This window comes from Urocampus carinirostris, chromosome 5 (genome assembly GCF_059441175.1).
Source record: "Urocampus carinirostris isolate Australia breed hairy pipefish chromosome 5, RoL_Ucar_1.0, whole genome shotgun sequence".
Classification (NCBI taxonomy): Eukaryota; Metazoa; Chordata; class Actinopteri; order Syngnathiformes; family Syngnathidae; genus Urocampus; species Urocampus carinirostris.
The window spans coordinates 28,623,806-29,673,612 of NC_142353.1; the positions used below are offsets into that span (position 1 = coordinate 28,623,806).

The following is a 1,049,807-nucleotide window of genomic DNA, read 5'->3' on the forward strand; positions in this document are numbered from 1 at the left end:
GGCATTAGAAAGCATTTAAGGACAGTTAGCTTAATGTTACAGGCAGTTCCAGTTTCCCATCATTCAAAGTAGTGACAGTCTATGCTAGCATCTTTAAAAATGAGCTTTAAGAGATAGTGTACACTATATATATATATATATATATATATATATACATATATATATATATATATATATATATATATATATATATATATATATATATATATATATATATATATATGCTAAAATGTTTAAATTGCTGTGTGATTGAGGATTAAATGACAATGTAGATAAGGGGTCTCCATCCTTTTGAAGCTGAGAGCTACTTATTGTTATTAATTAGCGCAAAGGGCCCCCAGTTTGATATGCATTTCTAAAAAAGGAACTTAGCTAGATGGCTAGCTAAGAAGGTAGCATAATAGTTAGCTAGAAAGGTAAACAGGTAAAAAACTAAAAGGGAGCTAGATAGCTAGCTAAAAGAGTCAGAAGTCAGAACTAAAGAGAAAGAAAGATAAACACTAAATAGCTAACTAGAAAGGAGGTCAAAGTTTAGCTTGATAACCAACAAAAAAGATAACACTTTAGCTAGATAGCATGCAAACAAATGTAAAAAATTAGTAATCTTGCTAACATTTATATAAATGTGTTCAATACACGAATCAATTATCATTCTACTCTCTTAATGATTGCTTAAAATAATTTTCGATACTTTAATATGTTTTTTGTTCACGAAGCCAATTAAATTGATTTTTTTATTCGAATTTCTAAAATAACAACTTATCATGTTATTGCTATGTTTTACTATGTTATTACAAGGTTAGTTATTAAAAATAGGGTTAAGTAGAATCATTCACCCCATCACAATGACCCAGCACTGGTGAGCTATTTTTAAAACACTTCTACTGTCTTTAGGGGGCACCCATGTCACCACGTTGGAGACCCTCGATTTAGTTGTTTGGAGGTTTACAGGTATTGGAGGGCATTGTGATTCATGTCTGCATTTAATGAGAAGCGGAATATCACAGTAATGCAGTATTGCACCAACAGTGACTGTGTTACAAAGGGGCAGTGGCTTAGAGAGGAACAACTTAATTGTGTGCTGATTTTTTTTTTTTTTCAATTTATTATGTCTGGAGAGAAAAGGAAAACGTTTTGGACACTGCCTAAAAAAGGAGATATTTTTGTGTGGTTTGAAGCGAGAGACAAAACGGATATGGAGAGTCTCGACTAAGGTTCTCAATATTTTACAAGCCAAGAAATTTGAAGGCTCCCCTGCTTCCACAGGTTGGTATACACATTTTTTCTTTTATTATTTGGCTCTCTTGGAGCAGTTTTCTATGCAAGTATGTACGCTAACCTGTAAATAGATGGTTTCTTTGAGTGTATAGCGCTACTTTCAGTTGTCGGCAATGTGGGAAGTAACGGAATTTCTTTTAGAATAAAGTAACTAGGCACTGTAATGCATTACTTTTTTTTTTCAGTAAGGCGCTCAACACTGCGCACTATTCAGTACAACGGTGGAGTTACTTAATTTTAATGATATGGAACGGGTTGCAAATGACATATCATTATCCATCCATTTTCTGCGCGGCTTGTCCTCAGTAGGATCACAGGAGTGCTGGAGCCTATGCAAGCTATCCTCGGGCAGTGGGCAGGGGAAACCCTGAACTGGTTGCCAGGGCGCACAGAGACATACAACTCACTCGCTCATTCACACATAGGGAAAATTTGGACCAGCCAATTAACCTGAAATGCATATTTTTGGAAAGTGGGATAAAACTGGAGTGCCCAGAGGAAACCCACACAAGCACGGGGAGAACATGCAAACTCCACAAAGGAAAGCTGGCAGCTGGATTTGAACCACTCGGCTGTGCTGCCTGACACATCACTAGTCAGTGATAATGACCTTCTCTTCAGAGACCATTCCATTAGCTCCTTGCAATCAATCTGACAGTGGCTACAAAGCTTCGATGCTAGGGGACAGACCACCGGTTACTCGGTGCTTCTTAAAATCCCTCATAAAGCTAGCTTCTCTTGGGTAAAAATCCACAAAGCCCTCTCATGGCCAACATCATACCTTTCCGGAGCCCTCCTAAGATCCGGATTTAGGCCAAGTCCAGAGATCATGCGGATTTCTTTCCTCAATTTCAATCACTGTCCAGACTCTCACACTCTTCATGCTTTAAAATCTTCTTGAAAGGCTTCTTGAAAGGGACGTGTATCCTCAGGGGTCCTCACCTTGTTAAGTGTCCCCAGGAAAGGTTAGTGGGCAGGTAATTGTCTGGATGGGGTTTGGTTTATCTTAATTAGGAGTGCTTCAGTGGAGGCCCCTATGAGGAAATGGATTCAGATTGAGAGATTGGGATGATAGGTGAGCGTTTACATGTGTATTTGAGCTGTAATCGAGTCTGAATGAGTTTTAGTTTAGTAGACACTCAAAATAAGAAGAGAAAACATGAATACATGTTGAACTTACAAAAAGAACAAGAGAGAACTGTATAAAAACCCTAAAGAGGCAAAAAGTCCAACATGTTTGTTGGAGACTACACTGCCATTAAAACTCTCCCCCTAACCTTTTCCAACCACCAACTTTTAAGAACACAAAAACTCGCAATCCGTCAGACAAACCCCCTTTCCTTTCCCTTGTTCTTAATTTGGTCTCCGCTGGGAGTATTACATAAACCACCCTGAACTGTACCACGGAGCTCACGGAAAAACACATCCTTACAGGAAGTGACCACTACCCCTCCAGCTGTTTAATAAAGTTTTGAGCCCCCAAAGTGTTCATTTGTAATCAAAAGATTAATTAAGTGCCTATTTATGTTGCCATGATTCATCCAGGAGATTGATCTTTTTATGTGTCTTAATCAAGTTTGACTATCAATCAATCAGTCAATTGGAGAACTTTATTTTGAAATGCAACGCAAGGAGTCTCCGACCTGTCGCAGGACACGCGTTTGGTGACATAAAACATCATCAGCATTTGAAAGAGTAGGCCCGAATGCCTGCTTTTTCTCTTTCTTCCGGGACAGCAGCCCAAAGAGGGTCCCTGCCTGGCCTTTGCCCACTTGGACAATGAGGACAAAGAAGGCTAAAACCAAGGGACTTGGACCCTCGGCGAGGAAGCCGGCCAAACTCCAACTATGAAGCTTGAATGGTCCGTGATTCTTTGACTCACTCTCAATGGGCTGAGAGCATCGGCCGCTGGAGTCACCATCAGAAAAAAATATTGTTTTTCTTAAAAGGTGGCCATGCGGCTTTCAAGCTTTCTAGACGAGCTATTCGATGCTTTGTGCAAGTCATGCTATTATATCTAAAGAAAATCAAAATATATACTAACAGGAACATGAATGCTTCACATTTTCCTAGTCAAGCTTTTTGTTACCTTGCGCACATTACGAAAAGGTGAAGAGGAGTCAGGACCGAGTCTTGTTACTATGTCTATGGAAAATCTAAATATATTCTAATGAGGATCCTAAATGCTTCGAATCTTTCTTGGCAAGCTCTCCGGGGCCTCGTGTATGTTATGGAGAGGTAAAGAGGAGACATGACTAAGCTGTGCTACAACGTCTATAAAAAGTCCAAATATATTTTAATGAGGAACATAAATGCTTTGAATCTTTCCGACATCAGCAATGTCGGCTGATGGAATACCATAGTACGGTGTCAAGTGATTGACATTTAGATCTTCCTTCCATGCGGCTGTTAATGCGACTTCATATTTGGCCCCTTCTAACAGATAACTAGTCCATCCCTGGTTATTTTGAACCCACCAATGTTCGGAGTGTATTGTGAGGGATTTCTAATTAAAACAGACTAGTGGTTCTGCTGGACAGGACCAAAAGGGCCATTTTCACTTGTGCAGGCTCGTCGGCAGGGGAGGTGTCGGTGGGGTTTTACGCGGTGTTATTTTCACAAGGAAAGGGTTGATTTGTCTTTGGCCATTACCGTCTATTACAGCTGCGAGTCTTGGAGGAAAAGGTGGGAAACGGCAGACGCTGGCATTCTGCCTAAAGAGAAATCAATGAAACAAATTAATCCTTCGCAGGCTGCGGTGACACAGTAATCCATCATTCAGGGGGCGCTTTAACGCACCCGGTCGGTGATGGGGGGATGCAGGCACTGAGGAACGGGGGTTGATGCCCTGCGGGACAGGGCAAGCATCCACGCTCCAAAACAGAGCAGTAACCGTGGGTGGTGGCGGAGAATCAAGGACCTTTTTTTTTTTTTTTTCAGCTGCCTAGACGAGGAGGAAAAAAATCCACTAATTGCATCATGGGTATGACTTACTCATTTGTATATATGTAGACCAGGCAAGGCAAACAGACGGCCCACGGGAAATTGGTAGCAATGTCAGAAAATCTTATTATCAGGATTATATTCTTTTTGATAAACAAGAAAAAAAAATATTCATTATAAAAAAAATGTCAAAATTAGTCATGTCAGAAATTTCAGACATGATTTAAGGACATAATTTGTTATTTTACTGCATTTGTCTCTCTTTTTTAAAATAACAACCATATTTTGTTGTACTGTGCTTTTCTTCTACTTATTTTTATTCTTTAGGACATATGCAAATTTAGCAAATTTGTCTCATGTAGCAAATGGCAGATTTGTTTTCCTTTTAAGTATTATTTTTCTTAACTTATTAAAAAAATATATTGTATTTTACCCCATCCAGATAAGAATTATATTTATAAATAAATAATACACGTGCAGTGTTAGTTACTATTATCTGTCTTATTTTACTAATTGGTAAAAGTAACAACATCATTAGATAATATGGGCAAATGTGTCTGCCAATGTGGTGCTTTTTTGCAGTGTAGACATGTCAAGACTATAATAAATTGCTATGTATTGTCCATCCATCCATCCATTGTCTGCACCGCTTATCCCCAGTAGGGTTGCGGGGGTGCCGGAGCCCATCCCAGCTATCTTCGGGCAGTGGGCAGGGGACACCATGAACTGGTTGCCAGCCAGTCGCAGGGCACACGGAGACAGACAAATCGCTCTTCACACCTAGGGACAATTCTGACCGGGCAATTAACCTGATATGCATGTTTTTTGAATGTGAGAAGAATCCAGAGTGCCTAGAGGAAACCCTTGCAAGCACGGGGAGAACATGCAAACTCCACACAGGAAGGTTTAATCTCACGACCTCAGAACTTTGCCGCACAAGCGCTAACCACTGCGCCCCCATGCTGCCCGCTATGAATTGTCTCCAAAATAACTTATATTAAATTAAATAATTCAAATAGTATTGTATCCCGGACTATGCTCTAAGATTATCCGACTTCTGTGCGGCAACGCTGCAAAATCCTGCTTCACCATCTCATCTCATCTCATCTCATTAGCTGCACCGCTTATCCTCAGTAGGGTCGCCCATCCCAGCAATTATCGGGCAGTGGGCAGGGGACACCCTGAACTGGTTGCCAGCCAATCGCAGGGCACACAGGGACAGACAACTCGCTCGCTCATTCACACCTAGGGACAATTTGGACTGGCCAATCCACCTAAAATTCATGTCTTTGGAATGTGGGAGGAAACTGGAGTGCCCGGAGGAAACCCACGCAAGCACGGGGAGAACATACAAACTCCGCACAGGAAGTCCGGTAGCTGGATTTGAACCCACACAGGAGGTTGCCGAGACCTTAGAACTGTGCCGCACACGCGCTAACCACTGCGCCGCCGTGCTGCTCTGCTTCACCATGTTTAACTCAATTTGCAGACATAAGTATGCAACTGTGATTTCAATTCAATCACATTTCTTTTCTATATATCCACATTTCAAAGTATTCATCGATTTCTTAACCAGCTGCTGAATTTTATATTATAAAAGACAGCCAGTCGAAAGTATTTAAAACTCAAGTAGTATATTTTGGAAAAGAAAACTAAAGATGGACTGGTACCCCAAACAAAAATATAGTCTTTTATGACTAAGTAAAAGTCACTTACTGCACTGTACTGCATTCTTGATTTATGGCAATATCCAGATGTTACTGGGATCTCACAATGGAGAAGGCCAAGAGAATAAAATCTATCATTTTCATTGAGATCCAACTAACCGTACGCTTCGCTACATTCAATTTCAGATCAATCGGCAACCTTTTGAGGAAAAATCCTGACCAGGCGTAACCTTCTCAGCAGAAAATACAAAAGCCTCACGTGGAAAAAGAACAAACGCACATCATGGGATTGAGGTTTTTATTTGGGAAACAGTGATGACATTGTTACAGAAGCAGGTTTTGTTTTACTCACATGCATCTATGGGATTTGTTTTTGTTTTTATAGCTGTTTGGAGCGGGGGAAGAGGGGCGACGTTTCGTAAGTCAGGGTCACATCATAAGGAACTTTCATGCAAAGACACAAGAACAGAAATGATGTGCCTTGTTGTCTCAATAGCGGCTCTGCCACTTAGCTTTATGAGCTTTCTAGTGCAGAGCATTTTTTGTTGTTGTTTATTTTTTTCTTTTCAGTCATGTTGCAACAAACATACCATCACAGAATGAACAAATTCCCTGAATAGAAAAAAGGATGACAGCCAAAGTCTTAGAAGAGACTGGTTCCCAAAATATCTTTGGACGCTTCTTCAATCAATCATATAAACAAATGATCATATCTATCATCATGATATCATTTGTTAATCTATTAATAGAATAACCACATTTTAGGATCACGATATAAACAGTACCTTACAGTTTCTAAATTTCTGAAAATTAATTCATAATAGTTAAGAAGAAAAATATGTTTTATTGAGTTACTATTAAGAAACTATTATTCCCCCAAAATAATTGTGGAGATATTTTTAACTTTTTAACTCAAAATAATGATACCTAATATATTGACATAATTAGAAAACAACTACTCTTTAATCTCTTAAAAAATATCGAAGGGATAATTTAGATATTGAACAAACCAAAATAAATTTTGAAGGTTTTTATTCACATGTCATGACGATATAATCCCATATAATATAAAAGTTTTTTTTTCAATTATTCGACAAACAAAGAATAAACCATTATATTATTTTGACAACGTTTTAGAGAGAAAGAGAGAGTTAAAGACAAAGAGAGGTAGAAAGAAGGAAGAGAGAGAAAAAGGAATAGATGCAGTGGAAGAGGCAAAGGGAAGAAAAGATAGATAAGATATATAGAGAGAGAAGATAGTAGGAGAAAGGGGAGAACAAAAAAAGAAAAGAGAAAGAGAGGGGGAGAGAGAGACAAAGAGCAGAAAGAGAGAAGTGAGGTAAAGAGAAAAGAGTGTAGAAAGAAACTTGAAGAAAAGAGGGACATCAAAAAAGGAGCAGGTAGATAAGAGTGAAGAGAAAAAAGAAAACAGAAAGGGAAGACAAAACGAAAACAGAAAGGGAGAGGAAAAGAGAAAGAAGTAGGAAGAAGAGGAGAAGAAAAGCGAAGAGAGAGGGGGGATAGAGGGAGAAAGAGAAAGAAAATAAAGAGATGGAGTGAGACAGAGAGAGATCGAGAGAGAGGAAAAAGAGAGAGATTCAGAGAGATAACTAGAGAGAGGGGGGAAAGAAGTGAGGTAAAGAGTGAAGCGTAAGAAAGAAGATAGGAGAAAGAAAATAGGAGAAAGAACATAGGAAAAGGAGGGAGAGAAAAGGGGCAAGGATACAGGAGAGTGGAGTGAAAAAATAAAAGGAGAAGAGAAGAAAACAAGAACGAAGTAAGGAGAAAAAGGCAGAAGTAAAGGGAAAAGAGAGAGAAGAATAGAGAAAGAAAAAGAAAAAAGGGAGGAGAATATAAAACAAAAATATAGGAAAAAGGAAAATAGAGAGTGGAGATGGAGGAAGAAAAAAGAGTCGATATGTGAGCAATGAGTTGAGTGAATGGGGTAAAAAGTAAAGGAACAGTTGACATTGGGTGAAGATGATGCAGCACACATGAGTGGTAAAAGGATGACTAGAGGAGGAAAGGGAGAGGGGGGTGTATTTGGTTTGATTTCTGGAGGATGTGAAAGGATGTGCGTGGGATATTGCAGCAGAGTGTCCGTCCGAGTGAGAAATGTTGCCGGAAATGCTTCGTGTAAAAAGGACACTGCAACATTTCTCATCCTTGACATCACTCACAAGCTTTTTCTCGCACACGCTCTCTCTCTCGTTATACCCCCCTCACTCCTCGTTTTTTTTGTTTTTGTTATTCTTCCGCTTATCCAAACACACGACATCTTTAAAGGAAATTAAACTCGAGCGCACGTTATCCTTCTTAATTCCAAATGGATGCCTTAAAACATTCCAACAGCACGCTTAATAAACTCTGTATGTTTAGCGTGATTGCTACCCGCGATTTTTTGGGGGAAAGGGGGGTGTATTGTAGAAAAGGGGGTGACACATCGCGGATACGAGCGTAGGAGGACGCGGGATTGTTGCGGAATGTTTGCGGTGTTGTTCGGAACCCAGCCGTCCCATTTGTCAAGGGCTTGACCCCCACTTTGGGGGCAAAGGTCACGAGGGATGTCTGAAATAAGCTGACGAAGCTGAGAAATACAACAGGGGGGTTCGAGTAAACTGGATACCGAGAGAAGGTTCCAAAATCGACCTAGCTTATTTGTAATAAGGTTAGTGGGTTCATTTCCTGTTTTATTCTAATCGTACTAATAAAAACTTTATTGGTGACCCTTCAGAGTCCTGTCATTTGATTCAGATTTTTTTGTTTTATCGTACTTTTTTTTTCTCCCATTGGTTCGAAGTAGAGACATTCTTAATACCAATAATGTCCCTTACCCTGCCCTAAACTGTAGAAACAGAAACAGAAACCCTAACACTTAAGCCTTACACAGGGGTCTCAACCTTGCAGCCTGAGGGCCATTTGCAGCCCCCCAGTATGTTAGTTTGAGGCCATGCTTTAATATGAAATTTTAGAGTAAGTGCAGCCCATTTTATTTGGTATCCTGTTTTAAATTCTCTTTTTAAAACTTGTTTCATCAACATTTTACAGAACGGTTGCAAAAAAAATTCAATAGCATTTTTACATTAAATACAGTAAAGAAAGGATTTATTTCCTAATCAATTGATTCATTGTCATTATAATCCTTATTTTTTTAAATTTTGGACCTTATTTTGTGTAGAAAATGTACTTCATTATTTATGTATTTATTACATACGTATTTATTTTGTTACTAATTCCAATACAGTTTACTTTATAGTAATAACTTCTTTGTGAAGAAATACAAAATTCAGTGATCCCTCGCTATAACGAGGCTTACTTATCACTGTTTCAATACTTCGCAGATTTAAATTGTCTATTGGTTTCAGCATTCTGATTGGATAAACGGTCCAGAAGATTATATTTAATAATCATAAATACATGTTTACAGTATACAGTACTTTTATTGGTTGAACGAATGCTGTGTTTTGTCCTTTGATTCCAATGCATTGTAGAGTGTTTAATTGCAATATGTGATAAAACATAGAGGTTTATTTTCACGGACTTTGCCTATCATATTCATTTTGAAAGCTATATATGATTAATCACTGTGTTTGAGAACAGTGGATTATTTTCATAAGAAATTTTCTTTTAGAAAACTTTAATTTTGCGCCCTTCTGACCAAGACCTTAGCTCTGGCACGCCCCAAGAAAATTGAGTTTGAGATCCCTGCCCTAACACTAAACAATAACCCACTGAATCCATCAGTCAAGACTGAACCACAAAAACCTGAAACTAGTAGTGCGGTCGCAGTCTCATTACACGGCCCACTCCGCCTTGCTGCTAGTTAACAGCTCGTAGCCGTCGGGTGAATCTCGCCCTGTGTCAGTCTTTGCACCACACTGACACATCCCGCCATGCTTCACAACGCCGGGCCGGGCGTTCATGTTGTGGACCGCCTGGGGGCAGACATAACACATAACCAAGGGCGGAGCTTAGCAGGTAGCGCGAAAAACACACACACCAAAGACATCAGGTCGTTTTAGGACTCACCATGCACGAGGCATCTCACATCAGCCTGTAAAATACACAAAAATATGATGAAATGTTAATTCTGACAGCAGCGTCCCACCTGGTGAAGTCCAGAAGAAAAATTGAAAAATTTGAAATTGTCATTCTTTGGCCACACACATCAAACAGGTGCTATGAATAATTTATCTTAAGAGTGGGGCGTTGATAAGGTCACAATCTGCCAGCTTTGGACACTGAAAAGGGCCGGCATTTGTCGTTAGCCCCCAGGGGGGGGCTTCATCATTTCGCCCCATGCAAGATGGCAGCCGGCCGAACCTTTTGCTACAGAGGCTAATCTTGCAGTTTTTGACGACGTCTTCGTCTTCATTATTATTAGTAGAACTCAAAGTATGCTTTCCTCCAAGGGTCTTTGTCGTCTTGCCACATGCAAGATGGCAGCCTGCCTTCTCTTTGCTACCAATGCTAATTTTGCAGGATTTAACGACGAGGATGAGTGAAGAGGTGTGCAACTAATTTTCACAGAGAGCCACATCAGCATAATAGCTGTCCTTCAAAGAACCTGATGTAAATTATAATATGACTTCATGTAATTGAACGGTATGTAGAATACATGCATCTACTGTTTAATACAAAAAAACTCATTGCATACTTTACGTTTGCATTGCGAGACATGTATAATCAAAATATATAAAAATGGCAAAATCTTGGACATTTTTGGGACATGTGTTGGCCCTGACCAAGCACTTTGCAAATATCGTACTCGACAGGCATTGTGGGGAATGTAGTCTTTGGTTAAAGCACTCTTGACTTTCATATTTTAGGCAATGAGACATTTTAGGCTCTTGTGCCCCACATAAAATTATGTGTCGGGCCATATGACATATAAAAATTAGTGGAACTCCACCTCCTTCTTTGTTCAAAATTCGCAGACCTCGGTCCCTTGGAGGCCTTGATTGTCTCGCCACATGCAAGATGGCGGCCGGATGTCGTTGTGCTAACAAGGCTAATATTGTTGGATCTGCGCTAAAGTAATCTTCATATTTGATTTGCAGAAATCACAATACCTTGAGACCTTCGTTTTCTCGCCACATCCAAGATGGCTGCTAGTTGTCATTTTGCTGCTGATGCTAATCTTGCGGGATTTGACGCAACCTTGGTCTCCGTTTGGGATTAGCAGAACTCGAACAGCATTTTCCCCCAGTAAGCCTTTGTTGTCCCGACACATGATTAATGGTGGGCAGTAGTCGCTTTGATACCAAGTCTAATTTCACAGAATGTGACGTTGTCTTTCAATAGGCTTAGAAAAATAGGACCATGTTTGCCCCCAGTAGGCCTTCATAGTCTAGCCACATGCAAGATGGCGGCCAACCACAACTTTGCTACCAAGCCAAATCTTGGGTATTCGACACTGCCGTTATCTTCATATATAATTAGCCACACTTGAACTAGGGTTGCCCCCAAGAAGCTTGCGAAGTCTCGCCACATGCAAGATGGCGGCCTGCCATCGATTTGCTATCAAGGTTAATATTGCAAAATTTGACTCTGCCTCTGTCTTCGTTTAATATTAGCAAAATTCAAACAACTTTTGCCCCCGTCTTCTCGCCTTATGCAAAATGGTGGCTTGATGTTGTTTTGCTACCAATGCTAATCTCACAAAGTTTGGTGCTACCGTTGTCTTTATTCAGGTTTGACATGATAATAACATGTTAATAACATTATAAAATGTTTTTTTTAGAAATTTATAATGAAAGTGGTTCCCCCTTCGCACTAATCAGTGATAAATTAACTCTCACCTTGAAAAAGGTTGGGCTGCATATTGCTCAAGAGCTTTAAAACATAGGATATGTGTCCTTTAAACATACCAATTCATTTCTACTAGGTCACTTCTAATTCAAAATACTCCAAAAAATGCAAAGCAGGTTTATGAAGGCCTCTTAAATTGTTCTGGATAGTAACCGAGGTTACACTCGCCTTTTATAAATCCTACTTCTGGTAATTACAACCCAGTTATATTTCGTAACTACTGGTTGTTGTAATAACTTGATAAATTGTTATTCCAGAGATGTATGTTAAGCTATATTCATAAAAGACTGATGTTTTAGTGACCCCCTATCTTAACCCTACTTATAGTGATTACAACCCGGTAATAACATTGTTATAATGTTGTAATGACATTGTAATAACATAGTAATAACAAACTAACATTGTAATAACATAGTAACAACCTTGTAACAACATAGTAATAACATATTTCAGAAATGCTCATCAAACTGGGAGTGACAGGGCTTCAAAACACAAGATATGTGTCCTCTAAACTTACTGATTAATTTATACGAGTAAACCTCTTTGTCAGAAAAATCCCAAGCAAGACTATAAATGCCTCTCGACTTGTTCTGATGTTAAACTCACTTATTTTAACCCAACAGCTAATTATTATAACATAGTAATAACATAGTAATAACATAGTAATAACATGATAAGTTCTGTTCTCTGATTATTTCTTTTTAATTAAGGGGTAGCTTTAACGCTAATCAGTAAAAAAAAAGTAGATCTCAGCTTCAAAAGGGCTAGTGGCCCCTTTGTTAGTGTTTTTAAACGATTCAGATTCTAAGGGCCAATTCAAAAAAAGATAACACAGGACACTAGCTATTCTGAATCGGGCAGAACATTCTAGGTTGTCACTCAAAAGTCAATGAAAGTGCTATGCAATTTTTTTCCTCTATATGCAACCGTTTTCTTTTTTTTTTAATTCTGTATTTCTACCCACGTCAGTTGGGATGAAAAATATAATCCGCGTGCAGAATTCCTAAAGCTCCTTTTATCCTCGTCGAATTTCTTAAGAATCCCACCTTTGCCCTCCCACTTCCCCTAAAATAAATGACACGGATCTTGTCGCCTTTACTCGCCGTGACCTTCGACCCCCGGGAGGTTCCCTCAAATGTTCATCATGGACACTTTATGTTTAATTTTCGCCTTTATGGAATGTTTGCAAGCTAAATTTTGAGTTTTTTAATCGAATTTGATTGAACAAAATCCATTTGTTTTCATTCATTTACAACGTAAGCATTTCATAAAGACAGTACAATTGAAACAAATGATAGAACTAGATTTATTTATTTATTCAGGTCAATTGAGGTGTCAACCGGACCTTCAAGCTAACGGCCACAGTCTTATTTAGCCAGTTACCGAGCGGTAAAACCCACTGTCCCAGGAACTTAAACGCAACATCACCCCTAATTGAGAAAGGCATTGTTATTATTGTCCAGCAATTATCCAACCCTCCCAAACCTGGTCCTCTATAGCAACCCTATGATGCCTCAAGGCAAACTTGATTTTTAAGAGATCAGTTTTAAAATGATATAACACAGTCATGATGATTTGATCTTTTTTTAACATAGCCTATTACATGGTAATAACACTTTAATAACTATATAATGACTCTGCTAATTGGTGATCCAATATGCGGTGTTCAATTTCCATGTTTCCTGACCAGTGGTCAGTTTGAATTATTTGTGTTGTTAAAATTGGTTGCTTAGAAGAAAGAAATGGGGGGTGAAAGGTCATTTTCAGGGGGCTTCCCCTATCCTCTTATCTTATTTCTTTCACATTTTCAGATTAAAATTGAAAAAAAAGCACTGAAACACACACACATACACTTACTGTTTAATTACTTGATTTAAAATGTGTATTTATTGCTATTTGTTTTTAATTTACATGAATTTAATTAAATTAGAGATCGTAATGGTTTAAAGTATAAATAAATATATGTATTTACACATATTTTTAACAATCACAGAACGAAAAATAATATCATCATCATCACATTAAGATGTAAATAATATCCAAGAATACACCATTAATTTAACCTGTCCTAATTGTAATCAGTAAAATCTGAATAATTGATTAATTAAATGATATTAACGCGAATTGTTTCCAAGAGAGTATATGAGTTGCTTAATTCCTAACCGCCTGACGTCACGGCATCCCCTGCAACAAGTGAGCACGTAGAGAATATTTCTTGATGTTCTAAATGACTTTTGAATATTCTTTCAACTATCTCAGATGTTATATAGGGAGAGGGCTTAGTTATCCACACATGGTGTGCAATAATGGCCCATGCATTCTCTAAAATCACATTACATGATAGAAAATAAAGAAAAATGTGCGTTTAAAGCTGTAAAAGGGGGAAATTGTGAAATGAGGGTGGGTTGTGACCTTATCATCTCTTCTATTGTTTATTTATTTGTTGTTTTCAGTTTTATCAAATCCATTACTGCCTGTGAGCATCAATTCATCATCTTAGACAACACACACGCATGTACACTTAATTCATTTTTCTTAATTTAAGATTAAATTAGTATTCATGCGTAATGTTTTTTATTATGTAGGAGTTATTCATTAAGGAGGTTTGGTAATCGTCTATATTCTCTCTAAAAGAAAATAACCAACGCGCACGTTAACCTGGCTTTAATTTGGGTGCATCATTATGCGTTAATCATTAATAATGCAAGATGAAAAAAAGTAAAACCGCGCCATCCGGTCCGCAAACATGAAAACGTGCAACTGCCCGCTGCGGAGCTGCAAATATGTTCTCCCTCTTTTGTAGGCTTTGACGCGAACCGAACGCGTTATCGATCCGGATTGTGATAAATCAGTCGCGTGCGTGTAGGTGATGCGAATCAATCCTGGATTCGGTTCTCAGACGCACTTGCGGTTAGAATAAATCGTGGAAAAGTGGAGGGAATAAATGACTTACCTTGTTTATTACTCTCACTGCGCTCACGGAGAGCTTCTGGTCCGCTTCTGATATCCACCGTCCACTTTCTCCCGTTTTTCTCCCCCCTCGTGCGCCCATTTTTTCCCTCGTACTCACCCATGTTTCGCAAAACCGAGTTAAATCTGGATTAATCTCATGCAAGAACGGAATGAATAAAAATACAATGTCCGGTTGATTGTGTTGTCATCTTTTGAAAGTGCTGCAGGCATGGCCGAGGAGTTTTCCCTTGGAGTTGTCCGAGAAGGGGAGAGAGAGCACTCTGAATTGTTTTTTTTTTTCGAGAAAGGGGGGAAACAAGACGTCCCCCCTTTAAGGGAGTCACTTGCGCATTTTGGGCTCACTTTATAAGCAACAACCGCGTGTAATATCTGTATTCTTATTCATAGAACAATCTTCCGAGTGCTATATTTTTCCCTATTGTCTCGTTTCACTCATTCACAATCCATACAATACATTTTAAAGCTTCTGTATTGTTTCCTTTGCTACAATACTGCCTGAAACGCAATAAACATAATATTCCCCTCGTATTAAAACGCAAATTAAACAAAATATGTTGTCATTGGCGCCAACGGAGGCTGCAGTTCCCCAACAACCGCTAGATGACAGTGCAATCCATTTTTTTCCCTCTCTTTTTCCAAGGGGGGAGAAATCCTGCAGAAATCCTCACACAAAAAGCCGGAATCCCCATGCAAATTCCCCAAATAAGTTCACATGATTGTCAATGGGCGTCATTATGAAGACATTATGTGACATTATGCGCAAGAAAGGACGCAGCTAATTGCTTTTTTTGCACGCTAATCGTGCATCTGCTTTTTTTGTAAATGCTGAAGTCTTGTAAGTGGGTTTTTTATTTGCACAAGGCGAGTTGGACGGTGCGTGCGTACCGCAATGCGCACGTCCGTGTGTCCCTTTCCGAGCGCAACTCTTGCATTTACGGATGAAAAAGAACCAAGCACCAATTCCACAGCTTGGGGGGGGTTATCTGTTGGTCATTATAGCTTTTGTCGCCGGTAAGCACCGCCTCGTTTGTGCACGATATTTCTATTCTAAATAAAAGCAATGGGGATCGAGAGGGAGATGCGCTAATAAGTTCCAAAAGAAAAGCGATCTGGACCTTTCAAATTATAGAAAATATAGAAAAGAAGACGAGAGCCCCCAGTGGTGAGATGAGGACGCTGGAAAAGGGGTGAAGATGCGCATGCATTGAATGGAGAACTGTAGAAGGAATCGTATGTGACATTAAAAAACGTGATACGTGTTTTGGGGGGAGAAAAAATCCTATAAAGTAAGTCCAATGGATCTGGTTCTATTGTAAATATACACACATATTGGGTGTTCCGTGTTTCCTTGTGGTGATAGCCACTTTTTACAGCACACGGCGCAGAAAGGGAAACTCCAACCAATCGCGCGCAAGAGAAGGAGTGGCTAAACTATCAGCCTCTCTCTCTTTCTCACCTCTATCCCCCACTTTTCTCCCCCCTCCTCTATGCGGAGCTCTGGCCAGTCAGTCGCCTTTGATTATCAGTCTCCAGCAGCCCCTCTCTTGGCTCCTTGACACGAGCACCATATAAGGCGCAGCGATCTCCATAGAAACGTGTCACTTTCAATAGTCGTGTCAAAGTTCACTATATACAGACATTCGCGCAGATCCCCCCGTTTCGGAAACATTGCTGCGCAGCTCCTCTTCCTTTAAAGCATTTTTTCAAGGGGGGAGGCTCGCTCTTGTGTTTTTTTTTTCTTGCATATTCTACTACTTGTGTTGATTTTTTCCTCCGTCTTCTCCTTCTCCTGCTGAAGCCGCAGCTGCCTTTTTCCCGTGATCTTTTTTTTCCGCGGGAGCTGGAAGTCGGCGTGTGGACTCTATTCGATGAAGATGTGCTTGATTTAAAAAGAAAAAAAACACACGCACGCGCGTCTGATCTGCAGTTTTGTGTTGCGTTTGTGCGCGCGCACGACGGACTAAAGAGGGGGAAAGGAGAAAGGAATTTCTTACAACGCGGCTGCACTTTGGATCCCAGCGTCTTTCCCCCGCGAAGGTTTATTTATTTATTTTGAGAGAAATCCTCGCTCATGTGAAGCGCTTCTGTGGTGGTTATTTTTTTGAACCCCCAACGACGCGTTTGGACTCGCCTTCGACCAAGATTGGGGGATTCCTGAATGGCTGAGTTACCTTGGAACTGGCCTCCCGATACGCGCGTATGGTGATCGGGTAAGGTCGTCCCCTGCAGCCGTATTGATCCCCAGAGAAAGAGGGGAAAACAGCTCCTCTTTTTTGGGTTTCTTTTTCTCGCATCACCGCTCCAGAATCAGCAGCGACCATTTCGCTCTATAGCACTTTCCGGGGCCGAGATATGGCAATGGTAGTTAGCGTGTGGCGAGATCCGCAGGAGGACGTGGCCGGAGGACCCCCGAACGGCCCCAACCCCGCAGTTGTGAGGGAGCAGCAGCAAGCGGCGTCGGCTGCACCGCACACCCCGCAGACCCCCAGCCAACCGGGACCTCCGTCCACGCCGGGCACGGCCGGGGCGGACAAAAGCAGCCAGAACTCTGGACAGAACCAACAGCACATTGAGTGCGTGGTTTGCGGGGACAAATCGAGCGGCAAGCACTACGGCCAGTTCACCTGCGAGGGCTGCAAAAGTTTCTTCAAGCGGAGTGTACGCAGGAACTTAACCTACTCATGTCGTGCAAATAGGAACTGTCCCATCGACCAGCACCATCGGAACCAGTGCCAGTACTGCCGCCTCAAGAAGTGCTTGAAAGTGGGCATGCGACGGGAAGGTGAATATTAATTTTGAAACGCTTTTTACGCGCAAAGGATCGAGTGTTTTTGTCTAATTCCGCGCTGCATGCTTTGAATTATAAAGAACCGGTGACCCGGTTCGGGTTTTTTTCTGCACACACTTTACTGGAGACCCTCACACACACTCACACACACGGAATTCCCTCCTATCCACGCGCGACTTGACCTCTCGTGTCGCGCTTCCGAGCAGCTTCTCAACTTCACAAACATGTCCAAGATATTTGTACGTTTAATTTATATTATCTTAACTTGAATTAACGCTCATTTCTGTGGAGGGCTGTCTACGCGCGTGCGTGAAATTAATATTCAAAAGCGACGGCGAGGATTGTTTTATTTACGCGCGAGGCTTTGATGTGCGTAAAATCTGACAAATACATAATTTAAAGCCTGAATTATCGGTTTTGGGGATAATATTTTGGAGGATTTAGGGGGTGTTGCTCTGGAGAAAGAGAAATACACGCATTGGATTGATTTATCACAAGTGCAAGGTTGGAAAGTTCGATCAAAAGAGCGGAATTTAAGCAAATAATGGGAAAGGTTTTGTCCAAAAGGTTACCTAGAACACAGGGTGGTGCTTTGATATATGGAAATCTGAAAAATACGTAATTTAGAGCTTGAATTCTCACTTATGGAGATAATTTTGGGGAGGGGATAGGTGGGTTTGCTATGGAGAAACAGAAATACAATTATAGTGAGCGATTATGGGCGGGTGGCTGGAAATTGGATACAAATTGCGGAATTTGTGGAAATATTTAGTTTTCGCCTAAAAAAAGTTGCCAAAGACAGATAGCGATGTCCTGAGGAGCATAAAGTCTAAAAAATGCGTAATTTACATCTTGAATTGCAAGTTTTAGAAATATTTTTAGATGATTTAGATGGTGTTTCTATGGAGCAAAATAAATATAAGTATTGGAATGATTAATTAAAGAAAAAGGTTAGAAAATTTGAACAATGTTATTACAAAGTGTTCACCCACAAAAAGTAAAAGAAATCTGCAGCAATGCTTCGGTGTGTGTGAAATTGGAAACAAATGGAAATTGGAGCCTGAATTATCACTTTAGGATAGATTTTGAGGGATGATAGAGTGTTGTTATGGAGACAAAGACATAAAAGTGTTGTAATCATTAATTATGTGGGTGAGATTGAAAACGTCGAATCAATTGACAGAATTTGTGATTATATACAGTTTCGAAAAACAAAAGTTGCCCAAAACCCACTGTGACGCTTTGATGTGCGTACCATCTGAAATTATGTCATTTGGAGAGAGAAAGAAAAATCAGTTTAGGGGACAGTTTTAGTGATTATTTCCTTGGCTTTATTTCCATGGGGGAAAAATAAGCATAAGTATTGAAAATTCCTGAGGGGCAAGGGTGTGATATTAGACAAAATGGTAAGATATATGGAAAATGTTTCCCCCCCAAATGTGACCCAAAACGCAAAGTTCTCTTGCACGCACACTTTGTCAGTCATGGATGCACATTTCCTCTTCTTCTCTTTCTTTTTGTCAGCGGTTCAGCGAGGACGAATGCCTCCAACCCAGCCCAACCCAGGCCAGTACGCGTTGACCAACGGTGACCCCCTCAACGGCCATTGCTATCTATCCGGATACATCTCCTTATTGCTGCGGGCTGAACCCTACCCAACGTCCCGGTACGGGAGCCAGTGCATGCAGCCCAACAATATCATGGGCATCGAGAACATCTGCGAACTGGCTGCTAGGTTGCTCTTCAGCGCCGTGGAGTGGGCCAGAAACATCCCTTTCTTTCCCGACCTGCAGATCACCGACCAGGTTTCGCTTCTTAGGCTGACGTGGAGCGAGTTGTTTGTGCTTAATGCCGCCCAGTGCTCCATGCCCCTTCACGTGGCCCCTCTTCTGGCCGCGGCGGGCCTGCACGCCTCGCCCATGTCCGCGGACCGCGTCGTGGCTTTCATGGACCACATCCGGATCTTCCAGGAGCAAGTGGAAAAGCTCAAGACCTTGCACGTGGACTCGGCGGAGTATAGTTGCCTCAAGGCCATCGTGCTTTTTACATCAGGTGCGTACAAAAACGTACATGTGTGCAAAAAACGGGGTCTTCATTGTCACTCTAACAAGGGAGACCCAATCTGTGGGGACTTGTCAATCAAAAAACACGGAGGGCGATGCTTTTTAGTGCGTAAAACCTGAAAAAAACGTCATTTGAAGATTGAATTATCAGTTTATTAGGTGGTTTTGTGGCTTTTTAGCGAGCTTTGCTATGGAAAAAGGGGAATATAAATATTGCAGTGATTAATTGATGGAGGGGAGGTTGAAAATTGAATAAAGATGACAGAATTTGTGATGATCTCCCAAAAAAGTTACCCAAATGCACAGTGATCCTTTGACGTAAGTGTAATCTGAAAAATGGGTCTTTAAATGTTGAATTATCAGTTTTGTGGATATTCTTGGTGTGATATAGGGGGCGTTGCTATGGAGAAAAATAAATATAAGTATTGGGGGGAGTCATTGACGAAGAAGAGGTTGAAAATTGGAGCGAAATGAATTTGTGAAAATAGAGACAATTTCGCAAAAAGATGTCCCCAAACACAAATTGATGCTTTGGTGTGCATAAAATCTGAAAATTGCGTCAATTGGAGCTTGAATTACCAGTTTTGGGGTTAAATTTTGTGATTGTTTTTTCGGGATTGTGCTATGAAGAAAAGGGAATATTAGAGAGATTAATTGAAAATAGATTTTGCAATAATAAAAACGGTTTTTGCCTTCAGAAGGTAGTAAAATGCACAGTGATCATATGATGTGTATAAATTCTGAAAAATACGTCATTTAAAGCTTGAATTATCAGTTTTTGGGAATATTAGGGGGGGGGTTAACTGAGAAGATAAACATAACTATTGGAGTGATTAATTGACGGTAAGGAGGTTGAATACTTGGATAAAAATGATAGAATTTTTGAAGTTTTGCAGAAAAGAAAATACCCAAACGCACAGTTATGCTTTAGTGTGCGTGAGTTCTGAAAATTACTCCAGTAAGAGGTTAAATTATTTTGGAGATCATTTTGGGGACGATTTAGGGGAAATTTTTATGGACAAAAACTGATGTAAGTATTTGAGTGGTTAATTTATTTGCGTGTAAGGTTAGGCAATTTGATAAAAATAACCGAATACCTGATCATATAGACATTTAGCCAAAGTTAGCCAAATTCTGCTTTGATGTGCGTAAAATCTGAAAATGACGTCATTTGGACCATGAATTGTTAATTTTGAAGATAGTTTGGGATAACTAGGGAAGGATGTTATGAAGAAAAATATGTAAGTATTCGGGTGATTAATTTGGGTACCAGAGTAATAATTTGAATAAAAATGACGGTATTTGTGGGACTATTGACAGTTTTCGCAGAAAAGTTTGCCCAAAACACTGGGCGATATTTGATGTGCGTAAAATTTGGGACATCCGTAATTAGGAGATTGAATCATCAGTTTTAGATGCACATTATAAGGGGGTTTGCTATGGAGAAAATGAAATATAGATATTCGAGTAAATAATTGACAGGGTTCAAGTTGAAAACGGAAAAATAAAATGACGGAATTTGACAGGAATATTGACAGTTTTCGCCCCCAAACTAAGTTTCCCAAAAGCCACTGCAATGTTTTTTACGTCAGGTGGGTAAAAAAACATCCAAAACGGCGTTTTCACTGTCACCAAAAGAGAGCAGGCCAATCTGTGGGAACTTGATGTCAACTGGGGTCACAAGGATGCAAAAACAACGTGGAAAGCTTTTATTTTACGTTTGTTTTCGGAAGATGGATGAGTGCTCGTAAATGTTCGGCACACATGTCAAACAAATGTGGCGAAAAGGTGAAAGAGTCCATCAGTGCGTGACAGCTGGCACGTTTGGAACCACGAACGCACCACGTAAAAAATCGCCCCATTAGAGGGGAGGGGAGAGTAACGTTGCACAAGGATGAGTTTACTTGATCCATTGAATGCGTCGTGTCAAATCGTGGAGAAAAGTGTTTTAATTTTCGAGACTGTATTATTTATATGAGAAACGAGTTCATGTTTGTGTCTCTATACCAAAACTTCTTCAATAAGACTACCCCCCACCCCTTCCTTTGCACAAGTGAAACTAACACAGGCCGCAAACTTTTTTCAACTCTGCCACAAGCTTACACACTTCTTTAGAACACACTTGGAAAAACTTCTGACGTGTTGAAGGAACTCTGTTTTTTTGTGTTTGTTTTATTCGTATTTTTTGTTATTTTCTTTTTTTTTTTAGAAATATTTAAACGTTGCATAAGAGATATGGCCACTACTTTAAGAAGTTATTTGATTTAATTTATTTTAATTCAATTCACCACACGTAATTGACATTTTAATTCTTTAAAAACAGGGACAATATATATATATTATTTTATTTTATTTTATTTGGAGTTTTTTAAATTGTCTGTTTTTAATTATCTTTTTTTTTATGTATTTTTTTTTCTGCTAAAATTACAATCATTTAGCATTTACTATCTATTTTATTTTCTCCATGAACTATATTTTTAACATAATTTTGCTTGTTTCAATGATGTTTTTCCATATATATATATATATATATATATATATATATTCTATACTTACTCTGCATGATATATTCTATTATGTTATCTTATATTCTATTGTATTAATCACTTGAGCTAACAGGAAGGATGGTGCCATTGTCCATTTTATAAATGGATGAATTTGAATTTTCTTTATTGGCATTGATAACAAAGTAGTGAACATTGTTTCGAACCAGATAAGAGGTAGCCCTCCAGGATAAACGTGTGGTAAAATACTAGAGGAAGAAACTAAGATAAAAAGAAGATTAGGATAAGCAATAATTTGAAAAAACGTGTAATCGTAGCACAGTCAATTGCTGCAGGTGTTACAGATCCGGCCAATCAAAATCAACCATTTGATTTATTTGATATCTTTCTTGGTACTTTGTTTTTGAAAGAAACACAAAAAGTTTATACTATAATATGATGCATGGAATAATCAGGTAACAGACAGGCAATAACAACAGGCGTGACAGATTCCGGCACTCAAAAATCACCGGAATCAACTTGCTTGGTGTTTTTTTTTTGGCTACTTTTTGAATTAAACCAGAAAATAAATGAATATGTTACTGATATGCGTATATAACATCATTAATGGAATTTTCATGTTATAACAACAGCAGTACAGGCGTGACTGATCCCGGCACTCAAAATTCAATGTGTTTCATGTTTTTTCGGCTATTTATTTTAAATAATACACAAAAAACAAATGCAATTTTAGCGTTTTGTATAGAATACAATATACTTAATGTAGTAACCACATAGTAATAGACAGTCATTCGCTGCAGGCGTGACAGATCCAGGCACTCAAGATCACACCATATTCAACTGTTTAATGTTTTTGGGGGGTTACTTTTTTCTATTCAACAAAAAATGAAGGTGAGGTATATAGGTTTTCGCGAAGAAGATGACTTGAAGATTTGAATAAAGCATAGTCGCATAAGGCAGTCAATAACTGGAGGAGTGATGGATGCCAGCACTCAAAATAACCACATTCAATTTGTTTTTTATTTTGTTTTTTACTTCCCTTTTCACTGTGAAAAAAAGGAAAAAAGTGTTCACGTTTCACACAGAATACAACATAATGAATGTAATTACCACACAGTCATCGCAGACAGTCAATAACTGCAGGTGTGACGGATCCCAGCACCCAAAAACACCACATTCATTTTTTCCTACGTCTTCTCGGTTACTTTCTTTCAATAAAACAAAAAAAGAAGGATAGTGTTCATGCTTCGTGCAAATAGAACATGATAAATGGAACAACAACGTTGTCGTGGCAGACTGTCAATCGCTGCAGGGGTGACGGATACCGGTACTCACAATCACTACATTCTACTCGTTTAATGCTTTTCTTTGCTACTTTTTCTCAAAGAAAACAAAAAAATGAAAGAAAGGTGATCATGTTTTTTTTCTTGATAGACTCCTACGCGTATCTTTGTGTGTCCGTAGGGGTTTGCAGGGGCGTTTTGCCAGGAACGTCGAGGATTATTTGCCTTAAATAAATAATCTTCCGCGCTGTCACTATTTGATGCATAAATAATGGTCTTCGTGTCGGTCCACTGACATCGGCTCTTTCCTGACACGTACGCGAGGCCTTGACTTGTGTGTGTCCACGCGTGGGTACGCTTGGGTTCGGGTGCATATTGACCTGTTTGAGAATGTTGCAGCAAGTGTCTACCTTTTCCACGCATTTTTTTAAATTCACTATTGTGTCTTTTTTTTTGAAGAAATCGCACCTGTTTAAAAGTATTAGGGTGATCAGGTGACAGGAGAGAGGTTGAAAAATGGGATAAAAATGAAAGAATTTATGAGAATGTAGAGAGTTTCCCAAAAAGAGTTACACAATGATGCATTGATGTGCGTAAAATATGATAACGACGTCATTTTGAGTAAAAATGATCAGTTTAGAGATAATTTTGGGGAACATTATAGGGCAGAGCGTAAAAGACTAATTAATTTTGAGTATTAGAGGGATTAATTTTGAGGCCAAGATGTAAAATGTAAAATAAATGACGGAATTTGTGGAATTATAGACGGTGCCGCTAAAAAAGTTATCCAACACACAGGGCGATGATTTGACATAAGTAAAATATCAAAAATACGTCAATCAAAGCTCGAATTGTCATGCATATCGACCTGATTGTGAATTTTGCAGCGTGTGCAGCCTTTCCACGCCTTTTTATAATCCACTATTGTGTCTTATTTCAAAGAAATCCCACCTGCGTTTTATTACAAAAGTGGACTATTACGATTGTGTGGAATTAAAACGTCTTGGCTTCTTTAAAGAGGGACACTCCGCCTTAATCCAAAAGGATTTGCATACATGCCTCCTTGAGCAACCAGGCAAAGGTCACACTAAATCACCGCGAGATCTCGGGGTCGACCCTTGGGTTCACGAGGTTATTGTGTCTGGTCGCATTGAGTTATAGCTGGCAAGTCACCAGTAGGATAGAAAAACGAACCTCCACCCCTCTTTTGAACCACCGGCAGCTTAAATCAGTGTTTCCCAAAAGTAGGAAGCGTTTGCCTTGGCAAAATAATGCCAACGGGGAAAAAAACAAGCAAAAAAACAAAGGAGCGTTAACACTTTTCACAGTTGATGGTAATATTACTCACTCACAACACCAAAACTTCATTACACTACCATCAGGGCGCAGATGCAGTGCAAAAATATTCAAGAAAGACCTTTTCGGGAAAAGCCTGATCCCCCCTGCCATCACCCTTTAAACCTGCTCCACTGACCCATCCAACCAGTCTACCCTCATTGCCCCTCTGTCATGTCTGATTTTTATTTATTTCTTTCGGTAATGTTTTCTCCTGGTACAGTTGGTGGAAGTGAAATTCCTTAAGTGGACCAATACATTAAATATAAAATAATATCCTGCAAATGTGGCTTTCCACACCATAGAAAAAGACTGGTAACATTTATGAACACATCTTGAGCATGACCAGAATTAGATACAGTGGTGGATATATGAAACATAGATTTTATTATTTTCAAGACAAGGCCACCAAAGTGAAACATTTTTCATTAAAAATGTATATAATTAAACATTAAATGGACAGTGTCTATTATTCGACCATTAGAAGTTGTGGTACTGTGTAGTGCAACCCAAAAAACAACTAAAGACCTCAAAGTGACTGTATCGCAAAATAGAAAGAGAGAGACAGAGATAGAGAGAGAGAGCGAGAGAGAAGAAAGAAATAAAGAAAGAAAGAAAGAAAGAAAGAAAGAAAGAAAGAAAGAAAGAAAGAAAGAAAGAAAGAAAGAAAGAAAGAAAGAAAGAAAGAAAGAAAGAAAGAAAGACTGCAAGTTAAGTTTGTCTCTTTCGTGTACCCGTAGCGGCAAGATGGCCGACCTTTATGGTGATATGTCCGATGCAAAATTCTCAACCCATGAGTATCTAATTAAAGAGGCTTTTTGAATCTACAACATGGTTTTTTACTTATCATTAAAATCAATTTTGTTTTCACACAAAGATTGAAGTTTTGGTTGTTTTTTTTATCATTGATATTTGATATTTGAATTAGATAATATACGTTACTGTTTTTCAATGTTTGACCGAAAACGAGTGGTAAGGAAGAATGCAAACTACGGAGACTCAAAGTGACTAAAACACAGCCTAGCTTTTTAATAGGAAGGAAAAAAAAAAAAAAAAAGACAAAATGAGAGAAAAGAGAGACGAAAAAGGAAAGAGATGACATGTGATAAAATAAACGAGGGGAAAAAAGGAAAGGGAAAAGGAGAGGAAAGGAAGAAAAAAGGAGAACCAAACGAAAAATGCCAAACATATAAAACTGAAAGAGGAAACAAGAGAGAGAAAAAGGAAAAGAGGAAAAAAGAGGACTAAAGAAAGAAAAATAGGTAGACATGAAGAAGAAAATAGGAAAAATAACAAAAATAATACTTAAAATGATCTTCGAGTGGAACTTGATTACCTATATTGTATTTTTTTTTCTTTTTTTTTGAGAAATAAGAAAATAAATAAAATTATTTGCAGAAAAGATGAAGAAAAAAACAAATACATGCTCATTTCTAGACCTCCAAATATAAAACATACATCTTTACATAATAGCTCATGTATTTGTTTTGCTCATTACATAAATAAATATTGTTTTAGTTTTGCCAAATAACATTTTTACCCATCCAGAGTCACTAAGTAACACACACTGTCCCTTTAATCCGGAATATTATTATTCGAAGTCGTTCTGGTTTGGCTGGTCATTACTTTCTCTCAAAGAATCCAGAATTGATTTAAAAAGTGGAAATTTATTTCTAAATTCAACTTGTAATCATAGTCGTATGGCAGGTCCTGAAGTCAAACCAGTTGAAAAAAAAAACAGGGCAGATGGGTCTATAGAGAAAAGAAACGAAATGATTTAACAGCTTACTGCAGAGTAATTAGGTCACATTACAAGCAGAGCAATTTCACATTTATCAGGGCCCCTTTTGGGTTTTCCCCTTAAAACTTAAAAAAAAAATCTCTAGAGTGCATGCATGGAAAGCACGCTGGCCTTTATTTGATTATTAATATTTCCCAAATGTTAACTCTCTCTGCAGCCTCAAACGCACCACCATTTAGATCCCGAAATGTAACTAAATAAATGATAATGCACTTTAAAGAGGATTTTCTTTTCCAAGGTGCTAGATTTTTTTAGATGTGATGCAGCACATTTGAGCGTCAAATCGAGAAGGGAATCACGTCGAATGATGACTTGACACAACACTAGAGTTATACATATTTTTTTTACCGTTTTTTCAGATGATATTTTCTCATTTACATTTTCGAAATGAAAGCTCAAAATGGTCGCCTTTCATGTCAGTATAGAATAAAATTAAAAAATATATATATATTTGTTCATTCAAAAGGCGGCCACATACATTTAAGCACACAAAAAGTAGATACAATACGTTTAAGAATAGATATAAAATAAATAGATAAATATATAAAAATAGATAAACAGTTATGGTAATATGTACATACATAGATAATTAAATACATTGATTAAAAGCTAAATAATAACTAAGAAAATGTATAAAAATAGGTATATAAGTAATAAATGAATAATTAGGAAGAAAAATAATGAAATAGGTGAACACATAAGTAGATGCATATATCAAAAAAACAGCTGATTCAATAAAATTAAGCTATACCCAAATTGTGACAAACATTTCATCCCGAGCAGCAGACGACAGTTTGGGGTAGAAATGGGTTGACCACTGCTTGTGTTTGTTTGTAAGAGAGGGAGAGACAGAGAGAGCGAGTGAGAGAGAGAGGGAGAGAGAGAGGGAGAGAGAGGGAGAGGGAGAGGGATAAGGAGAGAGAGAGAGAGAGAGAGAGAGAGAGAGAGAGAGAGAGAGAGAGAGAGGAGAGAGAGAGAGAGAGAAGAGAGAGAGAGAGAGAGGAGGAGAGAGAGAGAGAGAGAGAGAGAGAGAGAGAGAGAGAGAGAGAGAGAGAGAGAGAGAGAGAGAGAGAGAGAGAGCGAGAGCGAGAGAGAGAGAGAGAGAGAAAGGGAGAGTGGGGGGAAGAAAGTAGGGAAGTAAGTAAGAAAGAAAGAAAGAAAGAAAGAAAGGAAGACAGAAAGAAAAACAGAAGGAAAGACAGAAAGAAAGACAGAAAGACAAAAAGAAAGACAGAAGGAAAGGAAGAAAGAAAGAAAAACGAAAGAAAGAAAGAAACGAAGAAAGAAAGAAACAAACAAACAAACAAAGAAAGAAACAAACATCTGAACAAACTAACCCATATCCCTTAACATTGGCCAATTTTGCTCGATTTAGGTTTATTTTTAGGTAAATTATGAGAAACAGAAAAGCTTTTGGTACTTTTGTTCACTCTGCTGTGTATTGTGTTTTTTTTTTTTTTTGACTAATTCAATTGAACTATTTTGGTATTTTTAAAACCTTGATTTGCTTTATTTGAAATGTGTATTCCGTGGTGCGTTTAAGTCAATGATTAAGGTTAACCCGTCAAGTGATACTTACAAAAATGTACTCTTAAATTCATAGAGTTTTGACTCAATTACTTGAAGTTTTTTTGGCATTTTAATATCAAAACTTGGTTGTTAAAAAGTCCTTTTTTGCATCATTTGAAATATACTCAATAATAGACTCGTTAGTTTGTCACGTTTTCGACTTTGTTTTTTGTAATTATTTTGTTCTGAGAATTTTTGAAACCAAAAACTTTCTTTATTGGTTTATTTTAAATGCATGCTCCCCAGTGCGTTTGAGGTCATTTGTTCGTTCAAGTTATAGTTATTGAAACATTTTGATTAATTATTAGTTCATTAAGAGTTTTTTTGGGCATTTTTAAATTAAAATAATAAAAATGGGCTTAATTTATACCAACTAGTGCATCCAAGTTACCTTGGTCTGAAAAACCTTGTTTAAAATTGTCCTTTTTGTGTGTTTTCTCTAAAAAAGATTAATCATAAAATACTTTTTTTTCTGCTTTATTTAAAACGTGTATTAAGTAATGCATTTAGGGTATTTTTTTAAGTTTTGCTTTTTGATCATACTTTTAATTGGTTTAAATAAACTCGTAAGTCTGTCGAAGGTCTAAACTTTTTATTTTGGGCCTGAGTATTTTTTAAATAAAATGATATTTGGCTGTTTTATTTAATATGCATTTTAGGTATTTTTCAATGCTATTTTTTTCAAGTTATAAGCACAATAGTTATTTTAAATCGGCTCAATAAATTGGTCTAGTGTTGGATAAATGTATTTGAGTTGTTTTGACCCGAAAATCTTTGTTTAAAAATGTTTTCAATTTGTTTGAACTGTACAGGACAGTCACAGGAAACTATAATATTATAATAAAGTGCTTTATACTTCTGTAATGCGATTTAAAAGACAGAATTATCTTACATTCTGGATAATTACAAACAAACAGAAATAATATAAGCCTTCTATTATTTTGATATTTATTATTAAGTTTTAAATCATATTCGTATGTTATTTTTCTTGGTATTCTCGTATTTCGAGATGGGATATTTGAGTTTTTGCCATTTTTGCAATAATAAAATGATAAAAGACATGTAAAATTTTAGTTGATCTGTAGTGAATCCTTAATGAAAAGCATGTGAGAAGGAAAGAAAGAAAGAACGAAAGAAAGAAAGAAAGAAAGAAAGAAAGAAAGAAAGAAAGAAAGAAAGAAAGAAAGAAAGAAAGAAAGAAAACAAAATTAAAGACACAGACAGACAATGAAAGGAACAAAGAAAAAAGAAACAAAGACAGAAAGAGACAAAGGAAGAAAGAAGAGAGAGATTAGTCGGTCAAAGTTCTTTAATTATCAATTTGAGTTTTTCTTTTTCCTGATTCCTTTTTAAAACACACATTAAAACAGTATTTTGTTGCTTTATTTTAAATATGCATTCATCGATATGATGTTCGTCTTTTTATAGTCTTCTTTCCAGTATTTTTTTCAGTAAATTGGTTTTAATATATTTGTAAGTCTGTCATTTATTTAAGTTGTTGAATTTTAACTCATTAATTTGAGTGTTTTTTACCTTAAAAATATAGTTGGATTTTTTTTTAATAACTTTAATTAAAATGTACAGGACTGTCTCAAAAATATTATGATACAGTTCTTCATTTTCTGTAATATAATACAAAGCATACATGTCATATGTTCTGGATTCATTGCAAATCCACTGAAATATTGCAAGCCTTTATTATTTTAATATCGCAAGTTTACTGCCTACGAAAATACTTTTTTGTGTGTTATGTAAGATTTGGAAAGGGATACTTGAGTTTCCACCATAATCAATAATCCAAAAATATCAGAAGGCCTGCAACAAATAAGTTGTTTTTTATTTTTGAAATGTTTTATTCGCCTTTTAGAAAATAAAAATAGTTTATCAAGATATTCTAATTTTTTTAGACAGTCCTCTATATTATTGGTCCTTAGCTGATGTCTTGATGACTTTAGGACCCAACATTCCATCCTATCATTTTACGACCAATATCAAGAAAAGAAAATCAACTTATCACTTAAAGAAAGACAATCAAAACAAAACATAAACTTGCATACAAGCCAACATTGCGTATAAGCGCCCACCCCAAAACTGTATTAAAATAGCCACATACTTAATGAAATTTGTACCCAAAATATGCAAAAACATTTACATGTATATGCCTAGGTTGATGATAAAGATTAATATACTGGTAAAAAGCTACAAATACAACAGAAGTGGAAGGAAATAAAACCAACAAAATCACAAGAAAATTAAATGTAGTCCCTCTGAAAACATTGAGTGGACAGTAAGAAGAGATTGGGCAGGGCATTATAGCCTTCTACTGTAAATTAGTTTTTCTTCATTATGTTGCCAAGTCAAACCCTCAAAAATGGGTCTGTGACCCACCAGTTGATAAACTTTGCTCTGTATACACTGCGGTGCGTTCAATGTCATTTGTGTTTTTTAATGAAGTTGTGTTACGTAAATCGACTTGTATGCTTGTTTTGAATTCATTTATTTGAACGTTTTTGGCAGAAAAAAAACTTGCGTTATTCCAAAGAATGTTCCACGGTGCATTTAGGGTCATTAGATATTCCGGTCCTGTTCAAATAATCGCACTTTTCGGTTCTTCTGCATCTTTCGCTGATTATTGTCTATTTTCACACCCCCTTGCAGACGCCTGCGGCTTATCGGACGCCGCCCACATCGAAAGCCTGCAAGAAAAATCTCAATGCGCCCTGGAGGAATACGTGCGCAGCCAGTACCCTAACCAACCAAGCCGCTTCGGCAAACTCCTTTTGCGGCTTCCCTCCCTGCGCACAGTCTCCTCTTCGGTCATCGAGCAGCTCTTTTTCGTCCGTTTGGTAGGTAAAACCCCCATAGAAACGCTTATCAGAGATATGTTATTATCCGGAAGCAGCTTCAACTGGCCTTACATGTCCATCCAATGATCGTGACGCACACAAAAACGCAAAGAAAAAAAAATAAAAGAAGACACGGACTCCAAAATCCAAACAGAAGACGTTTTTCTTTCCCTTGGGAGAACTTTTGAAGGACTATCACTTAAATCCCCTCCTCTCCTTGCATTTTTCACCCCCTGCTTGGACTGTATGTACAGAAAAATATCGCAACACGTGTACAATATCTCGTCTTCAAGAACAATATTCCCTTTTTTGTAAAATACTAGTCTTTATTTTCTTTTTTTGTAAGAAAATGTCAAAAGAAAAAACATCATATGCGCAGTAAAAAAAACTTAGCGGGGAAACTGTTTCCTAAGCAATTATATGAAATTTGTCCTGTGTCAATGTATACTCTGTTTTGTATTTTTTCTGGTTGTAAACCGGACTTTCTGTGATTCTATACTAATGATTTTTTTGATATAACCCTTTTTTGCTTCTTATAATGAGTGTTGTCGAAGCTATGTTCTCCAAGAATTAAAATTGAAGAGAGAATTTGGGGGGGAAAAAAAGAAGAAAAAAAAGAATACATTTAGACGATAAGAAAAAAAAATCGCTATGACAATATCACCACTGATGATTGGATTCTTTTGCTCCAATACGATGGACCTGCAAAGACAAACGGAACCCCACCCCCTTCCCCTTCACTTTCCGAGGACATTTTTACTGAGAGGACATCCAGGGGGGGACCCAGCGACCCACCCCCCTCAAAGTATCCATTCTCTCCCCCAGTCAGCCACCAGTGCGATCATCAGTCAAAGAGAGACATGAAACATTAAAAAAAGCACTTTTAATATATCATTTGGAAACCGTTTTTCTTTGGGGGAGGGGGGCCACGGTTATTTCACGAATTTATGGGATGTTGCCTTCGATTTGCTTACTCCAAGATGCAGCTTTTTGTTTTTGTTTTTCCTCGGAAAGGCTGGATTGATGAAGTTGTGTGATGGTGACTGTATTATTAAAAGACAAATAGGCAACGATGTCTGTCCCCAAGCGCTTGAATTTGTTCAATTTGATGTGGTTTTCAATGGAAACGGTTAAGTTTGAACTTTAGTACAGTGATTCTCAACTTGTCTGACTTGAGGACCCATCATACCGCCCTAATGACGAGCTACGAGCCAAATATAGAACCAAATTCCATTTTCAAATGTATTGACTGAAAGGATTGTAGTTTAAAGGCCTATAGTAGTGTTCACTTTCTTCAAAAACCAATATACAGTGGAACCTCGGTTCTCGACCATAATCCGTTCCAGAACCCTGTTTGTTCGGTCACCAAAAATCGTTTTTCCCATTAAAAGTAATGTAAAATCGTTTTAATCCTTCCCAACATCCTGAATGCTTACTATGAACGTAAACGTGAAGCTAACCCAGGCTAATCGCACGTTCGCGTTAGCGTAATCTTCCTTATGAAAGATTACGCTAACATGAACGTGTACAACTAAAAAAAATCAGGTCGTTTACACATCATTTAGCACCCGGGTCTCCCCAAAAAGTGGTGAGCGGTTAAAGGATAAAGAAAAGAATTATGAATAGGATTTCTTACCTTTGTGAAGGTCTGCAGAAGCCATGCTCTATTCCCTCGAAAGAAGGGAAACTCGCACACCTTCTTAATATTTTGTTATTATTTCTTTCTTAAATGCAATAGTTGTACGCACTACCCTTCTTTTTTCACCTGTAGCAACTTTGCTGCTTGCACCGACCTTCTTCGGAAGCATAATTAGGGGCTAAAACACTCCGTTCACCGATATCTAAAGTGAAAGCAAAAAGAAGTGTGCGCGCACGTAATAAAATTTCTTTACGAGGGGTGGGGGCAATCTACACCCGTACGCCACTCAGCATCGCACCCTAGCGTACCGGCGTTCGAACTCCGATTTTTTGAACGAAAAGCGAAGCAAGAATTTCAAGAAATTTTTGGCCGAGAACCGATTTGTTCGAACTGAGAGGCGTTCAAAAACCGAGGTTCCACTGTACTAGCAAAACCAAAATGACTTCAGGTATATACCCACATCTGAGGCTACATCGCATATAAACAACCCCCCCAAAACTGTTTCAAATAAAGAAGTTTTCAACCAAAATAGTAAAAAACAGTGTCCCTAAACAACGATAGTGACTTAATTTTGTAGAAAATAGAGATTCATAAGCTGATATTTCTCAATGATTTCTTTCTTTGACTCGATCCTCATTGACACGGTTTTCCTCTTTCCCTTTGATACTTACTTTATGGGGACCTGTTATAATGGGCAGAAAAGAGAAATAAAACAAACAAAATCACAATAAAATGAAACACGATCCCTCTCAAACACAATTGGTTGACTGACCAGGAAGAGGAGATCAGAGAGGGCATTATCGCTATCTATTGTTTGATTTAACCCATATCTTTGTCTTCTTCTTAGTATTATTTTAACAGTGAGAAGGCCACTGAAAATATTTCCACAACCTGCCTGTTGGGAAACCTGCGCTAGAAGACACTCAAAATAAGGCGAAAAGACATAAATGGATTTTGAACTTGCACAGAGGTCCAAGAGAGGGGTCTCAGATAAGGAAAGTCCTTCCCTTCCCAAATCTCTCCTCAGAGCGCCTATTTTTCATAATATCTGCAAAGTTATGTAAACAGATCAGTTCAAAAGGGTGTAGGAATCAAAGAACAGATACCTAATTGGCCCAATTGGTGACAACGATGCAATAGTCGCAATAACAAACAACAATGAGTCCAAATAGGAGACTGGCAACCCATAAAATCTCTTTTGCACCAATCCAATAGTAACAAACTTATCAGAAGTCTCACAAGATGTTGACAATCAAAGATCGATTACATATGTAACATCCGAGCCATTGAATGTCCTCTGAACGCATCACAACGTACCTTAATTTTTTGCATGGCCCATAATAAGTGTCACCTTTGATACACAATCCTTACATTTATACACATTTCATAGTTTTCTTATTGGGCGCGACTCGTAGGGGGCGATGACGCTTTATAGAACAATGCCATACAAACTAATGCCATCTGCTGTTAATTATGCAATGAAACGCAATGGCAAAGCGAAGCCACTAGAGAGCAGTGTCGGTGTCATTTTTATGCAGCCTTGTCAGGAAACGTGGCAACAATCTCAAGTGTTCACAAACATTCCACCCAAAATTCAAGCACTTTTCAAGACTTGAAAACGCAACGTTAAAATTTAACCATTCTAAACATTTTCAAACACCTGTAGAAACCCTGAAATGGTCTTGTAAAATGTTGAAAAATCAAAGGTCTTCCACATGTGCAAAATCCAAGCCAAAAAACGTATCCTGAACGCAACACTAACGACTTCCTGCTCCTGTCATAGTGATGCGTTCATGTTTGATGTTTTAAGTAATTCTACATTACCATTTGGGCTTCAATTTGTTGTTCCCCAAATGTCGAAAAGTCATGGATTTTGAACTTGCAATGAGGACTGAGAGAGAAACCCCTAGTGAGAAAATTCCATCCCTTCCCATAGCAATCTTCCTAGCCCCTCTTTTTTTATCAAATCTTCAATGGTTTTACGCACATAGTGTGTAATAATCACCCTATCTCTAAGTGTTGTTTTATGTGTATGAGAGGCCGTTTGTGAAGTAAATGATACATGCTTCCACCTATTAAATCATACTCTCACACATGCACAACTATACTCACATACAGACACAGTCATACCCGCACTTAGATAACACAACTATACTCTCTTATACCAACTCCTTTACTTTCATACACACACTACTACATCCTCTCACACATTTCACTATACTCTCATAGACACCTTACTATACTCTCACAGTATTATTACCATGCTCTCATACACACACTACTACAAACTTTCACATATGCTACTATACTCTCATGCACACACAACTATGCTGTCACACACATACTATTATAATATAATTGTGTTAATGATGAGAGTATAATATACTAAGTTCCTCTCATACACAAACTACGATACACTCATTCATGTAGAGAATACAGTAGTATATGTGTGAAAACATAGTAGTGTTTGTATGAGAGTAAAGTAGTACGTGTGAGAGCACGAAAGTATGTGTATGAGAATAAAATAGTACGTGGTACAGGGTACGATGGTGTGTATAAAGGAGTATGAGAGTGTTTGTGCATGGTATGACTGTCTATATGAGAGTCTAGTTGTGCATTTGTGAGAGTATGATGTTATATGTGAGAGCAAGTATTATTGACTTCTCACATGGCCTCTCATAACTTCAAATATGTTTGGTAACTATGGCGATGAACACTGATCTGAGCGTATACTGTACAATTAAACGTCAAACTGGAGATGATGCCAATATATTAGTTTGTGTGAAAGAGCAAAGTAGTACCCATGAGAGATAATAGTAATATGTGTGTGGCAGCATGGGAATGTGTGTCTGAGATTATATTAAAACGTGCAAAAGAAAGTAAAGTGGTGTGTGTATGAGAGCATAGTAATATGAATAAGGGAGTAGAGTAGTCTGTGAATGAGAGTATAGTGGTATGTTTGAAAGAATATAGTAGTGTGTATGAGATTAAAGTGGTATGCATGGGAGGGTATAGTAATGTGTGAAAGTATAGTAATGGGTGTATGAGAGTGTATTGGTACGTGTGAGAGTATGGTAGTGTGTGTGAGAGTATGGTAGTGTGTGTGAGAGAACAGGAGTATGTATGAGAGAGTATAGTAGTATGTGTATGAGAGGATAGTTTTATGTGTGAGAGTATAGTAAAATGTATGAGAAAGTAAATCAATGTGCGTATGAGACTATAGTGTTTAAAGTGTGAATATAGTAGTGTGTGCGTGTGTGAGAGAGCGTATAGTAGTATGAATGAGAGAGCATTGTAGGGCTTATGAGATTATAGTGGTTTGCATGAGAGGGTAGAGTAATGTGCGTATGAAAGTATAGTCTTATGTATGAGAGAGTATCACTGTGTTTGTTTATGCATGGGTATGACTGTCTGCATGAGAGTATAGTAATTCAAGTGTGAGAGTATGATATTATGTGAGAGCAAGTATGATTTACTCCTCAAACTGCCCTTTATAGCTGTGCATGCGCCATCGTTGCTTGATTGACTTCTCTTTTCAGTGACTCTCAAAATGGGAAGAGTTCAAATTGTCCTCAGATGCTCCTTTGGCGACTTGAGAAAGGTGTGAAGCATCCAAGCGAGCGTTTCGCCACTTTATCGTCAGCGTGGGATTAACACAAAAGGCTTTCAAGTGTATTATTTTTGTATATAAGGGGTTTCAAACTCAGTTTAGCTCAGGGGCCACATAGTAGAAAAATTAGACGATCAATTTTTGTATTTTTTACAATGCCAAAATGCAACAATGACAAAACACAAATCCATCAAAATAAAACGACCAAAAAACAACAACAAAATACAATAACGACAGAATACAACTACCACAGAATACATCCATCCATCAATCCATTACCGGCACCGCTTATCCTCAGTAGGGTCGCGGGGGTGCTGGAGCCCATCCCAGCTGTCTTGGGCAGGGGACACCCTCAACTGGTTGCTAGCCAGTCGCAGGGCACACTGGGAGAGACAACTCACTCGCGCATTCACACCTAGGGACAATTTGGACCGGCCAATTAACCTGACATGCATGTTTTTGTGAATGTGGGAAGAAACCCATGCAGGCACGGGTGAACATGCAAAATCCACACAGGGAAGTTGTGGTAAATGGACATGAACACTGAACCTCTGCAATGCATTGCTGCGCGCTAAAAAAAACACAAGGACAAAATCCAATGAAGACGATGACAAAATACAACAATGACCAAATATGACAATGACCAAATACAACAACCACAAAATACAGCTACCACAGAATACAACAACGACTAAATAAAACAACCACAAAGTACAACGACCAAAAATATGATGACAATAAATAATGAAGACAAAGTACGACAACTACAAAATACAACCATGACAAAATACAAGAATGACAAAATCCGACAACAACAAAATACTACCACAATGAAACGATAGAATACGACAAAAAAAAAAAAAGTTAAAAATACAACGATGAAAAACAACAACAAAATACAACAACCACAAAATACAGCTACCACAGAATACAACGATGACAAAAGTACAACGACAAAAAAACATGGACAAAATCCAATTAAGACAATATACTACCATGATAAAATACAACAATGACAAAATACGACAATGACCAAATCCAACGACCACAAAATACAACAACGACAAAGTACAATGACAACAAAAAAAGGAAGACAAAAAATAATGAAGTCGAATGAAGTACAACAACGCCAAAATACAAGAATGAGAAAATCCGACGACAAAATACCACCACGGCGAAATACAATGACGACAAAATACAACAAGGATAGAATACAATGAAACAAAATACATTGACAAAAAATGACAAAGTACAACGATGAAAAAGACTGACAAAATACAACACAAACAAAATACTATGACGACAAAATACAACGACAAAAAATGCATCCATCCATCCATTATCTGCACCGTTTATCCTCAATAGGGTCACGGGTGTGCTGGAGCCCATCCCAGCTATTCTAAGGCAGAAGGCAGGGGACAACCTGAACTGGTTGCCATATCACACAGGGTTCATTCACATGTAGGGATAATATGGAGTCACCAATTCACCTGCCATGCATGTTATCCAGAATGTGTGAGGAAATCGGAGCGCCCAGAGAAAAGCCACACAGGCATGGGGAGAACATGCAAACTCTGCACTGAAAAGCTGAGCGCTGGATTAGAACCTGTGACCTCAGAACTGTGCCGCAGACGAGCGCAACCACTTTTAATTCACATTTACCAAATGTTTATTTCAGTAAAAAATGTCGATGAATGCAAGAAATCCCCAAAATTGGGTTGTAAACATTCCATACAGTCAAAGGAAAATGACAAAAATATATTTTTGACATGAAACTATCGTGTTATATTCCATGAATAAAAAAAAAAGACCTAAAATTAGGTTGTAAACATTCCATATAGTAAAAATTAAAAAAAATAAGATCCTTTTTGGGTATCTATGAGTTTGAAACGTGAAATGTGGCGGTACCTGTGGGGGTGCGATACTTTTGCAAGGCACTATATTTTTGTTTAGTTTTAAAAAATGAGCACGGGAAAAAAAATGCAAGGTAGGGCGACTCATCGCTTTGCCGGCTTATTAAATCGTGCGTACAGCTGCTTGTCTCCCCGCATAATGTATTCCGAATCCCTCCGGAGTAAAATTCATCTTTTATCCTCTCGCTGAGAGCATTTTGTTGTAGCATTGTTACTCTGCCGGCTATATAAATAGTGCGGCGGAGAAAATTGCCCGCGGCTCGCTAATTACGCCTGTTGCTGTATGACGTCATTGACATTTGCTCTCTTCGATAGAAGGTAAAATGATTCGGTCATAGCTAGAAATACGTGCATCTATCTATTATCTGCACCGCTTATCCTCAGTAGGGTCGCGGGGGTGCTGGAGCCCATTGCCACACAGAGACAGACAATTAACTCGCTTATTCACACCTAGGGACAATTTGGAGTCAGCAATTACCCTGACATGCATGTTTTTGTGAGAGGAAACCTGAGTGCCCGGAGGAAACCAACCTAAGCACGGGGAGAACATGCAAACTCCACACAGAGAGCCTGTGGTACCTGGACTTGAACCCATGACCTCAGAACTGTGCCGTGGACGAGCTAACCACTCAGTTGCCGTGCCACCCCAGTAGAAATACAGCAGACGCTGCCCTACTTACGAACAAGATCGTTCGTAAGTTGAATTTGTTCGTAAGTTGCTATATTTTGTATTTTTAAGGTTTATATAAGTATGTTTAAGGCTTGTTTAAGTAACCTGTATTGTTTTTTACTAAAAAATAAACATTTCATAAAATAATATGCTCTATAAAGATAAATAAAGTTGAGTTTAACTTACTTTTGGGAGATAAGCTTCAAGAGGTCCTCCTTCATATTAGAGAGTAGCCAAAAAAGTGATCCGACCATTTTCTCAACCGCGTCAAGCTTTCTTATTACACTTTCATTTCAAATTGAATGGCTCGCCTTTTCTTTTCACTTTACACCAACCATATCGAATGGTTGCACGAGGTATTAAACAATAAAAACGACAAAATTCTTAGGGCGCTGGAGATACAGTATTAAATGTATACACAAAAACCAGGAAGAGGAAGCGGATTTCTTCTTTGGGGTGGATTCTGGGTGACCTCTACAGCGCCACACGCCGGTAGTGGCGGAAAGAAGCACTGCAGTAATCTCCCGAACTCGGAAAAAGGTGCACACAATAAAAAATCCAACTTAGGATATTTATCCAGATCCCGAAATGTTTTTTCGTATCTATCGTTTTGCGTAAGTCGACTGTTCGTAAATAGCAGAGCGTCTTTACATGTAAAGCTAAATGAATATCAACAAATTTTATTTTTTCGTTGCATTGCCTTTGTATTTTGTACTAATTGTGACATTTGTAATTGTTGTATTGTTTCTTTGTTGTACTTTGTTGTTGTTGTATTTTGACCTCATTGATTTTCTTGTGTATTTTCTAGAAATCGTATTTTGTCGTTGTACATTGTCATCATTATATTCTGTTTTTGTATTTTGTCGTCGTCTTATTTTGTCTTTATTCTATTTTGTCGTCATTGTATTTAGTCACTGTATTTTGTACACATTATTTCGTCGTTGTTATATTTTGTAGAAATCTTATTTTGTTTTTGTACCTTTGTCGTCGTTGTATTTTTTCATTGATGTGTTTCGTCGTTGTTCTATTAAGTTGTTGTGTTTTTTTGCGTTTTTGTATTTTGTCATCGTTCTATTGTCGTCTTTTTCTGTCGTACTTTCTACAAATCTTATTTTGCTTTTGCATTCTGTCTTCGTTGTATTTTGTTGCCCTCGTATTTTGTTGCCCTCGTATTTTGTCATTGTTGTATTTTGTTCAAATCTCATTTTGTCAATGTATTTTGTTGTCGTTGCATTTTATCAACAGTGTATTTTGTTGTCGTTGCATTTTATCAACAGTGTATTTTGCCATTGTTGTATTTTGTCGTGCTATTTGGTCATTACAGTATTTTGTCGCTGTATTTCGTATACATCTTAGTTTGTCGTTGTATTTTGTTATGGTTGTATTCTGCCGTTATATGTTGTCCTTGTATTTTGGCGTTTTTGTATTTTGCTATTGAATTTTGTGGTGGTTCTATTTTGTCATTGTATTTTCTACAAATCTTTTTTAATGTTGTACTTTGTCGTCGTTGTATTTTGTTGTCGTTGTATTTCGTCCAAATCTTATTTTGTCGTTGTATCTTGTCGTCGTACGAATACGAAGACGACAAAGTCTTTGTATTTTGTCGTTGTTGTCTTTTGTTGTGTTTTGTCATCGTTCTATTTTGTTAGAATTGTATTTTGTCGTATTTTTTTAATGGTGTATTTTTTCACTGTTATATTTTGTCGTACTATTTGGTTGTCACTGTATTTTTTCGCTGTATTTTGTACACATCTTAGTTTGTCGTTTTGTTTTGTCATCGTTGTATTCTGTCGATATATGCTCTCGTTGTTTTTTGGCGTTTTTTATTTTTTTATCGTTCTGTTTTGGCGTCATTGTAATTTGTCGTTGAATTTTGTAGTACTGTAGTTCTTTTTTGTCGTCGTTTTATTTGGTCTTTGTATTTTCTACAGATCTTTTTTAATGTTGTACTTTGTCATAGTTGTATTTTGTTGTTGTTGTATTTGGTACAAGTTTTATTTTGTTGTTGTATCTTGTCGTCGTATTTTGTGGTCTTCGTATTTTGTTGTTGTCTTTTGTTGTGTTTTGTCATCGTTCTATTTTGTTAGCATTGTATTTTGTCGTATTTTTTTGACGTCGTATTTTGTTGTTGTTGTATTTCGTACAAATCATATTTTGTCATTGTATCTTGTCTTCGTATTTTGTCGTTGTCGTTTGTTGTTTTTTGTAATCGTTCTATTTGGTTAGCATTGTATTTTGTCGTATTTTTTTGACGTTGTATTTTGTTGTTGTCTTTTGTTGTATTTTGTCATCGTTCTATTTTTCTAGCATTGTATTTTGTCGTATTTTTTTGACGTTGTGTTTTGTTGTTGTTGTATTTCGTACAAATCTTATTTTGTTATTGTATCTTGTCTTCTTATTTTGTCGTTGTCTTTTGTTGTTTTTTGCAATTGTTCTATTTGGTTAGCATTGTATATTGTCGTATGTTTTTGACGTTTTATTTTGTTGTTGTCTTTTGTTGTGTTGTGTCATCGTTCTATTTTTTTAGCATTGTATTTTGTCGTATTTTTTTGACGTTGTATTTTGTCGTCTTCGTATTTTGTAATCTGTCATGTTGTCGTTGTATTTTGGCGTTTTTGTATTTTGCCATTGAATTTTGTAATGGTTCTATATTGTCATAGTATTTGCTACATATCTTTTGTAATGTTGTACTTTGTCGTAGTTGTATTTTGTTGTCGTTGTACTGGGTACAAGTTTTATTTTGTCAGTGTGTTCTTGTCGTTGTATTTTGTGGTCGTCGTATTTTGTCGTTGTCTTTTGTTGTGTTTTGACATCGTTCTATTTTGTTAGCATTGTATTTTGTCATATTTTTTTGACGTTGTATTTTGTTGTTGTTATATTTCGTACAAATCATATTTTGTCATTGTATCTTATCGTCGTATTTTGTCGTTGTTGTCTTTTGTTGTTTTTTGTAATCGTTCTATTTGGTTAGCATTGTATATTGTCGTATGTTTTTGACGTTTTATTTTGTTGTTGTCTTTTGTTGTGTTTTGTCATCGTTCTATTTTTTTAGCATTGTATTTTGTCGTATTTTTTGACGTTGTATTTTGTTGTTGTTGTATTTCGTACAAATCTTATTTTGTCATTGTATCTTGTCTTCGTATTTTGTCGTTGTCTTTTGTTGTTTTTTGTTATCCTTCTATTTGGTTAGCATTGTATTTTGTCTTATTTTTTTGACGTTGTATTTTGTTGTTGTCTTTTGTTGTGTTTTGTCATCGTTCGTTTTTTTTGCATTGTATTTTGTCATATTTTTTTGACGTTGTATTTTGTTGTTGTATTTCGTACAAATCTTATTTTGTCATTGTATCTTGTCTTCGTATTTTGTCGTTATCTTTTGTTGTTTTTTGTAATCGTTCTATTTGGTTAGCATTGTATTTTGTCTTATTTTTTTGACGTGTTTTGTTGTCGTTGTATTTTGGTGTTTTTGTATTTTGCCATTGAATTTTGTAATGGTTCTATATTGTCATTGTATTTTCTACATATCTTTTGTAATGTTGTACTTTGTCGTAGTTGTATTTTGTTGTCGATGTACTGGGTACAAGTTTTATTCTGTCGTTGTATCTTGTCGTCGTATTTTGTGGTCGTCGTATTTTGTCGTTGTCTTTTGTTGTGTTTGCTCATTGTTCTAGTTGGTTAGCATTGTATTTTGTCATTGCATTTTGTCACTGTTGCATTTTGTCGTTCTATTTGGTCATCACTGTATTTTATCGCTGTATTTTGTACACGTCTTAGTTCGTCGTTGTATTTTGTGGTCGTAGTATTTTGTCGTTGTTGGCTTTTGTTGTGTTTTGTCATCGTTCTATTTTATTAGCATTGTATTTTTTTGACTTTGTATTTTGTCACAGCAAAATTGTATTTAAAGGAGAGCGCGGGTTAAACTAGAAGTTTTTTTTTCTTTTGCATTCATGGAAAGGTTTTACCTTTTTTATAATATAATCTATATATTTTCAATTTCCCTAGTTAATTAAGCAGAAAGTAAAAAAAAAAAACTAAATATTGGGATCCATCTTTTCCCAGGTTCACGATTCAAGTATCCTTGAATCGCTAGGGTTGTGCGGGCACCATTTCCCGTGGTGTGTCTTGGGCGAGTACAGCCCGGCGGCACCCATGCCTCTCCGTTTTTCTAGGGGTAGGGATTTGCAACCCCCACTCAGCCACGATAATCTATTTGATGTCATAAATAAAAGTTAAACGAGAGGGTAAGGTTGAAAAACGAGCTTTTAGCATTGTCTGCTTTTCATTTGTCAAGTGCTGAGTTCAAGACACGAGCGACGATTAGTTAGCTTTTTTTACGAAAGCAGCTGGACGCCATTTCACGTTTGAGGTTTGAAAAAAAAGGAACATTTATTATACCGGACGTCAACAAGCGGGGCCAGCTTCTTTGTTCCGTATGGTGCTCAATTTGTAGTTTGCCTAAAGAGGGAAAATGGACAACGTGTGTCCAATCGGGTCTTGCGAGATATTCCTCGACATTCGTAAAGTCCGAGCTCTAGAATGTCCCCTGAACGCAACAAAACAGCTTTTTGCTTGCACTATGGCGATGCGTTGGCGTTTGATGTTTCAAATGATTTTTCACAGGTTCTGTTTGTAAAAAGAGCAATTTCATCTCAAAAGAAGCAGGGGGAGTATATTGCCGTTTAGGCCTCAATTTTTAGTCCACCCAAGGACAAAAAAAGGAAGATAGCAAGGAGGGACAGAGGGACTAAGTTAGGAAGAGAGGAGAGAGAGAGAAAGGTAGAAAGAGAAGAGAAAAGGAGAGAGGGGGAGAAAGAAATGAGAAAGCAAGAAAGCAAGAAAGCAAGCAAGAAAGCAAGCAAGCAAGCAAGCAAGAAAGAAAGAAAGAAAGAAAGAAAGAAAGAAAGAAAGAAAGAAAGAAAGAAAGAAAGAAAGAAAGAAAGAAAGAAAGCAAGAAAGAAAGAAAGAAAGAAAGAAAGAAAGAAAGAAAGAAAGAAAGAAAGAAAGAAAGCAAGCAAGCAAGCAAGCAAGCAAGAAAGAAAGAAAGAAAGAAAGAAAGAAAGAAAGAAAGAAAGAAAGAAAGAAAGAAAGAAAGAAAGAAAGAAAGAAAGAAAGAAAGAAAGAAAGAAAGAAAGAAAGAAAGAAAGAAAGAAAGAAAAGAAAGAAAGAAAGAAAGAAAGAAAGAAGAAAGAAAGCAAGCAAGCAAGCAAGCAAGCAAGCAAGCAAGCAAGAAAGAAAGAAAGAAAGAAAGAAAGAAAGAAAGAAAGAAAGCAATGAAGCAAGAAATAAAGCAAGAAATAAAAGAAAGAAAGAAAGAAAGAAAGAAAGAAAGAAAGAAAGAAAGAAAGAAAGAAAGAAAAGAAAGAAAGAAAGGCAGAGTGGTATTAAAGCAGAAAGGGGGAGCAAAAGGAAAGACGGAAAGAGATAAGGATAAGATAAGATATATGTTATTCTCTATTTAACCGATTTGAATACTGCTCAACCATTTCAAATTCTTTAACGTACAACTCTTTTTTAGTAACAGAAGTGGTTAGTTTCCATGGTAACTCGTTACTTTTACTTTTACTATCGAGCAATTCAGAAGTAGTGAATAACTGTAACAAAATATTCCGGTACTATGTGTTTATACAGCACTTTGAGGAGCAATTCTTTGTCTGAAAATGTATTTACAAAAACACTGTAGTCTCGCGAGATGTTCTCAACCAAAGGCCACGGTGTCACGAGAGTAAAAACGGAGCTGCGGACAGTCCCCTGAACGCAACACGGGCGACCACATCTGCTTGGGTCACAGCAAAAGGTTCACGTTTGCTTTTTCAAATGATTTTCTGCATGAAAATTCGCACGCATCCGCGTGCACGTGACGAGATTTGCTGCGTCAGCGCAATTCCCGTGTTGATTTTGGAAGACGCTTGGCTGTATATAACGTTCAGGGCTGATCATATCATTGCCCGGCCTGGATAAATAAAGCGGCGGTCAAAAGCATCGGGTCAGCTATCGATCCCCCTTCTCCTCCCGAGACAGGGAGAAGGAAAAAGAGAAAAGGGGAGAGAAAAGAGAGAAGGGGGGAGTCCTCTCATTAGCATTCCACAGCCACGGACTAAACGCTGACAAGTAACAGAGATATCCAGCTCCACACCGCTGCATGCACTCGCCTTTGTCCTCCTCCTCTTTTCTCCTGGCCCTTCACTTCGCTCTCTCATCACAGCCAACACTCCTTTTTCTTTTTCTCTCCTCCCTCCCTCATCAGCTCCCCCCTTCTTCTTCTTTTTTTTTGCACAAGAGCCAGAAACCACACTGGAAAGAAGGGAGGGGGGGCAAAGGGGCAAGGGAGGGGGCCGATGTTGTAAAAGCTGTGCAGAAGTGACAGCGCTAAGCGCGGCGGATTTAGTCCGGACAGATACAATTGTGTGTGACTTGACAAATAAGAAGAAGGGAGGGAGGGATTCTAGATGGCGTTGGGGGTCCTTTTAAAACAAAAATCACTCTCCCCTTGACAAAAGGGAGAGAAAGAAAGAGGGAAAGAGATAACGATAGAGAGAGGGGGAGAAACAGAGAGAGGGGGAGAAAGAGAGAGAGAGAGAGAAAGGAGGGCGAGAGATAGAGGTTGAGAGAGGCGGCAGAGAAAGCGAGAGGGATAGAGAGAGAGAGAGAGGGAGAGAGAGAGAGAGAGAGAGAGAGCAAGAGAGAAAGCGAGAAGGAGAGAGAGAGAGAGAGAGAGAGAGAGAGAGGGGAAAAAAGAAAGGAAAATCAAAAGGAAAAGAAAAGGAAAAAGAAAGAGAGAAAAAAAGACAGAAAGAAACAAAAGAAAAAAAAGATACTAACAAACAGCTGAACAAACTAACCCATAAAATTGGCCAGTTTTTCTCGATTTTCCCTATTTTTAGGTAAATTATGAGAAAAACAAAATCTGTTGAAAGAAAGACATGAAAAAATAAAATAAAAAGAATGAAAGAAACGGAAAAAAAGGATGAAAGGAAGAAACGAAAGAAATAACGCAAGAAAGCAAGCAAGCAAGCAAGAAACAAGAAAAGAAAGAAAGAAAGAAAGAAATTGAGAAAAAACAGAAAGAAAGTAAGAAAGAAAGTAAGAAAGAAAGAAATAGACAAAAAAAAAAGAACAATATTGAAAGAAATAGAGTAAACAGAAAAAAAGCAAGAAAGCAAGAAAGGAAGGAAGGAAGAAAGGAAGGAAGGAAGGAAGGAAGGAAGGAAGGAAGGAAGGAAGGAAGGAAGGAAGGAAGGAAGGAAGGAAGGAAGGAAGGAAGGAAGGAAGGAAGGAAGGAAGGAAGGAGTGAAGGAAGAAAGGAAGGAAGGAAGGAAGGAAGCAAGGAGGGAAGCAAGGAGGGAAGCAAGGAAGGAAGCAAGAAAGAAAGAGAGTCATGAAGGAAGGGAAGAATGAAGAAAGGAAGGAAGGAATGAAGGACGAAAGAAGGAAAGAAAGAAGGAAGCAAGGAAGGAAACAAGAAAGAAAGAAAGTCATGAAGGAAGGAAAGAAGGAAGGAAAGAAGGAAGGAAAGAAGGAAGGAAAGAAGGAAGGAAAGAAGGAAGGAAAGAAGGAAGGGAGGAGCAAAGCAAGGAAGGAAACAAGGAAGGAAGCAAGGTAGGAAGGAAGGAAGAAAGGGAAAAAGGAAGGAAGGAAGGAGGGAAGGAATAAAAGAAGGAAGGAAGGAAGGAAGGAAGGAAGGAAGGAAGGAAGGAAGGAAGGAAGGAAGGAAGGAAGGAAGCAAGGAAGGAAGGAAGGAAGGAAGCAAGGAGGGAAGCAAGGAAGGAAGCAAGAAAGAAAGAGAGTCATGAAGGAAAGAAGGAAAGAAGGAAGAAAGGAAGGACAGAAGGAAGGAAGGAAGGAAGGAAGGAAGGAAGGAAGGAAAGAAGGAAGGAAGGAAGGAAGGAAGGAAATGAAGGAAGGAAAGAAGAAAAGAAGGAAGCAAGGAAGGAAACAAGGAAGGAAGCAAGAAAGAAAGAGAGTCATGAAGGAAGGAAGGAAGGAAGGAAGGAAGGAAAGAAGGAAGGAAAGAAGGAAGGAAAGAGAGAAGCCAGGAAGGAAACAAGCAAGGTAGGAAGGAAGGAAGGAAGGAAGGAAGGAAAGAAGGAAGGAAGGAAGGAAGGAAGGAAGGAAGGAAGGAAGGAAGGAAGGAAGGAAGGAAGAAAGGAAGGAAGGAAGGAAGGAAGGAAGGAAGGAAGGAAGGAAGGAAAAAGAAGGAAAATATCTCACAAACACCGCTGCCATTCATTGCGGATGTCCCTACCCCCAAGAAAACTCAGCCTGGTGAGGGATGGGCACTGCCAGGCTATACTTGCCCAAGACACACCACAGAATATGGTACCCTGTCTACCCTGGCGGATAGAGGATCCTTGATACTAAAGAATAAAACGACTTTGTCTGAGTGTGTGTGTATGTGTGTGTGTGTGTGCGGGGGGGGGGGGGACTAAATACTGCATAAACTGTAAATCGAAGTGACTTTATCTGCTTTATCACACGACAACTCTATTTCAATGGAAGACCCCCCCCCTCCCACAGTGACATCTGTTCATGTGATGCAAGCTTCTTTCCTAAGTTTTCAACCATCTCTTGGAGCCCCCCCTCCTCAAACTCCCCTCCTGCAGTGTATGCACTGTGCATTGTTGTTTCTTAAAATATGCATGTCTCTCCGGAATGCCACAACTTTGTTTCCCAACCTCCCACATGATGAAATGACCCCCCACCCCCCTAAAACACACACCCCCTCCCTGCATTTTTTCAGAAAGAGAGCTCAAACAAAATGTCTCAATTTGTGCTCTTAGAGAAGTATCACTTGAGGATTTTCGACCAAACCAAACTGGATTAAAGGGACAGTGTGTATTATCAAGCGCCTCCTGGTGTTGAAAAGACTTCATTTAAAAACACAAAAACAATATTGATTTAAATAATAGGCAAAACTATATGAACTATTATGGAAAGATGCATGCTTTAAAATACTTGGCGGCGGGGTAATTGGCATTTTCTTAACATAAGAGTATTCTCACCGAGAGGAAGCTGTTGCGTTTTGATGTCAAAACCTGGGTTTTCTTTCTTCTTTTTAATTTTTTTTTGCACATGTTTTTTTTTCATCACAAAGATCATAAAAACTGTATAACATAGTAAAACAATAATTCTTCCACTCGAAGGATATTTTTGCTTTTTTTAGGTATTTTTTTCTATGTATCCTTGTTTTTCTTTTCTTTTTCAATTTTACTTCTTTTTCATTATTCTTTTTTTTCGGGGGCAGGTTGTATATGTGTGTGCATGTGCGTGTGTGTGTGTGTGTGTTGGGTGGGCATGACCGTGTGCAAGATTGTGATAGGCTGGTGTATGCAGGACGGGCGCACACAATAAATGTAGCCACCAAAACGATGAACAAAGCATGGGTACAGCTAGCTTTAAACGGCTAATTACATTGAAAATAAATTCATCAATTGAATTGAACTCTGAGGAAAGTCAAAAGAACGCAAAAAAATGGTGATCAACAGCGCCTGCTCTGTAAATTGCTATCAGGTCCGGTAATAGACCGAGTCGGCGTCGGGAGAGAATGCAATATTGGGGCTTCAGATCTGGCATACTAGATAAAAACTCTTATAAGTCACCCCTGCCAAGCTTGTATCTCATAAACGCAAATCCACTACTCATGAAACAGGATGACCTGGAGCTACAGCTTGTTGGAAACTGCTACATTCTTGGTGGTTGTATATTAAGTATGACGGAGACCTGGCCAACCCGAGGATACCTTATCCAACCATGCATCTAGCCAGACGCTCTCTAAATTGTTTTCTTACCCTTAAAGGAGAAGCAGTCCATTTCCGTTGTACTTTGTATAACGACACTCGAGACGCCAATCAAGTGCAATTATGTGTTTATATTTGTAGATCTCTAGTTGTTATTTTGTCTTATACTCTCAGCCGATAACCAAGGAATTGCTCTATATTGTTTCATAAATGAGATAAATGTAATAGGTGTCTATGATTAGCCCCTTGCCCAAATGTTCAACCCAATGCAGCCCACTACTCCAAAAGTTTGCTAACCCCTGATTTAAAGCAAGCAACCTTAAGTAATCTGAGCCTAGTGGTAAAAATTCCAGGAATAAGAAGAATCGTGAGAGTGGGGGTTTGGGGAGATTGGTTTTGATGGAAGGGATGAAGATGAAGAGGAGGGTAAAACGGAGTGGTCCCTCTCCCCCATTCTGAGTGACACGACCCCTCTCTTCTCTTCAAAGGCCACCAACACGTCTGCGCATGCGCATCTCATTTGAATGCCAGTTGCTCCCCCCCGAACGTCGCACACAACGAAATAAATGCAGCGATATTGGATTCAGGTGGGCATTCAATAGTCTCCATCATGGTGTAGGCATGGTTATATTTGGTTGCAGACCCCCCATCCTCGACAGCATACCCCCCACAAATACATTCACACACACACTTCCACCTCATCCCAATTCATTTGCATCCGCTGATTATATCAGTAATGAAAGGCTGGCATCATGTGATGCCCTTTGTGATGAGGGGGGCACCACAGTGGCCCCTCATCCGTTTTTCTTTTTTCTTTTCACGAGCACTAAGGGGTTTTTGTTGCTGCTAAATATTATTGCGCGTTACTATGAAAATATCTACCTTGTGACTTATTTTCGAGGTTTTGTTGCTGCTAATTGTTACAATGCGCTATTATCGCACTCTTATACTCAGACCAGTCTCCAAGTACTACATTGTAGATATTCTTTTCCTGCTTTTCATCCTGATTATTATAGTTTATCCTTTAAGTCTTTATTAGATGTTTACTCTGAAGTGCCATGTCTAATCTCGGTGCATATGTTTCACAGCTTTGATCAACAATTCAATTAAAAGCGTCAACTGTCTTATTATTCCAATACAAACATTCCTGCTTCATTATTTGTGAGTATTATGATGAATATTATTATTGCAATAAGCATATTTTTATTATTTGACTCTTGAACAGCATGTGTGTTTTTAATGCGATTTTAATGTTTAAAATATTCCTCTCTGTTTTTTTTTTCAACAATAGATTTCTTTGTGTGCGGAAAAAAATCTTGACCAGTGTTTACAAAAGACCTTGCCAGAATAAATAACTCACTGTAACTAGTTTGATCCAATTGTGGGTCTGTATATCGTATTTATTAGCATATACTGTTATTGGGGGGAATGCTTTACAACCAAATTTGTGTTAAGTCGTCCCAATTAAATCATTAATCAATAGAAAGAAATACGTTTTCTTTATGGGTCAGTATAGTGTATTGTATATCAGAATATATATCTGGTTTGGATAAGATATTTAGGATTACGTTTGTATAGGTTATGCGTTAAGTTGTCCTAAATAACTGTATCTTATAATGTTCCATAAACATTAGTTAGGGAAAAGTTTATCATTGCATTTGTGGATGTTATGTGTTTTAGGTCAACCCAATTAAGTCAATAAATTGTTTTTTTTTTCACTTTTTAGGGGGTCACTATAACATATATACATATATACTTTCGTCAGAGGAATCTCAATTGAACTATTTACGATTTATTTTGCGTGTGTGTATAACTAAGTCAATCATTTGAAAAAAAACATCAACTTTTGTCTCTCTTGCTCTCTCACTCTCTGTTTTGAAGTTTAATATATCGTAGACAATAAAGGAAAGAATCCTCAATTAATGATGTATAATAATATTTGTTACATGTCAATAATTAAATTAAACGTTTTCACTCTCTTGAGTGGTCAATATACTGTATATTGTGATCAATACAGTAGTTGGAATAATTTTAATTTAAGGATTTACAATTAAATTGGTGTACGTGTGTTTAATCGTTCTATAGGTCAGTAATAAGAAAAAAACTTTTTCTCATGTGGGTCAATGTATAATTGCTCGTAGAAATTAAGCCCGTTTTTGACAAAAAACGACTCGGGACATAGTTTTAGCAACTACCAAGCCGTTGTTGCAGACTGGAAGGTTTAAAAGGATTTTTTAAATTTATTTTTTTCTCCACCCTTTCCGCTTTTTTCCTTTTCTTTGATTTTTTTCTCCTTTTTTCCAGGAGTCCTCTCTTCTCTCATCGTTGCTACCTTTGTATGCTAGATGGCGCACTGCCTTAGAGGGACCCTGTGAAAATGGAGCTGCACCGATCGGCACCCCACTATTCGTTACAAAAATAATACTGATAGTAATGATAAATAAAATGCGCGAATAGACACTATCAAACAATTCCTGTGAGCGTTTTTGGGATATGCTGTTGCTCGGATATGATTGTAAAAAATAAGACTATCAATGCATTTGGATTTCATTGTTATAGCTTTAATTATAGTTGTTTTTTCTAAGGTTCTAAACCGATCGCTTATTATATAATATAAATTTATTGTTTAGGCAAATGAAATCAGTAACATACATCTGTTAAGCTTTCACTCGTTACAAAAAAGGAATAATTCTAAATCGAGTTTTTTTTTTCAGTAGAAAATGAGCAAATAGTGAACCCCTCTCCGTTTAAGTCACTTGTTCATAATTCTTGTTTTCTGCACAAAGGAAATCAAAGTCTAAAGCGGCGCAGGCGCACTTGAAGCTAATAGAAAGTTAAATGACGTTGATGGATGTGGCGGACGCACGGAGGGCCTTTAGGGTGGGGGGGATAAAATGTACAACAACAAAACAGCGACGTAAATGAGTCGCTGAGGAAGATAAAGAAGAACAGATGCAATCTAAATGTGTGGAAAGGTGTGTTTTCTTTTATTGAACACCGGCAGCGATTTAGAAGAGATAATACCAACGAAAATAATCCTCCTTTTTATGCATTTAGGTTTAATTCCAAATTATGGCACTGTGCAAAAAGAGAGTCAATTTTGGGGGGAGGATAAATATCCTTGATAAAGTGTCCCGAGTTGTACAACATGCACACGCGTGCACGTATGCATTCTCGTGGATTGTTGTCTTTTTTGACGAGTTTACCTGATTTTGTCCTGACTTTGCTAAACGGGGAAAAAGTTGCATGCAAGATGATTCCCACTTATGCATGACAAAAATTAAATTATCACCTAATTTTAGGATTTTTGTGCTCATTTTGGCGGTCGTTTTAGGTATTCTATGATTGTTTATCCGATTTCGCAAATCAAATATGAACATGACTTCATAAAAAGAAATAGTTGGTGGATAAAGTTGCTCATTCTTGGGATTAGTATTACCCAATACACTAAAGATGAGCATATTGCTGTACTAATTGGAATTTCTAATTATAAGAGAAAAATACTTAAAAACTTAAAATACTGTCCTTTCTGTAAAATAAACATTATTATGAGTAATGGATAATTGTGCCTATTTTTGGCCAAATTTTTATTTATAACTACATAACCAGAAAACTTACTATACATACTAATTAACATTGTTTGCGTTTTAGGTTTATCACTACAAAAACGTGGGAACTTATGCTAAAGTTGAGATGTTATTTTATTAAAAAAAACTATATTAAAGTAAAATAAATAAACATGTTGTATATCTATCACTACAAAAAATAGTAGAACAGTACTCCAAAGTTGAGGATATCATCCATCTCGTTTCTTGGGAAAAAAAGACTAAACATACTAAAAATATGCTATATTTCTTCTGCTACAGTAACAAATATTTATTTTCTTTTGGCATTGTGAGTCTATCACTATAGCAATTTAAGAATGAGACTGAAGTTGAGGATATTTTTGTTATCGTGTTACTTTGAAAGAAAATACTATAAAAAATGCCAGACAAATATATAGAGTAGCAGATATTTTTTTTATCTTCTTGCTTAAATTTTATAAATGAAAAATACTTAATTTGCAATGTGAGTCCACCAACTACAGAAAAAAATGGCAGATAATTATGACAAAATTGAATGCTAACTAATTTGTCCTATCGGGCAGTTTTAGGTACTTACTTTCTAGTATTAGTATAGCAAATATTACTTAAAATGGGCAATGCATATTGTCTAAACAAGTTTAAATATTTGGAAAAGATATGCAAGTTCGTCTTATGCAGTCTTTTTGGGTGTTTAACCCTAGTCTTCGTAAGAAATATTTCTTAAAATAAGCAATCTATGTTGTAAAAATATTCTGAATCTACTACAAAAACAAGTCACAATATATCGAAAGTAAAAATAAATAGTTAATCTACAAATTATGTAAGACACATATATTTGAAACGAATTTCATTTTATTTCATTTATATTTATTTATAATTTAATTAGACTTTGTAGCTTACACAAAATGTTATTATTTCATTCTAGAGACAACACCCCCACTTTTGCACTCCATGTGGTCCAGCAGGTTGTCTTGAATTTGAACCACCTGCAGACCCCCCAGAAGACCAAAAGAACGACCCAATCCCCCCCACACCTTCTCCTTTGAATCCAACTTACTTTTAAATATTTATATTTTTCAGACAATAAAAAAAGCGAAGCACCCACAACCCCCTCTTGCTTGCTATTTTTGTTGTTCCTCCTTAACAAGCCTTCAACCTGACACTCGCAAAAAATGCCCCCCAGGCAAAGGGCGAACTTTGGGTTCAATTAAGTCAGAATAAAACATGCTAAGTGGCCGCAGTTGCAGACCAGAGAAGAAGAAAAAAAAGAGGAAAAAAAAATCATTGTTTTTTTTAATGACGTGCTTTCAATGCCATCAATGTCAACCCACAGCTTATTAAACTATTTAACAACCATCGTCTTTTTAATTCAATCCATTTTTTCCTCCTGACATTCCTTTCTTTCTCTCTTCCTAATCGAATTTGCCAGATTTAAGCCGCCCGCCGCGTGGATTTGGGAGCTCATATAGAATAGGATCTAGATTCCCTCGCGGAGTGACAGCAAAGGCGGAGGTTTTCACGTCATTTTCTAAGTCCGAAAAACAAGATCGCTGACAGACGCTGCGTTAAAATATCATACTGCAGTAGTGTGATTAAATAAAAAGGTAGAGGAGATGCTGTAGGGGGGTTCGGTATCTGGGATTTTTTTTTCCTTGGGTGCTGTCTGTCAATGTGCTTAGCAGCGCACTGATATGGACGTTGGCTGCCCAACCTCATCTCTTGGGCTTTTAATTAACGGGCTGTCTCCAAGCTTCAACACAGCTCCATCAAATAGTGAACCACACACACACATACACACTTTAGAACCCCCTTTTAGACCCCCCCCCCTCTTTAGAAGATCCCCTATTGCACCCCCAAACAACATTTGAGTGAGGAAGAAACAAAATTCGACATATGAAGCGAGATGATGACAAAAATCATAAAAAAAACTTGTAGACAAATTCAAAATATTCAGAAAAAAATGTGCTTGATCAAATCAAATTATAGTATATGGTTTAAAGCGCTCGTCTTTGGTCTCAGTTTCGATTCCCGGCTCCCCCGTGTTATATGTCGAAGTGTCCTTGGGCAAGACACTGAATCCCTAATGCCCCCGATAGGCAAGTAGTGTCCTTGCATGGCTGACACTGCTATCCGTGTGTGAGTGAGTGTGAATGGGTAAGTGTGAAGCACATTGTGAAGCACTTTCAATGACTTGAAAAGCGCTATAAGAATGCAAAACATTTACATTTAAATGTACTTTATGGCAGTTTCCAGACCCAAAATGCAACTCAGTGCTTATAAAAGCGTGAAAAATAAAAACAGGAAAACCACCCGATATAACAAAACTTTTATACACACAAACACTTGCACAAAAAGGTTAAAAAATAAAAAATGAATAACATAAAAACATGACATCACACCTCCAAAACACTTCAATGGATAAACAGGAATATTTACCTTTTATTAATGATTTACTAACAAAACATGAATGAATCATAAATGCAGAAAAGTGCGATAAATAAATATGTTTGAAAAATAAAATCTAAAATAAGAAAGAACCCAACAAGGCAAAATAACAAATAAGAAATGTCCCTAGGTGTGAATGAGCGAGCGAGTTGTCTGTCCCTGTGTGCCCTGCGATTGGCTGGCAACCAGTTCAGGGTGTCCCCTGCCCACTGCCCGATGATTGCTGGGATGGGCTCCAGCACCCCCGCGACCCTACTGAGGATAAGCGGTGCAGCTAATGAGATGAGTTGGGATAATGCAAGTGCGTAGAAGGCGCACGTTGAATTGTAAGTAATTGACCTACAGCTAAGGCCCTCCCTCAAACGTAGACAGCCAATCACAGTGTGCATAGCAGACTCCATACACTCGGGAAAGCTTTGCTGTTTATGTCCGTGTATTTCGTTCGTTATTTGTGTTTTTTCTTACATTTTAAACTTAAATATGGTCAAATGGTGTAAATGGTGTACATGCAAATCGGCTACTATGTATCTTGAGAGTCTGGGGGGTATTTGAAGTGTCTGCTTTGGATAAAGGTTATGCGTTGACCACGGCACTAACTCAACGTAGATAAAGTTCATAATGATGTCTTTATCTGTTCTGAGGTAATTCAACATGGTATGCAAGGCAACATATTGTCACTTTGCTGGGGGTAAATAGAAAGTTCTTTATATCATCAACATGTCTAACGTTAGCTATTGGCTGTCTTATACATCGTGTTTGGTTACTGGGAGTTCAGTGGGCTGTTGTGTGCTAGTTTTTGTACGTTTGTACGTGATTGTTTGATGTTGTCCAAAGGGCCCTGACCAAAATCGGATTCCACCAAATATCAGAACTGAGCATTAAACTCTGCGGTGTGAACCTAGCTTATTTAACTTTTGGAGCCTAGCTTCTTTATACCTGTAAATAACTAAGATCAACATTATTGGCAATGTTCTACTGGATGATTCAAGTGAATACCGTAGCACCAAACTAACAGACAGCCACTCTTGGTATCTTAGAGATGGTAAACCGGATTGTCCTGGGAAAATATGCAGCTTACACTTAGACTCGTATGATGCGACAGGGGTAAACCAGTGAAAGCTGTCGGGCCTTGCTGTTGAACAAAAGAGTGTGTTGTGTCACCCTGACCCGAGTGACATGGCCACTTTCTGGTGTCCCATTTCATCTGGAGGGACAAAAGCATGACCAACTTAGGTGCCGAGGTGCCTAGCTTGTTTGGGTGTTTGGGCAATTGGGTTGGCGATGGGCCCAAAAATTTTGCGTGTGTTTCTTCCTTTTTTTTCCTTTTATTTTCTTTGTTATTGTATGTGTTTGTCTTGCTGTCGGTCATCCCTCTTGAGGGATATGACCAAGGTAGATATATAGACTTAGACTAGCTGAAGCTTTTCATCCACCTTCTCATTGATATAACACTCTTTGAGGCTCTTTGGTGTCATTGAGATGATGTGTGATTTTTTTGGCCCAAAAAGCTTCAATTGCCCCCCAAGAAATGTCTCCTGTGTTACACTTGCCATAGCGCCCATCACGGAATGTTGGGCGGGGCTTAGCGATAGGTCAATTCGGATTATGTACACGCACCTAAGCACTCGATTTAAAGTAAATTATTCAATGTGTTGCGTTAAAATCAGTGTTTGTGGACCACTCACAAAAAAAGAAAAGCAGTTTTCCCTCTCGTTCTCTCTCTCTCTCTCTCTCTCTCTCTCTCTCTTTCTCTCTCTCTCCCTCTCTCTCTCTCTCCCCACTCTCTGCGTGAGGAATATGATCTCAAGGTCAAAAGGGGGGAGGTGAGGGGGAGGGGAGGGGTGCTGTCCATGGTCCTGCGACCCAGACAACTCTGGACGCCCTGGTCACATTGGACAGGACAAGTTGGAGATCAATCCCACTAACAGAACTTGGTCCGGACAAGAGCACGCAGGTTCGGCAATTTCCGTTTGCGCGCACGCATGCACGGGAAGAAGGAAGTATATATTGCTTTTATTTCTCTATAGTTTCTGTTCTTTTTCTTCCTTGTGTAAACACAGCCAGAAACCTTGAAAAGTTCCTCGTCACAATTTAAGAGCAATTTGATCATGCACAGTTTATGTTTGTTTTATAAGATGCACTTCTTATATTTTGTCATTTTATATTCTAAATTGCAATAATGTTTTTTATGTTTGTTTTGAAAATAATCAAGATTAGTTAATAATTTAACAGGATCAAGTACATTATACTATCAGGGGTTTTTGCCCCTTAATGTGACTGAAATCTTGGGATTGTTGAAATAAATAAACAAAATTATGCATGTCAAATAATTTACTTATGTCTTTAAAATATATTTAAATATAACTGTGATACAAAGAAGTTTGACAAATTGAATCTCTCGTCGTGTACTTTGTAGAAGATTTTCATACTAAACTTTGACCAACACATTGGAAACAAAAATAAAAATATAATAAGATTAAAAAAATTGCACATCAGCAGAAAGCTTCACTTGTTTTAATTTTTAATTTCTAATTTAAAGATATTTTAAAATTTCTTATTTAGAATAAGCAACAAAAAAACTTTATCAAAAATGATCAAATACAGCCCTTCAAAAAGTTTTTAACATAGATTTTTCGAGTGAAATAAAGAGACAAAAATTAAAATATTCAAATTCAATCAAAAGAAAATCTAAGTAAAAAAATCTGTCAAAAGGTCTGGACTGTTTTTCAGACATTTCTGTGAATAAACATGACATTTAAACAGTTTTTTTGCAAGCAAATACAATAGCGCTTTTCTGAGATGATAGAATGTAGCAGATTAAGGTAAAACGGGGCAAGAATATGTTTTCTGACATTTATGTGAACAAAACGTTGGATTAAAATACTTTTTTCTTTAAAACTGTATAAAGCTTGTCGGTGAGCTACCTATAATGCACTGCGAACCCTAATAAGTTGACATAACTAAATACAATGGTGTAACTGATTACCCAATAACCTTTTAGTTGTGTTTTTAAAAGTTTTAAGTTTATATGAAATAAGAAAATATAAGTACAGTTGACTTAAAATATCATCTTAAAAAAATATAATATTTTTCAGTTAGTTTAAAAAAATTAAACACAGCTTTTTAAATGAAAAACATAAATAAAGAGGAAGAAATAACATTTGCTTTACGACTTTAAAACTTTAAAATGCCCAGTATGTGTTTTATTTTGGTGATCACTTACCAACATTCCACTTTGTATACACCATAAAAGATTTTGGTTTTTTTTTCCACATTTTTTACATAAAAAATGCCAATGCAAGTATTTGATCACTTTAAGAAAATAAACCACAACCCTTTTACTAGGCATTTCTTTACTTCACTTTTGTTTTATCTGGGACAAACTGTGTTTTTGTTTTGTTTTTGTCTTTTGTTGTTGTTTTAGTTTGGCAGTTGGACTGTATTTGAAACCGTCCTCTTCTTACTTTCACCATTTTCACGCTATACTAATGGAAAATTACGCACGCGAACTTGAAATCTCTTTTCCACTTTCAAATAGGTTGCAGGTCTTGAACAGCTCTCATAAAAGACGGATACAAGCCAATAGGTGCGGTGAACATTTGAATAAATACTCTTTGAACTCAGTTGTGGATTGTTACTACATACTGAAGAGAGACAATATTCAACTTTTAACTTTTTAAGGACACCTCAAACGATGCACACCACTTTTAACATTTTACCCTGATTGAGAAGACACAAAGGGACATATCAGACAATTATATGGCACCAAATCAACAATTTACTATTATCGGACTTATTATTATTATCATCATCATTATTAATATTATGTTTTACAATTTCATAATTGTTAGCATTATACTACTACAATTTTTACATTTTTTTATATTATAGAGGAACATGAGGGACATTGGGGCCAAGAGCGGCAACATATCAACACATTCTTAGTAGTAGGACTTGTTTTACCAATTTATTTATATTATATTATATTTCTAATATTTTTGATTACGGGCAGGATTCAAATGCCTGTGGCCTGCGGGGCACAGTTTACCTACTTCTGCTCCAAATCTCGGACTAAGGAGTTTTTATTTCTTTTTTATTTTCGGGTAGGGGCAGCAGGCTGCAGGGTCTTTAATATCCACGTATATTAACTCGCTTTACCACGGAGATTCCAAGTGAGGGGAAAAAATAAAAAGCGTAAAAAAAAAAAAAAAAAACGCATCTGGACACCTGGCCCCGCCCACACATGCGCGCGCACACCAAGAAAGCTGTCGGGGGACTGAATGGCAATAAGTTCATTTGGAGCTTCTTATGATGGAAGGGTGAAAAGGGGGTTGCATCCCCCCACTTTTTCTGCACCCCCCGCTTCCATTTCTCGCTGCAATAACAAGTTTTCTTTTTTGAGCCCACGCGCGGCGTGTTTATCCTCGAAGGGATGCGTGGACGTGATGAAAACGGCTCGGGTTTCATATTGCTTACAATTGTCTTTATTTATTTTCTTTTTCTGTTTTTGTTTCGCTTTATTCGTTATTAAATGAAAAGTTATTTGATTAAAAACAACCAATTGCTCTTTTTTATTTTTAAATGCGTCAACAATGGTCTAATGCATTGTTTTACTTACTTTTTACTTAGTTAAAATGTTTACTCATCAGTTATGATAAACATACTTATTATTATTAATATTGTTTTAATCGTTGATTGACGATAAATTTGCTGTGGTCAAAAATTGTTTAATTTTTATTATTATAACTAATTGGGTCCCAGATTAAACCAAATCCCAGAAAAAAATGGTTTCTGAAGTTATAGAAAAAAAGAAAGAGTTGTTTTTATTCACATTTCCATGTAAGCTGTATAAACACCTTCAAAAGTATTTCTTAAAATAAAGACATCGTGAGGGTTAAAATGAATTAAGAACACTTCCCTAACCGTTATTCGAAGATAACGAGCTACATAATCATAAGTTGTGTTTAAAATCATAATTTTCGTGTGAATAATTTTGCAAAGTGATTGATGGATACGACCAATAGGTTTTTTGGTTCTGGCGAGTTGTCAAAAACGAATTATTTAATATATAGATACATATATATATTACTATAAGAATAAATTGAATATTTTGAAATGATATCTAAAGGCCTCACCCAGGAAAATTATATAATTCTATATATTTATCTTGCAAATGTGTTTTTAAAACATATAAATGAGGGATAATTCACACAATTGAAGACAAATTATATCGTTTACATTAATCAACATTATAATTCAGTGGTTTATGTATCCTCGATACGCCAAAAATGAGTTCTAAAAGTTTAAATCGAAACGACACATTTATAAACAACAAGGCTCCCTTATTCTTATTATATTTACATTATATTTCATTTTATTGTTCCTCTTTTAAGTATCTTATTACAAGTTTTTTTGCTGGAGCGCCACGTCTTGTTGCAAACAAACTTCACTACTTTATTATCAAAATAAAAGTAATTCTAATTCATGTTATTTTACACATAAAACGGTGCAAATGTAATCAAATGTGATCATTAAAACGTGTTTATGTTTTAAAAAAATAACGTTTTGAGAGAAAATCAACAGGGAAGAAAAAAGACACACAATTTACAATAACAATGGAGATAATAATGATATCGATATATCTTCTAGTAATGATGCAAGGCAATATCATTAATAATAAAACCAAATAATAACAAAGTACTGCTCGTTTTCTTTAAAACCATTTTTTTTATAAATTAAAAGGCGTACTCATTCCTCTAAAAACTGCGACACACACGGTCTTTCTTTTTTTCATGTTTGGGGCCAAGATCATAATCAATGTGTTATTCATATAAATTTTTGTCTTACTAAACGTTCAAGAAATGTTATAAAATAATAAAAAATCGTTTCATAAAGCTTAAAAGTTCGACTCATTCCTCAGATGACCTTTTCTCAAACTATATTATTAATCTGAAGTTTATTCGAGCTAATCAAATAAATATGAATTATTGGCACTTGTCAAGTCATAAAAGTACAAAAAGAGTAAAAAAAAATTAAAAAACAACAGCACTCCCTTCTATATACACGATATTACACAATTTATTATTGATATGAACCTTTTTCAACTACTTGTGGAAAAACATTTTATTTCAATAATCCGAGAATAACAAAAAAAACTTACATTTTAAAAGTTGGGCTCATTCCTTAGCCCCCCTTTATTCTGTTCGGGTAGAATAATCTTGCTAGGAAAAACAATATTAAAATAAAACTATCTTAAACACTGTAGTTGAAGGGGCAGTAAAAAAAAACAGAACAAACGCACCCCACAATAAAAACACCTCCTTTGCGCATGCCCAGAATATAAACCAGCCGTTCCTATCAGATAAAACAGGCAATGAATACGTGATGAGTGAGGAATAAGATAAATAAACAAATCGGATAGGTTTCCCTATAAAGTTTTTCAACATTATATCGCCATGTGCCGCTTCTTCCAGAAGTGATCAATTCCCGTTTAGGGAAATATCGCGAGAAAAAAAATGCATGATATTTCCAGACTATAGGGCCTGATAAAACATTGATTGTTGCAGTGATTTGACCCGTGAAATTCTGACAGGGGGGTTGTTACTTTCTTCCTAGCCGAGCATATCATTATGCAAATAGTCACGTGACATTGTTCCGCATTCCAGTCTCCTTTTTTGGCGGGAGTTCATCATCGGGCACGCGCACGCGCTTTGCGCAGGCAAGCGTGACTGCACCTCTCTTCAGCAAACAATTGAAATATCAAACGATTCAAGAAAGAAGAAAAAAAGAAGAAAAAGGGAGGGATGACACTCTTAAAGGAGTCAAAAAGGGAGGGAGATGACACTCTTAAAGGAGTCACGAGGATTAAATGAGGCGTCGACTCAATGCGAGGATTAAGAGCTGACAATTTGACAGGGTAATAAAAAGTGTTCAGGTTTAGGATTTATAGGGAGGATGAAGGGTGTTTGCGTGTTTCGAAGGACGAGCTTACAGTAATTAATAAAAGTAGGGAGGGGGGTGAAAGGCCCTACACGCAAGAAAAGAAATGCTTGGACATGGCAGACAACAATGAGGGTAACTATAAAGCAGTAGTTTATACGCTAAATGATGTATTGTGTTTGAGAACCTCATAACTAACTATTTTTGCGCGGGTCAACGACATTTTGGGGGTAAATAACAAATGCTTGAGCCTGGCAGACACACATGAGGGTAAATATGAGGCAGTATTAAACACAGAACCAGAGACCCTTTTGTATGGGACCATTGTGACGTGTTTGGTGGGGGGGGCTTATCCTGGGCGCAAGCATACTTGCGCTGGTTAGAAGACAGTGGAAAAGAACACTGTAGTAGGTGCTAGTTGTCATAATGTTGTGTTTGGGATTGTAAATTAAAGCTTTACAGGATCTAGCAGACACAGAAAAAGAAAAGCGTGAAAACATTAGACAGAGGCACTTGTCAAGTTTATTTGTATAGCCTTTAGGAGTCTCAAAGGGCTGCACAGACCACAGACTATTGCAAACTACAGATTATTATTACACCATCCCCTGATCTATAACCCACATGAAGGCAAGGGAAAAACTCAAAAACCTCAACATGAGGAAAATTAAGAAACCTTGAGAAGGGACCGCTCGTCAAAAATGGTCGGGTTTGCAGCACACACTTAAAATCAAGTAAGAAAAACTCGACCTTTATAATATTGCTGTCAAGTGCATTCTTTAGAGCAGTGGTTAGCTCATTCGCCTAACATGCGAAAGGTCCCCAGTTTGAGACTGAGAGGAAACATACATATGCTTGGAGAAGAATGGGCACCACCAGGCTGTACTCGCCCAAGACACACCACAGGAAATGGTGCCCCTACGGCCAATGTGGTTAAGTGATAAGCCCACCATGGGCAAAATGTTATCGTCTGAGCTTCGGCTAACTGCTAGCATAAAAGCCAACAATAGCCTTGTAAATCCTGCTATCTTAGTAAGTTATAAGATACATGTTATTATTTGTGTATTTTTTTTTTATTTTATTTATGTTTTATGCCTTATTCCCAACGATTGTTTGCTATGCGTGCCTGTTTTTTTTTCCAACCCACTTTATAAGCAATTTATGCTACAGTTAGCTGAAGCTAAGAACAGAACAAGATACTTTTCCTATATATTTAATAATACAGTCTCCATCCATTATCTGCACCACTTATCCTCAGTAGGGTTGCGGGGGTGCTGGAGCCCATCCCAGTTGTCTTCGGGCAGTGGGCAGGGGACACCCTGAATTAGTTGCCAGCTAGTCACAGGGCACACCAAGACAGACAACTCACTCGCTCATTCACACCTAGGGACAATTTGGATCGGCCAATTAACCGGACATGCATGTTTTTGGAATGTGGGAGGAAACCGGAGTGCCTGGAGGAAACCCACACAAGCACGGGGAGAACATGCAAACTCCACACAGGAGGTTCGATCTCATGACCTCAGAACTGCGCCGCCGTGCTGCCCTAATACAGACTCAATAACGTTTCAACGATTTTCCCTCGTATGAAGTTTCCCCTGCAAACCCGACCATTTTTGATGAGTGCCTCCATCCAATATTTTTACTCTAATGCACAACTTTTTCTTTGATCAGGACTTTCCGCTGGGATCCTTTAAAACTTCAATTTACGATCACTCAGGTTTTTTTCTCCGATTCTGTCACAAAAAATACACGGCATGACGACAGCGAGCAGGTATGGCAGCTTTCTTTTCCTGTGTCTTCTAACCAACTCAAATATCATTTTTGCCTCCAGCTTGGACTGTGATGTCACATGTGATCTAAGCTAATAAAAAGTTCATTTAATGCGTTAAAGAACCTCACAACCTACGGAATTTGTAAGGGTTAAGATTACTTTTTGAGTTGACAACAAATCTTTGGGCCTAACAGACAACACTGAGGGTAAATTATAATACACGCTTAGCCAAAAGTATTTATTGCGTTAAAGAACCTCATAACTAACTAATTGTGCAATTGTCAACATCTTTGGGTCTAGATAAAAAAATCATTGGGTTACAATTAGGTTAGTTTGGGTTACAATTAGGTTAGGTTACAATGAGGGTACCAAAAGATCCATCCATCCACCCATCATGGTAAAATATAATTTTTTTTTAAACAAATAATGGAAAAAAAAATATTATTTAGTTTTAACAGACAAATGAAAAAGTGTCAAATTAATGATAATAATGAAAATTAAAAAAATATACCGAAAATAAGTAAAATTGGAAAAAAATGAGAAAAAAATCTGCCAACGGGACAGTTAACTTCTCTTTAATTCAATTGAAAAGCAAATAACTTAGAATAGAATAGAAAAGAATATACCTTTATTGTCATTGTTACAACATTGGATATATTGTGACAACAAAATTGGACGTGGCACTCCAGTTCCACATTTTACAGTGAGAATATAAGGAAAACAAAGAGATAAAGGAACAAAGAAGATGTTTGTACTGTCCTTGTTGTATAGGCTTTGTTTTTCTCCGGAGGGGGGTGTATGAGGGGGTAAGGGACAGACAGAGATGGGCGGATCCAACTAGATGTTTGATCTTAACTCCACACAGGGAGGTTGCAGTAGCTGGACTTGAACCCTGAACCTCTGCATCATGGGGCTGTGCGCGCCGCCATCTTGGATCATGTGCAGAAATAATCACTCCTCATTTTTTTGGAGCATTAAAAGAATAAATTTAAATAAAACACACAAAAAATGACAAGTTAATTCAATACAAACGTACAAACCTTTTTTGCATCCGAAAACGGTTTTGTTTTGAGTTAAAACATCGTTCAATGCGACTCACTCATGAATGACTCCAACTTTTTGTCAGAATAATTCAAATAATTATAAAAATGTAAACCCTTCACGTCTGAAGTTATATTATTAAACGCACACAAAAGAAGCCCGTGAAAAAAAGGAAACTCTCCAAGAGCCAAACAAACCGCCTATTATTCTGGTTTTGCTTTGGATTGCGGCTGCTCTTTCATCTTCAGTTCGATCTCACTTTGGCTTCTTATTAGAAGCGCTCAGCCTTGTTTGTTCCCTAAAGGCAACAATATACAATTATGAAAGGGGGGAGAATAGAGAGAAAAACACAAAGACGAGCAACACTATCTGCAAAGCGAAATCCTCAAATCAAATAAGCATTTCGTAATTTTCCCCTTTTTTTGACTGAAACCAGGAGAGATGGGAATCAAATTAAAAGGAAATTAAGCCTCGAAAGCGTCAGTTGTCTCATTACAGCGTGGAAATAATCCTCAAAAGCCGCACGGAAACAGGATTTCGCGGTTATAAATTTAAACAATACTCACGACGTGGATTGATAAGGAAAAGTACGTATTTAAGGAAAAGTGTCCGAGGTTTGGTGTTAAGCTTTGAGTGGTTTAAGGAACTTAAAATAAAACGTGTTCGTGTCGTTTATTTGGAGATTCTCTTCAACGTTGTCACATCTAAGAGAAAAGGGAGCAAAAATAGACGAGTTATACTTTTCGGGAACATCATTCAGGCTTAAGTTCATATTGAGAACTTGGATTCTCTGAAGGGTGTCACGACGCAAGTTGAGAGACGATTTAAGGCCCCCGTTTGAACGTTATATCCCTTAAATCTGTTTGACGCTCGACTTTTAAGTGTTTATTTTTTCTGAATTTGTTTTCAGTTATAAACAGATGAATGGACATTTTATCTTCTGTTAAAGCACAGAAGGCATTATTTATCAATCCAAAAGCAAGTGGTCCAGGTCCTGGAGAGACAAAACAACCCCATAAAGAACATTACATAATTAGTATGGTGTTTTCACTATGAATTTGTTAGTTCAAAAAATATTCTCTGAGGAACTAGATTTTTGGTTTTGTTTTAAGCCCTCCAGAATCGGGTCCTAGTAACGAACTGGTCAATGGGCATCTGTTAAAGCACAGAAGTAATAATTCATTAATCTCAAGGCCAGTGGTCCTATTCATGGAGACAAAGCAGTCCAGAAGAGTGTACACCACAATCTCAATGGTTTTTACAGTGTAAGCTGGATTTATTTGTGATTATGAACTCCTCCATCCCCAAAAAAGGCATCAGTGGTCGGCCTAAATGACGCCCTGTTGCACTTACGACTGTGGTCATGAAGTGCTACGAGAGGTTGATGTTCTGACATATCAAAGGTTCCTTAAGCCCACAATGGACCCTCATTAGTTTGCCTACGGGACAAACTGCTTCACTCAAGACATGATAAACACTGCTCATCAGGCTGCGCAGGGCCATTAATAAAAATGCAGGAGCTAAATCAGAATGCTCTTCCTGGACTTCAGCTATGCGTTCAACATCATCCTGGTGGAGAAACTCTTCCAACTGGGGGTTTCCTCCTCCATCTACAGCTAGAATATGGACTTCCTCTCCAACAGCCCGCAGGCTGTGAAACTTGGCCGCACGTCTCTTCCACCCTGACGCTGAGCACCAGATCCCCCAAGGATGTGTGCTGAACCCTCTTCTGTTCAATTGAACTGGTTACCAACCTCCCCACGAACAGGAGTGTGTAGTTCTCTGACGACACCACCTTGGTGGGACTTGTCTTTGATGGGATGAAAAGGCATACTGGAAGGAGGTGGAGACGCTGTGGTGTTCGAAAAAAGAACTGACACCACAAAATTCAAGTAAGTCACACTTGACTTCAGGAGGACTTGCATAAACCCAGCCCCACTCATCATAAATGGAGACTCTGTTGAGAGAGTCCACTCCTCCGAACCCCTGGGCATGCACATGTGCAAAGACCTCTTCTGGTCTGCCAACACCAGGGCCGTGGTAGGGAAGGCCCAGTAGCGACTCCATTTTCTGAGGGTCCAGAGGAGGAATGACCTGGAACAGAAGTTGCTGGTGTCCTTCTATGAAGCCACAGTGGAAAGAATTCTGGCATACGGCGAAAACGTGTGGTATGCTGGGAGCATGCCAGGAGACAGGAAAAACATACAAAATCAACACAACCCAAAAGATCATCTGTTGCTTTCTAACCAGTCTAGAAGACATTGCCAGCTTGTGATACTGTAGCAGAGCCATTAACATTATAAAAGACAATTCCCATTTGTTGATATAATGAACCATTTATTGTATTAAAGAACGTCTAAACCAATTGTTTCTTTTTAATCGCTAAATTTGTTTTAGACTTTTGTGGCCAATATAAACATATACTAAGTTCCTAGAAATATATATTTTTTGCATTAACTTGTCATGTTTATTTAACATTGTTAAAACATGTTAAATATCTGATTTTATATGTAAAATAGAAGGAAAAACCTATATCATCATATTTTTGAGCAGAAAGCTTTTCATAATTTTGACAATGCCAATACTGAATTTTTGTTGCCGTTTCAAGCCCTCCAAATTGGTTCTTGGTAAGGAACTGTTGAACTGACATCTGTTGGAGCACATAATTTATGATTTATCAATCTCAAGGCACGTGGTCCAGGGCCTGGAGAGACAAAGCAGCCCCATACACAACATTACGCTATTATTATAGTGTTAAACTGTTAAATTCGTGATGTTTAGAGTATAACCATGCGATACATTCTCTAAAATGTAATTTTGCATTATGTGTTGTTTATTTAAGCTCATCAAATAAATTATAAATATCTAATATCATATAGAAAGAAGGAAAAAAAAAAAGAATTTTTAAACTGAATTTGTAAAATTTAGAGGTTAACCATGTGATACGTTCTCCAAATGTATTTTTTACATGCTTTGTTATGTTTATTTAAGCTCATCAAATAAATTATAAATATCTTATATTATATTGGAAGGAAATAAAACCTAAATAAAAATAAGTTTGAAACAACGTATTTTGAGCATGAAGTTCTTGGGATTTTGATGATGCCAAAACCAGATTTCTTGTTGATGTTTCAAGCCCTTGAGAATTGGTTGTCGGTTATAAACGGAGTAATTGACAATTAATCGTCAGGATTTAGCAATCCCTAGGCAATGGTCCAGGGTGTGGAGAGACAAAGCAACCCAATAAAGAACATCACAGCAGTAGTATGTTTTCCTTTTTTCATTTGTGAAGAAATTAAATAACTCGATATTAAGATGATGTTTGAAGCCCTCCAGAATCGGTTCCTGGTTGTAAACTGATGAATTATATTTCTTCATTTAAAGCACAAAAGTTAAGGTTTATTAATTCAAGGGCAAGTGGTCCCAGTCCTGGAGAGTCAAAGGAGCCCCATAGACAACATCAAATCAGCAGTATAGAGTTAAGTGTTTTTCTAATGTAATCTCTGAATTTGTTTTGTTTGGATTTTTGTGGCAAATATAAACGTGCAGCATGTCCCCAATAAAATATATTCTATAGGAAAACAATTTGGCCAAAAATATATGTGCCAATATTCAAAATATGGACAGAAAAAAAGTGACCAGCTTGATTAACGACAGCACCAATAATTATTTTATTTTAATCGGGAAACAAGATAAAATATTTCAAAATAAGAACACTTCTAATTTAAATCAGCACAATCTTATACCAATAGGATAAGAATTGATTTCTTACCGTGTATTATATTTAAAAATTGGACATTGACAGATTATCGATGACTGGGAGATAAAAACTAATAATATTGGTAAAACGAAATAATGAAAGAATGATTTTGGTTTGTCTTATTTGTTACATCAACACTGACTGCAAAACAAGTGATGTGAGGTGTACCACAGGGTGCTCTACACATCCCACACAATCTTTGTCATATATTGCTCATGTTTAAAAGAAACGTGAAATACTTTTCTGATATGCACGAAGCTGTGAGCAAGCCGAAAAAACAACAACATATTACAAAATATTAAAATGAGGAAAAAAATACCACCTAAGAGGTCATTGAAGATTATTATAGCGAAACCTTGGTGTCCTTCATCTTTATAGTCCACATACACTTGATGAAGTCGTCAGGATTTTTATAAATCTTGTTTGCTTTTGAGGTAGCTGCTCCGCGTGGTAACAATCTTGAATATTTCGTCCGTCCCCTCGTCCTCCTGGATTTCACCGAAGAACTTGAAAACCGAGTCGAAACTCATCCAGGACGTCAACTCGTGTCGTTCTGTGCCTGCAAGAAAATAAAGTTTTATTTTTTACATTTTGTGCAAGATGTTTTTCAGTGTAATGGACTATTTGTTTAATGCACAAAACATTGTAAAAAAAAACATTCTTACCCCGTTGGCAGATTAAGGTCTCATTTTGCTTATTTCAAGAATAAAATACGAATGATCATCCTCAAAAGAAAAAAAGATAAAAATCATTAAACTCCAAAAAATTAATTCATACTCCATTGGCAGATATTCTTTTTTACCCATTTAATGTACACATTAGCTTGTTTTAAGATTTATTACGCTTATTTATTTATGACATAACAAAAAACATCTTTAAATTATTCAGTGCCAAGGACATGAAAAGACGTTTGCATTTCATCTGTCCTTGGTGCCATGAATGTGAGAAGACATTTTTATGTGTTTACATCCTGTGCCTTAAACAAACAAAATGATTCAATAGTAAGTGCATGATCTTATGTGATAAAAGGTAGATCATTTTGCTTAAAGACATATTTTCTACAAAAATAAGACAATAATTAAAACTGACAAAAATATGCACATCTTTATGAATACAATTTAAATTGAAAAGTATACATGTTCTTATTTTACTTGTAAAAACAAGATACATTCTATGAAAATGAGAATAACATGGTTAACATGAGCAAAACTGCTTATTTAAGGATGCAAGTTGTGGTATTGCTTGTAAAAACAGATACATTATTTCGAAACGAGACAAAATACTTAAAATTAGTAAATTATACTACTAATGGGGTAATATATGTATAAATGTAAACAATATATATAGTAAAAATGCTGAAGCAAAGCAATCCCAGAGCATGATGTTGCCATGTTTGGTAGTGGGGATGGTGTTTTCAGGGTGTTGTGTGCAGTGTTATTCTTACGCCAAAACTAACACTTTGCATTCATCCCGAAAAGTTATTTTTGGTCTCACTTGACCAGAGCACCTTGTTCCACATGTTATTTCTGTCTTCCATGCAAACGCCAAATGCGCAATTTCATGGTATTCTTTTGGAAAGAGCTTTCTGCCACTTCTCCATAAAGGGCATATTAATGCAGAGTATGACTAGAATGAGAAAGGCTAGTATGACTAAATCTCTTATGCACAGTTTGTCCTACCTCTGCTGTGTATGCTTACAGGTTACCCAATGTGATCTTGGACCCTTTGTTGCTTCTTTGGTTAGTTTTTTATGGTTGCTTCTCTGATTAGTTCTTATGTTTTATCCAGTTTGACATTATTGCTTGGGAGATGTGTAAATGTTGCTAAGTCTTCTTGTATCACGTTCCTGCTTTGAACATTTCCATAACTTTATCCCAGACTAGCCAGGTGTGTTATTTGGTGTTCATTAGACTGTCTGTTCTCCAGTGTCTGCTTTCACAGACCCCTGAAGCTTTACAGAGCAGGTGGATTTAAATTGAGACTTAATGCACTCTGATTATCACTGTCAGTCGTTTAGGTCTTCCTTGGATAATTCAGAAGTTATCAGTGAACAACTGGAGTCAGTTGGCTAAACTGAGAGAACAGGGGGCAAATTTCGTTGCACCTATTTTTCAGTTTTTTCATTGTAAATATTATAAAATTTGTTAAAATAATTTGGTTCCACTTCACGGTTGCGACACACAATTTTGGGGGGATTCTTGGAAAATGTTTTCAGTTTTTTTAGGTTCAAGTTTAAACTCTGAAATTTAGCAAAATGGAAAAAAAGGTCTTGGAGAGCCAATACTTTCACTATGCACTGCATTCTTACCCATGCTTTCATTTTGCGGCTTCTTAGTTTAGTTGCTCATAAATAAATCCACTTATCTCCGGATAAACATTATGGTCCTGCTGCCAAAACGTGTTTATGGGGTCACTTTGCTCTCGTACTGAATAGCTGGATGACATTCATTGATCTCCACATCTTTGAAAGATATTAATTTGATTTGCAGCTAGGCTGAGGTAATCGCTAACCCTACCTGCCGCCGTTCTTCTGCCTATAAATCAAGCCCTCGTTGCATCTCTGACAACATCCATTAGGTTCGACTCACTTTGCCAATTAACCGAAGCGCGTGCTTAGACTTTTCAAGAGCTATCTGTCCTGGAAAGAATGCTGGGCTTAAAGTGACAGTGTGTAATAATTCACTAGTAGAGGTCGTCGTAACTTAGAACGGAGCTGAAGCGTGTGCATTTAAAGAAGAAACAAGAAACACTACGAGGCCCGAAGGATACCACTTGGAAAAAGATCAGAGCGTACTTTCATAATTTCTTGCGAGTGCAAAGATTGAGGAAATTTAAACTGGTGTTCATCTCTGAGAGTGACAAAAAATGAAGAGCTGGATACACCTGGTTCAGGTGAAAAGAGCAAATAGCAGGAGTTGCTTAGAGCTGGCGTAAGCGGCTTACTTTAGCTGCTAGTGGGAGTAGCTGCTATAATGAAAAGTAAGGCATGCCAAAAGTTGAGTCAATGCCCTCTGAATGGAAATTGGACAAGCCGGCTGGAAATGAAATTAGACTTAGTTGACCAAGCTTAAATTGGTTGGAAGGAGATTTTATTATTAGCCATCATGCAGTCAGTCAAACAGACTCAGAAACGAGAAGGCGAACGTAGATGGTCTCTTGCTTCCCGGGAATAAATTGATAATACCAGCGCTCCCTGTGGGTGTAGGGAAGCTCTGCTCTAAGGAGCCATATCGGTAATGTCACAGCCACGTTCTCTTTGCCTCAAGTCTGGATTGAAATCTGTCATATATTTAATTTACCTTATTGATTTAAAATCTACCCCTAATTCCAAAAAGGCCAGTAATACAATGCAAGAGCAAATCACAATTTGTCAATAGCAGCTAGCAGGCGACCCATAGCTTACAGCCAAGTAGCTAACATGAGTGGCCAGAGAGGGAAGCTGTGGGGAAAAAACTTTGATATGCCTGAATCTAGGAAGTCGGCATCATTGCTTGCATGACCAGTTGTTGAAGGCGGATCACACAGAAGGTGCAGGAACAGTCAACAATAACAATAGTGGCTAGCCATAGGCTAACCTGTAGATAACATAAATGGTTGGAGAAATAAACAGTGGAAAAAGTGGAAGATGTCTGAATCATAGAACTATACGACATTTTCTTGCCTGATCAAGACAAAGCAGGAGGAGCTAACAATAACAATAGTGGCTAGCGACGAGCCATAACCAGTGACCAAGAGGCTAACGTGAGTGGCTGGCTGAAAAAGAGGAAAAAAAAGCAGTAGATGCTTTAATTGCTCGATTTAGTGACGTTTGCTTGCATTACTAGCTGTGAAAGGCAAAGGACTCCGGGGGGAAAAGCAGAAGCAACTAACAAGAACAATAGCAGCTATCTAAAAGCCTGAGCCTGCAGCCAAGTGGCTAACATGAGTGCTAGGAGAAGGAAACAGTAGAAAAAACGTTGAAGACGCCTGAATCACTAAACTCAGAGATGTTGGCTTTCATGTCCAGCTTCTGAAGGCGATTGAAAATGAAGGAGGAAGCAGGAGCAGTTAACAATTACAGTAGAGGCTGGCAGTGAGACATAGCCTGCAGCCATGTAGCTAACATGAGTGGCCAGATAAGGAAACGGTGGAATAAGAAGTCAAAAATGCCTGTGTCGCAGAACTCGGCAATATCCGCTTTCATGACTGGCTGTGGAAAGTGAGTGATACTAAATGACAAAGTAGGAACAGCTAACCATAACAATAGGGGCTAGTGGCAAGTCAAAGCCAACAGCCAAGTGTCTCTTAAATATTTTATTGTAAAGAATGCCAAGACAGTCAAGAAAATGGTACCAAAATAACTTTTTTCCTGTCAGTTCTTTAATTCTTTTTGATTTTTTTTTCAATTCATGCCTTTACTCCGGACTCAAATGAGCTTATCACACTTTATATAGATGTAAAAACTGGTTTCTATTTATATTAGCCTGCCCTTCTAATATAAAAGTGATTGTCAGCCATATGATAGAACCTTTTTTTGAAAACATACATTCTCACGTTTCCAGGAATATTCAGTTTCTGTTATAAAAACCTTGACCAAACTGCTTGCTCCAGAGCTTGTTTTACCTGTCGCAACCCGAAGAAAAACAAGTAATTCCTCTTTAGAGGATAGAGAAGGAAACAGTGGACAAAAAAGTCAAAAATGTCAAAATCATGAGACTGGGCAACCATCATAAGAAGGGCTCAGGTGGGAAAGGTAAACCACCTTTAAATATAAAAAAATAAATAAAAAATTAGAGAAACAGATATCCTTCGCAAAATTGGTCATCCGGGCTGACGTTTTAGTGAGATTTCAAAACGTTCAAAAGGATTGTTTTAATAAAATCGGAATTTTTGCTTACTATTTTAGTCAATAGTGTTTTACACCACTAGAGGCGAAACTGAAAAAAAAACTACAACCGGCTTAGAAAAAGTCTACAACTTTGAACAAATGTAAAGTTTACGCGTCAAAAAGACACGCACGACATTAAAATAGCCAAAGTCGATCTCATAAACACGGAGGTCAGTGAAGTGGTCATCGGAGGAGCCTTAAAGGCGCTCCCTAATTGTATCCCGCCGGCCTTCTATTCTATCTTTTTATAGGCAATCTCCCGTCGGCAAGAAAAAGACAAAGCGGCAAAGCAAGGTTCCACTTTTCTTTTTTTTAAGTCTTCCGATTTCAGATAGCGAGCTGATCCTTTTCTAATCCTCCGTAGAAAATTAGGAGAGCTTATTTCAATTTCCTTATCACGGAAAAAACAAATACAGGTACAGAGACGAAAAAAAGGAGGTATGCAGATTAAAAACAAAACAAAAAAGAGATTCATAACAAAACAAAAACGGATTACTTCCAGGGATGTTTTTTCGCTGTCTGTAAACACAAAAGTGGAAATATCTGCACGGGGGAAAATTTAATCTCCCACTGGGAGGTAAAGAAGAAAAAAAAAATAAAGAGACTTCTTAAGTTCAGTTACAGGTACTCGCTAAGCAGCTTCGCTTTCATGCCTCCGGGTTAATATTCGTGCATTATTTGCCTGTGTGGGAATTGTCATTGTAGTAGAAATAACCATTATTCCACGTAACAGTAAAATGTGTTTGACTCACACGGTCCTGATTATTTTATATATATACAAATATACATATATACATATATATGTATACATACACACTTTTTTGTGACAGTCCTGAATGTTCAATATACATAGGTAGATACTGTAGATAGATAGTGGATATCTAACTCATTTTACTTGGGGGCCACACGATAGAACAAACGTTCTCTCAGAGGAGAAAAAGGAGAGAAAGCAATAAGAGAAGGAGAGGGAGAGAAAACTAACAAGGGTAGGACAAAGAAAGTGAGAAAGGGAGACAGAGAGAGGGAAAAAAGAGGGAGCGAGAGAGCGTCTCAAACAAAAGAGATAAAACGAGTAATTGTGAGAAAGGGGTAAAGAAAAGGGGAAAGGAAGAAAGAGCAAAAGAAGGTAAAAAGACACAGACAGAAAAAGACAAAGAGGAATAAAGGAAGAGAAAAAGAGATAGAGAGAGAGAGAGAGAAACACAAGTACAGCATTTGTGAGAGGCACCTGGCTTTGGCAACATCAAGTGGACATAAATCAACCTGCAGCTCTTTTTTCTTTTGTGCTTCTCTGAGCGATGTCTCGCGGGTCAGATTCGATCCCTTAGCGGGCCTGATGTGGCCCTCGGGCCGCCTGTTTGACACCCCTGCTGTATATAGATAGATACTATAGAAACTGTAGAGAGAGATAAATAGATATATTTTTTATTTAAACTGTATACATTTTAACTGTATTTGTTTCCTCATTGCTGCAAGCGAGAGCTGGCAAAGTGATTTTTGTCGGGTCTGGCGGCTCTTTTCCACTAAAAAGGTGAGCTGCACCCGTGCGGCCGCAACCCTATATCCCCATTACCATACAGCTAAAAGCGGGGAATTGTAAAGCCCAATCTTGTCGGGCCTGGCAGCTTATTTTTCTTCATTACTGCATTTCTGCCTAAAGTGAACTGCACTCGCATCAGCGATCCATTATACCTGATCCTACAATGCAGCGAGTACGGCTGGCATAAGGCGGTTTCGTCAGGAGGCGTGCCGTTTTGGCTCACTTAAAATAAAATGCAGGGATTTATTATCCCAGGTCGATTGTTGCTGAGAGCGAGTCCTGGAAAACCTCAATCTGCAGTTTTGGCTGCGATCCATTGTATCTGGTTGACTATTGCTGAGAACAGGGGCCCGGAGAGCAATTTGTGTCGTGTGTATGGTTGCTTTTTTATCCCATTATTTTTGCCTAACATAAACAGCACCGGTCAGCTGCAATCCATTATCCCCGGTCGACTACTGCTACGACCTGGGGGCCAGCAGAATGCATGTTAAAAATGGGAGTAGGGGGTGATTTTATATTGTTGATTTTCACATATTGTAGGGCAGGGTTCTCCAAACGTTTTCCAGCTGAGGACTAATTATGTTACTAATTAGCGCCAAGTTTGATATGCATTTAAACAACTCATGTTGTATTACCTGGTTAATTATCGGAAAAAGGGTTAAATAGACTTAATCAACCACAAAAAAAATAATTTTGCTGGAAAATCACAATGACCCAGCACTGGTGAGCTATTTTAAGAATAGGTCGGGGGGGAACCCCAGCTGTCCTTATAGGGGCATCCTGGTGCATGCGGGCACCACGTCAGAGACCTCATCGTTGGGAATTCAGGCCCCACGATAAATAAAGGATTTTATACATATATATATATATATATATATATATATATATATATAAAAGGCGATCCAAATTATCCCTCGGTGTGAACGAGCGAGTGAGGTGTCTGTCTCTGTGTGCCCTGCGACTGGCTGGCAACCAGTTCAGGGTGTCCCCTGCCCACTACCGAAGATAGCTGGGATGGGTTCCAGCCCCCCCCCCTGCGACCCTACTGAGGATAAGCGGTACAGATAATGGGTGGATGGATAAATGACCAAATTAATATTTTTAATGACTGAAATATGTTTGTGCGTCATTGTTGGTGGAAAGGGAGAGAGATAATTCACTCTGGTAGCTCTGCACCCCCAAAGCTCTGAACCTAAAATTACCCCTATTGAGCACACCACAGGTTGTACAATTTGGAATTCCGCCACAAACAACTTTAGAGATGCAAATTCTAATTGAGTGCCGCCACAGGAGCTTTTTTTGTTGCAGCATCAATACATTGAAAAAGGCACTTTTCCAAAGCTGCTTTTATGATTTTCAAACAGCACTTGCTATTCTTTGGAGAGGATAAAGAATATGTGTGGAAATTATCAGGTTTAGTATCATGATCAGTGCTTTCTGTACTGCTGTGTTTTCACGATTTTTGGCACTCCCGTAAGAGACTTATTAACATGTTGATGTGGTTCATGTTTTGTTTTCTGGCATGTTTTGTTGATTAAAAGATAGATAGATAGATACTTTATTCATCCCCTAAGGGAAATTCACATTTCACATTTCCAGCAGCATCCCTGAGCTGAGAACAGTACAATAATAAGCCAAAAGAATACAATATACAAATACCCAGTGTGACTGTGTTCTCATTTTATATTTTATGGTCTAGCCATCATGGCACTTGCATTATTGTTCTGTTGCAGTTAGAGCTAGCTAGTGTTCCAAAATCCTGCATAGTCTGAGTTTCAGGTTTTGTTCAGTTCTACCTTGTTGGTGTGCCAGCATTAATTTCCTGGTCTTGTCATCATGTCTCGATGAAAATAGGTCCTGGGCCTTCTTTCAAGTTATATGGTAGAGGTAAGCTCTTAGGCCTGAAACTGGCTCAACATTTCTAAGCAGTTTCATGGGGTTGGCTTCAACGTAAGTATACAGACGCTACTTACGACCATTTGACTTACGAAAAATGGTAGATACGAGAAAAAAAATTCAGGAAGTCGAAAAATATCCGGACATTGCTTTAAGTTAGATTTGTATTGTGTGCACCTTTTTCCGAGTACAGGACATTACTGTAGTGCTTCTTTCCACCACTGTGTGGTGGCGCTGTGAGAGGTCACCCAGCGTCCACCCCGAAGAACAAATTCAGCTTCTACTTCCTAGTTCGTGTGTAAATAATCGACGTGTACTGTATATCTAGCGTGCTAAGGAATTTGACATTTTTATTGTTTAAGGTCTCATGCATCCATTCAATCTGGTTGGTGTTCTTTTGAAACGAAAGTGGAATAAGAAAGATTGATGCGGTTGAGAAAATGGTTGGATCTTTTTTTTCGCGTCTACTCTCTACCACGAAGGAGGACCTCCTGAAGCCCATCTTCCAAAAGTAAGTTAAACTCAACTTTATTTATCTTTATAGGGCATATAATTTTATGAAATGGTTATTTTTGGGTACAAAACAATACAGGTTACTTATACAAGCCTTAAACATACTTATATAAACCTTAAACATACAAAATATAGCACTGGAGCAACTTACGAACAAATTCAACTAAAGAACGATCATCCTGAACTCGTTTGTAAGCAGGGCAGCGTCTGTGTACGGAAATTTGTAACTCGAAAATTACTTTCAATGTAGCATGATACTTTCAGGCATCAGTAATCTGGGCGGTAACGCAATAACTTTTTAAATGAAGTAATTTGAACTGTAACTAAGTACATTCTTTTAGTTACGCGCCGAACACTGGCCGTATAAAATGGCGTGTATTTGATCCCTGAAATGCCGCCACAGACCTCTCAGGATAATTGAGTGAGTATTTGATCCCGCCTCTGCTGCCTGACAACCATTTTGCCACTCGGGCGCATCTCTGCACAAACACGGTTGTTATCGTTTGCGTGCAGCAGGAAAAAAGGGAACAACAGAGGAGGGGAGTTGTTAAAAAGACGGGGAAAAGCGCGCCATCGCTACGGGCCAGGCTTTCTTCCCCGGCTGCACGCTGTTACAAATGGTAATCTGCTCTGATTGTCACCAATTTCAAAACAAACGCTAGATGAGTGAAAAGCTAAAGCGACGCCCCGAGTCAAACTCCGACACCAGGCCCGAATCAAAGCGCGCCGGCTATAATTAGGTTCCATCTGGTCCACGTTATTTAAAGTTGCAACGGTTAATTGCTTGTGTACAAATGGCCCGTTTTATTTGAATGTTTTTTTTCTTTTTTTTGTAATTACATTGTCGCAAAAAGAGGCCTATCTCTAAATGGATATGGGAAATGTGATGATTGTTTCCCCCTACAAGGCGAATTGTGTTTTTAAGCAATTATTACACTCAAAACAAGTGGGGCCCTAAGAAGCCGATTTTGGGTCAAATATGGCAAATTATTAGCTCATTCGATTCAATAACGTACACATACGTTTTTGGGAAAGATGTCCCCGAGTACCAAAAGGTAAAAATACATTTTCTTATTTTGTTTATAAAAGTGTGTGTATGGCGAATAGGCATAGTGAAGCAATGTGGTGAGATGGATGACTAGTAAGATGCAGATAACTCAACAGAGCTTATTCCTTTAAAACAAAAAATTTACAAAGTCCGATCGTCATTGTCTGGTCAGAGAGGGATGATGTTTCGTTCATGTCCGCTGGAACGTGATTGGCATGGTGACCGAAATCATGTAATCATGTCACCAGAACATCCCGTGGTGAAACGTTTTCGCAAAGTTCATGCATCAGTTCAGTGTTCTTGCAGTAAAATGGTGTTTTGAAAGAAAAGTGCCCTTCTGTCTTCTAAAATCATTGATTATATATTGGAGGTATCACAAATGTAAAAAAAAAAAAAAAAGCACCGGAATGAAAGTTCTGCTTGAAATACATCCTTTCACAAAAAAACAAAAAAACATTCAAAACAGTTTTCTCGGAAACGAGTATTTACAAAAAACTGCAATGTTCAAATGTTGTTTACTAAACAATGGTAAAAGATAAAAACATACCTTTCTGATAAAAGATGAGGGTTCAAGCTTGTGTTAATGCTAATTTATCTCCAAAACTAAATTTTCTGTAGGCCTTCAAAAATGAGTCGACATGGAAAAAAAATGATAGGCTAGACACAACCAAATTTTTAACGTCTTTTGACAGATGCTCGAAAGACGGACTTTTTGGGGGATAAATTTGGACGTGGTAAAAAAAGCAATGACAATATTTGGATTACATTTAGTCCAGGTTAAAAGGGCCGAATATAAATTGTATGTCCATTCTGGGACTAATTCAAGTATAAAACAGACCATATTTAGGCCAAAATCAATCGTAAAAAAGATTTTTGGGTCAAAAAGTGAAAGTTCGATACTTTTTTAACATGTTTAATGTATTTGGGGTGTGTTCATGTCCAGAACAAACCGGATAGGATGTAGCACAATGTCCAAAATACATCTGTTTATGGTTGATAAGTGAAAGTTGAAAAAAGTCCTTTGACATGCTAGTTATTGGTCCATCTAAATGCTGGGACTTATTCTCAAAAACAGCTCTGAACATTGACAAATGTAATATCACCCAGAGTGACTCAGTCAAATATTTAGGTGTCATATTTGACCCTGATCTGTCCTTTCAAACATAAACATATTACTAGAACAGCTTTTTTCAATCTTCGCAACATTGCTAAAATTCGCCCTATGCTGTCTCAGTCGGATGCAGAGATTATAATTCACGCGTTTGTTACCTCCCGTCTCGATTTTGGGTCAAAAAGTGAAAGTTCGATACTTTTTTAACATGTTTAATGTATTTGGGGTGTGTTCATGTCCAGAACAAACCGGATAGGATGTAGCACAATGTCCAAAATACATCTGTTTATGGTTGATAAGTGAAAGTTGAAAAAAGTCCTTTGACATGCTAGTTATTGGTCCATCTAAATGCTGGGACTTATTCTCAAAAACAGCTCTGAACATTGACAAATGTAATATCACCCAGAGTGACTCAGTCAAATATTTAGGTGTCATATTTGACCCTGATCTGTCCTTTCAAACATAAACATATTACTAGAACAGCTTTTTTCAATCTTCGCAACATTGCTAAAATTCGCCCTATGCTGTCTCAGTCGGATGCAGAGATTATAATTCACGCGTTTGTTACCTCCCGTCTCGATTACTGTAATGCACTACTCTCCGGTCTGCCGAAGTCCAAAATCAAGAGCCTTCAGCTGGTACAAAATGCTGCAGCGAGGCTTTTAACTAAGACAATTAAGTGTGATCACATTACCCCGATTTTAGCTAATTTGCATTGGCCCCCTGTTAGCTTAAGATGTGATTTCAAGGTTCTGTTGGTAGTATACAAAATCATGTAAGGACTTGCTCCCTCATATCGTTCGGATTTAATTTCCCCCTATGTTCCGGTCATGAGCCTTCGCTCTGAAAACGCTGGTCTACTCGTGATCCCAAGAGCCAAGAAGAGATCCGCAGGTTGGAAAGCGTTCTCCATCCGGGCCCTGGTGCTGTGGAATGCTCTTCCCCCTGAGATTTGATCTGCAACCTCAGTAGAAATGTTTAAATCAAAGCTTAAAACACACGTCTATTCTATAGTATACGAATAACCTACATTTTATGTTGACAATATCTGTGTATTATTTGGCCTCATGTAGGTTTTAGATCAGGTGATGGTGTAATAATGGTCCGTGATTTACAATAATCTGTGGTCTGTGCATCTCTTTGAGACTCTTTGTGATTAAGGTCCATTCAAATAAACATGACTTGACTTTGCCTGACTTGACTTTTTGGGGGCTAAATTAGGGTAAAGTAAATGTGACAATGACAATTTTTGGACTAGATTTAGTCCGCGATAACATTTTAACAGTAAAAAAAAATACCCCAGAGAAGTTGCAAGGTATATGCTTTTACAGTTTTGTGCAATAACATTTAGCAGCAACAAAAAAAGGAAAAGAAAAAACACAAAATACGTCACAAGATATGTTTTCAGTTTTGAGTGGAGATGGCCATGGGAAAATAAGCTGTCTCATAACATAAGAGAGTATAATAAATACACATGTGCACAATATATGACAATGTTGTTGACCTTCGTATTTTTCAGAAACTTGCCCATTTTTTCAATAAATAAGTTTTTTTTTCTCCCCATCACTTCTCATTACTGAATCCATTTAAATATGAAAAAAAGTCAAGTGGTTGTCATGACTGCTCTTGCACAAGGACGCGGATGTTTTTTCTTCTTCAAAATTATAACACAAATTGTCTTTTTTATTCCCTCAGGGCAAAGTGAGACATTTGCAGCCCAAGGTCGGACATTAATATAGTTTCATGGAAATGAAAAAAAGTTGCGAAATATGAAATATTACCCGGACGACGATTTAGGCATTGCAGTATTGAACTGGTTATTAAAGGCGGTGTGTTGTTCTCAATCTCAAGGCTGTCTTTTCAGCAGGCATTGATGTGGTCTTTCTTACAGGTGCAAGGGGGCCCTCTTGCACCTCCTACTCCACCTCTTTTGTGGATCTACCACGTGTGTGTCTCAGAGTGCGTATTTGTGCAGGGGTCTGCGCGCTCCCCTGTGCCCGCTTTTGTCCTGGAGGTGCAAAGGCGGGCGTGTGTGCGTTGGTGCGACTGTGTGTTTCGGACCTTATTGTGTTGAAGTGGAGCCGAGGTTGTGCGATTGTCGAGCCCTGTCAAAGTGGGGAAGCGAGTGTGCAGTTTGATGGGATTTTATGCTGAGTTTTTGAATGCATGGAGAGAAATGATTGAAACTGGAGATGCAGAGTAGTTGTCGAATATGTCAAAATATGACATCACAGTTTTTGGCCCACGGGGGAAAAAAAAGCCCCGAAAATTACATATTAAATTAAATATTACTGTATTTTAGCTAACCTGGATTGGCTCCCTGTTAGTTTAAGATGTGATATTAAGGTTGTGTTGGTAGTATACAAAATCATGCATGGACTTGCTCCCTCATATCTTTCCGATCTAATTTTCCCCTATATTCCGGTCCGGAGCCTTCGCTCTGAAAATGTTAGTCTAGTAGTGATCCCAAGAGCCAAGAAGAGATCAGCAGGTTAGAGAGCATTCACCTTTTGAGCCTTGTGCTGTGGAATTCTCTGTCCCCTGAGATTCGATCTGCAACCTCAGTGGAACTGTTTAAATCTAGGCTTAAAACATATTATATTCACTAGCTTATGAATCACCTATATTTCATGTGGACAATATCTGTGTAAAATTTGTTATTGCAACATCCATTGCAGCCTGGTCATACTGGAAGGGGGATTACCTCATGTGCAGTCCCATCTAAAGGTTTCTTCATTTTCCACGTGTTGAGGTTTTTTAGTTTTTCCTTGCCCTCATGTAGGTTCTAGATCAGGGGATGGTGTAATAATAGTCTGTAGTTTGCAATAATCTGTGGTCTGTGCAGCCCTTTTAGACTCTTTGCGATTAAGGGCTATACAAATAAACATGACTTGACTATTTTCGGGACTCTGAAAGTTTGCAACCACCATTAAAAAGTGAGTTCGAAATAGATAAAAAAGGATATGTCAACATTTCAATACAATTTTACATCCTGATTGGAAACACATCGTAGAACATTTTTGATCATAAGACAAAATCATCGAATGAAAAAAAATATTTGGATTCGTGAAAAACATTTTGTTGTTTTCCGTGTTTCAATAAAGTTTAGTAAAAAAAGAAAGAAAAAAGAAGGCAATCATCATTGCTCGCTTCCGACAGAACACGCATGCCAGCGTAAACAACAGGACCAGCAATTATCTTGGCAATCCTTTGCAAGACATTGCTTGAAAAACCATATTCCTCTTTCTGGAGGAAAACCTTTGTTTTGGCTCCACCAGATGACCATGTGATTCACAAAGGACAAAAAAACCCAAACTAGACAATTTTTGGTCTGTTATATTTTCTTGATAGGACATTTCTCGATTCTTTGGACGACTGCAAATCTCTCGGCGGTCCGAGTGGCAAGCTACTCAGATCAAGAATCCAACAGGGATCTCCTCATCATAGAGCTCAACGTTAAAGTCCCAGTATCAGATGCATTTTTGTTTGAAGGTATGCCTTAATTATGAAAAATACAGAAATCACTTCATGCCATGTTATAATATTCAATTTTCCAACACTGCTAGTTAAAAATATTTGAATCACTTTCATTAAAGTATACTTAGCATTTCTATAGAAGTATTAGCACAACTTGGTCATGTCTCCGCTATAGCTATTCGTAGTGTATTTGAGGCACCAAAGAGCTAACCTAGAATAGAATAGAATATACCTTTATTGTCATTGTTACAAAATGGGTTAACATATTGTGACAACGAAATTGGGCATGACACTCCAGTTTTACACATTCACAGTGAGGTATGAGCCAAGAAGATCAAGGAACAGAGAAGATAAGGTTATAAAACAAGGGGGATAAGGCTGTAGTTATAATTTACATGGTATTTACACAAGAAATGTCGGCATGTGGGATGTTACATACAGTGTTATCGTGATACCGTTGGTATCGTAAGGCATATTGCAACCTAGAACAATTTTAAGCGTTTATGTTCCTCCTCAGAATATATTTGGATTTTCTATAGAAGAAGTAGCACAAGTTTGTCTTGTCTCCATAATGTCCAGTTCGATGGGATTTTTGTGATGTGTGTATTTTAACGTGCAAATAAAATATAGAAAATTAGGAATGCAGGATGATTATAAATGATTGAAATAATCAAATTTTGGATTTTACCTACTTCATGGAGTTGTTTACACTAAGTCATTCTACGGGGTAACTTGAAAAAGAAAAAAAAACAATTATTTCTTGACGGCCTCTCTGCAAATTGTTTTTAACCCAATGCAGCCCATTAGTCAAGTACTTTATCTACGCCTGCTCTAAATTTTGCAGTCCTTCCCAAAAAATAAGCTGTTTCACATGACAGTATTAATAATCTATTATTCTTGGTGTGTTGCTAGCCTTGCATCCTGTTTTAAAAACGTCTCGACGGCACTTCCTGCTCTGTTGTTGGCCCGTCATAAAACCGACATGAATACCTGTCGAAGTCATGACGTTAAACGTACGTAAATCCTGTATTGTCTGTCTGTCACACGATTTTACTTTGTCTTTCATATCCTTAGGCTGCATTCGATTATTTTTGTGTTGTAAACAGACAGTTCCCTGCAAGAACTTGTATATTTGTCCAATTTTAAGACTACTCAACTTCTTAGTTGGATGTTAAAGATAATGAAGCTGGGATTTAAGCTAAAACCTCAAAACTGCGACCCACTAAGAACTGCTCCGCGACACACTTTTGAGTTCCGAACAAACAGTTGAGAAATTCTGGTTTAGAGAAAACTCAAAATAAGAAGAGAAGATATCAATGAGTTTTGAACTTGCAAGGAGAACAGATAGGGACCCAAACCTCTAAATAATTCCAACCTGTTCTAAAAGCCTTGAGCCTTTTCTTTTTAAAACACCTTCTAGGTTACAAAAGCAAATCTACCCTAAAAGGCTAGTAATTCTACTGAAACAGCCCTGATTGAGGTAACCAACGATCTTCTCCTGGCAATAGACTCCGTCGCTTCGTCACTGTTGCTGATGCTGGATCTCAGTGCTGCCTTTGACACTGTGGACCATAATATCTGACTAGATCGGTTAGAGAATGCATTGGTCTCTCAGGAACTGTCCTCTTATGGTTCAGATCCTCCTTCTCAGATAGGACGCTTTGTGTAAGATATTGTGAAATTACCCTTTAGTGTTACCTGTGGCGTTCTACAGGGCTCTCAGCAGCCCTAGGAGGGCTATACAAATCAAATCACTTGACTACAGACACAGTCATACAAATGCAAAACACTACCTTACTCTCTCATTCACACTTCGACACTCTCTCACACATATTATACTCTTATACACACTAGTGTACACCCTCACACTTACTACTATACTCTCATACCTACACAACTTTGCTTTTACACACATTCTACTATCCTCCCACACAAACACTACTATAGACTCACACATACTATTATACTCTCTCACACACGCTACTATTCTTTCTCACACACCATTAAATTGATATTTCTTCAGGATTTTTTCACACCTAGTATCATGATCAACTCAGCTTGTAGTATTGTTTTACTCTGGATACTTTTGTTAACCATGGCAATGCACACTGATCAGTTGTGTATATGCTGTACAGTTCAACATCAAATTGGAGTTGCTACCAGTATAGTAGTATGTGTGAGAGTCTACTAGTGTGTGTATGGCAGTACAAGAAAATGTGTAAGTGAAAACATATTAGTTTATGTATGAGAGTATAGTGGTATGTGTGTGACAGCATAGTAGTGTGTTATGAAATTACAGCAATACGTGTAAGAGAAAGTATAGTGCTACAATGTGTGAGAGAGTATAGCAGTGTGGGTATGCGAACATAGTGGTGTGTGTGAGAGAGAACAATAGTGTGTCTATAACGAGTATAGTAGTATGGTTAAGAGAGCATAGTAGTGTTTGTGCATGGGTATGACTGTGTCTGTATGAGAGTATAGTTGTGCATGTGTGAGTATGATTTACTTCTCTGATGGCCTCTCATATTCAGTTATGTGTTTTTATAAACCTGTTCGAGCAGGTATTTATAGGTTTATTCTGTTTTTAATACTGGACACCTAAAAAGTAGATTGCATAGGCTGCCAGTTCGTTATTTCGACTATTATAGACACACACTTAAACACAAAGACACACAATAAATAGGAGTCGTGCGCTGATCTTGTCGAGTGTGTGTCAACTCCATTAGCACATTCCCCCGATAGGACCCGAGCCCTCTTATCTACGGCGAGCCATTAATTACACTTTGTTCCCTTAAGTGATCTATTTCAGACCCGGCCCGCCCTCGACACCCACTCCCCTCTATCTCCACCCTTGCCCTTCTCCTCCCCCGCCTGACCTCTCTCCTTTCCTCCCTACTTCATTGGCCTTCCTCTCTCTCGGATGGCAAAAGGATCGCAAGGTCGTGTGACAAGTAGCTAGAAATGCCAATAGCTGGTGAACGTGCGGGCGGACGCTTTAGACAAGAGACCACTCGAGGCTCACGAAGTTGCCGTGTTCGCTTCTCGATGCAATGCAAATTTTGATGTGAATGTATGAAATGAATCCACCAGCTCAATGGGATGAAAAGACATCGATCATGCGTCTTTATTTGGCTGAAAAGTAAAATAAAGCTAAATCCAATATTGGACGGGATAAAAACAAGAGACTATAATTGGACAATATAAACATCGGTTGCACCCTGGTCATCCTGGAAGGGGGATTACCTTATGTGCGGCCCCTTCTCAAGGTTTCTTCATTTTCCTCATATTGAGGTTTTTGAGTTTTTCCTTGCCCTCATGTAGGTTGTAGATCAGGGAACGGTCTAATAATAGTCTGTAGTTTGCAATAATCTGTGGTCTGTGTTGCCCTTTGAGACTCTTTGTGATAAAGGGCTATACAAATAAACATGACCTGACTTGACTATATTGCACAATCCAAATTTTAAAGCCAATGTATAGAGCGGATGCTCCCAGGTAAACAGGTTGAAAACATGTCTTAAAAGATGATTTTTTTTTGGTTAAAAGGTGAGATGAAAAAGATAAAAACAAAAATGATTATATTATAACTAAATATAGTCTACATTGAACATGCGTAATAATACAGTTTTAGGTGTCCATTTAAGTGTCTGAGACCAACCAGATCAGATTTTACCCAAATTTCAACGCAGAAAAAAACGTATTTTTCAGGTTAAAAAGTGAAATAAGAAATTAAATTCAACTTTCTTTGGACAAAATATGTTCTAACTGCACATGCTCAATACCATCCAATTTTAGGAATCCATTTTGAACCAAATCAAGTATAACCAAACAAAGCAGAATTATTCCAAATGTCAGTGTCCAGAAGACCACCAGTTTTTAGGAAGAGTTAATCAAAGTATTGTAAATTTATGACCCCAAATTGATCATTTTTGAAAGTCCGAAAAGTTGAAAAATAATAAATCCTAGCCGAAATATACTTAAAAAAATTACTATTACCCTATTATCAGAAAATAATGCTTAATTTAACTTTCCAGTATCAAGTTATTTTACCTTGTTTTTGTAGTAAAAAAGAAAAAATGCGTCTTTAAAATAAGCAAACCCATATAACACCTGGTAGATAATCATAAAATTAATTTTTACTCTAATCCTGGTAGAAAATATTTATTAAAAGAGTATACGGTAAAATCTACCATGTTGAATCAGAAAATCTTGCTTGTTTTAGGGATACAATTTATTTTTTCATGAAACAAGATCAAATAATTTAAAAAAAGAAATAAATCTACTGAAAATGAACAACATTTTCTGCCAAGGGAGTAAGAATATATATATTTTTTGCAGTGTAGAACCAAAAACAATAGAGTACCAGACCGGGCAAGAGCTATTAAAAGATGCAGAAGCAAACATTTTCTCATTTCCTTTCCAAGCACAAAGCATTTTCTTATCATTTTCCTAACGACAGTAACCTGAGCTTTTTGTTTTAACTCAGTGTGGGGCCGGTTGGCGCATTTCTTTTCCATAGCGGGCCCTGTAACGTTAGCCGAGCTGCTGTTTGTGGAAGCTATCTGTTTCTCGGATCAACGGCTAGGAATCGCTATCCGTATCCTCGTCGGATTTCCGCTCTCCAATATTAACTCATTAGATGCCAGAGGTTTTTCTCAAATTGGGAATCAGTGCAGCTATATAGGCGTAGGCACACATTGAAAGATAGTTTGAACCCTGAACTTTCATTAGAAAAGAAAGTAAAATTATGGCTGTAAACATTGTTTGGTAAAGAACAGTTGAACATTGCTAAGTTCCCAAGTAAACTCCTGAGGTAAACAAGCTTAGATGCATTTTGAGCAGAACTTTCCCTTTTTTGCATTTGTGATACCTGCCAGATTTGAACAATGCTTTCCATAAACACAGGGACACTTTACTAGCAAAACTAATATTTTGCAAAAACACTAGAATCACCCATGAACTATTCATGAATGATGCCTGAACTTTGCAAGAACTTTTCAGCGGTGGAGTGATCACATTATCTTGGTCACCATGACATTCGCATTCTCTCAGGCGACCACATTCCTGTTGACAGACACAAAAAGTCATCCCTCTCTGACTGGACAATGAAGATGGGACTTGGTATTTTTTTAAGGAATAAAGCTCTGTTGAAAAGTTAACTGTTTATTACTATTTGTCAATATCTCACGACTTTCACCACACTGCTTCAATACACTTGCTTGCATACGCACTCATATTCACCTGATATAGTAAGCAACACTTGGAAGTTGGACTTCCTTAATGTGTGGATGAAGAGCTGATCAAAGCCACTCCTGCTGTCTAATGGCCAAACCTTTTAAACCGGAGCGCCCGGTGGAAACCCATGCAGGCACTGGGAGAACATGCAAACTCCACACAGGGAGGTTGCGGTAGCTGGACTTGAACTCTGAGCCTCTGCATCATGGGGCTGCGCGCTAACCACCCAGCCGCCGTGCCACCCTAACAATCTTGATAAGAAACCAAGTTTGTTCGTAATTTTGTCTTGTGCTAAAAAAAACCAACTTACAAATAGAACCTCCTTTTGCTGCAATCACATCCACATGTTATTAGGGTAAGTCTTTGTACGTTTTGCACCTCTCGAAACATAAACATTGGCCAATTCTTCTTTAAAAAACAGCTCAAGGTCCTTCAAGTTTTATAGTGATCAATAAAAAAATTAGAAGAAGGCAAGAGGCAAAGATACATGGGAACGAGGGAGGGATAAGCAGAAATTGGTGGAGCCATATGCAAAGCTGCAAATTGTCCCACATCAGCTGTGTATGGTTGCAGGTCATCCGATATGGTCTTGGCACCTCTTGGTTGCTCCTCTGATTAGTTTTCTCCCTGTTTTGGCAGATGGTTTGTAGGACAGCCAGGTTCTGGTAGGTTTGGAGTGGTTTTATACTCTCACTATTTTGATCATATTGCTCGTACAGTGCTCTGGGATATGTGTTAATGTTTTAAAATCTTTATGTATCCCATTCCTGCTTTGAAATTTCCAACAACATTATCCCGGACCTGCGTAGTTGTTTCTTTGGTCTTTAAAATGCTTCATAATGCATTTAGGTCAACAATGAAGTATTCAGAAGTCATCAGTGAACGTCTTGAGTCAGTTGGCTGAACTGAGAGAAAAGATGGCCATTTTCTTTTTGCAACAACTACTGCTCAGATTTTTGGTTCTAAATTTCATAAAAAATGTTGAAATAATTTGGTCATGCCTCATAATTGTGTCTCACATGCTGTTAATGCTTAGATATTATTTTCAATTTATTGGCTTTATATTTGAAGCCTGCAATGTGGCAACATGTCAAAAAGTTTTTTCAGGGGCCAATACTTTCGCTAGGCACTGTAATTAAATCTGTCCCGCTGTGCAATTTCCACGAGTGACGTTCTCTTAATAAGGATTTGTTTATGGCATAACTTGTTATTAAAAACCAACACGGCGCAAAGTTTCCACACCTCCTCAATAACGAGGACGGCGTATTTTGAAGAAAAACAAGTTGATGGAAACTTGTTTCCGCTTCCTCTCGTGCGATAATCATTCTTAGCGTCAGTCTGTTACCCCCTTCGTACTACTTTTTAATTACTCGTCTTATTATTGTTTGCTGTTGTTGGACAAAAACAAGGCAGGGCTCATTAAACGCCTGGAGATGAGGAACCAGAATCGAAATTCAAAAACAGCCAAGGCAAAAGTAGTAACAGGAATCATAAGTGGTTTTAGATGGCAATTCCAGGAGAGAAAAAACACAAAAGAAAATAACTCCCTTGTAAACTATTCTAGTACTTAACTCATTCAATGCCAATGACAGTTGTAAATGTCAAAGGTTGATTTTAATTCTACTGCCATTGATGAGTATAAATGTCAACGGTTCATTTTTATTTCAGTGCCATTGACATGGATGGCAGATGTTGAATTAAATTTCAGTGCCATTGACGACTATAGAAAGCGAAGGTTGCTCTTATTTTCCATACCATTGACAACAATTGATGCCAAACGTTGATTTAAATTCCACTCCGATTGAGGACGAAAGACATCAATGGTTTATTGACCAGAGGTGGGTCGTAACGGAGTACATTTACTCTGTTACTTGAGTACGTTTTGGGAAATGTTGTACTTCCAGGATTATTTTAAAATCCCTATAGTTTTACTTTTGTAAATTTGTGAAGAAAAAAAATGTACTTTTACTCTGCTACATTAGGCAACATTGAAGTCAATACTTTCTCCACGTAAGAACACATCTCTCTGTCTCCGTTAAGGGGCTTTTATTTTGATGCAGTATTCTGCCAGGCTCTATCATGTTTAACCAATCAAATGTAGCAGCCTTGTCACGAGACCATATTTAACTTCAGCGGGGAGAAAGTTGTTTACGGATGAAACAGATTGAAAATGCCGCTTAGCAATACCGAATATATGAACACAGAAGAGGAGGAGTACCCCTGGCCTCACAGCAAAATCATGTTCCCCTTAAAAATTACGCAAAAAACAAGCTACAATATTCAATGTCTCTTTTGTTCGAGTTAATGGGCTAGCTTGTGTTCTGCTTGCAGAGCCTTTTAGGTATTGGGGCTTTAAATGTGCTACTTGGTGTTACATGTGCTTAATAAATTTATTTGATTTATACTACTTTTATTTTATTGTTTATTAAAGTACTTGAATTTACGTTGATTATTTTCATCTACTTTTAAATTAAATGTATTTTTTTGTGGATTAGATGGACTTTGATAATATGATGATCTGATTGGTTGTTTTAAGAAAATCAATAAATACCACGTTGCTACATTTTTACTCAGTACTTGAGTATTTTTTCTTACTTTTACTCAAGTAAGTATTTGGATGACTCCTTTTATTTCTATTTCAGTAAAAGTATTTTTGAAGTAACAGTCCTTATACTTGAGTAACATTTTTGGCTACTCTACCTACCTCTGGTGATGACTATGGATGGCAACACTTGATTTTCAGTGTTATTGACGACTACAGACGCAAAAGTTCATTATAATTACAGTTTCATTGAATACTTTAGACAGGAAAGATTGATTTTTATTTTGGTGCCATTGGCAACTATTGACAGCAAAGGTTGATTTTATTTGAACGCCATAGACTGCAATAGCTACTCACCCTTTATTGTAATTTTAATGCCATTAACGACAATAGACGGCAAATATTGATTTTAATTTCATTACCATTGATGTAACTGATACCAACAGTATATTTTATCTCAGTTCCATTGAGAACTCTGAACAGGCAGAAAATGCTTTTGAATTTAATGACATTGAAAACGATAGACATCAAAAGTATATTTGAATTTCCATTCCATTGACGACAATAGACAGCAACAATTGAACAAAATTTAAGTGTGATTGATCACTATAGAAGGCAAAATTACATCTTATTTTGATATAGACAGTAAAAGTTTATTTTAATTTCATTGTCATAGACAAGAACAGACAGGAAAAAGTTCATTCTAACTTCAGTTATGTTGTCAACCATATAAGTTGGGTGTTTGAAAGTTAACCACAGAGTGTTCTGTTGTTCTTTTTTTGTCCCAGCTCATCACCACCCATCTCTTCCTCCTTGCCATTGACCACCCAGACCCACCCTGACTGTTTTTTGAATCAGTTTCCTTGGCTGTCAGAAAATAACACCGTCTTTTGTACACTTGAAACGAAGATAACCCGGACCCAAGGACAGCGCCGGTTATTTGATAACAGAGTGGAACCCTGCCCTCTTCTCCGGGCCTCAAAACCAAAGCCCAAAGACGCTCCGGTTTCGAGACAATGGCTCGATCACTTGCTTTGTGATGAGATCAGACATTTTAAAGTCAAATAGAATACTTTTTGTCACGTTTCATGCTTTGTTGAGACTTCAGCACATCCCAGCTATCTTTGGGCAGTGGGCAGGGGACAGGTTGCCTGCCAGTCGCAAGGCACACAGAGACAGAAAATGCACTCGTTTATTCACACCTAGGGACAATTTGGACCGGCCAATTAATGTAAAACACGGTAATCTAAGTTCTTCATTGAAATCATTTCCATAGAGTGTAATTTTGCTTTCTGGAATCTGAGCTTACGTATTTGCAGTGCATCAAATGCAGGGTTCGTATGCAATTTTCATGGCCAATTTCAAGCACTTTTTAGCTCAAAAGGTAGAGCGCTCGTCTTGGGATAAAGAGATCGCAGGTTCGATTCCCGGCTCCTCCGTTTTATATGTCGAAGTGTCCTTGGGCAAGACACCGAATCCCTAATGCCCCCAATAAGCAGGTCGGCGCCTTGCATGGCTGCATGGCCGCTATTGGTGTGTGAGTGTTTGTGGGTAAGTGTGAAGCACATTGTAAAGCGCTTTGGGAAGTCTTCATTCACTTGAAAAGCGCTATATAAATGCAGACCATTGACCATTTTACTTTCAAAGTTAATATTTAAATTTCTGCAGTACCATTAAAAGAATAAATCTGGTATGAACCATATTTTACAGAGCCACATATATAGCTGCTATCTACATATGCGATTTTTAATCTTGCTAGAGTATTTATGAAGCCATATGATTTTTAGATCTTGAGTAAGTCACAAAAAAAATTTTCTCCCCATATATGAGAGTATAATGTAGCTTACATTTTCAGTTGCAGGAAGTTCTGCCCATTACAATTTAACACTGCGAAACGCTCCCCTTTATTTTTGGCATTGCCCATAATAAATGTCCATGATTGATACATAATCCTTGCATTAATAGACATTTCATAGTGCCCTGTTTAGGTGTAGCATGCACCTGTCCTCTTGGGCGTGACCCGTAGGGAGCTATGACTATACCATACAAACTAATGCCAGCTGCCATTAATCACAAGGAAAGACATACGATGGCAAAGCGAAGCCACTAGAGAGCAGTGTCTTTGTCATTTTAAGTAGACTTGTTGTGAACAAATTCAAGCATTCACAAGATTTTGACTTCAAATGTAAGCACGTTTAATCCTTGAAACCCTGCAAATGAAAATATAAGTAATGTTATGAGTGATGGAGAGGGGCCGCGGCGCCCTTGTCGGTCTTTGCTTGTTTACGGAGTGATGGAGTGGGAGGAAGCAACAAACTGGAGTGCGGGTCAGACCCGGAGTCTTCAAGAGAGAAGCAAATTGACACTAAACCTCCCCTCCAATTTCCTGTCTGTGTTTGTCCCTGCGTCAGGGGAGCCCGGCTGGAGCCAAGCAGCCGGACACATCCCAAATATATATATACTGTATTTTCCAGACTGTAAGTCGCACCCAAAAAAAACAAATTGGCCAGAAATTTGAACATCCACCTTATAATACGGACACATTTAGAAGTGCATAACCATGTTTGTGCAATTAGTTTACGATTGCGATCGAAACAGATAGCATTGGTACGAGTGGCAAATCCTAACCGCCAGGCCGATATGGACATGTATGAATGTTTACAATTGAAACACATTGGATGCAACAGGAATCGAACCTGGATCGCGGCAGGGAAAGCATCAGATCCTAGCCACTGGATCATTAGGGATACATACTACACGTAAAAAAGGCATTGGATCTTATCTCATCACTAGTTTGAGTCACGGTTCAATATATGTTTGACTAATGAGAAAACAGAAAGCGATTATGGATAAAATAACATTTTCTACCAATTTTTCTCAGCTCAAGCTAAGATTAAAGATTGTCTTCATTGTCATGAACATAAAATGCTTATGAAATGTTCTTTGCAAACCCGGTGTAAAGTGTTTATAAAATAAGTTAAAACAGGAAATGTGACTCAAAGTTCAGCAATTACCATCTGTTTTACAGTATGAGAGCCTTGACTAACGTTGCAAACATTAATGAGAGTAAAAACAATCATACGTACCAGACACACGGGAGCTTGTGCACGTGCCTCCATCTTAGTTCCCTAAATATTGTAAGTGTCAAACATTTTGACTACGTACGGCTATTTTTGTGCATTCACATGTTTCAGTACAACTGCATTGTGCAGGACAAAGACTAGGAACCTTCCCGTGGTGTCCTGCGAGGGGCTCTCTCCCGGGGGAGCCTTACGCATCCAATTCAATCCACTCAGACTCGCTCTCTCTTTCTTTCTTTCTTGGTCCTCTCTCTTTTTTTGTCTCTCCTTTTCTCTCTTCCCCCTTTACAATCTTGTCTCTCGTTTTCTCTATCCCTCTCTTTCCTACTCTCTCCCCACCTCTCTCACTCTCTTTTCCCCCCTTTTGCGTTTTACTCTGTCTGTCTTTCTCTCTTTCTATCTGTCCCTCCCTTTCTCTTTCTTCTACTCTCCTCTCTCGGTTCTTCTTAGGGCGGGCGACTTCGAGAGCAACCCTGGCCCCCAGTCCAAATGCCAGTGGTGCTTTCGAAGCATTCGCTGCGACCACACCCCAATCACCTGTACAACCTGCCCATGGGGCTTCCATAAATCCTGCACCGGCCTGTCTGAACGGACTAAGGACTTCAGAGGCTTCGTATGCTTGGTTTGCTTGGGTCACACCCCGTTAGGCCTAACGGCAAAGGACAGTCGCAGCCCCCTCTTCTTCGGAGAACTACGGAGCCTCCCATGAGCGAGTCTAGCGCTACTAAGGATTACCTTAGGCGCCTTGAGTGACTCAACGACGATGACGACGACAACTGCATTGCTTCCCACAATGCCTTTCTCTTTATTCAGTTCAGAAGGACCAAATTACTTACCACAATGCCTTTCTCTTCATTCAGTACAGAATCTCCCACTCTCCGTAAAGACTTTGAGCGTCAGCAATACAATACTGTGTACAATTCCTAGTGCCCCCAATGTTGATCAGTGATATATTCTGGCTGATCAATCAATATATAAATGCAGGGCTTTTTAATTTTTTGGTTCAACCCTAACCCTGTAGTATGAAATCCATTACCTGTACAGTATGGTGCGCCTTACATATAAAACATATATCACAAAAGACTGTTTTGGGGGTGAACCGCATAATCCTGTATATCTTATAGTGCAGGGAATACGGTATATAGGTGTGTGTGTGTGTGTGGCAGTAGTAGGTATTCCTCCAAAGTTTAGAACCAGGACAGGAAAGTCCGGGAAAAAGGTCCAGGGCACCCACGTGGCGGTGATGGACAAGGCAAGACACGGAGGATTTCCCTCGTTTGTCTCAAAGGAGGCAGAGTCAGACAAATGTGTTGCTCAAGTGTGTACACGTGCGTTTGTGTTGTGTTTCGTTCAGCGTCACAACAAACTCCCACCCTCCGGGAACAGTTCTTTGATCAAAATTAAAATCAACGTTTGCAGTCTGTAATCGTCAATGGTACTGAAATTCAAATAACGTTTTGTTGTCTAGCATCGTCCACTGCACCTAAATTCAACTTTAATAGTTGTCAATGGCCCACAGATTTAAATTACCTTTTGACGCAAGAGTTACCAATGGCAGCGGGATTAAAAACAACTTTAGGCGTCTATAGTGGTTAACCTTTGCCATCCAAACCCGTGAAAGGCACTGGAATTAAAATAACCTGACGTTGATAGCAATCAATGGCAGTAAAACTAACTTGACATTTTCCATATATATAGTCATCAAGGCGTTAATGGCAGTGAAATCAGATATACACGTTTCTGTCTGTAGTCGTCAATGACCCTGAAATTAAAAATCAACAATGGGCATTGAAATGGTCTGCATTTTTATCATGCTTTTCAAGTCAATGAAGACCTCCCAAAGCGCTTTACAATGTGCTTCACACATTTACTCACCAAAACCAGCCTCAGCCATGCAAGGCAACTACATGCTTATTGGGGGCATTAGGCATTCAGTGTCTTGCCCAAGGACACTTCGACATATATCACGGGGGAGCCGGAAATCAAACTTGCCACCTCTTGATCCCAAGATGAGCGCTTTACCTCCCGAAATTCAAAGACACTAAAACTAAAAATCAACTTTTGCTATCTATCGTCAATGGCACTGAGTTTAAAATAAACCTTTGCCAATCGGCAACAGCGCTAAAATTAAAATACATTTTTGATGTCCATGATCATCAATGCCCCTGAAATTGAAAACATCCTTTGCCATCTATTGTCAGCAATGGCGCAGAGTTTAAAAACACAAATTTTGCCATCAGTGGTTGTCTATAGAACTTAAATTAAAAATCAACTTCACTGTTTATGGCAATCAATGTAACAACACTTAAATTAATATATGACATATATTGTCGTCAATAGCACCTATATTAAAAACGAACTTTCGCATTCTGTGGTCGCCAATGGAACTGACATTAAAAATACACTTTTTCGGTCTAGTCATAAAAGGTACTGAAATAAAAATCCTCATTTGTTGTCCATAGTAGTCAATGGCCCTCAAATTAAAAAGAAACTTTTGATGTTTATAGTCAGTAATAGCACCGGAAATAACGATGACGGTCGTTTGGTGCTCAAGTATGCAGATGTGTGTTTGTGTTGCGTTCAGGGTCACAGCCCCCTCCAGGCAAAGTTCTTCAACCGGCTTTGGTCAGACAACCAAGGCTACCTTAAATGCAGAGATTGACTTAGTAATGGAGACCCCGTAGACTCGACGTCAAGTCTGTTTATACGAGACCATTTCAAAGCATGAATCATAAATCCGTCGTTGCAATTTGCAAAGGCAGAAAAAAAATGATGTGCGTTTATGTGTTCCCTGGGTACACTGTAAAATATATACATATATCTTTGCCACTATGCCTTGAAGGCCAGCATCTCTGTGTCGCATTTTCATAGTAGATGTTGACACTGATGTTTTGCGATAAGTTATCTAACCAAACTGCTGGTTGAGGACATCTACCTTGTCTAATCTTAAGCGACACACTATACTGTACCTGTCTAATTGCTTGGTTGTGCTCCCACCTTTCTTCTTAATCTGTAACCGCCCGTTTTTGTGGTGTTCTCTAAAGATAGTAGTACATACTGTTGTAGGAGAGCTTCAGTTTCTTGGCAATTTTTTTTTTTTTTTTTTTTTTTAGAAAAATAGATGGTCGAGTTCTCTTTATCTGGCCATTCTCAAAGTTAAATCAAACCCCCAAATATGATGCTTCAGATACTTGACTAGCTCAATGAAGGATCAGTTAGATTATCTAACCAGCTCAACTGATTGATAAGGCGGCAGTAGCTCAGGAGGTAGAGCGCTCGTCTCGGGATCAAGGGATCCCAGTTCGAATCCCGGCTCGTCCGTGTTACATGCCGGAGTGTCCTTGGGTAAGAAAACTTAACGCCTAATACCCCCAATAAGCAGGTTGGAGCCTTACATGGCTGCAAGGCCGCTATTGGGAAATGTGGAGCACATTGTAAAGCGCTTTGGGAAGTCATTGACTTGAAAAGCGCTATATAAATGCAGATCATTTCATTTCATTTAACTGTTTTCAGATGTACTAAAACATCATTGCAAGAGAGATATTATATTAAAAAAAAGCAAACATTTTTCAGCTAAAAATGTAATTTACTGCATTAACAATGGGGTTTACTTCTGATAAGTTTCATGTTATCTTCATTTAAAAAAATTAGCATGTTTCCTCCAAAAATAAGGATAGTTCTAAGCAACCCCAAACCTTTAAACAGTAGTCAGGGTTCATGTTATTTTTTTCATGGCCAAATTCAAGCACTTTTTAGGGACTTTCAAGCCAATTTTCCGATTTCTCCAGTACCATTCCAAGAACAGATAATACATTATTATATTGTTGATAACAATAATTATTGATACAATGTCATTATAATTGTCCCCACCAACACTAGCGATACATTTAAGGTGGGTGCAGGCTGAGGATAGTTAATTCCTTTTTTAAATGAACTGGAAGGAATTTGGAACTTTTTACTCTCTGCTGCCAACTCCTGGCTTAAAGCCATGATTGCAGCCACAGTCAGCTCATTCATGGTGTGCGTGCAAGTGTGTGCCTTTCTTAGATACGCTTGAACAAACTCTTCTTTTTTATCTTTCATGTTATATTTTTCTTCATTCAATGTGTGGTTTATCGAGCTAGACTGCAGAGAAACATGGCAACAAATTGAAGCATTTTCATCCAAAATTCATGCATGTTGAAAATACAACATTACACTTCAAGCACTTTAACCTTTTCTAACTTATACACGAGAATGCGATTGTACTACGCTTGGGTTGCGTCCTGAATGCTACACCGTACTCTTGTGTATGTCACGATAACTATGGCATGTGTAGTATAGCATCTGGGGGTTGGGTTTGTTAAACTTGGGGTTTGTGTGGGGGTTGGCTACCTATCTCCAAAGTGTCAAGACAAGGGGAGAAGAGCCTGAAAGACTCAAGTGACGGACAAGATGAGCGCTCCCGGCATATCTCAAATTTGTCCTTGGACTGTCTGCCGAGCGTCGGAGGAGTCGAGCGCCAACGAGAAAAAAAAAAATCGGAGAGTAAAAAAAAAAAAAGAAGAGGCGCCCCCTCAATGACATCCGACGAGATAACTCACTCTGGCTCTCCTTTTTTCTCTCACTATCACTTTCCCAGGCAGGACTGTTTTCCACATAAGGCCTCAAGGGTGACTGTTTTAACTCGGTGTATCGGCACGAATGGGCCACGGAGGTGCGACGGCGGTGGGTACACGGCGTGTGAAGGTGAAAAAGGTAAAAGATGTGTGTATGAAAACAAGTTTTACATGAAAAGAAAAGCAGGGTCATATTTAAAAAGGTGACTATCTTTGTTTTTGTGTTTGTACGAATTGGACAGTCTTAAAAAAAAAACAACATAATATAACTGCGTTCCTGAAGTTACATCAACCTATTTTATCCAACCCGTGAAACCAAAGTGGGAAAAACTTAATGTTTAATATCTATCCATTATCTGCACTGCTTATCCTCAGTAGGGTCGCAAGGGTGCTGGAGCCCATCCCAGCCATCTTTGGGCAGTGGGTAAGGGACACCCTCAACTGGTTGCCAGCCAGTCGCAGAGCACACATTCACACCTAGGCACTATTTGGACCGGCCAATTAACCTGACATGCATGTTTTTAGAATGTGGGAATAAACCGGAGTGCCTGGAGGAAACCCACGGAAGTAGGGGGAGTACATGCAAACTCTACACATAAAGGTTTGATCTCCTAACCTTAGAACTGTGCCGCGGATATGCTAACCACTCAGCCGATGTTTAATAAATGGAGTAAATATGTAATATGAATAGAAAGTAGTTGTTGTGATGCCACTCTTGTCTGCTGTGTCCTCTTTGGCCCCTCTGCCAAATATTTTACGCCAACAAGGGCTGTAACTCAAAAAGTTTGCCCACACCTGGGCTAGCGTAATGCAAACTGAACATGAAAGAATAAGCTAAAGATTTGGGACAGGATGTGGAAGGCAATTTGCGTTGCCGGCCCCTTTTGGTTAAAAAATTTGGCAGAGGGTCCAGACAAGGCGGAAATCCTTGTCGGTTGTCCAAATCTGATACTTTAGCAATAGAAGACAAAAAATATTTTCCACTTTTTTTCTGGTATTTATTAATGAATATCCTTTTTTGTGTATTTGTGCTTTTTTTCAGAAAGATGAGTTAATAGGGATCGTCTTAACGTATCACATTGGTACATCTGCCCTTTACCTATTCTGGTTTCCTGTCTACTTGAGTCTGCTAAGAGTGAAATGATCACGTATCAGAAATACTGAACTCCCATGGAAACAAAGGATGAATAAACTGGCAGACATTTACATATAAATTATCATATTTTCGTGTATACAAAAACTTTTCATCAAATTGGTTTTGAAACACTTAGAATTCATACAAAAGGATACCAGTATATTGTGTCTCTTTTTTATGGACTAAATTTGAGTTAAAAAAATCAAAATGCATAAGGGGGTAGTTCAAAAAAGTTTCAATATCTTGATAGATTGGGGGCGGCATTAGCTCCGGAGGTAGAATGCTCGTCTTGGATTCGATACCCAGCTCTTCCATGTCATATGTCGAAGTGTCCTTGGGCAAGACACTGAATCCCTAATGCCCCCGATAGCAGGTAGTTGCCTTGCATGGCAAACCCTGCTTTCGGTAAGTTAGTGTGTAAAAACGTAAAAGTGTGAAGCACATTGTAAAGCGCTTTGGGAAGTCTTCATTGACTTGAAAAGCGCTATATAAATGCAGAACATTTACATTTACATAAATACATTCAATTTATAATAGCAAGTAAAGAAAAATGAGATATATCTAAGAACAGAGATATGCAAAAAAATAATGATGATATACTGTACTGTATATCTAAGTAAATGATAGAAAACAAAAAACAAGTTGATCAAAATGTGGCCAGGGATTTGCATGTTGAGCGCAGTGCACAAGAAGGGAGTCTGGAGGCACTAGTACAACACAACAACAAATGTAGTACCGTAAATTCCGGACTATAGAGCGCACCTGATTATAAGCCGCACCCACCACATTTTAAGAGGATAACCGCTTTTGTACTTACACAAGCCGCATGCGCCCACATTAAAACATGTAACACAATCACAAAAGTAACCCCAACCCGACTTTAAGTCCCGCGATAGTAACTGATTATAAAGTACACAGTCCAAAAATCACAGCCGGCATAATGAAAGGAAAATGATATCGGTACTTAAGGTTTGATGCAGACCTGCAGAGTCCGGGTGCCCGTTCAAAGTAATCCAAAGAAAAAAGTGTATATTTCCACAGGTAAGGGTGGGAAAAATATATATCCACTATTGTCGGCCGCGTCCACAAACACGTCTCACCTTTACTCCACTTCCCGTCAGCCCGCGTTTGCCCTGCCCCTTCTTTCTCATTTGCTCGTGCAAAACATATCAGAAAGAATTTCTAAAATAAATACATTACAAAAATATACAGTAGTAAATACATATTATACATGGTTACACATATTTACAAAGAAAGACGGTACACCGAGAGAGTTTTTAAAGCTTTAAAAATAATAATATAACTTTCATCCCAAACCGTGACTGTGACAAGTTGCAACACGCTACTAGCAACACGCTCGCAAAGCAGTAAACGGGTCTGTTAAAAAAATATATTGTACTTGTAAAAATTACGGTCAACCATCCTCATCTTCCTCCTTGTAACTGACGTCATCCTCCTCAGTATCGGAAAGAAACTTTGTCATATAGACGTCGTCCCACGCTCCCTTATTCCAAAACACGCTAGCGGCCGTTAGAAAAATTACATAAATTGGCCGCATCACTAAATAAGCCGCAGGGTTGAACGTTTGGGAAAAAAGTAGCGGCTTATAGTCCGGAATTTACGGTATTTGTACTTTTTTTTAACCATATATTATCATTATATTTTTGTCATTTTGTTTGCAGGGACAGATTACAAGCCTGATGATAACCAAAGCCTCAATAAAGTTAGAAGGATTATTGACGGACAAAAAATTGAAAATCAACCTAATATTGAGGCTTGCTTCTTCGTGGCACGTTTTACCCCTCAAGGTCGCCGTAGCAACCAAGAAAAAAACATATCATCCACAACAACAACAGATACATGCCCTGCCCTGACCTTGCAGCGTGTTCGGATGAATGAAAATTCGCGCTGGGAACGAAGCATTTGAACCAGGCTGGAGTTGGAAAATTGAGGTACGCCTGGAGAGGGATGGAGGTCACTCTCAGTCGCCGAGTATCGACTGCGCCGTGCCGAGAGGTCGCGGCAAATACAATCAACTGATCAATACTCTCACACTTGTCAGGAAGGATGAAGGGGACGGACGAGGCCCGGTTAACGTATGCCGAGGGAGACCATTGATCAAAACGTCTTAGGCCCGGCGCTGACACGTTCTCTCTTTGAGATTGAATGGGAAGCGAGGAAGAGGTTCAGGCAAAGTGTGAAGGCACGAGTGGGGGGTGGGTAAAATGTGGCCTGCGGGCTTTTTCATTTGGCCCGCCCAACAAAAAGGTAAATAAAAAAGTACTAATTATAAAACATTTTTCCCCTGTATTTTTTTACAAAAAACATGTCAAGTAGAAACATCACCTTACCTAAACTGACTTAACCTAACATAACATAACACAATATATTTTCACAACTATAAGGTGCACACTAGCAGAAGTAAATGGAAGGAGACCAAAAGGAAGGCCGGATTGACGTGGATGGATGGTGTTATGAGTGCACAGCAGGAAAGAGGTCTAAATATAGTGGAAGCTAGAGCTATTGTTGGTGATAGGAATGAGAGGAGAGGTGTTGTAAAAGGATAGTGGGATGTGTGGACGCGTACTAAGAGATGGGCAGGGCACCCGTATAATGCAGCAGGGGTAAACCAGTGAAAGCTGTCGGGCCCTGCTGTTGAACAAAAGAGTGTGTTGTGTCACCCTGACCCGAGTGACATGGCCGCTTTCTTGTGTCCCGTTTCATTTGGAGGGACGAAAGCATGACCGACTTGGGTGCCGAGGTGCTTAACTTCAGATTCAGATTCAGATTCAGATCTACTTTATTGTCATTCTAGTACACGTGTATACAGAACGAAATGTCGATACATCTGACCCGCACAGTTTCCTTGAATGTACAGATATAAATAAAATGTTGTATTGAGTACTAATAATATACTAAATAATTATAGCTATGTATAGTATTTTACAGTAGCGCAAATAGTGCAAGAGGAGCAGCTAACCAGATGTGCAAAATGGGCAGTCAGGTAAACAAGTCAGGTAAACAGTAACAATAACACTGTAACAATAACGCTGTAAGTACAATAGTGCAGAGAAACAGATGTGCAAGGAGTGGCTAGCTATAAAGAACTTGTTTGGGCATTTTGGGTTGGCCATGGTCCAAAAATGTTTGTGTGTATTTATGCTATTTTTTTCCGTTTTTATTTTCTTTGTTATTATGTGTTTGTATTGCTGTCGGTCACCCATCTTGAGGGATATGACTAAGGTAAATAGATGGAAAATCACAAAATCCAAAGACATTTTCATGCTCGGTGTTGGGGTAAAAAATGCACGGATTCCTTCTTCCACCTCCCTTACGTCAGATGTCTTTTGCTCTTCTTGCCAATAGCTTTACAAAGTTTCTGATTTTTCACCAAATCTTTTACTATTTGGAGCTTGTGATCTTAAGAATTTGATCTTCTTTTTGGTGCAATTTTGTTCATTTTCACTTATGTTTGCTGCCGAGATGTACACTTTGGCGCCAAACCGTTCATTTAGGCTCCGCACTCGCAGTGAAGACTTGATTTGAGGGACTCTGCCCCAAGTAAACCCCAAGCTGCGTAATTCAGCTGAAACGCACATTTTGCGCTGAAGTATGCAGTGCCGGAATAAAGCTTTGTGTTTACTTTTGCGGCAAATTCAAGCTTCGGTTTATTTCGGGCTCCTTTCTCAAATCAAGTTAATCCGTCGGGTTGGGGCAAGTTCGGGTTTATATACCAGCAACTTGGGTCGGGCAAATTTTTTTAGGCCCGATCTTACCTCTAGTGTGATGTAAGTGACGGGGGTCGCTGAGGAAACGATACGGCTGTTGTTCACACTGCCGAGCTTAATGCTCAATTCTGATATTTGGGTGAAATCCGATTTTTTGTGAGATAGTTCACCTAACAACTAAATTCCACTTCTATGCGTCTCCTGTAACTTTTAAGTGTCTCTTGTTTGATTGCCATCATATCCCGCTTGCGCAGAAGAGGACGCGTGACGTCACTCGCAATGAATTGTTAGTAGAAGTACTCATGGATGCTTTCATGCAGGGGGGTTATCAAGGGGATTTTTTGTTGTAATTTTGAAAGATAACTAAAACATCTCAACAAAATACTCAAAATTAATATTTTCTGTCAAAATAAGTTTGACATTGAAAGAATATCATTTTCCCATTTTAATATATTTAAAAAAAAAAGTAAGTTCGACTTTTTGAAAATTTACACCCACAAAAACTACTTTTTTAAAAATTATTTGATATTTATTTTGTATTTTTTTATCATGGAAGTTTTAGGAGATTGTTATTAGTGGTATTTTAGAAGATAATCCCATTTTAATGCTTTTAGGAAACATTTATTTTGTAAAAGAAAATCGGAACAAAACAAATTAATACATTAAAAAAAACTGCAGCAAAGTATATGAATACCTTTTCGGGGGGAAATCTTCTTTACTACCTTTTATTTTTAAAGATCAATATCGTAATCAGGAAAAAGTATTTGCTAAAAAAATACTCGTAGACTATATATTTTTCAAATTAAATGTATAAAACAATCTTTAAAAAAGGTGCAATCAGAAAAAGTGAGAACTTAATACGATATAAATGATCCACTGATAAAACAAGAAAGTTCAACTTATATTATTATCGAATATTGTTGTTCTTCTTTTTGAATATTCTTTTCGTTTTTAAGTGCTGTGGTGTTTGTACTGGCACGTAATTCCTCACTGTGTCTCCTGGGGGGAACAGCACTTTTTCCAGCTTTTCTACCACCTCTTCTTTTTTTTCTCCCAGTTTTTTTCCCACATTTTTCTACCCTCATTTGTGTTCTTCAAGCCGCCACACTGGGGAATCCACACTAAGATGTTACGATCCACAGGATGCTCTACTGCTTTTTTTCCCCCTTTCAACATACTCGAGCTAGCGTGCTTTTTGTTGTTGTCCCTTGACGTTACTCCCTCATATTTTCTTAATAAAACCATCAAATTCTTTCCCTCTGTGACATTTGTCACCTCACATGACTTCATAATTCAACCTCTACATGAGACAGTTCTTGTAGTTTCTGGAACCACAAAAAAATGAGCAATGTTGTGAATTGTACAAAGTATATATAAGGGGCTTGGCAAGGGACACTTTTGAGGAAAAGAAAAAAACAAGGAGAACTTTACAGATTGTTGGCCGTGGCTAGCTGCTAGTAGTAGTAGGTTGGTTTCCATTTCCATTCATTATTTAGATTTTTAAGATTGTCAAGATAAACAGACTTGAGCTGACTTGTCCTTCCTTTGGCACTTATTATCTAAAAGCACTCTTGCACACATTATCCCGTTGGAACCAATAAAAAACATTGAGTCTCACATAGTCACATTGAAGAGGCCGTGTCGCACCCCGTAGGTGGCCAAGACAGTACAGACGCTGCCCAACTTGTGAATGACGGACGATAGTTCGTAATTTGAATTAGTTCATAAGTTGCTTTAGTGCTACATTTTGTATGGAATGCATGTTTAAGGTTTAGATAAGCATGTTTAAGGCTTGTATAATTAACCTGTATTGTTTTGAAACTGAAAAATAAACGTTAAATAAAATACTATGCTGTATACATTTACAAAGCAGGCTTAATGATAAAGCATAGTACTGAAAAACAAAGCTACACATTCTGCGTTGACATTTTGTGGTGTGTGAAGCCCTTTGAGACTCCTTGTGATTAAGGGTGATATACTGGACTGTCTCAGAAAATTAGAATATTGTGATAAAGTTCTTTATTTTCTGTAATGCAATTAAAAAAACAAAAATGTTATACATTCTGGATTCATTACACATCAACTGAACTATTTCAAGCCTTTTATGATTTGAATATTGCTGATTTTGGCTTACAGCTGAAAAAAACTCAATAATCCTATCTCAAAATATTAGAATACTTCCTCAGACCAAGTAAAAAAAATAATTTTATAACAGCAAAACTAAATCAAACATTTGAAAATGTCCATTGATGCACTCAGTACTTGGTTGGGAATCCTTTTGCACGGATTACTGCATCAATCCGGCGTGGCATGGAGGCAATCAGCCTGTGGCATTGCTGAGGTGTTATTGATGCCCAGGATGCTTCGATAGCGGCCTTCAGCTCATTTGCATTTGTAGGTCTGGTGTCTTTCATCTTCTTCTTAACTATACCCCACAAATTCTCGATGGGGTTCAGGTCAGGGGAATTAGCAGGCCAATCAAGGACAGTGATGCCATGGTCAGTGCACCAGTTACTGGTGGTTTTGGCACTGTGGGCAGGTGCCAGATCATGCTGGAAAATGAAATCCTCATCTCCATAGAGCTTTTCAGCAGATGGAAGCATGTAGTGCTCTAAAATCTCTTGGTACACAGTTGCATTTACTTTGGACTTGATAAAACACAGTGGACCAACACCAGCAGCTGACATGGCTCCCCAAACCATTGCTGACTGTGGGAACTTCACACTGGATTTCAAGCAACTTGGATTTTGCTCTTCTCCAGCCTTTCTCCAGACTCTGGCGCCTTGACTTCCAAATGAAATGCAAAACTTGCTTTCGTCTGAAAAGAGGACTTTGGACCACTCTGCAACTGTCCAGTGGTTCTTCTCCATAGCCCAAGTCAGACGCTTCTTCCGTTGTCTTGAGTTCAGAAGTGGCTTGACCATGGGAATACGGCTATTGTAGCCCATTTCCCGGACACGTCTGTGAACTGTGGCTTTTGATACCTGGACTCCAGCTTCAGCCCACTGTCTTTGAAGCTCCCTCAAATTCTGGAAGCGGCTCTTCTTCACAATTTTGTTAAGGCTGCGGTCATCTCTCTTGGTTGTGCAGCGTTTCCGGCCACATTTTTCCTTTCCAACAGACTTTTTGTGGATATGCTTTGAAACTGCACTCTGTGAACAGCCTGCTCTTTGAGAAATTTCTTTTTGTGTCTTACCCTCCTGATGGAGGGTATCAATGATGGTCCTCTGGACAGCAGTCAGATCAGCAGTCTTCCCCATACTTGTGATTTAGTTTACTGAACCGAGCTGAGTGTTTTTAAGGCTCAGGAAACCCTCGCAAGGTGTTTCGAGTTAATTAGATGATTCAGGTGATTAGTTGAATAGCCTACTTGTATACTTTTTCATGATATTCTAATATTTTGAGATAGGATTTTTGAGTTTTCTTAAGCTGTAAGCCAAATTCAGCAATATTAAAATAATAAAAGGCTTGAAATAGTTCAGTTGATGTGTAATGAATCCAGAATGTATGACATTTTTGTTTTTTTAATTGCATTACAGAAAATAAAGAACTTTATCACAATATTCTAATTTTCTGAGACAGTCCAGTATATATAAACATGACGTGACTATGAAGATAAATAAAGTTAAGTTTAATTTACTTTTGGAAGATGGGCTTCAAGAGTTAGGCTACATCCTCCTCCGTGGTAAAAAGTGGACGAAGAAAAAGCGTTCTGACCATTTTCTCAACGGTATCAAGCTTTCTTATTCCACTTTCATTTCACAAGAAACGGCTCACCTCTTCTTTAGACTTTACACCAACCATAATGAATGGATGCACGAGATATCAAACGATAAAAACGTCAAGGTTCTTAGCGCGCTAGCAATAAAGTACACATTGTTATGTTTACACACGAATTAGGAAGTAGAAGGGGGATTTCTTCTTCCGGGTGGATGCCGGGTGACCTTTTACAGCGCCACACAGTAATGTCCTCTAGTCGGAAAAAGGTGCACACGATACAAAATCTAACTTACAGCAATGTCTGAATATTTTTTGACATCCAGAAAAATATTATCCTATCTACCGTTTTGCGGTAGTCGAATGGTCGTAAGTAGGAGAGCGTCTGTATACTATTAGGCATTATCTTTGATAAGATAGACTTCTTCTGTGTCATGCTGAATAAGGCATCATAGTTGTGTATTCAATCTTTCTGGCATCCAGTAAATAGTTAAAAGAGAATATACAGTCAAATGATTCATATTTCTAGTATAGGGAGCATTTAAGACAAAACAACCCGACTGAGGTTCAGGCGAACCTTTCAACGATGTTCTGTGATCGGACTCAAAATCCAACGCCGGTGTGATCAAGAGTACAGTAGTCCCAAAGCAATAACAAAATGACAAGGTATCGTCGATAAAAGCAGAGCCTGGAACACAATCCCATGGCACTAATGTCCGAGTAGACATATAGTGACAAGCGCCTAGGTGAGCCCGTTGGCCGGGTTTGTTTGGGTGCAACCTGAACCTGTCTGTGCCCTAAAGACACATCGGAACAGGTGTAAAGATACATACACAATGACGGACATAAAGAGAGAACAACTGGATATATGAGATGGCCTTTGCGCCACTGACAGACTCACAGGGGTTGTCACACATCCCGGGATAAAAAGTGACCCTTGCGTTGAAGAGGGCACACACCTGTGCCATAGAGGACTATTTTTTTTTTTTTTGCAAAAATGAAATAATAATGCCTCTAAAAAGGGGACCCTCAACCTTTTTGAAGCTCAGAGCTACTTTTCTGTTACTGATTAGCACAAAGGCATACCGGTTTTTATATGTATTTAAAAAATAACAAGGTATAATGTCAATACTTTGCTTTCATTATGTTATTCTGTTATGTTATTATTATGTTATTGTGTACATTTTTGTATTTATAAGAAGTACAGATAAAACTGGCCCAGTCAACTACTAAAACATCATGCCAGGTAGAAATGAAATTTAAACAAAGACGCATCTCGGTAATAGTCGACGGGGGATAATTGATGTACTGACATAGTTCATTTAAGGCAGGATGGAAAAAAAAAGCCGCCACGCCTGACATAAATTTGCTCTCGAAGCCCCCGTTCTCAGTAATAGTCGAAAGGAGATAATAGATTGCAGCCACACCGGTGCAGTTCATTCAAAAAGAAGAGTTACTATACATTACATAAATTTGCTCTCCTGGACCCCACTCTCAGTAATGGTCATTTGGGGATAAAGGATCACAGCCACAAGGTTCAGCTTATTTTCAGCAGGAGGAATATGAAATAAGAGGTACCATGCATGGCATAAATTTGCTTTCTTAGCCTACACTATGAGAAATAGTCAACCAGGGGTAATGGATCACAGCCACAACCGTGCATTTTATTTTAAGAAGAAATATGTCTTTCTGTGCCCTACTCGTATCAATATAAGATAGAGATAAATGATTTGCGGCCACATGGGTGCAGTTCATTTTAGAGGGAAAGAATGAAAAAAATAAGATCCACTATACATGACACAAATTTGCTTACTTGGCTTAGCTCTCAGTAATAGATGGCCGGGAATAATGGATCACATCTCCACAAGTGCAGTTCATGCAATACAGGGGATGCCTGTTGGTGTTTTAATATTAAGTTGTATATCACGCTATTTAATTAACCTACTGGGCTTTACTAGCTATTTAGTGTGGTATTTATGGCGAATAAAAATAAGAGCCACCGCGCATGACAGAACCATGTATTTCGATCTGGGCGACAAAAGTGCCTTCTGCGGGTCCCTGCTCATGACAATATAGGATTGGGAATAAAGGATCACGACCGCACTAGTGCACATCTTCTTAGGTGGAAATAATAATATCGATCCAGGATAATGGTTTGCAAGATGTTTTCAAACCTGTAAAGGATTACAGTAATTCCAATCTTGTAATAACAAAATAATAATACCATTGTATTAACGTGATAATTTATGTTTTAGAAATGCATTAGAAAGTGGTGGCCTTTCGCGCTAATCAGTAACAAAAGTAGCATTTTCGAAAAAGTTGTTGACCCCTGCGCTAAATCGTGGCTATAAAGAGACGTTTTAGCGATATTTTAATGATTTACGAATCCAAATTTTGCTAAATTTACCCCAATTTAATATCGTTATATCACCCAGTCTTCAATTCTAATAGAAATTGGAATCATTAGATGTCAGACAATTTCTTGAAATTTGAATGCTAACTAAGGTTCCAACAGTACTACGACACTAACTTAGCTGACAAAATTTCTACAATCCCTTACAATAGTTGGACAGCATGGATAGTATCGGGCTACGGGCATGGGGGTCCTGTACCGCCCTCGACCTGTACATGTTGGCGCCCCGCCCCGCAGCTGGCTAAATAAAGAGCCCCGAGGTGGGCCGGACAGAGCGGCAGTAGAAACAGACACAGAGTCGGCATTACCCGCTTAATCTCATTAGGGAGGCAGCCCTGCCAAGCTAGCAGGGGTCGGCCAGAGTAGCACGTCACTCAACGCACCTTTGGCACTCCCGGTAACCCTTCAGGAAGGTTGGCCCTCAAGCTTAAACTGCGGCTAGGCAATGCTAGCTGCGCTAGGTTGCAGGTTTAGTTAGTGAGAGTGGTTGAAAAACAATTGCTGATATTTATTATGATACCAAATAGAGGGTTGAACTTAAGTTCTAAAATTTTAATTACCTGCGAGGAAAAAATTTAAATAGCTAATTAATTTTTAAAAGAGGCTGCATAACACTAGAAAATAAATATTGAGCAGTTAGTTTTTTTAGGTACCACACTACTTATAATTCCAATACAGTGAAAAACCAATCCTTTAAAGTAGGAAGATACAGATATAATATATAATCTCATGTTATCATTGATAATGGGTACGAGAACCCCCCAATAAGAAGCCCCCGCTTCCATTTTTAAGATGGGCTGTGCCTGCCCCCGCTTGTAGCAATATTCATGGCGGCACCAGTGCAGTTCACTTTTTGGTGCACAGAACAGCAAAAAAGAACTGCCGGGTCCAACAAAAATGGGTTCTGTCGGCCCCTATTTGCATGAATGTGGGAATGGAGATAGTAGATTGAGGCTGCATGGATGGTGTTCATTTTAGGCAGAAAGAAGAGTAATAAAATCTGCAAAGAATGACACAAATCTGCTCTCGGCTCCCGCTCACAGCAATTTTCAACTGAGGATAATGGATCATAGCCAAGACACCCCTCCTGACGAAAGTGCCTTGGGCCAGTACTTGCTCAAAGCAATTTTGAATTGGTGATAATGGTTCGTGTCTGTACGAGTGCAGTGTAGGCAGAAATATTATAACCGTAAATGAGGAGTTGCCAAGCCCTTCAAAAATGCACTTGCTGGTCCTTGCTCACAGAACTATCTGATTGGGGAAACTGGATCACAACTGCATGAGTGGAGTTCACCTTTTTGGTGGACAGAATGGCGAAAAAGAGCTGCCAGGTCTGACTAAAATGTGCTTATGCCTTCTGCCGCTCAGAGCTATATGGATAATGGATCGCAGCTGCTCTGGTGCAGATCATTTTAGGGCAGGAAGAAGTGTAAAACGAGTGTTCCAAACGACACAAACTTGCTTTTAATGGCACCTAATCTAAGAAAGAACTGACTAAGTATAGTGGAGCACAACTGGCATTTCAATTTAGGCGGGCCAGGACGGTACGCCTCCAGAGAGAGGCTTTCTGCCAGTGCCCGCTCACAGCAATATGGATTTGGGATAACAAATCGTGCCCACTACCATGGATTTTATTTTAAGTGGAAATACAGTAACAACAACAAATAACAACTGCTGGGTCCGACAAAAAAGTGTTAATGGCTTTTCCCACTCACAGCAATATGCAATCCGGGATAAAGGATGGCAGCTTTCCTTGTGTAGTTTATTTTAAGTGGATAAAACAGAAACAAAGAGTGTCTATGCGTGGGACAAATTTGCTCTCTTGGCCCTTACTCTCAGAAGTAGTTGACAAGGAATAATGGATCAACACTGTGCATTTCAATTTGGGCGGCCCAGAATGGTATGGAGGAGAAAAAGTGCCTTCTGCCGGTCCCTGCTGTCAGCCATATGGGATTTGGGATAAAAGATCACCCATACCCGTTCATTTCATTTTTCTGTGAAAATAAAGTCACAGAAATAAAAAGAACTGTCACCGCTATATACAAACAGGGATAACGCACCGCCCAAAATTCTTCAACCCGCGCTACAGTGAGGCCGCAAAAAGTATGAAGCGAGGGATAACAGTAAACAAGTTTTCTCTTTTTTGATTTGTTGAATTTGCTAGGCTTTACAAATGTAAAGCACTACACTCTGGTCTCCTGAAGTCTAAAATCAAGAGTCTTCAGCTAGTACAAAATGATGCAGCAAAGATTTAAACTAAGACAAGAAAGTTTGATCACATTAACCCGATTTTAGCTAACCTGCATTGGCTCCCTGTTAGCTTAAGATGTGATTTCAAGGTTCTGTTGGTAGTATACAAAATCATGCAAGGACTTGCTCCCTCATATCTTTCAGATTTAATTTCCCCCTGTGTTCTGGTCCGGAGCCTTCGTTCTGAAAGCGCTGGTCTACAGGTGATGCCAAGAGTCAAGAAGAGTTCCGCGGGTTCGAGAGCGTTCTCCATCCGGGCACCAGTGCTGTGGAATGCTTTGCCCCCTGAGATCCGATCTGCAACCTCAGTGGAAATGTTTAAATCTAATCTTAAAACACACGTCTACTCTATAGCATATGAATAACCTATATTTTTTTGTTGACAATATCTGTGTATTATTTGTAACTGCAACATCCATTGCAGCCTGGTCATCCTGCATCCTGTGCGGTCCTTTTCCCAAGGTCTCTTCATTTTCCTCATGTTGAGGTTTTTGAGTTTTTCCTTGCCCTCATGTTGGTTTCAAAACAGGGGATGGTGTAATAATAGTATGTAATAATAGTCTGCGCAATAACCTGTGCAGCCCTTTGAGACTCCTTGTGATTAAGGGCTATACAAATAACAATGACTTGACTTGACTTGACAAATGGGACAAATTAGAAAATCTGACTTTGCAGCAGTTTGTTAAACAATTTCCCATCTCCAAAGCGACTTTACCTAACTGACTACCCCCCCTGCCCCTCGTCTGATCCCATTTCACACCGCTAGCATCATGAGATGAGATTAGCCCCACCTCGGCCTTGGCCGGGGGCCCCGAGGCGGGGCGGAATCTGCCGCTAGCGCCCTTCCCTTTCCCCGGACTCCCCCGCTCGCCAAGAACGCAACCTTTACTCTTTCGATCTCCGTCTGTTTTCGGTGACTCGCTTTGATAAGCTCCGCAGGGATCTTATGGACGGTTTACAGAGAGCGTCGAATCTTGATCACGCCGTCCACTACCAGTTCCCCGGCGCCGGCAGCCGGCGGCGATTTGACCGGGCTGGAAAACCAGCGGCCGGCTGTCACTCACGCAACCCTCCGGGTGCTCACCTGAGCCATCGACTGGCCAATAATTCATAAAATGAGGAATGTTAACCCTGGGAAAGTGTGCCGGTTTTGCAAGTGTCAGGGGTAACTGCTCTCAAGCAAACATCTACCCGGGTTTACTCTCAGCAGGGTTTCTGCATCTTTTTCATGGCCAAATTCAAGCACTTTTTAAGGACTTTCAAAGCACATCTTCCATTTTTTCCAGTGCCATTAAAAGAAAAAATATCCAATGTTGATGTTTTTTGAGGAGCCACAAATATACAGACTCCTCGGCATCTAGCGCTTCAGTTTTTGCTAGTTCACTCCTTCGCGTTTATTTAAGGCTTTTATCAAGGTGCACCCAACAACAACAAAAACAGGGTCTGATTTAAAATACTGGGTTTCAACTTGATCTTGCTCTACCTTTTTTTTTCCATCTCACTTTTCTTTTTTCTCTCTCTATCTCTCTCTCACTCTGTATCTCAGTCAGTCAATAAGTTGGAAAGTCCCTTTGATAAGGCGCGTCCCCCCCAAAACATCAACTATTTTAAAATACGTATTGGGATTGAATTTGTTCTCGTTCTCTCTCTCTCTCTGCTTTTTTGCCACTAAAGACAACTAAAGGCAAAAAATCTAACTGTTACATTTGAAGGAGTTGTATTTATTTATTTGTTTTTACAGTAGCTAATGCGAATTAAACACCTTATTCCACAGCTGAGTGGGCAGGCACCTGCTACAAGCAACAGCTAGCTAATTTTGGGATTCAATTAGCATGCCTCGAAGCTTTTCGGAGCTAATGGTAAACGACTTCACAGTTACTTCTCTGATTAATGGCTGCCCATCTGTGAAGCGATGTACGCGTAAGTATTGCCGGGAACGTCTTGCTGATTCCAAATATTCCAACTCCTAGTGAAAGTATTGGCCCCCTCAAGAACTTTTTGACTTATTGCCTCATTTAGGGATCCAAACCTATGAACAACACAACATATTTTCTAAGAATAAACAACATGTGAGACACAATCATGGAAAGAAACCAAATTTAGTTAACATTTTATATTGTGCTAACAGATAAAAACATTGAAAAGGAGGGGCTGCTTGAGTTACTATTTTGTAAAATCTCCTTTTGCTGCGATCATAGCCACAAGTCTTTGTGGGTATTTCTCTTTAAGTTTGGAACATCTTGAAACAAAAAATATTTGCCCATTCATCCTTTACAAAACAGCTCAAATTAATGGGGACTTTGTTTTGTGCACAGCATTCTTCAGATCTTTCGACAAATGCTCTAAAGGATTGAGGTCTGATCTCTAGCTTAGCCATTCCAACACCTTTATATTGTTAGTATTAAACCATTCCATTGTAGGTTGTTGTGAACTCCTACAAATGTGCTGCCAGAATCGCGTTGCAAGACCCCAGTGCATGATGCTGTCAACACCATGTTTGACAAAGGAGGCAGGTGCTTTGAAGCATTGACAGGCTCGTTTAGGCTAAAGCGGACAAAACAAAGCCTGCAATTAGCCGAAAAAGATGTGAAACACACATTAGGTTGATCTACGGCCCTGAGAAAATCATTTCATAGCAATAAACCGACAGCTACCAAAAAGCAACGTCCATCGATGCAGTTGTGCTTTTCGGCAGATTTTTTAAATTTGTCAGCAGATTGACAAAGCCAGAAGAAGGCATCAAGAAATAGAATATTTCAAAGTTATGGACAGGGCCTTAAGGTATTTTTTGTAAATTAATTAATAATATCCAATTATTTAAGTCGCTGCAAAGGAAAATATATAAATAATGACCAGTAAGTAAAATTAAAACTGGCAAACTTAAAACTTAAATCCACATTAAAACATCCGTATGTAGTGCTTGCTTGTAATATACGCAAAACTAAAAATTTGAGGCCCGCCAGACATACCCGTTTGCAGTTATTTCAGCCAGGGCACGATATTCTACAACCTCCCTCTGTTCTCAAACTTGACCCTTATTGATAAATTTGAAACCAAGGTCGAAACATTGTTTGCGTAGCCTTTAGCCCCAATTACATCATTTCAAAATAGTTAAGTGAGCTGGACTGCACTGTTAGCAAGCAATGAGAAATGATTTAGCGCTAATAGTTTGTATCATTGTCATTGTTTAAAAAATGCATAATTGAAACTTAACTAAATCCAATTAGAGTATATGTTTGCATTTTTTTGGTCTTAAAACCAGCAAAAACAGGTTGCAAAGACGTAAACAAATGCTAAAAGACAAACATTTTTGGTTGAAAAGTGAAAGTTGAAAACATATTTTTCAAGAAGTTTAAAATAAGACAGTTAGGTGCAAAATTTGGACTTCAGCTAAAGACAAAAATGACTATTTTGGACTAAACTCAGCACCAGGCTGAACACAAAATAAATTTGGATGTCTATTATTGGACAAGATCACATTCCTGTGCGGAGTTTGTATGTTCTCCCCGTGCTTGCGTGAGTTTCCTCCGGGCACTCCGGTTTCCTCCCACGTTCCAAAAACATGCATTTCAGGTGAATTGGCCGGTCCAAATTGTCCCTAGGTGTGAATGAGCGAATGAGTTGTCTGTCCCTGTGTGCCCTGCGATTGGCTGGCAACCAGTTCAGGGTGTCCCCTGCCCACTGCCTGGAGATGGCTGGGATGGGCTCCAGCCCCCCCGCGACCCTAATGAGGATAAGCGGTACGGCTGATGAGATGAGATGAGATATTCATTGTATATGTTAACATATTTATATATTTATTTTATATATATATATATATATATATATATATATATATATATATATATATATATATATATATATATATATATATATTTGTAAGCATAAAACATTTTAGAGTTAATGTTTGTACAAATTAAAAATAATACAATAAATACATTTAAATATTAATTTAATATTTTAAATCCTTAAAATCACCAACATGATTTGCCAGAAGGACAATACAGACACTCCTTGCTACTCCGAGCTTCAGTTATCGCTGGTTCACTCCTTTGCGGGGAAAAACAAAATTAATAAAAAAGATTGAATACAAAAAACAAAACAACAACAACATAGGATGCTTCGCACAGCATTGAGGAATATTCTGGACAGCCAAAGTTAAAGCTGATTGGCCATTCAATTAAAAAACAAAAACAAAAAGAAAAACAATTTAAAAATAAAGAAAAAAAACAATGAATGCTTCCTACACCGCTCTCACAAAATCACACTAGGAGGTTGTGCGAGGGCGATTGCAGCGAGGTTTCATGCCGATTGGCCAGCAACTCTTGACTTGAGATCTTTGATGCCGATTGGCGAATTCATATCATAGCGTCTTTTACACTGTACTGTAGGTGGACACCTGCTCTGCGTTATTCTGCATCTCTATGATAAAAGTTGGTGTCCCGCTCCTTTGGTCATGCCACCTTAACGATGTGATCTATCAGTTGCTCTCTCTCACTCGGCAGGGCTTTGATTATGCCCACTCCCGCCCAAGATAATAAATAAACCAAATAATCAACTTATTCAAAACACGTACTGGGTTTCAATTTGTTCTTTATCCCCCCAACGCTCCCCCTCTCTCTCAGCAGGGCGTTGATCGGGCTGAACCCCCCCACCCGAAAAAAACCTCAACTAATTTAAAATACATACCTAGTTTCAGTTTGTTCTCCATACTATTCCAAATAATACTTGCCAGAAAGAATCCAATCTTGACAAGGGAAGCAAGAACTACTACGATACTGTGTCTGAAAGTTATGCAAATACATGATTGAAAGTTCTGCATACCGTACAGGAAAATGTCAGAGAAATGCCATGCAAATGTCACTAACAGCCATAATGCTTTCATTTTAATAACAAAAGGCATTATGGCGAGAGGAAATCAAAGTTGAGAGTTTCTCTTTCTTCATTTCGTTCAGAACATCGCGTACTTCGAAAAGTCTTTGCTAGTCGGGAATAAAGCACTGTATTTTTTGTGCTGTATTTATTAGCTATGGGTACAAAGATTACAGTGATGCTAAAGGGAGGAGCCAAAACATGATAATGGCTAGCTTTGTTTCCATGGTTATCAAAAAATACAAGAGCTACAAAATGCTACAATCACTACGTTGGATGGTTGTAACTAATCCGGACTATTATAGAAAAAAGTAAGAAGGCAATTAAGGCAAGAATCACAACATGAATAATAATTTAATAATCCGCATTTTGAGGAGCCTATCATTTGGTAATTATATTTTCCATTGCTGTCTAAATATCAGGTAAGTAAGGACTTTTATCCCTTTTTATTAAGAATCAATTTCCATTTCTACATTTTGCCTTCAAGTGGCTCACCTTTTTATCAAAACACAAATAAACCTCCAAAATAATCAAGGCCTCAAAAAAATAGAGCGTCAGGAAAAAAAAGAGAATAAAGAAAAGATCCTACAAGTACTTTTATTAACCTCAGAGGAAAATGCCGTAATTATGTGGAGCACAAAAGGGAAAAAAAAGGGAAAAAAAACAGGAGTGGGGCCATCGCTGTGACAGATCAATTCCGAAACGTCTCTGTTGTGGCTGTTATGAAGCCATTTGCCCCACACAAAGCGCGAGAGGGGCGGACGCAAAAGAAAAGAAGAAATTGAAAAAGGGGGTCTTTGAGGAGGGGGGTCTTGGAAAGAGTCGTGCGGGGGTCCTCGCTTGAGAGGTCACAATCAAGGCGAGTGCTGCCGTGCCGGCTGTGGGAGCTCGGCTGGAACTCAACGCCCAGAAACTGACTATTGGACTGTCTCCGCCAAAAAAACCTGCTGGGCTTTTTTTGGCGATTCAACAAAAAAGAAGAAGAAAAAAAAACCACTCCTCCACCCTCCCCAACCCTTCAGTCAATATCTTAAAGAGGTTAACATTATTATTAAGGCAAGGCCGCGGGAAAGATCACAGAAGAAGGACAGTGGGGTGAACTTTATACCAAGTACAGTGGTGCTTCAGCTAATGTACATAGAATGTATTGCCCGAAAAACCCAATGTCCAAAATTCAAACAGAGTGCACCAGTGCGTATTAAGTCGCAGTTTATATGCCCATGAACATACAGCATTGTGAAGCATTATAACAGCATTATGAAAACCAAAGAACACACCGAGCAGGTTTGGGATAAAGTGGTGGAAAAGTTCAAAGCGGGAATAGGATACAAAATTTTGCACAACACATCTTCCAGAGCATTGTGCAAGAAACAATTGAAAATGCAGAAAGCATAAAACCACTGCAAACCTACCAAGGCCTGGCTGTCCCTCTAAACTTTCGTCTGAAACAAGGAGAAAACTAATCAGAGAGGCAATCAACAGTTCTATTTTCACATTAGATGACCTGCAGGTTTACACAGCTGAGGTCAGGCATTCGGTGCATAAGACAAGACTACGTTATACTCAACAATAATCTGCCCTTCATGGAAGATTGGCAAGAAAAAAGCCCGTTCTGGAAGAATAACATGAAAAGGTTCGTTTGGGGTTTGCAATAAGCCACATGGGAGACACCAATGATATGTGGAACCCCGTGTTCTGGTCAGATGGGACCAAATTTAAACGTTTTGGGCTGAATGCAAAGTCGTACCTTGGCGAAAAAGCAACACTGCATATCATCCTGAAAACACCATTCTCACTGTTAAACAAGGTGCTGGCAGCATCATGCTGTGGGGTTGATTTTTTCCCAGCAGGGACTAAGAAGATTGCTAAAGATGATGGAAAGATGGATGGAGCCCAATACAGAGTGATTCTGGCAGAAAATCAGTTGGAGTCTAGAAGAAACCCAAGAATAGGGCTCATGTTCACCTTCCACGAGGACAACGGCCCTTAAAATAAAACAACATCTACAATGGCATGGTTACATCTAACAATATAAAGGTGTTAGAATAGCCAAGGTGTAGCCCACACCTCAATCCTATTGAGCATTTCTGGAAAGATCTTAAAAATGTGTGCACAAACTATCACCATCAAACCTTAACATGAGTTGTTTTGTAAGATAGAATGGCATTGTTCTCGTTTGCCCGCGTCCCTGCGTCCTAGACGCATCATTTTTGCTGGGGACGCATAGTCTCAAATCAACGTGCGTCCCGGGACGCAACTTTTTTGACACAAAATTGTCATGATTACCCGATTACATTTTTTTAAACAAAGATTTACCGCACTCCAAACTTTTCGTCGGGCAGATCCGGCAGATGTTGTTTTGGTCTCGCTGTTTGAGTTTTCGTCTGCACGCCGATCTCGACATGTGTGGTGAAAAGTCCGTCTCTTTTTAGAGAACCGGCTTTTTCGGCTCAACTCATTCAAGAGAGCCGGCTCTCAAAAGGCTCACTTGCTTTGATGCCTTATATTATGAATTATTATGTTGTATAAAGAAGTTACGAAAAAAAGGAAGTATAAAAGGAGAAATTGAGAAAAAGACAGGTTTGTGGTTATCCCTTTAATCGGTATATTACCAGCAATAATTTGATGCAGAAAATGAATTAATAATTTGATGATTAAAACTGAATGAATATCTCATCTCATCTCATCTCATCTCATCATCCGTACCGCTTATCCTCATTAGGGTCGCGGGGGGGCTGGAGCCCATCCCAGCCATCTCCGGGCAATGGGCAGGGGACACCCTGAACTGGTTGCCAGCCAATTGCAGGGCACACAGGGACAGACAACTCATTCGCTCATTCACACCTAGGGACAATTTGGACCGGCCAATCCACCTGAAATGCATGTTTTTGGAATGTGGGAGGAAACCGGAGTGCCCGGAGGAAACCCACGCAAGCACGGGGAGAACATACAAACTCCGCACAGGAAGTCTGGAGCTGGATTTGAACCCACGACAGGTTCCCATGACATGAACTGTGCCGCACAAGCGCTAACCACTGCGCCGCCGTGCTGCCCTGAATGAATATATAGATTTTTATTATATATATGTCACTGATTTACAATTTCAACCGCGATAACACTAAATTTTGGGGACCCATAGATCTCTGTTGGGACCCATAGATTTTTGAGCATGCGAGTCCCCGGGACTCATCACTTTTCAGAGGTAAAATGAACACTGGAATGGCCAAATATTTCTGTTTCAGGATGTGCATAACCTATAAAGACACACCCAAAAAATTCTGGCTGTGATTGCAGCAAACGAGGTTGTAAAACTCAAAGCGGGCCAATGTTGCTTCTTTTCACGACCGTGTTGTTGATTCTTAGAAAATATTTTGAGTATTTTATCTATATGTTTGTAGCCTGAAATATAGCAATATGTCAATAAGTTCTTGGGTGGGCAATACTTTTGCCAGGCACTGTATAAATAATGGCATCTTTTAGTTATGTGCATCTATGCGGAAGAACCCCTTCCGGATATGCTCACAAACCCACCACCATCTGTGAACGCCAACACATGACGGAGCAAATAGGATTACAGTATGGAGGAAGGCAATGAGGATGATCCAAACACCATCATATTATTTCTTAGGGGGTGCCGGTGGGGTTGAGGGGCGGGGCAGGGAAAAGGATGGGCAGGTGTGGGGTAAATGAGGGGTTTACCAGGAAACGGGGCGGGGCCAGACAAAGGCTTACTTGGTGAAAAGTTCAAACCTCGAGAGCAATGATCTAATGGGGCGCTCGTGCACGGGGCTTAGTTTCTACGTGGAAAAAAAGGTATAAACTAGGACGAAATTGAGCAAAAAAAAAAGAGAAAAATTGGAAGACCGATAAAATAGATTTAGGTTAACAGAGTTCAAAAAGAGAACGGCTTATTTGATTTTTCAAAATAAGGGAGCCCCCCTGAAAGCTATCCCGCTACAATATACTATACGATACTACACTACACTATAAATATACAGTGGTACGTCTTTTACTTAGTTTACATGTGGAAACTAGTATAAACTAGGACAGAGTAGAACAGATTAAATAAGAAAAAAATAGGTTTAGGTCGGCAGAATTCAAAGAGAGAATATAATATGAGCCCTGAAAGCTTTCCCGCAACAGTATACTATACTAAAAGATAGTACACCGCATACACTACAAACCATTACATACTACAGTGGTACTTCTTCATACAAGCAATGATCTAACGACGTGATTTGTGCAATGGCTTAGTTTAAATGTGGAAAAAAGAGAATTGAACGGATAAAATAAGAAAAATTGAGGTTTAGGTTGGCAGAATTCAAAGAGAAAACAGAATATTAGATTGTTTTAAAATAATGGAGCCCTGTAAGCATTCCCGCAACAGTTTACAACACTAAAATATACTACTCTACAAACACTACAAATCCCAACATACTACAGTGGTACTTCTTCATACAAGCAAGGATCTAATGGTGCACTTCTTTGTGCACGGGGCAAGTTCATACGAGGAAAAACAAGAGGATATAAACTTATAAACAAATTTTATTGGTCCGGAAATTATTTTGCACATTATATATATTGTTTAATTCATTATTTTAATAACTATGTTTTTGGTAAAAAAAATCTAAAAAAAAAAAAAGCAAATTGATAATATACTACTTCTTAGTTTACTGGATATTGAACTACCTTTTCTATTAAAAATAATTGTACATTTTGATAATATATTTCTAAAGTTTTTTACTTATTTTACTTGACAAACACAAAAGTAAAAAAAGAAAACATTCGGATAAAATATTTTTCTATTACGTTATTAATCATACAATTGATCCATTATGTTTAAGTGAATACTTACAAGATAAAAAGACTAAACATATAGAATAATTCACTATTCCAACTATATATTACCATATTTTATTCTATTTTTAAATAAAAAAGGGAATTTATCAAGTATTTATTTAAGTATATATTTTTGATTATATATTTTTTCTAATCTAAGATAAAGCAAACATATTTCACTATCTTTTTAAGACATCATTTAATTTAATTAGGTTTAAATTAATAACATTTATTATCCTTATATACAATGTTACATAATGTGATTAGAAAAAACTAGTAAAATTATTCATGATAAGATATTTATATATATATATATATATATATATATATATATATATATATATACAGTGGAACCTCGGTTTTCGAACGCCTCTCAGTTCGAACAAATCGAGAAATTCTTGCTTCGCTTTTCGTTCAAAAAATCGGAGTTCGAACGCCAGTACGCTAGGGGCGATGCTGAGCGGCGTACGGGTGTAGATTGCCCTCAACCCTCGTGAAGAACTGTTGTCACGTGAGCGCACACTTGTTTTTGCTTTTGTTTTTAATATCGGTGAACGGAGTGTTTTAGCCCCTAATTATGCCTCGGAAGAAGTTCGGTGCAAGCAGCAAAGTTGCTACAGGTGAAAAAAGAAGAGTAGTGCGTACAACTGTTGCATTTAAGAAAGAAATAATAGCAAAATATGAAGAAGGTGTGCGAGTTTCCGATCTTGCTATACATACAGCATGGCTTCTGCTGAGCACCACAAAGGTAAGAAATCCTATTCATAATTCTTTTCTTTATCCTTTAACTGCTCACCACTTGTTGTGGAGACCCGGGTGCTAAATGACGTGTAAACTACCTGATTTTTTAATTTTTACACGTTCATGTTAGCGTAATCTTTCGTACGGAAGATTACGCTAACGTGAACGTACGATTAGCCTGGGTTTGCTTCATGTTTACATGCAGGGTAAGCGTTCAGGGTGTTGGAACGGATTAAAATGATTTTACATTACTTTTAATGGGAAAAACGATTTTCCGTGATCGACCAAATCGGTTTTCGAACAGGGTTCTGGAACGGATTATGGTCGAGAACCGCGGTTCCACTGTATGTATATATATATAAATATATATATATATACACGTAACACACCGTTACATTCGCTAGCTGTCTTCAACATCTTTGAATATCCAGGAAAATGGTTTTGTAGCATCAAGAACAATGCATAGAATCCAACCGTGTAAACTATTGACTCCAAAACACACGATAATGGCGACAGATAAATACAAATCCACCTAAAACATTCCTGCCTTATTGGACGTTGCTTCTTGTCATGTTCTCGTTTGACCATATTATTTCTATTTGAAAACAAACAGACTTTTAAAATTATTCCCAATACGGTCGTGAGCGCTCCCCTGTCACTTTTTCCATGATGAGGGTCTGTTCATGCTAGTTTTATTCATGCACAAAACGCAAAGTTACATTAAACATCCGTCTTCCTCGACACATATATTGCACGTGTCTCACTCTTACCTTTACTGCCCGGGAGCCCCTAGCGGCTGTTAGAAAAAATGCATAAGTTAGCAGCATCATGGCATAAGCCGCAGGGCTGAAAGCTTATAGTCCGAATTTTACGGTATATATTGCTTAATATAATTACAATTTTAAATAAGAAAAAATAAGCTAAAATAAAACAAAAGACGTAAAAGCAATATTTAAAATCAGCAAAAAAAAAGAAAAAAAGAAATGCTTTTAATTTAACACCGCAGTCAAGTTACGATAAATATATTTGTTTATGTCTTCCTTCACAAACACACAAAATAGATCCAAATTATATAATCTCAGTGTTAAGCATTTCAACCGGAGCATGTTAGAGACACCACCTGTTTTGAATTCACAAATCTGGAATGAACACGTCAACAAATATGTAATTCAGGGTCGACAAAGACGTGAGTCCGATTGAAGAGGTCGACGTAATTTCCAAGGGTTACGGACATAAACCTTTGGCCACGGTCACCAAAACATGCACAGTGTCAAGTGTGATTAAATCCTTGGCGCTAGCCTGTCATCCGCAACAAACATTTTCATATCGTTTTATTATCGTGTGATTTGTGGACTAATATTGAATGTATTAAAAGAGATTACGCTAGCATTAGAGGATTAAAGGTCTTTTAAGGAACCGGGAACATAGCTCCCATATGCACTACGACATCGACGTATACGAAAAGGATTACGATGAAATGAGATTGCATGCATCACGTTCGATAAATAAACAAGTGATGTCTTTACATTTCGGCAATAGAAATGCTCTTGTCAAAAAATGACCAGTGGTGCATTTTCGTTTTTTTTCTGGTCTGTGCAAACAAAATGAACAAAGACATCAGGTTTTACCTCATCGCACTATTTTTAGTCACGGTACCAGACAGGTTAGCGTAAAGAGAATGTTGTTTTACCTTTTCTCAGCTCACTAAGCAATGTACATGGTAATTGGACTACATTTATACAGTGCTTTAACCAGTAAGAGACACATGGTTTGACTATGTGTGGCCACGTGTGTATCTATATCTTTCAAGACAACCGGATTACTTCCCACAATGCCGTTCTCTTCATGTGAAGGTGTCATGGGCAGGGTATGTCTTGTCCTGACCTGTGGAAGAGCCCTCAAGCCAGGCTCAGCTTCATGATCCGGAAACGTACAGTGCGTTACCCTGCCCCCAAAATCTCCACCTGTGGTTTGGCACTGAAGATATATGCCCCCTCTGTAGTAACATCAATGCTAGCCTTTAGTGCATCCTTTCGGGCAACAAGACGTTAGTGTCTCAAGGTTCCTACCGATGCCGGAATGTCTGTTCTGAAGAAGCTGGCAGAAGCAAACAGCCAGCCAGCTACACCACCAAGGTACACAATCAAGTTTTCAAGGGCTGACAAAAACTCCACTGTCCCCTGCCCATCAAACACGAGAAGGTTTCTATCACGCGGCAGATAGATGATAGTCAACCTCAAGAGGCAGTTGCAGTTTCCCAGGGAGATCACTGAAAATGCATTGTGGCTAAACATTGTGCTGTGGTCAGTAGCCAGCTAAGTGGTCCTCCTGGTGGAGCTAACTGTCCCTCGGGAGGAGGAAAAAGAGGCGGCATAGGTGAGAAAATGGGCAAATACGAAGAACTGGCAGCCGTGTGCAGGGAGGCGGGACTGAAGATTACTGTATGCCCAGTTGAGGTGGGGTGCGGAGGTTTTTGTGAACCTCTGGCCTGCTCAGAGACCCAGGTTGCTCAGGAGCTGGCCACAACGAAGGAGCTTGCGGAGGAGGCAGAAAAAGGCAGCTTCTGGTTGTGGCTGCGGAGGAAGGATAGGAGTTGGGGGCTGGCAAACAGCAATTAAGCCACCAGAGGAGTTGGCAAGGACAATTCCCTGCCATTGCTCCGTCACTGGGAGATGTCCTGGGGTTGAGGAAACAAAACATTAATGACCAGTGGTTCCCAGTTGATGACCCAGTTGGGCCCAAGTGTTCAGGGCACACACCATTCTAAGAGCGCTGGAGGAGCCACTTCAGGCAAAAATACCCGGCAGGAATACCACCAATCCTGTATTTCCAATTGTAATTAACTTCAATGTTTTGGCCTCCATTTTTCCGACCAAAATTTCACTTAAGTTTTTGACAAATCTTAGGGTGCATCCCTAAGGTAAACAGATACTAAGAGAGGAAACCCCACACAGGGAAAGAGGAAAACATACATTCAGAAAGCTTAAACAGGGCCGGAATCCCAAGCATGGGTTTAAGCTTCAATGTAACATTCACGTCAAAAGCCCTCAAAGCTTATAAAGCGAAATCTCCTAGTTGGGTCGGGCAGGAACTCCCTCCGAAAAGCTAACCCAACGCATTGAGAATGATCCACAGGAGCCGGCCCTGACATGTGACTGAGCGCGACACCTCTAGATCAAAGTTCAAAACAGATTTTAGCAAATCTGAGCATGCACGGCATGAGCTTACGTCTGAGCGAGGGGTCGAGGCGGGGCTTGCCCTCCGACCCTTAACCGTTAAGACCATTGAAGTTTTTTACCCTGACCTAGTCTTGACTCCTTCATCAGGAATGTTAGCTATACTAATTACAGACTGATAGGTGCCTGCTGCCAAACATGATTTTTTTCCGTCCGAGTGAGCGAGACTATGCTTCGACAGCTGGTGCCGATCTCACTCGGCGCCAGCCTTGCGTTAGCGATTTATACCTCGCTTCAATCCTGGAAATCTCATCTCGAAGATAGAGAGCAAATCATGCAATAACAAGGACCAACTGGAACAGTGCTGGAAATAAAGATACTGTAATTCCCATTCGTACTTTGCGGCTTGTGTGCGTATTTAAGAAATATTTCACAATCCATTATCCTGCATCGCATATCGATTCGAGTGGGGACTGGAAGCGCACACTGTTTTTCAGGAGCTGTGCAGTTCAGGCCCACCTAAAATGAAAAGCAGGGTTGTGACCGCGATCCATTATCACTGGTCAGTTATTGCTCAAGGCAGGGAACAGCAGAGTATAACTTTGTCAGGAAGCTAGCTCTTTTTGGCCTTTTTGTCCACCCAAAAAAAGAAAAACACGTGCCGCCAAGATCCATTATCCCTCATTGGTTATTGCTGTGAGTTGGAACTAGCACACTTTTGTCAGTTGTGGCAGCAATTCTCCCGCTTGTATTACCGCCTAAAAGGAACTGCACTCCTGCGGCCACAACCCCTAAACCCATACTGCCGTGAGCGGGGACCGGCAGAGAGCAATTTTGTCAGGTGTTGCATTCTGGCCCACATGCCTGAAAATCACAGTTGTGGCCGCGATCCATTACGTGGTTGACTTCTAATGAGCCTTGGCTGTTTACATTTGTTTCGGACACTGAAGCGTGCAATAGTGGTCCGTCTAAAATAAACTGCAGTGTTTTGGCGACAAACAGCTATGCTCTGTAGACTATTGCTGAGAGAAGGGGCCTATCTGGCAAATTCATTCAGAATTCCAATTCGTTCAGAATAAAATTAACACCACTAATGATCCATTATCCTGGTCGAATATTGCTGAGAGCAGGGCAGGCATACCAAATTTTATTTTTTCCAGTTTGGGGCACTTAGCTGTACAATTGTGGTTTGCCTAATATGAACTGCACTGGTTTGGCCAAAGTCCATTATCCCTAGTCGACTTTTTCTAATAGCGGAGGAAAAAGAGCAAATTTGTGTTATGTTTGGCAGCTCTTTTTTCTGTTTTTTCCACTTGAAATGAACAGCTGCCATGCGAGTGGAGGCTACTTTGCGGAACATCGCGCAGGTTCTGGTCACCATTATGGACAATAAATGAGGGCTAACAATACTTGAAAGACAAATGAAAAGTCAAGTCAAGTTAAGTCATGTTTATTTTTATAGCCCTTATTTACAGGAAGTCGCAAAGAGCTATCCAGACTACATACTATTAATACACCATCCCTGATCCAAAAAAGTGTAACAGGACAACTTTTAAGATCATTGACCGTTTCAAAAATGTCGGTCAGAAGAAAGACCAGAAAACGGCGTGAGTTTGATTAAAATGGAGCCCTGATCTTTCTGGAGCACTTACAAATAAATATGTTCATGACGTAACACTTGCGTAACAATTTCAAAATAAAGATAGATTCTTTTTAACAACACCAAATTTGGACAATTTGAGTATCCAGAACTTTCTGATAGACTACATTTTCCACAAACTGTGTGTGACAAGCAGCGTGTGAACGCCGCCATATCAGTGAGGGCGTACGTATCTGCAAGTGTGTCTCCATGTGGAGGGGCTGTCGCTGAGTATACCCATGCACATGTAGATATCTACGAGGACTTGTAGATATCTACGAGCACACGTAGTTTGTGTGGGAGAACACATTGACAAGCGAGCCCTCACCATCGGCAACGTGCTGGCCCAACGGGAGGAGGGCCGACAGGGTCAAACTCCGAGATCTCACAATTTGGGATCATGGCGTTCAAATTCAAGATTGCATAATTCTCTGGGGTGAGACTGGTAGAGCTCTTTTTTGTGTTGTTATTTTTACTTAGAATAAACTGCACTTGTGTGGCAGCGATCCCTTATCCCAAATCGAGGATCATGTGGTCGGGGAATGGCAGAGTGCATTTTTGTCAGACCTGACAAGTCTTTTTGGCCGTTATTTTACGCCTAAAACAAACTGCACTCATCCGGCCATGATCCTTTCTTCTAGATCGCATATTGATGTGAGCGAGACCAGCACAGCACACTTTTTGGGGGCCTGAAGGCTCTCTATCTAAATTTAACTACACTAATGCGGCCATAATTATTTATCCCAGGTTGTATTTTGCTGGGACTGGAGACCGGCATAGCTCTTGTTTGCAAGGCCACTCTTTCACCTCTTTTTGGCAACTCCTTTTTTGCCCTTATTTCCACCTAAAATTAAGTTATGTTAATGTTTATTTGTGACACCCTTAATCACAAGGACTCCCAAAGGGCTGCTCAGACCACAGATTATTGCAAACTACAGACTATTATTCAACCATCTCCTTATCTAAAACCTACATGCGTCCGCGATCAATTTTGCCCAATCCCATATCGCTGTGAGTGGGCACCGGCATAGGGCATTTTTGTCGGGAGGCATGACCTTCTGGCCCACCCAAAATGGAATGCACAGTAATGGCTGTGATCCGTTACTCCCAGTCAACTATTGTTGAGAATGGGGGCCAATAAAACAAATTTTTATGTAGGTTTTTCCACTAAGACGAGCCAGTTGGGACTGCCTATAATGTACTGCACTGTTTTGGTTACCATCAATTATCCCCACCAATGATTCAAATTTATTTTTGTCCTTCAACACTGCAACATTGTTTTTTTTTTCTTTTGAATAAGGCTGCTGATAGCCAATAATAACAGATTTATTGGAATTGCATTAGCAGCACGGCGGCACAGTGGTTAGCGCGTGTGCGGCACAGTTCTGAGGTCATGAGATCGAACCTACTGTGTGGAGTTTGCATGTTCTCCCCGTGCTTCCGTGGGTTTCCTCTAGGCACTCCGGTTTCCTCTCACATTCCAAAAACATGCATGTCAGGTTAATTGGCCAGTCCAAATTGTCCCTAGGGGGAATGAGCGAGCGAACTGTGTGCACTGCGACTGGCTGGCAACCAGTTCAGGGTGTCCCCTGCCTACTGCCCGAAGATAGCTGGGATGGGCTCCAGCGCCCCCGCGACCCTACTGAGGATAAGCGGTGCATATAATGGATAATGGATGGATAGAATTGTACTATGTTTTGCAAATTCGAATTATTAATCAAATAACACCGTATACATTTGTGTAAAAAACTTGTTTACGATATTTGTGAAATATTGTGCCCTGGTGCTGTGAAATGCTCTGCCTCTGGATGTGAGAAGTGCAACTTCAATGGAAGTTTTTATATGTAGATTTAAGACCCGCTTCTATTCAATAGCTTATGATTGATGCTCACCTCATACTTTTCTGTTTATGTCCTTTCCGACTGCCTGGCTGGTGGTGAAACGAGGGAGAAGGACGTATCGAGGTGAGTCAGCGGTCCAGCGCCCTGGACCTAAAGCATGTCAAAGCATCGACCAGCCGGCATAGATGGGAAGCTGTGGCGTTGCTGTCATGGACTATTCGGACAATTTTATAAGCTTGCTGACATGAAATTTATACCTTACCGATGTTTTTCTTATCAATGTTCACTATGTTTTGTGTATTGTTACACAATGCAAATTTTATTGCACCCTGGAAGGGGGATTACCACTTGTGAGGCCCCTAGTCAAAGTTTCTTATTTTCCTCATGTCGAGATTTTTGAGTCCGCCCTTGCTTGTATGTTGGTTTAAGATCAGGGGATAGTGTAATTGTAACCTGTGCTGTCCTTTGTGAGATTTTGTAATGAAGGGCTACACTAATGAATGTGAACTGACTTGGCTAGTATGAAAGAAACATATCAGTACTCAAGCGATCGAGTCTTCAAACACCGATCCCAAATGGATTATGGTATCGCTATTTATTGTCTGGGCCTACTTGAGTATAACCAGAGAATAACACTCCACAGTATGACATTTTTATATTCTGCACTTAGCGGTAAACTACCCATTAAGATCTGCCTCTTGGTGGACTATTTCCAGTAAACACAGGTCATAGGCCACCCAGGGCTGTCTACACCAGTGACAGGTAGATGACGGTCGGAGAGACTCTGGTGGATAAACACATCGTGGTATCGGATTATAAACCGTACGTAGATTTTCTTTTTTCCCCCCCCCCGCCATCCTCTCTCATTACTCACAGTCACAACAAGCGCTCCAAGCAACACAACTCTCCCAGCACTTTCTAATTGCCGCTTCCAAGACCGCAAACAAGCTACAATATTGCTTCCAGTCAGGGAGAAGAGGAGAAATCATTCCCTAATTGCAATTTTTTTTCTAATACCGCTCAGTTTTCTCTGGTTGTTTGTCTCCTGTCAGGGAGATGCTGTGTTAATAAAGTGTAAATCTGTCAATAAACGGCACTCGGGATAAAGCAAGGTCGCAGCTGTTGACTCAAAACACCCACTAAAACATACTTGAAGTTTTATAAACAAGAACAAAAAAATCTAAAGTAACTTGCAGGTAAAAGCTAACTCGGATTTATGGCACTTACTGAACGGATTAGCTTCTCTTTACGTAAATCTAATTGATCCCATTTACTTAATTTACCTTATGGTGAGAACCCTTTGCTCTGTCCAAAATAGGATTACGCTAATTTCACTAGTCACACCTGCTTGTGAGTCAAACGTACTGCGTTTTTTTGTTTTCTAATCATAATAATAACTGCGATTAATCATGAATTGAATTGTCTTCCTTGCCATTGATAACAGCACATTGAATATTGGATGCAACGAGATCAGACATGACACGCCTGGGTAAACAGCTCAAAAGGCAAAATATACCAGGTATATTCACAACGTAGTGCTTGAAGACTGGCCCAGGTTACAGAAACAACAACAGTGCGATAAAAATAACTGCAATAAGATTTAACAGCAACAAAATCCCCAAAACAAGTCACAAGGTATATACTTTTAGTTTTGTGCAGCAAAAAAAAAAGAAAAAATAAATCAAAAATAAATTGCAAGTTAGGTTTTTACACAGTCTTGAGCGCTTGTTTAGGGTTGTGGCGGCCCGGGTGAAGAAGCTGTCTCCTAGCCTGTCCTTGTTGAGGGACGTGTAACGCCTACTATTACACTGTAATCTTTTGATGCAGATCAATTCTTAATTTGCGGCGGTTATCCCCAATCGCAGAATGTTGCAAGTAGGCTCTAGCAGAGCTTGTTATTACACGGACATAAACATTGATTGGATTTTGGTAAATGGACTGCATTTAAATGTCGCTTTACCAGTCACTGAGGACTTAAAATACACTTCATACTTTACCCATTCACAACCGCACTCACACACCGATAGCAGAGACAGCCGTGCAAGGCGACGTTGGGTGTATTTTCATATGTTTTTCTAAATATAACCGTTATGGTTGATCCCTGCTGTAAGGCCAGTGTGAAATGTGTGGAAAGGCTTGTTTTCTCCAGCTAAGTGGTTTGCCGCATGTTTAGGTTCAAGGGGTAAAGGCTGGGCGGATTAGCGCCTATATCAACTCAATGAGAAGAGGCCATATGGGCAAATGAGATCCATGTCGGTGAAGCACTAATCTGGGGATGTCCTCTGTGTGACCACGGATGGACACTACCCACAGCAGCTAAGAGGCTTGGGGATTCGTGACCTGCTTTACTGTATCCCCGACCTGACCTCGGCAAAGACTGAAGAGCTTGGCCCCCAAGAAGTAAAATACAGCAAAACAATCAAGTCTTGCATAAACATAACAACAGTGAAAAATATAACATGATTCCTAGATTGATCCACTACGACCCTGGTCCCGACCAGTTGGATAATATTTTGACCGCCCGCCGAAGGTCACTACAAATATTATTGTATCTTTTCTAAAGTAATAACAGAAACAATCTTACTTGAATCCCTTGTTTATCACAGTTAATATGTTTTGACTCATTTTGTGCCTTAATAAATGAAATCAACATTTCAAAACTGCTTTTTGGGTTTCCTTGGGTTGTCTCCGTCCATCCATCCATTATCTGCACCTCTTATCATCAGTAGGGTCACAGGGGTCATCAGTAGGGTCAGAGGGGTGCTGGAGCCCATCCTAGCTGTCTTCGGGCAGTGGGTAGGGGAAACCCTGAACTGGTTGCCAGCCAGTCGCAGGGCACACATAGACAGACAACTCACTCGCTCATTCACACCTAGGGACAATTTGGACCAGAAAATTAACCGGACATGCATGTATTTGGATTGAGGGACAAAATTGGAGGGCCTGGAGGAAAACCACGCAAGCATTGGGAGAACATGCAAACTCCGCCCTGGAAGGCTGGCATCTGGATTTGATCCCATGGCCTCAAAACTGTGCCGCAGCGCCGCCCCGGTTTTCTCTGAGTGATATTAAAATTGGTTTGATGATCTGAAACTTTGTGAGTGATAAATATGCAAAGAACACAGAAATCAGGTAGGGGTCAAATCCTTTTTGATGACACTGTATTTAATAACAATAGAATAAAAATAATATTTAAATATTTTATATAGCTCAATAAATACATATGCAAATTCAGACATACTGTAGTTTCTGCAGTTACAGTGAATGGAACACGATCATCATTTTCCTCAGGTTGAGGCTTTTGAGTTTTTCCTGGCCCTCTTGTAGGTTTTAGATCAGGGGATGGTGTAATAATAGTCTGTGGTTTGCAATAATCTGTGGTCTGTGCAGCTCGTCATTAAGGTTGTCACAAATAAACATGACTTAACTTGACAAATAATCGCAAGGATTTAATACTTTTTTTTTAAGCTAAATAATAATAATAAAAACAAGGTACTGTAATTCATGCTGCTACATTGAATGCAACACATCCTTTTAACAAATCTAATTTAACAAAATCATAATAATGAAAGATATTTTTACACTAAAATAAAAAAATACATAAAAACTGTACTCCCTGAGGCTTCATTAAATACAACACACTCATTAACAAATAAATACATGAATAAATATTTGGAAATGATTGCAAGAATCCAATATATATAATTTAAGGGGAATTAAAATAAATAAACAGATGAATAAAATAACAAATGTACTGCCTACAGCTTTAATGAATGCAACACGTTCATCATAGAAAAAACAGATAAATAAAAGTAATCTGAATACTGAGTAATTACCCTTAAATGAATAAATAATTGCCTGTTTTTCCTGAAGCTACACTGACTGCAACACACTTTTCGATAAGGCAAAATCACAAAAGCAAAAAAAAAAAAACAAAAACAAATATTTTTTGCTATTTCACATAAACATAGTTGCAATATTTTGACTCTAAAAAAAATAAATGAATGCATGGTAAAGCGTCAGGAATTTAAAAAAGGAAAATATAAAAGATAAGAAAAAGTAAATGTGTAATTACTGCAGATAGCACACTAGCGATCGTCCGAGGGCCGCAAACCAGAAGGACAAACTGACAAATCTTTAAGAGCTAATAAAAGCGGAATACAGAACAGTCCTCATGGGCAAATCTGGCACTGAGATGATAATGAGATTATAAAAACTCCCCTATATTGCCGCAAATTGTTTAAGTGTTTCATTGAACCTTGTTGAACTTTCATTTCTGCACGCCGGGCTTTTTTTCTGCAGCTTTATTTTCCGCTAAACGATGTCTACGGTTAAACCGTATCCTGGATAACGGATGAAATGCAGAATTGATAAAGAGAGTTTTGCAGACGTCCTTGTGTTTAGCGTGATTGAGACAGACAATGCTGCTCTTATTTTGTTGTAATCCTTCTCACAGCAAAGTGCCACATAAACTGACTCATGAATACACAGTGAACCTTGTGATAGGGGGTATAGCGCTAATGAGATTATTTTTTGAGTACTTACATTGAGGTTAAAGCATAAATTACCTTGTAGAAAAATAATAATAATAATAATAATTTCCTTGTATTGTCATTCTGTGTAACAATGTACACAGAACGAAATGTCGATTGCATCTGACCCGATGCAGCCGCAGCCAAGAGAGGGCGCCGCCGACCACTTTTTAAGTCTTAGGAATGACTCGGCCGGGGCGCGAACCCGAACCTCCCAGTCTCAAAGCGGGCGCCTTACCATCTAGGCTACTGAGCTGGTAAAATGGCAAATGGACTACAAAATATACGAAGTGGTCTGAGAATAAGTGACAAAAATTCCCCAACAAAACAATTGTCTTAACAGGGCTGCAACGAGTGATTATTTTAAAAATATATTGTTGAATAATCAAGACTAATATACCATACAGTAGACCCCCAGGATATGGTAACCCCGCCTTACGACACTTACATTTCACGGTGTGGAATAAGATGCAGGGTTTGTAAAGCTTGTTTCATAACCAAATTCAAGCACTTTTTAAGGACTTCCAAAGACATTTTTCAAATTTCTCCAAGTCAAGTTAAGTCATGTTTATTTGTATAACCCTTAATCACAAGGAGTCTCAAACGGCTGCAGAGACCACAGACTCTATTAGTACACCATCCTCTGATCTAAAGCCTACATAAGGGCAAGGAAAAACTCAAAAACCACATCATTCAGATTCAGATCTACTTTATTGTCATTCTAGTACACGTGTATACAGAACGAAATGTCGATACATCTGACCCGCACAGTTTCCTTGAATGTACAGATATAAATAAAAGTTGTATTGTATTGTGGCTACGTATAGTATTTTACCATAGTGCCGATAGTGCAAGAGGAGTAGCTAACCAGATGTGCAAAATGGGCAGGCAGTCAGGTTAACAAGTCAGGTAAACAGTAACATTAACACTGTAACAATAACGTTGTAAGTACAATAGTGCAGAGAGCATGAGGAATATGAAGAAACCTTGCGATGGGACGGATCTCCAGTTTATTAAAAAGGAATATCCAGTGTGTAACATGTATTTTGCAGAGCCACGTATATATCTGTGTTTTACATATTATCTTGCATGAGCATTTATCAAGATATATGACTTTTAGATCTTAAGTAAATCTCCAATACGTTTGTTTTTGAGATATTCTCTCCCCGTATAGGTTCCGGGTAAAAAAAAAATGAAAGTAGTATTTAGCTTTTATTATCAGCTGCAGGAGGTTTTTCTCATTAAAATTTACCACAGGAAAATGCTACCCTAATTTTTTTGCATGTCCCCCAAAAAATGTCCATCATTGATACATAATCCTTGTACTGATACACATTTCATAGTGGCCTGTTTAGTGAAGCATGCACCTGTCCTTTTGGACACGATACGGAGGAGGGGTGACGTTTCATTAGACCACACCGTACAAACTAATGCCAGCTGCAGTCAATCACGAGGGAAGAAGAAATACAATGGAAAAGGGAAGCCGTCAAACACCAGTGTCAGCAAGCATTATTACTAAGCAGACTTGTTGAGAAACATGGCAACAACTTTAAGCATTTTCAAGCACTTCATCCAAAATTCAGGCACTTTTCAAGCCTTGAAAAGGCAACATCCAAATTCAAGCATTTTCAAAGATTTCAAGCACTTGTACGAACTTTGAATATACAATTTTGTCATTGGGCAGAAAATAAGTGACCTTGCCATCAAAATAATCATTTTAACAGGGCTTCAACCATTACTCTATTTATTATGAGGAGTCCGTGGTTGCTGGAATTGAACCCTGGACCTCCGCACCGAGGTTCTGTGTGCTAACCTCTTAGGCGGCATGTCAACCTGCTGCAGCCAGTTATAATTTTTTATTATTACTGGTACTAATTCAACATATTTTGTCAAATGATCAATACTAGTATCCCATACAGTAGACCCCCCAGTGATATAGCGACACCAACTTTATTTTTTTCTTTTTCTTTTTCTTTTTTCTTAGTAAAATAAAATATGTCTACGTTTTGGTCCTCAGGGAAAATGCTTTTGAAAATGTATTCATATGTTATGGCACAGAATGAGTGAAAATTGAACTGAAAACACAGCCTTAGGAGATCCAGGCAATAATCAACTTGACATATTGATCACCTTCATCCTCCTTTGTCCGCTAAGACAAATAAGATGGCAGCAGACTCGCCCTGGTCATGTAGCGAGGGCTTGTCTATTGAGCGAGGCTGCGTACGTATCTTTGATACTCCCGATGTAGGGGAAGATACGGCCATGCTGGCGAATCAAAGCGCTCCTCTTGATCAATAAACAGGGACAGTTGCTTGGACGTTATCAAAGAAGTCCGTCAAAGCGGTCAAGTGTTTGCTTCAAAGGAGATGTCGGCATGAGAAAAGCGAGCTTGCAGATGGATACGATTGGCTTGTCACTGAAAAAGGAGCGTGCGTCTCAGAAATGATGACGTCAGATGTTTTTGGGTTGTCCTTGCAGCCACTTTTTCAGGGCAATACGAAACTCAAAAGAAGGAATGGACATTTTCCAAATAGAGCCCTTTTGCTATTGCATGCTTCAGTTATCAATGGCTTACTTATTCCAAGATTTCGAAATAAATAGAATAGTATTTATTGTCATATATATCAATGTAGTGTGCATTGTGTTCTGATCAGATAGCACAAACCAAATGCTATCATGAGAGCAGGTTAGGGAATGGTCTGTGTGTTGGGTGGCCATGACAATGTGCAACTGCGATTAGGCTGGTGTATGCTGTCAGTCAAACAGCCGAGGTGTCAAAGTTAATGTGTCCAAACCTCAACCAAATAACTTGGAGATCAAGGTTAAAGCTGTGCTAGTATTTCAGTGGCTTGTATTATCAACAATAAATTCATCAATTAAAACAGACTCAGAGGAAAGTCAGAAGAGCGCAAATAAATACTCTGGATTATTATCGGGTCATGGAAGACACTGAGGCAGCGGCGGGAGAGAAAGCAATACTGAATCTGCAGGTCTCGCATAATGCTACAGCTAGACCAACAACTCTCTTAAGCCACCTTTGCCTAGCCTGTGTCTCACCTACGTCAGATCTATTACCCATGAAACGGATCACTGTGAAGACCTGGCTCAGTCCAAGGACACCCGATGCTAGCATGCATCAAGACAGCCACTTTCTAAATAGCTCTCAAAGCTACAACCACACTTTACAAACACCTTTACGCTCAAACTAATCAGAAAACTGCCTTTTGTCTCCTGGGCGCAAATTAGAGCAGTCCGAATGAATACTTTACATGACTAGTGACAAACAAATAACCCAGTATAGATACCATTTGCGAGTAATCTGATCACGGGGGGCAATAAAATGAACTATTTCTACATTTACATTAAACAGAAATTTTACCAAACACACATTTCACCAACTCAACAAACATGGCTATCAAGAAGAGACTTACACGACACATGGATGGATACAACTGTTGCATTGATAATGTATGGACTATAGCATTTTTGCAGTGGAGGTCTAAAAAAAAAAAAAAACCTCAAATGTCCCGGACAAATCAACCGTCAGAAAATGGAGGATGCCAACCGGCTTGTTTTTAGCGATGAGGGGACTCTCCCCATAAATGGCAAAGTTAACAAGCCCAACATGTTAAGGTCTGGTCAATCTGTTACTTTTGGGGGACCCATGTGGTGGAAGCAGGAACTGAGGCAGGGGTGCTTAAAAAGAGGGATCACATGTAATAACAATATTATCCAAACAAAACCAAACCTAACAAAGTCAAAATTAGAAAGAAAGACGGAAACTGGAATTGGAAGATGCAAGTAGCAAAGTAACAAAGAAACCAGTAAAAAACAAACCTGGTATTGTGGTGGAAATAAAAATGACCCGACGGTATGTGATGTCCAAAATATCCTTATAATATGTTCAGGATAAATGGGCCCAAGTGTGCCGCGATTGGAAACAACTGGGCCCAATCAAAACCCCCGTTACGGACCTTTGATGGTAGGAGGCGTACCAAACCCTAAAAAAAAACTTATATATTGGGTACTGAGAACCCACATCAGATTCATTCAGATTCAGATTCAGATCTACTTTATTGTCATTCTAGTACACGTGTATACAGAACGAAATGTCGATGCATCTGACCCCCACAGTTTCCTTGAATGTACAGATATAAATAATGTTGTATTGTATTTTGGCTACGTATAGTATTTTACCATAGTGCCGATAGTGCAAGAAGAGTAGCTAACCAGATGTGCAAAATGGGCAGTCAGGTTAACAAGTCAGGTACACAGTAACACAGCAGTAACATTAACACTGTAACAATAACGCTGTAATTACAATAGTGCAGAGAGCAATGTGCAAGGAGTGGCAAGCTATAAAAAAAAAAAAAAACTGCCAGTAGTGCAAAAAGTCAGATTAGCAGCCGTTTAGATTTAAGTTAACTATATGTTAGATTGACCATTTAACAGTCTAATGGCCAGGGGGACTAGACTATTGCGGAGCCTGGTGGTCCTGCACCGCACACTGCAGTACCTCTTCCCAGAGGCTAGCAGAGTGAACAGTCCATGATGGGGGTGAGAGGGGTCCCCGGTAATGTTTTTAGCATGGGATAGGCAGTGCTTCTGGCCAATGTCCTGAATGGAGGGAAGTGTAGTCCCGATTATTTTCTCTGCTGTCCTCGTTACCCTCCTCACACTACCCCAGTCGGTAGCGCTGCAGCCTCCACACCACACAGAGATACAGCTGGTCAGGATACTCTCTATGGTGCCCCTGTAGAATGTAATGAGGGAGGGTGGGGGCATGAACTTCTTGAGAATAAGCGAGAGTCCCCAAAAGTTAATGTCCTTTGGGCTATTTTGAAATAAGGTGTTTAAGGATTATATTTCTTTGGAAAAGCACCAGTTTGTTCTGAGATGTACCGTGACATGCTGGAAAACTGGTGAATGGATTAATTGAGTAAGAAGCATCTGGGGACTTGATTTTCCCAACAAAATGGGGTCGTTATGCTCCTAAAGCCTCAAAATGAGACCGTTTCTGAACACAACACTGCCAGACTGATGGATTTGACAGTCGGTCTCATGTCCTAGCCACCCAGATCTCCAGATCTTGAACCCTTCAATATGTTTTTGTGGGGATTTGTGAAAGGATTGTTTGCTTTATTCCAAGATACGTGAATGAGCTAAAGGCACAGATAACAAAAGTTCTTGCAACCATTGACATAAAATATTGGGACGCGTTTGGGAAAACTTAGGCTATCCGCTTGGTACGTGTCGCGTGTCACATATCTGGATTAAAAGCTTTCTGAAATGACCAGCAGTGCTTCATATCCTTAATAGTTTGCGAGATATTCTATGTCAAAATGTGCCCAAGACTTTTGGAACACCCTATAATTTCAAGGTTTTATTTTCGGCTTTGGCTCAAAATTTTTGTTTCCATCTTTAATATAATAGAAACCAATTAGTCTTCTTGTTCCTGGTACTGACGATACTGTCGTGACTCCAACCCGACCCCGAGACGGTACAAGTGCATCGGGGTCACCTGCCTGTTTCCTGCCGCATTTTCAGGAATGTGCCGCGGTGAGGCCACGAAAACACTGAAAATGCGTGATGGGCTAGCAAAGGCATCGAGTGGCACTTCCGCATGAGCAAGCTGAAAAAACACGCATGACCAAAGTTCGTTCAGTCAGACCGTTTCCTCTTGGACTTAAAATTCAGATTCTGTCCGTGCAGGGGAAAAGGTGCTTAAGTGATTTTGTTTCCTATGTCTAGTGCAGAGGTACACACACAGTTTCAGCATACGATTCACTTACAAAATGACCAAATCAAAATGATCCATCCAAAGAAATGATGATTCAATAGAAGTCTAGCATTAAAAAAAAACAAATTCTCGAATAGTGGAATTGAATGCTCACAATATTCCTCAATGCATGCCTAAATAAATCACATATGTTTCATGAAAATGAAAAATATATAGTGTATGTGACTCAATTTCATTTATGTTTTTTGTTTCCAATGTTTTTGTCAATGTTTTAAAAAATAGTAATAATATTGGATTGCTGGAGTGCAGATCGCTTAATTGGAAAATATTAAAACCCTGTACTCTAATACAAAACACACATTGTTGGTTAATAATTGAAATTCCAACATATACATACATATACTGTATATTAATTAACATATTTTTTTCTTTGTTGATTTGTAAGTCAAGTCATGTTTATTTGTATAGCCCTTAATCACAAGGCATTTGAATAAAGGCCATTTTCATACGTTATGCTAAAAATAAATTGAAATGTAAATGTTGCATTTCATTAAACTCTTCATTCAATCATTGAATATGTATTAAATCATAAGTTGAATAAATCAATACAATTTTAAAAAACATATATAATTTATAAATTAAATCTTTCATTGAAAACATTTGGTGTTATCCAATTTATTACTGCAGCAAGAGCAACGTTGGCATTCTCGCTCAGTGCTACAGTTGAACCGTTGAAAGGCATGGGGTTTGGTGTTATGCCACATTTGTGAATAAAAGGGACAGTCCAGGTTGCCTTGAGAACCCCCCAGGAGGTCGGCCAGAAAGGAGCATGTTTTTCCTGATAAAATTATTAAAAAGAAAAATAAATAAATAAAAAAAATTGTGGTTTTATAAAAGGGCGAGACAAGTTTAAAATAATTAACTCGTCGCTTAAATTTAATTGGTCAATCAATTATTTGTTCAAACAATGTATTTCAATTTAAATTCAAATTCGCTACAGTTGCTTGGTTTGTTCATTCTTATTGATAATGATAATGCAAGTGGTCAGTTGCTATGTGCCTAAATTGCTCTTTTCTAGTTTGTCTCTTTTTGTTAGTCACTATGCCCTGCAGAACAGTAATGTTTAACATAATAATAATAATAATAATAATAATAATAATAATAATAATAACAATAATAGTAATGTTTGACTTGTATTATCCACTCTTGGCTTGTCAACTCTTTTACATTCATTATGTTCTTTTTGATAAGTTTGTAGTTGGTCAGTTGCTATGTACATCATCATTCTCAGTTTGCCTCATCTTTTACTGTTACTAGTTCCAATTAAATGATGATGTCACGATGTTTAAATTGCTTTAGCCACTCTTAGTTTGTCTTATCTTATTACTATGTATTTTGTTAATCAATTTATATGTATCAATGTTGCTTACTTTTACTTGCCATATTCTTACACAGTTAGTATGGTCAGTCATTTACTGTTTTTTCTTTTGATCAGCTGCTTACATTATTCATTATTTTACAGTTACCAAGTTCATTGTGATAATTATGTATATGTATTGAAATATGACGTGCTCCTAATTTCTTGCTTGAGCAGTTACCACGCCCCATAAACTGATGATAGAATGTTAAGTTTGCACTTGCATATTTGATTTGCCTAGTGCAGGGGTGTCTAACTCATTTTAACTTGGGGGCCACAAGATAGAACAAACATTCTTTCGGGAGCCGGGCTAGTAGATTAGAGAGAAAGGAAAACAAAGAGAAAGAAATAAGAGAAAGAGAGGGGGCGAAAGGGTGGGGCAGAGAAAGGGAGAGAGAGAAAGAGAGAGAGAGAGAGCAAGAGAGAGGGATGAAAAGAGAAATAGTGAGAGAGGGGGAAGAAAGAGAGAAAGAACAAAATCCAAAGAGAAATAGAAATATAGAAAAGAGAAGGAAAGAAAGAGAGAAAGGGAGAAAGAGAGGAGAATGAGAAAAAGAGAGAAAAGAGAGAGCAGGAAAAAAAGAAAGAGACAAAGAGAAACAAAGAACGAGAGAGAGAGAGAGAGAGAGAGAGAGAGAGAGAGAGAGAGAGAGAGAGAGAGTGAGAATGAAAAAGAAAGAGTATGAGAAAAAACAAGTACAGCTTTTGTGAGAGGCACCTGGCTTTGTCAATATCAAGTGGACATATTTCTACCTGCAGCTCATTTCTCTCCTGCGCTTCTCTGATCCGGCCAGCGGGCCGCCTGTTTGACACCCCTGGTCTAGTATTATGTAGTTACTGTGCTTTTGATTAATCCATTTCTATTCGGCAATATGCTAACTTTTATTTTGTCAATTCTTATGTAATTACTATGTTCTGTATGATTATCATGTAGTTGGTCACTGGCGGGTTTTTATGAACCCATAATATTAATTCTCAGTCAGTCCCATATTACGAAGTTACTATGCCATATACAATTATGTTACTTGCATTTGCCACTCGTAGTCTGTTCTTAGTTACTCGGTTTTTGATTTCGGGGCGACAGTGGCTCAGGAGGTAGAGCGCTCGTTTTGGGATCAAGAGATCTCAGTTCGAATCCCGGCTCAGTGTTACATGTCGAAGAGTCCTTGGGTAAGACACTGAACCCCTAATACCCCCAATATGCAGGTTAGCGCCTTACATGGCTGCACGGCCGCTATTGGAAAATGTGAAGCACACTGTAAAGCGCTTTGGGAAGTCTTGACTTGAAAAAGCGCTATATAAAATGCAAATCATTTCATTTCATTTCTAAATATTTGGTGGTACAGATACAATGCTCTTTATGATGATACTATAGTCTGACGGTTGCTATGCTCATTTTAGTTTGTCTTTTATGCAGTTACTATGTTCTTTACGATAAGCATATGGTTGGTTGCTTGCTATGTGCCAAAATTCCTCATTTTATTGTACCTAGTCACCTTTATTTGTGTTAATATACTGTTATCGTGTCACTCATGTTGGGCATCTTGATCTGTTGACTGGTTCAACCTACGTAGGGCAAATATGAAATCTGAAAAAACACATTTCTGGGGTATTAAAAACCCACTTTAATCTATAAAATGATAAAGTGGTATGAAGTAAAAACAAACAAAACTGCTTACCAAGGCTCATTAGGTTTAATTACAGTACTGTGTTAGCTTGCTTGTAACAATTTGCTAATTAAAGTACAGGTAAGACATTAACTTACTTTTGTTAGCCATTAATCAGTGTTTACCTACAGAGCGCTAAGCCTGTGTAATTTATAATCGGCTTGGACAATGAGTAATCGCCAGGTAGTGTATGATTGGGCAGGTCCTATTTACAATTATTTTTTTCAAGCTAACCAACACTTGATATGACTGAAAAGCGGGTCGATATCAGCGGCGCAAACAAAACAGTGAGTTGGGACGTTTCCTTCTCTTTTTATGATTTATCTTGTCACACTCACATGTTTTTACTGTCTCGGAGTGGCAGTTTTGGATGAGCCCATTCCGTTTTCCAAAGCATTTTAATGTCAGCTTAGCAGTTATTCCACCTCATTTGCATAAAGCAAAATCTGCAAATATTTAGTATGTGTGAGCAGCTCTAGACAACTTAACGGGGAATAAATTTCTTTGCTTAAAATAATAACAAATAACCCACCAAATTTTGCATTAACATAAAAAATGGACACTGTAGTTTAAAACCGACTAGGACTGGAAGAACTCTCTGACACTGCCTGACAAAGGACCAGATAAAAACACAAGGATTTCCTCTGTCCGTTGTCCTTCCCCTTGAGAAAATACTGTATTTCTTTTGAGCCCTTACTAAAACAAAATTGGGGTATTTGTTTATTTAGAAAGTGGTTTCTCTACTTACAAATGTCTCTACATACTAAAATTTCAGGTTACGAAGTATGTGAACGAGAAAATATTGCCTCTTGTTACACAGGCGTTTCTGGATACGAAGTCCAAAATACAGCACAGTGCGCGCTGCCATTCACCGCTCCCACAATTTAACTGGAACATAAAAGACTGGCTATCACTTACAATCTGCCTGGCAACCCAGTTTGCATATGGGCTCCCAGCATGCTCTTCGTGTCACTGTCACAGTTCAGGGAGATGACGAGGAGATGGTGTTCCAGCAAGATAGCGGTAAGAAGGACACAGCCATCATTCGATCAGCCCAAATTAAAGACATTTTAGCAAAATTTCGTAAAGTCTCGGAATTTATCATTGTAAACTGTAGTTGTGACTATGCCCTTCAAGCCATATGTATTCATGAAAATAATCATATCTGGCGGACCATAAGTTCCTGACCCCTGACCTAGAACATTCCTAAAAATAAGGTATCAAAAAATATTGAAACCAATCCTGATATGTCATTGGGACCCTCGGACCCTTACTTCTAAAGTCAAATGTAGAGTTTTTGAACATAAATTGGCCACATAACAGCCATGGTATCGATTCCTTGAGATAGTGTATTTAAAATTTGAAATAATATAAAAAATGATACTGATATTTACTATAGACACTCTCCATGCTTATTTATGGAACAAAAAATGGCCACATCAATTATCGATATAGTACCGATTCTTTGAAGTAAGATCTCGAAAAGTCCAAATATTATTGTAACTGATACCAATATTTGGTATCAACATTCTCCCAGTTCTAATGTAAAATGTGTGGCGTTTGACCAAAGAGAGGCATGTATGACGCAAAGGTAGAGATTCCTTGAAATAAGGTACCAAATCAATACTGATCCCTGGTATCAATAGGTCTTTCAACATACTGTACATTTAGTATGGCAATTGCAAACCCCCCATTGAACAATCAAAGTATTCATTTTTATAAGGAAGAAACAGTCTTGCAAAATATTTTTCAAAAACTGTTAGCGCTATCTGGTGGATTAAGATTTAGCGCTGATAACCCCCGCAATCCCGTCTTGCATACCCTTCGCATAGCAACCCGGCGGGTTGACGGGCTTCCCTCAACCTCGTCACCTCTGCCGCCGGCGAACCTGCCGGGCTCCTCAGGACACAAAGCCGGCCAAGTCAACCTTTGACATCAGAAGCAGCTAGCAAAAGACAAGAGACAAGCTGACTTGGCAGCTTTGGGATCCTTTCAGCTCCGTCAATAGAACCTGAGTCAATAGCGTACACATACAGATAGACACCGTGTCAAACGCTTTAGTGCTCCGACTATGCTATTCATCTTTGAAAAAAGTAAGACGTGGACTCTAAAGGTTTTATTTCCAAGACACCCGGGAGCTTAAGAGCTGCACTAAGGCCATTGTACTGTGCCAACCACAGATTTTAGAAGTCGTGTAAGCGCTACGTAACCATGAAGACATGTTGTGTACAGTAAAACCCCTGGATACAGCAATTCACCTTACGCTGTGGAATGGAATATTTTTAGGCCTTTCTTCACTTTCACATAATACGGCCTCAACATCAAATTGTTTGACGTTCCCAAAAAATGTATACCCTTACAACTTTAAGGTGTTCATGCATATGACAAGTTAGGTCCTTAAGATACATGTTTGCTATTGGTTGACGTCAGGTAAGATGCCAGTCTGTTATTGGGTTGCATCATGGCATCAGGCAAAAGCCAATATTGTATCTCCCAATATGCCTTTCTCTTCATTCAGGAGTATGTTGATGTACTTTTATTTAAGGACAACCAAAAAACATTCTTTCAACTGCAATTCAGTGTTTTTATTTGTAGATCTATAGTTGTTATTTAGTCACAGTCGTATACTCTCAGTAGCTAAGGACATCATTTTGAGTTAAGTTTGACCCTTGGAGGCTACTCACTTGTTAACGGTGAATTTTACTCTTCGCAGGCTGTTCTGGGACCGTTAGCCGCGGTAACCGAGGGATTACTGTATTTTGGAGGCAACTGGGCTCAGGCACAGTATGGAACCAAACGACCACCCTACGTGACATTTGAAGATGAAAACACTTTCTAAAGAAAGCTAGCTGACATTTGAAGTTGCTGATTCATCGTTAGATGTGGAGACGTGCTGCCCACTCGGCGCTTTAGCGGCGGAGATGAGATAGCGCCGTAACATAACCGTTCGGTGACATGCGAGGCGTGTGAAAAATGACCTATACTTTTGGAAGCGTTCCACAGGAGATACAGAGAGAATAAGCTGGAATGTTCGAACGGGAGGACGAGGATGTCGAGCAAGGCACCTGTGCGGTTTGAACATCTACCTTATTGTAAATGCCATTTCTCGTGTAGCATCAAAATATTAGATCAAGATTATTTTTCTCCCAGCGGGATTTTAATATAAAACCTTTCGACTCGATGGAAAAAGAAAATAAATACAAATAAATACAAAAACTGCGATCAGGGTTTCATATCCGATTTTCCAGATCTCTCGTTTATCGTAGTTAATGGGGACATTTGTTCCTAATGATATGCCCTTCCATTTTTAACATTTGCTCTGCCGGCCTCCGCTAGCAGCAATACTCTATTGGGGATCAATGGATCGCGGCCTCATGGCTCTGTTCACTTTATGCGAACATGATGGGACAACACAGCCGTCACACATTTGCTCTCTGCTCCTCCTCTCAGCAATAGTAGACTTGGGATACTGACTTGTGGGCAAAACAGTGCAGTACATTTTAGCAGCTCGAACTGAAAAGAAATACATAAAAAAGCTCTGCCAGCTCCTACTCTTAGATATACAAAACAGGGGTCAATGGAACACAGCCACGCCCGTGCATTTCCTTGTAGGCAGGCCAAAATAGCACCCGTCCTAACTAAACTGCCCCCTGCCGGTCCCTGCTCACAGCAATAAGAGATTCGGACGCGAGAGTGCAGTTCATTTTTTCGTGAGATCTGGGAAAATGGGATATTTTTCAACATGCGATGCACTAAGGTTGTGAAGTATGTAGTGTGAAGTAGCAAGTGTTCACCAGATATTTCAAAAAATGGCAAAAATTTACGAAACATGTTTGGAGTTTCTTTGGGAAATAAAGTTAGCTGCTGAAAACTATAGGGTCATTTTCTCCACTGATAAGTAGCGACAAGCAAAACCTGTGGTCTCTTCTTCCATGCAAAAAAAGGTTTTTTTCTTCTACAAAAAAATAATTGGTGTTTCTTTGCTAAATCTATCTTATTTTAAGCCAAAACTATTTAGCTTTGTGATATTGTAGATTGAAACAAATTATATTTTTTAATGCTCCAGTTCGACTTATGAATTTTTTTATTGTTGTTTTACTTTCCAATTATGCATACATGACCAGTACTTCCACAACTGGAGTTATAACACCTGGCAGTGAATGTGTTTTTGACTTCCAATTTTGGGCTAAACATGGTCTGGTATGTTTTAGACATAATTTTGCCCTAAAATAGATCCAGGAAAATAGACATTGTTTCTGCTTTTATTTTTCGACAATGAATAAATAATGATTGTCCCAAAGAAACCATCCAACATGGAAGGTTTTTTTTGGGTGAGCAGGCCGGAGTTAACTGCATAGTTAAGCTAGAGTTTGCGCGTATCGTTCATCTAAGTTCTACAAGTCCCACAGTACCCTGTGGCATTAAATCATCCCAAAGGAGGGAAACTGCATATATGAGGTATTGTGCACAAATAAACCGATTTGTTGTGTTACTTCATAATATATATATATATATATATATATATATATATATATATATATATATATATATATATATATATATACATATATATTTATGTGTGTGTGTGTGTAAGTATTCGCATAAATTTCACTTAAAGCATGTGGTTGTTATTACGAAAATCGAGAGAATACCGTACTCGACTAGAGGTGTGCAGAGTTTTTAGAATTAAACCGCTCCCTGACAACTCAATGGGATGTTGCACACATTCTGGAAACGCGCAGCCCTCCGTCAACCCTCACAATCATCATGCCTTATCAACGGTCGTGTCAAAGATTATGAATGCTATAACTGCTATAACTTTTGATATTAAATAAGTTATATCATTCTCGTGACTCAACAAAAGCCATTAGGTACCGTCCTTGTTGCTCTAACTGCAACTGTGTGCTCCATTGCTGTGTCCTGTGTGTTTACAAGTTATGCTTGTATGAGTCTTGCCAGAAGTAAGGACTTACAATATGTATGGACGGATACAACTGAGGTATTTTCACCATGAGAGCGAAAAATAAAACATAAATGTCCGAGGCAAATCAACCAATTCAAATGAATCTCATTTTGACAAGTAAGCTGGAGTTAGTGTTTATAATCCGTCTCTGTACTACAAGTCCCACAATGCTTTGTGTCATAAAAATGACAAAAATGAATTTCACGTGGAAACGTGCACAAGTTAACTGATTCTTTCTGTTTCACTACAAGATATATTTGGTTCATATTTTGCGGAAATGTACTTAATGAGTGTGGTTGTGGAATGGATTAGCCAAGGAAATCGAGGGAATACTGTCCTCGGATAGGGTTGTGTAACCTTTTTTTGGAATTTGAACCGTTCCCTGAAATCCCAATCTCATTTTGCCGACATTCTAGGATGCTCGTTAGCCATTCGACAACCATCGCAATCTTCATCTCTTATCAACGGTCGTGTCAAGGATTACGATTCCTGTCGCTAATCCTACATTAAGGGTACGCTAAAGCTACGTTAAAGCTATGTTCTGGTGACATCAGCGAGGCCAGTCCGCCGCCGAAAGGCCACGGGGACAGGAAGGCAAACACTACGGGGGCCGATTAAGCCTTGTAGAGTGGATGATGAAAAAGAAAGAGGCGGGGAGGGTGCAAAAGCAAGATGTCGGAAATAGAAACAAAATCCTGAAGAAACGTCTGGGTACGGACAACGTGGATTTGTTTTCAGAGATAATTGGACACTACTTATGTTTCTATGGTAAAGATCGATCTCGTCGGCCTTTGATCAACCTCACGTGAATGTAAATATCCAATGCCTTGGCTGCAAAACAGATCCATTTAACACATTGAGTGCCATTGACGGAATTTCACGTCATATGAACCAAGACGGGTAGTTCAAAGCAACTTCACGCTTATTTTATTCTAAAAAAAATCCTTCAATCCATTGGATGAGACAGGAATAAAAAAATATTGTCAGTGCATAGTATTATATAACAGGCAAAAAATACATACATCAACTAAATAAATCAGTGAATATTAAACAAAAACAACCAACTAGCATGGACTTTTGTCTTAAAGTAGGTATAATTGTTCTTAGTTTATTATATATAACTTTATTTAATTTGACAGTACAACTTAAAAAAATACAAAATCAAATTAAATGAGAGATGGCGGAAAATATTTTAATTAATTACAATAGCTTTAATTTATTTGTTTTTTTTAGTAATTTTGTGTTTTTTTTTGGATAAGATTATCAAGATAATCTGAAATTGAATTAAATTTAATTGTATAGCACTTTTATACAAATTAATATTACCATAAAAGTATTTTTTCCCTCAGATATAATTTTTACCATTATACCAAAAAAACAATCAAATAAATTGCAAAATTTTACTTTTAAAAAAATCTTACTTTATTGGTTTATTGTTTTTCCTCGAATATTATTTTTCTTATTTTACTTTTAAACAAGTTGAAGTATTGTGAAATAAAAAGTAATATTTGAGAAAAAAAATCAAAAAACAAAAAAAAAGTAAGAAATGTACAAGTGAATCAAATAAAATATGTTTCTTATTTCACGAGAAAACAGGTTAAATATTTGGCAATACAAGGAAAACTATATTTGAAACATCTACCAATGATGGAAGGTCTTTTGATATTTTAGTAGTCGCCAATTTAACCTGGTACAAGCAATAATTACAAAAATCAAATAAAAAAAAAAACATTAAAAGAATGAGAGAAAAATATCTCCCAGTACAGGTAAGGATAGGTATTTTATATTTATTCTTGTTTTATTGTTCGCATTATCTGGTGTGCGATTCATTTCAATATGGTACCTGCAGAAACACGCTGGCAGTCTGGAAGCATGGAGTCCACTGGTGTGTTCAAAGGCTCGGGACTTGAGACCCAGTTGCAACAGTTCTACGTCATAAAAAAAAAAGAAAAAGAAAAAGATGTCAAACTGTACATTCGCTGGTTACCATACTTTTCTATGCCCCGCTATACGGCAACTTGACTTTGAATTCCCAAATCGGAAAGGATTCATGTCTACAGTACAAAGGGAATGGAAGGTGTACATTATTTAGTAGTAAAATTAAACTACATATGAAAAAAAAAAAACGATTGATTTAAAAAATAAGCAAAAATATGTGAATTATCCTGTAAACATGTTTTTTTTAAATACTTGGCAGTCAAAACAACTAGTATTTATTTGAGATACGTAATATCATTATCATTATTACTATTATTATTATAATAATGATCATTAGCTATAGGGAGTTGACATGATTGGCTGACATCTTGCTACTTGTGTTTTTCATTTTATTCTTTCTTTTGCATGTCATTTTAATAACTTCTTTTTTTTTTACAAAAACAGAATAATTAGAAAATGTAACAACAACATAAAACCAATGTAATACATTTTTTCCCATTGTATGTATTATTTTGGGGATTATTTTTTTTTCCTTTATCCTTCTTTTGTGTTTTCATTATTTTTTTTATTTTTCCTTTTCATCATTTTATATTTTCCTTTCCATTTTTCCTTTTTTCTTTTCTGTCCTTTTTTATTTTCCCTTAGTTTTTTCCTATTTCAAAATATTTTATTTTCTTCTTCCCTTATTTCCTTTCATTTGATCCCGTATTCTTTCTTTGTGAAAGGCTACGCAAAAAAGTGAGGGGAAATATTGTTGTGTTTTGGTCAGTTTGAGTCTCCATTGTTTGTATTCTTCCTTGTCCTTTTTAACGCTTGTTTTCGGTTGCACAACACCATACAGAGGCATCTAGTCATCAAATATTGCACACTCTACCTTAAATGTGGATTTTATCAGACTGTGCAAGCAAAGTAGAAACCCCACTTGGATGCAAATTGAGAGATGACAAAAAAGCAAGGAGAAAACAAAAAAAGCAAGTAAACAAAGAAAAGCCGTGAGGGAGGTGGGAGAATGTGACTGAAGGGGGGGAGGACGAGCGAGAAAAAGACAGGAATGAGCAATTAAAAGCTCGGTGACAAGTTGCCTGGACATCTCGCTGTTTGTTTGTGGTGGAAAGTTGAGCCGTCTTGGAACTGCGGGTGCGCTCTGGGAGGGAGTCTGCCCGGTTTACTGACCCATAACCCCCCAGCAAACACACGACCCCCTACCCCGAAGAAGTTGACAGCACAACTGTCGGAAAAAGGAGTGGATCTCTTTATCTACTTTAATTTGTTCATCTTATAAAGTATTTTTGAAATACCGTCAACAGAAGAAAAAAAAAAATCAGCAGAGTAACCCCTCGTTAAACGTGTTCCAAAAAAGAACTGCAAAGATGCTGTGTGAGTGTGTGTGAATGGGTAAGTGTGAAGCACATTGTAAAGCGCTTTGGGAGGTCTTCATTGACTTGAAAAGCTCTAGATGAATGCCGACCATTTACCCTTTAACTGGGATAGCCAAAACCCGCAAAGTAGAAACATTAATTTATTAAATATCAGTAAAGCAGACCTGGGTATTCCGGTCCTGAAGGGCCACATCTCCTGCCTGATTTGTCAGGTTTCTCTGCTCCAATAGAGGTGGTTCTGATCACCAGGAGCAGTAACGAGCTTCTGCCAGATAGCTTACCTCAAAAATCATGAAGGACATGCAGACCTCAAGGACCAGGTGACGCCACACACACATCTCACAGCCTCTTCAACCTCTTGCTGTCAGCGCATGGACTGCTGAGTCTCAGAGCCAGACCCAGATGTAAGGGTCTAAAAAATCCAGTCCAGCCCGACCCGACTCGCGGGTAAATAAACCAGAACCCGGCCAAACCCTACCGATTGACTTGATTCGAGGGACCGAGCCTTGAGGAAATAAGTAGCATTACTTCGGCACCAAGGTAAAGCTTCAGGTTTACCGAAGTGTGCGTTTTGGCAGAAGTACACACCTTTTGGTTTACTTTGGGCCGAGTTCCTCATATCAAGCATGCACTTCGAAATTCAGCACCGACATAAACACTTTGGCGCCGATGAGCACATTTCGTCAAAGTTTAGTGAAATGAAACCAAACTAAATGGCACCGAAAAGAAAATCATATTCTGCAGATTACAACATGCAAATGGAGAATGATGCAACCAAAAAGCAGAAAGAATATTTGCAAAACTTGTGAGCTATTAGGGAGAAGCCTCAATGACGTCTAACTTAAGTCACGTAGAGGTAGAAAGAAGTGGTGGCATATCATGTACCAAGGATGAAAATGTCTTTGGATTTAGTGATTTGGAGTTCAACTGATAGTTTGGTAAGCATGTTCTTTATGGTAGAGTAATCTGTATAATACTTTAAACTTTGGCGACAAAGTGCACAAACTGCAGCCCAAATGATAAGCCCGCGCTCTTCTGGACTGATGTTTTAGATGTTGTTCCTGGGATCTGTTTGAGCCACTCTTCCATTCTGGGAGTATCTGTTCCGGGTGACAGTCACTACCACAGGGACAACGCTGGCCTTGACCTGCTCTTTAGCCCTTGGTACTTCTCCAGTTTCTCATATTCTTTCTTCCTGATTGGCATCAGCTATGACCGCAACATATATTATTACCATTCTCTCCTGATTTTCGTCCACCACCACTATTTCCGAATAGCCAGGAGCTGCTTGTGACTCTAGAAGGGCCCTGTTGTTCTCAGCAACCTTCTGTGATATGCACCACCAGGATTTGGGTATATCTATGCCTATGCCATCCAGGTTGCAGATGTTACTGTATTCAACCCCAGCCACTTGGTTGTTCCTTTTCATGTATGCTGATCCAGCTAGCATCTTGCACCCTGCCACGATGTGCTGGACTGTTTCAGGAACATCTTTGCAGAGTTTGCATCATGGGTCTGATTTACTTTGGTAGACCCTGGCCTCTAAGGCTCTTGTGTGTATGGCCTGTACTTGCGCTGCCAGGATCAGAGCTTCTGTGTTGTCCATCAGTCCTGCACCTTTCAGAGAATGGTTAGATTTCTTGATAACAGACACCTCCTACATCTGACGGTGGTACATACCAGGTATGCATGTATGTATGTATGTATGTATGTATGTATGTATGAAAAATGGATGGAATACTGTTGATACATGTGTCAGTTCGGACCTTGTGAGTCAAGGTCGGCGAATGTAAAAATGCAAAGTAGCTTTGCCAAACCCCCCCACAGTGATCCTTTGGGTGACCTCGAGTCGCAGAGTTGTTGCACAACACTGTAATGGGCCGGGGTGAAAGTAAACAGCAGCAGATAAGCGGCCATTCAGAAGGACGCCAGCTGCACTGTCTAATCTCTTTACTGGTTCTCTTTCTTCTATTGAACTTTTATCTTATCAGGACGATGTCTTCTCCAAGCATTCTTCGCAGACAAGCAAAAACATACTTTGATACGTGGAAAACCAAACCTCCCAAGTATTTTGGAGAAGAGTCGTAAGACATGACATTTGTATCAACAATCGTTACTCCCTTTCCAAATAAATTGTATTTCAGACAGTTCTAATGAGGATGTTTGATCTCCCAATGTTCTGTTTTATCTTTGGCACACATTTTTGTCTGTTTGAATAAACTTTTTGGTGATTTTTGGTGGATTGACATCATGTTCTTAGGGCATGTTGTTGTTACGAAATGCTTTACAAAAATTAGATTATAAAAAAAGAAAACAAATCTGCATATTTTTCAAATGTCTGAATTTGCATGTGTTTATTATGTACTAATAATGGTAAAGAAAACCCAAACCAGCTCAATTCATCAAAAAAATATAGAAATAAATAGTAAGCAAAAATACATGAGCGATCATATATACATGTATTTGACTGACAATCTCACTTTTATTTATGGTAGACGAACAGGTTAGAGTAGCCAAGATGGCTGCTTATCTCACCCGGCTTTGTTTAGGAGTGTTCGGGTAAGTTATGGTTTCTTCGAAAACAGGCTCAACAAATAATCCTTTTTTTCTCGTTGTATACTGAGCAAAAAAACATAATTCATTATAAAAAAACAATAAGGTAATAAATAATAAGCTAAAATACATAAACAATCATATTTAACTTGCATTTGAGTGACAATCTCTCTTCAAATTATGCCAGCCAAATGGGAGAGAGTAGCCAAGATGGCCGCCTATTGTCTGTGTATCGGGTGTGTTGAGTTGGTCCGATTTTTCATTCGAATATCGAAGCAAAAATGACTCAAATACCAAATTGTTCAAATACAGAATCGTTCAGGTACTGAGGTAGTAGTAAATATACAGTTCATTATAGCATTACTCACATTTTTTGTTCACTTATGCAGTTTCCCTAGTCAGTGATATTGTGATGCTGCGAGGCACTGTGGGACACGTAGTAGAGAGACGAATGATACACAAAATCTCTGGCTTACTCGCCAAAAAATCCTAATGAATATTACTTGATTTCTCTAAAACATTTCCATTTTATGTTCTGCCCCCAAGACGAAAATGCCACAGTTGTATCCATCTATGATCAATGTGAGTCAATGCTTCTGACAAGCCACTTACAAGCACGACTTTACAGAGGAATTGCATCCAATACAGTTAAATCTTGGGGAAAAATAACACAGTATATCATAGATTTTGGTTGATGACATAGTAAATAAAAGCATCCTTTATATAATATAAACATGTAGAAACAATGTCTATTTGCGTAATGACGTTGCCCGAGATGCCGTAATTCGGTCAATAATGCATTTATCTGTGGACCCTATTAATAAAAAAAATCCGCAATGCTCCAAGATTGCAAAAAAAAGGAACCGCAAAACGGCGAAGGAATAATGTATTTTTGTGTTCATGTGTGTTTTTTTCCCAATAAAATCGAAGCAAAGTCACCTACTGTTGACGGGAGCACTGTTAAAACAAATATTTTTAGTCAACTCCTGTTTGAGGAGCTCAGCATTACTCTTTCCTCCCGCCAACAATATAAAGACAAAAATAGAAACTGGTGGCGGAGGTGATTACGATGAAACATCTGCCCCATGTACACAAATCCTTAGCAAATATCAACATGTAAAAATTCCACAGGGACATGTGTGCAGAAATGACTGTCATTAGGATAAAAGAAATAGGATGGGGTGAGATTTGCCGGGAAATAAACATGAATTGAGACTAAATATGGAGGGCAAATAGGTCGTTTTTATGATTCTTCAATTTAAAGTACAGATGTTCTTAATTTATGAAAATGTTCTGTTCTTACGCTGGAAAAATCAGATACAGTCCGAAGATGAGGTCAAAATTAAAGTCAAAATACTTCAGATAGTAAATAGGGAAGCAAAAAACAATCTTGTACGTCCTTTAAAGTTGAATTTTTCATCTTATGCTAAATTGCTGAAAAAAACACAATAATGGCATATAATACAGCTGCACAAATGTTCATTCAGTGTAGAGGACAGGGACGCTAGGTCTAAAGAGAAAGAAGGTAAGAAGGCAATGCTAATTTTATAAGCTAGTTTCCTGAGTGGAAAAAAATCGACATGAGCTTGCCGGTATAACAAAAGTGCAAGTTGGTATAAGATGCTAGTCTTTTTTAGCATAGATAATATGTTATGTGCACAAACAGCAACCTTTTTGAGAAGCACTGAGTAGCAGGACACACTTCAGGTTCTTTTGTGGTTAAAAAAAATGTGCGCTACAAATGGTATAAATAAAATATATTTTTTCTAAAACAATGACACTTTTATTTATTTCAGCGACACATGGCCTGGTACTACAGGGTTCCTCCGACTTAAGGAAAGTTAAGTCTTTTTAAGACCTTTTTAATGCCTCTTGAAAAAAATGTAAGACCATGTCGACAACAATTCTTAAATGTGTGTGTGTATGGTTCTCTCTCTCGGCGCAGTGGTTAGCACAATTTGCGGCACTGTTCTGAGGTGATGAGATCCTCCTGTGTGGAGTTTGCATGTTCTTCTCGTGCATATGTAAGTTCCTTAGGGCACTCCGGTTTCGTCCCACATTCCAAAAACATGCATGCCAGCTTAATTGGCCGGTCCAAATTGTCCCTAGGCGTGAATGGGCGAGTGAGTTGTCTGTGTGCCCCACAACTGGCTGGCAACCAGTTCAGGGTGTCCCATGCCCACTGCCCTAAGATAGCTGAGATGGGCTCCAGCACACCCGTGACCCTACTGAAGATAAGCGATGCAGATAATGGATGGATGGATATATATATATATATATATATATATATATATATATATATATATATATATATATATATATATATATATAAATTGGCCGGTCTAAATTGTCCCTAGGTGTGAATGAGCGAGTGAGTTGTCTGTCCCCGTGTGCCCTGCGATTGGCTGGCAACCAGTTCAGGGTGTCCCCTGCCCACTGCCCGATGATTGCTGGGATGAGCTCCAGCACCCCCGCGACCCTACTGAGGATAAGCGGTGTAGCTAATGAGATGAGATATATGTATATATATATATATATATATCATTTTGGTCCAGTTGAAAACTTTCCATCTGAAAAACATAGCACTCTCTAAAGTTTTAGACATGGAAAACGAGAAATAAACAGGATGTTTACAGTATATCATGGATCCTCAGACTTCAGGCAGATAACTACTATTTCCAAACAACTTCACTGCTACATTCATGAATCATTTTTATCATGATGCATGAAAAATGACTTCAATATTCATTTTATTTGTTAACATATTTAAGACTTTCGAAAATAGGATTTATGTGTTAATGCCAATTAAGGCATCATTTGTAGAATTGTGAATTCAATGCCTTTTTAGACTCCGCGGGAACCCTGTATCTGTACACGTCTCTGGGACCACCGGAATAGAGGACACGACTAAAGACATATTGGTCCAAGGAGTCGCAGATCTGAGACAAAAACTATAATTTGGTTTTGTTTCACATAAAACTACGGTTCGGTGAATGCGCATTTTAAACTTATGGGGTTCGGTAGCTTCAGCAGGGTCAAGAAATACTCTGCTAAAACAACAAGATAAAACCAACATTGAGTGACATTTTCTGCCAATGGGGTAAGAATCTATTTTTTGCTGTGTGTAGCCGGGACACCATGAATCTGCAATACTAAAAATTGTTATCAATTTTGAAAAATATTTCTTACAGTGTAAATAATTACACATTCATCCCTACAACACTTAAAAGTAGCATTGACTTTACAGGGCATGTGTGTAGCAAACAATGAAGTGCCTAAACAATGAAGACACGCAATTATCTCGCTAATGATTCACGTCTTAGCCCTGCGTGGTATCGATCCGTGCCTCGAGACAAACAAAAAGTGTCGCCCGTATACAAACGTGCACCTCGTTTATCGATTCTGTATCTCCCCCAGCCGGAGACTCTGCAGCGACTGTACAAAAGTCACCAGACAGCTGTCGACTCTCGACTCCACTCCTCACAAAGTTACTTTCCTTTCTCTCTTGTCCGTTATCGCCTCCGCTGCTCTCTCTCTCTCTATGGATTAGTATGCTTTATTCATGATTATACAGTAGTGTGTAGTGTAGTGTGTGTTTGTAGAAGCTCCAGGCAGGCCACTAGAGTGTGACAGCAGGCCGGCACGGTGACAGGAGACACCTTGGAGACTGTGACAAGCTGCCAGATGTACACAATCATTCACGTTTTCTCTCTCACATGCACACACAATTTAGTTTTTCTATCCTAGTTGAGACATGCTATTGATATACAGAGAACCCTCGATTCTCGCGAGTGTTACATTCCAAAAAGAACCTGTGATAGTTAAAATACAGAAGTTGAACCTGTTCATTATTATTTTAATTATTGTACAATTAATGGGATATCATGTATTAAAAATACAGGCTGAAAAGGTTGTTTTAACAAATAAAAGTACTCTAATCCTTTATATATTAAAGTTAATGGGGAATAGAACACACCGCGATATGCGGACATCTGCTCAATAGGTCCCCCATTTTCAACTTGCACGTTGCCCGGCTCAATGCAATTCTCGACCAAGGATATTAGATCATGACCAAAACAGTGCAGTTTATTTTAAGCAGGCAACAACCGAAAAAAGGCTGTTCCGGCCCCTGCTAGTAGCGATAGTTAACCGGGAATAATAGATCGCTGTCATGCAAGTTAATCTCAGGCAAAAATACAGTAATGGTTAAAAAAAAAAGTGTGTTTGCAGGAATATGCGATCAGAGATAATGGATTGCAGCCACACGAATGCAGTTAAGTTCAGCCGGGAATGCTATAACGGATAAAAAACAACCATTTGACAAAAGTATGCTTCGCAGCACTATTTGAAAGAATATAGTAACAACAAGTAAACTTAAGTGCATTATGCAAGTCCCCCATCTCAGCAAAGTGCGTTCTAGGCGTCACCACTTTTAGAAATGTAGTATTGGTGATAATGGGTCACGGCCATAAAGGTGCAGTTCATATTAGGCAGATATAAAGGAACAGCAACAAAAAAATCCAATTGCCCGAATACAAATGCACCCTACTGATCCCCATGCGCAGCAAAATAGGATGGAGGATAACTGATCTCAGCCGCACGAAAATAGGTTTTTGTTCAATGCCAAAATATAGCTTTGTTGTTTTCTAACTTGGTAAATAACATTTACTTCTCAGCAGGAAAAAAAGAAATCTATAAGCTGTGTCCTTCCAGGCCAGAAAATAGCTGTTTCTCTCGCATTAAAAATTATCTTTTAAAAAAAGTGTCAGTAATAATACAATCCAATATATGTTGTTTTCAAGAAAACTGAGCATTTTTGGGATAGACTGACAATGGTTCTAAAACTATCAAGCATTAAATAATACGAAATTGTGCCATGCATCCCAGTTTGTTTTGGGTGAACGCATTGACTTGTGTGCCCGCCCCTAGCCTATCACAGTCATGCACACAAGTCACGCCCAGCCAACACACAAAGTGCTTCCTAACAAGGCCCCGTGACAGCATTTCCCGAGTGCTGTCTGCTTATAACACAATGCACGATATGTTTATAAGCAGTAAACAAGCAACAGCCGAAGCGCAAAGTAAAATGGGTCTCTGTATTGCCATCTTCTGCAGTGTTCTTCACGTTGCGATCTGAGTGTCCAACATAGTCTCTAACTTATACTTTACCTGCTGCATCCAGTCCTGTGTGCTTTTACTGGTCTCCTGCAGCCAAACGTTGTGTGCAGAATCTGACATAGCCACGGCGATCACTTTGGCCCTCACTTCGTCTTCCCTCTGATTCATCTACAATAAAACACAAAAGCTACGTTAATGAACTGAATTGGATATGAAGGTGACATATGATACATCACTGTTATTTTAACAGATTGACGACTGGCACTTGCTAATATTTTAATCCCTTGTTTACGGCAGTTAATGTGGGACCAGAACCTCTCGCAATGTATTTTAGTATGCACTTTACCAGGCCCCGCACACAGCAATAGTTGGTCAGGGATAATAGAACACTACTGCACGGGTGCTCCTTACTTGAGGCGAAAATAACGGGCAAAAAGAGCCGCTATGAATGACACAAATATGTTTACCCGGACCCGTCTTAAGCAACAGTTGACTGGGGACAATGTATCGTGGCCAAAACAGTGCATTTCATTTAAGGCTGACAACAATGTCAATTGAGCCGCGTGAACTGAAAAACAAAAAGGTCTTTGCCATGTCGACAAGCGATAATGGACCACTGCCACAACTGCGCACGCCGCATCGGCACATCAGTTCCTTTTGTTGGTCGCCACTTGTAGACAAAAAAGGAAAAGAGACATTAGGCACAGGAAAATTGCGTCCTGCCAGCCCCTGTTCTCAGCAATAGTCAAACGGGAATAATGGATCATGGACACAACCAAGCATTTCATTTTATATGAGCCAAAATGACACACCTCGCGCCAAAGTTGCCTTCTACCAATTTATGATTGCAGCAATATAGGATTGGGAATAATTGATAATGGCAGGACAGAACGACAAAAAAGCAGTGCACTAAGTTGTCCCCTGCTAGCAACATTATGCGATCGGGGATAAAGGATCGCAAATGCAATAGTGCAGTTCACTTTTTGGTGGATGGAACGGCAAAAAAGAGCCCCAAGGCCTGACCACAATGTGCTATGCCGTCCTTCATCGGCAGCAAAATGTGATCGGGGATATAGACTCACAGAATATTTTTGCACCGAGGCCTCAAACTACAAAGCACCTAGTAGCGAAGAATTACAATACTATGAGTTCAATATGACGGACGGATCTGGTTTTATTTCCGCAAGGTGCTTCACTCAATGTAGGGTACGAATTCAACAAGATGTATAGCATTATAGTATAGCGAAATATAAAAGAGCTATTCCACTATGGCGTGTCCTTGTCACGTGCAAACGTCCTTCTCGCTGCACGTTGAAATACCTCGGCTCCCATTCTTAACACCGTTTCCCTTCACATGTCAGAGAAAGTGGCGTCTGCAGGACCATCTTTCTATTCCCCGCTGAATGTCAACGCCAAGGAAAATGTCACACAAAGGACTTGTTACCGTACCACAATAGACTACCCACACGGCTGGAGACACCCCAAGGAGTACTGGAGCCAGACCTTGAGAGTGAACCTTTGCAATGTGCTTCACATTAAGATAAAATAGTGAAGAAAAGAGAACAGGGCTTACAACAATAGGTTAACAATCTCTTGCTCTGTGCGTTTAGCGAGGCGCTGACAGGAAAGGTGCAGCAGTGAAATAGATTACACACTCTTCTTTCACTGATGCATAAATGCCAATAATCTTGTTTTCAGTTTTCGTCCTAATGCATTAAATACATTCTTTAGAATGGAGCTCAATTAGCAGATGAAGTAGCTACTCGACAGTACATATATAAAGATATACTCTCACATGTAATATCTATGCTTAAGTCTACTTTGACAAACTGTAGTGGTAAACAGCCTTTTCAAACGAAGGACGGATTGAATAAAGGAAAGAATAAAAGGAAGGAGAGAGGCAGAAGGAAGCAAGGAAGCAAGGAAGGAAGAAGGAAAGGAGGAAGGAAATAAGGAAGGAAATAAATAAGGAAGGAAGGAGGAAGGAAAGGAGGAAGGCAGGAGAGATATAAGGGGAGAAGAAACAAACCTATGAAGGAAAGAAGGGATTAAGAAAGGAGCGAATTAATAGAGAATAGAATAGAATATAATTTACTTTTATTGTCATTCTTTGTAACCATGCACACAGAACAAAATGCCGATACACCTGACTCGTACAGTTAAACTGTAGCGAGCCGATGCAGCCGCCATTTTAGACCCAACTTGCCATGTTGGGAGTCATTAGGTGACCAAACCTCCCAATTACAACCCTTAAGTGCCGAGCGCCAAGCAGGGAGGCAATGAGTAGGTATGACTCGGCCGGGGCTTGAACCAGCGACCTCCCAGTCTCGGAGCAGGCGCCCTACCATCAAGGCTACCGAGCTGGTACAATACATGAACGATTCAAGTAAGTAACTAGGGAAGTAATGATGGAATGAAAAAAGGAGGGAAGGAAGAACGAAGGTATCGAGAGAGAGAGAGAGATATGTAAGTCAAAAAACAATTAAGGAAAGAAGAAAGGCAGAAAGAAAGAAACGAAAGAAGGAAGGAAAGCATGAGATAAAATAAGGGGAGAAGAAACACATTTACAAAGGAAATAAGGAAATTAGAAAGGAGCGAATAAATACATGAAAAATGCAAGTTAGTAACTAGGGAAGTAATGATGGAATGAAAATAGGAGGGAATGTAGAACGAAGGTATCGAAAGAGAGACGTATGTAAGGCAAAAAAATAATGAAAGAAGGAAGGAAGAAAGGAAGGAAGAAAGGCAGGCAGGCAGGCAAGCGGGCAGGCAGGCAGCTAGGAAGGAAGGTAGGAAGGAAATGGGGAAGGAACAATGAACCGAAAAAGGGGGAAGGGGAAATGACAGAAGGGAAGTAAGGAAGGAAAAAAGGAAGGAACCAAGGAAGGAACAAATCAAGAAGAAAAAAAGGAAGGAGCCAAGAAAGAACAAATTAAGAAGGAAATATGGAAGAAAGGCAGGAAAGGCAGAAAAGATGAACAAAACAAAGAAAGGAAGGAACAAACAAACAGATGAAGGGGAGAAGGAACGAGGTAATGAAGGAAAATATGATCAAAAGAAGAATCAAATAAATAAAGGAAAGATGAAAGTAGGAGGGTGATAAATGACAGAAAAAAAGAAAGAACGAGGCTCAGAAATGTACTTATCTTATATTCTAGCATGCAATTTGATGGACATATATTCCTAAAGATAAATTCATAAATAATATACATACATGTTAAAAAAAATACAGAAAATAATTAAGATAACTATTTGAATTTTGGCCTTGATGATTCCTGAAAAATATATTTCTTATGGGGGATAAGAAATACACACTGGGGACCGAGGGGACAAGACTGGCACCAAAACAATAACACATGTGTCCTAGTAAGTCATTATTTACCACTACATACAGCATTTATGAACATTATACCATGAAACGTTGTCATTTGGCGGACCGGATTAACAAGTCCGACCGGTCATATGTGGCCCACGGGCCATAGTTTTCCTAGGCCTGCATCAGACTCAACTCATAGCTAACCCCGGACAGCCGACTGCCAAGCTGCAAAAAAAAAAAAAAGGACTTCCCGCGTAGCCCCGAAGCAGCGTCTGATGGGTGATTGATTAACTGTCCTGCCGCTGCAAGCGTACGAGCAAGAGCAAACAAACGACCGACAAACAAGACAACACACACTCAAACAAGAAGACAAACACGCGCACTTCGTGGAAAACACTAAAAAAGCAGCGACAAGGCAAAGATAAGTGGCACGGCCTGCAAAAATAAACAGAGTGATGCCAAGGAATTGTCACTGAGAATCAATACGGCATAATAGACTGATTCCTCGTTAAGGTGCAAAGTCTTCTGATGGGAATTCAACAGGATTTATTTTTATTTTTTTTAATGCTTTATATTGTTTGACAAAACTGGCAATGTCTAAAATTAAGCACACCACATCACATGACTTTAATTGGGCTGATATAAGTTACTGGGATCCATTTAAAAATGTGCCATGTAAATTACAAGATTGTAGTGTGTTGCTAATATAACCCGCACAAATGTGACCTGCTTTTATCAGTTTATAGGTTACATTTTAACAAAACATTTTTTATGCAAGCCCCCTGAGCCTCATTTGTTTTTCCAAAGCTATTAATAATATTATAGCTTAAACTACTACACACCTCGACAAAGAGGGAACCACTGCCACCTACTGTAATGGATTTGCATTTGCATTTTACTCTAGTACAAAAAACACCCACCGTCCCGACAAAAGGGTGTCAATAAAGTAATGAAATTGAAAGGGGCAGGGCAAGGGGATAAGGGAAAGAGAAAAGAAAATTAAAACAGAAGGGAACAGGAAAAGGGGAGAGAAAGGGGGGGTAATAGGAAAGGTACATGTGGAGAAGAACAAGTATGAAATAATGAAAAGAATGAAAGGGAGAATGTTTAGAGGAAGGAAAAAGAAAAAGGAAAAGAAAGACGAAAAGGGAAGAGCTAGGGAGAAGGTTGAGGGGAAGGTAAAAGAAAGGGAAACTAGAATGGTATGGAGCAGGAAGAAGGTTGAGGAAAAGGGAAAATAAAAATCTAGACAAAATGGGAAGGGGCAGGGAGAAGGTGGAGGGAAAAAAGGGAAATATAGAAGGGAATGGTAAGGGTGGGGAAGGGAAGAGAAAAGGAAAACATGAAAAGAAAAAGGGAAAAGGAAAAATTCAAAAAATAAAAGGAAAAGGAAGAAAGTGGACTGAATGCGAGGTCACAACAAAGTTGACCAATAGCATGTGTCTAGTAAAGGGGTACAATGCCCTTAATCAAGATCATCTTGAATACTCATAAAGTGGTCTACAATCCCCACAAGAATGTCTTGTTTTTCTTTAAGAATTTTACCTTATAGTACCCTACTTTTGTAAACATAGCACTGGATTAAAGGTGAGTTCGCATCAAGGTTGGCCGATAGCACTTTTTTCTTTAAAGGGCTACAGTGCCATAACGTATAAATACGTTTTTTGAAGTATTATCCCTGAGTGCCAAAACAAAAGAAGAAAATACATGTTATTGTTTGAAAAACTACTACAACGGGTTTGGCATTGCTCATAAGTAAGTAACTACCATCTGGGACCAATTTTAATCTGAAAAATCACAATTGGATGGCAGGAGTGATTTTTGATCAAATATTTGTCCACACACCGAGGAAGCCCCCACATCCTAGTTTTGCTTCCCGTATCCAGTAATTGAGTGTGTAGGGGGAAACTGGGTAGGCATAGTGAAGGAGTGTGTTGAGAAAAGTAAACATATGGATAAGGACTGAGAGCTAACTTTGTTTTCCTTCGAAAACAAAATATGAAAAATTCCTTTTGTCATTGTTGAAGCAGAGAAGAATGATGTTTCGTGCACGTCCAGAAGGAACACGATTGACCAAAATCATGTAAGCACATAACCAGAAACATCAGGCGCTGAAAAGTTCATCCATAGTTCGTGCATAATACATGCAGAGGTGCAGGGTTTTTGCAATAAAATGTTATTCTACAAGCAAAGTACCTTTGAGTTTGTCTAAAACATTGTTTTAGAGATCGGAGTTATCACAAAATGTAAAGAAAAAAAAAGGTAAGTAAAAGTTCTGCTTGTAATGCATCCTTTAACAAATCAATGTTCATCAGTTGTTTACTAAACAATGTTTTTTTTCCTAATGAAAGATTAGCGGTAAGAAGCATTTTTTGAATATGTGTTGTATAGCAACAGAACAAAATTTTGTTGTAGGCCTTACAAAAAACATTTTAAAAGGCAAAACTGGGCAGCACGGAGGGGCAGTGGTTAGTGCGTGTGCGGCACAGTTCTGAGGTCATGAGATTGAACCTCCTGTGTGGAGTTTGCATGTTCTCCCCGTGCTTGCGTGGGTTTCCTCCGGGAACTCCGGTTTCCTCTCACATTCCAAAAACATGCATATTAGATTCATTGACTGGTCTAAATTGTCCCTAGGTGTGAATGAGCAAGTGAGTTGTCTGTCTCTGTGTGCCCTGCGACTGGCTGGCAGCCGGTTCAGGGTGTCCCCTGCCCGAAGATATCTGGGATGGGCTCCAGCACCCCCGCGACCCTACTGAGGATAAGTGGTGAAGATAATGGATGGATGGAAAAGGCAGAACTTAGCTGGCACCGGCTCTTCCCCTTTTGAAAGAAACGTCTGACATTGAACGAGTTAATCAAAGTCAACTTGGAGATTAAAAAACAGGACTATGCACTCAAAAAATATCTTGTTTGTCTACAAGAAAAACAAATCAATGTTCATAGACTAAGCACCAAACTCAACTTGAAGTCACATCTAGGTTGCCATGGGCGTGTTCCCCTCAACCCCCAAAAGAAAAACACAAGCGCCTGTCTAAAACCCTCAAACCCCTCTTCTCATGAAAACAACCGCCACCCTCCACAGGAAGAGAGGACACCAGTACTTCCTGTGTCTTTGAAGCGAGGAGACCCGTTCCCCAGTCGATCCCCGGCATCCTTTGTCTTCACTTTACAGGAAGGAAGCGTCGTGCCTAGTAGCAGGGACCCTCGGGAGACGGCCCCGCCGTGGTTTGGTCTGTGTGCTTCCTAAGGTCACATGCATTTACTCTTGGAGTTGGCGTGAACTCTGGCGGAGGCCGTAAAAGGGAGGGAAAGTGCAACAACTTCCTTTTCGCTTTCCTTTCACCACTTATCGGCGCACGACAAAAGAGAGTGTTAGGTAGCAAGGCTGATTTTATAGCCTCTTCACTCTTTACTGGCAGACGCATCGCTGCCACCTACTGTAGTGAATGTGCGTTTACATTTTACTCTAGTTGAAAAAAATAAAACTCCCACTGACCCCAAAAAATTAACAGTAAAGTTAATCAGTCACCGAGGGGGAAAGGTAAAAGAAAAGGGGGAAGGAAAAGGGGAAATGAAACAAGGGAACAATCAACTAAAAGTGAAAGCCGTAGGGGAAATGAAAAGAGGAAAGGAAAAGGGAAAAAGTTGAGCAGAAGGACAACATAAAAAGGAAAAATAGAGACACGAGGGGAAGGGGTAGCAATGAGGTTGAGGGGAAGGGTAAAGAAAAAGGTAAAATGAAAAAGAAGGGAAAGGAAATTGTTGAGAAATAGGGAAAAGAAAAAAAATCAGTTTTAAATGAGAAGGGAAAGTAAAGTTGAGAGGCAGGGAGAATATTGACAGGAGGGGTAAAAACAAGGGAATGGAGATGTTAGAGGGACAGGGAAGATGAAAAGGAAATAAACTGGATGGAAGAAAGTTAAGGTGAAGGGTAAAGTAAAAGGTAAAATAAATGGAAAGGGGAAGGGAGAAGGACGAAGGGAAGAGGAGAGAAAAAAATAACAAACAGAAAAAAGAAGAGAAAAAGTTGAGGAGAAAGGGAGATAAAAAGAAAACAAATGCGAAAGGGAAGGGATAACATTCAGGGGAAGGGAAAACAAAAATGAAAACAAAGGGAAAATAAGGGGAAGAGATAGGTTTGAGGAAAAGGGGAAATAGAGGAAACATAAAGACGAAAGGGGACAAGGTAAGTAGAAGGTTAAGGAAAATGGAAAGAAAAATGGGAAAAAAAGCTGAAATAAAGAAAGGGTAAAGAAGAAAGGGGAATGGGTAAAGAGAAGGTTGACAGAAAGGGTAAAGAAAAATAAAATCAAAAAGGAAAAGGGAAGTCAGAAGGTTAAAGGGTGGGTGAGAGAAAAATTAAACAATAAAAGGGGAAAGGGGAAATAGAAGGAAGAATGTGGATGGGGATGGCGAGATAAAAGGGAAAAATAAAGACAAAATGGGAATAGGTCAGAAGAAGGTTGAAGGAAAGGGTAAACAACATTTGGCAATGTCTTCCTGAGCAGCCCATAATTTTCTGGGATGTGTTGATGACTCAGAGAATGAGGGAGTGAGGCTGATGTGGAGGGGATGAAGTGAGCGACGTTGTTCAAAGAAGTGTTAAAGACGAAAAAAACACTTAGTAGGAGGAAGGAAAAGGAAAAACAATAAATATTCACTGGGAAGTCAAGAATTGGCCATGCATTGCTGCAAACAAAAGGCAGAGGACAGAGAGCGGCGTGCCAGGAAACCTACCTGACCCTCCGGCGTCACGCCTAGCTTGCGTCCCTGAGGAAACGAGTGTAAGGGGGAACTATTGTGGGGGGAACTAGTGTAGGGGGAGTTAGGTGTAACGAGGGCTCATAAACAATAACAGCCCGGCGGAGAGCGATCGCAGCACACTCAAGAAAATGGATTTTTTTTCTTGATGATTAATTTGAGTGAGTGTTTTTATGTGAAAGGAGCACGGGGTCATGGATAATTTTCATTTTCCCTGTGTATTACGTCCACGTAGGTGTTGCTAAGTGATCCATCTACATAATCAGCGCTTACTTTCGACATATTGGAGAAGCTTTACCTTCTTATTTGTCGACTCGCTGGGGTTAACATCATCTAATGGGTGCAGGAGTTGTGTCTCTATAAAAAAAGGCTGGTGCATTTTTTTTTAAATGCACATTATATGACGATTCATGGGGATCAAAAGGTCGCAGGTTCGATTCCCGGCTCTTCCGTGTCATATGTTGAAGTGTCCTTGGGCAAGACACCGAATCCCTAATGCCCCCGATAGCAGGTAGATGCCTTGCATGGTTGATTCTGCTATCAGTTAGTTAATGTGTAATAGGGAGAAGTGTGAAGCACATTGTAAAGTCCTTTGGGAGGTATTCATTGACTCGAAAAGCGCTATATAAATGCAGACCATTAACATTTATCAGCATCGAAAATAGGGGCACCGCTTCCTGTGCCAGTACAGCCTGACAGCGCCCATCCCTCTCCAAGCCGATTTCTTGGGAAGGGGTTTGCTCCCCTACATGAAACAAATTGTACTGGTTTTCATGGTTACCAGTAGGAAATATTATAGTTTCCTTTTAAGGGGACAATAAGCCTGAAACAAATTATTTAATTGTAAGAGCCTCAACTCTAAACCTGGTACAATGATTATCCATCCATCCATCCATTATCTGCACCGCTTATCCTCAGTAGGGTCGTGGGGGTGCTGGAGCCGATCCCAGCTAACTTCGGGCAGTGGGCAGGGGACACCCTGAACTGGATGCCGGTCAGTCGCAGGGTACTCAGAGACAGACAATTCTCTCACTCATTCACACCTTTCGAACAGCCAAATAACCTGAAATGCATGTTTTTGGAATGTGGGAGGAAACCGGAGTGCCCGGAGGAAACCCACGCAAGCACGGGGAGAACATGCAAACTCCACACGGGAGGTTCAAAATATATTATTAGTATTATTATTGAAGACATTAACAACTAGTATTGTTCTTTGTTGTATACTAAAATGTTCTATAAAAGCTTAAGTTTGACAACACTTCTATGAGTAAGAAAATATAATTTACCATGAATGTATGTCCTGCTTTGTAATTAATTATTATTATTATTTAATTTTTACAATTTTAACACTGTAAGACAGTGGTGGGCAAACTAAATGTGGACAATTATTTTTAAAGTAATAGTGTGTATTATTTGGGTACTAAATATCGTTTTATTGTGTTGTGCAACCAAAAATAAGTGCTTAAAAGCACTAGAAAATTAAAAACTACAGACACTCAAAGTGACCGAAGGGCACATTTTTTGTTCATCTTTTTATTAAGCCTTTTTATTAAGCTTTTGGGGTTTTAGGGGTACTCTTATTAGCAAAATGGCAAACAATTGTTTAGCTCCCTCTAGGTAAGCCTCATGTAATCATGGTTCGTACTTATTTTTCATGGCCAAATTCAAGCCCTTTTTAAAGAACTTTCAAAGCCAATTTCCCAAATTTTACGGTACTATTAAGATAAAACAAATACATCCGACATTTACATATGCGATTTTTAGTCTTGCGTGTACATGTATCAAAACAAGTGATTTTTAATATTTTGAGACAAATCCCTTCCCCATAGAGGTGTTTGATAAAAATGACTTAAAAATGTAGCTTACTTTTTCAATTGCAGTAAGTTCTTATCATAATTCACCCCTAAGAAATGCTACATTTACTTTTTGCATGGTTTATAATTAATGCCTATAATTGATATGTAATTATTGCACTAAAACATACACATGTTATGGCGCCCTGTTTAGGTGTAGCATGCACCTTTAGGGTCAATGACGCTTCATAGGACAATGCCGTGCAAACTAATGCCAGATGGTGCTAATCACGAGGGAAAAAGAAATGCAATGACAATGTAAAGACCCCAGACGTGTCAGCATCATTTTTAAGCAGACTTGTTTTAATTTTACTTAATTCAATGTGCAAGTAAGACTGCCGGGAAACATGGCAACCATTTCAAGCATTCACACGCATTTTAACTAAAATTCAGACGTTGGAAAAACTACATTAAATATCAAGTATTCTCAAGGATTTGAAGCACTTGAAAAAACCCTGATACTTAATCCTCCGAGTAACTCTTTCGATTTAGCAACAGCCAAACGTCAGCCACAGTTCAGTAAGGCCTCCGTTCTCCTCTTTGTCTCATCACTTAAAATTACAGCACAGAGATCTCGGCCTCGTTCTCAAAAGGCCCCTTATTAGGCCCTACTCCGCCCCCCCTACGTTATCTTTCAACGTGGAACCCCCAGCCGCTTCGCCGGCAGAGTCGCCCATCCGAAACCACGTTCGAAAGGGGTCATCCCAGCTTGCACTCAGAGGCTGTCCCTTTAACCCACTCTCAAATACTTACGGCTATTATCGTGGCTTATAAATCATTAAGAAACTTTAATTATACAGAATTTTCACGGCGGAAGCTGACACATGGGAAGGGCGATTTAATGGGCCGGCGAGTCCCGGGAAAATATTGAGGTTAGCTTTTCTATTTTACAGCATCGCCGTAGGGTTGGGAGACAAAAGGGGGAAGAAGGGGGGGATTTCAAGGAGGGCGAGGCCGATCAAATTGTCCCGTTATAAGCGGTTAATACGGACTGTTGATTGGGGAACCGCTGTACACGCCATGGATATTTATCATATCAGATTAAATCCAATTAGCGCAGGATGCTAATTAATGGTAGCGTTCTCAATTAAAAAAAAACTAAAAATAAATGCTCATTTGGATATGTTTTTATATTCTTCGTGTGTAACACACTTACTCTTTTCACCTAAAAAAACAAGTTAAGTTTGTGGTGTAAAAGAGGATATTTGTGCATTGGGTGATCAGTCGAAAAATATTGCGGACCATAATCACAAAACATATGCAACAGGAATCGAACCCGGGTCCCGGTGGTGAGAGAAATACTAACCAATACACAACTGGTGATGTAGAAAACATATATAATCACATTGGATCATATCTCACTAGCACACTATTATTCACAGTACCAGCGATGAATGTTAGAGAATGGAGAAAATGATCCTGAAATATATGAATAAATGAAAAAAATACGACAAGGGAAACAATTCTTTGGTGTATCTGACAATACATTTGATTTTAAAGGCCATAAAATGAATATATTGTAAATGTTATGTTGATATTGTGGTCATAGTTTGCATTCTGTATTAATGATTTTAATCATGGCCGCACGTGTTTAGCATGTGTCACCTACAAAAACAAGTCAAAAATATTTTATAGCAATTTCTAATGAAGAACATTAGGAGTTTTAGTTCTACACAAATGAGTGTTATTCACAAATAAGGTATTTTGGCTCCAAAATACTGCGGTAGCTTTACTTAAGAATGTCTCTACATACAAAAGTTTCAGGTTAAAATGTAGCTGAATGGGAAAATATTGTCTCTAGTTACGAAGATTGCCTCTAGTTACGAAGTCAAAAATACAGTAAGGTACCCGCTGCTATTCGCCGCTCCCAGAGTTTCCCGGATAAAAGACAGTAAAAGCTCATCCCCTATCGACACTTTACACTAAATGACCTACAGCAACAAATTGGCTATCTCTTTAAATCTGTTTGATAACTAGTGCGCACACGTGCTCTTTGTGTCACCGTCACAGTTCACAGGTGAAGAAGAGGAAGGTTTCCGGGTAGACGCAGGCATCATTCAACCGACACGAATTAAATACATTTTAGCAAAATTCCATGAAGAATTTGTGGAAAGGTATCACCTGGAAAAAGTGTTGACAAGTCGGGCTATTGCTACGCCTGCCACGTGCCTTTCTGACAGATTGTCAAAAGATTGCAAAAGTAGACGTCATTGGATCAGTTTTTCAATAAACGAGAGGCAAAAAGGTAAAGTAATATACATTTATTATTCCCTTAATTATTATTATTATTATTATTATTATTACATTGTGCCTCTTATTTTATTTTTATTGTGTGGTTATCTAATTTTAGCATGTATTTGCTTCACTTTCTGATGCTCATTTATAATTTATTAAAAATTAATAATAATAATCACACTATAACTTGGCTGGGCTTGGAACAGATTACCTAATTTACATACAACATATGTCTCTACCTACAAAGTTTTCAGGTTTAAATAAAAAGAAACAAAAATGCATCACTACATAAAATATTTAAACATGCATGTTTAACAATAGTCATAGGTCAAAATATGCATTACATAACATGAGCCTCACTTAGAGGCAGCAGGTGTGTTTCTTGGCCATTTTGCTGGTAAGGGTAATCCTAAAACCAAAAAACTCCACTCTTCTTCTTTTTTCCATTGGTCATTTCTATAGTTATCATTTTTTAGCTTCTTTCTTCTCTTCGCTTTTTTTCTTTATGTTTCTACTTTTTTGCTCAGAGGTGAAGATGTTTGTATGCATTTTACATAACATGAGGCTCACCAAGAGGGAGCCTACACAATTGTCCGCCATACTACTGCTACATGTAGCCGAAAAGGCAAACATCTTATGGAAAGTCACTTTGAGTCTCCATAGTTTGGATTCTTCCATGTGCTTTGAAGCACTCATTTTTAATTGCACAACACAATACAGTATCATTTAGTGGTCAAATAATATGCACATGGCCCTTTAAAACACCAATTTAGGTTGTCTTTATCTTTGTGTAAGCTTAACAATCACTTAATAGTTCACAGTTTACTGTATCATGTGGGGGAGCAAACTCCTGCACAAAAATTGTAAAAGGGAATCAAAAAAAAAAGGATAAAATACAGGGAAAACGAATAAGCTAGCAGGAGTAGATTTCTTGTCACAACAGTTAGACAGCATGCAAATATGACATGAACACATGTAGGGAATACACAATACCAGTATTTCAGTATCACGTCGGTCACATCTAGTGGTCAAGTATTACACACTGTCTCTTTACGGCAAATGGTTTTCATAGCGCCAACACACATGCCCAGATGTTTACACTCAACTCTTTTTGGAACGGCACGCATGATATCATTGCCACTTAAGAAACCAGTGTGTCTTCACACAATGTTTGCTGCAGCCTGGCAAACACTTAACACACACAGACAAAAACTCACACATCCAACACTAATCCTAACTGTCCAGAGTTGGCAACAGTGGTGGTGCTAAGAGCAGTGAGAATAGTTGCAAAAGTATCCTTCATTTAAAAAGGACAAAAATAGGACAAGCAAACATATATGAACAATCACGTAACCATGCATTATCAAAACACTTATCGGTTGAGGAATTTGCATTTATTTGACGTAAAAGGATCCTGACCGAAAGGGAGCTGACATGATTGGCTGCCATATTGGTCCCAAGGCGACACTCAAAACCTGCTTTTCTTTTTCTTTCGCTCATAATTTTATGTTTTTATTTTTTCACAAAAAAAAAAAAGAAATCATTTAGAACATAGTGAAAACAAGGTTACATTGTAAGCTGTTTTTTGCTCATTTTAAGTATTTTATTTTTCTGTGTTTCTGTGTTCTTGTATACTTTAATTTAATTCATCCTTTATTCATCCCTTTTTGTCTTTTTTTCCGCTTTCTCTGGCTTTTCCCTCTTTTAATTCACATTTTTTTCACTTTGTCTTCCTCCTCTTTCCCTTTTTATCTTCAATTTTCTATTATTTTTTTATCTATATTTCTTTCTATTCTGGACTTTCCTTTGTTTTCTTTCTCTTTAACTCTACCCGGGGGAGTAAAAGCCCACATTTAACCCCACCCCCACATTTGCATATTACCCTATTTTTTTATTACAGTGTGTATTTTATGTAGCACTATTTAAATACTCTATATCAACACGTTATATTGGGTAGTTCTGTATTATATTTCTTTTATTTTATTATTATATTATTTTTCAACACAAGGATACTGCTGGAAGTGTGATTTTCCTTACGAGGATGAATAAAGTATTTATCTATCTATCTAACCATCTTCGAAAAGCTTAGCACCACAACATACACATACAGTGGTCAACTATTACACACTATACCTTTAGTTCGAAACCCTTGAAAAGAGAGACGTTTGAGGTAAGATCGGGCCTAAAAAAATCCAACCCGACCCGACCTGCAGGCATAAAAGCCCGAACCCGACAGATGAACTTGAGTTGAGGCTTAAGCAAAACTGAATCTGCATTTTGGCGCCGAAGTGCGACCTTCGGCTGAAGTACTCGCTGAGGGGGGGCTTCGGGTTTACTTTGGGGACGGCCTCTCAAATGAAGTGTGAACTTTTGCGCCGAAGTCCAGCGGCAAAGTGTATCACTCAAGTAAAAGTACTGTTACTTCAGGATAATCACTTAAGGAGAATTGAAATGAAATGAAATGAAATGATCTGCATTTCTATAGCGCTTTTCAAGTCAATGACTTCCCAAAGCGCTTTACATTGTGCTTCACATTTCCCAATAGCGGCTGTGATCTGTGCAGCCATGTAAGGCGCTAACCTGCTTATTGGGGGTAATTGGGGGTTCAGTGTCTTACCCAAGGACACTTCGACATGTAACACGGACAAGCCGGGATTTGAACTGGGATCCCTTAATCCTAAAACGATCGCTCTACCTCCTGAGCTACTGCCGCCCCGAGAATTAAGTTGTCCAAGTGGTTAATTTAGTAAAAGTAAGTGCAGACTGAGCAGATTCTCCACAAAGAAAAATAAAAAATAGATAAATTAAAAAAAAAAACTTTTGCCCGGCTTATTCATTGACATTATATGCTCGAACACAAGTTCGGGTCCAGGCCCAAAATCTTACCTCCAACACACATGCTCACAAAACAAACGTTAAAGAAAAAGGTAGGACTGTTTAACAACGGCAGCAACATCTCGGGCGGACACATTTTCACCTCAGCTGTGAACGAAGAGGAGAAGCGAACGAGAAAATCGAAAAATCTGGAGGCGCCGTCTGCTCTGCACGTTACTGGGAAAAAAAAAGAAAAAAAAGAAGAGTGTGTCGATTTTTTGTGTAGGTTCAGAAAAGTAGGAGTGTGAGTGGGTGTGTGTGTTATGTTTTTGTTAAGGTCATTAGAGTTGCATGAGGAGGATACTGGAAGGATTAATTTCTAAAAAAAAAAAAAAAAAAAGTGAAGAAAGTCATGCTAAAACACTTAAGGGAACAACTTTAATTTTGATGCTTTTTTATTATAATAGGCCCTAACATTTGCTCATCTTCTTCCCCACGGGGAGGTAAAAACTACATTAAAGAAACAGGTTGTGTCATCCACGTGGACTCAAGGGAAAATAAGAGAGGCCGAAATAAAGAAATTAATGAGAATATATTACAATCTGAAATGGCCACTGGCAATAATTTCCAACAAGCTTCTCAAAAGAAAGACAGATCACAAATTGGAAGAGTAAATACTTTGCAAGTTTCATGCTGGCAACTGTGTGAGGAACGGGATGAAGATGCCGTATTTCTACGTGCATAACACGCATTTTTATCAACCCAAAATATATCGCAAAGTTTCGGTGCGCATTACACATGAGGGTTTACGGTAATATAATCCTTTATTTGAAACGCAAAGAATGATCGATCAAACAATATCACTGACCACAATAGCATGAATTGGATGCAACAAAAATCGAACCCGGGTTGCGGCAGTGAGAGCACTGAATCCTAACCACTAGATGTAGATGACCTCAGAAAAGGCATTTTATTTTATCTCTTCATCACACTATTTTTAGTACCAGAAACAAGTTTTAGAGAATATAAAAATACAAGGTACTATTTGGTGTATGTATACATATTAGTTTGAGCTGAGAAGTGAGACTTCTTATACCGATTTTCAAAGTGCTGCACAGACCCTGATCTAAAACCTACACGAGGGCAAGGGAAAACTCAAAACTTCAGCAAGTGAAGAGCATTGTACATGGACAAATACGGTAATTTTATCTGCTTGCATTTTTATTACTCAAGATTGTCATTGTTTGTGGCTTTTTATTTAAAAAAAAACATCAACCAATAATTAACAAAAGGGAATTTAAGCAAAATGCACAAAAAGAACTGCACAAAACAATGATACGATGCATAAACATGTAGCCAAAGGGAGTAGGCTGAAGCAGAAGCTTTAAAGTGCCTACTACTATAAAGTGCCAACCCTTATTTATGTGACTACCTTTATTTTAAATTATTTAGCCAAAATAGACAACAATAAAATGTGTAATTAGTTAACTTTAAAACTGGTCGAGCTACAAAACGCCAGAACAACTAAAATGACAAATCAGAATTTCTTTGCATAAAAAAGTTAAATTAACAAAGCGTGAAATGAAAATAATATTATTTGCCATTAATATTTATGAAATTCATACACTAGAATTATTATTAGATATGTTTGAATTAGCTTTAACGTCATTGATTGTGTTGTATAGGAGAGTAGGAGTGGCACCCCAGGATAAATATTAATAAAATACTAAAATAAAAAAAATAATTAGAAAAATATTAAGATACATAGACAAACGTTTACAAGGTAGTGCTTGTAGACTGGCCTAAGTTGTAGGCACAATAGTGCAATGACATTAGCGGAACATATTACCAAAATAAGAGTACAGAATTCAAATATGGATACATACTTGTATATAGAAAATATATAGAGATATTTTCAGTCTTGTGCATTTGTTTAGTGTGCCAATGGCCCTGGGGAAGAAAGTGTGCATTATTATACATATTAGTATTGTTTTAGTACTAAATTAATTAGAAAAATATCCATTATTATGACGAAAATCATTAAGTTGGATTGATTTTTTTAGTCTCACTGATATCAACGCTGTAAAACAATATATGCAATGAGATTGGACACGACACTCGAGGGTAAACATGTGATGAAGACTTACAAAACAAAATAAAATATAAGACTATCAGGTTAAAAAGCGGAAACATTATTTATAATGTATGCAATGCTAATAGTTTAATGTATGTGAATGAAAATAAATTGTGCATCGTAACAATAGTACAATGAAAGTAATTGCAATTACATTATAATAAATACAAATTAATAATATATATGTATTTAAATATTATATTACATCATATTATAAATTATTATCATATAACATAAATATGTGAACATTATACACCTTTTGCAAACAATGCCATTAAAAAAACGCACCAAAAAAAGCAAACAGGGAAAACTTCGTACTGTATATTCTCACTGTTGACTTGAAAGTGCCTGAGGTTGAGAGACACTCATACATACTATGCACCGCCGTACACAATTCACCCTAAAGTATATTATTAATCTCATAAAAAAAAAGCAATTAAATCAAAGCGGTATGCAGCCCGAGGCTAGGACGACTGTCATTTCTCCTGGAAAATGCCACAGAAGATTACGGGGAGGTTTGTGGATTCCATCGCCCCCCACCTTTTTGATTAGGGACTCAATTATTTCTCATTACCGAAGATGCTATTTCGGAAGAGGACCTTGTCAGTCAATCACGGAGAAAGTCCTGGAAAAAGCGTGGAGAAACCATTTAAAAGGGGCCCGTCGAGGGGGGGTTAACTGACCCTTTTTCTCACCCAGACTTCAACTTCTAGTCAAATTACCTTTAGAAAGGCGGTGCTCATTACTTAGCTTGCGGTCTACTGGTGGATCACAGAATTAGAACTGGTAGATCACAGGGAAGTGTATTCAGTGCATTTTGTTTGTTGGGATACGCTGCCATCTAGTGGTCGAATGAGCATCAACATTGCTCATGCTGTAGTAACACATTGGAGAACTCCAAATTTGGTGGAAGAAAGGTGCCATTTATTCCAGTTATAAATGTTTTCAAAAAGTAATTGTTTTTTTACTTAAGATTTAACAAGTATTTCATAATTAGATCCAAATAAAATAAAAATAAAATACATTTATGTATAGAGCGCTCGTCTTGGGATCAAGAGGTCGCATGTTTGATTACCGGCTCCTCCGTGTTATATCTCGAAGTGTCTTGGGCAAGACACTGAATCCCTTATGCCCCCAATAAGCAGGTCGGCGCCTTGAATGGCTGACTCCCTATTGGTGTGTGAGTGTGTGTGTGTGAGTGAGTGTGAATGGGTAAGTGTGAAGCACATTGTAAAGCGCTTTGGGAAGTCTTCATTGACTTGAAAAGCGCTATATAAATGCAGACCATTCACCATTTATAAAATGTATGGCAATAGTTTATCAAATTGGGCAGCAGGGCGGCGCAGTGGTTAGCGCTTGTGCGGCACAGTTAATGTCTCGGGAACCTGTCATGGGTTCAAATCCAGCTCCAGACTTCCTGAGCGGAGTTTGTATGTTCTCCCCGTGCTTGCGTGGGTTTCCTCCGGGCACTCCGGTTTCCTCCCACATTCCAAAAACATGCATTTCAGGTGAATTGGCTGGTCTAAATTGTCCCTAGGTGTGAATGAGCGAATGAGCTGTTTGTCCCTGTGTGCCCTGCGACTGGCTGGCAACCAGTTCAGGGTGTCCCCTGCCCACTACCTGGAGATGGCTGGGATGGGCTTTTTCAAAAAATTCGATACATATTTGAATTAGTTAGACGTGTATTGAGAATGATTGTGAGCATTCAATTCCACTAATTGGGATGCTTTTTCAAATGCTAAACTGCTCTTGAATCTCCATTTTGTTTAGGTTAGTAGACAATTACACCTCTGGGTTTTCGTAGGGGTATGCTAACTGGAGCATATTTGAAAAAACAGACACTACATTTATTATTTGGCAGAATTCTACGATTGTTTGTGTGAGTAGTACATATGAAACATGATATAAATGCATATGTACAGCATAAGTACATTGATTATGTATAAATATGCTGATTATGTATATATATACATTAGCGTATACGCGTATGTGTGCGTTTGGGTAGGCGAGCCGATGACGGGCGCCGCGTTTCAGCCGTCGTCTTTGTTCCTTGTCGGGTTTGACACCTCAGAACAATAGCGACGCTTCAAGACGTCCGAGTCCGCCCGGACGGGAGCTGCCAATTAGCGCTATCAAAACTGCTCGCATCATCTGTCTGCTTACCCGAATCAACGGGCATGAAAAGAAATCACATTATGCCGGCGCCAGGCAACAAAAGTTGGGGGAATGATGTGCTAATGGAAACGGAGGGAGAAGTTTCAAATATGTTTAATGGATGGATAAAGGATAGCAACTTGAATTTGACTTAATATTTTCAAAACTTAGCAAGATACTTTGGAAGATGATTAAAGTTTATATACACAGTGCAGAGAAAACATATTTTCCTTCTTTTTTTTTTTTGCTTTTGTATCACATTTGTAAAACTGGTTGATCGAATCATGAATTATGGCGTTTTCCGGAAGATCCTGAAGGAGAATATCAGGCAATAAATGTGTGCCCTTAAACTGAAGTGCTCTCAAATTAACGCAGCAGGACAATGATCCCAAAACACACCAGCAAGTCCACCTCTGAATGGCTCCAGAAAACAAAACAAATGTTCTGGAGTGCTCAAGTCAAAGTCTGTAATTGAATCCAATTGAGATGCTGTAAGGTGACCTGACCTAAAATGGGCAGTTTGTGCTCTCCAATATGGCATATTTGAAACAATTTTGCAAAGAAGAGTGGGCCAAAAAATCCTCCACAGCGTTGTTAAAGACTCACTACCAATTATTCTAAATGTTTTATTGTTGTTATCCTTGCAAAGGTGGCCCAACTCGCTAGTAGGTTCAGACAATTACGATTATAATTAGATTTTTTTTTTGTATGCCTTAATAAACAAAATCAACATTTCAAAACTGCATTTTGTATTTCCTTGGGTTTTCTCTGTGTGTTATAACAATTGATTTAATCCTGAATCTGCCTTCCCTATCAGTTAGCTTCCCTCAGGTCCCTTTCTTGACACGGTTAGTCTGTGCTTTGTCCTCATCGTATTTTATTCTTAAAAGTTTTATTTTTGTTTAAATTGTATAATGAACATTGTGTATTACGTGTTGCAGGCTGTTAGGCGGGATAAAGGAGGATATTTTTATTGTCTTATTGTACAATAAATGTTTTTATACAACACTTTGATATTGCCTGAAAAGTGCCCCAAGGATGACAGTTTAAGGCCCCCACCTTAATATGAAAGTAAGTATATTATTTTCCCATATAGTATGGCTGTATTCTGCCGTGCCACCAAAAACGAGTGCTAAGAGCACAACAAAATAAGACAAAAAACAGAGACTCAACGTGACAAAAAAACACACCTATTACTTTACTAGAAAATAAAATAAATAAAAAAGGACTATTAAAAATAAAATAGAAAAGAAAGGACAAAAAGAGTAAAAAATGTAAAAAAAAATGAGTCAAAATCAAGCGAAAACAAAATGAAAGTAAAAAGAGAACATGTAATTTTAGTGTATTTTTTCTTGTTAATTCCTTTATTTTTCTTCTCATGTTTCAGTTTTGTATTTTTTTTCCCATTTTCTTTTTTATTCTCGTTTTACTTTTTTGCCCATTTTTTTCATGTCTTCTTTATTTTCTATACATTTAAAAGTAAATAAATTTGTATCTCTTCTTTTTGTCTTTATTCGAGAAAGGCTGGGTAAAAAATGGAAGAAAAAAGGTGCATTTTGCTCCTTAAGTCTCCATAGTTTGTAGTCTTCCCTAAGACTCATTTTTGTTTGGACCACACAACTCGTGGACAAATATAAAACACTGTATCTTTGAGAACAACGGAATGTTTTTAATCAGCACTGTTTTAGAGGAAAACCCCATTTGGCCCAACTTCGCCCGGATCCTAGCTTCGGTGTCCTCCCGCTGAGTTTGGGACCCCTTGTTCTAGAATATATTTAATTCATATTTACTAGATGTGGATGAACAATTAAAACAATGATGCACTCGAACAATGACATATATTTCCCCAAAAATTGTAACGTAGGAATAGAATTTTGAAAGCTGTCTTTAAAAAAAAAAAAAAAAAAAAAAATTAACATGCACTGGTATGGAATGAGACATATTTCCAAAATTTTAGAAACATAGTTAGGGACGTTAGTCGATTTTTCATGTATTTAAAACATAATAATAAAACACAAACTTGTAGGGAATGAATACATGTTTAGCATGCACACATGTATGCCATTTGGTTGGTATCTCTATAATATGTGAGATTTGACTAATGGTTTCCAAAAATGGAAAGGCATTTAGAAGATGTATAATGTATGGACTTTGATTTATATTTGAAAAAAAATTGAATCACAAAAAGGGATTTTTATCAATATGTAATGTAGAAATAAACAACTATAACATGAACTAGTGTACTAGAGTTTGACATATATTCAGAAAATGCAAAAGATAAGAGGTGATTTTGGATTTCACTTATATTTTTAAATTGATGAAAATGTAGAAAGGGATTGTTGGAATATAACAAATGTATAAGTAAACAATTGTGGAATTTGGCTTTTATTTCCAAAGATTTTAATGATTATGAATCTATAATTAAACATTTAAAAACACGTATGTTGTATGGAATTTGACTTATATGTATAGAATCCTCATAATAACCGTTCAAATATGTCAAACTCAAAATTGTGAATTGCAATAGGTGTGTAAAATATGTTTTGGGGAAATCTTTCATACAAGTTTCTTTGATTTGAAAATAAATGTACTCAATAATGAAGACATTCTGCACAACAGTAATATAACAGTTATTTAAAAGACCCTTTAAAGTTGTTTTTGACTTATTACAGTAAAAACATAAATAGGGCATGAGCTTTAGCACCAACTAATGTCAATCTGTGTTCTACCCTGCTTTAAAATGACCAACTCTGCATCCTCTTCTGTACAGTGACTCTTTTTAAGCTTTGTTTAACCCCCAAGGGACCAAGGTCCAACCTGGGCTGCAGGACAAGGGGGGGCTATTGTGGGAAGGGATTTCTCTGCTGTCATACACATAAGGTCTCTACGGGTTAGAGGTGAGCACACATGTCTGGAAGACGACTCATAAGACCCGTCGACTTGCCTGTTTTCAGAAAAGCTCCTTGTCAACCATTACAGACCAAGGGACTTTTATTTTGTTTTATGTTTTTACACTTCTCAACAAAAAGTAAGGAAACATGTAGCGGAGGACAGCCAGTGCCCCCTAGTGTTTATCAGAAAATTAACAAAATTAAAAAAAGGCAAATAAAAGACGCCAGGCTCGCTGAGGAGGTCCTAACACACTATTTTTTTGTCATTAACGTTGTGCGCCGTATGACAAGTGTGCAACTTCCCACGTTTACACAAAACGCTAATCGCACCATCGTTTTCTCATAAATTTGTCGGATTTCACTGAGTCTATTTTAAAGACATAGCAGTTGGGGATAATTTTAGAACCAAACACATAACAACATTACACATTGAAACACAAAACATGTTTTTCTTTATTATCCTGTCATTAGCTTGACGCTAACATTCAATAGTTTCATGAAGTAGTTTGGGAATATTCCGACAGACAAGCAATTGTCAAAGAGGAATGTTTAGTATCTTTTTTTCTTATTATTTTCTTTAATTATTATTGTTTTTGAACTAAGAAAAAAATATAAATAAATTGAACAATATTAATGAAATGGGTACACTGTAAGACAAGCTGAGTATGCAACATCCCACATTTTTAAAGCACCCTAAACGTACCATTGTTTTCTTATAATTTGCAGGACTTCACTAAACCACTTCATTTGGTGTTAGTTAGACAACTAAAGAAACAATAATATAGTACATTTAATTTCGAGCATATTTTTCTCTTATCTGATCAGTAGCTTGATGCTAGCAATCAATGGAATATCCCATTAAGTGGCTAGCATAAATAGCTTTAGACATAGTCAGGTAATTGTCAGGGAGAAATGTTCAATAATATATATATATATATATATATATATATATTATATACACATATATTTCACATTGATAACAGTATATTTGTTGGGACTGTATGATACATTTTTCAGCCCAAAATTTAACAAAGAATGACAACGGTATACCGTACGACAAGATCAGTATGCAACTTTCCACATGTAAGAAGCACCCTAAAGGCACCATCGTATGCTCATCTATTCTTCAGATTTCACTGAGCCAATTTCAATGACGCACATTTTGGGTCAGCATCAGGCATACAGACACATAAATGTCGTGGAAAAAATATATATATCATGAGGGGAAAAGTGTTGCGACTATACCATGTTTATTCATTTTCTTGTATTCCAAACTAGACAAAAAATTAACAAGGTAGATCAATTAACCATGAAAATGAAGCTTGGGTTCATCAAAATAATATGAAAGGACACAAATGAATACCCTCGCTAAGGAATATAGCCGTAACCTATTGATGATCAGGATTATGATTAAAAACAAGGACACAATAAAACCTAGGAACAATTCTAAGGGCATGAAAATCCTCGCAAGATGAAGTTCCAATTCAGTTTTAATTTTAACCTGCTGTCTCTTCTCCCATCTTGCATCCACCCGCAACTCAATTGTACCAGTTCATGTCACGTCACACCTAAGTTAAACACAATGTTTTTTTTTGTTTATTCATACGCATAATTATGTATGATATAATTCAATAATCTGAATGTATATTACACATAAACAGTATTTATTTTGTTATTGTAATGTTTATAACTGGTGAAACAGGGGTTCGGAAGGCATTAGCAATATTACAATACACTTGTTTTTCTGTGATGGAATAAACACACTGATATTACTACTATAACGCCATAGCATGTTTTCAGGAATTTGTAAACCAAAATAAATGTGACAATTTGATTTCGGAGTACAAATCAAAAGCTCTGTCGATTTTCTCTCTCGCGTGTTCAATCCTTCCTCCACTTTTCTTCCGGCTCTTTTACAACCCTCGCCGTATTTCACAGCACATAAAGCCCTAAAATGGTGCATAAAACAGTTCATCTCTTTTCAGTGTCAGCTTTCTGGGCTTAAGAAAAATTAAATGTTTCACCGAGAGTACATAACTAAAACACGTTCATGGGCACACACAAAAAAAGAGAGAGTGCCGTAAAAAAATCCAATGGCGGTTTGCCAAACCGAATGGAGGGAATCATAGAAAGTGGGGGCATTTAGTAAAGTCATATTTTTTTGTTTTAAGGCAGATAGTTGTCCCCTTTCAGAGTTCATATACTGAACCTTTTTCATGGCCAGATGTAAACACTTTTTAAAGACTCTTTCCACTGTCATTGAAATAATACATGTTTTTGTACTATTATTATTGTTATTATCATTATTATTCTTATTATTTCTTATTTTTTTGCAATTTAGGTCAGGGTGTGGATCAAACAAATAAAGAAAAAGAAATAGAATAGCATGTTTTGTTGAACTGCAAAAAGAGTAAAACTATCCATCCATTTATAAATATATCCACCCATAATTCTAGTCAAGTCAAGTCATATTTAATTGTATAGCCCTCAATCACAAAGAGTCTCAAAGGGCTGCACAGATCAAATACTATTGCAAACTACAGACTATTATGACACCACCCCCTGATCTAAAACCTACATGAGGGCAAATCATACACAGATATTGTCAACATAAAATAAAGGTTATTCATAATGCTCTAGAGTACAAGTGTGTTTTAAGCTTAGATTTAAACATTTCCACTGAGGTTGCAGATGGAATCTCAGGGGTAAGAGCATTCCAAAACACCGGGGCCCGGATGGAGAATACTCTCAAACATACGGTTCTCTTCTTGGCTCTTGGGATCACTAATAGACCAGCATTTTCAGAGCGAAGGCTCCGGACCGGAACATAGGGGGGAATTCAATATGAAAGATATGAGGGAGCCAGTCCATGCATGATTTTGTATAATACCAACAGAACCTTAAAATAGCATCTTAAGCTAACAGGAAGCCAATGCAGGTAAGCTAAAATCGGGGTAATATGATCAACTTTTCTTGTCTTGGTTAAAAGCCCCGCTGCAGCATTTTTTACCAGCTGAAGGCTCTTGATTTTGGACTTAGGGGGACCGGAGAGTATTCATCAGTTTTAAATCCGTATTCATAAATCCATCCATCTTTCCATCCATCTATTCATGTATCCAGCTATATATATCCATTTATATCCATAATCCATATATCCCTCCATATGTATATCAATCCATCTATATAACCATACATCCATCATTGTATATATTCATCAAACCATCTATCCATCCATCTGTATATCTATCATCCATATATCCATCTATATAACATTGCATCAATTGTTCTATATATCCATCCTACCCATCAATTCATCTATACGTCCATCGATTCATCTACAGTCGTATACAAAAGTTTGGGCAGCCCTGATCGTTTTCAAGATTTTCCTTTATAAATCATTGGTTGTTCAGATCAGCAATTTCAGTTCAATATATCATATGGCAGACACACACAGCGATAACTGAGAAGTGAAATGAACTTCATAGGATTTACAGAAAGTGTGCAATAATTACTTAAACAAAAGTTGGCAGGTGCATAAATGTGGGCACCCTTGTTGTTGTATTGATTTAAATACCTTTAGCACTAATTATTGGAACAAAAACTTAGTTCGGTAAGCTCATTGACCCTTGACCTACATACACAGGTGAAGCTAATCATGAGAAAGGGTATCTAAGGCAGCCAGTAGCAAGTATTTCTCCTCGTTGCACCTTCTCTGAAGAATCGCAACATGGGATTCTCAGAACAACTGTCAAATGACCTGAAAACAAAGTTTGTTCAACATCATGGTATAGGGGAAGGATACAAAAAGCTAGCTCAGAGATTTCAGCTGTCAGTTTCCACTGTGAGCAACATAGTGAGGAAATGGAAGGCACATGCACAGTTCTAGTCAGTGGCAGGCCCAAAAAAATATCAGATAAGCAGAGTCGAAGGATGGTGAGAACAGTCAAACTCAACCCACAAACCAACGCCAAAGACCTACAACATGATATTGCTGCAGATGGTGTCACCGCGCATAGTTCAACTTTTCAGCGCACTTTGCACAAGGAGATGCTGTATGGGAGAGTAATGCGACAGACATTTTCTGCGTGGCTTGAGGTATATTAAAACACATTTGGACAAGCCAGCCTCATTTTGAAATAAGGTGCTGTGGACTGATGAAACTAAAATTGAGTTATTTGGACATAACAAGGGGCGGTATGCATGGTGGAAGAAGAACACAGCATTCCGAGACAAACACATGCTACCCAAAGTAAAATTTGGTGATGGTTCCATCATGCTGTGGGGCTGTGTGGCCAGTGCAGGTACTGGCAATCGTGTTAAAGTTGAGGGTCGCATGGATTCCAGTCAGTATCAGCAGATTCTTGCGAACAGTGTTCTAGAATCAGTGACAAAGCTGAAGTTGCGCCGGGGCTGGATACAACAATACAACGAACCCAAACACTACTAAATATTGATGTGATTTTTTTGTTAGAGTGGCCAACTTTATGCACCTGCCTTCTTTCGTTTAAGCAATGATTGCACATTTTCTGTAAATTCTATGAACTTCATTTCACTTTTCAGATACCACTGTGTTTGTCTGCTATATGATATATTGAACTGGAATTGCTGATCCGAACAGCCAATGGTTTATAAAGGAACATCTTGAAAATGATAAGGGGTGCCCACATTTTTGCATACAACTGTATATATTATCCTTTCATCCATCAATATGTCCATACATAGATCTATATATCCCTCCAACCGTATATCCATCCATTCATCTATAGATCACCTATTCATCCATCCATTCATCTGTATATCATCTATTCATCCATCCATATGTCCATCCATTAATCTATGTATCCATTCTCCCATATTTCCATTCAGTGGTGTATCTCCATCCATATATCCATCCATCTTTATATCTGTTCACACATCCCTCCATCTATATATGTATCTATCTATTCATCTAAATACCCACTTAACCTCACAAATACATACCATTCCAATAATCTATATACACATCTATCTACCCATCAATTTATTAATCTGTAAATCCATCCATCCATCTTTTACAGTTTATTTATTGTTTTATTTTATATATATGACATATAATAAGGATTTGAAAATATCGAGGTCTTTTTTCTCGGGTGTCAATCACACAAATATTAAATAAAAGGAAAATGACTGATAGGTTTACTCAATACAAAGAAGGGCAAAGTCCAATGAGCGTTTCTGACAGCATTATAAGCGGAATAGCAAGAGAAGCTAAAGCCGGTTTCAACTTCAACCCTCGAGTCACCAAGTTCACTGACATTTGCACCGGGGTCCGCCTCGCCGCTTTTCAGGAAAAAAACCAAAAAAGAAAAAGATGTTCTCCAGTTCAGAACAGACACATTGAAGGCCGGCCTACGCGCAATTTGCAAACGCCGATCCCTCTTGTATATCGCGTGTGCTCTTAAGGAGAAATTAGCAAAGAAGTGTAGGGGAGGAGGGGATTTTTCTGACAAGTGACAAGCGATTCATTGGAGCTGTCAACATGTCATTTGCAGCACATTGAAAGAAGAGGAATTCCCTCGCCGCCGAAGGTGACCCGGGTCAGAACCGTCCGACTCGAACCCGGGCACAGCAGGTGAACGCTTGCCAACGCCACAATGCAAGAAAAGGGCACGCAAATGCAAATAATAGAAGAGAGAAAACAACGTCCACAATACTTTTTTCTTTTTCTTGAGGAGGAGGACAATATGTCATTTGCATTTCAGGAGCCGGATTCAAATCAGCTGTCGCGCGAGATGGAAACGTCCCGCTGAGATTTTAACACTGACAAGAGACAGAAGGGAGGAAAAAAGGCACTGGGTTCGGAGGATAACTTGGAAGGCGTAACATCGGGAAACTATAGAGGAAAATGTGCAAAAAGTAAAACGTTCTTGTCTCACAGGGAGATCATATTACACATCCATTTAAGTAAAATATAAGTGAAAATATTGCTTGTGATTGATAACTTTTTGGTTCTTGCATAGCAAAACTGAAAATATATACCATTGCACAAAACTGTGAAAGTATAATAATTGTGTTGGATGTTAGTGCACTTATTTTAATTGCACTTTTGTTAATATGCACTTTTTTAATTAATTCATATTGCAATAGTATAACGTGTCTCCAAGCACTGCGTTCTAAATATGTTTTTTTTTCCTACATTTTATTCTGAGTCTTTTCTCTTTTTTCAGTTTGAAATGTGGATTACATGTTTACCATGGAGTGTCATGTCCAATCTCCATACTTACAATATTCCACAACATAGATATCCATGACAATTAAGACAATTCAATTCAATTCAAGGTTTTGCCACTTTCCATATGAGATCATTTTTATGCTATAGTTTTACTTTGTTTTTATTAATTTCCTACTCCGTGTTTCCTGTAAAAATGATAAAACTATAACTAAACAAGACTCAATAATACTTAACAATAATTAATTTCTGCAGACCTGATTGTTATCATTTGTAACTGTTAGCATGATTTTCCTGTAACTACTTTATATTCTGTTTTAATTAAATTGACACATGATATTATTCTGTTGGCAACTTATATTGGTTATTATTAAGTGTTTTTTGTATTTGTTTGCAATTTAAGTTACTGCATTATTTCTTAAATATAGTAAAAAAAACGTATTTTATTTATGTACACTTATAGTGTTCCATTTTTTATACTTTGGAGGAAACACATTTTCCTGAGTTAGTTGGCAGATAATATTGGTGTTTTTAGGTATGTATTTGCCTTTTTGAATTTGTGTTCCCTTTTAAGTTCATTTGTATTTAGTGTCTTATTTTTAAAAATAATACCAAACAGTTTTGTCACTTATAATTTGTAATGACTTTTTTCTATGTTTGTAATTAATTTATTTTAAATTATAATCTAATTAAATTGTTTTGAATTGTTTTCATTTTTATTGATATGGAACGTGATTAAAATGATAATCTAGCATAAACAAGTAATAGACTTTTAGAAGAAAATAGTATAAATGACGGTCAGATAAATAGGCAGAATTAATTTCAAAGTAGTGCTTAGAGAGATGCCGAAGTTCTAATAACAGTGCGATGAAAGATTAGCTCATCGTAACAGTATAATTAGAAATTATATTTGAAGTCTCACTTTAAAATGACAATTTTACCATTTGTAACAGTTAGAATACAACATATAACAGTTCCATATCAAATACAAATAATAATAATCTGTACACAGATGAAAAAAAGCCCATTGTTTTGGCAGATGATAATGCTTGTTTCGAAGTATTATTTTGTTTTATTTCTTTAACTTTATTTTGGTATTTTGTTTCATTTGTATTCACTGGATTATTTTTAACATGCTGTAGAGTTAATACTTAAAAAAATAAAAGGTATTTCTTTATTGTTTTAAAAAACAGAAAGAATATGAGAAGAGAAATGCAAATATTTACAATTCATTATTTTAACGCAATTTACCCCCCGACAATTTTAAAATAAAACCTGGATAATGAGATAAAATGAATTAATATCCACACACAACAATGAACTGTTACCAGATGTTTTGACCAAGTCATGTTTATTTGTGACGCCCTTAATCACAATGAGTCTCAAAGGGCTGCAGCGACCACAGCTTATTGCAAACTACATATCATTATTACACCATCGCCTGATCTAACACCTACATGAGGGCAAGAAGAAACTTAAAAACCTCAAAATGAAGAAAATGGAGAAACCTTAAGAATGGACCGCATATGAGGTCATCCCCCTTTCAGGATGACCAAATTAAAATGGTAAAAATATGCAAATTGATAAAAAAAGTGTATAGATAATACAATAATTATAAATGATACATAATACACCATTTATATTACAGTTCAGGTTGGTCATAACTCTTGGTAAAAGATGTAACCAATATTTAAAAAATAAATAAATAGTAAAATAGTTATAATCATTTTATTAGGTTTACAGTTATTCTATTGCAGCACTCTGAAAAAGAAATCTAGATTCTGAAAGAGAAATAATTAATCTGAAAGAACATAACTAATTATGAGAGAGCAAAACGCTCAATTAAAGAGCTGAAAACAAAAACGTGATGAACTTGCAGAAAAGTACGACAGTCCCGAAAAGATGAGTATGAGCCAGAAGAACAGGACCTTCCCTCGGAAAATACGAGTTGAGCAGCACAATGGAACACAAAGCGGCATAGCAAGGAAGAACAAAGAGAAATAGTGCATTGTGGGAGTTTGAGTCTTACGCTGGAAACATTGTCCTTATGAGTAATGTTTCAGTCACACAATATGCGTGTAAAACTCCAATTATTATGGAAACATAAATACAAGCATAATGCAATTTTAAGGTTTGCCATGAATTAATATTCCTTTGTTTTCCTTTTTTAAAAATAAATAAAAGCAAATATCTACACTTTATTAAAAAACAATCAAACAAAACAAGTTCCCAGAATGGAAGACTGTTTCTCTTTTTATTTTATCACCAAAAAAAAATGTAAATATGAAAATAATCGCTATTTTTTTTAAAACAAAAACAAAAAACTAGCTAATGGTACCATACGCAATTCTTTAGATTTGCTAAATTGTCCCAATGGAGATTTTTTTTCTTTTTCAAAGTTCAGTTTAAATATTAGGAAAAAAACAGTAACATGTTCTTATAATGAAAAAAAAAAGTTTAACTACAATAATTATTTTTCACACAGATTAGCGTTTAGGCCATTGTGTTTTTATTAATCCAAAATGGTAAATGACGGCAACTTTTAAACCTTAACGATTTTTTTATTTCTAGTTTTACAAAAAAAGGGAAAATAAAAGAAAAATAATGTACCACTCTTTGGTAAATTTTACTTTTTATTGAATATGTTATGCTAAATACAGAGCTGTAAAAAAAGCACTTTCCCCCTTCCATTATTAAATTATGTGTTTCTTTTGCACATTTATCACGAATAATGGTTTTGGATCACCAAACCAATTTTAACATCACACAGAGACAACCCAAGGAAACACACGATGCAGTTTAGAAATGTTGATTCCATTCATTAAGGCACAAAAAAAATCAAAACACATCTGTTTCTATGTGAAAAAGTGATTGCTTTCTGAGCTTAATAGTGAATTGGGCCACCTTCAGCAGCGATAATAATTGGTAATGAGTCTATCACAACGCTAAGTAGACATTTTGGCCTACTCTTTCAAGCAAAATTGTTTCAAATCTGCCATATTGGAGGGTTTTCTATCAATAACTGCTTGTTTAAGGTACACCCCAGCATCTCAATTGAATTTAAATCTTCAGAATGTTCATTTTGGGTTTTTGTTGAGCCATTCAGAGGTGGACTTGCTTGTGTGTTATGGATTGTTGTCCTGCTGCAGGATCCAAGAGAGCTGGTGTCTGAGGGCACGAACTGATGGGCGGATGCTCTCATTCAGGATCACGAGAAGCTATCATTACATCAACCACAGCATGCTGTCCTTATCCCGAGGCAGCAAAGAAGCCCGAGACCACCTCCTTGCCACCACCATGCTTTACTGTTGGCATCATGTTATTTTGTCAAATGCTGTACCATTTCTACGCCAGATGTAACGGGCTCACACCTTCAAAAAAGTTCAATTTTTAACTCATCAGTCCACAGAATGTTTCTCAAAAAGTCTTGGGGATAATCAAGATGCTTTTTGGCAAATGTGAGACGACGATTTGTGTTATTTTGTGACAGCAGTCGTTTCCACCTGGGAACTCTCCCATGGATGCCATTTTTGGCCAGTGTCTTTCTTATAGCGAAGTCTTGAGCACTGAGCCAAACGGAAAAAAAACCCTGAAAAACACTAAAAACAACAACAACACAATGAGAGAGACGACTCTTTGGTGTATCTGATGAGGAATTGGACATCATATGACGTTTAATAAAATACATTAAGAATACAATAAATTATTTTTATGGTGGCATTGTGTTCATAGGTTACGTGATCAACAAATAGTTCTACTTATTCGACGCCAGATGTTTTTTTTTTCTCAAGTTGGGAGTCGGTGCCAGCTATTTTTTTGTCATGTGGGCGGCAGTAGCTCAGGAGGTAGAGCGATCGTTTTAGGATTAAGGGATCCCAGTTCGAATCCCGGCTTGTCCGTGTTACATGCCGAAGTGTCCTTGGGTAAGACACTGAACCCCCAATACCCCCAATAAGCAGGTTAGCAGCCTTACATGGCTGCACAGATCATGGCCGCTATTGGGAAATGTGAAGCACAATGTAAAGCGCTTTGGGAGGTCATTGACTTCAAAAGCGCTATATAAATGCAGATAATTTCATTTCATGTTGACTCATTTTTGAAGGCCTAAATATCATTTAGTTTTGTAGCAATATAGGCATATCAAAATTAAGCTTAAACCTTCATCTTTCATTAGAAAAAAACAATATTTATAGATTTTAGCATTATTTAGTAAACAACAGCTGAACATTGCAGTTTCTTGAGAATACTTCCTTTAAAGTAAATTTCAGAGAGAGAAAGCTGTTTCTGAAAACATGTATTTCAAACAGAACTTTTACTTTACAATAACACTGACAGTAGCACAGGAAGTAAAGCGCTCATCTTGGGATCAATCGTTTGCATGTTCAAATCCCAGCTCCTCCGTGTTATATGTCAAAGTGTTCTTGGGCAAGGCACTGAATCCCTAATGCCCCTGATAAGCATGTAGTTGCCTTGCATCGCTGACGCTGGTATCGGTATGTGCGTGTGGGTGAATGGGTAAGAGTGAAGCGCTTTGGGAGATATTCATTGACTTGAAAAGCGCTATATTAATGCAGACAATTTTACTATTTTGAACCAATGCATGAAGTATGAATGCAAAATGCATGAACTTGCAAGAATGGATCAGCTTTCAATGCTTTTTGTAAGTGCATCGCACAATTCTTGTCACCATGGCGATCATGTACCCTTGGGCAACCTCCTTACTATGGACGTGCACGAAAAATCATCCATCCGTCTCTGACCAGACGACAACAATGGGACTTTGTCATATTTTTTAAAAGGGATAAACTAAGTTGCAGAGTTGACTGCCCATTACGATTTGTTCATATCTCACGACTCTCACCACACTGGTCCACTTGCCATATATTGACCTACAAACACTCATTGGCCGGATATAGGAAGCAACACTACGTAGTTGGGGTTAATCAATGTGTGGACAGAGCCCTGATCAAAGCCACTCTCGCCATATAATGGTGATTTTATATTCACACTTATCCATAAGTCAAACCCTTTATAAGATTCAGACACAGATAGGCAGATAAACAGATGGATGAATAAATATTTTTTTTAATAAAAGAAAATGTTTTGGCTCATAGGGACAATGTTTCTGAAAGTGTATTCATACGTCATGGCATTGAATTGGTTAATAGCCACTTCTACACACAGAAAAAACAAACAAAATAACACTACGAGCCAGCACACTCCAAATAAACGTTCTAATATTCATGCTTCTCCCACGCAAGCAACTTGACATAAAACTATTTCATCAGTCCTTCTTTGGACTCCCGTCAGGTCTGCTACAGCAGATCTGCAACTGAACTCTGAGTAGCACCGTCTCCAGGAGGGGAAGAAAAAAACAAAGTGATCAATGTGAGAAGGCACAAGGCGCTCACGGACAGGCCAATCAATGGTGGAAAGAACCTTGCCCAGGGCCTTATGCAAATTGAAGCACGTCCCATAACCTCGGGAGTGAACATGCGCACTAGATCAATGGGGCCAGGGTAGGACCTTACAGCGAGATCGGCCGCGCCCAGTAAATATGTAATGATGAATCCCTTAAGTGTTTCTTGATTCAGTTGGGTTTTCAGTGAGTCGCGAACCTTTGCCTTGGCAAAATAATGCTAAGAAGATAGAACAAAATAAAAACTGAGGGCCGATTAAGCTTCTTAACAATAGTGGCGATACTTCAAGCACGTTTTATGAACTTTCAAAGCCTATTTTCAAAATTGTTCAGTACCATTAAAAAATGCAGTATGTGGTCATGTATTTTGCAAAGCCACAAATATATCGGTGGTTTACATATGCGATTTTTAATCTTACATGTGCATTTATCACATCTTCTAGATATAGAGTACATTGCGAAACTATATTTGGATCTGAACAATAAGTATGACATATTTGGCCATTATCGTGCTGCCAAGGTTACCCTCAAAACCTGCCTTTTTCTATTTTTCACACCATTTTATTATGTATTTTTTCATAGGAAAAAAAAAACTTTAAAAAAATAATGGAAAAAAAATGTCCCTCTCTAAGTTAACATTTATCCATGTTAAATATTAGTTTTGTTATTTATATTTGTTTCACTTTTTTAACTTATTTTCTTAATTTATTTTTCTTGTTCCTTTTTTTCTCCTATATTTATACTGTCTTTTATCCTCTTTTTTTGTTGTTTGTCTCTTTTACTATTCATTTTTAACATATTTGTTTCCTCTTTGCCCTTTTTTTCATACGTTTCTCCTCTTTTCTTTTTTTCTTTTTCTTTTTTGCCTTTATTTTCTTTCTTTACGAAAAAAAGTAGGTGGAAAAGTGAGGGAATATATTATTGTTTTGGACTTCAAGTCCCTATAGTTTGTATTATTTATATATATTTTTTTTAGTTTCACAACACCATATAGTGTACACCGTTCTTTTAAAGGTAAAGTAAAACATATTTTTACTGTTATATTTATCTTTATTTTCTACAACATTAATTCCTTAACGTTTCTGTAAATTATCCAACAATTTACAATTAAATACCTGCAGATAAGTGGAGTTTGGGCATCTTAGCTGTAAAACATAGTGAGACAATAGCTTGACGCCTTGCCTGGTACCTTGCCAAATTTGATCACAATCTGAAAAGCTAAATATTTTGTTTTACACATTTTTCTCAGGGTAGGTTTCCAAAGGTGGCTATTTGGAGACGACCAGTTTTCAACATTTAACCTTTGCAAATGTGTAATTTACTTCGGCAAATGTTTTAGACATTGTGAATACTTCCCTCCATTCAGGACATTGGCCAGAAGCGCTGCCTATCCCATGCTAAGAACATTACCGGGGACCCCTCTCACCCCCATCATGGACTGTTCACTCTGCTAGCCTCTGGGAAGAGGTTCTGCAGTGTGCGGTGCAGGACCACCAGGCTCCACAATAGTCTAGTCCCCCTGGCCATTAGACTGTTAAATGGTCAATCTAACATATAGTTAACTTAAATCTAAACGGCTGCTAAATCTGACTTTTTGCACTACTGGCAGTTTTTATAGCTTGCCACTCATTGCACATTGCTCTCTGCACTATGGTAATTACAGCGTTATTGTTACAGTGTTAATGTTACTGTGTACCTGACTTGTTAACCTGACTGCCCATTTTGCACATCTGGTTAGCTACTCTTCTTGCACTATCGGCACTATGGTAAAATACTATACGTAGCCAATTACAATACAACTTTATTTATATCTGTAAAATACTATACGTAGCCAATTACAATACAACTTTATTTATATCTGTACATTCAAGGAAACTGTGGGGGTCAGATGCATCGACATTTCGTTCTGTATACACGTGTACTAGAATGACAATAAAGTAGATCTGAATCTGAATCTGAAATAGTTGTAGATGTTTCAATAATCTCTACACATCTCTATCACTATTGTGCATACTTGCACGAAAAAATGGTGCGTACAAATAAATCACTAGTGGTGTTACGCACACTTATTTCAGGTTCAAATCTGAATACAATAGTGACATTTTCAAATATTTTTTTTTAGAACTTGCCAATCATCATGTAAATCAGTCACTATTGGTTAATTATTCAGAAGTAAAGAATGTGGGTCTTTTTTGGCAATACAGGCCCAAATAGACGAATGCGGGCTGTGGACCATAAAAAAAAAAAAAGTCTGCAATTATCCGAAAATTTCAGAGGCTAAAAGCCAATCGCAGGGCACACGGGGACAGACAACCCACTCGCCCATTCACACCTAGGGACAATTTGGACCGGCCAATTCACCTGAAATGCATGTCTTTGGAATGTGGGAGGAAACCGGAGTGCCCGGAGGAAACCCACGCAAGCACGGAGGGAACATACAAACTCCGCACAGGAAGTCCGGTAGCTGGATTTGAACCCACACACGTATTTACAGTTATTTTTTTCAATTTTGGGGGTATATTAGTTTGAGTATGTGGCTATTTTAAAGCAGCTTTAGGGGATCGGCTTTTGTTCGATGTAGGTCGATATGCGAGTAAATACAGTACTTAAAGTCATTCTGGATTTGCTGCTCGTTTTCAATATATTCTTCTCACTCTGCTTCAAACTGCAAATTCTTTTCATTTTGTAAATTCAAGAAGTGGATTTTTCTTCCTTTAACTGGGTCGCAGCTCATTAGGGTTGGATGGTAGGTCCAGGTCAGGCCAGTTGAGGACCACTGCCTTAAGAACCCTCTCGACTTGTATCAACAAGCCGGGTCTGGCACCAGAAAATGAATAAAGGATGGAAAATAATGGAGTCCAGATTGGGCTGGTCAAGAACAATCCTTTCGAAGAAGATTGATATTTCACTTCCTCTTATCGAGAGGGAAAATAAAAGAAAGAAGCTTATGAATGGTCCCCTCAATAAAACTTGTCAGGGATGAGTTTCTAAGACATCGCCATGGTAACGGCAGCGTATTTTGACAAACAAGCTCAGAGAAGAGTGCTTGACCAGACAGCCGGGATGCTCAGGCGCTTAGAATGTCCCTTTTCCTTAAAATGACAGTGTATAATAATCCACAGCGGGAGTTCACTGTAGTTTGGAATGGAGCTAAAGTGCGTGCATTTAAAGAAGACATACTAAGGAAGCCGGGAGATTATCACTTTGCAAAATTCAGAAGCCTACTTTCATGTCTTTTGTTAAGCAAGGTTGAATTTCAGCTAGAAACAGGACATGGACGCTGGTATTTATCCTCGCGAGCAAAGCTGAAAGAGCTGCCTGTACATGAAAACGTTGAAAAAAAGCAAAAAGCTGGAGTTGGTTAGAGCTAGTGTAAGCAGCTAACTTAAGTGGCGAGCAAAATAAGCTACTAAAAAGGCCAGGAAAAGCTTCAGGACCCAGAATCCTGGAACTTAGTAGCAATTGTGGCTAATGTAAACCGAGTAGAAAGGAAACTGGGGGAAAAAGTGGAAGGTGTCCGAATCATGGAACTAAGCGACATGTGTTGGCATGAGCAGCTTTGAAAGGCGAGAGACACTGAAAGCCAGCTTTATTTACACAGAGCAGCTATCAATAACAATTGACGTAGCCTGCACCCAGTGGACGGCATGAATGGCTAGAGAAGGAAATAGTGGGGAAAAACAAGCTGTAATTACATTGAGCAGCTAGTAATAAAAATAGCAGCTAGCCATAGTCTGAAACCAAGTGACTAACATGATTTCTAGAGAAGGGGGAACCAGAGCAGCTGAGTAGTCTTTTCAACCCGATTTCCAATATTTAACCTGATAATAACATAGTATCAACATGGTAAGAACATGATAAGGTGCTTTTTTAGAAATGCTAATGGGCTAATCAGTAAAACAGTAACTCTCCGCTTCAAACATGTTTGAGAACATTCAGTTGAAGGTAATGCAGAGGTTACCAATAATGAGCTAATGCCGATATTTGTTTAATCGCTAAGTATCGGCACAAAAATTTACCTGCTGACCCCGAACAGGCAAACATGAAACACTGACCATGTTTGTGCATGAATAAGCCATGTATGTATGGATATAACGGAGACATATCCCCCTAGTGGGAGGTGGCAAGAGTCAAGAACACACTCACATTCTTGACTCTCTCTGAAAGATTGATACAGAGGAGGGGATTCCCAGCCCCCTCACTCAACCCAAACAATGTTTCGCAACACATGTCCAGTGTTCATTTTACCTCTGAAAAGTGATGGGAAAAGTGATGGGAACTTGCATGCTCAAAAATGTATGTGTCCCAACACAGATCTATGGGTCCCCAAAATTTAGTGTTATCGAGGTTGAAATTGTAAATCGGCGACAAATATATAAATAAATATATAATCTATATATTCATTCAGTTTTAATCATCACACTTAATTGGTAATACAAAAGCAGTTATCACTTCAGATTTTTCAGTTCACAAAAATATTGTACATTATACAAAATAATATTGCTGAATTATTAGTCTATATATTCATGTAGTTTTAATCACTTCAGATTTTTCAGTTCCTATATTCTTCGTAGTTTGCTGTCCCGCCACAGTTGTAATGCCTTCCCAAGGTCCAATTGCAGGAACCGAATTTCCATAGCTAATTTGTGGTTTTCATTGTCGTTGTGCCGATCCAAAGTGCTCTTCTGAAAGTTGGTACAGCGAAATGATTTATGCAATGCAGTTTTTTTTGTCACGCTGGGTGCACGCATCACGGAACATGTAGCCTCCATTTTCATCCTCCTCATAGGGTAACCAGGAATATAATTGAGTCAATTTTGGCAGAAAAGTCCTTTTCTTGTTAGGAGTATTCTTTTGTTTATCTTTCGTCAAATCGTTTGCTTCAAAACACGTGTTTTCCTTGCCTTCGCGGTCTTCTGAAGAATTTCTCAGACGTTTTTTCGTGCCGGAATTATTGCCGTTGTTACCACTTTCTGTATTATGTTTCGACTTATTACCGACACTGAAGAATTTACATATTTTTTGTTGATTTGCACTTAATACCAACAGTTTTTACGGAGGCATACTTCTCTTTCACTCGACAACCACCACAGCAATGACGTCATCTTGAAGCAACAAGATCTCGTTTGCCGAGATCGGCGCGAGACCAAAACAGCAATGGCAGATCTGCCTGATGAAAAGTTTGGAGTGCAGTAAATCTTTGTTAAAAACAAAAGGAATCGGGTAATAATGACAATTTGGTGTCAAAAAAGTTGCGTCCTGAGGACGCACGTTGATTTGACACAATGCGTCCCCAGCAAAAATGATGCATCTAGGACGCAGGGACGCGGGCAAACGAGAACACTGCATGTCTTTGAGAGTCATAAGGTGACCAAGCCCACAATTCCAACCCCTAAGCAGAGAGGCAATGGGTACCAATGTCTTCGGCATGATTTGGCCGAGGCTCAAACAAGGGACCTGCCAGTCTTGGAGCGGGTGCCCTACGACCAAGGCCACCGAGCTGGTTCAAGTCGTAGGGATTAAAAAAAAACAAAAAACAAACAAAAAAACATTTGTAGTGGTACATCAGTACTCAGGTTGCTCTCGAGTAGAAGAAATTATTGTTTGGTAAAACAATTGAGTAGTTTTAGCAGTGGTACTTAAAGGAAAGTTCAAAACTGAAACAAACCCCAACACAGCCAAACGAGTGACTGAGTGAGATGAGCAGCCATCTTGGTTACTCAAGCCTGGTCTGTTAGCCTCATTTTGAGAGATTGTCCGTCCCAAAACACGTGTTGGTAATGTATTATAATTTGGAGTGTTTTATTGCCCTTTTTAACTTAAAAAATGGGTCCTAAGAAAGTTTCCATTAAGGAGCACATGGTGTGAGTCAACTCCTTGCAAAAAGCTAGCCATAGCCATGAAAAACATTGGGAATCATCCAAAACATATTTACGCAATTATACCACGGTAGTCAAACAACTGTATTCGAACAAAAAACGTGTATCAAAGCATAACCGTACACTAATTTTCTCTAAACAAGCATAGAAATAAAAAGACGTCTGGAAAAAAGCTCAATTATGAAAACACAAACCCTGCATGGCAATATTGAAAGCCCCAGCAAATGTGACAGAGGCCCTCCTCAACTCCCCCTAATTTAACTGTGTTTTCCCTTGTTGTTGGTATGTATTGGTGTGAGGGTACGTTTTATTTCTTTTCATATACATATCATTGTTTTTTGGTTGTATTTTTAATTGTTTGGGAACACATTTTATTCATTTTCCGGGTATTTATCGGAGTTCCATGTTTTCTTGATAATTTAGGTGATGGTCGTTTGGGTACATGCTATGTTAATTGTTTTGGTATTCACGGTGTTTAAGCTCATCCTTTATCCATATTTTGCATATTTAGGGTTGTGTGGGTGGACATTTTATCCATTTACTAGTATTGATAGTGTTTAGGTCAATGTTTTTTTCATATTATGGGTGTTTATGGTTTTTGGGTACACATTTTGTTAACTTTTTTGTAGTTATGGGTGCTTGAGTCCCTTTTTTATTCCTATTTTCGATATTTATGGTTGTTTGGGTACACATTTATTTTATTTGGGGTATTTCTGGCTGTTTTGCCTCTATGTTTTTGTATTTTCGGGTGGCTAAGACCATGTCTTAGGTATATTTTTGGTATTTATGGTTGTTGGGGTACACATTGTTTTCAATTTTTAGGTATTAAGGGGTGTGTAGGAACATGACTGATTCATATTTGGGGTATTTATGGTTGTTTGGGTACACATTTTCTTCATTCTTTTTGCATTTTGGTACAAGTTGTGAATGTTATGTCAACGTTGTATTCACATTTTGGGTGTTTATGGCTGTTTGGGTACACAATTTGTTCATTTTTGTGGATTATTGGGTGTTTAAATACGTGTATTATTTACATTTAGGGTATATATGGTTGTTTGGGTATACATTTTATTCATTGTTGGGGCATTTATAGGTCCTTAGGTCAAGGTTTTATTAATATTTATAGGAGTCTGGGTACATATTTTATTTTATTATTTTTTTGTATTTATGGGTGTTTTGGTCCAAGTTTTAGCCATACTTTGGATAATTCTAGTTGTTTGGAAACATCTCATCTCATCTCATTAACTGCACCGCTTATCCTCAGTAGGGTCGCGGCGGTGCTGGAGCCCATCTCAGCAATCATCGGGCAGAGGACACCCTGAACTGGTCGCCAGCCAATTGCAGGGCACACGGGGAAAGACAACTCGCTCGCTCATTCACACCTAGGGACAATTTGGACCGGCCAGTCCACCTGAAATGCATGTCTTTGGAATGTGGGAGGAAACCGGAATGCCCGGAGGAAACCCACGCAAGCACGGGGAGAACATACAAACTCCGCACAGGAAGTCCGGTAGCTGTATTTGAACCCACGCAGGAGGGTCCCAAGACCTTAGAACTGTGCCGCACACGCGTTAACCACTGCCCTGTTTGGAAACATATATTTGTATATTTATTTGTAATTTATGTTAGTTTAAGTGCATGTTTCATTCATATTTTGGGTATTATGGGTGTTTAGGGAACATGTTCTATGCATAGTTTAGGAATTTTACAATGCATAGGAACATATACAAATAAATACCATGACTTCCTATGTGCATGTTTCAGTATTCAAACAATTCATTTTAGATAATGATCGAGTACCAATACCTCACCGCGCGCTATTTTTTCACCCCAAACAAGCATGAAAATAAAAACACGGCATGAAATAGGCTCAATTAAAAAAACAGAAACCCAGCACGAGACTCGCAATTCACGACGATATTGAAAGGCTCGGCAAATGAGACGGGCGCCCCCCTCAGCTCCCTTTTACTACAAATGTAATCTAGAAAGCAAGGAAGCTCACCAAAACACGGCGAGAAACACCAACAAAGGTGAGCATAATGCCGGCGGTATTGAAGGGAATACTTCACAAAGCCCATTGTGAGCGTATCCTTTTCAGCCGGCAAACCCGCCCGTAATTTGCTCGCCGTCATCTGCCTCCAGTCACAATGCAGCACTACAGCTTTGAAATGGATGGCAAATGAAGGCCATTTGTACATAATCACAGCAGATAGAAGAATTCGCCGGGCTCCACAGGAAAAAAAAAAAAAAAAAAAAAAGACCTTGGGTATATAACCGAGGTTGCTGGCACTAAGGTTTCGTCTTTTTTTTTTTTTTTTTTTTTGGTTTTGTTTTTTCCTCCCGAAACAAGCAAATCAATTCAAATCAAATCAGCTTGCGAGTCGTGACATTTAAACAGTTCAATTTACATCCTTATGTTAAGAGGAGAGACACTCTCAGAAATGTATTCGGCGGGAAATTAGACGTCTAGATTACGCCGGTTTAATATACTGTACTGCGTATGACAGGAACAAAACAGGGAGTATATAAAGGCTTGGTATGATATTTTCATGCCTAAATTCAACCATTTTTTTAAAGACTTTCAAAAATAATTTTCCAGATTTCTCCAGTACCACTAAGGAAAAAATCTGGTGTGAATCATGTATTTTGCAAAATCACAAACAAATTTAACATATGTAATGTTCGATCTTGAGTGTGCAGACACATGATTTCTAGATCTTGGTTAAATATATTTATTTTTGAGACAAATCTCTCTCCATATAGGTGTGTCATATGTAGCTTAAATTTTCAGTTGCAGGAAGTTCTTCTCGTTACAATTTACCGCTGGTAAATGATACCTTGATTTTTTTTGCATGACCAATAACAAATGTCCATAATGGATACATAATCCTTGCACTACAACACATCTCATAGTGTTTTGTTTAGGTGTAGGTAGCATGTACCTGTCTTCCTGGGCGTGTCCCATAGGGGGCAATGACGCTTCATAGGGTAATATCGTCAAACTAAAGTCAGCTGTAGTTGATCAAGAGGTGCCTCTCACAAACGCTGTAACTTGTATTTCTCTTTCTCTGTCTCCCTCTCTGTCTCTCTCTCCTGTTTTTTCTTTCACTCTGCATCCCTCTCTCTCTGTTCCACTGTCTCTCTCTTTTTGTTCTTCTTTGTCTCTTTCCCTTTATTTGCCTTCTCTTTTCTCTCTCTCTCTATCTCTTTTCCTGGCTTTTTTTCTTTCACTCTATCGATCTCTCCCTTTCAGTCTCTCTTTTTCTCTTTTTTGTTCTTCTTCGTCTCTTTCTCTGTATTTTTACCTTATTTTGCTCTCTCTCTTTTATCTCTCTCTCATTTTCTCCTTCTCTATTTCTCTCCTTCTCTTTATTTTCTTTGTCTATTTCTCTTCAAATTTTGTTCTTCCTCTCTCTTTCTTTCCCCCTCTCACTATTTCTCTTTTAATCTCTTTTATTTCTCGGTCTCTCTCTCTATTTTCTCTCTATTTTTCTCTCTCTCTCTCTCTCACTTTCTCTTGTATTGTCCCACCCTCTATACTTTTTTACCCCCTTACTTTTGTTCTGTCTCTCTAATCTACTAGCCTCTTGAGAGAATATTTGTTCTTTAGTGTGGCCCCCGAGTTAAAATGAGTTTGAAACCCCTGCTTTAGATTGATTGATTATGTCTGTCATGTAGGAAGCAAAGTCCGTACTCCAAAATCAAGTACAAGTAAAAAAATCTAACTGGAGCTCTGTTTCTGCAACTCTAGTGACCTTAGCAATATCATGTGAGCAATAAATCAGACAAAAATGGAAAAAAAATTGAACATAAACATTATAAAATACAGTATGGTGTGATTAAATTAGCAAGTGCAGATTTGATGACACCCGATTTACCAATTATTTATCGAAATATTTATGTTTTTTTTTTCCAAAAGGTATTTCTTTGAGACTTCATATTTAGCCCTCTCAGGCTTACATTAAAAAAAAAAGCGACACAAACATTTTTCTTAATGCCCGTCGGCATCTGTCCTGAGGGCCGAGGTCCCGCTGCGAAGAGCCGCCGGGTCCTTTTGTCGCGGTGGTTCTTTTGTTTCACATCAAACAAAATGCCGCGGCTTTGCATATGGCTCTACTAATTTCTGCCTATGCCCCCCTCACCACCATGTTTCTTCACCTGTTGCCCACTTCTCATTTTTTTTACGGTCGGGCTTCACTGCCAAGTAAAAGAGAAGCAACCAAGAGGGCCATGATCACATGGGATGGCCTGCAAGTATACACAGATCAGGTGAGACAATTTATGCAGAAGACAACTATTAGAAAGCAATTTCTGACAGAATGCTATAGAAAGGCCCACATGGCATTCTAAAGAAGCAACATGAGAGACACAAATAAGGTATTTTAGTGAGATGAGACCAAACTTGAGCATTAGGGTTTGAATGCAAAGTGTTGTGTTTGGTGTGGGAGTAGTACTACACATCACCCTGAAAACATCATGCCCACTGTCAAACATGGGGGTGGCAGCATCGTGCTCTGAGGTTGCTTTTCTTCAGCAGGGACTTGGAAAATCATTAGCGATTATGGAATGATGGATAAAAATACAGGGCGATTCTTGATGAAGTTCTGTTGGAGTCAGCAAGATACCTGAGAATGGGGAGCAGGTTCACCTTCAAATAGGACATCCACCCCAAACATAAGTCTAAATGTACAATGGAATGGTTTAAAATTAACAATATAAAGGGGTAAGAATGGCCAAGTCAAAGTCCATACTTCCATCCTATTGAGCATGTGTGGAAAGATCTGAAAAATGCTGTGAACAAATGATCACCATCAAACCTTAACCCCTTACCATTTCTGTAAAATTCCCCTAAAATCGTAATCCAAGACGTACACAAAATAAATCGAATGCTGTTCTTGAACCATTCGGAGAATATAAAACTATTTCGGTCTCTTCTGAAAGGCAACACTTTGACATTTTGTCCCAAACTGAAATAGTTACTGCAAATGCTACTTATTATATTATTATATTGAGTAATCGGAGTTGGAACAGACATGAATAAAAGGTCTTTATTCTTGCCTGAATCTTTTTTTTGCAATTGAATGGCTGCAGTTGAGTGTAGTATGGACATCTTAGCTGGAAAACCTTACCTAGTACCTTGTCAAATTTGATCACAATCTGAAAAATTCAAGATTGTATTTCACATGTTTTTATAATGGTAGGCTAGGCCAGTTCACAGCCGTAAAAACTTTGAACTTGTGTATTTTACATTGGTCAATTTTTATAGATTGTGAAAGAGTAATAAATGTTTGACCTCTCTTTCCAGAAGTCAATCCTTGTGTTTACACACAAGTGGATAATAATCGCACGTAAAAATGGATCCTGGTTGCTTTTGCGCTCGATTGTATTTGGCTCTGAACTCAATACAGCTTGTAAAATTGCGGAAACTTATATTGGGAATGCCGTTGGCTAACCATGTGTCAATCTATATTTGAATCAGTACTATTGGCTCAAAAAGTCAGAGGCTAATGGCTATATCAGAAATCTCTGACGAAGCTGTTTATTTTTAAAAGGGAGTTATGGAACCAAAAAGACTAATTACAACAAAGATCGTCAAGCGATGCAGGAATACTTTTAGGCAGGTTTTTAATATTGTGTGCCTTATCGTGTGTTTGTGAGTAAGAATTTTACACCGTTGGATTCACTGGAATCTCCACAGACAATTTGCGAGGATTCAAGTCATGAATAGAATTTGCCCGCACTTTTGGGTGCGCTATCCCACCTTAGTAGTTTGTGGGTATCTCGTCTCAGACCGATCGTGATGTTTCTGTGATAAGTACATTTTGAAACATCATACCTTGAATTCAACACTGTATATAGCGTTCACCATGTCGGCAGACACGTTTGCGGGAAACGACACAATGCCGAACCTGCCGGCTGTTGAAAAACCTTGAGATTAAAAAAAAAATGGGGAAAAAACATCTCTTAGCCTCTCCTGAAGCAATAGACATGATAGCACTTTAGAGTTTGAAGAGTGGTCGAGATGTGCATGGAAACAATAAATGTGGAGAGGCTCTTCTCGCTTTTGCTTGTTTTCACAGCTATTGCATTTTTTCCAAGTTAGAGATATATATGAGGTTTGTTTTAGCTAAAGACTTGAACCCTTTGCTTTCTATGTAAGTAGACTGGGTGTGAATAGGTGAATGGAAAAAAGTACAATATTATTTAATAACATATTTTTTGAATTATAAGGTGCACCCAAAAAACAAAAAAAATCCAGAAAATCGAAAGTACGCCTTGTAATCTGGTGCGCCTACAGTGATCGATTTGGAAATACATCACGATGCAATGAAATGCTTCTACATACAGTAATTATTCATGAAGTAATCAAGTTCAAATAGCTTCATGACATCATTGTTCTATTGAAATGTTTTTATTTTCATTGCAACCCTCCCTCCAACTGTAATTTCAATGTAATGCGACTTATAGTATGGTGTGCCTTAAACAGCATAAGTATAGTTCACAGAGAAATATTTTAGGGGGAGGCCTTATGATAAGGTTTGCCTTAAAGTCCAGAAAGTATGATATTCATATTTATCATATTTAGCATGTTTTTTTTTTTTCATTTTATTACTATGATTTTTTTCCATTACTTTATTTTCTATTTTATCTAATTATTTATGTTACTAGATTCCCTAAACGTTTGCTTTTTCCACTTTTTTTAATGAAAAAATAAAATTAATATTTATTTATTTATTTTATTTAATATGTTCAGTGCCATTGAAAGCCTTCTATTTAAGTCAACTGGCAGTTAGTAAGTAAAGAATACAAATTATTATTATTTTTTTCCTAAACATTTTTTTAAAATTATGTATTTAGTTGTTTTATTTAATTAGACAATTAGAAATGTACGTTTAATGCATGTAATACATGTTTTTTCCTTAACTTTTGATTTCATGGAACTATTTCCTTATTGACATATTTACTTATTATTTTCAAAATGTTATTATTATGCCTTTGCCTCGTAAAGTATATTTCCTAAATGTTATTTTTGTTTGTGTTTTTTGTTTGTTTTTCATTTTTTTTATAATATTTCCTGAACTTTTTCTTTCATGTAGTTATTTTATTGTGTGATTTTTCCTTGTTTACTAGATTGTTTACATTTTTTATTGAATGAAATCACTTTGGAACTCGCAAGACTGCGTTTAAGTAGTCCGGCAGCAATCAGTCAACGCGTTTCCCGCTGGTGTCAGAGGGCGGGGACAATTGGGCGCCGTGGCAAACGTGACAGAACCTGGCACCCCACGGCGGGGACCAATTGTGCGCCATGGCAACCATGACTATGATGGTTTTTCCTCAACTTTTTGTTTTATTCATTTATTTGTTATAATTATTATTTGTTTTAGTTGTACTGTATACAAACAAAAAAAATATTATTTAAAGCGCCAAACAGATAAATTAGTTTAAAATATAGCAAAATAAGAACAAGCAATATTTATTTGTCAATTAATTTGTAAATAATCAGTTAATTAATGTGCAGTTATTTAGGTCAATGTTTTTTCTGACCCATTAACATTCAATTTGGGATATGTTTTGAGAAATAAACCTATTTAAAGTATGACCAGGATTTTACCTTGAATTGTATATATATATATATATATATATATATATATATATACATATATATATATATATATATATATATATATGTATATATACATATATACATATATGAATAAATGTTCTTGTCCACCCATGAAATAGCTGGCTTGGTGCAGGATGTAACTATGGGGGCAACAACACGGGAAAGACCAATCATGTTTTTTTCTTGATGCTTGTTTTCAACATTGAAAAGAAAAATCTTCTTGTAACATATTATATCCTGTGTATCGATAATGCCAAAAATCTTTGAAATAAGCAAAAATATCTTCTCTCCCAAACTATGGCTAGGTTCACACTACAGGGAAATCGGAGGGTTTTTTTTTTGCAAGGACCCAACCTGTATCTGAAATTTTGAAGTCCATTTGAGCGACATATATCCGCTTTTTCACACCAGACCTAGGCCACTTTCATTGGTGGTCCTAAAGCAAAGACACATCTGATATTTTGGAATGGTACTGCTGTGTGAAGGGTCAAAACGTGTTCATGCGACCGGAACGTCATTTAAAGGCAGGAAAAGTCACTAGTTCTTTCTCAATCAGGCGGAGAAATCAACAGCCATGCAGAGTGTTATTAAATCATACATTAATGGAAGATGAACACTTGTTTAGTTTGTAACTCACATTAGCAACATGTCGCTTGAATTCATTACTAAAGCAATAGTATCCTTGAGTGGTATTCAACAATGTTTACGTTAAAATCCCCCCACACAGACAGCATTCGATGGGGAATAGTGAGTCTTATATTTGGCAACACAACGCGCCACTGTCAACATCCATGAATACTTCTGCAAACATGAGTGCATTGCGTGTGACGTCACCTGTCCTCTTTTGCGCATGAGTCGCATACAAGTCAAATTTAGTTGGTAAATTGAACTATTTCAGAAAAATATCAGATTTCATAAACAAATCAGAATGGAGCATTAAGCTATGCAGAGTGACACAGCCAATGTTAGAATACAGTATCAATGGGTCCTAAGGCATGCAGTGATGATAATCATGGAAATAGACTTAGCAATTATCAAGGAATACAAAGGAGGATAGAAATAACTACTTTCACTTTGGAGGATGACCGTAATCTATCAAAGATCTGTAAGATTATTAAAAATAAGTAGGCAATTAAAGCAAGCAATACTTCTAAGGCTATGACAATCCTTGCAAGTGGAAGTTTCGAAATCAGCTCATTTTAAACCTTCAACACAGGTTACACCAAAGGTACGTTAAATGGTATTTCTCCTTAACACGTACATTTATTTATAATTGTATTTAATCAATGCATGTATATTACATATAAGTACTACTTAATATACACTATTTTGTTATGTAATGGTTTATATCCGAAGCTCCAGTGGTTCGGAAGGCGTTAGCTAACTACCATAGGTTTTAAGACGTGCAGTGAAGATAAAAGGAGAAGCGAACACTTGATACAAACTTTAAGATTTGCAGATAATAAAGAAAAACAAATAGGGCCCACGAACCACGACTCCTGCAACTAAGACTATCTGGGTTTTGGAAGGTGTTTGCGAACTTACATATGTTGTAAGACATACAGTGATGATTAAGGGAGAAGTGAAAACATGATGACCATTGAAATGAAGCTTGCTATCATTAGGAAATACAATGAAGGCCCACTAAACGCTACCGTTGCTAAGCAAGGCTGCTGGAAGTTCAGAAGGAATCCTCTAATTACCATAAGTTGCAAGACTTGCAGTGACGCTAAAGGGAGAAGTAAAGTATGAAAAATATGGAAATAGAGCTTGTGATTATCAAGAAATACAAAGAGGTTCCATTAATCACTACCTCTGTTAAGTAAGGCTGCTGGGAGTTCAGAAGGAATCCGCTAATTACAATATGTTCTATCCCCCGCAATACAGCAATTTGATTTTGCAATCCCCACCATAGAAATTAATGTCTCATCCAGGGGTCTACAGTACTAAACTCACTTTTATATCATCTTCTTTAGTCAAATCATGTTTATTTTGTACAGCCCTTAATCAGAGGAAGTCTCAAAGGGCTGCACAGACCGCAGATTATTGCAAACTACAGACCATTATTACACCATCCCCTGATCTAAAACCTACATGAGGGCAAGGGAAAACTAAAAAACATCAGGATGAGGAAAATGTTGTCTTTAGAAGAAAACAAAAGGTAGCAGTCGTGAACTGGATAAACCAGACGCATGCAAGGGTAAAAGAGTGAGAAAAAAAGACTGTGCGGCCCTTTCGCCCCGCAGCTTCACTTAACGTGCTGGCAGTCAACGGCGCTATGCTTGATGTATCTATAATTAACTGTGTTTTTAATGGGCAACCCACTTGCAATGAAGCGGTGTGGTAAGCCACACAGGGGTTAACATGCCCCTGTGCAAAATAATCAGTGAGCCCTTCTTTGATAGGCTTGATCATAAATGTATTTATTAACTGCAAAAGAGGAGCAGTAATTAACCCGCAGACAACTTGTTTCTGCGGGTCTTCTCATGTGTCCGAGGGTTCACCTCCCAAGGCCCACGTGCACACAAGTACACCACACTTGTGCGTGCAAGGTTAGATGTGCACACTCGTACGTGCACGCTCGTACGTGCACATTCGTATAAGCCAAATCGCCTCCCGCATCCCGATGGACCAATTTCTCCTCAATTAAGTCGACGGTGTACGCTTAGCTGTGCATGTGTGCGAGTCAGACACCCTCTGGTAGTTAGTAAATCCGTACCAGCACACAACTCCTTAAGAATATGCAAGTATTTGATCATCAATGAGCTTGTTTCCATTTTTTGGGAAACAAAATTTGAAGAAAAAAAAGAAACATGCTTTAAACAAAACAAAACTCTACTAGCTAATGTTTAGAAGCCCATATAATCACAACAGCTTATATACATCTTGAGCCGTGCGACTGATTATGGCCAGGCTCTCCAGTGCTTCACACACATAATGAAGTGGTAGAGAGGAGACATGACCAAGTTGTGGATCTACTTCTGCAGAACATTAAAATATATTCAAATGAAGTACATGCATGTTTAAAATCGTGAGCTAAGCGACTGATTATGGCCAAGTGCTCCAGTGCCTCACAATCATTGTGAGGTGGTAGCAAGGTGACACAACCAAGTTATGTCACTACTTCTGTAGAATACTAAAAACGTTTCAATTCATAATCATTTTGATTATCATTGTATTGCTACAACAAGATTAGGGTTGCACTCCAGTTGGCAAGATTATACAATAAAAAAACTTGTAAATAGAAACAATATAAAGTGTTTACCTCTAATATAAGGTGTTTAATGTATTTAATGAGAAATATGGATACTTACAATATTGAGCAATGCAATTGATAATGGCAAAGCTTTCCAATCGCGCCTCGCGAACATTATGAAGAGGTAAGAAGGAAACAATGACCAAATTGTGCTACTACCTTTTACCTTTACCTTTTTTTCCATATACTTTAGCGTTCAAATAGAAACAGTAAAAGAGTTTTAGTTTATCAGACACATGATTAGTCCCATATTAGTCAAATATTCTCCCACAACAACGAAAAGCCATTGTGATACCCGAAAAGCTATTCATTTATGGAAAGAGTTAGATGAAGACCTTAAAAATGTCCCCAGTTTAAAACAATCTAAAGTAATTGTACACTAAATGTATTTTACAAAATTACACAAAAGAAGTTTAATATATCTAGAGATTCTTTGGTTCTGATATGTTGTACATCACTTGCAAAACTATTATCTATTTGAAATGTAATTTTCTTTTTTTTCTTTATGGGGTAAGGTTCTGTTTTATTGTTCAAATTTTGAACTGGTTTTCCCTGCAAGGAAAAAACATAGAATAGTGGTGGGCACTTAAAGATTTTGGCGTTAAGCTACTCCCTTTGAGCACATGTTTACGTACTATATAATGTTATTTCAAAGCTGTTTTTTGTTTGCAATCAGTTTTTTGTGAAATAGATTTTTTAAGTAAAATGATCTCAATTAATGCCTCGAATAATAATTAAAACACATATAATGCATAAGCAGCATTCATCTCATCCACTTTCCTACTTTTCACTTTAAGGTCACGACTCGAGACGAAGCCTCTCCACCACGTGAACGACGGTATATTTTCACTTCTCATCCAAGCGACTCTCAAGGCTGAGGAATCTGCACGTCAGTAACAGTACTTATGGTCTTTCGCCTCGACCAAAATGTATTGGATGAAGTCAATTCTTTATCTAGTGGTTGAATGGAGCCCAAGGACAGGACTAAACAAATTGCTAATTGAACAAGTGCTCCACTTCGACACTCAGTTAACTGTTGGTCCCCGCTGCCGCTAATTAAGGTTCTAATAAATGAATACTGTCTCTATTGTATGTGATTTCTTTCTTGCGAATTATTTAAATGCTGCTACTTAACTGTAAGAAAATGTGAAAATAAAGACTGACCAGTTCAACAAAGGACAACCCTCCGTAGCTGTGGGCCATGACGAAGACCCGCTTGGCTGCAGACTTTGCCACAAAGTGATCCCAAACGTAGAGCACGTGTTCTTCAGAGGAGCCGTTTTCCTGCAAAAGATGTCTAAGTCAGACACAAACACTACAGAAGACGCCCGGGGTGCGGCTTCCCAGACTTACCATGTAGTATAAAATGTCCCCTTGTTATGGTGTTTTCTCCACTATGCAACATCAACAACTAATTATTTTGCATACCCCAAAAAAGTCTACTGTATATTACATGTGTAAGATACACCTGGAGTATAAATCTGATTTTGGGGGGACTTTGCTTGATAAAATCCAACACCAAAAACATAAATATTTCATGTTGACAATATATGTATATTATTTGCTATCGCAACATTCATTGCAGCCTGGTCATCCTGGAAGGGGGATTAAGTCCCTTCTCAAGGTTTCTTCATTTTCCTTATGTTGAGGTTTTTGAGTTTTCCCTTGCCTTCATATAGGTTTTACATCAGGGGATGGTGTAATAATAGTCTGTAGTTTGCAATAATCTGTGACTTGTGCAGCCCTATGAGACTCCTTGTGATTAAGGGCGTCACAAATAAAGATGACTTGACTTGACTCGAATCTTGAAAAGCATTTTTAAATAAATAATAAAATTGAGAACAGCAGACTGAATAAGTGCACGGTATACTAACGTTACATGATTGACATGCCTGGTAATGTCAGTAAAGATGCAACATATTAGGAGGTATTTAGATAACTCTAGCATAAAGAGCATGCTTACCAAACTATCAGTTTCACGCCAAATCACTAAATACAATGAAATATTCATTATGTGAGTCACTTTTACTGGTACAGAATTTTTCCATTCAAATTTAAAACTTTTTAAAACCTTTTCAAGACCACTTCCGATGAAATTTAAAACCAATCTCACACCTATTTTGGCATACCGACGCGGGAAGCGGGCGCCGAGTCGTGACACGTCCCGGCGCCTGGCGCCACCCGGCTGTGGCAACAGGGACTTTAAAGCCCTGCGCCAAAGGAGTGAGCAAGTATTCCGTAACCAGTGGCTGAGGTTTGCTTTGCAAGGGGCAGCCCAACCGCGCTAAAACTGAGGGGCGGACTGGCCCCCAACCCAGCCGCAACAGTTTGCTTGGTGTTGCAAGTTCTGTTTTTACTAAAGGGAAGCTGCAAAGGAGATTTCACAGGGTGAAATGGTTATTTTGACTATTATGAACTGTTTACATCTATGTTATTATTGCCCAATCATTTTGCTGTTATGATTTCCACAACCTTTAGAACAGGTTGGAATTTCTTATCTGAGAGTTTGGGCTTTTCTCTGTTCTATCCATTTCAAAAGCAATTGATGGATTACTTCCTTATTTTGAGTGTCTACTAAACTACAAATATTGCCAAAAAATTAGAGGAATCTATGTTAATTTTGTAGGAGGAATTTAATAACAGAATTGTACAGTTGTGACTTGTTGTGACTTGAGTTTCTAACGTGGATTGTTTTCTTCGTTTTGATGTCATCGTTGTTGGTTTTACTTGAGCAGAGTGCCAGTTGTGGGAAGAGAATTATATTTTTTATCATCTAAAGGGACAGTGTGGCACAAACAACACACTATCTGACTCTCCCCTGACAGTCATGGCTGAAGGATGCTGGCAACAGGTGTGCAGTTGGGACACTTCTTTGACAGGCCTGGCACGCACACATATTCCAACTTATGGATGTGCGTGCAAAACAAAAAAGAATCGTTGACAGGAGGCTGGTCTCACAGGGCGGTGCGCTCCACTGCAGCTAATTAACCCCGGGAAATAATTGCAATATGCAAATGTTGTTTAGATAATTCACTATACAGTCGCCATGCCAGGTAGTCGTCACTCAGGCTGTCGCCCAACGCCGTGGGTAAAGGCAGAAAATATGCGTTGCCTTTCGAACCAGATGCTATTGTGAAGCTCTCGTGTCGTTTATTTGTATAATGCCTTGACATATGGCCATATTTCAGGCTTCAAACTTATAGATAAAAACTCAAATATTTTCCAAGGATCGACAACATGGAGACACAATTGTGAAGTGGAAGCTAATTATTTTAACATTTTTGATTATATTTACAACAAAAAAAAACTAAAAAGCAGGTGTTGCAAAAATATTGCCGCCTTAATCCCTCAGCTCTGCCAACCGACCCCAGAAGTTCCTTGATGACTTGTGACTGATCCAATGTCGACCTAAATGGCTAACAATGACAAACAGATTGCTGCGCGGCATTAAGTCTCAGTTTAAATGCACCCGAACGGACAGCATTATGAAGACCAGAGAACACACCAGGCAGGTCAGGGATAACATTGTGGAAACATTTAAAACAGAAAGGGGATACAAGAAGATTTAACAACATTTAGATAGATAGATAGATAGATAGATAGATAGATAGATAGATAGATAGATAGATAGATAGATAGATAGATAGATAGATAGATAGATAGATAGATAGATAGATAGATAGATAGATAGATAGATAGATAGATAGATAGATAGATAGATAGATAGATAGATACTTTATTCATCCCCGAAGGGAAATTCACACATCTCACAAAGCACTGTGCGAGTGATATTATCAAAATGGAGAGAGCATAAAGCCACTGCAAACCTACCAAGACCTGGCCATCCCTCTAAACATTTGACCCAAACAAGGAGAAAATTAATCAGAGAAAAGGCCCATTATCACATTTAATGAACCTGCAGGCATACACAGTGGAGGTGTGACAATCTGTGCAGAAGACAACTGTTAGTTGTAGACTTCATAAATCTACCCTTATTTTGTGTTTGAAAGAAGAAATAACACGTGTAGCAAGGTGCTCTGGTCAGATGAGACAAAAAATGACCTTTTTGGGCTGAATGCCAAACTTTACGTTTGTCGCATGAGCAAAAATGCACATCACCCTGAAAACACTATCCCCAGTGTAAAACATGGTAGTGGCAGCATCGTGCTCTGTGGTTGATTTTCCATCAGTGACTGGGAAGATGGTTAAAGTTGATGGGAAGATAGATGGAGCCAAATACAGCGCGATTCATACAGAAAATATGTTGGAGTCTGCAAGAGACCTGAGAATAGGGCACTTGTATACCTTCCAACATGACAACAACCTTAAACATAAAGCGAAATCTACAATAGTTTAAAACTAACATTATAAGATGCTTATACGGCCAAAGTTATATCTTACAGAGCATTTGTAGAAAATAGCTATGCAAAAACTGTCATCAATTTTAAAGGACTTGAGTTGTTTTGTAAGGAATAATGGGCACATATTTCTGTTTAAAGATATGTAAAACTTAGAGACATACCCTAAAATACTTGTGGCTGTGATCCCAGCAACGCAAAGTTGTATAAAGTATTAAGACAAAGGGGGCTTTTCACAGTTGTTTTACATGTTATTGATTTTTGGAAATATTTTGCGTTCTCATAGATGAGTTTGAGGCGAGAAATATGGCGATTCGCTAAAAGCTTATTGAGAGGCTAACACTTTTACAAGGCACTGTATACAAACAGACGGCCAACGGTTGTCTTTGTCTCACATATTTCATATGCATGTCACATTGGCAACTCTGATGGCAAGAGGGCAGGTCGGAGCATTAGTTGCTTGCTCTTGCATCATGCAAGTGGAGGCGAGGGCTGACACGATAGCCCCTTTTCATGCTAATCTAGTGGCAAACATAAACAATGCTGACAGGTTCATTTATCTGAGGAAAAAAAAAACAAAATAAAAAAACATTGCAACCTTAAAACATCCGATACACATTTAAGAGAAGTCCTTTTTTACCGTTTTCCCTAGCTATCTAATACAGCTGAACCTTTTCTCACTAGCTTATCTTATTCCAGGATTGTACTCGTAGCTCAATTTGCTTATGTAATAAGTGAATTTTCCCGATCTGGAATAATTAAAAACAAATTGTTCCCGCCGGTCCTCCCAAAAGCATTCGAGTGAATCCAAAATAGCCATAAAACACATCTTCCTGATCACTAAACACATTAAAAACAAATTAAAAGATGAAAAAGTACAATGATAAGATAAATAAGATGGTATTAACATAATGAAATGTGAGTTTATCATAAACACTGTGACAAATGTGTTCTGCAAAGAAGGTGGGGGGTATGGGTTTCAAGGAAGCGTCACAGAGGTCGCATACCCGAAAAATGTATACGATTTCCCTGTATAGTATACGTTTTTTGATCATTTCAAAATGTGTACGCCGATTTTTAAACTGAAAAAAACACCTATCTCATTTTTTGCCTGTAGAACGAGCTGATGCTGGCAATAAACAGTCTCAAGCGGTGAGCTGTTTCTAGTGGTAGCCTCTACTACTGCTCGTGAACTATTTTTTTCTATGTGGAGCTAGCAAGGTTTGTTTCTATTGAAATCTGTATTTCAGAATTGATAAAGACAGGCTTAAGATCTGGATTTTTTTTTCCAAGAGTAATTTGCCAGATTGGCAGGAGACAAACGGGAACTCTGAGATTTGGTTATTTGCCTATATCAACCCAGCATGGAATGGAAATCAGCTCAGAAAAAAAACAGCACGGGGGCGCGGTGGTTAGCGCGTGGGCGGCACAGTTCTGAGGTCATGGGTTCAAATCCAGCTACCAACCTCCCTGTGCTGAGTTTGCATGTTCTCCCCGTGCTTGCGTGGGTTTCCTCCGGGCACTCCGGTTTCCTCCCACATTCCAAAAAACATGCATTTCAGGTTAATTGGCCGGTCAAAATTGTCCCTAGGTGTGAATGAGCGAGCGAGTTGCCTGTCCCTATGTGCCCTGCGATTGGCTGGCAACCAGTTCAGGGTGTCCCTTGCCCACTGCCCGGAGATGGCTGGGATGGGCTCCGGCACCCCCGCGACCCTACTGAGGATAAGCGGTGCAAATAATGGATAGATAATGGATGAAAAAACAAAATAAGTAATGGCCAACAATCCCCAAGCTATCACCACAAACATCACCATCAACCACAGCCGCAATTGCCAGACTTAAAGACATCTGGAGGGACAAGAACATAGCATTGAAATCAAAGATCCGACTAAAGCAAGCTCTGGTTACTTCCCTCTTCCTCTACGCTTGCGGGACATGGACTCTCACAGCCAAACCGGAAAAAACCACATCCAGGCTTTGGATATGCGATGCTACAGGAAACTTTTAGCCGTCGGCTACTTAGCCCATGTTACAAACTAAACGGTGTGCAACACCATTTGACTCTACGAAGAAGTTTGTCAACTTTGCATAGACGAAAACGTCAGTGCTACGGTCACATCACAAGATCATCAGGACTGACCAAGATCATTATCCAGGGCACAGTCCAAGGGGGCAAGAAGAGAGGAAGACTGAAAAAGAACTGGGCCGATATCATTAAGGAGTGGACTCGTGCCCACTTTGCAGAGACCCAAGAACAGACCAGAGACCATCTACAGCGGAGAAGGCTGTCCAGAGTTCCGTCGTCATTCGTGCCCCGACGACACATGTGATTAAGGTATCCGTGAACCGTGAACCGCGAAAAGACAAAAATAAACCAAAGATAAACAACACATATGAGGCCGTGATCCATTATTTGCGGTCGAGCGGGGGTCAGCAGAGGGCATGTTAAAAGTGGGAATCGGGGGGGCGGTAGCAATTAGCAGATCTTTTTATATTGCTGAGGTTCTTGACTTTTCTTTATTTTGTTTTGTTTTACTGTGTATTTGTTCATTTTGGTTTTCTGAAATCCGATGTTACTGTAATTCCAAACGTGACAATATATTTAGAATTGGTTGGAACCTCCCAAAATTATCCAATACATATTGGATTTTATAATTTGTATTGAGAAGTCAATGGCAGAATCTGGCTAATCTCTGAAGAGTGGGATGACACACTGATGTGGGGGAGCCTGGAGAGGCTATACTTGCCCAAGACAAACCACATGAAGTGGAACCCTATGACCAAGGTGGTTTAAGGATCCATGAATCGTGAACCATGAGACCACCCTAAATGTCGTTTTCCAAGTGTGTTGGAGTTATGAACCACAACAAATGAAAATGCCCCTTGCACTTTATCCACTGATATTCCTTCACATTATCTTTCACCCAACAATGATCCAATATCCAATAAATCCAGCTCATTGTTGTTATTTAGAGTCACATGTGTTGTGTGCGGGAATGTACTTTTATTACCAGGCAGACTCTTTTTGATAGGAAATCAAAGTCTCAAATCAATGTCAGAAGTTCATTAGTAGATGCTGCTTTCACTCATCCCTTGCACAATTTCTTGCTCATGAAACTGCGTCCAGTTGAAATGTGTACAGTCATTCCTAAATATTACACGTCCGATGATTACTATTTATTTTCCTCACATGTACTTAACATGTATGAGCCATACTTTGTTTTTCTGTTGACCTTCCCGCGTGGTCGCCACTGGCGTCTAGATAGTCCATTGATTGAGCAAGCGGTTACAAATTAAGATTTAAACGTTAGCTCTCTGAGCTTATTGAGTTTTACATTTAGGGCATTTGCAATATGCAAGACTTATCGATTGCCTAAACAGTGCCTCTTTATAGATATCTCCTCGGGCTAAACCAGCACCTTTCTGTTTCTCTTTTGTTTGGTTTTACTGTGTTCGAAGTTCAGGCTCAAAAGACCAAAGAAATGTTGGTCTTGTAGTTGTCACAATCTTTCAGTTAGTTGGAGTTTATATAATGGGCATTATCGCAGGCATGATAGCTTAAGGACGACACAGGATGTGCCAAGAAAGACGATGTTTCTTTGTAAATATATTCTTGAGTTACACCAGAACCTTTCCATTCCATTTTTGTTTGCTTTTACTATATTGTAATGGAACTTCTGGCTTGAAAGACCAAAAGATATTGCCCATGTGGTTGTCAAAGAATCTATCAGTTTGTTGGAGAGTTCTAAGTACAGTAGAAAAATTGGATAAAACATTCATCATCCACTTGAGGTGGTTCGGGTAGCACCTGCGATGTTCCGGGCATGTCTCAGATCCTGAGGACATCTCAGGATGACACATGAAAGACTGTTTCTCCTTATAGATACCTCCTTGGGCTGTACCAGCACCTTTCAGTTTGTTTACTGTTTCATTTGATTGTATTGTATTGGAAGGTCCAGCTTGAAGGGCCACACAAATTTGGGTCTTGTTGTCTGCACCAAATCTTCCAGTTTGCTTGAAGGTTCAAAGCATATTATATTAAGAATAGGGTATCTAGTTCGGATTCTGTGTGGTGAATTTATTATTAAAGGTTTGGATCCTCTCCTGTTCTCCTTGCAAGTTCCAAATCCATTGATGTCTTCTCTCCTCATTTGTCTCCTAAATTATAAATGCATCAATTATGTTTGCAGTCCAAAGCCAAAATAAAAAATATATAAAAGTAAAATAAAATCAACAACACGTTTTCTTGAAAGCATCCCTTACAAATTATCTGGCACTGGCTAGCTTGTTTCACTAAGGGTTTGTACACCTTTTTATGGCCAAAGGGGGCGATGACGTTTCATAGGACAATGCCGTACAAACTAATCCCAGCTGTCGTTAATTACTAGGAAAGAAAAAATACAATGACAAAGCGTAGAGCAGTGTCAGTGACATTTTAAGGCAGACTTGTTGAGACACATTACAACAATCTCAAGCATTCACAAGCACTCAGCCAAAATCCAAGTACTTTTCAATTCATGAAAACACAACATAACATGACAAGCATTTTCAAGGATTTCAAGCACTCGTACGAACCCTGTTTACTTCTTCTCAGTTCTTTGTTTACTCCTCCAACGCCAACGCAGTCTCAAAACTGCCCGATACTAGACGGGCGCACAAGAGAGGAAGAAAGCGAGATAAGAAGCAAATTAGTAGCAGGGATGTGAAAATGATGGTGGCATTGTAGGTAATTAACAGGTACGGATGCCGTAGCGAATTGGGAATATAATGATGTGTTGGGGAAAGAGGGGGATGTGCTAGACTAATAAGAAAGGAGAGAACTGTGTACGTGCGAGTGTATTGATGTGCTATTATTCTATACTCCACTCAGTTTATAAGAGTTAAAGGAAGAAGAGGACAGCGTGCTCAGACTATACAATAAACCAACGTGACCTTGACGAGGTCATCCGGCTCTGACAATATTTGCCGGGACATTGTTTCAAATCAATAACTCATTAACAAAGTACAAAGGAAGTTGCTGCCGGTTTTGTGAGATTCTTTATTAGAAGTCAAAGGGGGGGGGGATGCTGCGGGGCAGAAAGGTCATCGCCGTGACATCTCGCCGAGCCTTGCCAGGTTGTCGGGTGGAATTACCGCCAGCCGTTAATTGACATCAGGCAGAAAAAAAAGAGAGGGGAGAGGGCAAGCCGACACGGCCATGTTTGTTCTAGGATGACCCTGAGGTGTGCAACGTACAGTGCCGTGGAAAGTATTTGCGCCCTCTCTGAATCCTGTGATTTTTGCATATTTATCGCTCAAAAAGGTTTCAGATCATCAAAACAATTTTAATATCATACAGTGACAACCCAATGAAATACAAAATGCAGTTTTGAAATGTTGAATTTATGTGTTAAGGCAAACAAAAATTTCGGCCTATCTGTGAAAAAGTAAACATGTTTGATATTTCGGGTGCTGGGTCATCAAATTCTTCAACGCGACATGACGCATGCGCTCTCTCTACGAAACACGTTTCTGACGGGAGTTTACTTTTATCCTCGAGGAAGAGAATGGTCTGTTGAAGAGATGTGAATTCCGACTCTTTATTAAGAACCGTCTTTTTCAGCTCGTCTCACTAAAACGAGCTGCTCCAAAACAGCTCTTCCGGTGGTTTTTGTATTTTAATCAATTTATTACCCTGTGTTATGTATTATGAATGACCTAAAAGAGGAAAACTAAGAAAAAAATAACACTTAAACGGTAACAATGAAAAACACAGGAAACTAATTGAAACATTTGTAAATCTACAAAGAAAAGATATAATACAAAACAAATTTACTTTTTTTATACTCAACAAATTCAAAGTTAACATCACAGAGTGCCTGAAAAAATGCATTTTGACCATTGACTAGGGGAAAAATAGCATGGCTTTTGATTAATGGGTAGGCAGTCTAGGCCGTTCACTACCAAGAGTCGGCTCATAGAGCCTTTATGTTCGCGAAAAACCCTAGTCCGGTGTTGACAACAGTACTGTAAAATATAGGGCTCACATTATCTTCTAACCTCGCCCTCAGTTGTCTTACATACTGTATTCGCAATTTCTATCGGACTATATGTTAGTTTACTATTTTGTATGGTGTTATGATCCGAGAATACATGATGTAAAAAACTTGGAGGAGAGAGGTAAACTGCGCTAGTGATAACTGCTACAGGTTCGCGGGGAACGTCGCCGTTGGCATTCTGCAACCATTTGTGTCAATGCCAAATTCTCCACGTGGTTAGCGTCAGTGGTGGGTGGGGCTTTAGACAAACTGAAGTAGGCTACAATATCTTAGAACGCGTCCACACATCCCACTATGCTTTCAGAACACCTCTCCACTCATTCATATCACCAACAAATACAATACAATAGAGATACAGAGGTGTAACCTTAAAAGGGAAGGTCATGCTAGAAAACCCTCCAATATGGCAGATTTGAAACAGTTTTGTAAAGAAGAGTGGGACAAAAATCCTCCACAGCGCTGTGAAAGACTCATTACCAATTATCGTAAACGTGTGATTTCTGGTATCGCTGCCAAAAGTGGCCGAACTCACTATTAGGTTCAGGGGGCAATTACTTTTTCATATTTGGCCAGATAGTTTTGGATTTTTTTTGTGCCTCAAAAAATGCAATCGACATTTCAAAACTGCATTTTGTATTACGTTGGGTGGCATTTGCCTAATATTAAAATTGGTCTGATGATCTGACACCTTTATGAGTGATGAATATGCAAAAAACACAGATAGGGAAGGAGGCAAAACACGGTTTACGCCACTGTATGTGTGGGGGATTTTTTTATTCCAGGTCAGGCCACAACAAGGAGAGATCTCGGTGGGTGGTGCTGGTGGTGGTGGTGGTGCAGCAGGATGGATGTGTTTGATGGTTGACCTAACTAGAAGATTAGGAGCAGGGAAGTGAAACCGGCCGCACTGTTTCTGCCTTGAGCAAACACAAGCAAGCATGCGTACCATTGCACACACACACACACACTGATACTAACAAATACTTAAACCTTGTTTTCACCCAGCGTTTGTCTTGGCTCAGACAGAGTAACCGTTTTTCTGGCGAGAGGTTCTGAAGGGTACTGATAGCCCAAAGGGGGGAAAAAATGACGTGCTTTCTTTCATTTGTACCGTAAACCCTGGTTTATCAAGGTTAACAGGGATCAGAACCCTCAGCGATAAGCAAAAATCAAGTTAATAGCAGTTAACATGTGCTCTGCCGGCCCAGCTAGCAGCAAAAGTCGACCATGGATAAAGGATTGTGGTTTCATGGGTGCTGTCCATGCATGAATCTAATTTGCGCTCTCTAACCCTACTCTCAGCAATAGTCCACCCGAGATAACTGGTTGAAGCCAAAACAGTGCAGTTCATTTTTGACCTCCCACAATGGCACGCGTCAGCAGGCAGAACCCCCAAAAAAACGCACTCTTCCAGCCCCTGCTCTCAGCAAAAGGTGAAAGGGATAACAGATTGCGGATGCATGGGTGCTGTTTATTTCAGGTGAAAACAACGGAATATGACAAGAAAATAATCTATTGTCCCCTGCTCTCAACAATAGTTGACTAATAATTAACTAATAATGGATTGTGGTTAAAATTGTGCAGTACCTTTGAGGTGTGAAAATTTGCATGAATGAGCAGCCAGAACTGGAAAAGAAGAGCTCTGCCAGCCCCTGCTCTCAGTAATAGTCGAGTGGGAATAATAGATCACAACCACACAGGTGCTGTTCTTTTTTGGAGGATATTACAGAAAAATATAAAGCTTCTATACTTGTCACAAATGAACTATTCCAGCACTCACCCTCAGCAATAGTCGACCGGGGTTAATAGATCACAGCCACACGGCTGTTTTTGTTGTAGACGAAAACGACGGGTAAAAAGAGCCATCACACATGAAAACAATTTGATATCTTGGCCCACTCTCTTTAGCATAGTCGACTGCAAATAATGAATTGTGTCCGCTTGAGTGCACTTCATCTTAAGATGTAATACAGTTACATCAAAAAAAAAAGCCAACAGGACTAGCAATAGCAATCTACTGGTCCTTGCTCACAGCAAAAGGGATAATGGATCAGCACTTTTGGATGGAGAGAAAAGCAAAAGAGAGAGACCAGGATTAACAAAAATGTCCACTCCAGGCCCACGCTCATATGCGATCAGGGATAATGGACTGCAGATTATTTTTCAATCCGTGATTATTTTTAATTTAAATCCGCTGCTATGCTCCGTCAATGCATCCATCCACTAATTCCACTGTACCAAGTCATATCACATCAAAGTTAAATAAGATTTAATTTTCATTTACATGTGGATTTCCTTATTGACGTTCTTTCTGTTTATTGTCTTGTCATTTAAGCATATGCATGTATATAAGTCCATATAAGTAGTATCTATCTATCTACCTTGGCCATATCCCTCAAGAGGGGTGACCGACAGCAAGACAAACACATACAATAACAAAGAAAATAAGAGGGAAATAAATAGCAAAAAATAAATAAATAAATAAAAATAAAACCCACACAAAAATTTTTGGACCATGGCCAACCCAATTGCCCAAAGACCCAAACAAGTTGGGCAATCAAAAACTAAGGGTGCTCGTTCTACACAAGTGTGCTTTATACACAAATAAATTCAACTTCAATGGTAATTACCTGACTGGGCTACTCAGCCATGTATTTTGGGTTGTAGGTTTTTTTTAATACCAAAGCAAAAATTACTTGAAATTTCTGGAATACTGACATACTGCTTTGTTGGAATAAAGAGTAGTTCCAGGGATCACCAAACATGTTTTTGCTATGAAATTAAACTGAACTGAAGGCAACACCTTGTAGGAAAATAGTTATTTATTTGATTTAGGAAAACCAAAAAGAGCTTTGAGAGAGGATTATTTAAGTGTGGGTGGAAAAAAAGAAAACGTAGTTACAACACCGCCGCCGCCGCCACAAAGAGCCCTGCCGCTGACAAACAAAGGTCAAAGCCGCGACTCGATAATCACAGAAAAACACAGAGCGGCAACACGGATGGCACACCGCCAATTTGTTCCCTCTTTCCTGCCCCTGAGCCTCGGCCGTTCACCTTCTCCGTGACCGGTTACAGAGGTTAATCAAGTCCCTACCTGGCCTTGGCTGTGCTGAGTCTCACCCCTTAGCGAGAGCTGAGGCTGAAGGTCAGATAAATCGTTTCGGTGTAATGGCATTGGGCATCGGATTGGTGTCAGGTGACAAAACAGACCGGGATTAAAAGGATAGATTTAAAAAACTAATTTTCGGAGGCGGGGTCATAGTGTGTTAATGCATTTATATAGGAGTATCACACTGGTACATTTGCTTTTCATCTTTTCTGGTTTCCTGACTACTTGAGTCTGCCAGGAGTCAAAATGTGCAGGAATGGCCAACAGTGCCAGGAGAAAGAAACTGTCATTTTGCCACATTTCAGGCTCCAAACCTTAAGCTAAAAAACAACTTTTTTTTTTAAGAAGTGGAACCATTTTTTTTCAAAATTGTATCTGATATTTACAACAAAAATCTCAAAAGTAAGTGTTGCAAAAACATTGCCCCAAACTCTCATAGCTCAGCTAAATGACTCCAAAGTCTCCTGATGGCTGAATGATCCACTTTCACCTAAATGACTAACAATGACAAACAGTGTGCATTGAGTCGCAGTATAAATGCACCTGGGTTCAGAAGTCTGTGAAATAAGCGACTAGAAAAAATACAGCATTATGAAGACCAAAGAACAATATTTCAAAATATTAATGTTATCCAAATGGAGAGAGCACAAAACCACAGCAAACCTAGCTAGGTGCGTCCATCCCTCTAAATGTTCAGCCCAAACTAAGAAAAAACTAACCAGAGAAGAAACCAAGAGGTCTTGAGGTATGACAACATGTGCATGAGACATCTATTAGTCATACGTAGTCATACTCTGTCTGCATACAACTGTCATTTATGGAAGAGTGGCAAGAAGATTTGTAAGGATACATTGAAAAAGTATGTTTGGCCACATGGAAGACATAGATATTTTTGGGCCTTAATGCAAAGTGTGTGTATATATTATATACACATTTTTTTAACTTCAATGAATGTCTCACAATGCTAATAAACCTGAAGTGATTCATATGCTTCCTTACCCCTATTAAGAAGTTCTTTACCGCTTTAAAGGTTTCAACTCTTTACCCTCAGGTCCATAGTTTGCAACCCCTCAACCTTACCTAATCCCTCTTCTCTCCTCCTGCGTCAGATCACACACTAGTGGGCCATGTTTAAAAATGGGGGGTGGGTGTTGATGGGAAGATATAGAAAGCGGGATGCTGATGAGGAGATGGGGGGGCTTTCTTCGCACTATGCCATATAGGAGTTTGGGAGTTCACTTTACTCTGAATTTTTAAAGTAATCCAGTTAGCTATTTTCTGTCAGCCAAGCGGAGGAATGGCAGGAACAAAAGGCACATTCATTCAGCTTAAGAAGCTTCCAAAAGGGGTTCACCCAAGGCTGGTTGGCTGGGATTAGGCCAAAAGGGCCTGGAAAAGTAGAAAGGGAAGAAAGGAAAAAAAATAGTTTAGTCATTATTAAAGCTGAATTTACATCATCAATGTTTGTGGTTTAGCTTTTCCCTATATAGGTCTGTCTCAAAATTACAATATTGTCATGATATTCTTCATTTGCCATCCGGCAATTAAAATAACACAACTGTCATACATTTTGTATTTATTCCAAAATCTCTGATATACTGAAAGCCTTTTATTGGGATATCAAACGTTTCTCCCTAATTAGCAAATGTTGAAGCAGTAAGAAACTTGGGATATTGCAGTTCATTTGTAATGAATCTAGAACAGGGTTGGGCAATTTTATTTGTTGGGGGGCCTAATTGGGTTAAACATTTCGGCCAAATGGCCGGTCCTTGAGACCTATTGAATGTGTTTTTAATTATAAATAAATATACAGTACATGCAGACATGGTATATGTATTTTATATTTGCTGTTATTAGATTAGTTTCATCAAATTGGTTTTGAAACGCTGCCAAATAAGCAAAACAAAATGTGTCCATGTTTTAACCCTTTATTGACCAAGTATCATACAGGCCACTTGCAGTTTTTGGGGGGTTATTTTGTCCATGAAATATTCAGAACCCATTTAATGAGTGATTATGTATAGCCTGTTTTTTCATAACAACCGAAAATTTGAATAACTAGCAATATGTAACATAACTGTGTGTTAAGAAAATGTATTAACAGTTTAAAATGAAAAACAAAACAAATGACGGACTTAGAATTATCAGGATTATAATGAAGTAGTGACTGGAACTGAACATAAACACATTTTTATAACATGAACTGGAAATTTACTGTCATAAATATATATATGGAAATTTACTGTCATAAATATATATAAATAAAGTTTCTGAGTCTTGCTCTTTCAATTTAGACAAAGAAAGAGACATTGGGGACTAAGCTGGTACCAATTAAGATGGCCCACAGGCTGTAGTTTTGCCCTTCTCATGATATCTTATTTTACTTGTTCTGAGGTTTTGAGTTTTACCTTGCCCACATGTTGCTTTAAGATCAGTGAATGCAGTAATTGTAACATTTTGTGATTAAGGGCAATACAAAGATATGTGACTTGACTAAACTCGTGCTTAAACAGGGACCTAATTTATTTTTTCTTTAATTGTAAGAGTTTCAAAACCATTTAATAAATTAATTTATTTTAAAAAACATACAAAATATAACATCTACATTTACATATGTCTGCATATAAATTCATAAAAGCAATTGAGATACATTGAAAAGGTCTCCAGGTTTGGGACACCCAATGCTTTAAATCAGTGTTTAGCAACTGATGAGTCATGAGCCAAAAGTTTCACTAACACACATTTAATCATTTCATTTTGCTCTGTTTAGTTGCAGCATGTAGCAAACAGTTATCAAAAGAATATCATAGTTAAGCTAGTTAGCTCCCTGAATTACCTTTCATATGACTGGAGAGTGCTGATCTCCGTTTTTTGCATACTTTGCAGTGTGCTGTGCGTGGTTTTTGTTCAACATATTAGCGATTGTCAGAATTTTTGGTAGCCTCCTGAAATCTTGCATATCTTTGGCACGGCTTGTATAGGGCAATAATGCTTCCCATTACAACACCAAATACAAACTAATGCCAGCTGCTGTTAATTATGAGGGAAGAAGAAATTAAATGGCAAAATAAATCCACTACAGTAGACTTGTTGGTGTTGTTTTAAGTATACTTGACTTTATCATATTCAATGTGTGGTCAGACTGCCAAGAAACATGGTAACTATTTCAAGCATGCACAAAAACTTAACCCAAAATTCTAGCACTTTTCAAACATTAAAAACACAGTAATCAAATTCTAGCATTTTCAAGGATTCCAAAGAACCGTAAAAGCCACGAGAGAAAAAAAAATTGTGGGAATCACAACCAAGCAAGAGAACAAGTACATTACACTCTCAAATTTGAGAAATAGCCTTGCAGAACTTTAACAAGCAGCTTTGGTAATTAGTACCGGCGAAACACCACTGTCAACATATGTGGTGAGGAGGCAACTCAGAGATGATGGCTTTCAAAGCAGTGTGGCTGATGAGAAGCCAAATCTAATACTCGCCAACAAAAGGATGTGATTAATATGGGCAAAAGACGACAGAAATTGAATAACATATTTGATAAATGCAACTATATTTTATTTCCTGAAAAACACGTAATTGTCTGGGTGATACCAAACGTTTGAACGGTAGTATATATATATATATATATATATATATATATATATATATATATATATATCCGAGCTATTGAACGTGGGCGTGCAGGTGGTCCGTGGGCTCAGCGGGAGTTAAGAGTGTGAGGTGCAGAGAACAAAAAAAGGTTTGTGAGCGTGTGAATGCACGTGCCTCGGGTGGCTTCTGTGCAAAAAAAGATGAAAACAGGGCCCCGGACGGCTAAAGAGGTTTGATTTGATCCACCACCCACCCCGACTCACCGAGGTAAAGGAGGAGGCACAAGATCGCCGACAAAAGGGGGAGTGTTCTTTTTTTTCTTATTTTTTTTAATGTGTGTGTGTGACAGCTTACTCTGGGGCTAACCAAAACGAAGGGGGGGAGGGGGGGCGGTCCTGGGGGAGGTCAAACAAACTCGCGTCTCACTGACTTTTGGGTCAAGGATCAAAATTCAGGGGTCAGCAACCTGTTCCTGCAAATCCCGCATTTAAAGACAAGTACGTTGAGCTAGGGCGACCACGACTGCTGTGGATGTATTTTGAAATTATTGTTATTATTAGTTTCACGAGGAAAAACATGTCCTACATTAAACAATTAACTCATTTTGACATATGTCCAAAAATGTACAGTACTTGACGTGATGGAATGTCATCTCAAAAATCGGCAATTACAAATAAAAACATTTTGTTTCTAGGGTCAGAAACCTGTTCCTGCAAATCCCGCATTTAAGGACAAGTATGTTAAGATAGGATGACCATAACTACCGTGGATTTATTATTAAATTAAATCATTGTTAATATTTTGTTTTCACTCGGAAAAAACATGTCCTACCTTAAATAATTAACAGATTTTGACACGGTTTTAAAAAATTTACAGTACTTGGAAAAATCAGCTTACAAAAATTAGTGACAAGAAGAAAAAAAACATTTAACTTAAAAATCTAGAGCAAAATTATTCTATTATGTGTAATCTATGAACCTCCTTTTTTCAGTGTAGTCTTTACTATACATACATATATAATGTTTACTTCTTTTTATGTTTTTTTATTATTGTTTTATTAATTTATCTATTATTAGATTGTTATAAGGAGTTTGCAAACCAGTATCTGGTGCTTATTTTAAAAAAACTACTGCCATAAAAAAAAAAAAAAAATATATATATATATATATATATATATATATATATATATATATATATATATATATATATATATAATACAAATGCAACCCTCCATTCTTTTGCACAGGTTCCATGCAAAAAAAAAGATACTTAGCGTAAGTTTAAGAATATAAATAAGACTGCAAATATTGAGTAAATGATGCAATTAAATAATCTACTATTTCATGATTGGAATGTAAGTCATTTTTAAACGTTTTACAAATGAAGTACAACAAATAAACACATTTTGAAATATATAATAAATAGTAAATGTATTATAAATGCATTAAAATTGTAAAAGATGTAGACAACTATTAATTATTCCTCTTAAGAAAGATACATGTAAAACAGTGATAGTAATAATAATTACAATTATATTTATGGAATGTTTGCAATGTGAACATACCATGAATATGTTTAAAAAAGAAATACTAAAACTGAGACTAATTTTGAATATTTATACATACGGTGACCAATTGAAAAAGAATAAATGAACTAACAAATTTAAAAACAGACACACACCCACATATTATATATATATTGTAAATTAAATATTAAACTTTAAAATCACAAAATGTGGTAATATTTTGCTTTATTTGAATATTTGTAAATCCCCATACCAGATAATAAAATGATGCTTATGAAATATGTTAAACGTTATAATAATTTACTGCATTGTATACAACTAAATAAATATATAGTAGAAAACAAAATGAATCAATTCACTAACTTATCATTCACCCAAATAACAAAAAACAATGTGCAACACAACATAGGGTATTTACAATTATGCTTAAGAAATGTTGGCAAGTAAACATTCGATGGATGCAAAAAATAAACACAACACAAAAAAGAGATAATTTTTTTTCTTTAATCGTTTTTTGGTAACAGAGTGATCATGTAAGGCACCTTTAAATTCAATAAATTCAAATTATTGTTTTTTGTTTACTTTTTTCCCACTTGACACTAAATATACATATTACATTGGACAAAGATATTTTTTAGATTATAAAACAGGCTTTTTAGGAACATATTACAATACTTTTAATCTCATTGAAATAATACTTGATTTTGAATATTGTTTTTCCAAAAAATGAACTACAAAACAATCTTGATACTAAAACACTGTCACACAGTCGGGCGATTTTCTCCCCTAAAAATACTTTCGTTAAGTCCATGATTTATTGTGATAATAGATTCTGACACTATCCTCAATGTATTATATACACCCTGCCCCATCTACCAAAGACAGAGTTTTGATTATTATAGTGTTATTCATCACTAGTATTTTACAAATCATGGACTATAAGGTGCACCGTCAAAAAAGTCTACAGTGAAATATTGCCCACACATAAGCCACACCTGACTATAAGCTGCATATGAATATGCCTACTGTAATAGCAGCAAATTGGTACATTTTTCCAAGGATTGTGACTTTGTCCCTCAAATACAACTTCACAAAAGCCAGGAAATAATCATTTTTTGTCTGTGTTAAAAGAAAATGTGCTTCCAACAGTATTACTTTATGTCATGTCACTCTGTTGCTTAATCACATATGCTCAAAAACCTTTGTTTCATGATGTAAAATGAGATGTTGTCTGCCGTATTGGATACCATATTTTAGATTACCATATTTTCTGAACTTTAAGGTGCAGAAAATTGTAAAGTGAATCAAGAAAATCAGACTATTGTAATATTTTCCGTACATAAGGCACACCTTACTATAAGGCACACCTTACTATAGGGCCCAAGAAAAGAGAACTATTCTAAGAAATGTACATATTTCCATAATTGTGACCTTGTTATTTAATCACAACCCCACACATTCTTTTGTTGAATTTTGTAAAATGATCTGCTATCCGACACATTCGACCATTTTTATGTATTTACCATATTTATTGGACTATGAAGTACAACGGATTAGAAGGGGCTCCATCAAAACAAGTGTATTATAAAATGTTTTCCATGTATAAAGGCACCCCTGACTAAAAGCCGCATGAAAGTTAAAACTATTGTAAAAGCAGAGAATACGAAAATGTTTCCAAAAATTGTAACCTTGTTCCTCAATTACAACCGCCCCAAAAACAAGCCCAAAAGATAATGATAATTTCTGGTCCTTGCTAAAACAAAAAGCCATCTCCAACAATATTACTTCATTTCAAACCAATCTGGGCTCAATTATTCCTGACAATGGAAAAAACATTCATTCAAAAGACTAACTTCCTTTGTTTGACCACACAAAAACACGCACATCTGTTCATACGCAGTCCGTGTCACATGATAAGATTCTTTTTTTTTTTTTTTTTTTTTTTTTTTTTGCCGAGCGTGTGCCGGCAAGATAATAATCCCGGCGGTCAACAAAGACTGACCAGGCCGTGGTGAAGAGAGAGAAGGAGGGGAAGGGGAAAGGGTAGGGGGTCCGAAAAGGGAGGTGGCCATGTGGTTAACACTTGCTTGCTGAGAGGCGACTGGAGCTTGGCCAAGCTCTTCACACACAGGCTGACCACACAAGAGCTTCTCTTTTCCGTCCTCCTGCTTCTCCTTTCCTCTCTTGCCTTCTTCTTTGTCCCTTCCTCAGCATCCCCCCCTAACTCCCGCCAGGTTTTCCCACCTTCTCCCGCGACAACGGCTGGGAAGATTAGTCAACGTTGTCGATAAAAGTCGATAATAGCAATACAGTAATCCCTCGTGGCATCACCATTTACTTTTCGCTATTTCGCGGATTTTAATTGTGCATTGGGTTCTGCATTCTGATTAGCTGAACCAGGGATCTCCAACCTTTTTCAAGTTGACAGTCTTTGTTACTAATTAGCGCAAAGGGCACAAAGTTTGATGTGTATTTCCAAAACAAGAATGTTTCATGTTATTACTATGTTGTTACTATGTTATAACCTGGTTAATTATTGGAATGAGCATTAATACACTTAATCAACAACTAAAAAAATCATTTTACAAGAAAACCACAATGAACCGGAACTCGTGAGCTATTATTAGAACAGGTCCACGGGCACCTGAGTTGTCCTTAGGGAGCATCCTGGTGTCCATGGTCACCACGTTGGAGACCCCTGGACTAAACAGTCGAGCAGCAGCTCGTTTTTCTCTTGCACATCTCTCAGCGTTGTCTTGCGGGTCGGATTCGATCACTTGGCGGGCCCTGATCTGACCTGAGGGCCGCATGTTTGACACCCCTGACATAGCCGATAGTTGCAACCCTGTCTGTGACCCCGTCACCAGTCATGGCATTCACTTCCTGCCCCGCCTCTGACATAAAAATGACATACCCGTACGGGGATCCTCTCGGTCTTCTGGTACTTGTGGTCAAAATCTCTCCACCGTTTGCTGTCCTTGCGCTCCTTTTTTTCAGCGGGTTCATCCGAAGGTTGGGGCGGAGGCCGTTTTTCCACTTCCTGGTGGTTCTGGTTGGGGTTGAGGACCATCACACCGAAGCCCTCCTGGAGGAGACAATGAAGAAGCCGCGTCAGAGAAATCGGCAATTATGGTTTATTTATTTATTTGTTGATTAATTAATTAATTTCTCCTTCTTTTCATTTTGGACAATGACGTCTCCCTTTGAATAGTACTGTATCACTTAATACGTTCCGAAAATAAAAAATAACTTCAATGATGACTTTGATACATTTAAAGTTTAATTTAAATAAATGCCACCTAGATTGAAAGAATCAATTAAAGTTTGTTTTTGTATTATATATATATATATATATATATATATATATATATATATATATATATATATATATATATATATATATATATAAAATGAGAAGTGCACAAACATTGTATGCAATGAGATTAGACATGGCACTCCAGGGCAAATGTATAATCAAGATTTCAAAGAGAACAAAAGACAAAAAACACTATCAGGATAAAAGGCAGAAATGAATACAACGTAATGCTGAGAGACTGGCGTAAGTTGTAGTAATAGTGCAATATTTGTTAATGAGAAAGAATAGTGCATTGTGACATTAGTTCAATGAAAAGAAGACCAATAACATTTGGCAGCAACAATAAAAATAAAGTCACAAGGAACATAATTTCACATTTTTGTACAACTACAGTTTCATTTAGCAGCAGCAAAAAAAAAAAAAAAAAATCGCAAGATTTCTGTGCGCTCGTTTAGGATGGTGATGGCCGTGGGGAAGAAGCCGTCTCTGAGAGTGATTGTCCGTGTTTGAACAACCTGTAGCGCCTACTAAAGGGCAATAGGTGGCGATACGGTATCGCAAGCCGGCAATGTCTTTTAGAGTGGGTATAGAGCAGCCGATGATCTTTTGGCCGGTGTTGATTTATCTCATGACTTGACTAATTGTAATCATGACTGCTTATAAGCGCCACTTAGATTTGCGGAATCCATTAGTTATTGTGGATTTCACTGTTTATTAATATGTTTATTTTAAACCTATTATCAGAAATGGTCACAAAATAAATCTAACTTTAATAATGAGATTGCAGAATATAATGAATACATATAAGCAAAGCTTATATTGCAGGCAGTTATTGTTGAATGATGTACCTAATAGGAATTTTATTATTTACTTATTGATATTACATTAATTAAACTGTTTCTGTTTAAACATTTTGGACCCAATTTTTATGGACATTCTAATAAAATAAAAAAAAACATAGTACACATAAGATGTGAATAATTTAAAAATATAAATAAATACTTTATATTTCTCATATAAAATAACATGTTTAAAATCAGCACAATGCCCTGCCATCTGCTGGATAAATATGCTTCGTTGGTTCCTTTTAATTGCTATAAAAAATACAATATAACTTACAAAACAATGGCAATTACACAAAGTATTTGAATTGAATAAAATTGCAGTATATATATATATATATATATATATATATATATATATATATATATATATATATATAATGTTGTTTATAAACGTGTTTATACGCACACACACACACACACACACACACGTATTTAAGACGGATAGCAGATTGTAATGACTAGAAATTTCACACAAAAGATCGATTGACTTAAAAATACCTGAAGAAAAAATGTAATTTTGATTAAGTAGTAATAAATACAGATTGTTTGACACTTCATTAGAAAAAATAGAATTGACATAAGTATAGAACCAAAAAAATGCAGCACATATATAAACACAATCATTTAGTGAGATAAATGTTTATTTGAAAACAGTATTTATTTTGTATAAAACTTCACCAAAAAAGATGTGTTGCTCAATGTAATTGTATCGATATTTTATATAATTCATAATAACATAATTTATATCCAATGGCCATCACTTAGTGGCTCTATCGTGACACTTAATACACAGCTCAACCAATCACATCACACACCCACATCAACTTTTTGTTTACAAAATCAGAAGTAGAAAATTCAATGTGTAGAAAAATGATATTTGAATATATAAATATTAGCTTTTTTTTTGCCTCATTTTTAAATAATTGTGTTTATTGTCCCGAGCGCTCGGAGATGACGGAAGGTAATAGATCGTGTTGGCGCTTCACACAAAACCCCCACCGGACACTTAACTGCACACACACACTTTCCTTTACACCCTAGCTAGAATCACATTGCAATGAGTCTGAGAAGACACGTAAATACCTGAAATGTGAGAGGGAATTGAGAGACTTGGCATGGCGTCTCAAGCATCTCCTCGTCCTTAATAAGTGTTAACGCGATGTGTGTGTTGTGGTTGTGTGTCCGTCAAAGCTGCCACGCACCCTTTTCCCTTTAACACCTGCCGTCTGTTGGAGACGGTGCCCAAACACGTTCCCGTTTATGCAGATGATGAAATGACGCTGATTAAAAAAAGATGCTCTTTAACTGCAGTTATACATTTAATAAGACATCGTATTAATATTAGAATTGTCTTTGTTGTCAATGACAATGTAGTGAACATGTAGGGTACGTACTCCTCTTACATGGCCAAGTTCAAGGACTATAGAAGCCAATTTTCCAGTTCTTCCAGTACAATTAAAATGAGATTATTTCCACTGGGGAAGGCTAACCTATATTTTATTTTACATGGTTGTACTAAATGTCGATAATTTACAGGTAATCCTTGCACTAATACACATTTCATAGTTCCCTTTTTAGGGCAGCATGTGGCAAATGGTTAGCAAAAAAAGAAGGAAATTGTCATAGTTGAGCTAGACCTTCCCAGTTTTGACATTCTTAATGGCCGGAGAGAGCTGACTCTCCCATTGTGAACAGTCTTTTTTGCATTTTTTGCAGCATGCGTAGATTTGTCTCATTTTTTAGCTATTGTTTGTACTTTCCGTTTTCTAGCCATCGTTTTTTTTTAAATGTCAGCCTCCCGCACCTGTCCTCTTGGACGTTCTTATGCAGACTTGTTTTGTTTTCCTTCATTCGATGCGTGGTCTATCGTGTCAGACTACACTATTTAAGCACTTTTCAAACATTGAAAAAATAAAGCATTATAATGCAAGCTTTTTCAAGGATTTCAAGCACCCATACGAACTCTGATTGGACGTGGCACGTCAGGATAAACATGTAATAGAATACTTTTAAAAATCTACCTTGGGATACATAGGCAAATATTTACGAGGTAGTACTTGGATAATGGCCTATATTTTAAGTGGATCAGAAAATTAGTGCAGTGATAACAGCTGCAATATATTTTCAAAATAAGAGTGAAGAAATAAGACATGGGTATCCATGTCTAAATATACACACATACTGTAATCCCTTGTTCACCAAGGTTGATATTGACCAGAACCTCTTGTGACATGCAAAAAAACGCAAAGTAGCCCCCTACTATTTTTGGCGTGAACTCTAACTTTCTCCGCTCACATCAATAGTCGACTGGGAATAATGGTTCACAGCCAAAACAGTGCTGGTTAGTTAACGTGGAAGGAACGGGGGGCAAAAAGGGCCACAATGTCATGTTTCAGTGGGCAGAACTGACAAATAAATGTCCTATGCCAGATCTCGCTCTCAACAATAGTGGATCGGAATGGATCGCGGCCACAGCAGTGTGGTTCATGATAGGTGGGCTAGAACGTCTTGCCTCTTGACAAGAGTGACTTATGCTGGTCCATGGTCGAAGCAAGATTAAAATGGGGATAATGGAATGAGGCTGCATGAGAACAGTTTATTTTAAGGAAAAATACAGTAATGGGGAAAAAAGGAGCGCCAGGCCTGACAAAGGTGCGTTCTGACGTTCCCCTGCTTACAGCAGTATGGGATTACAGATAATGTACCACGTCCATATGAGTACAAGTTTAAAGTGAACATGGCTGTTTTTGTTTTTTTTAATAGAAAAATATTACATTTTATAGTTTTCTATAAAATAGTGTAGTAAACTATGGAATATTCTAAGTAACTCCTGTGGTCTTGCTTAGGGTGGTGATGGCCCTGTGGAAGAAAGTGAGCTTCGAAGTCCTTCTTTCATTCAATTTATTCCACATGAAACAAAATGTTTTGTTTTTTTTGTTTCTCAGGTATTTTCTCAACCAGATTTCCAAAATTGATATATTAAATGAGGATGCATTTTGTTACATTAAGGAGATAATTTTTCACAGACGAGGACAGACAGGATGCAAATTGTGATCCAGGCACGAGTAAGGGAAAGAGACACAGATGCGATTCACAGCAGCTCCGTGGCACTGCCCACTGGTGGCAGCAGCAGCACATAGCCAAGGGGAAAATTAGTATGTGGACAATAAAAAGGGGAGAAAATTACTGACAATTTACCATGATTGGTTCATTTCTATTATTGGAAGAAAAAAACATTTGCTCAGAGAATGCAAAGTAACTGATATGTTTTTATAAAATATTCAAACAGGACACAGCAACAGAAGAGGAGTTTGTGTGTTTGTTGAAATAATCCAAATGTATTGTGTTTTAGGACAAAAATCCAACGAATCATGTTTTCAAATAGATTATTGTGTTAATTTGGAGGACAATTTCCCACAATTAAAGAAAAATAAGATGTTATTTTAAATTACATTTTAAGAATATTTTCTGTTTAAAAATTAAGAAAATTATAGTGAAAATCAAGAAGACAAAATTATCTCGATCATTGTGATCATTCTGGATGTAAATGTGTGTTTTCTAAATAATAGAAAAACGCCTTCAATAAAATACTTAATTCATTTCACTCGCCCCAAAGGTTAAATAAAACTTAAAATAATCTGAATGTTTGCAACTATTGAGGATGATGGTGAGTTCAATGTTTTTAATTCACAAGAAATAAAATATAATTTTGAATTATTGAAATGCAAAACAAAGAATAATACCAATGTACTTTAAACATTCTAGACTAGATTAGGATTTAAATCATGTTTGATTAGAAAATACAAAAAAAATAAAAACATATAATATTTTTTCACAAAATAAAAATTTAAAAATATAGATTTTTTTAATAATATGGACACGTACGGTTAACTCAATAACTAAATTGTATTAGTAATAATAATAATAATAATAATAATAATATAGGAATAAATAATGTAAGAATAAAAAGCATAATCAATATTTTGAACTATTTTACACAAAACAATAGAACTAAACTAATAAACTTTCATTTTCATAAAGTTTGATAATGGAAATAATTGTTTAAAATGTTCAACGTTGCTAGTTACTGATAAGTGCTTAAGTAATCATTGCAAGCACCCAATCTACAATCCACCCTAACAAAATGTTTACCTGTGATTTTATAATTAGTTTGAATAATTAATTGATTTACCCCCATATTACAAATTGCAAAAAACACTGTTAGATTTCTATAAAGCAGTACTAATACCGCGAGCTTATTAAGTGAGCGCAAGGGAAAGGACAGAGATTAAAAACACACAACACACCGTCACGTCTCGCCTTGTGTATTTTGCTAATCCGAGCAGGGCAAAAGTTAATAGTCCGAGCACACGGCTCCACGTGTTAGCCGGCCAACCCCGAGTGGCTGAGTCACTCATCAATAACCTTTTCCTGCCCTCCATCATTCGGACGCTAACCTCGAGTGGGCCGCGGCCCTTGTAGCTTCCGCCTGATGCTTACTCTTTAGGTCGTGCAGTCACCCGGAAGGAAACCGGAGTGCTGCCGGCGCCCATCAGGGCTACAATGAACTGACACGGAGATGTTTAGCGAGCTAGCTGCTTCGCAACTTGCAAAGAAAACACACAAAAATAAACACACAGTCCCTCCCACAAGGCTAATAATTCAATCTTTGTGATTAGCGATAGTTAAATCCGCTTAAAAACGTTTAAGTGAGGTCATCTGGGCCTTTATGTCCGGTGCTAAATGCTAAGTCGAATCTTTTTGTTGTGACGTGCTTCCGGCGCTAACCTAAAGGTTTATTCAAGCTTTTGCTCAAAGCTAAAGCTTACTTTGTTAGTCGTGCAGTCATCCGGAAGGAAACTGGAGTGTTGCCAGTGCCCAGCGGAGCAACAAGGAACATACACAGAGACGTTTGGCTAAGAAGCCACTTAGCAACTCACTAACGCAATATTTCCCTCTTGGTTAACAGTATCATCTTTGTTTGAGTGACAGTTAAATCCACTGAAACGTTCATTAGGTGAGGTCATCCTACACCTTAGTGTCTGGTGCTAATTGCTAAGTCAAATATTTGTATTGTGAAGTACTGTCAACGTCTGAATTGCATACCACATTTTGGACCCGAAATTCTGGTGAGCTGAGTTGCTAGCACCTGTCAGGGCTAAAATGAACTGACACTGAGAAGTTTAGCTAGCTAGCTGCTTAGCAACTCACTAAGAAAACACAAAAAAACAAAACACACTATCCCGCCCACAAGGCTAATAGTTCAGTCTTTGTTTTTAGTGACAGTTAAATTGTCTGAAAATATTTTGAATGTCCAAGCTCTTTGTGTCTGACGCTAACTGCTGGGGTGAATATTTGTGCTATGACATGGTCTTAACGTCTGAAACCCAGCGCAAACTTCTGAAGCTATCCTCGAATGAGTCAAGGTGCTTGTAACTTTTGCTCGACACCGTTGCGATGCCTGGAGAGGCTCACGCTGAATATTTCAGTCGTGCAGTCACCCTGTGGGAGACACAAGTGCTGCCTGAACCCAGCAGGGCTAAAATCAAATTGGAAACATTTAGCTAGCTAGCCGCTTAGCAATCTGCGCAACACTAACTGTGCCTGGCTTAGCAAATACTTTTAGTCGTACAGTCACCCGGAAGGAAATTGAAGTGCTGCAATTACCCAACAAAGATATGTTTAGCTAGATAGCCACTTAGCAACTGGCTAACGCTGCAGTAAGAAACATGCAATCTCTCCCAAAAGGATAACAATTCAATATTTATTTCAAGCAACAGTTACATCCTCTAAAATGTGGTTATCCCAGCCCTTAGTGTTCAGTGCTACCTGGTAAGTTGAATATGTGTGTTGTGACTTACTCTCAACGTCGGAACACAAACTTCGTTTCAGCTAACGCTAACTCTTTAATACAAACAGTAACCCGGAAGGAGACAAAAGTGCTGTCGGCGCTAGACGGGCCTACAAAGTACTGACAATGAGTTATTTAGCTAGCTAACTGTTCAGCAATCTGTTTGATGTCACTACCGCCTGGTTTAGCTAGCCGTTTTTTTGGTGTGCAGTAACCCGGAAAAAAAACGGGGCTACATGAAGTTGTTTAGCTAGCTAGGTGCTTAGCAACTTACACAAAAACAAAACTCACAATCCCTCCCACAAGGCTGATAGTTCAACGTATGACATTTAAAACCCCTCAAAACGTTTTATAAGTGAGGTCATCCAAGCCCCGTTTGGCACTAACTGCTGTTGGATCACAAATCTATGTGACGTGTTGTCAACTTGTGAATATCCACAAAAAAACTTCTGACGCTAGCCCCGAGTGGGCCGAGCTGCTTAAAACCTGTGCTCGACGAAAACGGCAAGTCTCAGTCGTGCAGTCACCCGGAAGGATACTGGTGTGATGCCAGCACCCGTCGGGACTACAAAGAACTGACACGGAAACATTTAGCTAGGTAGCTGCTTAGCAATCCACTCCACACCAACCCGGGTTAGCTAACTCTTTTACCCGTGCAGTCACCCAGAAAGAAACCAGTGAGTTTCCGGCACCTGGCAGGGCCACAATGAGATGTTTAGCTAGTTAGCTGCTTAGCAACTGGCTAAAAAACACACACAAAAACAAACACACAGTCGCTCCCACAAGGCTAACAGTTCAATCCTCGTTTTAAGCAACAGTTAAATCCTTTAAAGTGAGGTCATTCGACCCCTTTGTGTCTGTCGCTAACTGCTAAGTCGAATCTTTGTGTCGTGACGTGCTGTCAACATCTGAATCTCAACGCAAACTTTCTTTCTTATTCGGCTAAATCTTTTTGTAGCGTTTGTCTTTTGTGAGGCGTTTCGGTTAGTGTTTTTTTTTCTGCGACGGTTAGCGAGCTGAGCCCCTTCCCATGCCCTGCCGGTGCCCCGGTGCCACCGCCACACTGAGTCCATGGCCCCCGGGGGCCAGCGGTCAAGAGGGTTACCCCGACCCTGGAATGGGAGGGAACCCCGACCTCCATCACCCAAAGTTGATGCTCCTCGGGCGTTCCTTTGTGGACCTGTCCTGCATCAGATAGCCAAACAAAGGATGCCGCTGCTACGGAAACCGGCCTAGATCGTCACCGGGGTGAGATATATCTTTTACATTATTTTAAATAATTAGTAAAGTAAAATTAGCGTCAGAGTCTTTAAAATGACAGAAAAAACATGTGCGGGCAAAAGAATACTAGATCTGATATCATATTACCTAACCTATAGTTAAATAATCCAATGAATGTTTAAAACATATATTACATATCATTATTACATATATTTTCAAGTTTTTATCCTTTTGCACTTGTTAACCATTGTAACTTGTTTTACTTGTACTCAAAGGAGAAACCCTCCAATTGCATTCATTTTGTATAATTACAATCAAGAACAGTCACTCTTTCGATCATTCATTCATCAATTTATTGATTTTTCTTACTGAAACACGAGTGATTCTTCAGTAATAGGCAAGTACTGATACCACAAATCGATATCGGTGCTGATAACAGCCTTTTAGAGTATCCGACTGTTAAACAAGTAATCCGTAATAAAATTACGAAAAGCATGTTTTAGTAATTGAGGTTCATGAAGTGTTCATGATATGTAATTAAAAACCACCAAAGTTGGTTGCTTATTATTTTTTAACTAGAATTGTTTTTGCCGGAGTGGGTGAGAAATGATACCAAGAATCGATATTGGTGCTTTTGAGGCTATCAATAAGGTGGAACAACAAATAATCGGTTAACAAATACTCAACAATTACTTTAGTAATTGATTATTTGTTTTCAATGCTGATTTGAAAACTGTCAAATTTGATTACTTTTTGTTTTCGAATCAGAATTATTTATAATGGAAAGAGTGTAGTACCATGAATCAATACCTGCGGGTGATATAAGCCCTTAATAAAAGAAAACAAGTAATCCTTATCTACTCAACAATTACTTTGGTATTAGATGAATTGTTGAATGATATTTAATGATTATATGTATTTGTGTATAATATGCACCTATATGTTTTTAATTATAAATGAGTATTAATATTTATTTTACTTTGTCTCAGCTCAAACTCAGAATTTTAGGTGATTGAAAATGTTGAAAATGTTGAACACGATACAATCATAATATTCACAATATGTTTTAATGCCCTTCAAATTCCGATCCAATATCAGATACACCAAAGAGATTTTTTTTTTTTTTTTTAATCTTTCAGGACAACGTTAGATTTTCTCAGTTCTTTAGCATTTGTTTTTGGTCCTGTGAGTTGAAATACACTGATATTAAAATAAATTATAATGCCTTTTCATATGTCATGCATGATGGTTTAGTGGTTAAGATCCGGTGCTTTCACTGCCGATTTCTGTTGCATCCAAATTTTGCGATCGTGATCAGCGATATTTTGCGACTGATCAATCATAGCACAAGTACAGTCAGGTACTCCTGTAAGACTTTTGGTTTGTTTGCCGTCGTAAAAAAGACTGAAGAGTCCTAGAGCCAGAACCAGCAGGCTCAAGGACGACAACCTTTATCAGGCTGTCAGGACTCTGAACTCTCTCCTAGCCCCAACACCTCCCACCCATCTGCCTTCTGCCAAATCAATTCAAAACTGATTTTTATAGATCATGGTTTTACTTTGCACATTTTTTTATTCTGACCTTATATATTTTTGTATTCATTGTCCTTCTATTTACCTTACTGTATTTGTATTCTGTTTTATCTATTGTCGTGTTTGCACGTGGGGAAGAGGAAGTAATTGCATCTGTGCTGTATGTTCTTCATATGGAAAATTTGACAATAAACTTGAAGTAAAATGATTATGCACAAATATTATACATACATATATACACACATATACACACATGAAAAGCCCCCCCCTCCCCATCGTCTCTGTAAGACAGCATCACCTGTTTTTGCTGAAAATGAAACACGTCTAATAAGCCATAGTGGCTAGCAAGCCGGCAAAAGTGCATTTCTTCCATGCGAGCAGAGCTTAGTAAAGCTTTGATCTAGGGATGGGGTCTTGGGGGACTCTTATTCGGTGAGTCAGGGGTCTTTGGGGTGCAAAGGACAGCACTTGACAGGTACAAAGCGCGGCTGATGCCTGTCACGGATGCCAATTTCAGACCACGTGAATGGACACGGGAGCCTCAGAAAAAACCTTTGAATCACTCTTATTCTGAAAGGGGGTGGAGGTTTTCTTGAGGAAAAGCGGCACTCCCCTTTTTATGGACTACTACCTTGTTCGGCATATGCACAGGACCTGATTGGTCACCGAGACATGACTGGAAATAGCCAATTGGATAAAGGGAGAGGAATGGAGATTGACATTAAGGGGGCGGATCCTGTCATATTGTATAACAGCTAAAAAAAAAAGCCTAAAAATGATAAATACCATATAAGTTTTGAGCCACCCTGCTTCGCATGCTGTCAAAGTTTTGGACCACCCTGATTTTCTGCCCCTCTCTCATTCAGACACTCTTTTCTCCTCGTCTTTTTGAAGCGACGTACCACACAGATTGCACACAACTGTCAACTTTAGTCACGGCGCCCTGCTACATCCAGGTTTTGTACACCATTTTCATGGCCAAATTCAAACACTTTTTGAGGACTTTCGAAGCTAATTTTTCTTTTATTTTTCCCTATAAATTTTAGTTTATGTTTCTTGTGTTTTTCAGGGATAATATGCTTCATGAATAGTTTGTTTTTGTCAAATGTAAAGTTGAATCTTGTCTTTCACACTTGATGTGTTGTTTTACTGAAGTGTACAATGTTTAATTGACAATTTGTTGTGTCGTGTGTTTTTTAGAGATTTTGAGTAGCTTGGCTTTAAAGTTGCTGAATATAAAAATGTCCAAATTTCATGCCATTTTAGTTTTTGTAGAATTAACTATGTTTTACCTATGAATCCATCTTGTGCATAATGTTGCATTAATATCGGTAATATACCAAAAGGAACCTCACATACCCGTTTTTTTTCCATTTTATTTTAAGATTTTTCTTCTACTTTCTAGTTTCTTTTTTTAATTTATTTTACTTTTACTTTTTTTCCTAGCTTTTAAAATATTTTTTTCATCCTTGTTTTTTTAATTACCTATATTCCTAAATAAACATGACTTGGCTCATTATTTTATGTTTCTCTTCATTTTGATTCTTTTTTAATAATTCTTTTTTTTCTGTTTAAGAGCCCAAAGATTTGGGTGACCCAAACTAAAAAACATGGTTTTCTAAAATGTTGTCCTACCCATCAGGATGTCCTACCAATGCCCAGTGCATAAGTACAATGCAGATAGCAATGTGTGCCTTCGAAAGCGGTGAGTACTTAGGATTTTTGTTTGTATTTACCATAATTTCACGACCATAGGGTGCACCATGATAAAAGGCGCAGTCTCTGTAGCTGGTTCTAATTCTGGATTTAACACATACCACGCACCTGTTTATTGGGCAGACCTCGGCTACTGCCGCCTTACAACAACACAGTCAAGCATGCAAGTGTGCGTATTTAAAAATACAATGCACCAGACTACTTTATTGCAGGGGGGTGCTGAAAAGACGATCAGATCTCAGGGGATGATGCCGGAGGATATGCGATAGGGACTGTCATGAGCCTGTCAGGACAAAATCCATCTTTCCCTTGATGAATATAAAAAAGCCTGGAGGGGTGCTGTCAAAGGGTGGCTAAACTCAACTTAATGTTATTATCTCAGAGTTTTACACCAAAAGGCAAAGCTAAAAAGCTGACAAGAGAAAGTGAAGGGAGATCATGTTAAGCTAGCGGTACAACAGCAGGAAAAAGAGCTTTCGGAATGTGTATAAGGTAGACACCCAGGATACAGCATCTTCATATTACGACGTTTTCAGTGGACGGTGTGGAAGGTGCATGTTGTAGAAGACAGTATAAGAGCGTTAAAGGGGGAAGTGTACTGTAATGCCGCAGTATTTAGCGAGTAGAAAAATAGTCCGCAATCCATTAGCCCCAAATTCATATTACTGCCTATAGGGGGTGGCAGAGAGCATTTCCGTAGGGCCTGGTGGCTCTCTCCCCAATTCTGTGCACCAAAAAATGAACTGCTCTTGTGCGGCCGTGACCGACTATCCCTCGTTGAATATTGCTTCAGAGTGCAATTTCTTTGGGCTTTGCAGCTTATTTATTGCCGTTCTATCTGGGAAGTGAACCACTCTCGTCCAGCAGCCAGCCATTATCCCTGATCGCATATTCATCCCAACGGGGAAAGGCAGAGCATTCTTTTGTTAGGCATTACAGCGCATTTTTGCAGTTACTATATTTCCGCTGAGAATGAACTGCAACCATGCGGCTGCAATCCATTATCCACAAATCCATAATGCTGCGCACAGGGACCGACAAAGGACACTTTTGTCAGGAGGCGAGTTCTGGCCCGCTTAAACTGAAATGAACAGTTGTGGCCACGATACATTATTACTGGTCGACTATAGCTGAGAGCTTGGGCCGACAGAGCGCATTTTCGTCAAACATGATGGTTCTTTTTTGCCGGTATGTGAACTTCGTGTGTGCGGCTAAAATCTTTCATCCCTGATTGCATATTGCTAGGAGTGGGGACTGCCAGAGCACTCAAGTTGGGCATGGCGGCTCTTTTTTTTGCAGTTATTCAGGCCTTAAATGATCTGTACTAGCACAGCCTAGATCATTTAGATCTCTTATCCCGTATTGCTGCAAGCAAGAACAAACAGTAGGTTCTTTTGTCAGGAGGGAGTCCAAAGCGGCGAAAATAAATTCACAGTTTTGGCCATAATCCATTATACCACTATTGCTGAGAACATCAGTTGACAGAGAACCATTTTTTACCTGGGGCTGCGCTCTTTTGGATAAAATCCATTATCCCCTGTTGACTTTTGATAAGAGTGGGAGTTGAGGGGGCAAATTTGTGTCAAGCATGGCGCCTCTTGTTAACATGATTTCCGCCTAAAATGAACAGTAACTGTTGTAGCCACGATCCATTGTCCCTGCAAAGTGCATGTTGCGAGAGGGCTTTGGTACCAATTAAACACAAAATACAAGGCATTATAGTAATACCTTTTTTGTTGTTTTCATGGAGGGTTAATGATTTTTATTTTTGCATTCCACAAGTAATAAAAAAAGAATCGTTATTATGGTCCCTTTGTTTGTTCTCCAATTCCGCACCTACTTCCAAGTCGAGTCCCGATTTAATTATCTCCAAACGCAAGTTCAAAGGGTACAATCATTGTTTTTCCTTCCATACGGAACTTAATGAGAAAGGGCTATAATGATGAACTTCCTCTTGATCTTAATGAGCGCAAAAAGTTGAGGTTAGAATTAGCGATAACCGCCGCAGCGCGTAAAGAGGCAAGGTTTTTAACCTTGGCACTGATGTCTTGGCTCATTTGGAAATTGTTTATATGTGGAGTTGAATATTTATAAATGAGTTCAAAGTGTAAGAGAATATCTTGTGATCCCCGATGCATCGGCTTCTTTTAATGCATGTATCAGGGTTCGTATACTTTTTTTAATGGCTAAATTCAAGTTATTTTTAAGGACTTTAAGAGCGATTTTTTTCGATTTCTCCAGTACCATTAAATGACATATTCCAATAGGAATGATGATTTTTTTTTCCAGATCCACAAAGGTATCTTTAAGTTACATCCCCCATTTGTAATCTTGCTGTGTATCTATCAAGACATGATTTTTATATCTTGAGTAATCGCCAATATATTTATTTGGGAGAAAAACTCTTCCTTAAAAAGGTTTGGGTAAAAATGAGAATAATAAGTAGCCTGAATTTTTCACTGGGAAACGCTACCACACTTTGTTACATGGCCTATGATAAATGTCCATAATTAATACACAATCCTTGCACTAATACACATTTTTAGCATTCACCTGTCATCTTGGATGCAACATGTAGGAGGCGAAGATGTTCTATTAGAAAATGCCATACAAACTTATGCCAGCTGCCATTAAACACGAGGGAAGAAGAAATGCAATGGCAAAGCGACACCACCACAGAGTAGTTTCGGCATTTTAAGCAGACTTCTTGTGAAATTCTGCAACAATGTCAAGCATTTACAAACACTTAGCCAAAGATTCAGGCATTTTTCCATTCTTGAGAACACAACATTAAAATTCAAACGTCTACCAAGATTTCAACCACCTGTATGAACCCGGTTGCATTCACAACCCCGTTTTTGCGTTTTCTGTCTGGCTCTGCCAGACCTTACTATTTCGGTGGAAGTAGAAACGACAAACGTATAACAAGTTTAGTATTTCACTTAGTACGAGTGCCGTTCCCCCTTTTCTCTGGGCTTCATCTGTTCTCAGGACCACGCGTTGGGGAGGCGCAAGCTAGCTGGGGGTGGACGTAGCATTAATCACCGTCCAGGTCCAAATTGTCACAGCTATCGATTGTGCAAGTAAATGTTACCAGAGTCATTTGTCAACCTTTTTTTTTTTCCTGGTGCTTCTCTTTAGCAAAGGTACAGCACAAAATGTAAACTCCTAACAGTGAAAGTTGGAGGTTTATATCAGGTATATTATGGACATTCCTTGACATACATATTTGTTTGTTTATCTGTACAATATATAACACTATTAAAAATGATTATAGGAAAGATTAATATTATTTTCTTATACTTACAACATATTTTTCTATGTAAATATAAAATATTGGATGTATTAGAATAGGTATAATGTATGTACTTTATTTTGGTCATCTTGTATTTTTCCCTTAAAATAAAATTGTAACCTATTAGCAAAATGTTTAGCTAATTTTAGGAAGGATTTATCTCATTTCAAGACATGTTATCTCTTCTTTCTTTTTTATATAAAATGATACAAATAGTAATAAAATAATAAAATAATGCAGTAATGCAGTAATGGAATAATAAAATATTCATACACATATATATATATATATATATATATATATATATATATATATATATAAATATATGAATATTTTACAGGAAAAGTTAAGAATATAGTAAGAAAATAATAGAAAAACTTAATATTAACAGTTTTATTTTATTTACATATAAATTAAAAAAACATACATGTCAATATGCGATCTGAAAAGAAATTGTTATGTATTCTATAATTGACATCTTGTTTTTCTGTATTGTTGTAGTATATATTTCGTGATATTTATCTTGCAGTATTTTCACATTATACTATCAGTGTAGTGGTATTTGTTTTTGTTTTCCAAAAACATGCATGTCAGGTTAATTGGCCGGTCCAAATTGTCCCTAGGTGTGAATGAGCGAGCAAATTGTCTGTCCCTGTGTGCCCTGCGACTGGCTGGCAACCAGTTCAAGGTGTCCCCTGCCCACTACCCAAAGATAGCTGGGATGGGCTCCAGCACCCCCGTGACCCTACTGAGGATAAGCGGTGCAGATAATAGATAGATGTAGTAGTATTTTGAAGTATTTCCATACTAGTATCTTTGTAGTATTTATTTACTATTACTGTCAGTATTTTTGTAGTATTTCTTTTGTAATACTTCTGCAAGAGTATTTATATTATAGTAATTAAGTAGTAGTATTTTTGTAGTATTTCCATAGTATTTTTCTTATCACAATGAAGACAACATAATATATTGGTTGCCTGTATAAAAGAACTAAATTTGATATTTATTTTTCTTGGAATTGTGTAGTAATTTTGTATTAAATGTGTGGTATTTTTGGCAACTGACTCTTTATGCACCTATCAACACCACACCCACCACATTCCATTTGAACAATCCTGCTTTGCCGCATATACAGAACAACGGCGACAAGATGAGGTGTCAAGTCAACTTATGTTTACTTGTATAGCCCTTAATTACCAAGAGTCTCAAAGGGCTGCACAGAAGTTGTTAGTTGGAAATAATAAAGGCTTTTGGCTGTTCATTGGTCATTGTGGAGGGGTAAGAAAATTCCTGAGACTTCTAGTAATAAGACAATACTGCAGCTAATCTACTGTATTTGTTAACTACAGCCTCTAAGACTTGCAGTGATGCTAAAGGGAGAGGCAAAAGCATGCAAAAGCATTAAAGCAAAGCTTGCAACTCTTAAGAAACATTAGCCTCACAAATTGTTACCCTAGTACTTCCTTTACACCATTTTGATACTAAAGTGTAATATGTTTATACTATTTTATCTTTTTACCTAAGCTACCAAGGGTTTGGCACAAATTAGCTAATTACCATAGTTTCTTTCGTCTGACATAAGATATTTTCAGTAGGTATTCCCATCACAGAGAAGAATAATGTCATATTCCGGGGGTTTACTCTACTAATATTACATAACAAACAATGCAAGACAGGTTTCTGTTGCAATTCTAAACCAAAATCCTAAATTATTGACACCATCCCCTCACTCGTTCAAACAGCATGGAAATGTTTAATAGTGAAATTGAAATCAGTCCGTACAGAAATTCCCGCGAACACATGTTTCTAAAGGTTTCATCGTTCAAGCAACGTTAGCAAAGCATCAAACTAGAGCGTTTCTTCAGGAAAATGATCACATGAATTATTGAATCCAAAGTTAGCGCATATTTCTGGAAGAGTTCAATAAAAGAGTATAAAACATGTGATTCAGCCACAACGCTGTAGGGAAATAAAGACAGGGAAGCTTATTCTGATGCCGTTAGCATTTTGATTTATAAATTCTATATTGTCTCCCCTAAGCATACACATGTATTTTTAATGAGGGCACAAAGACATATAGATCATGGAATGAAAGGTGTGTCCCTTCCCTCCTTCTTAACTATTTTATGTATAAAACAAAGGAAAAGCCAGGCAATGAAGCTACAAAAAAATGAACGGAAATAGAAAATAGTCAACTAAAGGCTACCTTTCTGATTAAACATGTATGAAGGAATATTGAACTCCAAAAAGTCGTCGGAAAGATTGACTGTAAAATTCGGAGTATAAGCCGCAACTTTTGTCACAAGCTTTCAACCCTGTGGCTTATGCAATGATACTGCTAATTAATGCATTTTTCTAACGGTCGCGAGGGGGCGCTAGATAAGTGAGCAAGTGGAATATATGTGTCGAGGAAGACGCAAGTTTAATGTAACTTTGCACTTTAAGCATGAATACAACTAGCATGAACAGACCCTCATCATTGAAAAGGTGTCAACTGAAAGGGGAGGTGTCAACATTTTGGGAATAATTTTACGAGTCTGTTTATTTGTAAACTGAAAAAAAGGTGGCAAAACGAATCAGAAATGTTTCAGGCGGATTTCTATTCATCGGTTTGAATGATCGTGTGTTTTGGAGTAAATAGTTGGATTTTATGGATTGTCCTTGATGTAACGAAGCCATTTTCGAGGAGATTCAAAGAAGTTGAAGACGGCCCAGGGATGTATTGGTGCGTTACGCCGGCTTCATAGTTTTTAGGTATCTTGTTTAAGACAGGCGACCCGCGGGCCAGATCAGGCCCGATAAGGGATTAAATCCGGCCCGCGAGACAACACTCAGAGAAGCGCAAGAGAAAAACAAGATGCAGGTTGAAATATGACAACTTGATGTTGCCAAAGCCTGGTGCCTCTCACAAAGACACTGTACTTGTATTTCTCTCTCTCTCTCTCTCTCTCTCTCTCTCTCTCTCTCTCTCTCTCTCTCTCGCTCTCTCTCTCTCTCTCTCTCTCTCTCTGTGTACCCCTTTTATCCCACTGTCTCTTTCACTCTCTGTGTCTCTCTTTTTCTCTTCCTTTTTGCTCTTTGTCTCTTTCTCTCTCTGTGTCTTTAAACCTCTTTTGCTCTAACTTCCTTTTTTCTTTTTCTTTCTTTTCTTTCTCTCTTTATACCATTCGTGCTTTCTTTTCTCTTTTCTCGCCCGTCTTTCTATTTCTTTGGATTTCTTTCTTCCTTTCCCATTCTTTTCCCCCTCTCTGACGACTTTTTATTTTTTGTTTCTCACGCTCTCCCCCTCTCTCTTTTTCTTGCTTTGTCCCGCCCCCTCTCCTTTTCCCTCCCTCTTTCTCTTATTTCTTTATCGCTCTTTTTCTTTCTCTTTAATCTACTAGTCAGGCCCCTGACAGAATGTTTGTTCTATCGTGTATGATTGTAAAAGCAAATGGTGTTACCTAGGGAGGCACATGGGGGAAAAAAAAAAAAAAAAAAAAAAAACATTTTTACGGGGACCAAACTAGTAAATTAGAAGTGTAAAAAGTGTGCCTTAGTTGGGGATAGGAGTATTTTGGGGTTTTCAAAATCAAATTATGATTAAAGAATTAAGATTTGAAAACAATTGTTTTTGCTTCTTTTTCCTTCTTTAAGATTTAGTTTCTTGTTGTGATGATCAATACTGAAGACTGAAAAGTGACAAAAATAGCACACAAACACCAATTGAAATTATTGATTTAATGAATTAGATATATTTTTGCTTTTTTAGTTTTTCATGAAAATGTTTAAACTTCTGCAAAAATACCTAGGTGCTATACTTTAATGCTGTATTTTTCTTATACCCTTAAAGTTGAGTGAATGTAGTTTTACACTTGAACCAACTCACCACGCTACAGAAACTTAATTTAACGACCTAGAGACTCCCTTTATTTATTCAACATACGCCCAAAAATTATGCTGAGCTGTATTAAATCATCCAACGGGCAAAATCCATCATACACAGTGTCACTCTAAAATGGCAAATAAACACGTGCTTAAATGAGCAAAATTTTCAGCCAAATGGTTTTGTTATTTTTATTTTTTGTGTTGGCAATCAATTTGATCGCAGTCAACGAGGCTTTCTATTTTTAGATAGAATAGAAAAGTTTGCATTGATATCATAGTGGTCAAACATTGTATGGAACAAGATGAGACATGACAATCCAGGGTATACATAAAATAAACTTTAAAGAGAAAAAAAATCTAAACCGATGATATGATAAGAAAAAGCTGAGAGTGAGTGTTAGAAAGCTAGAATAAGCAGTACGAACACACACGCACAACCACACAACTTAACACACACACAGACACATACACAATGTCCGTGAGAGAGTGACCTCTTTCTAAGTGGAGCCGCAGCACAGGTCTTCGAGGTTGCCGCAGCCAATCACGATCTGTGTTTGATGTGTGAAGGGTAAACAGCCGAGGTGCTCTATCCTGTCATTTACTCTGCTTATTTTCACAGGATGCGACCTACGAACAGCTCTCGTGCAGAATCTCAAAGTGCACAAGTGTAAGCATAAGGAGTAACGTGCTACAAATAATTACTTTTCTCTGTAACAAACACACTCAGTAACTAGATAGGTATATTGAGATTAACACACTACATTTTGGTTTTCATTAATCTAGGGCAACTAGTCTGACATACCACCTTAATGAGTAGCTGTGACCCATATGAAAAATATCATGTCCCCAAATGTATCCAATAAGAGGATTGTGCAGTTTAAAGCAGAGGTGGTAGAATTTATTCACTTTTTTTCTTAAAAAAACAAAAAACAAAATGACCAGCAAAACAACTTCAAGTACCGTATAACCTCGCATACAAGCCTGAGTTTCATCTGAGCAACCCCCTAAACTTACTTTCAATTAGCCAGATACGAAAATATATTCAACATATTAATAAAGTGTGTATCTAAACATGAATATCTAAATATGTAGTAAAAAAAGATGAAGGGGCTGATAAAAAGTACAAGTACATAAGATCTGGTCAATTGCCTGGACAAAGCATCAAGCCAGTATGGGATGGAAAATCAGCACCAACATGAGAAAAAACAAAAGTAATGACCAACAATCCTCAAAGTATCATCACAAAAATCACCATCAACCGCAGAGAGCTGGAACATGTCACCAAATTTAAATATCTTGGAGCTGTCATATCAAAAGAGGGGTCAGGACCCGAAATTATGGCCAAGACAGCTCAAACCAAAGCCGCACTTGCCAAACTTAAACCCATCTGGAGGGACTAGAGCATACCAGTGACATCAATAATCAGACTTATGAAAGCGCTGGTTACTTACATCTTCCTCTATGCTTGCAAGACATGGTCTCTCACAGCAAAACTGGAAAAGAAAATCCAGGCCTTGGCTATGTGATTCTACAGGAAACATCTAGGCACTCTAGGACTGACCACGACAATTCTCCAGAGCACAGTCCAAAGGGGCAGGAGGAGAGGAAGACCAAAAAAGAACTGGGCCGACAACATTAAGGAATGGACTGGTGCTAATTTTGCCATAACCCAAGAACAGGGAACGTCAAAGGTGGAGAAAGCTGTCCAGAGTTGCATCCCCATTGGCACCCTGACAACGCATGCGGTTAAGGGATCCGTGAACCGTGATAGAAATATAACATAAGTATATTAGTGTAACATTTTTATACAATTTACTGTACCTTCCAGCAGTATTTTAATGGCAGACACACATACACCATTTTCATATTTTGCATTAGTTTCCTTTTTTGACATGATCTTTACTGTTACAGTTTTGCACTTGTACTTGCCCTTATCACAAATCTTCTGGTGACCCATTATTAAGGGCAGAAAAAGGGAAATAAAACCAACAAAATTAAGATAAAATGAGATGTGGTCCCTCTTAAACATGCCAATTGACTGAACAGAAAAAAGAGATCCAGCGAAGCCATTATTGCCATCTAATGTTGAGGAGTGGAATTGAACCACCATTTTTCCTCTTCTTTTTTGCATTATTTTGCTAAGAAAAATGAAGGCGAGTTCTGGCCCGCCTAAACTGAAATGACCAGTTGTGGCCACGATTATCCCCGAAAAAAACGGGTCTGCAACCCACTATTGGGCTCCGACCCACGAGTTGAGAAACACTGAACAAGGGCAACACAATTCTTTTTTTAAATTAAAGTAAATAGAAACTGCAACTTGTTATAAAAGGATAGTGGGATATTTGGGCACGTTCTAAGGGATGAGCAGGGCACCTGTATGATGCGGCAGGGGTAAACCAGTGAAAGCTGTCGGGCCCTGCTGTTGAACAGAAGAGTGTGTTGTGTCACCCTGATCCGAGTGACATGGCCGCTTTCTTGTGTCCTGTTTCATCTGGAGGGACGAAAGCATGACCAACATAGACGCCGAGGTGCATTTGGGTTGGCCATGGTCCAAACATTTTTGTGTGTGTGTGTTTTTGCTATTTTTTCCCTTTTATTTTCTTTGTTATTGTATGTGTGTCTTGCTGTCGGTCACCCTTCTTGAGGGATATGACCATAGATAGATAGATAGACAACAACCCTTTTTAGTAAAGTTCCCAACACTGGGTTCGAAAACCACATGCCTGGATTTTACGCTCCACAGCACACACACGGAGCTATGCATGTACGCTGGAATCCCTTCATCCTTTTCCCGTAAGGCCCAATGGACAAATGCATGCTATAGTGAGTTTAAAAAAAAAAGAAAAAAAAGGTTGGACTGGTCGTCATTTTCCTCTGGCTTTGAAAACAGTTGAAAGCAATTAAGCATGAACAGCAGCTGTAAAACACATCGGCCACATTTTCACACAACCACGGTTCTTTCTTTCATTTTTTTTCCCTTTGTAACGACCACCTGTTGACTATTATTTTTACATACGGCGTTTCCCATAAATCATAACGCGAGGTAATTAATCAAGCTGTCAAAACAGGGACTGGAGGTCACCTGGAAGGGTCTAAGGGCCCGTTGGAGGTCAGGGTCGCGCCGCATTCCTCATTATCAAGTTGGGGAACCCGAACGAAAGCAGATTTGGAGGGGGGCACAAGACACACACATGCAGAGAAGAAGAAGAAATGCACAAAAGAAACGTGAAAGAAGCTGTCAAGATGCCGGCAAATGAAGAAACGGGGGGTGCAATCAATTCTGAGTAGTGAGATGTCACTATATGCAGGTGGTTAGGAAGGTGGTGGGGGGATGCGAGAAAAAATAGAACAAAATAAATCAAACTGTTTTTACTGTACGGGCCCAAAATTGGCAGCAGAGAGGAGAAAAGAAAGCAGCAGGACGGTCGGGGGAGAAAACGGGTAATCAGTTGTGGAAATAAGATTGTTGTCTCTGTGTGTTCATTTTAGGGTTCGTACAAGTTTTTCATGGCCCAATTAAGGCATATTTTAAGGACTTTCAATGACAATTTTCCCAAATTATCCAGGACCATAAAAGAAGAAATCTGGTGTGAGTCATATATTTGGCAGAGCCTCAAATATACCAAGATAGATGCCTAGATAGATGTCTAGATAGATAGATAGATGTTTAGATAGATAGATAGATGTCTAGATGTCTAGGCAGATAGATACTTTATTCATCCCGTAGGCAAATTCACAGCAGTATCCTTTTGTTGTTTATTAACAGATTAACAGGATGGCCTCAGGGTGCTGTGTTGTAGTGGATGATGTCACACGCTAGGCCAAAGGGTCGACGTCCCTGCAGCAGAAGGAAATCTTGCCCAGGGTTACACCACCTTGTGTTCACGTAGATAGCGAGTCCATCTCCTCTCTGCTTTCCGCAGGCTTTTGTGTCTCTGTCTGTCCTAACAGCGCTGAAGCCGGGTAGCTCCACGTTAGCGTCCAGGATGCTAGACATGAGCCACGTTTCCGTAAAACACAGCAAACTGCACTCCCTGTACGCTTTGATCTTTTTCACCAGCACAGCCAGTTTGTCGGTCTTATTTGGTAGATAGTTCACCTTTACCATGATTACGAATGGTACCGAAGGCTTATAACGCCGCTAGCCACTTAGCATTCCCCTTAGCTCCGGCTCTGCATCCACGATAGGGCCCCCTCATCACGTGGGCATGAAAATTCTTCAGGACTAGGAGTTGATTCCTCGAATAAAGGCATTTTTGTGCGTTAAAACCTATAACGATAGGATATCTACGATTTGCATGTGTGATTTGTAATCTTGAATGTTCATTTGTTAGGACAAATGATTTTTAAGTCTTGAGTAAATTGCCAATATATTTTTGGCAATTTGGTTTTTGAGACAAATCTCTCGCTATATTGTAGTTAGGTAAAAATGATAGTGATGTGTAGCTTACATTTTATGTTGCAGAAGTTCTTTCAATTACAATCTACCACTGGGAAACTCTACCTTCAGTTTTAGGGTAACCCTAACCCTAATGTTGATCTGTATTATTTGCACTTAATCATTTCATAGTGCACTGTTTGGGTGTAGCAAATTGCAACGAGTTAGCAAGTAAATCATAGCTAAGTTAGATAGGAATCTCCTTTCATACTGGAGAGAGCTGACTCTCCGATTGTAAAGAGTCGGATATTTGTCTTTCGAACACATTGCAGTACGCTGTACGTTTTAGCCATTGTTCATTAAAACAGCAGCTTCTCTGCATCCTGCATCTCGTGGGCACAAACCGTAGAGGGCAATGATGCCAGCTGCCGTTAATCAAAAGGGAGGAAGAAATTCAGTTGCAAAGTGGAGCCACCGAAGATGTGTTGCCCCCCTTTTAAATAAGCCTTGTTTTATTTTTCTCATTTTTAATGCATGGTCAGACTTCCAAGAAATGTGGAAACAATTTCAAGCATTTACAAACACCTTATTCAAAATTTAAGAACAATTCAAACAAATCAAAATTCCAGTTTTCTCAAGGATTTCAAACACCCGTAGAAACCATGTTGTTATCTCCACTATGTTTAGGCCGAGGACACAAACACATAAGCGTACAAGAAAAATGTAAAAATGACACCTGCTCAATGTAATTTGACAATGTGCTTATTATTTTGGTACATTTTTCCTTTTATTAAACCACTGTGCAGTAATCCCTCGTTGATTGCTTTTAGTGTGGACTAGAACCATTCCACAATATGCAAAAATAGACAAAGTAGCCCCCACACATGCACTCTGTCGGCACCCACTCACTGTAAGTCAACATGGGGATAATCGATTGTGTCCACATGTGTGCTGTCCATTTGGAGGAAATAACAGGACAAAAGAGCTGCCACATAAGACAACACTTTACTCTCTCAGCCCCTGCTCTCTGCAACAGTCAACTAGGGATGATGTGTCACTGCCACAAAGGTGCAGTTAATTTTACGTGAAAAGAATGGGTGAAAAAAAGGTCTGCTATGGGTGAAACAAATTTGCTCTATTGCCCTTTGCTCTCAGCAGTAGTGGACTGGGGATAATAGATCACAGATGGAAAACATTGCAGTTAATTTAAGCTGGTCCACAATGGCATGCTTTAGAGGCCGAACCAAAAAATAAACTTCACTTGGTCAGCCCCTGCTCTCAGCAATATTTGACAAAAGAAAGTGGATCGCGGCCAGATAGGAGCTGTTCATTTTAGGCACAAAGAATGGAAACATTAAACCGCCACGCCTGATACAAACAAATATTTCAGCCCCTCAGCAGTACGCTCTCAGCAGGAGGGGAGTGATCAGCCCACTTCATGAGAAAGGTGCCATCTGACGGTCCCTACTTGCAGCAATACGGGATTGGGCATAATAGATTGCAGCGAAAACACTGCATTTTCTTTCTCTTTTTTGTGGTGTTCCACAACTGCACCCTTCAGCAGTCTTGACGTGAAAAAAAAAAATACTCTATCGGCCTTTGCTCCCAATAATAGTCAACTAAAGATAATAGTGGCGAAAAAAACAGAACACAACGACATCATGACGTAAAGTTGCTCTCTCTGTCCCCGCTCTTATCATTAATAAACTGGGAATAATGGATGGCAGTTCATTTTAGGCGAGCCAAAATGACACGCTTCAGAAACCTGAACATAAAAGAAAACACACTCTGCTGGCTCCTGCTCTCAGCAATAGTCGACCGGGGGATATTCGATTACAGTTGCATGGGTGCTGCTCATAATAGGCAGAAGGGCTAAAAAAGAGACACGACTCATTACCCAAAATCTGCTCTCAGCACCCGCTCTCAGCAATAATCCACCACGGGTAGTGGAACTCAACCAAAATAGTGCAATCAGTCCATTTAAAGCAGGCCACAATAACACTCGTATGCAGCCCGAACCGAAAAATGCCCTCTGCCTGGCCCCTGCTCTCAGCAATGGTCGACTAGGAATAATGGTTTCCACCAACAACTGTGCATTTAATTTTAAGCAGGACAGAATGGGGGACATGCTGACAAAAGTACCTTCTGCCAGTCTCTTCTGGCAGCAATATGGGATCAGGATTCTGGCCGGACGAGTGCAGTTCAAAAAGAGCTTCAATGCCCAACTTATAGGCATTATGCAAATGGGTATAAATGGGTATATGGCTGCACAAGTGCAGTTCATCTTGGAATAAAGTAACAAAATAAGAAGAGCCAACAGGTCCAACAAAAATGCCAGCCCCCGCTTTTAGCAACATGCAATCAGGGATAATGGATTGCGGCTGCATGAGTGCATTTACCTTTTGGGTGGAGAAAAAGGCAAAAAAGTATGACCAGACCTGATAAAAATGTCCTTTGTCAGTTCCTGATCGCATAAATATGGCATCAGGGATAAGGGGGTGCAGTCCATATTTGGGTGGGCAGAAGGGCGAAAAAATAGCCGCCAAGCCCTACAAAATTGCCCTTTGCTAGCCCTTGATCGCATATTGCTGCAATAATGACTGTGAAATGTGTAACGGGTAATAAGAACATTTTAAAGAACAATTTTGGTCTGAACCCCCGCCCCATTGCCGCCCCATTAACTGTGAAAAGTTAGTTTTTATTTAGTTCTGAAGTTTTTCTTTATCACACAAGCTCACAAGAGGAAGCACCTTCATGTCCAAACGCACATTCCCACACACCAAACATTTTCAATTAAATCCCTCCCCTTTCAACTCCCCCAAGTAGCGCGTCTCAGTAACCAAGGAGCTGACATTGATGCATGTGCTGATAAATCGGCAAACACTGAAAACAAGATTAACAAAGATTTTGAGGAGCGGCTGACAGCTCATTTTGCGCAATGGTCGGCGCCGCCTCAGAGACTGATGTTTTTGATAGGAACAGCCATGCCTGAGAATTTTAGAGGGGGGATGGGGGTTATATGTGAAGGTAAGAAGGAGCCTAATTATCTGTCGCCTCCTAGTTTATTATTATTGGGGGCCGAATTAGGACAATAACACCCAATTTAACTAAAGTTGATTATGATAATGGAAAAACTTAACAGGATAAGAGTTTTTAAAGGCAACTTTTCAGCACAATAGATGAATAGGTACAATTAGAAATAAATACATATAAAAACACTATAACCTATTTTTTTTAATATGAATCATTTTTTTGTGTTTGTTTTAGGTTTTACTTTTTCATCATATGAAAAAAAAAATGCTCCATTGGCAGAAACTCTTGCTCCTTTTTGGTATTTTTTTTTTAAACTACTATTATTATATATCTGTAATGAGCCGCAGCCAAAACCGTGCATTTCATTGGCATACTAAAGCAGCAGCCAAAACTGGAAAAAAAGAAAAGCATGCAACTTCTGCTCTCAGTAATAGCCGACTGGGGATAATAGAACATGGCCACAACCATGCATATTATTTTAGGCCACCCAAAATGGCTTGCCACCAGACAAAAGTGCCTTCTTCCGCTTCCCGCTTGCAACGATGTGAGATAATGGATCTTGCAGCACGAGTGCAGTTCACTTTTTGGTTGATAAAATGGCAATAGAACTGCTAAGCCCGGCAAAAAATATTCCTGCCGGCCCCTTCTGGCAGCAAAAGTCAGACCGGAATGATGGATCATGGTTAAAACAGTGCAATTCATTCAAAAGTGTGACCCAATGGCATGTTCTAGTTGCTCGAACTAAAAATCATAGGTTCTCTGCCAGCCCCTGCTCTTAACAATAGTCAATTAGGGATAACGGATCACAGTCACAACTGTGCATTTCCTTTTAGGCCGGCCAGATCGGCACGCCTTTCAAAAAAAGTGCATACTTCCCGTCCCCACTTGCCGCAGTATGGGATCCTGGATAATGTATTGCAGCCACACAAGTGCAATTCAATTTAGATGGAAATAAAAGCAAAACAGAGACCTTCCAGGCCCGAGAACAATGCAATGGGCCCCCCCTTCTTGCAGTAATATTTGATCTAGGATAAGGAATCGTTGTTGCACCAATGCAGTTCACTTTTTGGTCCACAGAACAGGAACTGTATAAACATAGAAAGTTGAACTGCTCCTTTGCCTGTTTTTTTTGGGGGGGTGGGATTTTATTTTATTTTTGGATTGAAAAGTTGTGAAAGCTTGATAAAAAATGTGTCAGGTTTTTTTTGCGCTCTCTGCTGCACCCTTTTTGCAGCCATAAGCATTGGAGATAAAAGAACACAGCCGCATGAGTGCACTTCACTTTACGGTGGACATAACTTAAAAAAAAAAGAGCCAGCAGGCTAGACCAAAATGCACTTTGCTGGCTTTTCTTACAGTGGTATTCGATCAGGAATAATGGCACAAGTGCCGTTTACTTTTTCATATACAAAACGGACAAACCAATCACCAGGCCTGACCAAAATATGGAATGCCAGCCCTGCTCACAGATGCTTTTGGGGTATTAGCGCAGTAACAATTTTCAACCTGTGTTACACTGAAGCTGCAAAAGTAGCAAGGGATTACAGTAAAGTGATGCCCATCAGATTCTGCTGGTCCAGTTCCGTATTACCCCTCTTCATTAGCTGGAAAATGGACTCTTGGTAAACGCTTGTTAAAGCCCTTACCTACACTCTCTCGCTTAATGGGAGTGATCCATTTGAGTCCGTTTGTGCCTGACAAGACTTTACTGGAAGATTAATAGCGCGGTGTCAGGCGGCGGCCACCCTCCGTCCCGTTCTCATTTCCTTTCTTGTGGGACGCAATAATGGAGCTCTGTCTTTTGTTGTAACGCCATGATTAGCCCGGCAAGAAAAAGGTAGAGGGACGGGACAAAACAGGGACGAGGATGGGGCGGAGGGATAAGATGAATACGGCTTTTACCGATGTCGGGGGCTGTGAATTGCACTCACTTAACGTGGGCATATTGATATGGTTATTAATTAATCTCCCTGAAAGGTTAAGTAAGACATAATGAATCATTTATGAAGAATTCCCCGCGCTTAAACGCCGCTTTATCTGGGGGCTGTCCTGCCAGAGGTGAGCATGGAAATGGGACGGAGACAGGGCAGCAACGAGGAGGGGATAATGGAGATGGGAGGGGGGAAAAATAGATGAAAAGAGTCTGTAAAAGGGCCACCCAGGGTTTGGTCGGCTGTCAAGACTCCGCCTATCCTTTTTCCTTTTAGGGATGACACCGTCAAGTGTTCTGTGCTTTCACTGACTGGGCAGGATAATCACTCTTAATAATTATATGGACATTTCCCAGGAAATCCTGGAAGACAATCCTAGGTAGGCCAGGGTTCTTACAACCTTTCAATTGCCAAATTCAAGAACTTTTAAGGACTTTCAAAGCCAAGTTTTCATTTTTTTCCAGTACCAATCCGGCGTGAATCATGGATTCTACAAAGCCACAAATATATCTGTGATTTGCAAATGTGATTTTTTTTAATCACGCATGTGCATTTATCAAAACATAGTATTTTTAGATCCCGAGTAAATTGCAGGTATATTTGTTTTGGAGTCAATGGTTAAAAAATGTCATTATATGTAGCTTACATTTTCAGCTGGAGGGGGTTCTTTAATACTTGTAAATGCTGCCTTCATGTTTTGCATGACCCATAATAAATGTTCCATAATTAATATGTAATCATTGCACTAATACACATTCCATAGTGCCCAGTTTGGGTGTAGCATTCATCTGTCCTCTTGGGCGTCACCTGTGGGGGGGCGATGACACTTCATAAGGCAATGCCGTAAAAACTAATCCCAGGTGCCGTTAATCACGAGGGCAAAAGAAATGCAATGGCAAAGCGAAGCCACCAGAAATTCTTTCCGAAGGGGCTTTTTCCTTGCCACTCTTTCATAAAGGGTATATTTATGCAGAGTATGTTGTCTTATGCAGATTGTTCCACCTCAGCTGTGTATGCCTGCAGGTCAGGCCTGCGATCATGGGCCTCTTGGTGGATTATCAGATTAGTTTTCTCCTAGTTTGGGCCGAACGTTTAGACGGACAGGCAAATTTTGGTAGGTTTGCAGTGGTTTAATGCTCTCTTCGTTCTAAAATTAATGCTCTCACAGTGCGCAGGGAGATGAGTAAATATTGCAAAATCTGCTTGTATCCCTTACCTGCTTTAAACTTTACCACAACTTCATTCCGGACCTGACTGGTATATTCTTTGTTCTTCATAACTCTGTAGGTTCTCTTCTGAGCTCATAATAGAGCACGTTGATTTAAACTGAGACTTAATGACACACAGTTGCACTCCGTTTATCATGAATGGTCATTTTGGTTGGCATTGGATCATTAAGAAGTCATGCGGGAACTTCTGGAGTCAGTTGGCTAAACTGAGAGAACTGGGGCCAATATTTTTGCAACCTCTACTTTGGATTTTTTTTTTCTGTTGTGAATATAATAAAAAATGTTGAAATAATTTGGTTCTACTTCACGATTGTTCATTTTTAAAATAGAGTTTCCGTGTTTTAGCTTTAAGTTTTAAGCTTGAAAATGTTAGACAGCGTGTATCAACCACGAGTTACGAGTAACTATACTTATTTCTAAAGATTACTTATTTTTTTACGTTTTCTTTTCTATTTTTTTTTATCAGGAGAACATATTTTAAAATAAAATAATACATACCTAAAACGGGGTAAATAATACATTTTTTGCTAATGCCCTGTGGATTTATTGTTTTATACACTGACTGGTGATTACTTCTCCAATGGGTAAAGCAACAATCTGGTCAACACACGAAACCAGATACAGACAAGAACCCCCTCCCGCTGAGAACGTTGCAGTGCAGGGGATTGGGCCCTCTGGTGTCTCATTAAATTCTCGGGATTGTCTAATTGTCTTTTGTGGGCCTAAGAGAGACTAGTACATTATACTCATTGCAATTAAGTCGACAAAAGACGTGAACCGCCCAGGCACTGGGGACAAGGCCGGCGAGGCGGGCGGGCCAGTCCAGGACCGAAATCTTGATCCAAGATCTTGGGATTGGTCAGATGTCAGAGTTGGGTGGCTCGAGAAGAAAAAAAAAAGGAAAAAAAAGAGGAGAGGAGGGACCGTCGGTGCTCATTTAAGACGCACCTTTGTGCCAGACCTGTCTTGTTTACCGCACTACAGCTTAGCGGTGCGAGGGTCCCATTCAAGGTCTGGGGCCTTTCAGAAGCGACTGAAGGGGCCCTTAAGCCCACTTAACTACCATTTTCACACACTCCGCTAGCTCTCCTCTTTGTCCTCGCCTCCATTACATCAAACGCGGGAACAAAGGCGGCCAACAGAAACCCGGCTCGGCAGAATGGCGCCCATAACAAATATTAATTTGAAAAGGTGTTGGAGAGGAGAATCCACTTTTATGCACAAGGACAACTTGGGATTTTTCGAGGGAGGCGAAGGAGGGGGGCGCTTCTCCAGGGCCGCAATGAGCTTAGTTTTCAGGTTAAAGGGATGGCTGAGGACTAGTTGCACAATTATCTAAGAATCAGACCTTGATATTGTGCACAATGCTAAATACTGAGAACTCGAGATGCATGACAATTGTTGGGCAGATATGGCATCACATTTATCAGCCCAAGAGAAAAAAAGACCTGGAAATTATTAACTGGGAGCCACACTATAATATTTAATTAGTCAACACACATGCAGATTGAGAAGTGTTTGTGTTCCTTGTAAGAATATATTCTGATTTGTTAAAGAAGTGGGACCAGAACTTGGTCATGTCTCCTCTCTATATCTCTGTAATGTGGCTGAGGTATGATCCCCATTATAATATAGTTTAAGTTTCTAGAAAAGCAAAAGCTCACATTGGTCTTGTCCAATGTTCCCTCTAATTTTCGACGGGTCTGAGCGTTCACACAAAGTCGGTGAGCAACGCTTGAAACAACAGTGAGCCACCATAATCCCAAGTGTGGCAAGATAATTAATTATCAAACATGTCCAAAACTTGACATCAAGTGACATTTTACTGAGTTTCCGGCAATGAAAAATTATTTTTCTCTTTTGAATGAATTGACTAATGTATAATTGCAAAGGTTTTACGGCCTACAAACGTCGTTTGTTTTTACAATTCTTTCACAAGATATCCATTTCTTTTTATTTCCTGATATAGTTGTCGTATAATATTAGCATTTTTGGAGGCTTATTTAGTCGGTCGTAAAATACAGAACTGTACTTAATCACATTTTTTTAGTGGAAATACAACGTTGTCATCAAGATTCACTTGATATACAGTAATTGGAAATTATTTGAATGCAACACAAACTTTTTATTATTTTTTCAGTGTTTTTTTAATTCCTTTAAAAAAAATCTCATTGTTTTTATTTTTTCCGAGCTGTTACTTTTTTCTTTTTGTTCTCTATTTACTTTTTTCCTACATTACTTTCTTTTCTTTTTTTTCTTAATTTTTCCTTGTTTTTTTCTCTTCCTTTTGTTTCTTTTTTTCCTCAGTGTTTCACTACTTTTTTATTTTGGTATTTTTTTTCTTTTTTGTTCTATTCCCCCCTTCCTTTAAGTCAATTTGTGCATAATTTTACTTAATATTTGGTCATGTTGGGATTAAAGAAGCAAAAACAACCTGAAGAGCCGTTTAGAACCCGAAAGAGCCGGTTCCTTTTTAGTGAGCTGAGCCGAAGAAGCCGGTTCTCGACATACTCTACTAACTTTACTCAACTTTGTTCGACTTCAAAATACCGCATTTAGGACACAACGTCAGGGGAACCCGTGTATTTTTACCTTCATGCGCTGTAACTTTGACTTAAGTCGCTTCTTAACAAGTAATTTTGAGCCCTCATTTTTGTGCGCTGGCTAGATTTTCTTGTGTGCTGAGAATGTGCGAGCAGTGCGCAATTGAGCACGCGCGCAGTTTAGAGGCAACACTGGTCTTGTCGCCTATTTATCTCTCTGTAGTAGTCTAAGTATTTGTGTTCCTCATTTGAATATATTTTGATATTCTATAGAACTAGAACAACTTGATAGTTTTGCCTCTTTTGCTCTTGGTAATGTGGATGAGGCACCAGAGAGCTCGCCTTGAACAATACCAAACATTTATGTTCCTCATTTAAAAATAGATAGCATAGCAAAACTAGGCTGTGACACCTCTCGACCTCTCCAAAATGAGCGCAAGGGACCAAAGAGCTCATCAAGAAAGATTTGAAGAATGTATGTTCCTCATTAGAAAATATTTTGAAATTCCATTTAAGTGCTAGCACAAGTTGATTGTCTCTACCGCTCTGTAATGTGGACGAGGCACCAGGGAGTTTCCCTAGAAAGATTTACAGCATTTATGTTCCTCATTTGAATATATTTTGATTTTCTATTGAAGAAGTAGTACAACTTGGTTATGTCTCCTCCCTACCCTCTGTAAAAGAGGCATATATTTTGCACAACTTAGACAGACGAGAAACCAGAGAGTTGGCCTAGAAAAAAAGCCAAACATTTATGTTTCTCAAAAGAATAAACTTACATTTTTTTTATAGAAGTAGTAACACAACTTGGTCGCGCCTTCTCTCTACCTCTCCATAATGTGTATGAGGCACCAGAAAGCTTGCCTATAAAGATTCAAAGCACTCTTGATTCTCATTTGGTTATACTTTAATTTTATATAAAGGTAGTCACGCAACTTGGTTGTGAATCCACTCTCTCCTCTCTCTCCCTTTTTAATGGCACCAGAGAGCTCACATAAAACAATTCGAAACATTTATGTTTTGCCATTAGAAAGAAGTTTCATTGTATGTAGAAATAGTCACAGAACTTGGTTGTGTCTCCTCTTTATCTCTCTGTTATCACCAGAAGAAAAGACACAATAATTAGCATTTATTCGACTGGACCAGCTGGATTCACAAGGTAAATCTGATTTAATTTTACATATATATGAATTTATAAAGTTATTTAATAATATGCACATACAGTACATTGCACATCAGTGACAAATACTAAATACTTATTTGATATGTTTGTTTTAACTCAGGGAACTGGGGGCTTGGCATGCATTAATTAATGATCAAGTGTTTCTATCCGCCACTATATGGCAATTTCACTTCGTGATCCCCCTCAGAAAAGATTAATGTCATATCAAGGTGTCTATTTCTTTTTCCCAAGTCTCAATGCATCAAACTACTCAATAAATTGTTACTTTGAATAGTGTATCTTGAGAACCATCAGCATTTCATTTTAATATTAGATTTTAAGAAAAAAATACTGAAAGGGTTTTGCTAGATTAGGACAGAGTAGGCGATTAAAAAGAGTAAGAGTCACAATAAGGTATCTAAATTATGAAAGACATCGCAACAATTTGAGAAAAAAAAAAGTTTTTTAAAGTTAGCGTTTCCAGGCCACGTGACTCGAGTGTTATTTGCTGCCTAGTAAACGCTTTTGAAAGACTGACCTTGAAGTGACTGGTGGAAAGATAATTATCTGAACAAGATGTAATCCACAGCCCACCGCTTTTATGGCTATTAGCTTGGAAACGCTCACACAGTGCAGGTGAAAGGCGCATGCGTTTCCCGTGGAACTCCGTGTTAATCACATCACATGAGAAAGTGGGGTGAAAAGTTTATGCTGCAATTACCCACGAGGGGAAGAAAAAAAGTATTTTTTTTCCCCTCACACGTGTTTTTCGGCACACGCGTGATGCACACACACTTCCCGAGGTCAGGGATGTCACGGACAAGGTTGCAACACCTTGAAAATCCCCATCCTGTGTATGGAGACGCTAAGGCCACCCGTTAATCTGCAGGATACAAGCCCCACATCTACCGACACCTCGGGTCGTGTTGACGGTCCAGCCCGACCCGGCGCCGACCCGTTAGTCGCGATTTGGCAAAGCTACTCTGGCTGACCCCACCGGAATTCTCAGGTGGATGGAGATAGATGAAGCCAAATACTTTTTTTGTTTTTTTAAGTGATCGTCAGATATGTTTTCTTTTTGTTTGCGGTTCACTGATCCCTGATCTCCTTGGAAATGAGTAGTTACAATTGAATGATTCTACAAACAGTAAGTAGAGAAACAGAGTGATCTTCGAACGCCCTATAGTTAAGATTCTTTGTTGCCGAAAGGAAACAAAAGAGATGCGCTGAACTTGGACGGCAGCTGAAACGCCAAATTTTGAAAAAGATTCGAAAATCCTCTTCGGTTGATGCTTTGGACAAAAACTGTTCATAATTATGGTGGGTATTGTGATTACTTGAATGATGATTTATGTTTACGGTAACAAAAATAGTAATTGTACAAAATCATGTACTCTTGTTTCCATGTTTTTTAATGATACTAGACGTGGTAACTGTTCTGCCTTTGAGAAACAGATAAGAGTGGTCTTTGAATGCCCTCTTGTCAATTCTTTGTTCCTCAAATCAATTTTAGTGGTGAAACCAGATGCATTATAGGTAGTTTTTGTTCTATGAAATAAGTGTTTTTAATTAAAATGTTATTATTTCTGGGCAGCACGGCGGGGCAGTGCTTAGCGCGTGTGCGGGACAGTTCTGAGGTCATGAGATAGAACTTCCTGTGTGGAACTTGCATGTTCTCCCCGTGCTTGCATGGGTTTCCCCCAGGCACTTCGGTTTCCTCCCATATTGCAAAACATGCGTGTTAGGTTAATTGGCTGGTCCAAATTGTCCCTAGGTGTGAATGCGATACGAGTGAACTGTCTGTCCCTGTGTGCCCTGCGACAGGCTGGCAACTAGTTCAGGGTGTCCCCTGCCCACTGTCGGATAGCTGGAATGGGCTTCAGCACCCCCGCGACCCTACCGAGGATAAGCAGTGCAGATAATGGATGGATGGATGGTTATTATTTCTGCAACCCAAGGTCTTACCGTAGTCTTAATTGCATGAGCCTTTTCGTCCAGTGTGCTTTATATATGAGAAAGATAAGACTATTTTTGGGGGTGCGCCTTATACTCGATTGCGTCCTATGGTGTTCTTGTCTTGGTATCTTATCAAAATTTCTCCTGGAAATTTCTAACATCGTTGTAAACATTGGACATTACATCACTATCAATTACAATATTCCATATTACAGTATTGTAATTTACCATATTGTATATATATATATATATATATATATATATATATATATATATATATATACATACGCAAAGTTATTTTTGCTTAACATTCTGTATAAAGCGATGTTGGGTGTCCTAAAAGGCGGTTTAAAATATTAAAATAAAATGTTTTATTATTACTATTATTAATGTCATACAAACTAATGCTGTTAATCACTAAGGAAGAAGAAATGCAAAATCAAACTTGTTGAGAAGCATTGCAACAATTTCAAGCATTTACAAACACTTCGCCTAAAGTCCAAGCATTTTTCTATCCCTAGAAATGCTTGATTTTTAATGGTGTGTTGTTTTTTTTTTTAAGTATTTCAAGCACCCGTACAAACTCTGTCGCCAAAAGTGTGAACTCAGTTTCACTATATACGGTATTGTAAGACGTGACAAAAATGCCTCTTAAATTGACTTATACACTCTCTTAAATCACAAATTCAGCTTTAGCGCATAGTAGTGCCGCAGATTCACAATATGCTTTTAAGCTTGCGTGTGTGCGTTAACGCGCAAGATGCCAGTTAGCGAACACAAGGATGAAAGAAGATGAGAAGAAAAAAATGGCTCGGGGAGGATACCATCATAGCGGTGCATCTCTGGGGAAGAAAGGTGGGTGTTTCCATGACAAAGCCGTCTATTTCCATAGGCTCTCTGTGCCTGATCTCTTCGGGTCCCTCGGAATCACGGCCTTGATCTGGGCAAACATTGTGCATGCTGTGTGTGTGACTGTGAGTGTGTCTTTGTGTATGTGTGCATTTCTGCATTTATCTCCTCACATCATTTCAGAGTTGATGCTCCTGAGCCCCAGCTGCTATGCAGCGCAACAATTTCTTACTCGGTCGTTCTCGGGAAAAGAGAGACCACACGGGAGGGAGAAAGAATAACGCGGTGGATGTCTAATGATCGCTAACCATGCCGCGTTTTAGCATTTAAGTGGGCATGTGTTCCGAGGGAGACGGGCGGGGGAGGCGTGTTTAAAAATGGAGAGGAAGAATAATGACGGTCAGGATATAGCATGAGAATATTGACTGTTAAGTTTTGGGCATTGAATATAAGGAATTATTGAGAGAGGGAGGGAGACTGGGAAGAAGAATATTCGAAGAGCGATAAGAGATACAAGATGGAAAGACTAGAAAGAGAGATAGAGAAAGACGGACAGACAGACCCACAAAAAGAGAAAGATACATACGGAAAGACATATACATGCAGAGAGATATATAGAATAAAGAGATATGGACAGGAAAAGAGTTAGAGAAACGGGGCAATGGAGAGAGACAGAGATATACAAAAGATGAGATGGAGAGAGTAAGAGGCGTACTATAAATAAGGAAAGATAGATACAGAGAGGCAGATATCGAGAAAATAGGAAATATAGATGTGAGAAAGACAAAAAGGGATAATTGCAAGGGGAATAGAGAAAGATAATATGAAATATATAAAATAGCGATAGAGAAATTAATGGAGAGACTACACAGAAAGATACAGAGAGAAGAAGTGATAAATATTGAAAGAGAAGGAGAGGGCAATGGAGATTGAGATATATATTGATAGAAAGATGGTACAAATATTACAAAGAGACAAGGATAGACAGAGAGATGGAGAGAGCAGAAGGGAGATAAAAAATAGGGCAACATACAGGGACACAGATATATGTAAATATGGTGAGAGGGATAGAGATAGAAATAGAGAAATATAGGAGTACAGAGAGATGGAAAGACTAGAAGGAGTGATAGGACAGACATACAGATATAAAGAGAAAGAGCGAAAGACCTATATACATGGAGAGAGAGAAAAAAGGGGGACAAGAGCTAGAGAATTATAAAATAGAGCGAATGATAGAGAAAGAAAGGGATAAAGAGATAGAAAGAAGATAAGGAGAGATAGATGAAGAAATACACAGTTATAGAAAAAGTTAGAGGGATATAAATGAGTGGAAGAGAGATGGAACAAAAGAGATAGTGATAAGCAGGGTAACAGTTTACGAAAGATGACTAGAAATTGGGAGAGAGAGAGAAAGAGAGAGGGAGAGAGAACTAAACAGAGTGTGGAGAAGAAAATGCATCTACCCTGACTATATACTGCCCCCTGTCTCCTTATTTGTGGAACAGCAGTCACTGCTGCTCAAACATCTGTCCCAGAATCTGGTGCCCAAGTTCAGAGAAGCCCAGATCAGAGACGAAGGCAAAATGATGATAAAAGCCCCGGAGAGATTACATGAAGACAGTGACAGTTTTAGCCGGGCGGGGGTAAGGGCGGGGCAGGGGCAGGGATGAAAAGGTAGCATCTCAGCCTGGAGCAAACGGCTGCCAGTCCAGGCAAAGCCATTCTCTCTTTTTCCACATAAGCAAATGATTGCCAACATCAAACCAAACAATTTGGTAACATGTGCACGCATGAGCGAGATGCAAAAGTGTCGGCCCGCCCCCGACTTTTTCTTTCCGCATCAATCCGCTTTAGGAATTCCCCGACCAGGGGGAACCGGGACGGCTCCTGGGCCGGGCTAACACCAGCCGCGGTTCATACACCGGTTCCAGTTCATCTGCAGTTCACGCTTAACCTCATCTGTTTGAAGCCGCATCCCGTCAGCTCAAGATCATGATTATTCAGGACCGGCAAAGAGGAGAGCGCCGTGCCATCAATACAACATCTGCCTTCTCGTCTACACTTTTTTTTATACATGCAACTAAAACTCTGAAGTCAAAGCCTTGCGCTGAAATCGGGATTCTGAACCCCAATTGTGAATTCATCATACGCAAGCACACTTTTTCATATCGACAAAAAAGCAAACCGCCCCACATTTTAAACGATTAAATACAAACTTTGCAAAAACATCTCTCTCCATGCTTCCTGTAGCTAACTATCGACCGTGCTCTCGAGTGTTCACGCAGCAGTCGCATTCCAAAAGATCCGCTAAGTATCAGATTTAGGACCATGTATGAACGTGCCCTGGGTCTGGTGTAAAAAAAATGGATATGTCCCTTTCAGATGGACTGGATAGATTGGATACAGGTCGCCCCAGTGGAAAAATATCTGATTTCCCAGCAGTGTGAATCTAGCCATAGAAATCATATGTGTACGAGTGAAAGAGTGAGTGACTAGGTGGGTTGATGGGAAGACGGACAGACAGGCAGATAGACATGTGGAAGGGTCGGTGGGGCTTGGTTTTAAAATGGGATGGATATATGGGGGTAAGGAGAAAGAGAGAAAAAGAGAAAGAAATATAAAAAAGTGAAAGCATAAAATACAGAAAGATAAGAGACAGGGAACAGAAGAGAGAAACAGAAAAAACAAGGTAGAAATAGTCAAAGAATAAGAGAAAAGCAAGCACTACAGAGATAAAGGAGAAAAGGGCAACAAAAGGAGCAGTGAGAGCAAGAAAAAACGGGAAAATAAAAAAATCTGTAAAAGGGGGAGAAGGAGAAAAACTGCAAAAGAGAAAAAGAGCAAGAGAGAGAGGGTGAGAGAGAAAGATAGGAGAGAAAGAGCGATAGCGAGACAGATTGGAGGAAGGAATAGAGACAGAAAGGAGGGGAAAGATAGGAGGGAGAACAAAAAAGGACAGACAGACAGAGAGAGAGACAGAGAGAGAGAGAGAGAAAGAGAGAGAGAGAGAGAGAGAGAAAGAGAGAGAGAGAGAGAGAGAGAGAGAGAGAGAGAGATATGAAGGAGAGAAATGAGGAGATGTTATAAAGAGAAAAAGAGAGTAAAAGCGGGGAGAAAATATGGGGGGATGAAAAATGAGAAAGACAAAAAAAGAACAAAATAAACAGCAAAGGAGAGGGAGAGAGATACAGAGGCAGGAGGGGGAGAAAAAGAGCGCTCTCACTATAAGGGGAAGAAAAGAGGAGCGATAGAGCGATAAGGATTGAGCAAAAGAGAAATGCGAGAGAGAGAAACAACAAGTGAGACAAAAAAGAGAATTGATAAAGAGCCAGAAAGAGGACAGAAAGACACAGAGACAAAGAAGGAGAAATACAGAACAAGAGAGAGGACACAGAGAAAGGAGTGATAAAATAGATCAAAGAGTAATGGCTCGAAAGAGACCAAGAGAGAGAAAAAAAAGAGTTGTAAAGTAAATGGTGAGTGAAAGAGAGAAAAAACTGCAAGATAGAAATGAAAGAGGGGGGAAACGAGAAATAAGAAGGGAAGAAAAATAGCAAAAGAGAGAGAGCGAGGAAGAGACAGAAAAAGACAGACAAAAAGGAGAAGAAAGAGAGAGACAGAGAGAGAAGGAGAGAGATTTTAAAAAAATTGAAAAGGTAAACAGAAAAACATGTAGCAAAATAGGGTGACAAAAACACAGTAGAAGGAAGAAGAACAGACTGGAAGGATGAATTAATATATCGACAGAAGAATGGCTAATGGACTCTTATATTAAAAGCAACTTCTACCAAACACCTAATCCACTTTAAAAGTTGAATAAGGGACACATTGACCAAAGCATTTGAACTTGATTTGAATCATGTTTGACCATTCTTTGGGACTTGAGGAAAAAAAACATCTTATTTCCAATCCTTCCTACCGTTAAACAAAATCTTAAGTTTAATTCCATTCCCAGTTACAACACCCTAGAAGCTGCTTTTTTAAAACATATCGAAAGTAACTTGTGCATTTTTACATGTGACAACAAAGTAAGATTTAAAAAAAAAGAAAGAAAACATGTTCTCCAACCCAGCTGAACTGCTCGATAGAAACGTTAAACCTGTTAAAGCCTTCGACATCACTAAAAACACGAGAGACTTCCCGCAAAGCGAACAACTCATGCCTTTATGCATCTCTTATCAGACTTTCGAGGAAACATGGGATATTTTTACACAGGAAAAATACAATCTCCACCGGCCTCCTCCACTTGTCTTTATTTTAATCTGCAGCAGAGGAGTTCAGCAGGAAGTCAGCGGGGTATAGAAAAGTTGCGCCTGAGGCATCGTGTGCGCAAATCGACACGGGACGGGGAGTGGGAAGCTGCGGCGAGAAGGAGGATGTATCGTTCGAACGTAACCAAGAAAAGGAGACGTTTGACATGCTTGTGATGACAAAAAAAATTGAGCGCTAGTAGCGTTTACGGTAGACAAATGAGCAAAACTCATTCAATAACCTAAGGTATAATTGAGTTTTCAGGAGCCAGCGACCCTACTGAGGATAAGCGGTGCAGATAATGGATGAATGTAGTTTTCAGAAACATTGTCCCTGAGTGCCAAAACATAAAAATAAGTTGTTTCTTGTTTTATTTAAAAAAAACGTTTAAAAGCTTATGTTTTGCTTTTTAGCAAGTATCATGCCAGTGGGAATGATTTCAGTATGATAAATCGCCATAAGATGGAAGGAGTGACTTCAGTCCGATATTTGTTTACTCATCAAGAAAGCCCAAATTCTTAGAGTTGCTTTTTTTACCTGGCAAATGTCCCCATATGGCGAGTAGGCGCAGTGAGGGAGAGTGGTAAGAGTCGGGAGATATGGACAAATAGTAACAGGCAACTTTTCAACAGAGCGTATTCCTTTCAAAAACATCGTATGGTCAGAGGGATGACGTTTTGTGCATGACCGCAGAAACGCAGTCGCCCAATTTTGACTGAAATCCAACTTTATCTCCCGATAAAATTGGGCGCTGAGAAGTTCTCGCAAAGTTTGTGCATCAGTTCAGTGTTCTTGCAATTAACTTATTTTGCAAACAAAGTGCCCTTTTGTTTATGGAAAGCGTTGTTATAAGTACTGTAGTTCTACTTGAAATTCATCATTCTCAAAAGTTATCGTTGAAACGAGTTTTTTCAATAAACTTGGTAATGTTTAGCTGTTGTCCACGAAACAATGGCAAAAGCTAGAAACATGCCTATTTCTAATGAAAGTTGAGGGTTCAAGCTTTCTTTTGATATGCCCTGTGCCTATATAGCTACTCAACATCTTCTGTAGGCCTTTACAAATTGAGTCAAAATGGAGGAAATGGAGAAATTTGAAAAAATTGTCAGGCATTGAATGAGAAATGTTACGTTTAGTAGGGCAAAAAAGATGGAGGAAGAGGACAGTATGGAGTAAAAAAAAGGCTAAAGTTATTCTTGAGTCTCCATGACGATAGCATCTCTCTCATTTCTGGGCCAGCTCTTTGATCTGAGGGCAGCGCCGGGCTAGCTACGCGGGGTGGTCTCCCATCACGCTCGGCTGATCACAGACGCTGCGTCGCTATTGGCCGACCGGCGGGCCCGCCCATCAGCCCGGCTGCGACACGCCTCTGACGACTCTATCAACGCCGGCAGAGAGCTTCGGAGCTTGTGCAGAGCTCCGGCAGGCGGGCAGACAAAAGTTTTATTATTATTATGAATTGAAATAATATTCATCAATACATGATTGAACTAGGTTATATCTACCCATAACTGTGCATTTTAAATTGATCATTTAAAATGTATTTTTCATGTTTGCAATACAGTATACCCCTGGGACACAGGATCCCTGCTTAAGAACGTTTTAACTCAAGGTTGTGGAATGAGATGAAGTTTCGGACCCTCTTTATGGCATTTCTCCACTAGACAAGAAAGATACTAGTCTGCTATTGGTGTGTGTCACAGCTTCATGAACATATAGCTGAACTAACTCCCACAATTACTATTTCTTGCAGCATCAAGACTTAAAGTTTTTTTTAATTCACCAAAAATAAATTACATTTCAAAATTAAAGCAAAAACGTTACTTTGAATATAATACTTAGAATGAGTAGACTTGTTTTTAAAAATGTTGCCTATTTGAAGTATTTGTATGGCAGATTGAAATACTGTATATTAATTAGATCATTTTTCTCATTAAAACTATTTTTCTCATTACACTCAAAATAAATCTTGGAATAGAAGTGAAATATCTTATACACTATAACCCAAAACGAGCATGGTATCTGCTTGAAACACCCGTAGCAGCTGAAAACAGCAAATAGCTGGAGTTGGCTAGATCTGGTAGAAGTGGCTAATTTTAGCAGCTAGAGGAAGAAGCCACTGAAAAAAAAGTAAAGATTGCAAGAGCAAGCTCGATCATAGACTCTGAACCAGGAGGCATGTGACACTATATAGCAGGGGTGGTGATGCGGCTCTTGGCCAATAAGAATGCGGCTCTTTGCCTCATCATTTTTTTCTATATACTGTGGCTCTCCTCGTTTCATATTTGTTTTTTTTCCCCCTCTTAAAACACACTTTTGAATCCATCAGAGTTAATAACAAATAACCAATAATATTTTGAAATTAATTTGGCAGATTTGATGCTTTTATGCTGCGCCGGACACATAACTGACTGCCAATCATCAATGCCGGTCAGTGCGTGGTGTGGCTCTTTGACTCTCATAGTTACAAATTTCGGCTCTTTGTGTCGAACTTGTTCGCCACCCCAGCTATTTAGGAGTAGCAAACAATACAGGGTGTCTCAAAAAAATGTACTCACTCTTAGATTGACGAGAAAACCTTTATTTATGAACATAGAGTGAAGTGAAATAGCATCGAATACACGAGACAAATGTAATTGAAGAATCATGTTTGCAAATGGGGGCAGCACGGTGGCACAGTTCTAAGGTCTTGGGAACCTCCTGTGTGGGTTCAAATCCAGCTACCGGACTTCCTGTGCGGAGTTTGTATGTTCTCCCCGTGCTTGCGTGGGTTTCCTCCGGGCACTCCGGTTTCCTCCCACATTCCAAAGACATGCATTTCAGGTGGATTGGCCGGTCCAAATTGTCCCTAGGTGTGAATGAGCGAGCGAGTTGTCTGTCCCTGTGTGCCCTGCGATTGGCTGGCAACCAGTTCAAGGTAGAGGTAAGATTTATGGCCCGAGCCCGAACCCGAACCCGAACCCGAGGCAATTTCGGGCCGGGTCGGGCCCTGAAATGTCAGTCATACGGTCGGGTCGGGTCGGGTTCGGTCCTGCTTTTTTTTTTTTTTTTTTTTTTTTTTTTTTTTTTTTTTTTAATTAATTAATAATGTGTTAAATGTTCATTAAAAATATATACTTAAACTATGTATGGATACTAGACCAAGGAATACTTGTTATAAAATAAATAATTTGGATAAAACGGAGAAGGAGCTGTAATCGCTATTTTTCCGACTCCTATGGAAATTCCTCCCCCCCTCCGATTTTAAATGAAAAAAACAACAATTTGTTTACACCGCGGGATCCAATGCAACCAGGGTTTCATTCACAATAAAAAAGACATTACGTACGGATATTATAGTAAATCAAATGAATATTATTTGTGTACAATTAGTTGTGGTTGCGGAAATCATAGCGTACAGTGACGTTGGTGACTTTTCCATCCGCGTTAAAAAAATGCATTTTGTAAAATACGATCGCGCTTTATTGTTTAAATAAACGCGATCTCCCAATGATTATAATTAGCTCGCTTTATTTTGTTTTAAAGCGTATTATATAGAATACGATCGCTTTTGTCGGAAGCGTACATTGACGTTGGTGAGATTTTCATCCGCGTTAAAAAACGCAATCTGTAGAATACGATCGCGCTTTATTGTTTAAATAAACGCGTTATATAGACTAGGATCTCCCAATGATTATAATTAGCTCGCTTTATTGTTTTAATAAGCGTTTTATATAGAATACGATCAGGGGGGGGGGGGGGGATTTGCATAGGAGTCGGCACAACACGTCAACATCCCCTCTCAATGAAAGTGCTGCGCTAAAATCTTAAAGGCGTACTACTACTGCTGCTGTGGATTATGGCCCAATGATCAAGTCGTCAAAATGACGGACGCCTTTAAATGTTTTCGCTACCTCAAAAAAAAAACCGTCAATGACAGATTGCAGTGCAGACACAGAAATATAAAAGATGTAAATGTTTATACAGTTTTATTTAACTTAGGCCTAGATGTTGTAACAAAAGGCAGAGTTTAATTTGTTATCATAAATCACCCCTCCTTATAAATAAAATATGTAATTTCGGGCCCCCTCGGGCCGGGCCAGCAAATCCAGTTAATTAGTCGGGCCGGGTCCGGGTCGGGTTTAATACCCCCCGGGCCTGCGTCGGGTTCGGGTGCTTTTTTTGGGCCCGATCTTACCTCTAGTTCAAGGTGTCCCCTGCCCACTGCCCGATGATTGCTGGGATGGGCTCCAGCACCCCTGTGACCCTACAGAGGATAAGCGGTGCAGCTAATGAGATGAGATGTTCGAAAATGTTCAAAGTGATGACCATTATTGTCCAGACAACGCTGATAACGCGCAAACGTCGCGAAACACATAAAAAGAGTGAGTAAATTTTTTGGAGACACCCTGTAGTGACTAGCGGTGAGCCATAGTCTGCAGCAGGAGTGGCTAGTATAAGTGGCAAGAAAAGGAAAAAGTGGAACAAGTTGAAAAAGATGGGTGCCAGTTGCCTGAATCATGGAAGCTGACGATTTTCACTTGCATGATGAAATGTGAAAGGTGAGTGACACGAGGACCAGCTAACAATAATAATAGTGACTAGCGGCGAGCCCTATCCTGCAGCTAGACTTGCGTGAATAAAGAGGGAAACAGTGGAAAAAAAGTGGCCTGAATCAAAAAAATCAGCATGTGATGGCAGGGCTCAGATGACCGCTGCATGCTTATATCATCATTGGGACAAGCTAACTATCAAAAACAGTCATTAAGGTTTTCGGTAATTGTAAGATGGCGACCAAACATGTCATTTTCAAGTTGTGTATATCATTATAGTATTCTCAACTAATAGGTATTTAAAAAAATAGATAGATAGATAGATAGATAGATAGATAGATACTTTGTTCATCCCCGAAGGGAAATTCACATTTCCAGCAGCATCCCTGAGCTGAGAACAATCGAGAACAAAACAATCGAAAATAACACGGGAGCTGCTGGAGTGGCTGCCATTCGTGACGGCGCCGGAAGAAAAGATTCAATTTGAATCATGTACAAACAAACAAATAATTGAATCATGTACAAACAAACAAACAAACAAAATATTCATGTTTCAATAAGTGGAGTGTTAATAAAATGGGGGGAAATTACGTCCATGAGATAGTTCATGCGTTTTCAGTTCTATTGGTGTAAAGATTATTTTCTTAACAATAGGGGGCGCAAGAGGTAAGATCTTAAGGTCTAAAGTTGGGCTTTTTTCTCAGTGAGTTTTTAAAAATTAATAAAGATTTTTAAAAATATGTACTATAATGATGTGTGGCTACAAAACAAAAACAAAAAAATCATCTAAAAGGTTCTCTCTCTCTCTCTCTCTCTCTCTCTCTCTCTCTCTCTCTCTCTCTCTCTCTCTCTCTCTCTCTCGGATGTACGGCTGCTTTGGTTAATGGCACAATTTTCAACCTGTGAAAGTTGAAAAAAATCTGTCCATAATGGGAAATGTTGGGTTAATGTAACCTATGCAGACAAAAAAATATGAAAGACATAAATGTTAATACAGTCTTGTTTTACTTAGATTTTGTTACAAAAGACAGACTTTAATGTGCTATCATAAATTACCTATCCTCCACCCAAGACCTCACAAATAAAATGTGAAATTTCACATTTGCTTCGGGCTCGGTCCTGCAATTTAAGTTAATTGGCCAGGCTTGGGCTGAGGAGGGCTCCAATACCCACGGGCCTGTTGGGAGGAGCTGGATTTTTAAGGCCCAATCTTACCTTTAGGTCGCTATGTAACACACACCAAGCCTTTAAAAACTGGACCTGGCAGAATGTCAGTCATAACAATAGTTCCTGTGTTAAACCTTCTCCTTGGACCGATCCCTTTTTTCCAGTGCGCCAGCAAAGACGCATACTTGTAAAACGGATCTTTGGCGGAGAGTGTGGCAGGTAATCCCGATTCTTCGTGGTCTGAACGCACGGTAAGGTGGGTGAACTATTGAACTCCGTCCCTGCAGCTAAGACATGCTAGCGCAGAGCCCTAATTAGCCGCTTGCATGGATGAAAACGGGGGGTGCTTTGCTATATCTCTTCCTCCTCTGCTCCACTTGTATTTCTTTTCATCTCTCATTCATGAGCCCTTGGTGGTGCCCTTGGCATTGGGTATGTAAACTATCAATTCGTAGCATCGCACTGATTCGGGACTGGCGTTATAAAAGCGTAGCTGCCGTCTGCATAATGAGTGCGAGGTTTAAAGAAGTTATTTGAGAGGTGATGCTGTGTGGGAAAGATAATTATCATTATCTCAACAATGCTGAGGCGTCGTTTATTAAAAGAGAATTTGAAGGCGGCACGGCGCCAAAGGTATAACCTTCGAACACTATGGCATGCTGTACATGTTATTCCTTGACAAAATGACTTGATTTAAGAAAGACAGTTAAATACAATGGTACATCTTTACCAGCTCCTCTTAACACGAGAATATCGGTATGACAACAAAATTCTTGCCTGCTGTACGAAGAAAAATACAATTTAAAAGCAGTCACAGAGGCTATCGATAGAAACCGCACACGGTTCGTGACTGCTCACTTCCAGCATCAAAACGTCCAGTTTGCAAAAAATGGTGCTGTAAAAATACTTTATATGTACATTCATATAAAGTTACAGTAACTTTCAATTTAAGTGTACAGTAAGTGCTAATGTATCATCAACAGTCTGTCAATTTTCAGACCTCTCAACCTTCATCAATTATTAAGCGAGAATAAACCTTATAAACACAACGCAGCAACTATTTACTCAGAGTAAGATATATGATACCGCGACAATAAAAGCAATATACGATGAAGTTGTTGTCTGCTACTATCCAGATAGGAATCGAAATAGTTAAGATGAAATTAGACTTCTTTTCCTGTATAAAAATAATGCATTGACAATTTGAAAAGAGAAAAAAAAAACTATAAATGAAAGGGAACACGTATACGTTGACATAAATTCGATTTGTGTCACTCGTCCTTGATATTATATGTTATAAGCAAATACAGTACTTAAAATTAGCAAAATTATGTGCCAGTGGAACATTTTTCCAAAAATAAGTTTTGCCTATTTTCTTTTTGAATACAATACAAAAATAGTAGTTGTTTTTCATGCCTTAAATTTAAGTCAAGAAGGTGGATCATCTTAATCATCCGTCTGTGTTCTGGTTTCTTTAAATTCAAAGTAATTTAATATTTTGGGGGTTGAACACTGATTTGTCAGACTGTAGAGTACAATTGTATTGTGCGACCGGAAATGAGTACTACAAAGCAGAACGAAGAACCAACTATGGCAGGTCCATTGACAGTAGCCTTCTTTAATTTACCAGACGAGCCTCGTCAGCCTTGCCCTGTCGGAATGTTCGCAAACCCGTCCCATTGCACACGACTTCCAGTATTCCCCAGAGTATTGAAGTAAATTGATTTTATTTGTTACACATTCATTCAGTGCTTATTTATCACTAGAAAAAGTGAGTGATATACGTATTTTGAAGAAAAACACTATTGTTGTTAGCCACTACTCAAGAAAACTGTGTTTTTGGCTATTAATACAGTGCTGGATCCCTTAACCACTAGGGTCATAGGGGCACCATTTCCTGTGGTGTGTCTTGAGCAAGTACAGCCAGGTGGCGCCCATCCCCCAGGCCAACAAATTAGAAAGCCTTTACTCCGATGCAGATTTTCAAAATAGTTTTTTAGTGATCTCCAAATTAAGAAACCAAGTTTATAATGTTGTCAAATTTGTAAGCGAACTTAGGTTTGGTTAAATTCCAAAAACTTTACTTTTACAGTGTTTATATGATTTTTTTTTCGTTTGTTTTTCCCGTCGTTATCAGCTTAGGTTTGTTGGCTCAATCTTCTGACAATTACCTTTTGGCAGAATCACTGTGGAAACGAAATCGATTGAACACAAGACCAGCTGATCAGGGAACCGGTGAGTTGTTGCAAGCTGCTGTGTTGGAGAAATAAACACCCAGTTTCCAGTTAACCTGGAATCTAATTCTAAAGCAACTAGTAAATCTCATCTCATCAGCTGTACCACTTATCCTCAGTAGGGTCGCGGGGATGCTGGAGCACATCCCAGCAATCATCGGGTCGTGGGCAGGGGACACCCTGAACTGGTTGCCAGCCAATCGCAGGGCACACAGGGACAGACAACTCACTCGCTCAGTCACACCTAGGGACAATTTGGACGGGCCAATTCACCTGAAATGCATGTTTTTGGAATGTGGGAGGAAACCTGAGTGCCCGGAGGAAACCCACGCAAACAAGGGGAAAACATACAAACTCCGCACAGTAAGGCCGGGAGCTGGATTCAAACCCACTCAGGAGGTTCCCACGACCTCAGAACTGTGCCGCACACGCGCTAACCACTGCGCCGCCGTGCTGCCCCAACGAGTAAATATATAATAATAATAACAATACATTCTTTTTCAACACACCTTTTAAGACACCCAAGTTCGCTGTACATATGAGTAGGACACAACAATAAACGAAGAGTAAAACAAAAAAGTAATAAATAGCCAATAAAACACATTAGGGTTTAGAGGGGGCGGTATGTGAAGGAACCCTACCACCCCCCTCTTCCTCACTGCCCCCCCAGATCTTTCAAAAAATTAGTTGAATTATTTGGTTAAACAAATGAGTCATCGAAAAGTAAGGTCGTCGACTACCTAAGTAAAACTGTATTAGGTTTTGCGTGCTCTTAAGTTAAGTCAAGATCAGTGCTCATCCCATTCAGCCACATGTTCGTCTGTCTTTTGGTCTGTTCGAGTTTCGATTGTTGTAGTTCGAACGCCGCGGAAAAAATATACTCTCAATTTTAGGTCTAACACCAATTCGCTCCAATGTAGAGCTGTTTGACTATCAATATACCACTGTATTTGTTTTTCATGCCTCAAAGTTAAGTCAAGATTATTACAAAGTGTACTCAAACCACCTTTTATCATGAACTGCGAGTGAATCTCTTCTCGATTCCCAGCACAAGTAGCATACCAACAGGCCTACGGGTTTGCTCAAGAAAAAAAAAAAAAAGAGTCGAGGTAAAGCCAATTAAAATTGGATATTGGCCCAGTCAAAGTCAAAAAGTCCAAGTGGGCGCACACAAGCAAAGCTCAATTCCGAACTTGAAGAGGCTGTAATTGCGCTTCACCGCGGCTACACGTGTGTGTCGAGCCACAGGCGAACAAACTTAATTTAGCAGCTTTTTAACGCAAGGCCTGGAGCCAGTCGAAGAGTCCGAACTGGACCAAAGAGGCGGAAATTTACAGGCTCATTGGTCTCTACATCCCCTGAGATCTTCTTCCTTCCCCTGAAGGGCACAAGAACTCATTTAGTCATTGATGACCAGCACTGATCACATCCGTGTGGTCATATCTTTCCGTGGGCGCTTCATTACTGCAAAGCCTTATGGAGATAAAACTCTTTTTTTCCCCCTCTCAACTTTCAAGACCTTGACAGATGACAACACAAAAAAAAAAATACAGAGGGTACAGAGGAGTGTACAAAATTTTCAAAATTGAAAATATTTCTGTTGAAAATGACCAAAAATGTATTTTCAGTTTTAACCACAAGAGACAAAAAAAAAAAACTGAAAAAAGGGCTGACGAGTCAACGAGACAAATATGAAGTCACATCAAAAGTGAGGCGAACCGCTCGAAGCTGGCTTTTCACTTGTGGTCGTGTTAGTGCACGGCGCGGCTGCGTATTGTTTTTTTTTCGCATGAGAAGGGAGAAAATGGAGATCAAAGCGGGAGCTCAAAAGTGTTCTAAAATGTGTCTATTTACTCCAATGTTTTTACTTCCTTGTAGTCAAATTTTGGTTGATGGTTAAATGCTAACTCGACAAAGCTTTTAACAGTTCGGATCAGTTTTACATTTCTAAACACATACTATATCAAATTAAGTTTATCATTATATCAGTTTATTATTTGAAGTTGAAATTTTGTGTTTGTTTTTGAGACAAATTTCTCCCCATATAGGTTTTGGGTAAATATGACAGTGATGCATAGTTTACATTCTTAGTTAAAGAAAGTTATTCCCATTCAAATTTACCACTAGAAAATGCCACTTTAATTTTTTTGGCCCAAAAATGAATGCCCATAATACACATTACATAGTGCCTTGTTAAGGAGTAGCATGCATTTGTCCTTCCGGGCGTGACCTGTAAGGGGCGGTACGCTTCATTGGACAATGCAAAAATGCAAAATAATGCCAGCTGCCTTTAATCACGAGGGATGAAGCAATGGCAAAGCGAAGCCTCCTGATAGCAGTGCTGGTGTCACTTTCAAGGATTGCAACAATGTAAAGCATTTACAAGCACTTCATCCAACATTCTAGCACTTTTCAATCCTTGAAAATCCATTAAAATTCAAGCATTTTTAAGCATTCCCAACACCTAGAAGAACAAGTTTTCGTTTTTTGACACAATTGTTCCCAACTTGACTCGGTTATAGGAAGTGACAGCTACATTTTGAAATTTGCACCATTGTCGCTCCCCGTTTTTGTCGCCAGTAAAAAACAAAAACAAACTAACAGGATGTAAACAACAAAACCCATTTGGATGACACAAGGCGAGCAAGCAGCAAACTTCCGCCAGTCTTCTAACAATCTGTTTGGCTATGTAACCGATAAATATTGCATTAGTGACGAAAGTATCAATTATGAATGACGTGTGGCGTAAGTAGCCTCAAGCTAAAGATTGCACGTGACAATGAAAATGAACACAATGTGCTGCGCAGACACTTCCTACTGTCACTCTGAGTATCCGGTGTCATCATATACTGTGAGGTAATAAACTGAGGCTAAGCAAACTGTGGCCTGCGGGTAACATTGGGTAGATTAGGCTTGTTACCATATTTTTATATAAATTAATGATTTTTTTTTTTTACAGTTTTGCAGACGATGCAATTTATATTCTGGTGGAATTTGTATGTGAAATTTATTAAACAATAATATATTATAGTGCATCTTTCTCGAATGCACAGCTGAGGTACAACGTCTAGTGGTAAATTATTCCACGCTGTCCCTTTAACTCGTATATCCGATATAATATAAGCACTGTTTTGTTTTTCCTTCACAGACCCGCATGATATCAAACATGGAACACATGTCGGGGTTTTATGCCCTAACAAGGTATGCCCTCTCCAGGGGCACGTTGGCGACACCAGTAACTGAAATGGGTCATGCACGTGTGCAAGCAGTTAAGACTGCGGCATTGGCAAATGTGCTGAGGGCAAACGGGGGCTGGATGTGAAGCCATCGGGTTTTTCTAGGCCAGGTCTCCTGACAATACTCCACCGTCTCGTGTGGCGGGCTAAAGGATAAAGGCTGCGTTTTGGCCTGACATTACCGACGCCTGTTCCAGCTGAACACACACACACACACGAAATTGTATCAATGGCCAAGGCGGCTTAGGGCATATTCAAGACCCCAGAATTTAATTCATCTGTTCTTTTTTTCCATTGCTGCTCTAATAAAGCTGCAGATCTTCTCGGCAGCCTGTGCAGAGAGAGATAGATGGGTTTGTGGACTTCAAAGGGGTTGCAAGTAGGTCACCACAAGCCACTGCAGTCATCCAGAGAGCGGCGTCGGGTCTGAGACATTGCTCTTCACTCTTTCACCTCCCCCCCACCCTCTAACCCAAACTCTCTTCTTGTATGGCTGTAATCCGAATGTCTTGGTTTGAGGTGAAGACGACAGCTCCAAAACCAAAAAGCCAAAATTACTTACGGTATCAGTTTCAAACAAAGAGAGTGGTGATCGAGAATATATTTATTAATCATAATTAGGTATTAGGAAAAAATGATGCCACATACAGACGCTTCCCTACTTAAGACCATTCGACTTACATAAAACAGGAGACATGCAACGTTTTTTTGATATGTCGAGAAATATCCGGACATTGCTTTAAGTCAGATTTTGTATTGTGTGGACCTTTTTCTGAGTACAGGACATTAATGTAGAGCTTCTTTCCGCCGCTACCGGCATGTGGTGGAGCTGTGAGGTTAACCAACATCCACCCAGAATCAGAAATCTGGCTTCTACTTCCTAGTTTGTGTGTACATACAGTAATACGTGTACTGAATCTCCAGCACGCTCATAACTTTGATGTTTTTATTGTATAATATCTCGTGCAACCATTCAATATGGTTGGTGTAATGTGTAAAGAGGTGAGCCATTTCTTTTGAAATAAAAGTGGAAAAAGAAAGCTTGATGAGGTTGAGAGAATGGTCGGGACGCTTTTTTTCGGCCACAGACGCCGAACTTTTGAAGCTCATCTTCCAAAAGTCAGTAAACTTAACTTTATTTATCTCTATAGAGCACCAGTGAAAGCTGTTGGGCCCTGCAGTTAAACAGAAGAGTGAGTTGTGTCACCCTGACCCGAGTGACATGGCCGCTTTCTTGTGTCCCGTCTCATCTTGAGGGACGAAAGCATGACCAACTTGGGTGCCGAGGTGCTTAACTTGTGGGTGTTTGGGCATTTGGGGTTGGCCATGGTCCCCAAAAATTTTTGTGTGTTTTGCTTCTTTTACCCTTTTTATTTTCTTTGTTTTTGTATGTGTTTGTCTTGCTGTTGGTCACCCCTCTCGAGGGATATGACCAGGGTCGATAGATGGATAGAATCTCTATAGAGCATATTATTTTATGAAATGTTTATTTTCTAGTAGACAACAATGAAGGCAACTCATACAAGCCTCAAACATACGTGTATATAAACCTTAAACAAAGCAAATATAGCACTCCGTTCGTCAGTAGTTCAGCGTCTGTAATCTGATTAAAAACTAAAATGATCACAATGTAAAGCGAGAGAATTAAAGCCACCCCCCAAAAAAAAAAAAAATCTATCTGAATTTGTATATAAAATCCCAATTTGTGTGCATGAGTGTGTATTAAAGTTACTGCCAGCCACTGCATTTGTAAAACCGTGCCGCCTTGTTCTATACCTCACATTGCCCCAAAAGTTGAACCGCAAAACGGCAAGGCAATACTGTGATGTACTGTTGTGTAGTGTAAAGCAAACTAATAACGAACTTAAAGCCAAATAGGAACACTCCAGAATGCAGAGGGTTGCTGCTGAGCAAGGGCTAAAATAACTTTACCTTTAACAACACTGAGCAAAAACCAAATTTGATAGAGAAAATATAACAAAACATTAAAGTAATCTGATTTACCACATTCGTCAAAAAAATAAACTGGCACACCAGCGACTAGATCCTACTGTCTCACTTTTGTTTCCCGCTACGCTCTCGTTGAAAATTGGAGTCCAAAAATGTCGATGAGTATGTTTTGTGTTCGTGTCTCCCGTGTGTTCCGAGCCTCATATGACATTCGTTTGACTGGCATCGCTGGCGACAGCAATGCTGCGGCATATGGCAACTGCCTGCTAACCGCTAAAACTTGACATCAGCGCAAACAAGTCAGCCAAGCATGGCACGGTGTGCTCCTGAGAGGGTTAAGGAAAGAGGCTGACAATATGCTGCGGAAAAATTCCACCTATCGCCGGCGTTGGAGTACCCGCTATTGTGGGCCAAGTGCAAGGGTTGGCGCTCAATCAGGCAACGGTAAGATGATAAGGTTGCACGGCAAAGTTGCCGGTAACTCGCAATTTGTCAAACTTTACTGTAGTAGAGGTATATTTGTGACAACAGTCCCAATTTTTGCCATGACTTGGAAGCAAGATAGCAATTTTGAATGACACACCACCACTAAACTCATTTTGCTGAAAACAGCCCTTTGGTGGACCTTACCCAATTCAAACCAATTAAACTCACTCTAAAACTTTTGGGGTAGCTATAGCTTTGGAAATCACAGTTTAGCTTAAAGGAGCTGTACGTAATTCTCAACTTTCTTTAAATGCGGCCGCCATCTCCTTGCTTGTGTCATTATTGCAGCCTTGGTCAGCTCGTTCATGATGCCTGTGCAAGTACACTTCACGCATAATTCAGTTCGGTGTTTGGAAGAAGGCCTCTTATTACTCTCACCTTTTTTATACTACACTTACAATTAGATAGAAAAAGAAACGAAAAAAAAAAAAAACTGCGGTGACAAGCAAGACATCACTCCCTATCTCCTTCCTCCGACCTAATGTGTTCTGCCCCAAACTGCTTTACTGAAAGCAACATAAAAAAACATAATAGGCGCAATATAAAATAAAGCAACAGGGTTCTGTGAACTCATTTGAACATTGTTAACACATAATTGAGAAAATATGTAACCTTCAACTTTTTTCAGGACACCTCAAACGATTCATCTGAACTTTATTCCTAACCAACGACATGAAATAACAATAATAAATAACCATTGTGATCCAGGTTGACCATAAATTAAAAAGTATCGGAGTACATTTATAAACAAATGAATGAAAAAATAAAAACAGCACAGAAATAAAAAAAAGAATCAACCACGAATTAACAAAAGGAACAAGAAAATATTTGCACAAAACAAATAAAACACAGCGTAACAGTGAAATAATATTATACATGAATATAAGGAAGAAAGCTGAAGCCGAGGATTTTAAGTGCCTGTCTTTATTTTCCTTGCATAATAATAAATATTATCATAATCAAATCAAGAAAAAGAATGGTGCCGTTGGCGTATTTCTGCCTGAAATGAACTGCACTAGTGAAGCTGTGATCCATTCTCTAAAATCCTATGTTGCTGCGAGTGAGGACCAGCAGAAGGCACTTGTGTCAGGTGGCATGCCGTTCTGGCCCGCCGATAATGAAATGCATGGATGTGGGTGCGATCGATTTTCCCTGATCGACTATTGCTGAGATCAAGGGCCAGCAAAACACTATTTTGGGGTTCAGGCCTCTAAAGAATGACATTGTTGCCTACGTTAAATGACCTGCATTGCTTTGGCTGCAATTCGTTATACCCAGTCATTTACTGTATAACTAGGCCAAGAGAGCAAATCAGTGTCAAATGTGATCGCATTTTTTTCGGTTGTTTTCGCCTAAAATGAACAGCACCCATGTGGCCATGATCAAAAACCCCCGGTCGACATTTGCTGTAAGTGTGGTCCAGCAGAGTGCATGTTAAAAATAGGGGGGGGGGGGGGGGGGCTACCTCACCGATTTTGCATAACAGGTTGGGTAGGTTGGTCCCCAATAACAAAGATAAAAGAGGGATTACACTCCAAAAAGCTAAAAAAACAAGCTTTACAGTGTAGGTCTGATTTCCAGGAAAAACTTCTTCAGAGTGTTCATTTTAATTTCTAAGCAAAACGCTGACTTTAAACTATTTGAAATATTTCCAACAGATTTTTCTTTTTTCAATCAGGCAAAGAACTTAGTATAGTATTCCTCCCCAAAATTATGCAAATATGTTGCAAATATTCCACACCAAGTGTGGCTCAAGAAATGTTATATCAAAGTTCACGCATCTGGCTTGTTTGAGCTTGTTAGAGCTGTGATGTCATCTGAGGAACAAAACACTTTCAAAAGGGTGAATCCCGTTAACACAACAAATGAGGCAGCTCTGCAACACCAGCGATTGTTGTGAACAGCGATTGCATACTGCTTATGTTTGCTAATTCTCGGGCTGGTTTTGAGTCTATTGCTGTAGCTGTTCCTTTTTTTTCGTTGTTAATTACCAGTTAATCTGACTGTTCACCGCTTGTTTTTTGACCGACTAGCATGGCATTAGTGCCGGTTTTGCAAGGTTCCTCGGTTTATCTATTCCATGCCAGCTTTGCGTTTGTTGCCATTGCCTGCTTGCCTGGCTGCTCACTGCGTGTTTTTTGCCCGGCCAACCTAGTGTTTTCCACAGAGGGTGCTGCCGCCTTTCGTTGATCGGTCCCAGATAGCCCCTTTTGGCATATCTGTGTATTTTTACCATTACTGCATCCATCTGCACGCACAACACCTAGATGTTCCCCACAAAAACTACCAAAACTTGGCTTAAAACACCCGTAATCTCTTTGACTAATTAACATTTAAACCAATATGGTGAGTGGCTTACTTGGATGCTGTTGTTTTTCACAAGACATCACAGCTCAATAAGTCAAGAAGTGTCAGGCTGTCTTCAAAACACATTATCTAAAAAACAATTGGATTATATATATATATATATATATATATATATATATATATATATATATATATAAATTGTATGCAAAAACATATACTATTTCCTCAAATTTTGCATCTTTAAAATTGTGGATTACCTTTAAAGGCAAGATTCGTTGTGTTGTTTGCCTCTACCCCCCCTGGACCTCGCTAACCTCTATTTAGGTAGCGGACTTCCGCTCATCGATCAAAACGGTCCGAGAACATGCGTGTACGGCTAGGTTGAACTTTAACCCGTCTCGAGATGCTCGGTGGCTGATTGCGTAAGGTTTTGTGCCGGGTTGTGAATGCACAAGGGGGATAACCTATATGCCCGCCACCAGCTCCTCACAAAACTCAATTTCCCCTCCAGAACATCTACGGCCAAGCACTTTTAACCTCGGCAAACCGGCACCGTGATGGAGGGGACGTGTCGGCTTTACAAGGGGAAGCCGAACCTGACAAATTGTGGGAAAGATTGTGCAGGAATTTTAATGTGTGAGTGCTTGTCTTTTTTTTCTTCTCCCTTCCTTTTTCTTAGGGCCCAGACAACAACTTCACGCAAGGACCTTAGTTCAGAGACATTAGTTATATATGTTATTTAAAATGATTTATTCCAATATTATTTATAATTATTAGTAAATGTCATTTAAAATAATTTCTTTAAATATTATATATAATAAGCCATAGATGTTTTTAAAAATATTCATATTATGCACTTATATGTATCATTTAAAGACTAAGAAAAAATGTCAGTTTTTTTTTTTTTTTCAATGAAAAGTATATAATAAATATGGTATTAAACATCCATCCATTATCTGCACCGCTTATACTCAGTAGGGTCGCGGGGGTGCTGGAGCCCATCCCAGCTATCTTCGGGCAGTGGGCAGGGGACACCCTGAACTGGTTGCCAGCCAGTCGCAGGGCACACAGAGACAGACAACCATTCACTCGCTCATTCACACCTAGGGACCATTCGGACCGGCCAATTAACCTGACATGAATGTTTTTGGAATGAGGGAGGAACCCGGAGTGCCCAGAGGAAACCCACGCAAGCACGGGGAGAACATGCAAACTCCACATAGGGGGTTCGATCTCATGACCTCAGAACTGTGCATATTTTTTATCGTTTATATCTTTTATATAATTTAAAAAACACACTTTATACAAAACATATAAAAAAAAAGTATTATTAAACGCATTTTTAAAAAGTTCAAATAAATAATGTGTATACATTTGAAATAAATTAAAAAAATTAAACCTTTAAATATATTTAATAAAATTGTAATGATGATGGTAAAAGTAATAATAATAAAAAGAATGTGCATTTACTTAATCTAACATATTTAGGTTTAATTTAAATAAATGTGGGCAGCACGGCAGCACAGTGTGTGCGCGGCACAGCTGTGAGTTAATGAGATCGAATCTTCCTGTGTGGAGTTTGCATGTTCTCCCCGTACTTGCGTGGGTTTCCTCCCACATTCCAAAAACATGCATGTCAGGTTAATTTGCTGGTCCAAATCGTCCTTAGGCGCGAATGAGTGAGTGAGTTGTCTGTCTCTGTGTGCCCCACAACTGGCTGGCAACCAGTTCAGGTTGTCGGCAACCAGTTCAGGTTGTCGGCAACCAGTTCAGGGTGTCCCCTGCCCACCGCCCGAAGATAACTGGGATGGGCTCCAGCACCCCCGCAACCCTACTGAGGATAAGCGGTGCAGATAATGAATGAATGAATAAATTAAATACATGTTTAGTAAAAAACATTGAAAATAAAAAGTATTATTGTAATACGTAGCATTTTGCCCTCATGAGAGCACAACACTAAAAGGAACCGGCTCTTTCGGGTCCTCAACGGCTCTTCAGGTTGTTTTTGCTTCTTTAATCCCTAAGCGACCAAATATTATGTAAAATTGTGCACAAAATGACTTAAGAAGTCGACCAGAATTCCAAAATCAATGCCATTTTGAAGGAAATGTGTTCTGTATCCACGAATTTTTTCCTGGTGCCATTATCGCATTAGTTTGGTCTAGATCAGGGGATGGTGTCATAAGAGACGGCTCAGCTAAAAAGTCTCTGTAGTGCGAAGTGGAAGGAGAAGAGGACGACGAGGTGAGCGGAGAAGATGAGGTAAAATTTTGGACTATTTGATAAAGTTTCAGGAGCGAGCAGAGAGAGTGGGAAAGGTGAGATGGCACAACATTCATTTGGACAGGTAACTTAAAATTAGTTTTACCTGGTTATATCAGTATCAGAAATTATTTTCCCCCCATTTTATTAACACTCCACTTATTGAAACATAAATATTTTGTTTGTTTGTTGTACATGATTCAATTGTTTGTTTGTTTGTACATGATTCAGATTGAATCGTTTCTTGTACATGATTCAATTGTTTGTTTGTTTGTACATGATTCAAATTGAATCGTTTCTCCGGCGCCGTCACGAATGGCAGCCACTCCAGCAGCTCCCGTGTTATTTTCGATTGTTCTCAGTTATTTTCGATTGTTCTCAGCTTAGGGATGCTGCTGGAAAAGTGAATTTCCCTTCGGGGATGAATAAAGTATCTATCTATCTATCTATCTATCTACAGAAAAAAGAAAAAAAATCATTAATAATAAAAAATAAATATATTTCAATGAATTCCATAAATCAGATTTAAAAACAAATCTTAATACTACAATTGTTTTTTCTTTTTGTGGCAACTAGTGTCAAGTGAATCATGGAATGTTCAGAAAAAAAATCACCTGAATACCTACATAACTAATACTTATTGATAATAAATATGTCATATATTAGGCACTAATACAATTTAAATTATATTAAATAAAATAATAAAATAATATAGTCAAGTATATACCAGTAATATAACAACTATACATACAACACAAATACACCCCCAATAAGCAGGTTAGCGCCTTACATGGCTGCAAGGCCGCTATTGGGAAATGTGGAGCACATTGTAAAGCACTTTGGGAAGTCATTGACTTGAAAGCGCTATATAAATGCAGATCAAATGCAGATCAAATACCTTTTATGTTATGATTATTATTATTTGTACCCGGAAATGAACAGGCGAATGTGTTTCTACTATTGGATTTTGTCTATCATGGCTTCTTTTTGGGAAGTAACCCCCGAGATAGACGATGGTTCATGGTATTTGGAAAACGCGCCACCTACCGGTGACGAAAAGTGTCACTTTGTGAATTTCTATCCACTGTGCAAACCCCGTTAAGTGGATCCATTTAAAAGTTTGTAAAAAAAACATTAACATATTGACTATCCTTCACACGGAATACCGTGACTTTCCAAAAAAGGGGAATGGCCTGTCTAGTAACGTGAATTCCCATGAGTGAGTTTTACGCTTAAAGCTCCACAAACCTGACCCAGATGCTCTGATCGGCTCGATATTTCCCACAACTGCGGAGCATCCAAGCCTCAAGACTTTTCTTTTCTTTTTTTGTGTTAGCGCGTTGGCCATAGACAAGCGTTCCCAAGGAGAGAGCGAAGAGGCACATGAAGCCCGAGGCCCTCCGGAGGAGAAACTAAACAAGAACTTCCCATCGGGACGCACACGCACTGCCTGCAGCTGCTAATGACTTACTGGTACGCACCTCGCACACACAAAAACACGAGCTTCTGGATTTTAGTTTCATTTCAAGAGGGAAAAAAAGTATCATATGGGTTAATAAACATGTAGTCCCTTATTATGTTCCACAATTAGATCAAATTATCTTCTCTTTGAGTGGCGGCTAGCGGCGTCCTGCTCCCGTGGGCCACGTACTTGAGACCGTCAACCAAGCTTTTGTGTTTCCGCATGTTTCATTTATAAATGATCAGTCCGACTAATTGAACGATAGGACAGAAAAACATGTTTTATCTTATCAAATTTATTATTGTACTTCTTTTGAGTGGACTCAATAACTTACTTCATAACCCTCTCGGTTTCCCCAAAAGAAAATCTGAGCAGAAATGTTCCTTCATAGTAATGTTCCAGGAAATTTGATTTAAAAAATGATTGCCTTGATCGGTATTTTTAATGATTCCTCCAAAATTATTTTGAAAAATGAGCCCATAATCTATAAATGCATATCACTCAAGTGTCCTTATACTAGGCAGCTGTTTTAATGGTGGACTGAACCGATCTTAACCCTTCTACTAAAAATTAAATCTTGGTAATAACATATTGATAACATGGTAATTAAACACTAAAAATGGAGCGTCAAAATGGTTAGAGGTTACATTGGCAAGGCCAAGTATATAAAAGTTGTTTTATCCCAATAAAAATGTAACCACAGTGAAAAAAAGGGTAACCCAAAATGGAGTGAAATTAAATAGACCAATGAAACGACCCAATATGTTAAGATATGGTTCAGTTTTGGGGTTCTTTTTGATATCAAAAGAAATGAAAAACAAACTTTCAATACAATTGAATTTAAAAAAGAAGAGAAAATAATAGCATAGCATGAAAATCTGACGCATTTTACCATTCTTCAGGGGGCTGTGATAGGAAAGACCTATTTTTCATTAAAGTGACAATTTTGGGTGTGTTTTTTTTTTTTTTTTGGTTAAATAGAAAACCTATTATTTTTATTTTTAAAATAATTAGTAAATTTTTATTTTTTGTTTGTTTGTTTTTAAATACAACACAGCAGGTTGGGACAAATTAACGCAAATAATGAATTGGTCCACGCATACTACATTGAGGTTGTTTTTGACAGTTTTAGAATGAAGGAGCCTTCCAAATTTTGAAGACAGTGCTATTTACAGAATGGCTTTTGTTGTAATCAGCATAGGGTGCTAGTAGGGGGAAGCTAGTTGCTTATTAGCAACCTCCTTATTTTTTATAATGGTCTTTATAATTGATTCGTTATAGCCATGCAAGTTAACAAGGGTAGCCATTTCCATGCTCCCTTCATATTTCTTGATAATTGTAAGCTGTTTACATGGTTATCATGTTTTTGCTTCTCCCTTTAACTTCAATGCATGCCTTGGGCCCCATAGCAAAAAAGGTTCTGTACAAAAAATAGAGTATTTTATTGCAGACTCACTAAGACTTAACGGAACACACACAATTTTAAACTGAATGGAGAGAATGGCATTATGGGAGGTAGTTTGGCCGATAGCAGATCAGTATTTTTTATGACAGGGTGACATAAACCAATAGCAGAAGAGCATCTTGAGTGACCTCGACAAATGACAGACAGGCATCTTAGACACGCAACTCGTTCTAGTTTTTAGGCACGGAAAAAAATTGTCATTGCTGTCATATAATGGGGAAAATGTCATAAAGTGAAAATATTGTAAGGTGGGGTTGCCGTATCCCTGGGTTTTGCTGTATAAATAATACAGTTACAACACTCTTAATTAATCCATGTTGTGTGTAACATCAGCTTACTGGAGGAAGCCCCAGGATGTACAGATCTCCTTAATGTTGTCCTCTGACTGTCAAACAAAGGTTCCCTGCCAAGAAAAACCCGTGCAATCAATACACCGCTACGAGGTGTATATGAAAAACACGCACGCATAACAAAAAAAAAGGAAACAAAACTAAACATAATCAGCTGCTCATGCAGTCTTGCAAGTGCACGCACTGTCACAGCTGAAAAAAAACACTAAATATGCAAATATGTTTTTCTCACATCAGGGACGGCTTTGTATTCTATTCATTTGGACACGGAGAGAAGCCTGAAGATAAATAAATAGCTCTCTGGATATACCGCCCGCTTGATGAGATTTCACATCCATGAGCAGTGTCAGGACAAGAGAAAACCGGCGCAAAATAATGTTTTCTCTCCCGCTGATCAATTTTTAATTTGGCCCCCGTGCAGCCCAGCCTTGGGCCGGGCCCGGCCCCGGTAATTACGGCGGGTTATTGACAGCTGCTTTCCCGAGGGGGGCTATTTAAAAGAGGTTTTAACCCCAGAGCAAGTCCGGGCCCCCCGTCCGCCTTTGAAGGTGTCAAGTGCATTGATCTGTGCTGCGGGGATGTGCTGGGACCTCGATGTGGTTGTGAGGCAGATTACAAGGCCAGAGTGAGTCAGAACAGCTTTTGACCCCCCGCGAATTGTCCTCTAGCTAAAGCTAGCTAATCGGGGAGGATGATAGCTGCTGGCGTTTGTAACATGATGGTCAGAGATACACACTGTACATTCGATATCATTGCTACATCATACCAACATCCAGAAGGGAAAAGAAGTAGTGTAGACGCCGGGTAACAGCGTCCCCACATTACAATGTGGAAGGGAATGGATTGTTTTTTTTTTTTTGCTTTTCATTAACTCATTCAATAAATATGTTTTCAGAAGCATGGTCCCTGAGCGCAAAAACGTAAAAATATGGTTTTGGGTGTTTTTAAAAAAAACAATAATAAAGGGGTTTGCCGTGCCCATCAATGAGTATTGTGCCTCTTGGAATGATTTTAGTATGATGAATCATCATTAGATGGTAGGAGTGGCTACGATCAGATATTTGTCCACACATCAAGGATCCATCTCTCCTTGCCTTCTACATCCACCCACTAATGTGCCTTTACCAGCTCAAGTCACGTCACACCATAGACAACTCAAATGTCATTTTTCCTTTACATGTATTTTTATTTATGATGTAATTTAATCATATAAAGAGATGTTAAAAATAAGTAGTAATCACTATTTACTATTTTGTTATTTCAATAATTTAATCTGGGTTATTGGGGGGTTTGGAAGGCATTAGCTAATTACCATGAATTTTGATAGCCCGCCATCGGCAATTTCACTTTACGACCCCCACTTCAGAACAGGTTACTGTCATATTCCATTCTCATTGAGTGCGCTTTGAAATCTATTTTTTTTTTTTCATGTACAATTCCAGTCATCCAAGTGTTGCCTCGGACTTTTCGAACGAAAGGTAAGAGGAGCTCACTTCTCTGAGTTTGGGGAAAGAGGTGCGAGGCATCTGATATGGGTAAAAGGAAAGTCTCAGGCTTTATGATTGGTTTGAAGACAGCTGAGAAGAGGAAAAAGTAAGCCAACGGAAAGAAGGATTGAAGCGAGAAGAGCAAAATGAGAGGAGGGCGACTGCAAATGGGCTGGCACAGCTCTACGATAGACGCCTTGTATATATAGAGCGAGTGAGTAAGCAGAAGGCGAGCTCTTGACAGCTCCACTACTAGGAGAAGGGCTCTTAATGACAGCTTATTCCTTCATGATTTCAATTCTTGACAGTGGACAGGTTTGCTTGTTGCGCCGTGGCAGCTGTATCATTACCTTCCGGCCCTGCCAGCGCTCTGCATCCTCACACGGGGATGCTGAAGGGAAAGCATTGGAGTTTCAGAAGAGAAATCAATCCTAATAATTGAGGAAAAAGTTGGAAAAGGGATTACAGAGATCCCTTGGTTTTCACCTTTAATGCAGACCAGAACCATCCACGACAAGTAAAAATCCGCTAAATAGCATTGCATCTTCAGAAATAGATCTGTCATATTTTCTTAGGGGAGGGGGCGTAAGGTGACCATATTTGGCCATGCTCACTCTCAGCATTAGTTTTTTTTGTGTGTCATGTTTTGATTAATGTATCCAACAATACCTTCAATAAACATTCCATTTCATTTCTTCATTAAAGCCCCCAGAGTCAAATTTACCACAAGAGGACGTCATTATCAACTGAAAATTTACAACAGGCAGTGAGATGCTAGTAATAAGCCTAGCCGTAGCAGTATGCTGAACCGGCAGCCTATTGTCTACCGACGTCGCCTCAGTTGACTCAGCTTCACCAACCCGATAATAATCCACAGAGCACACGCTGGTGATCAGCTTTTCTTTGCGCTCTTCTGACTCACAGAGTCAAATTTATTTGATGAATTTCTCTTTAATGTGACGAGTTTTAAAAAGCTAGCGGTCGCGGTGCTTCACAGTTTGATTTGATTGACCCTGACAGCATACAAGCAGCCTATCACAGTTGTGCAAGCAGACAATTAGGTCCACCAAATAGATGCACACATAATCTGTGTGCTCTTTGTCTAAACACAATGCACAATACGGTGATATTAATGACAACAATGACAATTAAATTGAAAATTTGTAATGGAGTGAACCAGTGATAACCGAAGCTGAAAGTAGTCTTGGTATATGTAACAGATTTAGTTACAGATGATTTTGTTTCAGGCTTGTTTATTTTTAATTAAACACTAGTAACGAGACCCATATTTTGCTCTGTTAGGACCTGAGCTTATTTTTGCTACTCTAACACAAAATCTAATTTGTTTTATTTTGCTTAAGGAAACTAGCAAAATGAGCACAACACGAGTTGAAATACAAATGCAAATTTTACAACTCTAAAAAGAGATCTTACTTTACTTACCTTAGTTTAGTTTAGTTTGAGTAAGTTAAAATGTATTGCAGATGGAAAAATATTTTGAAAATATAAAATAAAACAAAAATGTTACAACTATAATTAAATGTTTCCTTTTTATTTTACTTGGAAAAAATGTGCAAAATATAGTAAAACAAGTATTACAAATAAAAAAGCACATTTCTTTCTCGTTGTAACTTGAAAAAAAAGATAAAAATTAAAAAAAAAAGTTGAAAATGTAGTAAAACTAAAAAAGATATAAAAATAATAAAAGTAAAATAAAAATGTTATATCCAAAAATGTTTGTATTTTACCAGAAATTTTTTTTTAAAGCGAATATAAACAATAGCAAAAGAGTTAAAATAATAAAAAATGAAAATATCATGCCAAAAACACAATTTTCTAATGAATGAGTTGAAAATAATACAAAAGAATTAGTATATTCAAACAAACAAATATTCATTCAGATTTTACTAAGAAAAAAACAAAAACAAAAACTTGAAATAAATGATCAAAATAAAATTAAAACGTTACAACAGAGATAATGTAAAATGTCCTCATGTTACTTGGGAAAAAAAAAGGTCAAAATGGAGAAAAACTAATATTTTGCATTAGTACAATTTTAGTTGAGGCATTATTTTGTCATTAGAATTATCAAAAATAGTACCCACGGTTCCTAGTGCGCCATAGCTGCCACGCATGAGTTATATTTGACAACGACAATTCCACCCCCAAACTTAGGCTACATTAAATCTTATATATAATTGAATCAGAGGATTTCTTTCGAGATTCTTTCAAAGTAAACGCATGCCTTCATGTTGATGGCAAATCAGCCTGTGCCTCAGTGCGATACCCAATCCGATAATCAGAGCTCAATAGCACAGTCCAGTCACTGGAGACCCCATTGGAAAGTAAAAGGGGGTGTGGTGTTTTCAGAAGGGTGTCAAAAGCCTTTGGATTTGTATCTGCTCTTTTTCAATGGGAGGCTGAATGGAGTCAGTGAGGCGGACCCGCTCAAACACTCACCCCCAAAAGATCCTCTTTTAGGTTCCGCCATGTGACCTCCCACCAACCGCTTGACATTTTTTTTATCCTGCAACCAAATGATGTCTTTTTCAGCACCTTTTGCTTAGGCCTTCACATCAACCACCAATTGTGCGAGTTTCCTCGCTTTAAAAGATTAAAGAAGCCAGTAATGATTCTCAGTTCTTCAAAAATCTGGGGCTCTATGCAAGGTATCACCCTGTGGGGTCAAAATAATCACAAGAACGGTGAGCAAAAATCCCATAACACAAGGGGGAGCTCATTAATGACCTGCAGAGAGCAGAGACTAAAGTAACAAGGGCTACTATAGGTAACACACTACGGATTTTTTGGAACTGGACTGGCAGTTTATCCTATGGTCAAATGAAATTAATAGATTGTTGCTAAAACCATCTATTAGTGCTAGTTTTCCTGCAAGGGAGCAGGACTTTAGAATAAGCTAAGGCAGTTTGAACAATGACAATAACTTAAAATAGTACTTATTGAGTACTACTTATGTGTAAGACACATGCATTATTTAAATAGTATTATAAGTGAATATACATGTAACGGAAAAATGTATTGTTATTTACTTTTGGTGTAACGTGACTTGAGCTGGTACAGTGGAGTTATTGGGTGGATGCAGAGCAGGGAGTAGATGACTAATCGCCAGTTTATACTTAATAATTGTCCCGATCGTAAATTAGTTGGGAATTTAAGTATGTCATCTTTGTATTTGTTGTCTCAAGCTTTTTTCCATGGTTATCATGTCGTTGCATCTCCCTTAAGCATCACTACAAGTTTTGGAAACCATAGCTAAAATTTCAGTTTGTGACATTAACTTCTGAACCGAATGAAAAAAAATAAAAGAAGCACTGTGGGAGAAAGTTAAGCCAATAGGTCTTCCGAGTGTTTTGACGCCAACCAATAGCAGACCATCACCTAAAATCATCATATGTCGTAACAAGGGGCGAAAAAAAAAAATCTTCCACATTGCAACGTTGAAAACATTGTAATACGGGGACACCATATCCCGGGGGGGCTACATCCATCCATCCATTAACTGCACCGCTTATCCTCAGTAGGGTCGCGGGGATGTTGGAGCACATTCCAGCTATCTTCGGGCAGTGGGCAGGGGACACCCTGAACTGGTTGCCAGCCAGTCGCAGGGCACACAGGGACAGACAATGCACTCGCTCATTCACACCGAGGAACAATTTGCACTGGCCAATTAACCTAACATGCATGTTTTTGGAATCTGGGAGGAAACCCACACAAGCCCGGGGAGAACATGCAAACTCCTGACAGGGAGGTTGCAGTAGCTAGACTTGAACCAGGAACCTCTGCACTGTGGGGCTGCGCGCTTCAGACTAATTAACATGTTTTTCTAAATCAATACCGGAACTGATTATTAATCATGATGGACAACTAAAAGACATAATTTAACTAAAATTATGGTATATATATATGTATCATGTTTATTCATTCCATTCATATTATATAGTTTAGTTTAGATTCAATCAATTTCATTTTCATCTTAGTTAGTTGATTAAAAAAAAAATCAAATTTTAATCAAAGTGACTCTTTAGGTGTTTATTTTTGTCATGAAGATGTGATGACAGAAAATATTTTGTTTGGTTGACAAATTTCCCGCTAGTACCTACAAAGCGTTTTGTGTCGAACTTAAAGAACGCTAAAAAATATATATAAGACATATTCAATTATGTAACTGTTACAGAAACTTCACTTTTGTTTAGGTTTTTTTGTACATCATTAAGTCAACCATTTTTTTGGGGAAATTCCGAAGTAACCCTACGTAGGTTTTGTGCATCCTCTTTTTAAATTTAGATGATGTTGGTTTTACAAACATCAGGCACCCGAAAAAGCATTGCCTCCGGTGCAGCTTTTGTGAAGTTACTTCTGGGAAGTTGATCGGGAATTCAAAGCCTGCAGCGAAGGGTCAATTTGAGTGCGCCGAATACTGTACGCCGGGGAATGCGTTTTGGCTTTACAAAATACACCCTCATGATTACTCGCTCAAACTCTGAATTAAGAGGCCTGATTTGTGTGTGCGGATCGATTTCTTAAAACTCGTTCTTCGAGAGAAGGAAAAAAAATACTTTCCTTCTCTCTCAAGCTCACGAACAGCCTGTCAGCATGCAAAAACACTGACACTGCAAGTTCATGATGCCTTTCCCACCACACATATGATAAGTAACAATTCAAAATGTCATTTGCATCTTATTATGAGCTGATATTGTGATGGAATTATGGACCTCCATGCTTTCTTCAGAAATGCCAAGTGTGCAAATTATTTCCTTACAATAAGTAAAAGAATAACATATGTATAACCAGTGTCTGAAATAACGTCTGCCCGGACGCCCAGTGCATCTTTTACGTTGGACGTACAAGTTACACAGCGTCTCTGACCAGGTGGCCGACAACTTTTTAAAGAAAAAAAAAAATCTTTCGTTGTTTTTTTTTTTTTTTTTTTTTTTAAAGAAATAAAACGTTTTATTGCGATTTCGAAATCTTCCTTCGTTTTGGAAATTTCAGAATTTCGGTTCATTTGGCAATTTGCATATTCGGCGGCCAATCAGAAGCATCGAATAACTTCAGGACTTTCCGGAGCGTTAAAAGGTCGTGCATTTGCAAATCATTTTCCAAAGTAGACGCACAGAGAACACAAGAATATGGATAAGTCGTTAGGAATTGTTAAGATTTGTCAATTTAATAGTGCTCTTACTCATGGTATTGCGGTAAGACGTTTTCCATTGTGTGACTACGCACACACCATTTTTCGTTTTGCTAATAGTTGATTGCCATGTTGTATTGAATGGAGCCGTGTTCTTGTTTGTTTGCTGTTGAGGAATAAATATGCTTAAAGGCTGAACTACACTGTCCTGCCTATCTTCTTACGCATGAGGAAACTGCACACTGTGAAATATCTTTACCAGGAATCAAGCCAAAACCTCAGCCCCAGAAGAAAGATTCAAAAGAAGCTAACAAGATGGATGACACTACAACACGTTATAACATTAAAAGCATCGTGGAAAGAGGAGTTCACGTGGCTTGTAGCAGATGACGCAACGCAAACATTGTATGAATGAAGATGAGTAAATACAGGTACATACTGATGGCGGATGGAAAACAGCAATGTCATATACACGCAATGAATGTTATAAGTAGATTTATAATAAACTTAATTTTAAAGTGTTGTTCATTATATATTCGGATTATCAATCCTTAATACTTTGCAACAATGTTTTTTTTTTGCGATTAGTCGTCTTATTGTGTTTCAAGTTGTGAAAAATGGGGCAGGCAATTTTATGGCTGGGCAGGCAACTTTTCAGAGTCGTCTGCCCTGGTGTCCGGTACCTTTTTTGTCATGAGTTTCAGACACTGGTATAAAAAAAAAAACTAAAATATATAACATATAATACATATTTTAAAATGTAATATAATTTAATCTATATAGGAACAAAATAAACAAATACATCACATCACAGAAGGTAAAGAGTAAAATACAGTAGCAGAGATGATTCAAATTTACTGTGTGCATTAATTTACCAATATAGGTTGCCGTAGCTTAGAATACAGCAGAATCATGTGTGCATTTAAAGACGACACGATGGAAACCAAAAGGATACAACTGGCCAGAAATCAGAACCCTATTTTCATACTTTTTTTGCATCAACAAGAAGTAAATACGTGGAGTTGGTCAGGGCTAGCGTAAGTGGCTAACTTTATTAGAATATGCCAAGCATCATGACCCTGAATCACAAACTCTGCAATTTTCACTTTCAAGACCCGCTATGGAAGTCAAGTGACACTGAAGGACGAAGCAGGAGCAGCTAACAACAACAGCTAGCATCAAACCTAACCTGGAGCCAAGTATCTAAAATTAGTGGCTTGAGAAGGAAATGGTGGGAAAAAAAATCATAGATGTCTGAATCACCCAACTATGTGACCTTGGCTTGCACGACAAGCTGTGGAAGGCAAGTGATACCGAAGGACAGAGCAGGCTTTATCGACACAGAGAAGTTAACAATAAAAGACAAAAGGGGCTAGAAATAAAAACCGTAGAAAAAAGTTAAAAATGTCAGGATCAAATGAATTAGACGATGTTTGCCTGCATGACAAGCTGTGGTAGGCGAGTGACACCAAAGTCAGACGGAAGTTTTATTTAAACCGATTAGCTAACAGCAACTGCTAGAGGTGAGCTTAAGCCCGCAGCCAAGTCGCTAAAATGAGTGGCTAGAAAAAGAAACGGTGGAGAATAAGTAAAAAAACAAAAAAGGTCTGAATCCTGAATCAGCAATGGCTGCTTGTATGAACAGCTGTGGAAGGTTCAAAGCTTAATTTATATGAACAATAAACAATAATGGCTAGCAGTGAGCCATAACCTCCAGCTAAGTGGCTAAAGAATGAAACAGTGGAATATCTATTTGACCACCACACACAGGGTACTGCTGTGGAAAGTAAGAAAATGTTAAGGATAAAAGCACCACTAGGATAAGGCAATCCAATTAAAATATTCATCCTCTGTGTCTTTCTCCAACTCGGAAGGTAGACAATTAACCGTTTCCTCCTTCCGCTTTAAAAATGTCCCCCACACAACAGGGCAAGGTAGACATTATTAACACAGGCCTAGAGCGCCTTCTTGTGATTTAGTGTGCAAATAACACGCAAAGTTATGTACTTTACCAGTAATAAAAATTGAAAACTCAATGATATTATATTGTGTTAATAATTTCACATATGAGCCAAAACGGTGACTTATATTTTTTGAATCAAGAGTGTTTTGTTTGGGGAAAGGTAAAAATAATTGGCCAAAATCCAACGACGCACCATTTCTTCTCTGCAGGGAAAGAGTAAAAAACACAGAGCTCAGGTCAACTGGTGACTTAGACCGTCTTAAGTGTGATTGGCTGTCACCATGTGTCAGCTTGTGACAGATTGGATAGCTGTCCCAATTATATCCTCCCCTCCGTGTCTCTCGCCTAATGTCAACAGGCATCAGTCTCAAGCCCGAGAAATAAAGAAGCGCAAAGGACAAACCCTCTCTGACTTACAGCTGTGAGTTCGGTCCGAGAGGAGGTCCACGTTTTTTACGCAAACGCTGTCATCGCTTCAAAAAGCCACAAAAATGTCATGCAATGACAGAACGAGCCACAAACACAAGTCCTAATAGATGCAGACGCCGGGAATTGACTACAAATGTGCGTGAGTGCCTACCCGTCAGTGTAGGAAAACGATTCCTTTTTCTTTAAGGCAATAGTCCGGAAACTTTCCTGTTTCACACATGGGTTAAATGCAAAAGTATAATATTGTAGACAGAACTGATTATATCATTGGTAAGTCTAAATTCATATTATAATTACTAGATCACGAAAGAGCTCGATGACATGCGAAAAAACATTCGATTTTATCTCATCATCGCACTATTTTTACTCTTTTATGCTACCACGATGTACAATGTCTTGGCTGAACTATTTCCCATAATGCTCTTTTACAATGTTGTACAACAGGGTAGTGTGAGTAAAATTTGAGTGATTAGAAAATAGAATCAAAAGTTTCCACCTTTGTCATCTACATTACTATGGCTTACTCAGCCTCACCTTGACGTACATATCCAACATATAACGTATATACATGGTTGGTTGGTTTGATCCCTTAACAACTAGGGTCGTAAGGGCACCATTTCCTGTGGTGTGTATTGGGCAGGTACAGCCTGGTGGCGCCCATCCTTCTCCAGGCTAACATATGCTCCCACCCGGTCTGGGTATGGATGGGCCGCATCAGGTATTTCGCATGAAGAGCGAAGATAAAAACATATTCCGATATTCCTAAATACCATATACAGCGGAACCTATTCAAACAAACCCAAATTGTTCCAGGATCATGCTCGGAGGTAGAACGGAAAAGAACAGAAAAGAACGGAACAGAACAGAACAGAAGAGAACAGAACAGAACAGAAGAAACCAGGTCTTCATGTCATTAAAATTAACATTATGAAACATTGTGAGCAACGAGATTAGACATGGCTCTCCAAAACAACTTTGATGAGAAAAAAAAAAGATAAGGGACTTAACGGATACAAAGGAAATGCTAATAAAAATCATAATAAAAAAAAAATAACCATAATTTTTATTACTACAATTCCAACATAATGCTTAGAAAACTGGCCTAAGTTCTAATAATAATGCAATGAAAAATAAGTGCATTGTAAATTACCGTAAATTACGGACTATAGAGCGCACCTGATTATAAGCCGCACCCACCACATTTCAAGATGAAAACCGATGTTCTTGCACAAGCCGCGCCTGTATATAAGCCGCATGCGCCCACATTAAAATATGTAACGTAATCATAAAATTAACCCAAACCCAACTTTGAGTCCCGCGATTTTAACTGAACACGAAGTTCACAGTTCAAAAACCACAGCCGGCAAAATAATTGAAAACGATACCGGTAGTTAACATTGGTTGCAGATCTGCAGAGTCCGGGTCCCGTTAAAAGTAATCCAAGGAAAAAAAGTGTATATTTCCAAAGGTAAGGGTGGGAAAAATATATATCCACTATTGTCTGCCGTGTCCACAAACACTCACCTTTACCGGTCCCCACTTCCTGTCATCCCCAGTGTCTGTTACGCCCCTTCTTTTTAATTGGTCAGTGCAAGACTTAAGTGTCTAAAATAAATACATTACAAAAATATACAGTTGCAAATACATATTATACATGGTTACACATATTTACAAAGAAAGACGGTACACAGAGAGTCTTCAAAGCTTTAATAATAAAATTATAACTTTCATCCCAAACCGTGCCTGTGAAGGGTAGCAAAACGCTACTAGCAACACGCTCGCAACACAGTGAATCGATCTGTTAAAAAAAAAAAACAATCCATTCTTGCAGAAACCACGGTAAAACGTTCTCATCTACCTCTTTATAATTGACGTCATCAAAGTTGTCTTCCCCAGTATGGGTAAGAGACGACGTTCCACGCTCCCTTAGTCAAAAACACACTAGCAACACGCTCGCAAGGTGAAGTTTGCGTGCAGTAGCTCTGTTTCCTTCTTTATCAGACTGCTCGAATGCGTTTAACTTGTGAGCTGTGTCATGTGCCTTGAATTCGAGCGCCGCTGGCGGCTGTTAGAAAAGTTACATAAATTGGCCGCATCACTGAATAAGCCACAGGGTTGAAAGTTTGGGAAAAAAGGAGCGGCTTATAGTCCGGAATTTACGGTAGTGCAATAACATTTAGCAGCAGCAATTTCAAAAAATCCAATCAAATTTACATGGTTTATATGTTCAGTTTCATGCAATACTATATATGTTTCACAGATGTATTTAGCAACATCAAAATAAAAAAAAAAGAAATATCAATATTAATATGTTTTCACAGATTGGTGCGTTTAGGGAAGAAACCGTCTCTGTGCCTGTTTGTCCGAGTTTTGAGGGATCTGTACGCCTACCTGCTGCTTGACTATTTAAACATTCATATTACGGGAGAGGCTTAAACAATTGTCCTGCAGGCCACAGTTAGCCCCCGGGTCGCCAGTTTGTCTGGCACTACCGCCTGTTTGACATCTTGACAGTCGGGGTCTTTCCTTTACAAAGACGCTCTCTAGATGGCTGAATCATCGGTCAGCGTACCTTGCTATGAAATACAAACGTATCCTGAAGGTGTTCATGGCGGGAACAGGGTTTTGCACAGCAGTCCGTGACTTTACGGTCACGTCGAAAGGGGGTGGGGGGAAGCTGGATCCCCCCCTAAGTCAATTTGAACAGCAGGCCGATGAAATTACACAGGTAGAGGTGGCCAAGCTTGACAAATGAGCTCAGAGGTGGAGATGCGAAGAATGAGAGGCACGGCCGCTTTCGGATTGCTTTTACACGTGTATATAAATGTGTGAAATGTTATGCTACAAAAGGAAAAACAAATACATTGATGCCTCAATACTCGAATGCAACGTGGTGCCGCATAAGGACAGTCGAGGTGCTGGCGAACCTGTTCTGAAAATAGCTCACCAGTGCTGGAGCATTGTGATTTTCTAGTAAAATGAGTTGTTTAATTGGTTGACTGAGTATATTTTACCCTATCTTTCATCAATAACCTTGTAACAACATAATAATAATAATAATAATTTCCTTTGTATTGTCATTCTTTGTAACAATGTACACAGAACGAAATGTCGATACACCTGACCCGTTGTAGCGAGCCGATGCAGCCGCAGCCAACAGAGGGCGCCGCCATTTTACCAATGTTATAAGTCTTAGGTATGACTCGGCCGAGGCGCGAACCAGCGACCTCCCAGTCTCAAAGCGGGCGCCCTACCATCTAGGCATAGTAACAATATAGAGATAACATGATAAATTGTTCTTTTAAGGTTAATTCCAGTTCAGGGGCTTCATGGACAAAAAAAAATATTCAAGTATTGATAATTGACTTTAGATTTGATTAGATTAGATTAAACTTTATTGTTATTGTGCACAAGTCACAAATACAAGGCAACAAAAAGCAGTTAGCATCCAACCAGAAGTGAATAGCAACGTGTAAATATTGAATATGTATGTATAAGAGTGCAGGAGTAAACTATATATATATATATATATATATATATATATACATATATATATATATATATATATATATATATATAAGGACATGGTAGTGCTATAAATATAAATAGATAGTATGGAACAGTTATGTACGGATTATAAGCAGATTATTGACTATAAAATGAAAAAAATACGAGCAATCAATTAAGTGAATAGAATGATAATTTATTCATGTATGAAGCAAATGTATTTAATAAACTTTTCATAGATTGTTTTTGATAGGACCTACAACAAACTGCATTTAAAGGTATGGGTTTTATAAACCGAATGGAATGAAAAGAAAAAAATGTGCAAGTTTATCTAGCTAGCTATCTGGCTACGTTTTTTACCTTTGTAGCTAGCTATGTTCCTTAGTTTTTAGCCATTTATAAAGAAATCTAGATAGCTTTTAACGTTTTGTGTACGTTATCCATGAAACAGTTTACCTGTTTTGGAATTATCAAGCTAAATTTTGGCCTACTCTCTAGCTAGCGATTTAGCTTTTGGTTCAGCTTTCTATATGGCTATTTATTTGGCTTTTTACTCTTTTAGCTAGCTATCTAGCTCCCATTTACTTTTTTACATGTTTACCTTTATAGCTAATTATCGAGCTACCTTTAGCGATTGAGCAAAGACATCTAGCTAAATTGCTACTTAAGATATATGTATCAAAGACAAAAAGGAAAACAGGGGATGAAGAAAAAGGAGAGAAAAATAAAGAGAAAGAAAAAAGGCGGGTGATGGGGAAAGTTAAAGAAAAGGGAGAAAGAAAAAATAGGAAACAACACTTACAAATTCCCTACTTTCCACTTCAGGATTTAACACCTTTTCCTATTAACAATTTGCAGCATAATAATCCCTACCTCCATGGCTCTGGTGATGAAGGGAATTTGCGATCCAGAGTCCAAGTCCTGGTTGATGATGACTCGTCGGGCCCATTGACCGGCCCGTACCACGCCGCTTCCCTGGATCAGCACCAGAAGCTTTTCTGGATTGGACAAAGCGTCTTTGCTTGTAAAGATAAAACTCGTCGGCTCATCATTGGCAGCGTCCACCTGATACGAGGACATGAAAACAATGTTAGCAACATTGCTGCTTCAATCACTGCCAAAAAAGCTCTTATGAAAAGAGACAGCTACACCTTCTTAATTGATGTTAGCACCTGGGTTACAGCGCCCACAGCGTACAAAATTTTCACCTTACAATGTGCGTTACGATGTTTTTTAGACCCCTTGTTACGGCATTTTCCCCTTTAGAAAGCCCCGCGCACACCTGACGCCAACAATTTAGGAAATTTGGTGTATTTGGCTGCAGAACGCCAATGGCATGTTTCATTATTTATTTACAATGTTATCAAATCATATACATGTATTTTCAAATATAAGTGATACTTTCTATGGAGAAATTTGATCAGTTGTCTATCTTTTCTCCCTCTCCTGCATCCATCCACTACTCCACTGTACCAAGACAAGTCCCACTACAGGTACAAAAAAATTGATATAATTGACATGTATTGTATTTAAAGCGTTATTTAATGATATATGTGTATATTACATATAGTAATTACTGTATAATATGTTGTACAGAATGTTAAATATGTATATACAATTTTATTTCTTTAACCTGGGAAATCAGGAGTCCCCCGCCATACGACTAGTACACCTTGCGATCGCCACCTCAGAACAGATTAGTGCTGTATCCCAGGGGTCTTCATGTTTAACTTTCATGAGCGGTACCAATGTTAGAAAAATAGCATTTCTCTCCACTGAACAAGGTCAAGTTGTGATTTTACATCAAGACCTCCAAAACATTCCCAAAAAGTCTCATCAACGACGGATTTCCCCCCGCATTAAAACGCTAACGTGCGTCACGGCGCTAATCGTGGCCCCTAAGTGATTAAAACTGAGACCGAAAGTGATACAGACAGAAAAAGGGGATAAGTGACTGTGTGCATGCACTCCCTAGGAGACAAGGAGACAAACAGCATCCATAAAAGCCACGGGTGGCAGCTGCGGGAACTTAATCCAAGCAGACAAAGACAACCGAGGGGGGAGAAGAAAATCTTGCCCTTTTATTCTCCGCTGCTCCCTCATTCCCTCTCACTATACTTGGCTTCGGTTAATCTTCTTAAAATCTGTGGTCACAAGTTCAATGCAACGCAGGTGGACAGACCCACCGCTAACATACAAATGCGTACCACGTAGCCGCTTGGGCGGGTGGCCTGCAAAAGAAAAGAAAAAGAAAAAGAAAAAGAAGGCTTTTTGCAAGGGAATAATGATATAAATAGAGGCAAGCAGATAAATCAGTAAATAGAGAAGGGTAATGAAAGGAGCTAGCTAGGGCTTGATTTATGGAGCCTGTTAGCCTGCCTGCTAACGCTGCTAGGACTAACATTGCTATAAACGCCGGCTGAAAAATGACTTTTATAGACAGAGAAAAGAAGGCGAAGAGGGCGAAAACATGCTTAAGACATCAAATGAAAGGGATAGGGGTGAGTGCGCTCAGCCCGGATGATCTGGTTGGAGAATACGGACACCACGGCATTAGAGTGGCTCTTTAGAGCGCACGGATGCGAAACAGATTAAGCAGCAACATGGGGGGGACATGAGCCTTTCAAATGACACTTAACAGTACTTTTCAATATTTTATTGTGAGACTTTTACACAAATGATTTTAGCAGCTAAAAGTATGAATGAGACATGAATTACAAGGTGTATATATGTAACAAAGCACAGAAATTGTTTGAAGATAGAGACTATGATGTGATCTGAGCTGGTATGATGGAGTCAGTGGGTGGATGCATGGGGGGAAATGGTGGATTCAAATTATAGCAAATTTTAAAACTTCCGCTAGCGATAATTCTTTATTATATCAAGATTTGTTTACATTGTTATCATGTTAGTGCTTCACTCTGAAATGCTGCAAGTCTTGGGACACAAGTTTTTTTTCCTTTATTTTTCACTTTTCCTCTTTTTCTTTTGTTTCTCCTTTTTTAATTTCCTATTCTCTTTTTTCCTGCTTTCTACTTCCTTTTTTTTGTTTTCAAACGTTTTTCTCTTTTTTTCAATCAGGAACAAAAGAGTCAAACGATTTACTCTCATTTGTCTTTTAAGAATTTTATTTTATCTCATTGCTGAAAAAATGAGGTAAAATTACAGTAATAGAGTGCACAATAAAACATAAGAAATAATACCGGAAAACGACCTAAAACAAGTGGAAAATAAATGTTTTTGCAGTATATATAATGCAGTGGATATAAAAAAAAAAAAAACTAATTACATTCTTGTTCTATTAAGTTGCTTTATCATTGTTATTGTTAATTATAGTATTATTATGTTTTATTTTATATAAAAAAATACAAAAAACTATATAAAACAGTAGATTGTTTTTTTAAATACATTTTCTTAATCGTAAAAAATATGTACCCTTTGCTGCATCAAGGAATTTTGTTTGAGAACTTTTTTTGTATGGTTTGAAAAATAGTTTCAAAATATAGTAAAATGGGACAAACTAAAATGAAAGAAAAAATACTGAAAAATAACGGAAAAATATCTGGGGGGGAAGGGATAATCATGTCTTGTATTCCATATTATTTCATTATTTCGTTTTTTTCTTTCATAAAATCAAGCATTAAAGCATCCAGCTATTAAAACAATTTTTAGGTGAACTGGCATCTACCGAACACTAATTTACAATCGTATTTACTTTAGCTTCACAATTTATTATTATTTTTGTTTTTAATCAATATACAAAAGCATTTTTTCACTTGAATGTACTTACTGGTATTATTGCTCTTGTCAAGTTGCACTTGTTCTCCAGGAGGTCATAAACATGTTGAGTGACTATCTGAAATAGAAAGAAAATGCACAAAAATATCTGATGTTAATAACAATTTGAGTGGCATCATTCTCGTATCGTGAAAAATATACATTCATTAAAATCCGGAGTAGTTCAGGTTTCTCAAACAAAAGTAATATTGTCAACTGATGTTTCCTCTTTAGTCTACATGCGAGAACATTGAGGGTGTAAGACCCGAGAGGAAATCTCCAGTAAGGATGAAGGCTGATGTAAGTTATGTTTTTCCCCGCAGCCACAGCACTAAACCTTGTATACGAGTCACTCCGACCCCAGGACAAGGCTTTTGTGCTTCGGTGATGTTAACAACTTTCTCTTTAATTTCTAGTCCGCGTTTGTGAGAGGCTAGCAACCGAGCCCAAAAACAAGGATCAGTCCAAGATTGATCAACCATCATGTTTGGATTTAATTTTGATACAAAAATGATGGTGATTATATGTGGCCAAGACAGAACTGCTGTAGCGGATCTCCTGTACATGCACAGAAGCACTGAAATGAAATGATAGCATGGATATTCTGACCAGAATGGAAGCAACAGAGCATTAAATTCAACCAGGAGTGAATTTATACACTTCATAAATACCAGGAAGGAATCCGCCTCTTCTATTGGATAGACCATACTGCGTCTAAACAATTTTCTATAGAATTTTAGAACATTTTTTTTTTTTTTAGCAAATCCTATAAATACATTTTTTGAGGGGATTGGTGAACCTAATTCTATGAAAGGACCTTTATAACGACGTTGAATAGCGAGGATAGCAATAACCACTTTGATTATTTGCAAAAGCGCCGCTCTCGTTCAAGCAGAAAATGGCTCAATGCTAACTTGATTTAGCACTTATGAAAAGCATGCACAAATAACATCCGCGGCAGACACATACTAGCCTCATGATAGCCAATCAAAGGCCAACCGTCGCACCAAATGAGACTATCGATCCATTATTTGACCCTGCGCTGAAAAACAGCTAGCAGTCTCCATCAGCTAATTCACTAAAATGTCAGCCGGACTGATGAAGACTTAAATGATTTCGGGCTTCGGTATGCTACTTTATAATAACATCAATAAGCATCGCGGGAAATTTCATCTGCGCCGCTATTGTACAATATGTTATTTGTTCGGTGCCTCAGGTGGCACGGTGAAGAAAGGGAACGAGGAAGAACATAGCAAACAAATGTATGCAAGATGTATAGCACAAGCAATAGAAAATGTAACAATAAATACAAGCTGTGTTCAATCATGGACTTTTAGTTTTGACATTTAATAAGCCGAAAATACATTAAGACTCAGAGTGAAAAAAAGTGATGAAAATCAATGAAAGAAAATAAATAATCATATCTGTAAATTATTTTAATCATGGTACAGCGGTGCTTCAGCGTTTAAACTTATTTTTTCCCAGGTTGGAAGTGAAACTGATTTGTTAAAAAACAGAATTTATCTTTCCTTTAAGAAATAATAGTAAACAGCATGTTTGGTTGTCTATGGCATAGAGAAAACATGTTTTAACATTCTGTATTTGTAAATATTTTACTCTCCTAGGTTTACTCCACTCACGGATATAAGAGGACCAAGGTTGCACATTATTATTGAACGCAACAACTTCGGTGAGCTACTCCGGCTATATGTTTTCCCAGTATCTTGTTTCAGAGTTATCTCGATGTTTCTGTGATGGGTCTTTTTTTAAAATAACTCAATTCCAAGTGTTTATTGTCATATGCACAGTAAAGTTGCGAGCGAAAAAGAAAATAGAAACTAAGGAAGGATTGGCATTTCTTGAATCCCAAGACTTTAACCTTCCGAATGATATTTGGAACGATGCATTTGAGTGACATCGTACGGACACCGCATGCGCGAAAATTCCACTTTTTTTTCAAATACGATGACTTGCAAATTAATAATTTAGGCCTAAACATGTAAGTTTATATGATACCGAAATAGAAATGTATTGAAAAATAATAATTATACCTTTATTGATTAGTTTATAGACCACTGGAGTGGCTTGAGATACCATATTTTACCTCCTGTGTAACGTACATATTAGCTGGGAAATGTCTAAAAAAAAAAAGACCAAGCTCATTGCACTAAAACTCAGGCTGAGGAACAAATTATGTATGCTTTCTATACAGGGCTTACTCCACGACTGTATTTTCACGACTATAAGGTGCAGCAGGTTATAAGGCGCACCCCCCAAACAAATTTTTGGTCATATATTTTCCATACATAAAGCGCTACAGTGGGAACGTCAACAAAAGAGTCAGATAGTTCATTGAGGGGTTTTTAAGGGTTATTGTTCTATCTTCGTTATTCATTATCCATTATCCGTTATCGGTCAGTTCATAATACGCTCCAAAGCCTAGGCGCCGGGACACTTACTCTCAGCCAAAAGGCCAAGCTAAGGTCCTAGCCCTAAAGCCTTGCTGCGATCATTGCGAATGCACCGTTCCCGGAGGTACTGCAATACCGGGCCGATGCGTGGAGTGGACAGAGCAAGCTCCTATTCCATCTCCGGATTGCAAAAATCAAAGATCATGGCAGGCCAAGCTAAGGTCCTAGCATTGAAACATATTAACCCCTTAACATTTCGACGGCTCACAAAGAAGAAAATACGTGTCTCAGACACGTACGGACACAGTGTCTGTGCGATGTCACCAATAACTCATATTTGTCATTCCACATATCATTAGGAAGGTTAAACTCTTGGGATTCAAGAAATGCCAACCATTTCTTAGTTTCTATTTTCTTTTTGCTGACAACTGTGTGGACAGCAAAATAAGAATTTCATTGTGTAGGGAAATGTGGTTCTTTACTGTGCATAAAATGTGGAACTGGAGTGCCACGTCCAATTTTGTTGTCACAATATATCCCATGTTGTAACAATGACAATCAAGGTATATTCTACTCTATTCTATATGTCTATCAATCAACATTTTCAATACCATAATGAACATTGGTTGAGTTTCTTTTTCCATTTTTATTAGAAAACGCATATTTCGTAATTTACGCTAAAACTATTGTTACTCGTACGCATAGATTCCCTAAACCAGGGTATTATTGATTTGGTAAAGTACTGTGGTACATGTAGTTTACACACAAATGATCCATCCAAACTCCGACTTACTCCCTAAAAAATGTTTTGGTTAATTTCTCCGGGACATTTCCTTTTTATTTTCTGCCCCAAGGGGCAACAATGGCACAGTTGTATCCATCCATATATAGTGGATGTCACAGTTGTATCTATCCATAGGGTCTTTGTTCCTGGGAAGCCACATGCGACAGCACCCTGTAAAATGATGGGATGCAGCAAAGGAGCAGAGTTTTGGAGCGGACAGCAAAACAAGCACTGTTGTTAGTTGATTTTAGTAAGTGACATGTATGAAATCACTCATTGATAAATGTATAAAGTTAGAAGAGAAAACAGCTTCTATTTTCATTATGCCCGTGTCTGCCCCCCTGATCAGAGTGTTCGCAAATGGCATGTTTGAAGGTTTATTCATTCTTTCATTAGTGTAGCGTTTTTATCTTGTGCTAAGAAGGAAATCGTTTTGGGATTTCTGCAATGCAATTGCAGTGACCTCAGATTATTAAAAGAGTCCACTCTATAGAATAACGGTCAGTCTCAAAGCTTTGCAAGAAATCAGATTTTGGTCATTCATCAGGGTTCGTAAACATTTTTCATTGCCAAATACAAGAACTTTTGAAGGACTTTCAAAGTCAGTTTTACAATTTCTCCAGTACCAATAAAAGAAGAAATCTAGTGTCTTTTTTTTTTGCAGATTATCCAATATTGAGTAAATTGTGAATATCTTTCACAATTACCTCAATATATAATATATAATTTTCCGGTGCAGGAAGTTCTTCCCAATAAAATTTACCACTGAGAAACTCTATTTTTCGCATGGCCATTATTCAACGTCCGTATTTGATACGTAATCGTTTCCATATATACATTTTAAAGTGCCCTGTTTAGGTTTAGCATTCACCTGTCCTCTTGGCTGTGACAATGCTGTACAAACTAATGCCAGCTGCAATTAAGGGTAAAAGAAAGCCACCAAAAGAGCAGGGCCGGGTTCATTTTTAAGCAGACTTGTTGAGAAACATGGTAACAATTTCAAGCATTTTCAAGCACTTTTATTCCTTGAAAACACAACATCATAATTCAAGCATTTTCAAAAATGTCATAGACCCGTACTAACCCTGATTTGTAGCAAGGGCATCACCCTAATATAGCCATGTAAATGACTCATGAGGATTGCGCCAATCAGTCAAATCATTAGTTAATGCATCACTAACATTTATATAAAGGAAACCATTTAGGTGCTGTATCGCTGTTTACACCCAGAAAAGCCTTTATACCTAAAAACAGGAAGAAAAAACCTGAAGAAGATGGGAGAAAAAAACTCTCCCCAAACAATGCAGACAACAACAAAGCATGATCTCGAAAAAAAAGACCGCAAGAATGAGAGCGTGCATTAGGCATCGGAAAACGCTTGTTTATCTTAACTCAGCCGAGTGCATCAACAAAAAAACTCTATTAAAATAGAGTTTAGTGTTGCGAATTTGTGATCTGTCAGTCTAGGCAGGCAAACAAAGAGAACAGGAGCGAGAAAATCCCGGGCATTATTCCCAGGAGCGCCGTCATTCTGTCTGAGGAGTCACCGAGCATCACCGGGGGGAGTCAAACTTCCTAGACTGACCAGACTGTTTGCACTTGGCGCTCGCTAGCAGATATTCCTTTTTCCTCGCTAGCGGTCCTCTTACGCGTGATCGTCTCATAATGACCTCCTCAGCTGTTATCAGGGAAGTCGGCGACGGGATAATTCAAAGAAAAGTAGCTGAGTAGTGACAAGTGACAGACAGCAGTAGAAAACATATTTTGAATAAGTACATCTTCCACAACGGCCCTCTTAAATCAGAATGATGTTTTATCGTAAAAATGACTGCTGCTGTCAAAGAAAGTTGTTGGGTGTGGCCAGCGCATCTTTTCTTGAGATTGATTGGTTATGTCTGACCAAAAGTCTATTGATTTAACTGATCATGATTGGATGTCAATGTTTTTGATTTAAGAATGTCATGCTTTCCAAGAATGTGTTTTAGTTTATTTTTTATTTTCATTTGAAAGTTTTTCAAAGAAAATAAAGGGTGTTTTTTTTTCAAAATGCCTTTTCCACAATGGCCTTTTAATTACAGAATTTTGTTTAACAGAACAGCTTCTGCAAATGAAAGTTGATAAAGATCACACAAAGGCCCAACTTAAGATCGATTGGTCATGTCTATCCTGCAGGACCAAAAATCTCATCTCATCAGCCGTACCGCTTATCCTCATTAGGGTCGCGGGGGGGCTGGAGCCCATCCCAGCCATCTCCGGGCAGTGGGCAGGGGACACCCTGAACTGGTTGCCAGCCAATCGCAGGGCACACAGGGACAGACAACGCATTCGCTCATTCACACCTAGGGACAATTTGGACCGCCCAATTCACCTGAAATGCATGTTTTTGGAACGTGGGAGGAAACCGGAGTGCCCGGAGGAAACCCACGCAAGCACGGGGAGAACATACAAACTCCGCACAGGAAGTCTGGAGCTGGATTTGAACCCACGACAGGTTCCCATGACATGAACTGTGCCGCACAAGCGCTAACCACTGCGCCGCCGTGCTGCCCAGGACCAAAAATATGTTACTTAAAAATATAATTTAATATCTTGTATATTCTAATGTAAGAACACCTTACTTTTTAAATAATGTATTTTATTTTTATTTTTATTGATTTGTCCAAAATAGTTTGTGAAAAAAAATAATAATAATAAAAAAACAATACATGTTCTTAAACATCACAATGATGAGATATTTCATTATGATAGTTATTTTTTAATATATTTAAAAATATCTATATAATGATCAAACTAGACACATTTTGGAGATCATTTTGTTGTTTTAGTAGGAACCTCATTTTAAGAATCATTTTTTCTTCTTTTTTTTGAAAGATATAATAGTTCTCATTTCATGTATTCTTTTCTTGTTTTAGTACATCCAAACTATCCATCCATCCATCCATCATCTGCACCGCTTATCCTCAGTAGGGTCGCGGGGGTGCTGGAGCCCATCCCATTTATCTTCTGGCAGTGGGCAGGGGACACTCTGAACTGGTTGCCAGCCAGTCGCAGGGCACACAGGAACAGACAATTCGCTCGCTCATTCACACCTAATTATAATTTGGAGCGGCCATTTAACCTGACATGTACATGTTTTTGGGATTTGGGAGAAAACCGGAGTGCCCAGAGGAAACCCACGCAAGCACGGAGAAAACATGCACACTCCACACAGGAGGTTCGATCTCAGGACCTAAGAACTGTGCCGCACACGCGCTAACCCCTGCGCCGCCGTGCTGCCCCATTTAAACTATTTTAAAATTTAAAAAGGTATATTTCAATTTTAACACTATTTTTCAGTTTTTCTACTAGAAATAGCAAAAAAATAATTGAAGAAATTAACATTTATTTTTTATTTTTTTTTAAATATGACCAACTTTACCCATGCATCATGATACACTACACATGCATTTTCTATATCTTATTCTATTTTTTTATATTTTTAGTACGTTCAGTAAATCAATCACATGCATCACTCTAATATGTTTGGAACCATCGGCGCATGAGTTTGAACCTACCATTTGTTTGGACAATAAGGTGCACCCAAAAATCACAAGTTGGCGAGAAATTTGAAAGCATGTGAGGATTTACTCTATACTACCGTATTTGTGCAATCATTGTTCAATCGAAAACCAACACTGACCAAAATCGAAAGACATTGTCCATCCATCCATTATCTGCACCACTTACCCCGAACTGGTTGCCAGCCAATCGCAGGGGCACAGAGAGACTGGTTCATTACCACCTAGGGACATATCGGACCAGCCAATCAACCTGACAATGCGCGTTTTCGAATTTTGGGAGGAAATCGGAGCACCCAGAGGAAACCACACTGAGAACATGCAAACTCCACACTGAGAGGTTGTGGTAGCTGGACTTGAACCTCTGCACTGTGGGGCTGCACCCTAACCACCCAGCCGCCGTGCCGCCCCCAATACATTGTATGTACGAGAATCAAGACCGGGCTGTGGCACTATGAGTTCCGAAACCTACCACTAGACCACCTGTGGTACAGACAACATATGAAAAGGCATTCAACTTTATCTAATCATCACTTTATGTTTACTCACAGTGCCACAAAAAATTTTGGATAATGGAGAAGGTGGAAAGTTACCCAGAAAGGTATAAGTAAGTCCAATTCATCATCAGATACACCAAAAAGTTGTTTCACTCGTCATCCTTTTTTACATTTATTCATAGCTTTTAAGATAACTTTCTGTTTTATTCATTCGCGAACATTTGTTTCAGGCGCTGTGAGTAAAAATAGTGTAAAGATGAAATCTAATGTCTTTTTGTACATCATCTGAAACACGATTGGTATAGTACCGTAAATTCAGGACTATAGATCGCACCTGATTATACGCCGCACCCACCACATTACGGGAGGAAAACAGATTTTGTACATATACAAGCCGCACCTGTATATTAGCCGCATTCGCACACATTGATAAAACGCAATACAAACACGAAATTAACCTGTACCCGATTAAGTCCAAAAAACACAGGCGGCAAAATGAAAGGAAAATGATACCGGTACTTAAGATTTAATGCAGACCTGCAGAGTACGGGTGCCCGTTGAACGTAATCCGAGGAAAAAAGTGTATATTTCCAAAGGTAAGGGTGGGAAAAATTTATATCCACTATTGTCGCCACAAACACGTCTCACCTTTACTCCACTTCCCGTCAGCCCGCGTTTGCCCCGCCCCTTCTTTCTCATTTGCTCGTGCAAAACATCAGAGTACGTTTTTTAAATAAATACACTACAAAAATATACAGTTGCAAATACATATTATACATGGTTACACATATTTACAAAGAAAGACGGTACACCGAGAGAGTTTTCAAAGCTTTAATAATAATATTATAACTTTCATCCCACACCGTGCCTGTGAAGGGTAGCAAAACGCTACTAGCAACACGCTCGCAACACAGTAAACAGCTCTGTTAAAAAAACATACCGTACTTGGAGTAAGTACGGCAAACCTTCTTCAACTTCCTCCATTTAACTGACGTCATCAAAGTCGTCTTCCTTCAGTATGGGAAAGAGACATTGTCATAAAGACGTCGTCCCACGCTCCCTTATTCAAAGACACACCAGCATCACGCTCGCAAAGTGCGTCATGTGCCTTTCTTTTTGCAATTTGAAGATGAGGATATGTCTACGCTTATTTAATTTGTGCACAAGCTAAAAAGTTGCAGTCTAAATCTTACCTTTTGTACTCGAGCGCCGCTGACGGCCATTAGAAAAATTACATAAATTGGCCGCATCACTGAATAAGCCGCAGGGTTGAAAGTTTGGGAAAAAAATAGCGGCTTATAATCCGGAATTAACGGTAAATAGGTTTCGGCACTCTCACCCCTGCAACCCGGGTTAAATTTCTGTTGCACACAATGTTTTGCGATGATAGTCCTGTGCCCTTATATATGGAAAATATATGACAATTATGGTGGGGGAATGCCTAATAAGACTATGCGCCCTATAATGTGGAAAATTTGGTACTTTTCAATCCATTCTGAACCTAGTTGTGAATCTGGTCTATCATGCCGTCCGTATATAATCAGACCTTGCCTGATTGAGATGTCCTGTGGCTAACCGTGTCGTTTCATACAGAGGTGTTAACTCGGCTCTACACTCCTGATTTCTCATTTGCCAAACGGGGCTGTGGCAGTGCACCACATGCACTTGTGTTATTGCTTCTCTTACTGTGCACCATAACGTTGGTCGGACGTCACAATGGGCTCGCTGTATATTTCCTGAAATATGCCAGTATCCACCATCAACTATCTCCTTGTTGTGTTTGTCCGGTGGCGAAAATAATCAACCCTTTCCCCCTGCTCCTCACTGTTTTGATGTCTTATTGGCCCGACTGTATTGTCAGACACATCACAGCAGCAGATGTCCAATTTGCACTTCAACCTCATCTGAATGGAGCAAGCCATCGCAAGACGCAAGAGTCTGGATAAGGAGGACACGTCCTCCGAATGAAAGAAAGCGGAACCTGTTTTGAAGACATGAGAACTACTATTGACATCTAGCACATGCTCTGGTATCGTTGAACTATATTCTATGCAGGAAAAGAAAATGCAAATTTTTGTAATTAAGTCTTTTTTAATCATGGCATTACATTATCTGCCATTGAAATATTTTCTGATCTTGAATCTTTGGCAAATGGCAGGGAGTTGAGTCAGAGCTTTTGTAGCCCCTACCGACTGACCAATGTACTTTCCTGCAAATTACTACTCTACCCACCTCTGCCATATACCTACCTACAGTATCTACAGTACCTGCATACAGTAGTTGCCTATAGGATAAACTGGCCTACATGACTTATCTATCTATATACCTACCTACCTACAGTAACTACCCTCAATAGCTACTTACCGAAATATAGTCCGCATCTAGCTACCTACAATACTTCTGTGCCTACTTACCTACCTATACTACCCATGTACCAACCTACAAAATTATGTACACTACCTGCCTTCAGAACCTAACTACAGTACTTACCTAACGTACCTACAGTACATAACTGCATATCTACAGTACTGATCTGCAGTAAATAACTTCATACCTACCTATAGGGACCAACCTACAGGTATATAGCTTCCCACCTACAGGACTTATTTACCTACCTACAGTAACTACCTACAGTATGTACCAAGAGTACCAACCAACCCATGATTGTTACTGGTTTAAGCAGGAGAAAATGTCTACCACTGCATATTGACCATGGGACATTCTCTTACTCCTCTTCTGATTTCTCCAACTGCCCTCTAGGAATCTTAATATGGGGTTTGGTTTAATCAGGTAGCTTTTCAACTCATTTTCTACCAAGGAAATATTAATCAAAATGCCATGTGTGTCTGAATCGGCCTTGCAGAGTGCGGCGGGGTCAGCGGCTCCCGTGTCGGCCTCAGTTGTAGTCTAATTCCCGCGATTCGGGGATGAATATCTCTGATGGAACACGAGCATAGGGCCTGGCCCAGATGGAGCTCTATTAAGCTGTTAATAAACGAGGATTCTTCTCTGCTCTGCCGGCATCTGTGACATGGAAGGCACTTACAAATTTGCAAAAACGCGCACACACATGCATACACGGGCAGCCAAAATATTCTAATGAAGTAAAGCAAGCCAGATGGCTGAATTAGAAAGCAGTCTCGTTTTCTCTTTATCTCTTCCTCGCTCGAGTTTTCTTTCCTCCACACTCTGCTACCTTCCTCTCTCTTTTTGTTGCATCTTTTATCGCCACACTTTGTATAATTTTTGTAATAGTCGTGACCACCGTACCTGGGTTGAACACTCTACAAAAGTGTAATTTTAGTCCCGGTAAAGTGGAGACAAATATGTCTTTTGAATTTTACAATTGACTTAAAAACACAGAAAAAATCCACTGAGCATCCGCTAGTGATGAGCATTGATTTCCGCTCTTCTGACTTTCCTCAGTGTCCAATTTATTTGATAAATTTATTTCCAAAGTAACGAGCCCCTTAAATACTAGCTGTTGCCGTGTTTCAAATCCTGTTTTGGGTGGACCAATTGATTTGTGCGCCCACCCTACTCTTTGACACACTGTATACACCAGCCAATCAGTAGCGCACACAGAAACTCACACCCACCCGTCCGCCTGCGTGATAGCATCTGCTGTGTGTTGTCAGCTGCAGAAGAAAATGCACGTTGTGCATCGCACAATGAAAATATGTGGAGCATCAAAACTGCAAAACGTAAACATTTTGCAATGTCAGAAAATGATTAAACAACGTCAAAACATAGGACTTAAATAATGTGTTTTAATTCAATTACATTGATAAACTTTTCTGCCAGATACTGGGAGAATGTGAATTGGTTGGGCGGCCGGACCGGAGCTGGGTCCCAGAACGCCTCACACCTTGCAATTCAGTTTAAAAAAGGCAGCGAGCTGAAAAGAGCAGATGACCAAATCCTGGCCCCGCACTGAACCAAATAAGGTTCTGACCCAGTCCCAGCTTAACAAGCAACGAGAGAAAAATTGCTGGCCAGTACCCAGGCCTGATCGAAACAGCTGCCATCTGGTTGGGATACAGCCAGAGACCTCACAGAAGCCTCCAACCACCCACAGCCAATGACGGCTTCACAACACTGCATTCCATGGGCCTAGTCCTGACCGGGTCTCCAGCCTTGAGGGTCCCTCACAGCTCGACCGCCGCAAACATCCAGACTGGGCCTTTACCTTCATCAAACCATACCCACAGTCCATATATTGTACTAGGTATTGGTGTGACTTTAAGGGAAATTCGATTAAGTTACAATAACAAAATAATTCATTAAGCCAACATTGTTTTCTATCTAAATTATGCCAATTTAAGATCCCAACTTCCATCTTTATTTGTTTCATTTTCTTACTCTTTTGTTTTGTGTTATATTCAAGTTTCTTCTGTATGATTTTATATATATATATATATATATATATATATATATATATATATACATAAATAAATTGCGTAAATCTCCAGACTATAGAGCGCACAAGATGATAAGCCGCACCCAGTACATATATAAAGGAAAAACTAATTTGTACATATATAAGCCGCCCCTGAATGTAAGCTGCATGTGCCCACAATCAAGCATGAGATATTTACAAAGAAAGAAGGTACACAGAAGGAGTTGTAATAATATACAGTAATTTAACCCCTTAACCTTCCGACAGCCCGCCGATGGTCCGCCAGGCTTTTGATAAACATTTACGTGTCAGTAAAATGTCACCATTCACTAAAATACGTCATGCCACATATCATTGAAAATTTTAAACATTTAGAATTCAAAAAATGATGAACATTGCAAAACATATTCATGAGGGAAACATCACGATCAAACTGAAATATACAGTGGGACCTCGCTATTTCGCGCTTCGACGTTCGCGGATTCAGAGCTTCGCAGGCCTAAATAATAATAATAATAAAATAAAATAATTAAGTGGTTCCATGTTCGCGGGTTCAGAGCTTCGCAGGTCGAAAAAAAATGTTTGAAGCATTTTTGAAGGGGTGTCGCTACTTCGCAGATTTTCACTTTTCGCGGGTGGTTTTGGTCCCCATTAACCGGGTCTAAAAAATAATAATAATGAAATTTAGAAAAAAATAAATAAATAAATAAAAAAAAATTGGAAGGTGCGCCGCTACTTCGCGGATTTTCACTTATCGCGGGTGGTTTTGGTCCCCCATTAGCTGCGATAACGGAGGTCCCACTGTAATACCGAAAACTTTAAAGCCGGTATAACTCACCATCACGTCCCGTGGCCTTCTATACTATAGCTAGTTTTACTCGTGCGCAAAGCGCGAAGTTACACTAAACATGCCCCTTCCTCGACACATGAATTCCCCCTGTTTCATTCTTACCTTTACTACTTGAGCACCCATAGCGGCCATTGGAAAAAATGCATTAATTAGCCGCATCATTGCATAAACCGCATGGTTAAAGGCTTGTGGCAAAAGTTGCGGCCTATAGTCCGTAATTATTTGTGTATTTGTATTTGTGTATGTATATCACTTGGACAATAAGGTGCACCCAAAAATCACAAGTTGGCCAGAAATTTGAAAGCGTGTGAGGATTTACGCTATACCACCGTATTTGTGCAATCATTGTTCAATCGAAAACCATCACTGAACAAAATCGAAAGACATTGTCCATCCATCCATTATCTGCACCGCTTACCCCAAACTGGAGAGATACATAGAAGTTTAGATATATAGATGCTCCCCTACTTAAGAACATTCGAGTTACGAAAAACGGCAGATACAAACATTTTTTTCAGGATGTTGAAAAATACTTGGACATTGCTGTAAGTTAGATTTTGAATTGTACACCTTTTTCCGAGCACAGGACAGTACTTAAGTGCTTCTTTCCGCCACTACCAGCATGTGGCGCTGTGAGAGCTCACCCAGCATACACCTTGAATAAGATATCCGGCTTCCTCTTCCTAGATCGTGTGTAAACATACTGTACTGTATCTCCAGCGCGCTAAGAACTTTGAAATTTTTATTGTTAAATATCTCGTGCATCCATTTAATATGGTTGGTGTAAAGTGTAAAGAGGCGAGCCGTTTCTTTTGAAAAGAAAGTGGAAAAAGAAAGCTTGATGCGGTTGAGAAAATGGTTGGATCGCTTTTTTTTTTGGCCACTTTCTACCATGGAGGAGGAAGTCGCGTAACTCTTGAGGCTCATCGTCCAAAAATAAGTTAAACTTAACTATATTGCCACTATAGAGAATATTATTTTATGAAATCTTTATTTTTTATTAAAAAACAACACAGGTTAATTATACAAGCCTTAAACATACTTATATAAACCTTAAACATACAAAATATAGCACTGAAGAACTTACAAACGATCATCCGGGACATATCTAGTTCGTAAGTAGTATATTATATATATATATATATGGATATATTACATTCAAATGTATTTGAAAGTCAAAAATGTACTCAAGTGTGGTCAGTTTGACGTATCCGAAATAAATGATCCATCTTATAATGCAATACAGAAGGCCACATCGAGCGAGATAACTTTTTTGAGGTGAACAGCCTTGATGGATCGTACTACTTATTCATGCAGGTGCCGTTCTAATATTTCCCTTCCCCTGCCGTGCAATGTATGTATTTCCTGTCATTGCAAGAGCGCATTTCACCGCTACCCCCCGTGATCCAGACAAAGCTTTCATCATCTGACAAATAAACATCTGCATACATAATGCTTGATAATTATTGTCGGCTTCCGAATGCTCGGCCACCCACCCAATGTTGCCATTTTCGGAGCCTACGTGTTTATTTGTCGACGCTGCTAGATAGCAAAAAAAGGAAAATCCACGACATAGGGTTGACTCTCAAAGGAACCTTTTTATTCTACCTGTGTGAGAACAAGCCAGTAATTCCGCCAACGCCTTCATCATTTTGCTTTGAACTTCAAAGAAGGCAGACAAAAACGTAAAAGGCAAATGATTACAACGGAATAGATGTCTTTTTATCTTAATGTAATATTTAATTAAAAGCCTTGTACTTTACTTGGGGTACTTTGGGCAGGCAAATCTGTCCCTAATGAAATAATGGTTGTAAAGTCTTAATGTTCTCCACAAAAATACCCACCGTTAATTTATGTACTTGCCTTGTGCTTTTTGAGTCAAATTAGCGTATTTGTTCAAGTCAGAATGCAAAATGTGTCGAAATGAAGACTTAAGAACAACTAAAAAAAATTAATCCAGATCCTTGGCAGAAGCGCTTGTTTTCACCACTTTAGCGTATAATTTTGACTAGATTTTGCAGTATGTCTCCAACTGAAACGATATGTGGATTTTTTTGTCATATCTAAAATATCTTTGCCACTACAATAGACAACTAGGTTATGGTGTCTCTGGCTTATGATATATGCACATTGTAATGTGGAATGAAATGGGTTTCTTGTATTAGCAAATCCCCCATTCCATACATCATCAATAACAAAAAGGTATGAAATCCAAAACGTGCGGTGTTCTTGCACATGTCTGTGTGAGTTTTGCCTATAAGTTACAACAAGTAACTTAACCTATTGGTTAACGATGAATAAGAGGCTAGTCTGCTTTTGGTTTGCCTCACGTCATCGCAAATATGCCAATATCCTATTCATTGTACTCCCCCCAACAATGCTTTTCTCGCTCTTCATTCAGTTTTGAATCTCACATAAAAAAACTAAATTGTTTAGCTATCTGCACAAAGGCTTGCAGTGATACAAAAACATGATAACCAAGGAAATAAAGCTTGCAATTATCAAGAATTGCAAAGAAGGCTCATGCATACTTACCCTCGCTAAGAAATACAACTGTAATAAATCGGCAATCATGACATTTATTGAGAGTGAGGAGGGTATTAAAGCTGCATCTTCTTCCCTATGCATCCACCCATTAACTCCGCGGTACCAGCTCAGGTCAAGTCACACCAAAGGTAGAGTAAAAGTAAAGTAAATTATTATTAATTTACAGGATTATCTTTTTTTTTTGTTATTCAACCGTTAACCATGTAATTTACATATGGTTAGTACCGTATTTTCCGCACTATAAGGCGCACCGAGTTATAGGGCGCACCCCCCAAAAATAATTTTTGGTCCTATATTTCCCATACATAAGGCGCACCGGATTACAATTCGCTACAATGGGAACGTCGACAAAACAGTCAGGATAGTTCAGTCAAACTTATTACCCCTTTAACATTCCGAAAGCTTGCAAAGAAGCAAATACGTGTCTCAGACATGTACGGAAACAGTGTCTGTAAGATGTCACCAATCACTCAAATGCATCGTTCCAAATATCATTCGGAAGGTTTAAGTCTTGATATTCAAGAAATGCCAAACATTTCTTAGTTTCCATTTTATTTTTTGCTGGCAACTGTGTGGACAGCAAAGTAAGAATTTTATTGTGAAGGGAAACGGGGTTATTTACAGTGCATATGACAATAAACAATTGAATTTAGTTTAAAAATAGACTCATCACAGAAACATCAAGATCGTTCTAAAACAAGATACCGGGAAAATATAAAGCCGCATAGCTCACCTGAGTTCTCTTGCAGCCATCACGTTCAATGATGATACGTAACCATGGTCTTCTTACAATCGTGAGTGTAGTAAATCCAGGAGAGTAAATTATTTACAAATACAGAATAGTAAAAAATGTTTTCTCTAGGCAGTAGTGCAACCCAAAGTGTTATTCACATTCATGTTTTTCGGCCAATTGCAGGCTTTGTTTCGCCCCTTTAGCCTATGCAAGCCTGTAAATGGTAAAAAGGATCAGCCCCCTTTTTCTCCGAATAACTTTAGCCAATAGTGACTGATTCAAATGATGATTGACACATTGGTTAGGAAATGAAACGCCGGTATATAAATCCCAGCATAAACCGCGGACTACTTCGCCTTCGGGGGAAAATCTAGTCGGAGGCTGCTTGCCTTAGTTGCAAGACTTTGCAACTTAATATTGATCCATATATAAGGCGCACTGTATTATAAGGCGCATGGTCAGCTTTTGAAAAAAATAAAGGCTTTTAGGTGCGCCTTATAGTGCGGAAAATACGGTACTTATTATATACTATTTTGTTACGTTAAGATTTTTGTTGGGGTACCCTGGCCCTGCCATACCATAATATGACTTCGGATCTCAGTCTGAGAACAGATTTATGTCATATATCGGGGTTCTCCTGTATTTCAAACATTCTTATTTTAGAGCCAATTGAGTGTTCAAAACATGTCATCGGATGTAATTTTCCCACAAAACCCTCCACCCAAAACAACAGCTTACCTCTCCGAGAGCCTCGTAACGTTTCTGGTTCCATTTGTGTAGGTCCTCTTTCACACTGAAGATAAATGGCTCGCCTGTTTTTACATGCCGGAGTTGCCCACCTGTGAGAGAGAAATGTATTCAAATTGTTTTGAAATATAATGTTTTAGAGTAGTCTAGGCCAAAATTATGTCACGCTATGTCTTTGAAAGTTGTATTCTACAGCAGATTCCTTGGATACGACGACCCTACCTGATATGACCATTTACTTTACCGTGTGGAATAAGTTTTGGCGCCTCTTTAGTCCTTACCCATCAAAGAGTAACTAAAATTGTATTGCAAAATGTCCAAGACAGTTGTCATAACAAGTATAGCCCCGGAATACAGCAAGCCCAACAAACATTAAGAGGCGCAAAACTTCATTCTCACCTTTATACCTGCAAAAGTTGGACGGGCACTAAAAAAGTAATCATATGTAAACCAAGCAGCCGAACGGCCGTCCTTTGTCAGGAAAAACAAATACATAAGCCATTTTGCGCAGGCTGCTAAATTGATGTTGTTTTCGCCGTGAAAAGCAGTGATTCTCCGGCGTTATGTTGGTCATTATACATAGACTAATCCTGATCACTATTCGTCATCGAACTCCATTAAAACCGACTTTTGAGGGAGACAGTTGCGAAGTGGGGATAAAGTACCTTGGAGAAAATCAATTATGCATTCACGGAGGAGAAAAGATCTAAAACATTGCCGCCTAAGAGAAGCAAGCCGAGCTATAATGAAAATTCTACAACGGAAAAGGTGTGTGTGCTTGAGGAAAATGGTAAGCTTGTGTGTGCTATGTGAGGGCATGCACCCTCCCCCCCCAAACGCCGCTCTCTGAGGAATAACGTTTCCTCAACTTTTCTCCTCTTTCCCCGTTATAATTAGCATTCTGTTCTTAATTTGGCCGCTTAATTAGGTGTACATAACCTTGGATTTCCAGTAATGGAAAAACCGGAGGGCTAGTGAAATGAAGCCATCATCTTCAGTGATTAAGACACCTGCAAACTATTGTACACAACCTCGTCGGCATCCGCGTCATTACACGCTCAAATTAACATTTTTGTTCCACCTGTCTCGGGCGCCGGGTCGTCCGGCTAGAACGGTGGACATGGGAGGACGGAGGAGACGGCTTGAAAAGTATAATGAAAACAGGTATAATATGCGCAACATGTTGATGAAAAAATAATTAATGATGGAATATCATTAGAAAAATGTTTTAGTTATTGGTTGTTGTAGTGGGTTTTTGCTGTGGTCGTCAATGTTGTTGTGGTTGTTGTGGGGGTGGTTGTTGTGGTGGTATATCTAGTGTTGTTCTGGTCATGATGAAAGTGGCTATAGGTTTTGTTGTTGTGGTGGTCAAGTCAAGTCAAAAAAAGTCACTTGACTTGACTTGGTGGCTGTTGTTGCAGTGGTTGCGGTGGTTGTTATCGGTTGTTGTAGTGGATTTTTGCTGTGGTAGTCAATGTTGTTTGGACACATGGAGAGGATGGATGAGGAGCAAATGTTGAAGAGGATCTACAGAGCAGAAGTAAATAGAAGGAGGCCAAAAGGAAGGCCGCGATTTACGTGGATGGATGGTGTTATGAGTGAACTGCAGGAAAGAGGTCGAAATATAGTGGAAGCTAGAGCTCTTGTTGGTGATAGGAATGAGTGGAGAGGTGTTATAAAAGGATAGTGGGATGTTTAGACGCATTCTAAGGGATGGGCAGGGCACTTGTATGATGCGGCAGGGGTAAACCAGTGAAAGCTGTTAGGCCCTGCTGTTGAACAGTCACAACAAACTGAGTGACATGGCCGCTTTCTTGTGTCCCTTTTCATCTGGAGGGACGAAAGCATGACCATTTTGGGTGCCGAGGTGCTTAACTTGTTTGGGTGTTTGGGCATTTGGGTTGTCCATGGCCCAAAAATGTGTGTGTGTGTTTTTTTTGCTACTTTTTCCCTTTTTTATTTTCTTTGTTTTTGTATGTGTTAGTCTTGCTGTCAGTCACCCCTCTCGAGGGATATGACCAGGGTACATAGATAGATAGTCGATGTTGTGGTGGTGGTATAGCAAATGTTGTTCTGGTCACGGTGGCGCTGGTTGTGGTTTTGGCTGTTGTTGCAGTGGCTGTGGTTGCTATTGTTGTAGTGGGTTTTTACTCTGGTAGTAGATGTGGTGGTGGTGATTGTGGGGTGATTGTTGTAGTGGCATAGCTAGTGTTGTTCTTGTCATGGTGGCAATGGTTGTGGTTTTTCTTGTTGTGGTGTTGGCTGTTGTTGCAGTGGCTGTGGTGGCTATTGTTGTGGTGGTTGTTGTAGTGGGTTTATGCTGTGGTAGTAGATGTTGTGGTGGTGATTGTGGGGTGGTTGTTGTAGTGGTATAACTAATGTTGTTCTGGTCATGGTGGCAATGGTTGTGTTTTTTGTTGTTGAGGTGGTGGTGGATGTTGTTGCAGTAGTTGTGGTGGTTGTCATTGGTTGTTATAGTGGATTTTTGCAGTGGTAGTTGTTGCGGTGGTGATTGTTGTGGTGGTATAGCATAAGTTGTTCTCGTCATGGTGGCAATCGTTGCTGTTGTTGCAGTGGCTGTGGTGGCTATTGTTGTCATGGTTGTTATTGGTTGTTGTAGATATTGTTGTGGAAGTGATTGTGGGGTGGTTATTGTAGTGGTATAGCTAGTGTTGTTCTGGTCATGGTGGCAATGGTTGTGGTTTTTGTTGTTGTGGTGGCGGCGGCTGTTGTTGCAGTAGTTGTGGTGGTTGTTATTTGTTTGTTTGTTATTTGTTATTTTGCTGTGGTAGACAGTGTTGTGGTGGTGCTATACCAAATGCTGTTCGCGTCATGATGGCAACAGTTGTGGTTTTTGTTCTTGTGGTGGTGGCTAATGTTGTGGTGGTTGTGATGGCTATTGTTGTGGGGGTTGTGGTGTTGATGCTGTGTCTTTTTTTGTTGTGGTGGAGGTGGCTGTTGTCGTGGTCATGAAGACTGCTGTTGTTGTTGTTGTTGTTGTGTATGTTGTTTTTGGGGTTGTCAGTGTCGTCTTTAACATTTTTCTGTGACCACTTCCTACGGTATCATCTCTGGCCTACTCAACTGGTAAATATTCAGCAATAATTGTCTACTAACACCTACTTGTCATTTTTTTTTATAGGAACTATTTAAATATCAGTTATTTTGTGAAACATTTTATAGAAACACAGCTTATTTGCATACGGTATGCATGTGCACTGACTGATGGGGCATATATGAGGAAGAAACGACAAAAAAATAAAGGGCAGTGAAGGAAGAAATGTAACGAAAAATGTGTTCATCTCTTCATGGGACACCAAGCTAGGAACCGAGAGAGGAGAACGACGCTGGCAGGAGTGTGCTGAAATAAGTGTGTTCCTCTCCATCTCTGCTCTTAGGCATTGTAGGATTATGCAAATGATCTTGAAAGCAGAGGCCAAGGCTGAGTAGGCTTCTGACGGGCCGGAGAGTACAGAACATGTCCCGCACTCAGCCAGCCAGACAGTCAACAGAGATACTGACAGAGAACAGAAGGTGGGAGGTGCGAGTTGGGAATGCTAAGAGCCACAAACTTTGATTGTTTTTTAAGAGCATTGTGAGTTTTTGTTTTTTTTGTTTTTTCATATACAACCAAAGATATGCTGATAATTAGAGCGCTGTGAGGTCATATCGGGATATTTATCATCCTGGCTCCTAGCAATGTGTTAGTCCACACAGACTTTTAGTACAGTAAATCCCAGGGGTACATAATTTATATTATGTATTGATTATCAAAAAAGCTTTGTTTTCATAGTTATCATGTTTTTGATTTGGTCTTTAGCATCAATGCAACAATTGAGACCCATGGCAAAGGAAAACAAGATATAAAAAACAGTATTGTATTGCTGAATTGCGAAGTTTTTACAAACAAAACCTGATGCTGAACCGAACAAAGCTCGAGAAAGGGAATATTGTGGAATGAATCTCAGCCAATGGCATATTAGCGTCTTCATGATGCTCTGATACAAATAAATGACAGTCCTGTATCTTTTAAGATACATATAAAAATCTAATGGGGATGTAACAAAGGAGGAAAATGCTAAAACAATTGGCTCTAAAATAACATAATACTCCAAATCATAAATGAAAACACCGTAAGGCGGGGATTCTGTATCTCAAAGGTCTATTGTATTCTTTTTGCCCACAGTTTTATATCCTTATGTCTTGTTGTATACTTACGGTCATTGAAATCATATTCAAACTCCTTTAGGGTCTTGGGGAAAGTGAGAGCTGGTTTATCCTTATTCATGAGTTCATCTAAATCAATTTTTGACAGCAGATCTACAAAAAAAAAACATAAAATCAAGGTCAGATAAGTTGTGTCACTACTAAGGTTATCCCAAATCAGCTGCTAGCAGAAAAAAAAATACATAATAACCCTGTATTTCCTTTACTTTTCTTTCTTCATGACTACCTATGACCATCAAATGATTCGGTTCTGGATTTCTGTTCTAAACATAAGTCATCCCTCACAGCAGAAATATGGCAACAACTTCAAAAATATGCCAAGGTTCTGTACAAGAGATATATTTTTAAAGTTGAATATTAAAAGTCGAATAAACAAATTAATTCAAAATGTTTCAAGTCGTTAAAAATAAATGTTTCTCTCTCCTCTTAATAAATAATAATAGACGCCTATCGGTCAATCCTTATTGAGTAGTACTTTATATACTCATTTGTTTTGGGGTTTTTTTGTACTCATCTGGGGTTCTAAACGGATTGGATGCTAACCATATGTTTCTATTCCCCAACATACGGCTATTTCACCTTACGATCACCTGAGAACAAATGACTGTTGTATCCTGGAGATCTACTTTATATAATAGTAGCAAGACATTGACTTTTACATGTGCAATTGTATCGTTGTATACTTCCAGTAATTGTCATGTTGAATATATGCATTTGGGGGTGGATTAAGGATAAATGCCCTTCTATGAAATCCAGGACAGCATTTATTTATTTTTATCTTGCACTTTATCATACCTTTAAGCGCTGTGGCTTTTTCTCCATCTTCTTGACCGGCCACCTGGGCCATGATGACGATACACAATGTGCACACAGCAGCGAAAAACATCCGATCAGGTCACACGAAACGCCGTTGTCCCCTTTGACAGATGAGATTAGAAATAAAAACAGTATTCACGAAAAAGATGATCGGGACTCACAGTTCGTTACAAGCACCTGTTAAACAGTCTTGCTAGCTGCTGTTTATGTACATTTTAACGTCACAAGCACCACACAAATAAAAAGTATAGTGATATTTGTTTAGAACAAAAAATTTAAAAAAAAGCTTCTCCAGGACCAGGATGAGAGTGTGTTCCCCTTTTATGTGGAGTTACATCGAGAAATGCAAGGGACAATTAAATTCGGGTCTTCACATGCTTGATAGTAACAAAATACATGTTTATACATTTTGAACCAAATAAATGAGAAGGGGCAAAAAGAAAAACATTGTATTTTGACTTACACGTGACGCTCGCTGTTGCTTCCTGGTCCATCAAACAGGAAGTGCTCTAAACAGATGCGCGTGGACCTGCCACGCTTCCGGGTTACCAGGGCAACGGACTCCAAGCTTTTGTTTCTTAAAGGTACAGCGACGCGTTTAATGTGTCTTGTAAAAAGAATATCGACGCTTGCATGTGAACAAAAATAAATCGTTGATGATTTAAATACACCATTATTCCCCCTGGAATGAATGTTTGAAACGTTGTTTGTTACATGAAAGCAGCCATAAATTCAATAATAACGGGGTTAGAATATTACCAAAGCTTCTGTTTCTTAAATGTACGACACAATTATTGCTGATTCAATTTCTCTAAGTAAGCAGAAGCCACCTTTTGAAAATGCTTTATTGAACAAAACACAAATATCACAGCAATGTTGTGTTATCACTCTATCCAAACTGTACAAACAATCCAAAATGCAAAAAAAAAAAAAAAAACCATGGCGGTTAAAAATACCAAAATGTTGACAGATATAATTAGTTTTAGTTTTAATGGCCTTCTGGTTGTGGGAAAGCCTTGAAATAGATTTGCCTACGTGTAAATCTGTACTTGTGAATGAAAATTTTAGCTATAACGATAATAAGATTGATAATATGTGTGTGAATGGGTAAGTTCGAAGCACATTGTAAAGTACTTTGGGAGGTCTTCATTGACTTGAAAAGCGCTATATGAATGCAGATCATTTAACATTTACCATAATTAAGGTTTCTTTTGGCTTTAATGTACATGTCTGAGTTATATATTCCAAATACAATATATTTTCTAAATGGTTTGAACTAGTGATATAATTTTAAGCCCAAGCCCAAACCGAGCCTAGCCCAAGTTTTGGGTCAAGTCAGGCCTTCAATGTCAATTATCACGCCCGGGTTTGGGCGGGGATTCTCTCTTACTGACTTTTTTTTTTAATCGTACACCGGTCATTGTTCTTGTCTTGCGGATCTGTCCAATGATTTCAGTCCCCCTCTCCCACAACGCACCCTACGTTGCCGAAGTGGTCTGTGAGGGAAAAGATCAACCTCGCTCTCAGAAATAAAACGTGAAAATTCCGATTTTTGGTCCTTTAAATGTAGTTGATTGCTCGGGATCAAGATTTATTTACCACTGGCCCGGATCGGGTCTGTTTTTCTATGTTTTGTTCATTTAGAACTAGGTAGTATTCTTGCATTGTTTCATGATTTCGTCTTGGATGTCTTGTTATTCTTCCATTCACATGAGTACATTTCTTCCATTGTCTCCCATTCATGTTATGTTTTGTTAGAGCAGTGGTTCTCAAATAATGGGGCGGGCTCTGTCAAGAGTGGCACCTCAGTGAACTTTCTTATTTTTTTTATTTTCCCAGAACAAAGTAAAATTGCACTTCCATGACACTAGGGCGCAGTGGCATTCTCAGTGGCAAAGTGTTTTGTTTACATTTAGCATCCACACAGTGCAATAGACAGTATAGGTGTTGAGGATGAAGTGTAGACACAAAGTGTAGCAGGCCTTCAAGTGACCCCAGGGAAAACCATTTAACACAGATGCGGAAACAGGTGAAGAGAAACAGGCGAAGAGAGACAAACATGAGTCTTCCTCTGTAGCACTTCTCTGTGACCTTGGAGAGAGCCGAGCAAAGATTGCTGTGCTTGATATGTTGGAAATGTTGGCACGAAGACCAATTAAATAAGCTGCTTGAGTTTTTCTTCAGCGAAAATGTGCCGAAAGGGCTAGATTTTGCATGGACCTAGGTGATGAGTTACCATCAAAATGAAGCAATCTTTGTTTTGTCCCCGCTAATGTGATGTGATCAGTTAGGAAAGAAAAAAGATCGCTCTTGGGGAGCGCAATTTCTTCTTCCGATGGGATGCGTGGTAGAAAATATTTTAAAAAGCACTGAGTTAGAGCAAGTTAGTGTTCCAACATTACATTTCATAGTCTCTCGCCATGGCACAGTTGTTGTTCTCAGGTTTATTTGTGGGAATACTTGTGTGGACTTACTTCCGTATTGCTGTTTTTTTTTCTGGGAACTTTATGTAGTTGTTCATTACACGCGTGATCGTGTTCCTTATGTCCCTTGTGTCCTTTTGATTTTGTGTTTTGTTCAGTTAGAATTACTTCATGTTCCATCATATCCTGTAGTGTCCTCCTTTTATGTTTTGTTCAGTTTAAGTTATTGTTCCAGCATTATATGTCAAGACCAGGACGGAGACAGGACCCACTTGCGTTACGTTTCCCTCAGTTTTATTGGAAGAAAGGAAAGTGTTGACCCCACGATCCGGTGATTGCTGGGCGCGGGAAGCAGGTTGCTCTGAACGCGGAAGTGGGACTTCCGTGGCGAGCGATGGCGGTGTCGGGAACAGGACAACGGGTCAGTAGGGCAAAAACGTGGTCGGGGGTCGAAAACGAGTCGTAAGCCAGGAGAGGAGAGTAGACGTGTTCTGGATCAAAAACAGGAGCAAAAAACAGGTGGGAGTCAGGGTCAAAAAGTCCTTGCCTAGTGTAGACTGAGGTTCGCAGACAACAGGTGACAGAAAGGAGTAGGTTTAAATAGGGACAGGGAGCCAATCAGAGTCCAAGGCAGTTGGCGCCAAAGGAGTGCTTCGCATCAGTAATCATGACATTACATGACATAGTCCTGTCGTCATGACATTCTAGTTGTTGTTCTGTCCACATATGGTCATGTTTCTTGCCTTTTTTCTCTTCCATGTTTTGTTCAGAACAAGTGGATATTACAACATATGTGGCGCCTTTCTTTTCATTTTTTGTTTATTTTGATATGTTCAGTGTGAAGCAGGGGTGTGTTTTAAAGCACTGTGTTGTTATGTTTATGTACACTATCCAATACAAATTCATTTTCTGTTAATATAAACATGTCTAAAATATTTGTTTGTGTCTACATTTCTGTGATAACTTCTTCAGCCACACTAGATCCGTGGCTTGTTAATATTAAAACAACAGTACGGAATACAAAGTGTGCTTTGTAATTATAACTACAGTACAAAAGTGTTTTATATAATTTGGACATTTTGGGTATAATAGCCTAAATGTATGATTTTAGCTTCCAACCTACCGTTTTGTTTTGTTTTTGGAAGGAAAATGTCTACACAAACATAAATGCGTACGAGCAGCAAGAATATGTGGCTGTTTATGCTAATAAGTCCGCACTGAATGCATTCTGAATCTAAATTGAAATGTTTACGTAGCCCTAATAATCCCCAGATGAGTCCTGTATAATAGAATTTTCAATACAGTCTTTGTGGAGAGAAGATTTGTTGGGATTTCTATTGTCGGCTTCGCTGACAGGTGTCAGCTGAACTTAGCACCTGTCTGCAATTCAAACAGAATGCAAGACATAAAATGGATTCATTCCGTAAAAGCTGATATGATAAATAAAGGAAATAATAAAGTGGGTATCTTGAAGCATTCAGCAACAAAACCTTTTTTGTTATGCCATTTTGTTGAAATTGACTTGCTGAACATTGTATTGATTCATTATCTGAGTGTGCTAAAAAAAGAAAAATATTTGCCATCAAATACATTTTAAACATGCAGCAATGACTGACAGATTAATTTGGGATATTAATCTTTGGCTGATATGAGAGTCAAGGAAGATGCAGGTTTGATATCAACAGGAGGCCTCCAGTAACCGCGGGGAGAAAAACGGACCCACTCCATTGAATGACTCCCTTTCTCTCACCGTGGCCCAGTGACCTGAATGTTTTTATTTGGAAGAAGTCAAGCAGTTGTAAAAACATACCAAGATGACTTTCCTGTATCCTTCAAAATAAAGACTGAAAGTGTGCATATATTTTAAACAGAAACATATAAAAGAGTAGAAAAATAGAGAATAAGTAATAAAAATAGTATGAACTCAAGTACATTCCATCAGAGCCATTTGTGACGTGAATAATAGAGATAATAGAGAAAATTACAAATAACTAGATTTAATATACCTTACATTTCCCCCCTGTTGTAAATTTCGAAGAACATCCGTGAAAACAATACCAGAGGTTTCAAGTTTACACATCATTAAGAAATCCAACAGGTAGGTAGCTTTGTGGAGGGGCGAAAAACCTTCGTAAAGGAAAAAATTCCCCTCCTCCCACCTCGTTTTTATGAGGTCGAGAGTGTTTCTTATAAAACATAGAAAACATAGTAGTAATAAGTGATGGTTAACTATAAGAATCATAGCTAAAACAAACAAAAACCAAAACACACAAAAAACAAAAAAAACGAAATCCTGCCTGCGCGTTGGTCCCCACAGGGCCTAACCCGAGCCTGTGTGACATCGTAGGTCGCCTGCCGACGACGGTGTAAGCAGGGGCCCGACCGGCCTTACCCACTCGGATCTTCGTGTGTCAGTGGTGTATACAGTGAGGGGGTTTTCCCTTTTAGTTGGTAGGGATAAGTCCATTAGACAACGCTGTCTGGGTCAGTATCATCATCATCAGAGTATTGTGGGACAGAAATGTACGATTTCAAAAGGGTAAGTCCCAGCTGGGGGTCTTCCCTCGTTTTGGCCTAATGTTACCTTGGACGTTGTGTCGGCAACAAACCAAACAAGATCTACAAACATTTTTAAAATAGGTCTGTAATCCTAACGGTACTATAAATGCTTGTCGTACCACGGAACACATCCCCGGTGTTGAGACGTGGCTTTTACCATGACTCAAAATAGCGACCGCGTGATACAGACTGCGGGGAATGACGGGTTTGTTGTCTTTTTGAAAAAGTCCTTCAAGAGTTCTTGTGACTCCCATGTCCATCCATTGTTGCTTTTCTTTGTCAGGTGCATTGTCTTGCATGTCTATTAAAATTTCTGTTGGAATATGAGACGAATTTTCTTGATTCGTTTGGGTGAAAGTATCTGATTGTCGAAGTGCAGCTTTTTTCGCAGCTGCATCAGCTTTTGCATTTCCAAGTGAAACAGGGTCTTTGTTTGTTGTATGTGCTTTGCATTTGCACACTGCTAATTTAGAGGGCAGTAGTACTGCTCTCAACAGTTCTGTTAGCAGTTTTGCATGTTGGACTGGTTTGCCGGATGAGGTCTTCATTCCTCGTCTTGCCCATATGGTAGCAAAGGTGTGGATGGTTGAAAAGGCATACTGGCTATCTGTATAGATAGTGACAGGTTTGTCTTTGAACAGTTTACAGGCTTCTGTCAGGGCAATTATCTCTGCAGCTTGAGCTGAGTAGTTGCTGGGCAGTGGTTCAGATTTTAAAGTCTTTGTCTGGCTGACCACTGCATAGCCTGGTTTGTTCTGTCCAAACTGGTCTTTGCCTGATGATCCATCCACAAAAATGGTGTCTCCTTCGTCGAGTGGTGAGTCTTTGAGATCTGGGCGAGGTTTGTAAACCTCTTCAGTCTTTTCTGTACAGTTATGCGGTTGTCCATCTTCTTCTGTAGGTAAGAGGGTTGCTGGGTTGAGGGTGTTACACCTTTTGATGGTTAGGTGAGGTTGGGATAATAAGACAGCCGTCATTGCTATGTGTCTTGCTGGGGACAAGAATGACATCTTTGTTTGCGTGAGTAGTATGTCCACCGAATGGCTAACCCATAAAGTTAGTGGATGAAATAGTACTACTTCTGCTGATAAACGTATAGCCATTGCTGCTGCACAAACTGATTGGACACAATGTGGCAAGGCTTGGGCTACTGTGTCCAATCTCTTTGAGTAGTAGGCTACCGGGCGGAGTTGTCCGCCATATTGCTGTAACAACACAGATGTCATGAATCCATTTTTGCAATCCACTGTTTGAGTAAAAGGTTTCTCATAATTAGGGAAACCGATGGCTGCTGATGAAGTTATCTTCTGTTTTGTTTGGATAAAAGCTTCTTCGGCTTCCTCTGTCCATTTTATAGGGGCATTTAGTGGTAGATCTTCGGTGTAGATTAAATCCAGAAGTGGTTGGGTGGTTTCCGCATAATCTATGATCCATTGTCTGCAGAAATTCACCAGGCCCAAAAATGCCATCATTTGTCTTTTGGTACATGGTTTTGGGGCTTGGAGGACAGCCATCTTCCTGTCAGACGTTAGTTTTCGGCCTTCAGCTGAGACCAGATGTCCCAAGAAAACTACTTCCTTTTGAACCCATTGAAGTTTCTCCAATGAAGCTTTGTTTCCAGTTCTTGCTAGGTGTTTGCATAATTCAATCGATTCTGAAGTGTTTTCTTCTTTTGTGGGACTGGCTATCAAAATGTCATCCACATAGATCAGAATTTGAGTGGACTCCTTGTGTTGGTGTTGACTGATACAATTGTTAATTTCTTGTGAAAAGATAGTTGGGCTTTCTGCATACCCCTGAGGTAATCTCGTATAGGTATATTTTTTGTTGTTAAAAGTGAAACCAAACCAATGCCTGGCTGAGGGATGCAGTGGTATTGAGAAAAATGCATTGCTTAAATCAATTACTGTGAAGAATTTGTGTGAATTTTGTAATTCGTTCAAAATTGAGTGCGGGTCGGGGACGCACGGCGATCTTTGTTTTACTGCTGAGTTAACCGCCCTGAGATCATGCACCATTCTCCACGATTTAGAATCTGCTTTCCTAACTGGAAAGATTGGTGTGTTGCAACTGGCAGCAGGTGCTTCAATTAGGATGCCTGCTGTTATCATGTCTTGAATAACTGGCCGTATGCCTTCTTTGGCGTCAGGTTTCAAAGGATACTGTCTAATTTGTGGGCGGTGATTTCCTTTTGGCTCAATGGTGACCTCGGTTGCTGTGGTCATCAGCCCCACATCAGTCTTTGAATTTGACCACAATGCTTCTGGAATGTCCGGGAAGTCACTAGATTGATAGTAGCCTTCCAAAACTTCTTGTAGTCATTCACTTAAATGGATGTCTGGAATGAAAATTGTTGTCCACCTAAGTGATGTATAAGAGACTGGTCCTAAATCAGGAATGTCACATGTAAATGAGCCGTCCGCTTGTGGTTGCCATGGTTCGTTTCTTAGGATGAGAATTCGGAGGATTATCCTTTTCAGCTGGTTCCATTCCATGTCATGTGGTTTTGCCAGCAGTATGTGAAGTAATTCTCCTGGAAAGTCGTGCTTTTTCAGAGGCTCAATGTTTCTTGGAGGTTGAACTGTGATAAACATCCACCCAGATTCGTCACTCCAATAGACTTTGTCTGTAGTCATCTTTTTTGGTTGAAGTTTGTTCCAACGTTCCAAGAAGTCTTGCTTTGGTGGCTCTATAGCACATTTGATTGTACAATGCAAAGGGTATTTTGTTTGGGGTTTCCACGATGTAGTTTTCTTAAACAGCTGTAGTGGAAGCGATCTTAAATCTGTTGTAATTGAAGATGGACCTGCAACTATCGGATTGAGGTTGTAGAATATTGTTGGGGCTCCACTTCCTTCCAGGATCAGCATCTGGAATTCGTCTTCTTTTTTTACCACCATGTGATCCCCTTTAACCGTTAGTGTCAAACCTAGCGTTTTTATCAAGTCTCTTCCCAACAGATTTTCTGGACATTCAGGAACATAGACGAAACGAATTTCTCTGTGTTCAGTTCCATCTTCATCAACAACTGTCGTTGGTTTAGTGAAATATCTCTTGGCGGGTCTTCCTCCTACCCCAATTACTAACACTGATGACTTGGCCAATAATACTCCTGGTGGAAGGTTTCTAACCACAGATGATTGGGCTCCCGAATCTACTATAAAATCAACTGGTTCTTCTCTTGGTCCTACCTGTACTTCTCTTTTAGGAGGATTGACCGATGAGATATTTCCAAATAATACACTGAGATCCAGAATGGGAGTTGGTAGCAGATCTTTAGTCTCACCAAAGTTCTCCTCATCTTCCTCCTTGTCTATCTCTCTGTCGGTTAGTCAATCTTCGGATGATTGAGGATTATTATTTTTATGATAATGCCTTGGTTTCAGCTTGGAATTGCACTCATCTGCGAAGTGTCCATATTTTCCACAATTGTAGCAGTTGTCGTTTTTCTTTGGACGTCTTTTCCACCTTCCGGTCAAACGGCCGTTCTCTCTTCCACGACCTCTTCTTCCTTCTTCATAATACATCGGCGCAGATTGGGTGTTTCCAGCGGCGGAAAGACCTTCAAGTAGTGTTGTTATGGTGAAAACAGCTGTCTGGCTTTGCTTCTTCCTCTTCAGATCTTCAGCGTGGATGGCGTGTGTCACTAGATCACTCATTGTGGCTGTTCTCCAGGTGATCAGATGTTTTCTTATATTATTGACGATGCTGTCTTCCAGACCATCTAGGAAAGCCGACCTTAGCATGATTTGGAAAGGTGTATCCGGGGCTTCAGCTTCTTGGACTCCACTGCAGTTTCTCATTTTCTCTGTCAGCCTTTCGACATATTGCCTGACTGATTCTCCTGCTTCCTGGCGGCATTGGGTGACAGCGCTAAAATCAGGTGGCTTGGTGAAAGCTTCTCTTGTTCGGTCCATAATTTGGGTGAAATCCGCAGTCAAATCATCTCCATATGGACGTGCGACTTGGTTGACATCGAGGGGGTTGAAGTTCCCCATAACCCGTCCTACCCTGTATCCTAAAAGGTATCTGAGGACCGTCACAATTTCTGGGCCATTTAACCTGTAACTGTTGACAAGCTCCCTAACTGCTTCAGTCCATCTTCCCACGTTCTGCTCTAAAGGAGGGATGGAGGCACAGGCTTCTTTCATCTCAGTTTGGGTCCAAGGGCGATAAACGTGAATTTGTCTTTCTTGGCCCAAAACTCCGAAAGCTGGATTTGCAACAGCTATCATTGGATACATAGGATTTGTTGGTATGGACGAATCAGGCAGTTGGGGGTACAAGTTGGCTGGTTTTGTGGTGGTTATGTTGATCCTCGCCGTTTGTTTTGGAGCGGATGTACTCATCTCTTCATTCTTTGCTTGAAAAGTCTTGCCTCTGGTGCGGCCTCCCATTGGAGAGTGGTGCTTTTCAATTTCTCTTTCTTCACCCCCAACTTTTCCTCCTTTTGCTCGCTCATCCCTCTTATGCCTGTCGCTGACAGCCGTACGTTGATACTCCTCTTCTCTAACCCTCGCTTCGTTCTGCTCCTGTTCTCTCCTCACTCTGTTCCTGACTATCTCTCCATTCACCCCAGTTTCTTCTTCTGCTTCAATCTTCATGCGTAACATTTTTCTCTCTTCCTTGCTAGCAATATCCATCCTTCTTTTCTTACTCTGATCAATCCACAGATGTAATATTCCTATCTGTGAGTCTATCTCACTTGTGTCTCTTCCCTTCCTAGCCCTTTCCTTTCTCCTGTGAATTAACTCAGTTTTCAATTCGAGCTTTGTCTCTATTTCCTTCAGTTTTTGATTAAAACCTTTCTTTAGCCATTTCTCCAAATATTTTGAACTATCAGGGTGTATTCTATTCATAAATTTCACATCTGGGTCCTCTGCTAGCATCTTTCTTTGGGCCTGGCCCATTTTTTCTTAAACAAATGTCACCCACAAAGAAAAGTATCTCTCAATAGCTTATTCCTGATCTTATTAAACTTTGACTTGCTAATTTTAAACTAAAAATGGCCTTTTTTTTTTTTTTTCTATTAATTTTATTTCCTGGTATTGCTTTTAATTTATCCGTGTAAAATTACCAAATTGTATTTTACCTAACTTCTTCTTTCTTAAATTATCAATTTTCAAGTGAAAAAGGAGAGGAGAGTGTAAAGGAATCCTTTGTTCTGCCTCTCTTTCTCCCCCCCTCCAAAACGCAGGAATAATTCCGTGGGCCGGCGAGCGCATGCGCAGTACACAACACATAAGACAAAGGACACCAGAGGAATGCGGGAGGGGTTAGGGACATGCAAAAAGTAACTAACAGCTCAGATACATAAATCACGTACACAGACAGACATAGGGCCCACAGACAGACTCCTACAATACTCCCCACTTTAATGAAGCCACGTATTTATTCTGGGTTATTTTATTTTGGCCTGCTCATTTTAAGACGATTTCAAACAGAGGACTCTGCCGACTGCAGAGATTATATATATTCTCAAAAGCGAACCACTTTATGCCTGTCTTCTCTCTCTGATTTACGAGGCAAATTCCTCTAGTAATATCATAAAAGTGCCGTCTAACTTTCCGTTAACAGCAACTGAAACGAGGCCTATTCCTCTAGTTTCATTCGATTGAGACTAGTAATCAATCGTACAGGCTCTACCGACTCCGTTAGCGATGAGGCGAACCCTCGAATCTGGTAATCGGCTCGTCAATATATGAATCACACACACACACATATATATATATATATGTATCATATATATATATGGACATACACAATCATATTTGACTCGGTGAGGCACAACCCTCGAACCAATTTAATAATTCGCTAATGAATCCCCAATTGTCAACCTCTTATTTCATTTTATGGCTTTCCTTAATTATTTTTAATCTTAATATCAAAAATGCATCCCACCTGATTGATCAGATCAGCCTCCCCTTGTTCGAAGAACGGTTTTCCCAGGTCGTTGACTGAAACTCGATGGGAGAGAGAAAAAGAAGAACCAGTCAGGTGGTCCTTTGTTTGAAAAAAAAAAACTGTTGAAAAGTTCTCCCTCCTCAGTCAGACGACTGCTGGGGCACGTTCCGGGTCGTATCGGCACCAAAATGACAGATTAATTTGGGATATTAATCTTTGGCTGATATGAGAGTCAAGGAAGATGCAGGTTTGATATCAACAGGAGGCCTCCAGTAACCGCGGGGAGAAAAACGGACCCACTCCATTGAATGACTCCCTTTCTCTCACCGTGGCCCAGTGACCTGAATGTTTTTATTTGGAAGAAGTCAAGCAGTTGTAAAAACATACCAAGATGACTTTCCTGTATCCTTCAAAATAAAGACTGAAAGTGTGCATATATTTTAAACAGAAACATATAAAAGAGTAGAAAAATAGAGAATAAGTAATAAAAATAGTATGAACTCAAGTACATTCCATCAGAGCCATTTGTGACGTGAATAATAGAGATAATAGAGAAAATTACAAATAACTAGATTTAATATACCTTACAATGACAAATACATGGCGGCAGAGAAAATTGAGCTTGTCAGTTAAGTCAGGTCCTTTTTTCTAGATTTCCCATTTTTCCCACAAATTAAAAATCTAAAGAAGTCCGACTCCCTGCTTACTTGAATGCAACTGTCATAGAATCAACGCAAACACATTCGTCGAAAGATATAAATTGCAGGAAAAGCCAAGCCGCTAGGCCCCTTTACTTGGGCCTAGTTCAGTCCAGAACAAAGAGACACTCGAACTTGATTACACTCTTTCTCTCTCTCTGATTTACTGCCCTCACAGGATTTTGTGACATCTTGTGACACCAGAAGGAAACTGAAAAGAAAGTCTTCAATGACCTAAGGAATGAGTAAATGTGTGATCTTCATGCGTGACGCATTCTGGATTTCTTTAAGCAGCATATACATAGCTTTCCAAATAGATTTGTAAGAAAAAGTAATTTAGGAATTTGACAAAAAACGACTAATTATATGAATAAAAACAATTTTAACATTTTCATTTTTATTTTATGGATATTTTATTCAAAGTCACCAGAGGTGGGTAGTAACTGAGTTCATTTACTCTGTTACATTTACATAATGTCAGAGACCAGAACGGACACAGGACTCAATTGCATGCGTTTCTCAGATTTTATTGAAAGAGTGAGAGTAAGGCTTGCTTGATTGCTTGATCCGAGGACTGGCGGAGAGCAGGAACGAACAAGGCGGGAGTGACAAGTCGTTTGACCAGGGCTGGAGATCAGAGGCGATGTCAAGTTCGTAATAGTGGTCGTAGGCAGGCGGCGGGCAAACAGGCGTGGTCAGGTTCAGAAACGGGTCGAAAAACGGGAATCAGGCAGGAAACAGGTTTTAACAGGGACAGAATAGACGGGAATGCTCACTGAGTGAAACACAACAGCTCGCAACGATCTGACAAAGTTTGAACTGAAGTCGGGGGCTTAAGAAGGATGGGGCCACCAATCAGCTTGTCCTGGCTGTTGGCGCCAATCAAGCTGCCACATGTGTTCCAAATAGGGCAAGTACGACACTTGAGTAAATTTTGGAGCATTTAACTCCGAGGTGTATTTTTAAATCCCAATAATTTACTTGAGAAAATTTTGAAAAAAAATAATTACTTTTACTCTGCTACATTAGGCAACTTTGAAGAAGTTATTTGGTTACTTAATACATGACCTCCACGTAAGTACGCATCTGTCTGTCTCAGCTAAGGCGCATTTATTTTGACACAGAACTCTGCCAGGCTCTACCATATTCAACCAATCAAACGTATCAGCTTCGTCACGTGACCATATCCAACTTCAGCGGGGGGGAAATCGTTCACAGATGGAAAATGCCGCTTAGCAATACCGACTACGTAAACACAGAAGATAAGCACCCATGGCTTCACATCAAAAGTATGTTCTCTTTAAAAAGGGTGCAAAACACCAGCTACAATACAGTATGCAACTTCTCCTTTGTTTATGTTCACGGACGAGCTTGTTGCTTCTGCTTAAATGTGCGACTTGGTGCCAAATTTATTTATTTGATATGTACTATTTGTATTTCATTGTTTATTAAAGCACTTGAATTTACATTGATTATTTTAATCTACTATTAAATTAAACCTATTTTTTGTTGATTGCATTGACTTTGATAATTTCATGACCAGATTGATTGCTACAGTTACTCAGTACTTGAGGAATATTGAGTAGTACTTTTCTACTTTTACTCAATTAAGTATTTGGATGACAATTTTTACTTTTACTTGAGTGATATTATTCTGAAGTAAGAGGTAGAGCTCTCGTCTTGGGATCAAGAGATCGAAGTTTGAATCCCGGCTCCTCTGTGTTACATGTCGAAGTGTCCTTGGGTAAGACACTGAATCCCTAATGCCCCCAATAAGCAGGTTAGCGCCTTACATGGCTGCACGGCCGCTATTGGGAAATGTGAAGCACACTGTAAAGCGCTTTGGGAAGTCTTGACTTGAAAAGCGCTACATAAATGCAGATCATTTCATTTCATTACTTTTACTTAAGTAAAATTTTTAGCTACTCTACCCACCTCTGAAAGTAACAATATATCAGGGGAAGTCAGTGATATATTGTTACTTTACTGGTAGTTAAAACGTTTTTTAAAGTCATATACTTAATTAGTATACATAATCTTAATAAATCGGTGTCATGTAAAAAAATGTGATTTGTAATCCAATGATCCTTATGAACCAGAAAAAATAAAATAAAATGCACAATTACAATGAAATGCTAGTACATGCGGAATTGCAGAAAGGCTCAAAAAAATAAATCAATTTATTTTGGTGTTGAAATGTTTACATTTGCTGACATTTTTTTTATCTCCCTATTAAATATCAAAAATGTTTCACTAAAATTGGGGGACATGTCTTGTTATTCAAAGTGCCTTACTGTCCAGAAAATACCATACCCTATTGTACAGTACATACAGTGCCTCACCAAAGTATTGGCCCCCAAAAAAAAGTTTTGTCATATTGCCACATTTCAGACTTAAAACTTAAAGCTAAAAAAGACTGAAAATGTTTTCTAAAAATCAACAACATGTGGGACAGAATCATGAAGTGGAACCAAATTATTTTACATTTTATATCACATTTACAACGAAAACCCTGAAAAGTAAGTGCTGCAAAGATATCCCCCACCTGTTCTCTCAGCTCAGCCAATTGGCTCCAGAAGCTCCCTGGTGACCTCCTAAAGAGTTTACCTGTGTGTCATTAATTCTCAGTTCAGCCGTCATGATGAAGCTTTATGACAGCATTATCAAGACCAAAAAACACATCAGGCCGGTCCGGGGTAAAGCAGGAATGGGATACAAGAGGATTCTACAACATTTACACATCTCCTGAAGCACCGTGCGAGCAGTAATATCGAAATGGAGAGAGCAAAAAAACGCCGCAAACGTACCAAGACGTGGCCGTACCTCTACACTTTTAGCCCAAACAAGAAGAAAAATAATCAGAGAAGCAACCAAGAGGTACATATCACTTTAGATGATCTGCAGGTATATACAGCTGAGGTGGAACAATCTGAAAATAAGGAAACTATTAGTCGTGGTCTGCATAGATCTACCTTGTATGGAAGAGTGGCCAGAAGAAAGCTCTTTCTAAAAGAATACCATTAAAAAGAAAATATGGCAAATACAAGAACCGACATAAGAGACACAAAAATATGTGAAACAAGGTGTTCTGGTCAGATGAGAAACAAAGTTGAACGTTTCGGGCTCAATGCAAAGCATTATGTTTGGCAAAAGAGTAACACTGTACATCACCCCTAAAACACCATGCCCACTGTCAAACATGGTGGTGGCAGCATCATGCTCTGGGTTTGCTTTTCTTCGGAAGAGACTAGGACAATAATTAGAGTGAATGGGAAGATAGATGGAGATGTGCACTAATGATCATCATCAAACTTTAAGGACATTGAGCTGTAGGAAAGAAAAATGGGCAAATATTTCTGTTTGAAAATGTGCAAAACTTAGAGAGACATACCCAAAAAGACTTGATCGCAAAAGGAACTAGTGCAAAGTTTTGACTCAAAGAGGGCCAATATTTTTGTAACACCTACTTTTCAATTTTTTCATTTTTTTAAGCAAAATATAAAATGTTGAATCAATTTGGTTTCTTTTCATGATTGTGTCTCACATTTTGTTGATATTTAGAAAATATTTTGATTTTTTTTAAATCGAGAGGTTTGAAGCCTTAAATATGACAATAAGAATGTCAAAAAGTAATTTTCTGAGGCACTGTACATAAATACATGTTTCCTCTTTGTTTCCACAGTACTGACAGCATCACAGATTGAGTTCGATTTCAGAACAGGCGGCAATCAAAACAAACATCTCTCTTCCCAACTGTAATTTTATGGTTTTTTTTAGAGCACAACCAAAAGTATGCTGACACCAGCATCATCACACACTAAAGAAGAAAAAAAAAATCTCCCATGATCACACACTGTGTCCCAGGCAAACAAATGTGCCTTCTCCGTTTCCCAGAACTGACGTCTGGAGATGTGCTCCAAAAAAGATGAAATGATGCATTGCGGAGAAAGAGAGTCGGAATCACACACTTTCTTGTCAGCACACAAACACAACACAACACAAACACACTGTAATACCTCGAGAGCCGGCGTGTCACAACTAAACATTTACAACATGATAAAAATTCCAACTGCTCGGACTGTTATTGGGCATGGCTTTTATGGGCTGGTTGCGGCCCCCCTTGGGTCCGCTCAGTGGTGGTTTCATCTGCTTGGTGAGACTCGTGCAGTCCCACGTCGCAGTCGCAAACAAAATAGGCTCGCTGGAGTTCCTCTACCATCTTTTTCTCCTCGTCTTCCAACTCGGCGTCTTCCTGCATCTCCCACCTGGAGAAGGAAAAATGGAAAAACTGGTTGGGGAAAATTTGAAAAACTTCAAAATAATAAGTTCTAAAGGGGAAAAATGATGGTCATGGGTAGTGATACACGAATATTATCAGGTTGATAGGTATCCAATCTCGATAAAGGCCAAATATGACATTGCATTTAGACAGAATAATTCATTCGACGCCACATTATGATGTCCAATCAACCAACAATACTCGTAAAAAGGATTCTAAGCATTCATGTTCCACGCTATAATATATATTTTTTATATCGATAAAAGTAGTAGCATAACTTAATCGTTTCTCCCCTCTATCTCTTCAGTATGTGCTAGGCATCAGAAAGCTCTTCTATAATCAGCCACATGGCTCACGATTCTAAGCATTCATGTTCTTCATTTGAGTAGTTTTTGATTTTGTTTAGAGGTAGTTGAAAAATTTGGTAATTTCTCCTCAGAACGTCTTCAAAATATGTGCAAGGCATCAGAGAGCTCAACCATAATCAGTAGCATGATTTAGGATTGTATGCATTCAAGTTCCTCATTTGAGTAGATTTTGTTTTTTTCTGTGAAGTAGTAGCACTTTGTTTCCCCTCTCTACCTCATAAGCACGTGAGGCATTGGAGAGTGAGGACATAATCAGTTGCGTGGCTATCCAGTTCCTCATTAGAATATTGTTTTAATCTTCCATAGAAGTAGTAGCAAAACTATATATCCATCCATTATCTATATTTCAGTAGGATCACAGAGGTGCTGGAGTCTATCCCAGCCATCTTTGGGCAAAGGGCCGGGCACTTAAAGACAAACAACTCACTCGATCAGTCACACGTAGAGACAATTTGGACCTGACATGCATGTTTTTGGAATGTAGCAGGAAACCGGAGAGACCAAAGTAGAGCCACGCAAGCATGGGGAGAACATGCAAACTCCACACAGGAAGGCTCGTAGCCTGAATTGATCCCATGACCTCAGAACTGTGCCGTGGACACGCTAACCACTCAGCCACAATGCCAGGATCCAAACTGAGCATATCGGCGATGTGCAGTTAAATGATAATCATATTCTGCAGATTACAAGATGCAATTAGTGAAACATTTGGCCAAAAAAGCAGAAAGAACGTTTGTAAAGCTTGTAAGCTATTGGCGAGAAGTGGAAATGATGGCTGCCGTAAAGGATGTAGAGGTGGAAAGAGTATGCGACACATCTTTTACCATGACACTATAAATAAAAAAGTATTTGGCGTTCCGGATTTGTAATAAAAAACGATAGTTTTGTAAGCATGTTCTTTTTGATAGAGTTTTCTGAATAATATAACTTTGCCGCCGAAGTGCGTATTTCGGCACAGCGGATGGGTGGTTAGCGCACAGCCCTGCAAGGCAGAAGTTCAGGGTTCAAGTCCAGCTACCGCAACCTCCCCATGTGGAATCTGCGTAGGTTTCGTCCTGGCACTCCAGTTTCCTTTTTTACATGAATTAACATATTACAATTTATTATGTAATTATAAGTAATTATTATTTATAATTGTAACATATTTAACTATCATTAATATTAATATGCAACTAGGGTAATAATAAAATAACAATTTAAATATTTACAATACATTATTACTAAATAATAATGAAAACAAGTACAATCATTTAGACAGTTAATAAACATTAATCCAACCCACAATGTTTAACTTTTTTTTATATAAATATTCAGTCATGTCTTCATTCATTCATTTTAATCGGAGTGAATGACACTTACTGCTTTGAGGTGGAATATAAAACGTACTACAATATCAATTTAGTTAAGAAAAAAATAAATAAATAAAACAATAAACACCAAAATAACCCAACGCAAATACCACAGTAATCACCAAAGGCCTGAAAGAAGCGGACGAGAAGCGTAAGGAAGACAAAAAGGTGCCTTGGCTTTTCCAATGTTTAATTTTCAAATAGGATTAAGCAGAATGACATTTAGCTGAAGGTTACAGGCTGCCCATTGTCTTAGCTGATATTGATATGCAGGAGGCGCCGCGCTTGTCACCGGGACAAACACTCTTGATGAATGAGAAGACGTTCCCCGGGAGGGACTTAAGTGCAAATCTGAAATCAGCCACAGGCGAAAGGTGGCAAGAAGGGAAGAAGCCGCACCGCCAATTACAGCTTGATAATCTTGTCCAAAAGTGGACATTGTTACCTAAAACTCTCTATTGCAAATAAGAAAAAATTGAATTGTCGTTATTGTCAATGATAAAAAATTATTTAATTTGAGATTGGACGTCACACTCCAGGATGAACATGTAATAAAGACTATGGAAGAATGTTAGCCGCCAGCCGGGCTCTGGCTAATGTTTACTTGCTAATCTGACAGAGATTACCATCAAAGTTCTGCAGTTTTATTCAGTATGTGCTAATATACTCCATGAGTGTGAATCATTAATTGCATTAGACTCCACCAACTACTGTTGTCACTATTCAATTTCCTATCTCTTAAAAGCTAAAATGAAATATGTACTTATATAAAAAAGGAACGATACTTTAGTGCAGAAGCTCTAAGCTATTTATTTTTTCTTCATAACGTTCTCGAGTTCAATGTTATTTATAAGCTATTGAGTGTAGGTGCGTTTTAAGCCAACATTTAAACACGTCCACTGAGGTTGCAGATCCAATATCTGAGGGCAGAGCATTCCAAAGCACCCAGGCCTGAGTAGAGAACATTTTTAAACCTGCGGATTTCTTCTTGGCTCTTGGGTCCATTAGTAGACCAGAGTTTTCTAAATAAAGGCTTCACAGTATTGAAAATTAAAAGCCAGTAATATGCCAGTCAGTTATTGGTCATTTTATATTGTTAGACTTAGAATCCTTATTGGAATAGTTTTTTTTTGCCATTTATTATGACGTAGTGACCTTTTTTTACCAGATAAGACACAGCACTCGCTTAACATCTAATTAAAGGCTAATGTTTACATGGTATCTAGAGCAGAGCTAAATATCAAGACTTCAGCAGTTTTCATCTCAAACGGGTATTTGTTGTGTATCTGTTGTCCCAAAAGTTGATTGTCTGACGCTAAACTATGTGCTCAAATAATACAAGTGAGAATTGTCTGTTGCATTGTACTGCAACTACACCACCACCATCATCTGTTCCCGGTTAAATATCTGCAACATGATAATTTAAGGGATTATAAAAACAACAACATACAGCCGGCCTTCGGACTAAATTATAAACATTTTCAATAGACGGTTCACCATCTAGATTCTTTAAATGAAAATAGTGTGCCTGGCTCAAACATGGTTGAGAAAGAATGCTTTATAATGATGAAGGCTGTGTGGCAGTATCGCAAGCCTGATATGGACCGGTTATAGAGCAGCCGATGATTTTCTGGGCTGTGCTGATGACTCTCTAAGATTTTTCTGTCTGGAGAAGCTATTAGAAAGGATCTTCAACCTAATATGCAAGGTTTCCCTCAGAATGTACATCTTAATAAGTGGACTCTCTCTCTTTCTAAATGGCTCTCCTCATTTGTCATGCATTAATACCAAAGCCGCTGACGGGGCGATTCTTGTGAATACAGAATAGGACACCCGTATTAGGACTCATATATTTTCAGGATTGATGTCACAGGAGATTGTCTTTGAGCATGAGAAATGGTCTGCCACACGTTCTGCAGTGTGACTGTCAATTTTGTGACTTAAAACAACCGCTTCCATCAGGACGCTTGGATTTCATGGAGATGCGTGGACTTGTTGCAGCCAAACTATGTTTGGTAGGGTGAGATTGGAGTTTTGCAACATTTTGCTTTTTCTGGGGCTCCATTTCACAAAGGAGGTCTAGTGAGAACCCTGAGTTTATTTAACTGAAGATGTACCAAAATGGAAATTTGGGGTTGAATATGAGAATCTGTAACTCTTGGCTATAGTATCACTGCAAAAAACACTGTAAAAATCGAATAAATACATATTATTGAGGTGTAAGAGCGTACGTACCACAGTTCTGAGGCCATGGTATCAAGCCTTTCTGTGTGGAGTTTACATGTTTGCACTCCGGTTTCCTCCCACATTCCAACAACATGAATCTCAGGTTAAAATTGTCCATAGGTGTGAATGAGGTTGTCAGTCCCTGTGTCCCCTGGGACTGGCTGGGAACTAGTTCAGAGTGTACCCTGCCTACTGCCTGAGGAGAACTGGGATGGGCTCTACTGTGGCTCAACTGTGGACAATGGATGGGTGTATTTTGCACTGTTTCTTCCCCAGTGCCATCACCACCCTAAAACAAGGACATGAGACAGGGAAACAAGGAAAGTGTACCTTGCCTATTTATATAGAAAATGTTGTTTTTTTTTTCATTGTTTTATCTAGTCTTCTTTTTAAAAAAATCAATATTTTTATTGCACTATTGTTCTAATGCACTTAACTTTGGCCAGTCTAGAAGCACTACCTTGTAAATATTTCCCAAATTTTCAGGATTATTTTTTTATCTTGATTTTCTATTTTATTACATGTTTAATGGGGACCAGAAAACACGCATGCGAAAACCTACAACGTAGCCTCCTAGTCATATCTAACATGCGTTCTGTCAGTTCCCGCTCATGGCATTAGTCGACCACGATGAAACTGGGTTCTGATAGGCCCCACTTGCAAAAACATAGACTTGGGGTTAATGGATTGTGGCCGCACGCGTGCAGTTAATTTTAGTCAGAAACAAGTGCCAAAAAAAAGTTGCCTGACCAACAAAAATGGGCTTTACAGGTCATCACCTGCAGAACTATGCAATATGGGATAATTAATCACCACCAGACAAGTGCAGTCCACTTTTTGGTGGACAGGATGACAAAAGAGCCATCAGGCCGACAAAATTGTGCTGTACTGGCCCTTGTCCACAGAATAATGGGTCACTCGGTACTAAGCACAACATAGTAAGGGATTACAGTAATTATATCTGTGTTTGTTTTTATTTCACCCACAAGTAATACAAATTGATATTAATTAATAACGTTATCATAATATTATATTAAAATATTCTGAATTTAATCCAACTATTCAGATAGCATAGCATACTGAATACTGGTATGGAAATATATTGCTTCACTATTGCGAGTATTTTTTATGTGCAATAGTTTAACAACAGAATAGAAATTGTCAAATGTTCTCCATTTCCAAGAGTGTGCGTTAGCCACGTTTGCGCCAAGCTGGTTGTTTGTTTAAAAGCCTTGCTTGTCAAACACGTAGCGCTAGCGACAGCCAGACAGCGGGCTAAACCACTTTGACAGCAGCCCTAATCAGAGGCTCGGCGCATTGCCTCCAGGCCAGGAGAATCCATCATAACCCAAGCCTAAATATTTAAAGTGCTAAACTTTCCAAAGGTCACACCGTATGTGAAGGCGGCATGACTAGGAGAGAGCGACAAAGTGAGGGAGAATATGATTAAATGTCCTTTGCTCAGCACTTGAATCCTTGTAAAACCCTTTTTTCGGACCGTTTCAGAAAATGAACGTTTTGCCTGTTGGTCACAGTGTTAAACGTCTCATTTACGGTTGCGGATTGGGACGAGCCTGACGGATTAATTTGACAAGTGTATCTATTTAAAAACCAGAACGACACTGCGAAGAGGACAAATCGAGGCTGGACAATTATAGCAATTAGTGGTAGAGTTCTCTTATCTTGTCAAGTCGGTCTCTTCAAAATGAGGTTGTATGGTTTGATGTTCTATGATGAACTTTATAGATCGCAGAGTAAGTCACGTAGCTGCTTGGCTAACAAGCCACACTTAGCCAAAACCAATCTTAGTTGAGGTTTTTGACCAAACACGTTGAGTCCAGATTCACACGTCTCACGTCTGTGGTAAGGTCTGTTTAGGGGCTACTGTGGAAGAGGGTCTGTCCAAAAATAAAATCTTGGATTGAGAGGGAGTAGTGTAGCAGGGCTGTGAAACAGTGGACCAGGTCTAAACCCTGTGCAGAGACTGAGAGGGTGCATTGGAGTTTGGCCATCCAGTCTACACAATTTCTGTGGACTTGGGGAAGGTATTCGAAAGTGGAAGGTGATTTGGGAGTAAAAGGTCCTGGACAGGCTTATCTCGGCTGTTCAGTCACTGTACGATTCCAGGGTTTGGTCCGCATTGCGGCAGTAAGTATAATTTGTTTCCATTGGATTTGGAGTTCTACAATGATACTCTTTGTCACCAATTCTGCTCATAACCTTTAAGGAAAGAATTTCCAGGCGCAGCCATGATGTAGTAAGGATTACGGTTTAGGGGTCTCAGCATTGCCTGTCTGATATTTGCAGATCATGCGTTTTTGGTTTCTTCAAGCCGTGATCATAAACTCTCAATGGAATTATTCTCAGATGGGATGAAGATAAGCACCACCGAATCTCATATGATGGATCTCAATTGGAAGAGGGTGGTATGCCCTTTCTGGGTGGAGGAATAGATACTGCCCTAAGTGGAGGAGTTCCAGATATTGGGGTCTTGTTCACAAGCCAGGGTAAGATGGAACAGGAGATCTACCAGCAAATCAGTGCAGCATCTGCTGTCATACTCTCTACTGGTCCATTGTGGTAAAGAAAGCCGTAAGTAGAAGATATTGATATACCATTCGATCTACGTTTCTACTCATACATATGGTCACAAACTCTAGGTCATGACGGAAAGAACATGATCAGAGATACATGCGGCTGAAATGAGTTTCTTCTCTAAGGTGGCTGTGCTCCTTGTTAGAGAAACTCTGTCATTTGGGAGTTATCCATTGAGATGAGCCAGTTAAAGTGCTCTGGCATCTGTTAAGTAAATCCTGTAAAGACTATACATCAGCTGAGGGATGCCTCGGTACCCTGTCGGATGAGTTAGACAAAGTGGCTAGAAATATTCCTGAGGATGCCGACCCCAGATAAGCAAAAGATGGATGCATAGAAGCTGAGTTCATTTGGCAATAATTTCACCATAAAAACAATAAAACTTACCTTCAGCATCTTACAAGTCTTAGCTCTAGTTCAGTTAGGCGACACTTAAACCACCATGAATGAGGGGCAGCTATTTTTTTGTGTGGAAAGTTCAGAGACTTGGTGTTACGTCTTGTGCTGTGCGTGCATCCTTTTCAGACTGAGCGTGACCGTGTTAAGTCCATACTATCTCATTTCACGCTCTTGCACTTGGCCTTTGGTGCAACACTTCCACAGGCGACGTTGAAGTGCAATCGTGGCCCGCTGTGCACTTTTGCACCCAGGTGTCCAAAAGTAGAGCGCATGGGAATAAATCACTGCCAACGGGGGATTTTTGGTTGCCAGATGTGAGAGTATCTTCCAAAGGTTTGGACAGTGGTAGTCTTTTACTTGCTTGGATGAGAAAATGATGTGTAATGTGGAGAAAAAAAGAGAATAATTTATTTGATAAGGCCAAAATAGCTTGCTTTTTCGATTGTTATTGGTTTATTTATTTTTGCATAGCCCAAATGTGAGATCTAAAGTTCACTAACTAGCTTAGATTATACAAAGAAAAAATTGCATCTTTCTTGATATATGTTGGGTTATTTAAGCTACAATGCCAGAACAAAGAGCAGCAGAAATTAGATACCTTAAAATCCGGATGATAGAACACACCTAATTACAAGACGCACCCAGTGCATTTTTAAAGGTAAAAAACATGTTGTACATGCCACATGTGCCCACATTAAAGATGAAATATTTACAAAGAAAGACTGTACACAGAAAGAGTTTTAATGATATATGGTACCCTAAACCATTACGTTCCACCGGCCGGTGTGCAGCCGGACTTTTGATAAACAATTAAGTGTCAGAACAATGTCACCAATCCCAGAGATAAGTCATGCCATGTAACATTGGAAAGCTTAAATCTTTGGGATTCAACATATGATGACCATTTCAAAATATACCCTTGAGAGATACATCACGATCAATCAGAAACAAGATACCCGGAAACTATGAAGCTGAGGTAACTCACCATTACGTCCCCTGGCCGTCTTCCAACAGATAAAAAGAAATCCGCCTTATTATTTTTGGTTTGTTGGACCTTGCTTATTGTAATCCGTTCGTTTCACCACAATATTTGCGTTTACAAATAAACAGTCACATAATATTATTCCCAAAAGTGTGGTTAGCCCGGCCCTTTTGATTGGCTCCTTTTCCATGATGAAGGTCTGTTTGTGCTAGTTTTATTCATGCACAAAGCGCCTTTGCATTATACTTGTGTCTTCCTCGACACATATATTCCACGTGTCTCACTCTTACCTTCACTGCCCAGGAGCCCCTGGCAGCCGTTAGAAAAAATACATAATTTAGCCGCATCATTGTATAAGCTGCAGGGTTGAAAGCTTGGGGAAAAAGTAATGACTTATACTCCAGATTTTACGGTATTTCAATATCACGTGCCATCAAGCCCCAAATTTAACACCTGACGCTGGGTGGGATGTGACTATGCAACGTAGCAGATGATTACAAGTACCATTGTAATGACTATTACCTGGCAAGCTAGTTGATACATACCACATAACACTGTGAAATATTTATGCCACCTAGAGGGTCTTAGATTAGAAATTTGCAGCAAAAAATATTTAGGTATGTGAAGACAGAAGAAGAAAATTATTGAGCATGAAATCTCTGGAGGGGGGTATACTTGGGGATGAAGGAGTTGTATTTTCATTCATTAATTTTTCTTATCCTCTCTAAAATAGCAGGGATCCCGGAGCCCATACCAGCAGACTTTGGGTAGGGGGAGGCCAATCACAGGGCACAGAAAATAATAAAAACAAAAACACTCACCCGAAACCCTCATTTCTAGAGATAATTTTGAATTGCCAGAAACTTGAGTGCCCGGAGTAAACACACTTGTGTGTAGGGAGAACATGAAAACTGGTAGGCTAATATCTTGAATTAAACCTAGACCATTTGAACTGTTGGGCAGAAATGGTAACCAGTCAGCCAGCTGTATTTTAGGCTTATATTTTCAATTATCAAAGTTTTGGCAAAAATGCTACGACTCTTCTTGTCTTTGTTGTGTAGCATTCAAAAAAACATTTATTTTTGCCTCACAGAAAATGATTTGGTGAGCATAGAATATATGCAGGCTTACATTAAACCATTCAAATACCTCAGAATTTTTGGGAAAATCGAATCTGACAGACGAAATGAAATGGAAAAAAAAAAAAAACGACAGATTGACTTTTGTTCCGAAGTCAGATTCTGTCGGTCAGATTCCAGTTGACTTAGGGGTTAACGACAAGTTCACAACGCAGGCCAGGCGAACACCTCATTGACTCTGTTTCTATAGGAAAGCAAACATCTAATTCAATTTAGACATGTGCCTGTGCCAGGACAGCGGGCGGAGGCAGATTGTAAGTGACAGCCATTGGACAAGCCGGCTGGATTTGAATATTGACGAGACAGAGACTTGACAGAAAGGATTATGCTCTATCTTCTGACTTGGTAGCCAGTGCGCCCATCCATTGTATTGTCAGATCAAGTCACTGTCAGGTCTACAGTACATCCATGCGCCGATGCCACTCAGTATTAGACCCCACCTGGGATCCTTCCCAATGCAAACTGATAGCTTCTCAAAAGCGACCAGACAACACCGACAACAGTCTGCCGCATCACTGGCAAATCTATTTCCAAGTTCTCAGTGGGGGTTCAGGAAAAAAGATATATTCTTTGGGTTTGAGTGAAGTCTGATCATCCTCTCAAGTTGTGTGGTATTTACTTGTCCAACATGATTAAGGAAAAAAACTAGATTGGGTGGATTCAGTAGATGTGAAGTACACTTAAAAGAAGGTTGCAGGTTTGTAAAAATATGAAATGTTTAATTACAGTGCCAGGGGGTGAGTTTTTGCACCCTTCTTCTTTGTTTGCATATTTATCACATACAAAGGTTTCACATTATCAAATAATGTTGTATTTCACACATAGATACAAAATGCAGTTTTGAAATGTTGATTCCATTTAATAAAAAATAAATTAAAAACCAAATCAAAACCTATCTGTCCCTGCGTGAAAAAGTAAGCTCCCCACTGTTAAATCACAAAGTAACTGCTTAACCAGTTTTGGGAAAGCTGGATTCAATTCGACAGGCCACATCCAAAATCGATTGCCACTACTAGAGTTTGAAGAAATCACTTCACTCGAATCTTTTAAACAAAGTGAAGAAGACTACAAAATCTCAAGAACAGAAAAGGCATGCAACAATCTATAAAGATTCCAGAAGAAATTAGAACAAAAGTGATTAAAATATTTTAGTCCGGAAAAGGTCACAATGTCATTTCCAAGGCTGAGGGGCTCCAGTGAACCCCTTTAAAAGCCATTATCCACAAATGGAGACATATGGTAATAGTGGCAGTAATAGTGAGTAATAGTGAGTAATCTAGTGAGTAATCTTAGTTGTCAACCACTCCTTCGAGACGAGTGAGAGCTGTGTATTGATAAGGTTTTAGCGATTCCGATTCCTTGTCGATCCCTAGTTATTGATCCAATTCCTTATTCTCTTATTGATTCTGCAGAAAAATAAGTACTATGTGTCTACAGATATAGTACAAAAGGTTTAATAAAAAAAAAAAAAAAAAAGTGAAAATGGGCTGCACTGTTGTACCTGCAATTGCACACAGGCTACCTGCATCCCAATTCTGACTGCCAATCAGGTCATCTAAATTACATGGATAAAACATGTACTCAGAAGTGAGAGCTGGATATAGTGGAGCTAAATCAACCTCATGTCACCACTAAAAACTTAGCTAACGTAGCTGGTTAACCATTACGTCGTTTACCTGCTGTGGCTACAGTGTCCTCCTGCCTTCGAAGTGCCTCAAACATGGTATATTATTTTGATTTTAAAGCCATGTTGTCCAGCCAAGTGTTTGTGCATATTGGTAGTGTTACCCCCTTTCGCTGAGGTTGCTTTTTTGCTAGAATAGCATATTCATGCATCGTCTTTTGAAGTGAAATACAGCCACAACTTTGACCGTTATTGCGAGCCCTCGACATCTCTGCAGCTCATAAGATTGGTTGAGCAGCGACATCAAATGGCACGTGGAACGATTTCACCTGACCCTGCAGTAGGGTGCGTTCGTTTGCTATGTTAGCACCGCAACCCGGGCGGGATCGATAGTGGAACCAAAATGGAGTTTTCCCACCGATTCCAAGGAATCGGGTAACGGCGAAACCGGTTACAAATTAGAACCGGTTATCGATGTGCAGCCCTTATGACGACAGCTCATCCATTCGAATATGACCGGATAGACCTCATTCTTTGTGTGTCTTAATAAATGAAATCAACAATTCAAAACTGGATTCTCCATTTCTTTGGGTTGCCTCTGTGTAATATTAAAATTGGTTTGATCACCTGAAACCCTTGTCAGTGATAAATATGCAAAAACCAAACAATTCAGGAAGGTGGCACTCTATGTTTGAGGGAGCTTAACCACAGAGTTTTTGACAACCCATTTTAGGAGGGTATCAAAGTGTGTCCATTGGACGAGGTCTCACAGTCACACAGAGGTGGACAAGCAACCTAATGATGTCTGAAACACCGGCACAAAGGCTACGACGGGGCGTGATAATTGCTAGCCTCCCGTCCGCAGCACAAACACATGTGGAATGGGTCTGCAAACACATTAATATGGAAATGTCTACATTAATTTGCAGCATGGTCTAAATTATTCAGTAATTAAGCCCCTGCAAATTTACACAAACTTCCCTCTGGATGACTGGAGAGAAGAGACAAGGAGCTTGCGAGCATGCCGACCGAGGGCTTTGAATTGTGTGCTCGTCATACACGTCGCACTAAATAATGGACTGGAATCTTGCATGAGAAATTTTGACCTGCCACGCACGTGCCGCAATTCAAATATGCGCTAATTTTCTGGAGAATTCGGAATTTGATACATTATTTATAATCGTTAGCTGCCTGCGCTGAAGCTACCGGCTCCGAAACGATCCTCCACATCACCGTTGGATACATTTATGGAATCGGATCGGTGGTAGATACTGGACACCCGGGATACGACATTACATGTCTAAGGTGGGGATTGTAAGGTGAAATTTCTGTATAGGGGATGGTAGGAAACAATGGTAATTAGCTCTGGACCCCCGTAACCTTAATAAAAATGTTAAAATAACAAATGTAGTATATAGTAGGTACTACTTGTTTTAATATGTAAATAAATAACATATGATGAAATAGTTATACTTGTAAAGGAAAATTAATTTCAATTACTTAATTGAAATTAATTTTCCTTTAGTGTGACATCACTCTAATAACACTTGAGCCAAACATGGGTCCAACCCAATACTTGGGTAAGTTTGAGACATTTTACCATGTTGTTTTACACAAAACAACCACATTTTTAGTAAATGACTGTTTAGTATAAATTAATCAAACTATGTTTTTAGTCAATATTTTTAACAAAAATAGTAAAAACACATATTTGTGTTTCCTTTCTTTAAAAACAACTTGGGACTTAGGTCATGCCAATCAAAGTATTTGGTTGGTTCATTTTTTACCCAAACAAGGACATTGGTGTACGTTCTTTCTATTTTTCTCTTCTAAGATTCCAAGAGCCAAGAAGTGTTCCGCTGGTTCGAGAGCGTTCTCCATCCGGGCACCGGTGTTGTGGAATACTTTTCCCCCCTGAGATCCGATCTGTGCATCCTTGCTTATTATCTTAATTGCTAATGATTTTCTTAATGAATATTTTTTGTAAAACTACACTATACCTCTTAAAACTCTTCTGTTTGTTTCTCTTGCTTTATTCTTAGCCTCAACATGACCAATCGAATCGAATGTTACAGTTTAGTGCAAATATACAACCTGTTGACAATTTCTTACTATACTAGGATGACCGATGTTCTTCGACATGAAATCAGGGATGCTCGTTATATATATTGTGATGTACCAGTACATCACAGTGGTAGTAATGGTGGATCACTGTGTGACATTGAATAATATAAGCCTATCATTTTCATCCCTTGATTGAAATACAAGGCAGCCTGTAAGAAGACAACTGGATATAAAATTCAAGCGCAACACACAACAATCTTTTGGTGTCAGCCAATCAGCAATTATATTATTTGATTGGCATACAGAGGAACCAAACAGAGGAAGATGGAATTTTGACCTTTAGATCACCATTCATGCCCAATCAACAACGCTAAGCACTAGGCTTAGCATAGGAGCCTGAACAAAAACAAAATTTTGCTTAAATTTTGAAACCTAACACATCCAGACTGAAACAAAATACAACTTTTGCCTTTTCAAAAGTGCCCATACATACAAATTAATTGCTTGTCAAAGCTCCGTAGTGAACTTTCTGCCCTTTTGCGATTTCATGTTACTTCACATTAAATTGCGCCAAAAAGGAAGTAAGTAAATGTTTACGTAAAAAAAAAAAAACGGGAGACAGATATTCAGTGGAAGATACTCATCAGAGTAAAGGTCTGTTATGGGAAAAATAGGGCTGTGGTTATTTAAGATTTGAATTTGTTGCATGGAGATTATTTTTACTTGGTCATTTTGTAACTAGCTTGCATGCTGGTTAAGTGAGAGTACCCGATTTCCCCAGCATACATGTAGAGTTCTTGATGCACTCCGTCTGGCTGTTGCATTATTGCCATTTATGTGAGAGGTTCCCTTTGACTTACTTGAGCGGGACAGCCAGAGAGCAGAACAAATCCAAATCATATAAAAAGCTCTTGATGCGCACCTTACGGATGTACTTTATGCTTCTTTTTTTCCCCACCACGCTCTCATCAATGGCGATGTCACGTCGCTCAAAGAGCGACACAATGCTCGTGCGTAGCGTTGCCCGAGGTTTTTTACGCTCGTGTTTTCCTGAGTTGACAAGGCAGCATCAAATCCTTACAAGGTGAAGCGCAACTTAAAATGTCTTTTCACCGCCCGGCTTATCGCTGTCACACTGCTGTCGGCGGCGAGAAAGCGAGGGAGCGTCACCACTTTGTTATTATAAGCAAAGATTGGCGAAAGTAGAGCATGTGATACGATCTGGAGATTAGGACGGAGCGGAACAATAAATTATGCAAAGTGTTTGAAAACACGTGCAGTTATAATTAAGTGGCATTTGATATTAAATAAGGTGGCGGCGAGGTTTTATTTATCTTCTTAACCCTCTACGACTGCCATTAGCATGGCAGAAAATTAACTGTTTGAAATATTATGAGAACGAGGACCGGATCTGATACACAGTGGAGCCTACACACACAAGATGAGATCAATGTCCGTGTGGACTAATCAGTACTGTGCAGGCCCACACAAAACCACAGGAGCCCGATGCTAATAATGTCATTATGAAAGGAGGGTAATACTGCCACGTATACAATACACGCTTCACTCAATTATCGCTTGAGCGTTTGACAACTTGGAGCTATTTCTAACCAACATACTCATGAGAACAACCTGGTTTGGAGGGCAACAATAGATTCAGGCAAATGAGCTCCAGGGGTGGCAGAATGCCTAACAAGATGTAAGGCTTTTCTTTTATATTCATCATTTGATGTTACCTGGACACATCATCAATGATTTTACCGAGGGTCATGGAGTGTTTTAGGTCTTTCAAATATCATTCACTCTTACCCAGGCAACACAGCTGAGGTTGATAAGGACCCAGCTTGTGTCCATGTAGAGGTACCTCACCAATGGTTCTCCTCTCATTAACTATGCCACCTTAAAGGCAACCTCTGCTGCCTCTGTGAATACCTTAAATGACCTTTGCTTACTGCCCTCTGTGATTTGCAAGATGTTGTAGACCCTTCAGAAAGACTGGCCACCTCTATAGGCTTATGACGTGCTTTCTAGTCGTTGCTCCAGCACTCCTCCACTATCTGAGCATGTTTTGTTCTATTTCTCTCATTAGCCTCCTCGATATGGTCCTCCCAGGGTACAGTGAGTTCCAGGAGAGCGATCTGCTTGGAGGCCTCAAAGATAAAAAGCAAGTTGCCTGACATATGTGGTGGTGACAAAAGACTGGGAATTTCAGTTGCTTCCTAGGTCAGCTTTCATATCCCCGTCTTATGCTGTTGCTAGCAAGCAAAATATAGTCGGTCTGGCAGCTGATGGTGGCTTCTCCTTATTCTGGACGAAGGCGATGGAGTTATTTACTGGGTGAAAATGCTGGCATTGGCCAATCCCACAGCTGAGGGCGTTTGCTCTGGCCTTCAAGACTTGGCCATTGCGCAAGTGGGAGGCGTCCCTCACCCAGGGTCTTCGCACGGCAGCTAAGGATATGCTCCAGGGTCCCCTTCTTTGAGCAGGGGTTGCAGGCTGGTGTCCACATTAAAATTCAGGCAAATGAGGTACCTGGGGTTGCAGGGTGCCTAACCAGATGCTAATTCCAAGATAGTGCACTGCAGGCCAGCCCAAATGTAGGCCAGGAGTGGCCGAAATTAGTGCAACCCAACCAGATTGGGTACTTCGCAACCCCTCCTTGAAATCGAGTGAGCAAAATTTCCAAAGTACTCTTGGAATGCCCCTTTTAGCTCTAAACCCCCTTGAGATGAAAGGGCTTCATTTATTTCCAGTGAGCAAAGTGTAAATACTCTTAACTTAGGGAATTTTCCTCTGGCATTGAAAATAAATGGCACTTCTGTTAAACATTTTGATCAACAGGGGTACTAATTTATTTACAGTGCTTCTCATTTTAGTGGTGGATGGAAACTTATTTTGTTCGCTCATTTTGGGTGACCCTACAAACAGTTGTTGTCAACTGTGCGCAGATCATCAGGACTGGCTTGTTCCCCAGTCCAAAGGGGCAAGAGTAATAGGCTTGTGAAAACTCTGCAACAACCCAAAAACAGGCCAGTAACCGTCAGAAGTCAAGAGAACTGCCAAAAGTTGCAACCTCAGTTGTGAGACAATGGCCCAGGCGGTTAAGACATCCGTGGACCATAGGAGCCAAATCACACGTGTTCTGTTTTTAGTGTGTAAAAGATACAACAATACTACCCTCAAGACAGCTAAATGCAGTGTATGGCACTAGAATTAATCGATTCATGTTGACACCCGCCCAGGCCTGAATAAATCCAGAAAGTTAAGTTCAACATCTTGGGGTATCCAATGTATTCATAGGGGCTATGAAAATCTGCGGCGAGCGTTGAGTAGAAGTTTTGCCGGATCAATGTTCGAGAGCGAGGCCTTTGTCTGAGAGCAAGTCGCACTTTCTCAACCCTCAACGCTCCTTAGTAGATTTGACAGTTTATATATGCACAAACAACAAAGGCAAGGAGCTGAATAAGTAATGCGCTATTTCCTGGTAGAACACTGGGGTGAAATCACACTGAACATTTTTTCTCCCCTCTGTACACGGTTCAGCTGGGAGATTGAACGAGCGCTTCTTCTTCACTGTTTGTGCTTATATAGTGCGCGCAGAGGGCAAAAATCTCAAAGTTACCGACTGTTTATCTGTATCATCTTTGTTCATTAATTCATGGCTGATATTTTATGCATTTGGTGACAAAGTTTAAAGGAGTAGACCCAAATGCAGACACGAGCGACACAGGGAGAGGCGGGATGTTAAAGAGAGCTCTAATTAGCAGTCTCCAAAATAGTTTGGGGACCTGCAGATCTTGCGTAAGCGCAAGATTGTTGGACTGGAAGATTGAAGGCACGTGTTGAGTGCGGGGAACAGCAACAACCACAAAAGTTTCCATTTGAAGAACTGTCGTAACAATGTGGATTTTCTTCACATGAATTTAATAACCGGGTTTTCTCTTGGTACGACAGCTTCTTCCTGTGTAGTGGTGCCCTCAGCTTTCAAACACCTCCAACTTGACCTTCCACCACAATTTTCAAGAAAAAAATTATGTTGATTCAAAAATACGTTTAGCGAGGGGAATATTTAAATTGATGAAAAGAGCTTATCTTTCAAAACCATGGCTGGTTTAGAAAGTTTAGACAGAGAACTGTTAACTGTAACAATAGAACTATAGTTCCACTATACATTGTGCCCAGAAGAGTTAGGAAGACTGAAACGCAAGGCTAGAGTGAAAAGTGAACACAAAGAACTGACGTAGCTGTCAATGAAGAGCCTAAAAGTAAACAAGATTATTGTAATCACCCCACAGAACAAAAGAGAGAAGAAGGATACAAGTCACCCTGTAGTACAAAAGAGAGTAGAATTAAACAAATAGGTGACCGATTTAGCCAAATACATAAAAGCTGAATAATTCGTTCCTCAGTAAGTCTTTAGTTGTGATGAGACTGGTCTTTTTTGCAAGAGAATCTCTGCCAAAAATAACGTAACTGTCGCTTCTAAATTCAGATTCAGATTCAGATTCAGATCTACTTTATTGTCATTCTAGTACACGTGTATACAGAACGAAATGTCGATACATCTGACCCGCACAGTTTCCTTGAATGTACAGATATAAATAAAATGTTGTATTGAGTTGTAGTAAATGTATGTAATTGTATAATAACCTGTTTATATTAGGGTATTTTTGAGTATTACATACATATACATGCTTAGGACTAGAATGCTGGTCAGACACATGTTTTATTGAAAAGTAGAGAGGATTTTCACATGGGCCAGAATTAATAAATGAGTTTATCAATGTTTCCTGAGGGAAAAATAAATTCAGACCTTGCCCAAATCAGGCTTTGAAATGAACAAGGGTAGAACAAAACAAGTTAAAAAGCTGAGACACCACTGTACTCTGAACTATGTATTTCTGGGTGCATTTTTAACATGTCGCTATTAGCCACTCCATGTAGTGAAATTCTTATATCGGTGTCATTAATTTATTAAGAGAAAGTTAAACATTTAAAATTTTGGATTAGCATGATTTCCCAAAAGAATATCAATAAGTCTTTTTTCAAAACTATTTTCATTGCTGTGTCAAGGGTCGAATTTATGAATCTTTCTGCCCTTGTGTAGTAAATTATGAACACCAAAATAAATAAATATTCTTCAACAGTGTCATGAACCGAAACAGGAGGAGAACCCAAATGCGTGACATTTCTCACACAAGCTTTTATTTTACAGGAAATGGGGCAGTCATGCACTTTAACCCAAACGACAGTGATTCGGCGATCGTTGGGCGGAAGACGTACAGCAGCAGTCTGGCGTTTAATGACAGGAAGCCAGAGGCCGACGAGATCGATACCAATTGCACGAGCAGATATCAGACAGATGGGGTCAATACCGGACAGGACGGGACTGACAGTATTGATATCAAAACTGTATATTGAAATTAAACAGGACAATCTAGACGGGAACAAAACTGTAGACCGATATTAAACAGGACAAAATAGGCGGGAACAATACCGGACAGGAAGCACCAACAGGAAACCGGACAGAGTCAAAATCCACTTCTTGTGGGTGCAGAGGTCCGTTGATTGACTGACAAAGGATGAGTGAGAGCTTAAATAGGAGGGAAGCAAATCTGTCAACGAGCCTCATCTGGCGCCAAACAGGCAGGGCCAATTGGGCGCTATGGCAACCGTGACAAACAGGTAGTAAACGATGTGTTTTACTGTTATGTCACAACTATTGCCACAAAAAAACACGTGTCCTTAGATTGTGTTGTGTTCAACACCAATGGTGTATTTAGCTTTAGTTGTCTTTGGAAATTGGAGAGAAAAATTAATATGTACAATATATGCTATAAACAATAATTTTTCTAGTTTTAAGAATTCTTATAAGATAAAACATGGCAAATTAAGGAAAACTGTACCTAAAATGAACACAATTATCAGCCAATGGGGTAAAAAGTAGTGCAATGTAGATTAATTTGTTTTATAAGGCTCGACAAAATAAAGCCAAATTCGACAATCAATCCCCTATGATGTTCAGTTAATATCAGACAAAGGCTCAGCTCTCGTCTCTACGTGTGGAAGTCGCCGTTCCTATCGCTTTACATTCAGACGGCATCACGCTCTGCACAGCTGCAGCTCCCAAGAGGGCTGATAACGTAATTGTCTGCCATTACGCCGTATCAGACGGCGGATCGGATGTAATTTCATATAATCTGTTGATTCGGACTCATTAACATTTAGATCAACCGGGGTACGAGTAACGAGCTCGTTTTTGGAGGGCAATCTGTTGCAGTTTTGAGAAATACAGTCAGTTTATCAGGAGCGTAGTTGTGTGTCGAGTACGAACGGACGTAGATTGACAATGAGAACGTTTACATGCAGGCAATAATCCTGTATTGCTAGTACAGTTATCCTTTGCTACTTTGCGCTTCGGTTATCGGTAGTTCACTGCTTCGATCATTTTTAAATTGAATTGTCTATTGAGATTGATATCAACGTATAGTGGATTGTATTCTGCAGCTCATATGGGTGTGTAATTTGGGTAGGCCTGACTTCTTGTGTGTGCTACTGTGATAGGATGGTGTATCCCGTCAGTCGGACAGCGGGACGGCAACCAAAACAAACTGGGGAGCAGGGTGACAGCTTGGTTTAAGAGGTTCGTTATATTGAAAAAAATAAAATGAATAAAATTATCAATTAAATTGGACTCCTGAGAAAGTCAGAAGAGCTGGTGATCATCAGCGAGTGCTCCGTGAAATATTATCGGTTTTGTGAAACGAATGAGGCGGTGTTGGGAAAGAAGACAATAGCGATGCTGCAGGTACGGCTTACTGCTCCAGTTAGGCTATGTGACAACTCTCACAAGCTAGCCTGTATCTCACCAACAACAGATATATCACCCATTAAATGGTTGACCTGGAGCTACAATTTGTGGGTAACCACTACATATGGAATGGTTGTATTTTCATAATCAAGGAGACCTGGCTCAACTAAAGGATATCCGGTGCTAGCTAGCCGGCTAAATAAATTGCTTTCTTACAATGAAAGGCATAGCCCTCTAATTTCGTTGTATTTTTATAATGACAATTTATACGACAGCAATTCTGTGTTCTGTGTTTTTATTTGTAAATCCATAGTTGTTATTTTGTTAAAGCTTTTTGTTAGTTTGTGTGTTCGTTTGTCTGCTTGTAATCAGGTATCTCGCCATATCTCAAACTCATCATGAAAAGAGAACATGCAGATGACCAAAAATGCTACTAAGAAGCGCTTGGCTACAGATTCACCCTGCTGCCGCAATAGAATGGTGGTTACACGAGCCGAAGGCCTGAGCTCTTGTCAACGACGTTATTCTCATCCCGTAAACGTAGGCGCAACGGGCGAACCTGCAGCTGACCTGGGGCATGAGGATTCACAATCTAAAACATTTTAAAGTATTTTATTACATGTGCCACATCTAGTATTGTTGTAAATAATGTTCTACAAGTTGTTATCTATGACAGTAAACATAATTATAATTATAATTATATTTCTAATATCATCAAATACTAAATAACCAATAGAAATATTACTAGCTGCTAATTATAAATACATATTAAGCACTTTTAGACTCTGGCTCCCATCCGTCCCGTCCTTTCCTGTATCCTACTCGTCTGCCCCTGACTTCCCGATCGTCTCCAGCTACCTGACTTGTGTCCTTCCGACGACCACCCTCCGATCTACCGTCCTGGCAGCCCGACTTGTTTCTGCCCACCGACCACCCTCCAATCTCCCGTCCCGGCTGCCCGACTTGTTTCTGCCCAACGACTACGCTCCGGTGTCCCGTCTCGACTGCTCGACTCTTTTCCGCCCTCCGACCACGCACCTATCTCCTGGGCTTCCTGCTTCCCCTGCCCAGCGATCGCCGAATCGCTGGCGTTTGTTTTCCCGCGCCTAACTTCTCCGCTTCCGCAATAAAGCTTGGTGTGAAACATTACGCGTTCAGGTCTACCGTCTGTTCTGGCTCTGACAGTAACGACTTCAATGTTGCATAATGTAGCGGCGTTGAATAACCGTTTTTTTCTTTACAAATGTACTCAATTAAAGTATAGGGATTTCAAAATACTCCTAGAAGTCCAACATTTCCCAAAACTTATTCAAGTAAATGTAACCGAGTAAATGTTACTACCCACCTCTGGTGAATAGTGACAATGGTATAAGCTGGAAACTGATGTTGAAGGTGAGGCAGTCTAATGGAACAAACCAATCAGATTCACATATTAGCACATAGCTTAACTCTGACGAACTGACTTAATGTCACAAAAAAATAAACAATCTTACTGAATGAAAACTGTCGACCTGCAGGTAGCTAGCCCGGTAGTGCTAGCACGTAAATATTAGCCAAAGTCCGGCTGGCAGCTAACATTATTTTTTATCTTGTTTTTTATGTTTATCCTCAAATGTCCCAACAAACCTCATTGTCAACAATATTCACTGCGTTACTATCAATGAAAATAGAATGGATAGTTGTACAAATTCTCATGACGTCAGTCCCTCTTTGGCTTAGAAATCGGAATACTCGAAAACGCTGTGTATGAGGGGATATTCATTCGTCTCAAGGCATGAAAACTATTCATTCATATTACTCCAGAAATCTAAAATTATCTTTCCAATGAGATTGTAAAATAGTAAAATTTTTTAAGAAAAAAAGACATCTATAACTTTCAATGGCATTGAATGAGAGTCTTTTTGTTGCGTGATTAGACGGTAAAGTTGTAGTTTTTGTTTTGTTTTTGTTTCTTTGTATTTTGCATGCACAGCGATGAAACATGTGCGTGTTTTTCTGTGATCAGAACAGACAGAGTTGTCACTTGAAGAAAGTAATAGATGGGAGGAACATGCACTCGTGCATCTTCTCTGCAGGCCTTCCATCCTGCGCCAGTCAATGCACTGGACAGGCTCAGGCTTAGGATATCACATAGATCTCACGGGCAACACATGCGTCGATAGGATTTGAATATTCACCCCAGAGTTTGGAGGCCCGACGCATATTAATTCACATGGGAAAATCATTCTTTAAACTCAATAAAGACTTGACGGATTAAAGATAAAGTTTGCATGTGGTCGTTGACTTTTATAAAATGGAATCTTACTACGAACAGTTCCTTATTTTCAGTAAAAGATGTGGTCATCATTTAGTTTTTAGGGTTTTTAAGAAAATTATCTTTAGGGGACGGTGTGTATTATATGTTTTTGATTCCAAATTTTGTTTATTTTAAGTAAATATTATCTTATTTTGCAAGAGAAACATAATTGTTTTTATCTTGGCAGCTGATTGGTTAGTGCACCTGTTGCACAGTTCTGAGGACATGGGTTCAAATCCAGCTACAAGCCATCCTATGTTGAGTTTGCATGTTCTCCCTGTGCTTGTGCCGGTTTCCTCCGGGCACTCCAGTTTCCTTCCACCTTCCCAAAACATGCTCATCAGGTTATTTGGACGGTCTAAATTGTCCTTAGGTGTGAATGTGCGAGTGTATTGTCTGTCTCTGTGTCAGGCAGTGGCTGAAGTCGTCTGGGATGGGCTCCAGCACCCCCGCGACCCTACTGAAGATAAGCGATGCAGATAATGGATGGATGGAGGTTACTTACTGGAAAAAACAAGATACGCTACTTTAAAATTAAGAACTTTGTCCTTAAAATTAACAAATCTTCCGACAAAGTAAATGGTCTGCATTTATTCAGCACTTTTTAAACCACTAAAGACCTCTCAAAGTGTCATGGCCAGCATGGTCGCCATGACAACCAGCTGGGTCCGCCCCTTGGCACCGGCTGTAACAGATTGTCTAAATTGCGTGTGTGCTTCTTAAGGGCGGGTTTTGGGGACTGCCGGTTGCTAGATCATTGAATTATTCTGTTCTGCATTGTCCTGTTTTGCTCTGTTCTGTTCTGTTTGATTCGAGGAAGACCTGTCATGCCCGTTTGTCTGAGTTAGTGCCTTTAAGCCTGTTTTGTGAGTATTACCTAGTCAGAGTTGCTGATTGCCGGTAAGCCTGTTTCTGTTTTGTTTTTGTCCCTGCGTGTTGGACAACTTTTATTTTCTAAATAAAAGTAACTGCGAATGAGTTCACACTTCCTGCCTCCCTGGTCCGGTTCCGTGACACAAAGCACTTTAAAATGTGCTTCACACTCACCCATTCACACACACACATACTCACAGCCTATCAGGGGCATTAGAGGTTCAGTGTCTTGCCCAAAAACTCTTTGAGATTAAACCTAAAGGAGCTGGGAATCAGACCTGCAACCTCTCGTTCCCAAGATAAGCGCTCTACCCATAAGCTGCTGCCGCCCAAAGGGAACCGATTCTATTTTTCAGTGTGCTTTCCACAGAATAATAAACAAAACGGTAGCTAAATCATATTTTGGTCTGGATCTGACTTCACAATCTCAAATGGGATTTGTTTTGCAATAAGATAAATTACAGCCAGCTTGTTCGTAATAAAGTGCAGCTTGTGACTGTAATATCACATGGTAAAGCCCATAATTACTCGAAAGCAGATTGCTTGGCCTCAGAAAACCATCAATCATAAAGCAGAGGCTCAATTTCAAACGTATCCCCCGTAGAGAAACATCACAATATTGCCATCGAGTGTTTGAAATGTCAGGGCAAAAGAAAGCGGTCCGTTACATAATGATCATTGCCAAACTTTACTGTAATATGCAGTGGATGGCCACGGGGGTTCATTAGTGAGAACAGGCTGCCGTTGAAAAGCTCCAGTTTCACCTCTGATCCCGACTAATGCGATTTGGGCCTGAGACGGGAGATGCCGCCTCACCTCCGGGTGGGAACCAGACGGGTGTACATACATCACTGTTGCTTGCTTTTAAAGTCATTGTCTTTTTTTTAACCAAAGCATCGGAAAAAAAAAACTTGATAAAAGAATGCAGTTGCCGGGTAATCGCTGCTGACATGATGTTTGCACGTCTGTCTTTTAGTAATACAGTAATACCTTATTACTCGAACGACTTTGTAACAGGGCTGCAATTAACTATTATTTTAATAGTCGACTAGAGCGATTAGTCGAATAATTGTATGAGTATAAGTATAAGCACCCCAAAGTTTTGGTTAACAATCAGTGTCAGATTTTGTTGTACTTTTTCTCAGCTCAAACTAAGTATTTTGTGTGTGTGTGTGTGTGTGTGTATGTGTGTGTGTGCGTGTGTGTGTAAAGTTACACAGTTGTACTTTAGGCCTCCGCAAGTGTCTTTTTGTGTCCCAACAAATAACAAAAACGATAAGCATCTGCTTTCGTGTAGTCTGCTTTTGTGGCATCTGGCGGCCAAATTGGGTACTGCAGCCCCCAAACATTGATCAGTCCAAGCAGCCGAATCCAATCTTAAACCGGCCTGGGCCATTTTGTTTGTATTTGTAAAAAAGGTTTATACTTCACAGATTTCAACTAGATCAGGTTCTTTTGGGAACTTAACCCCAACAATAAACAAGGGTTTACTCTAATCTTGTGTATACGCCCTGTAACAGCCTCCATACCAACCGACTCTCCTCTTCTTTCAACACCTCTTCCATAATGTCCCATTTTCCATCGCTTCCTTCACTGCTCTTTCCTCACTCTCATTAGAACATAGTTGCGGCGATCAGTCTGTTTGGTCGTGTTGATTAATAGGTAGATGGAGACCTTATATTCGGAGACCAAGAGCCAGGGGCCACCCCTGCCACCCAGGTGGCTCTATTGGGGCCAAATGAGCTGTGAAGGGGGCCCCGTCTATGCCCGCCTGCCCCACGCCGAGACGTCATGCATAAAATCCCACCCATAAACATAGAAACTCTGGCACACATACGGGTGTACTCACGCGTATGTTTCTAGTGCACGGCACTCAACGGTGGAGCCCTGGCGGCCATGCATCCCTGCGTTCCCACATGATTTGTCACAGTCCATCAATGGACAATGAGTTACTGCCACTCCAGCCTGTCAATGGGCCTTGTCTTTGGCGGACCTCCTCCGTGGTATCTCCTAACCCCCGGGGCGGCGGGAGGTTTGCTTTATGGAGAGAAAGTGAACATGTGGTGGTGTGTTGAAACAAGAGATGTTTAAAAAAGAGTGGTGATACGTTTCCTCTGCTTGCTTACAATAAAGAATGTGGCAGCGTTTGTAGCGTTACTGAAAAAAGGTAATTCGTTACTGTAACTAGTTACTTCATTTAAAGGTAATTCCATTAATTCCAGTAAGCCCAACAGTTAAATCTGCTTTGAAATAGTGGTGAACCATTCATATTTCTTGGATTGTGCAATTTTGAGAGCATGCAAACAAAAACTTAGAAACTACATATCAATTTCAAAATCACTCAATGATCTCCTTCTCCATTTCTGGGTACTGTTCAAAACTATTGTTTTACTCCAGGCATGGTGTATTGCAAAATTATTTTTGAAAATAAAAAGACCAGACCTTTACCGTAAATCCTCTGCTCACATTTGCCCCATTGATTTTGTTGTTCCTGTATAAGTTACACCCCCTCTCACCACGCTGCCCACCATTCACGTTTGGTGACACACAACCAAACATGAACATATCAACTGACCCCCAGTCATAATTACAGCTCAGATGCAAGAATAAACAGTAGGGTGAATATCGAAAAATTAGTAGGGAGAAATTCCGCAATCTCATACTCTGTGCTTAAGACGGCGCTACCATTACTTTATATAGTTTGTACTTGGCAGGCAACATTCCATCACTTACTTACCTGTGACTGACAGTGCTGGCTTAGATCATAAATGCAGCTTCCATGTTAAAATTGTGCAAATGTTGAGTACTCAACGAGAGAAAGCTCTGAATTGGTTGAGGTTTGGTCTCTGAAATTCATTCCTCTAACAAAGTTGAAATAGTGTTTTCTAAACCATGCTATTTGATCAAAAAATAACCTACCAGACCATTTTACTGATTTGCATCATGCATTGTATTCTTCTACCGCAACTGCCACAATAAACGAGGGTTAACTATACTGCCAACTTTGTCACATTTGAGTGAAACCAATGTAAATGTAAATGGTCTGCATTTGTAAAGCGCTTTTCAAGTCAATGAAGACCTCCCAAAGTGCTTCAAACTCACCCTTTCGCACAAAATCACATACCGATAGCAGCATCAGCCATGCAAGGCAACTACCTGCTTATAGGGGGCATTACTAATTCTTGCCCAATGACACTTTGACATATAACGGAGGAGCTGGGAATCGGACCTACGACCTCTTGATCCCAAGACGAGCTTTACCTCCTGAGCTACCAGCCGCCTCAGCTAACAACAATAGCAGCTGGCGGTGAGCCATAGCCAGCACTCATGTAGCTAACATGAGGGCTTAGAGAAGGAAACACTGGAAAAAAGCGGACAATGGCTGAATCAAAACTTGAAAATGATGCGGCAACCACCATGGTAGACAGTGGGGATGTTTATTTCAGGGCGATGTGCAGTGTTACTCTTATACCAAACATAACACTTTGCATTCAGCCTAAAACGCTTGAATTTGGTCCCATCTGACAAGAACACCTTGTTCCACATGCTATTTGTGTAACCCATGAGGTTTTTTAAAAACGGCAAACGGGCCTTTTTTATTATAATCTTTCTGAAAGGGCTTTCTTCTTTCCACTCCATAAAGGGCATATTTAATGCAGTGTACGACTAATAGTAGTTAAAAATATGATAACTAAGTCTCACACCGCATGCCTGCATTGTATTGAAGAAAAAAGCGTCAGTCCGAGTTATAGGGACAGGTTCATTCCAGGTTAGCATGGTAGCGCCAAACTGGTCAGGTTGTGGACTAAAACCAAAAACTGAGGCGAGTCGGACGACGAGACATGTCCATCCATCCTCATCACCAGGACTGTGTTTTTCTCCAATGATGATGACAACCACTTTATTTTCTTATTTCTGTTCTCTGTCAAAACCAATGGAAGTCGGGAAAGTCTGAACCTTGCCTTCTACCTCTGCAGGCTAAACTAACCCCTGGTCTGCCATTTATGGCAGGTGGTTGGCCCTCATCAACTGACTTTCTATTATCAACGTATTTTAGACAGATGGGCAGGACCCTCCAGGAAAATGATGGTATGAAGTGAAACCTTCAAAAGGCTCCTCAACAAATAGGTCAACAAATATGGCCCTACGCTATTAGATCATCTTTAATTTCCCTATGATTGGAAATCTGGAGTACTGGAAAAATAGTGTTACAGTTCACCAGAAAATGCTGTTTAATTGTACCGATGGCGATGCATAATAATTACGTTTGAAGTGGTTACAGTCATTATGAAGTCGTCATCGCAAAGAATCTCCAACACGGCGGGGTATGCGGCTCGAATAGACAGCTGTTACTGAAGATGTAAGTAACGGGCAGACCCCGTCACGTCGGCAATATGGACGGCCGTGAAATTAAGACTAAACGTATGGCAATTACAATGACAATGAGCTTTGTTCAACATGTCAAGTATCAATCCAACGCTTGCCAGGCGGCTTTCATATCGAAGCTAATAGGCAGTTGGCAGGGCCGGGGCCGTCGCCAGTTGCTGAAGCGAAGTATTCATGAGCCGGCCCCGGTCATTGTGATCGCCGCTTGACGGAACGGTAACACACACATCAGCTACATGTGTCTACATGCAAATGAGTGCATTAGAGCTGGCCTCGAAGACTGGAGCGTGGCCAATAAATCCAGCCGGGCTGAGATATGTAGCCTTTACCATGCGTGTCCGAGCCAATCTATATAACCTAATTACACATACCGCACCAGGTAATAAAAGTGTGAATACCATCCATTTTGACATCTCATCCAGGACACTGTTAAGCAGTGGTGGGAAAACTACGGCCCAATTGCAATATACCTGATAGTAAATAAAGTATAAAGTAGTACTAAGTACTAAATACTAAGAAAAAATGTTTTTGTTGTCAACTTTGTCCCCATTGTACCTTTGTCATATTCCACACGGTAAAGTTAGGGGCGCCATATCCCGAGGCTCTACTGTACAAATAACAACTCAGTTATAACACAACAGTAACATAGTAAGAACACAGTGTTGTTGATGTCATATACTGGGGAAACGGCTGTAAAGAGGGTGCCGAAAAACATACCTGAAATTAAAATTTTGTAAGGTGGTGATGCCGCGTCCTAGATGTCTGCTGGAAGGGGGATTACCTCACGTGCGGTCTCTTCTCAAGGTATCTTCATTTTCCTCATGCTGAGGTTTTCGAGTTTTTCCTTTACCTCATGTAGGTTTTAGATCAGGGGATGGTGTAATAATAGTCTGTAGTTTGCAATGGTCTGTGGTCTGTGCAGCCCTTTCAGACTCCTTGTGATTAAGGGTGCTACAAATGAATATGACATGACTTGACTTGTGTGTCTAAACCAAAAACACGACCACAGAAATACTTGCAAAATTACTACAAAACTAAACACAAGTTTAGTGCTTGTCAAGAGGGACCTAATATATTTGTTCGCCTTCATTGCGAAAACAAAAAACATACTATATAAATACTACAAAAAAACACTACTACTACAATAATACTATAATACAAAATACTTCTACAAAATACTAAAGTCATACTACAAAATACTACTACGGAAAAACCTTTAAAATACTTGTACAAAAATACAACAAAAAAAAAAACACTCCAATACAAAAATACTACTACAGAAATATTACAACAAAGATATTAGCAAAGCACTATTATAGAAATACAACAGAATTACAATTGCAAAAATACTACAAAAATAAAACTACAACAATGCGACAAAATATTACAGAATTACTCCAAAAATCCAGCTGCAGTAGTACTCAAAGAATACTGGCTAAAGACAAATACACTAACACTACAAAACTAAATATCAAATTGAGTGCTTAAAACAGGGACCTAATGTATTGTTCGGTTTTAATTCTGAGTGTTTAAAATACAATTTGATAAAACTAATCTTATTCAAAACAAATATAAAAATATATATACTATGTAGATGTCTGCATGTATATTTATTCATAAGTTAAAAAAGTCGGATAGCTCTACCTTTTTATGCCAATGTAGCCCCAACTCCAAATAGTTGCTATAGTTGGGAGGCCTACTAAGATATATAAATCCTCAGGGTAATGACTTGTGTTGACGGTAAGGCCTGCAAGAAGGCTTTTTGAAAGAAAACTTTCAAATCAAGAAAACCTCACTTGTCCATCCTTTAATCCAAGAACTTAATTAAATCCGCCGATGTATTCTGGCATTAGGGCGGCAGTAGCTCAGGAGGCAGAGCGATCGTTTTAGGATTAAGGGATCCCAGTTCGAATCCCGGCTTGTCCGTGTTACATGTCGAAGTGTCCTTGGGTAAGACACTGAACCCCCAATACCCCCAATAAGCAGGTTAGCGCCTTACATGGCTGCAGAGATCACGGCCGCTATTGGGAAATGTGAAGTACAATGTAAAGCGCTTTGGGAAGTCATTGACTTGAAAAGCGCTATAGAAATGCAGATCATTTCATTTCATTAGAAACCGAAGAAGAGTACAGTTCCATTTATTTATTTAAGGCTGCTAATTCACCTCAAAGTCAAGGGGGGATAAAGCTTATCCGAAATGACTTAGGGTGAGAAGTTTAAAACGCAGATATAAAAACACTGGTACAGTAGATACTCAAGATACAACATCCCCACCTTATAACATTTTCACTTTAGGATGGGGAATAAGACATTTTTTCAGTCCCTTGTTCTGGCATTTTCCTAACTATACGACATCAATTAGACACAATTAATTGTGTACGATAGGTTATGTCTCCAAGACGCCTGTTTGTTATTGGTTGACATCTAATAAAATGCTTGTTAGCCATTGGTTGAAGTTGTGGATATACAGATATGCTATTGGCTGAACACCCTCCAGCAATGTCTTTCTCTCGTTTTTGTCAATTCAGTATCCGGTGTAGTTTGTGAAGCCTGAGTCTGTGATACAATAGTTTTTTTGAACTCGATATATTTGCGGTCACAAAACATGGAGAGAGGCTAAAGGGAGAAGCAAAACCCATAATAATGATGGAAACAAAACTTGTGATTATGAATAAATAAAAAGAGGGTACAGGAATCGCTACCTTTGCAAAATTGTATGGCCAGAATGAATGAGCTATGATTAAAAGAAGGGAAAGATTTACATTTGCACAACAAATCCTCACAAGTGGAATGTTTAAAATTAAATATTTTTATTTTTAAATCTGCTGCTGCTGCTATCTCCTTTGCATCTAACATCTACTCCGCTTGACTAGCATAAGTCACGTAGCTCCAGAGGTAAATGCAATTTCACTTTTCTTTTTCATGCTTTTTGTATGTATTAAGAATGTTATATTGGCATATGCATGTACGTAGTACTTAATGTAAACTAGTTTGTTTGTTGTATGTTTTTTATCTCAGATAAATTGGCTATGGAAGGTATTAGCTGTCTACCATAGGTTTCTATTTCCCAATATAAAGCAAATTCACTTTGCAATCCGCACCTCAGAACAGATTAATGCCCTATCCTGGGGGTCGACTGTACCTTTTAATATGCATGTTTTTTAAACAAAACAGTTTTTTTTTTAATTGCTATGAAAAAAAAAACAACAACTGGGGATGTTTTGCATCACAATATCCATTCCCACCTGGTACAACTTACATCAAGTCATGTTTATTTGTGAAGCCTTTAATCACAAAAAGCCTCAAAGGACTGCACAGGTCAGGATTATACCATTCCTTGATCTGAAACCTACATATAGGCAAGGGGAACTCAAAAACCTCAATATGAGGAAATGAAGAAACATTGAGAAGGGGCTGCACATGAAGTAATTCCCCTCTCATGCGGACCAGGCTGCAAGAGAGTGAAGAGTTCTGAAAAGCCGCTTTAGAGATGAACCGATTCAAGGAGTTCAACTACCCCTATTTCCTTCCCCATCCTGATATCGGGTGTTTTTCCTAACCTGGTGTTTCATGACACTCGATGACAGGCCGAAGGTTGAAGCTGCAGGTACTTTTACTTTCAAAGACGTATTTCAAGCATACCCGAGCTCCAGACGATCCCAAAAAATTCCCTCCCTCTGACGTGGATCCATGTCTAGCATGTGAATTGGCAAATTCAAGCTATGCGCAAAAAAGAAAAGAAGAACGACAAGACAAGTTACAGGGGTCATTTTGGAGGGATGGATCAAATTTTGGGGAAGTTAAGGATCAATCACATTGGAGTGGCAGAAGTATCTGGTTGTACTCGATGGAGTGTACTAGCTTGTGCGGGCTATTAGTCGAGAAAGGACAGTTAGGTAGATGACAGATGACACTCAACTATATCGTCCAATGGAGGAATCTGCCACACTAAACTGTGGAAATTTGAAGGCCTGCTTCACTGAAATTAAAGAATGGATGTAACTAAAGTTCTTGCGCCTTCACTCTGAAAAGACCGAAATGTTAGTTATTGGTCCATCTAAATGTTGTGACTTGACCCAAACCATAAAACATCTTCGTATCCAGCAAAAGGTAGACATTTTTTCTTATTTTAAGAAATATTTTCAACCCATTAAAAAAAATAACATATTCTGCGCATGTCATTTACCATTTAAAAAAAAATGTTTTTAGGGGGGTAAAATAAGATACTTTGATTAAATATATTTAATCTTGATTTTGGGGTAAAATAAGAGTCATACTTAAAATGTATTTTCTGCGGATAGGGTAATATTTTATAAATAACAACAAATCAACTAAACAGAACATTTTCTAGGCTTCAATATTAAAATTATTTTGGAAAATGTTAAATATTTTAAATACATTTTTTACTTGAATCGTGATATGTTTTTTTTTTTCTAGTTTCTCTGCTAAAATAAGAAAAATGCATCTTAATAATAAAAAACATTTTCTCATCTACCAGAAGGTCGACAATATTTCTCATTTGAAAAACATTTTTGACCCACATTACCAAAAAAACACTTGTAATTATCAAATCAATCCATACAATACCATAAAAAACTAAATTTCTTGTTTTAGGTAAAAATGTTCTCATTTTATCGGTTAGGCAAAATCAAATTTCTTAAAACGAGAAAAATATATATTTATAATGACAATTATTTCTATTGATAGTGTATTTTTTTAACAACTGAAATGAAAATTGAAAATGTAGCTTAAGTTTCAATGTAAAAAAAAAGATTACATTTTTATTACATGTTCTCATTCTAAAAATAAATAAATGAGATTATACGCCTTAAAATAGGAAAAATATACGTAAACTTAAAAATAAGACAATATTTGTTTTCTTGCAGTGTAATAATGCCATGAATCAGGGCTTTATCCAAATCAGAACTTACAGAATTCACTGAAAATAGCAAAATATTTTTCTCAATGTGTTGAGTTTTTGCAGACACTCAACACAAATCTAAAGAGAGGTGCATTATTCATGGTGGTGCGGTGCTTTGTGAATATGATCTCATCTTGGTAGTCACATTTTAAGTGCACTCCAAAGCTTTGATGTCCCTCCAATATGACAGATTATATAAACACCTCACTCTTTACAATCCATTCCGAGAATGATTTTTCCTACACGTAACCATGTTATAAACACACCCTTTATAGTGAAGGGTATAGTTGAGAAAATGGAGTATAAATGTCTTAGCAGCATTACTGTATGTTATTTGTCAGTGAAAAGTCCTTAAAATTCCTTCAAATTGGGCTCCTGCTTTATCGGTTACAATAGTTCTGTTTACTCTCTTCTGCTATATAATAACATATAATAACTTCAATTTTTTGTTCCTTTAAATAGAAAATGCTTATTCCAATGGCAGAGGCACCTCTGTGAGCTGATATCTCATCGTGGTGGAGGTGTTTGTGTGTGTGGTCCTTCAGCATATGGAGAAGTTCAACGTTGCGGACAATAAAAAGCATCTTCCTTTCCTTTATGGTGCTAATGCTGGTACAGAGAATTTTGTTGACATGATTTCTTTTAGACAAACTCGATGATGAACAAGATTTGTGCGTACGACAAGGAGGTTCTTCACGCAGTTTATGTGCATGTACATGTACATGTTATTGAAACAGAGGCAAACATGGGCAAAAAAAGGGCGGTGCGACTGTGTAGCCAATCAGAATGCAGAACACAAGGCAAGATAAAAATCTGCAAAGTTTCACAACTGTGAGAAGTAAACCGCGATACAGTGAGGGATTACTGTAGTTGGGGAAATGCTGTATAGAGCAAGGGTGGCGAACAAGTTTGACACAATGAGCCTAAATTTTTAACTGTGAGAGTCAAAGAGCCACACCACGCAGACAGGCACACACAAAAACACACAATTAAAAACACTATTTCCCATAACACACTCCTTACAATACAACAAGTGTTGTTCTTGTGTTGATTTCAAGGAGTGTCCACCCTCAATACACACACAAAAAAAAAACTAAACATGAAACAAGGCAATGAGCACAGTATATAGAATATGATGAGGCAAAGAGCTGCACTCTTATTGGCCAAGAGCCGCGTGCGGCTCTAGAGCCACGTGTTCACCACCCCTGGTATAGAGGGACAAAAAAAACAACCATATTTTAGATCGCAATCTGGAGCATGTCGTAAGGCGAGGTCGCCATACTCCCAGTAGTATTGTAAAGACAGAAATTTTTGTGCAAGCGTCAACATCTTGAATAAACTTTGTTCCAAGTGTTAAGTCTCCACCTGTCTACAAAAATCAACACATTTTTCATAAAACTATTTCGCTTTCCTCCTAATTAACCTTAACATATGTAAACGGTCCCCGGACATTCACGCCTAATCAAACATCACCTGACACATTTTCCTTTGACATATCTCTTCACATATGGACACTTTTTTCCTATTTAACACCCCTTCTTGGTGCACACGCGTGCTTTGCGTGTTTGCAGGCTGCAGACAGTGGCCACTGGGAAATTAAAGAGCACTTTGTCATGCATCCTTAAATGTGTGACACCGAGTCTCAGGGGACGGCGCTTGATTGGTCTAGGAAGCATCCAAGAGTGACTGGTGAGTGATGGCCTCCAGGGGGGGAACATGGCGTTCGTGTTACAGTTTGTGTTAGCGTTCGTGTTAGCGTGAGTGGTAGCTTAAGTGTTAGCTTGTGTGTATTTTGACTGGTCGCGGTAAGACAGGACAGCGCTGTGACTTGTGTGGATGGCACCCTGTCACAGGCAGCTGGCAATGTCTGGTGATGTTGCCACCAGGGAGTCCTGTGCCACTCTGCTGTCCCCTTTTCAAGATGCACATCATATTAACCCATATGTCGATTCCCAGACTAAGAAAAAAGAAATACCCTATTTTTCGGAATATGAGGCGCAATTAAAACAACCCAGAAGCTTGAAAGTGCATTTTATAATCCCGGGACCATTATATATCGGAAAATACAGTGGATAGAATTGGAACTATATCATTACGATTAAATGATACTGCATACTGCAACTGTTCTGCCTTGAGAAACATGAAGAGTGTTTATTCGAGTGCCCTCTTGTGGTTAACTGATGTTAATTGTTGGTAAAAGGAAACAAAAGAGGAGGGCAGAACTTGTCACGGTTGCCATGGCGCCCAATTGGGCCGCCCGTGTGGCGCCAGCTGCGGCTCGTTGACAGATTGGCTTTCTTTCTATTTAGTTCAGTGTTCTCACTCTCAGTTTGTCAGTCCGTCAACGAACCTCTGGCCCGCAAGACGTGGGTTCTGACTCGGTCCTGTTGCCTGTTGGTATTTCCTGTCCGGTATTGTTCCTGTTTATTTTGTCCTGTTTATTATTCGCTCCAGTTTTCGTTCCCGTCTAGTTGGTCCTGTTTAATTTCGATATCCTGTTTCTATATCAATCCTGTCTGTCCTGTCCGGTATCGACCCCATCTGTCCGATATCTGCTCAGGCAATTAGTGTCGATCTCGTCGGTCTCTGGCTTCCTGTCTTTCCACGCCAGACCGCTGCCTACAGTGCATGGCTCCCCATTTCCCGTAAGATAAAAGCTTGTGTGAAAACGTCACGATTTTGGGTCCTGATCCTGTACCGGTTCATGACAGAACTTAGAGGGCAACTCAGACGCTCATTGCAAATCTTCTATTGTTGTTACTTCGGACAATGATTTTAGGTATGAAACGTGTTGTGATTACTTGAAAGAAGATTTCGGTTATAAGAAGATTCAATGCATAAGGGAAGAAATTTTCTAAATACCATGTAAATATTTCACATGTCAAAGGTCTGAAAATTATAGATGCGCGACATGGTGGTTGTCCGGGTATTTTTTTTCCCGATTTAGTGATCCGTCACTCGATAATCTTACACTCTGGTGAGTACGGCCAGACCGACTTGCCTGTTATACCTGCTTCTGGGTTTGCTGATTAGATATTTTGGACCTTCAGTTCTAAATATTATAAACATATCACTCTGCTCAGGTTTTGTTCCAGCGGCTTTTAAGTCCGCTGTTATTAAACCTACACTTAAACGACCCAACCTTGACCCAGAAAGCTTATGTAATTACAGACCTGTGTCAAACCTTCCGTTTCTTTCTAAAGTACTTGAAAAAGTTTCCATGGCTACGCAGATGACACCCAACTATATTTTTTGATTGAGTAATATACCCCACTAAACTGTGGAAATTTGAAAGCCTGTCTTACTGAGACAAAAAGATGAATGTCACTAAACTTCTTGCGCCTCAACCCTAAAAAAAAAAGACCGAATGTTGATAATTAGTCCACCGTTGGGACTCCCTGTGATAAAGGGCTATACAAATAAAGATGACTTGACTTGACTGGTTTATGAATACATTTTGTACAAAATTACCAGGGTTGGGTAGGGTTACTTTAACTGGATTACTTTCAATTACTTTTGGATTACTCCAATACCAAATATGCTAATAAAAGACAAAAGAAACTAAATATGAATACAATTATGACTCACAACACGTGGTAAGCTTTCTCTCCTGGCTTTGATCTCTTTGATCTCCGGCAAAACTAAGATAAAATGCGACAGAAACAAAATGAAAATAAATCCAAACAGCTTGCCAACATAATTTTTGCCGTTCCATGTATTCCGTTACTCCCCAAGCCTGCACAAAATTTAGTAATTTTATTCATATTTAGTTTCTTTTGTCTTTTATTAGTATATTTGGTATTGGAGTAATCCAAAAGTAATTGAAAGTAATCCAGTTAAAGTAACCCTACCCAACCCTGAAATTTACATACTCTTGTTTGAATTATTTTTAGCAAGTTTTAGCTTGGAATATATCTGTACAGTTAGCAAGCTACCAAGACTTTTTTTTGTACTTTGTTTCTAGTTTATGGCGACCTTATGATATTAGGATAATGGTTGAGGCCATTGTCTGAACGAACAAAACCAAATAAAAAAGGTCTGGTTATTTGGGACATGATTCACTCTCTGTTTAGCTGGTGAAAAAGGGGATACTTTAACTGTTATGAATTAATAAAAAAACAAAGGGCTTTGGGGAGGGTCTTTAGAATAGGTTGTAATTTCATATCTGCTGGTTAATTAGTGTTTCAATACTCCAACTCCAACTCAATACAACATTTTATTTATATTTGTACATTCAAGGAAACTGTACGGGTCAGATGTATCGACATTTCGTTCTGTATACATGTGTACAAAAATGAAAATGAACTATATCTGAATCTGAAGTTCCCTACTGTTCTCCTTGCAAGTTTAAAATCCGTTGTTGTCTTCTCTCCCTTTCAAACTATAAACTTTCAATTTCTTAAAACAAGAAATATTACACACAAATTAGCTAAATTATCTGCCAATGAGGTAAAAAGGTATTTTTTGCGGGACACCTTCATAAAAAATGTGGCTCATTGACGAAGAATAATCGTTACAAATGGGGAGAACGACCGCCCTAGCTGCATGCTCCTCCAAATAAACGACGCCGGAGGCGACAAAGATAAGGTAAAAATCCAAACCCCAACAGGGGGGCCGGCATAATTGCCAAGCATGTCCCTCATATTTACTCTTTTTAATAAGCTGCTGGCATCGAACGCACGGTAGGCTGACACGTTTATTTTCAGCTTATTCGAGCTCCGTTTCATCAGCGTACAAGGACTGTTTCGAAATGTTTGAGTCGTCCTGATAGATGCTAGCGCCACTTACCACCCGAGGGGCGACGGATGAGGATCGGGGGGCGCTGAAAAATGGAGGGATTTATGCTGGCCGTGCGTTTTTTTTATTTTTTTTTGGGGTCCAATTAATAGATTGCCAGCACATTGAGAATTTTGCATGACAAAGGAGTCTAACATTAAACTGCCATTTGTAATGAAAATGCACTTTGCAAATTTAAAAAAAAGGTCTAGAAAGACATTTTTTTCCCCCTCTCTAGGAAATAAACAGTCCTTAACCAATTAGGCGGTGTTGTAATAATTCCATGATTTATTGCAGGTTGTTTAACTTTCAAAAGTGGGCTAACCCATATTAAGGTCACAATCCATCATGTCTCGCTCGGGTTGCGGCCGAGTAATGGCTGTTGTATTAGCCGCTTTTGATGATAGTATGAAAGAAGTATTAGCGCTTGTCAACAAAAGTGCTTACAACATAACATTAGTATGCATGAGCTGCTCCGCCTATTCATTATCTTGGCAGGTCGGTGCACGTGTTTGCCGCCTCCCCTAAACCGTTTTGCCGGGCCGAGAACACACTCGCGCTGTTTGCTTTGCTTGATGGAGAGGTGACATGCGAGCTGAGTGGCACGACGTTCACGTAGCAATGCAAACAGGCAGAGACGGATCGTCCCTGTCACGTGAAAAAAACCTTTCTCTATTGATGGCAGCGGTCTCAAACTCAATTTATTTGGAGGGCACCGGAACTAGGGTCTGAGTGAGGTTGGGTCGTGTAGGGTGATGCCCTTTGCTACAAATACTGCCCCCTATCCGTTTCATCTGCAGACTCTGTCAAAAAGAAGAAACCCTGAAAGACTCACAATTTCCCCAAGACACCTTTTTCTCAGAATTTTGGACAAAGCCGCCTGATTAAATGTCTTATGCCCATAAAAGACAAAACCACACCCGTCTGCCTACGCCCGATGCATACCTGTCAACCTCTACGGCTCCATGCCCTTACAAACTGTCGTATTTTCCCTTACAAAATACAAAATAATCTTACACCATATTTTTTTTCAAACATGTTTATTTATGTAGTTTAACATGTTATATTGTACATGTGTTTCGTTATATCATATATAATGTTAATTAACATTTTGTTGTGAGATCCTGAGTTGCTCGACATGGATGAGGTTTATTATGAAAAAAAGTTCAAAAATTAAGTAGCTTGGACGTTCACTGTAGCAGGAAAAAATACATGCAAATATAATTCAGTAGAATAATACATTTTCTTATTCAAATTATGAATTCATTTTCTGCATTAAATTATTGTTGGTAATATACTGATTAACGGGATAACCACAAACCTATCTTTTTTCATTTTCTCCTTTTATACTTCCTTTTTTTCTTAACTTCTTAATACAACATAATAATTCGTAGTATATTGCATCGAAGCAAGTAAGCCGTTTGAGAGCCGGCTCTCTTTAATGAGTTGAGCCGAAAAAGCCGGTTCTCTAAAAAGAGACGGTCTTCCTTTCACTACATCAAACCGCTCACTTCGTTTGCAACGGAAAAAAAAAAAAAAGATAGAGGCTTCCTCAGCGAACTCGTTGGACTTGATTGATTTGGCGTTTCGTGATAGACGGTGTATACCGGATGGTACCCATAATTGAAAAATTTGCCTTTTTCCCTATAGATTTTCTCGTACATCGTACACGTCTTAAAATGCATTATAAATGTACTTTGTATGGCAAAACCGTACAGGTTGACATGTATGCTAATGATAGGCAGAACCACGCCCATGATGGACAGCTTCAAAAAGAGTACATCTGGTGTTTCAAGTGTGCTCTCGGACGACAATGATTCAGGTTCCAGGAGATGACATAGAGATTTACAATGAAGATTCAAACTGCCAAAGTGTTAGCTTGTAATCAAAAGTTTGTTGACTTGTCTTTGTGTGCTGATTGATTATGTATGCCTGACTGTTTTATGGCGTCTAGAGAACTTTGTCCAAACGAAGCCTTGACTACTGCAATTCCCTCCTCTACGTCTACCTCATAAGTCCCTCCATAAACGTCTGATGGTCCAAAACTTTGCTGCCCGCACGATCACCAAAACTGCCTCCCGCCATCCCATCATCCCTCTCCTCCAGCAACCCCACTGGCTCTCTTTCAACTATAGAATCATATACGAAATCCTTCTGTACACCTACAACGCCATCCTTAACCTTGCTTCTCTGTACCTCACTAACGTCCTTCACATTGCCACGCCATCCCACACCACCAAACATTCCTCCTCCCTCTATCTTACTGTACCCACGGCCTGTTTCAGCTCAATGGGGGGCAGAGCTTTCACCTGCTCTGCACGCCAGCTGTGGAGCTGTCCTCTAGAATTACGCCACCCTGTCCGCCTTCAAGACCGGACTAATAACCCACCTCCTCAGACTTGCCTATTCAGAATTATTGCCTAACATACCGCAACAAACCCCTTTTCTTTTAACTACTTTGTATTTAGTTGGTCTCTAATACTTGGTTGTTTTATCATTGTTTTATTGTTGTTTGATATTCTGTGTAAAGCAACCTTGGGTGTCCTGAAAGGCGCTTTGAAGTAAAATCAGTGTCTCAAACTCATGACAAAAAGTAACTGGACACCAGGGCAGACAACTCTGAAAAATTGCCTGCCCAGCCATAAAGTTGCTTGCCCCATTTTTCACAACTTGAAATGCAATAAAATGACTAATCGCAAAAAAAAAAACAAAAAAACGTTGCAAAGTATTTAGGATTGATAATCAGAATATATAACAGAACAACTCTTTGAATTGAAGTTTATTATAAATCTACCGTATTTTCCGCACTATAAGGCGCACCTAAAAGTCTTAATTTTTTTCAAAAGCTGACCATGCGCCTTATAACACAGTGCGCCTTATATATGGCTCAATATTAAATTCCCAAGGTTTCGCAACTTACTCAACGGCCGCCGACTTGATTTTACCCCGAACAAGGAGTAGTCCGCGGTGTGTGCTGGCATTTATATACCGGCGTTTCATTGGCTAACCAATGTGTCAATCATCATTTGAATCGATCACTATTGGCTAAAGTTATTTGGAGCCTCGTATTGGCTAGATGCCCAAAACAAACCCTTCAATCGGTCGAGTTTAGCAATGGCGTAGCAAGTCCGCGGTGTATGCTGGGATTTATATACCGGCGTTTCATTGGCTAACCAATGTGTCAATCATCATTTGAATCGATCACTGTTGGCTTAAGTTATTCGGAGCCTCGGATTGGCTAGATGCCCAAAACAAACCCTTCAATCGGACGAGTTTAGCAATGGCGTAGCAAGTCCGCGGTGTATGCTGGGATTTATATACCGGCGTTTCATTGGCTAACCAATGTGTCAATCATCATTTGAATCGATCACTGTTGGCTTAAGTTATTCGGAGCCTCGGATTGGCTAGATGCCCAAAACAAACCCTTCAATCGGACGAGTTTAGCAATGGCGTAGCAAGCTTGCTACAGTACGCCATAAAGAAACATGTTTCATTAGTCTGTATTTGTAAATATTCTACTCTCCTGGATTTACTTCACTCACGGTTGTAAGAAGACCATGATTGCGTATCATTATTGAACGTGAGAACTTGGGTGAGTTATGCGGCTTTATATTTTCCCAGTATCTTGTTTTAGAACTATCTTGATGTTGCTGTGATGAGTTGAGTGAATTAAACTCAATTCCAAGTGTTTATTGTCATATGCACAGTAAAGTTGTGAGCGAAAATAGAAACATAGAAATGTTTGGCATTTCTTGAATCCCAAGACTTCAACCTTCCGAATGATATTTGAAATGACGCATTTAAGTGACATCGTACGGACACCGCATCCGCACGTGTCTACGACACGTATTTGCTTCTTTGCAAGCTTTGGGAATGTTAAGGGGGTAATCAGTTTGACTGAATCATCTGACTGTTTTGTCGACGTTCCCATTGTAGCGCCTTATAATCCGGTGCGCCTTATCTATGGAAGATATAGGACCAAAAACTATTTTTTTGGGGGTGCGCCCTATAACACGGTGCGCCCTATAGTGCAGAAAATACGGTACTTATAACATTCATTCCATGTATATGACATCACTGTTTTCCATCTGCCATCAGTATATACCTGTATTTACTCATCTTCATTCATGCAATGTTTGCGTTGCGTCGTCTGCTACAAGCCAAGTGAACTCCTCTTTCCGCGATGCTTTTAATGTACGTTTATGTTTTGTAGCATCATACATTTTGTTAGCTTCTTTTGAATATTTCTTCTGGGGCTGAGGTTTTGGCTTGATTCCTAACCACATATCCATTTTTCTAATGTTCTCTGTGCGTCTATTTGGGAAAATGATATGCAAATGCACGACCTTATAATGCTCGGGAAAGTCCGGAATCACACGATGCAGGCTCCTGATTGGCTGCGGAGTATGCAAATTGCCAAACGAAACAAAATTTCCAAACCGAACAAAGATTTCTAAATCAGAATAAAGCAAAAGTTTGGTTTAAAAAAATAAAAAATAAATTAAAAAAAAAAAACTTTTTTTTTTTTTTTAAGTTGTGCGCCCGACGTAAAAGATGCATGCCCCGGGCGTCCGGGCAGACATTATTTCAGACACTGGTAAAATGCATCATTATTATTAATATTATTATATATATGAGCTTCCAAGACGGAGGAATTCACGTAGCAGGTCAGATCACAAACTTCCGGTTGTCAATAATGGCACGAAGCACCTTGATCTCTTTTCCGTGACTCAAAACCCTGAAGGTCTTGTTCATGCCATGTACTAAAAGCGTCTCAAAATTCTCCATGCCACGTGCCTCAAAACACAGCGAAAAGAAAAAAACACAGCTAGCTCGCCCATCGCCTCCCTCGGTCGACCAACCATGACAAAGCCAAACATGACAAAGTGAGAGAGTTCCAGCCTGCCCGAGCCAAAACGGGCCACCTCTCAAGGTACTTTTTAACAACAAAGAATATTTACACAGTTGCCTGCCTGGTCACTGCATGTTTGGCTTTTTCTGCTGAAGCTGCAGACTGCTTTCGTTAATCTGTCCCAGTTAGTTCCCCCCATTGGCGGATATCCGTGTGATTTGTGCCAGTTAGCCCCTTTCTGGCCGCTCGGCATTTGTTGTATTATTATTGCATCGACCAGCGACACAGAGCCTTGGCATTCTCCATAAAATACTACCAAAACTTTGCTTAAAACAGTCATAACCTCCTTGACTATTTAGCACTTAAAACAATATGGCGACTAAATTGCTAGAGTGCTGATGTTCCTCAGATTAAGTCACAGTTCAGGATGACAAACACAAGACATGGTGTCTTCAAAATGTATTATCATGGAAATTAATTGTATTATAATGATTATATATACAGTACATAAATATACACACACACACACACACACACACACACACACACACACACACACACACACACACACACACACACACACACACACACACACACACACACACACGCATCCTTCAAAACAAACAAAGAGGCTAGGCAATAGCTACATTGAAAATAAATTCCTCAGTTAAACCAGAGTCAGAGAAGAGTCAAAAGAGCGCAAAGAAATAATGATCACACGCAGGTGCTCCGTGGATTGTTATCGGGTCTGGAAAGGGACTGAGTCAGCGTCGGGAGAGAAGCTAATAGCGAGGCTGCAGGTCCGGCCTACTGATACGACTAATCTAAGCGGTAACTAACACTAGCTACCCCTGCTGAGCCTGTATCTCAACAACACCAGATTGATTATCCAAGAAATGGATTACCTGGAACTACAACTCGTGGGAAACTACTACATTCAGGATAGTTTTATTCAAATCATCAGTGAGACCTGCCTTATTTCGAGGAGACCCGATGTTAGCATGTAGCTAGACAGCAGCTCTCCAAATCGCTGTCTTACACTGAGAGGATAAGCCCTCCAATTTGTTTGTATTTTTGCGTAATGAAAAAATGAATATTCATTAAACTGCATTTTGTGTTCTGTGTTTTTATTTGGAGATGTATAGTTGTCATTTTCTTATAGTCGTATACTCTCAGTCAGTAAGCACATCATCTCAAGGTAAGTTTGACCTTTTGGGGATTCTATGAAAGAGTGACACTACTTCGCAGATTTTAACTTTTTGCAGAGGGTTCTGGACCCCGTTAACCGTGTTAACCGAGGGATTACTGTGAAAAGATTTCATGCAAAAACCACAAACTATTCCCTCACACTTGGCATGTTTAAAAATGTTAAAAAATGTGGGATTACCTTTAAGAAAACAGTCCTACAAGAGTAATAGTTGCAGTGATGCAAGGATCTGTGACTCATTGACATTTGACTCCACTATGGACTCGGCTCCAATGTCCCTCTCACTTACCCCTGCCCTTATGACTGTGAGCCAAGAATGCACTTAGGGACCACCGGAGCAAATGAATAGCCCTGTTTTGACTCCTACCATTAGGGCCTTATTTTGGTGAAAGCGGGCACCGGGTCATGAAACTCTTTGTGGGCTGCTTGTGTATCATGTATGTTTAATCGGCCCTGCTCTGTCATCTAATTAGCATGTTCGGGCGCGGATTCAGTAGCTGGCTTTGAATTCTGGGCCGTGTTGTTTTTCTCTCTCGTGGTTTTGGGTAGTTTGGGTCCTCGTCTGGTTTTACACAAACAATATTACAAACTAAAAAATATTGAGAGCTATTAAAACTACAAAAAACAACGAGTTGCATTCATTAATTCATGTATGGTTGTTAAAAATGTTGTTTTTTTCAGGTGTTTGAGTACTTTATTTTGTTTTTTTAGTGATTTTTTTTAAATTATAATCTTTATTATAAATAAACCTATACATGGTAAGCACGGCAGCGCAGTGGTTAGCTCATGTGCAGCACAGTTCTGAGGTCATGAGATCGACACTTCCTGTGTGGAGTTTGCATGTTCTCCCCGTGCTTGTGTGGGTTTCCTCCGGACAATCCGGTTTCCTTCCACAATCAGAAAAGATGCATGTCAGGTTAATCGTCCGGTCCAAATTGTCCCTAGGTGTGAATGAGCGAGTGAGTTGTCTGTCCCTGTGTGCCCTGCGATTGGCTGGCAACCAGTTCAGGGTGTCCCCTGCCAACTGCCTGATGAATGCTGGGATGGGCTCCAGCACCTCCTCTTATCCTTAGTAGGGTTGCGGGAGCGCTGTAGCCCCTCCCACCTATTTTTGGGCAGTGGGCGGGGGACACCCTGAACTGGTTTTCAGCCAGTTGCAGGGCACACAGAGACAGACAACTCATTCACTCATTCACACCTATTGACAATTTGGACCGGAAATGCAATATTTCACCTGAAATGCATGTTTTTGGAATGTGGGAGGTAATCCGAGTGCCCGGAGGAAACCCACGCAAGCATGGGGAAAACATACAAACTCCGCACAGGAAGTCTGGAGCTGGATTCGAACCCACGGAGGAGGTTCTCATGACATAAACTGTGCCGCACAAGCGCTAACCACTGCGCCGCCGTGCTGCCCTAATTTATTTATATGGCCCTTATTTATCTAGAGCTACACATACAACTATTACGATATCCAATGATCTGAAACCTACATGAGGACAAGGAAATACTCTAATTACTATAAATATCTATATTATTGTTTTAGAAATGTAAAAACCAATTTGAATATTTAGCCTATTTTTTAAACATTGTTTTTTAACGAACATAAGGTAAAGTAACACTTCTGAAATATTTTTGTTTGTAAAATAACACTAGAATTTAGCAAAAGTCCCCTAATTCTTACAGTCATATGTTATGGTTTACAAAATGACACAAACACCTGACCACCCCAACACACCTCTTTTAACCGTCAGTAACGGTAACGGCATAGAAAATAATTTGATTGAAAATATAACTCTGTTACTTAACGGCATTAGTCCCAACACTGGACACGGCCCCATGAAAATGGAGATACCAGGGGTTCTGAATTCAATAAATAAGCACCATCGGTTTCCCTCCCTTACGACAATTTCACCTTACGAGCCCCACATCAGACGGAAGAATGTCGTATACTGGATGTCTATTCTATTCTTGTTGAACATGAAATAAATCCATAGAGTCTAAAAAGCACACAATAACCTCACACATAAAACCTTTCTCATCGAGATTTGACCCCGTTCCAATTTCCATACTCCAGCAACAGTCATTTGCATCCATTTGCTGACACATAAATAGTCCCACGCCAGGAAATGCACAGTGAATCCACATGTCATATTGATAAGTGTCTGGCAGCCCGGTGCGCTATCTCTGATCACGGTGATCTCTAAAATCTCTCTTGTGCTGTGTCATTGCATCTCCCCCATGATTATTCATGTGCGTTTAACTCCCAAACAGCCCCTCATTAACTGTGGCACGCTAGGCTATACATTGGGCCAAATTACATCGCTCTGACATACGCAAACCAGCGGGGGGATTGCAAGGCGGTGGGATAAAAGGCCTGCCTCTCTGCTCCGTCCTCTGTAACCGGGGGTAATGGCTGCCAACGTGTCTGTATGCTCTTTGAAAGCAATCAGCGCTTACACTTTTACGGGAAGAAAGGAAAGTGGGGGTAGGGGAGGGGTATCCGGGCAAAGTGGCGAACCAAGAGACGAGATTGGACCGTCAAACTCATGGGAAAGGGAGGTGGTCCTCGGCAAAAACTGGGGGAAATCCAGACTGGGATTTTGTGAGTTGTCAGACAAATAGGATGCCAGACTGGATTAAGGATTAAATTGAATTTAATTGACTCGCATTAGCGGGAATGAGTCGGTTCTGTGGGTGGTGCATCGCCAGGCTAGGGGAGTAACGAAATACATGCAACGCCGTCACGTAATTAGTATACAAAACATGTATTTCGTTACATTTAAAGAAAAAAATACTTAATGAAATTGCAGGTATCACGGTTCACAGTTCACTTGACCCCTAGGATCGTCAGGGCACCACTTCCTTCTGGTGCAAGTACCGCCTGGCAGTGCCCATCCCTACCAGGGTAATGTTTGAGGTGTTTGAGGTAGGGGTTTCCTCTCCCACATAAAACAGACAGTACTGGTTTCTATGGTTACCAGTAGCAGGAGAAGCCTCCTGATATGATTCAGATACAGTACCTTCAACATCTGGTCGCCGTTGTTTTTTTACATAAAATGTCATCCTGCTTTACGTTGATGAGTCGGACCAGTGGCGTGTGACACTTACCCTAATCATTGGGGAGAAACTATTTTGTTCCGAAATTTTGAGTATCACATTGTACAATATTGAATCACTTTCATATCTTTGTTGAAAAAACAGATTTTGTGGCGATAATGCCCCATCCTTTGTGTTTTATGACAGATGACAAGGAAGGTTCGATCTCATGACCTTAGAACTGTGCCGCACACACGCTAACCACTGCGCCGCCGTGCTGCTCTGAACAATTACAATTTAGTTTGAAAGTAGAATTACATTATGACTGGAGACGTTTAAAATGAGTTCTGAATTTATCGCCATGGACGGATTTAAATGTCAATACTACACTTAATTAGGCTGGCTTAGAACAAACTGCATTAACTCAATGAGTTAAGCAAGGTAAAGTTTTGTTTGAAATTCATCAAATGTATTCAAAGTTAACTCCTTCGATACCATTGACCACTAAAGACATCAATCCTTAATTTTTAAATTTAGATCAAGAGTTTTTGGGTCGCCATCACATATATTTTTCATTATTAATAAAAAGGTAAAATGTAATGAACATTTTGGGGAAGCCCAACTTCCTAATGTTGCTTCCTGTATCGTGCGAACGAGTCTGTTTATTTATAAGTTGTTGTATGTAAATACACAGGAGATCTTGCTGTGAGACAGGATTATCAAGGAAGTCAAAGTGGTAGGACTTAATAAGCATATGCTTCTTCCTGTTCCTTTTTGGATATGTTACGTTCTAATTATTTTGGTATTTGACTTGTTTTGTTTTGTTTTTTGTTTTTGCCTTTTTCATGTTTGAAATATACTTTCATTCATTCATTCAAAAATAAGTCTAAATGGTCAAAGTTAGCTGGCAGGGGCTCTCCTAATTTGAGAAAAAAACTTTAGCATTGAATGAGTTAAGTGCAAGTTGTATAAATATTGTGAGTATTTTGCTGTATGAAACCTTAAAAAATAACTACCATAACGTTGTATAGGAAAACATGTTCCGGTACTCCAACAATTCGGTGGTCGACCACTGATCCTAAACAGTATATGGTCAAGTACGTATGCCTGACAAAATAAAATTAGCCCACCTAGCTCGGCAACATTTACACAAACACAAGATGAGTAACAAAACAATCATTCCCATTTTTCTCGAGTTATTTAAGGCCATTCATTATAAATGAGAATAGCGATATGAGCATTCACTCATTGTCTCTCCCCTGCACGTCGGTGAGCCAATCAAATGAAAACGTGTCTTAATTTGGCAGTTGTGACCTCGGCATAATGTGAATAAGTGCCCCATATTATTGAGACTAATTCTACGGAGCTTGTCGTTTCGCACTACATTTTTTCTTACCTCCGATTTTTTAGAGGGAGGATGTTTTTTTCCGCCATATGCTCGACATTTTACGGCTATATTGCTGCCTTTGTCTGAACAAGCGTGTTTGTGTTTGTGCATATTTTATGTGGCTATGAGTGCATGTCCAAACAGTCCCACTTGCAGGTAGGGTCCCTTGCAAAAGTATTAGCCCCCCAAAAACATTTTGACACATTGCCACATCTCAGGCTTCAAACTTCAAGTTAAATACGAAAAATAATCCAAGATTCAGCAACATGGAGACACAATGAAGAAATAAATTGATTCAACATTTGAGATTATATTTACAACAAAAGATAAACTGAAAAGTAGGTTTTGCAAAAAATGTTCCCCTTGTTATCTCAACTTAACTAACTGAAGTTCCTCGATGACTTCTGAATGATCCGATGTTGACCTTAATGGTTAAGGGCCCAGTCACACAGCCGTTTGCGTCTGTATCACGGGTAAAATTTTGCGGGTTTTTTTTGCCCGTGGTTGCCCGCGATGGAAAATGCGCAAAATTGGCCAACCCTCTGTTCATCGGTGGTATGCCCGCAAAACAGACGCCGGCGACTGTTCCGGGGTATATATATATATATATATATATATATATATATATATAAGTGATTTATATACGGTGTGCATTACCGTTCGATTACGTTCACAACAAAAACAAAGACGGAATGGTTTAAGTTGTATTACATTCCCAACAAATGCAAGACAAAGTGGATTTGGTTATATGTTCGCCATTTCATTCCCTAAAAGTGATATAAAAGTGAGATAAAACGAGGTAAAAGTGGTTGTAGTAGCGAGGGGATGCAAATCTCGGCAGGGATGCATTTCTCGGCATAACACCGGGCTGTAGAAATCATAACCGCTCAAGACACAGTCCCGTGAAGATCAAGATTTCAAGCTATGGCACCGAAGAAGCAAATATGTTATTATTGCAAAAGTTTTTCCTTTTTATTTTATTATCTTGTTATGAAATGAAAAGAAATGTCAAGAAATAAAAATGGATTAAGACGAGGTCACTACGGTGACGGGGATCCATGTTCACCCCTTGACGTTTCGAGCACAACTGACGTGTGCTCGGCAAATCGCAGAGAAAGGCGTTTGACCGTCACACGCGTAACACGCTAATTTCACGTAATAACACCGCGATACAGGCGCAGAACATGCTATGACCGTGCTCCACCCACGATTACCCGCTGAAATTTCCCATCCTACCCACGTGTAACCACTCCCTGGCCGCGGCCATAGCACGTCGTTCCGCATCATTTCCGCGTCATTACCTCGTGTGCCGCCCGCGGTTAACATGTGGTCTAAAGTTTTGAGCAGCGCAAAACTTTTTCGCGCGGCCAATCGCGTGTGAATTTCCGACCGCGAGTAAAGCATGGCTGTATCTCGTCTATATGGCGATCTCAAAGCGTCCAACAGTGTATGCTTCAAAATCATATTTATGACAACACAGGCCATTCATTCATTTATTCAAAAAAGGTCTCTGGGCACCCTCTGCTGGACTATAGTGATACTACAAGTTTATTGTTGGACCAGGAGGACGTAGCACAAGAGGTGGTCTCAAGTCGCCCTCTTCTGGATCGAGGTTTTGCTGGAAGCATTTCTCACACAACAAAAATCCAACGCACCGTTATTTGAATTTAATTAACATGTTGAGTGGCGGATAAATTGTGTGACACAACGCATCGATGATTACATTCATTGCTAATGCTTTTACTGGATTGTTGTTGCAATCCTATTTTTTTGTGGGAGCCATGACCGTGTCTCATTTCCTGTTCCACATAGTAGTATTTGACATTTATCTCCACTCCTTCTACATATGTTGAGTTTGTAGCATACATATTCATGCAACGCATGACAAGGCCAATGCTAACCAACACCAGAAGACTTTGACAAAAGAGCAAAGTCCTCACCCTTCTCCCTCAAGCTCCATTTCTCAAAGATCCTTTCCTCCCCCATTCTCCAGCTCATCTTCCCCAATAGGTAAAGGTGTCCTCCGGGTATAAAAGCAAGGCCTCGGGGGGGATTTGTCTTAGTGCAGAGTGCCACCTTGTTGTGGAGACGGCGACAGCATGCTTCTTTCAAAAGCGCCGATGACAGACGCCGGCGGTGGTGAGACGTCGCTCGCTGATGCATCCAGACATCAATGAGGAGCGTACAAAGATGGTGTCTTGGATACCATGAAAAAGGGAGGCGGAGTATAGGCCACGGGGCACGGAGATTATGACGCTGACTGTGTCATGCCTTTTTCGCCTGAATATGAGAGTGATGGGTTTTTATTTGGATTTACAGGACTGTCTGAAAGAAATGAGCGTATCAGGCAATGCAACAAATAACAAAAATGTCATACATTTTGGATTCATTACAAATCAACTGAAATATTGCAAGTCTTTTATTAAGTTAATGCTGCTGATTATGGCTTACAGTCTAAAGACATATTTTTTTCATGATATTTTAACATGTTGTGGTTTTGCCATAATCCACATAGTTTTGTTTGTTTAAAGGCTTTTTATTTGGGCACGGCACAAAAAAACAAGCACTTAAAAAAGGAAACAACGGAATATTTGTACAAAAAGAGTTGTACAATACAATATACATGAGCCCAATGGGAGAAGGCTGAAGTAGAAACTTTTAACTGCCTACCCTAATTATACCCACTCCCCGTCTCAGCTCCATGGTGAGCAGAGCTTTCAGCCGCTCTACCCCCCAGCTCTGGAACTCATTGCCGCCATACCTTCGGGACTTTGCCACCCTGTCCACCTACAAATCCGGACTCAAAACCCACATCTTCAGACTTGCCTTTTTATGAGCATCTGGTTCACATACCGCCCCTTCCCCTTTTGACTCTACTGTGTTTCTATTTGCAATTATTTTTTTTTTTTTTCTTGCTCTATTGTTGTTTGGTACTCTATATACAGCGACCTTGAGTGTCCTGAAACTAATTATTATTATTATTATTATAATAAATTATTATTGTTATCATTATTATTATTATTATTAATATTCCGTTTTTTTCTTGAAGAAATAACATGTTCAAATCAAAATGGGAAAACAGAACACACACAGAAGGGAAGAATTTGTTTTTTAAAGGACTTCGCAAATACCCAACTAAATTCTTGATATTATTATTTTTGGCATATTTATCAAAAATAGATTTAGAATAGAATGTTTTAATTTGGGGCAGCACAGCGGCTGAGTGGTTAGCGCGTCAGTGTGGCAGTTCTGAGATAATTGGATCAAATCCAGCTACCAGCCTTCCTGTTCGGAATTTGCATGTTCTCTGCCGTTTCCTCTGGGCATTCCGGTTTCTTCCCACATTCCAAAAACATGCATGTCAGGTTAATCGGCCGGTCCAAATTTTCCCTAGGTGTGTATGAGCGAGTGAGTTGTCTGTCTCTGTGTGCCCTGCGACTGACTGGCAACCAGTTAAGGTTGTCCCCTGCCCACTTCCTGGAGATGGCATGGGCTCCAGTACCCCCGCGACCCTACTGAGGATAAGCGGTGCAGATAATGGATGGATGGATAGTTGTTTTAGTTTAGGGACATCTACATGTAATTTTAAAACAATAAAATACTTATATGTCAGTTGATTTGTAATGAATATAAATTTCTATCACAATAATCCCATTTTCTGAGAGAGTCCCAAATAATTAAGGGAGCCCTCCATTGGTTAAAAAAAAATAAACAAATACAATAGTGTACTAGTACGAGCGTATGGGTCAATCAGGTCCGATTCTCTTTGTTTAACTAGATGGAGCAACTCAATTAAGTGAAGAAAACATGTGGACGGGTAAATAGGGTATGTCGGTAAAGACCACGGGGGCCTTTGTTTCTGTGTGCAACTTTCCTGGCAAAACGCAGCAAGATGAGAAGGAAATCGCTTGACCTTCCACTCAACAAACCCACAAGCCAGCTCTAAACCAGGTACAAGCGCGTACATATGCAAAAATCATTTGCATTTGCCAGCTGACGGCAGAAACACTGCCAAGGCAAGGAGAACAACATGGCCGGCGGCTGCATCCCTATCGCTGTCTCGCCTGCGGGCTGCAGCCCAGGCGACGCAAGTATCTCTTAAAAAAAAAAAAAATGAAAGAAACGGCACTGGTGTGGATGCCTGCCTGCATATGTGGCCCCATGCATAAACAATGTGCCCTGAGATAGAGCAGAGTTAGACAGTGGCCCTTAAAGCAACTCCCATGAGCCTCTGCCACATCCATTGCTGAATTCTGACACAAATGACCGGCCGTAACACACACATGTGAAAAGGAAAGAGTGGTTGGAAATGCATGCATAAAAAGGTAGCGTAATAATCACAGTCATTTCTTGCTGTGAGATTAATACGAAACATGGGACGGTCTGGTCGGTACACTGCAGGAACAAATCCTTAACCCATTGAGGATGCAATTCTACCCATTTTAAGCATATATTTTCTTACTTTAGGATATGTATCATGTATTTTATAAATGTGAAAAACTCAGTCAACGCCATAGTATATAAACATACTTAAATAAACCATAACCATACAAAATATTGCACTGAAGCAACTTAAGAACAAATTCAACTTACGAACGATCGTCCGGTACGTTTCTTGTTAGTAAGTAGGGCAGCTTCTATATATCATTAACTGCCCTCTAACGGTCAAAGGGAGTATTTGGTTTGCATTTATTAAAAAAAAGTACATCTTGACTTTTTTTTGACATACTCAAGAAATGTTTGCGAGCCATATGTAATCATTCCACGGGCCGTATGTTTACCAGCTCAGTAGCCTAGATGGTAAGGCGCCCGCTTTGAGACTGGGAGGTCGGTGGTTTGCGCCCCGGCCGAGTCATTCCTCAGACTTAAAAAGTGGTCGGCGGCGCCCTCTGTTGGCTGCGGCTGCATCGGCTCGCTACAACGGGTCAGGTGCAATCGACATTTCGTTCTGTGTACATTGTTACACAGAATGACAATACAAGGAAATTATTATTATTATTATTATTATTAACATGACAGGTTTACACCGCCCAAACTATCCTCAACCTGTTCCCTGCAGTCCTCCAAAGAAAAACTCCTCTTTTAAACGCACACTGGAACGTGTAAATAAGAGACGAGCGTGTGTCGTACGAAAAAACGGGAGCTAATTGAGATATCCCTGCAAAAATGGTGCAATCGAAGGAGGGAGAGCAACGAAGAAGACGTACTCTACGGGGAGGTGACAGCAGAAGATGCGGCTGTGCTCGGCGCTCTGACCTGATTGCAAATAAGCGAAGGCGCTGGGTTCGCGGCCCAGAAGCCCTTCGCTGTGCATACTAGTCTCGCCAACACACACACAAGCTCTCTCTTTAATAAGACTGCTTAATGGCGACTGTACACGGAGAATTGGAATGCGTGCAGGGAAGGGGAAGTGAGGCAGCAACGGTGAGGGAGGGCGGCCCGAGTTCGACGTAGGGTTTTTCGGAGGCGCATTTGCAATTTAAAACGCAGTTCGGTATAATGAAAATGTAAAGCAGTGGTTTTATTTTATTCAGTGTGGCAGGTTGAGATTCCCAGAGAAGCTCCACTTGAGCAATCAGTCCATTAATAATTGAATTTTTGCTGCGCGCACGTGGACGTGTAAGCGACGTAATGTGTCTTCTCTTTCCAGCCGATAACCCTAATACGAGGCGGACGGTTACAGATTTTAATTTCATTGGCGGGCGATATGCACACGTACATACAGTGCCTAGCGAAAGTATTAGCCCTCGCCCCATCTAGAACGTTTAGTCATATTTAAGTCTTGAAACTTAAAGCTAAAAAGGCAGAACGTTTTTGATAATAAACAATACGTGAGAAACAATTTTGAAGTGAAATCAAATTATTTCAACATTTTATATCAAATATTAACAACAGAAAGCCTGAAAATTAGGTGTTGCAAAAATATTAGCCCCAAGTTCTCTCAGCTCAGCCAAATGACCTCAGAAGTTCCCTGATGGCTTCTGAATAGATATGGCAAAATGAAGCCCCATAAAGCGCCGAAGCCCTGCAGGGAAATGCTCCTCACACACTCAGGAGCTTCTAGATGATTCATTACCTCAACTACGCCAGCGTGTGGATAGAGAAATATATAAAATGTTTGTGGAAAATATGCTCTGAATACAAAAAAATATATTTGAAGAGTTCCTTAAGAGAGTAACAGAGTATGAGTGTATCATGAATGGTTCTTTGTTACTTGTTGCCTATGCACCAAGTAAAAAAGGGAGTTTAAATAAAGTGCTTATTCATTTTTATTTTAAATTGGGCTTTTTCAAAGTTGTTGCTTTTTTATTTGCAAAGTGGAGAATACGTATCATTTATGGAAGCTCATAAAACAATTTAAGTGCACTGTTGAGACATCCATCCATCCATCTATTACCTGCACCACTTATCCTCAGTAGGGTCGGGGGGTGCTGGAGCCCATACCAGCTATCTTTGGGCAGTGGGCAGGGGACACCCTGAACTGGTTGCCAGCCAGACGCAGGGCACACTGGGACTGACAATTTGCTCGCTCATTCACACCTAGGGACAATCTGGACCGGCCAATTAACCTGATAATGCATGTTTTTGGAATGTGGGAGGAAACTGGTCTGTTGAGACATTTTTTTTAATAAAAACACACAGAAACACCATTCAGTCACACATAGCAATTTGATTGGGTGAGCGGTAGGGGTGGGCGGAGCCATGCACACAGAAAACTTCTCTCTGCCCAGCGCCATCTGCACCAAAGGTACAAGATGTGTCAGAAAGGTTCGGCCCAAACAAGAGAAAACCAATCAGAGGAGCAACCAAGAGGTAAATTATCACATTGGAAGAACTGAATACATACACAAATGTGGTGTGACAACAATAATACAACGATAAAACGTACTCGGTATACATCAGCCCTTAAGATAGATGGATAGATACTTTATTCATCCAAGGAAGGGAAATTTACACTTCCAGCAGTATCCTTGTGTTGAAAATAAAATAGTAGTAGTAGTAAGTAGAAAGAGTAAAATGGAACATCACCCAGATAATACCATTACCCACTGTCAAACATTGGAGTGGCAGGATCATGATTAAGCAAAAACTCGTCATGCTCTAACTCATACGGACAAGCCCCAAAAGACTTTTGGCTGGGATCGCAACAAAAGAGGTTGTAAAACATATTAACTCATTGGGGGGCCAATATTTTTGCAACACTTGTTAGCACAATATAAAACGTTGAATACATTTGGTTTCTTTTTGCAATTGTGACTCACATGTTGTTGATTCCTAAAAAGTTTTTTTTATCTATAGGTTTGAAGCCTGAAAAACGGCAATATGTCAAAAAGGTTTTGGGGGACGGGCAATTCTTTTGCAAGGCACTGTAGCCTTGATGCTAATTCCCGCTGAAAGCAGCACTATTTTAAACACAACAGACGAGAACTTTGCTTTTATTTATTTTATTTATATCCATCTTTGATATCGTCACCTAAAATAACAACACATGCTCAATTATTTTCATTTTTAGGTACGACGGATATGAAGATATTGACTCTGACGAGGTAGGTGCTGTTATATCATAATAATTTATTTTTGGTCATTTTATGAACCGTCACTTAATTAATTGGATAAAATCACATATACTTAATGGTGTGGCTTTCTCTTATACTTTCTCTGTCTCTTTCCCGTTTCTCATGCTTTTGTGATGATTACCGATTTGGATCACCTGTGCCCGCTCATTTGGCGCCAGCCGATGCGGGCTATCTGATTGGCTCCCTGTTCCATTTTAAACCCAGTCCTGTCACTCTCCGGTTGTCAGTCCGTCTGCGAACCTCTTGTAACAAGGCAAGCCTTTTTGATCCTGATACCTGCCTGTCCCGTTTTTGCACCCGTTTTTCCACCTGTCCGTTCCTGATCTCCCCATTTGTCTCCAATTACGAACCGTTTCTGATTCCGACCAGGTCCGCTCTCCCGTCCCGGCTTACGACCCGTTTTTGATCCCGACCACGTCTGCTCTCCGTACCGGCTTACGGCCTGTTTTTGATCCCGACCACGTTTTTGCTCTCCTGTCCCGGTTATCGACCTGTTTTTCTGTCCATGACACCGCCATCCCCGGCTACGGAAGATCCACTTCCGTATTCGGATCACGATCCGATTGCGAGAGCCCTTCCTCCTTCTATTCAATAAACTTATGGTTAACGCTACGCATCTGGGTCTTGATTCCGTTCTGGTCATGACAGCTTTATCTCTTATACTTTTTCCCGTTATTTCAGTTTTTATTTAAACAATTAGCTGCCGTGCCACCCATCCCTAAGTCATATTAAGTTATAAGTACTGCAGACGAAATAATAATATCACTTGGTACATGCATTTTGAGCCATAGTACCGACACTTGGACCTGACCTAAGGCATCATCTAAAACCTGCTGCACCGGGCAAGATTTTGGAACAGGAAGCTGTTACCTACATTAAATTTGATGTTGATGATTTCTGTGTATAAAAAGTTGATGCCCTTGCATCATCCATTGGAGCCTGGTCATCCTGGAAGGGGGATTATCTCATATGCAGTCCCTTCTCAAGGTTTTTTTTTTCATTTTCTTCATGCTGAGTTTCCGTGCCTTCATGTAGATTTTAGATCAGGGGATGGTGTGATACTAGTCTGTAATCCGTACAACCTTTGAGACTTCTTGTGATTAAGAGCTATACAGAAAACATGACTTGACTTTACCCTTTTTTCTCTATCCGTCACTTCCTCTCTTATTCTCTCGGTCTTTCTCATTCTCTACCTTATTCTCATTGTCTGTATTATTCTTTTTTCCAAAAAGTCTTTCTCCCTACTTCTGACTTCTCTTTTTTTCTCTTTTTCCCATTCCCTCCAATTCTCTCTCTCTCCCTCTCTCTCTCTCTCCCTCTCTCTCTCTCTCCTCCCCCCTCTCTCTTTCTCTGCCTGCCTCTATCCTACTCTCTCGCTTACTGTCAGAGTGCATAAGATCAGTGCTTAGATCCATGGCCCGGGCCAGGCTGCCCTCCTTCGTCTCAGTAGCTTCCCATCATGCATCATTTAAGATGACAAAACCAACAAGCCGACAGAATAAAAGGCTTGCAGCTTGCAGGAACATATTTTTTATTAAATTGCAAGGTCTAAAACAGGCCAGCCCTATAAGCAGGTGAATTTACAACAAATTCCAATTGTTTTTTTGTTGTTTTTTTTTTACACAGGAGGAGGTGAAAAAGAAATGACGCAAATCGCTATGCTATGCTTTGCAGGAAGCCAAAAAAGCATCATTTAAACAGCGGCGCTAACAAGAGAGCCGCCCCACCCCAACCACCCACCACCACGAAATTGGCCAAGAGCCGCCTTGTTCTAGATAGAGATATTCAGACTGTCAGTATAAACTGCTTCTGTTTTCGTTTTGCATTTATTTCAATGCTAGACTTGGGGCATAAATTTTTCATCACCTGCTAAGCTATGAATAAAAGATTAAAAAAGGAAGCGAGAGGGGAGGGCTAGGCGGGGGACATTGAGAAGAGGAAGGGGAGAGAGAGTGAAGTTGAAGGCGAGGTAGAAAGAAAAAAAATCAAACAGATGTGGTCCAGAAGGTCTCCATCACTTCTATCCACCAATAGCACGCGGACGATCGAGGGATTGCTTGGTCAAGAAGCTATAACGAGTGCAAACCAAAGGAGCAACTCACCTTCACTTTTTTATGGGATTACCTGAGAGGTGAACGCTGCTCAGTGAGAAGATTCATCATCGCATCATCCAAGACCCCCTCCCTCATTTCCTCTCGCTCCTTGCCCTCAGCACTCTTTGACAGACCGGCTGAGAGTCCAATGCTGCTGGAAAATTCAGCGCAACGCCGGGGCTGACAGGTTCACATGAGGGTTAAAGAGGCCAGAGAAATCAAGGGGTGGATGCTGAGCGGGCGAAGCTGGGATTGCTCTGTGCCTTTGCTGTCTTCACCATCAATTAAAAAACAATAGGAACTCAAATCATATGTGATATAGCAATTCACAGAAAGTACTAAACCAATTCGAACCCATTAAGTGACTGTTAGCATACACCAGTCAATGTGAGAAAATTATGTCAATCCCAACTAATATCCGTTTTTCTAGTAGGCTTTTTCGAAGCTTTTTTTCTCTCTTTCACAACATACAATTTCGAAGTTTCCATACCTGAACTTAAATTCAAGCTGCAGAATAAGAGCATGTTGGAAGAAATTTCCTTTTTCTATACTGTACTACAAACAGAAAGAAAGAAAAATAGAGAGAAAGAGAGAGAGAAGGGGGGATAGAGTATATAAAGATAATAAAGAGGGAGATAGATTAAGAAACAACAAGAATTAAAGAGAGAGAATGAGAGGATCAGAGGGAGACAGAGAGCGATAAAACGAGTGAGAGAAAGAGACTGAGAGGCAAGGAGGAAGTGAATGAGAGAGAAAGGAAATGTAGATAAAGAAAGTGATGTATTATGAAAAGGAAATATAATGTGAGTGAGAATGTGAGAATGTGATAGAAAATGAGAGAGCACTAGAGAGAATTAAAAAGAGAAAAAACAAGTGAGGAAGAGATGGAGAGAGAAGGGGAGAGAAAGGGAGGAAGTGAGAAAGAAAGAGGGAAGGTAGAGGAAGTAAAAGAAATAAAAAGGATAAAGAAAGAATGTGATAAGAGATTATGAGAAAGATAATTATAATGAGAATGATAAGGAACGACAAAAATTGAATAACAAATTGAGAAATGGAGAGCGAAAGCGAGAGAAAGAGAAAAAAGAGAATGAGACAGATAATTCCAGGGAGAGAAATAAAAACCGAGAGAAATAGATACTGAGAGAGGAAGAAAAGAAAAAGAGAGAGGGATTGGGAATAAAAAAGAGAGAGAAAAAAATGAGACGGATAGATAAAGAAAAAGAAAAGAGAGAGAAAGAGAAGGAGAGAGAAAGAGAGGGAGAGAAGACTGAGGTGGAGGAAATCGAGGGGGGGGGGCAGCTAGTGCAAACATAAGAGTCCGTCTTTATATTGAATTCATCATAAAGCAACAAACAGATGAAAGATCTACAATTTTACTATAATAAGAAGTTACAGATTTAGCAAGTGGAGGCTATATAAACGTATGAAAATGTGAGGGGGTTTCTTAGAAAGAGTGCCATCAATATGCCCAACGCATTACACCTCCCACACTTCCACTTCCTGCCACCCTCCTCACATCACCACCTACTCACCACCTTTCTCATTCTGCTCCTTTACCGCCAAAGACCCAGCACCTTCCCTTTACCAAACTCCATTTTCTATCCGTAGGGAGCAAGGGTGAAGGCTGTGCCAGCGGGTGTTGGCATGAACTTGTCTCCTTATGGCAGCCTGTCTAATCAAATAAGTCCCCTCAAATGCATTTCTCAATTAATTTAAATCCACCTGAATTCAGAAACGAAGCGCTCGTGTGAGTTTACGCCAGTGATTTTCAAAAAGTAGGGTGTGGGGAACCACCAATATCTGGACCTTTTTTTTACTACTCTGCAAGAATAAAATACATTTGCACCTCCGCTACATTAGGGGACAGTAGCTCTCATTGGCATAGTGTACGGTCGGTGGTGAAACATAGCACAAAGTGAAAAGTAGAAACAAAATGTTGAAGATCCTCAAGTGGCCCCATGAAAAAATATTAAACTGGTTTAGGGTACAGGCGGAAGAGTCTGAGATAGAGGAAATTAAGTCTCCTAAAAGCTAAGACTAGAATTTTTGACAAAGTCTATGCAATTGATGTCTTCACTGCGGTTACGGAGAGGGGGACGAGGAAAGACCAGCGTGCTTGCTCGGTTTAAAATGTTGGCAGCGGACAGCATGAAGCCAAATAAATTAGGCCGTCATCTAAAGTTCCTTTACGCTAGTGAGACATTGATTCTCAAAACAAAAATGGAAATAAAAAAGTGACCCCACGATAAAATATTTAAAGGGGATAGGGTACAGGGGGAATAGTCCGAGATAAAGAGGAAATTAAGTCTCCTAAAAGCTAAGATGAGAAATTTTGACAAAGTCTATGTAATGGATGGCTTCACTGCGGTTACGGAGAGGGAGATGAGGAAAGACCAGTGTGCTTGCTCGGTTTAAAATGATGTCAGCGGACAGCATGAAGCCAAATAAATTAGCCCGTCATCGAAAGTTCCTTCACGCTTGTGAGACATTGATTCTCAAAACAAAAATGAAAAGAAAAATCCAGGGCATAGAGATACAATGCCACCGGAAACTTCTAGGCATCAGCTACATAGCACATGTGTCAAACAACACCATCAGGGGGCACATTGGTCCCTACGAAGATCTGTTGTCAGCTGTGCGTTGAGAAAAACTGCAGGGTATCGTCATGTCACAAGATCACCAGGACTTGCCAAGATTATTCTCCCTGGCACAGTCCAATGGGGCAGGAAGTGAGGAAGGTAGAAAACGAACCGGGCCGACAACAATGAAGAACCGATGCCAACTTTGCCATCACCCAAAACCAGGCCTGGCCATCATAAAGTCAGTCAAAAATGTCTATGTTTAAAAACTATTGTTTAATTTTTCAATTTCAGATGTAACTTAAATCCTCTGTGTCCGGGGCTGGGAGTTTTTCTTCTTCTGAGGGGGTGCGTGACAGAAAACAATTTTGAAGTACTGGTTTATGTTGATGTCAGTGGCTGATGTTGGGCCTAAATCGAATTTCAAGTTCTTGCCCACGCGCCAAATGTCAACTGCATTCGGGCACATGGAGTGGCATCTGGTACCACATCGCTCGACGCTCACGGCTACAGAAAAAAAGGAAAAAAAAACTAGCGCCGAGTTGAGCTGGAGTGCCGCCAGAGCAGCCGCTCCTCGCTAGCTAAGTGCGCAGTGCCAGTCAAGTGCTGGTAGGGCCTGGCACGCTTAAACCCCGATGGCCCCGCCGCCATGACAGCCCGACAGAAGGGCCCCTCGCCTGATCTCACCCCTGCCCCCAGCGCCTGCTCGAACCTGAAAGTGTACTCTTGTTATATTCTGAAATATGGGGGGAAAAAATGCCGCCTGGAAATATGAAACGTAATAAGTAGATATTGCTAACAAAGGCTACATAACAAAGTATTGAGATTAACTTTTGGTATTGATTGAATACTTATTTCCCACCATGATTTGATGGTCTTTCTTGCAAGAACTAGAGAAGGCCGAGACTCCATGCGGCCACAAACTAGAACAGGCCGAGACGCCTTTTATCCTCAAAGGTAAACCGAAAAAAGATTTCACAACAAACTGTTTTTGGTGCAGGGGCAAATCATGTTTAATTTCTGAAAAGCTATGAAAGAATTCCCAGACCTCTAAATAAGTTGATTGTTTCAACAATGCGAATTCTTTATTCTTTTGTGTGCCTATACATTTTTCATGGAGGCAAAATCCACAATCTGCTATGTTTTAAAGTAATTAATTGCCTTATATATTAATGATGCGAGCCAAGATCCCAAATCCTATTGTTTAATTTTCTTATTCTTGTTTTGTTTTGTGTTCTGTTCAAGTTTCTTCTGTTGAAAACTAGTCAAGAGAAAAAAGAAAAACCCCTTAAAATTGCTATGTAGCAATGTATCTTTCAATTTATGAGTGTCAAGATTACTGATTTGACTCACCTGTGCCCACTCATTTGGCGCCAACTGCCTCGGACTCTGATTGGCTCCCTGTCCCTATTTAAACCCACTCCAGCTGTCCCCTGTGGTCAGTCCGTCTGCGAACCTCAGTGTATACTAGGTAAGCCTTGTTCAACCCTTAATCCCACCTGTCCCGTTTTTGATCCCGTCTGTCTCTGGCTACGACCCGTTTTGATCATGAACACGTCTGCTCTCCCGTCCCAACTTACGACCTGTTTTTGATCCCGATCACGTCTGCTCTCCCGTCCCGGCTTATGACCCGTTTCTCCGTCCTTGACACCGCCATCGCTCGCTACGGAAGATCCACTTCCGTGTTCGGATCACAAACCGAGTATGTGCTTCCTGCGCCTAGCGAACGCCGGATTGTGGGCGCAGCCCTCCCTCTTTCCTTTCATAAAACTTGTGAGAAACGTAACACAATTGGGTCCTGTTTCCGTTCTGGTCCTGACAATGAGACCGAAAAGGATTTTAATTCTATTTCCCTGATATAATTATCTTAAAAATAAATGTGGTGCTCCAAAAGGGCAAGAAGAGAAATAAACTCGGCTCTTTAATTCAAATGGTCAATAAAGTTTTGATTAAGATAATGTATTAACCACCCTATTTTGCTACATCTAACTGTAACCTCTTGTTAGTAACATAAAAATAGCAACATATTAACATGATAAGTTGGTATTTTAGATATGTCTATCAAACTGGTAGCCCTTTGTTCTAATCAGTAACACAAAAAAGTATCTCACATCTTAAAGAAAAGTTGTTGAACCCTAGTTTAAATGAACCGCCGTGTGTGGTCCTAGCCTCTAGGAGAACCCCGCTAAGCGTCCAAGCATCTTCTCAGTAATTCAAAGCGAACTTAAGCGAGCACCCATGCGCCAATTGCATATGGGCAAGCTGGGCTGAGGGGTAAGAAGGAGTTCATGAAGAGATTTCAAGGCACACCTGAACTTGCTTTGTCTCCCCGAAGCGTCAAAATGGGCTAATAAGGACGGGGAGCGAGGGAAATGGCAACAGCCATCATCAAGTCCCTCATTTTTATTTCTCACTTGAACAATTCTCCACTTTGAATGGCAAAGTGCTTTCATCTTAATCTGCAGCTTGTCCTGACATTTCATTATAAAAAAGAGGAAACTCTTAATGCACTCCAATGTCAAGGTGTAAGCGGGGCAATTTTGTGCCGAGAAAGAAAAAAATAAATGTTGCTTGTATTCAACTAGTTTGGTTTGCTTTTCAATGTTTTAAAGGGGGAGTGTGTATAAATTCACTTCTGGAGGTTGTCGTAGCTTAAAATGTAGCTGAAGCATGAGCATTTTAAGAAGACACCCTATGAGAACACTGAGGATTCTACTTGGCAAAATGTAGAAGTCTTCTTTTATATTTACCCGTGTGAGCAAAGAAGAATTTCATGACAAAAAAGCTGGTGTAAATCCCCACAGGCGACAAAATAACAACCGACAAAGCTTAATATATCCGAAGCGGCTGAAAAGAGTAAATAGCTGGACTTAGTCAGAGCTGGTGTAAGCTTCTATCTTCAGTGCATAGCAGTAGAAGTAACTAGTAAAAACAATAGCGGCTAGCGGGGAACCATAAATTGCTGCCAAGTGGGAGTAGCCAGAGAAGGAAACAGTGGAAAAAAAGTGGAAGATGACCGAACGACTGAACTCAGCAACATTCGCTTGCATGACAACTGTGAAAGTCGAGTGACAATGAAGGACAAAGAAAGCTTCTTTTTTACACAGAGCAACTAACAATAGCTTTAGTAGTTATCTGTCAGCCATAGCCTGCAGTCAAGTGCCTAATATAAGTAGCTAGAGAAGGAAACAGTGGAAAAAAGGTAGAAGATGACTGAATGTCTGAACTCGGCAACATTTGCTTGCATGAGCTGTTGTGGAAGGTGATTGACACTGAAGGGCAAAGAAGAAGCAAACAACAACAGCAAATGGCGGTGAGCCTTAGCCTGCAGCCAAATATCTAAAATAAGTGGCTAAAGAAGGAAACAGAGAGAAAAAAGTGGAAGATGATTAAATCACAAAACTAAACATTTGCCTGCATGACCATCTGTGTAAGGCGAGTGATACTGAAAGGACAAACCAGCAATGTAAATGGGATGTAAATGGTCAGAGTGCTTTTCAAGTCAATGAAGACCTCCCAAAGCGCTTTACAATGTGCTTCACCCTTACCCTTTCACACAATCACATACCAATAGCAGCGTCAGCCATGCAAGGCAACTGCCTGCTTATAGGGGGCATTATAAATTATTGCCCAAAGACAGTTCGACAGATAACGGAGGAGCCGGGTATCGGACCTGTGACCTCTTGATCCCAAGACGAGCTTTACCTCCTGAGCTACCAGCTGCCCCGGCTAACAATGACAATAGCAGCTGGCGGCAAGCCATAGCCTGCAGTCACTAACATGAGGGCCTAGAAAAGAAAACACTGGAAAAAAAGCGGACAATGGATGAATCAAAACTTGGAAATGATGCTGCAACCACCATGATAGACAGTGGAGATGTTTATTTCAGCAGTGTTACTCTTACACCAAACACAACACATTGAATTCAGTCTATCGATCTATCTATTTATCTATCTATCTACCTTGGTCATATCCGTCAAGAGGGGTGACCGACAGCAAGACAAACACATACAATAACAAAAAAAAAAGAAAAAACACACACAAAATTTTTTGGACCATGGGCAACCCAATTGCCCAAACACCCAAACAAGTTAGACACTTCGGCACCTAAGTTGGTCACGCTTTCATCCCTCCAGATGAAACGGGACACCAGAAAGCAACCATGTCACTCGGGTCAGGGTGACACAACACACTCTTTTGTTCAACAGCAGGGCCCGACAGCTTTCACTGGTTTACCCCTGCCGTATCATACTGGTGCCCAGCCCATCCTTGAGAACGCGTCCACAATCCCACTATCCTTTCACAACACCTCTCCACTCCTTCCTATCACCAACAAGATCTCTAGCTTCCATTATATTTAGACACTCATTACACCATCCATCCATGTCAATTGCGGCCTTCCTCTTGGTCGCCTTCCATTTACTTCTGCTCTGTAGATCCTCTTCAACATTCGCTCCTCATCCATCCTCTCCATGTGTCTAAACCAACCGAGTACTTGAATTAAATTCAGCCTAAAAAGATTAAATGTGGTCCCATTTAATCGAGTCACGTCGATAGCTTCGCGTGAGAAAATGTTTTCCGGTAGATATCACGTTGATGGTTGATACTGGCTGAATAATAATAAATAAATAAATTTAAAAAAAATAATATTCTTTCAGAAAGGGCTTTCTTCTTACCACTCCATAAAGGGCAGATTTATGCAGTGTACGACTAATAGTAGTTAAAAATATGATAACTAAGTCTCACACCGCATACCTGCGCCGTATTGAAGGTAAAAGCCGCAGTCGGAGCTATAGGGCCAGGTTCATTCCAGGTTAGCATGCTAGCGCCAAACTGGTCGAGTTTGTGGACTAAAACCAAAACATGAGACGAGTCGGACGACGAGACATGTCCATCCATCCTTATGACCCTGACTGTGTTTTTCTCCATTTCTTTGGCTCTCGCTTTCACATGCAGCAGGCAAATAGGTCAGTTGCCATGGTAACACGAGAGAGGCCAGGGTCTTCTGGTCTATCAAGAAAGTGAGGCATGTTGAACTGAGCAGTAGCAAAGGCTAAAAGACCGAGATGGACTGAAAATGCTCGAGTGGTGTCGCAGTGGAGAATATATATATATATATATATATATATATATATATATATATATATATATAATCTCATCTCATCTCATCAGCCGTACCGCTTATCCTCATTAGGGTCACGGGGGGGCTGGAGCCCATCCCAGCCATCTCCGGGCAGTGGGCAGGGGACACCCTGAACTGGTTGCCAGCCAATCGCAGGGCACACAGGGACAATTCATTCGCTCATTCACACCTAGGGACAATTTGGACCGACCAATTCACCTGAAATGCATGTTTTTGGAACGTGGGAGGAAACCGGAGTGCCCGGAGGAAACCCACGCAAGCACGGGGAGAACATACAAACTCCGCACAGGAAGTTTGGAGCTGGATTTGAACCCACGACAGGTTCCCATGACATGAACTGTGCCGCACAAGCGCTAACCACTGCTCCGCCGTGCTGCCTATATATATATATATATATATATATATATATATATATATATATATATATATATTTATACATACAGTGAAGAAAATAAGTATTTGGATACCCTGCTATTTACCCCACTAAGAAATCATGTAGGGGGTCCGAAATTTTCAGCGTAGGTGCATATCCACTGTGAGAGAGATAAACTAAAAAGAAAAATCCAGAAATCATAATGCATACTTTTTTAATAAAATGATGAGTTGGGTTTCTAAGATGAATGTCTGCTATTAGGTGATATTATACATGATGCTAATGTGCTATTGGTTTGTATTTGATAACCTCCCACGTTGCCTTTCACATCATTCTGTTTTGAATGCTGGAATCTCCTGTGTTTCGTAAAGACTTTGCAAGTCAGCGATACTATACTTTTTTTTTTAACTGAACTTTTTTGCAATTGTCACACATTTTTTGGTGATGTTTAATCATGATAACCATGGAAATAAAGCAAACCCTGATAAAAACAAAGCTCACACATCTTTACGCTCACTTGCATTCATCTGTGTAGTCTAAGGACAAATATATTATTGAAAAATAAAACTAAACATTTTGGAAATTGGGAAACCCAGTCAATGCATATTGTTTACATAAACAAATACTACTTGTCGTTCACAGGACCACCTGAACGGGCGTCGAAATCATGGTGCAATATAAACTGTTGAATGAACTTGGTTTCTTTTCACACTTGTATCTCAAATGTTGAAGATTCTTAGAAAACATTTCCTTATTTATTTAAGTTTGAAGCCTGAAATATTGGAATATTTCAATACATTTGCAAAGCATTGCAAATATATATATATATATATATATATATATATATATATATATATATATATATATATTACCAATGCAAAATCTTGAGGAAAATAATGATTGAATCTCAGTGCGGAGGGAAAGTAGAGATGCACGGTAGGGAGAGAACGAACCCTCCGGCTCTCATCCTGATGTTTATGTTACGCTCTATTAAATTAGCATGAGCCTAATATTAAAATAATAACATTTACCTCCACAATGAATGCATGGCTTTACCAAAATCAATACCACTCGCTTACAAAGTATTATCACAAATAATAAGAGCAAAGTTGTTGCATTATATTAGCTATTAGATTGTTTAAGTCAAGGGAAAAATGGCACGACACACCGATCATAGATTAAATAACTGTGTTTCAAATGTCACAAATTCCCATGAGGGTAAATAGCGTTGCATTGGTAATGTCTCTGTTTTATATATTAGATTGTCTGCGTTTTTTGTTTTGTTTTGTTTTTTGTGCCTTTGAAGGTTGGGTCAACAAAGCAATAATGATTGTGCGGAATAAAATGATTTGATTAGGTTTGTTTTGTGTATTGACTGATAAGTACACATGCATATTATGACTTACTGTTTTTTTTCATTGGTTGGCCTTTAATGCAATATATAATCCGAAGCCAATCTAATTATACATACTGGACTGTCTCAGAAAATTAGAATATTGTGATAAAGTTCTTTATTTTCTGTAATGCAATTAAAAAAACAAAAATGTCATACATTCTGGATTCATTACACATCAACTGAACTATTTCAAGCCTTTTATTATTTTAATATTGCTGAATTTGGCTTACAGCTTAAGAAAACTCAAAAATCCTATCTCAAAATATTAGAATATCATGAAAAAGTATACAAGTAGGCTATTCAACTAATCACCTGAATCATCTAATTAACTCGAAACACCTTGCGAGGGTTTCCTGAGCCTTAAAAACACTCAGCTTGGTTCAGTAAACTAAATCACTGCTGATCTGACTGCTGTCCAGAGGACCATCATTGATACCCTCCATCAGGAGGGTAAGACACAAAAAGAAATTTCTCAAAGAGCAGGCTGTTCACAGAGTGCAGTTTCAAAGCATATCCACAAAAAGTCTGTTGGAAGGGAAAAATGTGGCCGGAAACGCTGCACAACCAAGAGAGATGTCCGCAGCCTTAACAAAATTGTGAAGAAGAGCCGCTTCCAGAATTTGAGGGAGCTTCAAAGACAGTGGGCTGAAGCTGGAGTCCAGGTATCAAAAGCCACAGTTCACAGACGTGTCCGGGAAATGGGCTACAATAGCCGTATTCCCATGGTCAAGCCACTTCTGAACTCAAGACAACGGAAGAAGCGTCTGACTTGGGCTATGGAGAAGAAGCACTGGACAGTTGCAGAGTGGTCCAAAGTCCTCTTTTCAGACGAAAGCAAGTTTTGCATTTCATTTGGAAGTCAAGGCGCCAGAGTCTGGAGAAAGGCTGGAGAAGAGCAAAATCCGAGTTGCTTGAAATCCAGTTTGAAGTTCCCACAGTCAGCAATGGTTTGGGGAGCCATGTCAGCTGCTGGTGTTGGTCCACTGTGTTTCATCAAGTCCAGAGTAAATGCAACTGTGTACCAAGAAATTTTAGAGCACTACATGCTTTCATCTGCTGAAAAGCTCTATGGAGATGAGTATTTCATTTTCCAGCATGATCTGGCACCTGCCCAAAGTGCCAAAACCACCAGTAACTGGTGCACTGACCATGGCATCACTGTCCTTGATTGGCCTGCTAATTCCCCTGACCTGAACCCCATCGAGAATTTGTGGGGTATAGTTAAGAAGAAGATGAAAGACACCAGACCTACAAATGCAAATGAGCTGAAGGCCGCTATCGAAGCATCCTGGGCATCAATAACACCTCAGCAATGCCACAGGCTGATTGCCTCCATGCCACGCCGGATTGATGCAGTAATCCGTGCAAAAGGATTCCCAACCAAGTACTGAGTGCATCAATGGACATTTTCAAATGTTTGATTTAGTTTTGCTGTTATAAAATTATTTTTTTACTTGGTCTGAGGAAGTATTCTAATATTTTGAGATAGGATTTTTGAGTTTTTTTCAGCTGTAAGCCAAAATGAGCAATATTCAAATAATAAAAGGCTTGAAATAGTTCAGTTGATGTGTAATGAATCCAGAATGTATGACATTTTTGTTTTTTAAATTGCATTACAGAAAATAAAGAACTTTATCACAATATTCAAATTTTCTGAGACAGTCCAGTATATACAGTGATACCTCGGTCCAGGATCGGTACTCAAACACCAAGTTCTTCAGGTACGAAGCATATTTCCCGTACAGAGTAATGCTATTTATTTGTCGATGTCCCTACGCATTCCAAAATCCCCAAAACGTGTACCTAGACCAGGGGTTGGAAAAGTTTTTGACCCAAGAAACAATCATAGTGTCACGTGGATTACCAGAACAGAGCAGGGGACCCCAGAGCGTTCGTTACAAGTCTTTTATTTGTGGAAGCGTAAGGGTTAGCGGGAAACACGGTGACCGTCGAACGTCAGCAGCAACGTCGTGGCGTAGCGTGGGACGGAAGCAGGTCGAGTTTACCAGGAATGAAGAGAAGATCGTAGCGTCGGACGGAAGCAGGTAGGCAGGCAGACAGACAGACAGAATCAGGTAAACAAGGCACAGGTAATCGGGAGAGTCTTACGGGGTACAGAAGGAATCCTCCGACAAGGAGTTCTCCGCGTAACGCGTTTAAAAGGGGAGCCTTGACCAATCAGGAAGCACATTCCAGCGCGCCACATGATTACCCCAGGTGACTCCACTTGGGTAATCATGACAGAACCCCCCCCTCAATGAACGGCTTCAGAAGTTCCCCAGGAAAAAAATAATAATAATAAATTTAACCCAAGACACGTCACAGGGAAACACAGGCAGATCAGGACAGGCAGAATCAGACAGGACAGGCAGAATCAGAAGAGTCCAGACTCAGGGGGGTCGGATTCAGAAGAGTCCAGACTCAGGGGGGTCAGATTCAGAAGAGTCCAGACTCAGGGGGGTCAGAGTCAGAAGAGTCAGGACTCAGGGGGGTCAGAGTCAGAAGAGTCAGGACTCAGGGGGGTCAGATTCGGAAGAGTCCGACTCAGGGGGGTCAGATTCGGAAGAGTCAGGACTCAGGGGGGTCAGATTCGGAAGAGTCAGGACTCAGGGGGGTCAGATTCGGAAGAGTCAGGACTCAGGGGGGTTCAGTTTCGGAAGAGTCAGGACTCAGGGGGGTTCAGATTCGGAAGAGTCAGGACTCAGGGGGGTTCAGATTCGGAAGAGTCAGGACTCAGGGGGTTCCGATTCGGAAGAGTCAGGACTCAGGGTGTTCAGATTCGGAAGAGTCAGGACTCAGGGTGTTCAGATTCGGAAGAGTCAGGACTCAGGGGGAGCAGATTCAGAACAGACAAGACAGGACAGGAAAGACTGGAGAAAATCACTACAGGGAGACTCAAGGCAGGCATGGGAGTCAAACAGCCAGGCATGGGAGTCGAACAGCCAGGCTTGGGAGTCGAACAGCCAGGCTTGGGAGTCGAACAGCCAGGCTTGGGAGTCGAACAGCCAGGCTTGGGAGTCGAACAGCCAGGCTTGGGAGTCGAACAGGCAGGCTTGGGAGTCGAACAGGCAGGCTTGGGAGTCGAACAGGCAGGCATGGGAGTCGAGCAGGCAGGCATGGGAGTCGAGCAGGCAGGCATGGGAGTCGTTCAGGCAGGCATGGGAGTCGTTAGCAGTCATACGGCCGGAGGTGCCTTAGCCAATTTCGCCATGTCGGAAATGACTTGCCGAACTGCACAACAGGAATCGCGCTGCTGATTCAGACTTTTATAGCGGTCAGGGGGCAGATGTACGAACGCGGGGTCCATTCTGGTCGGAGGATTCTGTCACGAGGATTACCAGAACAGAGCAGGGGACCCCAGAGCGTTCGTTACAAGTCTTTTATTTGTGGAAGCGTAAGGGTTAGCGGGAAACACGGTGACCGTCGAACATCAGCAGCAACGTCGTGGCGTAGCGTGGGACGGAAGCAGGTCGAGTTTACCAGGAATGAAGAGAAGATCGTAGCGTCGGACGGAAGCAGGTAGGCAGGCAGACAGACAGACAGAATCAGGTAAACAAGGCACAGGTAATCGGGAGAGTCTTACGGGGTACAGAAGGAATCCTCCGACAAGGAGTTCTCCGCGTAACGCGTTTAAAAGGGGAGCCTTGACCAATCAGGAAACACATTCCAGCGCGCCACATGATTACCCCAGGTGACTCCACTTGGGTAATCATGACAGAACCCCCCCCCTCAAGGAACGGCTCCAGAAGTTCCCCAGGAAAAAAAAATAAAATAATAAATTTAACCCAAGACACGTCACAGGGAAACACAGGCAGATCAGGACAGGCAGAATCAGACAGGACAGGCAGAATCAGAAGAGTCCAGACTCAGGGGGGTCGGATTCAGAAGAGTCCAGACTCAGGGGGGTCAGATTCAGAAGAGTCCAGACTCAGGGGGGTCAGAGTCAGAAGAGTCAGGACTCAGGGGGGTCAGAGTCAGAAGAGTCAGGACTCAGGGGGGTCAGATTCGGAAGAGTCAGGACTCAGGGGGGTCAGATTCGGAAGAGTCAGGACTCAGGGGGGTCAGATTCGGAAGAGTCAGGACTCAGGGGGGTTCAGATTCGGAAGAGTCAGGACTCAGGGGGGTTCAGATTCGGAAGAGTCAGGACTCAGGGGGGTTCAGATTCGGAAGAGTCAGGACTCAGGGGGTTCAGATTCGGAAGAGTCAGGACTCAGGGGGTGCAGATTCGGAAGAGTCAGGACTCAGGGGGAGCAGATTCAGAACAGACAAGACAGGACAGGAAAGACTGGAGAAAATCACTACAGGGAGACTCAAGGCAGGCATGGGAGTCAAACAGCCAGGCATGGGAGTCGAACAGCCAGGCTTGGGAGTCGAACAGCCAGGCTTGGGAGTCGAACAGCCAGGCTTGGGAGTCGAACAGCCAGGCTTGGGAGTCGAACAGCCAGGCTTGGGAGTCGAACAGCCAGGCTTGGGAGTCGAACAGGCAGGCTTGGGAGTCGAACAGGCAGGCTTGGGAGTCGAACAGGCAGGCATGGGAGTCGAGCAGGCAGGCATGGGAGTCGAGCAGGCAGGCATGGGAGTCGAGCAGGCAGGCATGGGAGTCGTTCAGGCAGGCATGGGAGTCGTTAGCAGTCATACGGCCGGAGGTGCCTTAGCCAATTTCGCCATGTCGGAAATGACTTGCCGAACTGCACAACAGGAATCGCGCTGCTGATTCAGACTTTTATAGCGGTCAGGGGGCAGATGTACGAACGCGGGGTCCATTCTGGTCGGAGGATTCTGTCACGAGGATTACCAGAACAGAGCAGGGGACCCCAGAGCGTTCGTTACAAGTCTTTTATTTGTGGAAGCGTAAGGGTTAGCGGGAAACACGGTGACCGTCGAACGTCAGCAGCAACGTCGTGGCGTAGCGTGGGACGGAAGCAGGTCGAGTTTACCAGGAATGAAGAGAAGATCGTAGCGTCGGACGGAAGCAGGTAGGCAGGCAGACAGACAGACAGAATCAGGTAAACAAGGCACAGGTAATCGGGAGAGTCTTACGGGGTACAGAAGGAATCCTCCGACAAGGAGTTCTCCGCGTAACGCGTTTAAAAGGGGAGCCTTGACCAATCAGGAAGCACATTCCAGCGCGCTACATGATTACCCCAGGTGACTCCACTTGGGTAATCATGACACATAGCAAAATATTACAATTTTTGTTTTTGTTTTTGGGAGCCACATCATATATTTTAAGCAGTTTCCAGCAAAACGGCCAAACCTGCTCACTAGACAGAATCAAAATCATTAGGAACGCAGTCCATGTCACCACTTGTATCCCACTCTCTCTTTATGGTCGTTGTCCTGTTAGTTGGTTAACCTGTGTCCCATTTTCAGGTCTCTTACAGACTCCAACAGATTTGCTGCCAAAATCGCCCAGTATTTTACTCCATCCATCTTTTCATCAACTTGAATGATCTTCCCAGTCCTCGCTGAAGAAAAGCAACCCCAGAGCATGATGCTGCCACCACTGTGTTTGACAGTGGTGGTGGTGTTTTCAGGGTGTTTGCTTTCAGCCCAATTTTGGTCTCATTTGACCAGAGCACTTTGTTCTACATGCTATTTGTATGTCTCATGTTGATTCTTTCAATCGCGAGAAGGTCCTTTTTATGGTATTCTTTCAAACGGTTTCAGGTTTGAAGCCTGAAATGTGGTGAAAGTTATTTGAGGGGGCAATACTTTTGCCAGGTACTCTATGCTAGGATTTCAAATCAACACATCCTTTTAGGTACAAAAAACTCCTATGTGTTAGTATTTACAAAACAAGTGTTAAAGTGGGGGAAAAAAGGAAGAAATCCAACACTGCACATTCATTCTGTGAGAAAAATAAAATCAATAATTGAGTTACACAAACGAAGACATGAAACATGCAGTGATGATTGGATCGTCTTTCCATTGAGAGTGACGAATGGAGACATAAGAACAGCACCGCTGAATTCTCGTCCATGGCCATATTGGATCAACCGCGGCGTCTCCATTCAGCGGGCCAATCAATGGCTCCTGATTAGATTTTGGGGGGGTTACTATGCTCTTTTTGTTTGTTATGACATCTTGTCTCGCTTTGTAGTTACAAAAGCGCCACCTCCTTCGATTGAAGAAAAGCGAAATAGAGGAGAGAGGAAATAGGGTACTTGATATTGAAGGACCATACTGGCAGTGTGTTTTTGGTAGTTTTCTGTTGTATTACTTTGCATCCAATTATGTATTAGAGCGCAAAGGAGCAAATTCATTATTAATTTTCAAAAATAAAGTTATATTGTTTGATAAAACTGATGTGAATTTTATACATACACTACAGACGCTTCTCTACTCATGAACATTCGAGTTATGAACGACGTTACATACAAACTTTTTTTCCGGATGTCAAAGAATAACTTGATTTTGCTGTAAGATTTTGGACAGTGCACCTTTATCCGAGTACAGGACAGTACTGTAGTGCTTCTTTCCGCTGACACCGGCGTGTGGCGCTGTAAGGGCTCACCTAGCATCCAACCCGAAGAAGAAATCTGCTTCCTCTTCCTAGTTTGTGTATAAACATTCAATACTGTATCTCCAGCGCACTAAGAACTTTGACGTTTTTATTGTTTAATATCTCGTGCATCCATTCATTATGGTTGGTGTAAAGTGTAAAAAAGAGGCGAGCCGTTTCATTTGAAATGAAAGTGGAATAAGGAAGCTTGATGCGGTTGAGAAAATGGTTGGACCCCTTTTTTTTGTTCACTTTCTACCACGGAGGAGTAAGTCGCTTAAATATTGAAGCCCACCTTTTAAAAGTAAGTTAAACTTTACTTTTTTTTATCTTTATAGAGCATATTATTTCATTAAATGTTTATTTTTCAGTAAAAAATAATACAGGTTACTTATACGAGCCTTAAGCATACTTATAGAAACCTTAAGCATACTGATACAAATCTTAAACATAGATTCTATACAAAAGCACTGAAGCAACCTACAAACAAATTCAACTTACAAACGATCGTCCGGAAAGTATCACGTTCGTAAGGAGAATTTAACATCGGCTCGCGCTAAACTATAAGCTAGGGTGTATTTTGTCCCGTTTTGGGATTTAGGGTGTTTTTAGTGTGTTAATGACAGAGACTTAAAGCAAAAGCAAGTTATACAAAACTGAAATTCCACCTAGTTTGTTGAAACGTTGAGATTCAAAAAGGCTTCAAATGGTAATTTCGAAGTTTTTGCAAATGGTAAAAAGAGATTATTATCTTTGTTCATTATGCATTATAATTCATTTGAATGGTTGTTTCCAAGTTATTGTAAATGGTAAAAAGAGATTTATACTTTGTAGGTGAGAAAAATTCAAATCGTGGGCACATTTACTCTAAACGTAAAACTCGTTTTTTAAGAGTCTAAACTCCTTGTGTTATAAATGTATTGTCTTAAATAATAAGGAAATAGTTCCCGTGGTCAGTTATTTCCATGTTATTGCTATAGGATATATGTATGATAGGCAGTTGTGAAAAGTGCCCATTTTTGGCACATTGACTCAGATCCTGATCCTAAACCATTCTTTTAAATTCTAAATGTATTATCGTAATTATTGATGCAACAGTTCCTGTAAGTGGTCATTGCAGTTATTGCAAATGATAAATAGAGGTTTATACTATGTTGGTGTGAAATATACCACTTTTGGTCACATTGATTCTCATCATTTTTTTTTTTTTAGATTTTAAACTTCATGTATTATAAACTTATCAACTTGAATAATTATTCAATAGTTCATTTGAGCAGTCATTTCCAAGGTATTTCAAATGGTCAAGATATTTATACTATGCAGGTGTGAAAAATGCCCATTTTGGACACATTGATTTTTGCCATAACATCACCTTTGGCTTGTAAATGTATTATCATAAAAAAAAATATTCAATGGTTCCTTTGAGCAGTCATTTCCACGCTAATGCAAATGATAAAGATAGAGTTGTACTATAAAAGTTGGGTTAACTGAGCCTAATTGAACCATCTTTTAATAATTACAACCTGTAATAACATAAAAGTAGCATAGAAAACAACAGGTATATAATATATGACATGATAAGTCATTTTAAAATTGTGATTCAAACTGGTAGTCTTTAATCAGTGACAAAAATAGTCACTCTTATCTTTAAAAATGTTGGTCATAAAGGGTATTGAAAGCAAAATTTTGTGCTATCATAGTTAAAAAATGAACTGAAATTAACTTGACAAGAACATTATAAGGCTGTTTAAAATTAACTTGCCATTAGTAAGTTTAAAGGAGCCCCTAGTTGACACAAGTTAAAGCTTTGACAGCACATACAAGTCTATTGAAAATTTACTGACATACCAGGGTTGCTTAAATAGGTGCCAATCCCCCCCAAAATGTGTTGGAGTGTTGAGGAAGGAGACGCAATACGATTAAATGTCCTAAAGTGTTGTTGTTGGGGCACAAAGCAAATCTAAAGAGCAGCGTTTAACATCTCTTTAGAGCTTGCTTCACGCTCCTTCCTCCTTTATTTTCCCACCCGCGCTCCTTCTTCTTCTTCTGTCGGTATTTCAGTTGCAGGCGTCTTCTTAGATGTGCACCTTTTAATGCTGACTGCTGCAAATCTTTTGAGGCCGACTACAAAAGCAAGCTGGTGCTAAACTTCCCCCCTGGAGGAGGTAACGAAGAGCAAGGTTTGGGATTGCTACTCTCTGGGGGAATCTCCCCTCAACGACACTGCCTGATCTGAGGAAGACGACGAAATCTCCGCCTATTTATGTGCTCCATCACTTGCTCCATTGTCCCGGACCAGCCCAGGAGAATATCTGCAACTTTAATGGGTGACTGCCTATGAGTCGGAAATAATGCCGATGTTGACTGCATGTGAAAGATTTTCTGCAGGCAAACTTTGGATATTGTATAAAGGGTGCACCTTCACTCGTTGTCTGCAGAGTTAGAAATGTTCAACAGGAGACTATCGCAAATGAGACTGGAGAAAAGATAGACTTCCTTAGAAAGGTTCCTAGTGTTATTAAAATAAGAGTGATCCAAGATGAATTTGCCTCCTCGATGAATGGCAGATGTTTTTCTAATCATAGGATTCAAAGATAAATACGTACTTCACAGAATAACGGTGTCACTTCATGAGCTAGTACGCTCAAACCTTTCAGAGAACTGCCTCCTGTTTCCTGGATGCTGATTGAAGCAATGTGAATGAATTGTTTACATGACAAGAGACAATTAAATAACCCCTTATCCAAGCTTTTTGCAAGCCATCCAATTGACGGGAAGCTAGATGACGTCAAATACCGTATTTTCACAACTATAAGCCGCTCCGGGTTATAAGGCACACCCCCAGAAATAGTTTTTGTGTCCTATATTTTCCATTCATAAGGCGCACCGAACTATAAGACGATACAGTGGGAACGTCAACAAAACAGTCAGATAGTTCAGTCAAACTTATTAACCCCTTTATATTGCGACGGCTCGCAAAGAAGCAAATACAATGTCACCAATCACTCAAAGTTTAGAAGAAGGTTAAGACAACAATGATTATTCTTCCATCAAATGTAGCCAAATAACAAAGCAAAACATAACCTAATTCTACCTGTCTATTTTTAGACTACATCGAGTCTAAAACTGATCAGACCCAAAGCCAACGTCCAAAAGACTTGCCTAATGCGATTGATCTCAGATTAAAGATGATTGTAAAGAATTTTGATGGATCGCATCTTTGGTTTTTGCAGACGATGTGGAGCTGTTGGCTTCCTCTGGCCGTGATCTTCAGCGATTCGCAGCAGAGTGGGAAGCGGTCGGGATAACAATTAAGCACCTTTAAGTCCGAGACCTTTGTTCTCAGCAGGAAAGAGGTAGCACAGCTTCTCCGTGTTGAGGATGAGATCCTGCCCCAAATGGAAGAGTTCCTGTAGCTCAAGCTCTTGTTCATGAGCGAGGGTTCAGATGGAACGGGAGATCGACAGCGAATTGGTGCATCGCTGCAGTCATAAAGACCCTGTACCAGCCTGTCATAGTGAAAAAGTAGCTGAGCCAAAAGGCAAAACTCTTGATTTACTGGTCGATCTAAGTTCCTATCCTCACCTATGTTTGCTTGTGGGTCATGACCAAAACAACAAGATCTCCGATACAAGCGGCTGAAATGAGTTCCTTCGCAGGGTAGCTGGGGTCTTCCTTATTGATACAGTGAGAGGCTTGGTCATCCAGGAGGGGGTCAGTGTAGAGCCGTTTCTACTTCGGATTGAGAGGAGTCAGCTGAGGTGGCTCGGGACACTGATAAGGATGCCTTCTGGATGCCTTCATCGGGAGGTTTTCAGGGCATGTTACCACGGAAGGAGGCCCCGAGGTCGACCCAGGACACGCTGGAGTCTGGCCTGGGAACGCCTTAGTGTCCCGTCAGATAAGCTTTATAAAGTGGCTGAGGATAGGGAGGGCAGCAGCCTCAGCGGACTGACTCCGGATAAGCAGAAGATAATGGATGGATGGATGGATGGATACATCAGATCAAACTAGTTTGACTTGGCTGGGACTAAGCTGAGAGTCTATGTTTAACTGCCCTCTAGAGGCCAAATGGAGCTTCTGGGTTGTTTTAATTAGAAATGTCCTAGAGAATTGCTTAATTTTTTTACATACTCAAAGACTTATGGTTGGCTGGTTTAAGTCATCAAACGGATAAAGGTCTGGCTCACGGGCTCTATGTTTGACACGCCTGCCGTAAACTATGATGCATTTTTTTTAGCCGATTGTGTTCACCCGTCGAGGTTTCTCCGTATCCCGCGCGATCGTAATCATTTTATTGCGATGATGCTGCACCCTAACGTTTCCGCTTATCTCTCGGTTTTATCTCGGGCTCCTATCGCGGGTATGAACGCCGTTCCTTCCCATTGTTGACGACGGCTCAACATTGCTGAGGTGGCGGATTGTTCGCCGGCGCCTCTGTCAAGTACGCGGCTCATCCTCTCGCTCTGGCCGGCTTCTTATACATAAAATATCAAACATCTGAGGGACAATATGCTGACCTGCCGTGACCTCCACGCATGCGTCTGCACACTAGAGAGGCTGCAAAACAGAAACATACACAGATGTGTGCACCCGCACACACACAATCTGCTCACACCCCCTCCTTTTGTACGTGCCTTGACTTTTCCCCCCAACCGCACCGCATCCCTCAGATGATGTATTTGCGACATCTGGCGGCGCCTGTTATATTCATGGCAAGAAAAGGGGAACAAAACAAGACAGGGATGGATGGATGAGTTGGAAAAATAGAATAGAATAGCCGTTATTGCCATTGATATCAACGTGGTGAAACAGTGTATGCAACAAGACTAGACAAGTTGCATTTCTGGGGATATTGATTTCATAAAATCAAAAACAAGCATGTCCTCTTGAAACGCAATTACATCAAAGATACCAAGATCCGGCTCAATTCTGTAGAGGAAGATGATGCTTCACACCGAAAAACATTGACCAGACGATGAAGGTGCTGTATATGGGTCAGGTCAGGAGTTTTTTTTCCTGCTACCGGTAACCATTAAAAACAGTCATATCTATTTCATGCGGGGGAGTATACCCCTACCCCACAAAAAACGGCCTGGAGAGGAATGGCCACCGCCGGGCTGTACTTGTCCAAGACACACCACAAAAGTGGTGCTCCTACAACCCAGATTGTTAAAAGACCCGTGACCGCCTACCAGAGGGCAACAGGTCAAAGAGTAGGCAGCCGGGGTGAGAAGAGTCCCTTATATCATAAGCTGGCAATGTCCTAGAGACAGGGCAGTGAGCAGCCGATGATCTTCTGGGCCATGCTGATTACTCTCTGTATGATTTTCCTGTCCGCTGCCGTGTTACCAGCATACCACACTCTGGCGTTGTATGCTAGAATGCGCTCCAGTGTGGCTTTGAAAAAGAACAACTGTAGCATCCGTTCCCGGTTGTTTCTCCTGAAACGCCTCAATTGGCTGCTGGGCCTCCACCAAAGCCATGTTGCTGGCGGACCAGAAGATGTAGTCGGGAGATGTCCACATCCGGGAGATTGAAAGAGTGGACTCTCTCCACCAGTCTGCACTTACAATGAAAATGGGTGTAGGATGATGATGCCCTCACTACACAGGCATAAATTCGACTTTTAGTTTTCTCTTTCCAAGTGCTTACATGTATTACATCTTTCAAATGATACATGTTACAGTCATCGACGGGAGATATGTTAATTCTGAAAACTACAACCCGAAATGTCTTCTCATTTCAGCCCGTATGAGTATTAGTGTTCATTTGCCGGCCGACAATTGTTAGGGTACAATTAAAACTTCTGACTTTTTCAGTCATGAACAAATTCATATTGACCCCAAATAATCTATTCTGATACAATTTGAAATATAAATGAATAGAAAAATAACAAACAGTAAATATAAAGTTTCCATGTCTTACATAAAGTATTTACATCCAAGATAATTGCTTGTTGCACACAACCGGGATATTGCACTTAGAACTGGAGATTCGATCTGCAACCTCAGTGGAAATGTTTGAATCTAAGCTTAAAACACACTTCTATTCGATAGCATATGAATAACCTATATTTTGTTTTGACAATATCAGGGGATGTTGTCATAATAGTCTGTAATAATAGTTTGCAATAGTCTTTGATCTGTGCAGCCCTTTGAGACTCTTTGTGATTAAGGGCTATACAAATACACATGACTTGACTTGAATATTGCACTTCAAATTGTGTCCCAAAACTGTGGTTTAGCGTGTTCATGGCTCTGTGAAGAGCTGTTTGCTCGAGCCGTGTTGATTTAAGATCAGGTAATTGTGTCATTGTAATCCTGTGCAGTCCTTTGTGATATTTTTGTGATTGAGGGCTATATAAATAAATTTGACTTGACTTGACTTGAATCTGAACCGTCGACCTCATGGTAACAGTTCAAAAAGGCAGTTGCTGGGGTGTAATAGGTCTACCAGGATGTGTTTAGCTCTGCATTGGTAGTGAGAGCTGTCCTCCAGGCTGGGCAGAGGGTAGCTTGTGATTTTTTGAGCTGTGTTTATAATCCTCTCTAGGGCTTTCCTGTGCACTGCTTAGCATCCTGCATACCACGGCTATTTACATCACTAAGGTGAAAAACACACTACAATCGACTTATCGTTGGCCCCTACACTCTCTATCACTCTGCTAGGTGTATTCGTAGTAAGGTCATCTTCACCACAAGGTTCTTTGCTTGGTATCCTTAAGTTGAGTATGAATGAAAATGCACTAAAATGGTGAAAGCTTGTCTATTTCTACGTGTAATACAAAAAAGGCAACGGGTGCCCCCTAGCGGGCGCGTGGCAGTTGTCAGGTACCACAAAGATGCTGTGGTGGTGGGGTTTCTCTTTGGCACGACTATGAATGAGTCAGGGGTCAACCTTCTTGAGATGCAGTGACATCACTACAATGGGACGCTTCTGGAGCCGGCGAATCGCGAGCCGATCCATTCTGCCTGGGCTCGGGCAGCAGGCCCCTCTTTTCCCATACATTCACACCCTAACCCCCCTACCCTCTCCACCAGACCGGCAGAGAGGCGAGCGAGAGGGGTGAATGTGAAGACGTCACCCCCAGCACAGCCCCCAATTCCATCTCCCTCTCTTTTCTTTCACGTGCTAGATTAGAGAGATGGCTTAATTCTGTCTAATTATCTAGCCTTACCCTCCTTTCTGCTTCTCACCCTCCTTTTTTTCCTCTTGTTCCCGGATTCCCTTCCCCCATATCTCCATGTGTGGATACTAATTAGCCGATGTGAATTGTATCTACTATACAAATGGATTGGGCAATTATATGGAGCAACATGATAGTACCACCTTTTCAAACTGGACAATTTCAGATTGAAAGATCCTAGCGTTAAAAAACTGTCGTTATGCTAGACGTTAACAGGCTAGGGATAAACCACGCTACATAAAACAACTGCCCAGAGTCAGATTCTGAAAACAGAATAAAGAAAAAGCTATTATTATAAGTATTGATGAGCATCTTTGATAGGATTGTCATTCATTTTAATCTTGTGAAAACTAATCTAAGATATGAGCATTGTATGTTGGTAACAATTGGACATTAAAACACGAGTACGCTGTAAAAAAAAGCTAAAACATCAGGTTGATGAGCATTTGGCAAAAAAATGCAGTGAAATTATATTGGGAATTTCCCCCAAAAATAAAAATAGCTGCCAAAATGGACAGAAAAATTGTAGGTGTTTAAATGCTATTTTTTAACGAATTAAATCAATGGTTGCATGTCCGGTACACAGTTCAAAAAAAGCCTGAACTATGTCTTGGTTGCTCTTTGGAATCAGACGGTTTTGACCCTTTAAAAATTGCCCTCTTGATCATTCTTTAGAAACATTATAAAAAGTCACTTTGCTTGTGTTATAATTAGCAACTAGCTGGCAAAACATGAGCATATTTTAAAATGTTTAAGAACCCACTTTTACTTTATAATCAAACACACTTTTTTTGATTTCGCATTAGTCTGGAAAAATATATCATGGTAAAAAACAAAACAAAAAACAGAAACAAAAAATGGGGTTGTCTCAGTTTTGGCTTTTAAAGCGAAAACAACAAAAATGGTACACAAAATCTATATATTCATTTTTTTTTTTTTTACAACAGATCAAAAATGATTCATTAATGCTAAATGTTGTATTAAAGAAACTAAAGGACTTATCAGTACAGTTCCTCGGCTCTCCGGTTTTCTTTAAGTGGTAGTAACTCCCTCATATTTATCAGATTTATTTTACGCCTAAATTCCAGTCCGGAGCCTTCGCTTTGAAAATGCTGGTCTACTTGTGATCCCAAGAACCAAGAAGAGATCTGCAGGTTCGAGAGCATTCTCCATTCGGGGGGTGCTGTGGAATGCTCTGCCCCCTGAGATTCCATCTGCTGCCTCAATGCAAATTTTTAAATTAATGCTTAAAACACACTTATATTCTATAGCTTATGAATGACCTATATTTCATGTTGACAATATCTGTGTAATGTTTGTATTGCAACATCCGTTGCAGCCTGCCTGGTCATGCTGGAAAGGGGATTACCTCATGTGCGGTCCCTTCTCAAGTTTTCTTCATCTTCCTCATGTTGGGGTCTTTTGAGTTTTTCCTTGCCCTCATGTAGGGTTAAGATCAGGGGGTGGTGTAATAATAGTCTGTGGTTTGCTATAATTGGTGGTCTGTGCAGCCCTTTGAGATTTCTTGTGATCAAGGGCGATACAGATAAACATGATTTGACTTGACGAATGCACTTATGATAGTATAAGTCATCTATTAATTGTATACACGGCAATATTAGACTGCCAATTGGTGCCTAAATTTTCACAAACTGACTTGGAGTTGCAATGAAAAAACCCTGATCAGTGCAAAAGTGTTGAATTAGTAGGAGTTAAATTAAACAAAATATAGGGGGTATAAAACTATCATGAACAGACCTTCATCATGTAAAAGGTGTCAATCGAACGCAGAGGGCTGACTACCATATTGGAAATAATTTGAAAAGTCTGTTTACTTTCAAGGGAAGTTTTGGAGCAAAATAAACATAGCACAAATGTTTAAGGCGGATCTTTATTTATCTGTCGACATTATCGTGTGTTTTGGATGCAATATTTTACAAGGTTGAATGGATTGTCCTTTATGTAATGAAGTCAATTTTGCGGACATTTAAAGAAGTTGAAGATAGCCAGGGGACATGATGGTGAGTTACGCAGGCTTTAAAGTTTTCAGGTATCTGGTTATAGACTGATCGTGATGTTTCTTTGAATGGACATCATATCTTAAATCACAAAAACGTAATATTTCCAAATATATGTAGCATGACGTATTTCAGTGACTGGTGAGATCTTACAGACATATATTTGTTTATCAAAAGTCCTGTGGCCCGACTGGGGTGAAGCTACCGTATGCTATTAAAACTCTCTGTGTGTACCCTCTTTCATTGTAAATATCCCATGTTTCAATGTGGACACATGAGGCTTGTAGTCAGATACAGCTTATGTATAGAATGTTTTTTTTCTTTAAAAATTTAGTGGGTGCGCTCTATAGTCCACATTTTACGGTAATCAGTCTGGCTCCGGCTGGTTCAGGTTTTAATACCTGTGGGTCCGGTTGGGTTGGGCTGGAATGTTTAGGCCCTCTCTTACCTCTATTTGTATAAATGACAATATTAGACCACCTCCTGGTGGCTGAATTACGCAAAACTCAATATGTTGCAATGCTGTCATCGTGACTGATGCAAAACTATTGATATGTTCGGTATACAGTATATAACTGGTCAATGGCCTGGACAAAACATCAAGCCAGTATGCGATGGAAATCAGCACCAGCATCAGAATAAAAGATAAATAATGACCAACAATCCCCAATGTATTACCACAAACATCCCCATTAACCACAGAGAGCTAGAACCTGTCATCCAATTTAAATATCTTGGAGCTGGCATATGAGAAGAGGGGTCAGAACCCGAAATCATGGCCAAGATAGCTCAAACCACAGCCGCACTTGCCAGACTTAACTGGAGGCACAAGAACATAGCAGTGCAATCAGAGATCAGACTCATGCAAGCGCTAGTTACTTACATCTTCCTCGAGGCTTGCAAGGCATGGATTCTCACAGAAAAACATAAAGGCCATGGAGATGCCATCCTACAGGACCAATGAAATGGCGCACAACACCATCAGAGGCCACACATTGGACCCTACAAAGAACTGTTGTCTACTGTGCGCAGACTGACAATTCAGTGGTATGGTCACGTCACAAGATCATCAGGACCTACCAAGATAATTCTGCAGAGCACAATCAAAGGGGGCAGGAGGAGAAGTACACCGAAAAAGAACTGAACCAACAACCTTTAAGGAATGTACTGGTGCCAACTTTCCCACGACCTTAACAGGCCAGGGATCGTCAACAGCTGAGAAGGCTGTCCAGAGAGTAGCATCCTCATTGGTGTCTGGCCGACCCATGCGGTTAAGGGCTCTGTAAACAGTGAATCTTGAACGTTATATTAATAAAAAGGTGAAATTTAAAAGATGATAATGTGTACTGTAAGTCTTCCAAGCTTTGTACACACGACTATATTAGACTGACTTTTTGTGATTAAGGCTTATACAAATAAAAAAGATTTGACTTAAAATCATTTACATACATTATTCCACAAATATATATTATATTAGATCCATTACTATAATTACATGAGTGCTAAACAATACATTGTGACCCAGCAGTCTCATTCCGACACGTAATAACGCCACAAAGTATGGGCTGGTCTGTTTGCGGAGTTCCGCATTACATAAGCAGAAATCACATTACCGAGATGATACACTCGCTCTGAAAGAGCTAATTAGCCGCCGCGCCGAGGTTGAGGAAACCGGGCGAAGATTCCCTCCACTTCAACCATTGTTTCTTAATCCCCAATCCACACATTCATAATTCATTCCACGGCGGACTTCCATACAAGCAATCGCTCGTTTTGTCTCTTTGCCGAGAGGAATCTTTCCTTTTTTCTTACAAACCTCCTCCCCCTTGACATCTTTCCTTCTCGCCGTGAGGAAACGTTTCGCCTCGGGACGGCGGTTGTCGGGCCACTTTGACAGCTTCATTTGCCGTGATCTTTCCCCGATACCGAACGCCAAACAGCGCAGAAAAAAATCAAATAAACATGTTGGTAAAGCCGTGCTCGGTGTAGGCTGTTTGCTACATCTGCTCTGAACTTGTTCGCCTCCCCTTCTCCGCCGCACTGATGCGTCAACACCCCCGGGCCGGATCTCTTTGTAAAATGTTCCCTGACACACAACGCGCACAACACATACTCATAACCTGCAAACAGAAATAACAGCAACAAACGGTAACTATCTCTTTTTTTCTCTTTACAGACGATTCCCAAAGCGTTGCTGCGCACCAAGATATGAAACCCGGGGTGAAAATTATCCAACTCTCAGGCTAGGTTGTGACATAGAGGAAAATAGATACGGTGCCTTGCAAAAGTATTGCCCGCTAACAACTTTTCGACCTACTGCAATATAAGGGTTCAAACAAATTCATGTATATACAAAATATGTCCAAAGAATCAACAATATGTGAGACACAATCGTGAAGAGAGAAACCAAATGTATCCAACATATAAAAAAGCTGAAAAAGAAAAACTATTTGTCCCATTTAAGTTATTACTTTGTATAACCTTTTTAGCAGAAATCACAGCCACAAGTCTTTTGGGGTATTTCTATATAGGTTTTGCACAACTTTAAACAATAAGATTTGTTTATTTGTGCTTACAAACGAGCTCTAGTTCCTTCAAGTTTGATGGTGATTATTTGTGCAGGGCATTTTAAGAATTTTTAACAAATGCTCGGATCGGATATTGGTCTGGACTTTGGCTTGGTCATTCTAGCACCTTTGTATTTAAGCAATCCCATTGTAGCTTTTGCTTTATGTTTAGGGTAGTTTTCCTGTTGGAAGGTGAAGCTGCGTCCCGTTCTTAGGTCTCTTGTAGAATCCAGCAGATTTTCTGCCAGAATTGCCCTGTATTTAGCTACATCCATCTTCCCATCAACTTTGACAATCATCACAGTCCCTGCCAAGGAAAAGCAACCTCAACACATGAAGCTGCCACCACCATGTTTGACAGTGGGGATGGTGTGTTTAGGGTTACTCTTGTAACACTTTGCATTCATCTCCCAATTTTTCATTTTGGTCTCAATTGACCAGAGCACCTTGTTCCACACGTTATGTGTGTCTCCCATGTGTGTGGCTTCTTGCAAATGCCAAACAGGCATCTTTGATGGAATTCTTTCAGAAAGGGCTTTCTACTTACCACTCTTCCATAAAGGGCAGATTTATGCAGAGTACAACCAATTGTTGTCTAATGCACAAAGTTATTCAATGTGATCATGCTGGTTGGTTGCTTTTCTGATTAGTTTTTTTTCTTGTTGGGGCTGGAAGTTTAAAGAACCAGCCAGGTCTTGGTAGGTTTGCAGCGGTTTTATACTCTCCATATTATTGCTCGAAAAGTGCTGTCCCAGATGTGTAAATGTTGATTAATCTTCTTGTATCCCATTCCTGTTTTGAACTTTTCCACAACTTTATCCTGGACCTGTCTAGTGAGTTATTTGGTCTTCATTTAGCTGTCGTAATGTTTTATGACGCTGTCTGTTTAGGTGCATTAAAAATAAGTCTTAATGACATACAGGTGCACTCTGTCATCGTTAGTCATGTAGGTCGACATTGGATCATTCAGTAGTCATCATTGAACTTCTGGAGTCAGTTGGTTGAGATGAGAAAACAGGGGGCCAATATTTTTGCAACCCCTATTTTTCAGTTATTTTTCAGTTTTTTCATCGTAAATATAATATAAAATGTTGAAATAATTTGGTCCCACTTCACAATCGAGTCTCACATGATGTTGTTTCTTGGAAAACAGTTTGTTTTCTAGCTTATTTTTGAAGCCTGAAATGTGGCAATATGATAAAAAGTTATCGGGGGGCCAATTATTTTGCTAGGCACTGTCTCTGTGCACCAAAATATGAAATTCAGGGTGAAAATTCTCCAAGTCTCGGGTTAGGTTGCGACTAAGAGGAAAACAGATAGCGGGGAGGGAAAGCTGGAGGGAGGGTGATTATGATCGCTGCTGTCAGATGTGAATGCTGAGATGACAGCGATATCTGTGTTCCATGATGCAGATCCACACGGACAGATATCAGCCCACACCGGGCCCTATACGGAATATTTATAGACGCAGCCGTCACCAGACAGTGCGGAATGCAAAAACACACACACTGTTCGAGTTACATTTAACTCTTTTTGACGTTTGACAGAAATACAAAATACTCACTGCGTTAGGAGTGTCCGAACCGTCTCCTTGGAGGGCCATGTGCAGAAAAATCAACTTTTGTTTTCTCTACATAGTTGTACTTGCCCAAGACACACCACATATTTTTACTTTTTGGCACCTTCAGACAATGCTTCTGAAAAACTATTTATATGCAAATAACGTCTGCCCGGACGCCCAGGGCGTGCATCTTTTACGTCAGGTGTACAACTTAAAAAACGTCCGACAACTTTTTTAAGGAGAAAAAATAAATAAATACATCTTTCGGGTATTTTTTGTTTTGTTTTGGGGTTTTTAAAAATAAAAAAAAAGGTTTTATTCCAATTTCGAAATCTTCGTCCATTTTAGAAATTGTGAAATTTCGGTTCGTTTGGCAATTTGCATACTCGCCAGCCAATCAGAAGCCTGCATCGAATAACTTCGTGCTTCCGGACTTTCCCGAGCGTTATAAGGTCATGCATTTGCATACCATTTCGAAAGTAGACGCACAGAGAACACAAGAAAAATGGAGAAGTGGTTAGGAATTGTTAATTTGTCAATTTAATAGCGCTCTTACTCGTGGCAATGCGGTAAGACGTTTTCCATTGTGTGACGTCATTACGCATGCACTATATTTTGTTTTGCTAATTGTAGTTTGCCATGTTGTATTGAATGGAGCCGTGTTCTTGTTTGCTTCCTGTCGAGGAATAAATATAATTAAAGGCTGGACCACAATGTCCTGCTTATCTTGTCATACATGAGGAAAATGCACACTCTGACATATCCTTACCAGGAATCAAGCCAAAACCTCAGCCCCGGAAAACAGATTCAAAATAAGCTAACAAAATTTATGACGCTACAAAATGTAAAGTCCATTAAAAGCATCGGGGAAAGAGGAGTTCACATGGCTTGTAGCAGACAACGCAACGCAAACATTGCATGAATGAAGATGAGTAAATACAGGTACATACTAATGGCAGATGGAAAACAGCGATGTCATATACATACAATGAATGTTATAAGTAGATTTATGATAAACTTTTAAAGTGTTGTTCTGTTATATATTCTGATTACCAATCCTTAATACTTTGCAACAACGTTTTTTTTGCGATTTGTCGTCTTATAGTGTTTCAAGTTGTGAAAAATGGGACAGGCAACTTTATGGCTGGGCAGGCAACTTTTCAGAGTTGTCTGCCCTGGTGTCCGGTAACCTTTTGTCATGAGTTTCAGACACAGTTATATGTAATGGCATTGAATGAGTTAAAACGTAACAAATGTCGGCCTAGACAGAGAGCATCATAGCAACAATTGTTGCTAGTTCCATTTCCCTCCTCTTTTAAAGTGGACTTCAAAACACACACTCTCAAAGCTCTTACCATCAACATCACAGGTGAGACAGATAAGCGCCTTCCCTCTTTTGAAAGTGAGTAGGTGAGAGGCCTGACGGTCAACAAAGCAAAGCCTGTGATCAAAGAGCCGGCAAAATCACAACCGAAGCGCCGAGCGTGTGTCGCAGAGAGCCGCACACAAGTGGCCGGACAAGAGCTAGGTAATAATAAGAGGGAGGGATGTGAAAGAGACCAGTGCAAAGGCAAGGGCTGCAGAGACGAGGTAAGAGGAGAGTGCAAACACACACTTGTCATTTTGCTACATGCGGGTCGGCTTACTAGTCAGCACACTGACATTTGTGGTTACAAATACTTTGAAGCACTTAAGACTTAGGCACGTTTACAGGAAATATCTTGTTTTTCTTTGATCACGTGTTTATGTCAGGATCGTAACGGAAACAGGACCGACTAGCGTGACGTTTACCACAATTTTTATTGAAAGAGAGAGGAAGAGCTGCGCCCACGATCCAGTGTTCGCTGGGCGCGGGAAGCAAGTCGCTCTCGTACTCGGACTGTGATCCGAACACGGAAGTGGATCTTCCGTAGCGAGCGATGGCTTTGTCAGGGGAGGAACACTGGTAGAGCAAGACGTGATCGGGGTCGGAAACGAGTCGTAAGCCAGAACGGGAGAGTAGACGTGGTCAGGATCCAAACAGGTCGTAGCCGGAATCAAACGGGAGCAAAAACGGGACGGGCGAGAGTCAGGGTCAAAAAAGGCTAGCCTTGTATACATGGAGATTCGCAGACGGACTGACAACAGATGATTGACAGGACCCCGAGTGCCATGTTTAATCTCATTGTCAACAATGTTCACTAGTTTATTAGCAATGACAATAAAAACTTTCCTGTTCTTCGGCTAGGTTACTGTCCTGTTTGCAAGATCCTCTGGCAGATCTTTGTCAAGCTGTCTATAGTTAAATATGACCGATTCCAATTCATGAAGGGAATATGTGTGAGTTTTGGTTTGTTTTATTCAAAATTCAATTGCATCTACAAATATCTTTATGTGTTCCTAACATAAATTTGTTTAGTTGCTTTGCTCTAAAAACGCTGGTCTACTAGTGATCCCAAAAGCCAAAAAGAGATCCGCAGGTTAGAGAGCGTTCTCCATTCGGGCTTTGGTGCTATGGAATGCTCTTCCCCCTGAGATTTGATCTGCAACCTCAGTGGAAATGTTTGAATCTAAACTTAAAACACACTTCTATTCTATAGCATATGAATAACCTATATTTTATGTTGACAATATATGTATATTATTTGCCCTCGTGTAGGTTTTAGATCAGGGTATGGTGTCAAAATAGTCTGTGGTTTGCAATAATCTGTGGTCTGTGCAGCTCTTTGAGACTTTGTGATTAAGGGCTATTAAAATAAACATGACTTGACTTGACTTGTCTTGTACGAACTGATGTTTGAAATTAACCTCAAACTTGTTTGTAATCCCTCTGTCCATATTTAGCTTTAAATCAACACAAGAAAACACGCTAAGTGCTCTGCAGTGTTTTTTGTTTCAGTTTAAAAGCTGAATTTTTTTTTTTTAAGACAACTGCACCCTTGTGCCTACCTGTAATGGCACAAGGGGGGCAGAGCAATTTCACTCAGAGTAGCTTTCCAAGTGATTGCATGCGTGCTCGACGTGAGAATAAAGAAAGACGATAAAGCAAGGTGCAAGGGGAAAAAATTGAAAACAAGTGTAGTGGGAGCTGGTGAAACAAAAAGAAGTGTCTTCCAGTTTAAAGATGAGCACATTAGAATATGAATCCAGGACCTGGGGCACTTAAAGAGCCCCCTTAAGTCAAGTGTCAACTATTATGTGCCATCAGCGGCGACACCGGGTCACAGAGCAAGACAGCCGAGGTCACCCTCTGTCTCTGCATGCACCATTAAACAGTCCCACATGCTAGCAAAAAGGGACCTGCTGTCAATTGGAGACAAGAGCATGTACAAGGCTCTTTACTGATCGGGTGCTCGTGTCCACATTCTTCGGGCTTAGCAGGGGAATATCTTCAGAGTCAACTTTTACATGATATACAGTGATCCCTTGTTTATAGCAGGGTTTATGTTTCAAAAAGAACCAGATGAAATCTATGACAGTCCATACAGTCCAAAGCATTTGTTGTACAAATAAATGTACTGTTTAAGCGTTTTTCATTTTTTCTACGAATAACTAATGTACGGTCGCATCATGAAAAGCAGGGAGACTGTTTAGCCAATCAGAATGCACTATGTAAATCAGTGAAGTAGCGAAACAGTGAAAGAAAACCTCGTTATAGCGAAGGATTACTGAATAAGATGTGTTTCCAAGAATTTCCAAGCTCAACAAAAATATATCGATCTTCCACATTTACTGTGCAAAATGGAAACACTCACTGCAACGAGGCACTTTGAAACAGATAATGCTTGTTACAAGGAAGCAACTGGGACAGAAAAACTACTATACAGATACATATAGCATGTGTTGTATTCATTAGAGGCTTGTTTAAGGCTTTCTTTTTTTTTTTTGCGAAAAATTTTTGGGGGGTGTACCCAATAAGGCTCCCTCAACAATTTGGGTTGCCGACCCCTAGTTTAGCGTGTGTCGGGTCAGTAAAATGAAGGAAGGATCTGGAAGTTTGTGTTAGAGAGCAACTCGAGGCTGACATGTCAAGCCCAGAACACGTTGAGCGTTGTTTTTGTTTCTGCATGTGAAGGTCATGTCGACTTGTTTCAAAATGAAATACAAATTACGTACAACTTCCTGGATTGTCATCATCATGTTATGGTGGTAAAAGATCTTCTCACTAAAATTCTAAAGCCACAAAGATTATTCATTCATTCATTATCTGCATTGCTTATCCTCAACTGGGTGCTGTAGCCCATACCAGCTGTCTTCGGGCAGTGGGCAGGGGACACCCTAGACTGGTTGCCAGCCAGTCCCAAGGCACATAGAGACAGACAATTCACTCGCTCATTCACACCTAGGGATAATTGACCGAAAACATGCATGTTTTTGAAATGTGGGAGGAAACCGGAGTGCCTTGAGGAAACTCACGCAAGCACGGGGAGAAGATGCAAACTTCACACAGGAAGGTTCAATCTCATGACCTCAAAACTTTGCCGTACGCGCGCTAACCACTGTGCCGCCGTGCTGCACAGAGATTATTATGGCACCTAATTTATCTCCCAACCAGATGTACTTATAAAAAGAGCCACCACTGGTCTACAGTATTCCCTTCTTTACAGTTCTTTTTGCCTCATAGTCCAATTCCGTTGTTTTCGATTACACGCTGCCACCCTCCAAAATGGCTAAAGAAGATAGTTTCCAATCAGCCATTGCAAGCGATAGCACAAGCTTTCCTTTGGTGAGCACACAAACGTGTGTATGTGTGTGCACACGTCACCATTGGGCTGACAGCTGGCCTTGTTCAAGAGGCTTACCGAGCATTCTGCCTGTTTGGGAATCTAAAACCTGTGTCAACAGCATCCGACAAAGCATGTAAACAGCCACAGTCAACATGCTTTACTTTATATATGACTGCGGGGAGCTTGGATTGTATGACGTGGCTTTGGGGACAGTGGAATTTTCTAATCATAATAGCGCCGGTCTTAGGTCAAAGTAGTAAGAGTCGTATCCGCGGGGGTTCATAGCGTCTTCCTAGCATGTGTACCAGCGTGTGTAGACAAGCGTGTCAGTCCATCAGCATGTCGGCGTGGCAGCTCTTCACTAAGTCCCAGATTAACAGTGACAGGCAGATATTCCTCTAATTATCTCTTCCTGGACCGCATGCAAATAGGAAGGGGAATGGAACCGTGCGATTGGCCTGGTCGGTGCTGCAGACGCTTTGACGAGCATGACAGAAGGGGATGCAACTTTGTCGCGTACAACCAAATGGACCCCCGCCATTTGGCACATTCCTCAGCTCAGGGGTCACAAATGAAGCACCTGAGTAGCCTCTAGTTCTGAAAATAGCCCTCTAGTGATGGCTCATCGTGATTTTCTAGGAAATTTGATTGCTAACTAGCAGTAAAAATTAATGAAACGATCTGCAATCCTAAATACAGGATTAGTTCTTGCAGAATTTGTTTGAAAATTATCTTATAATTTATATATGTAAATCACTCAGTGCCTTTATTCATTGACAGATTCTATTTAAGCCCTACGTCTAATAACAACCTGGCAATAACATCATACAGACACCATTTCCTGCTTCGTGATTCCGTTATCGCAGGTTCACTGCTTCATGGATTTCGAATTGTATTGAATTATCTTTATTGTCAGTGATATCATTGTAGCGTGCATTGTGTTCTAAACTGGCAGCACACAGCAAATGCTGACACGGGGGCAGGTTAGGCTTTGTGAGTTGGGTGGTCCTGACTGTCTGAGTGCACGACTGTGATAGGCTCTTGTATGCAAACAGCGGGGTGGGCTTATGCGTCAATGCGTTCACCCAAAACAAACTGGGAAGCAAAGTGACAGCTAGTAGTTTTAGCAGCTTTTCAATGAAATTTGAAAAGGAAGTGATCAATTAAATCAAACACTGATGTTAGCGTGCGTGTTCATTTTAGGTCCGAAATATCTATTTTAACTCGTAAAATAGGCTTTAAAAAGAAAATAATAATTAAAATTAGCTGCCTGGCTATGGTTTTTACGGCAATGGATGTATTTCAAAATGTTTCCGACGTGCAGTGGTAAACACATTCGCCCATCGCTCTAAAGGTCCCTAGTTTGATACCCGGCTGGAAACATATGTGGGCCTGAAGAGGGATGGGCACCACCAGGCTGTAGTTTCGCAAGACACACCGCAGGAATTGATGCATCTACGGTCCTAGTGTTTAAGGGATCTGACCAACCAACCATGTACATCAAATCTGTCTCTGGATCTAAATAATTTTGTGCAACCGCTTAAGAAAATATAATTGTATACCGTATTTTTTGGACAATAAGTTACACTTTCAAAATACTGTAATTGACATATATTTTCATTTACATTAACATTTTCAAATATATTCATATTGTGGGAGCACTGGACTATAACACGCATGAAATTAAAACTACCGTAGGAGATACGGTTGCGTAAAAAAAGGCATAAAAACTATCAAAAAAATGTCATAGAATATAAACTAACACTGGTTTACAGGTAAAAATCGTTCAAAATTGTAGTCGTAGTGAATGTAGTAGCATGTTTTAATTTTCATTACTGATACTTTATCCTGTGGTCTATAGGGAGCACAGTATTATAATATGCACTTCCTAACTTCTGGCAAATTCAAGTTTTTCAGCTGCGCCTCATACTCCTAAAAATATGGTAAATAATATATTTTTTCATTGAGGGATTGTAGAAAAGTCCCCAAAAAGAACTTATTTTTATGGTTAAATCCACTAAATGAAGGTGTTGCCGAGAAATTTGCGATAAAAAATAGTAGCTGATCATTGCAAGCATCTAGCTAGCATCCTCGGATTTCCCAAAAAATAGTGTACAATAACATGACCACACTCATGACAAATGCTTCATGTCTCCATAATGGTCGGAACACGAGCACTCTCTCAGAAGACAGATTTGCTTCCGCCCGCCAGCTCATTTTTAGAGGGTCACCGCAAATATTTCAAAAAGTATCCTACTGGGGCCCAATGCCAGAGGTGAGACAGTCGTGAAATAAATCTAAGGAAGGGCCGGGGAGAAAGTGTGGCCTCCGCCTGCCTGTTCACTTGCTGGATGTGACTTTCACAGCCTGCCGACGGTTATAGCAGAAGACGTCGCATCTGCGACTGGCTGTGTGATGGATGAGCCTCTCAGATTGTCTGAGTCAGGCCGTGGCCTTATCCCGGGCGTCGGACGTTTCAAGCGAAGCTCCAAACACTAAGGGTGGGTGGATTGATCCAAATGTCGAGATTATGGATAAAAAGCAAGTACTTGGATGGGATCCTTATTAAAGAGACCCTTCGCTACTTTGCACTTTGGTTATTGCTGGTTCACCAGCCATCCCAGCCATCTCCGGGCAGTGGGCAGGGGACACCCTCAACTGGTTGCCAGCCAATCGCAGGGCACACAGGGACAGATAACTCATTCACTCATTCACACCTAAGGACAATTTGGACTGGCCAATTCACCTGAAATGCATGTTTTTGGATATATATATATATATATATATATATATATATATATATATATATATATATATATATATATATATATATATATATGTTTATATTTAAAAAGTATGTTTAAGACTTGTATTGTATTCAATACAGTAACCTGTATTGTTTTGTACTAAAAAAAAATATATTTAAAAAAAATGCTCTATAAAGATAAATACGATTAAGTTTAACTTACTTTTGGAAGATAAGCTTTAATAGTTAGGCAACTTCCTCCTCCGTGGTAAAAAGAGTCCGAAAAAAAGCGTTCCGACCCTTTTCTCAACCGCATCAAGCTTTCTTATTCCACTTTCGTTTCAAAAGAAATGGCTCGCCTCTTCTTTACACTTTACACCAAACACATTGAATGGATGCGCGAGATATTGAACAATAAAAATTTCAAAGTTCTTAGCGTGCTGGAGATAGTGTATAAAATGTTTACACACAAACTAGAAAGAAGCGGATTTCTCATTGGGTGGATGCTGGGTGCCCTTCTACAGCGCCACCACACGCCGGTAGTGGCAGAAAGAAGCACTGTAATGTCCTGAACTCGGAAAAAGGTGCACCAAATCCAACTTACAGCAATGCCCGGATATTTTTCGACATCCCCGAAAAAATGTTCGGATCCACCGTTTTTCGTAAGTCACATGGTCGTAAGTAGGGGAGCGTCTGTATATTGCTTTAAAATTGTATAAACATAAAACTTACAAAAAGTACTAATTACTGGTGATTAAATCAGCAGTGATTGGGGTGGGACACACAGAGAACCAGCAATGGATTGAACTCTAGTCTGCCATTTGTTTCCCACAACCTTGAAATCCACCATTGAAATTTAATTTGTGAAAATCAAGCCTAAATGCAAATGAGCTCATATTTGTTCTTCCTCACAAAAAGGAGACCCCCAAGACGCATTCTCTGAAGCGTTAAGAGAGCCCGTTAAAGCTGACACGCAGCGTCTCCCCAGCTTGATCAGCATCCGCCGAGGAAGACGAACACTTTGACATATTTGTTTTTATTTTTCTTCCCCAAGGAAAAGGCCGTGCCATATGGCGGCGCCCTGGAACAGATGGCGCTTGCCCGCATCCTCAAAGCGCCGGTGTCTACGGCGGCAATTTATGAAGCCGCTCGAGCGCGGGAACGCCAAAGACTGGCATTTATCCATAAAACAACGATGCCGGCTTGGCCTCGGTTACGTTCGGAGGGGATAAAATAACAATCGTGTCAACTTGTAAACAAAAACCTTCAATATACACTTGGGAATAGAAGTAAGCTCTTGGGCCCGGACCTGAAGCCGACCCGGCCAAAGACACACCACAGGAAATGGTGCCCCTACGAACCTGGTGGTTAAGGGATCCAGCCAATGAACCAACCCAACATGGATTTCGAAATGTATCCAGATCTAAATAATTGAATCTTGTGCAACCGCACTGCACTTTATTCGAGGTTCTCTGCCCAAAGTAAACCCCAAGCTGCGTAGTTCAGCGCTGAAGTACGGACGGCCGAAGTGAAGCTCCGTATTTCTTTGGCAGTGAATTAGAGCTTCATGTTTATTTCGGGCTCAGTTATCAAATCAAGTTAATCTGTCGGATTCAGGTTAACATACCCGCAACTCAGGTCGGGTCGGGCTGAACTTTTTAGACTCGATCGTACCTCTACTTGGAAATATAAACCACAATTACAGTGTTTCCTAGATTTTTGCTTTCAAACGGCTCCACCTATATTAAAAGAATTTCCACAGAGTAGGAAACTCATCTTGGATATTTTTATACCGCAAAGCATTGTGGGACTTGTAGTGCAAAGGCGGATGATGCACGCAAACTCAGGCTTACTTGCGAAATGGTATGTATTTTATGTGTATTGGTTGTAAGATGTGTCCTCTTCATCTTCTGCCCCAAAAATATCACAGTTGTATCCGCCCATGTATAGTGTAAATTATATTGACAAACCACGTACAAGCACAACTTATAAACAGATGGCACACAGCAATGGATCCCACTTTTGAAACAAGGTACATTGTTGAATTTGGTGAGTGAAGAGAATAAAATCATCCTTAGTCAAAAGGACGCTAGATGTTGCTTTAATGCATAGCAAAACCAAAAATCATTGCTGCAAAGCACAATAAAAGAAAACAAATTACAGAGGCTAAATGTGACTTAAACGCACTAATTTTCTTTTTCTTTTTTTTCGCCCAGCTTTTCACAAAATTCTTGGTGGTGCCCGTAGCAGCATGATCGCAGGAAATCATGCCAGCTCCCTCTAGGTGAGCCCCTTATTCTGTATAATAGATTCACATTTTTAGTCCTACAAGTTTAAAAAAAGCTTTTGGATGATTGTTCATGAATTTATGCCTATTTTTCAAACAAATATTGTTTGTTTTTATTGAATTAGGGATTTTCTACCACTAGGAGGTTCTAAACTATAAACAATGCCCCTTAATGTGAAAAGCTAAACGCAAAAATGACGTATATTTTCATAAAAATGTCGCTTGTGATTGCCCACCCAATCAGATTGCTCACAAATGCCAGAACGACATTGAATATCAACCACCACATTTTACAGGCAGTTAGGTAGGTTACCCCGGATGTGAAAGCTGCCCAAAAAAGCAGATTGAGCTTTTTTGGTTTTGCTGACTCAGCAGCTATGCTGATCACAATATTTTACATGCAATGAGGTAGGTCCCTCTAGAGGTGAGTGACCCTGCCAAAAAGGGAAATGCACCCAAAAATGGTTTCATGTCTCAACGCAGGTGATGCTCTTATTGCGCACAGCCATTCGATTTTCTCATCTATTTCCAGGGTATTGGACCGAGAAAAAAATACTAAAAATATTGTTTCCTCTTAGCCTGTCCCGTCTGTGAAATTGTTTAACCCAATGTTGCCCACCCCTAGTATAACCTATTCACAGGGGGGAGAAACAACACGATGCACCAAGAATTCAAGCTGTGATATGACAAGTTAACACTGTAATGCCACACTGGTCCAACCACGCATATCAGCGGAGGGATTTTGAGGAGGTGTAAGCATGAATGTCCTTGAACGATAAAAGGTGCTCATGATGGAGTGTAGGACCTGCCCTTTGACACAGGTAGCTTCATCTCTCACCGCCGGCTAATTCTGATCAAACACGACCTTAACCCTTTGGCGCACGCACACTTCAAATGCTTCAAGTCACCTTGGCATTTGAAAGCTTCTTGAACCCAGCCTTCTTGAATTCAAGACATTGCATGGCCTTATAAGCTCTTTGTGAGGGCGGTTTCAACTAAAACAATGCTTTTCTAATGTTACTTTGCTCTCGAGATCGAAATTAAACTGCAGAAACAAAGGAATGAAGTTAATTGCTGTTTTCCTTGAACAACGTTATATTTAATTTTTATATATTGACCTAGGGCCCTCAGTATAGAAGAATTATTTGTTGGAAGAAAAATAATAATTAAAAGGACTGAAATGTTTTGCCAATGGCCATCTTTCTAAAAAAAAAAAAAAAAGTATTACCTACCCAGAAATACTGTATGAGTAAAAAAATAAAAATAAATCCTTAAATAGAACAAAACTTTCTAGTAAATGGAAATATCTAATTTAGCACACAGGAAGGAAAGAATGGAAGGTCAAAGAAATAAAAGAGGGTGAAGGGGGGAGGGAAGTCGGAAGGGAGGGAGCTAGGGTGGGTAGAATTCAGAAGGTAGGAAGGTAGAAAGGAAGGAAGGAAGGAAGGAAGGAAGGAAGGAAAGTAGGAAAGTAGTCATGAAAGAGGCAAGAAAGGAAGGAAGGAAAGGAGTCATGAAGGGGGCAAGAAAGGAAGGAAGGAAGGAAGGAAGGAAGGAAGGAAGGAAGGAAGGAAGGAAGGAAGGAAGGAAGGAAGGGAGGAAGGAAGGAAGGAAGGAAGGAAGGAAGGAAGGAAGGAAGGAAGGAAGGAAGGAAGGAAGGAAGGAAGGAAGAAAGGAAGCAGGAAAGGAAGGAAGGAAAGGAGTCATGAGGGAGGCAAGAAGGGAAAGAAGGAAATGAGGCATGAAGGAGTCAAGAAAGGAAGGAAGGAGGGAAGGACAAAAAAGAAAGAAAGAAAGAAAGAAAGAAAGAAAGAAAGAAAGAAAGAAAGAAAGAAAGAGATGAGGTAAACTATGAGCTATTTGCGCTAGTAACAAAACAACTTCAAGAGGTTTAGGGACACCAATTATGATGCATAATGTTTACAGTGAAAGGGCTTAAAACAAAAGACTTGTGTCCTTTAAACATACCAATTTTATAGTTTATAATATATTACTTGAAATTGGGGACTCCTGCAAATACTTTTAAAAGGTTGGTGACCCCTGATGCAAAGGATTGATAGTTAGGTTAAAATGTCAATTAGAATGCAGAACTGTTTTTTGAAAAATATCTGTACTGTCCTTGTCCCTTGTTTCCAATCATTTCACCACAAACACAATCCCTCCAATCCACACAACTACGTTCCAACCATCAGCAACCCATTTCTTCTAGAAGCAAGCCGTCTCCTGAAAGTGAGTCCACCCACAATCCATTTATCTCCATGCTCCGGCACCGGTGTGGCAGAGAGCCGGGTCAGCCGGGCTACCCTGGGGTCCCGGGGTGGTATTAATCAGTCTGGTTTCTGCTGAAAAGCTCAATCTGCGAATGATGGATGAGCCGTCATGCTGAGGGAGCTGAAGTGACGGCTGACAAAGAAGGACACACACACCTGAATAAATCCAACCGCCATCCTGTCTAACCCCAATGCTACCGTCAAGGTAGCGAGGTGAAAACCGGCGTTCGTGCCCATGCGTGTCTATGTGCGAGGATAAGTGTCCCAGCATGTGTCCTGCTCCACTAATGAAGTCATCTGAACAGTGATTTAACGGCCGCGGTGTAAAAAGCCTTCCGCCCTTAACTGGTAGCCTTGCTCTATTAGAATGTGATATAAACCCTGGGCACAATAACTGTCCCGCCACTGTAACAATATATAGGAGGGCACCGGCCAATGGGCCGCACTGCTAACTTAAACAGTCTGGGGAGCAAATTATTAGCTCCCTGGAAGAAAGGAAAGTCGTTCAAGGTGAATACAACTTGTAAAAGCCACGATAGCGAGCGTAGTGAGGACGACTTTACTCACAGGGACTTCAAACTCAGTTTCTTTTTATTAAAGATCGCCAATTTAAAGCTGAATAGAATGTTTTGGGGTTTATAGGAACTTAATCAAATGTTCAGCTATTATTTTTTTTTATTCACTGGAGGGAATTAAATGAATTCAAAGTGTCACAAGCCAGAAACGGAGACAGGACCCAGTAGCGTCCGTTTACTCAGCTTCATTGATAAAGAAAGAGAGCAGTGCTTGCTTCCACGATCCGATGATCGACGGACACGGGTAGCAGGTGGCAGGAAAGCGGAAGTGGCACTTCCGTGTCGAGCGAGGATAATCGTAGGCAGCAGGGATACTGGTCGCTAGCCGGGACGGGAGAGCAAGGACGGTATCGAGTCCAGAAAAGAGGTCGGCAACAGGTATCAGGCAGGAAAAAGGGCAACACAGGCCAATGGTCGGGACGGAAGAGCAGGGCAGAAACGGGTCCAGAAACAGGTCGGCAACAGGTATCAGGCAGGAGAAAACAGGGCAAGAAAATGTCGGAAGGTATGGAGCTTGCCTAGCTGGGAGCATAGGCTCTTGTAAGCCGGGGGTTTAAAAAGAGTCTTTGAACCAATCGGCGCTCAGGGATGTTGGCGCCAATTGGGCAGTCACTGGTGCCCTGAATCAGCAATCATGACACAAAGCGTTTATTTAAATTCAAAAGAAAATGTGAAATCGGTGGTTAAATTTAGGAAGTGAGAGAAAGTGGGCTCAGGTCAACCAGAAAACCCCAAAAGACAAAATCAATCCATCATTGTGATTCCCTAGAAGTTTTGTAGAAGGGAGTAGAGTAAACACCCGGGATACGACAATAAATTGCGGGCATCGCAAAGTGAAAGTGACATAGAGTGATAGAAACCCATAGTAATTAGTGCAAAATTTCCAGTACTCCAGTTAATAACATTAACATAATAAAAACATATACCAACAACTGCATGTGTGTAATATCTATGACCTAAAAGGAGCTAGGACCACCGTTTCCAAGGTTACTGTAGGTAATGCACTAAGACGTCATGATTTGAAATCATGCATGGCATGAAAGGTTCCCCAGCTTAAACCGGTTTATGTGAAGGCCCGTCTTAAATTTGCATATGACCATTTGGATGATACAGAGGAGTTATGGGAGAAGGTTTTGTGCTCAGATGAGACCAAAATAGAACTTTTTGGTCATAATTCCACTAAGCGTGTTTGGAGAAAGAAGAATGAAAAGTATAATCCGAAGAACACCATCCCTACTGTGAAGCATGGGGGAACTCCCTGTGGTTGAGTTGTGACGGCAACCTTTGATGCGCGAATGCAGCCAACGCCCCCCCCCCCTTCCCATCCTCACACTCCAGCAGTATCAGTCTGATGACATACAGTATCTATGTGATTGACCTCAAACACAGGATTCACCTCACATGTTTTGACAATTTCTGGGATTGCAAAACGAGATTCTGATTAATCGTTGAATACTCTACAGCTCTTGCCGATATGGTGGACGGCGACAGTGAATTGAAAATGGAATTGATTTTAAAATGTGCACTTGCAACGCTTCTCATGCCCTTATATTTCCTTGCCTTAATGTGCCGTTATTTTCAAGAAAAGTCTCAATCGGCGATTGGTTACGGACATGCAACTTGGCAAGGATAGTGATTCATGTGACTTATTTGAGTTGCTTCATAATCACAGGCTTCATTTCCATAGTTGTCATGCTTTTGCTTCCCCATTTAGCATCTCAGCAAGCCTTGGAACGTATCGTAAATGACTACAGTACAAAATACATACTGCAGACTCCAGAAGTCTTTTCAAAGTAGAAGAGATTCTGATCTGAGCGCAGAGAGATAAAGGCATTGTGGGAGGTAATTCAGCCAGAATGCATGACAGAATCCCACAATAGACCAGCAATGTATATGATTCAAGTCAAGTCAAGTCACATTTGTTTGTATAGCCTTGTCTCACAGAACTGTACAGGCCACAATTACACCTTCCCCTGATGATGTTGACCACAGAGACAAAACTCTACATACACATAAACACTAAAAAGTTGGAATTTTATAATTTTTTTGTACATTTTTCTTGACATGACAGCCACAATGATCAAGTAAAGTTTTAAACATTTTGTCTAGACTAGATAAACGTGTATCATTACCCAAGTACAAAATATAACAGACAGATAATAGAGTATTTTACCCCTAAAAAGAAAATACATCTTATGAGATCAAAATGTAAGCACAAACCCAAATGCAAATGATCTTTTGAAGATTAGCATCACAAAAAACTCATGAATGACGTGAAAAAAAAACGTCTTTGGCACAGAACAAGCTAAAAAAGTCAACTGAACTGATCATTGCCTCTCCTGTTTTTCTAACGCTGAGCCAAGATTTGCCATTACCCATGACCTAACAAGGTGTGATTCTGATCTACAGTAACAAGCAGTGCATCTTCTGTCGCAACAGAAACCAGTGATCCGGAGAGCATTCCAGCCATGACCTAACTATGAAATTTGCTTCTGTAGCCTGACCAAAAGGGACTAACAAGGCCAATGACAGTGTCGCAGACACGTACAGTGAGATTCAGGTTAGTTACATAACATTTAACCACCTCCTACGCTGATGTGTCCTTAGTACCAATCCCTTTTAATGGAGTGGAGGTAAACAAACGGCATAACCGATTAATACACAGCCTGAAGAAGATACAGCTCACCACAACACAGCACCGAGCTGCACACTTCACCCTTATTAGACCCGTGTCCTTGGCAGATGCAGAGTGTGCCCTTTTGTTAGCCAGGTGTGTGCATGTGTGTGTATTTTACAATGGTGGATGATTTAGAATGGATTGAGCGTAGGCGCGGGGACAAGGTGCAGTAGCCCCGTGGCTCCGTGATCGCTGGCGGCGTGACAGCTGGGAATGGAGAGCGGGGAGCAGCCTGAAGAATTGCCGTCTAATACGTGTCACATACCCCATATAAATATTTATGCCCGTTTCAGAGCAAAAACCGAAGAGGACAAGGCGGGTGAGGTGGATGGGATGCCGTCACTGGACTTTGGGTGCAGTGGTAATATTGCCCGAGTGCCTAACGTCTTCTCAAAAAGTTGGGAAAATACTTTTCCAGCAACTTACTACAGTGGGGCAAATACGTGTTCCGTCAACCACCAATCGTGCCAGTTCTTCCACTTAAAAATATCACAGAGGAACATCTTCCTGATTCCTGGGCGCTGTTTGGAACATTTTGAATTAATCGTTTTTAAGACTAGAAACAAACATAACCCTGTGTACATGCCGTTTGTTTGTAACTGGGTTACAATGGCGAAGCGTGTACGTCGTCATGACAATAGACATTACGTTTTCTACATTAAATAAAGCAGTGTTTTTCAACCAGTGTTGCCAGGGCACATTAGTGTGCTGTGAGAAAAGGTGAGACCTTGTTGACTGTGCCACATTTTGCCCAATTTTACCTTTGCAAAAAAGAATGCCATTGTTCAAAATCTTTGCTTTCTTCCATTGACAAACCACTATAACTCTCATCCATTGTCACGAGACGTGGTGGCGTGGAAGATGACCGGACCGGAACGGAGGCAGGAAGCATGAAGGGAGAACTCAAATGCGTTGACGATCCATAAGTTTTATTTAATGAAAATAAAAGTCGCCCAATACTCCGGGGCAAAACAGAACAATACAGAGTTCCTCCGGCGCGAACTCAACAGGACAAGGCATAACAGACTAAAACAGGACAAGGCATAACAGACTAAAACAGGACAAGGCATAACAGACCGGGATTGTGAATAATAAGTAATGAACCCGCAACGGCAGAGCCCACAATGCAGCCTTAAATACAGACCCACAATTAGTGGAACTGCTTTCAGCTGTTGCCCAGAGGGCGGGGCAGACTGGTCACCAAGGCGACCGTGACATCCATATCAGTAGGTGGCAATCAGATTATTGTTTTTTTATATACCGTAAATTCCGGACTATAAGCCGCTACTTTTTTCCCTAACTTTCAACCCTGCGGCTTATTCAGTGATGCGGCCAGTTTATGTAATTTTTCTAACGACCGCTAGCGGCGCTCGAGTGTTAACTGCCCTGTCAAAGCTATATTATTATTATTAAAGCTTTGAAAACTCTCTCGGTGTACCGTCTTTCTTTGTAAATATGTGTAACCCATGTAAAATAAAATAATGTATTTGCAACTGTATATTTTTGTAATGTATTTATTTGTATTTATTTTAGACACTTATTCTGATATGTTTTGATCGGTTGAACGAAAAATGAGGGGCGGAACAAACGTGGGGTGCCGAGTTTAAGTGAGGACCGCTAAAGGTGAGGGACAGACAAGGAAAGAAGAGGGGTAAAAAGTTGGTTAAAGAAAAAGGAGTTGCGTGAGTAAATGTGTTCATCTGATATATTTTTCCCACCCTTACCTTTGGAAATATACACTTTTTTTTTCCTTGGATTACTTTTAACGGGACCCGGACTCTGCATTTCTGCATTAAACCTTAAGTACGGTATCATTTTCCGTTCATTTTGCCGGCTGTGATTTTTGACTGTGGACTTTGATGAAGGACATTTAGTTTCAATCGCGGGACTTGAAGTCGGGTTTGGGTTAATTTTGTGTTTGTGTTACATGTTTAAATGTGGGCACATGCGGCTTATATACAGGTGCGGCTTGTGTATGTACAAAATCGGTTTTCCTCTCAAAATGTGGTAGGTGCGGCTTATAATCAGGTGCGCTCTATAGTCCGGAATTTACGCTACATACTAATTATCTGCTAATGAGGTAATACATGGAAATACACAAAATAACTTTTTGTCTGATATATATGTTTAAGATTGCACTACAAAAACAATTGTAAAATGAATCTAATAAAGGAAAAATCTTGGAAATACTTAGAGAAGAAAAAGTTCCACTAGCAGATAGTCGTTGCTCATTTGAAGGATTATTTATGATGAAACATGGAAATATAGTTAGACTTGGATTACTGGTGAAAATTATAGTAAAGTGTCAGGACCAGAACGGAAACAGGACCCAATTGCATTATGTTTCTTGAATGTTTCTTTATTGAAGGGAAGAGGAACGGCTGCGCCACGATCCGGTGTTCGCTGGGCGCGGAAAGCAAGTCGCTCTTGTACTCGGATTGTGATCCGAATACGGAAGTGGATCTTCCATAGCGAGCGATGGCGGTGTCAGGGACGGAAAAACGGGTCAATAGCCGGCACAGGAGAGCAAAAACGTGGTCGGGATCAAAAACGAGTCGTAAGCAGAACGGGAGAGTAGGCGTAATCGGGGACAAAAAGAGGTCGTAAGCCAGGACGGTAGAGAAGACGTGGTCAGGATCAAAACGGGTTGAAGCCGGAGACAGAAAGGAGCAAAAACGGGACAGGTGGGAGTCAGGGTCGAAAAAATATATTGAGGTTCGCAGACTGACGAACAACCGGGGATTGACAGGACTGGATTTAAATAGTGACAGGGAGCCAATCAGAACCCGTGGCGGTTGCCGCCAAAAGAGCGGGCACAGGTGATTCACATCGGTATTCATGACAGTAAAGTCCCAAATTATAGCAACAATGAATAACCTGCATTACTGTATAGTGTCAAAATGATGACTCACAAAACATGAAACTGGTGTTGGAATTAAATCTTTAAATAGGTTTGATAGACAGTGTGCCTGCAGATTTTTTTGGGATAAAGAAATAGTGCCTTTGCTCAAGAAAGGTCAGGAAATATTGATCAAAAGGAGGATTTCATTTATGTCATCCACCAAAATCAACAAAGTACCGTCAATATTTCCTCCATAAGTGTGCTCCATTGCTCAGTAATGTCTGTCTACAAGTTGAGTCTGTAAGTGGCCTGTCAGAAGCAAGGACTTATACTTTATATCAGTGGTGGTGTCACGGTCGCCTTGGTGACCAGTCTGCCCCGCCCTCTGGGCAACAGCTGAAAGCAGTTCCACTAATTGTGGGTCTGTATTTAAGGCTGCATTGTGGGCTCTGCCGTTGCGGGTTCATTACTCATTATTCACAATCCCGGTCTGTTATGCCTTGTCCTGTTTTAGTCTGTTATGCCTTGTCCTGTTGAGTTCGTGCCGGAGGAACTCTGTATTGTTCTGTTTTGCCCCGGAGTATTGGGCGACTTTTATTTTATTAAATAAAACCTATGGATCGTCAACGCATTTGAGTTCTCCCTTCATGCCTCCTGCCTCCGTTCTGGTCCGGTCACCTTCCACGCCACCACGTCTCGTGACAGGTGGCGAACAAGTTTGACACAAAGAGACACATTTTTTTAACTGTGAGAGTCAAAGAGCCACACCACTCACTGACCATGACCACTGCCATGACAGACAGACACACACAAACACACACAATTAAAAACATATTATTTCCCATAACACACTCATCTCCTTACAATACAACAAGTATTGTTCTTGTGTTGATTTCAAGTGTCCACCCTCAATACACACACACAAAAAAGAACTGAACATGAAACAAGGCAGAGAGACACAGTATATAGAAAATATGATGAGGCAAAGAGCCGCATGCAGCTCTAGAGCCACGTGTTCGCCACCCGTGCTATATGGAATTGTTGCCATGGGGGCAGAACATAGACTACAAATGTCCAGCAGTAATTACCTAATGCACATGAGGCTTTTTTAGGCAGTAAACCGTAGATAATTTGTCTCTGTACTACAAGTCCCACAGTGCTTTGCAGCATCCAAATATCCTAATTAAGGGAAACAGCAATTCGCACTAGTAAATGGATTAATTGTGTTACCCTTGTATCGTACTGTTAAGTTCCATATGCTATTGTGTATATGCAGTAAATATTGATATATGTATGGTTCATATGTTAAGGAAATACACTTAATGAAACAGATTACCCGCAGAAATCGAGGGAATACAATACTGTCTATTGTTTAGGGTTATTTTTCAAATAAAGGAGGGTTTTTTTTTCCGTGTCCCCCTTCTTTTGATTTCACTTGTCTGTGGCGCCATTAAGTGTTTATTTTTTTAAGGATTTAAAAGTGAACGCCTCAGCCACATTTCGATCTCTGTGCTGGTTTCCTCCACACCAAGATCGACAACAGAACCCACAACTCAGACTTTTCAAGAGTGCAAGCAGCCGATGCAACACAACAGGATTACAAACTGTAGGTTCACATAAAAACTAATCGTCTTGGTGTTTGCCTGAAATGCTAAATTAGCCTCTTACCTGTTGGCTAGCAGCGTTGTGAAAGAAATTTTGCACATGTCCTTATAGGCTGGCAGCAACCTTGGCCAATCCCACGTCCACTCGGCTATTTCAACCTGTAGATGAATGAGCACAGTGGTATCGAATTCATGTAATATCGTCAATTCTGGAGCTGGGATCTTTGAACCCAAAATAAAGGGAGGGGGTCACAAACACCAGTGGATTTATCAGGTACAAGGTGTTTTTTTACTCCAATAAAGCAGGAGTTAAATTAGAAATCCATTTGAGTGGATGTTGTCATTATTGATACAGTAATATCTTGGTTTTTGTGGTTAATGGGGACCACACGCCCCACGAAGAGTGAACATCAACTAAGTAACGTCACAACTTCATAATATCCCCCAAGGGTTAAATCAACCTCAAGATGATGTCATTATTGACTGAGAGTATTTGACGAACAAAATAGCATCTATGAATCTACAAATAAAAACACTTGAATGAATGGTCTTTAATGTTATTATGCATAAGTACAACGAAATGAAAAGCTTCTTTTAGTGTAAAAAAGCAACTCAGAGAGCAGCTGGCTGGCTGCATGCTAGTATCAGGTACTCTCAAATGTCAAATGATAATTACAGTGCAACCATCCCAATTGTAGGGCTTTTCCACGAGTTGAAGCTGCAGGTCATCTGTTTCATGGGTAATGGATCTGGCATTGGTGAGATTCAGGCTCGGCAGGGGTGGCTTAGGAGAGTTTGTCAGCCTAGCCATAGCTGTCCGCCAGACCTGCAGCCTCATTGCTGCTTTTTCTTCCGACACCAAATTATTCGCCAACCGAAAGTTATAATAATCTTCGATGCACTGGCTGGTGATATTTTTGCACTCCTCTGACTTTCCTCAGAGTCTGATTAAATTTATGAATTTCTTTTCAATGTAACGAGCCGCTAATAGCTAGCTGTTGCCATGATTTGCTGTTTTTTTGAGAGGGTTTGCCCATATTGACTTGAGCGCTTGCCTCACCCTTTGACAGCATACACCAGCCTATCACAGTCATGCAGACACGCAGTCAAACCCACCCAACACACACACTCACACACATACAACCTGCTAGCATTTGCTGTTTGCTGTATGCTGCAAAACATAATGCATGATACAATGTCAATGACCACAAAGACAATTCAATTCAAAATTCACGAAGCAGTGAATTAGTTATAACTGAAGCGTGAAGAAGGGAGGGGTCTCTGTATCATCATTGCTGCAGGTGGGATCCATGAACTCAAAGCAAAGGGAGGGCCACCAAGACCAGTTGATTTATCAAGTGCAAGATTTATTTTTACTCCAATAAAACATGAATTAATTTATTAATCCATTTCAGGAGGTTTTGTCATTATTTATACTACGATAAGTCATTTTTGGGGAGGTTGTCATTAGTCTTGTTTTTCACCGCACTCCAAAAGCGCGCCGGCCATTTTTCTTTTTTTCCTCAACACGGCGTTAACACGCTTGACAACGGCACCGGATCGGGAGAGCAAATAAAAATCAAGAGTGTTTCTATTGCCAGAATGTCACTCCTAACTGCAGACTGAGCTTTATTGACAAAAGCAGGAGAACTCCATGCGATCATCCATCCTCTGAACATTCTTCGCGGGAGATTGATGGGTGTAACGTGCTCCCCTCCAACCCGCCCTCCCCTCATACCTCCACTCAATTTGACAAACTACACAGGCGCCTAAAGTGGAGAAGTCGTGTTAATCATTCTCTTAATAAGGTGTTTCTATGCAAAGCTATTCAGCCTCCTGTAATAGGCTGAAAACGTGGAGCAAAATATAAACAGCTGGGCAGAAATTGAAATCGTGAAAAATACTTGTGTGCACTGTCCCAGATACTGAGTGTGTACATAGCAGAAAGCATGTGCAAAACACACAGACGATTCAGGCCACGTTGTCGTAAGAATTAGTTGCCCAATATGTTGCGGGTTGGAAATATTTACTGAGAGTGGCCACTTGGCAAGAGTTTTTGGGTGCATTTAGGGAGTTATAAATAAACACCGGATAGTAAATATTACAAGACTTGGATAAATAAATGCTTTTTACTATCGTGAATATCAATTTGGGCATGCTCAGCACCTCTAATCTGTGAATTAAAATGAAAACAAAGTAGTTCACAATGTATAAGTTAAAAAACATTAAAAAAATAATCTTCATGTCTTCAAAAATCTATTATTTTGAATTTGACTCATGGAATATTTTGTTTAATGAATCATTTAATCAGATATAATCAAATGTGGGCACGGCAGCGCAGTGGTTTACCTGTCCGCGGCACAGATCTCAGGTTATTGGATCAAGTCCAGCTACGAGCCTTCATGTGCGGAGTTTGCATATTCTCCCAGTGCTTGCATGCATTTACTCCGGGCACTCCGGTTTCCTCCCACATTCCAAAAACATGCATGCAAGGTTAATTGGCTGGTCCAAATTGTCCCAAGGTGTGAATGAGCGAGTGAGTTGTCTCTCTCTGTATGCCCTGCGACTGGCTGGCAACCAGTTCAGGGTGTCCCCTGCCCACTGCCCGAAGATAGCTGGGATGGGCTCCAGCAGCCCCTCGACCCTATTGAGGATAAGCGGTGCAGATAATGGATCGATGGATATTAAAACGTTCTCACTTCAATTTTGTTATTGTAAAATGGAAAAGTTATTCAAATACTATTGCAAAAATTACAAATTAATAATAAATTTGCTTGGCCATAAATAAATAAAATGTATTTCTTTTTTTATTATTTTTTATTTTTTAATAAAAAAGTTCTACAAAAAACAATCTTGATCAGAATTAAAATACATGTATTTAACCATTAAGATAATACCTATAAAATTGAGATGAAAGGCTGCGCCCACGATCCGAGTGTTCGCTAGGCGCGGAAAGCAAGTTGCTCTCGTACTTGGATTATGATCCGAACAGGAAAGTGGATCTTCCGTAGCAAACGATGGTGATGTCAAGGACGGAAAACGTGGTCAGGTTCAGAAACGGGCCGTAAGTCGGGATGGGAGAGCAGATGTGGTCAAGATCAAAACGGGTCGTAGCCGGAGACAGACGGGATCAAAAACGGGACAGGTGGGAGTCAGGATCGAAAAAGGCTTGCCTAGCATACACTGAGGTTTGCAGACGGACTGACAAAAGCGGACAGATGGGAGTGGGTTTAAATAAGGTCAGGGAGCCAATCAGAGTCCGAGGCAGTTGGCGCCAAGGGAGTCGGCACAGGTGATTCACATCATGACAGTTATAAGGCGCACTTTAACATTTCTGGCCAATTTGTAATTTTGCACTGTGAAAATTTAACTAGGAAAAAGGTTATCAATAAATTTGTCAATATTTTATTTGCAGATTGGTCAGCTCCTTGGTAGACCTGTGGAAATAGAATAAAAAAACACTGTTTACTAACCTGATTCATCTTCTTTTTGCCAATGTGGTCAAACTCCTCAAGGGGGTTGAATTTGGTGGCGAGTAAACTGTCACTGATGTTGAAGCTCACCGCACATGGTGTTTTTCGTAACACATCTGTGTCACCGCTCAATTTGGACATCAGAAAATCCTGTCGATCAGAAAGGAATTAACACAAGATGAGAAAATAATTTAAGGTCACCAAACTGAAAGAGTATTGTCATCGTAATAGTCTGGTTGCTGTAGTGTTATATTGAAAACATGTGAAAGTCATATTGTGCGTTTGAGAGTACGCAGTGTCGCGAAAATCCTGTTGTGAATCCGGTACTCCCATTCGTCACTTTGACGGGACACGAGAAGCTCGTCTACTTCCAGCTCGCCACCAGCTCAGTGTGTCCCTGACCCTATTGCTCTTGTTTCAGCCTTGGTTATGTGGATCGCTTCCTAAAGTACATATGCTGCTTTGCTCCCCATTCACATTCTATCGCATTTCCATGCCGTTATTGCTGTTTATGGACTCCATCAACAGTATGCTGGGGCTATTTCAAGCCCCATCCTTATAAATGAGCTATTGTGAAAAATATGGCAACTGTAACTATGCGTCTGGCGGTCATTGAAGGCAGCTTACTTCGTAAAAATGTCCAAGGACTGAATTGCTATTTGTCTTTGTCATAAGTCACTTCGGTTGCGAGTTGACCTGTATAAAAAGTGGATAACAGTAGGGCCAAATTACTAGAGTGATACATGTTGTTGAGTTGTACAACTCATGGAAAGACACGATCATTTGATATTAAACTAGATGCCTGTGCGCCGTTGGAGCATCGCACATGTTCAGATGCGAACCATCTTTTGGGTGCCTTTTTGGCAGGGTCATTGGCACATGCGAATGTAAAACCCAAATAGTAAGACTGAGTCTAGACTTGTTCTGGTCTTGGAGGGCCAATTGTATTTTTGGGAAAGCTACTGAGTCAGCACCGTCCTCTCATGGTTCAGATCCTACCTCTCAGATAGGACGCATTGACTTAAATATGGTAAAATGATATCTGAGCCCTTAAGTGTTTGTTACCTGTGGCGTTCCGCAGAGTTCAGTACTTGGCCCTTTACATGCTTCTATTAGGAGATATTATTTGCAAGTACATTATCAGTTTTCGCTGCTATGCAGATGTCACTCATGTGTGGTCAATTTCAAGGTTTCTTTATTTTCCTCATGCTGAGGTTTTTGAGTTTTTCTTTGCTCTCATGTAGATCAGACAGGTAATAATAGTCTGTAGTTTGCAATAGTCATGATATTCAATGTTGCTCTAGCCTAAGTGACTGTAGTGCCTTTCTGGGGAAAAAAATAACCAGAATCAACAAAACCAAAATGGCTGAGTCAGCTTTTCTTGGCATTTCTCTCATCTAAGGTAAACTACCTGATTGCCTGTGAAAGATGGAGCTCATATCTAAGCTCCGTCCCACTTTTTTCAGGTGGACAAAGCCCCCAAAAAACAAACATACAGTATATACATACACAGATCCCAAACGGAAACATTATCAACACCCTCGCCTTGCTTGTGGGTAATAAATGACATCACCTAGGCTAGTCTACGTTATTATTAATATCAATGGGTACGATTACATGCAGGCATTAAAGTGATTAAAAACAGAATATCGCCAGTATTGTGATTATGTAAAACCATGTTAATACGCACTACAGTCCAATGAGTGTTTTAGTCCAACGGGGAGCATTGATCAGAATGCATTAAAATAAAAACAGCAATGACAAAGACGTTAACAACTTAAAGTGTTTTCAGACATTTAGGTAAAGTTGTTTCCAGACATATTTGCAATTATTCTATGGACATTAAAACAAAAAAATGAGGAAATCTAGTTCATTTTAACTACATTAACATCAACATGTTAACTTACAATAACTCACCAATCTATATTTTTTATCTCAAAATAATCAACTAAAAGAAGACGCTTACAGATTAAGACATTTTCAAATCAGATTTAGAAAATGCAGGAAGGTATTTTTACGTCTTTCCCGTATGTTAGACGTTTTTTTATCATTTTAAATGAACAACAATTAGTAACAATTTTTGCATGTGATAGAAAAATTCAAATTTCAGCTCTTATTTGGATTGTCTCGGTCACTGGCAACATGCTTGTATGCAGTAGAGCTGTGATGTCATTGAAGAAACACAACAATTGAACGCTACAAGTGAGGCCAGCTTCGAAAAAGACATTAATTGTAGTGAAGAGCTATTACATAATACTCATTTCTGCTTGGAGGAATTGGAACTTTGCTTACCGTATCACCTGTGACTATCATTCAGAAGTTGCATGCTTCAACCTCGAAAATATGTGTGAGGTACATTTACCTGCCGCTGTCACAGCGTGTGCTCCATCTTTGCCTTCGCCTCCTTTTAAGGATACAATTGTGGCTTTTCGTTTCTGTTTTTTGCTCCGTGTGTTGCAGGTGGTACAATATTGTCGGGCTATCTCCCCGTTAGCGTCTGGGCCTTCTGTTATGTTTGCTCACTGTTAGACCCTGTTAGCTGCACAGAGTGTTGTTGGGTTCACGTTTGTCACTGTAGCCGCTTTTTGTTGTTGATTCCCGGTTAGCTTGGGTGAGGCTGCAAGTTTTGGGTTGGCCAGCCTCCCGTTTTTCCCCTGAGCCTGCGGCTGTGTTTCAATGATCGGCCCCATTTAGCCTGTTAGGTATCCTATGTTATTTTTGCCAGGTAGCCCCTTTTTGGCTGCTTGCCCCTTTTTTGTACCATTACTGCCTCAACCTGCGAGACAAGGTCAAGGCATTCTTCACAAAAACTACCAAAACTTGGCTTAATAATCTCAGAACATCTTTGGACTGATTACCACGAAAACCAATTTGGTGACTGGCTTGCTTGGGTACCGGTGTTCTTCACATGACGCCAAACCTCAGGAGGTCAAAGACTAGACAGGATGTCTTTAAATTTCCTTATCTCGGAAAATAATTGGAATAAACTGATTTTATATATATATATATATATATATATATATATATATATATATATATATATATATATATATATATATATATATATATATATATATATATATAGATATCATGCAAAAACCATGTACTATTTTTTTCACATTTTGCATGTTTCAGAATTTGGCAATGCCTTTAATTGTGGCAAAATCTTTTATTTCCCCCACATGTGGTGAGTGTATTACATGCAGAATCACTGCAGGTCCAAACCCTTCAGGGTCACCTACACAACAGACAACTCGGCATGTACCCCTGAGAAGCAGCGACCTCTTTCTCCCCCTCAAATCTCCCCCAACAATTTCTCCGTGTCCCTTTGCCTCGGGCCAGCAGCTAGCTAACGTGCTGGGCAGAGGGAGTGCTTCCCTACCTCATTGCCTTGGATGATGTGATGGATGTGCCTCAGGTAGTGGCTGCCTCCCGCTTGGTGGCAGACCTCCAGCAGCATCAGGCCCATTTTCTGCTCGGTCGCGTTGGCTGAAACCTTTTCACTATCCTCACCTCTCTCCTGGACACTGCCACGTGGAAACAGACATGGCGTGGGAAAAGTCAAGCATGCGGGAAAACAAAAAATCATTGAAAATAAAGAAAGAAACCATTATCAGGTGGACGCTGCTGCGAGTCCTTGGAGAGAAAATCAACTTAATTGTTTTGTTAACAAACAGAACATTTTATATAAAATTCAATGGTGTATAAACAAAGTGACATTTGCTCTGGACTTGCTTATTTAGTACCTAAAGGCCCATCTCAGCTATCTGCGTCCAGTGGGCAGGGGACACCCCGAATTGGTTGCCAGCCAGTCACAGAGACAACAACTCACCCACTCGTTCACACCTAGGGACAATTTGGACCGGCCATTAACCTGACATGCATGTCTTTGGTATGTGGGAGGAAACCACGCAAAAACAGGAAGAACATGCAAACTCTGCACAGGAAGGCTGGTAGCTGAATTTGATCCCATGACCTCAGAGCTACTCAGTTGCCTTGCCGCCACCTTTGTCCCATATCAATATAAATATCCCACTAAAAATAGTCTCCCTCCCCCAGTTACCTAAGAGAGTGTAAGGCTCATTTTGACTGTCATGTTTGACCGAAATAATGGTTTCAAAACAAGGTGCAAGCAAAGTCATTTTTTAAAAATGTCACAAAATATTGAAAACGAGGAAACCAAGGTATTAACCTCGAGTGCTTTGCTTACGAGATGATCGTCTCCACATGTAAAAATACCGTAAATAATAGCGCATGTTCATTTTATCTCCGAGCTATATGTACTCATGTAAAAAGCTATATATGCCATAGTTTCTGGAGCCCTGCCCTATGAGTTGCTAACTAATACAAAATCTTGCAATCAAAAAGGAAGAAACAACAAAAATGATTTGCATTGTTTTCATAACTTTTTGACAAAAACCACTGCAGGAATTTTGACACAGGATGTCGACGCCGTAAAACTGATTTGTGGGCGTCTTCGGCATGTCCTGCCCGTGCGTGTCTGTGTGCATCCGTTTGTGTGTGTGCATTTGTGTCTGTGTGTAATAGTGTGTCAAGGTCCTCACGCATGTACAGTCCTCGGGCCCTGACAAATGCCCCCATCATTTTCCTAGCCTTCTCATCCAGATGGATGTCCCGCTACCGTCCATCAAACCTTCTCCTTCGCATCCACTTCCTGTCATTGTTCTCTCTCTGGCTTTGTAATTATAAGGAGGCAGGAATAGTGCAGGCTGTCAGCCAGTCATTGGCTACTTGACATTGAGGGTGGCAAAGCGAGCGGGGGTCCATCCCCGTCCACGGGGCCCCCCTATCGCCCCCCCCCTTTCGTTCTTTCGCCCGGCAACGCATCCGTGTCAGCACCTGCGCCGTGTATCCTTTCCTGTCCATCACTGTGCAGGTGAAGCAGATGATTGGATTCAGTCGGCGGGGGTGATTAATGAGGGCCCCTCTAGATTGGGGACAGCCTATCAATCATGTCATTAGGGCCAATGTGCCCTGAAAGAGGCAGACCTCCGCCAAGGAATAACTGCATTCATCTTCATCTGCGTATGCATCCCGTCAGCTCAGCCAGGGTCACCATGATGGAGAACAATAATCTTCTCTTCTACAAATTACTTTGCAAAAGACGAGGTGGGTGTCTAAGGGGACAGCGGGGTCAAACTCGGGGGGCATATGTACAACGGCGTGTGTGACTCTCTAAAGAGGTGTCGGTGACGGAAGTTATTTTATATATTTATTTCAAGTACGATCCACCGCGCACGAGTTATCTTCTACTCGGACATTGTCGGGAGTGTTTACAAGCCGGGCGTCACTTCTCTGTGAAGGTTAGTTTAATGAATAGTAATGATCTTATTGAATGCCTCAGACAGGTGATCTATAATCCCCGACCCCACGCACACTTATCAACACAGGCTCAAAAAACTCTCACAGGTAGGTTTGTTTTATTTCGTTTTTAAACGCGACTGAGTCCTAGGAAAGTAAGGAATGATAGGTCAGGGTGTAGTCCAATTGTCAAGTTAAACTAACAAAGTAAAATAACAAAAAAAAATCACTTGTAAAATAAACACAATTATTTTATTGAGCAAATGCTGGAAATTCAGCACATTTAAAGAAGTATTTTCTACCCGCATTAGCAGTGTCTGAAACAACGCCTGCCCGAACGCCCGGGGCGTGCATCTTTTACGTCGGGCGTACAACTTACAAAAAGTCTCTGCCCGGCTGGCTGACAACTTTTTCAAGAAAAAAAAATTTTTTTTTTTTTTTTTCAAATAAACGTTTGCTTTATTTTGATTTCAAAATCTTCGTTCGGTTTGGAAATTTTACAATTACAGTTCGTTTGGCAATTTGTCTACTCTGCAGCCATTCAAAAGTCTGCATCGAATAACTTAGTGCTTCCAGACTTTCACGCGCATTATAATGTCGCGCATTTACATATCATTTTCCAAAGTAGACACACAGAGAACACAAAAAAAATCAATAAGTGGTAAGGAATCAAGCTAAAACTTGAGCCCCAGAAGGAAGATTCAAAAGAAGCTAACAAAATGTATGACGCTACAAAACGTAAACGCACATTAAAAGCATCGTGGAAAGAGGAGTTCACGTGGCTTGTAGCAGACGACGCAACGCAAACATTCCATGAATGAAGATGAGTAAATACTGATACATACTGATGGCAGATGGAAAAAAGCGATGTCATATCCATGCAATGAATATTATAAGTAGATTTATAATAAATGTAATTTTAAAGTGTTGCTCTGTTATATATTCAGATTATCAATCCTAAATACTTTGCAACAATGTTTTTTGATTTTTTTTTTGCGATTAGTCATCCTATGTGTTTCAAAGTTGTGAAAAATGGGGCAGGCAATTTTATGGCGGGGCAGGCAACTTTTCAGAGTCGTCTTCCCTGGTTTCCAGTAACTTTTTGTTATAAGTTTCAGACAATGGCATTAGAAAATACTTCAATTCGAGATAAGAACTTTGCTTCATTTGAGTATAGATTTTCTTATTTTACTAAAATCATAGGATAAAATAGGATAAGTGGTACGGCTAATGAGATAAGATGAGATAGGATAAAATAGCTCAAAATAATAAAATGCATAATTAAATTGGGCAAAGTCTTCTGCTAATGGGGTAAGAGTTTATTTTTTTGAAATATTTTTTTAAATGCTTCCTTATTTTATAAATAAGAAAAAAGATTAACACTGTCCTAGCTGAGATTAATAATGATTTTTTTTTTCTCAAAAGCACCGCCCAAAATCCCAGTGATCTTAAATAACCCACCGAATTCCCTGAATGTCAAACGTGTCAATCGTCCCCCCCCCTTCTACTGACTACCACGCCTCAGCTACAATTTCACTTCTAATACATCAGCCTTATAAGGTCTCCTGAAAAAATAATTCCTCCAAGCAAATTATCTGAATAAAATGCCACCCGGCGTGAATATTCAACATTTCCGAGGTGGGTGATGGATGGCGCCGTCTGGCATGCATGAAAGCGCTCGCATTAAAGAACACGAGCGCCGTTTTGACATTGACCTCCGCTTAGATCCCCCCGGTTGACCCCTCACCTGTTTATGCAGAGTTTGCGGGCCTTTTGCAGTTGCATGCTCATCCACTTGGGTCTCTTTTCCTCCAGGGTCTGCAGAACCTTGTGCACGATGGGCTTGGGTACACCCTGACAGATGTGATAAAAAAACAAAATAAATAAAGTAGGTCCTTGAGACGCAGCGTCCCCACCTTATAATGTTTCAGTTCAAAACTATCTGGATATTTTCATTTAGAGGATGAGTATTATTTTTAATAGGTATTTACTTTTATTTTCATCACTTATTTTATTTCCGTATTTTCCAGACGAAGGGTCACAGTTCATATAGTTTGGCCAGGGGTGTGACCTTCCTAATTGTGATTTTTTTGGACTGATGCGACTTATGATCCAGAACACCTTATAGAGATAAGAGAACTTTGCTTCATTTAAGTATAGATTTTTTTATTTTACCAAAAACATAAGATAAAATAGCTTAAAATAATAAAATGTATATTTGAACTAGGCAGAGTTCTGCCAATGGGGTAAGTTTATTTTTTTTTGCAGTTTAAAAAAAAATGCTTCCCTGCTATATAAAAACCCAGAAAATAGTCCAGAAAATACAGTATTTAATTTGTATTGTATTTTGGTATATTAAAGCAAGAATCAATTTCAGTAGATGCTGCTGGTTACTGCAAAAATAGTAAAGTAAAATATAATAATTTTTAGCATTATTCTAATTTTATTTTTTGATATTTTTTTTGTAATATTATTGTCATCATGTCTTCTATTATTACTTTTTAAAGCAAGAATCAATTTCAGTGAATTACTAAATATAGAGGAAGAATTTTCTTTTTTATTATTATTATCATCATTATTTAGAAAAGTTATAATTGTTTTTTAAATTATTGATATTATTCATTCAATTATTTTTTATTTCATTTCAGCATTTTGAAAGCAAAAAGCAAAAAAAAATAGAGGATGAATATATTTTTTATTAACGTTATCAGCAGGTTCCTTGTATTTTGCTGTTTAAATGTTACTGTTAATATTTATTTTATTGTATATAATAGTTTAGTTTATAAAGCAGAAATCAATTTCTGCAAATGCTTTAGGCTACTGAAAAAAGGGAGGATGAATTTTTTTTACTGTTAGCAATATTTTTATTCTATTTTATTATTATTTCTAATTCTTGTTGTTATTGTAATCCTGTATTTTAAAGTGGGAAATGAATTAAGTATGTGCCGTTAAGAATGTGTTTAGAAAATGCATTTTTTTTATATCTATGATATTTTATATATTATTATTTTGTTTTATTCTTATATTATTTTTAGTTGTTTTAATTCATTCATTAAAGCAACGATCAATTTGAGTATGTGCTGCTGGCTACTAATTTTTCTATGATGAATATTTCTTAATATTATTAACATTATAATTATTTGAATTTTGAATCATTCTAATTTATTATTGTTATTATATATTACATTATATTATACTTGTTCTTTTTTTAAAAGAACTATCAAGTTCAGTTTATGCTGTGGGCAACTGGAAAAACAACTGATAGGGCCACAAATGGACAGTGGGCTTCAGTTTTGACAAAACGGTCATAATACATACACAGAGACTATTGCTTTTTCTCAAGAAGTCCAAAACAACATTAACTACCTGACTCGCAGTTTACCAAATATGAAAATTGACTTTTAGACGTCCCCTGCCGTCGTTGGCTCTAAACTTGTTGATATATTTAATGTTGACAACCGTTAGTGACACTGAATGATTTAAAACGTAAATTATTTTAAAAAATGTTCACTGTTCACTTAGTTTCACTAAGACTGATAATCTGTTATTGACTCGGTTACCTTCTGTTGAACTCCCACTGAAGCCTGCAGACACTCTGCCAACAAGGCCAGCCGGTCCTTGGCCTGACCGTTCAGGGTCAACTTGCTGATTTCTTGTAAGGAGGAAGTGTCTCCAAGATGGCGGACCAGACAGTTGAAAAGGGCCCACGGCAAAAGGCCGATGGGGCGCAGTTGGCGAGCGTGGTGAGAGAGGTGTTTCTCCGCCACTTGAAAAAGGTAGCGGATGGCGAGGGGCAAGGAAGCCACGGCCTGCGGGAGGTTACTGAAGATAAAGGACGTGGCTTGGATGGCCAGGGATGTCACGGCTGTGGGAAGGATTCCAAGATTATGTTTATTTTTATATATGTGTATAAATATATAGATGTATATATTAGCATGTAATGACCAAAAGTTTGTTTTAGGTCTCCACCAAAAGAAAACATTTCTACGAAGTTCGTACAAACCTCCGTTTGCACCATTTCTGTAGCCATTCAACAAACTTTGGCTATTATTTATATGCTAACATAACACACATACTTTGTGTGTGAAATTCATTCCATTCGTCCCCAAACCCGAATAGCTGAAACTAAGCCAGGGGTCTCCAACGTGGGGCACGCAGGCATCAGGGTTCCCCCCTAAGGACAGATGAGGGGCCCTCGGAGCTGTTCTGAATAGATGCCACCAGTGATGGGTCATTGAGATTTTCTCGTAAAAAGGTTTTTAGTGGTTGAGTTAATTCAACCCTACTTCCCATAATTAACCTGGTAATAAGAGAGTAATAACATGATGAGTTGTTATTTTTAGAAATACATATCAAACTGGGTGCCCTGAGCTCTAATTTCGTAACAAACGTAGTTCTCAGCTTGAAAAGGGTTAGAGACCCCTGCACTACGCTATGTGAGGCAATCGTTAGATTTGCTATTATTAGTTTTTACCTTGGTTAATATAAAAGTGTGACTTGTATGTTTATGTATTTCAGTTTTGTTGTTTCGCCCGAATGTTTTCGTACGAAAACGAACAAAAGTGCATTTTCGGTTTGGCTGAAAGAAAATACTCTAAAGTTCTTATGTCTCTCTGTTCCCATGATTTTTGTAGCTGCTAACCGGACTTTGGCTAATGTGTACATGCTTTAACTAAAGAGGTAGTTATTGTTAATAGCTACTACAGTTGAGCGGTTTTATTTGTAAACATGTTATTTGTTCCTGACAGTCATTCCATCGTCTCCGAGGTCGCAGCTAAGCTATGAGAAGCAAGAGTTTGATTTAATGATCCATATATATAAATAAAATATTTTTTGGTGTTTTGACCATAAATAAACATAATCCTTTTTCATATTTTCCTTACTCTTTGAAGCAGCATCTCCCTTCCCCAATTCCTGTCCTCGAGTTTGGGCAGGTTGGTAGTTCCAAGTTTTGGGCACCTTCGCCAAGACACTTTGTGGAACTGAAAAGTCTGTGCTCGGCTCATCCTCGGCCTGCCAGTCTGTCACCATGGTGACCAGGTGCTCCAAAAGGGCGTCGGTAGACTTGGTGACGAGGACCCTGATACAATCGACCACGGCCGGCATGTTTGAAGTTGTTTCTGGAAAAAGGAGAAAATATTATAGTTTCAGGTATTTCAGAATTATTTTTAATTCAATAGCTGCTTTTGTACAGTATCCCTTTCTCTCTTTATTTAGCTCCTCTGTCCTTGTCAGTTGCCACCCTCCTCCCTTCCTTCCTTCATTCTTTCTTCCTTGCTTCCATTCTCCCTTTCTCTGGTCCATCCATCTTTCTTTCCTTTGTTTCTTTGGTTGTTCATTCCTTCTTTCCTCCTTCCTATTTTGATTTGTACCTTCCTTCCTGCCTTCTTCCTATTTTCCTCTTTCATTTGAGCATACAGTTATTCCTTCATAGTTGTTTTCCTCGTTTCATTTGTTGGTTCCATTTTTCCTTCCTTCCTTCCTTCCTTTCTTCCTTCCTTCCTTCCTTGCTTCCTTCCTTCCTTCCTTCCTTCCTACCTCTCTTCCATCCTTCCTACCTTTAAAAGTTTGTTCCTTTATTTCTTCTCTACTCCCTTTCTTTGTTTCTTCCATCTGTCTTCCCTCCTTTAATTGTTTCTTTCTTACTGCCTTCATTTCTTCCTTTTCTTTGTTCTTTGTTAACCATAACTCATCCCTCTCTTCCTTCCTTCCTCCATTCCTTAATTAATACCATACTTCCTTTCTTCCCTTTCTTTCTGTTTTCATACCTTTCTTTGATCCTTCCATCATTCTTTCCTTTATTTCTTTGGTTGTTCCTTTCTTCTTTTATTGTTTCTTTATTACTATCTTCTTTCGTCTTCCTTCTCTGTTCCTAAACTCATCCCTTTCTTTCTTCCTTTCTTCATTCCTTAATATTCCTTCCTTCTTCCGTCCCTTCTTTCCTTCCTTCCTTCCTTACTTATTGTGTCCATCCTTGCTCACTTTCTTTCTTCTGGAGTTTTCAAGTTCTCCCCATGCTTGCATGGGTTTCCTCTGGGCACTCCGGTTTCCTCCCACATTCCAAAAACATGAAAGTTAGGTTAATTGGCCGGTCCAAATTGTCCCTAGGTGTGAATTAGTGAGATAGTTGTCTGTCTCTGTGTGCCCTGCGACTGGCTGCCAACCAGTTCAGGGTGTCCCCTGCCCACTGCCCGAAGATAGCTGGGATGGGCTCTACCACTCCGCGACCCTACTAAAGATAAGCGGTTCATAAAATGGATGGATAGATAATTTAAGGGAATTCTTCTGGGTTTTTAAAAACACAGTGGCAGATCATTTTGACCCGAGGACGCCAGAAGGGTTAACATTGAATAATTTTCTACAATGCAGCCTTCAAATCCAAGTCAATCGACCCAGAACAAAGGCAGTCGACACAAATTTTATTCGTGGCTTCTAAACATTTGCATTCCATCGACTGTCAGTAATGTTATACCAAAGACCAGAAACCCCAAGATCCTTTTCCCCGCATACGATGCAACTGGAGTAGCAATAAGGTCGAATCCTTGCTGTGGATTCTGAAAATTTACCACCACTACAACTATAACGACAGCCTCCCTTGAAATTTAGCACCCTCTAAAACGCGACGTCCCTTTGAACTTCTTCAGCACTGGCATTACCGCGAGTATTGTGAGTCCATGGGGACAGTCCGCTCCCTTATCATGTCACAACTTTACTTTTGACATAAATGTCAAACATCGGGATTAGATTACTGATATATTCATCCTAAAATGTCTGTAATAAAGCAAGTAATAACCCCTCACATTCAGACGTTCTCAATCAATTTCAGTGCTCGGACGGCGAAAGTCCAGGCAGGTTGTCAAGGTGCATAAGGTAACTTCTTCCACGACGTTGCCCTTTCATATCCGCCTTATTTTGATGGCGGCCAAACTACCGCGTGAAGTTGTACGGCAGCCATAAATTTCTCAGAGCAGCAAAGGCTATGGGACGGATAAAGTAAGGCGGCGGTATTGGAAGCGTTGTGAAATCTTATTGGACGTGGGAGAAATGCACGACCTCAGACCCCAAGAAAAAGAGCAGAGAATAATGTCGCGCTTTGAACGAGGTGAAGTGAGACTTGAACCAATTTTTCAAAGTCACTTTGTTTTCGCACTTTGCTGCTATTGGATCGACTCGGGTATTGATCGGGAGTCGCTTGCTACAAAGGAGTGTGATGTAAGTGGAGGAGTCAAGAAAGTAGGGTTTTTCCATGACTCTCTTCCCCAAAACGTCTGGTTCGATGAATCATTATTGCACAGTGTTACTAAAACCTTTTTTTTTTACTTATTATTTAATAAAAACTACTCCCCTTATACATTCTGTCCATTTGTAAGATACTCGTGCTCATTGCCTTTCTTAATTAACAAATTGTCATTTTCTTTTTTATTTTCTTTTTATATTGTCATATATCACTATATGATTAACTTAACTTTTTGGTAAAAGGAAAAGCAAATTTGAAGTTTTGTTTAAAAAAATCAATTTTTTCCCTATCTTTTTTTATCACATTTTATAATAATTATAAACCCTCTTAGATAAAATGAAAACACTTAATACTTTAAGTGCGTAAGAGCTTAATGTTTTTTTTTTAAAGTGTATATATAATTTTTCCAATATTTTTATTTGCATATTTTACACTTATTATAAGTACCATTGCTATTGATTTGTTATCTTTTTAACAAATGTTTTGCCATTTTTGTAAAAATAATTGTATTTTAATTTTTTAGATCATTAAATCTTTGGTAAATGAAAATCTAATTTAGTATTTATCTTTAATATATATTTTCTTACCAATATTTGTACTTTAATACTTTATACTTATTTCAAGTATTTTTTTTCTTTTGAATATTGTTTGTTTTAATATTTTATGATATTTATAATCTTAGATTTATGGTATAATGAAAAGTTGATTTTAAGCATGATTTCTCTTTATCGAAATAAAAGGGAATAAAAACTAATGTATACTTGTGTATGTATATATATATATATATATATATATATATAGAGAGAGAGAGAGAGAGAGAGAGAGAGAGAGAGAGAGAGAGAGAGAGAGAGAGAGAGAGAGAGAGAGAGAGAGAGAGAGAGAGAGAGAGAGAGAGAGAGAGAGAGAGAGAGAGAGAGAGAGAGAGAGAGAGAGAGAGAGAGAAGAGAGAGAGAGAGAGAGAGAGAGAGAGAGAGAGAGAGAGAGAGAGAGAGAGAGAGAGAGAGAGAGAATTGGAGGGAATGGGAAAAAGAGAAAAAAAGAGATAAGTCAGAAGGAGGGAGAAAGACTTTGGAAAAAAGAATAATACAGACAATGAGAATAAGGTAGAGAATGAGAAAGACAGAGAGAATAAGAGAGGAAGTGACAGATAGAGAAAAAAGGGTAAAGTCAAGTCATGTTTTCTGTATAGCTCTTAATCACAAGAAGTCTCAACGGTTTTACGGATTACAGACTAGTATCACACCATCCCCTGATCTAAAATCTACATGAGGGCACGGAAAAACTCGAGAGTATATTATATTTTACACTTATTTATGTATTATTTTGGTTTATTTGTTATAGGTTTAAAAATGTGTTTTAACTTGGGGTCTTCTGTAACTGGTTTCTGCATAACAATATTCAGTAATTTCCTCTCCTTCCAAGCACACTTTAAAAAAAAATCACAAAATATTCTACAAGTGTTTGCCATTTGAAACGATAAGCTCTTTCTTACACGCTATATAGTAAATCTCAGCTTTGAGGAGAGCACGCAACTACAGAATGACATATGGAAGCATTTGCACAGGCGATAATAAAGAAAGGACCTTATGGAGGAAAGTTATTCTTTTTTTTTCAATAGGTGCATGCTGCTTTACCTGCTAAAGTGTAAAAATGTTCCCAGACGTGCGCCATCTCTAGGTAGGGTTGAAGGACTTGCGTTAAGGCTTTCGGGATGTTGTTCAAGTGGGAGAAAACGTTGAAAATTGCGACCATAAAGGCGTCTCCCGCTTCGCGTTCATTCACGGGTATTTCCAGGTGGATTCCCTGGCAAAAATCTGCGGGGAAGAGATGACACTGAATCAACAAAATTCAGGAACACAAGAATGCATCAATATTAATGCAGTGAATCGTTAATTGGAATAAGATAAAACAAAAACCGCCATTGATAACAACATAGTCTACAATTATCACGGTTTAGGCATGACACTGTAGGATAAACATGACAACTCTGAAAAGTTGCCTGCCTCATTTTTCACAATTTGAAACACAATAAGACAACTAATTGAAAAAAAGCAATTATTGCAAAGTATTAAGGATTGATAATCAAAATATATAACAGAACAACACTTTAAAATTAAGTTTATTATAAATCTACTTATAACATTCATTCCATGTATATGACATCGCTGTTTTCCATCTGCCATCAGTATATACCTGTATTTACTCATCTTCATCCATGCAATGTTTGCGTTGCGACGTCTGCTACAAGCCACATGAACTCTTTTCACGATGCTTTTGATGTATGTTTATGTTTTGTCGTGACATCAATTTTCTGAGCTTCTTTTAAATATTTCTTCTGAGGCTGAGGTTTTGGCTTGATTCCTAACAACTTATCCATTTTTCTCGTGTTATTTTTGCATCTACTTTGGAAAATGATATGCACGACCTTATGAGGCTCCAGAAAGTCCGGAAGCAGGAAGTTATTCGATGCAGGCTTCTGTCGAGTATGCAAAGTTGTATGCCCGACATAAAAGATATACGCCCTGGGCGTCCAGGCAGACGTTATTTCAGACACTGATATTAGAATAAATAGGCAATAAGGCGACTATATTCTCCAGACTGGGTAGAGAGCAGCTGATGATTTCTTAGCCTGTTTTCAGGACTAAGCTTGCTGCGGTTTCATTTTTAAAATACATTTACAGGAACTTCAATTGGTAAAAAGACTACTTCAGAGAAGAATATGATTTATATCATTGTAGTATCTAAAACAGCATTTTGGGGTTAGCTTGAATGTGAACTTCATTTTTTCTATAGATTTTTTTTAGCCTCTCTTTTAATAAATGCGGTAATTTCAAGCAAATAATGGACTTTTTTATTTTAATATATTTTAGACTTTTTTTATAATTATCATGATATACCTAATGGTGATTTTCTTTCAAATAATTTCCCCCTAATTTAATATTTTATTTTTAGCATATCATTTCCCACATGTTTGTCATTTCCAGTGATATTTAAGTTGTACTTTTTTCTGATTTTATTTTATTTTTAACTGTAGAAGAATAATAAAACGTGCACTGGAAAAATGTATGTGTCATCTACCATTCTAAAAACATTATAAATAATTAATTATAAAAAAAAGAAAAGAAAAAAAGATTAATCTTTTTTTTTCAATTTGAAATGTCATTAAACATCATTTTTATTCATTATCAAATATTTAAAACATGTTTTATTTTATTATTTTCTCACACATTTTTCACAAAAAAAGGATGTTTAAATGGTGGATAAAACATTATTTTTTGTTTTCAGGATCATTGAGACCTTGTAAAAAACAATGAATAAAAAGATTTATTTTTTTTTTCATTAAAAAAAAAGAAAATGATAAAAGAAAACATCATTGTTGTAAAAATGGATGACATATCCGAGAAAAAAAAACCCTGAAGAATGTCAAGGCTTACCCTGACACGTGTTAACACAACCGATGAACAAAAGGCATTAGAAAAGGAAGAAAAATTCACATGTGTTCAAAAAAAATGAGAGAGGAGTTGATCTCAAAGCTCCCCATGTGTGGATGTACAGCACATGAGGAGGGGAAGAGAAATTGAAGAGGTTTTGACAGGATGTCCTTGTGGGGGTGGCTGTCTTAGCCCTGACAAAAAAGGGGGATGTGAAACACCTATAGGTTCCTATACATGCTCCAAGAATTGTGTACCAGGCAAACTTGACGGTCACGATTTGAGGGTGAATTGCGGCAGAGGTGGCAGACATCCAGCGGTCCGTCAGATATGACAACTATTTGAAAAGTGACTTCCTGTCGAGGTTCTTGTGAGATTTTGTGAAATTCATGTGAAAACGTTAAGTGATGTAAATAGTCAGGAACTGGAGAACTGTATTTTAACCGACCCTTGATTCAAAATACAGTGCCGTAAAAATGTTCTTGCCTACTTCCTGATTTCTGTGTTAATTGCATATTTATCACTCACCAGTTTCAGATTATCTGTCAAGAAACGGAACAGGATCAGGACCCAAATGCATGAGGTTTCTCATACAAGCCTTTTATTTCACGGGAAATGGGGAGTCATGCACGTTGGGCAGCAGTCTGGCGTGGAATGATAGGAAGCCAGAGGCTGACGAGATCGATACCAATTGCCCGAACAGATATCGGAGAGATGGGGTCGATACCAGACAGGACGGGACAGACAAGATTGATATCAAAACAGGATATCAAAATTAAACAGGACAAACAAGATGGGAACGAAACTGTAAATCGATATTAAACAGGACAAAATAAACGGGAAACATACCGGACAGGAAATACCAACAGGAAACTGGACCGAGTCAAAACCCACGTCTTGCGGGGCAGAGGTTCGTTGACGGACTAACAAAGGAGTGAGAGCACTGAGCTTGAATAGACGGAAAGCCAATCTGTCAACGAGCCGCAGCTGGCGCCACACGGGCGGGGCCAATTGGGTGCCATGGTAACCGTGACATTATCAGACCCATTTCAACAGAGACAATCAAAGTGAATACAAAATTCAGTCTAGAAATGTTGATTTTATTAATTAAGGTTCACAAATGGCCTGTTTGGCCACATTTAGCAGCGATTGGTAAGTCCTTCAAATTGTTGTGGAGGAATTTTGGGCCTCTCCTCTTAGCAAAATTGTTGCAAATCAGCCGTATTGGAGGGTTTCCTAGCATGAACTGCCAAATTAAGGTCACTCCACAGCATCTCAATTCTATTTAAATCCAGACTTTGACTTGGCCACTCTACAGCCTTCATATTTGTTTTGAGCTATTAAGAGCTGGCCTTGTTGGTCCATCCATCTATCCATTATCCGCACCGCTTATCCTCAGTAGGGCCACTGGATTGCCGGAGCCCATCTTAGTTATATTTGGGCAGTGGGCAGGGGACACCCTGAACTGGTTCCCAGCCAGTCACAGGGCAGGCCTTGCTAGTGTGTTTCTGAAAGTTTTCCTGATGCATGATCCAAGAGCGCTTTAGTTTGAGGTCACGAACTGATGGCCGGACGTTCTCCTCCAGGATCTTCTGGTAAACGCCAGAATTAATTATTCAGTCAACTACAGCAAGTTGTCCTAGTCCTGCATTATAAGAATTTGAATAGTCTTTATTGTCATTGATATCAACATTGTGAAACTTTGTATGCAACAAAACTAGACATGGAACTCCAGGGTAAAACATGTAACAGGATGAACAGGTAAAAAAAAAACAAAAAAGCGAAATAAACTCAAAATTATAAAGCTTGTCAAGAAAATTGTCAATTGGCAAGATATGTTTTTACAGTTTCGTGCGTTCGTTCAGGATAGTGATGGGCCTGGAGAAGAAGCTGTCCCTGAACTTGTTTGTGCTAGTTTTGAGGTGCACTGGGTTGTATAGCGCACCAACCAAAAATAGTCTTTTGTCATATATTTTTTCAAGTCAAGTCAAGTCATATTTATTTGTATAGCCCTTATCACAAAATGTCTCAAAGGACTGCACATGGACAATTACACAATTCCCTGATCGTAAACCAACTTGCGGGCAAGGAAACATTCAAAACCTTAGCACAAGGAAAATAAGAAACCTTGAAAAGGGGAATCTCAAGTGGTAATCCCCCTTCCAGGATGACCAGGGTGCAATAGATTTAGCATTGGGTAACAGTACATAAAAAACCTAGTGATCATCAATGGAAGAAAACATAGGTAATATGTTGAAATGTGTCCAGAAAGTCCATGATGGCAACAAAACCTTGAGACTATAAAATTGTTCAAAAAAGCACGAGGAGGGAAACAACTCCCTCTTGTCTCTGAAGATGAATTCAAGTTTACGTTTATTTATATACCGCGAATTCCATACTATAGAGTGCACCTGATTATAAGCCGCACCCACCACATTTCGGGAGGAAAACCGATTTTGTACATTCACAAGCCGCACCTGTATATTAAACGCATGCGCCCGCATTGAAAAAACGCATTTCAAACACGAAGTTAACCAATACTCGATTAAGTCCAAAAAACAACAGCCGGCAAATTAAACGGAAAATGATACCGGTAGTTAAAAATCCGGGTGCCCGTTGAAAGTAATCCAAGGAAAAAAGTGTATATTTCCAAAGGTAAGGGTGGGAAAAATATATATCCACTATTGTCGGCCGCGTCCACAAACACGTCTCACCTTTACTCCACTTTCCGTCAGCCCGCGTTTGCCCTGCCCATTCTTTCTCATTTGCTCGTACAAAACATATCAGAATAAGTTTCTAAAATAAATACATTACAAAAATATACAGTTGCAAATACATATTATACATGGTTACACATATTTACAAAGAAAGACGGTACACCGAGAGAGTTTTCAAAGCTTTAATAATAATTTTATAACTTTCAGCCCAAACCGTGCCTGTGAAGGGTAGCAAAACGCTACTAGCAACACGCTCTCAACACAGTAAACAACTCTGTTAAAAAAACCTACCATACTTGAAATAAGCACGGTAAACCGTCCTTATCTTCCTCCTTATGACCGACGTCATCAAAGTCGTCTTCCTTCAGAATGGGAAAGAGATTTTGTCATATAGGCGTCGACCCACGCTCCCTTATTAAAAAACACGCTTGCATCGCGCTCGCAAAGTAAAGGTTCCTTCTATATCGAACTGCTCGATCGCGCTTGACTTGAAAGTTGCGTCATGTGCCTTTTTTGTTGCAAATCGCATGATGAGGTTATGTCTACGCGTATTTAATTTGTGCAGAAGCTAAGAATTTGCAGTCTTATTACCTTTTGTACTCGAGCGCCGCTGGCGGCCGTTAGAAAAATTACATAGATTGGCCGCATCACTGCATAAGCCGCAGGGTTGAAAGTTTGGGAAAAAAGTAGCGGCTTATAGTCCGGAATTTACGGTCTATATATATATATATATATATATATATATATATATATATACAGGACTGTCTCAGAATATTAGAATATTTTGATAAAGTTCTTTATTTTCTGTAATGCAATTAAAAAAACAAAAATGTCATACATTCTGGATTCATTACACATCAACTGAACTATTTCAAGCCTTTTATTATTTGAATATTGCTGATTTTGGCTTAAAGCTGAAAAAAACTCAAAAATCCTATCTCAAAATATTAGAATACTTCCTCAGACCAAGTAAAAAAATAATTTTATAACAGCAAAACTAAATCAAACATTTGAAAATGTCCATTGATGCACTCAGTACTTGGTTGGGAATCCTTTTGCACGGATTACTGCATCAATCCGGCGTGGCATGGAGGCAATCAGCCTGTGGCATTGCTGAGGTGTTATTGATGCCCAGGATGCTTCGATAGCGGCCTTCAGCTCATTTGCATTTGTAGGTCTGGTGTCTTTCATCTTCTTCTTAACTATACCCCACAAATTCTCGATGGGGTTCAGGTCAGGGGAATTAGCAGGCCAATCAAGGACAGTGATGCCATGGTCAGTGCACCAGTTACTGGTGGTTTTGGCACTGTGGGCAGGTGCCAGATCATGCTGGAAAATGAAATCCTCATCTCCATAGAGCTTTTCAGCAGATGGAAGCATGTAGTGCTCTAAAATCTCTTGGTACACAGTTGCATTTACTCTGGACTTGATGAAACACAGTGGACCAACACCAGCAGCTGACATGGCTCCCCAAACCATTGCTGACTGTGGGAACTTCACACTGGATTTCAAGCAACTTGGATTTTGCTCCTCTCCAGCCTTTCTCCAGACTCTGGCGCCTTGACTTCCAAATGAAATGCAAAACTTGCTTTCGTCTGAAAAGAGGACTTTGGACCACTCTGCAACTGTCCAGTGCTTCTTCTCCATAGCCCAAGTCAGACGCTTCTTCCGTTGTCTTGAGTTCAGAAGTGGCTTGACCATGGGAATACGGCTATTGTAGCCCATTTCCCGGACACGTCTGTGAACTGTGGCTTTTGATACCTGGACTCCAGCTTCAGCCCACTGTTTTTGAAGCTCCCCCAAATTCTGGAAGCGGCTCTTCGTCACAATTTTGTTACGGCTGCGGTCATCTCTCTTGGTTGTGCAGCGTTTCCGGCCACATTTTTCCCTTCCAACAGACTTTTTGTGGATATGCTTTGAAACTGCACTCTGTGAACAGCCTGCTCTTTGAGACATTTCTTTTTGTGTCTTACCCTCCTGATGGAGGGTATCAATGATGGTCCTCTGGACAGCAGTCAGATCAGCAGTCTTCCCCATACTTGTGATTTAGTTTACTGAACCAAGCTGAGTGTTTTTAAGGCTCAGGAAACCCTCGCAAGGTGTTTCGAGTTAATTAGATGATTCAGGTGATTAGTTGAATAGCCTACTTGTATACTTTTTCATGATATTCTAATATTTCGAGATAGGATTTTTGAGTTTTCTTAAGCTGTAAGCCAAATTCAGCAATATTGAAATAATAAAAGGCTTGAAATAGTTCAGTTGATGTGTAATGAATCCAGAATGTATGACATTTTTGTTTTTTTAATTGCATTACAGAAAATAAAGAACTTTATCACAATATTCAAATTTTCTGAGACAGTCCTGTATATATATATATATATATATATATATATATATATATATATATATATATATATATATATATATATATATATATATATATAGAGAGAGAGAGAGAGAGAGAGAGAGAGAGAGAGAGAGAGAGAGAGAGAGAGAGAGATAGATAGATAGATAGATAGATAGATAGATAGATAGACAGATAGATAGATATTAGTTCAACTTACACGCCAATTTTAAGGATTTTTTCATATTTCAAGAGAGGAACAAGTAAAATATATCTTTCAGAAATCAAAAAAGAATAAGTTAAATAATCTGCAAATATGGCAAGACATTTTTCTTCTTTTATTATCAAGCCTGAGAAAAAAAAATACCAGGCTAATGTCTAAAAAGTCGACTTTATTCAAAGCAGCGGCAGCTGTGATCAAGGGCAAAACTTTAAATCATTGCAACTAAAAACTTCCAAATATTTGAGTGAATGGATTTAAAGGACAACGCAGAAGAAAAGCATAAGAAAAGAAGTGCTGTAATGGGAATTATATTAAAGAAATTATTATATTTTTTTCAAATCTTTTATCTTAAGCTAGATAAGAAGCAGCTTCAAGGTCCAAATAGGAAATGTCTTTGATATGATGTCAATCATTCACTTTCACAATCATACATCTAAGACACTCTTTAAGGGTTGACCTATAATCATTCTATTACGCCACTATCTTGTTCCCTGACTGTCTGGTAATTGGTCCTCAAGGAGAATCAGAATTGTAGCCGTGACCCCCGTGGAAACAGGAAGGGAAACAAGAGTTCTCCGATGGTGGCGCTAGAGATAACGAAAAGCGCTGGGAAACAGTAAAATCTGTCGTTTGTCTGTTGTCATTGTGTAATTGTTTCTAAAGTATTTTGTCATTTTTCATGGTTAACCCGTTTGACAACTACCCTTATTACGTGAATTTTCGTTAAGAATAAACCAGGTAAAGTGTTCTATAAAGAAACACTAGGGAAACATAGAGAGCAGGCGCACGGGTGCTGTTCATTTAAGAGGATAAGAATGAAAAAAAGCACACCACACATGACACAAATTGGCTCTCTCGGCCCCAGATTTCAGAAATAGTTAACTGGGCATAATGGATTAAGCCAAAAACAGTGCAGTTCATTTTGCTCTGCTGGCCCTTGCTTTTAGCGATTGTCAACCAGGGATAATGGATTATGGCCACAACTGTGCATTACATTTCGATGGACACTTGGACAGTCTTGTTCCCTGACTGTCTGGTAATTGGTCCTCAAGGAGAAAGAAAGAATTGTAGCTGTGACCCCTTGTGGAAACAGAAAGGAAAACAGAGCAGTTTCTCTGATGGTGGCGCTAGAGATAACAAAAAGCTCTGGGAAATGGTACAATCTGAATTTTGATTCAATTGTCGTTGTGTAGTTTTCTCTCATTTTTCATGGGTAACCCGTTCTACAACTACCCTTATTACGTGGATTTTTGTGAAGATTAGAGCAGATAAGTGTTCTATAATCCCACAATGTGGACCAGAAAGAAACACGTGGGTAAAAATATGGCAGCCGCACGGGTGCTGTTCATTTAAGAGGATAAGAAAGAAAAAAAGGACACCACACATGACACAAATTTGCTCTCTCGGTTCTAGATTTCAGAAATATTTGACTGGGCATAAGGGATCGCGGCAAAAACAGTGCAGTTTATTTTTCGCTGCTGGCCCCTGCTTTTAGCAATTGTCGACCAGGGATAATATATGAAGGGCGCAATTGTGTCTTTTCATTTAGACGGACAAAAAAAAAGAGCCTTCTGACAGTCTCTGGTCACAGCAATTTATGATTGGGGACAAGGGATTGCGGCTGTTCAAGCCCGATGGTGAGAATGCTCTACTCGATCTTTTTTTCCTGCCGATAAACGCGTTTGAAAGGGACTTCATTTTATAGAGAATTTGTTGGTTGTGTTTCCCTTTTCTGCCCATAATAATGGATCCCAAGAAAATTATAAATAAGTAAAAATAGAAAACAGTGACAACAACGATCGGTTGCAAAATACGAAAATTAAGTGTCTGTCAGTGAAGCGCTGCTGGAAATTACAGGAAATGCTTTAAAAATATTATATTTTTAGCTTTTTACCAGTATATTAATGTTTATTAGCAACATAGGGAATTATTGATGTTTAGGTTCATGCTTGTTAATATTTTTACTTTTTTAAGTATGTCACTATTTTAAGAAGTATTAGGCGCTGCTTATATGCGATGGAGGCTTGTATGCGAGCATATATGATACTTTGAATTATTTTTGGTTTTGATGGTGGTTTTGTTTTTTGAAAAAAAGATGTATATATTATAAAATCTATGTCATAACTTCATGTTACTTTAATTGGGTTACTGTCAAGACGGAATCAGGACCCAAATGTGTAGCGTTAACCACAAGTTTATTGATAGAAAGAGGAAGGGCGGCGCCCGCGATCTGGTGCTCACTGGACGCGGGAAGCAAGCCGCTCACACAATCGGATCGCGATCAAATACGTGAGTGGATCTTCCGGAGCGGGAAAGGGAGGTGTCAAGGACGGAAAAACAGGTCAATAGCCGGGACAGGAGAGCAAAAACGTAGACAGGATCGAAAAAGGGTCGTAAGCCTGGACGGGAGAGCAAACGTGGTCGGAATCAAAAACAGGTCAGAGCCGGAGACAAACTGAAAGATCCGGAACGGACGGGTGGAAAAAACGGGTGTAAAAACGGGACAGGTGGGGGTCAGGGTCAAAATGCTTGCCTTGTAACAACAGATGTTTGCTGACGGACTGACAACCAGAGAGTGAAAGGACTGGGCTTAAAAAGGGACAGGGAACCAATCAGGTAGTCCGCAGCGGCTGGCGCCAAATGAGCGGGCACAGGTGACGCTAATCAGTAATCATGACAGATACATTCGAGAAGTGTTTTTTTTTTTTCCTGTTTGGGTCGCAACTTGTATTAGGACTTAATGGGGGGTCCTAAAGTCAGACTAGTTGAGAATCACTACTCTAAAACCAAAAATGTATGTTTCATTTTCCTTTTATCGGTCCTCGATTTGGTAAGTAACACCACAGGTGCTCACGAGAACGTCCGTATTCAGTCAGGTCCAGGTCGCCCAACTCCTTACTTAACCAGCCCGCCACAGCGGTAACACGGTAGTCAGGGCCTCCGGGCTTGATGTACGACACTGAGGGGTCGCATCCCCGCGCCTCGGAGCTCCGATTCCCGGCTCGACCCCCGCCGAAAATGGCGGCCGGACCGGTTATTAATGAGGTCGCGTAATAGGAATTAATGTGCAGGAGCACAACAGTCTTTAAAGGTTAGAGTGGTGCCGGTAGAGGAGAGAAGGTGGAGGAATGCAAAATCTTTAAAGGTCAGCATATGTGCTCCGCTCGGGCTCTGACGAGTGTTTATTACTGCACTCTAGTGATTTAGTGGGGCTGGTGACCAAGGTGGAGATGATGACGATGATGGCGATAATGATGACCTAATAAAATGAGAAGGAGGTTGTTTCTTGTCTGTAAAAGTTAGAAGTTTAGCTCTCTGAGCAATGAAATATGAGGGTAAATATATCCTCCCCTATTTGTTTTCGATTTATAGAATTATATTTTGTATATTTAGATGTTGGCCAAGAGAGAAATGTCACCAGGATGTACTTGCCCAAGGCACACCATGGGAAATGGTGCCCCTACAACCCTAGTGGTTAAGGGATCCAATCAACCAACCAAGCATATTGTATACATATATTATATGTATGTATTATAATATATACAGACACTCCCCTACTTATGACCATTCGACTTACAATAAACGGTAGATACGAACATTTTTTAGGGATGACGATAAATATACCACTTCCTCTTCCTAGTTTGTGTATAAACATTCTATACTGTATCTCCAGCGCGCTAAGAACTTTGACATTTTTATTGTTTAATACCTCGCGCATCCATTCAATATTGTTTGTGTAAAGTGTAAAGAAAAGGCGAGCTGTTTCTTTTGAAATGAAAGTGGAATAAGAAAGCTTGATGCGGTTGAGAAAATGGTTGGATCACTTTTTTTCCGACCAATTTCTTCCCCGGAGAAGGAAGTCGCCTAACTCTTGAAGCTCATCTTCCAAAAGTAAGTTATTTGAAAAAAAGAGCTACAAATGCAAAAAAACAGCTATACAGTCATACTTCTATCTATCAATATGTATACGCAGTAGACCACCTAGGATACAGCCACCCCACCTTACGATGTTTTTACTTTACTGAGGAGTAATATGTATTTTCCGGCCCCTCTTTATGGCACTTTTTCTCACTTTACCACATAGTTATTTTGTGTGACAGAAAAGAAAGAAGAAAATGTGATTATTGCCGTTTCCATTGATATAAGGAGTTATGTCTCTAAATGTCAGTCAATGTCATATAAAATTAAAATTTGAATTATTTTTATCGTCATTGATATCAATGTTGTGAAACATAGTATGCAACGAGATTAGACATGGTACTCCACAGTAAAACATGTAACATAAAGACTTTAAAGGAGAAAAAAAAGGACTATCAGGATGAATAGGCAAAAAATTAGTGCTTAGAAAAACTGGCCCACGTTATTATAATAATAATAATAATAATAATAATATGAAGAAGAATAGTGCATCTTAACACTAGTACAGTGAAAATAAGTGCAATAACATTTAGCAGCAGCAATTTAATAAAATTATGTTCTGTTATTGGTTTGCATCACAAAAATGCCAATAACAGATTGGCTGCACTAGCTCCCACAATGCTATTCTCTCTGCGCATTCAAATTAAAATATTGTGTGGTTCCCAAAGATTTTCGAGTCAGTGATACGATACTGCATTTTTGTACTGTGCTCATTTCTATATGGTTCAAAACCTTGCAGTGATAATAACCATGCAAACGAAGCTTGTGATGATCAAGAAGTGTAAAAAAGGCACTCGAATCACTACCTTCGCTATGTTGCATGGCTGTAACTAATCAGTGAAAGTAAGGAAATCTTCTGATGGCATGACAGTCCCTGCAAATCTGTTTATTACTGAATCCACTGTCACTAACTCTTCCCTACTTTTGCATCCACCCATGACTCCACTTGACCAGATCACATCACACCGTAGATACCTAAATTATATTTGTTTTCCTGTATATGTCTATGTATCCATGTAATTCAATCATAAACACATATATTACACATAAATATTACTTTTCAAGTCAAGGCATATTTATCTGTATCACCCTTAATCACAAAATGTCTCAAAGGACTACACAGGTCTTAAACTTGCATAAGTAAAACTAAGAAACCTTGACAAAAGGCCAAACAATAGGTAATCCGCATTCCAGGATGACCAGGCTGCAATAGATGCTGCATTGGGCAACAATACACAATCAACAATAAACATAGTTACTTACTATACTGTATACTATTTTCTTATTTCAATATTTTTATCTGAGCTACATGGAGTTCGTAACCCACATATACATATATACACATATATACATCATACCTTATATTATACATACACACACATATTTATATTTATTTATATATATATATATATATATATATATATATATATATATATATATATATATATATATATATATATATATATATATATATATATATATATATATAAATATGTGTGTGTATGTATATATATATATATATATATATATATATATACATAAATATGTGTGTGTATGTATAATACTGTGTTGCGAGCGTGTTGCTAGTAGCGTTTTGCTACCCTTCACAGGCACGGTTTGGGATGAAAGTTATGAAGCTTTGAAAACTCTCTCGGTGTACCGTCTTTCTTTGTAAATATGTGTAACCATGTATAATATGTATTTACAACTGTATATTTTTGTAATGTATTTATTTTAGAGACTTATTCTGATATGTTTTCCACGGGCGAATCAAAAAGAAGGGGCGAAAACAACGGGGGCTGAAGGGAAGTGGAGTAAAGGTGAGACGTGTTTGTGGACGCAGCGGACAATAGTGGATTTATATTTTTCCCACCCTTACCTTTGGAAATATACATTTTTTTTTCCTTGGATTATTTTCAACGGGACCCGGACTCTGCAGGTCTGCATCAAACCTTAAGTACCGGTATCATGTTCCGTTAATTTTGCCAGCTGTGGTTTTTGGACTGTGTACTTTATATTCAGTTCACAATCGTGGGACTCAAAGTCTGGTTTGGGTTAAATTTGTGATTGTGTTACATGTTTTAATCTGGGCGCATGCGGCTTATATACAGGTGCGGGTGCGCTCTAAGGTCCATAATTTACAGTGTATGTATATATATATATATATATATAGATAGATAGATAGATAGATAGATAGATAGATAGATAGATAGATAGATAGATAGATAGATAGATAGATAGATAGATAGATAGATAGATAGATAGATAGATAGATAGATAGATAGATAGATATACACATATATTATTAAATAAAAAAAAAACTTACAAGAGTTTTCCAAGAGCATACGGGGCAGGTGGCAATCTCCGTGAAGCAAGGCTTGCAAGATCAACCTGGGATGGCTTCCTGGGTCAGAGGTCAGAAGCCGGAGCTGACATTCAGTAGCTTCCTGGCCCAAAAGACCGTCTCTAAAAAATGGACGAATGGAAAACAAGTTGACAGTTCTGCAGTGTCAGGTGAGGGACAACAATGGAGGGAATAGGCATCAATGTGGTGTATGAGACAGACCGAAATAAAACATCTTTTATTGGGAATTGTCTTGAAAAAGTACTTGAGTGTATCAAAAAAGGTGTATGCTAAATTATTCTAAAATTGGTATATTATAGTCTACTCTGCTGATACAAAATATTTTTCCCCCAGTATCAGTTATGTCACACGCCACTGCCCATCAGTGCCGAAGTCCGGCTTATACACAAAGATCAGAATGACGCTTGACACTGAAAAACAATGACCAAATGATGAAGGTGCTGCATCTGAGTCAGATCAGCAAGCTTATCCTGCTTCTGGTAACCATAGAAACCAGTAGTATCTGTTTCATGTAAGGGAGCAAAGTCCTATTTATAAAACAGCCCGGATCTTGGTTGGTCACAGCCAGGCTGTACTTGCCCAAGACAAAACACAGGAAGTAGTAGAAAGTGATTTTAGAAAAATATGCTCCATTTAACATTTATTTTCTACCTAAATTAAAAAAAAACTTGAAATTAAAAAATAATTATAGACAGGATTGTGAAATTGTTCAAAATAACTAAAAATACTTAGCTCGGTGCTGGCCAGGATACCCATTAAAAAAAATAAAAATACATTTTACCCCACTGGCAGAAATGTCTGCTCATCTTAGGTATAAATTTTGTTATTTTAAGATCATTCCTCTTGACTCCCCACTAACATTTCAAAAATGGACACAAATCATGGCCATAACATATGGACAGTCCCGAATATTATCAAAAAATGAGGAAGCAATTAAATAAAGAAATGAGAATGACAATCTAGTCACTACAAACCAACCCCCCCCCGCCCCCCTCCCCGCTCTGCATCCACCTGCTACTCCACAATACCAGATCAAGTCACATCACACCAAGGGTAAATACTGTAAAGTTTGTTTTGAATCACATTTTAATGTTTTTACATGGGTTCGGAACAAATAACATAGATTTCAACCTCCCACAATACGTTCATTTCACATTGCAGTCCACACCTCAGAACTGAATCATGTTAATTTAGAGTTAATCTTGTGTTTTTATTTTTTCAATATTTATAATATTATTTTATGTATACATGTATATACTTTCCTAGTTTCTATTTTTGCGCTGGCAACTGTGTGGACAGCAAAGTAAGAATTTAATTGTGCGGGGAAGCGGGGTCCTTTACCGTGCATGTGACAATAAACACTGAATGTTGTATCCAGGGGGTCTACCGTAGTTTCTAAATTCACATTATTTTCAGAGAAAAAAAATCAAACTTTGACAGCCAACCACCTTGACCCTTTTGGATGCCTTTGCACGTTTTATTTTATTGCAATATATGCAACAAGGTTAAGCTCCTTCAGCATCCTACTCAGCAAATGTCTTCACTCCGGCTCGTATTTATAATGTGCACCGGGAAGGAATTAGCTCTAATCGTAGCTGGCTAAAAGCAAATTAACATTTGGGAGGCTGCCAAATACATGAATATACAGCACTACCCCCTCCTACATCTTTTGTATAAGCGAGAGGCTGCAGCCAGCTGTGGGTAATGAGCCGTATCCTTGCTGTGTGCAAGCGCCAACCCGGGTACGCGTGTTAGCAAGAGGGCGCTACTTTATACATCTCAATAAAATTGAAAGCGAGGCGCAGAAAGCAAGCGTTGTGTTTGAGTTTGGATGCACCCCTGCTGCTTGACTGAGGCAAACTATGCCTTCTGTCTGACAGACTCATTTATGATGTCAGTGTGGCCGCAAATCCACAAGAAATCCTCTTTTAAACCGCTGTGGCGCCCGGTCGGTTTGCAAAAAGGGGAAAACTGAACCGGGACAGATGTTTGAAAACAAATTATGTAGCATGACAAGTAGACATACATGGGATAATACGTGTAAACAGATGTTTTTATCCTTAACATCTAATGTATTCAAATATTTCCCTGCCTAATAAAAAGTTTTTTTTTTCTTCTTCTTTGTTTGCTAGCAAAAAAGTGAACCCGGTCAAAGAAGAAAAATAGAGTACTATACTCTTATTTTACCATATATCTTTTTTTTTTAATCCAGAAAAATAAAGAATACTACCCGTTTTTGATGTGTCAAATGGTGGCACTTTTGTTGATGTATTTTTCTGTAATTTTCTTATTTTAATGTTATATTCTAATATATATATCTTGAGAAATTGGGTTATACGAATAGAGTACAGACGTTCCCCTACTTACAACCATTCGACTTACGAAAAACGGTAAATGTGAAAAAAAAAATTGGGGATGTCAAAAAATATCTGGACATAGCTGTAAGTAAGATTTTGTATTGTGTGCACCTTTTTCCGAGTACCGGACATTACTGTAGTGCTTCTTTCCGCCAGTACCGGCGTGTGGCGCTGTAGAGGTCACCCAGCATCCACCCCGAAGAAGAAATCCGCTTCCTCTTCCTGGTTCGTGTGTATACATTCTATACTGTATCTCCAGCGCACTAAGAACTTTGATATTTTTATTGATTAATATCTCGTGCATCCATTCAATATGGTTGGTGTAAAGCGTAAAGAAGAGGTGAGCTGTTTCATTTGATATGAAAGTGGAGTATTGAAGCTTGATGCTATTGAGAAAATGCTTTTTTTCTGGCACTTTTTACCACGGAGAAGGAAGTCGCGTAACTTTTGAAGGTTATCTTCCAAAAGTAGGTTAAACTTAACTATTTATCTTTTTAAAGCATATTATTTTATACATATATATTTTCATTTTTATTTTTATAATGTCATTTTTATTTTTCAGTTTTAAAACAATGCAGGTTACATATACAAGCCTTAAATAAACTTATATCAACCTTAAACATACAAAATATAGCACTGAAGCAACTTACGAACAAATTCAACTTACGAACGATCGTCCGGAATCTCGTTCGTAAGTAGAGCAGCATTTGTGTTTCCTATTGAGTATTGGTAACACATACTGTATTTGATATTGAGTATTGGTATTTTTCTAAAGAAAGACATTATAATAATGATTAACAAAAAGAGTGAAAAGTATGAAAAAAAACGTTATCATGGATCCCGATCCGAGATATTGAATCCAGCTAATTGGATATTGCACATCCAGTATTTGATATGAAGTATCAATATCAGTTTAAAGAAGGATGTTACAATAGTTGGTGAAAAAAACAGTATGAAGGATACGGAAAAACAGATATGAATCCCGAGCGAGTACTGATAGCAGATATTGAATCAGACTGATACTACTTCACGCGTTCTGGTCCACATCATAACTATCAATACTGGTATTGGACACCATGCTTATGGTTATACAAGAAGGAACTAAGGACATTTTTGGAAATTTTATTTTCTTAATTATCTATTGTAACAATTCTAGAAATGTAATGAAACTGTCATAATTTAAAGAAAATTGCTGTATCTAAATATGTTGTTTTTTGTTTTCTGAGACAGGGGCCACATGGTAGAAAAAACATTCTAACAGAGGGCTACACTAGTAAATAAATGACATAAAAAGTGTGCCTTAGCTGTAGGGTTGGGGTTTTTTTTGGAGGCTCGCATGACAATACAAGGAAATTATTATTATTATTATTTAAAATATGATTGAGGGATGTAAGATTTGATTATCCTAACCCTAACCCGTATTATAAAATTACCCTAACCCTAACCCTATTAAAGGTTTTTTTTCCAAATATTTTTTTCCTTCACTAAAATGTATATTCTTGTAGTGTTTCTCAACATTAGGAGGGGTTTCCTCAATGTCCTCTGGTTGATTAAAACAATACAATAATAGTTGTGCCTGGTTTTTGGCAACATCGAGTGGATACATTTAAAACTGCAAGCCATTGTTTGACGCGACAGATCTTTTTTCTCTTGTGCTTCTCGCAGCATTGTCTCTAGGGAGACATTAAATAATGTGTGCTACAAAGAGATATTTTGCACTGATTACGACATGGATTGTTAAAATTGTGACATTTTATTATTAGGGTTGTGGATATGCCCTCTGGGTCTGGCTTCGGGCCAGAACCAGTACTGCTAAGCGAAAAGGTAGGGGCAAAGGAATAAAGAGGTCATAAAAATAAACTAATACCCGCTCGCTCGTGCATGGGAGCAAGAGTGCGGGGGTCGGTTTGATTTGTGCGCCATCAGCACGCCGTGACATCACCTCTGGCTGTGAAGGAGATTACAGGGGAGGCGGGGGGAGTCAAGGGTGAGTGGGGGGAATGATTGACTGCACCTTAGAGGTCACACGGGTAACCTGATGCACGTGTTGGCACTGTCTCATGCACAGATACTTAATTACTACATTTATTCTATTATTTCTTTTAACATATTCTTGAATGTAGTATTTCTTTAAAACGTATTAAATAAAATGTGTAAAATTTTGGAAATTGCCCTGCAACCAACCCCCCCAAAAGACATGTTTTAAAAAAGGAATTTAATTATGAATTAAAACAGTTGAAGTTATAATAGTTTGTGTTATTTAAAATGTTATTTAAAGTATTGTTTTTCTTTTTCTTCTGTTTTCATTTTAATTATAAGCATTTTTTACTATCTTACTTTTTTTATGGTATTTTTTAATGTGGAAAGCTTGAAGATTCACCTTAAATTTCTTGTCCTTTAAAAAAACACTGAACTGTCTTATCTGTTTAATGTTTCAAAATCGGGAAAATTTGATTATGTGGGCATAGGATGGCGTGACCGACATTTGTTTTGAGAAATGTAGCTGAGTAACTAAATCTCTTAACTTTTGCCAATGTTAACCCCCAGTTAGTCATTAATTTTATAATGTTTTTGCTTCCACCTTCAGCATCCCTGCATTAAACTTGTTTATTCACAAAAATCAATTAATTATTTTTTTAATAAATTCACAGCTCACGGATCCCTTAACCTCCTTGGTCCTCAGGGTATCACCTCGTAACAGATCCTTCTCCAATACATATCCTAAATTACAGGGGGGGACTCTTATTTGACAATCACCATGGGAAAAAAATCTAGATTCCATTTTTGAAATTACGAATTGGCTTGTTTTGTTCAAATTGACATCGTATTAATAATCTCTTGTGCCTTTCATATTTCTGTTAAAAAAACAAACTTTGTAGTAATGACGTTACGTTTTTTGCTTCGTGGCATTTTAAAGGTTCTTTTTTGGATAGTAATGAATTGACCCCAAAATGTGTTGCAGGTGCAATCATAATAGTGCGTGCAATACCTACATCATGACTTGTTCGGTGAAGACTTTTGGTTCCAGGGCGTTTAGCCAATGGACCCCTGCAGTCCTTTCCAACTGCTGTGGCACTGAAGTATCGTTATCTACAAACGTTCTGTAAAAGACAGCATGAAATTTCAACATTTTTTAACATTGAGTCACCTGGTAACTAATGTTGGGACTAATGTGTTAAAAAGGAACTCATTTCTTAAACAAAATGATGTTTCTTAGTAACGAGTACTGAAATGTAGTAATTAAACTGTGCGGTACTGCTTTACTCAATAAATGCAGATAATGAATTGCAATTATCTTTTACTGTATAATCATCCTGCATTAGTCATGTTGTTACATATATCCCTCAATCCACAAATCACAATCTAAAAGGACGTGGGCGTTTTCATACCTGCCTACAAAGTACGACTGAATATAGTTACAGTGGGGCCATATTAAGCACACCATAGAACAACGCTGAATTTCTTCTCTTGGAGATATTCTCCCTACTGTATATATTTTCATCCAAGCAGTTTTTATAACTATGAAATAAAATATTGAAATTAAGGGTTTAGGTTTATCTGTGTATATTTTTTTGTACTCCACCAGTAGTGAATGGCCGGCAGCGTGTACCGATGAGGGCATGGCTAATACTGGAACAACAACAAAAACATGCATGTCAGGTTGATTGGCAAGTTCAAATTGCCCCTAGATGTGAGTAAATAGTTGTAGGTCTCCGTTTGCTCTTTGACTGGCTGGCAACCAGTTCAGGGTGTCCCCTTTCCTGGGTCCCTACAGCTTATGGCAAGTTCAATTCAATACTTTTTTAGACTTCTTTAAAGCCTTTCAAAATCAGACTTCAAACCTAGTCGACAAAAAACACACAAATGAAGCAAAAACCAAACAAAACAAAAAAAAACACAAATATTTCTTACACACAATTCATCGTTCCTCCTACATGTTACCAGGCACAGCTTCGAGACATGAAGAAAATCCTTTCGTCGGATAGCCACTTTTTATTAAAATTACACTTTTCTATTGTCCAAAGTAAACGTATCTGTCCGAAGTTGCTATGTGTATTGTGGGTAGACCTTAGACATGTGACTGCTCTAAAAGGTCCGACTGAAACCACATCACGATTTTGATAGTTCCGTTATTGTGGTCACGCTACGTTGCCACCAAACAATTAAAAAAGATAATTGATAAATGTTACTAAATATTCTAAGTTCAAACAGATATAAATCTTGTTAATGTTTTCACATTTATAAGACTTTCGAAAATTTGATTTAAGACATTTTAATGCCAATTGAGTCTTGTTTATAGAATATTGAATTCAATCGCTTTTAAGACTTTTCAATGATCCGTGGGAACCCTGCCTACCGACTGCTCAAAGACAGCTGGGATAGGCTCCAGCAACCCTGCAACACTAGTGAGGATCAGCGGTGCAGAAGATGGATGGGTGGTTGGGTGTATGGAGGCATGGATGGATGTAAATTATTTTTGCAATACACCATGCCTGGAGAAAAAAATAAAATGTCTCGGGCAGTACCTACAAATGGAGAACTTTGAGTAATTTGAAGCGACAAAATGGATATGGAGTGTCTCCGCTAAGTGTTACTTTGCAAGCTCTACATATTGCACAAGCCAAGTAATATGAAGGGTACACCGCGTCCAAAGGTTGTTGTAGACATTTTCTTGTATTTATTTAATTATGTGTCTATTTTAAAGCTGTTTTAGGGTGTCGGTTTCAATGTGAGCAGATATGCTAATTTGTAACTAGCAATACTTCTGGGTGACCGTAATCTGAGAGGGGAACTGAATTGCTTTTTAACTTTAACAACTAGTAAAAGGTAAATCAATACTGTTTTTCAGTAACCGCACAACACTGTCGGTATTGTTTTGTAACACACAAACCTATAAAGCAAAGCAAGGGGCGCCGTGCTGATCACGAGGACAGAAAGGAGTTGTTGGCACAAGCCGTGGATTTGGTAGGGCCAATCAGAAGATCCCATAATGATGACGATTTCCGAAGAAGGGTCGCGGCGGAGAAAAGCTTCAGGACTCTCGCATACGCTCCACATCAGGTGCTTTACAAACAGGAGCATGGCTGTGATGTCGCATCTTGTGGAGGGGAAAACAATGGGAAATGGATACAGTTACTCCGTGTTTTCTTACTTTACTAAATGAGTATAGAAATAAAAAAATGAAAAATACTACGGGCTGTACGGAATTTGGAACTTTACTCGCAACCTTCACCTCTAATTACAACAGGGAGACTGGATTGCGCAACCAAACGTGCATTTATCTGGTAAATTAACGAATTGTTGATCTGAGATTCGATCTGCAGCCTCAGTGGAAATGTTTAAATCTTAGCTTAAAACACACTTCTACTCCATAGCATATGAATAACCTATACTTTATGTTGATAATATGTGTATTATTTGCCCTCATGTAGGTTTTAGGTGAGGGGATGGTGTCATAATAGTCTGTAGTTTGCAATAGTCTTTGATCTGTGCAGCCCTTTGAGACTCTTTGTGATTAAGGGCTATACAAATAAACATGACTTGACTTGACTTGATCCAGCGCTAAATGTGGACACGTTACGGCAACAAGCAGGATTGATACTGAGTTACAAGGCCAATTGAAATTAAGCACAGCAATTAAAAGGTTTATCCTAATCATGTTATAAAATCACTTTGTTTTTTTCCACATCGTTGCTCAGCACAGTAGTTGCGTGCTCCAAAGATAATAATCCACATCTTACTGCAATGCTAGGAGACCTTTTTTAGGTAGTGCTTGCAACAATTAACCACCTGGGAAAACCGTTTATTTTTCTCTAAATGACTGTTTTTTTCTACTGTTTCTACAATCACTTGATGGTAGTGAGTAAACTGCTAAACTGTACACAACTGCAAATGTTACCTTGATAGCTAACAGCTTTGCGTTGTACTTTTTGGTATTTGTGTAGTGCAGTGATTTTCAACCACTGTGCCGCGACACACTAGTGTGCCGTGAGAAATCGTCAGGTGTGCTGTGAGAAATTATCCCATGTCACTTTTTAAAATGTAAAATTTTATAAAATATTTATGAATCATTTTCGGCAAATATTATGTCATTGTCAAAAGTCTGTGCTGTAAAAACTGGGGTTGTTATAAATTATATTGTAATTAAACATACTGTTCAGTGTCATTTTATAACATTTTTGGTTATTGGTGTGCTGCAAAATTTTTCCAAGGTAAAAAAACATGGCCTCGCTCAAAAAAGGTTGAAAAACACTGGTGTAGTGCATAATGTTTTAAAACACCTTACCGTTCAAGAAAATGTAGATCAAATGATGAATCATTCGTCATATACAAATAGAAACCTTTTAAGTTATTAAAATAGGTCATTGAGTACGTTGTCACCATAACATGAGTTTTCCAGCGATATTAAGTTTATTATTTAAGGATCACATTATTACTTTGATAATCACATTATTCATTTTAGTTTTTGTTAATGCACATAATTTTTTTCCACATATTTTAGTAAAGTATTTACTTGCTGAATGTATTCTTTCATATCAGTGTATTTCTCAGCAATGGTCTTATTACACAACCTTGAAGGTTCAGATGTGTGCTAATCTCTTGTACAGGGTCTTCTTTTTTTTGCTTTGTAATGTTAGTTCCGTGTGTTTCTTAGTGCTGCATGTTTGCAAATATTCCTCACTGTAAGAAAGGGGCTGAACCCTTGTTGCATGTCTTTTGGTGGGAGAACGTGTCTCCATCGATTAGTCCTGAGTGCACTCTGATTTTATCTCTAGTTGTATTTTTTCAAAGTCCGAATACTCGGTCTGGTCCTGGAAAAGAACACGCGGCGAGACACCGGAATGCCCTTCTTTTCACCTCTATCCCCATTCCCCCATTCCTCTACCTAATAGTTTCTGCCTCAAACAGCTTTGCTAAAAGTAAGATAAAAGCACATAGGTGCAGTGGAATAAAACGGCTCTTCGTACTTAGTTGGACATTGTTAACATGTACTTTATAAAGGAAATATTTAACTTTCAACTTTTTTAAGGACACCTCAAACAATGCATTCCATTGTTATGAGCTAAGTATTTCTTAAAATGAATGTAAAATGTGTTTGTAATGCGTTTAATTTTGGGGGAGTGAAAGAAGAAAAATTGGCTAGTAAAGTTTGTGGGGATTTTTAAAGAGTGTAATATTTCACCATTAAAGGTTGTTGTAGCTTAAAATGGAGCCAACGGCTGTACATTTGAAGAAAACAGGATATGGAAGCCTGAATTATACCAATGGGCATAATTCGTAAGCTTTTTTTCAATATTTATTTGCGTATGCAAAGATGAATTTCAGCCAGCAACAGGACATGAGGGCGGCTTTCATTACCCGCAAGCTGCAACAAAAGACCGAGCGAGTTAGATACAACCAGAGCAGCTGACAAGAGCGAATTGTTGAGTTGGTCAGAGCTGACTAACAACTGATTAGAGCAACTATCAAAAACAATAGTGGCTAGCGGTGACCCTTCCCATGCAGCCAAAAATAGTTGTTAGAGAAGGAAACATTGGGAAAAAAGTGAATGATGCCTGAATGACAGAACTCAGCATTCATCAAATACAGAGACGAGCTACTTTTGCAAAATGGTCATTCGGTATTCCTTAGTAGTAAGATGGTGGCCAAAAATGATGGGTTCTTCAAGTTGTGTAATTACCCATTTCCTAAAGGTCATTACTATGAGACAGTACATGTTTATTTGCTTATTATTTGAATCACTTGTCCTTTTTTTTAAATGATTGAAATATTTTCACACTGCATTATAATAAAACCTGGGACTTTAAACATGTTTGTAATTTGACTTTTTGTGGTGTATAATGACCTTATCTGCAAGTGCCTCTTAAAGGAAGGCTGGGCCCTGGCATATCTCCTCACTAGCACCTGCAATGTCTCGGATAGCACTTGACCCAGCAAGTCTTTGGCCAACCGCGGCGGTAGGACGGCCCAAAGATCACTACGGAGACCACACAGGAAGTAGAACCACATCTGCACAGAGAAGGAACATCGCTCACCCTGTAAAACAAAAAAAAAAGAGGTGAAAGAAGGTCTCGGTGACCAGGCCACCTGCACTCAGCACCTGGTTTCTTCTCCTGAACCGGAGAACACCCCACAAGCAAATTGAATGAAGACGAAAGTAACTTAAACCTTCTGGAAGAAAGAAAATGAGAGCTCCTCATCTCCACGGTCCAACAAAGAAGCTTTGTGGTTGAAATGGTGCGACCACACGGACATCCAGTCAAAATTGCTCCATTTCTTTCTTCCCACTTTACTTCATCGATCTCAGATATTGCTCAATCTCGTCCCTGGGGTGAGTCATTTAGGGATTTGTTTTAGGGGCGGCAGTAGCTCAGGAGGTAGAGCGCTCGTCTTGGGATCAATGGTTCCTAGTTCAAATCCCGTCTCGTCCGTGTTACATGTCAAAGTGTCCTTGGGTAAGACACTGAACCCCTAATACCCCCAATAAGCAGGTTAGCGCCTTACATGGCTGCAAGGCCGCTATTGGGAAATGTGGAGCACATTGTAAAGCGCTTTGGGAAGTCATTGACTTGAAAAGCGCTATATAAATGCAGATCATTTCATTTCATTTTGATGGGAGCAAGACCTGACGTCGTGATCAGGATGAGAAAATTGGCCTACCTCCGTTGACATCAGAAAATGAGTCCAACATAAATTCTGAGCTTTGGATGAAGATTTCAACTAGAAATCAATTGGGATCCCCCCTCCTTGATCAATTGATTATTTGCTTCTTTTTTTTTTCAATCAAGATTTTTATTTATTTATGTATTTATTTATTTCATTTACAATTTTAATAACACTGTTTACTTGACTTTTACTGTTGACAGATTTTAATAGTAAATTAAACCAGAAAAAATAGTCCTAACACATTTTTACTCAAATATTTCTCTAGTTAAAAAAAGAAGCAAAATAGTATGCTCAAATTTGCTTAATCAACAACAGCATCAAAATATATGTATATTAGTGTGGGCCTTATTTCAGAACTTCTGATTTTTTGTCAGCAAAACCCTGAATATGGTGTGAAACCTCTGACGCATACATTTCATTCGAATACTTGGCCCAAATAACATCTGAAACTGAGTTGAAACAAAATTATCAATAAACAAAATATAATACGAAACTACAGTTTACCACACAAATGTGAAACGCGTGTATCTATCTGAGTGTTTGGAACGCAAATTTTGAATCCACATAAAAAAAAACCAACAACAATCATTTTAGCTCTATTGCTTATATTCCTGGGGCAAATTGGCCTTGTGCACCTTAAATATGTCCGGTCTATCCAAAACGTCACAAGATGTTTGCCTCATGGTTTCTCTCCATATTCCTTTGCTTGTTGAAATATTTTTGGGGTAAATATTATCCATATATAATGACTAAACTAATTATGCATACATATTTCTTTAAAAATATAATAATTAAAAAAAACTGATAAACAAAGATATAATACACTTTAGTTATCCTATTGAGTTATTATTTTCAAACTGCTCGTTCATCCTCCTCAATAACCTTTTCTGGGACAAAAGCAAGAGCGTGAATGTGATTTGGAAAATAAAAATGCAAGGAGAGCGCCAAGGCACGAAGAGGGAAATTTGATTTATTCTTTTTCACACTTAAAAAAACAGAACCTGGAAGATGTGTCTCCCTGCACCCATGCCAGCATTCATCTGCAAAAGTGGCGTGCTCGAAAGAAGAAAAAAAAAAAAAAATCACACCTGCGCTCAGCAGGTAGGCCCGACACCGTTGACCCGGGAAGCGCCCCGAGGAAGGAACGAGGGGGGGTTTTCGACTGCATTAAGGGACACAGCGCTCTGGCCCTTTTGCTACGTTCCAGACAGGCCCACTGTAGACTTCAGACAGCTGAGCCCGAGGAGCAGAACCACCCCCAACCCTGGGGTAGCGTGAAAGCCACAGATGTTCTCAGGAAGTTCATAGTGGAAGGTTCGGCAAGAAAAAGAAGGTGGGAATGAACGGGAAAATGAAAAGAAGATGCGGGAGATCCCGTGGGGGTCCCAAAAAATGACAGATTTTCACTCACACCGCAATGTAGTGAAGACCTTTTTACATTGATATCAGTACTGTATTGTAGACATAATAAATATAATAAATATCTCAATAAAATCATCAACTTGTGTCTGAAAATAAATAAATAAATAAATAAATATATATATATATATATATATATATATATATATATATATATATATATATATATATATATATATATATATATATATATATATATATATATATATATATATATATATATATATATGAATATATTTATAATGTATATGAATAATCAGAAAATTGAGTTTTAGTTAATTATTTTTCAAAATAGGTCTTTATTTATTTATTTATAATTTATTTGGGTACTATTCTTTAGTATTATTTTGTTTTAAATAATTTGTAAAGAATTGGTAAACACTTTTTTAATCTCATTTGGGTTATATATTTTAATAAGATAACAATAATCTAAATAAGATGTTTCCTTCTTTTTGAGATTTTCTGTGTATAAAATGAGAAAATACCATATATATTTATCTCTAATAATTGAGCCCACTTTACCTCATAAAAAGCTTTGGGGTCAGCCCAGTGGTGGCTCTCGGCATCATGAAGCAGGCAGGTTGAACAAACCTGGATACAATAGCAGCTTAGTTGCTCTTTCAAGGTCTCCGCGGCTCGCCGGTACTTCTGCACGGGCAGTAGACTCAAGTGCCTGCACGGAAAACACCTGATTTATTGCAAAAGTTCAGCCTGACATATTGTCTCCTTTAAATCTGCCTGCCTTGATACTTTCCAGAAAGAGGGGAGATTTTAACAGGAGGGGGTGCAGGAAGCTGAGAATGACTGGCGAAGAGAGGAAAAGCTGTTTTACGAGCCAGAAGGAAAGAGTGTCGGCGGAGGGGGCAGAGGTGGAAAAACGAGAGCGTGGAGGGCGAGCCTGATGCATTCGATGGGGAAAGGTTAAAGCACTATTATAGGGCATAAAAACACCAGATGTAGACTCATTGTGGGTGTTATTAACACGTGTCTGTCATTTTCAGTTCCGTTTCAATCCTGCACACTAAAATCTAAGACAGGTTGGTCAAAAATTCAGCAAATTGGATTATTTAATCTGGCCTACCATGAATGTCTGAGTATGTCCAAAAAAGAAGTGATTATCGAGTTTATTTAGATAGATAGATAGATAGATAGATAGATAGATAGATAGATAGATAGATAGATAGATAGATAGATAGATAGATAGATAGATAGATAGATAGATAGATAGATAGATAGATAGATAGATAGATAGATAGATAGATAGATAGATAGATAGATAGATAGATAGATAGATAGATAGATAGATAGATAGATAGATAGATAGATAGATAGATAGATAGATAGATAGATAGATAGATACTTTGTTCATCCCCGAAGGGAAATTCACATTTCCAGCAGCATCCCTGAGCTGAGAACAATCGAGAACAATCGAAAATAACACGGGAGCTGCTGGAGTGGCTGCCATTCGTGACGGCGCCGGAAGAAACGATTCAATTTGAATCATGTACAAACAAACAAATAATTGAATCATGTACAAACAAACAAACAATATTTATGTTTCTATCAAAAGTTATGATCTTAATGCAAACCAAATGCTTTCTCTGTCAGGTAGAGTGAAATGTTGAGTTTGTATAGAGTGGTGAGTTGGTTCAGGTGTAAAACTGCATTCACTCAGCTGTTAAAATGAACCAGTTAACACAATACATGCCAAACATGAAAATATTTTCCGCATTGTTTGTGAATGAAAAATTCCTTGTCATTCATGATTTTAATATGTAGAGTACCTATAAGTTACTAAAGTAAAAACAAGACTAAAAATCTTTACAATTGTTTACGTATAACAGAAAGTCTAGTTTCAGCCCCAAGGCCAAATTGAATTTGCCAATACTGAACTAAGTTATACAATTAAAAAAGAGGAAAATGTTATCCCAATTGCAGAAAAAAAACTCAATTTATGTACATTTTCTTGTTTTTGAAATATTGAATCTATAATAATTAATAATATTTTTTAAATGATCAAAATACTCCACCACCACTCATCAGAAATGTTGACACAATTTAAGGATTAGTTTAATTTTTTAAAGATAAAAAAAATAATATTTTTTAAAATGAGCTAACTATTCTACCATCTAATTGATAAGAAAATGTAACTTCATTTATTTGCTTCCTTTTTTCTTTGTTTCCCTTTTTTTACACAAAACATAACATCTTAAAACAAGGAAAATATTTTCAAAAAAAGCCAATTATTTTGCAATTTATTTATTTTTTATTTCAAGAATTATTTTCTAGTGTCAATGCAGCTAGCAGTGTCGACATGGCTAGCAGCTAGCAACTTTATCCAAACAAACACAGACCTTATATAAAAAAGTTTCTAATGAATACATTGAACAAAAAGTCACTTTTAGTTAAAATTAGCCGGCTAAAAAAATTATCATGTGAAAATGTGTTTGTGTTTTCAATTATGTTGCAACAGACATCACATCATATAATCAACAGATTACCTGAAAAGAAAAAAGGGATAACAGGTTAAAGCCACCCATCCCCAAAATAGCTTTGGATGCTTCTTCTGTCAATCATCAAGAATTTATCGTATCCTAAATCATGACAACAATCATTTGTTAATCAATTTAAAAATGATCACATTTTTGAATCACGAAATATTCATTATTTTACAGTTGGAGATTTTTTTCTTTTTCCCATCCTTCTCCTACCTACCCTTGAAAGACAATAAAATGTGTAAAACCAGAGACAAATGGGCCTTTTTTGAGAACAATTTTAAATGTGGTTGGATCTGCACCAAAGGTGATCTGCAAAATGTACCCAATGACCTCTTGTTTATGTATTGTTTGTCACTTGTGCTAGGAGCTAAGGTGCTAACAATGTTTAACTGAACCTATCTTATCTCATACAAGTAAAATGGCCGGGTGTTGCCAAGCTGATAGAAGATTGGATTCGGCTGCTTTAAGTGGTCGGTGGTAGGGAGCTTCAGTACCCAGTTTAACCGCTAGTGGGCATTTGAGACACCACAAACGCAGACCACACAAGAGCAGATCTTTGGCGATTTTGTTGGTATCTATTGGTGGTGCCTTAACCTCAAACCTAGCTAAAGACACTCGCTGAGGCCTCAAGTGCACCAATGCATATTTTCAGGTAAACCGGTTTAGCCATTTTGGAGCCTATAAGTAACATACAGACACACACATATACACACATACACACACATCAGGGTTTATAAAGTAGTTTAGAAGATGGATATAAATATATACAGTGTCAAATTTAAGACATTAATTTGGTTCTACTTACACTATAGCTAAAGAAGAGGCTGAGTCATTCAGCCGAGCATGGTAGCCCTCCAGTCGTTGGAGTAAGTAGATGCACGTGGCCAACAGAGCCGACAGATTCCTGAGTGGCAGAGAAGATGGAACTTCTCGTGCTCTCTGTTCTAAACGGTCCAGGATAGCTATCGTTCCGCGGCCGCAAGCCTCCACAAAGCTCGATCGGACCTCCAGTAGCGAGCTGTCCCTGCAGGCAGCTGCCAGGACCAACAACCTGTCCAGCTCTTCAACCATCGGGATGCAAAACTAATAATAAACAAGAAAAATACATAATAAGCAAGAAGCTGTACATAATACAGTCTCGACTCAGGGTTTGGGGCAGGGGTGTAAAGCTCATTGTTACCAGCGTGGGCCCTATGAGCATAATGGCTGTTCTCAAGGGACCTGATGTAACTTGTAAAAGTAACCAAAATGTATTGGTATACAAAAGAAGTGAAAATACTTCTTTATGTAAAGTAACTCTGAATTTATTAATTACATAACTCACAATGCTACATATTAAATGCATTGATACCTCTACATACGTGTTATGAGAAATTCGAGATTCTGGATGTTTTTCGAATTTTTGTAAAAAAATAATTGCCTGACACATGAGAAAATCCAAGTTATGACAATTTACAGACCTAACCAAGTCAAGTCAAGTTTGATTGTGTATAGCCCTTAATCACATGGAGTCTCAAAGGGCTGCACAGACAACAGACTATTGCAGACTACAGCATGTCAGGTTTAACTGCAGGTCAAAATTGTCCCTAGATGTGAATAAGTGAGGAAGCTGAAAGTGGCGTACAAAACATTTTTCCCGCTAGCAAAAGGTGTGCTTTACTACTAGAGACTGGAGCTTTGAAGTAATTTTATTATCATCTTATGTATGTTTTTACTGTATAATTATGTCCACTTAATTTTTGTTTAATCAAATAAATAAACAAACATACAGACGGACGGACAGATGGACGAATGATCAAACAAACTACGTTTATTTGAACTCAGCAAAAAAAAGAAAAAAGCATCAACTACTTATTACCAAAAGTCAACAACAAAATATTCGCACAAAACAGAAATAACAGCTGACCAATAAATAATATAATACATAAACATGTTCCCAGAGGGAGTAGACTTAAGCCAATGCTTTCAATTTCCCACACTTATTACATTATTTTCTTTCTTTTTTTTCCTTGCAAAGAAGAATTTTTTGAAAGACCAAACAAGAAAACAGAACATTACCCCACATAGGAAAATTACATAACAAACTTATAATTGTGTCACTCAAGACTCGAATAGCACAGGATACCCAACATAAATCTTTTGGGGGAACAAAAAAGATGTAAAGCATTTCATGATGATAATAATATTAATAATATACAATGTAAATGTGTTTTATAGCCACATAACGTTTACTTAGATACTTTTTGGAGGCCAGTGATGTGTTAATCAGTTTTCAGTTATTCCATATCAGGAAAACTCGCTCGAGATACGAGCAATTCTAGATCAGAGCACAATCCAGAAACAAATTCTTATCGTATGTAGAGGTATCATCGTAGGACAAAATAACAAATTCTTCTTGGACATTTCTAAGAATCGTCTATGTCTAAACTCCACTCATTGGCATCAATTTGGACATACTGGTGTGTAAAGGTACTCAGTTGTCACTTCGCAGATATTGTTGTCACTACTGGAATGGTAGTTTTTTTTCCAAACGCTCTTTTCACCTTTTCGTATTTAGACACTCCGACATTTTAAAATCGTGGGCTACATAAAATGATATGGCGTGACACATGTAGTTTAGGGGCTCCCTGACCTGGTCAAGAACTCACAACTGGTAACATATTAGCACATTTTCTATGAATCAATCATTTATTTCATTTTAATCGAATACTATTGGTTTGAACCAGTTTCCTGTACGGCGAAATAAACTCCATACAGTATGAATCAATGCTAGCAGCCTTCTCTTTGTTTTAAGAATGCAAATGCATGCATGTAAAACAATGACCTACATGTATGCAAATAGGTTGTGCAGTTTCTGGGCACGAGGACGTTTTGACACTCGTATGGAATGGGAAACGCAAATGCTGTCTGCGCCCTACGGTTGTGAACAAATACAACAGTTAAGGAGTAGACAGAGAGAAGTACTCCATTTTAGATACATATTAAGTCTATTTTTATATATTTTTTAATATATATATTTTTATTCTGCTGATTTTTTTTATAGTCAAAAAATAAAAAGCTTCTATAGTTAGCCATACCTTTGCCACCATTTTAGGAGCATCTCTCTCAGAGTATGTTTCAAAGTTGTCATCGGCGCCATCATCCATTGTCCGTGAATTTTCCATCAAGACTGAGTAGTGTCCCAAAGAATGGAGGGCTTCCTCTTGCTGAAGATTCTTGATAAAAACATCGTCCAAAACCACTTTGACGCAGTGAGCCATGTGAGGAGCTAGCCCGCTAAAGGCTGACCTCCAATCAAACTCTAGGACCTGAAAGATCAGAAAACCATGTTTTTCTATCACTAAATGACATATCCGAAAAGGGTCTGCTGTACTTCTGATTATTTATAAGTACTATTTATAGAACGAAATTTCAAGAACTCACCTCTGATGTATGAAAAGTTTTTGTTGAAAATGTTTTGCTTAATTCTGTCTGGTCTGATTCCTCTTTACCTTTTTTGAGGATGCCTAAAAAAATATAAATCAATTATTTGTCATTGAGTCAAGAAGAAACGTCAGACATGAACAAAAATGTCTATGGTTCTTGATAGCTCTTGTGTAAAAAGGTTTTGGCAGAAAAAAATAGCTTACTTTTAGTATATTTTCACTTATTTTAAGATATTGTATTATCTAGCATTTGAACAAGCAAACTTATCTCGAAGAAATATCTTTATTGTATTTTTAGAAATATTTTCTTCCAAAATGAGAAGTTTTCGATACTTTATTTTTAAAAATACTTTTTCTTATTTTCAAAAACATTTTCTAACTCAATTCAATTGATATACTTTTATTTATTTAGTTTATGTATTTTTGTTGTTATTATTATTATGATTTCTTCCATTTTACTGGCCAAAATTATTAGAGTACTGTTCTCATTCCCTTTCGCTTAAAAAGTGTGCTCCGTTGTTGCAAAGTTTGCTCATACGCAGATAGCCAGAAGCATTGGCTTACATTATACATGGATGTATACAGCTGTAGCTTTTCTACCGAGTAATCCGGGGTTTGTCTCTGAACTACGAATTTCACGATGCTTTGCGGCATCAACATATCGCAGATGAGGGAAGTAATGATTCCTTGTATTATACTATAGTACACATATACAGTGATACGCCGTTACTTGACTATAGACCATCATCCATTCAGGATTTGTGTTCCAAAACCTAATTGCTTGATAACCGAAATTATTTTTTCCCAGACAAAGCAATGGTAAATATTTGTATATGTTCACTTTTCGAAATACCCTACATATAAATAAAGCATGTACGTTAACAACTCATAAAAACAAAGAAATACAAATTATTTAAATGTGTAGATAATAAAGATAAAACATGATAAAGCTAAAAACAATTTTAAACCATTTACAGTACCTTTGAGCACGAGACATTGTACACTGTTCTCAAATTCCACAAGTATTTCCTTCTTCAACTCTACTGTTGTTCTCTTTCCAAACAATGCTACCTGAGTAGAAATTCTAGCCCTCCTTTAAAAGCTTATTGAAAACCTCTAATTTGAAACCTTAGCCTTTCTTTGAAACCCTATTTTGAAACCCTATTGTTAAAAACTTACCTAACTATTTCCTCGCTTATAACCCGTCTTTGAAACTCTAACTTTTCTTTAAAACACCAACTTCACTTTGAAACCTTAATTTGAAACCCTAACCTTGCTTTTAAACCCTTCATCTGCTTTGAAACCCTAGCTTTGCTTTGGAAATTTAGTCTAAAGCCATTTCTTTGCTTTTAACCCTTTTTTGAATCCCTAACCTAAAACTCAAACCTTGCTTTGAAATCTTATTTTCAAACCATAGCTTTTCTTTTAAACCCTACTTCAAAATCCTAGCCTTGCTTTTAAATGCCAAATTGAAAACCCTAACCTTGCTTTTGAACCCCGGTTTTAAACCCTAGGCTTGCTTTAAATTCCTAGTCTTGCTTTGAAAACCTTACTTTTAAACCATAGCTTTGATTTCAAATCCTTTTTTGAAACTGTAACCTTTATGTGTTCGGGTGTGTTCTAGTTTGTTGTGAGTTAAGATTTTTCATTGGAATACTGACGCAAGAACTACTCAAATACCGATTTGTGTGAACACAGAGTCATTTGAGTACCTAAGTATTACAGTATATTGGTCCTTCAACTCAGAAATTAAAGTACTACGGATGGTTATGGAACGGATTACAGGGAAGATCGAGGAAGTACTGTATACCATAATTCTAGTCGCTCCAATGTTAACCTACTACATATACTCTAACCAGAGACAGTTAATAACTCGAAGGCAAAGGAGGGAGGCAAAAAACAGGTGGTAGAAGCTAACGGCGATGCCGTCACAAGTTTAATTTTCAGGATTTCAATCCAATTCTACCCAGATGGCATCGACTCCAGTCTGGAAGGGGTAATTCCAGGAGGGGTATTACGGGGGTGTGCGACATGTACAAGATGTTGGGCTGGGTTGCAATTAAAAAGGCATGCACATCAAGGCCGGGGTCTCCTAATCAGTAGGCGAAAAGTGAGACCCCAGGCGAGGCAATTTAGGCCAACACGAGTGCACGGAACGGAAGCAGCCAGCACATCACTTTTTGACCTTTAAGCTCGTTTAATGAATTTCTGGTAATTAAGCCGTTTGATTGCCTCGAATTAATGACTTGGATAACTGGCCTTTAAAGGCTGTTTACCTCTCAGTAAATTGAGCCTTTCTGCAAGTCGTGTTTTTATAAATGTAACCTTTATGGAAATTACGGTGGGCGCCGAAAAAGCTTTCCGTTATTTCTATGCACTGAGAGAAGAGATAATAAAGGAGAAACTCCCGGCTGGAATAAATTCATTCCAGACAGCTACAATGGCACTCGGTAGAGCCCGGACCTCTGCCAAGGCTGATGAATAAAGCAGATAGAGTCCCCTTCCTCCAACTTTAATGTCAATAATGGGGAGAGTCTTTTCAAATTTATTCGGCTATAACTCAAAAGAACAGCGTCTTCTTGTGGAATAGTCCTAAATCACAGCGGAAAATGTTCTTCTCCAGTCGGGAGATGTCTAAAGTCTTGGTATAGTGAAAGAAATGGGTGGAAAAAAAACGATACTTTAGCGAGCATGAGTTAAAAAGATTTTTGGATTTCCACTTCTACGACTGAGTTACCGGTATATACTGGGGGCGGTCTCTACATTAGGATACATACAATGATCTTTTTTGAATAGGCTACCGTTCGATTTATTTATCTAACTCGGGACTCTGATTAAATGATTTTATCGATACAATCAATCCATAATTTTCTTCCTGGCCCGGCCCCTCTGCCAAATTTTTTAACCCAACGTGACTCAAAAAGTTTGTCCACCCCTGCCCTACATCGTAGCATACCATCATATTTATGCATTTTCAATTTCATTTATTGTAGCTTTCAGTCTACAGTATACCAGATAATACACCAAATTATAAAGTGCACTTTATTTTAAATGCGTAATAAAATATTCAAACAAATCTTTGGATGCACTATTTTTAAATGAATACAATAATATTGCGGTTGTTTTTATTATGTTTACATGTTTCAATTAATAAATTAAAATAATTCCCAATGTATTATATATTTATATTATTTAACTTATAGATAATTTAATTAATCAAATTATAAATATAAATAAGTGAAATATTCTAAATAGTAAAGTTGAAATGAAACCCCAATAATTAGGTGAATTTTCAATTTATAAATGATATTTATGATTGAATAATCTAATTTATAACTTTATAAGTCATTATAAAAGATAATTAAAATATTATTGATAACAAAAGTGAAATATAATCTTTAAAATTAGCTTAATTTTGAAAGGATTTTGCTCTTTTTAAGAATAATTGTTTTAAGGTAAAATAAGTCAAGTCAAGTCAAGTCAAGTCATTTTTATTTGTATAGCCCTTAATCACAATTAGTCTCTAAGGGCTTCACAAGGTATTACATATACTAAGTTTAGGTTATTCGTATGCTATAGAGTAGAAGTGAGTTTTAAGCCTAGATTTAAACATTTCCACCGAGGTTGCAGATCGGATCTCAGGGGGAAGAGCATTCCAATAATACAAAGATAAAGTAATAAAAATAATGTATTATTATTATTAATCTTATCATCATTATCATTGTTATTAATATTATCATTATTATCATTATTATTGTTATCATTATTATAAATGTTCAGACATGTATTCCTACTACGTGATTTTTATTTTTTTTGCAGTGTACGGCTCCATTTTTGATGTGGGTTATAATGTTTTTTTATTATTATTATTATTATTAACATGATTACTTACTTACTTTATACAATTACCTTTAACATATTATTTTATCTTGTAAATGTTTCCCAGCATCAGGATGGCACCATTAAAATGGTGTATTTAACATATGTTACAAATACAATGATTCTATAATTTTCCTATAATTTTATTCTATTCTATAAGTTATATCCCTACAAGAAATATGATTTGATACATTTAGTGATACAATTCATAGTGAAATGGTTTTATTTGGTCCAATTTGATTCACCAGTAACTTTTAAACAAAAAGAACAGTTTTACGGTTTAAAACAGTTTTGGTTACACCGTAATTTTACCCTATGTTATCATCATAACTCATTTATCAGGCGTAACAATGAGGTAGCAAAGGCTAACTCTGATGGCATGACAAGTTTGCTGTTTTAAAAGAAGAAAAAATATAATTTAAGTCAGTGTTTCTCAATTGGTAGGTTGCAACCCAAAAGTGGGTCGCAGACTTGCTTTCAGTGGGTCGAGAGCCTTTGCCTTTCTGAGAAAAAAATAATTGCTGGTTAATGAGATTCCTTAACAATATATGGAAAAAAAATCATTCATCAAGTTGAAAAAAAAGAGAGAATATATTTTACTACCTCTGGTTTCAACTGCAGTCTTTTAATTCAATAACTTTGATAAGGGGACATTTTTTCATGATTTGGATTTGTGGGCCCTGAAGTCAGAGCAGGTGAGAACCACTGCGTTAAACTTTGGTTGTGAGATTATAAAATAAATAATCAAAGGGTGTGAATATCTACGTTAACCAATGGAACTGGGATATCCCCATTGAATGCAAGTTTACCTTTGATGAAAGGGGCCCCCCCTGTACAATCTGTGAAAGTCACGTTGGTGACCATCTCCTTGACTTTGTGCTCGTAGCTCAGCAAGGTGCAGGCCAGCTGGGTCAAGGCCTTCAGTTGGTGGGCGGTCAAACTGAAGCTTCGACTTTTAAAGGGAGCCTTCATAGGAGCTGCCAAGAAAAGAAAAAAGTCCTCTGTATCATGTTATAGTTTCATGTAAGTACCGTAGTGACTGGACTACAAAGTGTACTGGATTTTAAGGCGCACTCTGAGTCAACTCAAGTCATGTTTATTTGTATAGCCCTTAATCACAAAGAGTATCAAAGAGCTGCACAGAACACAGATTATTGCAAACCACAGACTATTGTTACGCCATCACCTGATCTAAAAAAAAAAAATACAAATAACGAAATTTCTAATATATAAGATGCATCGGACTACAAAGCACATTAAATAAAACCTACTTTGGAAAATGGTGTAATATTAAAACACAACATGTCACTTAATTCTGTAGCGCAACTAAAAATGAACCACAAGCAAGAATAAAAAAACGTGGAGACACAAAGTGATCAAACCACATGTTAAGTTAGACACTCAAAATAAGGAGAGAACACAACAATGAATTTTGAACTTTCAAGGATATAAGGGAAAAACCAAAACCTCAGATAAGAAATTCTAACCTGTTCTCAAAGCCTTTCCCTCAACCCTTTCTTTCTTATCAAATATCCTTGGTTACAAAGGCAGATCCATCTTAAAGGGTGTGGGATATCAAAGAACAGCAAAATGATTGGCCGGTAGTGATGTAAACAGTGCATATTGGTAAAAACAACGAACAAACATGAGAAAGGGCTGCACGTACCACAGACTAATGCAAACTACAGACTATTATTACACCACCCCCTGATCTAAAACCAACATTTTGTTTTCATATGTTTCCATATTTTGAGAAGGGAATTAACAAAAATATATTTGAAAACAGTGGAATAATTTCCAATGAACCTTTTTGTAGAAAACCAACCTCACCCAGACCCTAGCTTCAGCAGCCACAAGTTAAATTGACTTTGAAAACACTTTTTAATCGGGATGCAATTTGTTTTTTGTGGTTTTTAGGTGCACCTTACAGTCAGAAAACACCCGCAACCCAGAGCTGGCTGAGCACGACACTCCTTATAAATATCGACCTATTCATGTTTTCCCAAAGTGGCGCATAAACAAAGACACAGCGAAAATATGCAAAGCTACAAGTCACACATGCACGTGCGTCTCTCTGGGTGCAAAACTTTTTTTTTTTTAATTTCCCCCACACCCTAACCCGGCAATGACCCCTTTTGGCAAATATGGATTTCCCATTGTGGAGGCTGCCAAACACATCACCCGGGGGATGTTCCGCATTAGGCGGTAGAATGGGAGATGGGTTGCCATACAAGCACAAATACTTTGTGTTTGCCGAAATGAGCTCTTTTGCAAAAGCATCGGGGAATGGATGAGCTCGGCATTGAGCGTGGGGTTGGGGAGGTAGATTATTGTCAGATTGTACAAAAATAGATTCTTACCCAATTGCAAAGGTGTAGTTTTGGCATGGACGAAGAAAACGTCTCCCCACGATACTTAACAATTGTTGTTTTGTCCCCATCGATAATATTTGATTACTTTTAAAAAAGTGTTTTTCCTCACCAATGCCAATCCCAAACCTAGGCCCATTCCCATTTGACAGGAAATATAGCTGATTTTAAGTGGCATTTTTTTAGTTCCAAGATGTTTAAAACATCCAACCATCCATTATCTGCACAGCTTATCCTCAGTAGTGTGCTGGAACCCATCCCAGCTATCTTCGGGCAGTGGGCAGGGGGACACCCTGAACTGGTTGCCAGCCAGTTGCAGGGCACACAGGGACAGACAATTTGCTCGCCCATTCACACATAGGGACAATTCGGACCAGTTAATTAACCTGACATGCACGGGGAGAACATGCAAACTCCACACAGGAGGTTCGATCTCATGACCTCAGAACTGTGCCGCACACATGCTAACCACTGCACCGCTGTGCTGCCCATGTTTAAAACAATTTAAAGATACATAAACTGATCATTTTATCAATCAGGTACATAAAATTGGTATTTTTATTGAATATTTTCCACAATAATTTTAAGTATTTCATGTCAACATATCTATTCAAATGAGTAAATGTATTGACAATTTACAAGATAATTTCTGGACAGGACAGTTGTGTTTATTTTATACGAGAAACAAGAAGAAAGTTTATAAAATAGGAAAACAATGTACTTAAAGTCAGCAAAACATTGATTAAGTTATAAAATCCTAACCCATAAGCCTAATTTTGAATTGGGTTTTTGTAGATGTTTTAACTTTTTTTAAATAAACTTGACTGTTTAAGGAACTATTTCAAATATATATATAAAATAAGAGCAGACCTATCATCTGCAAGATAATAAAAAGATGTATTCATTTTAAGGAATATTTTTCTACATTAGTTCGAAAAAAAAAACCTCCTGCTTAGCCTGTAACTTACCAACGCTAGATTAATTACCCATGAAAAACAAAAAAGAAAACTGATTTACCATAGAGCGGGATAAGATAATTGTGCTGAATTTCAGTATTTTTATTTTATTTTACGGAACATCCAACAATAGGAAAAATATACTTAAGATGAGCAAAATATTCTGCCTATGCAACAATTGGGTAACATACCCTGCCCATGCATGTCAGGTTAATTGGCAGAATATTGATTTTAATTTGTTTTACTTGTTTGTTTTTTTAGTATAAAGAGAAAAGAAATGGAATGAATAAAAGCAGCAAAACTATCGAAACAACTGCTGGATAGGATCATAGGTTCTTTGAAGTGTGCCCACCTAAAGAAAACAGAACAACCCAATGGCAGAATGTTTACTCTATTTTTACGGTTATATTATCCAGCTTTGGGAAGTTTTACTTGATTTTTTAGTAAAACAAGAATGAGGATAGATGAATGAACAAAATGAGCAGAATTATATAAAAAGCTCCTTGATAAGATCGTGGATATTTTTGAAGTGTAGGTTACTCCCTCAAAATATACAAAAATATAACCCGTTGGAAGAATATTGATTTAATTTTGAATGTAATTATTTTTTGCCGTTTTCAAATATTTTAACTTGTTCTTTCTGGTAAAATAACAATGAGTATAAGTGAATGGATAAAATGAGAAGACATATCTAACAACTGCTGAACAAGATCAATATACTAAAATCAGGATACTTTTTTCTTATTGGGAAATATTTTTTCTACCACAACTCGAGAAAAACACATAAAATGAGCCATCTGATGCAAGATAATATATTTTTACCATTTTTAAGTAATTTATTTTCTTATTTTAGTCGCTCTGAAGGTAAAGCGCTCGACCTGGGATCAAAAAGTCCCAGGTTCGATTCCCGCCTCCTCTGTGTTATATGTCGAAGTGTCCTTGGGCAAGACACTGAATCCCTAACGCCCCCCGATAAGCAGGTAGTTGCATCGTTTGGCTGGCGCTTCTATCAGTGTGTGAGTGTGTGTGAATGGGTAAGTGTGAAGAACATTGTAAGGTGCTTTGGGAGGTCTTCATTGACTTGAAAAGTGTTATATGAATGCAGAGCATTTACAATTTACCATTTAGTAGAAAAACAAACATTATATATTACAACAAGAAAAATCAGACTTAAACTGAGCAAAATCTTCTGTCAAAAGGTTAAAAATGTATTTTTATCTTGTGTATCCAAGAAAATCTGACAAAATGACAACCTAAAATTCCCAAGTGAAGATTTCTTAATCACACTTGAAGTTTTGACCCACTGGTGATTATGAGATTATGTTTGTGGCCACGCTATGTTTACATGCGTGTAAAGCCGGTCGTTTTGAATAACTTCATTTGCAGAGGACGCTTCCCGCATGTCACTCTTGGATTATAATTGCCGCTCTGGAAGCAGACGGCTGGATATTGCCTGACCTCAAGTTTGCAATTGTAAGCATTTATTCATATGCGCGTGTGTGCAGACACATACAAAATGGCATGTGAATACCGGAGTGATTATTTGGAGTGAACGTGGAATTAAAGCGCAAGGGTCTGCTGTCTGGCTAGTAATGGGCTCCGGTGGGACCTTGTGGGCTTGTGTGCACGCGTGACCTAGCTTGACATGGACGTGCTTGTCTTTATTTCGACATCTCGCACGTTCATGCACGCAACACCATCCAGTTTATTTGTGGAGATGTCGACTCATCCATTTGCATCAACAGCTCATTTTTTGTTTCTTACCGTTTTTTCGTTTATTACTTTCTCTATTATATGCATACCTGGTCAACAGTGATAGAACTAACGTGTTGCAATTACTGTTCTCGGTAATGAGTACCGGTACACGTTATTAATAAGATTTAGTAACTCAATTGTACTTACTACGCAGAGTGTTACTGCATTACACATTCCTTGCAGATAATAAATTAGAATGTTTCTGACTACTGACAGATCATTGATATTGTCACATACAACCCTTATCAGAATATCACAATCACCTTCATCATTGTCTTGCTACAAAGAAATTATTGTTGCACCCCAGTTGGCAAAATATGCAGTAGAAAAATAAATTAACAATATATAGAAAAATAGTGATATAAGTACTCAACTTTAATATGAAGTATTAACTACACACAACCGAGATATTGCTCTTTAATGCGGGATATTGCAATTAAAACAAACTGTGTTCCAAAACTGTGGCAGTAGTGGCAATAGGTGGGCATGTTTATATTTACCTATTAAGTACAACTGAATACAGTTATTGTGATGCCTTCTTGAGCACAGTAAGAGGTCACTAAAATTCTCCTCATTTAGATATTCTCCCTATGTACTCGTATCCAAGCCAAATTTACAACTACAGAATAAAATACTCAAATCAGTGGGTCAGCTCATTAGCGAAAGATAGGTAGTGCGTGGGGAAAGGGGTGTGGCTTATACGGAAACAACAAACTAATTCAATCAATGGGGCAGCCGTAAGAATAGAATTAACAGTAAAAGTGTGTTGAATTTTGGTTGTTTTATATGTAAAAAAATGCTGCTGATTTCAACCTTAATTTTGAGCAAATTGTAAATATGTTTCAGGAAATTAAGAACAATCGTACTTAATCTAATCAAAATACTGTAATCCTAAATAGCATATGGTCAATTATTTTTCTTAGTGAGGCATTTTCTTCGATTTATAATAGAACATATTTCTTAAAATGAGCAAAATAATGTACTTGAGTACTAAGAATGTTCTACTTATTTTCGTGTTATTTCTTTTTTTGGGAAATAGACACAAAGTACTTTAAAATGACGAAAAGATAAAGCCAAATGAAATGAGGGGGAAAAATTCACACATAAGGGGTGGCAATTGATTTTTGGGGGACTTAATAAAATATGTAAATATATTCTTGGATGCATTATTATTTTTATTGTTTTTATTGAATTCATTTGAACTTTAATGAACCAATTAAATACTTTTAACACATTAATTATATGTATTGAATGAATTTAAATCAATATAATTTATTAATTTCTGAAAAATTAGAAAAAATGGGTAAAATATTCTAAATGGAGAAATAATCCTGAAAAGGGGCAAACGTTTGTGAAATGATTTGCCAGTTTTATTTGCTTTGTTTCCAACACCCCTTAGGGCTAATTTGTTGTTTTGTAACCATAATATATTTAAAAAAAGAAGACTCAGGGGGACAGACCAGAAAATGGAAATTCTCTCATCTGAAAGCTCTCCCCGTTTCTCCTTTTTAGTTCAACATCCATTGATGTATTTTCTCCTTATGGGAAGTGTCTGCTTAAGTTTAGACTTAACAACAATAATACAGAGTTATTCTTTTTTGTTGTCATCATTATTTTATATTTAGAGTATACATATATATATATATATTTAGAGTATATATATATATAAAATTTAGTTTTTTTGAGATCTTGTAAAAGTCTTTCATGATATAACATTGTCTTATTGCCCACCCTCACACGACTCCCTCACCTTGCCTGGAGAATCCTAGTTTGCTACTAAGTCACCTTGTCGTAGCAAGCTGAGCACCACCGCTTGGCCATGACCTTGATGTTTAACAGGATGCCCCCCCCCCTTCTTCTCCGTGCTACATGAGTATTTATGGTTGTCTTCTCCGCCAAATAGCTCTATAGCCATCGCTGTCTAGTACACTGCCATCTGAAGCTCATTATACCTTTGTCACAACAGTGAGGGCAAATGGAAGCTCTCAAAGCAGCTTGATGGAGGATCTGCGCTTAAAAGCACCCAGGTGTATCATACGGCATTGTCGCGGAGAGCGCTGTGACTCAGGACGAGGGGAGTTCAGCCAAAGGTCAGTGCCGTAACAATCGATGAAGGACGACTGTTGCTGAAAGCGACCAAAGAAATGCAATGAAATAAGAGATGTCTTGCGTACGGTGTGATGGTGTTCTTGGCAGGCAAAAATCAATGTGGGCCTATATTATTCTATAGATCAGTGTTTCTAGATTTCTTAGAGACAAGGCATACCTTTTTTTCTTTAAATAAATCTCAAGGCATATTACGATCTCTGCAGAATAATGTCAAATAAATACCATTTAATCAAATACAAAAGGGATAAATACAGTATATTAGCCTAGATGGTAGGGCGCCCGCTCCGAGACTGGGAGGTCGCTGGTTCAAGCCTTGGCCGAGTCATACCTAAGACTTACATTGGTACTCATTGCCTCCCTGCTTGGCGCTCGGCATTAAGGGTTGGAAATGGGGGGTTTGGTCACCTAATGACTCCCAACACAGCAGTTGGGTCTAAAATGGCGGCGCCCTGTTTGGCTGCGGCTGCATCGGCTCACTGCAGTTTAACTGTACGGGTCAGGTGTATCGACATTTCGTTCTGTGTGTATGGTTACAAAGAATGACAATAAACAAAGTAAAGTAAAGTAAAATATTCGTTTATAGGCAGCACGGCAGCTGGTTGGTTAGCGCAGAAGTCCAGGGTTCAATTACAGCTAATGCAAGCGAGTGAGTTGTATGTCTCTGTGTGCTCTGCAACTGGCTGGCAACAAGTTGAGGGTGTCCCTTGCCCACTGCCCGAAGATAGGTGGGATGAGCTCCAGAACCCCTGCGACCCCAATGTGTATAAGCGGAGCCCTGCAGATTATGGATGGACGAATATTACATATGTATTATATATCATTTCTAGATATGCTGGCAGTAGAATATTGTGAAAAAATATATTAAATTGATAAATAATAGGAAAAAAATATCCTTTATTTTTCTTATTATATTAATATATATGTACTTATATAAAAAAAGATAAGCTGCACATCAAAAATCTTAAAATAATCATAAGTAAATAAATACAATTATTTTTTATTTAGAATACAATAGAATAGAATAGAATATGCCTTTATTGTCATTGTTACAACATGGGATATGCTGTGACAACGAAATTTGTATGTTGTTTAATGTTTAATCTATTTTCAATAGTATTTTTTTTTTAATTTGGGGAATTATTTTTATTTTGATTTATTTGTATGAATATTAAGGCACACTACCCATGGAAGGTAAAACAAAAGTACAATTTTTAAAAAAAATATGAAAAACATTATTAGGTTTTAAATTATTAAGGTTCTTAATGTATGAATTGTCAAAAGCGACAAGTTGTAAAATTTGAATCTATTAAAAAAAAAAAAACTCCAATATGTTTTTGTAGTTTTCATAGGTACTATGTTTTGTTTTCTTCTTAACTTTTTGAGAACAATCTGAAAAATAATTCATGAACTGAAACAATGTTTTTTGTCAGCAATTTAATAAACTGCGATTGTTCTTATTTAGTTAACATAATTATTTACAAAAAGGAAAATAAGAAAATATTTGATATTTTTATTTGATTGATTTCCCTTATTTAACATTAAAAAATATTAGAAATGTATTCAAATAAGATTGTATTACTCACCTCAAACATTACAAATATATATTTAATTTTCAGGGGAACAAAAAAAAAGTTTTTTGACCAAAAAGTTAAATAATTCCAAGTATATTTCTTTTTGTTTTTTTTTTAGATACGTCGTCTGTTTCTTAAACAAATATAAGAAACATACTTAACATCAGCAAAGTTGTCTCATTTTGCAAATGGTGGATTATTTTGTTCACTTAAGAAATGCTTAAAGCCAGCTAAACAATCTAAATAAGGTTATTTTGCTTGTTTTAGGTGTTTGTGTTCTTATTTTACAAGGAAAAAAGGTTGAATCAGCTTAATACTTTGTGCCAAATGAGTATGATTTTATTATTTGCAGTGTCAATGTTGTTACAAAGCACACTGGTTATAAATCACATCGGCTGCTTTAGATCTGATGTTTATAGTTTTGAAAGCACCTAAAATAAGGAAGGAAAACAATAATGGATTTTGAACATGCCAGGAGCACAGGAGACAACCAAACCCTCAGATAAGAAATTCCAACCAGTTCTAAAAGTCCTGAGTCCTTTTTTCGTAATAAATCTCTTTAATTACAAAAGCAGATTCGCGCTGAAGAGAGTGGTAATCAAAGAGCAGAAACATTATTGGCTGATAGTGACAATAATGTAAACAGTGCATAATAGTCAAAACAACTCGATGTGGCCATCAAAACGAACCACAGAGAGTGGTAACAGCTAGCTTCTAGTGGCTCATTAGATTGGAAAATCAATTAATCAAACAAATCTGGCTCAGAGGAAAATCAGAAGAGCAGAAAGAATTACTGATCATCAGCATTTGCTCCATGGATTGTTGTCGGGTATGGGAAGGGACATCGGGAGCGAAGGCAATATTGGTGCTGCAAGCCCGGCCCACTGCTGTGGCTAAGGTACGTTAAAACCTCACAAGGTACTCCTGCCTAGCCTTTAACTTACCAATGTAATTACCCATGAAACAGATGACTTGGAGCTTCAACTCCTGGGAAACCGCTACATTTGGGATGTTTGTATTTTAATCATCAAGAAGACCTAGCTCAATCTAAGGATACCCAATCCTAGCGTGCAGCTAGCTAGCCACTCTCCAAATTACTTTTTTACACTGAAAGGAAAAGCCCCTCCAATTTTGTTGTACTCTTGTAAAATTCCAAGAAAGACCATTTGTTCAACTGCAATTATGTGTTCTGTATTTTTACCTGGAGTGCTTGTTGTTATTCTGTTACAGTTGTGTACTCTCAGTTATTAACTGTCCATCCATCCATCCATCCATTGTCTTCCGCTTATCCGAGGTCGGGTCGCGGGGGCAGCAGCGTTAAAAGGGAAGCCCAGACGTCCCTATCCCCAGCCACTTCCTCCAGCTCATCCGACGGGACCCCGAGGCGTTCCCAAGCCAGCCGAGAGACATAGTCTCTCCAACGTGTCCTGGGCCGCCCCCGGGGCCTCCTGCCGGTGGGACATGCCCGGAACACCTCCCGAGGGAGGCGTCCAGGAGGCATCCTTATTAGATGCCCGAGCCACCTCAACTGGCTCCTCTCAACGCGGAGGAGCAGTGGCTCTACTCAGAGTCCCTCCCGGATGACTGAGCTTCTCACCCTATCTCTAAGGGAGAACCCAGCCACCCTGCGGAGGAAACTCATTTCGGCCGCTTGTATCCGGGATCGAGTTCTTTCGGTCATGACCCAAAGTTCATGACCATAGGTGAGGGTAGGAACGTAGATCGACCGGTAGATCGAGAGCTTTGCCTTTCGGCTCAGCTCCCTCTTCACCACGACAGACCGGTACAGGGTCCGAATGACGGCAGACGCTGCACCGACCCGTCTGTCGATCTCCCGTTCCATCCTACCCTCACTCGTGAACAAGACCCCAAGATACTTGAACTCCTCCACTTGGGGCAAGACCTCCTCCCCGACCCGGAGGAAGCAGTGGCTCTACTCAGAGTCCCTCCCGGATGACTGAGCTTCTCACCCTATCTCTAAGGGAGAACTCAGCCACCCTGCGGAGGAAACTCATTTCGGCCGCTTGTATCCGGGATCGAGTTCTTTCGGTCATGACCCAAAGTTCATGACCATAGGTGAGGGTAGGAACGTAGATCGACCGGTAGATCGAGAGCTTTGCCTTTCGGCTCAGCTCCCTCTTCACCACGACAGACCGGTACAGGGTCCGAATGACGGCAGACGCTGCACCGACCCGTCTGTCGATCTCCCGTTCCATCCTACCCTCACTCGTGAACAAGACCCCAAGATACTTGAACTCCTCCACTTGGGGCAAGACCTCCTCCCCGACCCGGAGGGAACATACCACCCTTTTCCGACTGAGAACCATGGCCTCGGACTTGGAGGTGCTGATCCCCATCCCGGCCGCTTCACACTCGGTTGCGAATCGCCCCAGCGAGTGCTGAAGATCACGGGCTGAGGAAGCCAACAGCACCACGTCATCTGCAAAAAGCAGTGACGCAATGCTGAGGCCCCCAAACCGGACTCCATCCCCGCCAAGGCTGCGCCTAGAAATTCTGTCCATAAAAGTTATGAACAGAATCGGTGACAAAGGGCAGCCCTGGCGGAGCCCAACCCTCACCGGGAACGAATCCGACTTATTGCCGGCAATGCGGACCAGACTCTGGCACCGGGCATACAGGGACCGCACAGCCCGGATAAGACTGTGCGGTACCCCATACTCCCGAAGCACCCCCCACAGGGCCTCCCGAGGAACGCGGTCGAATGCCTTCTCCAAGTCCACAAAACACATGTAGACCGGACAGGCAAACTCCCATGCACCCTCAAAGACCCTGAAGAGTGTATAGAGCTGGTCCAGTGTTCCACGGCCAGGACGAAAACCACACTGTTCCTCCTGAATCCGAGATTCGACTTCCTGGCGGACCCTCCTCTCCAGTACCCCTGAATAGACCTTACCAGGGAGGCTGAGAAGTGTGATTCCCCTGTAGTTGGAACACACTCTCCGGTCCCCCTTCTTAAAGACGGGAACCACCACCCCAGTCTGCCAGTCCAGAGGCACTGTCCCCGATGTCCACGCGATGTTGCAGAGGCGCGTCAACCATGACACGCCCACAACATCCAGAGCCTAATGAAGTCTGGGCGGATCTCATCGACCCCCGGGGCCCTGCCACCGAGGAGTTTTTTGACAACCTCGGTGACTTCAACCCCAGTGATACGAGAGCCCAACCCAGAGTCCTCAGGCTCTGCTTCCCCAGAGGAAGACGTGCCGGTGGAATTGAGGAGGTCTTCGAAGTACTCCGCCCACCGATTCACAACGTCCCGGGTCGAGGTCAGCAGCGCCCCATCGGCACTATACACAGTGTCGATGGCACACCGCTTCCTCCCCCTAAGACGTCGGATGGTGGACCAGAATTTCCTCGAAGCCGTTCGGAAGTCGGCTTCCATGGCCTCGCCAAACTCCTCCCATGCCCGAGTTTTTGCCTCGGCAACCGCCAAAGCCGCATTCCGCTTGGCCAGCCGATACCTGCCAGCTGCTTCCAGAGTCCCACAGGCCAGGAAGGCCCGATAAGACTCCTTCTTCAGCTTGACGGCATCCCTCACCGCCGGTGACCACCAACGGGTCTGAGGGTTGCCACCGCGGCAGGCACCGACTACCTTGCGGCCACAGCTCCGATCAGCCGCCTCGACAATGGAGGCGCGGAACATGGTCCACTCGGACTCAATGTCCCCCGCCTCCCTCGGGACATGGGCGAAGTTCTGCCGGAGGTGTGAATTGAAACTTCTTCTGAGAGGAGATTCTGCCAGCCGTTCTCAACAGACCCTCACAACACGCTTGGGTCTGCCGGGTCGGGCCGGCATCTTCCCCCACCATCGAAGCCAACTCACCACCAGGTGGTGATCAGTTGACAGCTCCGCCCCTCTCTTCACCCGAGTGTCCAGAACATGCGGCCGCAGGTCCGACGAAACGATGACAAAGTCGATCATCGAACTACGGCCTAGGGTGTCCTGGTGCCAAGTGCACATATGGACACCCTTATGTCTGAAAATGGTGTTCATTATGGACAGACCATGACGAGCACAGAAGTCCAATAACGAAACACCACTCGGGTTCAGGTCAGGGGGGCCGTTCTTCCCAATCACGCCCCTCCAGGTCTCACTGTCATTGCCCACGTGAGCGTTGAAGTCTCCCAGCAGTACGAGGGAGTCCCCAGGGGGCGCGGTCTCAAGCACACCCTCTAAGGACCCCAAGAAGGGTGGGTACTCCGAACTGCTATTTGGTGCATAAGCACAAATAACAGTCATGACCCGTCCCCCCACCCGAAGGGGGAGGGAGGCTACCCTCTCGTCTACCGGGGTGAACCCCAACGTACAGGCGCCGAGCCGTGGAGCAATTAATATGCCCACACCGGCTCTGCGCCTCTCACCACGGGCAACTCCAGAGTGGAAGAGAGTCCAACCCCTCTCGAGAGGACTGGTACCAGAGCCCAAGCCGTGCGTAGAGGTGAGTCCGACTATATCTAGTCGGAATTTCTCAACCTCACGCACCAACTCGGGCTCCTTCCCTGCCAGAGAGGTAACGTTCCATGTCCCAAAAGCCAGTTTCTGTAGCCCGGGATCGTCGCGCCAAGGACCCCTCCCTTGGCTGCTACCCAGCTCTCTGCGCACCCGACCCCTTTGGCCCCTCCTACAGGTGGTGAGCCCATGGGAAGAGGGTCCCACGTCGTCCCTTCGGGCTGTGCCCGGCCGGCCCCCGTGGGTAAGGGTCCGGCCACCAGGCGCTCGCCAGCGGACCCCACCTCCAGGCCTGGCTCCAGAAGGGGGCCCCGGTAACCCGCGTCCGGGCGAGGGAAATCGAGGACCAAAGTTTTCTCTCATCATTAGGGGTCTTCTGATCTGCGTTTTGTCTGGCCACTCACCTAGGACCTGTTTGCCATGGGTGACCCTACCAGGGGCTTAAAGCCCCCGACAACATAGCTCCTAGGATCATTGGGACACACAAACTCCTCCACCACGATAAGGTAGCAGATCATCATTTCAAGGTAAGTTCGACCCGTTGTTAGCTTTTCCTTTTCACGAGGGGTACTGATCCCCATTAACTGCGATAAACGAGGGATTACTACATAGAAATATCTCTGAGTGCCCTGTCTTACTTTGTGGCTTTTATTGACAAAATGCAACAAAAGAGATAAGGTAGTTTTGGGCCGACCATCCATCTCCCTCTCCCGTGGCTTCCATCACATTTCCCACCACACAAACTGCTCTTGACTGACAGAAGGAGGCGAGCGGAGGAGGGAATCGGGAAGAAAAGGGAATTCCCTCAGCACTTGTTATTGATTCGCCTGTTTACGGGCGAATAGTTTAACGCCGTTTACAAAACAGAGCAGATGCAACCAGTGAACAAAAAGGTAAACAATTGCCGCGTGGCGGGCTGCCAAATCCCCAGATTGACGTATTAAACTCACGGTGAAGAGCATTTCCCCTTTGGCTGCACTTATCGCCACTTCATTTGCTCTCAGCTCAGAAAACACTCTCTCTTTTCTTGTTTTTTCCGAGACAGTACGCCTTTTGCCGTCTGGCTATTTTCTGTCCCCGTCCGACCCAAGAGGCCCGGTTGAGCCTAACACAGCCATTAGTAAGGGAATTGCATGTGTCTGACATGGCCGAAAAGCAATTATGAGACACTTTCTAGCAAATGATACCCAAGTCTTTGGGGAATGGGCAATCATGCAATAATTTGGCCACTGATTTAATTTCTCTCCAGCATAGCGGCTCAAACTCGCTTTGGCTCTTTCTACAATTCCTGCCTGTTGGATGTGGAAATGGGACCGCTGGGAGTTTTTTCAGACCCCCTCCAGCATATTAGCCGTGTGATGTATACACTGTTCATGTTTAGCCATATTGTGATCCAATCGTAAAAAAAACACTAATTTCAATCTATCATGCACAATAAAACATAAAGCTGGTCATCAACAAAGCCTAGAAAATCATCAGTTGCTCACTGCCCAGTGTGGAGGATATTGCCGCAGCAGAGCTGATAATAATAATAAGTACTGCAGTCCTTTGAGACATTTTTGTGATTAAGGGCTATATAAATAAATTTGACTTGACTTGACTTGACTTGACTTGACTTGACTACTTCTCTCAGCCCAGCCCAGCCATTACTTTGTTGAACTGCTGACCCAATTCTGTTCTATTCTACCCTAATTTATTATGTTCCATGCTGTTCTTTTGATTCTACTTTTTAAATATATAACACAGCTTATTGGCTGTGTGCAGCACCCACCCGAGATGTTTAGTTACATTGTAATCAATAATTTTAAAAATATATATTAAAATTACCTGCTATCAGACAGCACAGAAAATCATGGGCTGCTCTCTGCCCTGTCTAAAAGACATCGCAGCAACAAAGCTGACATTATTAAAGACTCCCCTCACAATGGCCACCACCTCTTTAACCTGCTGACCCATTCCTAGTCACGTCAATTTGTTATTTTATTGTTATTGTTTTTTTATAACCTAGAGTTGGTAAATTGGTAGTGTGATGTAAGCACCCTACATCATAGAATTTTTTTTTTATTTTATCCTAGTGTGCGCAATAAATATAAAGATGCCAGAGCGTCATTAACACAACCCCCCCCAAAAAAAAACGTAGGTGGCTCTCTGCTGACTCCTGTTTGCTTGGATTTGGGGGATTTATTTCTACCTTAACACATATTTGTTTTCTCTACTTATATAGTATTATTTTTATTGAAGTTTATTTCAAATTTATTTCTAGACCATTAATTTGTACTTGATTTTATTTGTGTTTATTTATGCTTTTATGTATTTGTTTAGAATTGTGGCAGTTTTGGTTTTCCATAGTAGTGGTCAAAAATGAATGTTAGATGGAATATGGGTTGGGAAAGATGTATCTTTTGGAATAGTAATTATTATTTATGTTTACATGTATTAATATTTGTCTTCTTTTTGCAAATATGTATTATTGTATTAATTTCTTTTTATTTGTATGTTATTTAAAAACAAACAAACAAAAAACAAAGGCACGCAAAAAAAAAAAATATATATATATATATATATATATATATATATATATTTTTTTTTTTTTCCTTTTTCATTATTTTTCTTTTTTTTCTGGTCCTCCATAATTCAGTACAGAAAATAGGAATTGGGAGACATATGTATCGTATTTAATAGTGTACAACCCACACTCGAGTATAACACGCACACCTAAATTTTGATTAATTTGTGATAATGTGGTAAAATTGAATGCCTTTTCGTATGTTAGCTACATCATTGCTTGTCTTGTGGTTAGGATTTGGCGCTTTTACTGCCGCAAATGGGCTCAATGTCCGTTGCATCCGATCCAAATGTGGTCAAGAATATTTTTGGATCGATAAATTATTGCACAAATACAGTAAAACCTGGTGCAGAACGCGTATCCCCCAAAAAAGGGTTTTTAGGTAAAATGATGCATGCCATACATATGGAATATAAACTTTTTTTTCCCCACAAAGTCTTATCTTTACTATACCATTATAGACAAATATCTACTAACCCAGAGCACAGCACAGACACGCTCAGGTATAGATAGAAATTGCTCAAACCGACCCCCCCCAACACCTTTTTCCTGGCCCATAATTACACGGTAGGATGTGGTGGCACGTCTCCCCCCGGCTGACAGTGTGTATAAACTCGGGCGGAGATATGATCTAGTGAGGAGCGGCTCTTATTAAATATTAACAAACGCCATTCCCAAGTAGCCTCAATCCCCACAAGAACCTCCACTGCCAGGCTCGTCGCTACACAACCTCTTTCCCCGCTGAATAGGCCGCCGAGAAAGAGTTCAAAGAGTGACGGAGGGCGAGGCGAAGGAGGGATAGTAGATGGGGTTGAGCGTACTCGTTGTACAAGTTCAAACTCAATTCATTTTAATCTATAGGGAGCTGCCGACGTTGGCGGACGGGGAAATTAGTAAAAGTGGAATTCAAATCCGCTCGATCAGAGCAGGGAGGTGAAAAGAGGACAGCATTTGAAAAGTTCGCCTTCAACCCAGGGAGATTACTGTTGGGGCATAAATCATGCCCATATATATAAAATGGCTTAGAACTAGTGAGGACCAGGGAATCCAACTGTTTAATTAAAACAAAGCATCGTAAGGGCACAATGTGTGTGATGACGCCATATGATTTCTGCCAGGTGCTTGGAATGTCAAAGTGAGGAAATGAAAAATGAAGCGTGGGTATAAGGCGGGAGTAATTATGACTCCTTTTGGTCAACAAATGCCTCATCACTTTTTGAGTGACGTGCATGAATAGATAAACTAAATTCCCACTGTTTCTTTCGAGAAAGATCGCGATCTTGGTAGAGCCAACTGGAGCAGAAAAGTAACCTATTGTGCCGCGATAAAGACACTTGTTTGCAAACTGTGTCTGCAGCTGGCAATCTCAATCACCTAGCGCAGCAGTCAATATTAATTATATCGGCATAGAGATATTGGCAGTAGACAAAAACATTCTCAAAAACAAAACTTAATGTATTGTACTGACTAAAATTTAGAAGCCAGTATTAAGATTTTAAATTATCCTATCCCTTGCACACATTATACAGTAATAGAGGGGGGACTAAGTCATTCTACATGCCAAAACTAGTTGCTAACTTAGAATGGGAAAACAATAATAATCAGGCTGACAGTTATTGGACTGATTACAGCCTAACATAAGTTCACAGATTTTGGTCCCGTAGAAAAGCATACCAGATAATAAGTTACCTGCTTAGCTGGGATGGGCTCCAGGGCCCCAGCAACCCGACTGCGGATAAGCATTGCAGATAATGGATGCATGAATTGATAGTTACCTGCTGCCACACTAAAATATTAAATCAGTGAACACTGCTTGTGGGAAAAATTCCAAGCATTTATGTTTCTGCCACACTCCTGCATGTATAATAATGCCAATTAGCTTAATATTGACTGCTGCGTTGGTTGATTAAGATTGGCAACTGTTGACACAATCTGCAAACGTGTGTCCTAATCGCTGCATAAAGTGTTACTTTTCTGTATAAGACGTTTCCCCGTGGATTTTTTTTAAAATTCAAGAAAGGGATGCGAATGATTTTATCTTCGAGGCTACTAAAGCCTGCGGCTTGTACAAGAGGAAAATTGAGTTACCTCCTAAAGTTTGAGCATGCGGCTTTACATCAGGTGTCATCTGTAGTCCTTAATTTACGTTACTTATTTTTTCTAATCTCAATGGAATTTTTTTTTTAATTAGCCAAATTATTCACTATTTGCTAGATAGGGATTTTTGAATGTGTTTTTTCATTTATTTCAAGAAATAAGAAAAAAAATGTGCTTTAAATTGTAAAAGTTTTTGCCAATGAGATTATTCCCCAGGGCCCAATCAAAGGGGGCAGGAGGAGAGGAAGAAAAAAAAAACTGGCCCAAAAACCTCAAAGAATGGACTGGTGCCAACTTTGTCACGACCCAAAAACAGGCCAGGTACCGTCAGCCGTGGAGAAAGCTTTCCAGAGTTGTGTTCACAGTAGAGCCTAAGGACCAATGTTCCCTCTAATTTTCCACGGGCCTGAGCGTTCACACAAAGTCGGTGAGCAACCTTGAAACAACAGTGAGCAACAGCAACCCCAAATGTGGCAACTAAATCATTATCAAACATGTCCAAAACTTGAAATCACGTTACATTTTGCTGAGTTTCCGGCAATGCAAAATTATTTTTCACTTTTGAATGAATTGACTAATGTATTATTACAAAGGTTGTACGGCCTACAAATGTCATTTGTTTTTACAACACTACTTTCACAAGATTTCCATTTCTTTTTTTTCCTGGTATCTTTTGTCGCATAATACTATCATTTTGGGGGGCTTATTTAGTCGGTATTTAATCAAATTTTTTAGTGGAAGTACAATGTTGGCAACACGATTGACTTGGTATAATTGGAAATTATTTGCATGCAACACAAACTTTTTCTTCTTTTTCCCTGTTTTTTTCTTTTTTTTAATTTCCTTTAAAAAATCTCATTGTGTTTATTTTTTCCTAGCTGTTAATTTTTTCTTTTTGATCTCTATTTACTTTTTTCTGGCTTTTTTCTGAAATTTTCCTTCTTTTTTCCCTTTTTGTTTCTTTTTTTCTCAGCTTTTCACTACTTTTTCATTTTGCTATTTTTTTTGTTCTATTTCCCCTCCTTCCTTTAAGTCATTTTGTGCACAATTTTACATAATATTTGATCGTGTAGGGATTAAAGAAGCAAAAACAACCTGAAGAGTCGTTTGAGACCAGAAAGAGCCGGTTCTTTTTAGTGAGCCGAGCCGAAGAAGCCGGTTCTCGAAAAACTCTACTGACTTTACTCAACTATGTTCTACTTCAACCTTGACTTCCAAATACCGCATTAAGACACAACGTCAGGGAAACCCGTGTATTTTTACCTTCATGCACTGTAACTTTGACTTAATTCGCTTCTTAATTAGCAATTTCGAGCCCTGATTTTTGTGAGCTGGCTAGATTTTCGCTGAGAATGTGCAGGCAGCGCGCGATTGCGAACGCGCGCAGCTTAGAGGGAACATTGCTAAGGACCCAGGCGGTCAAGGGATCTGTGAACTGTGAGTAATGGTAAAGTAACTCCTTCAACATAACCCTACAATACGTGGTAAACACCATTTGCTCCATTTACATTAAAATCAATCTATGTTCGCCACCAAAAACGCCGTGTCTCTTGCTGAGCCACAGACTGAGCAGCGACAGATAATCTGCCTTCACACTTTACAATCCATACTTTAAGTCCTACCCACAATTGTCAAAACAATTAGAAGCGTCTTGACACAAAGCGATTCTATTTTCATCAGCATCCGGTGACTCTTTAGATCGGGCTGTCCTCCCCCTGCTGCGTTATTGCAGCGGAGGTATATTTCGATAAGAGGAGGGACTCCCGAGGGATCGGCCTTGTCTGTAGCATCAGCTGCTTGTCAAAGCAGCCGAGAATTTAACAGCAGTCAACAGACAGATCTGCCGTCTCTTTTTAAACCGACTGCCTCAAAGGCTGGAGCTGCCAGTGACATTGTGCGTCCTCCACAGATGCCGAGTGTAACCCCGATAAAAAGACAGTTCTAAATAAATTAATAAAAGGATAGTTCGACATTTGAATGAAATATAGAAATTTGATAGAAAACACATTGTAGTCATCATAAAACTAAATTATCAAATGCAATTATTTTAACCAGAAAATAATGATTAATTGTTCCAATAAAGTTTTGAAGGAAAATACATTAAAGACAAAATAGCAAGAACCAATCGCGCGTCTTTAAACATCGTAGACGACGGACAGGACCTGAGATTATCAAGAGCAATTGTTGGCAAGACATTTTTTGGTAAACCAAATCTCTCCTTTTCTTCATTTTGCCTCCACCCAGTGACAGTGTGATTGAAAATCAACAAAAAACAAAACCTATGTAGACAAGTTTTGGCCAGGTTTTTTTTCCAGATACTTCCCTTAACGATTGAAAATCCGAGTGAGCTACCTCAGACCAATAAACCGTCAAGGATTTTTTTCACCATAGCGCTCTGCATCAAGGTTGCGGTAGGAATTGGATTATTCCTTTTATCTTGACTGTTGACTCATGAATTTTGTGAAACCAGCGATACCCATGGATTTGGGATACCTCAAATTAAAAAATATGGTAATTGTGTTTTCTTTGCTTATTTGACCAACCTTCTTGTCATTCATTTGAATTGTCTTTGAAATTTGAAGTTTATCAATATGTGACTTTAAATTCTGACATGAATCAGTTTTAAGTTGATTCTAAAACCTCATCAATGCATATAAATGGAAATTTTGCAACTAATAACGAGTTAATAACTGAAATTAGAGTACATGACTGGCCATTAAACAGAAAAAGAAATAAAACGGGGTTTGTAAGATTAACTAAATTTAGAATTCCTCACCCAACACGTTAACCAAATAAGCTTGTTCTTTTACTATGAATTATGCTAAATGTTGTCTATTGTCTTGTCTTCTGTTCATTTAGTTTCCGGCTTTTGTTCAAATTCATTTTGACTCTGGTGTTTCCTCTATTTATTTTACCACTCATCAAACCCGGACCTCGTCCTGTAGCTTTTCTTACTTCTGCCTAACAGCATGAAGTGCTAAATGAGGCTTTAACCATCTTGCTTTCCTGAGACTGTGTACGCTGCCAAAATCAAATCGGGTTGATATTTAGTAGTAAATAATTGTTTTTTGCACCGAAAACTTTTAACACTGTAAACTGAAAATAATATTTAATTTGGAAACAACATACAAATAAACATTCTCAACCGATTGACAGATATTTTGTCAGTTCAAATGTCATTGAATTAAAGTTGTATATCTTGCTTTTTGATTAAAATGAAAATAAAATATCCTTGAAATCAGCGGTTTTCTTACTTATCTACCAGATGGTAAATAGTCGTGCTAATTTTATAAAATGTTTTTGTCAGGTTCAAAATGATGACAAGATGAAAAAAGAGACTCTAGTTGACAAACTTTTTCTTTAAAAAGCTTCAGACAAGGCAAAAATACTCTTAGATTGCTATGAAATATTCCCACGGAGTGAAGTGTGAGCGTTTTTCTTATACTGTTTCGTCGATTCTGATTGGAGGATAGAATAAACCAGGTGCATGTAAAACATTTCTGATTGGTTCAGACAGGAATCACATATTTAAATGCAGTGTATACGGTTGATCGCTAGATAGCGTGGGAGTATAATAAATGAGCAATAGGGATAGTGAACTTTCTAAAAACAATGCATTTCTGTGAGGAGAAAAGCAAGCTCTCGGCTTGGAATTTGGGAGTCAATCTCTCCCTAAAATGAAACTTGATAAGATGAATGGAATTTGGGAGGAAAAGACAACTTTTGACCTTGGAGGTGCTTGTCTCTGAACACAAAGTGAAATCGTAAAACCCAACACTCATTGAGCACTACAGAAACACAAACGCACAACGATATAAAAGCATAAAGTATATACTGCGTGTAAAGTATAGAATATTGTATAAAAGGCACACCTAGACCATAATTTCCCCAACAGTTTTTAACCAAGATCAGTAAAAAATGCTTAGAATGAGAAAAACAGTCAAACGTGCTCAGTAAGATCATTTAGAAAATATTCATTGTTTTATTTAAATCAAAAAAGCAAGTAAAACTGTCTAAAATGATACAATTTTCCGTTTTGCCGATATTTTTTTCAGTGTAAACTTAAAATAAAAACATTCCTACTAAGAATGCTTATCTTAAGGGGAGTAAAAAATATTGTTTGCAGTAAAAACTGCAAAGATTTAATAATCATCCCATTGGTAGAACATTTTGCTCATTTTAAGGGTTTAAAAAAAATCTGAATAAACTGGCCCGAAAAAAAAAGTTTACTCATTTAAAAATTGTCACGACCAGAACGGAATCAAGACCCATATGCGAAACATTAACCACAAGTTTATTGAGAGAAAGAGAAAGGGAAGCGCCCGCGATCCGGTGCTTGCTGGAAGCGGGAAGCAAGCCGCTCACAGAATCAGATCGTGTTCCGAATGCGGGAGTGGATCTTACGGAGCAGGAGATGGTGGTGCCAAAGACGGAAAAAACAGGCCGATAGCCGGACAGGAGAGCAAAAACGTGGTCGGGATCAGAAACGGGTCGTAAGCCGGGACAGGAGAGCAAACGTGGTCGGAGTAAAAAAAACAGGTTGTAGCCGCAGACAAACGGGGAAATCAGGAACAGACGGGTGCAAAAACGGGTGCAAAAAGCGGGACCGACGGGAGTCAAAGAGTCAAAGTGCGTGCCATGTAGAAACAGGTTCGCTGACGGACTGACAACAGGCGAGTGGAAAGACTAAGCTTAAAAAGGATGGGGAGCCAATCAGGTAGCCCGCAGCGGCTGGCGCCAAACGAGCGGGCACTGGTGATACTAATCAGTCATCATGACAAAACTTTTGCTCATTTTATGTTTACATGCCCTTGATTTAAAGATATTTATCTTAATTCTTGAATAACATCCAAGAATAATTTTCAAACAATCAATTCAAAAAAATGTTTTCAGAGTAAACGGCAAACAAATATTTTACAGAATTGGCAGCGAACTTTGTCAATTTTAAGGAAAAAAAATATTTGTGCAGAAAATGCATCTAATTATTAGTTGAAATGTTTTTGCTTCAAGGTTTTTTTGGTTGTGATTTTTACTGGATTCCTCCATTGCTCGGTTAACCATGTAAGCAAAATGTGATTGTCAGATATGAAATGAAAATGAAAAGAAATGATCTGCATTTCCATAGCGCTTTTCAAGTCAAGACTTCCCAAAGCGCTTTACAGTGTGCTTCACATTTCCCAATAGCGGCCGTGCAGCCATGTAAGGCGCTAACCTGCTTATTGGGGGTGTTAGGGGTTCAGTGTCTTACCCAAGGACACTTCGACATGTAACATGGAGGAGCCGGGATTCGAACTGTGATCTCTTGATCCCAAGACGAGCGCTCTACCTCCTGAGCCACTTCCGCCCCAGTAATAGTGCTTCAAACTTTGCCAATAGGGAGAACAGCAAATCAGAGGCACAGTAAGCGTGAAGCTGCACCTCCCGCATATGTAAATCAAGCTTAAGTGTCTGTTGTCTTTGTTGTTCTGGAATGAACAAGGCCCAAGAAAAATAATCCTCAGCTTGCCTATCTAAGTTTCGACCCATGTTTGTCGGTCCTATGACAGCAGTGTACTATATCAAGAAACGTTCTACATTATATTTGCTACCTGAAATTTAATAACGTGTTACTTACCGGGGACACTAGCGATTACTAAAACTGCACATAGGCACAAAACACCTTAACGGAGCACAAAAAAACCCGAAACAACACAGGTCCTTTGCTCCCTCCGGAGTCGTGTTTTGCCTCCGGTGCTACATTTGACGGTTTGTTGAGCGGCACGGAGTTGTGTAGCCTCCGCCACGTTGCCTGATCAAACAGGCCGACTGACGCATGGCCAATTATCTGGGCTGCCTGTTCTCATCTCGCGTTTAAGCGAAGGAGAAGGCGAAAACCAAAGAGAGAGGGGTGGGGAGACGAGGCGAGGCTGCCGGCGTGTTTATCCAAGAATGGCAGATGTAAAGACGCTTTTCGCGCTGTTCCGGAGGGAAACTGACATGTGCACAAATTTTGGAAAAGTAAACAATGGTGCTTTACTTTTTGGGGAGGAGGGAGGGTGAAGCCTTACCGTCAGCAAGTCCTAAATAAGTCAGTATGAAACAAACAAAGGGAATATGCAGGGAATTAAGTATCAAAAGTACACTTTTCTCAAGTCTGAGGCTATGACTTCGGTGTCAATCACTGCCTTTGCATGCAGGGAATAGTCCGACTGGGATCAGAAGTTGGGTTTTTGGAGCGATCTGAATGAATCGTTTACATTCCCAGAGACAAATGAATAACCCCGTATAACGTGGCACTTGCGAGTACAGTGAACCCTTGCAATAAAGCAGTCTTGCTACTTTACTGATCTGCATCATGCATTTTGTTCTGCATTCTGATTGGCCACAGCGTCACTGTATTGTCTCTACCTGGCATGGTTGCCATGGCGCCCAATTGGCCGCGCCCGTGTGTGTCACAGTTGCCATGGTGCCCAATTGGCCCTGCCCCTGTGGCGCCAGTTGCAGCTCGTTGAGAGATTGGCTTTCTGTCTATATTAAGCTCAGCGCTCTCTTGCTTTTTTGTCAGCCCGTCAAACGAACTTCTGCCCCACAAGACGTGGGTTGTGACTCGGTCCTGCTTTCCTGTTGATATCTCCAATCTGGTATTTTTCCCGTTTATTTATGTCCTGTTTCAAGTTCCAGTTTTGTTTCCGTCTGTTTTTGTCCTGTTGTTATTTTCTCCAGTTCTTGTTCCCGTCTAATTTCTCCTGTTTATTTTCGATATCCTGATTCTATCTTGTCTGTCCCGTCCTGTCCGGTATCAACTCGGGCAATTGGAATCAATCTCGTCGGTCTCTGGCTTCCTGTCTTTCCACGCCAGACCGGCTGTCTAACGTGCATGACTCCCCATTTCCCGTAAAATAAAGACTTGTGTGAGAACGTCACGCGATCGGGTCCTGTTCTGGTTCTGACACTACCTGCAGGTCAATAACATTGTGGTTTAATATGTAAACGTGCATAAAACAGATTTCTAAATTTATGTTACATGGGTGCAAAATGTATTTCAGTTGGGAATAACGGTAAAACCCATAATGTCGAAAAACCATTCTGCAACTACACAAGTATTTGATAGTATAATAAAGTAAATGTAAAAACGATAAAAGCTTTCACAAATGACAGGTTTTTATTGAAACGTAGTCCTTAAATACATTTAGGTTAGAAATAACCCAAGTTTGAGTAAAAAATAGACCAATGCATGAGTCAATTTGACTCGTTTTCCTGAGTACTTTTACACAAAAGGATCGAATACTTTATGTTGAGCTACATAAAATGACTCTGATTTTTGAGTATAGTCGATTTTTTTGTAGAATTATTTTGTTTAAGAATACCTAAAATATTAGTCATTTTGTGTGTTTTTTTTTCTTTCTGTAAAACAACAAAGGTTGTTGGGTCAAATCAACCCATGTATTGGGTTTGTCCATTTTTGACACAAACTTCTTTCAACCCAAGTGTTTTTAGAGTGCATGTTCCACTAAAAACAAGGGTTCACTATATACTGATTACAGGGTCAAAGCAGAAGCTACTGGGGTTCAAATACCTCTTTTCATGACCAATTTCAAACATCTTTTAAAGCACTTTCATAGCCATTTTTCCGATTCATCCAGTACCTGGTATTTTGGTCTCTTCACCTCTCACGCAAGGCGTAGGGGGTGCATGCCGACGCTATACAAACGAATGCCATCTGCCGTTAGTCACGAGGGAAGAAAAAATGCAAAGGAAAAGCGAAGCGACCAGAGCATCTTGTTGGGGTCATTTTTAAGCAGACTTGATTTATTTTTCTTTATTTAATATGTGGTCTATTGAGTCAGACTGTCAGGGAACTTCGAGTGTTTACAAGCACTTCACCAAAATTCAAGAACTTTTCAAACACAACAATCAAAAGTAAGAATTTTTAAGGATTTCAAGCACCTTTAAAAACTGAGTGGCGCCATTATGCAAATAGAGATTGTTTTCCCACATTAAACTCTTGAGATTAAATACATAATATTTTTTTTTCATTCCACTCACAAAATTTAACATAAACTGTGCTTAGTTGCTCCAAATGTGACCTCCATTGCTATGTCCCGTGTGTTTGCAAAGATTGATCATACATGACTTGCCAAAAAAAGACTCCCACTATAAACGAATGGATGCAATAGAGGCATTTGTTATTGTAAATTGATACAACTGAAGCATTTTTACCATGGTGGCAGAGTCCCATTGTTTTGGGGCATATTTATATCCCAGTTGGAGAAATTGTGTGTACGCACAAGCAATCAGATTACCATAATCCGTATACCAAGGCCTTACCCAACCATTGCAATCCAATACTCACATTTGGAGAAATTAATCAGATTGGCGGCTCTTTTTTTCTGCTTGAAATCTAACAGCACCCGAGCAACTGCTATCCATTATCCCAGGTCAACTATTGCTGCAAGTGGATATTGTATGCATGTAAACATAACCATTGTTGTTCTGTCCCAATAATTAAGTGTGGGAAAAATACTTTCATGTTTCGTGCTGTTAGAACTAGTCTGTATTCCAACATCCTACAAGGTCTCACGTTCATGATTTGTTCAGTTAGAGCTAGTTAGTGTTATAACAGGCTGTCATTGAGAATTTTTTTAACACACCAAACTTTGCACTGAGAACTTTCGGAGCCCGGAACACTACTTGGAAGAGGAAGAATAGTTTAAGGTTAATTTCTCAATGACGAACTTTCTTCCGAGGTGTCATGTTTTCACCTTGGATATGCTTCGCAGACCTCACAATCATCTTCCCCGTTGAAGATTAAACTGAATTAAAAGTGTTTAGAAGTAGTTTTGAGTCGGAGGAGCCCTGACCTCGGAGGTGCTGCGCAAAATAGGGAGAAGGAAAGCAATTACAATGGAAATAGTTACCGACAATCACTTTCAAGGATGTTGGCTCGAGGCCATGCGTACGACAGCTGGAATTTAATAGAAAAAAGGAAGATGAAGAAAAAACATCTTTAAAGGTTAACAATGATTATAAAAGACGCATGACTAGTTTCAAACAAAAAAACTGAAAACAGTAGTCCCCTGGGATACGGAGACCATGCTTTACAATGTATTCACTATACAGATGCTTGTTTGGCCCCTCTTCACATCATTTTTACAACTATACGACATCAACAGCAAGTTATTTAACGTGCCCAAAATGTATAACTTTCAAACATTGTGTTGTTTGGGGATATGACGTATTACGTCTCTAAAATGCCAGTCTGCTATTAGTTGACGTCATTGGAAGATTTTTTGCATTACTATTTATAAAAAAAATAGTTGGCAGGTCCTGTCTTCCAGATAAAGCACATTATTCATAACTTTGAAAATACAGGCAATTTTTGCGCATTTTCCTCATTTTGCCAGTGACGATGGTTCAAGCAGAGAGGAGCTTTTCGAAGCGGAAGTTGATAAAATTGTACCTGAGGTCAACTATGTCTCAGGAAAAGCTCACAGCTCCTTGCTGTTATCAACATAACTCACAAAATAGGGGAGCAGATTGCTTATGATGAATTATCGATGATTTTGCATCAGGGAGAGCCAGAAAGGTCGGGTTTTAATTTGTGTGGATGCGGTCTTGCCCAGGGAGTAGTTCAGTGTAGAGTTACCACTGCAACAGTTACATTAATAACTCCTAATCCGTAACGTTTTTGGTGTCTGATTTTATCAAAAAGAATTCCCCCCAAAATGTGATTCCAGGTGTGACTTATATATGTTTTTTTCATTTGAATTATGCATTTCTTGGCTGGTGCGACTTATACTCCAGAGGGGCTTTTAGTCCAGAAAATACCGCAGTATTTTGTTGTTTTAACGGTTTTATCTGGGGTACGGGGAGTTGCATTAGCTACGCATTACCACAGGTTTCTATCTTTCACTATATGGCAATTTCACTTTGCTGACTTCACCTTAATACGGATTATAGTCCTATCTTGAGGGCTTACTATAGTCCCATAAAAAGGGAACTAACCCAACCATGTGAAGGTAATACTCACCAACTGTTGCTCGAGACTTGGATGAGTATCTTTTGATCTTGCTGCGTAGCATGGTGTTGTCCCAAAAGGCTGCTTCACTCTCTCTGTCCAACAAGGTGGACAATTCATTAGCGAGAGGACGGAGGTAGGATGCGTTTAGGAAGCCCAATATGTCCTGGGGTTCAAATAGTCTGGGAAGAACGTGAAGGTCTTCTTGGAGGGTCCGGGTTATATCTGGGACCACCAAACGGAACGCTGCTGTCACTCTGTCGAAGCCGGTTATGCCGGCTGGGCTGGAAGACATGGCGGTGTGCAGGAGAGCCTGTGTGGTTTGACTTCGCAGACCCTAGATGGAGAAAGCACAGTAAAAAACCTTAAAAACTCTAAGATACTAGAACTAAGATAATTTATGACCTTATTAGCACAATTGTTGCACATTTGAGTGTTGTTTTAATGTTTTACTTTATTTCTAAAATAAAATTATAAAAGTTTTACAAAGAATATAAAATTATTTTCCTTATTTTTAGAAAAAAAAGCTACCAAAATGGAAAAAAAGTTGTTAAACGTGGCAATAAGATTTTTGGCTTATTCTAGCTGCTTAATAATATAGTTCTAAGAATGAATGTATATCTTATTTTACTAGAAAAAAGAGTTTACATGTATTGAACCGAATAAAATTACACGTTGAATTAGCAAAATTTACATGCGAGAATATCTCTGCAATAAAGAAATGATTCAAAGTTGAGCCTCTTGCAGATATTTTTGCTCATTTCAAGTAATTAATTTTATTTTTTCATTACTCGCTTAACTTTCTATTTTGTGTCAAAGTAAGACAAAAAAATTGATTATATTTTTTCTCTTTTCATATTTTTTTAAACTTCAAAATTAAACTCCAAGAGAAATAATGTTCTTGTTTGGACAAAGACAATATCCTAAAATAGTTCAAAAATTTTATTTTGGATGGTTATTATTAGATTGTTTGAATACAAAATTGAATTTAATTGTTTAAACTTTTTTTCTAGTAAAAAAAAGATAAAACCTAAAGAGAGCAAAATGATCTGCCGGATTTTACAGTAAGTATTGATGTTCTTGTTTATTGAAAATCTATCTTAAATAATATAAACTTTTTAAAATTATTGTTATTTTTTTCATCTTAAATATTATACCATTATTATTTAATTTGAATATTAAATTAAATAATTCAGATTTTCTTTCCAAATTATTTTGGAAAGAGAATCTGAATTATTTTAACCAATAATAAAGATTATACAAATAAATTCAAAAGGGTTGCACTTACTGATTTTTTTTTTTTGTATTGTATTTAAAAAAAACTGGATCTAAAAACAAGCAATAAAACCCCTAAGTAAAATCTTTTTTTTATCATAATAAAAAAAGATAAAAACAAAATAAACAGTAAATATATATTTTTTAAAATGTTTTTGCTTAATTTACCTTTATTTTCACACGCTGTATATAGAATTCTTTTGTTTGGAGGGGAGGACACAGTCTGTTCACAATTTCTTCACATTACACAACGATATGTATCTGGTACGAGAAGCCTGTAGCTGGTCCTGTCATTTACTTCAACTATTTTACGGGTCTAGACAAGAGAAACAATAACTATATCCGATTTACAAACATGTTAGGCAGATGCTTTGAGAACCAAAACAAATGTGGTTACCTGGTAATGAGCGAGCACTTCACACTCAGGGTACAAGAAGCACAGCTGCTGCAGACAGCTGACTTGCTCATGAGTGGTCAAGGAGGGCCCTCCGCGATTTGCCGGGTATCCGTTGGACAGCCGATCCAACAGATAGCAGCGCAGCTGGAGACGGACATCTTCCCATGCTACTTGGAGCTTAAAAAAGTGCATAAAAATAAATGTTATGCCCTCGAAATTGCAATTCTGGCAACAAACACAATAAAGTAGACCTCCCGCATTACAGCTGTAACTATTGTTTAATTTAAGCGGTTAATGTCCCTGTAAAATGCGCTTAAAATCCCAATGCAAGACACACCCAAAGTAAATTGAATCCTGTTCTTGAACCGTTCTTGAAAGTGAACGGTTTTAGTCTCTTTTGAAAGGTAAGACTCTGAAGTTTTGTCCCAAACTGAAATAATCACTACAAGTGCTACTATCATTTAGTAATTAAAGTTGGAACACACAGAAACAGAAGGTTTTTATTCTCGCTTGATTTTATTTTTCTTTACAATCTAATGCCTGCAAACGAGTGTAGCGTGGGGATCTTATCTGGAAAACTGGTGAGACAATAGCTTGAAGCATTATCTAGGACCTTGCCAAATTTGATCACAATCTGAAAAACTAAACATCTTATATTACAGATTTTTCTAATGGTAGGTCTTGGCGTTCCCAAAAGTGGCCATTTGGACATGACAAGTTCACATCCCTTAAAACTTTGCATCTGTGTATTTCACTTTGGCCAATTTTTAGACATTGTGAAAGAGTTGTGAATGTTTGACATCTCTTTGCAGAAGTGAATCCATGATTGTGCACACTAGTGCGTAATAGTGGTGCGTAAAAATATATCACGATTGGCTTTGCACATGTTCACCTTCAGCTCAGATTTGAATGCACCCGGCGGCAGTAGCTCAGGAGGTAGAGCGATCGTTTTAGGATTAAGGGATCCCAGTTCGAATCCCGGCTTGTCCGTGTTACATGCCGAAGTGTCCTTGGGTAAGACACTGAACCCCCAATACCCCCAATAAGCAGGTTAGTGCCTTACATGGCTGCACAGATCACGGCCGCTATTGGGAAATGTGAAGCACAATGTAAAGCGCTTTGGGAAGTCATTGACTTGAAAAGCGCTATATAAATGCAGATCATTTCATTTCAAATGTGTACATATTTATTTTGGAAATGTATTGGTTAACCAATCAATCCACATTTAAATCAGTCACCATTGGCAAAAGATTTTGAAGCCAAATTTGTCGTGACGTTTTTTATCCGACTTTTATTTATTTTATTTTATTTTTTTTTAATTTATTTTCAAAACAGGCCGTGGTTGTCATGGGCGAAGGACTGCTAAGAAAACCTTGCAATTGGCCAAGAGTTGTGTAAATAAAAAGTTCAGAGAAATTATTAAGACATATTCCTGCGAAAGTCACCAACACTGGAAGCAACCTAATGTAGCCAAACGCTATATTTACCACCAGAACTCGTTGTACACACGTAGGCTTTATGTAACGTGCTATAGTAGCATTATTGAAATGCATGTTTATTGCACGTAGCACCATTGTGAATGAGACCCTAGTTTTATTGGATTTCCTTTTGTAAACAAATGTTTGAGTTTAAAATTCAACTCCCCTACCTACTGTTTATAAAGTACCTATTGTGTTGAGTGGCTTTGGGAGACTAGAGAGAAATTTCATACTTATTAGTCATGGGAGTTGAAATTGTAATGTAACAAATAGAGAGAAAGGCATTGTGGAGGAAGTTCAGGCAATAGCTTATGAGCATCTTCATGACGCCACGACACAAACCAATCACAGACCAGCATCTTATATGACCGTGACCAATAGCAGAAATGGATCTTAGAAATGAGGCACAACCATACACAGTAAAATTACCAGTGATTGATTTAACACTCGTACATAAGGACCTCATGATCACTGGGGTAGAACAAACTTTACTCTCTAAGTGTTAAAATAACACTATTACCGGGTGCCTTAAAATAAACAGTGTTTAATTAACACGAACATTTAAAAGTACCCCAGTGACCATATCGACCTCATCTATGAGTGATGAATCCATCCACCCATCCATCCAATATCTGCACCGCTTATCCTAAGTAGGGTCGCGGGGGTGCTGGAGCCCATCCCAGCTATCTTCGGGCAGTGGGTAGGGGACACCCTGAACTGGTTACCAGCCAGTCGCAGGGCAAGTGATGAATCAAAACTGGTAATTTTACTGTGTAGGGACAAACACCGTTTAAATTTTGATGTCACAAGGTAGGTAAAATGCCATAACAAGGGGCCCAACAAAACCTCTATTCCACATCGCATTGTAACAGTATCATGAACTAGGGATGCTGTAACATTGGGGTCTACTGTATATTAAAAAGAAGTGATTTACCTCAGCTGCAGATTCATCTTTGATGGCGTGAATCAAGGGAAAAGGAGCAGCAAGGGAAGATGAGGATGGGGTGCAAGGGAAGCAGATTCCTTTCTGGGATGAGAGGTTGAGTAAGAGCTGGAGTGTCGCATTCTCTCTTCCTTCCTCTTTCGACCTCAGGTAATCTTGCTGGAAAAATAATTCTTGTCATACAATGAAATAAATCAAATCTCACCCATTTGGCAGATTTTTCCTTATTTGAAGTGTTTTTGCTTCTTTGAGGCTATTCAAATTCCTAATGAAATAATACAATTTTTATTCAAAATTAGCGCATGGTAGATTGGTATTGTTTGATTTGAGCATTGTTGCCTCTTTATTGTAGAAAAATATTATGTAAAATAAGTACACTAATCTGCTATATAAGACACTTTTACTTATCTCATTATATTTTTAGATAAAAAAAATCTAATATCTTAAAGCAAGAAAAACTTTAAAGGTGGTGTGTAGCTTCAAAATATTTTTCTTGCTGATGCCATCATCTGTCTGAAATTATCATTGTGGCCTCGGTCAACCTTTTTGTTTTGTGCGTTCAAGTACATGACTATCTTTTACGCACTCTAATAAACTCTGTGTTGGCATTTGGACTGTAATTAAAACAGTACTTTTCTTACTTTCACCAATTTCATCCTAGGAGACGGGTGGCCAACCCAGGCTCCGAGAGCTGCATGTCCCGCATGAGATACTCCAATCTCTGCTTCAATATAGCTTATTCCAATCACCAGGACTGTTATCAAGCTCCCACACTGTTTAATAATGAGCAGATAATTTGCATTACCTAGTTGGACAAGAGAAACCTCCATAAGATGCAAGAAATGAGGCTATAGAGAACCGGGTTAACCACCCTTGTCACCTAGAATAAAAGAAAACCGCAAGCATGCGCTTGAAATTACTCTCCTGTCCATGCCTTTTTTCCTCCAGCCTAATGCGCTCGGTGGCTAGAACACCGATGATATAGGATAAAAAGGAGATTGATGCAGTTAAAAGTAATATATAAAGGCCCATTGAACTCAGTTAACACATACTTTATTGAGACAATATTACATTTTTGAAAAACTATGCACCCCTTATTTAAAAGGGCAAATGTTTTTTATGTGGTAAAAACATGTTTTTAGGGCAAGTATTTACAAGGATTTTCATTACAGCCCAAATATGTTGCATATAGAATGGGGCAGCACAGCGGCACAGAGGTTAGCGCATGTGCGGCACAGTTCTGAGGTCATGAGATCGAGCCTCCTGTGTGGAGTTTGCATGTTCTCCCCGTGCTTGCTTGGGTTTCCTCCGGGCACTCCGGTTTCCTCCCACATTCCAAAAACATGCATGTTAGGTTAATTGGCCGGTCCAAATTGTCCCTAGGTGTGAATGAGCGAGTGAGTTGTCTGTCCCTGTGTGCCCTGTGGCTGGCAACCAGTTCAGGGTGTCCCTTGCCCACTGCCCGAAGATAGCTGAGATGGGCTCCAGCACCCCCGTGACCCTACTGAGGATAAGCGGTGCAAATAATGGACGGATGGATAGGATTCCAATATATTTATTTCTGTGGTATTGCAAAAATAAGTAGTCAGTTTTTGCGGGGAATACTCAAAGCTGTTTTTACATTAAAAAAATAAAAAATACAAACTTCAATGACTGTGATTACCAGTACGAAAAAATAATTCTTAATCTCTCAGTAAAAATTTTGTTATTTTAATGTTATTTTAACTTTTTTCCCCCTCTTATATCAAGATATCTGTTCATCTTCCTTGAATAAAATAAGAAGTTGTCTTTAGAATAAACAAAATGTTCTTATCAAGCAAAAACTCTTTTTTATAAGAAATATTTCTGTCGAGTTTAGAAAAAAATAGAGGTTATTATATTTTCTACTTTTTAAAAAATGACCCATTAAAAAAAGCAGGATTGAACGGAATAAAATTTTGTTTTTTTGGGGGTAATCTTAAAGAAAAATCATTGGTAGATTTGTTTTCCCTTAATTTTAAGTTAAATCATTCATATTTTAAGAGGCTTTATTTTAAAATCATCTTTAAAATAAACCAAAATAACTCGTTTGGCTGATACATTATTATTTTTGATATTGTATGTATTTCAAAAATACATCCATAAAAACAGAGAAGAATGGGCATTTTCCCATGTAAGTGATAATTGGTATGGGATGTTATACAACTGAACGAGTGAGCCACGAGGCCCCAAGATTTGAAAATAAGAGACATTTCTTATTTCCACAAAAAAGAAATGTTAAGCTACATTGAAATTTAAAAAAAATCTACTGAAAATAGGCAACTTTTTCTTCATTGGGATAAGAATGTATTGCTTTCCATGTTTAATGGTCCTTATTAACTCATTCAATGCCAGATATTTATTTCTCTCAAATGGGAAGGGCAGGGGACAGCCAATTTTTGCCATTTTGACAATTTTTGAAGGCCTACAGAAAATTAAGCCCTGTATTTAACTAGGCATAGGAAACATCAAATGTAATCTTGAACTCCCATTTTTTATTCAAAAAAGTATGTATTTACCTTGAGTAAACGACAGTTGAACATTGTTAAGTTTCTTGAAATAATCGTTTCCAGGAAAACTTCTGAGAAAGACAGCTTTTTTTGTGAAAGAGTGCTTTCCACAAATACAAGCGCACTTTGTCCAAACAATAAAATTTTATTACAAGAACACTGAACTTATGCATGAACAATGCATGAACTTTGTTAGAACTTTTCATAGCTCGATGATTCGGGTAACGTGATCACATGAGTTCGGTCGCTGAGGGGCCGCACACACACACTCTCAATCGCTGGATAAAGGAAGCAAAAAGTTCCGTGATGTGTGGACAAAGATCTGATCAAAGCCGTTCCTGCCATCTAACGGTGTTATATCATACTGAAACGATTCCCAGAGGCTTGATACTTACTGATCAACAGCATCAAAGCCTTTAGAACAGTTTTTTATTTAATCAAATAAAAGCAAGACACGTATTTTTACATTTTGGCCCCTCTGGACATTGCTTTTGAAAACATATTTAAGCGTTATGGCACTAAATGAGTTAATGAGTGTCCATGATTACCAAGCACGTGAAGAAGCACATGAGCTCTTGGTGTCCTGTGCTAATGTTGTCGTGCATTTGGAGATCGAACCACTGGAGGCACTCGCTCGGGCTGGCCGGACGCTCGCCTGCATGCGAGTCTCCCATTTTGGCTTGCAGCTCCGCCAGATGCCGCTCGATACTGAAGGACAAAAAAACGTATTTTAAAAAACAGCCAAAACATATTCCGATGACCTCTCTTATTCTGCCAACATGAGAGCTGTGGTAAGGGAAGGCTAGGTGCACTGCAGCAGACAAAAAACCTCATGAAGAGTCATAAACACAGCCCGCAAAATCATTTGCTGCTCCATGCCCTGTGTGGAGGACGGCAACGGCATTTGCCAACACTGTAGAGCCAACATGATTGTTAAGGACCCTAAAGATCCCTGAAAACAAGGGCTCGTGTCAAACCCATCCATCACCAACAAAAACAAGCACACAAAACTGTGGTAAAAAAACACTGTTGCTGCTGATTTTATTGCACTATTTTCTGAACCACCGACAATGTAGGCCAGTCAACAACAACTGGTTGGTTAGTTGCTTGGTTGGATCCCTTAACCACTAAGGTCGCGGGGGCACAATTTCCTGTGTTGTTCCATGGGCAAGTACAGCTTGGTTGTGCCCATCCCTATCCATGCCAACATACCCTGTAAATATTACCTCTATATCAGGGGTGGGGAAACTTTTTGAGTCGCGGGACGCATTGGCTTAAACATTTTTTGAAAGGGCCAGGAGGAGAAAAAAACGTTGATTACATTGCAGTCTCGAATACAAACCTCAGCAATACCTGAGTGTAGCTCCTATGCTGTTAGACAGAGGAAAGAAAAGCTACTGGACTGGGACTAGGTTTGAGGAGTGGTAATATTTATTTTGTTAAATATGTTTCGGGAAGCACTATTTTCTGATGCATTTACAATTTTGACCAGTCGCACTACCTTGTAAATGTTAACTGTACTACTGTACATGCTAATGTTTTTTTTAATCTTATTTTTTTTTCTTTGTTTATCAAATGTTTATCCAGGAGAGCTACGTCTAATCTCAATGTTCATTACGTTGTTATCAATGACAATAAAAACAATTTAACTCTAAATCTAATACAGTTTTCATTATTTTAAACGCTTTAAATTTGTATTCATTTTACATAAAATGAGTCTCATCTAGAGGAAGCTGACATGATTGTACTTCATCGGACAAGGTTGGGAGCGTAAATACGAATGGTGCAGTTTAGTTACTTTAAGTTTCCATCTTCCTTGTGAGTTTTAACACTCGTTTTGGGTTGCAGTACACAAAAAAGGATATGTAGTGGTCAAATAATACACACTGTCCTTTTAAGTCTTTATTTACATGTTTATCCTGGAGTGCCACACCTAATCTCGTTGTAATCAATGACAAGAAAGACAATACTATATGAATATACTGCACACAGTAAACCCTGAACTTCCCCTCCATTCCACATAACCCGTTAAACTTCTTTGATAGTCAAGATATGCATTGCTTTAATACCGACAATAAATCAGTCAGACTCAACACGCCAAAAAGTGTGTTAAGATTTACGGTGACGTATACATAAAACAACCGCGAGAGTGTAAGCAATATGACCACTTGAAAGTAAGGCAAACACATGGACCCCATCTTAAAAGTGCAACATAAGGACCAACGCTCCGCCATTGTAGTGAGTCCTTGAATGCTGTGTATCGAGTTTAAGAAGAAAAAGGCAGATTCCTTGCACACAACGATATTTGCAAGCGTGTGTGTATTCAGCAGCTGGTGAGAAACGCTCTACAACTTCATTACCATCTCAAGTATTATCATTTTTCTTGGCAAACACACCTTTATTAAAGTCCAATAGTGCACTTCCACTCCAAAAAACTACATTTAAATGAAGGGAATAGTCTGAATAGTCTCGCTAAAAAGCTTAATGTGTATTGGTTGATTTTTTACGGGACAATTGGGTTTTATTTTCTGCACTCAAGGTGAAACTTTCACAGTTGTAACCATCCATATACAGTGTAACTCCATGTTTCTGGCAAGCCAAGTAAAAGCACAACAATCTAATTCACTTTTAGAGCAAACAGAAACAGACTTGGTTTATTTTGGTGAGTGAGATAAGTGAAATCATCCTTTTGTTTATTGTTAAAAGTTAAATGTGGAAACTTCTTCTATTTCCATAATGACATCGCTCAGACTTAATACAACACCCACCCCCCCACCGTCAGATTGCCAGATTTCTCGCAAACGGCAGGTATACAGGGTTACTAGTCTGCCACTAGGCATGTACAATAATTGTTCAAATTACTCGAAAAAAATCAGAATTCTTATCCCAGTTGGACTATTCCGTGCATGCAAACGTGGAATGACATTCAACCAAAATAAAGACAAAATCCATTGGTAGTAACATTATATTTGTTTTAAAACAATTATACAATTAAATACTGTACAAACAAACAAACAAACAATAGTTCCGTACACCAGGGGTCCACAACTTTCCTGACAGTATTTAAGTCTGACTATTATTTCAGGTCAGGGCCCAAGGTCAGGATGTTTGTACTTGTTCTATAAGAGCATCCATCCATCCATCCATTTTCTGCACCGCTTATCCTCAGTAGGGTCGCGGGGGTTCTGGAGCACATCCCAGCTATCTTCGGGCAATGGGCAGGGGACAACCTGAACTGGTCGCCAGCCAGTCGCAGGGCACACAGAGACAGACAACTCACTTGCTCATTCACACCTAGGGACAATTTGGACCAGCCAATTAACCTGAAACGCATGTTTTTGGAATGTGGGAGGAAACCCGAGTGCCCAGAGGAAACCCACGCAAGCACAGCAAGAACATGCAAACTCCACACAGGAAGGTTCGATCTCATGACCTCAGAACTGTGCCTCACATGAGCTAACCACTGCGCCGCCGTGCTGCCCTCTATAAGAGCAATATCATTAATATTAATAATGATAATTCGGGTTCCACGATATCTGAATTTTCCTACCCATACCAATGTGAATCTGTGTCCAAGAAGGAGGGGGCATGTGCCTGACTATGTCAGAGATATCGTATGCCTCATGCACGCTATGGAGAGGTAGAGCAGAGACAAGTAAGTTGTGCTGCTACTTATGTAGAAAATCAAAATATATTCTTATAAGGAACAAAAATGCTTAAAATATTTGCGACAAGCTTTATCAGCTGATTGAATATTTAAGCGATGAATTAAGTGACTGATAAACAGGATTATTTCTTTTTATTAAGATGATAACTGTGAAGGCATTATTGTCTTGTTATCGGTACTTCTAGGTTGACATGGATTCAAGGAAAAGAAAATACAAGTAAATCCCTTTCATTATTTAATTATCAAAATAATTGATTGATTAATAAATTATAAATAATAAATGTTTGTTGCAGCCCTGCACACAAGATTTGCTTCTCAGCAAAAAATAATAGAAAAATCTTAATTTATTTGCATATCACTTTTAAAAGATTTTGCATCTCAAAGTGCTGTATGAAAACATTAAATTAACAATAAGGAAATAAACAATCCCCCAAACCCTAACAACCCAGAACTAATAATACATGGACACACACAAATATTGATTTTTTTTAAATTATATAGTGTGAGTGTGTGAGAATGGGTACGTGTGAAGCACATTGTAAAGCACTTTGGGACGTCTTCAGTGACTTGAAAAGAGCTATATAAATGCAGACCATTTCAATTTACATTTAGATGCATTCAAAAACCTAAACAGAATGTATAATGTTTGTTATGCAATAATGTCATAAATAATTAATAACTATTTCCTTTACTGTGGAAAATTACTTTGAAATAATGTTCTTAGCTGAATTGAAATATGTTTTTTAATTAAGTGCATCCATTAATAAAGAAAATATTAAGTATTCAAATGTTAAAGCTATTAATATGAGGTTTAATTTTTAAATTGGATTTTCCCTGCACAAGAAATAGCCCATTAAGAACCGTTTCAGTCCATAAAGTTGAGTTTTACTTTTTCTCATGAGAATAATAAATGTCCAGTTGTGAATGGAAATATTTCCATGACAGTTAATACAAAAATTATGATGACAACAATCTGATTCTAAATGTAATTATTTCTCTGGATATTTTCAACCAGTGGGATGTATTTTTGCCAGTTTTCCTATCTTACGTGCAGAATAATTACCACTAAACATCTAATAAATAAGGACTACATGGTGATAATGTGATTTGCTGAAAACGTAAATTCCTTTTTATGTACCTATGTGAATTTCCTGTGTGTGTCACGGCGTCAGACCGCTCATCCCCCAACTGCAAGTCTATAAAGCGCCTCCTGCTTGCTCCCGAGCCATTAACACATCCAGATGTCTTACAATGGCAACACATTAAATAAGCTTTCAATCTGACACGCTTTCATTTCAGAGGAGGAAAATCGCAAGGGATAAAATGTTATGGACTGCTCCGAACGCCTGTGCTCTAGAATCAACACTGCCGATTTAACTTCCTCTCCCCCCCCACTTACATATCTTTAAAACAGGTCTGATTATGTGTCTAGCCTAAATAGCCGTTTGGAGCAACTTGGTGTTATTTTTTTTTTCCCTGATCGTACTTATTGGCGTATTTTGAGGAGTATTTTATTGAAAAGTGAGCAAGAAGACCTTCAGAGAGCTTGGCTATAAATCATCCATTATGTGCAACACTTATCCTCAGTAGGATCGCGGGGGTGCTGGAGCCCATCCCAGCTATCTTCGGGCAGTGGGCAGGGGACACCCTGAACTGGTTGCCAGCCAGTCACAGGGCACACAGGGACAACTCCCTTGCTCATTCACACCTAAGGACAATTTGGACCTTCCAATTAACCTGACATGCATGTTTTGGGGAATGTGTGAGATCGGAGTGCCAAGGCAGGCACGGGGAGAACATGCCAACTCCACACGGGAAGGCTGTGGTAGCTGGACTTAAACCTTGAGCCTATGCACCGTGGGAATACGCGCTAACCACCCATCCACCGTGCGGCCCCAGCTATAAATCAAAATAGTGTAATTTCATCTCATCAAATCATATTCAATCAAAATGTATCCCTATTGGACTTTTTCGACACACAAAAAATGGGTAATTAAAGAAAAATACATGATTTTCCCCCTAATGGAAAACAGTAAAATAAATGTACAGGAATAATTTGTTTTTTAAGAAGATCAAAATGAATAGACAGACAGACAGACAGATAGACACACAGACACACAGGCACACAGGCAGTTTTTATATGTATATTTAAGCTTGGTAAAAATGAAAGTAAAATAATTGGCGTGCACGTGGTCGCACTAGGGCTTTTTGGCCTTCAGGATTCATAGTTCAGCAGTTATCAGAGAAATCTGGGGTTTCGCTGTCTTCTTTTTTGTCTTTAGCCCTCATGAGGAAATTAAAAGTTTTATTCCATTATTGTGCGAAAATTAAGAGCTATGTTCCCGTCAGATGTCTTGTCCTATAAAGTCTTAAGAACAGAAGCCGATGTATGTTCGAGGTTCCGAGTTCTGGGCTCTGAACCAGGACTTCAAACAGACAGCAGGTTTAAAAATGAGCCTCCATCTGCACAGCACTTCTTTCAGTTGCTCGCTCCAGTTCATTAAGAGCACAACACGTAAATGAAGTACCATTCGGATACGGCTTTTTTACAACAGAACTGAGGTCAGATTTAACTGCCAGACGTCTAGCTTGTTAGTCTGGGATCCTGGAAGACGTTTATGTGATGCTTATGTGATATCCTATGAATAAAGGGTCTGTCATTGTGCAAATGATATCTCGAGTCTGGCAAAAAACTTAAGTCGTTGTTTTTTTTTTTTGTTTTTTTTAAAGAAGTCAATATAAATCTTTGGAAAATAGTTTTCATGGTTTAAAAAAAAAAACAAGGGAAGGAATGAATCAGGATGTAAAACGTCCTAGATGTCTATAATATATATATATATATATATATATATATATATATATATATATATATATGTATATATATATATATATATATATATATATATATATATATATGTATATATATATATATATATATATATATATATATATATATATATATATATATATATATATATATTACATGTTTTATTCATACTACACAAAAAACTATATTCGTTATACATAAAATGATATGACATTATATAAAACTGATCATAATTGAATTGAATTGTTTTTATTGTTATTGATAACAACGTAGTAAATGAGATTAGACATGGCCCTCCAGGGTAAACATGTAATAAAGACTAATTTCAGGTTAAACGGCAGAATAAAACATTTAGGACGTTGCCCAAGTTCTAATAATAGTGCAATGTTTGTGAATGAGAAAGAATTGTGCATCGTAACAATAGTGCAATGAAAAGAAATGCAGCAACAAGTTTTGTGTGCTCGTTTAGGAGGTAATGGCCCTCGGGAAGAAGAATGATATACACAATATAATATTCACAACCCAACATTTCTTTGTAATACATACGTTGATACGCCAACTATATTATTTAAACATAATTAAAATATTTTTGTGAGACATTTTTTTTTTAATTGCAAGGGATTTCCTCTTTTTAAATTCTTTACCGTAATTATTCCAGGTTAGGATAAGAAAATTGCTGTATTTTTTTGTCCGTTTTTTTTATCCAGAAAATTAAAGAAAATTACATTTAGAGCTTACAATATTATTTTTCTTTCCTTTAGTAAGGAAAATTAAATGATCTAGAACTACTACAAAAATACTACAAAAACAATATTATAATACAGAAATACCACTGCAGAAATATTACACCAGAAATATTACACAAAACAACTACGGTAATATTACAAAATACTAAAGACATACTACACATATACTGCTTTGAGAATATTTAAAAAATATTTTTTACGAGATACTAAAAAATTACCTCTAGAGTAATATTACAATACAAAAATACTCCTACCGAAATATAAAAATGGCAATACTGCAAAAATACAACTACAATAATACTAATAATACTAAATCTATACTAAAAAAAATCTACTATGGAGATACTACAAAAATAATACTGCACAAATATTACAAAATATTACTGCTCAAATCTGACAACAGAAATACTACAATGATACAACTGTAGTAATACTACACAATTAATTATATGCAATAAAGTACTTAAAACAGGGAACTATATGATTGTTCTTTCATTGTAAGTGTTCCAAAACCATAAATGAAAACTTTAGTTAGGTCCCCAGGATCAGACCCTTTTCTGAACCCCAATTTTTTTAACCCAATGTTGCCCCCAACTCCAAATAGTTACCCACCCCTGATCTAAAGGATAGAAATCCTGTAAAAATGTATACACAAAAAGACTCGGGTACAATATTTTCTCAACCGACTCTTTCCTCCTACAAAACTTTTATCCTCATTTCTTCTCTCCACTCACACCTTTCCATTACACCTACTTATGTGTTATCTAGTCAATACGGATGGTTTGCGTCAGGAAGTCTATCCAGCTCCCCACAATGTTGTGACCTTTTGGCTAGCTGGTGTGAAAGCTACCTTCAGCCCTAATCAACTTGGAAGGATTAGCTCCCGTTCTCGTAACTTCCTTCTGGAAGCGGCTCAGACAGACACCGGCTGCACATAAAAGGAACGTGGGAAAGAGGTAAGTAAGAAAACAAAAACAAAGTAGCAGCAGTAAAAACCATTCGGCTCTTCCGCTAACAATAAGATGTGATGGCAAAGAACGTAACAAAAGACCCCGCAAGCAAAGAAAAATCGATTTTCTTGGTTTCTTGACGAACACATCCGATATATCCTCAAGAGTGATGTACCATGTTTTCTGTTCTATAATGCACACCTGATTATAAGGGGCACCTTCAAATAATTAGTATTTTGTGATCTATTTGCATGTATTAGGCGCACCTGAGTATCAGGTGCATAGTATCAAAACTACAATTAGGGCTAGGGTTGCACTAAAAATAAATAAGTACCGGATTTGTGTATTGATTGATCAGTCGAAATATATTGCTGATCACAATTGCAAAAATTGAATGCAACAGGAATCAAATCAGGATAGTGGCGGGGATAGCGCTGGATCATGTCCACTAGACCAGGATTCTCTAACCTTTTTTAAACTGAGAGCTACTTATTGTAACGAATTAGCACAAAGGGTAGACTGTTTGATACTGTATTTCAAAAAAATAACTGTTAAAATAAATGCTATTACCAGGTTGAATAGATTCAACCCATAAAAATATAATTTTACTAGAAGACCACAATGGCCCAGCACTGGTGAGCTATATTCAGAACAGGTTCACGGGCATGTCAGCTGTCCATAGGGGGCACCATGGTGCCCGCGGACACCAAGTTGGAGACCCCTGCACTATACCACTAGTAATACAGACAGCCCACAAAAAGGCATTACCTTTAATGTTATCATCACACTAATTTTAGTCGAGGTAGCACGTTGTTGCTGTTATTATTGGGACAGGCTGTGAGAATATTGTCAGACATTAAATCGGTCTGTGATACAGAAAAGGTTTGGGGCCACTAAAATACAGTATTGTATCGCCGACTATAAAAATCTTTGCAAGGCGAATACGATTCTGAACTGAATGAATAGAAAGGTATTGTGGGAAGTAATCCGGTTATCATGAAATAAATAATATAGATAAATGCATGGCCGCATGTCTTCAAGATTTGTCACTTACAATGCTTACTTTGAGGTGAGAAAATGTGAAACCTAATGTGATTTTGATTCTGTTTTCTCATTTCCCTAACATTTGTACCTGGTACCGTGACTTAAATAGTGTGATGATGAGATAAGAATCATTGCCTTTTCCTACATCATCAATGTCCATTGTGGCCAAGTGGTAATGATTCTGCAGTGTTATCGTCAAGATCTGGATTCAATCCCAGTTGCTAAGATTGTCAAAAAATTATGGTCAGTGATAAATATCAATTGCACAAATATGATATTACACTGGTATGCATTTCTAGATTTTTTTTTTTGTACAAAATGAACACTGGATTATAAGGAGCACGTTGACTGTCTAGCTTGTCGAAAACATTTACCGTATATTCTGGAGCACGTTCAAATTTCTGGCCAATTTGGGGTTTTTGGGTGCGCCTCGTAGTCCAGAATATACGGTAATTGTTTTCGACAAGCTAGACAGTCAACCCCCATCGCCATTGCCACTTTCTTTTTACCCCAAATAACCCCCCCAATTTTCAGCGAGGAGGTCTTTTATTAGATATGATGGCACATTTCACAGCTCCCTGACTTACAGAAACCCAATCCCACGATTAGTCAGCGCTTTGACGTTATCTTAAGTTCCTTGTCAGAATTAATTTAGTGTGGGTGGGCTACAGTGGGGGTTGTCTTTTGTGCTTAGCCTACATGATGAAGGAGGAAGGGAAAGATCTTTTTTCAAATAAGCCCAAACTGTAGTCAATGCCAACAGATCTAAATATCACCTTGGTCAAAGAACCCCATTCTGTGACGGGAATCTGAGCAAACCAGGTTGATAAAGACCAGGTGAAAACGGATCCTAGCCGGACTTGGCCCCGGCCCACTTAGTGCCCTCACCTCTGGAGAAACGATAAGCCTGATTTGGTCGGGTGAACACAAAGCCTGACAAAAATCTTGCACACAATTGCAACATACCGATTATCACAAGCACCTGATACTTCCTAACACAGTTGCAATTTGAGAGCAGCGGTTTGGCCAGACGGGATTACTTATCTCGACCCGCTTGGCCTGAGCTAAAACTTCATTGCAAACGCAGGCCCAAACCTGCACAGCATCAGACAGAAAAAAACTTGCAACTTGAGAGGCATCAACACAGCCCAGAAAATCATCAGCTGGTCTCTACCTTGTCTGGAGTACATTGCCAACTCCCAGAAGAGAAATTGACATACTGTATCTATTCGTGTGTAATGCAGTTTTTTTTTTTACCTAAAATGTAAACTACATGGAAGATTTTGTGTTTTTTTTCTGCAAATGTCTAAAATTATGGTATACAGAAAAAAAGAAAGTTGTTTCATTTTCGAAATAATTTGAATTTCAGTTTGTGTAAGCAATGACTACGGAAGTTTATCGGTTCAAACAAATTTATTGTGCTGGTCCATTTTGCTAACTCAAGCTCAGGTGCCCTTAACCAAGGCTTATTTGCAATCCAGTGTTGCTAAAACAAAAATGGCCGACTTTCAGTTCCCTCAAGATTCTACTACTAGGGCTATTTAAGAACGTCTTAAGTTGATTTTCAAAGTAATCGAAGAAGACAGATTCCCAGCATTTGATGCCAAGAAAAAGTTCAATTTACTACTATTATTATTATTATTATTAGTTGGGAAAAGCTCCTATTAAGTGTGTAGGCTTTGCACACAGGTGTGGTTTTTGTGGTTTTGGTCTTAGGAATCGTTTCCAGGAAAATAACTTATCTAATATGAAGAGACATCCTCATACTATCAAACTACAGCTAGTATCATAGATGCCAATTTGAAGTTATGTGTCCCATCCTTAGTGGATTATAAGAACCTTTTCATATTGAGGGGATTATAGGAGCCAGGACCCTCAATATTCTGTCTTGAATTAATACATCAAAGAAACATTTATTTAACAACACAAATTCGGTGATTGTGTACTTGCTGGTGGTCGGCATTATAAGATGATCCCGTTTGTACAAAGCAAGATTTTTCATAGATCTGGTTTCTGGATCTTGTACGGTGATGCTCTTTGCTACGAATAAATACCCACCCCACTTTTCCAGCCAAAGACTCTTTCAAAAAGAAGGAACTTCGATAGACGCACCATTTTCCCCCAAGACACCCTCTTCTTGGATTATTAGAATACCTAAGCGACCTGAAAAACTGACCAACACCAGCGATAGACAGAACCAGACCCACCTATCGACACCGTCTCCATGTCAGTCTCCCCACGTCAGTTTCCCTACTCCAGTCTCCCCACTGCAGTCTCCTCACACCAATTTCCCCACACCCACGATGAACTGAACCACTGACATAGTCTGTACGCCCGTCTCTCCAAGTCAGTCTCCTTACGGCCACGTTAGACGGAACCACATCCACCTACCAACACTGTCTCCACGTCAGTCTCCCCACGTCAAACTCCCCACGTCAAACTCCCTATATCAAACTCCCCATTCCAGTCCCCCTGCTCCAGTCTCCCCATGCCCGCGTTGAATTGAACCACAGCCACTGTTTCTACACCCTATCTCTCCATGCCAGTCTCCGCATTGGTTCTCAACTGGTTTTATTTCAGAACCCAAATAAAAAAAAAAAACATGTTTACTTCTCAAATGTGTTTTAGGATTGTGCAGTTTAAAACAGGGATAGGATATATTCACCTCCATCCATCCATTATCTGCACCTCCAATCCTCAGTAGGGTCTCGGGGGTGGTGGAGCCATTTTCGGGCAGTGGGCAGGGGACACCCTTAACTGGTTGCCATTCCATCGCAGAGCACACAGAGACAGACAACTCACTCGCTCATTTACACCTAGGGGCAATTTAAACCGGCCAATTAACCTAACATGCATGGAATGTGGGAGGAAACCGGAGTGCCCGGAGGGAACCCACGCAAGCACGGGGAGAACATGCAAATTGCGCACAGGAAGATTCGATCCGATGACCTCAAAACTTACCACTCAGCCGTCGTGCCGTCCATATATTCATCTATTTTTTCTCAAAACCAAATGACCAGAAAAACAAAATCGGCTGCAAGTACCATGTATACTGGCACAAAAGCCTACATCTCAATTAAATAACCCACTAAAACTGTTTTAAAATGGCCCCAAACTAAAATAAATTCAAAACATCAATTAAGAGTGTAACTACAAATAGATAATAATTAAAATATGTTTTTTTTTATAAAGATCACTAAACTGGAAAAAAATAAAATGTAACATTTTTAAACCATTTACTTTACCATCCACAGTGCTTCAATTGCAGACACTTATACAGATTTTTTGTATTTCACAATCGTTTCCTTGTTTGACTCGATCACTGTTGTCACTGCTTTCCACTTTTCCTCCCTCCTATCACTGACTTTCTTTGGACCCATTATTATGGGCTGAAAAAGGAAATAAAACTAACAAAAACACAATAAAACGCTCAAATGCTACGATTGAAAAAAACAGAATGGCATTATTACCATTGATAGTTAAGTAATTGACCCTCGTTTTTTTCTTCACTTAGCATTATTTTGCTAAGGCAAAGACCTACAACCCACTGAAAATGGGTCAAGTCAAGTCAAGTTTGCATAGCCCTTAATCACAGCAAGTCTCAAAGGGCTGCATAGACCACAGATTATTGCAAACCACAGAGTATTATGACACCATCCCCTGATCTAAAACCTACATGAGGGCAAGGAAAAACTCAAAAATCTCAACATGAGGAAAATGGAGAGACAATGAGAAGGGACCGCACATAAAGTAATCCCCCTTGCAGGATGACCAGGCTGCAATGGATGTTACAATAACAAATAATAAATAGATATTGTCAACATTGAATATAGGTTTTTTATATGCTGAAGAATAGAAGTGTGTTTTAAGCTTAGATTTAAACATTTCCACTGAGGTTGCAGATCGAATCTCGGGGGAAGAGTATTCCACAGCACCGGGTCCAGATGGAGAACGCTCTCGAACCTGCGGATCTCTTCTTGGCTCTTGGGATCACAAGTAGACCAGCATTTTCAGAGCGAAGGCTCCGGACCGAAACGTAGGGGTCCACGAACGAATTTTGGGTCCCAGCCTACTAGTTGAAAAATACTGCTCTAGGGCACATTTCCAATATTTGAGAACTTGACAGTCACTGGTTATCAGTTGGGAGGACTTCACGCCAGTTCCTGATATCCTTTTCTCTCCTACAGTTTCGTAATGCATCCCAAAAACTACTGATAAGTCTGTTTCTAGATAAGTTTGTGTGTGGAGCCCACCCTCGTTGTTAGCCCAAAAATTGTTTTTATGTGGAAGGATCCAGGCGGGGCTACAGAGTTGCTGACCAGTGAACCCCCATAGCGGGCAAAGGATTGCCTTATTTTTAGCCCCATTCTCTATTATCTTGATGCTTTGTTCTCGTAATGGTTATCCCTCTCCCATCTGCAGGAACACAAAATAACCCTTTAATGCTTAGAAAGCAGAAAAATGGACTGGCCTTCAGTAATAAGCCTTGAATTACCTTCCCAAGGGTTTTCGTTTCAAGATGTGGAATCTTCAATTATTATGTTCCCATTTAGACGAAGGAAGGAAAAAAAAGAGAGGGAGGGTGAGAAAAAAAGGGAGAGAGTCCCAGACGTTAGGGGTGCCGGAGTGAGTCTTTGTTCGCGGGATACATTTAGCCCGACCTTCATCATCCGCCCTCGTCAAACGATAAAAAGGGCCGAAATATAGATTTCTCTTTTTCTCGGCCCGGAGCGTTGCACTTTATCAATCCATTTGCGCAATCACTGACAGACGTTTTTATCTTTTCAATCTGTAACATTTAATTCTGGCTTAAGTGTTTCATGCTGTTTTATGTTTACCCCTCCCTTGTATTTCAGTATGTCAGTTATTGAATGCATGATTTTGGTACTTACAGATTGAGAAATAGTCAAATGGGATAACAAAAATAAGGTGATACTGCCAGATTGTCATTGTAGCAATTTATTGTTGACATACAATATTAGAAGCAGCAAATATGAATTCAATTTGTGGAGTTTTACCACATTGTTGTGACCAATGAATTCCTTCGGTTTGTTTTTAGTACGAATATTTTAGTAAGGATAGTGCAGCCTACAAGTCTATTAAGACAAAGATCAGACATTTATGCAAATATTCCTTCTAATACGTATATGTATAAATACGTAAAATAGACAGCAAAGTTCAAAACAATAGTTACAGGCAACAATGCTTTGGGATACACATATTTGACATAATTTTTCAGGCCCAACAAATACATAGACTAATTGTAAATATAGTAACGTATGGCTGGCAAAAAATGAACTCTTATATGTCATGTTGATATTTTTATGTGACGCCATAAACCAGCATTTACCCACAGGCCATGTTATGCTAATGATAAGACAGCTAGCATTGCAGACACGGCTACAGGCTAGTGGTACCTTATACTCAATTGTATTCATACAGGATTTATATAGCAACATTATAGAGAAAAACGTCTAAGAATACCATACTAGTTGGCTAATCATTAAAACAAGCTAGCAAGTAAATAATAAGCATTTGAAAATGTACCTAGTAACAAAGTGACCTCTTGTTTATGTTTTATTTTTGCTAATGCTAGTAGCTAAGGTGCTAGTATTAGCGTTTTAGTTGTTAATGCTTGAAACTACAACTGTTCACCAAATATATATATATTGCAGAAAGCAGTACTGTATATCAACCGTCAACTTTTGGTTGTATCTAACAAAGTGTCAGGTTAAAATAATATACTGGATTAACCATTTTCCATTTCCTTGGTGATAAACAGCTGTTTTGCCGTCCCCTTATTGTAAAATTCGATATGATCGTGTCATGCCATCAGATATAACCATTTTGGTGTTAGATAGCTTGAGATTTAAATCCCAGAGAGATACTTGCTGCCTTGTGAGAATGAGATAATAATAAATCTCAAACCAAAAATGATGCACTCTTCTTGTTTACGGCTTTGTGGAACTTAAGTGAAGGAGGAAAAAAACAACACTGTCATATGGAGAATTACTTTTATTTACGCAAATGGCAGCAACTGTGGGTTGGGATGTTTTGATGCTTCTCTATCAAGTAGTATTTTTCAACCTAAAAGCAAAATTAGCTGTTACACCTGTTTTTCTCATAAACAGGATGTCAACACATAACAATGGGTACGTAACATGAAAATAAGCACATCGGGAAAGGGAGTTTGACATTAAATTAAGCCATTTTATTTAAATGGACACTGTTATAACTCAAATGATGTTGTATTTGAAAAACGTGGTCAATTTGGACGCACCTGTTGGCATTGAGTTTGAGTTTTTCTTCTGTGTCTTTGATGAGCTGCTCAAAGTCTAACTCGCTGGCGAAGGGCGGGACCACCAGCCCAACATAGGATTGATCATCGGGAAACTCTGCTGGCCACTCCATGTTGCTCTATGAAGACAAGGAAAATATTAGTAACTCATTGGCTCACATTGACAGCCACAGACGTCAAAAAAATATTCTAGCTATTGACTTAAAAAAATGTAATTCTAAATCAGTTGCAACTGACGGTTGTAGACCTCAAAGATCAATTTAGCTAGGCTGCCATAGACGTCTGTAGACTTCAAAGACTCATTCAAGTTTGGCTGCCATAGAAAGCTGTAGAGGTCAAGGATCAACTGGCTGGGCTACATGATCAAATACAGAATTGTACGAGTTTTTTTTTTTTTTTTTTGCAATTGTCCATTTTGCTTTCCGTCACATGAACCAAGCCACAGAAAAAACAAACAAAAAACAATAAGCCCAGTTTGGTCTAAAGCCTTGAATCCAATCTATGTAGTTGCTTTCAAAAAGTATTTTGGCGTCTTGATGAAACTTAAATTCCAGTAAACATCAAAGATATATTCTAACTAGGTTGTCACAAACAGCTATAGACTTGAAAGATCCATTCTAGTTAGGCAGCCATGGACTATTATTGACGTTAAAGATCAATTTAACCCGGCTGCCAAAGCGGCTCTCTATACCTGTAGACATCAAAGATTCATTATAGCTAGGCTGCGACTGACGGTCGTAGAGGTCAAAGATTCATTGTAGCTAGGCTGCCATGGAAGGCTACAGACATCAAAGATCTATTCTAGATAGTCTGCCATAGACTACTTTTGAAGTCAAAGATGTTTTCTTGTTAGGTCTGCCATAGACGGCTGTGGTCATCAAAGATCAATTACAGTTAGCCTGCAATAGACTGCTATAGTTGTCAAAGATGCATACTAACTAGGCATCATAAACATTTGAATATGTCAAAGAACCATTCTAACTAGGCTCCCATGGAAAACTAGAGACAATTACGGTCCATTTCAACTAGGTTGCCATAGACTGTCGCACACATCACAGATCCATTCTAGCTAGGCTGCTATAAAGTCAAGAAATGTCAAAGATAATTTGTGTTAGGCTGCCATAAGCTAATATGGATGTCAAAGTTCCATTGTAGCTAGACTGCCATTGACATTCATATATGTCAAAAGATACATTCTAGCTAAGCTTTCCTAGACAACTATATACATCAAAAATCCATTCTAGCTATGTATCTACAGAATGCTATAGATATCAAAAATCCATTCTAGCTAGTCTGCCATGGATGGCAATACACGTCAATATAATTTTTAGTCAGAGTACCATAGGCGGCTTTAAATTTGATGATCCATTATAGCTAGTCTGCCATAAACAGCTACAGACGTCACAGAACCATTTTAGCTAGTTATTGAGATAAAATCATAACCGTTTCACAAACAACAGTCATCACAGAAAGGTGCAGTCAGTATTAAATCAGCTTCGAAGATTGACGCGGCCTCCTGTCAAGGAGCACTCGAGCTGTTGGCAATCATACGACGCCTCCGCAGACAATTGTCTTGTTAGAGCTTGCAAAATCAATTGCACCTGAAACAAATGGAAGGTTATCACTGACAGTCTGCATCCTCTGCCCTCACAAGATCATCCGCAACCAAATGACCCTTGAAGAGAACGCATTCCCCTGAACCAATTCCCCTGGGGAAAAACACACCACCCAAAATAATGAGCCGCTCTTCAGTCCAACCTTTGAATAAACAACCCTTCTCCTTATTGCCGTGCCAGTGTCGAGGGGCATACAGCCCTCCCTCGTCTCCGCGGTGCTTAACGTCCCTGCAAAAAGCCGACTCCCTCCCACCTGTGTAGCGTCACCGGGTCTCACATCAACATTGTCATCAAGCAGAGTCAAGTGGAAGGTAATGGAGAGTGTCTATGTCAATTTGGCTTTCTCACACTCCGCATGCCGCCCGGGTCCGTCGTCATGTGCTCTGATTTTAATAATCCCCATCAAACGGAAAACTGCTCTGCCGTAGCGCACCGCCGCTACCCTCGCCGATGCACACACTCGATGCCACTCCGGCTGACAGGAAGCTCAACATTCATTTAGTCTGCACAAAGGGAGGCCTGTCCAAGTGGACAAATATTATTTTCCCCCACACTGACAGCCTCACCAGTTAAGCTTGTCCTTTTATTATTTTGCCTTCCTTTCTCTGTCATCATCATGAGGAGCTGTTGCTTGAGGGAAATCTTTTCACTCTATGGATTAGGAACGCCAAAACCGAGATGATTAAGCCTTAACTAGACAGTCCCTGGATGTGAGCTGCACTCATATGATATGACCACACCTGTTGTTATCAGTATTGGGAGTAAGGCGTTCCAAATAAATAATTTTTTTGGGGAGTACTTTAAAGAGTACTTTAACACGTTATTAATAAAAACCCTACTAGGTGAGATGGAGCCGTATGATGCAGGTGGGGTAAACCAGTTTATGCTGTAGGGCCTCTCTGTCGATTAAGTGTGCTGTGGGCTTAATGTTAGTCATTTTGATTGTAGGCTGATAAACTATAGATACATACAGTGTGTGTTGTTTTCATTATAAAACTTATTATATAAGGCTTTTAATCTTTTAAGTCTCCTGACAAATTCGTTTTTTTTGGGTCCGATATGGCTCTTTCAACATTTTAAGGTAACGACCCCTGGGCTAGCTTGTTGTTCTGCCGCCAGAGCCTGTTAAAAAAAGTATTGAGGCTTTAAATGTGCTACTTGTGCTTATTTTACGTCGTTAAATTATACTATTTCTATTGCATTGTTTAGTAAACAACTTGAATTCAAATTGATTATTTTAATTTATTCTTAAATTAATGTGATTTATGGTTGATCTGATGGACTTTGATGATCTGAATGAAAAGTTGTTTAAAATATATCGATAAATAAACAGTTACTATAGTGACTTCATACTTAAGTTTTCATTGAGTCCTTTTTTACTTTCACCCAAGTAATTATTTGGATGACTACTTTTTACTTCTACTTGAGTAATATTCATCTGAAGTAACAGTACTTTTACTTGAGTAAAATCTGTGCATATGGTCCTACAAAGTACAACTCAACACTGCTAGGGTAACACTGTCTGAAGCGCAACTCTGAGTGAGAATTTCTCCCTTGTTCACAGAATTTATGGTCAATGTGTTCTGAATTTTGGCCTTTTTATTTTGGGGCATGCATGAGGACATTTTTAAACTTAATTAATTTCTAAAAATAAATAGCAGTGGAAGTGTATAAACCATCTTGTTTTATATTTTTATAATAGATAATATAATAGACAATTCCATCAATTCAGTTTTGAAACATTTAAAATTAACTCCGAAATCCAATTTTGTAGGCACTAAATCTCATTATTCATATTGGATAACTTGTAAAAGGTTTTTTTGCCTGCCATTTGATTTGTGTAATGAAACTTTTTGCAGGTATAAAAATGGAAATAATACAGCCATTATATGTGCAATGTTGACATGAACACAGCACCCATTAAAACACAATACTGAGCACTATAAAACTAAGCTATTCATGAAAAATTAGGAAGATATTACACCTGTTTTATTCTATGGCTATGTAAGTCTTAAAATGCCCAATCATCTTCAGCAAATACAAATCACCTGAAAGTCATGTGATCATGTCGGCTTTCTGATCATGTGATATCAACATACCAATTGTAACCCATTTTTGAATGACCATCATATATGATGCATCTTTTAAGACATGTGCATGATTTGATCAGTTCCCCAGACAAATTTTATCATTCAACCAGTACACATTTTTTCCCAATGGATTGCAGTAAGTGGGACCAGCTCAGTAGCTTGGGCGCTCGCTCTGGAACTGGAACGTCACAGGTTCAAGCCTTGGCTGAGTCATACCTATGACTTAAAACACATTGCCTCCCTGCTTGGTGCTCAGCATTAGGGATTAGATTTGGGTGGGTTTGTTCACCTAATGACTAGTAAAATAATCCGGAAAAAGACACAAAAAAAGAAGAATGAATCATGTCAATTTGGGGGAGTGGCTGGAGAGCGCCTACTTGCTTTGCTGCGCATCAAGCCCAACTGCAATCATAAGCTACATACTGATGTACCATTTTTATAGAAACTTTTCAATTGTATATTTTACATGCATGTGCATCTAAAAAGTTCCAAGATCAGGAAGATAGCCACAGAACACATAGATGTTGGAGGTGCACAAGTATGCGTTAAAGCGGGGTAGCGGGAGTAAAGGAGCAGGCACTTGCCTACATGTCATATCAGTTTAACACACACACACACACACACACACACACACACACGCACACACAAGATCCTAACTCAGTGCCACGGCAAGTCTAAAGTAAAATTCCATTTGAGTTTCTACTAAAATATTTAGCAGGGATGCCCCAGGCCACCACTTTAAAGGCACTTAGAGCAAGTCAAACCAATGTCAACATTGTTTTAAAAGGTGGTGTAGTTAACCGAGCTGTAATGCAAAACCATGAACTAAACGGGTGCATGTTTGAACACAATGATACATTATAGGTGATTAATTCAATAGCTGTGCACTTTTTCACAGTTTCGGTCAAAATTTGTCACAGAACCTATATTTTTGAGAGTTTTGTCTTTAAATAAACGAACGACGTGTTGCTGTTAAAAATGCAAAATACATAATAAAATTTATTACAGTAAAAGCTTAGAAGGAAAACATATCAAATTGGCAGCACGGCGGTGCAGTCGTCTAAATAATACCTCTATATTATGATATTATTTTCATTTTACCAGTCTTTCATTAGGGCAGCACAGTGGCAGAGTGTTTAGCGCATGTGCGGCACAGTTCTGAGGTCATGAGATTGAACCTCCTGTGTGGAGTTTGCATGTTCTTCCCGTGCTTGCGTGGGTTTCCCCCGGGCACTGCGGTTTCCTCCCACATTCCAAAGACATGCATGTCAGGTTAATGGGCCGGTCCAAATTGTCCCTGGGTGTGAATGAGCAAGCGAATTGTCTGTCCCTGTGTGCCCCGCAACTGGCTGGCAACTAGTTCAGGTTGTCCCCTGCCAACTGCCAGAGGATGGCTGGGATGGGCTCCAGCACCCCCGCGACCCTACTGAGGATAAGCGGTGCAGATAATGGATGGACGAATCAAATTCAAAAGATGCATCAGATAAAAAAAAAAAACCTTAACTCATTTGATGACGGATGTTTGTCTAAAATAGAAAGTGCCGGTTATAGTAAATTTTTGCCATTTTTACTCATTTTTTAAGGCATACAGAAAATGTGGTTTCTGTAGGGTATATCAAAAGAAGGCTTCGACCCTCATCTTTAATTAGAAAAAAAAGTATATTTCTAGCTTTTACACACTGCTTAGTTTCTTGAAAATACTCGTTTCCAAGAAAACTTTTGAGACAAACGTATTTTTGTGTTAGGATGGATTTTGGCAGAACTCTCACTTCTGTTTTTTTTTTTTTTTTTTTTTTTTTTTTTTTTGCATTTGTAATACCTCCGATATCTAAACAATGCTTTCCACTTTGCTTGCAATGTAATATTTTATTATTTTATTGCAAGAACACTGAACTTATGCATGACCAATGCATGAACATTGCAATAACCTTTCAGCGCCCGATGTTTCTGATGACGTGATCACGCAATTTAGGTCACTCCAGGGACGCCCACACACTCTCAAATGCTGGAAATAGGAAGCACAGCAACACGAGGAAGTGAGAGCTCCTCGGTGTGAGGACAAAGATCTGATCAAAGCCACTCCTGCCATTTAGTGGTGATTTATCATGAAAAAAACCATCCCCATATCCTTGATACTTACTGATTAGTAGTGCTAAAAAGTAGTTTTGCATTCTAGTACTCAATGACTGTTCTTCTGATAACATATTTATGCGTTATGACGGATACATTTTGAAAAAAAGTGGGTCTTGAGCCTCCTCTTAAGAATATCAAGGGTCCCTGCAGAACTGATGTCGTCTAGCAGACCGGTTCATAGTTGAGGACCAAAGTGGCTGAATAATACCTGACCAGAAGTTTTGATACTTATCCTTTGGGAACCGTTAACAAACTGCTGCCATTGGTTCTTAAGGACCACGAGGACTGATACAATAAAAGCAAATCAGATAATAAAAATGACCAAAGACCATTGGGACATTTGAAAACTAGTCGGTGAACCGTGAAAAGTACCTTTCAATCAACCCTGAAAGTACAGGGAGCCAAAGTCATTTATATCAATAATTGCAATTAAGCAAGAAACAACATTTATTCTTTCTATATCATGGCAAGAAAATGTTTGGGCATGAATGGATACATCAAACTTCTACTGTAGCTAGGTTTGCACATCTCTGATGACCTTCCCATGAGCTCAGGAAAAACAACCGGAACGAGAAGCTGCTGGTGTCATTTTACATAAGTACAGTGGAGAGCATAATGACAATGGCATGTCGATGTGATATGAAAACCTTGTAGGCAGTAATCAACACATCCCAGAAAATCATTGTGCTACCGCAGCAGAGACAGCATCATTATTAGGGACCTATCTCACCCCGGCCACAATCTCTTTCACCTGCTACCTTGTGGCAGACAGTACAGGTCCCTTAAAACAAAGATTAAGAGGCTCAGAGACAATTTCTTCACCAAAGCCATAAGAGCCCAAAACAAGCGCACAAAACTGATAAAAAAAAAAATCCAGCTTATAAACAGAAACATGTTCATATCTTATTCTTTATTTGTATTTTTGCTGTTAATTTTTTTAATCCATTTTCTGATGTGTAAATAATTTAATCCAGTCTGCAACCACTACCCTCTAAATAATACCTCTATATTATGATATTATTTTCATTTTACCATTCTTTCATTAGGGCAGCACGGTGGAAGAGTGGTTAGCGCATGTGCGGCACAGTTCCGAGGGCATGAGATCAAACCTCCTGTGCAGAGTTTGCATGTTCTCCTGGTGCTTGCGTGGGTTTCCTCAGGGCACTCTGGTTTCCTCCCACATTCCAAAAACATGCATTTCAGATAAATTGGCCAGTCTCAATTGTCCCTAAGTGTGAATGAACGAGCGTATTATCCATCCCTGTGTGCCCTGCAATTGACTGGCAACCGGTTCAGGGTGTCCCCTGCACAATGCCCGAAGATACATGGGATGGGCTCCAGCACCCCCGCTACCCTACTGAGGATAAGCGGTGCAGATAATGGATGGATGAAGTCTTTCATTACAAGATTACCCTAAATTGCCACATCTAATCTCGTTGAGAACAATGTGCACGATATTCTTATCCATGGCAATTGAGAAAATTCTAATGGTAAATTGAAAACGCCAACACAGTCTATTTATGGAAATTGCTGTCATTTAGTGCCAAATAGTGAAAGTATTGAAGGCTCAATACAGAACCTTCAATTTGGCATGTATTGTAAACAGGCTCCTTACCTTCAAAAGATTATCTGCGTTAGGGTATCCTCTCGATGAAATAAGGACCGAAACAAGCAAACACTGTCATCTTCGGTCAATCAGTCCAAAATGACTATTTAAGACACACTGTTGCAGATAAATTTTAAATCTGAACCATGTTTACTTGAACAAGCGAAACACTGACCCCGTTGCGCTTTTGCGTTTTAGAGAATTATGCTTTTAAATTGCCGTTGACAACAACAGCTCCGTCTCATGGATCGAAAAATAAAAGCTGCCTCGGTGCATGATTTCTTTCCTGTAAATGACAATGTATTAATATATAACAAGATAAATAATTTTGGTTAATATTTTTTTTTCATAATATCCCGTCCCGTTGCTTTTTGTTATTGTTATTTCCGGCTTCTTCTGCGTCCGTGACAACAACCCGGAAGTACTTTTGGGATTACTTCTGCTTTGGGGAATAGCTCATTTTGAAAATAGACCGGAGAAACAACTTTACAGACAGGGGAAATACTGGTAATGAGATTTGAAATTTTGAATGTAAATATATTTATTTCAAACAGTTTTCATTATTCATAAAAACACTTTCAAAGTTAATTCCGTTACACAACAATAATAGATATTCATTTTACCGGAAGCGCCCTGTGTATCGGTGACAATGGAACATCCCAGCTCAGTACACAGAAGGAGGCAAACTCAAGACTTGCGATTAAAACAACACATTCCTCTAGTTTGATTTTAATCACGATGTCATTTCTTTATCTTTTGGGTAATACAGTATTAACTAATAAGTGAGAGGCTGGAGTACTCAGGTAAGATATCTGATTTAATGTCAAACAAACTCGACAAACTGAGTCGTCGGCGGGAAATGATTTCTTATTACTGACATCTATAATTAAAATTTCGTTAACCATTATAAGTATAATACATCAAAATCCATAGTTTCTAACCTTCGTTTATCAAATATTATTATTTATGTACATAAGTTAAAGCCGTAATATTTTCACAGTAGGCAATGGAGAGCCGAACTCCTGTCTTTCAAATCTCTGGGATCAAACATCGTGAAAAGAAGTTGGCTTTGCTGCAAGGAATCCATCAATTGAGAGGAAAATATGTTGGAGGTTCTGTAAGTATTATACAAACGGAAACCAGTGAAATGTCTCCAGACATGTAAAATATGCAAAATGCCATAAAAATACAGTCTTACATGGGCCACGTGACCTTTATAACAGCCGCCACGTTGGATTACCAACAGTAAAGTCATGTTTATTTGTGACGCCCTTAATCACAAGGAGTCTCAAAGGACTGCACACACCACAGACTTTTGCAAACTATAGACCATGATTACACCAATCTAAACCCTACACAAGGGCAAGGAAAAACTCAAAAGCCTCAGCATGAGGAAAATTAAGAAACTTTGAGAAGGGACCACACATGAGTTAATCCCCCTTCCTGGAGGACCAGGCTCCAATTGATATTGCATCAACAAACAATACAATTCAAAATAAATGCATAACAAAAAAAAAACCGAAATGATAAGGATTACCAGGTTGCAATTAAAGTAGTATAACAAACAACGCAGAGACATTGTCAACATGAAATATAGGTCATTCATAAACTATAGAATATAAATGTGTTTTAAGCCTAGATTTAAACCGTTCCACTGTTGTTGCAGACCGAAATTTTAGAGGGCAGAGCATTCCATGGCACCGTGGCTCGAATGAAGAACCCTCCTGAACTTTCAGGTCTCTTCTTGGCTCTTGGGATCACGAGTTGACCAGCATTTTCTAAGTAAAGGCTCTGGACAGGAACATAGGGGGAAATTAAATCTGAAAGATATGAGGGAGCAAGTCCATGCATGATTTTGTATAATACAAACAGAACCTTAAAATTACATTTTAAGTTGACAGAGAGCCATTGCATAGAAAGAGTTTGCATTTGATGTCATTGAAAACAATTGGTGATTTTTTTTTTTCAACAACAAGATTAAACGTGGCGTCCCTGGATAATCCTGTAATAGATGACTTACAAGATAAAATTAATGTTAAGGTTTTTTTAGGGCGAATAAGCAAATATTTACAAAGTAGTTCTTTTAAACTGGCGTAAGTTGTACGTCCAGTGTAATAATACTGCAATGAAAACAGCCCATGAACGTTAGCAATATTGTGCCGTAATAAAGAATATGATATGGACATGCATTTTTCTTTATACTTAGGGAAGCTATTTTTCACAATCACGTTTGGTTCTTTAGGGTGGTGATGGCCCCTAGGGAATAAACTGTCTCTGAGCTAGTTAGCCTTTGATCTGCCAGTAAGCACAAGTCCAAAGAAGTGGTGGCCGCGGTGAAAGAGGTCATCCTGGAAGGGGATTACCACTTGTGAGGCCTCTTCTCAAGGTTTCTTATTTTCCTAGTGAGGTTTTGAGTTTTTCTCTTTCCCGCATATTGGTTTAAGGTCAGGGGATGGTGTAATTGTAACCTGTGCAGTCCTTTGAGCCGTTTTGGGATAACGGCTATACAAATAAATTTGACTTGACTAATGTGATCAAACGAGAGATTACTGACAAACTACGATAAAAAATGGCTATCAAACATGTTTTAAGACTTCAAATAAAGCAACCTCTAGTTTACCTGTGTTTGTTTGGATCAATTAGTTTCAGGGATGTTCACAGTGATTAAAAATTACTGTAAGTCTACTATTATTGTTTTTGCTTTGCATGTATTGTAAAACTTAACTTACCAGTCCAGGAACTAAACGATTACTGTTTATCTCAATTGATTTTGCTTCTTTCACGCAGAAACTAAAAAACTAAGTCTCAAGAATTCTATAAGATAGAAGCTTGTTGAAGCTGTACAGGTTTGGTAATCTTATTGAGTATGGTGTCCGGGTATGAAATTGCAGATAAAACCCCGGGATCCAATGAAGACTTGTCTTTTTCATAAATAGTTGTTAATTACCCTCTGCTTTCCCTCATATCTAGTCCTCAAAACCTTGTCTAAACTTACACAATACGTTGGACGATTTATAGTTGCATCTTCTTAAATTTTCGCCTGTATTGTATTTCTATTTGGCGGTTACTTAAAAAATCACGTGACCCCCCAAGCCCTTATACTAACTGCAATTCTTAGCATTAGGGACCCATAGTTTTTGCTACACATGCACAATTTTTGAGTAGCCACTAACATTAGCTATGTTTAAATGCTAACACCATCAAACTTGCTTTTAGTTCAAAGGTTTTAATTGACTCTTATGTTTTGCAGCTTACTTCTGTGTAGTGAGATTTATATTGTCAACTAAATTGACAATCAACTTAATACTTGGGCTACATTTTTTTCGTATGTCAGTCTTGTCAATGTGGGACATCAAAATGTTCCTGCTTTTAATCATTATAAATAGATATCCTAAGTGTCCGTGTTGAGCAAGGGTCCCCAACCTTTTTCAAGCTGAGAGTTACTTTTTGCTACTAATTAGCTATGATACGAATTTCTAAAAAAGCAATTTAGCAGGATGACTTGCTAAATAGTTCTAAAGTTAGCTTGATAGTTATCTATAAAGGGAAACCGATAAAAGACTAAAAGAGGGCTAGATAGCTAGCTCAAAGAGTGAAGAGCCAACTAAATAGCCAAACAGAAGGTTAAAAATTAGCTAGATGGCTAGCTAGAAACAAGGCCAAAATTCAGCTTGATAACTAGCCAAAAATGTAAAATGTTAGCTAGATATCATGCAAACATGTAAAAAACTAGCTAGATAGCTTGCGAAGTAGGTAAAAGGGTAGGATGATAGCTAGCTAAAAGGTAGCCAGATACGTAGCTTAAAAACCTGCACATTGTTTGCTCATTGGCTTAATGAAACCCATAAATTTACTTTTTTTTCCATTGTATTTTTTTGTAAGATACATAAATAAAAGATAAATAAAAAAGTCTTTAATAAATACATTCTCATTCTATTCTCTTAATGAATTGCTAAAAAATAATTATCAATACTTCAACAGATTTTTTTTTTGTCCATGAAGCCCATAAACTGTATTTATTTGAATTTTTTAAAAATCAATTCATCATGTTATTTCGATGTTGTTACTATGTTTTTACCAGGTTAATTATCAAAAATTATGGTTATATCCACTCCGTCAACTAATAAAAAATCCTTTTACTAGAAGACCACTATGACCCAGCACTGGAGAGCTATTTTCAGCACAGGTCGGGGGCACCTCAACTGTTCTTAGGGGACCACGTTGGAGACCCCTGTTGTAGAGCATCTTTGACCTGAATGTATTTTTCCTCCTTAGGTTTATCACCACGCTTGTACCCATTTAATAATCCCTCAAGTTTTGTCCAGTGAGAAATGTTTGGCTTCTTGGGCTGCAGGTTGGTGATAATGATAGTGAATAAAATTTGTTAATCTATTTTTACATTGTTTCTGATTGTGAAAACAAATGCCACATTGTCTGGAATAAACAAAAGGCGCTGTCCATGCACTTTATTAAAATTTCCCATTACTATTTTTTTTATATTTGAGGCAATACATTATTGTGACTTATAAGTTTGGACGGGGGTCAGGAGCCGAATGCGACCCTTAAGCGCTAACAAGTCGCTCCCTGGCGTTTTTCCAAAAATGTTTACAAATTGAAAAAGATGGGGGAGGCAAATATATATATTAATATTTTTTTGGTTGAAGGGCCAACATGACAAAAACATTTTTAACTTTTTCCTATGCTATAAAAATGGGGGTGTAACTACCGTAATTGTTAATGAGACAGGTGAGTAGATCAGCCGGAACAAGTTTACAGGTGCGAAGCAACGGGGTTGACTGCAGCTCTCTAACTAGTATTGGGTTGTAGAAAAACACAGTATACAAACGCAGCAAAGTCATATTGTGACGTAAAGTTGTGCCTCTCAGGCTTGAACTCCTGCCTCAGAATTTAGCTCTAATTCAAAACTCTGGGGCTGCTCTCTTCCGCTTGTTTTCCTCTCCTGTCTCGTGTTGGAAGAGCTGTGCAAGCCCAAGCTCCGCCCCTTTAAAAAGTGAAGCCCGCAGCTGTAATTGGTCATGTACCCCAAAAGTAAAAATAGAAAAAAAAACTGCACAGAAATCAAACTTAAACGGTATTAATGTGATTTTATTCACGTTGCCTTTTTAAAGGTTTTATTGCACTCTTTGTTGCCCTGAGAAGGGCCACATATAAACGTTCCACTTTGGTTTTTTTAATCCTCAAATTACATTCAAGATGGGATTTCTTTATAGCAATTTTAAAAGTGTTTTCAAATCAATGAGTAATACTCTAATTCATTGATGTTATGATGTTAAACTTGAAGTGGAATCCTGAAAGCGTAGTCACGTGGCATCATTCTCCACTGAATGCGCTGCATCCAACATAGTCATTCTGATATTGGGCTAATATAGATACATACAGCATGTTTTGCATTCATTATACAAGGCTTCAAATTTTTTTGCGGCGCTTGGCAATGTTTTTCTTTAGTCCGATTTGGCTCTTTCAAAATTTTTAGTTGAGATAAAAGCATTTCTTATCTTCATGGCTCTCGGATAAGTTTAGAACGTTACTCACACACTTTTGTGGTACTTGGTATGAATATATATTTATGTATTGTGATTTTAATGCTTGTCTTTTACCAGGGAAGTGGGTTGTCACACCCAACTACATCCTGGACAGTGTTACAAATGGTTCTTGGCTTCCTGAAGAGCCTTATGAGGTGGCTTTCCCAGGAGATCCTACCTTCCATCCTGTTAGACACTGGAGAGAGAAAGTTACCAGTGGAGCAATAACAGGAGCCTTCCAAAACTGGAGGGTTCTTCTTGTTTTCCAAAATTCTTCCCGCTCACTCATGTTTAAACGGTTAGTTAGATAGCATCCTAATACATTTAGTATGCAGTACATTCATCAAGTTGCATTTTAAATGCTATGTCCTCAGGGTCCTGGAAGCTGGTAGTGCTACTGTATACAGCTATCCTCCTCCGTGTCACAAGTCTATCACTCACGTTTTAGCCAAGCCCTTCACACAGGATTCAAGTTCTTACAATGCACCTTGCTTCCCTGTAAACTACATTGTGCAGTACCTCTATGAGGTTAGTCAAATCAGCTTAATTGACGCAATACTTTCACCTTTATAGCTCATAACCTGTTATCTGGATTACTTGTAGTCTTAAAAATAATTCAGGAATCCATTGTTCTATTTGGGTTTAGGCTCCGAGCTTCAATATTTCTGGTTGTCAACATTTTAAAAATAAGTAAATTGGGAGTCGGCATTCCACTAGTACAGGGTTTTTTTTTTGTTTTGTTTTTGTTTGTTGTTTTTTATGATGGAGAGCGCGCTGCCCTATAATTTGAGGCAAAATTTGACAAAAATGCAAAGCCAGGTCACCAGACAAAAGCTAATTTTATTTCACTGTGTGATCTGATGATTTCATAAAATCTATGAGATAATAATAATGATAATAAGAGCCAGTGTCCCATATGAATATAAAAGTACCACTTCAACTATGTCGCAGTCATTTAAGAGTGTTGAGGCTCATTTTTGATCTAAATAATTGTTTTAAAACAGGGTACGAGCAAATTTATTTTGTAAAGATGTCACAAAATACTGCTAATGAGGATACCAACGTATTCTATCTTCAGTGCAGATGGCACTGGGTGAGTAGGACGAGTGCGTTCGCTGTGTGTATAGTTGCTCCCATTCTTACCAATCACCAAATCAAATTTCTCTAGGTACTTTGCTAGAGCTTCTGGGTATTTAAAGTTAGTTATGTGGCTTTTCATCATTGTCAACAATGAAAGAGCGATTTTCAGCCAAAACTGGTTCTGTTGGTTTGACACATTGACTGTAAATTGTAGCTAAAATTGTGTCTTGTATATACTGGACTAAATTCCTCTAAAAGTCTGTATGGTCACGGCTTCACACGTCCGTAAGTTACAATTCATTAAGTTAATGCGTAAATTCTATATCATCTCCAAGCCATATGTTACTCATGAATAGAGCCACATATGTCTCGCGAGCCATAGTTTCCTGACCCCTGCACTAGTGGCATCTTCCGACTCCATGTGCTTATTTTTGCTAGCCAACATTTGAAAGAGCTTTCACCTTTGATTCTTACATTAGTTGCCAGATAGTCCAATTATTTGAGCACACTCTTGTTATGGGAGTTATTAGAGAGACGGTGTTTCACTTTGCTCTACTCTTTTTGTCCCTTCCAGCCAGTCCCAAATATCCAAATCCACTATTTTTAATCTATGGATAAGGCGAACAGTAATGATCAGTGATCACACGTAGCTCGCATGGCCAAGTAGTTAAGAGCCTCGCCTGCCATCACTAGCTGTACTACAGGGGTTGACAACCTTTTTGAAACTTAAGAGCTACTTTTTTGTCACTAATAAGCTCAAGGAGCTGCAAATTTGAATTGCATTTCTAAAATAATATTTGTTTTTACAATGTTATGTCACTACCAGGTTATTATCATTAGAAGTAGGGTTAAAAGTGGCTTGGTCAACCCTTAAAATATATGCCTTGTATAAGGGCACTAGGTTATTTACATGTATAAATGATAATCTAATTTAAAAATAATTCTGGATGTTTTTATCTTGTATTTAAAGATACTGATCTTCTTAATGATTCCTCATGTCTGTTGAAGATCAAACTGCCTAGAAATCTCACTGATGAGCTACAGGTCCGTCACGCCATCGACCCACTGCAATTTGCTTACCAGGAGAAGGTGGGAGTGGAGGATGCTATATTATACATGTTACACCGATCCCTCTCTCACCTGGATAGGGCGAAGGGGGCTGTGAGGATTACATTTTTGGACTTCTCTAGTGCCTTCAATACCATACAGCCTCTGCTACTGAGTAGGAAATTGACAGAGATGGGAGTTAGCTCACACCTTGTAGAATGGATTACTGACTACCTGACAGGCAGACCGCAGTATGTGAAACAGGGGGGCTGTACATCGGACACCGTGGTTAGCAGCACAGGATCTCCGCAGGGGACCGTTCTCTCTCCGTTCCTATTCATTCAATATACATCGGACTTTAAGTACAACTCTGAGTCCTGCCATGTGCAAAAGTTTGCCGATGACACTGCGATCGTGGGATGTATCAGAAACGGGCAGGAGGAGGAGTACAGGAAATTGATTCAGGACTTTGTCCGATGGAGCGACGCAAACCACCTGCACCTAAACACCACCAAGACCAGAGAGATGGTGGTGGACTTCAGGAGAACCAGAACTCACCCGGTTCCTGTAACCATCAAGGGAGAATGTGTAGAATTTGTCCAGACCTACAAATACCTGGGTGTGCAGCTGGACAACAAACTGGACTGGACTGCCAACACAGAAGCTCTATGTAGGAAAGGGCAAAGCCGACTTTACTTCCTCAGAAGGCTGGCCTCCTTCAACATCTGCAAAAAGCTCCTGAAAATATTCTATGAGACAGTAGTGGCAAGCGCCCTCTTCTATGCGGCAGCGTGTTGGGGAGGCAGCGTCAAGAAGAAGGATGCCTCTCGTCTCAATAAACTGGCTAGGAAAGCGAGCTCTGTTGTGGGCAAAGAGCTGGACAGCCTAACAACAGTAGCTGAGAGACAGGCACTGAAAAAGCTGAGGTCAATCATGGACAATCCATCGCATCCGCTTCACAGCATTATCTCCGGACAGAAGAGCAGTTTCAGTGACAGACTGCTGTCACTGTCTTGTACTACGGACAGACTGAAGAGATCTTTTCTTCCTCATGCCATGAGGCTCTTTAACTCCACCCGGCAGAGTAAAGGCCCACATTAAACCACACCACCTACATTGGATATTACCGAATCTTACTGCATTATGTGTTCTGTGTAGCACTATTTAGTTACTCTATATAACATGCTAAAGTGGGCATTTGCACGTCACACTGGGTATTTGTATATTGTATTCTTTTGGCTTTATTATTGTATTGTTCTCAGCTCAGGGATGCTGCTGGAAATGTGAATTTCCCTTAGGGGATGAATAAAGTATCTATCTATCTATCTATCTATCTATCTTTTCACAACCGATTCGTAGGCTACCCTGGGGCTCTTTGGAGGATCCCTAGTGCCTGTGGGCACCACATTGGTGACCCCTACACATCGATGTTATTGAGCATGGTGCTGGTAACCTGAGTATAAAACAATTGTGATTATTTTATTTATTAATTAAGTACTAGTCGAAGGTCAGTTATTGTGCAAGCCATCGTATGTACGGTAACTGAGCGATTGTATTAAGTAATTAATTTACTCTTTCCTAAGCCACATGTTTAACATGTGTTTTTGTAACTCACCAGTAATTTATATCAAAAACATTTAAAAAGTGATTATTTGAAATATATATTTTTTTTTATTTACATTTTGACAGAGCAATTTGTCTGACAGGAAGTCAGACATAATAGACAATACCGAAGCTGAGGCAGCTATTGATGGGGATGTTGACTTTTCTAAACTGGAGTTAGATCTCAGGGACTACGCCATCGAACAGGAGGTGTGCAAGTTTTTTTTTGTTTCGTTTTGTTTTTGCAAAAAGTGTAATGAGATGTTTTATCTAATGATTCATTCTTTAGAGACGCCCAAGACTGCTCTTCTTTGAATTTCTTGACAAACACGATCCCCATCGTCTTGTGACACAGGTAGGAGTTTCCCCTTCTTTTGTTGGCAGTCTACAATGTTGTACAGCCCTAGGATAACCATCTGTTTCGTTAAGAAGATCAGGTCATTCAATTTCCTTTATGTCAGCCCTCATTTTATTGGAATGTGACATTGAGAACAGTGGCGCCTTTGCTTCAGGTCATCAGTTTAATCACCACTGTCAGCTGATCTTAGAGTTTTGATTGGCATACCTATTAACTTTACTGTCTTTGTCTGTATCTATCCCCGTAGATCAGATTGCATTTAGTAATTGTATATTTCTATTTTCTACCCTCAGAATCCATAAGATATTGAGTAAGACCTAATAGTTGGCGATGAACTTAGGATGGCCAATCACATTCAATTTCCATTACCCTTCGGGCTTTATCTTTACCTTTTTCTATTGCAGCCTTTTTATGTTTCCCTCTTTTCCTATTGTCAGACCTCTGAAACAGACTTCATCAACGTTGGCACTATGATAAAGTGTGGACTCTTCAGCGAAGCATTGGATGAAATCCAATGTAGAATGTTCCCAGGGGTTCTGCCACCAGCACCATATCTGGTGTCTCTGATTGAATACGCCCAACAGGTAAGGCTAAAGTCTGTTTCACTGTGTCGATGCCCATCTATAGAATTCAGCTTCAGGGTGCCAAATGTCACAGAAATGTCACCAATTAAAATTATGTTTGATAGTCACCCGAGATTTGGACATTAATCTCTTCTGAGGTGAAGTGAATTTTTTCGTATAGTGGGGATAGGAAGGGTAATTAGCTCCAAACCCCAGGTAACCCAGACAAAAACATTAAAGAAAACTAAACAGTATTAAGTAAGTACTACTTATGTGTAAAATACATGCATATTATTAAATAACATAAACAAATCTACATACTGTATACAGCTATCCTCCATGTCACAAGTCCATAACTCAAGTATAAGCCGAGCCCTTTACAAAGGATACAAGTTGTTTCAATGCACCTTGCGTCAACTACATTTTGCAGTACCTCTATCAGGTTGGTCAAATAGACTTAATTAAGCAATACTGACACCTTTATATCTATTAATCTATTATCTGCACTGCTTTGGTGTGATTTAAAATTTTGGGCATGAGAAAGAACTTACTGTTTATGTAGTATTGTGAAGAAAATACTGTTAAGAGCGGCTGAAAGACATATTATTCTACACAATATAGTAAAAACATCATAAGATGGTGACAGCGTATCCCGGGGTCTACTGTACTGGGTATTTTATGTTGTTTTGGTATCGTTTTTTTTTTGTCTCAGGGAAGGGCCAGTGCCGTCTTCTTGAGGAGTTTCCATCAAATACTGCATAGCTTGTTAATTAGCAACCCACCTTGGCTGGCTCCTGCCAATGTGAAGAAATATTACAGTCAGATCTTGCAGTGCCCACGCTGCAAGATGGGCCAGTGGCCTTTCCTCGAAACGGCCATCAGGTAATCTTAATTATCATTTACTGTTTGATGGCGATCGCCTGACTAGTCTTGGGCGTCTGCCTTTCACTATAAATTCAATTGTGATAGCCTTTAATTCCAAGATCAGCCTTAAACGGGATGTTTTTGGGGAGTTGAGAATGAAAGTTGAGACACTGTTCTATGCTTCCTCCCTCCCCCCTATTTATGTATATTCCTATAGGTACTGCCTGTCAAGTGAGACCACTTGTCACAAATTCTCTGGGCCAGCACATCCAACTCTCTTGCTCTTCCACAGTGACATGCTGGCCTTTTTTCTCAAACTCTTCCAAGGAGAACTCTTTTCAGTCAATGCAGGGTACAGACATGGCATCCTCTTTAAAATTTAGTCCATATGAAGATTATCTCTGTAAACTAAAAGTTGCATAATAGGTGCTTTAGATATTTCAAGGTGAACTCCCCCTTGTTTTTTTTAGGAATTTCAGGCAACTTCTGGAACCAGGAGTATATCAGGGATCAACATCAGGAGCTTTGTTATATGAAACCTTTTGGACAGTGTGGGAACGCTCAACTCTGCTGTCGCCTGCTGTAAAAAAGCTTGTACAACTCCTGGTCCAGGCAGCCTCTAGCGTAAATATATTCAATTGTGGGTGATAATTGCGGTAATCTGGCATGAACTTGTATGTCTCTCATTTTGTCGAAAGGACCAGACTGAAAGCAGCAGCATCCTTGTGACCGTGCTATCCATCCTGCTGGACCTTTTGTCAGTGTTGGTTGAGTTTTGGTGTACTCAGCACTTCAAACTAAACCAAAACCTTGTGGAGAAAGGACTTAAAGACTTAGCAGAATACTTTGCCTGCACAAGCCAACGTAAGGAGTCAATACAGATGCTGTATGAAATGTACACGGATGAATGATGTTGGTAACAGATCTGTTTTAATATTAATTGCAGGTGTGTTCATTCAGTTACCAAAACTGTTTATACTGTGTATGACCTTTCATTATTTATGTCCTGTAGATCTGTCTACAACAGTCCTTACTGAGATGGTTGCCAGAATTTCCACAACTAGGCTTAAACTAGCATTGGTTGATGCCATTTTCCGGAACATCTGCTGCGGCATTGGATTTACAGTGGGGGATGGACCTCTCTCCCTCAAAAAATTGGTATGTGTTTTAACCCCCAAAAAGTATTTGTAATTCTATTGAAAAACTCGCATGTTAGTTGTATTATGGTGAGTTAAAGGGATACCCAAATTATAAAACATACAAAATGTGAGAAAATAGTATGTTTTTATTTAGAAAAAAAGCCAACTATGCACTTTTATTACCTTTTGACTATCATCTACCAGGCAGTTGTAGTTTCCTCACAAATTATTTCTATCTAGCAGCTATACCCTTTTTATCTGAATTCACAGTCCAAAACAAAAAAAAGACAACATGTCTATGGTCTATATTAAATTATTGCATGCAACCACAGATGCTAAGAATAAACTTGCAGATTTTTTTTAAATTCATCGTAAGTATGAATGTGATTAATCTACTCCCTTTGCCTCTCACTTCGTTTCTGCGCTTGTATGACATTTTGACAGTTGCAATCATACCTGCCTGCACTGGAACGTTTAGCTCAGAGTGATCATTGGATGGGGCGCACCACCTGCAGTCTGGACAAAAACTGCATGTAAGTTACCGTTTACATTCCCTCTTCAATCTCATTGGAAACACTATTCTGAAAAACATGAGTCAGAAGAAGATGCCAATTATAATATGGTGTGATGCAGAGCTATCAAATCATTTTAAACAAATATACTGTTGACCCATGGATGCAGGGTCACCGCATTAGGACGTTTTCATTTTTTGTCGAAAAAGATTCTTTCAGGACCCACTTTATGGCATTTTCCCCACTATTCGACAACAAATTTACAACCATGGAAATGAAGCTTGAGATGATCAAGAAATATGAAGTTGGCCAATAAACCGTTATCCTTGCTAAGTTTCATGGCTGTAACTCATGGACAATTGGGACTATAATAGAAATTAGGGAACAAAATATTCTAAGGGCATGACTATTTTTGGAAGTAGAAATTTTAAAATCTGTTTAATTTATAATCCGTTGTTGCGGCTTCCCCCCATTACTCCACTTGAACATCTTAAGTAACGTCTCCGAAAGGTAAATCAAATTAGATTTTTCTCTTACATGTACATTTATTTCTAACATTAGGAGTGAATAATTTATAATCTTTTAATTTAATGTTTTTATCTTGGGCTCTGGTGATTCGGAATGCATTACCTAATTACCATGGGTTTCTATACCCTGCCATATGGCGATTTCACTTTGCGATCCCTACCTCAAAACAGATTAATGTTGTGTTCTGGGGGTCTACTGTACATCCTATATCAATTTTGTCTCTAAATATGGCTTGCCTTTCAAAAGGCATAATAGAGCAGCAAAAAACGTGAGTCTAACAGAACAAAAGAACACCTTGGAAGAGGTGTGTGTGTGCGTGTGCATGTGAAAGAGATGTGGAGCATGGAAACAGAGGTCAGTCAGAGCTTGAAGAGTTGGCATGTGATGGGTCATGCTGGGATCTTATCTGTGCACGCTGGTTGACTGAAGATATACCGAGAGATTTTGCGCACGCTCTTGCATACACACAAACTGTCCTCGGGGCTTCTAATGAATCCGCTGACTCAGCTTTCAGCCTCATCTCTACCTTTCATAATTCTCTCTCATATTAAATCGTTGTCATCGCCAATGGAATAACACACTCAGTCTCACCATCCTTCTATTGATACCCCATACTAGGCATCTGCTGTTCTATCAACGGGTAGTTGGCCTGGAGAGGGCCAAGAGTCACCAGGGAGTAGGTTCATAGAAAGGCTACTAGTTCATGCATTGGCCATATTCTATCTCTCGGTCTCTCTCTCCTAGTTATCCTACCTCATTGCACCACTCGCCTCCTCTCAGCTGCCAATTCAAAGCTTACGTTTCAGTCGTTCTTACACACGAAGGCGGCGCGAACGAGTAAAAGCAATGTGCGTGTTGGAGATAAAGAAGTGCCGAGGGCCACGCAGAAATCATTTGACCCTGAAAGAAAGAATGAAATTAAAATGACAAAGTGTATTATGAATCGAGAACAGAAACCCAAAGGAAATCTTGCTTCTTTCATTTCATGGATGAAGGCTGTTCAGGTGTATTTATTTAGGGATTCTTGACTGGCTCTCATAATCAATTAACACATCTTCAGTCTAGAAATCTTTTCAGACGAGTCAGTCTTGCTCTGTGTTATGACTGATTTCAAAAGCCCTTTATGTCAAATATCTTTGGTGTTTACTGTTGGATCCATTGGCATTGAGGGCAACATATAAATAGGGTGAATTGGACTGCAGCTTGTGAGAATATATTCTAGCAATTATTTCTATACTTAGAGTACAAGATGACATTTTGAAGAAAAATGTTGGATTCTTAAAAGGAGCTCAAACATGTGACCTTGTCAAACTTGATTGATATGAGAATTTAACTTGGTATCAAATGCATCACAGTTCTGAAATGCACGCTAGCTGTTGAAGCAAAACAAACTTTTGTAAATGGAAATAAATGTAATTTTATTATATATTACCATTTTTGCCACCTCTTCATTTCTATACAAACGACACAATGTTTTGCTTTTTTTGGACCAATTGATTTTATCCATGGACAAAAATGAAAAATATTCTTCAAAATCATTCAAAAATCTACTATTGTGTAGTTTTGAGTTCTCGTTAGTAGTATGAAGCCATAATACATACATGTGTTCAAGAGGTTGACCCATTATCAGGCGGGCCGATTATCGGCACTGATATTTGTGAATGTGACGGATATCGGTATATGCGTTTTTATTAATGTACTGGCTGATTATTAAGGCTCTTTAAAGCAGTACAGCTCTTTCCATTACTCTGACTTCTCCAGTCCCCTTCTCTTCTCCCCGATCCTGTGCCTTCTGATTGGATAAGCAACAGGGGCAGAGCCACTAAACCAGAAGCTTTTTCCAACTGCAAACAGCTTTGCCAACTCCCCGACATGACGGCATTGACAGCATTGTAATGCCCCTATATAAAGATGCACACAGTAGCTGATGTCTGATTGCAGATTTCATAAACAAATAACAAGACTGACTGACAGCTGAACATCTCCACCAGTCTCCTCCCTCCTCCTTGATGTCACGTCTCCCTTAAAGGGTCCATCGTAAACATAAACAAAAGCAACTAAAGTAACAGACATTACAATCTCGAGATTTTTCAAAGTTTGTGGTAGAAAGGGTTTTTGTGATTTAGAGATGGCGTAAAAAGTGCCGTTAACTTGTTTTAAGGTAGCAGGTTCAGGTGGAGACTAATTGATTAGCTCTTATGACATTAATCCGTCAATCTGGTTCTAAAACAGGAGTGCCCACATTTTTTAATTTGTGAGCTTCGTTTAATTTTCCATTACTTTTTGCACTTTTTGTTTTGAGTTATTTTAAGTCTTGTAGGTTGTATTGGCATTTTTATTTATTCATATATTGTAAAAAAAATAATCAGGAAGCTATTTATGTACGTTTATACATGTTGCTGCTAAGCCTTATTTTATTTCCTGCACTGTTTGTTTATGGTTTATGTGAAATATTAGTCATGTTAGTTTTGTTGTAATTCTAAGTTTTTTAATGGAAAGGGTTTCAGGGAGCTATAAAGTTTTATTTGAAATTATAACAAATAATCTCTGTTTCTTTTTCAAGGTTGCCGCGATTCTTTGAAAAGTCTTAAAAGGCATTGAATTTATTATTCTAAAAATAAGGCTTTAATGGGCATTAAACTTTCTTTAATCCGATTTCCGAAAGTCTTAAAAATGCGAACGCATTAATGAGATTTATATTTTTTTGAACTAAAAAGATTTAGTAACATTTATCAATTCACCGTTTTACTTTCGTAGCAACATCCCGTGACCACAAAAACGGATTTATCAAAATGTTCATGTGGTTTTAATCAGACATTTCAGAGCAGACGCATGTCCTAGGTCTACCCATTATACACATAGCAACTTCCGACAGAGATGTTCACTTTGGACCATGGGAAAGTGTAAAATTAATGGCAAGTGGCTGTCCAAATAATTTTTTTTTTGCCATATCGGTTGATCCCTAATGTGTACTAATAAATACGTTTTTGTACAACTTTTACACATTGGGAGTGAAATGTGACTATTGTTCCTTATTTGTGATGTATGTATTGGCCGGCATTTTCTTCTCAAAATGTTTTATTTAAAGCTCCGAACGCAATCAAATATTTCTTGATTAACATATTTTCCAGGCTTTATGTATTTGGCACACTAGATTATGTAATTATTAAATTGTGCTCTTTGTCGTACTCCAGAATGATTGCAATACACTTCTTGTTCACTTAAGCACTTCATTACTTCATTAACGGCCGTCAGTTCTCTGATCACTTCACAATCTAGCTTTGTGCCTTCGTCTTTTTCGGACACCAACAACGTGGATCAATACTTCTATTACCACGGATACCAGTTCTCTGCTTAAAATTTCCAAAATGACTGACCATTCAAAAAGCTAAAATTGGGTCGAAAGGGAAGGCAAATTTATCTCACATTTTGGTCGAGGGCGAAGTTGGTCAAGGGTGGAGGGGTTCAAAAGCTGAGCCATCTCAGTACAATATCCCCTCGCTATACCGATTGTGCTGGTTCATAGATTTTTATCATGCATTATGTTCTGCATTCTGATTAAGAGTAGGTATTGGTAAAACATAAATACATGTTTACAGGTACTGTATACATTAGGCCTACTTTGATTTGTCAAACAAATACCTGGGCCTGAAAATGGCTTTTTCTTAAGTTTCAATATTTGATTGTACACAAATTGTAAAGCATAAATAAAAGTTTCGCCGACATGAATTTTACCTTACATGGGTTATTTTTTGGAACAAAATCCCCGCAATAAATGAGGTTACACTGTATCCGCTTCTTGCTCAAGGCCACTTTGACATTGTTCCTTCTCAGGCTCCACTTCAAATCTATGTCTAAGACAACTTGAGCCAAGTCTCCTTGATATTGTCCAGGTTTTAGTGAATGATACACTTCTATCAAACACGCAAGTGTGTTTTAACATGTTGCTCTAGATGTAGAAAAAAAAACTTAAAGCCAGCCAAATTGTGTCACCACTCACCGTACACCTTATCAACCAGTCTTCATGGAAAGGTTTTCTGAATGTGTGACTCTTCCCAACCCTAGGACTCCATTTTTCAAACCTAAACTCGACCCACACACCGAGCGTATAGCTCGTGTCTCCTCAGCCTTGTCCCCGCTAATAACAAGCAACGTGACAGGACGTGTTTCTTCCTCACTGCTGGGAGCTTCTTCCTGCCTTCTGAAACAAGCCAATTACCAACGAACAAGCTGCCTTCCTGTAATACTGATAGCATTTCGCTTCAGCGCAATACACACGCGCACACCTGCCAGACACCGTGCAGGCGGATCCCACATACCCGCTCGCAGGACTAGTGACAGCCCACAGCTATTAGCACGCCACTACTTTGAAGAGGCTTCACTTTCTTTCACTAGTTATTCCCCTTAATGTGCTCACTCGCCTAGAAATCTCTGTGTCTGCATTTGAGGCGTTAAGTAGGAGGGAAAGTGCTTCGGAGGGGGAAAAAAGGCACGTGTTTAGGTGAATATGTGTGTCTCGAACAGGAGGGGTGTGGAAGATTGATATAATAGAGTGCCAAGAGAAATTCATTTGCTAATGGGGATTGATGGATGTACCCCAATGTCTCACGCCACCATGGTGAAATGGCCAGTCATTGAAACTTTAGACTTGTAAATGTGAATCATGAGTAATTTTTGAGTGAATTAGTACTTAGTGTATTCATCCTTATTTTCATAAAAACCCTTTGACTGTGTCCTTTGTGTCCTGTACAGGTCTCTGAGTCCATCGGAAAATGAATCGGTAAAGGAATACTCTCTGAGAGGTTTCGACAAAGTTAATGCAGCAGGTAGATTTCACACACGCATATACACGCACACACACACACACAAAACGCTTTGGCTGTCGATGTGGCTGCACATTTGCAAGAAGTGGGTTTTTAATGAACTGCTTCACTGCACTGCACCGCACCGAGTCATCAATAAAGAGAGCTATGACGGTGGTGTCGCCACTTTGCGCATAATGAAAATGTGTAATGCATGGAGATGTACATTACGTCAACTCTTAAGATGGCTGTACTTTACAGTTATGCTTTTTTTGCTGGATCTTGTGTAGTTATGAGTTCTCGTTAGTAGTATGAAACCATAGCACATGTGTACCCATATTGATGGAAAAATAAACTACAGTATAACCCGGGGATATGGACTCCTACTACAACGATTTCACTTTACGATGTGGATTAAGAGTTTTTTTTTTTTTTACTCCTCTTAACGGTATTATCCCCACTATACGACATCAACAAAAAGTTATTTTGCATGCCCAAAAATTGACAAAATTCAAACTTTGTTCGACGTCATATAAAATGCTGGTCTGCTTTTAGTTTGCCCCAAGGCAAATTCAGATATGCTTTTGGCTGCTCAACCCAGGCCTGCGGCTATTAAAGCCTGAATCAGCCAGAGCCCAACCAATTAACTTTATTTCAGGGACGGAGCCCGAAGAAAACACAAATGTTCACATTTTATTGAAGAGGAGTCGGGAGGAAGAAGGATGATTCTAGCCGACTGTTACTAGATAGATAGATAGATACTTTATTCATCCCCGCAGGGAAATTCACAATTCCAGCAGCATCCCTTCGCTGAGAACAATACAATTATAAAGCAAAAGGAATACAATATAAAAATACCCAATGTGACGTGCTAATACCCACTGTAGCGTGTTGTATAGAGTATTTAAATAGTGCTACATAAAATACACACTGCAATAAAAGTACGGTAATATGCAATGTAGGGGGTGTGGTTTAATGTGGGCCTTTACTGCGCCGGGTGGAGTTAAAGAGCCTCATGGCATGAGGAAGAAAAGATCTCTTCAGTCTGTCCGTTGTACAAGACAGTGACAGCAGTCTTGCTCTTCTGTCTGTGTAGTGGATTTGATGAATTGTCCATGATTGACCGCAGCTTTTTCAGTGCCCGTCGCTCGGCTACTGTTGTCACTATGTACTATATATACCATTTTATTGTTTTTTTCTGTAGCACTGGGGGTTTTGAACACATTAGCTAATTATCATTGGGTTATCTTCCCCGCCATACGGCAATTTCATTTTGCAATCCACACCTCAGAACGTATTATTGTACGGCGGGGGGTCGACTCTATTGCACAAACATCTTCACTTCAAACCCCAAAGCTGTACAAACTTTAAAGATTCCAATGTAAACGAAGAACAAATGAAAATACATTGGACACCAATATGTTTTTCGCACAAACAATATGCACGTTAGCGTTTACTATTTCCCCTCACACCTCTTTTATTGGGATATTAAATGCAGCAATTAGAGGAGCACGGCAGATATGCATCAGCTACACCGGCGGAACTTCCTACAATTAAAGCCGTGGCACTCGGTGTGAACTCTCTAAGGTGTCAAAGCTCATATCTCCCCTGCTTCACCTGATCAGAAAGGCCCCATGCTGGAGGGGAGGAGGTGAAGGAGAGCAGTAGGGGGTGAGAGCTGAGGGAGCACTGAGGCTTTTGGCGTGTGTTGTTTTTCCGCTACGTGACGTCTATACCAATGCGGTGGGTATTAATTTTTGATGAACCATTGGCACAGCGTTCTCCCCTCTCGCCCTCTCATCCCCGTTTGCTTCCTTCCCCCCTTTTGCTTCCTTTCTCTCGCAGCTTTCACCCACATGTATAAACGTATACGTATCTTCTGTGTCGCCTCAACGGAACCCCTGTGTCTTTGTCAAAGTAGCAGGCAAGGGTAGTGGGATTATTATTTTTTTCTCTGCCATGAAGTTCTCTGTTTGAATTCCATAGTTTGTGGATGCTCAGCAGAGATTTTGCCTGGAAAATGTGTCACTGAGCATGGAATAGTTTGTGTTAATCTTCTTGTTCTACCAGCAAAAAAGATTTAGTGTTAATAATTAATCTGCATTTTATATTGCAAAGTTTCTTATAAGCCATTAGTTTGTAAAAGCAAAATATAAAAAACCAGGGTGGCGTTTTATCAAGCTTCGCCGTGATGGTCATATCAAATCTGAGCATGGATTTTAACTATTTGTGAAAAGCTATCAACATTCAAGGTGCACTTGACGCTAGGCAACTCATGCTGTGCTGAGGCACGCTTGACACGGATAGTCCGGGTTGCTTGATGAGCGTGAGCACTGTGTTCCCGTATTCAGTTTCCAGGCATCCAAACGAAGGTTGATGTTCATTGAAGTAGATAGTGAGCGTGTTTCTAGAGCCTGTAGACCAGGTGTAGGCAAAGTACAGTCTGCGGGACACATACGGCTTATTCCTAATCCGGGCCACCGAATGGAAATACAATATTCCCTCGGCGTTCGAGTTTCTCTGTGCATTGCGAATTTTGTTTCTATTATAGGTTCCACTGATAGATTTGTATTTAGCTGAATCCCAGCATCACTTTACAAACTTCTTTACACTAAAAATATCAGTGAACTGCCTTATATTTCCTAGCCGCTGACCCGAGCATTCCAAATGATTAGTTTACATGTCTAGTGTAAAACGATTAACCCCATTTACATGCCTTTTGCAAGCAAACTAATAGAGGGCAAGCACGAGCAATATCATCATATGCCACGCATATGGTATGTGCATATGTGCATCACATCATCACGCAAATGGAAGTCTTATCTGCGTTTGAACTTTTGACATTGAATAACGAATGATTTCATTTCTGCAACTCGGTGCGTCTTATTTGTTTTCTGTCACGCCCCCCCCTCGGAAGAAGAAATCCTGTCGCACGCCACCGAGAGGGTCTACACCACTCGGTGTGTCTACACTATACACTGTGTGGAGTAAACAAAACACTGCCAATGAGAATGCCACTGCTCCCTAGTGAAATGGGGGTGCAATTGCACTTTATTATAGGAAAGTTAACAAAAAAATGCACCTGTGCCTCTCTTTCAAAGCCTCAGTATTTAGAACCACTGCTTTAGTAGTACAAACCTCTCTTCCTTGCTCTTGTTTTTCAAACGTGTGTTCCATTGCAGCATCCCATCTGTTTACAAGGTGTACTCTTACCTCGCTTGCCAGAAGCAGACTCACACTATATATAGATGGATAAAACTGTGTTTTTTCGCCTCAGGAGCAGAAAAATGAACCACTACACATAAGTGAGCTGGAGTTTGCACTGATCATTTGTCTCTGTACTAAAAGTTCAGAGTGCTTGTGGCGTAAAAATATCACGAATGGGAACATCAGGAATAAGCACAAGTAAACAGTTACCCTATTATGTATATGGTTCTTACTTCATGGAAATGTATTTAATTTGGGTGGTTATGTAACGGATTACCAGAAAAAAATACTGTAGAACAAATGTAATATATTTGAATCTTGAAATATGGGTATTTTTTATATAGTACTTGGCAAATAATGATTTTTTAACACATGCTTTAAAAACATTTGCTTACAGGCCAAGGCACACTTAACAGGAGTACAATATTTTTGGCTGCGGGATGTGAGCTCAACACTCACTTTGAACATTTCTATTAAAGTGTGAAACTGAGAATTTATAGAAAGGACAGGCGGATTTATCCTTTCTGTGCTTGTAAATGCTGAGTATGCAATTACCCCAATAATAGAAGCGTTGTGTCCAAATTGGAACCATTAAAGTGATTTAACAGAGCGTGGATTGGCCCTGGCATTTGCGGGAATGTGTACACATGGAGTGTAGTGGAATGGGTGTTTAATCACGGCGTTTTAGAGCGCCGTAATGGCACACAACTCTACATAGAACTCGCAGTGCTGCTTACTCATTAGAGGCTGCAGATTTGAGCCAAGCTTTTCAAACCGTCTGTTTGGGCGAGTGTGTGTTGTGGAAATGTTTTTCATTTTGATCATTGTTGGTACCGACGCGTGACAAACATTTGGATCTGTTTTTGTCATAGTTATGATAGTAATCAAAGTTTTAAAAAAATACCAAACAAATTAAATACCTCATGAGGATGAAGGTGTCGAATTTATATCTCCAGAAGTAAAATGCACCATTCATTCATATTCTCTCTTTATTCCTGTCTGTTTGAATTAGAATTTCTGTGTAAGTAAAAAAAGTAAGTGCAAAGTATTTTTTTTTATTATTAAAATGCTTAGAAATAATATATATTTTTCTTTTTATCCTGAATATTAAAAAACATGTCCAAGTTATTTTCACACTCAGATTACAAAGCTTTTAGTTCAGTATGTTTTTCTCAAATATAATTTCAGCAATCATCTTCACTCATTTGTTGTGCATGTATTTTGTATCAATGAAATGAAATGATCTGCATTTATATAGCACTTTTCAAGTCAATGAAGACTTCCCAAAGCGCTTCACATTTATCCAAGAGCGGCCGTGCAAGGCGCCAACCTGCTTATTGCGGGCATTAGGGGTTCAGTGTCTTACCCAAGGACACTTCGACGTGTAACACGGAGGAGCTAGGATTCAAACTGCGATCACTTGATCCCAAGACGAGTGCTTTACCTCCTGTGCTACTGCCACCCCTATGTAATGTGATAGGAATTTACAGACCCTTAAAAAACAGGTTCAACCTCCTAACTTGATACTGTTTTTGTGGTAATAATGATTTGAAACAAAAATTCTGCACTTTTTGGACTATAAGTCACAGTATTGAAAGGCCATCCCAAAAATGTGTTTCTTTTAAATATTACTCATACTGTATATAAAGCCGATTGGACTACAAGGCGCATGAAAGTAAAACTACTGGAAGAGCGAAGGTTGCAAAATAAACTTCTAGAAATAAAAAAAATATTTATCCTAGAATAACGTTGTGGAATCTGTAGGGTTTGTACGAGTGCTTGACACCGTTGAAAAAAAGAATTTTGAATTTTAATTTTAATCTGGCGAATTGAAGAAAAATAAATCAAGTCTGCTTAAAAATGATGCCAACACACCTGCTCTGGTGGCTTCCCTTTGCCATCGCATTTCTTCTTCCCTCGGCACTAACGGCAGCTGGCATAAGTTTATATGGCGTTGTAATGTGAAGCGTAATTACCCCCCATTGCACCCAAGAGGGCAGGTGAAAATACCATGATGCCGGTTACTGGAAAAATACGGAAAGTCCATAAAAAGTGCTTGAATTTATCCATTAGAGTTGTAAGAATTCTGAATCTGGTTTCACCATTAAAATGAACTGATTTATTTATAAATAGTTGCTGTCTATATTATGCATTTTCAATACTATTTACCATATCTTCTGGTCTATAAAGCTTGAAAGGCACACTTTCAAATTGCTGGCAAATTTCAAGTTTATAGGTAGTCTGGAAAATACGATGATTTTGCTCTTTCAACAGTCCAATAAAAGAAGCATTTTCTTTTAATGCACTTGTTTCCTCACTTGGTGCCTCTGACTACCACCCATTCAAAACATCCTCGTCTTTTTGCCTAAACCCACTGGAGTGAAGCTCTGTAGAGGCCCGATGTCCTGCAGAGAGCTACTAAAGCATTTACCCGAGCTTTTTTGTGCTGTGATAAACTGCCATGCACAGAACCACTCATGCTTGTCCTTTGAGGTCCGGTTATACACGCAAAGAGCTGACTACAGTCCAATATATATATGCCTGTTTTAAGGTTGCATTAGAAGAAATGAAGGATTGAGCAGAAAAGCAAAACAGTATTTAAAAATCTTCGATCCAATCCATCAGTTTACTGTAACCTGCTAATTAAACTCCTTTGGCAACAGTGTTGAGGCCCAGTGGGGCGTTTGAACCCAGGATGAGTGAGGAATCTTTTTGGCGGTTTTGTGAGGGGGCTGCCTACCAGAATCAGCTTTCAAACAGGAAAATGTGAAACAGGACTCAGGACTACTCATCTGCTCTCTATCAAACCTGTTATAACTTTTGGAGTGAAATTAACTCTAACTCTTAAAATCTTTCAACCCCATCTTTTTCCCTCTGACGTTTTTATCCTAAAGCGTTATCTCATTGGCAGCCTTCACTTTTGTAGGTCAGCCGTGTTTTTCGAGAGTCCGTTTTGCCATTTGGATGGAAGATAACTTTAGATATTCCTCTCTCTTGTCATCGAAGGTGAGACCCTCCTCCACAGAGCATGCAAAGGGAACCAAGTGGAAACGGTGCGATACATTCTAGCTTCCCCCGACATCGACGTCAATGTTAAAGGTAGGAATATTTCCCGTGGGTTTGGAGACACCACCAGAATGTATTAACACAGTAGGGTAGGCAAAAAATAAGGATAAATTAAATGTTTGAACACGTCATTGTTGGGTTTAACCTTTAGTTAAATGTAAAGGGCGTGTCTTTTAACAGCGAGCAGGACGGTTTTATAGACTATTTTTAGTGATGACTTTCTTTTGTCTGTTAGGTCAAACATAAATGCTCTTCATCCACGCTGCAGAGTTTTGAAAGGTTTCTGCAATTTTATGACCGTAGTTGAATGGCAAAAAATGAACCTGACGCGCTATGATTTAAGTTGGAAGCACACACTTATCTTAACTCAGCAGTATTGTAAAAGTACATGCAAAAACGATTTTTAAAAACAAAATTGAATTAGGTTTTTATCACAATTCTTTAAAGATGGCGTGTGTTTGAGGGTCCCTTAAAAAGTTGAAGGTCAAATATTTTGTATATCAAGTAAGTGATACTAATGCGCCACTGAGTTCAAAGAACCTTTATACTTTATTTTCGATTGCACCTATCTGTTTTTATCTTTTACCTAGCCTGTTCAGTCATGTTTATTTGTAAAGCCCTTAATCACAAGAAGTCTCAAAAGGGCTGTACAGACAACCAATATGCCATCTACAAAAATTCTATTGTAGGAAAGTCCGCAGGATGCCTTGTTCTACGCGTACAGTCTTTTATAAATGAGACCCCTGAAGTTTTTGTATTCATCGTCACAAGATGTAGCCGCTCAGACGACTTGTGTCTCGGACATTTTGCGACGCTATATTTTTATGGTCAACAATCAAATGTGAGAAGATGCTAGGAAAATTTTTGACGCGGTACAAACCCCCAGAGATAAAAAGTCAAAATGTTATTCGAGCGCATCCAAGAAACGCATGCAAATCATGCGTTACTCATGATTGCAGCCTTAAGTTTTCAAATCCGGCACCCGACCTTCAAGAATTTAATTGGCATTCTTTTCTTATATTACAAAATATTTTCTGGCCATTGTTTCGCTTAAATAGTGCTCATTTTTTTCTTTTTAAATCCGTATTTGCAACCGCTATGCAGAGACTCTAGCATTCGCTGCTAGCGGCCATGTTCACAATGCTAACAATTGTAGTTAAGGTCCGTGACATTAGCATTAGCTGCTAATGTGATGCTAACAGCTATTTGCTAATGCAGCTAGTGGTGCATGTTTTATTTTTAATGTTTATTTTAAAAAAATACTTTAATTCTGTATTAAAACCTACGGGTAAATGTCCAGGTCCATTGTGTCATGATTTAGGCATTGAATTTTCCTTTTAATCAATATTTGCACTCGTTAACATTAGCCATTAATTCATAAACTATTGAATTAAAGTCTAGCGCCTGTGTCCCCAATGGTAACATTAGTAGTTAAGGTCTGTAACATTGACATTATCTGCTAGCGGCTAAAGCAAAGCTAGCCATCATAGAGATGCTATTCACTAATTCAGCTAGTGGCAGTCTTCTTTTAAATTTGTAATTTAAATATTTACTTTAAATTACGACATTTGTGTTAAAACACATATGTAGAGGTCCAGGTCCACGGTGCCATGGTTTAGTTATTATTTATTATTATTTTCGGTCAATATTTGCATTGTTTGTCATTTGTCACAAATTCACAGGCATTTGCGGCCGTGTCCTCAACTCTAGCTTTAGTATTTAAGATCTGTGACTTGGACATTAGCTTCCAAACTGATGCAAGAGGCTAAAGCAAAGCTTGCCAAAGAGATAGTCTTCGCAAATGCAGCTAGCGGCAAAGTGATTTATTTTTTTATTCCAATATTGACTTTAAACAATGACTTCCCTACTGTGTTAGGACACACAGGTGAATGTCTGGGTACATGGTGCTAAGATTTAATTACTTGTTGCATTTTTCTTTTAAATCAATATTTGCATCTTTTAACATCAGGCATTACTGCATAGACACCAGCAATAGTGGCTACCCGCCATGTCCGCAATTTTAGCGTTGGAAGTGTATCTTTCTGACATTGACATTAGCTGCTAATTTGATGCTAGCTCCTCAAGCAAAGTTGGCCAACATAGTAATGGTATTAACTAATGCAACTAGCGGCAACGTTTTTTTTTTCATTCCTAATTTAAATATTTACTTTGAATAATGATTTGTATTTTACTGAACACGTAGACAAATGTTATAGGTGGTGCATGAATGTCCTTGGTGCAACACCCTTGAGATGTAACTCTGACCAAAAAAATGTAACTTTGAAATATAACTAACGTTGCGATGTTTTCTGTTAAGACCATGTTGGCTGGACACCGCTGCACGAAGCATGCAACAACGGCAGCACTGCCTGCGTGGACGCTTTGCTACGTCACAGGCCCATCCCTGTCCTAAATTGTTTGGTAGATGGGCTAAGCCCTCTGCATGATGCCTTACTCAACGGGCACATGGATATCGCTAAAATGCTTCTGGAGGCTGGAGGTGAGTCATCTTCTCGAAGGTCATTCAAACATGTGTTGCTGAGTTCTGTGATTAAGGGGCCTGCCACTTGACATATTCTGGTTTCCTTGCAATCATTTACTGGCATTTTGGTAGCTTCTACCACTAGCTGCTGAAGCGATTTACACCAGGAGTCACACTCCAAGTACTGGCTCTTTTCAGCCACTCCGGGGATGTCCAGCTTTCATTTTCCGTTTGTGACTGGAATATTGGTATCTTTCGGGCTTCCATAGTGTGTTTTCTTAAAATGCACACGTTTCAGCTCCGTTCCAGGCTACGACAATATCTATTGTTGAATAACAGCGTTTGTACGGGTGTTTGGATTCCTTGAAAATGCTTGAATCATGTTTTGTGTTTTTAAGTTGGGAAAAGTGCCTGAATCTTGGGTGAAGTGAATATAAATGCTTAAAGTTTTTGCCATGTTTTTCAACAAATCTGCTTAAAAATGACGCCGACACTGGATTCTGGAGGATTCACTGCATTGCATTATTTGTTCCTTCTTGATTAACGGCAGCTGACATTTGTTCTTATGGCATTTTCCTATAAAGCATCATCAGCCCCTATGGGTCCTGCCCAAGAAGAGGGTTACATGTTACACCTAGACAAAGCAATATGAAATGTTTATTAGTGCAAAGGTTAAATATCAGTTATGGACATTTCTTACGGGCCCTGCAAAAAAATAAGGTGGCATTTACCAGTGGTTAATTGTTATAGGAAGGATTTCCTGCAACTGAAAATTTAAGCTACATATTACTCTTATTTCTTGAATTTGGTCATGAAATAGGTGTATTAACCCTGAGATTATTACGCACCGTCACTTTATTTATTTTCATTAAATAATTCATCCTTAGTAAAAGGTTTTGATAAGAATAACTGAATTTAAATCGTTGTAGATGTAATGCTCATAAAATATATTTAGTCTGTAATGACTTGGCTCATTTTGCCTGGTTAATTGCAAATGTTTTTTAATTTGAAGCATATTTAAGTAATTCAAATTCATTTAATAAATTCCTACCAAAAATTTCACGATTTAGCATATTTAAACTGTGGACATAATAGAAATTACTTGTGTATGTTAGGTGTAATTTTGCATCCTTAATGTTCCATATTTCATCAAAAAACATCTCTCTTTTCTCTGATGAAATCATATAATGTCAAAATGATACACTCGTAAAGGGCGCTAGCTGCCAAGAGTATCAATCCTTTCCGATTGGCCATTAAGTGAATGATTTATCGCAGTGTCTGGTGTAACTAAAACCAACTTTTAAGTCATGTGGCCAAGCACCACAGCTGAGCTTATTGGCACAGGAGCGACTCTGTCTAAAAGTATAAGCAAAGCCAGCAATATCGTAAACGGTTCAATCACAGTCTCAAGCCAAACTCAATTGGTTGATTTTATTTTTGGAATGAAAGAGGCCAAACTGGTAAATCAACCAGGAGATAATTTCTTTATTATGTGCTTAAATAGTTTTTTTTGCCTTGTTTGTCCATATCAGCGGCTAAACTATAGCTTGGGTGTAAAAAGTGGGTGCCTTTTGTGGCCTTCCAACCGTTTTCGCGGCTCGCAGTCAATTGTATGTGTCTAATTTACCATATATTTTTGAAATTAGGGTCGTGTGTATACAGTATATACGACTGTTAAAAAGTTTTGAATCACCCAGACAATAGTGGCTTTAATGAAAAGTCGCACTTTTTTATTATTTATTAAATGAGTTTCAAAATAAAAAGAAAGTGAAGTCAAGTCATTTAGTATAATACTGTAAAAATTGATCCTACAAACTTTGCTTTTGTCAAGGAATGGACATTTTTAAGCAACTCCAAACTTTTTAATGGTAGTATACAGATGCTGCTCTACTAAGTTGAATTTGTTCATAAGTTGCTTCAGTGCTATATTTTGTATGTCTAAGGTTTATATAAGTATGTTTAAGGCTTGCATAAGTAACCTGTATTGTATTGTACTAAAAATAAAATAAATTTCATAAAATAGGTTCTATAAAGAAAAATAAAGTTAAGTTTAACTTACTTTGGGAAGATGGGCTTCAAGAGTTAGGTTACATCCTCCTCCGTGGTAAAAAGCGTTCTGACCATTTTCTCAACCGCATCAAGCTTTCTTAGTCCACTTTCATTTCAAATGAAACAGCTCGCCTCTTCTTTATACTTTACACCAACCATATTGAATGGATGCACGAGATATTAAACAATAAAAATGTCAAAGTTCTGAGCGCGCTGGGGATACAGTATAGAATGTTTATACACGAACTAGGAAGAGGAAGCAGATTTCTTCTTCGGGGTGGATTCTGGGTGACCTCTCACAGCGCCACCATTCGTCGTAAGCCGCGGAAAGAAGTACTACAGTAATGTCCTGTACTCGGAAAAAGGTGCACACAATACAAAATCTAACTTACAGCAATGCCTGGATATTTTTTGACATCCCGAAAAAAACGTTCATACATACCATTTTTCGTAAGTCGAATGGTCGTAAGTAGGGGAGTGTCTGTATATATATATATTACATATATAACTGCAAATTCGCCATTTATACTATGAAAAAATACTCCTATACATACAAATTATAGGTAAGATCTTGGGCCCAGGCCAAAATTTTGGGCCGCTTTTAAACATAAAATGTCAATCATTAAGTCAGGCCAGGCTTCTCTTTCACTATTATTTTTTCTTCTTTTGTGGACGATCTGCACAGCATGCACACTGTTTTGCACACTTACTTTTACTTTTATTCAACTATTTATTTGGATGACTACTTTTTACTTGAGTGATACTATTCTGAAATACTTTTACTTGATTAACAAACTTCTGTGCTGGACTTCGGCGCCAAAGTGCTCACTTAAATCAAGGGAAAGAGCCCAAAGTGAATCAGAATATGCACATTGTGGCTGTACTTTGAATGAAACGCGCACTTCGGCTCCGAAATGCAGCTTTGGGTTTACTTCAGGTCCGGTCCTTCAATGCATTTTATTTATTGGGGCTCAGGCTTTTATACCTGAGGGCCTGGTCGGGTCGGGCTGGATTTTTTTTTTTCTAGGCCAGATCTTGACTCCAATGCAAATGTTTGTATTTGAAATTTTGTATATTTTTCCCTATATATTTTCTAGAATTGTAGAAACATGTTTTTTTACTTTAAAACATGTTTTGTAAAATGTAAGGCAAAAAGTTAATTCACTATTATTGTGTATGACATAGTTATATTTCAATGTCAAAATTATACTTTTCCTCAAAAAAACAACAATAAAAGTCATTTTATATTCTTAAAGGCGTCCGTAACTTCTAAATATTCTACTTGCTGACGCCATCTTCAGCCCAAAATCATAATTGCAGCCTCTGTCAAGCTGCTAGTATGGCGTGTGCACGTTGTCACGCTTGAATAAACTCTTCTTTTTCCCCATCTTTTTTGTGGTTTGGTTTGGCATTTGGACTGTATTTGAAACAGTCCTTTTCTTCATTCTGCCATTTTCATCCTAGAATAAAAGCAAACCTCGAGCATGCTCGTGAAATCACTTAATAATTTACAAACCAAGATGGTGATTATAAAGGATTTACGTATTGGGTTGGAATATAAATGTTTTGACTAATCATACTGTTTTAAAAAACAAAAAAAATTGGATTATTTGGTCCCGCTGAGGAAACAAAGCCCTCTTTACTTCCTGAGAAACAAGGTGGTTGAGGGAATAAAAAGAGGTCAGAGGAAGAAGCAGTGTGTAAAATTAGAGTTAAAGATGTGTGTGTGTGTCTGCCCATCTGCGCTTGTGTGGGGAGCAGACGTCTGGGCTGCTGTAGGTAAGGTCTTCTCACTCAACAGCGCTGCTTTTACAAAATATGATCAGGAGAATACTTTCAATTGGAAACGAGCTGCAGGCTTCTCCATTCAAGTTGTCTTCTTCACACTTGATGGCCTTCTGGTGAAGCAGCTTTTGAGGAGGCGGCCCTCTTGACTCCAGGCTCTTACGTCTCTGGTGGGCTTCTTTTTTTTTTGTTTTGCTAAACTAAAGTTTTTGGCTCTGCTGTCTTTAACAGATCTACCGTATTTTCCGGACTATAAGGTGCACCTAAACACCCCATATTGGCCGGAAATTTGAAAATGTGCCCTATAGCTTGTTGCGTCTTACATACCACAAAATACAGTGGATGAGGCAGGAAATCTGTTCAGTATTTTATAAGTACACGAGGTTTTACACTATACTACCGCTTTGTGGGATGACAGATCAAACGAAAACCATTACTCATCATAATTGCACAGCATTCTGTGCAACAGTCATTGAAGCTGGGTCTCGTTGGTGAGGGTGTTGACACTTAACCACTAGACCAATATTGATAAAGGTGACATACGAAAAGATATTCGATTTTAGCTCATTATAACACTATTTGCACTGACAGTGCCAGAAATTAATATTAGAGAATGGAGAAAACTGAAAATTTCAAAATCAGTGGTTTCCAAAGTGGGCAGTACCACCCCCCCTGGGGGTGGTGGAAAGATCTGGGGGGACGGTCAGGAAGAAGGGAGCAGTAGGGGAACAGCAGTCCGGAGTAAGAAGTTTGAACGTAGTGCGATCGTGAAACCGCAAAGCACTGCGGTTTCTTTTCAAGGTTTTGTTCTGAGTGATGGTGTTTTGGCAACCACAATTGTTACTGTTCGAGTTTTAAAAGTGCTGACCAATCAGAGGCAAGTTTTAATAAAAGCACAAGCCAATAAACGCGATTCAAAGTTTGCAAGCTCCACACTATGCCACACCCACCGTGTGAGCTCATTGAGTGTCATTGCGGACTCCGTCAACATAGTCCCAGAGTCAACAAACGAGAAGGAAACGAAGCTTGCGCCAGCCTGCGAAAGTTTGGGAAAAATTGGACCTAAATTAATGCCAATTTGTATTTATCATCATACACACCAAAGAGCTGTTTCCCTCATCGTGCTTTTTTGTATTTTGTTCTTTCAGTACGAATTTCTTTTTTCTCCATTCTCTAACATTTCTAGCACTGTGAGTAGAAATAGTGTTATAATGAGAAAAAATCGAATGCCCTTTTATATGCCATCTGTATGTCTAGTGATCTAGTGGTTAGGTTTTGGCATACTCAATGCTGCAACCTTGGTTCGATTCCCGTTGTATTCAATCTTTAGTGATTTTGGCAATACATTTTATTTGATTGATGAATTATTGCACGATACAACGCACGTGTATAAAATGAGCAACAGTTATAAACTGATGTCGTTTTAATTCCACGCGCCTTATAGTCCAGTGCGCCTTATGTCTTGAAAATATATGACAATGGAATACTTTTGGGAGGTTGGTGGAGTATGCCTTTCATTCCGGTTCGGTTTATAGTGCGAAAATATTTTGAGTTTTGGCTTAAAGATTGCCCTGTTAACTGTAACCACCCTTTATGCATTTAACCCATACGAGACTCCTTTTTAAATACTTGCCTTGGTGATACTATTTTTCCTCCAGGAACGATCCGTTGTTGAGGTTCTTTTTTTTTTTTCGTTTTCGACATGCCGAGCCAAACTGGCAAGACTCGAGCTAGGCCAGAGAGGGCAAGACTGACACTGGCACACCAACAAAGACTTTTTGGGAGTGATCTCACCCCTTTGTAAGGCTGTCTGCTCAGAGGCCTTGGCCTATGTGTGTGTGATGGTGCTGAGTCCCTTCAGGCTTATGGAACTGGCAGGGAAAACATGCCACGGCTGAGGGCAAGGCTAACTCTCACACTTCCCTCCATTCATTTTGCCATTGCCTGAGGCCACCTCACACGACCCGCGTATGTGGTCCGTTTGCCATGTTTACACGTACTCTAGGATTTGCAGTAGGTAATAACGATGCTGGATATGAAGAAAAATAGTGAGATTGCTTCCAGACATTGGCCAATATGGTTCACTATAAACCAGGGGTGTCCAATTCGTTTCGGCAGCCACATGGTGGAAAAAACATTCTCGCGGGGGCTGGACTACTGAATTAATGGCATAAATAAGTGTGCCTTAGCTTGAGGGTTGGGGTCTTTTTGGAGGCTCACAGTTAATTATTCAGGGATTTAAGAATTGATTCTAAAACAATTATTGAAGGTTTTATTTTTCCTTAAGATTTCATTTGTGACAACAAAGCAACAATTGAATTCCTTTCCACTACAGTTTATTTAACTTAGGGTAACTTGTGCAGCCTGGAAGTTGACAAAAATAGCTCACAAAGACTAATTAAAATGCTTGATTTAAATATTCAAAAATGTTTCTGCTTTTTATTCATTTATTTAATGAAAATGTTTCGGCGAAATCGGTAGACATTTTTAAAATAGATAATCATAGTTTGAGCTAATTATCTCTGATGCTTATCTCAGCATTGTCTTTAGGGCCATTTAAAATGATGATGTGGTCCACATTTGGCCCAAGGACCATGAGTTTGACACTTACTCTATTATCTATGCATGGACTGTTCAATTATTATTTATATTTACTTCCTCTCTGGATTTTCTCTTTATCGCCTGAAATTTGTATTTTTATCTGTCAGGGAGTTCCATAAATATCTCACCATCTATGGGTCATTGTGATTTTCAAGGAAATTTGATTTCTTACTGGCATGAGAATCATTGATATGTGTCTTTAAATACATAATCAGTTCTTCCAAATTCATTTTCGTAAAGAGCCTATAATTGATAGACGTAAAACACTCAGCGCCCATATGAAAAACCGATTTTATCATGCTTGACTCAGCGTATTTAAACCCCAATTTTTATCGGTATTACCTGGTAATAATACAGACATCATAGTGACAACATGGCGTTATTTTAGAAATGCTCATCAAGTTGGAAGGCCTTTTTGATGTTGTTGGTTTAAAAAGGTTCAAGTTGTAAGTAATTTCATTGGTTTCTTGTGTTTTTCAAGGTTAATGTATTTTACATAACACATTTTGTTCTTGTATTTTATAGTTGATTTGTGTTGCACTAAAAAGTCAATAATTTTTCAGAGATACTGAGTTTCTTGACATCTAAGTGTCTAAAATGTTCAAAGTTTAAATGAGTTAAATGCTATTGTAATATTAATGGATTTTAGACCTTGCTACATTACCACTAACAAGCTGAAGCTTCCCGAGGCCTTCCAGAAGGCTCTTACTTTGCTGACGTGAAATCCTATTGGCTAAACCAACAGTGTTATCGACACGTATGTAATGCTACAGGAGGGCCTTCAGCATTGTTTGTGAAGGCTTCCGATTAGATTTCTTACCCTGGCAACAAATAATTGCTAAGATATGATTGGTTGAATGCTGATGAAAGTACACATCTGGAAGTGGCACAACCAGGGGGAGAGCAACGAAGGAAATCTGACAGACGATTTGGAATTTAAGAAGTATTCATAGATGAAATATAATTACATTACATGATTCAGATATGCTTTAAGCCAGCAGAAAAGGCTTTGCTGGCCCTGAGGACCCACCACTGTCCGAGTACTGTCTAGCAACGCTTTATCATCGGCCCTAACCAGCAAAGCTTAGAGCGTAGCGGCGATTCGCTCATCCCGCTTCCATTTACAGCCAGCGAGAGAAAACAAATCCGTGCAGCGTCTCCTCGGGCCAAAAACACAAAGAGGCGGCGCTGCATCTTCTCTGCCTGATTTTTACGCTTATTCTGCTGATCCCCTCCCCCCCTGCTGCTGCCACTTTTGTATTTCTTGTCTTCGCCTGCCCTCTAAAGGCCAAAGGGCTTTGCGCTCAAGTGCACCTCTGAGTCCGTGGCCCTTTGCAAAGTTTGCTCGCGGAATGGTGTAATTACCCCGTGCTCCAGTGTAATCCCCCAGGTGAGGTATTTATCCCAGTCACATCTGGTGCCAACCTGAATGCACTTCTCTTGTGTGCCTTATTTCTGCAAGGATTCGGAGGCTGCATTGAATGGCAAGTGTCATTGTTCTCATTTTAAAGGGACAGTTTGTATTACTGTATTTGACGACTGTATTTTAAAGGGCAATCAAAAACAAGTGCTGAAAAGCGCGAAGAGTAATGCAAACTACAGAGACTAATTGACCAAACTGCCATGCTTTTCTTATTTCTTGCCCAGTCTTTCGAAGTTTTTGGGTAACTCTAGCAGCAAGAAGATGATCCTTTTTGGTGTTAAGGTTTCCAGGCAACCGTTACTGTCATGATTACTGATGTGACTCAGTTGTGCCTGCTCATTTGGTGCCAAAGGCCGCGGGTTCTGATTGGCTCCCTGTCACTATTTGAACCCAGTCTTGTCTGTCCGCTGTTGTTAGTCTGCGAACCTCTGTGTATACAAGGGCAGCCTTTTTCGACCCTGACTCCTGTCCCGTTTTTGATCCCGTTTGTCTCTGGGTACGACCTGTTTTGATCCTGACCACGTCTGCTCTACCTTCCCGGCCTACAACCCATTTTGATCCCGACTATGTCTACTCTCCCGTCCTGGCTTATGACTCGTTTCCGACCCCGACCCCGCCTTGCTCTGCCAGTCCTAGCTACCGATCAGTTTTTCCATTCCTGACACCGCCATCGCTCCCTACGGAAGATCCACTTCCCTGTTCGGATCATAATCCGAGGGCGAGAGCGACTTGCTTCCCGCGTCCAGCGAATACCGGATCGTGGGCGCAGCCCTTCCTCTTTCTTTCAATAAAACTTGTGGTAAATGTTACGTCTTTGGGTCTACCCTTAGTGCTGGTCCTGACTGTTACAATGTTATAAAATATAATACCTGATATGTCTCAGGGCCGATAAAATCAGATTACAAAAGAAATATATGGTAAGGGGTGCATAAATTGTTTCTTGGGATGTTGTATTAACTATATTGAGTGAAACTTGCTTTTTGGTGGTCACGACTGAGTTAGACCACAGGTCTTAATTGGCCCGCTAACAATGAAAAAAGGCTTCTTTTTTTTTTTTACCACTAGGAGCCAAATAATAAACACTGTCCCTTTAAGCCACGACTGTGTAATATATTGTGAACCCTAATAGTGTCCTAATACTTACTTACATAATACATTTGTATCAATAAAACAATTTTGCAGAAATATATGTACTATCCCATGAACATGTTTTTTTCCAAATAGGAATAATGTTATGTAACAACATGTGGTGCCCTTTGAATAGGCTGAGATGTTTGGCCACTATCTTATTACTAAGAAAGCCTGGATAACCATTTTTGGAAGGTACCTACTGCACACAGCTTAGATCTGCATGTGAGGGTCTTCGAGTCTCTTGATCTGCCACTTTGTTTTCCATGGTTTCATTCTCTAGCCACTTCACTGGTTGGTCAGTTATTTTTAATTGTTACTGCTTTGTCCTTTCAGTGTCACTCACGGTTCACAACTGGTAACACAAGCGAATGTCGCTCATTTCTGTGATTCAGCCCCTGTCTCATCCTTCAGTGTCACTCGCCTATTAAAGCTCTTCATGGAAGTTATCGTTGCAGTCCTGTGAATCAGGCATCTTCCACTATCTTTCCCCACTGTTTCCTTCTCTAGCCATTTTTCTTAGCCACTTGACTATCTGCTTTTGTTATTTTCGGCCTCTCCTGCTTCATCCTCCTGTTTCACTCGCCTTCCACTCTTGGTCATACAAACGAACATTGCCAAGTACTATGTTTTATGCATCTGATGCATAATATTTTCAACTTTTTCCACTGTTTCATTCTCTAGTTACTCTTATTACCCAGTTGGCTAGCTGAAAATGTTAGTGTTAGCTGATCCAGCTTTGTCTTTCAGTGTCACTCGTTTTCCACAGCTTGTCATGCAAGCTCTGCTGAGCTCCGTAAACATGGTCCTGACGCCTGACAAATTCATTTTTTACTGGTTTGTTATTAGCTTCGCTTGCTAGCTGCTAAAGTTAGCCTGTTACACTAGCTCTGACCAACTCCAGCTTCTGGCTTTTTCAGCTGCTTGCTCCTTATTTGTCGACTTTCAGGAAATAACACCAGCTTTCATAACCATTCACTGGCTGTCATTAATCATTGGTCAAGCAAGAAAAATAGAAGTTGGCTCCCCAATTTACCAAGTGGTATCCTTCGGGCTTCTGTTGTGTGTTTTCTCCAAACGCACATGCTTCATATTTATTCTAAGCCACGACGACTTCTAGTGTTGAAGCAATACAAACTGTCACTTTAAGAGGTTTTGTTTTATTTCGTGTATGTGAAGAGCCCTTGGAGCAAGGATGTCAAACTCCATTTGGCTCAGGGGCCACATCCAGGGTTTCTGTTCTAAGGCAAGCCAGATCAGTAAAAGAAGCCCGACTCAAATTTTAGCTTTATTTTTCAGTATTATTTTTTAACATGCAGTCTACATGAGTAACCTATCCTACATATCATATTCACGGATGACAAGTGATTATATTAACTGGTTTAGTTTCGAGGTTGAGTGAATGCACCAACTCACCCTGCTATACAAACTCAACACAGCCCTCTTGCAGCTGGAGAGAGCATTCGGTTTGCATTATTAAACTTTGATAGAAATGACATAGAGACTCGCTTTTTTTTTTTTTTATATACATACATATTTTTTTACCTACACAATAAATGTGTTGGTAATAGGGATGAGTGGAGAGGTGTTGTAAAAACATAGTGGGATGTTTGGACGCGTTCTAAGGGATGGGCAAGGCACCTGTATGAAGCGGCAGGGGTAAACCAGTGAAAGCTGTTGGGCCCTGCTGTTGAACAAAAGAGTGTGTTGTGTCACACTGACCTGAGTGACATGGCCGCTTTCTTGTGTCCCGTTTTCATCTGGAGGGACGAAGGCATGGCTAACTTGGTTGCTGAGGTGCTTAACTTCTTTGGGTGTTTGGGCATTTGGGTTGGCCATGGTCCAAACATGTTTGTGTGTTCTTGCGATTTTTTTTTCTCCCTTTTTATTTTATTTGTTATTGTATGTGTTTGTCTTGCTGTCGGTCACCCCTCTTGAGGGATATGACGAAGGTAGATGGATACACAATAAATTTTAAATGACAAGTTTGCCGATTTTAGGTGTGTAAAAGCAATAACAAAACAGATAAAAATTAACGTAAAACGAGCATAATTGTCTGCAAATGGGGTAAGAATAAGTGTTTGCGGTGGGAAGGAAAACGGGAACGAGCGAGTTTTAAAACGAAAATGAAAAAGAGACGAGAGGCAAATAAAGACGTAAGAAGCTGGGAAGGTGTCGCTCCGAGGCCGACTCAGGCGTCATCAGAAGTCAGGATCTTTGGAGCCCTGAGCCATGCTGCGGGGAAACTGATCCACACCAGTGTCGCTGACTGACTGCTTGTCAGCTGCTCTTCGAACCCACAACTCACGAATGCAAAGTTGGAAGGGTGAGCAGGCAAGAAAATCTCTCACCTTTCGGAGAAATCGAAGTCAAAACCGGTGGCCCTCCGTAAATTGTGTAGATTCAAGGAGAAAACATTTTGAGGGGAAGGGGAGGAGGGGGGCGTTTGTGAGATTTTGCATAGAGTGAACCGGGCGTTTGAGGTGGTGCGTTTGAAATAAATTCAGTGTACAGCCGCTGCCCTACTTACGAACAAGATTCCGGACGATTGTCCGTAAGTTGAATTTGTTCGTAAGTTGCTATATTTTGTATAGAATGTATGTTTAAGGTTTATATAAGTAACCTGTATTGTTTTTTTTTTTTTTTTTTTACTAAACAAGTAAACATTTAAAAATAATATGCTCTATAAAGATAAATAAAGTTGAGTTTAACTTACTTTTGGAAGATGCACTTCAAGAGTTAGACGACTTCCTCCTCCGTGGTAGAAAGTGGCCGAAAAAAAGCGATCCATTTTCTCAACCGCATCAAGCTTTCTTATATAACTTTCATTTCAAAAGTAACGACTTTACATCAACCATATTTAATAGATGCACGAGATATTAAACAATAAAAACGTCAAAGTTCTTGGCGTTCTAGAGATACAGTACAACTAGGAAGTAGAAGCTGGATTTCTTCTTCGGGGTGGATGCATGTGGTGACCTCTCACAGTGCCACCACATGCCAGTAGCGGCGGAAAGAAACACTACAATAATGTCCTGTGAATGTTACTTACAGCAATGTCCGGATATTTTTCGACAACCTGAAAAAAATGTTCGTATCTACCGTTTTGCGCTAAGTTTGAATGGTCAAAAGTAGGGGAGCATCTGTATCCTATTGATGAAATGTCCATACTCATCTTGAACCTTTGTGATAGCCCTTGTTCCGTCCCGAGCTTGTAAAACATCTCGAATATGAATACGTGGCCCAATGTGGATCTTCCTCTCGGATCAAGCATGCCCCCTCACATCCTTGACTGCTGCCCTTAAATGTTTGACCGGTGCGTTTCAAAACGGGTCCACTTTCCGTACACATTGATGAATTACACTTTATATATATATTATATGTATGTATGTATATTTTCTATTATGCTGACCTTGGGGGGCCGCGTGCTATGACTTGCCAAAGTGTCACTTTCAAAGCAAGTGACTGTTCCAGCTTTGTGCATTTTGGGTCCACAACAAGACCCAAAATGGCTTTTGACGCCTCTTCACCTGTTTGGACATCAGCGGGGCCTAGCAGTCTAGTGGGTTGAAGAGCAGGCGACACTCGCAAACAAAAAGGTCCGCACTTGACAAAATGCTCAGCGTAGGAAGAGAGACGGACGCTAGCGCAAGAGGAGTGCTTAGCATGTCCAGTCGCTAGCTCTTATTTTACTGGTTACCAGGGTTTCCGCGGATCCTTGAAAAGGCATTGAATTCATGATTCTAAAAATAAGGCCCTAATTGGCTTTAAACTCCCTTAAATCATTCATGTGAACTCATTAATAAGATTTCTATTTTTCGAATTAAAAAGATTTAGTAACATTTATCAATTGTGTTTTTTAAGAATTAATTAAGTGGCAAAATGGCATGAATACAAAAAATGGAACTATCAAATCGGTGATGTGGTTTCAGTCAGACTTTTTAGAGCAAACACGTGTCTTGGGTCTACCCACAACACATAGCAACTTTGGACATGTACGTTTACTTTCGATCATGGGAAAATGTGCATTTAAGTAAAGTGTAGGAGGCAGGATGTATCGTGTGCAAGAAATATTTCTGGTTTTGTTTTTGTTTGTTTCAATTGTTATAATTTTTTCAAAAGTCATTAAAAAGTCTTTAATTTAACTTGCCTTTAGCTCTAGGAACCCTGGTTACAATCATTGGCATAAATTCCAATTAAAAAATCCCTTTTTATGTAGTTCATGTCGAGGAAGCACGATGGCCAAGAGAAATGTCAACTGTCTCTTTAAATTCTTTCAGTAAAAAAATAGGTAAACAACAATTTTTATATCTTTAGACGTCTAGAGAAAAATGAGTTAATGAATTTCATATACCTATAGCTACTGCTAATTTCACTGAAATTAATTCAAGCTTCACTGCCAGGTAAATTTGCTGATCATAAGACATTTTCTCAATTTTTTATCTTTACTTACACTTTTAGTATACTTTAACTTTTTATAATTAATGAAGCGGAATCAAAAGTCTGTTTTGCTGTGAGTAAATAGTTGCCTCGCTGTGTTTGTAAGGTTTATTCTTGCTTAATAAAGGAATTTGCAACCGTTTTTACAGGGAGCAATTGGATGAAGTTTGTAGGTATGGGATCAAGAAGGCTGTTAATAATAAATAAGCACTTCCTGTACACTTAAAATTAAAGTTACTGTAACTCTTTATGAACGTACGCACAAAACCTTTTTTTTTGTTGTTGTTGCCTGTTGTAGTTTGTATGCGCAAACTGGAACCAATTGATTCTGGCAGTGAGTGGTCTCTAGTGGTGGTCTCTGGGACTGCTCACTGCCTGGATATGCTTTCTCACGAGCAAGATTTTTGTTGCAATTAAGAAACATATTGAAATCCACGAGTTAAGAGGTGCTCGTATATAGAGGCCACTGTATGTATGAACATTTTTGAGTACTTGTTTCCAGGATACTCGGTTGTTCTTAAGGAGCTACCTGGTGCTCACGAGGTCTTTATTGGTGACCCCTGCTCTACTCTAACGTGACGTTTGCCCCCCTAGGATCCGATCTCCTGCAGCAGACGGACAAACACGGCCGCACGGCACTGGACCTGGTGCCGGACGCCACCCAGAGGGCCGAGCTTACCCGCACGGCACAGGCAGGCGACTCGGCAAAAACGTTAAACCACGCCCTCCTGGAGGCGGGCTCGGGCCTGCTGATTCACCTGATCACGTGCTACGAGAAGGAATGCGGGCCGCCCGCCGGCCATGTCGGTCGGTGGCTGGCCCGGGCCCTCCGTGTGCACTCCTTCCAGCAGGTGGCGACGCGCTGGACGGACAAGAGAGCGCTGAGGTTGGCGGCTGATGCAGACACCATGCTAGGGATGGCCAGAGGGGAACACTGGGGACAAGTTCGCCCAGAGGTGAAAGCGTGCAAAGGGGAACATACCGTGATGCTTTTGCAGTTGCTGGAGTGTTTGCAGAGCCAAGGGGAAATGATGCTGATGCAAAGCAAGTGACAATTACAAAACTCCTCAAGCTCCCTAAATGCATTTTGTAGCCTACTCTTGTTCTTGCTCTCAGTTTTCATTCTAACTTAACCGCACAAAGTCGGCGGTACTTTCTTGCACTTTTGTACTACAGAAACTCAAGTCGTTTTTTTCAAATTGAACAAAATAATTCCCCGTAATTTTTACGGTTGTGCACTGTTTGTAAATTAAAAAAAATATGTAATAAAGTATTTTCACAAAGTTAAACTGGTTTGTATAAGTTTTTGAACTCTTTAAAAATGCTTGAATTTTAACATCTTTCAAAGATTGAAGTGCATGAATTTTGGGTGGAGTTTCGCAACAAGTCTGCTTATAAATGATGTCGAAACTTGCTCACTGGTGGCTTGGCTTTGCCATTGCTTTTCTTATTCTCTCGTGATTAACAGCAGTTGGCGTTAGTTTTCACGGCATTGTTCTGTAGAGCGTCGTCGTGTTCAAGAAGGAAAGTGCATGCTACACCTAGGCCTGGGCGATTTAACGATAATTATTGTCAAATAATTTTTTCGCCTAATAATAAAAACATTCGATAAAAGTCGATAATTTTGACTTTAATTACACCACCCGAAAATAGAGGCGCTAATGCAATAAAAACGCAAGTTCCAGACCAGCATTGAGGAGACGGAGAAGGTGACGAGGACCAGCCAATCAGTGGACAGGGGACACCCTGAACTGGTTGCCATTAGTCGCAGGGCACACAGGGACAGAAAACGCACCCATTCACACCTTGGGACAGTTTGGACTAGCAAAATACCCTGACATCCATATTTTCGGAATGTGGAAGGAAACTGGAGTGCCAGGAGGAAACGGGGAGAACATGCAAACTCCGCACAGAAAGGCTGGTAGCTGGATTTAATCCCATGACCTCAAAACTGCCACAGACGAGCTAACCACTCTCCTGTCGTGTCACCTGAATATTTGTATATTTGATATAAAAACATACATATATAAGTTCTGATTCAAAAGAAGACATTTCCACAAAGATACAAAGACATTTATTTTCATATTTTTTCTTCATCAACATTCCCCAGAAGCATTCCATTCCCGCAGGACGAGGGGTGAGCCGGCCCACTTGAGCCCCCACGGGATTTTTTTTAGGATTTTTTTCCCGCGTTCACGTGACGTCACGGGAATCGAACACATGACTGTGACGTGGCAGGCAGGCACAAACGTTGCAGAAAAACCAGGCAAGCAAACTAGCATTCGCTATAAAATAACATCTGTTTTTAGCTATGTACATGTCTAGTTCAAAAATAAATAGTCTCAATTTAAGTGGGTGCAAATAAGGTTTTTTGTTTCTTCTTGAAGAGTAATGATACATTCGTTAACAGTAAGGGTCGTGCTAGCATTATCTTTCCAGGCCTGTATAAATGAATGTTGACATTAAAGTAAGAATAATGGATTGCGGCGAAAACAATGTTGTTTGTGTTAGGGAGACACTACTGTTGCACACTTTAGCGGCTCTAACCCAGAAAAAAATGTCATTGTCATATATGAGAATTCGTACAAATACTGTAATCCCTCGTTTATCGCAGTTAATGGGGACCTGAACCCCAGCGATATGTGAAAATCGGTGAAGTAACCCCTTATTTTTCACATGTGCTATGCTGCCCCCTTCGCTCAAAGCATTGGTCAATTGGGGATAATTGATCGCAGCCACATAGGTGCTGTTCATTGTAGGCAGAAAGAACAGGGGGAAAGCCACCACGTATGATACAAATTTGCTCTCTTGGCCCTTTCTCTCAGCAATAGTCAACTCGGAATAATAGATCGCAGCCATAGCAGTGCAGCTAATTTTATCCGGGCCACAGTGCTTCAGAAGCTGAAACTGGAAAACATGCGCTCTGACAGCCCCTGCTCTTAGCAATAATCCACCAGAGATAAGAGTGCACAGGCACAACTGCATTTTATCTTAGGCGGGCCAGAATAGGCATACATGCCAACAAAAATTATTTTGCCGGTCCCCGCTCACAACAATATGAGATTGGGGAAAATGGATCCTGGCTGCAGGAGTGCATTTCACCTTTAGGTGGACAGAAACCCCCAAAAAGAACAATCAGGACCGACAAAAATGTGGTCTGAGTAATGAACTGTAATTGACACAGTTCACTTAATATTTATGAGACCCCTGTTGTACACTTCAGCCCAAACTGAGGGTAAAAAAGTGCCCAGTTCTCAGCAAGATACGGTTTACAGACAAAATGGAGCATTTTATTTCAGGAGGTCCGGTTGCGTCCTGACAGAGCTGCCCTCTGCCAGTCTCCGCTTGCAGCAAGAGGTGATCAGGGATAGTGGATCGTAGCTGCACAAAAGCAGTCCACTGACATCAATATGTGATCTCAGGGATAATGGAGCGTGGCCGCACAAGTGCAGTTTACTCTTTGGTGGACAGAAAGCCAAATACAAAACCCACCACGCTTGAAAAAAAATGCCTTTGCTTGCAGCAAGATGTAATGGGGGATAAGAGATTGCAGAATGTTTTTCAGCTCATGATGCACGATGAGAACCAGAGGGATTACAGTATTATTGACCCCTGGGTTAAAACTTGGTCACCCCTTATTTGTAACATTGAAATGCACACTACATGGAACACTTTGGTTTGCTTGTACATGTCTAAAAATCAAATAAATAAAGTCCAATAAATAAGCTGCATTGAACTGCCTTTAAAAGAGGGACTGGCTATCATCGTTTTTCTGTTTTTGAAATAATCGCTATTTTAATCAGTTTAAACATGACTCCCGACACTTATCGCTTTAACGAATTTGTTGTAGCGATGCTCGTCTGTTATGCTAACTCCTGATCGGGTCCTTTTAAGCAAGGCTCATTTGCATTCAATATAAAACAAGGAAACAAGATGGCCGACTTTCAAACTCGTTTGCAGTCGTGACTTGCCAAAACAAAATGTCCGACTTTCAGTTCCAAGAGATTTTACTACTAGAGCTGTTAAAGAACTTCTCAAGTCGATTAAGGCGATTCTAAGACAGATTCTCAGCAGTTGACCAAGAAAAATAAAAAATATTAATATCATTTTTGTTATTATTATTGGAAGTTTCTATATTATGTGTGTAGGCTTTGAACATGCCATCAGTCCAGGTGTAGTTTTCTTGCTTTCGGTTTCAAGTCTCAATTTCTTCTTTTATATGAAGAGTCATCCATCAAACTAGCTACTATCATAAATGCCAATAGTTTGAACTCAAAAGCTATGTGTCCTTCAATTTGTAGATTTTAAGAACCAACTAATATTGCGAGGATATTGGGCGCCAGGGCTCTCAATTGTCTTTTTTAAATAAATCAAATACATCCCGAGAAAAACATTGATTAAAAAACACGGAAGACGACCCCAAGAGAGGAATACCAACCCGTTTATACAAAGTCGAGTTAAAATCCGAACCTGGGCGGGTCTAAAATGTCAATCATTAAGTTCGGGCGGGGTTTCTCTCGCGTGACTCTTTATTTTCCTGTGATGTGATTGTAAACCCCCACTAGATGTAGCTATTGCTTTATGAATGAGCATCTCTGCTTGTTTAAGGCAGTGACAAAATGTTATTGAAATCCAGTTGTTAGCGATGCCATGTTGGTTGTCCCGAGAGTTCTAAAATAAACAAGTGTTCTTCTTCGTCTTTGTCATAGTTCTGTGTCGCTCTTGCAGCATGGGTCCAAGCTTGGCCACAACACTCTGGGGGGCAGAGTCGGACAAAATCACCCTTCCCTCTCTGGATTCCTCACAAATAAAATATGAAAATTCATGTTTGCTTCAGGTTTGGTCCCTCGAATCAAGTTAATATGCCTGGCTTGGTCTTGGCCAGGCTTTAATACCCGCAGGTCGTGCAGGATTTTTTTAGGCCCGATCTCATCTCTAATTCAAAGCAGGATTTTTAACTGTCCTCATTCTCCAGTCTTTCCATTCTTTTGCTGCGTGAAACCAAGACCAGAACCAGACCGGGAAGACCCTAAATGAAGTTTCCCACTCGAAAAGGACAAGATAAAACTCCCACACCGGAAAATGAAATGTCAGTTTCGGAAGACGTCTCTACCCGGGGTTGTTTTTCTTCCTTTTATTGGGACTGGGATTGGGGTCCAGTTTCAGCTCTCGGTACTGCACCTGTTAAAACAGACGGTAACGTGGTCAGGTGGAGTGAGCGGCGGATGCTCAGAAAAAGCAACAGAATAGCTCCGGAGGCTCTCCGGCTCCAGCTGCGAGAAACCTCCGGGAAGGGATTACGCACTGATTACAACACACAGGAGTTTGGTTTTCGCAATATACATAAACACGTGCTTCCACAGATGTGAGACGGTGGCCTGAGGGAAGCCGTGGCACTATCAAATAGAGGACGGGGCAAAGGCTCATGGGAAAGCCGGAAAAAGACAACAGACTCATCAGAATGCTGCTGATCTCATGATGCAGTTATCAATTCTATATTTTTTAAATAAAAATGGATGCAACGATGTAAACGTTGCTTCCGGCATTCATTGAAAAGGAATACATTTAGTACTTGTATTTCTATTAATGTCAGACTGATGTTTTGTTCAGAAACAGGTTTTTCTGGGTTCAAACTAAAGGACTACACAGATGATTGCAAACTACAAACTATTTTTACACCATCCCCTGATCTAAAACCTACATGAGGGCAAGGAAAAACGTATATATTGGAAACATTTCAGCCATGGACAGGATATGAAAACCTCAGGGTTTGTACGCGTGCCGGAAATCCTTAAAATTTTGTATGTCGTACTGTTTATGTGTCTCTGTTTTTTCTTATTCTAGACAATAAGGGTTGAGAGTAACATGGTCTGTTAATTGACTATAAGGCTGACTTTGGCTTAAAATGCTTGAATATTAATGTTTTCAAGGATTGAAAAGTCTGAGTGAATCCCGAGTGAAGTGCTAGTACATGCTTAAAATTGTTGCTATGTCTCTCAACAAGTCTTTAAAAAGATGCCTACACTGCTTTCGTGTGGCTTGGCTTTGCCATTGTATTTCTTCTTTCGTGATTAACAGCAGCTGGCATTAGTATGAACGGCATTGTCTAGTTAAGCGTCATTGGCCCCTACGGGTTCTCCCCAAGAGGACGGGTGCATGCTACACCTAAATAGGGCACTATTAACTATGCATCAGGGCAATTATTTATCAAGTATGGACATCTATTATGGTCCATGCAAAAAAATAAAGGTAGTAATGGGAAGAACTTCCTGCAACTGAAAATGTTAGCTACATATGACTTGTCACCTATAAGTGGAGAGACTTATCTAAAATATAAATGTATTTGCAATTTTCTCAAGATCTCCAAAAAATATGTCCTGATAAATGCACACAATTAGAGTAACTAACGTCACAACCTTTTTTTCCCAAACCAAACCTCATAAATGTTTCACTTTGTCAATATTAGTGATGGTACCCCCGCCTTTGAGCAAAACTCTGTATTTATCCACTGCCACTTTTGACTTCCACCCAATCGTCATGCCTTTTACTTTGGCTCAGGCTCCACTTTTTCCTCGCCCCTGCCGCCTTTTCTCCCGTTTTGTACTTCAACTAGCGCTCGTTGTTGTGGGGGTTTGGATGGGTATCAGGCAGGCCTGTCACCTGTGAGGCGGGAATTCAACCTGAGACGCATGAGTTCTTTTCTCTCCCGGCTGGCTGGCAGCTCTTCACAGAAAGGGGAAAAAAACGATGTCTGATTGAGATATTGTTTATTCTCCCCCTTACCTTTTTTTAAAAACGACAAGGAAAGTTTTCTTTGTATGTGCATGCAAAGTTTTTGTGTTTGGACAGGAATGTCAGTGTGCAGATTTAAATTGCCGTTTCCTTTCCTTTTATTTATCTGTTCTCGCCGTTGTAGGCGTTTGGCCGTGTAATGGGCCCAACGAAACTCCAAAGCCTGCAACCTTGTACAAAAGCTGTCCTACTTTTTTTTTTCAACTCGGAATTTTATTTGGTTTGTATTGAATTTGATGTGTATGAGTTTTACAGGCAGTCCACTTTTCATTTTGTTGGGATTTTTTTTAGTATACGTAATGTCATGGTTGCCACGGCGCCCAATTTGCCCGCCTGTGTGGCGCCAACTGCGGCTTGTTGACGGATTGGCTTCCCTGCTATTTAAGCTCAGTGCTCTCACTTTCCTTTGTCAGTCCGTCAACAAACCTCTGCCCCGCAAAACGTGGGTTTTGACTCGGTCCTGTTTTCCTGTTGGTATTTACTGTCCGGTATTGTTCCCGTTTATTTTGTCCTGTTTAATATCGGTTTCCAGTTTCGTTCCTATCTATTTTTGTCCTGTTTATTATTCTTTCCAGTTTTCGTTCCCATCTAGTTTGTCCTGTTAAATTTCAATATCCTGTTTGATTATCAATTCTGTCTGTCCCGCCCTGTCTGGTATCGACCCCATCTGTCCAATGTCTGCTCGGGCAATTGGAATCGATCTCCTCTGTCCCTGGCTTCCTGTCTTTCCACGCCACCGCTACCTGACGTGCATGACTCCCCATTTCCCATAAAATAAAAGGCTTGTGTGAGAACGTCACGCATTTGGGTCCTGATCCTGTTCTGGTTCATGACATGTAAGGGTGTTCCCATCCATTCCATAGATCAAGTATCGATCCAATATAAGCTAAAAAAAAAACATGATATTTATTTGATTTCATACAAAATTGCCTTTCAATCCAGATTCCGCGATAATAAAAACAATATATTAGGACTGCAACAACTAATCGATTAAAATTTATTATGAAAAGCGTTAGCAACTAATTAAATCAACGATTTGTTGAATCACGTGATGTAGGAGCCATTAAGTACGTTAAATCAATATAAATAAGAGTGCACACAATTCTGTTGTTCTGCTGAAGTCCCACTTTGATCTGGCAAAGGGCTTCAAGACAGTTTTTATGAAAAAGTTTTTTAAGTCCCTTTTATTGAACATTGCATCATTCCAAACCAAATTGGCATGAAGCTTTCAACTTTGCAATGTGTGACTGTCGAAATTAGCCATTTCCAAGGGAATAAAAAGTGCTGCAGAAGTACAGAGAAAACAACTGAAAATAAGTCAATAAAATAAAGTAAAAGGAAAAATAATAATAATGACATATGAAACGCTACACAAGGGGAAGATTCCTAAACATAATACAGTGGCTTGCGAAACTATTGGGCCTCCTTGAACTTTGGGGCCTTTTGCCACATTTCAGACTTCAAACATCAAGATATAAAACTGTAATTTCTTGTCAAGCATCAACAATAAGTGGGACACAATCATGAAGTAATATAATAGGGGTAATATAATAATAATCTGCGGTTTGCAATAATCAGTGGTCTGTGCAGCTCTTTGAGACTCCTTGTGATTAAGGGCGTCACAAATAAATATGACTTGATTTGGCTCGTGCATCCCTTCAATATGGTTGGTGTAAAGTGTAAAGAAGTGGTGAGCCGTTTATTTTAGAATGAAACTGGAATAAGAAAGCTTGATGCGGTTGAGAAAATGGTCGGAACGCCCCCTAACTCTTGAAGTGCATCTTCTAAAAGTAAGTTAAACTTAACTTTTTTTATCTTTATAGAGGATATTAATTTATGAACTGTTTTTCAGTAAAAACAGTACAAAACAATACAGGTTACTTATTCAAGCCTTAAACATACTGTTATAATCCTTAAACATACGAAATATAGCACTGAAGCTACTTACGAACAACTTCAACTTACGAAGGAGGTTCTGGACGATCGTAGGGCAGCGTCTGTACATAGCTGCAGAACTCAATTTTCTGTAGGCCTTCGAAAATAAGTCAAAATGGTAAACAGTAGTTGGCACCTTTTCTTTCCATTTGAGAGAAACGTCTGGCATTGAATGACTTAATTTCAAACGATGCAAACGGAGAAATCTACAAGGATTTCGATTTTGCAACTCCACTTCGACGGTCGTGAACAAACGGCAATCGGCTCATCCGGCGTCACTCGGCGGCACTCGCTTGTCCGGCGCCGGATAAAACGCGAGCGACGGCGACAAACTCGGAATCAGAGAAGACGTCAGTCAGTCAGACAGGAGTAGTAGCCGACAGTGAGGAAATCTGGCAGACTCGCTGGGCTAGCTCTGATCACTCGTCTGCCGGGATTGTATGAGTGCCAGCGCGTCAGAGTTACTGACTGGGATGTCCCTCATGCGAAACTCAACTTTTTTAGGACGGCGCAAATGTAATGTAAATTGTCCGCATTTATTTATTGAAGACCTTCTAAAGCGCTTTACAATGTGCTTCACACTTACCCATTTTAAGGAAATTTTCTCCCAATAAAATAATAAAATGAGCAAAACATTTAAATCAATAAGACAGTTTTGCATATTCTAAGCATAAATGTTCTCATTAACTACAATAAAACGTCTCGAAAAATCTAAGATGACCTTTTTTTTTCACATTATCGTTTTTAAAGGTACAGTGCGCAATGTTTGACCCATATATGTGTATGATGTTATACGACCGAAAATGAGCGCTAAGAAGCACAAGAAGAATACAAACGGCGGGGACTCAATGTGTTCAAAACACAATATTATTTCCCCTCACTTTTTCCCCCAAAGAAATAAAAAGTGTTTAACTTTAATAAAAAGGAAACAAAACAAGAAAAGGGGAAGGCAGAAAAAAGAAAAATATAAAAAAATGAACGAGAGGAAAAAAGAAGATAAGATAAAAAGGGAAGAAAAGATGAAAAAAGAAAAAGAAGAAAACATGGGAGGAAACCAGAGTACCCGGAGGAAACCCACGCAAGCACGGGAAGAACATGCAAACTCCACACAGGAAGTTCGATCTCATGACTTCAGAACAGTGCCGCACACGCGAACGCAATAGCAAAATAAAAGAGTATTTTTTAATGTCCTTCAAAGTACGATTCATCTACAGATACAACAAAGAGTTGTTTCCCTGGCCGTACGTTTTTTTGCATTTATTTAAATCTTTCATGACCACCTTGTTTTCTCCATTTTCTAACATTTTTTTTTGGTACCCTGACTGAAAATTGAGTGAAAGTGTCATCCATATCACTGGGGATCTCGTAGATTTAATTGGCGCTCTCAGCCCTGGGACCCGGGTTTGATTCCCGTTGTACTCAATGTTTTGCGATTGTAGTCAACGATAGGGTAATAAACTACTGTAAAACCTGTATAATGTATAATTTGAACCCAAACTTTGAATTTTGGATCTAGTTCTAGTACTGGACACCTTAAAAATTATTATTTTTCAGACTTGCTAGCTGCTCCTGCTTTGTCCTTCATGATCATGCAAGCGAATGTCATTGGGTTCCGTGATGCAGGCATCTTTGACTTCTATTCCGCTGGTTCCTTCTCTAGCCACGCATGTTGGCGACTAGACCATCCACTATTGTTATTGTTAGTTATTCATGTTGTTCAGTGTCAGTCACTAACACTTATGTTAGCCACATGGCTAAGGATCATTGCCAGCCGCTAATGTTTTTGTTATCTCCTCCATGTTCATCCTTCTGTGTCACTCGAACAAACGCCGCTGAGTTCCTTGATTCAGGCGTCGTCTCCTTTTTTTTTTCCACTGTTCCTTCTTTAGCCACTCAGTAAATACAGAGGTGGATCGAAAGACGACATGTTTGGCGGTCACTTACAACAATGAAACCTCGAATGACGAACTTAAAAAGCAAGCTTTTCCTGGTGGTGGTTTAAGCACTTAACAGCCATGCTTGACCTTTATTCAACTGTTTCCCTCCCCTGCCATTCATGTTTGACACTTAACAGCTAATCGATAGCTGCTCCCTTTAATAAAAAGCTTGCTTCTTCATGTTCATCCTTCAGTGTCAAACACAGACAGTCATGCAAGTGAATATCACTGGGTTCCGTGATTCGGATATTTTTTATTTTTCCACTGTTTTCTTCTCTAGCGACTTGGCTGCAGGCTATGACTCATTTGTAGCCTCTATTTTTTTTAGCTACTCCTGCTTTGTCCTTCAACGTCATTTGCCTTCCACAGGTAGTCACGCTATTCTTTACATTATATCAGAACAGGACTCCACTAGACTGATTATTTGTCCAAGCATACTTTTTACAAGTCGGCTACGTTTTAATTTCCTCAACAACGACTTAAACGCGAATCGTTCGAACGGCGCTTTGAGATTCCGATGCAAACGACAAGGTGACACAAGCTGGGACGGAAACAAAATATACCCATTCAGAGTCTTGTTTTTCTTGTTAATTGGCCCCCCACCGGTTAAAAAAAAAAAGAAAAAGTTTGACGTTGTCAAATAAGGACAAAGCAAAGGTGAACGAGCCCCGTAGCGGATGTGGCTGAAACCATCTGGCAACAGCCTTTATCTAGCGTGCCTTTGACCCGTTTATCCACGCAGAGGTTTTAATCCCGCCCGTCTAAAAATACCGAGCAACTCCCTGCCGTTCATCAGGCACTAAATTAGAAGCCGGTCTTATTTTTGTACTGGGCCTTTACTCCAATCATAAACGGCCACTTGGCACGCTAATTGCCTTGGCCGCTCCCCAGCTCGCGCGGCTAATGGCGTCATAAAGCTCAATATTGCTCCGACGCTTCCCAAACGTCGGCTAGGGAAGACGTGCAACTGTTAAGGTGCTCACATTCAAGGGGACGTCCGTAAATGACATATGCTCGGATAGCGCATTGAAATTCAGGGACTCCCCTTCAAATGCTTGAAAAGTTGGAGAAAATGTAAGGAAAATGGCAGCTTTCCAGCGGAGAGCTTATATTAGACGAGTTCTAACAATACTGGGTCATGTTAAGTACTTTATGAACTGTCATGTTCACTCTTTTGGTGCTTTCATTTTGGTGGAATTTAGTTCTTTGATGTAACAAAGAGTTTTGGGGATTGTCTTACATGTTTTGTTTGGTTAAAGGTGTCATGAACCGGAACTGGATCAGAACCCAAATGCGTGACGTTTTCTCACACAAGCCTTTTCTTTTACGGGAAATGGGGAGTCATGCACGTTAGGCAGCAGTCTGGCGTGGAATGATAGCCGGAGGCCGACGAGATCGATACCGATTGCCCGAGCAGATATCGGACAGATGGGATCGATACCGGACAGGACGGGACAGACAGAATTTATATCAAAAAAGGAATATCGAAAATAAACAGGACAAACTGGACAGGAATGAAACTGGAAACCGATATTAAACAGGACAAAATAAATGGGAATAATACTGGGCAGCAAATACCAACAGGAAACAGGACAAGGTCAAAACCCACATCAGAGGTTCGTTGACGGACTGACAAAGGAAGAGTGAGAGCACTAAGCTTAAATAGATGTAAAGCCAATCTGTCAACGAGCCGCAGCTGGCACCACACGGGCGGGGCCAATTGGGCGCCATGGCAAACGTGTCAAATGCAAATGCAATTGCAATATACTTCTTGGTCATAGGACTGTTTTTATATCCACGTGAAAGTATATATCCTGCGTCGTCTTTAATTCATGTTTTGTTCAATTAGAAGAAGAAGAATTTACTTTCATTGTCATTCTTTGTAACAATGCACACAGACGAAATCGATACACCTGACCCGTACAGTTAAACTGTAGCGAGCCGATGCAGCCGCAGCCAAACAGGGCGCAGCCATTTTAGTCATTAGGTGACCAAACCCCCCAATTCCAACCCTTAATGTTGGGAGGCAATCAGTACCAATATTGTAAGTCTTAGGTATGACTCGGCCAAGGCTTGAACCAGCGACCTCCCATTCTCAGAGCGGGCGCCCTACCATCTAGGCTACCGAGCTGGTAGAGATAGTGTGCCTGCATTATACTTGATGGTCTTGTCGTCACTGTCACCGTGTGAGTGTGTATCCCTTTTCGACTTACTTTCATATTGTGTGCAATTAGATAGAGCTAGTTAGTGTACCTTTATACGATTTATTAGTATTGTTGTCATACCACTGTCAGTATTTTTATATCGATATGTGAGTATATGTATCCTGTGTCGTCTTCCTTACATATTTTGTTCAGTTATAGCAAGCGTCCCTAGATTTCATTTCTTGGTCCTGTCTTCAGAGCACTGTTATTATTGTTTTATCAATGTGTGAGTACATATCCTGTGTCAATTTCCTTTCATGTCTTGTTCAGTTAGAGGTAGCCAGCGTGCTTTCCTTATATTTATTGATGAAACTAGAACCCTTTGATGAAACTAGAACCCTTAAAAAAGAATGCAGGAAATGGGAGAGAAAATGGCGCGCTACCAAGCTTGAGGTTTTCCATAAAACCTGGTGTGACAGCTTGTTAAAGTATAAAGCGGCCCTTGCCTCTGCAAAATCGGCCTACCTTTCGAAGGTGATTGCATCTCAAAAGAACAACCCCAAAGCCCTTTTTGACACTGTAGCATCCCTTACAAGGCAACAGACTATCGCAGATAGTTCGACACACTCTGCTCAGGACTTAATGGTCTTCTTCGCTAAGAAGATTCAATGCATACAGGAAGAAATTGCAAAAGATATTGTTAGTACCACACGTATTAAAGGACTGAAATTTACAAATGCACGACAGGGTGGCTGCCCTGGGAAAATGGCCGGTTTTAGTGAACTGTCACTTGATGATCTCAAACAAGTGGTGAATGCGGCCAAACCGACAACTTGCCAGTTCGACCCGCTCCCAGGTTCACTTATTAAAAGTCTTTTTAGCGTCCTTGGGCCTTCAGTTCTAAATATTATAAATACATCACTCTCCTCAGGTGTAGTTCCAGCAGCTTTTAAGTCCGCCGTTATTAAACCCACACTGAAACGACCCAACCTTGATCCAGAAATCTTAAGTAATTACAGACCTGTGTCAAACCTACCTTTCCTCTCTAAAGTACTCGAAAGAGTAGTGGCACAGCAGCTGAATGCTTTCATATCTGAGAATAACCTTTTTGAATCCATGCAATCAGGATTCAGGGCTAACCACTCTACTGAGACAGCTCTGATCAAGGTAACAAATGATCTCCTAATGTCAATGGATTCTGGCGCATCATCACTTTTGCTGCTGCTGGATCTTAGTGCTGCTTTTGACACAGTGCGCCACAATATCCTACTAGAACGGTTGGAAAAATGGATTGGTCTCTCAGGAACCGTCCTCTCGTGGTTCAGATCCTACCTCTCAGATAGGACGCACTGTGTTAAATATGGTGAAACGACATCTGAGCCCTTTAATGTTACCTGCGGTGTTCCGCAGGGTTCAGTGCTCGGCCCCCTACTTTTCAACATTTACATGCTTCCATTAGGTGATATTATTCGCAAGTACAATATCAGCTTCCACTGCTATGCAGACGACACTCAACTATATCTTCCGTTGGAGGAATCTTCCATACTAAACTGTGGAAATTTGGAGGCCTGTCTCACTGAGATAAAAGAGTGGATGTCACTCAATTTCTTGCGTCTTAACTCTGAAAAGACCGAAATGTTAGTCATTGGTCCTTCTAAATGCCGTGACTTATTCTCAAAAACTGCTGTGAACATTGACAAATGTCACATCACACAGAGTGACTCAGTTAAAAATTTAGGTGTCATATTTGACCCTGATCTATCCTTTGAGATGCATGTAAAGCAAATTACTAGAACTGCCTTCTTCCATCTTCGCAACATTGCTAAAATCCGTTCAATACTGTCTCAGTCTGATGCGGAAACAATAATTCATGCATTTGTTACCTCCCGTCTCGATTACTGTAATGCACTACTCTCCGGTCTCCCGAAGTCCAGAATCAAGTCTCTTCAGCTAGTACAAAATGCCGCAGCGAGGCTTTTAACTAGGACAAAAAAGTACGATCACATAACACCGATTTTGGCTAACCTGCATTGGCTCCCAGTTAGCCAAAGATGTGACTTCAAAGTTCTCTTAGTATTGTACAAAATCATACATGGACTTGCTCCCTCTTATCTTTCAGATCTGATCTGCCACTATGTCCCGGTCCGAAGCCTACGATCTGAGAGTGCTGGTCTTCTGATGACCCCGAGAGCAAAGAAGTCTTCTGCTGGTTCGAGAGCGTTCTCCATCCGGGCACCGGTGCTGTGGAATGCTCTTCCCCCTGAGATCCGATCTGCAACCTCAGTGGAAATGTTTAAATCTAAACTTAAAACTCACTTCTACTCCATTGCATACGAATAACCTACTCCTCTTGTCGGTTGAAAATAGTTTGTGTAATATAGTGTAACAATCTGTGAAGCCCTTTGAGACTCTTCGTGATTTAGGGCTATACAAATAAAAATGACTTGACTTGACTTGACTATATTTCTTGGTATTGTCTTCATATCATAAAACTCATTGTTCTATCAACATAGGAGTATATTACTTGTGTCATCTTACTTTCATGTTTAGATCTAACTAATGTGCCTATATATTATATATATATATATATATATATATATATATATATGTGTGTGTGTGTATATGTGCGTGTGCACCACATCTGAGTAGTATGACCGACCCCTCCCGCCGATCCAGCAGGCCCTCATTAGGGTTCTTGTAAAGGCCTTGTACCTGCTGGGCTTTACATCCCTCTCCCTTTAGACTCCAGGTGTGTCATGTGGCTGCACTTCACCGAAGGGGACAGCTCGGCCTAATTTAATGTGACGGCTACCTGCCTGGTGCAAATAACTACAACAGCTCTCCCCTCGGAAAAAAAGAATCCACAAGGATGGAATAAAAGAAAGAGCAGGGGGTCTCGCGAAGGGGCGCAAAAGAGCGAGGAATATGACCTTGTAAAGATGAAAGACGGCAAGACGTCAAAGAGGAAGTTGGGCCAGCAAAACGACAGATCCTGTTGCTGCTTAATTGGACTTTTAACTGCATTTTGATTGCAGTTGTTTCTGCCTTTTGGAGCATATACAAAACGGAAATGCTGCAGAAAGATTTAGTACCCACCACTTGGACATCCGAGGGCACCCTGGACAAAAAGTCCAAGATCTCGTTGTTGTCGATGGTGTAAGGGTCCCGCAGCTTCTTGGTGAATTTATTCACTCCTGGATGGAAACCAACATTGAGTAGTTAGAATTCACACAGGATCATTAGTGATACACCAAACAACACGTCACTATAGTCGCTGCCAACCTTTACCACCAACTATTGATTTTAATGAGAAATCCTCAATCAGTCAAAATGGAAATGTTGTGGAGAAACACAGTCAGCTATGCATGAATCTTGCAGGACAAATCTAAAAAAGTTGTGTTATTTGACTGTGCTGAAGAAGGAAGAAAGTTTGGATACTTCCATTGTCCAAATTTGGTGTTGTTGACGAGATCGGTGTTCCTGATGTCAAAATAGTTTTAGTAAGTGTTACGTCATAAAAGAGTTTATTAATATGTGTTTTTTTATGGAACAAATTTAAAACATACAATAGTTTTGTTTTGTTTTATTGTAGCGGCGCCAGTTAAGAATTACTAACGTCTATTTTTTTATTGCACAAATAATGAAATGAAAAAAATCATGCCGCAAATGCTAATGTGATCAATGACTTCTTTTAAATCAGTTTCATTGATAATTCTTTTTTTGTTTTTCTCAATTAAAATGATTGAATAGACTACTTGAATAAAATCAAATTAAGCATTCAAAAATATATAATCTAGTTACAACTTAAGCAAAATATTTGGTTGAAAAAATGTGATCTATCATTCTAAACAACAAATATATTTATATATTTTTAAAATGTGATTATTTTAATAATTGATTATTTTTTGATTTATAAATTAGATTTTTTACCTCTAAGTGATTTTAGTCCATTTTATGACCTGGCTTACCCCAAGCTAGCACAATATATCTGAGCGGGATGAAGTAAATAATGGTGGTCGCCATCCCGAGGGCAAAGATGGCCAACCAGCTCAGGAAAGGAACCGTCCAATTAAAAGTGCTGCAGAGAGAGAAAGAAGGCGCAAAAAGCTGTTAAAGATGGACGAATCAGCCGCTTGTCATGCCGGCGGTGTTTCATGTTTTAATCGGGCTGGCGAGGCAAAGTGGGGCACCCTGGCACGGCGAGGGTAGGGAAAAAAAGCATGGCGGGCCGGGCGCCGAGGAGCGAGGCTTACGACTCACTTCTTTATCCTCTCGCCGTAGGAGGCCACTTCATCCAGCGCATTCTGCACGCTGATACACACGTCCTGAATGGCGTAAAGCTTGTTCATGAAGCCCTTTCTCTCAGAGTCCTGCAAAAGAACAGATAGGGCAGCAGGCAAAAGGGGAGTTGCGTCAGGCAAGGGTGCAACAGGAAGTGTAGAGAATGGGCAACGGCGTCTCTAGTGGAAACAATCCACGTTAAATAGCGGCCAAATTGCCGGATATCCTGCTCCGATTGTGTCGGTTCCAAGCGGTAATAGAGATATAAAGTCGGCAAAACGAATCAAAACGCTTTCCTCGGTACGAAAGCCAGCGCCGACTATTTGAATATGTTAATAGGGTGGCGGAATGAAAGAGAAAAGCCAAATGGAAAAAGTCAGTGTTTGAGCTCTGGTGACGACATCATCATCGCCGGTGCTGGGCGGTCTACTTTTGACAGCCAAAGAACTTTAAAAATAAGTTTAGTAAATCGTGCAACTGTTAAAAAGAAACTTCGAGACACAGCATTCTGCACGAGTAGGTGGTTTGGTGCGCATGCAAGGAGATTACAAAAGTATATTTATTGTTATCTGAAACAGAAGGTACGTATTTCAACTACCATAAGGGTAGACCCCCCCTGGGATGCAGAACGATATGTAAGACCTTGAGCCAGAGCCCGACCCAAATTTTGCACCTTAAATGTGAATCATTACGTTCAGGTCGGGCTCGGCTTTTCTCTTGCTGCCTTTTTTTTTAACTATCCACCAGTCATTGTTCTACTTTGTCTCTCTGCCTCTGTCTCTCCCTCTGTTATACACAAATAAATATGGTAACTTAAATAGAATGAGGCATGAAAATGATTCCTATGAAGGTATCATAACGTTTTAATTAGTTAGTACACATGTTTTGTTTGATATGGTTTCATTTCCAATTTAAAAAGTCATGGGAATCTTTTAAAGCAGACGCATTGGCATAAAATGTAATTTTTTTTAAGGGAAATCACAGTAATTCATAGAAACACCCATACGTTGTCTTGGCCAATACTTGACGACCTTCCCTTTTACTTCCTCCTCTGATATCTAACGGATCTGCTTGCCATCACTCTCTTAAACAAATCTCAGACTTTCCACTCAGACCCAGGCCCGATCGGAATTTTTTTTTTTTTTACCTCCACGAGGAAAGGTGTGAGAGAGCAAGCGGGGGTGGATAGAAAAAGTTAAAGGTCAGCTGTGTATAAAGCGCTGCCACATGCCCTTCGGACGGCGCCGACTCCTATTTCCTGTCTTCAAACGGGACCTGCTGAGGCGGGAGGTCGTAATAACACGGAGAGCGACGGAGAAGGTTGTTTTTGCAGCTTCCCCGCTCGCTGCGCACATATGCAGGCAGGCAGGCAGGCAAGCAACCTGTTCCCAAAAGGGAACCCAATACACAAGCCCACGGCTATTAGATAAGCTTGATTTGCACACCTGGTCTTGCTGGGTGACTCTATAAACATTATTACGGAGACGGAAACACATAAATGATGTGAGTATCGGGAGTGGATGCGGTGTAGTCCGAGTTGACATATCAGGATCATCATTGGTTGCCCAAAAATAAAAAAGCACCGTTGGCAGAAAATGATGATAATTTAAAAAATGGTTATTCTAACTTCACAATGTTTGAACTTTTTTTCTCTAGAAAAGAAAAACAAATATAGTCAATATTTTTTTTTCATATTGAATACAATTTAATCTTTTTCAATTGTCGCTCACTACTAAATGACACAATATAACTTTTAAATAATATTTCATTATTTATTTGGTAAAACAAATGGAAACATACAGGAACATTTTTAAATCAGCCAAAATGTTGCCAACGCGGTCAAGTTACTGTCACGGTTGCCCATTGCCCTCACTTGGGCCCGCTCGTTTGGCGCCAGCTGTTGCTCGTTGCCTGATTGGCTCCTATCCTATTCAAACTCTCATTCACTCCTTGTCAGTCCGTCAACGAACCTCCGCACTTGCAAGATGTGTATTTTGACTCTGTCCGGTGTCCTGCTTGTGTATCCAGTATCTGGTATCGATCCCATCTATCCCGTCCTGTCTGGTATCTTGCTCAAGTATCCAGTATTGATCCTGTCTGTCCTCTCCTGTCCAGTATCTTGCTCGTGTATCCATTATCCGGTATCGATCCCGTCCGTCCCATCCTGTCCAGTATCTTGCTCGTGTATCCAGTATCCGGTATCGATCCCGTTTGTCCGGTACTGTCCGGTACCTTGCTCATGTGTCCAGTATCAGGTATCGATCACGTCTGTTTTGTCCTGTCTGGTATCTTGCTGTTGTATCCGGTATCGATCCCGTATGTCCCGTCCTGTCAGGTATCTTGGTCCAGTATCCAGCATCCGGTATTGATCCCGTCCTGTCCGGTAACTTGCTCGTGTATCCAGCATCAGGTATCGACCCAATCTGTCCGGTATCTGCTTGTGTCTGTCCTGTATGGTTTCGATCTCGTCTACCTCTGGCTTCCTGTTTTCCCACGCCTGACTTCTCTGTCTCACTACTTCTGCCCAGCGATCGCCGAATCGCTGGTCTTTGTGTTCCCGCGCATGACTGCCCCGTTACCGTAAAATAAAGCTTGTGTGAAAACGTTACACGTCTGGGTCCACTGTCTGTTCGGGTTCTGACAGTTATATTCACGGGGGTTGCTCACAAGAATAGAAGATAGTTAGTGACTGAGCCTTGACGGCAACCTCATCAAGACAGAAGCCAACTGTCTCGCGCGCTGGAAGGAGCACTTTAGCCTCCTCTTGCAGCACAGCACCATCCCGGCTGATCCCACCCTCCTAGTGGCTGCAAACACAGCACCTCCTAGCGACGCCTGCTGCACAGACCCTGTAACACCCGAGGAAGTGAGAGCTGCTCTGAAGAAGCTGAACACCAAGAAAGCCCCCGGCATCTGTGCCATTACCGGCGAGATGCTCAAGGCCGGCGGTGATGGCATGGTGGAGTGGCTAACCTGCCTATTCAACCAGGTGTGGGAATCGGAGCAGCTGCCCACCGACTGGACCAGAGGAGTCATCATGCCCTTCTGGAAATGCAAGGGTGACAGGCTTGTCTGTGGAAATCACAGAGGTATAACCTTACTTTCCATCCCGGGCAAGGTCTTTACCAGGATCTTGCTCAGCCGTGCCCTTCCAGCAATCAGAAGCTGCCGCCGTCCCCAGCAGGCTGGCTTTATGCCCAACCGCTCCACAACGGACCACATCTCTGCCGTCCGTTTGCTGATAGAGAAGACCCGTGAATTCCGTAAAGATCGCCATCTATATATCGGATTCATTGATCTGAAGGCCGCCTTTGACACCGTCTGCCACTCTTCACTGTGGAACATCCTCCAAGCTCTCGGAACACCACCCAAGATCATAGCCCTGTTCAAGCTACTCTACAGCAACGCAGAGAGCTGTGTCCGTATCAACGGCATTGACTCCGACTGGTTTACTATCTCCAGCGGCCTTCGTCAAGGCTGCGTGGCTGCTCCCGACCTTTTTAATTGCATCATTGACCATCTGATGTTCAGGGTTAGTGAGCGCATCCCCGGAGTGTCTTTCGGCAACTACCACCTGACTGACCTGGAGTATGCTGACGACACCATCATGCTCAGCACTTCCTACAGCCAGCTGAGAGACGCTCTGGGCATTTACAGCGAAGAGGCAGCGCGGCTTGGCCTCCAAGTGAGTTGGACGAAAACCAAGTTCATGTATGTCGGTGATGGACCAGATCCACCTCCCGTCCAAATTGGTGGCGACATCGTAGAGCCTGTCAAGAGCTTTGTGTATCTGGGGTCCATGGTGACACACAATGGGGACCTAAAACCAGAGATTCTCCGCAGAAGAGCCCTGGCATTATCTGCTCTGCAGTCTCTCTGGAAACCACTCTGGCGGCACCAGACCATCGCACACAAGACGAAGCTCCGCATTTACAACCTCGCCGTACTCTCTATCCTGCTTTATGGCTCAGAAACATGGCCCCTGAACGACACCCTGGCCACAAGAATCGACGGTTTTGATAGCAGGGCTCTCAGAACCATCGAGAACATCAGGTGGCCCCAGCGAGTCTCCAATAAAGAGCTCAGAGCCCGCACGTGCCAGCCCCGAGCATCTTCCTTGGTCGCACAACGCCGCACCCGCTGGTTTGGCCATGTCCTTCGTCTACCACCAGACCATCCGACACGAGCCATTCTCCAGTTTGACCCAAAGGCAGCAGGCTGGAGACGACCACGAGGGAAACCCCGCACTCGATGGCTCGACGTCGTTGCGGGCGACCTCCAACAACACGGAGTTGCTGTAGAGGATGCAGAACAGCTGGCACAAGACCGCCAGCATTGGAAAAACCTGGTTCATCTGATCGGCTCAACGCACAGGGACGGTACCCCCCGACCTTCGCTGGAGCAATAATCAATCAATCAATCAGTGACTGAGCCTCTGGCCTTCAAACCATCTGTGATAATACTGTTTTTATTGCATATAACTTCCGCCAATTTTAGAATCATATTTGACCTGTCTAGAAAAAAACTCTAAATGGTCAAAAAATATCACTAGCTGCCAAATGACCAAATTTTGCTGTCATTTTTTTAATTAACAACAAAAACAGTACAAGAAAAAATATGCAAAGCTACTTTTAATAAGCAAGAATTTGTCAATGTTGTAAAAACGTATTTAATGAAGAATGGCTTGCACAGATATAAAATAGCTGCTATTGCTCTAGTGCCTTCTCTGAAAATACTGTTTATATATTTTTGGGATTAATTATTTTATGCATCCAATAAACAAAGACACCTTTATTGATTGCTCTGTACAATCTTTTTATACATATGTGTATTTTTTAAATAAAGTAGAGGCCACTGTGTATGTATCAAGGCCTAGTTCAAATAAACATTAGTGAACCCTACTAAGCTAAAGTGACAAGACTTCCCTCAGGCATCAAAAACTCCTTGACATCAATTAACTTTCATTGGGTAAAGCAAGAAAAACAGCCAGCGATCTTTTGGCACTAGATTTGTGTCCACGGTTTGCATCATGCGTTTGAAAATATGTGACGTGAATTTGAAGGAACCACTTTCAACGGTGAGCTAAAAGGGCCTGGCAGTTTCAACGCGGGGACGGGCGACGGTGAGTAGGACGAACAATTAAATCAGAAAACAGATTTTTTTTTTTTTTAGATCAATTAGGCAGCACGGCGACAAAGTGGTTAGCACGTGTGCGGCACAGTTCTGAGGTCATGAGATCGAAGCTTCCGGTGTGGAGTTTGCGTGTTCTCCCCGTAATGCGTAGGTTTCCTCCGGGCACTCCGGTTTCCTCCCACATTCCATTAACATGCATGTCAGAATAATTAGCCAGTCCAAATTGTCCCTAGGTGTAAATGAGCGAGTGAATTGTCTGTGTGTGCCCTACGACTGGCTGGCAACCAGTTCAGAGTGTCCTCCGCCCACTGCCCGAAGACAGATGGGATGGGCTCCAGCACTCCCGTGACCCTACTGTGGATAATGGATGGAAGGATGGATAGATTTAACCAATCCATTTTTTAGGCTAAAATGACCCTCTTATACAAACATTTCCCCAAATGTGCCCCCGTTTTGTTCAAACGCAACCCAAAACAAAGCAAAATCCTGGGTCGTTAAATAAAATTAATTTGTATAAATTGACAACTAAAATGGGTCATGTTGTGTAAAAGAACAAACTGGAAAAATTGGGTAGTTTTGTACAATGCAACTACAGTAATCTGGGTCCTTTTTGTGTTTTTTCTTTAATAAAGTTTTTTGTTTTAAACTCCAATAAATTTGGTTGCAACACCATAAAAAAGGCGGCTTACTGAAAAAGACAAAACACCAACCCAGCAAAATAACTCACGGAAAAACATTGGGTTGTGCTGGAAGAAACAATTTATACAATCTTGGATTGTTTTTTTTTGTTTGTTTTTGATTTTTTTAATTGGCTATAATTGTTTTAGACAGCAACAAATTGTGTTGTTGCGGATTGTCTCATCTCATCTCATTAGCTGTACCGCTTATCCTCATTAGGGTCGCGGGGAGCCCATCCCAGCCATCTCCGGGCAGTGGGCAGGGGACACCCTGAACTGGTTGCCAGCCAATCGCAGGGCACACAGGGACAGACAACTCATTCGCTCATTCACACCTAGGGACAATTTGGACCAGCCATTTCACCTGAAATGCATGTTTTTGGAACGTGGGAGGAAACCGGAGTGCCCGGAGAAAACCCACGCAAGCACGGGGAGAACATACAAACTCTGCACAGGAAGTCTGGAGCTGGATTTGAACCCACGCAGGAGGTTCCCATGACATTAACTGTGCCGCACAAGCGCACCGCCGTGCTGCCCTGTTGCGGATTGTGACACCTTAAAAACATTCTTAGTGAAAAGAACAACCCCGAAAACTGGGTCATTTTGATTAAAGTAACTCACCAAAAACTGTGGTTGTATTTTAAAACAATTTCAAAAATCTGGATCTTTTTTGTATTTTTTGAAATGGGTGTTTTGTTTTTAAACTCCCAAAATTTAGACTCTAATGCACTAAACATGCCTTACTGAAAGGAAAACACCCAAACTAGGTTATTTTGATTATACCAACGCAGCTAATAATGAAAAATTGTGTCAGCCCAGAAAATTATACGATTAATTGCCTCGACTATTTTCGACCCAATTTGTTTTCTTTTTTTAACTGCAAAGATTGTTATCAAAAGTGAGCTGAGCAAATATTCTCACCAAAGTCAAACTACAGTTCGGGGAAAACTGAAGGTGGAGCAGGCTCAGCCAAGGTTCTCCTCAAGTAATTAGTCTTTTCACCTCCTTAGTGCCCACAGCGGGGATAAAAATATACACATACCAGTTCAAGCCGGGCCAAGAAAGAGCCGGAAAGAAGCGGGGAATTATTTACGGTCTGACCTCTTCAAAAAGACGTTTTATGGTCCTCATAAATGGGAATTTAAAGAAGCATTTTTTTTCTTTTCTCAACTTTTCAAGGGCATCCACCCAAATATAAATAAACACATTAAATGACTGACTAGGGAGTTTTTTAAAACTTTTTTTAGTGATGTAACCCTTGTGAAATATTATCAACTGAATAACAGTAGACCCTCAGCATAAGGTAACCCCTGTTTAGGGCATTTCCCCCACTATACGGCATCAACAATTTATATTGTGTGCCCAAAATTTACGTGTATGGAAAGAGAAGTGCAGTTTTCGTTTGTGTATATAGCGTTACGTCTCCAAAATGTGTGTTTGCTCTTTGGCAACGTAATAAAAGATGCTGCTCAGCTAGTGGTTTGGTTCAGGCTGTCTGTGATGCTAAAGGCTAAGCAAAACATGATGACCATTGAAATGAAGCTTGCGATTGTCAAGAAATATAATAAATGCACACAAATCTCTTTTCCTAGGTTGCATGGTCGTAACCAATGCGTTAAAGCCAGTAAATCTTTGAGGGCGTGACAAATCTTCAAAAAAATACAAATGTCTGTCTCTCAACCCCAAACCTATTCCCCTTCAGAGCGCTATTTTCTGATGCAATTACAACTTAAGCCAGTATAAAGCAGTACTACGTAAACATTGCCTATCTATCTAACATGTTTATCCTGAAGTACCATATTAGCCACATTTTCCGCAGTATAAAGTGCATCACCGTATTTTCCGCACTATAAAGTGCATCGGATTATAAGGAGCATGTCAGGATTTGCTCATTGCCCTCACATGTGCCTGCTCGTTTGACTCCAGCCGGTGGTTGTTTCATGATTGGTTCCCCTATTTAAACCCAGTACTCTCATTCACTCCTGGTCAGTTCGTCAGCAAACCTCCGCACATGCGAGGCAAGCATTTTTTGACTCTGGCTTCCGTCTGTTCCGTCCTATCCTGTGTCCTGCTTTTCTGCCCTTGGCTTCCCGATCGTCCCCGGCTACCTGACTTGATTTCTTCCTCCGACCAGGCTCCGATCTCCCGTCTCGGCTGCCCAACTTGTTTCCGCCCTCGGACCGCGCTCCGTTGTCCCGTCTCGGCTGCCCGACTTGTTTCCATCCTTCGACCACTCTCCGATCTCGAGGGCTTCCTGCTTTTCCTGCCCAGCGAGCACCAGGCCGCCGGGCATTTGTTTTCCCATGCCCGACTTCTCCGCTTCCTCAATAAAGCTTGGTATGTAAAGTTACGCGTTTGGGTCTACCGTCTGTTCTGGTTCTGACTGCGCATCCCCCCAAATAGTCTTTTATCATATATATTTCATAATTAAGGCACACCTAATTATAAGGTGCTCGAAATAAAGACCAAAGTAAGAGCTACCGTGATTATTCATGTGAAACCGTTGGCCTCTTTTAACACTTGTGGCATGTAATAGTGCAATGGTTGATAAGTCGATAAGTGTTGAAATTGCAAAAGAAATGCAATCGGGAATTGAACCTAGGTCTCAGTGGTGAGGGCACAGACACTTGATCAATGGATGACATACGAAAAGGTCTTTGAGCTTCTCTCATTATCACACAATTTTTACCTGGTGCCAGAAACACTGATTTGCACATTGATTGGTTAAACAGTCAGTCCACTTATTCGCCTTTGCATCAAAAACGTTGTGGTTTAATATGTGCATATATATTATATATATATATATATATATATATATATATATATATATATATATATATATATATATATATATATATATATATATATATATATATATATATACATATATAAATACGTGAAATAGCATAAAGTATTTTGACTGTTAACCGTCTTTCATAACGTTATTGACACATAGGTGTAAAAGTGGAGATAGCGTTTAACTTATCAGAATGTAGAACAAAATGCACCCTGCAAATCAGTACATGTATTTTTTGTATGTAATCTGCAACACTGTCTAGTAGTAAAGTGTCGACATCCTCACCCAGGGTTTTTCATTTTTCATGGCCAAATTTAAGCACTTTTTAAGGACTTACATAGCCAATTTAGCAATTTCTCCGATACCTTTAAAAGTAGAAATATGTTGTGAATTATGTATTATCAGAGCCAATATATCTTTGATTTTCATTTTTGTTTTCTTGCATGTGCATTTTTTAGATCTTGAGTAAAGCGTGAATACATCAAAGGATCTATTTGAATATTTTTGAGACTAATCTGCCCCCGTATAGGTTTTAGTTAAAAATATAATGTCTAGCTTACATTTTTAGTCACAGGAATTTTTTTTCCCATTATATTTTATGACTGAGAAACCATACCTCAATTTCGCTCAAAATAAAATAAATTGATTGCTAATCGTTGCACTAATACACATCTCACATGAGGTGTAGAATACACCTGTCCTCTTGGCCCAGAATCATATGGGGCGATGACACTTCAGGCAATAACACCTCACGTTGAGGTTTTTGAGTTTTTCATTGCCCTCATGTAGGTTTGGATGTTGTAATAAAGGTCTGTGGTTTGCAATAATATGTGGTCTGTGCAGCCCGTTGAGACTCTTTGTGATTAAGGGCGTCACAAAGAAACATGACTTGACTACTTTACAATCTAATCCCAGCTGCTCTTAATCACATGGAAAGATGGATTGCAATGGGAAAGCAAAGCCACACAACATTAAAATTCAAGGATTTCAAGCCCCTGAATGAACCCTGCTGACCACCATGAGGTTCGAATCCTGCTGCATACAATGTAATTCTGTTTTGGGTAAGTGATGATTAAATACTGTAGTGTAGTGTAAAACCTCATATAGTAACGCACACCATGTGCGTTCCCAATCTTATACAACGTAATCTGTGCAATATAAAGACTGGGTTATAAAACAGACTTCCAAATGTATGACCAAATTGGGGTTTTAGGTGCGTTTGTAATCCGGGAAGTACGGTAATCTCCTTGTAAACAATTTTCACTGTCAGTGACAATAAAGACAATCTAATTGCATTAAAAGTTGTGCTTGTCCTCCAATTCGGCTAGCACTCCATCACTTTCAAGGTCATCGCGGCCATCATGATGACAAACACCCCACGACCTCCTCGCCTGTTTTGCTTTCTCTGTTTGGGTGGACCCCAAACTAGAGTGTGCAACCCACATCGCCCCTATTTCTCTCCCCCTCACCTCACCTCTGCTCTCCTTCTACTGTGGTCTCCTCTGCCTGTCCTTCCCCGCTTGCAGCCTGGCTGAGTGTGATAGATGAGACAACATTACACTTGTCCTCCCTTGGCCTGCTTTTGCTGTTCCGCAACATCTTTTCTTGTCAGTGAAGCAGTCTTAAGTTGTCTGCAAGGCTTCATCACCACATATAATTATTCAATTTTGAAAAAAAATCTTTGCACTAGTGCAGCGGTCACAAACATGGTGCCCAAGGGTTCGTACGGGTTTTTAAAATCCTTGAAAATGCTTGAATTTTAATACTGTGTTCTCAAGGTTTGAAAATTCTTTGAATATTGGGTGAAATGCTTGTAAACACTTGAAATTGTTGCCATGTTTCTCAACAAGTCTGCTTAAAAATGAAGCAGACACTTCTCTCTGGTGACTTTGTTTTGCCATTGCATTTCTTCTTCCCTCGTAATTAAATGCAGCTGGCATTAGTTTGTATGCTATCGTCCTATGAGGCATCATCGCTTCCTATGGGTCACACCCAAGATGACAGGTGCATGCTCGCCTAAAAAGGGCACTATGAAATGTGTTGTAGTGCAAGGATTACATAACATTAATGGACATTTATAAAGGGCCATGCAAAAATCAAGGTAGCGTTTACCAGTGGTAAATTTAAATGGGAAGTGTCATGATTAGCCAAGTGGAGCCACCTGGGGTAATCATCTGACGCGCGGGAATGCGCTTCCTGATTGGTTTATGTTCCCTTTTTAAGCACGCTACGCCGAGACCTGGTTGTCTGAGGATTACTTCTGTACCCCGTATGACTCTCCCGATTACATGTGCCTTCTTGTTTACCTGATTCTGCCTGCCTGCCTCCGATCCGACCTGCTTCCGTCCCACGCTACGATCTTCTCTTCAGTCCCGGTAAACTCGACTTGCTTCCGTCCCACGCTACGATCTTCTCTCCAGTCCTGGTAAACTCGACCTGCCTCCGTCCCACGCTACGATTGGCTACGTCTTCCGAAGTGGTCTTCACGGCGTTGCTGCTGCTGACGTTCGTCGGTCATCGCGTCTCCCGCTAACCCTTACGCTTCCCCAAATAAAAGACTTGTAACGAACGCTCTGGGGTCTCCTGCTCTGTTCTGGTCCACCCTGACAGAATCCTCAGACCAGAATGGACCCCGCATTCGTACATGTGCCCCCTGACGACTATGAAAGCCAGAACCAGCAGCCCAATCCCCCTTTAGAATGTGCAGTTCGGCAAGTCATTTCCGACGTGGCGAAATTGGCTAAGCAAGTGAGTCAGTTACGGCTCGAGTGGGATTAGTTAGGTCGGGACTGGTCATATCTCGCCAAAGTAATGACCCATCAAGCCACTTCATCGGCACCCAACACTGACAGGCCACCTTCGGCGTTTCCCAGTTCATTCAGCGCAGGATTCGCTGAGCCGCGAGTGGGCGCGCCAGAAAAGTTTGGGGGAGATCCCGCTCAGATCCGCCCATTCATAGTAAATTGTAGATTAATATTTGATCTCCAGCCCCGCAATTTTGCTACGGAAGCAGCTAAGGTAGCGTTTGCCATTAATCACCTCACGGGAAGAGCGCGTCTTTGGGGAACGGCCGCCTACGAGAGAGGTGCTACGGCGTGCAAATCATTCAACCTCTTGGCTCAAGAGCTGATTAAGGTCTTTGACTCTGGTTCCTCATCGGTCGACGCCGCCCGTTCGATCATGAACATACGCCAGGGGAGACGTTCCATTGCCGACTATGCTGTCGACTTTCGTACGCTAGCAGCACAAAGTGATTGGAATGAAGAGGCGCTGGTCGACGCCTACCTCCACAGTTTGTCCGGTTATCTCAAGGATGAATTAGTCTCCCACGCTCCTCCAGCAACACTTGACGAAGCTATTGACTTGACCGCCCGGATCGACTGTAGAGTTCAGGCGAGACGCCGAGACAGGGAGGGTCCCAGCCAGTCCGTCACCAGGCAAGTTCAAGAAGCTAATAATGTACCGAGCCCCCGGGTTCCGTTCAGCCCCATCGTAGAAAGGATGGAGGTGGACCAGGTCCCGGTCATCCCCATCGAAGAAAGGATGGAGGTGGACCGGGTCTCTCTTTCCCCCGAGGAGCGCCGGCGAAGGTTTGTTAATCAATTATGTTTATACTGCGGTGGCAAGGGACATCGCGTGGCCACCTGTCCGGTAAAAGGCCAACGCTCGTCGGACGTAAGGGCCGTCCGATTGAACTCAGTCCTTGTATCTGCTCCCAAAGACGCTAGACCCGTTATCCAGGCTTCTCTCTTCCTCCCCGATTCTACGCAGACATTCCCGGCCCTGATTGACTCTGGCGCTGAGGTAAATATCCTTGATCTGTCCCTCGCACGCAAAATGGGGATACCTGTTAAACCCCTTCCTAATCCGGTATCTGCTCGGGCTTTAGATGGTCACCTGTTAGGCACAGTGTCTCAAATAACTGAACCCATAGAATTACAGTTGTCTGGAAATCACCGAGAGAAGATCCGATTCCATTTACTTCACTCCCCGAGCCAACCCCTCGTTCTGGGTCATCCATGGTTGGTCCAACACAACCCCCATTTCGACTGGCACACTGGGTCGATACTGGAATGGGGCAAACCTGTCTGCGAGCCGCTCCTTACCCGGGTCACTCTACTTCCACAAGAGCTTCACCCAATCTGTCCAAGGTCCCAGTTCGTTACAACCACCTACGGGAAGTCTTCAGTAAAGCTAAGGCCTCTTCCCTGCCACCCAATCGGCCTTATGACTGCGCAATGACTCCCATGCCTGCCTGTTGGACTCCCTTGCCTGCCTGTCCGACTCCGCGGCCTGCCAGTCCCACTCCGACTCTCCGGCCTGCCAGTCCGACTCTCCGGCCTGCCACTCCGACTCCGCTGCCTGCCAGTCCGACTCCGCTGCCTGCCAGTCCGACTTCGACTCTCCGGCCTGCCACTCCGACTCCGCTGCCTGCCAGTCCGTCTTCGACTCTCCGGCCTGCCTGTTCGACTCTCCGGCCTGCCAGTCCGACTCCGCGGCCGGCCCTGATTCTGCCTGTTCTGATTCTGTCCTTTCTGCCTGCTCTGTTTGCCGGTTCTGATTCTGCCTGTCCTGTTTTTGTCGGTTCTGATTATGCCTGTCCTGTCTCCGCCTCTGTCTTGCCTGATCTGATTCTGCCTGTCCTGTCTGAATCGCCGGTCCTGATTCTTCCTGTTTGCCCTCCGGACCCACCCTCTGCCGCCCCTTCGGATGCTGATGAGGGGGCTTCCCTCCATTCGGAGAGATTCTGAGAGGTACTGTGCTGTTACATAGTTCCCCGATTACCTGTGTTTCCCTGTGACGTGTCTTGGATTAAATTTTTTTTCTTGGGGGACTTCTGGAGCCGTCCCTTGAGGGGGGGGTTCTGTCATGATTACCCAAGTGGAGCCACCTGGGGTAATCATCTGACGCGCGGGAATGCGCTTCCTGATTGGTTTATGTTCCCTTTTTAAGCACGCTACGCCGAGACCTGGTTGTCTGAGGATTACTTCTGTACCCCGTATGACTCTCCCGATTACATGTGCCTTCTTGTTTACCTGATTCTGCCTGCCTGCCTCCGATCCGACCTGCTTCCGTCCCACGCTACGATCTTCTCTTCAGTCCCGGTAAACTCGACTTGCTTCCGTCCCACGCTACGATCTTCTCTCCAGTCCTGGTAAACTCGACCTGCCTCCGTCCCACGCTACGATTGGCTACGTCTTCCGAAGTGGTCTTCACGGCGTTGCTGCTGCTGACGTTCGTCGGTCATCGCGTCTCCCGCTAACCCTTACGCTTCCCCAAATAAAAGACTTGTAACGAACGCTCTGGGGTCTCCTGCTCTGTTCTGGTCCACCCTGACAGAATCCTCAGACCAGAATGGACCCCGCATTCGTACATGTGCCCCCTGACGACTATGAAAGCCAGAACCAGCAGCCCAATCCCCCTTTAGAATGTGCAGTTCGGCAAGTCATTTCCGACGTGGCGAAATTGGCTAAGCAAGTGAGTCAGTTACGGCTCGAGTGGGATTAGTTAGGTCGGGACTGGTCATATCTCGCCAAAGTAATGACCCATCAAGCCACTTCATCGGCACCCAACACTGACAGGCCACCTTCGGCGTTTCCCAGTTCATTCAGCGCAGGATTCGCTGAGCCGCGAGTGGGCGCGCCAGAAAAGTTTGGGGGAGATCCCGCTCAGATCCGCCCATTCATAGTAAATTGTAGATTAATATTTGATCTCCAGCCCCGCAATTTTGCTACGGAAGCAGCTAAGGTAGCGTTTGCCATTAATCACCTCACGGGAAGAGCGCGTCTTTGGGGAACGGCCGCCTACGAGAGAGGTGCTACGGCGTGCAAATCATTCAACCTCTTGGCTCAAGAGCTGATTAAGGTCTTTGACTCTGGTTCCTCATCGGTCGACGCCGCCCGTTCGATCATGAACATACGCCAGGGGAGACGTTCCATTGCCGACTATGCTGTCGACTTTCGTACGCTAGCAGCACAAAGTGATTGGAATGAAGAGGCGCTGGTCGACGCCTACCTCCACAGTTTGTCCGGTTATCTCAAGGATGAATTAGTCTCCCACGCTCCTCCAGCAACACTTGACGAAGCTATTGACTTGACCGCCCGGATCGACTGTAGAGTTCAGGCGAGACGCCGAGAGAGGGAGGGTCCCAGCCAGTCCGTCACCAGGCAAGTTCAAGAAGCTAATAATGTACCGAGCCCCCGGGTTCCGTTCAGCCCCATCGTAGAAAGGATGGAGGTGGACCAGGTCCCGGTCATCCCCATCGAAGAAAGGATGGAGGTGGACCGGGTCTCTCTTTCCCCCGAGGAACGCCGGCGAAGGTTTGTTAATCAATTATGTTTATACTGCGGTGGCAAAGGACATCGCGTGGCCACCTGTCCGGTAAAAGGCCAACGCTCGTCGGACGTAAGGGCCGTCCGATTGAACTCAGTCCTTGTATCTGCTCCCAAAGACGCTAGACCCGTTATCCAGGCTTCTCTCTTCCTCCCCGATTCTACGCAGACATTCCCGGCCCTGATTGACTCTGGCGCTGAGGTAAATATCCTTGATCTGTCCCTCGCACGCAAAATGGGGATACCTGTTAAACCCCTTCCTAATCCGGTATCTGCTCGGGCTTTAGATGGTCACCTGTTAGGCACAGTGTCTCAAATAACTGAACCCATAGAATTACAGTTGTCTGGAAATCACCGAGAGAAGATCCGATTCCATTTACTTCACTCCCCGAGCCAACCCCTCGTTCTGGGTCATCCATGGTTGGTCCAACACAACCCCCATTTCGACTGGCACACTGGGTCGATACTGGAATGGGGCAAACCTGTCTGCGAGCCGCTCCTTACCCGGGTCACTCTACTTCCACAAGAGCTTCACCCAATCTGTCCAAGGTCCCAGTTCGTTACAACCACCTACGGGAAGTCTTCAGTAAAGCTAAGGCCTCTTCCCTGCCACCCAATCGGCCTTATGACTGCGCAATGACTCCCATGCCTGCCTGTTGGACTCCCTTGCCTGCCTGTCCGACTCCGCGGCCTGCCAGTCCCACTCCGACTCTCCGGCCTGCCAGTCCGACTCTCCGGCCTGCCACTCCGACTCCGCTGCCTGCCAGTCCGACTCCGCTGCCTGCCAGTCCGACTTCGACTCTCCGGCCTGCCACTCCGACTCCGCTGCCTGCCAGTCCGTCTTCGACTCTCCGGCCTGCCTGTTCGACTCTCCGGCCTGCCAGTCCGACTCCGCGGCCGGCCCTGATTCTGCCTGTTCTGATTCTGTCCTTTCTGCCTGCTCTGTTTGCCGGTTCTGATTCTGCCTGTCCTGTTTTTGTCGGTTCTGATTATGCCTGTCCTGTCTCCGCCTCTGTCTTGCCTGATCTGATTCTGCCTGTCCTGTCTGAATCGCCGGTCCTGATTCTTCCTGTTTGCCCTCCGGACCCACCCTCTGCCGCCCCTTCGGATGCTGATGAGGGGGCTTCCCTCCATTCGGAGAGATTCTGAGAGGTACTGTGCTGTTACATAGTTCCCCGATTACCTGTGTTTCCCTGTGACGTGTCTTGGATTAAATTTTTTTTCTTGGGGGACTTCTGGAGCCGTCCCTTGAGGGGGGGGTTCTGTCATGATTACCCAAGTGGAGCCACCTGGGGTAATCATCTGACGCGCGGGAATGCGCTTCCTGATTGGTTTATGTTCCCTTTTTAAGCACGCTACGCCGAGACCTGGTTGTCTGAGGATTACTTCTGTACCCCGTATGACTCTCCCGATTACATGTGCCTTCTTGTTTACCTGATTCTGCCTGCCTGCCTCCGATCCGACCTGCTTCCGTCCCACGCTACGATCTTCTCTTCAGTCCCGGTAAACTCGACTTGCTTCCGTCCCACGCTACGATCTTCTCTCCAGTCCTGGTAAACTCGACCTGCCTCCGTCCCACGCTACGATTGGCTACGTCTTCCGAAGTGGTCTTCACGGCGTTGCTGCTGCTGACGTTCGACGGTCATCGCGTCTCCCGCTAACCCTTACGCTTCCCCAAATAAAAGACTTGTAACGAACGCTCTGGGGTCTCCTGCTCTGTTCTGGTCCACCCTGACAGGGAAGAACCTCATGCAACTGAAAATGTAAGCTTTTACTGTCAATTATAGTCAGCTTTACAACACATATATGGGAGATTTGTCTGAAAAATTTACACAGGTATGATTCAAATTAAAAAACATGTTTATGATTTAGGCAAGTTCTAAAAATCATATCAAAAACCATTTTCCATATGTAAATCTCAGATATATTTGTGGCTCAGCAAAATACATGATGGTACTGGAGGAATTTGAAAATTAGCTTTGAAATTCTGTCTAAAGTGCTTTAAATTGGCCGTAAAAAAAGTGTATGAACCTTGAAAGTACAGATTAAAATGAATCAAATATTTACTCCCCCAAAAAAGTTAAATTATCAGTCTTTGCAATTCTCAAGTGGCAGATTTTGATTTTCTTCTAAATCAAGGAGAAAACCTGCTTTTTAGACATTTTTTGGGCTGGGGAGAGAAAAATGTAAATGTGCACCGGTGTGAAGTAAAGTATGATATCTGAGGAAAAAAAGTAAAGAGAATATGCGTCTTGTGTGCTCATTACAGATTTATGACTCTTGTTTAAAGTCAACTTTAAAATGCAGACGACACGGCTGTCAGGTGTTGTGCCCGACGAGAAATGCCGTGGTGACGCCGTTCTCCACGAGTGAAACTCTTCACCTACGAGTGCAGCGAACGTCTTTGATGTGTGCACTTCACAACAATAACGGGCGTGGAGTAAAACAGTGCCGCATGAGCCGTAACGAGCAATATTTTTCCCCAAAATATTTTTCGTTGACATATATTTAGGGTAACAAAATCTCTCAAAAGCACAATAAAATCAAAGTTGTTTTTTAAAATGAACTCTTTCAGTAGTCTTGCGAAAATGTGGCTTTGACGTCCGTAGAAGTCTATAGCAGCCTAGCTAGAATGGATCTTTGACATCAATAACCATCTTTAGTAACCAAGCCAAAATGTATCTTGGACGTCTATAGCAGTCTATGACAGTGTAGATGAAATGGATATTTGACGTCTGCAGCAGTCCATGGCAGCCGAGCTAAAACGGATCTTTGATATCTATAGTAGCCTTTGGACACCGAGCTAAAATTGATCTTCAAAGTCTAAAGCATTCAATCGCAGACAAGCTAAAATAGATCTTTGATATATATGGCTGTCTTTGACAACATAACTAAAACTTTTGACGTCTACTAAAGTTTATGTCAGCCGAGTTGGATCTATGAAATATAGCTGTCTCTGGTAACTGATCCAAAATATATTTTTGATATGTACAGGCCTTTTTGGCAACCTAGTTCAAATGCATTTGTGATGTCTATAGCAGTCTATGGAAATCAAGCTAGAATGGATCTTTGACATTTAGAGCTTTCTTTGAAAACCTTGCTAAAATAATCTTTGACAGCTACACCAGTATGTGGAAGCCAGGCATAAAGTCTCAAGCCATATTTGGCAACATAGCTAAAATAGATCTTTGACATCTATGGCAGTCAAGGGGAGCGTATCTAAAATGGATCTTTGACATTTAGCTATAATGAATATTTAATGTTTATAGCAGTCTGGCAGTTAAGTTAAAATGAATCTTTGAGAAATATACCCATCTGTGGCAACCTAGCTAAAATGGATATTTGCCACTATAGCCATCAACGGCAGAAAAAAAGTAAATATCTTATTTATTTGTAGATAAGTGTTTTTACCATGACAGCAAAAATATGTTACTTTGTAGAATGAAACATTTGTTTTTTCCCAAAATAAGACTAAAGAAAGAAATAAAATTTGCATCATTGCATGGAGGACATAGCTAAAAAAACTGAAATTCTGTACCTTTTTTTTTTACAATTATATGGGCTTCATTGCTGCGTCTCATCTGTCTACAAAGTGTAGTGCTTGTCAGAAGCATAGACTTACACAACACATGAGTAGAAACAACTGTTGCACCAATTATATATGGTCTGTCCCGGTGAAATCAATCAAGACACAACTTGGAGATTAAAACAGAGATTGTGTGTATCATCCGTTTTTGTACTGAAAGTCCCTCAGTGCTTTGTGATATAACACTATCCTGGATAAGGGGAACTTGTCAGCAATGCACACAAGTAAACAGATGCTTCCTATTTTGCAGAAACCACTTAATATGCGAGGTTATGGAACAGACTAACAGTGAAAATCAATGGAATACCGTATCAATAAATCTGCAAAAAACATAAACCAATTCCCATCCACCCAGGTGTCCTCTTTAGGCAGAAAATACAGCTGTGAGCTTGCGCTACTCCCAAAGTCACCCTTAAATACCTCACAGTCGCACTTCAATCTACAGCTGTCACCTAAAAGCACTACATTGAAGCAATATAAAAAGACAGAATCACACTGCCATGCGCCAGGCCCACTTTCACAACAGGCAAGATCTGAGACCCACTAAAGTAGTTCTCGGGTTAAGTGCAGAACGTGCAATTGGGTAGGTGGTCAACCGAGACACGGACAAGGGACAGTTACATAGAACCCGACAAAACAAGAAAGGAAGCACCGGCTAACACATGCCCTCAGTAGTCAGTATCAGTAATAGAAAACCACACACAAGCCCACTTACCACAATCGTTAGCATCCAATCAAAGTGCCAGGAAGCCAACATATCTTCGAGGATACGGTTTTTATCGTGGCCGGCCCGTTGTTTAGGGTCCTTGTGAATAGATGAGAGTCAGGTTGGTCTTGATTTTTGTTTTTAGAGACAAAACTGTACTTGTAGGTTGGTTAGAAAACTGTCTTTTGGCTTGCGGTGACTTTGGTGTCCTAATTTGTGAAACTGGAGATCCTACCCAGCAAAATCTTGTTCAAAAGGCATAAACAGAAACAACACTTGATTTGGTTCAAAATTCATCTCATCTCAATAGCTTCACCGCTTATCCTCAGTAGGGTCGCAGGGGTTCTGGAGCCCATCCCAGCAATCATCGGGCAGTGGGCAGGGGACATCCTTAACTGGTTGCCAGCCAATCGCAGGGAAGACAGGGACAGACAACTCGCTCGCTCATTCACACCTAGGGACAATTTGGACCGTCCAATCCACCTGAAATGCATGTCTTTGGAATGTGGGAGGAAAGTGGAGTGCCCAGAGGAAACCCACGCAAGCACGAGGAGAACATACAAACTCTGCACAGTAAGTCCGGTAGCTGGATTTGAACCCACAAAGGAGGTTCCCAAGACCTTAGAACTGTGCCGCACACGCGCTAACCACTGCGCTGCCGTGCTGCCGTGGTTCAAAATTAAAATGTATTTTTAAGATTTTGAGAAAAATGACTATTTAGGAACTAAATCGTGACCACCTTAAATTAAGAAGGATTATTGGAATATAATGCAGTGATACCTCTTAGTCGAATATAATTCGTCAGGGATCGATCAGTGTTTAACCGGAGATTTCACCCAAAGTTTTTTTTTCCATACAAAGTAATGAAATATATCTTCATATGTTCCTATGCTACGAAATACCCAAAATATGATTACAACTTGTACCTAAACAACATAGTAAAGATAAAACATAACAAAGATAAAAATCTAAAATGTCTAAAGCATTTACTGTACCTCAGCAGCAGTTCGATGTGGCAGCCACTTTTATGATTTAGTAATCATTTCCTATTCAACTCCTATTCCTATTGCCCTTACTGTTTTTCTCTTCCTTCCACTTATCGTGAACTTTTTTGAGACACATTACTATTGAAAAAAGACAATGAATTACACTTAATGCACTGCATTTTTGGGACAAAATTAGGTCCATAACAGACCAGATTAAGGATCGACTCTAATGTCCAAAAGCGTTCCTTAACTGGTAAGCAAGTCATTTTGTGTCACGGTTGCCATGGCGCCCAATTGGCCCCGCCTGTGTGGCGCCAGCTGCAGGTTGTTGACAGATTGGCTCCCTGTCAGTATTTAAACTCGGTCCTGTCCGTCACCTTTTGTCGGTCGGTCTGCGAATCTCTGTTTTTACACGGCAAGCCCTTTTTCTCCTGTCCTGTTTTTTTGCTCCTGTTAGTCTCCCGTTTCGATCTGTTTTGAGCTAGACCACGTCTGCTCTTCCGTCCCGAATTACGACCTGTTTTGATCTTGACCTCGTTTGTTCTCCCGCCCCGATCTGTTTTTTTATCTCGACCACGTCTACTCTCCTCTCCTGGCTTTCAATTTGTTTCTGATCCCGATCACGTTTTTGCTCTTCTATCCCGGCTACTGACCCATTTTTTCCGTTCCCGACACGCCATCGCTTGCCACGGAAGTCCCACTTCCGCGTTTGAGCAACCTACTCCCCGCGACCAGCAATCTCCGGATCGTGTGTGCGCTCCTTTCCCTTCTTCCCAGTAAAAATGTCAGTGGGTCCTGTCTCCGTTCGGGTCCTGACAATTTTAAATATATCAATTTTTGTTATTTTTAGTCATCTTTGATTCAATTATCTTCAATTAAAACGAATGAAAATGAAGTTAGAGCCTGCTTAAAGTTTTTTTTTATATAGTATTGGACTGAAAATGTCTGTTCTGTTATTGTGCAATATGAATTGTCATTAAAACAGCTTAATTAAACCTTTTTTTATTAAAACAAGAAAAGTTCATCATTTCATTTTCCACCCTATTGCTTTTTAAAAAGTCAAAAGAATACCTGCACTTTTCTTCAGTATTGGCGTAAACAACCGATTAAACACATTTTTTAAAAGTCCCTCCTGTCATTGTCCACCCTTGTCGCCTGTGAAAATGAAATTACATTTATAGTTTGGATTTTGAATCAATCAATTTTAAAAAGTCCCTCCTCAGTGTCCACCCTATTGCCTTCTTTGAAAAAAATTATTAGAATATCAGTACTTATCTTCCATATTGGCAGAAACAACAGCTGCCATTATCATTTGTATTAATTGAATTAAAAAGTCCATCTTAACGTTGTTTTCCCTGTCGCCTATAAAAAAGCATGAGAATACCCTTTTCTATTGCCCGAAGCAACAGTTGCAGTTCTCATTTAGATTAATTATATTCCTAAAAAGTCCCTCTTTACATTGTCCTCCACCCTGCTGCTTCCAAATAAATTGTTAGAAAAACAACACCTTTCTTGAATATTTCATCCTGTCATTGTCCACCCTGTCACCCTTTAAAAGTCATTAGAGAACTAGTATTTTCTTCAATTTTGGCAGGTACTATCATTGCAGAATAAAGATGCATATTTTATGATGTTCCAAATGTTCAGCAGACATCTCAAGCAACCAATTGAAAGTATTAAAATGAGAGAAAAATGACAAAAGCCGTGACTGCGTCTGGAGGGAATGGAGATGCCGGGAGACGAAAAACAAACAAACAATGGCGTTTTCTTTCGTTTCGGGAAAGACAACGCTCCTTCACACCTTTCACCCGCCTCCCTTCTTTCCGCTCCTTCTTCATCCATTACCCAAACGTGATTAAAATGCAGAATTTAAGAGGGGGCGGGTGGGAAGTTGTTCTCAGATGGGGAAAAACGAAGCAGAAAAAAGTCAATAGCATATTTTACAGCGGAACGCTTTTCATCCTTCACAGACGGCGAGAAAAAAACAATGCAGACTCCCATTGTGCTGGCTGAGACCCCCATTGTGCTGGCTGAGACCCCCCTTGATACCTGAGGACAACCCGGCTAGATTTCAAGCTCAATGGCTACCAAGAACATTTCTGTCACACTTGCCCAAAGAGGCGTGTTTCTGGTTGGTCACATACTTAAAAAAAAAATTGTTTTAATTAATTACTAGTTTAAGGGTACTCAATTGTTCAAAACAATACTTGAAGGGCCCAAAAAAAGTTTTCCCCCATTTTGACCTTCAAAAAGTTCAACCATGCTGTAATTTACGGAATGAGCTAAAATGCATCTTTCTCTTCTATGGCAGCCAAATTAAAATGGATCCATGACATCTTTAGCCGTCTTTGGTGGCTGAGCTAAAAATTGATTTTTGACGTATCTTTCCATCTTTTGTAAGAGATCTAAAATAGTTCTTTGACATATATAGCCGTCTTTGGCAACCTAACATTGACATTCATAGCAGCCTATGGCAATGAGGCCAAAATAGATATTTGACACATAGAGCCCTCTTTGGCAGCCTAGTTAAAATGGATCTTTGATAGTTATAGCAGTATGTGGCAGCCGGGATATATTTTTTATGTCTTCAGCAGTCTATGGCAGCCCAGCTAAAATAATCTTTTACACCTATAACAGTCTTTGGCAACCAAGCTAAAATAGATTATTGACGTTTACAATTCCAATTATGCTTGCAGACACCCTCTTGATACCTGAAGAGGGGTTTTTTTTTTAAATTTCTTCTTGGACGACTTCCTGTTGGTAGATTGAATAAAAATTGTTTGGTAATGAGATCAAATCAAATACCTTTTTTTACACATAATCTATCTAAGATTCGGCACTTTCGCGGCCACAACCTGGTTCCAGTCCCATTGCATCCAGTGTTTTGAGATTGTGGTCAGCAAAATGTTCCGACTGATCAGTTATTGCACAATAATATACTCCCTTGAAACCTCATGTAAAACTGCACCCAAACATTATTCTTTTAGGTTAAAAAAGTGTTACATACATATAAATACTGAAGATATGTTTTACTCACATGATGGCAACGATATATTATATAGAGTTATATGTCCATGCGTTTTTGTGCTGGAAAAGTATTAGATGAAGCACTGGGATTACAACAATGAACATTGATAAAAATCAGTCCTAAATATGAGGGCGCAAAGGAGAAACCAGATGCATCGTGTAGCGCGTGTGTGTGCGTGATACGGCTAGATAGACATAGAAAAAGCAGACAGTGTGAGCAGTGAGCAGTAAGCCCGTGAGCGGGACATGATTGCAGTGTGTATCTTATCTGTGTCAAGTCCTCCTGAGGCTAGTGGAGCCTAGCTGAGCAGAGCATGGGCGCTTCAGTGACCAGTGGAGCGTGCCAGGGTAATCTCCTCTCACTCGCTATCTCTCTCGCTCTCCGTTTCACTACACACTCTCGCATAAACACACACTGAAGCTGCAGGTGACAGGAGCCCTCGGGTAGGAACATGATTGCAACCTGTAGGCCCTGCAGACAAATGTCGTTTGAGCGTCTTTGCTACTTGTATCGCTCGCAAGTGCACTGCGGTTTTGGATCTAAGCGATTTTTTACATTTATAGACGCTGAATTTGTCTCCCCAATGGAGACACTAACAGAAAATGAATGCCACCTTTTGACTTTTGATATGGACAAACAGTGGGTCATGCTGTCACTGTTTTTTATTATTTATGGAATAGAATAGAATAGAATATACCTTTATTGTCATTGTTGCAACATGGGATATATTGTGACAACGAAATTGGACGTGGCACTCCAGGTTCCACATTTTACAGTGAGGATAAGAAAAACAAAGAGATAAAGGAACAAAGAAGATGTTTTAACTGTCTTTGTTGTATAGGCTTTGTTTCCTCCGGAGGAGGGGTGTATGAGGGGGTGAGGGACAGACAGAGATGGGGGGATCAAAGTAGATGTTTGATCTTACTGTACACACGGTCCAGTGTTTATTCCTTAATTGCTCAGTCCACGTGTTGAATGGATTTGGGAAGTACAGTCCTTAAACATGCCCCATTAAAGTCGCCGGCAACGATAAAAGCTACGTCGGAGTTGCAAGCTGCTATTTATTGATAGCAGCGGGCAGGAGATTTAGCGCTATGCTAATGTTAGCATCCGGTGGAACGTAAACAGCAAGCAAAATGACCACAGTTAGCTCTCTCGGTAGATAGAAGGGTCTACACGATACTGCTAGAAACTCTATATCGATTGAGCAGTATGTGTCAATGATTCGGCTGTTATTGTAGCGCATTGTCCCCAACCCCTGTTTTTACCGGGGTCTACGTCTCGTTCGTGCCGGTGAAGCGTGCGTTATGCTGACAATATTGGGATATACAGTGCCTAGCAAAAGTATTGCGTTCCCAAATAATTTCTTTTCATATTGCCTACATTACAGCCTTCAAACTTAAAGCTAAATAACTAAAATATTTTCTAAGAATCAACAACATGCAAGACACAATCGTGAAGTGGATCCAAATTATATCAACATTTTATATTTATTTAGATAAATTAAAATGGAGAGAGCATAAAACCACCGCAACCCTACCAAGACCTGTCCGTCCCTCTAAACCTTTGGCCCAAACAAAGACAAAACCAATCAGAGAAGAAACCAAGAGGAGCCATTACCACGTTGGATGGCCTGCAGGTAAACACAGCTGAGGTGGGACAATCTGTGCATAAGACAATTATTATTCATACTATGCATAAATCTGCTCTTTATGGGAAAGCGGAAAAAGGAAGCTCTTTCTGAAAGAATATGGGAGTCACAAGTAACATGTGGAACAAGGTGCTCTGGTCAGATGACACCAAAATTACACTTTTGGGGCTGAATTGTTTTTCCCGCTTTCCGCTTCTACGTCACTTACGTCAGACTCATTGTCACCTCCTCCAAGTGCTTTTCGGCTGCATATTTCACTACTTGCAGCTTATATTCTGCACTAAACTATGATGTTCTTTTTGGGTGCCATTTTTGTTCAGTTGTGTTTATAAATTACCAATGTTGTGCCCAGTTGAAATCTCCCCCCTAGCAACTGCGCGCATACATCACTAGCATATCTTGCTCATAGGGGAATGTAATAGAACCGTAAAACACAGAGCTTTTGCACCTTGAAATAGAAATAGAAATCCCTTTTGAGCTAATTGAAAATATTTTACTTTGGCGCAATGACACAGCCTTTTCTTACCAATTGGAACGCGAACGGTCAGAATATAACATTTCCTCCCAAAAATTAGATACAAAGTCCTTTTAGTCACATTTGCGGAAATGTCGTGTGCTAGGAGTGCATTTCACGCAGGGGGAATTTTTTGGCAGGACTTGGTAAGGTTGAAATGATCAACACAGGCCAAGAGCACCCTCTTGCGGCTTAGTGGGAAAATCACATGTGAAACTATATACCCTGTAATAAGTGTTAATAATTTTATATATAAATCTCACCCAAGTATACTTCGCACTCACGGCCAAACTGTGAAAAAGACTGCAACGTGTAGTCCAGAAAATTCCGTACACTAAAAAAAAATTGTGATCTGCTGCCACCTACTGATAAGGATGAATGTTACAGTTACTCGATTGATCACTGCAAAAAAAAAAAGATACTAAACAAAAGCATGCTTTTTTGCAAAGAAAAACATTGGGCAATTTTGTATGGCACACTAGACAAGGTCTCCCAGCATATTGCTTTTAAAACACTGCTACAGATACAACCCCTATTAATGCAAAGTGACCGATATCAATTCTTGCTCGCGATGAATTCACTTTATATGCTTCCGCTGCAACCTTTTCAGTCAAAGCACATGTGGTGATCTCGGGAAAAAAAAGCTTACAAGAGGTCTTGAGCGCAATGAAAAACAGGTGCCCCAGTTTTGGGCCATGTAATATACCATTTAGCCTTTGGAGCAAAGGTTAGTCGGCTAATAGCTGCCTTGTGGCGAACATGGCTGGAGTCTACATCTGGGCTGAATTGCACAAACTTGCAACATGTGCAGAGTTCAATTAAAATGAAACCTTGCCACATTTATCAACTGGTGAAAAGTCAAAAAAGCCAGTCTGACAATCTCAAGCTGGAAAATGAAACGTAAGAAATAGGGGATGCACTGAAATGAAAATATGGGTCTGAGAATGAAACACTGAAAAAAATGTTATTCATGAAAATCAGTATAGAATACTAAAAAACTGACATTTTTTACTAGATGCTAATTTAAACTATTTCATGTATCAAACAAATCTCACAAAATAAAAACAAAAAAACAAATGTAAGTGCCTAAAAGAACCTGTCATACAACAAAAAGATACATAAGAAGTAATACTGGTGGCAGATTGAAAATAACACAAGCAAGTTTATTCTACTTTGAGTAAAGTGGCTGGTTATAATGAAAATCAAATCGCTAGTAGCCGCTAATCTTGCTCTTCCCTTTTTTATGTAACATTTTTTGAGATTTTTTAACTTTTAATAGACAAGAGACTGAATTGTGCCAAAAAAAACAGTAGTAGCAGGGAATTGATGATAATTGGTGTTCAGTAGTTGGGGCGGTCTAACGAAACAAATGACTCATATTTGCATATTCGTCAAAGTAAAACAGTAACGGTGCTAGATTAAATTCTCATTGTACACAACTTAGCCAATAGACTTTGAACAATGTGATTGAATGTCACACACAAAGTATGTCTTTTTGGAAAAAAAAGGCACAACTGTAGTACGTTAGGTAAGCTTTTTAGTATTAGCATGTAAACATTATCCAAAGACTGGCTAGGGCTAAAAAGAAAACCTGGAGGCAGTGAAAACTCCCATTTTGGACCGCAATCTACTTCCTTTTTGTGTGCAAAATGAAAAATTAGCAGCCGAGCACCAACTTTGCCCAGAACGAGAGCCAGCTTGGCGTCATCAAAACCTTTCATCAAACTGTTTTTTGTTGTTTTTTTTTAGCCCCAAACCTATGGATGCAGTTTTTGTCATTTTCCGCAGAGGGACGCACAAACAAGAGAGGAGATGTCTTGTTGGTAAATCTTGGCAGTTGCCATCTCCTCTCCTCTCGTGTGAAATGAAATGAAATGAAATGATCTGCATTTATATAGCCCTTTTCAAGTCAATGACTTCCCAAAGCGCTTTACATTGTGCTTCACATTTCCCAATAGCGGCCGTGATCTGTGCAGCCATGTAAGGCGCTAACCTGCATATTGGGGGTATTGGGGGTTCAGTGTCTTACCCAAGGACACTTCGACATGTAACTCGGACAAGCCGGGATTCGAACTGGGATCCCTTGATCTCAAGACGAGCGCTCTACCTCCTGAGCTACTGCTGTGTGCAAAATGAACGATAAGTAGCCGTGTCGTGCACCAACACCAAAACCAGCTTTGAACGGATCGCTTCACTTTTGTTGTGACGCTATCACAACCTTTTTTCAATATTTTTGGGGAGTTCTTTTTAGCCGAAACTGAAAATGTACTTCTGATCATTATCGGCAGTGAGACACACAAGGTTTGACAGTGTTCTCCATCTTTTTCCTTCTCGTAAGCAAAATAAAATATTAGCCCTTGTGCACCAAGTTCACCCCTAGTGAAAGCCAGCTTCAAACGTATCATCTCACTTTTGACGTTACATCCTCACAACATTGTTCTTTCAGGATTCTTATATTTTTGGTTTTATTTTTTCAATAACACGTAACAGGATTTGCAGTTTTTCAGTAGAGACACCCAAGAACTTTTGAACTTCTTTTGCAGACGTTATCCATGTTTTTTGTAGAGTTAGAATTGTCTTTATTGTTGTCATGATTATTCATTACACTCACCTGTACCCGCTCGTTCGGCGCCAGCTGCTGCTGGTTACATGATTGGTTCCCCCTCCTATTTAAGCTCAGTGCTTTCACTCACCCTTTGTCAGTCTGTCCCAAACTTGTGTTTATACAAGGCAAGCATTTTGACTCTGACTCCCGTCGGTCCCGTTTTGTCACCCGTTTTCCACTCGTCTGTTCCTGATTTCCCCGTTTGTCTCCGGCTGCGACCCGTTTTTTGACCCCGACCCTGTTCTGAGCTCCCGTCCCAGCTAACGACCTGTTTTTTGACCCCGACCACGTTCTGATCTCCCGTCCCGGCTAAAGACATGTTTTTCCCGTCTAACCACGCTACGATCTCCCGCTCCGGAAGATCCACTTCCGCATTCCGAACATGCTCCTATCCCGTGAGCGGCTTGCTTCCCTCGTCCAGCGAGCACCGGATTGCTGGCGCTCATTTTTCCTCTATATCTCAATAAACTTGTGAGTAACGTTACGCATCTGGGTCCTCCTTCTGTTCAGGTCTTGACAATTGTCTTTGATACCAACGGAGTAAACATTGTTTCCAATGAGATTACACACGGCACTTCTTTCTTGTGCAGCAAATTAAAAAGAAGCAGAGATTCGTGCAGCAACTCTGCCTCGAGTAAAAGCCAGCTTCGAACGTCTCACTTTTGACATGACATCATCACAAGTTAACACCAACCTTTTTAGGGGTTTATTGTTACTTTCAGTCAAAACCGAAAATCCTCTTTTGGTCGTTTTCAATTGAACAATTTCGGAACTGAAAATGTTGTGCATCACTGTAAAAAACACTATCAAACAGAAAAAAACAAATTCTGTAGTTCCACACTTAACCAGGTGATAGAGTAGCTGCAGTTGAGTGAGACTATCTGTCAGTATGAAGGCAAAAAAGTGTGAAAAAAAAGAGGAAAACATCCCCCCTTTAAACATCTCTCCAGCTCCAATAAAATGTTGAAGGGAGCAATAGATCAAAATGTATGAAGTCAGGGTTGGTAAATTGTTGCCTTTGTAGCAGCCCCGGAGAGCTCAGACGGGGCCGACTTCTGCCAGAACTCATTTCAATATATATAGTATAATCTTCTGCTTTTCAAATGCTATATATTTGTATTTTGTTCCTCAAAGGGGAGTGGGAATGCCGTGATGGTACACAGAGAACATTTTTGAAGGTTGCACAGCACATTTTTCCTTTTCAGCCTTGGAACTTCACAGACTGATTGCCAGCACGAGGCTCTGACCATCTGCAGTTTTTTTTTTCTCGAGCAACTTGAACTTACATCCCAAAGAAGCATGGATGGACGTGTGGATTTTCAAAGTAAATTTGCCATGCCGAATATCCTGGGGGCGAAATAATTTCAGGATATCAAATTGCCTGGTCAAAGGGCTTTACAATTACCACTACAAACCTCACGAGCTAACCCCCGTTTCTCGAATAGATTACCAAATCAGACCATGTAAATTAGCATATCTTAGCCTGCTAACCTTTATATTGGCGGAGTGTGGCTTTAAGGCATCATATAACGGCTCATCCAATTTCACTTCACGGGGTTCGGTAACTCTGGAAAGTAGGGTTCGGCGATTTGGTCCAAAATGTAAATGTTTGAAATGGATATGTAAATAAAAGTGTTTTCTTTTTTTACTTTAAACAAAAACATTTAATTATGGATTGTTTTGCTATTATCTGCCAACATTTTAAAGACAGTTTACATAAAAATATAACAGATAATTCATATGCTAAGGGACATAAGCCACTAATTCCATTATCTGCAACACAAGCTGCTAAAGCTAGCGCTTGAGTAGGCAAAGCTAGCCACTAATGATATTGTTTGTGACACATGTTGCTAATGTTACATTGCCCTGGCCTACCATAAAGCTTGGTTTGGTTTGGTTACCATTTTGTGTGGTCTTATCTTGGGCAAGTACAGCCTAGTGGCAACCATCCCTCTCCAGGGCAGCAAATGTTTCCACCTGGTCTTGAACCGGAGACCTTTGCCGTGTTAGGCTTACATCACATTTATTTTGGGTCTTTACTACCTTGTCTTCATTTAGTCTAACAACCATTTGCTGATCAGATATTAATGTTATAAAAATAAGTTATAAATACACGAGACAAAACAAACTGCTATCTGTATTAAAAGACACTGGCGAATTATCCTATCATCCATAACACCAGTTGCTAAAAGGGCTTGAGTAGGAAAAGCTATCAGCTAATGCTATTGTTTGTAACAAACTGTTAATTCACCTATACTAATCTGAACACTTACATCAATTTTTTATCCAGGTCTCACTTCCTTATTTTGTGAAATCTGTAAGCGATTTGTACGAAATTGAAAGTTATCTCCACGCAAAATGAAAAAACAGCTGCCCCGTTATTTCAATTTCCAATTACCAAGTACTGTAATCTATCCGGTGGCATTTGTTTCAGTAGCTTTTCCTCCAGTGTAAACGAGCAAAGGCAGTAAAGCAGCCACCTGTTGATACCTGATCGTGTCTGGACAAGCCCAGATGCTGTTTTATTGCGACATAAAGGCCCCGTGAATAGACCTAAATGGCCAACTAAGCACTTTATACGGGTGCGTGTTCACAGGAAACAGAGCCCAAGCATGACGGTAGTAATGTAAATTTCGCCGACATGTGAACGGCAGGAGCCCAATGGCTGACCAAACGACTGGACCTCCACACGAGAGTAAAAGTAGACTTAAGTATTGTGTGTCAGGGTGAAAGCATTTATTGTATCTTTCCGGGTTCCCGGAGCAAAATGCAACCATCCCTGAGGCAGCTGATTGGTGTGTTTGGATAATTACCCTGTCATCTTTGTCAAAATCTTCATCTTCGTCCTCCATCAGATCTTCCATTGCTTGCTGGGAGAGAAAAAAATGCAGTCAGATATCAATCGTTTCCATTTTGGTAAAAGATCGAAGCTATATAATGCGGCACTTTTCTGAGATTAAATACTGTTGATTGGATAATTGAGTTACCAAACAAACTGGACTATATGCATGATTGCAAGCCACATCCATTATATGTTTTACTTTTTTTATGTATTCTTTTACCATACCTTATTTTTTATTTCTAAACAGTCACTGGGTATGGTTACAATCAGACAATGATCAGATTGGAATCGAAATATTGCTAGTATTCAGACTATGTAAAAACATGTAAACGCACACAATAGTCTGATTAAGGCCTCTGCCCTACTGGAAGTATTGCAATTGCAATGGTTGAATTAGTCCTTTTATTTTCCAAATACTCGAGCATGTATACGTATTGAGTAATTGAGCACGGGAAGTTTTTCCAGGAGGGACTTTTTTTTTTACCCCAAAGTACTTTAGAACTTGTAGTAAAGAAATGAGTGATTGTCATGATTACTGATGTGACTCAGCTGTGCCCACTCCTTTGGCGCCAACTGCCGCGGGTTCTGATTGGCTTCCGGACAGTATTTGAACCCAGTCCTGTCTGTCCCCTATTTCAGTCCGTCTGCAAACCTCAGTGAATACTAGGCAAGCCTTTTTTGACCCTGACTCCCACCTGTACCGTTTTTTGCTCCCGTCTGTCCCCGGCTTCGACCTGTTTTCATCCTGAACACGTCTGCTCTCCCGTCCAGGCTTTCGACCTCTTTTTGTCCCCAACTACGTCTTCTCTCCTATTCTGGCTTATGACTCGCTTCCGACCCCAACCACGCCTTGCTCTCCCAGTACCGGCTACCGACCCGTTTTTTTCCGTCCGCGACACCGCCATCGCTCGCTATGGAAGTGTCACTTCCGTGTTCAGAGCACCATCCGAGTACAAGAGCGACTTGCTACCCACGTCCAGCAAACACCAGATCGTGGGTGCTGCCCTTTCTCTTTTCTCTAATAAAACTTGTGAGAAACGTAACGCAATTGGGTCCTGTTTACGTTCTGGTCCTGTCAGTGATGTACACAAACTTTGGTTTACTCACTGTAAATAGGCTGCTCATTCCTGCCGCTCACCCAATCAAATTGCTCTAGGTGCTCTCGAGGCGTTTTAGTATGTTTACAGTTTTTAATGTGGATTTGCAGCATATAGTGTCTCAACAGTGAACATTGATTAATGAATGAGCTACGATATGAAGGATTCCTAAGCGATGTAGCGTGAAAAAGGGCTTTGTTAGTGTGAAAAAGTGACTCTAAACTGTAGTTAAAAATGTACCCTATATATACTGGACAGTAACGTTGACTCTGTTTCGTGTGCACCACAATCGGCTTTACTCACGCAAAAATGGAATGACATGGAAAAACTTGCATGGTAACAATTTTGTCGCCGAGCTATACGAACTGCTGAAAACAAATCATCGGTTCCCGACCCCTGCTCTAAGGGATGCTTTGTGTATTGCATTCCATTTGCAGGCATGTTTTGAGCCACCTATAAATGTTTTTCAAGACCCGTGAGTATCAACAAGCAGACGAAGCAAGTGTGTATTATCATAATTTCTGAAAAGGATTTATATTCAGTTATTGTTGCAGGGACTATTTGGACTCTATACAGAGTACCTACTTGACTGTAAGACCCACAGTTCAGAACCTAGGAAAAAAGTAGCAGCTTATAGTTCGGGTTTTACAATAGTTAATATTTAATTTTAGAAACATTCCATTGTAGAAATTTGTTGACACTTGGTATTGAATTCCAAATGTGCGGAGGATTAACATCCATTCATCCGTTTAAATCGCCTGGCACAAAAGCATTCACGAGCCTTCAGCGGGATGAGACGGCAAAGCTTCCTCGGGTCTGTTCTGACATCAATGGCCTCCGTATCTCTCTGTAAACTCCGTTTTCACACTTTTGATCCGTGCACGAGTATCAAGACGTTTACAGGAAGTGACAATGAAGGCATAACTGGAACGGTAGTTTAAAAATGTACGAAACTTCTTTTAAAGGAAATGTAACATTTAATATTGTAGATGGTTAATTTCATTTTTTGTTTACAGTGGACCCCCTGGATACGGCGACCCCGCTTCAGATGTTTTCACTTTATTATGTGGAAAAATATGTTGATATGACATCCACAACAAATTATTTCTTGTTCCCCAAAACTTACAAAATACAAGATTGACTGTGTTCGTGCATCTGACGAGTTCTGTGTCTCTTGAGATGCCTGTCTATTAGTCAACGTCATATAAAATGCTGGTCTTTAATTAATTTGTGTTATGACATCTTTAAAATGCAGATATTTATGTTATTGGCAGAAATACCTCCCAAAGCCAAAGCTTTTTAGTGCCTACCGTCATTCTTTTTTTTCCTTGCAGGGAAAACACAAAAACAACCTTACCAGACAAAAAAGAAATTAGAAAACAATTAAATTACATCCCCAACTTCGTTAGCGACTCGTTTAACGTATAATACCCGAATAAACTCTTGATGTATAAATCTTTTTGGCATATCTATCTAAGATACGTATTGTATACATCACAACTAAGTAGTACTTACTATAGGTGTAAGATCGGGCCTACACAAATTCAGCCTGACAAATTAACTTGATTTGACAGACGAGGCCTGAAGCGAACCTGAATTTTCATATTGTAATGCGCCTATAAGGATGCACACAGTTGCTGCTTTGGTCTGATCGCTGATTTAATAAACAAATAACAAACAGTAGAACACATACAACAGGAGTTGTATTAGTTGTCCTGCACCTCCCCTTTCCCTGAAGCCATGCCTCCCCTTACATAACCCATAATCAAAAAAAAAAGTACCAGACATTACAATATTTTAGCTGTGAAAACTCAGGAGCATTAGGGGGGATATTGGCCGCCCTGCAGAGTGCCGCTGCCGCAAGAGCTACGAGAGCGACACAAATCCATTGCACGGGTCATCCACAAAGAAAATTAAACAGAACAATGACGAGTGCGTCATGAATTCACTGACTTATTGAAAATGAACACTTATTTTGGAACTCACGAAACATCCAACATGGCAACGCATACAACTGGTTTTTAATAACATTTTGTTACTGCCATAAACAAGCAGTAGCGCTCATTCTCAAAGTGATAGCTACATCTAGTAGTGGTTAACAGTACTTACATTCAATTACACAATAGGACAGAGTATGAAAAGACAATACAGCAAGACATGAAGCCCAGCCCGGCCTAAAACCAAAACTAAATGATTAACATTTTAGGCCCCACCAGACCTGAAATCCTGGCCTAAGATCTTACCTCTATTACTTATACTATATACTATTTTGTTATGATTATGTTTTCATCTAGGGTGCCGGGCATTAGTTTATTACCATAGGTTTGTATTCCCCAGTATAAGGCAATTTCACTTTGCGATCCCCACTTCAAAACAGGTTAGTGCCATATCCCGGGTTTCTACTGTATAGATGGGGGCGCCTGCAAATGGTCACGATGCTGGTCCCAGAACTGCAGTTTGTACACCCCCAGGGTAATATTTTCATCATAACATTCTTAGCAAAAAATACAGAACATATCAAACAATCCTACAAATATTTACAATACTTTCTAAATACCGTTTTCATTTGTATATTACGCAGTTGTTTTTTTTCTAAAAAGAAACACAAGTTTTGGTGCATGTAATATACAAGGTATTACGCGTATATATATATATATATATATATATATATATATATATATATATATATATATATATATATAGCTCAGAGTTTACATTGTCAAAAGACTATTTTAATTATACCTACACGTATTCAACGTTTGTCACTTACAATGCTTAAGTTGAGCTGAATAAAGAAGAAACAACATTTTATGTAAAATATTTTGGGGGCGTAATACACAAGTGAGCATTATACACAAATAAATACAGTAACCTCCTTCAGGGCTTATATATGAATGAATCCCTGCCCTTTGTCCCTCCCCCAATGCTGTCAATCATTTATCCTAAACACAAGCTTGGGTAATTGCCCCCAATTTGGTAAACAAACAAGCAAGTGGGGCGCCACCCCCTCACTGAGAAAACGCAAAAGCCATCAAACCTTCTGACTGGCCGCACCGCCCCCGCATCCCTCCCCGGCACACCGGCTTGGAGACAAAAAAAGAGAGAAAAAAATCATGACTTAAAGGCACAATAGCTTTTGTCCTTTTTGTCTTGCGCTGAAGTAAGTGAGCAAAGTATGTGGCAGCTGACATAAGCCTCTTATGTAAATGCATCTTCCCACACAAACAAAGAGCAGTTCAGAACAGCGGCGGGCGGAGTCAATAGTGCGCCGCGTACTTGTGCCGAGCGAGCGAGCTCTATCAATAACTCGCAGTAAGCGATTGTGCGGTGAGTATGGTGGCGATTGGAACTGTATGGCAGCAAGTCGTTCTCTGTAATAAACTTGGTACTCTATATGAGCGCCGGCAGGAGAAAAATAATCTTTTGTGTGGCATGTGTCTGTGTGTATGTATATATATATATATATATATATATATACACTGTATATTTATTGAGCGTTTCTGGTCTCGCAACCTGAGACACCTTCGCCCAGGTGACACAGCCGAGGTTGATCACGCCTCAACTTGTCTTTAGAGCCATTGCTTCCTAGTGGCTTTTTCTGCAGTTTGGCTAGCGGATTTAATGGCTTTCTTCTTGGTTGTCCCTGATACACCCAACCGTCCTAGGACTTTGCAATAGGATCGTCCAGCAAAACCTCTGCAGCTGATCTCTATTGGCTCAAAAAAAAATTGCCAGCCCCTGCCTCTGCACCCCTCCACCAGCTCCTGGTACTTTGCGCGTTTCCGATCATAGGCTTTCCAGCATGATCGGCTGTTTTGAAGCCTCAGAGATGATGATCATGTCTGGGGGAACTGTCAAGCAGAGGCAGTATAGAGGAGTCCTCTTGTTATCTCTGCACAAACCCTGGGTTTCTCTCTTGCCTTGATAAAAGGGACTGCCTTGCTTGGGGCTTGATGGTCAGAACTTGGTTATGGCACCAGCGATAGCGAGCATCAGCAAGGGACTTTGGGCAGCTGCTTAGGAGGAGTTCCAAGGAGCCTCATCCAGAGCAGAGAGTGCCTCGCTCTTCATCCACATATGAAGGTTCGCTGGGCTTTGTAGATCATCATTAACTGCCTGGACGGGGAACTGGGCACCGTGGAAATCTGCCTGAATGTTCGCTTTGGGCTATAATGTTGTCTCCCAGCTTGTCCATGCTCCCTGGTTCCGAAGTCCGACTGCCACGCTCACCCTTTCTTCCTTCACACCTACACAAGCCTCTTTCTAGAGGTGTCTCTCCTGTCCTTGGGCCTGGCTCACTTTGGTCTTTGGGAAGAAGCCACTGATTTTTCTTTCGAGGCATGTATATATATATATATATATATATATATATTCGTATGTATAATTATATTTTTTAATGTCCGGAATATATGTCTTTCAAAGTATTTTGTATGAACGTATGTCCGCATCGTAGAAGCCTTCTGCCTCCTCCGACAAAAGAGCTATAACTGTTTATAAAGTCATCACGGTTCCACTCGATTCCATTCATTTGTGCCAAAACACTAACATAATGGATTCCTCCACACGGGGGCTTTAGGAGGGGTGCACGCTTGGCATGCACTCCAAACTTTCCACAGACAAGGGTTGAACGAGCTGAAAAAGATGGAGAAGATAGAGTCGTTTGTCTAACGCTGCCCTCCTCCCTCGCTCACTCTTTCTCCGCCGCCGGTTACACACAGGCGTCGACTTTCCCCCTGCCGCGAGACGGTGTAAAATTAATAAATAAAACGTCGGCGAACGTGTCATCTGCCCTGAAAATTGCCACGGCTAAACGCCAGCGCTCAAGCGACTGTTTCGCTAACGGGGGGTGGATATAAATTACCTCTGAATTCCAAACATCTTCCTCTCTATTCTCCTCTGTTGATCTTTTTTCCAACCCGTGTGCTATACGATACAATTGGGATGTTGATCCCTCTTCCTATTATCGTGTTGTTTGAATTACTATCATTACAGCGGCCTGAAAGCCAAAAGCCGGGATGGCAGCGAGCTAACGTCGCCTGCAGAGCCGCTCCGGTGAATTGAATATAGACGGAGGTGCAGATTAACATATTCAAACCCATTGGAATGATACGTGGATGATGCAGGGGGCTCTCGCAGATTACACCGTGCCCTATAAATTCATATAAACACGGTGATAATACGGAGCAGACAAAGAGTATAAGCGAGCACAATGACATTGAGGGGTTTATGTTTTTTTTTTTTTTACAATGACGGGCACCTGGCCTAAACACGGCTGCTTTATCATTTTTATGCCAAGTAAGTTGAACTAAGGGTTTTTCAATTTGATTTTATTGCAGGGGTGAAGCTGTGGAATGACTTTTTCCTGTTACAGGTAATTGCAAAGGGCTATCAGCTAGATATGCATTCCTTAAATAACAATGTATTGTATTGTTACATTATTACTTGTTATTATTGTTATTATTATTAAGGGTAAGGTTGGAATAAACTTTCATTGATAACAACGCAGTGACCGTTGTTTACAACCAAAATCAAATTTCCAAAAAATCACAATAGTGATCTCTTTTCAGAAGTCTGTGGGTCACCCAGGTGATAAGGGATAAGATGTTGGTGACCCCTTTTCTATCACAAGCCACCGATGTATCTGGCAATGTATTGATCACTAAAACAAATTATATATAATTTAATATAATATAATATGATATATATATATATATATATATATATATATATATATATATATATATATATAGTATATTTTTTTCCACTTGCTTTTTTTTTACGTGAAGAATGATCACATTTCACTCAAAAGAAAAGTATCAAAAATACACAAATTATAATATATCATCTATTTGATTGGATGTGTAATTTATAGGATAAATAAAGTACATTTTACATGATTCTTTAAAACACAGATTTTCATTACATTATTACTTGTACAAGACTGTCTCAGAATGTCACGTGGATTACCAGAACAGAGCAGGGGACCCCAGAGCGTTCGTTACAAGTCTTTTATTTGGGGGAAGCGTACAGGGTTAGCGGGAGACGCGATGACCGTCGAACGTCAGCAGCAACGCCGTGAAGACAGCTTCGGGACACGTAGCCAATCGTAGCGTGGGACGAAGGCAGGTCGAGTTTACCAGGACTGAAGAGAGGATCGTAGCGTGGGACGAAAGCAGGTCGAATCGGAGGCAGGCAGAATCAGGTAAACAAGGCACAGGTAATCGGGAGCGTCATACGGGGTACAGATGTTAATCCTCCGACGAGGAGTTCTCCGCGTAACGCGTTTAAAAGGGGAGCATTGACCAATCAGGAAGCACATTCCAGCGCGCCACATGATTACCCCAGGTGACTCCACTTGGGTAATCATGACAGAACCCCCCCCTCAAGGAACGGCTCCAGACGTTCCCCAGGAAAAAAAATAAAAATAAAATAAAAGTAAACCCACGACACATCACAGAGTAACACAGGAAAATCAGGAGAGTCAACTCAGGACAGGAAGAATCAGACAGGGGGGGTCGGATTCAGAAGAGTCCAGACTCAGGGGGGGTCGGATTCAGAAGAGTCCAGACTCAGGGGGGGTCGGATTCAGAAGAGTCCAGACTCAGGGGGGGTCGGATTCAGAAGAGTCCAGACTCAGGGGGGGTCGGATTCAGAAGAGTCCAGACTCAGGGGGGTCAGATTCAGAAGAGTCCAGACTCAGGGGGGTCAGATTCAGAAGAGTCCAGACTCAGGGGGGTCAGATTCAGAAGAGTCGGACTCCGGGGAGCGGAAAGGGAACAGACAAGACAGGAGAGGAAAGACGGGACAAAATCAGTACAGGCAGACTCAGGGCAGGCATGGGAGTCGAACAGGCAGGCTTGGGAGTCGAACAGGAGGGCTTGGGAGTCGAACAGGCAGGCTTGGGAGTCGAACAGGCAGGCTTGGGAGTCGAACAGGCAGGCTTGGGAGTCGAACAGGCAGGCTTGGGAGTCGAACAGGCAGGCTTGGGAGTCGAACAGGCAGGCATGGGAGTCATTGCGCAGTCATACGGCCGGAGGTGCCTCAGCCAATTTCGCCATGTCGGAAAGGACTTGCCGAACTGCGCATTCTGAAGGTGAATTGCGCTGCTGATTCAGGCTTTGATAGTGGTCAGGGGGCAAATGTACGAACGCGGGGTCCATTCTGGTCGGAGGATTCTGTCACGTGGATTACCAGAACAGAGCAGGGGACCCCAGAGCGTTCGTTACAAGTCTTTTATTTGGGGGAAGCGTACAGGGTTAGCGGGAGACGCGATGACCGTCGAACGTCAGCAGCAACGCCGTGAAGACAGCTTCGGGACACGTAGCCAATCGTAGCGTGGGACGAAGGCAGGTCGAGTTTACCAGGACTGAAGAGAGGATCGTAGCGTGGGACGAAAGCAGGTCGAATCGGAGGCAGGCAGAATCAGGTAAACAAGGCACAGGTAATCGGGAGCGTCATACGGGGTACAGATGTTAATCCTCCGACGAGGAGTTCTCCGCGTAACGCGTTTAAAAGGGGAGCATTGACCAATCAGGAAGCACATTCCAGCGCGCCACATGATTACCCCAGGTGACTCCACTTGGGTAATCATGACACAGAAAAGTTAGAATATTGTGATGAAGTCTTTTATTTCCTGGACTAAAATAAAAAAAAAATGTCATGTATTCTGGATTCATGACAAATTAATTAAAATATTATTTTAATATTGCTGATTACGGCTTACAACCTACTATTATACTTTTGCCCCAAAATCTAGTATCGTTAGAAGGGATAGTTTTAGTTTTTCTCGTGATTGCCTAAGTAAAGTCACCTGGGACATCGTTTGGCGCGCTGGAGCGCACTTCTTGATTGGCTGACGTTCTCCACTTAAGTGGTCTGCGTCCAGAAATGGTCGTCCGAGTGTACTCTTTGTATCCCTGAGTGTTTCTCCAGACTACAGGGTACTCCTCTTGCCTGATTCATGCTTGCCTTCCGTTTTTGACCTGTTTCCGTTCCACGTTTTGCGACCTACTCTCCCGCCCCGGCCAACGACTTACCCGCTAAGCTGCACCTTCCGTCTACCCGTCACAGAGCTGCCATTCTGCCCGAAAAGGCTGACAACCAACAAGCGCCGACGTCCCAAGCCAGCTCCAAAAACTCGTTCAAATAAAGACTCTTCTGAAACTAACGCTACTGGATCCGAGAGTGCCATATTCAGCAAAATCAAAACAATAAGATGTCAAGACCAGAACAGAGACAGGACCCACTTGTGTGCGTTTCGCTCAGTTTTATTGGAAAGAAGGGAAAGGATTGCACACACAATCCGGTGGTCGCAGGTCGCGGGGGGGATTGCTCTGAACGCAGAAGTGGTACTTCTGTGGTGAGCGATGGCGATGTCAGGAGCGGAAAAAACAGGTCAGTAGCCGGGACAGGAGAGCAAAAAACGGGGTTGAGATCAGAAAATGGGTCGAAGCCGGGAAACAGACGGGAGCCAAAACAGGAGTGAGTCAGGGTCGAAAAGCTTGCCTAGCGTAAACTGAGGTTCGCAGATGGACTGACAACAGGTGACAGTAAGATGGGGGTTTAAATAGTGACAGGGAGCCAATCAGAGTCCGAGGCAGTTGGCGCCAAAGGAGCGGGCACAGGTGCCTCGCATCAGTAATCATGACAAAAGACCTGAAATATTCATTTTGATCTGTAATGATTTCAGAAGATATGACATTTTTTTAATTGCATTCCAGAAAAGAAAGAACTTCATCACATTATTTTATTCTTCTCAGGCAGTCCTGTATATATGAAATTCATGGGTGACCATGCTTCAATGGATATCTTATACATGATATACTGATCCCTTGCACCGAATTGTAATATGGCATAGAGTAAGCAGTACAGCTTGACAACTCCAAATAAAATAAAAAAAATAAACGTCAAACCAGCATGAACTGTTCAGACAATAGGCAATGGGCTTCCATAATGCTCATTAACTTGTCAGCAATGATAAGCAAATATGTCAGCAAATAAGCAACCGGCAAAGACGTCTCGCATGGAATTTCTTCATCGGCATAATGAAGGCACATCTTCATTAATATGGAAGCACCCTTCACACCCAGCCCCCGTGGGATGCGGAGGGGGTCTCACCCCAATCTAGCTCCCTGCTGGGTAACCCTGACTGGGGCAGTGCAGATGGAAGCTGTGCCCCCCCTCTGAGAGCCGCGCCTCTGACAGCTTGTGAAGGGCCCGCCTGGGTCAGCACGGCCCCTTATCGCAATTGCAGCCTTCCTTTCGGCGGCGGAAAATGTGGCGTCGGCATTATGCACACGCAAGAACGTGTGCCCGTATGTTTGTGAGCGCAGCATACCAAATAGGAGGAGATAAGGAGATAATCCTGGACTTCAGGAAGGGCAGAGCAAAACCAGCTCTCCTTCACATTAAAAGCGACAGCGTGGAAATGGTCCACTCCAACCGATTCCTTGGCATGCAGATCTCTGAGGACCTCACCTGGTCAGGCAACACCACGGCGGTGATAAAGGCCCAGCAGCAACTCTACTTCCTGAGAGTCCTCAGGAGGAACAACCTGAAGGAGAATCTGCTTGTGGAATTCTACATTGCCCCCAAAGAGAGCGTCATAACGCACTGCATCATGGCGTGGTATGAAAGATTCTCTGCAGCAGACAGGAAAGCCCTACAGAGGATTGTAAACACGGCCCAAAAGATCACCAGCTGCCTTTTGCCCAGCCTGGTGGACATTGCTAGCAATTGCATCCTGAAAGATTCATTATACCCCAGCAACTGCCTTTTAGTACTGTTACCATCAGGGCGACAGTTCAGATCCCACAAGGCCCGAACAAACAGACAAAGGAAGAGCTTTTTACCCAAAGCTATCAACACACAAAACCACAGTTTTAGAACAGAGTTCGAAGAGCAATATCTTGGTCCTAAGTGTAATACTACGGTTTTAAGTGCAATTTCCCGGTTTCAAGTGCAATAGCTCTGTTGCGTATACAGACGCTGCCCTACTTACGAACGAGTGCGTTCTTAAGTTGAATTTGTTCGTAAATTGCTTTAGTCCTATATTTTGTATGTGTTTAAGGTTTATATAAGTATGTTTAAGGCTTGTATAAGTAACCTGTATTGTTTTGTAATAAAAAACCTTTCATAAAATACTAAGCTCTATAAAGATAGACAAAATTTAGTGTAACTTACTTTTGGAAGGCTTTATAAGTTAGGCTACTTCCTCCTCTGTGGTAGAAAGTGGGCAAAAAAAATCGATCCAACCATTTTCTCAACCGCATCAAGCTTTCTTATTCCACTTTCATTTGAAACAAAACGGCTCGCCTCTTCTTTACACTAACCATGTTGAAAGGATGCACGAGATATTAAACAATAAAAATGTTAAAGTTCTTAGCGCACTGGAGAGTATATACATAATATAAACAGTATAGAATGTTTACGCACGAGCTAGGAAGAGGATTTTTTTTCTTCGGGGTGGATGCTGGGTGAGGTCTCACAGCGCCACACGCCGGTAGCGCCGGAGAGAATCACTACAGTACTGTCCTGTACTCAGAAAAAGGTGCATACAATACAAAATCTAACTTACAGCAATGTCCTGATATTTTTTTACATTTAGCGTAAGTCGAATGGTCAAAAGTAGGGGAGCGTCTGTAGTTTTTTTTTAATATAATTATTTTAGATGTAATTACTCATTATTAGAGGTAAAAACTTTATATTTTTCCATTTATTATTTTCTATACTGTATACTTTACCAACTGGAGTGCAACCCTAATTCGTTCATAATAAAAGGCATTCTGTTTCTAAAGTAGCGCCTTGAGATCCCCCCACCACCTTGCCAGCGAGACGTACCAATCTCGGCAGCTGCAGAGGTTAAACCTCCTTCCCTTATGTATCAAAGAAAAGTAATGGATGGAGGGATGGAGGAAACAAAGAGAAGAAGAGAGACTATATCTTCATGTTCACTGGAATGTCTGCCCAGGCATCAATTCCCCCTGCGGCTGTCATTGGCAAGGTTAGGCTGGCAGATAGTGGAACTCTGAGGAAAGCCGCTGCACTGGCCAGTTTTAGTATGTCTAGCTGAAGTTTGCAATCTGCTTTTCCCTTTTTTTCTTTATTCATGCACCAGGATAATTAAATAAGTACTGTATTTTTAACACTGTAAGTCACACCCCCAAAAATGAGTCCTTTGTTATATTTTTCATATATAAGATGCATGGAATCCAAACGACAGTAAGGGCTGTGGTTGCCATAAAAATGTAAAAGTGCCATAGTTGCGCATTGATTGATCAGTCACTGATCACAATTCCCAAAATTGGATACTAAGGGAATCTAACCTGGATCGCCAGATCCTATTTACTAGACCAGTGGTTCCACACAGGTCCAACTGTGGGACACAACCGTATCACTCTTATCACAAGCTGCGACCCATTATCAAGAAAAAAAATGTGTTCCTCAAATGTATTCAATGAAAGCAATGTGCAGTTTAAACCAGATGTAAAACATATTGACATCGGTTGGAAGTCAAAAAAAAAAATCGGAAATGACACAACACCGCAAAGGTGTGGATATTTCCATGGACAAAATACCTCGAGTGTAGCTAAAGTTATTTCTAACCCTAAGGTTAAATGACACTCATTTATTTAATTCTTTTTTTGCTTTTCTTAGCATGCCAAGGCAAAGGCCCGAAAATGTGACGGTGGCTCTCTTTTGGGTCTCGAGCCACTAATTGGGAAACACTCCACTAGACTACATACAGACAACACACAAAATGGCATTAGGTCTTATCTCATTGTCAAACTATTTTTAGTCATAGTGCCACATTATTGATGGGCCACACGCAAGAATATTGTCAGACATTAAACTGGTCCGTGGACAGAGAGGTTGAGAACAATTGAAAAACAGTAATGTAAACGTTTTAAAAATGTATAGCCACTGTCCCCTCCTAACTCTGCATCCACCCGGTCCTACACTCGACAAAATTAATTCACGTCACACCAAACGTTAATCAGATTTCATTTTTCCTTTACATTTGAATTTATCTACATTCTTATTTAATCATCTGTGACGTTCACTCATGGGAGACAGGTAAGGCAAAGCCTTCTTGTAAATTTAAGATTAAAATATCTAAAATTGTTATATTTATTTAGTGTTAAATTTCCTCTTATTTTAATAACATGTTTATTGCTCTACCATTAAATATTAAAAATGATGTAAATAAATATATTTGTAAATCTGACTGCCTGAACAGGCACAAACCTATGCGTGTTGGTTAAAAATGACGGTACTATTTCATTTTCAGTTGCAAGAAGTTTATCACATTCTGATTTAACATTGGGACACACTCCTTTAATTTTTTTTTCATGGCCCCTTAACAAATGTCCAACATAATCTTTGCACTCGAACACATTTTATAGTGTCGAGTCTAGGTGTAGCATGCACCTGTCCTATTGAGCGAGACCCTTCATAGGACAGTTTTATATTTATTTGTCTGAAGAGGTTATTTTATCCAGTTTTCAATGATTGACGGATTTCTTTTTTGAGTTGATGGAAAAATCTTGAGGGCGTCCATTATTTTGACGGGTTGAAAATTGGGCCACTAACCAGAGCAGCAGAACATCCTTAAAAATCTAGCACACCACTCTAGGAGAGAGAGGCAGAGATACAATACAGTATATGTCAATGTATGCTTTTTTTAGTCTTTTTTAGTTAAGAATTGTTTTAGTAAACATTTTTAAAAACATATATGTATTTAAAAGTCGGCGAGAGAGAAAACCGCCCTGACCTGAAATTTCTGCCGTGAAGCAGACGCTGTTGGACGCTTTGAGATCGCGATACAGACGAGATAGAGCCGTGCTTTACACGCGGCAAGAAATTCACACGCGGTTGGCCGCGCGAAAAATTTTAGACCACGGGTAACCGCGGGCGGCACACGTGGTACACACGGGGTAATGACGCGGTACAGACGCGGAACGACGTGCTACGGCCGCGGCCAGGGCGTGGTTACACGCGGGTAGGACACGAAATTTTAGCGGGTAATCGCGGGTGGATCACGGTCATAGCACGTTTGTTCTGCGCCTGTATCGCGGTGTTATCACGTGAATTAGCGTGTGTAACGCGTGTGAGGGTCAAACGCCTTTCTCCCGTATATACAGCGCGATTTGCCGAGCACACGTCAGTTGTGCTCGAGACGTCAAGGGGTGAACGTGGATCCCCGTCACCGTAGTGACCTCGTCTTAATCCATTTTTATTTCTTTTCATTTCATAACAAGATAATACAATAAAAATGAAAAACGATTACAATAATAACATATTGGCTTCTTCTTCGGTGCCATAGCTTGAAATCTTGATCTTCACGGGACTGTGTCTTGAGCGGTTATGATTTCTACAGCCCGGCTCGGCAGCTTTTATACCCGTGGTCCACACGCGGAAAGGACATGGAACTGACGCCACACCACGGATAAACAGCGGGTTAGCCAATTTTGCGCATTTTCTAGCGCGGGCAACCACGGGCAAAAAAAAATTGCTAAATTTTACCCGCAATACAGACGCAAACGGCTGTGTGACCGGGCACTTACATTTTCAGTTGCAGTTCATTTTGAGTTAGAAGTTCTTACCATAACAATATACCACTGGGACGCATTACCCAAATTTTTTTACCTGGCCCATATAAAATTTCCATAATTTATGTGTGAGCCTAGCACTAATAAACATATAATAATTTCAAAGTGCCCCGTTGTAGGTGTAGCATGTACCAAGCAGTTTGCAAAGTGATCATACTTAAGCTAATCATTGAGAGAGCCAACTCCCGTTGTGAAGACTTGTATCTCTTTTTGCAAACTTTGCACCATCATCCTGAGCTTGGATTTATTCCACGTTTTAGTTATTGCTTGCATTTTCCGTATTCAAGCCATTGTTCATTAAAATGGCAGCCTCTCAACATCTTGCACCTCTTTGGCAAGTCCCGAAAAGGGCAATGACGCTTCACGTGACAACTTCAAATACGAACTAATGCCAGCTACCGTTAATCATGAGGGAAGGAGAAATTCAATGGTCAAGTGAAGTCACAAGAGCGGGCGTGTGTTGGTGTCATTTTTTAGTAGCCTTGTTTTGTTCCTTTTATATTCAATGTGTGGTCATACTGGTGGTTTACAAGCACTACGCCCAAAATCCAAGCAATTTTAAAACATTAAAATTCAGTCATTTTCAAAGATTTAAAGCACCCCTACAAACGCTGCATGCAGCTAATAAAAGTTATTGGTTATCAGTATTGGTATCACTCCCCAGAAGCATGATTTTATCAGCTATCGGTAGGAAAAGAGAGTTATCGCGCATTCCTACTATTAAGTGAATAAACTTTCTCGTCGGATTGACGCTGAAAAGAAAACAAGTTTGCGACAGTCGTCAAAACAACAAGGCGGAGCGAGGCAGACACTCGCAAAGAGCACAGGTAGTCACAAAGGTTGACGGTGATGAAGGAAGTCAAACAAATGGATGGAAACGAAGGGAAAGCGAGGCGGCGGCGTGATAAAACAGGATGCCAGGAGGATTCGGCGGCGTTCCTGACGCTCCCGGTGCTCCCGTCCCGCTTCAAACCGGGCTGTCTTTTGTCTGCCGGTTGAGCGGTAGTCGGGATATGTGGCGAGCGGCGAGGGAAATCAGGCTCCTCCAGTTAAAAGTGACATGACCTTTTGATTTTGTCACCTGTCACCAAACGCCACGTCTGACTTTGCGCTGAGGAGCGCCCGCCATCCACCGACACCTTCCTCCTATGTCCCCATTCGCTGCACTCATTCTACTTTTTATGAGTTTCTGCCACTCTAATGGGATGTTTCCTTTTTTTCCCCCTCCTTCCTTGGTTTCTTATAATATTTACCTTCTGTACCTGTGTTGTGCAGGGCTGTTAATGAGGGCAGATGTCAAGGCACTGTGTGTTTAAAGACATTTTTTACCAGGATGGTGAAAATAGACTGGATAAAAACGTCTGTGAAGTCTTGTTCTAGGATGATACAAAAAAAGCTATACATTATTACTGACTTCCAAATGAGCAAGCCGGTGCTGTCACACAAAAACTGCTTTGCAGTCAAGGTAGTCGATGTTAAATTTGCAAAAGCGAGGCTTGCATGGATTTAATACAGGTTTCTATGGCCTATTCAAAATATCAACACATTCTATGGTGCATTTAAATTTTGTTCTAGTAGATTATAGATATAGGGTTGGATAATGATACCAGGGAGATTACAGAGGCCCCTCGCTACTTCGCGCTTCGGTTTTCGCTAATTCACTGCTTCACAGATTTTGAATTCAATTCAATTCAATTCAATTCTATCTATCTATCTATCTATCTATCTATCTATCTATCTATCTATCTATCTATCTATCTATCTATCTATCTATCTATCTATCTATCTATCTATCTATCTATCTATCTATCTATCTATCTATCTATCTATCTATCTATCTATCTATCTATCATTAATATCAACATAGCACACAGCAAATGCTACCATGGGAGCAGGTTGTATGTGTGTGTGTGCAACTGTGATAGGCTGGTGTCAATAAAAAAGCAGTCAATATGTCTATCAAAACAAACTGTGTTAAAAGGCTAAAGCTATTATTTCAGTGGCTCGTTTGAAAATGCATCAAAAATGAAATATTGTTTAAATCGGACTCTGAAGAAAGTCAGAAGAGCGTAAAGGATTCGTGATATCACAAGGTCTGGGAAGGGAGCAATAGCGAGGCTGCATGTCCAGTTAACTGCTACAGCTACATGAGAAGCCACCCCTGCCGAGCCAGTATCGCACCAACGCCAGATCCATTACCCATTAAACGGATTACCTGGAGCTACAACTTGTGCGAAACAGCTTCATTCGGGACAGTTGTATTCTAATCATCATGGTTACCTGGCTCAACCCTAGAAGTCCGGAAGCTAGGGTGCACCTAGCCTGTCGCTCTCTAAATTGCTTTCTTGCACTGAAAGGAGAAGCCCTCCAATTTCTTGTACTTTTGCATAGTGACAATAAAGACTATTTATTCAACTGCCATTCTGCATTCTGCATAGTTATTTGTGGATCTATAGTTGTTATCGTGTTACAGTCGTATACTTACGTTCAGTAAAGACGTCATTTTGAGGTAAGTTTGACCCTCGGGGGCTATTATGAAGGTGTGATGCTACTTTGCGGATTTTCACGTAAATCCTAAGATTACTGAAAGTTTTACATAGGGAAAGACCACTACATTAAAAAGTATTTTAAACTAAACCATAAAAATCAACAACAAAATTCACCTCAAAAATATATTTACATCTTCGATCAAATCTTTACATTTTTAAAAATAAGAGAAATTATATCAGCAGCAAATAAAACTTAGATTATACAATACAGTAGATATATTCACTTACAATGTGGAATATGATGATCTTTCAGCTCGTTGTTATGGCATTTTTCCCAACATACGACAGCAACAACAAATTATTGTACGTACCCCGAAAGGTGCAAGATTCAAATGTTGAGGTGTTTGTGAATAAGTCTCTAAGACACCTGTCTGCTATTGGTTAACGTCATAACAGATGCTGCTCTGTTACTAGTTTGCGTCACAGCGCTATGAAGATGCCAGGATGCTATTTGTTGAACTCCCTCCCATAGTGGTCCCTTTCTCCTTCGTTGTTCAGTTCAGAATCTTGGGTAACATACTTGAGTTTGTTTAGCCTTGGGTCCCAAGATGTGCAAGTGATGCAAAAGGGAGAAGCAAAATATAGTAACTATGGAAACGAAGCTTGCGATTATCAAGCATTCCGAAGAAAGCACGCAAACTGCTACCTTCACTTAGTTATATGGCATTAACCAATAAACGACCAGGGCGATTGTTAAATGTTAGGAAGCAAATGAATAATATCTTCTTTGGCAATTTTAATCCACCGTCTCCTGCCCTCTCTGCATCAACCCACAAACTCCACTGTACTAGCTCAAGTCACAATATACAAAGCTAAATCAAATTTAATTTTTTCTTTACGAGTATATTTATTTATAATATTATTTCATTATATACATATGTATTAAAAATAAGTTATACTAACAATATATTATTTTGTGACTATAAAGCTCAATTTGTTTATATAATATTATCTTATTGTTCAATTCAGTAAATGCACACTTAAAGACTTATAGCTTGCATTTTTTAAAATCAATAATACTTTTGTTTTTAGTGGAAAAAATGTATCTGTATTGTATCTGTTATCAGGATCCTCAACGTAATCATTTAAAAAAAAATGCTAACTTGATCCTTGATGATTAATAAATGGTATCAATATCAGGCCTGAAAAAAAAGTCAGCCTATGTCCAGTAAGCTTAGAGGTTGACAATCCAAAATGTTGAAAGCCATATTGGACCAAAAAATGAAAGGACATGTTTCGATGCACAAAAAATTAAAAGCTTTATATTAAGGAGGCAGGCAGCACGGCGGCGCAGTGGTTAGCGCATGTGCAGCACAGTTCAAGTCATGGGAACCTCCTGCGTGGGTTCAAATCCAGCTCCAGACTTCCTGTGCGAAGTTTGTATGTTCTCCCCGTGCTTGCGTGGGTTTCCTCCGGGCACTCCGGTTTCCTCCCACATTCCAAAAACATGCATTTCAGGTGAATTGGCCGGTCCAAATTGTCCCTAGGTGTGAATGAGCGAGTGAGTTGTCTGTCCCTGTGTGCCCTGCGATTGGCTGGCAACCAGTTCAGGGTGTCCCCTGCCCACTGCCTGATTGCTGGGATGGGCTCCAGCACCCCCGCGACCCTACTGAGGATAAGTGGTGCAGCTGATGAGATGAAATGAGATATTAAGGAGGCAGCACATACTGCAAATACATATATGCTGCATATATAGCTATATTCATTGGCAAATGATAAAGGTTGGGTGCATTGTTTGAGATGTCCTTAAAATGTTGGATGTTAAATATTTTCTCCAATATCCATGTGTTAACAATGCCTAAAAGAGTTCAAAGAGCCCTTAATGTTTAATGAAATGAAATGAAATGATCGGCATTTATATAGCGCTTTTCAAGTCAAGACTTCCCAAAGTGCTTCACAGTGTGCTTCACATTTCCCAATAGCGGCCATGCAGCCTTGTAAGGCGCTAACCTGCTAATTGGTGGTATTAGGGGTTCAGTGTCTTACCCAAGGACACTTCGATATGTAACACGGAGGAGCCGGGATTCGAACTGCGATCTCTTGTTCTCAGACACTACAGCCAGAATATACGACATATGCGGTTTCCAGTTGTCTTTCATTGGGCCTATCTGGTTTTATCTTTTATCAGCTTTGTTCGAAGCGGAACACATTAGGTTTGAGGAAGGGGGCCTGAGGGGAATGCTGGAGAGAGACGCCATGCTCGTCCCTGCAGGATATTTTTAAAATGTTTATTTGTCAGTGGAGCGTAAAAATTGTGAAAGTGAATGAAAGAAAATGCCTGCTTCTCGTAATGTCCAAACGCCAACCTATCTATCTACCCTGGTATTATCCCTCGAGAGGGGTGACCTAGAGCAAGACAAACACATACACAAAAACAATGAAGAAGAAAATAAATAAATAAAGGGGCGACCATGGCCGACCCAAATGCCCAAACACACAAACAAGTTAAGCACCTCGGCACCCAAGTTGGTCTTGCTTTCGTCCCTCCAGATGAAACGGGACACGAGAAAGCGGCCATGTCACTCGGGTCAGGGTGACACAACACACTCTTTTGTTCAACAGCAGGGCCCGACAGCTTTCACTGGTTTACCCCTGCCGCATCAATCAGGTGCCCTGCATGTCCCTTAGAACACGTCTAAACCTCCCACTATCCTTTTACAACACCTCTCCACTCATTCCTATAACCAACAAGAGTTCTAGCTTTGACTATATTTAGACCTCTTTCCTGCAGTGCACTCATAACACCGTCCATCCACCTCACTCGTGACCTTCCTCTTGGTCTCCTTCCATTTGCTTCTGCTCTGTAGATCCTCTTCAACATTCTCTCCTCATCCATCCTCTCCATGTGTCCAAACCAACCGAGTACTCTCTTATCCACACGCTTGCTCAGTTCCACTTCTACTCCAGTTCTGTCTCTCACAATTTCATTCCTAAATCAATCCAATCTTGTCACTTCTAACATACACCTCAAACACTTCATCTCAAAAACATTTAAAAACATTTAATTTCCTTTTCAATAAGATGATGAAAGAAGATCTATTCAATCGCGTCGCAGAATTGCATGGACTTGCATGCAAAACATTACTCTGCCGCTATCTCCTGGCTTAATGTCATGATTGCAGCACTTAATTTTCAAATCCCGCGCCACACCTTTAAGAAGGTGGGTATCCTCCTATAGAAGGCAATTATCAAACAGTTTTTTAAAAAAGTGCAAGGAAGCCACTACGAAGTGTTGACCGTTGACTGAAAGACACGATGAAATTTAAATGCCTCCATCAATCAGAATGAGTTAAAAGAGAGCAAAAACAACCAGCACAGTTTGCTTGCTCCTTAGATTCAAGTCAGACAAATTGTCCTCTTTAATTGCGCTGTGCTGCAACATAAAATATATCATACAACGTTGCAATCCTCGCATGCATAGAACACGCGTGTCCCCCGAGTCTCGTCCCTGTTTGTTCTCAGACACTACAGCCAGAATATACGACATATGCGGTTTCCAGTAGTGGTTTCCCCCTCCGCTCTTGGCAGGGAAAAGCAACAAACAGAGAAGCAAAACAAGAAGAAACGTTTTAATTACTCCCAACAACAAAGCCTGCGATTGGGCCAGGCCCAGCTCGGGTCAGCGTTGCCGGTTTTGCAAAAATCCCGGGTGGGGGGTGGATGCCAAGGCAACTCACACGAAAAAAAACTGCATACTCTTGGGTTCAGGCTTCCTAATCAGCTGAAGGGCCTTGAATTATCCGAAGGGTCGGATGCGAGAATTCGCATCCGCATAAACAATTGCTCTGGTGGCGTGCTTACAAACAGATCCTTGATGGGCGCTCCTTGCCTTTGCCCTGACCCTGACCACTACCTGCTAAGCATTCGCAGAATCCTCAGAACAGCGATTAAAAGAAGCGACGTACCAACAAGGTCGTGGGCCTCTCCTCTTATCATGTAGCACTCTGACCTTAGAACCCTGGTTCTTCCACGGTGTTACCTGACGAGCCGCTGGCAAACAACTAAGTGAAAAGAGGAGACTTTTTTTATGTCCCCTCTAGCAGGAAAGTGAAAGAGCCTCTTAATTAATCGGATGACCTTCTCCTCCCTCATTCTATTATGTTTTAATACCAGAACAGGTTCATACTTTATATTCTGACACTGTTACTTATGTAGTACCACTTACTGCCAGTAGGAAAGACTAGTAAAGAAAAACGGAAGTAACACACAATAAAAGATAACAAATCAAATTAAATTACAATATTGTATATGTTTTTCTATTTAGTTGTATTTCAAAGTAATTCCTCTGATTTAAATGAGAAAATACACAAAAACCCATCAGTACTTTAGCTTTCTTTTATTACTGGTTTACTGCTTTGCGTATTTAAATTGAATTGTCTTTACTGTCATTGATATCAAAGATATGTGCATTGTGTTCTGCAGCAGACAGCGATTGCTATTACGGGTGGAGGTTGTATGTTTGTGTTGGGTTGGCATGACTGTTCGTGTGCGCTTCTGTGATGAGCTGATGTTTGCCGTCATTTAAACAGCGAAGTAGGCGCACAAGTCAATGTGTCCACCAAAAGAAACTGCAAAACAAGGCTACAGCTACAGTTAGTATTTCAGCGGGTCAATTGATTGAAAAAAGATTCATCCATTAAATCGGACTGCGAGAAAAAGTCAGAAGAGCGCAAAGAAAGGTGATCCCTAGCAAGTGCTCCGTAGATTGTTATCAAGTCAGAGAAGCGGCCAAGGCAGCGTCGGGAGATAAAGCGATAGCAGGGCCGCAGGTCCAGCTAACTGCTAACAGCTAGGTAACAACCCTGAAAAGCTACCCCTGCCGAGCCAGTATCTCACCAATGCCAAATTCATTATTCATGAAACAGATGACCTGAAGCTACAACTCGTGGGAAACCGCTACATTTGGGACGGTTGTATTTTAATCATCGCGGAGACCTGGCCAACTCAAAGATAGGCTATGCTAACTATTATGCCAATGAAAGATAACATTCTTGTTTTTTATGATTTTACTTTAGAAATTTACATGTGATTAAATACGGTACTTGAAGTCGTTTTGGTTTTGCTGTTAAGTGAATACATTTTATTATCTCTCCTTTAAATTGCCTGATCCTTTCATTGGATACATTTTAACAAATGGCATTGTTTTCTTGTTTGGGTTGCAGCTGTCATTAGGGTAGAATGGTGGGTTCTGACCAGTTGAGAACCAGTGTTTTAAGGGACTTGTGGCGTCTGAGGTTAGCTTCAAAAAAAGAAATAGCAAATGATCTGAAAAGTGAGCGGGAATTAATTGCGGCCTTAAGAGGCACTCACCTCACTACAACAGTATCAACACGTTTTAATTTCGCAAGCAATTGCCGCCGCACTCCAGGCGCAATGGTCCCTTTCAAAGAGGAGAGAAAAGCCATTCGCCATCGAGTGGGAGTTGCATGCACTTACTCGTGCGTACTCGTAAGTGGAAACGCGCAAAAATGTACAAGCTCTGTTGTCTCCTTTTAATTAGGGAGAGAACTAGCATAAGAGCAGAAGAAATGCAGGTACAGGGAACAAAATCAGCATGCATGCTTTTGCTTGGGTATGTGAGGAGAGAATGTTTCTTGTTTTTGTCAAGCAATGTCGCCATCTATAGGTGAGGAGAAATTATTTTCCACTGAGAAGGATGTGGAAAAAAAATCAGGATATTTCACACTAATTCAGGGGGCATGGATGAAAACAAATGGATTACATAGTAAATACACTCCAATATAATTCTGTTTTGCTTGTAAAGTAAATATAAATAAGGTGAGATTATTTCTTTGGCGTAATTCTAATGTGTGAACTTATCATGATTGTTTTATATTGTGGAATAATGCAGGGTTTTCTCGTCGTCATTATAAGGTGTAAAATTGATTTTGAATCTCGTCCATTCAAAATAACTTGTAAATGGGGATACATACACACCTGAACAAAAAGGCAACACAGAGACACTGCAAGAAACAAAAATACATTCTAGGTCCAGGTTAGCAAATTATCCTGCATATTTAAAGGATACATTTTGTTATTTTACTATTCTATTAAAATAAGAAAAATATACACACATTGAGTAAGAATATCTGAAATGGTAGATTTTTTTTGTCATTTGGAAATAATGACAACAAGTTTAAAATCTGAACAATTTTAAGACATACAATTATATCGTATACATAAAATATATTTTGGAGGTTTTACTATTTATTTTTATAATTATCTTAAGTAAATTATAGAATGAATCATACTAAAGCTAAATGGCAGACGTTTTTTTATTAATTTAATAAATGGTTCTTGAAATATAACATTAAACAATGAAAATATACACGTTTAAATTAACAGAATTGTATCTATTTATGTACCGATGCCATCTGTATCCCCTAATTGGAGGCGGCTAGAGTCAAGAACACACTCACATTCACCGAACATCCATTCCACTTCGCTCTTCCAAACCTGACACTGAGCATTAAGCATTAAGCCCACAGCACAACATATATTTTCAAACAATGATAAGATAAATTATAAATCTAAATAATATTGTGTTGTCTTTACTATTCCCTTGAAGAATGTTTGGGTGAAATTCAAAACATACTTAATGTCAGCAAAACAATACCAAATGGCAGATTTTTTAAGATCAATATACAAAACAATTCTTAAAACAAACCAAGAAACATAAATCGTACAATAAAAACTAGATACTTGTTTTAAATGAACAGAATTATTAACTGAATATTTTGTGGGAAATGGTAAATGGTCTGCATTTATATAGCGCTTTTCAAGTCAATGAAGACCTCCCAAAGTGCTTTACAATGTGCTTCACACTTACCCATTCACACACACTCACACACCAATAGGGAGTCATACTTAGAGTGGGGAAAATGATCTGAAATGGAAGGTTTTGTTATTTAACTTTCCCAAAAATTTTGAAATAAATCAAAATTGTAAATCAAGGCACTAGGACAAGATACACATAATAAATTAAAAAAAAAAAATGTATGTATATATATATATATATATATATATATATATATATATATATATATATATATATGTACTTACTTTATTTTCTGCCCAGAAAATGTTACCAGTACTTGGAACGAGTTTTATTATTTTACAACATTTCTCCTCAATTTTCTAACTGGACTTTTGGCAGTGTGCTTTGTTATTAATTCAATGAGAGTCTGCCCATCACATATAAAGGGTGTTAAATTGCTTTGGAGTCCCGTCCACCCTCAATGATCTCTAAAGGGGAATAAATACACACCTGCGCAAAAAACCTGAATATTCGGCCGCTTATTTCCAAGTTGGACTCGGAGAAAGCACTTATCAAAATGAAGCGCTTTATTGTTCACATCTCTGCTATCCCCTCTCCTGAAATGTGCCATTAAAACACGTCTGTCTGCCGTGACATTGCGTTGCCGTTATCCCATTTAAGAGTTAAAGAAAACGTGTTTCTTTTTTTTATTTGTATTTATAATATTTGCAAGATAACTTTGCTTGTTTCAAATGATTTTTTGGTGATTTTATGAAAAATATTTCTGAAAATAAATAGTAAAACCCGCCAGAATAATAATCATTGTTTGTTGTATTTAAAATATTCTGTAAATATTTTTCCTTATTGTAAATGTGTGTCATGTTTTTGTGTCTAGATGTATGATTTATTTTAGGATGTACATATTTTTGCTCACATAAAGTATGTATTTTTCTTATAGTACTATTATTATTTGACATTATGACAAAGACTTTTTTTTTCTATTTAAAGTCTTTATTACATGATCACCCTAGAGTGCCATGTCTAATCTCCTTACATACTATATTTTCTATGATGAGACAATAATAACAATAAAGACAATTCCATTTTTATACCAGTAAAAATGTAAAATATAAAAAATTACCTGTCAAGTTTGCATTAGAAAAAAACAATAGAAAAAATAGAGTAATGAGATTTTAAAAAAGAATTGTTGGCGATAAGTATTTATTTACAAATTTAGTTAAACAATAAATTAATATTTATATGTATCATATTTAGATGTTACATATAAATGTGATATTATTTAGTTGTGATCATTTAAATTGTATCTTGTTCTTCCTTCATGATTTATGTTTCATGATTTATTACGAAATGATTTTGTTAATTATTTTTAAAAAAATAATTCCATATCATTTTGCTCACTTTAAGAATGATTTATTTTGTATTTTGATAAAAAATAATTATTAGAAATAAAAAAGAAAATTGTAGATGATTCTGAATATTTAAAAAATGTCTCTGGGTCTTGTTTTGTGATGGATGTTTTGTGATTTATTCCAAGAGTTATCATAGAAAATGATAAGAAAAATACTCATTTTGCTTATATAAAATGTGATTTTTCTTATTTTGCTACAAATGATTCTTGAAATAAAAACCAAAAAGAAGACACCAATATTTCAATGTACCTAATCTATTTTTGGATGTATATCATATTTAGTAGTTAATTCTGGACATTTAGAATGCTATGTTGTTCTTGTTTTATGTTTTATATGAAAGTATTTTTGTCTAATAGGAATGAATTGCAGTTTCAGATCATTTTGCTGACTTTAAATGCTTTTTTTTGTATTACATAATATAAGATTGTTTTGTCTTTGTACTCCACAAAAATGATAACATGTGAAAGAGGATGTTTCCTAAAATAGTATGCATGTTTGTTTAATATTTGAATACTTTTGTGTTTTTTTAATTCAAAGTAAGAATTCGAATTTTATTTTTTGTCATTGATTACGAAGCAGTGAACATTTTTAATGAGAATCGACGTGGCATTTTGGTATCAACAAGATAAAAAAAATAAATGAAAACTAGGGTGAACATAATATTAAGAGAGGTATGAAATATTTTCAAAGTAGTGCTGCAGCAAAATACTGCAAACATAGGGTAAAGTAAATAGAATAATAAATAAATAAACATGAGGTTTTAACCGCATGGTCGTATCCAACGTCATTGTTTCGATTCAGACGGCTCGGCTCAGTGTGATTTCATTCTTCCGGATTGTCTCAGAAAGTGAGAATCTTGTGAAAAAGTTATTTACTGTAATGCTATTAAAAACTATGTCATACATTCTGGATTCATTACAAATGCATTGAAATATTGCAAGCCTTTCATTGTTTTAATATTTCTTATTATGGTAAGAGCCTGATAGTATACCTTTTTGAAAGATAGTTTAATATTTTCAGATGAGATATTTTTTTTAATAATCGCCACTAAATTAAAATACTTCAGTTGATTGGCAATGAATTGAAATCACATTACAGAAAATGAAAACAATACACAATACAGTATTCTAATTGTCTGAGACAGTCCCTTAATCTGGTCAAAGTATATTTAAAATGTGCCTGTAACAAAACAATAATAATCTATAAAATGCTAAAGGTCTGTGTAATTAATATACAGTATCTAAAAACATTTGTTCTATGAAATATAAACATAATTTACTCTAAGGTGCAAAATATTGCCCCCAATGCCATCACATCAATATTGAAATAGCTTGAATGGGTGGGGAAAAAAATAAAGATTTATTTTTATAATTGCTCTAATATTTCGGGGGACAAAGACATATAGCTGACATTTGAATCGGTGAAAAAACGTTTTAATATTGCAAAAGAGAGAAAATATGAAAAACCTAAAAGAAATGGAAACCATCAAAAAAAAAAAGAAAAGAAAGAAAATTATGAAAAAGCGTGAAGAAGAAAGAAGAGCGTGAAGAAGAAAGAAGAAACAAATGGGACAAAGAAAAGGGGGGGAAAAGGAGAAAAAGGAAAGAAAAAAAAATAATACTTAAAATGCTCAAAAATTTTCTTACAGTGGAACATATTTTGAGTGTAGCCTTCGCAAGAAGATTGCGGCCAATCATCTCAGCTACCTCTAGGTGAGGATCTTCTTATGTCAAATAAATGCTAAATTCTCGACAGCCAAGAATTTTACAAAACTTTGCATGACAGTTCATATACTTTTGATTATTATTTAAATCAATATTGTTTTTGTAATTTCAAACCAATATTTTTTGCGCTAAATAATACACACAGTCCCTTTAAGACGTGCTAAAATGGTGAGCGAGACAAGAGCGCCGTGTCCCCGTAAAATAACATTTTAACGGGCTGATTGTGTCCCCTGCAAAGAGGCTTTTTACAGTGTGAAGAAAGGCGGAGGGATATCGAGCCCGCTCACCACGTCTTGTCTCGTGTCCTTGCCCGACATGATGAGAATGTAGTTCCAGGCCAAGGGCAGCAACAAAGCCAGGGGGATCATATAGAGTTCGAAGTTCCACACTAAGACCACAAAGAGCTGCAGTGCAGAAAAAGAAAGGGAAAAAACACAAAAAAATCATCAGGGTGATTCCAGACAGCAAGAGAATCCTACCCCGAAAATAACATAGCGCCGTCAACAAAGGTGCAGGATCAACACCCTGACCCCCAAGAGGCTCCTCGGGGCCTTGAGGTGAGCCCGGTTGCCTCATGCCAATCATCCCTGGGAGGGTCTTGGAGGTCATGGATGGTTTCGGGACCCTCCCGACCTCACGCCAGCCACACCCTGAGTGGCTAACCCTGTCAATCCGAGCGCCAATAGCGTTCAGGAGACCCAGCTGCCAAAAGTGCAACCTCAAGGCCTCCCCTCTCATCAGCAAACAAGGAAGGCGCCGGCTGAAAATTAACCTTTGATAATATGAAAAAAAAGCTTTCTGCTTCCTTTTCAGTCTCTGTGGGAAAGAGATATTGATAAAAGTGGGGGGTTGTTCTTTTCTGCTGGTATAAAGGATCATGTTTAGGCAAGTGGGGAACTTCAAAATTAGAAGAAAATGTAGCTACTAGCAGGAATAGATTAATGGAGTCTTTTTTAAATATTTCATACGTTTTTCGATCATTTCAAATTGTGTACGCTGCATTACAATTTTTGTACAGGAAAAAGATAAAAAAAACTCATTCTGTCGCTGGTTGAAGAAGACAACATCTTGGTGGATTGCTAATATTTCCACGGTAGACTATAATAAGCAAGACTAAATTGACTACTAGTGTGTAAAAAGTAAGAAAGATGCTTAAAGAATTGTTTGTGTTGGTTATCTGGTAAATATAATAAACTTGTTTGGACGAATTATCTGTGTTTTTATCAAACATAGTATAGTCTGTCTTGCTGTGAGTAAATAAGTGCCATGTTGTGTTTGACCGTTTATTTTTGCTTAATAAAGGGAATGAAAATTACTAATCAGGGGAGCAATGAGGTTGAGATGTATGTTTTGTAGTTATACTACCAAGTAATACTACCAAATATTTCCTCATTTCAAATGAGGGATCACCAACCTTTTCACAGCCGAGAGCTCCTTTTTTGTTCCTGATTAGTGCAAAGGGCTACCAGTTGGGTACACATTTCTAAGATAACAACTTGTGTTATTACTATATTTTTCTATTACAATTACCAGGTCAATCACTAGAAGTAGCATTAAAATATTCTTAGTCAACCACTAAAACATAATTCACCTGGAAAAACACAACAACCCGTCACTGATGAGCTATTTTCAGAACCATTGTGCAAACTACTCAGGTGTTCTTGGAAGCTACCTGGTGCCCACGAGCACCACGTTGGTGATCCCTGTTTTCAATGTTATGTATTCTTATTTGTAATTTGAAAAAATATGTGCAATACGAAACAAAAACAAATGAAATGAGTTATTCGCCATATCAGATTTTTAATTAAAATATTTTCAATTGATTTGTTCGCAGATATTTTGATCATTTTAGATGTAATATTCTTATTTATTTTTTGTTTATTCAGTGAAATAAGAAAACAAAAAAATATGAGCAAAGGTATCATCCATATCAGATTTTTTTTCTTCAAAATCTTTATAATCAAAAATGTCTTGTTATGTTTGTAGATATTTTTGCACATTTCAATTGTTATATTGTTATCACTGTTATTTTAAAAACATTTTCAGTTAAATTAGAAAAAAAGTACCAAAAAAATAATGCAAATGTCAGGGTCAGATTTTTTGACTTATTCAAAGTGTTTTTTAATGTACAGTACATAGCACAATAAGAAATGTCAGAGTTAAAATAAGGTATACACCAGTGAAACAATGACTTTTTTTCAGATTACTATATTTCAACTTGAGGATTTTAGAAAATAAAAATAAAAATAGCCTTGGACATAAAACAAACATTTGATTAATTACTTGATTAGAATGAATTATATTAGATTAACTGATCGATTGTCTAAAGTAAAAATAAATTCATTTTACACATTTGTATTCATATAATGTTAGGTGAATGAGCGAGTGAATGGTTGTCTGTCTCTGTGTGCCCTGCGACTGGCTGGCAACCAGTTTAGGGTGTCCTCTGCCCACTACCTGAAGATAGCTGAGATTGGCTCCAGCACCCCCGCGACCCTACTGAGGATAAGCGGTGAAGATTATGGAAGGATGGAAAAATAAATTGCCAAAGACCTGCACTTCCAAAATGGCATTGCAGAATCTAAACTATGGCTTGCGGGCCATTTCTGACCTGAGAAGTAGTTTTCCGTGGTATGCAGCAAATAATAAGAATTAAATGTGATCCAATAATAAATATTTAATCTAGCTTTAAAAATGTGAATTGACTATTTACAAGATTTTTTTAATCTCAAATGTATAATTATTGTGAAGTTCAAATGTAAATGTACAATAAAAAGGTATATAAACCAATAATACATTTGTTCGGGTTTTTATTTTAACTTTGCTGGTTAAATATAAGATTTATCAATTAATTTTTGTTTAAATATCAATACCTACATTGCCATTGTTTGACTATTTAAAATGTTCTCTTTCCCAAAAATGAAGCAACTCCTTGTGTTAAAATATAGGAGTGGGCTCAAACGCAGACACATTCGTCGCCCAGCTGTCTGTATAGAAATGTCTTTGCACCCTCCCACGCGCAAACGCTCTTGGAATTTGAACCTACCCAAAAAAACAACAACAAAAAAAACTGTTCTAATTTATCACAAAAAAAGTTTGGAAACTTATAACAACATTTTTTACAGTGTAAAAATAAAAAACTTTCAAGTGAATGTGAAATTAAGCAAAACAGACCAAGCATAGCTGATGGCACAAATGGTCACAATGGTTGTCTTGTTTTTGTCATGTATTAATAAATAGAATGAAATAATAAATAAAACTGACAGCCTAATAAACAAATACTCCATTCCTAGAAAAAAAAATTGGGGAACTTTGAATGTTGTACCAAACTCCCTGAAATACCACAAAATATAATTCCTACAAATAAATAAATGTGTACATACATACTGTATGTATATTATATATTTTATTTTTGCCTATCTATCCTGACAGTCTTTTATATATTTTTTCTCTTTAAAGTATTTATTACACTTTCCCTGGAGTGCCTTGTCTAATCTTGCTGCATACAATGTTTCACAAATCTAATATCAATTGCATATGTAATGAGAATTGCTATACATCAAATAAGATTTTGGCGCACAACTATATATTGAAAGAAAAAAAAAAAAAGGAGCTCCCATTTTGAACCTGATACGATAACATGATAACAACCGAAGACAACATTATTTACTAAAGTTTCTTTGTTGGTGGTTTAACTCCTTTTGTCTTCAGGTCAAGTTTGGGTCAAAATGACCTACCACTCTGTTGTTAAATCCCATAAAAAATGTTTTACTTTAGAATGTATGACTTTCTTAGATCGGTCCTAACAATAGAGGAAATGTAATGTTGTTTCTATTCACATTTCCATGCAAGCTGAATAAAAGTACAAAAGAAGGTCCTTAAAATACACCTAAAATGGGTCACATATTTGATTTACTATAGTGCAAAGGGCTACCAGTCTGATGTGCATTTATGAATGAACAGCATTTCATGTTATGGCAATATTCCGCTCTGAAAATTGTGGAATACTCAGCCCCATGAGTTTCCTTCTGCAACCTCAGTGGAACTGTTTAAATCTAGGCTTAAAACACAGCTTTTAGCTTTTGAATGACCTATATTTCGTGTTGACAATATCTGTGTAATGACTTAAAATGAGAAAAACACGAGGGTTACAACAATAAACAGTACCACTGGCATAGTATTGCATATACTTCTACATTTTTAGTATGTTTATTGTTGATTTTATAAAAACTGCTTTTGTGTCCTGCAGTTTGCATCAAAATTTAAGGTAACATATAATTATATATATATATATATATATATATATATATATATATATATATATATATATATATATATATATATATATATATATATATATATATACACACATATATTTATATTCAAAAACAAGAGGTAGCTTTCCTTCAGGGTGTTAACCTGCCGCCCTCTCATTTCTTTTCCATTTGGCTAAGTTAGCCGACGGCTACATTCTGTCGGGTGGCTTTCGGGACAACAAGGGCCCCCCACGGCTGGTTAATGGCGACCCCCGCGGCACCAGGACCTACTCCTACTCCTTGGTTCCTTATGCTACGTTGCAAGCTGAAGAGAGCTGAACATCAGAATGGATTCGAGACAATTCCACGAGGAAAAGTACATGCACACTGAGCATTTGGATATTTGGGTTGGGAGTCATATAATAGTATATAACATATGAATAATATTTATGAAATTACAGTACCATAATCCATTCCAGAACCCTGTTCGAAAACCAATTTGGTCGATCACCGAAAATCGTTTTTGCCATTAAAAGTAATGTAAAATCGTTTTAATCCGTTCCAACACCCTGAATGTTTAACATGAATGTAAACATGAAGCTAACCCAGGCTAATCGTACGTTTGCGTTAGCAAAATCTTCCGTACGAAAGATTACGCTAACATGAATGTGTAAAAATAAAAAAAGGATTATGAATAAGATTTCATACCTTTGCGGTGGACGGTGGGGAGAGAAAAATCCTCAAAAGTTTTTCAACCTCTTCCAAAACTTGCGGCAGTTGCTTGCTTATAGCGCTAACTTCCTTAGCCGCATCACTCGATTTCACAGCCTCCTTATTCTTTACTATCCCACTGATAGTAGATTTAGCCATGCTGTATTCACTAGCAAGATCGGAAATTCGTACACCCTTCGGGGATGAATAAAGTATCTATCTATCTATCTATCTCTTTCATATTTAGCTATTATGTCTTTCTTAAAGGCAATAGTTGGACGAACAACTTGTCTTTTTTCACCTGTCCTGCTTTCACCGACCTTCTTCGGAGGCATAATTAGGGGCTCAAACACCCGTACACCGCTCAGCATCGCACCCTAGCGTACCGGCGTTCGAACTCCGATTTTTTGACCGAACAGCGAAGCATGAATTTCTCGAAATTTTTGGTCGAACACCGATTTGTCCGAACTGAGAGGCGTTCGAAAACCGAGGTTCCACTGTATGTCTTACTTAAAAATAGGGCTTTAGGATATAATGTCATGCATACATTACGATGATGGATAAATATGTCAGTTTTGATTCAACATAAAAATAATCAGTATCTTACGATTGGGAAACACTGAAAAAAATCTCAATATTTTCTATTGAAAAAACACAATTTTGAGGATTTGCTAATTAAAGTAACTGTTTGATTAATTAATTATATCAATAGTTGGAAATTTATCTGAGGTATTTTATTGTTAATATTTTTTTTTTTAATTAAAAAAATGAAAATACAAGATTACAATGAGACTTTTAAGACTGATAATGGACCACAACTAAATTAAAAAGCAAAAATTATTTGAAACAAAATATATACATACAATCTATGCAGTTAAATTGTGTAATTCTTTGATGTTGGCATCAATATTAAGAATTCCCCTTAACATTAGAGGACGTCCGTGCCGTGGTGGGAGTGTACAGCAAGCAAACTTGCCCCTTTTTGTCTAAGCAAAGTGAAAGCTGAGTTTGGATTTCAGAGGTGGCCTTTATCTCTGTTACATCATTTCCCATATTGGCGCAAAGCGTTGCCAGATAGCAAGTAGAAGTCCTGTAAAGTTTGATGGAGCAAAAAAGAAGGGGGAGGGAGTCTGAATATGTGTGCTGCTTTAGACCAGAACTCCCTGAGCTTCATTTGGTGGTACTTGCCTGCCCCCTACTGTCGCCAGATGAACACAAATGTGGTTCTTGTGCAAAAATCAAACAAAATCAAATCAAACCAAATTTAGATTGCATTTAGATAGGACATACAAAAATATGAACGTACATATAAATAATATTATATATAAATACCCCAAAAACAACAATATGCATTGAATGTATGTTTAAGTTTTAAATAAGTATGTTTAAGGCTTGTATAAGTAACCTGTCTTGTTTTGTACTAAAAATACATTTCAGAAAATAATTTGCTCTATAAAGATAAATAAAGTTAAGTTTGACGTACTTGTGGAAGGCTTTATGAGTTAGGCTACTTCCTCCTCCGTGGTACAAAATGGGGAAAAAAAATGATCCAACCATTTTCTCAACCGCATCAATCTTACTTATTCCACATTCATTTCAAAAGAAACGGCTCGCCTCTTCTTTACACTTTACACCAACCATTTTGAATGGATGCACAAGATATCAAAGAATAAAAACATCAAAAATTCTTAGCGCGCTAAGGATACAGTACACGTAGTATGTTTGCAAACTAACTAGGAAGTAGAAGCCAGATTTCTTCTTCGGGGTGGATGCTGGATGACCTCTCACAGCACTACAGCAGTGTTCATTTTACCTCTGAAAAGTTATGGGTCCCGGGGACTCGCATGCTCAAAAATCTATGGGTCCCAACAGAGATCTATGGGTCCCCAAAATTTTGTGTGCTCCATGCCCTTACAAACGGTCGTATTTTCCCTTACAAACTACAAAAAATCTTCTTCTTTTTTTTCCAAACCTGTTTATTTATGTAGTATAGCGTGTTATATTGTGCATGTGTTTCCTTATATCATATATATTGTTAATGAACATTTTGTTGTGAGACACTGAGTTGCTCGACACGAATGAGGTTTATTATACAAAAAGTTAAAAAATGAAGTCGCTTGGACGTTCACTGTAGAAGGAAAAAATACATACAAATATAATTAAGTAGAATAATACATTTTCTTATTCAAATTATTAATTCATTTTCTGCATTAAATTATTATTGGTAATATACTGATTAAAAGGGATCACCACAAACCTGTCTTTTTTCATTTTCTCCTTTTATACTTCTTTTTTTTTCTTAACTTCTTTATACAACATAATCACTCGTAATATAATGCATCAAAGCAAGTGAGCCGTTTGAGAGCCGGCTCTCTTTAATGAGTTAAGCCGAAAAAGCCGGTTCTCTAAAAATAAACGGACTTTCACTACACAACTCGAATTAAACAACAATGGCGGATCTGCCTCATGAAAAGTTTGGAGTGCGGTAAATCTTTGTTAAAAAATGATAATGACAATTTCGTGTCAAAAGAAGTTGCGTCCCGGGGACGCTCGTTGATTTGGCACGATGCGTCCCCAGCAAAAATAATGCGTCTGGGACGCAGGGACGCGGGCAAACGAGAACACTGCTACAGTAATGTCCTGTACTCGGAAAAAGGTGCACACAATACAAAGTCTACTTTAATAAATGTCTGGACATTTTTCGACATGTTAAGAGATCAGTTTAGTTAAAAAAAACAAAAACGTATGAAAGTAGTCCCAGTTTGATGCCCGATTCCTTATCTTTCACTTTCCTTACCTGCCAGGTGTATTTTTCTATCACTCTTTATTTCTATCACCTGGCGTCAGGGTCTGACTCAGACCCTCCCTGGGCCGTTTGTGCACCGGGGACCACCGACCTCAGCTTCTTCCTCCCAAACAAATTTGCCGAAACTTTATCTGCAATTGGGAGGCAAATAGAGGTAGCTTTGTGAGGGCGAGGGGCAGCCAGCCGGGGGTTGTCGCCGCAAGAAGGGGAAACCATACCGGGGCGCTTTTATGTCAAGCAAAGTAGCACTCTTATCGGGAATAGGGCCTGGACAAGGGAAACACTTCTAGAGGAAACTGGAGCACCTATCACCTGTTTTGCATTTAGATCAAAATTCAACCAGTTGAAATAAGAAAAGGGGGAAAAGTGAAGGTACAGAGAAGTATCTGTTGGTGTGTGTATGCTGCACACCAGAGAAACAAGCAGTCTTGAGGAGTAATGGAATACGTGTAACGGTGTTATGTAATCAGGATACAAAAAAAGGTATTGTATTCCTTTATTGTTAGAGAAAAAAAGACAAATTATGGGTATATTTGGTAAAAAATAAGGATAACTTTGCAGGATTATATTTCTTTTAAAAGCTTTTTTCTGTTGAACACTATGGAGGACAATATTGAAGTCCGGTGTGCATTAGTTTTACCTCTTTTTATTCTCTTCTTCGTTCGCAATGGCTTTGTTTACATTTGCCATGTCCAGTCGTGCCACTCTCTTCCTGCCATCTTACATGATGTTGTGTTTTTTTCTTTTTTCTCTTTATTTTCCCCCCTTTTAAGATCATTTTGTGCATAGTGTTACATTATAACTGATAATATACCCTTTTTGGGGCAGGGTCTTTTTCGTTTTTTTTTTGTTTTTTTTTTCATCATTTATCGCTTTTGCCTTTTTTGTTCCCTAATTTTTTCTTTTTCTCTTTTTCCTTCTATTATTTTTGTTTTTTTGATCTTTCTTGTTTTTTACTTTTTTCTTTTAGTTTCTTTTTAGCTTATTTTTTTTCCTTTTTCTTTTTTTGCTCTGATTTCATTTTGTTATTTTAGGTTTTATTTTCCTCTTTCCTTTTTTAATCTGTGTCTCTTTTCTTTTGTTGCTTTATTTTTCCCTCTTTTAACGTAATTTTGTGCATGGACATGAGTGGTACACAATGCTCACAGCACCCAGGGTCTCTTTAAATTGCTCTTTTGACTCCTTTTAAAAAGGGGATGGCGGTACTTTTCAAACTTTTGCAGTCGGGGCTTCGTCTTTGCCCACAGCAAGGGACAACTTTGAACCATTTTCAAGCCGACGTTTTACTGCTCTTAGTTGAAATATAGCGGCGGTGCTGACGCGGAATATCAAGTCAGGGTTTAATCGCCAGAGACAAGAGTGACCTAAAAAAAGATTGTCGCAGAATTGTGGAAGTGCTTGAGTTTTTTTTTGGCGACATAAATGAGAATCGCAATCAGTTGAAGGGGTATACAAAATATAGAAAAGTGAAAAAAAAAAACAGATGTAAAAGGAGCAGAATGTACTTCTAGGCGAAGCTATCCTCAATAGATCTGTTGCCGTTTACAAAACTAGAAAAAAAATGCTTTTACCTCCCACTCCCTCCTATCTCTCTTTAGAGTTATAGCTAACGCTTAAAACCTTTAGCGGCCGCAACTCCGCAGAAACTAGCGAGAGGAGAAGTGCAACATCTGTCCGGTAAGCGACAAGCCCACACACTTGGTACACCTTTCGCAAATGTGCCACCTTGGCCAGATGCCCCCCATCCCCCCATAAAAAGCCACTTAAAGAGATGAGCCAAGTGATTAAGAGGTCTCTGCAAGTGAGGGAGGAGTGATGAAGAACTGGAGGGGGAGGAGGGGTACCTGTGTAAAAGAGAGGTCCTAAGCACGGCCATGCTTTTAGCTAAGTGCACACTCCTACGCCATGGCGGGAGGAGCAAAGCAAAAATGATGTCTGAATTTCAGCCTTTCAATAAACTATAAAACACTTTGCCCTTGGCCTACATACGTGTTTTATTGCCTGGAAATGGAAGTGTGCGCAAAAAGGTTACTCCCGATTGGATGAATTTCATGTTTGTCTCGCAAACGAGACTCTCAAGGATGATGCGGCATCTTCAAGCCATTCAGATGGTTTTTTTTCCTCTTGAGTTCATTTAGGGCCGGTCCACAAACAAGAACCAATAAGGCGTTAACAAACACACAGAGATGGGTACATTTTAACTAAGTCTGAAATGCAATACACTGATCTAAAAATGTTATAAAATAAAAATTTATAATATGCTCAAGTTTCCAATTCTAAAGAAATACCTTATTAGCAGAAAAGATGGGTAATTTTTTATTTTATTCTATTTTCAACTTATTTCGACGTGTTTAAAAATATATTATTTTGCATGTTTTCTCAGGCGTGCAGTCTGGTCTCATTCTCAGAACCAGAACAGGAGGAGGTCCCAGATGCGTAACGTTTACTCACAAGTTTATGGAAATATAGAGTAAAAAACAAACGGCAGCGATCCGGTGCTTGCTGAACGAGGGAAGCAAGTCGCTCCCGGGATCGGAGCGTGTTCGGAATGCGGAAGTGGATCTTCCTGAGCGGGAGATCGTAGTGTGGTCAAACGGGAAAAAACGTGTCGTTATCCTGGACGGGAGATAAGAACGTGGTCGGTGGTCAGAAACGGGTCGTAGCCAGAGCCGGGACGGGAGATCAGAATGTGGGCGGTGGTCAGAAACGGGTCGTAGCCGGACACAAACAGGGAATCAGGAACAGACGAGTGGGATACGGGTGAAAAACGGGACCGACGGGAGTCAGAGTCAAAGTGTTTGCCTTGTGTAAACAGAGGTTCGCTGACAGACTGACAAAGGGCGAGTGAACGCACTGAGTTTAAAATTGGGGGAGTGGGGGTGCAATCAGGTAACCAGCAGCAGCTGGCGCTAAACGAGCAGGCACAGGTGAGTGCCATGAGTAATCATTGTTTTGTTTTTTTCATATATATAACATGTTTGGCTATGTATGTGTTTCTGTTAAATGTTTGTGTGTATATGAAGCATGCTACCTAAATCATATTCAAAAGTAACACACCCAATGCAAGAATGTAAACACGAAAATTTTGTCTTGCTTAAAGGGACAGTGTGAATTATTTAGCACCTACAAAATATGAAAGCCACATGCAATGTAAAATAAGGCTGCACAATTAACCGAAATCTAATCGATATTGCAATGTGACGTAGTGTGATTGTGTAATTTGAGCCTTGTGTGAGCAGAAAGCAACCCAGCTCCCCAGAAGAGGGCGCTCTTTTTTTGTAAGGTTTAAGCATGTCAATATGATTAACCCTCATATAGTCTTTATTTTAAGGACCAATTTTATACTTTTTTTAAAAAGCTTACATGAAAATTTTATTATATTTCATTTTTCTACTGTTGAAACCAATCTAGAAAAAAGTCATGACATTTAAAGTTCAATAAAATATAATTCAAGGGGATTTTGGGGGGCTTTAACAACACAGTGGCATTTTGACCCAAGGACAACTGGAGGGTTAAGTACTCACAAAAAATAAAACGAGCATAGAGAATGTACTTTTCTTTCAAAATTGAAAATTGCATTGCAATCGCAATACCGTTCTATAAACTTGAAAAAAAAAAATTCCAAACTTGTACAGCCTTATTTTACGGTGTGAAACTCAGAATTTCGGAAAACAATAGTTTCCACATGGATTTAGGATCTGGTACACATCCGGCTCATCTCTGAAGCACAGGATGACATAAATATATTTGTTTTTCACCCAACCAAAAAAAGGCACAATATTATGCTGATAATACAAATATTTTTCAAATTTTACTATATTTTACAAATGCATGTTTCCTTTCAAATCCGAAAAATATTATTGTAAATAATATTCTTAATAAAAACGGTTGAATATAATAATCATTAATATTATTTTTTATCAATTATTACATATAACACCAAAAATTGTTAAATACATTCTTAAATAACATTATTTATTTCTAAATCTTTTTTTGTGTTTCCCCAGGATTACAGGCAATTATCTTTTGTCAATATTATAAATATGTTCAAATATGTAAAATATATAGAAAATATTACTCAAGCTGAGAGCTACTTTTTGTTTCTAATTGGCACAAAGGGCACCCACTCTGATATGCATTTTATTTCTAAAAAATAACTTATCAGGTAATTACTATGTTGTTACTATGTTATTACTATGTTATGGGCGAGTTAGCTGTTGGAAGTAGGATTAAATAGACTCAGTCAACCGCTAAAAAAAACATTTTACTAGACAACCACAATGACCTAGCACTGGTGAGCTTTTTTCAGAACTTGTCTGCATGCACCTCAGCTGTCCTTAGGGGGCCCCCTGAAGACTCCTGCTATATACTGTTATTATGTTTTTTTTTTTTTTAGACCGTAGTCATGAAAATAAAATATTTAAATATAAAAGGAGAATTTGCCTAAAACATAAGACTAATTTTTGGTTTATTTCTAATACCTTGGTCATTAAAGTGAAATAATAAAATAAATAAAGGAACGGATATTAGTAATAATGATAAGAAGAAAAATGTTTTAAAAACAGTGTGGTGCATAGGACAAAAATTACTTGAATTATTGATATAGCCTGCCATTTAAGCTTTTTTGGGGGGCATTGTACATTCTAGTTCATAATAATATGTCGCATCAGCGTGGGAATCAGCCATCTACCCACTCCTAACTCTAAGCATGATTAATTTATGAATAAATAAGAGCTCAACTATAAACTATCAGTAATTATTTGTCCATTATGGTATTGACAAAACAGGGCTGACATTCATGTGTATGTGAACCCACCACAAACGCACAGATGCTCCTCTGCGGGGATTCCCACTCGAAGCAGCTGTTGATGTAATAACCCGTGTTGATGAGGAACATGATGCAGCGCCTCACTCTGTTAAAGTTCTGCAACAGCAGCTGGAAAGAAAAGGACGAGTCAACTTGGTACAGAAAAAAGAAGCAGCTATGCATACAGAAAAGGTATATTTAACTGTTGTGTTGTGATTTTTGTAGTATTTGTGCAATGATTGATAATTTGAAAAATATTGTTGACCACTATCACCAAACACTAAATACAATGGATTCGAAAACAGGTTGCAGTGAGAGTGTGCAGAATCCTAACCACTATACCGCCTTCTGTATAGGTAACATATGAAAAGGCTTTAGATTTTATGTAAAAATCACGGTGACATTCGTCTCCGGTCGTGAGTAATAATTGTGTGATGAGGAGATCAAATCAGATGCATTTTCATGAGTCATCACTGGTGATCCAGTGGTTAGGGCTCCTTCACTGTCACGATCTGGGTTTCATTACCATTGCATCCACCCACAAAGTTTGAGCTGAGAAAAGGCAAAACAACATTTTATACCGATTTTTAATGAAATAATTAAGGGTGCGCATTATACACAAGGGCATGCTATAGACAAATAAATACAATGTGTAAAAATGTAATTTAAATTAGCGTATTTCCGAATAAAACTATATTGTTTTACTGGCAAATGTATGTTCTCAAATCAAATATTACTTTGCCCATTATAGAGGCGGTGTGCATCATTTTAGGTGTCCTTAAAAAGTTAAATACTCTCCCTGTAAAATGTGTTAACAATGCCCTTATGTATTATATTCCACAGCTTTTATCTTGCATTTAGCAGAGCTGTTCTGGACAGAACTCATTTTGTTTAAAGAATTGGGCGTGGGGGAGTGCTGTGGGGTGAAGTCATCCTCATTCCTACGGTTAAAAAAACAAAACATTTCAGTCAGTGTAACATTACAATAGTGAAAAAGCCTGGTTCTCGTAGAGTCCTAACGCCAACCCAAACCCCCAAAAAGATGAAAAAGAAGAGTTTATTCTAGCGTGTCTAAGAAACACACGCACTTATTCGTGCATCATGAATTAAGCCTAGAATATCAAAGGGCTGCACAGACCACAGATTATTGCAAACTGCAGACTACACCATACTCTGATCTAAAACCTACATGAGGACAAGGAAAAACTCAAAATCTCAACACGAGGTAAATGAAGAAACCTTGAGAAGGGACCGCACATGGGGAAATCCCCTTCCAGGATGACCAGGCTGCAACAGATGTTGCAATAACAAATAATACACAGATATTGTAACTGTGAAATATAGGTCATTCAAAAGCTACAGAAGAGATGTGTATTTTAAGCCTCGATTTAAACAGTTCCACTGAGGTTGCAGATCGAATCTCCAGTGTGCACTTCACAGAAATGCGGTTTTGCTTTACAAATGTATAAGATCTGCCCATGCGTGTCAGTTTGCATTAACTTGTGAATTTATTTGCAGCACTTCGACATTGCAAATGGAAGAGCTGCTTCAACTATTGATGCAACAAGTACCATAACTGCACATATGAGCTTAAGCTGTTCCAGTATCGTGCTCATAGCTCAACTTCCTCATGTAAAAATTTCGATATGGAAAACTAACTGGTCCATTGCCGACCTCCCAATGTAAACCCTAATATCTCTAAAACACATCTTTCTGATCACTAAAAACATTAAAATAGTAATTAAACATTAGCTGACTGAGGCTACAATGTTGACACAAACCAGGAGATGATGGCTGAGGTTCCAAAAGCTCCCTCAAGTATTTTCTTATAATTTTGGTAAAACAAAAAACAACAATTTGGTAAAAAAAATAATTATCTGCAATATTTTATATTGCAATTTGTAGAGAGCAAAATGCCTCCAAAAAGCAATTTTAAGTGGCCGTGCCATCACGAAGAAAGTTGTCGGCGGTTCCTTTTTTCCTCCAACTAATCAGCAAGCGCCAGTCAGGTTTGCACTGGCACAAAACATCCCCTGGGCCTCTTGGTGACATCATCATTGTGAGACGCTGACATAGGTCATCCTTATGAGTCAGAGGTGAGATTGAGATCCCGCCACTCGGGGGTGGTCGGGTGCATGAAAGCTCGAAAAAACGTCCTGCGGGTAGAACTGCCGAGTGACGTGTGTGGCGGGCCGTGGCTGAACGTCCACTATGGAGCCCAAACGGTTGCTTATATGACATGTGTCAGTAGTTGGCAGCCATTGTCTGACAATATTTTCACGGCTTTGTCTAAGGGCAGCATTAAACATTTTTGGAGTTTTTCTAAAATTGGAATAATACTAATAATAACAACATTGATAATAATAACCATGTCATGTATTGTAATGTGGAACATTTAGATGTCCTATAACATCAAATCAAAATCACATTCATTCGTTTTCCGAACTAGTTATACTAACTAAGGTCGCCGGGGTAATTGGCCCATCCAAGCCATGTTTTTGGCATATAGGAGGTTACCGGAGTTTACGAAGGAGCGGGAAGAACATGCAAACTTTACACAAAGAGGCCGGTAACTGAACCTCTGAACTTTGAGGCGGATGTGCTAATAGCAACACACACTGGTCGCTACTTTAACGTTTAACGCAAATAGTCATGTCGATCCGCGTGCAGAGTAATTAAAACTATCAACCCACCAAATGAACCAACCCCGTAGTCTTGGTGTCGTGTTCTTGACTTAGAGATCCATACATTCTCTCCAGTTCCAAAAGTTTTTCCGTCGTGGCAACTTTGTTTACCAATCTCCACGCTGAGTGCCACTAAGCGCAAACATTTAGTTTGATCCATCTTTCAATGTAACTTCAGGAGGCGAGAAATCCTCATTTTGCCCGACAGGCAACTTCCCCTGCCCGAGCAAACCACACTGATTTTAATTCCAGGGTACTCAGACCTTTATAATAGTCAAATTCAAGTACTTTTTAAGGACTTTCAAAGACAAGTTTTCAAGTAAAATAAAAAATCCGGATTGAATAATGTAATTCACAGAGCCACAAATATGCCTGCGATTTATTATGTTTAATCTTGCGTGTGCATTTATCAAGAGATACAATTTATGATTCATAGGTCAATGTCATACAAACTAATGCCAGTTGCAGGTAATAACCATGGAAGAACAAATGCAATGACAAAGCAAAGCCACTAGAGAGCAGTGTCAGCATCATTAGTAAGCTGACTTGTTGAGGCGCGTGGCAACAGCTTCAAGCATTTACAAGCACTTCACCCAAAATTCAGGGAACCTTTCAATTTTTAAAAATAACTTAAAAAGCTCAAGTACCCGGAAGAATTCTGTAGATGAAAATAATGGAGCTTATTTTTCATCTTGTGTGGCCAGACCACTGATTAAGAAGAGAGTTGTTAGCGGCTTTTTCTCCTCCAACTAATCAACAAGCGCCAGTCAGGCTCGCGCTGGCACAAAACAGCCCCCGGGGCCTCCTGAGGGCCAAGCCTTCCCAAGCAGCCAGTGACATCATCATTGTGAGACACTGACATGGGTCATCCTCACGAATCAGAGGTGAGATGGAGATCCCGCCACTCAGGGGTGGTCGGGTGCATAAAAGCTCGAAAAACCGTCCTGCGGGTAGAACTGGCGAGTGACGTGCGTGGCAGGCCGTGGCGGGATGTCCACTACGGAGCTTGAACGGTTGCCGGTATGTGAGGCGGGGCGGCCCCGGCCATTCAGTCCTTTGTGGCGCCGCCACGCTGAGCGGTGTGACAATGAAGTGCAAAGCAGAAGGACGGGCAATCTACTTATGCGCCCCGCCATTGACAGCTTGACATTTCTATTCAGGCCGACGCGAGGCGGCTGACAGACAAGAGGAAGGGAGTGGAGGGGAGAAGAAACAAAAATGAAACGCGGTTTGCTCTCTTCAATCACCTTGTTTTATCTGAGCAGCACAGTTAGCAAGGCAGGAAGCGCGCTACCGCGATGTGAGCCAACGAAACCATGCTTTTGGAATTCCCCATGTATTCATAATTTTTTTTAAATTTCAAGTCACTTTAATGAGATTTATGTGTGTTTATTTTCTATTAAAACCATGATTTCATACTGAAGGGAAAGTAATGGCGTTTGTACCGTAGAATTAGCAAACGTAACATACACAGTAGCATGGCGACATGTTAAATCGAATCAACAGATTTTTTTATTTTAAAGAAAAAAAAACCTTACCTTAAAAAAAACAGATGTCGCATAATAATAATAATGATAACAGATTTATATGAATCATAACATTGAGTATTCATTTTTACGTTTTATACGGCCTGCAAAGGACCCAAATAAGGTATTTCCAGTAGCACATGTGACTTAATATGTATGCATGCATGTATGTATTTATAGATTTGGACAAAATGTGTTGGACTCAAGTGTATTTTTTCTTTAAAGAGGAAATTATCTGATATGGCCAAGTTTCGTTTTATTGATTATATGGCAAAAACTATATACACCGTACAAATAATTTTTAACCGGCAGATAATTTGCTTCTTCGTATCAAGTATTGTTTGTCTCTTTTTGAAGCTGAGAGCTATATTTTGTTGCTGATTAGCGCAAAAGGGCTACTAGTTTGATTTGCATTTCTAAAATGTTAATTACTGTGTTGTTAGTATGTTATTACTCTATTATTACCAGATTGTAATTATTAGAGATTGAAATAGGCTTAGTCAACCATGAAACATTACACCAGTTAAAAATCTGATTTCTAGACTATCACAATGACTCATGATATATTTGCAGATCTAGTCCGCGGGATTCTCAGGTGGTGTTAAGGGGCAATCTGGTGCCCGTAAGCACCACATTGGGGACCCCTGGAATACAGAAGCTAAATGAGTAACTTATTTCTTGCATGTAAACGTTAAACTTACCAAAATAGTTCTATATTTTAGTTGTTTTATAGGTCCTTTTTGTTCGACAGAGTGTTTTATCAACTAATTTCAAGCATTTTGTACAGTTGCACTGCAATAGTCCAGGTTGAGGAGTCAAGACAAAAAGCAGTAAGGTACTTAAAAAGTTTTGTTCCGCTGGCAACATTTTTTTCTCAATTTAAATATGATATCCAAGATATGAAAAAAATAATACATATTGTTCCATACTAAATTATTTTAAGTATTATTTTCTATTTTTACATCAAACACAAGTTATGTAAGAATAAGTCAAAAACATGTTATTTAAAATAGGTATTTTAATCTGCGGGACGATAATTTATTTTTTGTAGTGTGTGATGTGGAGCACAAGACTTTAAAAGGCTAGGGCAGGGGTCACCAACATTGTGCCTGCGGACCAGTTCTGAAAATAGCTAACTAGTGATGGGTCATTGTAATTTACAGGAAATTTGACCTCCAACTGCCACGTAAAATCGTCAACATAATCATCGTTTTTAAATAAGTGACAAATTGTTTCAAAATTATTTTAAAAAATTAGAGTGTAATTTGTATATATATATAAATTAATCAGTTCCCTGACACAAGCAGACGTTTTGATGGTCGTATTTTAACTATCTTTAAAAATTACAACGTGGTAGTACTATAGCAATAACATGAAAAGTAAATTAAAAAATGCATATGAACTGGTGGCCCTTTGCACTTATCAGTAACAAAATTATCTATCAACTTGCAAACAGTTGTCGACCCCTGCTGTAATTTATATTGTTTAATGTGAAAGGGCTTGTAAAAAAGAGGATATGTGACGCCACATTCGACCCCGGATAAGCGCAAGATAATGGATGGATAGATGTCACATGTATTGAGAACTCCAAAAAAGATAGTGTAGGCCTCTTAATTTTTTCTACAAAGTAACTAATGTGACACTTGTATATTTTAACTCTACAGTAATTGAAATCTGGTAATAACCTAATATTAACATAGTAACAATATAAGTTATTTTATTATTATTGTCATTTGCGCTGATCAGTAGCTCTTTGCTTCAAAAAGGTTGCTGACCCCCGGAATAGAAACACAATTGACCTGTTTGGACACTCGTGGCTCCTCCTCTATGTACTTTTGCTCGATGGGGATCAATGTCCTGAGTCCAGCTTTTACCTGGAATATAAACACAATGAAAACCGATTATAAAAATGCTGTCTGTTATGAAGCTGCAACAAAAAGCAAGCCAACGAGGGTGGAGTAATAAAATGGCGGCTGCGACACACACACATGGCGAACAAAGGATTGCGTGATTAAACCCAAAACGAGGCACACTGGACGAAAAAGGAGATTGAGGGGGAGGTGAGGATAAACGGAATTATTGAAACAGTAGCAGAGAATAAACTGAACATGAGGGTAGGGGACGTGTTTTTTTGTGCGAGAAAACAAAACAAAGACTCACAGCGTTAAAAATCACATCTATTTCGAGAAAGATGACCCCTTTGGTCGGCCCTGTCAGCTCCTTGCTTTTCAAGGCGTAGGCTTTGCGTTCTCCATTGCGGATCTGCAAAAGAGGGGGACATGACAGCCATCTGTCTGGCGATACCCGACTGAATGGGCCACCTTTGAACCCGGCATTGACAGGGAGCCCAAAACAACTGTGGCAACTCTGACAAGTACCTGTTCATTACCCACAGAAGCCCGACTCTGTCAAAAGGAAAATAGCCATCCAGGGGAATCACGTACGGTCACCTGACGCACGTATGGGAACATTTTCTCACGGGATTTCATTTCATCTCTCTATCGGTGTCATTTTTTTCTCACACTTACGTTTGGTTTTAGACTCGTCAGTCTTCCTTACCTTTCCATCAATGCAAACATATCAGCCTGTGTGCTAAAAATAGCATATATTTTTTAAGTCAAGTCAAGTCATGTCTATTTGTGATGCCTTTAATCGCAAAGAGTGTCAAAGGGCTGCAAAGACCAGAGATTATTGCAAACCACAGATTTTTATTACGCCATTCCCTGATCTAAAACCTACATGATGGCAAGGAAAAACTATAGTTATTCTTTTCATGCTTCAAATGAGATAGATCAATTAACATAACGAAGACAAGGCTTTTGTACCCTCTTGTTTTTTAATTTTGTTTTTAATCCCTGCTCTGTGTTCTCCACAAAAAGAATACAGTATAGCAAACCTGTAGCTAAATTGTAAACAGATATTTCTACACAATTGTTTTTGTTTCTGTCTTTGTACATTTTTATTTTATTATCCAATATATTTATTTGTGCAAACGCACATGTCTAGTGTTTCCCTGCCCTCCAGTAGTTTAACCGATCTGTTTAATTCACTGCCCATCAGTAAACGGTTAACATCTTGCAGTACAATCAGAATTATTATAGTATTAAATAAATACTTGCTACACACTAGTTGTTAACAAAGCTAGCTGCTATGTGAGAGAAAATATCAGCTGAGTCAAGGCCAGCAGCTTCCAGAAAAGCATAAATGGGCCCAATGGAAAATCTAACTATATTTCAGTCATTCCAGACAATGTTTACATTACTCACATTTAGCAAAGGAATGGCCACTTTCCCCAGGAAGTCTGCACTTCGGTCTCTGTCCTCGTCGTAAACGGTGACCTCAAGTACTGAGTGGATGTCCTTCACGTTACTGGAACACAACAGTGAGCAGAATGTTAGCTCTTTAAAAAGTCATGATGATTATATGTATACTGACTACTGAATAGCTGAAGGTATAGCCCATCTTTTTGACATTCTCAAGAATCTAATCCAGCAGTGCACTACATTTCTAACAAGAACAAGTTAAAGTGAACTTCTTGGTTAAAGTAGGCTATTTAGATGGGTTGAGTTATGTATAGAAAAAAAGCTACGCGGGCATTGCGCACTCAAAGAATGATTAATTAACGTGGGTCATTTTTTTAACTCAATGAAAAATATGAAAGAGCAAAATAACGAAAAAATGTTTTTTTGTTTTTTCGTAGCTTTGAGGGTACTAAGTCCATACGCTAGAAAAGCTATTTGAATGTCATTGAACAATTATTTGTTTTGTTTTTAAATGAATATTCATGCATTTGTAACAACAATACTCACAAAGTGAAGACCTTGTTCCACTCCGGGTTAAGGTTTTTGTAAACCGTGTGAGTTTGAAGCCGATCGTTACTCAGCTCTACTATACAGAATGGATCACTCTTTCCTAAGTAGGACAAAAAAGAAAATACATAATTCAATTAAAACTTTATTTGTACCCGGGCAACACTTGAGGGAAAATACATCTGTTGTACAACAAGCCGTTTTAACTTGGATATTTTGATGCCTTAAAGCACTGTGGGTCTTGTAGTACAGATACAAATAATGCGCTCAAACTCCAGCTAACTCGCTAAAAAAGCTTCATGTGTATTTGTTGAGTTTTCCAGGATATTTCTCATTCTCTATCATCCTTTATTTTAATACCAAAAGTTAAATGTGGAGAATAAGTCATTTTCTTCTTAACGACGTCGCTTTTGCTTGCCCCCCTGATCGGATTGCTCGCAAACTGCATGCAGAAGGGGTTATTTGACTGTCAATAGTCTCTAAAACATCTAAAACATGAATTCGGATTGCTCAATCAGCGCCAGGAAAACAGAAGCAACTTCTCCGATTGTTACTGTACTGCCTCTCTTAAAGCAATGCAAAAATTCCACGATTGGCGCGAAAGTCCACAGAATAAAATACGCAATGCAACGAGGACTCAAAAGTCGAACCGCAATATGGCAACAGAAACGAAAAATTTGGTCAACAATTCCTCATAAACACCAGAAAAAGACACAAAACCATAATGTTAGGTATCAACAATAAAGCTCAATGAAATCTTAATTGAATGGAGTCCCCGAGTGGCATTTGCGTTTGTACACGAGTGTGTCATCGATCCGTGTGATTTTCTTCAAATGTTGTGACAAGGGCAGGACATTTAGTGGGCGTGCAAAGCAAATGTCAGTGTGATCAATGCATTGCCGTAGGTGTTCCTTCTCATATCAGTCGTTGTGGTGGGGGTTTTTATTGATGTAGCATGTTTGGAGGGTTATCGACAGCTGTGACTCAAACATACAACTAAAAGACAAAGACCCGAGAGTGTAATTCTGCCTGTGATTTATCCTGTTTAGATGTGTAATTGTTATCCTGCTTATCACGTTCTATACACCATGATTAAAGGTGTTTTTCTTTTCACGCATTATGTTGGAAAATAATCTTTTTTTTTACTTGCAGATATTTTTTTCCTCATTTCAAGTATTAAATGTTTTTTATAGGGACGTATGATAGTGGTTTTTCACTACCAATACGCATACCTGATTAAAATCTTGCCTCTGAAGTCCAATAGATTCATTTTCTTTAATTGCATGCTATATTCAGATAAAAAGAAAATCCCACACAAAATCTAAATATTTATATTGATATTGTTATTTTTGTTTACATTTACAATGACATTATACATCTTCAGCATATATCCAATACCTAGGGTTGAAGACTAGAGCCCTCTGGTGCTTTACGCATATTACAGAGATGTTAAGAGGAGACGCAGCCAAGTTGTGCTGCAACTTTTCTGAAAATGGCAAATGAGGAACATAAATGGTAATAATATTTCTGACAAGTAGCGTCGGCTTATTGAATAATCTTGTGTAGTGTGGTTCCAAATGATTAATTATGGGGTCTTGTTTTCTATGAGTTGAAGGACTTAATTACATTGTACAGACATGTAGTGCTATGCTAACTGTTATTTAATAATTCAAGGCTGTATTGCAAATAAGTAGAATAGTACTGTTTCAAAGTTATTTTTGAGGCATAATCGCTAGAGAGAAATAACAGGAACCCAAGGGCAGGGAGGCCCAAGGCTGAGCGAATAATGCCCGCCCCTAGGAATCTAATTGTATGGTGTTTCCCGGAATGCACTCCAGACAGTCACATAGGCAAGAATAGCCATCATCTTAGAATGCGAGAGAAGATAGCCAATAAGCATGTTAAGAATCAGATTGCAGATGTCATGTACCCAATAACATGGGAGTGGGTAGTGTTTTTGTAGTCATGATTTAAATATTGGGTCTGATAGCTCTTTGGGGCTCCTCGGGAAAAGGTGTCTCTCCCTGATGGTCACAGGGAAGCACAGATTGTATTGAGACTTTTTTGCTGTTAGGAATAAAATCTTGAGTGATTCGGCTGATTGTTTTCCTGGTCTTCTTTCTTACAGAACGAGCACAAATAACTGTTAGGAAAGGTGAAGCTAAGGTTAATATTGGTTTGAATGGTAAAAATATATGTTCAATAATTTGGAGTCAGACTATCAATTTGAGTATCGCGATAAAGACTTTCAACTTAACAGTCGGAATATTATTGGTCGGATAATCATAAGGAACCACTAGTTATTTCACTAGATGCTCGAAATTTTATTTTTAAGTGTTTAGAAAATATTCTGCCAGTTGGACACAGATATTTTTAAATGCACGTTACTATATTTTTACCAATACCTTTTGTTCGGTGTAGTGCTTTAAGGATGAAACTTTGCAAGATTTTGTTTTGTAGTTTTGATAGATATCCAAAACAAAAAGCTGTCAAAAGTGATATTTGATGACATTAATAGTAAAACCAAATCAAGAATTTGCGGGAAAAATATCATTGCTATTTAAAAAAAAGGAAATGCTGTGTGAACAGAACGATTGGGCCAATCACAGTAAGAAATTTAAAGCCAGTTAAAATTATACATTAAAATGGCAAATAAGCCACAGATAAAAATAATCTATAAATGTAATTGAATTTCAATCAACTTAGATCACTTTCATCTCTGCTTATAAGGGTTAAAATTTCAAATCACATCAATTTGGAGCGTACAGGGCATTAAAAATATCCAAATTAATTAAAATAAATTGTAAATAAATGAAAATAAAGTGTGGAAAATAACATCACGACAACCCCCATTTTTAGGGCCTGATGGGCTCTGGATCTGCCGAGTCTGTGGTGAACTTTCACCCCATTGGGCGCCGGCACCAGAGGCGTCTGTCTTAACCATTACACGCTCACATTTGAGCTGGCGTACAGGTAAAGCTCCTCCTGCATCGGGTCATGTCTCAGTGGAGCCTCGGGTGGCTGTTTGGAGCCAAAAAAAAATCATTTCTGGCCGTCCAAAGATAAGTGTGCAGGATGAATATGGCACGGATGAAGGAACGGCTGTAATTGACTTGTTGATAGCTTGAACTTGCTTGGGAGTTGGAGGTGCTCATCACAATTAATTAGAATTGGAGACTTTCTGATGTAAACTCATTTGCATTTGCCTGATGTTTCATCACTTTTAACCGATAGTGCCCTTGACCTGGAAAGAACACGAAAAAATATGAGATTCCCATTTGACGACAAAAAGTTGGATTCAAGACGTGCTTATTGAATTTTAGGTGTGAACTTTGAAAGTTCCACAATAATTTAAAGGAATATTCAACATAAGCATTAAACATTTGCAATGTTTAGGAGGGAAAACACACTTAATTCACTCACCGCAAGTTTTCAGTTAAGGGGAAAAAGATGACAATTTTTTTTTAACAGAGATGAAACTTGTTTTCAGTAGGGATGCATGATATTTTTTCCTACCTACACTTGTAAACAATAAAATCCTGCTTCTGGCAACCAGTACCGATAATGTTCTCCCGTTTACTGCATGCTATATATAAAAAAAATTCAACCCAAAAAACAAATTTTATGTGTGTCCTCATTTCTGTATTTTTGTCTAATTACAATGAAATTATAGAACTTTCGTAAACATGTCTTTAAAAACTAAAATTAGAGGGATTAAAGATTAACTTTATTGATAAATCAGTCACTATTAAATTTTTTGTTATTAAGAACTATAATGACAAGATATTATGAGCACCATAACACTGACATATAGAATTAAAAATATAAACTTCCATAGGTGGCGAGCCATTAGCTGCTGAACCCGACCGCACCGCCATTTTCAATATAATATAATAATAATAAATAAATAAATAAATAAATAAATAAATAAATAAATAAATAGAGAGAGAGAGAGAGAGAGAGAGAGACATTGCAGGAAGTGCATAGTTATTATAGGTGTGATCATTATGTGAAAATACTCCTAAAAATGCTCCAATATTTAATATGACACATGCCTTGACAAAGAAAAGAAATTCACTTATTTTCTTTAAAGTAGCATTATCTTGGCATTATCTGTACACATTACTAGCTGTATCTTTAAAAAATATATATACAAATGCTGATGCCGTGAGCAGATACTACATTGGGCAAATTGGCCAATTATGGCTGCAGAAACAGCAGTGCAGTGTCTCATAGCAGTGCACTTGAAACAAATTTGCTAGCGATGATTTGCTAAAGGAGTACAAAATGTTAAAACATGTACAATATAGTTTGTGTATGCTTAGTACAGAAAAATAACACATTGTGTCACAATTAAGAGAGTTGTTTGTGAATTTGGTCAGGCAGCTGTTAATCTTAAATAATGTTCTGTTAACAAAACAAAACCCAATGTACAAGCTAAATTTTAGAAGTCCGTTGTTCTGCCAAAACATCCTACCCTCTTAAGACGGCCTATCATAGGCTAATCTGACAGTCGTATGTGCCAAAATATCTTTCGAACAAGTGAAAGAGTCAAATAATACTAAATAAAACCTAAAATCGTAAGTATCTGAACTCACCACTTTCAACTGAGTGTATCACCGATTTTAAAGGTAGGTTAGATCAAACCATTTCCTGATAAATCCCAATCAGCCTGTACACTGGATATTGGAAAGATTTCTTGATGGGTGGGAAGGAATTTCAGAACACCATACAATCACAACAGCCTGAGCTATGCGACTGATCATGGTCAAGCTCTCCAGTGCCTCGCCCAAATTATTAAAAGGTAGAGAGGAGATACGGCCAGGTAGTGCTACTACTTCTATAGAAAGTCCAAATATTTTCTAATGAGGAATGTAAATGTTTAGAATCTTTCTAACAAATCTGTAGTGGGTCCTACACATTACAGGAAGATAGGAAGGAGACAAGACCAAGATGTGTAAATACTTATATAGAAAGTAATAATATGTCCTAATAAGCAACATAAATGCTTAGTACCTTTCTAACAAATAGTATCGGCTGATTAAATACTAAACCACGGCTCCATGTGACTAATTATCTGTCTTTTTTTTTCTTTATCGGGCATATAACTGATTTCATATTATGCCCAATAACTATCGGTCCGATAATTATCGCCCATCCCTAGTTTTTTGTGACGCGAGCTACTTGAAAGAGGACTGCTGTTAAAAAAGAAAATGCTAATAGTACTCGAAAGGACGTGAGATTGCGAACAATGCATTCCTATTGAAATGTCTCACATCTCCTCAAGGAGCAAGACGTGGGACACTGTTAGCTTTTGAGACTGTTTTCAGTTATCCTTCTCGTTCCAGCCCACAAAAGCTCTTCAATTAGAGTAAGAGAGGGCCCAAGCGCGACACAGGAAAGAAAAGCGAGAGCGCACACAAGAGAGCAGACGGAATGGCGGCATGAATGGAGAGCAGAGAGGCTGAACTATTTTTCTCTCCCTGACCTCGCCTCTCACACTGCGCCGGGTCTGTGTGTTTGTCTCTCGCCTCGTTCCTGACCCTCTTCTGGGCTCAACTGATAAAATGGGGCGTGCTGGCACTGAGGGGTCGTTTTGATCATCTTCTTTCACTATCTGGTGCTGAAGGAACAAAATGGACGTTCTGGGAAAATGTGTCTTGCCGAAAAAATGAGGATTCATAAGTTAGGAAGTGGTACCTTGACATACAAGTGATCATCCAAGTTTTTTGGAATATGTGTCCTTGCTCTTTCTTAATTTCTTTTTTTTCTTCTCTATGACAAACAGCATAGTAATTCAAACCTCAATTTCACAAAACGCAGATCTCCAAAAAGACTTGACATGCTGTGTGTTGCTACCCTATGTTAAAGTATGCTGTCCAAATAAACATAACAAAGATACTTTTCTTTAAGTACTGTATGTTAATATTCACAATTAACGTTGCTTTAATATGTTGTAATAAACATTTACGGTAGGCCCCCGGGATACGGCTTTCCCTCTTAATGACGTTTTTATTTTACAGAATACTTGTGGAATAGGATGTACTATCCACCCCTCTTTACAGCATCTTACCCAACATACATCAACAACAAATTTTGTTTTCCCAAAAATACATACAAATATATAAATGCTGATCTACTATTGGCTTGCGTTAAAGCATCACGGAAAATATTTATGCTACTGGGTGAACTATCTCCCACAATGCATTTCTCTGTCTCAGAATCCCATGTGATTGGCTAAGACTGTACAGGTCGTCGATACAATACTGTATTTTATGTACTGTATTTATTCACAGTATGTCACAAGGCTTTTAGCGATGAGCAAAATAATGATAACCATTGAACTTGCGCATGGCTACATTTGCTATGTTGCCTGGCCTCCCAATGAGTGACTGAAAGAACCAAGGCCTTACTTGTCTCAGTCTGTGTGATTTTACTAAAGCTGACAAACTACAATGAGCAGCACAAATAATTTAATTAAAGCTGATCAAATATCCATCATCTGCACCCCACAGGGGGCTCATCCCAGCTATCTTTGGGCATTGGACAGGAAACACTCTTAACTGGTTGCCAGCTAGTAGCAGGGAGAGAGAGACAACCATTCAAATACTTACTCACACCTAGGGACAAGTTGTCTGAAGGAAACCCATACAGGCAAGGGGAGAACTCTGCACAGGAAAGCTGGTGGCCGGATTTGAACCCATGACCTCAGAACTGTGTCGCAGATGTACCGAATCTTACTGCAATATGTATTCTGTGTAGCACTATTTAGTTACTTTATATAACACGCTATAGTGGGCATTTGCATGTCACACTGGGTATTTGTATATTGTATTCTTTTGGCTTTATTATTGTACTGTTCTCAGCTCAGGGATGCTGCTGGAAATGTGAATTTCCCTTCAGGGATGAATAAAGTATCTATCTATCTATCTATCTAACCACTTAGCCATCACTGATTAAAAATTCGGTATGAAGTCATTGTATAATTAAACACTATGATAGGTGCAGGTTTGTGATAATTGTATTGTTTTATTTTTGAATTTGATTTTAAATGTTATAATTATTACTGGTTAACTATTAAAGTATGTATTACAGGTCATATGGAAAATAGCAATTTTAATGCAAATTCTAAGAAAATACTGTATTGATGTTTGAACATCAAACAAGCCTTTCTTCAAATATAGCCATCGCTTGTTGTTGTATTATCAAATTATTATTGTAATACATTATATTGGTTTGGTGACAATATTCACTTCACGATTTTATTCACATATCAAACATGGCATTTCTGTCAATTTTAATTTTCTATGTTCTGTTCATTTTTTGTTTATTCTTGAGTCTCTCAACTCCGTATGAAAATCTAAATAGTGGCTTATATGAAAAGCTAGTTTATAGAAGGAATGATAAATATTATTTTAAAAATGTTTATTTCAAATGTTTAAACAGCAAATTTGTATCTTTTGAATATCTAACGCGTACACTTCTACTAACTGCTATTGACGTCAATAAATGATTTTCCTGGCTGACAAATGATGAAACCTTTTGTAATGGTTGATGCCAATGTCCGTATAAACAGCAACTATAGAAAATAAGTCTGGTTGTTCGCGATGTCGTTTACTAGATGGTCAGCTTGTGGAGAAGTGGATACTTATGAGTGAGGACAGCACATTAACCATTTATAAATTAATGCATTCATTCTAGTGGTGAAACAAGTTGTCATAATGTTAATTCATGTTTTATGAAATAAATTATCTTTATTTAAATGTATTTATTTCTTTTATGCAAAGCTAGTTTAAAATTTGGTGTGCCTTATACAGTATATGAAAAATATATCACAAAAGACTATCTTTGGAGGTGCGCCTTATAATCCGGTATTGTAATCATTTTCTAAAACTATTCGTCATTGCTTTCATGTAAAAAAAAAAAAAAAAACATGATTGAAATTCTGACACAATTACCTCAGAGAAAACATGCTTTCAAGATGGCAAGCCAACAGAAAATGAACAAACAACTTGGCAAAAGGTTTTTATTTTTTTCGCTTAGCCATGAAGCGTCGACTGAACGATGAGCTGTAAAACAAGGTCACGGAGTAAATTTAAGTTGAAATACAAGAGCCATTAGCCGCTGCTCTCCGACTGCCCCGGTCGCAATAACCCAAATCAAGAAGTTCCGCTTTGTAGCAGCCAACGCACACACTTTGTCGACTCCAAACTAGATAATGCAGAGTGAAAAACTAGGCCTGTCCATTGCAGACCTAATTAAAACCAAGAATTAATGGAGGATTCGGCGGGAAAGAGGAGGGAAAGAAAAGTGGAGGAGTGTTAGAAGGGGGGAGATTTGTTGGTTCAAATGCACACGTTCTCTCTATTATTCAAATGAGCCCCTTATACCCACAAAGCCCCCCCCACCCCCCACACACACACAACAACACAATGGCAAATGTAGCATCAAGAAAAAATACAGTGCAAAGAAGATTTAAACGGACTCTTTTAACTTCCTGCAAAACCGTAATCCCTCAAAACCTAACTTAAAAATGAGTATCTCTGTGTGACACATGAAGTGATGATATGGTGAAATCCAATAGCGAAGTTCGAAGAAAAAAAAAATGATAGAAAAAAAGTGTAGTTCTGTATTTTGGTCTTTAAAAAACCTTAATGATTTGAATAAATAATGTAGTCTTTTTTATAAAATTCCGTCTCATTCCAAAATGCATAATTTAAAAAAAACATTTTATTTTGTGTAATTGCACATTTTTAGATCTTTGTTGTAAAACTACTACAAGTTAGCTCATATTTTTATAAATGATGACATGAGGCCAAAATTCTAATTAGAATTAAAATTGTATTCATTATCATTGATAAAAACCTAAAGTTGTTTATAATAATAGAAGTGACACTTTAAGATAAACATGTAATAAAAAATTATTTAGATGTGCTGTACAGTATTTGAACTTTTCTCCTCATAGACGCCATTTTCTGGCTCCTTATGTTGCGCATGCTACTACGTGCGCTTGAAAGAACACTTTTTTTATTTTTGGGTTGGCGTTTGTACTGTACTTGAAACAAGCCTCTTCCTGCTTTCATCATTCTCATGCTACACTAACAAAAAAACTCCACCTACCTAATGTGCCCGAACAGCTTTGCTAAAAGTAAGATAAAAGCAGGTAGGTGCAGTGAAATATAATTTAGTAGGGCGATTTCAACTCAGTTGGGCATTGTTAACATACTTCATAGAGAAAATATTCTATCTCCTTTCAACTTTTTAACGAGACCTAAAATTGACGCCCTGACTTTAAAATGTTAAAAAAAAAAAAAAAAAAAAAAATAGAATAGCCAATATTTACAAGGTAGTGCTTGTATGGATGGTGTATGTACAAAAACCTTGAAAATCGGCCTGGTATGAGCCTGATAACGATATCTGGTATCTATACTTTGGTAAACAACAACCCATTGTAAACAAGAGTTGTCACCTGTGACGTCGGCCGCCATCAGTCCTTCCGCCCGTATGACTTTTACCTGGACCATTCCGACGTCTTTCACGTTGTGCAATGACCTCCACAAGCTCTGCAAAGGCACAAGGACGGGGGTGAAAGGTCAAAGAGGCGGAGAAATTAGCATTTAAGAAAAAGATGGGTCAATAGCCTGACATTTCATTAATGGAGGAAAAGGGTATGAAATGTCCTTTAGCCATCCTTTTTTCAAAATATAGAGCTGGCATTTATAGCGTGCTCCAATAGGAGGACAAATGAGCATATTTCCCTTCAAAAGTGTGCTCAAAATGTGCCTTTTAGGGATTGTTAGTTTCTGTTCTGAACTGAAACTGAAATAGAATGCGTTTGTTAAACAGTGATACCCGCGGTACTCGACCAAAATCTGTATGGGACCTGTGTTTAAACAACAAATTGTTCAAATACCGAAACATCTTTTCCCATAAGAAATAATTGTATTTATTTTTATACACTCTTACACATTCCAAAGTAGAGTTTAGAGTTTACTCTATACATAAATTGGACAACAACAAAAACTGAGAATTACGTGCGAGAATTTAATCACATGAGAGCTATTCACCAGATAGAAAAAAATAAAGTATTAAAAAAGAACATTGAAATATATATATTGTAAGTACTTCTTCATAATGCCAATTTCATTTATGGATCTTTGATTTGAAAAAAAGGACACTGAATCATTTTTTTACACAATATGCTCTAAATGGAAAAAAAATAAAAGTAAATGCCCACTACATTTTGGGAATTGGGATTTACTGGACGGATAAATGTGATTGACCAAAATAATTTACAGTTTACAGTCAGACAATTTTGCTCATTTGAAGTATGTTTATTTATTTTTGTCAACTAGAAAAGTGAGTCAAAATACAATAAAGAGTAGAAAAACAAAAAATGTAATAATAATTAAAATATTATAATTACTTTAAAAGAGCAAAATTATTTGGTATAGCAGATGGTATAAGAAGTAGACAATTTTAGTTTTTTACACAGAAGAAAACATCATTATAAATGAGCAAAACTATCTTAAAATTAAACAAAGTAATATCTTATTTCATTATTACTATTGGGGCACAGGATTGTATCGGTTATATGTATATCAGTAGGAAAAAAATGTAATCGTGCATCTCTACTTTTTTTTTAATTTAAAAAAAAGACCCCAATAAGCATACTTGCCCAAAACACTCAGGTACAAGGAAACCAAATTGAGGAGCGTGTCAGCCTGTCTTAAAAGCAAGAGTGGCGATGCACTTCACTTCAATTTATTTCTCCATGTCTGGCAATAACCCCGCTTGTCCCCACAGGAGTAATTATAATTTCAATCTCAGTAGCCAGGCTACAGACTTCATTCATTATGACCAACTCCGTTAGACTCTGCCTGTTTCCGCCGATATCATTGTCCGAAAGCTCTGAGGAGAGGATGGGGGGGGGGAATGAGAGAGTTGGAGGATCTTTGTTTAAAGGTGCGATTACTTTTAAAATAAACGAAAAGAGAGAGAAAGCTAATCAAAAGCATCCTAGGAAGGAGGAAACATTGTTTCGGTGTTGTTGGCAAGCTGGATTTTTATTGTCTTTCTCAAGTGGACACCCAAGCCTATTTCTAATAGTCTAAGAATATTTATTTCATGAGTCATCAATGATTTTAAAGCTGGAACCTACTTTTTGTTACTGATTAACGCAATATGCTACTAGTCAATTACCGCTGATTTACTTATTCGCATCTTCGCAAACGTGGTGGTATACTTCTTTACCTGTCTTCAGTTTTTTGGTAGGGTGAACAACACAATAATGGAAATGTAGAGTTTTAAAAAAAGAAACAAGATTGCCCACTCCTGAAAATTTTATGGTGCAATATTGGCATTTACCACTAGATGGCAGACATACCTCATTGTGGCTACCTTGGGTCAGAAACTACAAATAAAACACAAATAAGTCGAATAACTTGTTTGGAGTGCAGGACAAACATTAATAAAACTGCAATATTGTAGAGAATTAGTCATTGCATTTAGGCATTATTGTTGTTTTTTAATGCACAAATCACTGTATAATTTTAATTCATGTATTAATTAATGTATTCTTTTTATTTTTTTTTTATTTAGTTTTAGTTACCATGATTACATTTTGTATTATGTACTTAATTGATAATTGTTTTATTTGTATTGATTTGTTTGTTTAAACATATTTTTACTGTATAAAATTGATGAATTTGGTGTTAATATTTTGAACAGGATCTTAATGTATGTCATCAATATGTCTCAAGAGAGCACTCATCAATTAAGTTGAACAAGAATATCTTAATTCATAAGATGTAGTCTTAGTACAGTTGGGTGATCATTAGTACAATTTCGAGCGTTCCTAAACGTAGGAATATATTTCTAAACAGTTTTCAAAATTAGGTACAAACGAATAAAAACATGTTTAAATATACTACCAAAACTCCTGCTGAATCGACAACTAAACAAAGAGAAAAAACACTATGTGGATCAAAAATAACTTCCAATGTGAAAATCACACTTAGCCCGAAAAAAGCACCCAACTCTTTGTTGCAGCATATGGCCAACCTTTTTAGGTTGCTCATCGATTACATTACTGCCAGAAAAATTCATGTCTATAGCCGTCAATGGCACTGATTGCGGTGAAAAAAAGCTGTCTGTCCAAACCTGTCAACGGCATTGCATTTGTTAACATACCCTACTGTTCAAAAGTTGAGGATCACACAGAAAATTTGCGTTTTCAATGAAAAACTCAGACTTTTGTTTATCAAATGAGTTGTCCAGTATCTGTTTTCTTGTGCCCATATGAATCTATTAATTTTGTTGGCTTGTCTCAGATATGGCTTTTTTTTATTCTGCTTTGAAGGCAAGCATGTCAGAGTCACATCTTAGGGCCCGGTCACACAGCCGTTTGCGTCTGTATCGCGGGAAAAATTTTGCGGGGTTTTTTTTGCCCGTGGTTGCCCGCGATGGAAAACTTTTGAGCAGGTAACATGTTTATTTTGCCTTTTTCTATTCAAATCGCTCGTATTGAAACTGTTATGCACTCTACCATAAAGCTTATTTCTGCATAATAAGCTTTACGGTAGAGTGCATAACAGTTCTCAAAAGTGATTTATATACGGTGTGCATTACCGTTCGATTACGTTCACAACAAAAACAAAGACGGAATGGTTTAAGTTGTATTACATTCCCAACAATTGCAAGACGAAGTGGATTTGGTTATATGTTCGCCATTACATTCCCTAAAAGTGAGATAAAACGAGGTAAAAGTGGTTGTAGTAGCGAGGGGAGGCAAATCTCGGCAGGGATGCATTTCTCGGCATAACACCGGGCTGTAGAAATCATAACCGCTCAAGACACAGTCCCGTGAAGATCAAGATTTCAAGCTATGGCCGAAGAAGCCGATATGTTATTATTGTAATAGTTTTTCATTTTTATTTTATTATCTTGTAATGAAATGAAAATAAATGTCAAGAAATAAAAATGGATTAAGACGAGGTCACTACGGTGACGGGGATCCATGTCCACCCCTTGACGTCTCGAGCACAACTGACGTGTGCTCGGCAAATCGCGCTGTTTGACCGTCACACGCGTAACACGCTAATTTCACGTAATAACACCGCGATACAGGCGCAGAACATGCTATGACCGTGCTCCACCCACGATTACCCGCTGAAATTTCGTGTCCTACCCATGTGTAACCACGCCCTGGGCGCGGCCAGAGCACGTCGTTCCGCGTCATTTCCGCGTCATTACCTCGTGTGCCGCCCGCGGTTAACACGTGGTCTAAAGTTTTGAGCAGCGCAAAACTTTTTCGCGCGGCCAACCGCGTGTGAATTTCCGACCGCGTGTAAAGCACTGCTGTATCTCGTCTATATGGCGATCTCAAAGCGTCCAACAGCGTCTGCTTCACAGGCAGAAATTTCTGGCCGTGATTCAGACGCAAACAGCTGTGTGACCAGGCCCTTAACTGTAGATGTTGACACTGGTGTTTTGCTGGTACCTTTTAACCATGGCTAGCATCTTGGAGTTGCCTCTAAACTGTAGATGTTGACACTAGTGTTTTTTTGGTTACTGTTTAAGTAAGCTGCTAGTTTAGAACCTGTAAGGAGTCTATCGATACAACTACTGACTCCAATGTATTTGTCCTCTTGCTTGGTCGGTCGTGCAGTAGGGCCTCCCACTTCTCTTTCTACTCTGGTTAAGCCCTGCTTGTGCTGTTCTCTGAAAGAAGTAGTACACACCCTTGTAGGAGATCTTCACTTTCCTGGCAATTTTATGCATGGAATACTCTTAATTTCTTAGAACAAGAATAGACTGTCAAGTTTTACATTAAAGGTATTTTTCTAGCCATTTTGAGAATTTAATCAAACCCTTAAATGTGATGATCGACTAGCTACAACAAAGGGCAAGTTCACAACTTCTCAAACCAGTAAAACTGTTTTCAACTGTGCTAACATAATTGCACAAGGGTTTTCTAGTGATCTGTTAGCCTTCTAATGCAATCAGCAAACACAATGTACTATTAAAACACGGGAGTGCTTTTTGCTGGAAATGGGCTTCTATACACCTATGGATATGATGCATTAAAAAACAGACATTTGCAGCTAAAATATTAATTTACCATGTTAACAATGAATTGAGTGTATTTCTGTTTACCATATTTTCTGCACTATAAGGCATTCCTGATCTTACCGGCGTGACCTCAAAGTCTTTTGTGACATTTTTCTCATATATTAAGTGCAACAAACTAAAAGGCGCGAAAACAAAAATGTGTCATATTGGCACATTAATTGATTAATCAGAATATGTCAGTGATCACAAATACATACAATTGCATAACTTTAAAGTGTGGTGAGCATCAGATCCCATTCACGACATCCCTAGGGATGCAGAAGAGGCAAGAAAAGACATTAGCTCTTATCTCATCTTCCCACGATTTTAAGTCACTGTGCCATATTGTTTATTTAATTAGGCCGGGCCGCGACAATATTGTTATTAATTAAACCGGTCCATGGTACAACAAACTTACAAAGTTTGCATAAGATTCTGAACTGAAGGACAATAAGGGCAATGTTGGAAGTAATTATTTAGTTCTAAATTGAATAAAGAGACCAGCATTGTGGGAAGTAATTCAATCGTCCTGAAAGAACGAAACCCCATTTTCTCTACTCTAAAATATCTGGTAAATATAGTGTCATAATGAAATAACACCTAATGCCTTTTCCTGGTGGATTGGAACTGCCGCAGTCCATGCTGTGATCTGGGTTTGATTACTGTTGCATTCAAAGTTATGCAATTCTGAACAACCATGTCCCTGGTGGCTTAGTGGGGAGGAATCGGTGCTATCTGGTTCGATGCCTGTTGCCACAATTGCTTAGCAATGGAGATCAGCGATAAAATTATTGACAGATCAATAATTGCACAAACATTGTAACACAGTTCCAATTTTACCTCTATATAAAACGCACTGGTTTATAAGGTGCACGTTCAAATTTCTGTCGACTTTGGGGTTGTTGGGTTTCTTATAGTATGGAAAATACAGTTTAATCTTATATACATTAAAGAAAACAGTGATTTTACTTCAAAAATAAGGAATTTCTAAGCGACTCAAAACTATTGAACAGCCGTGTATATTAAGGTTAAAAAAATGTATCTGACCGTCTGCTTGTGTCCTTTATCCTAAGTCGTATGTGTGAGAGTTGCCCCCACTATTTGGCGGAGGTCGCGTCGTCCTCCCCTTCCCTTCACCCGCCCCAGGCCCATTAAGAACCATTAGTGTGTGTGCTCCTTTGCCATCATAATCCATAAATCTCACCCTCTCCTGTTGGGTCTGTCGAGCCACCCCCCTCCCCACCCCTACCTTTGAGAAAGCGGTAATTAGCGATGAAGGAAAGGTTACAGTGAGCAATAGCGCATCCAAGGCAATTGTCACTAAGTGTTGGGACGCTGCCGGGAGCATTTCAAGTAGTTGGTCGGGAATAGGGATACTGTAATCTACTGTACTGCAAGTTGATCTTCCTAGTAAAATGAAAGAAAAAACATTTTCACTGTTTGAAGACCTTTTTAATCTTGGTTGGAAATATTTCCTAAATTAAAAATTGGGTCCAGGTGAGAAGGGTGTGTAGGAAATACCAGATTTATTTAAGTATAACACGCACACAATATCTGTGTATTATTTGCCCTCATGTAGGTTTTAGATGAGGGGATGGTGTCACAATAGTCTTTAATATTAGTTTGCAATAGTCTTTGATCTGTGCAGCCCTTTGAGACTCTTTGTGAATAATTGCTATACAAATAAACATGACTTGACTTGACACTTATTTTATAATTAAAAATCGGTATAAAATTTCGCTTGACTAATTCTCAGCTCAAACTATTAAAAGTGACAAAGGTTGTTGAATACATGCAGCCATGATTTAAATTCATGACAACTTTGAAAATAATACCAACATAAAATTTACAATATATTTATTTAATGTCCTTAATTGTCAGATACAACAAATAGTTGTTTTCCTCGCTGAGCTTCTTTGTGTTTATGTATCTTTCAGGACAATTTACTGTTTTCTCCATTTTATAACATTTGTCTCTGGTACAGTGAATAAAAATAGTGTAATAATGACATAATATCTAATGTGAGTTACAGTACTCCTGCACGCGCTAACTACACAGATATTATTTCAAATGCACAACGTTAAAGGCCCAATTCACTCTAGGGAATCTCACAATACTCCCCTACGCACCTCAAAATTGTTTCTCCTCAGATATTTACAATTCCCAATGGTCACTCTTTTTACTTTAAAACGGCAAATTTATCTTAAAGGTGAGATGGTTTCATGCATGAATTATGCAGAATGATCTGATCCAGGTTGCCGATATTCTTTTTGGGGAGGCCGGAGAGCAGGGAATTACAATAATCTAGAGGAGATAAAAGCATGCCAGTTGTTAAATCTTCCATTTACTAACTTCGGATGAATTAACTTTTAAAGTGTTAACTCATCAACACTATAGAATGTTGGGACCGAACCCTCCCAAAAATTGATACACTGAAAATTAAGTTAAGTAAACACAAATTGGTTTCAGACAAACAATTTAGGGTGTTAATCAAACACTAATTTATTTTATCTTATTTGTCTTACTGTGTACTAATCAATTAATTAACAATTTATAGACTCTTTAATTAAAACAATAATAGTCAATTATGGAATTGTTTTGTAAAGGAGAAAAAAAATATCTTAAAACCTACATTGACAATATGTACTGCCCTCCACAAAATAGAAAGCCGATTTATTTTGACTCAAAATAAAACAATTCACTCAGATTTAAATACAAATGTCTAATTTTTCATGTTTTTTTAAAGAACAGTTTCGTTCACAAGCTTTATCTCGACAGAAGTGATTTTCCAATCTATTTTTATCTTTTTAAAGTTATACAGTATTTATGATTCATTTGAATAATCAAAAGAAATAATCAATAATTCATTGGAATATTCAAAATATTATGTTTTTCCAGCCCTAAAAACTAGCATAAAACAATGATTTTAAGTTAATAGCAGAGTTTTAGTGAGAACTGGATTTTAAAATTGGTTAAAAAATAATGCGATAACACAACTCATTTGGTGTATTACTTTCAGAAAATTAGAAATGGAACACAGGGCATTGAGCACTTATTGTACATTACTCAAATCATATTTCATAAAGAACACGTTATCCCATTAGGTGACTAAAAGACAACTTTTATCAGGTGGGAAAAAAACATACTTATTTAATGAGTGGCTGGTTTCCAGTCTCTTTTTGGTCACGTAATGGGAAGCCCACAATGGAGACGGACAAAAGGATGATGACGATGAGTGAGCTTCTGCGACGGGAAGTATGGTCGAGAAAGGAAAAAAAGTAAGGAAAGCAAGAAAATTGGGCCTTGGGCCGAGCAGAAAAACGAGTTGTGAGAGAGGTGAAATAGCTTTTTCTTTCCATTTTACACGCCTTCCCTCCCAGTGCAACCCTCAGCCTTTACCTCTCGCCCCCTATTACAAACACACGCACCCACAAAAACCTTTTTTGTGAGCGCATCGGGGCAGTGTCGCTTTCTCAGTCGTATAGCGCCCCCCTGTGATTGCACGCTGACTGCAGCGACTATCCGACAATGAGGCACACGTTTGAAACACTGCAGTCAACTAAAGGGCGTTCTGAATCAGTGTTTCTCCATTTTTTTAGACAAAGCACACTTCTTTTTCATTAAAGAAAATCACGAGGCACACAGTCCGTCAAAAATGTTTGAATTAGTTTGACATCAGTTTCATGTTTTTTAAGCTGAAATCAAGTTGCACAAATTGACAGAAAAAAGTTCCTTCATATAATTTGTGGTCACAGTGGCACAGGAGGTAACAACGTGTATTTCTTTTGGTTAATAATATTTCTGTAATTTCGGATTTTTCACAGTTCTACTTAAATTTTATCTCGTTTTTCTATAAGAACAAAAATATTATTAAAAAGAGAAAACATTTATTTTAAAATTATTTTTTTGGGCAAAATAAGAAAACAATTACAATATTTTCTGCACTACAACGTGCCACCGATTATGAGGCATACCCCCAAAAGATAATCTCCGATACATATTTTTCATATATAAGGTGCACTGGATTAGAAAGCGCATTGAATTAAAACAACAGTAAGAGCTAGGGTTGCATAATACAGGATTCATACACATTTTCATGGCCAAATTCAAGCATCCATTCATCCATCCATTATCTGCAACGCTTATCCTCAGTAGGGCCGCGGGAGTGCTGGAGCCCATCCCAGCTGTCCTCGGGCAGTAGGCAGAGGTCCCCCTGAACTGGTTGCCAGCTAGTCGCAGGGCACACAGACACAGACAAATCACTCGCTCATTCACACCCAGCTACAAATTGGACTGGCCAATTAACCTGACATGCATGTTTTTGGGAATGTGGGAGGAAACGTGGGAGGAGTGCTCGGAAGAATCCTATGCGTGAACGGGGAGAATATGAAAAATACACACAAGTTTTTTTAAGTTAACGTTAATGACTAAAATAAAGTTGCTGTCTTGCTGTTAGCACATACTTTTTTCTATTTTGAGCTGTTCCTATGTATGATTTTCGATGTTTTTATGTCAATAAGATGCTATAGACTGACATAAATTCTGCCATTCAGCGTCAACAGTCCACACACAGCTTGACTACGTAACACTTGTTTGCGAACACAGAAAGGGCTCTATAGGTGTTAGGTAATTAATGAGTTGAATACGGGAGACAAAAAAAGAAAGAACCAGAAAAATGCGCCAAAATTATTACTTATTTCAATTATATTGAGTGCTCCAAATCACAGTGCGTTCAATATTGCAATCTTAGAGACTGTTGATCTTTTGCTTTTAGTTTTAGTTATTTTAATGTATATGTTTTGCAGAGGACATGTGTCTAAATTGGTGAAAATAGAATTGTAAGTTGTTTTTAAAATGTTATCATTTATTTATAGCGCTGAAGAGTTAATATTTAAAAAAGATATTTTATTGTTTTGTATTTTATGGGGTTTTGTGTTGTTGTCCGATTTTGAATATTTTCAATGTTTAAAAAAGCTCAAAATGTGTATTCAAAAAAATTATTTTGTCGATCTGTGAATATTTTAATTTATATTTCATGTGTTTTTTAAGGACCTTCTACAAAACATGTGAAATTCTGAATTACTAAATAATTTGGTGCATAATGATTATTATTATTGAAATTATATCTTTAAAAAAGCTGTTTGTGAGCTTTTCTCTGCGAGCTGGGCTGAAAAAGCTGGTTTTCTAAATAGAGCTGTAGGGAGTGGTGATGCTTCACATGACAACACCATAATGACATTTATTGCATGGTCTATAGAGTCAGACTGCTAAGAAACAGGGCAATATGTAACAATTACAAGCATTTTCAAGCACTTTACCCAAAATTCAAGCATTCTCCTGACCTTGAAAACTCAACATTAAAATGAAAGTATTTTCAAGAATTTCAAGCACCCGTACGAACCCTGATAGAAAATAAATAAATACGTTTCAATGGAAATTATTTCTTTCATAGAAAATAAATTGATGTTATGACATCTGATTTCACCAATAAAATTAATTTCACCAACAACAAAAAATAACATGTTAACCATAAGAGGGAACTCAAAGACCACTCTATATGTTTCTCAAAGACAGAAAAGTTACCATATGGAGTATAATTTAACAACACTTAAAAGTACCTAATTTTGTACAAAACGTTATCATAATTAATGATCTACATTTAAGTACTCACAATAAATATGATACTTATGGACAAGTATTGTCCAAAGCAACAAGAGAGGATTTGTAATGAGCATTTGAAAGTTAGCATCTGAGCTGCCGTCGAAGTTCTGTGCTTCTTTTTTGTTTTCTTTTAGCAACAAACAATTAAAATGTTTACCACAAGAGGGTACTCAAATACCACTCTATATGTTTCTCAATTCCAGAACAGTTATCGTATGCAGTATCATGTAATTGTAACTGTGCATTTCCAATTTTTTCCACTGTATATTCCAGAAAATAGGGTGCAGAAGATTAAAAGGTACGCTTTAAAATTTCTGGCCAATTTCAGGTTTTTAGGTGCACCTTTGTAGTGTGATTTTTTTTTAAAAAATTGCAGTGAAATTTTAAACATCTTCGTCAAACACATTCAGTTAACAAATATCCTATACCACCTGATGGGTAAATAACTGGTATGAATAAAAAATAGAAGTCATTTGCCACCTATTGATATGTATAAATGTCACTCAGCTGATCTTTACAAGAAAGCAAAGAAACTGAAAATTGCATGCTTTTATGCGAAAACAAAGTTGGGCAATTTCCTGCGGCACGGTAAAGCAAGGTTTCAGTGCAGATGGTGGGAATTAAAAAAAATAAATTGTGTGATTCAGTTTTAAAACCCTAAAGAATAGTGTTGTTTATTTATAACAACCAGAATGTTTGGCCTGTATTAGAGAAAATAACCCAAAAAACAGGTACCTTTCGGTTTAAAACAACCCAAATTTTTCAGACAAACTCACGTATCTCTGCTTGATTTGGAGTCGTTCGCCCGGGTCATCCAGGACATTGACGGAAAGGTCCGAAATGGAAACGGCGGCAGAGGCGGTGAGTGTCACCAGCATCACTAGCACGCCTTCACCTTCCTCCAGCAGTAACTCAAGCTTGTGCGTGTGCTCTTTACTGAGGATGGACAGGTCGATGGTACACCTGAAAGACACCAAAACCCCGAAATATTAACACGTGAACTTGAGTTCATCCCGGCAGAAGAAGTTTGAAACGAGAGTCACAAACATGCTGCAAGGGGGACCAAGTAAGAGCACCTGATAAGCCACTGGACCGGCTTTAAGAATAGCTTACCAGAGATGGGTCACTGTGTTTTTGTAGGAAACCCAAACTTTGAGTTATTTTTAGGTACAAAAAAATGTGCGTTATACATGAATAAATACGGTATTTAATGCCCTTGGAAAAGTCATGTGTGTTAGCAGTGGTTGCCTGAGCCTATTTAACCCTATGTCTAATAATTGCTACTGTAACTGGTAATAATATAATAGTAACACAGAAACAGCAGAGGAATTAAATGATGAGTTGACATTTTATTGCATATCCAACTTCCCTTCGCAGTCACAAAAAAGTAGCTCTCGGCTTTAAAAAGGTCCGTGAAGCCTGCTTTGAAATAATTTAGAGCAGAAACTCAAGGCCAAGTTAATATATAATGTAGTGGAAAATTCAAAGCAGGTGAGGAAATTGGAAGATCTCAAAAGAACTAAAGAGGTCCATGTACCTTCCCATGAAATCATCTCTCTTGCCAGCATCCTTATCCCAAACTGTGATGTCTACGTAGCCGCCTTGCTCCTCATACATGTGGAAGTCAAACTGTTCCCGCCATTGAGGATTCAGCGTTTTGGTTACCGTCTAAGAAAAAATGAACAAGAATCTTATTATGTCCAACTGGGGCCTTTTAAAATACTCCGGTTTTTGTTTACCTTGCTCTTGTACTTTTGATGTCCCATCCTAAATTTGACGTAAGGGTCACTCCGGCCGTTGGCGTCCATCGGCTGGAGGCCGCGACCTTCGATCAGGCTGATGCTGACGATACCTCGCCATAGTTGAGCTTTTCTGTGGACATCGGACAGGCGCATGCTCTGGCACTGTCGCGGGTAAAATTGGAAAAGCGCGTTAAACCTGAAGAACGATATAAGTGAAATAATATTACCCTCAAATTAATGTTTATTTTTTCCAAACTGAATTGATCCATTGTCAACTAATAGATTATCAAATAAATTGCAAAAAAAGACTTTGATAGTAGCACAGGTGCGACAAAGTTGCACTCGATGTACCGCGTTTATAACAAGGAGAAATAAAACAGTATTCTGTTCCATAACCACACATATCAAGTACATTTCTACAAAACAGGAACCACAGTACAACGCGTCTCAGCGACTGTTTACTCGGATGTGGACTTGAAGTACAGAGAAGGATGCACACAAACTCCGGCTTACTCGCTGATAAACCCTTGTGTGTATTGGTTGATTTCTGCTGGACATTTCAATTTATTTTCTGCCCAATGGCGAAAATGTGAGTAAATACATCCATATAAAGCGGATGCCACAGTTGTGTCCATCCGTGTGAAGTGTAAGTCTATGCTTCTTGCAAGCACATACAAGGAAACCTTGTAAACAGACAATTGAAAACACTGGTCAAGCAATGAGCAAACAAGCATAAAAACGTTGCTGTATTTGTGTGTGACATGAATGAGATCATCTGTTTGTGTAATCCTCTTAATCGAAAACTCAAAAAATGCCAAGTAATCGGGGTTAATCGTTTGCCTCTAGGCCTGTAAACGATTTATTCAGATTCCTTCAATCACGGCTAGGAAACAGAAGGCAATTCTCCGTTTGGTATGACCATTTTATCAACTTCATCGATCATTCGCAGTAAATAACTGACAGATTGAGCAAATGATTAAATAGTCTTTTGATGCAGCAATAAACCTGGGATACAATTTCTAGTTCAGACAATCCCCAGGACACAAGAGCAACTAGCATTTCTAATTTTAGCCGTCCATCTTGAAGAGTGACGATGCATCCTACTTAAGTGTTATTTCTCAGCACTTAAAGGCCTATTTAACCTCTCTTTGAATCATCATAACATCCTTCACCGCAACAAATACACGCCACCCCCCTTCTTTTCAACCATCTTGTTCCTTGTCGGGGCGAATTGATTAGCATAGCTTTTGTTTTGCAGATGAATTTCATTAAACTCGCAACAAACCCCGCCGCACAAGTGCAGCCCTTTGATCTGGAGAAGCAGCCTCTTAATTTCTATTCTCCAGACATTAGACACCACTGACGACTAGCTCGCGGTTCCGGCTAACCTTCCACGAAGCGACTTGGCGCTACGTAGCAAGCATATGCTAATGAAACGGGGTCACCGGAAAAAAATCATGTTGTGGTTTTGTTTTTAAAATACAGAAAATAAAATAATAACACTGCTATTTACTTTAGGGATGTGTATCTGTTTGCCGGAGCACACAGCAGGGGTACAGTTCAACTTTTATAAGCCCATCGGAGGGGGGAAAAATCTTTGAAGTGCCAAAAAAAGAAATTGCCTAGTGGTTAAAGAGAAAGACCTGGATTGAATCCGCCTCTGACTCATAATTACTCCTGCAAACTATTTCTTGAAGAGTTCGCATCTTCTAATGCATGTTCACAGCTTCATTAAAGAAAAGAAAAATAGTTTGAGTAAAAATAAAAATGCAAAGCGAGGGGGCGAGATGAAGTCAAATTCATTAGCAGGCTTGCATAATTCCCGACTTGCAGGCGGGGTGGCCCATTTCGAAGACTTCAAAGGCAGAGTGCAGCAGGACTGCCCGGCGTGCTACAAACGCGATTATCAGTCAAAAAGGAAGTAACGTTGGCCGATTCAGTTTATCAAACACTAAAATGACAATTGTGCATAAAGATATTAAGAAAAACTCATTGAGACACAACTGAAGTCAATTATGGCTAAACTGAAAAGGTGCCGGGGTTCCTCGGGGCGCCGCCCTATTCCCAATAAATTTCTAAAACTACAGCATTTAGTTAGCGACTGAGCAATAATGTCCAGCCTACTGTAATCTGATCAAGCCTACAAATAAAAAAATCTGTAATTCTGTAAGAAAGGCCAGTGCCCGTTCCTCATTTTGGCTAAAGGCTTGTTAGCTCACAAGCAGGGTTGGGTAGGGTTACTTTAACTGGATTACTTTCAATTACTTTTGGATTACTCCAATACCAAATATGCTAATAAAAGACAAAAGAAACTAAATATGAATAAAATTATGACTCACAACACGTGGTAAGCTTTCTCTCCTGGCTTGGATTTCTTTGATCTCCGGCAAAACTAACATAAAATGCGAGAGAAACAAAATGAAAATGAATCCAAACAGCTTGCCAACATCATTTTTGCCGTTCCATGTATTCCGTTACTCCCCAAGCCTGCACAAAATTTTGTAATTTTATTCATAATTAGTTTATTTTGTCTTTTATTAGCATATTTGGTATTGGAGTAATGCAAAAGAGATTGAAAGTAATCCAGTTAAAGTAACCCCACCCAACCCTGCTCGCAAGCTAGCTAGTGGCTCTCTTGTTGTGGTGTGAAAAGTTATAAAGCACGGTGAGATTCGTTATACCGTAAAGCAGTGATCACAACCTTTTTAAGCTGAGAGCTACGTTTTTTGTTACTGATTAGTGTGATTGGCTGCCAGTTTTATATTTATTTATTATTTTGGAACATAGCTCAGGAGGTATGGTCTTGGGATCAAGGGATCCCAGTTCGAATCCCGGCTCGTTCCGTGTTACATGTCGAAGTGTCCTTGGGTAAGACACTGAACCCCTAATACCCCCAATAAGCAGGTTAGCGCCTCACATGGCTGCAAGGCCGCTATTGGGAAATGTGGAGCACATTGTAAAGCGCTTTGGGAAGTCATTGACTTGAAAAGCGCTATATAAATGCAAATCATTTCATTTTTCATTTCATTTCATTTCATTTTACAATTTTAGAAATACTAATATACTTTAATTAAAGGTTTGTAAGCCTGTATATTTAGATTCACGCAAATGTCCCCTGATTCACTGAATTCATTTAATAGTGTTCATTATGAACATGTTAGCAGCAAAAATCCAGGAAACATTGTGTAAAAGGATTAGTACCAGGACAGCAACAAGGCTCACATGACACAAACATTATGAATGTTTTCCAATGAATATAGATTTTTTTACAGTAAATACAGCTGAGTGGTTAGCGTCCCCGCAGCACAGTTTTGAGGTCATGGATTAAAATCCAGATTTTGCATGTTCTCCCCATGCTTGCGTGGGTTTCCTCCGGGCACTCCGTTTTCCTCCCACATTCTAAAAACATGCATGTCAGGTTAATTGACTGCGCCAAATTGTCCTTAGGTGTGAAAGAGCGAGTAAATTGTCTGTTTCTGTGTGCCCTGCGTCTGTTTGGCAACTAGAGAAGGCTGGGATAGGCTCCAGCACCCCCTGTGACCCAACTGAGGTATGCATTTGCATTTGTTTATGGCTCCAAACATTTTTGGGTTATTTTTATTTTTATGGTCCAATTATGGCTAAAATTTTGGGTAAAGATATTGCAATTTGAGGAAAACAAAGCAATGACAATACCAAGCAACAAAGAAAAGAACACAGTATGCAAAGGGGGATGATCAGAAAAAGGAAAAAGACAGCACCGCTGTAAAAAATGCACGGCAGTTAAGGGGAGAGGGGTGAGTGAAGGAGGGTTACATGCGTTTTAGTTTACCTTAATAGATTGTTTCCAGTTTCTTCTCAAAAGCATGGTCTGTGAAGGAAACAAAGCGGTTACAGCACCCCTCAGTGGCTCCAGCGTGACGTGCAGGTTAATTTTGAAGGGGAAGTGAGTTGTGGTTTGAGTGACAGGTTGTGGGGAGTGGGCGGGGTTTCGATTAGTGAAAAGTAAGCTGTTTGTCAGTCATGCATGTTAATAAGGCAGGAGTTATTTACCTTGCCAAGTTTTGTTTGACACAAACATTAATGCACACACTGTTATTATGAGACCGGCACCTGTTTGTTTACTTTATTCCCCTTATTTGTTTATGTATTTTAGTTTTGAAGCTTTTTACCATTGTGTGTTCAGGAGTATAAAATGAATGGCTCTATTTTTGTGCAATTTTTCAAGCTCGGGACAATGCTTAAGTCTAAATACTAATGGGGGCTAATTATTTTCTGCTTATAATTAAAATAATTGCTGAATAATTACTTCTTTATTACTTTTTGTTTTCATTTTGTGATCTTTTATAACACCTTTTTTCTGGCTACTCTACGTTAAAGTACTCATTAATACCGCTGCAAAAGCAAGATACACGCAAGATATGTCATCCCTCTCCGTCCCGACGATGACTAAAGGACTTAATCATCTATTTTAGACAGAAGTAGGCGTTAAACTATCTTTACTTTTATCTTCGCTTCTCTCACTACATTGCCTATACATGGCATATGGGCCGCCAACACACTGTAATACAGTGGATAAAGAAAGCAAAACAAGATAATAAGAGTGTTATCAAAGCTCTGATAAATGCAACTCCTGCCATCTAGTGGTGATTTATCATACTAAAATCATTCTCAAAAGCTTATATTTAACTCAGAGAGAATTCTTCTGAAAACCTGTTTATACATTATGGCACTGAATGAGTTAAAGACATTGTTCTGCAGTAGCCCCAGCCTGTTTTGCATTGTTTTTTTGTTTATTTCAAAGAAGTATGAAAATTAAGGCAAGCATCATGTATTTTTATTTGAGTTTGCTTATGTTTGTGATAATTGTGGTGAGTTGGTTCAGATGTAAAGCTGCATTAACTCAACTGTTAAAATAACGAAATTATGAACACATTCGATGCCAAACATAACATTATTTTTTTCTATTGTTTGTGAATAAATGTGTTGTACTTAGAAAAGATCACTTATCATCCGTGATTATAATTTGTAGGGTAGGCTACAAAATTACGCTGAAAGACAAAATAGCACTGAAAAAGGAAGCTAAATATTTGACGTTGACATTTCTTTACTGATCCAGCCCACCTGAGAACATAAAGTTTGGATGTGGCCCCCGACCCAAGTTTGACAAGCCTGCTATAGATAATAATATCTGAGCAAAATGAATTACTTAAATCATTTTTTCCAAAACCATGAAGCCCCTTCAAAGACAAATGGCACCGCCAGTACTGTACACCCCTGAACTCGTTTTCTCACAGTCGGAAGAATATAAAATGGTGCTTAACCTAAATAGAGTTTATTTGTTGTGTCAAGTGTGGACTCTTCCAAATCACAGAACTAAACAAGCAGCAAAATTAAGACATCAGATCAAAAGGAATAACATATATCCCCCGTGATTCCTGCCTTGTTCTGGGTCGAACATGCGGGGTTCCAATTAGGCAGACAAATAATTGAACAGAAATAAAACCCGACTCGGAAATATCCGGAGCATGAGCCAATGCACGACGCCCTTTGAACATGAAACTTTTACACCGACAGGAACGTTAATTACATTGGCGCATGTGCTGATTTGAGGAGTTTCCAAGTAGCTGAGCCAAAACTTTCAGGTCAATGAGCGACAAAAAAAAAATACACATTTAAACAGTGTTTCTTACTGTATCTTTCACGTCTCCCTCTCGCGGTGATAAAGTGACGGACAGTTCCAGGGTGCCAAGATTGTGGTCGGGATAATGTGGGTCCTTCAGATCAAGGGTGACGTCCAGTGTCCTACAAGGAAGCATTGGAATACTTTAAATATGGTAATTTATTGATAAATCTGAACCCTTTAATAGATACGGTGTCTCATCTTAGGGATTGTTTATTGTAATATGAAACTATTTTTTTCAACTCAAGAAATATTTGTTTATTTTTATTATTTTAATAGATAGTTTGGCTTATAGTGGAGCTTATTTTACTCTTTTTAGCATATTATTTAATTTCCTATTTATAAAAGAAAAATATTTTTTTTATCTTCCCATTAATATATTTATATTATAAATCATATTATAATTTTGCTCATTGTAGTTTATTTTATTTACATTGATATACAGGGTGTCTCAAAACATGTACTCACTCTTTTTATGTGTTTTACATTGTGTTATTGCCTTACTGTTTATAGACCAAAATATTTTTATCAATTTAGTAGAGAATTAATCTAAAAATATATCAAATTGAGGACTACAATTCTTAAAATTACAATTATTATATTACATTTTTTAAAAAGGTGTTCATACTTCAAAATGTTACTTTTCTTGTTTTTCTTATATTTGTATAAAAACATTTTTTTGATAGTTTCCTCCTGAAACTAGGAGCAAAATGATCTGCTTCTTCAATACTTTCAATACATTTTAATTGTATTGCAACTATGATTAGTGAAAACAAATAAAGTAAAATAAGGAAAATAATAATCGTAAAACTTAAAATGAGCAGAATAATCTGCTCAAATTTCATAAACAAAAAATTAAACTGTCTAAAAAGATAAATATATTACTTTAAATGTGCAACATTGAACAATTACAAAAAAATACACAAATTAACAATAATAACAATTCTAATTTAAAAATGTATACTTAAAAACAAAACAAAATGCTTAAATGATCTAACATATTGGAACATTTTGCAGATGCTAATGATTATATTACTAGAAAAAAAAAGAAAGCGGTAGCTAAATTTTCTCCCAAATGTGAAATAATTTGACCACCAATTATGTAAGAATTCTTAAACTAAGTGTCTAGGTATTTTTTAAAGTGGGTAATACATCTGAAATAAATGAATATTATTTTGCAGGTTATAATAGCGAGAAGCAGAATGCTCAAAAATAAATAAATCAAAAGCTACATAAACAATTAAATAAAATAAATAAAAAAAACTAGGGATTTGCGTTTTTAAAATTAACCACAAGAGGGCAGCAAAACATTATTTGTTGAACATTGTGACTGAAGGGAAGTACAGTGCTTTTTTAGATAGATAGATAGATAGATAGATAGATAGATAGATAGATAGATAGATAGATAGATAGATAGATAGATAGATAGATAGATAGATAGATAGATAGATAGATAGATAGATAGATAGATGGATGGATGGATGGATGGATGGATGGATGGATGGATGGATGGATGGATGGATAGATAGATAGATAGATAGATAGATAGATAGATAGATAGATAGATAGATAGATAGATAGATAGATAGATAGATAGATAGATAGATAGATAGATAGATAGATAGATAGATAGATAGATAGATAGATAGATAGATAGATAGATAGATAGATAGATAGATAGATAGATAGATAGATAGATAGATAGATAGATAGATAGATAGATAGATAGATAGATAGATAGATACTTTATTCATCCCCACAGGGAAATTACAATTTTATAGACCGTTTGCAGCAGATGATACACTCTGGTCCAAATTAAAAAAGTGGAAAATAAGAAGATCGATCATTGATGATTTCTAGTTAAAAAAGCAAACCTCTGATGCTCCAAAGACTCTAAATAGAGATATGCTGAGCCCATAAAGTCATCCTGAAGTCCAAAATCATAATCAAAAACCTGCAGAAACAGAATAAGGATAAACTGTCCTTAAAATAATTTTCACTCTACAGCACATGTTAGTAATAAACAAAAATAGGGAAAAAAATCTACTTAAACGAAGGAATCGTACCTTAACATAGAGTGGGTCCCTCAAGCTTTCCACCAAAAGGATGGCTCTCTCGTCCCATACTGGATTGAGGTTCTTGTGGATGGTTTTACTCCTGAAAACCTCCTTCCCCGCAATCTTAAACTTCACATATGGATCACTGGTACCTGAGACAGAAGGTAAACACGCAAAGTGTTCACATGCAAGCCTTTTTTTTATTATTTTTTTTAACAGCAAACCTTTCTTCATCGCTGGGGTTACGCTCCCCCCCAAAAAATGTGTGATAGGCAAAATCAATGAAGTAGAAATCTTTCTTTTTACAATTATTCCACTATAAAATACACTATTATCTCTCATCTCATCTGATTAGCTGCACCGCTTAACCTCAGTAGGGTCGCGGGGGTGCTGGAGCCCATCCCAGCAATCATCGGGCAGTGGGCAGGGGACACGCTGAACTGGTTGCCAGCCAATCGCAGAAAATACACTATTATGCATTAAAAAAAAAAAAAAAAAAAATAACCCTTTTACAGGCCCAAGCATTCATTTGACAAAAACAGGTACAAGTATCCTTTACCTGTAAACATTTATTATTATTATTATTTTTTACAAATACCCACTCTCATGTTCGTTTAAGATCAGGCGATGGTGTCATTGTAATCCTTTGCAGACATTTTTGTGATTAAGGGCTATACAAATAAATTTGACTTGACTTGACTCTCTTAGGCACTTTTTAGCCTATCAGAATACAGAACCCAATCCTTAATGAAAATCCGTGTGAAGCATAAAACCGTGAAAAAAAACAGTATAATGAGGGGAAAGAGTGCTATATACAGTATAATTAAGAAACTTTGCAGCATCAAATCCATTGAGTGGCTGTAAAGAAAAGCAGCCAGTGAAAACTAAATAAATGACCCTCACAAAATGATTTAAACAGTGTTTATCAATTGCAATGGGAAAACAGCACTGTTTTTGTTCCTCTGCCAGAGATACACATAAAAGTGTGGTCAGTCATCAACAAAGTGGCTTCCTGGAGTAGCACTCAATTTTGCACGAGCCAGCAATGAAGACTAACTACTTTATTTTCATAATAGGGGCGATAAAATTAAACGGAAGCCATTAAAAAAAAATCCCTTTATTGTGCTCGACTGGCTTTGATTGTCGACAGTTTAAATAACATAGGTCGACACAAATCCTCACATCCAATCACAAAAGGCAAGAAAAAAAAACATGCTGAGAATCACACACAAAAGTGGCTCATAAAGCAAAAAAAAATATCCTTTATTGCCAGCGGAATATGTCTTCTAAAATACTCCGCTTTTTGTTTACCTTCAATATGTCATTTGATCTGTATACACGTACTTTATATGTGGGCAGCATGGCGGAGCAGTAGTTAGCGCGTGTGCGGCACAGTTCTGAGGTCATGAGATCAAACTTTCCTGTGTGGAGTTTGCATGTTCTCCCTGTGCTTGCATTGGTTTCCTCTGGGCACTCCAGTTTCCTCCCATATTCCAAAAAAATGCATGTCGGGTTAATTGGCAGGTCAAAATTTTCCCTAGGTGTGAATGAGCGAGTGAGTTGGCTGTGTCTGTGTGCCCTGCGATTGGCTGGCAACCAGTTCAGTGTGTCCCCTGCCCTCTGCCCGAAGATAGCTGGGATGGGCTCCAGCACCCCCGCGGATAATGAATGAATGAATACTTTGTATGTGACATTTTGTCTGTTTATCCTTGAAGTCGATTGGCTGGCAAGTTATGCGCAGAGAGAGTGTAATTCACTATTATTTTTATACTTTGGCAGCAGTTTGCCGGACTTAAGCTAGTGATTATACGCTAACACTACAGAGCTAATTATGTACAGTCCAGCCGTTTTAATTCGTAGATAAATACTATGTGTGTAACTTTAAATCGGTTCATCCCAAAAGTTCATCGGCTGGCGAAAAAAGTCAAAGTTGTTTTATTTACTATTATTATTATTATTGTTATTATTGTTATTATCATTATTATTATTATTATACAATGGAAAATATTGAGTGTGACATGTTTGTTACATTTGATTCAGCCAACTACACTACTGTCATCATCAATTCCCTCCTACTACCATTTTATTGTCAATATTTACTCTCGTTGACGAAAAGATTAATTGCCCCAAGTTTTTACTTTTACAGTTCTTAAAAACAGGAGGGCGAGATTCAGTAGTGCTGTAGCTACAAGAGATTTGTTGTTAAATTACAATCAGCCACTTTACTCAAAGTACTTATGTCTAATGAGCTTCCTTTTGTTATTTGCATTTTATATTTATCAGCAGTTTTACTTAATCTATAACACTTTGTTGACCAACAGGAATTTCTGTGTAGCTGTTTAGCTATTTTGGCCCTGTGTTTCACATTTTCCGTTTTGGTTCAAAATGCATATTTTGGTGGATCCTTAGTTTTTCAAAAGTTGAAGTTTATGTGTTTTATCACATGCTTTCAAGCTACCAAATAATAAAAATCTACCTAGGATAGAACAATGTTGAAGTTGAAAACTTTACTGTGAAACCCCAAACTACATGATTCTGACGATAAATTATTTAGCCACCTCATTTCCATCATAAATCAATAATTGCAATTACATAGCTGTAAGCAGTAACTCAGTACAGGGCAGATGAGTGGTCTTGAAATATTAACTTGTGATGTATGAAGATGTAATTATGTTTCCACTGAATCATGCACTAAAATAAGCCTGGTGTACCAAAAGGGAAATGAACGGATCATTGTTTCATGAACTAGAAATAAATTGGTATTAAGGGCTGTAGCGAAAATGACATGTTCGTCTAATCCCGAATATTTTTCATATTGGCAAATATCTTTCATATTCACGATTACCGTCCTTTTTCTTTCAACCCCCCTTTGTGACCACCCATGACTAAATTGGCGGGGAAATGACGTCAACACGAAGGGATGCACTTCCGTAAGCAAACAACGTTGTAACTTATGCGGTCATCATGGTGCGCTTCTTTTACTTACAAAACAACGCGCAACATTACTAGTTTTGGGCCAATTTTGGGTTCACAGTGGGACCTCGCTACTTCGCGGTTTGACGTTCGCGGCGGGGGGAGTGCGCTGGACCCCCGTAACTGTGTCGGTGTCGTGCGTATCGCGCCCGAAAGTACCCGCGCCGCGCTTTAGGGGCTCGCTCGCGGGAGCGACCGAACGGCACCCGCGGTGCGGCGCAAGAAAAAGCCCTGTCGTGAATTTGTCTCCGATCGTCCCGGGCGGACGTAAAATCGCCCAGCTGTACGACTCTTAGCGGTGGATCACTCGGCTCGTGCGTCGATGAAGAACGCAGCAAGCTGCAAGAACTAATGTGATTTGCAGCTGCGATTGGCTGGCAACCAGTTCAGGGTGTCCCCTGCCCACTGCCCGCAGATGGCTGGGATGGGCTCCAGCCCCCCCCCCCGCGACCCTAATAAGGATGCAGATAATGAGGGAAGTGGTCTGCAATCTTTGTTTCAAGAAGGTGCCACTGAAAAGAACTAACACAACTAATCTCAAGCAGCACTTGAAGTCCAGGCACACGGTAAAATTCGCCGAGCTAGTCGGCAAAGGAAGAATCCAGGGGTTGCAGCTTGTCAATTGGATTTAAGTGAATTTTCTACACGAAAATACAAACAAGCCAGTGTAAATTAGCACATGCTAACTGAAGTATTACGCGGCACATTGCTACTGAAACTCTGCCGTTCAATAGAGTTGACAAACCAGCATTCAGAGACATGCTGTACAAATTTGAAAATTTGTACGACCCACCAGGCAAAACAATTTTAAATTCAGTCAGTAGGGTCATAATGGGACCATTTCCTGTGGTGTGTCTTGGGCAGGTACAGCCTGGTGGCCCAACTACAGTTCATATTTGAGTTGATGTCATGTTAACAGAGTCTTGGATGTGCATTTGTTTTGTTTTTTTGTTTGTTTTTCAGTTGCTAAGCGAAACTATGTTTACTTAGTTACATAACTTATTTTACTATGTTACCAATCGTAGTTTTCAAAGCCTTAGAACTTTAGGAAAGATAAGTCTGCGGCTGTTAGCAGTGCTTAAAACTTAAAACGAAAGAATAAGACATTTATCTGCTCTGCTGGTGTTTTCACTTAAAGTGTGTGTGTGTGTGTGTGTGTGTGTGTGTGTGTGTGTGTGTGTGTGTGTGTGTGTGTGTGTGTGTGTGTGTGTGTGTGTGTGTGTGTGTGTGTGTGTGTGTGTGTGTGTGTGTGTTGAAACTTGAGTATTTTCTCTCATCTGTGCTACTCATTTTTGCACTTTGTTTAATTTTGTTGTTCATCTTAGAAATTCCCCATTTTCACTTAACTGACTTCAGCACATCTTTAAGCAATAAACAAACTGAAGGGCTAAATCTCAATATATCAAACAATTTCACTGGCACATTTTTAAGTGTCACTGCTTCATTGAATCAGTCACTTCTCAAAGTGAAGCAAGGCACACCAGTGTCAATTGAACATGCAAGGCCAAAAGATTTTTATTCGCTGAAAAGCAGATAATAAGGGACTGAAAATCCATAAACATGCGTGGGCTGATTCAAATTAGTAAAATTAATGATATCCAAATGTTCTCCATGTTATACAAGCTACAGCCTAATCATTAATTGTTCTCCATTGTGCATTGTTTTGGTTTGTTCAACTGTTCTTTCGAATGGGTCACACTGTGGCACTTGTATCCAGATGATGTCATCATCTTTTTCCTAGTCATCAGGCTGCCAAGCACTTTGGTCGATAGACTTGCCCGGATATGCAGCCAGACGACTGGCAGTGCTGATATAGCCGTTGTTTGAAATGGTACTTTGTCTCCATCTTGCGGTGGGATGTTTTTACGATTTTATTTTTTTAAAAACATTTTTAAGGGGGAAAACCGCAGTTTCTGTGATGGCACCGTATCACTGTAGTTAAAAAAAACCGTACTCATTACGGCAAAACCATAGTACTTGGCAGCTATGATATTATCATAGTAGCAAATAATGCAGGTGATTGTTTTTCTTTATTTCTTTTTTAGAATATATTTGCCATTCGTTATTATCTGTGTGACAATTAATCGTCTCCAGAAATTGGTATTAATTTCATTTGTAATGATAACCATTAGATAATATGTCTTTAATACAAAAAGGAATGCCAAACACTGGTTCACAAATTCAATGACAGTTTAATATACACACGGTTGACAATAATTATCATGAATAAAACAAACATTACCCATCCAGACAAAGATACTATTAGCCTTACCCCATTGTCAACAAAATACCAACCCAAAATCATATCGTATGATTAATCTTAATTTTGAATGGTGCTACTTTCACACTGCTTGGTTATTACATAAACACAGTAATTGGCTACCAGATTAGGTATTTTTGCCAATGTAGACAAATGCTAACGGACACCAACTGGATTTGGCTATATATGTTAGCTTCTCTTTTGCTATTACATTTCTGCTCTGAGAGGACCCCCATATTGTTATTTGTTTGTCTGTGGTAGTTACGAGCATTCTTGTAACACCAAAATTATCCTGTACATACATGCAAACAAAAGAAAATGTTTTTTTATTTTAGGCGCATCATGTAACTTTTGTCTAGTTGTGAACATGACAGAAAAACAGAGTGGTAGGGGTAGTAATGGGATTGAGCCTAACTTTTGTCCCCAGTCATGCAAAGACTCTATTCGGAGTGGCGCAAAACTCTGAATTCTGATCTAAATTGGAATATTCCCTTCATGTAAACATTAAGTACCCTATTTTATGGACTATGAAAAAATAACAACCATTATTGGCCAGCAATTGTAAATTAGACCTTATTATCCGGTGCACCTTAAATACCCAAAAATATGTTGGATAAAATTGAATGCAAAGCAAGGATTGTATGAAAGTGCGGTGGTACCATTAGTGATGTATGGCTCAGAGGCGTGGGGTTTGAAATAGAATGAGTGTAATTGGTTAAATTTCTTTGAAATTGGATGTTTGTGTAGTATGTGTGGACTGACTTAACTGTATAGGTTAAGGAATGAGGAAGAAAGGAGAATAACTGGTGTGGGGAGAAAACTAGCTTAGAGGATTGATGAAAATGTTCTGAGATGGTTTGGACATATGAAAGAATGGATGAAGGCAGTTTGACTAAGAGATTATGTAGTGCAGAAAAGGTGGGAAATAAAATGAGAGTAATGTCTAAATATGGTTGGATGGATGGGGTGAAACGTGTTCTGGAAGTGAGGTTGGTTAATTCAATTAATGCAAGAGTGTTATAGGGATGGATGAGAATGTTTAAGTTAAGAATGACTGATATCGATGCAGCTCAAACTGCCTGACATTGGTTTGTTAATGGGAGGACAGCAACTTCGAGCTAAAACCTCACTACCGCAATCCAACGGTCCAAAACGCTTACGAGTGTGTGCTCTACCATAGGAACTGCTCTACTGCTGCCTCTGCATCCTTTCTCCCAAAGCCTTTTTATAGTAAACATGTCAGCGCTCTTCCCTGAAATGCCAAGTCATTTTACGAGGACAAGCGAAAGACAACATGGTTAAAGTATTCATAAAATACCCCACTGTACATTCAAAGCCGCACAGGCCTCTCGCTCAGACCGAGCTGGAATTGTGTGTGCGTCCTTTAAGGACTGACAGATGGCTGCAGTACAAGGGGTGTCCTATTACCCACAATGCAAGAGGGCCAGCAGGCCATATTGTACAGGGCTAAAATGTAAGTCATTCCGCGCTCCAATTGTGACAGACCCAAAAAGGATTACTGCATTCAATCTAGCCGTTGGATGCATATGCTCTGTTTAGTTTCTAAGGTGTATTCACTAACGTGCGAAACAAGCCGCTAAAAACAGAATATGGCGTTTGCACAAACAGAAAAGTAGCATGGTACTCTTTGATAAAAATTTATTGTGTAACATGTAATTCGGCTTGTTATTTGCTTGCACGTGTTTTTTATTTTACAAATTCTGTGTTTTGACATAATCATGTTTTCAGCTGGTAATTATATATAACATAATATTCCCGTTTTTAAAAACAATAAATATGTCACAGACAAGTTTCGTGTTTTTTATAGAAACATTTTTAAATGAAAAGTGTCACATTTTTACTCTCTACCAATCTTCCTACAGTTTTTTGTGCTAGCTCTCGTCCTGTTGTCTATGAAGTGAGAACTCTGACTTTAATTTCTCATCCGTCATCATAAGTATGAATGAAACATGATAAAATCTAGCACAGCATCAATGGAAATGCACCTCAACATAGGGATAAACTATGGCCCAAGGGCCACATATAGCCAGACAATAAGTTTATGACTTTAAAAATGTCTATTTTTTCAATCCGGAGATGGAATAAGAGCTTGCTCTGTGCACTCCACGCATCGGCCCGGTATTGCAGTACCTCCGGGAACGGTGCATTCGCAATGATCGCAGCAAGGCTTTTAGGCTAGGACCTCTGGTCTCCCGAAGTCTAGAATCAAGTCTCTTCAGCTGGTACAAAATGCCGCAGCGAGGCTTTTAACTAGGACAAAAAAGTACGATCATATAACACCGATTTTGGCTAACCTGCATTGGCTCCCAGTTAGCCATAGATGTGACTTCAAGGTTCTCTTAGTATTGTACAAAATCATACATGGACTTGCTCCCTCTTATCTTTCAGATCTGATTTGCCCCTATGTCCCGGTCCGAAGCCTACGATCTGAGAGTGCCGGTCTTCTGGTGATCCCAAGAGCAAAGAAGTGTTCTGCTGGTTCGAGAGCGTGCTGTGGAATGCTCTTCCCCCTGAGATCCGATCTGCAACCTCAGTGGAAATGTTTAAATCTAAACTTAAAACTCACTTCTACTCCATAGCATATGAATAACCTACTCTTCTCGTCGGCTGAAAAATAGTCTGTGTAATATAGTGTAATAATCTGTGAAGCCCTTTGAGACTCTTCGTGATTTAGGGCTATACAAATAAAGATGACTTGACCTTAGCTTGGCCTTTTGGCTGAGAGTAAGAGTCCCGGCTCCTTGGCTTTGTAGCGTATTATGAACTGACCGATAAAGGATAATGGATAATTAATAAAGAAAATAGAACAATAACCCTTTAAAAATCCCCCCCCCCCCCCCCCCACATATAGCCAGACAAGCTTTTTGATGTGGCCCGTTGAAGGAAACTAGTAAGAATATCCTGTTAAAAAAGTATTACTTTTTTCTGCTTTTGTCGCATTATCCAAGTCTTCCCAATAGACATTGTACTCAAACCAAATTGAACGTTGCTGGGAGTGCACTGTCCGAGCCGAACTGCACTATCGATGACATACAGTTCTGTATGTGCAGCTCAAATGGATAGTTTACCATTTTACTTTCTCCTTTTCCTTTTATTTTCACACTGTTTCAATTTGACAGTTAAGCCTTTCAGTAAAAATGTGCGGACCAGCAACAATGAAAAAATAACAGGCCAGCAATTAGATTTGAGGATTGACGTAACCATCATGACCCTAGTTAGCAGCTATGATCATCCATTATCCATCCTTTATCTGCGCCGCTTATCCTCAGAAGGATCGGGGCGTGCTGGAGCCCATCCCCAGCTATCTTCGGGCAGTGGGCAGGGGACACCGTGAACTAGTTGCCAGACAGTTGCAGTGCACAAAAAAACCACACAACTCACTCGCTCATTTACACCTAGGGACAACTTGGACCGGCCAATTAACCTGACATGCATGTTTTTAGAATGTGGGAGGAAAACAGAGTGCCCGGAGGAAAAGCTAATATCATGTAACTTCAAATAAGTGTTAAACGAATGTTAATTATTTGATGACATGCAGGCTTGGCCCTTATTGGTGGCATTGAGGAAGCTCAAAAATTAGTTCAATGAAAGTCACACATCCAAAAACATCTATGTTGCATTTTTAGCAAGTACAAGCCTAGTAACAGGATAGGTTTCAGTCTTTACTCCTGAGCTCTGTTAAGAAGTATAGGAGCTCAAGTCATCGATCATTTTGCTAACCTCATATTTATATATATATATATATATATATATATATATATATATATATATATATATATATATATATATATATATATATATATATATATATATATATATATATACACACATCCATCCATTATCTGCACCGCTTATCCTCAGTAGGGTTGCAAGGGTGCAGCTATCTTCGGGCAGTGGGCAGGGGACATCCTGAACTGGGTGCCAGCCAGTCGCAGGGAACACAGGGACAGACAATTCGCTCGCTCATTCACACCTCGGTACAATGTGGACCGGCCAATTAACCTGACATGCATGTTTTTGGAATGTAGGAGGAAACCGGAGTGCCCGGAGAAAACCCACGCATGCACAGGGAGAAGATGCAAACTCCACACAGGAGGTTTTATCTCATGACCTCGGAACTGTGCCGTACACGGGCTAACCACTGCGCCGCCGTGCTGCCCATATATACATACATCTCATCTCATGTCATTAGCTGCACCGCTTATCCTCAGTAGGGTCGCAGGGGTGCTGGAGCCCATCCCAGCAATCATCGGGCAGTGGGCAGGGGACACTCTGAACTGGTTGCCAGCCAATCGCAGGGCACACAGGGACAGACAAATCGCTCGCTCATTCACACCTAGGGCCAATTTGGACCGGCCAATCCACCTGAAATGCATGTCTTTGGAACGTGGGAGGAAACCGGAGTGCCCGGAAGAAACCCACGCAAGCACGGGGAGAACATACAAACTCCGCACAGGTAGGCTGGTAGCTGGATTTGAACCCACACAGGAGGTTCCCAAGACCTTAGAACTTTGCCGCACATGCGTTAACCACTGCGCCGCCGTGCTGCCCATATATATATATATATATATATATATATATATATATATATATATATATATATATATATATATATATATATATATATATATATATATATATATATATATATATATATATATAGTTCTGAGGTCATGGGATCAAATCCAGCTGCCAGCCTTCCTGTGCGGGGTTTGCATGTTCTCCCCGTGCTTGCGTGGGTTTCCTTCGGGCAATCGGGTTTCCTCCCACATCCCAAAAACATGCATTTCAGGTTGATTGGCTGGTCTAAATTGTCCCTAGGTGTGATTGAGTTATCTGTTTCTGTGTGCCCTGTAACGAGCTGGCAACCAGTTCAGGGTGTCGCCTGCCCACTGCCTAAAGATGGCTGGGCTCCAGTACCACGGCTACCCGACTGAGGATAAGCACTGCAGATAATAGAATATATAGGGGCCCTACCTGTGCGATCTCTGATTGCGAGATTGTTGCCTTTCTTTAAGACGATATCCAGCTGGTACATGGCTGGACTAGGAGGTGGACGCTCTGCATTACAAGGGTCTACTGCGCTGATGCCCTGTGGAGACAACATCAACATCGTGTAAGTGCAACAGTAACAAAGGTTTTTTTTTTGCTGTATGTTATTGTAAATCAACTTGTTTCTGTTGGTTTGATTCCGGGTAGGTGTAAGTTAGGTTATTAAAATAAAGGCTGGGACGATGACCAGTTCCGGTGGGGTTATAATCGCAGAATGTTACAGGCCAAAATGAGTTACAGACAATGGCTGTAGCAAGTCACGAGTGCAAAGAGAAAATGTCTTACAATCATTCTCTTACTAACAGGGCGGTCCACAAGCAAAAACCAAACCTGAACTAAAACAAAATCTAAACATTAACATGTCATATATTTTTCATACAAAAGGTGCACTTGACTATAAGGAGCATGATATGAAAACCACAGAACTAACATATTTATTTGTGTTTAACTGTTGCACATTTTATTCACTTACAGTATGATCAGTCAAAAAAATGGCGTTGACCAAAATCACAAAACCGTGTATGCAACAGAAATCAAACCCAAGAGTGGTGAAACATTACCACTAGACCACCAGTGACATAGATGACACAGGAAAAGGCGTTTAATTTTATCTCATTAACGTATTACCGTATATAAGGCGCAACAGGGTATCAGGCCGACCTTTCCAGGAGCGCCTTATAGTCCAGAAAATATGGTAAGTTTATCAGAAAGTCCTCAATTCAAGTATGGCACTTTAATTAAGCAGGCAATTGAATTTTGAAGCGTGTGCTTTTTGGCGAATCTTCTGTCTTGAACTCGATGGGGAGTACCCTTAGCTGGGACTCAACATGATTCCCCTTGGAGACATCAACAAGCCAAACCATGAGTCAAGCAATTCTCCCTTCTAATCATCAAACAGTGTGTGGGCTCTCATGTTCCGTGACAAAGCTAAAAATAGCAAAGGAAAAAAAGACAATTTTATACAATTCTAAGGAGGCTCCTGGAGAGTAGGAAGAGACAATTAAGTAACAACCAGAATTAGTCCCTGCTGAAACATAAATGAAGTGCCAAGAAGGATGATAGGATGAAAGGGAGAAGAAAGAACACTGAGGGCATGCATTTTTTTTTTTTTGACGTAATGTATGTCAGTGTACTTTACTTGGACGTGAACTTAAAGTGTGATAACTCAGCTATATATGAATATTTTTACTCTTAACCCCTCAACATGATCATGGGCATCAGCCCTATCCATACACATGTAGTTTTTCATTAATCTATTTCTGTCCCTAACCCTAAGGGCAGTACATTATCGTAAAAGTGACTATAAAGAAAACTAACTGAACTGTATACAGTATACATATCCTTTCTAGGTGAATATTCATACGGCCTAATTAAAGCTTTGTAATAGTAAAAAGTAGTGACATTATTCTTTTCAATACATGCCTTTTTTGCAATAGCAGTTTCCCCAAAAACCTTGCAAAATGTATGTCCGTGTATATTATTTGGATGAGACCTTGAAGTGTGATAACTCACTCATCTATGAATAATCTTTGACTTCCAACCACTCCAAATGTTTGGTGGAATCAGACCTATCTATACATGTGTAGATTTTAAGTTATACATTTATATGCCCCCTAATTTAAACATCGGACGACCCAGTTCCTTGTCCTACAGGCTCTTTGTTGACTCGTCCTTTGACTTGTACAATCTAGCTAAAATGAGTCCTAGGTATGCACGGAGTTGCTTATCGTGGTCCAGCACATAATTGTTCTCTCCTCTTGCAGATTAGTCATTGTGACTATGTGGTAAATAATTACCTCGGTTAAAAAGAAAATTTGAGTGCAGTGACAGGGGTACTGATGCTGGCAATGGCGTACAATGTTGGCTCGGTTGAGTTGGCCTCCAATATACATTTTGCCAAAGATCCACAAGAATTCAAACAGCTGACCAATATAGCTCAAGTCGAAGAAACCTTTATTCTAAATGTTTACCTTTCCCACCAAAATCATTCAAATGTTTCTTTTTTTACCAATCAATCATTGTTTTTATTTGAAGCGGCGCAGAGTGAACACGCCCACAATTGCTTTGGCTGTACCAAGAGGCATTCATGTTCACGACACCTGATTTCGCAACAAAATAGAAAGCGAGCCAATTCTTTTGCATTGCCTGGTAGAAGTTGTTGTAAAGCGATGCTAAAGAATTGTCGATGGCGTGGAGCATCATGGTGTGCAATACCAGCATTATGGGGGATGTTGTTAGTGGTTTTGAAGGCAAAATTATTTGGTGCCATTCAACATTTTTTACTTTGCCCAAAATTTACAGAACTAAAGAGAAACATACCAAAAACCCCAGGTTTATGATGAGTCAAAAATTGTGAATTATAACAAATTTCTTTAGCCTACGGCCAAATAATGTGCTTAGCACGCTGAACTGGTTGCCAGCCAATCGCAGGTGTATGTTTTGTATTTTCAGCAAATCAGCACAGCCATAACGATACTTGATTAAAATAAATTGTTTTTATTGTTAATGATAACAACATCCTCAACATAGTTTGTAACGAGGTTAAAAATGGCACTCCAGGATAAACATTTGATAAAGAGAAAGAGAAAAGAGAAAAATAAGATAATACAATGTCAGGATAAATAGGCAAACATGTTTACAATGCAGTGCTTGAATACCAGCCTAAGTAGCAATAATAGTGCAATGAAACTAAGTAAATGTGTACGAAATCACAACCTTGGCAAAATGATTTAAAAATTTAAAAAATGCTTGCATATTTGGATAATATGTTGCTTATTTTTTAATCAGTAAATTTGTAAAATTTATCTTTTTAAACAAGAGAAATAATACTTGAATAGGCAAGGTTGTCTGGTAGTGCGGAAGGCAAACCATTTTTAAAATTATTTTTCAAATTTTATGAAAAATAATACTTGAAATTAGTTAAATGATCTGCCATCTCTTAAAAAAAATATATCATTCATTAGTTTAAGTTCGTATTTTTGTATTTAAATTGAAAAACAAGTAAAAATATTAAAACAATTAAGTGATTATTATTTTCAATACTGATGATCATTTTTTATCGTATAAGTAAATGAGAAAAATAATATTAAAAGTAGTATTTAGTGGTATCAGTATTTATTGGGAATTTACGCATTTTTCTTATTATATAACACAAAAGTGCAGCATAATATGATATAATTTGAAACAACATAACACTTATAGTTATTACAGTAATAATTCTGCCCTGATCGAGTTGTTTGGAAGTTTGCTCAGTGATCCATCTAGGGGTCCGCTGACATGCTGCTGCGGGTTGTTTGGAATGGTTAATGTTGATATCGGGGTGATGGCGCAAAGGATGTGTTGTCATGTTTGTTGTGTTACGGCAGTAAGATACAGGTTTGCAACAAAGTTTGCAGTTTTGGTCATGTCTAGCTCCGTCTTCACGGTAACTGTATGAAAACCAAAATGTGTGATATGATGTCAAAAAAATAAAGTTTGGGGGGAAAAGTTGGTTTTAAAAAATGCCCAAAATAAAACCACGATATCCAGTTTACATGAATCGATTTTTTTTGTCCCACTCCTAAATATATATATATATATATATATATATATATATATATATATATATATATATATATATATATATATATATATATATATATATATATATATATATATATATATATATATATATATATATGCTGCCCATATATACATACATCTCATCTCATCTCATTAGCTGCACCGCTTATCCTCATTAGGGTCGCGGGGGGGCTGGAGCCCATCCCAGCCATCTCCGGGCAGTGGGCAGGGGACACCCTGAACTGTTTGCCAGCCAATTGCAGGGCACACAGGGACAGACAACTCGCTCGCTCATTCACACCTAGGGACAATTTGGACCGGCCAATTGACCTGAAATGTATGTTTTTGGAACGTGGGAGGAAACCGGAGTGCCCGGAGGAAAACCACGCAATCTATATACAGTAATCCTTTACTTATTGTGATTTCGCTACTTCGCAAATTTTCAGCGAGCATTGTGTTCTGATTGGCTAAACAGGGGAAGATGCTTTCTATTGAACACAGAGTTGATCTTCTCGACCAGCTAAACTTGATGTCATGTGTGGGTCTTTAGTGCTTGCAAGTAGTCCTCTGACGTTTTTTCAAAAATGTTTTTTAATTGAAAAATGTTTTGTTTTTGTAGGACAGAACCGGAAGGTAAATGCAGTTTACCATGACGTCTACATGATAGAGGCAAAGTATAATGTGAAGTGGACCGTGTCCTGAATTCATATAGATGTAAAACAAAATCCTAAGATTATTTTTAAGATTATAATTTGACAGTACAGAAGTAATTTGTAAAATTATAAAGTACAGTACTCTTATTTGTGAAACAAATAATCGAGCCTCTAAATTGGGTTTGTTCTTGAGTACTAGATAAATGATTAAATTAATCATGACATAAATAAATAAAGGATTCTACTTTTGGGGTTTTGACTGTTGTGGGACATTTTTGGAACACCAACCACACAAAACAAGTTTTATTTTGTGATTATGTTGAATTAGAAAAATGATGAGAAAATACAATTTATGCATTTTACATCTTATTTTCAAGATATGTACATCTTATTTTATATTAAGGTATATAGTGATTGTTCTTCATAATTATATGCTTTTTACTGAGTTAAGGTGTTAACAATGAGTTTTTTCTAAGAATGGTGATATGTAATTCTATTATTCTTTTAATAGTTATTATCATTCTGTTTCTTGAATATACTTATAGGAAGTGTCAAGATAGTTGCAGGGACGAGACTAAGATATGCTCCATTTATTTTTTCCTGAGAACCATTTTTTCTTTTTGTTTTCATTTCAAGTGTATTGTGTAGATGCGGATTTGGAATTGTTTGTAACCTTGCAGCTCGATCAACAAAGAGAAACAAATAAAATGACAATAACAATCATTACCACTTTGCTGTTTTATCAACACACGCTAACTTCAAGAAAATAGAAGATATATAATGAGATAAAATCTAACCAAAATACACAGAGATAAAGGAAATGTGGTCGTACTTACTAAAGCGCAGTTATCACGAACAGGAAGTACACAGACAGTTCCAAATTACAGTAAGCTTCAATATTGCGACGCTGTTCGCCGGTCGGCTGCTTGTGAAAACTAATTGCCCAACCGAACACACCAACAGAGAAAATACACTTGTAAAAATTGTGAAAGGGTCACTTTTATTGTCAAATAAGAACAAGCTTTTCCATAAAACTTCAGTGTAGGCAAATTTGAGTAGAAATACATTACAAAAAATATTGCGAAACCCACATCTGAAAAAAATAAGTACAGGGACATCCAATGAAAAGAAAATTGACTTAAACTTTTTACTTTAAACTGGCTTATTATTTCAATGATAAAATAATGATAATAAATAGTAAAATGGTTGGATTTGAATCAAGGAGCAGAGTTGCCTTAAACAAGTTCCTTTGCTGATGCCTCAAACAAGATATCTTACAGTTGTGGGTCAGAAATCTAGATTTTCTGTTGAAACATGAATGAAAGATAGTTGTAGATTTTGTGAAGAATCCTGTTCATCTCATCTCATCTCATTAGCCGTACCGCTTATCCTCAGTAGGGTCGCGGGGGGCTGGAGCCCATCCCAGCAATCATCGGGCAGTGGGCAGGGGACACCCTGAACTGGTTGCCAGCCAATCGCAGGGCACACAGGGACAGACAACTCATTCGCTCATTCACACCTAGGGACAATTTGGACCGGCCAATTCACCTGAAATGCATGTCTTTGGAATGTGGGAGGAAACCGGAGTGCCCGGAGGAAACCCACGCAAGCACGGGGAGAACATACAAACTCCGCACAGAAAGTCTGGAGCTGGATTTGAACCCACGACAAGTTCCCATGACATGAACTGTGCCGCACAAGCGCTAATCCTGTTGTAACTTTCAATTTACATGATATGATGTATTTTATAACATACCATACTTATATAAACCAATTGTTATGTGATCAGACTCTTAAGTGTTCTTTAGAGTAAAAAAATACAATACCCGAACCTGAGGGTCATCATTTCATCCTCTTACTGTTGTAATAGATTAGATGCATAATGATTTGTTGTGTGTCTTACTCTTACTCCCCAGTTTTAAACACTAAAGACAGTCTAATTACATACCAGTAATATGAAGATAAAATCCCTCATTTTAAACCCTCCTTTGAACCCCCAAATTTGGTTAAAAACCCTGATAAGAAGTCAACCCTTGTTTAAAACCCTTAAAGCCAGTTTAAAACCCAACAATAAAGCCCAAACCCTAGTTTGAAACCCAGAATTTGATTTAAAACCCTGATGTGAAGCCAAACCCCTAGTTTTAAGCCTTAGTTTGTACACCTAAAGCCAGTTTAAAACCCTAACATGAAGCCCAAACCCTAATTGTCAAACCTAGTTTAAACCCCTATCAACAGTTTAGAACAATAATATGAAGCCCAAACCTCAGTTTGAAACCCTGGTTTGAATGCCTATAGCCGGTTTAAAGTACTCATAGAACCCTAAAACCTAGTTTTAAAGTACCACTTGTTAGGAGTTGTGCTGTTAAAATGAGATGCACTGCTTCTAATGCTAAACCAACTGTCTTTGGCTCATTTAATGCTAAGTCACGAGCTATGGATCTTTACAGTATGTATTGGGTATTGGTATCCCGGTATTGTTATTCAACCTACTGACCAGCCTCATCAACAACTGCCGACACTAACAACCCAAGATCATAACTGATTCCTGACCATTCAAAGCAAGCCCACTGACAGAAACACATTTGCATCTTGTGCAGCATAAAATCTATACAAAAAAAATCAATACATGTTTAATTTCACCGCTTATGTTAATACTTCTTCAAACAGTCCTTATACTTCTTGGATCATTAGGCTGGCACTTGCAGAGTGTACAATATCATGCTACTGGCAAAAGCTATTGCCCAAAATGGACTATCGAAAATTAGATCCAATTTAATTTCTTGATCTTTAGCATGTTTAAATGGGTTTGCACCAATAAGAGGAATTTGATATGAACCCTTAGCCATAGTGGAACAAATGCCCTTCTTAGCATGCAGCACATTCATACGAATTACTCTGATTTGACAAGGTCAGCTGCTGTCGATTCCAATTAACTGCAATGCAAGTTTTATGATCATGATCAAGCACTTGCATGTTTCATAAAATACACTAGGTAGTGTAAGTACTTTCATTAATAAGTATGACATTCATCTCAACCAAAAAATTTAGATGCTGTTCTGAATAAGTTCTACTTGTCATTCAGGCCAAAATTCCAAGTCAGTTTGAAGTCTTGGACAAGTCAATTTCACATCTTTGGGTTCCAAATGTACATTTCAAGTCTTGGACCCACAAGTATGAGTCAAGTGAAAACTTGGCATTCAAAGTCTATGTTAGGTCTTGGCCTTATTAAAAGTCTAATTCAACTCCAACCAAATATTTAAGGTTTGTTTAAGTCTTAAGTGTTTGACCCACAAGTACAAGTAATTTCAACTTCTTTAGAATCCAGTTGTAGATTTCAAGTCCGAGTTTTGAAGTCCAACTCAAGTCGAAATTTCGAAGTAAAGTCTCATATCCTAGACCCACAAGCCAAAGTCAAATCCAAGATTTGATGTTCCAATTTGAACTTTGGCCCAAAAGACCAATTTAACCCTAACCAGTGCTTAAGGTCTGAAGTTGATGCAAATGTCAAGTCTTTAACCCACAAGCCCAATTCAAGTCAACGTCGTGACATTCCAAGTTGAAGTCAGGTCTTAAACCTGAGCCGATAATTTTAATTTTATTCCAATTATTCTTTAAGGTTTGACATTCTGAATCAATGTAAGTTCTTAAGCCTCCAAGGTTTAAAGTCCAAGCAAGTCTCAAGTCCTTCACCCACAAGTACAAGTCAAGTCCCGATATTTAGAATCCAGGTAAACATTTCTAGTCTCTGACTCCCAAGTCAAGTCATTGTGTTATAAGTACAAAATCCAAGTTAAATCTGATTTCCTAGACTCACAAGTCCAAGTATTTAGGTTTCAAGTCAAAGCAAAGTCTCAAGTCTTCACCCGCAAGCCCAAGTAATGCCCTTAGCGTCCATGTCTATGTTTCCAGCCTTTGCCCCACAAGTCAAAGCCAAGACAAAGTGCAAAGTCAACTACATGTCCTTGACTCGGAGTCTGCTCGTATTAGCACTGTCTTCTTATTTTGCTTATGCTATACAGTGGTCATCCTGATTGAGTACAGCTCAACATGTTTGTGAGTAGGTCTTAAATTTCGGACTCTTGGATTTTCCCGATTACCCACGTAGCAGTATGCAAATAAAATAACGATAATAATGATAGTAAGTCACAGCGAGCCTTGTCTCTGCACCAGGTTTGAGTGTCATCCCAACACTGATGAATTTGGATCCGCCTCCACGCTGACAAGACAACAGCCTTCACATGCTTGCATTGAGTATTCCCTCACACTGACACTTTTGCTAAAAATAGCTTCAACTAAGCAATAAAGGTGTTGTGTTAACAGAAAAGGAAGGAGGGGGGCGCACATAAACAAGAGTAGGCTCAGTCTTATCCAGTCATTCATAAAAACATGCCAACCACAAACTGAGTGTTCACACTAGTACGAGCGCACAAGTGTAATGTTTTGTAGAAATCTCTCTATTGCCCCCCAGGCCAGTCTTTGAATTTGTGTTCCGGCCGGAATCATCCCACTGAAATTGAATTTAGAGTAATGTGCTTCAACGTGGTCCAGTTATTGCAACCAATTAGCGTGGAGAGACTCGGGGGTACTAACGAATGAACTTTCATTTGTTTTTACAAAAAACAATGAGTAAATGGGATCGTGATGGCAACCTGGGCGCTGAAACACTCAACGGCCGTTAAATGCTGCACTTGGGGGACAAAACACACAATGGCTGGAGTTTGCATTATTATGTACTCAATGAACACAAAGTCGACTAGTGGCATGAAAAACAATGGGTACGTTTAGAAGCAGAAAAACGTTGAATTAAGATCAGAATTCAGCTTTTTGGAGGAACTCGGATGAACTGTTTACGTGTCTAATGATTTTTATTTTATTAGGGTCTCCCTCACTTAATTAAGGTCACTCTTTCGGTTCAATCCCATCCAATCCTATTTAAGAATCTACACAAGAAAATGCCTATTTGTGTCAGGTTTTACACATTGTATTATTGTTAGAGAGTAGGGAGGAGAAGGGGGAAAAAACCTCGGAAACTGAAATGTATATATCACTATTTATTGTTTATTGAAGGTATTGTTGGATACATTAATCAAAACATGACACAAAAAGAAAAACTAATGCTGAGAGTGAGCATGGCCAAATATGGTCACCTTACGCCCCTTATATCATATACTGGACTGTCTCAGAAAATTAGAATATTATGATAAAGTTCTTTATTTTCTGTAATGCAATTAAAAAAACAAAAATGTCATACGTTCTGGATTCATTACACATCAACTGAACTATTTCAAGCCTTTTATTATTTTAATATTGCTGATTTTGGCTTACAGCTGAAAAAAACTCAAAAATCCTATCTCAAAATATTAGAATACTTCCTCAGACCAAGTAAAAAAATAATTTTATAACAGCAAAACTAAATCAAACATTTGAAAATGTCCATTGATGCACTCAGTACTTGGTTGGGAATCCTTTTGCACGGATTACTGCATCAATCCGGCGTGGCATGGAGGCAATCAGCCTGTGGCATTGCTGAGGTGTTATTGATGCCCAGGATGCTTCGATAGCGGCCTACAGCTCATTTGCATTTGTAGGTCTGGTGTCTTTCATCTTCTTCTTAACTATACCCCACAAATTCTCGATGGGGTTCAGGTCAGGGGAATTAGCAGGCCAATCAAGGACAGTGATGCCATGGTCAGTGCACCAGTTACTTGTGGTTTTGGCACTGTGGGCAGGTGCCAGATCATGCTGGAAAATGAAATCCTCATCTCCATAGAGCTTTTCAGCAGATGGAAGCATGTAGTGCTCTAAAATCTTTTGGTACACAGTTGCATTTACTCTGGACTTGATGAAACACAGGGGACCAACACCAGCAGCTGACATGGCTCCCCAAACCATTGCTGACTGTGGGAACGTCACACTGGATTTCAAGCAACTTGAAATTTGCTCCTCTCCAGCCTTTCTCCAGACTCTGGCGCCTTGACTTCCAAATGAAATGCAAAACTTGTTTTCGTCTGAAAAGAGGACTTTGGACCACTCTGCAACTGTCCAGTGCTTCTTCTCCATAGCCCAAGTCAGACGCTTCTTCCGTTGTCTTGAGTTCAGAAGTGGCTTGACCATGGGAATACGGCTATTGTAGCCCATTTCCCGGACACGTCTGTGAACTGTGGCTTTTGATACCTGGACTCCAGCTTCAGCCCACTGTCTTTGAAGCTCCCCCAAATTCTGGAAGCAGCTCTTCTTCACAATTTTGTTAAGGCTGCGGTCATCTCTCTTGGTTGTGCAGCGTTTCCGGCCACATTTTTCCCTTCCAACAGACTTTTTGTGGATATGCTTTGAAACTGCACTCTGTGAACAGCCTGCTCTTTGAGAAATTTCTTTTTGTGTCTTACCCTCCTGATGGAGGGTATCAATGATGGTCCTCTGGACAGCAGTCAGATCAGCAGTCTTCCCCATACTTGTGATTTAGTTTACTGAACCAAGCTGAGTGTTTTTAAGGCTCAGGAAACCCTCGCAAGGTGTTTCGAGTTAATTAGATGATTCAGGTGATTAGTTGAATAGCCTACTTGTATACTTTTTCATGATATTCTAATATTTTGAGATAGGATTTTTGAGTTTTCTTAAGCTGTAAGCCAAATTCAGCAATATTAAAATAATAAAAGGCTTGAAATAGTTCAGTTGATGTGTAATGAATCCAGAATGTATGACATTTTTGTTTTTTTAATTGCATTACAGAAAATAAAGAACTTTATCACAATATTCAAATTTTCTGAGACAGTCCAGTATATATACCTTACCTTATATCATGATACAATTTGGTCATTTCTAAACGGGCAAACAAATGACTATTGTAATACAACAAAAAATGATAATTTGTTTAAATGGTTGATAGAAGAAGTGTCCAAAGTTATTTTGGAGACGGGTGTCTTCTAAGCCTTTGACTATGACGCATCATCCTCTTTTCCGTTTTAGGTGATTTGTTCATTTTGTGATGTGATGTTTGTTGCAACATGATTGAAAAGAAAAAAAAAACAAGATATACAAATATGCATGTTTTGCGTCTACAATAACCAAACATGTATGTAAATTTCTTATGTATATATTTTTATTGTTTTATGTGTATATATTTTCAAATATAGTTTTGTGCATGTTATTTCAAATACATATATATTTTTTATATTTTTACTATATTTTTGTATATTTTTTAAATTTTATTTTGATAAGGAAACAAGGCTAAAACAAGAGTGACGTAAAATAGAGGTTGTTTGTGCATTTAACGTTTTGAATGAAATAACTGACGACTTTTATCATGTTGCTCAACACAACCCATGAAGTACGTAGTCAGTCAAAAAGTGTGCTTTGTTGGTGCATCTCGTGTCTTAACAAGTTGTGGTAATATGTTGCTCACCAGAAACAGGAACTATCATTATATATGTGCAGGTACAATTGACGCATTTTTACAAGAGTAAGGGAAAATAAATTTAAAAAGTATGCACATTATACAGTAAGTTAATTTTTTAAACTCTTGAGCCAGTGGAAAGGGTTTATCCTTTGCTTTCAAGTCACTTGTCAAACTGCAAAAAAGAGCAGTAAGGATTACTCATCAAGTCAACTATTTACATCTATTTACATACAAATCTATTTTTTATTCAATCAAAACTGTTGAAATCTCCTGACATTGTATTATATCAAACATCAATTATCATGTGCAAGGCAAAAACAGGTTTTGACCACAAAATATTCACAACATATTTAGAAATTGGGAGGGTGGCTGTGAGTTAAGAGGGAGAAATAACTTCAAAATATTACATGTAAGAACAACTTTGAAAAGTTTCTGTACTTCTATAGGCGGTGTCAAACTATGGAACAATCTATTTAAGCACGTGAAGCCAATTAAAAATATCAATCAGTTCAAGAAAAGGTACAAAGATATTATACTTAGTGGTTATAAAGGAGAATGAACATTTTTGTATTTATATTGTTTATGGTAAAGGGGTGAGAGCTAATAAGCTACGCTTCTTCTCACTCCTTTCTGAATATGTTGTTTGTTTTCTATTACTTAGTTTTGTGGTTTATGTAGCTTCCTCATTTTTATTTTTACTATTCTTTTCTTTTACATGTTTTCATTTCCCGAATTATTTTGGCAATGATCAGGAAGCCTTGCACTACTTGTGATGCATATTCAGAATAAATAAATGACAACAACAATTGACAACAATAACAATGTATTTGATTGAATAATAATTGTAAAAGAAATAAAGATTTCTACTCCATAGATTTCACCTATCTTTTTGGAACGTAAACCTGGATTGAACATTGGTTCACTGTAATTTGTTTCTGTGCGAAAAGACAAATGTTCGATATGGCTGAAACAGAGAAAAACTCCAAAAACCCCAGAATAATAAATATAGTGTGTTATCATGAACAAATATTCCGCTTATGAAAGGAGTAACTCAACCCTCCTCTGTCTGATAGCAGTCCAGATAAAAGCATATGCAGATTTCTAAATATCAGCAGAATTCTGATTTCAATCCGACTAATCACTCCAGAAACATAGTAAACGTATCCCAGTTGTAATTGGATGGTGAAACTAAAGGGAGACACAGAAGAAAGCATGCAGTGCATTCTTGCAGAATTTATGCATCACAATAAAATCCTCGCTTGAGTATTTTTCATGATTGTTTTTCCTCATCTTCAGGCTAGCCTTTTTATTAATGCCTCCCGCTGCCCATTTCTCCAGTCACTGCATCTCCCATCTTACCGTCTCGCAGTTGGTTTCACTTTAGTTCCCTTTTGGCTTTACGCTCACTTTCCCATATCTGCTTCTCTTGAACTGAGCGTGTGGTTTTGGCTGACCCTGCTCTTATTCCCGTCACGTCCAGCAGGAGTAAGAGAGACCGGCATTCTCTCATAAATTAACTACGTCTCACCCCAAGCGTCTGGCTGGGGTGGTGCTATAAACAAACTCATGAATCCTTGTGTCCGAGTTGATCAAGTTCATTACGGCTAAATTAATTGGCCCTTGATCCCTATCGCGTTTGTGCCCTGCCCAGGTTGCACTCGATAGAATTTCGGGTATTAACAAAAAACAAACCACATGAAATGCATGCAGGCGGTAGTTTTTCTATCGGCATAAAGTAGTACAAATGAAGGCATAAACAAAGCAGCACTTTGGGTTAGTAGGAAATTTCAATACATATGAAAATCATACCTGCATGCAAATGTAAGAGCGTGCTGAAGTGATGGAAACATTTGGATCATAGACTCACTCCTCACCCATTCTCTGAAAGGACCGGTGCATAAAAGCTTTTGACACCTACCGTGCGGCATTGTCCTACGGTTGAAAGAGGAAACATTAGCATCCTGCCACATTGAACTGAACTATTCCTGCCACTATTTTGACCATACGACACAATCGCCGAGGCCGACCAGATGTGACGTTTCTCAGAGCTCCAAAGGCACTCGGTCTCTCTCTCAGGCTCCCTCCTCTCTCGCTTTCGTCACTTTCTCTCCCCGTTGCTCACTAAGGTAAAGCTCACAAATCCGACACATTTAAAATTGACAGAGGGCAGCCTGCCAGGAGGAAAACCATTCATCACTGTTACTCTCCATCAGTTTTCAGTCTTGTGGGCTGGAGTCTATCCCAGTTGACTTTAGGGAGGTGTGCAGTACTATGTGACTAGGACTGGTTGGCAAGGGAATGGTGGGACCATGATTAAGAGATATGTCTCAGAAAGTGATGCCACATTTACAGTACAATAACCCTTGTTTACCGATGGGATTACATTCGAAAAAAAACCTTGACAGGTGAAAATCTGTTTTTTGTTAAAGAATGCAGTGTTTTACACTTCAACAAGTTTGTCTGTGAAAAAGATTTTGATGACACTACATAACAATTCCGGTGTGTGTGTGTGTGTGTGTGTGTGTGTGTGTGTGTGTGTGTGTGTGTGTGCGCGCGCGCGCGCGCGTGTGTGCGTGTGTGTGGCTGACTGTGAACGGGTGAACCGATTTTCTTAAGAATTTAAACAGTTGTACTTTACATCTGCGATTGTCTTTAGCTAAGTTATGTGCCAACGCACCCCCAATAAATACCAACAAAATCAATACACATCTGCTTTCATGTACAAGTGACTCTGGAGATGCATGCGACTCCTTGGCGCTCCCTGGTGGACCTCTCGCACTTTTTCAAATAACTACAGCCCCAACAACCTCAAGTCAATTCAAATCATGTTTATTTGTACCGCCCTCACCCAAGTATAATGCCCGGTAACGCCTAGCCCGGCAACAACACACCATTATGATTGTGGGATTTAGAGAAACAAGAACTTGAAAGCTGTTCTAAGCAAATGTAAATATTAAACCCCAACGTTATAGACACACACGTACAGGAGAAGCTGTAAGCCTGTTTAGCCAATCACAATGCAGAACAGAAGGAAAGATGCAAATTAGTGGAGTAGCAAGAACGCAAATAGGAAACCATGATGTTGCGTAGGTTCACTGTTTAGGCAATTTCCTCTCAAAGGATGTAAAACTAAATAAAAAAGGAACTACCGTAAAATTCGAACGACAGAGCGCACCTGATTATAACTTGCACATTTTAAAGGAAAAAACATTTCGTACATACATAAGCCAAACCTGATTATAAGCCGCAAGTGCCCACATTGAAACATGAGATATTTACAAAGAAAGACAGTACACAGAAAGAGTCTAAATAATGTGGGTATGGGGATATCCTTTAACCGTTAGAGTTGTAGGGGGCACCATTTCCTATGTTGTGTCTTGGGCAAGTACACCCTGGTGGCGCCCGTATACTGTACCTTAACACCTTGATAAATATGAATCTGTACAATGTCACCAGTCACGTCATGCCAAATATGATTGGAAAGCTTAAACTCTTGGGATTCAAGAACTTATTATTATTATCCTTTCGAAATATACTCATCAAGGAAACATCACAATCCGTCTGAAACAAGATGCCTAAAAACTATTAAGCCAGCATAACTCACCCTTATGTCCCCGCGAAAAGGGCTTTGTTACACCAAGGACAATTCATAAAATCCAACCGTTTAAAATATTTACTCCAAAACTTAGATAATGCCGACAGATAAATAGGAATCTGCCTTAAAAATGTCTGCTTCATTAGACATTGCTTCTTGTAATGTCTTAGTTTCGTCACATAATTTCCGTTCATAAAAATAAACAGACTCATAAAACTATTCCCAATATGGTAGTTAGCCCTCCCCTTTCGATTGACACCTTTTCCATGATGCGGGTCTGTTCACGCTAGTTTCATTCATGCACAAAGCATGATGTTTCACATATATTCCACCTGTCTCATTCGTACCTTTAATGCTCGTGCGCCCCTGGCGGCCGTTCGAAAAAAATCATAAATTAGCCGCATCATTGCATAAGCCACAGGGTTGAAAGCTTGGGAAAAAGTCTCGACGTATAGTCAAATTTTATGGTATTATAGCCTTAAAAATGCTGTCATAGCTAATCGGATCAGAATCCAAGAGAGTCAAACAGAAATTGTTCCTTTTTACAATCGATCCATTATGGAATCCCATCATACCTACCAATAAAAAAAAAATCATATCAACTTAGCTTTAACTATGATATGCTGTGGTGTCCGAAAATCCCAATAATGTTACACCTGAAAAAAAGCATTTTGTTCGTGGGATATTTTACTGCCAGTTAATTTTAGCTGCGATGAAAAAGACAACTGGGTGAAGGAAAACTCTCTAGACTCGCAAAATGTGTCATCTCAACCCACACTCCAGATCGAGAAGCTGCAGACATAAGCGTGGTGTAGTAGCAAGCCCCATGAGTCATCATTTTTCATGGTACTGTAGTTTCACCCACGCCTACACCCAGCACTATCGCGGGAATCCGCTAATTGGTGTCTGTAAACTTGACATTGTCATTCTTGGCAACAATAAACAAAGCCTCAAGGGCCTAGCAGACAAAACACAATGTTTTGACATCAGGTGTGAAATTTAACCCAAAGATAAATTATTCAAATAAACTTACATCCGTGTGTCGCAGTCAAAACTTATAACTCACCATTGAAGTGATGGCCCCTGTTGCGGAGATTAAAAGAAAATTCCCTTGGGCCAACCAAGCATATTAGCAGGGATACAAAAGTGTATCAAGGTCTTTAACTTAAGTGACAGCCTCCACAGAGGTATCCATATGTGAAGCGAGGCGAACGGACAATCACCTCGGGCCGACGGATTGTTTCTAGCCGGCAGCTATCACGTGAAAGACGGGAATAACATGCTTCTCCTTGGTGTAGAATTTGTCAAGTCACAAATCTAAACTCCTGCCCTCCATAGGTCCACTAGAAGACAAAAAGGTGGGGTGGTAAAGGCAAGACAAAAGTGGCAGACTACCACCACCAACATCGGAAGTCACACGGAGTTTAAAGTTGTCACATTAAAGAGTCCCATTAAAAGTTGACAAAAAGTCTTAATATAGAATATTGGCCCGGCATTGGCGACGGCACTGGCTTGTAAATAGACGCCACCTGTTGCAAAAGAAAGCTACAGGAGAGCAACACTGTGTAATGTGACAGAATGGCAACCGTAACATGATATAAAATAACACACATCAGAAGCCAATTCATTCATTACTGATAGCTTCGGTTTCATTCCAAAGCTCCTGTTGATTTTGTGATTGATTACAAATGACTTATGTGACTCCAGCCTGCCATATTGTTACGTACATTTGAGGACTTCACGGAAGAGTTCCTGGGCTCCTCAAACCCCAAAAGTTTATACAGTGACACCTCTTGTACGAACTAAATTTGTTCCGGGATTGTGCTCGTAGCTCGAACTCATCGTGCAACAAACTATTTTTTTTCGGTATCAAATAATTAAAAGCTAATTGGTCCGTCCCTGGGGCAGCACGGCGGCGCAGTGGTTAGCGCTTGTGCGGCACAGTTCATGTCATGGGAACCTGTCGTGGGTTCAAATCCAGCTCCAGACTTTCTGTGCGGAATTTGTATGTTCTCCCCGTGCTTGCGTGGGTTTCCTCCGGGCACTCCGGTTTCCTCCCGCGTTCCAAAATCATGCATTTCAGGTGAATTGGCCAGTCCAAATTGTCCCTAGTTGTCTGTCCCTGTGTGCCCTGCGATTGGCTGGCAACCAGTTGAGGGTGTCCCCTGCCCACTGCCCGGAGATGGCTGGGATGGGCTCCAGCCCCCCCGCGACCTTAATGAGGATAAGCGGTACGGCTGATGAGATGAGATGAGATGGTCCGTCCCTGACCTACCCCAAAGTTAGTTCAAAGTTAACCCTAAATAGCCATAAAAACACCTCTTATTGATCACTCGAAACTAAAGGTCGACCGATTATCAGGTTGGCCTATTATAGACACTGCTACTTAGGAGTTTGACAGGTATCAGTATCCACATTTTTATCTATTTGACGGGTCTAATAAATATGTTTAGAACTGGGTTATTTAGGCTCAGATACAGTTGAACCTCTCTCTCTCTCCTGCCTTCTGTCTTGGACGCTATCTCTCCCATGCCTTCTAATTGGATAAGCAACCAGGGGCAGAGCCACTGAAGCAGAAGCTGTTCAGACTCTGCAGTCACATGGACAATAAAAAGTGTAGTTAACTTGTTTTAGGGAAGCACGTACAGGTGGAGACTGATATAGTATCTCTTATTATATTATTGACATTTTCATTTATTTATATACCTCATCTAAAACCTTAAACACATTATGGCTAAGCTTCTCAGAATTCTTGAATCTCAGGGGAGAGATTTATAACTTGTCAAGGAAAAACAGTCATAAATGCCAAAACTTGCAAGGACAGGAACAAAGCAATCAGACTTCAGCACCGAGCTCTTATATGAAAACACTATGTTATACCTTCAATTACTTATCTACTGAAAGCCCATCAAGGAGACCAGTGGTGTCTCCAGAAATCTTTTATAGGGGTGGTTAGATGAGGCTACTTAAAATCTTGGGGTGGCACTACAAAACTAAAAGCTCAGAAAGACTTAAGGACACGGTTACTGATGTAATTTTTTACAAATGATTTAATAGCCCATAATTGTCGAGTCAACATTTTGAGTTCCACAATTAAGTTTTTTTCTGTGGATATATATACATATATATATATATATATATATATATATATATAAACACGCTGTATGTACTGTATATATTAGACATAAGGCGTACATTTAACTAAACAATTACCGTATTTTCCGCACTATATGGCGCACCATGTTATAAGGCGCACCTTCAATGAATGATACATTTTAAAACTTATGCCATACATAAGACGCACCCCATTATAAGGCGCTATAAGTGCATGCTGGTTTAAGATCATGTCACGGGACGTGGTGGCGTGGAAGGTGACCGGACCAGAACGGAGGCAGGAGGCATGAAGGGAGAACTCAAATGCGTTGACGATCCATAGGTTTTATTTAATAAAATAAAAGTCGCCCAATACTCCGAGGCAAAACAGAACAATACAGAGTTCCTCCGGCACGAACTCAACAGGACAAGGCATAACAGACTAAAACAGGACAAGGCATAACAGACCGGGATTGTGAATAATGAGTAATGAACCAGCAACCGCAGAGCCCACCATGCAGCCTTAAATACAGACCCACCATTAGTGGAACTGCTTTCAGCTGTTGCCCAGGGGGCGGGGCAGACTGGTCACCAAGGCGACCGTGACAGAGCCCCCCTCTTAAGGGACAGCTCCCGAGGTCCCAAAAAAGAAAAAATTAGAACCTCACGCCCCGGAATGGTTCGACGCTCACGATTGGGGCAACCCCGCTCCCTCCTCCGAACACGCAGGAACGGGGAGAGGCAGGCGCCATCTGCGTCGGGCGGATCGGAATCGGCGCTCGGCAGGGGGGGGTCCGGCGGGCAAGCTGGACAGCGGATAACAGACAGGCAGAACCGACGAGAACAGGACAGGCAAAATCAGGGCAGAATCAGAACAGGTAAACAGGACAGGCAAAATCAGGACAGGCAAAATCAGAACAGGCAAAATCAGAACGGGTAAACAGGACAGGCCTCTACAGAAGAGTCGCACTCAGGTCAGGCCGATGCAGAAGAGTCGCACTCAGGGGGTTCAGATGCAGAAGAGTCGGACTCAGGGGGTTCAGGTTCAGAAGGGTCGGACTCAGGGGGTTCAGGTTCAGAAGGGTCGGACTCAGGGGGTTCAGGTTCAGAAGGGTCGGACTCAGGGGGTTCAGGTTCAGAAGGGTCGGACTCAGGGGGTTCAGGTTCAGAAGAGTCGGACTCAGGGGGTTCAGGTTCAGAAGAGTCAGACTCAGGGGGTTCAGGTTCAGAACAGACAAGACAGGACAGGGAAGACTGAACAAAATCAGTACAGGGAGACTCAAGGCAGGCATGGGAGTCGAACAGGCAGGCATGGGAGTCGAACAGGCAGGCATGGGAGTCGAACAGGCAGGCATGGGAGTCGAACAGGCAGGCATGGGAGTCGAACAGGCAGGCATGGGAGTCGAACAGGCAGGCTTGGGAGTCGAACAGGCAGGCTTGGGAGTCGAACAGGCAGGCTTGGGAGTCGAACAGGCAGGCTTGGGAGTCGAACAGGCAGGCTTGGGAGTCGAACAGGCAGGCTTGGGAGTCGAACAGGCAGGCTTGGGAGTCGAACAGGCAGGCTTGGGAGTCGAACAGGCAGGCTTGGGAGTCGAACAGGCAGGCTTGGGAGTCGAACAGGCAGGCTTGGGAGTCGAACAGGCAGGCTTGGGAGTCGAACAGGCAGGCTTGGGAGTCGAACAGGCAGGCTTGGGAGTCGGAGTCGGCCCGACGGGCAGCGGAGTCGGAGTTGGCCCGACGGGCAGCGGAGTCGGAGTCGGACTTGCACGCAGGGGAGAGGGAATAGCAGGCAATCGGCACGGGAGTCGGGCAGGCAGGCGTCAATTCTTCCTGGGACCCCATTCGAGGCACAGCAAGGGCCACGACGGGCGGGGCCGTGGTTCGAACGGGCAGGGAAGGCCAATTCAGTAGGCGCCTGCCAAACTGCGCACTCCAGCTCTCCCCAATGTCGCGCTGGGATCGTTCGCTGAGTTCTATTTGTTGGCTGGTTCATTCTGTCACGGGACGTGGTGGCGTGGAAGGTGACCGGACCAGAACGGAGGCAGGAGGCATGAAGGGAGAACTCAAATGCGTTGACGATCCATAGGTTTTATTTAATAAAATAAAAGTCGCCCAATACTCCGAGGCAAAACAGAACAATACAGAGTTCCTCCGGCACGAACTCAACAGGACAAGGCATAACAGACTAAAACAGGACAAGGCATAACAGACCGGGATTGTGAATAATGAGTAATGAACCAGCAACCGCAGAGCCCACCATGCAGCCTTAAATACAGACCCACCATTAGTGGAACTGCTTTCAGCTGTTGCCCAGGGGGCGGGGCAGACTGGTCACCAAGGCGACCGTGACAGATCAGGTAATTGTGCAATTTTGTAATTGTAATCCTGTGCAGTCCTTCGAGACATTTTTGGGATTAAGGGCTATTAACGGTAAATAAATGTGACGACTTGACTACAGTAGAGAATGTAGTTACGTTATGCAACCTCTAGATGTTGCCACGCTCAAGGGAATGTCAACAAAACATTCAAAAAGGTCAAACTTTATTAACAAACAAGCTTTCCACAACTCCATTCACTCCCAAAATAAATAAACAGCCGTTTTATTATTTTCTCTGAGGTAAAGCATTTTCGTGACACATCTTTAACATCTTTGAACAACATCGACATATCATTTTATTTTTTGTCCATTTAGTCAACACGCAAAGAAAAAAACGTCTGATACTGTTATTTTTAATGAAACGTTAGTGCAATCGCAATAAAGTGACACTCGTAATGTGCAAAAACAACGAGTGCAAAACGATAACAATAAAGCAATAACATAATAACTGTAAAATGTAAAACGTAAACACACAAAAGAAAAACAAAGATCACTCTATAAGCTCCTCATCGACGAATCCCTCGAGTTCTTCTTCTGCTGTGTTCGAATTGACCATATCTCAGTGAATGGGCCATCCAACACGTCCGGTGTTTTTGTGCCAGCGCTGTTGCCTTCATACGTATAGTTATCGTACTGACACTTCTGCTTGCCGCTCTTTGTTGAACAACCCACTGTTCAAGTGTCTCCTCTAACTCTGGCCATCTTGCTTTATTGCCACGGAAACTTTGTCGAGTTTTCCTTACTTGGCGGAGCTTATCTTCATCCTTTCTCCACTTCCGTACCATCGATTCATTTAAGTTTAACTCTCTCGCTGCCGCTCTATTGCCGTGTTGTGCTGCGTGACTGATCGCTTTGAGTTTAAACTCGGCGTTGTACGCGTGTCTCTTAACAGGAGCCATTTTTTATACAAATGCACGTATGAAAGAGAATCTCGCTCTCTCTCTCTCTCTCTCGCTCTCTCTCTCTCTGTCAAACGTGACATTCTGAATAATTCTGCGTTTGTTTAAGGTAAATTGTGCTTTACATCTTCACCAGTCAAAACCCTGGATTCAGACAAATACTGTATTTGTTGAATATGAATTAAGCAGTTTAATGGTGTAGCCATTTTGCCACTTAGTAAACAAATACAACACGAGCCCCGGCAACTACCAATCGTTTAATATTTCCCAGTATGCACAGCGCGAAAAATGGAGTTGGCGGCTGTTTCTCGTAGTTGCGAGACCTTGCGAATTTAATATTGAGCCATATATAAGGCGCACTGTGTTATAAGGCGCATGGTCAGCTTTTGAAAAAAAATAAGACTTTTAGGTGCGCCTTATAGTGCGGAAAATACGGTACTCGATAGTGGCAGATACAAATAAAAGCAAGGAAAGAGACAATCAGAGGTCTTCAGTGACTTGAAAAGCATTATATAAATACAGATCCTTTACCAATTACCATATCTTAACTGGATACTTCCCAACACAATGTTCATGTGACACAAAAATAATTACTTCTGAATAAACAAAATATAACAAAAATAACTTTCCAACAGGAATCAACAGATTTCCAGGCTATACTGTAGGTGCAATTTACACTCATTTTAGGTAAGATCTTGTGTCCAGACCCGAACAACGGCACGAACCTGGCCGTAACGTCAATCATTAAGTTATTAAATCGGGCAGGACCAGGCCAGGCTTCTTCTTTGCCTTTTTTTTCCTTCGTGGAGGATCTGCACGAGATGCCCTTACTTTTGTTGAAGTAATTATTTGGATGACTACTTTTTACTTCTACTTGAGTGATTTTATACTGAAGCTGCACTTTGGCGCTGCATTTCGGCGCCGCGCGTTTTTCAGCCGAAAATGGCACTTCGGTGCCGAAAAACACACTTCGGCGCTGAAGTATGCACGCCGCCGAAGTGTGTGCTTCGGGTTTGCTTCAGGCCCAGTCCCTTAAATAGGTTTATTCGATCGGGTTCAGGCTGGTTGGGGCTCCTGTACCCATGGGCCGGGTCGGGCTGGATTTTTTTAGGCCGAATCTTACCTCTAACTTATATCATTACTCAATGTAAAAGAAAAATGATTGTTACCGGAAAAAAAAAACATAAAAACAACTTTCCACAGGGATCAACAGATTACCAGGCTATAACGTTTGTGCAATATACAATCGTGTAGTTAACTAACGTAACACAAAAGTTACAAGGAAGTGTGGCACTGATGTTGCATTGCTCAGAATGTCTTGAAGAGATGTCCCAGTTGTCATTATTGGGAGAGCCCTCTCTGTGACTCTCCAATGTATCAACAAGAGAGTCAACAAGTGTGAGAGTTGTCCTCAAATCAAGTTGTGGGGATTGTAAAATATTTAATCTCACCAAGACCACTGTTGTACCGTGATACAAATAACTGTTAAATGTGCAACAAATATGAATGTGAATAAGCATGTACGGTATAGGCATATGACAATAGATGTAATATAGATGTAATCATGTCATTGCACAAGAGGTTGGGGGAACTACTATGAAGGTGAGGAGCGTCGGCTTGCCTGGTTATGCATTTGGGATGAAAGGCCTAACTGGTGCTACAACAATCTAATGACAATACTAGCAAGCGGGGTGGCCAGCAAATTTATAGGGGGGGCTGTAGCCACCCCTGACCACCCCCTGGTGGCGCCACTGCAGGAAACTACAAATGACCCACATTCATCAATGGTGTAAATACAATATAGTGACATAGGAACGTAACAAAGAGCCTCTGCTGTGAGTTTTATGAGCTCTTGTTTTATGACGAGTTGAGGGAGCCTTATTTGCGAACATTCAATATCAACTCAACACTCAGGAAGCAAGGTCCACATTGAATTGCAAATGAGACCTGTTTAGCATACAGTTAATATCTCCAATTGGCCTGTTTTTCATCACAACTGGGCTGCTCAATTCCATTTGTTAGATGGCGAGGCCGGGCAAATCAATTGGGAATTCAATAGGGTGACGTTCATTATATCTTAGCGTGAAGTCAGGAAAATGACACATCATAAAAAAAACATCAGAGGGTGCAATTCAGACTGTTGTGATTTTTTTCTAAAAAAAAAATGTCCACACTGTCTAGTCTAGCAAATTATATTTTTATTTATACAATTTGTTTTATTTCTTCAGATTATCCATAGATCATTTTGCATAAAGTAAATAAGGTTTTCTGCAAGATTATTACTGAGGAGAGATTTTTTATGTAGAGTTTAAGATGATTGCTAGCTTGTATGGTATAAGTGGTGAGTTGTTATTTGATGTGTTTATTGTTTATAGAGCATAAATTCTAACTATGCTTTGCAAATTTTCATGCAAAAATATTAATTTTATCCAGTATTTTTTTCTACCACAACTCCCCTCAGCCATCCTTGGGAATTATCTTTTATTTGAAATGTTAGAACTCAAATTATTCTCATCAGACGTTTGTTTTACCCGCAGGGGTGTATATTTGGGTTTCAGAAACAGACAGAGGTGGTTGGATCCCTTCAGTTGGGGAAGGGGGCAGCTTTGTACGCGTTTTTGAGGTTGCTATAGACATTGGCTATTGTTTTATTTTCTCTGGTTGAATAGTCCATGTATAAAATACATTTAGGGAGCAGACATTTAAGCACGCCTGTTTAAAGTCACTGCCGACGATAAAAGCTCCGTCAGTGTTGGCAAGTTGCTTTTTGTTAGCAGCGAACACTGTATTTCTAGTCTTTGACCAACTCTTTCAAATCTAATTGTTGGTAAAACAACCTCCTAATGCTGCCACTGTTCTGAAAATGATCAATCCCAACCACTCCCATCTTAATCCCAAGGAGGCGGCCTCTCCTCATATCTCATTGATCTCTATCTGCCCTCTCATATGCCTGGTGTACCAGCAATCAGCCCCTCGAACCCCTTAACGTTCCTGAGAGGATAGTCTCCTTTTGACAATATTGTGATAAGGGAGGTCCAAGAATACCCAAGTGTGCAATCATTCAGAGTATTGAAAATTGGATGGTTTACAGCTGATGGATTCTCTGTACAACAATGATAAAGGCCAAACAGGAGGCCATGGTTTAATAATGAGATGTACTGTATTTTCAAGACTATAAGGTGCACCTTAAAAAGCAAATTGGCAAGAAATATTAAAGTGCGCCTTATTAACCGGTATATAATGCAATTTACAGCGGATATGACTGAAAATGCATACAGTGTTTGTACATGTGCTGTAATACACGAGGTATTACAGTATATTACCACATTTGTGCAATAATTGATCAATTGAAAAACAGTGCTGACCAAAATCAAAGTATTGTATGCAACCGGAGTGAAACCCAGGTCACAGTGATGAGAGCGCCCACACTTATCCACTGAACCACAAGGGATATATATATATATAACATATGGAGAGGCATTAAATCTTAGCTCATTACCACACTATTTTTACTCACGGTTCAAAAAACGAATGTTGTAGAATGGAGAAAACATAAATGTTATTGTGAAATACACAAATAAACACAAAGTCTGATTCATCATCAGGTACACCGAAGAGTTGTTTGACTAGTCGTGCTTTTCTGCGTTCATTTATATCTAGCAGAATGACTTTCTGTTTTCACCATTATCTAACATTCATTTCTGGCACCATAAACATAATGAGATAAAACGTAATGCCTTTCATATGACATCTTTAACACTTCTAGTCTGGTGGTTAGGTATTTGCATTCTCACCATCGCGATCCAGGTTTGATTCTGGTTTCATACATTGGTTTGCGATTTTGGTCAGCGACATTTTTCAACTGATCCATCTTTGCACTGTATAAATGTGTAAAGGTTATGTGCAAATGAATATAGAGGCTCTTACTGTAGTTTTAAATCCATGCGCCTTATAGTCCAGTGTGCCTTATATATGAAAAATATATGACAATATCCCCTATATTGTGCGGCTTGTAATACGGTGCGCCTTATAGTGTGGGGGAAAAAACTTTATTTCATAATTCTCATCTGGATGCTCTTGGAAGAGGACCACTGTCAATATTGGATAGGCTAATGGTGGGATCACAAGAGGTGAATCAGGAAGACATAAAATAAAGATTCCCCTAGAAGGTAAATTGGTGGTTAGGGCGGGAATATAGTTTTAGGCTGGCCGAGGGCAAGGACAAGATCTACGTGGTGTCCTCGCAGGATGAAGGCGAACAGGTAGATTGATATGGTTGAATGAAAGTCACAACCACTTTGTTTCCTCGTCTTGTCAGTTAGGTTTGGGAAACTTAGGCTCCTGCATACACAGCCACTCTTTATGTAAAAGCATAAATAATGATACACCTGGGACCTCCTGCACAACATGGAAGAAAATACGGGGTCTCTCATGCATCGACTAATCCAGTTTATGTCACATGCAAACCGCAACGCTTGGAAAGTGAGCGGCGCGTTGGTGTAAATCCTCAGAACTTGTACGTCTGCCAACAGCTTGTGGCCTCCTTCTAAGAATGTCACTGTTGAGCTTGCCGAATTACGATTGGTTGCAGCCTGTGACACAGGCGATTGTCACTGAGATGCATGGGACTGGCGCTGACATGAATCATCGGAACGGAATTAGCAGAGACAATAAATGAAATTATGTTACGCTTATTGGAGAAGTTAGATTTTAATGTTGTTTTATGTCTTGGTAAATCTTCCTCTTCCCACAAAATCTAAGACAAATATGGAAAGAAATTAGTCACCACTAACCGCTATAAGCAGTACTTACACTTAATTTTCAATCAACAGTGTAAAATTAGCCACACCGTGCGCTAAAATTAATATTAAGTGTGGTCAACATTAACAGATGAGCATTTGAATTATTTTTCATTATTGTAATGTTGTTTCATTATTTTTTTGTAAAATGTTTTTAAGATATAACACAGGTTTACATACTGTGGTTACATGCTACAACATGACAGTTTACCTCTTTTTGAAAATAAATTTATCTTTACATTTATTTATAATATTACACTTTTTTCTTTTGCTTTTTTCTTGTTCTGTTAACATAAACTTGGTTGGTTTTATATATCATCTCGAATATATGAAAACCCTACTTCAATTTTTTATACTGTTTTATTTCGAAAATGTTTATAATTTAAACATTGTTTTAAATATATTTTTCTTATTTTTAGTGGATTATTCGCAGTGTGCATTGCCAAGCATTCTTATAGAACAGGGGTCGGGAACCTCTTGCTCACGAGCCATATATGGCTCTTTTTATGAATATATCTATCTCGGAGATCAAATTGATCTCAGGTAATTTTTCCTCTGCATTGTTTCAGTCTGGCTATGTGGATGGCTGAAAAAAAACTTTCATTCAGTAAAAAAAAAAAAAACATTGATTTGAATATTAGGCAAAATACATCAAATATCATATCAATGTTATTTTTGTATAAAAAACTCAAGTCGGGAAATTTGTCTTTCCTTTACAAATGGTAAGTGGAGTGTTTCTGTAGTGCAGTGGTTAGTACATTTGTCTAATACGCGAAAGTTCCCTGATTCGAAACATCTATTGGCCTGGTTAGGGATGGGCGCCACCAGCCTGTACTTGCCCAATACACATCACAGAAAATGGTGCTAATAAGGGATAAACCCAACCCAAAAGTAAGTAGAATCCCTAATTAAGTCACTTTTGTCTGCTGTGTTGTTGCCTGCTGTGACACTGTTTTTTGTTTACATTAGACAACATTGCCATCTAGTGGTCAAATTTTACACAATAGGGCCTTAAGTAACTCCGGGAGGGAAACACATTTTGAGTGGTATATTCATATTGCTATGGGACACAAGCGGTAGAATTATTATTTTAAGGATTTTATCAAATCATTTAATGTCACACAGTGAAATATAATAAACTAAAGAATAAGCTTTTGTCTGGAGAGCGGGTTTGGCGGTTTTGTAAAATTTTTGTCTTAAAATATATGGTGGGGCTTCCTCAAAACAATAAATCTAATTATTTAGCATTTTTGGCTCTTTGGGTCAAAAAAGGTTCCCGAACCCAGTTATAGAAAATTGAAAAATATATCTTAAATTAAGATAAAATGAGAAAAAAAATATTTACCAACAAAACAATATACCTACACAAAGAAAAACTCTTATTATTATTATTATCACAGTGTATTTTAAGTACACGTTCAATTCTTCCAAAATCATATTTAAAATTAACCTACAGAGTACTTGATATATGTAAATCACCAAGGGTCTTACACAAGAAAATTGTTTTAGTGGTTGACAGATCCTAACATAATAAGAAGTAACAACATAGTAATAACAGGATAAATTATTCAGGAAATGCATATCAAACTGGTAGCTCTTTGTGCTCATTAGTAACAAAATAGTAGCTCTAAGCTTTAGACAAGTTGGTGACCCCTGAAATAGCATATGTTTTTGCTCTGATAAAATCTACATTGAATGATAAAAATGGTTACTATGCTTACAATTAGCAAAGGGATTTAGCAAAGGGATGTAGCAAAAGAACTAGTTTTGTTGGGAAAATTAATACCAAAATCTCACAAAGTTTTTAATCTGGTCTGATTTCGTATTATGTTATGGTAATCTGTGTGGCCAGTTTGGACTTTTTGTGGTTAAGGGCTATGCAGATTAACATGACTTGATATGAACAATAGTTTCCAATGTTTTTTTGTTTGTTTGTTTTTTTTTTCAAACAAAGGCACAATGACAAGATTTGGTTCAACCCTGTGAACTGTATTAAATTACACAGTGGATGAGAGTAAGCATAGATGATGATGTAGTATTCAGTGTGGCACATTAGTGGGAAGTGCATTACAATCAATCTCACTCGATGCAAAAGTGGAAAGCAGTTTTCTTTTGATTGCTTCAAAGGCTACCCACAAGAATTAACGCTGAGCTTATTTGTATAATTCCGCATGTGATTTTTGCTAGTAGGCTCAAAGTTTCTAAGGTTGCATTAAGTACTCTAAGAAAAACAAGTTTTGATGCTTTCCATTTATTCAAATCTGTCACATAAAAAGGGTTTTTAACTCGCACTCTTGTCAATGTTCCATTTCAGTATAACGGGTTGGCCATTAAGGATTTTCTGGATTTATGATCACCTCACTTTTTTTCCAACTAAAATTCAAAATGTGACAACTTTACACATTTAAATTACTCCTGTTTACCTCCAAACACAGACAGCTCCTTTGATATGAAAGCCACGTCATAAAACACACAAACATAAGCTGGTGTGAGCATTATTTATTATTTAACTCAGCCGACATGCGCAGCAAAGATCAATACGGGTGAAGACTTCTTCCATTGAGTGTAGGTGGCTAGGGAAGATTTAATGGTGGCCCGAGCTCCGGTATGGAGCAGCAAGTGTACTTATATGTCAAATCACTTTTGGGACAGTTGTCTGCTTGGCGCCGGAAGGAGTGCGATTAGAAAGACCTTGCCAGGAATGAAAATTGCTTAAGCACGGAACAAAAGCTGAGGTGACGTGAAACAGTGGCATAAAAAAGATACTAAAGGTCTTTTTCAATTAATTCACTGCTAATGATGGCTATAAAAGCCATAGACATTGATGGCTAAGGGTGACAATGGCAGTGAATATGTTAAATATCATTTTACCAGTGGTGCCCAACTACTAGGCCATGTGGTTATTTGGTACCGGGCTGCACAGAAAGAAAAATAATTTACATAATTTTTTGCTTGATATTAATTTTTTGACTCCGGTACCGCCAAACTGATCGTGAACCAAGCATTTGAAGCTGTGCATTTGAATTAATAGTGTGGTTTGCACAGGCAAGGGCAGTTGCCTGAAAGGCAGTGCAAATTTCAGGTTGGAATAGATGATCCCAGCCCACAGAAGATAAGAGTATGGGATGAGTCAAACCAAATGCTGCACTTCAGCATCAGCTAAAGCTAATCAGAATAGAGAATGGTCAACTGCAGTTAACTTGTCATGTATGGTCATGGATAAACTATCAACCATTTCAGTCGAAGGTGCAAGGAATCCTGACCACGGGAACACGAGAAGCAGTGCACAAAGACCCCAAAACAGCAACACACTTTAAAGATTTATTTGGTCAGTTTTGATTACCTGAAGCGCTGCACAATTTGAGATTTTGTGTTAAACATTATGATAGCGACCAAAGTGTGTTGCAGAGAGTTAGCGCAAAGTTACCTATGTGATCTAATGTTAGCATAATGATTACAAAGTGTGTTTACACTTACTATCGTTGACAATTCTTTTAACACTGTTTTTAATTTTATTGTTATTCTATTCATTTTTATTTTAGAGAAAGTATAAACGCTTTTAAAGCTGACCTTGGGTCGACCCTTGAAAATATTGTCAAGACATGAAACAGATCCGTGATACAGAAAAGTTTCAGAACCACTGATGTAAAGGAAAAAGCTTTTGCTATGATGCATTGCGGTGTTATGTTTTGGACAGTGGTGATCTTGTGCAGCCACAGTCTGGTATATAAATGCTAAATCCAGGAGTAAAACGAAATGATAGGCTTGACTCAACTCGACAAAGTAAAAACCATAAGAATTCAAAACCCCGTCCAAAACCTTGAACATTAAGAGGTGCCAGGCTGCTGGGGTTTGTTTATGCATCTTCCAAATGCTGCTGAGTCGGAAAATAAAACTACACATCAAAACTAGCATAGCTTGAATTTAGAAAGTAATCCCTATAAACACCTTCCGAAAAATGCATGTTTTTTACACATTAACTTCCTATTTTTAAACTTTGGATGTGTCAAATATGTCAAAATAAACAATAAAGCCAGGACACGGACTTGTAAAGTAAAGCAAATAAGATTCTTCAACCAATTTTGCCTTTTCAGCACGACAACGATCCTAGCTCAGGCTAGCTATGCAATTCCTAGCAAAAAGTCAGAATAGTGAACTCTAACACACATCGAGCTGCCTCAGAGTCATCAAATCAGCCTAGAAAATCATCAAGTGCTCTCTACCCAGTCTGGAGGACTTTGCCAGTTTTCGCTAATGCAGCAGAGCCAACAACTTTATTAGGGACTTCTCTCATCCTGGCCACCACCTATTTGACCTGATGCCAGATGCTAAAGGTCCCTGAAACAAAGACTAATAGGCTCGCGACAGCTTCTTCCCTTGGCCCTCACCTCACTACAAACACCCACGTGCACGCAAGAAAAAGTATCTTGCCTATATATATATTAAAGCAAAAAGTAATGCAGTGAGTCTTGTACGATACTCAAATTTCGTAGCATAATAGATTCTCCCGAGTAATTTATTTTCATGTATTGGCATTTTCACATGCTGCTGCCGATAAATGCAGAAGTCCAGCTCACCTCTTAAAAGCAAGATAAAACTTTACACTGAAAAACAACGGTGACCACATGATGAAGGGGCTGTATCTGAGCCAGGAGGCTTCTCCTGCAACTGGTAACCATGGAAACCAGTACTATCTGTTTCATGTGGGGGACCAAGCCCCTACCCTAAAAACACAGCTTGTAGAGGCAAGTGCGCCGCAAAGCTGTACTTTCCCAGGACACACCACAGGAAGTGGTGGCCCTATCACCAAGGATGTTAAAGGATCCTTGAACCATGATGGAAAAATAAATTCATATTTCATCTCTTCATTTTTTTCTGCACAATGTTGCTTCTAATGTCATTGCACTATTCACTCTAACTTGTAAATGTTGCTTATCTATCCTAGTATTATCTCATTGAAAACAATGGACACTGCGTTATCATTGACAATAAAGTCATTTATATTCTAATTACGTGGCCCACACGGTATACATTATGTGTGTCAGTGACGTCACAGTCATGCGGCTCATACTATGCTGCAGCAACGCGAGGGGCGTAAATTATTCACTATGTGTACGTTGCGTCATCACCAGCGTGCACAGTAAATGCATATTCAGGTCAAATGCAATATGATTGATGAAATAAACATGTACTCACAGAATTACTTGCTTGCACCCCTTCCTGCAGCAGCACTGCCGGGTCCACCTGCACCAACTGCTCGAAGCACGTCGAACCCAGCGAGGAGCTTTTCTGCTGGGACGCAATGAGCTGCGAGGCGTGGATCCTCGGACTCCCTTGGGCCGAGAGTTCGGGTTTACTCCCGGACGTCGAGCCGAGACGCTGTCCCGAGCGGCTGGTTCCGGCAACCGCCGCGTCCCCGGACCCAACGAGAGGCAGCGGCGGCGAAGAGCATCGTAAATTGGGCTGCGAGGATGAGAACACTCGATCCAAGTGTTTTTTTTTCCTCTTGAACATCCAAAGTCCGGACTCCTTCTTGATGCCGTCGCTGACGCGACGTTCCGAACCCAGTTTGGGACTAAGCCACGGTTTAGTCTTTTCCTGGAAAGTCTTCCACATCCGCCGCTGGTAGGACTCTTGTCCCCGGGATGTGCCTTCATCCTTGGCTGCTTTTTGCTCCATGGGGCACGAGCAGCATCCACCCAGCCTGAAGCGTGTGTGATATGATTTGCAGCGTGCGCTTCGGTTCTGATCCTGCTTGGACCACGCGGAGACGAGGAGGAGGATGACGATGATGATGACGATGAAGATGATAGTAGGCTTGTAGTCAAATACAGGCACGTGTTTGTACATGGGTATTCGTGATGTGATCCAACATACGCCAAAGTCACGTTGAAAGACGTTTTCATTTGAACATCTATATTTTTAATTCGGTTGAAAATTAAGGTTAAACTTCATGTTCAAGGCAACGAAGAGCACACTTCAAACTACAGTTTACGAGACTGGTTTAAAAACGACGGAAACGGTTTTTGGACTACATCGTGCTGGCTAAACACCTAATACTTTTATTATGTTATATGCAACCCTGCTAAGATTACAAATGGATTTTCTCTGTAAAACAAAATTAGGAGTCAATAGCCACCTGTTATAATCCGCCTCTGAGGTGGCCGTTTTGAGAATTGCTACTGATAGTAGCTTGTAGTCAAATACAAGCACCCGTTCGACCAAAATAGTCACAATTACATAGAAAACACGCTAAAGTCACCTCCAAAAGACATTTTAATTCGGTAAAAATTCAAATATTTAATTTGGTTGAAAATTAAAATTTAAAAATCGTATTTACGACGAATTGAATAGCCGAGTGTAAAACAATTTTTAAAGGATAGGTTAAAAAAAACACTATCGGTTTTGTCGGTTTTTGGACTGCCTTGGACGTCATAAACTATTTACCACGTGTTATGAAGCCTTAATAGTCTAAATACTGGATTTTGTTCGAAAATAAAAAAGTTGAGATTATCCACCTGTTATCACGCATCTCCTCAGGTGGCCATTTTGAGAAAGAAGTCGAGTAAAGATGGCATCACAGTTAATCAGCTTTAAACGACTAACCAATCGTAGCTCGGCTTCAGAAAGCAAGTGAATCCTAATTGGTTAAATGCTTCGATGCTATCTCTTAAAATGGCTGCCTCTGTAGAAGGTCAATTTTTCCTTTTAACCCATACAGTGGAACTTCGGTTCTCGACCATAATCCGTCCAGAACCCTGTTCGAAAACCGATTTGTTCAATCACCGAAATCGTTTTTTCCCATTAAAAGTAATGTAAAATTGTTTTAATCCGTTCCAACAGCCTGAATGTTTACCATGAACGTAAACATGAAGCTAACCCAGGCTAATCGTACGTTCGCATTAGCGTAATCTTCCGTAGAAAAGATTACGTTAATGCGAACGTGTAAAAATAAAAAATAAAAGGATTATGAATAGGATTTCTTACCTTTGTGGTGGACGGTGGGGAAAGAAAAATCATCAAAAGTTTTTCAACCTCTTCCAAACTTGCTTATAGCGCTAACTTCCTTAGCCGCATCACTCAATTTCACAGTCTCCTTATTCTTTACTATCATACTGATAGTAGATTTAGCAATGCTGTATTCACTAGCAAAATCGGAAATTCGTACACCTCTTTCATATTTAGCTATCATGTCTTTCTTAAAGGCAATAGTTGTACGAACAACTTCTCTTTTTTCACCTGTCCTGCTTGCACCGACCTTCTTCGGGGGCATAATTAGGGGCTAAAACACCCGTACGCCGCTTAGCATCACACCCTAGCGTTCCGGCGTTCGAACTCCGATTTTTTTGACCGAACAGCGAAGCAAGAATTTCTTGAAATTTTTGGTCGAACACCGATTCGTCCGAGCTGAGAGGCGTTCAAAAACCGAGGTTCCACTGTATTTTAAAAACAATGCAAATTTAAAGGTCAAGTTTAGCATGGTTGGCTTCTTATACTTGGGAAATTGTTTGTGTTGACTTTGTTTGATTCATAAAATGTGTCACTGAGAATTAGTCATGGTTGCATGAGTTTTCCAACTTTTTTCATCATTACCGGTATTTTGATAATTACGCTATACGTTTAGTTGTAATGAATTTAAATTAATGCTTGTTGATATATTTGAATTAAGTATTTATTTCTTGTGGTATTCACTTGACGTTTTAATCTATTCGTTCATTTAGCGGTTATACTTTCTCAATATCGTTCCAAGTTGTGTTCTGATTTACTGTTGACAGGGAGGCCTTGAGTTTGCCCTAATCTTATCATAACACCTGCAAAAACCAGTTGGATGCAGTTCGAGCAGAGGTTTTTGTGAAGCTTGAACTTCCTGATTTCGTCTGGAAAATCCTCTTCCAGTTAAGTTTCATTATTGCCAAACCACACCCCTTTCCTATGAAAACAACGGTTGGCCATTTTGTGGATGCTTTTTTGGCAAGAACTTTGTCCTGTTGACAAGCCCAGAATATTCTGTTTATTTCTCCGCTTGTTTCATTTATATAAAAAAAATAGGAAAAAACCCTCCTCAACAGAACTGCTCTCTTCACCCCTTGTTTCTACGTTCAAAATTCTCGTGGAATCCTGGATGTTGAAATGAGCATGCGGCAGGACACAAAATGTCCTCCGCCTTTCAACTTGTAGTGTGAGTATTGTTATTGTCAATAAACAATTGACCAATCGTGGCATTAAGTCAAGGCTGCGTCACATTCTTCTCACTTTCCCTCGCTATTTGCCCTAGTCACTCGGTTTTGCGCGTGCACGTGCAAATGGGATGTGTCCCAATACTCTCAAGACCGAGGGAGAAGTGGCCTTCAACCCACAAAATAAGTCATGTTCATTTGTATAGCCCTTAATCACAAGGAGACTCAAAGGGCATCATGTTCTTTTTGTCAAATGCTGTGGCATTTTTACGCTAGATGTAATGAGCTGCACACCTTCCCAAAAACTGAATTTTTGACTCATTTGTTGACAGAATATTTCTCCAAAAGGCTCTAGGATAATCAAGATGCTTTTTTTACATAGGGCCAGATGGGCCTAGATCTCTTGGTGCCTTAATAAATGGAATCAACATTTCAAAACTGTGTTTTGTATTTACCTGTGTTGTCTCTGTGGAATATTAAAATTGTTTGATGGTCTGAAACCTTTGTGACTGATAAATATGCAAAAAAACACAGAAAACGGGAAGTGGGAAATACTTTTTCACGGCACTGTAGCCTAAGTACTCATCTGTCATGTTTTTTGTTCAGTTGGTGTCGGTGTCCCAACATATTCTTAATTGTCTCCTGTTCAATTTTTTGTTCAGTTAGAGTTCAGAGTAAGTGTTCTTACATATCTTAAACTGTGTTTTATAACGATTTTGGTTTAGTTACAGATAGTTAGTGTGCCCGTGTTTTCTACTTTAATCTTTTGTTCATTTAGGTCTAGGTAGTGTTTCAACATTATGTAACAGGGATGTCGAGCCTGTATTAGAGTAGCGTTATGTATTTTCCTTCTGAAGATCATAGTTGTCCTTTTTCGGTACACTATTCGATACTAATTCTAGTTTAAAGAATCTATTCCCAAAAATCTTATCTGTGTTTAGATTTATGGATCAGTTTTCGTGGCTATGCCTGTCCCTGTTATCTGGATTTCATCAATTTTGTATGTTTGAAAGCAATGTAAGTCTAACCATGTTAAATGTGATGGTCTCGAACAAAAGGAAACTGACACTTGTTTGGCAGAAATTTGCTTTCTTGAAGTGTATCTTTTCCACACCAGTGCTCTTTTTCTGTTCTATGTATGTATGTGCTCCCATCTTCAAATAGACTGAGCTGTAGTGAGCGCTTACACCCACACACAGCACTTTTTTCTTTTTGGATGCTGCACTGCTGCACCATAAGTCATCACATCTTTCTCCTTTGCTGCTTGTTCATCAAGGGTTAACCCATTAACCATCTTGCCTGCGTAGACAAATTCAGACACTTTTATTATAAAGGGAAGTTAACTAAAGCCACAGGTTATAGTAAGCGGAGTTATATGAATCATCTGACGTATGTATTCAAGGACTTGTTTGCCGTTTTCTTTCACATCACCAAGGCCTTAACATCTTGCAGCGAAGATAGAAATAGAGGGATAACTATTTAGGCTTTGGAACATTGAGTTCTCTTACGCAATACACCTGCATCGATTGAAAGCTCTCTATAAAGGTCTTCCTTCTTTAAGGATAACTGTAAGTTAAATAAATCTTAAGAGGGCAGGCGTACCCAGAGCCCCATACAACGCCACTAGAATTTGGACTTTTACTTTTGTCGCCAGTTTAGGAAGACACTTTTTGGAGGAAAATGGTGACGAAATTTTTCAAATATCAAACATATTTGAAAATTTAGGCGCTATGTAACCATATTCTTTACGTGTGTGGGGCACAGGGGAAAATCACAAAATTATGTTTTCTACAACGCATTCACTTGAAAATACAAAACACCTCTGTGACGTCTGAAAACATTTCAGGTGCTCTTGTAGGAGAATAAATTAGTTAATTTTTTTGCTAATATTATAAATATAGTATGTAACAGGAGCAAAACAAGAGGTCTAAATGTACTTCATTCAATATTTTAATAATAATGTCCTCATGATATTTCCAATATTTAATAAACTTATCCAGGTTAATCTTCAATTTATACAACAGAATTGAACAGCAAGAGATCTTATCTATCAAACACGCTACAGTTCCCTTTTGGTATCTTTTAAGTAATTGTCCAGTCACTGGAGCTCCCTTAAAATCTCAAAGGAGGACAAGAGAATCTAGTTTGTCCTGATGTGTTGCAATCTGTGTTGCAATTTGTCAAAAATTTAACTGTAACCGAACAAAACATGACAGAAATACACCGCAGAAAACAAACCGACCCATTGCTAGAACAATACCATGACGACGAGACCATAAAATACTGACTTTACCAGATAAGTGTTGCGCAATTAGGAGACCAGAACACGACAGTACAGAAAGTACACATAATAACAAATGCAGGAACTTCCTGGCATTATGATCACCCTGACTCCGGTTTTCTCCATTTCCAAAATAACCAAAGCACAGCAAAATGTGACTCTCGTATTTCCTTACAATTTATGTATCCTTTTGCACGATTTTACGACAAACATTTCAAAGCGACCTCGAACTGAGTCTAGAAAACAGGCAGCAGAGAAGCAATATTATGTATTTATGAGTGGAATTTTAGATCCCCATGTGATTTCATTTCACATCTCATTTGTTTCTGCAGGCGTTTGTTTCCGCTTGATACACTGAAGGGTTTTAATAGGGTGTAACATCATCAGATGCTGTAAATTATAAATCACCTGCAATGAAAAAGCTATTCTACTGCATTGAAACGTTCAGTGAATACTGATAAATTTGTACATTTAAAAATCTTTCAAAATAACCTGTTTTTGTTTAATATCAAAGGTTTGGTGCAAAATTGGTTGTTTTAAACTATATTGATGCACACGAGGGCTTCTAAAAGTCTGTTTGAGTGTGGTTTAAAGGTATCAGGACCTCTAGTATGTTTGATGATAGAGTGTGAACCTGAATTGTTCAAGACTTTGAACAGCTCTCATAGAATTCAAATTGAGTTAATAAATTCAGCTGTCAAAATGTGTGGCTTCAGATCTCGAAGGTCATACAAAATATAGCACTGAAGCAACTTACGAACGATCGTCCGGAACTTATCTCGTTCTTAAGTAGAGCAGTGTCTGTACAATGTTATAAATAACGCCGTTGCATAACAACGTTAATTTTTCAGTAACAGGGTAAACTAATTAATTACCTTTTATGCTGTTACAATGCCTTTATTGTTACTAACGGTCTACTTTGTCTGCCGAACGCCAAAGGCGGCCTGTCCCCGCACACCTGACGCTGTTTTCATTGGTTTTCCTCCAAGTTCGTTACGTCACATCTTTTGGGATTATGTCACCATTCAATCTAGTGACTACCTTTGGTAAAACTAGCCGACAGCTGTCTCGAAAATTAAAATTTGATAAATTCAGCATTCAAAGTGTGTGGCTTCAGATTTTGAAGACTTTTTTAAATAGACCCTGAAGGTTGGGTTTGGCATCCGGGGACAAAATTTTTTAACTTTTCTTATAGCTGTTACAAAATTGAGCTGAAATCTGTACCTGTCTGAATTAAGTTTTAAAGGCATCAGGGCTTCATAGGTTTTTGAGAGAGAATTGGGTCTCTGAGCAGGTCACAACTTCTAACGGCTGTTACAAATTCAAATTGAGTTGAAAAACTCAGCTGTCAAAAAGTTTTGCTTCAGAGTAAAATGTCAAAATGTCCAATTATAAATATAGGAATACATTTAGACAGAATAAAAAAGTTGGTTAGTATTATTTTCTCATTATTTTCAAATTGTAATGTATTTTGATTTATTTTTTTTCTCATGAATTAGCTTAACTGTTTTGTTAGTACCTAGTGGTACAAGAAAACCTTTCATCCAGTACAGTAAATGGGTTTTATAATGGAGTAAGCAAAAAGGTGGATTTTTTTAGCTAACTTTTTTGCTACTATCTTAGCTATCTTCCTACAATTTTAGCTATTTAGCAGGCTATGTACCTAACTTTTAACTTTTCTTTGAATGCTATCGAGCTAACATCTTTTTTTTTTTTTTTTTGCTGGTTATAAAGCTAAATTTTGGCCTCCTTTCTAGCTAGCCATATAGTTTTGGGTCCGGCTATTTACATAGCTTTAATTCTTTCAGCTAGCTATCTAGCTCCCACATAGTTTTTTACGTGAGTATAAACTTTACATTGCAATATTATTATCCTTGATATAGTCATATTTGGCATTCGGATTTCATGTCAACCAAGTTACATATTTACTTTTTTATATTTTGCTTAAAATAGTCCCTTTCCTGCAAAAATATTTTGTATAGCTGATGTTATATTTTGTTGTTGTTTGAGACTTTTTGTGATAAAGGGCTATAGAAATAAATATGAGTTGAATTTTGGTCAACCATTTTCTTAATCCCTCCATTACTTCTTCGTAAATTTTCGGAAGTTACATAACCTGTTGATCTCTAGTCAAAATCCAGTGCACTTCATAATCTATTTTCTTACATTCATCAGGGGATGAAAGGAGTCAGAGGCTTGGCCTTGGCCTCATCCCATCAACCATAATCAAATCAACTTCCGAGCATACAAGTGTGGGCGCATCCGTTGAATGGTAAACTGCAGATTAAAAAAGATTAAAGATTAAACAGGCAGCAAGAGTATGTCGCTCTGAACTGCAAGAAAACGGATTCACTCCCATCAGCGTGCATTTGATTGTGCAAGTGATTGTGATGATGTGCTACCTTGCAGAAATCACCTGGCAGTATAACACAGTGGGTAGAGGCAGATGGCAGAGAATGGGCATCGTGGCAAAGACACGTCTTTTGCCTTTAATGTTTTGTTCCGTCAGGGATACCTAGGGTGCATGCATTATATCTAATGTCCTCATAGTTTTGACACACTTATGTTGTGTCCACAAGTGAGTAAATATCCTTCGCAGTCTTCCTTTCATGTTTTGTTTTGTTAGAGCTAGTTAGTGTTCCAACATTATATTTCATGGTCTCGTCGTCCTGGCTCTGCTGTTGATGATTTTCTGTCCACATGTATCATTTATTGCTCACTTACACTAAATTACCTAATTGAACATATTGTGCTGAGGTATAAGGAAACTTCCATCACACAACCTTAAAACCTCTATTTACAACCACAAATAAAACAATCTGAATAACGTTTGAAAATAGTTATAAAGCACATACACATAAACCTATCCTGTTTCGATCTCTGATCCAAGCCTTGTCATCCTGTATCGAGCCCGCCTGTCCCGTATCCTGTATTTTGTATCGATCCCGTCTGTCCCGTATCCTGTATTGATCCCTGATCCAAGCCCTGTTATCCTGTATCCGGTATCGATTCCGTCTATCCGGTCCTGTCCGGTATTCTGCTCGTCTGCCCCTGGCTTCTGGTTTTCCTGCGCCTGACTTCTCTGCCCCGCTTCTTCTGCCAAAATGCTGGCGTTTGTGTTCCCGCGCATGACTGCTCCGCTTCCGTAAATAAAGCTAGGTGTGAAAACGTTACGCGTTTGGGTCTACTGTCTATTCGGCTCTGACAGTATTTGCTTTTTAAATGAAGTAACTGGTAAATGTAACTAGTTACTGTTTTACAGGAACGCGCTCCTAGTAAACTTTGTCGTTCTGTTATTGTATACTACCCGCTATGATTCCTTTCCTCCGAATAAATCATTTTCAAAAATCTTATTTTGTGTCTTCATTCATGGAATCCACTTCTTTGGGCACGCTGGAACCTGTCAGTAGTTTAGTAAATAAGTATTAAATGACTTCAGAATTGAAATAGAGAATAAAATGCTCATAATATTTACAATAAGCAATACTAATGTGAATGCCAAACATTCACAAACTTCTCTTATTCTGGTAACTTTACAGATTTGTAGCCAAAAATGTTAAAGGTGAATTAGAGGGGGTTGGACCTTGGGATGTAGACAGATAAATGGGAAAAAACCCTGCTAGTTTAATATTTGGGATTAAAATTTAGCCCTGAAAGTGATTTTATGCTGGGCGTCCTTTGAACAAGAAAAAAAACGGATTGCTTGAGTCATTGCGTATTTAATTCATGTTGACACATTGTCAGGACTCAGCAGTCGTGAAAAATCCAAAGTGACATCAACTCGTGCTGTTATTGCTCACACAGGCCATGTCATTAGCATTCAGAGAACTGTGACTTTAACATTTCTGGTACTTTTTTTTAATTCAATTTGACAACCTTGAATGCAAGTTTCAAAGGTCTCAGATAAATGAAACCCTAATTGAAGGCTGAATGTTTCAATTGAATTGAACATGTTTAACAGAACTCAGAAGTCATGACCTACCTGAATGTCAAACCATCTACTGAAAACCTTTTATGAGCGCTTTATGGGTATAAGATACAGTATTTAACACATTTCAAACAGCTGTGAGAAAAGGTAACCTATTTCCCCCTATGTTCCGGTCCGGAGCCTTCGCTCTCAAAATGCTGGTCTACTAGTAATCCCAAAAGCCAAGAAGAGATCCGCAGGTTCGACAGCGTTCTCCATTCGGGCCACGGTGCTGAGGAATGCTCTTCCCCCTGAGATTCGATCTGCAACCTCAGTGGAAATGTTTAAATTTAAACTTAAAACACAGTTCTATGCTATAGCATATGAATAACCTATATTTTATGTTGACAATATCTGTGTATCATTTGCCCTCATGTAGGTTTTAGATCAGGGGATGGTGTCCTAATAGTCTGTGGTTTGCAGTAATCTGTGGTCTGTGCAGCCATTTATGACTGTGATTAAGGGCTTTACAAATAAACATGACTTGACTTGACTTAACATTTCCCACCTCAACCCCAGCTTTCTAGTTCTACTTTGAAAGCACTCATGTATTCAAACTTCAAACAAGCCACATATTCTTACATCTGAAATTACTAACTCAAATTGGATTATGTGACAGTTGTTAAAAATCAGGACCTACTCAGGTGCTAAACTCTTACTTACATGCTAAATGTTTGTCATCGGCAGGGTTGGGTTACTTTAACTTGATTACTTTCAATTACTTTTGGATTACTCCAATACCAAATATGCTAATAAAAGTAAAAATAAACTAATTATGAATAAAATTAATTAATGTGCAGGCTTGGGGAGTAACGGAATACATGGAACGGCAAAAACGATGTTGGCAAGCTGTTTGGATTTATTTTCATTTTGTTTCTGTCGCATTTTATGTTAGTTTTGCCGGAGATCAAAGAGATCAAAGCCAGGAGAGAAAGCTTTGTGTTGTGAGTCATAATTTTATTCATATTTAGTTTATTTTGTCTTTTATTAGCATATTTTGTATCGGAGTAATCCAAAAGTAATTGAAAGTAATCAAGTTAAAGTAACCCTACCCAACCCTGACTCATTGGACTATAGCCTGTTATTTCAAGGTGAAACTATTACTTGACTATGGTCTGTCTCAAATTCTAAGCTTGGCCTACTTTTAACTATGACTGGGTAGGCTAGCATGAAACCGAATTGTAGCAAATAGCAAATGTTAGTCACTTAAACGACCTGATTTTATGAACATTCCATTGAATAGGACAGGGCCCAACGTTAACTCAAATCATGGAAATAAATAATAACTAAATTTGTAAGTTTTGTAGCAAATTACAATCTATAGGTGAAATGAGATTGCGTGTTTGCTTGGTGAAAACCGAATTAGGATTGTATAGGCATAACACGCACAATAGCAAGAAGGTCAACAAATGTATACAACGAAATTAACATGAACCCATATTTTATGACATGGGTACTGAATGGAGGTACAATCGGGCCTGAAAAATCCAGCCCAGCCCAACCTGGCATGCGGGTATCCAAGCCCAAACCCGACCCATTAACTTGATTTGAGGGACCAAGCCCAGAGTGAGCCGGAAGCTTTACGTCAGATTCACATTGGCGCCAAAGTGTGCATTTCAGCTAAAGTACGCAGCTTCAGGTTTACTTGAGGCCGAGTCCGTCAAATCAAGTGTGCATTCAAAGTGCAGCACCGAAGTGCGCATTTTGGGGAAGAGCAGCGAAATTGGACTGAACAAAATGGCACTAGAAAGAAAATCATTTTCTGCAGATTACAAGATGCAAATAGTGAAATAGTAGTGAAAAGCAGTCATCTAAATAATTACTTGAGTAAAAGTAACTGCATGCTGTGCGGATTATCCACACAAAAACAGCGAGAGAGAGAGAAGCTCGGCCTGACCCAGGCCCGACATAATGATTGATATTTTAAGCCCGAACCTAGCTCAAAATTCAGCCCAGGTACAGGCCCGGGCCCAAGAGATTACCTCTAATACCGAGCATCTGTAATCATATCAAGAACTAATTGCATACCTTTATACTTTGCCACAATTTCCTAATCTTCTTTTCTTTTTTTCTAAATTGGGCACTGGATGGCTTTGCGCGTTCTTTTTCCATCTCTGTTTATTTTCCACCCGTCTCGAATGTAAAAAGATGCCCATCACGGTCAAGGCTAAACAAATTCATAGATTTAACAGCACTTTGTTCTCAGCCCATCAGAACGTAAGGCAGACGACAGCCAGTGGATGCTGATTCAGGTCGGACATTTTTGTATCACATCTAATCCACACGCTTGTACAGTGGTACCTCTACTTATGAATGTTTTTTGTTCTGGCAGTAGCTTTGTAACCTGAAGCATTTGTAAGTAAAATGTTTTGTAGCAAAATGGTTCGACGATGTGTCGAGGGCACTTGTAACGTTGAACAGAGGTATCTGGAATGATTGGTAGGGATGAGGTTTGTCCGTTTTCATCAGCTAAAAACTAATTCAGAGAAGTGTTTGAAATGGATAAAGGCATGTGGGCGCCATTACGATAAACTCAACATGCAGAGGATTGATGGGAACCGGAACATAGTTATTTGTTACGAAGTAAGTTTTTTTTCTTTAATTAAATTAAAGTTTACGCTGCTGTTGGGTTGATTAGTTGTCAGTGAGAGAATATGGTACGGTGAGCTTTGTGACATCACATTCATTTGTTATATTACCATGAAATAGAACCCTGGACACGCCTTAAAAATTCTGGAATGGGTTTATTCTGGGTTTATTCCATAGATTATGAACTTGTAAAATTATCTGCAAGAAAACCTAAAGAAAACTTGCTTCTTTTATAGCATTAAATACCCCAAGAAATAAGAATGAGTTGACATAACTAAAACTCATTAAGTCTGTTAGAAGGAAAAACAAAAAAAGGATGCATACTCTACAAATCTGAATCTATTTCTATGTGTAAGGTCAGTTATATTTGCTCTGCTCGTGATTCTTGGATACCGTAACTATGGTGGGCTTTGACTATTTTCAAAGTTACGAATAATATAATAATATTGTATGTGTGTTATTTGGAAGGCCAGAGTTGTCAATAATTATTTTATGTATAGTAATACAGTGAATGCTAGCCTCGTCCGTGCCTAAAACTGTGACTGAAAATAAGTGACTTGTCCATATCCTTATAACTCATCATTATAGTTGATAAAAAATAATTTACTTTTGCTGTCAAAGCATCACATTGAGCATCTCTGTGACTCTGTGACGCTGTGTGAAAAAAATCGGTGAAACATAATTTAAGGCTGCTGAAGCAGATCGAATACTCTGCTGAGCTCCAGATAAAATCTAAATGAACTGTTAGCATCCTGACAAAAAAACGCATACTGGATCAACAAATGCAGAAGCGCCTTCATCAGGAGGCGCAGATGAGTAAATAGAAGCGCGTCCAAGTGATGTCGACAGATTGTCATCAGGGGATAAACATGAGCATGGAACCACAACCACACAAATGTATTTCCCATGAGAGATCGAAGACACCCCACCTGCTATTTGCATCTTCTACTAAGTGCCAGCTTGAAAAGGAGACAAAAGCATCCATTACTGAATTGTTCTGCCGGTAGAAGTGCAGACTAAGAGTTGGAGGTGCTACAGCACACCGATCCATCAATTGGTTTGAAAAGTAGGATGAATGACCATGGGAGGAGGAGAGTGATGCATAATTGATACCGGTTGTAAATACTCTTCAGAACAGGGTGGGGATGTCTCTTGTGGTCTGCTTTTCTACGTTTTGATGAACCTTAGATTGCAATATCAAGATCTGGTAGCTTAAGGTCGCGGGTCTGATCCCCGCACTGACATGACAATTTTTTTGAAAGCAAAAATGGCTTTTACAAGTGCGACTCTTGTGGTCTGCTTTTCTACGTTTTGATTGACCTTAACCAGATATGTGCCGATCGGTTAGCTCGGTTGGTTAGAGCATGGTGCTAATGACGTCAAGGTTGAGGGTCATATTGCCGTACTGACCATGACAAATTTTTGGAAAGTCAAAAAGGCTTTTAAAAGTTCAACTGACTCTTGTGTTCTGTTTTCTACGTTTTAATTGACCTAACCAATTTTGTGCAGGTCGGTTAGTTCAGTTGGTTAGAGCGTGGTTCTCATAACGCCAAGGTCGCGGGTCCGATCCCCCTACTGACCAAGAAATCATTTTAGAAAGTCAAAAAGGCTTTTAGAAGTTCAACTGACGCTTGTCGTCTGCTTTTCTACCTTTTTGATTGACCTTGAACGGTAAAGTGTAGGTCGGTTAGCTCAGTTGGTTAGAGCGTTGTGCTAATAATGTCAAGGACGTGGGTCCGATCCCCGTACTGACCATGAAATCATTTCAGAAAGTCAAAAAGGCTTTTCCAAGTTCAACTGACTCTTGTGGTCTGCTTTTCTACCTTTTTGATTGACCTTAACCAGTAATACGCAGGTCAGTTTGCTCAGTTGGTTAGAGCGACTTGCTAATAACGTTAAGGTCGCGGGTCTGATCCCCGTACTGACCATGAAATCATTTTAGAAAGTCAAAAAGGCTTTTCCAAGTTCAACTGACTCTTGTGGTCTGCTTTTCTACCTTTTTGATTGACCTTAACCAGTAATACGCAGGTCGGTTAGCTCAGTTGGTTAGAGCGTGGTGCTAATAACGCCAAGGTCGCGGGTCCGATCCCCGTACTGACCATGAAATCATTTTAGAAAGTCGAAAAGGCTTTTCCAAGTTCAACTGACTCTTGTGGTCTGCTTTTCTACCTTCTTGATTGACCTTAACCAGTAATACTCAGGTCGGTTAGCTCAGTTGGTTAGAGTGTGGTGCTGATCCCCGTACTGACCATGAAATCATTTTAGAAAGTCAAAAAGCCTTTTCCAAGTTCAACTGACTCTTGTGGTCTGCTTTTCTACCTTTTTGATTGACCTTAACCAGTAATATGCAGGTCGGTTAGCTCAGTTGGTTAGAGCTTGGTGCTAATAATGCCAAGGTCACGGGTCCGATCCCTGTACTGACCATGAAATCATTTTAGAAAGTCAAAAAGCCTTTTCCAAGTTCAACTGACTCTTGTGGTCTGCTTTTCTACCTTTTTGATTGACCTTAACCAGTATTACGCAGGTCGGTTAGCTCAGTTGGTTAGAGCGTTTTGCTAAAAACGCCAAGGTCGCGGGTCCGATCCCCGTACTGACCATGAAGTCATTTTAGAAAGTCAAAAAGGCTTTTCCAAGTTCAACTGACTCTTGTGGTCTGCTTTTCTACCTTTTTGATTGACCTTAACCAGTAATACTCAGGTCGGTTAGCTCAGTTGGTTAGAGCGTGGTGCTAATAACGCCAAGGTCGCGGGTCCGATCCCCGTACTGACCATGAAATCTTTTTAGAAAGTCAAAAAGGCTTTTCCAAGTTCAACTGACTCTTGTGGTCTGCTTTTCTACCTTTTTGATTGACCTTAACCAGTAATACTGAGGTCGGTTAGCTCAGTTGGTTAGAGCGTGGTGCTAATAACGCCAAGGTCGTGGGTCCGATCCCCGTACTGACCATGAAATCATTTTAGAAAGTCAAAAAGCCTTTTCCAAGTTCAACTGACTCTTGTGGTCTGCTTTTCTACCTTTTGGATTGACCTTAACCAGTAATACTCAGGTCGGTTAGCTCAGTTGGTTAGAGCGTGGTGTTAATAACGTCAAGGTCGCGGGTCCGATCCCCGTACTGACCATGAAATCATTTTAGAAAGTCGAAAAGCCTTTTCCAAGTTCAACTGACTCTTGTGGTCTGCTTTTCTACCTTTTTGATTGACCTTAACCAGTAATACGCGGGTCGGTTAGCTCAGTTGGTTAGAGCGTGGTGCTAATAACGCCGAGGTTGTGGGTCCGATCCCCGTACTGACCATGAAATCATTTCAGAAAGTCAAAAAGGCTTTTCCAAGTTCAACTGACTCTTGTGGTCTGCTTTTCTACCTTTTTGATTGACCTTAACCATTAATACTCAGGTCGGTTAGCTCAGTTGGTTAGAGCGTGGTGCTAATAACGCCAAGGTCGCGGGTCCGATCCCCGTACTGACCATGAAATCATTTTAGTAAGTCAAAAAGGCTTTTCAAAGTTTAACTGACTCTTGTGGTCTGCTTTTCTACCTTTTTGATTGACCTTAACCAGTAATACTCAGGTCGGTTAGCTCAGTTGGTTAGAGCGTGGTGCTAATAACGCCAAGGTCGCGGGTCCGATCCCCGTACTGACCATGAAATCATTTTAGAAAGTCAAAAAGCCTTTTCCAAGTTCAACTGACTCTTGTGGTCTGCTTTTCTACCTTTTTGATTGACCTTAACCAGTAATATGCAGGTCGGTTAGCTCAGTTGGTTAGAGTGTGGTACTAATAACGCCAAGGTCGCGGGTCCGATCCCCGTACTGACCATGAAGTCATTTTAGAAAGTCAAAAAGGCTTTTCCAAGTTCAACTGACTCTTGTGGTCTGCTTTTCTACCTTTTTGATTGACCTTAACCAGTAATACTCAGGTCGGTTAGCTCAGTTGGTTAGAGCGTGGTGCTAATAACGCCAAGGTCGCGGGTCCGATCCCTGTACTGACCATGAAATCATTTTAGAAAGTCAAAAAGCCTTTTCCAAGTTCAACTGACTCTTGTGGTCTGCTTTTCTACCTTTTTGATTGACCTTAACCAGTAATACTCAGGTCGGTTAGCTCAGTTGGTTAGAGCGTGATGCTAATAACGCCAAGGTCGCGGGTCCGATCCCCGTACTGACCATGAAATCTTTTTAGAAAGTCAAAAAGGCTTTTCCAAGTTCAACTGACTCTTGTGGTCTGCTTTTCTACCTTTTTGATTGACCTTAACCAGTAATACTGAGGGCGGTTAGCTCAGTTGGTTAGAGCGTGGTGCTAATAACGCCAAGGTCGCGGGTCCGATCCCCGTACTGACCATGAAATCATTTTAGAAAGTCAAAAAGCCTTTTCCAAGTTCAACTGACTCTTATGGTCTGCTTTTCTACCTTTTTGATTGACCTTAACCACTAATACTCAGGTCGGTTAGCTCAGTTGGTTAGAGCGTGGTGTTAATAACGTCAAGGTCGCGGGTCCGATCCCCGTACTGACCATGAAATCACTTTAGAAAGTCAAAAAGCCTTTTCCAATTTCAACTGACTCTTGTGGTCTGCTTTTCTACCTTTTTGATTGACCTTAACCAGTAGTACGCAGGTCGGTTAGCTCAGTTGGTTAGAGCGTGGTGCTAATAACGCCAAGGTCGCGGGTCCGATCCCCGTACTGACCATGAAATCATTTTAGAAAGTCGAAAAGGCTTTTCCAAGTTCAACTGACTATTGTGGTCTGCTTTTAAACCTTTTTGATTGACCTTAACCAGTAATACGCAGGTCGGTTAGCTCAGTTGGTTAGAACGTGGTGAAAGTAACGCCGAGGTTGTGGGTCCGATCCCCGTACTGACCATGAAATCATTTCAGAAAGTCAAAAAGGCTTTTCCAAGTTCAACTGACTCTTGTGGTCTGCTTTTCTACCTTTTTGATTGACCTTAACCACTAATACTCAGGTCGGTTAGCTCAGTTGGTTAGAGCGTGGTGCTAATAACGCCAAGGTCGCGGGTCCGATCCCCGTACTGACCATGAAATCGTTTTAGTAAGTCAAAAAGGCTTTTCAAAGTTTAACTGACTCTTGTGGTCTGCTTTTCTACCTTTTTGATTGACCTTAACCAGTAATACTCAGGTCGGTTAGCTCAGTTGTTTAGAGCGTGGTGCTAATAACGCCAAGGTCGCGGGTCCGATCCCCGTACTGACCATGAAATCATTTTAGAAAGTCAAAAAGCCTTTTCCAATTTCAACTGACTCTTGTGGTCTGCTTTTCTACCTTTTTTATTGACCTTAACCAGTAATACTCAGGTCGGTTAGCTCAGTTGGTCAGAGCGTGGTGCTAATAACGCCAAGGTCGCGGGTCCGATCCCCGTACTGACCATGAAGTCATTTTAGAAAGTCAAAAAGGCTTTTCCAAGTTCAACTGACTCTTGTGGTCTGCTTTTCTACCTTTTTGATTGACCTTAATCAGTAATACTCAGGTCGGTTAGCTCAGTTGGTTAGAGCGTGGTGCTAATAACGCCAAGGTCGCGGGTCCGATCCCCGTACTGACCATGAAATCATTTTAGAAAGTCAAAAAGCCTTTTCCAAGTTCAACTGACTCTTGTGGTCTGCTTTTCTACCTTTTTGATTGACCTTAACCAGTAATATGCAGGTCGGTTAGCTCAGTTGGTTAGAGTGTGGTACTAATAACGCCAAGGTCGCGGGTCCGATCCCCGTACTGACCATGAAATCATTTTAGAAAGTCAAAAAGCCTTTTCCAAGTTCAACTGACTCTTGTGGTCTGCTTTTATACCTTTTTGATTGACCTTAACCAGTAATACGCAGGTCAGTTAGCTCAATTGGTTAGAGCGTGTTGCTAAAAACGCCAAGGTCGCGGGTCCGATCCCCGTACTGACCATGAAGTCATTTTAGAAAGTCAAAAAGGCTTTTCCAAGTTCAACTGACTCTTGTGGTCTGCTTTTCTACCTTTTTGATTGACCTTAACCAGTAATACTCAGGTCGGTTAGCTCAGTTGGTTAGAGCGTGGTGCTAATAACGCCAAGGTCGCGGGTCCGATCCCCGTACTGACCATGAAATCATTTTAGAAAGTCAAAAAGCCTTTCCAAGTTCAACTGACTCTTGTGGTCTGCTTTTCTACCTTTTTTATTGACCTTAACCAGTAATACTCAGGTCGGTTAGCTCAGTTGGTTAGAGCGTGGTGCTAATAACGCCAAGGTCGCGGGTCCGATCCCCGTACTGACCATGAAGTCATTTTAGAAAGTCAAAAAGGCTTTTCCAAGTTCAACTGACTCTTGTGGTCTGCTTTTCTACCTTTTTGATTGACCTTAACCAGTAATATGCAGGTCGGTTAGCTCAGTTGGTTAGAGTGTGGTACTAATAACGCCAAGGTCGCGGGTCCGATCCCCGTACTGACCATGAAATCATTTTAGAAAGTCAAAAAGCCTTTTCCAAGTTCAACTGACTCTTGTGGTCTGCTTTTCTACCTTTTTGATTGACCTTAACCAGTAGTACTCAGGTCGGTTAGCTCAGTTGGTTAGAGCGTGGTGCTAATAACGCCAAGGTCGCGGGTCCGATCCCCGTACTGACCATGAAATCATTTTAGAAAGTCGAAAAGGCTTTTCCAAGTTCAACTGACTATTGTGGTCTGCTTTTAAACCTTTTTGATTGACCTTAACCAGAATTACGCAGGTCGGTTAGCTCAGTTGGTTAGAACGTGGTGAAAGTAACGCCAAGGTCGTGGGTCCGACCCCCGTACTGACCATGAAATCATTTCAGAAAGTCAAAAAGGCTTTTCCAAATTCAACTGACTCTTGTGGTCTGCTTTTCTACCTTTTTGATTGACCTTAACCAGTAATACTCAGGTCGGTTAGCTCAGTTGGTTAGAGCGTGGTGCTAATAACGCCAAGGTCGCGGGTCCGATCCCCGTACTGACCATGAAATCATTTTAGAAAGTCAAAAAGCCTTTTCCAAGTTCAACTGACTCTTGTGGTCTGCTTTTCTACCTTTTTGATTGACCTTAACCAGTAATATGCAGGTCGGTTAGCTCAGTTGGTTAGAGTGTGGTACTAATAACGCCAAGGTCGCGGGTCCGATCCCCGTACTGACCATGAAATCATTTTAGAAAGTCAAAAAGCCTTTTCCAAGTTCAACTGACTCTTGTGGTCTGCTTTTCTACCTTTTTTATTGACCTTAACCAGTAGTACTCAGGTCGGTTAGCTCAGTTGGTTAGAGCGTGGTGCTAATAACACCAAGGTCGCGGGTCCGATCCCCGTACTGACCATGAAATCATTTTAGAAAGTCAAAAGGCCTTTTCCAAGTTCAACTGACTCTTGTGGTCTGCTTTTCTACCTTTTTGATTGACCTTAACCAGTAATACTCAGGTCGGTTAGCTCAGTTGGTTAGAGAGTGGTGCTAATAACGCCAAGATCGCGGGTCCGATCCCCGTACTGACCATGAAATCATTTTAGAAAGTCAAAAAGGCTTTTCCAAGTTCAACTGACTCTTGTGGTCTGCTTTTCTACCTTTTTGATTGACCTTAACCAGTAATATGCAGGTCGGTAAGCTCAGTTGGTTAGAGCGTGGTGCTAATAACGCCAAGGTCGCGGGTCCGATCCCCGTACTGACCATGAAATCATTTTAGAAAGTCAAAAAGCCTTTTCCAAGTTCAACTGACTCTTGTGGTCTGCTTTTCTACCTTTTTGATTGACCTTAACCAGTAATATGCAGGTCGGTTAGCTCAGTTGGTTAGAGCGTGGTACTAATAACGCCAAGGTCGCGCGTCCGATCCCCGTACTGACCATGAAATCATTTTAGAAAGTCAAAAAGCCTTTTCCAAGTTCAACTGACTCTTGTGGTCTGCTTTTATACCTTTTTGATTGACCTTAACCAGTAATACGCAAGTCAGTTAGCTCAGTTGGTTAGAGCGTGTTGCTAAAAACGCCAAGGTCGCGGGTCCGATCCCCGTACTGACCATGAAGTCATTTTAGAAAGTCAAAAAGGCTTTTCCAAGTTCAACTGACTCTTGTGGTCTGCTTTTCTACCTTTTTTATTGACCTTAACCAGTAATACTCAGGTCGGTTAGCTCAGTTGGTTAGAGCGTGGTGCTAATAACGCCAAAGTCGCGGGTCCGATCCCCGTACTGACCATGAAGTCATTTTAGAAAGTCAAAAAGGCTTTTCCAAGTTCAACTGACTCTTGTGGTCTGCTTTTCTACCTTTTTGATTGACCTTAACCTGTAATACGCAGGTCGGTTAGCTCAGTTGGTTAGAGCGTGGTGCTAATAACGCCAAGGTCGCGGGTCCGATCCCCGTACTGACCATGAAATCATTTTAGAAAGTCGAAAAGGCTTTTCCAAGTTCAACTGACTATTGTGGTCTGCTTTTAAACCTTTTTGATTGACCTTAACCAGAATTACGCAGGTCGGTTAGCTCAGTTGGTTAGAACGTGGTGAAAGTAACGCCAAGGTCGTGGGTCCGATCCCCGTACTGACCATGAAATCATTTCAGAAAGTCAAAAAGGCTTTTCCAAGTTCAACTGACTCTTGTGGTCTGCTTTTCTACCTTTTTGATTGACCTTAACCAGTAATACTCAGGTCGGTTAGCTCAGTTGGTTAGAGCGTGGTGCTAATAACGCCAAGGTCGCGGGTCCGATCCCCGTACTGACCATGAAATCATTTTAGAAAGTCAAAAAGCCTTTTCCAAGTTCAACTGACTCTTGTGGTCTGCTTTTCTACCTTTTTGATTGACCTTAACCAGTAATACGCAGGTCAGTTAGCTCAGTTGGTTACAGCGTGTTGCTAAAAACGCCAAGGTCGCGGGTCCGATCCCCGTACTGACCATGAAGTCATTTTAGAAAGTCGAAAAGGCTTTTCCAAGTTCAACTGACTCTTGTGGTCTGCTTTTCTACCTTTTTGATTGACCTTAACCAGTAATACTCAGGTCGGTTAGCTCAGTTGGTTAGAGCGTGGTGCTAATAACGCCAAGGTCGCGGGTCCGATCCCCGTACTGACCATGAAATCATTTTAGAAAGTCAAAAAGCCTTTCCAAGTTCAACTGACTCTTGTGGTCTGCTTTTCTACCTTTTTTATTGACCTTAACCAGTAATACTCAGGTCGGTTAGCTCAGTTGGTTAGAGCGTGGTGCTAATAACGCCAAGGTCGCGGGTCCGATCCCCGTACTGACCATGAAATCATTTTAGAAAGTCAAAAAGCCTTTTCCAAGTTCAACTGACTCTTGTGGTCTGCTTTTCTACCTTTTTGATTGACCTTAACCAGTAATACTCAGGTCGGTTAGCTCAGTTGGTTAGAGCGTGGTTCTAATAACGCCAAGGTCGCAGGTCCGATCCCCGTACTAACCATGAAATCATTTTAGAAAGTCAAAAAGGCTTTTCAAAGTTCAACTGACTCTTGTGGTCTGCTTTTCTACCTTTTTGATTGACCTTAACCAGTAATACTCAGGTCGGTTAGCTCAGTTGGTTAGAGCGTGGTGCTAATAACGCCAAGGTCGCGGGTCCGATCCCCGTACTGACCATGAAGTCATTTTAGAAAGTCAAAAAGCCTTTTCCAAGTTCAACTGACTCTTGTGGTCTGCTTTTCTACCTTTTTGATTGACCTTAACCAATAATACTCAGGTCGGTTAGCTCAGTTGGTTAGAGCGTGGTGCTAATAACGCCAAGGTCGCGGGTCCGATCCCCGTACTGACCATGAAATCATTTTAGAAAGTCAAAAAGGCTTTTCAAAGTTTAACTGACTCTTGTGGTCTGCTTTTCTACCTTTTTGATTGACCTTAACCAGTAATACTCAGGTCGGTTAGCTCAGTTGGTTAGAGCGTGGTGCTAATAACGCCAAGGTCGCGGGTCCGATCCCCGTACTGACCATGAAGTCATTTTAGAAAGTCAAAAAGGCTTTTCCAAGTTCAACTGACTCTTGTGCTCTGCTTTTCTACCTTTTTGATTGACCTTAACCAGTAATACTCAGATCGGTTAGCTCAGTTGGTTAGAGTGTGGTGCTAATAACGCCAAGGTCGCGGGTCCGATCCCCGTACTGACCATGAAGTCATTTTAGAAAGTCAAAAAGGCTTTTCTAAGTTCAACTGACTCTTGTGGTCTGCTTTTCTACCTTTTTTATTGACCTTAACCAGTAATACTCAGGTCGGTTAGCTCAGTTGGTTAGAGCGTGGTGCTAATAACGCCAAGGTCGCGGGTCCGATCCCCGTACTGACCATGAAGTCATTTTAGAAAGTCAAAAAGGCTTTTCCAAGTTCAACTGACTCTTGTGGTCTGCTTTTCTACCTTTTTGATTGACCTTAACCTGTAATACGCAGGTCGGTTAGCTCAGTTGGTTAGAGCGTGGTGCTAATAACGCCAAGGTCGCGGGTCCGATCCCCGTACTGACCATGAAATCATTTTAGAAAGTCGAAAAGGCTTTTCCAAGTTCAACTGACTATTGTGGTCTGCTTTTAAACCTTTTTGATTGACCTTAACCAGAATTACGCAGGTCGGTTAGCTCAGTTGGTTAGAGCGTGGTTCTAATAACGCCAAGGTCGCAGGTCCGATCCCCGTACTAACCATGAAATCATTTTAGAAAGTCAAAAAGGCTTTTCAAAGTTCAACTGACTCTTGTGGTCTGCTTTTCTACCTTTTTGATTGACCTTAACCAGTAATACTCAGGTCGGTTAGCTCAGTTGGTTAGAGCGTGGTGCTAATAACGCCAAGGTCGCGGGTCCGATCCCCGTACTGACCATGAAGTCATTTTAGAAAGTCAAAAAGCCTTTTCCAAGTTCAACTGACTCTTGTGGTCTGCTTTTCTACCTTTTTGATTGACCTTAACCAATAATACTCAGGTCGGTTAGCTCAGTTGGTTAGAGCGTGGTGCTAATAACGCCAAGGTCGCGGGTCCGATCCCCGTACTGACCATGAAATCATTTTAGAAAGTCAAAAAGGCTTTTCAAAGTTTAACTGACTCTTGTGGTCTGCTTTTCTACCTTTTTGATTGACCTTAACCAGTAATACTCAGGTCGGTTAGCTCAGTTGGTTAGAGCGTGGTGCTAATAACGCCAAGGTCGCGGGTCCGATCCCCGTACTGACCATGAAGTCATTTTAGAAAGTCAAAAAGGCTTTTCCAAGTTCAACTGACTCTTGTGCTCTGCTTTTCTACCTTTTTGATTGACCTTAACCAGTAATACTCAGATCGGTTAGCTCAGTTGGTTAGAGCGTGGTGCTAATAACGCCAAGGTCGCGGGTCCGATCCCCGTACTGACCATGAAGTCATTTTAGAAAGTCAAAAAGGCTTTTCTAAGTTCAACTGACTCTTGTGGTCTGCTTTTCTACCTTTTTTATTGACCTTAACCAGTAATACTCAGGTCGGTTAGCTCAGTTGGTTAGAGCGTGGTGCTAATAACGCCAAGGTCGCGGGTCCGATCCCCGTACTGACCATGAAGTCATTTTAGAAAGTCAAAAAGGCTTTTCCAAGTTCAACTGACTCTTGTGGTCTGCTTTTCTACCTTTTTGATTGACCTTAACCTGTAATACGCAGGTCGGTTAGCTCAGTTGGTTAGAGCGTGGTGCTAATAACGCCAAGGTCGCGGGTCCGATCCCCGTACTGACCATGAAATCATTTTAGAAAGTCGAAAAGGCTTTTCCAAGTTCAACTGACTATTGTGGTCTGCTTTTAAACCTTTTTGATTGACCTTAACCAGAATTACGCAGGTCGGTTAGCTCAGTTGGTTAGAACGTGGTGAAAGTAACGCCAAGGTCGTGGGTCCGATCCCCGTACTGACCATGAAATCATTTCAGAAAGTCAAAAAGGCTTTTCCAAGTTCAACTGACACTTGTGGTCTGCTTTTCTACCTTTTTGATTGACCTTAACCAGTAATACTCAGGTCGGTTAGCTCAGTTGGTTAGAGCGTGGTGCTAATAACGCCAAGGTCGCGGGTCCGATCCCCGTACTGACCATGAAATCATTTTAGAAAGTCAAAAAGCCTTTTCCAAGTTCAACTGACTCTTGTGGTCTGCTTTTCTACCTTTTTGATTGACCTTAACCAGTAATATGCAGGTCGGTTAGCTCAGTTGGTTAGAGTGTGGTACTAATAACGCCAAGGTCGCGGGTCCGATCCCCGTACTGACCATGAAATCATTTTAGAAAGTCAAAAAGCCTTTTCCAAGTTCAACTGACTCTTGTGGTCTGCTTTTATACCTTTTTGATTGACCTTAACCAGTAATACGCAGGTCATTTAGCTCAGTTGGTTACAGCGTGTTGCTAAAAACGCCATGGTCGCGGGTCCGATCCCTGTACTGACCATGAAGTCATTTTAGAAAGTCGAAAAGGCTTTTCCAAGTTCAACTGACTCTTGTGGTCTGCTTTTCTACCTTTTTGATTGACCTTAACCAGTAATACTCAGGTCGGTTAGCTCAGTTGGTTAGAGCGTGGTGCTAATAACGCCAAGGTCGCGGGTCCGATCCCCGTACTGACCATGAAATCATTTTAGAAAGTCAAAAAGCCTTTCCAAGTTCAACTGACTCTTGTGGTCTGCTTTTCTACCTTTTTTATTGACCTTAACCAGTAATACTCAGGTCGGTTAGCTCAGTTGGTTAGAGCGTGGTGCTAATAACGCCAAGGTCGCGGGTCCGATCCCCGTACTGACCATGAAATCATTTTAGAAAGTCAAAAAGCCTTTTCCAAGTTCAACTGACTCTTGTGGTCTGCTTTTCTACCTTTTTGATTGACCTTAACCAGTAATACTCAGGTCGGTTAGCTCAGTTGGTTAGAGCGTGGTTCTAATAACGCCAAGGTCGCAGGTCCGATCCCCGTACTAACCATGAAATCATTTTAGAAAGTCAAAAAGGCTTTTCAAAGTTCAACTGACTCTTGTGGTCTGCTTTTCTACCTTTTTGATTGACCTTAACCAGTAATACTCAGGTCGGTTAGCTCAGTTGGTTAGAGCGTGGTGCTAATAACGCCAAGGTCGCGGGTCCGGTCCCCGTACTGACCATGAAGTCATTTTAGAAAGTCAAAAAGGCTTTTCCAAGTTCAACTGACTCTTGTGGTCTGCTTTTCTACCTTTTTGATTGACCTTAACCAGTAATACTCAGGTTGTTTAGCTCAGTTGGTTAGAGCGTGGTGCTAATAACGCCAAGGTCGCGGGTCCGATCCCCGTACTGACCATGAAGTCATTTTAGAAAGTCAAAAAGCCTTTTCCAAGTTCAACTGACTCTTGTGGTCTGCTTTTCTACCTTTTTGATTGACCTTAACCAATAATACTCAGGTCGGTTAGCTCAGTTGGTTAGAGCGTGGCGCTAATAACGCCAAGGTCGCGGGTCCGATCCCCGTACTGACCATGAAGTCATTTTAGAAAGTCAAAAAGGCTTTTCAAAGTTTAACTGACTCTTGTGGTCTGCTTTTCTACCTTTTTGATTGACCTTAACCAGTAATACTCAGGTCGGTTAGCTCAGTTGGTTAGAGCGTGGTGCTAATAACGCCAAGGTCGCGGGTCCGATCCCCGTACTGACCATGATATCATTTTAGAAAGTCAAAAAGCCTTTTCCAAGTTCAACTGACTCTTGTGGTCTGCTTTTCTACCTTTTTGATTGACCTTAACCAGTAATACTCAGGTCGGTTAGCTCAGTTGGTTAGAGCGTGGTGCTAATAACGCCAAGGTCGCGGGTCCGATCCCCGTACTGACCATGAAGTCATTTTAGAAAGTCAAAAAGGCTTTTCCAAGTTCAACTGACTCTTGTGCTCTGCTTTTCTACCTTTTTGATTGACCTTAACCAGTAATACTCAGATCGGTTAGCTCAGTTGGTTAGAGCGTGGTGCTAATAACGCCAAGGTCGCGGGTCCGATCCCCGTACTGACCATGAAGTCATTTTAGAAAGTCAAAAAGGCTTTTCTAAGTTCAACTGACTCTTGTGGTCTGCTTTTCTACCTTTTTGATTGACCTTAACCAGTAATACTCAGGTCGGTTAGCTCAGTTGGTTAGAGCGTGGTGCTAATAACCCAAGGTCGCGGGTCCGATCCCCGTACTGACCATGAAATCATTTTAGAAAGTCAAAAAGGCTTTTCAAAGTTCAACTGACTCTTGTGGTCTGCTTTTCTACCTTTTTGATTGACCTTAACCAGTAATACTCAGGTCGGTTAGCTCAGTTGGTTAGAGCGTGGTGCTAATAACGCCAAGGTCGCGGGTCCGATCCCCGTACTGACCATGAAATCATTTTAGAAAGTCAAAAAGGCTTTTCAAAGTTCAACTGACTCTTCTGGTCTGCTTTTCTACCTTTTTGATTGACCTTAACCAGTAATACTCAGGTCGGTTAGCTCAGTTGGTTAGAGCGTGGTGCTAATAACGCCAAGGTCGCGGGTCCGATCCCCGTACTGACCATGAAATCATTTTAGAAAGTCAAAAAGGCTTTTCAAAGTTCAACTGACTCTTGTGGTCTGCTTTTCTACCTTTTTGATTGACCTTAACCAGTAATACTCAGGTCGGTTAGCTCAGTTGGTTAGAGCGTGGTGCTAATAACGCCAAGGTCGCGGGTCCGATCCCCGTACTGACCATGATATCATTTTAGAAAGTCAAAAAGGCTTTTCCAAGTTCAACTGACTCTTGTGGTCTGCTTTTCTACCTTTTTGATTGACCTTAACCAGTAATACTCAGGTCGGTTAGCTCAGTTGGTTAGAGCGTGGTGCTAATAACGCCAAGGTCGCGGGTCCGATCCCCGTACTGACCATGAAATCATTTTAGAAAGTCAAAAAGGCTTTTCAAAGTTCAACTGACTCTTCTGGTCTGCTTTTCTACCTTTTTGATTGACCTTAACCAGTAAAGCGCAGGTCGGTTGGCTCAGTCTGTTAGAGCGTGGTGCTAATAACGCCAAGTTCACTTCTTCGATCACTGCACTGATCACGGCAATATATTAGAAAGTCAAAAATTTGGAGAGAAAAAGTAGCTAATGTTATACAAAGTAGAAATTTCTCAACATACGGTTCATCTATTTCTTATTTTTTTAAATCAATACATTTTTAATTTTGGAGACTTAATTCGTCACACTTTCCAAATGTTTACACTAAGGCGGGACGCTCAAACTCTCATCCTTTGGGCCAGTTTTATGTCTGAAACCTTTTGGTGTCATCATTGATTTTAGATAAAATAATTATTTCATAAATGCATTGGGTCCATCAAACAAAGCATAAGGTTTTCAAAATAAACCTAGTTTTAATCATGGGAAAAAAAACTATTTAAAGAAAATATGAAGCATCTTTATTTAAACAATCCATACTTTCATCAAAGTGTATAAAAACATTTTAAGACGAGTTACTCATTTGAAGTAGTGAATAAAAGTCCAGTAATCGTTTCTCCCCCTTTGTTTTGGCGTGCTCCAAAAGTACCTGGGTGAAAATGAAAATTCATATTAGAACTTGTAAGCAGCAAATATTCTATACGTCGTCGTTTACATGAATGAGTTGCTCGTCGTTTTTGGAGTGCAGGTGCCTGAGCAGGTACCAGCTTGCTACTTGCGCCACGCTCGATTCTTGAACCGGACCGTAGACCAGCTTTTCCAACTGCCGCCTGGTTTCCCTGCGGACGGCACAAGAGGAGATACTCGGGGTTTGTACACCTTCGTCATGGCCAAATTCAAGCACTTTTCAAAGACTTTCAAGGCCAATTTTTCAATTTCACCAGGACCATTCAAAGAAATCTGATGTGGGCCATATATTTTGAAGAGCCACAAATATATCTGCTATTTACATATGCAACTTTTAATGTTGCCAGTGCATTTATCAAAACATATGATGATAAGATCTCCAGTAAATCACAAATATATTTGTGGATTTAAACAAGACGGGTGTAAATATTTTTGAAACAAATTTCTCTGGTAAAAATGATTGTAATATGTAACTTAAATTTTCAGTTGCAGGAAGTTCTTCCCATTGTAATTTATCGCTTGGGAAACACTACCTTTATGTATTGCATTGCCCATAATAAAGTCAATAATTGATGCCCAATTCTTGCACTAATACACATTTCATAGTGCCCTGTTTAGGTGCAGCATGCACCTGTCTACTTGGATGTGACGACGATGCCGTACAAACCAATGCCAGCTGCCGTTAATCACAAAATTAAGTGACTTATTCCTCCTTCTGCTGTCATTGGTTTCATGCTATCCACATTAAAATATCAAAATCAATAGATCAGGAACACTCACTTTTTCAGCGTACAAGCTTTAAAAAAAGGAGCAAGTCAAAAGGATCTAACCAACCACAAAAAAACCCTCAAATATCTACCTTATTTTTTTGGAACATTTGAGGATTCTTTGTATAATCTTTAAGTATGCTAAAATCCAACGCTAATGGAAGATTCAAGGGCAGTCTGCATTGGATAAAATATTCTCATATGTGTAATTGAATGCTGACATTATTTCTCAATGCAAACGTAAATAAATAAAATGTGTCAAATCAAAATAAAACAACATTGTGAAACGTGTCATGTCAGTTATTTTTTTCTTTGCAACATCATTAGCCTTGAAAGAAGACACACTCTATGGGAAACATGCTGTATTTGTCGGCTAAAGGGTCCCTACAAATACAAAGCACTGAATACAGTTTTCTATGTACTAATTCTGTGATCCATCGGTAAATTGCGATCAACGTGTGATTTTAACAAATAACAGACCACATTTGATGGTGATTTTAGGCAGAAATGTGAGGATTCGTAAGGTCTGCTTTTGGTTTGTGTCACATCATAATGAAAAGGCCAATATGCTGAACTGCCTCCCACAACACCTTTCCCTTTCTTTATTCATTTCAGACTTTTGTGTGCCCCGTAAAAAATCAGCATGTTTGTCATCCAAAATGTATTTCTTGTACTGAATTTATTCATGGTGGTTCTCAAAGCTTGCAGTAATGCTAAAGAGAGAAGTAAAAATATAACTATGGAGAAAAAACTTGCAATCATCTTGAAAAAGAAGGTACACAAATCTATTATTAAACCTAAGGAGGGGAAACTTCTAAGAGTATGACAAGCCCTGATAGTGGAAGTTGCTAAATCAGGCAGATTTTTAATCCGCTGTCGCTTTCTACTCTGTCTGCATCCACCCACCACTCCACTCAACCAGCTCAAACCGCATCATACCAAAGGTAAATAAAATTCAATTTTCATTTCACATGTATTTCTTTATAAAGTTATCTAATCATTTAGATGTATATGATACATAAAAAGTACTTATTTTGTACTATTTTGTTATTTTAATGTTTTAATCAGTGGTTTGAAACACATTAGCTAATTACCAGAGGCATCTATCCCCTACTATACGGCAATTTCGCATTTCAATCCCCGCCTCAGAATGGATTAAAGTCGTATCCTCAGGTCTATTGTACAGTAGAGTATGTATATACTCTAAAGGAGCAGCGGTTCAGTCCATTTAGTTAAGATAATAAAAAGAAGCTTCCTCGGAATTGGGAGGGTGTTTCATACTTGAACATACAAGCTCCTAAAAGTCCATTAGAATGCCAAGGACCCTCTTTTTATGTCATCACTCTCAGGATTTCGTGATTTCTAGAAACAAACACAATTAGACCATCGTGTTGTGGGCCCTACCTGGCACCCATCTTGTTAGCAAACTGGAGCAAGGCTTGAAAAAGGAGAGCCATGGGGGAAGAGCCCAGTTTCAAAGCTTCCGTTGTAGCTTGAAGGACCAGATCCTTCCAGTCATTGCCAGGAACACCGGCCTGAGAAAGTCAGAAACACGTGAAATCAGTCTGAACTTGAAGTGCTCCCGGTTTATTAGTCATTTTATTTTTCCAAGTAAAAATTGTAATGTGTATCCCTGTAAAGAACTGAAACACAGAGCATTGGAGCTCTCATATATTTTAAAATGCCAATCTTTTTTTAAAGTTCATACTTCCTGATAGGGATAGTCTTCTGCAAAATAAGCCTCAATCCCATTACTTACCCTTCCCCTCAATTTTACCCCTTACTCTAGTTAAACACCCTCACGGTGAGGGTAAAAAAAAGTCTGGTAGGTAGAAAGGTGAGGGGCACAAGACTTGTTTAACCAAGTCAACGGGAACACCCTAGCTTACCACGCCCCTCTGTATTATAAAGCAATCATGGGAGGGAATTAATCAACTATTTGCATAATTTTTGTTGTATTACAAAACATAAATTACTACAGAAGTCGCTACAGGATAGAGCCAAGCACACGGGAGATCCTTGCAGGGATCATCGCCATCAAAATACAGCTTAGTTCCATTAATGCAATATTGCACAACCCTTACGATACCAACGGTATCACGACAACACTGTATGTAACATCCCACATGCCGACATTTCTTGTGTAAATACCATGTAAATTATAACTATAGCCTTATCCCCCTTGTTTTATAACTTTATCTTCTCTGTTCCTTTATCTTCTTGGCTCATACCTCACTGTGAATGTGTAAAACTGGAGTGTCATGCCCAATTTCGTTGTCACAATATGTTAACCCATTTTGTAACAATGACAATAAAGGTATATTCTATTCTATTCTATTCTACTCCCCCACTCCTCAAAAATGTAAATTCCTAAAGATATCACTGAGAGACGAGGAAAAGCACAGGGGTGGTTGAAGTGAAAATGAGGAAGAATAAACAAGAGTAAAGCACAGTCATCGTCTGATGGGACACTTATTTATTTTGCAACTTTAGTCCTCCACTTTATTGTTGTGACAAGGGTGTTTTTATGAGTATATTTGGCCCAGGAAAAAAAAAACAACAACACTTTTTTAACACTATTGAACCTGGAGTGCAACACTATGTTTCTATCACTAGCGGCAGGAGCGCTGTAATGCTATTCTACCTTTCAGGCTGGTAATAAGAAACATCATTAGGATTTTCAGGGCCTCTTAGCCCAAAAAATGCATCAAAATACACATGCAAGTACGATGCTTACCTTCTACCATTTCCCTTATATTTTTAAGCGTATGTTTTGTTTTGTTTTTGAAAAAATGAGGAATGATCAATGATCTGCATGAGAATGCTTAGAATGAATATTTTCCCCCCCAAAAAATCAAGATTTGCAACTATAAAACCAAACGGCGGCCGACAATCAACCACTCGATTTCCAAAATTACAACTGTATTCCACATCACACACAAGGAAGGTAAATACATCCATAGCCTTCTTGTTTGCAGTATTTTGTGACATTTTTACCAAAAACTCTGCTCACACATTGTTGTGAAACCATTATTACATTTAAAAATCCAGTCAAAATGGACCTCAACGATCTTTGATTAAAAAACGTTCTGAAACACTTAACGCACTAATATGTACCGTATTTCCCGCACTATAAGGCGCACCAGATTATGAGGCGCACCCCCAAAATGATCCTTTGGTGATCATTTTTTTATAAATAAGGCGTACTGGGCTATTAGGCACATAGAATTAAAACAACAGTAAGGGCGAGTACCATGGTACCATATTTGTGCATTGATTGAGCATCTGAAATATATTCCCGACCACAATTGCAAAATTTGGATGCAACAGGAATCAAATTCGGATCGCGGTGGGGAGTGTGCTGGATCCTATACACTAGACTACAAGGGGTACACACGAAGCAAGATAAGGCATTACATTTATGGCATCATTACACAATTTTTAGTCCTACCAAATTGTTGATGTTATTATTTGGCCGAGTTGCAAGAATATTGTCACATGGAACGATCCATTGTACAGAAAACGTTAGGACCACTGAAATTCAGTATTGTTTTGCTGACTCGCAAAGTCATTACAGTGTACAAGAGATTCTGAACTGAATGAAGAGAAGGGCATTGTGGGAAGTAATTCCTGAAAGATATCAATAAGCGCATGGCCACAAAAATTCAACGTTTGTCATTTAAATGCTAGTTTGAGCTAAGAAAAGGTTAAAGAACATATCATACAGAGTTTTAATCACTTTCTGTTTTCTCATTCCTCCAACATTTGTATCTGGTAACTTGCGATAATAAAATGAGACCCAATTCCTTTAACTACATCATCTACAATAGAGTATATTTCTAGTGTCCTGGTGGTAAAGTGCTCTTCTCGCAGCCATCTTGATTCGATCCCAGTCGCTACCATTGTTATGCAACTGTGGTCAGCGATAAATTATTGACGGATCAATAATTAAACTAATATGATAATATACCGGTATTCCATTTTTATTACCAACACAAGTAGCGGATTATAAGGCACACATTTAATTTTTTGGTAGATATGGTACTGTACAGTGGTTAGCACATTTGCCTAACACGAGAAAGGTCCCAGGTTCGAGACCGGGTGGAAACATATGTTGGCCTAAAGAGGGATGGGCACCAACAAGCAGTACTTGCCCAAGACACACTACATCAAATGGTGTCCCTACGACACGTGCGGTTAAGGGTTCCAACCAACCGACCATAAATCTTTCGTGGAAGATATTAAAAACAACGGATATTTCTGACTATTCTTCCGATTTGAATCAAAAAGGAAGCGTCTTGTTTGGCGTTCATTTGATCCACCAGCTGTGATCCCTACCGCTTTTTGTGGTCCAGTTGTGAAAACAAATGAGCGCTCACCATAGTGGGCCTGAGAGCGAGGAGGCCGAGGCGAAGCAAGCTAGCCACTTGAGCGCCGTGGAGGCCGAGTTGGGAGGCAAGCTGCAGACTTTGCCTGAGGGCCACCACTGCCTGCACCAGCAGACCCTGACTCACGTACACGGCCGACAACCACTGAAAAATCGCATGAAAAGAAGCGATTAGAATCACAATGATGCTTTTTTTTTATATAGATGCAGTTATAATATATAGTATACAGACGCTCCCCTACTTACGACCATTCGACTTACGAAAAACGGTAGGTACGATCATTTTTTTCGCGATGTGGAAAAATATCCGGACATTGCTGTAAGTTAGATTTTTTCCGGGCACAGGACATTAATGTAGTGCTTCTTTACACTGGTTGGCGCAGTGAGAGCTCACCCAGCATAAACCCCGAAGAAATAATCCGTCTTCCTCTTCCTAGTTCATGTGAAAACATTTTATACTGTATTTCCAGCGCGCTAAGAACTTTTACATTTTTGTTGTTTAATATCTCGTGCATTCAATATGGTTGGTATTAAGTGTAAAGAACAGGCAAGCTGTTTGTTTTGAAAGTGGAATAAGAAAGCTTGATGCGGTTGAGAAAATGGTTGGATCGCTTTTTTCGGCCACTTTTTACCACAGAGGAGGACCGCTTAAAGCGCATCTTCTAAAAGTAAGTTAAACTTAACTTTATTTATCTTTATAGAGCATATTATTTTATGAAATGTTCATTATTTTGGTACTAAACAATACAGGTTATGTATACAAGCCTTAAACATACTTATATTAACCTTAAACATACACAATATAGCACTGAAGCAACTTACCAACAAATACAACTTACGAACGATCGTCCGTAACATATCCCGTTCGTAAGTAGGGCAGTGTCTGTATATATGTGTGTGTATTTTAGAAATTGACTGTAGTTTTCGAATAACATAGAAGTTCAAACATTAAATATTCAGGGTGTTCCAAATTGTTGGACCCCATTTCGTAAGCCAATAACTCATTGGAATGACCTCAAATTTCCACAGCTTCTGTAGAAACATTTTGGAGTAAAGTTTGCAGGGTTCGTACACCTTTTTCATCGCAAAGTCAGGCACTCATTAAGGACTTTCTAAGTCAATTTTACAATTTCTTCAGTACCATTAGATGCAGAAATCCGGTGTGAATTGTGTATTCTGCAGAATCACAATTACAGTACATCTGTGACTTACGTATGCTGCCTCAGGAACAGGACAACTTTTTGGGGTTGTTCGAATAATGAATTCATTACTCAAGCGCTTTTGGGCCATGCAGCTGCACAACGAACAAAACACACCAGCAAGTGGACCTCAGGATTGCTCGAAAAACCCAGAATAAAGTAAAGTCCCAATTTTGATCCGATTGAGATGTTGTTGTGTGCTCTTAAACAGGCAGCTCATGCTAGACAACCACCCAACATGGCAGATTTGAAACAATTTTTCAAAGAAGAGTGGGTCAAAATTCCTCCACAGAATGCTAACGGACTCATGAACAATTGTTGTAAACGTTTGAAATGTGACATCGCTGCCAAAGAGGGGCTCAACTCACTAGTAGGTTCAGGGCGCAATCACTTTTTTTTACATAGGGCTGGATAGGGTTTTTTTTTCTTCGTGCCTTTCTAAATGGAATCAACAGCTCGAAACCGAATTTTGTATTTTCTTGGGTTGTCTCTGTTTGATATTAAAATTGGTTCGATAATCCAAGACCTCTGTGTATTTACAATTCGAATGGTTTTGCTTGGGGTACCTGGGGCTTGAAACACAATTACTGATTAGAATAGATTTCTATCCCCTACCACACACCAATTTCACCTTGCGTTCCCCACCTCTGAATGTATTAGTGTCGTATCACAGAGGTCTACTGTACACGTCAAAGTCCCATTTTCCTGCAACTGTTTCAGCCATGCTATTACTGTAAATCTTAACATGGCAGTATTTATTCATCCTTACGTGCCAGGCCGCAATATTGTTTGGGTTGGACATCACGGCGCTGCTGAGCTGCTCCAGGACAGGTTCCGAAAGCAAAGTATCGCCGCTGGCTTGAAGGAGCCGTTGACATTGTACTTGTCTCAGAGACAACATCATGGCGGGATGCTCTGGGTTCATTTTCAGGACCTGAAAGAAAAATAGAGCGAAGAAAACCATTATATTGTGATATTATTCAGATTCAGATTCAGATTCAGATCTACTTTATTGTCATTCTAGTACACGTGTATACAGAACGAAATGTCGATACATCTGACCCGCACAGTTTCCTCGAATGTACAGATATAAGTAAAAGTTGTATTGTATTATGGCTACGTATAGTATTTTACCATAGTGCCGATAGTGCAAGAGGAGTAGCTAACCAGATGTGCAAAATGGGCATTCAGGTTAACAAGTCTGGTAAACAGTAACATTAACACTGTAACAGTAACGCTGTAAGTACAATAGTGCAGAGAGCAAATGTGCAAGGAGTGGCAAGCTATAAAGAACTGCCAGTAGTGCAAAAAGTCAGATTAGCAGCCGTTAAGATTTAGGTTAACTATATGTTAGATTGACCATTTAACAGTCTAATGGCCAGGGGGACTAGACTACTGCGGAACCTGGTGGTCCTGCACCGCACACTGCAGTACCTCTTCCCAGAGGCTAGCAGAGTGAACAGTCCATGATGGGGGTGAGAGGGGTCCCCGATAATGTTTTTAGCATGGGATAGGCAGCGCTTCTGGCCAATGTCCTGAATGGAGGGAAGTGTAGTCCCGATTATTTTCTCTGCTGTCCTCGTTACCCTCCTCACACTACCCCAGTCGGTAGCGCTGCAGCCTCCACACCACACAGAGATACAGCTGGTCAGGATACTTTCTATGGTGCCCCTGTAGAATGTGATGAGGGAGGGTGGGGGCAGGTGGGCTCTCCTCATCCTCCGCAGGAAGTACAGGCGCTGCTGTGCCCTCTTAACCAGTGATGCAGTGTTCACGGACCAGGTGAGTTTGTTTGTAATGTGCACCCCTAGGAACTTGATACTGCTGACAACCTCCACAGCCTTGTTGTTGATGCAAAGTGGGGCATGGTTGGGCTGGTTTTTCCTAAAGTCAACAATGATCTCTTTAGTTTTGTCAACATTCAGGACCAGGCTGTTGTCCCTGCACCAGGCCACCAACTGCTCCACCTCCTCTCTGTAGGCCAGGTCGTTGTCGTCCCTGATGAGGCCCACCACTGTTGTGTCGTCAGCATACTTCACAATGTGGTTTGTGGCGGACCTAGGGACGCAGTCGTGTGTCATCAAGGTGAACAGCAAGGGGCTCAGGACACAGCCTTGGGGGGAGCCCGTGCTGAGGTAGATGACATCTGAGATGTTCTGACCTATCCGCACTGATTGGGGTCTGTCACTGAGGAAGTCCAGCAGCCAGTTCCGCAGGGGGGTGTTGAAACCCAGGAGTCTCATTTTGTCTACCAGATGTTGTGGGATGATGGTGTTGAATGCTGAACTGAAGTCCTGGAACAGCATCCGCACATGGGTGTTCTTCTCCTCTAGGTGTGTCAGGCTCAGGTGAAGCGCAGAGGAGATGGCATCCCTGGTGGAGCGGTTTGTCCGGTAGGCAAACTGAAAGGGGTCGAATGAGGAGGGGAGACTGGAGGTGATGTGCTCTTTAACCAGTCTCTCAAAGCACTTCATTATGATAGGAGTCAGTGCAACGGGCCGGTAATCATTGAATGATAAGATCTGGGGTTTCTTTGGCACAGGGATGATGTTGGCAATTTTGAAGCATGATGGTACTTTGGCTTGGTCTAGCGAGGTGTTGAAAATGTCTGTTAGTACACAAGCCAGCTGATTGAATCATTAGAATTAGCACATATCCTAATTAGTACACATGCTAATCAAAATATGAAATGAAATGAAATGAAATGAAATGAAATGAAATGATCTGCATTTCTATAGCGCTTTTCAAGTCAATGACTTCCCAAAGCGCTTTACAATGTGCTTCACATTTCCCAATAGCGGCCGTGCAGCCATGTAAGGCGCTAACCTGCTTATTGGGGGTCTTAGGGGTTCAGTGTCTTACCCAAGGACACTTCGGCATGTAACACAGACAAGCCGGGATTCGAACTGGGATCCCTTGATCCCAAGACGAGCGCTCTACCTCCTGAGCTACTGCCGCCCCTAAAATAAAGAAACACTAAATTATTTTGGGGCAGCACGGCAGCGCAGTGGTTAGCGCGTGAGCGGCACAGTTCTGAGGTCATGGGATCAAACCTCCCTGAGTGAAGTTTGCATGTTCTCCCCTTGCTTGCGTGGGTTTCCCCCGGGCACCCCGGTTTCCACCCACATTCCAAAAACATGCATGACAGGTTGATTGGCCGGTACAAATTGTCCCTAGGTGTTAATGAGCGAGCGAGTTGTCTGTCTCTATGTGCCCTGTGACTGGCTGGCAACCGGTTCAGGGTGTCCCCTGCCCACTGGCCGAAGATGGCTGTGATGGGCTCCAGCACCCCCGCGACCCTACTGAGGATAAGCGGTGCAGATACTGGATGGGTGGATTATTTTGATTGTATTGAACTTATTCACTGCGTTTGAGGGCTATAGACATCATTCCCTGCCGTGGATGGATATAACTGTCCATGGTGTTGAATGATAATTGGAATTAATTGGAATTTAAAATAAAACGTACTCAAAATAAACGTTTTTTTTTTAAATCACAGTTGTTATGCATCTTAATTGAAATGAAATGAAATTTGTTTAACAATTCCAAATTTAAAACGGTGTAATCTGCCTCCTCTTTATAGAATAAGTGCCCGAACTCTCCAACTCTAGTTTGTAAAAAGTTAAAGAATCATTGTAAAAGCCCCTGTGTAGAATATTTACTCACTAGATGGCACTGTTGTCTAATGCAAACGAAAATCAGTGCCACAACAAGAAGCAACACGGCAGACAAACATGGTGGTAATCTTAGGTATGGGATCCACGATGTAAAAGAAATACAAATTTCTGGACCTAAAATGACATTGGTATGACCGTTCATGTATTTTTGACTAGTACTCAAATCAATTTTTTTAACCAATGAATGAAGGTTATTTTTGTACCACTTGGAGGCACTCAAGATTACACACTGTCCCTAACTACTGAGATATCCGTATGCAGGGTGGAGCTAGGAGATGTTACCTGAATTGAGTTCAAACTAGACTTTTTTTCAATGAAACATGTAATTTATAAACAAGTCTAAAAAAAAAAAAAGGATTACCTGTGAGCAGAGTGCTTCCGCCTGGTCAAGTTGTCCACTGAGCATAAGGCCACTCACCGCCTGCTGCAGTATCCATTCTTCAAGAGATTGTGCCAGGGGGCGCTCTATCTCCTCCACGCTTTGTACTGAGATAGAAAATATGATTTTCTGCCGAGGTGACGAAGGCCTAACGCAAGCGTGGCTTAGTTTTACAACACGCAAGGGTTCAAATCCATTTTTATCCCCCAGGATAATAAAGCGTCACAATGAAAACAAAAAGATACCTTTCTCGGAAATCAAAGACACGAAGCCTTGCTCCAGTCCTCGTCTTTTTGCGGCTGAGCCGGAAAGATAACAGGAAGTGTTTTCTGTGTGACAGGCGGCCATTAATCCAGCCCAGGCTGCTGGATCGTCTGCAAGATTAAGCTGCAATGTTAAAAACACCGGGAGCATATCCAAAAAGGGTGACCTCGATTTTTAACTGTAAACTGCTTTCTCTGAGCTTCACATATGGTATTCCTAAAAGAACTGTACGGAATTTGGAACCTTTTTACTCGCTGCCACCATCTCCTGGCTAAAGTTATCATTGCTGCCTCCGTCTGCTGTCATTATGCGCATGCTAGTATGTGCATTTCTTAGATGTGCTCAAGTAAACTCATCTTTTTTTAATCTTCCTAGTGGTTTGGGTTGGTATTTGGACTATTTGAAACTTACTTTCACCATTTTCATGCTACACTAACAATTACAAAGAAAAAATGCGCAGTGACGAACCTGACGTCAGTCTCCAGCACTCTCCCCAGCCCCCTTCCGCAAACCTAACAGCTTTGCTAAAAGTAAGATAAATGCAGATAGGTTCAGTGGAAGATTAAGCATAGAACTCATTTGGGCAAGGTTTACACATACTTAACCCTTTAATTACCTAGAGATGCTGGCGCTCCCATTTCAAAGCGCTATTTAAATTCCTACAACTCCGCGACCATTGGGTGAAAAGAGACAATTCAAACAGTTCCTGAAAGAAGACAGGGCAGGCTTTGGATAAAATCCTTGATGTCAATGAAATTATATTGAAGCAGTTCTCCACAGCAACCACAAGGTGGCATCTACTTTCGACTATGGATTATCTCTGCTATCAATGGCATCCACGTGTGCCAACCGTCCAATCAAAGGCAAGGAATGACCCAGACAGAGCCAGAGCAAAGCAGAAACTGAGTGTTAGCCATTATAAGTTGATAGGTAAAAAACAGCTGATAAAAACAATTGAGTAAGAACATGTCTAAAAACCTCTGAGAATGAAAAACGCTTCAAAAGGGTTGATAGAGGGGGAGAGCGAAGGGTTGGATGGAGGCACATGTTTGTCTGGAGAAGATCAATCTCTACCAGAGTAAGTAATGCAAATTTTTAAAGCATTTTTATTATCTGTAATCAATAAAAACATTTGATTCCTTGAACATTAATTTATCAGTTTTGACTGTAAAAGGGGCAGTGAATTGGTGGATCTTGTATGCGTTATTTTCCTATTCTACATTTATGGATTTTATCCACTGATTTTTTTTTGTACTTTTTTCTACATTATTATTGATATTATTTCAATGTACCTACCTTTCCATTTACTTTCCTTCAATACTAATGTTTTAGGATGGATACTGATTAGAATGTTTTGCTTTCATTTTAAACTGTTATTACATTGTCTTAAGACATATTTAATGTAGATATTTTGCTAGCTATTGAAGGTTTGAGTTCTTCTGAAAAAAAAGGTCAAAGGTAATGACTCATAACATGATTTCTGACTCTTTCATTGACAAAAAAAACAAACAAACTCCAGGCGGCCAGTATGATGGTTCGTCAATAAAGGGTTAATAGAAAAAATATCTGACTTCAATTATTTAAGGACACGTATATATATATTATAGAACAATATTAGGGATGGGCAGCACGGCGGCGCAGTGGTTAGCGCGTGTGCGCCACAGTTCTAAGGTCTTGGGAACCTCCTGTGTGGGTTCAAATCCAGCTACTGGACTTACTGTGCGGAGTTTGTATGTTCTCCACGTGCTTGCATGGGTTTCCTCTGGGCACTCCGGTTTCCTCCCACATTCCAAAGACATGCATTTTAGGTGGATTGGCCGGTCCAAATTGTCCCTAGGTGTGAATGAGCGAGCAATTTGTCTGTCCCTGTGTGCCCTGCGATTGGCTGGCAACCAGTTCAGGGTGTCCCCTGCCCACTGCCCGATGATTTCTGGGATGGGCTCCAGCACCCCCACGACCCTACTGAGGATAAGCGGTGCAGCTAATGAGATATTAGGGATGCACACTAATTATAACGATCGTCCCGATAACGGCAAAATATGAAGTCACATTTATTGATTTATTTTTCTTACCCAAGGCATGTGTAATATTAATTAGTAGAGCACATGTACAATGTTTATGTCGCTTTTATGACGCTCATAACAATATTAATATCAAAGTAAGTATTGATTGATTGACGTCAAGCTGTATTATCTCTTACAGGACTAACTGGAAAATGTTTACAAAGTTGTATAATGCTATTTTAGTGGCAAACAAAAACAAAGATACCAAAAAAAAAATTACTGGATATTGCATGCTTGAATAAAAAGTTACCCGTCTTCAGAGGCAAGGTTTTGATGGTTATTGGAATCGGTACGAAAAAACGCTTATGGCGCAACCTACCAGGACAGAGGAGCACGGCTCTCTGCATAGTCTTCAGAGCATTCTTGTAAGCGTCCTCTCCAGAATGTCTACCACAGGCCAACTGGTTGATTCCACTGTACAGCAGCGCTCTCTATAAAGTAAAGTTTCTTGATTTAGCAAACTGGAAAAAAGATTCAATGCTGGAATATATATATATATATATATATATATATATACTGGACTGTCTCAGAAAATTAGAATATTGTGATAAAGTTCTTTATTTTCTGTAATGCAATTAAAAAAACAAAAATGTCATACATTCTGGATTCATTACACATCAACTGAACTATTTCAAGCCTTTTATTATTGTAATATTGCTGAATTTGGCTTACAGCTTAAGAAAACTCAAAAATCCTATCTCAAAATATTAGAATATCATGAAAAAGTATACAAATAGGCTATTCAACTAATCACCTGAATCATCTAATTAACTCGAAACACCTTGCGAGGGTTTCCTGAGCCTTAAAAACACTCAGCTTGGTTCAGTAAACTAAATCACTGCTGATCTGACTGCTGTCCAGAGGACCATCATTGATACCCTCCATCAGGAGGGTAAGACACAAAAAGAAATTTCTCAAAGAGCAGGCTGTTCACAGAGTGCAGTTTCAAAGCATATCCACAAAAAGTCTGTCGGAAGGGAAAAATGTGGCCGGAAACGCTGCACAACCAAGAGAGATGACCGCAGCCTTAACAAAATTGTGAAGAAGAGCCGCTTCCAGAATTTGGGGGAGCTTCAAAGACAGTGGGCTGAAGCTGGAGTCCAGGTATCAAAAGCCACAGTTCACAGACGTGTCCGGGAAATGGGCTACAATAGCCGTATTCCCATGGTCAAGCCACTTCTGAACTCAAGACAACGGAAGAAGCGTCTGACTTGGGCTATGGAGAAGAAGCACTGGACAGTTGCAGAGTGGTCCAAAGTCCTCTTTTCAGACGAAAGCAAGTTTTGCATTTCATTTGGAAGTCAAGGCGCCAGAGTCTGGAGAAAGGCTGGAGAGGAGCAAAATCCAAGTTGCTTGAAATCCAGTGTGAAGTTCCCACAGTCAGTAATGGTTTGGGGAGCCATGTCAGCTGCTGGTGTTGGTCCACTGTGTTTCATCAAGTCCAGAGTAAATGCAACTGTGTACCAAGAGATTTTAGAGCACTACATGCTTCCATCTGCTGAAAAGCTCTATGGAGATGAGTATTTCATTTTCCAGCATGATCTGGCACCTGCCCACAGTGCCAAAACCACCAGTAACTGGTGCACTGACCATGGCATCACTGTCCTTGATTGGCCTGCTAATTCCCCTGACCTGAACCCCATCGAGAATTTGTGGGGTATAGTTAAGAAGAAGATGAAAGACACCAGACCTACAAATGCAAATGAGCTGAAGGCCGCTATCGAAGCATCCTGGGCATCAATAACACCTCAGCAATGCCACAGGCTGATTGCCTCCATGCCACGCCGGATTGATGCAGTAATCCGTGCAAAAGGATTCCCAACCAAGTACTGAGTGCATCAATGGACATTTTCAAATGTTTGATTTAGTTTTGCTGTTATAAAATTATTTTTTTACTTGGTCTGAGGAAGTATTCTAATACTTTGAGATAGGATTTTTGAGTTTTTTTCAGCTGTAAGCCAAAATCAGCAATATTCAAATAATAAAAGGCTTGAAATAGTTCAGTTGATGTGTAATGAATCCAGAATGTATGACATTTTTGTTTTTTTAATTGCATTACAGAAAATAAAGAACTTTATCACAATATTCTAATTTTCTGAGACAGTCCAGTATATATATATATATATATGGCGGTGCTTCAAAATGACATCAGTAGGTCAATCTGAGATGCGTTTTTTTGTTGATTTTTCTACTTAGTTTGGATATAATACATTTTGAAATTATTTATTTAAATGCAATAGGATTGTGGTGTAGAGTATTATCCTTGTAGCTCAACACAATCTGCACTTGCACTGAAAAAAGAAAAGAAAAATCCCATTCAAACATTTCAAGGTAAAATGAGTGCAAACACTTTTTTTAAATGATCGTAAATCAGACCATGAGGGTGTGAAAAAAGTATTTTTTTGTTTTATTTTGGCAAAAATATTTAACCTACGCAAGTAAAGAGAAGTATGCAAACTTAGCAGTAATGTTGTGACTCCCTCTGTTCAAACTTTAAACCAGGAGTTACAAACGTGGTGCTCGTGGGCCCCCTAAAAAAACCTGAGTAGCTTGCGCACCGGTTCTCAAAATAACTCACCGGTGATGGGTCATTGTGATTTTCTAGGAAATTTGATTCGTTACTGGCGTGAGAAATCAGCCATAGTCACTGCCCCTCAATACATGATCAATGATTCAAATTATTTTTAAAATGAGGATTATTTAGTCCCCTTACACGAGGCAGATTTTTTATTAGTTGACTCGGGCCATTTCAACTCTAATTCTAATAATAACAAATGGTAATAACTTAGTAACTACATAGTAATAACATTATTTGTAATTTTAAAAAGGCATATCAAACTGGTATCCCTTCAGTACCTGCTATAGTACATTTATTTTTATTTTCATGAGCCATATGGAACCCGCAGGGACAAGCACCTTTGCATATTGATACCTATAATCCATATATAAATCACTCAGTGTCATGCAAAACAGATGTGTAATGATTGACTGAGTCTATCTAAGCCCTACTTCTAATATTTACAACCTGGTAATAACCTAATAATAACATAGTAACAACATAATAAAAGCAGGAGGAATTATTTTAGAAATTCATATCAACTTGAAATTCTTGTGTTGATTAGTAACCAAAAATAGCTCTCAGATTGAAAACATTGGTGATCCCCTGCTTCAAACTTTGTCAAATATCAATTTCAGTTAGTTATGTAACTTTTGCCCCTTGCATGAAATTGGACAACAATGACCGAACAAAAGAACAAAAAAAGAACAAAATATAATAGCACACTGTAAATATAAAAAAGCCAATACCTTTCCTTGGGTCATACTGGAGAGACAGGCAACATGCCCAGCTATCGCTCCCCCCTAGAATATACAACATTCATTCCATTACTTTTAATTAAGGTTGTGCAGAGTGTGTTTTATTACTTGCACGTGTCTTACATTTGCTTTTCTTGGGCAGTATGTGGGTACTAACTTGGACAATAACAACCATAAAGATGAGTTACCCGGATAACTAAAAGAGGTAATAGAAAATCATGATTATAGACTATAAATTTGTTTTTATATTACAAATCCATGATTGTTCCAGTTCACCTGTGCACGGCTCTCGAGGCTTCCCTTTGCACGGCGCTATAGTTGCCCTGCAGCGCCAGTAATGTGCAGGTGAGAAGACAGCGCTGCTCGATAACGGCTCCGCAGGACGATCCTTGTTTGAGCAGCTCGGTACGAGCGGCAGCGGCTAACGTGGTGTCGTTGTGGACCAATCCAAGGGCGCATAAACACAGGAGGGACTCTGGGACAGGTTCCTTCAACATGGAGCTGCGGAGGAAACCATGTCATTAAAAATGCAGGGGATTTTCTTTAATGACATATTTCTGCCCAAAATGAGCAAAAATGCTCCTTCTGTTTCGGCTAAAAGCAAAAACATAACTGAAAAAAGGTATCCATTGTGTTGACGTCAAGTTTTTAGTGAGGTGAGCGATGTGAGGCTGGCTTTCACTCGGACATGAGTTTGTGCACCACGCGATTTATTGGTTTTCATTTTGCACACAGGAATAAGGGAAATGGTGGTGAAAATTTGAGTCCTGCCAAGCTTTGAGCAACAAGATATTTTCTCAAAGATTTGTGTGTCCCTTTGCTCCCGTCTTTGGTAGACACTAGCTAGATTTGGGTAAATTTACAATAATTTTAAATGCTAACATGAAAGATTACAATTGAGCAGTTTTAGTTCGTAAACATATTTTGTGTGTGACATTCGATCCCCGATGTCGATTGGCTGGGGAGAGTTTAATTGACTTTTATCATTATTACCATTGGAGTATATACAAGAGAGACTGGTTTGTTGCACTGCCCTGAATACTGCACCATCATCATCAATTCCCCTCTGCTTCAGTTTTCTTGTCACTATTCAGTCTTCTCTCCATTAAAAGTTGAAATATCTAAAAAAAAAAACAATTGTACTTAAAAAGGGGAGAGAGTTTTGTGCAGTGGCTACTTACTATATTTCATTATATCTGTAGTAAAATTAGAATGAACTTGCTTGTGCTATTTGAATTTTAGAGCACTTAACAGTTTTACTTTTTCTATATCCCTTGAAATAATTAAAATTACCATCTATTAATACACCTGTCGGTTATTTATGATTTTCTACTGCACAGTGATCCTTTACTAGAAGGGAGTATACTTTTCAAAGTTTTACCACTTTACAGATTTGCATCGTGCATTGTGTTCTGCATTCTGATTGGCTAAACAGCCCTGTAGTTACGCGTCATATATATATAAATATATGTTTACATTATTTAGTACTTGTAGTTGTCAAATGACTGCTTGGTCCAGTAAAGAGGTTTTCCTGTTTGATTTCAATGTATTGTGGAGAATTTAAAAGTATTTAAAAGCTGGACGGAATTTGGAATTTTTGAAATCTGGACGGGCAGCACGGTGCTGCAGTGGTTAGCGCGTGTGCGGCACAGTTCTGAGGTCGTGGGATCAAACCTCCTGTGACTGAGCGAGCGAATTGTCTGTTCCTGTGGGCCCTGCGACTGGCTGGCAACCAGTTCAGGGTGTCCCCTGCCCACTGCCCGAAGATAGCTGGGATGGGCTACAGCACCCCGCGACCCTACTGAGGATAAGCGTTGCAGATAATGGATGGATGGATGGATGGATGGAGGGATGGATGGATAAAAGCTGGACGGAATTTGGAACTTTTTGGATCGCGGCTACCTTCTTCTGGCGTGTGTCATCATTGCAGCCTTTGTCAGTTAGTTCATGATGCGTGTGCAAGTATGTTCATTTCTTGGACGAGCTCAAATAAACTTTTCAGGCATCTTACTTTCATCATTTTAATGCTGCACAACTGCCCCAAAATCTAAAAATTACAAAAAAATAACACAGGGACGAGCGTGACGTCACTATCTAGCACTACCCCCAACCCCATTGACCTTGCTTAATGTATTCCGCCCTGAATGGCTTTGCTTAAAAGATAATCAGACCCAAGAGCCAAGAAGAGATCCGCGTTCTCCATTTGGGGTGTTGTGGAATGCTTTTCCCCCTGAGATTCGATCTGCAACCTTAGTGAAATGTTTCAATCTAGGCTTAAAACACACTTCTATTCTACAGCATATGAATAACCAATATTTCATGTTGACAATAGCTGTGTATTATTTGTTATTGCAACATCCATTGCAGCCTGGTCCTCTTTGGAAGGGGGATGACCTCATGCGCGGTCCCTTCTCAAGGTTTCTTCATTTTCCTCACTTTGAGGTTTTTGAGTTTTTCCCTGCCCTCATGTACGTTTTAGATCAGGGGATGGTGTAGTTTGCAGTTTGCAATAATCTGTGGTCTGTGCAGCCCTTTGAGACTCTTTGTGATTAAGGGCTATACAAATAAACTTGACTTGACTTGGCCAGTGGAAAATAAAGCATAAGGGCTCTTTGAAGTCATATGGACATTGTTAACACATGCTCAATAGTGACAATAATTAACTTTCAACTTTTTTAAGGACACCTCAAATGAGGCAACCCATCCCAAATGGTATTATAATTGTAAAAAATAAAATAAAGTAAAGGTTTCTACTTCACAGATTTTGTCACATGTTAATTTTTAACCTAATTCCTGAAACATCCATCCATCCATCCATTGTCTTCCGCTTATCCGAGGTCGGGTCGCGGGGGCAGCAGCGTTAAAAGGGAAGCCCAGACGTCCCTATCCCCAGCCACCTCCTCCAGCTCATCCGACGGGACCCCGAGGCGTTCCCAAGCCAGCCGAGAGACATAGTCTCTCCAACGTGGCCTCTTGCCGGTGGGACATGCCCGGAACACCTCCCGAGGGAGGCGTCCAGGAGGCATCCTTATTAGATGCCCGAGCCACCTCAACTGGCTCCTCTCAACGCGGAGGAGCAGTGGCTCTACACCGAGTCCCTCCCGGATGACTGAGCTTCTCACCTTATCTCTAAGGGAGAACCCAGCCACCCTGCGGAGGAAACTCATTTCAGCCACTTGTATCCGGGATCGAGTTCTTTCGGTCATGACCCAAAGTTCATGACCATAGGTGAGGGTAGGAACGTAGATCGACCGGTAGATCGAGAGCTTTGCCTTTCGGCTCAGCTCCCTCTTCACCACGACAGACCGGTACAGTGTCCGAATGACGGCAGACGCTGCACCGACCCGTCTGTCGATCTCCCGTTCCATCCTACCCTCACTCGTGAACAAGACCCCAAGATACTTGAACTCCTCCACTTGGGGCAAGACCTCCTCCCCGACCCGGAGGGAGCATACCACCCTTTTCCGACTGAGAACCATGGCCTCGGACTTGGAGGTGCTGATCCCCATCCCGGCCGCTTCACACTCGGCTGCGAATCGCTCCAGCGAGAGCTGAAGATCACGGCCTGAGGAAGCCAACAGCACCACGTCATCTGCAAAAAGCAGTGACGCAATGCTGAGGCCCCCAAACCGGACTCCATCCCCGCCAAGGCTGCGCCTAGAAATTCTGTCCATAAAAGTTATGAACAGAATCGGTGACAAAGGGCAGCCCTGGCGGAGCCCAACCCTCACCGGGAACGAATCCGACTTAGTGCCGGCAATGCGGACCAGACTCTGGCACCGGGCATACAGGGACCGCACAGCCCGGATAAGACTGTGCGGTACCCCATACTCCCGAAGCACCCCCCACAGGGCCTCCCGAGGAACACGGTCGAATGCCTTCTCCAAGTCCACAAAACACATGTAGACCGGACAGGCAAACTCCCATGCACCCTCAAAGACCCTGAAGAGTGTATAGAGCTGGTCCAGTGTTCCACGGCCAGGACGAAAACCACACTGTTCCTCCTGAACCCGAGATTCAACTTCCTGGCGGACCCTCCTCTCCAGTACCCCTGAATAGACCTTACCAGGGAGGCTGAGAAGTGTGATTCCCCTGTAGTTGGAACACACTCTCCGGTCCCCCTTCTTAAAGACGGGAACCACCACCCCAGTCTGCCAGTCCAGAGGCACTGTCCCCGATGTCCACGCGATGTTGCAGAGGCGCGTCAACCATGACACGCCCACAACATCCAGAGCCTTAATGAAGTCCGGGCGGATCTCATCGACCCCAGGGGCCCTGCCACCGAGGAGTTTTTTGACAACCTCGGTGACTTCAACCCCAGTGATACGAGAGCCCAACCCAGAGTCCTCAGGCTCTGCTTCCCCAGAGGAAGATGTGCCGGTGGGATTGAGGAGGTCTTCGAAGTACTCCGCCCACCGATTCACAACGTCCCGGGTCGAGGTCAGCAGCGCCCCATCGGCACTATACACAGTGTCGATGGCACACCGCTTCCCCCCCCTAAGACGTCGGATGGTGGACCATAATTTCCTCGAAGCCGTTCGGAAGTCGGCTTCCATGGCCTCGCCAAACTCCTCCCATGCCCGAGTTTTTGCCTCGGCAACCGCCAAAGCCGCATTCCGCTTGGCCAGCCGATACCTGCCAGCTGCTTCCAGAGTCCCACAGGCCAGGAAGGCCCGATAAGACTCCTTCTTCAGCTTGACGGCATCCCTCACCGCCGGTGACCACCAACGGGTCTGAAGATTGCCGCTGCGGCAGGCACCGACTACCTTACGGCCACAGCTCCGATCAGCTGCCTCGACAACGGAGGCGCGGAACATGGTCCACTCGGACTCAATGTCCCTCGCCTCCCTCGGGACATGGGCGAAGTTCTGCCGGAGGTGTGAATTGAAACTTCTTCTGACAGGAGATTCTGCCAGCCGTTCCCAACAGACCCTCACAACACGCTTGGGTCTGCCAGGTCGGGCCGGCATCTTCCCCCACCATCGAAGCCAACTCACCACCAGGTGGTGATCAGTTGACAGCTCCGCCCCTCTCTTCACCCGAGTGTCCAGAACATGCGGCCGCAGGTCCGACGAAACGATGACAAAGTCGATCATCGAACTACGGCCTAGGGCGTCCTGGTGCCAAGTGCACATATGGACACCCTTATGTCTGAACATGGTGTTCATTATGGACAGACCGTGACGAGCACAGAAGTCCAATAACGAAACACCACTCGGGTTCAGGTCAGGGGGGCCGTTCTTCCCAATCACGCCCCTCCAGGTCTCACTGTCATTGCCCACGTGAGCGTTGAAGTCTCCCAGCAGTACGAGGGAGTCCCCAGGGGGCGCGCTCTCAAGCACACCCTCTAAGGACCCCAAGAAGGGTGGGTACTCCGAACTGCTATTTGGTGCATAAGCACAAACAACAGTCAGGACCTGTCCCCCCACCCGAAGGCGGAGGGAGGCTACCCTCTCGTCTACCGGGGTGAACCCCAACGTACAGGCGCCGAGCCGTGGAGCAATTAATATGCCCACACCGGCTCTGCGCCTCTCACCACGGGCAACTCCAGAGTGGAAGAGAGTCCAACCCCTCTCGAGAGGACTGGTACCAGAGCCCAAACCGTGCGTAGAGGTGAATCCGACTATATCTAGTCTGAATTTCTCAACCTCACGCACCAACTTGGGCTCCTTCCCTGCCAGAGAGGTAACGTTCCATGTCCCAAAAGCCAGTTTCTGTAGCCGGGGATCGTCGCGCCAAGGACCCCTCCCTTGGCTGCTACCCAGCTCTCTGCGCACCCGACCCCTTTGGCCCCTCCTACAGGTGGTGAGCCCATGGGAAGAGGGTCCCACGTCGTCCCTTCGGGCTGTGCCCGGTCGGCCCCCGTGGGTAAGGGTCCGGCCACCAGGTGCTCGCCAGCGGACCCCACCTCCAGGCCTGGCTCCAGAAGGGGGCTCCGGTAACCCGCGTCCGGGCGAGGGAAATCGAGGACCAAAGTTTTGTCTCATCATTAGGGGTCTTCTGATCATTGTAACTATATTAGCAAGCCAGTGCAAAGTAAGGATTTTTTCATTTTCAATTTTCAGTTGGAGCCGGCAAATTTTGATTTCTCAGCATCCCTTGCTGTCAGTGAAGTAAATAGATAGAAAAGTTGCAAATGTCAGCAGACTCACCACTTGAACAGCAGAGTCTTGGCAGAGTCGACATCGCCCTGCTGGTGCTTCAGCAGGGCGAGAGCTGTCAAGACGAACGCCGTCTGATTTTCACTGGAGGCCACAGCCAAGGCACGCTCGTATGCTACGAAGCACACAAAACATGTAGCAGTCACGCAAACATGCATTTCCAAAGAGCTTCAGTGCTGCTACTTACTCCTGATGCTTTCGGGGATTTGCCCGGCTTTACAGTAGGCCAAGGCAAGCCCTGCTAGATCACTGAGCTCCTCAACCGGATTGGAGTTATAAACTCGGATTGCGTCGTGCCATTGACCAAAAGCGCTGAGAGGGACATAGCGTGATTGATGTTGCGAGGCGGAATGATGCTGAGTACACGTATGTTTGTATGTTAAGAAATTTCTCACCACAAAGCACGAGCGTAATTGCTCCGAGCAAACGATAGATGCTCGGAGAGGGAGTTGGAACCAAGCAGCTCGACGGCTCTAAAGAGGAGAGTTCAAAATTAATCATATCATGAATATCTGCAAAGCAAACATTAGCAAAGGTACTGAAGCAGTTGTCATTGTCAACCTTATTGTCAAATATGCTATATGCACAACATACAGCCCAGATGAAATTACTTCCTCTCATTGAGCATGATAAAGCATTGAAATGCAATTATTATTTGATATTATCTTCTTGTTGCATAATAACTACTTCAATCTAGTAATAAGAGTCATTTCCATCAGATTTAGGTTAGGGCTTAGCGCAACAATGATAAAACTACAGAACTATTCTACCTATGGCAAATTTATACAGATGTCAGTAAATAAGAATTTAAAATGACTTTTTGAAGTGACAGTGCGTAATAATTTCTTAGTAGAGGTCGTCATAGCTCAGAATGGAACAGAAGTATGTGCCATGAAAGCTTGCATCAATCCCCGTGAGCGACAATTAAACCGCTGAATACAGCCGGAGTAGCTTGAAAGAGCAGATAACTGGAGTTGGTCAAAGCTGGTCCAATTAGCTAACTTTACCTGCTAGCGGGAGAAGCTTCTACAAAGGCCATTAAAAGAATTCAAGAGCAAGCTTTGTTTACACAGAGTACCTAACACCCTGGTTCAAAACCCATCGAAAAAATATGTTGGCATGGAGAGGAATGGGTGCCACCGGGCTGTACATGGATCTAACCACAGGAAAGTGGTTAAGAGATCCAAATAAACAAAAAAGCTAACAACATTAGCGGCTAGCTGCGAACCTTAGCCTGGAGCTAAGAGGCTAACATGAGTGGAAGATGGGCTCAGTTGTGGATAGTGAGTAGGATTTAAGTACTAAAGGCACCACTGGGGCATAACAGGTTTGAGCTTATGTAGTAGTAAGATGGCAATCAAACATGTCAGCTTCTTCAAGTTCTCATCTCATCTCATCAGCCGTACCGCTTATCCTCATTAGGGTCGCGGGGGGGGCTGGAGCCCATCCCAGCCATCTCCGGGCAGTGGGCAGGGGACACCCTGAACTGGTTGCCAGCCAATCGCAGGGCACACGGGGACAGACAACTCACTCGCTCATTCACACCTAGGGACAATTTGGACCGGCCAATTCACCTGAAATGCATGTTTTTGGAACGTGGGAGGAAACCGGAGTGCCCGGAGGAAACCCACGCAAGCACGGGGAGAACATACAAACTCCACACAGGAAGTCTGGAGCTGGATTTGAACCCACGACAGGTTCCCATGACATGAACTGTGCCGCACAAGCGCTAACCACTGCGCCGCCGTGCTGCCTGCTTCTTCAAGTTGTGTAGGATAATTAATAATTTCAAGTCTTTAAAACATTATATAAGGTAGTACATGATTTTTTGCTTCATATTTGAATCAATAGTGTTGAATTAAGGACAGCATGGCAGCGCAGTGGTTCGCGAGTGTGTGGCACAGTTCTGAGGTCATGAGATCAAACCTTCCTGTGTGGAGTTTGCATGTTCTCCCCGTGCTTGCGTGGCTTTCCTCCGGGCACTCCGATTTCCTCCCACATTCCAAAAACATGCATGTCAGGTTAATTGGCCGGTCCAAATTGTCCCTAGGTGTGACTGAGCGAGTGTGTTGTCTGTCCCTGTGCGCCCTGCGACTGGCTGGCAACCAGTTCAGGGTGTCCCCTGCCCACTGCCTGAAGATAGATGGGGTTGGCTCCAGCACCCCTGTGACCCTACTGAGGATAAGCGGTGCAGATAATGGATGGATGGATGGATGGATGTTTAATTCAAATGAACGAAGTATTTTACCTCCACTAGGGTTTACTAAATAATAAACACGGTGGCTTTAATGTTGACAGCCACTCACTTTACAATGCGCATTATCACTACCTACTGGACAGCAATGGAGCAGCTTCACTCAAATAAATACTTATTCCAGGAGGGTTTAGTGAAGATTTTCTATGATGAATGCAAAAGTAAAGTCGTTTTATAAATCTTATTTTTCCCCAATACCTTTGATACGATTGCACAGCCTGCCTCTTCAGCTGCAGATGTTCCGACAGAAACCCCAACATGATAAAAGCATCTGCATCCGACTGAATCCTCTCTGGAAACAAAATGTACTTTATCATCTTCATGACGCACAACACAAGAGAAGACTTTCAAGTTATACCAGTGAACTTGCTGAGTGCAACCTGGGCTGCCGAGACAGCATTCATTTGTACGATGTTGTACCGGTATAGCTCAGAGTCTCGCTTGCTTTTATCCAACAAGGTCAAACACACCCAGTAGCCATATCCTTTTACTCCTTCCGTCTGTCAAAAATGAAGTTAAGAGGTCAAAAGTTTGTTAATTAGACGGGTTCTTGTTTAAAATCTGTGTCATAGTCACGTACATGCGTACTAAGCTCTGTTGTGTGTCTGAAAAGATCCATGGTGTCGTAGCTTCCCACTCGCTCTGCTATCAAGGCCTGGAAAAAAGGTCAGATTCAAGTTATTCTAAAGTGACGACTAAAAATAAATACAGTAGACCTTGCGAGGTTTTCCCTGTTACAGCGTTTTCCCCATCATAAAACATTAACTACAAATTATTCTGAGGGCCAAAAACTCCACACTTTGCAGTAGTAATACACATGACTGTGCCTATTAAGTGCCCAAGATGCTTTTCTGCTATTGGTTGACATCATATTGGAATCTGGTCTACAATTGGTTTGCGTCACGGCATCAAACAGACGCCGATATGCACACAATGCTCCTTTTCTCTCTCTTTGTTTAGTCAATACTTTGATTTGTTCAGCTATCGGTCTCGAGACTTGCAGTGATGTTAAAAGGAGGAAAAAAATGATAACCTTGGAAAAAAACCTTGCGAAGTCAAGATATATGGAGATGGCACACACATTGTTACACTTGCTTAAGAAGATGGCTATAACCAATGGACGGTAAGGACTATTATTCAAATTTAGAATGCGATTAAGGCAAGAAGTGAAAGTTTTAAATAGTTTTCATTTTAATCCGTTGCCCTTCTACCACCTATGCATCCACCTGCTAACTCCACTATACCAGTTCAAGTCAAATCACACCAAAGCTAAATACATTTTCCCTTTATATCATACTTTTATCGTTATTTAACAATATGACGTATATTAGAACTAAGTAGTACTTAATATGTACTATTTTTTTTATATTAATATTTTTACCTGGTGTACCAAGGGTTAAGAATGCATTATCTAATTACCACAGGTTTCTATCCCCTGCCATACCGCAAATTCGCCTTGCAACCCCATCTCAGAACCGATTGGGTCGCATCCGAGGGGGTCTACAGTAAATAAAATAAATCTACCTGTCCAATCCAACAGTTGACATACAGCGGCTCCAATGACTGTGCAACTTTGAAGGCCTCATGTGAAAGCTAAAAAAAGTCAATGAGTTTGGTAAGACAGCACAACAAGAGAAAACAATAATCAAGATGCTGCAAAACACAAACCTCTATATTGTCCTTTTTCAAATACAAGGTTCCAAGATTGGTCCATGCAACAACATTCTGTAGGAGATAAAAACAAAACCTAAGAAAAAAAAAACATCTGTAGCCCAAGAATGAACCTAAGCCCATTATACATACGTTTGGTTCGACCTGGATGGACTTGATGAAGCAATGCTGAGCCAGGGCAAAATTTTCCATGCCTGGTGTTGTGGAAAAAGACGAACATTTTTTTCATTGGAGGACCAAAAATGCGGAAAAGAATATAAAAATGAAGGTCAATTTTTTTTTTAAACTGTAAATCTCTCAAAAACCTTTGAAGGATTTGTTGTTTTTATGTTTTTGAAATTTCAATTCAACACTTCATGATGAATGTCATGCCGAAATAAAATATAAATATAGTGCAGAGTATATTTATTTGTGGATAGAGATTTAATACTATTTATTTACAATGTATTACATTTATTTATATTTTATATTTTGGGGAATCTTGTTATTTATTTTTCATTTTATTTTGATATAATAATGCATGTCTTTCTTTTATTTCTATTTATTTATTTTTTTAATTAATTTTGTCAGGATCATATTTTCATACCTTTTTTATGCGTTTTTGGGGTCTGAAACCAAACATGAGTATGGCCGAATGACCAAAACACTGAAACCTAAATAGATCACCTGAAAAATAACCAAAAAGAATGTAAATAAATGAAATATAATAATTTGAAACATATATTTGCACAGAAATGTTTAAAATACTTTATATAGAATAGTAACTGACTGGCATGTCATCGAAACGTTCTTTTGGAAAATAGGCATACCGGTAAGTCCATTTTTCGGTGATGAAAATTCGGTGCGTCCTAAGTATCTTTATTTCCACTTTTTATTTTTTACTATAGCATTCATGGTATACCACACTTTTTAAGAATAGCTCATAAAAATGAAAAAAAAAAAAAAAGGACTATAACTGGGGTCACGAACCTTTGTGAAGCTGAGAGCTTTTTGTTAATGCAATTGTGATTTCAAAATAGCCAATCGTGTTATTAACACGATTGGCTATTTAAGCTTTTAACCCTGCGGTTTATGCATTTTTTCTAACGGCCGCCAGGGGCGCACAAGCAGCAAAGGTAAGATTGAGACGGGTGGAATATATGTGTTGAGGAAAATGCATGTTTTAATGTAACTTTGCGCTTTGTGCATGAATAAAACTAGCATGAACAGACCCTCATTATGGAAAAGGTGTCAATCAAAAGGGGGGGGCCTAACTATCGTATTGGGAATAATTTTACAAGTCTGTTTTTCTATAAATGCAAATAACGTCCAAAGAAGCAGAAATGTTTAAGGCGGATATCTATTTATTTGTCGGCATTATATTAATATTTTACATGGTTGGAATTTATGGGTTGTCCTTGATGTAACGAAGCCATTTTCTCGGACATTCAAAAAAGTTAAAGATGACCAAATGACCAAATCATATATTGAATCCCAAGAGTATAAGCTTTACGGTGATGTGTGGCATGACGTTTTTCAGTGACTAGTGACATTGTACAGACACATATTCGTTTATCAAAAGTCCGGCGGTCCTTCGGAACTGTATATTATTAAAACTCTTTCTCTTTCTTCGGAAATATCTCATGGTTGATTGTCGGCACATGAGGCTTACAGTCAGGTGTGGATTATGTATGTGCAAGTTAGTTTTTCCTTTCAAATGTACTGGGTGCGGCTTATAATCAGGTGCGCTCTATAGTCTGAATTTTACAGTAATATTTTATAACCATGTTAACAATATCTTATCATACAACTGTGATTATTGAAAGTAGGGTTAAGAAAGAAAGTTAATCACTAAAATAACTGCCTTGTATAAGGGCACTTAATGATTTATAAATATCGACTAATTCAAAAATAATTTGTGAGGAGTTGACCATGTACTGTATTAGAAGACACTGATGTCAATGATTTCACAAGCCAGTTAGAAATCAAATTTCTTTGAAAATTGCAATGACCCATTAATGGTTCGCCATTTTCAGAACTAGTCCTTGGGCTACTCAGGTGTCTTAGGAGACTACTTGGTGCCTGGAGGCACCACTACGGAACTTGTACTAATGGAAATTACAAAATGAAAAAAAATTGACATGACCAAATGATAATCAAGACCTTTGCTCGTGTTGATCACGCCGAGAGCATTCCAAAAACAATGGTTGCCGCTGTCCATCATAATTGCCTTTCGTAAACACTAAAAAATAAAATATAATTTAAACCGAGTGAGCAATGAAAGCACAAACTAAAAATGGTTATCTGCATACTTGTTGTGATTTCTCAAGTAGTAAATCTCGCTCTTCCTCTCCATCGCATGTCAAGCGAGCTTGGTGAGAAAAGTTGAGCCCCAGATCATACCACAGGCTGCCAACGTCTGGCATGAGCTTCAATGCACGAGTGTAACACCTACAGATACCAAATTAGTCACAGCTCAGATTGAAATTAGAGAACCGCACAAATATCATTACAAAAATAAAGGTATTCCCAAAATTCTGAAACATGCATATTGTGAGGAAATAGTACAGTGCTGTGAAAAAAGTATATGCCCCCTCAATTCTGTGGATTTTGCATGTTTATCACTCAAAAAAGATTATTAAACCAATTTTAACATCACAAAAAACAACCCAATGGAGTACAAAATGCAGTTTTGAAATGTTGATTCCATTTATTAAGGGACGAAAATAAATTTAAAGTGTATCTGGCATAATGTAAAAAAAAAAAAATTCTAGAAGAAATTTGACAAAAAGTGATTGAGATCTATCAGTCCAAAAAAGGTCAAAAATCAATTCCCAAGGCTGTATGGCTCTTGCAAACCACTGTTAGAGCCATTATCCACAAATGGCAAAAACTGGGAACAGTGGCAAAGATTCCCAGGAGTGGTCGACCAACTAAGATTACTCCGAAAGTGTGACGACAGCTCATCCTAGGAGACACTAGCCTAAAATTCCATCCATGGGGGAGTTCCCAGGCAAAAATCATCTTGATTATCCTCAAGACTTTTGGAGAAACATTTTGTTGACTAACAAGTCAAAAATGGAAGGTGTGCAGCCTGTTAGATCTGGTGTTAACAGTAGCAGTTCTCCACTAAATTCCTCCCTGGGCGAAGCATGCAACAACAGTCCCCCGCGAATTCCCCGAGCAGAAATGAGCGGTCCGCAATCGGTTAACTACAATTCCTTGTATTGAATCTGATCAGTACAAAACAATCAGTTTCGGAGCTGCCTAACATGTTGTGTTGAAAGGGATTTGTCATTTTAAGTGTTGTTCCTTCAATGAAGTCAAAGCTTAACAGAAAGCAAGACAGATCGGTCAACCTTGAGACCAAGTCTCTTCAGTCCGCCACTGCATCAAATTTTTGCAACGTACTTGCATAATTGTGGAGCGGAACACTACACCATGTGTGCCTAACTGAGAAAAAAAATGTTTGGGAACACCTTTAAAGACTCAGGCATACCTTTCACCGACTCTTAGCGTTTCGAACTGGTTCAGCACGTGGAGGGGAACTTTTGGGTCTAAAGCAGCCAGCACTGCCGGCATCTGAATCCTAACTCTGTTTGGAGACACTGAACTAACAGCGGAGCAGGTGTCTCCAAGAAGCTTCCACAAGCAGGATAAGTCAGATCGTAGAGTTACAGCCCTGAAGACAATCACAGAGATCTAACTTATCAGTTCCATTTTTAAGTTCACTTTTACGTACCATATTTATTGACTGTAATTATTTCCATATTTATTTTTTCAATTTGAATTTTTATTTTTGTATTTTCATACTCATTCATTTTTTATTTATTCATGATTGTTTTTGTTTTTATTTGTGTTTTTTATCGTTGATTTCAGAACTATTGTTTCATATTTGTTTTGATTTCCACTTTTATTTCTGGATTTATTTAGTAATTATCTGAAATTTATTTTGACATTTAGTCCGTTTTTAATTTAGATATTATTGTTTTTATTTTGTTGTATCTAATTTCAGAAACAATATTCAATATCTATTTTGCGTTTTAGTTTTATTATTTATGTATTGATTTTCTAGTTATATTTGAGGGAAAAAAATCTGTATATATTTTTAAAAATATAGATTTATTTATGTATTGCTTTTATAGTTATTTATTTATAATTATTTTAGGAAGTCATGTTTCATATCTGTATTTCTTTTATTTTTTATTTATATATTTCTTTTAAAATACATTTTATTTCTGGTTTTTATAAATATAGACTTTTAAAATTTATTTATGTACTGTGTTTTGTGTCCATTCATTTATAGTTAATATAATGAGTCAAATTTTATGTTCGTATTTATATTCTTTTTTTAATGTGAATATTTATTTTTGTTTCTAAATGTATTCCCATATTTTAAATTTCTTATCTGAATCGCTTATTTTTGTTTTTATTATAAAACAAATTTGTTATGAATGTAGTTATACATTGTTTTTATTTTTATACATTTATATATTTTCAGAAGTAAAATTTCATATTTGTTTTTGATCTAGAATTTATTCATTCGTTGACTTGTGCATTTTTTAAATTATGACAGTTTTTGTTATGCATAGGCATGATTCTATTTATGGAAATATAGTTGTTTAATATATGAAAAATGACTGCTCGTTACTGGTAATAAATGTACAAATTAACAAATCTTTTGCCTACATTTCAGCTGCATTTGCCGGTAAATTAAGAAGCTTAATTTGAATTCTGACTTACTTGAAGAGATTCTGTATAGCTTGTTCAATGAAGTCAATAGCACTGCCGTCTCTACAGTCCTCCATTAACAGTTTTGCCAGTGACAGCTGACATTCACCAAGACCTCAATGACACACAGTTTCAATTAACTGTATCTATGCAAATTAGACGGACATTCAAGCAACATAAAAATTTTGTACCTTTCAGTGCAGGGACATATTCATGCTGCGCTGTGATTTGCAAATACTCTGCAACAGCTTCTTGGAATTTTCCTAGAGTCTGTTTAATGGCAGCCATCTGATAGACACTATAAATGGAGGTGGGTTGAAGAACGTGGGCCTTCCCGAAGGCCTTGAGAGCTGCTGTGAAACTCTGGCGGTTTAGGTAAGCCTCGCCTAAACACTCCCAACACACCCAGTCTTCTGGATCTGCTCTCAGTGCTGCCTGAAGACTATAAAAACATCAAATCTACAATAAATAATTTCAGAATGAGAATGTGTTTATCCTTACTCCGCAATAGCCAATTGATGCTGTCCAACTTTTAAGTAGTAAAGGCCTCGTCTCATCCAGGCCCATTTGGCAGAACCAGGCGTGGCGATCTCGATCACTGACTGGAGAAGTGTCAATGCAGTGTCCTGGAGCAATTAGAAAAAAAGCATTGCAACCATGTTTTGCTTCCTTACTTTACTAGATTATACGGGGATGCAGAGAAAGGGAAATTTGGGGCTAAAAAGGGAGTACCAAAAGTATGAAACTTTTGACTGAAAACCAAAAATAAAACAGTGAAAAAAAAGAAAAGCTAAATAAATAGAAATAATTGTGGTGCTGTCCAGAATTTGGAAAATAGAAAAAAAGCAATACCATATCCTCGTCTGCCATGCTGATATCGACCGCGGCCGCGCCAGACTCTGCGTCATCGTTGTCCAAGTCAAAGGCCTTCTTATAGCAACCACGAGCCCGACCAGAGTCATTGGCAACCTCTCGATAATAATGTCCGAGGAAGCGGAACGCACAACCGAGGTGCGGGTCCAATTTGGCAGCCTAGAGATACACACGTGATGCTTACAAATCGAAACACTTCGGAGAAATTCAGCATTTTTAACCAACCTTGAGAAAATGTGAATGGGCTTTGCTTCGGTCTATACGGGTCTCTTCGCTCATGGTCCAGTAGAGTTGGCCTAGCAGGAAGTAATACTCAGCGCAGTCGGGGCTTTGTGAGGCTGCCGCGAGGAAACTAAAAGCAGGCATGAAAACACGTCAGGTGTCAAAAAGGTGAAAGGGAGAGTCTGTTTTACCTATCATAATGCATTATGCAAATATCCACTAATGAATGTTAAAGAATGGAGAAAACAAAGTCTTTCAACAAAATACAATACAAGCTCTTTTACGAACACATACATATTAAACTGTGAGGTCTTTGACGCAAAGGTGAAGAAATGTAGATACAGTTTAACTATCAGAATGCACTAGGGCAAATAAGTGTTGTTGGTACTGCGAGAGAAAATAGTGTGATAATGGGATAAGCTTTAATGTCATTTTGTGTATACTTTGTACCACTGATGGTTTGGTGTAGGGGTCTCCAGTATGGTGCCCACAGGCACTAGGGTAGCCCCTAAGTACAGCTGAAAACCCCGCAGACCAGTTCTGAAAATAGCTCACCAGTGCTGGGTCATTGCGATTTTCAAGTAAAATTATTTTCGGGGTGGTTGACTGAGTCCATATTACCCTACCCCCAATAATTAACCAGCGAATAAAATAGAAACAGCATAATAATAACAAGATGTAATGTTATTTTTGTCAGTGCTCTCACCGCTACTACTACTAATTTAGGATAGCAATTGTTATCGATTTGATCAATAATTTCTCAAATACGACCATACCTTAAAACCTTGCATGGTAACTCATACCAATTATTACTCTATGCATTTCCAATCTTATCCGCAGTATTCTGTGGTATAGAAGGCGCACTGGATTATAAGGCGCACTTCAGAATCTCAGGCCAAATTGGGGTTTTTAGGTGGGGCTTAAAGTTCAGTACTCCCGCCCGCGAAAACTGCACTGATCTTAATTCAAACAAACCGCCTCAAACACCCATTTCACTCTTTGTAAAATCTCAGGATACCCCCTCCACCTTTCAAAACAATTTCTGCATGGATCTACACAATTCGCATTGGTCACCCTTTTTTAATTAAAAACAGCACATTTTGCCGAAAGGTGAGAGATTTTCATGCCTGTAAAAGGCCATGGTAAAAAAGTGTTCATTTGACATTCAATTGTATATTGAGGTACATTTTTACCTCTCCTCTGCAAGCTGTTTCTTGTCTTCTGCTAAGAGGATCAGTCCCTTCAGTGCCGAGGCCTGGGCTAGATTTGGGACTGAGTCTGCTAGTTGTGATGACACCTAAAAGGATTATAGATTTTTCTACAGTAGTTTTTCCCTGACATCATTTACACACATGCATGAAAGCAAACCGACCTTTAAGGAGTCCAATATGTTTCCTTTGTTGAGGTAAGCACGACCCTTAAGCACGAGTAATAATGGATCTTTGTCAGCATCGGGAATCTAAAGGACAGGAAGACAAAGGGTACTAATAAGGTAAACACAATAATCATTGATTTAATCCAAAACAACTCCTAACATATGTTGTTATTAAGGGCTGTACAAATAAAAGTGCCTCGACTTAACATAAGGGAATTACATGTATGGTTAAAATGACAGTGTGTAATATTTCAAAGCGAGTGCATTTCTTAAAGACACACTACGGAAGCCCTGAAGGATACCACCATGCAAAATTCGAAAACCAACTTCATGATTTTTAGCGAGCGACAAAACATGAAAGCTGGTGTTAATCCCCGTCAGTGAAAATAATTGACAGAGCGAGCTGGATACACCTGGAGTAGCTGAAAATAGTAAAGTGCTGGAGTTGGTAAGACCTGATTTAGGTGCATAACTTAAGCCGCTGGACACAAGATTGTCTTTATCGTTATTAAAATATAAAGCCAGTTAAATTTTCCTGCAACTCCAGTGTACATTGTTAATAAAGACGTTTCAAACTAGAATACAATAAAAATCAAATCAAATATGTAAAATATTCTGTATTGTATATGTACATCAATGTGTGACTGAGTGTAAACAGAGTGTGTTGTGCTTTGAAAACTGGCAGGCTAATGGAAAAGGCTACTAAAAAGGCCAGTAAAAGATTGCAAAACCAAAGCTGAAATTTATGAAACGTAGGGACCAGGAATCATGGAACTGAACATGTTCGCTTGCATGGCCAGTGGAAGGACACAGCAAGCTTTATTACAGAGTAGCTAAGAACAAAAATAGTTTTTAGCGGAGTGGCTGACATAAGTGGCTGAAAAAATGAAAGATGCCTGAATGACAGGACTTGTCGATCATCATATGCAGGGCTCAGCTGTAGAAGGTAAGTAATTATGTGCTAGAAACACCAACGGGAGAAGCAATCTATCTATCTACCCTGGTCATATCCCTCGAGAGAGGTGACCGACAGGAAGACAAACACATACAAAAAACAAAAAAATTTAAAAAAGGGAAAACGTAGCATATAACACACACAAAAACATTTTAGATCATGGACAACCCAAATGCCCAAACACTCAAACAAGTTAAGCACCTCGGAACCCAAGTTGGTCATGCTTTCGTCCCTCCAGATGAAACGGGACACAAGAAAGCTGCGCCATGTCAGTCGGGTCAAGGTGACACAACACACTCTTCTGTTCAACAGCAGGGCCCGACAGCTTTGACTGGTCTACCCCTGCCGCATCATATCATCATCATGCCCTGCCCATGATTCAGAAGGCGTCCAAACAACCCACTATCATTTTACAACACCTTTCCACTCATCACCAACAAGAGCTCTAGCTTCCACTATATTTAGAACTCTTTCCTGCAGTGCCCTCATGACACCATCCATCCACGTCAATCGCGGCCTTCCTCTTGGTCTCTTTTCATTTACTGTACTTCTGCTCTGTAGAGCCTCTGCAACATTCGCTCCTCATTCATCCTCTCCATGTGTCCAAACCATCCAAGTACTCTCTTATCCACACGCTTGCTCAGTTCCACAACTACTCCAGTTCTGTCTCTAACAATTCCAATTCTTAATCTATCCAACCTTGTCACTCCTGACATACTCCTAAAACACTGATTTCTCAAATCTGCATTCAGGCTCCAAGTCTCTGCACCATACAACACAGTCGGCAAAATCACACTCTCATCCAGTCCCCTCTTAACATCTACAGTATCACAGCAACATAAACATCTCTAGTATTTCATGTCACTTGCGGCATGTGGATTCATCATCCCAAAAAATTCACAAATGATCCAAAATTTATACAACATAATTCATATATAAAAGGAGTAATAAAAAAATCGATAAAAATAAATAAATAAACAATTACAATTATCATAGAATAAAAATGAAATACTTATTTAAAAAATACAAATTAAACTTTGACAAATTAAAATAAAATCCTACAGGTAAGGACATTATACCAGGGAAAAGGTTTCTAAAGCCTGCTCTGCAGCCGCCTTCTCTCCACTCCTGACCAAAGCTTCCAGTCTTAGCTTTAGCAGTCGACTCCTCAGTTCTTTGTCTCCAGGTGCGCACACAGTTAAACCTATTGAAGAAAAAACATTTAACACTCTATAACTGATCTAAAGCCTTCACTTCTGAAAAGTACACATGAGTGAAAAATACCTTGGGCACACGATTTAGAGCAGTCTGAGTATTTATGCACTTTGAGTTGAGCCTCCGCCAGACTGTACCAGGCTGGGCTAAAGTTCATTTTCTTCAATCCTGACGGGAAAAAAAGTCTGAGTTTACAACAGAAATACGCTCCCAGGATTATTCACAAGGCTTTACCAGTATACTGTACTCCAGGCAGAACTTTTAAAACAGTGGCTTAATCTATTAGACAAAGCAGCCAGAGTGTATGCATACAAACCTTGTGCAAGGTCCCTAATGGCATCTTTATACCTGCCCTCTTGGAGTGCTTTGGTACCAAATCCCAAATTGGACCAAGCGTTATCTGGCGCCAACTTACGAAGCCGGGAGAGACAAACTATGGCCTCCTCGTTTAGGTCACCTGCAACAAAACCCTTTCATCACGTTTTAATGTGAGAATAGTGTCTTGCAAAAGTATTTTCCAGCCCTCAAGCCCCAATTGCCATATTTCAGGCTTTAATTATATAGAGAAAAAACTCAAAATATTTTACAAGAATCAACAACATGTGAGACCCAATTGTAAAAGAAACCAAATGTATCCAACGTTCTACATTCCATTAACAAATTTAAAAGCAGGTGTTGCAAAAAATTGGCCCTCTTCGAGTTAATACTTAGTACAACCTCCTATTGCTGCAACCCCAGCCAGATGTCTTTTTAGATATGTCTTTATTAGTTTTGCACACCTTAAAACAGAAATATTTGCTCATTCTTCCTTACAAAACAGATGAATTTCCTAAAGGTTTGATGGTGATCATGTGTGCACATCATTTTTCAGAACTTGCCACAAATGCTCCACAAGATTGAGGTCTCGACTTTGGCTTGGCCATTCTAACACCTTTATATTGTAAGTTTTGAACCATTCCATTGTAAATTTTGACCAAAAAGTTCAATTTTGGTCTTATCTGACCAGAGCACCTGGTTCCACATGTTACTTGTGTCTCCATGAGGCTTGTTGCAAATGCCAAACGGGCCTTTTTATGGTATTCTTTCAGAAAGGGCTTTCTACTTGCCACTCTTTCATAAAGGGCAGATTTATGCAGAGTACGAACAATAGTGGTATTATACAAAGATTGTCCCATGTCAGCTGTATATGCCTGCACGTCATCCAATGTGATCATGGGCCTTTTGGTTGCTAGTCTGATTAGAGTTTAGGGCTAAATGTTGATAACCGGGGTAGGGAAACTTTTTGAGCCATAGGTTCCCGGCCCCTGCTTTAGAGGGACACAGTGTTGGTAGGTTTTCAGTGCTTTTATGCTTTCTCAATTTTTACATTATTGCCCGCACAATTCTCTTGATGATGTGTAAATGTTGCGAAATCTTCTTGTATCCCATTCCTGCTTTGAATATTTCCACAACCTTATCCCGGACCTGCCAGGTGTGTTCTTTGGTCTTCGTACTGCTGAGAAAAGAGGGGGACAATATTTTTGTAACACCTACTTTTCAGTATGCCATTGAAAATATAATATACATGTTGGAATCATTTGGTTTCACTTCATGATTGTGTCTCACATGATGTTGACTCTTGAAAAAAAAAAGATATATATACATTAGCTTTAGGCCTGAAATGTAGCATTTCAAGTTCTTGGGGGTCAATACTTTTGCTTAGCACTGTATTTGTAAACAAGGATAACCTTTTCCAAGGTAGTTGGAGCAAAGGATTTCGAGAGGATAACTTTGGGCCGGGTAGAGCGACAGCATTGACTCGCAGGCTTGTTTCATTTTTTCTTCTTCTTCGGGAAGCTGTGGAAAAAGAATGTAAGGTTTGTAAACTATTGATATGACAATATATATCTACATATTAATTGTTAAATTAAAACTTAAAACAAAGGGTACATTTACTTTAATGTATACTATTAAACGGAGGAATGCACAATATTTATTGGGTCAATAACAGCCAAAGTAGAACATGGCAGTTATCACATCACACAGCCAAAACAAAACCCCAATAATTAGTCACTAGTCGCTATAAGAAAATCAGACCGCTGTAATTGGCCAAACATCACCCGAAGTAGTTTCGCCCTTTCTGGATTAGCATTTGATTATTTATTTTAAATCATTATAGCGACATATGTGTACAGCTAAGATAATGTCAGATGATAAGAATGAGCAATACAGTATATATTTTTCACAGACAAAGCATGTGTGCCATCAGTATTGGAGCTTTTGTTAAATATTTAGAAGCGACATCTTTTTATTTAATGAACACACCGATAATCATATGCAAACTCTGCAATATCTACGTGTCAGTGTTATGGTGCTTGTTAAGATTATTAATAGTAGACACTCAAAATAAAGAAGTATCATAGGATTTCGAATTTGCAAGGAAAACAAGAAAGCACCCAGACCTCAGTTTAGAAATTCCAACCTGTTCCAAAAGCCCTCCCCTGAGCACTTTATTTTTATCAAATTGCCTAGGATACAAAAGCAGATCCGCATTAAAGGGTGTGGATATCAAAAAACAGCAACATGAAGAGTGGTAAACAGTGCATAATAGTCGAGACAACAAAGACAGTGAGGAGGTATAAAAGTCAAACTAATGAACTGGCATCACATGCATCTCCTTTTGGAGGTTTCCACTATTAAAAACAGAAAAAGTCTCTGTGCTCATAACAATATCGTATCATTATAGTTCTCACTGACGAAGTATTGATTTGTAAAGGTCAGGCTAAAGTTTATCCAACACTATGTTTACAAAAACTGTATAATATTATTATCCCCGCGAGCAAGGGGTTTGTGTAGAATAGTGCCAGATTTCAACACAGATGTGTCTTTTTATTACTCACAAGCTAAGCAAGGGTGGTGATAATGTTTTTATTTGGATTTAGGTATGTGTGCGTAATTTTATATATATATATATATATATATATATATATATATATATATATATATATATGTGTGTCAGTTTTTTGTCTGTGTATGTGTGTGTGTGAGTGTTTGCTTGTCCACCCAAGAAATATAGGGAAGGGCTTTGGATATGGCCATCTTCCACAGTCAGTCAGGTAGGATACCCTCGATTAGTGTTTTTCAGCCTTTATTGAGCAAAGGCACATTCTTTTCATCGAGAAAAATCCCACAGTGCCCAAGATAAGAGCATTGCCAAAAAAAGCTGTCTCAGCCCTTTGGTTTTGTTGACTCAGAATTCTTTCCCAGAAAAACATTCTGCTCTCCCAGGGGAGAACACTACTGAATACAAATACCAAATTTTACAGTCAGTCAGGTAGGTTACAATAGATGTTAAAAATGCCCCCAAAAATGTGATTCAGTATTTTGGGTTTGGCCAACTCAGCTTTTTTTCATAACGCTATTCTACTCTCCCAGCCCACAAGTTTGGTCACGATCACAAACTTCTTTCACAAGAAATCAGGTAGGTGACTCTAGAGGTGAATGACCCTGCTAAAATGGGAATTGCTACCCAAAAATGGTTTTGCATTTCAACATGGGTGACGCTCTAAAGGCCCACGGCCATTCAAGTTGTAATTGTAAACATACATAAATAAATGGATCGTGCGTGTTGAATTTTTCTTCTAAATATAGAATGCAGTTTTCAAAGAAGTTATTGTTATTGGTGTCCAAAAACAGGATTTCATCAGTATTGGTAGTAAACAGGAAACAGTTATCGTGCATCCCCAGTATAATATCTTCGATTTTTGCCAGTGCATCAGAATTTTATTTTTACTTTTGAGCTGAAAAAAATACACATGGAGCTGATGAGTAGATTTTACCTTGGAGAGACATTTGATGTAGTCAACAGAGAGCTTCCGGTGTTCATCCCCGGGTATCGGCTCAACAAGAAGCATGGCCTTCGAAAAAGCTGTGCTCAACTGGCATAGGAAATAAAAAAACTAACATTTACTTAACTGTCACATTTATGTTTAAGTGCAACCCTTACATGCTTTTGAACTTCAACGTCCTGCTCATTGTCACCAAGGCAGTTTGACAGGAGCTGGGCCATCTGTTGCCACAGCTGCAGCAAGTCTTTCTTGTCGGTGCCGTCTTCCTCTTTCAGTTGAATCATCTGCAGCCAAACCTTTGCCAACTTTGCGACAATATTGCTTTTTTAAAAATGTGTTTGAAAAAAATGTGAATAATGTGAAATACAAACCTTAGAATATTCTTTGTCAGACTGATGTATTTCTTGCAACTTGCCAATCATATCGTAGCACTTGTTTCTGTCCGAGCTAGGACACAGGAAGCGATTTTAAAAGAAAAATCATTTAAAATATCAATTCATTTTCGTATTCCAGCTTGTATTTTACCTCGCATACAGCTCGACCAGCTTCTGATAGACGTTAGGCAGCTCAATTTTGAAATCCCACTGATCGGTCTTCTCGTATAAATTGCTCAAGCCCTGACACAGATCAAAAAATAAATATACACACTCGTATTTGGTTTCACCAAAACGGGTTTTACTTTTTACCTGCCATGCCAGTAGCTGCTCTGGCTCCAGCTCCACAGCTTTTCTATAGGCTGCCTGGGCCTGATCCGGTTGCTCCAGCTCGCTAGCAGCCAATCCGATGAACACCCAGGCGTTGTAGTTGTTTTTTTCAAGCTTCAAAACAGTCTGTCACATCATTAGAAGTTCAAGTCAGACATGCTACTTTGGGAACACAGCAGCAGACAGGAGAACCTTACAGATTGTCATCAACACAGTCCCACAAAAATAAATAATTGGTTGCTCTCTGCCCAGTGTGGAGGATATTGCATCACTACCGAAGCAGAGCCAACAACAGTATAAAGAACTCCTCTGCCCCTGGCTACCACATCTTTGCCCTGCTGCCCTTTAGCTTAAAAGAAGGACTAACAGGATAAGAGTCTTCCCCAAAGCCATCACTGATACATTTCGGTCGATAATACAATTGTCCATTTTGTAATTGATTACTTTGTTTACTCCAGGAAAAACATTTTCGGACAAAAAAAATGCTGCTAGAGAGGGGATATTTATAAGGTACGGTAGTAGTTGTAGCCTGACCTAAATTATATGTGCATCAAAAAATAATGCAATGAAATTAGCAACAACACTGTGAAAAAATAAGAATAAAGAATACATTTTGTTTAGAACATAGTCAAGATTAATTTTGTTTTTGTATTTTTGTGCAATCTAGTAGTCAAATATTACACATTGGGGCTTTGATAAAAATAGAAATAACTGAGACAGTCATGCCCCCGATAGGCAGGTAGGCGCCTTGCATTGCTGCCGCTGGCTATCCGTGTGTGAGTGTGTGTGAATGGGTGAGTGTGAAGCACATTGTAAAGTGCTTTGTGAGGGCTTCAGTGACTTGAAAAGTGCTATATGAATGCAGACCATTTACCATTTAGTCTTATGACATTGTTTAGGACGACAGTGGCTCTGGGGACGACAGTTTATGAGGCTGATAGTCTTTGTTCAAATGGGATATGATTACGTTACCATTATATGATTAAGTTTTGACTTAATTTTTCTGAGGTATCATGACTTTAATGGCATTGTTTGATTTAATGAATGATAGTGTAGTACCTGGGTGATAATACAATTTAAGCCGTTTTAAATTATAGCAAAACAAATAATGATAACAAGGCTAATTTATAGTCATGAAACTGCTGGTGAAATTCTACAGCGCAACCAAAGACAGCATCCTAACATACTGCATCACGGTGTGGTACGCAGGATGCTCTGCAGCAGACGGGAAAGCCCTAGCCCCCAAAAGATTAGAAGCACTCCCCAAAAGATCACTGGCTGACCCCTACCCAGCCTGGAGGACATTGCCAGCTCTTGCTACCTCTGCAGGGCTAAATACATTCTGAAAGAGTCATTACACCACTGCAACAGTCTTTTCGAACTGGTTCGATAGGGTCGGCGGTTCAGATCCCACAAGGACTAAAACAGACTGAGGGAAAGCTTTCTCCTCAAAGCTATCAACACACTAAACCGCAGTCTTGAAATACAGCTTTAGAGTGCAATGTCCCGGTTTTAAGTGCGTGACCCCAGGTTTAAGGAGCATAATCCCGGTTGTGTATATTTTTTCAGTTCAGAAGTAAATACTTAATATTTTTTCTTTTGATTATCTTTTTTATACATTATACTTAGCCAACTGGATTGCAACCCCAGTTTCGCTGTAGCAAGACAATAATAATAATAATAAAGGGGATTCTCATTCTGAATTAAAAAAAAACCAAAAGGATTAATTTCAATTGTTAAAAAAGTCTAATGTTTTCTTGGGCTTGATCACAAAACAATCTCCACTTCCTCTTTTACTACTATGATGGCACCATTTTGAGTGCAATTGTATTAATTGTTCTCACCTTGCAATGTTTTAAAGCGTCTTTAAACTCCTTGCTTTTGATCGCCTCCTTAGCACTCTTCAGGGCGGCTTTCACTTCTTTGCTCGACATGTTGGCCTACCTGATAGAAAGTCAGCAAATAAAACTGTCATACATGTAACAGGAGAAAGATTCATTTAGATCTTGAATAACAAAAGCATGTGATGTGACATTTAGGCACCGTTTAGCTTGTTGTTAAAAACAATAATGTTAGCTCCAAACACTTGTGAACTCTGAACATTGATGTTAATGTGTTTATTGGATAGTACAACAGAAAACGTGCATACAAATAATAAAAATAACAAAAAAGTTCGAGAAACCCACTGTTTACGTCGACAAATTGTACCACGTCCGGTGCCAGCGGTCCGGAAGTACAAAAACATCAACACGCCTGCTTTTCAAAATAAAGGAAAATGTTTTTTTGTTTTTTTTTAAAAAAGCATGATATTTTAAGAGCAGAATTACTGCAAGTAAAAAAAATAAAATAAATGCAACGTGTTTTTTAAGTAAAGAATAGTTTTGAATATTTTAGGAAAACATTGGTTGGTATGGGGTTTTTAAGGGTTATTGATCTATCTTCGTTATTCATTATCCATTATCGGTCAGTTCATTATATGCTACAAAGCCTAGGAGCCGGGACACTTACTCTCAGCCAAAAGGCTAAGCTAAGGTCCTAGCCCTAAAGCCTTGTTGCGATCATTGCGAATGCACCGTTCCCGGAGGTACTGCAATACCGGAGGCGTGTTCAGGAGAGTGATCAGACATGTAGTCTCTTGATAATCGCTTGCCGCGCACTGCTGAACGTTTTGTAATCGCTCACTGTGATTGCCTTACTGATCCAAAATGGCCGACGACAGTACAATGGATTTCGTTCTACAGCTTGCTTTGAGCGAGTTGGCTGATATGAGCGACAGTTCGCATATTGACACAGTTAAGGTTATCCTAAACGCAGTGGAAGAGAGTGCATCTAACAGTCAAGAAGAGGCTTTGGGGACTGGCCGCATCACAAACTATGTGGAGGACATTGTCCCGACCTACAGTGACCCACTCTTTCGTGCTCACTTCAGCTTATCAAGATCGTCGATGTGTATCAGTGTTGAGTGTATCATTATGAATCAGTGTTTATTATGAGTGAAAATAGACTAAAAGGGGTCATACCTGTCTTGCATTGTTCACAAACATTACCAGGCAATGTAAGACGATATATTACATCGCCAACAGCACTCGTCAGGGTGAGATCCTCCATCTTCTGCACTGTCGACGCCATGTTGGAAATCAAAGTAAGCGGTCTTTCTCCCGTGATTACTCGGGCACGCGAGCGCTCAATAATCACTGTCCGTTCAGAAGCTAGCGATAGCTCGCGATAGCAATCACTCACTCTCCTGAACACGCCTCGGGCCGATGCGTGGAGTGGACAGAGCAAGCTCTTATTCCATCTCCGGAATGCAAAAATCAAAAGGCCAAGCTAAGGACCTATTATCTAAGGCCAAGCTAAGGACCTAGCATCAAAGGCCAAGCTAAGGTCCTAGCATTAAAGCCAAAAGGTATGAACCGTGTTTTAAATAAACGTCATCACGCTGACTTTTCAAAATACTAAGTGTTAACAGTTTAACTTTGGCCTAGTGATTTAGGATCAGGGTTGGGTAGGGTTACTTTAACTGGATTACATTCAATTACTTTTGGATTACTCCAATACCAAATATGCTAATAAAAGACAAAAGAGACTAAATATGAATACAATTACAAAATTTTATGCAGGCTTGGGGAGTAACGGAATACATGGAACAGCAAAAATGATGTTGGCAAGCTGTTTGGATTTATTTTCATTTTGTTTCTGTCGCATTTTATGTTAGTTTTGCCGGAGATCAAAGCCAGGAGAGAAAGCTTACCACGTGTTGTGAGTCATAATTTTATTCATATTTAGTTTATTTTGTCTTTTATTAGCATATTTGGTATTGGAGTAATCCAAAAGTAATTGAAAGTAATCCAGTTAAAGTACCCAACCCTGTTTAGGATCTAGCATTAATATTATCACATGTCGCTGCCCGTCGATGCGGAGGTCCGGCTCATCTCTGATGAGTGGGATGAGGTGTAGCACTGAAGAACAACGGCGACCAGATGATGATAGTGCTGTAACTGAGTCAGAGCAGGAGGCTTCTCCTGCAACTGGTAAACATGGCAACCAGTACTGTTTCATGTGGGGGAGCAAACCCTACCCCCCAAAAAAACGCAGCCTGTAGAGGGATGGTCACTGTTAGGCTGTACTTGTCCAAAACAAACTACAAAAAGTGGTGCCTCTACAACCGAAGTGGTTAAGGGGTCCGTGAACCATGGAAATATATGATTATTACAGCGGAATTCCTACAGGTAAAAAATAAACACATAAATACTAATCATTCAAAAATTGGATGGTATAAGCCCTATTGTACATAAAACGTTACTATGATGACTCTGCAAAACAAAACAGTAAATCTGAATAAGTGTAAGTAAAAATATAAAATACAAAAGACTTTCATTCAGTAAAAAATAAAAACATTTATTTGAATATTATGCAAAAGTATCTTAACTTTCATCCCAATTATTTTTTTTACAAAAAAAAAAAAAAACATACAAAAGTTGAGGAATTTGTATTTCTTTTACACTGTAGAAAGCCTACCAAGAAGTTTCCCCTTGTTTGTATGGCATCTTGCTGCTATGGCACTGGTTTTCGTTTGCAATACGCTGCCATCTAGTGGTCAAATATTGCACACTGGGGATTTAAAAAGTGAATTATTTTTTTTAAAAGATTAAAAAAAAAACATAATTTTGATCTTATAACATGTTAGTGCTGCATTTGTTTGGTTGATTTACTAAAAGAATAAAGAAAACTGTATTAACTAAACATAGAAGCTATGACGGAAAAATAAAGCAAGGCATACAAAACACAATGTTTAAGATAAATTATAATTTTTCCTTTAATAATAGAGCTCCATACTGCTGTTAAGTCAGTCATTTATTGGTTCTTTATTGGTTTGAATCCCTCATCTGAGGGCTGCAATCCCTGTCCTCCTTGCAAGTAAAAATGCATCAATGCCTTTTCTTCTAATTACTCAAGCTTAAACTTGACACTTGCCTATGGATTTCTTCATGCTCCAAAATTATGACACATTGTAAAAAATGTTCTATTAACATGTGAATAGATACATTACAATAAATACAGAAATATACAGTTTCTTTAGTGTTGTCATACCTCCAAAATAATACATTTAATTCAGAGCAGAATTCAAACTGAACAAAGAATCAAAAAATTGTTTTTAACAAAACTCATACAAAACGTCAGGGAGCCTCATAAATAATTTCCCAGCCACTTATCAATAAGTCTTTCATTGGTCACAGCATTTTTTTGCCAATCAAGATGCCACCTAAGATTAGCGATGACCTGACTGTAGTTAGCGAGGACGGTTTGGCGCCAGGCGTGAAATTCATTTTTGTTGTAGACGTGAACGCTGGCAGAAACTTTGGGGTAATCTACGATGGAGCGTAAGTGCTTGTCTAGAGCCGCCCGCACCTCTGGGAATTTCAGGGCCAAGTTGTTAAGTTCTTCCTTGTCCCGTGTTAGATCTGGAGTAAAGGAAGCAAAAACATTTGTGTAAAAACATTTGTGTAAAAAAAAAAAAAAAAAAAAAAAATATATATATATATATATATATATATATATATATATATATATATATATATATATATATATATATATATAATTTTTTTTTTAAGGCAAAATAAAATAAATAATAAATGAATTTAAAAAAAAATGTATATATGAGAACATATGTTGGCCTGGAGCGGGATGGGTGCAACCAGGCTGTACTTGCCCAAGACACACCGCAAAAATTGGTGCCCCTACGACCCTAGTGGTTAAAGGATCAAATCAACCATATAACCATGTCAGGGGTCACCAACCTCTTTGAATCGGAGAGCTACTTTTTCTATTACTAGTACACTTGATCTTGGCAAAAAGACCGTGAAGCGACTGATCTGGTGAAGGGCTACCAGTTTGATATTCATTTCTAAAAATATCTATGTTGTTACTGTGTTTTTGGTTGTGGGACCCCTTAAGCACTGAATCGTAAGAGCACCATTTCCTGTGGTGTGTCTTGGGCAAGTACATCCTAGTGGCGCCCATTCCTCTCCAGGCCATAAACATTTTACTGACATTTTTTGCACATACAAATATATGAAAGAATACATTTACAGAAATAAAAATATGAACTAATATGTGAATATGTATATGGAAAACAAATGTTAATAAATATATGGATGCATGTTTTTCATACCGAAAAGCTGAGACGACACACTGAGTCCATCAGCGTAGGCAATGTATTTCCACTTGCCGCTTCTCAGCATGTAGCTTGAGGCATTCACGTTGCAGCCGTGATACTCGCTCAAAACCCAATCCGGACGTTCCTTCTCGGAAAACATGCTGTCCTTGGCTACAAGAGGAAGCACCGAGTGGCCACTGAGGTTCCCTATTCCTGAGATCCCAGCAATATCTGCAATACAACAAACTCTATGTGTCTTTATGGAAAGACGGCGATGAAGTTTTCATCCTTTACCCGTCACTGTCGGGTAGATATCAACCAATGAAACAAGCTGCTGAACCCGCAGGCTTGAAATGATCCCAGGGCCCATAATGAGCAAGGGAACGTGCGAGCTCCCCTCGAACATGGACATCTTGTAGAACTGACGATGCTCCATAGCTAGCTCGCCGTGGTCGGCCGTGAAGATCACAACCGTGTTGTTTAACAAACCTGTGTCTCTTAAAGCCGAAATGACCTGTCCTGTCGGGACAAATGGAACACATCTTTAAAAGGATCATCACCGTCAGGATTTTGTCCTCAACTCACCCAACATCGCGTCTGCTTCCGCACACATGGCGTAATAAAAGGTTCGTATTCGCTTGACTTCCTCCTTCGTGAAATTCCCACTGCAGTTTTTGGTAAAGGTGGAGTAGTAGTCGACTGGATGCATGGCAGTCAAGGGGAGCCATGTGGGAACGGAGACCATCTCGGAATTAACCTGCGTGGATAAAAGATTAGTGATGGAGTAATCACAGTCCACGGATGTTGGCTGCGGCTGCATCGGCTCGCTACAACGGGTCAGGTGTATCGACATTTCGTTCTGTGTACATTGTTACAAAGAATGACAATACAAAGGAAATTATTATTATTATTATCCCTTAACTGCCAGGGTTGTCAGGACACCACTTCCTGTTGTGTGTCTTGGGCAAGTACAGGTTGGCAGTGCCCAAATACTATTAGTTTCCATGGTAACCAGTAGCAGTATCTGTTTTATGGTGTAAGCGTCATTGTCATGGTTGCCATGGCGCCCAATTGGCCCCGCCCATGTGGCGCGAGCTGCGGCTTGTTGACAGATTGGCTTCCCTGCTATTTAAACCCAGTCCTGTCACTCTTGTTTTGTCTGTCCATCTGCGAATCTCCGTGTATACTAGGCTAGCCTTTTTTTTACCCTGACTCTCGCCTGTCCCGTTCTTGCTTCTGTTTGTCTCCGGCTACGACCTGTTTGGATCCTGAACACGTCTGCTCTTCCGTCCCGGCTTATGACTCCTTTTTGTTCCCGACTACGTCTACTCTCCCATTCTGGCTTATGAAACATCACAAGCAGTCTGAAACAATACAATAAAGCCGATATAACTCAGTAGTGCTGTAAGTTCTGTAGTATTCCACTCATGAATCGATTATTCACAAAAATGGTCTGGTTATATTTAAGAGAGTCCAGTGAATCCAACTGTGAAAACACTCCAAAACACACAAAAATGCCAACAAATCCGCCTAAAAGCTTTACTACATGGTTTGACTTTTTTCCCCATGGTAAATTGGCCAAAATAAAATACACGGTTGCAGAGGTTTTAGGGGTGTGAACTGGTCATCTTCAAACGGCCACTTTAGGAAACGCTTTGACATACCTAAACAAAATTGTGTAAAATACAATGTTTAATTTTCAGATTGTGATCAAATTTTACCTGGGATCAGGTAAGGCTTCATGCTATTGTCCCAGCTGTTTTCCAGGTAATATGCCCATGCTACACTCTTTTGCAGGCAGGTGATTGTAAAAAAAATTCAGGCGAGGATAAAAACCTTCTATTTCGATGTTCTAGAAATTAGACCACTCAATGTAAATAGCACTTGCAGTGATTATTTCAGTTTGGGAGTGTTACCTTTCAAATGGCACCATAACTGCCTATATTCTTCAAAATGTTCAAAAACAGCATTAAATTTACTTTGGATACGTCTTGGATTGGGTTTTGGGCGAATTTTACAAGAACATTAAGGACCTAATGTTGTATTCTGGGGGGTCTACGCCATATGGTTTGTATTTGGTTCCTACTTTGAAGAAATTCCCATAATACAGGTGGTAATGGAAGATATTAACTGTGAAAATCAACATGGTACTACCTTTTTCAGCCAGTAAGGAGAAGAGCGAAACGTAGATCCTCCAGCAGTGGGTCCCAGTGAGTCCGTCTTGTACGTGTGAGGTAGATTAAGGCCGAGGTAAAGGGCGAAAGGTTGGGGGGAGGACGTGGCCTTCTGACGGATCCATTCCGCGGCAAAATCCGTTTTTTTCCAGTCCTCAGTGTTGACTCGCACTGTTGACATATTTCCAACCATCTGAGTGACAGGTCGCCCTTCTTGACGCAACAGGAAGGGGACGTCCCGTGTCCAGGCCTCCACACGGTTACTGAAAAATGAACACCGTATAAAATACAAAGTACAGTTGGCCCCTGGATTACGGTGTCCCCGACTCATGTTGTTTCCACGCAACGATGTTGAATACATTATTTTTTCGGCCCCTTGCATTTCCCACACCAAAAGCCATCAAACAACTTGTTTTGGGTGCCCAAAGCCATAACAAGTTTAGACTTTGCATATGACTGTAGAAAATTACGTCTCTAAGGTGCCTGTCTGCTATTGGTTGACGTCATGTTAAATGCTGGTCTGCTGTTGGGTTGTGTCACGGCGTGATGAAGATACTGATCTGGTATTGGCTGAACTACCTCCTACAATGCCTTTCTCTACATTTAGTTCCGAATCTAGATTTGTCAGGACTTTGCAGATTGGCAATATAATACTTTATTTTTGTACAGTATTTATTTGCTAAGTGTCCTAAGGTTTGCAGTGATACCAACAGGAGAAGCAGAATCATGATAACCATGGAAACGAAGCCTGCGACTTAGAAGAAATACAATAAGGGCACACGAATTACTGACATCATTAAATTACAACACGGTGAGGCAGTGGTTAGTGTGTGTGCGGCACAGTTCTGAGGTCGTGGGAACCTCCTGCGTGGGTTTAAATCCAGCTTCCGGCTTTACTGTGCGGAGTTTGGATGTTCTCCCCGTGCTTGCGTGGGTTTCCTCCGAACACTCTGGTTTCCTCCCACATTCCAAAAACATGCATTTCAGGTGAATTGGCCGGTCCAAATTGTCCCTAGGTGTGAATGAGCGAGCGAGTTGTCTGTCCCTGTGTGCCCTGCGATTGGCTGGCAACCAGTTCCGGGTGTCCCCTGCCCACTGCCCGAAGATAGCTCGGATGGGCTCAAGCACCCCCGCGACCCTACTGAGGATAAGCAGTGCAGCTAATGGATCGATGGATTAAATTACAATAAACAATCAGGACTATTATTTAAAGAAAAGGAGGCTCCCTCTCACATTGCGTTCTTTCTCTCCATTCAGTTCATCATGTAACAAACTTGTTTAAATTTGTTTAGCTATCGGTCCAAAGAATTGCAGTGATGCTAAACGGAGAAGCAGAAAAAAAAATGATAACCATGGAAACAAAGCTTGTATACTGAAGAATACAACGAAGACACAAGCATTGTTAAGGAGGCCATTTGTTTTTATAGAAGAATAAAATTAAGTCAGCAATTAAAATGAATCAATCTTCTAAGGGCACGACAATCTTTGCAATTGGACGTTTAAAAATCAGTTCTTATCTACAGTTTGCTCCCCATATCTGAACACACAAGCTAATCACCATAGGTTTAGATCCCCTACCACAGACCTGGGCACTCCGGTCCTGGAGGGCCGTATGTTCTGCATGATTTTTGAGGTTTCTCTGATCCAATACAGGTGATTCCAATCACCAGTATCGTTAACGAGCACTTGCTAGCTTGCTAACGAGGTTATAATTTGTATCACCTGAGTTAAAGAAGAGCAAACTTCAAAATCTGGCAGGACGTATGGCCCTCCAGGACCGGAGTGCCCAGGTCTGCCCTACCATGCGTGTCACGGTTGCCATGGTGCCGAAGTGGCCCTGCCCGTGTGGCGGCAGCTGCGGCTCGTTGACATATTGGCTTTCCGTCTGTTTAAGCTCAGTGCTCTCACTCTTTCTTTGTCAGTCTGTCAACAAACCTCTGCCCCGCACGATGTGATTTTGACTCTGTCCTGTTTCCTGTTGGTATTTCCTGTCCGGTATTGTTCCCTATTTATTTTGTCCGGTTTAATATCGGTTTCCAGTTTCGTTCCCGTCTAGTTTGTCCTGTTTAATTTCGATATCCTGTTTTGATATCAATCCTGTCTGTCCTGTTGTTTAATATCGGTTTCCAGTTTTGTTCCTGTCTAGTTTGTCCTGTATATTTTCAATTTCCTGTTTTGATATCAATCCTGTCTGTCCCGTCCTGTCTGGTATCGCCCCCATCTGTCCGATATCTGCTCGGGCAATTGGTATCGATCTCGTCAGCCTCTGGCTTCCTATCATTCCACACCAGACTGCTGCCTAACGTGCATGACTCCCGATTTCCCATGAAATAAAAGTCTTGTGTGAGAAACATCACGCATTTGGGTACTGATCCAGTTCCGGTTCATGACAATACGTCAATTTCACCTTATGATTCCTGCTTAAGGACAGAATAAGGTCGTATCTCGAAAGTCTACTAAAGTACAATTGTCTCCTCTCAAATGTGTTGCCCCTAACCCATTGATGACAAGTACCTGAGAGAATGTCCCCCTGAAGTATAGTCCAGTTTGCCAAGCTTCTTTGTAATGTAGCCATTTTTCTCCAGGAGATCCATCCATGTGGTGGCATTGGCGTCAAGGCACTTGTAATTGTTCCAAGCCTGTGTGAGGTGAACAAATTGGCCACTCCACATGGCTACAAAAGCAACATACTGTTAAATAGATGGAACTGTATTTTTTTTAAAATAGGAGTGGGCAAACTTTCAGCTATGGGCCCAGTTGGCCCGCATCAGGCTTTATATTTTAATCCAGGAGGTAGAGCGATCGTTTTAGGATTAAGGGATCCCAGTTCGAATCCCGGCTTGTCTGTGTTACATGCCGAAGTGTCCTTGGGTAAGACACTGAAACCCCACTACCCCCAATAAGCAGGTTAGCGCCTTACATGGCTGCACAGATCACGGCCGCTATTGGGAAATGTGAAGCACAATGTAAAGCGTTTTGGGAAGTCATTGACTTGAAAAGCGCTATATAAATGCAGATCATTTCATTTTCATTTTCATTTCATTTCATTTCCAGCTCACTGAAAAAAAGAGAAAAAAAATACAAATAAAAACATGTTGTTTTAATGCCACTCCCGTCCTTGGGTGTCCTCATGTGGCTCCCTCCTCCATAAAAAATATATTTTTTCAAAAACATTACGTACAGCATTGTGTACATTCAAATAATGTAAATGTCATTTTTATTATATATTTTGCAAATTGCGCATTGGCCTGTATTTGCAATTATTTTATTATGAATTGAATTCTTCTCTCAACCATGGTTCACAGATTCCTCAACCACGTAGATTGTTGGGGCACCACTTCCAATGGAGTTTCTTGGGCAAGTACAGCCTGACGGTTCCCATCATGAACCAAATATCATGCAAAACAAAACACTTTGCTTATTTTTTTTATCATAATTATTATTTTTAGTGGGGCGGCACGCCGCCTGGGTGGATAACGCTCATCCCCCCGGTGCAAAAGTCCAGGGTTCAATTCCAGCTACCACAGCCTCTCCGTGCGGAGTTTGCATGCTCACCCTGTGCCTGTGTGGGTTTCCTCCGGGGACTCTGGGTTCAATCCAAAAACATACATGTCAGGTTAATTGGCCTGTCCAAATTGTCCCTAGGTGTGAATAAGCAAGTGAGTTGTCTGTCTCTGTGAGCCCTGAGACTGGCAGGCAACAAGTTCAGGGTGTCCCCTGCCCACTGCCAGTAGATGGTACGGGCTCAAGAACCCCTGCAACCCCAATGGATGGATGGATATTTAGTGCCTAAAAAGGGCATAATATTTTTTTTGTTCTGTTTTTTATTCAGAGTGTTCTTAAAACCAGTTTGATCAAATGGTCTATAAATAAACAAATACAAAATGAACTAAAACGTGTACATAGAAATGTCTACATGCATATTTTTTCTTAAAAACATTCCAAAAAGGTATTGCCACAAGGTATCGGATTGAGACTCTATATCAGCCGATACAAAAAAATCTGATTAAATAATCTTTTTTTTTCCTTCCTGGACGATTTTTTTTTTAACTCAACCCAGTTTGCCCACTGCTGATCAATTGGGATATTGATCTGTGACTTGCCTGCACGGGAAGGGCAACATATTGGGGAGTTGGTGTAGGCGTTCAAGAATGTGCTTCCCAGTTGGCTGAGGTATCTTATAAACGGAAGATGCACAACTTTGCTGCCAGGATCAAATGTCAAGCGTCCATCCTGAACAAGCAAGACAAAGCAGGACATCAGATACAACGCAAGAACTATTAAAACAATCTAAATTTGTGCGTTTTAACTCTTTACGAGAGATTTTGTTTGAGATGTTTATTTTTATAGTTTGCAGTACAGTAATCCCTCGCTTCACTGTCACAGCTTGCTGCTTCACGGATTTTCATTATGCTTTGTTTTCTGCATTCTGTTTGGATAACCAGTCCCTTAGAAAGTAGGTATTGGTAGATAATAATACATGTTTACAGGTACAGCATACAAAACTTTACTTTTACTGATTACCGATGGGAATCAACTATGCCCGCTCCTTTGGCGCCAACTGCCTCGGACTCTGATTGGCTCCCTGTCCCTATTTATACCCACTCCTATCTGTCCCCTTTTGTCAGTCCGGCTGCGAATCTAACATATAGTTAACTTAACTTAAATCTAAACGGCTGCTAATCTGACTTTTTGCACTACTGGCAGATTTTTTTTTATAGCTTGCCACTCCTTGCACATTGCTCTCTGCACTATTGTAATTACAGCGTTATTGTTACAGTGTTAATGTTACTGTGTACCTGACTTGTTAACCTGACTGCCCATTTTGCACATCTGGTTAGCTACTCTTCTTGCACTATCGGCACTATGGTAAAATACTATAAGTAGCCAAAATACAATACAACATTATTTATATCTGTACATTCAAGGAAACTGTGGGGGTCAGATGCATCGACATTTCGTTCTGTATACACGTGTACTAGAATGACAATAAAGTAGATCTGAATCTGAATCTGAATCTGAATCTGAATCTCAGTTTACTCTAGGCAAGCCTTTTTCGGCCCTGACTCCCACCTGTTTTTGCTCCGGTCTGTCTACCGGCTTTGACCCGTTTTTGATCCTGACCACGTCTACTCTGCCGTCCCGGCTTTCGACCTCTTTTTAACCCCGACCACGTTTACTCTCCTTTCCTGGCTTACGACTCGCTTACGACCCCGACCACATTTTTACTCTCCTATCCTGACTACTGACCCGTTTTACCGTTCCCGACACGGCCATTGCTCGCCACAGAAGATCAGCTTCCGCGTTCAGAGCGACCTGCTTCCCGCGTCCAGCAATCACCGGATCGTGGGCGTAACGCTTTCTCTTTCTTCCAATAAAACTTGAGAAACGCAACACAAGTGGGTCCTGTCTCCGTTCTGGTCCTGACATTTACTTGTTAATCAAATCCTTGGGCCTGTCAAAAAGATGTGTTTTCTGATGAAAGTATGTAATAGAATAACTCATTACTGTAACAAATCGATAAAAGCATCTACTTCACGGATTTATGGTTATTTTTAAGCGTAACGCCCACGATAAACGAGGGTTCACTGTACTGTACAGTCAAACCCTTAGCTGAATTGCTAAGATATGTTTAAAGACCTCACAATTAAAAGCGATATAACAAACCAAAACAAAAAAAAACAAGCATGAATACATTGCAACCAAGCAAAAATCGTGCACGTTATAAAAACTGTATACATCACTCACAAACGCATCAGTCATCACCATCACGATGTTTGCTCTTTTCCCGCTGTAGCAAAAACTTCCCGTAAATAAATGAAATAAGCACACTAAAAATATGATAAAACTCATTATGGTATTATAAGGATGTTGCTAATTTGAAGTAGGTAGTTTAAATGTGCATCAAAAAAGTACAATAAAGTAATGTCCTTTCATAAAGTCTTAAACTGACAAGTTTAATATAAAGGTAGAAACAACATCCGGGTTGAGTTAACAAAACAAAAGTATTATTTTACTTATTTTTTTAGGGAAGGTTGAAAACAAAATGGAAATTAAACTAAAATGGAACGATCACTGCAGTAAAAACCAAGAAGAAAATAAATAGATGGCATAATTACACGAATGACTCCGTTTGTATTGCATACGTTTTGTTTATCGCCGTATTAGTTGATTTTTTTTATCACTAATTTACATTTATATTGTATATTTTTGCCGTAGAAATATCTAATTTGCTACTTTAGCGTATCTTCATTTTTGATCAGAATCTATGGGAACGGAACTGTCTAAAAGGAAACCCCTTTACGTCTAGGTTTATGTAATGACGCAATTAAAACGCTAGATGGTAGCATCGATCGTTTTCTTAATATTAATTATTGGAACACAGCAAAACTGTACTACAATCCTGGGATTTATTGGGAGTTTGGTTTAAAGATGAGTAATATGTCTTTAATCTGTGTGAATTACCGCAGAACTGTGGCCCAAGGATAAGAAAATAAGATTGAAATGCTTTAATCGATTGTGTTACATGCGTGTAAAACATTCACAAGAGTGAATTTGGCACTGAATAGAAGAAAATACTTAGAACAATTACAAAGGGATTTAGTGTCAGTTGAAAAAAAAAATCTGAAGGAAAACCGAATCAACTAACAAATGACTAACTGGGGCGCAGTGGTTAGCGCTTGTGCGGCACAGTTCATGTCATGGGAACCTGTCGTGGGTTCAAATCCAGCTCCTGTGCAGAGTTTGTATGTTCTCCCCGTGCTTGCGTGGGTTTCCTCCGGGCACTCCGGTTTCCTCCCAAGTTCCAAAAACATGCATATCAGGTGAATTGGCCGGTCCAAATTGTCCCTAGGTGTGAATTAGAAAATAAGTTGTCTGTCCCTGTGTGCCCTGCGATTGGCTGGCAACCAGTTCAGGGTGTTCCCTGCCCACTGCCTGGAGATGGCTGGGATGGGCTCCAGCCCCCCCCCCCCGCGACCCTAATGAGGATAAGCGGTACGGCTAATGAGATGAGCCTTCAACCCGTCAACCTTTTTTTCTTTCTAAATTTCAACTTCAATTTCAAATACGCTATAAATATACTTATTTATATGCACAACATACAGCACAAATGAAAGTACTTCCTCTTCTCTTCCCTGCGTAGAAACGTGTCATAAATACGACAAGTAACAAATAGCTTGCCTGACAAAAAATATAAAGTACAGGAATGTCTCCGAAAATTTAAATATTGTGATAAAGTCCTGTATTTTCTGTACAGTTTTAAAAGAGTAGAGGTTCAAGTCAAGTCATATTAATTTGCATCGCCCTTAATCACAAAGAGTATTAAGGGGCTGCATAGGCATTATTAAGTGGAGAGACTGGTTAGCCAATCAGAATGCAGATCGCAATAAACAATGGAAATCATTCAAGTAAAAATGGTTAAAACAAATATTTAATTCCAGTCTCCAGGCACCAACCTGTAAATACTATTGCTTATTTATCCTAACGTTATTATTTTTATCCTATTCTTATCTTTTAAGTCTTTTTTTCATGTTAGTCTGGAGTGTCAGGTCCAGTTTTGTTGTAAACAATGTTCACTACATTAGTATCAATGCCAACATAGACAATTATAAATGTAATGCAATAGAAAAAACGTCATACATTATGAATTTATTACTAATACTCAACAATAGTGCACGTCATTTATTATATAAATACTGGTATTCTTTTTCGTGATATTCAAATGTATTGATATGGGACATTAGAGTACTTATCATATTAAAATAATACAAGACTTGTGATATTTCAGTGTATTAATAATGATTGGAGAATGTATGACCTTCTTTGTTTTGAGGTCCATTACAGAAAGTACATAACTTTATCACAATAGATTGTCTGAGAGTTATGTGAATGTAAAAACAAAGAGCTGCAGTGCTGTTCAACAGGTGGCGTCGCAACATGCAGTATCTTGAATGACCTGCGGGTGGCGTGTTGAGCTCGTCAGAGTTGTTTTTCTCTTTCAAACAATGGGTTCCACTTCCTGCCCCATCACTTGTGAATGGATCCTTTTAACATGTATGTGCACAAACAAGACTGTGTGAATAATTTGAAGATGTTCATGTTGTTTCCTTTGTCGATTTCTTGCTGTGGGGTGCTGTGTACGAGATGATGGACGTGCATAAAAAACAAAGTATTGAACAATCATATATTATATAGAAACATATACAACGGTATGTAATAACTTAATTGAGATATCTAACTTAAAAAGCGATGTTGGGTTTCAGCTGTTGTTGCAGACTTGTCATCCGTCCCTCATCTTCTCCTTAGTGATGGGTCGTTCGCGAACGAAATGGCTTTATTAGACGGCTCCCCATCAAAAAGGATCTGTCTCCCTTTGAAAGTACTCTTTTTCTCTTTCTATCAATCTTTATTGCTCCCTCTCTCTTTTTTCTCCATGTGTCTCTTTTGCTCTCCCTCTATTGTTCTCACACTCTCTTTCTGTCATTCTCTCTCCCTCTCGCATTCTTTCTCTCTGTCTTGCTCTCCCTAAGTTTCTTAGCCTCTCACTAACTTACTCACTCTTTCGCTCTCTCTTTCTTTCACTGTCTCTACCTCTTTCTCACCCTCTCCTCGCTCTTGTTGGCACGCTCTCTTTCTTTTCCTCTCAGTGTGTCACTTTCTTTTTATCTTTCCGCCTCTCTCTTTTTCTCTTTCTGTCCCTCTCTTTACTGTGTGCTCTTTCTCCGGCCTTCTCTTTTTTCGTGTCTCTCTTTCTCTCTCACTCTCTTTTTTCCTGACTCACTCACTCCAGCTCTCTCTCCCTCTCTCTCTTTTCTCCCCGGGCGTCTCTTGAAAGTGCTCGTGACTGGTCAATATTAGTGGCATCATCTCTGCTTTTTGCTTCATACAAACAATTTGAAAGTATATTTGTGTACAGGGTTGGGTAGGGTTACTTTAACTTGATTACTTTCAATTACTTTTGGATTACTCCAATACAAAATATGCTAATAAAAGACAAAATAAACTAAATATGAATAAAATTACTAAATTTTGTGCAGGCTTGGGGAGTAACGGAATACATGGAACGGCAAAAATGATGTTGGCAAGCTGTTTGGATTTATTTTAATTTTGTTTCTATCGCATTTGATTTTAGTTTTGCCGGAGATCAAAGAGATCGAAGCCAGGAGAGAAAGCTTACCACGTGTTGTGAGTCATAATTTTATTCATATTTAGTTTCTTTTGTCTTTTATTAGCATATTTGGTATTGGAGTAATCCAAAAGTAATCAAGTTAAAGTAACAGGGAAACCCCTGTTTGTATATTGAATGGAATGAATGCTCTGCCTCCGGAGATAAGACCTGCAACCTAAGTGGAAGTTTGCAAATCTAGACTTAAGACCCAATTCTATTCTTTAGCTTATAATTGACCTAACTTTGTTCATCGGTAATACATAATTAAAAAAACAAATCTGAAGAGCCGTTTGGGAGCGGAAAGAGCCGGCTCCTCTTAGTGAGCCCAGCTAAAAATGCCAGACCTCTAGAAATGAGACTGAATTCTCATCACTACTCTTCCTTGCAAAACTGAAGAGGTTGCCTCGTCTGCGCATGCGCCCGAGCTTGTTTTTCACATCTCCCGTCGCTTAAAGCGAGGCGAGCTGCCAGGCTTGCCTCGTCTTTTTAACCGGAGACCGGCCGAGAGGCGGACGATAACAGCACACCCGTTGCTGTTATTCAGCCTTTGGCGCATCTCAAATGAGCCGTCGACGCCACTGATCGTGCCTAACTGCCTCTTGCAGGGAGGCATCCCCATCTTTTTGTACTTATCCCCCCTCCTCTAGATCCATTTTTCTTAAACATTATCTGCAGCCTAGACATTTTCCTAAAAAACTACAAACATGGTGCTGGGAAAGGTGAAGAGTTTGACGGTGAGCTACGACTGTCTGAATGACAGCAACGTGGCTGTGTTCTCCAGCGGGGATTGCGTCTCAGGGAGAGTTATCGTGGAAGTGACGGGGGAGATTCGTGTAAAGTCCCTCAAGATCCACGCAAAAGGTTTTGCCAAAGTTCGTTGGACCGAGTCGAGGAACGCTGGATCCAACACAGCCTACACGCAGAATTATACGGAGGAAGTGGAATATCTCAACCATAAAGATCTTCTCATCGGGCACGAGAGAGGTGAGATTATCCTCTACTTTTTTTCAGTTTTTTTTAATATACAAACATTCCTACTACGCCATCATCAAGTTTTCAGTGATTTTCTAATGTACAGCAATTGTATTTTTGAGTTTGAATGACATTTTGAAAAGATGGAGTCCATCTGACAGAATGAATGACAGCTGTTTTCTCCCCTCCGTTTAAGGAAAAAAACAACAATATTAGGAGTTTTCGAAGCGGGACAAAGGGATTAAGACCTTTATGTGTGTCTCTGGGGTTTAGTTAGTGAATTTCTGCTCATTTTAATGAGGTAAAATGCGTTTCTTTGTGGCTTTTCTCAAGTTTCCACCCATTGTTCAAAGCGGTTCAATCCTGTTCAGAAAACTGGATTGGGAGTGGGCGGAGATGAAATCCTAACTCCGCCTGTGGGTGTTGTTGATTGGTTGAGGTGCTCATGTGTGGCTCGGTGACGTCACATTTTGCGGATGGTGACTGAAAAACAAGTTTGAAAGCTGGTGTGCAATTATCGAATTATGTTTTTTTTGTTCTTGTTTTTCACATTTTCTTTTCAAGCATCTCACATAGTTTGCCTGCAAAGAGAGAACATTTTATTAAAATTTGTATTCATCTACTCTAATTTAGGAAATATATTGCCGCTAATGTCATTGCATTTACAATTTAGGCCAGTCGACAAGCACTACAGTACCTTGCAAAGATTAACAGAATATTCTCTTTTTATTTTTAAAATTTTTGTTCTTTAAGTCTTCTTGTTTTATCCTGGTGTTCCACGTCAAATTTTGTAGTACAAAATGTGAACTATGTTATTATTGATGATGATAAAAGCAATTCTAATAATGGAAAATGATAAAATGAAATACAAATTAACCGGAAAACAAGGGATGATGGGGTGAATCCAAAGGCCATCACCTAAATAACTTTGCACGCTTCTTCTCTCAATTTCAAATTATAATCATGTTTTGCATCATAAGTTATTTGATACTCAATCCACTCTACCCCTAATTTAGGTTGTTGTTCATAAAATCCAACAAGGAAACAAAAAATACTTTGGGGTCATATTGTACAAATTTATGTCCTTAAGTGGTTTGAATGTATCGTATTAAAAATAACATAGTGAAACATTGTATGCAACAAAATTAGACATGGTACCCCAGAGTAAGCACATAATAAAGACCTTATTATTTTATATAAATGTAGCTCATTCCTTTTTAGAGCTTTTTGTACATACAAACTGGAAAAAAATCTGAAATGATCATATAGTTTAAATCATGATATACACTTTACAGTTTGTGGGATTATTTACCCATCCTTCACCTTCTTACGCTTTTGCACAAGTACAGCCCACAAAACCTGAGGTATACATTTATGAAAAAGCTTTATATACTAAATGAGAATAATAGGAACACCTATAAATGTAAAGTAAACCTAAACAGTTTATTTTACGAGAACATGTACTGTAATACATTTTTCAAATAAATTAAGTAGGGTGTTTTTATGTGGGGGAACTGTGACAGTTACTATAAAAATGGAATGCACTGAAATTTATGTGTATTATCCGATGCAATCAATCGGGAAAAACACCATGGAAAGAAAAGCAATGGTGTCATTGTAACACCAGGAAAAAAATGTATTTTAATCATGGGAGTACTATAGTTTCATGCTCATGAATTGCTAAATTAGATGCAGAAACAAACGCTCCTTGTAAAGAACGCTACTATAAATGTGAAGATTCATAAAACCGCCGTCGTGTTTGATCTGTGCAGGTTGCAGTGTTGCACACTGAATACATGTGCAGTTTGTGCAGAGCGATGTGGGTGAAGGGGGTGGGGGGCCGGAGAGTGTGTGAGCTGCTCTCACCGGTTTAGACCGGTCTCCTCTTGCTGCTGCCTTTGACTGACAGCTCTGCACTTGTTTACCACACGACTGCTGGTTGCAGGAGGGGGGGCGGGGTTGGCCTGTGCTGAGCTGGCAGAAGCAGATTTCACCTTTTTGCGTCAATGGCAAATGTATATTGTTTCAAAAAATACACTTTATGGTTTGGTTGTCGCTAAGCAGACTCTCGTCTTTTTTGCTGTTAAATTTGCCTAAGAAATCTCGAGATTTCTCATTACTATGGGCACGGGAGTTGTCGACTTGTTTTGCATAATGAGTTAAATTTTCTGAGTGCTTCACTGATATAGACGTTATCAACATTCTATCACTCATTTGCTGCCATTAACCGCTGTAAGTGTAAATAAAAGTTCTCTCAAAGTTTTTATACAGTAGACTCCTAGGATATGGCATTAACCCAGTAACCTGTCGCGCACCCAAGTGAGATTGGTAGTGTAGTGTAGGTGCAACTGCACTTTATTTTAGGACATTTAAAAAAAACTCCCCGAGGTCAAACAAGCCCCACTTGACACAGTATTCTTTTTGAATGATGGATTTCTTTATAATACGTATTAAACCTTTTGACTTTTTTTTTACTGTATGAATCCTTCTCTTTAATTTAAAACATTTCTTTTTTGTAAGGCTTTTGTCTACTATTGGGGGTCTAATGCAATTTGCATGGCAGGCTTTGCTTCTCTAAAAGACGGTCATCCTAGTAAAATCCATTTTATTCTCTTCTGTCCCTCCCCACCCTTCTGTTTTTTTCTTTTTTGACTTTTCTGTGGTACGACTTTCAGATGCCCTGATAGAGCAATGTAAACCAGGTATGGTATACATGTGTTTGGAATAGCGTCCGCCTTGTTTTTCAGACGACGACAACTCAGAGGAAGGACTCACCACTATCCATTCAGGAAGACACGAGTATGCATTCAGCCTGGAGCTTCCACAGACGTGAGTGTCCTCGAACGAGGAACTGAACCTTGTTGAATTTGGATCTGATCTGATTTTTTTCGACGCGTTTTCCACAGACCTCTGGCTACCTCTTTCGAAGGGAAGCACGGCAGCGTGCGCTACTGGGTGAAGGCGGAGCTCCACCGGCCGTGGCTGCTGCCCATCAAGACCAAGAAGGAATTTACAGTCTTCGAGCACATTGACATCAACACTCCGTTACTGCTGGTAAGGAGGAAACGTGACGCAAGCACAGTGACTCATCCTAGGCCCAATTTTTGCTTCGGAATGTCATAACTGTGGAAACTTATAGCTGCTGTTCTTTTGCAATCCGATGACTATAATTTACGGTTACCGCCCAAGTGCTGTTATATAATCCTTTTTTTTTTTCATGTACCTCAGACAGGAAAATTGATCACTTTTTAATGTTATTTTGTTAATATTTTTACATTCTCGGTAAAACAATTAATTGACTGTCTCCCCCACCTGTGTTCATCTGCACAGAAAATAAGGTGGGCTTGGTCCGATGCCCTCGACAGTCATAACACTTTTCACAATAAAATATTCAGAAATTACCAAATGTTATATTTAATCCCTAGATCCCTATCAGTGTGTCTTTTTTGTAAATTATATACGCTGTAAATCTTAGGTGAAAAATGACCCAATTTGCGTCAAAAGTGGTCTTATACTATAGTATCTAATACCCTCCGGGGGTTTGTCGGGAATTTGACAAATTACAAAAATTGCTAATTACAATTGCAGTAATTTCAAAGCAATGTTGTTTTTTTATGTTAGTCTTTCTTTAATGTATTTTTTGTACACTCTAAATGTTGGTGAAAAGTGGTCTGATACTGGTGTATAATGCCTTCTTCCATTTTATAATAAGGAATTTGATGAATTAGAAGAGTGGCCAACTTCTATTACAGCATTTTTCCTCAAAATGACTGTATTTTAATTTCTAGGTCTCTTTAATGTCTTTTGTACACCCAACTGTTGGGAGAAAAATAACCCAATCTAGGTCAAAAGTGGTCTGATCCACTGCTTAGTTTAGTTTGACACCATTCCTGGTGTAGACGATTAAAAATAAAAAACAAACAAAAACCTGAGTTGTATCATTAAAAAAACCAATACATTGGTCCCAAAATAGTTTATTTTAATATCAAGAAAATAGTGCTTTTTGTTTCCAAAGTGACTAAAATTTTATGATTATTTTTTTCAAAACCACCCAAGAAATACGTTCCAAAAATTCATGGCATTTGTTTAAAAAAAGCTAAAAAGTTATATTATACGTTAAAAATACACAAACTGTTTTTTGTTGTTTTGGGGGGCAAAAAGACCCCCATTGTTGGGTTGCATTTCACAAAACGACTTAAAAATGTTTTTTTTTATATTTAAAAAAAAGGGTATTTTTGTACCTATTGATCAAATAAGTTTATTTATATATTTGCCTAAAACGAGAAAGGTCCCCATTTTGAGACACATGAGTTGGCCTGGAGAGGGATGGGCTCCACCAAGGACGTACTTGCCCCACCCACTCACCCATGTATAGCGTATAAAAAGTTTCAGTGATTACCTAAAATGAGTGGTGTCTAACACCGACCCATATGTTTTCTTCACAACATTGTTGACAATTTTAAATCAAATTTCATAGAATGGTCAAAGTAATTTATTACACCAAACCTTTTTTCCTCAAATAGTTTACCAGATTTCACTTTAAAGCAAGAGCTGACCTTGTTTTTTTTTTTTTTCTTCTTTCCAGTCACCACAGGCCGGCACAAAGGACAAGACTCTTTGCTGTTGGTTCTGCACCTCAGGTCCAATTTCCCTAAGTGCCAAAATCGAACGCAAAGGGTACACACCCGGTAAGTACACAATCGGCAATTTTTCTAGAATTTTCAGTCCATCCCGTCGCTTCACGACTTTACTGTCTCTGCAGGAGAGTCGATCCAGATCTTCGCCGAGATCGAGAACTGCTCGTCTCGCATGGTGGTGCCCAAGGCCGCCATCTACCAGACTCAAACTTTTTACGCCAAAGGGAAGATGAAGGAGGTCAAGCAACTGGTGGCCAACCTGCGGGGCGAGTCCCTCTCCTCGGGGAAGACTGAGACGTGGAGCGGCAAAATGTTGAAGATCCCGCCCGTCTCGCCTTCTATCCTGGACTGCAGCATCATCAGGGTGGAATACTCTCTCATGGTAAGTGCTAGGATATCGCTGGTACGGAGGAAATTGCTTTTAATTTTTAATGCGATCTTAAGAGAAAAGTGGACAGGCCTTTGTAGATAATATCCTTTTGATCACACCATTTCCTAAATATCAAAAACATGAAATGGATTGGTGGATAACTAAATTCAATTTTCATATTTTTTGGACTAGAAGTCTGACTGGTTTATAAAGTGCAGTTTAGAAATTCTGGCAAATTTAGGGTTTTTAGTCACACCTTTACAGTCTAAAAAAATCTGGTAACTTGAATTTTTGGGGTTAGATACTTTTACAATCCTACAATTAAATAACTATAACCCCTAGTTCTTCAAAAGTCAATAGATTGATAATTCTGTGAGTACAATATAAAAATACATTTTCCAATGTTTATTTGGGAAAAATTAATGAAATAATCGATTAATGGTTTTATGAGTTGAAATTGGATTATGTAAATAATAAAAATAATAACAATAGACGTGATTGTGACTAATTTCTTTTTAAATGAGCTCAAATATGAGTATTTTTACGTCTGTTTTTCCAGATGCTAAGCTTTAGAGGATATTGTATGTATTAAAAGTGCTTTAAAATGGTTTTCCATTGTTTCATGGGGAAAAAAAGACTAAGATTATCAACTACCTTTAAATGTTATTTGGACCAGATTATGCAAACAATGATAACGGTACCATACTTACTGTTTCCTTTCTAAATGAGCCTCAAAACGTGGATTTATACGCCTGGTTTCATAATACTCCTATTAGGAGGATGTTTTATGTATTACAATTGATAATGGTATCGGTACTAGGTATCAAGTGTTGAACATTCAAAATTCCATTAGAGCAGACTACTTGTTCTGGAAAAAAGGTGTTAAAAGTAAGTAATCTGCAAACGCAGTAAAAAATAAAACATACCTTTTCTATGTTTTATTCCTTTTAATCATACTTCACTGTGGCTTGTATGAGATATTTCAAACATGATCTTTAATGTATTAAATATTTAGTATGCCTAAGTTGTGGCCACAAAATGAGCTTTGTTTGTTTGTTTGTTTTTAAGATTGCATTACAGACAATTGTATTTTGTTCCCCTATAAACAATTTTATAAAAATGTAAACTTTCGAGGATTGTGTACACCCCTAAATGTAATCCTGACGCCTTCAAATTTCCTGCTAGGGACTTAAATTGTGCATCAGAGTTTTGACCTGCATCAGGCTTTAGTTGCACATTCAGCTAAGAGCATAATCCCAACCTATCTCCGGCAACACCTGCCTCAAGGGCACTTATCACCTCTCGCCCCGTAAACAGCCGCTCGGTTCTACTACCACCATGTGACCCAAAGACATTGACCCACATTAGGAAGGCCCACTTCCACACGATCCTTTCAGGTCATTTGAACAACTTGTGGCTTTTTTTTAGGTGTATGTGGACATACCAGGAGCTATCAACCTTTCCCTGAATCTACCGCTTGTTATTGGAACCATCCCCCTGCATCCCTTCGGTTCTCGCACATCCAGCGTGAGCAGCCAGTGCAGTATGAGCTGGCTGGGCATGGGGCTGCCCGAGAGACCTGAAGGTAGACGAGATCTTTTACTCGGTTTTTCTCAGCTTTGGTGGAATGCTAACGCATAATTTTCCCTGTAGCTCCTCCAAGCTATGCAGAAGTTGCCACAGAGGAGCAGCGGCAGGGCAGGCTTGATGCGCAGGCGGCTCGAGAAGATATAGATGGACCGCTGTTTGCTTACATCCACGAGTTCCGCTTCCAGCCGCCGCCTCTCTACTCAGAGGTAAGTTTTCCTTGATCACCGCTTGCATAACAAACATCCTCTTCCACAGTAAATATAATTCTTAAGGAATTTAAATCAGGCACCTGTGTTCAAGGTAGTTCACAGATGTAACAGAATTTTTAAGTTCAAACTGTAATCCATCATTAATCTGTTAACGGGGACCATTACCGGGCGGAGTCATCCAAAATCCCCCTTCCTCCTGCGTCCTCACTAATATGATAGGAAAATTCGGGTTTGCTTTGGTTAATTGGTTGGGCTCGGGCTAGTTCGGGCTTCAATATCCGCGGGTTAAGTTGGATTCTTTAGGCCTGATCTAACCTCTACACTGAAGCCAAATAATATACGCTTTCTACAGGCATACAACGCATTTAGTTAGCAAACAAATGTTTTTTTCTTTCACATTGACATTTACACAAACAACTGTACTCTTAAATATTGATTTCAAACATCAATGAGAACTGAAAGCAAAAAGGCTGTTTGGCCAATCAGAAGGGAGAACACCACTCAAACCAGTGAAATAGCGAGACCGTGAAAAGGGAACCACGTTATTAAGTGTCTAATAATAAAAAAATATTTCTTGCTCCTCAGGTGGATCCCAATCCCGACCATGTCGACCGTCCAGAAGTGAGCCGGCCCGACGCCTGCCCGTCGCGCTGAGTCGCTTCCCACAATTCCCTTGGCTGACTCGGGAACCCAAAGAAAAAACGGCACGTTAGGAGGCTTTACCTTCTTTTTTCTCCCATAACGGCGTCCTCGACGACCAGAGAAGAAACCGAAGGATCCGACCAACCCACAAAGACAGTCGGGTTTGGACAAAAACTGGTGTTCCTTCATGAGACACAAACACAAAAAAGTCGCGATTTGGCGGCTAGCTTGCTAGCTGGGATCGAGCCACGTTTTCTATCAGTAAGGCTCACCAGGAGCAAGAAAGAAACTGAAGGTGCTGCGCGTAAGGACACCAGTCATGTCCAGACTGCAGTAGAAGAAGAATAAAAGATGAGAGCGCCACCTACAGAGCAAAAGTCCTCCTGCCTCATTTTTGGGATTTTGTTTTTGCACATCCCGCGTTTTGTCTCTAGCCGCTCGCTTTTTTTACTGGCTGAGATCGACAAAAACAATGCACTGAAGCTGTTTAGGTTGGGACACTTCCTGAGTGACTTAGGACTGGACTTGTAATTTTGTTTTCATTTGTCTGTCCAGAACCTTCTTAAAGACGTTGGGTGCATTTTGGCTTCCTTTCCCCCCCTTTAACTCACACACTGCCATTGACGTATAAACCCGTCAAAGATCCTTACTGTAACGGGGGCTGGCTGTGATTGAGTTAACGCAGGGGTGTCAAGCATGCAGGCCAGATCCGGCCCGCGAGACAACGCTTTGAGAAGTGCGAGAGAAAAATGAGCTGCAGTTTTTAATTTGTTCACTTGATCTTGCCAAAGCCAGGCGCCACAGACACTGCAACTGTATGTCTTTCTCTCGTTCGTTTTCTCTTCCCCTAATCTTTTCTTGCTCTTTCTCTCTTCTCTTTCTCCCCTCTCCTTTTCCATCTTTCTGTCTCTACTTTTCTTTCCCCGTTTCCTTTTCAACTCTTCCCTGCTTTTCTTATTCTCTCCCCATCTCTTTTTTGGCTCTTTTTTTCTTGTACTGCTGCTCTCCTTTGCTCTTCCTCTCTTTTTCCACTCTGTCTCTATTCTTTGTAAGCTACAACTCTGGCCCCTGGAGTTGTTTTCCTACCATGTGGCACCTGAGCTCAAATGAGTTTGACACCCCTAAATTAACGTATGACTGCTGCCCTGTTTTTGTTTTACAACACAAAAAACGTGTCATAGTGCAAACACAGCAGAAAAAAATGCACTGTTAAAGATTACGAGTCCTGTTTTTGTCACACCACCAAAACTATCTAGAGAATCTTGCAAATGAGCTCGGCAGCTTTTGTAGACACATTCCTATTTAAAGAAAATTTTGGGGTCCCGCTGCACTTGTTCAATTTCAACAGACCAGTGAAGCCACGATGCTTTATCGAAAAAAGACTAGCACTGACGCCGCGTCTAAAAAGAAAAAAGCAAACTTTTTATTACGTAGTCTGGCCAGAACAAGTAGTTAGTAGGTTGAATTGAGTACTACATTGGTTTTCTCACTCATTCAACGCAAAAATAGGCCAGCTGCGGGAATAACGTGTTTGGCAGGAAAGAGAACGCGCAGCACTTTTTTTTTTATAATAAAAGAGAGGAAAAAAAGCATTGTGGTGAAGGTCTGGCTAACAAAAGGTACTAATGTTTGACCTCAGCAGTGTTGTGTAGGGCGTGGACGTGTTATTTAATCTGGAAAAAAGATTGGTTTACAAAATGTGGCGTGTCTTTTGTTTTGTGTGTCGACGACGAGAACGCTTCTGACGAGTGACAAACTGCAGATCATTCAAGTGATCTTATCTTTGTGGCCTTGAGACAGAAAATATATGTTTTTCCCCTTTTTTTTTCGCCTCATTGTTGATTTTCGTCACCTATTCTTTTGCCCGTTTCCGATTCCAGTAGAGAAAAAAAAGGGAAAAGTCATTTTACAAGCGAGAAAATAATTTTTTTTTTCTCGCGCTCCCTAGGGCTGTTGATCAGTCCCCCCACCTCCTCTGAGGATGATATAAACTGCCTTCTTTATATTTTCTTTTTCTGTCATTGTTTCTACCCTTTTGTTTCATGACAAATAAGCTGACATTTGCTCCGCACCGGTCGAGTCCGCCGGTGTGAGTGAGTCCAAAAGTAAGATTAAGCTGTTTCAGAAGAAAAAGGCAGGAACTGAAATGTTCAGTGGACAAACTGATCGCAGAGACGACGGCTGAAACATTTTAGAAACTTAAGTGCAATATGACTCGTTGTTATTTGTTTTCATTCTGTTTCTCTGCGTTTCCTTGTGTTAATCGTGATGATGTATGGATATTCTATGAATATGCTCAGTTATGAATGATCTTACTTTTTGTCTAGTTCTTCCTTATTTTTGATTTGAATAAATATTTTGTTCAAAATGACAATTGGGAATGTGTCTGTGTGTTTTTTCTGTTTTTGTTTTTTAGGGGGGCAGACCAGGGGCGATTTTAGGTTTACGGTTTAGAGCCAGATCAGGGTTGGGCAAACTACAGCCCGCAAAACAAAAACAGTGAAAATATAATAAAGGTGTAAATATATATATATATATATATATATATATATATATATATATATATATAATTCTTGTTTTTTCTGGTGCCAACTCTGTCCCCATTGTCTTTTTGTGTTTCTGCAACAAAAACACTACAAAACTAAATAGCAAGTTTAGAGCTTAAAAATGAGATCTAATATATTTTGTCTTCATTGTGATGGGAAGAAAATACTATAGGAATACTACTACAGTAATACTATGATGAAGAAATATTACAATTAGAAATACTAATATAATACAACTACAGTATTATTAAAAATACGTAACAATGACTACATGGATACCAATATGGAAATACTTTAAAATATGTCTACAAAATTACTAAAAAGATACCAATACAGTAATACAAAAATACCGCTATATAAATATTACGACAGAAATACTTCTTCCAAAGTATTACGAGAGAAATAATACAAATACTGCAGACATACTACCAAAACATACCAAGAAATACTACTTCTGTAGAAATACTACAAAATAAAAGAACAATAATACTATACAACACCGTTGTAGAAATACTACAAAATAAAAGTACAGTATTACTGTTACAATACCACTGTAAAAATACTACGGAAGTATAGTACTAAAAAAATCTCAGTAGAAATACTACAAAATAAAAGTACAATACTTTGAAAATAATACTGTAGAATGACTACAAAATAAAAGTACAGTAATACTTTAAATTTACTGCAAAAAATACGAACGATATACTACAAAAGTTTTACCATACAAGATACTACACAAATAATCATGCAGAAATACTACAATGCAGTGCTAGGAATGCAATGTCATCAACAATTTCAAGGCAGTAGACAACAAGGCTGTGTTGTTCACATTTTAATTTTTGTTTTACTTTTAAAAAACATTTTCATCATCCTTTAGCCTATCTTATCCTTCAATAAGGAAGAGAGTTTTAAAGTAATGATAAAAATGATACATTTTGAATAATCTTTGGCGGTGCCAAAAAGGGCAGGTTATGCCCTTGGGGCACACTATTAATTGAAAGCTTTCTTGGAATAGGATTTCTACACTAAAAGATTGGAAAACAAGTGAGAAATTGAGCAAAAATGAGTTAATTCTATCCGTGTTTAAATACTCATGATGTTGGTGGACATTTTATTATACTGTAAATGTGACAGTGCCTCTAGAGGCTGCATGGATATACAGTACTGTAGATATCTTACATTGGGATATTTCAAAGATTCACTTTTATCTTTTAGAGTTTGTTTAAGCCGTCAAATTAGATATCTGTAAAATTCCAATTTGCTTATCATTGTTTTTGCATGAGTCTAAATGTTAGCTCAAGGCACTCATGGTAATAAATCATTTTTTTGTGATCTTAATTTAGCTTATTTTATGTACAGTAGACACACCACAGGAAATGGTGCCCCTAAAATCCTACTGGTTAAGGGACTTCCAGGATATAGCGAACCCGCCTTATGTTATATTCACTTATTGGTGTGGAATAAGATGCGTTTTTTGGCCCCTATTTACGGTATTTTCCCCACTATACAACATCAGAAACAAGCATACCCAAGAACTTATTAAATTAAACCTGTGTGGTGTCCGTGCATATGTTGTTACGTCTCTAAGGAGCCTCTCTGCTATTGGTTGACATCATATAAAATACTGGTCTGCAATTGGTCTGGTATCATGGAAATGCTGATATGCTATTGTCTGAACTACCTCCCACAATGTCTTTGTCTTCATTTAGTTCAGAATATCTTGTTTTTGGAGCTTGTAATACAATACTGTATTTTATGCCTGAGTTATCTGCCGTGAGTCCTAAAGGGAGAAGCAAAAACATGATAGCCTTGGAAACGAAGCTTGTGATTATCAGGAAATACAAAAAAGGCACTTACATGGCTACTCTTGTTAGGTTGCAACTGGGACCAATATTAAAAATGAGTTCCGTAAATTCTGGATGGCAATCTATTACTTTTTTCTACATTCCATAAACTGTGGCGTACAATACCATGCGGCCTGTGGTTATTGTGTTGTTGTTGTTTTATTTTTTCTCAGAAAGGCGTATGGTCGCTAGGGCGTGTTTAATTAATATTGACTGCTGTGCTAGTTAAGCAGTTCAGGGAGTCCTCTGCCCACTGCCCGAAAATGGCTGGGATGGGCTCCAGCACCCCTGCGACCCTACTGAGGATAAGCGTTGCAGATAATGGATGGATGGATGCTGTGCTAATCGATTAAGAATGATGGCTACAGACAAAGTCTGCAAACAAGTGTATTGTATTATTCGACTAAAATGCTAAAAATGAAATTATGAAATAACAATTATTTCTTTGATTATGCCAGAAAAACAAGATTAAATAGAGTACCTTAAACAATACCGAAATTGAACAACATCTTCTTCCAGATGAATACACTTACATTTCAGTTTGTAGTTTTTATCATGCGTTAACTTGATGATTGTCATCCTTTATTGACTTCCAGCAATCAATTACTACATCAATGTGTTTTTCTTCTGCACACAAATTGATTTTTCAAGAAATCAGCTACGGCTCATATCCGATTGTTGCGTGACCAAACGCGTTGAGGATTTTGCAAGAGGGGAAAAAAAGAAAAAGAGACGTGTTGCATAACTGGAGCAGGACGTCTGATCCCTCGAGTGCTACGTGACTGAACAAAAAATGCTTTTTTTTTGAAAAGGGGAATGGTTGAGCTTAGCTTTACTATTCTAAGCTTCACGGCATTACTGATGACTCAGCAGATGCGTCACTTTAGTGTGCTTTTGTGAGCCTCCCCTTCCCCTCATTACCTTTGACCTTTTAGCGGGTAAAGCCTTTTGTGGGCTGGTGGCCCCTGCAGGGCCACAAAAAAGGAGGAGGAGGATTATAGTCAGCGTGGAGCACGTACCCTACCCTGAAATGCTGACTAGACCTCAGCTGTTTCCTTATGCCGAATAATCTCTAGACCCGCCCTCTGCTACATAATGACATCATTTGAAACAATTCTTTAAAACAATGAACCATCTGGAACTTGCTAGAACCAAATGAATCAAAATCTTACCTTGATCCTGCATTTGGAACAGTTGACATTATGTGCATCTGTTTTCAACAACACATTGAAGGTCGTGATGGAAGTTTGGGGCGAAAGGTGTGAGCTGTCGTGTCTCAAGCAAACCAGAAGCAGAGGTAAGATTGGGTATTAAAAAAATGCAGCCCGACCCAACCCAGGCCTGCAGGTATTAAGAATGACGCAGTCCGAGCCCGACCAATTAACTTGATTTGCAGGAACGAGCTCAAAGCAAACCCGAAATTTCATATTTCATTTGAATGGTGATTTATGATAACAAATTAAAGCCTGTCTTTTGTAACCAAATCTGAGTTAGGCGAGACTATATTAACATCTTTTATACGTCTAAGTCTGCAAAGGTTACATTAACTGACAATTTTCCATCTTTGACGGATTTTTTAGAAGTTACAGGAACAATTTAAGGCCGACCATAACTTCGACGGGTTAGAAAATGAGCCATAAACCATGGCAGCAGTACGTCCTTAAAAATCTAGCGTGGCACTTTAAGAGAAAGGCAGAGAGACAAAACAAAAGATGGGTGTATGAAAAAAAAAGAACGCGAGAGAAAGAGAACCGGGCCAAACGTAATGAGGGACTTTTTAGGCCCGACCAGGCCCAAAATTTGGGTCTTGTTCGAGCTTAACATCTTACCTCTGATCAAAAGGCAGCTCCAAAAAACGTATCGGTTCCAATTCCAATACGAATAAAAAAAACAAAACAAAAAAAAACATTTTCTGCAACTTTAGGGGTTTTGAGGGATGGAATTCAAAACGCCCAAAGGGGAATTAATGTAAAATGACTCAGTTTCTTTTTGACACACTCTCCCTTTAAGTTCTGACTTAATTTGGCTTTTTTAGGGGTTTTGAGGGATGGAATTCAAAACGAATTCTGTTTTGATAAAAATTATGAAAAGAGAATAATGCCAGAGCCCTTGTCCCAAAATACTTATACATGTTTAGAGTTGTTGTAAACAAAGTTTGTATATAATTTAATTGTATTTCTATTTACGTATATAATTATACTAATACCTATTAATATGTTATATGAAAAATATTTTTCTTTGTACAAAATTAGTTGTCTTAAACAAATTGGTAAAAAGTTGTAGGCAACAATTCGGACCCATTTTGTTTATATATTTATATAGATTGAAAAAAAAATCAACAACCGTATTTATTTATTTCATCAGTACTGTATTGAAAAATGTATATATTTTTAGATGAACATACGTTTTATTTTTAAATTAAAAGCGCGTTTTATTTTTTTCTGATAAATATTCATCCATTTAATTTTTGCTGGATTTACATTTTCAAACTGTTTTTATACCGATCATTTTTTTTTTAAATAAAAGATCATTTTATTTATTCGTTTCTAATTATGTTTTCCATCAGTTATTATTTATTTATTTGCCTTCACTAAATTTTTAAGAATATCATTTTTTTTCAATATCTTGTAAAAAAATAAATTTCAGGAAATTATATTTTTCTATACAAGAATGGAAAATGTTTACATATTTTATTTTTATTATTTGGTTAATAGTTTATAATTAAAAAAAACATAATTGTATTTATTTTGAGATACATATTTATGTTATTTTATCATCCCATGAATATCTCATCTTTACTGGATTAAAAAAATATATTAATTTCTTATTTTTCTGGTTAACATTCAAACATTTTTTTGCATAAATGCTTATTTTAGTTGATTTTGAAATAACATTCACTTTCCCAATAATATGTATTTATTTAATCATCACTTGATTTAAAAAAATATACATTATTTTCAATATTTTATTTATTTTTGGTTGCATGACAGACCTGCTCCAGACTTTGTAAAAGGAGAAGAAAGAAAAAAGACGTGTTGCGTGACCGGAGCAGGAAGTCTAATCCTTCCAGTATTTATATACACTTTATTTTTTCAAAAAATATGTATGTGATACTTATTCCATTTAACATAAACTGATTATTTACTATTTATTATTTTTTAAATGTTTTTTCAACAATTTTATTTTTAAACAAATGATTACTTCATCAAAAACAGTTAATTGTTTTCTTTATTAATTTTCGTCCCTGCTCCAAAAGGGCAGATGCCTGCAACCAGTATTGAGCTTATCTACTCACACTGCAATCAGCCTGAAAATAAACCCATCTCTAATCACAGTCAATGTTCCTATTTTTCTTCCCGTACCAAATTTAGAATTTGTCCTTTTCCGTAAGAGAAGTCACTTGACGTGAAAAGTCGCCATCGTCTCTTACGGAAAGAACAAAACATGCAAGTGAGGACAACACGCGTGCACTGCACACACTCGAGTGGCGTGGTACAAAGCAAGTATTCTTTGACGGGCGCAAAGAAGAAAAAAAAAGCTGCAGATGGATAGAGAAGAGGCCTATTTTTTTCTTTGGTCCAAGCAGCTGCTTCATTCCGCTTCGAGACACTTGTACCCCGGACTGCCCCTGAAAGCGACGCTGTTTTTCGACCTTGCAAGTTGTTGTCATCATGCATCAAGGATAGCAAACACACTCAAAGCACTGCTATTTGAAATAAAAAAAAACATTCAAAAGCTCAATTCCGGGAGTGTATAACTCATTTGAGTTTGGGGCCCATGTGGTCGAAAAAAACTGTCACTGTCACTAGTAAATAAAAGAGGGAGAAAAAAAAAGGAAGAAAGAGCAAGAAAGAGAGAGAAATAGAGATAAGGTAGAAAGAAAGGAAGAAAGAAAGGGGTAAAGAGAAAAAGAAACAGAAAAAGAACAGAGAAATAAATAGAGAGAAACAATTTGAAAAAGGGGAGAAAGAGAGGGAAGGAAAGAAAGAAAGGGAAACAGGGAGAAATAAAGAAAAAGAAAGACAAAGAACAAGTGGGATAAAGAGAACAAGAAAAAGATAGAATAATAAAAAAACAGAGAGAAAGAAGGAAAGACAGAGGGGAAAAATGGAGTGGGAGAGAGAGAGAAAGAAAAGAGAGAAAAAGAGAGAGAGAGAGAGAGAGAGAGAGAAATGAAAGAAAGAGAGCAGGATGAAGAGAGAAAGAGGGATAGAGAGCAAGAAATAATGGGGAGGGAAAAGAAAAAGAGAAAAAATGGAGGGACAGAGAAAAAGAGAAAAAAGGGAATAGAGACAGCAAAAGAGAGAGAAAAGAATGCAAAAGACAGAAAAAAGAATGAGAGAAAAGGAGAGAGATAGTAAAAAGAGAAAGGGACAAAAAGAGGAAAAAAAATACAGCTCCACTTGCTTAGTGAGTTGCGCATGGCTTTGGTGACATCCAGTGGACATGTTTCAAACTGCAATCATTTTTCCTCTTGTGCTTCCCTTAGCGTTGTCTTGCGGCCTGATCAAATCTGGCGCGATACGTCTCACGGGCTGCAGGTTTGACACCCCTACTCTATACCTTTAAAACACATATGTCAGAGTCAAGGCCCGCGGGCCACATTAGGCCCGCGAGAGGGTTTTACCTGGCCCGCGTGACGATATCAATATATTATTAGATCCGGCCCGCAGGCCGCTGCAAGCCAGCAGCCCGCAGTACGCATGAATACTACATTTCCCACAATGCAACGGGGACGCGCCGAGCGGGAGCAAAGCGGGAGGCGGTTTGATTTATTCAGCAGTCGATCAGCAGCAGTCATTAGCATAACAGCAAAAATTAGCCCACAGATACCCATCAACAATTGCTAAACGGAAGGTGGACACTGAAAACCGGGGCTTTCAAACAAGTAATGTAGAGTTGTAGTAATACAGTACTGTATATAAATGTATGTAAATACAGTAATCATACAGTAATGTTTCCTGTGCAATTACACATTTGAAGTTTTTACTCCGTTCAAGTTTAAAAGTTAAATATGCACATAAAGAAGGTCTTGTTTTTTGTTGTTCCCCTCGGGAATTTTAAAGCTTTATTGTCTATGTTGACTGTGTTGTTTTTGTTTGCCGACTCTGTCCTGGGAGTGTTTCTTGTTTTTCGGCTTTTCATGGAAAATAGATCTTGATGTGGACAACAGTCTTTTGATAAAATTGTCTCCTATTTAGCAGAGAAAATGACTTTTGATTGTTATTATTTGTTAATCAGTAATTCCTTTTTTTCACACTAACCCAGAGAAAGCACAGTAAGGAAAGACAATGTACATTTGAGCAGGACAGATGAGGTCCAGTGTGTTGATTGCTATTGGTTTTAAGTAACAAGAGATTTTTGCACTTTATTTTATTGTATTTCGAGGCAATATTTCTTTTTAATAATTTCAGATGATTGAATGATAGAAAATGGTTATGAGTTGTTGTTATGAGATATGTTATGAGTTTTTTATATAAAGGACATTTGTATTTTGTGCCTGCTGAAATTAAAAATGACTGACAGAGTCATAAGAAAATATTGCTTTATTTATCCAATCATATTGTAATATATTTGTTGTGTTTTCAGTAGGTTAAATCTTGGTTTCGGTAAAGATTGGACAGTCCGGCCCTCGGCTTGTAGCCAAATGTTTTATTTGGCCCTCCGTCCATTTGACTTTGACACCCCTGCTTTAAAATGTCTTTAGAACAGGGACTAAAACTTTTTAGGAAATAAAAGAAAAATCAGACAAAACACCGTTATAGAAAAAAACGTAAAATAGAGGGCAACAAACACGTCAGTAATGCAACTTCTTCAAAATAAGGAAAATGCTTTTTATTATGATAAGTGAGCGTATGTGCCTATAATTCTTCTCAGAAGCCTGCACAAACTACTTGTATAAAAATATACACAACTTCAAGATACAGTAGACCTCTCGATATGACATGAATCCGTTTTGAGGTGGGGATCGTGAGGTAAAATTGCTGTATAGCGGGAGAATCCCTAGTTCCCTAGTTAAAAACAGTACAATAACAAAATAGACAGTACATACTACTTATGTGTAGTAAACACATATACGACTAAATTACGTGTTTGATGAATATACAGGTAAAGAAAAAACTATATTTACTTTTGATGTGACGTAACTTTAGCTGGTATAGTGGAGTAGCAAGTGGATGCAAAGTGGGGCAGGAGACAGCAGATTATAAAAAAAAACTGATTTTAAAACTTGCCATTTCTTGAAAATATTTATTTGCTTTAAATCGCCAATATAAAAAAAAAATAGCCCCGATCATCGATTTGTTACGGCCATATTCCTTAGCAAGGGTAACTAAGTTTGTGCCTTCTTTCTATCATTTGATAGTTATCATATCTTTGCTTCGTCCTTTACAATCACTCCTTGGGACCTATGTGAATAAAAATAGTACAAAAAAATACAGTATCGAATCGACGACTTTCAAAGACTTAATGATGCACACAAAACTCTGGACTGAACAGAGTTAATCAAATGGTAAATGTAACATTGTGGGAAGTAGTTCAGCCAATAGCAAATCAGCATTGTTTATGAAGTCGACCAACAGCAGACAGGCATCTTAGTAACCTAACTCTTCATGTACACGTACAAATACTGCAAAGTCTGAATTTGTTTTAACTTTTTTGGGGTGGCAGATGAAATAATTTTTAGTGTTTGTATACCAGGGAAAGGCCAGAACACCATTTCCTGCATCATAAAGTGAAATTTTTTTGAAGGTGGGGACACCTTATCCACTGAACTTAGTTGTGGGGAACCAGAATAAGTATGTGTAGATGGATATAGTCAGTCAAGCATAACTCCATGTCCACACTATCTTTGTGTAACACCAATTAATAAACATTCCTTTGAGTTATTTAATCTGCTGTAGGTTAAAAAAAAGGTCTTATGTGCTTAAAAATACATTCAGTGCCAACAGCAGCTACTAATGTCAAAAGTTATAACTCAACCATTGCCGTATAAATACATGAGTTTGTTTTAACTGGCCTGTGAATGAGTTAACATTAGGCACCAATGTCCACCCTCCATTGACCTTCCAGTCATCAAACCTGTATATATACTTTTTAATTTTGTTTAGGCAGTTACTCTTTTCTCAAAATGTAACATGGGATTTAAACAGATAAGCTAATTCCATCATGAAATGTTTCAAATATATATGTTGTTGTTTCCACAAACATATAATAATGATTAGTAATGGAAACACTGTTTGTTTTTAGCTACGTTAGCATCAACACGTTAGCTAACTAGCTTTTAAAATATTCATTTATTTTAGGATATTAAACCATTCAAAAGACAACAAATTTAACACCGTACAAGTGTTAAATATCAAATTAAAAAGGAAACTCACGTACATTCGTTTCCATGGATTGAAGATTAAGCAAAAGAATATATAGAAAATGCAGGATTGTTTCTTGCTATCACTTCCTGTTTGAGGTGTCATGTGACCAAGTTTATCCAATCAACTACTAGCAACAGAAAACAGAAATCCAACTGTCTCATAAGATAGAAATGGTAAACAAGGAAAAATTGTAAAGGACTACATGAGTTTTCAGATACTAAGATAAAATTGACTCTTCACTTTTTTCTGAAACTGAATAAAATACTGTACGTTTTTAGCTGTGTTAGCATCATTTAGCTAACACTAAACAGCTAGCTTTTAAAAGTCTTTTTTTAAAATATATTTTAAATAAAGTACCGGTATTTTACGTTTTTAATAACATTACACAATTAACATTGGAGAATCCAGGGCTGTAAAGCACCACAGAAAAACATTAAAATAAGTACTACTTACTTATACATTAAAATAAGTACTACTTATGACTGATATACGTGTAAACGATTAAATTATATTATAAATAAAAGTATAGATGTAAGGAAACAAATGAAATTTGATTTACCTTTGGTGTGACCTGAGGTGGTGCAGTGGAGTTAATGGGTAGATGGAAATGGGAAGTGACGTCGATGACGGATAAAAAATGCAATTGATTTTATGTGTCCCATTTGCGAGGATTGTCGTGCCCATAGAAAGTTTATTTGCTTCAATCGCGAGGGTAGTCATCTGGGTTCTTCCTTGATAATTGCAAACTTCGTTTCCATAGTTATCATGATTTTGCTTCTCCCTCTAGCATCACTGCAAGTCTTGGGACCCATAGCTAATAATACAGCACATTAATACAGTATTGTATCGCCAACTTGTAGTGTTTACAAAGAAAACAAGATTCTGAATTGAATAAGGAGAAAGGTATTGTGGGAAGTATTTAAGCCAATATTATACCTGCATTTTCTTGATTCCGGGACGCAGGCCAATAGCAGACCAGTATTTTACTTGCTGTTAACCAATAGCAGACAGATATCTTAGCACCGTTACACATTACGGTCCACACCGTAAAGTGAAAATGTTGTGAGGCTCGGTCACTGTATCCGGGGGTCTGCTGTAATCAGTTAGAGTGACGCTAGTGGTAGAAGAAAAATCCACAAAGAAACACATCTTTGTATAAGGTCCACAGTTTAAAAGTAAGGAAATAAAGTTGAGACTTATTGTTCTGAAAAAAAAAATCTAAAGTCAAAGAAAAAATATCAACTTTTGCCACAAACTAGGAGATCTTTAATATATTTAATTCTACTTGTGATAACCAGTGTTGGGACTAGCACGTTGCAAAGGAACGCGTTATTAAAAAAATCGGTAACTCAACTATCTTTACTATATGTCATTAAAAATAAATAATTATGATTGTCGAGTAATTCCACATCATTCATATTGTCACAAACACTCCTCAATCTGCCAGCATGTTTATATTTAAATAGAAAGTATAACTGAATGCAGTTACAGAAGTGCTGTCTCAAGAAGTGCGAGAAGGCTGAATTTCTTCTCATGCAGATATTCTCTCTACCATATATACCCACATCTGAGCCAAATTTACAACTTTAACATCCATCCATTATCTTTACCGCTTATCCCCAGTAGGGTCGCGGGGGTGCTGGAGCCCATCCCAGCCATCGTCGGGCAGTGGGCAGGAGACACCCTGAACTGGTTGCCAGCCAGTCACAGGGCACACAGAGACAGACAACTCACTCGCTCATTCACACCTAAGGACAATTTGGACCGGCCAATTAACCTGACATGCATGTTTTTGGAATGTGGTAGGAAACGGGAGTGCTCGGAGGAAACCCACGCAAGCACGGGGAGAACATGCAAACTCCACACAGGAGGTTCCATCTCACGACCTCAGAACTGTGCAGCACACGCACTAACCACTGCTCCATCGAGCTGCCTACAACTCTTAACATAAAATACTTAAATCAAGGGGTCAGCTTCTATCTGATATTTTGTTGTGAGTGGGGAGGGGGCGTGGCTTATACAGGAACTACAAACCAACACAATAAGTGGGGCAAACGTAAGCATCGATTTTTGGGGGGAAAAGTGTTATGAATTTTTGCCCTTATATTTTTTAGATTTTCACACAGAAAAAAACATACCTGGAGGATAAAAAGAAACATTTTGGACAGTACCGAGAACTGTTTAAGAAGATCTTCGAGTAGTTTGAAGCCCAGAGACAAAATAGATATGGAGTGTCTCAGCAAATTGGTTTGAATGAACGAATCTAGCTCGAGCAGACCAAAAACAAAACGAGTCAAAAAACAAAAACAATGTTAACACAACATGTCCGAAAAGGAATAGGAAGCATAGGCTTATTTAATCATTTTACTTCAGGGTAATGTGCTCATTTTGGGTGTGAATAATCTAGGGGGTAACTGAGTTACATTTTGACTAGTAACTGTAACTAATGATTGTTTTTCAGTAACTTGCCCCCACATTGTGATAACTACCCGACTACATAGAAAGAGTAAAAAAAAAAAACGCCCCATGTCTGTTCTATTTGCGGAGCCAAAAGCCAGGAATGGAGGGCCGCATTCTTTAAGGTTATGTCACACGGAGGGGGCGGGGCCCGGGGCCAGGGGCCCGGCCCCGTCAAGGGAAGTTTCTAAAGATGATCGCGACAGGACTGGAAATGTTGCTGAGCAATGTTGTAAAGTTCTGAAAGTTGATACTCGAAAATGCATGCAAGCTTCATACAAAAAGTCCTCGGTCACCTAAGGTCAGGGGTCTCAAACTCTGGCTCAAGGGCCACATGGTAGAAAAAGCACTCTCGCGGGGGTGGGGACTATTTAATTAATAGCACAAAAAGAGTGCCTTAGCTGCAGGGTTGGGGATGTTTTAGAGGCTCACAATTGAATTATGATTCAAGGGTGTGAGATTTAATTATAAAATGATCAGATTTAATTTATCGACACTGGATATTCAAGACAAGAAAAATAATTGAAACAAACCCCCACTATTTTTAAAGGGACGCTGAGTAGTATTTAGGGCCTCCTAGTGGTTAACAAAACTTTCCTTCATTAAAAATAAGAAAATACTGATAAAATGCATTATTTTTAATTCACATAGATGGACGAATTTGCATCTTTTTTACATACTCACGTGTTTGTCAGCTATCTTGCTTGCAGAAACCCTCCAAAATGTAATTTTCCCCTTCCTTCCTCTTTTTTCTTTTTCCTCCACTCATATATATTTTTTTAATGTTTTCTTTGTTTTTCTTTCCATTGTCTTTGTTCAATTCTTTTCTTGCTCTTTCTGTCCTTTTTTCCTGTTCTGTCTTTTTATTTTCATTTTTCTTCTTTTTTTCTTTCTTTCTTCTTACAAAAGCCCGGGCAAAAAAATTGTACAGTTTGGTCACTCGGAGTCCCTATAATTTGTAGTTTTATTCTTTTTTGCTTGCACTACACTCTACAGCAGGGTTGGGTAGGGTTACCTTAACAGGATTACTTTCAATTACTTTTGGATTACTCCAATACCAAATATGCTAATAAAAGACAAAAGAAACTAAATATGAATAAAATGACTAAGTTTTGTGCAGGCTTGGGGAGTAACGGAATACATGGAACGGCAAAAATGATGTTGGCAAGCTGTTTGGATTTATTTTCATTTTGTTTCTTTCACATTTTATGTTAGTTTTGCCGGAGATCAAAGCCAGGAGAGAAAGCGTACCACGTCTTGTGAGTCATCATTTTATTGATATTTAGTTTCTTTTGTCTTTTATTAGCAAAATTGGTATTGGAGTAATCCAAAAGTAACTGAAAGTAATCAAGTTAAAGTAACCCTACCCAACCCTGCTCTACAGTGACATCTAGCGGTCAAATCTTTACACACTGTCCCTTTAATTTGACTCGTGAAAACTCATGCTCAACTGTAAAGTGACAAGACAGCAGACAAACACAAGGGCCAATAATTTGTAATAATTTTTTGCTTTTTATTTCTATGACTTTAAAAAAAAGTAAATAACATCATATGTTCTCTGGTTGATAAATGGTCATCAGCAAATACAGCTAGTTTCTTTAGGAGTGGCGCCTGGCTTTGATTAAATCAAGTGGACATATTTAAAACTGCAGGCTGTTGTTTGATGCAATGTAGCATTTTTTCCTCTTGCGCTTCTCTCGGAGTTGTCTCGTGGGCCAGATTTAATATGCCGGGGGGCCTGATCTGGCCCGCGGGGCTTATGTTGTCTCCAGAGGGAACATGCGTGCCAGATGGAAGTTTTGCTGTTTCACTATTGGGCTTTTTTTACCCCCCCTGGCTTTCCTTTTTATAGCTTTGGCTGACTCACACCCTCGCTCGCTCTGACATTCTACTGAGTCACAGGCAAAAAGATCAACCCTCTCGATCTCCCCTTCCTCACGCTTTGACTTTCTGAAAAACAACAGGTGCAAGTAAAAAAAAAAAAAGGGGGGGGGGTGTTCTACACCTCTCTGATATGTTAGCCTGATCTCCGGGCAAACCCTGGCAGCCTTCATATGTCTGCACATTTAATACCGTGGCTGTAATTGAATGTGTCTGCATTCTTTCCATGCAGATTACACAACAGACAGGCTGCCAAGATTGTGGACCAACATGTAGTCAACAGTACTGTGGAGGGGAAGTTAGCACCCTTGTCGCAGTTTGCAGGTACTAGGTTTTGGATCTGATTTATGGTCTTCTTGGATGTGAGCGCCGGGTGCTTTTGGAGTTGTGGCATTTTTAAATTTTGTGTCGGTGCAGTGTTAAGCCTGTAATATCTCATCTCATACCGCTTATCTTCATTAGGGTCGCAGGGAAGAGGGGTGGGGGGGGGGCAGCCCATCACAGCCATCTCCGGGCAGTGGGCAGCGGACACCCTGAACTGGTTGCCAGCCAATCGCAGGGCACACGGGGACAGACAACTCACTCGCTCATTCACACCTAGGGACAATTTGGACCGGCCAATTCACCTGAAATGCATGTTTTTGGAATGTGGGAGGAAACCGGAGTGCCCGGAGGAAACCCACGCAAGCACGGGGAGAACATACAAACTCCGCACAGGAAGTCTGGAGCTGGATTTGAACCCACGCAGGAACTGAATGAACTGTGCCGCACAAGCACTAACCACTGCGCCGCCGTGCTGCAGCCTGTAATATATCACCCTTTAATCTGGTAAATTGTCTTGCACCGAGGGAGGGAAAATGCCTCAAAAACTGCATTTTTTCAAATTTAAGGAGTGGTGGGCCGCCAGGGCCTGTAAGACCTTCTTTGATGGCCAACAAAATGTCTGAATCATGTCATGTTAATCATATTTCGTCCATGATGTGTGCTTTTATCTTTTAAGCATTTTAAGCAATCACATTTTAGCCATCACTTGTTGCTTGGTCCAAAATCTACCCAGAGGCCTACACAGTTCTGCAGGCTCTGAGGCACAAATAAGTGTCAATAAAGCTGTCAGATTTTGAGTTGGCGGAAACAGGGCCTTCTAGCTGGCCTAGGAAAACAACAGCGGCATCACAAACTAAGATTGCCTAGGGGGCGGTGACGGGTGTATTGCAATGAAATCAAAACTTATGCCAGGCTCAACTTTCATCTTCAAATTCTTGATCGAACTAAAACGCACGGAATCTGTACGACAGAGTAATTAAAATCTTGTTGAGGGGAAAAAAATAAATTGATTTTGTTGGGTAAAATGTGGATATATTCCTAAATAATATTAAATTAGATAAGGTTATTATTGTAGCTTGTTTTGTGTCACAGCTGCAGTAGCAGCAGTATATGTTTTATATGCAATAGTTATTGAGTGTTAGATTGATTAAGACATAGCACTACTGAAGGCCTAGGTGTAAATTGCACGGCCCGGCACTGAATTGAAGTACTATTAAAAAAAAAAAAAAAAAGAAGATTTTTTCTTATTTTAATTTAAAACTGGTCCAAATACAAGCAATGGGGAAAGACAAATGCAAATTCTTCCTATTTTTACTATATATTTTTTTACTTTTTAGTATTTTTCTTGAATACAAAAAGACTAAATTTCATTCAGACAAATTTGGCACTGTATTTTACTTTTATAACCATTTTTTATTGGAAAAAATAAAATAAAACTTTAAATGAGCAGAACTGAATGCTAAGAAATTGCAAATATTTATTTTCTGATTATTATCGTCCGTTTATTTATTTATTTATGTGAATTTCCCTGCGGGGATGAATAAAGTATCTATCTATCTATCTATCTATCTATCTATCTATCTATCTATCTATCTATCTATCTATCTATCTATCTATCTATCTAATAAAGGAAAAGTTTACATATAGCGAATGAACAAAATAAACTAAAAAAAAAGTTTCTTATTTTACGAAAATATATAATGTAATCCCTTGTTAAATGCAGATAATGGAAACCAGAACCCCTCACCTCCATATGCTAAAATCTGCGAAAGACAGATAAAAATAGATAAACCAAGAGAATAAAACAGACATAAAGAGAGAAAATGAGCCTAATAGAAAGAAAAAGAGAAAATTAGCAGAAAAAAGAAAGATGCAAAGAGGGAAAAGAGACAAAAATAGAAAGAGTGAAAGAGAGTAGGAGAAAGAGAAAATAAGCAAAGAGAGAATAGAGAGACAAAAATAGGGAAGAGAAAGAAAAAGGAGAGAAAGAGTGAGAAAAAGAAAATTAGCAAAGAGTCAAAAAGAGACAAAAAGAGAGAAGGAGAAAGAGTAAGGAACAGAGACAAAAAGAGGAAAAGAAAAAAGAAAGAGACATAAATAAGATAGAAAGAAGGGGGAGACAATGAAATAATTCAGAGAAAGAGAGCAGAAAGAAATAAAAAAAATAAAAAAAGATGAGACGACCCACTTTCAAAATACAATGTAACTTTCACATACAGTCCCTCGCCAAAAATGTCCAAAATGAATTGTTGCTAGCATTGTTAGCATACACTTGTCGCTAAAGCTAACAGTATTAAACATGCGAGCTTGCCACCAGTCCAGTTCAAGCTATGTTTAATCCATTTCCTTCCAGCCAATGGTCGTATCAAAATGGCCTTGTAATTTTAACGAGGGATTAGCTGCTAGCGTAGCACGAGTATGCTAGCGGTCCCCAGTGCCATCTCGACCCGATGACAAATTTGCCCTTCTTGCTTTCCTCGCCAGAAATGCTTGAGTATCACGTTCCCCCGATTTTCCACACGTCTGCGCCGTCCCGTCCCACCTAAAAGCGGGTAAGCTACGTTAACGCAGCTGCTGAAAGCAAAGTCACGGCCGGGTGGCTAACGCATGCTAGCGCGACTATTTGTACTCGGGTTGACTTCAGAAATGGGGCCGAGGGCCCAAACCTGGAGAGCTATCCAATTGAAGAATAAAAATACATTCAGACGTCCACATGTTATATTTCTTTACATTTGTTTTAAAATAGATTAGTTTCGAATCACTCACAATTAAAGCAAAATAATATATTAAGTCCATATTTTAAGCACTAAATTTGATACTTAGCTTTGTAGTATTATTGTACAGTGGAACCTCGGTTCTCGACCATAATCCGTTCCAGAACCCTGTTCGAAAAACGATTTGTTCGATCACCGAAATCATTTTTCCCATTAAAAATAATGTAAATCGTTTTCATCTGTTCCAACATCCAGAATCTTTACCTTGAACGTTTAACGTAAACATAAAGCTAACCCAGGCTAATCGTACGTTCGCGTTATCGTAATCTTCAGTACGAAAGATTACGCTAACATGAAAGTGTAAAAATAAAAAAATCAGGTGGTTTACAAGTCATTTAGCACCCGGGTCTCCACAACAAGTGGTGAGCGGTTCATTGGAAAGGGGGCTGCGTCCCAACACCCTGAATGTTGGGCTCCGTTCCAACACCCTGAATGTTTACCTTGAATGTTTAACGTAAACATGAAGCTAACCCAGGCTAATCGTACGTTCGTGTTATCGTAATCTTCCGTACGAAAGATTGCGCTAACATGAACGTGTAAAAATAAAAAAAAGGATTAAAAAAAATAATTATGAATAGGATTTCTTACCTTTGTGGTGGTCAGCAGAAGGCGCAGGTGGACGGTGGAGCTACTATTTCTTTCTTAAATGCAATAGTTGTACGCACTACTTTTCTTTTTTCACCTGTAGCAACTTTGCTGCTTGCACTGACTTTCTTCGGATGGCATAATTAGGGGCTAAAACACTTCGTACACCTATATTAAAAGCGAAAGCAAAACGAAGCTCGTCGATGACAGTTGGTCACGAAAAGCGCGATCTACACCCGTACGCCGCTCAGCATCGCACCCTAGCGTACGCACTCACGCATTACCGGCGTTCGAACTCCGAATTTTGCGGAAGTGGATCTTCCGGAGCGGGAGATCGTAGCGTAGTTAGATGGAAAAATAGGTCGTTAGCCGGGACGGGAGATCGAAACGTGGTCGGGGTCAAAAATAGGGTCGTAGCAGTAGACAAATGGGGAAATCAGGAACGGCCGAGTGGAAAACGGGTGACAAAACGGGACCGACGGTAGTCAGAGTAAAAAATGCTTGCCTTGTGAAAACAGATGTTCGCTGACGGACTGACAACAGGCGAGTGAAAGGACTGAGCTTAAGTAGGAGGGGAAACCAATCAGGTAACCAGCAACAGCTGGCGCCAAACGAGCGGGCACAGGTGAGTGTAATGAGTAATCATGACATTTGTAGTTATTTTGTAGTATTTCTACCGTAGTGTTTTAATTGTATTTCCGTAGCCGTATTTTATAGTATATCAAGAGTTTTTTTGTAGTGTTACTGTAATTGTACTTTTGAAGGATTTCTATTGTAATGTTTCTGTACCAACAAACATTGTTGTATTTCTGTCATATTATTTTATAGTGGTCTTTTTGTATAATAGTATTACTTTAGTGGTATTTTTGTAGTAGTTCTGAAGAAGTATTTTTGAATTAATCCCAATGTAGTATTTCTGTAGTGCCTTTGTAGTATTTCCATTGTAGTATCATTGTAGCTGTATTTTTGTGTTGTTTTTGTTACATTTGTAGTATTTCTGGAGTATATCCATGGTATTTTGTAGTATTTCCATAGTAAAACTGTCGCGATAGCTGTAATATTGCTGTAGCTGCATTTTTTTAATATTTCTATTATAATATTTCTGTAGAAGTATTATTGTAGTATTTCTGTTGTAATATTTCTGAAGGTAGTGTTTCGGTATTTTAGTATTACTGTAAAAGTATTTTTCTAGTATTTCTGTAGAAGTATTTTTTAAAGTATTGCCTTAGTAGTACTTTTTACAGTATTTCTTTAGTATTTTTGTAATATTTCAGCTGTAGTATTTCTGTAGTATTTTTCTAGTATTTCCATAGTAGAACCGTTGCAATAGCTGTAATATCGCTGTAGCTGCATTTTTGTTATATTTCTATTATAATATTACTGTAGAAGTATTTTTTGTAGTATTTCTGTTGTAATATTTGAATATCTGAACCAAAAGAAGAGGGCCTTTAAAAATGGTGATCAGCAGGAGCTAAAACGAGTACAGAAGGAGCTCAAAGTCCAGCTCCGGAAAGGGAAGGAGCAGTACAGGAGGAAGTTGGAGAAAAAGCTGCAGAACAACAACATGAAGGAGGTGTGGGAAGGGATGAAAACAATTACTGGCTGCAGCACCAAGCAGGGTGTGGCTGTGGATATAGATGTGGGGCGAGTCAACCAGTTGAACAACTTTTTCAACAGGTTTGACCACTCCGCCTCATCCTCACCCCTGAGTAATGCAGCTGTACTTCCCCCTCCCCCTCTGGACACTAGCATGGAAGACATCCCCCCACTAAAAATAACTTCAGCCCAGGTGTGTGGAGAGCTGAGAAGGCTACGAACCAGCAAGGCAGCTGGTCCGGATGGAGTATCCCCCCGACTGCTGAAAGCCTGTGCGTCTGAGCTGGGAGACCCTCTACAGCGCATCTTCAGCCTGAGCCTTGAACAGGGGAGGGTCCCTCAGCTGTGGAAAACTTCCTGCATCATCCCAGTCCCAAAGAAATCAAGACCTGAGGAACTCAACGACTTCAGGCCGGTCGCCCTGACATCACATGTGATGAAGACCATGGAGCGGCTGCTGCTGCACCACCTGAGGCTACAGGTCCGTCACGCCATCGACCAACTGCAATTTGCTTACCAGGAGAAGGTGGGAGTGGAGGATGCTATAGTATACATGTTACACCGATCCCTCTCTTACCTGGATAGGGCGAAGGGGGCTGTGAGGATTACATTTTTGGACTTCTCCAGTGCCTTCAATACCATACAGCCTCTGCTACTGAGTAGGAAACTGACAGAGATGGGAGTTAGCTCACACCTTGTAGAATGGATTACTGACTACCTGACAGGCAGACCCCAGTATGTGAAACAGGGGGGCTGTACATCGGACACTGTGGTTAGCAGCACAGGATCTCCGCAGGGGACCGTGCTCTCTCCGTTCCTATTCACTCTATATAAATCGGACTTTAAATACAACTCTGAGTCCTGCCATGTGCAAAAGTTTGCCGACGACACTGCGATCGTGGGATGTATCAGAAACGGGCAGGAGGAGGAGTACAGGAAATTGATTCAGGACTTTGTCTGATGGAGTGACGCAAACCACCTGCACCTAAACACCACCAAGACCAGGGAGATGGTGGTGGACTTCAGGAGAACCAGAACTCACCCGGTTCCTGTAACCATCAAGGGAGAATGTGTAGAATTTGTCCAGACCTACAAATTCCTGGGTGTGCAGCTGGACAACAAACTGGACTGGACTGCCAACACAGAAGCTCCATGTAGGAAAGGGCAAAGCCGACTTTACTTCCTCAGAAGGCTGGCCTCCTTCAACATCTGCAAAAAGCTCCTGAAAATATTCTATGAGACAGTAGTGGCAAGCGCCCTCTTCTATGCGACAGCGTGTTGGGGAGGCAGCGTCAAGAAGAAGGATGCCTCTCGTCTCAATAAACTGGCTAGGACAGCGAGCTCTGTTGTAGGCAAAGAGCTGGACAGCCTAACAACAGTAGCTGAGAGACGAGCACTGAAAAAGCTGCGGTCAATCATGGACAATCCATCGCATCCACTATACAGCATTATCTCCAGACAGAAGAGCAGTTTCAGCGACAGACTGCTGTCACTGTCTTGTACTACGGACAGACTGAAGAGATCTTTTCTTCCTCATGCCGTGAGGCTCTTTAACTCCACCCGGCAGAGTAAAGGCCCACATTAAACCACACCACCTACATTGGATATTACCGAATCTTACTGCAAAATGTATTCTGTGTAGCACTATTTATTTACTCTATATAACACGCTACAGTGGGCATTTGCACGTCACACTGGGTATTTGTATATTATATTCTTTTGGCTATATTATTGTACTGTTCTCAGCTCAGGGATGCTGCTGGAAATGTGAATTTCCCTTCGGGGATGAATAAAGTATCTATCTATCTATCTATCTATCTATCTATCTATCTATCTATCTATCTATCTATCTATCTATCTATCTATCTATCTATCTATCTATCTATCTATCTATCTATCTATCTATCTATCTATCTATCTATCTATCTATCTATCTATCTATCTATCTATCTATCTATATTTCTGAGGTAGTGTTTTGGTATTTTAGTATTACTGTAGAAGTATTTCTCTAGTATTTCTGTAGATGTATTTTTTAAAGTATTGCCTTAGTAGTATTTTTTACTGTATTTCTTTAGTATTTTTGTAATATTTCGTCTGTAGTATTTCTGTAGTATTTGCATTGTGAAAGTTTTGTTGTATATCTCGTATTTTGGTCGTATTTCTATTGTAGTTGTATTCGTGTCGTATGTTTGTATTACTGTAGTAGTATTTTATAGTATTTCGGTAGAAGTATTTTTTAAGTATTTCTGTAGTGTTTCCAAATGATTTTTTTTCAGGGTTTCTTAAGTAGCTTTTTCTTATATAATTGTAGTTTTTTTTTGGTAATATTTCTGTTGTCGTATTTTCCTATTTTAGTAATACTGTAGTAGTATTTTTCTACTATTTTTACAGATTTTCTTTCTTTTCAGAATGAAAGGTAAATGGTCTGCATTCATATAGCGCTTTTCAAGTCAATGAAGGTCCCTTTTTTAAAGCCCTAATTTTGATATTTAGTTTGGTAGTAATTTTTGTGGTATTTCTGCAGTAGTATTTTTGTTGTAGACACACAAAGGCACAACGGTGACAATGTTGGCACCCAAAAAATGTTATACATTATTAGCAGTACTTTTTAAACTATTATTATTATTATTATCATTTTAACTGTTAAATTTTTGTTTGGATGAAAAAGCCTGGCGGGCCGCATATGGCCAGCGGACCGCAGATTGCCCACCCCTGCAAAGATGAAAAAAAAGATGATGCACAGAGCACGCAAACTGATCTTGGTGGTTGGTTTGTTGCTTGGCAACAATCTTTGTTGTGTCAATCGAAGTGTCGGGTGACAATTTAACAAGAGGCCGCAAACCAGCTAAAAGGAATGATTCGACGCTTACGGGACTCACTATTGTCGAGATGCGAAATAAAACAGAGATTTGATATGTTTGCTTGTGAATGTCGCCGCCCTGCAGGCTGACATTAAAGTCGAACCCAAGTGGGTCTGCTCCGGTTTGGTGCCGAGAGCTAGTTAAAAGAACAACGAGTGTCTTTATTGAGTGCAAAGGGAAAGAGAAAAAAAAGAGAGAATGAGACAAAAAGAAAGAAAAAAGAGAGGAAGAGAGATAGAGAGAGAGAGAGACAGAGAGAGGGAGGGAGCGAAAAGTGAGGAAGAGAGAAAAAAGAGAAAATCCAGAGAGAGAAAGAACTCCAGCTCCAGTGGCTCGGCCTGGCTTTGGCGACATCAAGTGGCCATATTTAAAAATGCAGCTGGTTTTTCTCTTGCGCTTCTTTCAGCGTTGTCTCGCTGGCGGGTTCCAATCGGACGGCGAGTCTGATCCGCGGGCCGCATGTTTGACACCCCTGGTTTAGTAGAAGCAAATATTTTAAAAAATCCCCCCAAGAGCTGTTTACTGACACTCCTAGTTAAAGTTTGCAAGCAAAGTAAACATGAAAGAATTCCAAGTGCATTTGTATAGGTTACCCCCTGGGTGTATTCTGTCCCGTTTTGGGTGTTTGATGTGTTAAATCAAATGGAGAGCAACTTAAAATTGCACCTCGAGTTGTTTACAACGGTATTGCTAAAGGGGGGAGACCTTTTCATGACGTAGGTGTCAATAATGACAATTTACGGCATATAAACTCTCTTTATAAATCCAATGTTTTAAATACTGGATTTTATTATACAGTGGAACCTCGGTTTTCGAACGCCTCTCAGTTCGAACAAACCGTAGTCCGACCAAAAATTTAGAGAAATTCTTGCTTCGCTGTTCGGTCAAAATATCGGAGTTTGAACGCCGGTAATACGTGAATGCGTACGCTAGGGTGCGATGCTGAGCGGCGTTCGGGTGTAGATCGCTGAACTGTTATCGTGTGCGGACGTGCTTCGTTTTGCTTTCGCTTTTAATATAGGTGTACGAAGTGTTTTAGCCCCTAATTATGCCATCCGAAGAAAGTCAGTGCAAGCAGCAAAGTTGCTACGGGTGAAAAAAGAAAAGTAGTGCGTACAACTATTGCATTTAAGAAAGAAATAATAGCAAAATATGACGGAGGTGTGCGAGTGTCTGATCTTGCCTGCGCCTTCTGCTGACCTCCACAAACGTAAGAAATCCTATTCATAATTCTTTTATTTATCCTTTTTTTTATTTTTACACTTTCATGTTAGTGTAATCTTTCGTACGGAAGATTATAATAACGCGAACGTACGATTAGCCTGGGTTAGCTTTATGTTTACGTTGAACATTCAAGGTAAACATTCAGGGTGTTGGAACGGAGCCCCCTTTCCAATGAACCTGTTTACCACTTGTTGTGGAGACCCGGGTGCTAAATGACTTGTAAATGACCTGATTTTTTAATTTTTACACATTCATGTTAGCGCAATTTTTCGTACGGAAGATTATGATAACGCAGATGTACGATTAGCCTGGGTTAGCTTTATGTTTACGTTAAACATTCAAGGTAAACATTCAGGGTGTTGGAACGGATTAAAACGATTTACATTATTTTTATTGGGAAAAATGATTTCGGTGATCGACCAAATCAGTTTTCGAACAGGGTTCTGGAACGGATTATGGTCGAGAACCGAGGTTCCACTGTACTGTGATCTCTCACCACGTACTGCGCGGCCTCAGAGGAACACGGGTTTAAAAATATTCCGCGATCCATTATCCAGATCACATGTTGCTGCGAGTGGCAGCCAGCAGTGTGCGTTTTTGCAAGGCCTCTTCTTTAGCGTTTAGTACACTCAAGATTGAACTGCAGTCGTGCTGGTGTTTTTTTTTGCATTTACTGTATTCCTGCCTAAAATGAACTGCCCTTCTGCGGCCGTGATCCATTATTCCAAATCCTTTATTGCTGACAGAGGGACCAGCAGAAGACATGCAGTTTTAGCTTGCTTAAAATGATATGCATGGTTTTAGCCGTGATCCGTTATCCCTGATCACATATTGCTGCAAGCGGGGACCGGTAAAGCGCACTTTAGTCAGGCCTAGCGGCTCTTTTTTTGCTGTTACTGTATTTCTGCCAGAAACTAACTGCAATCATGCGGTCGGGATCCATTATCCTCAGTTCTATATTGCTGCAAGCAGAGACCAACTGAAGGCAATTTTTTGGGTAGTGTCTTGGCCACGATCGAATATCCCCAGTCGCAAGCGGGGATCGGCAGCGCGCACTTTTATCAGTCTGCTGGTTCTTTTTTGGGGGTTACTGTATTTCTAACTAAAATTAACTGCATTGGTACGGCTGCGATCCATTACCCACAATCCCATTTTGCTGCAAGCGGGGAATGGCAGAGCGCACTTTAGTCAGGCCTAGTGACTATTTTTTCCTGCTTCTGTATTTCTGCCTGAAATTAACTGCAATCATGCGGCCGGGATTCATTATCCCCAGTTCTATATTGATGCAAGCGGAGACAGGCAGAAGGCATTTTTGTCGGGAGTGTTTTGGCCACGATCAAGTATCCCCAGTCGCCTATTGCTACTTGTTCTTTTTTGGGGGTTACTGTATTTCTAACTAAAATAACTGTAATGGTACGGCCTTGATCCATTATCCACAATCTAATATTGCTACAAGTGGGGACCGGCAGAGCGCACTTTAGTCAGGCCTAGTGGCTCTTTTATGCTGATACTGTATTCCTGCCTGAAAATAACTGCAAACATGTTGCCGGGATCCGTTGTCCCCGGCGCTATGTTGCTGCAATCGGAGGACGGCAGAAGGCATTTTGGTCGGGAGTGTTTTGGCCACCATTAATTATCATCTGATGCTGCAAGCGGGGATCGGCAGCATGCATTTTTTGAGGGTTACTGCAGTTTCTACCTAAAATTAACTGCATTTTACGGCCGTGTTCCATTATCCACAATCCCATATTGCTGATAGCAGGGGCCGGCAGGAGGCACTTTTGTCAGGAGGCTTGCTGTTCTGGCTCGCCAAAAATGAAATGCACGATTGTGGCCGGGATCCATTATCCCTGGTCAACTGTTTCTGAGAGCAGGGGATGGTAGATGGCATTTTTTTCTGGTTTGTGCTGCTAAAGTGGGCCAATGTGGCCTGCCTGAAATGAATTGTACTGTTTTGGCTGAGATCCAATATCCCTATTGCTGAGAGTGGGGGCGGAGAGAGCAAATTTGTGTCACGCGTGGTAGCTCTTTTTCTCCTCGTTTAAGCTTCCTGTAATGAATAGCACCTGTGCGGCCGCTATCCAGTATCCCCTGTGGAGTATTGCCGTGAGCGGGGGCGGCAGATCGCACATATTGCCACACTAACAGCAATAGAGAAGGGATTCAAGTTTTATTATATGTTTCATATTCCTAAAACTTTTTAAGGTAACAAAACATTAAAAAAAAAACAATTTGGCAATTTGACTTCCAATTCCGGAAAATGTTGAACAATAAAAGCAACATTTTAAAAATGTCGAAATCATATTTATTAAAAATATTAGACAACCGCTAAGATAATAGGTACAAAATATCCTCTGTCAAGTTTCATTTGTTCGATTAGTACATTCAAATACAAACATCCGTATAAAAGCTCTACGTGAAAACCTTCTATTCCTAAAAACAAAACCATTTAGTGCAAATACTTATGTGTCGCGGTGGTATAAAGATGTGTTCCCAGTTGGGGACGGGGGGCCTTTAGAGGTGCGTGTCGGCAATGGGGATCCTTCGGAGTTCCACGATTTGGGAGCTGCTGACGCTGCCTCCGTCGTGGCTCCCTGGGATGGACTCGCTGTCGCTCACGTTGAGACCGCTTCCTGAAACAATTATTTTATTGTCATTGATTGATTGTCTGAAGCAGACAGCAAACAGCAAATGCTACAACGAGGGGAAAGTTAGGGAATGCTTTGTGTGACTGGCTGTGTGCGCAACTGTGATAGGCTCGTGGCCACTAAAACAAATCTATCTATCTACCTTGGTCATAGCCCTCAAGAGGGGTGACCGATAGCAAGACAAACACATATAATAACAAAGAAAATAAAAGGGAAAAAAAAATAGAAAAAAAACACACGCAAAATATTTTGGACTATGGCCAACCCAATTGCCCAAACACCCAAACAAGTTAGGCACCTAAGTTGGTCACGCTTTCGTCCCTCCAGATGAAATGGGACACCAGAAAGCGGCCATGTCACTCGGGTCAGGGTGACACAACACACTCTTTTGTTCAACAGCAGGACCCGACAGCTTTCACTGGTTTACCCCTGCCGCATCATACGGGTGCCCAGCCCATCCATAAGAAGGCGTCCACAATCCCACTATCCTTTTACAACACCTCTCCACTCCTTTTTATCACCAACAAGAGAAAAAAATTAGTTATTACATTGGTAGTTCTATGTTCAAGTCCAGCTACTCCTCCCCGTGTGGAGTTTGCATGTTCTCCCCGTGCCGGGGTGGTTTTCCTCTGGGCACTCCGGTTTCCTCCCACATTCCAAATACATGCATGTCAGGTTAATTGGCCGGTCCAAATTGTCCCTAGGTGTGAATGAGCAAGTGAGTTGTCAGTCCCTGTGTGCCCTGCGACTGGCTGGCAACCAGTTCAGGGTGTCCCTGCTCACTGCCCGAAAATAGCTGGCTCCAGCACCCCCGCGACCCTACTGAGGATAAGCGGTGCAGATAATGGATGGATGGATTTCATTGGACTCTGAGGAAAATCAGAAGAGTGCAAAAATATTGTGCCCAGCACCGTCTGCACTATAGGTAAATACGTTAGTATCCTTGCTTGCAGTATTTTGTGACATTTTCACAAAATAACTTTGCTCGCACCTTGTTTTGAAACCATTTAGGACAGAAATTGCAGTCAAAATGAGCATCAACACCCTTAAGTAACTGCGGGAGGGGGACAAATTTTAAGTGGTATATTTATGTTCACATGGTACACAGGCTATGGCATTATTATTTTTTCATAGATTTGATCGAATCATCAAATGACACACAGTGAAATAAAATGTGCTGAAGAATTAGCTTTTGTCTGTAGAGGGGGTTAGGCGATTTTGTTGAATTTGGTTTTAAAATTTATGGAGTGGCTCTCTCTCTCCCAAAAAGAAAAACCTCAAAATATTTTTGCTTTTATGGCTCTTTGGGTCAAAAAGGTTCTTGATCACTTATCTAGTCTATGAGAGTGTTTCAATAGGGTGCAACAAGAGCATTTTTAGTGGCTTTGAAAAAATCAGTACATTGATTTTTGTGTTTGATTGTTTAACCATTTTAAGTGTGAGAACATTTAATTACTGTTCATGAAATTTTCGAAAGGAATTTTAGTAATGTTAGCATGTGTCCAAGAAAACAATGACAGTGTTTGGGTATGCCAGCAAGATGTACGGTGCTGTTACTGATTTTGTGTGAATATGTTCTATTTTTTTAATGAGAGTACCACATTATGGGTATTTAATACTGAGTCTCATTATTTACTGATCTCAGTCACGGCTGATTCTTTCAATCAAGATGGCCTGTACGGGTATGGAACCATGGCGATTTTAGCACCACACTATAACCAACTGTGGTAAACAGCAATGAAACAAATACTTAAAGCTCAATCAGAAAGGGTCAAAGCAGACCACAATCGTCAGGCTTATGTTTCCTGAAGGCCTGGTTTTGTTTCTAAAAACGTATGATTGACCATACAGATATTGAACCTACAATCTTGTATTACTGACACTCTACTCTAACCAACTGAGCTACCCAGTCTTTGCATGAACATGTGAGACTGCACTGACTCATGCAAGAGGAGAGGATAGTGTTTCAACAGTACTACAGAGTCTATTATTACTGATCACAGTCACGCTAACACTAAGAGGAATGGGGATTCAAACCTTGGAATGTGGCTTTAATGGCACAATGAAATGACCAACCGAGAATATTCACACACTGATAAAATACTCTCACAGATTGTTGCAACTTTATCACTGAGAAGTCTATGGTGACCAGCCTGTCTTTGATGAGCAGGCGGAGTCTTTTCACAAGCAGTGGCCGGTTAGCTCAGTTGGTTAGAGCGTGGTGCTAATAACGCCAAGGTCGCGGGTTCGATCCCCGTACGGGCCAGTGACCTTTTAGGGTCAGCCAAAGTTATATGAGTAACAGTATTCCCTGTAAATACATGTACTGTGCGATTAAAAAAAAAGAAAAACACACAGACCATTTTTTAAAAAAGCACCTTTGAAACACTCTTGCAGGCATACCCAAACACTCTTATTGTTCTGGTACATCTCTTGCTAACATAATCAAAACGACTTGTGGCCACATTTTTGTTTTTGTTTTGTTTTTTTGGTTTCTAGTGGCAAGAACTACCCAAGAAAAGCCATGGGCGGAACAGCTTGTGTTCACTGTTCACAGTTAAAAGTTAAATAACTGTAAAGCAGGCAATTGAACTGAATAAAATTGATTCTTTTTTCTAGTCAGCCACAATGCAGTATGCGTTTTCTGCAGTCGTTTATATCTCCTGTGTAATTACTTTTATTTCTGATGAATTTATTTCCTTTTTAATTTCTAATAACATTTATCTTTAACATATTAATGGGACAGTGTGTAATATTTAGTGGCTCTTAGTGGTACAAATCCTTTCAGAAAAAACATACAAGGCAAAAATACATGAATTATAATAACAATGACATATTTTTTATGAAAAATCATAGGACCAAACTCAACATTGAGCTCGTCAGAATTAACACTACGGAGTACATTTGCACAAGCAGCATTTTATCTGCGAGCCATATCATATCGAGCTCGTGAGCCACAGGTTCCAAACTCCTAGTTTACTTTGTGTGACAAAATATTGAAATATTCTGAAAAAGAAAATTTACACACTAAACAAACGCTTCCGCATACATTTTAGCCCTATTACTGAAATGTTCACAAAAACGTTTAAGACACTAATACACATAGCACTAAAATACTCACATTTACCCAATGACCTGTTGACAATTGAAATATTTTCATTTACATGACAAAAACACTATACTAAACACTATATTTTATCTATACAGCTGAAAGCCTCATGCAGACTAAATGTCCTCATCAGTACAAATAATACTAGAAATATGTGATTAAAACACTCTCATACATTGTCTGAAAAAATGAAAAATCTAATATGCTTAGAAAATGCTCTTCCACTAACTAAAAATATTCTTTGATGTGATCTGATCTTTCGCAAGCTATTTGTTTTTACCCACATATATCCTAAAGATGCTTTACATACAGTACTAGTTATTTTTACCCCTAACTGTTGAAATGCTCGTGCTGGGGTATAACAAAGTGAAGTTTCTCATATGGTGACACTGACCGATATCGTTTGGTTAGAGCATAGTGCTAATAATGCCAAGGTCGCAGGTTCAGATCCCGTAGGGGCCAATAACCTTTAGAGGGTCAACCATATCTGTGTGTAGGCCAGGAATAGTAACAAGAGAGCTCATAGTAAATGTATTACCTTTTTCGTATGCACACCAACATATCACTCTGTTCTACTTACAAGTTTAGTTGTTCTTCAAACTCTTACCTCTTACAAAATTTGAATAAAGGATAAATACGTACTTTTATGAAGTATCTTAACAAGTGCCTTTACACTGAAACTAATCAGAAAACTAGCTTCTGTTTCCTAGTTGCTGATTAGAGGAATACAAATAAATTGTTTTCAAGACTCGTGATAATCGAATAACCCTTATATAGAGGGGACAAGCACAAGTTACGTCAATAAAAAAATGGATGTTGTTTCCGTATCTAACTTCTGACAAAATCAAAAGGTTACTTAATTCTTGTCACTCACAAAAGTCAACAAAGTACCAAAAAAATGCACCAATCTTGCGTCATGTTTGTTTAAAAGTTTTGCTTGTACGTGGCTTGCCAGAAGCATGGACTTACACTATATACGGATGGATAAAACTGAGAATTTTTCGCCGTTGGTGCATAACATAAAATGGAACAGTACTATAGAAATTAAAGGTGGGGTGTGTCATTTGAAAACTTGAGCCTGCAATCATGGCTGTAGGCGATTGCAGCAGAGTAACACATGTTTTGCGTTTGTTTCTTGGACACGCTCGAAAAAACTCTTCTTTGTTCATCTTTTTAGGGGTTTGTTGCACCCGTAAAGGCCTGACAAAAAAAAATAAACAACCAGATAGACAGAATGTAAGATAAAGCATAAAGGCTCTTTAAACTCAATTGGGCATTGTGAGTTTTTGCTACACAAAATAAAAATTTGTTCCTACTTGGCGCAATTTCGCTTTATTTGGATTTGTATGGAACTGATAGCCCTCAAAAACAATACTGGAGAAATATGAGTGACGATCTCACACCACGAGACAAAAATATTTTTTTTTTTACAGCATCACGTTAATGATCAGCCTTGGTTATCACGGCGCCGAGACGAACGCGTTTAATGGTTGACGGACAAATTAAGTGTGTGATGAGTCTCATTACGGGAACCTCGCCCACTTATGTCACCGGGATTAGACCATTCTTTTTCCAGCTGACTGCTCGGTTTTGTCAGCCTTGGAGTGGGTGAAAAGTTCAATGTGACGTGGCAGTGGTCCGAGGTTGAAAGTTGTAAGGGGAGGGTGGCGTGCAAATTTGTAGCCTCTCCGTTTGGTTTTAAACCATGATTGATTTAAATAATCACTTCATATAATCCCAGGGGAATTATGGAATAAATTATTATCAATATATGCAACAAAATTGCACATTTAATCCCTTGCTACTTTGCGCCTTGCAGATAAAGCCGGTTGAAGAACATTTTGCAATCTATTATTCCTGATTTTCAGGGCTGGCTGCTCTTTTTGCTTTTCTATAGTGGATAGCACATTCGCCTGAGTCCCCGGTTCGAGACCGGTAGGAAACATTTGTTGGCCTGAGGAGGGAAGGGTGCCACCAGGCTGTACTTGCTGAAGACACACCACAGGAAACGGTGTCCCTACAACCCTAGTGGTTAAAGGATTAAACCATCCGCTGCTGGATCTTAGTGCTGCTTTTGACACAGTGCGCCACAATATCCTACTAGAACGGTTGGAAAAATGGATTGGTCTCTCAGGAGCTGTCCTCTCGTGGTTCAAATCCTACCTCTCAGATAGGACACACTGTGTTAAATATGGTGAAACGACATCTGAGCCCTTTAATGTTACCTGCGGTGTTCCGCAGGGTTCAGTGCTCGGCCCCCTACTTTTCAACATTTACATGCTTCCGTTAGGTGATATTATTCGCAAGTACAACATCAGCTTCCATTGCTATGCAGACGACACTCAACTATATCTTCCGTTGGAGGAATCTTCCACACTAAACTGTGGAAATTTGGAGGCCTGTCTCACTGAGATAAAAGAGTGGATGTCACTCAACTTCTTGCGTCTTAACTCTGAAAAGACTGAAATGTTAGTCATTGGTCCTTCTAAATGCCGGGACTTATTCTCAAAAACTGCTGTGAACATTGACAAATGTCACATCACACAGAGTGACTCAGTTAAAAATTTAGGTGTCATATTTGACCCTGAACTATCCTTTGAGATGCATGTAAAACAAATTACTAGAACTGCCTTCTTCCATCTTCGCAACATTGCTAAAATCCGTTCAATACTGTCTCAGTCTGATGCGGAAACATTAATTCATGCATTTGTTACCTCCCGTCTCGATTACTGCAATGCACTACTTTCCGGTCTCCCGAAGTCCAGAATCAAGTCTCTTCAGCTAGTACAAAATGCCGCAGCGAGGCTCTTAACCAGGACAAAAAAGTACGATCACATAACACCGATTTTGGCTAACCTGCATTGGCTCCCAGTTAGCCAAAGATGTGACTTCAAAGTTCTCTTAGTATTGTACAAAATCATACATGGACTTGCTCCCTCTTATCTTTCAGATCTGATCTGCCACTATGTCCCGGGCCGAAGCCTACGATCTGAGAGTGCTGGTCTTCTGATGATCCCGAGAGCAAAGAAGTCTTCTGCTGGTTCGAGAGCGTTCTCCATCCGGGCACCGGTGCTGTGGAATGCTCTTCCCCCTGAGATTCGATCTGCAACCTCAGTGGAAATGTTTAAATCTAAACTTAAAACTCACTTCTACTCCATTGCATACGAATAACCTACTCCTCTTGTCGGTTGAAAATAGTTTGTGTAATATAGTGTAACAATCTGTGAAGCCCTTTGAGACTCTTCGTGATTTAGGGCTATACAAATAAAAATGACTTGACTTGACTTGACTTGAAACCAACCAACTATACACAAAAAAGTGAACAGCACTCATACTGCCGGGATCTATTATCCTCGATTACATATTGGTGCAAACGGGGGGAGGCAGAGCGCATTTTTATCCGTCCTGGCAGCTCTTTGTTTCCGTTGTACTGTATTTCTGCCTAAAATAAACTACACTGTGCGTTCGTGGTCCATTTGACCTAGTCCCGTATTGCTGTGAGCAGCAACCGGCAGAAAGCACTTTTTCGGGAGGCATGCCTGAAATGATATGCACAGTTGTGGCCGTAATCCATTATTCCCCCTTTGACAATTGTGACAAGCAAGGGGACATTGTTTTGTATTCAGACCACTGAAGCGTGCCATTGTGGCTTGCCTAAAACGAATGCAGTGATCGATTATCCCAAGTCGACTATTGCTGAGAGTGGGGGCAGAGGGAGCAGATTTGGGCAATTTTTTCCTGTTATTCCTACGCTAAAACGAACAGCACACGTGGAGACGCAATCCATTATCCGTGGTCTGCTATTTCTGTGAGCAGCAGAGCACATGTTAAAAATTGAGGAAGGGGGGGAAACTTGGTAGATTTTTGCACATCATGGGGGTTTCTTGTTCCCATTAACTGCGTTAAACAGGATTACAATCAAAAGTATATATTTTTCATGTAGCATTAATGTGTGCTGTGCTCAATGATAACATTGAAATGGATGGCTCCATTTTTTCTACACTTGCTAGTTTTTATATCATGTATTTATCTTATTTATCAATATATTTATCAAATTTCCTTCATGATTTGCTTTTCTGAGCTAGTTCTTTAGCATTTTGAGTTTTTCAATGGATATTATGGGCCGCACGGCAGCACAGTGGTTAGCGCGTGTTCGGCTCAGTTCTGAGGTCATGAGATCGAACCTCCTGTGTGGAGTTTGCATGTACTCCCCGTGCTTGCGTGGGTTTCCTCCGGGCACTCCGCTTTCCTCCCACATTCCAAAAACATGCATGTCAGGTGGATTGGCCGGTCCAAATTGTCCCTAGGTGTGAATGAGCGAGAGAATTGTCTGTCCCTGTGTACCCTGCGATTGGCTGGCAACCAGTTTAGGGTATCCCCTGCCCACTGCCCGAAGACCGCTGGGATGGGCTCCAACACCGCCGCGACCCTACTGAGGATAAGCGGTAAAGATAATGGATGGATGGATGGATGGATGGATATTATGAAAATTGACCTAAAATATTATTTTGCTTTTATTATGAATGTTTCAAAACCAATTTGATGAAATTAATCTATTTCTAAACAAATATAAAATGAAATATAACTTGTACATAAAGATGTATGCATGTCTGTATATTCTTTCATTAACGCAAATGAGAAAAATGAGATAAGACTGCCCTGTTTTTTCCTTATGTAGTGACAAGGTATTAGATTTTAGACTTTAAGTTATCCTAACCCTGTCCTAACATCACATTTGTTGAAAGTAAAAGAGCCCTAGTGTACTTTTGTACTAACTCAAGATGTATCAGAACATTACATCCAAGTACTTGGCTGCCAAAAACAGAAGGAACGCCGCCCGCCCTTGAGCAACTGGTTGCCAGGTCGTGTTCTTTCGCAGTGAACAAACTGGTTTCGAGCTTCGCATACGAGCAAAACAAAAGTTGATATGCTGTCATTTAAGCAAGCTAAACATACATGGAATTCCATCTTTGCTGTCACAAAAATATCTCTACTTTCATGTGGTCCTGTAATGCTGGTTTGCATTCTAGGGTTAAATATTGAAACCGTACTGAGCAAATTTGCATGTCGTCTCCTGTAATTTGCTCAAGCACTTAGCTGTTCGTTGACCTATAAACGCCGTGATACATCATCATCGTGTCACTCAACATGCTTTACGTTTGAGTCATGAGGGCAATTCTTGAACACATTTTATTAAGGAAACGATTCACACACACCTCAATATGGACTAAAAGCATAACTTAAACCTTCATGAATATTTACATCTGTTTTTTGGAAGCACCAAAATGAAAATATGCGGCCGTAAAAACTAAACAAACTTGCCCACGAATGAAAGCCAGCTTTACAATTCTCGCCTTACCTCACAAGAAGGATTGGTGTGGACTTGGGGTCTCCCACGTGTTGCCCATTGGCACGAAGAAGGTTCCAAGTATATAATGGGTCATTGTGATTTTCTAGGAATTTTGATTCCTTACTGACATGATGTTTAGTGTATTGATTGAGCGTAGTTTAACCTCTAATAAATCTACCCTGGTAATAACATAAACGACATAAAACTACCCTTAATAATTACTTTAAGAATAGATATAAAAATGTTAGCCCTTTGCGCTAATCAGTAACAAAAAAAGTAGCACTGTGCTTCAAAAATGTTGGTTCGCACGGGCGGGCGCAGTTGCCAGTGGAACTGTGCTACTGTTGCATTGAAAGCAAGGATTCCCGAGCGCTGAAGATAAAGTGAAGGATGATCACCAGCGGGTGCTTTGTGGATTGTTATTGGGTCCGATAGGAGACTAAGGCGGTGTCTAGAGAGAAACCAATAGCAAGGTTTCAGGCCAGGCCTAGTGCTACGACAAGGATAACAACTCGCTTAAGCCACCCCTGCTGAGCCTGTATTTCACCAGCATTAGATCCATTAACCCTGAGTTTCAACTCATAGGAAACTGCTACAATCGTGAATCTTGAATTTTCTTCATTGCAGAAACCTGGCTGATTTCGAGGATATTTGATGCTTGCGTGCAGCTAGCCAGTTGCTCTCTAAATCGCTTCCTTACTTTGCAATTCTGTTTTAATTTTTGAATCTAGTGAGGAAAAGCGGTGCAGAAAAGAGATAGATGTATCTATGGTTGTTATTTTGTTAGTTGTATATTCTGAGTCGGCAATGAGAAAGTTTTCATCTCACTATGATTATTTTCTCACAAAAAAGAAAACTAACACAGAAAACGCACTTTTCTTCTAAAAATGAAAATCGCATTGAAATTGCAATACAAGAATCACGATATGGAATTTTTCCCAAATCGTGCAGCCCTAGTTTGCATGTGCTCACTGTGCGTTTTCCTCCGACATTTTTAAAACATAGCTGGGATGGGCAAAGCACTCCCGCAACCCTCGTTTGGATAAGTGGTTAAGAAAATGAAAGAATGTATTTTACGTGTGATGTTATAAGGAGATCTAAAGGTTCCAGATGACTAAACAGTGAATTTCCGCTCCTTCTTGTTATTATAAATGTTGTCGTTATGTTAAAATTGTAGTTATTACTATCGTTATTTTCATTTTAGAAAACATACAAACATCTCCAAGGCCGCCCTTGGGCCGGGCTATGAAAATGTAGTCAGGCAATGTGCAATCTGTGATACAGTAAAAACATGACAGAAACATCATGTGGTCCTTACCAGTTTTTAAGGCAAATATGAGGTCGTCAAACTCTTGGGACTCCTCGTCTCCTGTGACCAGGTTGATGTTGTCGAAGCCGCCCTCTCCAATGTACGTTGCCGTCATCGTGCTGCTCTTGAAAGCGGCGATGGGCTGAAGACCGGGCCTCAGCGAAGCTCGCTCCCAGTCTGCCGACACCTGCACAAAAGTCACCTTTCCGTCATCACTTCTCGCAGGGGTGGACAACTATTTGGAGTCGGGGGCCGCGTTGGGTTTAGAAATGTAGACCCATCCATATTTTTTATCTATGAATAAATATACATGCAGACATCTACATGTTATGTATATTTTTTATATTTTTTTTAACAGATTAGTTTCATCAAATTGGTTTTGAAACACAATTCAAGCAAAATAATATATTAGGTCCATGTTTAAAGCACTTCAATTGATATTTAATTTTGTGATATCATTACAGTTGTATCTTTCTGAGTATGTACTATGTCTGCAGTCAGATTTTTGTAGTATTTGTGTGGTATCACTGTAGTTTTATTTCTTGTAGTATTCTGTTGTTTTTCCAAAGTAGTATTTCCAAAGTAGTATTTTTTTAGTATTACTGTAGTTGTATTTATTATTATTTTCGAAGTGTTTCTGCAGTCTGATTCTATTTATTGTCACGGTCGCCATGACGACCAGTATGCCACGCCCCCGAACTCAAGCTGAAGCAGATCAGCTGATTGCTGTTCTGCTATTTAAGGCTGGATTTTGGGTTTGGCGGGGGCTGGTTCATTACTCATTATTCACAATCCCGTTCTGTTATGCCTTGTCCTGTTTTAGTCTGTTATGCCTTGTCCTGTTGAGTTCGTGCCGGAGGAACTCTGTATTGTTCTGTTTTGCCCCGGAGTATTGGGCGACTTTTATTTTATTAAATAAAACCTATGGATCGTCAACGCATTTGAGTTCTCCCTTCATGCCTCCTGCCTCCGTTCTGGTCCGGTCCCCTTCCACGCCACCACGTCTCGTGACAGAATGAACCCGCCAACAATTGAACTCAGCGAACGATCCCAGCGCGACTTGGGGAGAGCTGGAGTGCGCAGTTTGGCAGGCGCCTACTGAGTTGGCCTTCCCTGCCCGTTCGAACCACGGCCCCGCCCGTCGTGGCCCTTGCTGTGCCTCGAATGGGGTCCCAGGAAGAATTGACGCCTGCCTGCCCGACTCCCGTGCCGATTGCCTGCTATTCCCTCTCCCCTGCGTGCAAGTCCGACTCCGACTCCCAAGCCTGCCTGTTCGACTCCCAAGCCTGCCTGTTCGACTCCCAAGCCTGCCTGTTCGACTCCCAAGCCTGCCTGTTCGACTCCCAAGCCTGCCTGTTCGACTCCCAAGCCTGCCTGTTCGACTCCCATGCCTGCCTGTTCGACTCCCATGCCTGCCTGTTCGACTCCCATGCCTGCCTGTTCGACTCCCATGCCTGCCTGTTCGACTCCCATGCCTGCCTGTTCGACTCCCATGCCTGCCTGTTCGACTCCCATGCCTGCATTGAGTCTCCCTGTACTGATTTTGTTCAGTCTTTCCTGTCCTGTCTTGTCTGTTCTGAATCTGATCCCCCCTTGAGTCTGACTCTTCTGAATCTGATCCCCCCTTGAGTCTGACTCTTCTGAATCTGATCCCCCCTTGAGTCTGACTCTTCTGAATCTGATCCCCCCTTGAGTCTGACTCTTCTGAATCTGATCCCCCCTTGAGTCTGACTCTTCTGAATCTGATCCCCCCTTGAGTCTGACTCTTCTGAATCTGTTCCCCCCTGAGTCTGACTCTTCTGAATCTGTTCCCCCCTGAGTCTGACTCTTCTGAATCTGTTCCCCCCTGAGTCTGACTCTTCTGAATCTGATCCCCCCCTGAGTCTGACTCTTCTGAATCTGATCCCCCCCTGAGTCTGACTCTTCTGAATCTGATCCCCCCCTGAGTCTGACTCTTCTGAATCTGATCCCCCCCTGAGTCTGACTCTTCTGAATCTGATCCCCCCCTGAGTCTGACTCTTCTGAATCTGATCCCCCCCTGAGTCTGACTCTTCTGCATCGGCCTGACCTGAGGGCGACTCTTCTGCATCGGCCTGACCTGAGGGCGACTCTTCTGCATCGGCCTGACCTGAGGGCGACTCTTCTGCATCGGCCTGACCTGAGGGCGACTTTTCTGCATCGGCCTGACCTGAGGGCGACTCTTCTGCATCGGCCTGACCTGAGGGCGACTCTTCTGCATCGGCCTGACCTGAGGGCGACTCTTCTGCATCGGCCTGACCTGAGGGCGACTCTTCTGCATCGGCCTGACCTGAGGGCGACTCTTCTGCATCGGCCTGACCTGAGGGCGACTCTTCTGCATCGGCCTGACCTGAGGGCGACTCTTCTGCATCGGCCTGACCTGAGGGCGACTCTTCTGCATCGGCCTGACCTGAGGGCGACTCTTCTGCATCGGCCTGACCTGAGTGCGACTCTTCTGCATCGGCCTGTCCTGAGTGCGACTCTTCTGCATCGGCCTGTCCTGAGTGCGACTCTTCTGCATCGGCCTGTCCTGAGTGCGACTCTTCTGCATCGGCCTGTCCTGATTTTGCCTGTCTGTCATCCCCTGTCCAGTTGGCCACCAGACCCCCCCCCTGCCGAGCGCCGATTCCGATCCGCCCGACGCAGATGGCGCCTGCCTCTCCCCGTTCCTGCGTGTTCGGAGGAGGGAGCAGGGTTGCCCCAATCGCGATCGTCAACATTCCGGGGCGCGAGGTAGTAATTTTTTCTTTTTTGGGACCTCGGGAGCTGTCCCTTAAGAGGGGGGCTCTGTCACGGTCGCCATGACGACCAGTATGCCACGCCCCCGAACTCAAGCTGAAGCAGATCAGCTGATTGCTGTTCTGCTATTTAAGGCTGGATTTTGGGTTTGGCGGGGGCTGGTTCATTACTCATTATTCACAATCCCGTTCTGTTATGCCTTGTCCTGTTTTAGTCTGTTATGCCTTGTCCTGTTGAGTTCGTGCCGGAGGAACTCTGTATTGTTCTGTTTTGCCCCGGAGTATTGGGCGACTTTTATTTTATTAAATAAAACCTATGGATCGTCAACGCATTTGAGTTCTCCCTTCATGCCTCCTGCCTCCGTTCTGGTCCGGTCCCCTTCCACGCCACCACGTCTCGTGACATTTATATGTAGTATTTTTAAGTAATATTGTACTTTTATTTCTGTATTATCTTAGCAACAGTAATTTGTAATATTTCCAAAGCAGCATTTTTGTAATATTTGTGTTGTTGTATTTTTGTAGTATTTCTGTAGAATTATTTCTGTAGTAGTATTTTTACTGTATTACTGTTGTAACATGTATGTCATCATACTTTTGCAGTCGTATTTTTGTATTATAGTTTTTCTGTAGTGGTATTTTTGTAGTATTTATGTAGAAGCATTTTGGAAGTATTTCCGTGGTAGTATTTCTTTTTGACTATTTCTGTATTATACTTGTAGTATTTCCTTTATTATTTTTTGAAGTATTTCTTTAGTATTTTTGTTATATTATTGTAGTTGTATTTTTGTACTATCTCTGTGATATTTCAGCTGTAGTATTTTAGTAGTTTTTTGGAGTATTTTTGTAAGTGTACGTAGGAAATAAAATGTATATACAATTAATTTACAATGACTAAGAGTAGTGATGTGCCAGTGCTGATACCAGGCTTTTCCAGTATCAGCTTCCTACTGTAGCCCGCAGGTCGCAGCTTGCAGACCCCTGACTTATCTTTAACTTTGCCTAACCTGTTTGATTCGACATTTGAGAGAATATGATATAAAACAAGGTGAGGTCGGGTCGGTCCCGCTCCGATCATCCTTCAGTCATGTTTGTGTGCTGCCTTGGGGTCAATCAGAGTACACGCCGTTTAAGCACCCCGAAGGGTTAAGAACAAGGTCAGAGTGAGTTCACGGGGTGAACAGGAGTTTACCAGGGTTTTAGGGGGTTCAACAACCGGCTTATAAAAGTCAAGACAAAAGAGGCTAGTCTTACTAGGGCAGACACTAAAGTCTGCAAATGTTGTCCTTTTTATGTTGTGAACATTTAGTTGCCGATTCATCAACTTTGAATTTTGAAGAATGTAATTACCTTTTCCGGACTAGAAGACGTACCTAAATATCCCAAATTGGCTAGGAATTTGAAAGTGCACCTTATGACTCAGTACACTTTATATATACTACAAAATACTGGTGGATAAAATTAAAAATGCATAAACTATTTATTGATGTACGTTACTAGACGAGGTTTTAGGAATACTACCGTATTTTTGCAACCATTGATCAATCCGAAAACATCACTGACCAGAATCCCAAAACATTGTATGCGACGGGAATCGAACCCGGGTCACAGGGGCGAATGCGCAGAAACTTGACCATTCTTTCCACAGGAAAACAGATGACATGAGAAAAGGCTTTAAATTTTATCACAGTATCACACTAGTATTACTGATGGTGCCAGAGACAAATAATATAGGATGGAGAGAAGAGAGTCATCCTAAAAGATGATAATAAGTGCTAAGTCTGATTCATCATCAGATACAGCGAAAGGTTGTTTCCCTCCTCATGCTTTTTTGCATTTATTTCTATCTTTCAGGATGACTTTCTGTTACCGCCATTCTCCAACATTTGTTTCCTGCATCGTGAGTAAATGAGATAAAATGCCTTTTTATTTGTCATCGGAATCACTAATTATCTAGTGGTTAGGTTTCGGCTCTCTCACTTCTGCATTTCCAAGAATACTCATCTTTTCATGAAGTCTTGAAACTATTTTGACCTCTTCCACGTTACCACACCTTAAGTTGCGTCTGTCTAATCCTGTCCTCTAAACAACTATTTGACTTCAGGGAACGAAATTTCTTCGTATACTTTAAAAAAAGGCAGCACGGCGGAGCAGTGGTTAGCGCTTGTGCGGCACAGTTAATGTCATGGGAACCTGTCGTGGGTTCAAATCCAGCTCCAGACTTCCTGTGCGGAGTTTGTATGTTCTCCCCGTGCTTGCGTGGGTTTCCTCCGGGCACTCCGGTTTCCTCCCACGTTCCAAAAACATGCATTTCAGGTGAATTGGCCGGTCCAAATTGTCCATAGGTGTGAATGAGCGAATGAGTTGTCTGTCCCTGTGTGCCCTGCGATTGACTGGCAACCAGTTCAGGGTGTCCCCTGCCCACTGCCCGGAGATGGCTGGGATAGGCTCCAGCCCCCCCGCGACCCTAATGAGGATAAGCTGTACGGCTGATGAGATGAGATACTTTAAAAAAAGGTGTAATCAAGATAAGGAGAGGTAGTTCTTCATTGTGAAGTTGAAAGCTTTAGGTACTTGGGATGTGATGTGGCTGCAGTTGGTGGAATGGAGTGCGAGGTATTGCACAGAGTGAATCAGGGAAGCAAGTTTTTTGGTGCTCTGAGGAGAGTGATGAGCAACAAGAGTATGAGTATGGATGTTAAGAGGGGACTGTATGAGAGTGTGATTGTGCCGACTGTGTTGTATGGTGCAGAGACTTGGAGCCTGAATGCAGATTTGAGAAGGAAATTAAATGATTTTGAGATGAAGTGTTTGAGGAGTATGTTAGGAGTGACAAGATTGGATAGATTGAGAAATGAAATTGTGAAAGACAGAACTGGTGTAGTAGTGGAACTGAGCAAGCGTGTGGATAAGAGAGTACTCGGTTGCTTTGGACAGATGGAGAGGATGAATGAGGAGCGAATGTTGCAGAGGCTCTACGGAGCAGAAGTACAGTAAATTAAAGGAGACCAAGAGGAAGGCCGCGATTGACGTGGATGGATGGTGTTATGAGGGCACTGCAGGAAAGAGTTCTAAATATAGTGGAAGCTAGAGCTCTTGTTGGTGATGGGAATGAATGGAGAGGTGCTGTAAAATGATAGTGGGTTGTTTGGACGCGTTTTGAATCATGGGCAGGGCACCTGTATGATGCGGCAGGGGTAAACCAGTCAAAGCTGTCGGGCCCTGCTGTTGAATTGTAAATGCTAAATGAGTGTGTTGTGTCACCTTGACCCAACTGACATGGCAGCTTTCTTGTGTCCCGTTTCATCTGGAGGGACGAAAGCATGACCGGCTTGGGTGCCGAGGTGTCTAACTTGTTTGGGTGTTTGGGCATTTGGGTTGGCCATGGTACTAAAATTTTGGTGTGGGTTTTTTTGCTACTTTTTCCCTTTTTTATTTTCTTTGTTTTTGTATGTGTTTGTCTTGCTGTCGGTCATCCCTCTCGAGGGAAATGACCAGGGTAGATAGATAGATAGTTACTCATTTTTACACTATATATAATAACAGACTTAAAGTCAAGTCAAGTTACATTTATTTGTGTAGCCCTTAATCACAAAATGTCTCAAACAACTGCACAGGTTACAATTACATCATCCATTAATCTAAAGCATAATGTATTTTCAAAACTATAAATCGCAACGGAGTATAAGTCGATTATATGCGTATGAGTAGTAAAAAACCTTCATAAGTTGCACTGGAGCATAAGTCCCATTTTTTGTGTTAACCAAAGACTATTATAAGGAATTCTTGTTTTATATACAAATTCCAGTCGTACAAGGGGGATGTAGCCTGAATCTTTGCCAAAGTTGAATTTTCCGTTAAAATACTTTAGATAAGAGTCATACAAATTTAGTCGTATTACACATAAATGACTGACATACCATATCTTTAATACTACAAATTGCGACGAAGTATAAGTCGACAATAAGTTAGTGGGTAAAAAAAATACAACAAACAAAAAACAAAACAAAAACTGGAATAAAAGTCGCATTTTTGTTGTCAAGAAGGGAGAGCCACTTAATACACGGAGTCCTTGATTTATATACAAATTGGAGTCGTACGGTGGAGATGTAGCCACATTTTTGTTGAAAGTTAAACTTTATGTCAAAATGCTTTGTATAAAGCAGGGATGTCAAACTCAATTGCACAAGGGGCCAAAATTCAAAACACACTTAAGGTCGCGGGTCAACCAGGATAAACATTTATTGAACACACTTAAACGGAATGTTTTTCGAACATAAATATGAAAAAAAATAGACAAGAATGGTAAATTTAAACCTTAAATCACTTATACAGTATTTATTATTTTGCTGTAAAAAAAATGTCTTGTTAAATTATACAACTTAGAACTTAAACAACTTAACATTAAAATAACATTCAAATTCCTTTGCTCCTATGTCAATGTATATATTTAAAAAAAACATTTAAAAAGATTTTGCTTTCCTTAATGTATCTCCTGTCAAAAGTAGAAATTTGAAAATTCTACACAAATTATTTTGTAAAAACGTCACAACATTCTGAGAACAGGGAGCCTGATGTGCTTACCTTTGGCGCAGACGGACTAGGGCGACAGATGGGAGGGAGTGCTTGCACTTTTTGCATAGCCCCACCCATCCCTCCCACTCCCCCAATCAAATAACTTTAAGTTCTCTTCCGGTGTTTTGGCGTAGTTACAATTTGTTCTGTGGATTCATCAAAACGTTTATGAACACTAAACACAGATTATATAGTGAGCTTTTATATAAAGGATTCTTTAGCGTTGTACAGGCAAAACAAGTATTTTTTTGTGTGACACTTTGACTGTAAATTGTAGTGAAAATGTGCCCTATATATTCTGAAAAGTACTGCTTCGTGACTAAGCTTTGGTTTGGCTTTGCGTGTATCTGAACAGGATCAATGGTTCAAGTTTTGAACGAGATGGAGAAAATTTGCGTGCAATTAAATTTGTCTCTGAGCCATTGGTACTTATAGAAAGAGCCATATCTGGCTCGCGAGTCATAGGTTCCCGATCCCTGGTATGTAGTATAGTATACGTCATATATAATGGAATAGGTACAGTGACTAAAACGTCAGAATATGATGTCCAGGGATGAGACGGCGTTGTTCATATTGACGGGCAATTAATAACAACAATAATTTAAAATGGTCTTGCGTGCCGGATATGATTACACGGCGGCCCGGACGTGGCCCCCGGGCCGGGAGTTTGACACATGTGGTATAAAGGCACATTTGCATGTTGTATATATATATAAAAAGACAACAGACATAAGTGATACCATATTTTCAAAACCAAAAATCAAGGTAAGAAGAAAATCATGCTAGTTGTTCGTGAACTCAAAGCACAGCATAGCCATATATAAAATGGACAGTTGGATTATTATTTTCATCATTTTTTACAGAACAGCTATTCAAAATTGGAGGTTTCAAAAAATATGCCACGACCCGGATTGGTGTTATTACCTCTTCTATGGCGCTGATGAGGTTTTGTGTTGATTTGTTGATGTCAGCTCCGGCAGTGGTGGGTCCCCCTCCCTGAAAGGCGGAGTCGGGACTGTCTTGGCCGCTCATTTCTACGTTGTAAGTAGCTTTAGCAGGCCAACACAACTGGTTGTGCATGACAAAGTACACCACGAACACGTAAAGTCCCTGCAAAGCCAGCCAGATGGAAACATAAAGTTGTTAGTTTGTTTAATATATAACACCACACTTTTTGGTTGTTTGCTTCTGTCACATTATAATGAACCTTTGTTTATCGAGGGGGTTAGGTTACAAAAATAAACTGTGACAGGCAAAATCAGTAAAGTAGAAATCTGTATTATATTTACAATTATTATAATGTAGCCCCCTTATATATTTTAGATTTAATTCCTCTCTATGTATGGACCCTTAGCCCGGAAAACGCTAGTCTACCATTAATCCCAAGAGCCAAGAAGAAATCTGCAGGTTCGGGAGCGTTCTATATTTGGGCCCTGGTGCTGTGGAATGCTCTGCCCTCAGAGATTCGATCTGCAACCGAGTGGAACTGTTTAAATCTAGGCTTAAAAAAACATTAATTTTCTATAGCTTGTGAATGACGTTGAGCTCAGGAAGCTGTCAACCAGACCTCTTTTATATTTTCTGTTAAGTCAAGTCGAACACTTTCAAAAGGCTCAATCATTTGTTTAACAAGTAAAATTACTGTAAAAATGACCCTCCCACCCACCACAAATAATTACAGTTGTGTACAATAACAAACCACTATATAATTAACGACATGTACAGAAGAAGAGGTATTCATTAGCCAATCAGAATGCAGAACACAGTGTACGATGCAAATCAGTAGCGAGACTTTGCAAAGTGCACCGCGTAATGACAAGGGTCCGCTCTAATGCCGTCATAAAATAATCACAGGACAAAAAAAAAGCCGTGCACACGAAGAATGACTTCATGGTCCGGTCGTGACATCATTGGCGCCCTAGTAATTTTTTTGGTGTGCGGCTGGTCAAACGGTGCCAGGATGTGAATTAGGCCAAAACACGAGGGCGTTAAATACCACGAGGCCATCTTGTATTTCGCGACACCCGGCACGGGAGTGACCGCTTTGGCTGCAGACATTAGTGAGATGCTTGAAGGGGTCTAGACCGTGCATGTTTCTCAATTTGTTCTGATTTAGAAATGGAGATGTTTGATACCACTTTGTGGTACCCACCTACCTGCCCTCAGGTGGAAGATTTAGGACCATTAAGTATAGAACTAGTAGATTAAAAAACAGCTTCCACCCTTATGCAATAATCACCCTCAAAGCTGAAACACTGGATACCACGCTTGGACATGAAAGTGCAGTGATGACGAGGGATGATCCAGTTTCATTTTTGTTCTTGTTTAACATGACTTACTTTTATACTATTAGCATTTACTTATTTCAAACTGTGTTATTTTATCTTGCTAATATTATTGCACAAACAGGATGGCACTTTTTCAAAATGTTGTGCATTTCACATGTTACAATGACAATACTTCTATTCTATTCTACTCATTTTATTTTAGAGATATGTCACTATAAGTACTAAACTCAAGGAATCACAAATACCATAAAAACTACTACTTTTGAGACATTTAGAGATAGTTTGCCCCCTCAAAGTTGCAGGAATGTATTGGCAATTTTGTATTCTTCTAATTATGAGTTTCTTATTGTAAAACTCCATCCCCCCAAAAACGTGAAAAAATCTGTTAAAATAAAATAATTACTGATAAAATAACTTATTATGGTAAACATATGTTTTTAAATAAAGCAACCAAAAAGGAAAAAAAATAAAATAAATAAATGTATGTGATAAACTGAATTATTTCTTTTAAGAATTATGCTGAGTATAAAAATGAAAAATCTGCAAAATTATTTGCCATTCAGATAACCCTTCCCTGTCAGGACAAGAACAGAAACAGGACCCAATCGTGTGACGTGTACCACAAGTTTTATTGAAGGAAAGAGGAAGGGCTGCGCCCATGATCGATTGATTGGACGCGGTAAGCAAGTCGCTCTCACAATCGGATTGTGATACGAACACGGAAGTGGATCTTACGTAGCGAGCGATGGACGGAAAAACTGGTCGGTAGCCGGGATTAGGAGAGCAAGGCGTGGTCGGGGTCGGAAACAAGTCGTAAGCCAGAACGGGAGAGTAGATGTAGTTGTGGACAAAAATAGGTCGTAAGCCAAGACGGGAGAGCAGACGTGGTCAGGATCAAAACAGGTCGTAGCCGGAGACAGACGAGAGTAAAAACGGGACAGGTGGCAGTCAGGGTCGAAAAAAGCTTGCCTAGTATACACTGAGGTTCGCAGACGGACTGACAACAGGGGACTGACAGGAATGGGTTCAAATAGTGACAGGGAGCCAATCAGAACCCGCGGCAGTTGGCGCCAAATGAGCGGGCACAACTGAGTCACATCAGTAATCACGAAATACCCCCCCAGTTTTGTTGTTTTAAAAAAAAAAATTTAGGGGGAGATTATTGTTAAATAAATAAATGAAAATCCCCTTAAAAAGATTCGTTACGTGATAATTCTGCAAAATTATTTTGAGAATTATTTTTGGTGCAATCAGAAAAATCTGCAGTTGTATGATTGTATAGTTTAAGTATTCAATTTATTGTTTCGATTGTTTATTTCATTCACTCAAAAATGACCAAGAAAAAAAATATATATATTTTTTTTTCAGGAAAAAACTGCAATATTTTCTGCTAGACCAGATAGCTTTTTCCAGATTAAGTATTTATCTTTTTTACATGGGGAGTTTGGGTTGGTATTTGGACTGTATTTGAAACAATTCTTTTGGATACTTTCCCAATTTTCTTCCTGGAATGAAAGAAAACTGCCACCATGCGCGTGATACCACTCTGCCCCCCCCCAAGCATCGCCCCCCAATCGCCCCATCCCCCTTTCCTTCAGCTTAATGTGTGTTGTAGCCAAAACACAGATGATAAAAGAAGGACAAAAGCAGATAGGCACACTGATTTTTTATAAAGGCTCTCTGAACTCAGTTGGCCATTATTAGCACATTCTTAATAGAGAAAATTATTATTTTTAAACTTTTTGAGGATACCTCAAACTACACACCTCACACTTATGCCCATTTGTTTGAATCTTAATTTAAATGTTTTCTTTAGACTTCTGGAGTCTTTTTAAAACATAAACAAAAATAATTTAAAATCCTTTTTGCATTCTCCATGCAACCTCCGGCTGAAACCATCATCTGGATTTCGTCCAGCATGAACACTAGGCAGTCATAAAGGCAACACAAGCGCTTAAGCGCAGATCATTAGCGGCATATGCTGCCGACGGGACCGGGACCGTTACGTAAGTGTGCCCCGTTGCATGGAGAGAACAAGCACGCTTGGTGAAGGCCAAACAGAACAAATGAGAGATGCAAGGTGCTAGGAACCAAATATAAACAAAGGGGGGACGTGCAAACAACTGGATGACGCGGATGAGGAATGATTACTGGATGGAATATTAAATACTTCCACAATACTGTGAAGAACAATTCCTAATGTCGCAACCATTAGTACGGCTTTTTCCTCCTGGGATTCTCAAAGGCAGCTAATTAGATGAAAGTCTCTCTTTGAGCACACCTTTCCTTATTTTATTAAGAAAGAAAAAAATTCAAAAAGAATAAGAACAGATATGTGAAATCTGAACCCTTCATAATGAAAAATTCCCATTGTGATGCACTAGATTGAAGTGGAAAAATCTAAGACCTCCCCTTTATATTTAAAACTTTTTTTTCTAGTAAAGTAAGAGAAAAAAAATCATGACGTAAATAAATACAAATAATCAACGAAATAAAATATATATTGTCATGATTTCCGATGGGAATCACCTGTGCCCGCTCCCTTGGCGCAACTCCCTCGGACTCTGATTGGCTCCCTGTCCCTATTTAAACCCACTCCTATCTGTCCTCTTTTGTCAGTCTGTCTGCGAACCTCGATTAACACTTGGCAGGCCTTTTTCGAACCTGACTCCCACCTGTTTCTTGCTCCCGTCTGTCCCCTGGCTTCGACCCGTTTTTGATCCTGACCACGTCTACTCTCCCGTCCCTGGACCTCTTTTTGTCCCCAACCACTTTTACTCTCCTTTCCTGGCTCATGACTCGCTTCCGACCCCGACCACATTTTTGCTCTCCTGTCCCGGCAACTGACCCGGTTTTCCGTACCAGACACCGCCATTGCTCGACACGGAAAATCCACTTCCGCGTTCAGAGCGGCCTGCTTCCCACGTCCAGCAATCACTGGATCATAGGCACAACCCTTTCTCTTTCTTCCAATAAAACTTGTGAGAAACACAATGCAAGTGGGTCCTGTCTCCGTTCTGGTCCTGACACACACACACACACACACACACACATACATACATACACACACACACACACACACGCACGCACGCACGCACATACATACATACATACATACATACATACATACATATATACATATATATATATATATATATATATATATATATATATATATATATATATATATATATATATATATATATATATATATATAATTTTTCCCCTCTTCTCTAGTAAAATAGGAAAACAAATGAAAAAAAAATTCTACATTTACTCTATACTTTCAACTTGATTCTTGAGTAAAATAATAAAGAAATAAACCTTAAACTGTGCAAAATGTTCTGCCAATAGCAACATAATGTTTGAGTTAAAAAAATACATAACATTCCTATGATAAACTTCTTAAGAGGATCCTCACTTTTCAGGCTTGGAAGCGTCCAGAAATTGCAAAACCGGGACAAAGTGGACAGGGTCCAGTCCAACTTCTCCAAATATGTGACATCGTTTCATTTGAGGAATTTCACAACAGTGCTCCAAAAGCAGAATATGCACCCTTTTTCACACTTGGCAAACAATGACCTTTGACTTTTAAGGGCAAGCTTACGGGATTGGTAAAAAAAAAAAGGATTGCATGATGTCACCTAAGAAAATTTACTGTTTAAGAGGTCAACGTCATCAGTTCCCGATGACAGCATGGCATCGTTGGTTCCAGATAAAATAAATTGACTTTGGTGTGACACTGATGTCTTTGGCACATATGTGGCACATATCGCCGGGAGCTACTGCACACTTTTACAAGCTGGTTACGTGAGGGAAAGAGAAAATACAGCCATTGTATTGGAGGATCATACGGCTTTTTAAAATATTTTATCTTATTTAAATGGTAAAAGAAAAGCCAGAAAAATACAGTAAAAGAGGAAAAATAAGGATATCTATAAAAATAAGCATATATACTGTATATAAAAAAATTTGATATATAAAGATATAAGGATATATATCCATCCATCCATTATCTGCACCACTTTTCCTCAGTAGGGTCGCGGGGTTGCTGGAGCCCATCCCAGCCAAGGGTGTGACTAGTACTCCAGGTGCAACTCATATGTGGAATTATTAACACATTCTTATATTCAGTTTTAAGTTTTTATTACCGGTAAATCATTTCACATATTATTTTCACACTACACTCCAAGGGGGCGCCCTAGGCCTGTATTGATAACTGTATTTTCAACCTGTATTTCAACCTTGCCCTGTTGTGAGAAACATTTTTCGGCACAACTGAGAAGAGCTGAACGAAAATGGCAAAAAGTAAATCATATGCTGCAGACTACAAGCTGCAAACAGTGATTTATGCAGCTGAAAACGGTAATCGAGCAGCAGAAAGTAAGATTAAAGATGGCGAGATGCGTAGGTGATGATGAGTCTCACGAAAGCTACGTAGAAGTGGAAGGAGGAAGCGGCGCTTTGTCTACCTCCTGAGTTGGGGGAGTTGTTTACCGGTAAAAGTGACAGAGAAGATGAAGATGTCATTGGAATCAATAATTTGGAGTGAAACTGATTTGGCAAGCATGTTCTTTATGCTAGAGTTATCTAAATAACACTTAATATGTCCCATCGGTGGCGGCACGGCGGCTGGGTGGTTAGCGTGCAGTCCCATGGTCTGGAGGTCGAGGGTTCAATTCCAGCCTCCCTTGACAGAGTGTGCATGTTCTCTTTGTGCCTGTGATATGCATGTCAGGTTAATTGGCCAGTTCAAATTGTCCCTAGTTGTGACTGAGCGAGTGAGCAACCAATTGAGAATGTCCCATGCCCACTACCTGAAAAAGGCTGGGATGGGCTCCACAACCTTTGTGACCCTAGTGAGGAGAACTGGCGCAGAATATGGATGGATGGATTTTACGTCGTTTCTGACATTACCAGGCATGTCAATAATATAACGTTAGTACTGTATACCATACACTTGTTCAGCATGTTGTTCTCTATTTTATTTTCATTTTGAATTGCCTTTGAAGATGACATGTTTTTTTTTTGTTATGTGTAATAAATTCCTCCCCCCAAAATGCGACTTATACTCCAGGTACGACTTAAAATTGTTTTTTCCCTCCTAATTAAGCATTTTTGGGGTGGTGCGACTCATACTCTGAAGCGACTTATAGTCAGGGAAAAACAGGTTATGTAAAACAAAGTGTTCTCAGGATATCTTGTTTTCTAAAACATTGAGTCCTCCTCTTTCCTCAATCCTCCACACCGAGCCACATAAACCACAATTTGCTGTGTTTAGATAAACAAATGAACTGTTAAACTAATATTTGGTAAGCAAGCAAGGCCAATGATCTCACCAGCAGGCAGTTGCAGATGATGTAGAGGACAAGCATCCACATGTGGTTGTAGCTCATATGGAGCCCCGCCCACAACCACACCAGAGAGATGAGCAAGAACAGGAACAGCACCAGAGGCACTTCTGCAACCCAAAAAATGAAAGGAAAAAAAAATAGATAAGGCAAATTGTTAATCAGAAACTTTCTTTGTGCAGAAAAATGTCTGCATTCCTTGTTGCGTCAGTCATCGGGATTGCACGCTTCTCTTCGCAAGTAGGCTTGAAACACAGGGCCCACGTTTCACTCAGGTGCTACTTCCACCATCTTGTCAACTTCGTTCTCTATCAGCGAGTTGTGCAAACTTCCCTTTTCCTCAATTGGTCCGTCCGTGTAGCACAGAAGAGGATAATCTAGGTTTTGCAGGACACATAAGGCCTGCCAGGATTTTGAAACTGGCCGCTGAACAAAAAGGAAGAAAAAAAAAAAAAAACCAACATAATCTATGGACTATAAAAAAACACCTAAATTAAAAAAAAATGCCAGAAATTTGCAGGTACGCCCTAAGGCACAGGTGTCAAACAGGCGGCCCGCGGGCCAGACCAGGCCCGCTAAGGGATTGAATCCGGCCCGCGAGACAACACTCAGAGAAGCACAAGAGAAAAACAAGCTGCAGGTTGAAATATGTCAACTTTATGTTCCCAAAGCCAGGTGCCTCTCACAAAGACACTGTACTTGTATTTATTTCTCTCTCTCTCTCTCTCTCTCTCTCTCTCTCTCTCTCTCTCTCTCTCTCTCTCTCTCTCTCTCTCTCTCTCTCTCTCTCTCTCTCTCTCTCTCTCTCTTTTCCACCCCTTTTCTCCCACTCTGTGTCTCTCTTTCTCTTCCTTTGTTGCTCTTTGTCTTTCTCTCTCTGTGTCTTTTAACCTCTTGCTCTAACTTCCTTTTTTCCTTTTCTCTCTTTTATCTTTCTCTCTTCCTACCCTTTGCACTTTCTTTTCTCTCCTTCTGTCTTTCTATTTCTCTTTGGATTTCTTCCTCTCCCTTTCGTTTCCCGCTCTCTCACGACTTTTTATCTTTTGTTTCTCAGGCTCGCTCCCTCTCTCTCTTTTTCTTTCTTTGTCCCCCCTCTCTCCTTTCCCCCTCTTTCTCTTATTTATTTATCTCTCTTTTTCTTTCTCTTTAATCTACTAGTCCAGCCCCCGACAGAATGTTTAGTCTATCGTGTGGCCCCCGAGTTAAAATGAGTTTGACACCCCTGCCCTATGGGCAGCCTTTTTTGGGCAGAAAAAAAACTGTAAACAAAATTTGCAAATGGATCGTTACAATGAAATTATACGATAAGCATTTATGAATGAATCTTTTATGTCGTAAAACAAGATTTCATGATAGTTAATGTTTTCTAAAATATTTTCAACTATTTTTTTAATACCATCACAGTAGTTTTAATTTCAACCGTGTAATTATCTAGTGTGCTTTAAACGTGATTTTTTTTTTTTTTTTTTTAACAAAGACTATTTTTGAAGGTGCACCTTATAATTCGCTGCACTTTATAATCCAATGTTGTGTCGGTGCAACTCCCAGTATCACTTTTTGGCCAATCTTGTTTAATAATATGTATTTATTTGTTATTCGCAGCAATATGTACATTTGGAGAATGTTAACATCATTTTTAATATCATTTTTTTAAAATTGTGCATTCTCTCTATTCGTGTATTACAAATTCAACAAATATGGTTAGTTTAGTGCTACTCCCTTAACCCCCAAAAATAAAGTTTTCTGATAACAGTATCTACTGAAATGCCTAAAAATGTAGATGTTATTTTTGCAGCGGCACGGCGGATGGGTGGGTAGCGCGTAGCCACGCGGTGCGGAGGTTCAGGGTTCAAGTCTAGCTACCGCAGCCTCGTGTGGAGTTGGCATGTTCTCCCCGTGCCTGCGTGGGTTTCCTCCGGGAATTCTATTTTCCTCCCACATTCACAAAAAACATGCATATCAGGTTAATTGGCGAGTTCAAATTGTCCCTAGGTGTGAATGAGCGAGTGAGTTGTTTCTGTGTGCCCTGCAATTGGCTGGCATCCAGTTCAGGGTGTCCCCTGCTCACTGCCCAAAGATGACTAGGATGGGCTCCAGCACCCCGCGACCCTACTGAGGATAAGCGGTACAGATATAATGGATGGATTATTTTTGGTTGCACATTATTCTGTATTTGCATGATGTGTACTGATATGGCTCACTGAACAAAAAGGTAAAAACAGTATTACAAAGAAAATAAAGAAAAAAACGTTTTGGTTTACTAACAAAAAAGATACTTAAATATAACATACATTTAATGTTTAGATGTATATTTATTCCTGAATACATATTAGAAACCTTTTTTTTCCCTCATGCATTGCCAAGGCCTTCCATCGAGACTATGATTTTCTTTCCCCTTCCAACCCAGCCCCTTTGCCAAATGTTTAAACTCAATGCGGCCTAAAAAGTTTGCCCACCTCTGGTCTTTCAGTTCAGGACGTTCTGTCCCCTGACAGACCAGAAGAAACTCCACCTCATTCTTTTTGGACGATCCAACTTCCTTCTCACAAGTTCCTCACGCCCCACTTTTGGGTTTTCCAGCCATGTTAGCACATTCCAAAACCGAGAGGGAACAGTTCTCCGATAGAAGAACAGCCAAGTCACAGTCAGGCTGAAAATCAGCCAAGTCACTGTCAGGCTGTAAAAGTATGGATTTTGCTATTGATGTTTGGATTTCATGCAATTAACACAATGGTGTTTAAATACCTACAGAAGTCAATAATGAAATGATCTGCATTTATATAGCGCTTTTCAAGTCAATGACTTCCCAAAGCGCTTTACAATGGGCTCCACACTTCCCAATAGCGGCCTTGCAGCCATGTAAGGCGCTAACCCGCTTATTGGGGGTATTAGGGGTTCAATGTCTTACCCAAGGACACTTCGACATGTAACACGGACGAGTCGGGATTTGAACTGGGATCCCTTGATCCCAAAACGAGCGCTCTACCTCCTGAGCAATTGGAAAGTGCTTGTAAAAAGTAGTTTTCAACAATGCCCAGGGAATCTTGTTTAGATTCAGGTCTTTGTCATTCTGAAATCTCAATAGGCTTATTTGTAAACTAATACATAGTCGATTTGGCTACATGTTTTGGATCATTATCATGTTGGTAAATATATATCATTGTCTCTGTCTCAGATATATCTCAGACTCTAACAGGTTCTTAGTCCTGTATTTGTCTTATCTTCATCAATTTGAACCGCCTTCCCTGTTCGAACCTGCTGAGAAAGAGCCGGTGGAAAACCATAGGGTTGCCACTACCATGTTTGACTATGAGAATGAGCAGTGTTGGATCTTGCATTGTGGCAAAAAAAAATCCATTTTGGTTTCATCTGCATCACATTCTTAACTTCTCCTCCAACACATGTGTCAAACTCATGGCCCGGGCGCCAAATGTGTTTGGCCACATAATTTAATGTGGCCCGCGGGTTCTTAAAATGCCTGGGTGTCCAAAAAGAAACAGGTCAAAAGAAAAAACTACATTTCCCACAAGGCGTGTCAAATAGGAAATCCGCAAAGTGACGGATCATCAGCATTACACGTCGATATCCATATATATGAGGTGAATTGGGAGAAAAACCATTACTGAACCCCTAAAATTGCTGTAAAATAGCAACATATTAAAAAAAAAGTACCCAAAATATGTATAAAGAGCATCGATATTTGATTATGTAGATAATACATATGATTATACTGGTAAAAAGCTAAATATAAAGAATTCTAAACCATTTACTGTACTGTAGTGCTTCAATGGCTGACCCTCGTATATCATTTTAATATTTAGCAATCATGTCCTTTTTCCACTTGATTGTTGTTGTCAATGTTTTCCACTTTTCCTTCCCCTTATCACAACTTTATTGGAATCCATTATTATGGGCAGAAAAATGAAATGAAACAAACCAAAATCACAATAAAATGAAATGTAGTCCCTTTCAATTACAATGAGGACAGACAAATACTTGACAGCGCATATTGACTGAACAAGGAGGGAAGATTGAGCAGGGCATTTTTGCCATCTAATGTTAAGGAGCATAATTGTCTCCCGTTTTTTTATTGTTAGCAATAATTTGCCAAGGCAAAGGCCCAAGACCCTATACAAACTGGTTCACGACCAACTTTTGGGTCCCAACCCACCAGTTAATGAAAGCAAAGGTGTCGAATAAAATGGCATTTTATTAGTTTCTATTTGTTTGAAATGTATAAAATATCCAATAAAAAGTTCCATTGTACAATTGTGTTCCACTTGATTCACCCTTAAAAAACATTATATTTCGATTTTTAGGTTTGAAGCCTGAATTGTGGGTACTTTCGCAAGGTGGCTGTGAAGACTTCACAATCTTCCTTCAAAGGGCATCATGAGGCCTTGATAAATATACAAGATGTACTCTTCAGCATGTGGTAATTAATTACATTGGCACTTTTTGAGTGCTTGCTTTACCTACGGGAAAAACTGCATATATAATGTAATATTTCAAGCACTGGATAAATCATGTAAAAAGGAAAAAAATAAGCACTGTGAGCAAGCAAACCTCACTCACCCCTCCGTTTGTGTGTGCTAACATTCCTCGCCAATCAGCGATCAAAGTGCAGCGAGGGAACACCGGCAGGCATAAGAATGCAATACCAGATATTTAATCAGCTGAAAGGAACATCTTGTCGTGTAAACACACCTTGTCAAGCCGATAGGAGCTTTGCTTTAAATAGCCCCTATTGTTAGGTAATCCATACGTTCTGAGGGTTTCTGTCTCTTTCCATCCGGACAAAAGTGCAAAATACGTCTCACATGTTCTTTGCCGGTTTCTACGTGCGGCCTCGCATGGGGCACTCTCACACAGATTAGCCGGAAGATTATCTCATCACTTTGCGGACGGAGTCAATGTTTTTGTTAAAACGATACGTTCCTGCTAGTGTGTTCTCACACGTTTTGACCTCTCATGCCAGAAATTCACATTTCTGGTCACTCTCTCTTCCTCTCCTTCTTCATAATATTTCGACATCAAAAAGATGATGAAAAAAAGGTCTTCCGACACAAGGTAGTAGTCAGTGTAAAGCTGGTGCATTCACAATTAGCATAGAACAGTTTTTACTGTTATTGATTATGTATTGTAGTAAAAATACTACATAAAGTACATAAAAAAAAGATAAGTAGAATAAAAATGGTAGTGTCTGTCATTGTTGTGTTCTGGTACAGAACAGTGATTATGTAATATGAAAGAAGTTGACAATTTGATGATCAACTTATCAATCTTTTTCTTTAACAGACACGTGACATAGACCGGTCTGTAGAAACTCGAACAATTCAAAAGGATGCTTAAGAAAGAATTTGTTTGATTATTTTGAATCATCAAAATGGGATATTGTGGAGAAACAGAGTCAACTCTGCACGAACTTTCCAGGGCACATCTGGACAGGATTTTGTATTATATAACTGTCCTTAGGAAAGTCCTGAAGAAAGGCTTCCGTTCCAGCATAATTCTTTTGGGCACATATTTTTGCATTACATTATTGTATTACACAGCTAATTGTGCAAATATTTCATGAGTTTTCTTTTGTCATTTAGAGGTTGATGTTGTTTTTTTGTGCTGTGGCGAAAAAAAAAAGCCCTAAAAAGTTTGGAGCACTCACATTGTCAAAATTTGGTGTTGTTGATGCGTTTCCGATGTTAAAATTGTAATATAGTTGTACCCCGGTAGTTGAAAAACTCTACATTCAAACAAATTGGTGTTGGTCCAAAAAAAATGTACTAATTTTTGCTGCAATGTTTGAACAAAAAGTCAGACCTGGAACATTAAAATATAGTCAGAGCGAGATGAGCGTCTGTCTGAGTTACTCTGGTAGCATCATTTTGAAAGACCCCAAAAAAATGTTGAGATTTTGTTTGTTCTGCTGCCTTTCAGCCGATAACATAGGCTCCCAAAAAGCTAGTGTTAAGGGGAAGAACAACAGTGAAAATAGTGAAAACAATGATCAAGTTTAAAAAGGAAATTATTACTAAATACGGGAATGGTGTCTGCCATTAAACAGCTGCTCAAATGTATATCAAATGCTTAAAATTCTTTTATGGTTTAACCTTTTATTATGTTTAATCTTTATTATGTGGACATTTAAATAATCATTGTAGGAGCCGAAATCCATGTGAGTCATTGATTGTTATTTTTGTTTTATCCATGGGGTGGCACAGGTTAATTTTGAGGTGTAAAAAGGTAGGAAGGCGTGTGTTGTCTGACAGTTTTGACTGCTACGCTAACACGGAAGCTAGCTTACTGTTGTTGTCCTTTTGGCTCATTTGTGTCTTTTGCAATCGACATATTTTAACGGACTTTAAATGAAATAAATAGTATTGTGCTTCTTTAACCCAAATACTGTTGTAAGCGTGTCACTTTAGATATCATCAAAATCAACGGGTGACTTCAGGTAACAATTAGCCCATCTGGCTAGCACTACCTAGCGTAGACACCTCAGTCGTTCAGTATTAGACCGAACACAGGCGCACATTTTACAAATAAGTTGGGTATTTTAGAATGCGTAGAAATTTATAAAAATAAATACCATTATTTTCTTATGGGGAAAAGAAAGGTTTGGGATTACTGAGGTATTGCTGTAGCATTAAGTAAAGATGGGGTTTATTCATGTTTTACACCGTGTTGAGTCTTTCTTCTAGACTAAATTTCAGACCCTTACCAGTGTCTGAAACTCATGACAAAAAGTTATTGGACACCAGGGCAGACTACTCTGAAAAGTTGCCGGCCCAGCCATAAAGTTGCCTGCCCCACTTTTCACAACTTGAAACACAATAAGACGACTAATCGCAAAAAAAAAAAAAAAAATCTTTGCATGAATGAAGATGAGTAAATACATCTTCACGTCGTCTGCAACAAGCCACGTGAACTCCTCTTTCCACGATGCTTTTAATGTACGTTTACCTTTTGTAGCGTCATCAATTTTGTTAGCTTCTTTTGAAAATTTCTTCTGGGGATGAGGTTTTGGCTTGATTCCAAACCACTTTACCATTTTTCTTGTGTTCTCTGTGCATCTACTTTGGAAAATGATATGCAAATGCACAACCTTATAAGGCTCGGAAAAGTCTGGAAGCAAGAAGTTATTCGATGCAGGCTTCTTATTGGCTGCAGAGTATGCAAATTGCCAAACAAACCAAAATTTCCAAACCCAAATTGGAATAAAGCAAACGTTTGTAACAAACTACCATTCCATCCTGTCAAAAAAAAAAACGAAAAAAAAGAAGAAAAAATAGAAACAAAAAAGGATTTTTTTTTATTTACTTGAAAAATTTGTCGGCCACCCGGGAGAAGATTTTTGTAAGTACGCCCGATGTAAAAGATGCTAGCCCCGGGCGGCATTATTTCAGACACTGCCCTTACGTGGTGTGGTGCTCTCTGTTATAAAATGTAATAAATGATGTGTCCTGGGGGTGATAAAATCCAATTACAATGGGAATTATATGCTATGGATGCAAAAAATATTTGTTAGGATTTTGAATAAACTATATTTGGGGCGGCAGTAGCTCAGTAGGTAAAGCGCTCATCTTGGGATAAAGAGGTTGCAGGTTCGACTCTCGGCTCCTCCGTGTTATATGTCGAAGTCTCCTTGGGCAAGACTCTAAATCTCGAATGCCCTCGATAAGCAGGTAATTGCCTTGAATGCTGCTATTGGTGTGTGAGTGTGGGTGAATGGATAAGTGTGAAGCATATTGTAAAGGGCTTTGGGAGGTCTTCATTGACTCGAAAAGCGCTATATAGATGCATACCATTTGACATATTGAGCAATACTCCTTTCTTTTTGGAGGTCATGACTGATTTTAACCCCGGTTCAAAATTGTCTAGCTAACAATGGTTAAAGCTGCCAATTCCTAACCCCGAATGAGGGTTGAACCAAAATAATCATATGATGCATTTTCGATCACCCATCCTGTATTCGGCGCTGACCTGTGTTATTTGTGCGCCCCCGATACATGTCATCGTAGGCCTTCCACTGCTGTGAGACTTTATAGGCGTGGATGAATACGACCAGTACAGAAACAAGGCAGATGAGCGGCACCAGCACAGCCGTGCACAGAGCAGCATACACGTTGGGGATGAAGCACCTAAACACAGAGGAAGGCAATTTGTTATGATTGTTTTCAGGATCCTCCCTGTCACGGCATCATTTTTCCCAGCAGAATCTGGGAAAATCTGCATTCTCCCATTACTCAATTCTAGTTGCGGATGGCAAAGTAAGCACACAAAAAACCCTCATGTGACTTTTTGTCCCTTTCACAATTGTGGTGGGAGTGTGGAATCCAGATAGAACTCGGGTCTCCGGTGACTACACAGAGAACTAATTGGCTCTCTGGTAGCCATAACAAGGTGGGAGGTATGCCAAATAGACATTTGCATCACATAAGTGGACCGTGAGAGCGTAAACACGGTTTCCTATATGGATATTTGTACTGTAGTGGCCTTGTGGAGGGTGGGAGTTTTGTGAGGTGAGGGGCGCTGTACTGAAAATCTCATAAGAGGGAAATCCTGCCAGAAGCACATTACCTTTTAAGACTATTTACTGATTTTAATCTGGAGGAAAAAAAACAAAAAGAATAAACAAACAAAATACTAACCTTTCTCAGTTCCTTCATGGTCCCCTTGGTAACAAACCTTTTGAATTAAAATAAACCGCTTTTCTCTCATAGTTTTGCAAACATTCTCTTTTTTCCTTATTTATACTTTTGATACATTTTTACATTTGGTTCTTCATTTTTTCCTAATTTTATTTATTCATCCCAAACTGATCACATGCTAGTTTTAAACGTTTTTCTCATGTTTTAAGGGCAATCTTAGATATTGTTTATTTATTTTGACATTGGCATGATTACTGATGTGACTCAGCTGTGCCCACTAATTTGGCGCCAACTGCCACTGGTTCTGATTGGCTCCCTGTCAGTATTTGAACCCAGTACTGTCATTCCCCTGTTGTCAGTCCGTCTGCGAATCTCCGTGTTTACTAGGCAACCCTTTTTCAACATTGACTCCCGCCTGTCCGTTTTTACTCCCGTTTGACCTCGTCTGCTCTCCCGTCCCGGCTTACGACTCTTTTCCCGACCCCGCCGACGTCTTGCTGTGACGGACCAGTTTTCCGCCCCTGACACCGCCATCGCTCGCTACGGAAAATCCACTTCCGTGTTCGGATCACAATCCGAGTATGAGAGCGACTTGCTTTCCGCGCCTAGCGAACACTGGATCATGAGCGTAGCCCTTCCTCTTTCCTTTAATAAAACTTGTGGTAAACGTCACGCAAGTGGGTCCTGTTTCTGTTTCGGTCTTGCCAGACATCTAGTCTAGGGAAAAATACGAGAAAGATGACTGTATCAAATAAGTTATTTTTCTTGTTAGTATATTTCCCGTTTTATTAGTAAAACAAGTTAAGGATTTTAAATAAGACAAATATTAAAATAACCAAAATTATATGCCAGTGGAACAAGTTTTTGTCCGTGTAATATCAATGAATTTGAAACATCTGTTTAAACTTTTTGCAAGAATTAGTCAGGAGGGATGAAAGTTTTTCTGAAATGAGTGAAATTATGTTATCTTGCTTATCAAATCATTTGGGACATTTGAATTACTATTCGTATGAGTACATTAGCGAGTTAACTACAGAGCAAAGTAAAAAAAACTATATTTATTTCATATGCTAATGTAACATTTTATCAGTGTGACGTTAAATGATTAAATCAATGTTTTTTATGCAGTCATATCAGATATTTTTTTATATTTAATGTGATGTTTCTTTCTTTATAGTATATTTATTAGTATACATTGTTTATTTTTTTTGGGGGTGTGGACTCAAGTCAGGCAGCCTGGACGATTTGTTTAAATGTGTGAATATGTCAGGAGGAAGACTGTATAGGGTAGTAGTTAGCATTGTTAATGCTATCCTCAGTCACTTTTTGTGCTTTCCATTAAGTGAGCCACCTCATCTCACAGCTGCACAATATTCGCTTGACTAATCATTGCCAATGGTGTTGAAGACTATAGCTTTTTTGTTGTTGTTGTCTACTAATAACTGCGGCCTACTACCGTCTGTTATGGTAGTCACGTGGTCGGGTCACGTTTGTGCAATAAGTGAATATAACTACAGATCTAAATTTAAAAGATGGCACCCATTTGGGTAGCACCATCTCTTCCCATTTGCGAGAGGCTTCTGGCATTGAATGAGTTAATAGCCACTACTAAAAATGGTTTGTTTTTTTGGTTTAATTATTCCTTTGACAGCAAACCTGAAATGGGAGTGTCAGGTATACCTAATGTTGCTTCCTCAGATGAAGGGACACGGTATTAGCATTACAGTATTGCTGGTTGGAGCAATTCTAATGAATGCCGCCTCTTTCCCCGCAAAAGAGGAAGGCTGGGTTTACTTTTCTGACCACGCTGAATACGCCTCTGTATCCGCAAATCTCACCATCTATGCGCCCAGTGTCTTACCCACCCACACAAGCTGGCGCTAACACTCGGTCCTAAGCAAAACAGCCACACCTTGGCTAATTTTAGAAGTCATTTTCAGGTTTGGAACCTAACTCGTGTATCAAAACGACCTCTTGTGTAAATGTTACATTATGCATTGTATTTGCAGGTGGGAATACCATGCCAAGTGAGCTCATTTGTCTGTTTTTCAGGATAAACGTTCTTTCTACTTACAGAAACTAAGCGGTTTATTTATAGCTCCACATGGTTGTTTTTCGGATTTGTTTGGCCTGGTGGGAGTTTCCGGCCGTAAACTTAAGTTTCTTGCAAATGACTTGACTCACTTTTCTGTGCTTTAATTCGATTGGTCCAGCCGTCACCTCACATGATGTCACCAGATCAGGTGTTGACTTTCAGGTTGCGTCACTTGAAAATACAGTATTCCCTCTGCATTTTGTGGTTTGTTTATACATATTGCCTATCCATCCACATATTCTCGAATTCTTCTTTTTATCTTATTTTAATTTTATTACATGTTTATCTTAGAGTGCAACATATGATCTGGTTGTAAATATGCTGAATTGTTATCAATGACAATAAAGACTATATTCCCCCTATTCTTGTATGCATCTTGGACACCAGAGTGTAGTAAAAGAAATGTGTGTTTACACAAAGAATATGCAAAAACCTACATAGTAAGTTGTATAACTGTATTAATAGTGTTTGTGGAGCTTTGCATTGATTGTTAGCATTTGATAGTGTAGCTTTAAGCTTAATAATCAATTCCGATTTTTTGGGGTGGAATTAGATGTTTTTGTGAGATCGTTGACATTTCCAACTAAATGCGACATGTATGCCATTTTATCTCCTGTGCGAAAGCCAAAACTGGTCTGCATGCGCAGAAGAGGACACGTGACGTCACACGCAATGCCCTGATGTTTGCTGAAGTTCTAAAGGATGCTAACAGCTGAGCATTGTACTCCAAATAGTAATTAAATCTAAACCTTACTTTCTCCCCATTTAATGCTGTCTGTGTGGTGTGATTTATATTTCAGTATTTTCAACTACCACTAAAGGATAGTATCGCTTTATCAACGAGCGCCACTATTGTTCACGACAGTGACGTCGAGCAACATGTTAGGAATCTAGTTGTTTGTGATCGGATGTTGGTCGTTCCGTTAAAAAAATAAGATGAATGTGTGGAATCATGACACTACGTGTTTTCGTCTGCCGTGGTTGCTGAATTCTCCACTTCATCCCGCCCAGTTGAAAGCAGAATAGTGACGCCTGCCACACACAGAAGTCGAATTCCAAAAGATTGGATATGTATCTGATTTTGGACCACAAATAAAAGTGGCCTGGGTCTGGTGTAAAAAAAATTGGATGTGTGCTGTTCAACAGATCGGATACAGGTCGCGTCTGTGCAAATAAATCTGATTTCCCTGCAGTGTGAACCTAGTCTTAGTTGCCTAAAAGACAACAGGCCCAGACATCACACACTAGGCTACACCCCTCCAAAGCAAAAATCCTTTATGCTTATATTTTACAGTGATACTCAAACTTTCGGAACTAAATATTTTTTCCTAGTGATTTAAGATCTAGTATCAGTATTGTCGCACAAACGCCACTGCCTGTTATTGCCGAGGTCCAACTCATCTGTGAAGAGCGGGATGACGCTTTACAACTAAAAACAATGGCGACCAGATGAAGAGGATACTGTATCTGAGTCAGATTAGGAGGCTTATTTTGCTACTGGTAAACATAGGAACCAGTACTATCTGTTTCATGTGGGTGAGGAAACTCCTACCCCCTAAAAAAAAAACCTGGCCTGGAGAGAAGACGAGCGGCGCCAGTATGTACTTGCCCGAGACACACCACAGGAAGTGGTGCCACTACGACCGTGTGGTTTAAGGAATCCGTGAACCGTGAGTCCTCAATGCATTGCAGACTTTTTTCAATTAATAAGTCCCACGGTTACATAAATACATTCTGGAATAATGGCATCAGTTTACAAGCACCTTTGCACACGAACCAATCAGAGAACTGCCTTTTGTTACCTGGGCACCAATTGTAGCATTTCGGATGAATTGTTTACATTCCGAGTGACATACCAATAACTAATCCCCTTTTACATGGCGTTTGAGAGAAATCCGATCGGGGAGGGTGGAAACACAAGCAACGTCTTAATGCAAACAGATGATATTTCCGATTTTAACTTTTGTCATAGAATAAAGAATCTTTTCATATTTCTATCACCATAATCACAAAAGTACCATGCTTGTTTTCTTCAAAATTGTGCGCCATTGCTTTGTCCTGTCTAATTTGTTCATGTACATGGCTTGCCAGAAGAATGTACTTACACTATATATGGATGGATAAATCGGTGGGGGCAGATAATAAAATGAAAATGTCACAAAGTAATCATTTCTATCATTAGTCTCTGAATTTTGAGTCCAGTCTCAAAAGCTTGTGTGTGGCTTGCTAGTAGTTTGGACTTACACTGTATATGGACAGATACCACTGAAGCATTTTCGCCGTGATGGCAGAAAATAAAATGGAAATGTCACTGAGAAATTATTCAGATAATTTGTCTCTATGCTTCAAGTCCACAGAACAAGGCTTGCCAGAAGCTTCTCTTTACACTAAATATGGATGATTACAACTGTGGAATTTTCTCCACTGGGACAGAAAATAAAAGGGAAATGTTAGAAAGAAATCCTTCGAATCATTAGTCTCTGGACTTCAAGCCCACAGTCTCAATGGCTTGTACGTGGCTTTTCCCAAGTGTGGAGTTGCACTATATATGAACACCTGTTTCATTTTCTCTGTGGAGACAGAAAATAAAAAGGACATTTCCCTAAAAATTCATGCATATCATTCATCTCTGTATGTATGTACCCTGTATGAGAAAATCAGATTGTGTTACGCTTCATACCATCCTACTTGGCAGAAATTCACTTAATAATGGTTGGTATAAAATAGATTAACTACGAAAATTGAGAAAAACTGTAAACTCTGTCACACTTACACGTCCCCTTGCAGTAAGCCGTAGACGGCGTGGATGTTCCAGTCAAAGCCCCCCAGCAGGACCACCACCAGGATGATGATGACCAGAGCTGGAAGACCCCAGCCCAGAAGGAAGTACAGCAGGTATCGGCGATCGGTGTGCTCATCATTCATTACAAGTACCTGCCAGAAATTTACAGCCTGGGGACACGAGAGAAGAAAAATCACAGTAATGAATATATTGTATGCCGAATGAGAATGATAAAACTCTCAAATATTTTTATACATTTTGGGCCATACATTGCCGATTTAGAAACAGGTGTGAGCATTATTTTCATAATAAAAACCATAGATCACAATTTTATGAATTTCATATATTACTGGAAAATACCAAACTTTTGTCCATACACTTGGAAGCATTTTAAGTACAATAAAGTAACGTGGATGGATGGTGTTATGAGTGCACTGCAGGAAAGAGGTCTAAATATAATGGAAGCTAGAGCTCTTGTTGGTGATATAAAGGAGTGGAGAGGTGTTGTGAAAGGATAGTGGGATTGTGGACGCGTTCTTAAGTATGGGCTGGGCACCTGTATGATGCGGCAGGGGTAAACCAGTGAAAGCTGTCGGGCCCTGCTGTTGAACAAAAGAGTGTGTTGTGTCACCCTGACCTGAGTGACATGGCCGCTTTCTGGTGTCCCGTTTCATCTGGAGAGACGAAAGCATGACCAACTTAGGTGCCGAGGTGCCTAAATTGTTTGGGTGTTTGGGCAATTGGGTTGGCCATGGTCCAAAAATGTGTGTGTGTGTTTTTTTTTTCCCGTTTTTTTCCCTATATTATATTGTATGTGTTTGTCTTGCTGTCGGTCAACCCTCTTGAGGGATATGACCCTGGTAGATAGATCGATAGATAGTTAGATAAATGTCTAAATGTAACAGTCTTTGAAAAAAATTATGTGTTTTTGCCTGTTATTTGAGTCAAAGGTGTCTTATTCAAAGGAATTATTTTTTTTTTTACACCATTTGGGGTCACTATAGTAAAAGTGTATCGTGATTTATGTACATGTATAATACCAAAAGGGGGTTTAAGGATGATATATTGTTTATGATTCTCAAAAACAAGATATAACGACATACAGTCTAGATTCTAGACTCTAGAACAGGGGTCGGGAACCTTTTTGACTCAAAGAGCCATAAAAGCAAAAAATATTAATTTTATTTTGGGAAAGAGCCACACCATATATTATGAGACAAATTTACAAAATTGCTAAACCCGCACCCCAGACAAAAGCTTAGTCTTCAGCACATTTATTTTTGATGATTTGATAAAAATTATGAAAAGAGAATAATGCCAGAGCCCCTGTCCCAAAATCAACAAACATACCACTTTAAACTTGTCTCTTTCTTGCAATTACTCAAGATCGGTTAAACTCCTTTTGACCCTTTTTTTTTCATACATATTGGTTTCAAAACCAGATGCAAGCAGTTATTGTGTAAAAACGTCACAACATTCTGCAAATAGGGAGCCTGATGAGCTCACTTTTGGCGCAGATGGCGTAGGGCGAGAGATGGGAGGGAGTGCTTGCGCTTTTTGCATGGCTCCACCCATCCCTCCCACTCACCCAATCAAAAGACTAAGTTCTCTTCCGGTGTTTTGGCGTATTTACAGTGTGTTCTGTGGATTCATCATAAGGTATCTGAACACTGAACACAGATTATATAGTGAACTTTTATATAAAGGATTCTTTAGCGTTGTACAGCCAAAACGAGTTTTTTTCCCACCTTTTTTGTGTGCCACCTTGACTGTAAATTGTAGTGAAAAACGTGCCCTATATATACTGCGAAGTAACGCCATGAGACTTAGTTCTGGATTGGCTTTGCGTGTACCTGAATAGGACGAACTACTCAAGTTTCGAATAGGATGGAGAAATTTTGCATGCAATCAAATTTGTCTCTGAGCCATAGATATTCATAGAAAGAGCCATATATGGCTCGCGAGCCATAGGTTCCCGACCCCTGCTCTAGAACATGGCTTACTTTTCAGTTTAGCTACTGCATGGGTTTGCATTGTGTTGTGCATTCTGATTGGCTTAACAGTTCCGAAGATAGTAAATATTGGTCATAAATAAATAAACAAATCTTTACAGTTTATAATACTTTTTCTTGTTAGACAAAGGTTTTGTCTGTTTGATTTCAATGCATTGTAGGGTATCTAATTGTATAATAATTGGAAAAGATAAAATAAAAATTGTTTTCTACTTCACGGATTTCACCCATCACAGGTTCCTTTTGGAAACTAACCACCCCGATAAACAAGGGATCCCTGTATAATAAAACTGAGCAGTGCCAATGCGATAAAATTTGCATTAGGATCTCATTATGTAATCAGGAAGGACACAAAAACCGTCCCGCTCTTTGTTCGGAGTAATGAACCTTTATACAACACCTATAAAGCCGACGATAGAGATGAAGCCTGAGAACTCATTTGCAAACACAGCACTAATGCATCAGGAGGTTACGGGACGATGACCTGTTCCTCAGTCAACCTTTGCTCTCTCATTATCACGTCCGCATTGTTTAATGGTATCTTGGACGCTCAAGACCACGGCGGGCTTGCGTAACGAGTTCGTGTCAAGGAAACAATCGGGAAATGTCGGCCTTTGCCTTGGAAGTGAGCTGGCGGGAGCTGTCGAGTCACAATAAATGGAGCGTGTTGCCTTTGAGGTGAACTCGCTAACTGTAGATAGCGAAGGTCAAAGTCACAAGGCGGGCATGGAGAAGGGGGTGTTTTTTCCTGTGGTTTGCTCCTCGAGTGTGTTCAGAACTTGATAGTTGTGTCTGAGGAAAGTGATAGAATGTGCCAAAGGAAAATATTATGGCCAGTTTTTTTCTGCCTTTAAGGTTTTATAATACACAATTAAAGCAAAGTTTACAGTTTGCAAATATTTTAAAACCGATATGTATTAAAAACAGGAACAAAATAGCATATGCAAAAAAAGTTGCAAATAAGAATTTGATTCTTGAAGTTACAGTGTGTATAAATTCCCCACCAGGATTCGAAGAAGACACACTACGGAAGCTTGAAGGACACCACTTGGTGAAATCTGGAAGCTTAAATATTTTTTGCGTGAACAAGAATGAATCTCCGCTAGCTGGCAAAAGACATCTGAAGACAGAGAGGTGGATAAACCTAAAACGGCTAAAAAGAGCGAAAGAGCTGGAAGAAAGCAGGTGTAGGTGTCTAACTTTAAATGTAAAAATTGGAAGAAAAAAAAACGTTTGGTGGAAAAAAAAAATACTAAACAGAACATTCAAATATTGGAAGAACAAAGAATAATTCATATCAAGCGTCGGGTCCCTGAATAACAGAACACAGCAACGTTCGCTTGCATGACTAGCTGTGGAAGGCGGGTGACACTGCAGAACAAAGCATGAGCAGCTAAAAATAAAAAGAGCGGTTAGCGGTGAGCTATAGCCTTCATCCAAGTGGCTAACATTGAGTGGCTGAAGAAGGTAACAGTTTAAAAAAAACGATGAATCTCAAATCACAAAATTTGACCAGCCGTAAAAGGAGAGGGACACTAAAGGACAAAGCAGAAGCAGCTAATAATCAAATTAGCAGCTAGCATCAAGCCATAACCTATAAGTGGCTAGAGAAGGAGACAGTGGGGAAAACAATCAAAGATGACAAGTACCAGATTCCTGAACCATCAGACCAAATCATCATTTGGGCTTCCAAAGTAGTAAGATGTTTAGTTTCTTCAAAGGGAGCCTCAAGTTGTGTAATATAATTGTTATATAATTGTATTGCTAACGCAACATGAGCTATGTTTTGGCCTGGATAATCTATATCATCACCAGCTCCGATACACGAGGGGCCACCCCAGCAATGACACTATTTTCTTTATTACTAGCCAGCGTAGCATGAAGCTGTTATCTTAAGGTTAAATTACCACTTGTTATTGCCTCGACTTTTCAGATGACTAACTCCCGGGTCACTGACTGGACATGCGCGTCACGCCCTGTCGGCGGCACATGAAGGCAAAACACTGTAGTGTTTGTGTGGCAGAGAGACCAGAAAGTGCAAGCTAACGTTTTCGATAGTGTTATAAAAACAGCAGTTATGTAATAATACGAGGCCAGCCTAAAAGCCGCTGCATCGAACCCCGCCTAGTTATCGCCGAGCCAGCAACAATCCGGTCCAGATATTGCTTGCCTTTCGGCAGATGTGCATGAATAAACACCTCTATTTTCTCCATTAATACTGCATGTATTGATTTCCTTGTGGTATGGCTTGCTGGTGCCTGTTAATATCAGGAGCTGGGCTGTGAGTGTCTGTCTGATAGGAGTTGTGAGACATCAACAAGATCAATAGAAAGTCTTTTGGGAGGACAAACAGATCTGATGACAGCCATCAATTACGATCAGAGTGCCTGGGATACATTGAAGGCTCTTAATTGCAAGCTTGTGAGATTACGTCTGGACTTGGCGAGTTGGACTGTCGCCACTGTTGTACTGTCTGTATGTAAGTGCACGCTGCAAAAAATAAATTATTATCCAATTGACAGAACATTTGCCTCATTTTAAGTGCATAAAAGTTCGTGATACCGCGATCTCGCAGGTAAAGTTTACACTTTAGTCTATTTATCTATCTATCTATCTATCTATCTATCTATCTATCTATCTATCTATCTATCTATCTATCTATCTATCTATCTATCTATCTATCTATCTATCTATCTATCTATCTATCTATCTATCTATCTATCTATCTATCTATCTATCTATCTATCTATCTATCTATCTATCTATCTATCTATCTATCTATCTATCTCCCAAAAACCCAAACAAGTTAGGCACCTCGGCACCTAAGTTGGTCATGCTTTCATCCCTTTGGATGAAACGAGACACAAGAAAGCGGCAATGTCACTCCGGTCAGGGTGACAAAACTCCCTCCTTTTCAACAGCAGGGCCCGACAGCTTTCACTGGTTTACCCCTGCCACATCATACAGGTGCCCTGCCCATCCCTTAGAACGTGTCTACACATCCCACTATCCTTTTATAACACCTCTCCACTCATTCCTACCACCAACAAGAGCTCTAGCTTCCACTATATTTAGACCCCTGCAGTGGAGTCATGAAATGAAATGATCTGCATTTATATAGCGCTTTTCAAGTCAATGACTTCCCAAAGCGCTTTACATTGTACTTCACATTTCCCAATAGCGGCCGTGATCTGTGCAGCCATGTAAGGCGCTAACCTGCTTATTGGGGGTATTGGGGTTTCAGTGTCTTACCCAAGGACACTTCGGCATGTAACACGGACAAGCCGGGATTTGCACTGGGATCCCTTAATCTTAAAACGATCGCTCTACCTCCTGAGCTACTGCCGCCCCAACATAACACCATCTATCCACGTCAATCACGGCCTTCCTCTTGGTCTCCTTCCATTTACTTCTGCTCTAGGCATCAATGGGTTTTGAACTTGCAAGAAGGACTGAGAGAGGATTTTTCAAATAATAGAATTCCATCCCATCTTAAAGCCCTCCTCCGAGACCCCTCTTATTAATAAATATTCAGGGTTACAAAAAAAAAACACCCCTAAAAGGTGTGGAAATCAAATAAAGGAAAAGTGATTGGCCGAGAACGACAATGATGTAGTAGTAAAAAAAACAAAGAAAGTCAAAATAAGAAACTGGTATCCCAAAAAATCTTCTTTGCATTTGTCCCAAACTAAAAATAGAATAAACGTATCACTGCCTTACGATGTTTTCGTTTTACAGTGAAGAATAAGTTGTTTTTTTCGGCCACTCTATATAACCTTTTCCCAACTATACAACATAAACGACAAATATTTTTGTGTGCCCAAAAACTAAAAGTTAAAACGTCTTTGTGTTCATGCCTATGACAAGTTAAGTCTATTAATGGTCAAAGTCACACAATAAAACTCGTCTGTTAATGGTTAAAGTCATCATAAAAATGCCTATATCGTATTGGCTGAATTACCTCACATAATTTTTGTTTCTTTCAGTTCGGAATCTCGAGTGCCTCATAAAAAACGTGCATCAATGATGTAATACTGTATTTTGTTTGTACTGTATTTATTGGCGAGGGGTCCAAGGCTTGCAGACGCTTAAGGGAGAAGCAAAAACATGATAACCATGGACATAAAGCGTGCGTTTATCAAGAAATACAAACACACGAATTCTACACTCGCTAAACTGCATAACCATTATCAATCGACAGTTGGCGGCAGCTCTCAGCAATATGGGACTTGGGAATATTGAAGGCGGTAGCACAAGTGCACTTCATTTTACGAGAAAAACTGGCCCAAAAAAGACCCCCCAGGCCCGACAAAAGTGCGATCTCCTGGTCCCCATTAGCAGCAATTGCGATCAAGGATAATGGATTGCGGGCGGCACAGCGTCTGAGTGGTTGGCGCGTCCGTGGGTCAGTTCTGAGGTCATGGGTTCAAACCCAGTGACCGGCGTTCCTGTGCGGAGTTTGCATGTACTCCACAGGCGTGGGTGGGTTTCCCTCGGGCACTGCCACATTCCAAAAAACATGCATGCCAGGTTAATTGGCCGGTCCAAATTGTCCCTAGGTGTGAATGGGCGAGTGAGTGTTCTGTCTCTGTGCGCCTTGCGACTGGCTGGCAACCAGTTCAGGGTGGCTCCAGCATCCCCGTGGCCCTACTGAGGATGAGCACTGCAGATAATGGTGGATAATGGATTGCGGAATAAGTTCAACCTGCGATGCACTTAAACAGCAAAGTACAAAGCAAGAGATTAGGGTAGTAAAAATATTTATTTCTTTATTTAGACAATGGTAGAATCATTTAGTTTATGAATATTTAATTGAAACCCTGGTAAAATAAGCAAAATTATCCAACCTGCACTAGATAGGATAATTATGCTCACTTTAAGGGTTATTTTTCTTATATTGTCTCTAAAAAAGGTAAAATATCTTTAGTAAGAGACTTTTATACTTAAGGCCAATAAGAGAACAGATCAAGTTTTTACGTGAATCATTTTGAAAGTGGGCCTAGAAAAATAATGGGCCGATCTTCAACTTTTTGGGTCAAGGTCATGAATTCCTTTACTTTCAGATAATACTTGACCATGTTCTTTAGAAAAGACTAAAGTGATCTTATAGTGCACTTCCCAAAAATAAAATCTTACCTCATCGTGAGAATTGTTGGCGTAATTTTTTGAAGCTATCTAAACTTTTTGTCCAAAAAGAAAAACACATGTATACATAAGATAAAAGTAAAATATCTTATCTACCAAAGGGGGCACTGTTTTGGTATTTTTTTTTCTGTGGAGGTAGAAAATATTTCTCAAAATCAGCCAAATGATTTTAAAAATATTTTATTGTTATTTCTTAAGAAATGAGAAAATACAAAACGATAAAAAATATACTTAAAATTAGAAAAAAATCTGCTGAATCACGATTTTAAAGTTCTGTTGGTGGTATACAAAAATCATGCATGGACTTGCTCACTCATATCTTTCAGATTTAATTGTGCCCTATATTCCGGTTCGAGAGCGTTCTCCATTCGGCCCCAATCCTGTGGAATGCTCTTCCCCCTGAGATTCGATCTGCAACCTCAGTGGAACTGTTTAAATCTAGGCTTAAAGCACACTTCTATTCTATAGCATATACAGTAAATAACAAATATTTCATGTTGACAATAGCTGTGTATTATTTGTTATTGCAACATCCATTGCAGTCTGGTCACCCTGGAAGGCGGATTACCTCATGTCCCTTCTCAAGGTTTCTTCATTTTGCTCATGTTGAGGTTTTTGAGTTTTTCCTTGCCCTCATGTGGGTTTTAGATCAGGGGATGGTGTAATAATAGTCTGTGGTTTGCAATAATATGTGGTCTATGCAGCCCTTTGAGACTCTTTGTGATTGAGGGCGTCACAAATAAACATGACTTGACTTGAATTGACTTAATCATTTTGGGTACTTTAGATTTTAAGGGATTAAAAAAAAAAAATAACAGACAGCACGTAACAAATAAAAATGTTTGACCATCCAGCAAAAAACTGAATTGTTTTCAGTTTTCTGGAAGGATCTAGAGTCATGCATGAATCTGGCCGTTACGCAACAACAATAAAAAGACCTGCAGGGGTCAGAAAACGGGTCGAGCGTAAGGGGTAAGACCTGCTTGCCTGGGGTGTTTCTGAGTGGTCCCAGTCCAGACGACTTAAAATGAAAAAGAGAGAAAACATGCTGAGTCTGCAGCAGACTACTTGTGAATCAGGAATGCTGCATGTAAATAGAAAATCAAAACTCTTTTTTTGTTCAGTGGGGAAATTAAGAATCAACTACTGTATTGTACTGGATTGCTGTGTACCACACTTTATGGCATTTTTCTATAACGATTTGGAATTAGAAAAGACACGTTGGTCCCTTTTTACAGCATTTTCCCTACGATGGACCCTATGCATGTGATGACACTCTGCCTTTCCTGGCAGAATAAGAGCCATGATGGACAGCAGAAAGCACCCCAGCTGTCAGCCCTTGAATGGACATTTGCGTTGAAACAAATATGAATAACCGGACTGAAGAATATAATTTTTACGATTGTTATTTATTGCTGTGCCGGCAGGGTTCCAAGCAATGTTCCCTCTAATTTTCCACGGGTCTGAGCGTTCACACAAAGTCGGTGAGCAACGCTTGAAACGACAATGAGCAACCATAATCCCAAGTGTGGCAAGATAATTAATTATCAAAACTTGACATCAAGTTACATTTTGCTGAGTTTCCGGCAATGCCAAATTATTTTTCTCTAAACGACGTTTGTTCTTACAATTCTTTCACAAGATTTCCATTTCTTTTTATTCCCTGATATATTTTGTCGCATAATATTAACATTTTTGGGGGCTTATTTAGTCGGTTGTAAAATACAGAACTGTACTTAATCACATTTTTAGTGGAAGTACAATGTTGGAAACAAAATTCACTTGATATAATTGGAAATTATTTGGATGCAACACAAACTTTTTCTTCTTTTAACTGTGGTTTTTCTCTACTTTTTTTTGAATTCCTTTGAAAAAAATCTCATTGTGTTTATTTTTTACAAGCTGTTACTTTTTTCTTTTTGTTCTCTATTTACTTTTTTCCTACATTTCTTTCTTTTGTTTTTTTCCGTCTTTTTTTCTAAATTTTTCCTTCTTTTTTTCTCTTCCTTTTGTTTCTTTTTTTCTCAGCTTTTCACTACTTTTTCATTTTGGTATTTTTTTTCTTTTTTGTTCTATTCCCCACTTCCTTTAAGTCATTTTGTGCATAATTTTACATAATATTTGGTCATGTTGGATTAAAGAAGCAAAAACAACCTGAAGAGCCATTTAGGACCCGAAAAAGTCGGTTCCTTTTAGTGAGCCGAGCCAAAGAAGCCGGTTCTCGACAAACTCTAACTTTACTCAACTTCGTTCTACTTCGACTCGACTTCAAAATACCGCATTTAGGACACAACGTCAGGGGAACCCGTGCATGTTTACCTTCATGCACTGTAACTTTGACTTCGCTTCTTAATTAGTAATTTTGAGCCCTGATTTTTGTGCGCTGGCTAGATTTTCTTGTGCGCTGAGAATGTGCGAGCAGTGCGCAATTGCGCACGCGCGCAGCTTAGAGGGCACACTGGTTCTAAGCCCAATTTGAGATTTTGTCGTATGCCTTTTGATGAAGACAAAAGATGGTGATGTTTATTTGCAATCAAAGGGAGGGATTATCAGCCCTCGAAGTATTCCAGGATTTGCAGCGAGCATTTTTTACAAGGTACGTTTGAGTTTTTATGTTAAGAATGTAAGAATTACGCCAAAGACACTCAATATAGCTACCAATAAGTTAGCTGGTGTTACTGTAACTGAGTGTGTCTGACGTCTGCTGTGGATAAACACATTGGCCTTTTGAAAATGTCCATAAATGATAAACAATTTAAGCAGTCGATTTGAGATTTGATGGCACCCTGAATAAAACATATTAGCATAAAACGCTAACGTTAGGGTCGTACCGTTGACATTTCTTACCAACCGATGGATATGTAAACGAGCTGATTATATTGAGATTAACCAAGAGTTAACAGTAATATGGCAAAAAATCATATGTATTGAAAACTGTTATGTGCTCTACCATACAGCTTATTATGCTGAACAGACAAACTATCAACAAACAAAACGCGAGACAAACAGAGGATAAAACGACATTTCGCCAAAGTAAATATTTTCAATATGCTCAAAAGTGATTTATATAAAAGGTGCAAATTACCCATGTTCTAATGTTCTATTAGATTCCCAAAACAATTTGCGGGAGGGGTATGCATTTTTCGCCACAACACTGATAAGAACTTATATAAGCTTTTGGATCATCACTGGTGTATGGGGATACTCAATTTACAATAAAGTGGTACAAATCATGTGGACTGAAGTCAGGCAAACTGGACGATTTCGTTGGATGTATGGCTATGTCAGGAAGATGATGGTATGAGTTGGTAGCTATCCCTGCGAATACTATGCTCAGTTTGTGTAAATAGTGTTCTTTGTGCTTTCTGTCAAGGTGAGCCACCTCATCCGACAGACGCACCATATCAATTTGACTAGTCATTGCCAATGGTGTTAAATAGTATTGCTTTTGTTGCCATTTACTGGCATTACCCTCGGGGGTGATAAACGTTTACTACGGTTTACTGCCTTACGTCATGGTGTCATCACGTGGTTAGATCACATGTGTGCAAAGGGTCAATAGGACATCAATAACAAATTATTCCGCGTAACCAAAAACTTGCAAAGTTAAAACTTTGCAGCGTTTAAGCATATGACTCTCCAAGGTACTCCTCTAAAATGTCGATATGCTTTTGGTCGACGTTATATTAAATGCTGGTCTGCTTTTGGTTTGCAGATATACTATTGCTGAAACTATCTCCCGCAATGCCTTTCTCTTCAATCAGTTCTGAATCTTGTGTGTTTTGTAAAGACTTTGCGAGTTAGCGTGATAGAATAATTAATTTTTTGGTATCATATTTATATGCTATAGGTCCCTACACGTTCAGTGATGCTTAATAGAGAAGCAAAATCATGATAACCATGAAACAAAGCTTGCAGTTTTCAAGAAATACGAAAAAGGCCATGATCAATTGATGATCGGGACTATTATCAAAACGTAGATGGAAAACAAGGATATGATTTAGGTATTTGACATGTGAAGTGATATCAACTCTTACTTGTATCAGCATCCAAAAAAACTGGCTGAGGTGGAAGTAGTGAGAGAAAAGTCCCAGGGTTGCACAGCTGTCCTCTGAAAATGCCTTTCCTCGGAAAGTGGACACCAGGAAGCAGATCTGTTGGAGCAAAAAACACAAATCAGAACTCCATTGAGTAAGGGAGTAAACATTTACATAAAGATCACAAGAGTGGTGCTTGAAAGTTTATCACAAGTTTGGTTAAGTTTGAGTCAATAAGATTATGTAGTAGTTACATAGTTGTTAATTTGGCTGATTGAATATCATGTGGTGGCTCCAAGAGACGAATTATCAAGTTTTTTTTTTACCTGCAGGCGTAAACAGTCCAATAACTAAAATTATTGTGCACCCCTTATGAAGACTATGCAAAAGTCACGTAACCATGGAAGGCTGTGGAGATACCTAGACTTCTCAACCGTTTACATCTTATATCAAAGTTCTAATTAGGAGCTGGAGTGTAATATGTAACCATGTCTCATTATACAAATTGACCTTGGATGAATCTAAATTGAACTGCAACCACAACTTCACTGCCACGTGTTTCCTATGTCGTAAAGAGCCTCTATCATAGAATTTAAATAAGCAAACACAAATGAAGGGCCGATTTTTAGCAACATGATCATTAGACAGAACTTCACGAAAGGTAATCACAGTCAGATAATGATGACCTTTCCCTGCAAGGAGGTTATCAGAGTGGGAAAGTGTCAGGTGTAGAAGGTTCATCGGGACCTATCTACTGTCCCCCGCTGGACTCCTCTATTGTGAAGGCCCCAAGAAGAGGAGTCTGCCTGTCTAGACCCTCAGGCTACTGAGCAACTCGGAGAAGAAAACAAGGAGGTGCAATTTCGAGCAGCTTGTGTAACGTGACAACTTGCCTGCAGCAGCAGATCCAGTCCAGCAGGAGTTTCCAAAAATAAAAACAATGAATTGATATATTTTGAAGATTAAAGCGAGTTACAAACAACTTTGAATAGGATTGGATTAAGGCAGGGGGTTCTCCAATAATGGGGCGCTTCCCCATGGGCCTGCTTTAAGGGGACGCGTTTTACCTCCGTGAATTTTTTTTATACTGTCTTAATAAAAAGTGAAATTGCACCTCCAGTACATTAGGGGCAGTAGCGCTCTCATTGAGCATTAGCATCCACGCTGTACGTATTTTCGCATAGCACAGAGAATTAGTCTGAAATGCAGACCCGTAGTGTGGCAGACCATCGAGCAACACCAAGAAAACAAAAGGATTAAGAGACAGGGAGGAGGAGACGGGGATAAAAGTAGTAAGATGGTTTGGAGGGGCGCAAGGGGTTTTCTTCTTTCTTAATTTAGGTAAATATTTTGTGATCGCAGTGCCAAAAATGTAAGCTGTTGATTTATTGTATCAGCTAGTTTTTTTGAACTTACAGATAGAAAATTTGAATATTTGATAAACTTTTCTTTTCTATAGTGTAAATCTAAAATGTCATACATTTTGGAATCATTACAAATCAATTGATATATTGCAGACTTTTTATTATTGTAATATGGAGACTAAGGTTTACAGCATATTAATATACTTTTTCATGATATTCTAATCTCCTTCGTGACCTGCTACATCACTGTTGTGGAGGAGTTTGCCTGTCCCAATGATCCGAGGAGTTTAGCTGTCTGGGGGCTTTAAGCCCGTGGTAGGGTCACCCATTATTCGAGCAATTTAAGACACTCAATGTAGCTACCAATAAGTTAACCACCGTGGCTAAAAAATAATACTCAAACGTATACCAATACCAAGTAAAATACTTGGCCAACGGGTAACGAGAGTTAACCAGCTAACGATAGGTTTGCTAGTAATTAACTCACTTTGGAGGGTGGGGAGTAAACTTAATACGTTCATGGTTAACTTATGGCATACGGCTATCTACATTGAGGTTGTTTGACATGATCCATTGTATGGGGATATTCCATTTACAATAGAGTGGTAGCGATCGTGTGAAAGTCTAAACTGACTGATCTTTTCTTGTTTCATCTTTATTGGGCTTTGGGTTGGCGATTTGACTGTACTAGAAACAAGACGTCTTCCTACTTTCACCCTTTTAAAGCTACACAGACAAAAAAAAAACCCAAGGAAGAGCATGACGTCACTCTCCGGTACTATAAAGAACTATAATTATGATGAAAAAATAGCCACAGTGCACTTTCCATCAGAGGCAACACTTGGTTACCGAGCCAACACTCTACCGCCAGCTTTCGCTGCAGATCGCTGTAGCCGAGTGTGCTGACGCTATGGAAGCTGTGCAGCAGCGTGACTATAAATAGCACAGGCCTGCATTACATCACTGACCCACGCAGGGAGGGGGTTCGAGGGGGGACCCGGAGCTGTCTGCCTACCAGGCCATCCATCCACCCTGCAAAACACTTAACCTACTCTGCTCCCCTCCTCCAACCATTCAATCCATTTCTTGCAGCCCAGACTGAGTTGCTCTCCATCCTTAGCAGCAACCGCAATACAACCAACCCCCTCTTCTCTAAATCCCCCCACGACCACCTCCTCCCTCATGACTGCTACCGGTCTGATCTAGCTGGTTCCAGCCGCAGCCTGCACCCTGACTCATTGGCTTTGTTCACAATAAAATACGTCAAAAAGTATAAATCTGAGATGATGCCGTGTTTGGCTCTCCTCATGTTTGTTCAAAGCGCTTGTTCTCGTCCGGCTCGGGCTGGAAATGACGTAGAAGTCATTTCAAATCTTGGCTGAAATAACGCCGAAAGTAATGTGAACTTCCTCAGCTGTATTTTGTCCCTGGCACAGTTTGTGTTGCTGTGTTTGTCTTTTTTCTCAGCATGCCTTCTTAGTCCACTCACTGGCTGCTGTTTGTCAGCCATGAAGGACGTTTATGTGCTGGAGGGACGAGTCACTTGCAAGACGAAGGTCAGCAAGGCCCAACTCATAGTTGGGTTAGTAGGCCAAATTTAAGTGTGTATACCAGGCAAGTCAAACATACGGTCTGCCGGCCGGATCTGGATGACTTAATCCAGGGAGCCATAGATTTCTGAATTCAGTATGTCAAAAAAAGAAGCAACTTTCTTGGTCATTTCTATCAAAAGTTATGTTTTTGTTTTTTTAATAAATGCAAACCAAATGCTCTCTCCTGACGCCCTAGGGCAGTGCTGAATTTGTATAGCGTGGTGAGTTGGTTCAGATGTAAAACTGCATTCACTCTACTGTTAAAATAAACCACTTAACACAGTCAATGCTGAACATGAAATGTTTTTTTCCATTGTTTTTGAAAAAAATGTGTTTAGAAAAGATCCCTTGCCATTTGTTATTAAAATATGTAGGGTAGGCTACCAATGTAGGCTGAATGATAAATTATAATACTGATAAACAAAGCTAAAATTTTGGAGCTGACATTCTTTTACTGATCTGGTCTGCTTCAGAACAGAAAACCTGGATCAGGTCCAGAGCTAAACTGAGTTTGACATCCCTGTTTTATACTAAATATGTGATACTGATATTTGACTGGGATCGATTTAATCCAATTTTCTACGTTGTTTTGTACAAAATGACCCAATTTTTAGGGTTTTTCTTGACAAAAAAAACACACTTTAAGGTTGTTGTTTTTTTCAGCATGACCCATTTAATTTTTCCTTTTTTAGCCATCAATGCCAGTGAATGAGTTAAGGGCTGTTGACATTAATGGCAATGAATGAGTCCTAAAAAAATAATTTACAAGTGTTTTTTTTTAAACCCCAGAATAACCCAAGTGGTTGTGTCAAATTAACCCAAGTTATGTTCATGCATGACTCAAATTGTGTTATTTTTGACCTAATTGTTTTTAGAGTGGACAGTAAAGGGACAACAAGATAGAAAGGTAGGCTGGTCTGAATTAAATAAAATGGATAGAATCAAGAGGAGTTGCAAGGAACATTACAACGAAAACAAATCTCAAATAAAACTTTGCTGCATTGAATATTTCAACCCTCGCTGCATAGTCACAACAAGATAAGAGTTTTTTTTGTTTTTTTATGGGTTGCGATTTCAGTTAAATGAGGCCACACAATAAAAGTAAAGTTCATGCGTGTTTGGGGTAGAACCTCAGGCCGGGGTTGATTTGCTGAGCCAGCCGTTGGCAAATAAACACCCGCCCCGCTTTGGTGTGTTTCCCATTCAAACAACTGCAACGACTGAACTGGAAGACGCAAAACGACACAATCCACGGTGTGAAACAGTGAAAAAAATATGAGACATGGGTGTAATCCGGGAAGGACATTCCAATAATGGCTAACTTTTGCTTATATAGCGCAGACTGTCCGCACAGCTATAGGATTTGGACATGTAAACAAGTTTATAGTGTAATCATATAGCCCGTCGAGTAACCTACATTTACCGCAGAGGGAAAACATCACAAACAGCCAAACAATCCAACGCATGATTGTGGACCTTAACCAGTAGGCACATATTCTGAAAACCGTGTCTACATTTACATGCAGGGAACTGTCCAATTGCAATCGGATAATTCCAAGTATCCTAGTTATAAAAGGACAAGTAAACACAGAAACCCGGTTAAATTATTAGTCAGACCGCGAGAGGTACAATCTAAAAAGTTCGAGTTAGGCCTTTTCTTTTTTGGAATTCCGACATATATACACATTCGATTAGTAGAATTTCTCATTCACACATTCAGTTTTCTTTCTCTATGGGGATTCTAGTACAAAGAACAATGATCCTTGCAAACTCCAGTTTCTTCTTTAAAACTCTAATTTACTTTGGTTGATTTCTCCAGGACATTACAGTCTTGTTTTTTGTCAACACGGAAACAATGCCACGGTTGTATCCGTCCATGACAGACAAAAACATACAACTAAATGCTGTTGTCTAGTTTAAGGATAGATAATAATAATATATAATAATAGGACAACGACCAAAACAAGGGACTTCTGTCTTTACGTTTTTTCATAATGTGATTATGGCTTACAGGGTTAAGTACGAGCAAAGTCATAATGGACTTAAATTTTTACGTGACACAAAACACTGTTTCATTTACGATCCCTTATGTACTGTCCCTTTCATTTATGCTAGTCTCAAGGTGTGCTACGTCGCTGTGTCTAGCGTGTTCAAAAGTTGTGCTCGCAAATTGCTCACCAGAATCAATAATATTAAATGGATGGGATATTCCCATTTCATTTTCTGCCCTCAATGGCAAATATGTCAATGTTGTATCCATCCATATATAGTGTACGTCTCTGTGTCTTGCAAGCCATGTACGAGCACAACTTGTAATGGACAGGACACAGCAAGGGAGCCCACTTTTGGAGCAAAAAAGCTCTGTGATTAATTCATTTTGGTAGGTGACATGAATGAAATCTTCCTTTTTTTTAATACCAGAAGTTTAATGCTGAAAACACATATATATGCATACTGACCTCGCTCATGATCGCCCTGCCCCCATCAAATGCTCATATGTGGGGATAATAGGAAACATGTATATGATTCTTTTTGATCGCTCCAAAAATCTGAATTCTGGTCCCAGTCGACCATTCACTGCATGTAAACGAAGTCACTGTCATTTCCAATGGCTACTGCATCTGCTTTACATTCTTTCTTGAGTCATATTCCTTGTACTTTAGATTGGACGAGTTGGATTCATTTTCACTGAGATGTGAGACTCAAGGCCTTTGTCTATCTGGAGAGGAACAGTTTAAAAGGATGATCATTATCAAGACAAATCCAAATTCTGAAAGCCACACGGTGCACAAACATTCTAGTGACTAGCTATGATTCCCATTAGGACACATAAAATATTTTCAGGATGGAACAGATATAAAGAGAGCAGTATAATGGTTTCTTGTTAGTAATAAAGAACCTTCTCTTAGTCCTGGGTTGAACTTTATCCAATTTTTGGAGCTAGACTGCCACCTACCGGCTGTTGTAGACAATATTAAAGCTTGAAAAGTACTGTACACTGATCTGATTGTTATGAGTTAGGTTGTAAATAGGCAAACGGGGTTATTAATGCTCAGTGCCATCTGTGCGATTTATAAGTGCATCAGTTGTGTCCTTTTTATGTTTATGGATAATAACATTGACAACTGTGATGTCGGCTTATTCGCAAACATTTGGTTGGCACAAAATATATTTACAGTCTATGGTGAATAAACAAAAGACCTTGAAATGTGACTACAGTTGTCTAAACCACAGGCTATATCCTTCCTCAGATAAACACATCCTGTTTCCCTGAGGAGGTTGGGAGACTCATTTCTGGCAATTATAGTCTCTCCCATTTAAACCCTGTGAAACCGCAGACAAGCTTAACAGTTTCAGGGTACTGCTGTCTGAACTGGCAAAGTTCACTTAGCATGCACGGATCAGCCAAAACGAGCGGTCAAACTCCAAAAATAGAACGTTAGTAAAGAATTTTTGTCGGCCCGCCGCTTTGTTTATCATCTCTAATGTCAGCAGTTTGTTTGTTCTTTGACCAACCTGAACGGGGTAAAAGGTTTAATGCACCATAGGTTGCACGTATGCAAATAAAAGCAACGGAAACCATTATCAGAATTAGTCCGTGTGCTTATTTAGACCTTCACCAAACGCTAGGAGTTTGCATTTGATACCCCCTTCTCTTTACATGACAAGGTACTCCCTTCGTCATTTCGCGGTTCGACATTCGTGTACTCAGTGCATTGCAGATTTTTGTCCATAAATATGTTCTGCGGATTATGGCATATCTTTACGAGTGCCAGTACAAACATACCAATCGGAGAACGGCATCTGCTTCCCGGCTGCTGCAGGAAGCAATTTGAATTTTAAATGCTTTAAATGTTGCTTGACAAACGAATAACCCTTTATGCATCCCGTAAGAGAGCATGCTGATCAAGCGACCTTAAGTTGTGCTCGTACATGGCTTGCCAAGAGAACGGACTTATACTACATCTAGATGGATACAACTCGCATTTTTGACGTGGGGGCAGAAAATGGAAATGTTACAGAGAAATCAACCAATGCACGAGGCTGTATTTTCACTTAGTTAATTCCCGAGACAAACAATTCACACGCTCAGTCATACCAAGGGACAATTTGGACTGGTCCATTAACCTGACATGTATGTCGTTGCAATGTGGGAGGAAACCAGAGTGCCCACAGGAAAACCACGCAAGCACAGGGAGAACATGCAAACTCTGCACCAAAATGCTGGTAGCTGGATTTGGTCCCGACCTCAGAACTGTGCCGCAGACGCGCTCACCACTCAGTAATCGTATTAAAATGTAAATGCAAAAGTACGTAGTACATACATATATGCTTCCTACTTTGAGGAAATGTACTGTAAATTCAACTCAAGGTTCTGCAGCTATAATGCACTGAATGAAATAATATTACAGTAGTCCAAAAATAATTCTGCAATTAGTCATGCAACTCCAGCAACCCAACACGCAGTTAGCAGACAAAGTACAGGAGCTAACAGTAGAACCAGGCCGAAGGTGAGAGGTTGCCGCGGCCTCCTGTTACTGTTTATATTGTGCTTTTTCTGGAAATAGAGGAAAGTTCATGGAAGTGATTTTGAGGTCACCAGCTGTTTGGTCAACAGACCATATTATGCAAAACGTAGGGTCCAGAAAGGGCAGCAGCACTTGCAGTGCGATGACTTGACGATACGAGCCTTGCATTGCACTTGAGTTTTAAAAATGGGACACAATCCAGAGGCACAAAAGGGAGCATGTCCATCAGTTGTTCATTTTAAATGCGCTCAAAGTAACTGGTAACTTGCTTGACCGCGATTAAACCTGATGGCCTGTGTTAGCCAGATATATCATATCACAATTTTTAAAATTACAATCTCAATTTTAGCATGAATCTACAAGAATATATTTTATTGCGTGTGACATTTTTTTTCACGTTTTACTAAAATTTGTAAACGAACATTTTAGGAAACTGGGTTTGTTTTTAAAGATCGTAATTTGCATTATTTATGGTATTGTTTTCTGCATTTTCCTGCAAAAACACGTGATTGATAAATTGTGTTCTATTGGCTATTTTGCTTATTTCCAAAATATATATATTTTTTAAATTCACTAGGAATATAGCAAAATAACAATCTAGTAAAATAGTGCAAAAAAAAAATAAATAAAAAAGAACAAAAAAACACACACTAAAAATGAGTTACCAAAATTATTCACCCTGACCACCCCAAGACACACACCCACCAGAAATAATTAATTTGAAAAATGTTTGATGGGGAAATATATATATATTTACAGCTTAGGTCACATTATAGTCTGTTTTGGCAACATAAAAGTAAGGAAATTCAAACTGTGAATTTAATGTTTAACGCTTTCTATGGCTGATGAGGAACACTGATATAAGGAACTAATTCATATACAATAAGGGCTAGTGGCAGTGTCCACGAAGCTTGCATTAGCTGCTTAATTAGTAATCATTGACTACGAAGGGATGCTAGTGGCTAAAGCAAAGCTAGTTACCAAAATGTTACTCTTCGCTAATGCACCTAACGACTACTTTAACAAAAACAAGTTCTAAAAACAGAACAGAAATCTTTCATTTTTTTGTGATTACAATTTTGTTAAATCTTTCCGAGTATAATATTGTCATATCGCCCACCCCTAGTTAGCAGTTAGCAATTCCTGTTAAGGCAGAGAGGTAAGTTGGGCTGGATCTGAGCATACTGTTTTTATTTAATATTACTTCTATTTCTCATGATTTCAAAACTATAACTCATTACTGGTAAACTCCAGTAAGAGACATCATGGGTTTCCAATTAAAGGGAAAACTTAAAGAAAAACTGTCAGCGCAACATGGAATACATGTAGCGATACTATTCGCTAATGCAGCGAGTGGCTGTTTTAATAAAAATATGCTCCAAAAACAGAACAACATCCAAGGATTTTTCCGTTTTCTTGCGATCATGATCTTGTTTAAACCCTTCCCAATCTTAATTTTGTCGTATATCCCACCTCTAGCAGTTTGCAAATCCTGTCAAGGCATGGCGTTAAAGTAGACTGGATCCATGCATTCTCACTTTATTCAAAACTATGTTTCTCATTGTCTCAAGAGATAAAGCACATTACTGAGAAACTCCAGTACAAGACAGCTCAGGTTTAACTGAAACACAAAGTGTCCGCACGACGTAAAAAAAAAAAACACGATTTCGAGACAGATGTGAATACCTGAAATCTGCCCAATAGCTCAGGAGGTAGAGTGCTCGTCTTGGGATCAAGGGAGCCCAGTTCGAATCCCGGCTCGTCCGTGTTACATGTCGAAGTGTCCTTGGGTAAGACACTGAACCCCTAATACCCCCAATAAGCAGGTTAGCGCCTTACATGGCTGCAAGGCCGCTATTGGGAAATGTGGAGCACATTGTAAAGCGCTTTGGGAAGTCATTGACTTGAAAAGCGCTATATAAATGCAGATCATTTCATTTCATTTCATTTCATTTTACATTCATTTTCTTCCAGATACATTGAGTTCAACTGCCAATTGCACAACGTTTGGTTGTCTCACTTTCTTAGTTACGTCATTTGGAATTTCCATTTACGGTCACATTTACACAACATTTGTTTGTTTACAAGGAGTTTTGCAGTTTGCCTTGACGAGACCTCCGGTAAGGACAATAAAATATAAACTGGGGAGCTGGACTGTCTATAATTAGATTAGCCAAGAACACCGTTGGTCAAACGGATGAGTCATACAGGATGTGCCCTGTCGCTTCCAGAGGGACAAAGGAGTGTGAGAGAACCAGAAAGGCCGTTTTCCACTCCCTGATAAAAGTCATAGCTAAGTCAAAAGGGGAAGATAAAAGGGAGCCTGGCACAAGAAGGACATTACCCACGAAACAAACAAAAAGGGATAAAGACGCGAGCATTATGAGAGGCGACATGATTCCGATCTGTATCGGGTCAGTTGAAGATCTTATGATGAGACACCCTCGACATGAAAGGCGAGAATTCTACTTCTCAGCCGATAAAAAGTCCGGACTGCCGCAACCCCCCCCCCCTCCCCCCCAAAAAAAAAACACTTGGTTGCTTGTTTCCATCCCTCACAGCCAATAGCACAACTCGCGCTCGTCTCTTTTTCTGCCTCACACCAAGAAAACTCATTGCTGTTTTACCAAACACTCAAGGGAGAAAGGACGAAAATAGGTCAGCTCTGACGTCAAACACAAATCTCATTGTTTATTTTTTTTATTGGGTGACGGATTGGTCATGACGAGAAACAGTAAACTTATTCAGGAAAAAAGTTTTACAGTGGACCTCTGGGTTACGGCATCCCTATTTTACGATGTTTTCAGGATAGGATGTAGAATAAGATGTTTTTTTGGACCTTTGCTATGGCATTTTTGCCACCATACAACATCATCAACAAATTGTTTGGTGCACCTAAAAACATACCAAATTTAAACTTGGTGGCATCCATGTTAGGTTTCTATTATTCTTGTCTTGCTATTAGTGAACCTAATATTAAATGATGGTCTGCTAATGGTTTGTGTGAAATTGCCAATATGCTATTGGCTGAACTGCCCCCACAATGCCTTTCAGAATCTTGTGCGAATTGTAAAGATTTGTTAGTTACGATTCTGTATTTTTTGTACTGTATTTATTAGTTACGTCACAGTTGTCATGGCGCCCAACTTGCCCCGCCCGTGTGGCGCCAGCCGCGGCTCATTGACATATTGGCTTTCCGTCTATTTAAGCTCATTGCTCTCACTCTGCGTTTTGTCAGTCCGTCAACCTCTGCCCCGCAAAACGTGGGTTTTGACTCTGTCCTGTTTCCTGTTGGTATTCCCTGTCCGGTATTGTTCCCGTTTATTTTTGTCCTGTTTAATATCGGTTTCCAGTTTTGTTCCCGTCTATTTTTGTCCTGTTTATTATTCTCTCCAGTTTTGTTCCTGTCTAGTTTTTCCTGTTTATTTTCGATATCATTATCTGGTTTCATTATCAAATCCTGTCTGTCCCGTCCAGTCCGGTATCGACCCCATCTGTCAGATATCTACTCAGGCAATTGGTATCGATCTCGTCGGCCTCTGGCTTCCTATCATTTCATGCCAGACTGCTGCCTATCGTGCATGACTCCCCATTTCCCGTAAAATAAAAGGCTTGAGTGAGAAACGTCACGTTGCAGAGTTGCAGTGATGCTAAAGAGACAAACAAAAGCATGATAACCATGGAAAAAACGAAAACGAAGAATCCACACGCATAGTTACTCTAAAAGCTGTAACCAATCCAAGACCGGTACATTTATTAAGAATAAGGAGGCAATTAAAACAAACACACCAAAGGTAAATAAAATGTCATATTTCATTTACGTGAATATTTATTTATAATGTTATTTAATCACACACACATCTGCTACATCTTAGCACCTACTATATGCGTACGATTCTGTTACCAAAGTTCAATATGTACATGCAATTTAAATATTATTATTTCTGATACCAGGGTTTGGAACACATGAGCTAATTCCCATAGGTCTCTATCTCCCGCCATACATTTTTACCTATCTTATCCCCATCTCAGAGTAGATTAAAGTCGAATACTGTTGTTTTTCTGTTTTTACGTTTGTATCATTCTTCGCTCCTGCTGAGAGAATACATGTAAACTCTGACCTGACCCTCTTATACACCGCCGCTTTTGGGAAATCCAGCAGTAACCACAAGCGCTTGTCTGCTCAGTTGAAATACGGGAAGGTAAGCGGACATCAGGCTGGCACATTTGTGTTTACAGGGTGAGAACCTCAGCTCCGAGTCCTGGAACTAGGCCCGGACCCAACAGGAAATCCTTTGACCAGAACAAGTGTTACCTAAACACTCACTCAGATCAAGGACAACAGTTGCCATGTGAAGCCATTTAGTGAGTCAGAGTGACTGTAAAAGATGGAAGGGGCTGTGTTATCACAATGAATTAGACAGTAAGAAAGGGATCTCTGAATAATACTAGCTATTCATTCTTTTCAGCAGCTCTGGGTGTACCCAGATCATTCCTACTTTTGTTGTCGCTGGCAGAGATTAACACAAGCTTTCACGTCTTCCCGCCAGTGATGGGAGTAATGCATTACAGTACAACGTCCCAGAAACACAATAACTTTTCTCAATAACGCGTTACATTACGCATTATTGAGAAAATTTGGTAACTCAACTGTTGTTACAACATTGTGCATTATTTCATTACTTTTTGAAAGAAGATAATGAATTACAATGCTCTTTGGTCCGGGACGGGTCGTCCTTCGCTCACGTTGTAATATAAACCCCCCAGTCTGCCAGGAACACAACGCTGAATGCAACGTTCAAGAAGGGTGGGCATGTTTATATCTACAAAATGCAACTGAATACACGATGGAACCATTACAAGCATGAGGTCGCGTAATTTTTCCCTACTGATATTCTTCCTACCGTATATACTCAAATCCAAGCTATATTTAGAATCGACTATCAAATAGATTACTTAAATCAGAGTGTTTTTGGTAATTGAACTGAATCTAATGCCTTCATTGTCGCTATACAAGTATAACGAAACTTGAGCTCCACCACAAGTGCACGCATAAATAGGAATACGAAACTATGTACAATACAGAAATAGAATGAAATAAGGTAAAAAAATATCTCAGCGAATGGTAGCGAATTGTAGGCAGCATGTGGGGAGGTGAGCGTGGCTTATTCAGGAACAACTTAATCAATGGAGAAAATGTAAGTACAAAACTTACGGTAAATGAGTGCTGAATTTTGGTCTTTTATTTTCAAAATTATTTTTGAAATTTAAAAAAAAAAACATATTGGACATTACCCATAAATGGAGAAGGAAATCTTTAAGGGATTTGAAAACAAAAGACAAAATGGATATGGAGTGTCTCAGATGTGTTAGTTTGCAAGCTCTCAAGATTTCACAGGCCGAAAAATGTAAAAGTTTACCACTTCCACAGGTTGGTGTACACGTTTTCTTCTATTTCCTCAATTATATGGCTATTTTTAAGGGGGTCGGCTTTAACGTGATGTTTTGGGTGTCAGTAATCTGGACAGTTACAGAGTTGCTTTTTCCATTGAATAACTAGTAACTGTCACTTTTTTCTAGTAACATGCCCAACACTGCCTGTTGATGGCTAAAATTTATCCTTCACGCAAGTACTGCACAATTTGCCAAGTGGAATCTTTAGGGCTTCCGTAGTGCAGGCTTATTCAAAATGCACATGCTTTATCAGCTCCATTCTAGTGGTGAATAATTTCACACCGCCACATAAAGATGCAAATACCACAAAGTTAAAATGTATTAATGTATAAATTAGTACTGACCCCCTCCTTGCAAATCTGCATTTGTCTTCGAGGTATTTCATAGCTCAAAGTAAAAGCTTTCTACTGCTATCTTACACACACCTCAGACATGTGTTGGGGAAATTTCCATTCTACTCATACAATTTTCAGTTGTCTTGCTGAGCACAGAGACAAATTACTGGACCAAGACGCAGACACATTCACTTCATCGCACTAATAATGTGACGTCAAAGGAGAAATACTTATTTTTGTTGGAAACATAAATATATTTATTGGTGGACTTTGCTCTGTTTAACTTTTAGGAGAATATATGCACTGAATCCAAATAATGTGAAGATTTACATGACAACAATGGGAAAAGAATCGAAAAAAATGTTTTTAATAATGAATCTGGTGAACAATTTAAAAGCTTGAAACCATGTGGGGTGAAAGTAAAAAAACAGTGGCATAATCATAAATTAAACTTTTCAATATTTCCAGCAACAGAAGAATTTTTTCGGTTCTTCTCGACGACGGTGAGGTGACATAAATCCAAGTAGCAACTTTAATTTTCTCCCCCTCAGTCAGAAGACAGACATCCCATTCCATTAGTAGCAAATGGATTGAGTCCCGACGGAGGAAATCAATGCTGGGACACCACAAAGCACCCCCTCCCCCATCGTGGTACTTACAGTTATTGGCTTAGAGATGCAAGATTGTTGATTTTTTGACATAAGAAATAGTGTCTAGTCAGGTCTATGGATCTAGAACAGGGGTCTTCTTACGTGTTGCCCACAAAGACAGCTGAGGTGCCTGCGGACCTGTTCTGAAAATAGCTGCCTTGTCCTGGGTCATTGTGATTTTTGAGTAGCAAACATTTTTTTAGTGGTTGACTGAGTCTTTTTTCCCCTACTTCCAATAATCAACCTGGTGATGACATAGTGATAACATTCTAAGTTTTAATTAGAAATGTATATAAAACCTTGGCACTAAAAAGTAGCTCTCAGCTTCAAAAGGTTGGAGAACCCTGATCTAGAAGATGAATCACCAACGCTGTGCTGCTGGGCAGAAATTTGATTTTTAACTCATTGATATGATCAATGTCTTCAAATACAATTTTTAAATTGGCCTATAATGTATACTGTAATCCCGCGCTATTTCTCGCTTTCTACTTTGCGGCCTCAGTGCATCGCAGATTGAAAACAATGCCACAAGCCATTATCCCTAATCGCGAGCGGAAGGTGGCAAAATGCATTTTTGTTGGGTTGGTGGCTCTTTACTCTATTTCTACCTAAAATAAACTGCACCGAGCAGCTGTGATCCATTATCCCCAAGCCCATATTGCTGCAAGTGTGGACTGGCAGAAGGCACTTTTGTTGTTGTTGGCATTCTGTCCTGCCTATGGTTTAGCTGCAATCTATTATCCATGGTGGACCATTGCTGAGAGCAGGGACCAGCAGAGCACTTTTTGGGGGGTTCAGGCAGCAGAAACGTGCCAATGAGACCTGCCTAAAATGAACTGCATTGTTTTGGCTGTGGATCCATTATCATCTGTGAACTATTGCTGGGAGAAGGGGCAGAGAGAGCAAATTTGAATCATGCCTGGCGGCTCTTTTCTTCTGTGATTCATGCCTAACAACAACAGATCAGAGCTGGGGGTCAGCAGAGTTCTTGTAAGAAATGGAGAAGGGATTCTTCAGATATCGCGGGTGGTTCCGGTCCCCATTAACCTTGATTAATGAAGGATAATATTACAGTAATCATACACTGTATCGCGATTCACTTTTTGCGGTTTCGCTTCTTTGCAGATTTTCATCGTGAATTGTGTTCTGCATTCTGATTGGTTAAACAGCCATCCCATTCCGTTTCTGCCTGCGTCTGCATCAACCTCAATAACATGAAGAGAAAGATGCTTTCTATTGCCAACAAAGTAGGACTTCTCGACATGCTGAAAGGAAGTAAAAGCATTTTTATGCCGTATTTGTTTACCAACAGCGTCCACATGATGGTGACAAAATAATATCTAAAGTAAAACAGCAGATGTGTGTCCTGAGATCATTTTAAACCCTCTTTGGAATCAATACTGCAACATATCAAAGCAATATGTTTTTTGACAGTACAAATGTTCTGGTGAAATCTTTTTTTATATAAGGTATAGTACTTTTATGTTTGAGCCTGTAAATATGGATGGTTCTTTGGTTTCAATATATAGTATTTTAGTATTAATTTAATAAATAAGTAAAAGTTCCTACTTCATGGATTTTGAGTATCGTGGGTACTTTTTGGATTGCGACCCCCCAAAAAACGAGGGATTATTGTATATGTACATGACTGTGCACACATATAAGGCAGATGTTTTAGAGGTTGACTGAACCTATTTTTAACCTACTTCTAGTAATTATAACCTGCTAATAAAATGGTAATAACACGATAAGTTATTTCAAAAATATATGTCAAACTGGTAGCCCTTCTCGCTAATCAGTGACAAAAAAAAAATAGCTCTCAGTTTATAAAGTTGGTGACCCCTGATCTAGACTCTTCATTCGAACTGTCGCAGCTAGACAACCAAAATCTGAACAATGAAAGTCTTCACTACCAATGAGGAAGCCTCAACATGCATCAAAACAGAACAGGACGGAATTTTCCATCCCAAACCATTTAGTTCCAGGGACTCTTTCCGGGCCATAAACGGGTTGAGCCCAAAGTGCGTAGCCCCCAACGACTCAAGGCTTGTTTGTCAACCAAAGAGAAGGGCTACCTGTGGAAATTTACCAGTCTCGCACTTGTCACGCGCATATGCACAGCGTGGAGACAAAACGGACACTGCATATCTTGCTCACCGAACAAGTGACAGTGGTTGCGTTTTTAATGGGCAAGGGTGCAATGGGGGCATGGTTCCGTTGTCACGGCACTGCAGCCTGCAAACCAGGTGACATGTGATTGTATTTCTTTTCCTCTATCGATGAATATATTTATAGATCTGCTGTGTGCACGTATTATTAATCAACAAGGAGATTTTAAACGCTGCTTAAAATGCGGGCTTTGATGTACCGGGCAGGGAATTTGCATACCTGTGTTCCGAGACAGCTCACCATCATGTGAACTAGCAATTTGGCAGCAAACATCAGGAAACGGGAGCACACGATGTGTGCAAAGATGGCCAATGCAAAGGCTGGAATAAAAAAAAAACAATACATGTAGTTTGTAGGAAATGAAAACTCCACTGTTTACTTATGATGCCGTCCTAGCGCTGTCTTGGATGCTGGAGATGAACCTCATAGGTTACGGTGGCTTACGAAACTATTTGGCCCCCTTGAACTTTGTGACCTTTTGCCACATTTCAGACTTCAAACATCAAGATATAGAACTGTAATTTCTTGTGAACACAATCATGAAGTGGAACCCACTATATTGGATATTTTAAAGTTTTTTTAACAAATAAAAAATGAAAAAGTGGGTGTGCAAAATTATTCAGCCCCATTAAGTTAATACTTTGTAGCACCACCTTTTGCTGCGATTACAGCTGCACGTCACTTGTTGTATGTCTCTATCAGTTTTGCACATCAAGAAACTGATATTTTTGTCCATTCCTCCTTGCAAAACAGCTCGAGCTCAGTGAGGTTGGATGGAAACCATTTGTGAACAGCAGTTTTCAGTTCTTTCCACAGATTCTCAATTGGATTGAGGTCTGGACTTTGACTTGGCCATTCTAACACCTGGATATTTTTTTGGGGTGAACCAGTCTCAATAAACTGGCTAGGAAAGCGAGCTCTGTTGTGGGCAAAGAGCTGGACAGCCTAAAAACAGTAGCTGAGAGACGAGCACTGAAAAAGCTGAGGTCAATCATGGACAATCCATCGCATCCACTACACAGCATTATCTCCAGACAGAAGAGCAGTTTCAGCGACAGACTGCTGTCACTGTCTTGTACCACGGACAGACTGAAAAGATCTTTTCTTCCTCATGCCATGAGGCTCTCTAACTCCACCCGGCAGAGTTAAGGCCCACATTAAACCACACCACCTACATTGGATATTACCGAATCTTACTGCAATATGTATTCTGTGTAGCACTATTTAGTTACTCTATATAACACGCTACAGTGGGCATTTGCACGTCACACTGGGTATTTGTATATTGTATTCTTTTGGCTTTATTATTGTACTGTTCTCAGCTCAGGGATGCTGCTGGAAATGTGAATTTCCCTTAGGGGATGAATAAAGTATCTATCTATCTATCTATCTATCTATCTATCTATCTATCTATCTATCTATCTATCTATCTATCTATCTATCTATCTATCTATCTATCTATCTATCTATCTATCTATCTATCTATCTATCTATCTATCTATCTATCTATCTATCTATCTATCTATCTATCATTCCATTGTAGCTTTTGCTTTATGTTTTGGATCTTTGTCTTGTTGGAAGACAAATCTCCGTCTCAGTCTCAGGTCTTTTGCGGACTCCATCAGGTTTTCGTCCAGAATGGTCCTGTATTTGGCTCCATCCATCTTCCAATCAATTTTAACCATCTTCCCTGTCCATGCTGGAGAAAAGCACGCCCAAACTATGATGCTGACACCACCATGTTTGACTGTGGGAATGGTGTGTTGATGGTGATGAGCTGTGCTGCTTTTACGCCAAAGATAATGTCTTTCATTGTTGCCAAAAAGTTCGATTTTGGTCTCATCTGACTAGAGCACCCTTTTCCACATGTTTGGTGTGTCTCCCAGGTGGCTTGTGGCAAACTTTAAACGACACTCTTTATGGATATCTTTAAGAAATGGCTTCCTTCTTGCCACTCTTCCATAAAGGCCAGATTTGTGCAGTATACGACTAATTGTTGTCCTATGGACAGATTCTCCCACCTCAGCTGTAGACCTCTGCAGTTCATCCAGAGTGATCATGGGCCTCTTGGCTGCATCTCTGATCAGTTTTCCTCTTGTATCAGCTGAAAGATTAGGGGGACGGCCCGATCTTGGTAGATTTGCAGTGGTCTGATACTCCTTCCATTTCAATATTATTGCTTGCACAGTGCCCCTTGGGGTGTTTCAAGTTTGGGGAATCTTTTTGTATCCAAACCCTGCTTTAAATTTCTCCACAACTCTCGGACCTGCCTGGTGTGTTCCTCGTTCTTCATGATGCTCTCAATGCATTAAACAGACCTCTGAGACTATTACAGTGCAGGTGCATTTATACAGAGACTTGATTACACACAGGTGGATTCCATTTATCATTAGTCATTTAGATCAACATTAATTCATTCAGAGATCTTTACTAAATTTCTGGACAGTTTGCTGCATTGAAAGTAAAGGGGCTGAATAGTTTTGCACACTCACTTTTTAGAATTTTATTTGTCAAAAAAGTTTAAAATATCCAATAAAGTGTGTTCCACTTCATGTTCCGCTTATTGTTGATGCTTCACAAGAAATGACAGTTTTATATCTTGATGTTTGAAGTCTAAATTATGGCAAAAGGTCATAAAGTTCAAAGGGGCCGAATAGTTTTGCAAGTCACTGCAGCTTAGCTAGTTAGCGAATACGACAGAAGACCAGGGGCTAGGCAATAAAGTCAATTCATTGAAATAATTCATCATTTAAAAAAATCAACAATTATAGTGAAATCAAGTAGGAAATGTAAGAAGTATTTTAAATGACTGAAATAAGACAGTTAATTAGGACAATTAGTTAAAAGTCTTAATTAAGACAATGGTTAAGGATTTTAAGAAAGTGACAAGTAAGCTACAGTGAGGCTATAAATAGCTATTTTTACACAAGTTCTTGAGTTTTTGCATTAAAAGTTATTTAAAATAGGTTACCTTATTTTCCGTACTATACGATTTTTTCTACCTAGGTTTTGAACCATGCATTGATGCAGCCAATTTGTAATTTTTTCCCCAGATATTTTAGAGATATTTTTCTAACTACCACCTTGGCGCTGTAGCCGAACATGTAAGAGTGAGAAAGGTGGAATATGCCTGTTTGAGCCGAGGAAGATACTAATTTGGCATCATGGGAAATGCTAGAAGAAATCATCTTTTTGAAGGGTATAGCAAATGTAAAGCGCTTTGGAAGGTTCAGTGACTTGAAATCCGCTATATGAATGGAGACCGTTAAAAATCAATTCTAAACCTACAAGACTTGGGGCTTTAAATATAGAAAATAACATTTTTAATATAACTACCATTGACATTCCAAATTCGAAAGTTTTATGACTTCTCATTGGTCACTGTTGTGGTAAAGTGGGATACCTGAGATGCAGATGAAGCCGGAGGCATAGAATGCCTGATCATATGTTGCAAGCGGCACGAACTCTGCATAGGCCGCATAGACGGACAGGTGGGAGCAGGCGCATTCCACGTAGCTTCCGCTCTCTTTCACAACCCTGCAGTACTGACCATCCGACGACCAGCTAGGCCATTGAGAAGACGGACAGAAATCAACAGGAGAAAACTAGGTCACAAGTATTTGAGAATTGCAATAGAGTTGATTTAAGATAAGAAATATAGGGTGAGTTGAATCTGTGATGTTTTTTTTGTTTGTTCCCCAGTTGTATCTCTCTTTCCCTCTTTCAATAGACTGAGCACTGTATTTGTTTAATTTTGGAGAAATGTAATAGTTTTTGATTGATCATTTCTTGTACTAGCAGAATACATGCATATAACATCAATACCGCATTAATTTATAGTTTACAAAGTAAGTGAAGACTGAATAATGATCACCCCTACTGATTGCAATCATATACTGCAACCTAATTTGGTTGGGTTGGATCCCTTAACCCAGGGGTCGGGAACCTATGGCCCGCGAGCCATATATGGCTCTTTCTATGAGTACCTATGGCTCAGAGACCAATTTGATTGCATGCAAAATTTCTCCATCTTGTTCAAAACCGGGAATGTCTATGCTATTCAGGTACACGTAAAGCCAAACCAAAGCTAAATGCAAAGGAAACACTTCGCAGTATATATAGGGCACGTTTTTCATTACAATTTACAGTCAAGGTGTCACACAAAAAAAGGGGGAAAAAAAACTCGTTTTGGCTGTACAACGCTAAAGAATCCTTTATTTAAAAGTTCACTATATAATCTGTGTTCAGTGTTCAGATACTTTATGATGAATCCACAGAACTGTAAATATGCCAAAACACCGGAAGAGAACTTAGTCATTTGATTGGGTGAGTGGGAGGGATGGGTGGAGCTATGCAAAAAGTACAAGCATTCCCTCCCATCTCTCGCCAAAGGTAAGCACATAAGGCTCCCTATTCTCAGAATGTTGTGACGTTTTTACAAAATAAATGCTTGCATCTGGTTTTGAAACCAATATGTATGAAAAAAAGGGTCAAAAGGAGTTTAACCGATCTTGAGTAATTGCAAGAAAGAGACAAGTTTAAAGTGGTCTGTTTGTTGAATTTGGGACAGGGGCTCTGGCATTATTCTCTTTTCATAATTTTTATCAAATCATCAAAAATAAATGTGCTGAAGACTAAGCTTTTGTCTGGGGCGCGGGTTTAGCAATTTAGTAAATTTGTCTCATAATATATGGTGTGGCTCTTTCCCAAAATAAAATTAATATTTTTTGCTTTTATGGCTCTTTGAGTCAAAAAGGTTCCCGACCCCTGCCTTAACCACTGGGATGGTAGGGGGCACCATTTCCGATGGCATGGTGGGGTCCATCCCTCTCCAGGCCAACAATTGTTTCCACCCGGTTTTGAACCAGGGTCCTCTCGCGTGTTAGACGAATGTGCTAACCACTGTGCTCCTGTTAGTGTTTCTGAGGATGACCTCATTTGTTGACTAGGTGGTTAGAATTATTGTTCTTTGGAGTTCAAAGCATGATTTTTTTAATGAAATAAGTGTTCAAAGTGCATTAGTTTAGATCACAAGAAAATCTACAAGAAAATGGGCAGTAAAAAAGTTCTACAAAAGATGTAAGCATCAAAATAATTGTGTTGGGCAATTTTGGGGATATTTTTATAGTTCTAAGTAGTGATAGACAACATTGAAAAGATATCATTATTTTTTTCAAAACTAAATTGTGATCTTGATTTTATCACGATTCTAAAAAATGCAACTAATAAGCACATTTCAAACTATTTGCCTTTCATTTTTGTATTAAAAGAAATAAATTAACATTTTTAAAAGACAAATCTGAAATAGTTTGATAGCGACCTTCCGGACAGGTGTTCAACGTAAGCAGTGCAATTATTTATTCGAATATGCACAAAAAAACTCATGTTGGCAGCTTAAAGCCACGTCCATAAAGCTAGCATTATTAAATAGAATTACAAAAAAAAACCCTACATCGGATATTTTCAAAGAAAAAAAATCTTTGGCCTTCTGGAAAGAATTTAATTCAAACACTGCAAATTGTTATGCAAATTTGCAAGATTAGTGATAAGAAACTCACACTAGCAGCCAATGGCCCAGCAACAATTATTATTATTATTGATAATTAGCATTTCAGACACTTGCATAAGCTGCCTAATTATGGAGTATTAATCAAATGATGCTAGCTGCAAAAACAAAGCTTTCTAACAAACCTTTATATTTACGAATGTGGCTCTCAAAAAAATTGTGCTGGAGACTGCTGAAACAAACGCTCATCTAACTATCTTGTTTGAGTCGATCTGATTTAATATTGTCATATCACATACCCTTTGTTATTGAATTCCCCCCTATCTTCCGGTCCGGAGCCTTCGCTCTGAAACTGCTGGTCTACTAGTGATCCGAGGAGCCAAGAAGAAAACTGCAGGTTCGAGAGCGTTCTCCATTCGGGCCCCGATGTTGTGGAATGCCCTGCACCCTGAGATTCGATCTGCTTAAATCTAGGCTTAAAACACACTTCTATTCTATAGCTTATTGATGACCTATATTTTCTGTTGACGATATATGTGTATTAATTGTTGCTACAACATCCATTGCAGCCTGGTCATAATGTGCGGTCCCTTCTCAAGGTTTCTTCATTTTCCTCATCCTGGGGTTTTGGAGTTTTTCCTTGCCCTCATGTAGGTTTGAAGTCAGGGGGTGGTGTAATACTAGTCTGTGGTTTGCAATAATCTGTGCTCTATGCAGCCATTTGAAACTCCTTGTGATTAAGGGCTATTAAAAATACACACGGCTTGACTTGACTTTGTTGTTTTGAATATTGATGATATATAACAATTGTTAAGACCGCGTTATTTTTATTTATTATTATTATTATTTTAGATACACATTTACAGTTGTGCTCTAAACTTGATTTCAATTATTTGCAATCTAAGAAGCACAATTGTTATTAGTTTCAAGGGATCAGAAACCAACTCTAGTGGGCTACCTTGCAGTGGTCCGGTTCCAGAGAAGGCACATAGAACGTCCTGGTTTAAGTGGCCGATCAGAAGTGTGAATACGATATGTTACTTCTATACCATCACTGAGTGGTCTTGACTTTCTGTCCTGAAAACTGGCAGAAAAAACCTACACATGGAAATAGGCGGCATTGGTTAAAATCTGTTTTCACGGGATAACACTGCCACCTGCTGTTCAATATCCAAAGAGGTCAAATTCCCCACCTTTCCATTAAGAGCATTTGTTGTAACATTAGTGGTGAACCAGAGGTCGTTTCTATATTCGGTCAGCTGAATCTGGCTGAGGTCACTGCAGTCAAGGGTTGAAACTGCTGGCACTGGCAGCAAAGTGTCAGGAAGCTGGAAAAAGTCAGCATTCCGACCTCTGAATCTGTGGCCGTTGATTTGCGTTGGATACCACTGGAAGGCGGAGATGGACATGTGGGAACATGTGTTCAGGATGGTTCCCTTTCTAGGAGAAAAGAAACACAAGGGGCAATATTTGAGAGGGGGAAAAAATAAAAGCATGGTTTTGAAATGTTGTTTTTTAATCCCAAAAGCAGAATAAGAAAATAAGATCAATATCTCATCTCATTAGCCATACCGCTTATCCTTGTTAGGGTCGCGGGGGGGCTGGAGCCCATCCCAGCCATCTCCGGGCAGTGGGCAGGGGACACCCTGAACTGGTTGCCAGCCAATCGCAGGGCACACAGGGACAGACAACTCATTCGCTCATTCACACCTAGGGACAATTTAGACCGGCCAATTCACCTGAAATGCATGTTTTTGGAATGTGGGAGGAAACCGGAGTGCCCGGAGGAAACCCACGCAAGCACGGGGAGAACATACAAACTCCGCACAGGAAGTCTGGAGCTGGATTTGAACCCACGACAGGTTCCCATGACATGAACTGTGCCGCACAAGCGCTAACCACTGCGCCGCCGTGCTGCCCTAAGATCAATATACCATGCTTAATTCCACCTTTCTTTTTTCCCCCCGTTTCCTTTCTAGCTGAAAGGCTTTATGTAAAAACTGACCTCAAACCCTAATTCCTGTTGTAGACAAATAACAATAAATAATGAATGTAAGTAAGTGTGCCTTTTTTCAAGGACAATGTGAGTTGTCTACAATCATCCTTCCATTATCTGCACCGCTTATCCTCAGTAGGGTCGCGGGGGTGCTGGAGCCCATCCCAGCTATCAGTGGGCAGGGGACACCCTGAACTGGTTGCCAGCCAGTCGCAGGGCACACAGAGACAGCCAAGTCACTCGCTCTTTCACACCAAGGGACAATTTGGACCGGCCAATTAATCTGACATGAATATTTTTGGAATGCAGGAGGACACCGGAGTGTCTGAAGGAAACACATCCAAGCACAGGGAGAACATGCAAACTCCACACAGGAGGTTCAATCTCATGACCTCAGAACTGTGCTACACACGTGTTAACCACTGCACCGCCGTGCTGCCCTGTCTACAATCAGTTGACCTAAATCTGGACCCAAAAGTGTCCCAAAAAGTAGCAGTTCAAAGTATTTAACTGTTTACTCTATACTATAAGGCACACCAGATTGAAGGGTATGCCATCAAAAAATAGTTTTTAGTGAACTATTTATCATTTATAAGGCACACTGGACTAGGCGCTTGAAATCTAAACTCCTGTTAGAACGAAGGTTGCATTAAAATAAAAAAATCATAGAACTCAAACTAACATTATGAAATCTGATTTCACCACTTAAATAAATTGATTTGTTTATATGTAGTAGTAGCACTTCTTAGTAATTATGCAGTTCCAATTTCATTTTACGTATTTCTGGTCTATAAGACACAATATTTTGGCAGATTTCTTATTTTTTGGGTGCACCTTATCATTTGCAAATTACGGTAATTAAATATCTTTTAAATAGAAGTATTGAATAGAAAGTTGAATGTTTCAATTTGTGAAGAATAAAAACGAAAGAAAATCAAATCCAAGAAGCAGACCGTTTTTGTTAACTAGTCCAGGATACAGGGCTCATACACTTTTTTCATGGCCTAATTGAAGCACTTTTTAAGGACTTTCAATTTTCCTTTTTTGCCAGTGCCATTCATAGAATAAGTAATACATTATGATATTGTTAATAACAATATTTATTGATTCGTTGTCATTATCATTATTAATTTTTATCCCATCAACACTAACAATGTATTTATGGAGCGTGCTAGCCAAGAAAATAAATTCTTCTAAAGTTTAAAGGAGCTGTACAGTATTTGCTGCAATCTACTGATTTAAAGTGATGATCACAGCCTCAGTCAGCTCATTCATGATGCGTGTGCAAGTACGTGCATTTCTTAGATGCGCTCCAGTAAATTCTTCTTCCTTTAATCTTTCATTTTTAAGCAGACTTGTTATTTTTCTTCATTTAATGTGTGGTCTAACGAGCCAGACTGCCGACAACTATGGCGAAAATTTCAAGCATTTACAAGCACTTCACCCAAAATGCAAGCACTTTTCAAACCTTAGAAAAACAACATTACAATTCAAGCATTTTCAAGGATTTCAAGCAACCGTATGTACCCTGTGGATATAGAATACAGAACAAATCACCGCGTTCAAACATATACTCACATCTCACAGGGATTCCGCGTGATTATGGAGAACGCAAACTGTTCAGTCACTTCCGCTAAGTGGTCAAGGCCTCGTGTGTCGGCTCGATTTGGGTTGGCCAAGCCACACAGCAGCTCGTAAGTCAAGTTGCGGCTGCTTTCATGAAGAGATTCTCGGCCTGCCACATCGAGGACCTAGCTCAGTAAAACAGAGGAATGCAATGCAACAGAACTGTTAATGAAATAAGATCATTTTTCGGAGAAAGTAGGACTGGACGAAAGCGTTCACCTTCCAGATAGCTTCGAACACAGCTGTCATGTGTTCTCTCGAAAGAGTGGAGGCGGTCCTGTCAATGAGCCCTCGCAAAACCTGGTTCATTTTCAACGGGTCGGGCACTTTATGCAACTTTCCAACGAGGGCCCACAGAGCTGCACTAGCGACATTTGACACAAGCGTCACATTGGCCATACCAAAGTCAGTGTGCACTCTGGCGCCCTCCGTGGCATTGAACAGCTCCACTTGGAAGCGCTTAGGCCGTGGGGAAGGCAAGGCCAGGTCAGGAGTTAGATAAATGTCCACGGATGTGTTGCGGTGACCCGGGTCGAAGGTCAACTGGCCCTGTTGATGAGGAAAATCCAAGCCTTCTTTAGCGGGATGGATTACGTACGGCCCGAGGACTTCCTCTCTGGAGAGTTCCTGAATGGGAAAGGAATTTATGAGTTAGAGTTGCAGTATATCCTGGGGGTGCACGATAATGATATCAATAAAATATGAGGTCAACGGTATAACAGAGCCCATATTAAGTCAATTGACACCATTCTATAATATACAATCAGCAGACACTACTTGTTATAAAGATTCTAAACATTATTTCATAGAAGTAGAAGCAGAACTTGGTCATCTCTCCTCTATACCTCTCTAATGTGTGTGAGGCACTAGAGAGCTTGCCCATCACTAGTATCATGGCTCAGAAAACTAGTCTCAAACACTACTTTTTGGCGACATGTTTACTGAACCTGTAGAATGTGAATGTAATTAAAATATAAATTAAAACACACATAAAAATAATTGGATTATGCATGTTTTCTCCCTTAAATTGAAGTTTAAAACATGCAATATAAAACAGTTATTGGTATTAGTCTCCAGAAACAGGATTTTAATCGGTTATCAGTATTGGTAGCAAAAACAGTTATCATGTCTCGCTAGTATATTCAACATAACTCTAATATCCATGAATTCCCAGTTAGGGTAATACATGAGTCCCAACCCATCTAAACGTGATTTCTTCAATATTGCTGAAAAATATCACGAATACTCAACTTTTAATCAAACACAGTTTCTTTCCCCAAGCCATCGCTACTCTCAACGAGTGCAGAAAATTGTGAAAAATATATCATGCGACTTACTTTGGGTGTTTTTTCCTTTCTTTCTTTTTTTGCTGCTAAATGTTACTCCATGAAACTGTGAAAATATATACCTTGTGACTTATTAATCTGCTAAATGTTGTTGCACATCTTTTAATCGCACTATAGTTTTGATGCACTATTATTTCATTCACAAACATTTCACTATTATCATAACTTAGGTCATTCTCTAAGTCATGTCAAGTCATGCTTATTTGTATAGTCCTTAATCACAATGAGTCTCAAAGGGCTTCACCATCCCCTGATCTAAAACTTACAATAGGGCAAGGAAAAACTCAAATATTTTTCTTATTTCAAAATGTGAGTACCGGTACTCAGTTGGTTTGGACACATGGAGAGGAAGGATAAGGAGCGAATGATGAAGAGGATCTACAGAGCAGAAGTAAATGGAAGGACACCAAGAGGAAGGCCGCGATTGATGTGGATGGATGGTGTTGTGTGTGCACTTGAGGAAAGAGGTCTAAATGTAGTGGAAGGTAGAGCTCTTGTTGGTGATAGGAATGAGTGGATAGGTGTTGTGAAAGGATAGTGGGATGTTTGGACACGTTCTAAGAATGGACAGGGCACCTGTATCATGCGGCAGGGGTAAACCAGTGAAAGCTTTCAGGCCCTACTGTTGAACAGAAGAGTGTGTTGTGTCATCCTGACTCGAGTCACATGGCCGCTTTCTTGTGTCCCATTTAATCTGGAGGGACGAAAGCATGTCCAACTTGGGTGCCTAGGTGCTTAACTTGTTTGGGTGTTTGGGCATTTGGGTTGGCCATGGTCAAAAAAAAAAAAAAAAAAAAAAAAAAAAGGACGTGTTTTTTGCTACTTTTTCCCTTTTTAAATTTTCATTGTTTTTGTGTATGCGTTTGTCTTGCTGTCGGTCACCCCTCTCGACCAGGGTAGATAGATAGATCGATTTCAAAATGTACTCATCACAGAAACATCACAATCAGTCTGAAGCAAGATACCCCAACACAATACAGCTCACCAATTGCAGCCCCTGGTAGTCATCAAATGAGTTGAATGTTTGCAAACATGGAGTCGTTACTTTGTGGACTGTCCAGTGAATCCAACCGTGTAAAATATTTACTCCAAAACACATGATAGTATCGACAGATTAAAAAAATCCACCTAAAAGCATTTCTGCATCTTTTGACATTCCTTCTTGTAATCCGTCCATTTCGTCACATAATTTCAGTTTACAATTTAACTGAATTATAAAATTGTTCCCAAGATCGCCATTTGCCACTGTCCTTTTGATTGACACCACTCTTGACCAAAAGATTCTTTTTAATCTTTAATCTTGTCCTCCTTCCTTCCAGTTTTACTGATGTAGGAATTGATCACCTCTGCTGGAACTTTAGCACTGAGTGCTTGTAACTTTTTTGAGTCAGCAAATTGTAAGTTATTTCTTGCAAAATGTGAGGGACTTTGAGCAACGTCAAGTCACATTTATTTGTATAGCCCTTAATCACAAAAATGTCTCAAAGGGCTGCAAAGGAGTACAATTACACTATTGCCTGATCTTAAACCAACATGTGGGCAACGTCCAAATATGTTAAATGTAAGCTGTCTGCTTTTAATTAATGCACCACTTAGATCACGGGGCCTCAAAAATGTTCCTTAGGTACAGTTGTGGGACGATATCATAAGGCCCGCACCTTCATGTGCTGGTTTAATGTAAGAGTTTCATTTAGATACTCCTTCCAGGAAGGATATTGTCATCACTGTCGAACTGAAGCTCAAAGGACAGTGGAAGCGCCCCGCAAATAATTCATAGTGGGATTCTGCCTTTGAGACAAGTGTTAAACCTCTTTTATCTGCATGACCATAGTTATAAAATACAATTTGGCAGTATTCTCTTCATCATACACCACAGGGGTTGAATGTTACAATTAATCATTTTGCAAGGAAAAAATGTTCAAAACAGTTCATGTTGTACAGCACATTAAGACTTTTTGTGATTAAGGAACATAAAAACAAACTTAGGTCAAATAAATAAATACTCCAAAACCCCTGACTTAGATGATATAATTTGCTTCCCTTTTATTAAAATGTGTTTTAAAATTATTTTCAAAATAAAGTATTTTTGGGTTAAGGAATTCTCATTCCCTTGAATTTCATTGTCTCAAAATAGGGAAAAAAACCAATTGTTTTTGCCGGGGCGGCAGTAGCTCAGGAGGTAGAGCGCTCGTCTTGGGATCAAGGGATCCCAGTTCGAATCCCGGCTTGTCCGTGTTACATGTCGAAGTGTCCTTGGGTAAGACACTGAACCCCTAATACCCCCAATAAGCAGGTTAGCGCCTTACATGGCTGCAAGGCCGCTATTGGGAAATGTGGGGCACATTGTAAAGCGCTATGGGAAGTCATTGACTTGAAAAGCGCTATAGAAATGCAAATCATTTCATTTCATTTCATTTTTGTCACGGTCCACAGCCGACATTAGCCTATAAGGGATGGTATTGATAAAACGGATTGCCCTTTTTTAGCTTCAAATGCCTTTTGCCAGTAGTAACCGAATCAAATGAAGATTGACACATTGGTTAGCCAATGAAATTGTATGCAACTTTTCGATGTGTATTCAAATCAGTCTAAAATAAATGTGCATAGATGCAACTCAGGATCCTTTTTTACACTCCGTTCTTACACGCAATTGGGTACAATCGTTAATTGACTTCTGGAAAGAAAAGTCAAACATTTACAACTCTTTACCATTGGTCCATCTAAATGCCGTGACTTGTTCTCAAAAATTGTTCTGAATATTGACAAATGGTGTTAGATGAGGGGATTGTGTAGTCTGCAGGTTGCAATAATCTGTGGTCCGTGCAGCCCTTTGAGACTCCTTGTGATAAAGGGCTATATAAAAAAAATGTCTTGACTTATCTTATTGCATTCAATGTTTTATAATGTTGATATCAGTGAGATTGAAGACAACATTTTTATTTCCAAATAAACCCATTGCAGAAAATTTTCCAAAAACATCAGATTTGTTTGCTTTTTATTTTTTTGATGTGTTATAACAACAAAACACGGACTAAAGTGTCTTTTTTTGTTACATCTTGAAAACACAAGGTAGACAAAATGCATTCGACTGAGCAATGGTTTTTGTCTCACAGCAAAGCTTTTGAAAGCCGCTGATAAAAGTGCAGATGATGAAAGCACTTCCAAGAGTTTCAGATTTTTTAGAGTGCACTTTCTTCCTTTAATCTCCAAAAATGACACAGTGAGATTGGCCGATGACTAATTCTTTTGTTTGGCTGGGTGAATTCAAGGTAAAATATAGAGGCATAACCTAATACAACCCTATATACGACTTTTAAAAACTATTACATTAAGCAGGTTTAATTAAATTTAGAATTTACCAGAGTGCGATACTGAACAGACATTCTTGAAGCTGTGCTTGAGCTTCTCTCCACACGCAGACTAATCTTGGTGGCTGTTGGAATAGCAGTGGGAAACCTGTGGCTGATGTTGAAGTACACCATGCCTTGTGGATCGTCACTCTCTGCCAGTGTGATGTTGGCGAATCTGCTGGTCTCGTTAATGGTGGCCCCTGGTCCCACTTGAAAAACTTCCACCCAGAACCAAGTTCTGTATTCTGGTTCCTATGGGATTGGTAATCATTTTATAAACAAAAATAATGTATCAGTAAAATGTATACAAATATTGCTGGTGAAGATCAAAATTGGGCCTCACTTCATCATCTTGCACCTCCAAAGTAAAAGCACAGAGTATCTCTCCTTTCCTACATAATACAAATCCCGAAGTGTGCGTTAGCTGTTTGGTCAGGTTGATGCCATTGCTGACAAGACTTGGAGCTTCTTTGTTCAAAGTAGCTCTCCAGAAAACCTCCACATCCTCAAACGCTCTGAGCATGGAAAGAAAAATGGTAATATAAATATAGTATTCACTCAGTTTTTGCTTATTTAACAGAGACTGAAATGTGAAAATGGCAGTTGTAGCCATGCATTCTTGGTGTAAACTCATGCTTCTTGGAAGCTATGTACAAGCACAACTTGTAAACAGATGGGCTTTAACAAGGGATAACAATTTTGGAGCAAACAATCACGTTTCGTTGTTTATTTTGTTGAGTGACATGAACACACTCATCTTTTCATGTCAAAAGTAAACAGTACAAACAATTTGCTTAAATACATTGCTTGTGCTTGCTTCCCTGATAAGATAGCTCGCTAACAACATGCTATGTTCATTTTTCACTAGACATGAAATTGGTTCATTTGAATTGCTCAAATCAGCACCCAGGAAACATAAGGCAGTTCCAGTTTTGTTGTAAAGTGATGCCGTGACCCCGTAAAATAGGCATTTATCCTTGGAACCTATCAATAGAGAGAAATTGTGATGCACGGAAGACACGAAAGCGGAGCTGTAAAACAGCAAGGAAACTCTGCATCAAAGGTGTAATTGTCGAATACTATTAAATGAACACTACACATACCTGTTCTCTTGCCTCTGCACATATAACTGGATCGTTTTATTGCTTGAATCTTCATCCAGAACTTGGCCCACAAGAGAACTGGGAGTGAAGCCTATTATTCCGTTGTGGAAGTCACTACCTGTGTGAAAAGAAGAAAACTCAACTTAATTCATACAGTATTTAGAACTACAAACACACAATTCTTGACAGATAATAAAATACAGTCGAATGAAATTTAATAGTTTTAAAATATTTATAGAAAATTGAAACAGCTAGATATTTAGTAGAGGGTCACACCAGTGTCTGAAATAACGTCCACTCGGATGCCCGGGGCGTGCATCTTTTACGTCAGGCGTACAACTTACAAAACGTCTCCGCCTGGGTGACCGACAACTATTTCAAGAAAAAAAATAAAAATCTTTCGGTTTTCATTTTTTAGACAGGATGGAATGGTAGCTTGTTACAAACGTTTGCTTTATTCCGATTTCAAAATGTTTGTTCAGTTTGGGAATTTCGGTTTGTTTGGCAATTTGCATACTCTGCAGCCAATGAGAAGCCTGCATTGAATAACTTAATGTTTCCGGATTTTCACGAGCCTTATAAGGTCTTGCATTTGCATATCATTTTCCAAAGTAGACGCACAGAGAACAAAAGAAAAATCGATAAGTGGTTAGGAATCGAGCCAAAACCTCAGCCCCAGAAGAAATATTGAAAAGAAGATAACAAAATTTATGACGCTACAAAACGTAAACGTACATTAAAAGCATCGTGGAAAGAGGCGTTCACGTGGCTTGCAGCAGACGACGCAACGCAAACATTGCATGAATGAAGATGAGTAAATACAGGTACATACTGATGGCAGATGGAAAACTGCAATGTCGTATTCCTGCAATGAATATTAAAAGTAGATTTATAAAAAACTTAAATTTAAAGTGTTGTTCTGTTATATATTCTGATTATCGATTCTTAATACTTTTCAACAATGTTTTTTTTGCGATTTATTGTGTTTCAAGTTTTGAAAAATGGGGCAGGCAACTTTATGGCTGGGGAGGCAACAGAGTTCCGGTAACTTTTTGTCATGAGTTTCAGACACTGGTCACACATTAGCTTCATTAGCGTCATCTTCAATTGACCTTACACTCTATTTTCAGAATGTGAGCCTGCTAATTCCATACATACTGTAAAGGCCTTATCAATGATTTGAAGTACCATCAGTACTCTAAGGAAAATCATTGAACATACAGTCGAATAACAAACACAGCAAATCTATTTTGCAAGCCATTTCCTAGAAAATCCACAAATGAAATAATTGCAGCCCCTAAATGACAGTTGATGTCATGTGTAACAAAACAACAGCTGTAGATTAGATCGGCAGTGGCTCGATACAAAAAGGAAAAATGAAGCTTAATTAATGAAAATGGGATGGATACACATTTGGATAACAAAAACACGCCTGGGGATAATTTAATATCTCCGGTGCATGGGGACAATTTTGTTGTGTACTGAATGAATCAGAGAATGGACAACATTATACAAATATAGGAACGAACATTGTAATCACTAGCGTTAGGTTTTTATTACTGGGCATAAAACTGAATTGGGCAATTTCCAGTGCAGCCCTTGGTTTCTGCGTCTCTAAATTGCGATGTTTTCACATAACTTAAGTGGAAAAAGGTGTTTTTACTGCCCCTTTTATGGGCATTATCCCCACATGACATCAACAAAAAATTATTTTGCCACCCCAAAAAATTACAAAACTTTGTGGTGTCCATGTGTTCATACATGTCTAAGATGACTGTCTACATCATATAAGATGCTGGTCTGCTCCTGGTTTGTATCACACAACCATTAAGATGCTGATATGCCATTTTCTGAACTCCCTCCCACAATGCTCTCTTTCTCTCTCTCTCTCTGTTTGGTTCATCATCTTGTGTAACAAACTTAAATTTGTTTTGCTAAAGGTCCTAAAACCTGAAGTAATCCTAAAGGGGATAGGCAAAAAATGATTACCAAGGAAACAAAGCTTGCGATTACCAAAAAACAAGAAAGCACACCCTTGCTAAGAAATTTAAAACATAACCAATTGAGGATCGGGACGATTATTAAAATAAGGAGGCGAGTAAAGTCTTTTAAGGGCATAACCACCCTAGGATGTGTAAGTTTTAAAAATCTGTTTTAATTTGAATCTATTGTCTCTTCCCCCAATCTGCATCCACCCACTAACTGTTATGTACCAGGTCAGGTCACATTACACCAAAAGTAAAATCATTAATTTTTCCTTTGCATGTATATCTATTTACAATGTAATGTCATTTAATCATATACACACATGTTACATTTAAGTAGCGCTTACTTTATTGTATTTTGTTTATAATAATTATGTATATGCATTTACGATTTTTGTGTTTTTACCTGGAGTACATGGGTTTTGAAATGAATTAGTTAATCACATAGGTTAAAATCCCCTGCCATTAGATAATTTGACTTAGCGGATTCAGAAGGGCTGCGATTGGCTGGCAACCAGTTCAGGGTGTCCCCTGCCCACTGCCCGAAGATGGCTGGGATGGGCTCCAGCCCCCCCGCGACCCTAATGAGGATAAGCGGTACGGCTAATGAGATGAGATGAGATGAGATTCAGAAGGGATTCATGTTGTATCTTGGGGGGTCTACCGTTTATTATCTTACCAAGGATTGTGATCTTGGAAAAGGCCCCAAAACTTTGATGTTGAGCGTCAGTGATCTGTGCCCCCCCTTCAGGATCACTGAGATAAATAAAGAACACTTCCTGTCCTTCTGGTTTTGAGTCATCCAGTATGAAAAGGATCACCTCCGTCTCATTCTGACCGGCCGTCAAGTGCACAATGCTGGACTCCAAGCGGAAATCTTCATATTCCTTTGCCAGAGGCAAAACAGGCTCGACTATGAAGGGGAAAGATGTCGAGCTTCCGTCTAAAGGAAAAAGTCATGAAAATGAAGCCAAAGTTGTTCGAATAATAAAGTGCCCATCAATCAAAGTACCTCCATATGTTTGGACCTTAACTTGCACGTCTCCAGCAACACTTTCTGACCTGCGTAACCTAAGGAGAACCTTGTGCTCCTGTTGGCTCCCTTCATCTTTGTCCTCGGGTATTTGAACCAGTATAGGACTTATACTTAGAACTCCACTGGTCACATCACTTGCCAGGATGGTGACAGTTGCGAGACTGTGGTTTGGATTGATCCGAGGGACGGCGTTGGCCCAAACCGGGTTTGGAGTAAGGACTTCAACGTCGGTAAGATTGACGTGAAAGTATTCATCCGGTTCTGAGAGTGAGTCGTCCAAAATCAAAAGCTGGACAGAAGCGTTAGTTTGGCGAGAAGATTCGAAAGACAACCGGCCCTGTGGTTTGGATATGAAATCAACTCCAGCGGTGGCACTGCCTGCTAAAGTTGAGTAGGACAGACGGGTTCTGTTACTACGAGAACCGTAGAGCTTCTGGACATAGAGCGTTATAGTCTGAATGTCCTCTTCGATGACCAGTCGGCGTGATTCTGGAGAAAACTGGTAGATTCCGAAGGGTTCTACTTCTGCCAATGTGAATTCAGACCTGTGCCGAAACAGGAGATTTAATAAAATAGAGTAGAATAGTCTTTGTTTTCAATGCAGTGACAATCCAGGATAAACTTTAAATAAAATACTCAAAAGATAAAAAAATTGATAAATAGAAGAAGTCACTTGAAGAGAAGAAGGGAGTGAAGAGTCATTTAATTCAAAGAGCAGCTGATCATTTTTTGGGCTGTCTTGATGACGTCCTGTAATCTTTTTCCTGTCTGCACCCAGCTTAGCACACCGTGATGCCTTACGTCGGTAGGTTTTAGAATATTTTTTTGTTTTACGTAGAATATTCAGGACTCTCACCTGAGTTTGATACTGCTTCCTGTGCTGGAGGTTGCGCTCGTAAGGTATAATGCATGTGCAGTTGCCTCAGATGTGTCAGAAAGAGCTGTTACAGTTATTGTCTTTGTTCGCTCTCCATGGGAGAAAGCAAGTGAGCCTTAAAATGAGAAATGAGAACATTCTGAATATGTTGCCGCAATGGTATTACATGTACTCAAAGCGTCATGAGGATTTGTTACCTGAATTTGGCATGATTGTTCCAATTTCCAAACCAAATGGAGAATGTCTTGAAGGGTAGCCTGCTCTCCACTGGACCCGCATATCCCCAAACAACCCAGTACGTGTTACCTTTGCCTCACATTTTCCTGTTTCAATGTTTGAAACAGATAAAGCCAGGGACTCGAAACCCACCTGTCACCAAACAAGAAACACATGTATAATACTGCCTCATCTTAACATTCTGATAATAAATTGCATGATTGATATAAATAGTATACAATCTATCTGCAGGAGGTGCCCACTATTTCTCAGTTGTGATAAGAAAATGTCTTATAAACTATGGGTTTACCAAGTGTAAGACAAATATGTTATTGTATATATAGACAGAATTCATGCATATTGTCACTGCTATTGTAAAAGGATTTATCTACATTTATTTTTGTTTTCACTTGAATGGGATTATTACACAGAAAAGGTGCAAAACTAATGGATACATCTTTTTGAAATAGTGATGATATACATTTATACAATTAATTACTTTTAATTTAGGACTACAGTCCTTTGCCTTTATTTAATAATGTTTTGCCTGTCACGGCTGCCCATTGCCCCTAATTGGTCCCGCCCGTTTGGCGCCAGCTGCGGCTCATTGACTGATTGGCTTCCCTCCTATTTAAGCTCAGTGCTCTCACTCACCCCTTGTGAGTCCGTCAACGAACCTTTGCACCCGCAAGATGTGTGTTTTGACTCCGTCCGGTATCCTGCTTGTGTATCCTGTCTATCTCGTCCTGTTTGATATCGGACTCGTCTCCAGTGTCTGGTATCGATCCCGTCTGTCTCGTCCTGTCTGATACCTTGCTACAATCTCCAGTGTCGGGTATCGTTCCCCGTCTATCTCGTCCTGTTTGATATTGGACTCCAGTTTCCAGTGTCTGGTATTGATCCCGTCTTTCTCGTCCTGTCTGATACTTTACTACAATCTCCGGTATCCGGTATCAATACCGCCTGTCTCATCCTGTCCAATATCTTTTGCCAGTTTCCGGTATTGATTCCGTCTGTCTCGTCCTGTCTGATATCTGTCTCCAGTCTCCTGTATCTGATATTGATCCTTTATGTCCTGTCCTGTCTGGTATCGATCCCGTCTGTTCGGTATCTGGTATCAATCCTGTCTGTCCCGTCCTGTCCAGTATCGACCCCGTCGGTCCGGTATCTGCTCGTGTATCTGGTATCGATCGTGTCTGTACCATCCTGTCCGGTATCGACCTCGTCTGTTTGGTATATGCTCGTGTATCTGGTATCGATCTCGTCGGCTTCTGGATTCCTGTTGTTCCACGCCGGACTTCTTCCTTCTTCTGCCAGCAATCGCCGAATCACTGGCGTTTGTGTTAACGTGCATGACTGCCTCATTCCCGTAAACCAAAGCGTGTGGGAGAAAAATTACGCATTTGGGTCCTCCTCCTGTTCTGGTTCTGACACAGCCTAATTCAACCCGATTTACCATTTAGACTTTTTTAATGTTAAGTTTAGAAAAGGTGAAATACATACAAAATGGAGTTCCAGTACAATAGTTTCCTTTTTTTCAAATGAATAAAGTTAGCTTTAAAACTGTAATGATAATCTGCTTGCTAGTTGCCCACCCCTTTATAATACACATAGATGAAATGAAATGAAATGGATTTATAAGTCATGAATACCTACCTCTGAGTTTGCAGCATCCTCTGGCACAGTCACCATAACAACAGAGGACTCATGATTGAGGAGAGGTTGTGTGCCAAGTAAAGGACTGAACATTTTTGCATTTGTGAGCTCTACTTGGAAACTCTCACCCAAAGGCAAAAACACCTGCCAAAGAAATAATGCATATTTACTTTTGGCCGTGTGTCATATTCATATGCAATTTATGGCAAAATTTACCTGGTTGCTGATGTGTAATGTGACAGTACTGAAAACCTGTCCCTCAGTGAACAACAACTGTCCTTCATTGTGTCCTTCCACAAACATGTCCATCATGTCCTCTATCCCACCCGTGATTCTATAGCCCACAGTGACATCACCAAACAGCCCCGCCAACCGAGTCGCGTTCAAAACCAGAACTCGACGGACTTCTGTCCCTGCCCCCTCCACAAACAAAGCTTGCTGTCCAGGAATTAAAGAAAAGATGCCGTGGGGGTTGTCATTAGCATGTACCCTAAAAGATAAAAGAGAGACAATTGGATAAAACTTTGGTTTCCAAGCTTTAAAATGATTCTACACAATATTTCCTAGATTTTTAAAGTTAATCCATTCCAATAACTCATTCAGTGCCATAACATTGGATTAAAACGTTTTTTTAGAGGCATAGGATTATGTTTTTTTTTTTTAATTATTTATTTCATTGATTTATTTATTCATTTTCATCACCAGGCAGGAAATTATTGGAGTAGTAGGAGGACGAAATTGTAAGTAACAAACCACAATTAGGGCTAAAAAAATGTTTTTTCTTACCAATATCATAACCGATAATCCCTGCTTCTAGACACAGATACTGACAACTAACATGTTTTTAAAAAAACTAATTTTGATGCCGTAATATATGAATATATTTTCAGAAGAGTGCCAAAATGTAAATTAAAAAATTATAAAGGGTTTGACGCAGCTCATCACTAAATATCAAGCCTCTGGGAATGATTTCAGTATACATTAAAAAAAAAATCACCATTAGATGGCAAGAGTGGCATCTCATTGTCCAAACACTGAGAAAGCCCCCACTCCCTCTTTGTGTTGCTTTCTGTTTCCAGCAAATGAGGGTGTGTAGCGGGCCATGTGGCGAGTAGGCGCAATGAAGCGGCGTGGTGAGAAAAGCGAAGATATAAGTACAGACTGTTAAAACTTCAAAGCTTTTTTCTTCCTAAAAAGGATGACGAAGTTCTTTCCTCATTGTCGGGGCAGAGAGGGATAACGTTTTGTGAACGCACACGAAAGCAATGCTGACCAAAATGGTGTGATCAAGTAACCAGAATCATGGGGTGCTGTAGAGTTCTTGCAAAGTTCTTGCATATGTTCAGTGTAAGCAAAGTGCCCCTGTGTTTATGGAAAGTATTGTTTAGATATTGGAGATATTACAAAAAAAAGCATCGAATTGAAAGTTCTGCTTCAAATGCATCCCTTAAAAAAAGCCATTTTCCTCAGAGGTTTTCTTGGAAACGAGTAATTTCAATAAACTTACCAATGATCAACTGTAATGGTAAAAGCTAGAAACATATTTTTCTTGTTATTGCTTTCAATTTGGTGTGTTTTTTTGTGGTTGAAGCTTTCTTTTGATAAGCCCTATACCTATATAATTGCAAAACTAAAATATATGCAACCTTAAAAAACGAGTAAAATGGCCAAAATTGGTTGGTACCGTCTTTTCCCATTTGAGAGAAACATCTGGCATCAAATGAGTTAAGTAAATATCAACTATAGACAATTTACCTAATGTGAGTGCGCAAAAGGATCGGATTGGAATCCATTGTAGCTCCACCTTCCACAGCTACCAGTCGAACAGTGTAGAGCTCCTCCAGTTCAGGCACAGAATCAGGCCTCAGTCCGACAATTATTTCTGCCTCTCTCTGGCCTTCAATGATAAGCACAGAGCCAGACAATTCCAAAAAGTCCCCGACTATGTCAAAATCAGATTGTATCTGCCAGTGGACCTGAAAATAAAATAACTTTTAAAAAGATGTGTTTGAATTCTGGTCACATTTATTATTCCTATAAGCATTGAAAATGATTTTACCGTCACATTACCCATGACCCCCTCTCGGCGCATAACATGCAGAGAGATTTTGAATGGACCGTCTGAATCTGTGGGTTCGTCGTAGACACTTTCTCGAAGAGAATTGTCTGTGAAGAGAACTACACCGTTTGGGTCCCCAAACTTTTCAATCTGGAAGATGATTCAGATGTGTGAGTGCACAATGATAAACAGTAAAATCCTGCTCGTGACAATAACTGTGACAAAATATTTTTTCGTTATCGGTTTGATGATTATTCTGCATTATTAATGATGATAGCATTGGCTTGCCTTGAGTGTTACGGCTCCAGCCTGAGAGTCAATGTCCGCGTCCCCAGACAAAAGGCTCAGCTTTATAACAAATGTTTCCTCCACCTCCACTTCACCATGAGGGAGGATCCGGAGAGAAATAGTGCGTGTACCTTCCTCCCCATCACTAAAGAAAAAAGATCCATTTAGGGGCTCTCGGATATCTGTATTGGATGGAAGAAGCGGCTCTCTGCTGTTCGGACCGAGAACAATCCAAGCGACCTTGATAGAAAAAGACACAACAAGGGTCCTAGTATTGCACATGAGATTGGGACATTTTTATTTTACCGTTGCATCGCCTACGAGTCCGCCGGCCCTCTCCAACACCAGTGTGAGTTTTCGAGTGTCATTTGGATTCTTGATGGCGATTTGACTTTCATTGAGGAAACGCACCACACCACCTGCAGAGTCGCTTTTGTTGATGGTCACCCTGGTGACCTTATGAGAGCCGAGCACTGCCCCCCCTGTGCTTCCAACCAGCAAGATCTCAAACGCCTCCTCATTTTCACTATTGAACACCATTTAAAATGTCAATCATCATAAAAAATAAGCTTACGTTTGTTTTCATAGTATAGCTCATACCTTTCCTGGTCATCTAAAATTGTTATATTAATAAAACTAGTTCGCTGGCCCGTAACGAATATCACTGAGCCGTTGTTTGCAATGAAATCAAGAGCAGGAGTTGCGCTCAGGCCTTTGAAAATATAATCCACTGACACAGTTCCAAAAGAACCTGCAGTCCTCAACACCGGGATGGACAGAGTGCCCGTGTCCTCCTCGACTGAAAGAACGGAGCTCGAAGTTTGAAAGTAGACTGGCAATTTGGACATTCATTGAAAAGTTTCAATTGTTTACACTCACCAGTGATGTTGATGAAGTCATGTCTGAATTCTAATATACCCTCAGCGTTGTCGTTCATCAGTATTACAACAGCAAGAGATGCGATGTCTCCTATTACTGGAGGCTGATCCAGTTGGAGGCCTGATTCACCCACGGTGTAATTCACACCACTGACCAATAGAAGGAGACAGAGATGATCAAATTCCTCTGCTATGATATAAAAACAATTCCCTTTCTTTGTACCTGACATTGACGAGATCCACATGGGTGATGTTGAAGTAAAATATTTCAGGCTCCTCCGGAAGACTATCATCAAGGATACGAACCGAAACAAGTTGGGACGTCAGACCTGGGGTGAAGAGTAGACGTCCTGAAGTGGAATCAAAGTCCTCGCCGCTATTTGCTGTGTGGCCTGACGTCTGGTAGTTGACCCACACACTTCTCAAACTACCCATAGTGCGTTTTATGGTCACATTCACCTGTGGGAAAATAATCAGGAGTGCACTTTGTGCTCAAAGCAGTAACCATGTAGTTGCATCATTAACACACTCATAATCATATGCACTTCTAGCAATATCTACAATATATGTCAGTGTTATAGTGCTCATAAAATTGCTTGTCCTGATAGTTATTACTGGCAAACAAATTAAGCATTGATTGAGAGATAAAATCTCTCCTAAACTACTTTTTGGGAACATGTTTAACAAGGCTGTAAAATGCGAATTGTAAACAAAAATAGAGAGACTCATTTAATGCCAGACGTACCTCTCGCCATTTTGACTCATTTTTAAAGGCCTACAATCAATTTTGTTCTGTGGCCATATAGGCATAGGGTGTATCAAAAGAAACCTTCAACCCCCATCTTTCATTAGAAAAAATAGTGTTTCTAGCTTTTGCCATTGTTTAGTAAACAAGAGTTGAACATTGCTAATTTTCTTTAAAATAATAATTTTCAAGTAAACTTTTAGGAAAAATCTATTATTGTGAAAGGATGCATTTCAAGCAGAACTTTCAATTTGGTGCATTTTTTTAAATTTGCATTTGTGGTACCTCTAATATCTAAACAATACTTTCCGTAAACGCAAGGCCACTTTGCTTTCAAAATAACATTTATTGGATGATCACTGACTTTATGCAAAAACTTCGCAAGAACTTGCGCCTGATGTTTCCGGTTATGTAATTGAAAAAAACTAAACTAAAGGCCACACTCACCAACTCGAAGTGAGGCGATGGCGAGCCAGAAACTAATTTCGCAACAGCACCAGGTGAACTAACCCTACGCAGCCTTCTAGGAGGGTAAAAAACTAGCAGCCACGATAAAAACCGTCTCAAGGCAGTAGAAATGGCAAAAATGTCAATTCTTTTAATTTGAACACAGTGGTATGCAGCCGCCTAGCAAGGAGATAAAAAGGTGGCGCATATGTGATGTGACTGGAATCTATAGACAAGTGCGATAGAGGGACTTATTTTTGGGATGCATCTCTCCCTGAGCATGCGCGAAGGTGAAATTCCGTGCTTGTAGCTCGGCCTATGGCGGTCAATAGGGACAAAATAGGACATATTTAAACGTTATGGCATTGAATGGATTTTAAAAAATCTATTGGTTGTCAGTATTGATGTCCAGAAGCAGGTTTTTATCAGTGATCGATATTGGTAGGAAAAAGAAAGTAATCTCTAATTGTAAAGTCTTACTTACAGTTTCCTCCTCCTCAACTGCAATCATCTGCTGTTGGGTGAATGTGTAAACACCGTAAGGGTGGTCGCTAGCCGCGAAGGCTATTTTGGCCTGTCGTGCAGCGGGGCTGATTTCCAGTCCTTGGGTCATGGATGTCAGTGTTAATTGGTAATCTCGTCGTTCCTCAGGAAATGAATCATCCACAGCCTGGAAAACGAGAAAAAGCGGACAGGTGAGTGATGTTAATCTACTCACCAGAAAATTAATCCTACATTACCTGTAGAATAAAAGAAGCAGAGGATTGCTGGTCTTTCATAGTTACAGAACCAGATATGTCTACGAATTCTGTAACCGAAGCAGGCGAGATATTCCATTGCACCTGCACTTCACCAAACACACCTGGTCCACGGATAAGGCTGCAACAAAAACAGAATTTCCTCATTTTAAAATCTTTATAAGCTCTCATAAAGATTTCAAACGCCTTTCTATTTTCTGCTCTTACTTGACAACAGCACTGCCGTTATAAGACCCTTCAGGTTCTCCAATGAAAATGATTTTAGAGAACTCTTCCAGCCCTATGATTCCCAAGGCAGCCTTGTCTGCCCTGATAGTGAGGGTTGCCAAACCTTAAATGTTGCATGGGAAAAGAAATATATAACTTGTCTTAGTAGAAGTCTACAATAATTTTCTAAAGTACCATTTAAAGGATCGATGTCAGCACCGCCGTCACTGACAGGAAAAAGCTTGACAGTGAAATGTTCATCTCCCTCTAGTAAGCTGTCAGTAAGGGCTCTTATCACAAACATCTTCACTGATTCAGTCTGGAAAATCAGAAGGCAGTTAAAATGAGTATTTCAGCAAATTAGCTCTTAAAGCCCTAGTGTCTAATATATAGCAACCCCTAGTGGTATAAAAATACTTGATTATTTTAAATGAAACACTTTAATTCAAATAATAAGCAAAAACACACGTACTATCTCAAAAACATTTTAAGGTACAACTACCTCTTGTAGTAAACTATGTCACTTCAAATGCGGTATTTAGTGGGATTAAGTGCAATGAAATCCATATAATTTCAATTACTGCATTTTCCGCACAATTAGGCACACCGGATTCCAAGGCGCACCCCCAAAAATAAGCTAGTCATACATTTCTTATTTACAAAACACACTGGACTATAAGGTGCATGCAATTATAATGAGTGTCAGGGTTACTGTATTTACATGTTTTGCATTTTACACACTTCAGGTATATATTAGTGCTATGAATCATTAGTCAAAAAATGTCAAGGGTCACGGCGGTGAGAGCTCCGAAAACCTAGCCACTAGACCACTTGTGATACAGATGACATACAAAAAGGCGTTCGATATTATCTCATTATCACATTAGTTTAACTCATGGTGCCAGACACGACTGTAAGAGAATGGAGAAAACTGAAATTTTGTTCTTAAAGATAAAAAAAAAAAAGCATAACACGTGAAAAAGAACTTTGCATTTATTAGTATATTTAGGATGAAATTTCTGTTTTCTCCATTCTCTAGCATTCATTTTTGTTGCAAACAAGTTTTGCGATATAGGTCAATGATGTTTATTGATTGAGGAATCATTGCACAAATACGGATGTATACCATAAAAGCATATTTAGTAACGCACACGTTTAAATACTGAATGCTTTTCCATTATATCCACCGCATTTTGAGGCTCACGTTTAAATTTCGGTCCAAATTGGGTTTTTAGGTTCAGTTTAGAGTCCGGAAAATTAAAATTAAAAGTCACCAACTCATCATATTTCTGCAATTTTGCATCTCCACTTTACAATTTTGTTGTACCTCAGTAAACACAAGTGTCCCGTTGAGTGGTGAAAGGTCATAGAGAGCATCTCCTTCCACTTGCCAAATGAGTGTCACGTCCCCCTCTCCTCCTTCACTGCGAAGTACAGCCAGTCGGGCCACAGCCGCTGGATCATTGACAAACTCTGGCTCACTTACATTCGCCTTGGAGAAAATTGAAGTTTGGTGTTTTATAATATATTGCTTAAATCAGAATTTAATTCACAATACAATCATGTCAAACCACAAACAAGAGAGATTGGGCAAGCTACTTGACAGTTTACTATTTACTTATTTGAATGGCACAGATTAAAAAAAACAAAAAAAAAACAAGCGGGAGTAAAACAAAAGCAAAAAGCTATTTCAAGCTTGCACCTTAAGCTGTTGGAATCCAAATCGACCGCGAGGTGAATCATTGGCTGGGATGCTGATCATAACAGAGGTCACATCCCCTAGTCGAGCACCACCGATCACTCGCAGTAGAGTTACTTCGAAATTCTCCAAACTTTCCACGAGATCGTCATCTAAGATGGTGATGGCAATCACAGCTCTCCGCTAAAAGAGCCACTCAATTAGACAGTCTTCTAACCACTAATATAATAGAACATTAATTTACCTGCCCGTCTTGAAAGGTAATGTTGCCAGAAGAGGGGCTGAAATCATTTAGATCAGAAGTAAGAGGCCGAGCCTCCCAGTAGGCTACAAGTCTCCCATTTGCACCGGCAAGTCGCACGACTGTCAGATGCAAGATGTTGTCAGGTGCTGGAATTTCGTAGGCCAACGTAGCACCTGGGCTTTCCTAAAGTAAAGTTCAACATTAAAAAAAAAGAAATAAATGCTTTACTAAAAAGGATTGAAATTAATCTAATTTATAACAAAGCTTTTGGTTTAATATGCAGTATTCCTTTGGACTGACACTAAGGATGGATGCAACTGTGGCATCTACGTACTAGATATGGACGGATTCAACTGTGGCATTTTTTCCATGTAGGCAGAGAATATAAAATGGAAATGTCACAGAAAAATCAACAAATACACATGAGATTTTTTAGGTGAGTAAGTTGGAGTTTGCGTGTATAAGTCATCTCTATAAGTCCAGAGTGCTATGCGGCATAAAAATATCCTAGATGTGGGAAACTGCAAAAGTGTATAAATGGTTCCTATTCATGGACATAAACTTAAAACCGGTGAAATATTGTATATTATTTGGTTTGGGCATCGTCACCCAATTATTCTAGACATAGCATAAGGACTCTCGTCAATACTGCTAAAGTATTCCTCCTGAGCCAAATCCTACACCTACTTGTGGAGTAACAAACTGCAAGATCCCTCGAGGGTCGTCATTTTCCTGTATGGTTACTTCAGCGACTTCGATGCCAGGTCTCCATATAGAGGGCTTGTAGGTTCCATCTTGCCCACTAATTAGCTCCACAGCCGTGATATTGACCAAGAAAGTCTCTGCCAGTTCTGGGATGTCATCCTTAAAACATTTTTTTACATTTTACTTTAAATTTAGGCATAAAATAAATAGGAAAATGTTTTCTTACAGGAAGGATTGTGATGGTCACAAGAGCCACGGTTGCGCCCTCTGTCATTATAAATGTGTCAGCTTTAGGAACATAGTCTTGATCTGCTGAGGCTTGTTTGGACAGAGGTTCGTACAAGGCCGGCCTTGTCTCATAATGTATTTCTAACTCGCCAGAGGAGCCGTGCTGCCGTATTATGGACAAATTCAGATTGAGTGGAAAGCCTGCAAGTTTGGACAAAGTTGTATAATGAATAGATTAATACACAGAGAAGATACTTTTAAATACAATCAATGAATCCTTAAATTGATCTTTTGATACATTCCAGACCAATCTGCCAACCTTCCCAGAAGGATTAAGACAATTTTCAGATTGATTATATCCTGGAAAGGCCGAATTTCTTTTACAGTAAGTCTCAGTGTACCTGTAATTACTTCCTAAGAAATATAATTGGAATGCTTCTACTTAGTTTTGAAGTCTAGCCATCTTTACAGAAAACCCCAAATTGTTGATCACCACAAAACATGTTTTGTAGCCTGACAGAAGGCATACCATTTGGTTCTTGTGTTAGAGTAATTTGAGAATCCAAATGCCATCCAATCACCCCAAAAGGGGACCCATTTGGCAGGATGGTGAGAAAGGCTTGCGCCCGAAACTTGTCGATTACAGCAGCCTGTTGTATATCCTGCAGCTCTACTGTGGTCACATCAATGAGGGTGACAGTAATGTTTTCTCTCAGCTCTGCGACATCATCGGCCAACACCGTCAAAGGAATAGCAGCGACGGCCTGACCCTCTGAAAATGTTACCTATGAGGAAAAAATACAAAACATCAGAGGATTAGAAGTATATCTAATTTTAAATGTTAATTTTGGGGAATCTTCATGTAGTAAACTGGGATGACAAAACTAAATTTGAACTACAGTATTCCCTTGCATATCAATCTTTTACTCCCGTGTCCTTAATGCTTTGTGGATTTTTATGTGATATGTATATTATTCCAAAAACATGCATTCCAGGTGAATTGGCCGGTCCAAATTGTCCCTACGTGTGAATGAGCGAGTGAGTTGTCTGTCCCCGTGTGCCCAGCGATTGGCTGGCAACCAGTTCAGGGTGTCCCCTGCCCACTGCCCGATGATTGCTGGGATGGGCTCCAGCACCCCCGCGACCCTACTGAGGATAAGCGGTGTAGCTGATGAGATGAGATGAGATGTATATTATGTTGAGTAAATATTATGTTTTACAGATGATTCATACTTTTCAAGGTTTACGGCATCACTTAACAAGCGCCTTTATATTTAGCGCAATCAGAACTGCATTCTCTCTCTCTCTTTAAAAAAAAAAGAAAAAAAATCAAATGTTTGCTTTATTCCGATTTCGCAATCTTCGTTTAGTTTGGAAATTTCTGAATTTCGGTTCGTTTAGCAATTTGCATCCTTGGCAGCTGATCAGAAGCCCGCGTCGAATAACTTTGTACTTCCGGACCTTCCCAAGCGTTATAAGGTCGTGCATTTGCATATCATTTTCCAAAGTAGACGCAGAGAGAACAAAAGAAAAATGTATAAGTGGTTAGGAATCAAGCCAAATCCTCAGCCCCAGAAAAGATATTCGAAAGAAGCTATCAAAATTTAGGACGCTACAAAACGTAAACGTACATTAAAAGCATCGTAGAAAGAGGAGTTCACGTGGCTTGTAGCACATGACGCAACGCAAACATTGCATGAATGAAGATGAGTAAATACAGGTATATACTAATGGCAGATGGAAAACAGCTCTGTCATAACCATGCAATGAATGTAAGAAGTAGATTTATTGTAAACATAACTTTAAAGTCTCAGGTTTGTTTAATCGCTGTCTGCTTACTAGAGGTGCTTGTCCTAAGCTTGTCAGAGCAAAGACTGGATTGAGATAACGGATGAAATCCATAATATATAGATGGATCCAACTGTGGCAATTTTGCTGTGCAGGCAGAAAACAAAATGGAAATGTCGAGGAAAGATATCAACCAATACTCATTAAACTTTTTAGCAAGTAAACCAGAGTTTGCGTGCATCGTAACTCTTTAAACTACACGTTTTAAGTGCTTTACGGCAAGAAATACTCTATTTATATAAAAATGATTAATGGTCCATAAATATAAAACCCTGAAAGTCAACCAAGTGCTGTTCGATACATAAAAAAACTGTATGTACAGTAACACACCACTCCAGAAGTGGGAAAAATGTCTGTCGGACTTCCAGCAGCAGTCCAGTGAACAGTCAGCCGGCCAAAGGTCCCTCTTTTCCTCTCGACGGTGAGGGAGATCTGATGATTCCGCTCCATCTCCTCAACCTCTAGAAACCTAGAAACCTGGAAAGTGTCAGCACTTTAATTACATTGTTTTTTTCCAATAACTTGAACAAAAAGATCTGGATGGCATTTGATGACACAAAAATTAAAATTTTACCAGGGCAAATCCAACCACTCCATGGGCGTTGTCATTGCTTGGAACCTCTATGGTCACTTGACCCCCATATCCAATCTCTGCCCCACCCTTTGGATTCTTGAGGCGGACCTTGAAGTGCTCCTGCACTTCAGGAATATCATCATCTAAGACATTAATAGCGATCTGCAACTCACTGTCCCCGGGCAAGAAATGCAACTCGCCAAAGCTGGGTTGGAAGAAAACGAAAATGTTTGTTGAACTTTGTAGCTAATGATATAACATTTTGCCATTACCTGGGTATGAAGTCAGATTGATTAGAAACTGATGTCAATTGATAAACCCTAAAGCGATTCTCCTCAGAAGAAGCCAAAAGTGTCTTGGTGCTATTGAGAAATGGGACACTCAAGGAGAGGAACCTCATGGCTGGTGGCGCCGTGAGAATGATGGTAAACAGGCTGTCATCAGACATCCACAAGTACAGAGATGAGCCGTTTCTACCAGCAAGCATTATGTAAACTGCAAAGAGAAAAGTAATCAGATAAGGCTATACAAAAAACTATTGGGGAAAATAAATAAATAAGTAACACCATACTACCGTAAATTCCGGACTATAAGCCGCTACTTTTTTCCCAAACGTTCAACCCTGCGGCTTATTCAGTGATGCGGCCAATTTATGTAATTTTTCTAACAGCCGCCAGGGGCGCTCGAGTACAAAAGGTAAGATTTAGACTGGTGGCATATATGCGCCGAGGAAGACTGCAACTTCTTAGCTTGAGCACAATTTAAATTAGCGTAGACATATCCTCACCATGTAAATTGCAATAAGAAAGGCACAAGCTAAAAAGCAATTGAGCAGTCCGATAAAGAAAGAAACAGAGCTACTGCACGTAAACTTTGCTTTGCGAGCGCGTTGCTAGCGTGTTTTTGAAGAAGGGAGCGTATAAGACAAAGTCTCTTACCCATACTGGGAAAGACGACTTTGATGACGTTGATTATAAGGAGGACGGTTTAACGTGATTTCCGTACCGTTATATTTTTTTAACAGACCCGCTTACAGTGTTGCGAGCGTGTTGCTACCCTTCACAGGCACGGTTTGGGATGAAAGTTATAATATTATTATTAAAGCTTTGAAAACTCTCTCGGTGTACCGTCTTTCTTTGTAAATATGTGTAACCATGTATAATATGTATTTGCAACTGTATATTTTTGTAATGTATTTATTTTAGAGACTTATTCTGATATGTTTTCCACGGGCGAATAAAAACGGGGGCTGATAGGAAGTGGAGTAAAGGTGAGACGTGTTTGTGGACGCAGCGGACAATAGTGGATATATATTTTTCCCACCCTTACCTTTGGAAATATACATTTTTTTCCCTTGGATTGTTTTCAACGGGACCCGGACTCTGCAGGTCTGCATCAAACGTTAAGTACCGATATCATTTTCCGTTAATTTTGCCGGCTGTGGTTTTTGGATTGTGTACTTTATATTCAGTTACAATCGTGGGACTCAAAGTCGGGTTTGGGTTAATTTTGTGATTGTGTTGCATGGTTTAATGTGGGCGCATGCGGCTTATATACAGGTGTGGCTTGTGTAAGTACAAAAGCGGTTATCCCCTCAAAATGTGGTGGGTGTGTCTTATAATCAGATGCGCTCTATAGTCTGGAATTTACGGTATATTAAAAGATAAATATATTTGAAAAATAATAATTAATTCAGTAAAATATATAAAACAACAAATACAACAATAAATAAACAAATAAATCATAAAAATAAATACAAAATTATAATATGCAATTAAAAAAAATAAAAAGGCGTTAACACTTGCAATCTGAAAGAACTTACTGAGTTTAGAAGGAGCCGTGAATACATGAAAGGAGTTAAGGCCGGGAAGAGTGATGGACTGCTGCCACTTAGGCGAACGCTGTCCTAATCTCCAAAGGAACACCTCACAGGAAGGAAGGACACCTGCAGAAATGCCACAATGCATGCTTATCCTTCTACTTTTCCCAATGTGAATTAGGTTGTCAGAAAATCAACAAAGAGGGGACAACACCTTCAAGAAGCACCAAAAAAAGAATGTCCTCGGATTCTGTCTGGATTGTATCCACTTGGCTGACTTTGCCTGTGATGGGAAGGGCTTGCGGATTCCCAAATCTCCCGTTAATCCAACGGAGAATCAGGCAACTCGTGTTGTCTTTGTTCAAGCAAACTGCTAAAAAGGGAACTTTCGTGCGGGTGAACGGAGTCACACTGACAATAGGGTCGTCAAAATCAAGTGTGTAGAGGAGGGTGAAGGAGCTGCTGGTCCATTCAAAGATCTATCAATTGAAACAAGAGGTTGTTGGGGAGTGCCTTTAACTCATTCCAGGCCAAAGGAAAGGATAGAAGTGAAGATTTTTTACCCTACCTGATGTGCTGCTATGAGAAAATCTCTGTCGTCAGTTGAGAAATGTCTAACTTCCATGGCGTTCACGCTTATGATTTGTTCCTAACAAAAGACCACAAAAAAATCGACATGAGAAATATGTAGTAAATAGCGAAAATGCAATCAGGTGCTGTACCGACCAAGGTGACACTGAGGTCCCTGTGCAGTTTTAGGATGCTGAGGTTGGCTGCAGGTGTGCCGCCATGTGTAATTGCGATGTAGCTGGTATTTTTGAGCACAAAACCAAAACAAGAACTTGGGTCCTGAATCCTGACAGACTGGGGACAGAGAAATAAGTCTTGGATGAGTTTAAAAAAAAAAAAAATAAAAATAAATATATCGAAATAAAGTGGTGCTTCAAACTTAAACCGCTCAATGTTGGCTGTTGAAGTATGATTTGTTAAAAGGTTTGATATATTTTTCCCAAAATAAATGAGGTTAGACTCAGTATGGCTCACGTACAAAGTATTTTTTGTTTTTTTTAAATCCAACCAGTAATGTAGAAGGATATAATACTGACATAGAAATATATTAATAATAATAACACTAATAACACTTTCTTCCCATCACAACATTGGACCTGTTGATGGTCTCCTCTTTCTTTATGAAAGTTGAAATCGTAGACTTAGGTAAGCAATACTGGTTAGCAAGATCAGACATATGAGCACAACTCTTATGTTTACTCATATTGTGTTTTTTCAATTCAATAGCAGTAAATACTGTCTTCTTTGTCACCTTTGTTTTTTCAGATGGGCCTTTAAGACACAATGAAGGGGTTGATAATCCCAAAAAGCACAAAGCACATCAAGTAATAAACACTTAGTAGAGGGTTTCTTTTAGGTCTATTTATTTTGGATGCTGAACAGCAAAGAACATAGTTCCGAACAGTCATAGCTTGATCCGGTCGCGCGCAGCCCGAATGCTCTTTTTTGGTTGAAGTGAACGGTTTAAAAGCTGAAATACATAAGCGATGTGAAATTTTTCTCTAAAGTTTGGGCCAAGGGTCAAGTTGGTCGAGGGTAAAGGCGTTCGAAAGCTGAGGCACCACTGTATATGAAATCACATCAGTTACATTGAATGAGCCTTGAAAAAGAACAGAAAAATTCAAGTAGATTCGTGACGTACCTCAACAGGCACAAACACTCCTTGCCATTGATAGAGAGTAGCCAATGTGTGAGAATATCCCACAGCAGGACGCAGATCAAGTCTTAGAGCAAGGACATTTGGCATTCCAGGGACAGAGCACCAAGTTAATGTAGGGCTATCCTCAAAGCTCTGATATAAGTTCATTATCGGAAGGGGGCCATCTTCAAGAGGACAAGAAACATTGTGAATATATGCTGCAGGTATAGTTTGCCCCTGTGAGCATATTTGTCGACATTACCCGAAGCAATAGCGGTGTCTGACTGTGTCTCCCATTCTACGCTGACAGTAGACTCCAGGCCTTTGCTGCGAGACACTGTAAGGAAGACTGGTCCACCTCCTTCATTTGCCACCACTTCTGTCGTAGTTCTGTATGCAGTAGACATAAGTTAGTACACATCTATCCATGTTATCATATACAGCAATTAAAACGTTCCATAAACAACTGAATGATTTATTGACCTATCAAGAGAGGGTCCAATACGGAACAAGCCAGAAGGAGCAAAGTTCTCAAGGACCGTGATGACAACATCCAATTGATCACCTAGACGAGCACCACCGGTTGGGTTGGACAGGTTAATTGTGAATGTTTCATTGGCTTCGGGCTCAGCATCCAGCAACGCTCGGATCTCCAGCATCTGAAAGAGAAAACCCCGGACATGCATCCAGTCCAATTAGTGATCATAGCTTAAGATAACTATGAGGTGAAGATGGAGGAAAATATCACCTGTAAACCATGTATTATAAAAACAAAAACTATAAATAATATAAATGATTCACAGCTGAAAATTGGTTAACGGTAAAAAGTTCAAATAAAACAGCCAGAAAAATTGTCTCGTTTTTCAACCCAAGAAATTGATCAAATTTACAAATGGAGTGGGTCAATGGAGAGCTGAAAGGGCAACCAGTAGTAAAAATAAGTAATTCCAAATATTGTTCATGTTGTAAAATACCCAATATATATTTGCAATATTTGGAAAAGACAGAAACTATAACAAGCGAAATTGTTAATAATTATCCTCACCTTAAAGCTTACGCCATCCCCCAGTACCACGATCCCTTGGGCTGGTGTGAGATCCCCATCGGCAAGGCTGCCGTTGGCATCTGTTAAATTGAACTCTACAGTCACAGTACCGAATGTCCCCTCCTCTGGGTTACGAACCACATAAAGGATGGCCACGCTCTCGTTCAACCCTAGCTCGGACGTGGGCTCCTTCAGTAAGAATTCCTTGCTGGTGTTGAAAGACAAGACACCATGTCCGTCGTCGCTCGCCAGGATTGTTACAGTGGCTGAAAAGAAAAAAAAAAGAAAAAGTAGGTTATGGTTGTTTTTTTGAGGGGCATTTATGATTAAACAACTAACCTGTTGTATTGGTGCCAAGTTGAAGTCCAGGTGATGGATTGTACAGTGACAGCTGGAATCGTTCTTCTCCTTCTGGGATGATGTCGTCGATGATCTGCACGTCAACAAACTTGTGCTTTTCACCGTTGACGAAATGGAGAACCTGGGTGGACAGAATTACGTGTTAAAAAAAAAAAAGATAAAATAAAGCCTAAACTCTGTATCTTGGAGCATGTTGGTACAACTTTACAGTTTCACTGATGTTGTAGTCCAGGCCTTGCTGGGCTTCCAGGTTCTGAGCATAGAAGGAAAGAGAAACATTCCCATATGTTCCTTTGTTCCTGTAGGCCACCAGGGTCAGAACTCCTAACGTTTCATTCACTTCAAACCTAGAGGTCAAAGAATTTTTGTTTTTTTCACATATAGATTTTCTTTTTCAGGCATGTGGCAACAAACATAACAACACACCATGAACAAAAAAAAAGTGATGATGGGTTGGGACCAAAGGTTTATAGCAGGGATCGGGAACGCTTTTTTGACCCAGGAGCCTTACAAGTAAAATATTTTGATGTATTTTGGAGTGAGAGCCACTCCATATATTTTAGAGAAATAATATTAAAAAAAACGCTAAACCCGCTCTTCAGACAAAAACTCACTTTTAAGCACATTTTATTTCACTGTGTGACATGTGATGATTTGATAACATTTATAAAAAGTAATAATCCCAAAGAATGTGTCCCAGATCAACAAACATACCTCTTTAAATTCACCCTCCTGTGGTTACTTAAGATCTTTGAGCTTTATTTTGGCATTTTTTGTAAATAATAGTTTCAAAACAAGGTGCAAGCAGAGTTGTTTTGTAAACATGTCACAAAATTAGGCAAATGAAAATTATACGGATGTATTTCCTATTCGCGCAGTGAGCAAGCTGTGTGTACAGAGATCTGCCCACCCCTACTGCTTTCCCATTCAAATTTCCCTGGGTTGGCGTTTTTGAGTGTTTACAATTTGCTCTTTGGGCATTTATCATAAAGTACCTCAACAGTGAACATACATTGATTAATGAGCTTCCATATAAAGGATTCCTTAGAGACATACAGCAAAAAACGGAAAACGGGGTATGTTAGTGTAACACTATGACTGTAAGCTGTAGTTAAGACTGTGCCAAACATATACTGGACCGAACCCATTGACATCTAAATTCAATTTGCCTTTGCATAAACTAACATCGGAATGACACAGAGAAACTCATCTTGGGCCACATTTTAAGCTTTTTGGAACTTGATGACATCAACAAAATGAAAGAAGACATGATTTCTTACATGGTGTTGGTCCATTCAATGACTCCTCTAATTCCATCGTTAGCAGCGATGATGACCTCTGATATCAAACCTTGAGTATCTATAGCATGGAAGATTAATATATAAGTGTAGTTAAATTGTCATTTCAAGTTTTAACTTCAACTCTACAAGCTCTAAAAGGAGTTGGAATTAGCATATAAAAGCAAGTCAGACTTCAGTTTTTCTTACAACGTAATTTTGTTTGGTAAGTTTATCTTCTCCCGTGTAAACACCATTATTCCCTTTTTATGGAAAGTATCAGCCTTTATCCAAGACACATAACTAATGTCTTGTGGGATGGAACTCTCCCATTCAGAAGCTTAACTTTGCCATGAATTACAGCATACACAGTAGCAGTAACAAGGAAGCTCAAATATGAAATAGGGAAACGAGACTAGATTCTGGATTACTATTTAAACCCTGGGTACATCAATGCATAAATTACCTGTTAATGAGCAATACACGACTTCTACCCACACAAAGCAAGGTAGTGAAAATTGTGAGAGAGCGAAACAAGGGAAGTTTTTTTTAATTAAAACAAAGAATACAACAAAAAATATCAATAAATGTTTTAAAACTGGGAAAAAAGTTATGATAATTTGCATGCTCACCGAGTTGAGGAACTGTGGTAAGGGTTGTTAGCAATACTGCAGATGTAATGTTGACCAAGAAGTATTCCTGCAACTCTGGAATGTCGTCCTGGTAAAACAAACAAAGATAAATATTAAAAAGTATATTTAATTAAAGATTATAGCAGTCTTTTTAAACATGTTTGGACGACTGGATTTTGGACTGATTTTAACCATTTGTCCTTGGTAACAGTCATTACCTGCAGTATATTGACTGGAATGGCAACAGAAGTTTGACCATCCTGAAGAATCACAGAGCCAGTTCCAGGTATGAAGTCTTGTCCGGGTTCAGCAAGAGCACCTTCAACCTGAGAGATGTCCTCTAGGGATCCTTTGATTATCTCATAGGTCACATTCACAGCTCCTGAAGAAAAATAAATGTGAGTAATTATACAAAAAATGACCCAGGAACTAAAACTAAAAAATGCAAACTGACCTGAGGAACCAAACTCCCTTTTGATGTCGATATTAATGGTATGTTCTCGCTCTTCAGTGATCACCTTAAGAGATGATGGTGCAATAGTCAACAACCCAAATGGTTCGTCACTGGTGTCCACTGTCAACACTGCCACGCTTCCCTGACTGTCCAATGTGGCGTGGCCAGGTGCTGCAACACCTTCAATACAGAAATGGCATTTTATATTTTCAAAACAGTTTTTGTTACGGATTTTTGATACCATAAAAATAAACTGTGCTTGAGTTGTACCAAAGGTTTTTATGTCCGTCAAGAAAATTCTGTATTCAGCTTTGTCTTCTGGTGTGATATCATCAAGAATCTGTATTGGAATAGTCCCATTCAGTTGTCCCTGTAGGATATTGAAAAAAAAACAACAAAAAACATTTAAAGCTGCTCTCACCAACTCACCATATGGTCTTTCAGTTTTTACCTCATGAAACGATAATTTCCCTGAAGTATGAGTGAATGTTCTGCCTACAAACAGACCTTCAATGACCCAATCCAACGTGACATTACCACGACCCGGAGCGGTCCTCAAAACTAACAAAGTCAGCTTTTCACCTATAAAACAAAATTATCTGGTATATTATCTGGTAGATCAAAATTAAGAATGGGTATGTTTACATGCAGGAAATTTTCTGATTAGAAACAGAATGTTGCCAGCATTTTGGTTATGTAAAGCCATGTAAACCGCACAAAAAATGGGGGCCCCAATACAACTGTGAGTATTTCTATTGACATTATTGGGTTAGTCCTTTTATTTTACAATTGCTGGTGCATGTGCGTGCATTTGCACTATCTAATCGCTGGTACATGCGTATACATTTGCATAATCCAATTGCTTGTGCGCAGTTTCCCAGCTGAAATATTTTAAACTGACAAATGACTGTGGGACTTGTGGTACAGAGATACACGCAAACTCCGGCTTACTCACTAAAACGCCTCATGTGTATTGGTAAATTTATCTGGGACATTTCCATTGTATTTTCTGCACCCAGTGAGAAAACACCTTAAGTGTATCCATCTCTATACCGTAGTAGATTTCACAGTTGTATCCATCGATATTGTAAGTGTATGGTTTTAGCTAGCCATGTACTAGCACTGTACTTTGTTGAATTTGGTGAGTTACATGAATCAACAGTCCATTTTGCGTAATGACGTCACTCCCGCTTCACCCATGTAATAGAAAAACTCGCAAATGCCATGGATACAGGCTATTTGTTTGTCTTTAAGCATGTACATGATCCATTAAGATTGCTCCAGACATTAAATATCCCTTTTCCAGTTGGATTATTGCATGCATGTAAACATAGTCAGTGTTACAAGTGGAGACACACCCTCTCTGCTGATGACTGATCGAGACGCCGGATGGAATCCCACAATGCCCGCCACATTATCATTAGCCAGAATAACAATGTTGACAGTATCCGAGCTGGGCTGGATTCGACTCCCCCCTTCTGTATTCACAAGTCCGATCATGAGGTTCTCGTTATCTTCTGGTTCAACGTCATCCCTTATTAAAATCTCAATTGTCTTTTTGAGATCACCTGCATTTGAGTTACCAAAAGAGTAGTGAATCATTTGGACAAGCAACAAATACATGATATAAAAAAGGATGCCTTACCATCAAAAACCAGAGTCCCTCCGGTACCAGTGAAGTCTTTACCTGGTGTGGCTTTTCCTCCGACAAACCTCCATTCAACAGTGACTGTCCCTAAGTTGCCTCCTCTCCTTTCAATGACCAAAGGAACCACCACCACAGGTTCTTCATGCACCTCAATGTAAAGTCCCTTGTTAGTTGCGTTAGGACTGGTGCTGTATATCAAAAACACACCAAACGCATCTCCATTCAACCCGATGGTGACCACTGCTTTATCTGGCTGGCCAATAGAAGGCAAGTTTCGCTGGTCTGCAGTCATATTTATCAGCTCTACCTTTAAATGACACAATGACAAATATTTACAATGTCAAAAGGGTAAAAACTAAACAAGCAACTCTACTGTGGTGTCAAATACCTTTAAAATCTGTATAGCAAAGCTTTCATCCATCTCAGGAAATTTATCAGTCAAAATAAGCACAGTGAGGTTTGTTTCCCCTGAACCTTCTTCCATAAAGGCACTCCCAACCGTCACAGAGATGTAGTCGCTCCCTGCCAGGGCCTGGCTACTGAACAATACATCGGCTGCAGTCCCATTTTTCACATAAGTAATGACCTGAGACGTTGTTTCAAGTTCATCAGCCCCTGAAGTCACCCAAGTGCAGGAGAGTGGGATTCTGTTTGAAGATACGGAGAAGGCTTGGCAGGCACGCTCTCTTAAACATGCTGCAGCACACGCAGCCAAGGAATCAGAAACACCGGTGATGTTAAATGACCCCTGAGGCGCTGTGGCTGGCAGCCCTGGTTTTGGGGTGTTGTAGTAAGTGAGCAGATTCTGGTTTTCAGCTTGCACTGAGTCAACCAGGTCAATGTCTGAGGTGCTGTACAGGATTCGCAACCGGCCAAAATGCCCATCACTGTATTTCAAGTACAGGAATAATTAAAAAATTATAACTATAATAAAAAAAAACATAAAAGAGGCACGCTTTGTTCTTACAGTTACCTTCTTTGGACAGAAATATTGGCGGCAAAGACTCCCTCAAGCGGCTCCTGGATGCGGTAAACAGACTGTCCAAAGTATACCGTCCCATACGGATTGTCGTTGGCAGGCACTTGAATGTTAACAGATGTATCGGCACCGAGGTTTCCACCATTACTGGCACTGGTGAGTTCTATCTTTATAATCTGCCGAAGATACAATTTCAAATCAATGATAGCGATTACAGTCCCTAAGTAGATGATATTTTGCCAACATTTTCTTTTTTCATTCCCTCTTTACGCCATTTTCCCCACTTTTTGACTTCAACAACAAATTATTTTGTGTGCCTAAAAATTCTAATTTAAACTTAGTGGTGTTCGAGTTGCGTCTCTTAAGAGTCTGTCTGCTATTGGTCAGAGTCATAGAAGATGCTCTCCTGCTATTGGTTCCCGTGATAGCATAATTACAATTAAGATATCTTATTGGCTGAACTCCATCACACAATGCCTTTCTCTCACTTTGTACGATTCAAAGTTATAATAAAATGATAAAATCCTGTTTTTATGCTGTATCTATTAGTATGCACCCAAGACTTGCAGTGATGCAACAGGGGGAAACATGATAACAACTTAATCTTAGCTTGTTATTATCAAGTAATACATAGAAGGCCCACGCATCATTAACCTTATTAAAGAAGGCTGTAAAAAATGTACAATCGAGACAACTGTTAGGATAAAGGAAGCAATGTAATCATGTACACATATGGTGCTGTTCAAAATAATATCAGTGCAATGTGACTAACCAGAATATCTCTGTTTTTTAGTACAATTTTTATTGTTACATGCCAGATAAGTTACCAGTAGGTGCAATAAATTCTCAGAAAACAAACAAGACCCAACATTCATAATAGGCACGCTCCAAAGGCTCTGCATTTGGGCAAACAGTTAAAAGAGCGCTGTTAAAAAATAGCAGTATGACAAACAATCTCTTAGTTCAAAAAACGTTGTGAATCAGGTGTGAATCGGGTGGCGCCTATCATAGGAAGATGACACCAGCACAGGTTGAACATGTATTTGAAGAAAATGGGTTGTTCAAGACACTGCTCCGATGGACGAGGTTCTTTGCTTAAAATGTTGATTGGAAAGGGAAGAACCTATAAAAAGGTGAAAAAAAACGGTTGGCTTTTCAGCTAAAATGATCTCCAATGCCCTGAGTAGAAAAACCTGAGACACGTGGAAGAAAACGGAAGACAACAATTAAAATTGACCGTTGAATAACAATAATGGCAAATGATCAGCTCCAGAAGGATCAAACACAGTCTGCAGTAACCTGTAATTGCGGTGACATTTAACAGACGTCTGTGCGAAGCAAATTTATTTCTGTTAAAAAAAAGGCATGTGCAGAAGAGGTTACAATTCCCCAAAGAACACATCAACTGGTCTAAAGAAAAATGGAGGAACATTAAGAGGACTGATTAAAAGTAAAATTGGATCCAGGGGCCACAGACCGTAAGTAAGACGACCCCGAAATTCTGAACTCGAACCTCAGTACACATTAAAGACAGTAAAGCATGGTGGTGCAAGTATCATGGTCTAGGCATAATGATCCTACTCTGGTGTTGGTCCGATTTATCGCGTACCAGGTATCATGGATCAGTTTGTGTAGTTTAAGATACTTGAAGAGGTTGTGTTGCCTTATGTAGACATGCCCTTGATATTTTCAACAAGGCAATGACCCCAAACACACCAGTAGACTAGCAATGTCTTGGTTCCATATCACTAAATGTTATGGAGTGGCCTGTTAAATCCCCAAATATCAATCTAATCAAGAACTTGTGGGGTGATATCGAAAATGCTGTTTGTGAAGTAAAACCCCAAAAATGTAAATTAATTGTGGAATGTTGTTATGCAATCATGGAGTGAAATACCAACTGAAAGGTGCCAGTTGGTTGACTCTATGCCACACAGATGTGAAGCAGTTATGAAAAACTGCGGTCATGAAACTAAGGATTGCTAAATCCTACCTTTTTGGAGTAAATATAAAATAGTATTGAGTTTGTACAGTCAACAGCAGACACTGCTATTTTTTTAACAAACCCCTTTGAACTATTTGCCCAATTGCACAAACTTCTGAGTGTGCCTATTATTAATGCTAGGTATTGTTTTCTGAGAATCTACTGCACCTGGTAACTTGTTTGGCATGTAACCATTAAAAATATACAAAAACTTGTGATATTCTGGTTAGTCACATTACACTGCTATTATTTTGAACAGCACTGTATATGAGTACTTAGAGTGTACTATTTTGTCACCAATGTTTTATTTTTTTTACCTCAGTGGTTTCAGGCACTTCATCGGCTAAGACCTCCACTCTCAGAGTCTTTAAGGTCTCTCCTGGTGCAAAAGTTACATCTCCAGATGTGGGTTTAATGTCCCCCACTGCGAGCAGACCATTTACAGTGGCCTGCCAATGGACTACCACAGTACCAATAGTCCCGGCATTCCGCACAATTGGCAATTCAACTTCAATGGAGTTGGATGCTGGCTCCTCTAAATTGACTGGAGCAGCGTGGAAGACTGCCATAATAAGAAATAGTTAGCAACTTTTCTGTGACCGTAAATACGTACGTAATAAGTAGTTTCAAACTTACCGAAGGCACCAAAAGGGTCATCAGAAGGCAATATGGTGATAATGGCACGTGTGAGCTCTCCCAACATAGCTCCTCCAGTAGTTTGATTCATTAACTCGACGACAACAGTCTCCTCCAGCTCTGGGACGACATCATTAATGACATAAATAGGCACTGATTTGCTGGATTCCCCTTCAAGGAGCACGACATCAGTGGAGGCGACACTGTAGTCTTCACCTGCAGAAAATATGTTTATCCAGATGGAGTCTACACTACACATCTTAAAGGCTCATATTGTTACTCTGAAACTTACTGACTCTGGCGGTCAAAGGCACAGCTCTGAACTTAACAGATACATCCGCGAAGATCCCCCCGACACGGGTCACGTTTATGATGGGGCCAACATAATCTTCAGATACGCTGATGGCAGAAGCTGACAGCTGAAGGACACCAAAGGCGCCATCACTGGCCTCTATAATCACCTGAGCTCCAATTTCCATGGGTGGACCAAGAGAGGGGGAGTTGAAAACTGCAAAAAAACATTTATAGAGGGTGAAATGCAATTTTTTAGAAAAGCTATTGATTCTGGTATAAATTACCAATCTGACTACATGTGAGAGATCATTTTAACAATAATAAATTTGAGATTTTTTTGTTGAACAACAGATGTTTTTATATTACAAAGAACATTGAGTTAAAATTTTATGTAATAAATGTAGAATTTAAATAAATTGGGAACACATTTGATACGTAAATCAGAGTATGAGGTTTTTCGTTAAAATTGCATCACGACAAAGGCAATTTTCGATAACTCTTATTTGAAGTTCAACGGCAGCAGCTGGTACTGGAAATGGTCTCAAAGCAGCAATAAAATATCCAAGACCAGTAAGCAACACAGATATGAACTATATTTTTTATCCTCTCTGAGAAGCAACTCATAAAAAACTGCTGCTTAAAAATTTTGACATATCTGCCTCATTTTTTATTTTCTGGGTGTGTGTTCTTTTCTCTCCAGCGAGACTGTGTCACTTACTTGGCCTTTCCTGGCCTCCTCTGATGAGCTCAACACGGATCAATTGTACAAACACGGACTCATCTCTCTCAGGGTCCTCATCATCCAACACTCTAACAGTGATGTAGGCTTCGCTTTGATTGGCTGAGAAAATAACAGAATCGAAGACTGGAACAAAGTCCCGCCCCTCGGTGGCTCGACCCACTCCAGGTGTCCTGTAAGGTGCAGGATCTGCTTCTTTTAGTGTCCTGAAAGTGACTCGTACCTTTAATAAATGTGATAAAAACAGCACTGGCTGTAAGAAATATATAATATGTTGTTTTAAATGAGGACACAATTTACACACCTGTCCCATCAACCCTTTCCGGCGCAGTATGGTGAGAGTTACAGTTGAGTCCCCTTCAGGCAGGTGAACGGGCCTTGTGGTGTTGGAGAAAACAAAAACGCCGTAAGGGTTGTCACTGGCAAGGACAGTAAGAGTTGAAGAAGTCCTGACGCCCAGACGGCCATGAGACGCATTAACCAAAGACACGGTAAAATTCCTGTCCAACTCTGGACATTCATCCTGGGCCACTGTAATAATGATGCTTTCTGATGTCTGACCGATGGCAAAAAAGATGCTACCAGACTGGTTTAGGAGCTCCCTTTCCGAGCTGGGATCAGCAATCCAATACACAGTCACATTGGAGAGATCACCAAAGGATCGAACCACCTGAGAGATAGTACATTTAAGCAAATTGTTAGGGAATTGGCACACAAGTAGGTCGAAAAGACAGAAAAATGTAGAAAACAATTGGCAGCCTGCACCTTTTCCTTAGCCTTGTTTAATCCATAACAACAAACCCTCAAGCTTAATTTACGCATGTGGGAGGAGCAGCACTTTGCCCTTACACTGTGTCATCCGTATTGTAGCTACCCCAGTATTTTATTTACAAAGTTTGCATTACATTCATGTTCAACAAACGTCAAGTCCAGCCTTGCAGATTTTAAATATCTTAGGATGAACATTGTTAAAATTATCTCGTAACCAGGAGTATGAGGAAACCAAAAAGTACTGAGCATAGCTCAGTCAGACCCTGCCTGTGTTTTATCCATTTTCTTGCAGAGCATGCTAAAACAGGAAAATGCCAAACAGGACAAGTCCTTTCAAAGTGGTCAGCATCTAAAAATAAATGTTTTATAACTTTATAGGTCCCCGGTTCAAGACTGGGTGGAAACATACGGTAAAATTTGGACTTTGAGCTTCCAACCCTGAGGCTTATGCAATGATGCGGCCAATTTATCCTTTTACTCTAACGACCGCCAGAGGGGCCCAAGCTGTAAAGGTAAGAGTGAGACACGTGGTATATATGTGTTGAGTAAGACGCAAGTTTAATCAAACTTCACGCTATGGGCATGAATAAAACTAGCATGAACAGACCCTCATCATGGAAAAGGTGTCAATCAAAAGAGGAGCACTTACTACCATATTGGGAATAATTTTGCGAGTCTGATGATTTGTAAACGGAAATAATATGGCGAAACAAACCTATTACAAGAAGCAACATCCAACAAAGCAGAATTGTTCAAGGCGGATAACTATTTATCTGTCGGCATTATCGTGTGTTTTGGAGTAAATATCTTACATGGTTAGATTCTATGGATTGTCCTTGATGTATCGTCTTTCTTCGTAAATATCTCATGTTTAAATAAGGAAACATGTGTGGCTTATGTATGTACAAAATGTTTTTTTCCGTTAGAAATGTACTGGGTGCGGCTAATAATCAGGCGCACCTTATAGTCCAAAGTTTACGGTATGTTGGTCTGGAAAGGGATGAGCCCCACCAGCTGTACTTGCCCAAGACACACCAAAGGATATGGTACTCCGACAAACCAACCAACCAAGTACAATCTTACATAAATGCATTTAATTCTGAATATAATATCCTACCCACATTTATCAGTACTTGGTCAGTTTATGACTTAAGAGCAATAAGTGTACTATAGTTTCTGAAGTTGAATTAAGCTTGAATAAAACAAATTCATTGGCCAACAATGTTCACAAATTATGTCCGACTTAATTTTATGAAACTCAACAGACCTTCAAAACCACAGAACTTCGTCCATCCTCTGGTTCTGTCCCATTGACTAAAAGGGATCCAGGACTGAAGTCAAAGACTCCGTGGGCATCATCAGAGGCTGCGATGGTAACAGTGACTCGGGAGGCAGCTCCCAAGCTGGCTAGACAGGCATGGATGATATAATTATTTACCTTGACTAAAGCTGGGTCAGACAATAACAAATTTAAGACAAGAGTACAACAAATCTAAGGAATTTGGGTCAATGGAATCTTACCATGCCGGAGAAAGGATGAATGCAGGAATTCACTCTCTCCACTACCACTTTCCTCAACATGCAAAAACTGTTCCACTGATGGATCACAAACCGGGAGCACACACCAGAAGGAAAAGGTTGGGGGATTCACACCAGTGTAAACAATACAAAAAAAGTTAAAAAAAAAAAACGGGAAGGCAGGTTGGTAGGTAGTTGGTCACAACACACAGGAGGCCTACAATAGCACAGTTACTCTGTAAATTTGCCTACAGTTTAAGGATTGAGATTTTTTAAACCAATCATTTTGCACACTTGCGAGTAACTGCTGCTAAACAGGCATTTAGGACAAACAAAAGTAGTAATACATTCAACTGTTTCGTTTTCTCACCTCCTCCTTCTGTATTAAAGAGCTCCACTCTAAATTCCTTGTCCAGCTCTGGAACAGGATTGTCAATGATTGTGACCGTGACAAACTTTACCCTTTCCCCAGGAAGAAAATCCAGCACACCGTCTGAATCCTGATGACAAAATAAAATTACTTGCTCTGAGACATTATCACATTATATGATGTGCAACAATTAAAGGGATTAAGGAAACCTCATAATCTTCAGGGCTGGATGCTGTGAATGGGGTCGTCCTGTATCCTACCAGGACCCGTCCCAGGAGTCCTTGAGCCCTGGCCACTGGGAGCCGAATCTGCCCGTCTTCCTCTTGAACTGTGATGTGGGCAGGTTCTAATGCAGGAGGAATCAATCCCTTGCCCAGTTGTTCAGATTGGAACTGTAGCAAGCCTGCAAGCATGAAAAAGTAAATCAATAAATGCACGAACATTAGATGAATTAATACATAAATGAAAATACCATAAGGATGATCGCTTGCCATGACAGTGACAGTGTTTACAGAATTACTGGGGTCAATGCTTGCCCCGCTGGTGGGGGTAGAACCCGTCTTTCCATCACTGGAACTCGCTGATACAAGCGTGACTTGAAAGTTTTCTGTGAGTTCGGGTAGGTTGTCATCCAACACCAAAAGGTTTAGCACCTAAATTAAATGTGTAGGGATGAAATAATGTAAATGAATACGTGGGTTCAGTTATGGCAGTATATTTTTGTAATACAAATATTGGACTGTCCACTAAGTGGGGCTAGTCACCAAGAAACACAAAAATAATGAATGAATGATATACCGCTGCATAATAAGCACTTTTAAAGTAGAGGTAAGACAGGGCCCGGCCCAAACCGGGCATAAAATGTCAATCATTAAGTCTGGCTTTTCTCTTGCCTTTTAATTTCGTGGAGAATCTGCACAGCATGCATGCTGTTTATCACACATACTTTTACTTAAGTCATCAATTTTTACATCTACCTTAATATTATTATTCTAAAGTTACAGCACACTTGATTTGAGAGACCGAGCCCGAAGTAAACCCGAAGGTGCACCTCAGCTCAGCTTCAGGTTTACATGGGCCGGGTCCTTCAAGTCAATTAATTAGTCAGGTTTGGGCTGGTTGGGGCTTCTACACCTGCAGTCCAGGACAAGCTTCTGTTTTTTTTTTTAGGCCCGGTCTTACTTCTAACTCAAATATACGACGCAAATACAACACCATCAAACATTAAAATGCAATAAAGGTATGAGAATTATACCTCATTGTCATTAATAACAACATTGTTTCTTACCTCTGATGTATGTATTATCATTATTTCATAATTTGTTTTTACTTTTTTCCAATAAAATAACAAAATAATAACACAGTTAAACAAATATTTTACTTTCTGACTGAAATCGACATTACACCTTCTTTTGTTGCGCATCCAAGTATGTAAAATTGTTAGATGCGCTCGATAAATACTTCCTTTTCCATCTTTTGGGGGTTGGGGTTGGTATTTGGACTGTATTTGAAACAGTCCTTTTTTACTTTCACAATTTTCATTCTACAATTAAAGAAAACCACGACCACGCGCGTGATAGTACTCTGTCCCCTTCAGCAAAATGTGCTTCGAGGCCGGATTATCGATGAAAAAGGTAAGATAAAAGCAAAAAAGTGTGGTGGAAAAAATAAATAAAAAGGATTTTTAAACTCCGTGACCCTACTGAGGATGAGTGGTGCAGATAATGGATGGATGGATGGATGGATGGATTTTTAAACTCAGTTGGGCATTATTAACACATACCTAATTGAGAAAATATTTAATTTGAAACATTTTAATAACAGCTCAAACTACGCACCCCACCTTCAACATTCAACATTAATTTATTACAATGGTGCCTTCTGCTGCCAAGACGGTATTTTGTCACTGAGTTTAGTGGTAAACTGCTGTGCCGGGCTGCTACACACGGTGGTGCTGCACATTGAATAAAAAAATGATTGATTAAAAGCACCAGCTGGAAAAAAATGCATCTCCACAGGTGGACATAAATCGAGCAGGTTGCAAGGTAGTTCTTAACTGTACTTATAATGAGAACAATTATTTGCCAGAGGAAGGTTTTTTTTAGATGTAATATTATCATAGTCGTCTTGTTTGTTGGTTTTATGACCAAAGACAAGATATCAGATCAAATGGAAAGTTTAATTAATTTTAGGAAATATTGATACATATAGGTCTTTACAATTATTTAGCATCCCCCTATTTAGTGAAAATGAAGTGTACATGTCAAAAGTACTAGTGGTTTTGGTTATTGGTATGAGTGTAGGTATATAATAATAATAATAATAATAATTTCCTTGTATTGTCATTCTGTGTAACAATGTACACAGAACGAAATGTCGATTGCACCTGACCCGTTGTAGCGAGCCGATGCAGCCGCAGCCAACAGAGGGCGCCGCCGACCACTTTTTAAGTCTTAGGAATGACTCAGCCGGGGCGCGAACCACCGACCTCCCAGTCTCAAAGCGGGCGCCTTACCATCTAGGCTACTGAGCTGGTATCACATATATATTCATTAAATATGATTTTACTTAGTTACGGCCTTCAAAGGTGCAATTGTACTGACTTATTACGTACTGAACAACCATTCAGAAGACATTTAAGCAACCAGTGAGTCATCACCACACACCTCCGAGCGCTGCCCAGTCATGAAAAGCACAGCTCCAGTGGCATTGATAAAATCTTCATGTGCCGGCATCCCCTCATCAACGCTATTCATTTGGGTCACAATATAATTGACATAAACATTGTCCAGAGAACCTCGCATCCTCTCAATCACACAGGAAACGGTGGAACCTTCCTCAGTGGTCTTGAGAAAAAAACAGAAAGAAGGGGAAGAGATGATATAAAGCATATAAAAAAATAACTGTATATTTCAAGTAATACCAGCCACTATTAGGTCTGATTGTCCTGTTTCTAAAGGAATGCCTCAGTCCTATACCACCTATTGCACTGATGGACTTTAGCAATGGTACACCGTCTCCAGTTTCAAGGTTGGGAATCCCGATCTACTTCTACAGGAATGCCGCTGAGTAATACACTAGCGACAGCTACACCATCTGTCGCTCCACCTGAGACCATCGCAACCAATTGGAATAAAAAGGGAGAGCATGGGCTTGTCGCAACCATGCATGAAAACCAATGAAATATGCAACACTGGGATTCTCTTACACGTAGTAATGCTGATGCCTTTTTTGTAAAAAAACATCTGAGCGATGACAGTTTAATATTTACATGCCTGATTCTAAAGTAACGGTCAAATGTATATGGGGGAACTGCCAGTTAACCAAAATCCATTATGTAATTGACGTCCAACATGTAATTTATGTATTTTTTTCAAACTTTTTGGGGTATGAAAATGTTTTGTGCCATAGTAATTGCCAACTGTTTTTAGTATCAATTACGGTAATCTTTAGAAAAAGTATATTACAAATCCTGAGAATTTAGTCTTTAAAAGTGAATACCCCCTTTATATTTTATTTGTCTTTCAGGACAAAAACAGATCGTCTTTGTGTTCAATCAAAATAAAACATTACACCGACACAGTAGTGTAACCATATAGTTCACAATTTTGTAAATGTAATATTTTAAATAATTGGTCAGCCCATGTGTGTATTATTTTATTTTTCATTCTTTACAATTGAATTATGACTGTTTTATTACCACATTAAAAATGCTATTTATGAAAGTAGACGTAGTGACAGGTATTTGCTTATACTTTAGTTGATCCAATTAATTTATTGAAAAACAATCGACAAATTCATCAAACATTAAACTATATTTTGTTGGTACAGTCAAAGCTATTTTTAATAGCACAATAGCATCTATTTTAGATCTTTATTACATTTTTTTCTCTTTCTTCATCCATCTTTTGTCACTGTTCTGTAACCAGCCTTGAGCATTATTTGCAGCTGAAAAGGTCCTTTAAAATTGAAATTGTAAAAAAAAATAATTACCGGTAAAAATAAAAAAGATATTGGCGCTAGATAGACTATACATGAGCTACACTGTAAACCATAGTTATTGTAAGCGTGGTCAGAGTGAAGTCATAAAGTGATCATTTTTTAGACAGCAGAAAACAAAAACATTTTATTGACTAGTCTTTATGAAACATATTTCCTGGACTAAAAGGAGTAACTTAAAAAACAAAATTTGGCCAGAAATTTCAAAATGCACCTTATAACCTAGTGAACATCCTATACTGCAAAATACTGTGGCTAAGAGTGGAAATGCATACAGCATATAAACACGTGTGCGTTACTACAAGAGGTTTTACGGTATAGTACTGTGGTTGTGCTGAGATTGATCAATCGAAAAACAGTGAATCGAATGTGTGTCGTAGCAGTGCCATCACTTATCCATTCGACCACCAGTAGTTCAGAAAAAAGACAAAAAGTCGTTTGAATTTGTCTCATTATCAGACTATTTTTACGATGCCAGAAACAAATGTTAAGATAATTGATAAAACAGAAAAATCGCCCTGAAGGATATAAAATAAGGCAAAAAAGCACGGTGATGGAAACTACTCATTGGTGGATCTGATGATATATTGGCCTTTGCATTTATTTATATCTTTCAGGAAGACTTTCTGTTTTCTACATACTCTTACATTCGTTTCAAGCACCGTAAGTAAAAATAGTGTTAGAATGAGATCAAATCTGATGCCTTTTCATGTCACCTGTTTCATTAGTTGTCTAGTCGTTGGGTATCGACGTTTTCACCGTCGCAATGATCGCAGCAAGGCTTTAGGGCTAGGACCTTAGCTTAGCCTTTTGGCTGAGAGTAAGTGTCCCGGCTCCTAGGCTTTGTAGCGTATTATGAACTGACCGATAACGGATAATGGATAATGAATAACGAAGATAGAACAATAACCCTTAAAAACCCCAAAACCCCACCGTCGCATTTAATTGAACATACTACACCTTCAAAATTGCACTATTTGGTGTTAGTGCAGTGCACTTACATCAGGTATGCAACCACCGGTAAATCGAAAAAGCCCATTGGCGTTGTCACTCTTCATGACACGTATCACAGCCGTTGGTCTTGGGGAAGGCAGGCGGGGACCACCACGCACAGCCACCAGCTGAAGGTAGAAGGTCTCCTCCCCTTCCTCTTCATCATCATTCTTGACTTCCACCACAAAGGACTTCTGGATCTCTTCCGGCTGGTAGCGCAGGTAACCCGATACACTCCGCAGGTCTGATTTCGCCGGCTGGCTGTGGAGTTCATGCATTTGGATGTGGTTCAGCCGGCTACGGTATAGGCGGACGTCTTGAAGGAGGCCCGTGTATTGCTGTTGACCACTTGGATCTGATCCAATGAATGTAGGAGCGGGTCCTAGAGTGGGCACACATATAGAAACCAATAATCCATCAGATAAAAATTTGTTGTGAACAGGATAAAACTCATCAGACACTGACATTTTTTTCTGTATGCTGTATAAAAATAATCAATGCACACCAAGAAAAATCTTCTCCTCCCCCCCATTCAAAATCCTGGAACATCAAATACACAGACACACAAACTGAATAAAATAATGGCAAGGTACCAACTAACCATACAAATAGGTAAAAAAAAATATCAACATAAATAAGACAATAAAGGGGGTTCCATAATCTTGTCGTAAACTCTTTTGAGGCTCCATAATATTGCAGTAAATTGTTTTGATGTGTCTGATTTATGTGTAAAATTCCTGATTTTACATTTACAGCAATTATTTTTGCTTAATGTAACTCTTCAGTGACATTTGGTATACTGTAATCCCTTCCAAAGCAAAAACGGGCAATTTAAAAACCACCTTTGCAAAACTATCTAACTGCAAGTTGAAGAACCACTTCGAGACAAAAACATCTGACAAAACCGATAATTATTTATGTTTTAACCATGATTGAAGTTAACCAAAGAGCCTTTCGGGATATTCCTGACGACAGCTCTCAGTCCACTACAGGCTAAGACTATTGTCTCCGGTAATTGGAGGGAAAAGGAATAAAAGAAGACGCTGAGTGATTCCTTTGAGCAATAATGACATCCAACTGGGCTCACTCAAGCGTTGCAGACACTCTATAGTTCTGAACAATGAAGGCCGGGCCAAGTGGTGGGTGGTGCGTGTGTTTGTGTGTTACGTCCGGGTGTACATTTTTAAGTGAGGATGGACATGTTGGTTTAAAATGTACAACAACGTGAGACAACAGAACAACATCCCTATTTCATTTATAGACTCTATCATTAAAACAAATTGATAAATGCTGCCTCACTGACACTGACCATGGTGCTGAAACTGTAGTCTAGCTGCACTAAGTGAAGAAGGATTTTTCTTTTTGTTTTATTCTCCTTCTATGCGACTGTGTTCTATAGCTGCTCCTTCCAATTTCTTCCGCTCATCCGGGGTAGCACACTCAGAGGGGAATTCCAGACCTCCCTATCCCAAGTCACTTCATACGGCTAATCCGACAGGCTCATGAGGCGTTCCCAGGTCAGACTAGAGACATAGTCTCTCCAGCGTGTCCTGGGTATCCCCAGGGCCTCCTGCCAACCATGACACACCCACAAGAACTCAAGGCGGATCTTATCAATCTCTAGGGCCCTGCCACGTAGGACCTTTAAGACCACCTTGGGGACTTCAACCCCAGAGACAAGAGAGCTAACCTAAGAGTCCCCAGGCTCTGCTTCCTCAGAAGAAGACGTGTTGGTGTGATTGAGGATGTCTTTATAGTATTCTGTCCACCGCTTCACAACGTCCCGGGTCGAGGTAAGCAGCGTCCCATTTCCACTATAGACAGTGTTGATGGCACACATCTTGACCCCCCTACGATGCCGGATGGTGGACCAGCATTCCCTTAAAGTCGCCAAACTCATCCTATGCCCAAGTTTTTGCCTTGGCAACTGCTGAAGCCACATTTCGCATGGCCAGAACATTCTTGCCAGCTGCGTCCAGAGTCCCAGAGGCCAGAAGGGCCAGGTAAGACTCCTTCTTGACCACCAACGTGTTTGAGGGTTGCCGTCACGGCAGGCACCGAATACCTTACTGCCACAGCTCCAATCAGCCGCCTTCGAAGATGGAGGCATGGAACCTAGTCCATTCGGACTTGATGTCCCTCGCCTCCCTCGGAACATGAGCGAGGTGTCAAATTTCATTAGTAAATTTAAAAATATAAATTGTAAAATTGGTGTTAGTAAAAATTAAATAAGGATGTGTCCAACATAATATAGGGACTGAAAAAGCAAATTATAAAAAGTTGAGTCATAGATTTGATCATTCCTACAAGAAGACAAAGAGTATATGCCTGTACTCAGGCATTTTTGTTAATCTATAAAATAACAAATTTCAAAAAAAGTTACTGCTACTGATCATAAACAAAAAGCAAATTACCGTCAGCGATTGCTTCTCCCTTGATGCTCTTGAGGCCTCCAGGAATTGGGTTCCCATCCAGGAAAAACTCAACAATCCCGTCATCCACTGTAATGGTCACATGTACCCAGGTATTATCTTCCACAAATTTGGCTGCAGAGGCCTGGGCTACTTGGGAGTTGTTTGATCCATTGATGGTGTAATAAAACGTGATTGTGATGTGAGACTCATTGGTATGGATTTTCACACCATAATACAGAGTGTTGTTCAGGAATCCTTTAGATACTATAAAGCCATCAGTAGCCGCTTCAGGGTTCAGCCAAGCTGAGAATGTCAGGTTGCTTGGGACAGTAGGGGACTCTTCGGGGGAAATAGTCCCATAGGCACCGTGAAGCCCAGAGAAAAACCACGTGTCTGTTGCAGAGTGGTGTCTTCTGGCACGAGGCTTGAGCTGTACTGTATCTGGGAAGGAAGCTAAAAGTAGCAGATCATCCATCAAAGGAAGGCCTAGTGGGAAACGTTCCGACACAATCTCCCAACCAAGGCGAACATCGCCAAACACGCCCTGCTGTCGGAGGATGGTAAAGGAAACAACATCTGCCATATCCTCCTCTGACAGTATATCCTCTGCTACCTCTTGGTCCAGATTGCTGTCGGCGATGGCAAACAACCCATACGGGTCGTCGTTGGAAGGAATGACAAGCAAGGTATTCAGAGATGTTTCATCAAGTCGACCACCAACTCCTGGGTAACCATATATAAATAATCATTAAAACAGATGTTACAAAACATATCATTTCGCAATCTAAGAATGAACAGAATACTCCCAGGTTACTGCGTCCCTTAATGACAATGTGTTCATTTTACAATGCTGAGAAATACGTTTTTTGGACCCTTGTTATGGCATTTGACCCACCATACAAAATAAAAAAATTGTGTGTGTCCAAACATATACAAGAATCAGCCTGCAATTGACTATGCAAGTTATGGCTCTAATAAGACTGTCTGTAATTGGTTGACGTCATATAAAATGCTGGTCTGCTTTTGGTTTGTGTAACGTAGAATTATGAAGATGCAGATAGGCTATTGGCTAAACTTCCTTTCACAATGCCTTTCTCTCTCTTCATTCAGTCCAAAATCTTGTGTGATTCGAAAAAACTTTGCGAGTCAGTGATTCAGTATTGTATGTTTTGCACTGGATATATTAGTTTTGGTTCCTAAAACTTGCAGGCTAAAGGGGAAGCAAAAAATGAAAACCATGGAATCAAAGATTGTGATACAAAGAAGGCAGATAAATCATTACATCGCTAAGGTTTAGGGCTGCAAAATTAAGGGAAATGTAATCTATATCTCGATGTCACGTAGTGCGATATTGTAACCGCAAAACACTGCAATTTCTTTTTTTTTTAAGGATTTATAGTTCCAGATTGTTATTTGAGTGATTGGGTGTTTGGCCAAAAGGAATTCTTACATTTTAGGGTCTAACAGCACCGGCAATTCAGAAGCAGGTTTTAATGGCTCCAACCAATAAAGGCGAGGGAAATTTTGCAAGACGTGTGTGCACAACTTTGAAACAGCCGGGGGCACAACTGGCCACCAAAACGAACACAACAGCTCATAGCTTTAGCGACTTGTTAAATTGAAAATGAAAAATCATAAACACCAGCTGGTGCTCCCTGGATTTTTAGGCGGCGTCAAAAGGAAAAAGCTAACTAGGCTAATTATTCTAAAACCACGACTGCCGAAAGTGGCCAGTTAGCAATGCCAGATCCATTACCTATAAAACACACAACTTTGAGCTACTACCCGTAGAAAAACGTTTCATCTGTATTTTCGTCATCACAAAGAGCTTGCAGAAGTCGTGGTTACTGGTCACTAGCGTGTAGCTAGCCATCTGCTCTCTAAATCCTTTTCGTACACTGCAAGGAGTAGCCCTTCAATTTCATTGTATTTTTGCATAATGGCGACAAAGACCATTTGTTCAACTGGAAATCTGTTTTTATTTGTAGATCTATAATTGTTTTTTATGTTACAGTCGTATACTCTCAGTCCCCAAGGACGTCATCTCGAGGTAAGTTTGCATGTCACTATGTTCAAGTTCTCCCTAAAAACAAAACAAGCAGAGAAATGCACTTAACTTTTAAAATCCAAAATCACATGGAAGTTGCAGTATAAGCCTGAAAAATCGCTATCTAGTTTTTTTCCAAAATCGTGCAGCCCTACAAAGGTGTATGGCCATAACCAATCAATTATTGGGACGGTTTTAAGAATAATGACACAAATAAAGCAACAACGTCTTCTGAAGACATGACAGACATCACAAGTGGAAGTTTTAAAATTAGTTTTCATTTTAATCCACCGCTTCCCCCTCCTCCTGCATCCAACCAGTAACTCAACTGTACCAGCTGAAGTCACATCACACTAAAGGTAAACACAATTTATTTTTTCCTTTACATGTATGCGTATCTATGTTGTTGAATCATATACACTTACATAAAAGTAGAGCCAAATGTATTAAAATCTTTTATTCTGATTTTTTTATCCAGGGTACGAGGGGTTAGGAACGCATCAGCTAACCGTAGGTTTTTATCCACCGCCATACAACAGTTTCCCCTTATGAACCCCACCTCAGAACAGATTTATGTCCTATCCCGGGGGTCTACTGTCCTTTGTTTAACTCACCAGATACATTAACCAGCCTGAGAACAAAGAACTCATTGAACTCTGGAATTTGATCCAAAATGGCCTCCAGGACAATTGGTTTAGAATGTTCTCCAGTGGTGAAAGTGATTGAACCAGATGTGTTGATAAATTCTTGACTTCCCAACAATGGTGTGATGGAGTCGTTGGCGTATACTTGCCAGAAAACTGTCACATCACCAAAATTTCCACGTGCACGCAAGACACTGTGAAGATGAAACATCAAAAGAGGGCATGATTTAATAATGACTTCTACTTTGATATACAAGTATAGAAATACAATTAAAAGAAGTGACGAAAACTACATAACAAATTTACAAATAAGGATTTTGTCATACTAGAAGTTAGTGCTTTCCCCCTCCTGGACTGTCTTTTCCATTGGCTCCAGTGAAAAAATGCCATTAGCGTCATCATTGGCCTCAATAATCACAGTAGCTGTATCCGCTCCATACACCACAGCATCACCTTCAAAGAAAGAGTCAAGTTTATATTTAGGTCAAATTACACATTTGAGCAGTGAATGAGTAATCCTATCAATCACATACTCTTGGTTGCCAGCCAATTTTACTCACTAAAATAGGCATGCAGGTATTTTCCCATAATAACATTTTAGGGGGGACACAATTGCAAGGTCTCTGCATGAAATTGACTAATCTCTGACATGAAGGATATTGACTTGCATGTCATCAGCAAGCCACCTTTACACCAGAGCGAGGCCAACTGGTCTTTGTGTGGAAGATTATTTGGAACCTGGTAATTAAGGTCCTGTCGGGTCTTTTATTCCTTGGCTGGCACACAATATGGAGATTAAGAGAATACTGGAGACAGCTCAGTATGCATCCCAAATGTATGCACATCAAGCGGTCTAAACTAGTATGGACAATTTTTCCATCAGTTTGTATTACTGTTTCTGAAGAAATACACAAAGTTACATTTTGCTATAAAGTATTTCATCAATTTTCGAGTTCCGTAACCTCCAGTATCTGTCCCAAATGTATATTATTATTGATTTATCTCTCCAGGACATATCTATTTTATGTTCTGCCCCCACAGTGATAACACCACAGTTGTATCCATCCATATGTATTTAAAGTCCATGCTCCTAGCAAGCCAAGTGTGTGCACAACTTGTAAACAGAACTTACGAAGCTATGTAGCGAACTTTAGGCTTAAGAAAGCCTAGCACTTTTTTTGGGTGAGTGACATGAGTGTAATCATCCTTTGTTTGATCTTAAATGTTAATTGCAGAAATAATGTCTATTTTCGTAATGACGTTGCTCATGCTTGCACCCCTGACCGTTTGTCAACAGCATGGATAAGAGGTTATTCGATTGTCATTGGTCTTGAAAAAATGATTTATTTGGATGCTCCAATCAGCAGCCAGAAATCAGAGGGCAGGTCTCTGATTGGTTTGAGTGTCCTGGAGCATAAGGTGACACTAATTATGCATTTATCTGTGGAACCTATTACTAGAAAGAAAAAATGCAATGTCAAGGGGAAAACTGGTTTCCTAGCACGATTAGCACTTAATATATAAATGGGCAGTCTATACTTCCAAATAAAAATATGTTGGCCATTGTCAATTATTCTTTAATATCTGACTACTCACCAGTGGCGTTACACAAGACAATGTAGAAATGTTCATCAGTTTCTGGTATGTTGTCATCTTCTATGGCCACGGTGAAATTTTTCAACCATTGCCCGACGTCAAAGATTAAAACTGTGTCATTACTGAGCAGGATGAGATCAGCAGGCGACGCGTCGCCATATTCCACACGGTACGCCACCATACCAACATGGTTTGTTTGACCAGCGCGCACAACGCTGAAGTTGGCCAGACCTCCTTCCCCCAGCCGAACAATGGTAGGTTCTTAATGGTTTATAGAGACAACATTGACAAATAAGTTAAGATTATATGGTTGTGTAATTACGTAGTAATAATCCTACCAGAAAAATAAATGGGGTCATCATTTTTGCTGATCTGAAAACGGGTTGTGATATTTTTCCCAAGCCTAGCACCACCACTGGCGTTGAAAAGAGTGATTGTGAAGTTCTCAGGTCCTTCTGGGATCTATGAAGAAAAAAAAAACAAGTAATCAAAATCGTAGCAGGATTGCATATGATTCAGTGATTATATCTTGACTATACCTCGTCAGGTAAAGATTGGATGGTAAAGTTTTTCATAGATTCGCCCGCCTTGAACGTGAGGTTTCCTTGAAGGGGGATGGCATCTTTAGATGCAGCTGTTTCTAGGGACCAGGAAACTGAAACATCTCCAAAGAGGCCCTTGCTTCTCTCCACGGAGTAGGTTACTATGAATTAGAATACATAGAGGGATGCGTTGTTTAGATAATACACCAAATATTGGGCTAAAAAAAAATGTTTTCCTTTGCTACAGTGGACGCCTGGGTTGCGACTTCCCTACCTAGTGAGGTTTTTAGTACACCTTGCTTTGGCATTTTCCCCACTTTTGTCATGATTACTGATTCGGGGCACCTGTGGCTGCCCCGTTGGCGCCAACAGCCACGGATCCTGATTGGCTGTTGGACTCTTTTTAAACTCTTCTCTTCCTGAAAGATCCCGTCAGATCGTCTGCAAACCTATACTCCAAGCTAGGCAAGCTCTCCGACTCTATCCTGCCCTGTTTTCTGTCTGATACCTGTTGCCGACCTCTTTTCTGGACCCGTTTATGTTTTTGCTCCTCCGCCCTGCTGTCAACGACTACCTTCGCTCGACACGGAAGTGTCACTTCCGCGTTCCTGCTTTCTGCTACCCGTGACCGACGATCATCGGATCGTGGATGCAAGTCCTGTTCTCCTTCTTAATAAAAACTGAGTAAAACGAACGCAATCGGGTCCCGTCTCCGTTCCTGGTCCGTGACAACTTTACTGCATCAAAAATTGAAAATTAGTTCACATGGCCAAAATCTTGTTTGTGCCCATTACTGTGTGAGTTGCATGCCTCACATGTTGTTAAGATGCCGTTCTGCTATTGTCATTGTCACATAACATGCTAGTCTGCTATTGCTTTGCTTCACGGCATCATGAAAATACTGAAATGCTATAGGCTGAACTCCCTCCCACAATGCCTTTCTCTCTCTTCGTTCGGTTCCGAATCTTGTGTACTTTGTAAAGACTTAGCGAGTTACCCACTGTATTGTTTGTACTGTGTTCATCATGTATGGATTCTAAAGTTTCCAGTAATGCTAAAGGGAGAAGCAAAATCATTACCTTGGAAAGTCTCATTGCCTTTGCTCTCGTGCATGGTAAGGAGTGCTCGAGATGGAACAAACTGGATGACGCCAAATGAGTCGTCATTCCTGCGCACTGTGACGTTGACTTCCCGGTGGCTCCCAAAGCGACTGGGAGGAGTGCTGTGACTCTTGAGCACCACAGAAAAGGTCTCATCCAGCTGAGCAAGAACAAAGACCATTTAACTCAACTTTTGCTGTTTTCAAGCTATTTTAGGAAAACCGCAGGATTACTGTATTGTTATGATTTAATATATTCTTACTTCAGGCACACCGTCAGACTTTGCCACCAGGGCCACCATCACCTCCCTCTCTCCCGGTTTGAACTCCAAGATCCCTGGAGCGCCAAAGAATTCGTTATTGCCCGCAGGTATGACATCATAGCGCACCAGCTGTTTCAGCAGCTGTCCCTGGGCTCTGACCACATGTAGCTCCACGGTCTCACCCTCCTGGAAGGAGAAGTAACCATGCTCGGAAAATATTCAAAGATCAAATAATTACAGTCTCTTGGACTTACGTTGATGAACCATGGACCTCGAGAGGGTGGAGAGAACTCAAAGACTCCACCGGGGTCGTCGTTCTCCATGATAACTATTTCTCGAGTGGTGAAGCCAGCTTTAAGGATTTGATTTTCAACGTTGCTCCTGGGACAAAAATATTAGATAGTGGATTTTAACTTCATCTTTGCAAAAAAATCATAAAATTTTATTGTTTTTGGTGCCACTTGTCCCTAGTGTCCCTTCCTGTGTACTGTGCTCAAGGTCACTGTGTAGATAGTACTTGCTATCTTTTTTAATCCTGTATATGTTTTATTTATCAAAATATTTATCAAATTTCATGCAAAAATGTTAGATTTTAAGTTAATAAATGTATATTATAAAAGTTTGTGCCTAAAAAGGGCATGCCGTATTAATGAACTTTAATCCTGAGTGTTTCAAAAATATTTTGATGAAATGGTTGATTTCTAAACAAATACGTGGTTTAAATATTACATGTATATATCTACATTTATATAGTTTAATATACGCAAATGAGAATATTTGGATAGGCCTACATTATCTTTTTTTCCTAACGAGATATTGGATTTAAGACTGTATGGCCACATACAAAATCAATTACCGTAATTCTTTTTTTTACTGGCCCTGCCCCTTGAAGTTCAAGACACTCAAACAAACCAAATCTCCCTTTTTTTCTTCTTATTTACTTGCCAGGTCTTGTCCGATTTCTCTAGCACAACGACAAAGTGATGAAGTAAGTCAATTACACATGTTATACATTGAGTACCGGTACTCATTGAGTACTCACGAATGTAAAATGGTACTCACGTACATGCTGACTGCACTATGTTTGTTCACTGCTCAAAACAGACACCGCACAAAAAAACTGAAAACTCTTGCCAACACTACCTCATACGAATATACAGGTAATGGTACTCATGTCTATGTTCTTGCACATGTCGACTGCACTGTTTACTGCTCACCTTGCACAATGTCTGACCATTTCTTTTTTCTGCACTATGATGACTATGTTTGCACCAATGCACATGCTGACTGTTTTTTTTGCACTATGATGACTTTTGCACCAAATGCAATATTGCACAACCCTTACGATACCAACGGTATCACGATAACACTGTATGTAACATCCCACATGCCGACATTTCTTGTGTAAATACCATGTAAATTATAACTATAGCCTTATCCCCCTTGTTTTATAACCTTATCTTCTCTGTTCCTTTATCTTCTTGGCTCATAGCTCACTGTGGATGTGTAAAACTGGAGTGTCATGCCCACTTTCGTTGTCACAATATGTTAACCCATTTTGTAACAATCACAATAAGGGTATATTCTATTCTATTCTATTTTTCCAAGGAAATTTTAAGTGATAGACCATGAAACTTGTTTAAACTAATATAATATTCAGTATCGTTGTGAGGACCTACAGTACTACTGGCTCTGATGCTAAAGGCTATGTTCAGATTTGTACGTTTGTGTATAGACTGGCATGAAGTAGTCATCACAAGAAAGATAAATTAGAGAACAAAACAAGACAAGTTAAAACATTCCAAAAAAAGCAATCACAGCCAAGTCCACTCATGCAAACTAAAGCAGGAAGCCTCAAAAGGCCAGGGCATCAAGCCTGTTTGAATTCAAGTGAACCACTCAAAGAGGATTCCCAACTACTAATTTATTTTGGATTTCTTTTTTTCGCACCACCAGAAACTCCCTAATGATCCTCATCTCTACGTCAACCACAGAGCCCAAAATTCTTAAGTACCCCCTACTCTGGAAAAACAAAGTCCTGATTCACACGGGACAAAAGGCCCAGGTTCACTTCACTCTCTACTTACCCAAAGAACACTATAAAACGGGCAGTCTCCACCCTGTAGCATTGGGAAAGAAGAGTGCTGTAGTTCTCATCAGAACATCCTTCTTCACAGTTAAACACTCAACCCCCCCACCTTAGGCTCTAATATCCTTATTGATTTATGTGTCAAATTGTTACACTCATCCCAGTGATTAACATGCTGCTTTATTCCCGCATGACTGTTTCCATACCTATCAAGGGTAAGCAACAAAGTCTCATTGACTTCAGGTGTATTATCAGCCATGACTGTGAGGTTGATGAATGCATCGCTTTGGCCGGACATGAAGACAACAGAGCCGTTGAGAGGTTCCAGATCATTCGAGTTTACGTCTTGGCGGTTGGCACCAATTGGTTTGAGACTCCAGAATACAACAGCATGACCGTCCGTGCCGTCACGCTGCAGGGGAAGGCTCACCTGCATCAAATTTCAACCAATGTCAACCAACATAATTTTTTTGTAGTAAGTAAGTCAGAAATTGTGTGGATCATTCATCTCTGTACTACAAGTCCAGGTGGCTTGCAGCACAGTTTACGGTGTGGTGGATGACTCGTTAGTATGTCTCACAGTTTAGAGGTCCGGAGTTCAATTATAACCTCAGGGTGTGGAGTCTGCATGTTCTACGTGTGCCTGAGTGGGTTTCCTCTGGGCATTTTGGTTTTCTCACAAAATACAAAAATACTGTAATAATGCAGGTTGATCGGGGAGTCAAGTGAATTGCCCAAGGCTTGAATGTTGTTTATTGTTTGTCTCTTTGTGCCCTGTGATTCGCTGTCATTTAGTCCAATAAGTCCCCTGCTTACTTCCCTCAATCGTGACCCTTGTAAGGATAAGTCGTTGGAAAATGTATAGGATATGTACGATTCATACATCACAAAAAAAAATCACTTATTACAGGTGGTTATGAGACGGTTTTGTATGGTGTTGGAAACTTACCATACTAAAGTTGCTGTCCTCTGGCTCATAAACCACAACTGTGCTGCTACTTGTAAAACCAATTTCCCCATTGGCGATATCAGGGGTTACTGTGAGGGTAATATTGACGACTCCACCAAACCTTGGGCTTTTTGAAGGAATCGGTGGAGTGATGTCAATGAGGTGGAGTGCATTCAACTTGTGGGAAAGAACAGAAAATTGTACATTACATTCTTGACACCAACATTGTTTTTCATATATTGTCCTCCAAAATCCCCAATTTAATTTTGTAATAAAATTATTTGAAGCAATTATTTGTATATTATTTGTCTATTAGGATATGGAGAAATACATGTATGCACTAATCACAATTTGTTAACGATCAAATGGTTTATTAAAGGTCAAGTATTCTAAATACAGTAGCTGTCATATATTTAGTCTTTTAGTACTTATTATATATTTATTGTTTGTAGAAGTATCTTTTGATTTTGGCATCCTCGTACGTATATTAACTCATATACTAATATTACAGTCGTCTTTTATGTTTTTGGCCTTCAGGCGTCACAAGAACCTGATTTCTTAAAATATATGCCATATAATACAGCTTGGAGAATTCCCTATTGAGGGGTGGAAACTTTGATGTGTTATGATCATGTATATGTTCTTCAAACTTTGTCCATAAAATACCAGAAGAGCAGCAAATTAGTCGAGGTGCTGCTCCTATCGCATGTGTAAATAAAGGTTGAATGTCTGTTATCATTGTTGTTCTGGAATATAAAAGGCCAAGAAAATGACCTGGAAGCCTGCATCTAATCTATGACATTAAATTATTATCAAATTTAATAAAACAAATGTGAAGGCCATTTATTAGCCGGATCGTTTTTGGTTTCTATGATTAAACAAATTGGCCAGTCAGGATGTTACCATAACAACAGACCTGAAGTGAGTGCCACTATTACACCACTTTCGCATTCAAAAGAGACACTCAAACAGCTCTGATTTGAGGAAATTCCTTGCAACCTACCAGGATTAAAAAATGAGCTCCATTCTGCAAAAATGCATCATTCCTGATCGGCAGCTTGACGAAAACCGTGCGCTCATGGGTGAAGACTACATTCACAATTCGGGTGACATTTAAAACCTGCTCCCTCGCCAGTGCTGGGTCTATTGGCCCTGCGGGAATGTAAAGGGCTGTGATGCTCATTGAGACTTGGCCAAGATTGCCACCCTCGCGCAGAAAGCTTAGTGACAGGAAACGGCCCTCAGGTTGGCTTTGGATGCTTTGCTCTATTCCGTTGTTGAAGCCAAATATTCCGTAGACGTCATCACTGTCTTGGATGTAAAATAACATCTGAGGAAAACAAAGGAAATCTTTACCAGCAATAAAATAAGTCATTTGAATCGGCAGGATGTTTCACATTTGATGTTGAAATTGAAGATATTTGATTGAAAACAATGTTTATGCTGTTACTTATCCTAAAATGTATGCCTGGTTTAGAAGGACTACGGTGAGGTGAAAATGAAAGAGGGAGGTTCAGGAGCCTGGAAGTTGTAAAACAGAGCTACTGTATAAGCTATAGTTAGATATGCTTTCTCTTTAATTAACTCAATTGAACTGGTGATGAATACTTTAAATAGAGCCCATTTAAGCATGCAGGATCTTTGGCCTGATTTGAACTCATGGACAATGTACGACAGTTTTTGTTTTTGTAGAATAATAATTGAGAAACGTGTGGTTAAATCCGGAAACATAAAAAAAAGGATCAGAATTGTTTTTATCAGAGGTATTGAGGAGCAACGTAGGATCATGGACTTGCTAAAGAAATGTGTGACAATATGAATTACAGAAGCTCAATTTGAAAGGTCAAAACTTCCAAGGATTCACAATAACAGTTTTTTCTATTGATACTAACAACCAATAACATTTTGCCTAAGGTAAATAATACCGATTAAACATTAACTTTATATTAACTGCAGGCTATATTTAGAAAAAACGGGCGCACACAGTATGGAAAAATATGTCACTTCTAAACACATTTAATGTCACACATGCCTTGGCTAAGACAAACATATTGCTAATTCTTATTAAGTGGCATTATTTTAGCTGTACACTTTAATAGCTAAAACAGATAAAATAAATATACAAATGCTGATGAATAGATGAATTGTCAAAGAAAAACAAAACTCAATGCACTCGTACAATCACAAGAGCCTGTACATGTCCTCAGCCATACAACTGATTATGGTCAAGCTTGCCGATGCCTCGCGAAAATTATGGAGAGGTACAGAGGAGACACAATGAAGTTGTGCCACTAACTTCTATTGAGAATCAAAATATACTCTAACCAGAAACATAAATGCTTACAATGTTTCAGACAGTAAGGTTGGCTGATTAAAAATTACAGTGCGGGTCAAATAAATAAATATGGGGTCTTTTTCTCCTATCCAGCTGATTACTGACACGTCACGGTTGGCCGTTATCAGTTTAATACATCTGGGCCAAATAATGATGGTGCATTCCAAACAATGTCAATGCTGCTTTACAATGGATTATGAAAACTGAAATCCTAACATCAAATCACCCAGGTTTTAAAAGCACACATTTAGCCAACCTGCTTTGTATCAAGTCATTGACATATTGGAACCCCACAGAAAAAAAGTGGCTGACAAAATTAGTTGACTTAACTTTACTAGGCTTAAATTCTCAAACACCTACACATAAGAAGCAAAATGCATTCGCACAACATCTGAAGGGCGTTTCCCCCCATTGTATGACCAATTTTCTTTACTGACCTCCATGGGTTTGTCCACCTCAGCACCCCCAGTCACAGAATTCGGTAGCAGCCTTAGGACGAAAGCTTCCACCTCTTCAGGTAGATCGTCTTGTACAATATTTATCGGAATCACGGCGGTCAACTGCCCAGGGGCAAAGCTCACCATGCCTGCCTCTGGGGCCAGGTCATTAGAAACCGGTGAGAGAACACTCGAGTTTCTACTAATGGACCAGTTTGTAGACACTTGTCCATAGCTACCTCCATTTCTTACAATAACAAAGCCTTCAAATCTGCAGGAATACAAAACAAATTGTTAGTTCCAATTCTTTTTATTTTCACTTGTGTTTGGCGGGGTTTTCACCTCTGTGTAAGGTCCTCGTCAATTCTGATTGGCTGAATAACCCCACTCGTGCTGATAGACAAGACACCGTGGGGCTTATCATTAGGTTCAATGGTGACAAGCACGGAAGTAGGGGAAACTAGCACAGCATCCCCTTTAATGCTGGCCTCAAGAAGGACCACTTGGAAAGACTCTGCTATTTCCGGCACGTCATCATCTGTAATGTTAAAAAGCAAACTGTTCTCGAAGACAAACGGAGGGAAGGTGATGGTCCTGACTTGCTGGAGGTCAAGGAAGTCCTTATCAGCTGTGGCGCTGACTAGCCCTTGGCCACTTACAACTTTATAATCCACAGAAACCTGCAGATAAATGAGTACAGATGTCACTTAATAATCTGTGGTCTGTGCGAACCCTGGTAAATCACATAAATAAAGGCAATAATGACAGCAACTCCTTTATTTTTGCAGTTTATCCATTCCATAACAACCTGTATTAAGTTGCATACAGTAGGGCAAATAAATATTTATACACCACCAATTGTGCAAGTTCTCCGACTTGAAAAGATTAGAGAGGCCTGTAATTGTCAACATGATAAAGCTCCACCATGATAGACGTAATGTGGAAGATAAAAAAAAACAGAAAATCACATTGTTTGATTTAAAAAATATATATTTCCAAATTACAGAGAAAAATAAGTATTCGGTTACCTACAAACAAGATTTATTGGTGTCAAAAAGGTCTAACTTCTTCTGACGAGGTCTAATGAGGCTCCACTCATTATTTGTATTATGACATCTGTTTTAAATCATTATCGGTATAAAAGACAACTGTCCACAACCTTAGTCCGTCACACTCTGCTATAGCCAAGACCAAAGAGGCTTTAAAGGACACCACACACATGCGCATTATTGCAGACACGTAGTATCCCTCATACAGGATATATACTGTGAACATGTAGTACACAGACGAATCATACACGCAAAATGGCAAAAAAAACCCTCATGCATATGAGGTTGTTTTCTCTGGGACATTTCCATTTTATTTTCTGCTCCTGCGGTGAAAAAAAAAACAGTTGTTACCATCCATATATAGTGGATGCCACAATTGTATTTATCTATGTGTAGTGTATGCCATATTTGTATCCACCCATAGTGCAAGCCACATACGAAATCTTAGAAACCGACAGGACACAGCGATGGAGCCCACACTTCTGGAGCAAAAACAAATAAGCATGGTAATTTGTTTGATTTTGGTCAGTAATATGAATGAAATAATTCGTTATCTAAATGCCGAAAGGGTGTCTATTTATGTTTTCTATGTTGTTATCAATGACAATGACAACAATTGTATCCTATGATATAATTCGCAGGACACACAAACCTTTGATTGACAGGGCAAATGCTATCACAATAACATGTAGCTGTTAAATAATTATGACTGTTTGTGATTGGAACTTAAGAGTTCAACTCATGCTGAATAAAATGGACCAATGAGTGCCCAAACCCTAAAATACCTCAGTATCAACAGAGCCAACAAGTCGGCCGTCCTCACTTAGCCGACCACGTGTCACATTCAGGGCTATGACTCCAGCTGACTCTGTAACCGCTACGATCGTGTGGAAGAACCGAAGCGGGCTGTCATTGCGTCGGATCCTCAGCCCAACGCTGCTGCCGTTGGGCTTAAGGAGAGCGCCACCTGCTATGCCAGTGAGCCTGACTGAAAATACTTCATCATCTTCTGGAATCTGGTCAGCATAAAAAAATGCTTGTTGAGTGAATTAAAAGATTCGGTGCTATTTGTTGCTTTGTACCTGGTCATCTCGGATAAGAATGCTGAAGTGGACGATGGAATGACCTTCTGGAATAGTGATATTTCCTCTGTCTGGGGTGAGGTCCTCAAAAGCAGGATTGGGACCCCCGGAAACCTGTAACAAGAAAATCAATACAAAATACATAAAAATAAATACATATATAAACGTGATATTTTTTCATGTATTGTTGCCAAACCTCAAAATTCACAATGACTGTTCCAAATGTCCCCTTTTCCCTAAATAAAGTGAAGGGCACGAACTGGGTTTGTCCTCTTGCTTCATCAACTTCCATTTCATCAGTCTGTGGTAAGAGAAATAATTGAAAATGTAATCAAATCTGGTATGCAATGAGAAAGGCAAATATTTTCAAAGCACAAGATTAAAATTGTCAAAAGCATTTTTGTTTTGGTGTACAGTATTCCCTCAATATTTGCGGTTAATCTATTCCATTATCAGCCGTATTATGTGAATATTCATGAAATAAGAAGGTACCATACAGGTATACACTATGTATTATAGCAAAACACAATTGAGATATTTCTATGCCATGAAAAACTCTAGACTTGTAATACGGATACAAATACAAGCTCAGACTTCTTCGCTAAAAAGCCTAATGTGTATTAATTGATTCATCCTGGACATATACCTCCGTAAATACTGTAAGTCAAAGCTTCTGCCAAGCCACGTACGAGTGTGATACTCTCATGAATGAGATAAATGTATTTTATTTTGAGTGCACTTATTTTGAAAAGTATTGAACGCTATTTGTATTATTTCATTTGTTTATTTCCATGGTTGAAAATGAAAGAGAATTTACAGCATTGTTACAGTGTGTCAAGTGGGTAGAGAGTGTGTGTCACTTCCACCCAAATCAGATCTGAGAATGTAGAGTGGTTTACGCAGCCTCATTCCAACACACAATCTCTTTATTTTACCGGTTACTCTTTTGTTTAAACACGAGGATGCCGATGGCGATACGCATGGACGCAGCGGCTCACAGCTCTTCAGCTAATTTTCTCATGTTGACAATATCTGTGTATTATTTGTTATTGCAACATCCATTGCAGCCTGGTCATCCTGGAAGGGGGATTACCTCATGTGCGGTCCCTTCTCAAGGTTTCTTCATTTTCCTCATGTTGAGGTTTTGAGTTTTTCCTTGCCCTCATGTAGGTTTTAGATCAGGCGATGGTGTAATAATAGTCTGTGGTTTGCAATCATTTGTGGTCTGTGCAGCCCTTTGAGACTCTTTGTGATTAAGGACTATACAAATAAACATGACTTGACTAGTATTGGCATAAATGTAGCAATGTTTCTGACAGTTTGGATGTTGAAAATGATTGCCTTATACACCCTCTCGTTTGTTTGTAAACATTTTGACATATCCGGTGGGCGGGGCTTAACCTGGGGGGCAAAAAACTATGGTGAGATGAAATGTCAACAAGCGTACGCGCTAAAAGTTTTGTTGTGTATCATAAAAATGGAGGGCTTTGATGGTTGAATAACCTATGTCTCATGTGACATCAGAGTCAAAGCTGGATGCAAAACAAGACTTGCGCTGGTCAGAACACTAAGGAAACGCAAGATGTCGTAAATGCTGCTTGTCGTCATGTGTGTTATGTTTCCAGAATCGGAGAAACAAACGTTAGTGATCATAAATTTAAATTTTACAGGATCCCACAAGACACTACTGATCATGGAAAAAGAAGAGAGTTGTGCTTAAATGCATTAAACGCTGAAACATCACTAGTCCAAAAAACGATTATTTTGGATTGCTTCAATTAGTGCCGAGGAAACCCGAGGCAGTTCTCTGATTTGTTCTGAGCGTAAAAGTTGTTGTTAAGTGATATAGTAATTCTGCCATGTGCGTATTTGTCCATACTCATAAATCCACAATGGACCAAGGACATAAAAGTCGAACCGCAAAAGTGAGGGAATACTGTAATCTGTTATTTTCATTTCACTGAACACTAACAATAGCACAACTCAAAAAAAAAAAACTTGGAAAATATCCAGCTGTCAGATCCCTTACAAGCACAACAGAACTTGGCAAAAAAATCATCCGTCACGTCAAACCAACTGCAGGTGGTAAGACAAATGGTTCCCAAAATCCCACGGTTACCATGGAAACATAATTCCAACAAGTTAGGTTTGATGTGTATTTAATTGTATTTTGAAGCCTATAAAAGACAACCACAGCACCTATGGTTCATACATTAGTAGTCTTGAGGCGAGACTTTCAATAATAGGAAAACTAAGAACAACTGAAGTTAAAAATAATGGACATTTCTTACTAAATTGAAGGCAATGATTCCAAAGGCATTATCATTGGACAGGATGGTTATGGTGAATTTGTTGGGTGTTCCCAGTGTGACACCATTGGAGGAGCTCTGTAAAACGGAAGCATTTTGAATTAGGTCAGCACACAACCTTCATCATCCCTGATACTCACAATCCCTTCTCTCAGTTTTTGTCCCACCACCCCTTGAGACACCATAGTGAGAAAGCACAAACACAGGAACTACTAGTCCCGACTCACTTCATTGGTCCCTTTGCCTCTCTGCGGGATTCCACTTCATTCTTGAGTGCCATCGCTCGGCACTAAGACCTGACAATCTCAAAATTTCCTGTGTGTCTCCAAGTGAACAAAAGACTTTTTCTTTTTTCTTTTATACAATAACAACTACTTCTTTTGGACTGTGAAAGAAAAGTTTGTAATTTTTGTGAACATAATTGCAATACTAAAGGATACAATTAAGCTTATCATTGATCTATTGATTTATCAATAGATACGAAAGACTAGGTTTACATGCCGGTTGGAATCAGACGATTGCTAGTATTTCGATGATGTAAATCTATGTAAATGCTCACAGAAAACTAATCAAAGTTAGTCATAAGATCAAAATAGATAAGGTAGTACCGTGATTTTCTGATTACTAGTGCATGTACACTAGAACCCAAGGTTGCAGAGTCCCTACCTTAGGATGCTTTTTTCTTTACTATTTGGAATAAGATGTTTTTTGGGCCCCTCAAAGCATTTTCCTCATTTTACAACATCAACAGTAAATTCAGACTTAGTGGTGCATATGACTATATATTCTATTTTATATTGGTTGATGTCGTATAAGATGCTGATCATATCATAATATACATGTAAATATACTTTGGCTGAAGTATCACACAATGCTCTGTTTCTCACTCTCCATTCAGTTCAGAATCTTGTGTGCTTCTTAAAGACTTTGTGAGTTAGTCCAATACATTACTGCATTCTTTCTACTTTTTTAATGAGCTTTGGGTCTCAAATGCTGCCATGATGCTAAAGCAATAAGCAAAAACGTGATTAACATACAACAGAGCTTGCAATTTTGGTAAAAGACCGCACACGAAAGGCTGTTCTTGCTGGGTTGCATGCCTATAAACAATATAGAACCAGGACGATTACTAAGAGTAGGGAAGCAAAGAGAGCAACAATGTCTTCTACAGTATAGCAATGAGAATATTCACATGTAGTTTTAAAATCTGTTTTAATTTCAATCCGCTGTGTCTTGCCCCCTTCTGTATTCATCCACAAACTCGCTGTACCAGCTCAAGTCATAACCAAAATCAAAACCAAATATAAATGTTTCTTTTCATATACAGTATATTATCAGTATTAATAAATAACATCACACATATCAAATATACCTGTATGTGGTTTTTATTTTATACTATTTTATAATGTTTAGACAATTGTAATGTTTTACTTCACCCCTACTGTTATGTTAATTCAAAGTGTGTGACCCATGTCGAAGTACAAATTCCTCCTCAAGGTAGCATTCTAGTAACCTGATTTGGCCAAAGCTTTGTCTTCACTCCATTGTAAATAAAGGGGCTAAGTTGTCTTCATCTTCCCTTTCACTCTGCATGTAGGGTAAATACGGGTAGGCAACACAGGAAAACACCAGGGGCCACTTAAAGAAGTTTCAGCTTGGAATGTTAGGCATGTATTACAAAGGTAACAATCAGGCTTTCCCCTCAACTCATCAATCAAACTAGCCGACTAAATTCTGACTTGAAACCATGGCGTTAGCCTCTAGGTGTGAGGCATCTTCAACTGCAAATGTAATTAACTTGAAGTATTTACAATCTGGCTCCACACCATCTGTGCAGTAGTGCAATTTGGTCACCATGTCAACTGGTATTAAATTCTGTCGCGAGTGAATTTCAAGGGTGAAAAAGTCCTTGTTGGAATTTTTACGACTGTCAAAGTCAGTTTCCTTTCACAGCATCATCGTCTTTTAAGAAGAAAACCTCAAAAGCGCTCTGGTCATGTACGTTTCTCCCTCCCACTCAGTTTGACCCCAGTAAAGTCTTATAGAGGACACACATCAAAGACCTTAAAAAAGGGCTTATTGTGGTTGATGCCTCCGTACCCAATTTCTGAACCAGAAGAGTCAGACTTTTGTTTACTGATGAAAGCAACTACAACATGTTAAAACGTACGACTCAACTTTACAGTATATAGCACTTTGTTGACAAACAGAGTTGCTTGTAAAAATAAAATCAGATTAACCTAAGGGTAAGTGGTTGACAATATTATATTATGAAGGACTCCAACAAGATTGTGAAATCTTTTCTGGGTAGTAGTCTCATCTGGAAGTCCCTGGAATGGATTTAATGTGTATTCCTGCTTTTGTAGCCACTTGCCAAATCACCAAATGGCATCCATTTGGTGGCTTTGCTTTGCTTTACCCACTAGCATTACTTTTACAGTTAATGCTAATGCCGGTTTTGCCGACCGTAACTACAAATGCAGGCATCGTAAACATGGCCGCTGGCCACTAAAGCTAACATCTTTGCATCGAAGTGTAATATTTAATCATGCAGGGTTAGATAAATAATGTCCTGCTTTCTAAATACAACTAATCCAGGTTTCACCCCCTCAACTAATATTGCACTGCTGACGTGACTGCTAGCCACTAATGCTATGGTCTTTGGATTAATGTTTTATGTTTAATATTGCAAATTTTGATCTTAAAACAAAATTTGAATATTTCAACTGTAACCTTAGAAACATGCCCCCTATTGACAGATTGTTTCATATTTGTAAAAAATGAAAGGAAAAAGGTGCATTAAAAATATGCCAAAATCCATATTTTAATTTAGTTTTTAAAAAATATGTGATATTATTCTCGTTGCTTTAACTCCTGGATTAAACTAAAGCTATTTAATAATAAATACAATCAGGTCACCGATCGCATCGTCATAATCCAAACAAATGTGGCATAAACGTGAAAGACAAAGTGATGACGGGTCTTTAACCTGGACAGTGAGGTTGAAGACAAATGTTTCATCAGCTTCAGGCAGGTCGTCATCTTTCACAGCAATGAAAATTGTCTTGGTAGATTCAGTGGACAGCAGAAAAGCGACGGCATTAACGGCCTCGAAATCTCCCGTGTCGACTCCCTCCAGCTGAAACGGACAAAGCAGGAATAGTGTAATTTTACAAAAGAGATGATTGAGGACAGAAGGCGAGCATGTTTTCTTCTCTGTGACCTCCAATCTTTTGGTAGGATTCAAAATACTGTGGTAGTAAACTCAACTAAAATTTGTTGAAAAGGGATTATACAACTAGCTCCTTCATCACGTTCCACTATCTTGGCTAGTTAGGCATCAATTGTGAACATCTGACACATAACCCCATGTGAAGCCTTTAAAGTCAAACCCCTACTGAGTATTTTAAGACTTCCTGCTGGCAAACATCATTTTTGATGTTGCCGTTACTTACTCTAATGCAGTAGACCCCCTGTTCACACCATCCCTGCCTTATGACACCCTATCCCAGAAGGATACTGTAAATAAAAACTTGACTAGCTGTAGTTGTAATGGCTATGAACTTTTGAAGATTAAAATTTAATTTTACCTAAATACATGACACACAATACATACCAGAACCAAAGCTGTGACATTGACTGGATCTCCCACTTTCTCCACAACCAGCCGGACTACGGTTGTACTGCTCTCATTAACGACAAAGTCCGTCTGTCCTGAGAATCGCAGCGTGGCCGACTCGGATGTTGCGCCGGGGATGGACAGAGCTAAAACCAAGCCAGCCAAATGGAGGTAAGTGGTAACGCCTGTACGAAGAACCAAAGGATAAATGGTTAGAATCAACAGGTTTATGGGTTGACTGTGGTCGAATATACAATTCAGTTCATTCCGTCAGTGAATTTATGCCAGAAAAACAATCAAACTTTTAATTCGGAATGAATGGGGCCATTTCAATTAAATCTGTATTGGCAGAATTCTCTTCTGCGGAAGTGACCTTGTGGTAAGATTGTGTACATTCAAATTATGTAAATGTATTTTAAAGTGTACATTTATCTCTTTTGCATTTAAAAAATATATGTTTCTATTTTATTTATCAAGATAATGTCATGCAAAAGAAAATGTTTTTGCAATGAAATCTTTAAGTCTATTAACAAATTAAGTGCTTAAAAAGAGGCATAAAAAGGTTCTTTATTCTGATCCTGAGTGTTAAAAAAAAAGGAATGGTCTATTAATAAACAAATATAAACAGAAATAACATCTACATATAAATATTTGCATGCATTTACATTCAGTTTTTGTGTCCTGCGATTATTTTTCCTCACGCATTGCCAAGATACAGGATGGGGAATGTATCAGCAATGATAAATTTATTCTGGACAATTGCAAAGGAGATTTCAAAGGATGCCTGTTCGTTTTAATTATTACATCATTGTCGCTATTGGTCAATCATGTTGCTGTGTTTTGATTCCCACACCCTACGGGGCTTTGTAACATTAAAGACAGCTTTAGGACTGTATAGAATTCTCTTATGTGAAAGCTCCTCTCGTGGCCCTCCCTGCAAGTTCAAAATCCACTGCTGTCTTCGCTACTTTTTTTGAATGTCTCGGTAAGCGCAAATGTGGACAGCTGTTGGTCCCTATTTGAAGATCTTGTAATGTGACCATACCCCTAAAGTTTTCATGCGATTTCTGGTTCTGATCCCTATGTCAGAACCAGAACAGGAGGAGGACCCAGGTGCGTAACGTTTTCAAGCAAGCTTTATTTTACAGGAATGGGGCAGTTATGCATGTTAACACAAACGCCAGTGATTCGGTGATTGCTGGACGGAAGCAGTAAGACACAAGTCTGGAGTGGAAAAACAGGAAGCCAGAGGCCGACGAGATTGATACCAGATACACGAGCAGATACCGGACGGACGGGGTCGATACCGGACAGGACGGGACAAACAGTATCTATACAAGATACACGAGAAGATACCGGAGAGACGGGATCGATACCGGACAGGACGACACAGAAAGGATCAATACCAGATACTGGAGACTGGAGTCAGATATCAGACAGGACGAGACAGATGGGATTGATACCGGATACTGGAGACTGGCGCAAGATATCGGACAGGATGAGACAGGCGGGATCGATACCGGATACCGGAGATTGTAGCAAGATAACAGACAGGACGAGACAGACGGGATCGATACCAGACACTGGGGACTGGAGTCCGATATCAAACAGGACGAGATAGACGGGATCAATACCGGACAGGATACACAAGCAGGATACTGGACAGAGTCAAAACACACGTCTTGCGGGTGCGAAGGTTCGTTGACGGACTCACAAGGGGTGAGTGAAAGCACTGAGCTTAAATAGGAGGGAAGCCAATCAGGCAACGAGCCGCAGCTGGCGCCAAATGGGCGGGGCCAATTGAGGACAATGGGCAACCGTGACACCCTCTTCTGATGTGATACCTCAAAGATATTTAAATTGGGTTACTCGGTTGTCTACTAAAGTTTAAACTTCACAGGCAGATACAAAAAAATATGTTTATTTTTGTTCTTCATTGCCTGTCCATACTGCCAATTTTTTAACTCAATACAGCCAACGAATCAAAAGGTTTGCCCACCCCTGAAGTTTTCTTTTACACTGAGAGATGGTGACATTTTAATAACTTGTCACCCAGTGGAAGTGACAACAGAAATAGACCATCGTCCCAAAACTCTCGAAGGCAGCCACGTGTTTATAAGGAGCGACCAGATGGTCATGGTGGTATAAAAAGCTGGTAACATTCTTCGATTTAAAAAGCTGTAGACCTCATGCCGTCACGACTGCTAAACCACTTGTTTGTATAAGCGCCATTTTTCTTGACCACTCAAATCCACTGTGTCACGCCAAAGTAAATACGACCAAATCGGTAATTTCACTTACTCTGCTAAAGTTTTCTTGGCATTCCTCCCTGGTCTGCATTCTCTTTTCATCCCCTCTAATTTTCTTCTTTGCTCTGTCGATTCCTACGATCTTTTTTACGGCTGCCTTCCCCCTTAGAATAATCCCAAAGCTGGATGAAGCTACTGGAAGGTTGTCATGGTTAGCACAACAAAACGACGGAGCACAAAAGGGATTGTGGCCTCCTTCTAACCATTCTATTCATAATCTGCAAAATGTGGTCTTGCTAAGGATATGCTGTAAACCAGAGGGAAACTTGCTCCCTGGAAGTACTCCGTAGCCCCTATTAGAATTCCTGAGTAGCCCACGGACTGTTATTTTTTAAATAACTCAATAGTGATGGGTCAGAGTTATTTCCTAGAAAATTTCTTTTCTAACAGTCATTATGTTTTTGTGGTTGACTGAGCCTTTTTTTAAACTAACTTAACAATTACAAAATGGCAACCACACAATAACATAGTGTAAAAACATAGTAATACTATAACTTGATAGTTTAGAAATACTGTACGTATTAAACTAGTATCCCTTTACGCTTATGAGTATCAGAAAAGTAGCGCTCAGCCTTCTAAGAAGCATGGTGACCACTGTAAACATTTTTAAGAAAATACTATTATTCCAAATGATTGGGGGAGCAAGCAGTAGTCACTTTATCAGGCAAAGATTTTAAGGAAATTTCGACAGCCACCGTTGCTTTTTTATCGGGTAATAATGTCAACATTTGTTTTATTTGTAATTATGTGCAGGCATTGTAAAATTACACCGGCAATGGAAAGAGGACTAGAGAACTCATCAAAAAGGGATTTCAAGCTGGTGGGTGGTAAGGTTTTGGGATTAGATGGCTAACAAAAAAAAGACCTGATGGATTTCATGCAATTTAATTTTCAGAGATTTCACTATTCATATTGGTCTATCACAACTAAATTGTATAACTATTTACTTTTTAAAACTTGTTTATTTGTAGTTATAGGAAATAGGTGGCAATTTACAATTGCATTAAATTCATAGATGGTAACCTATAATTACAAAGCTTAAGTAAAGTGTTAATATTTTGAAAATTGATTCGTAATAGCCCATAACATATGAAACCTGACCAAAAATTAGTTAGCATGGAGCCACATTACATTACATTAAAATCACTTTACAGAACCAATACTTGAAATTATTGATATTTACGACTGGGTTGCTTGAATGTTTCAAGCTGACACAAACCAGTAAGGTGTAAGTAATTTATCATAAAAAACGCACATGCCTATTTATAAGTTTAAACTTTTGTAGACACATTGAAATAAGGAGAAAAGACAAAAATGGCTTTCAAACTTGCAAAGAGAACAGGTAGAGAAGCCTTCAGATAATAAAGTTCAGACCTTTTCTAGAGGCCCTACGCTGAACTCTTTATTTTTATCACAAATCCTAGGTTGCAAAAGTATGTAGATGTCGAAGAACAGCCTCATAATTGGCTGATAGCGACATGAATAGTCAAAACAACCAAAAACTGTGTGCAATAATAGTCTAAATAACAAACTGCCATCCTATGACATCCCCTTTGAAGTTGTCGAATATTAAAAACAGAACCTATATGACATTTAATATTGCATGTATATATATTGTCTAGCGCTGTGGTTGGACCTCAGTAACACGGAGATACATCTGTGTTGCTGCTCAGTGTTTCAGCGTAACCAGAAACTGCTGCACAACCAGGGCTACTTCATTGTATTAAACCCACATGGGAAAGCCCTTGATTAAAACTTCACTGGCTGATGTCCAACACCCTCTTACAAAAAGGAAGTACAAAAATCGCTTTCCACTTCTAAACCTCCAAATACTTGGAAATTGTTGAAATGAATATGGGAAAGGCCAAATGCGCTTTGTAATTAAAATCCCAATAAATTCTGCTTTCCATGAAAAGTCTTAACATATTTTAAAAGATATGAAGGGAACCAATGATTCTTGCTGTCAAGTTTTACTAGGAGAATCCTGCAGCATCACACCTAGCCAGAAAGTCCTAGGATACTATTGAATAATTGATCCAAAAGATTACGACACACAAGTTGCTGTCACGCAAAACCCAAGAGCCAGCGGCATCCGGGAGCTGACCAGCAACTGGACACCTCCTCGTTTTACTAGGGTGGTATATCTAGTGAATCAATGAGCAAGGGATCCAAGGCTGCTATTTCTATTAACCAAGCTTCTAACTAGAGCTGCAACAACAAATCAATATCATTGATGATTAAAAGCGTTGGCAACAAATTAGTTAATCGATCTGTTGTGATGCGCTATTTATGTGTCACTCAGCACATCGCGGAGCCAATGGAACGTGACGGATACATAGAAAACAATTTGACCTGTCTGCAGAAGAGTGGGAGCACTCCACACTTCACAAAACAAATAAGTGTGGCGCTTGCAGGCATTGCAAAAGTGATATGGCACGGGAGCACTACGGTGGTGAGGCAGCAATCAAAACCAAAACATAGAGTCACAGACAAGGATGAAGGGAGCTCAGTCGCAGGGTAAGCGACTACATTATTTATTTTTATTAGTTTGTTATTTGCGTTTTTAAGTGTGGAAACATAACCTTTGTCTATGGTCGCGAGCAGATGTTAGCGTTTGCTTTCTAGCTGATTAATGACGGCGTGTGTGTGTGTGTGTGTGTGTGTGTGTGTGTGTGTGTGTGTGTGTGTGTGTGTGTGTGTGTGTGTGTGTGTGTGTGTGTGTGTGTGTGTGAGAGAGAGAGAGAGATACTTTTTATTTCGGTTAAATAACCTTAAGCAATGTTTAATTGTGCTTCATAAAAAAAGCCTACACTTTCACTCAATGGTAGTAAGATTGAGCATCAAGGTTCAATTTTCTAGGAAAATCTGAGCTACTAAGTGAGGAAACGTTACTATAGTCTTTAGTCGCTCGCTAAATGTTAGTGTTTGCGTGTTAGCCTACTAATGACTGCTAAATGCTAGTGTTTGCGTGTTAGCCTACTAATGACTGCTTGTGTGTGAGCGAGATACTTTTTATTTCAGTTGAATGAATGAAGGTTATTTGAGTACAGCACATAACAACACTATCACCAACTAGTTAACAAAAGGGAAAAACAAATTATTCGCACCAAACAAACACAAAAATCAGCTGAACGATACAATATTAACATAAAAAAGTGCCCAAAGGGAGTAGGCTGAAGCTGTGGCATCATACAAGCCACAGCAAGCAGCTGTCATCAATGAGAGCATCCTCAACATGATCCTCATTGACATGCTCACGTTTTTGCATTGTAATGCAAAGTTCTCAAGAAAAGAAGAGTGGGTGAGTTAGTGAGCAAAGGTGATAGTGGGTTTTTTTTGCTTTTAATGTTGAAAATCATGTTACCGTGTTTTCAAATTTGCATTTATTTCTTGTTCTAAAATCTTAAGTCCCTTTAAACAACAACTATACATATTTTATTCCACTTTTTAAAATATTATCTCATACATTAGCAGGTGTATACCATTGGTTATTGTTTATTGTTAAGTTATTAGACAAACACTTGGAATTATAATGTTGATAGGTGTCACTGGGTTTTCAGATTTGCAATGATTTCTTGCTCCAAAAGCTCATGTTCCCTAAACAACAAAGAAGCCTTTTTGCACTTTATACAACAAATCTATATACTTGAAAGTGTATACAAAACTTTGTATCTGTTTTGTTTGTAATTTGACTAACACTGACTTTTTTTATTGTTTAATATTGTAGAATATGGCAGCACGGCGGCGCAGTGGTTAGCGGGAACCTCCTGTGTGGGTTCAAATCCAGCAACCGGACTTCCTGTGCGGAGTTTGTATGTTCTCCCCGTGCTTGCGTGGGTTTCCTCCCACATTCCAAAGACATGCATTTCAGGTGGATTGGCCGGTCAGAATTGTCCCTAGGTGTGAAAGAGCGAGCGAGTTGTCTGTCCCTGTGTGCCCTGCGATTGGCTGTCAACCAGTTCAGGGTGTCCCCTGCCCACTGCCCGATGATTGCTGGGATGGGCTACAGCACCCCCGCGACCCTACTGAGGATAAGCTGTGCAGCTAATGAGATGAGATTGTAGAATATTTTGTTTTGTGGACTATTTTTATTTATTTTTATTTGTCCAAAAACAAAAACAGAGACAAAGAGGAAATTAATAATAATGTGTTTTTTAATTCATCAGAAAAAAATAATCGTCAAATTAATCAATTTTTAAATTAATCGTGTGTTGCAGCTCTACTTCTCACACAGCTAATAGTTAAAGGGGCAAGCCACAGCAGGCTTGTATTATTATCTTGTCTATTCATTGTGCTTATCAGTAAATCTAATCTAATCCATCACAACCTACCATTTTGTATGCTACCGAGGTCTAAACCAGTCAGTCATATTCACACCTACATGCAATAATCATACCCGTGAGCTTATATGGTTCCCCTGTATTTTTTGATCATTTTAAATTGTTTACACCATGTACCAATTATTGTACTAAAAAAGTAACATTTTAGAAAAAATAATGTTCGACCGATCTTATCTTGCTGCTTTTGGCTCTAATCAAGATCATCTTGGTCACGTGTAGCAGATCACAATGTCATTGCCAATTGCCAATCTTGTCAAGGCAAACCAGTAAATGTAAACCCCGACCAACCATTTATTTTAAACAAAATTGAAAAGATTTGGTTAGAGTTAAACCATCTGTAGAACTAATGAAATCTGTGAAAACCTGCACTGCTACTTATAACAAGCAACAAGAAATTTACTGCAAGTGGAGAAAGAACCAAAAAGGATGCTGAAATAATTGTGTTGTGTGTTTGGTAAATAAAATACCTTGTTTACACAAATGGACTTGGTTTCTATTTTACATGGTCTGTCTTACCCTGAAGAAAAGGGTACCGAGTTGCTTAAGTAAAGCTCTTTATAGCTTAAGCAGGGGAGAAATTGGCTGAGGTTTAGAAGTATGCAATATAGATTCAGTTAACTGAACACTTGAAACATTTGCCTTAGGGAATAGAACAAAAATGACAGAGAACCCCCAAAGCACACAGCAACATGTATAGTTTGAGGTCTGAGGTACAGGTTACAGTGTGACCAGAACAGCAGATCCTCTAAAAGTTTTCACAAAATGTAAATTTGGAAAAAGAATAATTCACAAAAAAAAAAAAACTGTATCAGATAAATTGCAGAAACAGAATGACGTTTACTAGGATCTTCAGAATTCAAAGACGTTTGAAGTTACTCTAGCACAGGTCATCGACATATTCCTGGTACATAATGTTGAAACATCAACTAAATCTAAATTGACAAAATATGGAAAAAATGATATGTTGGAACACACACTAGCTCTAACAGAATAAAACATGGAACAAAGATGAACAAAGAAACATTCCCACACGTGGACAGATCAACAAGAGCGCCATGATAACAAGACCATACTAAATATAACTGAACAAAAACTTGAAAAGAACACTAACTCACTCAACTGAACGAAAAAACATTAACTACGATTCTCATTTGAACTATTATCCGATGCCGAAGAGATCAAACACAGCCATTCATCTTATTCCTGCCAGATTAAGAAGTTCCAAAGTGTCAATGTGATACTTAAGTCACTCAAGTTCATGTGAACCTTCTACAAAAAGTAAAAGGAACTTTTTTAATAGGTTCCTTGGCCTTGACCGAATTTTCTCAAAACTATCAAGAGTCCTTGATAGATTAACCAAAACTTGGGTTTACTTAATGATATCAGGAATTCAAAAGATAAGATATAGGCTGCATGTAGTTTATTTTGCATGTTTAAGCACCATGTGATCACTCCAAATCAAACAGCAATTAGCCCAAGCACGATTGGAAAAAGAGTAACACGAGATTAGAGGTATAAAATATGTTTCATATAAAGTTCAGTTGAGTAAATAAGAAACGAAACGAGTGAGTACACAGCATCAGTCAGCTTGATTCACCTAGGGAGTTTTGGCTAGCCGAAGTTCCAGGTCTCACAATGCATTTCATTACCTCTCATGCATTTTGAAGCTCTCTTATTCTGTTGCCAATCGCCTGGTGATTCTCTCTCTTAAAACCTTTTTTTTTATTAATCCATACTTTTTGGTTGTGGGGATATTGTTTCAAAAGGCTTCATCCACATTCATGCATAGATGCCAAATCTCTGTATGTCGGTACAGATTTATGCCAAACACGCTTTGACGTCGTCATCATGATAGACAGATCTTTGTAGCCCCAGGATCATAGTTGGCAGATCACAAAACACCATACCAAAAATATACCGCTTTATTCACCATCTGATTGTGATTAAGCACCTTAAAGGAAGTGTGGTTTTCTTGATCAATGGACAAGGTTTTTGGGAGTATGTGACAAACAACGCAGTTTGATTTTAGGTGATTCAACATATTTGTATTCATTGTAACGTGGGGGCTTTTATTAAGTCATTATGGGGTTAAGGATGTTTCGCAAGTGACTGTACTTTTTACAAAATCGTTTTGATTGACTGTGACCTGTTATACTGTACAACCTCTTTGATGTACACCACTCTGTAGTCTAACTCCTTTTCCTTTAGGGATTTGTGTCATTGAGAGTCATACTTCACAATTCTTTACCCTTTTTCAGACAATTTCAAAAGCAAACATTTCAATATTCTTCTGATTGTTTGGCCCATTCTGCCTGAATTATGTGACTCGAAGACCATCATATGCAGGGCTCAGCTATGGATGGTACAGCAGTAAAATGCTAAGACCACCACAGTGACAAGCTACTTTTACAAAATCGCCTTCCGGGCTTCCGTAGTAGTAAATTGGCAGCCAAAGATGTTAGCTTCTTCAAAGGTCATCTCAAGTTCTAGCTAAAATTATCGAAACCTATGAGTCTTAAAAAAGGAGAAAGTACATGTTGAAGGATTTTATACAAGTTACATTTATTGAATGCAATTTTTATTTTTATTTTCACCGAGAAGGCTTAAGTTCAATGACAGGTCACGCCGTTCGAATGCGAATGTTTGGTTTAGTTCTGTTGATAACAGGACTCTGACAGAGAAGGCCAGACGCAGGAGGCCAGGCGCTGATTTGATAATCGCTCGGGGTCCAGACATAGAGGAGACGAGGTGGAGTCCACGTGGGGAGTCTCTGGCCCGCCCATGGGAGGAGCCGGCACGCCAGCTTGGGACAGACGTGGGTCGAGTGAAGAACTCTCAGAAGATCGGAAAAGATCGAACGAGAGGGACAATCGAGAAAAAAAGGCTCGACGAAGACTCGAGCAACAATAATTCGGCTAATTCGATGGAATTCACTTAGTTTATTATTTAAGAAATTAAATCTGCCCCCCCTGTGGAAATGCCGGTCTCTTGTCCGTTTTTTCACAAAAAAGAAACGAGCATGCATTGTTAGGTGAATGAAGGTTATGTTTGGTGAATGGAGTCAGATAACTAATTCGAACAATTTGCTAAACGATACATTTTAATAGTTCATTTCCCAATAATGTGTAATTGCTTGATATTTGAATCAATAGTGTTTTGTTTAACAAATGAAACATTTTTACACCACTATGGATCACTATATAATGTATAATTGTAAGGCATGTACTGTAGAGATTGGAACAAATATTCCTTGGAGTAACATTGCTGCATAATTATTTGAGTTGACACAAAACAAGGCAGTTGCGATCCATTTTGCCAAAAGTCTATCCTCAAAAATCTTAACCCAAAAATGTTAAAGCTGTATATTTTTAAAGTACAGTGCATATTTCTGTAGCACAAGTTGTGTTCATGGCTCAAAAAACCCAATCACGCCTTCTCTACTTTGTTTATTGGCTTGTTTAATGTTTGAACTACGCTTAGCCATACCACCAGCACAGTTTGGGCCTTGCCTCCGAAACCACCCACAGGCGGTGTGACCACAGCCAACATACCAGGTCAACTCACCAGCCCATAATTGCACTTTGCATGTCGTTTTTTCCTCTAGTATTTTTGGAACAGTCCATGTTTACACCATACAGGGAAGAAATTAAGAGACATAATCAATGAGTAGAGCTAAAACATAGATTGTAGATTCTGTCCAAAGTTTGCATTACACATTAAACTTATTTTAGAGTTGAACCCCTAAAAATAACGCTGTTCATTTTTAGTGGGGATGCATGCATCAAATATTCTGGCACTAGGAGTATTCGTGAAGAAAATGAGAAAAGCGCATGAACGGTTTCAACCGGAAGAAAATATAAAACTGAATCCCCGTTACAATATTCAAAAGTCTGTGAAGCAACCAACGATGCAATGAAAAGAAGAAGAAGAAGTGAAAAATAGCGAGAGATTACGGTGATATCAGTTATTTATGATTGTATATCATGCCTTTACTAATGGGTCAATGCACAGTGTTCCCATACCATTAAAATATATGGTATCATTGGTCACCGCCAGGGTCTTAAACTTGTATTAAAAAAATAAAATAAAAAATAAAAATCTCACTCACTTTTGGTTAATTAGTTGTTTTGTTAATGTGAGTGTTTTTCTTTAATGAGCAGAGGAGGGAAGGATTAGGTGGGGCGGACTGCCACAGCAGCAAGAGAGATGGTAGTACGGACGACAAAAAAGAGATTTAAAAAAATTATTCAAAGCAGGAAAAAGATGCTTATTGGACTCATTTTAATTCTATTATTGGCTCAGAGACTAATACTGACAAAATAATCTGAATCAGCCCCCCAAGGCTTACAACTTTGTGCTGCTAGATGCCAATATTCAGTGCAGACCAATGGTATTTTTGTATTTGTTATAGTTAAATTGATATTTGTACATGTTTTTTAGAGGTTGTGTCTTGTTTCAGTCAACATTGGTTAGAAATTGAATTGTAAATAGTTAAGAGTTGTTGTATTTAATAAGTGTTTTTTTTTTTACCGTGAAGAGTTCCTCATCTCATCTCATTAGCTGCACCGCTTATCCTCAGTAGGGTCGCGGGGGTGCTGGAGCCCATTCCAGCAATCATCGTTCAGTGGGCAGGGGACACCCTGAACTGGTTGCCAGCCAATCGCAGGGCAAACAGGGACAGACAACTCGCTCGCTTATTCCAAAAACATGCATGTCAGGTGAATTGGCCGGTCCAAATTGTCCCTAGGTGTGACTAAAAGGAGTGAGTTGTCTGTCTCTGTGTGCCCTGTGACTGGCTGGCAACCGGTTAAGGGTGTCCCCTGCCTACTGTCTTAGGACAGCTGGGATGGGCTCCAGCACCCCAGCGACCCTACTGAGGATAAGCGGTACAGATAATGGATGGATGGATGGATGGATGGATGGTTAAAGCAACCCAAAAATATGAAAAACCGGAAAAAAGATGGTTCTCTAAAATAACAGGACTTCCCATCTCTAACAAATTGCGCTTTACAATAACTTACCTGTCAACGTTTATGTTTTCCCCATATAGTGTAAATTTTTTTATCATTTCAAATCAAGTACGCCGGGGAGTTGGGCAATGCCCCCAGACACGTCCCCGGACCTCCGAGACTCTCAAACCCACCGGGGTCTCACAAATTTCTATGAGAAACACTAGTAAAAAATACATTATCAATTTTTATTTAGATTTTTTCAGTGTTTCATTTTTGGTTCGGGCTATGCATCTCAAATTTTTGGTTACAATTTCCCCCCAAATTTTCATTTTGGGGCATCCACTGCCATTTATCCAGAATTGAGATGGAGTGGATAAGGAAGGACGGAGTCTACATGATAAAACTCCGCTACTCCACATTGCAAAACCTTAGACGAATCAAAGTCTGAAAGAACACAAAAATGCATGAGGTCAGCCCTCAAGCTATTGTCAAAAGATACTTCACATGGGCCTTTCTCTCCTTCGCGGCTAAGGGCCTGTCAATCAAATGTGCATTTTACTGTGAAAAAGAAAACAGAGAGAGGGGAGAGTTTTCCCGACGTTTTGTCCATGCAGCTGTTCCACCATCTCACATACCTCGGAATAAAAGCAAGAATCTTTTCAACGACTTAAGAAACATCGAGTAGAAAAGAATATGTGAAAAGGAAAGAGGTTCCGATTGAGTAGGAACCCGCATGTTAGCCGTTTCAAAGCGTTTATTGGAGAACCGGCTGACTGATTAGCTTGTATGACACACGGTGATCGAGGTGGACAGAAAGACACTTTGAGGGGATTAAACAAAGTTGTGCTCTCCACGGCCTCCCAGACCAAAGGAACAATTTGCAACGGGTATTACAGCTCAGGCCTGCACAAAAAGTTTTTATTTTTCCCATTGAAAACGGACTTCACATTTTACCGAGAAGTGCACAATTATAAGGAGCACACTTCTGGTATCACATGCTACGTTTTAAATTTCACTGCTAAGAAAGGCATGGCCAAGGTTTTCTATACCTTTTTTCATTCAATTTTTGGGAATCAGACCTGCACTATAAAGAAGAATCAAGAGCAAAGATTTACAATGGCTTCTTTAGTCTTTTCTCTTGTAAACAAGGACACAGCTGCCCATTTTCACAGTAGAGCAGGTGTCAAGCCTTGTTATATCCAAGTGTATATGTGCCAGTTAGTATTCCAACATCATAGTTCACGGTCTTGTCGTCTTGGCTCTCTTTATTGTTCCATCCACTTGTGAGTACATAGCCTACATGTCTGAGTATGTTCTTCATCTTTTGTTCACTTGGAGTTAATAAGTATCTCCAAGATATTGCAGCTAGGTAATTTGGCTGCATTATATTTCACGGTACTTTTGTTGTTGTGCGGGAGTGTTGTGTCGTTATACTTTAAACTTTTATTCTGTTAGAGCTGTTTGTGTTGGAACATTATGTAATTGCTCCGTCCACATTTAAGTGAGTTTCTCGAGTCCTCTTTCTTTCGTGTTCCGTTAAATGAAATGAAACGAAAATGAAATGATCTGCCTTTATATAGCGCTTTTCAAGACAGTGACTTCCCAAAGCGCTTTACAATGTGCTCTACATTTCCCAATAGCGGCCTTGCAGCCATGTAAGACGCTAACCTGCTTATTGGGGGTATTAGGGGTTCAGTGTCTTACCCAAGGACACTTCGACATGTAACACGGACGAGCCGGGATTCGAACTGGGACCTCCTGAGCTACTGCCTCTATCACGGCTAAAGGGAATAATTATCATTTTATCGCCCAGGCCTACTTACACACGATCAAATATTTCAATTTTAATGTTACTACTATATATAAGTAAAAACTATAAATCCAGTGTAGATTTTCTTTCATGTTTTTCCAGTTAAAGGTAGTTTGTGTTCCAACGTATTGTCACACTAATACATAAATGCCTAAGTCACCATTTGGCCTAAGTGAGATTTTTGCCTGAATCAGCTTCCCATAGAAAGCTGGACAAGATGCCCAATATTAGTTAACCAATCATATTGCAGATAACAAAACAGCATTTCTGCCGAACTCATTAACTTGACATGTGCATTTTTTCTCTTCAGATAGAATTTTATCAAAAGTCCTAAAAAACACTTAGGGTATTATGTTATTAATTTGACAATATCCTCCATTGTCGTTCTGACATGTTTTGTTCATTTAGCTCTAGTTAGCTGTTATTCATTGTCTTACTGCTGTAACAAAAGAAATTTCCCCATTGTGGGACGGATAAAAGATTATTTTATCTTATCTTATCTTAGTGTTTAAAGGTATGTAGCAGGGATGTGTAATAAAACCGTTGTTGAGTTTGTCTGTCCTTGATTTCATTTTTTTTGTCTGAATCTATAGAATCCATTTATCCAACTCAGTATATACCTAATCGAATAATATAAAGAGAACATTAAATAATCAAAATTGCTATCTTGTATCATGAATGAAACCAAAGCAGCCATTTCTCATCTAGCACCCCTGCAGTGCTTCCCATTGATGGATGACCTCAATGTTTATTGTCTCAAGATGTTTATCACAGCAAGCTATAATCTAAACTGGCAAGCATAAAGAAAAAAAGAACAGATGAATGCATCTGTTTGAGGCAAATACAACAACTCTGTGTTTAACCACCCCCTAACAGTTAAGGGGTTCCTCTACCAAGACTAAATATACAACAATGAGAGCGATAATAAATTAGTAAATCATTTTTTCGAGTTTCGCCATAGTCACACTTTCAAACATATCTTTTCAACTAAATTAAAACATACTTTTGGGTGGCAACCCAACTGTATTTTTTGGCATCTTTTGTACGGCTAATAAACACCTTTTAATCCCTTTTCAATCAATTAATTAATGGTGGGTCAGTAACCTAGTTGAATCGAGTGCACTGCAAAAGAAAGAGCAACATTCAGAGACGCGCCAGGAACTTTTTAGCATGAAAATTGAGCATGTATTCTGACAGTCTGATGATACATTACTGTACCAACATGTGTTCATTTCCTTCAATTCCCACACACTGTGAAAGCAATCCCTCTCTCGTAGCCCCCAATCATCCATCTTTGCCTGTGAGGCCTCCTCATCAATGAACGGCCCCCACTAACAGCGCTGACTCCCCTTTTGTGCCACTCGGCTATTAGGAGACTGAGACAGAAGAAGGGCGAAACAGACAGTCAAACAGTTTCCTCCCAGTGATTCACATTTGGGCCCACACATGGGCAACTGGGTGGGTATGAGGGGTCCCCTTCCAGGCAGCGACATCAACAAAAGAGGCCTGGATTGGATGTCGCAAAAGTTGAAGGTGTTAATATGAACAAACAAAGGCATGGGATGCTTTGACATGAAACAATTGTGTTACTGGTTGCAGAAAGACTGTTGGTGTGAAGCATGTGTTGGATCTGAGCAGAAATAAAAGCAGAATCCTCCCAGGCGGAGAAAACAACCCATGGATCCATGCTGAGGCTAAAAGTGAGCCGCAGAAGAGGAACGTAATGTCGGAATATTTACCTGAAGACATACAGCATTACGATAGGGTATGTTAGTAGTACGGCTGCAGACAAATAGAACTAACAGAATACTCAATACAGCCCAAAAAATCAGCTTCTGCTCTCTGCCCAATTAAGAGAACATTGCAGGCTTGCGATACGGCAGCATGGCCTGTAGGGGAGTCCTCTTACAGATCACTTTAAACAAATATTAACAAGCTCAGAATCAGTTTTGCCCTTAAGGCCACCAATACCGAAAACAAACAAACAAGACTGTGAAAAAATATATCATCCCTATGTTGAGTAAATATATTTTTCTTATTTTATTTCTGTTCTCTTGTTTTGAAAACATGTTACCGCTAACACTCTCAAAACTGTAGGGTTGAAAACAGTTTGTATCTTGTGTTGGACCAAACCAATACTTTGGTTGATTTAACACAACGTCTTGTGTTGTATTTCAGAAAAAAGAAACAGAAAACTTGTGTAATACTTTTGCTTTTTTAAACAAGAAAATCATGCAAAAAGAGTACCTTTGTTTAAAATAACAATACCCAAAATCGATTCATTGTATACTAAACAATCTGAGTTGTATTGTAAAGAACAACCAAAACGATGGGGTCGTTTTATTTGAAACAACCCAGAAAATTGACCCACGTATTGGGTTGATCCAATTTCTGTAAAATGAGTAAAATGTCAATGTATTGTTTTCGTTAAACTATTATTCTGATGCACTTTAAACTTAAGCTAGTCTGCAAGCCCTACCTTGTAAATGACGTTGAACCTGATTTTAAATTATGTACACCGCGTTGTTATTAATAACAGTACAAACAATTCTAATAATAATTACAGATTCCATTGCTCATTAAACTGCATGTTCAATTAATGCTAATTAAGGCTACAACAAAAGTAAGATTATTTATTTCTCCAAGAAGTTAGTAAGATGTTTGAAATGTGTGTATAAATGTGTGTTTGATTTCAGTGGGCAAGGAAGAGGAGGGGTCCCCACACAAAGAGTTGCAACCACACTGGAGATCCTGCATGTAACCATGGAAGCGTTTTGTCTCTGTCATCAATGGGCTTGCGGGCCATTCATTCACTGATGGCCTTGAATCAATATTTAGGCTGTTTTGGGGGGTTGTTATTAGGAAGAAGGAAAGAAGGAAGGTGGAGCTTGTAAAAAGAAAATTAGCACCGTGTCACTTTTAATGGTGTTCGTCCTCGTAAAATTTATTTCGGGATTGATGACCTCTACTGATGAAATAAACAGCTGTAGCACATGTGTCAAACGCATGGCCCATGGGCCAAATATGGCCCAAGAGACATTATAATGCCCGAGCCTATAAAAATAAATAGGTCATAAAAGTGCTATGACCAGACTACTACAATCCCCTCAATGACTACAATATCCATGAAGTGATGGCTCAGCGCCACTTCACGCAAGTATTTTCCTATCGATGACAATCAAGAGAAATAAATTATCCCAAAAATGCCCAAAATGTTGTCAGTGATACATCTACATACAAGATTCATTTGTTCCCGTGCTCGTATCTAGAAATGCTTGTATCTTGAGCTAATTTTCAAAATAACAAATCCAAGTCATTTGTTTGCAGCCTCCAAAAAGAATCCAAGTTAACCCTAAATATCTATAAAACACATCTTCCTGATCACTAAAACGCATGACATAAATATTTAATGAACTCAGAGTTACTTTGGCAGCCCGGCAGCGTAGTGGTTAGCGCGTGTGCGGCACAGTTCTGAGGTCATGAGATCAAACCTCCTGTGCGGAGTTTGTATGTTCTCCCCGTGCTTGCGTGGGTTTCCTCTGGGCACTCCTCCGGTTTCCTCCCACATTCCAAAAACATGTATGTCAGGTTAATTGGCCGGTCCAAATTGTCCCTAGGTGTGAATGAGCGGGCGAATTGTCTGTCTCTGTGTGCCCTGTGACTGGCTGGCAACCAGTTCAGGGTGTCCCCTGCCCACTGCCCGAAGACAGCTGTGATGGGCTCCAGCACCCCCGCGACCCTACTGAGGATAAGCGGTGCAGATAATGGATGGAAGGATGGAGTTACATTACATTAAGAAGTAGTTACATTTATTTTAAAAATAAATGAGACTAAAAGTAATTGGTAAGTTACACAGGCCCTTTAAGGACAGCCATTACACTGTTTTGGCCCCCAATGAAAGAGTTTGACACCCCTGTGCTTTATCCTTCAGAGAATCGAAAAAAAAATGCCAAAATGAGGAGAAAAAAGATAATCAATTTACTTTTAAGATGAAATAAATAAAATACAAATGGAAGTGGAGTGGCGTTTCAATAAAGACAATTAGCACCGTGTCTACTTTTAATTTGGTTTGTCATTCTATAAATTATTCTTAGATTCATTGACAACCTCTACTGATGAAATAAACTACCAGGCAGTCAGAATTTTTTTAAAAAAACGAGAAAAGTAAAAAAAAAAGCACAATATTGTAGGGAGGTATTTTATAAGGAAAATTAGCATTAAATTAAATTATCTTTAACCGTTTTATTATTATTATTAATCGACAACCTCTACTGATGAAATAAACTTCTATTTACTATTTAAAAATAAATTTAAAATGGTACATACATAAAATTAGCACACTGTCACTTCTAATGGCGTTTGTCGTCGTATAAATTCTCTCGGGATTTCTGTAGTTCTACTGATAAAGCAAACTGCTATATCGCTGAGAAATATATTGAATAGGATGACGTTTGATAAAAAAAAAACAATACAATGCACATTAAGTCTACTTTTAAAAGGAAATAAGAAGAAATAAAATTTACCTGATCGGCCAAAATCCATAATTACCGAGACGGAGGGAGACATGGATGAATATTCCTCCTTGTCCCCGGGAAAAGATGTTTCAAAGTAGGTTATTCTTTTCGAAGAGGACTCCAAAGTGGTAACCCGGAGTGGAGCGGGCGCTCCATCGGAAGAAACGGGTCAAAAAACGGTTCTGTTCTCTCTCCTCGCCCAGCCATGTGAGTGACGGCGAGCCAGCACCAGGACAGCGAGCGAACGGGAGCGCGCAAATTGACCCAGTCCGAAGATTAGCTTGTTGTCTGCGCGTGCACGTCCAGATCGTCTCGAAGTGCTGGAACATAATGAGAGGCGCGGTTAAATTTTAATCCCCTTGGCCACTCAGCGATCGTCTGTACGAGGGGATTTCGTTTTTTGTCAAAGGTAGTTGGGGCCATCTTGTGGGCAAAAGAGGACTCGTCACTGGTTGTTGTGGTTAAAAGTTTTCAAATAATAGATGCCACTGTATTGTGTGGGAGATAAAAATCACATGGTATATTTCAAACTACGGAGACGTAAAGTTGGAGAAGGCTGAAATTTGGGACAGCGTTGTTCTTTCAGGTAGACACGAGCTGCCCCTGTGTGCCTTCATCGAACAAAGACCCAAGTCCATCTCATTGTGCTATGTATTAATTGGTGTGACTTCAAGGGAGGATTCTAGTTAACTCAACTCAAGTCATGATTATTTATATAGCCCCTAATCAGAAGAAGTCTCAAAGGGCTGCACACACCAATGACTAGTAAAGACTACAGACTATTACACCACCCCCTGATCTAAAACCTTCATGAGGGCAAGGAAAAACTCAAAAGCCTCAGCCTTGAGACAATGAAGAAACCTTGATAGCAAGACTGCAAATGAAGTAATCCCGTTCGAGGATGGCCAGGCTGCAATGGATGTTGAAATATTCAGACATAATCAACATAAAATATAGGTTATTCATATGCTATAGCATAGAAATGTGTTTTAAGCCCAAATTTAAACAGTTCCACTGAGGTTGCAGATCGAATCTCAGAGGGCAGAACTTTCCACAGCACTGAGGCCTGGATGGAGAACTGTCAGGACCAGAACAGAAACAGGACCCAATTGCATTACATTTCTTACAAGTTTTATTAGAGGGAAGAGAGAGGGCTGCGCCCACGATCTGGTGTTCGCTGGACGCGGGAAGCAAGTCGCTCTTGTACCCGGATGGTGCTCCGAACGCGGAAGTGGAACTTCAGTCGGGAGCGACGGAAAAAACGGGTCATTAGCCGGGACTGGGAGAGTAAGCGTGGTCGGGTCGCAAGCGAGTC

General features: G+C 39.5%; 10 protein-coding genes, 2 long non-coding RNA genes, 67 other non-coding genes and 2 pseudogenes across 91 annotated transcripts; 72 read left to right on the forward strand and 9 right to left on the reverse strand.

Annotated features, from left to right (window-relative positions):
• Nucleotides 1-6,172: 6,172 nt before the first annotated feature.
• On the reverse strand, nt 6,173-15,260 carry LOC148365922 (uncharacterized). Its single transcript, XR_015850526.1, has 3 exons — nt 14,653-15,260; nt 9,918-9,942; nt 6,173-9,823 (listed from the first exon to the last, which is right to left on the reverse strand). It is a non-coding gene; the product is annotated as an uncharacterized LOC148365922 (long non-coding RNA).
• A 909-nt stretch (nt 15,261-16,169) lies between these two features.
• Nucleotides 16,170-31,934, forward strand: nr2f1a (nuclear receptor subfamily 2, group F, member 1a). The gene is made up of 3 exons (XM_088336387.1): nt 16,170-17,454; nt 18,985-19,512; nt 30,674-31,934. The coding sequence occupies exons 1-3, from the start codon at nt 17,025-17,027 to the stop codon at nt 30,946-30,948; spliced, it is 1,233 nt and encodes a 410-aa protein (XP_088192513.1). The 5' UTR covers nt 16,170-17,024; the 3' UTR covers nt 30,949-31,934.
• A 35,917-nt stretch (nt 31,935-67,851) lies between these two features.
• On the reverse strand, nt 67,852-329,553 carry arb2a (ARB2 cotranscriptional regulator A). Of its 5 annotated transcripts, none has more exons than XM_088336391.1 (11): nt 329,473-329,553; nt 328,989-329,110; nt 328,185-328,286; nt 323,958-324,058; nt 307,455-307,520; nt 304,538-304,729; nt 229,615-229,785; nt 209,235-209,354; nt 157,578-157,694; nt 148,382-148,466; nt 67,852-68,523 (listed from the first exon to the last, which is right to left on the reverse strand). In XM_088336391.1, the coding sequence occupies exons 2-11, from the start codon at nt 329,077-329,079 to the stop codon at nt 68,375-68,377; spliced, it is 1,194 nt and encodes a 397-aa protein (XP_088192517.1). In that variant the 5' UTR covers nt 329,080-329,110; nt 329,473-329,553; the 3' UTR covers nt 67,852-68,374. The 5 variants fall into 5 exon arrangements, with proteins under 5 accessions (XP_088192517.1, XP_088192516.1, XP_088192515.1 ...); XM_088336390.1 differs by lacking the exon at nt 67,852-68,523 and adding an exon at nt 123,605-124,240 and having other exon boundaries at nt 229,621-229,785; XM_088336389.1 differs by lacking the exons at nt 67,852-68,523; nt 329,473-329,553 and adding exons at nt 123,606-124,240; nt 329,187-329,454.
• LOC148365925 (U2 spliceosomal RNA) lies at nt 309,955-310,072 on the reverse strand (annotated as a pseudogene).
• Nucleotides 329,554-341,041: 11,488 nt separating the features above from the next.
• Nucleotides 341,042-556,365, reverse strand: kiaa0825 (KIAA0825 ortholog). Its single transcript, XM_088336394.1, has 23 exons — nt 556,158-556,365; nt 554,176-554,312; nt 539,210-539,369; nt 536,125-536,292; nt 533,713-533,889; nt 532,053-532,377; nt 504,959-505,126; nt 500,269-500,351; nt 499,923-500,153; nt 497,651-497,928; nt 494,870-495,020; nt 492,108-492,298; nt 489,153-489,359; nt 487,255-487,362; nt 481,866-482,005; nt 468,541-468,720; nt 464,553-464,789; nt 463,230-463,534; nt 461,417-461,523; nt 457,730-457,874; nt 454,348-454,497; nt 450,939-451,033; nt 341,042-344,858 (listed from the first exon to the last, which is right to left on the reverse strand). The coding sequence occupies exons 1-23, from the start codon at nt 556,185-556,187 to the stop codon at nt 344,675-344,677; spliced, it is 3,957 nt and encodes a 1,318-aa protein (XP_088192520.1). The 5' UTR covers nt 556,188-556,365; the 3' UTR covers nt 341,042-344,674.
• A 5,709-nt stretch (nt 556,366-562,074) lies between these two features.
• Nucleotides 562,075-603,146, forward strand: slf1 (SMC5/6 complex localization factor 1). 2 transcript variants are annotated; one of them, XM_088336396.1, is made up of 18 exons: nt 562,075-562,169; nt 562,639-562,755; nt 565,914-565,992; nt 567,260-567,479; nt 567,556-567,709; nt 570,998-571,120; nt 571,200-571,265; nt 571,706-571,852; nt 572,544-572,713; nt 572,913-573,047; nt 573,166-573,319; nt 573,394-573,559; nt 573,708-573,853; nt 574,279-574,367; nt 579,627-579,700; nt 585,890-585,982; nt 588,267-588,449; nt 602,452-603,146. In XM_088336396.1, the coding sequence occupies exons 2-18, from the start codon at nt 562,645-562,647 to the stop codon at nt 602,907-602,909; spliced, it is 2,568 nt and encodes an 855-aa protein (XP_088192522.1). In that variant the 5' UTR covers nt 562,075-562,169; nt 562,639-562,644; the 3' UTR covers nt 602,910-603,146. The 2 variants fall into 2 exon arrangements, with proteins under 2 accessions (XP_088192522.1, XP_088192521.1); XM_088336395.1 differs by lacking the exon at nt 562,075-562,169 and adding an exon at nt 562,288-562,441.
• A 769-nt stretch (nt 603,147-603,915) lies between these two features.
• mctp1a (multiple C2 domains, transmembrane 1a) lies at nt 603,916-770,028 on the reverse strand. 6 transcript variants are annotated; one of them, XM_088336399.1, is made up of 22 exons: nt 770,001-770,028; nt 768,679-769,299; nt 737,035-737,149; nt 726,813-726,955; nt 726,621-726,700; nt 724,757-724,868; nt 722,896-722,934; nt 719,082-719,246; nt 718,880-719,010; nt 718,119-718,305; nt 707,039-707,132; nt 697,570-697,672; nt 697,027-697,129; nt 695,921-696,022; nt 695,560-695,634; nt 689,560-689,679; nt 677,258-677,374; nt 649,775-649,831; nt 618,926-619,035; nt 618,634-618,743; nt 617,762-617,859; nt 603,916-607,038 (listed from the first exon to the last, which is right to left on the reverse strand). In XM_088336399.1, exons 2-22 carry the CDS (start codon nt 769,159-769,161, stop codon nt 606,967-606,969), a joined length of 2,616 nt encoding a protein of 871 aa, XP_088192525.1. In that variant the 5' UTR covers nt 769,162-769,299; nt 770,001-770,028; the 3' UTR covers nt 603,916-606,966. The 6 variants fall into 6 exon arrangements, 4 of the variants coding, with proteins under 4 accessions (XP_088192525.1, XP_088192523.1, XP_088192526.1 ...); XM_088336397.1 differs by lacking the exon at nt 770,001-770,028 and having other exon boundaries at nt 768,679-769,546; XM_088336400.1 differs by lacking the exons at nt 768,679-769,299; nt 770,001-770,028 and adding an exon at nt 750,638-750,769.
• Nucleotides 734,080-734,209, forward strand: LOC148365929 (U2 spliceosomal RNA; annotated as a pseudogene).
• A 12,149-nt stretch (nt 770,029-782,177) lies between the features above and the next one.
• trnai-aau (transfer RNA isoleucine (anticodon AAU)) lies at nt 782,178-782,251 on the forward strand. Its single transcript has one exon. It is a non-coding gene; the product is annotated as a tRNA-Ile (tRNA).
• A 272-nt stretch (nt 782,252-782,523) lies between these two features.
• Nucleotides 782,524-782,597, forward strand: trnai-aau (transfer RNA isoleucine (anticodon AAU)). The gene has a single exon. It is a non-coding gene; the product is annotated as a tRNA-Ile (tRNA).
• Nucleotides 782,598-782,846: 249 nt separating this feature from the next.
• trnai-aau (transfer RNA isoleucine (anticodon AAU)) lies at nt 782,847-782,920 on the forward strand. Its single transcript has one exon. It is a non-coding gene; the product is annotated as a tRNA-Ile (tRNA).
• Nucleotides 782,921-783,019: 99 nt separating this feature from the next.
• trnaf-aaa (transfer RNA phenylalanine (anticodon AAA)) lies at nt 783,020-783,093 on the forward strand. Its single transcript has one exon. It is a non-coding gene; the product is annotated as a tRNA-Phe (tRNA).
• Nucleotides 783,094-783,192: 99 nt separating this feature from the next.
• trnai-aau (transfer RNA isoleucine (anticodon AAU)) lies at nt 783,193-783,266 on the forward strand. The gene has a single exon. It is a non-coding gene; the product is annotated as a tRNA-Ile (tRNA).
• Nucleotides 783,267-783,365: 99 nt separating this feature from the next.
• On the forward strand, nt 783,366-783,439 carry trnai-aau (transfer RNA isoleucine (anticodon AAU)). Its single transcript has one exon. It is a non-coding gene; the product is annotated as a tRNA-Ile (tRNA).
• A 99-nt stretch (nt 783,440-783,538) lies between these two features.
• On the forward strand, nt 783,539-783,612 carry trnai-aau (transfer RNA isoleucine (anticodon AAU)). The gene has a single exon. It is a non-coding gene; the product is annotated as a tRNA-Ile (tRNA).
• A 99-nt stretch (nt 783,613-783,711) lies between these two features.
• On the forward strand, nt 783,712-783,785 carry trnai-aau (transfer RNA isoleucine (anticodon AAU)). The gene has a single exon. It is a non-coding gene; the product is annotated as a tRNA-Ile (tRNA).
• Nucleotides 783,786-783,884: 99 nt separating this feature from the next.
• On the forward strand, nt 783,885-783,958 carry trnai-aau (transfer RNA isoleucine (anticodon AAU)). Its single transcript has one exon. It is a non-coding gene; the product is annotated as a tRNA-Ile (tRNA).
• A 99-nt stretch (nt 783,959-784,057) lies between these two features.
• On the forward strand, nt 784,058-784,131 carry trnai-aau (transfer RNA isoleucine (anticodon AAU)). The gene has a single exon. It is a non-coding gene; the product is annotated as a tRNA-Ile (tRNA).
• Nucleotides 784,132-784,230: 99 nt separating this feature from the next.
• On the forward strand, nt 784,231-784,304 carry trnai-aau (transfer RNA isoleucine (anticodon AAU)). Its single transcript has one exon. It is a non-coding gene; the product is annotated as a tRNA-Ile (tRNA).
• A 99-nt stretch (nt 784,305-784,403) lies between these two features.
• On the forward strand, nt 784,404-784,477 carry trnai-aau (transfer RNA isoleucine (anticodon AAU)). The gene has a single exon. It is a non-coding gene; the product is annotated as a tRNA-Ile (tRNA).
• Nucleotides 784,478-784,576: 99 nt separating this feature from the next.
• On the forward strand, nt 784,577-784,650 carry trnai-aau (transfer RNA isoleucine (anticodon AAU)). The gene has a single exon. It is a non-coding gene; the product is annotated as a tRNA-Ile (tRNA).
• Nucleotides 784,651-784,749: 99 nt separating this feature from the next.
• trnai-aau (transfer RNA isoleucine (anticodon AAU)) lies at nt 784,750-784,823 on the forward strand. The gene has a single exon. It is a non-coding gene; the product is annotated as a tRNA-Ile (tRNA).
• A 99-nt stretch (nt 784,824-784,922) lies between these two features.
• On the forward strand, nt 784,923-784,996 carry trnai-aau (transfer RNA isoleucine (anticodon AAU)). The gene has a single exon. It is a non-coding gene; the product is annotated as a tRNA-Ile (tRNA).
• A 99-nt stretch (nt 784,997-785,095) lies between these two features.
• Nucleotides 785,096-785,169, forward strand: trnai-aau (transfer RNA isoleucine (anticodon AAU)). The gene has a single exon. It is a non-coding gene; the product is annotated as a tRNA-Ile (tRNA).
• Nucleotides 785,170-785,441: 272 nt separating this feature from the next.
• trnai-aau (transfer RNA isoleucine (anticodon AAU)) lies at nt 785,442-785,515 on the forward strand. The gene has a single exon. It is a non-coding gene; the product is annotated as a tRNA-Ile (tRNA).
• A 99-nt stretch (nt 785,516-785,614) lies between these two features.
• Nucleotides 785,615-785,688, forward strand: trnai-aau (transfer RNA isoleucine (anticodon AAU)). The gene has a single exon. It is a non-coding gene; the product is annotated as a tRNA-Ile (tRNA).
• Nucleotides 785,689-785,787: 99 nt separating this feature from the next.
• Nucleotides 785,788-785,861, forward strand: trnai-aau (transfer RNA isoleucine (anticodon AAU)). The gene has a single exon. It is a non-coding gene; the product is annotated as a tRNA-Ile (tRNA).
• A 99-nt stretch (nt 785,862-785,960) lies between these two features.
• Nucleotides 785,961-786,034, forward strand: trnai-aau (transfer RNA isoleucine (anticodon AAU)). Its single transcript has one exon. It is a non-coding gene; the product is annotated as a tRNA-Ile (tRNA).
• Nucleotides 786,035-786,133: 99 nt separating this feature from the next.
• Nucleotides 786,134-786,207, forward strand: trnai-aau (transfer RNA isoleucine (anticodon AAU)). The gene has a single exon. It is a non-coding gene; the product is annotated as a tRNA-Ile (tRNA).
• A 99-nt stretch (nt 786,208-786,306) lies between these two features.
• trnaf-aaa (transfer RNA phenylalanine (anticodon AAA)) lies at nt 786,307-786,380 on the forward strand. Its single transcript has one exon. It is a non-coding gene; the product is annotated as a tRNA-Phe (tRNA).
• A 99-nt stretch (nt 786,381-786,479) lies between these two features.
• On the forward strand, nt 786,480-786,553 carry trnai-aau (transfer RNA isoleucine (anticodon AAU)). The gene has a single exon. It is a non-coding gene; the product is annotated as a tRNA-Ile (tRNA).
• Nucleotides 786,554-786,651: 98 nt separating this feature from the next.
• trnai-aau (transfer RNA isoleucine (anticodon AAU)) lies at nt 786,652-786,725 on the forward strand. The gene has a single exon. It is a non-coding gene; the product is annotated as a tRNA-Ile (tRNA).
• Nucleotides 786,726-786,824: 99 nt separating this feature from the next.
• Nucleotides 786,825-786,898, forward strand: trnai-aau (transfer RNA isoleucine (anticodon AAU)). Its single transcript has one exon. It is a non-coding gene; the product is annotated as a tRNA-Ile (tRNA).
• Nucleotides 786,899-786,997: 99 nt separating this feature from the next.
• trnai-aau (transfer RNA isoleucine (anticodon AAU)) lies at nt 786,998-787,071 on the forward strand. Its single transcript has one exon. It is a non-coding gene; the product is annotated as a tRNA-Ile (tRNA).
• A 272-nt stretch (nt 787,072-787,343) lies between these two features.
• trnai-aau (transfer RNA isoleucine (anticodon AAU)) lies at nt 787,344-787,417 on the forward strand. The gene has a single exon. It is a non-coding gene; the product is annotated as a tRNA-Ile (tRNA).
• Nucleotides 787,418-787,516: 99 nt separating this feature from the next.
• Nucleotides 787,517-787,590, forward strand: trnai-aau (transfer RNA isoleucine (anticodon AAU)). Its single transcript has one exon. It is a non-coding gene; the product is annotated as a tRNA-Ile (tRNA).
• Nucleotides 787,591-787,689: 99 nt separating this feature from the next.
• trnai-aau (transfer RNA isoleucine (anticodon AAU)) lies at nt 787,690-787,763 on the forward strand. The gene has a single exon. It is a non-coding gene; the product is annotated as a tRNA-Ile (tRNA).
• A 99-nt stretch (nt 787,764-787,862) lies between these two features.
• Nucleotides 787,863-787,936, forward strand: trnai-aau (transfer RNA isoleucine (anticodon AAU)). Its single transcript has one exon. It is a non-coding gene; the product is annotated as a tRNA-Ile (tRNA).
• Nucleotides 787,937-788,035: 99 nt separating this feature from the next.
• trnai-aau (transfer RNA isoleucine (anticodon AAU)) lies at nt 788,036-788,109 on the forward strand. The gene has a single exon. It is a non-coding gene; the product is annotated as a tRNA-Ile (tRNA).
• Nucleotides 788,110-788,208: 99 nt separating this feature from the next.
• On the forward strand, nt 788,209-788,282 carry trnai-aau (transfer RNA isoleucine (anticodon AAU)). The gene has a single exon. It is a non-coding gene; the product is annotated as a tRNA-Ile (tRNA).
• A 99-nt stretch (nt 788,283-788,381) lies between these two features.
• On the forward strand, nt 788,382-788,455 carry trnaf-aaa (transfer RNA phenylalanine (anticodon AAA)). Its single transcript has one exon. It is a non-coding gene; the product is annotated as a tRNA-Phe (tRNA).
• A 99-nt stretch (nt 788,456-788,554) lies between these two features.
• On the forward strand, nt 788,555-788,628 carry trnai-aau (transfer RNA isoleucine (anticodon AAU)). Its single transcript has one exon. It is a non-coding gene; the product is annotated as a tRNA-Ile (tRNA).
• A 99-nt stretch (nt 788,629-788,727) lies between these two features.
• trnai-aau (transfer RNA isoleucine (anticodon AAU)) lies at nt 788,728-788,801 on the forward strand. Its single transcript has one exon. It is a non-coding gene; the product is annotated as a tRNA-Ile (tRNA).
• A 272-nt stretch (nt 788,802-789,073) lies between these two features.
• Nucleotides 789,074-789,147, forward strand: trnai-aau (transfer RNA isoleucine (anticodon AAU)). The gene has a single exon. It is a non-coding gene; the product is annotated as a tRNA-Ile (tRNA).
• Nucleotides 789,148-789,246: 99 nt separating this feature from the next.
• On the forward strand, nt 789,247-789,320 carry trnaf-aaa (transfer RNA phenylalanine (anticodon AAA)). Its single transcript has one exon. It is a non-coding gene; the product is annotated as a tRNA-Phe (tRNA).
• Nucleotides 789,321-789,419: 99 nt separating this feature from the next.
• On the forward strand, nt 789,420-789,493 carry trnai-aau (transfer RNA isoleucine (anticodon AAU)). The gene has a single exon. It is a non-coding gene; the product is annotated as a tRNA-Ile (tRNA).
• A 98-nt stretch (nt 789,494-789,591) lies between these two features.
• Nucleotides 789,592-789,665, forward strand: trnai-aau (transfer RNA isoleucine (anticodon AAU)). Its single transcript has one exon. It is a non-coding gene; the product is annotated as a tRNA-Ile (tRNA).
• A 272-nt stretch (nt 789,666-789,937) lies between these two features.
• Nucleotides 789,938-790,011, forward strand: trnai-aau (transfer RNA isoleucine (anticodon AAU)). The gene has a single exon. It is a non-coding gene; the product is annotated as a tRNA-Ile (tRNA).
• Nucleotides 790,012-790,110: 99 nt separating this feature from the next.
• On the forward strand, nt 790,111-790,184 carry trnai-aau (transfer RNA isoleucine (anticodon AAU)). Its single transcript has one exon. It is a non-coding gene; the product is annotated as a tRNA-Ile (tRNA).
• A 99-nt stretch (nt 790,185-790,283) lies between these two features.
• Nucleotides 790,284-790,357, forward strand: trnai-aau (transfer RNA isoleucine (anticodon AAU)). Its single transcript has one exon. It is a non-coding gene; the product is annotated as a tRNA-Ile (tRNA).
• Nucleotides 790,358-790,456: 99 nt separating this feature from the next.
• Nucleotides 790,457-790,530, forward strand: trnai-aau (transfer RNA isoleucine (anticodon AAU)). The gene has a single exon. It is a non-coding gene; the product is annotated as a tRNA-Ile (tRNA).
• A 99-nt stretch (nt 790,531-790,629) lies between these two features.
• Nucleotides 790,630-790,703, forward strand: trnai-aau (transfer RNA isoleucine (anticodon AAU)). Its single transcript has one exon. It is a non-coding gene; the product is annotated as a tRNA-Ile (tRNA).
• A 99-nt stretch (nt 790,704-790,802) lies between these two features.
• On the forward strand, nt 790,803-790,876 carry trnai-aau (transfer RNA isoleucine (anticodon AAU)). The gene has a single exon. It is a non-coding gene; the product is annotated as a tRNA-Ile (tRNA).
• Nucleotides 790,877-791,148: 272 nt separating this feature from the next.
• trnai-aau (transfer RNA isoleucine (anticodon AAU)) lies at nt 791,149-791,222 on the forward strand. The gene has a single exon. It is a non-coding gene; the product is annotated as a tRNA-Ile (tRNA).
• A 99-nt stretch (nt 791,223-791,321) lies between these two features.
• trnai-aau (transfer RNA isoleucine (anticodon AAU)) lies at nt 791,322-791,395 on the forward strand. Its single transcript has one exon. It is a non-coding gene; the product is annotated as a tRNA-Ile (tRNA).
• Nucleotides 791,396-791,494: 99 nt separating this feature from the next.
• Nucleotides 791,495-791,568, forward strand: trnai-aau (transfer RNA isoleucine (anticodon AAU)). Its single transcript has one exon. It is a non-coding gene; the product is annotated as a tRNA-Ile (tRNA).
• A 99-nt stretch (nt 791,569-791,667) lies between these two features.
• On the forward strand, nt 791,668-791,741 carry trnai-aau (transfer RNA isoleucine (anticodon AAU)). The gene has a single exon. It is a non-coding gene; the product is annotated as a tRNA-Ile (tRNA).
• A 99-nt stretch (nt 791,742-791,840) lies between these two features.
• Nucleotides 791,841-791,914, forward strand: trnai-aau (transfer RNA isoleucine (anticodon AAU)). The gene has a single exon. It is a non-coding gene; the product is annotated as a tRNA-Ile (tRNA).
• Nucleotides 791,915-792,013: 99 nt separating this feature from the next.
• trnai-aau (transfer RNA isoleucine (anticodon AAU)) lies at nt 792,014-792,087 on the forward strand. The gene has a single exon. It is a non-coding gene; the product is annotated as a tRNA-Ile (tRNA).
• Nucleotides 792,088-792,359: 272 nt separating this feature from the next.
• Nucleotides 792,360-792,433, forward strand: trnai-aau (transfer RNA isoleucine (anticodon AAU)). The gene has a single exon. It is a non-coding gene; the product is annotated as a tRNA-Ile (tRNA).
• A 99-nt stretch (nt 792,434-792,532) lies between these two features.
• Nucleotides 792,533-792,606, forward strand: trnai-aau (transfer RNA isoleucine (anticodon AAU)). The gene has a single exon. It is a non-coding gene; the product is annotated as a tRNA-Ile (tRNA).
• Nucleotides 792,607-792,878: 272 nt separating this feature from the next.
• Nucleotides 792,879-792,952, forward strand: trnai-aau (transfer RNA isoleucine (anticodon AAU)). The gene has a single exon. It is a non-coding gene; the product is annotated as a tRNA-Ile (tRNA).
• Nucleotides 792,953-793,050: 98 nt separating this feature from the next.
• trnai-aau (transfer RNA isoleucine (anticodon AAU)) lies at nt 793,051-793,124 on the forward strand. Its single transcript has one exon. It is a non-coding gene; the product is annotated as a tRNA-Ile (tRNA).
• Nucleotides 793,125-793,396: 272 nt separating this feature from the next.
• trnai-aau (transfer RNA isoleucine (anticodon AAU)) lies at nt 793,397-793,470 on the forward strand. Its single transcript has one exon. It is a non-coding gene; the product is annotated as a tRNA-Ile (tRNA).
• A 99-nt stretch (nt 793,471-793,569) lies between these two features.
• Nucleotides 793,570-793,643, forward strand: trnai-aau (transfer RNA isoleucine (anticodon AAU)). Its single transcript has one exon. It is a non-coding gene; the product is annotated as a tRNA-Ile (tRNA).
• Nucleotides 793,644-793,742: 99 nt separating this feature from the next.
• On the forward strand, nt 793,743-793,816 carry trnai-aau (transfer RNA isoleucine (anticodon AAU)). Its single transcript has one exon. It is a non-coding gene; the product is annotated as a tRNA-Ile (tRNA).
• Nucleotides 793,817-793,915: 99 nt separating this feature from the next.
• trnai-aau (transfer RNA isoleucine (anticodon AAU)) lies at nt 793,916-793,989 on the forward strand. The gene has a single exon. It is a non-coding gene; the product is annotated as a tRNA-Ile (tRNA).
• Nucleotides 793,990-794,088: 99 nt separating this feature from the next.
• trnai-aau (transfer RNA isoleucine (anticodon AAU)) lies at nt 794,089-794,162 on the forward strand. Its single transcript has one exon. It is a non-coding gene; the product is annotated as a tRNA-Ile (tRNA).
• Nucleotides 794,163-794,261: 99 nt separating this feature from the next.
• trnai-aau (transfer RNA isoleucine (anticodon AAU)) lies at nt 794,262-794,335 on the forward strand. The gene has a single exon. It is a non-coding gene; the product is annotated as a tRNA-Ile (tRNA).
• A 99-nt stretch (nt 794,336-794,434) lies between these two features.
• On the forward strand, nt 794,435-794,507 carry trnai-aau (transfer RNA isoleucine (anticodon AAU)). The gene has a single exon. It is a non-coding gene; the product is annotated as a tRNA-Ile (tRNA).
• Nucleotides 794,508-794,606: 99 nt separating this feature from the next.
• On the forward strand, nt 794,607-794,680 carry trnai-aau (transfer RNA isoleucine (anticodon AAU)). The gene has a single exon. It is a non-coding gene; the product is annotated as a tRNA-Ile (tRNA).
• Nucleotides 794,681-794,779: 99 nt separating this feature from the next.
• trnai-aau (transfer RNA isoleucine (anticodon AAU)) lies at nt 794,780-794,853 on the forward strand. The gene has a single exon. It is a non-coding gene; the product is annotated as a tRNA-Ile (tRNA).
• A 99-nt stretch (nt 794,854-794,952) lies between these two features.
• Nucleotides 794,953-795,026, forward strand: trnai-aau (transfer RNA isoleucine (anticodon AAU)). The gene has a single exon. It is a non-coding gene; the product is annotated as a tRNA-Ile (tRNA).
• A 99-nt stretch (nt 795,027-795,125) lies between these two features.
• On the forward strand, nt 795,126-795,199 carry trnai-aau (transfer RNA isoleucine (anticodon AAU)). The gene has a single exon. It is a non-coding gene; the product is annotated as a tRNA-Ile (tRNA).
• A 510-nt stretch (nt 795,200-795,709) lies between these two features.
• skic3 (SKI3 subunit of superkiller complex) lies at nt 795,710-838,132 on the reverse strand. 3 transcript variants are annotated; one of them, XM_088336401.1, is made up of 41 exons: nt 838,097-838,132; nt 837,755-837,854; nt 835,893-836,036; nt 835,732-835,823; nt 835,578-835,653; nt 835,365-835,511; nt 835,198-835,296; nt 833,107-833,215; nt 831,696-831,836; nt 831,449-831,547; nt 831,244-831,368; nt 829,207-829,293; nt 829,028-829,131; nt 827,838-827,964; nt 827,592-827,771; nt 827,241-827,365; nt 826,931-827,181; nt 826,752-826,854; nt 825,508-825,690; nt 824,321-824,459; nt 824,172-824,250; nt 822,162-822,223; nt 822,027-822,083; nt 821,883-821,951; nt 820,939-821,013; nt 820,717-820,858; nt 820,557-820,650; nt 818,500-818,577; nt 818,292-818,416; nt 818,096-818,219; nt 812,220-812,444; nt 812,067-812,139; nt 811,935-811,988; nt 808,948-809,059; nt 806,547-806,675; nt 806,284-806,408; nt 803,015-803,179; nt 801,039-801,191; nt 798,064-798,194; nt 795,921-796,044; nt 795,710-795,854 (listed from the first exon to the last, which is right to left on the reverse strand). In XM_088336401.1, the coding sequence occupies exons 2-41, from the start codon at nt 837,842-837,844 to the stop codon at nt 795,771-795,773; spliced, it is 4,701 nt and encodes a 1,566-aa protein (XP_088192527.1). In that variant the 5' UTR covers nt 837,845-837,854; nt 838,097-838,132; the 3' UTR covers nt 795,710-795,770. The 3 variants fall into 3 exon arrangements, with proteins under 3 accessions (XP_088192527.1, XP_088192528.1, XP_088192529.1); XM_088336402.1 differs by having other exon boundaries at nt 837,755-837,850; nt 838,097-838,129; XM_088336403.1 differs by lacking the exon at nt 825,508-825,690.
• Nucleotides 838,133-840,743: 2,611 nt separating this feature from the next.
• Nucleotides 840,744-850,225, reverse strand: arsk (arylsulfatase family, member K). The gene is made up of 8 exons (XM_088336415.1): nt 849,990-850,225; nt 848,345-848,474; nt 846,756-846,915; nt 844,222-844,504; nt 842,653-842,824; nt 842,362-842,586; nt 842,083-842,298; nt 840,744-841,372 (listed from the first exon to the last, which is right to left on the reverse strand). Exons 1-8 carry the CDS (start codon nt 850,092-850,094, stop codon nt 841,098-841,100), a joined length of 1,566 nt encoding a protein of 521 aa, XP_088192541.1. The 5' UTR covers nt 850,095-850,225; the 3' UTR covers nt 840,744-841,097.
• A 3,626-nt stretch (nt 850,226-853,851) lies between these two features.
• On the forward strand, nt 853,852-862,542 carry arrdc3a (arrestin domain containing 3a). The gene is made up of 8 exons (XM_088336416.1): nt 853,852-854,394; nt 857,130-857,211; nt 857,289-857,436; nt 858,968-859,070; nt 859,145-859,401; nt 860,818-860,974; nt 861,043-861,185; nt 861,774-862,542. Exons 1-8 carry the CDS (start codon nt 854,115-854,117, stop codon nt 861,840-861,842), a joined length of 1,239 nt encoding a protein of 412 aa, XP_088192542.1. The 5' UTR covers nt 853,852-854,114; the 3' UTR covers nt 861,843-862,542.
• Nucleotides 862,543-889,574: 27,032 nt separating this feature from the next.
• adgrv1 (adhesion G protein-coupled receptor V1) lies at nt 889,575-1,023,160 on the reverse strand. The gene is made up of 88 exons (XM_088336404.1): nt 1,022,851-1,023,160; nt 1,022,509-1,022,779; nt 1,020,740-1,021,066; nt 1,019,737-1,019,913; nt 1,018,994-1,019,217; nt 1,016,953-1,017,079; nt 1,016,699-1,016,884; nt 1,016,416-1,016,596; nt 1,015,334-1,015,497; nt 1,015,133-1,015,256; nt 1,014,795-1,015,055; nt 1,013,525-1,013,651; nt 1,013,169-1,013,392; nt 1,010,508-1,011,227; nt 1,008,102-1,008,475; nt 1,005,768-1,005,947; nt 1,003,574-1,003,754; nt 1,003,311-1,003,504; nt 1,003,102-1,003,231; nt 1,002,735-1,002,809; nt 1,002,481-1,002,620; nt 1,000,747-1,001,112; nt 1,000,422-1,000,665; nt 999,702-999,917; nt 999,410-999,625; nt 999,091-999,335; nt 996,784-996,965; nt 996,199-996,697; nt 995,808-996,117; nt 995,521-995,730; nt 994,614-994,744; nt 994,433-994,532; nt 994,163-994,342; nt 993,927-994,090; nt 993,709-993,796; nt 993,080-993,158; nt 992,008-992,146; nt 991,779-991,920; nt 991,440-991,705; nt 990,878-991,053; nt 990,657-990,784; nt 990,398-990,579; nt 989,413-989,550; nt 989,255-989,335; nt 988,901-989,165; nt 988,690-988,812; nt 987,140-987,362; nt 986,868-987,072; nt 986,624-986,770; nt 984,975-985,230; nt 984,444-984,646; nt 984,200-984,376; nt 983,513-983,695; nt 983,272-983,451; nt 982,897-983,061; nt 981,765-981,888; nt 981,570-981,693; nt 981,345-981,483; nt 981,089-981,274; nt 979,636-979,871; nt 979,414-979,562; nt 979,135-979,333; nt 978,841-979,060; nt 978,535-978,774; nt 978,247-978,396; nt 977,943-978,163; nt 976,404-976,677; nt 976,188-976,331; nt 974,513-974,684; nt 974,295-974,430; nt 973,415-973,983; nt 973,082-973,345; nt 970,418-970,535; nt 969,658-969,829; nt 969,324-969,566; nt 964,838-965,245; nt 964,571-964,743; nt 962,190-962,436; nt 961,955-962,094; nt 958,894-959,054; nt 955,710-955,810; nt 939,398-939,514; nt 928,195-928,373; nt 922,659-922,816; nt 914,667-914,788; nt 907,964-908,149; nt 899,718-899,895; nt 889,575-889,925 (listed from the first exon to the last, which is right to left on the reverse strand). Exons 2-88 carry the CDS (start codon nt 1,022,653-1,022,655, stop codon nt 889,807-889,809), a joined length of 17,241 nt encoding a protein of 5,746 aa, XP_088192530.1. The 5' UTR covers nt 1,022,656-1,022,779; nt 1,022,851-1,023,160; the 3' UTR covers nt 889,575-889,806.
• On the forward strand, nt 892,133-892,206 carry trnai-aau (transfer RNA isoleucine (anticodon AAU)). The gene has a single exon. It is a non-coding gene; the product is annotated as a tRNA-Ile (tRNA).
• LOC148366001 (uncharacterized) lies at nt 1,012,427-1,016,824 on the forward strand. Its single transcript, XR_015850529.1, has 3 exons — nt 1,012,427-1,012,557; nt 1,014,925-1,015,048; nt 1,016,704-1,016,824. It is a non-coding gene; the product is annotated as an uncharacterized LOC148366001 (long non-coding RNA).
• On the reverse strand, nt 1,022,847-1,031,272 carry LOC148366002 (adhesion G protein-coupled receptor V1-like). Its single transcript, XM_088334989.1, has 8 exons — nt 1,031,269-1,031,272; nt 1,030,565-1,030,752; nt 1,029,938-1,030,087; nt 1,026,931-1,027,026; nt 1,024,836-1,024,940; nt 1,024,640-1,024,753; nt 1,024,343-1,024,573; nt 1,022,847-1,023,188 (listed from the first exon to the last, which is right to left on the reverse strand). The coding sequence occupies exons 1-8, from the start codon at nt 1,031,270-1,031,272 to the stop codon at nt 1,022,847-1,022,849; spliced, it is 1,230 nt and encodes a 409-aa protein (XP_088191115.1).
• Nucleotides 1,031,273-1,049,807: the final 18,535 nt, after the last annotated feature.

Bases quoted from the DNA above. Each gene is read 5' to 3' on its own strand.
- nr2f1a (XM_088336387.1), top strand. From the start codon at position 17,025: ATGGCAATGGTAGTTAGCGTGTGGCGAGATCCGCAGGAGGACGTGGCC. The intron at 17,455-18,984 runs GTGAATATTAAT...TCTTTTTGTCAG, and splicing joins AGTGGGCATGCGACGGGAAG to CGGTTCAGCGAGGACGAATG. The intron at 19,513-30,673 runs GTGCGTACAAAA...ACCCCCTTGCAG, and splicing joins CATCGTGCTTTTTACATCAG to ACGCCTGCGGCTTATCGGAC.
- arb2a (XM_088336389.1), bottom strand. From the start codon at position 329,079: ATGTTTTTCGCTGCTGTGTGCACATTGTGTATCGTCATCATGGCCCAG. The intron at 328,287-328,988 runs GTATGATAAAGT...TTTTTTTTGTAG, and splicing joins AAAAGCCACAGCGCTTAAAG to ATCTGCTGTCAAAAATTGAT. The intron at 324,059-328,184 runs GTAAGTATACAA...TCTCTCTCACAG, and splicing joins TGAATATGATTTCAATGACC to GTGGGCAACTCCGGCATGTA.
- kiaa0825 (XM_088336394.1), bottom strand. From the start codon at position 556,187: ATGACGACGGACCCGGGCGGCATGCGGAGT. The intron at 536,293-539,209 runs GTAATCATGGAC...TTATTTTTCCAG, and splicing joins TGTGCTTCTTCACGTGCTTG to CAAGATTACCTGAGGTCGAA. The intron at 489,360-492,107 runs GTCATTATACAC...CCCCTCCACAAG, and splicing joins AAGAGGCACTTGCAGATAAG to ATGCGACATCACAGCCATGC.
- slf1 (XM_088336396.1), top strand. From the start codon at position 562,645: ATGGAGAGCCGAACTCCTGTCTTTCAAATCTCTGGGATCAAACATCGT. The intron at 573,048-573,165 runs GTACAGACATGG...TGTTTTTTTTAG, and splicing joins CTCTTTTCAGTCAATGCAGG to GAATTTCAGGCAACTTCTGG. The intron at 574,368-579,626 runs GTAAGTTACCGT...TGTCCTGTACAG, and splicing joins AGTCTGGACAAAAACTGCAT to GTCTCTGAGTCCATCGGAAA.
- mctp1a (XM_088336397.1), bottom strand. From the start codon at position 769,332: ATGTACAAACACGTGCCTGTATTTGACTACAAGCCTACTATCATCTTC. The intron at 697,130-697,569 runs GTGAGTATTGTT...GTTGTGTTCCAG, and splicing joins TGGAACAAGGTCTTCACTTT to TAACGTGAAGGACATCCACT. The intron at 696,023-697,026 runs GTGAGTAATGTA...CCTCTTTTGCAG, and splicing joins TGGCCATTCCTTTGCTAAAT to ATCCGCAATGGAGAACGCAA.
- skic3 (XM_088336401.1), bottom strand. From the start codon at position 837,844: ATGTCGAGCAAAGAAGTGAAAGCCGCCCTGAAGAGTGCTAAGGAGGCG. The intron at 831,369-831,448 runs GTATTTTTCACT...TTTCTTCAATAG, and splicing joins CTCTAAATCGTGTGCCCAAG to GTTTAACTGTGTGCGCACCT. The intron at 812,140-812,219 runs GTGAACTGGAAC...TACCTCTTTTAG, and splicing joins GCCTCGAGAGCCGTGCACAG to TTATCCGGGTAACTCATCTT.
- arsk (XM_088336415.1), bottom strand. From the start codon at position 850,094: ATGAGTTTTATCATATTTTTAGTGTGCTTATTTCATTTATTTACGGGA. The intron at 846,916-848,344 runs GCAAGTCACAGA...TTGCTTTTGTAG, and splicing joins ATGTTGCCCTTCCCGTGCAG to CCATGTGGAGTGGCCAATTT. The intron at 842,299-842,361 runs GTAAAGGATGAA...GTTGTATTGCAG, and splicing joins TATCTACCCGACAGTGACGG to ATATTGCTGGGATCTCAGGA.
- arrdc3a (XM_088336416.1), top strand. From the start codon at position 854,115: ATGGTGCTGGGAAAGGTGAAGAGTTTGACGGTGAGCTACGACTGTCTG. The intron at 857,437-858,967 runs GTAAGGAGGAAA...TCTTCTTTCCAG, and splicing joins TCAACACTCCGTTACTGCTG to TCACCACAGGCCGGCACAAA. The intron at 861,186-861,773 runs GTAAGTTTTCCT...CTTGCTCCTCAG, and splicing joins CGCCGCCTCTCTACTCAGAG to GTGGATCCCAATCCCGACCA.
- adgrv1 (XM_088336404.1), bottom strand. From the start codon at position 1,022,655: ATGGTGAGCTTTGCCCCTGGGCAGTTGACCGCCGTGATTCCGATAAAT. The intron at 1,003,755-1,005,767 runs GTGTGTGGTGAT...CATTTAATTTAG, and splicing joins TGACTGGGCAGCGCTCGGAG to GTGCTAAACCTTTTGGTGTT. The intron at 985,231-986,623 runs GTGTGTTACTGT...TTTTCCTCATAG, and splicing joins TTTTTCCCACTTCTGGAGTG to GTAACATTTTCAGAGGGTCA.
- LOC148366002 (XM_088334989.1), bottom strand. The intron at 1,030,088-1,030,564 runs GTATGTATTGTG...TGTCCGTTTCAG, and splicing joins ATGTCACAGCTTTGGTTCTG to CTGGAGGGAGTCGACACGGG. The intron at 1,024,574-1,024,639 runs GTACAAAGCAAC...TATGCTGACCAG, and splicing joins TTCTTATCCGAGATGACCAG to ATTCCAGAAGATGATGAAGT.